A 1153433-nucleotide genomic window follows, 5' to 3' on the forward strand; every position below is an offset into this window, starting at 1 on the left:
GCAATTTTTTGATGTGCCAAATCACTCCGTATCAAGCTGGCCATGCGAAAAAACGCCTGCTGCCCACGTGCCCTGCTATTTGCTGCCTGCACGTCAGCCAGGGGTGCAGTTGCTGTGACCACCCCTTCTGGAACCGAAGACTCCCGACTGGGATTCCATCGCTCCACAGCCCAGCCCCAGGACCCAGTTGCCCACCCACTCCTGCCTCTGGGGTTGCCATGTCTGGCACAACTCCATCTGGCAGCACGGGCAACCCCCTGCCAGAGAGTCAGAGGGCCATCAGCTTCACTGCCACCAAAGTTGGTGTTCTGGTGGAGCAAGTCCTGGGGCAGTATGATGCCCTCTTTGGAAGTTTGCGCGCCGACAATGAAGGACGGACCAGGATCTGGATGGACATCGTGACTGCCATCAATGCGGAGGGGGTGGCAGTCCGCGACTTACATCATGTCAAGAGCCGCTGAGAGGACTTCAGGTCCAGGACCCTCAACAAGGCCCGGCACCTCGCTAAGGCAGCGGATGCCAAGGGGCGCAGGGGCCAGCTGTCGAACCATCAAATGAGGGTTCTGGAACTCATATGCCCAGTGCTCAACATCCAGATCCTGGAGAGGCAGACCCGTCTGGAGTCGAGCGGTAAGTGTACATGCATGTTGATAGTACGCTGTGCGTGTCGTGGTGTGCCAGTAGTGTGCAGGTTGCACATGTGTTTATGTAGGGCCATGTAGGGATGTGTATGAACATGGGTGTGCTGCCACATGTGAGTCCTCTCAGTTGTGAGACACATTGATGGTGTATGTGTTGGTAAGCATGCTGGGCAAATGCAGGTGTGGGAGCACACATGTTTCAATTTCTGTGTATGTACATTGGCATGGTTGTGGCATGGATGGTGGTTCATAATGCATGTATCTGCACTGTGTACATGTGCATGTGTGTGTATCTGACAAGTGTGCAACTGTGATGCAACATGGATGCACGTGACACTGATATGTAGAAGGATGAATGGCAGATGTGACATGTATGGCGATCTCATCACTGCAACAGTTGTAGGAGATGTAGACATGCATGTAAGTGTGATGGCGTATGTGCATGTCTAGTGCACTCCTTGTGTTTCATGTGATGTCAGGCTCACCTTTGGCTGTTCATGCTGTTGTATGTTTATGGATGGTGCTGCCTGGTGTAATATTGCTGTTGAAATGATCATGTGTGTTAGTTAAAATGACATGTGTGCTGTGGAGTGTGATGCTGTGTCTGTAGTTAAACAATGCCACTCATGTGCAACTGTCATGTGTGTATCTGTCCATTGTACAGTGCCCTGATGCCTGTGTTTTATCTCTCCCTGTCTGCAGCGTCAACTGAAGAAGAGGGCGGAGAGGGTGCTGTGGAGCACAGCGGCAGGGATCATCCCGCCAGCCGGAGGCGCAAGGCCCGGCTCCCCTCCCAGGTTGTCATCTTGTCGGGGAGTGAGGAGTCCGGTGTCGCGTCCCAGGCTGCAGCTGCCGAGGGAAGGTCCAAGAGGCAGAGGTCAGAGTTGGACTCCTCGGCAGCAGAAGGGGCAGCTGAGAACCCACAGGGTGCGACGGAGGAAGATGGAACGGAGTCATCCAGGTTGGTGGGGAGTTTGGTGGAGGAGGAGGCCATGCAAGGGACAGACACAGGGTCTGGAGGTGGGGATTCCACTGGTGCTAGTGGTGCAGTGCAGGGGTAGGGACAGGAGGCAGCACAGGCCACCGCGGAGGTGCCTGTGTGTAATCCTGTCCCCGATCCTGTGACTGCATCATCCCGCACCAGCAGGGATGCCTACATCCCAAAATGTTTTCAGGGAGGGGATCCGCTTACAACAACTGGCCTTCCTCTCCCTGCGGACGTGGCTATCCGGGACCGGATTGAGCCTGTCCTGGGTGGGTTGGCGTTGCGTCAACGGGCCATACGAGGTGACCTGCAGTCTTTTCATGAGGAGACTGCACGTCTTCTCGAATGGCTCGTTGACCGCGTTGACCTACTGGGACAGCTCACCAGGGCCGGATTCCTCCGTTTTCTGGACCTTGTTCCGACCCCCGCCTCAACTGAACCCCCTATGCCCCAGTCGTCCTCCATGCCATCTTCCCACCCATGTATCACCTGGGTACCCTGTGGAGCTGCCTCTGACCCTGCGGCCAGGCTAGTGGAGGACACATCCCTGCCACAGTCGGGAGTCGGACGTCCAGCAGGGGTGGCCACCTGAACAACTGCACCCCAGCCTGAGGAGGATGTGCAAGCAGCAAGAGCCAGGGCACAGGCAGAGGCAGAGGCACAGCAGCAGCAGCAACAAGGTGGGATCCATCATGGCTCGGGGCCTTTGACATCGGTGTGGCAGGCATCGGCCAGAGGGCAGGAGGACCCAGGACTGGAAGTGTCTTCCGTGTGGCAGCGGTTAGGCCATGCTATAGATGCGGAGCGGCAGTGGGCAGAAGAGGTATGGCTCACGATGGTCAGGGTGGAGAACTCCATATGGAGGGCCCTGAGGCGGGCCGAGTGACTCGAGGCAATTCGCAGGGAGTTGGAGGAGAACATGTCGTCGTCCCTGCGAACCCTCGGGGCCATGGAAGAGGACCGCCTCCAGGACATTGAGCAGGAGTTCGATGATGCCTTGGCCCGGGACATCCAAAAGTGAGCCGTCGGACTAGCCCGCTGACCTTGTAAATAGTTTTTAGAGTTAGGTTTTGTTTTCGTTTTCCTTGTATTTGTGGTCAATGGACAATGCCACACAAATTTGTATATAGTTATATTTTTAGGTAGTTAGTTAGGTAGGTTTCATTTGTTTGGTTGGGATCATGGACCCTTTACATCCCTGGACAATGGATTGTATATAGTTTCATTATGTATTAATTTTTGGGGTTTTTTGCATTATGGACATGGAGCAATGGATTTATTTTTTCGGGACAATGGATTGTAAATAGTTGGACTATGGATTGATTTCTCTTTTTTTTAATTATGAACATGAAGCAATGGAGATTTTTTTCTACATTTCCTTTGGATTGGCGTTGTTGGAGGATGACTTTGGACTGTTTTTCTTTCAAATGTTTTTGGATTGGTTATCATTTTCATTCAATCATCTTTTTCACATGCTTTTCATTTCATGTTTCATATTTTGGTATGCTTTCATTTAATTTTTGATTTCATGTATATAATACATTTTCATTTTTTATTCCATGTGTGGGATTCGCTCATTGGGTTGATGCATGTGAAAATGTGGGTTTACACAAGCAATGCCAACCAGTGTATGTGTGTGACGGACATGTGTTGATGTACCTAGTTGACTTTTGGTTTGTATCATGAGATCAGCATTTCACTGATGGGTGTTGGGGGTGCAAGGGGACATGAGTGGGGGCCTGCTGGAAGGTGCCCTGCACTGCTGGGGGGTGGGGGTGCAGGATGACATGAGTGGGACATGAGTGGGGGCCTGCTGGCAGGTGCCCTGCACTGCTGGGGGGTGGGGGTGCAAGGGGACATGAGTGGGGGCCTGCTGGCAGGTCCCCCTCAGTGCTGGGGGGTGGGGGTGCAGGGGGACATGAGTGGGACATGAGTGGGGGCCTTCTGGCAGGTGCCCTGCACTGCTGGGAGGTGGGGGTGCAAGGGGACATGAGTGGGGGCCTGCTGGCAGGTGCCCCTCAGTGCTGGCTGTGGGGGTGCAAGGGGAAATGAGTTGGTGATCAGTAGTGCAAGGTGACATGTGGCATGGCTGGGGGGCATGCCCATGGTAGATGGGCTGCCTGCGGGACATGACCAGGGGTGCAGGTAGTCCCCTGTGGTGTGGGCTGCCTGCAGGGGCCGTGGAGGGTGTAGAGGGAACACCTGGGAGGACCCACACTACCAATTCACGTGTAGGAGTCCCATGCAACTGGACCCCTGCTGATGGCTGATGTGCAGGCACCAAATAGCAGGGCACATGGGCAGCAGACAGTCAGGCAGCAGCAGATGGCAGGTGGGAGCGTGCTCGGGCTCTGGGGGGCAGGAAAATGGCCTTCAGGGCAGGAGCGTGGTCTTCCATGTGTGTATGCGTGGCCAGCTTAATAAGGAGTGATTTGGCACGTGAAAAATGTGCACGTCAGCGTGTAATTCGAGCAAAGGCCCTTAGCGCGTAAGTGGGTCAGCACACGTACGCGATTTCATTGGACCAAAGGCCGTGAGCGCGTAAGCGCGTCTGTGAAGTATCGCGCACGGGCATTGCCCTTTCGCGTGTAAAACTTAACGCGAACCACAGGAATACACATACCCTACTTGCACAGGGCCCTTTCAAGTGTAAGACTTCACGCGAACCCCAGGAATACACGTACCCCACTCGCACCGGCCCTTTTACGTGTGAAACTTCTCACGCACCCCTGAAATATACGTACCCCGATCCAATCGCGTGTGAGACTTCCCACGAACCCCCGTAATACACGTACCCTGCTGAAATCGCGTGTGAATCTTCCCGCAAACCCCAGTTATACATGTACCCCACTCGCACAGGCCCTTTCACGTGTGAGACTTCCCTCGCACCCCCGAAATACACGTACCCATATCCAATCGTGTGTGAGACTTCCCGCGAACCCCCGTAATACATGTACCCTGCTGAAATCACAGGTGAAACTTCCCGCGAACCCCAGTTATACACGTACTCCACTCGCACAGTCCCTTTCGTGTGTGAAACTTCCAGCGAACCCCGTAATACACGTACCCTGCTCCAATCGCGTGTGAAACTTCATGTGAACCCCAGTTATACACGTACCCCACTCGCACAGGCCCTTTCGCGTGTGAAACTTCACGCGAACCCCAGTAATACACGTCCCCCGCTTGGCGTTTGCTGTTTGGCAACCCTATAAACTGGTCCAGGGTTAGCGCAGCCCTTTGCGCTGGATTGGGGATTTTGATGGCTTTTCCTTGCGCAAGGGCGTTTTTGGGGGCGTAACTGGCGCTGCTGCAGGGTCGCTGCGGCACTCTGTGCCACGGCTGGTTTTGGAGGCTAAAATCCATGAATATGGTGTGCGCGGAAATCCATTTTAGCGCACGCGGCTGGCACAGACAGCCGCGTGCACCACTTTTGTGCGAAATTCTATGAATTACCCTGTTTATCTCAACCAAAGTTTTCAACGTTACCACTCATACACTATACAACCTACCCATATCTTCCCCCTCTTCTGTACACCTCCACCATACCGGATCACACTCAGTGGAAAATCACTATTTACATTCATCCTTCGCATCTAAAAAATGTCTCCAGGATCTTTCCCCACCTAACTCGCAGACTTCATTTCGCTATGATTTCCTTCTCAAACTCTGCCTCCATCTATTTCTTGTAATTCTGTTTATTCCATCTTCCACTGACTAGAGTGCCCGCCCACGTGAAGCAAGCCCATCAGTGGCACTATGTACCACAATAACCAATATCAATTTGTAAAACAAGAAATAGCCATTTCCCTTTCCCTGACTGGCTCATACCAATAGACCCTAGCCCAGCCCTCCTGACATTGTCCCAGATGCGTGTACAACATATGTAACAGCACCAGCCCTGTGTTCTATATCCTATTTATGTCTGTCCAAGGTCTATATGTCATGCTTTTTCCTCCTCATGTACTTGTATACAGTTACTCAGACATCCACAACCTTTTGAAATTGACCCAGGGTTTGCCAACGTTATCTGCATTGTGTCAAATTTGCATAATTTCTGATCGAAATGGCATCCCTATTGTTCAATAAACGAAATTCTTACAACAATATAAAAAAGAAGTCCCCAACTGTTGTTGTCCTCAGCATCACCTCCCACCAAAAGTTGTGGGTACAGTAGAAATGGCAGCGTTCAGAGTTATGTCATTAGCCACATGGGCATGATATATTGGTGTATGGTATTCCTGCATGTGGCTCTTGCCCCCACTGCCTCTGCTTGTTCCCAAATGGCAACCTGACTCAAGTGGTTATGGCATTTTGTACAGAATGCAATGCAAGACTCATACTAGAAAACGGTGAAATAATCTCTCAATAGAGCTGTACCATGCTAAACATTTCCAAAAAACTCTGCTGAAAATAGTGTTGCAAATGAGGTGCTGCTGGCACAATGAGATAGAGTTTCCATTGTGTCCTGCTCAGGAGGAATGCTTGTTATAATGTAGGTGCAGTTTGCTTAGTACATAGGCTGTGGCTTTGCTTCAAATTACAAGGAAAGACAGTGGGGGTCATTCCGAGGTTGGAGGTAAGGAATTACCGGCACCGGTAAGGGTGCCGATGCCGGTAATCCCTTACCTCCGTATTCTGAGGTCCCTTTGCGGGTCCTTCCTTACCTCCTGCTTTTAGCAGGAGATAAGTACGGGACCCGCAAAGGTACTTCGGAGGTAATTACGGTACCGTAATTTACGGTGCCGTAATTACCTCCTTCCCCATTCCCATTGAGCCCTATGGGGCAGAAATGGGAATGGGGAAGGGCAAAAGGTGAATGGGGAATTACCGGTCCCTCCAACCCTGGAATGGACCGGTAATTACTCCATTCACCATGACGTATTTGGGACGGTTTCGGAGGCAACCATGGAGCTAATTACTCCATGGTTAGCTCCAAACCCGGAATGAGGCCCAGTGCGTTTTTACCCTGAATATTGGCTTTTTCTCTATCAAGATGGCTGTTTCTTTATGTCTAGGCATAACGAACAAACACACAGCTGGGTCATCTTCTTCAATGTCTGTATTTAAGCAATATGATCTGAGTGGTGGGGGCATTACCGACTCAGGTAATGCCCACGCCGCGAGGGTCATATTGCTATTAGTACCCCGGCCCGCATAATGTGCGAGACCGGGGCACTAAAAGCATTTTTTTCTGTCCCGAAACACTGCAGAGTTTCGGGACAGAAAAAAAACACAAGTGTTCCCAGCGCGTCCGCTCCCGAAAAAGGATCAATAAGAAGGTAAGTTGGGTTGGGAGGGTGGGAGTGGGGAGGGGATAGAAAAGAAAGTTTTTAAAAAAAACATACCTGCGTCCCCGGCAAGGGACGAGGGAAGCCTCCAGGCGTGTGGAGGCACGGAGCAGGGATGGTCACGCTCCGAGTCCCGAGTCCCTCGCTGGGGAAGCAGGAACAAGAAGGTAAGTGGGGGGAGGAGGAAGGAGGGAGGAAAGGAAATTAAAAAAAAACAAAAAAGCCTTACCCGAGTTCCCAGCAGGTGGCGAAGGTAGCCTCTCAGCCGCGGCGAGGCTCGGAGCGGGGATGGCCCCCCTTCCATCCTCCTCATTGGCTGAAGGGCTGCCACGCCCCCCAGGGAGGACAAGGCGGCTGGAATCCCAGCCAAGAATCGAAGGATTCTCGGCTGGGTAAGGACCCGGCGAGGGCCAATCAGAATGCGTGTTGCATTCTGCTTGACTCTCGCCGGGTACTAATAGAAGGAATGCCAGTTGTGAATTCTCCGAGGATCCCTCAAGATGCCGTCGAGACTTTCACCTGACATTGAAAAGCGAGTTGGCAAAAACTGACTTCTGCTCCTAATAGCTTACATTTTCTCCAGTCTTTACAGCACTTCTTCTGTTAGTGGAGCTATCGCTTTAATCTTTTCTTTTTTTCACAACTGTGATTTTTGACTCCAAGCCTTCACTGAAGACTGAGGGAAGAACATCAAACACTGTACAACGATCCTGGCTTCTTCATGCTGGTAAAACCCAAACCCTCATTACTGCTGTACTTTTCTTCGAAGTGTGTCTGCTTGCCGCAGAAACCTTTTGCTACTCAGATTAGGCCTCAGCCGTTCATGCTGCAGATGTACTTTTTGCTTGATGGTGCGTTTTTTGCCAGCTTCAGTATTTTTGGGCCTTTGTCAGTGCTTCAGTTTTCAGTTTCTTATTGTCTTCGACAGCAAACTCTTTACAATAAACATTACAAGTGCAGCACCATAACTTAAGCTAAGGGTTTCTGGAACGAGGAGAATTATGCATTCTCAACTGGCTGCATTTAATATTCACATAAACGCAGTCTCAAAAAACAATTAGGCTGCTTATAACAAACAACTGTGGCATACTTAAGATACATGTAAATTGATCTTGCCAATTGACATTCGCAAGCAGGTTTTTTTTAATGAACGTCACACCAACGTGTGCTGCTTGCAGTTCAATATGTGGTGCTTCACTTGACATTGGCCCTCATTACGACCCTGGCGGAAAGTGATTGACCGGACCGCCACAGCGTAAATAGCGTTTCCGCCATTGCACGAAGGAGCAAAGTGCGGCCCATTCCGACCCATCGGGCACGAGCACCACGGCATGGCGGAAGTGCAAAGTCCGCGATGGCGGAAATGACCCCAAAACGGCCCACACCGCCGCCGTACGGCGCCCTAGGTGCAATACCGCCACCCATCACAGCGGACACCGCAGTGTGCGCCTACCGTAAAGTACGGTGACCGGAAATATACGGAAACGGAAGTTAAAACATGGGCCCGGAACGGGAAACATCCCGCCGTACACCTATAAAACCACTAAAACCACACAACCACTAAAAACACTACCCTGAGACACACCCCAACCCGACATCCACCCTAGCGAAACCAAGAAAAATGGGAAAAGTAGCGAAGAAAGCGTGCGATCGCAAGCGGCAGGTCCACTTCTCCCGTGAGGAACTCACCGTGCTTACAGAGACCCTCCAGGAGAATGCTGCCGTCGTCTTCTGCACGCAAATGACCAGGACGGCACTTGCAAACAAGAAGGCCATATGGGCTCTGGTGGCACAGCGGGTAAGTGCGGTGGGGACCGCACCCCGCACCCCACAGCAATGCCGAAAGCGATGGGACGACCTGCGGATACGCGTCCGCAGCATACTCTCTGCCAACCGCAACATTGCCACAGCCACCGGGGGAGGTCCTGAATCACCCATCAAGTTGACCCCCTGGGAAGAAATCTGTGCCTCCACCATCGGAATGGAGAGCATAGAGGGAGTCGGAGGGATGGAGAAAGGAGTGCAGACATCCGAAGATTCAGGTAGGTGGGCCAAATAAAACAATGCCAAATCCACAAAGTCCATCCATGTGAAGTACCATGTGTCCACATAGTGCAACAGAAACACATGTCCAGGAGAACGTCCACACACATCGGCCTGATAGCGCACGTTAAAACCCACAATAAATACATAAATAATTAAAAACCCCTAAAACATGCACTACACGTGCAGCAGGCACACCCTAACTGCAGGCTGCCAAACAACTGCACCCTCACTCCACACACAAATGAAAGCACCTCCAAGGCCCCGACCCAAATCACCCTCAGGTACCACCCCAATGCATGTGATACAATGCCATTCCAATACCCACAGACCCATTAATAACCCTCGCCCTCCTTTACTCCACCACAGGGTCCGATCCAAACGACGAGCATCAGGACACCCCTACCAGCACACCTGCAAAGAGGGCCAAGACCAACGGCCAAAGACCCTCCACCTCAGCTGCACGCATCAAGACACGGCAGCAGCACAAATCAGGTGGCAGCACAGAGGAGGGAACATCAACAGGCACCCCAGCAGCCAGCATGCCCACAACACCACCACCACAGGTCCCCCCAACGGATGCCACAGAAGGCACTGCCTCTGGTGGCAGCAGCACCATAGGTGACACCCCATTGATGGCAGCATGCTCCGACACAGAAGACGGGGATGTCGAAGTCAGATCCATCCATGACCTGTCCCAATCCCCCTGTCTGTCCCATCCCGTACAACATGAGGATACCACGCAGGGGCACCCACAAGACGACGACTGGCCATCCCCCACAAGCCCTGTGGCAAGGCAACATGAGGACAACAGCCCCTCTGTGACACCCCCGCAAATGGCCATGGCCCAGCAGAGGCAACAGTCCCTCGACCAGTTAATCGTGCAACAGCAGCAACTGGCCACGCTCCTCAAGGACCATGCCGATGAATGTGGGGGCACTAAGGCAGACATAGAAACATCAACTGAGACACTTAGGGCAGAAATGGAGAGAGGTACAGAGACACTAAGGGCACAAATGGAGAGTAGCACCGAGAGCCTGGGAGTTCAAATGGAGAGAAGCACCGAGAGCCTGAGGGGGGAACTGCATGCGACGTCCAAGGACGTATGTGCCGAACTTGCCGCAGTGCGCCGTGTGCTCACTGAGCTCTCGCAAACCCTTAGGGACATGCATGGACGTGAGCAGGCAGAGACATTATCCGTTGCAAGTTCCGTCCAGGGCAGCCCCCAACGTAGATCTGGGAGGAACCTGCGCTCCACAGGCAGGCGTGCCCCTGATACCCGCAGAGGGGGCTTGCAATAGCGACTGCCCACTGACAATGAGCATCTTTGGACACTGGTGTTCGGGGGGGAGGTAGGAGGGTGGAGGGGGTGTGTTGGGCTCACTTGGGTGGCGGGTCGATAGGGTGTACAACATGATATCACATATGCCATAAACAGTGCACGATCAACCAATGAGATGTGTGGACATTGATCTTTGTGTACTAGGCCATCATAGGCGTACAGTCCATATTGTGCATGTCCCAGACACACACAGTGCCACGAGTCCCGTGTCCATGTATCAGCCACCAGGCGTGAGTGCTAGAAGCATACATCAATGAGATGCTGACGAATGTCACGGCCCTCCGGTGCCTCGCAGACTCCTTGAGGTGCTGCCACATCCCCACCCTCATCATGACCATCATCAGGTGCTTGCAGTTCTGCGTCAGGGGGCATGGGCACATTTCTACGTACGCACATGTTGTGGAGCATGACACATGCCATCACCATCTTTGCAACCTTCTCATGGCGGTACAGGAGTGCCCCGCCAGACCTGCTGAGGCAGCGGAAACGACCCTTCAGTAGGCCGAATGCCTGTTCAATGACTACACGGGTACGTGAGTGGGCATGGTTGTAGTCCTCCTCATGCTGGTCCCGTGGGTTCCGGACTGGTGTGAGGAGCCATCTCTTCAGTGGATATCCAGCATCACCTGTATGTGGACGATAAACGTATGATGTGGAATGCCATTGCTACGTACGCACACCCCCCCCCCTTCCTGCCAGGTCATTGCCGAATCACATACCCCACATTATCATGCATGTAATGAGACTCACCGAGTAGCCAGGATCTGTTCCCTGCGTGTCGCTCCATGTAGCGTGGTATTGTAGAGTTCCTCAAGACCATAGAATCATGGGTTGATCCAGGGAATCGGGCACAACAATGTGTAATGATCCTGTTGGAGTCACACACCATTTGTACATTCAGAGAATGAAATTGTTTTCGGTTGCGGTACTGGGCCTCCATGGCATGTGGGACGACCAATTCCACATGGGTGCAGTCGATGGCACCAATGCAACCCGGTATGCCGGCAAGTGCATGGAATCCCACTTTTGTGTTGGTAATTCCCTGCTCCGAGCGTGGTAGGGAGATGTAGTCGTCTGCGTGCTGCAGGAGGGCATCGAGCACTTGCAATAGTGTCCGTGAGAACAGTGGCTGAGAAATGCCATGCAACTGTCCGACTGTGTGCTGGTAGGTGCCTGTAACCAGGAAGTGGAGTATAGACACCACCTTCAGTAGGGGTGGGATGGCGGTTGGGCTATCCATCATGCTGACAAGGTCAGCCTGTGTCATGTCCACAATGGCGGCTATGGTGTCCCGGTCCAGACGGTAGAGGGTGTGGATCTGCTCATCAGTGAGGTTGAACGGATGTGCTCGGAGGCGTGGGATTGCGGGCTGCCTGCGTGGTGGTAGTGGCTGTGCTGGCGGCCCTTGCTGGCCCTGCCTTGCCCTCCTCCTCCTCCTGCGTCTCCTCCGTGCGGCCGGTTGTAGTTGGTGTTCGTCTTCTTCTTGGAGTTGGAGTACTTGCAGTGCTATCATGTCCCCCAGGGCCAACATCGCGAGTCCTGCCGGTAGCATTTCGGTGTGGTTGTGGGAGGAGACTGGCTGTGCAATTTATGTGTTTTCAGGCTGTATGGCCTCCACCTGTGGTGATTCATTCCACCTGTGCAAACTGCTCTCCCCTTTGGCCGAGCACGTCCCGCGCACAACGCTGCAATTCGGGGAATGGCATCTTGCTATTGCAATCATGTATTTGTACACGATGGCCGTGTAACATTGGTTGATATGTTCATTCTGCTGTGGTCCCATTGTTTCACATACTATCTGTGCAGTCGCGAACAGACTTGTGAAGGGTCAGTGGAACGTAGTACTCGAGTAACGGTGGGCCCTCATGCATCACTGTACCGAGTTGCAACGACGGGCGGGGCGTCCCATTTGTGGGTGAAGGCAGTTGCCATTTTCACACACAGCCGCACTCGATGGATTAATTAGTGATTTCAAACGGGCACAGATGCCTCTTCGACGTGATGTTGCAAATGAGGAATTCGAAGGGCGGCGCTTTCGGTTTTCAGCTAGCGGCGAGGAAATGCCCACAGGTCTGACTGCAAATATAACGTTCTATTGTTCAATGTCCTTGAGACAGGGGCCATGGCGAGGATGCAATGATTGATATGAATGGTTTGGGATGCGCAATGGCGACGTGGGCGATGAGGCCGGACGTTCCCAAATACATGTTACTTCACTACACTGGAATTACGGGCTGGGGCACTGTGGATTTCGCAGGCTGCATAACGCACAGACTCAATGGATATTTCTAATGTTATGTGAGTAAATATTCAGGCGTTTTAATCCCGGGATGAGGGAATGATGAATGGATGCATGGGCAGGTGATTTGATACAGAGTTTGCCATGTACAGGGCTTCTTGGGATCTATCCGCCTCCCCTACGCTATGTGATGCAGGGCTGCCATAGTGGGACCATCGTCTATCTGGCCTTGTTGAGCCCTCCCTGTCTCGACGCGCCCTCAGACACTTGTGTCCATGTACGTTACCAATCCCATCTGATGGATTCTGTTTTGACAGACGCATGCACAGGTACACTCGTTTGTGATGGTGTTTACACCTCGATATAGATAGTTATGAGTCGCAAGTGGTTTTTGGGTGGTGATGGACCTTTGGAGTGGGCTAGCATGCATATGGCTGTGGATTTAGTGTGTTCATTGAAGTGAGTTGTTGGAATGTAGTTCTGATGGCCATTCTGTTCTTTTTCTTTTCTTTTGGTTGACAGGTATCTCCTCCCCTTTTGCCACTGCCATCTGTATGCCACTCCTGCAGATGGGTTTTACTCCCGACACCTGCTGCTTCGTGTTAATCAGTGGAGCAGCATTACAATCTTATGGGACGATCGCCAATGGGCCACATGCCCTTACGCAGTACTGGTGGCTCGGAGCAACATTTCGGCCTTTCAGCTGGACTAGTGCCTCCCCATTGGGACGGCCCTGCGGTTCTGTGCGCTTCCATGTTGCCTTTTCGTACGTGAATGTGGCTCTGTGTACCATGATGGAACAGGGCGTCACACAAGTAGTGGCTGGTCATTTCTTGCGGATGCAGCCCACAATGGTGAAATGTGTTTTGGAGTTCATGGCCTGATGGCTGTATGGGCTTGGTGATTTTGTTGTGCATTAAATTTCTATTCTGATTTGGCCCGTGTAGCGTTCTTCTTTGCAAGTGATGTGGCATATGCCTATTTGGGGAGCGATGTATTGTGAGGAGATCTGCATTGGGTTCCAGCTTCGGAGTTTAGTTGCGTGGTACTGTACTGGGCGCGTTTGCCTACGAAGCCCGTGAGGTCAGGGATGGGGGCTGCCAATATGACTGTTTGAATGTTGTCATGCTCAGGGGCGGGGGATTGGGTTTTGTGTAACAGATGCCGGTCAGCCAGGTGGACTGGTGGAATGATGTGATTTTCGGAATATTGCTGGTCACAGGTGCCTGTGTTTGCGTGCGTTTCTTGGTGGGGGACTGTGGTCATGTCCATTGGGATGGCTTCTGTATTCGTGCCATCTGTGCCCTGCAGCTCCCATTGGCCCCTGTTGTGTTTCTTTTGTTCGTTGGCATGCATGGGTGACTTGTACATTTCACTGGTTGCATTGTGGCTTCATTGCACCTACGGGGAGTTGTACTTTGTGGGCAGGGAGCGGTGTACAGGCACTCAGTGGGGCCGTTTATGGTTGATTCGCGATGCCGTACTTCTCACCATGGCGGAATGGTACATTCCTCCATGCTTGATGGCGTTAGGTACATGTCCGCTAGGGTCGGAATTGGCGTACCCTTGCGCCATGGTGGTGTTTACGGTTTGGCATGGCGCGCGCGCGCGTGCTTGGTGCAGTTGGCGTTGGCGTTCACTACGGTGTCGCTAGTGGCTTCGTACTTTGCGGTGACGGGTCATAGTCGCACCGAGCGCTATTCGATGGCGGTATTGCATTTCCGCCATCGTTTTCCGAATTCCGCCAGGGTCGTAATGAGGGCCATAGTCTGACTTCACTTTAAATTAACAACACACTGCAGACCTCTGTCTATGGGGCAAATGGAGAGCTCTCCCTCCAGCCCCCAGCCCAGCCACACCCCAGTAGACATGGCTGAACTAGTTCGGCAAAATCATAAGCACCCAGGTTTTGGGTCATCACCTATTTAAATGTTATCGTGCTGGACATAGAACAATAAATGTTTAAACATTTCTTGGGGGTTGTTTGTGAGGGACGCCATGCAGAGGAATGTGGGAAGGAGGGGTGCTTGTTCGCACACGTTAAACCGGCCTGGAAAATGTTGCAGACCTGGAACCTTTGGACCAGTGATCCGTGACATTTCATTGCTCATCTCTGTGCCCCCCACAGCCCCATCCCCAGGAAAAATACACAATCGGACACTAGCCAGGCACTGACAGAATTGTGCATGCTTGTGTAATATATAAAGGAAATTACCATTGTATAGCAGTCTTAGAAACATTCACAATAACAATGTATGTACACTTTTAAAAATGAAAACACATTTAGATAAATCATTAGTAATAAAACATGTCCTTCTACTTGGGCGAACCTAAGATTTATTTGTTATCTCTGTTCTCAATCTAACTGTAGGGACAACATGAGACACAGGAGTGGTGCTGCCTGACGTGTTCACACATGCATGATTTACACATGAAATAAGAAATGTACAGCATCAGATAAAAAACCTTTTACACACATGCGGTACTCATCAACAAAGAAAACTGATACAAGTAATGCCACTGCCATAGCCTTGCCAGCCTCTCTGAGAAAGAGCTTTCAAGTTTTCCCAGAATAATGGCAAGCACATTTCTAGTCTTGGCTGTTGGGTGGAACTAAAGTGCCACCTCTAAAATGACACTATTGCATTGCAGTAGAGCAAGGAGGGAGTAGGGACACACAATTAAAGTTGTTGTTTGGTTATTTACCAAACCTTTGACTTTCAATGGGCAAGCTAATCCCCTTAGCCATTCTCACCTACTAACTGCCCCTTCTCACCCAAGAAAGAGACACCCTCCCAGAATCTCTTTGAGCTAGCTCTATCAAACAGTAACATCAACCATTGGCCTGCATGTGTTATTTCTGTCTTAACCCAGTGTGCCTTCAGGACTTGATTCATATAGTTTCTTTGCAGTGATGTCCTGTAAAAGACAAGCATTGACAAAGCCAACTGTTTTGGCTGGTGTTTAGGTATTAGATAGGCATTTTCCAGGCACTGCTATCATATGACCTGGTAAGCACATAATCTTACAACTGTTGAAATGTTATGACTAGATAGTACCATTATGGCATTGTTTAGCAAATACAAAGCCCATGGCTAAATAGAAAACCAAACTGTTGACGTTGCCAGTGGTGTTTATATTTGCAATGTACCTCTATTTATTTAATTTATTTATTTACAAAAATATATCTAGACCTTTCATGCATAGCGCTGGACAGAGGAGGAGATTACGGTAAAAACAAAGCAAATGATAAAAGCTAGGTAACACACCAATGCAATAACAATGTTACATCAAGCATTGATAGACAGATTTAGTAAGGTGGAGTTTTAGATGTTGTATAAATTGTTAAAATTCCACAGAGCGGGAGCGAGCAGTAGAAAGGAGGGACAAACACAGGAAGCACAATGGGGCCAAAGAACAAAAGGATGACGCTAGGAGGCAGAGCATAAATCCCTAGAGGGATGGAATTAAAAAAAAACAGATATTTTAAATATGGGGAGCTAAAGCAAGAATGCAATTAAAAAATAAACAAACAAAAGTAAACTCCAGATGTTTCTTAATTGGTAGCAATATAGAGGTGCTAGATGGGAAGAAATGCTGGTAGACCAAGGGAGACAAAACAGAACCCCTACCGAAGAGTGGAGAACAGAGTGCAAATAGCAAAATTAGGCAAGCCAACATAGAGGGAACAACAGTTGTCAACATGGAACCATACAAGAGATTGAAATAGCATTTTAGTGGATGAAAACGTTAAGAGGCCTAATTTTCCTAATATTAAACAGATAGAAATCGCACGACTGAACAATGGAAGCCATTTGAGGTTTTAAAGAAAAAGAGGAATCAAAAATAATGCCATGGTTGTAAGTCTGGGGAGTAATCACAAGCTTCAGAGGGGGAAACAAAATGGTCATAGGAGAAGGAATACTAGGAGTGGCTGGAAAATATAAGATTTCTGTCTTTTTTGGATTGAGGCTAAGGAACTTAGAAGCAAGTCATCAATTACCATTCTTAATATAGGACTTTAAATTCCACGGGGAAGGACAATAAATGAAGACTTGTTTATGGCACAGTGAAACCTGAGAATGGTGCACAGCTTGCTGAGGCAGAAGAAAAAAACACACAATGTACAATCATCACTACCAAACAGCATCACATGCACCTCACTATGGGCGAGCTCAAACGTAGATCTGAAATCAATCACATGCTAGACTTACAATATGCGTGCACCCCAATAATGAAAGAAAGGGACATCACAGTGTGTTTGCTCCATGCCCAACTCCCTTATTCATTTTGCCGTATTACAGAAAAATGATGTCGAAGTTTTAAAAAAAAATGCTTAGATGTATACACAGTTCAGTTTGTTGGTTCACAGTGTGTCTAAAAGGGTGTATTTAAAAGCAGCCGGCCCCGCACCAACAGCAGAGATCGAAGTGATAACAACTCTGAAAATAAAGATCACAAAATGGCTCAATTTGAAGATCAAACTACAGCAAAAACCCATAAATGAAAATAGAACACACCATAGAAGACATACAGTGTGGTGCACATAACCTGCCAAATATGATCCATTCACAGACACAACCTTTGGCCTGGTACATCATTTACCCTACATTTTTTTGAAAGCACTGTCTCATCTGCATTACATGTATATTTTGAAATGTAGTGTGCAGTACATGAGTTGGTAAGTTCACATAATGATAAGCTTGCAGGAAATACTTTTGCATACACTGTTTGCCCTTGTTCAGAAAGGAAAAGGTATGCAGTGAATGAACTTCCAGGTCAAAAGTTGTAATACATTTAAATAATTATAGCTTTGAATGAATACATAACTAATACAAACTGATGATCCCCAGTGTTGATACAATATATACACTGTTTTTAGCTTTTAATCATTTTTATATCAAAAATGGTTATTTCATTTCATGAATTCATAAATACAAAAGAATACAAAAGAATATGTAGTCAAGTCAACTATCACTTTATTTTTGGCAAAAGGCCATAAAAGCAAACAAAATCACAAGTACAACACAAAAATATCACACATGACTTTCACAATTTAGGTTAAAAAAGAAGCTGGACAATATTATTTAAAAGAGTTTTAGATTCAACCTGCCTTTGGCACAAAAAGCATAACATTTGACATATTCTATAAAAATGTAATTCCATCAAAGAAATACAATTATTATTAGTAATTATTTCATGTATACTATACCTGTCCTGTTACATACTCTTTATTTTAAAAACTCTATTTTGATCAAACGTTCCCATGACAAACGTCCAAGATTATAAAACTGGATAGAGTACATGTGCAACCATTTTAGTTAGGTCATGCGTCAACTCCAATGACAATGCAAGTTTTACATCTACATAGCCTCGCCCTATGAATATAACTTGCAGTATTCATCATACACTATGGAATAGCTGTGCTTTTACAAAACTTTACAGCATCCGCCACTGATCACATCCCCACACACTGTAATAGTGGTGTCAAACACTATGTTCCCACATGTTTCAATAACTCGCACACAAATAAAATGTGTACAATTGCCTCCCCCCTTACATAAGAGACAGAGACCATCCCTGCCATTTTTCCACGATTTAGTGAAGCCAGCAATATTGAATGTCCCCATCCTAAAGCTAATGAATAGAGCACGTGCATATGATGTTTTCAAATAATCCAGGTAATCTTCCTGGCCAAATTCTGATTTAAATGCAAGATAGTGCGGGCCCATTTTTAGCCTACCAGCCACTTCCACCAATGTACTCCTGGATAGGGCAATCGCTTTATCCTATAATCTAGTTTTATCAGCCTTCATGATGGATTTTGGGTCCAACTATATTGCTCGTTCGTTAGGGCTACACAGCACCATTTTCACATGCACAAGACAAGGGGTGCAATTGGCTCCTTCTAGAACGTGTACATGTATCATTGCATCACAATATTTCTCTAGGCCTTCTGAACACAATATCCTTATCCAATATAGCGCTGGCTGAAGTAACGTCTGGTCTTCAAGTCGGTACACATCTGTTTCCAGGTGCAATAATGCATTCAGGGTACCTGTGGCTATCTGGAGGATCTGCTTCAGAAATGTATTTTCCATGTCAGTTAGTGTTTTTGGGTTAGCATGCCCCCAGAGTTCAGCTGCATAAATACATACAGGGATTGTTTGTTTCTGCTACAGTTCAAATGCTGGGGTGATAGCCCCCATGCCATGCCTTGCATGGAATATTCTATGGGTGCCAATACATTTTCACATGGTAGAGCAGGCTTTATCTACTGGTGCAGTCCATTTTGAAGGAATCTGATTCTCAGGTAATCAAAAAAACGTACGTGTTCAAAAATGTCCCCATCCACACGCTCGCGAGCCTACAATGTGTTGGGAACCGGGCCCTAAAATATCCAATGTCTTTGTTTTGTTAATATTCAATCTCATATTAAGTTCCATGCATTTTTGCACATAGTTCTTCAGGCTTAATTTCAGGCCCCATGGTGTAGTTGCTAGCAGCACAAAAAACATCTGCATACAGGAGTTCAGGGTACTTATTTGTCCCCATTCGAGGACAATCCCTACATTCCTGTACCAGTGGCACGATAATCTCCCTAATGTAAATGGAGAACAACAAGGGGGCTAGTAAACAGCCCCTTCTAACCTCCTGCAATACTGAGAATTCGTTGGTAACCTTCCCAGCTAGGCCGTATATTACTACAGCTTTGTTGCTACTATACAGTGCCTGGATGATAGAAATTGAATGAGATGGGGCCTTCCTTTTCTTTAGCATTTGCCACAGGGCTTATTGTGAACCTCGTTAAATACAGTTTTGTGGTCTACAAAGTTTGAACACAACGTCAAACCTCTCAGAACTATGCATTTCTGCACCTAAAGGAATAATGAGAAACATTGATCTATAGAACTTTTGTTATTTTCCGAAAGAAGAATATATAACAAATCTCCAAATAGGCAGACTTATACACATTTCCAATGACATATGAAACAATTTCAACTGATGTCAAACTACAAACATACAAAACAAATAAATACATAAAAATCAACAAACATGGCATGTGCAAGAATCGTGTGCAAATACATGCAAACATGACGTGTGTGTCAGTGTAAACCAGACACTCATGATTTCAAAAAATGTGTCACTGTGAATCTAACACACCAGGAAATATAATGAATTCCACAACTTGCTCTATAGTCAATTCTTGAGGATTAGACGCAATTGCACTTTTTTAGAAGACTATCAGGTCAATGCATTAATAGGAAGACTTTCTGACAGAGGTCATCCACAGAGATTACTGAAACACTTTACCAAAGGGGCACAATTTACAAATAGTGACTCTCTATTGCACCCGAAATTGAAATGCTCCTCTATATATTAGATTGTATACATAACCACTTTCTCCAAACATACCACACAAATTGATTAAAAAACATTGGAATTTGTTTAGAAGTACAGTATGTCTAATTAGTTACCCTCTGTTTGCCCTCAAGCGGGGTAAACATATCAGAGACAATTTAGTCCATTCTCGTTTTCAAGCAAATTACACCACAGTAACCCACAACACTCTTGTAGCATCCTGGAATTTACGAACAAAACCTATTGAACCTATTGTGGGGCATTTCTCGTGTGGCATTTGTAGTATTTGTACATTTACCGTAAAAAACAGTTTTCCTGTACAATAAATTGCTTTGGCAAAAAAAAATGTACTAACTGCAACTTTAAAAACTTATTTGGACTAGACCTCACTGCGATAATACGAAAAGGGTTCTCTCCCCTCTTGCAGCGCCGTGCACTCTGCGCTCATGGCCCCCACCTTTTCTCATTCTGTCTGAAAGCCTCACAGCTTCATTTCTCACAGATGTGCCGGAGACAAATGAAACAAATATACCAATGTAACATCTCACTCTTCCTCTGAGATCACTGTCCTGTGTGTGAACTGGCCCGAACCATTACTTGTAGCTCATCCATCTCCACAAACCTGCCTGTGCCCTCTTACCCCCTTTGTTGGAAAATGACTGCCACTATAACCCTGTGCCCCTTAAGGTATTCCCTTGATGTACCAGAGGTGTAACCCCACTGTGAAGCCCACCTCAGTGTGGCCCCTACTGAAACCAGACATCTGTCACAGTATATTGCACCTTAGAACTAACAAATGTCAGCGTGCCCCATGATTGCTTTGATGTGCTCAGATCCACCCCATGATCAATGTTATCACACTGACCAAGACCCCTAAGCTTGGTAACTCCACATAAGTCATAATGAATGATGCTCTGATTTTATGCATGCAATTTATAGGTTCTAAGAAAATGTACTTAAGCTTATACTGAAGTAATTGTTTATTATATGCCTAGTGGTAGTTGTTTATGCTAGCAACGTTAGTGTCTGCCCTGCCTCAACAAGACCTGACCCTCACCCTCCCGGACACTGGCAGCCGGACCATGTGACGCTCACCCTCCCGCCAATGGAGCAACAAATCCGGATGAAACAGCACCCATAGCCACATATGCGGCAATGTTATTTACCCAATCCCAAGCATTTGTAGGCCCATATAGTGTGATGTCAATGATGACGCTTTTTCACTTCATAAGCTAATATCTTGTAATGATTGCCAGAGCGCTCTCGGGGCAGCAGAGTTTTCTGGATGCCAATTCTTTATAAAGAAAATCGTAACTCTTGCAACCTGTTCTCTTAGTCTCATTCCCCATTGGGGTGTGTCATATTCATTTGTATTTGCACGTATAAGACGGGGAGTGAGCCTTCATATTTGGTGACCCCCGCGATGTGATCAGGACAGGTGCGCTGAGGTCACGTGCTGAGCAGCAAGATCCAGGATGCCCCCAGCAAAACCATCACCTCTGCGGTTGACCAGTTCGCACGCAAAACAAAAGGTTCCAAGGGTCCCTGTCATCTTTGCAAATACCCAACTAACTGCTCGCCAAGGCGGGTCATGGCTTGGTTGGGGTGCGGACCAGATTGTGGATAGACTGTGAACGGCGGCTCTTGGACCACCCTACTGAACACGTGAGTACTAGTTGTGAGACTCTCAGGGGAAAAAAAAGAAAAAAATGAGAAACATGTATAAAAAATAAGAGGGCTAAAATAGTGGGAAAATAGATACTGAGGGTGAGGTTCAGGGCCTGTGTGAATGTAACTGAGGCTTTTTCTTATCTATCCTTTATATGGCCATTAGGTTGTCGTGGAAAAAAGAAGTAAATAGGAATACAGGATCCTAGCTCTGAAGGGGGGTAGAAGGCGGTGCCGCATAGCATTGTCTCGACCAGTGCAGGGAAGAAGTTGAGATAAAGAGAAAAAAGTAGGAGTCTCATATATTTAGTAGGCTTGAAGTAGTCATTTAGAATATTCTTTTTCTGTGTGAGCAGAATTCTTTGCGAGGTAGCCTAAGGGGGTTCAGAGGTGGGGAGTGCCTGAGAAAATAAAAACGAGGGATAATAAACTAGAGTAATTCAAAGGGGGAGTAAAAACTGAAAGGTAGTATATGTTACATGTTCAATGTGTTAAAGTCTTTCATGTTGGTTTGTCAGTAAGTACATGTGTATCTGTGTATTCACCAAAATAAGGTCTGATGAGATATATTGGTAAATAATGTGTGATTCATGTTGGTAAATAATGTGTGACTCCTGCACAAGGGTGTAAGTAAAAAAGGTTATCAGTGTTTTTTGATGTTAGAAGTGAAATAAGGTCAAAAAGAGGTGCTAAAGAAGGGAGTTAATTTGGTAAACTGACATTGCGCAAGTGTACCCAGGGGAAGAGTGAACCCTGGTGAAATACAGTAATATGTGGGGGAACACACCGTTAGCACATATCTGTCAACACCTCCCTTTGTATAGCGAGAAAATACAAAAGCATCATGACCAATGGGTGTCTGAAATAAAAGGGGAATGGGTGGTGCCAATATGGCCGAAGGAGGGTCATTTGAGAAAAGTGTTTTAGATCTTGTATCAACACCTTTGCTAGCGAAATACAGGGGAAAGCAATTGCAAAACAGAAGGGAGGTACTTGACCTATGGCGAATGTTCAAAGTAACCCCTAGCGGTGAGGTAAGTAACGACACATTAACAGAGAAAGAGAAGGCCCCAGAGAGGGAAGAGGGTGCTGCAGAGGAGGAATACACAATAACAATGAGGGAGGATGACCTCACTAGAATTTAGCCGTTATTGACAAGACCCGCAGTGGGCTACAGTGAGCCCCTGTATGTGCCAGCACACACTACACCAACAACTCCGGCATCAGCGGCTGCCACCGCCCGCCACCATTTGAAAGGGAAGTGTTATACGAGCCAACTAGTACCCCTCCAGTGAATTTAGCGCAACTAACAGGAGAATTAGACAGACAACTCACACATGCCCAAATGGAAATACCGTGATTAAGAGCTTTGTGCGATAGGGGCCAAATGTTGCCCGGGGGAGGGGAAGTACCTCCATTAGCAGCAGTTGACCTCACACCTCCACCAAGTGTAGCAGGGGGATCTACAGCATCCCCACCACCACCGGCCCCAATACCGAAAGGGCAGGAGCAGGAGTGGTAATCAGGAGAGTTTCTTTTCCATTTGAATGGCAAACCTGTAAGAATAATACGACCTGGAATAATACGACCTGGAACCCCAGACAGTCAAAGAGGGGTGGGACAGGAAGAGCGGGAGTCAGAAGACAAGATAAAGTATGGAGTGACCTAGATGAATACGAAGAGGGAGCAGCAGCAGCGGGGTCTCTGCTGCCATTCCCATTCGACCAAGAGGATGAGAGGGCCGTGCCAAGGTGGCAAGGGAGGTTAAGAAAAAGAGTAGGGAACATGCTGGTAAGTAAAACAAAGAAGGGAACGGTAAGTAATAAAGCAGGAAAGGTGAAACTACAAATGCCACTGATACACAAGGGAGCAGGGAGACCACACTACATACCATTGGCACAGATGGACAGGAATAACCTGTTGAAAATTCTCCCTCCACTTTCGGGTGGGGCAGGGAAGTGGATACATGCATTTGAAAAAACACAGTAGGAGTGCCATTAGCTATAGGGGAAGTTTACTAGTGTCCGCAGTTGGTGACCAGGCAGATGCAGTCTGGGTGAAGGAGGGCTTCCCGGGAGTGACTATGAACTGTGACTGCCATGATGGGTCATCATTTAATAACGTTAGGGTCAAGTATGGGATGCACTGTGGAGAACTTTTCCAGACACTCCTGATTTACGCTTAGTAATGCAATGCACTATGGGAGAGGAGGAGGAGCCTACGTAATTCATCCTCCGGGTGCAAGACCTGTGGAGATCTGAAACAGGCATGGCATGGGAGCAATTCTACTTTATAATTAGAAAGGGGCTCCCAAAGAAGGTACAGAAGGCCTTGGATAAAATAGCTGGTATAGAAGCCAAGGGCTGGCCAGAGATTCAGAGCATATTTGTACACCATTGTAGGAGGATCAAAGAGAGAGAAAAAGATATAGCACAGAGAAGGTTGACAGACGAAGCAAAGTTAGTACAAAATAAATTAGTGAAGGTTGCGGCAATGAATTCAGCAACATCCACTGACAAGCAAGGGGAAGGAGAGGAGGGGTTAGCAACCACACCAGCAAGGATGGCAGCAGCTTGGTCTACAAACGGAGAAGAGCAATGGGATGGAAAGGAGCAGTACGGAGGCCCCCAATGGCAGGGCAGGCCTGCAAGAGAACGAGGTGGGTACGGAGGACAGATAGGGGGATTTTGAGGAATGGGAAATAGAGGGTTTGGAGGGCAAGGAATGAGAGGAAGACCACAAGGGTCGTGTTGGAACTGCAGGAGGTGGGGACATTTTTAGAGAGAGTGCAGAATGCAACCAAAGGGGTATTAGCAAGGGCCACAACACATGGGAAACGACCAGCGGTATGGCTACCCACACCCAGGCAGTCCCTATGGTTTACCAATGAGATGGCGTGGGCAGAACAAACAATGCTATAATCAGCTGCAACAGAGAGAGCCACAAATGCAACAAAGACAGCAACCACAGCAGAGAGGTATGCAGCCACAAATGGCAACACAGAACACTATGGGAAAAGCAAACACGAATATTTTTGCCACATCTGCGAATGGCACGCTGGCACCTTTTAGCGGTGCAGCCTTAGTAGGGGACAATGTATTCTCTGTTCCAGGAACAGAGACATATGAAGATTAGGACAGCCCCAGCCCACAGAAAGCACTTACGTGTCCAGTCCTATCCACTACCCTATGTGCAGAAGAGGAACCACTAGTGAGGGCAGAGATAGGCAACAAACAATTCATCTTTATGGCGGACTCAGGAGCTGAAAATCGTGTCTCATGGAAGGCCGGTTCCCCCTCTTGGGAAAAAATTTGGAAACGAAAGGGTTCTCTTGGGGCTATTTTAAAAGATCCTTACACAAAAGATCTTGACATAACGGTGGTGGGGAAAACAGTGCGAGCACCTTTACTATATCATGAAGACTCGCCAATAAATTTGTTGGGAAGAGACCTCCTGAGTAAATTGAACATGACCATATCCTTTACTGAGCGAGGGATAGTGTGCTCCACTCCAGGGTTGTGGCCAGTGAGAGCGATGTTAATGATAAGCACCATGACAAATGAAGTTGCTGTAAGGGGGGTGCCCATAGACATGGACATGTTCATTTATGGGATCAGAGTGATTGCCCGGGTAGTACCAGAGATAACACAAAAAGAGTGGAAGGTGCCCTCTGATTTCATCTTTTGCCCAATTGTAAATACAGATGTTGTGCCCGGCACAATTTTGTCCATTGATCTGGAAGGGGTAAAGGTCTCAAGCAAAGGTATTGCAGTAATAGGACTGGACACACATGGTTGCAAATGGAGAACAGTACTGTGTATAGACCCAAACATAACTTTATGTGAGGTAACTGATGAAGAATTGTTTACCGACAATGACACTGATGGGGAAATAATAATGGAAATAAGTGTATGTGAGGCGGGACCCGGAGTGGAAGGGGTAGCGGGAGGGGTAGCGGGACTCCGTGGGTCGCGGCAGTGGGCCACGATGCGGACAGCGCTGCCCCATCCCACCTGTCCCTCCCGGGACTCCACAGGATCGTGGCAGCGGGCCGCGAGACGGAAAGCGCGGCCCCCTCCCGCTCAGCCTTACCTGAACCCGCCAGGGGTGACGTCGAGGCTTACAGCCCGGGGTCCGGGCTGGTGGCGGCGAACCCGCGGGAAACGCGGGTAGTCGTGGAGAGCCGACCCGCACGGCCCGCCGAGCGTCTCTCACTGCCGGGAAGGGAGCGGAGGGAGAGATGGCTTGCTTGACGAGACAGCCCCCTCTGGAGCAGCCGGATGCACAAGCCCTCATTGCAGGAGGGAGAGTCTTCCAAAGGGGGGGGGCTCACGGGACGAAGTTGCCTGGGAACAGGTCTCTCCTGACAGGCAGTGGAATCAGGCGCTTTGGAAGGAAACAGCAGCCTTTAAAGGAGGCGGGACATGGCAATACCAGCCAATGGGAAGCCAGATTGACAGGGGAGGTTTCCATTGGGGGGGAAGTAAGCCACTCACATCACATAAAAGCCCGGGAACTAATCCACCGTTTGTTGTTGATTTTCCTAGTCATACGGAGAGGACGAGGAGAGAAGGAACAACTGGTGGGCCTATCCGGACACCAAGGAGGCTTAGGAGGGTTAAGTCACGTCCCTGGAAGGCTGCCTAAGAGTGAAGTAACTATTAAGGAGTTCATGGACTATACTTTCTTTGGTTAAAGTCACAAGAATAAAGTATAATTTCAGCAACCTCAACCTGGTCCGGGTCTTGATTTCTACATTGGCGACGAAGGTGGGATATCCAACAACGCGATGGAGACCCTAATTAAAACTCTGATGGATGGCCAACAGCAGTTGCAGCAATTAATACAGCTGCAAACGCAACAGGCAGTGGCTGACCGCCAGGCATTCCAGCAAGCCATCCAATTACAGGGCACCCTACAGACCACGGCCCAGGACAAACAACATGAGAATATTACCAGACTCACAGATGCAGTGGCCAGCACGAGGAACCAACCCATGGTGCCGTCCACCCTGCTCCAGAAGTATAAGGAGGGGGAGGATTCAGCCTTTTTTTTTCACAAGTTTTGAGAGGATTGCGAGAAATGCGCAATGGCCACCTGAGCGCTGGGGACAGTATGTTGCTCCCCTGTTATCTGGAGTAATGCAGGGTGCATATCAGGCTGTGAACCCCAATGGTAACACTCCATATGGGGAAATCAAAGCAGCCATACTGGACCGTCTAGGCCTGGATGAGGAGGCCTATCGCATTCAGCTAAGGGACACCAAGTTAAGAAGCGGAGAGTGTCCCCGGCAGTTATATTACCGCATTAAAGATCTGACAGAGAAATGGATGCAGTCCCCCCCACCAGCCAACCAACCCCTCCTGGATAAGATAATACTGCAACAGTTCATAGAAGCCTTGCCTGGCCCAATGCAAAGATGGGTTAGGCAACACCACAGGCCTACATTGGCGGAAGCCGTGGACATTGCATCGGCTTACCAAAAGGCCGGGTATAGTCGCTTCCCCTCAACAAGTGTACCAGGAAGGATGACCTCGCCAAGCATTGAACATCAGGTACAAAAAGGCCCAAAAGTGGCACACACCAGATGGAGGCAACTGGAGGAGGTTTTCAGGAAACCAGAAGAAAGGAAGACTGGATACAAGGAGAAACAGGCACCAATAATCCCAAGATTTCGACAGCCCCAGTGCTTTGAGTGCAGTGAATGGGGCCACACTGCCCGATTCTGCCCCAGAAGGAAGACCACAGAGCCTATGGAAATTGGCTACATGAAGCCACATCCGGAAGTACGTAGCCCAGGTTCATAAATCGTGGATATAAGGGTGGATGGACGACCGACCCGGGCGCTGCTGGATAGCGGGAGTAGACAAACAGCCATATCTCCCACCGTGAGTAATACCCCTAATTTACCTAACATTTCTATACCGATAAAGTGTATACATGGGGACGTAAAAACATACCCGATGAGGGAAATACAGATAGAGGTGAATCATGAAACCACTCGGTTAAAGGCTGCCGTCCTTCCTACCCTACCCACCCCAGTGGTCCTGGGAACAGACCTGCCTCACTTTGTTAAAGCACTAGATGAAGAAAGAGCAAGGAGTAACAGAACCACGAACGTAGGTGACTCTAGAAACCCTCCCGGACATAAAAGACGGAATAGACTAGAGTGGTGCCAAGCCAGTTACATGACCCGACCCATTAACTGGAAACCCGAGGATCATGAGGACTCCCTGAGGGGGGAAACCCTAACTGATCCCACCCTTCGGGTAGCCTGTGAGAGAGCGGCCAATGAGAAAGATCCAGACGTAACGAAAGGACCTGGCTTTCTGTTCCGTCACAGACTATTGTACCGAAAATATAAGGCGGACGATGGGAATGTAAAGGAACAACTGGTATTACCAAAACCCCATAGAATGGTCATAATGCAGCTGGCACACAACCACCCTGTGGCGGACATATGGCCTCCCTGAAAACGCAGCAGAACATCCTGAGACGGTTCTACTGGCCAGGCATATACGGTGAAGTAGCTCAGTTCTGTAAAGCGTGTCCCACTTGCCAGCTAACAAGTGGCGTCCTACCAGCAGAAGCCCCTTTGCAGAAGATGCCCCTTATTAACGTTCCTTTTCAGCGGATAGGCATGGACATCGTTGGACCAATAGAACCCGCGTCCCGGGGATACAAGTATCTACTAGTCATTGTTGACTATGCTACGCGGTATCCAGAGGCATTTCCCTTGAAGGGAACATCAGCCCGACAACTATGTGATCAGCTCATTCCCTTCTTCGCAAGAGTGGGGTTACCCTCGGAAGTTATCACCGACCAAGGGACCAATTGTATGTCCACCTTACTTCGGCAGGTATGCGAAAGACTGCAGATTCATCAGTTACGCACCTCGGTATACCATCCCCAGACTGATGGCCTTGTCGAAAGATACAACAAGAAGATCAAGAAAATGATACGGAGAGTGACCGGGCCAGATGGGAAAAACTGGGACTGCATATTGCCCTTGGTCTTGATGGTATTACGCGACACCCCACAGTCGTCTACCGGCTTTTCTCCATTTGAGCTCCTTTTCGGAAGACAACCCCGAACCATCCTGGATCTTGTAAAAGAAGAATGGGAGACTTCGGATGAGATCTCTTTAACAGAGTACACCGAAGAGTTGAAGGAACATCTGACAGCACTCCGCTCGATGGCCGAGACGAATCTGGGACACGCACAGACAAACCAGGAGAAAAACTATAACAAAGGAAGTTGGATGAGAACCTTCCGAATAGGAGACCAAGTACTAATCTTACTACCCACGAGTACTAACAAGCTATTGGCCAGATGGAGAGGTCCTTATGAAGTTAAGGAGGTACTCAGCCCTGTGACGTATCGGATCCACCAACCCGATCGAGCCACACCAGACAAGGTGTACCATGTGAACCTGCTGAAGGCATGGACCGCGCTTGTATTAGCAGCCACAATGGATACCGGTGAGGATACCTCAGAACAGAATGTGAATCGTGAACAGGACAAGCTGGAAGATGTGCAATGGGGAACCATCTTGACTCCTTCCAGGAAGTCAGAACTTTTGACCAGATTGTCACCCTTTGGAGACGCGTTCTCGGCCTTACCAGGGAGAACAGATTTAATCGAACATGAGATCAAAACCGATCCCGGACGGATTGTTAGGCTAAGGCCCTATCATATTCCAGAAGCAAGAAGGCTGGTTATCCGAAACGAAGTGGAAGAGATGCTCCGCATGGATATAATCGAACCATCAGTCAGCCCATGGTCCTCCCCGATAGTGTTGGTACCAAAGCCCGACGGTACAATTAGGTTTTGTATGGATTACCGACAATTAAATTACGATTTCCAGTTACGAAGCATATCCTATGCCACGAATGGATGAACTGTTGGAAAGGCTTGGATCCGCCAATTTCCTAAGTACGCTAGACCTAACCAAGGGCTACTGGCAGATCCCCTTAAAATCCACGGACCGGGAAAAGACTGCCTTTACAACTCCCCAAGGTCTATATCAATTCAAGGTTTTGCCATTCGGTCTACACGGTGCACCAGCCACCTTCCAGAGACTGATGGATGTCGTACTACGTCCCCATGAGAATTATGCTGCGGCTTACTTAGACGACATCGTTGTGTATAGCACAACCTGGGTGGACCATTTACACCACTTGGAACAAGTGGTGTCTGAGTTATTTAAGGCAGGCCTACACATTAATCCGAAGAAAACGGTGATAGGGGCACATGAGACGAAATATCTGGGACACCTGGTAGGCGGAGGCACGTTACGACCCCAATTCTTGAAGATCAGGGCCATTCACGAGATTCCTACTCCATCCACAAAGAAACAGATCCGTGCCTTTTTGGGTTTCATTGGCTACTACCGTAGATTTATCCCAGATTTATCCTCGGTGGCAGCTCCACTAACTGACGCTTTGAGGAACAAAGGGTCTCCCGATTTGACCAAGAACACCGCTGCTTTGGAAGTTATCGATGCCCTGAAGCAGAGGATCACTTCGAACCCAGTACTTCGGTGCCCTGACTTCCATAGCCAATTTTTTCTTCAGACGGACGCGTCGAATCAGGGACTGGGAGCAGTGCTTTCGCAGGAACAGGAAGGCGAACTTCAACCCGTCTGTTTCGTGAGCAGGAAGCTCGTACCACACGAGGAGGTCTATTCCACTATTGAGAAGGAGTGTTTGGCCATCAAGTGGGCGGTGGAGACCCTCATATATTATCTCTTGGGTTGCTGCTTTACATTGTATACCGACCATGCCCCCTTACAGTGGCTCGCAAGACATAAGGATACCAACCAGCGAGTGCTTAGATGGTTCCTGTCTCTGCAACCGTTCGATTTCCTTACCTTACACAAACCTGCGGGTTTCCAGCTGGTGGCTGACTATCTGTCCAGGAATGCTCCCTTGCCCAATCGGCCAGGTTTTGTGATGGGGAGATGTGAGGCGGGACCCGGAGTGGAAGGGGTAGCGGGAGGGGTAGCGGGACTCCGCGGGGTCGCGGCAGCAGGCCACGATACGGACAGCGCTGCCCCATCCCACCTGTCCTTCCCGGGACTCCACAGGATCGCGGCAGCGGGCCGCGAGACGGAAAGCGCGGCCCCCTCCTGCCCAGCCTTACCTGAACCTGCCAGGGGTGACGTCGAGGCTTACAGCCCGGGGTCGGGGCTGGTGGCGGCGTACCCGCGGGAAACGTGGGTAGTTGCGGAGAGCCGACCCGCACGGCCTGCCGAGCGTCTCTCACCGCCGGGAAGGGAGCGGAGGGAGTGACGGCTTGCTCGACGAGACAGCCCCCTCTGGAGCAGCCGGATGCACAAGCCCTCATGGCAGGAGGGAGAGTCTTCCAAAGGGGGGGGCTCACGGGACGAAGTTGCCTGGGAACAGGTCTCTCCTGACAGGCAGTGGAATCAGGCGCTTTGGAAGGAAACGGCAGCCTTTAAAGGAGGCGGGACATGGCAATACCAGCCAATGGGAAGCCAGATTGACAGGGGAGGTTTCCATTGGGGGGGAAGTAAGCCACTCACATCACATAAAAGCCCGGGAACTAATCCACCGTTTGTTATTGATTTTCCTAGTCATACGGAGAGGACGAGGAGAGAAGGAACAACTGGTGGGCCTATCCGGACACCAAGGAGGCTTAGGAGGGTTAGGTCACGTATAATTTCAGCAACCTCAACCTGGTCCGGGTCTTGATTTCTACAGTGTACCATGTGACATCATGATCCATCACAGAGAAATACACACCCCTCTCATGGCTAGTGTCAATGTGCCACCCATTATATTTGATGAAGATATGGAAATGGTACTGCCAGAATTATGGACCACAGGCCCCCCCATGACGTAGGGCTGTTACAGGAGGTCACACCCATAAACCAGGTGCAATACCGCCTAGAGTAAAAGAGTACCCATTATCAAGAGAAGCAGAGGAAGGGATAAGAGACACAATAAATGCATTATTACAACAAGGGATAATAGTGCCATCCACGTCACCATATAACACTGCCATTTTTCCGATCAAAAAAGCGAGGGGCGGGGCTTGGAGGATAATCCAGGACCTACGCCAACTTAATGACGTCATACAGAAATGATTGCCACTAGCGCCTAATCCTGCACCAATTCTATGTAGCATACCTAACGATGCTACTTGTAGCACACTTGAAGAATGCCTTCTTCTCGATACCACTGGACGCAAGTTGCCAATACCTCACCACATTGGGAGGAAACAGATACGAGCATTGTAGATTACCACAAGCGTACTGTGAGAGCCCCACCATTTTTAACAGAATATTGCATAAAGATCTTGGTAACATCAATGTAGAGTGCACAATAATTCAATATGTAGATGACTTGCTCATTTGCAGCAAGAACGAAGAGCAGTGCAGGGCAGATTCAATATCATTGCTAAATGTATTAGCCACAAAAGGACACAAAGTGGACAAAGGCAGGTTACAATACTGCCTAGCAGAGGTACTCTATTTGGGACAACTGATTTCAAAAGATGGCAAAATAATAATACCAGACAGAGCAGCAGCAATACGCCACCTAATAATGCCCAAATCAGTGAAAGAAATGCAAAAACTCCTTGGGATTTGTAGTCGTGCATGGATACTTGACTATGCAGAATACACACGCCCACTATTAGAGGCTTTAAAAGAAGCACAGAAAGACAACGTTCCATTAAAATGGACACAAGAGATGATAACACAGTATTTCAAGTTAAAGGACCTCATTGCGCATGCACCAGTTTTAGCGAACCCTGATTATGATCAGGAGTTCTACCTATTTTCACACTGCAATGGAATTTTAATGACAGCAGTTCTAACACAAAAAACATCATTAGGTCACAGGCCATTGGCCTACTACTGTTGTACTCTAGATTCAGTCTTAGTGTGCGAACAAGCTCTCACCGCAGCAGCCTTCACAATAGAAAAAAGCACCACCATTGTGATGGGTTGCTCAGTGACATTATACGCAGAACATTCACTGTTTGCCATTTTAGAAAGATACAAAATCACTCTTACCACACAAAGGGCAACAGCATGTGAAATAATAATATCAAGCCCAAATGTCTACGTAGTAAGATGCAAGACAGTGAATCCAGCCATATTCATCACTGAACCGGGCACAGTAGAAGACATACAGGAACACGATTGTGCTACGTATGAAGGAGAAGAAGATGACATTCCTAAAGCAAGCAAAAATGCACTAGAGGAAGGAGAAATATACTTTGCAGATGGGTCAGCATCAATGGACAGCGAGATACGTGAAATACTTGTTGGGGTGGCAGTGGTAAGAATGGAGGAAGAGGAGTATGAAGTGATTGTACCAAAACGCCTCCCCTCACATTATTCAGCACAGGCTGCAGAACTGATAGCACTAATTGAAGCACTACATACAGCCAAAGGGTGTGCTGTGACAATATACTCTGACTCAGCATATGCAACAACAACAGTGCACTCAGGATTGTCAGGTTGACGGTGAAGAGGGTTTAGAAGGGCAGATGGTTCACCGGTACAGCATGCAGCCCTGTTGAATAAACGAATAGAAGCATTAGCAGCACCATCAGTGGTAGCATTGGTGAAGTTCCAAGCCCATACCAATAACACGGATGCAATCTCATTGGGGAACATGGCAGCAGACGCTGCCGACAAAGAAGCAGCTTATTTTAATATACCCAAGCAGTAGAATGCATTGTAAAAACGTCCCGTACATATACAGCAGAAGAGGGATACAGCCATACACCAATTGGCCAAATAATAGAGCTCCAAAAACATGCACCTGTGGAAGTACAAGAATTATGCGGAAAAAGAGGATGTAACAATCACCAACAGATTTAATATGGCGACAGGAGCTCACAGGGAAGGTAGTAATGCCATGGAATTGTTAGAAATAGCATTTCAACAACTGCACTTCCCGACGCATGTGACTAAACAACACATTGCAGCTGAAATACAGGAACACTGGTTTGTTCCAAATGTACCGGATCATTTGTCAAAGTTCACAGTAGAATGCACAACGTGGCAAACATACAGTTCAGTAATGACTCTCAGAACACTGCGAGGAACACTACCGCGTCCTGTGGGCCCATTTAGGGAGCTCCAAATCGACTATGCGGATATGGGGGAAAGATGCAATGGAGCAAGATATCTATTGTAATAGTTTGTCCATTCTCAAGGTGGGTGGAAGCTGGACCATGTCCTCACCCAGACGCGAAATGTGCTGCCAAATTCTTAGTGCGGGAGGTTTTCTCAAGGTGGGGCATATGTGACATCATAAGGTCAGATAATGGCACACATTTTGTAAATTATCTTTTTAAGGAAGTAACAACATTGTTGGGTGTAAAGCACAAATTATGTTTGATTTACCACCGGCAGGCGAACAGGGTCATAGAAAAAAATCAACAGCCTACTCAAAAGTAAACTCTCAAAATTGTGTAACACCCTCAAGAAAAACTGGGTGTATTGCTTGCCCCTAGCATTGTTCCAACTGTGAACACAGCCGAGTAAGGACCACCATTTGAGCCCGCACAAAATAGTGACAGGATGGCGGATTCATACGCCACTCTCCCCAGTAAGAAGAGCATCAGATGCTCATAGAGCTGCAACAGTGCTAGGGGATGAATTTAAGGAACACACTACCCAACTGACACATGCAGTGCGTAGCAAGACAGATCTCACCACCATTTACACAAAGCACAGAGACAGATACTCCAAAGCCAGCGCAGGACAGCCCAACAGGACGATTTATGCCAGGGGAAAATGTGTATGTGTGAAGTTTTGTGCAGAGGTGGAACTCTCCGAGATTTCATGGACCCTATGAGGTCATATATTGCACACCAACGGTGGTTAAAGTGAAGGGCTTGAAATATTGGGTGCATCTGTCAGATGTGAGAAGAATAAACAACAAAAAATTGAACGTGTGAAGTGCTCAATTCCCTCACTATTCCTTCACCATTTCAATCTAGTAGAAAAGAAGCACCACACCTAGCTGTTTTGGAATACTTCTGTTTGTAATTGATAACACACAATTGCTGATGGTTTCAAGACTGAAAATCATCCATTACTCCAAAACAACTAGGTGTGGTGCTTCTTTTCTGCTAGATTGACATGGTGAATGAATAGTGAGGAGGCTGAGCTCTTAACCCGTTCACTTTGTTGTTGTTTACTATTGAGCCCTCCTGGGCAGAATAGGGTTTTTCCAGGTACCCTTTTGCATGATCTAAGATGTGAGAAGAGCACACAATAGTACAACCCCTCAATGTGAGCAAAATGAGAGCAACGAAGTTGCAAGTGGCTAATATAAAGATGTGCAAAATACAATAAATTAAAAAGGACAACCCAAAAAATAAATTACCAGTAAAAGTGCATAATAAGTAAAACAAGATATAAATAACTCTATTGGCCTCATTACGAGAATGGAGGTGATGAAAAAAGAAAGGCGGAATGGCAATACCGGCATCGTTAACGGATCCGGGGCATTACGACGGACAACCCCCCAATACTGCCACCGCCCGTACCGTGCCGCATCATACCGGCATGGGCACGTACACGCGCCCCTTCAAGAAGTAAATACAGAGATGCAGGTAATAGGAGGACATCACAACCCACGCGGGCATGCAATCCGACATCCTAAAGGCGGTAATTAGGGCCCACACAATGGTGGCCATATAGGCATCGCCGACCACCCTGAAACAGCAATCTGCAATCAAGCAAACTGACACAGGTGCACACAATCACCACAGGTGGAGTCAATGGAGCCTGCCCCAGCATAAAAGGAATACACCCACACACCACACCCCTTCCAACACCAAAATGATACCACTAGCTGTTGCAATCATGGGGCTGGAGGACGTGCTTATACTGCTACAACTACAGCAACAACAGTAACTACAACAACTACAGCAGCAACAACAGGCAGCACAGAGGAGACACCGGAGGAGAAGGAGGGTGAGTCAGGCCCAGCAATTACCACCAGTGCAGCCAGTAGTACCTCATAGGCAGCCACCGATCCCTCGCATCAGATCCAGTCCATTCAATCTAACCCCTGAGCAGATCCACACCCTGTACGGGTTGGACCGGGACACCATCACCACCATAGGGGACATGATACACAATGACATTGTCAGCCTCATAGAATTATGCACTGCCATCCCCCCGCTACTAAAGGTGGCATCTGCGCTCCTCTTCCTGGCCACAAGCACCTAACAGCACGCAGTGGGATAGCCGCATGGCATTTCACAACCACTATTTTCACGCATGCTGACCCAAGTGCTGGATGCCCTCCTGAAGCACACTAGCACCCACATATCACTACCATGGACTGCCCAGGAGATAGCCGACATCAAAGTAGACTTCCATGCGCTGGCAGGCATGCCCAATTGTGTTGGTGTCCTCGACTGCACCCATGTAGAATTGGTAGTCCCTCATGCCATAGAGGCTGTGTTCCGCAATCGCAAGCAATACCACTCCATCAATGTGCAGATGGTATGTGACTCCAGCAAGATCATCACACATTGCTGCGCCCGATAACCCGGATCGCTACATGATGCCATGGTGCTGCGTAACTCCACGCTACACCATCACATGGAGCGACATGCTGGACGACGTGCCTGGCTGCTTGGTGAGTTGCCTGACTGGCCCATGGCAGTGCATCGGGGTAGTGATGTGTTGGGATGCATACTCCACCTGGGTGGGAATGGGGGGGATGCATACTCCACCTGGGTGGGAATGGGGGGGGGTGCATATTCCACCTGGGTGGGAATGCACAGTGAGTGGAGAATGCACACAGAGCTAAACACTACTGACCTGAACCTCCCGACCCCAACATAACACATCATTGCCACACATTGGACCAATTACGTATATCAATGACAACAGGTAAGACGCACAACCTGGACACCATGAGTATGTCAAGCAATGCATTACTAAACATGATTGCAACTGTGCCAATGTGGCTAGTGTGACCATGCACAGTGTAGTAAACACAGCAAAAATGGCAGGCAAAACATCGTCCTGCAACCACAGTACATCCGCATCTGCATACAGGAATTCACTCTGCATCATCTGTACAACGCCATCCAGACTACCACACCATATTGCAGTATAGAATGCATCTAAATAATATTTGTGCATACGTACAGGGACATGTGCATGTCGACAGCAAATAGCTGCGGCCATGACTGTGAATCCTGAAAGTGACTCACATAGACCTATTTGTATTTGCTTGCAGGTGAGGGAGGATATCCCTTGAAGCCGTGGCTACTTACCCCTGTGCAGAACCCGCAGAACAGGCATGAAGAGGAGTACAATTGGGTATATGCCCGTACCCGAGTTGTGATTGAGCAGACCTTTGGCCTGTTGAAGGTGCGGTTCCGCTGCCTAAGCAGGTCTGGTGGAGCACTCCTTTATAGGCCTAAGAAGGTGGCAAAGATCACCATGGCCTGTGTCATGCTGCACAATATGTGCGTCCGGAGAAATGTACCACTGCCACCTGACATTGACATCCATGCACCGGGTGAGGATGAGGAGGATGAAGACGGAGGAGAAGCAGCACCCCTGCCAGAACGTGATGCACAGGATGGCCGTGCAGTATGCCAATTACTGATTGACAAATACTTCTGACCCACAGGGACATTGATAGATATGTTTCAGTGACACATTGTACACTGGGTCCATATGGACATGCACACAGGGAATGAGGGGAGTTAATTAAATTAAATGCATACACACAAAATTAACAATGTCCAGGCATTGAATGATTTTTCACACAACGGGTGTATTGATATGAACAGCAGAAATGTAGAACCCCCTAACCCCCAATGAAATCCCAAAACCCACCAGTGAACTCCCAAAAACACCCAATGAAGTCCCCCTAATACTCCCATTCACCGCCAACACCATCTGAGCCACTCCCATAGTTCTCCAACACTATTTCCTGGACTTCTTGATGTCTGGGGGCAGCATTTCAGAGTGCCTCGCACTCTGTCTTGTTAGACGCACAGGGCTGGAGGGTGCAGAGGAAGTGGGGGCAGAGGAAGCAGGTGTGGTGGATGGGGTGGAAGCCATGGGGATTTGCACAGCTGGTGCGGGTTGTGGCAGCTGCATGTACAGCAGGATGGAGGTGAGGACCTGTGTGATGGCCCCCAGACTGTCCCTCATCAACAATGCCAACGCTATGGCGGCTGTGGTCCCCGCTATGGCCTGGGCTATCTCATCAGCGACATATTGTCTGAGCAGGTCCAACATAGAGTCCTGTCTGGCCTCCACCCTCGCTAGCCGTACATCAAGGTTGTTGGTGGGAGCAGCAGTGGTTGAGGGTGCTGTGACCGGGCCTGCATTGGCAGTGCTGTCCTCGGGGAGGCTGCTGAGGTCAGAATCTTGCAGCAAGGGATCCGCACTGCTGCAGGTGGGTGAGAACTGAGTGTGGGTTTGGGGGGTGGACACGGGGCTTGGGGAGTGTGGACATGGCACATGGGTCGGTCCATCCTGGTCCACATACTCCTCCACTGCATTATCAGTGTTGCTCAGTGGTTCAACGGCCTCGCCTTCCGCTGGTGTAGCTAGCTCAGTGTCCACGGTGTCAGGTGCTCTGGGTGTTGGTGTGGGCTGCGAGGCTGCCCCAGAGGTGGTGTTGTCGGTGGCCGTTGTCTTTGGCCGGGACGTGGATGCCCTTGCGGTTGGATCCTCGCTGGCATCTTCTCCATCGGTGCCTGGGGGGTAGAAGAGATGCAGGTCATCAGTGATGGTGTTACATGATAGATACATTATATGGTTCTGTGGAGTATATCATTTATCATGCATTCATATCTTACAGGTGTGTCACACAGGGTAGTTTGAAGGGGGCATTTTGGCGTTTGATGCATGGCAGGTGGCATGCCGTTGTGTTGGGGTTTGTGTGATGTATTACATGGGCACGGTCCGTGTGTGTTGGCTGTGTGTTGGTAATGGGATTGGCACTCAGCATGCATTTCAGTGTGGCAGGGTTTGGCCTTCCATCTGCACAAGGATATGTTCATGTGTGTGTTGGGACATGCATTGCCTTGCCTAAACTCTCTTCCACATCACTTGTGCTACATCATGGTTTCCCCTACAGGGATCTGCAGGGTCATTCACCTCCGTCTGCAGATGTTGTGGCACCCGTCTCCATCTCCGCACATCCCTCGATGGACTCCATTTGAATAAACGTGCTTGCAGTCTCCTCCCAGCGTGACAGTTTGGCAGGTGAGTGGGGACCCACGCCTGTAGCCATGGTTTCCCTCCTGTTGCTGGCCAGGATATTCCGAACCCTGAGGCGGAGGTCATCCCACCTCTTTTTGCAGTCCTTCACTGTCCGTGGGGTGGTGCCAACTGCCAAGACCTTGCGGGCTACCTCCTCCCAGATCTCCTTTTTGCGCTGCTGCACCTCCCTCTTCAGGTTCTACAGGTTGATCTTGTCTGCATGTGCGGCAAGGGTGTCTGCCAGCATGTTAAGTTCTTCATCTGAAAAACGCTTTTTGGGCCGGCAGGGGGTTGTTTTCTGGGAAGCCTTTGACATGGTGAAGGGATTGGCACTGGTCTCTCCTGAACACAACTGGTGGTTTGGGAGGATTGCAATGGATTGTGTTTTTAAAGATGGCCATCGGCGCATTTCCCGCTCCGACGTGATGACGTTTCTTCCGGGTCCGGTATTACGAGCCCGGTATTAGAATGCTGTTATTACCGGGTCGGTAATAAGGGTGCCTCCTAGGCGGAGGCGGTATCGGCGGGTCCCGTAATGGTGCTATGCGAGGGTTGGAGGGCCTTTAGTGCCATGGCGGTATGGCCATTACCGGCATGGGGGTTCACGCGTGCTCACGCACACGTAATCACCCGCTATTAGCGGCGCGATATGAGCATGGACCCGCTAGTTCCTCCATGCCGGTAATGCACCCGTTTTTACCGCGCTTCTCGTAATGATGTCCTATGTATGTATAAGAAACAGCATATCTCTCTCTCTCTTTCTCTCTCTCTCGCTCTCTCTCGCTCTCTCTCTCTCTCTCTCTCTCTCTCACACACTTTTGCTGTCTCTCTCTCTCTCTCTCTCTCTCTCTCTCTATGTTACTGTACTGTATAAAGAAAACATGGCAGTCACTACTAAAAATGTTATGGTATATAAATAAGTGTAATGTTCCTTCATTTAAAGAGAAAATTAATAAAATAGAACAAGAGTGTGCAAAGTGAAATTATGAAGAGTTAAATAACAGAAAAGTAAACAATTAATATGATGTCAATAGAAAAGAAATTGATGTAAGAAAAGATGAAAAGTGTGTATGCATTGTACTTAACAATTTTATATTGCCCCTTCAGGTGGAAAAATGGCAGAAAGGAGGGCCTTCACTAACAATGACACAAATATAGATTGTAATAGGGTAGATAGTAGAATGAATATGTGGTACAGCTTAGAATGTGGACTTACATTTTCTGCAATATTGTTTTCTGTGATGTTATTTTTTGCGGCCTGGTATTGGACAGTGACTTTCATAATTAAGGATATGAAAAAGGGGGGGGAGTGGAGCAAAGCTGATACGGGAAGGCTCAACGCTCATATGGGCTGGATTACAGCCATGTGGAAGCATAATGGTTCTGTAAACAACAATCTTACCACATTGCATAAAAATCGAACTGTCAAAACTCCACTTTTCTCTCTTTCCAATATAGAACTAAGTAAAGATGATGGGACCAATCAGTATGATGGGGACTACTCCTGGGATAGTGAGCCTGATCTGACAAATACTGATGTGTACACAACCACAGAACCTACCTCACAAGGCACTGTAATGCACTTTTATCCTAACACTGTAAGTACACAAGATACTCCAGCAACACAGTCCTGGCAAGTTGCTAGCGAATCCAGTGATGCAACATGGGCAGATGTCTTCCCCATAAATTACAAAAGAGTGAAAATGATAAATAACAGGGAAGGGGGAGGAGGAGATCGAAAAGGGGCAGCAGGGAAAAGATATGATGTTTACCATGGCCTGTGGTTAGATGATATTGAAGACCCCGCCACCCAGATCAGTCAAATAAGTGGTACTAGGACATGAGTGCAACAGCAAAACAAGCCACACATGAGAGCTGCTGTGTCTGCTCTCTCCTACCACACGCTTCAGGCACACCTAATGTTAAACAGAAAATCATATCGTGCCTCCTTCTGGTTTATATTGGCCTAAGCCTAGTCGCTCTGCGAAGAAAACCGCAATGCAAGGTTCCGATTTTGGATCGACTTCGCCGCCATTTTACAATCGTCTGCCATTTTGATTTCTCTTCGTATGTCAATTCTCTGTTCTAAAATGGTGGACTGTGTTTAACTTGCAACCGAGCCTTCCTGATCTGTGAGCCTTGTTAATGGTTACACTGTCCAAGGGCCGACTGTTTAGACTAGGTAATGAGACCTTGGCCCGAGTATGACTTGGAGTCATAGGATTGTCTACACTAACAAGTCTCATCCACGAACACACATCAAGGACAATGTATGCAAATGTCAAGCGTGGACACTGGCAGAACTACATTGTGAAGGGATATGTACTAAGGCTCATTGTTAAATCCAGGAATACACTTCGCCATTGTAACTTGTTGGAAACACAAACCTATGTAATCCATGTGCATATTATTGTATGAGCTATATGTGAACTCGGCACGAACTCTAGACCGCAGATTATTAACCTGTAGAGGGGCTGGACAATATTGTAGGAAGTGTATAAAAATGTCAATGTTTAGATGTCCAGCACTTTCCCTCCTCACTCTGACGGGCTGGTACTCATTGCGGGGTGTCGAGAGCCAGATAGCTATCTGTATCAGATTTGTGTTTCTTTGTAACTGTGCAGTATTAAAGATCTGTGAATCTTTATAGCCCGTGTTTGGTGTATTTCCTTTTGTGGTACTCAGCCTCAATATTTCCTTGTTTTCACACTAAGATACTTATACCTCAAGAAGTGCCCTTGTTGGATGCCCAATGCTTAATTAATCTCGTATTATGTAAAATTTGGAGCACCTTCCAGTCACACACAGTTACAATAGAAATGCTGCAGAACGAGAGAACCTGCACGAGCAAGCCGCAAGGAGTTATTTGCATCAAAGAACCATTTTTTGTTATCAAAGGGACAAGGTTCACAGAAAACATGTGGCAAGACAAGGCAATCACATGTAAAGCAGAAGCATTACGAGGCTTAAGTAAAGAAAACTTTCAATGGGTCAAAGAAACGTGTACTCCCGTCTGGTCCCAGCACATTGCAAAGCTCACATGGGTTACTGCACTCGAAAAACCCATCAAAACACAGAGAGAAATATTGCACAAACTTTGTTTCCATGGCAAAGGGAAGGTACAAATGGGTTCCAACAGGAAATGTAACAAAACTATCATTATCCCAGATATGAAAAAGGCACAGCAGCGCTCATGAACATGTATTGGGTGTGTGGCAAGCAAGCTTATCTGCATCTACCAGCATCATGGAAGGGTACGTGCAGCCTGGCCATCCTGCTCTCAGCGCTAATGTTAATCCCAGAAAGCCATATCCAAGGGGGGAGAGATTCGGCTGGCATATCGGCAGCAGGAGATTCGGCCGGCATATCAGCAGCAGGGGATTCGGCTGGCATATGGGCAGCACCCCAACCAACAGCAACAGAGCCTTCCCGATACGGAATTCTGTCTGAATATGAGCTACAAGACAGATTTTCCCGCAGAAAGAGATCAAACTATATCTCCAGTGAATCGTCATAACTCCTCGCGGATATTCCTGTAAAATATAAATTGTTTAATTCAGCTGAAATGTTCTTTGCCTCCCTCCTGGCGCCAGGACTTCAGGCGCAAGCAAATGCCAAATGGCTGCAGATCATCTGCTGGGAACTGATCCAACTGGCCAATGAGACTGAAGAAGGATTTAATGTGATCAAGCCTTGCGCCTAATGACAATGCAGAACCGGTACGTCTTAGACCTTCTCGCAGCAATGGACGGTGGTGTTTGCTGAAAAAATTGGGAGCGCATGCTGTACATTCATACCTTCTGAAGATGTGGATAACTGGACCCTCTCCCATGTCATCTCAGCAGTACACAACCTGGGGGAGAGAATGCAGAAGAAAAGAGGTATAGAGCAGAGCAACTGGTTCGACAACATGTTCAACTGGATAATGGTTCAGCATTATGATGAAAACCTTTGTTCCAGTGGTTGTTTTTCTTTTGCTATTTTTCTGTGTGTGCCAGTTTTGCAGTGCTTTGCAAAATCTATGCCTAGTTCAACATTGATGATGGTAACAATGGGCAAACCGGCAACGGTAGCAACCATGATAGACGCGCAAATACAAACTGGGGAGTCAAACCCACCAAAGTATCGCCTGACAGCTGTTTATCACCAGCATGGGGTTAGGGTAGACAACCTATATCACACCACGATTAAAGAGCCATGGGAATTACAATGGTACAGGGAAGTGTGGGTGGATCTAGATGGGGAAGGGGGTATATACATGACCTGCACACCTGATGAATACGCAAGGAAAGGGCAAATCCAAAGAGGCATCTGCAGAGCTTGGATGCCAATAAAAGGTAAATCGGTGTCGGATGAAGCCATGTAAGAAGCAGAGTATTATCAGAGGGAGAATAATAGAAAGGATTTGTTTGTTACTTTAGATGTAACAAAAGGGGGAAATGTGTGGGAGTGGGGGGTCCTTTAGGCCCCCCTCACACATTCAGCACAATGTGGACCACTTGCACGCACAATAGTGGGGGACGCTTCCATTGCCTGTGCCTTAAGAAGGGCTGTTGTGGGGGACACTTGGCATCCATTTTGTGTGCCCTCGGCTCCATCTTTGGACTAGGCCTCACTGCGATAATACGAAAAGGCTTTTCTCTCCTCTTGCAGTGCCTCGCACTCCTCGCTCATGGCCCCCACCTTTTCTCACTCTGTCTGAAAGCCTCACAGCTCCATTTCTCACAGATGCGCCAGAGAAAATTGAAACAAATATACCAATCTAACATCTCAATCTTCCTCTGAGATCAATGTCCTGTGTGTGAACCAGCCCAAACCATTGCTTGTAGCTCATCCATCTCCACAAACCTGCCTGTGCCCTCTTACCCCCACTGTTGGAAAATTACTGCCACTATAACCCTGTGCCCCTTAAGGTATTCCCTTGATGTACCAAATGTGTGACCCCACTGTGAAGCCTACCTCAGTGTGCCCCCTACTAAAACCAGACCTCTGTCACAGGATATTCCACCTTAGAACTAACAAATGTCAGCGTGCCCCATGATTGCTTTGATGTGCTCAGACCCACCCCATGATCAATCTTATCACACTAATCAAGACCCCTAAGGCTGGTAACTCCACATAAGTCATAATGAATGATGCTCTGCTTTTATGCATGCTATTTATAGGTTCAAAGAAGATTTACATAAGCTTATACTGATGGGCATTGTTTATTGTATGTCTAGTGGCAGTTTATTATGCTAGCTTAGTTAGTGTCTGCCCTGCCTCACCGAGACCTGACCCTCACCCCTCCTGGATGCTGGCAGCCAGACCACGTGACACTCACCCTCACGCCAATGGAGCAACCATTCCTGATGAAACAGCACCCATAGCCACATATGTGGCAATGTTATTTACCCAATCCCAAGCATTTGTAGTCCCATATAGTGTAAAGTCAGGGATGATGCTTTTCCCCTTCATTAGCCAATATCTTGCAGAGTTCTCTGGATGCCAATTCATTATAAAGAAAAACTTAACTCTTGCAACCCGTTCTCTTAATCTCATTCCCCATTGGGGTGTGTCTTATTCATTTGTATTTGCACATGTAAGATGTGGAGTGAGCCTTCAATATGACAAAGCACAAAATTGCAACCTAGATAAGGGAATACCACTCCAGAATATGCAATAAAGCAATCCTGGCCACTCTGGTGCAACATTGTATAGACTATAACCACAATGATCAAGAACTTTAATGGATGGTTATAGAAAAGCTAGTGTTTATCTGCCACGTGAGGACTTCAGGGAATTTAGACCAAAGAGCACATTGTTCCCCTCAATACCAAAATGATTTAATGACCTTTTTGAGACAGCAGTTATGTGTTACCTAGCGACCGTTAACTGTCGATGTAAGTAAAATAACAACTTATCTTGCAATGAAATGCAGGTCATAAGGAATCTTTTTTAAAAATACCAAGATCACCACAAAGCCAGACAACAGGGGCAACTGGTGATAAAAATAAAATGTGGTGCTCGAACATCCAAAAAGCACTCAACGACAAAATAGCCACACTACAAGCAAAAATTGAGAAAAAGAAACAGAATATCCCCCCTCAACTAACCAAAGAGGCAAACCACTGACCACCACCAAACCAGAACAAAAATGTAATTTTACTAAAGTAACTATACTAGAGACTGAAAAGATAATACTCTCACTCAAACCATCTAATTGCCGAGGTGATCTATACCTAGCCCAACTAATAAAAGACGCGGCCAGAGACCTGTCCCCTTTCATATCCAAGCTCATTCACGCCTCCTTTTCATCAGGCACGATACCAGACAATCTCAAACAATCTTGGGTCCTCCCCCTCCTCAAAAAGCAAGAATTGGGAACATCCATCCCAACCAACTACAGGCCTATTACAACGGTACCATTCCTGTTAAAAATCCTAGATAGAGTAGCCTACTTACAGATTCAAAAATACTTGGAGTTGCACCATCTTCTAGGCACGAGGCAATCAGGTTTCAGACCCCAGCACGGAACTGAAACTGTGCTTACCGATCTCAAAACCCAGGTCGATGAGCTGAGGGACTCTGGAAAGATGGCACTACTCCTCCTACTGGATCTCTCTGCGGCATTTGACTTGGTGGTACATGATGTGCTTTGCACCCACCTTGAAACAGCTGCCCACTTCTCTACACATGCCATTGCATGGATCAAATCATTCCTAACTGGTAGAACCATGAGGGTTTTCTCTACCTCTTCTGTGGCTGACCCAGTATCCATCACATGTGGAGTTCCACAGGGCTCCTGTGTCTCCCCCACTATGTACAATATCTTCACGTAGCCCCTGTTCAATGATCTGGACAGTCTGGGTGTCACCTACACTAACTATGCAGATGACACTCAGATTCTCATCCCACTTTCAGGGGATTATGAACAGGATTTGGCCTTGGTGAACAAGATCTACCTCATCATTCAGGCATGGATGGCCAGTCATGGACTATGCCTGAATGGTGACAAAACGGAACTCATCATATTGGGGAACACACAAAACATCAAAAGACTAAAAGACAAATACTCATCTTTCGTCATAGATGGTAATACCATCAAGGTAGCAAAAGAGGTAAAAACATTATGTTTTTACCTCGACTCTTGCCTCTCCCTAACAAAGCAGGTGAGGGCAATGCCATCCAGCACTGCATACACCTGCAAGTTGATTAGAGCCGCAAAACCATACCTGTCTACCACCAGTTGTCTCACCCTTGCTAGAGCCTTAGTACTATCTAAACTGGACTATTGCAACCCACTATACATAGGGTCTAATAAACACATGTTGCAAAAGATCCAAACCCTACAGAACAATGCTCTCAGAGCTGCCTTAGGAATTCCAAGAAGAGAGCATATATCAGAGGCTAGAAGACAATCCAACTGGCTTTCTACAGTGGACAAAATCAAACTCAAAACAGCCTCATTAACATTCAAAAGTATTAACAATCTAGCGCCCAAATACCTAACTGAAAGATTCAACAGAAGAACATCCTCTAGACCCACCAGAGAAGTATACTCCAACCAGTTAGTGGTACCCCTATTCAAACTGAGCACTGCGGGAGGAAACAGCTTCCTCGTCAAAGCTGCCCAGTTATGGAACTCCCTCCCGTCCCTCCTAAGATCTTCCCAATCCTACTCACACTTCAGATTTAACTGCATTAAATGGATTAAAGAAAACGATCTATAAACCTGCCCTACGTCTACATAATCATCTGACTAACAAGACAAACTTTGTATACACCCCTGTATATAACTGTATATATTCCATACTCTCTATATAACTGTATATACCTTGTACATTTTATTCTTACCATACTGTTTTGTACTATGTAACTGTTACATGTAAGTAATTATAAACGTGTAAACATTTGTAACCTGTAAAGCTTAAAGTATTGTTGATCACGCGCCCGGATACCCTAGGGTCTGGTGCGTGTTATAAATAAATAAACAAACAAACAAACAAACAAACTTGATTGTGATCATGGATACTACACTTCGGTTGAATTATTACTAAGTGATGTTAATAAATACTTATCGCTTGAGTGGCGAATTCAGATTAGGTGAGACATGTGATCAGTGACACTTTAATATAGGATCATGAATATGAATGGATATCCACCAAAACATTAGTTTCTTACAAATGTACATCCGATAATGCCAGTATTTTATAGACTTCATAAGATTCATAAAGATTACAAAAACTACCACTGCGTCTGATTGTTGTGGGAAACAGGGGGTATATTGGAGCCACTTGCCCAATATATTGATGCAATCCTGCAACCTCTGATTCAGAGTACTGACACATTTTGATACTGGACACATTCTGAAACACCTAGACAACATCAAAAATGTACCTAGTGAGAGTTACATATTCACCATTGATGTAGTACGTTTGTACATATCAATACCACATGATGATGGGAGTGTGGAGTGGCTATTATTGAAACATTAACAGGTTGGAGCAGAGAAGGTTTTCCTCTCAGAATTCCTAAAGATAATTCTTCCCAACATTTGTTTTAGATATAAAGAGAAATATTATCTACAAAACCACAGAGACTGCGATGGGATCAGCTGCAGCAACCACCTATGCTAATACCTTCATGTATTTCTTCAAAACAACGTATGTGCTGAACAATACTACATGGAACAAACATGCCCATAAGTGATATCAATGCATTGACAATATTTGGGTGTTTGGTGCATTTCCAAGGAGGGGCTGACTGCATTTCTCGCCTATTTTATTAACCTCGACCAGAGACTGCAATTCACAATGACTATTGCTGACCCACATGTCCAAAAACCCAAGACAAAACCTAGAAGAACTATTTGAGGACGCCGACACCCAGAATCCTACACCTCAACAAGATCAGAAGACGACCCTAAAGAGAAAAGCCAAACCAAACTACACCTCCAAACTCCACTGCAATCTAATACATGCAAGATCCATGTCAAAACACTCTACATAGATCTTCGACCTACTTGATGACAACGGCATTGACATCCTATTCATCACAGAAACGTGGCTGGACGACAACTACAAAATCACACTCCCAAGCTGCCTTCCAGCAAACTTCGAATGCCTTCAAATAAACAGGAAAAAAAAAAAAAGAAGGAGGCATCATAATAGCATTCAAAGAACACCTAAAAGTAAAAACAGACAAACCACTCAACATCCTCAACTGCAAAACCGTGGTTATGCACCTAACAGCAAGCCCAAAAACCAACATCACATTCATCTTGGTGTACAGACCACCAATTTATGATGCATCCTTCATTGACAACTTTGTAGAAGCCATCACCAACTTAGCCATCAACCGCAAACACCTAATCATCCTGGGGGACGTCAACATCTGGCTCGAAGACACTCACGCCAACTCCCAAACCTCACTGATCGAACAACTCACCACCATGAAACTACGACAACTAGTAAAAGGGGCAACACACTCGGCAGGACACACCCTGGAAGCAATTTTCACCAAGGAAAAACTCATCACCACGGCACCACCGATACAAATACTGTGGAGCGACCATCTCATCATCCCATTTGTGATCACTCTGCCTACTCAAGGCTGCATCCAACCTCCTAAACTCACAACTACCACAAAAAGAAACTGGAAAGACGTCAAAGAAAGCAACCTAATCGAACAACTGGAGATAACCAAACCCTCAACTTCAGAACTAGAGCTTGCTGAACTAGACGGGAAAGCGGAGCTATTACACAAATGGATTGCAGATACAATTGACAAGATCACCCCAGGAAAACCATTCACACCATCAAAAAAGAGAGCAAGGGCAAAATGCTTCACCCCACTATTAAGCACCATGAGAAAGGAAAACAAAAAGATGGAACTGGAATGGAGGAAAGAATACAACCCAGACAAAAAAAACACTGTTCGAGAAACATTACTGTGTATACAAGAAGGAAATTCAAAAAGTAAAGAGAAGGCATTATGATGACAGAATTACCAATGCCAAAAAGAAATGTTTAACATCATTAAAGAAATGAGAAACCCACCAGGCTGTGACAACACCCAAACCCCCTCGGAGAAACTATGCAATGACCTGGCAGACCACTTCATTTCAAGAAAAAAAGCAATGACATCCGACAAACCATTCAACAGAGGCCAACCAACCACAACATACAACCAAACAAACCTAACTCAGAACCACAACAGAAACTCAAACACTTTCCTGAAATATCAGCAGAGGCATTCACATTGCTGGTAAAACAGAGCAAGAAAGCGGGTTCACCCATGGATCCCTGTCCCCCGGACTTCTACAAATCAATCCTCACACAAAGAACGCCAGCAGAGTAGTACAGAAACCTTCTAAATCTGTCACTAGCAACAGGAACTGTACCGAGGACCTTCAAATCAGTATACATCAAACCACTTCTGAAAAAACACAAGCTGTGACATAGATTACCTCTCCAACTAAATATTGATCTCCAACATCCCCTACCCGGCAAAACTCCTGGAAACCTATGTATACAAACTAACCCAAAAGCACGTTGAAAAACACCACCTGCTAGACTAAGCTCAAGTCGGCTTCAGACCCACAAGAGGAACAGAAACAGCACTACTATCCATCTGGGACAACCTAAAAACAAACACAGACTCAAACACAACCTCAGCCCTTATTCTGCTCGACCTCTCCACAGCCTTCAACACAGTTAGCCATGACACCCTATCCAAAAGACTAGAAGACATATGCATAACAGACACAGCACCACGCTGGACTAAATCATTCCTAGCAGACAGAACAGAAACCGTGTGGATTAAAACCTTCAAATCCACCCCACGAGTTAACGACTGTGGAGTGCCACAAGGATCCTCACTAGCACCACTGTACATCAACATCTACCAGACCTCAGTTATCAGAATCTTCAAGAAATACATTACATGCTGCAACTAGGCAGATGATACTCAAATCATCTACAAAATCAAAGACACCCAAGCCGATCATTCAAACTTAACCGACTGTCTAAAATAACTCTTCAACTGGATGAATGCCAACAACCTGAAAATCAACCCAGGAAAAACAGAAATCATGATCGTATACAAAAACCAAGAGAACGAAACCGCCATCCCGTGGCCAACAGAAATGGGAACCGTACCATCACCATCTAAGGTAGTAAAAAATCTGAGAGTCTTGATGGACAACAACCTAACCTTAGAACCACAAATAAATGCAACAGTTAAGAAATGTTTCTTCCTCCTCCACACGGCAAGAAGAATCCGACCTTTCCTCTCCTTCACGCACAAAACACTCACTATTGTCGCCCTCATCATGTCAAGAATCGACTATGCAAACAGCCTCTACCTTGGAATACCAGAATACCTCCTGAAGAAACTACAACGGATCCAAAATACAGCAGGCAGACTACTCCTCAAACTATCCAGAAGAGACAACATCACCCCTGTCCTAAAAACACTACACTGGCTCCCAGTGAAACATTGCATTACCTTAAAAAAGAAATGCATAACACACAGGGCAATCTGTGGACAAGGAGCAGAATTCCTACAAAAGAAAATAACAATCTACAAGCCAACGAGACCCCTCAGGACATGCAATGAAATCCGCCTGGAACTAAAACCATACATTAAGAAAAAACTTGGAGGCACCGCCTTCTACCACTTAGCCGCAAAAACCTGGAACAACATCCCAAAGGAAATAAGAAACACCAAAGATCACCTAACATTCAGAAAATTACTAAAAACCTGGTTCTTCAACACCACAGACTTAAACTGAAAACCGAAACAACAGAAAGGAAAAAGAATTGACTTAACCGGAGAGGACACTGATAAGCTCCCAGAAACGACTGAGAAGCACCCACGGCACCTGGACGGGTGACATCGGGCAGAGTGGAACACAGGCGACTCCAAGGAGACGGAGTCAACAACCCCAGCCAATCCCATCCAACATCTTCATCAGCCCTTTAGCTGCTACTAGGTACCACTGTATTGTGGAATTGTCGAGATACTACCAATCACCACACTAACTGAGTTGTGGACACTGGCAGGTGCACTGGCCATGTAGGTGGGGGAGAGGAACATGTGGGGTTGTTAGGGAGGCTAGTGGAGGTGGCAGCGAGATGTGAAAGAGAGCTCGAATGCAGGACTGGCCCAGACCTAACCAGATGCACAGGGTGCCTTGCACCCCATCTGGAGAGATTACGCAAGCCCAAATTGTCAATTCAGAATAGAGATGCCAACTAACCAATTCCACTAACAATTTCCTCCTCTGCTTACACCGCTCAAACTACAAACCAAACACAACCACAAATCTACAGCACAACAAACAGCACAAACTTCCCTACAGTGCAACAACAAAACAAAAAAAAACACATAGACTCGCACAACAGTGCACGACGACGACAGGACGCAAACATCCCAGGCCCAGCCAACTGACCCACTGGGCTGATTCCGCCAACAGCACATCACTGCACTCTTGCATTTTTCCAACCTCCTCCCACTAACTTACCCTCCCTCCCTCTTCCAGAGCCGCCAGAGCACCAGGGGACCACTCCGGTGGTGATAGTGTGCGGTACAAATGTCCTTTAACATTAACATTAACATTAACATTAACATCAACATTGTGGAGGTAATGTATTTGCATGACCAACAATGTTTTACCACCAATATTGAATACAAACCCACTGACGTATAAAACAACATTTACCATACTCACAGTTAATCAGATTGAAAAAGATTTCATCAGATCAGGATGAATTAGCAAACCAGTTGGATATTATGGAAAAGAGGTTTGTAGATTGTGGTTATGACAATTCATTATTTACTACAGCCATTAGCATTGTATCCCCTATGGATAGAACATCACTGTGAACAACACGACCAAAAAAGCAAGCCTTGATTTCATAAATGTTACAACATACTATAAACAGAGTACTTTCCTGAAAAATCCAGTACTTAAAAATGTAATTATACTCCTACAATATCAATCTGTTAAACATCTATTCTTGGGTGTTCTCACCTTCTCCTATAGAAGAAATAGCAACCTTCAACAATTACTGGTGACAGCTGAATTCAATAACAGAGACTTACAGAGAGCTCTGGCGCCCAGAAAAAAAGGTACATTTCCCTTTCTGAACTGTGACAACTGTAACTCAATTATGAAGGGACTACAAATTTAGTTCCATCAAAGGGAAATAAAATGGAACTACGTCATTTTGCTACATGTGACTCACAGGGCATGATCTATGCAATCAAATGCCCTTGTGGTAAACTATATGTGGCTAAAACCAACTGCAAAGTAAGAATTTGGTGAAATGAACATCGATCATCTATCAGGTTGAAAAATCTGAACTCTCCTTTGTCACGTCATTATGTCGAACACCAACATAATGTTTCACAGTTACAAGTATGTATTTTGGAAGTAGTTGCAAAAAGGCAAAGAGGAGGAGACTATGATATTGCAACAATGTGTTTTGAATAGTTTACCTGGACACATTGGGCCTCATTAAGAGTATGGCGGTAGCCGTGCCTGTATAGCAGGCACGGCTACCACCATGCTCACTACCGGCACCGCCTCTCACGATTGGGCAATAACCGGCCCATTACGAGATGATAGAGCCGCTAATTGCCCATTCGCGGTAGGCAGTAATGCCGGGCTCCCAATCCCCATTCTGCCCGATAGGGCAGAATGGGTGTCGAGAGCATGGTTGCACCGGCATCGTTAATAACAGTGCCGGTACAATCACAAATTCTGCTCGCGGGTGCCGCACAGCCCACCAGATAAGATCTGGAGGGCTGTCAGGGACCCACGAGGGAACCTCGGAATAAGGTGGTACGGTATGGATGGTGCCAGTGCCATACCAGCACCGTCCATACAGTACCACCAGGGTCGTAAAGAGGCCCATTGATACGAAGTGGTCTGAAAGACCATAATGAATTACATATAAACAGCCTCTCTTACATCCAAATGCCTGAACAACCTAGCTCCCCCTACCTCATGGACAAAATTACTAGAAGAACAGCCACCCACCCTACAAGATCTGCTAACACATTTATGCTAGAGACTCCTAGGTTCAAACGATCGACTGCGGGAGGAACTAGCTTTCCTGTTAAAGCTGTACAATGCTGGATTAAGTTACCACTTGACCTTAGACTTGAACAACCTTACCCTAAATTTAGACATAAGGCACTCAAATGGCTACGCGCCAATGACACATAACTAGATCCACACCTCTCCCACTACACCCGGCCCCCACTTAACCCTGCATCTGAGAACTAATTCTGCACTCTTGGTAACTTTGCATGCATGAGCACCTAGAAGGTTGTATATGTTTCAGAATGACATAACGTTATGATGTAAATTTTACAAATATGATTTGTACATATGTCCTTACAGTTAAACATGTTAGTGTCCCTTTGACACTCTAAGCTATGCTCTGTACTTTTATGCATGTCTGCATCTCTGTTGTATATACCTGCGCCAAGCACTGTAACTAAGCTTAAGACTTCTTGTGTATATTGCTGCGCGCGGCTACCCAAGGGTTTGGTGCGCATTACGAGATAAATAAACAAACAAACAAACAAACAAACAAACAAACACCACTTTCTATAAAACATTAACCCTGAAACTAATCTTTGGGTACACTCTGTTTGGAAGTTACACATTGCTGTTGTTGAAACTGATAAAGCCCTACCAGAGATTCAGATTTAATACGTATTTCATTGAATGCATGTAAAATGGACTATACTTTCTTTATTTTGTAACATGAACTACATTGTCTTTATTTGGTTTCTATTGGTTGTACGTATGGGAAACGTTGCAACCGTCTGATGCTGAACTGGGTTGCTTGCCGACAGGCCACGATTGCATGTGATGACATCATATGCATGCTACACATGGCATCTCCACATTGCGGCGCAGGCATGCCGCGCTCGCACTGAGGTTTCACCTGCAAATGAACTGTAAAATTCCACTTACCAGGTAAGGTCTCTAAACCTGGATTGGAACCCCTTTTGTTTAATGTCATGATGCGTTTTGAGCTGCTAAGAGGATGATTTGGCACATCATTATTCCACTATAGTGGGACATTTAGACAACATCCGTTCTGGACCAATGAAGGTAATGTTATATATCTTTTGTATCCAGATTTGAATACCTGGACTGAAACCCGGTTTGGAGATTTCCTCTCCGGTAATTATGATCCATGACATATGTTGTAATATTTGAGGAGAGCCACATTTCTAATTGTTGAAAAATGTGTTGACATGACAGTTTCCTTGTTGTCTCTTCCAGTGAGAAGTATGTGTAAAAAATAGCATCATTGTGAGACATTCATCTTGAAATGTATCTTCAATTGATTAACTTAAAACGGAGTGTGGGGGTGAGCTTTGTGAGTTTTGAAATTGTACTAAATGTATATTTTCATTATTGATTTATAGCCTCGGATGCTTCTGAAGAAGCTCTTATGATTGAAACGCATCAAACAAACATACAAAAAATTGTATTTACATATGAGCTGTTTTGAAATGGCTTAATCATTCATTAAGCTGTGTTTATCGTCTTTGGTATGGAAGAGATACATTGATAAACTTGAAGGAATTTTACATAACCTAAACATTTATCGTTTACTCTTATAAAGATTTTTCTTTACAACGACTGAATTCATGTTGCTTGAAATGTTTTTTGGTTTGTCGTAAAGTCTGAATGATCTAAATGTTGCGTCTTTTAGAGCTGAGCATTGATGGTCCCCAAGTAAGTTCTGCGGGCCTCCACATATTTGTTATTGATTACCTCTCTATGCTGGAGTGTTTCTGATCAACACCTCCTCACTTATAATAGTAACTACTTAAATGCATGTGGTCTGACATGTTTTTATTATTTAATGTGCATTCAGACCTTACACCTTTATAAATAAACTAGCACCTGAAAGGCATAACTATTGCATTGGTAGTTTATTTAAATTGGAACAATCTTGAACTCATCTTTTAAAAAGATACCAATCGGGCCTGAATGAGGATTTACAGTTTTCAGCAATGTTTAGTTGATCACTGTGTGTCCCATTGTGCATTAGTCTGGGCTAATTGGTGACAGATGGCACAATGATAAATATATTCGAGTGATGAGGTTTTCATATACTTTCATCAGTCATAGAAACAATCTTAAGGTTGGGTTGGTTGTTCATCTGTTCACTGATAATATTTTGGTATATGTAGTAACCATATAGAACATCATTTATACCTCCAACATGGCCACCTGGAGAGGATGATTTTGTAGAGTAGGAACATTGTATTCTTTCTTTCCCCCTAACGGCATGTTATACAAACAACTTAGAGGCATTTCCATGGGGTCCCTTTATGATGCAGATTGTTTTAGCTCTGGTCAAACAAAAGCTACAGATTTATAGCAGGCAAGCTATTTATATCATGCTTTAGACCATTTTTATACAAGGGAAAATTTGTGGATTTGTGGCTTGGCAAAGCATTGTTCCTTATACAATTCCACAATGTTTCACCAATCTGCACCAAATGTTGCATAGTTACCCATTGGGACCATCCAAACATTACAGGCTTCATGACATCTGGTCACCCCACCTCTTTCCCCGGATTCCAGCAAAACTAAAAATGTGTTTGTGGGTTTGTGGCTTGGCGAAGCATTGCTCCTTATACAATTCCACACCATTTGAACAATAAGCACTAACTTGTGCATAGTTACCTGTTAGGACCCTGCGGACATTACTGGCTTCATAACATGTGGATACCCCACCCCTTTTCCTGAATTTCAGCACCTTCACACATGAGACGGTTGCCTGAAATCAGCTGAACATCAATGTGGTCATAGAAGGACTGGTCCTCAACCCTAGAATGCAAGGCTTCTAGAATATTTGCATCACAAGGCACTACAACGAACTGTACCACACCAGGGTGAGGCAACAGGTGGTGAGAGAGCACAATAGGTCCTAGTATGCAGCAGCACACCAACTCTCGCCTCCGCCCAACGTCTTCTCCTAGGTATGTCAGCCAGCCACAAATGCTCATTCTCAGTGCAGTCTACTTCAGAGTGCAAAGCACATCAAGTGATAAGCGAATCAGAACAGTGACCTACAGGATAATGGATTTTCAACAATTGATGACAGTGTTGTCATATCTGTCCACAGAACCTGTTCAGAGAAGGGATACTTTTTCCTATTTAAAAATGTAATGGGGTAAGAACTTTCCCCTGAGAGAGATTTGAATACGCATCCTAGAATATGTTAGAGAGTAAGAGTTTGTTTCTTTTTTGCAGGTGGGAGTTGTTGCACACCAAACGATTGATGGCTGAGATAAGGTAGGGCTTTATCAATTTCACCAACAGCAGTGTGTTTAAACCGTTACATACAGGAAACATGGCCTTATGGCTTTTTATCTGCTTTCAGAACATGAGGTATCCCAGGATACACGGCATTGAAGACACTCCAATAACAGTCCCTATTGAAAGCACCGCAAAGCAGAGTAGGTGCGTGTTCGGAATGCTATATTGATGAAGCATTATTGAATGGTTGTTTTGAATGAGCTTGCAGTAGTCACTACATAAAACCATCTTTATTAATTTTCAGATTTGTGACAATTCATTTTCAGATTTGTGACAAAGGTTCGCCTCTGACAAAAAACAATTGCCCTGAGGAAGGCTGCACTTAATATTTGGGAGGCCCACATAGCAGAAGCCTTAAGTTGGTGGACAACAAGATAACCGGGCAGCTAATAAAAAACATTCTTGGTCTTGAATATCCCCACAAACAGGGATGATTCATTACATTCCCTGTTATGTTAGAATCACAGTGACACATTTTCGGAAATCATGAGTGGCTGGTTTACACTGACACGTAAACCATTTTTGCACATATTGCACACAATTTGTGCACAAGGCATTTTTGTTGATTTTACACATTTGTGTGTTTTGCATGTTCATAATTTATATCAGTTGCATCTTTATTATATGTGATTGGAGATATGTCTATAAGTCTGCCTACGTGGAGAATTGGTATATATTTGTCCATATTTTTTGTAGGTATGTACTCATGAAATGAAATAATAATTTTTGATACTATAATGATTACAAGCTAAAAACATTGAATATATTGTATTTGCATGACTTGACAAATGCTATGCACACAAAGTAATTGTTGTGAATCAGCATTTAGGGTCATCATTTTGTATTTGGATCAGTCCCCTAATGATCCTAGTTTGAAGTGTAACTTGGGGTTACCTCAGGTATGTGTGATGTTGGATACATGACTAGCAAAACATTTTCATGGGAAAACATTATCAATTTGTGTGGTAAAGAAGACTGTAGAGGCAAACGTATGCATTCCTCCATATTTTTGGCCTCAATTCCACAAGGAGCTGGAGGTTGGGTATCAACTCTAAGAAGATCAAGGGCATTTCAAAATTGTATGACTATTCCAGGTCTCACATTGTCACACTCATAGAGTAGTTCAATTAATACAAGGCCTTCACCATCATTGACCTTACTAAGGGATATTCTCAGGTTTGCCTTTACTCTAAAATTAAAGGAAAGACTGTATTTTACCCTTCTGGTGGTCTTTGTCAGTTCTGGGCTTACGGTCAACACAGCCCAGTGTGCTCTAACAGCATATATTGTTCAGTATCTACGATTCCATATAGGTAACAGAAACATAAGAAATGTAATCAAACAATCTCAAACATCAAAGTACAAATTGTGAAACATTTCATACTTCCTAACGACAAGATTGATCTGGAAGCATTTATAGAATTGATAGAATGCACATATTATTAAACAGTGAGCTAGTTCCCTTGCCAACATGCTTTCCAACTAACTTCACAACATGCATTATTTAAATAATCTAACCAACAAGGACTTAAACAAAGATGCATTGTGCTCAATTTCCACTGGTGTCACGTTGTTTTATTTCCAGGTGTTTTTTCAATGCCATTTTTGACTTAAGAATTACATCAAAACAACTTATCGAAATATAGAGGGGGTAAGGAGTTCAAAGGAATGGGGAGGGAGTTGGGATAGGATTAATAATATAGGGAAGGGGTTTTGAGGGGGCCCCCAAATATAAAAACAAAAACTTCAAAAGGTTTTTTTCAAAATCATTTCTTTGAATTGTTTTTCTTGAAAATACACATGTTGGTAAAATAACATAGAACCCTCCCACCATAATCACTCCAGATTTTAACTGCTGGTGAGTTCCATAAACAGCTGCCCTGAGGGTTGGTCCTGGACAGATGCTACCACCGGTATGAAGTTTAGAAAAAACGCTTGTACTATACATCTTAAGCAAGATATTACTTCATGAGTGGACTATGCCATCATAGAACTAGAATTTTCACGGAACCATTGGGCAATATTACCTCCTAATTATTATGTAGTTGGGTGAACATTTGCGTTTATCACAGATTGTAGCATTTAATGAAGGATCACATAGTGAGCTGTTTCAAACATGCAAGTATGTTCTCTGTATTCAGGACACCATCCTTAGCCGGCCAGTTTAACATCCATTCAAAATGCAAGAACCTCACATGCTACTTTCACTATTCCCATTTACATCATGACTGTGATGGCATGGACTCCGGCATGGACACGCCATCACCTCACAGGAACAAAGTAAAGGGATAGGCAAACCAGGACAGCAACTGTAACAAAGAGAAACACAAAATAGTTATAATTAAAGAGCAAACAATCATGGCATGTCTTAATCACAAAATGTTGATGGTAGTTTCCTGTCCCACCTAAGCCATAGGCAGGGTAGAGCCTCACACCTTGGGGAAGCTGGTGTTATCCCCTCAAGGAATCTCAACTATGTGAATGTCTGGCTCCCTTGGTGGCCCATTTCTCTGCTAGCTGATCACACCTCCATGTGACCAAGGGGTTGTAAGGTTCAACCACAATTCATCTCCTCAGATTCTCAATTTTCCACTTGGCCTCATCAGTGGAAACCTTCTCCCATGCCATTCCCATCACTTCTCGTATACGTTTCTATCCTGCCCACATTCATATATAGACTTATCCTCCAATCTCACAGCACAGGAAACACTCAACTACACTCTTGGGATATGTAGATCTGGACTCACCATTGGCTGTAACTCAACATTTCCTCACTCTTACCCACTCCTCAGGAACCCTTTCACAAAGGCGTGTAGGAACGCCTCTGTCATGATACCACATGTACCGCTATTGCTCCTGCCAGAAGTGTTGCCCAACATTTGGTATGTAACCATCACCTTTCGCAGCAGTTCATTCACCAATTTGGGATTTGGTATGGAGTCAAGGGCCCTTCCTCACATGAGACAGAAGGCAAGATGGTAGTTGATGCATTCAGTGCTGACCTCACACTATAGATCAGGCCTCTGAGTATTGCACATAGATTCCGATTTTTAATTTATTCTTGCTCCATGATCCCGACTGTTACCCTACTAAAACTCTCTACCAACCAGTTAGATTTGCCATGGTAATTAGAGAAGAAGTTACATGTGATTCCTTTAACCTTGGCTTAAGCTTCTACCGCCTTAAACTGTGGACAATTGTTGCTTCCTTTTCTTTTTATTATTGTCATGGCTGAATAAGTTATCAACCTTTCAATACATGATGTTGATTCAATAGTTACATAAAATTGCAGTGTTTTAAAAAAGAAAAGGAACACAATGTCAATTGAGAAAATTAAACACATGATTAAAATAAACATTGTAACAGTGCATCCCCAGATTTAAAATATACTGATGAGAAAACTGTTATCCACATTACGTTATATCTAAGGATAAGATTCTTCTGACCACAGCAATTTCAAATGTCGTGTGTTGAGAGCCAAATATGTTAAGCCACAGTATTTCAGATGTAAAAATCCTAACATCTTTAAAAAGGGGAGACAAGTATAAGGTCTGTTTTGGGGTGAGAATAGGGCATACTGTTAGCACATGCTTTAGAGTTTCAGTTTGCTTTGATTCTTTGCAGAATCTGCATACATTTCCAGATGTAGAAATTAGCTTCCGCTAAGACATCTTTTGTTTGCCAAAGGTTAAGTCTAATATGTAAAAAGATGCTTCTATATACAGAAGATGGAAGTTTAACTAAGTACATTTCTGGTTGTCGATACTTTTTCCAGGGCAAATGCGTTGCTCTTCAAGTTTGCCGGGTGTGAATCCAATCGTACTGACTCCGTTTTTGCTTGGCGTGAGTAGGGTTCTTCAGAAGAAGTTCGACAGAAATGTCAGCTAAATTCAAGATATTGATGGTCTGTTGCATCCACATTGCTATAAGTTGGTGGATAGAAGATGTTAAATAGATAGACAGTGCATGTAGCAAGGAGTTTGAATTGGAAGACAACAAGCATTTCCTGTACAGAGAGCACATTTTCGAAGCAAAGGAGCTGTATAGTGATAACATACCCAGTTTGTGTCTTATGATGCATATGATTTGGGAAAGAGGTAGAGAGAGGAAACATTTCCAAAATATTCCTTCTAGTCTGAGCCAGAAGGATTCGGGTCTCCATACTTTGGTCCCTGCACCATACAGGACTGTAGTCAAGGCCTTCTGATTATAGAAGGTAAGAGCAGCCAAGGAAAAGAATTTCCCATATTTTGCATGAATGATACATTCTTGCGCTGCCGCAGTAATAATTTTCTTTTAAAGCTCTGTAATATATGAAAAATCAGAGCTATGACTATTCATGTTAATTCCCAAATTTCGATACTCATGAACTAGTTGTAGTCGTACTCTGTGCAAAGACCAGTGATAGGAATTCTTCTCACTTTGTCTTTTTCTACAACTTTTGTTTTCTCTATATTGATGGTCAGGAAGTTGTTATTTGTGTATTTCTCAAGGGCAGAGAGGAGATTTTGTAGGCCTTTCGGGGTTTTAGATACAAGGACCAGGTTATCCGTGTAGAAAAGCCATGCTATGATTTGTTACCCTAGTTTGGGTAAGTCAGACACAATGTCCACAAGGTTTCATTTTAGATCTGAGATGAAAAAGTTATATAGGGTGCAGGCCAAGATGCACCCTTGTTTTAAGCCTCTGGAGGTTAGTATGGGAGAGGTTAATTAGCCATTCAGAGTCAAGCGAATTTGTACTGTTGTGTCAGAATGTAGTTGGTTGATCAACATTAGGATCAAGGGTGGACAGGACGCATAAGCCAATTTAGTTAGGTTTAGTTTTGTCTACTAGATAGTTATTAAGGTCTTCCGGCATTATTGGTGTCAAACGAAATCGGTTACGAACCTCAGTTAAAACAAGGGTACCCTTGTAATTATGTGCTTTTTCAGAAGGGCTGGTTGGCAATTTCCAGATTGAAAGAAGCATCTCACGATCACTGTGTCTCTGTGTTACTAATTGGAAGCATTCTACGATAGAAAACAAGTTCCTATCAAGGAATATATGGTCAACAATAGCTTCATAACGGAGGCCTTTCCAAGAGATGTTGGGGGTATGTCACCAGGAACAGCCCCATTTATCATGACCAGATGTCTGTTGGCCATGTAGGAGTGTTTAGCATGTTTTGGGAGCACAGAGTACAGCACCACTGCACAGGATCAATGTATAGCATGTTGGTTTTTTTTAAGTGCAGCGCCACTGCATGGGTTTGGTGCATTGATATAATGTGGTACAGCAAGACATGTGTTATTGAGCATTTTTATGCGGCGCCACTGCATGGGTTTGGTGCATTGCTATGATGCAGTTGTTTCAAGCTATGTGTTGCCAGTGTAACATGGACATATAAGTTAGGACAGGTTATTCAGTCAAAAACGATGTTTACATATAAAATGCAAATATATTTTTCACAGTTAAAAGCACACATCTGTACCTTCAAAATGCACACCATTTCTCACCTGAAATGCCTATGTTGCAAGAGACACATTTGGTAATTAACAAACTAATCTCACTAACAAGACTAATAATTATAACTCATTAATAAAAGAATGTGTCTTCACTGCAAAAAGAGGCAGACTCTGAAAATCAGTTTTAAACACACATTCAAGTTTTATTTATTTATTTTTTTTCTTTGCCTTTCTGTGCTCTGTCCACAGTAACTGCAGGAAGCAAAGACTTCGAATAAGCAGGAAATCAGCTTGTTACAGTTGCAACTGTACAAGAAGAACCATTGTTAAAAGTAGGAGGATAGAACATGATTGATTCTGATTGGAGCACGTCACATCAAGCATCATGTTAGAGGCTGTGACTAGTGCTTTGCTGCAGAATCTGGGGGACGAAAGGCAGAGACATTTTGACACCGCTCGAAGAAGGACGGGGTTGACAGCTGGGGATGCCTGATTCCTAAAGCAGATTCAACTTGGTTGCAGAGACTGGCTTTTCCAGTCAACAAGTCCCAGTTCGAGTGACAGCAGATGCTTGTCCTTGCTGGGTGAACCCCTCCAGAAGGCGAACAGCCAAAGAAGTTACATGCTGAATAAGCCTGGTAATTATCTCGCTGAGGTGTGGGGGCTGAGTGTGTACGAGAATATTCAGTCAGTGTAGGAAAGGAGATTCCTGTGCTTTACTCACGTGTTTAATGTTGCAAATTGAGTTCTTGTCTCCACCACTCTCTTTTCAGTGTATCACAGATAATGCTGTTACTGTGCTATTTCATTTATTTCTGTAAAGAGTGAGATTGTGTTTAAATGCAACTTTTATTATACACAAAAATATCTGAAAGCAGACGGGTGGTGTGTTTTATATTTACCAATACAGTGCTGATGATGTGGGGAGATGTTTAGACAGTGCAATTGTCATTTTCAAGGTAGCTTAACATAAGATTTGGCTGCAGCTGTGTGCACAATGTAATTCAGTATGAGCAATTATAACTAACTGTGTGTGTTGTAGTCTGCCGGAGGTCTATGAGTCGGCAGAAAGGGAGGCCCGGGACATAGTTCACTACCATATATAAGATAGTGAAAAATACCACATGATAGCTCGCTGCCGTAGATAAGACAGAGAGAAATTGCCCATGGTGGCACACTAAAAATGAAAATGTGGTGTTCCTGAAATGCAAGCCTGAGGTCTCTCTAGTAATTACACGAAAAATCTAAACAAAAATAAGGGGTTCTGGATATTGGGGCCACAAATAAAACAAAGGAATTATGCTCACCAAAATAACACCAATCACGCATACCAACCACGCATACCAACCATGCATGTCTGTGTGCTGAAATAATGCAGGTCCACTGAATTATTGTTGTACATGGCCCAATCTGAATACAAGGAGTGATTGTTGCTAAATTATTTTTCGGCGGTAAGAAAATACCGTCAGGCCCCAAATCTCCACAAGAATACCTAACATATTTATGGTGCGTTGCAGGCCGGGAAAGTGATCATAGAGTACCTACTGGGCGTGGCAAGCATGTCTCACAATGCCATTTGCACATTAAAGGGAACCCATTTTATAATAGCAGTGTGCCACTAAAAACTAATTTCAGAATGTCACAAAGGGAAACCACATTTTCAGACCTAGTGCAATATTTAGAAGCAAAGTTGTTTGCACATGGGACGTGGTCGTCGAACAGTACCTTAGAATGGCGTGACCGCATTCAGGGTGAGGTGCAGAAAGAAAAACTAGACAATATTTTTGCAGAAGGCAGCATAATTCAGGTCTGCCTTACAAGATTATTGAATGCAGCCGATAAAAGTGCAGAGAAAGACTGTTTAATACGGCTATGCGGCAAAATATGGTTTATTTTGAATAGGTCCCTGCGAATGCAGGAAAATGATACCCAGCTAATTAACAGGTTAAAGACTGAATTAGATGGGGCAAGTAAAAATCAGGAAATGTTAAGAGCAGAATCGGATGTATGCCAAAAAGACATGCAATTAAAATGCAGAGACTTTGATGCTCAGTTATCCAAAAGCAAGAAACAATATGAGGATAGTGAGCAAGAATTGGTACACTTAAAAGCCTTAGTGGACCACATTAGAGAGGATAAAGATGAGGTTGTTTCAGAAATGCGGATTTTACAAAAAGAACATTGTGAAAAAGAATGTGATCTCCAGAGTGCAGAACAAGAAATGATTAAAATGACTCAAGAAAGAGACAAGAGAAATAAAGAGTTCAATGAATGCCAAATGCAAATGTGCGACATGCAGGAGGTGATTAATAAGATGAGTGATGAAAACAACTATTTGCAAAATGAAGCAAACAGACTCCTTAAAAAGTGTAAGGACTTAGAACAGCAAATGTGCATTCCCAGGTCCCAGGAGAGGCGGCAGGGTACCACATTCAATGGAGTGGAGGTGAATTCTAGTTCTGCCCAAAGAGCTAGTGCTCCAGTGACTGGGCCGGTGACTGAACTTGGTTGCAGCGCCCTTGGGGGATTTGATACTCCCATTGGGGGCAGCCACCAATCTCATATACCTGAAAACAGGATTGAATCACAAAGTAGTGCAATTCCATGCATTGCAACAAGTAGCCCCATAAAAATAATGAAATCCATTAAAGCCCTGATCAAACCATTTGAAAAGGGAGGTGAATGCTGCATTGAGGATCACTTAGAAGCGGTGCATGACATTTTTAAAGCACTCCAGATACCTAAGGAACAGTACAGACAATATTTTAATTTAACTTTAGATGCCCCGACAGCCAGCATCATAAGGGGATTAAATGAACAGCAGAATATGACATGGGTGGAGTTTGAAAAAGAAATTAGGTGTCATTTTTCTCCTTTTCAGTCATTGCAGGAGGCAAAGAAAGTTGCTTACACAATCACTGCTGGACCTAATACATCCCCTCGCCAAGACTTAAAAAGAGCATTTTCTCGCTTTGATGTATCTTTTGACCCAAATTCCAATGAGTTTAAAACTGCATACTTCTATTGGCTACAGAAAGACATCATATCCCAATTGGTCCGTGAATTTGACCGTGACAAGTCCCTTGAATGGATTGTACATCAAAGCACAAAACTATATGAGGTACTCTATTGTCAGGGTAGAGAAAGTGATACAATGAAAGATACTAGACCTAAATCTAAAGAACCCTCAGCCACAGTAATGGAAATCAGGTCAGCCAAAATGTCCCTTGAGTCTGCTCAAAGCCAAGGTATAAATAATGTGACACCTGAACAAAGGGGTAATCAACAAAGATCGCCCTTTCCTGTACCAATGTTCCAATCACATGATCCTAGTAATAGGGAGAGCTACATCAGCCCTAGGTATTTAGGGGACAGACCCCAGGTAGGATATCGGCCTGATATGGCAGGTATGAACAATAACCAGAGACAAAATCAAGATCAAAGAAATGATGGTCCCTACCAGTCATTGGGGACACAGAGCAGATTTGATCCCAACACCATGATATATGGTAATCAGGATAGACCCCGATATGTAGATCGATTTACTGATAATGGATATCAACATAGGGGCCAGTACCCACAATCTGAGAGACAGGACATGAGGCAAAACATGAACTACAATCCACGTCAGTACAATGATTCCCCACCAGGGGACTATAATCAAAGGATGGGTGCACCCCGCTCCCCTCCACAAATGAATCAAGAGTTCAGAAACCATCCCAACAGACATCAATCACCTGAGAGGTATCAAAATAGATCGAATCAGGGGGAAAACAACCAATATCGACCTAGGCCACAGAAAGAGGATTCTAGAGAGATGGAAAGGTTCCAGTGCCTTGAGGCCCAAGTGAAAATGTTAGCTGAGCAAATAGGAAAGCTCTATACAGCACAAAAACAACCATCTAAAGAGGGGGCTGATGGCCCTAGCAATGACCGGGGGGCTTCTGAGAAGTGACTAAGTACTTATGACACCTGCAGTGCCAAAAGACAGATTGCCCTGATGTAATTTTGCATAATGTCTCTGAGATGCCTAATGATTTAAAAGTGAAAGCACCAATAAATGAACATGTAACAGAAAATGCAAATACTTCTAAAAAAGAGGTACGGTTTAACCTAGAACTAAATCAAACATTGAAGATTTGTGCGAATAAAAAAGAAACACCTGGAATTCCAAAAGAACAAAGAGACAGATTTAAGAAAAATGACTCATGCATGAGGAATACCAGTGAACAGGGAGTACGTGGAGATGCTATAGCTCCTTCCCTGGGCAAGCAAAACAATGACTAAACACAGGTAGAAAAAGGAAATACTCAAAAGGAGGGTACGGGTCAATCACCTGAAGAATTCTTTGAGCCACATATTTTTGAAGAGGCTGAAAGGGCTGGTATCACACTAAATGATCACAAATGCACAGAATTAAAAAATGACAAATTGCTGAATGATGTTGTTACACATGTTCAGTTGGAAGGTTGTAATGTGGTCTCTGATGTTACCCAGATGGATGGGTGAACAGTGGCCACACTCCAAAAAACCTCTGATCATGGAGAAATGAATAAAGTCTCTCGCGCAGAAATGGGTAAAAAGGAGGGAAAAATGTCTTTCCATTTACCAATGTGCTTAGCCAAAAGTGAAAAAGGCCTGAGAAAGGTGAGCCCTGAAATCAGTAAGAATTCACACTTCTTATGTGTATTAGAGGAAGTTGAGGACAGATATTATGCACCCATCACTGTAGAAGAAAAATGCCACACGTTTGCTATGATTGACACTGGCGCACAGGCCACAATTATGTCCAAGGACCTGCTAAAGAGTATCAATGAAAGGAGACCCCCACAGAGTCAGATCACAGTGAAGGAAAATCAAGGTCCAGTGCATAACTTTAATGGGGAGGAGGTGCCCATCATAGGTGTAACTGAGGTTGACATAAAAATAGGAAAGCACAGAATGAAACGAGAGGTATTGATCACATCTATTTGTGAAATTCCATTTTTGATGGGGACAGATTGCCTGAAAGGATTGTCTCCTCTCATAGATGGGGTGAATGGAGTGCTGTGGTCCTTAACCAAAAAACCATTGAGGCCTAAGAAACTAAAATCGCGAAACAGCAACATAAATGAATGTCACACCGTAGCCAAAACAAACGATGCTGTGGAGGTATATCTCCAGAATAGTCTCATACCTAGTGTCACTGTTATATTAATGTGTCAAGACAAAATGCAGAGCGACAATGAAGGACTACCTGTACAAATCTACTTGGACCCAAGGAAAAATTGGCAGACTGCCATAGATGAGCGCACATTACGTTTTTATTTAAAAGAGAAAACAATCAAACAGAATATTGCTTCTAAAACAGATTCAGAAAAACACATTACCACTCTTGCTGAAATACACATGGAAGATGAGCAACCATGGGTTCATGTTGGTATAAATGACTGTTTTAAAACAATAAAAGCCACTTTAGCGCTTGAACAGGAGAGGAGCTTCATTAATGAGAAATTGTTGCAAAAAATAATGGAGAGGGAGGAAATCCCGAAATTTAGGATTAAAAACCAATATGTTTCTGGGTTGGACAGTCCAGACTTTGAAAACCGAATTGCAGGCAGATGCATGCTTAAAATTAGCATTGGGCAGAAAACAATTTACCATAATGTATGGATAGTGAGTGGAGCACAAAATGAATTTTACATGGGCAATGACATCATGCACAGAATGTGTATGGTGTTAGATTTCCTTAATCAAAAAATATGGTCACGCCTAGGTGGCCCGGCACCTGAATTTGAAGACAAAAGAAGGGTTTATCATTGTGCACAACTGGTTCCTTATGCAATCGAATTACAAATGAGGAAAGATACTATTATTCCTGCATTTACAAAACAGTTTGCAATAACACTGAAATGCAAAAATGGACAGCAGATGAAAGATTCTGATGCATTTGTATGCCTGAATGAATCCGTAAAAAACAGCAAGGCCTGGATTATGAATACACTCCATTGGTAGATATTGGTGAAGGATCTGTAAAAATTATGGTAAATAATAAAGGTTGTCAGGATATTCATTTAGAGGAAAACTCCCCATTAGGAATGACCATACAAAAATCACATTATACGGCAGATTTAAATAACATGGTGATTGGAAATATCCCTGAAAAGTATGTAGATGCCAAGGGTGAGTTGCCAGAACACCTGGACTCTCAGCCCAAAGGAATATTTAAAATTCATTCTGTGTATCCTTATGATTCAAATGAGACAGTGTGCTGCCATCAAGAGGATTGCATAATATTTAATTTAAATGAAAATGAAACAGAAAATCAGCCCATTGAAGTGGAAGCTGATATGCCAAAATATTTAAAAGTGGCAGCTTTACAAAAAGACACAGCCACACAGTTAGAGGAAAGCGCCGAGATTCCATTACCAGAAGATTTTCCAGAATTTTCCAAAATGGTAGAAGAGCAGATCTCCTTAGCAGATGCGTGTGACAGCAATGAGGATAGAAACAATCTGAGGGAGATATTTATGGAGTTTAAGGATGTATTTGCAAAAGATGCTTATGATTGTGGTTTAACTGATTTACATGTGGCTACACTACCAGAAGGGTGTAGCAGAAGTCCAGTGTTTGTATGCCAGTATAGACTATCTCTGGCATGTTTAGAATCATTGGCAGAGATTATTAAAAATTTGGAATCGCGGGGAATCATCAAGCCCATTCATAGCACATCCAATACACCTATTTTAGGTGTGTTAAAGCCAAATGGTCAATGGCGGCTATGTGCAGACTTGAGAGAGTTAAATAAAAGAGTACCAGTGTCCAGATGGCCATTGCCATTCATTGATCAGGGCTTAGCTCAGGTACATGGTTCAAAAGTGTGTACCACATTAGATCTCACCTCTGGATATTGGTGCATGCCATTGGCAGAGATACAGAATTTATTTTCCTTTACATTTGACAGGACTCAATACGCCTGGCTTAGAACGCCGTTCGGGTACATCAATAGTGGGAGTGAATTTGGCATATTTTTGAGAAAGGCAATGCCAGATGCAGCGGAAAGAGGAACCATAGTTTATGTGGATGATGTCCTGATAAAAAATGAAATCCTGAAAAGCCATTTTGATGAAATAAGACATCTGCTTGGCCAATTGCAGAAAGCAGGCGCCAAAGTGTCTTTACAAAAAGCACAATGGTGCAAGAAAAAAGTGAACTTTCTAGGCCATGAAGTGACTGAACATGGGCAACATCCACAAAAGAAAAAAATAGAGGCCATACAAAAACTAAAGGACCCTAAAAATGTGAAAGAGGTAAAAAGTTTATTAGGGATGACAGGCTATAACAGAAAATTCATTGAAAATTATGCTGAAATCACTCAACCATTGACTAAACTGCTTAAACTGAATACTCCCTGGAAATGGGAAAAAGAGCAGTCTGAGGCAGTGGCTAAACTGAAGGAATGTCTGGTAAAGGCACCATGTTTAGCATTCCCATAAAAGGTAGGGATTTCTTTATAGAAATAGGTTTTTCTGAACATTGTATGTCAGCAGTGTTATCAGAAAAACATGATTTGAATCACAAAACAATTGCCTATGCAAGTAAGGCATTTTCTCAAGTTGAAATGAAATTTAATGAATGTGAAAAGGCCCTATTAACCACTGTGTGGGCGCTACAACATTTCCGCCCCATTGTTCAGGGAGAAAAGGTGATTATTGAAACAAATCATCAACCTTTGCAGTTTTTAGAGAGTAAAAGAATTAGGTCAGGTAATCTAGAGCAGTCCAGAATCACTTCATGGACGCTGGCATTACAAGGTTTTCCTGTAGAAGTGAGATATGGACAAAATAAAAAGAGCCCAATTGCTCAAGGGTTAGCTGACTTACATGACTGCGCAGCTGAACAAATATCAAATGAAATGGAAGTGGAACCTAATTGGCAGGAATTTGAACAATCACCACACAAAGCTTTTGATGAAAAAACATGCAAGGATTTGCCAACTGTATATGTGGATGGTTGTGCTTTTCACATTGAAAATGACAGTAATAAACAATTAGTGTCAGGAATAGGCAATGTCTGGTTGAAATGTGATGGAGTCCCCAGTATAGGGATGAGGACTGGAGCTAGGAGCAGTCAAGTGGCGGAATTGGCAGCCATTTATAAAGCAATTACTACTGCAGTTGATAGAAAGTTCAGTGAAATTGTCCTGGTGACTGATTCTGACTATGCACGGAATAGTTTTGTGGAATATTTACCTGGCTGGAAAGCAAGAGGAATGATTACATACAACAAAAAGCCACTTAAACATGGAAAAATGATACAAGCCATAGACAAATTGGTGTCAGAGAATGATCTAACAATATACTGGAGAAAAATGTGTGGGCATTTAAAAACACCAGGAGAGGATAAGGAGGGAAATGATAAGGCAGACCACCTGGCTAAAATTGGGGCTGTGATGGGAGAATTGCTACCTATTGATGATTTACTGGGTGAAATACAGATTGATGCAGTAACACGTTCTAAAGCACCAAAGGAGGTAGATCAACCAGTGTTGCAATGGGGACTTGACACGTCAGACTAAGATTTGATTGAGGGACAAAAGAATGATCGAATTTTGGGAATCTATTATAATCATTTGATAGATCCGGAACAAAACCCTTTAACAGAAAATGATTGTATGGGAAAAGAAGAGTTGAGGGTACTATTAAAGAATAAAAAACGAATTAGATTACAAGATGGACTCATGATTAGAGAGTCCATAACAGGACAGATACAGTGGGTGGTACCCCTTTCATTCAGAGGGCTAATGCTACAACATGCACATGATGCAATAACTGCAGGCCACAGAGGTTCACAAAAAACATTGGAAATACTGAAAGATTATGCTTACTGGCCACATATGTCCCAAGATGTGGAATTATATACTAGAGGATGTCTAGTATGCGCCCAATTTAAACCTGCTTCACCAATGCATAGAGCACCATTGATGAAAAGAGACCTAACTCTCCCATGGTCAGATTTGCAAATAGACTATGTAGGGCCTTTAAAAAGGTCGAGCAGAGGACACCGTTACATTTTAAGTGTGATATGTTTGATGTCGAAGTGGATTGAATGTATTCCTGCACCAGATTGTAGTGCGCAAACAGCAGCCACATTGCTGGTGAACCATGTGTTCTCAAGGTTTGGGTTGCCACAAAGAATTGAGTCAGACAGAGGAAGTCATTTCACAAGTACCCTAATGAGTAAGGTATGGCAAATACTGGGTGTGAAAAGGAAACTACATATCGCGTATCGGGCAGCCTCTTCAGGTGGAGTTGAACGGAGCAATAGGTCTGTTGTGGATATTTTAAAGAAATTTGTGGCAGAAGCAGGTTCCAGCTGGGATTTACGTTTACCGTTGGTTTTGATGGCAATCAGATCAACTCCTGCCAAAGCAACAGGTGTTAGCCCCCATGAGGTATTGACGGGTAGGAAAATGGTGTTACCACAACACCTACTATACAGAACACATGAGCAGACACTTGTGAGTGCATCCATAGTTCATGAGTACATTGATGAACTGAGGAAGCATTTGCAACATGCATTTGCTTTTGTGCAGAGAAATCTGGAAAGTGCTGCTGACAGTGCTAAAACATACTATGATAAAAGATCATCAGTGAGAGAATACAGTGTTGGGGATCAGGTGTACAAGTTTCATTTTGGAAAAAGTAAACAGAAAAATTCTAAATTTCTAGCAGCCTGGCAGGGGCCATTTCAAATTATAGATAAGGTCTCTCCTGTGGTTTATAAAATTTTGAAAAATGAAGGTGAAACGGCGTTAGAGCAGTTTGTCCATGTAAATCAGATCAAGCCATGCCATCCCAGACACGAAATCAGGCGGCTTGAGCATGTAGAAACAGAAAGCCCTGGGGCTACTGCCCACTGATGCACACAATACAACAGAAAGTCCCTTGAAGACAAAAAGATAAAATAATTGGGTACAGTCAGGAGGCAGTGACAGAGAAGTTAAAAAGTTGATTATTATAATGGCACATAAACACTGTAATATATGTAAATAAATAAATAATATAAAAAGTAAAAAAAAAATATAATGGAATGGAAGCTCATGGTCGGTGTGCAGAATGAAAATGCATTGAATTTAAAATGTTGTTTCATGTATGCTTATTTTCTTTTTATCCTGTGTTTAATTTCAGAAAAAATAAATGTTTTATTTTTGGCAAAAGGGTGGTTAGTATTGTGCTATATACTTAATCTGTTTCTTTTCTATTTTGGTTTAGAACATTAACTATTTATACCGGAGGTCACGGGAGACGATGGAATATGGAGTCCCCTGGATGAAGACCAAAAGATGCCTGCCTCCGGGTGGAGGTGAAGACAAAATAGCCGGAATGCCAAAGAAAAGATGACTTCTATGGAGAAGGATCCAAGAGTACCAAGATGAAAGAGTACCCGAATGAACCAAAAGAGGCAGACAAGAGTCCTGACATATGGAGTTCCACGTATTTATTATTTTAATTAATTGTTTTAATCTGTTATGTTAATTATTTTTTTAGTTAGTTGTTTTATTTTATTATTTTCAATTGACTTCAAGTATACAATTGAAATACTGGACTGGACACTTCCATTGGGAAGGCAAATGTAGAACATTTTATAAGAATTGATAAATTCAGTTGAATTTTAATATTATATTGATTGAACAGCGACTTTCAATTTTTATCTTCACGACAAGGATGTTAATTGTATTGGATTGTTACATTTTTGAAAGAAGGAAAGGAACAAGTTGGATTTTTTCCAATTGTGGCTCGGATTAGCCAAATAAAAAAAAAGGAGGGTATATGTAGGGGTGTTTAGCGTGTTTTGGGAGCACAGAGTACAGCACCACTGCACAGGATCAATGTATAGCATGTTTTTTTTTGAAGTGCAGCGCCACTGCATGGGTTTGGTGCATTGATATAATGTGGTACAGGAAGACATGTGTTATTGAATATTTTTATGCAGCGCCACTGCATGGGTTTGGTGCATTGCTATGATGCAGTTGTTTCAAGCTATGTGTTGCCAGTGTAACATGGACATATAAGTAAGGGCAGGTTATTCAGTCAAAAACGATTTTTACATATAAAATGCAAATACGTTTTTCACAGTTGAAAGCACACATCTGTACCTTCAAAATGCACACCATTTCTCACCTGAAATGCCTATGTTGCAAGAGACACATTTGGTAATTAACAAACTAATCTCACTAACAAGACTAATAATTATAACTCATTAATAAAATAATGTGTCTTCACTGCAAAAAGAGGCAGACTCTGAAAATCAGTTTTAAACACACATTCAAGTTTTTTTTTTTCTTTGCCTTTCTGTGCTCTGTCCACAGTAACTGCAGGAAGCAAAGACTTCGAATAAGCAGGGAATCAGCTTGCTACAGTTGCAACTGTACAAGAAGAACCATTGTTAAAAGTAGGAGGATAGAACATGATTGATTCTGATTGGAGCACGTCACATCAAGCATCATGTTAGAGGCTGTGACTAGTGCTTTGCTGCAGAATGTGGGGGAAGAAAGGCAGAGACATTTTGACACAGCTCGACGAAGGACGGGGTTGACAGCTGGGGATGCCTGATTCCTAAAGCAGATTCAACTTGGTTGCAGAGACTGGCTTTTCCAGTCAACAAGTCCCAGTTCGAGTGAGAGCAGATGCTTGTCCTTGCTGGGTGAACCCCCCAGAAGGCGAACAGCCAAAGAAGTTACATGCTGAATAAGCCTGGTAATTATCTCGCTGAGGTGTGGGGGCTGAGTGTGTACGAGAATATTCAGTCAGTGTAGGAAAGGAGATTCCTGTGCTTTACTCACGTGTTTAATGTTGCAAATTGAGTTCTTGTCTCCGCCACTCTCTTTTCAGTGTATCACAGATAATGCTGTTACTGTGCTATATCATTTATTTCTGTAAAGAGTGAGATCGTTTTATATTTACCAATACAGTGCTGATGATGTGGGGAGATGTTTAGACAGTGCAATTGTCATTTTCAAGGTAGCTAAACATAAGATTTGGCTGCAGCTGTGTGCACAATGTAATTCAGTATGAGCAATTATAACTAACTGTGTGTGTTGTAGTCTGCCGGAGGTCTATGAGTCGGCAGAAAGGGAGGCCCGGGACATAGTTCACTACCGTATATAAGATAGTGAAACATACCACATGATAGCTCGCTGCCGTAGATAAGACAGAGAGAAATTGCCCATGGTGGCACACTAAAAATGAAAATGTGGTGTTCCTGAAATGCAAGCTGAGGTCTCTCTAGTGATTACACGAAAAATCTAAACAAAAATAAGGGGTTCTGGATATTGGGGCCACAAATAAAACAAAGGAATTATGCTCACCAAAATACCACCAATCACGCATACCAACCACGCATACCAACCACGCATGTCTGTGTGCTGAAATAATGCAGGTCCACTGTATTATTGTTGTACATGGCCCAATCTGAATACAAGGAGTGATTGTTGCTAAATTATTTTTCGGCGGTAAGAAAATACCGTCAGGCCCCAAATCTCCACAAGAATACCTAACAGCCACAAGGGCAGACCAGCGTTGAATCACCGGTGGCATGGACGTATTTGGTTTTGTGGTCGAGAGGCAGTGTAAATTTAAGTCACCAGCCAAGATTTTCTGTGTTATACATGTATCTAGTGTAATCAAATTCAGGACGTTTCCAGATCTTCAAAGAATGTGTCAACGTTTATACTGGAGTGGTTCCAATATATATTTATCAATGCTATGGTGCCAATAGGGATCTTGACCTTGGCTAACTGTATGAACTTATTGGGAGAAGCCCACAGTTGAAGCTGGAGTCCTGATGATATTTTAGTTGCAATGAGCGGACCAGCTATGGGTCATCCCTTTGGGGAACTATCGCAGGGAGTAACGAGATGTTATGACCGTCCCAAAGAGGTGGTTCGGAGAACCATATCCCCTGTAAGGCGACAATATTGTAATTGTTAACGCTATTTTCAAATGAGTTCAGGAGGTGTTTGAACCCTCGTCTGTTCCAGCCGGCTAGGGTGAAAGTCGGTTGGGGAATCTGTCTTGGGTTGTTATTCATCAAGAACAGATTGCGCGAACAGCTGATCCACATCTCTCAGCGGTGTCTGTATTTGTTGTGGAAGATGGTAAAGCATTTGAGTACACATGATTTTCATTAATGGAAAGGACATGGGAGTATTTTTTTTTCGTGTAGGAACACTCATCAGCTGAATTGGAATAGGTAAGGGTATCGGAGGGATGATCTTGAGAAAGGAGAAAGCAAGTTTGAACAAAGAGGCTCTAGCTTGCCATGTATTATTGCGTACTACTCCAGATTGAATCCACAGTCTTGCTATAGATAGATCAGAGTCAGTTAGGAATTCCACTTGATGAATGTCTGATGAAGGCATAAGGACTGGCTCAACACTGTATTATTTGAATATGAACAGAAATAGAACGGATATGAGTTTGAGTGTGTCTAGATAGGTCAGTAGTTTAAATACTTGTCGTTCGAGTTTTTAAACTTGTTTTTTCAAAAGTTGGTAGTGACCGAAATGCTCATATTGGTGGAGCTGTTTGTTTGTCAGGGGAGCAAGCAGGGTTGTCATTGGTTGAAGTGAAATATAGGGTGACTGATTTAGCAATTTGCTCACGGTTTTGTTCTAAGGTTTGGAAGCGATTGTCAGCTGTTAAGGAAAGTAGTATATTAATGGCAAGGAGCGTAGGTGCTGCCATAGAGGGAGCTGGGGAGGACGATGGGATGTTTTTATTTTTTTCCTGAATCTCGAATTCTAGCAGAAGTTGATCAAGAGGTTCAAATGGCAATTTTACACTTGGAAATTGTCTATTTATAGCTCTTTTGTTTTGCACTATGGTGGCATATTTCTTGGTGATTGCAGTTTTAGCTGCTTCAGCTTGGTTCTTAGGTAGCAATAGGCAGCATAGAACATGTTTTGAGCTAGTTTGTGATCAAGAAGTGATAGCTTTGATGTTCTTTGGGTTTCTTTAGGTTTGCGATGGATTGACAGTTTTTGCTTGGATTTAGAAAATTTGGTGAGCACAGGTGTATCAGGGTTTGAAACTGTCAAGTGTTGTTCAATCAGGATGCAAATGATTGCCTTAGGGCAAAGAGGGGGATCTGTGGTGGAGGTTAAGAGCAGAGCTGATCGGGAGGGAACAGAATCAGTTGAGGGAGCAGGAGACAAGGAGTTTAATGGAATTGTGCAGGGTTTCAAGCGGGGTAGCGATTGGAGCTCATTTGTAGTTGTGGACTCGCGCTGCAAGAGTTGCAGGATGAGAGATGTTTGAGAGGCTACTTTTTGATCTACATTTTCAAATAGTTTTTAAGAGAAAAATTAGCTGTATTCATAGCCATTAGTGTTAGGTCCACATTAGGGGCTAAAATCATGTTGGAAGGGGATGAGAGGAGTGAAAACGGAAGGGCTGATTGCTTTCTGGGCATGGGGTTGGCAAAGGAAATGGACATAGCGGAAGAGTTGTGAGAGGAGTGAGCGAACATAATGATGATTTGCAGAACTTGGAATAACAGAGTGTTACGCTCACCTGGTCACTGCGGGGGCGTTGGGGCATGGTTGGAGCCCTCCCTCGGCTTGGCTCTCCTGTATCGGCTGTCTTCCCCAGCTGCTGCAGAGTGTGCTGTTCTGGATGCTGGTATTGCTCCTGGGAGGAGATGAGAGGCAATGAAAATGGCGTGGAGGTGTTACGAATTCAGTCGACCCTTTCGTGCCAACACATAGTGTGCAAGAGTTTTCCCATGCAAGCTCAGCTGTTATTTTGTAATGCTGAACTCTCTGTTCTGCTTCCTTCAGCAAGGCCACGTAGAGTGGGCCTAGTTGCTTCACTGGCCCATGATAGTGGCGATCCAGACCAGCTGCGACCAATCCACTTCAGAGTTAAGTCTTCAATTATGGTTATTGTTCGTTTATAATAATGTCTTTGGCAATAAGTCTTTTGACTTGATGGTAAGTAATAATAATTCTTTCAATGTCTGATGTTAAGTAATACTAATTCTTGCAATGTCTCTGCTCTTCCCTATAGGTGTGAGGATGGTAGATCGGAAGCGTGAACAGATCCGGGGATTCCCTTGAGGATGATGGGACTCTCAAAGTCAACAAGTAAGCTGGCCGTTATAATGGAATTCAAGACTCAGGTATGGCGCGGCCCAGAGTTCGTTATTTATACGATTTCTAACCTGTTGTGTGTCGTTCCCCTTGTAGGAGCGGTCTGATGGTGTGGAGCAGAGCCTGGATGCTTGAAGGCAGTTCTGCAGAGCTGGAGGAAGATACCGTAATGAAGAGGAGTAGAAGCTAAGCTCCTGCGTCGCTGGAAGTCCGGATCGGGTGAGGAAAGGCTCCGACTCCGATGGCGCTGGAATGTAGGTAGGATGCGCATACAGCGATGGAGTGGCTGGAATCAGGTAAGGTGCGTCTCAGCGATGTAGCGGCTGGAATCAGGTAAGGTGCGCCTTCAGCGATGGAGCGGCTGGAATCAGGTAAGGTGAACCTTCAGCGATGGAGCGGCTGGAATCAGGTAAGCTGAACCTTCATCGATGGAGCGGCTGGAATCAGGTAAGGCGAACCTTCAGCGATGAAGCGGCTGGAATCAGGTAAGATGATCTTCAGCAATGGAATAACAGGAACCAAGGTGTGGAACAGCGGTAAGCTTCACGCTGCAAAGCAGACTAACGTGAAATGAGGGCATGTGGTTGGGCTGGCCTTATATAGGCTGGCTCTGGCCCCTCCCTTTGGCCCGCCTTGTGGCTCCACCTTGCCCCTCCCAAGGACTCTGGCACGTGCCTCCCAATGATGTTCTATGCCCACGCCCGGCCCCGATGCACGTGCCTTAGGCAAAGGGTGTGCAAAGCACACTTTTCTATGAGCATGGTTCCAGAGGCGCCAGGACTGGGTCCATTTGGACCCTGGAGGTGATGAAGGCCTGGGCCCTTGCCCAATGGCCATGACACAGAGACGGGTGGAGGTGAATAGATGATTATAGCAGCGGGTTCTCTGTACTCACAAGGCGCATTGTTGTCTCGGGCGGGCGGAGAAGCGCTTGGAGTCTCTCTTTAATGAAGCAAGTCTATCAGTGGGCCGCCCAAGGATAGACAGTTAGAAAGCGCAAGGCTGTCCAAGAAGGAGTGCTGGTTGTTGGAGTCACTATGTAATTGTGCTTTAGTTATTTCTGTCTGTCTAATGACTGTTCGATCAATGTTGTTATGGTCCTCTGTGACTGCCAGTGGAGCTTCTCGTCAGAATTTATTGGAGTGGTGGTGAAGCCGGATTCCATTAGGGAGTTTGGCAGGGTTGAAAGGTCAATGATGGGGGGGTCGGTAACAACTTGTTTGCGGTGGGGACAGCTTCGGGAGTGACTGTGGGTCGACTGAAGATTTGATCGGCCAAATCAGAAGGGTAAAAGTTCTGAATATCAGAAGTGAGCAATTGTGTATGAGAGCGCATGGCTAAGGTATTACTTTTGGCAGGACAAAGCGTGCACGTTGCTCTTAAAGGAGTTAATTCAGCCCACTGAGTGAGTTCCCTTAGTGGCGACATAGCAGTTTTTAATGTATAGATATCAGTTTGCATGTGCAAAATGACAACATTTTTGAGAATAATAAATGAGAAGGAGCAGAGTAGGTGAGAGCAAGTGAGTAGGAGATATCAGGGGGCTGAACAGATGTAGAAGCAGCGAGAAGGTCAAATGGTTAAATGGATGATTTGAAGTACCATTTATTGGTGAGCCACTTACCGCTGCACAGGTAAACAGCCAAAAAGCACTGCTGAGCACTTGGTGATGCACATGTGCTGATGCGCGCAGACTGCTCAATTTGAAGGTGCTTCTAGGTAAGGGGGCGGAGCCAATAACACAATTCTAAATTCTGTTAAAAGAAAAGAAAAGGAGAACAAAAGAAGAGTGTAAGTATATTCAAAGAGTAATTCAGTGTCCATAAAGTGTCCACAAGGTTCACAGTGTCCTTCAAAGGGATTGAGTTAGAGCAGGGGGAGTTGTTCAGGAGGCTTGCACATGGTGGAGCACCAACCTACAGAGGTTCAGAGCTCACAACCAAGCAGCACTTCTGAGCACTTCATGATGCACGCCTGCTAATGCATGCAGCCTGCTCAATTTGATGTTGCATCTGGGTAAAGGGGTGGAGCCAATAACACAATTCTAAATTCTGCAGACAGAGATCCAGAGCTCACAACCAAATAGCACTTCTGAGCCTTTCATGATGCTAACACGCTGATGCGCACAGCCTGCTCAATTTGAAGGTGCTTCGGGGTAAGGGGGCGGAGAAAATAACAACATTCAAAATTCTGCAGACAGAGATCCAGAGCTCACAGCCAAACAGCTATTCTGCGCACATTGTGATGCACCTGACATCTGTTCTAAGAACTGCACAATCTTGTTAATTGTCAGAAATCTGACTAACTTCACATCTGGCCACTTTGAAAAGAAATCTTCCATAAGAATGATGAATTAGTTTCCCTCTCCCAAGGTGTGGTACATACCAAGAATGGCGATGACTAAGTGCTTCAATGCTCTGTCTCAGGGAGATAGGGGATACAACTCTTGTGTCTGTAAGTTAATGCTCTTGTTTGAGTTTTTGTATGGCCAGCACTCTCTTACAACAACTCCACAAATGTGTCTAACTCAGGCCAGCAATAGCTCTCTGTCAACTGCTGTTTAGTTACTTTCATAACGAGATGTCTCTCATGGGCTCTTTGAACCAACCTGTCCCAGAGCATTACAGTATGACCCAGCTGTTGGTCAGGCAACAACATAACTGTAAAGAAATGTATACTGAAGAAAAGGATAGGTAGAAAGGCTACACTTTAAAAACAAAAACGTGAGCTGCAGCCTGCCTGTACACAGCATCTCAAGAACACATGGGTGAGGAAATGTACAATGTTTGCAGACCATCTACATCCAGAATGTATGCCCTAAATACTGACAATGCTCAAGATAAATAATGGCAAGTACCAGAAAGTATCCAGCAACCTGTTTATAAGTGGAAAACAGAATAATCTGAAATTAAAAGCACAACATTTAAAAGGATTTGAAAAACAGAACTGGGAATCAACTCTCTAGAAAGAAATATACAGAAAGTTCAAACATGGTGACCTTTGGGCAGGTCTTTAATGTCAAAGAAAACGTTCTAATGTTGACCTTTTTGGTGACATTTGCAACATGTAAAAATGAGTGACTTTAAAATGCAAGATTTTGTGAATCGGGGCACCAGCTTTGGGCCTAGAAACCATATGCTATTCCTTCCTCCAAACCATAGCAACACATCAACAGGAATGGGGGAGGACTCCAGAGAAGGATATGATACTGAGGCCCAGAGGCCGGGCTCTACAACTTTGACACTGGTTTTTGTTCTGGGAACCAGCTCTGCAAGGAATGAACATAAATCCCTCCCCTTTAAAGTTCCCATCTGTCCTTGAGCCTAGGGGCAAGTCTTTAAAATGATCTAAAAGGTGGTCTACATCGGTCCCGCCCCCATGTAGTCAGATCCTGTAATCAGCCAATCTGCTTCCAGGAGGAAAACCTGACATGTGTCAAGACAGAAAGCCTACCTTAAGTGTTCAGAAGTGGCTGTAATCACTCAAAAAGGTGGTATTGAGTCATACAAATCTCTGCCAAGTCTGTACTACAAAGAAATTACCCAAACCTGTTCCCCCAGTCATAAATGGCCCAGGTCTCCGGCTTTCACAATGAAACATCTGGCTGTATTAGACCAGGAACTGGGGATGTCGTGTAATATTTTGTAGATAAGAAAGAAAAGTGCACCATTTAAAAGTTGAAAATGTAATTAAATGTTGATTCTCACTTAAGACGGAAGACCACATTTTCAGCTTTAAAGGCTTCATCAGATGGCTATAAAACACAAATGTTTTGATATATGTTAATTATGAGAACTAGGCAAATGTGAAAATATTTCTGCTAAAACAGTGCACACCAGTGATTTACATATCCTATCATCCATGTTGAGAACCCAATTTTCTGACCCGGGAATTTATTTGTTGTGTAAAAGTGAAAGTTAGACAAAAGACACAAATCTATAATACTCCTACTGCATGCTGTGTCGAGAGGAGAATCATATGATTTGATTCACCTGGGTGGTAGCAATCTGATGAACTGATTAATAATATGATCACATGGGAGATATATTCTGTTTCAGAAAGTTATCAATGTTTAATGTAGACATCTCAGAGATGACGTTGCATCAAATGGGAGGGAAACTGGACATTAACTCTGCTGTGCACATTGGAGACGGCTGTTGTTCTAGGCAGCAGTGTGGCTTGACGTCTTTCGTATGGACCGTTGGGTCCTTTCCCCAACTCTACTGGTGAATCGCTCAAGGGGAGTACATCAGTATCGACTGCTGCATCTGCCGAAGCTCTATCGGAGGCCGTGTTGTGGTCACCATACCTGTGACATGCCCGGGGGCCTGGTGCCTGGGGCTTGAGTGTAGTGGCCTGAGGGGGCTCAAGCTCCAGATGGCTGCTGCACAAATAGCCGCCTGAAATTGCTTAGAAACTACTGTGTCTTTCAGGCTTTCTGTGAGTAATGGAGTGTTTCCTTTCTCTCTTGCTTTTCCTGTGCGTATGTTTCATCATTATACAGTATGCCTGGGGGAAGGAAACATTTTAAAAAATGTATACTGGAAAAATCTGTAGTATTCCTGATAGAAGACAAATGTACTTTGACTCCCCCAAGACAGGCTCCGGAAGGTACACCTTCAATAATACTCCTATGCCCACCTCCCCACCACCCAGTTCACTAATGTGGTTCAGTAACTGGAACCCACAGCTGCTACTCCTAGGGTTACACCCCTGGCTCTTAAGGGGGACCGCCTATCTGAAGTTTGAGCATTGAGCTCATGCAGGAGCCAAAGGCTGCGTACAGAGAGGGTGAATTTGTCCTTTGATACTGTTTTATATAGTGAACGTAATGAGCTGGCTTACAATACGGCTAATTCAAAAACAATTGAGATTGCTAATTCTGAAAACGTATTACCAAATGCAATGGCCATATTTCTGTCCCTCCTTCCATAACTTCCCTCCCTGATGTAAAGGCAACTGAGATTAACCTTGAGCCTCATGTTTGACTTACAGCACTACTATCGCCTGACCTGGAGGATAACCCACAGAAGCAGACCACCCCTGAGCAGTGGCTGTTGGTGAAGGCCAATACAATCAAAGAACTGAACGTGTGCAATAACCTTTCCAACTTCTGTACCTGGATGGATTCCATGGATAATTGCGTAGAGAATTATCATATGATTAAGATGGAAAAATTGTGTCAAACCCATCCTTTAATCTCTCAAACGACGCACCAGCATCCAGGTCAATCAAATACTTGTGGCCAATTATTTACTCAACCAGGGAAAATGGACCAGGCCTCACAAATTACATAGGTAACACCTGATGTTTTGGGCCCTGTTATCGGTTCTGCCATTGCCGTATGTAAGGAAATCCAAGCCATGCACAACTGATCAGGGTCGACCTGTGAACGTGCATACTCTTTTATCCTCCTCTAGAAATGTACAAGTAAGGAAATCATCAATGCCGGAATTTGAGGATAACATTTTAAGAGAATTTGTCATGGATGACAGGAATTTTATTATTATCAACATAGAGAAACCATGTGGGGAAGAACCGAGAGATCCACTAAGGAATACAGTTCTTGCCTGGCTCCGGCAGAGAACTCGAAGGGGAGTGGTTAGACTTTCAGATTTGAAAATACAACGTAGACTTGATATTGATGAGTGGTGCACTAAGGAAAACAGGGATAGTTTTTTTGGTAGGAAGTGGGGCCAGCAACCTGCCAATCTTCCATAGTAGGTGCAAGTACGTCCCTAAGGATTCGTAGAATCTAAGCCTTATAGTGGATACAACTTTGGCAATAAACCCCCTGTTAAGGATGCCTGTATCTAGTTGACTGTGAATTGGTTATGTTATTTTTTGTTGTAAGTTGGTGTCTCTTTATAGTGATCTGATGCCTGCGGGATACAGTGCTTTCTAAATATATAACATAAATACAAAAAATAAAATAAACTGGGTGCAGAAGTCATACCCATAAGACTCCCTAATTCAGTAATATTCCCAAGGAGTAGGAAGGGGGTGGTTATTATGATGCCACTAGTGTGTATTAAATCACATACATTAACCAATTAGATTACACATATTATACATACCTCAAAAGGGAGGTGTTTCTGCTCAATAAAATTGAAAACCCATAGATTCATGGGACTCAAAAATGCTCACTGGCTGGCTGATTGTAGGTAGAGAAAGGAGAATTGGCAACAAAAGAAAGGAGAATGGAATAGATTGCTTTTCTTTTTTAGCCTTATCGTATTACTAGCAGCCCACTGCAAGAGAGGCCAACCTGGATTTGAAGTCCCAGGCCTTCTTTACTGGGAGAGACAGCAGATTGGCTGACATATAAACAGAAGGGACACCAGGCTTTGGAGGGAAGTTATCCCCATCTTGGTGACTGATGCCCACCTGTTCCTAGAGAGAGAGAATTGAACCAGTCCTTAAGGAGATGCCCACCTGTCTGTGAGATCCAAGTGGAAATAATTCAGAAGGGAGTTATTTTATGAAGGGAATTATAAAGGGAATTAGATTAAATCCCAGTCCATTTTATTTGTAGAAGTACTGAGGGGTGGGAGTATATACATCGATTGTACATCCGATTGTACATCCTGAGAGGTTAGGGAATATTTCAGAGGTGTATGTCCTTCTGAAATTATATATTTGATTGAATAGGTCCTATGGTGTGTATACAAGGAGATATCCTCGCTCCTCTGTGAAGGCGATGAGCACTGAAGACGTATTTTGGGCCTCAAACTGACATCTCACTGAGGGCATACCTAGAAAAATAATGTAATTGAAGCCATGCGTGCACCACCAAACAAAACCCTATTATTAGTGCTGAACCACTTAAAACAAAAGGAAAATAGCGATTATTCTCTTACCATTTTCCCACCTTTAATCTGTCCATTGAAAATGAGAAATGTACAATTTTTCACATGATTGCAATAAAAAAACCACTGGAGGAAATCTACCATGCATACACGTTGACGATATATATATATTTTTTGCAAGCTATTTGCATGCTGGAAGGTCAGGTAGCTGGTAATTCAATTGAGTTTTCTAGACCACCGTGTGAAAATTGCATGTCTATTTAGTAAGGACGAGGTATCGTTTTTCAATATAGGTGAAGTAGAGGGACTTAAATAGGCAGGGATATTCTGATTTAATTTTAATGGATCAAATGTAAGCTTTAACCAGAGTCCTCGTTCATTCTTCAATCCAATACAGATGGACTCTCGGGGCATATCTGTTGTATAGATGGTGATATGTGTGTTTACAAAAGTTAATTTAAGTTAATGTAGTATAGAAATGTTGTGCGATCAGTGTATTGGCCATTCTGCATTGTAGTAAGAATTGATCTCTGGATTTTATGAACGTATATTTTGGCTATATTTAAATTGATTCAGTTATTTCTATTTTTTTAAAATACAAATCTTTTGTACAGGGAGGCTTTAGGGAATTGATAGTGTTAAATTGGTGGTCCAAGGTTCATAAAAAAATTAAAAAAAACATTATTAAATAAAAGAAAATGTTGTGTGCCTGATTTAGGGTGCTTGGAAAATTCCCCTGAGTTAGATGTCACCTGATTAAAACATCCTACATACCCCTCACTGATACCTTGTCCTTGACCTATGAATAGATAGGGGAATTCCTTCTCATTGACTTCCCCATTGCTTGGTCGGCCTGTCTGCATCAACTTCTTAACCTGGTATAATAGCAGGTCTGTCTGTAGCTCATTGTACCACTCCTCTTTAGTAACTGGGGGAGCCAATCCTTGGCCTAGAGCAGCAACAAGCAGTGCAACCATCTCTTCCTCACTTCCTAGATTTTCAAGCATGAGGGGTAACTCCAAGTCTGCTACGCTGTTATGGACCACTGGAACATACTCCATATTAATTTCATATTCCTGTAGCCTGTAATTCAGCCTTAATATTCTTGGTCTAGGTCTAGTCATATAGTGATGGTGAGCAACTCAATCAGCATCCTGTAATTGGTTTGCATGAGGAATGATCTGCCCCAGACATGTCTCCTTAAGCACTCTACTGCCCATATGCAAAAGCTCCTTCTATTTCACTGAGTACTTGGGTTCCCCTCCTGTTCTAGATATGTGACAGATGACCTTCTCTTCCACAATATCTTTCTGTGATAACACTGCACTCAGGCCCTGCAAGCCATCATCTACTGTAATGAAGTTATAACCCCAGAGTTCAGGATTCTCCAGATTCCGTCCTTTATCCTTTTTCCCAGACACTTCTCATGAACTATCCTAGAAGAATTTGATGTCCATTCTTAGTAGATGCATATCAGGTATCTCTGCTAAATTCTTAATAAATGTGTTATAAATCTCCACCTTCCCAGTGAAAGCCCTAAATCCATCTTTATCTATGACAGTGGGCACATCCTTTCTGGCCCTCATTGTGTCTTTCTTGGGCTCATTCCGCTTTGCCACTAATCACATGGCCTAAGTACTCTAACCCTAAAGTCCTAAATGTGAACATGGTGAGCTCTATTTTCAAACCCGCATTCCTCAACCTGCCCAATGAAGCATATCATCTTTGAACATGTTCTTCTTGGCCTTTCCTGGAGACCAAAAAATGTCATCTTGCGGTGTCTCTGGAATTGCTATACGAGTGTGTCTCATTACTCTCTGGAAACCTGCCTCTGCTAGCACTAGTTAAAATTGCATCCTCTGGTGCTGGTTCAGTCCAAATGGTGTAACAAATGTGGCCATCAGTTTACTCTCTTTGCTGAATGAAATTTGATGATAAGCAGCAGAGAAAGCAAGCATGGTGAACAAATTGGCATCATTACTGCAGTCCACAATGATGTTATTGTTAACCATCCTAATATCCACAGACACTCAGATCTTGCCATGTTTCTTTTTCTGCCACCATGATGGGGCTCACCCATTCATCATAACATATAGTTTTAACATCTCCTCCAGTACTAATTCCTCTAGTTTCTTTTCCACCTGCTCTCTCAATCCAAGAGAAATGTTTCCAAACGTATGGCTAAGGAGCACTACAAGAAACGTGTAGCCCTTCAGACATCCTGTTTTCTTGTTTCCTGATAGACATAATTGAATCTTCCTTGTTCTGATGTAATTTGAATACTAACACCACTTGGTACATCCATCCAAGCACCCGTTTTTTTTTTATGCAGGTTTCTTATCTTCGATTTCCTGACACTATCCTCAAGTCCGTTGCTCATCAGGCTGCCACACTTGAGTTTGGATAGGACAATGTATGAGGAGCAACTATCCACCATCAATCTAACCAGTATTCTATCAATTCACACTGTAGAGCTAGGGATTTCATTTCAGTTTGATTATGTGGGTGTCGTAATTCACTCCTCCTTTGATCTTTCCTCATCTTCTACATATGGCACTTTCTTCCTTTGGTGACACACAGCGGCAACATGCACAGTCCACTTTCTTCTTCACCATGTTCCCTTGCATTGCATCAGATATGCCTGATTTCTTTTATTTGATGGTTTTGGACATACAGTGTGTGATCTCCTTCCTTTGCAGTCTCCATGGTGTACTGGAGTGTGGGATTGCTACACATCCAGTTCCTGCATAATTCTACTATTCATGTGTAGGATGGTTTATTCTCTTATAAGTTAGTATATTCCCATGATTTTACCAAAATTGCATGTGATCGCTAATTTGCAAATTTCTATCTATCTATCTATCTATCTATCTATCTATCTATCTATCTATCTATCTATCTATCTATCTATCTATCTATCTGTCTATCTGTGCTCTTGTATTGCGCCACTAACCCTAAGGCCTCAGGGCGCACACAGGAGAGAAAGAAACAGACAACAAAGAACATAGAATAAAAAAAAAGGACAACAAGGATGGTAGAAACAAGACAGACTCTACCAGAATCAGGAGTCATAGGATGTTATAAAGCAGACAAAAAAGAGTAGTGTCAGTTGCAAAAGGGTGAGGAGACCTTACTCATGGCCTAGATCAAACAAGAAGGTTTTCAATTGTTTCTTGAAGACAATTACTGAACTGATATTGGCCAGATGTTTTGGCATGGAGTTCCACAGGGTAGGAGCCCAGGAATTGAAACTGGCTCCTCCAAACCTCTTCAGCGTAAACATAGGCTGGAACAAAGAAATGTTGCCGCTGGATCATAATAAATGACCATCAGGTTTCTTTTTTAACCTGGTCTTGAGGTATGAAGGGGCCTTGCCATGCAAGCATTTGTACACGATTGACAGCCCGTTGTGGTGCAAGAGTTGTTGAACGGGCAGCCAATGCAGGCTGCGTCTTGCTTCAGAAACATGAATATTGCGCCCAAGTCCAAGCACAGCTCGCACTGCACTGTTCTGGATCACCTGCAATGTTCTAAGATTTGTCTGAGATGTACCAATCAAAAGATTGTTACAGTAGTCCAGCTTGCAGTTCACAATTGCAGCCGCTGCCAATGCAAGATTTTCTCTGGACAGATAAGGACGGATCTGCCATAGAAGTTGGATGTAAAATTGGCAAGAAGACTTGAGGAAGTTGGTCTGCCGAGTAAAAGACAGCTGAGGGTCAAAGTATACCCCAAGAGTTTTTACATTTTTTGATACGTGAATAACGTGATGACCAATCAAAAAATTCTCATATTTCACATCCAGTTTCTTTCGCCGCTGCTCAGTGCCCACAATGCTGGCACATACTCTTCCTCACTCTCATTAGGTTTCTCTTGTCTTGTGCATACAGTACATCTCTTTATTGCTATGCTTATCTTGGACAGGTGGTATTCATCCATTTGATTCAGAGCTTTTTCATACACAATCAAGTCTCCTGTGCTGCTGTGTGGCGTGGAATTTCATGAAACCTCCTTTGTCCTTCATGTCTATGAACATGTAGGAGCCATATTTTCTTTTCTGCTGACAAGCCATCATGTTCTACTGCACTCAAATGATTTCTACCGTATCCTTTCCATTCCACCCAAGGTACATACAGCTGGCACTCCTCAGGTGTTGGCAGGAAGCTTTCGAGTGGATGCACTGTTAGCAGTATAGGTATTCTTCAATGCCTTGAAGAGGTTGAGCAATACATATTATGCGTATGGTTGGCCTATGCAGCTGTGAGGTATACCTGTATTATGGCTTATGTTCATTAGTATTGCTCAATATTCATATAGTTAGCATATGCTGCCTTATAAGGTTGCACATTTTATTAGCTTCCTTGAAGCTTGGTGTAAGTGTTGCTTCACAAGACTGTATGCACGTCTTCAATGTTGATAGGTATTTTTCTCTAACAAAAATGTTCATTGGATCTATATCAGTGGCTAAGCATTTGGGAGGGGTTGTGTGGTTAGTCTCATTGCTGCCAGACTGTGTGCTATTCAAGTATGGATTACACAGTGAGCTGTATGAAACAGGTTAACTTTATTCTCTGTAATCAGGACTCTGCACCTCTCTGGTCTCTCTCCCTTCAGTTGTTCCATTCTAGAATCTCGAGAGCAGATTTTGCAGCTACATAGTAGAATTTGGCTACAACATCATGGACACTGCCATCACATAGGTCATGCTTTCTTACTTCAGATGTCTCTTTACAAATATTCCTGAGTTCCACATTGATTATTGGCTTAGCAGCCATAAGTACATGGTGTAACACCAAGTCAAACAAAACATAAGAATGCTGACTTCTTCTGCCCTTCTAAACTTCTTTGGTGCCTCCAAGATCATTTGAAGCATTAGGCTTGGGTGTGTGATAAAGCAAGCTTGGGCGGGGTTCTGAGTCAGTGCTTTTAGCCCTGTAAGGAAATAATAGTTGTATGTACCGACATTTTCTACAGCTAAATCAATACTATGGAGGTTGGCTCATGTGTTATTACCATTTCCCTCATTTTAACCTCTCTAGAAAGAAAAGGAGGAATGCCAGTTGCAGCATAGAGAGGAGAGTGGTCTGAGGGACACATTTTGGCAGCACAGAAATCCTGCATCCCTGTGGCATTATAAACAGGTGAAGAAGTCAAGAAAATATAGATCAGCCTTTCCTCTTGGAAAATGCACACAGACAACTTAAAATGGTGGCTATAATGTTATACCTTTCTGCCAAGGTCGGGTTTCTTTTTGGGGATCTACATATGTAGTCTCCCAGGCTACCAATACAATAACCAAGGAAGGAGGAACACACCAATACAACAGTAGGGGCATACTGTAGGAACATACAAAAGGCCTTCTACAAATCCACTGCAGTAGTCTTTGTCCAGATATTGAAGTCCTAGGGCAAAAGCATATCTGGGAAATATTAAATTAAGAAGGCCCTTGAACATGAGAGAGGCTAAGCCCTTGAATGTTAGAGGGGTTGAAACTTTAACGCTGAAATATGTTGACATCTTGAACCTAAAAGGGATTGAAACCTTGAGCTGGAGAGATGTTCAGACCTTGAATAGATGAGGAGCTGAGGCCTTGATCCTGGGTTGCTCTGAGGACTTGAGCTTGAGAGGAGCAGCCACCTTGATCCTGATAAATGATGAATCCCTGAGCATGAGAGGTTAAGAAAATGTAAACAGAATAGTGACCACTTCCTCATTGAAGTTGAGAAATGTGAACTTGAGAGCTGGTGACCTCGTGAACATGATTGGAAAGGAAGAGGTGAGGAATACAAGAACCTGAAAGATATCTTCTTTTTATTAATGGGTCAATCATCCTTGCCTGTACGTAGAGCAACCTATGTGCACTGTGCAAAGCATGTCATAGGTTTCTCTTCTTATTTCTTAAGCACCCTTATGACTAAAGCTGTGTCGCTGCATGACAATGTTGTGCAATTGGATGTGCATAAAACACGCATTAGATGCACTCAAGAGTCTGCAAAACTACTTCTCTAATGCTGAGTGTATGTCCATTAACTCTGGGGGCATGCATTCTGAAGCTTGCATGATTTTATTTGCATGGGGGTTTGAGCCATGAGAATCAGATAGTTCTTGATTCATGTACAAGGGGAATTGACACTTATATTGTGCTCTGCATGTTGACTATGCTACATGTGTAGAGTATTCTTCCAGTTGCCCTTGCAAGTGGAAGAGTTCACCCCAAATGTACCCTAATTTGGGGCACTGCTCCAATTTCAAATAAAAAACTGGTGCATCTCAGCTTACTCTGCCAGCACAGCAGGATCTGAGCAGTCTAAATTAGCAAGGTTACACATCTCAAGCAGATTTTCCTGAGTGTCCAATCCACCCATTTTTCTGAACATATCATTAACTACTGATTTGTAAGAGTTTAGTGATCATGCTATTGTCACTTTAACACTAGCTTGTGATGGTGGGCATTGACAGAAAATACAATTAGTTGGCATAGCGGAAATAATGGTGCTAATACAATTGGATGCGCTGAGCGTAAACTAAGAGCAATGAGTAGACATGTTATGAGATATGACAAAGAAGACATAAATCGACTAGTAGTCATGTCTCCAAACCTGATATTTGAGAGGATATGCAGGTTAACTGTCACCATTTTATCCATCAGGGATTGCTTAAAGAACGTAAGCAACACTATACAATATACAATGGTAAAATAGGAGAAGCCAAAAGGGCTTTTAGGCAACAATTAGGTGCATATACAAAACATACAGATGCGATGAAGTGAGTTTTGAGCAATGGTATCTGTGTTAGCTGAGCCTGCAAAAAAAACCTCTGTTTAAATATAAGCCTGTGACATCCGGCTACAATCAGCACAGGATTGCTTACATTCAAGGGATACAGAGTTCTTGACTCTGCTGTATCAAGAATGGCATTAGAAGTATGTACTTATGATTCCACCATATTTCACTAAATCACTGTGATAGTCTTCTACAGGAATAACATCTTTCCACTTTATTTCTATAGAAATGATGCCAGTTGTCTGGAAGTGTGCCCATTCTTCATATGAAGGAATATAACCAGGAGACATACTTTAGCTTCAAAGTACACGAGTTTGAACATATTGGGAGACGAATAGCCAGTGCAGCATCCTGGGGCAGTTGAGCTAGTCACATGTTGTCAAAAATAGAAGAGTGGTGCTTCCTAGAAGGGAAATAAGGAAATGACTGGTGCTTAGCTCAGGTAATACGGAGGATCATTCTTTACTCAGGTTCATGGGTTGACACTGCTTAGGAGCTGGAAAGGGAAGACACTAAGCTCTGAGAGCCTTGCATACACCTGTGTGTGGTTAAATGTACTGCTTCCTAAGGGTGTTTGATTACTCAATCGAGTGACCACCAAGATAGTCCTAAATTGGCCCAGGTGAAGGTCTATTCAGAGAAAGACTTGGTCTCCCCTTGCTTACAGATATAAAACCCCATATAAAGCAGCTGCATGGTGCATAGATCATAATAGAGATGTTTCCTAATGCAAATTCCAATAGGGGATTTCCCTGTTTGACGTGCATAACATGAGCCCCACCGTGAACATGATTAATCTAAAGCATATTTTTCCTCCCCAAACCACAGTGATGAAAGCAAAGTAAAAGATGTCTGTGATCAGTTAACTCCTTTTAAAGAGGTATGTCGCTGACCAGCAGGTAGACATTTAACGTGATTCAACATTTTGTTTGTGAAAATGCATGCTGACTCGGCGAACATGGTATTACATCAGCCCCATAGTAATGCTTTATTCTGTGCAAAATGCTAGCAATGGATAGAGGGTGTAACAAGCTGTAGATGATCAAAGATGTATTGGTGTCTGTGCACCAGAAAAAAAGAAGGCAGCATGTGGGCTGCTCAAAGCCGAAATAGCACCTTAAAAAGCTATTAAGCTCTCTTAATGTAACGCTCACCTGATTCTCGCAGAGGCGCCGGTCTTGACTGGGCGACTACCGTATCTTCAAAGGTGATGTGTAGCACCCGGTTGGCTCTTTGGGCTGGACCTCTGTGCACTGTATGCCTGACGTGTAGAGTAAGATGTCTGCAGATAGAAAATATGGGGTTAATGAACTGGGGTTATTGGGGTGTCCCTATCTCTTTCCTCTTCTCCTCTCCTGTAGACCCCCAAAGGTTAATGCTCTCACCTTAGGTAAGTGAATGCCGAGCTCTCCATCTGCCTCGGGGCAGGGTGCTGTAACCAGTTTCTTCACTGGATAGGTAGCGCAGGCCTCTTGACTTCAGATAACTGCTGTCCGTCGTTTACTGCACAAACGGTAAGTTTCGAGTCATTCAAATGTCTTTAAAGTCTTTAGTAATGATGTCTCTTGTTTTGCAGGGTTCCGGCGATGGCGGATGACGGGCTGAAGTGAGTTGAAGATGGAGCCCGTGTGATGAATAGAAGCGCCTGGAAGCACGTAAGTAAGCGCTTGTTGCCTGCTTCACGATGCGCTCTAACTGTCTTTTTATTTTGCAGGTACGAGTTCGGAGCGGCTGCAGGGTGCCGGAATACCCACTGGATTAGATGTAGAAAGGAGTAATGGCACGTGAGTATTAAAGTTCCCCAATGTCTTTAAACGCACCTTGTTTTGTCTTTCAGATGCGGGATGCAGCGCCGAAGGCCTCCGGAGCGTGCGAAGAGTTGGTAAGCTTTTGTCTTTCAGATCCCGGAATGCAGTATGAAGACCTCTGGAGCGCACGAAGAGTAGGTAAGCCTTTGCCTTTCAGATGCCGGAATGCTAACCTGTTCTTTCTTGTCTTTATAGGTGTTGCTGAAGACTGGATTCAGGATGGTAAGCCTTTTTCCTTAGGCCCAGGACCGGATGCAGAAGACACGATGAGCGTTCTGCTGCAGAGGGTGCAGAATAACGCAAAGCAAGATTCATCCACCGGGTGTGGTTTAAATAGCCTCCTGTAGTGCTTAGGTATCTCCTTCCACAGCCACGCCTAAGTAAGAAAAGAGTTCCTGGTAAGAAAAGAGTTCCTGCCTTCCAGAAGAGTTCCAGTGTTCTGAATCTAGGGAGTGGCTCCAGCCCCACCCAACAGGAAAAGTAGTTCCAAACAGAAGAGGATCAGAGGCTCAACTGGCAGGCAAGTAAGCAGCATGGTCTGCTGCAGGTAAGTCCACCCAAGCATTATGAGCCCGGCGCTTCCAGCGCTGGGACTGGGCATATTTATGAGCCTGGCGCCACTGGCGCCAGGACTGGGTCCAAAAGGTCCCAATTGGGACTGGTTGGCACTCGGAACCTTGGTTATGGATCTGCTTCCAAGGGAGTTGGGAAAACCCTGACCTTTTGGAAGCAGAGATCATGACACTTAAGCAGAGTCTCCACGGTGGATGGGCCATTTAAATTGAAACATTAAAAGGCCCAGGTGGCAGCTCTGGATCAGTGGTAGCAGTGCACCAAAAAAGTAGTGGAACTGTGCTCCAGCGGCGGACAGAGTAGGAAGGAAGGGAGCGACGTGCAAGCCAATTTTTCAAGGGCTGCAGACTTGCTGGTTGATAGCCAATCGAATTGAAACAGATTTCACTTCAGCTGTAACAGATATCCGGTGGTAAAGTGGAGAAGTGCGCTTTAACTTCCCAAAGAACAGTTACAGAATGGTGAAAATGGTTGCAAAACATAGTGGAGATGTAGTGCAACACCGCTCCCGACCGTTCCTGCTCACTCCGATCGCTGGTTTGAATACTAAGCAAAACAGATCAGTTATAAGTCTCGCAAAATATTCCTGACTGCGATAGGAGTCAAAAATGCTACTGAGAGTGGAGGTATAATATAGAGGCAGAGTCACCTAAGTGCAGGGGAGCATAAGGGTGATATTCGGAGAAGCTAGCAAAGATAAAGACGAAAGTATAGTGGATACGGTTACATGGGGAGGGCAGAACTGGGATAGCTTGTTCCCAATAGTGGCAGGCTTAGACATCCATATACTACAAAGTACAATTCTAAGCATGGACAAAAAAAGAGCTGCTGTGCGTTATGCATACTATTTTCAAGGTTATTACTGTAACAGTGATACTATTGGGAAGCACCGCAGATAATGCACTGGGCGCACATTGGCCTTCTTCCTTTTAAGTAGATCAATTATTAAATAAGGTCCTGCTTTCCCTTTCATGCTCTCACTGTGTCGAGATCTACTCTCAAGCACACCGGTATCCTCTTAAAGGTTTCGGAAAGTGCTTAAATGCAAAACCAAATATACGGCCTTTCAGTAATGGCGGCGCTCGCATTTCCTGAAGCTAGTAATCTGTAAAATGAAACATTAAAGGGTGCAGGAGTCCGCGAGCATATCCGCCTTTAGTGGTCAGCAGGAGGCAGCGCCTGCTCATTCCCTGAGACGGGGTTACAGTAACAACTGCGAAATATCGCGGGCATGCATTCTAAACTTGCATTTTTCTCGCTATGCACCCCGATGGCAGTTGCAACCAAGCTTTTCCGAGAAGCGATAACGTAGTGATCATTCGGCTGCCCGGCAGGGGTCCTCTTCTTCTGGGCAGACATTAAATAAACGAGCCAGCAAGACTGACAGTTTGAAATTCATGACTACTCTGTAAAATAAAGAAGAGCCACAGCTTTGCCTTGATGTTTGAAATCTCACGGATTGAAATCACAAGGTGAAGGTGCAAAGTGAGACATTTGTATACTCGTGAGTCATTGTTATGTTTGCATTCATTCAATAATACACGCATCTGTCACATCCAGAAAGATGAATCTGATTAGCCAGGGAACACAGAGGAAATATGATGATATGATATGGCATTTATAACGCGCCTATACACAAGTGTTTTGAGGCGCGAGGAGGCAAGGGAGGGGGAACAGAGGGAAGACAGATAACGATCTTACTAGGCCAGGTGTCATTCAGATCGTGCAAGTGCATGGGGAGGGTGAAGGGGAAAAGTGCCTGGGGGAAGCGAGAGGGGAAAGAGCAGTACATGGGAGAGGGGAAAGTGCAGTACATGGAATAGTAGAATATTAGGATAAATAACGGCTGGATGGTGGCAAGAATACAGTCCCCAGGTGTGAGGGTTGCCAGGGAGGCCGTGCAGGTATGCAAATGGCGGGGTCTGGGCCTACGGTCACAAAGGGTGGCCAGGTAGCCAGTGCAGTTTCAGCCAGGAATTTAGCAGAGGAGAGGGGGAGAAAAAGCAGAAACAAAGAGGAAGGTTTTGAGGTGCTTCCGAAACTGGAGATGGTTCTCCTCAACTTTCAGGGAGGCAGGAAGGCTGCTCCAGAGGGAGGCCCCTGCCGATGAGAGAGATCTACCAACAACTCGTTTCTTGGAGAAGCGACTGACCCTGAGGGAGTTGGAGGCGGATGAGTGAAGAGCTCGAGAAGGAAGATATTTGGGAAGAGAGAGTTGAAGGTATTGCGGCCCCAGGCCCCGGAAGGCCTTGTGGACAATGCAAAGAGTTTTGAACTTAATCCTTGCAGCCACTGGGAGTCAGTGCATAGATTTCAGTCCTGGAGAGATATGATCCCTGGGCTTGAGGCCAAGGACAAGTCTTGCAGTCCTGTTCTGGATAAGTTGCAGAGAGTGGAGAGTAGAGGCAGGCAGATTTAGATAAAGGCTGCTGCTATAGACCAGCCTAGAGAGAACCAGGGCTCTGGAGACTTTGAACTTCTTGGGGAAGGAGAGGAAGGGAAGAATACCTCTGAGGAGGTGCAGCTGGTAGTGCGACTTCTTAGTGACATCAGAGATGTGAGGGGAGAAGGAGAGTGTGGAGTCAAAGATGACCCCAAGGTTTTTAGCCTTGCAGGTGGGAGCAGGAAGAGGGCCAAGAGAGGCCGACCAGAGAGCTGCAGGGAAGGAGGGAGTGGGAGTGCCAATGAGTAAAATCTCAGTCTTACTGGCATTAAGGCAGAGGCCATTAGCAGCACACCACTCCTGGATAGCAGACAAAAAGTCAGAGATGAGGGAAGGAGAGGAGGAGGCCGAGGGTAGCCTGAAAATGAGCTGAGTATCATCCGCATAGCACTGAAAGTTGGGGCAGAGAGCGGCGATGTGGTGGGCAAGGAGTGCCAGATATTGTTTGAAAAGCCAGGGAGAGAGGTTAGATATCTGGGCGACACCACAGGTAGAGAAAAAGATATCGGAGAGGAAGGACCCGAGTTGGACCTGGGAGGGTCGGTCGGAGACGAAAGAGGTCAGCCACACCAGAGCCTGACCAGTGATACCCAGGATATCACAGAGACGGTTGAGCAGGATGGCATGGTTGACAGTGTCAAAGGCAGAGGAGAGATCAAGCAAGATGAGTACACACGGGTGTTGGAGTCGAGGTTGGAGAGCAGGTCTTCACAGATGTTCAGGAGAGCAGTTTCCGTGCTTCTGGCAGCTCCAAAGCCAGACTGATGGTCATGAAGACAACCAACAGATTTGGGGTGCAGATTAAGCTGGGAGATGGCCACTTTCTCTAGGAGCTTGCCCGGCAAGGGAGTGATGGAGATTGAGCAATAGTTATCTGGGCAAGGGGGGTCGGCAGAGGGTTTCTTAAAGAGAGGGTGCACAAGGGAGTGCTTCAGGGGGGATGGGAAGACTCCAGTGGTGAAGGAGTGATTGCAGAAATCAGCCAGGGCAGGAGCTAGGGAGTCAATATGGTCCTTGAATCTTTTTGAGGAACAGGGGTGAACCTGTTTCGACAAGACTTTCATAGATCGGACTTGTCTTGAAACCTTGTCTGCAGAGAATAAGGGAAAGGCAGAGAAGGAGGGAGGGGGGTGGCTGCAGAAGGGCCGGAGGAGGAGCAGGGAATTGAAGGAGGGAGGCGATAGGAGGAGAGTGAGGACAGGATGTCCTGAGTTTTGGAAATGAAGTGAGAAGCCAGTGACGTGCAGAGGGCCTGGGAAAGTACAGGAGAGGTAGAGACTGGGGCAGGATTGGCAAGTCCTTACAGATTTTAAAGAGTTCAGCCAAATTTTTAGATGCCGTGGAGATGCAGGCTTGGATAAGGGCTCTCTTCTTGGTGAGGACGGAGAGCCGGTATTGCCATTGCAGCAGGTGGCAGGCCAGTTTGTCAGAGGATGAACATGAAGCACGCCATTTCCTATTGACCACCCTGCACTTGCGTTTTAGGGTGACGAGATCAGAGTCATACCAGGAGTTACACTTGGCTTTGGGCTTCATGCGGATTCTCATGCCAGGGGCAAGGATATCAAGAGTATCAGATATAGAAGAGTGGAGCATGGAGAGGGCCATGTCAGGATGAGAGTCAGCCAAACGAGGGGGGAAGGGGTGAGAAGGTGGTGGCGAAAGCCTAAACTGACACGCACTTCATGGGTCGGATGACTGAGAAGGTGGGTGGCAGTGATGGAGGTGGCTTGGCCTGAGGGGTAGGGAGGGTGAGGTGAGAGGATAGGAGAAAGTGATCACTCCAGGAGAACGGAGTGGAGAGGGGGACAGAGAAGGAAAGGTCAGAGGAGATAAGAACTGTTAGGGAGAATTCTCCTTCTATGGCTAATTTCCCTTACCTATAGAGTCCCCAAGCAGCTTTGCTGGATTTGATGGGTTTGTTTCTTTTTACCTGCTAAGAGTGAGACTCTTTTTCCCACTCTTAGGCATTTTTGCTATGTGTGTTCTAGGCTATTGTTTTGTTTAGTGCCTATGGGATTTTCTCTCACCCATAGGAACCATCCTTATTCACATGTGTTACACAGCACCCTCAGTGCAGTTACACAGGGGTGTCGTAGTGACCCCCAAACATAGACTCCATACCCTGGGACTGACTACTGTCTCCCAGGGCATGTAAAGTCCCCATTGACTTTACTAGCCACATCTTATGAAATAAACCAGTACAACCGATTTTACTATGGAGATACTGGGAAGGGTTAATAGTTTTTCCCTTGGGTTCATTTTCAAGGGGGTACCTTAAATTCCCTCTCTCTAAAGTTTCTGGCTGGTGGCAGTGGTTACTACCATAAATATTCAACCGCAAATATTTTCCTATGGGATTTTCCCATTGTTCGAGGCTACCAACTTTCCTGACAGCCTCTAACATACCGCTGGGTTATTTTATTATTAACTTTACTCCGGTAGGTTTTATTTGCCAGAACATTAATATAAATTCTTTCTCGTGTCTTACTCTAAACTCCTAACCCTGGTCGGGGATCCTTTGTTTGCTCTTTTGGCGGGCTTCTGCCAAGAAGCCCTCCTTTCTGCGCCTCTGAGTCTGGGGTGGGTCTGTTGTTTGGGAGGGGGAGTAGAACCCCTGGGCAGAGTTGCCGCAGCAACTCAGGTCTCACTCTAACCTGATAGGCTCGAGGGTCTCCAGCCAAGAAGACTACTCCACTGTGTGAGTGACAGCGAGGCTGTATGAATGGGTCTCTTTCTGCATAAAAGCAGGGTCCTGAGGACTGGAAGAGCAAACATCGCCACTGGAACTACGGAACCGAAGGGGAGAGAAGCCAAAGACATCTTCAGCATCTACACCACCGGTGAAGCCCTGCCGGATCGTCTCACCACTTTTCTTCCACACGACGAGAGGAGATCTTCATCGAAAGAGCCTTCCTTCCTTGAGCTGGTGGGACCAACCAGTTCACCAATCACTTCCTCCAACCTGCCTTGGTCGAATCGACAGTGCCCAGCACTTGGAGACCGGATAGCCAGGCAGCTATTGCCCCGGACCGCGATTAAAAGGAGCGTACCTTTTAAACTTTGTTTGCCAGCACCGCGGCTGGTTTCATCCCTGTGTAGTGCAGTGACTCGAACCTTCCTCCATGATGAGAGCCTCTCTTCCTCTGCTGGAGCCCTCGAACTGCAGGAACTACCAGGAACAACCACCACCGCAGGAGCCACTTCTTCACGTTTAAGGTACATTGTTCTGCCAGGCCTCCATTTCCCCGTGGTAGCCCTAAAGGTGTTTTAAATGCTTTATATACTGGTTGGGTTGGCCGTCCTCTCTCTTAACATTGTCTTTTGCCTCGCATCTACCTTTTCAATATTCATTTACCAAAGACTTCACTGCAGCTACAAGAACATTTTTTCTCCTAAGCTCTTGGTCCTGTACCACTGACTCTGGCTCAGGCCTATTGACTCTGGCCGATTTGTTAAATCTGCTCTCACTAGATTGATTCTCAATGAGAAATGTGTTGATGCACCTGAATCTTCTAAACCCCTCTTCCTTCCTACTGTTTTAACTTGTGGAGTGCCATTTTGCTCAGTTTTCATTCACTTATCTTTCTGCTAATGTGTTACTGTGCATTACGTGTTCACAAAACTTCAGGGAAGTGTTGCTAGGGGGTGTCTGAAGATATTTGGGTTTAACTTGTGCTTTCCCTCCCTTTTGTTAAATTGCTAGAGTGCCATTTGTAGTTGGTTTTCACTGTGCCGTTTTGCTCAGTTTTCACTCTACCGCAAACTTGTCTACAATTGAATAGGGAGTTGTATATACTTTTCCTTGACTGAACTTAACTTGCTTTATCCACTGTGATTCATGTGTTGAACTAGATGTGTATAAAATAAATATATATTCTCTTTTTGATACAAAGCTTTGGTCAGTGTTTCCTTGTTCCATAGTGCTGTGATACCTATTGTGTAAACCCTGGATACTGCTCATCTCCCTCTTGAGATAAGTCTGACTGCTTAGCCACAGCTACCAACTAAATCTTTGTAGTACGGACTGATACCAAAGGGGATTTTTATTGCTCTCACCTGTAGTCCTAATCCTAGGATAACAATGTCACCCCCTCTGGTCCTCTGCCTGCTCAAGGGCCTCAACCTGTAGTTACTGGACCCTTACCAGGTCCCACATTAAGTCCTGAATTTATATCTCTAGAAAAAATGAGACTTGAACTTGAATTCAAACGAATTAGTGCCCAAACTGAACAGAGACATCAGGATCTAAAGGCTGAAAGAAATGGGGCTCAACCATGAGCTTGAGATGAAGAAATTGTCTTTGGAAAATGCTTCTCTCCCTGAATCCTCTAGATCTTCCAGTCCCAAAAGACCCCGGATGCCTTAAGAGATTGTGGGTATGTATGAACCGAAGTTGGATGCATTAGATTGGCTTGCTATGTTTGAATATAATCATGGGCTCCAGGATATCACAGGGAATCGGTTGATCCCCTGGTTATTCTCTAGACTTCCCCCTGTTGCATCTTATGTGGCAATGGAGTTGGGGGAGGTGGATAGGATGGATTATGAATGTTTAAAGCTAGCTTTGATAGCTAGATTTGGGAGGACTCCTTCCCAGTGCCTTAAGAGGTTTAGGACCCTTAAAAAGCATGATAGTACCCCTTGGGCTACATGGGTGAATGAATGTTTGAAGAACTTAGAGGGATGGATTAAGTGTTACAGAGTTAACACTTACGAAGGAATGAGAAATCTTGTTATGATGGCGTCTATGATGCCCGCTCTCCTGAGCTCAGACAACTCTTGGCTGATTCAAAAGAATTTGATTCTAAGAAGCTAGCTAAGGCTGCTGACTTGTGGGTTGGCAACAGGGCTACTCACAAGGATTCAGGGGTAACTCAGAAAAAGGATGAGGGAAAGCAGCCTAAGAAAGACACCAAAGAGAATTCAAATAATTCCAATACCAAAGAGGGCCCCAAACAACACTTTAAGGGTAAGCCACCAGGGAAACCTAATCAGGCTAGTGTACCTTCTGTTCCCAGACCAGAAGGAGGTCAGAACAAGCCACCATTCATAACGACATTTGGGAAATGTTATGTGTGTGGCTCTACTGATCATGTGAAAGTGGATCCCTGATGTAAGGGTAAACCTTCAGGGGCCCACACTGTCTCCTTAGCCTTCGCTCCAGAGGAGCAAGTAGATATGGTCAGTGGAAACTTTCAACTACTGGCTGAAGATCCCATTGGAGTCTCTGCTAGTGTATCTTTAGTATCTCTTGGGTTGTGGGAACAACAGAATTTTGATGTGTATAATTCTATATCCCAATAATAAAGAGTGTTATAAAGACAGTGTCCTAGTCAATGGTCAGACACTGGGGCCAGCATAACTGTGGTGGACAATTTTTTTTTTCAAGGTGGAGGATGTTGCTAAGGCACTCAAACGCCTCACCAAGTTAGCTTGGGTGCCTGTACAGATGCTTCCCCAATTACCAGCTCTCATCCAGTGCAATGAAATGACGGTCAGGATATCTGTAAGTGTACAATCTGAAGTACCAGGAAGGGTGCTGTTGGGCAATGATCTGAAAGACCTGGGAGTAGTATCAACTACTCCCAGACCTCCTAGTAAGAGATTACAGGAGCTTACCAGACCTGCAAGGGAGAGGACCTTGAGAGGCTCTCCTGAGGAGATGATAGGAAAAGAAATCAAGGTGGAGGATGTTGCTAAGGCACTCAAACGCCTCACCAAGTTAGCTTGGGTGCCTGTACAGATGCTTCCCCAATTACCAGCTCTCATCCAGTGCAATGAAATGACGGTCGGGATATCTGTAAGTGTACAATCTGAAGTACCAGGAAGGGTGCTGTTGGGCAATGATCTGAAAGACCTGGGAGTAGTATCAACTACTCCCAGACCTCCTAGTAAGAGATTACAGGAGCTTACCAGACCTGCAAGGGAGAGGACCTTGAGAGGCTCCCCTGAGGAGATGATAGGAAAATAAATCACTCCTACCCCACTGGAGTTACTAACTGCTATTTCCAAGCAACCAGAAGCAAAGGGGAAACCCAAGACTTCAAGGAAGAAGACAACAGAAAGCACTCCACTGCTGCCAACCTGGAAATCTCCTAGGTTAGCAAAAATCATACCTGTGATTCCTCCTCCAGCTGAGGCTGAGAGTGAGGTACAACCCTGTGTGGTTGAATTAGAGCCTGAGGACTCAGATCTAGTAGGAGGCCAGGAACTCATTGGAGATCTTGACCCTGTGGACCATCCTGAGCTGCAGTCTTTACTGGCAGAAGGTGGACCCCAAAGGGCAGACTTCAGTAAGGGACAAAGAGAATGTCAAACTCTGGAAGGTCTTCGCCACCAGGCAGCTTCTCAGCTTGAAGGGCAAGAGCCTGGGAAGTATAGGTTACACCGGGAAAATAGCCTCTTCTATAGTGAACCGAAAGAGTCAACCCCTGGAGACTACAAGAGACCTTTAGTGCCCCAAGTGAACAGACTCCAATTCTTGCAACTAGTCCATGAGCCCTCTACTAGTCCATGGTCTAGCCCAGTTGTGTTAGTACCAAAGGCAGGATCCAAAGAGTTGAGATTCTGTGTGGACTATAGAGCTCTAAATGCAGTTACTAAGATGGATGCCCATCCTTTGCCAAGGACAGATGAGCTGGTGGATAGACCTGGTTCAGCCAAGTTCCTCAGCACATTTGATCTCACGTCAGGCTTTTGGCAAATAGCCCTGACTGACCATGCCAAGGAGAAAACTGCATTCTCCACCCCAGTTGGCTTATACCAATTTAAGGTGATGCCTTTTGGACTAAAGAATACACCTGCTACATTCCAAAGGATGGTTAATCAGGTTCTGATTGGGATGGAGGACTTATGCATGGCATACTTGGATGACATTGCAGTGTTCAGCCCTACTTGGAAAGAACATGTTGACCACCTAGGATATATGTTGCAGGCTCTTGAACAGGCCCATCTGACCATAAAGGCAAGCAAATGTCAAATTGGTCAGAGTAAAGTGGTCTACCTTGGGCATGAGGTAGGAGGTGGTGAAATAAGGCATTTTCTCAGCAAGATCGAAGCTGTGCAAAATTGGACAACCCCTTCTACTCAAACCCAGGTGAGAGCCTTCCTAGGCCTCACTGGGTATTACAGGAATTTCATTGAGAACTATGGGTCCATAGCTTATCCACTGAATGTAATCTCCTCTCCTAAATTCCCTAAAAACATCAAACGGAATGAGCAGTGCAATCAGGCCTTTGAAAGCCTGAAGAAAGCCCTTTGTCAAGCTCCAGTTCTCAGAGCACCTGACTACCACCAGCCCTTCATTGTACAAACAGATGCTTCCAATATAGGTATAGGTGCAGTACTCAGTCAACTGGATGAGAAAAGTAGGGAGCACCCCATTTGCTTCATCAGTAGGAAACTGAAGGAACCTGAGACAAGGTGGGCAACTATTGCAACTATTGATAGAGAATGTTTTGCCATTGTGTGGGCTTTGAAGAAGTTTAGACAATACTTGTATGGATCTACTTTCACCATTCAAACAGACCACCAACCCTTGAGATGGTTAATGCAAATGAAAGGGGAAAACCCAAAACTGCTAAAATGGTCAATCTGCCTCCAAGGGTTTTATTTTACTATTGAGCACAGGTCAGGATGTCACCACCAAAATGCTGATGGTCTCTCTAGGATGTTTATAACCGACTATAGATATGAGACTCATCCAGGAGTAGATTAGATCCTCCTGTCCCTTAGTCTGGGGGGGTGGGGCGAGTGTTAGGGAGAATCCTCATTCTATGGCTAATTTCCCTTACCTATAGAGTCCCCCAGCAGCTTTGCTGGATTGGAAGGGTTTGTTTCTTTTTACCTGCTAAGAGTGAGACTCTTTTTCCCACTCTTAGGCATTTTTGCTATGTGTGTTCTAGGCTATTTTTGTGTTTAATGCCTATGGGATTTTCTCTCACCCATAGGAACCATCTTTATTCACATGTGTTACACAGCACCCTCAGTGCAGTTACACAGGGGTGTCGTAGCGACCCCCAAACATATACTCCATACCCTGGGACTGACGACTGTCTCCCAGGGCATGTAAAGTCCCCATTGACTTTACTAGTCAAATTTTATGAACTAAACCAGTACAACCCATCTTACTATGGAGGTACTGGGAAGGGTTAATAGTTTTTCCCTTGGGTTCATTTTCGAGGGGGTACCTTAAAGTCTCTCTCTCTAAAGTTTCTGGCTGGTGACAGTGGTTACTACCATAAATATTCAACCGCAAATATTTTCCTATGGGATTTTCCCATTGTTCGAGGCTACCACTTTTACTGACAGCCTCTAACATACCGCCGGGTTATTTTATTATTGACTTTACTCCGGTAGGTTTTATTTGCCAGAACTTTAATATAAATTCTTTCTCGTGTCTTACTCTAAACTCCTAACCCAGGTCGGGTATCCTTTGTTCGCTCTTTTGGCAGGCTTCTGCCAAGAAGCCCTCCTATCGGCGCCTCTGAGTCTGGGGTGGGTCTGTTGTTTTGGAGGGGGAGTAGAACCCCTGGGAAGAGTTGCCACAGCAACTCGGATAGCACTCTAACCAAATAGGGTGGAGGGTCTCCCGCCAAGAAGACCACTCTGCCGTGTGAGTGACAGCTAGGCTGTATGAATGGGTCTCTTTCTGCATAAAAGCAGGGTCCTAGGACTGGAAGAGCAAGACGTTGCCACTGGAATTACGGAACTGAAGGGGAGAGAGGCCACAGACATCTTCATCATCTACACCACCGGTGAAGCCCTGCCGGATCGTCTCACCACTTTTCTTCCACACGACGAGAGGAGATCTTCATCGAAAGAGCCTTCTTTCCTTGAGCTGGTGGGACCAACCAGTTCACCCATCACTTCCACGGACCTGCCTTGGTCGAATCGACAGTGCCCAGCACTTGGAGACTGGATAGCCAGGCAGCTATTGCCTCGGACCGCGATTAAAAGGAGCATAGCTGTTAAACTTTGTTTGGCAGCACCGCCGCTGGTTTCATCCCTGTGTAGTGCAGTGACTCGAACCTTCCTCCACGACGAAAGCCTCTCTTCCTCTGCTGGACCCCTCGAACTGCAGGAACTACCAGGAACAACCGCTGGAGCCACTTCTTCACGTTTAAGGTACATTGTTCCGCCAGGCCTCCCTTTCCCCGTGGTAGCCCTAAAGGTGTTTTAAATCCTTTATCTACTGGTTGGGTTGGCCATCCTATCACTTAACATTGTCTTTCGCCTCGCATCTACCTTTTCAATATTCGTTTACCAAAGACTTGACTGCAGCTACAAGAACATTTTTGCTCCTAAGCTGTTGGTCCTGTACCACTGACTCTGGCTCAGGCCTATTGACTCTGGCTGATTTGTTAGATCTGCTCTCACTAGATTGATTCTCAATGAGAAATGTGTTGATGCACCTGAATCTTCTAAACCCCTCTTCCTTCCTACTGTTTTAACTTGTGGAGTGCCATTTTGCTCAGTTTTCATTCACTTATCTTTCGGCTAAAGTGTCACTGTGCTTTGCTTGTTCCAAAACTTCAGGGAAGTGTTGCTAGGGGGTGTCTGAAGATATTTCGGTTTAACTTGTGCTTTCCCTCCCTTTCGTTAAATTGCTATAGTTTTCACTGTGCTGTTTTGCTCAGTTTTCACTCTACCGCAAACTTGTCTACAATTGAATAGGGATTTCTATATACTTTTCCTTGACTGAACTTAACTTGCTGTATCCACTGTGATTCATGTGTTGAACTAGATGTGTATAAAATAAATATATATTCTCTTTTTGATACAAAGCGCTGGTCAGTGTTTCCTTGTTCCATAGTGCTGTGATACCTATTGTGTAAAGCCTGAATACTGCTCATCTCCCTCTTGAGATAATTCTGACTGCTTAGCCACAGCTACCAACTAAATCTTTGTGGTACGGACTGATACCAAAGGGGATTTTTATTGCTCTCACCTGTAGTCCTAATCCTGGGTAGTGCTCTCTGAGGGAACTGCATGGGATTCTGTCTAACAAGAAAATCCAGAGTGTGCCCTGCAGAGTGAGTCAGCCCTGAGAGGAGGATAGTGAGTGAGAGAGAGAGAGATAGTATAAGCACTTGATGATGGATCCATTCTCAAAAGTAAATCCTGTAAGTAAACACATACATTTTGCTATGGTTGCACAATAAAAGGAAAGATGATATTCACAGACAACCATGACTAATACCTTTGCATTTGTGTGGTTGCGCAAATATTGATGTGACTCCTCAAAGAAAGTTCACGTTCACCTCTTTACCGAGATATTGGTTATTTAAATACCTCCAATTTTTAAAATAGAACTTAATTACACCTGTTAGGCTTGCATGCAATGGATATGGTATAGGATATAGTATTGGGTACATAGGCAGGAGGACTTTATGTAAATATGGATAATTTTGCCCATGCAATTTATTACACGGCCCACGGTAGTGGCCGTGTCGTTATGGTTAAGTGCTAAACCCATAGGAAGAGCACTTTTTGGGCAGCTTATTACTTTGCTCCCCCTGCACAAATCCACACCAAACTTTGCAAAAAAAAAAGTTTATGGCCCACTCTGAATTGTATTGCAAAGTTTGGTGAGGTTTGGTCTGGGGGGGTAAAGTTATAGGCGGTGTCCCAACATTTCTTTTTTTTCCCATAGACTGAATGGGGAAAAAACTTTGCTCATGGCTACAGCCCAAACCACTGGATGGATGTTCACCAAATTTGTGGCAGGAGCAGCAACTTGGTCTCGAAAACGTGTTTTTGTAAATTTGGTGAAAATCCGTCCAGTATTTTTTTTTTTAAAACAACCAAAAATTAGGTCACAAATAATTTGTGATATCTATGTTCATCCACGGACAGGACACCGATTGGTTAATCGGCTTACGTCATGTCCGCGGACCTGCGATGTGTTTGCTGATTGGATGGTGACGAGCGTGAGATTTTTGGAAACACCCGCCATCTTGGATACGCGGACTTCGCCGCTGTCCGTGGACAACGCGGTAAAAACATATTAAAAAACACAACATTGCACTTGTCAAACTTATCAAATAATCTCTGGGGAGGTGAGGGATGATGAGGATGGGATGGAATATGGCTGCAAGAAGCAAAAAAATGGGTGTTTTTTGCCGCAAATGTGTGCAAACAGTTTGGATGTTCACGAACAGTCCTGAAAAGTTTGCGGACACCTCTTTACAGCTTTACAGGGTTGGTGAAATGCAGTTCTTGGATGGCTTATAACTTTGACGCCACCTAATAGAACTGCATGAAATTCTGCATATATATTTCTGAACTTAGTCTGAGTGGATATACACAGTTTGGTGGGATTCTGTCATGAGGGGGCAAAATTAGAGGAGGGGTCCCAAAATAATGTAAAGGCTTATAAATGAGGTGCCATTTGACGAACCTACACTTAATTGGGCAAACTGATAATAGATTAAGATAATTTGGGAAACTGATAATTAATTTAGATATTCAAGTTTGTGTGAAGTTTGATGGGATTTAGTGAAAAAGGGGCAACATTAGAGGGGGGGTCCCAAAATAATGTAAAGGCTTATAAATGAGGTGCCATTTGACGAATCTACACTTATTTTGGCAAACTGATAATAGATTAAGATATACATGTTTTTGCGAAGTTTGGTGGGATTCTGTCAAGAGGGAGCAAAATTTGGGGGGGTCCCAAAATAATGTAAAGGCTTATACATGTGGTGCCATTTGACAAATCTACACAAAGGTTTGCAAAAAGATTATAGATTACATGGCCACAGTAGTGGCCATGTAGTTATGGTTAAGTTGGTGTTTCCATAGGAAGAGCACTTTTTGGGCGGCTTATAATTTCTCTCTCCCTGGACGGATCCTCACCAAACTTTGCAAAAGTATTTGGGTCACTCTGAATGTTTTTGCAAAGTTTGGTGAGGATTCGTCGAGGGGGGGCAAAGTTATAGGGGGGGTCCCACAACTTTTTTTTCCCTTAGACTGAACGGGAAAAAAAATTGCTCGCGTCTACAGCCCAAACCGCTGGACGGATTTTCACCAAATTTGGACCAGGAGCAGCGGCTTGGTCCCGAAAGCATGCTTTTGCAAATTTGGTGAAAATCCGTCCAGTAGTTTTTTTTAAATGACCAAAAAGTAGGTAAAAAAAAATTAGTGATATCTGTGTTCGGTCCGCGGACGGACTTCCCTGTTCGCTCCGCGGACAGTGTCCTGATTGGCCAATCGGCTTGCGTGATGTTCGCGGACATGCAACGTGTTCACTGATTGGACGGCGTGGAGTGTGAAGCGCGTCAGATTTTCGGTAGCGCCCGCCATCTTGGATTCGCGGTCGTCCGCGGACAGCGCGGTGAAACTTTGTTCAAAATTTGTATTTAGTAGAGTGTGTTGGTGTGTAGGAGTGTTTGGGGAGGGTGGGAGTGTATGAGATAGGATGAAAGTTGTGTTTTTTATGTGTTAGATGTTCTTGTTGTGTTTGATTTGTCTGCGGACATCTCAGGTGTTCTGAAATGTTCTAAATAAACTGAATGGGGGGTGTTCTGAGGACTCAATATGTGTCCGTTTTGTTCGCAAGCAAACTGAAACTGTTCTAAGTGTCCTGTCCTGTCGCAGTGTCCTGAAATGTTCGCAAATAAACAAAATGGGGTGTCCTGAGGACGCTGTCCGTATTGTTCATTGTCAAGTTCAATATGTTCTAAGAACACTCGCGGTGTCCTGAATTGTTCGCAAATACACAAAATGGGGGTGTTCTGAAGACGTTGTCGAACACTCGCTGTGTCCTGAAATGTTTGCAAATATGAACGGGGTTGTGGCTGACAAGTTGAATGTGTTCTAAGAACACTCGCGGTGTCCTGAAATGTTCGCAAATAAACAAAATGGGGGTGTCCTGAGGACGCTGTCCGTATTGTTCTCTGTCAAGTTGAATGTGTTCTAAGAACACTCGCGGTGTCCTGAAATGTTCGCAAATAAACAAAATGGGGGTGTCCTGAGGACGCTGTCCGTAATGTTCTCTGTCAAGTTGAATGTGTTCTTAGAACACTCATGGTGTCCTGAAATGTTCGCAAATAAACGAAATGGGGGTGTTCTGAGGACACTGTCCGTATTGTTCGTTGTAAAGTTGAATGTGTTCTAAGAACACTCGCGGTCTCCTGAAATGTTCACAAATAAACAAAATGGGGGTTTTCTCACAACATTTCTAAGAACACTCGCCGGTGTCCAGAAGGCATAGTCCGTATTGTTCACTGGCAAGTTGAATGTGTTCTAAAAACACTTGCAGTGTCCTGAAATGTTCGCAAATAAACAAAATGGGGGTGTCCTGAGGACGCTGTCCGTATTGTTCTCTGTCAAGTTGAATGTGTTCTTAGAATGCTCATGGTGTCCTGAAATGTTCGCAAATAAACAAAATGGGGGTGTCCTGAGGATGCTGTCCGTATTGTTCTCTGTCAAGTTGAATGTGTTCTAAGAACACTCGCGGTGTCCTGAAATGTTCGCAAATAAACAAAATGGGGGTGTCCTGAGGATGCTGTCCTTATTGTTCTCTGTCAAGTTGAATGTGTTCTTAGAACACTCATGGTGTCCTGAAATGTTCGCAAATAAACGAAATGGGGGTGTTCTGAGGACACTGTCCGTATTGTTCGTTGTAAAGTTGAATGTGTTCTAAGAACGCTCGCGGTGTCCTGAAATGTTTGCAAATAAACGAGATGGTGGTGTTCTGAAGACGCTTCTAAGAACACTTGCGGTGTCCGGGGAATGTTTGTAGGGGGTGTCCTGAGGACACTGTCCGTATTGTTCTCTGTCAAGTTGAATGTGTTCTAAGAACACTCGCGGGTCCTGAAATGTTCGCAAATAAACAAAATGGGGGTGTTCTGAAGATGTTTCTAAGAACACTCCCGGTGTCCTGGAATGTTCGTAGGGGGTGTCCTGAAGGCGTAGTCCGTATTGTTCGCTGGCAAGTTGAATGTGTTCTAAGAACGCTCGCAGTGTCCTGAAATGTTCGCAAATAAACAAAATGGGGGTGTCCTGAGGACGCTGTCCGTATTGTTCTCTGTCAAGTTGAATGTGTTCTTAGAACACTCATGGTGTCCTGAAATGTTCGCAAATAAACGAAATGGGGGTGTTCTGAGGACACTGTCCATATTGTTCGTTGTCAAGTTGAATGTGTTCTAAGAACACTCGCGGTGTCCTGAAATGTTCACAAATAAACAAAATGGGGGTTTTCTCACAACATTTCTAAGAACACTCGCGGGTGTCCAGAAGGCATAGTCCGTATTGTTCACTGGCAAGTTGAATGTGTTCTAAAAACACTTGCAGTGTCCTGAAATGTTCGCAAATAAACAAAATGGGGGTGTCCTGAGGACGCTGTCCGTATTGTTCTCTGTCAAGTTGAATGTGTTCTTAGAATGCTCATGGTGTCCTGAAATGTTCGCAAATAAACAAAATGGGGGTGTCCTGAGGATGCTGTCCGTATTGTTCTCTGTCAAGTTGAATGTGTTCTAAGAACACTCGCGGTGTCCTGAAATGTTCGCAAATAAACAAAATGGGGGTGTCCTGAGGATGCTGTCCGTATTGTTCTCTGTCAAGTTGAATGTGTTCTTAGAACACTCATGGTGTCCTGAAATGTTCGCAAATAAACGAAATGGGGGTGTTCTGAGGACACTGTCCGTATTGTTCGTTGTAAAGTTGAATGTGTTCTAAGAACGCTCGCGGTGTCCTGAAATGTTTGCAAATAAACGAGATGGTGGTGTTCTGAAGACGCTTCTAAGAACACTCGCGGTGTCCGGGGAATGTTTGTAGGGGGTGTCCTGAGGACACTGTCCGTATTGTTCTCTGTCAAGTTGAATGTGTTCTAAGAACACTCGCGGGTCCTGAAATGTTCGCAAATAAACAAAATGGGGGTGTTCTGAAGATGTTTCTAAGAACACTCCTGGTGTCCTGGAATGTTCGTAGGGGGTGTCCTGAAGGCGTAGTCCGTATTGTTCGCTGGCAAGTTGAATGTGTTCTAAGAACACTCGCAGTGTCCTGAAATGTTCACAAATAAACAAAATGGGGGTGTCCTGAGGACGCTGTCCGTATTGTTCTCTGTCAAGTTGAATGTGTTCTTAGAACACTCATGGTGTCCTGAAATGTTCGCAAATAAACAAAATGGGGGTGTTCTGAGGACACTGTCCATATTGTTCGTTGTCAAGTTGAATGTGTTCTAAGAACACTCGCGGTGTCCTGAAATGTTCACAAATAAACAAAATGGGGGTTTTCTCACAACATTTCTAAGAACACTCGCGGGTGTCCAGAAGGCATAGTCCGTATTGTTCACTGGCAAGTTGAATGTGTTCTAAAAACACTTGCAGTGTCCTGAAATGTTCGCAAATAAACAAAATGGGGGTGTCCTGAGGACGCTGTCCGTATTGTTCTCTGTCAAGTTGAATGTGTTCTTAGAATGCTCATGGTGTCCTGAAATGTTCGCAAATAAACAAAATGGGGGTGTCCTGAGGATGCTGTCCGTATTGTTCTCTGTCAAGTTGAATGTGTTCTAAGAACACTCGCGGTGTCCTGAAATGTTCGCGAATAAACAAAATGGGGGTGTCCTGAGGATGCTGTCCGTATTGTTCTCTGTCAAGTTGAATGTGTTCTTAGAACACTCATGGGCGCCAATTCATAGAATTCGGCGCACAAGTGGCGCACGCGGCTGGCGCACAGTGTGCGCGTGCGGTAGTCTGCGCCAGCCGCGTGCGCCGAAACACATTCAGGCGCACAGCGTATTCATGGATTCCAACATCCACAACCAGCCGTGCGCAGAGTGGCGCAGCGACCCTGCAGCAGCGTCAGTTACGCCCCCAAGAACGCCCCTTGCGCAGGGAAAAGCCATCAAAATCCCCAATCCAGCGCAAAGGGCAGCAGCAAACGCAGAGCGGGGAGCGTGTATTTCAGGGGTGTGCGGGTGTCCCCACACGCGATAGGCCTGGGTACGTGTATTACAGGGGTGCGCGAGAAAATCTACACGCGATTGGCCTGGGTACGTGGATTTCAGGGGTGCGCGAGAAATTCTACACGCGATTGGCCTGGGTACGTGTATTACAGGGGTGCGCGAGAAAATCTACACGCGATTGGGCTGGGTACGTGGATTTCAGGGGTGCGCGAGAAATTCTACACGCGATTGGCCTGGGTACGTGGATTTCAGGGGTGCGCGAGAAATTCTACACGTGATTGGGCTGGGTACGTGGATTTCAGGGGTGCGCGAGAAAATCTACACGCGATTGGCCTGGGTACGTGGATTTCAGGGGTGCGTGAGAAATTCTACACGCGATTGGGCTGGGTACGTGGATTTCAGGGGTGCGCGAGAAATTCTACACGCGATTGGCCTGGGTACGTGGATTTCAGGGGTGCGCAAGAAATTCTACACGCGATTGGCCTGGGTACGTGGATTTCAGGGGTGCGCGAGAAATTCTACACGCGATTGGCCTGGGTACGTGGATTTCAGGGGTGCGCGAGAAAATCTACACACGATTGGCCTGGGTACGTGGATTTCAGGGGTGCGCGAGAAAATCTACACGCGATTGGCCTGGGTACGTGGATTTCAGGGGTGCGCGAGAAATCCTACACGCGATTGGGCCTGTGCGAGTGGGGCAGTGTATTACGTAGGTGTGCGGGAAGTTGAAGAGGTGAATTGCCAGTGTGGGTCCTCCCAGGTCTCCCCTCTACCCCCTCCACGACCTCTGCAGGCAGCCCACACCACAGGGGACTACCCTGCACCCCTGGTCATGTCCCGCAGGCAGCCCATCCACCATGGGCATGCCCCCCAGCCAAGCCACATGTCCCCTTGCACCCCCACCCCCCAGCAGGCCCCCACCCATGTCTCCCAGCACCCCCACCCCCCAGCAGTGCAGGGGCAGCCTCCACCAGGCCCCCACCCATGTCTCCCACCACCCCAACCCCCTAGTCACCAGGGGCAGCCTCCACAAGGCCCCCACCCATGTCTCACACCACCCCCACCCCTCCAGTCACCAGGGGCAGCCTCCACAAGGCCCCCACCCATGTCTCCCACCACCCCCACCCCTCCAGTCACCAGGGGCAGCCTCCACCAGGCCCCCACCCATGTCTCCCAGCACCCCCACCCCCCCAGTCACCAGGGGCAGCCTCCACAAGGCCCCCACCCATGTCCAACCCATGTCTCCCAGCACCCCCACCCCCCAGCAGTGCAGGGGCAGCCTCCACCAGGCCCCCACCCATGTCCAACCCATGTCTCCCAGCACCCCCACCCCCCAGCAGTGCAGGGGCAGCCTCCACCAGGCCCCCACCCATGTCTCCCACCACCCCCACCCCTCCAGTCACCAGGGGCAGCCTCCACCAGGCCCCCACGCATGTCTCACACCACCCCCACCCCTCCAGTCACCAGGGGCAGCCTCCACAAGGCCCCCACCCATGTCTCACACCACCCCACCCCTCCAGTCACCAGGGGCAGCCTCCACAAGGCCCCCACCCATGTCTCCCACCACCCCCACCCCTCCAGTCACCAGGGGCAGCCTCCACAAGGCCCCCACCCATGTCTCCCACCACCCCCACCCCTCCAGTCACCAGGGGCAGCCTCCACCAGGCCCCCACCCATGTCTCCCACCACCCCCACCCCTCCAGTCACCAGGGGCAGCCTCCACCAGGCCCCCACCCATGTCTCCCACCACCCCCACCCCTCCAGTCACCAGGGGCAGCCTCCACCAGGCCCCCACCCATGTCTCCCACCACCCCCACCCCTCCAGTCACCAGGGGCAGCCTCCACAAGGCCCCCACCCATGTCTCACACCACCCCCACCCCTCCAGTCACCAGGGACAGCCTCCACAAGGCCCCCACCCATGTCTCCCACCACCCCCACCCCTCCAGTCACCAGGGGCAGCGTCCACAAGGCCCCCACCCATGTCTCCCACCACCCCCACGCCTCCAGTCACCAGGGGCAGCCTCCACCAGGCCCCCACCCATGTCTCCCACCACCCCCACCCCTCCAGTCACCAGGGGCAGCCTCCACCAGGCCCCCACCCATGTCTCCCAGCACCCCCACCCCTCCAGTCACCAGGGGCAGCCTCCACCAGGCCCCCACCCATGTCTCCCACCACCCCCACCCCTCCAGTCACCAGGGGCAGCCTCCACCAGGCCCCCACCCATGTCTCCCAGCACCCCCACCCCCCCAGTCACCAGGGGCAGCCTCCACCAGGCCCCCACCCATGTCTCCCAGCACCCCCACCCCCCAGCAGTGCAGGGGCAGCCTCCACCAGGCCCCCACCCATGTCTCCCAGCACCCCCACCCCCCCAGTCACCAGGGGCAGCCTCCACCAGGCCCCCACCCATGTCTCCCAGCACCCCCACCCCCCAGCAGTGCAGGGGCAGCCTCCACCAGGCCCCCACCCATGTCCAACCCATGTCTCCCAGCACCCCCACCCCCCAGCCACCAGGGGCAGCCTCCACCAGGCCCCCACCCATGTCTCCCACCACCCCCACCCCTCCAGTCACCAGGGGCAGCCTCCACCAGGCCCCCACCCATGTCTCCCACCACCCCCACCCCTCCAGTCACCAGGGGCAGCCTCCACCAGGCCCCCAACCATGTCTCCCACCACCCCCACCCCTCCAGTCACCAGGGGCAGCCTCCACCAGGCCCCCACCCATGTCTCCCACCACCCCCACCCCTCCAGTCACCAGGGGCAGCCTCCACCAGGCCCCCACCCATGTCTCCCACCACCCCCACCCCTCCAGTCACCAGGGGCAGCCTCCACCAGGCCCCCACCCATGTCTCCCACCACCCCCACCCCTCCAGTCACCAGGGGCAGCCTCCACCAGGCCCCCACCCATGTCTCCCACCACCCCCACCCCTCCAGTCACCAGGGGCAGCCTCCACCAGGCCCCCACCCATGTCTCCCACCACCCCCAGCCCTCCAGTCACCAGGGGCAGCCTCCACCAGGCCCCCACCCATGTCTCCCACCACCCCCACCCCTCCAGTCACCAGGGGCAGCCTCCACCAGGCCCCCACTCATGTCCCCTCGCACCCCCACCCCCCAGCACTGTGGGGCACCTGCCAGCAGGCCCCCAACCATGTCCCACTCATGTCCCCTTGCACCCCCACCCCCCAGCACTGTGGGGCACCTGCCAGCAGGCCCCCAACGATGTCCCCTTGCACCCCCACCCCCCAGCAGGCCCCCACTCATGTCCCCTTGCACCCCCACCCCCCAGCACTGTGGGGCACCTGCCAGCAGGCCCCCAACCATGTCCCACTCATGTCCCCTTGCACCCCCACCCCCCAGCAGGCCCCCACTCATGTCCCCCTGCACCCCCACCCCCCAGCACTGTGGGGCACCTGCCAGCAGGCCCCCAACCATGTCCCCTTGCACCCCCACCCCCCAGCAGGCCCCCACTCATGTCCCCCTGCACCCCCACCCCCCAGCACTGTGGGGCACCTGCCAGCAGGCCCCCAACCATGTCCCACTCATGTCCCCTTGCACCCCCACCCCCCAGCAGTGCAGGGGCAGCCTCCACCAGGCCCCCACCCATGTCCAACTCATGTTCCCCACCCAACATGTCATCATAATCCAGAACCCTGGTCTCTATGGTCAGCCCCCAAATGCAAAACACCCACCCGAGTATTGCATCCACCCACTCATAATTTGCAATCACATCACAGAACACCAATTGCAAGTTCCGAAACAAACACATGTCCCTCACATACACCCAATGGGTGTCAGTGAATCTCAAAACACATAACATGAAATGCATGAAAACAATGAGATACCACACATTGAAGTTCAACAAAAAAATAATGTATTAAAGGAAACATGAATAGAATCAAAAATGAAGAAACAGAAATGTGAATGTAAAAAAATTAAAAGAAGCATGTCCGTTCAAAATAAAAAAAATAAAAATATATTGAAATCCAAAGTAATGTTGTACAAAGTCAATGTCCACAAAACAAAATCCAATGGGAAATAAAAATAAAAGCCATTGATCCATGGAGAATGTTAAAAAAGAAAGTATGTACAAGTCTACAACTATGTACAATGCAAGAAGCCAGGGTCCATTATCCCAACAAAATAAAGGAAACCTATCTAACTACACTAACTAATAAAAAAAATATATACAAAAATGTGGCCAATGTCCAAAAGGTCCAAATGAAACAAAAACAAAAATGAAACCTAACACTACCTACATAACTATGTACAAGGGCAGCGGGCTAGTTCCACGGCTCACTTCTGGATGTGCCGGGCCAGGGCATCATCGAACTCCTCCTCAATGTCCCGGAGGCGGTCCTCCTCCATGGCCCCGAGGGTCCGCAGGGCCGTCGACGTGTCCACCTCCAAACCCCTGCGGATTGCCTCGAGGCACTCGGCCCGCCTCAGGGCCCTCTGCATGGAGTTCTCCGCCCTGACCATTGAGAGCCGTGCCTCTTCCGCCCGCTGCCGCTCCGCATCTATGGCGTGGCCCAACCGCTGCCACACGGAAGACACTTTTTGTCCTGGGTCCTCCTGCCCTCCGGCCGATGCCTGCCCCTCCGATGTCGAAGGCCCTGAGCCTTCATGGCTCCCACCATGGTGCTGCTGCTGCTGTGCCTCTGCCCCTGCACTGCCTCCTGCTGCCTGCACATCCTCCGCCGGCTGGGGTGCAGTCGTTGACGTGGCCACCCCTGCTGGACGTCCGACTCCCGACTGTGGCAGGGATGCCTCCTCCACCAGCCTGGCCGCACCGTCAGAGGCAGCTCCACAGGGCACCCAGATGACTGATGGGTGGGAAGATGGCACAGAGTACGACTGGCGCGTAGGGGGTCCAGCTGAGGAGGGGGTCGTGGCAAGCCCCATCAGACGGAGGAATCCGGCCTGGGTGACCTGTCCCAGCAGGCTGACGTGGTCAACGAGCCATTCGAGATGACGTGCAGTCTCTTCATGAAAAGACTGCAGGTCACCTTGCATGGCCCGTTGACGCAACGCCACACCAGCCAGGACAGGCTCAACCCGGGCCTGGATAGCCACGTCCGCAGGCAGAGGAAGGCCAGTTGACGTCAGCTCATCCCCTGCCTGAAAACTGGTCTGGACATAGGCATCCCTGCTGGTGCAAGATGATGCAGGGACAGGATCAGGGACAGGATTGCACACAGGCACCTCCGCGGCGGCCTGTGCTGCCTCCTGTCCCTGGTCCTGCACTGCACCACTAGCACCAGTGGGATCCCCACCCCCAGACTCCGTCTCTGGTGCTTGCACGGCCTCCTCCTCCACCAAACCCCCCACCAACCTGGATGACTCTGTGCCATCTTCCCCCCTTGGGCCCTGTGGGGTCCCAGCTGCCCCTTCTGCTGCCGAGGAGTCCAACTGCAACCTACGCCTCTTGGACCTCCCCCCGGCAGCTGCGGCCTGGGACGCGGCACCGGACTCCTCACTCCCCGACGAGATGACAACATGGGAGGGGAGCCGGGCCTTGCGTCTCCGGCTGGCGGTGGGATCCCCGCTGCTGTGCTCCACAGCACCTTCTCCGCCCTCTTCATCAGTTGACGCTGCAGACAGGGAGAAACAAAACACACGCATCAGGGCAATGTACAATGGACACATACACACATGACAGTTGTACATGAGTGGCATTGGCAAACCTCAGACATGTCATCACGATCCCCAACACACATGTCATTACAACTCGCACACACGAGCCATACCACAGCCATATCGCAACTGCCAACACCATCCATACACATACAACAGCATGAGCAGCCAAAGGTGAGCCAGACATCACATGCAACACAGGAAGTGCACCACACATGTACACACACCACCACACTTGCATGCATGTGTACACCTCTGGCAAGTGTCGCAGTGTTCAGACGGGCATCCATGTCACATCTGCCCATCAGGCTTCCACATACCGCTGTCACATGCATCCATGTTGCATCACTGTTGCACCCTTGTCAAATACACACACATGCACATGTACACAGCGCTGATACATGCAGCTGAAAACAACATACATGCGTGACATCACGGACATGTCTACTCACATACACATTCATACAAACTTGTGTGCCCACACAACTGCATTTGGCATGCAAGCCCACACACACAGGCACCATCCATGTCTCACACATTACAGCCCTCGCATGTGTCAGCCCCACGGACCTGTACACCCGCACCCATACTCGACCCCATACAAACAGATGTACAACCTGCACACTACTGAACAATCACCACACGCACTGCTCACAATCAGGATGCATGTACACTCACCGCTCGACTCCAGACGGGTCTGCCTCTCAAGGACCTGGACGTGGAGCGCTGGGGATATGTGTTCCAGGACCCTCATCTGTTCCTCCGACAAGTGGCCCCGGCGCCCCTTGGCATCCGCTGCCTTCAAGTGGCGCCGGGCCTTGTTCAGGGTCCTGGACCTGAAGTCCTCCCAGCGCTTCTTGACATGTTGGAAGTCGCGGACTGCCACCCCCTCCGCGTTGATGGCAGTCACAATGTCAGTCCAGATCCGAGTCCGTCCTTCCTTGTCGGCGCGGGAACTTCCGAAGAGGGCATCATACTGCCCCAGGACTTGCTCCACCAGGACACCAACTTCGGTGGCACTGAAGCTGGTGCCCCTCTGCCTCTCTGGCCGGGGGTTGTCAGTGGTCCCAGATGGAGTTTGCCCCGACATGACAACCCCAGAGGCAGGAGTGGGTGGGCAACTGGGTCCTGGGGCTGGGCTGTGGAGCGATGGAATCCCAGTCGGGAGTCTTTGGTTCCAGCAGGGGTGGTCACACCAACAGCACCCCTGGCTGATGTGCAGGCAGCAAATGGCAGGGCACGTGGGCAGCAGGCAGTCAGGCAGCAGCAGATGGCAGGTGGGAGCGTGCTCGGGGCTCTGGGGGGCAGAAGTTCGGCCTTCTGGGCAGGAGCGTGGTCTTCCGTGTGCTTACGCGTGGCCAGCTTGATACGGAGTGATTTGGCACGTGAAAATTCTGCACGTCAGCGTGTAATTCGAGGAAAGGCCCTTAGCGCGTAAGCGCGTCTGCACGCATACGCATTTTCATTGGACCAAAGGCCCTCAGCGCGTGAGCGCGTCTGTGACATGACGTGCGAGGGAGTATCCCTCATTGCACGTGATGACAGAACACACGTGGATTTCAACCAATCGCGTGTGAAAGTTCACGGCACCCCGAAACACACGTACCCAGGCCAATGGCGTGTGGAACTACCCGCGCACCCCGAAACACACATACCCAGGCCAATGGCGTGTGGAACTACCCGCGCACCCCGAAACACACGTACCCAGGCCAATGGCGTGTGGAATTACCCGCGCACCCCGAAACACACGTACCCAGGCCAATCGCGTGTACGCTCGCTCCCCTCCGATCACACGCGATGACACCCGAATACGGGAAACCAACGAGTCCGCCCACACGGAGGCGTCCCGCGCCCGCGCACAGCATAAAAGTGCGCGCAAACAACAAACGCGTATATACAGCGACGATGAATGCCCCATTTGTTGCTGCACTGATTGTGGGACACCGCAGGAGGAGGAGAATAGCCAGGGCACGCATTTTTGCACCACGGACAAGCCTTTTTGGGATGCCTGACGACCAGGTCTACGGCAGGTATAGGTTTCCACCCCATATCATCCTAGACCTGGTCAGGGAGTGGGAAGATGACCTCACATCCCCCACCCTTTGCTCCCAAGCATTGAGCCCCTTGGAGAAGCTGCTCAATGTCTTGCATTTTTTGGCCACTGGGTCGTTTCAGCGGACCACTGCCATAGTGGGGGGGGTCTCACAGGCCACGCAGTCACGCTGCCTACACCAGGTACTGGCAATCATGACAGCGCGCCCCTCAGTCCGCAGGCACATATACATGCCCAGAACACCCGCAGAAAGGCAGGCCGTTGTCCTGGATTTTTTCAGGGTGGCACACTTCCCCAAAGTGCTCGGTGCCATAGATTGCACCCATGTGGCCCTACGTCCACCTAGGGCCACTGAGCACATCTACCGAAACCGCAAGCACTGGCATTCCATCAATGTACAGGTGGTATGCGATGCAAAGGGAATCATCACCTCTGTCTATGCAAACTACCCTGGCTCCACCCATGACAGTTTCATATACAGAATGTCCGCCCTGAGACGGGCCCTGGAAGCTGGGCAGCATGGCGACACATGGCTCCTAGGTCAGTACAAATGCCCTTGCACATGCATGCAAGTCACACACTGACAAATATCCCAACCCTAATAATCTCAATTATTATCACCTCCCCAGGGGACAGTGCCTACCCTCTGAGCAACCACATGATGACGCCAATCCGGAACCCCACCACACCACCCCAGGTAAGATACAACGCCGCCCATATTGCAACCAGGGGCATAGTGGAGCGCACATTCGGAGTGCTCAAGTCACGTTTCCGCTCCCTTGACCGCTCTGGTGGGCAACTACTCTATGCACCACCAGTAGTGTGCAGGATCATTGTGGCAGCATGTGTCCTGCACAATGTTGCAACACGGCAGGGCGTCCCGGTGGACATGGTGGTGCCCCCACATCCCCAACCACAGGCACAGGCGCTGCCCATGGGAGGGGACAGGGCACGTGGCGAGGAAGCCCGGACCCAGCTTGTGGCCACATTTTTCACCTAAACTCCCACCCCTGCGGAGTGCACACAGGCCTGGCACATACCAGGTGACAATCGATGATGACAAAGTGACAGTCAACTGTCACAACCCTACCACCCTGAGATAGTTGCCATGGAAGTGCCACATCGTCTGCATCCCTAGCTACTTAAACACAAGCTATCCTGTGCAACCAAAATGCACACATATGACATGTGACATGACATGGGCCATACACAAGTATTCCAAGGCCCAATGAGGCAGGGGGGGGGAACAAGGGAACACAGAGAACGGTACTACTAGGCCAGGTGTCATTGAGATTGTGCAAGTGCAGGGGTAGGGGGAAGGGAAAAGTGCAAGGGGAAGGGTGGGGGGGAGTCCAGTACAGGGGAAGTAGGCCAAAAGAATAATACATAGGTCGCCTGGTGGCAACTGCAAAGATAAGTGCAGACAAGTGCTGGGAAGGGAGGGCTGTAGGGATAGAGAGACAGTACTGCAGTGCAGGGGTTGCCAGGGTGGCAGTGCAAGTGGACAGTGGCTGGGCCAGGGACCGAGGTTGGTGAGAGTGTCCCAGTAGCAGCTCCTGTGCAGTTCCAGTGAAGAATTCTGCAAGGGGGAGGCAGAGAGTAAGCAGAAGCAAAGAGGAAGGTCTTGAGGTGCTTCCAGAACTGGAGATGGTTCCCCTCAAGTTCAAGTCAGCCAGGAAGTCTGTTCGAGGGGGAGGGCCCTGCTGCGGAGAGAAGCGGATGACCTGGACATGCAAGGTGTGCATCACACACACCTGCAAAACAGGCCATGGCCATCACTGTCATGTCACTCAAACCCTCCCAAACATCAACATGACATGGCAAGCAATACCCATACACTGACGCAGTAACAATAAGGTACACATTGCCATGTCCTAAATGTACAGTGGCATCGGACAATGATGCCTGACCCGGAATCAGATGAAATGACAGACCAACAAAATGTCCCACCCAAAATAAGTCGTTTCCAAATGCATTGCAACAGTCGTAGACGTAACATCACAATGAATGCCTGTCTATATGCACATTATGCATTGCAAAATCAACACTGCAGCTCATGTGTGCAGTGTCCCACTCCTGCATCACACTGCTCAGCGCACAGCACAGTGAACAGCCATTGCGTGTGATGCACACCCTGAGCATCACATCTAAGTGACAGACTACATCAAACATCAAATTTGGCATGTACTGGAACCATAATCGGTCACAGAACATGTGCTGCCGGGACACAGTGGGCACCAGAAGGCAAACAGTGTACACGTGGATATGCAAGGGTGGGAGTACATGGAGTGCATCCGAGTGCAAGTGTGTGGTTCTGCAGGGACATGCACTCCACATATGCATGTGCACTCAAGTGACCATCAGTGTTCCCTACACATCACATGTGAACATCCACCATGTGTACACCCCAGCATGTCAAACCACAACTATCCCCTCGCACCTGAAAGGAAAACACAACACATGAACAGGCATTGATCAGCAGAACACAACATGTACATAGGACAACAACATTACAATGTCAGAGTTCCCATCACACTGCAGGGCAATGCAACTATCAACAACAACCCCCCCCCTCCCGCGCAAATGACCATGACCCGCTGAACAACTGCACCTGGGTCATGGAGCCTCCAACCCTCATTTCCACCTGGCCACAGGATCACCTTTACCCTTCGTGTCCATCTCCCACCTTGTGTGTAAAAAGATGCCTGAACCCTCAGAATCCACACTCATTTACAAAATCACAAAATCCAAGGCATGAAAACGAACCCAAACACCCTCCAGTAGATGACTTGACGTAGCAGTACCTCACAAACGCCAAGTACTACCACAATGATGCAACAACCAAGGTAGCACAGCAGAACAATGTCACGACAGGATGTGAGACATGTGTGGTACATGACATAGGATGATGCACAATGAATGGATGTGTACTGTCACAGGTCCCCTGTACAGGCGCGGGAGTCTCATGAAACAACCACCCACACCATGTCCCGGGTGCCTGCAAGGTCAAACTCACACAGGCCCCTGAGATCATGGTGGGGAATGAGGTTCAGGGATATGCAGTCGGGACAGGTGTAGACACACTGGATGACTGGAATGAGTGGCAGGTGAGGGGAGGAGGAATGACACATGAAACTAGGGAATGCACGAAAATGTACAACCTGCATGAACACATACACAATCCAAACAAACTTGGACATCATTGTCATGACATTCTGTAGTCCAGGCTCAGGAGTGGTACGAACCAACCACCCCCTCTAGGGTTTTGGCGCCTGCAAGTTCGGGGCTTACACAGGCATCCGCAACCCCAGTGGGGAAAGAGGGTCAGGGAACGTTGCTTGGATAGGCACGGGAAGCAGGAACACCGGGTAGAGGGTACAGGTTTCATAATTGCATAGGATCACGGGTGATTAGGGAAAAAAACATACCAAATAGGACCACACATACATCCGTGCATCAGTACACTCCCGAGCAAGCCTATGCAGGGCAGTTTGTAAGGAAAACAACAAGACACTTAGCTCTGGTTTTGAGTGCTGGCCTCCTGCCTGCGCACTCTCAGGGCCGGTTACAGGTGCACTCCAATGCTGCAAAGAGAGACACAGTCAACAACCTGTATGTGCCAATTACACGAAAACACAACACAAAACATGCCCCATAGCAACAAACTACTCTACAAACAGACAATCAGTGCTCGATGCTTCGTACCAATATATAACATCACCCCTGTGACGGGTCATACACAGTCAATGCAGTGAGTCAGGCGCTGGTGGGTGCGTGGCAAATGGAACACCAATGTGTCACAATTCACACAACATGCAATGTTCCCTGGGTAAGCAGACAGACCCATATGGCAAGCCATGACTACAGAGCAAGTTGCGTACCACCATGACCAAAACAAAGTTGGCAGTGCATTTATCATGAAGTACGTGGAATAGACATGCACTGCACCCAAGTATGTCCCTTGCTGTATGTCCCTGTGAGCTGCCCCTTTCCATGTCTCTGAAGGCTACATGGTTGATACAAGTGCCTCAATGAACCTTGGTGTACCGCAGGGTATGTGCCACTGCCCCTGCATGTGTCCCAGACAACCCTACTATCAACAGCCATCAGTCCACAAACACATCTGAGCTGCATTGTGTGCTTCAACACCAATATTCGTCTAAGCTCACCCTCAGTGCTGTGACTAAGCCTGCATGTGCAACTCGCCTGGTGCAAGCTTTGCTGTGTCGTGGCCCCCCTGTGATGCTCACCTTGCCTGGAGTTCCTTGGAACATGTCAGCAGTTCTAGGATGTGGGTCTGCAATCACTGTGGCTCTGCTCGTGCACACATGTGCATGTGGGCACCAACAAACGGGTCAGGAATTCCGTCGTCCAATGGGCCATGTCTGCTGGCAAAGGTGCTCTGGTGCCTCATCCCCCTGCAGAAAGTGCATGAAACAAATGATTAATGCATCAAAGTGATCTGTGTGTGTCTCATCAGGCATCTCATTACTTGACCATGTCAGAGAGTTACATCACAAATCACACCATCAGTCCGTCTTTGACTTCCAAAGTGTGGAACACTATCGACAGCATGAATTGCAACAGGCACGTGTACAGGAAAGAAATGAGACATAATACACAATGCATAGCAATCAATGTCCACATTAATCATGACACACCCCATCTAGCAAAAGCTGAACAGTGGACAATTAAACCTAAATCATCCCCACTAGGGGTGTCAACACAAGTCACAAAGCACCAGACATGCCACACATATGACAGTCCAAAGCTCTTGTGTAACATTCTGTAACACCGAACCATCCTTGCGAGCCCATGGATAAGAGAGGCAGGAGTGGCATATGTGAGTCAAGGAACCCAAGCAGCAAACACATACACAAGACAACCATGAAGGGCCCAGCTGGAACAGACAGTGGATGCCTTCAAAAACCACAAGGCACCGCACTGTCACATGAAAGCACAATAGACTACAAATTTTAAACTAACTCAACTATTAACTAATTACACTAACTATGGAAAACCTACATTACCTATTTAAACTAACTATCAAACAGAAACTTAACTAACTAAACTAAACGAAAAATCAAAAATGGCCACATACGACCCGGGGGGGAGGGGAGGCACCCAGGAGGGGGGAGGTACAGGGTGCTGCTCAACATCCACATGCGATGATGCTGAGCCAAAAAAAAATACCTCCATGGGCTCAACGCCTGCACAGCATGACCTATGTGGGAGATAGATGGTCGTCCGAGTCTGGCTCATCCCGGAAAGGAGGACGTGGCACAGTAGCCTGGCCACGCCTAGCCGCAGCTTGCCCCTCGTCGGCAGCAAGTCTGCCGGACAGGTGAGCCTGGTTCTGTGTGGCGATGTTACATAGGTCTGCATGCAGAACCTCACGTGATACACGTGCTTCCTCTTGCAAGGTAGCACGTGTAACACGGAGTTCCTCCTGCAAGGCCTGGCTGGACAACCGCTGCACCTCCCGGCAAGCCTGTAGCTCAGCCGAGATGGTGCGCTCAAGCTGTGCAAACCTCTCCTCTGCCTGCTGCCTCTGGGACATCATAAGGACACCCAGAGTGGATCTGAGGGAGGCATACTCCTCCCTCAGGGCATCCATGTGCGCCTCTGCGTGAGCAGCAATTGCTTGACGCAGAGACGACATTTCAGCCTGGCGTGCCCTGTCTGAGGCCGCCATGCCCAGCCTGAGCGAGCGGGCCGTGGACCGTGCCGCCTGCTGCTGGAGAAGCACCTGCCTAGCAGGGGGGAGCACAGATCGGGCCACACGCTCCATGCTGTCAGCGATGTTCTCCATTGCTGCCCCCTGCCGTTCGGAATTGGCAGTCATGTCTTGCTCCCACTCAGTATACAGCGGTTGCGCGCGGCGACCGCGTTGCCGGGCTTGACCCCTGCGGGACCCAAAGACCGGAGGTCCTCGCTGTGTTGGCACCGCCTGTGGCTGCACGACTACATGCCCCCATCGACGTGATGTCCCAGGCACATCAGTGACTGGTGTGGAGGGTGACCCTGCGTCCCGATCCACCACGGGCGGAGGAACCAAGACTGTCTGATCCCTCAGTGCAGGTGTCGCAGACAGAGGAGTGTCCACATCAGAATCACTCACCCCTGACACATGGACTTGATGGTCATCCAACTCAACATGGACGTCAGAGTCGTCATCAAGGCTGGACTCATAGGCAGCCAGAGACAGGATGGACTGCAGCACTTGGGGGTTTTCGTGGCCTACCACCCCACGACCCCCACTAGTGCCGGGTTGATGTGGTCTTACCAACCCTGTGTCTGGCGTGACAACACCATCCTCTGCATCCATTGCGTCATCACCTGAAAAATAGAGAGGAAAAGGTCACTACACATGTCAGAAGCACACAACACACACACACACCGACAGCAAAGGCATCCGGCAGACATGTGACACACAACATATGACCTGGCATGCATGCTGGGTCTACTTAGAATAGCCACTGTGATCAGACCTGTTGAAAGGTGGCAGTTTGCATGGAAGTGGGTCTATGCAGTGCTGAAAATGTGTACGCCACTCACTACCTACATGTACAAGCACTCCATGGTGTGTGCCAGGAAATGTGAAGGCACTGCAATGTCAAATTCAGACATCACGTGCATTGTGTATTCAATGTGTACCATGTCTAGCAGCCAAGCACCCCTCCACCCCAGTACCAAAGCAGGGATGCCTAGCATGGTATCAAAAGGCTGCCCATACACCTGTGTATTGACAAGCAGTGTTGACTGGCATCAACAGCTTAATGTGAATCAAATTACAACACTGCTAATGATGCTGGGACAGTGGGCAGGACACATGATGGAAGATCCGGAGGCCAGCCACGTGTGAAGAAGACACGACAAGAGTTGGACAGAGTCATTGGCCATTGAACAGGCTGAGGCCTGTGAGCCACACAGATTGTCATTGCCTAAACATGTGTGCAACGCAGGACTGAGTCACAGTTGACATGGGGAGGCCGATAATATGGCAGGCAATGTATGTAACCAAGGATTCATATTACAGTGATCATCCAGTCAAGGACACATAGGGGCATGTGTGCAATGCACATGGAGCATGAATGGGCACTCATGTCCCTGCGGGACATCTGACCCATGCACAGTACAAGTGGGATACCCTGCATCGAGTACTAAGGCTGTACCACACGGCATATGTCTGGCAGTTTCTAAGCTGGAAGTTAGCATCTAAACAGGACACATGAACAAGAAACTACACATTGGCAAGAATGTAGCAGACCAGTGCAAAGGTGGAACTGGGGTGCAGAGTGGCGGAGGAGGGGCAAGGGAGCATGCCCACATGGAGTCCCGCATGCAGGCAGAGGAGACATGCATGACGGTAGCATTGCATTACTTACACCTCAGAACCATGTACACGTCACATGTAGCAGCAATCATGCACAACACATCCCACAAGTGAAACACACACGTCCTCAACAACTACGCTTCAACACTCACTGGACTGGGCATCAAAGTCCAGCATCTCTCCCACACCTTTGACCAATTCTGGTGGTATGAACTCTGCAACGAGAGCCTCATGCGGAGTGAGTTCTTCCTCCTCTGGTGCAGGCCCACCGCCAGTCACCAGAGTCAAGTTGTAATTTGAGGCACGCTTAGCCTTAGTGCTGCGCTTGATGTCATTCCAGCGCTTTTTGCACTCCTGCGCTGTGCGCACCTCATGGCTGAATGAACTGACATGTTCCGCAACATGCTTCCAGTGGGTGTCACGTTGGGCAGCCGTAGTCTGACTATTGGCACCCACTAGCATGTCACGGCTGTGTCCCCGCACGTAGTCCACGAGGAAGTCCAGTTCCTGCTTACAGAAAGGCTTCTTCCTCGACGTGCAGGAGGTCGTGGCTGTGTGTGGGGTCCCAGCCTGTGCTGCAGGTGCAACCTTCCTCCTCTTGGACTGTGGCGCAGACCCTGGCTGGCTAATGCCGCCCTGACCAGTATGGCCAGTGGGTTCGGTGGATTGAGCCGAGGGAGTGGCAGGTGGAGGGATGACCAAAGGCCTGACTTGTGTCAGTGGCAGCTGGGTGCCCACTAATGGACCCTGCGCAGCAACATCAGCTGTGGCAGGGTCATTGACCGCAACGGTCCTGGTTGGCAGACTCACAACCGGGGTGCTGTTGGGTGCATCTGCCCCTGCACTTGCCAACACCCGGCTGTTCGGGGCAGCAGATGACATGACTGCCCCAGGGACACGTGTCTTGGTCTGAGCAGCCCGGCGTGCCCCTATGGTTTCCCCCCTGGCCTGTTGGAGATCTACCAAGGGCTCTTCAAGTGCCAACGCAGCCTGCGCTGGCAGACCCTGAGCCTGGGTGTCGGTGTCCACAGCTGCACCTGCAGCTACCGCTACCCTTGGGCCCGTGGCAGTCAATGGAACGGACTGCTGGGTCATACGGGTGCCAGTGCCAGATGCAGGAGCTGCATCCCCCGGAACCACAGGGGGTGGTGGCATGGCTGCACCGACACATGGCACAACATTGTGCTCAAGTGGCGCACCCCTGCCTCTTCCCCCTCTGTGGCTGCCCTGGACACCCTGGAGTCCCCCTACTCCCTGGTCACCACGGCCACGTCCCCGACCACGCCCGCCACGAGGAGTACGCCCAGCTGAGGCGCCCCTCACCTTTGGTGGCCTCCCAACCATGGCACAGATGTAATAGTGCTGGCACAGATGGAGTGGTGCCAATGGGAGGTGTACACCACAATTGTCCTGGGCAATTGGGTGAAGGGGGTGGGAAGCAAGATGTTAACAGCCCCCCTGCACCTGCAAGGCTGTATGTGAACCCGGTGATGTGGTGACGGGTCACGCAACGCTCAGGCACCCCAAAACTGCAGTAAAACCGTGCACGCAACCCTGCAGCCTACGTGCGTGGATTTGACCTCCCGCAGTACGCGGTGGCACCCAGTAACACGAATAACGCGTACGCGTGGGACACGCAGGCTACGATGACATCGAAAATGGGTGCAATACACAGGGGCACCCGCAGTGGGAAAAGGAGCGTTTGCGACTCACCGTCTGACTAGCGCGATGCAGAAAAACACGCGTAGCCAATACCCCCGCCAAAAGAAGAGATACGTCCTTGAGAGCTGTGAAGTAGATGGCGCGCGAAACAACTGGAAGCAGCAACACACGTCGGTCTCCACGGAAGGCACGTACAGCGAACTGCTGGGCCCGCTCACCTTTAACCCGTGCTGAGGGAAACATGCGGACGTGCAGTTTTTCATGCGCGATTACGCGCATTACACGCGGACGTGCAGTTTTTCGCGTGCGATTACGCGCATTACACGCGGACGTGCAGTTTTTCACGCGCGATTACGTGCATTACACGCGGACGTGCAGTTTTCCACACGCGATTAGCCTGGGTACGTGTTTTTCCGGGTGTGCGGGTAGTTCCACATGCGATTAGCCTGGGTACGTGTGTTCCGGGGTGGCGTGAACTTTCACACGCGATTGATTGTAATCCACGTGTGTTCTGTCATCACGTGCAATGAGGGATACACCCTCGCACGACACGTCACAGACGCGCTCACCCGCTGAGGGCCTTTGGTCCAATGAAAATGCGTATGCGTGCAGACGCGCTTACGCGCTACTGGCCTTTCCTCGAATTACACGCTGACGTGCAGATTTTTTCACGTGCCAAATCACTCCGTATCAAGCTGGCCACGCGAATACACACGGAAGACCACGCTCCTGCCCAGAAGGCCGAATCACTGCCCCCCAGTGCCCCGAGCAGCCTCCCACGTGCCATCTGCTGCTGCCTGCCTGCCTGCCTGCTGCCACCGTGCCCTGCCATTTGGTGCCTGCACATCAGCCATCTGCAGGGGTCCAGTTGCTGTGTCGACCCCTGCTGGAACAGTAGACTCCCGACTGGGATACCATCGCTCCACAGCCCAGCCCCAGGACCCAGTTGCCCACCCACGCCTGCCTCGGGGGTCGCCATGTCGGGGCAAGCACCATCTGAGACCAGTGGCGACCCCAGCCAGAGAGGCAGAGGGCCACCAGCTTCAGTGAGAAGGAAGTTGGTGTCCTGGTGGAGCAAGTCCTGGGGCATTATGATGCCCTCTTCGGAAGACCACGCGCCAACAAGGAAGGACGGGAGAGGATCTGGGACGATGTAGTGGTTGCCATCAACGCGGAGGGGGTGGCAACCCGCGACATCAAGCACATCAAGAAGCGCTGGGAGGACTTGAGGTCCAGGACCCTCAATAAGGCCCGGCGCCTCGCGGAGGGGGGCCGGGCACGCCTGAGTGACATCGAGATGAGGGTCCTGGAACGCGTAGACCCAGCGCTCCACGCCCAGATCCTTCGGAGGCAGACCCATCTGGAGTTGGCCGGTAAGTGGCCAAGCATTACTGTGTGAGACAGGGCATGTTGCAGTGTGCTGGTTGTCTGATACCTGCCTGTATGTGTGACATAGGCCATGTACGTATGTGTGTGTGCAGGGACATCATGGTCAGGCATGTGAGTCCAGTGATGTGTGAACCACATGGTTGGTGCATGTGTTCTATTGCAACATGGGGGGCTCTGTGCGGAATGGACACATGGAAGCATGGCAGTCTCTGTTCCTGGACATGGGTGGGGGTGAGGGATGGGTGCTGGTCCCATGTACACGTATGGTGCCCATGTGTGTGTGTCTGAACTGCGTGTCTGTGACTTGTAACTGCCATGGATGCATGACACATGTCTGTGACAATGTTCAGATTCACTGATGCAGCCTAGTCATCCTTGTATCCACTGCGTCTGTGGTGTACGAGGCCAGATGGATGGAACTACGGTGAGGTGTGTGCATGTGATGGCAAGACCCATGATGCATGTGAGTTTAAAACCAACATTGTATGAATCATGAGTCCCTTGGTCATGTATGCCAATGTCCATGGCATGCGCCATGCCTGTAACTGTATGTGTTTTGCCTGCACTGACCCATGTGTTGTGGCGGGACATGATGGAAGTGATGTATGACAGTGCCACTCATCTGCTGTTGCTTCCTGTCTAGGGGACCATTGTACAGTACCCTGATGCTTGTGTTCTATGTCTCCCTCTACACAGTGGCAAGTGAAGAAGAGGGCGGAGAAGGCGCTGTGGAGCAGAGCGGCGGGGATGCCACCACGGCTGCAGCGGAAGGGGTGGGTGAGCCCCCACAGGGGCTTGCACCGGCGGAAGACGGCGTGGAGACATCCAGGTTGGTGGTTTCCACAGAGGGGGAGGAGGCCGCTACTGAGCCACACATGGGGCCTGGTGGGGGCATCCCCGCTGGTGCAAGTGGTGCAGTCCAGGGCCAGGGGCAGGAGGCAGCACAGGTCGCCGTGGAGGTGCCTGTGCATGTCACTGTCCCTGACACTGTGACTGCACCACCATGCACCAGCAGGGATGCCCCATCCCAGGCCTGTCCGCAGGTAGGGGAGATGTCCATGTCATCTGACACTCCTCTACCTGCGGACGAGGGGACCCCTGGCCGTGTGGAGAGGGTCCTGATTGGTGTCGCGTTGCGCACGGCTGGCATTCGTGATGAGGTGCATGCTTCCCGGGAGGAGCATGCACATCATCACGAAGAGCACCGTGCGTACGTGAACCATTTGGGAGCCGCCATGGTCGGGGGTTTCCTACATGTGTGTGGCCTTCTGGCGACCCTCTCCTCCTCTGTGGAGGCTATGCGCCAGTCGTGCTCCATGCCGTCTTCCGGCCCAGATGCCACCAGGGCCCCCTGTGGACCTGCCCCGACCAACGCAGCCAGCTCGGTGGGGACCCCATCCCTGCCACAGTCGGGAGTCGAAGGTCCAGCAGGGGTGGACACACCAGCAACTGTCCCCCTGCAGATGGAGGATGTGCCGGCATCATCTGGCAGGGCACGTGCATGACGGCATCGGTGGATTCCATCAGCCTGGATGCTGTCGTGCTGGCAGAGGCAGTGGCGTCGGAGGCAGCAGCAGGCTCGACGTGGGAGGCATCATGGCTCGGGGCCATCAAGATCAGAGGGGCAGGCATCGGCTGGAGGGCAGGAGAACCCTGGGATGGCAGTGTCTTCCGTGTGGGAACAGTTGGTCCAGCGGATAGGTGCGGAGCGGCAGCGGGCGGAAGAGGAGCGGCTCACCATGGTCAGGGCGGAGTTCTCCATGCGTCGGGCGTTGAGGCGGGCTGAGTGCCTCGAGGAAGCTCGCAGGGAGTTTGAGGTGGACACGGGGTTGTCCCTGCGAGACCTCGGGGCCAGGACAGAGTCCCGCCTCCGGGACATCGACATGGAGTTCGAGGATGCCCTGGCCGGCAACATCACAGAGTGAGCCGCAGGACTTGCCCGCTGCCATTGTATATAGTTCTTTAGTTAGTTAGTGTTAGGTTTCCTTTATTTTTTAAGTTTTTTTTGGACCGCTCGGACAATGGCCACTTTTCTGTATATATTTGTATTATTAGTTAGTAGTAGTAGGTTTAATTTATGGTGTTGGGCTCATGGACCCTGGGATATTCTTGTACATAGTTTGATGTTTGGAAAACATTTGTTGGATTTATATTTGTGTTCACCATGAGGCAATGGTTTTTCCTTATTTTTCCCCCCATTATTTTGCTTTGGACTACATTAGTTTTTGGATTCCTTTGTTTTTTGATTTTTTCTATTTGTTCTCGGACATGGACCATTTGTTTTGTCATCCCCATTGTTGTGTGTTTTATTTCTTTACTTCATTTTCATCTTTAATACATATATTTATTACTTACATTTGTGGTATTTTCTCATTGGTTTCATGCATGTCATGATATGGGTTTTGACATTCACTTGCACCCATTGTGTATGTGTGTGTGAGGGACATGTGTTCATTTACATACTTGCCATTGGGGTTGTATCATGTAATTGCATCTACTATGTGGGTGGATGCAATCCTTGCCTGGGTGTTTGTGCTGGGTATGCTGCCCATTACTGCCATGATTGCGTTTCGTCAGGACCTGGGGGCAGGGGGACATGAGTGGGGGCCTGCTGGGGGGTGGGGGTGCAAGGGGACATGAGTGGGACATGGTTGGGGGCCTGCTGGCAGGTGCCCCACAGTGCTGGGGGGTGGGGGTGCAAGGGGACATGAGTGGGACATGGTTGGGGGCCTGGTGGCAGGTGCCCCACAGTGCTGGGGGGTGGGGGTGCAAGGGGGACATGAGTGGGGGCCTGCTGGGGGGTGGGGGTGCAAGGGGACATGGTTGGGGGCCTGCTGGCAGGTGCCCCACATTGCTGGGGGGTGGGGGTGCAAGGGGACATGAGTGGGACATGGTTGGGGGCCTGCTGGCAGGTGCCCCGCAGTACATGGGGGGTGGGGGTGCAAGGGGACATGAGTGTGGGCCTGCTGGGGGGTGGGGGTGCAAGGGGACATGAGTGGGACATGGTTGGGGGCCTGCTGGCAGGTGCCCCACAGTGCTGGGGGGTGGGGGTGCAAGGGGACATGAGTGGGGGCCTGCTGGGGGGTGGGGGTGCAAGCGGACATGAGTGGGACATGGTTGGGGGCCTGCTGGCAGATGCCCCACAGTGCTGGGGGGTGGGGGTGCAAGGGGACATGAGTGGGGGCCTGCTGGGGGGTGGGGGTGGTGGGAGACATGGTTGGGGGCCTAGTGGAGGCTCCCCCTGGTGACTGGAGGGGTGGGGGTGGTGGGAGACATAGGTGGGGGCCTTGTGGAGGCTGCCCCTGGTGACTGGGGGGTGGGGGTGGTGGGAGACATGGGTGGGGGCCTTGTGGAGGCTGCCCCTGGTGACTGGAGGGGTGGGGGTGGTGGGAGACATGGGTGGGGGCCTGGTGGAGGCTGCCCCTGGTGACTGGAGGGGTGGGGGTGGTGGGAGACATGGGTGGGGGCCTGGTGGAGGCTGACCCTGGTGACTGGAGGGGTGGGGGTGGTGTGAGACATGGGTGGGGGCCTTGTGGAGGCTGCCCCTGGTGACTGGGTGGTGGGGGTGGTGGGAGACATGGGTGGGGGCCTTGTGGAGGCTGCCCCTGGTGACTGGAGGGGTGGGGGTGGTGGGAGACATGGGTGGGGGCCTGGTGGAGGCTGCCCCTGGTGACTGGAGGGGTGGGGGTGGTGGGAGACATGGTTGGGGGCCTGCTGGCAGGTGCCCCACAGTGCATGGGGGTGGGGGTGCAAGGGGACATGAGTGGGGGCCTGCTGGGGGGTGGGGGTGCAAGGGGACATGAGTGGGACATGGTTGGGGGCCTGCTGGCAGGTGCCCCACAGTGCATGGGGGGTGGGGGTGCAAGGGGACATGAGTGGGGGCCTGCTGGGGGGTGGGGGTGCAAGGGGACATGAGTGGGACATGGTAGGGGGCCTGCTGGCAGGTGCCCCACAGTGCTGGGGGGTGGGGGTGCAAGGGGACATGAGTGGGGGCCTTGTGGAGGCTGCCCCTGGTGACTGGAGAGGTGGGGGTGGTGGGAGACATGGGAGGGGGCCTTGTGGAGGCTGCCCCTGGTGACTGGAGGGGTGGGGTGGTGTGAGACATGGGTGGGGGCCTTGTGGAGGCTGCCCCTGGTGACTGGGGGGTGGGGGTGGTGTGAGACATGGGTGGGGGCCTGGTGGAGGCTGCCCCTGGTGACTGGGTGGTGGGGGTGGTGGGAGACATGGGTGGGGGCCTGCTGGGGGGTGGGGGTGCAAGGGGACATGGTTGGGGGCCTGCTGGCAGGTGCCCCACAGTGCTGGGGGGTGGGGGTGCAAGGGGACATGAGTGGGACATGGTTGGGGGCCTGGTGGCAGGTGCCCCACAGTGCTGGGGGGTGGGGGTGCAAGGGGGACATGAGTGGGGGCCTGCTGGGGGGTGGGGGTGCAAGGGGACATGGTTGGGGGCCTGCTGGCAGGTGCCCCACAGTGCTGGGGGGTGGGGGTGCAAGGGGACATGATTGGGACATGGTTGGGGGCCTGCTGGCAGGTGCCCCACAGTGCTGGGGGGTGGGGGTGCAAGGGGACATGAGTGGGGGCCTGCTGGGGGGTGGGGGTGCAAGGGGACATGAGTGGGACATGGTTGGGGGCCTGCTGGCAGGTGCCCCACAGTGCTGGGGGGTGGGGGTGCAAGGGGACATGAGTGGGGGCCTGCTGGGGGTGGGGGTGGTGGGAGACACGGTTGGGGGCCTGCTGGCAGGTGCCCCACAGTGCATGGGGGGTGGGGGTGCAAGGAGACATGAGTGGGGGCCTGCTGGGGGGTGGGGGTGCAAGGGGACATGAGTGGGACATGGTTGGGGGCCTGCTGGCAGGTGCCCCACAGTGCATGGGGGGTGGGGGTGCAAGGGGACATGAGTGGGGGCCTGCTGGGGTGTGGGGGTGCAAGGGGACATGAGTGGGACATGGTTGGGGGCCTGCTGGCAGGTGCCCCACAGTGCTGGGGGGTGGGGGTGCAAGGGGACATGAGTGGGGGCCTTGTGGAGGCTGCCCCTGGTGACTGGAGGGGTGGGGGTGGTGGGAGACATGGGTGGGGGCCTTGTGGAGTCTGCCCCTGGTGACTGGAGGGGTGGGGTGGTGTGAGACATGGGTGGGGGCCTTGTGGAGGCTGCCCCTGGTGACTGGGGGGTGGGGGTGGTGTGAGACATGGGTGGGGGCCTGGTGGAGGCTGCCCCTGGTGACTGGGTGGTGGGGGTGGTGGGAGACATGGGTGGGAGTCTGCTGGGGGGTGGGGGTGCAAGGGGACATGAGTGGGACATGGTTGGGGGCCTGGTGGCAGGTGCCCCACAGTGCTGGGGGGTGGGGGTGCAAGGGGGACATGAGTGGGAGCCTGCTGGGGGGTGGGGGTGCAAGGGGACATGGTTGGGGGCCTGCTGGCAGGTGCCCCACAGTGCTGGGGGGTGGGGGTGCAAGGGGACATGAGTGGGACATGGTTGGGGGCCTGCTGGCAGGTGCCCCACAGTGCTGGGGGGTGGGGGTGCAAGGGGATATGAGTGGGGGCCTGCTGGGGGTGGGGGTGCAAGGGGACATGAGTGGGACATGGTTGGGGGCCTGCTGGCAGGTGCCCCACAGTGCTGGGGGGTGGGGGTGCAAGGGGACATGAGTGGGGGCCTGCTGGGGGGTGGGGGTGCAAGGGGGCATGAGTGGGACATGGTTGGGGGCCTGCTGGCAGGTGCCCCACAGTGCTGGGGGGTGGGGGTGCAAGGGGACATGAGTGGGGGCCTTGTGGAGGCTGCCCCTGGTGACTGGAGGGGTGGGGGTGGTGGGAGACATGGGTGGGGGCCTTGTGGAGGCTGCCCCTGGTGACTGGAGGGGTGGGGTGGTGTGAGACATGGGTGGGGGCCTTGTGGAGGCTGCCCCTGGTGACTGGGGGGTGGGGGTTGTGTGAGACATGGGTGGGGGCCTGGTGGAGGCTGCCCCTGGTGACTGGGTGGTGGGGGTGGTGGGAGACATGGGTGGGGGCCTGCTGGGGAGTGGCGGTGCAAGGGGACATGGTTGGGGGCCTGCTGGCAGGTGCCCCACAGTGCTGGGGGGTGGGGGCGCAGGGGGACATGAGTGGGGGCCTGGTGGAGGCTGCCCCTGGTGACTGGAGGGGCGGGGGTGGTGGGAGACATGGGTGGGGGCCTGGTGGAGGCTGCCCCTGGTGACTGGGGGGGGCAAGGGGACATGAGTGGGACATGGTTGGGGGCCTGCTGGCAGGTGCCCCACGGTGCTGGGGGGTGGGGGTGCAAGGGGACATGTGGCTTGGCTGGGGGGCATGCCCATGGTGGATGGGCTGCCTGCGGGACATGACCAGGGGTGCAGGGTAGTCCCCTGTGGTGTGGGCTGCCTGCAGAGGTCGTGGAGGGGGTAGAGGGGAGACCTGGGAGGACCCACACTGGCAATTCACCTCTTCAACTTCCCGCACACCCACGTAATACACTGCCCCACTCGCACAGGCCCAATCGCGTGTAGATTTTCTCGCGCACCCCTGAAATCCACGTACCCAGGCCAATCGCGTGTAGATTTTCTCGCGCACCCCTATAATACACGTACCCAGGCCAATCGCGTGTAGCATTTCTCGCGCACCCCTGAAATCCACGTACCCAGGCCAATCGCGTGTAGATTTTCTCGCGCACCCCTGTAATACACGTACCCAGGCCAATCGCGTGTAGCATTTCTCGTGCACCCCTGAAATCCACGTACCCAGGCCAATCGCGTGTAGATTTTCTCGCGCACCCCTGAAATCCACGTATCCAGGCCAATCGCGTGTAGATTTTCTCGCGCACCCCTGTAATACACGTACCCAGGCCAATCACGTGTAGAATTTCTCGCGCACCCCTGAAATCCACGTACCCAGGCCAATCGCGTGTAGATTTTCTCGCGCACCCCTGTAATACACGTACCCAGGCCAATCGCGTGTAGCATTTCTCGCGCACCCCTGAAATCCCCGTACCTAGGCCAATCGCGTGTAGATTTTCTCGCGCACCCCTGTAATACACGTACCCAGGCCAATCGCGTGTAGCATTTCTCGTGCACCCCTGAAATCCACGTACCCAGGCCAATCGCGTGTAGATTTTCTAGCGCACCCTGAAATCCACGTACCCAGGCCAATCGCGTGTAGATTTTCTCGCGCACCCCTGTAATACACGTACCCAGGCCAATCGCGTGTAGAATTTCTCGCGCACCCCTGAAATCCACGTACCCGCTCAATCGCGTATTTAACTTCCCGCGCGCCACTTTTTTGATGCGCTGGGACTCTACCGCCTGCCTTCGTGTGGCGGCCGTGTTTCAGCTTGTGCGTGTCTTTGGCTGTGCGTGGCTTTGCCCTATTCGATTCCATGAATACGTGTGGTTCGAGTGCGTGTGGGCGTTCCGTCTGCTTCCCTGCAGTACATCCCCAGTTACGCCCTTATTTTCGCGTGTTGTTCCCCATTCCGCGCGTTACGCCCCATGTCCCGCCCACTTTCTGGTGTGTGCGCTGCGATTGTGCGCTTTCACTGTGCGCGTCGCGCACGCCTTTCGCGATGTTGCAGTGACGTGTGCGCCATGCACGGGTTTGGCGCACATCCCGAGGAAGACACGCGCAGGGACTTCCATGAATCGCACGCGTGCGCGTGCGCCTCTTTTTTTCCGCTTGCGCCTGCTTGCGCCTGCTTGCGCGTAGATTTTCGGCGCACGTTTGTTCCATGAATCGGCCCCATGGTGTCCTGAAATGTTCGCAAATAAACAAAATGGGGGTGTTCTGAGGACACTGTCCGTATTGTTCGTTGTAAAGTTGAATGTGTTCTAAGAACGCTCGCGGTGTCCTGAAATGTTCGCAAATAAACGAGATGGTGGTGTTCTGAAGACTCTTCTAAGAACACTCGCGGTGTCCGGGGAATGTTTGTAGGGGGTGTCCTGAGGACACTGTCCGTATTGTTCTCTGTCAAGTTGAATGTGTTCTAAGAACACTTGCAGGTCCTGAAATGTTTGCAAATAAACAACATGGGGGTGTTCTGAAGATGTTTCTAAGAACACTCCCGGTGTCCTGGAATGTTCGTAGGGGGTGTCCTGAAGGCGTAGTCCGTATTGTTCGCTGGCAAGTTGAATGTGTTCTAAGAACACTCGCAGTGTCCTGAAATTTTCGCAAATAAACAAAATGGGGGTGTCCTGAGGACGCTGTCCGTATTGTTCTCTGTCAAGTTGAATGTGTTCTTAGAACACTCATGGTGTCCTGAAATGTTCGCAAATAAACAAAATGGGGGTGTTCTGAGGATACTGTCCGTATTGTTCGTTGTCAAGTTGAATGTGTTCTAAGAATACTCGCGGTCCTGAAATGTTCGCAAATAAACAAAATGGGGGTGTTCTGAAGATGTTTCTAAGAACACTCGCGGGTGTCTTGGAATGTTCGTAAGGGGTGTCCTGAAGGCGTAGTCCGTATTGTTCGCTGGCAAGTTGAATGTGTTCTAAGAACACTCGCAGTGTCCTGAAATGTTCGCAAATAAACAAAATGGGGGTGTCCTGAGGACGCTGTCCGTATTGTTCTCTGTCAAGTTGAATGTGTTCTTAGAACACTCATGGTGTCCTGAAATGTTCGCAAATAAACGAAATGGGGGTGTTCTGAGAACACTGTCCATATTGTTCGTTGTCAAGTTGAATGTGTTCTAAGAACACTCGCAGTGTCCTGAAATGTTCGTTAATAAACAAAATGGGGGTGTTCTGAAGACGTTTCTAAGAACACTTGCGGTGTCCTGGAATGTTTGTAGGGGCTGTCCTGAAGGCGTAGTCTGTATTGTTCGCTGGCAAGTTGAATGTGTTCTAAGAACACTCGCAGTGTCCTGAAATGTTCGCAAATAAACAAAATGGGGGTGTCCTGAGGACACTGTCCGTATTGTTCGTTGTCAAGTTGAAAGTGTTCTAAGAACACTCATAATGTCCGCGGACATTAAAAGTTTCCATAGACCATAGTTGAAATGTTTGACTCTATGGATGTGATATGCTGCGGTGGTTGTTTCCAGGGCATACAGTCTTGGGTGCATGGCCATTTGGCCATGCACCCAAGACTGTATGCCCTGGAAACAACCACCGCAGCATATCACATTCATATTTGCTTATAACTTTGGGTGAAAAACAAATGTATAAGGAACAAAGGTATTAGATACTATGGATGTGATATGCTGCTATGGTTCTCCTTATTATTGTATACTTACTGTTTGGTCTAGTAACGGGAGTCCATGTTTTTCTTGTTAATTTCTGTGATAAAAGAAAATAGCATGTTAGTATTAATATTTTGTAATGACTTATTACATTGTATAATCAATATACCTTTTTTTTTTTAGACCCTCATATTTAGTAGATTACAAATCAGAGTACTGTGCAATTTGATCAGTTTCTGTATTTGTTGCTAAAATCATTGGGTCTGTGGGAGAAAAAAAAATCCATGTTGGATTAAAAAAAAGCCTTTTTCTGTTATGCTACAATTTATTTGTTTGTTTGTTTGTTTTCAGTGTTCACTTGTTGTTTCTGGCTAATGCTTAATACTTTGGCTTGTATTTTTTTGGAGCAGTAACATATTATTTATTTGTTTTGATATTATAAAATTTTGGAGCAGTTAGATACCAATTGGCGTATTCTAACTGTCTATTTTTTTTAATATATTTTAGTGGTATTCATTTATCTATTTGGATATTGTTAAATTTTGGAACAGTTAGATACCAATTGGCGTATTCTAACTGTGTATTTTTTGGTCTAATTTAGTGGTATTCATTTATCTGATTAGTTGTTGTAGAATCTTTGAGCAGTTAGATAGCTTTTGGAGTATTCTAACAGTTTATATTTTTTTAAAACAAGTTTACTTAGGGTTTAAATACAGTTTAGTTATCAAATTTTGGTTTTAAGAACATCAAATAAGCGTTTGTAAGATTTCCTGGTAATCTCTACTTTAGAGTAATGGTACTATCATTACATTTAAACCATCCACATTTCTTTTTTATATATGCAGTGTAGTGCCCTGAATTGGTTGTGGCTCCTGCGTGGTAGATTATACCTATTGTTGTGAAGGTTTTCTTACCAACTGATATTTGACCATGTGTGAATCCAGTCAGCTTGCAGTTGTTTTTGGTACCATTTGCATTGTAACGTAGAAGCATTAGTATTATATATTTACTATGTGTTTGTATTGCTAACGTGGAGCGATTATCTTAATTGCAGGTAGAGCATAATCTACCATGGTTTGCATTTTGTACAAGTCGTTTAAATGGAATTAATTCACAATTTGGTATTGATATATATATATGAAGCGTTCATTGGGGATTTCTTCTTGTGTCACATTGTTGCAGAGAGTGCATGTATGTTTCCACATGTATGAAATCTGAAAGATTTCATTTATAGGTATGTTTTTGTTTTCCAGTACTTGTAGTAAGTACATTAGAAATTCTTGTGGATCTTCCTGTGAATGTATAGTGAATTTCACCATTCCAGCACAGTAGTCCAATTGTTGTCTTATTCCAAAAACACTATACGTGTTGTCAGGATTGTTTGCTGCATTTCTGTGAAGTACTAACATTTCCAAACACAATGGGTCTGTACTGTGTAGGTAAATGTTGTCAACAATTGGTGTTAATTGAAATAGAATATTAATTGCTACATTTGCGTAGCAACTTACACCAACTATATTTGAGAATTTAAATGGTCCAGGTAGTTCAGTATCTAACTGCTTTTTTTGTTGTTTGTCTTCCTTCTTTAAAGAAGTACTTGGTTTACTTTCCCTAATTTATTCTTTTTTGCTTGTGGTACTTGATGAAGTATTAGTTTCTTTTACTCTCTTTGGAGGATTTGCAATGACATCCTGTTGCATTTCTGTTTGATTTATTTTTCTTTTATAACGTTTTACTTTTTGTGGAACAGAATATTTGCTTAGGTGGGGGGTGTATGGTGAGCGAATTCTATTGTATTCTAAAATGCAAGGAATATCAGCGTTTATTTTACTTGCATCAAAGATTAGACCGTCAAGTGTACGTAAGCGTGATAGTGCTACATAGCTCATGCCTTCTTTAAAGACTGTGTTACCAATATCTATCATTGCTTTGTCTAGGGTAAGACCTTGTGATTTATGAATTGTGACTGCGTATGCAAGAGTTAGAGAAAATTGTTCTCTGCGTACATACATATCTTTGAAGAGAAGGAATCTAGCTGTTGAGCGTCCTATCCTTTTTACTTCTGAAAGTTTGTCAAACAGTATATTGACAAACTGAATTTTGTTGTCGCGTGGGTATTTTTGAAAGCCAACAACTGCACCCAGTGATCCATTAACTAGTCCTTGGTCCAGGTCAAGGTTACATTTAAGCATTACTCTGCAATTTAAGGATAATTTTAATATCTTTTCTAAGCCTGCTGTGTTTGAGATTGATTTTTCTAAACTATTTAGTCTTGTTGTGGCTTGGTCACACATGGGTAGTGTCATACCATGTACATCTAGTTTGTCTGTGGCGCTAATTTCCATGATTGGTTGCATTTCTTTACTTATCATGATTTCATTGAATTTGAAACAGCTTGCAAGAGTTGGCATTAAGGCCATACAATTGACATTTTTGCAGGCTAATTGTTCCATAACATCTGTAGCACATGCATTATCGCCATAAAGTGCATTAATGTGCCGGGTTTTCAATATTCCTTCTGCTTCTTTAGAAAGTATACCAACTCTGATACTTTTTAAAATGTTGGCATAAGTGAGATCTGCAGTTTGCTGCATGTTTTCTGTTAATTCTCTGTGTTGGAAATGTTGCCAAAGGTTGACATTTCCAATGCTGCCAACAGTTTTACGGCAGAGTTTGTGTCCTAATGTTTTAAAAATAGGCTCACCTTTTACTGGTGTTAATTGAAGCAGATCTCCAAAAACAATAATGTGTTTTCCTGCAAAGAGCTCTTCATAGTCTGTTTTGAGTACTTTTTGTAATCTGAGGTGAATCAAAGCTAACATCAGGTTGGAGACCATGCTCACTTCATCTATTAGTAGCATTTTCATGTGTTTCAATACTCTGCGTAATTCCATTGCAGCTTCTGCAGAAAGTTTGTAATAGTCTAATTTGTGCTGGTGTTCTACTGGTAATAGTAGTAATCGGTGTAATGTAACACCACCTATGTTGTAGGCAGCTAAACCTTTGGGGGCAGTGACAACAGCTGACAGTTTGTTGTTTGTCAATTGTTGAAGGAACTTACTAATGATTTTGATTAGGAATGTTTTGCCAGAACCAGATTCACCACTGACGTACAGTAGTATAGGTTTATAATTATGGCAGGAACATTCTTTATTTTCATGTTTTACACCATGTGCAATTTGTTTTGTTACTTCTTGAAAAATGCTACTTTGCTCATTGTTTAGTTTTGATTGTTGTATAGTTAAGTCTTCCTTATCTTCATACTGACACAAGGTGTTTTCTACTTCTATGACAGCTAATTCTGCCTCATTTATTATTAGTGGTTCTCCCAGTGGTTCTTGGCTTCCTGTTACAGAAGGTTGACTACTGTCAGGAGTGTCCTTATCTAGTTGGGCTTGGAGTTCTTCTTCGTGTTGCTGTTCATTGTGCAACATTGTTTTGTACTGTGTAAAGTTTACATCAGTTATAGTGCTTTCATTTGCTTTGAAAGACTCCTCATATGAGTCATAGTTATCTAGTAATTGTTCTTCTTTTCTCCATGGTTTGAAGCGTTGTAGCAGGGACATGTAATATACTTCTTTATGTTGAGGAGTCTTTAATGACAATTTGATATGTTTAATTACATTTGGTTTAGTGATTTTAACTAAGCTGCCTTTACAGTTTGTTACTATATATTTACCTTTTTTTCATCAGGTTTCATAATATTTTTGTATGTGTAGTTTTGGGCTATGTGGTAGAGACACATGTTTTCCAAAGTATTACTTCTGTTTGGGTAGTATGTGTCCAATAAATTGCTTTTTAAAATGTCTTTGCTGTTGGGATCATGTTTGGCTATTGTTTCTATATCTTCATATGATTTTAGAACTCTTTTTATATTTTTAGCTGGACCAAGACTTAGCCATACTATATTTTCAGATTTACCATACAATTCTGTACCAGTTAAACAATCAGCTGCTTCATATGATCCACATTCTCTATGGGTGAGCCCAAGCTGTATAATTTCTGAGATACTGTTTTATCTGATGACAGGTCATTCTAGAGGTCTTGGAGCTCTGTCTTTTCTGCTTTAGTTAAGTATGCTGTGACATATCGTGCAACTGCAGTAGAATTGTCTGCAATGTACTGCACATCTATGTTTGCATTCCATAAGTGGTCAATGATTGCATTATAATCATTGATATATTTTTCTTCTTCTTTTCTTTTTATGTAATATGTATTTTTAGGTGACTTACCTTTAACACTATGTCTAACTGAAGACATGAGGTTGTTCACTTGACCTGCATTTGTAACTGGTCTAGGGAAACCAAATCGGCATTTGGTGTAGTATTTCCCTTTGTTTTTGTATTTGCGACGACAATATTTTCCACATTTGTGAACAAATTGTATTGAATGACTAACTGTAGCAAAAAAAAATATCTTTACTATCTCTTGTGAAATTTATAATATACCAGTGAATACTACTATTTCTGTAAGTAAGCTGTTCTAGCTAATAGCGCCTCAATGTCATGTCTAAATTAAAGTAATTAAGTACATAAATAAATAAAAACAAAAACATATGAAATTGTATAAGTATTTTTTAAATAGTTAAACATAGATTGTGCTTGCATGCAATTTTGTTTGAATATATGTAGTCTATATATTTCAATTAAAAAATGTTAGTTTAACATGATTTGAGTGTGTGTGTATAAAGAAAGTAAATAGTATAAAGGTTTATAAGTGATAGTTGATTTTAGGATATTGAAAAAAAACAGTAAATTCATTTTACAGATTACACAAGCTAAAAGTCTGTTTGAAAATGTGTTTATCTACTGTACCGAAAATATGCATACCTGAAGTTTGTGTTCATGCATATGGATATGCATGGAGCTGCAAGTAGAAATCTTGGAGACTTGTACAGTATTTCTGGTAGATGGTGCTTGCCAATGATATGACACTTGTACTCAGAGAGATTTACAGTACATTTGCAGTGCTGATCTATGATGATGCAGTTAGATGTAGAGGTTTTGAATGTGATTGGTGCATGGTCATGTGATTTTTTAGCTACATCCAATGAGGGAATGGCAGAGAGAGTGAAGTGGAAATGGTAGAAGGGCTGTTCATGTTACGATATGTCCGCGGACATGGCGGTAGTTCGCGGACATCGGGAGTTACATCCGGGGATTATTGGGTTCAGAAGTCATGTACATGAGACTAAGCACTGAAAGGGATTGGTCAGGAAAGTTTAGTGGGTGTGTTGTGCCAGGAGAGAGCTTCTCAGATACTCTTTTTGCTGAGAGAACAAAAGATAGCTATGGCTGTGTGTATACATTGGTTGAAGGTGCATGCAGAAAGCTGTGGAGTAGCTGTAGATCTTGGATTCCCACATGTGGAAGTACACTAGCATGGAGTACGTGGAATGAAGTGGTTGGACTTGCTACCTCTCTGTGCTACTTTGGAGACAGAGCAACATCCAGACATAATTGTAATTCATTGTGGAGGGAACAGGTTAGGACATGTGACTGGAATTTTTTTTTTGCATTTTGCTATGAAAGAAGGACTTGGGAAGGTTATGGACATGTTTCCAAATTCTCAAGTGATATTTTCAAGGATTGCACAGAGACAAATGTGGCTTCGTTCTTCTTCATTTGGTCCACAAATGGAAAAAGCAAGGCGCAATGTTAATAAGGCTGTTTGTGCCCTTCTAAGAGATTTTGGCATGTCCTCTTTACACAATGAAAATATTATGTTTCGTAATACATACATTTTTCGCAGAGATGGAGTCCATCTTACTTATGCTGGCAATCAGATTTTTCTGAGAAATATACAAAATGCATTGCAACCTTTTTTGGAAATACAACAACCAATTTTTAAGTAGGTGTTAAGCATTTATAATTTTTGACTTACAAACACCACCCAAAGGCTCTTTTCAGAGCCACCACTTCTTCCCAGAGAAAATTGCAATGTTTGTGATGGGGTAGCAACCCAATTTTTTAAATGTTCGCGAACTGTCAGCTGACTTCTAAAAAATACAAAGGGCCCTGCTTCATTTATTTTCACTTCTATTTTTTAACTGTGAAAGGCGGCTCTGAAAAGAGCCTTATTTTTTTTTTGATTTTTGATATTTTGTATTTTTTTGGTTTTTTATACACAACACACTAGGAGAGGAGGGGAAAGGAAAGTAAAGGGGGGACACCAACCACAGGGATAAGAAAGGGCGAGCTGAGAGAGGAAGATGTAGAGTGGGTTTTATTTGGGTAGTGAGCAGAACTTCTCGTGCTCTGAGTCGATAGTCTCAAAAGCACTACGAAGTCGCTCACCCCTGCAGAGTACTGTGTCACAGTACATACATACAACTGTGACCTTCGAAAGGTAACGGTCATCAGCATTCTGTATGGCCTGTGAGGCAGCTTGAGGAAGACGCTGTCCCACAGAGGTGGACCTTGTGGTGACAGGATCAGAAACAGAGGATGAAGTAGAGTAAATCAACCTGCTACGTTCTTCGCAAGGTAAAACCCTGCGAATAGCCCCAGAGTGAAATGACCTCAGGTGTCGCTTCATAGTAGTGGTCCCAAAGCTGTACTTACCGTGCTTCCCACGACTGAATATCATTTTGCACTCATTGCAGGTAACACGGTTCGCACAAGCCTTAGGAACATTACCATGAATGGTAAATAACCGCCGCACCCAAGACTCACTCCTAGTGCGGGTAGTAGGGTTTTCCTCTACCTCATTCTCATCATCCTCTTCTTCCTCCTCCGCATCCTCACTCCTGTTCCCCTCTTCAGGCCCTTGGGGAGGTGGTGGTGGTGGAAGGGGTGGGGGTGGTGCTGAAGCAGGTGCAGCACCAGGTGACAGTTCTGCAGCCAGGGATGCCATCTCGATGGTGTAATCAGCAAGTTGCTGGAGAAATAGCTGTGCTCTGAAGAATAGCCAGAAACACAATGAGAATAAGCTCTAGGGCATGGTCTTTTATAGGGGTGCTTGTGCACGGTTCGCGGACATGCGCGCTGTCCGCGGACAGATCGAACACAAAAAAAGGTTTGAAAAGTTTCAAATGGTATGTAGAAACTTAGGATTACTATGTGGAACTTGTGCCATGGTGAGATGTTATTGAAAAATATTATGGATTAATTGAAAATGTACTTTTAATTTATTTGGGGACCCGAACAGTGTCCGCATTCAGAACACGCGATCAGCGTGGGCGTGGTCATATGATCCGTTCGCGAACAAGTCCGCAAAGGAAGCGCATGTCCGCAGGACATCAAATGCACGGAGATTGGCTAGCGCATGCACGTTGATGTTCTACGGACACTGTTCGGGTCCTGAACTAATTAAAATTGCGTCACACGTGAAACAAACAATTTAGGACACTGCGTGTGTTCTTAGAACAGTTTAAATTTGCTAACGAACAGTAAGGACATATATACTGTTCTACAGGACACGTTCAATTTCGTTTATGTACGAACATTTCAGGACACCAATTGTGTTCTTAGAACATTTTCAAGTTGCTAACGAACAGTACGGACAGGCATAGTGTTCTTTAAGACACATCCATTTTTCGTTTAATTACGAACAATTCAGGACACCGCGTGTGTTCTTAGAACAGTTTGAACTTGCTAGCGAACACTACAGACAGATATAGTGTTCTTTAGGACACTTTAATTTTTTTTTTTTACGAACATTTCAGGACACCGCGTGTGTTCTTAGAATAGTTTCATCTTGCTAGCGAACAGTACGAAGAGGTATAGTGTTCTTCAGGACACCTCCATTTTCATTTATTTACGAACATTTTACAACACCTGCACTGTCCGCGGACACCTACATTGTTTTTTTAAAAAAAAAAGAAACTATTTACAACACAATATAAAAATTAAACTTTATTTAACACATATTAATAATTTATGACAGAGAAGATGAGGCAGAAACAGAAACAAAAGCAGGAGAATTAGGGGTTTCATCATGATTGTTATTAGGTGAAGAAGGGATGGAAGTCTCATCAAAACGTTTTGGGTTATGGAGAGGTTTTGGGGATAATTGACTGGGATATGGTGAGGGGGACAAGTACATGTGGGGCAATGGTATGACGTTTTTGTTTTCAAATTATTAAAATTGGTCATCAATAAATCAATTTTTTCTTTTATGCTGTGAAGCATGTTTTCCATAACAGCTTCTTCAGAGGTAGTTTCTATTTTGTTATGCTCTGTACAAAAAAAATATATATATATGTTAAATGTATGCAAAATAATAATAATTAAATGGTTTATATTATAAAGTGTTTACCATTAGTTTCACTATCTTGTGACCTTTCTTCATATGGGAAATGTTCCTCTAGCCATTACAGAGTACTAGACATTTCTGTGAGAGAAAATAAAAAAAAAGATAATATATTTTTTTATCTAATACAGAAAGTTTATAAATATATGAATAAAATGAAGTACACTTACTACTTCAGGTAAGATATGTCCTATGTACTCAGTGGGTCTGCTCTTGTTCTCAGTTCTGTTGTGTTTGTGAGGTAATTATGTTGGAAGCCAATTTATTTTCTTGTGGTATATTCCATTTTAGAATATAGTGCATTTAAATGAATGGTTACTGTGTTGTATATATAGGTTACATTTCTTATGTATTAGTACATATAATGTGTTTGTGTGCTTTTTTTTGAATTTGTTAAATGTTCCTATGTTGTGATATAACAATCAAACATACCCCCCCAGAGTTTTTTAGGTAGTGGTACTGTTCTTCGAACATGTCCGCGAACATTAAATGAGTTTGCGGACATCCAGTACAGTAGAAGAGATTCAGTCAGTTCCATATGATATGTATATAAAGTGAAAGTCATTATTGCTAAGTTGCACTACTAAAAACCTACGAAATTCAATGAAAAAACTTTGTTAAAGGGACGTTATGGTTAAGTTGCGCTACTAAAAACCTATGAAATTCAGTGAAAAAACTTTGTTAAAGGGACGTTATGGTTAAGTTGCGCTACTAAAAACCTATGAAATTCAGTGAAAAAACTTTGTCAAAGGGACGTTATGGTTCCAAGTAAAACCGAAAAACCCTTGAAATTCGCCAGTTATGGTAAGCTAAGCAACCATAACTCGCGCCACCACCGTGCACTGCTAAGACTAACACCCAGGACATCAAAGATGACATCATAAATGTCATTGATGACATCACTGATGACATCACATGTGTATGTACTTTTCATGAAATATGTTTACAAGGGATTCTTATTATAATGTTGCGAAACAAGTGTCAAGGATAATTGCAATAAAAATCATACCCTAATTAGTGCATTGAACGATGCATTGATATAAATAGCATTCTATTACGGGGTTCTATCTGGTATACTAAGCTACTCATACAGAAACATAACATTGTGTGCAGCGTACAAGATGTACCTCATGTGTGGGTGCACCTACCTGGGCACCAAGGGGAAAGCAAAAAACACCCCTAACCCCAAGTCTTTTCAGACAGCTGAATTTCACAATTTTTCCAGACGGGCACACCATACAGATATGGGCCTGGGGTGTCCAAGCCACCAAGCAAAACAGGGAACCCCATGCATTTCCAAAAAGAGGACACCCGTGGGAATCAGCAAAGATCTGACTGGCACAAATCAGCCCAGAATGCATTACCCAGAAACCCCGGCAAAGTCTGAAATGTGGCCAAAAATCCCCATTTCACGCACATTTCACTTGGCTCACTCACCGAAACACGCTGCCAACAACACATGGCCTACCGTCCTGCATTCCCACAAGAGTCCCGATGAAAATGGTACCTCACATGTGTGGATGCACCTACCTGGGCGCCAAGGGGAAAGCCGAAAACACCCCTAACCCCAAGTCTTTTCAGACAGCTGAATTTCACAATTTTTCCAGACGGACATACCATACAGATATGGGCCTCGGGTGTCCAAGCCACCAAGGAAAACAGAGAACCCCATGCATTTCCAAAAAGAGGACACCCGTGGGAATCTGCAGAGGTCTGACTTGCGCAAATCGGCCCAGAATGTATTACCCAGAAACCCTGGCAAAGTCTGAAATGTGGCAAAAAACCCCCAATTTCTGCACATTTCACTCAGCTCACTCACCGAAACACGCTGCCAACAACGTATGGCCTACCGTCCTGCATTCCCACAGATGTCCCCATGTGTGGGTGCACCTACCTGGGCGCCAAGGGAAAAGCCAAAAACATCCCCAACCTCAAGTCTTTCCAGACAGCTGAATTTCACGATTTTTCCAGACGGGCACACCATACAGATATGGACCTCAGGTGTCCAAGCCAACAAGGAAAACAGAGAACACCATGCATTTCTGAAAAGAGGACACCTGTGGAAATCCACTGAGGTCTGGTTTGCGCAAATCGGCCCAGAATGTATTACCCAGGAACCCCGGCAAAGTCCGAAATGTGGGCCAAAAAAACTATTTTCCGCACATTTGAATCGGCTCACCCACCAAAACACGCCGCCAACAACACTTGGCCTACCGTCCTGTGTTCCCACAAGTGTCCCGATGAAAACGGTACTTCACATTTGTGGGTGCACTTACCTGGGCGCCGAGGAGAAAGCTGAAAACACTCCCTACCCCAAGTCTTTTCAGACAGCTGAATTTCACGATTTTTCCAGATGGGCACACCATACAGATATCGGCCTCGGTTGTCCAAGCCACCCAGGAAAACAGGGAACCCCATGCATTTCCGAAAAGAGGACACCCATGGGAATCCGCAGAGGTCTGACTTGTGCAAATCGGCCTAGAATGTATTACCCAGAAACCCCGGCAAAGTCCAAAATGTGACCAAAAAAAACATTTTCCGCACATTTCACTCGGATCACCCATCGAAACACGCCACCAACAACACATGGCCTTCCGTTCTGGCAGGCTGGCATTAGGGGGCTAAGGAGCACCCTCCTCCGCTGGGGAATTTTGTAATGTGAATGGGGTGCACCTCTCCACCCCCACCCCAATTGGAGGGGCGGCACATCTCATGTAGCCCTCCCTCGGGCAGATAAAGGGGGTGTTGTCCTGCACTCCTCCCTGGGCTCAGGTGTCCCTTCCTAGGAGCAGATATCTGGGCCCAAGGATGGCTGCATGACATGGCCCCCACTCCTTTGCGGGTGGGGGAGGGGGTCACCGCCCCATCCCATTAGAACATTCCCTGTTGCTTTGGGGTGCCCCACAGCCCCCCAAAAATGCGTTCCACCATTTTCACTTTTTTCCTTTGGTAACCCAACTCCTCTTGGTGCAGAGGGGCACATTGGTGTGCCATTCAGGCCTCAGGGTGCCCAAACCTTACTGCCCCACCCACTGGGGGGCCTGTCCCACAATTTTTGGTGGCCCTCTCCCCCCTCACTCAAAATGGTTGGAAAGCACCTAATGCCCCCAGGGAGGGCTAGAAGGGGTGACCCTCTTTCCACTTGGTGTGGGAGGCGGAGGGCCACCACCATTTAATGGGGCAAAAAAATCCATGGCGTCTAGGGTAGTTGCATTTCCTTTTTTAATTTTTTTTATTTTGACCCCTTCCTTGGGGGCAGATGATCAGCCATCTGCACCCAGGGTCTGTCATATGTGCCCCCATGCTTTGGAGGCCGGGGGGAGAGGGCTTCTTACTGTAAACAGCCCGCACCTCCCCCAGCATTCAAAGACATCCCTGGTGTCTAGTGGGCATTGCTGGGCGCGGATCTAGCGCTCTACGCCCTATCCGCGCCCAGCAATGCTTTCAGAAAAGGTGTTGTTTGAAAGGGGAGAATCTCCATTGTTACTCTCCCATGCATCCCTGAAAAGGCAATCATCAAGTATATACAAGGGCGCTGAGGTCCAACTATAGGAAACCCCCTCCGAAAGGTTCCTCAGAAAAGCCTCATCGCTCAAAACAGAGTGCCAAAAAGGATGAGCTATCTCGTCCTTGGCTCCCTGGAGGGAATTTCAAGGACAAGATACCTCGTCCCTGGCACTTAAGGGGTGAAACATACTGCCACTATCAGAGGGACTGTGGGGGTGAATTACCCAAGTTTAGTGAAACAAATTAAAACTGACCTGCATAGATGGAGAGGACTTTATACATCGTTGTTTGGTAGAATCGCAATCATAAAGATACACATTCTCTCCTGACTCCATTATTTGTTCCAGGCAATTACGTTGGCAGTGCCAGGCAGTATACTGAGGGACATCCAGAATAGTCTCATAGGGTATATATGGGGAGGAAAGAAACTGAGAATAGGTAGAAAGGTGCTTTTTAGGAGCAAGAGCAAGGGGGGAGTGGCGTGTCCCAAATGATAAAATATTTCCAGGCAGCGCAACTGAGAACAATGGTTGAATCTGGAAGAGTAGGTAACGAGAAACATTGGATTCAAATGGAGCAGGCGGTTGCGGGGACCCAGTTATGGAAGATAGCGGGGATGAGGGCAGGAGATAGGCCGGAGAGTTTAGGGAGGAACCTGATAATGTATAGCATGGTGGGTCTCTGGGATCAACTCAATTAGAAATATGGGCTGTCACCCTGACCATCACCAGGAACCCCAATTTATGGGACCCGGTTTTCCCATCTGGTAGGGAGCATGGGAGATTCCAATGCTGGATAGACGGAGTGGTGAGAGGAGTGGGGATCTGTACAAGGGCGTGCGGTACAAGTCATTTGAAGAAGGTAAATAAGAATGGGCCCTGAGAGATGAGGATGTATTTGACTACCGTCAATTACGACACTGGGCAGGAGAACCTGAAATGAAGGAAGGAGCAACAAGGGAGCTTAAGGGGTGGGAAAAATTGGTTCTAACCTCAGTGGAGAAAAAGGGACTGATTTCTGAAATTTATAAACTCCTCCAGGAGGGAGGGGAGGAAGAGAGCATGGTACTGAGGGATAACTGGGGAAAGTGAGAGGAAAGGCACTTGCGGATAATGAATGGGAGAAGGCGTTGAAAAGTTGGTCATCCTTCCATACGTCAGCGCAGTAGAGGGAATTGGAATATAAGGTGCTTTACAAATGTAACTTTAACCCAGAGAAGCTGCATTGGTTTTAGCCCATGGTATCGGCAGAGTGCTGGCGGGGGTGCAGAGAGTTGGGAACCATGGAGCATGTCTGGTGGAGTTGTCAGCGACTTGGGCACTTCTGGCAGGAGGTGAAAACAAAAGTCTTGGAAATATTGGGCACCGAAAGGGATTTTACAGGGACAGAGATTCTTCTGTGAATTATCTAGCAGAGGAGGAAGGGGGTGGAGGGGGAAGGGAAAGGCTGTGGGCACACTTAATGTTAGCAGCCAAACGTTGTGTTGTTAAACAGTGGAAAAAGGCAGACCCTCCATCCTTGCTAAATGGTACTATGCCGTCTGGGACACATTGGATGTGGAAAAAATGACGGTGATGGTGAGTGGTTCTATCAGAAAGTTTGAAAGAGTTTGGTCACCCTTTTTACAATACGCTAGCAGAGACATGATGCATCTGAACATCCTGAGGAGATTGCAGATACTGGGATTCTTGGGGGAGGAGGAGGGGAGGGAAGCAGCTCATGAGGACTTGAGGAAGCTGTAGTAGATGGAAAGAATTGGTCGGGAGGAGGGGAGGGTGTGGGGAGTTGATGTTGTTATGGGCTTACTACTAGTGTAATTTCTTGTTCTAATGCACTGTAATGGAATCAATCGTGAAAATTGTATGATGGATTGTGCTGGTGTGTTTTATTAAGAGCATATAAAGATATGGTTATATGAAAAAAATCATGTCATTAGAAATGTTGATTATCACTGTCCTTCTTGTACCTGGTCCCCTTGTCCCCAGCAATCATCCCCCATTTGCAGAAATCCATGAGCATGCACCCGGTGTCTCCCACCCAAATGGTGTCCGCGGACAGCCATCAGCACTGCTTCCATCTCCGGACATCATCATGTGACAGTACCCATGCAGCATGACGGCCTGAATGGTCCGCTGACAGTTTAAAACTGCAATTTTGGCCAATCCAGGGTGTTTCTAAGTTGAAAGTTTACACTTCCAGAGCTCATAGACTCAATCATAGACTCAATCTTAGTTTAAAACCCTCTTCATTGTTCATAAGGCTTTCTGGGTCCTGGGTCCAAAATACCTTCAACGATCCCTCCGTACATACCTCCCCTCTCGAGCCCTTCGCTCCTCAACCTCTAACTACCTCAGGGTTAGTTGTTTTGCAAAGAAACAAGCTGGGGGTAGATCTCATTCTTCCGCCGGTGTCTCCCTTTGGAACAGCCTCCCGGTCACCTTGAAACTAGAGGAAAACCATCTCCGGTTCCGGAAGCACCTCAAGACCTTCCTCTTTGCCACTGCCTTTGCCCCCCTTTCCCTCTGTTGATCTGTTTCTTTTCTTGGTATTGTGCACCTGGCCACCCTCTGTCATTCGGGCCCAGGTACCTGCTCACCCTGCCACCTTCCTGCACTGCCTCCAACCCCCCCAGGGTTCTGTATCTGTACCCATACAGTCCCACTCCCACTTATCTTCTGCACTTATCAGATATAACGTATCTGACTAGCTTTCTCCTGTCACTTGCTGGTTGCAGTACCATGGTTTATCGCCATTTTTTATGTATTTATTTATTTAATTTAATATTTATTCTGTTCTCTCCTCTGTTCTGCACTTCACACCCCCCTTCCATGCACTTTCCCCCTTTTCCATGTACTTGCACTTTCTTAATGTCACTGGGTCTAGTAAGATCGGTGTTTTCCTTTTTTGTTCTCCCTTGTTCCCCTCCCTTTTTGCCTGGTCGCACTCTGAAACACTTGTGTACAAGTGCGATATAAATAAAATGCCATTTAATTTCATTTAGTTGATCTGGTGATTTTGTACAACTTTTCAACGACTATTGTTGACTCGGTAGACCGTGGACAGTTGCATGGTCCCTGGACGTTTCCTCTGAAGGGACCATTCCATTACTTCCAGTCATTCTCAATCTGGCTATCCAGTAGAGACCAGCTGGCAGCACCTGCTTTGTGCAACTTTCACAACTGAATGCAATGGTATCTGTCATGGCCATCCCTCCTTCCGAGGGGCCACCACTAGGAACAGAGGAACAGGCACAAGGATGCAGACGAGGACAAAGAGGAATATGTAAATGAGGTAGAGGAAATGCCTACCTCCAGCACCTGACGTGAGTCCTGGGTGTGGCCATTTTTTACCACTGTTGGGGGTATACCAAATACTTGGCCAGCCAAGTTAGATGCCTTGGGCTGTACTCCTAAGGGACCACCCCATGCACCGCCACACCAGATTCAACCACTCGTGAGCTCTGAGAAAGGTTGTTCCTTTCTCAGGGATATTCAGGTTGACAGCCTCTACCCCATCGCTTCGACTGCTCCTTCCATGACACAAAATACTCCTCTGGGGTAGACGATCCCAGCGGTGTGCTTGCAAGCCATTAATTATGCTGTTGACTCTTACCTTTCGAGAGTCACAGTACTATGGTTGTACTGCGAACCACTGATCTTCATGGGGGAGCTATTTAAAAGTGCTTTTGAGGCCGTGGTCAAGGAGCATGAGCAACACTGCCACCTACCAGACATTTAAGTCCCGCCCAATATCTTCCTCTGTACACCTGCCCCTCTGTCTCTGTGGTTGGTTCCCCTTTCTTCTCTTCCCTCCCCCACCTTACCTTGACTCTCCTGAAATAAAACTAAAATAAGCCAAATAAATACAAATTCACAAAATACAAAAAACTGTTCCTTTAGGAGCCACCTTTCACGGATAAAAATAGAACTTAAAAAAACCCACAAAAACCTTTTCAGCCTGCAGAGTCCATGGACAGCGCAGTAGTCGGCGGTTACCTGAAAAATTCCAGGCAGGCATGGGGTGGGGTAAGGATAATCATTTAAATTGTTTTTCATTAAGAAATGGTGTCTCTTAAATAACGTTTTATTTCTCTTTTTGACTTGTATATATTTTTTTGATTATTTGCTTCATGTACTAAACTAACAAATATTCTACAGAACTTAATTATTTTTTTATCTTTCACAAAAAGTGCTTCAGTTTTGTTTCTGTTATTTCTTTACGTTTAATTCAACTTCTACAGAGAACTTGAATCCATATTTTATGTGTTCACAGAAACTGCTTTAATGCAATTTGATTTTTTTCATGAAAAATCTGATTGCCCACATCGGTTAGATGCACTTCATCTCTTCTAAATATGTTGACACCATCAAATTTCATATTTTCATTATGAAAAGATGTCATCCAAACATCCCGCAAAAAAGACGCATACAACTTTGTTCACATTGCCCCTTGCTTTCTCAGTTTGTGGACAAAATCATTTTGAATGCATCCACATTTGTCTGTGAGCTATCCGAGAAAAAAACATTTAGAATGTGGAAACAGTTCCATCAACTTTTCAAATGTGTCCTTCATTTCAAACTGTAATGAAATTCTAGTAACATAGCCCAAACTGCTGCCTCCACAGTGAACTACAATGATGTCTAGATGCTTCAAGCAAACCATATTCTCACAAAATGTGAAGAATTCACAGTGCTCAGAATACACATTTAGACAGTGGATCCAAGAGTCTTCCAGAATCCATACACTCTGTCTCCTCAAACACATAGCCATAGCCATCGCCAATGAACTCACCAAACACAACTCCTTCTACCCTCTTTTCTTGTACACCGCACCCAGCGAACCTGATTGGCTGATCCCCGACTTCCATGACTGTACATGGTCTCTGCAGTCCCATTTCCATGTCAGATATCCTTAAAGACCTGGATGGCACATGCGGTGTCCCCTGACTACCACTGTGATTGCAGAGTAGCACAGGGTAGCCCTTTTACCCTTTCTATTTTCATATTTCTAACACTCCCTCATTGGCTGCTTTCAAACAGGCACACATCCATCCACCAATCATATCTAAAAACTCTACATGTTACCACTTCAGATGTACTTTGAACACTTAGTGTACATGCCTCCTGTTACTCACAGCCACCTGCATCAAACACTACTGTGAAACTCCCGAAGATTTCTATTTGCAGATTCGACTTCTGCACCTAACAATAAATACATAGTACAGGTATGCTTATATTGTTGTAAGTATTCTTTCCAACTCTTTTGCAAATGTGTATATACAGGCTTCCTGCCACTCACCCTGTAATGAGCTTCTCAATAAGCATATTCTCTTTTTTAACCACTCTAGCAAATGCAGTATTCAGCACCTGCTCACACCAACTGGCAGTTGCATTCAATGCTGTGCATTTAAAAACAATTCTTTTTAGCAGTATCTTCATGAAATTTTTAAAATTCATATGGGCATTTGTAGCAGCACCGTGTGTAACTTTTTGAATAAACAAAGAAAAAACAAATAGAAAAAATGTGTCGACCATTTTTAAGTTGCACTTTGTGTGTGCCAATTTAATATGTTGACAGTACATGCATACTTGCCAACATGACCCATTCCAAACTATAGCTGCTTAGCAAGTCTTGTCATTCTTTGCATGCTGTGACTTTTAATACCACTTCTCCCATTACACAACTTGGACCACAAGTCCCAGAATGTCCCCCAAAAAATAACCAGGCCTGGACTGCAAGATTCAAAGTGTCACATTTATATTAAATGAAAAATGGAAAATGCTGCACGTTTATAAATATTTATTTTTAGCAGCTTTTTCAACATTTTTAAGTGCCCCTTAGTGTGTGGAAGTTTAATATGTTGGCATTGCATGCATACTTGCTAACATGGCACGTCCCATTCTGTAGATGCTTCTCCAGTCCTAGTTTCTGCTATGCATTCTCGGACTTTTAGTCCAGGATTTCTAATGGAAAACGAGCAAAAGCATCTCGCAGAATGCAACAAAAAAAACAAGACTTAATAAACAACTACATGTTGCAATGCATCATATTGACAAGTATGCATGCACTGCCCACATATTAAACTTCCACACACAAACTGCCACTTAAAACAATGCTACCAATCTTTTCCATCTGCTTTTCTCTTTTATTTTATTTTACAAAAAAGTTATTCACAGTGCTTCTATAAATGCATATCTGCATTTTTTTACTTTCATGAAAATGCTTCTTAAAAGATATTTTCCATTCCATGTAAATCTCACACATTCCACCCTCACTCATTACATTCCTTACACTGCCACCATCCTCCACCTGCTCACACATATGTGTATGCCAGCAAAGTATCTATAAACAACACTACACCTTACATATAAAGTTCTCTTTTTTCTGAACCTCTACTATAAGATACCAAACACTGCTGCAAAACAATCCACCATTGCATTACCACTAGCACACACTTTATTCTTCCAAAACACTGCAATATATTACAAATATATTACACCACAAACACAGCACTTCTTCTATTAATCAAAATCAGCAGCACACACATAACCTAGATATGCAACTTTTACTCACACGCATCTTTACTCTGTCCCTTCAAATGTGCCAAACCAAACAGCACTACGCACACTACTATTGTTTTAACTACATAGTTAACACACATTTGAAACCACCCATAACAAAACTGTATTAACTCTTGTTCCCAACAACTCCTCCTACCTTCATAAATAACAACCTTGCTTACTGAAAGTACTTCACCATCACCACATGTACCCACTAACCTTCTTTTATAATTACAGGAAAGAAGAAGATTGCAAAAGACACTAACCTGAAAAGGGAACACTGTTCACATCCTACAAAGTAAGTACATCAATACAGCATGTATATTTTTCTAATTGTAACAACGTATTTTCACTATTTATTAGCCTAATGTATTATTTTTGATTCAACAACATTTATTTCCCTCTTACACATTATATTGTAACATTCACAGTCTTTCTATTCCCATTTGAATACACCATTATAAAAACCACTTTTTTCCTTAAACATCATAATGTCCCTACTTATTCAATCACACTACCACTCCATTACTCACTAACCCAAGCATATCACAAATTAATAGATGCATACTCTTACAACTTTCCCAACTACACCTAACATCCCACTACACAATCACACATCACTCTCTTCATCTCTACAATTACACCCACATACCCACCCACTATACATGCACATACATTCCACAATGTTCAAACCCAAACTATCTTTTTCCCAACAGACAGAACAGAATGCCTACTAAAAGGTAACTCCATAGAAAACAAAGATAAAATAGAGTAGATAAAAAAGCCAACCATATAGTCATCCACCTCTAAAACAATTCATAGAAAACATTCAAACAAAACAGCTAGTAACCGCACTCAACAAAACTAAACCACCAACCACTTAAAAAATATGGCCCCTCTTCCAAAAACGAAAAGTATAAAAATCTGTACAAATGAAAGCCAGCCTACTTATGAACCTAACACTATATCAATCAATGTTAGTGTAGCCACAGTAAAGCATTCCAAAAATTTAATTTTACTAAAAATGCTCCACCGTAGAGTTCTTCACAATCTTATAAACACAGTTGAAAAGTCACAATCTTTCCTTAAAAACTACTGCAGAAGACTAATCCTTGAAGCCCTAAATGACGGCCTGTCTCTATGAAAAGAAAATAGTTTATATTTATTTTAAACAGAATGAAACCACAAACGAAATCAATCAATACATTACAAAAAGTAGTTTTAAACATGCACATGTCAATATAGAAACCTTTTCAAACTTCTTTGAGGGTGAATAGATTCACACAAGCAGCATGTAACCAAAAAGAAAATAAATATACACACACAGTAATGGCTGAGGGTATGAAATGGTTGGAGACACCATTGCGGAAAAAAGAAACCCTTATAGAAAAAAACATCCCCAACAAACTTTCAACCAAGTATTGCTTTCACCCAAAGCAAACCTTCCAGTGTTTAATGCAGCTCAATATGTAATGTAAGCCAACAATCCTTTCAATATTTACGACAATTCCTCAATCACTATGGGAAGCTAAAAGACAAAACGAAACTGAAAAAAACATGGACTTTTGTATTCTTTTGTAGAGCAATTCCAAAGCTCTCCAGCACAGCCACACAGGACTTCGAGGACATTCATTAGCCTGCATTTCATTTGCATGCAGTTCAGGAACTGCTAGCAGCAGCACCTTCCACCACATCAAAATGTCCTCAATATGGAATCTTGTGCATAGATTGCAAAACGTGCTGCTCTAGAACTACAAAATGTAAATAACATTCTACTACATGGAACAGCCAAAGAACTCCTTCGAGAAATAGAGCACATTCAAAGTAGTTGACTTAGAAAATTGAGTAGCTTCGAAACATTAGCGAAAACCTCGCACACACCAATCTCCTGACAAACACATACAAACAAAATAAATAAATACGTTTCAAAACACATCTGCTGAAATACCAGACAAAGTATATGTCTGTTGTTGCAGAACTTTATTTTATAAAAAAAGAGCACAATATAGGAGATATGTCCTACAAAATAGAGGACAATGTGGAATCCCAATGTTTCCAATTAGCTTTAAATCTAACCACAGAAAATACACATAAACATAAATACCCCTCAATAGTTTGCACGCACTGCAAAACAAAGCTTGACAATAACCAAATGCCATCATATGCTATCACTAATAATTTAGACATATTCACACTTCCAAAGGCTCTCCAGCAATTTAACTTCTATGAGAGCATTATAATCCAGGCTACACCCGTTTCTAGCTATAATACACCTTCAACCTAAAACAGCCAAGTTGCCTCCATCTGAGTTACTAAAAGGCATCAGTGGCAAAGCAGTATATTTGCCATTAGATCTTTTAAAAAATGTAGAAACACTAGCAGTACAATGGCCAATAGATCAATATTTGATTGTGCTGGTTAAAGGTCTACCAACAAAAGACAAACAAAGGTGGCAACAACTAGTCAACTTAAACAAAGTTAGACAAGCCCTACAATATCTAAAACAAAACAATGAATACTTCAAGGATATAAAGGGTTGATTGTTGATGCACACCTCGAAATTAATGGCAATAAAAAGTACATTCAATAAATGTTAGAAGTTAATTTTAGGTGCGGGGGAGGAACTGGGGCCATGGCACAAGACACCAACAAATAAGAGACAAATAGGATGAGGATTCAACATGGGAACCCTCCCGTCCCCTGCACACTTTTAGGTGTTTGGACTAAGTCCACTACTGTAATTTAATATTAATACAAACAACATATAAACCAGGAAATCCAGTTGTGTGTTTTTATAGTAAAATGTATGTCTTGGGTATCAAATACATATTATTTTAAAAGAAGAAACATTTACAAATTCAAGAAGCAAAACAGTGCAAGAGCAGGTCACAACAAATTTGAGTACACAAATGTGATGTAGATACAAATACAAAGGTAAACACTATACCAAATGCCACTTTGACTTCCTTAGACCAGTCTTCAAAAAGGGACACGTAAATAGCTCTCCTTTAGGCACAGTGTAAAAGGCAAATCCCCTAAAAAACACATACAACATTTAATGGGACAAAGCATCCAAGAACATCAATGCATACAATGCAATCGTTGCCCTCTTGTAGAATGTAAATATAGATATACAATACATTGCAGACAATTCCACTGCTGTTGCAAGATATGTTACAGCCTATCTAACCAGAGCTGAGGAAACAGAGCTAAAAGACCTCTGGGATGACATAGCATCTGACAAAAAAACACTGTCGTAAAACTTGTACAACTTTGGCATGAAAATGGCAGATCTGAACACATAGCCTGGCTAAGCCTTGGTCCAGCTGCATCCAGAAAAAGAGTGCTGAAATTGTACCAATACATAGAAACAATAGCCAGAAATTATCCCAACAGCCAGAACAATTTATTAGACACATAGTACCCAAACAGAAGTTCTGCTTTGGAAATCATGTGCCTGTATGACATACCCAAAAACTATTTTACAAAAAGAATGTCACACCAGATGAGACAACTGGCAAATATTCAGTCTCATCTCAAATTGTGAAGGAAGCCTAGTGAAGCCTAGTGAAATGTACAAAACATAGCATAATTAATCATATACAATTATCATTTAAATCTCTGTAATATAGAAAACATTATTACATGGCCATTCTGCAACTTTTTAAAAATTGCAAAAAAAAAGAAGTACCAAAAAAATAACAAGTACCAAACAATCTGAAGAAGACTTGTCAGTGCTGAAATCACAGCTAAATGATGAACAACTCACCATTTATCTGGAAGTCACTGAAGAAATTGAACATGGTTGAACACATGAAACTAACACTTCTCGTTGTAAACATTAACAGCGCCCATTGCTTTAACTGCCTACAACATAGGAAGCATAACTTTACACCGACTAATCCTCCTCCCAGTAGAACAACACAATGAATAGTAGTACTACAAATTATCAGCAGAAGCTGCTACTGAAGTATGCAGAATACTGAAACAAATTAAAGTGCTCCTGATAGATGAAGTAAGCATGGTTTCCAACCTCAGGTTGGCTTTAATTCACCTAAGAATGCTAGAAGTCTTAAAAACCAAATACAAAGAACTGTTTGGAGGAAAACAAGTTATTGTCTTTGGAGACCTCCTACAGTTAACACAAGTAAAAGGTCAACCCATTTTCAAAATTTGGGACACAAACAATGCCTTACCACATTCAGCAGAATTGGAAATATAAATCTCTGGCAACATTTTCACTACAGAGAGCTAACACAAAACTTGTATCAGTCTGCAGACCTTACCTATGCTAACATTTTAAAAAGCATTAGAACGGGTCTGCTTATTAAAGATGCAACATCCGTCTTAAATAGTAGACTAATGTATAAACTATATAGGCAAACCATATCTGCTCCTAATGTCATGGAACAATTAACTCAACAAAATATAAAATGCATGTTCTTAATGCCACCCCTTGCAAGCTGTAGTCAATTCAATGAGACAATGTTAAAAAAGAAATGCAACCCATACTGCATATCAGCTCCACTGACAAACTAGAAGTGTACAGCATGACACTCCCTATGTGTCAACAAGCAACACCACAACTAACTAGCTTAGAACAATGTATCTCCAACACAGCTCGATTGGAAAAAGTAATAACTGTGTTTAAACTGCAGACTAATTCTAAAACATAACCTTGACATATGACAAGGTTTAGTCAATGGAGCAATTGGAAAATTTGCTGGCTTCCAAACATATCCACATGACAACAACATTCAGTTTGACAACACCCACTTTGGCAAACCTGCAGACATTTTAGAAAATGGCAGCTCAATAGCACATTTCCTTCTTTTCTAAAACATATATGTACACAGTGAACTATTCTCTCTATCTCTTGTTGTCACTATTCACACATCCAAGGCCTAACCCCATATCACGCATTGATTGACATTGGCAGGACAGTCTTTAAATAAGGTATGAGTCACACAGCACTTTCAGGTCTGTGTTCACTCAATGGTCTATTCCTAGTTAACTTTGATGGTTACAAAGTCAACGCTCACATTCCTTGCATCCTAGAATACAACAGGCTATGAGCACTGTACACCCCATCTACATATTTACACTGCACCTCAAAAAAGAAAACATTTAAAAAGAAAAGTAATACAATCAGAACATATAACAGATTTCCCAACAATACAGCTAAAGAGAAAAATGACCAACTGCTTCTCTATCAAATAATAGAAGCACAAAACTGTCTACGACAAACTCAACAGCACCATATCTATTCTCAAAAAATAACTGAAGGTCCAGCATAGGATGCAGAGGCACAACTCTCTGGTCCATTTAAATTCAACAACACAACTGTACTAAATTTCTATGCAAATGTAACAATCAATCTTCTCTTCCAATTGCCACCAATTGTTAACATTTACTTAAACTGATCAGACCAGTTTTGGCAGCGCTTAAAGTGTCTCAAATACAAGGCAAGAATTAGACTACTGTGCATGAATGGTACGATTTACCACAAACACACTGAAAGATCCAAAATAATTCTTATGTACTTACAAGTACTGGAAAACAAAATAAAATCCCTATAAATGAAATCTTCACAATTTCATACACGTGCAAACATACATGCACTCTCTGCAACCATGTTTCACAAGATCACATCCAGAATTAACAATGTGTATATTTATCCATACCAAATTGTGAATCCATTCCATTTCACCAGCTTCTGCAGAATGCAAATCAAAGCATATTATTCCATTTTTGCTATTCAGACAATCGTACAAGCATTCAAATAAACTCACATAGCCAATATGTCATATGAATGCTTCTAAGGTACATTGCATATGGTACAAAAAACAACTGTAAGCTCACTAGCTTTTCACACAGCCAAGTATCTGTTGGCAAGAACAGCGTCACAACAGTAGGCATAATATACCACACTGCTGCCACAACGACTTGAGGCCACTATACTGCATATGTTAATGAAAGACGTGGTTTGTGTGAATGTAACAACACCTCCGTTAGTCCAAAACATAGGTTTCCAGTAAATACAACAAATGCCTACCAAATATTCCTTCACCCCAAATTTAGTCACTAAACTGTAGCACATTAAACAGCTGGAATATGCCAACAGGTATCTAACTACATCCATAATACTTCAATAGTACTTTTAAAAGTCAAGATAGTTAAAATACGCCAATGGGTGTCTAACTACTTCAAAAATACCCTTCATTTTAATACATTTTAAGTACGCCATCACAGTTCTTGTTTCTGCAAAACGTCTTGTAAAGTCTAACATAGTTAGACTAAGCCAACAGGTATCTAACTACTATAAACATTCCCTTAGTTACAACACACTTCAAACAAACATACTATCACACTTACACTCACATAATTCAAATTGTTTTTTTTTACTCCTCTATGGATTTGTTTTCCCAATGACCCAATGTTTATTTAATGTCAGCACAACAACAGTCTAGTACACAATACTGTTGTACAAAACATAGTACATAAAATGCACTGTTTATGAGGGTAAGCAAATGTAAATGTGCATGTACAATTGTATGCAATTAAAGCTTTTAAACTGTCCTGCTTAACCAGAGATTCCCGTTGTATTACTCTATGCAACTAAATAACCATAACAAGTATAAACAAATACATATTCCATAAGCACTATCCTCAATTGTGCTACAATCATGAATGCATATACTCTTCATTTGCATAATTCCACCATATTAGAAATACTGTATACTCTAACTACATTACCTATAATTATTAAACACATATTACTTTAGTGTATGCGGCCCCCAAGAATCTGCCCACCAGCCAAAAAACAGCATAATAGAATAAAACCATATAACAAGTAAGTACAATACACCTTTATCCTCACCATGCTATCCGCGGACATTGACGGCTGTCCACGGATCCAACATGGTGACCACTTCAAAAAATATGATGCACCTCACTTTTTTCACCATCCAATCAGCAGGTGTGTCCAATGTCCATGGACACCAGGCCCCCCTGATTGGACCAGATATGTCGGAATTTTGGTTACTCGAATCAGAAATTAATAACAATAGAATTTTTAGACATTCCTATGGGAGTTCGTCTCACCTTGACTATAAGGCTAACGCTAGAGCCTCGAATAGCTGACATCTCAACGTAAACTGTATCACAGAACAGTGTGTCTTGTGGGAGGAAAAGGGAGAGACAGGGGATGAGAGGAGGCCATCAGGGAATTGGGGGGAGCTGGCACAGATAAGGGGGGCACTTGGTGAAGGCAGGAAAGCATTTTTGTTTTCCAGCTCTTTTGCTGATATTTGCAGCTATATTCTAGGCTGTGTTTTATTTCTTTTTAAAAGATATTTTATTAGGGATAGTGAGTGACGTTGTAGTGAAAAATCATTGATGACACAGTAGGTATTTTGGGATCTTATTTTTTTTTGGCTGTGTGTTTTCAGACTTTCTTACATGTGTGACTGTGGAGAAAAAAAGAAAAACAATTTTAAAAAAATTGAAACAAAAAGGAGCCACCCTACTCTAGTTTTAGATGCCCTATACACTATATGTTAGCCTGTGTATTCTCAACCATGCTATTATATCTTGTGTAATTGTACCCGTTAAATGTATCCCCACCTAGTTTACTGTCATGCATACTCTGATTTCTTTATCTTCATCTAACTTATATAACTAAATGAGCAGTCTTTTATTGTATAGATCTTTTAACTTCTATTGCATGTCTTTTTGTCATTCATATTCCATAATCCGACCTTTTAAAGCAAAAAACTATGGGCCTCATTACGAGGTTGGAGGTAATACCGGTACTGTGTCCGGTCCGGATCAATGGGGATTTACCGGTCTATTCCGACCTTTGCAGGACCGGTAAGTCCCCATTGAAAAAGCCATTCCCCATTCCCCATTCCCATTTCAGCCACCATAGGGCTCAATGGGAAGGGGGAAGGTGCTAATAACGTTACCGCAAATTGCGGTACCGTTATTAGCTCTGAAGTCCCTTAATGGGTCCCTTCCATAACACCTGGTAAAACCAGGTGTTAAGGAATGGACCTGCTAAGGGACCTCGTAGTAGGCCGGTAAGGGATTACCGGAACTGGTACCCTTACCGGTGCCGGTAATCCCTTACCGCCCACCTCGTAATGAGGCCCTTTATAAATTATAGCCGCGGCTATATAAAAAAGGAGAGCAATTTTGTATTGAGCAACACGACAGGGTGGTTTACCTACGGCTATCCCAACCCCGTCCCACACCATGGCTTGTTACACACGGGTATACTGTGCAGCCATGGCCAGGGAGCATCCAGCTGCGTGTTGTGCGTTGTGTAGCTGTGGCTATAATTTATTTATTTTTAAATATATCTGTTAGTGGGTAGCCATCTTGGAAAGGTCCTTATACCAGAAGTACCCCTCCCCCATCAGATTCACAAGGCTTATTACAGCCGCATCCCATTGCATCATCACCTTGAAAGTAAAGACAGCATGCTGTCAAAACAGCAGAACGGTAAGTAACCAAACAACCCCAAACCTTCCCAGGAAGTGCCCCCAGCCCCACCAGCAACCCCGGTCTGCCAGTTAGAGCCCCCTCCCCAACAGTTGCAGTTTGCACCGTCGCGTGAGAACCTCTCGAGGCCCAGCCACTCCTGTTACATGCCATTTGGGCGGAGCTGTAACAGTCACCTGTTATTCAAGAAAGAAAAAGAGTGTAAGATAGTGCATGTAAGTCATCCAAGGTCTCTGTCTCGAGGGTTGCCAGGATTGATTTTAGTCTTCGATGATCTAGGGCCATTTGCTGATGCACGCAAAAAATCGCTCACCTACTCCGGGGTCTGAAAGAACCACGCTCTCCCATTATGCTCAATGCGAAGCCTCATGGGGAACAACATTGCATATTTGAAAACCTTCGCTCTGAGTTTCTTTTTAACCTCAACAAAGTTTCTTCTGGAGACCTGGACCCTGTTAGAGAAATTGGGAAAAAGGCTGTACTATGTCTCCCTTCTATACTAGTGTGTCCATTTCCTGAAGTGACAGAGGGTAATGTCTCTGTCCCTTTAATTGAGGAGCCTCGCAATGATCAGCCCAGGTGGTACACCATGTACTGCAGGCTTCCCCCCGGTATACGGTGGGCTTGATTCACTACAAATGCTCATGAGAAGCCATCTGGGCTCATGGTGTCCTGCAGAATAGCTACCCTTTCCCCTTGCACTTTTCCCTTCCCCTCTACCCATGCACTTGCGCGATCTGAATGACACCTGGCCTAGTAGGATCTTTGTCTGTCTTCCCTTTGTTCCCCTCCCTGTCTCGTCGCGCCTTGAAACCACTGGCGTAACAGGGGCCCCTGCACCCCCTGCTGTGTGGGGGGCCCCACGACCACATGTTCTGGAAAGGGGCCCCACTTGAAGTAAAAAAAAATGTATTTTTTTTTTTTACATTTTCTTTTTTAATTCACTCAGCATTTCTAAAGAAATTATTTCTGTAACCGAAATAATTGATTTATGAAGGCAGAGTGAATACAAAAAGTCTGGTGGCTACCCCCACCCCATGACATGAAGACCCTAGGCGGAGGCCTTCATGTCATGGGGTGGGGGAAGCCTTATGACTTCAAAAATAAATAGTTTATTTTTGAAGTCACTCTGCCTTCATAAATCAATTATTTCCGTTATGGTTCAGTCCTTAACGGAAATCATTTCTTTATGAAGTCAGAGTGACTTCAAAAAGAAACAATGGGCCTCATTACGAGCATGGTGGTAGCCGTGCCTGTATGACATGCACGGCTACCGCCATGCTCGCTACCAGCACAGCCTCTCGCGATTGGGCAATAACCGGCCCATTACAAGATGAATGGGCCGGTAATTGCCCATTCGCGGGTGGCGGTATTGCCGGGCTCCCGATCCCCATTCTGCCCTATTGGGCAGAATGGTGGTGGGGAGCATGGTTGCGCCGGCACCGTTGATAACGGTGCTGGCGCAATTACAAGTTATGCTTGCGGGTGCCGCACAGCCCGCCAGGTAATACCTGGCGGGCTGTCAAGAACCCGCGAGCAGAACTCGTAATACAGCGGGACGGTATGAACAGTGCCGGTGCCTTACCGGCACCATTCATACCGTCACCGCCAGGGTCCTAATGAGGCCCGATGTATTTTTGAAGTATTATGGCTCCCCTCAACCCATGACATGTGCGTGTGTGAGTATATGGTGAAAGAGTGCACACAAATGTATGGGTGGCTGGGTATGCGTGTGTGCGTGTACGGTGAAAGGATGTACACTGAAATGTATAGGTGGCTGCCTGGTTGTGCCTGTATGGTGAAAGCGTACACACTTAAATGTATAGGTGACTGTCTGTGAATGCAGGTACTAACAGTAAAATTATGTTCATTAGTAATTGCTGGGCCGGGCCCTTGTTAATGGCAAAACCCATGTGCCGTTTAACATCTGGATCCTTTTCTGTCCGGCAACTGCTCTGAAGGTCAGCCAGGTCAAGTCAACATAGCCCACAATTTCAGTGGGGAGAGTGGGGGGTGCTGAAGCCCAGTAAACTCAATGGTGTTGCACCACTACTTGTGTTTAATGCCTTGATAAATTATTGGTAATCTTCTTTACACCTAGCCCTATTCTTCCTCATCCCAGTACTTGTGTATGAGGCAGTACATGTGTATGAGGCACTATGCATCATACACAAGTACTGGGATAAGGTAGAGGTACATGAAGGTAATGCCTGACTTAGCTACTTGTAATCTTCATTACTCCTAGTCCCACTCTTCGTCCAGTACTTACCAGTGAGGCAAGGAGCCTCATACATAAGCACTAGGACAAGGAAGAGGGATGTGGAGGTAATTCTGGGCCAATGAGCCAATTTTGGCGGTTGGGTTGGGGGATGGGAGAGAGAAGGGATGTGTGGGGGGGTGGGGTTGTGCAATAAATCATAATGATCCATGCTAAGCAGGCATGATATGTGGTATTAGAGGCTAGAGAGACATTTTGGTGTTGCCAGTCTAGTCATTCCTCAGTTTGGTATGACTTTTTTAACTGGACATTTCGGATAAAGCAGTCCTGCTAAGTGTAATTACCTGGCTAGACTGGCATGTGGGTTCTGCCAGTCTAGCTGTTTCTTACTGCGGCACTGTATATTTTTCTGGGCATCTGTGATAAAATTATATGTTATAATATGATAAATCATATATAACACACCTGTACACAAGTGTTTTTTAGGCACGACAAGACAAGACAAGAGAAGGAAAACTGAGGGAGGACAAGACAAATGATCTTACTAAGCCTTGTGTCATTCAGATCATGCAAGTGTGAGAACGAGAAGTGCAAGGGGAAAGGGAGGGGGGAAGTGCAAGGGAGAGGGGAGGGAACAACAGGGCAGCAATACTCTAAGTAAGTGCCTCCAGGGCAGCGCAGCTCTGGGTAGTGCAAGGAGAACAAGGGACTGTAGGGTTCCAGTTACAGCCCCTAACTGCATGGTAGGCCTGGAGGCAGTGCAAGGGTGACTGATCAAGAAAGAGCTTGGACTCAGTGAGACAGAGGGTAGCCAAGCAACCAGTTGGTACAGCGGACAGGTAGGTCAGCAGGGGAGGGAGAGAGAGAAAGCAGAGGAGAAGAGGAACGTTTTGAGCTGCTTCCAGAACTTCAGGTGGCCTGGCTCAAGTTTGGAAGGGTCAGGAGGGCCATTTCGGAGGGAGACGCCTGCAGGGGAGAAGGATCTACCCCCCCACTCTCTGCCTGGAGAAGTATCTAACCCTTAGGGCTTGAGAAGGAAGGTATTTTGGAAGAGAGTGTTGGATGTAGTGCAGATACCAGCCCCAGAAAGCCTTGTGGACAATGAAAAGGGTCTTGAACTTGATCCTTGCAGCCACCGAGAGCCAGTGGAGAGATTTCATGGCTGGAGAGATAAAGTCCCTGGGCTTGAGGCCAAGGATAAGTATTGCAGTCCTGTTCTGGATTAGTTACAGAGGGTGGAGAGTAGAGGAAGGCAGATTGAGAAAGTGAGAAAGTGGCTGTTGCAGTAGTCCAGCCTAGAGACCACCAGAGTTCTGGAGACTGTGAGCTTCTGGGGGACAGTGAGAAATAGAAGAGTCCCTTTGAGGAGGTGCAGCTGGTAGTGGGATTTCTTGGCGACGTCTGAGATGTGAGTAGAGAAAGAGAGAGTGGAGTTGAAGATGACACCAGGAATGAGCGAGAGTGGACAGTAGGCTGAGGGGAGCCTGAAGGAAAGCTGAGTGTCATCCGCATAACACTGTATGTTAGAGGAAAAGGTAGAGATCAGGTGAGTCAAAGGGTCCAAGTAGAGGTTGAAAAACCAGGGTGAGAGGATAGAGCCCTGGAGAACGCCACATGTAGAGAGAGGTGGAGGAGTGAAAGGGATAAAGTTGGACCTGGGAGGGGCAGTCCAAGAGGAAGGAGGGCAGCCACTCCTGGGCCCGATCCATGATGCCCAGGTTCTCACAGAGTCAATTGATCAGGATGGCGTGGTTGACCATGTCGAAAGCAGAGGACAGTTCCAGGATGATGAGGACAGAAGGAATGTTGGAATCAAGGTTAGAGATCAGATCTTCACAGGTGTTCAAGAGAGCAGTTTCCGTGCCTCTGGCAGCTCTTAAGCCAGACTGATGGTCATGGAGACAACCAACAGATTCAGTGTGGAGTGTAAGCTGGCAGTTGGCCATCTTTTCCAAAAATTTGGGAGCAGGGAAAGTTACAGTGGCAAAAGAATGATTACAGAAATCGGCCAAGGCTGGATCATGTCAATGTGGTCCTTGATGGTTCTGGAGGAGCAGGAGAGCACCTGTTTCGATCACACACACACATATATGGGACTTGTCTAGAAACCTGGTCAGGTGTTATAGAGAAAGAGAAGAAAGGAGGAGGAGAGGGAGAGATGGCCAAAGGGGGCCGAGAGAGGGAGAGAGAGAGGGAGAGGGAGAGGAAGAGGAGATAGTGGACAGGATGTCCTGAGTTTTAGCAGAGAAGCGAGAGGCCAAAGCCGTACAGAGGTCCTGTTGAGGGAACAGGAGAGGTAGAAACCGCAACAGGATTGGCCAGTTCCTTGCAGATTTAAAAGAGTTTGGCTGAGTTGTTAGAGGCCGTAGAGACGCATGCTTGAATGTGTGCTCTCTTCTTGATGAGTCTTATTGCTTTAACTGGCATTTTGGTGCAACCAGTCTAGGTATGTCTTAATGTTACTGTAATGTTAGTATGTGTCTACACTGGTCTACATTGTGCAGCCAGTTGGACATGTTTTCATTGTGCCATGGCATTTTTAATAGCAAAGCATTAATGTTCATGCGCACTGTTGGTGACTTGCATGTTTTGGATTGCTGTTACCCCAGACAACAGTAGCAAACACTGTGGCTTTTTAGTCAATTTTTCTCAGAAAGTGAGTTGTATATTGCATTAAAACACATATTTATATCTTTCTCCCAGTGCAGTGTATGGCATCCCCTTCAGCAACACATTTGTCCGTATTGCGCAAGCGTGGTAATCTAGGGCGGACCAGAGTGTGGCGTGACTCGTGATTTGTTGCCGAGTTGGGGGGCCCCCTCAGCATGGCTTGCAGGGGGGCCCACAGAGCTTGTGTTACGCCACTGCTTGAAACACTTGTGTATAGGCGCATTACAAATACCATATCATATCATATCATACCAGCAGATTCATGGGACCCTTTTCTGCCTCCTCAGGGACCTCCACAATCCTTTGGTTATTCCAGCATGATCTCAATTCCAGATCTTCCTGCTTCTCATTTAGCTCCTTAACTACTTTTTTTCAACTTTGGCTCTTCCCTGGAGGTTGATGGGGATTCATCCTCAATAGTGGGAAGGCAGGTTTCAGCCTCATCAACTCTATCACCATGTTTATTTAGCCCGACCTGCATATGATCTACCTTACAGGTAAGGGTATCTAACTTGCCATCTAATTAATGGACCACTTGGAGCTGTGCCAACATGCTTTTTAAATCCTACAGTGCATCAGTGGAGGCACTTGCATGCCGTTTTTCTGCAGATTTTGTGTCCAATTCAGCCCTAGTAGAGTGCTTAGAATGGAATTGGTTGAGTACAGGGGTTTGGTCTGTTTGTTATCTGTTTTTACCATGTTGGCACTTACAGTGAGTGAGTTTCCAATTTACAGAGCAATGCTCTCCCCAATGGAAATGCGCACTCCTCCAGCTGCAGTGTTATGATGTGCTAAGCAATGTGCTCAGCGCTGCTAGCATAGCTCCTCTGCAGGTGGCTGTGCTATTTTATCACCCCAGCAAGGAAATTGTAGTTGGACGCTTTGCACTTTTTAACACAGGGCACCGAAATGTGATGGTGGCCCTGCTTGCATCCACTGAGTATGCTGCAGCAAGGGCAGCTCTGCAGCGCTACTTCTTCCAGGGCCCCGCCATGCTCATTCATTGTCCCACTTATCTGCTGTCCCTGGGGGGGGTCCCGGCTCTGTTCTTGGTGTGCGCACTCAGTATTCAGGCACCCTTGTCACCACCGATGCAGCACAGAGTACGGCCCTCCACTCCGTGTCTTTTGGCCACACTCTCTGCTTAGTGCTGGGTGGGCCTACCCTCGTTCTCCTCTGTGCCACACAGCATGGTGGCCAGGGTTAACAGAGCTGATCTCTCCTCCGGTTCGAGCTCCCTCCTCTCCGACACCCCACACATGCAGATGCTGCTACCACTGCAAGGAACTCTCTGCACCAGGCCGCCTTGCAGGGATAATATGTGTGTAGTGCTGTGCCGGCATCGTTCGCTCTCGGATTCGCAGCCAGTAGTTGCTCAGTACCACGAGCCTGCAAATGCACTATCTATGGTGTCTCTCCAGCGCTGATGGTTCAGGATTATGTCTGGATATTTGGTGGGGCATCAGGGATCTCACTCTAACGCGGTCATCTTTGAGTGGCTTATATGCACCCTCTCCTTTTAAATGCTAATCTCAAGGGTTTAAAAAGATAGCATCTTTACATAAATATGCATTAGAATCGAATGCAGTTTTGTATATTATTAACAGTGGTACTAATAAATTCGTTTTTAGCAATGACCATTATCCTTCAATGTATATTTGGATCCGCCCCTGTCTGCCTAAAAAAACAAATACCCACATAAAAACCTCACCACACCTTAAGATCCAAGGCACAAGGGTTTGTGAAAGTAACTCACTCCAAAAAAACCAATGGACTTAGCCAAGCCTTCCCTGCCCAAGCGACATCAAAGTGGAAAGAACTCCCAAACAGCCTAAGGGTAGAATCTAACTACCTATCCTTTAGGAAGAAACTGAAAACAGAGTTGTTCAAATAAAGGACCTGCATAAATACTAAAGACCATATCAAGTTAATCTGCTCAGGATGAGTAATCCTGCTCTGCTGTCCCGTCACTTTCCTGTTGTCCTTGTATTCATCTAATGCGCCCTGATGCCTGCGGGCTTTGGGGCTATAGAAATAAAGAAATAAAATAAAATACATAAACCAACCAAAACAAAGAGTAAGCTTTATGAAGCTATCTGGTGTTCAACTGCAGATGCTTAACAACCGTATCCATCACATTAAAAGTTATTAGGATAAGGTAAAAACGTACAAAATACCTATATCTCTTCCTGTGCCAGAAACAGAAACATTTACATATGAAATTTAAATTGAATGAATTGCCATTGTTAGATTGTCCGGGTCCAAGAATGGGGATTCTGCGAGACAAAAGTAGTTGTCGATGATGTGCAGACAATCTGTCAACGGCATATTTAAAGCATCTGGTAATTTATTGTTGACATTTTTCTACATTTTAAATAATGTTATTATAAAGAATGAATTTATATGAGTTGTGAGGATGCTGGTGAAGGTTTTTGGAATGCCGGCTTTTGGGAGACAGCCTTTCACTGATCTTAAATCTTTGTAGGTTTTACAAACAACATTTGTGATACTGTAATTTGATAATTGTTCATGTTTAAGCTATATGCTGCGTGCTGTTATGTATCTGTATCATCATTAATTGAAGTTGTATTTGTATTAAACCAAAACACACACACACAAAACAAAAAGGTGTTTGGTGGTTTCTGGGGCCACATGGATTGTATGGCCACTAAAACCCCTGTTTTAAATCATCCACGAATGGGATTGGTTGGCTGGCAGAATCCAGCCCCTATGAGTGAAGCTACATGCAGGGGAAACCAATTTCTTACACCCAAGTCTACCGAATATTTGGGTGGTAAGCAGGTTTGGTTACCTGCTGGATGATTTTGCCACCGAAAAAACATTTTAACGGATATGAGAACCAGTCTGGACATTCTGGTGGTGCTGGTGTCTTTTGCCTGTGTTCCAGTTTGTATTTTCTTGTGTTGTACATCCTTCTTGTGTCTTCATCGCCCAGTTACTTGTCCTCTTCATCGTCTTGGGAGAGGACTTCAATCCTGGGACAATTTTCAGAACAATTTTACTGCAGTTTACAACGATTTACTGTTAGGGCACCTGCTTTGGCTTTTGAAGCTGCCATGTTTTGGATGAGTTTTGGCACTCAAGCACCCCACAGAATCTGCTTCTGTGCGCCATCCTGTTTTAACCTTACCAATGTCCCGCTACAGGGAAGGTTTCTGCTGGTTAGCTATCCATGTGTTCCTGTTGAACTGATGGGGTATGCCACATGCATGTTCCTCTAACACTCCTGGAGCCATCTCCATTGTTGATTCTGATACTGGATAGTGGGGCCTACTCTTTCAAAGGGCAATTGCTCTTCCCTTAGGGTTGGCTTGCATGTCATTGACTCAGGGTTCTAGTCCCCTGATGACCAAATACTTCATTTCACTATGCTATGGGAAGCTTGTCATTACCTATCTTCATTCCTTGAATGGTGTTTAAAGGTGCCAACACTCTAAGTACTTACCTGTGGGCCCTGTTTTGGTGAGTTATTCAAGATATTCACCCTTAAAGTCCCTGTGATCTTGTTTCAGCGGGTCCTGAAGTTCCCCTTCAACTGTATTATACCATTGTATTACTTAGGGGTTGAATGCAGCTCTGCTTCTCTGCTTCTAGGTGGTGCTGAGTCTTATACCCTCCATTGAATATGTTCTTATGGGTCTTAACTGGTATCACCTGGGGTTCATTGCTTTCTTCTTGGTACCTCTGGAAGGAACTGAGACTTGTCTGACTTCCATCCTTGCCACAATTCTACCCCACAGTCGTTTTCCTGTTGTTTTTTCTGGGGCACTTTCTTCAATTTTAGAACTCCTACAAGTGACAATGGACTGTACCCAACTGGAATGTGGCATTCTCCCTTATTTACTCTTTAAAATAAACATCTTTCCTTACCCTTTGTTCTTTGGATATACATTGTTCCACTGTGATGTTATCCTTTCACTCCTTGGTATGTAATACTCCTTCTGGGCCTAGGGACTGCCTTCTTAAAACTATATCCAGAACTTTGCTAGGCATCGTGTCTTTGTTGGACATTGTGTTCCCCTGTGTTCTACCCATAAGGTTTATAATTGCATTGTGTTCTTATGTAATATGAAACACACTTGCATTTACAGTGTAACAGGAAACACATATTTCAGTTCTTTGCGACTCCTGGGCACGTTGTTTATTAATGTATATACTGTTATCTAGGGGTCGATTCTTAACTAACCTCTGCAACGTATATGTACAGAATCCGCTGCAAGTATTCTTGCTTTTTAGGGGCAAGAGTGAGGTAGAATTTATGGTTGTTGTATCTATACTATGCTATTCTATGTGTGATTTCTAACCTGAATACTTATTTTTCCTGTCATAAACATTTTGTATGTTTATAAGTGTACATTCTTTAGTATACCAGTGTGCTGTATTCTTTTGTGGTGGTTATTGGGAATAATTGTACTGCCCTGCTTGGCTTCTTCCTTCCTGAAGTTAAAGTTCACTACTCTGCTATACTTACAATTGTAAAGTATAGTCTTTCCTTTTCATTAGTGTAGATTGTGGCAGAGCGCTCACCAGACGCTTGAACAAACATGTCCCTAAAAGACACCATTAGTTTAATAAGATGCAGAATGTGCTAAAGAAATAGTAACACAAATGCAAAGAAAAACAAATTAAAAAAGACTGCCAAAACACCTATGCACATTTCACCAAAGAACCCCTTTTTTTAAAATCTGTAGTTCTGTAATTAAAATGCGTGACCATTGAGAGGGAACTAAAGAGCAGTGGTTGGTGCCAAAAAGGAGCTCAGCGACTGTTCCCTTTAATCCATGGAGGGATCACTTCTAAATATGAAATGTTAATGCACAACCTGTGCCATGCCCCTTAACCACCGACCAATGTGACCAAAAAAACCTTTCCAAACATGAACTGCAAACCCTTTATGTGTTACAATTTTGAGTAAGTAAACAGAATCAATAAAAAATGAAAAAAATACATAAACAAAGAAGGCGAATTATAGAGAGCTAGTAGCAGAAATGAGATTAGAAGTCATTTTGATGACTGGCCATCATTCAGAGGGCATACAACATCATTTCACTATAAACAATGTGCCCAGGAAGCCTGTGCAAGTGCACACACGCCTGACCATAGCATGTTAAATCACCCAGTCCAAATCTTGCATATGAGCAGTGCAATGTAACTCTAGAGCAACACTGGGGAGAGAGTGTAGCGGTGACAAAGCAAAACTAAGAAGGTGATGGCTGCAAAGTTGGGAATTAATTTTAGAACTCTGGCAATTGCTCTGGGCAACCCTACAGACTATTGTTCTTCGCCTGCCAAGCCATTACAGAAAGGGAAAGACTATATGAAAACCAGGCTTGGTCCGACCCCCAACGTGGCAGTCCAGCTCAAACTCCTAGGTCACATCCCTTCTATACGGGACCCCAAGCAACCTTTAAGGTTGTAGAAGCCGGAGATCAATGCACAGGTGGTATGCTACTGGTTATAGACTTTTATTAGTGAGCAAATAAAAGAGAAAATATTATCTGGACCTAATTTTAAAACGGGTTTCCCTGCCTCAAATAATACTAAGGAAATTGTCAGGATGCCAGCCTAAAGCAAAGAGTCCACTGTCCTGTATCAAAAGCTGAATTCCATCCCTTACCCTATGAACTTAAATAAGAAATAGGGGTGGTCTTCTTGGTCCAGAAGAATGGCTCCATCTTCTGGACAACAATCCAAAATTCAGTTCTGCCAAACCAAATTGTTCTTCTCTAGGAATGTAAATCAATAGTCTCAAAAAAGTTATTTGAGTGTATTCCAGCAAAACACACCAAACAAAGGTCTTGTATCCTCACAGTTTTAGGGGGGTGAGTCCCTCCCCCTGACCCTTCTTTATTTTCTCAATGGTTCTCACAGTCCAAGTACATGCGTCTTTCTTTTCCTGGATTTTAACAGATGTTTCACAAAGCCAAGATCAAGGGTTAGGTGTACTTCTGCTCTCTATGTGGCAGAGTGGAAGCACAGGCTTACCCCAGCCAAGATTCTCTATAAGGTAGCTATGGACGATGAATCAATACTCAAGATCTCAGGGGGTGATGCAGGGTGGTTCTTAAGTACAGGGTAGTCTCCAAGCACCCACACAGGAATGTCCACACTCTATGTTAATGAAAAAACAGTTTTTTATATAAATAAGGCTCGTTATGTATACGATCACAATAACACACTGTGTGCTCAAGTTAATCTAAAATGGTAAATATATACAGTTTCCATGTGGTACCACAATTACTTCTTAGATTCCATTAAAATGCATCAACTGTACCCAGTTCAAATGTCATACAAATCAGGTAATAAAGTGAACCAACAATACACATAGGAGGAAAGCAGGTTGGTTAAAACAATAGGCAGAATACTGGCCCTGTTACCTAAGCACTGTTCTGTGTGAGGATCCCCCGACCTGGACAACCTGTAAATAAAGATATAATACAAGCCCAGTCCATGTATTGTTTATATGAGTCCTTTTTACCTCTGAAAAGGTGCTGCCGCCCAAATGTACCTGGTTAAGCAGAGTTCAATGCTGGGTCATCGACAGATCCTTCGTGAGTGGCTCCCTTTAAGGTAGGAGCCACAGATCATCAAGATCCCATGAGGAAATGGTGAACAACAGCATCGAGGCAGCAGCTTCGGTCCTGGTGGAGCTCGTCAACGATCTGTCGTGGAGGTCCTGGGAAGGCAAGGCGTGCAGTGCATCTCAATGACGGTAGTTTGTTGCCGTGAAGAGTCGATGAAGAACTTTGGCCCAGCAACGGCATCAAGTTGTCAGTCTCTATGTGGACTTCGAGTGGTGGGAAACCAACTGGCAGATGCTCCTCAGAGCGTTGGTAGCCTCGACTTTCTCTGGCAGGACAAAGCGGTCGGTGGTGCTGACAAAAGCGTCTTTGAAATCAAAGTGTCTTAATCAGTGGAGCGTTGCTGCTCCGGTCATCAGTGGCTCAGCGTCAAGCTGTCCTTGCTTCTGGGCAACACGGCTTCAATGGGCCTCCTGCAGTTATAGCAAACCTGTGAACCCTGATCGACGACAGAGGATGGCTGTCCGGTGCTTCTCTTTGTTCTTTTCCGTGGTCCCCGTCTCCGGTTGACAGTCTTTCAAAGGCTGACTTCTAGGGCGCTTCGGTGAAGGTTAGTGGTGCACGATGGTCCCCCGTAGCTCGGGATGAGGTCTCCTAGCCAGGTCCTCTCTTCGATCAGTTCTCAGTGACACAGCAGCTTTCAGATTGTGTCAAAGGTAAAAACAGTCAAGCTTCTTCTTCGGGCTCAGCTTTCGAGATTAAGCACCATTTTCAACTTCAGCTTCTGAACGATTTCCATCAATGAGAGGTCCCCAGACATACTGTTTGGGCTCTCATTTATTCTGCTGGGTCATACTCAGGCATCCAATCATTCAGAAGGGCATTCATGCAGGCAGACAGCCAATCAGGCTCACACTGCATTCAGGCCATTCTCTTCCCTCCAGACACTAAAAACAAGGAATGTGTATTGGGACAAGTGTCCAGCCATTCAGCACTCCACACTGCATTCATACCAGTTTCGGGCAGAGCTTTATCATTCATTGTGTTACATGCCAGGAACCAGACACCCATTAGAAGAAATGCATATTGGTCAAACACTCCATTCACCCAGATCCCACCCCAAGGGTGTACCCACAGCATACAGTCACTGGGAAGGCTCCAGCCAGTCTGGCCTGGACTTCCCCACAATACCATATATGGAACTGCCACTCAACAGCCAGTCAGGGGGAAGGGACAGAGTCAACACTTCCCAGAAAAACAAGGTAACAGGCAATAGAAAACAAGATGCCACAGGGGCCATCTTGTCTCCTATCAGGAATCAACTAATTCCAATGGCAGGGCCTGGGTATCCCAACATGGAGGATACTCAGAGCACATGTCAAATTCAGCATGGCGTTGCCACCAGCCCATATCCTGCTCTGTGGGCCACACACAGGTGCCCAACAACATACACTAGGGGCACAGGGTTTTGCCCCCATCCATGGGTGCCATAAGGGTATCTCAAGGGTCTGTACACCAAACCAAAAAGAGGAAGAGCTGCACTGCCAGGAGTCACACATGGACTCCTGGGCAGAAAACAATACAGGACACTAATGAAAAAGGACTACAGAACAAGGGCAGGGAGGCCCTGTCCCTCCAATGATTTTCCAGCTTCACAGTATGTTTCCTTTCCCCTGGTCTTCCTCAAAGCTCCTCAGGTTGCCAACATAATTACTCAATTCTCTTGGATAGTTCAACAATGCTAATAAGACCAAACGGTATGTCTCCCTTTGTCTGGCCTTTCTCAAGCTCTTCGGGATGTTAAGAGAATGTCTCCCTTCTCCTGGCTGGTTCAACAATGTTTATAAGACCAAGGGGTAGGTCTCCCTTCCCCTGACCTTTCTCAAGCTCTTCAGGGTGGCAAGAAAATGTCTCCCTTCGATTGGCTGGTTCAACTATGTTTACAAGACCATGGGGCGGGTCTCAATTTCCCTGGTGTTCCTTAAACTCTTCAGGATGCCAAGAGAATGACTTCCTTCTCTTGGCTGTTTTACCAATGTTCATAAAACCAACTGTGAATACTATCATGATCCCAGAGGAAATTCACCATTGGCTGTAGGTCCCAGACCCTTCTCAGTATCTCTTGTTCCTCAGGAGTCACACCCTGTTCACTAGCCTGTCAGGCATTCCCCCTTATCGGGTCCAGGACCCTCCTTATTAGTTTTTTTCTTCATCTTGTGTCCCAAACCTTTTTATAATTGTTTCATTCTCTACTTTGGGTCCCAGACTCCTTTTGAATAGGCATATCTCTCTCTTGGATCCCAGACCCTTTTTTAAATGTCCCTCTTTGAGTCCCAGACGCTGTTAGCAAAGGTGTATCTCTCTTTTCGGGGAGGTGTCTCACATAGGCATATGGGTTTCAAATCCCCTCTCTGGCGTCTCTTGATCCTTCCAGGGACTGTGGTGCCTCTGCATAGACACTGTGTGGCCTCCAGGCCTTCTCCGATCATTCAAAGGACTTTGAAAATTCCTCAGCCATTTCCAGAGGCCTCCTGGCCTCCGCTGATCGTTCCAGGGACTGCAGTGGCTCTGCAGCAGTTCCCTGCTGCTAGACAGCAGGTCCCTTTGATTGACCCTTCTCGTTCAGCTGGGTGATCTGCCTCCAGTCTTCCACTGCAGCCATTTTACAACAGACCTTTGGTGATGTAACTGCAGGCGGGTATCTTGCTCATCTCCTGCTGTTCCTTCTTTTGTACAGGGTTTGAATCTCCCAATTTCTCCAGGGAGGGTCTCTCTGATTTGGAATTGCCTATTCTGTTTTAATGGTAGCTTGGCCAATAGGAATCCTATAACAACCAGACTATTCAGTAGAGGTGCTCTTTATGCTTGGATACTTCTTCCTCATCCCAGTACTGATGTTGATGACTCCCACTGAGTCAGTTGGTCTCTTCGTCATCTCAGTACATAAGGGAAATAAGTCCCTTGAGGAGTCCAAACTCTTACTCATATCAGTACATCCTTCCTGGCTGGTATGTTTCCTTGCCGTATCCCCTATTTCTTACACTCCCCTTCAGCCTCTTCCCCCCTCCTTCCCGCCCGCCTCCCAATGACTGGCCTTTTCCTCTTTATCACTGAGCCTCCCTGGGCAGCCCCTATGGCTAAGGACCCCTAGGCAAAGGGTGGCTCCCAGATAGGCGGCCCCTGGTTGTGTCTGCAGGTGTCTGCAGGTGTCCGCAGGGGACACCAGTTGCCAGTCATCACCCTGGTCAATGATGCAGGCCTCCCTGCTTACACCCTCCACCTAGCAGACTCACAAACTTAGGTGGGTTTTTCTCCTGTCTATTTAAAATTGCATAACTTCAATATTTAAAATTGCACTGTCTCAGTATTAAAATTGCAGTGTGAAACCTATGCCTTACTCCCTCTATTCAGTATTCTCAAATTTAGGTGTGTTTTTCTCCTATTATAATATGCACTGCCTCAGTATTTAAAATGTCATTGTGAAACCTAGGCCTTTCTCCCTCTATTCAGGGCACTCAAATTTAGGTGGTCTTGTCTCCTGCCTTAAAATGTGCATTCTGTAACCTCCTTTAATCCTGATTGTCGTCATCTTGTCCTATTGCACAACTTGCTTGCCTCTCACTGTCTCGCCTGCCTACTCTAGTGTCCTTCTCTAGTACCTCCCCCTCTCCCTTCCACCTCTCTCCTCTCCCATCTACTCTATGGTGCTCTATGGTGCTCTCTGCCTCTCTTATTTTCTCTAACTGCTTCTTTATTGACTATCCTGCTCTCCTCACTAATTCTGGACATCCTGGTCTCCAACCCAGGCCTCCCTATCATTGACACCTACACCAGTGCCTTCTCTAAGGAAACTCTCACCAACATCCTCTTTGTCGTTCCTTCGCCAGACCTATGGTCCCTTCATATGGTCTCTGTGCTCTCTTCTTTCTCCTCTTCTCCCATTAATGGTGGCACCCATTGGGATGCCCTCCTGGTCTCCTTCCATTCCTCTAAGGTCATCATTAATGTTTACTCTAATCGGACTGGCTTGATCCAAGGCCCTCAGGCCAACCTTCACCTCTTTGATAGACGCTTCCCGCGCCTCATCTATTTCCTTTCTTCTCCTGCTGTCACCTCTCCCCTTTCTGCAGCGACCTTGCCTCCCCCTTCTGCCTTCTCCTTGGCTACCTTGCCTTCTTCTTCCCTCTCTGCCCCCTCTTGGGGCTCCTTCTACACCTGTGAAGGGCGTACCTCTGACCTTTACCCCTCCTCCAAAGTCCTTCAAGGATGGCAACCTTCTCCATATTGCTACTCTAAACTCTCGCTCTGCTGTCAAACCCTCCTCTGACAACTGCCACCTTCTGGAAGAAATTGACCTCGATGTCCTCGGTCTCACCGAGACATGGTTCAGGGCCAGCTCTGTCACAAGCTTTGACACGCTCCTACCTGACGGCTACAAGATCCTCTATGTGCCCAGGTCCAACCGCTCTGGAGGGGGTGTAGCCCTGATCTTCCCTGAGTGGATTCCCGCCTCTGTCACTCCTATGCAGTCCTACTCCTCTTTTGAATCCTGTGTCTGCAGGCTATCACTCTCCCCTAGCCATTCCCTTACTGTGGCTACTATCTATCAGCCATCTGGTCAAATCTCCTCCTTCCGCTCTGAGTGGGCAGACCTCTCCTCCTCACTCCTGGCCTAAAACACTCAACTGCTCCTTCTTGGAGACTTCAACATCCATCTGGATCCTTCCTGTCCTCCCTCTGGACTCTTTTGCGACCTTTGCGACTCTCTCTCACTCACTATTCTCCCCTCTGGCCCAACTCACTCTGCAGGGCATACTCTGGATGTTCTGATCTCCTCAGACCTTCCCCTCTCTGCCCCTCTTTCCAATCCTCTCTCCCAGAGTGATCAGTTTCTCCTCTCCTCTGACCTCACCCTCCATACCCTCAGGCCAAGCCACTCCCATCACTGCCACCTAACTTCTCGGTCATTCGACCCATGAAGCGCGTGTCAGTTGAGGCTTTCGCTCCCACCTCCTCCCCCTTTGGCTGACTCTCACCCTGACACAGCCCTCTCGACGCTCCACTCTGCTATATCGGATACTCTTGATATCATTGCCCCTGTCATGAGAATCCAGCTGAAGCCCAAAGCGAAGTGCAACTCCTGGTACGACTCAGACCTCACCACCTTAAAACACAAGTGCAGGGTGGCCGAGAGGAAATGGCTTGCCTCATGTACATCCTCTGACAAACTGGCCTGCAGCCTGCTCCAAAGGCAATTCTCTCTGTTCTAATCAAGAAGAGGGCTAATATCCAAGCCTGTGTCTCTGCGGCATCTAACAACTCGGCTGAACTCTTTAAAATCTGCAAGGAACTGGCCAATCCTGCTGCAGTCTCTGCCTCTCCTGTCCCTTCCCAGGCCCTCTGCACGGCACTGGCTTCTCACTTCATCTATAAACCTCAGGACATCACTCTCCTCGTATCCCCTCTCCCTCTTCTCCCTGCTCTTCCTCTGGCCCTTCTGCATCCACCTCTCCTCCCTCCTTCTCTGCTTTTACTCTGTTCTCTGCAGACAAGGTTTCTAGACAAGTCCGATCTATGAAAGTCAAGTCGAAACAGCTTCACCCCTGTTCCTCCAAAACTATCAAGGACCACATCAACTTCCTGGCTCCTACCCTGGCTGATTTCTGCAATCACTCCTTCGCCACTGGATTCTTCCCATCCCCCCGAAGCACTCCATTGTGCACCCTCTTTTTAAGAAACCCTCTGCCGACCCCTTGTGCCCGGCTAACTATCGCCCAATCTCCATCACTCCCTTCCTGGGGAAACTACTGGAGATACTGGCCATCTCCCAGCTTAATCTCCACTCTGAATTTGTTGGTTGTCTTCATGACCATCAGTCTGGCTTCAGAGCAGCCAGAAGCACGGAAACTGCTCTCCTGAACATCCGTGAAGACCTGCTCTCTAACCTTGACGCTAACACCCCCTGCATCCTCATCCTGCTTCATCTCTCTTCTGCCTTTGACACTGTCAACCATGCCATCCTGCTCAACCATCTCTGTGATAAACTAGGTATCACTGGTCAGGCTCTGGCATGGCTGACTTCTTTCCTCTCTGGCCGACCCTCCCAGGTCCAACTTGGGTCCTTCCTCTCTGTTATCTTTTTCTCTACTTGTGGTCTCCCCCAGGGGTCTAACCCCTCTTCCTGTCTGTTCAACCTATACCTGGAACTCCTTTCCCACTGCATTGCCACCCTCTGCCCCAACTTTCAGTGCTATGCGAATGACACCCAGCTCATTTTCAGGCTACCCTCGGCCTCCTCCTCTCCTTCCCTCATCTCTGACTGTCTGTCTGCTCTCCAGGAGTGGTGCGCCGCCAATGACCAATGCCTTAATGCCAGTAAGACTGAGAATCTCCTCATCAGCATACCCGCTCCCTCCTTTCCTGTAGCTCTCTGGCCAGCCTCTCTTGGCCCGCTTCCTGCTCCCACCTGCAACGCTAAATACCTCAGGGTCATCTTTGACTCCACACTCTCCTTCTCCGCTCACATCTCTCACGTCTCTAAGAAGTCACACTACCAACTGCATCTCCTCAGATGTATTCTTCCTTTCCTCTTTTTACCCCAAAAGCTCACTGTCTCCAGAGCTCTGGTTCTCTCTCGGGTGGACTATTGCAACAGCCTCTTTCTAAATCTGCCTGCTTCTATGCTCTGCCCTCTGCACCTTATCCAGAACTGGACTGCGAGACTTGTCCTTGGCCTCAAGCCCAGGGATCATATCTCTCCGGGACTAAAATCTGTGCACTGGCTCCCAGTGGCTGCGAGGATTAAGTTCAAAACCCTCTGCCTCGTCCACAAGGCCTTCTGGGGCCTGTGGCCTCAATACCTTCAACTCTCTCTCCCTAAATATCTTCCTTCTCGAGCTCTCTGCTCATCCACCTCCAACGCCCTCAGAGTCAGTCGCTTCTCAAAGCAACGAGTTGGAGTAGATCTCTTTCTTCAGCTGGTGCCTCCCTCTGGAATAGCCTGCCGGCATCCCTTAAACTTGAGGAGAACCATCTCCGGTTCCGGAAGCACCTCAAAACCTTTCTCTTTGCTTCTGCTTTTTCTCCTCCTCTCCTCTGCTGACCTCCTGGGTGTTACCGCAACTGCACCGGCTTCCTGGACATCCTCTGATCTCAGACCCAGATCCCTCCCCCTCCAGCGTCACACACCTGCACTGCTCACATTGCTGTTTCTGTATCCATACAGTCCCCCTACCAGCCCTTGACACCTGATGTCTGCACTTACCCATGCACTTGCCACATGATGGCCGTTACTTTACTTATTGTTTTATCTATTCCCATGTACTGCACTGTCCCTGCCCCCTTCCCACGCACTTGCGTGATCTGAATGACACCTAGTCTAGTAGGATCATTGTCTGTCCTCCCTTTGTTCCCCTCCGTTGCCTCATCACACCTTGAAACACTTGTGTATAGGTGCGTTATAAATGCCATATCATATCATATCACATGGCAAAGGTACATGGATAGTCTAGGGAAGGTACTTTTAGGAGGCGGGTAGGAAGGTGTCTCAGGGTTAGGTGGTCTATGGGGATACCGCGTTCTCCCCAGGCTGTCACTAATCTCATAGGGGGCTTCCCTTCCCATGACATCCACTCATTGAGCACCACGCCCAAGGGGACTATTGGGTAGCAGCTCACCTCCATGGCCTCATGGGAAGGGGCTCCCCTTGGGGGAGAAGAAACGACATCCGAGGGATTCGTCACAAACCCCAGACATGTTTCAGCCTCATTAAGGTTCATCAGTGAGGTGTAGCTTGGGTCTCTAGGACCGTCTCAGCATAACCATCCCACCTGGGGTGCCAAAGCAAAACAAAAAAGGGGATGCCTGTCAGGTTTTATATTAATACTAACCTTCCAGCAAATACTGTGTGCAACCCTCCAGACCACCATTTGTCTGCCTTCCAAGCCATTACAGGGAAAAGGCATATGCAAACCAAGCTTGGTGCCAACCCTAAAGGGGCATTCCAGCCCAAATTTCTAGGTCGCATCCATTCTGCACAAGACCAAAAGCAACCCAGTCATCTTTTGGCCTCATTTGTTATCATCAGTGAGGTGTAGCTTGAGTCTCTAGGCAAACCAGGCTCAGAACCCACATCTGGCCATACCCATCCCACTTGGGGTGAAAAAGCAAAAAAAAAGCAGTGATGGTTTGGAATGAATCTTAAACCTCTGTAGGGAGGAGGGCTACCATTATGTTTCTCTGTAGAACTATCAGAGCTGGGTGGGGAAAAAGGCAGCCAGCTGTCACTCACCATTGCAAAGGTTTTCATATTGGGGCAAGTGTACATCAAATGGCAGCCAATATTTCAAACATTGATGGCAAGTACTGTAACTACATCAAGATAAGTGGTAATATGACAAAGGTTGACATTTATGTTGTCAGTAATTTACTTTGGTTTCTTGACTCCTGTTCCAGTCCTTATTACACTCCTGTTGCTAGAGTTTGGAAGCGAGGAGTCCATTTTTTGATGACACTGTGACTAGCATCAATCTGGGTTCCTCCCAACTTCTTTAACACTCACATTCTCATGCCTCCATGTAACCATTCTCATATATTATATGCCTTATTTCTCTCTGATCTGAATCTGTCATATCACCTTATTCAGCAAATGGTGTTCTTCTTTATTGCCTGCACAGTATGTTAGCTACTGAACATACACTATGCCCTGCACTTTCATGGTATTGTGAATAGTTAGTTGGTACCTGTAGATTGTTTATGTCAGTCTTGATAAGTCACCCTTGTTTATTACTACCCAATTAACACTTGGAGGCCCTTTTGTACATAGTCCATGCTATATAAGATGATTTAATAAATAAATACACACATAAAAAACAGCAGAAGGTAAGTCATGTTTATTTAAACACCATATTTTGAAAGAAGTGGTTCCACTCCTGCTTGCTCTGCGTCGTACCTCGAGATCCTGGCAACCTATCACACCACCTGCAACTTGCACTTCAGCAATAGTCTCTGCAGCAGTGCCTGTGCACAGGGTTCTGAAAATCCCTGGGAGGCAAATGCCTGGCAAGGAAGGCAGCATTATCTATCTTAGGCTGAAGAGTTTCAGGAATGATACTAAAGCCTCAAACCGCAAATGAATGTTCACAGCAACATGTACGCATAAAGATAAGAGTTTAAAAGTCAAGATGTATGTGGTAAAGGGAGAAGTTCCAGGGGGAAGCATGCCCAGTTTTCCATCGGCCATCCAGATGGGCCTATTATACGTGGTGTACCAGATCATGTCAGCTTACACGGCCGATCCGAAAGAGACAATGATGAAAATGGTCCCGGCACTGTGCAGGGGTCTCAGGAAACTGAAGGTGAAACAAATAAAGATGCACATAAACACTCATGTTCAACCGACGGCTCTACAATATCGGGGCATACCCCTTAAAATTCAAAGACATGTGGAGGATGTCCACATTGTGCCCGTGCCAAATAAGGAAAACAGCACAAGCATTCGCATTTGTGTGGATATGAGAGCCCCCAACATGGTGATATAAAGAAAACGACACCTGGTGCTCTGAATGACTGATATGATACACTTGCTGCACGATTCAAAAGTTTTTTCCAAACTTGACTTAAATAAATGTTACCATCATCTAGAATTACATCCCGACTACAGATATATAACTACTTTCTCTACACAACATGGGCTTTTTAGGTTATCGTTAGCCGCAGAGATCTTTCAAAATGAGATAAACCAAGTCATCAAGCACATCCCTCACTGCCTAAACAATAGCAATGTCATTTTAATCTTTTGGGCCACACAAGAAGCACACAATGACACGCTTAGTAGGGTGTGCATGGCACTTGAACAGGCAAACCTGTGTGTGTGCTCAGCAAATCAACGCTCAAATTCTTTGGGCACACCTTCTCCCACAATTGTCTACAACTGGACCCGGACAAAGTGCAAGCACTAGTGGAAACTCCGACACCAACCTCAGTATCTGCGGTCAGATAATTTCTTTGAATGACAAGTTATTTTACCAAATACATTCAGGACTTTGCTTCAGTGAGCACGCCCCTCTGATTATTCACTGGAAAAGGACAAGTATTTTCCTGGTCGACAGAGTGCGAAGAGACATTTCAAGAGATCAAAAAACGCATTGCCTCTGCATCAGGCATGGCATACTATGGCCCTCAACTTGAAACTGAATTGACAGTAGATGCCAGCCCTGTTAGTTTGGGGGCGATTTTAGCATAAATAAAACAAGGTGATCCACCCAATTCAGCAAGATGCATAGTAGCGTACGCAAGTTGCGGCCTTTCCACCACGGAGTGAGCAGATTCACAACCTGATTAAGAGAGTCTCTCCATTTTATGGGCATGTGAACATCACCATCTGTTCTTATATGGGCATCCATTCTCCATCATTACGGACCAACAAGCCCTCACAACCATTTATGGCAAACCAACGACCAAGGTGCCTCCTCGCTTCGCAAGGTAGGGCCCTCGGTTTCAGGTGTACTCGTTCAACATCATACACCACTCAGGAAAGGACAACAACTCTGCAGACTTCCTATCCCGATATCCGTTGCCAGCCAAAGATGAGACACAGTCCATTTAGGCTAATCAATACCTAAACTACCTTGTGAACAACGCACTACAGAAATCAGTCACAAATGCACAACTGTTAGAGGGCCTGAAGAATGAACAGCTGCTCAAGAAGATGTGGAAGTGTGTAACGTCGGACCATCTCATCCATCTCTCACTCCTTACTCCAGATATTAGACTAAAGAAAACAGCGGAAGCACAACAAAGCTACTTTGCTAAAATGCTCTAGCAAAGTCACCCATGAGACTTTCACACGTATATGTTTGCCTCTAGTGTCAGCAATTGATGAATCTAGCACACTTGAATCCTATACATCCCAAATGCACAGCATATTAAACCAGACGTATGATAAGCTAGCACCACTTAAAGCTAGTTATGGAAGGTAAGATATTCACCCAAGTGCAAGTCAATGGTTTTCCACAGAAGTGTTAGCAGATTGACATATCAAACGTGCTGCCGAAAGAAGTTGGTGGAAATGTTCCAATAAAAACACCCTGGCACTCTACAAAGAGGCAGCTAACCATTATAAGAATGTTATTTTGGGAGCCAAAAAATCATCTTTAGAGGAGCACATAATGGGTGCGAGATCTATCATCAGAGAACTCTTTAACATCTTAGGTGAGCTAAAAGGAAAAGTTCAGGAACTTCCTTTTCAGGCAAACGATGCATGGTGCCAAAAAATCCATGACACCTTTATACACAATGTCAGACTACACCAAAAGACCATAACACCTAATTCCACTGACCAGGATTCCAGCTCTACATCGGTGGCACAAAACCATGCTGCCAGTGTGGATGAGAGGAATGAGGATGACGTTTTTTTTTTCGTTTAGGCAGGTTACGGTAGAGGATGTCCTTTCAACTGTGGACACATTGAGGCCTACTAGTTGCAAGGGATACTGCCTGCAACTTTGTTCAAAAAGTGTTTCTTGAGTATAGCTACTCCCATTACCTCTATTGTAAACTGCTCCTTTGATGAAGGGGTTGTACCTGAAGATATCAAGGAGGTTTGGATCACCCCTCTTCTTAAAAAAAGGGGTTAGATCCACAGGAGCCTTCAAACTATCGTCCAATAGCCAGTATGTTATGTTATGTTATTTTGCATTTATATAGCGCCTTATTTACCATTGGTATGGTCTGAAGGCGCTGGTAGGTTGAACGCCCTTGGGAACCGAAGTTCAGATCAGTAGAGAGAGTAGAGGGAGTCAAAAGGTGCATATGAGCACCGGGTATGTATGCAGCTCAAGCGGTATTCGTGTAGTAGCTGCTTCTTAGCGGTAGGTGTGGTGGTTGAGAGATCAGGAGTATGTGTTCGTTCTGGCAAGATTTATCCAGACCGGATGTGGCTGTGTTATGCCTGAGGAGAACGCCTGGCTGGGGCATGTGTAACCAGCGGTGTTTACTTAGAATGATGTGGAGTGAGCAGCGGATGTTGGTATGAGAACAGTTATACCGAATGGTGTCATAGTATCCCTGTGTTCTAGTTGAGTGGTGATGTAAAGGAGAGAGTAAGCATGGTAGTGTGATATGATGGGTTATATGCTCTTTCAAACGTTCTCTGCATTCCAAATCATACTATACACATCATGCAATTCTATGCGCTCCAGTCGGTTCCATACACTACTATCCACTCCATGCACCCCAGTCTGCTCCAAATACTCCGGTCCGCTCCACACACTCATGCATTCCAGCCCACCCCACGCGCTCCAGTCTGCCCCTCATGCTCAAGTCTGCCCTGCATACTCCAGTCTGCCCCACGCATGCACTCTTGTCTGCTCCACGCATATACTCTTGTCTGCCCCATGCATGTACTCTTGTCTGCCCCACGCATGCACTCTTGTCTGCCCCATGCATGCACTCCTGTCTGCCCCACACATGCACTCTTGTCTGCCCCATGCTCTACTCATTCAGCAGTTCTATGTACTCACCCCCTCTATGCACTCACCCCCTATACGCACTCAGCCCCTCTATGCACTCATCCCCTCTACGCACTCATCCCCCCTACGCACTCATCCCCCTACGCACTCATCCCCCCTACGCACTCATTCCATCTATGCACTCATCCCCTCTACGCACTCGTCCCCTCTACGCACTCGTCCGCTCTATGCACTCGTCCCCTCTACGCACTCGTCCCCTCTACGCACTCGTCCCCTCTACAAACTCATCCCCTCTACGCACTCATCCCCTCTATGCACTCATCCGCTATCCACTCCCCGCACTCTTCCGCTCCCTGCATTCATCCGCTCCCCACACTCATCCGCTTTAAGCGCTCGTGCTTTTCACGCATTCAACAGCAATATCCTGTCCTATATAATCATCTCTACACTCATCTGTAGTATACCTTCATCTGCTCTGTACATTCATCCTCTCTGTACACTCATCCGCTCCATATACTCATCCACTCTATACACTCATTGCCTATATTCGCTCATACACTCTATCCACTCATCAGCTCTATACATTCATCCACTCTATCCACTTGTCCGCTCTAACCACTCGTCCGCTCTATCCACTCATCCGCTCTATCCACTCATCCGCTCTATGCACTCATCCGTTCTATACACTCATCCGCTCTATATATTCACCAGGTCTGTACATTCTTCTGGTCCAGAGATCTACACACTCCCCGCACTTCCGTATTCATCCGCTATCCACACTCATGCGCTCTACTTGCTTCTCCTGCGGATACGACCTGGATCCGTCACATGCTCTAAATACTCATCCGCTCAACATACTCATCTGTTCTACACACTCACCCGGTTTACGCTCATCCGTTCTGCACATTCATCTGTTTTACGCACTCCTGCGTTCTACTCGCTTCTCTATATTTATGCACTCATCCACGCTACACGCTCGTCTGCTCTACACACCCAGCCGCTCTACACACTCATCCACTCAACATATTCATCCATTCTATACACTCATCTGATCTACATATTCATTCGATTTCCACACGCATTCGAACTATATAGTTATCTGTTCTTCCACTCATGCATTCTTCCACTCAGCGCATTCATCTGTTCCACCTGCTTCATCCATTCTAACTATTTCATCCACGCCATTCACTTTGTTCACTCCTCATGCATTCTGTCCATTTCAGGAGTTTAAATCTCTTTACTGTTTCCGTATGATTTACTCTTATTAACCATTTCACTGCTTTGATCTATTTTATTCGTTTAATTCAGTTTGTCCTTCTAGTTTATATTAGGGGTTATTAGCTGTCAATTTCTCGCATCAGGTAGTTTGTTGGATTGGTGTCATTGAGATGCTGTTAGTCTGTTTGGGTTAGTTTGGTATGGGTTGGTTTTAGGGGAAGAGCGGATGTGGGGTGGGAGTGAGTTCCATAGTGTGGGGGCTAAGGCTGAGAATGATGATCCGCCTAACCTGATTGAGTTTGTCTTCGGTATGACTAGGAGGCCGGCTGAGCTTGATCTTAGGGTGCGTGGGGGGTGGTGGGGTTTTAGCTTGTCTTGAAGATATTGAGGTCCGGTTTTATACAGTGCTCGATGGGCGATGCATAAGGTTTTGAAAGTCACCCTTCGGGCTACTGGAAGCCAGTGCAGCGTCTTAAGGGCTGGTGAGATGTGGTCTCTTGGGCCGAGCGCAAGTAGCAGTTTGGCTGCCGCGTTTTGTGCCCTTTGGAGTTTATTCAGTTGGTATGTGTGGACTCCGAGATATAGGGGGTTTGCATAGTCCAGTCTTGATATAACGATTGATTGGACCGCGGAGAGTCTGTTGGGAAAGGAGAGATATGGAAAGATGCGCCTAAGGGTTTTAAGGTGGTAGTGGCAGGACTTTGAGATGTTGTTGACTTGACGCGAGAGTGTTAGGTCAGAGTCAAGGGTGCATCCAAGGTTTTTCACTGATTTGGAGGGGGTCGGTGAGTTGCCCATGGCGGATGGCCATGGTAGTGGGTGCGGAAGAAGTTCAGAGTTGCCACATACCATGATTTCCGTTTTGGAGGGGTTTAACAGGAGGTGGCTTTGGGTCATCCAGAATTCAAATGTCAAGGAGGCAGGAGGCCAGGTCAGGTCGGGGGCTGGGTTTTGCGTTCAGGAGTTTTAGAATTAATTGAGTGTCGTCAGCGTAGTTGTAGCAGAGGATGTTGTGTGAATGAATTATTGGTGGGAGGGTGATCAAGTAGAGATTGAACAGGAGGGCGGATAGGCATGCTCCTTGTGGGACTCCTGTGTCGACTGGTCGGGCTTGGGAGGCATAGGTGGAGAGTATCGTTATTTGGTACCTACCTTTGAGGAATGAAGCTATCCATTTAAGAGCGGTTCCACGAATTCCTAGGGAGTGGAGACGGTCTAGGAGGATTGAGTGATTGATCGTGTCAAAAGCGGCGGATAGGTCAAGAAGGATTAGTGCGGCGCATCCCACTGAGTCTGCCGTCATTTTAAAGTCATCCCAGATTGAGGTTAGTGTGGTTTCAGTTCTGTGACGGGCTCTGAAACCTGATTGGGCGGGGTGTAGGAGATTGTTGGCTTCGACAAAGGCATTTAGTTGGGAGTAGGCGGTTCGGTCAATGAGTTTGGCAAGGAACATGGTGTTTGAGATGGGGCGGTAGTTTTTGAGCTTGAGAGGGTCGAGTGAAGGTTTTTTAATTAGAGGTTTGACATGCACCGTTCTGAATGCGTCGGGAAAGATACCAGAGGAAAGGGAGGCATTTATGATGGATCTTGCGTGTTCGCCTGTGCAGGTGGAAGCAAAAAATGTTGAGGGTTGTGGCTGGGCAAGGGTCCAGTGGCGAGCCAGATGGTTTGCGGGCAGATAGAAGTTTGAGAAATTGCTCTGGTGATATTGGACTAAAGGATTCGAACATTGGTTGCGCAGTGGTCGCAGCTGGTGGGCTGGCCGGTACGGGCAGAGAATTGCCTGGTGGATTTAAGAGAGCCAGTTTGGTGGCTAGAGTATTTGTTCTTTCGAGAGCCGTGGTGTAAAAGTGGAGGGAGAGTGAGTCACACAGTTATTGTGAGGGGGTTGGGACAGTCGTGGTGCAAGCCGGATTGGTGAATATGCCATTTCTCCTTAAAGTTATGGACCAAATAGCCTGTTCCCAATATAATGCATGTATTGAAGAGGAAGGCATGTTTTTGAGTAGACAATCAGGATTCCGGAAAAACCAAGGGACAGAGACTGCACTCATAGACATCAAATCTATGCTGTCTGAGATAGTAGACAAAGTCAAAGTGGCCATGCTGCTGTTGTTGGACCTGTCCGCCACCTTTTATCTTGTAGATCATGGGAGGTTGGCGGACAGGCTCAGGGAAGTGCGCAGATGCTCAAAGCCTGCTGTTGATTGTTTCCATTCTTTTTTGGGTCCTAGGAGGACCAGGGTAACTTATGGATACTTCAAGTCGAATTAACCCACCCTCGACTGCGGAGTGCTTCAGGGCTCCAGCGTGTCTCCATTACTATATAACATATATTCTAAGTTATTCTTTGATCTTCTGGACAGTATGGGAGTCAGTTATGAAAACATTGCCTATGACACCCAGGTAGTCCTAAAAACTCACAGGTTCCTGTGAAGATGATACAGAGATGGTCTCAAAAGTATATTCTGCCATTAAAACCTGGATGTCCAATAATTTCCTAGCTCTAAATGACAGGAAGACAGAGATCCTGATCGTGAGAAGTATAGCCAAGATTAAGTGCCTTGACTCTCAAAACAGTGCTTTTCAAGTTCGGAGGCGGGGGGCTACTATCCAAGTCTCTAGTCAAGTTAAGACTTTAGGAGTAATCTTTGATTGCAACCAATTTTGACAAACATGTCGCATACATAAGTACTGGCTGCAAATACAGAATCCATCTGCTATGGCAGATCGGATTTTATCTTTCTGATGAAAATTGTGCATTAATAGCTACAGCAACCATGAACTCGAGGTTGGACTACTGCAATGTGTTACTCACAGGTACCACCGCTAGCAATGTTAATAAACTGCAAACCCTACAAAACAGAGCAGTTGGGGCTATTTTTGGACTAGGGCACAGAGATCACGTGACCAATACACTGAGGAAGTTCAATTGGCTCCCTGTGGCTGAAAGGATTCACTTTAAGGCCTCCTGCCTAGTTTACAAGTGCCTTGCCCATACTGTCCCCCGGTATTTGAAAGACCGTCTTAAGAAAATATCTTTTAGACATACTCTTTGTTCTAACAATAGAGATTTGCTACAACAATCACGTTTTAGACTCAAATCACATGGGGATTGTAGTTTCAGTGCATGAGGGCCCACGGTATGGAATGACCTGCCAAATACTGTCAGGCAACTGCCATCATATCTTCAAAATTGAAAGGCCATGAAAACCAGTTTATTCAATGGTGGAGGACCATAGATCATTTTGCCCCTGACCGTCATACTGGAACCTTGGATCTACTGGCTTTTTGACTTATCTGTAATGCTATGATTACTGTCTTGTCTGTCGGTCGCAGAAGAGAAACACTTCCAGACATTCCAACTCATAAGGCATACATTGTCAATCTCCCCGGGGGGATTATTGCTATAGGAAAACAGGATATTCATCCCTGCAAGTCTACAAGACCAAATACTCGCTCTGGCACACACGGGAAACAGGGGAATCATGTCCACAAAAAGACAGCTCAGGACCAAAATGTGGTTCCCAGAGATGGACGATAGAGTGGGACAGGTACTAGTGAATTGTATAGCATGCAAGGTGGTTGCCCCATGCACATTTCTGAGCCTCTCAAGATGACAACAATGCCACTACAAGTATGGGATGAGGTCGCCATCGACATGTTTGGTCCTCTTGACAATGACAAATATTTACTGGTAATCATTGACGAGATGTCCAGGTTCCCGGAAGTCCATTTGATCCACTCCACCAGTGCTCACGCGGTGATATCAGCACTAGACAAAACATGTGCCAACTATGGAATCCCCTCCACTGTGAAGTCGGACAATGGACCCCCTTTCAGCGGGCATGACTTTTGCCATGTTTGCAAAACACCTTAATTTCCAGCATTGCAAAATAACACCTCTTTGGCCACAAGCCAATGGAATAGTGGAAAGGTTCATGGGCAACCTAAAAAACACTCTGAAAGTCTGCTCAATCACCAAGGGATCCTTCATGCAGGCCATATGCGCACTACTCCGGGACTACAGGCTTACGCCACATAGCTCTACTGGAACTAGTCCCTCAGCACTCATGTTTGGGCGTGTGGTAAGAACCACTCTTCCCCACAATACCAACAGTGCTTTGTCCGGCATATGTGCAGACAAAGCCCGGACAAGGGATCGTGAGAGCAAGAGTACTGGTACGTCAAGCTCAAGACTCCGAGGAGGACCCCTCATTCAAGCCAGAACCAATGATAGTGACTCACGTTCAAGGGACCATGGTAACAGCTGCCAGTCCCACTGGCAATGTCATCCAAAACTCTTCATTTCTTCGGTCTTTTGAAGGCGAAATGAATCATGAGGAAAATGATTCAACAGGCTGTGATGACACGTCTGATTTGGACTCGGAGTTCCTGGAAGGCGATGTGGACACTAATGATAGTAATCGCAATGTGGAAGACACTCCCCTCATGCGAAGCCTCTCTAGAAGGGTAGTTTGCATTCTAGATGGATTGAAGATATGGGTTGAGTGCCCTAAGGTCTTTATTAAGCCTGGGGAAGATGTAACGTCCTCTCTTTATGTTCATTATGTTTGTGAACGACAGGCCCATGTCCCTTTTCTGTTGTGTGTTTTGTTGTGGGTTGCAACCCACGTAATGTGGAAGGCGGGGCTACCGGCTTTGCGCCAGTTCGAGTTTCATCATTAAAGAAGGTGCATCTATACCCGACGTCTTGTGATATTTATTTAAATGCGACTTTATTGCACATGTGCTCCTGGTAATCTCACACGACGAGATTCAACAGCCTTGCTCAATCCTATGGCCTGACTGGCTTTCGTTGACTCTCACATTAACTTGTGTTGCTACTGTAGCCAACCTTCTTTTCTTGAAGGTATCCGAGATGCCACCTTTTACTTAATCAGTCTGACTTGGCATGTTCTGCATCTTGTCCGTGCCACTCTTCGCTGCACTGGAAATGCTTTTTAGAATGCCATTTGGACATAACATTTGCACTATTGTTTTGTGAAATGTACACTAATGAAAATGTTTGACTAGGCAATTTAAGAAGACAATCCGGGTTTATTGCTGTAGCCACTTGCTCTAGTAAAGGAAAGGCAGTGACTGGGCCTGGTGCTACTTGACCAATTCACGATGGAAGTGCTAAAATTGCGCACACAGTTAAATTAGACCTCGCCACCTTAGCTGCATCTTATCCCGTGTGACACAGTCAATTTAACATCCACTTATTGGACAGTCAGTCGACCACTTCTTTTTATTGGCCACCGTGGTAAATTGCAACTCCTGGGTGGAAAAACTTAAAATCCATACTGACGACCTTAGCGGTCCGGGGAGGATAGCTCAGGGGCAAGGCGCTCCCCCTGGAAGCAAGACGACACCGCACATCACAGGTTCGATCTCGGTCCACGCTTAGAAACCTCTGGCTATTAAGCCGTCATGAATATCATGTCATCGTATCTTGCAACCAACTGACTTGCTTTACTTGTTGCCGATTTACAACTGAATACATTATATTTACTGAACACGCATTTCGTTTATTTAAACGGACACGCACTTTCCATGAAAAATGCCTATTAAACAGTATCATCTCATGTCACCATTGCAGTTTAAAAAGCCAATTAGCTATAAAGTAAAACAGTAAATGAAGACAATGTTGCGTTTGCCTTATAAACGCGTCACAATAAATGCACACTTTGTTTTTCAGAATGGCATTTCAATGTTGTCATCCCTCACAGGTGAACACCAGCAGATTTCCGACAGCCATTTACTTGAATCTATTAATTATGTATGACTTTTTAAAGTTTGTGTTAATTACTCTACAACCGTGATTATATTACGTTTAATCAATGCACTGTGTGAGGCTGCTGGGGAACCGCCTACGAAAGCATCGCTGAAAGTTGGAATATTGTTTCCCTTGTTTTCCATTTATGATTTATTATTCTAATGAAACAAATTTTACAGATTATTCCGAAGAAAAAAGTGGTAGCATGCTCCGACGTGAGCAATAGGATTTTCATGGAAATACAGATGATTAGATCTCATGTGATTAATCTTCGCTGATGCTAGAACAGCTTTTAAATATGCAGAACGCCACTTAAAAGAGAGTTTTATTGTCCCAGTTTGATATATTGAGGTAGATATTAAGCATTTCTGGATTATCAGATAAATATATAACTATTTGTCAGGCTGTATTTTAGAGTACGATACGAAAATGAAAGAAAATGAAGTTTTGTAATGGGATTTATATAAACTAATTAGGTAAATATACAAATAATGCACACTCCCCAACCCATAGTAGGCGATGTTCCTGTACTATTATAGATCAGAGACAAACATTATGTTTCATTTACTCTACTGGTGATGTTCTTCAGCATTAAACCACTGTGAAGGAAAAAAAAATACCTTTTCACAAACATTTATTTCACAACTTTGGAACATGTGGCCTCACTCCCCCCCTTCCCCCGCCCCCCTTTATGACTCCTCCTCTATGATGCAGTAGAACAACTAAACTCCTTCTTCTGCAAAATGAAATTAAGTCGAAGCACCTTCCAAACTACTGAAAAAACCACGCCCATTGACACTTCTGCAGTCTGGTCATCTGGCAACTCAACCAATCCTGGGACAAGATGTTGAGGCAAAGCCCACGGAAATGTTGCCTGAAAAATAAGCACAGATCAAACAGTACAATGATGGGTAGTAAAGGCCAATTCTTCATTTATTACCATGTCACAATCAACATCAGTGATCCAGCAATACCACCTAGAATCTCAGAAAATTAAAAAAGCAAGGGCAGGATAATATTTGCCTCTGAGTCTTCACTGGAACAACGCATCACCTGTATTTAAGTTGGTATGGTAACTCTCCATGGTGTAGCAATGAGAGTACTGTACCATTTTACAGGTTATTTACCTAAATTCACTCATCTCAGTAACAGGTTAAAGAGCATTCTTAGAAACATGAATCACAAGAATAGTTATCTGCACTGAGGCTATCTTATAAGTGAATACCTACACTAAAAGCTTTAGAGCCTGTTGCCCCCAGCGGCAGCAAGCCCCAAAGGGTGATGTATTCACTTGAGCTTCTCACATAACCCAACAAGCCGGAGCAGATGAGGAAACTGTCTTAAGCATCTACTGTATAGAACTCAATAGCTGAGTGTCAGTGACTTCATGTCCAATGTGGCCCATGTGTAAGCTTTCATTCAGCTCATAAAATCAAATGTAGCATGAGACAGACACACAGATAGCATGTCTACAGACCGTAAGAATAATTCATTTTGAAGACAATAATGTGATCTATTAATATATAACCTGATATATGAGGAACGTTTACAAGATATCAGACAACTTGCTTATTCAAAGATTCCATGAGGCTGTGCTCTGGATTATCTGGCCACTGCTCAAGTAAACTTCCAATTTAAACAATGACCGACAACTCAGAGTAGTGAGGCAGATTTCGGTGAAACAAGCACACAAGAGAGTGAGCAAATAATTCAGACTCAGTCAACACTATTTTGCCTTGCTAAACACACCACTCTTTACCCCAATCTTTTTAAAAAATATTTATTTATAGTTACAAAGTAACTTTTACAAAACACAAGAACACATTTTTTGAACGTGAAAGAAAACATCAACATTTTAGACCGGCATGATTAATCCTAACATAGAAGTTTCAAGATTTTCAGACAAATTTCATATAGTAAAAACATTTACAATTTCCATAAAATTCCTATAAACTCAAATCTTAAAATTCTGAAAGGCCATATAGCTAATAATGAAGAAAATTCATCAAAATTTAGACTGGCACAATTAATCCTAAAAAAAGGAGTTTCGAGGTTTTGGATAAATTCATATAGCAGTTACACATACGATTTCCATAAAATCCTAAAAGCTCAAATCTTAAAATTCTAAAATTCTAAAAGACAGTGAGGCTTATAATGATAAAATACAGTTTACAATAAGCTCTGATAAATACATATAATAACACACATCCATAAACATAACAGTTTCCTTTCCAACAGTACATACACGTTTCAGTTATCATTTCCAGAGGCCACTCAGGTGTGTTACTTTAGGGATTGCTGTAATACCAGTGCAATGTGAGTGCGTTATGTGGGACTATCTCGTATTATTTTAACAGGATTTCTTAAGACTCAGCACATTCATTATAATAGTGCCAGTGCATTGCGAATACATTATATGGACTTATTTTGTGTTGTTTTTACTAGATTTTCATAAATGGCAACACATTTTTAGAAATCTTATTATTGCGATCTGTAGCTTTACTCTTTTACCATGGAGCATATCTTGCCACAAAAGCTCCAAATCCACGCACTCGGTATTAGGTACATGACAACTGAAGTAACCGATGCGTTCCTTTCTTATTCCATCACATTGGGTCAACAAGTGCACTAGTCTCTCACAATACTCCTTCTGTTTACAAAACTGACAAAACGAGTGACCCCTAACTTCACAATTTCTAATGTCTTGTATCTCACCCGTCCCGAGTACATTAAATCGAAATCTCATAAAGTTCTGTCTCCATTCTCTATCTGGACATTTAATTAGATATGATGCAGTTGCCCCCATCTTTTTACTTTCATTTACAATATGATTGTATAGGCGGGTTTTCTTAACATCTTGTACTGTGAAATGCCAATCAGCATGTGACAGTAGTTTTTTTTACTTTCATTGGGTTCCTAATTAACATATCTCTAGGTACACCCAATAAATCCAGTACATCGTTTGCTTCCTCCATCATATCTCTCAGATGTTGGAGCACCACTCCGTATGCCCTTCCCCATAATATTGTACAGTGTTGATTCATTACTGGTAATCATTTTCCTATAAAGGGACATTCTTCGCCATTCTATAACGCTCCTCAATGAGTGCAGGCCAAGTTTGAAACAAATTGCCACCAAGGGCACACATTTAGGCAGACACCTCACCAGTGATTTTACCATTTTAGCTTTGTATATGCCACCTCAGTCCTGCACCATAATGGGGCTAATTCAAGGCTGTAACAAAATTGGGCTACAATTTGTTTTTTTTATACAGGGCATTAGTGAACATTTTCCATATTTCGAATCTATTTTGCGCACTTGTGCAATCATTGTGCCCACCTTCGCATTTAGTAGGTTACGTAGATTCTCCTTTTTTTTATCCCCGAATACCGGGTAACCAAGATATCTTTTTGCTGTACTGGTGGGGAGTTTCTCATGGTTTAAAAACCATGAGAAGCAATTTCGTTTTTTCTTATGTGAAAGACAGACTATAACTGTTTTTGAGTAGTTTATGTTTAATGCATTTACAGAGATATAATCCTTAAACGCAGATAGGAGGCGCTGGAGTCCAATGGGAGTGTAGTCGTACAGGGTCACGTCGTCTGCATAGGCAGTCCATACAATCTTAGAACCTTCAATTTTTGGTGAGTTATCTGAAAGGTGTGTACAACTTTGCCCATATCAGAGAAATAAAGATTAACAAACGGTAGGTGCATAGATACATCCTTGCCTTAGGCCATTTTCAACCCTAATCTCCTGAGACAGGGAATCCTCCACATTAAGTCTCACTTTGACCCTAGAGGCTTCATGCATATTATACAGTACAGATAGCAGGGGTGTTGGCATTCCTAGATTCTCAAGTTTGGACCACAAAATTGATCTATCCACTAGATCGAAAGCTGCAGTAAGATCAATTGACGCTATATAAATAGGTGAGTTTCCGGGGGTCCATGCTGCGTTTTGTAGAATGTTTAGTAAAAGACCTCCAGCGACAGTGCCAACATTTTTTCTAAACCCAAACTGATTGGGGGACAAGATCTTAAACTTGTCCATCCAGCTGCGAATATGCTCCAGTATGAGAGTTGCAAACATTTTGGAGTCAACATCTAACAGGGCAAAGGGTCTGTAACTTGATCTAAGTGCCCTATCCCCTTTTTTTATAGATGGGTACAATATACGACATTCTCCAGGTGGAGGGGATGGTCTTAGTCCGCAGAATGTCTTTAAATAGGATGAATAACATTTTTGCCCATGTGTTTGCATTTCCCTTCATAACATTATTGCAGAGCATATTTGGGCCGGGGGCCCGCGAAGAAGAGCTTTTGACAATGATACATTTGATGTCTTTAACCCCAAAAGGAATATCCCATAAGACATTTACAATATGCCATGAAGGATTGCAGACCATCACCGGAGGGGCATATAGAGTGCCAAAGTGTCCTTCCCATTTTTTAGAATTTACACAGACAGATTGGGCTTTCATTTGCGTTACACCACCCTTGTTTACCAGTGCCCAAAATCTATGTGTATTGGCATCACGAAGAGATGCGAAAATATCTTCGGCATCTCCCTGATACAGTTTGGTGTGTAGGCACCTAGCTTTCCTCTTCCATCTGTTTTTTAACAGGGAGAATTCACTCCTATTCAACATTTTTTGTGAGTTTTTATGAAGTGTTAGGAACCTACGTATTTCACGATTACGTTAATTCTTTAGTGTTTTCATTTCTTCAGAAAATGCATGCTTGTGGGGTTCTTTCCTATTTGTATATTCTTTTTTTTTATTTAATCCCCCTTTGCTGATAACGATGGACTCTATATAACCCCCAAATGAGTTTTGGGCATATAATAATGTTTTTTGGATGTACGTACTATTGTTGAAATCTTCTTGGAAAAACGTGTTAACTCTGTTGATGTTGGTTTTGTGCCACACATTTCGATTCTGTTTGTCATTCAGGGACAGCGGAATGTAATAGCTAGACGCATCGGTCTGTCCACCTCGGTCACTATTACCATTCTTAATATTTTATGGTCACTCTCCAGTACATCATTAGTTTGAATTCATGTATGAGAGAGACGGTCTTGGTACACGCAAAAATGTAATTGATAGTAGAGCTTCATTTACCATTTGACCAGGTGGATTTGTCCATTGATTCTCCCAACAAATTATTTACACAATGAAGCCCCCAGCCACCTATAAATTGTGCGCATTGTTGCCCTTGTTGGTATTTCCGTGTGTCCCCCCACTCATTTCCAATCCGACCAACCTTCCTATATACGGTTTTTCTTCCACACAGATTTCACCATTAAAATCCCCACACATAACAATATACAGATCCTTGTTTAGGTCCTGGCATTCCTGAATCATTGAGTCAATGGACTCAATATACTTCTTTAGATCACACTCTGGTTGCCAGTATATGTTTATGATTAACAGGTAAATTTGCGCACTCTTCCAGCCCACGTTTATAAGTGAGGCTATGCAACCATTATTTATACTAAAGTGCTTGATGGTTTCAAAGTTAGCATTGTTCTTGATTGTGATAAGCAATCCCCCCACCGGTCTTCCCCTTAGTTTTTTTTTGTGGCTGGCTCCTGAAAAATTGTGAAATCGTCTAGCGTCTAGAAAAATGTTGGTTGTTGCCCAGGTTTCTTGAATACACAAAAAGGAATATTTCACGAGCTCTGAACAAATATTTACAGAATACATTAATGCGCGTGACCCCCGAGAGTTCCATGATAGACAATTTAACTTCGCAATACTCTAGGTCGAGTCTGTCAGACCTTTAATCTTGGCTATGGATTCTCTCAAGGATTGTGCCAATGTTCTAAACTCATTCATATCTTTAAGTTGTTTCTCAATATTTATGTTATAACCTCCTTGTGTTTGCTTATTCCTTTATGACTTATTAGAGTAACCCATCCACTCCACACCCTGTTGTGTTCCCAAACCTTGGCTAAAATTTACAATATCATAACCAAATATTTGCAGTGCCACTCCTTCTGTGAGTGCAAGCTCATACGTTGCTCTCGAATAGAACACAATCCTAACACTATCATATCTCGTCGGGTGAATGAAATCTATGAGTTTAATGTCCCCCGAGGAGATCAATGAGAGGCGAGGAATTTCATTAAACAAGGAGAGAATCCTTACTCGGTTTAGTGAGGGGGGACCTCCTATTGTTAATACGAAATTCAGTATGACGCTAGGGTCATCCACGTATTTCGGTTCCCTCCATTCTCTCCAATCCTCCTGCCCAGCATATTGATACTTAAGATCTTGTTCCTCCTGCTTCCGGTGCCTATCTGGTTCCCACACCCTGCCACATCTGGTCTCAAACTTCACTTCCCGCCCTGCATTAAAATCTCTTCCTTTTTCATGGGCCTTCTCTTGATTCCATAGTTAAAATGTTTGTCTAATACGTTCATCAAATTCCTTATCCACCAATTGTGTTTGATTAATAGGTGGATCTTCCATTCTACCTTCAGCACTCGTGTCGGTAGGGTTGACCGAGGCCTTAGTGGAGGGATATTCATATTTTGAGTTTGGCGTATCAATATTTGACCCATCTTCATGAGATTGATCATTTAGTCCCTGTAGACCATGGACTTCTTTACTTTCTGTCACTGTTTCAGGATAATTCCTCCTTAGTGCTCCCTCCAAAGATTTACGCTCCAAATGCACAATTGGAGCTGGGCGGGTTAGAGCGAGCTTGGGTGACTGTTGAAGAATTTTGAGGAGAGTTTCCTGTACCAGTATTTTTATATCTTCACTAGGGATAACAGTCGAATAATTACTGCTGACTTCACTAATTTGGGTCCCCCCGCAATTTCCGTCCCCTCCTAATGGATTGAGCCAATGAGGGTCTCCAATCCCTTAGGAGCATCTGATGTATTGTCTTATCCATTTCTATCTCCTGCACTGTTTCTGTAACAATCTTTTCTTTTGTTTGTGTGCTGAAGAACTGTTGGATGCTCCGTACCTCTTTTCAGCCTTCTGATCTTGTATCATGAGACTTTTTTGGATCTTCTTTTTTTTATTATTTATTTCTATTTTTTTTGTTTTTTTGTGTAGTGGAGACAATTTTCCTCTTGTGGTTCATGGCTTTGAATAGGGTGTTTGGAGCTTCTCCATATTCGGCAGCGTGTGCCTTACATTTGATTTCTGCTGTCTGTGTGGGAGCCCCCTCTCTTACCGAATCCTGTTTTCCCGTGTCTTCCTTTAGGTCCAATGCTAACTTACTTTCTTCATTAAGTTGGGTAAAGTCTAATATACCACCCTCACCTGATAAGCTACAAATGTCTTTGATGTTAATGTTCATGTTTTTTATTTTTATGGAGGGTTGATTTTGGGATTTCTTTGTTGATCCTAAGTTAGCTACCCTTTCACTCTTAGCTCTTCTCTTGATAGCTCTTGCCCTCATTTCCATTTCTCTACGAGAGATTACACATACAAAAGGTTGCTCTTCTCCCTGGTTACGATCTATGTCTTGTGTTTGTTTGATTCTCCATTGCCTCCTCTTCTAAAACCTTGAGTAGAATAGATGTACTATTGTTACTTCTATTACTGAGTTATGAGGCATTCATTTCTTTACTATCTCTAGTTTCATAATCCACTACTCTCTGGTTTTCCGCATTATTTATCTTCTCCGAGTTGATAAATATCAACTTCTTCAATTCCTTCCACTCTTCAGTGGAGCCCTCTTGCACATTTTTACTCTGGTTCTTATTTTCTCTGGCTTCATCCCTCGTTTGGGAACCTGTACTGTGCCACAGCTTAGGTTCCTTATCTAGTGGTAGGATATCTTTTTTTATATGTGTTCAAGTCATGCACAAACCCTTCCACCCTGCTAACTTTTTCCAAGCAGTCTGCCATCATATTTCACAATTCCTGAATCTCAACTTGTGTCCTTTCGTGCCCCTTATCCAGGAGATTGAGAATCCTGGATAGGATCAGAAAGGATTCTAACATATGAGCAAAATCTTCAGTGTTAGGTTCCTCAGAGGCATGCAGATGGGCAGATTCCTCAAAGTCATGATTTAGAGGAGCAGTAGGAATAGTTGGGCTAGAGCATTTATGAAGATCTGGCCGTGAATGCCCCTGATTCCCACTTCCAAACATACCCCTCACTTCTCTCGAATCTTCTGCTGGGAGTCGGGAGGTAGATGCTAAGGTGTGCTCCTCTATTCTACCCCAACTGGGTTTGTGGAGGTGCACATTATCCAACCCCCCGCCCGAGCCCTTACGGGTGTTGACGGTCCTGTGGATAATCTAACCCTTCTATCCAACTCCGCAGATACCACTGAAGCTAATAGGGACGGATCCAGGTGCAGCGTGGATGGCAGGGTATCGTCCATGTTTAGGGTTGAGGGCCTTATTAGTCTATCTTGTACACTTAAAACGCTTTTATGCTTGTGCTCATCAGGCAAATCAATCTTCTTTGGGGGCTCACAGGGTTCCTTTACTAAGTCTCCCGATGCAACCGGGAGCGGGGGGAAATCAATACCACTCATTTCCCATTTTTCTGAGGCACCTTCCCCTGTAAGGTCCTTAGGGTCTTTTACATCCATATTCAGGTCGTACAGATTTACCCCTGATACACTTTTAATGTTAGGGAAAACAAAGGTTCCACTTGCAATCAGAGTATTTTTTTTTTTTCAAATTTGTTTTTCGCAGCCTCACACAGAATATGTAGCTTTCCACTTCGGGTACCTACCATACTCCAGCAAAAGTATCACGACTAATCTTATATACAGTGTGGAACCAGGGCTACACGGTGTGTGTTATAGAATGGCTCGTGCGCATCAAGTTCTTTAGATTACGTGGAATTAGTTTAAATTTAGCCACGCCAAGTGTAAATAGTATGTTTATAGCATAAAGTGAAAACACTTTGCAGAACACAGTTTTTCTCAGCTGCCTATAACATAATTTTTTCCCAAAAAATACAGACACCCAGCAGTCAAGAGGTCATACTATGCACATGAAGTATACAAACAAACATTAGAGAAACCCCCCTCTCAACACAATACGTGGAGCACCACGTTCCCTGCCAGGCTGTGCATACGATATCAGAGACACCCTCCACTCAAAGGAAAAAGAAATGCCACATTACCCTACGTGAGGAAGTCAACTGCATTGTGCTCCACGTTCCCCGTGTCCTTGTGGCATACTCAAGATGATTGGCTTTGTCGCGTAGTCCCGTGCGCGACAATAAAAGTCTCCTGTTCCAAAACAGACTCCACACTCGCACAAGGACCCCCTTCAGCGACTGCAGGTTGGAGATGGAAGGGAGATGGAAGGGAGATGGGCTCTCTCCAACTCGCACACCGCAACGGGCATAACAGGAGAAAACAAACTCAATTCCCAAACAAAGGGAGGGGAAAAAAAAAGGGAGTGACTAACGTCGCCCTCGCCCCTGCTCCCGGCTAACAGGCAAACAGGGCACTTCTGGGCACTTCTCGGTGCGCGCGCGCTGGTGCGCACAGCTGTGCCAATTTCAAGGATTTCTCCAAAAAAGTGGGCAGGGCTAATCTAGAAAGAGAAAAAACAGTATTTTAAGTGATTACATGTATGTTAATGTACAGTAATGTACTTAGTGTTCCTCCAGAGTGGGCAGAATGCTCACCCTATGTATTCAAGGTGAATGGGTCCACAGTATAGTCCTCAAAGTGCAGGTGATCCACGGTCTTGGCAGGACACCTCGCAGGAGTTTCCAGGCAAATCGGGCACTTCCGGGCACTCCGCGCTGCGCGCGCTGGTACGTGCGGCCGTGCCAATTTCAAGGATTTCCCCAAAAAAGTGGGCGGGGCCTATGCATACAAAGTGAATGGGTCCACAGTATAGTCCTCAAAGTGCAGTTGATCCATGGTCTTGGCAGGACGCCTCGCTGGAGTTTACAGGCAAACAGGGAACTTCCGGGCACAGCTCTAGTTTTAGTGGATTAGAAAGACACAATATTCTATACCTTTATCACTTTGAAAGGAGAAAGATTTAGCTTTTGATATATACAGCAGCCATAAAGGTTGTCCAAGCCACTCATTTCATTTGCACTGCTGTGGGGGCCCATAAATCTCATATCCATCCCTTAGCTCTCTCTTAATGGGCAGGCTTTGTCCAACAAGCCCAAAAAGCATCCATCTCACCAGTGTGGCGACCCGTCCACCACACAATGGCAGCTCGCACACACCCAATTCCTAAGCAGGCTGTCGGGATGTTTTTAAGAAGCCATAGACATTTCTAATATAAATGAAACTTGAAATGACTTTGGGTCACTGTAACTAACCTCCCCCTCTCTATGCAGGTGTCAGCCAAAATCCCAGAAAAAAGCTAAAGAAAGTTGAACGTCATGCTCTTAAGTCTTTTCCATATGCCACCACCCAGCTTGCTAATATGATCACACTCCACTAGTTGGGGAAAATGCAAGGGTGGATTAAGTCAACGTTGTGAGAGAAACTTTACTCTCACCAGGAGGATCGAATTTGATTATAAGAGCTGAGGTACAATGCTTTTCTTGTGGTTAACAGGTTCTACATTATGAGTGCTGACATTTTTTTCTTTTTTTTCCAGGAATTGTTTTGAAAAGCAACGGCTTCATATGTCCTATTTGCCAAAACCAAATATGCCTTCCGGAAGTGCCAGAAAAAAAGCATGCTATTCCGGTGAATCCATACATGGCAGTACAGGCTACACAGTAGAAAATGCAAACTGACAAAGATTGCTGTGCAATAATTAAGATACAAAAAGAGGATCCAACAGGTTTATAAGTTTGAAAACAAAAATTAAGCAGGTCATGCAGCACCTACCCAAAATTGCTAAAAAATCTGCAGTCTGCGTGGTAGTTCCCACAACCCCTTTGGGGTGCCACTATGGCAGAGATTGGCTGACTGGCTCAGGGAGCTTTCTGGAGCCTGTCTCTCCCTCAGTCACCAATGGGCTTGACCAAGAAACTTCAGATATGAAAAGAAGTCACAGTCTGTTGACAACCATCAGACAACATGCAGGACCTTCATATGCTTCTGGTGTGTCAATCAACAATTATGGTCCAGAACGTTATGAGCTTTGCAAATATAAAGATGAATACATACAATTCTTTTACCAATTTGAAAACAACACGTTTCCTTTTGTTAGACATGCTGCAACCCTCTTGATCAAGAAACAGCAAAACTCACCCTCTAAGAGTGAATAGGTCAGCGAAAAGCATCAGAAGACACTATAGGTGCAATGAATAAAAAGAGAAGCAATGCTAGGCAAGTTCGACCTTCTGTGGAGCTCAAAAAGACTGGTGAATGATCAAAGTGTTGTAGAGCAAGGGCACCAAACCAACTATGTGTTCTAGTAGGAGAATATGAAGATCAAACATGTACTTTATTGTCAAAAGCTTCTTCGGTAGTAGGTCTATTGATCATTTTATTTTTGCTCTAATTTGTTTGCTCAAACATCCCTCAAACAATGAGTTGGGGTTAGACAATATTGGTGGGGTGTGTGTGTAATGTCAGTGGGAGGAGTGTAGGGTTTCTCTCCCCCACTTTCTATAAAAACAATTGTGAGCAAATAACATTTTGAAAAATGGTTTCAGCAACACAAGAACAAATAAAACAAGCAATAGTCTTCTTGTTTCACTATGGGCAAGGTCCCAAATATCCACATGATCAGACAATTGTCCAGAAGGAGCCTCACAGACAATGGTGCCATGGTCCCCTTGAACAGCTGCTCCAACCTCTATCATTCCACCACTGATTGCTAACAGAACAAAGAGGATGACAGTGGGAAAACATGTGAGCAGACCAAGATGGCTCCTCACCTCCCTCATCTTCCTCATCTGAACCTGTACAAACTACTGCACCTACCCATTGCTTCTCATATGCTTTTCACACAGCGACTTTTAAATACTAGGCATTTGGAACAGCTCCCCTCCATTTAAATCCCTGTCCTAATGCTGGTGAAATTAGCAACAATGGCTGCCCCAACTGTTACTTGCACTTGGTGTGCGTTCAGCCTGTTTTCAGAACCCTGAAATTCCACCTAATTTCTGAGGTTAGTAGTGACTGCTTTCAGTTGAAGATGTGTGAGTATGATCATGCATTTGCATCACAAGGTTTATGTATCCCTGGATGTGCAAAAACAAAGAGTTATGTATTGCAAGATTGTTTCGAATGGTTATATATCTCTCCCAGAAGCTACATTTTTGTAAGTTTGAGAAAGTGTGAACTGGAACAAAGTTGTGGCTGAACCTTCTTAGTTTCACAGCGAACATGGTGTAGGTGTCATTGTGCCATTAACATCAAAATGTGTCTTCAATCAAGAAGGAGATCAGAGTAGTCAACATCTAGGCTCAGATGTTGATAAGGGTATTGGTTTGGACAGTAGGCATCCTATTATCCTACATGCAGGTCATATTCTGTTGCCCCCTTGTATTGCAGGGTGTAAGAGAGATCAAAGATATACCATTTGTATCAGGGTATTTCAGAGATGGTGGGAGACCCAATCTCAAAGTGAGATTCTAAAGTCATAAATTGGTACATCAATCACTTGGAAGCATGACGAGCAATATTCAGCTATATTCCAAATGTGATTGTGACTCTGATGTCTGGGGACATAGTGCATGGAGGAAATTGGGTTTCATATCAACTGATTGTTTAACCAATTGGCTGCTTGTTGGCTGCTTGTTGGACATTTCGCCATCACATACATCAATCCTCTAAGTGTAACAAAACCATGCTTTTGGCATCGTTATCAAAGAAGTTCTGGGACTACATCCTAGACATGATAACGTCAGTCAACATACACACTGGAAATGGCTGGCCCTTTTTTGGACACCAAAGAAGTGGTTGTGACCTTGTCGGAAGAAACCGTGTGACTCTTGCCTCAGTGCACTTTTGACCTCTGAGCTGTATAAACACATTCTCATGGATATTGTAGGAACACCAGACCACTACAAAAACGTATTAAAGACCCAACAATTGAACTCAAATTGTTAATTGTCGATTTCGCCTCAATAGATCTGGAACGCCATTGGATTAGCAAAAAAGAATATTACTTTTTATGGAGTGATGATTCCCACATACCGGCTCTAAATGCTTTGCAACGAAATCACAAAAACAGCACAAAACCCCACAGCAGACCTAATAATCTCAGAGTGTGGATCAATGCTGGAACTTTTGTGCAAGTACATAGACCCATTTTTACAGCAACAGAGTGCTTTGACCACCCCTGTGTAAATACACCAAAGTGGCAATACATTTAACGGAAGATTTTCCATCTGATCCAACCGGAAATCATTTAGTTATCTTTGATAATAACGCTTTATGTAGCAACAAACCACAAGATAGACCAACAGATTACATTAATCTCACTCATATAGCACTTCAACATGTGACCTCTGCTGTGTTTATTGTAGATCATATGACCATCACATTCTAGATAAACGATTTTAATTGCAGTCAAGTGCTGCAGACAGGGCAGACTGGGCACCTTGTTTCCTGGAGGAGGTGGAGAAATGACCAAGGGTAGTGAACCTTCACACAGCTTTAGTCCTTTACTATTACAGGAGTGGCAACGTCACAAAAAGGCGTGGCCAAGAGCTGCAGTCAGGGCAGACTGGGCACCTTTTCATTTGTTTACTTATGGCGGAGTATAACTGAGACAGGGGATGGACATTCCAACACTTGCAGCCCTTTATTTTCACAGCAATTAGCGAAGTGCGTTCAAATGCTGCTGAAAGGGCAGCTTGGGTGCCCCTTCATTTGTTTGCTGGAGGAGGAGGAAAACTGAGCAGGGGGCTGAACCTTTCAACCCAGGTAGTCCTTTATTATCACAGGAGAGGCAAAACCGAAGCAAAGCGTGGTCAATTGCAGTCAAGCGGTGCAGACAGGGCAGACTTGGTGAGCTGGCAAATAGTAAAAGGTGTCTTGGAGCAATTAACCAGCCCTGTTTTGTTGTCAACTTTCTTTTATCATCTATACTGACAGGTTTGGCTCATCCTACTCACTATGGTATTGCGGCACTCTAACTGTATCTGCATCCTACTGCACTTATTGTTATTTTCCTTTGTTTGACAGCAACATTGTAGTTTTTGTCCATTCCTTCTTAGCAGCCTATTCTTCTAGAAACACAAAGCTCCCCATTAATGATGGTCTTCTTTGATTGAATCAGACTCCAGTACAGAAGCAATATATCTTGCTCCATTACTGTTGATCCATGGCTGCCCAAAATCGATGTGTTGGAGACCAGCACTGAGTAACTAGCATGCTTGATGCAGGAGTATGAAACTAGACTTAAATTATTTGTGAAGGATAATTGTGCTACTTCTGGGGGCTGTGTGCTTCCATGATTAACCAGGCAGAAGGTCATTTTCAAAGTAAAAAGGGCAGTGACATCCTTCTAAAATAAATAACTAAAACAGTTTGGGACCGAGATGCATGGACATCTGTTGAGAGAATATATTATGGGAAACATCATACCAGGCACATTGTACTCAATATAGGCACTCAGCACTTTATCATATTTAGGACAAATTATAAATATGTCCAAGATCTGCCTCAATACAAATATTATAGCTCCACGAATAGGAAGCATTGGCCACCATTGTAATTATTAGCACCATGCATGTGCATGTAAGGGCACACAATCCAATATGAGCATACAAACAAAATTGAGAATGGCAACACATCTTTGTGTATTATTCTTTGAGAGCTCCACAAGATCCCCAACACCTGTGCACTTTTAACTATTGTTAGTATAGTTAATATGATATGTATTGTTTTTATACACTGTATATGTTGTTAAGTAGTGACAGATTTTTATTGAATGCCATGGACATTGTATTTGTCAATATGAACTTTTTTGCACTTCTTGGAATAAGCAATTAATTAATTTGGTTTATCTCAGTTGTCTATTGAAAGCAGAACGCAAGCAAATAATGGACGAGCATGTAGACATTTCTACTAGGCGTTCTTAATACATGTAGTACCTCTTTTAAAGTTAGACACATATTTAGAGTCATGTGTATGATTTAGATATATGAGGTTACCCATACACGTTATTAGTGTGGTTTTTCATTTGATATCCCTGCCAGTGTATCGAATTACAGGGGCACCCTGAGTAGGACAGTGGCCATGATGAACCATTCCAAGCCTTTTTGGACTGTTTGGATTGTTTCTGGCCTCTGTCTCTTTGGAGACTAGTGCATTTAGTTTTGAAGGATAAAGTGGTGCACCTGATTGTGGCCTTGTGTGCTGGTTTAATTGCATAGCCTCTTGTGTGCATACTTACGGTTGGTTTTAACATCGACAGGTTTGACTATATTTTATTATTTAAACTTGGTAATTTTAAATCAACTACATTGATAATGCCATAATTCTTTGGCTAATGATGGGAGGGGCAACAGTCTAAGATCAACCGCTAATCATTCAGGCCTTCCTCCTACCCTTTTATGCTCTTTGAATTTCACTTTATAATTTCTTCCTAATTCGGCAATTGGCCGTTAATATTAAAACATCAAGAATATTTTAAGCTGGATCGTTTTTTCTAGCTTGTGAGCTTATACATTGTTATTTATTGATCACTGTTTTGATATTATTTGATAATACTTGCCGCTTCTAACCTTTGAAATGACTAAAAGAAATACTTTGAATTACTCTTCTCCTAGCCAGTCGGGCAAACGTACTGCGGCATTAATCAGATCCTTAGACAAGGCTAATAACCTTATTGTGAAAATAGAAATATCATTGAGCTATCTGTAGCAGATACACAGTCTTCTAGCTGGTCGGCCTAACCCAATGCCAATCTCTGATCGTATAATATACGATAACACTGATGTTACTTCAATCTTAGTCTGTGTGGAGGGCACTACAGACACCTCACAAAAAAGAAAAGCATGTACAAAAGGGGCCAAGTGTAATCTACTTAATGGCAAGCATGTACGCTCACATGCTAGCCATATTGGAGACCCTTTACCACCCTTAAGGTCACACAATAAAGAAAAGGAAACTGAGAGAGGTCGCAATTATGCTATTCCGGTTATTATCCATCACAGAATCTATAAACAGAAACCCACAAATTTGTTAGAACAGGAAAGGGTGAGACAATGAGCTTAGAAGCAGGCACTTCACTGGTAATGGAGGTTAACACCTTCAATGTACATGTCTAAAATAGATTGGAGCCCGTAAGCATAGATATGATAAACACTGAAGTTAATCAAATACAAGGAATAGTAATAGATATAAAGCAGAGTATTACACAGCCAGTAGGCAATGGATGAATACTAAATGGTTCTGGGAATAAGGCTGATGATAATTCCAGTTGAACACCCCTGAGATGTTACCATCATTTCCTGTAGCCAATGACCTGGGGAATTGCATGCATAATGGTTCCAGGAAGAAAAGTGTCCATCATCTCACCTTGCAAGTGCACTGGGAATTTAATGGGTGGGGCCAAAAATCTGTTCCTTGAGCTAAAGATGGGAATCACAGCCTTAAAGCAATGATATTTCTACTTTTGACAGTAAACTGTCACCCCAAAATACAGCCATTGTCCCTCAAACATTTACTTGATCTCTTGGGAACTTTTGCTCAGCAAATACTCCCGGTATACCTTCAGGGGTTAATAACTATGGGGTTTCCCTGGAACCTAATAGATTATTGAATGCCGAGAATGAGTTACGGGTTATAAATGGGCACTTAGTAAAAAAAAAAAAAAAACTCTGATTAGAAAGGAATCAGCCATTGGAGATAATTCACTTTTTACCCCTGGCTAAAATCCTTGAACGGCTAGTATGTATAATAAAACATCAAGATTTGCCACCCATAGTAGGCATACTGGCTTTAGCACTGATCATGGCCATATTAACGGTATCCCTCAACTCACCCTGGGAAAAAGAAAATGTTTTCAGAGGCTTGTTTGAAGACGGGTATTCACTCGAGAGCAAGTGTACTCACTGGCTCAGACACAGAGACACAAACAAGGGGGCCTTTCTGTTATACACAAGGATATTGTGACTTGCGATAGGCACCAGGCTGGTAAGGCTCCAAAATTCGACTACTTTGAATGGTTGTTATTAATTAGTTGATTCCATCTGGGCTGTTGTTATTTAAGCAATGAACCAGAGCTGGAATGGGGCATTACCAGGTCAGGTAGTGCCCAGAGGCCATACTTACATTATGACGCTCTGGGGCATTACCGAATGGTAAACCCTCTGCGAGTGGTTTATTGCTATTAGTATCCCGGCTTTTTTTAAATTTTATTTTATTTTTTTTATTGCTTTTATCATTTTTATGATTTTGCAAAATTGTTGTAAAATTATTGTTACGTTTCTTTTCTTTCCACTTAATTTCCTTTTTTTTTTTTCGTTTGTTTAGTTATTTCTCGTTAGCCCGTCCGTTTGTGGGTATTTTCAGTTAGCAGTTCGTTTTAGTTCGATTCAGTACTATTCACTGACGTTGACCAACCCTTTCTTTGCGCATTCGTCCAGCGCGGCATTAAGAATTTTGGCTGTCGCTATAGATCAGGTGGTTCGTGAGCCACTCATTAAACGGGACCACCACACTTCTTCATCATACTGTGAAAAAGGTTTCAGTAGAGGGCCTAAATATGCTCTTCTCCATTTGATGGTCTTAGGGCAACTCATGAGAAGGTGTTTCACTGACTCCTTTTCGGATTGTGTGCTACACAGTCGACAGAGGTTTGAGTCAGATAGGCCTCTTATGGCCCTTATTTCGTTAGTAGGCAAAAGATTTAATCTCGCCCTTAGGAGGGTTGAGCGGAGAGCTCTATCCGGAAATCTTTTGATTAGTTCAGGAATCTCATCCAATTTTTTTGGTTTGAAACGGGAGATGTTTTAGAAGTTTGTTCTTTTCGGCCATTGTGTGGGTTTCAACCCAGTCCTCTTGGGCCATTTTTTTTTTTTACTTTGACTGGGTTACCAATCAATGTCTCTTCTGTGCATGCGATGTTCTCAAGAATAGCTCTTTGTTTAGACGCCCATGTGGTCAGCATCTTACAGGTATTGGTGCTCATTTCTGTTTTTAACAAGTTATATAGCGGAGGTGACTCGGGCATAAGTATTTTCCTGAATAGTGACATTTCTCCTGCCTCTTTAGCTGCTTTCAGCGATCGAAGACCTAGCTCCCTTCTGATGCCTGCGATCGGTGCCGAGTTTGGAAGCTGGAGGACCTTCCGCCAGAAGTACCCCTCCAGTTTTCCCCATAAAGCCATCGGGAGGGTGGGAAGGGCATCGCCTCTGTAGACCAGGCAAGGAACTACCTTACCCTTGTAGAATTTAAGCACCGGCATCAACGAGAAGCGTCCGAACTTCCTATCTATGATCCTTGCCTGTGTTGTTAATTTTCGGGTTTTGTCCCACAGATGGTGCATGCATATTGTGCCTGGCTACTAATAGAGTTTAGGTTTTGAAACAATGGATTTGCCATTTCGCAACAATAAAACAAAAGATGGCCGTCATGGACCAGGGAGACGGAACTTCATGTAGGTAAGCAGGGAGGGAGTGGAGCACAAAATATGTGTTAAAGTGGGGTGGGTGTGGGGGATGGGACATCGGTGCACAGGGGAAGCACACTTACCTGGCAAGATGGATAGGGAGGATGGCGGCCTACCCCTCTGAGGAGGCTCGGAGCGGGGACTGTACCGTGTGATAAAACCCCCGCTCCAAGCCTCCTCATTGGCTGAGAGGCCACTACAACCACCCTTCGCGGTACTAGTAGAATTACAAATTATGCCCCTATTGGTAGTACAATTGAAATAAGATTACATCCACCCCAAAGGAAATGTGTGATTGAATCTGGTCTATTGGAACCATCTGCTAAATCATCCACTTATGCTATTCCCCTTAATTGCCCTACTAGCTAAACATCAAGAAGTAACTTAACAAGCACAAGCCATGGCCAGGGTAGTAACAATAATTTAGATGATATTTATTGACATCTGGGGGGCACAGGGGAGGATGACCTTGGAGAAATTAGAAGTACTAATGTTACACATGGTGCCCATGAGTTGAATATACTGTTAGTTAAAAAATGAAAGTAACGTAGCTGTCTGATAATTCTTTTTGTATCAGATCAAACTTAGAGAAGAGTCGGTTGCTCACCAGTTCTGTCCCAACAACTAGAAGTGATTGAGAGACCACACATTGACATAGGCGATTTGAATAAACATCTTGTGACAAGACACTGAAGTATGTCTGATATTAAAATCTTATATGGCCCAACTAACTCCCTCCTTTTTTGATGAAGGGCTTAGTATCCTGATGATACTATTCTTTTTTTACTTAGATCAAACTTGGGTAAAGAAATGAGTGAATTTCTTCGACCATACCAGGGATAGAAGCGGAAAGCAGCAATAAGTCTTTCTACACACCACTTAAATTTATCTCGAGGGACAGAGATCTTATTATAGGATTAAGAAATTATTCACTCCAGCTACTAATACATGCTTTTCCCATATTTTTAATACATTTACAGAAGGACACATCCCATTGAAAGAGGATGTGCCATTTGGTTATTTAAACAACTGGAGTGCACACAAGGATTGAAACTATCACAACGTTAGCATTGCCTCAATACTCAAGCTGTCTCGTTTCACCAAAAGTACTTTTTCTTTAACAGTGCCCACTTAATTTGCTGACCTCTTGTCAAATTAATTGAGAGCTACCTATGTAGCAGATGGTTCAAGGAATTCATGTTGAGAGTTCATCTTTGCTTTAAAGAACATGGTTAAATCATCAGAATGGAGATTTAATTCTCAAAGTGAAATTTAAGTTTTGTTTGACATAGATTCTAAGTTATTAATATTACAGCAATGCATAGAATGTTGAAAAGATTACCTAAGAACTTGAATTTAATTTGTTTCATGTATATATTTTCTTTTATATACTACTTTGCCCCTGATGAAGAGTACTAACTTCAAACGTGTTGGGATTTTCTAACAACAAGAATAAAAGAAGAACTTGTGATAACATGCTAACTGTCATTTTTGAATTTCTTTCTGTCAAAACATATTATAAGCTTACTTCTCAGCTCATATAGCTAAAATTAGAAGAATAAACTGAAACGTATTTTTCTGACTTATTCAGATTCCAGATAGTGTGCAGGGGACGTGAGTTCCCTTTTGGGAACCCTTTCCTTTTCACAGTAACTTCTTCTGCTTCCAGGAGACCTGGACCACTGGGCTGGAATGTTTTTAAGAGCATGCACCTTATAGCATACAGGCTACAAAGTGCAAGGTGGGAATGCAGAGTGGGGGATTGGCAATTTCGGTGGATGCATCCCTAAATGCAACAGTCCTTGGAATTGACAATTATAATATTGATTTACAGCAATTACATATTCGTCTGAATGGAGGTGGCAAGGTATTCTTATTTAAATTGTACAATAGACCATCACAGGAGAATGGTGTTAAGACAATTCAACTCATTCAAAATTGCACTGAAAAATGTAGGGAGGTTGTTAAATTGGTAATCAAGGTGTGATTGATGGGAATGTTAACCATCAATGGGTACCCCTGTTAGAAATGAAGGGCATTTTAGCTGGTGAGGACATGACATGGGATCTCTGACCTATTGGTGGGTCACCCACAACAACAGCACAATACACGCTTGATGTAGCAAATATATGGGCTCACCTTGGATTTAGAGACTGCAATGGTATGTTATTAGGGGACAGGCCAGCCTTAGTTACATATTTTATTGGGGAAACCTATAGCAATATTGATTTCATAATATTAAGCCAGGATACTTGGAAGATAGTTCATGATTTTATAGTCATAATTTGGGTTGATAGCAACCACTGACCACTTAATTGGGTATTGAAAAACCTTATCTGTGTGAATGCTCAAGAGACAATTTACAAAGCATCTGTTCTAATTACTTTGGTTGGGCACTTAAGATTTGCCATCTAGCAAGGAAAAGTGGCACAATCTTACAAATGCGCCCCCAGATGGTGATACTGTTAAATTTTGGAAATTGGCAGCGAATGGGGCATTTCAAGATTCCAAATCGCAGCTAGGTGATAATCCCAGACATGATGGATTGGATTATTAACAGATTATAGTGAAAGGCGCGTATTTTCAATATCAATTTATGTTAATTCTTACAGGGAATCTCCAATCACGGTATTCATCTTTAACTTGCCTGAAGTCACTAGGGCTTTGCGTCCCAAAGGACTAAAAAGCTCCTGGCCCTGACCAAATTTCTGTTCATTTGTTAAAGCTGGAGGCATTCATCTGAAACCCATTACTGTTAGGTTTATTCAATGATGTTATGTTTTACATGTAATGTATTTGTTTCATGGAGGAAGGCTGAGATCAAACCAATCTATAAAAAGGGAGCATATAATGATACAGTTTAGCTCAATATCTTTAGTGGACGCAGTGGTGAAAATGTTTGCTATATTTTTACACAAACGTATAAATGAGTGGACATTTATGAACAATATGATTAACCACCTCCAAGCAGGGTTTAAGTAGAGAGTCAGTACAATTGACCAAACATTAGACTCTATGGCCCTCATTACGACCCTGGCGGAGGACCATGGTACAATTTGCACCATGGTCCATGGCGCAGAGCTGCCAACTCCGCCATGGGGGTTGGCGGACTTACCGCCCCATTCCGACCTTGGCGGGGCGGTTAGTCCCCAATCCCCATTTACCCTTCCCCATTCCCATTTTTGCCCCATAGGGTATAATGGGAGTGGGGAAGGCGTTAATTACGCCACCGTAGATTACGGTGGCGTAATTAACAAGATGTCCCGTAGCGCCATGGATTTTTCCGCCCGGAAAATCCGGGCGTAAAAATCACCATGGCGCTACGGAAAGTCGTAATCTGGCGGAGAGGTACGCCATGCATTACGCTGGCGTAAACCCCTCTCCGCCAGGGTCGTAATGAGGGCCTATATCTTGCCCCAAAAGTATGTTGTCCTACGTAAAATGAAGCAAGATGTAGTATTTGTTAATCTACAACAAGTGTTCGACAAAGTACCACAAAAAATACTTTAGGACATATTGACTCTTGGGTCCCAATTCCTATACTTAATGCCCTCACTGCTCTGTCTTTTAACTACAAGTTTGGGATGCACTGCCCCTTTTGGGGTGGGAAAAAGCCTGATTTGCATATGGTATTTCCCCTTTTGTAATGGTTTTGCAGGTGAAGAATGATGGTCTGGAGGGTTGTCTAGAGCAATGCTAGAGGTTAAGATTAATTGAAATCCTTCCAGCCATCACGTCTTTTGTTTTGCTGTAGACACGTTGAGAGGGATGGATGTGTCCAGATGTGGGTCCCATGCCTGCTTAGCCTAGAGACCCAAGCTCCTCCTCACTGATGAGGCCCAACAAGGCTGAAACATGTTTGGGGAGGCTTGTGGTCTCATGCAGAAGGGATGTGATCAAGCAGTTTAGGCTGGACTGTCCCTTTTGGGGTGGGACCAAGCTTGATTTGCACATGGTCTTTCCCCTTTTGTACTGACTTGGCAGGTAAAGAACAAAGGTCTGGAGGGTTGCCCAGAGCAATGCCAGCATTTAAGATTAATTCAAAACCTTCCAGGTATCACCTCTTTTGTTTCGCTGTAGTCACTCTGAGTGAGACGGGTATGCCCAGACATGGGTCCTGTACCACCTGGGTCTAGAGACCCAAGCTACTCTTCACTGAGGTGGCCGAACAAGGCTGAAACATGTTTGGGGATGCTTATGGTCTTGTGCAGAAGGATGTGACCGAGCAGTTTGAGCTGGAATGCCCCTTTTGGAGTGGGATCAAGCCTGATTTGCATATGGTCTTTCCCCTTTTGTACTGGTTTGGCAGGCAAAGAACGATGGTCTGGAGGGTTGCCCAGGGCAATGCCAGAGGTTAAGATTAATTCAAAACCTTCCAGCCATCACCTCTTTTGTTTTGCTGTAGAGATATGCTTGAGCTAAAACATGGCGCTTGTGCGCAGTGCATTCTGGGAGCGCTCGGAGCTATGATGGATATTTATTTTATGCCACAGTGAAAATCTGCATGCATTTTGCTGAGAGTTAGATTCATGATGCTGAAGAAAACATGCTTTCCAAACCCGGTATGCAGTCAAGGACATCTCTGCTGGGAAAGCTAACTTTGTTATGTCTCGTTAAGAGCTATGGGACTGTTTTTTGTGGTACTTGTTTTTAGAGGAGGGAGGCACTTTGCTCCTTGAGGGTACTGTCGGTTGACCCAGCTGGCAACCAACGGCTGCTCATCAATGCGCAAGTGCGTTGCCAGAAGGTTTGAGAAATCGCCACCCCTTTTGAAGGGTGCACATATGCGGAACCCCTGAGCGGTCAGGTGAGACTTCAGCCGGAGGGGGACGCTTCCGTCCGGCATACCTGTGGTTGTGCTCTCGGCCTGGCTGTTATCGGGGTCTTCCAGCCGCTTCTGGCGAGATGAGGAATCCAGTTACGCTCACGGTGATGTATTTCCTTTTGAATGCTCTCGGCCTGGCTGTTATCGGGGTCTTCCAGCCGCTTCTGGCGAGATGAGGAATCCAGTTACGCTCACGGTGATGTATTTCCTTTTGAATTCTTTGGTTCTTCTGTGATTTATTTCTTTGGTTCTTCTGTGATTTATTTCTATGTTATCACTGGTTGCTTCTAAGATTTGAATACATAGCCGTATAAGTGCTCATTATTTTCTAAGAGTGTGTGGTTGCAAGTTATTTTGTCTTCCTGCGTTCAAAGTATTGGCTCCGTAATTGCATTGGTGATTTATGATTGTCTGTGCATTCTGGGAGAGCAATACATTTTTGGCATCACAAACAGGATATTTGTGATGAATTGTTCCAAATATTCAAGAATCTGTTTGAACGAAGATAGGCTTTGGTTATCTTACAAGCGAAAGTAATTTGGCAGTGAGTGTTGAACTGTGTTAAGCTGTTTTTTTTGCCTTTGCCGGTGTGTGCGTGCTTGTGGGAGTGATTGCAGTGTGGAAAAAAAATATAGATATAAAGAGGTTTTGTTTTGTTTGGAGTAATGAGTAGTTTGTTCAGGAAAAAGAGCATTACCGCTGGCGGTGAATGTTCTGAGGTTATCAGTCCAGGCTGGACTAAGAGTCCATATGATAAATTGGCCCAGGCGTGGGCGTGCGGCGCAGGGCTAAGTGAAACATGGGATCAGGGATTGGGAGATGCTGATCCGTCTGATGTAATGGTGTGCTTGCAACAAGTTCCAGTGGAACGTGGCAGAGAATGCGCTGCATTAGGTAGGCGAGGTTGGGTTCTTTTGCATGCTTATAGGAAAATACATCAAAAGAATTTGCAAATGAAAAATTAGGTTTTGCGATTAGAAAGAGAGCTGGCTGCAGAAAGGCAGACTGCGTTAATGCAGCAGATTCAAATGGAACTTTTTAAAGATAAGGCTGACACATATCAGGCTGTGGCCGAGAGGGCAGCAGTCAGAGTAGCCCGGTATAAGTATAGGAAAAGACGGGGAGGGGTCAACAAAAGAAAGGTGGCAGCTGTAATCGCTACCGCCGGTGTGGACTGGGACCCGGATAAGTGGGATGGTGATGTTTTTGACTCCACCAGTCCAGAGAGTAGTTCCGCAAATGAGTCCGACCCCACGATGGAAATTAAGCAGAAAACAGTGGCGGCTAAGCCCGTTAGAAGACGGCGAGCCGGACCCCACCCGCAGAATCCGGCAGGCGGAGTGGTGGATTTAACCACGCTGGAGGATTACACCCAGCAGGAGGTTGGAGAAATGATTACCCATTTGAGGCAAAAATCAGGAGAACCTTTATTGACATGGATGGTGAGATTGCTAGATGGGGGCGCTGCAGGGTTGTTGGTAGATTCCATGGACTCACCGCGTTTTCGACCCTTGTCAACTGACACCAATGTACAGGAGGTCCTAAGGGCAGGGCCGCCCCCTTATGACAACGGTCAAGATGCACAGGTGTCTTTAATGCACCTAGCAGCCCAAGCATGTAACCGTAAATACCCCATTACCACAGATTGGCCTAGTGAGGAAACAAAGTGGTATACTTTGAGAGAGGCAATTCAAAAAGTCAGAGAGCATGCTATGAAAGAGGCAATTCATGTAGATGCACCAGGACACATGGGGGCTGTGCCGCTCTCAGTTTCAACTCGAAACATGGTGATTAGAACTGCACCACCCGCATACAAAAGTGTCATTATGACGTTGCTCGTAGGTATGATGGGCAAACCCACTGATGAGGTAGTGGACGCCATTTGGCAACTGGCAGATTTAGGGGAGTGGGACAAGTGTGATGACAAGCCACGGGAGAGAGAGTGGCGTAGTGAGAGAAGAACCAAAGGCAGGAGGCAAGATAGTAGAGACTCCCGAGTGTCCCGAAAGGACATGTTTCTGGCTTTGTTAAAAGATGGTGTGCCACGAGAAGAAATTGATGGCATTGAAACCAGAGTAATGTATGAATTATACAAAAAAAGAGGACTTGCAGCCAAAGAGCGCTATAAACAGGTTAAGAAAGAGGTAGTAACCAAGCCACAGGGGGACACCACACCTTCCGCTCCGCCTGCGGAAGAACAAGAAGAAGGGACTATGGGGACACCTTCCCCGTACCAGCCAACATACGCTGATTTGAGGAAGGTGGTGAGTGCAATGTTAGAGGCGGAGTGAAGTCACACTCATTCGAAATTTGACTAGGGCTACGGCCAAGCTCCGGCAGCGTCTGTTCGCATAAAAGTTGATAGGCGGCCCCATGTTGATGTTAAGATTTTTTGGGGACCAGGAAATACGCAAGGGGTGCGAGCATTGATAGACACCGGGGCAGAGGCCTCTCTGATTCATGGCAATCCAGCACGATTTAAAGGCAAACAATTTACTATTACGGGTCTTGGGAGAAAGGAGACCCCCGCAGTACAAACGAAAGTGGAGATGAAAATAGGCAATCTGAATAGGCAGAAATACCAAGTGTTGATTGTCCCGATACCTGAATATATAATTGGCTTTGACATTCTGGAAGGGTTGACTTTGGGACTTGGAGGTTAAACTACCAGTTTGGGGTGAGTGCATTGATCTGTACACCCATTACCGTAGGCAAATTGAAGATGCCCCCAGTGCAAGTGCCTGTGGCAACCAAGCGGGTAGCAATGAAGCAATACCGCATTCCTGGGGGGCACAAGGAAATTTCAGACACCATCAAAGAGTATGTGGTGGCGGGTGTGTTACGCCCTATCACCACCGCATGGAACAATCCTCTCTGGCCTATTAAAAAGGGGGATGGGTCGTGGAGGATGATGGTGGATTACCGTGAGTTGAATAAACACACTCCTCCCTTAGTGCCCGCAGTCCCAGATGCCATTACCTTGATTGAGAATGTCCAAAAGTTTGTGGGGACTTGGTATGCAGTGATCGATTTAGCCAATGCATTTTTCTCTGTGCCAATTGCTGAAGAGTGTGAAGAGCAGTTTGCATTTTCTTGGAGTGGGCGTCAGTACACCTTTACAAGGTTACCTATGGGGTACATACATAGCCCGGCTATCTATCAACGGCTGGTGGCAGAGCACTTAGACAAGATACCGTGTAAACCTGACATACAAATCTCTCACTACATTGATGACATTTTGATTCAGGGCAAGGATGAGCACAGTGTGCAAAGTCAGATAAATGTCATAATGGAAGGATTGAAGAAGGAAGCGTGGGAGATTAACCCGAATGAAATTCAAGGCCCAGCTGAAACAGTGATATTCCTAGGGATTCAGTGGCATCATGGGCATCGAGAAATGGTGCCAAAAGCCCGACAGAAAATACTTGAATTCACCACTCCAATGAACAAAAAGCAAGCTCAGCAGTTTATAGGGTTGTTTGGCTTCTGGATACAGCACTTTCCCCATTTAGGGCAGATATTGGCCCTCCTCTACAAGGTGACACGCAAGAAATATGAGTTTCAGTGGGGGAAAGAGCAGCAGAAAGCATTTAAGTTGGCGTAAGACACCACGCAGCAGGTGCACTTAATTATGTCCATTGAAGGAAGGTGAAGTGGAATTGAATGTGTCTGTACAAGACAATTATACTAACTGGAGTGTGTGGCAGAAACACGACCGGAAACATGTGCCATTGGGGTTTTGGAGTCGTAAGTTGCCCGATGCTGGTAACTCATACACTCCGTTTGAGAAGCAGTTGCTGGCATGTTATTGGGCCCTTGTTGATACCGAGAAAATGACGGTGGGCCATGATGTATTGATGAGGCCAGAAATACCAGTCATGCAATGGCTACTGAGCTCTCCTAAAACGCATAGAATAGGACATGCTCAAGAAGCCAGCATAATTAAATGGAAATGGTACATTCAAGACAGAGCCAAATCAGGGAAGGGTGAAGTTGTGAAATTACATGAGCAAGTAGCCAACATATCGCCCTCAGATTACATACCACCAGAAGTGCCTGAAAAACGTGAGTCTCCCGTGAAATGGGGAGTACCTTACAGCGACATGACCGTGGAGCAAACAGAGCATGCCTGGTTCACGGATGGCTCAGCCCGATATGTGGGAACTGATCGATACTGGAAAGCAGTGTCGTATAATCCCAAGACAAAAAAGATGTTGACAACGTCAGGGAAAGGGAAGAGCAGTCAGTTTGCAGAGCTTTATGCAGTTTACCAAGCATTGAAACAAGAGACCCCTGGTCGATGTCATGTGTACACGGATTCATGGTCAGTGGCGAATGGATTGGCGGTGTGGTTGCCAACCTGGCAAAAGAATGGGTGGAAGATTCATTCAAAAGAGTTGTGGGGAAAATAACTGTGGCAAGATATTGCAGAAATATTATCACAAAGTGAAGTTACTGTGTATCATGTGGATGCGCATTGTGCCACAGACTCATTAGAACGTTGGTTTAATTCTGTTGCAGACCAACACACCAAGATTTCATCTGTGGATGCGGAGGCTCAGGAAGACGATTTGGAGGGTTTGGCCAAGTGGGCTCACCAGAAATGTGGGCACATTGGAGAAAAGGCTATTATCAGGTGGGCACAAGCTCGAGGAATTAGTATTCCTTTAGAGGTAGTGAAAACGATCATTTTGCAATTTCATGTTGTGCCAACACCAACAGCATAGACCTATCCCTCAGATTGTTCGGGGTACATTGCGAAGAGGAAAACTACCATTTCAAATTTGGCAGATTGATTATATCGGTCCCCTGCCAATCAGTAAAGGTTGTCAGTATGCATGCACTATTGTGTATACATACTCAGGATATCTGATGGTTTTGCCGTGCAAGCGTGCAACACAACTGAACACCATCATGTTGTTAGATCAGATCATGTTACATTATGGAGTGCCTTTGCAGATTCAAAGTGACAATGGGTCACATTTCAAAGGCAAGCTAATGCAGGAGTATTGTCAGGAAAAGAGCATTGAGTGGCTGTACCATGTGCCTTATTACCCTGCTGCTTCAGGGCTGATTGAACGAATGAATGGGTTGTTGAAAGAACAGCTACGCAAATCTGTAGATGGCAGTTTGGCAGGCTGGCGTGATCGTGTGTTTGATGCGGTGCAAGTATTAAACAATAGGCCTGTGAATAAGCATAAAACTCCTTTGATGCGGCTAATGACTCCTACTTTACAGATTCAACCCAATTCAGTCAGAGAAACCCTATTGTACTGGTTAATTAGCCCAGGTTCTTTAGCTCCTTATTGGGCGACTCCAGAGTCAGCAGGGGTAGACTTGCATTCCCATGAAGAAATCAGATTAGACCCAAGAGGGATTGTTGTAATTGAAACAGGGATTGGAGTACATATTACCCCAGATCATATGGGATGGATTGCCCCTAGATCTGGCCTAGCATTGAAGGGAGTTCAAGTGTTGGGAGGGGTAATTGATGCTGATTACCATGGCGAGATCAAAGTCATCCTGATGAATAGTGGGGACCAATTGTTATCGATCCACAAGGGTGATCGGGTGGCCCAATTGATTATCATTCCAGTTAAGTTGTTCATGATTAAGAAGGGGGAGCCTCCTACAGTGTTAACTACCCGTGGAGATCGTGGTTTTGGCTCTTCAGATAGTATGGTACCGGGTGCAAAGGTGTGGGTGGAAAGGTCAAGTGGCCCACCTGTGCCCGCAGATGTCATTGCATCAGGCAAAGACCTAGTCGTTTTAGTAATGGAGCCCGGTAGAAAGAAATGGCAATATGTGCCCGCAGACAAATGTTACCTGAGAGAGTGATGTACAACACTGATATCTCTTTTCTGGGTTTGCCTTGTAGATCCTGTGTCTGGCTGGTGTAATTGTGGTACTAAATGGACTCCATTTGGGAGAGTTAAACAGCATGCTGCTACCAACGAAAAATGTCACATCTGTGCCAGTGATCAAGGGGATACTGATAGTGATGAGTAATGTTGTCCAAAAGCAGCCTTATGCCGATGCCGAAAAGCCAGCCAGACCGAAGACATGGATTCGTGAAATGCGGCAAACACGTCAGGAGCAAGTGAAAACAACCTTGATGCCAGTCATGCGAGAGGCATCTTCAGGACGGCGAAAACATTCTCCCATGATTACACAAACGGAGAATATGTGGATATAACTGGCACAACAGGTGAACAACATTACGCACTTTTGCCTTACTGATGTGCCCAATGCTGAAACCTTACTAACTACGTGCTTAGTAGCAGTGCCGACGCCTGATCTGGTTCTAAAGCATATTTTCGGCGTCTCACACACAATGATTCTTTGGTTCAAAATATCGATATTAGGCAATCTTTTTCCGTCTATGAGTACTGCAGATTTTGCCACGAAACCGATCGCAAATGGAGAAATTTGACACGTGTTATAACCTATAATATAACCAAGGCGATGTGTGCTACCTTATGACATGCAATGCAAAAGAAATTGGCAAATGCCAACAGCTCGATTTAACCAAACAGCAAAATCATACGATGTTTGAGCAACGATTATGTTCACGAGTGCCACGCACATGTACCAGTGTGAATAATACTATGTCTTGTAATCATACAGTGATAGCTGCCAGTCATTTGAATCATGTGAAACTTCCAACAGGATGGCTCTTTTCATGTGGTAACATCACATACACTTATATTCCATCTAACATTTCCGGAGGTCCATGTGCCTTAACTCGATTAGGACTAATGATGTTTCCTTAACACCCAGCGATAACTTGAGGCAAAAGGTCAACTTTCAAGTCTGTGGGTCTATCTCCCGATTGTGATTCACATGTACATTTGTTATCAGAAGCTGAGGTTCTAGCATTAACCCTTTCATTAGCGGGAGTTTGGGGTTTAGCTGCTGGGGGTTACAAATCTTTGATTAAATTAGCATGTTTAGTAGTCAAAGGACTTAATCATACTTCTCAGGCATTAGAAGAATTACTCCTTGATAGTCAAGTTATTAGAAAAGCAACTTTGCAAAACAGAGCTGCTGTTGATTATCTATTGCTAAAGCATAATTTAGGGTGTAACGCAGTTGAAGGTATGTGTTGTTTCAATCTAAGTGACCATTCACGATCCATTGAAAGTCATATTTGAGGTTTGAGGGATCTCATTTCTCAAGTGTCCCAAGATCATACTGGGAATTGGTGGGATTGGTTATTTTCATGGATTCCTGATGTTGGGGGCACACTACCTTACGCTTTTGCTTGCATTTGCATTATATTAGCTATCATAATAGCTTGTTGTTGTTGTATTCAATGCCTTCCTAATTTAATTATAATGTTTCGTCGGTTTCAGAGACCGGCCCCTCTGCCACTGGGCTATGGAAGATAAATATCCAAGGGTGGAATTGTTATGCTTGAGCTAAACCATGGCGCTGGTGCGCAGTGCATTCTGGGGGCGCTCGGAGCCATGATGGATATTTACTTCATGCCGCAGTGAAAAGCTGCACGCATTTTGCTGAGAGTTAGATTCACGATGCTGAAGAAAACATGCTTTCCAAACCTGGTATGCAGTCAAGGACATTTCTGCTGGGATAGCTAACTTTGTTATGTCTCGTTATGAGCTATGGGACTGTTTTTTGTGGTACTTGTTTTTAGAGAAGGGAGGCACTTTGCTCCTTGAGGGTACTGTCGGTTGACCCAGCTGGCAACCAACGGCTGCTCATCAATGTGCAAGTGCGTTGCCAGAAGGTTCAAGAAATCGCCACCCCTTTTGAAGGGTGTATATATGCAGAACCCCTGAGCAGTCAGGTGAGACTTCAACCCGGAGGGGGACGCTTTCGTCCGGCATACCTGTGGGTTGTTGTGCTCTCAGCCTGGCTGTTATCGGGGTCTTCCAGCCGCTTCTGGCGAGATGAGGAATCCAGTTACGCTAACGGTGATGTATTTCCTTTTGAATTCTTTGGTTCTTCTGTGATTTATTTCTATGTTTTGTCTGTGATTTATTTCTATGTTATCACTGGTTGCTTCTAAGCTTTGAATAAATAGCCGTACAAGTGCTCATTATTTTCTAAGAGTGTGTGGTTGCAAGTTATTTTGTCTTCCTGCGTTCAAAGTATTGGCTCCGTAATTGCATTGGTGATTTGTGATTGCCCGTGCACTCTGGGAGAGCAATACATGTAGTCACCCCCATCTGGACGGGAATGCCCAGATGTGGGTCCCATGCATGGTCGGCCTAGAGACCCAAGCTGTTCATCACTGATGAGGCCCAACAAGGCAAAACATATTTGGGGATGCATGTGGTCTCGTGCAGAAGGGATGTGGCCAAGCAGTTAGGCTGGATTGCCCCTTTGGAGTGGGACCATGCCTGATTTGATTTGGTCTTTCTACTTTTGTAATGGTTTGGCAGGCGAAGAACCATGGTCTGGACGGTTGCCCAGATCAATGTCAGAGGTTAATATTAATTCAAAAACTTCCAGTCATCAATTCTTGTGTTTTATTCTAACTACAAGGCCATGGTGAGATAGAGTCTAGGAAGAGCTATAATGGAACCCCATGGAGTACAGAAAGGTGTACACCAGAGCTTTGTCCTGGTGCCCACTTTGTTTAACCTCTACAAATAATGTGTCATTGAGATCTTCCTAGCACATATGACTGATGCCGCCTCGCTAGCCCAGGCAAAATACCATGCATTCTTTTTTTCTGATGATGCTGCACTGGTGTTGTTGACTCCAATGGGGATCAGGAAGCAGGTTGACCTATTTTCTGCTTTCTGTAAATAGCATGGTCTAACGATTAATCAGGCTAAAACCAAATGTATGTTTTTTAAAACACCAAGAAGAAAGCATCCCAAGTTACTGTTGTTATTGCCAGCAGTGATAGCTGCCAGTCATTTGAATCATGTGAAACTTCCAACAGGATGGCTCTTTTCATGTGGTAACATCACATACACTTATATTCCATCTAACATTTCCGGAGGTCCATGTGCCTTAACTCGATTAGGACTAATGATGTTTCCTTAACACCCAGCGATAACTTGAGGCAAAAGGTCAACTTTCAAGTCTGTGGGTCTATCTCCCGATTTTGATTCACATGTACATTTGTTATCAGAAGCTGAGGTTCTAGCATTAACCCTTTCATTAGCGGGAGTTTGGGGTTTAGCTGCTGGGGGTTACAAATCTTTGATTAAATTAGCATGTTTAGTAGTCAAAGGACTTAATCATACTTCTCAGGCATTAGAAGAATTACTCCTTGATAGTCAAGTTATTAGAAAAGCAACTTTGCAAAACAGAGCTGCTGTTGATTATCTATTGCTAAAGCATAATTTAGGGTGTAACGCAGTTGAAGGTATGTGTTGTTTCAATCTAAGTGACCATTCACGATCCATTGAAAGTCATATTTGAGGTTTGAGGGATCTCATTTCTCAAGTGTCCCAAGATCATACTGGGAATTGGTGGGATTGGTTATTTTCATGGATTCCTGATGTTGGGGGCACACTACCTTACGCTTTTGCTTGCATTTGCATTATATTAGCTATCATAATAGCTTATTGTTGTTGTATTCAATGCCTTCCTAATTTAATTTTAATGTTTCGTCGGTTTCAGAGACCGGCCCCTCTGCCACTGGGCTATGGAAGATAAATATCCAAGGGTGAAATTGTTATGCTTGAGCTAAACCATGGCGCTGGTGCGCAGTGCATTCTGGGGGCGCTCGGAGCCATGATGGATATTTACTTCATGCCGCAGTGAAAAGCTGCACGCATTTTGCTGAGAGTTAGATTCACGATGCTGAAGAAAACATGCTTTCCAAACCTGGTATGCAGTCAAGGACATTTCTGCTGGGATAGCTAACTTTGTTATGTCTCGTTATGAGCTATGGGACTGTTTTTTGTGGTACTTGTTTTTAGAGGAGGGAGGCACTTTGCTCCTTGAGGGTACTGTCGGTTGACCCAGCTGGCAACCAACGGCTGCTCATCAATGTGCAAGTGCGTTGCCAGAAGTTTCAAGAAATCGCCACCCCTTTTGAAGGGTGTATATATGCAGAACCCCTGAGCAGTCAGGTGAGACTTCAACCCGGAGGGGGACGCTTTCGTCCGGCATACCTGTGGGTTGTTGTGCTCTCAGCCTGGCTGTTATCGGGGTCTTCCAGCCGCTTCTGGCGAGATGAGGAATCCAGTTACGCTCACGGTGATGTATTTCCTTTTGAATTCTTTGGTTCTACTGTGATTTGTTTCTATGTTTTGTCTGTGATTTATTTCTATGTTATCACTGGTTGCTTCTAAGCTTTGAATAAATAGCCGTACAAGTGCTCATTATTTTCTAAGAGTGTGTGGTTGCAAGTTATTTTGTCTTCCTGCGTTCAAAGTATTGGCTCCGTAATTGCATTGGTGATTTGTGATTGCCCGTGCACTCTGGGAGAGCAATACATGTAGTCACCCCCATCTGGACGGGAATGCCCAGATGTGGGTCCCGTGCATGGTCGGCCTAGAGACCCAAGCTGTTCATCACTGATGAGGCCCAACAAGGCAAAACATATTTGGGGATGCATGTGGTCTCGTGCAGAAGGGATGTGGCCAAGCAGTTAGGCTGGATTGCCCCTTTGGAGTGGGACCATGCCTGATTTGATTTGGTCTTTCTACTTTTGTAATGGTTTGGCAGGCGAAGAACCATGGTCTGGACGGTTGCCCAGATCAATGTCAGAGGTTAATATTAATTCAAAAACTTCCAGTCATCAATTCTTGTGTTTTATTCTAACTACAAGGCCATGGTGAGATAGAGTCTAGGAAGAGCTATAATGGAACCCCATGGAGTACAGAAAGGTGTACACCAGAGCTTTGTCCTGGTGCCCACTTTGTTTAACCTCTACAAATAATGTGTCATTGAGATCTTCCTAGCACATATGACTGATGCCGCCTCGCTAGCCCAGGCAAAATACCATGCATTCTTTTTTTCTGATGATGCTGCACTGGTGTTGTTGACTCCAATGGGGATCAGGAAGCAGGTTGACCTATTTTCTGCTTTCTGTAAATAGCATGGTCTAACGATTAATCAGGCTAAAACCAAATGTATGTTTTTTAAAACACCAAGAAGAAAGCATCCCAAGTTACTGTTGTTATTGCCAGCAGCCTATTAGATCAGGTTTCTACGTTTGATTACCTGGCTATTAGGTTTGCTGACACAGGTAGCTGGGCACAGTAGCTAGATACATTGTTCTGATGCTAAGCAGATATATGGCCTCATTACATGTTTGCCAGTCCAGTAACAACAGTACCCATAAGCTTGCCGGTACCGTTGTTACTGGACCGGCAAACTACGAGTTCTTCTCGCGGGTGCCTTTCTGCCCACCCGTCTGACCTATCAGCGTACCGGCAATGTGAGCAGACCTCGACAGATGCAGCTGCACCATTCATGAATGATGCCGGTGAATCCGGCCTCCCCATTCCCATTGAGTCCAATGGGACTCAAATAGAAATGGGGATTAATAATTACCGGCACCCAGCAATGGTGATTTACCGGGTCCGTCGGGCCTGTAATGCCCGGTAAGTCCCCATTGTCGGATGCCGATAAATTCATGGAGCTTGGAATTGACATAGAGGTACTTGGATGGGATTGTCCTACTATTGTGATGGAGGAGGAGATATCTGAGCTTGTCTCCAATCAACTTTGAGGAGGTTACGCTACTGATTGGCAGGATACCAGCAGGTACGGCTCTCAGTGAGGATGGCTTCACCTTTGGTTTCAATAACCACCATGCTGAGATGCTTCTGCCACATTTGGTGAAGCTTTGCAACAATATCATGGAGATGGAGCTTAGTCCACCGTCCTTCAGTAAGGCCCTAATATGGGCCGAAAACAATGAATTTAATTGTGCATGACAGAGCAAGGGGTAAGATCTGGTACTTCTGTCCGTTGATGCCAAGAAGGGTTTTGATCGGGTGGACTGCAGGTGTCTTTTTGAAGTCTTATAAAAGATTAATTTCAGGGTTAGGCTTTTGCATGGGATCTGGGCATTGTATTTGGAACCTACGGTGCATTTGGTAGTGAATGGTAGGAGGTTGACCTCCTTTAATTTGAAGAGGGGTGTGAGGCAGGGTTGTCCCATATCACTGCTTTTATTTGTGTTATTGCTGGAGCCTTTCGCAGTGTAAATAAGAGATGAGTCAGCTATTGAGGGGATCACAGTCAGGGACAAGGAGTACAAATTGGGTTTATTTGCATATAATAGCCAATTGCATTTTCATAGCCCTGTTACATCCTTTTCAGAGGTGTTCCGAGTCATCCGTGAGTATAGGACACTATCTGGGTTTAAGACAAATAATAGAAAAGGTATTATTTTTCCCTTTGGTAGGAGTGCAGTTGAGGGGATCCACGATTTGGATTCACTGGGGGTAGGGATTTACATTGATGGGATGAGGCCTTTGGGGGTAATGATTACCAAGACAGTAGAGGAATTATATTAGGCACATTATCCAGCCTTCTTGACTAGCCTTAATGGGGGACTGGATTTAAGGGCCCACCTGCCTCTTTCATGGATGGGGAGAGTGAATGCTGTAAAGAGGAATATCCTCCTGAAAATATTGTATTCATTTAAGATGTTCCCAGTGAGGGTCCTGGAGAGGGCGTTGCGGGACATGGGGGTTTCGACTTTGAGTTCCTTTGGGGAAGGAAGAAGCAGAGAGCTTTGCCTACAATACTTTGATTTTGTGGAAAGCACATGGTGGAGTATGCCTGCTGGACCTGGAGTAGTATTATAAGGTGGAGCAAATTAGGATTTTGACATATTCAGAGGTGATGTTGAGAAGCAATGGCAGGGTCTTGAGAATATTTTGCTGAAGTCAGCGACCATTGGGGAATGACTGCGAGTCCTGTGGAAAATGATACTGAAAAGAATTGTGGAATACTTTATTGTAGGTCTATATTGGGATATTTGTAAGCAGCAAAGGTTGATGTTGGGGGTGACTAAATGGCCTTCTCCCTTGAGTCACATAAGGGTCCCCCATTTGGGATTACATACCAGACCCTATAAAATTTCAATCATGTTTGCAGGGTGAGACAGTTGTGGGTGGTTGGGGCTTTTATCATCATACAGCAGCTGGAGGAACATCTTAATATAGGTAGGAAGTCTGTTTTCATGTACTTGCAACTCAAGGGAGTGCTTATGGTGGATACATGGAAGGAGGATCTTCAGAGAGGGATCTTACCCATGGAGTGCATACTAAATATGCTCCATTCATAAAGGTGCTGCTTCCGCTCTTTATCAAGCATTGGTGGTAGCTAAAGCAGAAGAGGTGTCAGGTTTGAAAAGCATGGGACCCGAATAGGGAGTTGGATGAAGTGCTGTGGGAGAAGATGTGTACGTTGTGGGGGGAAATGTGTACTGGGACTTCCATTTAGTGCCAGTATAGGTATCATGGGAATAAATGATTGTATAGATTGCAATATGATCAAATACAGTTGACTAAGATTTTCCCACAGTATGTCCTGGGTGCTGAAGAAATTGCAGGGAGTGGGCATCATACTTGCATATGTGGTGGTCCTGTGTCAAGGTTCAGGCTTTTCATGGGAGGTGCTTGGATGGATAAAGGAGTTGGATGGCTTGAGCGAGATTTATATCTGATGTTGGTTTTATTTGGTATGCAGGAGATGGGAGGGGGATGAATGTCTTTTCTACACATGGTTCACTTTTCTTTGTTGCAACAAGGGCTTGCTTAACTATTGGTTGGAAGAGGGATACCCTTCTGAGAGAAAAAAGAATGGTTGCATAAGGTGGGAGAGATATATGAGATGAAGAATATCACTGGGATACTCTGTGATGTGTGACCCTATGGGGAAATGGAGTGTCTGCCATTACTGAATAAATTGGATGCTATGCAGTCGGCTAATTCCGTGGGAGCATGGGAGTTGATAGGTTGGGTTGAGGGTGTTCTTGAATGGGGCGACTGCACGCGATTTGTTTGGGGGGTGGTTAGCAGTATGACTTGAAACTGTCTCCGGGCACTGTCTAATTATATGTATTGTGATGTTGAACAGCATTGTGAGGTTACATGCCCATCCTCATTTGGGTGGGGGTGGTAGAGAGGTGTTGGTTTCAATTCATTTTAAGATGTTGATATACATTATTGTTTCCAAAATGTCTGGTGTTTAACATGTTACATTTTAAATGTGTAATAAAGTTAAATAAAAAAAAAGACCACTACTCCACTGGTCCAACATTTTATGGATCATAACCACTGATCCATTGAATTCACATGGAGGGATAGAGAAGTTCCAGCTCCAGATACCCCCGCCAACATGAATATCCACATGCTTAATCAAACGTGGCTATAACTTTTAAACACACATACCACATGTAAAAATGAATTCATCAACTGCCTCATATGCAAGACTTGAACTGTTCCATTATGCTTCATATTGTGGTTCTAATCACTAGACTGATACTATCTATTCAGGAATTCTAGTCTTCATTCAAATATGTGTCATAAATCTATTTGGCTGTTTAGTTCTCCAAACTGTGAAATTATATATAGTACATAGCATGTAAATTTTAGTGCTTTATCATTCTTCTCTGTAATTTTAAGTATATTATAATCTATATCTGTGTATCTTTATATCTTTCGAACATGGTTAAAAAAAATCTGCTTCATAATTTTATTTCACTTTTTGGAATAGTTAAATATGTTTTCACTTATTTGGTTGATGTATACCTTGATTACGTTATTAAAATTATTTTGGGATGAGATACATTTTTGTGTAGCTTCATTGCACAGATTTTCCAGTTGTTCAACTGGAGGTTATATCAATGCATGATCACATTTAATGTGATTGTTCAGCTGTTGGGTCTGGGAGGCCTTCTTATGTATGGCAATAGGACCCTTGGGAGCTCTGCTCCTGTATGGTCCCTATAAATCACTTTCATGAAGCAGTAGGCACAATCTATCATGCTATGATGACAGTGGATCACTCATTAAGGTGCAACCATAAACTATGCCAGAATGGTCACTTCAAATCATTTTCTTGAAACTATGTCTACGCTCAAGGCAGGTGCAGAGACAATAAATCACTTTCATGAAGCTGCAACCAAAATGTGTAAAAAAGTAGTTTGATTACATCACATTGCGCACACAATGTAAGACTGCAATGTTGCTCTAAAAATGATTCAGCCCATGCCGCCAACTACATATGCACACAAATACACAATTACTCAATCTCATAAATATATACATGCATGCACACATTTTCAGCTCACTCAAGCAAGCATGCATGCATACATTTTTTTGTGTTACTTGCCATGACTACTGCTTTGGTGGAGGTGGGGTTTCTGCATGGGGAGCCTCACTCTATCATCAGTCTTGTGGGTGTCCCCATGTTTTGTGTTGGTTTCTAAGGAAATTATGGTTGTCTTCCTCCTTTTAAGATATGCAACCCCAGAAATAGAAATAAGCTCAACTTCCATGAAAACCTAGAAATAACAGTAAAAGGATTGGGATGTAGCAGGGGCCCTGCAGCACCTGAGGTATGACTGGCCATAATGGGTCCCCCCGTTTTCCTGGGTCCCTCCAACCCCTAGGGGCTGATGGGCCCTCTGCTATGCCAGTGTATTGGAATAACTTCATTAAACTGACTAATAAAACTGAATTTTGTAAGTAATGGTCCTGGGGTTAAATACATAAATATGCTATCACTCTGACTTATGCTGACAATGGTATCCTTTCATTTAACAGGAAGTTGTAGGGTATGCCAATTTCTCATGTTCACTGGGGTTACTGGGCCAACTCCTGCAGGACAGCTGTTTATGACGCAGAATTATGGGCGGCACTAGATTAAACACTTTGGCCCCTCATAATAAAAAGTATTTCTTGCAGTTCACTTTCCTTTTGGCAGGGTGCCCCTCAATTGTCATTCAATGCAAGCTGTGAGTCACCTCCATTCTGGACCAGGTTGACCTTAACCCACTTACGTATTGGGTCTGGCAATGGTTTAACCATGATGAAGAACTGTTCATGGAGGGCGGCAAAGATGCTCTAGCTTTGAATAATTACTTGCAAGTTGACTGGCTTTATTGCATTAAAGAAGGCTTCTTTATGCTGGGCAGAAATTGTGTTCGGTTCCAACCTAGAACTCGAAGAAAATGTGAAGATGTTCTGCAAAATAATGGGTCCTTCATCAGTGCATGACCCAGGAATCAAAGAGTATTGGATCTAAGGTAGATGATTATCTTTCAACTTTCCCACTGGTCGAGGTAACAGTCTTATCTGGTAGAAAATAATCCCCCTATCACACACTTTATATTTTAATTTTAGAATAGAAAATACTAATTGTATTTTACTATTTTGTACTGTGATGGCATTGTTTTGCTTGACAATACATTGACTGATTGAAATTATTTGGAATACCATGATGCTGATCAGAGGTCGAAGAGAAGGCTTTATATCGCACCCATGCAACTGAAGACACGTCCTACGTGGGTATGCGGATCAGAATCACCAATTTTACGTCCCTCAAATCTAGATTACTCAGATGGACCGACTCTATTTTACCATGAATGGAAAAAGAGAAAATGTTCCACATTGAAGTGATGGTACGCAACCCATTTGTTGAAATCTCTCAGATGTATCATTGGTCTGATCTTCTTTTGTCTTTCACAACACAGTGGTTGCTTGGAAATAATACTGGTTGTTGCGATCTGAACACGACCACAACTTTCCAAGTGAGGTCCTTTGCTTCCCTGCCCAACTGCTTCATCTCCTCATGAAAATAAATGAACCATCATCAAGGGCCACACTTGATGTACACAAAAACAATGCACTGCCTGAAGAGAACGAGACGCGTTTCTACAAATGGCAACAACCTATCATTGGAAGTGAAAACAGCCATTGCTCAGTCTGGATTGGTGGGTTGTCTAGAAGCACCTCTCAGTTGGTGTCAGCCTCAACCATTCAAAGGAAAGACTGACTTTGGCTGCTTGTTGTCCACAACCATAGATATGTTGCATAGAGCCTGGGTGGAAAAGCATTTAGACGTGGGGTTAATCTCTGAGGCAAACAAACTCATGTCTTACTGTGTAGGTGGATACATTGAGTACTGCACGTGGTTAATAAGATACATACAGATGTTTGCAGTGCTTAGAAGCTGATCCCTATGAAGTACTATTTAAATCACCAAAATATTACTAATAATAATAATCAGTGATTAGGAGTTGATGAATTGGCATATGCTTCTGTTCTTTTCCTTTGCATATAGATTACTGAAATGCAGACATAGTTGACCTGTTTGAAGCGGCTATCCCTCCAAGCTTAGCATATATTCAAGCAGGAGGTTTGTGTGCATCTCTGCAGTGATATAGCAGCTCACATTCCCGAAACTGCCACCTGTTCCCAACTTCCTAAAACAGTTGTATCTACCTGGATCAACTCAATCCACTTGGTCCTTCACCTTCTCATTTAGATCTGTATTTGCAGACAATTGCCCTGATATAACTGGGCATATCCACAAAACAGGTGCTAAAGGTTTCTACAAGCATGCTGTATTTTAAAATAGGAAATATACCCAACAATAGTGTCAAAGACTACTGTTTCCTCAATGAAAGCATGACCTGCTTTACAGTGGTTGGATGAATAGAAATGTGCCACTTGCATTGACAAGCCCATGATTCATTAGTGATTGAGGTGGCCAATAATTGATTTTCCAAGTTGGAGACATTCTGACTCTCTGGATCAGATGGTCAGATCATCCATAATGCTTTGGCTCTGGAGAAGACTGTGGCTAATTCAGTACCCCAATGTTCAGATTATGTCAGTGAAGTTGTTTCAAATGAATGGCATGGTTGACTCAGTCCTAACCCATTGCAAAAAGTTTTCTTTTAAAATCCTAACAAATTGTTCTTGATGATTCATGTTTTTGTGATTCATCTGTTTGGGTTGATGACTATTTTGCACAATATGTACGATTTTTCATGAATATGTATTTTTCATTCTATATGTTTGATCCAGCTATGCCCTTTGTAAATATGTGTAAATACTAAATAGAATCTCTCTCCTTTGTACTCGCAATACAATAAATCAACACATTGAGGGCGAGCACGATTGACAGTATGCATACAGCCAGTAACAACCTCGCATACCTGTTTTTCCCACACTGCAGGATTGTTTTTTAGTTGTGAGGGAGAGCAGGGGCACAGGGTGCAATTTACTGTTCCACCTTCTCCCTACATTTTCTCACAATACGATGACATATTTGTCAGCATGTGATCTTGATTCTGCTGGAGATGCAATGGATATATAATATGCACGTGTTTTGCATCTGTTCAAAGCAGCTGGGTTCCTTATGAATTCGGGCATATGCCTTCAGTCATGAACATAGATTGTGTGAGGCATGTTTGATCCATTTTGTAAAAAGATGTAATTCAAACATGGAAATAAAGGTCTCACCATTTTGAATTACACCATCTGTCAAAACGGATCAAAGTTGCAGAGTGGACTGCATGCAAAGATGTGCTTTTGTATGTGATCCCATCAGTGCAATGTGGGGGGGGGGGGTCATGCATGTCCTTTTGTTAAAAAGCAAAAACTGTAAGAGCCAACCCTTTTTCTACAAATCCTACATCACATTGTTTTACCTGCCAAATTGCTGTTGTTTGTAAATAACGTTTTGAACAAAATACAAATACACTCTCTCCCCCTTTTAGAATAATAAGCTGCACCTATTGCTGACCCTGATTTCCATAGGGTTGATGGGCAACTACTTTATTTTTGCAAATGCAGGTGCAGTATCCTAGTCTGACATGTGCACCAAGAACTTCCCTTACATTTCTTTGTGGTGAGCGTCCTTGGCAATCTGTGAGTTAATGAGAATTCGTATTGTGTCATTGAGATACATCTCAGATATTATTCCTTGGGTCCTTGTCTATATGTCTCAACAGTCCATGTCACAAATATTCTGCAGCATTGGGTGACATTATCTTACCCACTCTTGGTTGCATATCTCTTCTAATTGTTCTTTACAGGAGAGCGGGGTGATTATTTGTGCAACAATCTGGAGATCGATATCAGGCTCATTTGATAGAGACATGATTTTGAGGTTGCCCAACATTGTCTCCTTGAGTATGAGATTCAAACAACTAGATTAATGTTTCTAACAAATTCCAAATGGAAAAACCCATGTTTCTATAACATTCCTTCCAATTGATCAGTTCTTAGAACAAATGAGCTGGAAGAAAAGTCAAAGAGCATTAAAGACCAAAAAAGTCAATCTATGCCTACCAGATCTGCAGTGATAAACCCCTGCCCCAGAAAAGTAACCTCACACCAGGAATAAAAGTGCCAAATAATGCCCTGCAAGCATACTGCTAACAGAACATTGACAATTAAATGAGGCATTCATCTTTAGTAAAAGCAGCAAAGGGGGAGGAGGTGTCAGAGACAGGACCACGGTTCATAGGCTAGTTGTGTAAAGAATTGTTCTGTTGGATCTCATGTTATAAAGTTTTAAACTATTTTCTCTTCCAAGACTATCAGGGAAAGGTAGATTTTTTACAATCCATTGCTGTTGAAATATATCATTTAAGAAATTGAAGCATATAAGTCAGCAATAGTTTTGCCATGAAATTAATATCCATCTGGTATAAGAGTGTGATGGAAAGACACACACCACAGACGGTTATAGTAGCATGCTGAAGTAACCACAGAGATCATAAGCATATTCCTTTTTTTCAGGTTCACATGGAATCTAATAAGTGCAGTAGTTTAAATATGTATTTGGAAAGTCGCAATGGCCAGTGGAGAGTAGAATAGAGGCAAGATGATAGAGGCTACACTCATTCCGAGATCAACAACATCATGCACAGCTGTAAGTTTAGGATTTTTGGTGGAACCTTTACATAATTTCTGGTAGTTGAAATAAGCTTAAGAAGTAATACTGCCATGGGTGCAAATCTATTCAGAAACACACACACACTACAAAGAGAATGAAGAAATAATGCGTTCCACGCCCATAAAAAGAGTAATGTAAAAGAAGTAAAATGTTGTTCAATAATGCAACTGATATGGTCATGTTGAATATGGTAGTAAAAATGGTACAAACTTGAATCAACTGTTTTCCGATAATTGTAAATGGGTTTTTGTTAAAAATGGATCTCAATAAGAGGCTAAGGAAAGCTATTGTACTTATTAAACGTTTCAAATATACTAGTTTGTTATTTTTTAGTGAAATATGATCCATGGTTAAGTCATGCTCAGATGGCATAAAGGCAGCCCTGGGTGGGTTGTGTGATTGCTAGAAGAAATGTACATTAGACCACAAAAATGTCCTTCGCTAAATAAACCTGATTGGTTGTTTCTTTGCACCATATCAGTCAGTAGTTGTGTTGTGATTTGTGAAAGCATCTTTATAGTTTAATATCTTGACTTTCTGTTCAGCTGCATCCTCGCCTGTTAACCTTTAAAGCATTTATAGACAATGGGCCTAATTACGAGTTTGGAGGAAGCCATGCCATTTTTAGCAGCATGGCTACTCCCAACCCTGGAGTGCACGGTAATTCCCTTTCACGTCTGGTCTGGCCAGGCGTACAGAGCGGGACCCACTGCAGAACTCGTAATTTGGCTGCCCGGAATGAACGGTGCCGGTCCCTTACCAGCACCGTTCATTCCACGGCCACCAGCCTCGTAATGAGGCCCAATGACATGTTTTCTCACAAAATGCAACTGATACACGATGCACTGTTGATCACTGATTAGACACCCTTGGTGTATAATTATTGTGGCATCTCTCATACCAAACTGGTTTTACTTTCTGCAGAAAGTTCCAGATCTTGATTAGCCTCAACACATGCCCTTTTGTTGGACCGGGAATGTAAACATTGGTTGGCCAAGTGCAGGGGTGTGCATAGTGGGCAAAGGAGCGCTAACCTACCAGAACCCTCGTCCATTATGGAGGAGCCACCCTAGCCAAGTGGAAACACGGAGCACTCCCTCAGCTGCTTGTTGCAGCTGAGGGAGAACCTTTCGGCTTCATTGACATGTCAAAGGGAAACATGGTTTCCCTTTGACAATTTTGTTCATTAGTGCACATGTCCAATATACCATGCAAGGCTGGGTGTTTTTTTTTCTCCCAGCCTTGCATGGCCCATGCATGCTGGGAAACTTCACGTTTCTATGTGCCTCCCTGCACATTCAAACAGAATAGGATGCTGTGTCAGAAAAGCAAACTTTGCTTTCAGAAACCTCTTTGTGCTTTGCGGGAGCCACAGGGCTTTCTGGAGGCTGAGTCACAGCTGGGGCAGACTGGAGATGAGTGCAGGTAAGATTATATATTTTTTTATTAATTATGATTATTTTGTGCATGAGTGAGTGTATGATGTATGGGTTTGCGTGTGAATGAGTGAGTGCATGTTGTGTAAATTAATGTGTGTTTGCTTGTGTTTTGCTAGGCCAGGGTACTGATTTTGGCAGGTAGGGCGTGGAGGTGGTAACATAATTTGTTTTACTGAACATCTATTATCGATGCACAGTAAAAAATGCTGTTGATTATTTTAAAAGAAATTTCTGTGGCATGCGACTTTTGTTACTTGGCGTTTATGATAAAGCAAGCACGTTAAGTGTTATTAAGTGGCTACACTGGTATTCTGGGGAAGCCAGTCTAGCCATTTCTTACTGTTGCATCACATTTATTTTTTTACTGGGCATGTATGATAAAGGAAGCATGTTAAGGGTTATTACCAGGCTATACTGTCATTATGGGCCATTCAGTCTAACCATGTCTTACTGTGGCATGGAATTTGTTTCTGAGCATCTATGATCAACTAAGCATATTAAGTGTTATTACATGGTTAGACTGGCATTTTGGTGCAGCCAGTATAGCCATTTCCTTCCGTGGCATGATATTTTTTCTGGGCATCCTTGATAAAGCAAGCATGAGAAGTGTTATGCCATGTATTTGATTCCCTGCGTTGTGCAGCCAGTTTGGATTTGTTTTCTTATTTTGGCATGCCATTTTTAAAGGCAAAGCCAACATTCATATTCTCTCATGTGAGGATACTGCTGTTGGGAAGAACGTCCAATGTCCCAAAGGTGAGAGAACATACAAGCTAAGGAAGTCCCAATAACATGAGACGGAAATTAGACCCGACATCCAGCCAATGCTTATAACACAATAGGCCTTAGGTGAAGCTAACAAAAGTATTCATACATTTCGGAGAGCCTCCCATGAAGAAATGTAGACGGTAAGACACAATATGCACATTTACACACATTAAGAGAATAGCCCATCTAAAATTGCATTGACGAATAATGTGCAAAAGAGCATTAGGGCTGAACACATAAGCAGGATAAAGTCACAGGGCCCGTTCCATGGAATCGGGTGCAGAAATGGCACAAGGGCCGCATGCCGAGAAGCACCCTGCGCGAGCAATGGCGCAGAGAAAATATTTCACATCCCGCCTATCCATGGATTCAAAGGCGCATTGCTAGCCGTCGTGCAAGAAAAACAAGCTGCGCGAGGAACGCCCACAATACGTCCCCACGTACACTGAAAAGCAAGCTGAAGGCCAAACCAGGCGCAAGCCACTGCGCCCACCCCTGAACCACCGTCCAGTACCCCTGTGAGAAGGCAACCTCCCCTGCAAGCCCAGGATCTACCTCAGCTAAATCACATGCCTCACCTCGCAAGCCCAGGCTGCACCCCTGTGAAAACACGGGCCTTCCCTCGCAAAGCCAAACTCTACCCCAGCAAAATCGCTTGCCTCCCCTCGCAAGCCCAGGTTGCACCCCTGAGAAAATATGGGCCCTCCCTCACAAGGCCAAGCTGAACCCCAGCTAAATGGCGTGCTTCACCTCACAAGCCCAGGTTGCACCCCTGCAAAAACATGGCCCTCTCTCACAAGGCCAAGCTGCACCCTAGCAAAATTACATGCCTCACCTTGCAAGCACAGACTGTACCCCTGCAAAATGCAGGCCCTCCCTCGGAAGCCCAGGCTGCACCCTCACCTGTGACAACCCCCAGGCAGCCCCCAGCAGTCTGGACACCACCTCCAGCCCCCTCCAGTCTGGACACCATCCCCCCAGTTCCCCTCACCTGTGGCACCCACCAAGGCCACCCCCTCAAATCTGGACACTACCCTCTTCCCCCTCCAGACTGGACACCAGCCCTCAGGCCCACTCACCGGTGACACTGCCCCCAGGCAGCCCCTTCCAGTCTGGACACCACCCTGCAGCCCCCCCCCCCACTTGTGACACCCCCAGACAGCCCCCTTCAGTCTGGACACCAACCCCCAGACCCCTAGGACCCAGGCCCCCTCACCTGTGACACCCACCACAGGCATCCCCTCCAGTCTCGACACTACTCCCTAGCCCCCCTCACCTGTGACACACCCCAGACAGCCTCTTCCAGTCTGGACACCACCCTCCAGCCCCCTCCAGACTGGACACCACCCCCAGCACCCCTCACCTGTGACACCCCCTATGCAGCTCCCTCCATTCTGGACACCTTCCCCAGCTCCCCTCACCTGTGACACCCCACCCAGGCAGCCCCCTCCATATTGAACACCACCCCCAGCCTAGATCACCTGAGACACCCCCCCCCAGGCAGGCACCTCCAGTCTGAACACCACCACCTAGACCTCCTCACCTGTGATACCCCCTCCCCAAACAGCCCCCTGACAGTCTCCCACAATACCAATGAATGCATTTCTGCAGCTCACTTGAACCTCTGTGGTCTGCCAGCACCATGAAGTGGAACACCAACATGCCCACCTCAAACACAATCAACAGGAACCACTGGAAATCCATCCAGAACAGGAGCATCTGCTGACACACCCTTCAAGACCTTAATCACTCCACCCCATACACTTTCGACAAGTGAATGCAATGGCAAGTGGCATGTGCATGTTGGCCATGGTGCATTGCCAAGGCATCAAAGCACACTAACTGAATGTGTGCCCACGACAGAAGTAAACCTACTTATACATTTTAAATATCCACAAACAATGGGCAGGTGCGTCACCGCCTGAGCATCAGTGACCTGGGTGGAAGGGATAACTAATTACCTGTCAGGGAAAAATAACATGACAGGGCCATGCATGTATGATGGGAGGGCAGTCAGAGAGTGTATGAGTCACAGAGAATGAAGAATTGTGCTGACACTCCGAAAGAGCAAACATGGCTCACTACTGTATTCCAGTGTCCGATGTGGAGCAACACATGAGGGAAGGCAGTGTGTGACTGCACATGCTGGTGGTCATGTCTGCATGACATGTGTTTAACACAGCAATGACAAACAAATGTGCCATTAAGGTGACCATGGGACACCTCAACAGTGAGCTCACCTCCCTCCACCCCAATCACACGGATGGCAGACACACAGTGATGCTGCACAGCCAAATGCAAATGAAAACATACAGTGTAGACCCAGTCATCTGATGGAACCACCCCCACAGGTCAGGCACATGTGCATCCTTCCAGCCTCAACATTCACATCAACAACACACATGCATGCATGCCAAAAGACACATGACTTGCAATGGAGAGATTCCCTTGCAGAAACGTGAACTATCAAAGTTGCCGACACAGAAATTAACTGCATGAAGCATGGAATGTAACAAAATGTATCAAATAAAAATATGTACAATTAAAACGAGAATGAAGGTCAAAGTCCAGGGGAAAATATGAAATGAAATAAAAACCTTAGGCCTAAATATCTATATCCATGACAAACTTGCAAGGACAGTCTGCAAAGTCTGGAAAAACAATAAATACAAAACGAAAACCTACACCTAAATAACTATGTAAAAAGGCAGTGGGCTAGTTCTCCTCTCCGATCTCACTCAGCCTTTCCACCAGGGCTGGGTCCAATGCCACGCACCCTCCCCCATCAGGCGGGGCTCTGTTGTTGCCTGGAGGGCTTGTAGGTTGTCCAGCATCTGTGTCCCTACCACCCGCGCTTCCCTGGAAGTGGCCTCCAGGATGGCAGCATGTCCCCTTTCCAGATGCAGTGCAATCCCAGCCCTGGCCATCACTACTCCTGCTTCCTGTGCCCACTGCCTCTCTGCCATGATCTCCCCTTCATAACTCTGGATCATAGAGAACATTCTGTGCCTCATGTCCATGTGTGCCTTCTTCCTCACAATTCCCACCTGCCTCCTTGAGGTGGTCTTCCCTACAAAAGAATAGCCTCCTCATCATTGACACCTGCTGCCACAGTGCCCGGTGCCTGCTACGTTGGTACTCCCTCCAAGATGATGACGATCCATGGGGGTGTACGAAAACTGCACTTCTCATAGGAGCCTGCTCTCCCTCCATTGCCCATGACCCTGTCTGTGCCTGGGTAGGTACGGTGAACACCTCAGCTTCTGTGCCTTTTACTCCCAACGTGGATGTGAGCTCCACCAGGCAGGGTGTTGTGGGTGAGACTGTTACACAGGGGGCCCTGCTGGTATCTTGGCCGTAAGACAGCCTGGAGGATGACAGGTACACAGAGGAGGAAGACGAAGAGGTGGTCTCAGCAGTGAACAACCCATGGAGTACACCACAGAACAGGCATGCTGCAAGGACACAAGGCGTTATAGGTCAGTGTGATGATGTACAAGTAGACTATGAGTAGCTTGCACATCATCATGAATGACACCTTTCCGTCTCATCAGCCCAGCCAGCAGGGGCAGTACATAATCCTGGATGGACACACCAGATGTCAAGGGGCTGTCCGTCTGGGTGGACACACCAGCCAACAAGGGTGGGCTGGTCTGGGTGGAGGCATCCTGGCAGGCACACACTGCTGCATTTGAAGCCCCAGGGACTGGATTTTGCACAGGCACCTCCACAGTGGCCTGCATATCCTCATACCCATGGGACAGGACTGCAGTAAGCATGCCCACCTCAAAACCCCCACCTGACCCAGTGGGCTGGGCTGCAACGGACACCTCCTCCACCTCCACCTCCCCTCTGTCAACCTGGATGACTCCAGGGCATCTTCAGCCATGGATGGCCCCTGTTTGGCATCACATGGCCCCACTGCTGCTGAGGAGTCCCCTCTCACCTTCAAATTCTTGGACTCAGCCCCAGCAGCCATTCCCAATGTCACTGGTGCTGCCACAGCCACATCAATCCCCGTAGATGAGCTGGGATGGGGACATGTGCTTCTGCCTGGTGGAGAAATCCCTGCATCCAGGCTCCACAGCACTGCTTTGCCCTCTTCATCAGATGCAACTGTGGAAAAGGAGACAGAGAACAGCAAAATCAGTGTGCACCATTCACAGGAACATGACTTGTCAAAGGAACAGCCATCAACCTCCACAACCACACACGTGGACTTGCATACACATCTATGCAGAAACCTGCCTGGGCATCACTTCACATGATCACATCAAATGACATGCCACTGTCAAAACCAATTTAATCCATATGCTATACACTCATGCATCAATTGCACATGCACATGTAAGCATGCCATAGCAACAAGCACATACACACATCACGCACACACATCAACTCAGTGGGACAAAGCAGTGCCATGAACAATCATATCAGAGTCTCATGAACTGCAATGTCTCAACCTGACTAAGCCAGACATCCAAATGCACCTGTTGCATCCAGGCGTGAGTGATGCCCAATCACACATTCCCATTTTGGGCACATACGCATGATCATCATGCATGCACATGACATAGGCAACACAACCTCAACTGGCACACTTGGCATACTGGCACGTTTCACACACAAGTAACATTGCATGTGCACGGTCTGCAAGCCAGCACAACCCGGCGCCCAGCTACCCCAGGGTTCGGTGCGCGGTACAAATAAATAAACTAAACTAAACTAAACAACAACACACAATGCAAGTAAGAGCACATTTAAAATCCAAAGATGTCTGAATTCACACAACGATAGCATTGTCTGGGGCATGCAGGCAGACATCTGTCTCAGACTCATACTTGCGCCAAGCCTAAGGGGGTCACTGCCAACATGCTGGTACATGCACAAGACACATGAACTGTAGAGCAGTGCACAACATGGCTACAAACCAGTCAACTCCATACATTAGCGTAATTTGCAGATCTGGGAATGCAGCATCGGGTACAACCTCTCTAGGATGTAAATGTTGTTACCTGACATCTGGCACCTGCGGACATGGTGCCCCTCTGCGGTAGCAAAACGAAAAGGTGATGGCTGGAAGGTTTTGAATAAATCATAACCACGGGCAAAGCTCTGGGCAACCTTCCAGACCATCGTTTTTCAGTCTGCCAAGCCATTACAGAAGGGGAAAAATCATATGCAAATCAGGCATGGTCCTACCCCAAAAGGGGCAGTCCAGCCCGAACTGCTAGGTCACATCCCTTCTGCACGAGACCACAAGCAACCCCAGACATGTTTCAGCCTTGTTGGGCGTCATCAGTGAGGAGTAGCTTGGGTCTCTAGGCCCGGCAGACTCGGGACCCACGTCTGGGCATACCCGTCCCACTCGGGGTGACTTTAGCAAACCGAAAATCGTGATGGCTGGAAGGTTTGAATAAATCATAACCACAGGCAAAGCTCTGGGCAACCCTCCAGACCATCATTTTTCAGTCTGCCAAGCCATTACAGAAGGGGAAAAACCATATGCAAATCAGGCATGGTCCTACCCCAAAAGGGGCAGTCCAGCCCGAACTGCTAGGTCACATCCCTTCTGCACGAGACCACAAGCATCCCCAGACATGTTTCAGCCTTGTTGGGCGTCATCAGTGAGGAGTAGCTTGGGGCTCTAGGCCCGGCAGACTCGGGACCCACGTCTGGGCATACCCGTCCCACTCGGGGTGACTTTAGCAAAACGAAAAGGTGATGGCTGGAAGGTTTTGAATAAATCATAACCACGGGCAAAGCTCTGGGCAACCCTCCAGACCATCGTTTTTCAGTCTGCCAAGCCATTACAGAAGGGGAAAAACCATATGCAAATCAGGCATGGTCCTACCCCAAAAGGGGCAGTCCAGCCTGAACTGCTAGGTCACATCCCTTCTGCACGAGACCACAAGCATCCCCAGACATGTTTCAGCCTTGTTGGGCGTCATCAGTGAGGAGTAGCTTGGGTCTCTAGGCCCGGCAGACTCGGGACCCACGTCTGGGCATACCCGTCCCACTCGGGGTGACTTTAGCAAAACGAAAAGGTGATGGCTGGAAGGTTTTGAATAAATCATAACCACGGGCAAAGCTCTGGGCAACCCTCCAGACCATCGTTTTTCAGTCTGCCAAGCCATTACATAAGGGGAAAAACCATATGCAAATCAGGCATGGTCCTACTCCAAAAGGGGCAGTCCAGCCCGAACTGCTAGGTCACATCCCTTCTGCACGAGACCACAAGCATCCCCAGACATGTTTCAGCCTTGTTGGGCGTCATCAGTGAGGAGTAGCTTGGGTCTCTAGGCCCGGCAGACTCGGGACCCACGTCTGGGCATACCCGTCCCACTCGGGGTGACTTTAGCAAAACGAAAAGGTGATGGCTGGAAGGTTTTGAATAAATCATAACCACGGGCAAAGCTCTGGGCAACCCTCCAGACCATTGTTTTTCAGTCTGCCAAGCCATTACAGAAGGGGAAAAACCATATGAAAATCAGGCATGGTCCTACCCCAAAAGGGGCAGTCCAGCCCAAACTGCTAGGTCACATCCCTTCTGCACGAGACCACAAGCATCCCCAGACATGTTTCAGCCTTGTTGGGTGTCGTCAGTGAGGAGTAGCTTGGATCTCTAGGCCCGGCAGACTCGGGACCCACGTCTGGGCATACCCGTCCTGTAAGAGGATTCAATTCAGCACTACAGCCCAGTTAACGCCTAGTCTAGAATACTGAATGAAAACCCTTATTGATATATCTTTAGGTCCAGTTCATGCGTTCTGGATGACTACCCTTGTATAACACCCCTCTCTTGGAATCCCCCTGACCCCACTGAGCCAAGAAGTAATTCTGTTTTGCAAGTTTAAAAGGTTTATTTGATAAATTAAAATATATATCACACTTTTTAATAAATTAATAATTGAATATCACACTTAATCTGATATGGTAAATATTAACAATGGAGAATCTGGCACTAGCACACTTCTTATAATCACTAATGAGTTGATATGAAATGGATAAGGTAGCACACTGGTAAATAGGAACAAAAGTATAATGTGGTAGAGGATGCTTTATGTAGCTCAGGTGGATGCAATATTCAATGAATGCAGTACAGAAAATACGCAATATGATTCAACCAGACAATGTAATCACTTTTCTCGGGCTATTCCCTCCCCCCCTTGATGCAAGGCAAGGAAATGGAAGGAAACACACAGTCCTCAGAAATGCAATCAATGTAATCAGTTCAATCCCAGCAAGCTTAGACAACAGAAAACAGATAGGAGTTTTGAAAACACAGGCAATGCTTGGATATGTGCTGGCAATGAATGAGAAATATGCTAAATTTGCTTTTAATTCCCTTATAGAGGTTCAGGGTGAGTGGTATCTAGTTAATATTAGTCCAGGCTCACACTAGCAATGATGCAGGGATAGTTAGCAGGTTAACGAATTTCTGGCAAATGGAAATCAGCAGCAGCCGTTTTTACATGTGAAGAAATTGCAAATCGCGGTAAAATTCGCGGATGCGCCGAGCGCTATTACAAAGGAACCGCAAGGACTATCTCTACCGTTTTGGGGTCCTAGAAAAGCCTGGGATCTCAGCTTCCAAATGAAAGTTATTGCAAGTCTCTAGCCCAAACGGTTGCGGAGATATGAGTAATTTAGTAAAGGTCGTTTTTGGTTTTGTAAATTTTAAACGCACACTTTTTCAAAATGACAAGTGACAAATTTTTTTCAGCTAGAATGACAGGTGACAGCTAGGAGGCAGTTCTACTTAGGTTAAATAGATTGAATTAGATGAATTTAAACTAAGAGATGTGTTCTGAGTTTTGCTAAGTACTCACAAGAGATTTTGAACAGGAAAGCGACTTGGTCACGGACTTCAGTCTGGTCAGGTCTTTCCGGGTTCTGCTCACAGCGCCTGGCCTCTGGAACTGCTCACAGGGGTCTGGTCTCTGCTAGGCACCGGTTCTTTGGGTCTCTCTGCTCTGGATAGATTGAAGTCTCTAGTTTGGCTTTCTGGAGTTTGATGGAGGTAAGTATGGATTTTTCCGGCAGGGCTTCCAGCGGCAGATGGATTTTGAATGTCTCTATCTGTCCTGTCTGTCTGCTTTTATGTGTTTAGAATGTGGGTGTGTTCTAGCATCACTGACCCTACCTCTCTCTCAGCTTCTAATTGGTCAGCTTTCATTCGTCCCCTTGATTGGGGGAATGAAATGAAGTGTCATCATGATGAGGTCTGTTTATGATACAGAGAACCCACCCCTGTCAACTTTACACACAATCTATATCTGACCTAAAAACATATTTGCACAGGTACACATTTGTTTAAACTTACATATACATGGTGTGGCTGAATTTAGCCATGTCTATGTCCAAATCTGCTCATGCTCGGAGCTTGCATTCAAAGAGTGTACATAATTGACTTTTTAACTGCTTTTCCAATTTCCGACATGGACCCAACTTTACATACATGTGTGCAGGGGGTAGGGACATTAACTGATGAAGTTTCAGATTTTTAACATGCACACATTTAGAGTAATATCCACTTTTCCGCTAAAACCCCCCTGAACATACCACCGGTTCCTACCACGTCTTAAACTGTGGGCAGAAAAATCACAAGAATTATGGTATCATTTATAAAATTTTCACATGTCCGCTCTATGAATTATCCCCCTTTTTATAAAACCATATCCTTGCTGCAGGGGTGTGTCTTTTCAGGTCACATGGTACAGAAACCAGTCTTTCCAGTTTCTGCCAAGCCAGCTTGCTTCTCACAGGCAGTGCTCCTCCCAGCTTCTCCAGGAGGAAGCCACTTTTTACGACGTCTGTAATAAAAAACCTTTGCCTGAGTGGAGAGGGCTTTGTTCACTCTCTGGCAGAGCACAGGAAATTCAATTATCAGATAGATGGCATATCCTTAGCCTGGGCAGCAAAAGGAAGGTTGGCCTGGGAACACAGTGGTGACTCAAGTTTCACTGCTGATGGGTAGTTGCTAGGCAAAATCAAGTTCCTTAAGCCAGACCTTCAGCTAACTTTTTGTTGCTTTTAAAATAACTTGTAATTTTACACATGCAGCTAGAATGCTGATTCTAAGCGCAAAACTATGACATTTCAACAGTTACAAAGGCATGTGACACCAAACATAGGTCACTCATTTAATTTAACATTTTCGATTTTGGTGGTTTTAAATCCAGTTGTAGTTAGGCTTAAGCTGCTGACTCCATAGCATTTTTGTTATAAGCATTGTTTTTGGGCTCTTCATTTCCCAGATTTTGTAGGCACACAAAACTCCATTCTGCCAAATGTCTGCTGGTGTTCAGTGAATATTTTGCACATGTTGCAAGGTTTGAAATAGGCATTTTGCTTGCCTTCAGAAAAACACACAGAGTGGTTTTAAAACGCCGGCTTTTGGATAGTGGTGAGTACTGGTACTGCACCCATTTTTGGGATTTAAGAAATGAATTCCCCACAATTCTAGGTTGCATTTGGCAATCAGCATTGCCATTCCCAATGGTTTCAGACTACTGTGCGGGTAGTCCAATGGTGGTTTTAAAGCGCTTTGAAGCTAACCGGCGCTACTGTTTTTCCTTTGGCAACCCATTTCCCTCATGGCAACCCGGCCTTTCATTCTCGCACTGGTGGGTGGCAAGTGAGGCAACCATTTTGGTGGGCGCACAAACTGCGCAGCTTTCCTGGATTTCAGCGCACATGTGGGTTTTCCGCCATCTTGAATTTCCTAAGCCCACAGCACCAAATGTTGTAGCAGGGTAGCTTAAACGTGGGTCAGGACACCCTACAAGCCCCCCCACATGACTGCACTTTGAGTTTGGGTCGATGGGGAGTCGCGTGCACAAGGGTTTTGACCCATGCACCGGTCTGTCCGCATAATCTTCTTCCTCTTCTGTAGATGGCACAGTTCAGCATCTTCTTCTCCATCCGGTACTGATCGATCGGTTCTCCTCGCCGGTCCTGATGGGAGTATTGGGCGGTCCACTGGGCCCATTGGATCTCCGTTCCCGGTCTCCGGATCGTCCTTCTTGGTCATCCTTCATGGTTTCATCTCTCCTAGGATGATAAAGCAAAAGCGGCAATATCTACTCATAGGCGATTTTTTCCACCACTGTTGAGATAGTGGGGCAGCATATGCATTTTATCATAACGAAACATTACATTCTTATTTTAATAAAAACAGTATGACTAAGAGACAGTTTCATACAATCACAGTATGTTAGAGACTAGATGTGGTATGTTTTATGATTGGAACTGAATTAGTCTGATACAGTACCTGCTAGGATTCCAGAGGATTCCTCCAGTTGTTGCAGAGTGTGCCTGGGATGGCAACATTTCAACTGGTTTATGTGGACCCACTTGTCTTCCCCCTCTGCCAAAGGACCTTTGGGGATGTGGATTTTGTAGGCCACAGGGGAGATCTTATCGACGATCTCAAAGGGTCCCTTCCATGTAGGCAAAAATTTGCGCTGCTTGGCCTGGTTCCTTTGGAAGTTGTATAGATAGACCCGGTCTCCCACCTGATATTCCTTCCTGGAAGTTTTCAGGTCATAATGGGTCTTCATGCTATCAGCCGATCTTTCTAGATTCCGCTGAGCATAAGCAAAAGCATGTTGAAGGTGTTTCCTTAAATTCTCTACATACTCATGAGTAGTGGAGGCATTTATCAGTGTCTGCTCTTGGGTCCTATAGAGCAAATGCTGAGGAAGCACCATCTTGCGCCCAGTCATCAACTCAAATGGTGACATTTTGGATGCAGATGAAGGGGTAGATCGGATAGCGATTAGGACCAGAGGTAATCGGATATCCCAACTTGGCCCAGAATCTGCCACAAACTTCTTTAATATGCTCACAATTGTCCGGTTATATCTCTCTACTGCCCCAGAAGAAGCTGGTCTATAAGCAATATGCAGCTTTCTCTTGACCCCCAGTATCTCCCACATCTTTGTCATTATTTCACTGGTGAAGTGGCTACCTCTGTCTGACTCAATCCTTTGAGGTAGACCAAAACGGGAAAAGATGTGGTTAATCATCAAGGCAGCTGCAGTTTCTGCCTTGCAGTTTGGGGCTGGGAGACATTCCACCCACTTGGTAAACAAGCATGTCACAGTCAACATGTACTTATTCCCCCTAGCCGAGCGAATCACAGGGCCTACAAAGTCGATTTGTAAATCTGACCATGGCAGTGTCATTCCCCTCTTTTGTAAAGGCGCCCGGTGTGTGAGGGATGATGGCTGAAATTGTGCACATACAAGGCAACCCTTCAGGTACTGGTCGAGGTCCTGCCCCATGTGTGGCCAGTATGCAACCTCTCTTAAGATTTCCAATGTTGTGTGAAACCCCCTATGACCGGCAGTGGCCGCATCATGGGCGTGACTTAACATCAGGCTTCGGAATGAGGTAGGAACCACCCACTGATCGTGGCCAGCTTTGGATTTCCTTACCAACAAACCGTCTTGGATCCGGAACATTTTGGGACATTTCATCAACACTCTTAGGTCCTCTTTCCCAATGTAATCGGTATCCGTCAGGGGAAAGTTCTCAGGGTCCTCAAGGTGCTGGTAAAATTTACCAATTATTGGATCCCCCTTCTGAGCAGTAATCAAATCAGCATCAGGGGTCTCCTTACTCCATTGTGCAATTGAGAGGTCGTTGTGAGCATTTGTCTGGGACCTAGTGATGGCAGTGACCTGGATTTCCCCCAACAGGGACTCAATCTCAATTAGATCCCCTTGGATGGCCCCGGTTTTGGCCAGCTGATCAGCTAAGTCATTTCCAGTTTTGTCTGGTCCCTCTACTTTGGAATGACCCTTAATCTTTTTCCAGTAGATGGTCATCCCATTCGATGTGACCAGATCATCAACGTTTTGGATCAACTTCCCATGTTTCAAGGGTTTGTTGTTAGCACATAACATGCCTCTGGTTTTCCAATTAACCAGGTGCTCCACGAACCCGTTCCGTACATAATCCGAATCTGTGATTATGACCAGTTCGTGGAGTTGATGCTGGACAGCAGTGAGGATGGCCTGATGCACAGCCATCAATTCTGCCACCTGACTACTTCGGGGACCAATTTTGTATCCAGCGGAGGGTTCTGGGGACTCATTCACCCATGCATTCCCTACGCCAGCCACCAGTTCTTTCTCCCCGTCGTTGTCAACATGGTAAGAGCATCCATCCACATACACAGTGGGCATTCCCTCACACTTGTCTTCTTCAAAGACTTTGTGTGGGGAATTAAGGTATGCCTCCATGTTGTCCTTTATTTTTAGACTTTCGTCCTCGAGACAGTTTTCTCTGGCACAATCATGCAAGTCAGCCAGACCTTGCGCGAGGGGACTCTTCTTGTTTTGGCCATATCTGACCTCCACAGGAAAGCCTTGCATTGACAGAATCCAGGAAGTAATTCGGGAATTACTCACATTTCCGGCCCGGATTCTGTCACTTTGGAGATATTGCAGAGGCTGGTGTGGAGTCTCCACTATGATGTGTTCCCCCTGGATAAACGGGCGGTAATTCTTCAATGCCCACACCGTTGCCAGGAGTGCCTTCTCACAATCGTTGAATTTTTCCTCCACAGAGGATAAAGTTTTGCTCGCATAGGAGATTACTTTATTGACCTTGTCATGCTTTTGATATAATACTGCCGTCAAGCACGTATTAGAGAACCCTGTCTCCAGGAAGAACTCCTTGTTTCTGACCGGGTAAGCTAGGCAAGGCGCTTGTGAGAGGCTTCTTTTGAGTTGTTTTACTGCCTCGGCTTGTTCTGGACCCCATTCCCACTTGACCCCCCCCTTCAGGAGATGAATCAGGGGTCTGGTGATCTCTGCGTAGCCCTCAATGAACTTTCTGCTGTAATTAGTCAGTCCAAGGAGGCTCCTTAGTTCCCGCAGAGTTGTGGGGTCTTTCAGTTTCTGAAGTGCTTCCACTTTCTTTTCCTGGGGACAGAGACCCTGAGGAGTAATCTCATGCCCCAAGAAATTAACACGGGTTCTACACCACTGTGCTTTCTGAAAGGAAAGTTTTGCTCCGGCGGCCCTCAACTGTGTCAGAACATAACGGATCTCTGCTATGTGTTCCTCCACAGATGAACTTTTGATGAGGACATCATCTACATAAGCCAGGTTACCCCTCGTACCCAGGTCGGGCATGGCCTTATGTAGGAAAATATTGAACTCATTACCGGAGTTAAGGTATCCGAAGGGAGTCCGGGTCCATGTGTACTGCTGGCCCCCAAAGGTAAAAGCCAGCTTGTATTGGTCCTCCCTACTGACAGGCACGGTCCAGTATCCATTGGTCAGGTCTATTGCAGTGAATACCTGTGACCCCTGAATCTGGGCCAGCCCTTGGTCAATGTAGGGAAGAGGCCATCGGGAAGTGTGGACCCGTTTGTTGAGCTCCCTGAGGTCAGCGCAGAGTCTCCACTGGCCGTTTGGCTTCAATATTCCCAGCACCGGATTATTGAAGGTGCTGTGGACTGGACGGATTATTCCCCGGGACTCAAGGTTCTTAATTATTTCAGTAAGGGACTCCATTGATGCGAGAGGCAAGCGATATTGCTTCACAAACACTGGAGTCATGCCAGGGTCCGTGGGGATTGTTGTGGTGTGGATGTCGGTGCGACCACAGTCATATGAGTCTACCGCAAAGAGATCTTGGAAATCCAAGAAAACTTGTTTCAACTTTTGCTTTTGTTCCAGAGTCACACAGGCATCAGCTAGGTTGACTCTCTCTTCCACCATCTGCCTGAAGCCTGGAAAGACTTCTGGTTTGGCTATCTCCGCGGCCTCCTCCAGCTGGGTGGAGAAGTCCCTGGTCAGAGTGCTGATTTGGACCGGAGGCTTCAGGTGGGAAAGGCAGCCCTCATGGACCTGGAAAATCACCTCATCCCTCCTGAAGTCACAGGTCACATCTTCCTTACCATAGGGGCAGGAAGTGTACACCAGGAAGTTCCCCCCATGCCGGGTAAAAATCCTGTCTGGTGTTGCGTTGTCATCACTGTCACTGTCAAAACAGTCCTTGGGGATGGGTCCTAACAGTTCATTTACAAGATCAATGGAGAAATGTCGGTCATCAACCGCCATTCCAATAATGGTGCCTGCGGCTAGAGTAATACTCTTTAAGTCGCTGTTATCCACCTCTATTAGAATGGGGTCATGTTCTATGTTGACTAATGGAGTCGGGTTTACCCCCAACCCTTGCTGTTGGAGAGAAGCATTTAGATGTATGTAAGCATCAGGGTTTTTCAACTCTTGTCCCCTTTTCACTTTCACTTCCAGGGAGAATTGTCGGGTCCTTTCTGGGATGGTGACTTCCTCTTTAACCTGAATTTCGACTGCATAAGGTAGCAATTGAGCTGACCTAAATGCTTTTTCTGGATCATCAAAGCCCATGGGATTATCCGCTAATCGGGACCAAGCTTTGAAGTTTATTAGGTCCAAACTAATGGCAAAGCGATTGAGAATGTCACTGCCTAAGTAAAAGGCGGCAGTGACGTCTCGCACGACCCAACAATTGTGGACTATGCTCTTGTTGCCAATGGAGATTTTGAGCATACACCTGCTTGGCAGGAGATGTTTGGAATTAGGTACTTCCAGGTCCATTTCCCATTTGTCTATCAGTTTGAAGGTGGGAATGGCTGGATCTTTTGGGAGTTGGCGGAACATGGCTTCGCTGATGAAGCTCTTACCGTTGTTTACACACACTCGAGCGAGAACAGAGTCCTTCCCATCATTTAACTGAACAGGGATGAACAACTGCTCTCCAATTTGCTGAATATCAGCCAGGCTTTGAGCTGATTTCACATCTTTCTGGACTATAGGAGTGGGAGTTTCAGATTGTGGATTGGTATAGAATTTCAAAGTGTTTCCTTCCAGCGTGGAATACCACTTTAGACTGGAAGGAAGGTTGATTTTCAGAAATAGAGAGGACCCCCCATCACCAGTCTGTTGTCCTACTGCTATTACCGTCACGTCTGGAATTTGGTTGTTCTGGAAGTGAAATTCTACTTGGTCAGATTTTTGTTCAACCATGTGGCATGTGCCGTTTAAACTAACATGGTTGACACTCTGTTTTAATTTTATGGGTCGGCTAGTCTGAGTCCAGAGGACCTTGTTTACGCAATCTATTAGGGGTGACAACCTTCTCAGGAGGTCATTCCCTAGTAAACAAGGGGTGCCCTCTGGGGTCACAACTATGACCGGGTGTTTCAACTTATGTCGCCCGATCTTAATGTCCAAGTCTGCCGTCCCCTCGACGGGAATTTCCTTCCCGTCAAAGTTCTGCAGTTGTCCCGGAAGAGAGGTGAGAGGAATTTGGTAATTCTCTCCCCTTCCTGCATTCAGTTCGTCAAAGGCCCTTCTGGACAGAAGGGTAGCTTGAGATCCAGTGTCCACCAGTGCTGAGATTGTACCCTGCCCCTGTACTTGTACCGGGGCATAATATCTTCCCTCCTTCTCCTCAAGGGGGCACAGATAATGTACATTTTTGGACAACTGGTGGGCTAATTTTCTGGTTTTGGACATCGCTAGCGAGGAGATTTGGGCAGAATTCTGTGGAGAGTCTTGGGAATCTGAAAGAAAAAATTTGCAACTGGAGATCAGAGCCATTGTGGGTTCCCCTGGCTCCGTTTCTGGGCCGCCCCCCCCTTTTTGGAGGCAGTCGCCAGGATGGGTTTGAACCAAGGGATTTTCTTGCTGTTGGTTCTGGGATGAGATGGTGGGCGGCGGTAGCTCAGTCTCCACATCTCCCCAGTCTGGATTTGCATCCCTAAGGACCCATTTTTCTTTGGGAGGAGTTCCCCCCTCTCTGAAGGAGAAGATCCTTTTCTCAGGATCCTCTGAGGATCCCTCTCCCTCAAATTGGAAGATCTGTACCTCCTCCTCAAACTGAGTCTGTTTGGGTCTTTTGTTTCTCCTACCCCCCCTCTGCTCCTTAGGAGGCAGACTTTCAGGGGCAAGAGATTTTGTTTCCGGTTCCTGGGTTTCCAGGGGCTGTTTACAAGTGAGGAAGGAAGCTTCCTCCAAGGCTTTACACCCCCCTTCCCTTTGTGCCTCCTCCCTGGGAACCGGTGATTTATCGGGGTGCTGCCCCCGTCATTGTTCTGGAGCACCAGGTCCAGAGTTGGGTGCGTTCTGCGCCGGCATGCTGATCTGAGGGTTCTGCTGAGCCCTCAGTATGTGACCCATATCCCGCGCCATGTTTTGGACCTGGCGCTCTAACTGGGAAACCCGCTCAGGCTGATACGGGACCCTGTTTTCTCCCCTGGGCTGATCCCGGGAAGGGTAGCTGTCCCTCCTCTGGTAATACCCCGGGTTGGGAAGATTCGGGTACCCCTCCACCCTTGGCCTCCCCTCTCCCGGATTCAGTGGTCTGGGCTCAGGGAATTGGGGAAAGAAGGATGGATGGTTTTGGGGCTGAAAGTCGGGTGGATATCTGGGGAAAAAGTTCTGCCCAGGGTTTGGTAAATTTCTGCCCTCCTGTGGGAAGTTTGGAGGGAAGTTCCCTGGGTTAGGTGCTTGTCTGGATCCCCCCCCTTGGGCTGGAGGAGTCCACACATAACCCAGGATGGGTCGATTACCTTTGTAGCGAGGACTTACATAGTCAGGAGAGCGAGGGACCCCATTTGTGGGGCTGCCTCCCTGGCTCCCTGTCTGCGACTGGCCCGAGGACCTTCTGGGCCTAGCATTATTAGGTGCAGGTAGGTTTTTAGGCCCCCCCATCTCCAAATCCAAAACGGGGGTGACCTTTACCTCTGCCACCTTGGCAGCAGCAGGGGTGCTGTTGGCTTTGGGGTTTTTCTGGGCATTGCTTTTATTTTCTATGGGCTTCTGCACCTCATAGACGCGGGTAGCCTGTTCAATGACCCAGTCTAAAGATCTTTTCTCGTGAAAATCCCTCACGAGCTGGGTCATGATATATTTGGGCAAGGCATGGAAAAACGTGTTTATAAATTCACGGCTATCCGTGCGCACCCTTCTTGTGGTCTGTGCAAAAGCCCGCTTTAACTCCTGCACAAATTCTTGTGGGGCCTGATCCTCCCCACATTGCAAATTGTAGGCTGCCTTGCGAGCCTCTTGAGGATTTCTGTGAACAGAAAAATGTTTCAGGATGGCCGCCTTATAGGTGGACCATCTTAAATGATTTTGGTCCTCCAGCCCCGCAAAGAAACTGGAGTATTCCGGGGAGAAGGTCCACTTTACATATTGAATGCAGCTTTGGCTGTCCTTCAAATGGAAAGTCTCCATCATTTGTTCAAACAACTCTAAGTGCTCCCAAACAGAATACTTAGCGTTCTTATGGTAAGGCGTGATGACGCTCCTGATCGCCTTAATCTGCTTTAAGGGGTCCTTGAGCAAGGCCCTTTTTGCCTTATTGGCCTTTTTGGTTCGGGTAACCCTTGTCCATTCTTCGTCGGACTCAGAGGCACTGCTCCCAGAGGTTCCCGTCTGTTCTTCCAGGTTTTCCCGGATTCTGCGAGCCTGGGAATGGCTGGCAGAATGTGGGGACCTGGTCTCCTGTGTCCTGCGCAGTTCAGAGGAGTCTTCAGATTCCTCCTTGCTGTCAGGATTTGATGGGTACCCCCTCCACTGACCTAACTGGGCAGAGGTTTTCAGGATGCCCTTAATGGGCCTACTCTCCTGGGGTTCCCCACTGAACTGTATTGTACTTGGGTGCCCATACCCGGATGCCCACCCCTCCATTCCTGGATGGTACTGGCCTATGAGCCCCATACTCTTAGCTGGATAGTAATCTGCCATCCCTGTGGCCCTGTGCTCATGTGCGCCAGGGGACACGGGGGTGGTAGAGTCCAGGGACTGGGGAAGATGAAGGCCCCTGGTGTTAGGGCTCCTGCGGTTATGGTCAGGAGTCTCTCTTTCCCAGCGGACCTCATCTCTATCCGCCCCTGCTCCCTGTTGCAATGCAAGAGCCTGCATTTGTGCTTTCAGTTCCTCTGTTAAGGCCTTACTCGACTCTATCAGTTTCTCCTGCATCGCTACCTGTTGCTGGAGCCTATCATTGTGTTGACAGAGGGCCTCATTTTCCCTCTGTGCTTCCTGGTTGGTCCTGGAGAACTGGGCCAGTCTTTGCTGCAGGAGGGTTACCTCCTGAGCTGTGTCCCTATTGGCCTGCTCCTTTCTTGCTAGAGCATCCTCCACCCTTCTGGTGTGCTCTACCAAGTTCTGGTTTTCTTTTTGGAGGTCACCCAGCCCCTGGTGGGCCAGGTGATTTTCTTCCATTTTCCTTTTTAAATGGCAGACTTCCTGGCCTAAGGCGTCTCTTTCCTGACTAAGAGCCTGCATTTGTGCCGCCAGGTCGTCCCTTTGCCGTTGAAGGGCACCAGCTTTTTGGCGCTCCTCATCAAACTCTGCCTGGGTATCCAGGTCTTTCAAGATCAGCTTGTTGCTCTCTACCTTCACTCTATCTAGATGACTTTGCAGGGTGGCTACCTGCTCCGTGCATGCCCTGTTAAAGTCTAATTGTTGCTCCAGCTTTTTCTGGCTCTGCAGTAAGGAGTCCAAACTGTCTTGGTGCTCCTTCTGTAGGGCCAGAAATCTGGTATCCTGTTCTGACTTTTCCTTTTGCAGCACATCCATATCCTCCTTTATTTTAGTGATGTACCGTCTGCTGTCATTTTCTGACTCCTGGCTCCTCTGCAGCCTCTGCTCAGAAGAGTCCAGATCAGATTGGGCCTTCTGTAATGCCATCTGTTGCCTATTTGCCAGATTTTGGCTTTCCGCACATCTATCCTGCATGTCTCCAACGTATAGGTACAGGTATGCTGCTATCCTGGCAATCTTATTGTGTTCCTCTTTGGCTTTAGGAGCCATATATAGTTCACTCAGGGCCACATGTAAGGGACCCTGATCTCTATATATATCTGACCCTGTTTCAGTGACCTGTTGTGTGATGGCCTGCAACCACACATCCTGGCCCTGTTCGGTCCATTCACCTCTCACAAATAGCTTATGCAAGAGGTGCTCTCTGGCTATTTTCATGTCTACTAAGGTCGTCATTCTAGAGATTGGTCTCTGTCCTGACTTACAGAAGTTTGTATTTTATTTTTGCAGAACAGAACTTTTCTTGGAGTGTCCCTTTTTAGGAATGCTTCACAGCGTAATGCAGCGTGGTGATCCGACTGGATGTATGTATCCCGTCAGTTAGCACACTGTATTAATCTGCACAAATGGTAAATCTAACCCAACGTCTCGGCTCGAGCCCCCACTTTGTAAGAGGATTCAATTCAGCACTACAGCCCAGTTAACGCCTAGTCTAGAATACTGAATGAAAACCCTTATTGATATATCTTTAGGTCCAGTTCATGCGTTCTGGATGACTACCCTTGTATAACACCCCTCTCTTGGAATCCCCCTGACCCCACTGAGCCAAGAAGTAATTCTGTTTTGCAAGTTTAAAAGGTTTATTTGATAAATTAAAATATATATCACACTTTTTAATAAATTAATAATTGAATATCACACTTAATCTGATATGGTAAATATTAACAATGGAGAATCTGGCACTAGCACACTTCTTATAATCACTAATGAGTTGATATGAAATGGATAAGGTAGCACACTGGTAAATAGGAACAAAAGTATAATGTGGTAGAGGATGCTTTATGTAGCTCAGGTGGATGCAATATTCAATGAATGCAGTACAGAAAATACGCAATATGATTCAACCAGACAATGTAATCACTTTTCTCGGGCTATTCCCTCCCCCCCTTGATGCAAGGCAAGGAAATGGAAGGAAACACACAGTCCTCAGAAATGCAATCAATGTAATCAGTTCAATCCCAGCAAGCTTAGACAACAGAAAACAGATAGGAGTTTTGAAAACACAGGCAATGCTTGGATATGTGCTGGCAATGAATGAGAAATATGCTAAATTTGCTTTTAATTCCCTTATAGAGGTTCAGGGTGAGTGGTATCTAGTTAATATTAGTCCAGGCTCACACTAGCAATGATGCAGGGATAGTTAGCAGGTTAACGAATTTCTGGCAAATGGAAATCAGCAGCAGCCGTTTTTACATGTGAAGAAATTGCAAATCGCGGTAAAATTCGCGGATGCGCCGAGCGCTATTACAAAGGAACCGCAAGGACTATCTCTACCGTTTTGGGGTCCTAGAAAAGCCTGGGATCTCAGCTTCCAAATGAAAGTTATTGCAAGTCTCTAGCCCAAACGGTTGCGGAGATATGAGTAATTTAGTAAAGGTCGTTTTTGGTTTTGTAAATTTTAAACGCACACTTTTTCAAAATGACAAGTGACAAATTTTTTTCAGCTAGAATGACAGGTGACAGCTAGGAGGCAGTTCTACTTAGGTTAAATAGATTGAATTAGATGAATTTAAACTAAGAGATGTGTTCTGAGTTTTGCTAAGTACTCACAAGAGATTTTGAACAGGAAAGCGACTTGGTCACGGACTTCAGTCTGGTCAGGTCTTTCCGGGTTCTGCTCACAGCGCCTGGCCTCTGGAACTGCTCACAGGGGTCTGGTCTCTGCTAGGCACCGGTTCTTTGGGTCTCTCTGCTCTGGATAGATTGAAGTCTCTAGTTTGGCTTTCTGGAGTTTGATGGAGGTAAGTATGGATTTTTCCGGCAGGGCTTCCAGCGGCAGATGGATTTTGAATGTCTCTATCTGTCCTGTCTGTCTGCTTTTATGTGTTTAGAATGTGGGTGTGTTCTAGCATCACTGACCCTACCTCTCTCTCAGCTTCTAATTGGTCAGCTTTCATTCGTCCCCTTGATTGGGGGAATGAAATGAAGTGTCATCATGATGAGGTCTGTTTATGATACAGAGAACCCACCCCTGTCAACTTTACACACAATCTATATCTGACCTAAAAACATATTTGCACAGGTACACATTTGTTTAAACTTACATATACATGGTGTGGCTGAATTTAGCCATGTCTATGTCCAAATCTGCTCATGCTCGGAGCTTGCATTCAAAGAGTGTACATAATTGACTTTTTAACTGCTTTTCCAATTTCCGACATGGACCCAACTTTACATACATGTGTGCAGGGGGTAGGGACATTAACTGATGAAGTTTCAGATTTTTAACATGCACACATTTAGAGTAATATCCACTTTTCCGCTAAAACCCCCCTGAACATACCACCGGTTCCTACCACGTCTTAAACTGTGGGCAGAAAAATCACAAGAATTATGGTATCATTTATAAAATTTTCACATGTCCGCTCTATGAATTATCCCCCTTTTTATAAAACCATATCCTTGCTGCAGGGGTGTGTCTTTTCAGGTCACATGGTACAGAAACCAGTCTTTCCAGTTTCTGCCAAGCCAGCTTGCTTCTCACAGGCAGTGCTCCTCCCAGCTTCTCCAGGAGGAAGCCACTTTTTACGACGTCTGTAATAAAAAACCTTTGCCTGAGTGGAGAGGGCTTTGTTCACTCTCTGGCAGAGCACAGGAAATTCAATTATCAGATAGATGGCATATCCTTAGCCTGGGCAGCAAAAGGAAGGTTGGCCTGGGAACACAGTGGTGACTCAAGTTTCACTGCTGATGGGTAGTTGCTAGGCAAAATCAAGTTCCTTAAGCCAGACCTTCAGCTAACTTTTTGTTGCTTTTAAAATAACTTGTAATTTTACACATGCAGCTAGAATGCTGATTCTAAGCGCAAAACTATGACATTTCAACAGTTACAAAGGCATGTGACACCAAACATAGGTCACTCATTTAATTTAACATTTTCGATTTTGGTGGTTTTAAATCCAGTTGTAGTTAGGCTTAAGCTGCTGACTCCATAGCATTTTTGTTATAAGCATTGTTTTTGGGCTCTTCATTTCCCAGATTTTGTAGGCACACAAAACTCCATTCTGCCAAATGTCTGCTGGTGTTCAGTGAATATTTTGCACATGTTGCAAGGTTTGAAATAGGCATTTTGCTTGCCTTCAGAAAAACACACAGAGTGGTTTTAAAACGCCGGCTTTTGGATAGTGGTGAGTACTGGTACTGCACCCATTTTTGGGATTTAAGAAATGAATTCCCCACAATTCTAGGTTGCATTTGGCAATCAGCATTGCCATTCCCAATGGTTTCAGACTACTGTGCGGGTAGTCCAATGGTGGTTTTAAAGCGCTTTGAAGCTAACCGGCGCTACTGTTTTTCCTTTGGCAACCCATTTCCCTCATGGCAACCCGGCCTTTCATTCTCGCACTGGTGGGTGGCAAGTGAGGCAACCATTTTGGTGGGCGCACAAACTGCGCAGCTTTCCTGGATTTCAGCGCACATGTGGGTTTTCCGCCATCTTGAATTTCCTAAGCCCACAGCACCAAATGTTGTAGCAGGGTAGCTTAAACGTGGGTCAGGACACCCTACAGTCCCACTCGGGGTGACTTTAGCAAAACGAAAAGGTGATGGCTGGAAGGTTTTGAATAAATCATAACCACGGGCAAAGCTCTGGGCAACCCTCCAGACCATCGTTTTTCAGTCTGCCAAGCCATTACAGAAGGGGAAAAACCATATGCAAATCAGGCATGGTCCTACCCCAAAAGGGGCCGTCCAGCCTGAAGTGCTAGGTCACATCCCTTCTGCACGAGACCACAAGCATCCCCAGACATGTTTCAGCCTTGTTGGGCGTCATCAGTGAGGAGTAGCTTGGGTCTCTAGGCCCGGCAGACTCGGGACCCACGTCTGGGCATACCCGTCCCACTCGGGGTGACTTTAGCAAAACGAAAAGGTGATGGCTGGAAGGTTTTGAATAAATCATAACCACAGGCAAAGCTCTGGGCAACCCTCCAGACCATCGTTTTTCAGTCTGCCAAGCCATTACAGAAGGGGAAAAACCATATGCAAATCAGGCATGGTCCTACCCCAAAAGGGGCAGTCCAGCCCGAACTGCTAGGTCACATCCCTTCTGCACGAGACCACAAGCATCCCCAGACATGTTTCAGCCTTGTTGGGCGTCATCAGTGAGGAGTAGCTTGGGTCTCTAGGCCCGGCAGACTCGGGACCCACGTCTGGGCATACCCGTCCCACTCGGGGTGACTTTAGCAAAACGAAAAGGTGATGGCTGGAAGGTTTTGAATAAATCATAACCACAGGCAAAGCTCTGGGCAACCCTCCAGACCATCGTTTTTCAGTCTGCCAAGCCATTACAGAAGGGGAAAAACCATATGCAAATCAGGCATGGTCCTACCCCAAAAGGGGCAGTCCAGCCCGAACTGCTAGGTCACATCCCTTCTGCACGAGACCACAAGCATCCCCAGACATGTTTCAGCCTTGTTGGGCGTCATCAGTGAGGAGTAGCTTGGGTCTCTAGGCCCGGCAGACTCGGGACCCACGTCTGGGCATACCCGTCCCACTCGGGGTGACTTTAGCAAAACGAAAAGGTGATGGCTGGAAGGTTTTGAATAAATCATAACCACAGGCAAAGCTCTGGGCAACCCTCCAGACCATCGTTTTTCAGTCTGCCAAGCCATTACAGAAGGGGAAAAACCATATGCAAATCAGGCATGGTCCTACCCCAAAAGGGGCAGTCCAGCCCGAACTGCTAGGTCACATCCCTTCTGCACGAGACCACAAGCATCCCCAGACATGTTTCAGCCTTGTTGGGCGTCATCAGTGAGGAGTAGCTTGGGTCTCTAGGCCCGGCAGACTCGGGACCCACGTCTGGGCATACCCGTCCCACTCGGGGTGACTTTAGCAAAACGAAAAGGTGATGGCTGGAAGGTTTTGAATAAATCATAACCACGGGCAAAGCTCTGGGCAACCCTCCAGACCATTGTTTTTCAGTCTGCCAAGCCATTACAGAAGGGGAAAAACCATATGAAAATCAGGCATGGTCCTACCCCAAAAGGGGCAGTCCAGCCCGAACTGCTAGGTCACATCCCTTCTGCACGAGACCACAAGCATCCCCAGACATGTTTCAGCCCCTCTGCGGTAGGACTGGCCTGGATGTGGGGCAGGGCCTTGCCATGGGTCCTGGATTTCAGATCCTCATAGTGCTTGTGCATGGTCTTGAAAGTGTGGACTGTCACCCCCTCCACATTGATGGCAGCTGCGTTCCTGTCCCAGATCTGCTGACGTCCTTCCTTGCCACATTGCATCACAGGGTTGAAGAGGGCATCATAATGCTCTAGGACCTTCTCCACCAGGATGTCAACTTCCCTGGCAATGAAGTTGACAGACCTCTACCTCGCTGCCATGGGGTTGCCACTCTGGTCTGAGGATGATGGTGCTGACATGGCAACCCCTGAGGCAGGTGTGGGCCTGCAAGGTGGTCCTGGAGCTGGGATGTGGAGCAGTGGTGGTGGAATGGCACAGTGGGAGTCCAACCAAGCAGTTGAGGTGGTGACAGGGCTGGAGACAGAAGAAAGGTAATGGCTGGACAGCAGGCACGCCAAACGCAGTGCAGGTGGGCAATCAGCACACACACTGTACAGGCAGCAGCAGATGGCAAAGTTAGAGGCAACATAGGGCAGGAGGAGGCAGGTAAGATGGCACGGAAGCAGGAGCGTGGATCTTCCCTTTGTCCCAATGAAGGCAGACAGAAACAGGGTGAAAGGACTTTGCACGTAAAAACTGAGAAAAGCGTGGACACATGAAATCAGAGGAAAGGCCCTCAGCACATAACTTATGTGACATGCGCTGTGCGCAGGCGTAGAGCACACCATAGTCAGCGATACATAAGTATGTGTAAAAGCAACTCCGAACGTGCGTGCAAAGGCAAGGAGACAAAGGCAAGGAGACAGAAGAGTGGAGTACTGCATATTTACTTTTGATTTTTGTGAGGCAAATAGTGAGTTGCGTACACATTTTTTCCATGTCTGGGTGCCCCTGTGTATTGCGTAACACTATTCTTACCTTTCTGAAAGCTTTCCGGGGTTTGTGTATGCATTTTTTGTGTTGCTCAGTGCCACCTGGAACATGAGTGGAAAGGCCCAAAGAGGGAAAAGGGGCAGACTGGGCCAGGGTCAGGAGCATGCTGTGGAAGCATCTTCCCCAACCCCAAGGGGTCAGGGGCGTGTTGTAGAAGTAGATGCCCTGGCCCCAATCTGCTTAAGTCTTCCATGGCAGTTGGCTCGGCGGCCCGCCTTCCAGTCTGACATCGGCCTCTGTGAAATTCTGCCTCAAGCATGATCCTGCCTGGAGTGCAATCGGTGAGTATTTGTGTAATGGCCTTCGTGTGCTTTGCATCATAGACTCCCATGACTGTGCTCACTGCACTATCGCAATACTGCACTGGTAATGGCATGCCTTGTCATTTCATTGCTTTTCTGCCAGTTTGTGAGATATTAGCCCAGTGTTGGCGGAGGCAGCATGAACTCCTGCCTCCCTGTTGGGTCTTGGCACCTGGAATTGTGTATTAACACAGGCTACCTCAACCCACTGGGGAAAGAGGTTTAGGGTAGGCTAGATTGGATAGGTAGGGGGAAAAGGGTAACCAGGGTTAGGTATAGGTTATGGATAGCTAAGAGGATTTGGAGAAAACCATGCTCCTCGGCCTCAGTGCCCCCTCCTGGGGTTGGTGGTCTCTGCCCATTCATACCGTACTCACACTCAGAGCTTAGACCTTTCTCAGTAGCTTTGCATTGTATGCCCCTTCCTTAGCAATGCCACCTTGTCTACAACATACCTAGTAAGGTTCACATTTCACTATTTGACATTTTAACTGGGTAAACATTCCCTCATGTTATTTCCATTCTAGCAGAGTGTATGTGCACGTAACACATCAGCTTTAGTAACACATAGCATTTGAACACATTGCCTTAATTAAGTAAACTCCACTTAGCTGCGGTTGTTTTTGCTCTGCTTGCCACTGCCTGGGTGTCTGTTTCCAGCGTGGGAGGCTCCGCTGTAAAAGTAAGCCAGAAAACTGTGAGAATGTGCTTTGGAAGCTGTCTATACATATTACGGGCGGCAAGCTGCGTAACACTTTTATCGTTCGAACAACACGGCCGCCAGCTGTTCTGCAACCATATGGGTTCCCTGACTCATCTTGACGATAGAGTTTGCAGCCCCTCTCATGTGGCTGTAGATTTTTTCCTGCTTCTCCACAATGCGGGCAATAGCTTCCCAGTCTAGCCTGTGACCGTTACTATTCCCTGGCTCATCATGTTGAAGTTATGTCTTCCTCAAGCACAGTGTTGCTACATGCGACTTAGTCGTTCTGTAACTAGATTAGCAGAGGAGAGCGTAATCAGGATAACGTTTCACTTATCTATAGTAAAGGTGGGCAATGACCCCACGATGAATAGCCTGCAGGAGCTCCACAGTGAAACGTCCGTTCAGCTTGAATGGCTGTAGCGCAAGCAAAAGCTTGTGGGTGTGATGCAAGCATGCACGTGTTCCAACGTGTGGCTATGGCTGTGCTCGAGGGCTCATGCTCACACGGGCCTTCTAAGAAATGCAGTCCAGAAGTGTTTCTCTTGTTCCCCAGCCCTTTTCTGCAAAACAAACAAAGGAACCTGCTAGTGTAAATGAACCTGTGCCTCCTCCTGCTATTACCCAGTGTCCTCCACTTGCCTAAGCCACTTGCCACAGTCCTCCCCTTACTCATGCCCCCTGCCACATGTCTTTTCCTGACACAGATGTGCCCTTGCTTTTTTGAGGACTCAATTTTCAGCATATCTAATGTCTTCTCATTTTCATACAGCAGGTTGACTGATGCGTGTGTTGTGTATGTGCCATCAGCTTGGGAATGGGAATATGTGACATACACATTTGCTGCATGTCATTCAGGGGGTCAGGCAGTGTGGTGGTTATTGTTGTTTCTCAGTGTGTGTGTTTTGTGTTTTTGAATTGCATGCTGTGTGCAGGTGTTGCTGCATGTGTGCTGGGGCACTTGTTGATTGTTTTCTTGTGAGTTGTTGTTTGCATGTGTTGTATGTCACTGAGTGGGGCACGTGTGTCTTGACTTTTTGGGTGCATGGATGTGTTGGCTGTACTATGTTTCATTTTTTTCATTGTCTGCAGATCCTTCCGTCAGGGGATGATGGCTATTTCATGTGATTTATTTTGACTGTCGACCGCATGCCCAGGGGACTGGTAAGATGTGCATTTATCTTGATCCTTGTAGAAAGGCTACATTAGTTGCTGCCTGTCTGGATATGGCCATTCTGGTGTGTTGCCCTCTTTGTCTCAAATTCCAGTTTCAAAAGATCATCACCTGTGTCTCAATGTCCAGTTACCTCTTGGTCATTGGTTCTTTTGGGATGGGGTTTATTGTGGTCATGTTGTCAGAATCTGTCACATGTGGATCGTTAATGCACTGGTTTTCAACACCCCTCAATAGGGACATGTTTGTGTGCATCACACACATTCTTGGACATGTGTGCAGCAATATGCCATTGCGCTTCTTGTATTTTGTGGACATGTTAGTTTTGGATGCCATGCATGGCTTGCACCTCAGATATGATTTTTGATGAGTTTCATAATTTATCGCTGATTACACATTTGGCTTGTATGTTAGTTAGTCATATGGGATGTTTGTGGTGCCAAATGGGTGATTTCATTCAATGGTTGGAATGGTTGTAGTGGTATCCTCCATTTTCAATGTGTTTATTTTGGAAACACAAAATGCAATGTCTTTTTAGTTCTAAGGGATGCACACACATTTTCACTTCCAAAATCACTTTTTCAAGGTGGTTTTGTGGGCACACTGGATTGGCCCATTGTCATCATTGAATGGCACCTGGGATGTGGCTGGATTATGTGCACTCCACAGGGGAAGGATTTTCGGTTAAAAAAGACACACGCTGGGTACGTGCAGCCTCTCCATGTGCCCTTTGCCCAGCTATACATAAGCAGTGTGCCTGTGAATGCAGATAGTGTGCCACCAGCATGTCCATGGGGACGCCACGCTGTGTTGCAACATTGTGCAGGACACATACTTCCACAATGATCCTGCAGACTTCTGGTGGTGTATATAGCAACACACCACCAGGGTGGTTAAGGGAGCAGATACATGACTTGAGCACTCAGAATGTGCCCTCCACTATGCCCCGAGTCACAATATGGGCGGTGTTGTACCTTTCCTCAGCAGGTGTCTTGGGGTTGCGTATGGGCGTCATCATGTATGTGCTCAGAGGGTAGGCACTGTCCCCTGTAGATGTGAGAATAGTTGTTATTGACATTTGTTGACAGTGTCTATTGGTCTGTTTGCAACATGCATGCATGTGCATGGCCATTCATACTCACCAATGAGCCATGTGTTGCCATGCTTCTCAGCTTCCAGGGCCGAGTGTAGCGGGGACATCCTGAAGATGTAACTATCATGAGTGCTACCAGGATAGCTGCCATTCTCTTCAGTAGTGATGCCCTTGGCATCACACACAACCTGAACATTGATGGAGTGCCAATGTTTCTGGTTGCAGTAGATGGGCTCTGTTGCTCTAGGTGGATGTAGAGCATCATGGGTGCAATCAATAGCACCTAGCACTATTGGAAAGCCTGCCACCCGATAGAAATCCTGGACCACTGTTTTCCTTTCTGCCAGTCTTCTGGGCATATAGATATGCCGGCATAAAGAATGACATGCAGTTATGATTTTTCAGCACCTGGTGCAAGCAGCGAGACTGTGTGGTTTGGGAGATGCCAACTACTATGGCAGTGTTCCACTGGAATGACCCAGTGGCCAAAGAAGGTGGAGCAGTGAGCACCTTTTACAAGGGGTTCAGTGCTTGGGAGGACATAGTGGGTGATGTGAGGTCATCTTACCACTCCCTGACCAGGTCTAGGATGATATGGGGGGACATATACCTGCTGAAGACTTGGTCATCAGGCATCCCAAAAAGGCTGGTCTGTGCATCAAAGATCCAAGCCCTGGCCATCCTCCTTCTCCTGCGGCGTCCCTGGATGATTGCTGAAAGAAATGGTGCATTCATTGTGGCTGTATCCGTGTGTTTGTTGTTTATGCATGCTTTTTATGCATTTGTTAGTGTGCGTGTTGATAGGTATTTCGGGATTTGTGCATGCTTTTTCACGACCCAGCGTTGCCTGTTCAATTCCATGAATACATTTGTTTTGCGCGCGTATGGGTGGTGCGATTGTTTGACGGTGGAACATCCCTCATAACGCCCATATTTCCACTTGTTCTTCCTCATTTCGCCTGTTCCAGCCCCTTTTTAGATGGCTGTGCATGCAAGGCCCACCCACTTTTTGGAGTCTTGCGCAAACCAATTGTTGAGTCGCAGTGATGTGGCAGACTGGCACAGATTCCTCACAAGTCCCAGGTAAGCCTTGTGCATTGCTTTCCATGAATCGATGAAAAGGGATTCACGCGTAATTTGGAACACAAAGTCCCTATTTACCACGCAATGATTTCCATGAATCAAGCCAAAAATGTGTATTCTGAGCAGAAATAAGAGCTTTAATTAGAAAAACTGAAGGCAGTAATCACAAAAACATATTATAAGCATATCTGACATTCATTTAGATGTATAAAATATAGAGTAGGCTTGAAGGCCAAAGCAGCTTTGTAGACAATTAAGAATTAATAGGCCTCAGAAATACATAGATTATTCCACAAAGTAAAATACACCCAATTCTGGTACATCTTAGAGAGAGACATATGCAAGGTCTGTGGCCTCGTAGGACAGGGTGTTAAGCCGTGTTGTGATTGGTCAGGACAGAGAGGCGCAGCTAATTCGCAGGCAATGGCATTGGAAGCAGTGTATCAATCAAATGTTGCAACTTTGTGCAGACCACGTGAGATAGGATGTAAAAGCTGCACAGGGATTGGGTAGGTGTAGAAGGTGCAGCAGGTTCACAATCATCATACAAATTAAACATATCCCCAATAATGTACCTACCGATTTCTTTAAAAACTAACAAGATGAGGGTCACAGGTCGGTGAGAATGAGGTATTGTGCAGAAGTGAGCACAAGACAAAGTCGATCAAGTGAAAGACACGCACTGACCCCAGTAGGAAAACATCCACATTGGAGTGAAATCATGAACACTGATCAACCAAGAAAATATAGAGATTGGTATTTATGATCATAGAGCTGCAGAGTTCCTTAACATATGGAATTTAATAGGGAAAACATAAGATGACCTGACACCTATTAAATTATATCTGTGTTTATAAGTATTAGGACCACTCATGCCCAACCACACAATAACACACAATTTAGATATGCACATGGTCCTGAATCAAAAGGCCAAGAAGCACGCCCCATTAAGTCATCCAGACTCATGACAATGGAATGAGATAGGTTGAGAAGGGGAACATGTTTCCAATGAGAACTCGCAATATTAACTCGCAGTTGAAAAGTCACAAGGGTGAGAACAGTAAGCTGCTGCCAACATTTGGGTCCCGTGAGTAAAGATGTGAAGTATTATTTTTTTATTGCCACACCGTTTACTCCTCACAAAGTGATTGGTCAATTGAGGTGGCAACAACCCACCCAGGAACACTTTAGATGGAACTAACAATGATTAACCATGAAATATGTTGTAACATGTTAAACTGTCTACTGTCCAATCAAACTTTGAGAAAATGGATGACCCCATTATCAAATGATTGTCAAGACGAAGTTATTAGTATGGTCATGAGGGATAGGATTGTCCAATAGGACTAGGTATTGTGTACATTCAGCTATAGCACAGCAAAGGTTGCCCAATCAGAGAATGTGAATGTGCATGTATCTTGGAACAAAGTATAAAGGTAATCTCCACTTCTCACCATATAAAACCCCATTTAAGATGTAATGTTGAAGGATTTTTGGATTGTTCCCAGCCAAGAGTGTGTCTAATAAACATTTCTTTGATTTGCATCTCGTGCACTTTATTGGCTCATTGGATTATTTTTATATGAATCTGGTTTTTGGGCCTACTTTACACTGCAATATGTTGCCAAAGCCAGAATGGACATGTTTTCCTATAGTATCATTACTGACATTACCAAAGCAAATATGAGTATCTTCTTTAATATGAATGCTGGCATATTTTGGTGCAGTCAGCATGCAGATGCATGGACACAGCCAGCGTGAACATGTTTCTATACTGTCATTTATTGTTGGCAAAGGTATCATGAAAATGTGTTGGAAAAGGCTCAGCCGCACTGTTAGTGACTTGCATCTATAGCATGTTTTAATTGGAGTTACCCTACAAAACCACTAATAAACGGTCTGGTTTCTTACCCAATCTTTCCCTGAACGTGTGTTGTGTAATGCGCCTTTACTGTATCTCGTGTTACTACGATTTTCCAGAACTGGTGGTGTAATGTAGATACGGGCCGTTTATCTCGTTGCACTCCATTAACGTTAAAAGACATTGAAAGCCCTCTAACATTTCAGTGAAGTGCTCATAAATGAGGCGTACATTAGAGCGTCCAGTTTATCAGTCTGCGTCGTAAAACTATGTATTTGACTTGTAAAACACAGCTGCGAATTCTTAAAATGCAGAAAACACTTATTTTAACCTGCGTTACTTGAAAGATTCAACACAATTACATATGGCGGCTGTAATAAACGGGTCCTTTGTTTCCAATAAATCTATCTGTTGTGCAAATTCTAACACGGGTTTATCCAATGTCTGATTTGTGGCGTATGATGGTTTCTGAGAGGAATCACCCAGTTTGTCAACACTGCAGATTCCAAGCACATTTATGTGACCAATTGTAAGTGGCAGTGTCTATATCTGTTTTTAGTATGTATAAAACTACACTGTGTCCATGTGAGGTATATTATATAAATGGTGCTATTACTCCACCGAGTGTTGCCTAATTTAGACAGTTGATCACAGCAAGAGCCCTGCTGACTGACTAGCTGCAGTTTTCTTAAGTCTCAGCTGTTCCAGCTTTCGTCCCTTGCTTGCTCTCGGATTGATGGCACTGGATAGTTTTTGAAATCGGCAGCTATCCCACTGAGCGCATGTACAAGCAATGAACGCCCCATCACGTTCAGCAGAGATGAGAACGCGAAGAGCAGCCCAAAGAGAGACAATTTCCACCAGCAGCGCAAGGCGAGATACAGTGCAGCCGAACGGAAAAGGGAAACCTACGCTGATCTGCAGCTCCTGTTTGTAGTCCCAGGACCGCGGTTTACCCTCCTCAGCTGGGTGCAGATTAATGTCCATAGGCGGCACAGCAACCAGGGGCGGATTAGTCTGGGGAGTTTATTATTAAAACATCACTATCTCTGCAGCTGCTTTCCGGGTTGGCCATATCCAACAATGATAGCATTTCCAAGTCTCACAGCCATTAAGAGTACTTTATTGCTTTTCCTTTGGATAAATCTCAGGCAAATGTATGTATAATAGTGCTTCGGTGAAAATGAGGCGCACTGCAACAAGAGGTCTTCGGTAATCTTACTAAATGCTTGAAGTAGGGTCTCGGGAAGAATGAGGCTGTCGGTGAAATGTAAAGCAATGCTCTCATAACGGTTGATTATCCTTGAGCAATCCAATTATTTATTGCTGTGAACCATTGTGAGGAATGTGTTGCCCAGTAGTTGAACTAAGGTCTCTGGCTGAAGAGAGCTGATTCAGCTGACAAGAATGTAACACAGAGACAACAAAAATGATGCTGAAGTGGCAAACGTCAGTCACGTGATGTAAGTGCCTCTTTTCATTGGCGTGCTACTGTTCCTACCTTACTGGAGGAATCCATGAGGCAGGGAAACAAGGAAAGATGAGCTTAGTCTGTCTCCTCCCAAGTGGATGAAGATCACATCTGCATGTTTATCTGATGCACACTAGCCCTCTCCAAAGCCCGTCCAACTTTGAACATTAGACCAAACAAAAGGACTCAACCAAAGCAAGAGTTGGTAAATGGGCTTGTGGAAAGTGAGGAAAGGCAAACCAGTCGACTCTTTGCATGGTGATTCAAGATATGTGAAATCTTTGTCCTGAGTACATTTAGTCATACGTAGTTATATGGGAGAAATCATGTAATGAAATCAGATTGCATTTCGTGAAATGCAGCAATGTGAGCCACTGTGCTACATTCTGCTGAGTGCAATTTAGAACACTCAGTCCAGCAGAGGCACTCTGCTGACCGAGAAAGAACATATTCTATATCAGTTAGTACGGTGGGTTTTATCTGTGCTGAGTGAGGAAGAGTTAAATCTGGGAAATATTAAACTGTTTAGAGCATAATATTCATGACACAAAGGGCATTCAGGGGCTCTATAGTGCTGTGAGGTGTGCCTACAATTAGTAAGATGGAGCACCTCCCACAACATTTAGTCCTGTACAGTCATCTGTCCTGAGTGAGACTTCTGAATTTTTGATATTCTAAATGTAAATGGATCCAAGACTACTTACCTATTGCAAACTAATACTGTAAAACGTTGAACAGTGCTGCTCCATTAAGTGTGAGGCAGATAGCTCAGTGTAGAAAAAATCAAAGGCCAGTGGATGCTGTTTCAAGTTTAAATGAGAGAGGCACAAGAAGCATGCATCATTTAAGCTATGACTTCCGAGCCTTACTCGCTACCACCACCAGTGGGCACCTGCAGGATGCAGGTAATGACGTTCACACCTGAGAGTTAGCACTCAACCCTTTGGGCCTTTGAATACATCCACCCAAAGATTGGGTTGTTATCAATGTCAAGGAATCCAGGAGGCACAGAATGCACCAGTTTAAAATGGAACTTTATTTCTAAAAGTGTCGATAGACCCAAATCTGTCACAAATACAATCCTGTTAACTGGAGAACATGAACTATGACACAGACATTTTAAAACAATTAAATGGCAGTAAAAGAAAGTTGTCAAGTATTCTGAGTGGCAGGCATATATATGTCTTACCATACATAAAATGAAGGCAAGGAATCATCATTCATAGGGCCTCATTACACGGACAGTGGTAACCATGGCGCTTTTAGCGCCATGGTTGCCGCCGGTATTTTACCGATTCCGCCTTGGTGAATGGGGGAATTCCCCCCATTCCAAGGTTGGCGGGGCAGTAATTCCCCATTCTCCAAGGCCCTTCCCCATTCCCATTTGAGCCCCCGTAGGGCTCAATGGGAATGGGGAAGGAGCAAATAACGGTACCGCTATTCGCGGTACCGTTATTTGCCCTGAAGTCCCTCAGCGGGTCCCTTCCTTAACGTGTGGTCTGGCCACACGTTAAGGACGGGACTCGCTGAGGGACCTCGTAATATGGCGCTAAGGGATTACCGGCACCAGTGCCCTTACCGGTGCCGGTAAACCCTTAGCGCCATCCGTGTAAAGAGGCCATAGAATCTATTAATGCAGTGTTGTATTCCTCCAACACATGTAATATTATTCTATAAAACTCATAATATAGTGGCCTTAAATAATATCCCACATTATAATATGCAGAAAAGCAGTAATTATGTTGTGTGGATCGAATAACATTGCGGTACCGTACTTAGCACCAAGGTCCCTTTGCGGGTCCCTACTTTAACAGCTGGTGCAGACCAGCCGTTAAGGTCGGGTCCCGCAAAGGGACCTCATAATCAGGCGCTAATGGGTTAACGGCGCTGCAGCCTTTTACGGCACCGTTAACCGATTAGCGCCAGGGTCGTAATGAGGCCCTAAATGTGAAAGTGACTAGTAGTCATAATTCTGGAATTTGAGACTTAGTATGTCTCTAAAGTCAGAACCTCTTCATGTTGACACCAAAACCGCCTTGTCTACCAGTTGTTATAATTAATAAAATGAGAACAAATCCCACATTTATGATGCATAATGACAAATAGTGGTGCCCTATACCCACACGCTGGTCTTCTTAGTCCCATTAAATTTGCACAATGCTGTTATATATTATGGAAGAAAAACAACATTGCATGTAAAGTGTTAGGAGTGGTTTTAAGGACCCCACCTTTTCTGATCACAAGTATACAATTATAACCATCTAACAATGTGTATGGCATGTATTCAATAGCAGATTCTACCTATGTGATAGACTAATGAAAGGACTTAGCCAATCACATAGAGTGACACTATTATGACAGATGGTGGGAACCTTGGACTCTTTAAAATGTTTGGGGACAGAGGAGAACATTCTGACTCTGGAAAGGTTGTGGGGAAGAAGAACACCTGTCCCTATTAGATGAGTGCTGAACCTGGATGCTATCTGGAAATTGGGCCGTGTCTATTAGACATCCTGAACCAACTTAACCTGGAGCAGATTTTCTATCCAGATGGGATACAAACTTGACCAAGAGTTGTTTTGGAAACACATGAGGGCACATTTTTACTCAGCATCTTAAAAGAAAGATTTCAAAGTGAGTATAAAACCTCACCAAATATAACAGATAAGCCCCCTTCAAAAATTGGCTTAACTCCTTGGAGCGTGAGGGAATTGGGATGGTGGATGCCACTAAGGTGCACTCATTCCAAATAGAAAAGAAAAGCTGGTATTTTGCGTGAAATGCAACATTTATTCCCATCATATTTTTTTAAAAATTATATTTGACTGCATATAGAAAATATGTCACATCTGTGGAAAAAGTGCCAAGGCTTAAACAAAGCAGTTATAAGAAAGAACATAAGATATTGCAGTTAGTAATTGTGAGATAAATAATGATTTGTCATTGTATTTCAAGCTGAGGAAGATTGCATGCAAATAAATGCACATTATGTTTTTCTGTGTTGTGAGCACTTTGTAAAATAGAGAACATTTCACAGCACTGACAGTGCAGCATTTTATAAGGGATATTTAAAATGTACCAAAGGTGTTTTCACAGATATAGTCGAGATGAGACCATGGTTTGAAAGTGTTCCGTACCATGGCCTAATGAGGATCAGTTCAATAATATATGTTCTATATAGGTCGTAGTTACTTAAACTAAGTTTGAAAATGGGAGCAAGTTTAATAGATCCATTTAAATTCCCATAACCTGTGTGAATGAAACTCCCATATATGCTCTCATTTGGAAATTGCACTTTGAGATTCATACCTGATCTGAACGGGTATTGGTCTGTATGCATACATGTTCAATACAATCTAAGACCATTCTTCCTGGTTGTGTGGGGGAATTGAAATCTGTGCCTTCTAAATGAGTAACACAGCGTCCCTAATCCAAAACATGCAGAACTCTAAGGTAACTTAATGTCAGCACATTTTAAACTGCAAATACATACTATCAGCCCACATCAGCAGATCTACATGGGAAACATGAGACATGCAATAGTTTGCTAATTCTAAATAGTGCTGGTGTTATTGGGGAAAGTAAAGTATTTTTATTCATTCCTTTGTAAATGTGTCTTCATGCTTGATATGATATGATAGTTTATTTATATAGCGCCTATATACAATGTGTTTCAAAGTGCTTCACGGCAAGGGAGGGAACAAGGGAAAATGCATGACATTCTTACAGGCCATGAACAGTAAGGATGTGAAATTAACTATTGTACTCAGCCTGATGACATTCCAGATAGTGCAAAAGCTAAGACATAGATAAGGAAGGGAGGGGGAGAGTGGGAAGGAAATGGAAACAGACAGGCGACTACCGTATTAGGCCTGACGAAATTTCTGGTACAGCCGGAGAAAAACAAGAGGTGAGGGAGAGGGGTGCAGAAAGGTAGGGGAGGAACAAAACAAGGACTATCATACTAGGTCTGACAACATTTCAGATAGTGCTGGGGGGGTGGGTGGGAGACAGACAAGGTTGCTATCATACTAGGTCCAGGGACAATTCTGATAGAGTAAGTGCATAGAAGAAAGTAAGGGGAGGAGATAGGAAAATGAAGAAGGGAAAGGAGGAGAGAACAGAGAGTTAGCAGTCAAAAGAGTGGAGAAACAAGAGGGGAGAGTGAATACAATTGCAGAAGTCAGCAGTAACACATAATATTGCAAGTCAGGATACAAGATGAAGATGGGAACAGCACGATTCAGGGCCACCATGAGTACAAGATGCAAAGGAAGTCCAGCATATGAGTTGACAAAGGGTGACGCACCGTGAATGAAAAAAGTCCATAAAAGTCAAGTCCAGCATTGGCCACAAGACGGTGATGGTGAAACCAGAATTTATCAGGACAGACTCCTACAGAAGTAGCTTCATTTGGAGACATTTTTGTAAAGTCAAGGATTTTGAGATTCTGGCAGACAAGCAGTAGAAGTGCAACTAGAATGTCTGTGCTATTCAGTCTTACGATGTACATGGAATTGATTATGGGAATGGATGCAAGTGTATGATGAATAGTGATATTCATGCAGGTAGATTAATTGTGTTTTGTGCAGACAAGTTGCCTGTTGTTATGTAACATTGCAGTGACTTCCCATGCATAAAGCAGGAGACCACATTTGCCTTTATTTCACTTTATATACATTTCAGGTCTGAGAAAACCTCTGATTTCTTGCTAGAATTATGGGGGTGGAATATATAATTAAGGGTTATTAGATTAGGGGTACCCACCTGACATAATATACATGCATTGGCCAAAATATAGCTTACAATATGTAATAATGAGGGAAATCATCATACAGAATTGGCCAGATTGAATTTTTGAATTATAGTCATGTGGAAGACTACCATTCCAATGCAGTGTAAATGTGTGGTATACAGCCATGTGGATAATGTGCCTTGAATGAAGCAAAAGCATGATGTGGCATAAAGTTGAAGAGGTACTGCACTAACCAAAACAATTCACTTATTGGACAGCTTATCTTCTTGCAATATTTGTATTGAAAGCTTAGAGAGCGAGTGCAGCCACCACACCTGCAAGTATGTAGGGCAGTCCACATCAATGGACCCATTTAACAGACAGGTTTACCATCATACAATGATGAATTGTAAAATTGTAAAACAGTTACTTTAGCATGGGGATGATACATCAATCTGTGTAGAGAGGAACAATGCATCTTTAAATATGTTTGTTCAGTTTCTAAATATAGCAGAACATGTGTATCAGTTTCTATATGGCGATTATTAATATGTTTAGGGAGAAGTACTATTTACATTAATGTGGCCATTGAGACCAGCCTTATTATCCTTCCGAGTAAGCACAGAAAAACATATTTGAGAGCATTCTGAATCAACGGAATGTTTGTTGTTTCAGTTAGTTTGCGTTTTCCCAAACTTCTTTCAAGAGTTCGGCTAAAAGATTTAGGTGAGTCCAGTCTAATTTATTATAAATAGGGCATGCCTGTTTCAGATTTCAGGTCAGTCTGGTAGGTTGAGCCAGAAATATGTGGTAGGTAGAACATTAGGATAAGCTTTAGTTGAAGGAAAGTTAGGCAATTTAAATAGCATTGTGCTCCAGACTAAATGGAATATTAAAATAGATCCCTCACACTCCTCATGGGATAGCTCTTCAAAGATTGACTTCTGCACTCTCTGGTGACATGTACTAATGATCAGAGATACTGGAGAACTGTGTGTCTGCAATTGAATTACTCTTCCGCAGGGCTCAAAGCAAGAGACGTGCATACACCCTGCTAACCCTTGTGACAAAATGAAGCATACTGGCATTGCTGTGGCACTATGCTTGAATTTCAAAATGGTGTCTATCTTCTAAAATGGAGTTTTACTGCACATGTAATGTTAATACCAAAATTCACTATGATTCCTCTACAATCCAGCTTCTACAGGTGATTCCCCCACCCCCTCCATTCTCCCAGTTCCCTGACAACATCTCCTTCTACAATTGCCTCATTCGAAATTGCTGAGGGGCCAGGACTTCAGCCCCTGCTCTCCAACATTCCCCCCTTTTGATAATTCTGTATTACCAAACCCCCTTGCCATCCTCTCAGCCTCCTCACACCTTCATGTATCTTTCTTGGGTACCCACACTGCTCCATGGTGCAAGTTATATATATACAGCCCCTATCTCCTTCTAAATAAACGCAGCGTTCCTAATAGTTTTAAGGATCTGCCATTTGTGATGTCAACTTTGATGTCCTGGGTGTTAGTCTTAGCAGTGCACGGTGGTGGCGCGAGTTATGGTTGCTTAGCTTACCATAACTGGCGAATTTCAAGGGTTTTTCGGTTTTACTTGGAACCATAACGTCCCTTTAACAAAGTTTTTTCACTGAATTTCATAGGTTTTTAGTATCGCAACTTACCCATAACGTCCCTTTAACAAAGTTTCTTCACTGAATTTCATAGGTTTTTAGTAGCGCAACTTAACCATAACGTCCCTTTAACAATGTTTTTTCATTGAATTTCGTAGGTTTTTAGTAGTGTAACTTAACAATAATGACTTTCACTTCATATACATATCATATGGAACAGACTGAATCTCTTCTACTGTACTTGATGTCCGCGAACTCATTTATTGTTCGCGGACATGTTCGAAGAACAGTACCACTACCTAAAAAACTCTGGGGGGGGTATGTTTGATTGTTATATCATAAAATAGGACAATTTAACAAATTCAAAAAAAAGCACACAAACACATTATATGTACTAATACATAAGAAATGTAACCCATATATACAACACACTAACCATTCATTTAAATGCACTATGTTCTAAAATGGAATATACCACAAGAAAATAAATTGTCTTCCAACATAATTACCTCACAAACACAACAGAACTGAGAACAAGAGCAGACCCACTGAGTACATAGGGCATATCTTACCTGAAATAGTAAGTGTACTTAATTGTATTCATATCTTTATAAACTTTCTGTATTAGATTAAAAAAATATTATCTTTTTTTTTTTCTCTCACATAAATACATAGTACTCTGGAATGGCTAGAGGAACATTTCCCACATGAAGAAATGTCACAAGATAGTGAAACTAATGGTAAACACTTTATAATATAAACCATTTAATTATTATTATTTTGTATATATTTAATATATATATATATATATATATTTTTTTTTTGTACAGAGCATACCAAAATAGAAAATACTTCAGAAAAACCTGTTATGGATAACACTTTTCACAGTATAGAAGAAAAAATGGATTTATTGTTGACTAATTTTAATAGTTTGAAAACTTTTGTGGAAGATCATTTTAAACCAAAAACCTCGTACCATTGCCCCACATGTACTTGTCCCTCCTCACCATAGCCCAGTAAATCATCCCCAAACCCTCTCCATAACCCAAAACGTTTTGATGAGACTTCCATCCCTTCTTCACCTAATAACAATCATGACGAAACCCCTAATTCTCCTGTTTTTGTTTCTGTTTCTGCCTCACCTTCTCTGTCATAAATTATGAATAAATGTTAAATAAAGTTTAATTTTTATATTGTGTTGTAAATAGTTTCATTTTTTTTTTAAAACAATGTAGGTGTCCGCGGACAGTGCAGGTGTTCTGAAATGTTCGTAAATAAACGAAAATGGAGGTGTCCTGAAGAACACTATACCCTTTCGTACTGTTCGCTAGCAAGATGAAACTATTCTAAGAACACACGCGGTGTCCTGAATTGTTCGTAATTAAACGAAAATGGAGGTGTCTTAAAGAACACTATACCTGTCCGTACTGTTCGCCAGCAAGTTGAAAATGTTCTAAGAACACAATTGGTGTCCTGAAATGTTCGTACATAAACGAAATTGAACGTGTCCTGAAGAACACTGTATCTGCCCTTACTGTTCGCTAGAAAATTTAAACTGTTCTAAGAACACACGCAGTGTCCTGAAATGTTCGTTTCACGTGTGACGCAATTTTAATTATTTCAGGACCCGAACAGTGTCCGTAGAACATCAACGCGCATGCGCTAGCCAATCTCCATGCATTTGGTGTCCTGCGGACATGCGCTTCCTTCGCGGACTTGTTCGCGAACGGATCATATGACCACGCCCACGCTGATCGCGTGTTCTGAATGCGGACACTGTTCGGGTCCCCGAACAAATTAAAAGTACATTTTCAATTAATCCATAATATTTTTCAATAAAATCTCACCATGGCACAAGTACCACGTAGTAATCCTGAGTTTCTACATACCTTTTGAAACTTTTCAAACTTTTTTTTGTGTTTGATCTGTCCGCGGACAGCGCGCAAGTCCGCGGACCGCGCACAAGCACCCCTATAAAAGACCACGCCCTAGAGCTTATTCTCATTGTGTTTCTGGCTATTCTTCAGAGCACAGCTATTTCTCGTGCAACTTGCTGATTTCACCATCGAGATGGCATCCCTGGCTGCAGAACTGCCACCTGATGCTGCACCTGCTTCAGCACCACCCCCACCACCTCCACCACCACCACCTCCCCAAGGGCCTGAAGAGAGTAACAGGAGTGAGGATGCGGAGGAGGAAGAAGAGGATGATGAGAATGAGGTAGAGGAAAACCCTACTACCCGCACTAGGCGTGAGTCTTGGGTGTGGTGGTTATTTACCATTCATGGTAATGTTCCTAAGGCTCGTGCGAACCGTGTTACCTGCAATGAGTGCAAAATGATACTCAGTCGCGGGAAGCACGGTAAGTACAGCTTTGGGACCACTACTATGAAGCGACACCTGAGGTCATTTCACTCTGGGGCTATTCGCAGGGTTGTACCTTGCGAAGAACGTAGCAGGTTGATTTCCTCTACTTCATCCTCTGTTTCTGATCCTGTCACCACAAGGACCACCTCTGTGGGGCAGCGTCTTCCTCAAGCTGCCTCACAGGCCATACAGAATGCTGATGACCCTTACCTTTCGAGGGTCACAGTTGTATGTATGTACTGTGACACAGTACTCTGCAGGGGGGAGCGACTTCGTAGTGCTTTTGAGACTATTGTCTCAGAGCATGAGAAGATCTGCTCACTACCCAAATAAAACCCACTCTACATCTTCCTCTCTCAGCTCGCCCTTTCTTATCCCTGTGGTTGGTGTCCCCCCCTTTACCTTCCTTTCCCCTCCTCTCCTAGTGTGTCGTGTATAAAAAAACAAAAAAAATACAAAATATCAAAAATCAAAAAATAAATAAGGCTCTTTTCAGAGCCGCCTTTCACAGTTAAAAAATAAAAGTGAAAATAAATGAAGCAGGGCTCTTTGCATTTTTTAGAAGTCCGCGGACAGTTCACGAACATTTAAAAAATTGGGTTGCTACCCCATCACAAACATTGCAATTTTCTCTGGGAAGAAGTGGTGGCTCTGAAAAGAGCCTTTTGGTGGTGTTTGTAAGTCAAAAATTATAAATGCTTAACACCTACTTCAAAATGGTTGTTGTTATTCCAAAAAAGGTTGCAATGCATTTTGTCCATTTCTCAGAAAAATCTGATTGCCAGCATAAGTAAGATGGACTCCATCTCTGCGAAAAATGTATGTACTACGAAACATAATATTTTCATTGTGAAAAGAGGACTTGCCAAAATCTCTTAGAAAGGCACAAACAGCCTTATTAACATTGCACCTTGCTTTTTCCATTTGTGGACCAAATGAAGAAGAACGAAGCCACATTTGTCTCTGCGCAATCCGTGAAAATATCACTTGAGAATTAGGAAACATGTCCATAACCTTCCCATGTCCTTCTTTCATAGCAAATTGCAAAGAAATTCCAGGCACATGTCCTAAACTGTTCCCTCCAAAATGAATTACTATTTTGTCTTGATGTTGCTCTGTCTCCAAAGTGGCACAGAGAGGTAGCAAGTCCAACCACTTCATTCCACATACTTTTATGCCAGTGTACTTCCACATGTGGGAATACAAGATCTACAGCTACTCCACAGCTTTCTGCATGCACCTTCAACCAATGTATCCAAGAATCTCCCAAAATCCAAACAATCTGTTTTCTGAAACACACAGCCATAGCTATCTTTTGTTCTCTCAGCAAAAAGAGTATCTGAGAAACTCTCTCCTGGCACAACACACCCATTAAACTTTCCTGACCAATCCCTTTCAGTGCTTATTCTCATTTGCATGACTTCTGAACCCAAAAATCCCCGGATGTAACTCCCAATGTCCGCGAACTACCGCCATGTCCGCAGACATATCGTAACATGAACAGCCCTTCTACCATTTCCACTTCACTCTCTCTGCCATTCCCTCATTGGATGCAACTAAAAAATCACATGACCATGCACCAATCACATTCAAGACCTCTAGATCTAACTGCATCATCATAGATCAGCACTGCAAATGTACTGTGAATCTCTCTGAGTACAAGTGTCATATCATTGGCAAGCATCATCTACCAGACATACTGTACAAGTCTCCAATATTTCTACGTGCAGCTCCATGTATATCCATATGCATGAACACAAACTTCAGGTATGCATATTTTCTGTACAGTAGATGAACACATTTTCAAATAGACTTTTAGCTTGTGTAATCTGTAAAATGAATTTACTGTATTTTTCTCAATTTCCTAAAATCAACTATCACTTATAAACCTTCATACGATTTACTTTCTTTATACACATACACTCAAATCATGTTAAACTAACATTTTTTAAATAAAATATATAGACTACATATATTCAAATAAAATTGTATGCAAGCACAATCTATGTTTAAATCTTTAAAAAAATATTTATACAATTTCATATTTTTTTGTTTTTATTTATTTATTTACTTAATTACTTTAATTTAGACATGACATTGAGGCGCTATTACCTAGAACAGCTTACTTACAGAAATAGTGGTATTCACTGGTATATTAATAATTTCACAAGACATAGTAAAGATATTTTTTTTTTGCTACAGTTAGTCATTCAATACAATTTGTTCATTAAGAACATATCATATGTTCTGAACTGATGCAATGTATCCTATGTAAATAAATCAGTTTAATGGTTTTAAAGAAGGCTCTGAGGAGTTCAATTAAAAAAATCAATGTTGAAATTAAAAACAGCGCTATATACAAACAAAGTTACTAATTTGAAGCTTTTACAATTGCAGTGAAGACCAGTCTCCTGAAAAGAAGCAGCCGAATTCGAAGAACAAAGAAGAACTAAGAAGTTACCTGTTAATTTAAGAAAAAAAGTAAGTAGAATATCACCATAATATTTGTATTATTAATCAAACATACTATAATGTTAACACAAGCTATTTCTGTGCCTAAAAATAGAGATTGTGTACCATTTTGTCCAAAAATATCCATGTCTTAAACAGCGATTTACAGCCAGAATGGCCCACAAATTCCTATTTTTGGACACACAAATTACCCAACTGAACCGCTATAATTTTCATATTATAGAACAAACAACTGTTTTAATTGTATACATTAGATTTACTATTTGTACTTTTCCACACCACTAGCTTACTTTTTTTTGTCATCTGAACCCCAGTTTAGTAACACATAAATTCAAGAATACCTATACCTACTAGTTGTAGTTCCCAATGCACAATCACAAACCATTATAATCATCTTTATCATCTTACTCAAACACTCATGCACACAGCACACATACATTCCAAAACACCCCAACCCATATCTTCTTTATTTTTTTCAAAAGAGACTCTAGAGAATGCCTACCAAAAGATAAGTCCGTAGAAAGCAACGCAAAAGTAGAGCAAATGAAAATAAAAGTGTCCAACATAAGCATCCATCTCTAGCAGAATTTCTAAAAAAAGTTGAAACAAAACAGCTAATACAGTCATTTAGTGAAACACAAGAAGTTTCAAGTATAAAAACTTTGCCTCCTCTATCAAAATGTAAAACAAACCGAAAAACAATTAACAGAAAATCAGCTATCACTACAGATAAAACTACTTCTTCAAATTTTAATATAGTGCAAAGTAAGCATACCAAGAAAATTATTTTAGCCAAAATGTACCGTCACAAAGTCCTTCAAAATCTTATAAAAACAGGAGAGAAATCAGGATCAATGCTTAAAACCTATCGTAGGAAATTAATCTTAGAAGCGTTGATGGACAGTGCAATTCTTCTCAAAAGAAAGTTATTTATTTTACTGTTAAACAAAATGAAACCACTAACAAAACTAATAACTAAATTACAAAAATGACTTCTCAATAAGCGAAATGTCAACAGAAAGAACTTCTTAAGTAACTGCGGAGGTGAATGGAATCACACTACGAGCACAGAAGCATATTTTCATGAAGAAGCGTACAAACAAAAGCAAACAAATACAATTGCCATACATAGCAGTGGTCGAGGTTATGAAAAAGTGAAAAATACCATAATGGAACAAGAAGTACTCCTTAAAAAATATGCCCTGCAAACTTAGAATTACCCCTCCATTCAACTGAATCAGAACGTCTAGTGTACAAATGGCCATGCACGTCAATGTGTAACATTCCCAAACAATGTTTCAAATCTTTACGCCAATTCCTCAATAAATATGTAAAAAGCAAAGACAAAATCAAAATTAAATTACTGCAAAATATGGATACCTCTCCAGTGCGCAAGGACACAGGACTACAAGGACATTCATTGGCCTGCATTACAGGACCTATTTTTAAACCACTTTCCATGATATGAAAAGGATATCAACACATCATTCAACTACAAGAAATCTAGTCTATAAACTGTACTATGCTAATAGTCCTGCTTTAGCACTAGCAAAGTTAAATAACATCCTTCTACATGGTACAGCAAAAGACCTACTTGAAGAAATTCACTATATCCAGAAAAAATATTTTGGAAGTGAAAGCCATTTACAGAATGAAATAGCTTTAAACCAATTAAGCAACAATTCTACACATGGCAACCTTTTGCTAAACACATACAAAAAAGAAATACTAACATTTAAAAGTACATCAGCTGAAATACCAAACCATGTATGTGTATGTTGCCGTAGAGCTTTTTATATAAGTAACACAAAAACTGTAGACCTATCATACAAAATAGAAGACAATGAAGATTCTAAATGGTTTGAATTAGCTCTCTACCTTGTAGCAGAAAACAAATACGAAATAACTGAGCCCTTAATACTTTGCAGTTACTGCACTACAAAACTTGACAACAACCAAACTCCTTCAAGTGCTATCACAAATAATTTGGAATTATACCCAGTACCAAAACGCCTACAACAACTTAATTCATATGAGAGCATCATCATTCAAACAGTACACCCATTTCAAGCAATAATACGCCTTCAACCAAAAACAGCAAAATTACCTCCCTCTGAATTGGTAAAAGGCATTCGTGGAAAAGTAGTTTATTTACCATTAGATCTAAAAGAAAATGTGCGTACTCTAGGAGTGCAACGTCCAATGCAGCAATCTTTAATTATCTTAGTAAATGGAGTACCTACAAAAGACAAATGGCAACAGCTGGTAGATTTATATAAAGTTAGACAAGCCTTCCAATATCTTAAATAGAATAATGATATTACAAAGAAATTAATATTGAAGAAAACTTGAAAGATACAACTGAAATAATTCAAGAAACACAAGAAGCTGTTCAATTTGAGCTACTAGATCCTGCTACAATGTCAAATACTTTAGACCATTATACAATTCATCCTTTGCACTGTAATGACAACGTAGAAGATGTACTGGAAACTTACCAAATGCGTCAAACAAAAGGATCACCAATCAGCATATGGGAAAAAAGTATAGAAGCATGTGCTTTTCCTCTACTCTTTCCTACTGGCAAAGGAGGAAGGTTTGATGATAGACCTATTCAAATATCAGCTTCAGAATACCGCTCATTACGGATGTATTCTGAAGATCCCAGATTTAGACAAAATGTGGAATACATATTCCACCTACTCTTTGAAAGTGAACTAGCAACTTTATGTTACGGAGTTGCATACATATTAAAATCAGGATCACACTTTCAAAATATGACAGCTACACAATTATTAGAAAAAGTGCAACAAAAGGATGAGGTTTTACAATCAAATATTACAAATCTATTAGCAAATATGCGTGGTGCTAAAGAGTACTGGTTTCGACGTCATGGAGATGTACGTTGTATGATCAGAAACCTTGGCCCACCCACTTAGTTTGTTACATTAAGTTGTGCAGAATATGCATGGGAAGATTTACATGATTTCCTAAGCATATCAAATAAAAACAAAACAAACATAGATATACTAACACCTGGAGAATTTTGTTCTTTGGATCCTGTTAATTTTTCAAGATATTTTCACCATCGCTTCATTGCTATGCTACATTTTATTTGTAATATAACTGTTCCTCCCCTTGAGAAGTGCAACACTTCTTTTGGAGAAAAGAATACCAAGCCAGAGGAGCACCACATATCCACATGCTTTTATGGATTAAAGATGCTCCTAAATTTGGTCAAGACAGTGATGCCACTGTTTTACAGTTTATTGAAAAATATGTCACTTGTGAAATTCCATCAGAAGCCACAAATAGTGATCTTCATGGACAAATTTTACAATTTCAATGACACAAATGTGGAAAACATTGTAGTCGCAAATACAAAAACAAAGGGAAATACTACACCAAATGCCGATTTGGTTTCCCTAGACCAGTTACAAATACAGGTCAAGTGAAAAACCGCATGTCTTCAGTTAGACATAGTGTTAAAGGTAAGTCACCTAAAAATACATATTACATAAAAAGAAAAGAAGAACAATATATCAATGATTATAATGCAATCATTGCCCACTTATGGAATGTAAACATAGATGTGGAGTACATTGCAGACAATTCTACTGCAGTTGCACGATATGTCACAGCATACTTAACTAAAGCAGAAAAGGCAGAGCTCCAAGACCTCTGGAATGACCTGTCATCAATAAAACAGTATCTCAGAAATTATACAGCTTGGGCATAAAAATGCTCACCCATAGAGAATGTGGATCATATGAAGCAGCTGATCGTTTAACTGGTACTGCATTGTATGGTAAATCTGAAAATATAGTATGGCTAAGTCTTGGTCCAGCTAAATCTAGAAAAAGAGTTCTAAAATCATATGAAGATATAGAAACAATAGCCAAACATGATCCTAACAACCAAGACATTTTAAAAAACAATTTATTGGACACCTACTACCCAAACAGAAGTAATACTTTGGAAAACATGTGTCTATACCACATAGCCCAAAACTACACATACAAAAATAATATGAAACCCGAAGAAAAAAAAGGTAAATATAGAGTGACAAACTGTGAAGGTAGCTTAGTTAAACTCACTAAACCAAATTTAATTAATCATATCAAATTGTCATTAAAGACTCCTCAACATAAAGATGTATATGACATGTCCCTGCTACAACTCTTCAAACCATGGAGAAAAGAAGAACAATTACTAGATAACTATGACTCATATTAGGAAGCTTTCAAAGCAAATGAAAGCACTATAACTGATGTAAACTTTACACAGTACAAAAAATGTTGCACAATGAACAGCAACACGAAGAAGAACTCCACGCCCAACTAGATAAGGACACTCCTGACAGTAGTCAACCTTCTGTAACAGGAAGCCAAGAACCACTGGGAGAACCACTAATAATAAATGAGGCAGAATTAGCTATGATAGAAGTAGCAAACACCATGTGTCAGTATGAAGATAAGGAAGACCTAACTATACTACAATCAAAACTAAACAATGAGCAAAGTAGCATTTTTCAAGAAGTAACAAAACAAATTGCACATGGTGTAAAACATGAAAATAAACAATGTTCCTGCCATAATTATAAACCTATACTACTGTACGTCAGTGGTGAAGCTGGTTCTGGCAAAACATTCCTAATCAAAATCATTAGTAAGTTCCTTCAATAATTGACAAACAACAAACTGTCAGCTGTTGTCACTGCCCCCACAGGTTTAATTGCCTACAACATAGGTGGTGTTACATTACACTGATTACTACTATTACCAGTAGAACACCAGAACAAATTAGACTATTACAAACTTTCTGCAGAAGGTGAAATGGAATTACGCAGAGTATTGAAACAAATGAAAATGCTACTAATAGATGAAGTGAGCATGGTCTCCAACCTGATGTTAGCTTTGATTCACCTCAGATTACAAGAAGTACTCAAAACAGACTATGAAGAGCTCTTTGCAGGAAAACACATTATTATTTTTGGAGATCTGCTTCAATTAACACCAGTAAAAGGTGAGCCTATTTTTAAAACATTAGGACACAAACTCTGCCGTAAAACTGTTGGCAGCATTGGAAATGTCAACCTTTGGCAACATTTCCAATACAGAGAATTAACAGAAAACATGCAGCAATCTGCAGATCTCACTTATGCCAACATTTTAAAAAGTATCAGAGTTGGTACACTTTCTAAAGAAGCAGAAGCAATATTGAAAACCCGTCACATTAATGCATTTTATGGCGATAATGCATGTGCTGCAGATGTTATGGAACAATTAGCCACAAAAATGTCAATTGTATGGCCTTAATGCCAACTCTTGCAAGCTGTTTCAAATTCAATGAAATCATGCTAAGTAAAGAAATGCAACCAATCATGGAAATTAGCGCCACAGACAAATTAGATGTACATGGTATGACACTACCCATGTGTGACCAAGCCACAGCAAGACTAAACAGTTTAGAAAAAGCAATCTCAAACACAGCAGGCTTAGAAAAGGTATTAAAATTATCCTTAAATTGCAGAGTAATGCTTAGACGGAACCTTGACGTGGACCAAGGACTAGTTAATGGAGCACTGGGTACAGTTGTTGGCTTTCAAACATACCCACCCGACAACAAAATTCAGTTTGTCAATATACTCTTTGACAAACTTTCAGAAGTAAAAAGGATAGGACTCTCAACAGCTAGATTCCTTCTCTTCAAAGATATGTATGTACGCAGAGAACAATTTTCTCTAACTCTTGCATACGCAGTCATGATTCATAAATCACAAGGTCTTACCCTAGACAAAGCAATGATAGATATTGGTAACACAGTCTTTAAAGAAGGAATGAGCTATGTAGCACTATCACGCTTGCGTACACTTGACGGTCTATTTCTAATCAACTTTGATGCAAGTAAAATAAACGCTGATATTCCTTGCATTTTAGAATACAATAGACTTCGCTCACTATACACCCCCCATCTAAACACATATTCTGTTCCACAAAAAGTAAAACGTTATAAAAGAAAAATAAATCAAACAGAAATGCAACAGGATGTCACTGCAAATCCTCCAAAGAGAGTAAAAGAAACTAATACTTCATCAAGTACCACAAGCAAAAAAGAATCAATTAGGGAAAGTAAACCAGGTACTTCTTTAAAGAAGGAAGACAAACTCCCAAAAAGCAGTTAGATACAGAACTACCTGGACGATTTAAATGCTCAAATATAGTTGGTGTAAGTTGTTACGCAAATGTAGCAATGAATATTCTATTTCAATTACCACCAATTGTTGACAACATTTACTTACACAGTACAGACCCATTGTGTTTGCAAATGTTAGTACTTCACAGAAATGCAGCAAACAATCCTGACAACACATATACAGGGTAATTCATAGAATTTCGCAGAAAAGTGTCGCAAGCGGCTGGCGCAGAGTGTCCGTGTGCGATTGTCTGCGCCAGGCACGTTCGCTAAAACCGATTTCCGCGCACAGCGTATTCATGGATTTTAGGCTCCCAAACCAGCCGTGGCGCAGAGTATCTCAGTGACCCTGCAGCAGCGCCAGTAACACCCCCAAGAACGCCCTCGCGCAAGGAAAAGCCATCAAAATCGCTAAATCATCGCAAAGGGCTGTGCTAACCCTGGACCAGTCTACAGGGCTGCCAAACAAGGAACGCAAAGCGGGTAACGTGCATATCAGGGGTATGCGTGAAGTTATACACGCGATTAGCCAGGGTACGTGTATTACAGGGGTACGCGTGAAGTTTTACACGCGATTAGCCAGTGCACGTGTATCACAGGGGTACGCAGGAATTATCACACGCGATTTGGCTGGGTACGTGTATTACAGGGGTACACGCGAAGTTCTACACGCGATTCGGCTGGGTACGTGTATTACAGGGGTGCGCGGGAATTCTCACATGCGATTTGGCCAGGTACGTGTATTACAGGGGTGCGCAGGAATTATCACACGCGATTTGGCTTGGTACGTGTATTACAGGGGTGCGTGGGAAGTTCTACACGCGATTGGCCAGGGTACGTGTATTACAGGGGTACGTGGGAATTATCACACGCGATTTGGCTGGGTACGTGTATTACAGGGGTACACGGGAAGTTCTACACGCGATTCGGCTGGGTACGTGTATTACAGGGGTGCGTGGGAATTCTCACATGCGATTTGGCCAGGTACGTGTATTACAGGGGTGTGCGGGAATTATCACACGCAATTAGGCTGGGTGGGTCCTCACAGGTGTTCCCTGTACACCTTCCACGGCCCCTGCAGGCAGCCCACAAAACAGGGGACTACCCTGCACACCTGCTCATGTCCCCCTGCACCCCCACCCCACAGCAGTGCAGGGGCAGCCTCCACCAGGCCCCCACCCATGTCTCCCAACACCCCCACCCCCCAGCAGTGCAGGGGCAGCCTCCACCAGGCCCCCACTCATGTCTCCCACCACCCCCACCACCCAGCATCCAGGGGCACCCTCCACCAGGCCCCCACCCATGTCTCCCACCACCCCCAACCCCCAGCCACCAGGGGCACCCTCCACCAGGCCCCCACTCATGTCTCCCACCACCCCCACCCCCCAGCATCCAGGGGCACCCTCCACCAGGCCCCCACCCATGTCTCCCACCACCCCCACCCCCCAGCATCCAGGGGCACCCTCCACCAGGCTCCCACCCATGTCTCCCACCACCCCCACCCCCCAGCCACCAGGGGCACCCTCCACCAGGCCCCCACTCATGTCTCCCACCACCCCCACCCCCCAGCATCCAGGGGCACCCTCCACCAGGCCCCCACCCATGTCTCCCACCACCTCCACCCCCCAGCCACCAGGGGCACCCTCCACCAGGCCCCCATCCATGTCCCATATCACCCCCACCCCCCAGCAGTGCAGGGGCACCCTCCACCAGGCCCCCACTCATGTCCCCTATCACCCCCACCCCCCAGCAGTGCAGGGGCACCCTCCACCAGGCCCCCACTCATGTCCCCTATCACCCCCACCCCCCCGCCACCAGGGGCACCCTTCACAAGGCCCACATCCATGTCTCCCACCACCCCCACCCCCCAGCCACCAGGGGCACCCTTCACAAGGCCCACATCCATGTCTCCCACCACCCCCAGCCACCAGGGGCACCCTCCACCAGACCCCCATCCATGTCCCCTATCACCCCCACCCCCCAGCAGTGCAGGGGCAGCCTCCACCAGGCCCCCACCCATGTCTCCCACCACCCCCAACCCCCAGCATCCAGGGGCACCCTCCACCAGGTCCCCACCCATGTCTCCCACCACCACCACCCCCCAGCATCCAGGGGCACCCTCCACCAGGCCCCCACTCATGTATCCCACCACCCCCACCCCCAGCAGTGCAGGGGCAGCCTCCACCAGGCCCCCACTCATGTCTCCCACCACCCCCACCCCCCAACAGTGCAGGGGCACCCTCCACCAGGCCCCCACCCATGTCCCCTATCACCCCCACCCCCCAGCAGTGCAGGGGCACCCTCCACCAGGCCCCCACTCATGTCCCCTATCACCCCCACCCCCCAGCAGTGCAGGGGCACCCTCCACCAGGCCCCCACTCATGTCCCCTATCACCCCCACCCCCCCCGCCACCAGGGGCACCCTTCACAAGGCCCCCATCCATGTCTCCCACCACCCCCACCCCCCAGCCACCAGGGGCACCCTCCACCAGGCCCCCACTCATGTCTCCCACCACCCCCACCCCCCAGCAGTGCAGGGGCAGCCTCCACCAGGACCCCACTCATGTCCCCTATCACCCCCACCCCCCCGCCACCAGGGGCACCCTCCACCAGGCCCCCATCCATGTCTCCCACCACCCCCACCCCACAGCAGTGCAGGGGCACCCTCCACCAGGCCCCCACTCATGTCCCCTATCACCCCCACCCCCCAGCCACCAGGGGCACCCTCCACCAGGCCCCCACTCATGTCTCCCACCACCACCACCCCCCAGCCACCAGGGGCATCCTCCACCAGGACACCAACTTCCCTGGCACTGAAGCTGGTGCCCCTCTGCCTCCTTGGCCGGGGGTTGCCACTGGTGCCAGATGTTGTAGTGCCCGACATGGCAACCCCAGAGCCAGGAGTGGGTGGGCAACTGGGTCCTGGGGCTGGGCTGTGGGGCGACGGAAAAGCAGTCGGGAGCCTTTGGTTCCAGCAGGGGTGGTCACAGCAACAGCACCCCTGGCTGATGTGCAGGCAGCAAATGGCAGGGCACGTGGGCAGCAGGCAGTCAGGCAGAAGCAGATGGCAGGTGGGAGCGTGCTCAGGGCTCTGGGGGGCAGTAATTTGGCCTCCTGGGCAGGAGCGTGGTCTTACGTGTGTGAACGCGTGGACAGCTTGATACGTAGTGAGTGATTTTGCACTTGAAAATCCCACACGTCTGCGTGTAAATCGATGAAAGGCCCTTAGCGCGTAAACGCGTATGCGCTCTATGAAGTCACGTGCATGCGTAGGAAAAAGTTGCGTGACACGTCCGAGTGTCAAAGCGTGTTATTGGTGGAAATAGCCCTACACGCAGAAGTGTCAAAGCGTGTAATTGGTGCAAATGGACCTACACGCAGAAGTGTCAAAGCGTGTAATTGGTGCAAATGGACATATACGCTGAAGTGACAAAGCGTGTAGTTGGTGCAAATGGACCTACACGCAGAAGTGACAAAGCGTGTAATTAGTGGGAATGGGCCTAGCACGTACACGCCGCGTAAGTGACGCTGTACGTGTGGGCCTGCATATAAGGTACGTGTAGAACACCAATTCCTTGTACTGCTTTTCGTGGAGAGCGAGTGGGTGAATTCTGTACTTCTTGTCGTTTCACACGCGATTTACTTCACGGCGTTTCAAGTTCGTACTCCCTGTTACCTCTGACAGCTTTTTCTATTTTTTCTCTTGTACTGGTTTACCTGGGCCTGTTCCCTAAAACAGTGTTCCCTTCTACTGTTGTCCTGTCTCCTCAGACAGAGTACATATCTTCTTTTGGCGGGGGTGTTGCCAACCAAACGCGCTCATTTTTCACGCTCTTTTACCTGGCAGACGGTGAGTCACGCACGTATCTAACATCTGTGCTTGCCCCGTGTGTAGCCTACCCCTTCAGAGGTCATTCTAGGCTGCGTGTGACACGCATACGTTCATTCTTGTGTTACTGGGTGCCACAGCGTAGTGCAGGTTTTTCTTTCTGCACACGTGGTCTAGGAGGGGTTGCTTGCACGTCATCTCCCTTTTTTGGGCCTCCTGTGCATTGCGTGACCCGTCATCTTTCCCCAGGGGTTACATTCAGCCTTGCTAGAGCACTAGGGTACAATTACCATCTGGTACCCAACCCCTTTGACCCCCAATTGCCCAGGACAATAGTCTACATCCACTCCCATACACACATTAACATCAGTGCCATGGCTGGGAGGCGAGGATTCCGTAAGGGTGGCAAAGGTGGAAGAGCCACAAGTGGTGGCCGTGGTGGATCCGGTAGGGGACGTGGTCGTAACTTGCAGGGTGAGCCTATCCCCCCATGTGTAGGACCAGTCACGGGCACCCATAATCCCCCCCTCCCCCCTCCCGTTGAGGCTGATGTGGCTGACACCATCCATGCTCAGCCCTTGTTGGACCAGCCCATTGTGGCACCAGACCTGGCTGACTCCATGGCTGACTTCCAGGTCAGCAGGGCTACGACACGTGCGCTGGTGCACGTTGATGCCATCATGCCACGTGAATCTGGGGCAGCAAGGTCATCTGCTGCACCAAGGAGGCAGGGCGGAGAGGCTGCAGGGGCAGCTGCGGCTCCATCCACCCCAGCCCTCACACACCCTGCCAGGACAGTGTTGGTCCTAGTCCATGCTGCTGACATTCCCCCTGACACCATCACACTAGAGCCAATGCCTGCACCAACTCCCATGCTGAGTGTGCAATCCCACACTCCTGATACAGAGTCCACCAGGGCTCCTGCCCCTAGTGTCCAGAGCGGCGCAGGACACCACCACAACCTTCCAAGCGGAAGAGGAAGAGTGCTCGTCCGGCACAGGCTGATGCCCCAGACACGGCTACACAGTCCGGCCCGTCCAGGAAGCCCAGCTTCACGGATGACGAACTGAATGCACTTGTCGAGTAGGTGTCCGGACATGACAACGAGATGGTCATTGTTGCAGGATCCAAGACCACACCTGCACAATGCCAGGCACACTGGCAGACCGTTGCGGACATCGTAAGTGCCCTTGGAATCGTGAGGCGCACAGCCAATGATTGCTATAAGCGCTGGAATGACCTAAAGCGCAGGGCAAAGAGTAAGCTGGCCTCAAGTCATGCCGCAACTCTAGTGACTGGAGGTGGGTCTCCAGTAGTAGACATGGAACTCACTCCACATGAGTCAGTCGCTGGGACCTACGTCACGGAGGAACAGATCCAAGGCGTGGGAGATCTGGCTGATTACGAGGCATTGTCCGGTGAGTGCACATGCATGTGTGTGTCATCCATGTGCATGGTGTGTGTGTGAGGGCTTCTGTTTGTGTGCTAGGTGAGAGTGTGTGCGCCTGAGTCGTATGGGTCAGCCATGTGCTTCATGCAATACTCCCTGCGCAGCTGCATTTGGCCATAGCAGTATCCCTTCTGCCAACAGTAGACATCTAGCCCAACTGCACGCCAGTTGCCCTTGAAGTGTCACCTTGCCACAACATAGTTGCTTATTTTTTACTGTTCATTCAGTCAGATTGTTTGCATTCCCCCACTTTCACTAGCCATGTCGCTGTCCACTAGTCACATGTCTGACATGGCTATGGTAAAGTGGAGTGACTTTGTTACCTGGATATCATTTGTACACACATGTCCCTGTGCAATTGGACCATTTCAGACTGGCAGCTCCAGGTGAAAAATCTGACCTGTTAGAATTAGAAAAGCAATTACATGCGGGAACTGGACTGAATAAATAGGTGCTGCCCTCCTCTCCATATTCACTCAATAGCAATGGTACATGCCATCTGTGTGATGGCATGTGTGTTTCACCTGGCAATCACAGGCCAATGTGTGATGCCACTGCCAGGCAGCATGCAGAAAATGTGTTCATCTTCCATCTTGGTGTCATCAGTGTGTGCCATTTGCCTGCACTTCATACGCAGTGAGGGTGCATGCATGGGAGGGTTTTAGTCATGTGGGACATGTGTCAATCAAGTACTGGTTCTCTTGCTTCTCAGCCCTCATTGTGTGCCATGGTGCTAATGCCTGTTTCCATTTGTTTGTTTTCATGTCTTTGCAGGGGAAGACGCACCTGATACTGCTGGGGTTGTGGAGATGGTGCAGACCCAGGAGGGGTCCGAGGGCCGACCAACCACCAGTGAGGGACGTGGTGTAGTGGTGGGGGAGAACCCACAAGTGCTGCAGGTCGTGCTCTCAAGGGGTGTCTCTGGCTGCACCTCCCCCGAGCTGTACTCATGTGTTGATTCGGATGAGACCTACGTGCCGTCGCAGGTGAGTGTTCCAGGGAGGGATTCTGTTCTGTCTCACCCACCTGCACCAGGGTCAGAACCCTCCATGGGGATGTCAGTGTTGGCAGCTACGCCTTTGGTGGTTACGGATGCAGGGTCACACTCCGCGACATCTGATCCTGTTCCTGGGCCAGCAGATCAGAGGGGGAATGCAGTCCTGCAGCCTCAGGCAGTGCCGGCACAGCAAGGCGCAGTTTGCCTTGCCCCAGACAGGTGTGGTGCCCGCCGACGTGGTGGCCGTACGCCACCTGGCAATACCGCATGGGAGCAATCCATTTACGGTATGGCAACCCAACAGGCTGCATCATCCGAGATGATGGCTCAGGCCATGGATAGGGTGGCCACTTCCATTGTCCCCCCAGAAAGGCTGATGGAGCGACTAGAGCAGGCAACCGACTCCATCTGCCAGTCACACAGGGAGGACATGTTGGGGTCCAACAGGGACAGGCGGGCGGCACTGGCGACTCTGCAGGAGGCCATCTCCATAGAGTCCCAGGGCCACAGGGAAGCCCTGAGGCAGGAGCTCCTTCACCTCAGGATGACTCTTGTTGAGCTTGAGGCTTCAACACACCAAAGGACAGAACAGCAGCTGGAGCGTCTCACCCGTACGCTCTCAGCTGAGATGCAGGCAACGAGGGCGGAGGTCCGGGCATCCCGTGAGTTGTTGCATGGGGACCTCCGCACACTCATCCTCCAGAACCAGACCTACCACACCCGCATGCTTGCAGCCATGGAGGAGCAGACTAGGGCCTTGCGTGGGCTGCCTCCCATAGTGCAACCACCTCCGGATGCAGCTGCACAGGGTGATAATAGCGACAGCAGTGATACTCCCACAATAGGGTAGCCGTGTGGGCCATGAGCCCATGGAGGTGTTTTATTTTCCCAGGATCCACGCAGGTGGGTTCTGGTGTGCATCCTGTCCTCGGACCTCCTGGGTGGCCTCCCCAACCCCCCCGGGCCCATCAATGGCCATTTTTGATTGTTTCTTATTTTTATTTTTATTTTTATTTATTTTATTCCCTATTTTTTTGGGACGATTTGTTGGCTTCCGTGGTTCCTGTGGGCATACGCTGCATTGTGGCTGGGCACATGCAGGCTTGTAATGTATTTGGTTCAGATGCTTGGGTTTGAGTCACACACACCCCTCCTGCTTCCCGTTTCCATGGGCTTGCAAAGGTTGTGCCCAAGTGACGGTGAATTACACAGTGACGTTGGACTCCCATGAGCTGTGTGGGCAGTCTGTAGTCAATACTGTGTATACATTCCTAGTGCATATTGCTGTTGTGTTGTACACTGCATGTTGCATTGATGTGTAACTCATCTTCTGTGTCTACCTCCCAATTTGCAGGTCCCTTCCTCATGTCTACACAAGGACCTCTAGTCTGGAGATGGGGTCCATGTTGGCAGCAGTGCACCTGCAACTCTACATGGCGCCAACACTGCACAGTTGGTAGTGGTGGGAGTGCAGGCATTTCCAGGTCGTGAGACTACTAATATGTAACATTTGTGATGTCATGTTAATGGTAGTACGTGCTCAAGTATGTTGTTGGTCCGGCATTGCTGTGAGCATTTCAGGTGTTGCAGGTTTCTAATAGCGACACTGTACATAGTGACACTAGTGTCATGTTGTGGGGATTACTTTGTTTACCTGCAAATAGCATGACATGGCACGGTGTGTCGTGTGACGGTGCTGTGGTTGGGTTGGCTGACATGGCACTGTCCTCTTGTTGCATTTTGCAAGTGGGTATTCTTTTTAGCTGCTTGAATGTGTAACTCCACAAAACTGCATTGGTGGTGTCTGTGTGGGTAGGGATGCACACATTGTGACACTTCCAGGTGAACAATCTCAGGCTGATATGGTATTCACGGTTCATTCTCCAGACATTCAGGATCAGTGTCAGGTTGAGTCATCATTGATTGTCAGATGGAATGTGCCAGGGCAGTGTGCACTCCACAGGGGTGTGATTTCTATGTGAAGTAATTAGCCACTAGCTGTGTACGGGCTGCCTCCCCCCGTGCCCTTTCCCTTCCCATGCGCAGCGGCTGTGCATGTGGTTGGGGATGTGGGGCCACCACCATGTCCACAGCCAGGCCCCGGCGTGTTGCAACGTTGTGCAGGACACATGCTGCCACTATGATCCTGCACACTACTGGGGGAGCGTATAACAGCTGGCCGCCAGAACGGTCAAGGGAGCGAAAGCGTGACTTTAGCACTCTGAATGTGCGCTCCACTATGCCCCGGGTCGTAATGTGGGCTGTGTTATATCTTACCTCGGGTGGCGTGGTGGGGTTCCGAATTGGCGTCATCATGTGGGGGCTGAGAGGGTAGGCACTGTCCCCTGTGGAGGTGGTGATTGGTATCATTGGTGGGGTTGTGACCTTGCTCAGTATCCAACATGCATGCATGTGCAGTGGCATACATACTCACCAAGCAGCCATGTATCGCCATGCCGCCCAGCTTCTAGGTCCCGGCTTAGGGTAGACATTCGGTAAATGAAGCTGTCGTGGGTGGACCCGGGATAGTTGGCATATACTGAGGTGATGATTCCCTTGGCATTACATGCTACCTGCACGTTGATGGAATGCCAGTGCTTGCGGTTCCTATAGATGTGCTCAGATGCCCTGGGGGGACGTAGAGCCACATGGGTGCAGTCGATGGCACCTAGCACTTTGGGGAATCGTGCCACACCGTAAAAATCCAGGGCGGCAGCATGCCTTTCTGCAGGTGTTCTGGGCAGGTATATGTGCCTGCGGACTGATGGGCGTGCAGTGATGATGTTCAAGACCTGGTGTAGGCAGCGTGACTGGGTGGCCTGTGACACCCCACCCACTATGGCACTTGTCCGCTGAAATGATCCAGTGGCTAAGAAGTGCAGTACATTGAGGACCTTCTCCAGGGGGCTGAGTGCTTGGGAGCACAGGGTGGGTGATGTGAGGTCATCCTCCCACTCACTCACCAGGTCCAGTATTATGTGTGGTGGAAACCTGTACCTCCCATACACCTGGTCATCAGGCATCCCGAAAAGGCTGGTTCTGGGTGTGAATATTCTGGCCCTGACTATCCTCCTCCTCCTCCTTTGGTAGCCCACTGCCACTGCTGCTAGGAACGGTATGTTCATCCTGGCGTCTGAGCTTGTTATTGTTAAAGTGCGCAAATTTATGCTTTGCACGTGCTCTAGGCGAGCGTGTGACCCGCGCACCCCTGGAATCCAGTTCCCAGTCCAATAGCGTGTGGAAATTCCCACGCACCACGGGATACAGGTGCGCTGACGTACTTGCGTGTGTAAGTGCCTGCGCACCCATGAAATACACGTACATAGGCCAATCGCGTGTACGCGCACTTTTGTCCAATTACACGCTGACATGCAGTATTTCCACGTGTGCTCCGTCATCACGTGCTGAGTGGGGAACACCCGTGCGGGTCACGTCACAGACGTGCTTACGCGCTGAGGGACTCTGGCCCAATAGAATCGCGTATGCGTGCTGATGCGCTTACGCGTTAAGGGCCTTTCCTCGGATTTCACGCTGACGTGCAGGATTATCACGTGCCAAATCACTCCGTATCAAGCTGGCCACGCGAAAACACACGGAAGACCACGCTCCTGCCCAGAAGGCCGAGTTACTGCCCCCCAGTGCCCCGAGCAGCCTCCCACGTGCCATCTGCTGCTGCCTGCCTGCCTGCCTGCCTGCCTGCTGCCACCGTGCCCTGCCATTTGGTGCCTGCACATCAGCCATCTGCAGGGGTCCAGTTAGCTGTGTCCACCCCTGCTGGAACTGAAGACTCCCGACTGGGATTACATCGCTCCACAGCCCAGCCCCAGGACCCAGTTGCCCACCCACACCTGCCTCTGGGGTTGCCATGTCGGGCACTTCCACATCTGGCACCAGTGGCAACCCCAGGCCAGAGGGGCAGAGGGGCACCAGCTTCACTGCCACCGAAGTTGGTGTCCTGGTGGAGCATGTCCTGGGGCAGTATGATGACCTCTTTGGATCGTCTCGCGCCAGCAAGGAAGGACGGGAGAGGATCTGGGCCGACTGTGTGGTTGCCATCAACGCGGAGGGGGTGGCAACCCGCAACGTCCTGAAGATCAAGTAGCGCTGGGAGGACTTGAGGTCCAGGACCCTTGTGAAGGCCCGGCGCCTCGTGGAGGGGGGCCGGGGCCGCATGAGTTCCATCCAGATGAGGGTCCTGGAACGCGTACGCCCAGCGCTCCACGCCCAGACCCTTGAGAGGGAAGCCCTGTCTGGAGTTGAGTGGTAAGTGTCCAAGCATTACTGTGTGAGACAGGGCATGTTGCGGTGTGCTGGTTCTATGATACTTGCCTGTATGTGTGCCATAGGCCATGTATGCATGTATGTGTGCAGGGACATCATAGTAATGCATGTGCGACCAGTGATGTGTGACCCACATGGTTGTTGCATGTGTTCAAATGCCGCATGGGGAGCCCTATGCAGATTTTGAACATGAGAGCATGCCAGTCTCTGTACCTGGACATGGGTGGGGGTGAGGGATGGGTGCTGATGCCAGGTACATATATGGTAGCCATGTCTGTGTGCCTGACCTGCGTGTCTGTGACTTGTGCATGCCATGGATGCATGACACATGTGTGTGACAATGCACAGATTCAGTGAAGCAGCCAAATTACCCTTGTATCCGCTGTGTTTGGTGTGTTTGGGGCCAGATGGATGTGACTGAGGTGAAGTGTGTGCATGTGTTAGGCGGAAACCTGTGCAGTTCCCTCTGGGACCACTGCAAAAGATTTAGGACTACAGGTGTTGCGATGAACCCACTTGGTAGCAGTCTGTACCACACAGATCCAATTGGTAGCTGTGGCTGAGCAGTCAGACTTCTCTCAAGAAAAGTTGGTCAGTATAGGGAGTATACAAGATAGGGTAATTCTTCGCAGCAAAACGAGTAAACACGCAACCAGGCTTTAGTATAAAGATAGTAAGTTATTTATTAATAACAGAATGTCTATGAAAAATACTAAAGTGAACCACGGCAAACAAATCAAAATACAATTACTCTGCAGAATGGAATAAAGCTCAACCCCCCCGAAACACAATATCGACAACTCTAGGTTCTACGGCACCACTTATGTTCAGACAGAGGTGTATACCTAAACCCAGATGACACTCGAATATTTTTTTAGTGAGGAAGGGAGAGAAGAGAAAGGCAGGTAATGAAGTCAACACGGTTCGTACTGAAGCGGGTAAAAATGCAAGGCAAGAAAGCATTAATCACACTAGATCATACAGTTCGGCGGCCAGGCCCACTCGGTGAGAGGCAAGGCACGATGTCCTGGAAAGTCTCTACGGATGATGCACTCAAGTCTTGTTTAGCAAATTGTTTAGCGACAGGTTGCACCAGTTCAGAACAAAGAGTGAATAAAGCTTGGAGGCAACCCAACGGAACGGAGAGGAATCAGATACCTCACACGAACCGATCGAAAAGGGAAGCCAGGCGGTTACGGTACCTTGTTGGGGAAGACAGCTCCGACGGGGGCAGTTGTTCCTGGTGGTGGATGCACGACGGGTCTTGGCCAAGAGAAGAGATGCTCTCGTCGTCGAAGAGAAGATGTCCGGTGCACCACCAGGGAAGAAACCAGCCACGGAGTGCTCCGTCACAAGGCACCACCTTTCGATCACGATGCAGGAGTAGTGGCTATCCGGTTGCCGGGTGCTCTGCACGGGCAATTCGACCACTGCGTCCTGGGCGATCAAAAAGCACAAAGAAGAAGAAGACTGGTTGTTCCCACCAGCCAGGGAAAGAGCCTCTCCGGCAGGGAGATCTCTTCTGTCGTCGGGAGATTGTGAGACGATTCCGCAGGGCTCCACCGGAGGTTTTGTCGTGCAGGTCGGCTCAGCGTTACCCTCGTCGGATTCTTTAGGTCCAGTGGCGACTTCCTGAAGATCCAGTCCCAAAGCCCTGCTTTTATGCAGACGTCCCCCATTCATTCAGCCTAGCTTGTCAATCAACACATGCTAAGTGGTGAGCGGGAAGGCTCACCACCTGGGCCAATCACTTCAGAGTGCGACCTGAGTTGGCAAGGCAACTCGGTCCAGGGTGTCTAAACCCCCTCCCACACCCCTGAGGTAACCCAGACAGAATGGCACCACTTTGGAGGGTCTCTGTCCAGAGGCCCGCCAAAAGTGGAACAAAGGGCTCAACCTTTGGTTTAGGAGTCACAGAGAAAAACACAGACGCCATTTTACAACCCGAGTTCTGGCAGAAAATACCACTCGATAAACCTATTTAAGATAAGTAGATCGGTGGTACGTTGGAGATTAACGAAAAACAGTATTAATCTTCAACAATGGGACGGATCCCATAGGGTTATGCTCGGGGTCGAACATAACAAGTAGTTTCCACTGCCACCAGCCAAAACTCGACGAGGAGGGACGGGACAGTGCCCCCTCGAGTAACAGATCCAGGAGTAATCGAATTACCCCTACTAGCACGTCCACAATAAGATGGTTGGTACTAGTTCTGTTAGCAAATTTAGGTCTAGTAAAGCCAATGGTGACTTTACATGCCCGGGGAGACGGTAGTCAGTCCCCGGGTATGGAGTCTATGGTGGGGGGACCAGCTAGGGTGCCCCCGTGTCACGACACGTAAGGTGCGGGGTGACACACATAGAAAAACTTATGAGACCCTATGGAGTAAAAGACCCCATAGCCCATCGAACACATTGACAATTCAAAGGAATTCCACACATACATGTCCAAGAGTGAGAGGAAAAGGGTCACACTCTTGGCAGGATGGGAAAAACAAACTCCAGAAATCCAGCAAAGCTGCTGGGGGACTCACTAGGTTAGGAAATTCAGCCTAAACAGAGAATTCTCCCTAACACTCGCCCCCCCCAGACTAAGGGACAGGAGGATTTAATCCACTCCTGGATGAATCTCATACCTCTAGTCGATGATATACATCCTAGAGAGACCATCAGCATTTTGGTGGTGACACCCTGACCTGTGCTCAATGGTGAAATCGAACCCTTGCAGGCAGATCGACCATCTCAGTAGTTTTGGGTTTTCCCCTTTCATTTGCATTAACCATCTCAAGGGTTGGTGGTCAGTCTGAATAACAAAAGTAGAACCATACAAGTACGGCCTAAACTTCTTCAGAGCCCACACGATAGCAAAGCATTCTCTTTCGATTGTTGCCCACCTTGTTTCAGGATCCTTCAGCTTGCGGCTGATGTAGCAAACGGGGTGCTCCCTACCTTTCCCATCCAGTTGACTGAGTACGGCACCTATTCCTACATTGGAAGCGTCTGTCTGCACAATGAAGTGTTGGCGGTAATCAGGAGCTCTGAGTACTGGGGCTTGGCAAAGAGCCTTTTTCAGGTTTTCAAAAGCCTGATTGCACCCCTCGTTCCATTTAACCTTTTTAGGGAATTTGGGCGAGGAGATGACATTCAGTGGAGAAGCTATGGTCCCATAGTTCTCTATGAAATTCCTGCAATACCCGGTGAGGCCTAGGAAGGCTCTCACCTGAGTCTGAGTAGTCGGTGTTGTCCAATTTTGCACAGCTTCAATCTTACTGAGCAAAGGCCTTATTTCTCCACCGCCTACCTCATGCCCAAGGTAGACTACCTTACACTGTCCAATTTGGCATTTACTCGCCTTTATGGTCAGATTGGCTCGTCCAAGAGCCTGCAAAACATCTCTCAGGTGGGTTACATGTTCGTCCCAGGAATTGCTGAACACTGCTATGTCATCCAAGTATGCCATGCAGAAGTCCTCCATCCCGGTTAGAACCTGGTTTACCATCCGTTGAAACGTAGCAGGTGCATTTTTTAGTCCGAAAGGCATTACCGTAAACTGGTATAAACCAACGGGGGTAGAAAATGCAAGTTTCCTTGGCATGGTTGGTCAGGGCTATTTGCCAATAGCCTGACGTCAAGTCAAATGTGCTGAGGAACTTGGCGGCGCCAAGTTTATCCACCAACTCATCTGTTCTTGGCAAAGGATGGGCATCAGTCTTGGTGACTGCGTTAAGAGCTCTATAATCCACGCAGAATCTAAGTTCTTTAGATCCGGCCTTTGGTACTAACACAACTGGGCTAGACCATGGACTAGTAGAGGGCTCTATTACCCCGAGATCAAGCATCTTGCTGACCTCACCTTTGATGTGGGTTCTTACGTTTTCTGACATGCGATATCCTCTGCTTTTGACAGGCAGACAGTCACCAGTGAGTATCTCGTGCTGGCCCCAAGGGGTCAAGCCTGGTGAGAGCGAGAACAGAGAGGCAAACTGATTCAACATAGACTTGCACTCTTCTTGTTGCTCGGGTGTCAGATTGGAGGAGAGATTTACTCCTTCAATGTTTTCATCTAAAGGTAAGCCTCTGAGGAGATCCGGAAGAGTTTCACTCTCTTCTTCTTCCTCGGCTGATGCTAGAAGCAACGCTCCTACGTCAGGTCGTGAGACATACGCTTTAAGTCGGTTGGTGTGAAAGACTGTTGGAGCCTCCTTGGGGTTGCCCAAGTCCACCAGATAGTTAACCTCACCGAGCTTACCCACTACTCGGTAGGGTCCCATCCATTTATCTTGCAAGGCCCTCTGCCTTGTGGGGATCATGACAAGAACAAGCTGGTTTTGAGCGAACTCAACCATGTTAGCCTTTTGATCGTGCCAGTGCTTGACCAATGCTTGTCCAGCTTTCAAGTTATCGCTTGCTTCTGTCATCAGGTGCGACATTCTCCTCCGGAGACCTATCACGTAGTCAGTCACTCTGACTGGCTTGGGGGAAGGAGCACTCTCCAACCCCTCCTTAATCAGGGCCAATGGACCTCTGACGGGATGACCATAGAGCAGTTCGAAGGGAGAGTAGCCTACTCCCTCCTGAGGGACTTCTCTATAAGCAAAAAGAAGGCATGGCAATAGAAGGTCCCACTTACGCTTAAGGGGTTCTTCTAGAGCACCTATCATGCTCTTCATGGTTCGGTTGAACCGTTCTACCAACCCATTGGTTTGTGGGTGGTAAGCCGTTGAGAACTTGTAAGTTACCCCGCAGGTTTTCCACATGGCTTTCATGTAGTGGGACATAAAATTTGACCCCCTGTCAGAGATAACTTCCTTAGGAAATCCGACCCTAGTAAAAATACCAACGAGGGCCTTAGCCACAGCCGGAGCTGTAACAGTCCTCATAGGAATTGCCTCAGGATACCTAGTAGCATGGTCTACTACAACAAGTATAAACCTGTTGCCTGAGGAGGTTGGAGGATCAAGGGGACCAACGATATTAATCCCTACTCTCTCAAATGGGACTCCCACAACGGGAAGAGGCACTAACGGTGCCACATTCTTGGACCCAACCTTACCAGAGATCTGGCAGGTATGGCAGCTTCTGCAGTGTTTTTCTACTTCGGCCCCCATTTTTGGCCAATAGAAGTAGAGTGAGAGCCTTTCCTTAGTCTTCTTGAAACTCAAGTGACCAGCCAAAGGAATCTCGTGGGCTAACTGCAAGAACTGTGGTCTGTTCTCTTGGGGTACTACAAGGCGTTTGTAGTCTCCAGGTGTAGACTCGGTCGGTTCACTATAGAAGAGGCCATCTTCCCAGTGCAACCTATGTTTCCCAGGCTCTTGCCCTTCAGCCTGAGTTACTGCCTGACGGCGAAGCCTTCCAGAGTTGGACATTCTCTCTGTCCCTTACTGAAGTCTGCCCTGCTGGGTCCACCTTCTGCCAGTAACGACTGCAGCTCAGGATGGTCAACAGGATCCAGATCTCCAATGAGTTCCTGGCCTTCCATTAGCTCTTCTTCAGAGTCTAATTCTACCATACAGGGTTGTACTTCCCCCTCAGCCTCAGCTGGAGGTGGAGTTACGGGTGTGACATTGGACAACCGCGGGGAAGTCCGTGTCGGCTGCATCGGAATGTGGGCTGTTGGTTTCGGTTTAGAAGTTTTAGGTTTCCCTTTGACTTCTGTGTTCCTAGAGACAGCGGCCGCCATTTCCAATGGAGCAGGAGTGATTTCTTTCTTCATCATCTCCCCGAGAGTACCGCGCAGGGTCCTCTCTCTTGCAGGTCTGGTTAGCTCCTGTAACCGTTTACTAGGAGGTCTGGGAGTATGCGATACAACTCCGAGAGTTTTCAAATCGTTACCCAACAGTACGCGTCCTGGTACCTCACTCTGTATGCTGACAGGTATCTTTACAGTCATGTCGTTACACTGGATGAGAACTGGTAATTGGGGAAGCATCTGCACAGGCCCTCCAGCTAACTTGGTGAGGCGTTTGGGTGCCTTAGCAACATCCTCAGCCTGAAAAAACGATTTATCCACCACAGTTATGCTGGCCCCAGTGTCCCTAATGGCAGGCGTCTCCTGACCATTCACCTGGACACTGTCCTTATAATACTCTTTAGTATTATCGGGGATAGAATTATAGACGTCTAAATTCTGTTGTTCCCACAACCCCAGAGATACTAAAGAGACGCTGGCTGAGACTCCAATGGGTTCGTCAGCTAGCAGTAGAAAGTTTCCACTTGCCATTTGGACTTCCTCCTCTGGAGCGAAGGCTAAGGAGACAAGCTGGACCCCTGAAGGTTTACCCTTACATCTGGGATCTCCTTTCACGTGATCAGTCGAGCCACAAACAAAGCATTTCCCGAATGCTTTCTGGAATGGTGGCTTGTTCTGACCTCCTTCCGGTTTGGCACCAGAAGACACACTATTCTGCTGTGGTTTTCCCGGTGGCTTACCCTTCTGGTTTTGTTTGGGGCCCTCTTTGGAATGTGAGTTATTCGAATTCTCCTTTGTGTCTTTTTTAGGCTGTTTTCCCTCGTCCTTTTTCTGAGTTACCCCAGAATCCTTGTGAGTAGCCCTGTTGGCAACCCACAAGTCAGCAGCCTTAGCTAGAGCCCTGGAATCTAATTCCTTCGAATCAGCCAAGTGCTGTCTGAGCTCAGGAGAACAGGCATCATAAATCGACTCCAACATAAAAAGATTTCGCATACCCTTGTAAGTGTCAACTTTGTAACCCTTAATCCATCCCTCTAAGTTTTTCAACCCTTCACTCACCCAGGTAGCCCAAGGGGTACCATCATGCTTTTTGAGGGTTCTAAACCTCTTAAGATACTGGGAAGGGGTCTTCCCGAATCTAGCTATCAAAGCTAGTTTCACACTTTCGTAATCCGTCTTATCCACCTCCCCCAATTCCATTACCACATCAGTCGCAACAGGAGGGAGCCTAGAGAACAACCAGGGAAGCAACGCATTCCCGGTGATGTCCTGGAGCCCATGATTGTATTCAAACAGTTTCAACCAATCCAACACATCCAATCTCGGTTCGTACATACCCACTAATTCCTTCGGCATCCGGGGTCTTTTGGGACTGGAGCTCCTAGAGGAACCAGAGGAGAGAGAAGCATTTTCCATAGACAACTTTTTCATTTGTAACTCATGATTAAGCTCTATTTCCCTGAGCCTCAACTCAGCCTGTTTCTGCTCAGCCTGGGCATTCGCATTCATCCGTCTGAACTCGAGCTCTTGGTTTCGTTCAGATTGAGCCAAAAACCGTTTGTATTCTAATTCGAGCTTCATTTTTTCAAGTTCAAAATAAGCAGGGTTACTTGTGGGACCTGGTATTGGCCCCGTAGGCACAGTTGGTAAGGCAGGTAGAGGAACAGGTGAGACAGTTTCGTTAGCCTCGCCGTCCTCATCAGCCTCTTCATCGCTATCATCAGAATTACGATTCAGATCAACACCATTACTGTTATCTACAGTTGCTGGAGAGTTTGGTTCCTCTGAACCAGTACCCAGACTTTGGTTCGCCAGCAATCTCTCTATCAGTTCTAACTTCTTGCCTTTTACAGGAAGATTCTCTTGTCTACAGAGAGCTCGCAGACTCTCAGTATTTTTATCCGACAAAGACTCTTGGCTGTACATTTCCATCGTAGACATGTTTTTTGAAAGTTGCTTTTGTAACGTTTTGTGGTTAGTCGTCCTACAGCGTCGAAAAACACTCTAAACTGTATACTCGATACTAATCCCACCGCTGCCACCAGTGTTAGGCGGAAACCTGTGCAGTTCCCTCTGGGACCACTGCAAAAGATTTAGGACTACAGGTGTTGCGATGAACCCACTTGGTAGCAGTCTGTACCACACAGATCCAATTGGTAGCTGTGGCTGAGCAGTCAGACTTCTCTCAAGAAAAGTTGGTCAGTATAGGGAGTATACAAGATAGGGTAATTCTTCGCAGCAAAACGAGTAAACACGCAACCAGGCTTTAGTATAAAGATAGTAAGTTATTTATTAATAACAGAATGTCTACGAAAAATACTAAAGTGAACCACGGCAAACAAATCAAAATACAATTACTCTGCAGAATGGAATAAAGCTCAACCCCCCCGAAACACAATATCGACAACTCTAGGTTCTACGGCACCACTTATTTTCAGACAGAGGTGTATACCTAAACCCAGATGACACTCGAATATTTTTTTAGTGAGGAAGGGAGAGAAGAGAAAGGCAGGTAATGAAGTCAACACGGTTCGTACTGAAGCGGGTAAAAATGCAAGGCAAGAAAGCATTAATCACACTAGATCATACAGTTCGGCGGCCAGGCCCACTCGGTGAGAGGCAAGGCACGATGTCCTGGAAAGTCTCTACGGATGATGCACTCAAGTCTTGTTTAGCAAATTGTTTAGCGACAGGTTGCACCAGTTCAGAACAAAGAGTGAATAAAGCTTGGAGGCAACCCAACGGAACGGAGAGGAATCAGATACCTCACACGAACCGATCGAAAAGGGAAGCCAGGCGGTTACGGTACCTTGTTGGGGAAGACAGCTCCGACGGGGGCAGTTGTTCCTGGTGGTGGATGCACGACGGGTCTTGGCCAAGAGAAGAGATGCTCTCGTCGTCGAAGAGAAGATGTCCGGTGCACCACCAGGGAAGAAACCAGCCGCGGAGTGCTCCGTCACAAGGCACCACCTTTCGATCACGATGCAGGAGTAGTGGCTATCCGGTTGCCGGGTGCTCTGCACGGGCAATTCGACCACTGCGTCCTGGGCGATCAAAAAGCACAAAGAAGAAGAAGACTGGTTGTTCCCACCAGCCAGGGAAAGAGCCTCTCCGGCAGGGAGATCTCTTCTGTCGTCGGGAGATTGTGAGACGATTCCGCAGGGCTCCACCGGAGGTTTTGTCGTGCAGGTCGGCTCAGCGTTACCCTCGTCGGATTCTTTAGGTCCAGTGGCGACTTCCTGAAGATCCAGTCCCAAAGCCCTGCTTTTATGCAGACGTCCCCCATTCATTCAGCCTAGCTTGTCAATCAACACATGCTAAGTGGTGAGCGGGAAGGCTCACCACCTGGGCCAATCACTTCAGCGTGCGACCTGAGTTGGCAAGGCAACTCGGTCCAGGGTGTCTAAACCCCCTCCCACACCCCTGAGGTAACCCAGACAGAATGGCACCACTTTGGAGGGTCTCTGTCCAGAGGCCCGCCAAAAGTGGAACAAAGGGCTCAACCTTTGGTTTAGGAGTCACAGAGAAAAACACAGACGCCATTTTACAACCCGAGTTCTGGCAGAAAATACCACTCGATAAACCTATTTAAGATAAGTAGATCGGTGGTACGTTGGAGATTAACGAAAAACAGTATTAATCTTCAACAATGGGACGGATCCCATAGGGTTATGCTCGGGGTCGAACATAACAAGTAGTTTCCACTGCCACCAGCCAAAACTCGACGAGGAGGGACGGGACAGTGCCCCCTCGAGTAACAGATCCAGGAGTAATCGAATTACCCCTACTAGCACGTCCACAATAAGATGGTTGGTACTAGTTCTGTTAGCAAATTTAGGTCTAGTAAAGCCAATGGTGACTTTACATGCCCGGGGAGACGGTAGTCAGTCCCCGGGTATGGAGTCTATGGTGGGGGACCAGCTAGGGTGCCCCCGTGTCACGACACGTAAGGTGCGGGGTGACACACATAGAAAAACTTATGAGACCCTATGGAGTAAAAGACCCCATAGCCCATCGAACACATTGACAATTCAAAGGAATTCCACACATACATGTCCAAGAGTGAGAGGAAAAGGGTCACACTCTTGGCAGGATGGGAAAAACAAACTCCAGAAATCCAGCAAAGCTGCTGGGGGACTCACTAGGTTAGGAAATTCAGCCTAAACAGAGAATTCTCCCTAACAGCATGTGATAGGCATGAGCCATGATGCATGTGAGTTACATATCATTGAATGTTTCAAGAGTCCATTGGACATGCATGGAAATGTCCATGGCATGCACCATGCCTGTTACTGTGTGTGTTTTGCCTGGACTGACCCATGTGTTGTGGAGGGACATGATGGAAGTGTACTTTGACAGTGGTGCTCATCTGCTATTGCTTCCTGTCTAGGGGACCATTGTACCGTACCCTGATGCTTGTGTTCTTTGTCTCCCTCTACGCAGCGGCTAGTGAAGAAGAGGGCGGAGACGGCGCTGTGGAGCAAGGCGGCGGGGATGCCCCCACGGCTGCAGCGGAAGGGGTGGGTGAGCCCCCACAGGGGCCTGCTACGGTGGGAGACAGTGAGGAGCCATCCAGGTTGGTGGTTTGCACAGAGGAGGAGGAGGCCGCCACTGGGGCACACATGGGGCCTGGTGGGGGCATCCCTGCTGGTGCAAGTGGTGCAGTCCAGGGCCAGGGGCAGGAGGCAGCACAGGTCACCGTGGAGGGGCCTGTGCATGTCGCTGTCCCTGACCCTGTGTGTGCACCACCATGCACCAGCAGGGATGCCCCGTCCCAGGCCCGTCCGCAGGTAGAGGGGATGTCCATGTCACCTGACTCCCCTCCACCTGCGGACGTGGGAACCCCTGGCCGTCTGGAGAAGGTCCTGATTGGGGTCGCGATGCGCACGGCTGTGATTCGTGATGCCGTGCATGCTTCCCGGGAGGAGCACGCACGTCATCACGAAGTGCACCGTGCCGACGTGGCCCAATTGGGATCGGCCCTGTTCGGGGGTTTGCTGCATGTGTTGGCCAATATGGCGGCCCTCTCCTCCTCTGTGCAGGCTATACACCAGTTGTTCTCCTTGCCGTCTTCCGGCCCAGATGCCACCAGGGCCCCCTGTGGACCTGCCCCGACCAATGCAGCCAGCTCGGTGGGGATCCCATCCCTGCCACAGTTGGGAGTCGGAGGTCCAGCAGGGGTGGACAACACAGCAACTGGACCCCAGCAGATGGAAGATGTGACAGCATCATCGGGCAGGGCACGTGCACGACGGCGTCGGTGGTTTCCATCAGCCTGGATGCCATCGTGCTGGCAGAGGCAGTGGCGTCGGAGGCAGCAGCAGGCTCGACGTGGGAGGCATCATGGCTCGGGGCCATCAAGATCAGAGGGGCAGGCATCGGCCGGAGGGCAGGGCAACCCTGGGATGGTGGTGTCTTCCGTGTGGGAGCAGTTGGTCCAGCGGATAGGTGCGGAGCGGCAGCGGGCAGAAGAGGAGCGGCTCACCATGGTCAGGGCGGAGTTCTCCATGCGTCGGGCGTTGAGGCGGGCTGAGTGCCTCGAGGAAGCTCGCAGGGAGTTTGAGCTGGACATGGGGTTATCCCTGCGAGACCTCGGGGCCAGGACAGAGTCCCGCCTCCAGGACATCGACATGGAGTTCGATGATGCCCTGGCCAGCAACATCACCGAGTGAGCCGCAGGACTTGCCCGCTGCCTTTGTATATAGTTATTTAGTTAGTAAGTGTTATGTTTCCTTTATTCATTTTTATTTTTTTGGACCGCTCGGACAATGGCCACTTTTTTGTAGATATTTTTTTCATTAGGTAGTAGTAGGTTTCATTTATGGTGTTGGGCTCATGGACCCTGGAATATTCGTGTATATAGTTTGCTTTTTGAAGAAACATTTTTTTTATTGATTATTGTGTTCACCATGAGGAAATGGTTTTTCATTATTTTCCTTCCACATGACATTGCTTTGGACAACATTTGTTTTTGGATTACTTTGTTATTTTTATTTTTACATTTGTTCTCGGACATGGACCATTTATTTTGTTATCCCCATTGTTGTATGTTTGATTTGTTTACTTATTTTTCATCTTTAATACATGTTTTTTTAACTTTCACTGGTGGTATTTTCTCATTGGTTTCATACATGTCATGATATGGGTTTTGACATTCACTTGCACCCGTTGTGTATGTGTGTGTGACGGACATGTGTTCATTTACATACTTGCCATTGGGGTTGTATCATGTAATTGCATTCACTATGTGGGTGGATGCAATCCTTGCCTGGGTGTTTGTGCTGGGTATGCTGCCCATTACTGCCATGATTGAGTATCGTCAGGACCTGGGGGCAGGGGGACATGTGTGGGTGCCTGGTGGAGGATGCCCCTGCACTGCTGGGGGGTGGGGGTGGTGGGAGACATGGGTGGGGGCCTGGTGGAGGGTGCCCCTGGTGGCGGGGGGGTGGGGGTGATAGGGGACATGAGTGGGGGCCTGGTGGGGGCTGCCCCTGCACTGCTGGGGGGTGGGGGTGGTGGGAGACATGAGTGGGGGCCTAGTGGAGGCTGCCCCTGGATGGTGGGGGGTGGGGGTGGTGGGAGACATGAGTGGGGGCCTGGTGGAGGCTGCCCCTGGTGACTGGGGGGGTGGGGGTGGTGGGAGACATGAGTGGGGGCCTGGTGGAGGGTGCCCCTGGTGACGGGGGGTGGGGGTGATAGGGGACATGAGTGGGGGCCTGGTGGGGGCTGCCCCTGCACTGCTGGGGGGTGGGGGTGGTGGGAGACATGAGTGGGGGCCTGGTGGAGGGTGCCCATGGTGGCAGGGGGGTGGGGGTGGTGGGAGACATGAGTGGGGGCCTGGTGGAGGCTGCCCCTGGATGGTGGGGGGTGGGGCTGGTGGGAGACATGAGTGGGGGCCTGGTGGAGGGTGCCCATGGTGGCAGGGGGTGGGGTGGTGGGAGACATGAGTGGGGGCCTGGTGGAGGCTGCCTCTGGATGGTGGGGGGTGGGGGTGGTGGGAGACATGAGTGGGGGCCTGGTGGAGGCTGCCCCTGGTGACTGGGGGGGTGGGGGTGGTGGGAGACATGAGTGGGGGCCTGGTGGAGGGTGCCCCTGGTGGCAGGGGGGTGGGGGTGATAGGGGACATGAGTGGGGGCCTGGTGGGGGCTGCCCCTGCACTGCTGGGGGGTGTGGGTGGTGGGAGACATGAGTGGGGGCCTGGTGGAGGGTGCCCATGGTGGCAGGGGGGTGGGGGTGGTGGGAGACATGAGTGGGGGCCTGGTGGAGGCTGCCCCTGGATGGTGGGGGGTGGGGGTGGTGGGAGACATGAGTGGGGGCCTGGTGGAGGCTGCCCCTGGTGACTGGGGGGGTGGGGGTGGTGGGAGACATGAGTGGGGGCCTGGTGGAGGGTGCCCCTGGTGGCGGGGGGGTGGGGGTGATAGGGGACATGAGTGGGGGCCTGGTGGGGGCTGCCCCTGCACTGCTGGGGGGTGGGGGTGGTGGGAGACATGAGTGGGGGCCTGGTGGAGGGTGCCCATGGTGGCAGGGGGGTGGGGGTGGTGGGAGACATGAGTGGGGGCCTGGTGGAGGCTGCCCCTGGATGGTGGGGGGTGGGGGTGGTGGGAGACATGAGTGGGGGCCTGGTGGAGGGTGCCCCTGGTGACTGGGGGGGTGGGGGTGGTGGGAGACATGAGTGGGGGCCTGGTGGAGGGTGCCCCTGCTCTGCTGGGGGGTGGGGGTGGTGGGAGACATGGGTGGGGGCCTGGTGGAGGGTGTCCCTGGTGGCGGGGGGGTGGGGGTGATAGGGGACATGAGTGGGGGCCTGGTGGGGGCTGCCCCTGCACTGCTGGGGGGTGTGGGTGGTGGGAGACATGAGTGGGGGCCTGGTGGAGGGTGCCCATGGTGGCAGGGGGGTGGGGGTGGTGGGAGACATGAGTGGGGGCCTGGTGGAGGGTGCCCCTGGTGACTGGGGGGGTGGGGGTGGTGGGAGACATGAGTGGGGGCCTGGTGGAGGGTGCCCATGGTGGCAGGGGGGTGGGGGTGGTGGGAGACATGAGTGGGGGCCTGGTGGAGGCTGCCCCTGGTGACTGGGGGGGTGAGGGTGGTGGGAGACATGAGTGGGGGCCTGGTGGAGGGTGCCCATGGTGGCAGGGGGGTGGGGGTGGTGGGAGACATGAGTGGGGGCCTGGTGGAGGCTGCCCCTGGATGGTGGGGGGTGGGGGTGGTGGGAGACATGAGTGGGGGCCTGGTGGAGGGTGCCCCTGGTGGCGGGGGGGTGGGGGTGATAGGGGACATGAGTGGGGGCCTGGTGGGGGCTGCCCCTGCACTGCTGGGGGGTGGGGGTGGTGGGAGACATGAGTGGGGGCCTGGTGGAGGGTGCCCCTGGTGGCAGGGGGGTGGGGGTGGTGGGAGACATGAGTGGGGGCCTGGTGGAGGGTGCCCCTGGTGGCGGGGGGGTGGGGGTGATAGGGGACATGAGTGGGGGCCTGGTGGGGGCTGCCCCTGCACTGCTGGGGGGTGGGGGTGGTGGGAGACATGAGTGGGGGCCTGGTGGAGGGTGCCCCTGGTGGCAGGGGGGTGGGGGTGGTGGGAGACATGAGTGGGGGCCTGGTGGAGGCTGCCCCTGGATGGTGGGGGGTGGGGTGGTGGGAGACACGAGTGGGGGCCTGGTGGAGGGTGCCCCTGGTGACTGGGGGGGTGGGGGTGGTGGGAGACATGAGTGGGGGCCTGGTGGAGGGTGCCCATGGTGGCAGGGGGGTGGGGGTGGTGGGAGACATGAGTGGGGGCCTGGTGGAGGGTGCCCCTGGTGGCTCGGGGTTGGGGGTGATAGGGGACATGAGTGGGGGCCTGGTGGAGGGTGCCCCTGGTGGCTGGGGGGTGGGGGTGATAGGGGACATGAGTGGGGGCCTGGTGGAGGGTGCCCCTGCACTGCTGGGGGGTGGGGGTGATAGGGGACATGGGTGGGGGCCTGGTGGAGGGTGCCCCTGCACTGCTGGGGGGTGGGGGTGGTGGGAGACATGGGTGGGGGCCTGGTGGAGGCTGCCCCTGCACTGCTGGGGGGTGGGGGTGGTGGGAGACATGGGTGGGGGCCTGGTGGAGGGTTCCCCTGGTGACTGGGGGGGTGGGGGTGGTGGGAGACATGAGTGGGGGCCTGGTGGAGGGTGCCCATGGTGGCAGGGGGGTGGGGGTGGTGGGAGACATGAGTGGGGGCCTGGTGGAGGCTGCCCCTGGATGGTGGGGGGTGGGGGTGGTGGGAGACATGAGTGGGGGCCTGGTGGGGGCTGCCCCTGCAATGCTGGGGGGTGGGGGTGGTGGGAGACATGAGTGGGGGCCTGGTGGAGGGTGCCCATGGTGGCAGGGGGGTGGGGGTGGTGGGAGACATGAGTGGGGGCCTGGTGGAGGCTTCCCCTGGATGGTGGGGGGTGGGGGTGGTGGGAGACATGAGTGGGGGCCTGGTGGAGGGTGCCCCTGGTGACTGGGGGGGTGGGGGTGGTGGGAGACATGAGTGGGGGCCTGGTGGAGGGTGCCCCTGCACTGCTGGGGGGTGGGGGTGGTGGGAGACATGGGTGGGGGCCTGGTGGAGGGTGCCCCTGGTGGTGGGGGGGTGGGGGTGATAGGGGACATGAGTGGGGGCCTGGTGGGGGCTGCCCCTGCACTGCTGGGGGGTGGGGGTGGTGGGAGACATGAGTGGGGGCCTGGTGGAGGGTGCCCATGGTGGCAGGGGGGTGGGGGTGGTGGGAGACATGAGTGGGGGCCTGGTGGAGGCTGACCCTGGATGGTGGGGGGTGGGGGTGGTGGGAGACATGAGTGGGGGCCTGGTGGAGGGTGCCCCTGGATGGTGGGGGGTGGGGGTGGTGGGAGACATGAGCAGGTGTGCAGGGTAGTCCCCTGTTTTGTGGGCTGCCTGCAGGGGCCGTCGAGGGTGTACAGGGAACACCTGTGAGGACCCACCCAGCCTAATCGCGTGTGTAACTTCCCACGCACCCCTGTAATACACGTACCAAGCCAAATCGCGTGTGATAATTCCCGCGCACCCCTGAAATACACGCGCCCAGGCTATTCGCGTGTGGAAATTCCCGCGCACCCCTGAAATACACGTAGCCTGCTGAAATCGCGTGTTAAATTTTCCCGCGCACCCCTGAAATACACGCGCCCAGGCTATTCGCGTGTGGAAATTCCCGCGCACCCCTGAAATACACGTACCCTGCTGAAATCGCGTGTTAAACTTCCCGCGCACCCCTGAAATACACGCGCCCAGGCTATTCGCGTGTGGAAATTCCCGCGCACCCCTGAAATACACGTACCCTGCTGTAATCGCATGTGGGACTTCCCGCGCACCCCTGAAATACACGCGCCCAGGCTATTCGCGTGTGGAACTTCCCGCGCACCCCTGAAATACACGTACCCTGCTGTAATCGCATGTGGGACTTCCCGCGCACCCCTGAAATACACGCGCCCAGGCTATTCGCGTGTGGAACTTCCTGCGCACCCCTGAAATACACGCGCCCAGGCTATTCGCGTGTGGAACTTCCCGCAAACCCCTGAAATACACGCGCCCAGGCTATTTGCGTGTGGAACTTCCCGCGCACCCCTGAAATACACGCGCCCAGGCTATTCGCGTGTGGAACTTCCCGCGCACCCCTGAAATACACGCGCCCAGGCTATTCGCGTGTGGAACTTCCCGCGCACCCCTGAAATACACGTACCCTGCTGTAATCGCGTGTGGGACTTCCCGCGCACCCCTGAAATACACGCGCCCAGCCTATTCGCGTGTGGAACTTCACGCGCACCCCTGAAATACGCGCGCCCAGGCTATTCGCGTGTGGAACTTCCAGCGCACCCCTGAAATACACGCGCCCAGGCTATTCGCGTGTGGAACTTCCCACGCACCCCTGAAATACACGCGCCCAGGCTATTCGCATGTGGAACTTCCCGCGCACCCCTGAAATACACATACCCTAGTGTAATCGCGTGTGGGACTTCCCGCGCACCCCTGAAATACACGTACCCTGATGGAATCGCGTGTGGAACTTCCCGCGCACCCCTGAAATACACCTACCCTGATGGAATCGCGTGTGGAACTTCCCGCGCACCCCTGAAATCCACGTACCAGGCCAAATCGCGTGTGAGACTTCCCGCGCACCCCGGTATACACGCACACGTATTTTTTGTCAGCGTGTCCGTGTTTGTGGGTACCCCTTTGCACGTCATTTGTCCTGGAGGGCCACAGTATAGGACATTCATCATGGCAGTATATGGGTGCTATTTGTTGGCGCACCTTTTGGCGCACATTTCTTACAGCCGCAGAGACGCTACCGCCTGCTTTCTTGTGGCGGTCGTGTTTGTGCCTGTGCGCTGGTTTGAGCGTGCGCTTTTTTGCCCTATTCTATTCCATGAATACGTGTTGTAGGCGAGCGTGTGGGCGTTCCGCGCACTTGTGCCCTGTACTTCCCCCGTGACGCCCACGTTTTTGCAAGTTGTTCCCCATTCCGAGTGTTACGCCCGTGTTCCGCCTACTTTTGTTGCGTGCGCCGCGCTATGTGCGAATTTCACTGTGGCCTGTGCGATTTTCGCTGTGACCTGGCGCACGCTGTTAGATGGCCTGTGCGCCAACGTGCGCGGCGCACTTTTTATCGCACATCCGCTGGTTTTCTCGCGCACGGACTTCCATGAATCGACGTGCGCTGCTTTTCGTGCGATTTTCGCACTTGCACTGCGATTTTCGCTATTCCACTGCGATTCGCACGTTTTTGCCCACTTGCGCCCCGCTAATTATTCCATGAATCGGCCTGATAGTGTTTATGGAATAAGACAACAATCGGACTACTGTGCTGGAATGGTGAAATTCACTATAAATTCACAGGAAGATCCTCAAGAATTTCTAATGCACTTACTACAAGTACTGGAAAACAAAAACATACCTATAAATGAAATCTTTCAGATTTCGTACATGTGGAAACATACATGCACTCTCTGCAACAATGTGACACAAGAAGAAATCCCCAATGAACGCTTCATATATATATATCAATACCAAATTGTGAATCCATTCCATTTCAGCGACTCGTACAAAATGCAAACCATGGAAAATTATGCTCTTCCTGCAGTTCAGATAATCGCTCCACGTTAGTAATGCAAACACATAGTAAATACATGATACTAATGCTTCTACGTTACAATGCAGATGGTACCAAAAACAACTGCAAGCTGACTGGATTCACAGATGGTCAAATATCACTTGGTAGGAAAACCTTCACAACAATAGGTATAATCTACCACGCAGAAGCCACAACCAATTCAGGGCACTACACTGCATACATAAAAAAGAAATGTGGATGGTTTGAATGTAATGAAAGTACCATTACTCTAAAGCAGAGATTACCAGGAAATCTGACAAATGCTTATTTGATGTTCTTAAAACCAAAATTTGATAACTAAACTGTATTTAAACCCTAAGTAAACTTGTGTTAAAAAAATATAAACTGTTAGAATACTCCAAAAGCTATCTAACTGCTCAAATATTCTACAACTAATCAGATAAATGAATACCACTAAATTAGACCAAAACATACACAGTTAGAATACTCCAATTGGTATCTAACTGTCCCAAAATTTAACAATATCCAAATAGATAAATCAATACCACTAAAATATATCAAAAAAATAAACCGTTAGAATACGCCAATTGGTATCTAAGTGCTCCAAAATTTTATAATATCAAAACAAATAAATAATATGTTACTGCTCCAAAAAAATACAACAAGCCAAAGTATAAAGCATTAGCCAGAAACAACAAGTGAACACTGAAAACAAACAAACAAATAAACTGTAGCATAACAGAAAAAGTTTTTTTTTAATCCAACATGGATTTTTTTTTCTCCCACAGACCCAATGATTTTACCAAAAAATACAGAAACTGAGCAAATTGGCCAAAATGGCCAAATGGCATGCACCCAAGACTCTATGCCCTGGCAACAACCACCACAGCATATCAAATCCACAGAGTCAAACATTTAAACTATGGTCTATGGAAACTTTTAAGGTCCGCGGACATTATGAGTGTTCTTAGAACCCTTTCAACTTGCCAGCGAACAATACGGACAGAGTTTTCAGGACACCCCCTACGAACATTTCAGAACAAGGCGATAGTTCTTAGAAAACATTCAACTTGACAATGAACAATATGGACAGTGTCCTCAGAACACCCCATTTAGTTTATTTGCAAATATTTCAGGACACCATGAGTGTTCTAAGAACACATTCAACTTGACAGAGAACAATACGGACAGCGTCCTCAGGACACCCCCATTTTGTTTATTTGCAAACATTTCAGGACACTGCGAGTGTTCTTAGAACACATTCAACTTGCCAGCGAACAATACGGACTATGCCTTCAGGACACCCCCTACGAACATTTCAGGACACCGCAAGAATTCTTAGAACACATTCAACTTGACAGAGAACAATTATGGACAGCGTCCTCAGGACACCCCCTAGGAACATTCCCCGGATACCTCAAGTGTTCTTAGAAGCGTCTTCAGAACACCACCATCTTGTTTATTTGCGAACATTTCAGGACACCACGAGTGTTCTTAGAACACATTCAACTTGACAGAGAACAATACGGACAGTGTCCTCAGGACACCCCCATTTTGTTTATTTGCAAACATTTCAGGACACTGCGAGTGTTCTTAGAACACATTCAACTTGCCAGCGAACAATACGGACTACGCCTTCAGGACACCCCCTACAAACATTCCAGGACACCGGCAGTGTTCTTAGAAACGTCTTCAGAACACCCCCATTTTGTTTATTTGCGAACATTTCAGGACACCGCGAGTGTTCTTAGAACACATTCAACTTGACAGAGAACAATACGGACAGCGTCTTCAGGACACCCCCTACGAACATTCCCCGGACACCGCGAGTGTTCTTAGAAGCGTCTTCAGAACACCACCATCTTGTTTATTTGCGAACATTTCAGGACACCGCGAGTGTTCTTAGAACACATACGGACAGCGTCCTCAGGACACCCCCATTTTGTTTATTTGCGATCATTTCAGGACATTTCAGGACAACGCGAGTGTTCTTAGAACACATTCAACTTGTCAGCCACAACCCCCATTCATATTTGCGAACATTTCAGGACATAGCGAGTTTTCGACAACGTCTTCAGAACACCCCCATTTTGTGTATTTGCGAACAATTCAGGACACTGCGAGTGTTCTTAGAACATATTCAACTTGACAACGAACAATACGGACAGCGTCCTCAGGACACCCCCATTTTGTTTATTTGCGAACATTTCAGGACACTGCGAGTGTTCTTAGAACAGTTTCAACAAAACAAAACGGACACATATTGAGTGCTCAAAAGACCCCCCATTCAGTTTATTTAGAACATTTCAGAACACCTGTGATGTCCGCAGACAAATTGAACACAAAAAGAACATCTAACACATAAAAACACAATTTTCATCCTATATCATACACTCCCACCCTCCCCAAACACTCCTACACAGCAACACACTCTACTAAATACAAATTTTGAACAAAGGTTCACCGCGCTGTCCGCAGACAACCGCGAATCCAAGATGGCGGGCGCTACCAAAAATCTGACGCGCTTCACGCTCCACGCCGTCCAATCAGCGAACACGTTGCATGTCCGCGAACATCACACAAGCCGATTGGCCAATCAGGACACTGTCCGCGGAGCGAACAGGGAAGTGTGTCCGCGGACCGAACACAGATATCACTATTTTTTTTTTACCTACTTTTTGGTCATTTTAAAAAAAACTACTGGACGGATTTTCACCAAATTTGCAAAAGCACGCTTTCGGGACCGAGCCGCTGCTCCTGGTCCAAATTTGGTGAAAATCCGTCCAGTGGTTTGGGCTGTAGACGTGAGCAACATTTTTTTCCCATTCAGTATTTGGGAAAAAAAAAAGTTTTGGGACCCCCCCTATAACCTTGCCCCCCCCCTGGACGAATCCTCACCAAAATTCAGAGTGACCCAAATACTTTTCTTGCAAAGTTTGGTGAGGATCCGTCCAGGGAGAGCAAAGTTATAAGCGGCCCAAAAAGTGCTCTTCCTATGGAAACTGCAACTTAACCATAACTACATGGCCACTACCGTGGCCATGTAATATATATATATATATGTATATATATATATATATTATTAAAAGATGTATTTCCATTGAGATACAACTTTTCAAATAAATACAAAATATTAGTTTGTTACACTAATTTTCAATTATTTTCCTGTTGTCATTTTACTTTGCAAACATTACCAAAAGGAAAAAACAAACTTAACGGCAGCAGAACTTTTCGCCAGCTATTAGTAATTTAACATTTGCTTGTTCAAATATATGAGTCAACTTAGATTCTTACTCTGCTTGTTTAAAACTATTTCTTATAATTCCAATTAGTTTATAGAGATTTTGTGTTATATTTACAGGTTTTATGTTTTTTCTTTTTACTTCTTTCCAGTTTTCGCGGTGTCTAGTACTCTGTTGGGTTCTATATTCAATTTTGTTCGAAATCTTACTATTGCTAGATTTAATGATATTTTTGAGGCTTTAAAGACCATCCCCCACATTTGCTTTTGGTCTATTGTACAATACCGGTCAAAGAATCTAAAGAATTGTTCTTTGCAAAGTAGTTGTAACTTGGTGTATTCCGTTAACAGGTGTTATAAGGTTTGCACCACATCTGGTAGTTCACAGAATCTGCTTCCATTACTAGAAGGTCTTTTTGTTCTTAGGGTGACTATTGCATTCATTGCTGGAATTTTCCCATAGAGAAGCATTTGCATTTTTTGCATTCTTCCCAATTGTCAATCCATGGAGATTGCCAGCATTTCAGGTTTGCTCTCGTAGGATTGGTCCATAGTAAGTTTAGATCAATATCCATTTTCTGCATTCGCGTAATACAATTTTGCAACCATGTTGTTAATGGAGTTTGTTTCTTTGCTTGTAGGAGTTTGGCTAGGACAGGGATCATAGTATCTTCATTTGCTTACATGTGTGTACATCTAGCATATAATGCTATATTATTCCACATTACTGTTGTCTCCATTGCTATCTTCCGCTGCTTTAGTGTCGGCTCCATATGTTATTGTTGCAACTACTTTTTCCTTGTAGTATTTTATCAGTAGGATATACGTGTAGTTACCATATTTCTTTTGAATCATTTTTTGCTTGTGATATTAATGACTGCATTATTTCCTCTACTGTCGTTTTGAAGGGTTTTTCCGTTTCATGATTATTTATGTTAAGTCCTAAATATTTGTATTCCTTTGTTATTTGTACGGTTTCCCAATCAATTTGCCATTTAAACTTCTGCGCTTTCTTTATTGATACTGTTGATTGAATCGGCATAATATTCGATTTGCCTATGTTAATGTCCAAATGATTTTGCTCTGCAAACTGATGGAGAGCTGATGGAGAGCTGTTAATTGTCGGCTTAGGCCTATCAGAGTCCTGTCAAGCAACACAAGGTCATCCGCATATAATAAATGAGATAAAAGTTGCAAGTTCAATTTGGGAGGAAATATTCTTACTGCATGAATTGAGATATTCAGTTTCCTAACATAGTAATTAAAGATTGTAGCCGCAAGCACAGAGCCTTGTTTTAATCCACGCGTTGTCTCAATGTATTTCGTTAATTAACTATCTTGTGTTAGCCTCACTTGCACAGTTGTTTCCGAATATAATTGATACATTGCTGCATTGGACAATCATCTTTTTTTAATTTTTTCTACAGTATTTCTCTTCCTATTTAGTCAAAAGCTAGACGGAAATCTATGAAGGCTATATATAGGGGTTCCTTAGTCATCTCGTTTTTCTTTAAGGATGTTAATAGTAGTAGATTAATTGACGTGCCTAATCCTTGTACAAAACCTGCTTGGTACAGATCTACTAGATCTACTTGTTTCTTTTCGATCAGCCATGTTTTCAGATCTTTTAATATTATTCAGGCAAACATTGTTCCTATTGTATCGAATAAGGCTATAAGCCTGTAATTGCTTGGGAGGTTTCTGTTTTCCTTTTTAAATAGTGGAATTATAATTGAATGTTTCCAACTAATCAGGATTTTTCCTAGCAGTTTTATTACTTTGAATATCTCTTTTATTATTGATGCCCATTTCTCTGGATGTTTTTTCAGGGTCGCGTTAGTCAGGCCATCCTAGGGCGGGGCTCTTGTATTGCTTAGTTTTTTAAATCATGATCAGTATATCAAGCGAGTCAAAATTCAGGTTGTCAAAACTGGCATTGTCCATTTCTGGAATGAGGTTGATTGCAGTTTTTTTAGTAGGAGAGACTGCTATATGTTCTTTCCAAGCTGATTTCCAAATGGGATTTAATAGTAAAGTATTCATACATGTATCTCTAGCTTGATTTAGTAATTTCCATATTTGTTGACTTGTTTTAGTGAATAAGGCTTACAACATTTGTTCATTATATGTCTGCTCTTTCATTACTTTATGTTGTTTTGGATGTAATTATTTTATTTTGTTCAAATGTGTATAACTTTTTCCTTTGATTCTAGGTACTTTAGATTTTTTAGCACCCTTATTTCAGCCTTCATCGTTTTCCTTGCTGCTTTAATTACAAGATCAAATGTCTTTTGATTCTTAAACCTGGGTTTGTTATTTATTTTTATTTTTTTCTTGGAACATCGCCATATCACAGGTGTAATTTGCACCAAATTTGTTTATTTGGCTTACGTTTTCTAAAAGTTTGTTTAATTTATAATCTGTCGATTTAATTCTGGTTCGTTGTTCCATGAGTGCACAGTGCACAATGTAGAATTGCTTCTTGGTTTGTCTTAAATATTGGTATTTAATCATCATTAGGTTATGATCATTCAACTTTGTCTGTATTATATTGAAATCTTTCACTTGTGTTATAGCTTCTATTGACATGAATGAATAATCTATAATTGAAGATGCTCTGCCTCTTTTCCAAGTGGCTCTCGGAGGATTATCCCTTTCAAAGGATCCATTCAGGATCGTTACATTTCTTTGCTTCATTAGTTTGAGCCATTTTTAGTTTGATTTGCTATTATTTCTAGCATTTTTGTGACACTTTCGAAAAATACTTCATCAGTAATTAGACTAGAGTTCCAATATATATCATTATGGCTATATATGTACTTTGATTATGGTCAATGCTGATCAATTTCAATTTTGCTAATTGGAGTCTTGGTTATCCCGGTTTCCTGTAGTATTACTAAATCATAGATAGATAAATGCTTACTTAAAACAGGATCATTTAGATTTCCATATCCTCTAGTGTTCCGTATGCCAATTGTTAATAGTCCTGGAGTTGAATTCCTCTAGCTCTACTGTTTTTCATCAGATCTTGGTTTCATAATAGCTCGTTTTCGGGAATTTCATGGTGACATTGTGCTTATCCATATAAACATTTGTTGTTGTTCCTTCATCAATGCCCATACAATTTATAATCAAGGGTTCTGGATCATCTTCATCTTTGCTTCCTATAGCGTCTTGTATGCTGCATGGTGCAAGTGCACTCATTTCAGATTGTAGGCATCTCAAGTGGCTCCTGACTTCATGTGGCATCTGTGTTGGTGCCGCATGACCCACGTCTCCTTGGTGTCTTACTTCCAGCATGAGGGGCTGCTGTGTTCCTTGAACACTCTTTCTGCAGGAAGGCCATATCTTCTGAATGCCTGCAAATGAGAAGAGTCCCTCCTCATTCGCAGGCACTCTTCTTCCATTGCAACAGACCTCTGTTTCTTATTTCAGATCTCCTGCCATTTTGAGACTCAGGAGTGGATGGCACTGCGCTCGGCAAAAATGCTGGTGCTCCCTCCTTTCTCTCCATTCACAGTAGGAATCAAACCGCAAGACACTCTGCAGGTAGGGATCTCAATTTTTTCCTTGTTTGGTCATCAATAGATAGTTGCATTTTGATGTGTGTGGGATGTCAATGAGCGGAGAGCCAGGACTAAACGGCTATCTTGCGAGCTGCTGGCCATGCCCCCATGGGTTTGTCCTTTTCTGATATTTATTGGCATAATGTTTTTCCCGGGATAAAAACATCTTCTTTCATTTGAACCTCAGCATCATAAGGAAGTAATTGAGCTGACCTTAATGCCTTCTCTAAATCACTGAAGACTATCAGGTTTCCCCTGACTCTGGACTAGACTTTGCTATAATTAAAATACAACCACATTGTGAATCAATATAATATGTCATTACCAACAAAAACTCAGAAATAACATCCCTTAGAGCCTAACAATTATGATATATATTTCTTGCAATACACCCGTTGTTAATCATGTGCTTTGAATCTCAAGTCCAGATACCCATTTATCTATCAGATTAAATGTCGGCATTTACTGATCCTTCTGTAATTGCCTAAGCAATGTTTTGCTAATGAATATTCTTTCATGAGTTAAACAAATTTGGAAATAACTTTGTCCATGCCTTCCCTGAGTTGAATAGGAAAGAATGTGTGTTCTTCTTTCCTTTGTTATATAGCCAAACCGTGGATTTGATCTACTGAATTGTCCATCAGTTTACCTTGGTCACTGCTGGACGTCTGCTGCAGATATAATGTTATTGTATTTCCGTCCAAAGTTGAAAATCGCTTGTTATTTGGAGGAAGATTTATTCTCAAATGTTCTGTGGGAGTCCCTTCTTTATCACCTTGTTCTTTCACTGGTGTGATAATACAGTCTGGAACTTGACTATTCTGAAAATTAATCTCTACTCAGTCTGTATGTTTTTCAATCAAATGACAGGTGTCAGTCAAACTAACATAATTGTCACTTCTATTTAGGTTTGATAAGCCAGCGGGTTTGGGTACAGATGACCTGGTTCACACAGTCTATCAAGGGTGAAAGCCTCCAAAGTAAATTGTTTCCCAGATAAAAATGTGTACTCTGACAATCATTGAACGGGTGAGTTTATGTCGCCTACTTTTAATTTCTACTTCAGTAACCCCCTGTACTGGGATTTCCTTTCATCAAAGTTATGTAGTTCTTCAAGGAGAGGTTTGAGGTTAATACAGTGATGTCCCCCTCTTCGTTGGTTCAGAGTTTATGTTTTTCTCAAAATAACAATGGCACTTGAGAACCTGTATCTATGTGAGCCAAGAAGCCGCATGTCCATGAACTTGAATAGGCACTGAAAACCATCTTTCAACTCAAATTTACACAGAAAGTGTGCATTATGTTCATTTTTGGGATTTCATGACCTTGACGTTGGGCAGAAACTTCAGAGGCATTCTTGACAGGATCAAGTTCATGAAGGGTGATCATGGACTCTTGAGGTATGAAAATGCATGTGGAGATGTTCATTGTTACTGGGGCTTGTACCACTTCTGCAGGTTCCAGGTCCCCACTGTCGCTTGGATTGTGATGCCAAAAAAACTGGAGAAGTAGGAAAATCCTTTTGTTCCAGTATTTCTGTTTAAACGTATTGGATTTGGTTTTCTTGGAGGAGGCATTACATTTGGGAAAGCTAAAATACTGGATTTGATGCCCAAAGAGTTCTCCTCTTTTTCAAATGTAATGGCCACATTTTTTTTCTCACTAAACTTCACTTTTTTATTTACTCTGATTTTACTTGAATGAACGAAGAGGGTTATCCCAGTGCCTTTGCCATATTTTCAACAAACTCAGGGAACCTACACATGAATTCTGACTATTTATTTCAGAGTGTCGAACATTTCTGTAGCCCTCGATTGGATAGCACCTAAATATCAAGGGCTAACATAAGTCTATGGTTTAGAAGGATCGGTATTTTGCATACGAAAATAGTCAGCTAACTTTGAACGTAGGGTCTTATCTGTCTGTTAGGATCCTTAAAAGCAGGGGAATACGTCTTTGGCCTACAATGTCTCTACGTCCAACTGACAGGTACTCTTCTCCTCAGCTCAGATTAAATGTGCCAGTTTCCTATCTTCTCATGAGAATGTATCTGCATTCATCTGTAGCTCCTTCTGCATTGATTCTTTTTAGTTCCGATAAAAAATGTATTTCTTCTGCTACCTCTTTGTTTATGGACTGCCAGCTAGATAATGATTTCTTATAGTGTTCATTCTGTGACATAGAATCCTCAGGATCTTTCATTAATGCCTCTTATTTAAAAAATAAATTGTTTATTTCATTTTCAGTAACATAATAGTCAATAATAGAACTCACATCTACAACCCGTAACTTCCTAAAATACTATGGTTTAGCTATTTACACTTATTCTTCATTAAAGTTCCCCCACATTCCATTATAGTCACTGATTTTACCTTTAGCTTGAAAAGAAACGTTCTGTTGCAGAAAGTGTTATCAAAGTGTGCAACCAATGCTCAACAGTAGGCTTGTTATCACTCTTCCAATAGTTCAGAATATGCTACTTAGCCATTGTAAGCACCCTTAGACCCATTTTGAAAATAGCATACCAAAAAGTCTGGATCTTTTGTCCACACTAGGGCATATGCACAGTTGTCCATATCTGTCTTTTACATCACAAACATATGTCATTGAGTCAGACTTCACATAACCTCATCAACCATGAGGACTAGTATAAGTAATTCATTATTCACTATCCATGAGTGTTTATCCTAGATCAGACTCCCCAGCATCATTACCTTATTGAGAAATTGTTCCTGACGGTAAAAGATGTTTATAAATCCCTGACGTTGACAACTGTGTAATCGTTATCTATAAGTGGAATGTAAGCATGTGTATATGTTTGTCTGGCCTACGTCTACCACATTTTGCATGGATTCGTCTTTGTCTGGGACAAGATTGTAGTTGGGCCTCATTAGGACCCAGGCGGTAAGGGGTTTACGGCGGGGTAAACAGCGCCGACCCTTACCGCCTGATTCCGAGGTCCCTTAGCGCCATGGAGGATTTAACACCTGCTTTTAGCAGGTGTTAAAATCCATGGCGCTAAGGGACCTTGTTGTTAATTACGCCACCGTAATTTACGGTGGCGTAATTAACGCCTTCCCCACTCCCATTATGCCCTATGGGGCAAAAATGGGAATTGGGAAGGGTAAATGGGGATTGGGAACTTACCGCCCCGCCAACCTCGGAATGGGGCGGTAAGTCCGCCAACCACCATGGCGTAAACCTAGTTTACGCCATGGTGGTAAAGGTACGACCCAGGCGGTAACTTACCGCCTGGGCCGTGATGAGGCCCTATGTTTGGATGCAAAAATCGTATATGCAAAAACAAATATGGATGTGTGTTTGTATGTTAGTCCGGATAGACAAATCCACAAGGTTGAACACACTGCTACCAAATTTTGCATGAATTCCTCATTTGTTTGGGGAAAGATGTAGTCTATGTTTCGATGCAAAGAATTCACTCTGTAGAAATCTCACTTGCAGATATTTACCCTGATTCACTACAGTAGGTACTAGAAGGAGGAAAAATTGTAAAAAGTGTCTGGAGCAAAATGTTTGATGTGTTGGTTATTCCTTTGAAATCTATTACTACAGTGTACAGTTCGAAATTGTGTATTGAAGCATTTTAAAGGGAATACAAAAATAAATAAATACATGCATTTTTATCACGCCACTCCAAATATGGGAAATGGCAAGGTTACAGTTTACTTAAGTTCATTCACGAGAAGAGAGCACAATCAATCAATCTTTCTTGGATGTTTTCTCAAATGTGCTGAAGCCATTGAGTGACTGAAACATGCCGCACAAAAAACAAACATCGCTTTGAAAGCTCCATCTGATGTAAAGCACAAATCAATATCAAGAGCTTTTGAAACACAACAACAAACAGCAGTACAACATGCCAACCAGAGGACAAGAGCAACTTTCGTCAGGGCAAATTAGATGCCAGCGCAAGCTGAAGCAACACTTGCTGACATGAGGACAAGAACAACATCCTCCAGGGCACATGAGACACCAGAGCAAACTGAAGCAAGACTTTCCGACAAGAAGACATGAGCAACATCATCCACGGCACATGAGACACGACTTTATCAGGTCACAGGCAACAGCGGGTACCCCAGCTGGTTTTAGATAACTAATAGCGTTGATGGACTATGCATTTTGGCATTCAATGGTATAAACAACATTTTAAATAGGTCTGTAGTTGCTGATATCCCTGAATTTCATGAGCATGCAGCTTAAATGTAAAGCTTAACAATTCAAAGTCTAGCAAATTATTACCATTATATATTTGTCCAAATGTTGACACTCACTTTTTGCCATTGTATCCGGTAAAGCATTGTATCTGGTAAAGCATGTGATTGTTAATAGTCAATTCAGTATTTTTCCATAGACAAATGTTTTTACAAAGAAGATATTTTTCAACTCTATGTTGGCTACTCCCCAGCCATTCCTTTATTACATGCCTCACTGTTGGTAGAGTGATAGCTACTGGGAGTTCCCTATCCATATATAGTAGATTATCCAGTGGAATTGGACTGATAGTATTCCTTTCAATGAGGAACCAATTGGGACTTTCTTCAAGCTGTGCCTCAAGCCAGTAATTGAACGTGCGCAAGGGGTATGCTCTATGATACTGTTTTATTTTAGGGTTTCCAAATCCACCCCTTTCAAATGAAACTTGAAGAACATCTAACATTATCTTTGCCTTTACTCCTTATCCTGATAAAGATTGTTAAATACATTGTTTATTTCCAAACTTGTTTAACATAAAATGGGTGTGGAAGCACACTAAATACATGTAACATCTGTTGTAATCATTTTAATAGCAGTACTTTTCCCCCAAAGTGTCAAATTCAGTTTTCCCATTTCCTACACAATACAATTATCCCTACAAGCCTTATCCAAATTAAATTAGTCAGAAGCTGATTAACATCTCTGGTAATGTGTATGTACAGGTATCAAAACACCTTTGTGACCCATGCACTATGCACTACTTCAAATAAACAACCATGGCATGAGGTCGTAATAGGGAAGATTTAAGTTTTTAAATCCAACACTCCTGAAATGAGTTCAACACCTCCTTCAATTTGTGGACGGAGCTCTCTGGATCAGATAGAAGCACCAAAAGCAACAAAAGGTTGTATGCATACAACAGCTCCTTTGAAGTGCAATTGCTGTTTGTTATTCCCTATTATTGTCTTCTCTAGTCAAGATAGCTCATCAAACAATAGAGGGGACAATGGACAACCCTGTTGTGCTTTTCTTTTAATATTAAAATATCACAGTTAATGCCTTTTGCTCACCTATATAAAGCTGTTAAACACAGTAAAAACTGTGGGCCACAGTTTACTTTCAGTGAGATTAGTTGTAAATAAACCCTGTTTACGTTTACCCTATCAAAGGCTTTTTTAGCATCAATGCTAATTGCAGCACGTTTCCACAATATCTTTGTTTAGGTGAATATTATTTATCAGTTCCCTTACAATGTTATAACTACACTGGACACTTGCAAAGCCCATCTGATTCTTATGGTCCCGCTTAGCTTAGGAAGCAGCTGATTCAGCCTCCTAGCAAACAATGTCATTACAAGTTTCACATCAAGATTTAATAACAAAATTGGGTGGAAATTCCCACATTCTGTATGGTTTTTACCCATGTTTTGGAATCACTGTAATCATGTATGGTTCTGGCTTCACTCTTAATCTCACATTTCCTTGTATTCTTTGCATTGATTCTTATGCAGTCACCTTTCTTTGATCACCCTCTGTCTTCGACTTTTGTTTTGTTTCCTGAATTGCTGTGTCTTTTTCTTGTGCTGACTTTGATGATTTGGCTCTACTCCTGCTTCAACAATTGCAATTATGAATCTATGGGAAATTACATTCAATCTGTTAGAAGGACATATAATCTCTGACTGAAAAAAGACCTAAGGAAAATAAGTGTATGACCTGTTAAGGTTTAGAGAAGGTTTAGAGAAAATGCTGTTGTAGGAGGATTATGTACATTATATTTTAAGAATTTGCCCAAATTTGACAGTAGTGTATGGAACACTTAAGGAAAAGAGGAGGCTGTTTTTAGCAAAAGAAATATATATATGATCACAGAACAAATGTTGTTAAAGGGACGTTATGGTTAAGTTGCTCTAATAAAAATCAATGAAATTCAGTGAAAAAACTTTGTTAAAGGGACGTTATGGTTACAAGTAAAACCGAATAAAACCCAAAATTTGCCAGTTATGGCAAGCTAATCAACCATAACTTGTGCCACCACCGTGCACTGCTAAGACTAACACCACGATGACCTTTAACAAAGTTTTTTCGTGAATTTCATAGGTTTTTATTAGTGCAACTTAACCATAACGTCCCTTTAACAACATTTTTTCAGTGAATTTCATAGGTTTTTATTAGTGCAACCTATCCATAACGTCCGTTTAACAAACTTTTTTCATTGAATTTCATGGGTTTTTCTTAGTAAAACTTAACCATTACATCCCTTCAACAAAGCTCCAGTGCACCCCAATTTCCTACAACTTTCTCATATCATACTTACCCCAATATAGCATCATTTTATGTCAAATTTACAAAGTGTCACCTTAAAACTAAATGTCCCTCCTTCTAGCATCATTTTAACACTTCTATACACTGTTTGCAACTGTGTCCACTGTTTTGGTGTTCACTGACGTTTGCAGATGTCTGACATCATTGCAGAATTTCCGGACAGTGGAATGTAACCACGCGCGCACCTGAGGCATGATAATGTGTTAGTGAATACGTCTGCACTTCGCGAACGGGTCCATGCTTCGTGAACGGTTCGGAACTGTGTTTTCAGCTGATCTAGGAACTTTGAAGCTCAGAATTTAACCTTGCACACCTCCTACACCTTTTCTTACTCATTATCCATTATCAATCCAGCACAAAGCACTTACTTGGATGAATATTAACAAAACTTCTATGCATTTTAAAAATGGATTCAGCTATTGCCATTAGACGAGAGAAAACACTTAAGTTTGGTGTGGGCTGAACACCCTAAATTCTATTTAGTGGTTGCTATCAGTTTTATTCATGTAAACTGATTGTACAAATACAGGACATTCAAAATAAATCTGTTTTATTCACTGGTTAAAATAGTCTTCAAGGGAGACCTATATATAGTTTTAAAGTATAGGCAGATGCATCAGTGCCTAATGCATCTCATACTTATTATGTCTTTCATCAAGGCGTGTATTGTCATCTTAGTTAATCAAAAAGTAATAGCATATTTTTCCACAACATCATTTACCATAACATATGATATGTTTCAAAAACAGAAACAAAAATTATTTTTATATCAATAATTATTGAATTAGACAGTTACAACATGGTACCACATATAACAAACCACTACACATTGAAGGCTGACAAGCCTAGGTTCTTTTTCACATCTAATGATGTTTGCACCCATCACGGAAGTGCTTAACATTGGGTTTGCACCCCACTCAGATATATAAGGAAATAGAGATATACAAAGCAGACTAAACTACAGCTGTGCCCACTCACCTATTTCAATCAGCTATTGCCATCCCTCCTCCCCAAGAGCCACCACCACCAGCTGGTTTAACTACACAGCAAAAAAAGTGCTGTACTTCAAAAGACAATGGAGAGTACAAAGAAGTTGAGTTAGAGGAAGTGCCTACTTCTTGCACCCAGAGAGCATCATGGGTGTGGCAGTTCTTTACCACTGTTCGTAATGTACCAAAGGCTAAAACTACCAATATGAAATGTACTTAGTGCAATGTTGCACGTAGTTGTGGACTACCTGGACAGTACTCCCACGGGACCAGTTACATGCGCGACCACACCAAATCCAATCACTGCAATGGTTTCAGAAAGGTTGTTCCTTTGTTAGCAAGTAGTAGGCTGTCTTCCTCCACCTCATGTGACTCAACCAATACTGTAACCTCACATCCTAATTCTGTGGATCACAAAATCCCACCAGCTACCTTGCAAGCTAGAAAATAGGTTGTTGATCCATATCTTTCAAGGACAACTGTACTCTGTATATACTGCAACACACTACTCTGCAGGGGGGGAGCAATTTAGAAGTGCTTTTGAAGCTGCAATCAAAGAGCATGTGAAACACTGACCCCTACCTTAGATGTAACACATAGGCAACATCTTCCCCTGTCCACATACCCCTCCATATTTGTGGTGGGTGCCTCTTCCCTCTTTTTCCTCCCCACCTTACTTTCTGACCTCTCCTGCAAAAACAAAAACAAAAAAAAACACCAAAGAAAAGGTTCATTTACGAACAACCTTTCACAGATAAAAAATAGAACTAAAACAAAAATAATCTTACAGACTCAATTAAATTCTCCAACAGTTCCATTACAATTTTGTGTTATGCTAATGGGAATAATGGACAATTGTATATTAGAGAAAAATATAGGACAGAAACAATTTTCTGTTCCAAATACTTTTCTCTAGCATACAATAAGGACCATAACCGATGGACCTTTATAATTATCCACAGTCTCCACAGTCCCCTTTTCAGGCCATGGATCATTAAAAGACCCAGATGGCACCTGCACACCATCGCACAGGGAAGCCCGTCTACCCTTTTTAATTGTATAATTGTAACACTACCTCAATGTCTGCTTTCAAACAATCACTCATCCATCTACTAATCATTTCCAGAAACTGTACATATAACCCTATCAACATATTAAGCTTCCACACACCCACTGCCACTTAACACTCTTCTACAAATCTTTTGCATCTGCATTTCCCTTACTTATACAAACAAATTGTACACAGTGCTCGTATAAATGCACATATGCATTGTGCAGTGAGAAAAGTGCATAAATAGAAGGGGCAGTATGGATGGGCAAGTGCTCATGAGAACCCAGGAGGAACGTGCCGAGGGATGTCAAGGTGGGACTCCACTGGCTAACTACTGGAGCAGAGGAGTTCAAGGGTAGGATGCATCTTAACCGTAACATCCCTTTAACAAAGTTTTTTTCTGTCATTGTAATAGTTTTTTCTAAGAGTAAATGTTTCATGGTGTTATATTACTGTATATAAATGATTAAATATTCCTCTTTTCATATATATGAAAGAACTATAAACCTCCTTTAAGAAACATATTTTTGCAACACATACAAAATCATCATTCAATTGTCTACGGCATAAGGCTCACTACCCAGTGTATATCACTACTTTTTCTACTTAAATGTTTACACTTTGGATAAATAAAACACAACACATATTTCTAAAAACATGCTTTCAGGTCCTTGCTAATGCTCGTAGTGAAAGTGTGTTGTAATCTAGTCCACCACTTCAGGCTGTAACCGCAAGCACACTATTTTTTCCAATGCAAACCTACCAATTCAGCCATGCCACATTCCCCAATAAGCAAATTAGAATACACATTTCTCCTTGCTGATGGCCAGTCCCATTGGCCAGACACCAATGTTATATAACTGTGTTGTGTACTTACATTTTCACACTCTCAAAAAAATAAAACACAGGATATATTTGCAAAACCATGCTTTACTGATCCCATCCAGCACTCCAACCTGTACCCACAAGAAGATTTATTTTTCCCATTCAAACCTATCCCAATTTCGAAACACTTTAACACAGAGCTGGTCCCTGGTGGCCCTGGCCACTTTGACCCCATTGCTGGTCCCTCTTGGTCATGGTCAGTTGGCAGATTGTCCGGGTCATGGCCTTATGCCTTAGGCCATGACCCGATCAATCTGGCCAATGCCCTCGGCCACAGGCTATACCTCAGTCACCAAAGGTGTATCACTATCTTGTGTACTTATATTATGACACTTTTCAAAAAATAAAACACAGACACATTTCAAAAACCATGCTTTCAGGTTCATGCCAATACTCCTTACACGAGTTTGCTGCAAATCAGCGTTTTATTTATTTTAAAGTGTCAAAATATATTTACATAATATAGTCATATAATTTATCCCCCACTTGACACAATCTATTCAGACTTTGCACAAACATTCAAGGTTGGGTCTATAAACTTTCTGAACTTTTGTCCACATTCGTCAAATGGCAACACAGTTATAAGCCATCTAAAAATGTTGAGACCCCCTCCTCTAAATTCTGCCCCATTTTGGCATAATCCCACCAAACTGCAAAAGGATGCATATCTATGGGCCTCATTATAAATGTGACGGTCACGGTATGAACGGTGCCGGTAAGGCACCAGCACTGTTAATACCGGACCGCCGCATTACGAGTTCTGCTCACGGGTTCCTGACAGCCTGCCAGGTTTTACCTGGCAGGCTGTGCGGCACCCGCAAGCAGAACTCTTGATTGCACCTGCACCGCTATAAAATGTGCCGGTGCAACCATGCTCCCCACCCCCATTCTGCCCTATGGAGCAGAATGGGGATCGGGAGCCTGGCATTACCACCACCCGCGAATGGGCAATTACCGGCCCATTCATCTCGTAATGGGCCTGTTAATACCAAATCGCGGGAGGTGGTGCCAGTAGCGAGCATGGTGGTAGCCGTGCTTGCCATACAGGCATTGCTACCGCCATGCTCGTAATGAAGCCCTATGTCTAAAATCTTTGTGTGCACATTCGTCAAATGGCACCACATTTATAAGCCTTTAAAATATTTTGGGACCCCTATCACATTTTGCTCCCTCTTGACAAAACAACACCATACTTAGCAGAACAATTCAGAGTCAGGTCTAGAATAACATTCCAACATTTCAAGCAGCGTCATTGAGTGGCGCCAAAGTTATAAGCTATCCAACAACTGCTTTTCACCAATCCTGTAATGAAGAAATAGGCATAGATGTCCACGAACATCTGAGATGTTCCCGAACATCACATGACAGTCCTGGGCATCTGGACTGTTGGCGGACATCTGAGTTGAAAAGACACCAAATTTGTGGGCTTTTCAAGACCATATCCCTTGCCATCCTCATCAACCCCCACACCCCCAGACATTGTTTCATTAGTTTGACAAGTGCAATGTTGTTTTTTGTTACATGTTTTCACTGTGATGATCGCGGACAGCGGTGGCTGTCTGCGAATCCAACATGGTGGGCATTTACAAAAATCTCACCCACCTCACCCTTTTCACCATCCAATTAGTGGGCACGTCCGATGTCGACGGACATCACGCTGTCCACTAGACGAATTGGAGGCCCGTCCGTAGACCGAACAGGGCAGTGAGTCTGCAGGCCGAACCCAGATATCACACATTTTTTTAACTACATTTTGATAGTTTGAAAAAAAACAAATGGACAGATTTACACAACTTTAGAAAAGCACGCTTTTGGGACCAAGCCCTCGTCCAACCACAAATTTGTTGAAAATCCGTCCAGCAGTTTGGGCTATAGGTGTGAGCAAAATATTTTGTCCATTGCGTCTGTGGGAAAAAACACACATTTTGGGACTACACTATAACTTTGCCCTCCCTGCACAAAACCTCAACAAATTTTGCAGAATTAATCTGACGGGACATATACTCTTTTTGCAAGGTTTTGTGATGATTCGTCTAGAGGGGAGCAAAGTTGTAAGCCACTCAAAAAGTGCTCTTTTTTATGGGTTGAACAACTTAACCATAACTACAGAGCTGCTCCCGCAGGCCCTGTAATATATATTCACAGAAAAAACGTTGTTAACGGGACATTATGGTTAAGTTGCAATAATAAAAACCTGTGAAATTCAGTGGAAATACTTTGTTGAAGGGACGTTATGGTTAAATTGCACTAATGAAAACCTATGAAATTCAGAGAAAACACGTTGTTAAACGGACGTTATGATTAATTTGCAGAAATACAAAGTTTGCACTTCACTTCCAGCTGAAACAATGTTTTTAATTTTGGCTGTAGATAGACAGAAACACCAATTATATGTAGAGTTATATAAGGCAATTGCAAAAGTGAGGTCCAAAAATGACCAAAACTATCAATGTTTTACTGCAAACGACTGTTTATGCCAATGTTTACTTTAGACTCTTTGGCTCTAATTCAAATGCAGTCATGATTGGCCCTTCGGTTGCGAACTGCATAATCATTTCATTTCAAAAGCAGATCAAAGGCATTTAAACAGGATGCCTGTGTGCATATCCTGGTTATCGTGTGGAGAGAATTTGCTTCCATCTCTATATGCCGGAATATTCAAATGAAAAAACATCTGGCAATCCCTTTGTATGTGACCTCCTGTGCATGTATTTCATGTTGATGAAAGTCTTAATGTGCATGTTCCTTGGATTGGGTTTCTTTACTTGCCGGCTTATTTATTTATTTATTTGTTGGTAATTTGTTAGGCGCTTACACAATTAGCAAAACTGTTTTAAAACACCCTCAGGGCAACAGGGTGGTGACAGGGGAAGGTGGACAATGAATTACAAAAAATATACATAATTGAATTAGTAGTACAAACCAATAATGAGAATAACAGGGAGGGGGGACAAACCTACTATGCCTTGTGAGTGTTTAGAACGTGCAAGTGCAGACGGAAGGGGATAAGGGCTAGGTGTTGTGGTGCTAATGGGGAAGTGCTTGGGGTGAAGTGCTAATAGAAGAACTTAAGTGCAACCTTCCTTGATGAGGGTGAGCCTAAGTAAGTGCAGTAAAAAGACAGCAGCTGGGATGAGAGATGTGGGGGGCCAGGGTCCGAGCATACATGAGGGCCCTGCACATCAGTCACGCTACTGTATGATTAGCAGGGAAGAGAGAAGGAAGAGGTAAGGATAAAGGTCTTAATGCTTTTCCGGAACTTAAGGAGGTCCTGCTCAAGACGCAGAGGGAGAGGGAGGCTATTCCTAATGAGGGAGCCCACCATGGGAAGAGATCGACCATCAGCTCTCTGTTTAACAAACCGCTTCACACACAGGGATTTGATGCCAGAGAAAGGCAGGAGTCTAGAAAGGGAGTATTTGGTCAGGAAGCATTGATGATAGAGTGGTCCCCAGCCGCAGGTGGCCTTGTCGATGATACAGAGGGATTTGCATTTCTGTGCTGAGACGGGGAGCCCGTGCATGCTTTGTAGGGCAGGAGAGATGCGGCCCCTGGGCTTGAGGCCAAGGATAAGTCTTTCTGCCCTATTGTGTGTTAGCAGGAGAGGTTGCAGGGTGGATGAAGAAAGATTAAAGAGTGGTTCATTGCAATACTCTAGGCTGGAGAGAACCAGGGCACGGGTAACATTGAGTCTCTGGTGGAAGGTGAGGAAGGGTAGAGTTCCTTAGAGAAAGAAGAGCTGAAAGCGGGACTTCTTGACAATGTCCTGAATATGATGAATAAAGGATAGGGAGGAGTCGAAGATTACTTTTGATGTGAGTGCACAATCCACATGCTTTTTAACATCCAAATGTGCTTGCATCAAGCACTGTATTATTGTCTTCATTTGTGTCTTCAGGTGTGCACATTTGCCTCTGGCCACTAAAAATTACTGATGTGCATGCACCAAACCCTTTATGTTTCAATACTGGGCACACATGACCACTATATTTTGCTGCTCTCATTCTTACCTCAAGGTCATGCAGTGTGGGTATATGGAAAACTGACACTGATGGAAAATTAAGATACTGGCAAACACTGAAACAATCCATGTGTCACACAGTCGCCATTCCACAACGTCACTCGATACAGGTACCCAAGTTCTTTACATTGTTCAGTGGAAATTCTCATTTTTTGGCCTTCTCTTCAAGTCTCATCTTTGGAGCTTCTCTTCAACATAAAGGTCTATATTTATTCATTTTAAGATGTTCATATTGCAGAAACAAGGCACAAATGCATCTGAGAATCTAAGAATACAAAATTAATTTAAAAAAACCTTAAAATCACAAAACAGATGAGCAACTTTAGACCACATGCAGATAAAACATCCATGTTGGACTTCCAGAGCCATGATTTCAAAGCATTCCTAAACCTCAAATATTTGGGCATTTAACATAGATCAGGTGGTAAAGAGTTCCAATAAGAGAAAGCAGCACCTGAGAATGATGTTCTTGCAAGAGTTACATATTTAAACGTTGGTACTTCTAAGAGTAGGCCGTCTCTGATGCGGAGAGCTCTAGATCTCCCAAAGATTTTCAGTTTATCAGCAGATAACCAACAGTCTAAAGAAGGATTGCTTTCCAAACTATACATAGTAGTTTTGAAGACAATCCTAGCTTCCAATGACAACCAATGGGGGGACTGCAAGATAGAAGTAAAATGGTCAGCCTTTGCGCTCCAATGAACAAGTGGGCCGCTTCATGAAAAAACAGCCTTGAGTGGGACTTTAGATGTTTACGTGAAATGTATTTGCCCAAGTCAATCCATGATACAACCAAAGATTGTACTAAAAGCTACAAATTATCAGGAGAAACATTGTTTTCACTGATATTAATGCAGATAACTGGAAACAAGGAGATTTTACTAACATGTTTATATGAGGTAACATAGTCATCTTAGATTGCAAAGTAAAAACTAAAGATTTAGCTAAGAAGAACATTCTGAAGAGGACCCCAATATTTTTTAGTTCAAAAACCAGATAGTCAATGCTGCTTGGTCTGAAGAAATAGAACATAAAATAAACTCAGTTTTGAACGGATTTAATTGCAAAACATATGATGATATCTTTGTCTCAAAAGGCAGTCACAAAGTTGCTTCATATCTTTTCAGAAGAAATTCTAAGATATAACTGGCTGTCATCAGCATGTTGATGTATATCAACCGTATATCGAGTGGCCAACATCTCTGGAAGCTCCATATTTAAATTAAAAAGCACGAGGGAAAGGATTGACCCATCCAGGACTCCAAACGGACATACAAATGATTCAGATTGCAAAGTCTGTGCAGCAGCCATTTGAATTCTGTTCAGCAAAAATGAACGGAATCACTCTAAAACCAGAACTCTGATCCCCTTTTGAAAGGGTAACATTTCAATCAAAATCATGTGGTTGATTATGTTGAACAAGGCCAACAGGTCCAGCCGTACTAACACAATGGGATAATTAGTGCACACATTTCAACCATGCACTATTTCAGCAACACCACTGACTTCAATAGAGGTAGTGTACACCGTTTTTAAAATTATGTGAATATTGCAGCATGTGTTAGGTGTGTGACTTACCTCTGTGAGGCACGGGGGTAAACTAAAGAGAGGGTGATTTGGGACTTAGCATAGCAGAGTGTAGTGTAGGGTGCTAACAATCTTAACACAACTAGATACTAACACTACTAATGATACTAATACTAATCTTAAAAATATTGACATTAGTAATTAGGGTGGAATGAGAGTGGTTTGCTTAGGCCATAGACCTGCTGCAGGCTGTGGCTGCATGAAGTCCCACTACAATGTTGACCATGGAAATAAAGGCACAAATTGTAAGCTGCATGGCAGTGCACTTTGATTAAAAAAAAAAAGAAAGAAAAAACAGCTCCTTTATTCAAACATTAAAGCCAGAAACCATGCCAGGATGCCATGTTGCACATTTCATCCAGGCTAGAGAAAAGTGCTGTACAAATGTGACAGTGGAGAACCAGAAAGGGTTTGGAAAGTTAGTGGGGGTGTTGGCTAAAATGGGAGGTGATGATTGACTGATGACATCACAATGGTATCGGAGAATAGGAGGAGAAAGAGGTAAAGAATCCATATGAAACTGTAGGCAGAGGGGAGGTGAAGCAAAGATAGCATAAAAGTTAGGGTAAGAGGAGAGAAAGGGGCTGGACACAGAAGGAGTGAGGGCAGACAGAAGAGAGGAATGAGAAAAAATGAACAGGAAAGAAATAGGATTGGGTGCTGGCTGTTGAGCTAGGAGATGAGCTGAGCTGGACTGCAGAGAGGAGGGAGATGGGTGCCAGGACACCTCACTGAACTCCTGCAGGCAGCTGAGTGTGAGACGAAGGGCATCCAGTCATGCAGACAGAACTGGAATTGCACCACTGGTGAGTATAAGTTTAAAAAAGAAAAAAAGAAAGAAACATTTAATTAGGGCAAACCCTGGTTCAGCCTATTTATGTCACGAATATTACTCCCAATGTTACAGATAAAGAATGCATGACTTCTGCCAAGTTTGCTAATGGGTAAATAGTTTTACTTGAAGAAAACAGAGATGTATGTCGTGGGTGGGGGTTTATCAAGGGAGTTTAAACATGTGCTAATACAAGTGCAAATATATATTTTCTGATGAATTACAAAAGCTGTGCGTTTGCCTGCTGCATAGTCTGCCGTTCTCTTGTTGATAACATGCATGGTTGGATCTCTTGAATTAGTGTGATCTTAGCTGTGGGCAAAAAGGGGCAATAACATGTGGGGTGCACTTGCCTCACTGAACTGTATGTGAAGGTGTATTCCAATATTACTATCAGTCCACTAAAAGTATATGAGGGAGGAATGGTGAATTGCACATGAGGTTGCACTGATCCGCAAAGTGTAGAGTTGTTTTCTTTCCCAATGCAAAGTGAATGGTAAAATGTGAAATTGCAAGTTATGTTTTTCTTCCTATTATAAAAGGCACATCCAGGTTGATGCTTTGCAAATGTTTTTCTCAGACCCTGTGTGTGTAAATGTATCATTGTGTTCCTGGAGTTTTCAAATCAGCTTACAAAGGTGCAGAGTTATGAAAGCCTGTGTGGCAGCCTGTTTTTAGTGTGGCCTAGTCAATCTTACATATGCAATGCCAACGTCTGGTGAATCTGGTACTGACAGTGGGAACATCTAGTGTGCTTAGCCCAGCACTAGGTCTTGCAAGTCTCTAGCCAGGGATAATGGAGTAAAAGCATAGCAATACATACGAGTTGAGTGAGCTAATTCCCTAGTAACAGGCTTATACAAATGTCTACAGAGGAACACATATTCCTGCAAATTGTGAAAATGACCTAGATATAGTTCCCTACAGCCACCAATATCCAAGATTCTACACATGTCCTCCAGAATGTGTAGGGTAACTGTTTCAGTTCTACAGCCGGGATAGAAACCTGACTGAAATGGGGCAAGTACACTTTGTTTAATTATCCAGACATTCAGCTGGTAGGAAACAACTATTTCAATACATGTACACCAATTCATGTTAAGGTTTTTTAATTCGGAAACCTGACCTGTTTTAAGAGTCCTGGAAGCTGTCAGACCGAAGTGTATCAGCTGTTTAAAACAAGGGGGAAAGAGTTGGAAATGCACTTTAACTTTAAATGTTGGGCAAGGGTCATCGGCAAAGTGAGTTTCTTTGGTCTTTTTCATTAGAGAGAAAAGTTTGGCTTCATCACTCGTATTTGCTTTACAAAGTAAGGACATGCTTTGTGTATGTATAAAAGGTATTTCTTTCTGATTAGTCTTTGTCTTATCGGAGAAGAACAATGCAATGAGTTTTGACTTTTAATATTTGACACCTGGGGTTACAGTAATATACGGTATATTCTCATAGAGCCACCAAAATTACCTATGATTGTGGCTGGAAACCTCCTATAAGTATCCTTAATTTGAACATCTGATTTACCACCACTTCTCCATAGGTAACTGCATTAGCAACCGTATAAAGACATGTCAATTGTTCATTTAGTATGCTTTGTGGCTTTGCACTATTCCTCTCAAGCATCTACTATGTTCGGTTTTCCATATGGTCCAATAAGAAGAGGTTCTGTCTCACTCTTTTAAGGCATCCCTGGTGTGATTGCTGTTGTACAATGATGCAGAGACGTCTTCATGGGACGGCAAAAGGGGCAGGTGCCCCAGCCCCCACATAAAGCCCCCCCCCCGCCTGTCTGATGCAAAGAAGCCAATGCAATTATTTGATAAACTATAAATAACACACAGCTCGGTATTCTACAGTGTGCCACTGAAGCTCTGTGCCTGCCGCAAGCAATTGCGAACAATGAAAGTATGATTTGACCAATTCATCCTTTTACAAAGTCTCTGTTCACATTGGCACTTACAGTTTGTGTGTTTACTATAGCAGAACTTGTGTGGCGTTTTTAACTTTATTTGGGGAATGTATAGATCACATGCATTAACTAGAGTTGAACGCATCTTTGTAAGCGTCTGTGTCATGACGATTCAGAAAACAGCTGAGTTTGTTAAACTCGTTCTTGCAGACATTTGTGTTCGTATACCCGATCCCAGTTCCAGGTCATGGCAATGCAGATTTTACCTATACTCTAAGATTAATAGACAGTAGAAGTTTGTGGAGTGTACTGGTACTGCGCAAGTAGACCAGAATCACAGTCTTCAATACTTTAAAGTTCCATCTCAGAATTCATGACAACATTAGAGCATATATAAAGATGAAGTCATTGGATGTGTGCAATGTGATTTATTCTAACGCTCAGCCGACACGTGTTTCGACCATTCGGTCGTTCTCAGGCTGATATTGATGTAGACCCAGTCTGATAGTTCTAGGTATGATCCCCTAGTAAGTCATGAGTAGCGATTCATGGGTTGAATCAGTCGATAATGTGGTAAAACTGTGGGCATGGGAATGGTAGAGGAGAGCAACAGTAGCATATGAGGAAGGACACAGCCTGCAGATGTCCTTCGGTTATGAACCCACCCATTACACATCCAACGGCATGCTAAGGCCTATATGTAGTTCCACTCATTGCACTTTTCCTCCTCCCCCCAGGGTTTCTTTTGCTTGAGTTACGTTTTTTGCGTATGTGCTCTCCTGTTAATATTCGTTGTAAATTTCTGCACTTACCCATGCACTTGCCACAAGCTGACCGTTACTTACTTATTGCCCTCATTACAAGCTGGGCGTAAAGGGATACCGGGCACTGGTAATGACACCGGTGCCGGTAATCCCTTTGCGCCCTATTCCGAGGTCCCTTTGCGGGTCCTTCCTACCACCTGGTTTTAGCAGGCGTTAAGGACGGGACACACAAAGGGATACCGGGGTCAATAGCGGCACCGTAATTTACGGTACTGTTATTGCTGCCTTCCCCCTTCCCATTGAGCCCTATGGGGGCTCAAATGGGAATGGGGAATGGCTTTTCAAATGGGGACTTACAGGTCCCGCAATGGTTGGAATGCACCGGTAAGTCCCCATACCACCAAGTCGGTACCGGTATTGGTGCTAGTCATGGCGCTAATAGCGCCATGACTAGCACCAACCTCGGAATGAGGCCCATTATTATCTTTTCCCATGTACTGCACTGTCCCTGCCCCCTTCCACGCACTTGCGCGATTCGAATGACACCTGGCCTAGTAGGATCGTTGTCTGTCCCCCCCCCTTTTGTTCACCTCCCTTGACTCATCGCGCCTTGAAACACTTGTGTATAGGCGCGTTATAAATGCCATATCATATCATTGCAGTCTGTTCACACAGTGCCTGACTCTGAAAGACTTTTTCACTGCATATTTCAGAGTGTTGTGAATCAGGAGTACAGACAGGCCCACCGACTTTTAAAACCTGCTTGAATCCCAAACCATTCCATTTTCAAAACGTGAGGCTTTTGAAACTTCACCTGCCTCTGTACCGCATCCTGCACGCAGCCCTTGGAGAGAGCAACGTCCTGATGTTGATTTAATTCCTGCCGCCCCTCCTGCTTTTCTTCCGAGAGCCGTAAAGATGGCGGTTGCAGAGCGCACGAGCCTTCTCTTTGCTGATGTGCTGTTGGCTAGAATGCTTCCCCTTCCGCAGGAGGCCTCAGCGGTGCTTGCTGGAAAGGCAAATGGCGTATTGATCAAGGGCATTGTGCCGTCACATGCAGGAAAGTTTGTTTAGTGCAAATGGAGGGTTTTGTTAATGTGAGTTCCCATTCCAGTAAGAACGCTTCAAAACTAGACTTATGAAACAAAACAATTATATTGTTTCACATGCTGCTATAGCAATGTCTTCCTGGGCTAAACAGTTTGAACACATCTCAACGTTCAACTGTCGTGAGAGGCTTTGTGTCCACTGTCAGAGGAAATATTAAATATCTCCAGTTCGTATTCCCTGAAAACACGTTTCTCTCCTCTTAGTTTGTCATTCACATGTATGTATTTGATAATTTAATTAATTTGTATGTATTTAATGTGTATATAGTGCCACATGCCTACAGGCCTCAGGGTGCACAAAAAACCCTAAGGACAAACAATACAAGCAGACAAAACTCACCTGGGTGCAGTCAGCAGTCAAGCCATCAATACTATAGCTTTCATAACCCTGGACCTAGAGCGTCAGTCATTCCCGCAGAGACCTCAGTCACAACTGAAAAGATGAGTCTTCAGGGCTCGTTTAAACTGATGTAGCTTCATTGTTGTAAGGCAAAGAGGTGAGTTGCACCAGCTGGCTGCACTTTTATGTATTGTCCTTATTTATTTACTGTTATCCTATGTACTGCACTGTCCTCTCCTATTGCCCCCTGCACTTTTCCCCTCCCCCCCAATTCACTTGTGCAATTTCAATGTCACCTGGCCTAGTAGTGTGGTTGTCTCTGTTGTCCCTCTGTTTCCCATCCCTTGCCTCGTCGCGCCTTGAAACACTTGTCTATAGGCGCATTATAAATGCCATATCATATCATGCAGTTGGTGCCACAATATCAGACATTGTGCAACCATATTTCTGAAGCTTAAACCGTAATCAGGGCTGTCTGAAGTCGCTTGAACAGGTGGGGGGAGTCTTCTCAGGCCTCCATTTGTGAATTCATGTTATTATTGTATGCAAGGTCCAGTGCCTACATAAAGCCAGTGGAGTGCTCTCCTGAAAGAGTTACATGCTCTCTCCTTTTAATAATAAACTGCCCTGATAGCACCTTCCTGAATGGTTCCGATCTTTTGAAAGCTAGAAATGGAGATAACAGCAAGAATACCATTTTAATAGTCAACATTCAAGTTAACAGGGAATAGGCAAGAAAAGACCTTGTTTTTTTCAGAAAGATATGACCTGATTTGCTATAAATGTTTAAGAGTGTAAGAGCATACAAATCTTAAATAGCTCACATGCCTTTGCATAGTCATCTTGGAGTAAAGGTATACGCCTAATGTTTTAACATGGTCAGTCATAGCAATGAGAAAAATAGCAATCACAAATTGCTTTTACATAGGATTTCGTTTTTTAAATGAGGGCAAGAACCAAGAATCAAAAGCTTGGGTTTACTGTTGTTAAGGGCCAGAGAGTTAGCTGCCATCCAAGCCTGAATGGAAGAATACATGTCATTGATGGTCTCAGTATCAGTAGCATGGTCACCTGTCAGAATGAAGGTGCCTTTCACATATTTTGCATAGGTAACACCCAGCTCATCTATGAGATCAAAGTGGGGGAGTGTGTAGATGTTATAAATCATCAGTGGCAGGCATGAGCCCAGCGGGTCACAGCACGTTAATAGAACAGGATTGGCCATGTTATCATCAGAAAAAACCCTGGCAGTATGATCATTCAAAAAATTTGTCAACCTAAGCTGCTGCTTCCTAGGAGAAGTTACCTACATTGAAAAGCCTGTTAATAAGTATTGTATGATCAACCAAGTCAAAGGCTGCTGAGCGATCCAGCATCATGAGTAGAGCTGTATTACCGCTTTCTAATATTACTGAAATGCTGGAGTTAAGATTGAGCAAAGTGGTCTCAGTTTCATGTTTGGCACAAAACCCACATCTTTTCTTACCCAGGATGCTATTTATCTCAAGGAACCACTGGGCCTGAATATAAACAATATGATTGAAGATCTTCAGAAGGAATGGGATGTTAGTTATTGGATGAAAATTACTCACCATTGCAGGGTACAATAACACTTTTTTAGAAGTGGAGTAATCCAGGCTTCCTTCAGTGTGGCAGGGATGGTATGTGCTAAAAATGAGGCATTAACCAGTTTAGTTCTTAAAGGAAGTAGGACAAATAGAGATTGTTTAACAATGCTGAGCAGATATCACCCTGACGGGATGTAGGCTTCATGCCTTTAATGATCTTCTAAACTTCAGATTCCAACATCTGCCTAAAAAAGTAACAAGGGTAATCTCCCAGTGATATAGGAGCAGTAGGGCGCGCCGAACAAGCCAGGCATCCATTCAAGGTTTGTGCCTTCGCAATGCTCAACTGATGAGATTAAAGTTCATCCATCATTGCATTTTGAATCGCTTTACATTGAGAATCATTCTTCTAGAATGACTTTAGTGTTCTTCTTTCCCTCCTGCTCTTTCAGGATAGCAAAGAGTTCCTAAGAGCTAGAATTACCTTTCTGTATCCTTGAATTAGGTTTCCATAAGAATTTATAGGTTGCTAGGTTAGTTTATTGTGTTATTTATGTAATCTGCAAGACATTGAGGGGCCAAATCATGGAAGAAATGTGTGCCAAAATCCGTGGCGCAAGCTGGCGCATGCGTGAAAAAGCCAGCGCACGCGTGCGATTCATGGAAGGCCCTGCGCGTGTTTTCCCCAGGATGTGCACCAAATCAGTGCGTGGCGCACATGGGCGCACACGTCACTGCAACATCCCGAGCGCTGTGCATGACGTGCACAGCGAAAGCGCACACACCAAAAAGGGGGCGGAACCGGGGGCGGAACACGGGGAATGGGGAACAACACGTGAAAATAAGGGCGTAACTGGGAAGTACTGCTGGGAAGTACACTGAACACCCAAAGGCACGTGAACTACACGTATTCATGGAATCAAATAGGGTTTTTAGGGGAAACCTAAGCACGGCAAAAGACACCCACAGGCCTAAACACATCCGCCACAGGAAGGCAGGCGGTAGCGTCCCCGCGCATAATAAAAGTGCACGCAAACAACAAACACATATATACAGGTACGATGAATAGCCAGGCCCGCATTTTTTTGTCTAGGACCAGCCTTATTGGGATACCTGATGACCAGGTCTATGGCAGGTATAGGTTTCCACCTCATATCATCCTAGACCTGGTCCAGGAGTGGGAGGATGACCTCACATCACCCACCTTGTGCACCCAAGCATTGAGCCCCTTGGAAAGGGTGCTCAATGTACTGCATTCCTTGGCCACTGGGTCATTTCAGCGGACCACTGCCATAGTGGGGGGGTTCTCACAGCCCACACAGTCACGCTTGCCTACACCAGGTGTTGGCAATCATGACTAGGCGACCCTCAGTCCGCGGGCACATATACATGCCCAGAACACCCTCAGAAAGGCAGGACATGGTCCTGGACTTTTACAGGGGGCCACACTTCCCCAAAGTGCTTGGTGCCCTAGATTGCACCCATGTGGCCCTACGTCCGCAACTGCAAGCCCTGGCATTCCATCAACGTGCAGGTTGAATGCGATGCACAGGGGATCATCACCTCTGTCTATGCTAACTATCCTCAGTCCACCCATGACAGCTTCATATACAGAATGTCCGCCCTGGGTCAGGACCTGGAAGCTGTGAAGTATGGCAACACATGGCTCATTGGTGAGTACAAATGCATGTCACACACAGACAAATACACAAATACACAAACCAAACTAATGACAACCATCATCACCTCCCCAGGGGACAGTGCCTATCCTCTGACTGAGCACCCACATGATGACGCCAATACGGAACACCACCACCCCACCCCTGGTAAGGTACAACGGAGCCCATATTGCAACTTGGCCCATAGTGGAGGGCACATTTGGAGTGCTCAAGTCACGCTTCTGGTCCATTGACCGCTCTGCCGGGCAGCTACTGTATGCACCACCAGTAGTGTGCAGGATCATTGTGGCAGCATGTGTCCTGCACAATGTTGCAAGATGGTGGGGCGTACCAGTGGACAAGGTGGTGCTCCCACATCCACAACCACATGCACAGGCGCTGCACATGTGAGGGGAAAGGGCACATGGAGGCCGCCCAACTGAGGTGCCCCTCACCTTTTGTGGCCTCCCAACCATGGCACAGATGTACTAGTACCAATAGGAGGTGCACACAACAATTGTCCTGGGCAACTTGGGTGGGGGGGCAAGGAACGTGATGCAAACAGCATCCCTGTGCTCCTGCAAGGCTGCTTGTGGCCCCTTAGGAAAAATGACGGGTCATGCAACACTCAGGAATCCCAAAATAGCAAGAAAAAGAGATATGCGACCCCTGAACCCACGTGCGTGTAAAAAAACATACGCAGCATGCTGTGGCAGCCAGGAACACAAAAAATGCGTACGTGCTCAACACGTGGGCTAGTATGACTGAAAAAAAGAGGTACGCAACAAACAGGGACAGCTGCAGTGGGAAAAATAGCATGCGCGACTCCCCGTCTGCCTTGCGTGTAGAAGAAGAACGCATAGCCAACACCCACGCCAAAAGACGAAGTACGCACTGTAGCCGCTGTGAAGTAATCATGTGCAAACCCCAACGTCTAGAAAACACACGCACTGCTCTCCATGAAAAGCACATAAAGAGCGATATAAACCCACCCCGTGCCGCGTGAAATTCCTGCGCACATGTTATGTCACCTACGTGCTTACATGCTAAGGGCCTTTCCTCAGAATTCACACAAACATGCTGTTTTTCACATGCCAAATCACTCCGTATCAAGCTGGCCATGCAACAACACATGGAAGACCAAACTCCTGCCCAGAAGGCTGAATTACTGCCCCCAGAGCCCCGAGCAGCCTCCCATGAGCCATCTGCTGCTGCCTGCCTGCTACCACCCCTGCTGGAACAGAAGACTCCCGACTGGTGTTCCATCACTCCACAGCCCAGCCCCAGGACCCAGTTGCCCACCCACACCTGCCTTGGGATTTGCCATGTCTGCGTGCAACACCATCCGGCACCAGTGGCAACCCCCCAGCAGAGAGGCAGAGGGCTATCAGCTTCAGTGAAAAGGAAGTTGTTATCCTGGTGGAGCAAGTTCTGGGGCATTATGATGCCCTCTTCACACCATCATGCGCAGACAAGGAAGGACGGAAGAGGATCTGGAAGGACATAGTGGGTGCCATCAAAGCAGAGGAGGTGGCACCCGTGACATCAAAAACATCCAGAAGCGCTGGGAGTCCAGGAACCTTAAGGAGGCCTGGTGCCTCTTGGACGCAGCAGATGCAGTGGGGCACCGGGTCCAGCTTACCACCCAGCAGATGAGGGATCTGGAGCGCATTCGCCCAGTGGTTCACCACCAGATCCTCAGGATGCAGGCCCATCTGAGTCGAGCGGTAAGTGCCCATGCATTCACATTTAAAACAAAACAGTGCATGTTGCAGTGTGCTGGTAGTTAGCTACTTGGCTGCATGTGTGACATGGGTCATGTATGGATATGTGTGTGCAGGGACATGATGGTGCTGCATGTGAGTCCAGTCAGGTGTGACCCACATGGATGGTGTATGTGTTACAATGCATCATGCGGAGAAGCATGCGGAATGCACACATGTATGCATGGCTGTGTCTGTACTTTGACATGTTTGGGGTGTGAGAGATGTGTGCTGCTGTAATGGACATGCATGAAGTACATGTCCGTGTGTCTGAGTAGTGTGTGTGCCATGGATGCATGACACATGTCTGTGATAATGTGTTGATTCACTGATACAGCCTAGTCATCCTCGTATCCACTGTATCTGTGGGTATACGGGTCCAGATGCATGATCCTCCGGTGATGCGTGTGCATGTGATCAGCATGTCCCATGATGCATGTGTGTTTCAGCCCACCATTGGATGTTTCTACGGTGCCTTAGACATGGATGCACATTTTTGTTGCATGTGCCATGCCTGTTCGTGCATGTGTGTTGCGTGCACTGACCCATGTGTTGTGGAGGGACATGATGAAAGTGACGTTTGACAGTGCCACACGTGTGCTATTGCTTTCTGTCTAGGGGACTATTGTACAGTACCCTGATGCGTGTGTTCAATGTCTCCCTTTACACAGCGGCGAGTGAAGAAGAGGGTGGAGACGGTGCTGTGGAGGAAAGCGGCAGAGATGCCTCCACCGGCTGGCGACGCAAGGCCCAGTCACGCTCCCAGGAAATTCCATGATCCGGGAGTGAGGGGACTGGTGCTGAGTCCGCCACTACGGCTGCAGTGGAAGGGGCGGGTGAGCCCCCACAGGGGCTTGCAACGGCAGAAGACGGTGCAGAGCCATCCAGGTTGGTGGTGTGTACAGAGGAGGAGGAGGCGGCTACAGAGCCGCGGGGCCTGGTGGGTGGTACCACTGGTGCAAGTGGTGCAGTCCAGGGGCAGGGGCACGAGGCATCACAGGTAACCACGGAGGGGCCTGTGCATGTCACTGTCCCTGATACTGTGACTGCATCTCCATGCACCAGCAGGGATGCCCCGTCCCAGGCCCGTCCGGAGGTAGGGGGGAGGTCCACGTCATCTGGCACTCCTCTACCTGTGGACGAGGGAACCCGTGACCGGATTGAGTTGTCCTGATTGGTGTCGCGTTGCGCACACGTGACATTCATGATGACGTGCATGCTTCTTGTGGGGACCACGCACGTCATTACGAAGAGCTGTGTGCCAACGTGACCAAGTTGGGAGGGGGCCATGGTGGGGGGTTTCCTCCAAGTGTCGGCCAGTCTTGTGGTCCTCTCCTCCTCTGTGCACACTATACGCCAGTCATTCTCCATGCTGTCTTCCGGCCCAGATGCCACCAGGGCCCCCTGTGGACCTGCCCCAACCAACGCAGCCAGCCTGGTGGAGATCCCATCCCTGCCACAGTCGGGAGTCGGAGGTCCAGCAGGGGTGGCCACCCCACCAACTGGACCCCAGCGGATGGAGGATGTGCCGGCATCATTGGGCAGGGCACGTGCACAATGGCACTGGGCGATTACATCAGCCTGGATGCCATTGTGGTAGCAGAGGCAATTGCATCGGAGGCAGCAGCAGGCTCAACGTGGGAGGCATCGTGGCTCAGGCCATCAACACCACAGGGGCAGGCATTGGCCGAGGGGCAGGAAGACCCCAGACTGGGAGTGTCCTCCGTGTGGCAGTGGTTGGGTCAGCAAATAGATGCAGAGAGGCGGCGGGCGGAGAGGGCACGGCTCAGGATGGTCAGGGCGGAGAACTCCATGCATCTGGCTTTGAGGCGGGCAGATGGCCTCGAGGAAACTCACAGGGAGTTGAGGGATTCCATGGCTGCATCCCTGTGAGACCTAGAGGCCAGGGAACAGGCCCGCCTCCGGAATATCGACGTGGAGTTCGATGATGCCCTGGCCCAGAACTAAATGAGCTTTGGGACTGGCCCGCCACTTTTGTAAATAGTTTTGTAGGTGTAGGTTTCCTTTCTTTCTTATTTTTCTTTAGGCGCATGGACTATGCCCCACCTTTTTAAAAATACTTGTTTATTAGGTAGGTTTTTTGTTAGGTTTCCTTTGGATTGTCAGGCTCATGAACCCTTGATTTTATATTTGTACATAGTTATGGACAAGATTTGACTGTATTATTTTTACCGTGGAGGAATGGTAAGTGCATGGTGCCATTTGGCCTGCCTGCGTGTCATGGTCTGGGGTAATGGGCTGCCTACGAGGCATGCCCAGGGCTGTAGGGTGGTCCCCTGTGGTGTGTGCTGCCTGCAGGGCATAGGGAGGGGCACACCCGGGAGGGCCCACACTGCCAAATTGTGTGTAAAACTCCACACGCACCCCCGGAATACATGTACCCCACTCGAGCCAGCAAAATTGCGTGTAAAACTCCACACGCACCCCCGGAATACACGTACCCCGCTCGTGCTAGTGAAATCGCGTGTAAAACTCAACACGCACCCCCAGAATACACGTATCCTGCTCGCGCCAGGCCAATCGTGTCTAAAACTCCAGCGCACCCAGGAATACACGTACCCCGCTCACACCAGGACAATTGCATTTAGAAATCCACGAGCACCCCGTGACTGGCCTGGTGTAAGCGGAGTATGTGTATTCCGGGGGTGCGCGTGGATTTCTACATGCGATTGTCCTGGCGTGAGCGGGGTACGTGTTTTTCCGGGGGTGCGCCACGGCTGATTATGGATGTTAGTATCATGAATACGCTGTGCGCTAAAATGGGTTTTGGTGCACGCGGCTGGCACAGAGTGTTGTACGCGCACTCTGTGCGCCAGCCGCATACGCCGCTTGTGCACTAAATTCTATAAATTACCCCGATACACGGCAGAATGTGTTTTTTGTATTTTAAAACACAAAACATACATATGTGTAATGGCATTGAGCTCAGAAGACACGTGGGCAAAGGCTGAAGTTGCAGCAGGGGCTCAAATCTCAGCTTTACCACTTAAACAAAGTTTGTGATAATAGGAAAACCATTCAATCTTAGTGTGCCTTATTTGTAAAATTAGGATTCCCTACAAATTGTTAATTTCAGAGTGTACATTTTTGGAAAATTAATCCTTGCTCTTCGTTTAGTAAACCATAGTGTTGCTTCATAGCTAATAATGGTCATTCCGACACTGCCCATTACAGAGCTATGTGTCTCTTGGTTTAATTACTGCAATTGAAATCCATGGCCCTCCACTCATGATTGAAAAGTTACATTGAGAATACATCACACTATTTAGTGACACCTTTCTTTTAGATGTACATACAATTACAGACACAGGCTAATTTTTTTGTCTTTGGTGTCCAACCGTATTCGTTAATTCCACCAAGATTAGCGTTGTCCTTTTCCTTGCATTCCTAGCAAAGACAGATGTGACGCAGGAAGTTACTGGGCCTGATTTATTTCGCAGTTTTGAATGGGATTGCGCCATTGTAAAATTATTATGTAAATTTGACTGTCTAATGATGGAGGCAGAACAGTATACTGCTACTTTTGGATCGCAGGGGCTGCTAGCCATGAATGGGAGTGGGGCAATGGGGGCACAACGTTAGGTGGCCAAGTTGCTCAGGTGCTAGAAGGCAGGGTTACTCTGCCTGGGGGTCGTTTTGCGATGCACACCAGACACAGAATTGTCACCTTGAATAGGTGCTATTACCCAACATATTGGATGCTGACATTGTTAAACATTGCTTGGCATTTCCACAGTATTCAATCTTTAACCAGTTCACTTTTTGTAATGCCACTCCCTATGTGCCCACAAGCATTGATTGCGATGCTTACAATGATATCCATATATATGCACATTAGGGGTCCCATACATCTGCTGAATTATGTGGGTTTACCGAAAAGCTGCAGTGCCAAAATCCATTTCAGAATTAGTAATTAATATGTATGGCCCGGGCATATTTTTATAGAGCGGTGACAGCAAATGTAAAAGTAAATAAGCAAACACTGGTTTTTTTTAAGAACAGGTTTATTTGCGGGGAATGTGGTTGCACAATTTATTTGTATTTTACTTTCTGCACATTATGCATCGTTTCCATTTGCTCAACTGTCTGTTTTAATGTTAATTATGTATGAAATAACAAAACCCTTGAAATTCAAGGAAAACACTTTTGTTTCAGGGACATTAAGGCGAGCAATACATTGTAAAATAAAACATGAAATTCCTAGGAAAAAACTTTATTTTCAGGCTTTAGTTGGAGGGACGTTAAGGTGAGAACTTAACGCAACAAAGGGCCCCATTACAACTCAGGCGTTAAGGGTTAACGCCGTCGTTAACCCTTAACGCCTGATTCCGATTTTAACGGCTGCTTCTAGCAGCCGTTAAAATCCATGGCGCTAAACCGCCTTGGTGCTAATTACGCCACCGTAATTTATGGTGGCGTAATTAGCGCCTTCCCCACTCCCATTATGCCCTATGGGGCAAAAATGGGAATGGGGAAGGGTAAAATGGGAAATGGGGATTTACCGCCCCACTCACCTTGGAATGGGGCGGTAAATCCGCCATCCACCATGGTGTAAACATAGTTTACACCATGGTGGTAAAGTTGGCGTACTTACCGCCTGGGTCGTAATGACCCCCAAAACCCCTGAAATTCAGCTAAAGCCACCTTAACTTTGTTCCCCCGTTGCACAGCCTATGACCACAATGATGACATCACAGATCACATCACTGATTATATCATTAATTACATATTGTATGAGAACACTGATAACATCACAAATCACATCACTGAGGCCATCATCGGTGACAAAACTAATTGCATTGTGTATTACATCAACAATGGAATTAGACATAACATAATTTATGAATTAGCTCATGAAAATGTGATTACCTTAATAACAATGCACGCCATGTACTTGGTCATAATAAAGGCTGGAGTCTCTGGCCAGCACCAAAGACCATAGCTAGTGGTCAGTTAGTGTTGCAGAAATACTAATGTGCATGGTTAAAAGCCATGCCTAATAGCCCATCACTGTTTTAAAATAAACAGTGCACAACGTTGCAAGTGATAGTCAGTGGCCATGGCTAAAGGCCATAGCTGGTGCCAAATAATATGTTAGAATATACAGTCTGCATGGCCAAAGGCTGTAGCCTCTGTCTAGTATTGGGTTGAAGCCCATGAGTAGTGGCTGGTCAGTGTTTATAATAAACAGTGGGCATGTCCGAAGACCATCGCTTATTGCATTTTATTATTTTTAAATATACAGTGTACATGGCAAAAAGATACAAACTGCTCAAGGTCAAAAGCCATGGCTAATGGCCCATTTAATTGTTAGAGTATATAGTGGGCACAGCCAAAGATTGTGACCAGTGGTCAGTATTGCACTAACGTCCATGGCTAGTGCCTGATCAGTGTATATAATATACAATGGACACGGTTGAAAGCTATATCCACTGGTAAAGGCCAAAATCTATGGATAGTGCCCTGTTAGTGTTTTAAAATATACAGTGTACATGGGTGAAGACTGTGGTCATTGCCCATGACTGAAGGCCATGATTAGTACCCATTAATGTGTTAAAATATATTTGGCCATGCACACTGGCCATGGCTGAAGGCCATCCTTATTGCCTGCAACTGTTGCATTGTAATTAGTGATGTCATCATTGAGGTGATCCATGATGTCATCATTGTGGTCATGGGCTGCACAACATGGGTTGCGAAGTTAAGGTGGCTTTAGTTGAATTTCCAGGGTTTTGTTGCGTTAAGTTCTCACCTTAACATCCTTGCAACTAAAGTTTTTTCCCTGAATATATATAATATTATGTTTTCTATTTTTATGCACACAAGCCACACTCGAAGCACTCACCACTCCAAACAATAGTTTTCTACAAGCGTATTTATTGGGAACAAGAAAACAAATAGATCAATACATACACAAATATAATGTCCCCCAAAATTTCAAAAAACAAGACAATAATCCAACATTCACCATCCTCTTAACCCACCTTGCCAGACATTTAAAAACATAATTTGAGCCCCTTATATGGGAAGGAAGACTTCCTGTTGGCCTGCTGGCATTATTCCATTTTTTAAATGGATCTGGGAGGGCACTTAAAAATGAAAACACAATCGAATACCCTCTGGGAGCCCTCTTTCCCTTGCAGAGGGCTCCAAATAGGTGTTGAGGATGCTGATTATGGGGCATTTTGTAGCTCCACTTGTCATATAATGGTAGCTCTTATTATGCTACTACATATGGGGACTTTATAACCCAACATATGATAGTGTTATTTAAGACTTTTTTGGCTTTACATGTGATGGTAGCACCTGTAAGGCTCTCGCTAACAAATGGTGATTAACAGAAATCGGATGTTCATACTGGGTCATTGCTGCCCATGGCATATGTTGACAAGACCTAGTTTCTTTAAAGTGAAGCAGTTCCCTAAATATGGTGATTTAGCAGCCATATTAAGATTGCATTATTTAGGCATTTGTGGATTCACTTGACATAAGAAAACAGTACAGTCTCCCCCAAGGTTTTATATTGCATGTGATACCTATAGCAGTCTGTCTGATGACTGTACTGCTCATATCACAACAGCAAACACCTGTTGGCTTTGCCAGTGCGTGTTTTGGTTTGAGGGTGGTGCAACGTTGTCTGTACCCCATCTCTCAAAATACATAAAGGTGTCCCTGCAATGATGCATGATTGACTAGGCCTCTGCATGGCTCACTGTCCTTCCAGGCACAGTTTGGCATGGCTTGGATCCATTAGAGGATGTACACCAGAGTGAAGACTTCACTTGGTTGAGAGGAGAGGAAGAGAGGATTGCGGCTCAATGAGTATTAGATGAACCCCTGTGCAGTAGCACCTTGAAGTTTGTCACGTGCCCAATGGAATTACTAATAATGATCTCAGACCCAAATGACCTGATAGACTCAAAGAATATGGCAAAGTGCAAATGTTCTTATCAGCTCAATAAAGTAGGGCAATCTGTCGAAGAATGAACTGCAGTCCACACACTCAGACTTCAATTTTGATTACACAAAGGTGTTATACCTCGATGTACGTCATCTATGATGTCCTATGTATCAAACATAAAAACCTATTGAAAGGAGGGATTGGCTAGGGGCACATATATACCTATACTTTGTTTAGGTGTTAGTGAAATAATTGGCTGCCTTCTTATCTGGTAGGCACGCCTTAAACTACCTCTAAATACTTATGAAACAGATTATAGCAGAATAACAGCAGCTGATTGTCCTGTGTAACACCAAATAGTATGTTGCTACATAGACCCCTATGATTGTCTGGCGTTCTCTCCCAATCTTGGTGCAGAGAACAACATCAGACTGCTACCACGTGCCCAATTAGTCTATCATCTCTCATCGGTCAGGCCTCAAGCCAAGGCTTCATCTTTATAGTTGACCTTGCAATCTGTTCTCTGCTCTGGGATTTTTCAGGGAGTGTAGGTGCACCATTATCTTCATCTGGAGCTTAATGTTTAGCCCTTGATTTTGACTTCTGAGTCATGTGTGAGGAGACCGCGATTTTGTCCATTTCAACCTTTTATATACTGCTATTTGATTTAATTATACTGGGTGTTATTACTCCTCTTGGCCTCTGGAGACTTGATCACTTCATCTTACATATGCTTTTTGCATCCTTCATAGTCAAATACTTGGCATTTGCAGATGTTTTTGCTTCTGCTTAATCTAAGAGAAATATGTCTTACACACACGGCTTATCCTCTTTGACTCCCTGTGTACCTTGCAGTTATTCATTGATGTGGCATGCTTGAACCCAGGTCAATAGTCTCCTCTTGTTCCTCACACAAAGCTGATATTAGCATCTCCTGACTCTGCAGCCCTGGTCTGTCTCTGAGGTAGCTCGACTTATTTCAGCACAAATCCGATGTCCATCTTTTTCTCATGGCCACTTTAGTCATGTTGTGATTTCATCTGCAGCAAGTTTCTAAATTGTGATGGTGATAGTGATGGTTATATTGCATTTATAACTCGCCTATACACAAGTGTTTGTAGGGGCCCCTAGTCAAGGAAGGGGAGACAGAGGGAAGACAAGACAAACAATCTTACTAGGCCTTGTGACATTCAGATTGTGCAAGTGCGACAACGAGAGGGGCAGTGGAAGGGAGTGGGGCAGTGCAAGGGAGATGTTAGGGGGAAAGATTGGTCAGAGCAGTGCAGCTCTGTGTAAGTGCAAGTTGGCAGGGGGGGCAGTAGAGGTTACATATTACAGCCCCTAAGTGTCAGTAGACTAGCTGGCAGTACACGGAGGATTGGTCATAGAGGAGCATGGTAGCCAGTGAGACTCTGAGGGTACCAAGCAACAGTCTGCGCATCAGACAGGAAGGTTACCATGGGAGTGAGAGAGAGAAGGCAGCGGAGAGACACCTGCAGAGGAGAGCGATCTACCCCCACTCTCATTCTGGAGAAGCATCTGACACTTAAAGAGTTGGAGGTAGCTGAGCAAAGGGCTCAAAAAGGGAGGTACTTAGGCAGAGAGATTTGGAAGCATTTCCGGCCATGGCCCCAGAAAGCCTTGTGGATGAAGCAGAGGTTCTTGAACTTGATCTGCAGCCACCGGCGGGAGCCAGTGGAGAGATTTCAGGGCTGGAGAGATACGGTCCCTGGACTTGCTGCCAAGTATAACTCTTGCAGTCCTGTCCTGGATTAGTTGCAGAGGGTGCAGAGTAGAGGCAGGCATATTGAGAAAGAGGCTGTTGAAGTAGTCCAGCCTAGAGACAACCAGAGCTCTTGAGACAGTGAGCTTCTGGGGGAAAGTGAGAAAAGGTAGAATACATCTGAGGAGGTGCAGCTGGAAGTGGGCCTTCTTGGCAAGGTTCATGATGTGAGGAGAGAAGGAGAGAGTGGAGTCAAAGATTAAACCAAGTTTTTTTGCCCACAGGAAGGCGAGGGTAGAGGGTCCAAGGAGGGCAGACAGAGTGAGAGATGAAAAGCGGGAGCAGGGGTTCCAATGAGAAGGATCCCCATCTTACTGGCATTAAGGCAGAGATTGTTGAAGGAGCACCAAACCTGAATCGTGGATAGAGAGCCATGAATGAGCGAGGCAGGAGAGGCTGCTCTATGTCTCAGCTACCTTGCATTTCTGTGTATGTACATTCACTTTGTTTCTTCTCACTTACTTCTTTGGTGCTCATGATTTCTCCATATTTGATTACATTTTTCTTTTGTAACTTCAGTTGCATCTTTATTCTTTAAGTATTTCCATATCGTTTCAGCGTGTCCTTGTGTCTTTTCTTCATGACGCCACTCATCAGGTGTCAGTTTTGCACTTACAGCTCTTCTATGTCCAATGGTGTATGTTGACATCCTCATACCATCTCAGTGTGAGGGCACATTCAATATGGTTGTCTGAGTGCATAACGTATCTCGTACACTCAGTGTGGTATTGGGACAACACCTGGTGACACACATAGGGCTCTTCTACTGTTGTGCTCATAAGAAAGAGGTTTGGGGTGGAGTCCATTAGTGACAAACTCATCTGCTCCTCTACATTCTCATCTCTTGTCAAATCCTTGACCACCTCCTCTTCAATCTTCTTGATATTTTCTCTGCATCTTGATTTCTTTGGGATCCATACTTGTGTTACCCTCCTCAGGTCACCTGTATTCTTTATATGGTCATCATGATCCAGGTAATGTGACAACATTCTCCAGTCAGTTGACAGAATACACAAAGTCAAATGCATTTCCTGTGGTCCATTTGGTAGTAGAATTTCATCCCTCGGTGTGACAGTAGACTAATCTTTAAATTCTCACGGATGGTGTCTTCTGTTTGTGCTGTGTGATCACCCTTCACTTCAAGCATTATCTTCATCCCAATAGCTTTCTTCACTGCCTTCTTGCATTGTCCTATAATGATCCTTATAAGACATAATTCTAGCAATAACAACACTAGTATTGCTCCAAGTAGCTTGAAAGCATTCACCAGCCAAATTGGAATTCATGAACACAGAGACGAGAACCAGTCTTCTTCCTCTCATCAACTTCCTCCCTTGTATAAAGGGTCATCAACATAGTTATTGCCTCTGTTAGGTTTACGTTTCCTTCATAATCGGCACATAGGCATGTACAGCAAGAAGGCCCGATCTTGGCACACACGCCTACTTCAATTGATGTAATTAAGTCCAGGGCATACCTGTTCTGGAGGGTCAGGAGCATTTTGGCCCTCAGTTCTTCCTTGATGGCATTAAATCCTTTTATCGTCATGTTGATCATTTGTAGCAGCTCCTACATAGTGATCTGTAACCACTTGGCATTTATTCCAGGCTGTATTCCTGGCATAAATATGGGTGTAAATATTACTCCCGTCTTGCTGAATAATGTATGCTCTGCTGGCATATCATCACAGAATGCTATTTATTTTGCTGAGAAGTAGTTCTTCCTCTACATTCGACAGAGGTTGAGAGACCTCTTCTTTCTCTGGTGAGTATCCATCTTTGGGAATTCTTCAATATGGAGGTCACTTTGGGGAATCACCAATGTAGGGACATGTATGATAAAGCACCTGTACATTTTGAATAACTTGTTAGCACTCTTTTTTTAGTTGTTTAATTAATTTCCTTTTCCCATAGAGAAGAAAACCAGTGCCTGTTATCAAAAATATTTCTCCACAATCACAACATATACCTCTCATTTCAAGCACTCCATTAAAAAAATATTATAAAACCAAAAAAAAACCTTGTAAGACAATGCTTTGAGAACTCATCGCCTATCTCCTCAACATCACTATTAACCCCATTCTCAACATATTTTCCACAGTCTTCTGAACAAAATGATTCCTCTCCTTCTGAAATTGGCTCCATGTTTCAAATATCAAATGAAACAATATATATACCCCAGAAACAGCACTATCTCATAAAGGTACACCTCACACTCAAACAATACAAATTAACTATGTAGAAAAACCCTTATTACAATAAAATAATATTATCTACAATTATATTGCCATATATAAATATTAAAAGATACATTCTCTCAAAGGCTCTATACAATTCAAGAGCATCTGACATACTTCAAATGGTGTTGGCAGCCACCCACCACTCAAACAATAAACAACCAATCACAAAGCAAACACAAGCATTCCAACCATTCTTCTCATTAATCTTCCTCCGTTCCAAACTCTCACTCAGTGAACTCACAAGCAGTGATTCCCTGTACAACTACTAAAATGGAACAGCACATGCAAAGGCTGGAGGACAGTTACCCTACAGAGGAAGACATTAAAAAAGAAGATGCTAAAAACAATGCTCCAGTAAGAAAATACACCAGAGTAAGGAATTTGTAAGTACATTCTATATATTAACGTAAAACAAGACTAATAATGTTATTTATTGGAACAATTATCAGTCACCAGACACATAAAATGTATCTACCTATTATCAAACTATCACATGTTTATACAACCACACAAACATTTTGAAAGTGTATTATATCTTCAATTGTTTAAAAACATTTCAAATATTTTCAAGCAAATGAAGAAGTGATTCAAGTCTCAAGATGATTCAAAAAGGAAGCACCACAACAAGGGCCCACAAATCTTATTGTGGATTTGTTGACAGAATTAAAAGAACTATTAATGCATTTTCAAAAAGACATGCAATCAATGAAAAAAGGACATTGATCATGTAAGACTAATCATGGACAACAAAAATCCAGAAAATTGAGCTAAAGAAGAACTGTGTTTGAATATTTATTTACCCTTTTAAAGTATGTATACTTATATGCATTATTAATTATTAAAACATATTTCAAATGTTAAAACGGTTTCCAAACACTACACTCAATACATATTAAAAAATGTTTCCTCATTAAATGTTTTGTTCCAAAAATTATGTATAGCCGCGGGTACGAAAAAAATTAAGGGGCCAATTCATAGAATTCGGCGCACAAGTGGCGCACGCGGCTGGCGCACAGTGTGCGCGTGCGGTAGTCTGCGCCAGCCGCGTGCGCCGAAACACATTCAGGCGCACAGCGTATTCATGGATTCCAACATCCACAACCAGCCGTGGCGCAGAGTGGCGCAGCGACCCTGCAGCAGCGTCAGTTACGCCCCCAAGAACGCCCCTTGCGCAGGGAAAAGCCATCAAAATCCCCAATCCAGCGCAAAGGGCAGCAGCAAACGCAGAGCGGGGAGCGTGTATTTCAGGGGTGTGCGAGAAATTCTACACGCGATTGGCCTGGGTACGTGTATTACAGGGGTGCGCGAGAAAATCTACACGCGATTGGGCTGGGTACGTGGATTTCAGGGGTGCGCGAGAAATTCTACACGCGATTGGCCTGGGTACGTGTATTACAGGGGTGCGCGAGAAATTCTACACGCGATTGGGCTGGGTACGTGGATTTCAGGGGTGCGCGAGAAATTCTACACGCGATTGGCCTGGGTACGTGGATTTCAGGGGTGCGCGAGAAAATCTACACGCGATTGGGCTGGGTACGTGGATTTCAGGGGTGCGCGAGAAATTCTACACGCGATTGGCCTGGGTACGTGGATTTCAGGGGTGCGCGAGAAATTCTACACGCGATTGGCCTGGGTACGTGGATTTCAGGGGTGCGCGAGAAATTCTACACGCGATTGGGCTGGGTACGTGGATTTCAGGGGTGCGCGAGAAATTCTACACGCGATTGGCCTGGGTACGTGGATTTCAGGGGTGCGCGAGAAAATCTACACGCGATTGGGCTGGGTACGTGGATTTCAGGGGTGCGCGAGAAATTCTACACGCGATTGGCCTGGGTACGTGGATTTCAGGGGTGCGCGAGAAATTCTACACGCGATTGGGCTGGGTACGTGGATTTCAGGGGTGCGCGAGAAATTCTACACGCGATTGGCCTGGGTACGTAGATTTCAGGGGTGCGCGAGAAAATCTACACGCGATTGGGCTGGGTACGTGGATTTCAGGGGTGCGCGAGAAATTCTACACGCGATTGGCCTGGGTACGTGGATTTCAGGGGTGCGCGAGAAAATCTACACGCGATTGGCCTGGGTACGTGGATTTCAGGGGTGCGCGAGAAATTCTACACGCGATTGGCCTGGGTACGTGGATTTCAGGGGTGCGCGAGAAATCCTACACGCGATTGGGCCTGTGCGAGTGGGGCAGTGTATTACGTAGGTGTGCGGGAAGTTGAAGAGGTGAATTGCCAGTGTGGGTCCTCCCAGGTCTCCCCTCTACCCCCTCCACGACCTCTGCAGGCAGCCCACACCACAGGGGACTACCCTGCACCCCTGGTCATGTCCCGCAGGCAGCCCATCCACCATGGGCATGCCCCCCAGCCAAGCCACATGTCCCCTTGCACCCCCACCCCCCAGCAGGCCCCCACCCATGTCTCCCAGCACCCCCACCCCTCCAGTCACCAGGGGCAGCCTCCACAAGGCCCCCACCCATGTCTCCCACCACCCCCACCCCTCCAGTCACCAGGGGCAGCCTCCACCAGGCCCCCACCCATGTCTCCCAGCACCCCCACCCCCCCAGTCACCAGGGGCAGCCTCCACCAGGCCCCCACCCATGTCTCCCACCACCCCCACCCCTCCAGTCACCAGGGGCAGCCTCCACCAGGCCCCCACCCATGTCTCACACCACCCCCACCCCTCCAGTCACCAGGGGCAGCCTCCACAAGGCCCCCACCCATGTCTCCCACCACCCCCACCCCTCCAGTCACGAGGGGCAGCCTCCACCAGGCCCCCACCCATGTCTCCCACCACCCCCACCCCTCCAGTCACCAGGGGCAGCCTCCACCAGGCCCCCACCCATGTCTCCCACCACCCCCACCCCTCCAGTCACCAGGGGCAGCCTCCACCAGGCCCCCACCCATGTCTCCCACCACCCCCACCCCTCCAGTCACCAGGGGCAGCCTCCACCAGGCCCCCACCCATGTCTCCCACCACCCCCACCCCTCCAGTCACCAGGGGCAGCCTCCACCAGGCCCCCAACCATGTCCCACTCATGTCCCCTTGCACCCCCACCCCCCAGCAGGCCCCCACTCATGTCCCCTTGCACCCCCACCCCCCAGCACTGTGGGGCACCTGCCACCAGGCCCCCAACCATGTCCCACTCATGTCCCCTTGCACCCCCACCCCCCAGCACTGTGGGGCACCTGCCAGCAGGCCCCCAACCATGTCCCCTTGCACCCCCACCCCCCAGCAGGCCCCCACTCATGTCCCCTTGCACCCCCACCCCCCAGCACTGTGGGGCACCTGCCACCAGGCCCCCAACCATGTCCCACTCATGTCCCCTTGCACCCCCACCCCCCAGCAGGCCCCCACTCATGTCCCCCTGCACCCCCACCCCCCAGCACTGTGGGGCACCTGCCAGCAGGCCCCCAACCATGTCCCCTTGCACCCCCACCCCCCAGCAGGCCCCCACTCATGTCCCCCTGCACCCCCACCCCCCAGCACTGTGGGGCACCTGCCAGCAGGCCCCCAACCATGTCCCACTCATGTCCCCTTGCACCCCCACCCCCCAGCAGTGCAGGGGCAGCCTCCACCAGGCCCCCACCCATGTCTCCCACCACCCCCACCCCTCCAGTCACCAGGGGCAGCCTCCACCAGGCCACCACCCATGTCTCCCACCACCCCCACCCCTCCAGTCACCAGGGGCAGCCTCCACCAGGCCCCCACCCATGTCTCCCACCACCCCCACCCCTCCAGTCACCAGGGGCAGCCTCCACCAGGCCCCCACCCATGTCTCCCACCACCCCCACCCCTCCAGTCACCAGGGGCAGCCTCCACCAGGCCCCCAACCATGTCCCACTCATGTCCCCTTGCACCCCCACCCCCCAGCAGGCCCCCACTCATGTCCCCTTGCACCCCCACCCCCCAGCACTGTGGGGCACCTGCCACCAGGCCCCCAACAATGTCCCACTCATGTCCCCTTGCACCCCCACCCCCCAGCACTGTGGGGCACCTGCCAGCAGGCCCCCAACCATGTCCCCTTGCACCCCCACCCCCCAGCAGGCCCCCACTCATGTCCCCTTGCACCCCCACCCCCCAGCACTGTGGGGCACCTGCCACCAGGCCCCCAACCATGTCCCACTCATGTCCCCTTGCACCCCCACCCCCCAGCAGGCCCCCACTCATGTCCCCCTGCACCCCCACCCCCCAGCACTGTGGGGCACCTGCCAGCAGGCCCCCAACCATGTCCCCTTGCACCCCCCAGCAGGCCCCCACTCATGTCCCCCTGCACCCCCACCCCCCAGCACTGTGGGGCACCTGCCAGCAGGCCCCCAACCATGTCCCACTCATGTCCCCTTGCACCCCCACCCCCCAGCAGTGCAGGGGCAGCCTCCACCAGGCCCCCACCCATGTCTCCCACCACCCCCACCCCTCCAGTCACCAGGGGCAGCCTCCACCAGGCCCCCACCCATGTCTCCCACCACCCCCACCCCTCCAGTCACCAGGGGCAGCCTCCACCAGGCCCCCAACCATGTCTCCCACCACCCCCACCCCTCCAGTCACCAGGGGCAGCCTCCACCAGGCCCCCACCCATGTCTCCCACCACCCCCACCCCTCCAGTCACCAGGGGCAGCCTCCACCAGGCCCCCAACCATGTCCCACTCATGTCCCCTTGCACCCCCACCCCCCAGCAGGCCCCCACTCATGTCCCCCTGCACCCCCACCCCCCAGCACTGTGGGGCACCTGCCAGCAGGCCCCCAACCATGTCCCCTTGCACCCCCACCCCCCAGCAGGCCCCCACTCATGTCCCCCTGCACCCCCACCCCCCAGCACTGTGGGGCACCTGCCAGCAGGCCCCCAACCATGTCCCACTCATGTCCCCTTGCACCCCCACCCCCCAGCAGTGCAGGGGCAGCCTCCACCAGGCCCCCACCCATGTCCAACTCATGTTCCCCACCCAACATGTCATCACAATCCAGAACCCTGGTCTCTATGGTCAGCCCCCAAATGCAAAACACCCACCCGAGTATTGCATCCACCCACTCATAATTTGCAATCACATCACAGAACACCAATTGGAAGTTCCGAAACAAACACATGTCACTCACATACACCCAATGGGTGTCAGTGAATCTCAAAACACATAACATGAAATGCATGAAAACAATGAGATACCACACATTGAAGTTCAACAAAAAAATAATGTATTAAAGGAAACATGAATAGAATCAAAAATGAAGAAACAGAAATGTGAATGTAAAAAAATGAAAAGAAGCATGTCCGTTCTAAATAAAAAAAATAAAAATATATTGAAATCCAAAGTAATGTTGTACAAAGTCAATGTCCACAAAACAAAATCCAATGGGAAATAAAAATAAAAGCCATTGATCCATGGAGAATGTTAAAAAAGAAAGTATGTACAAGTCTACAACTATGTACAATGCAAGAAGCCAGGGTCCATTATCCCAACAAAATAAAGGAAACCTATCTAACTACACTAACTAATAAAAAAAATATATACAAAAATGTGGCCAATGTCCAAAAGGTCCAAATGAAACAAAAACAAAAATGAAACCTAACACTACCTACATAACTATGTACAAGGGCAGCGGGCTAGTTCCACGGCTCACTTCTGGATGTGCCGGGCCAGGGCATCATCGAACTCCTCCTCAATGTCCCGGAGGCGGTCCTCCTCCATGGCCCCGAGGGTCCGCAGGGCCATCGACGTGTCCACCTCCAAACCCCTGCGGATTTCCTCGAGGCACTCGGCCCGCCTCAGGGCCCTCTGCATGGAGTTCTCCGCCCTGACCATTGAGAGCCGTGCCTCTTCCGCCCGCTGCCGCTCCGCATCTATGGCGTGGCCCAACCTCTGCCACACGGAAGACACTTTTTGTCCTGGGTCCTCCTGCCCTCCGGCCGATGCCTGCCCCTCCGATGTCGAAGGCCCCGAGCCTTCATGGCTCCCACCATGGTGCTGCTGCTGCTGTGCCTCTGCCCCTGCACTGCCTCCTGCTGCCTGCACATCCTCCGCCGGCTGGGGTGCAGTCGTTGACGTGGCCACCCCTGCTGGACGTCCGACTCCCGACTGTGGCAGGGATGCCTCCTCCACCAGCCTGGCCGCACCGTCAGAGGCAGCTCCACAGGGCACCCAGGTGACTGATGGGTGGGAAGATGGCACAGAGGACGACTGGCGCGTAGGGGGTCCAGCTGAGGAGGGGGTCGTGGCAAGCCCCATCAGACGGAGGAATCCGGCCTGGGTGACCTGTCCCAGCAGGCTGACGTGGTCAACGAGCCATTCGAGATGATGTGCAGTCTCTTCATGAAAAGACTGCAGGTCACCTCGCATGGCCCGTTGACGCAACGCCACACCAGCCAGGACAGGCTCAACCCGGGCCTGGATAGCCACGTCCGCAGGCAGAGGAAGGCCAGTTGACGTCAGCTCATCCCCTGCCTGAAAACTGGTCTGGACATAGGCATCCCTGCTGGTGCAAGATGATGCAGGGACAGGATCAGGGACAGGATTGCACACAGGCACCTCCGCGGCGGCCTGTGCTGCCTCCTGTCCCTGGTCCTGCACTGCACCACTAGCACCAGTGGGATCCCCACCCCCAGACCCCGTCTCTGGTGCTTGCACGGCCTCCTCCTCCACCAAACCCCCACCAACCTGGATGACTCTGTGCCATCTTCCCCCGTTGGGCCCTGTGGGGTCCCAGCTGCCCCTTCTGCTGCCGAGGAGTCCAACTGCAACCTCCGCCTCTTGGACCTCCCCCCGGCAGCTGCGGCCTGGGACGCGGCACCGGACTCCTCACTCCCCGACGAGATGACAACATGGGAGGGGAGCCGGGCCTTGCGTCTCCGGCTGGCGGTGGGATCCCCGCTGCTGTGCTCCACAGCACCTTCTCCGCCCTCTTCATCAGTTGACGCTGCAGACAGGGAGAAACAAAACACACGCATCAGGGCAATGTACAATGGACACATACACACATGACAGTTGTACATGAGTGGCATTGGCAAACCTCAGACATGTCATCACGATCCCCAACACACATGTCATTACAACTCGCACACACGAGCCATACCACAGCCATATCGCAACTGCCAACACCATCCATACACATACAACAGCATGAGCAGCCAAAGGTGAGCCAGACATCACATGCAACACAGGAAGTGCACCACACATGTACACACACCACCACACTTGCATGCATGTGTACACCTCTGCCAAGTGTCGCAGTGTTCAGACGGGCATCCATGTCACATCTGCCCATCAGGCTTCCACATACCGCTGTCACATGCATCCATGTTGCATCACTGTTGCACCCTTGTCAAATACACACACATGCACATGTACACAGCGCTGATACATGCAGCTGAAAACAACATACATGCGTGACATCACGGACATGTCTACTCACATACACATTCATACAAACTTGTGTGCCCACACAACTGCATTTGGCATGCAAGCCCACACACACAGGCACCATCCATGTCTCACACATTACAGCCCTCGCATGTGTCAGCCCCACGGACCTGTACACCCGCACCCATACTCGACCCCATACAAACAGATGTGCAACCTGCACACTACTGAACAATCACCACACGCACTGCTCACAATCAGGATGCATGTACACTCACCGCTCGACTCCAGACGGGTCTGCCTCTCAAGGACCTGGATGTGGAGCGCTGGGGATATGTGTTCCAGGACCCCCATCTGTTCTTCCGACAAGTGGCCCCGGCGCCCCTTGGCTTCAAGAGGCGCCGGGCCTTGTTCAGGGTGCTGGACCTGAAGTCCTCCCAGCGCTTCTTGACATGTTGGAAGTCGCGGACTGCCACCCCCTCCGCGTTGATGGCAGTCACGATGTCAGTCCAGATCCGAGTCCGTCCTTCCTTGTCGGCGCGGGAACTTCCGAAGAGGGCATCATACTGCCCCAGGACTTGCTCCACCAGGACACCAACTTCGGTGGCACTGAAGCTGGTGCCCCTCTGCCTCTCTGGCCGGGGGTTGTCAGTGGTCACAGATGGAGTTTGCCCCGACATGACAACCCCAGAGGCAGGAGTGGGTGGGCAACTGGGTCCTGGGGCTGGGCTGTGGAGCGATGGAATCCCAGTCGGGAGTCTTTGGTTCCAGCAGGGGTGGTCACACCAACAGCACCCCTGGCTGATGTGCAGGCAGCAAATGGCAGGGCACGTGGGCAGCAGGCAGTCAGGCAGCAGCAGATGGCAGGTGGGAGCGTGCTCGGGGCTCTGGGGGGCAGTAGTTCGGCCTTCTGGGCAGGAGCGTGGTCTTCCGTGTGCTTACGCGTGGCCAGCTTGATACGGAGTGATTTGGCACGTGAAAATTCTGCACGTCAGCGTGTAATTCGAGGAAAGGCCCTTAGAGCGTAAGCGCGTCTGCACGCATACGCATTTTCATTGGACCAAAGGCCCTCAGCGCGTGAGCGCGTCTGTGACGTGACGTGCGAGGGAGTATCCCTCATTGCACGTGATGACAGAACACACGTGGATTTCAGCCAATCGCGTGTGAAAGTTCACGGCACCCCGGAACACACGTACCCAGGCCAATGGCGTCACGTACCCAGGCCAATGGCGTGTGGAACTACCGGCGCACCCCGAAACACGCGTACCCAGGCCAATGGCGTGTGGAACTACCCGCGCACCCCGAAACACACGTACCCAGGCCAATGGCGTGTGGAACTACCCGCGCACCCCGAAACACACGTACCCAGGCCAATGGCGTGTGGAACTACCCGCGCACCCCGAAACACACGTACCCAGGCCAATCACGTGTACGCTCGCTCCCCTCCGATCACACGCGATGACACCCGAATACGGGAAACCAACGAGTCCGCCCACACGGAGGCGTCCCGCGCCCGCGCACAGCATAAAAGTGCGCGCAAACAACAAACGCGTATATACAGCGACGATGAATGCCCCATTTGTTGCTGCACTGATTGTGGGACACCGCAGGAGGAGGAGAATAGCCAGGGCACGCATTTTTGCACCACGGACAAGCCTTTTTGGGATGCCTGACGACCAGGTCTACGGCAGGTATAGGTTTCCACCCCATATCATCCTAGACCTGGTCAGGGAGTGGGAAGATGACCTCACATCCCCCACCCTTTGCTCCCAAGCATTGAGCCCCTTGGAGAAGCTGCTCAATGTCTTGCATTTTTTGGCCACTGGGTCGTTTCAGCGGACCACTGCCATAGTGGGGGGGGTCTCACAGGCCACGCAGTCACGCTGCCTACACCAGGTACTGGCAATCATGACAGCGCGCCCCTCAGTCCGCAGGCACATATACATGCCCAGAACACCCGCAGAAAGGCAGGCCGTTGTCCTGGATTTTTTCAGGGTGGCACACTTCCCCAAAGTGCTCGGTGCCATAGATTGCACCCATGTGGCCCTACGTCCACCTAGGGCCACTGAGCACATCTACCGAAACCGCAAGCACTGGCATTCCATCAATGTACAGGTGGTATGCGATGCAAAGGGAATCATCACCTCTGTCTATGCAAACTACCCTGGCTCCACCCATGACAGTTTCATATACAGAATGTCCGCCCTGAGCCGGGCCCTGGAAGCTGGGCAGCATGGCGACACATGGCTCCTAGGTCAGTACAAATGCCCTTGCACATGCATGCAAGTCACACACAGACAAATATCCCAACCCTAATAATCTCAATTATTATCACCTCCCCAGGGGACAGTGCCTACCCTCTGAGCAACCACATGATGACGCCAATCCGGAACCCCACCACACCACCCCAGGTAAGATACAACGCCGCCCATATTGCAACCAGGGGCATAGTGGAGCGCACATTCGGAGTGCTCAAGTCACGTTTCCGCTCCCTTGACCGCTCTGGTGGGCAACTACTCTATGCACCACCAGTAGTGTGCAGGATCATTGTGGCAGCATGTGTCCTGCACAATGTTGCAACACGGCAGGGCGTCCCGGTGGACATGGTGGTGCCCCCACATCCCCAACCACAGGCACAGGCGCTGCCCATGGGAGGGGACAGGGCACGTGGCGAGGAAGCCCGGACCCAGCTTGTGGCCACATTTTTCACCTAAACTCCCACCCCTGCGGAGTGCACACAGGCCTGGCACATACCAGGTGACAATCGATGATGACAAAGTGACAGTCAACTGTCACAACCCTACCACCCTGAGATAGTTGCCATGGAAGTGCCACATCGTCTGCATCCCTAGCTACTTAAACACAAGCTATCCTGTGCAACCAAAATGCACACATATGACATGTGACATGACATGGGCCATACACAAGTATTCCAAGGCCCAATGAGGCAGGGGGGGGGAACAAGGGAACACAGAGAACGGTACTACTAGGCCAGGTGTCATTGAGATTGTGCAAGTGCAGGGGTAGGGGGAAGGGAAAAGTGCAAGGGGAAGGGTGGGGGGGGAGTCCAGTACAGGGGAAGTAGGCCAAAAGAATAATACATAGGTCGCCTGGTGGCAACTGCAAAGATAAGTGCAGACAAGTGCTGGGAAGGGAGGGCTGTAGGGATAGAGAGACAGTACTGCAGTGCAGGGGTTGCCAGGGTGGCAGTGCAAGTGGACAGTGGCTGGGCCAGGGACCGAGGTTGGTGAGAGTGTCCCAGTAGCAGCTCCTGTGCAGTTCCAGTGAAGAATTCTGCAAGGGAGAGGCAGAGAGTAAGCAGAAGCAAAGAGGAAGGTCTTGAGGTGCTTCCAGAACTGGAGATGGTTCCCCTCAAGTTCAAATCAGCCAGGAAGTCTGTTCCAGGGGGAGGGCCCTGCTGCGGAGAGAAACATACCCCCAGCTAGTTGCTCTGAGAAGCGGATGACCTGGACATGCAAGGTGTGCATCACACACACCTGCAAAACAGGCCATGGCCATCACTGTCATGTCACTCAAACCCTCCCAAACATCAACATGACATGGCAAGCAATACCCATACACTGACGCAGTAACAATAAGGTACACATTGCCATGTCCTAAATGTACAGTGGCATCGGACAATGATGCCTGACCCGGAATCAGATGAAATGACAGACCAACAAAATCTCCCACCCAAAATAAGTCGTTTCCAAATGCATTGCAACAGTCGTAGACGTAACATCACAATGAATGCCTGTCTATATGCACATTATGCATTGCAAAATCAACACTGCAGCTCATGTGTGCAGTGTCCCACTCCTGCATCACACTGCTCAGCGCACAGCACAGTGAACAGCCATTGCATGTGATGCACACCCTGAGCATCACATCTAAGTGACAGACTACATCAAACATCAAATTTTTGGCATGTACTGGAACCATAATCGGTCACAGAACATGTGCTGCCGGGACACAGTGGGCACCAGAAGGCAAACAGTGTACACGTGGATATGCAAGGGTGGGAGTACATGGAGTGCATCCGAGTGCAAGTGTGTGGTTCTGCAGGGACATGCACTCCACATATGCATGTGCACTCAAGTGACCATCAGTGTTCCCTACACATCACATGTGAACATCCACCATGTGTACACCCCAGCATGTCAAACCACAACTATCCCCTCGCACCTGAAAGGAAAACACAACACATGAACAGGCATTGATCAGCAGAACACAACATGTACATAGGACAACAACATTACAATGTCAGAGTTCCCATCACACTGCAGGGCAATGCAACTATCAATAACAACCCCCCCCCTCCCGCGCAAATGACCATGACCCGCTGAACAACTGCACCTGGGTCATGGAGCCTCCAACCCTCATTTCCACCTGGCCACAGGATCACCTTTACCCTTCGTGTCCATCTCCCACCTTGTGTGTAAAAAGATGCCTGAACCCTCAGAATCCACACTCATTTACAAAATCACAAAATCCAAGGCATGAAAACGAACCCAAACACCCTCCAGTAGATGACTTGACGTAGCAGTACCTCACAAACGCCAAGTACTACCACAATGATGCAACAACCAAGGTAGCACAGCAGAACAATGTCACGACAGGATGTGAGACATGTGTGGTACATGACATAGGATGATGCACAATGAATGGATGTGTACTGTCACAGGTCCCCTGTACAGGCGCGGGAGTCTCATGAAACAACCACCCACACCATGTCCCGGGTGCCTGCAAGGTCAAACTCACACAGGCCCCTGAGATCATGGTGGGGAATGAGGTTCAGGGATATGCAGTCGGGACAGGTGTAGACACACTGGATGACTGGAATGAGTGGCAGGTGAGGGGAGGAGGAATGACACATGAAACTAGGGAATGCACAAAAATGTACAACCTGCATGAACACATACACAATCCAAACAAACTTGGACATCATTGTCATGACATTCTGTAGTCCAGGCTCAGGAGTGGTACGAACCAACCACCCCCTCTAGGGTTTTGGCGCCTGCAAGTTCGGGGCTTACACAGGCATCCGCAACCCCAGTGGGGAAAGAGGGTCAGGGAACGTTGCTTGGATAGGCACGGGAAGCAGGAACACCGGGTAGAGGGTACAGGTTTCATAATTGCATAGGATCACGGGTGATTAGGGAAAAAAACATACCAAATAGGACCACACATACATCCGTGCATCAGTACACTCCCCAGCAAGCCTATGCAGGGCAGTTTGTAAGGAAAACAACAAGACACTTAGCTCTGGTTTTGAGTGCTGGCCTCCTGCCTGCGCACTCTCAGGGCCGGTTACAGGAGCACTCCAATGCTGCAAAGAGAGACACAGTCAACAACCTGTATGTGCCAATTACACGAAAACACAACACAAAACATGCCCCATAGCAACAAACTACTCTACAAACAGACAATCAGTGCTCGATGCTTCGTACCCATATATAACATCACCCCTGTGACGGGTCATACACAGTCAATGCAGTGAGTCAGGCGCTGGTGGGTGCGTGGCAAATGGAACACCAATGTGTCACAATTCACACAACATGCAATGTTCCCTGGGTAAGCAGACAGACCCATATGGCAAGCCATGACTACAGAGCAAGTTGCGTACCACCATGACCAAAACAAAGTTGGCAGTGCATTTATCATGAAGTACGTGGAATAGACATGCACTGCACCCAAGTATGTCCCTTGCTGTATGTCCCTGTGAGCTGCCCCTTTCCATGTCTCTGAAGGCTACATGGTTGATACAAGTGCCTCAATGAACCTTGGTGTACCGCAGGGTATGTGCCACTGCCCCTGCATGTGTCCCAGACAACCCTACTATCAACAGCCATCAGTCCACAAACACATCTGAGCTGCATTGTGTGCTTCAACACCAATATTCGTCTAAGCTCACCCTCAGTGCTGTGACTAAGCCTGCATGTGCAACTCGCCTGGTGCAAGCTTTGCTGTGTCGTGGCCCCCCTGTGATGCTCACCTTGCCTGGAGTTCCTTGGAACATGTCAGCAGTTCTAGGATGTGGGTCTGCAATCACTGTGGCTCTGCTCGTGCACACATGTGCATGTGGGCACCAACAAACGGGTCAGGAATTCCGTCGTCCAATGGGCCATGTCTGCTGCCAAAGGTGCTCTGGTGCCTCATCCCCCTGCAGAAAGTGCATGGAACAAATGATTAATGCATGAAAGTGATCTGTGTGTGTCTCATCAGGCATCTCATTACTTGACCATGTCAGAGAGTCACATCACAAATCACACCATCAGTCCGTCTTTGACTTCCAAAGTGTGGAACACTATCTACAGCATGAATTGCAACAGGCACGTGTACAGGAAAGAAATGAGACATAATACACAATGCATAGCAATCAATGTCCACATTAATCATGACACACCCCATCTAGCAAAAGCTGAACAGTGGACAATTACACCTAAATCATCCCCACTAGGGGTGTCAACACAAGTCACAAAGCACCAGACATGCCACAGATATGACAGTCCAAAGCCCTTGTGTAAAATTCTGTAACACCGAACCATCCTTGCGAGCCCATGGATAAGGGAGGCAGGAGTGGCATATGTGAGTCAAGGAACCCAAGCAGCAAACACATACACAAGACAACCATGAAGGGCCCAGCTGGAACAGACAGTGGATGCCTTCAAAAACCACAAGGCACCGCACTGTCACATGAAAGCACAATAGACTACAAATTTTAAACTAACTCAACTATTAACTAATTACACTAACTATGGAAAACCTACATTACCTATTTAAACTAACTATCAAACAGAAACTTAACTAACTAAACTAAACGAAAAATCAAAAATGGCCACATACGACCCGGGGGGGAGGGGAGGCACCCAGGAGGGGGGAGGTACAGGGTGCTGCTCAACATCCACATGCGATGATGCTGAGCCAAAAAAAAATACCTCCATGGGCTCAACGCCTGCACAGCACGACCTATGTGGGAGATAGATGGTCGTCCGAGTCTGGCTCATCCTGGAAAGGAGGACGTGGCACAGTAGCCTGGCCACGCCTAGCTGCAGCTTGCCCCTCGTCGGCAGCAAGTCTGCCGGACAGGTGAGCCTGGTTCTGTGTGGCGATGTTACATAGGTCTGCATGCAGAACCTCATGTGATACACGTGCTTCCTCTTGCAAGGTAGCACGTGTAACACGGAGTTCCTCCTGCAAGGCCTGGCTGGACAACCGCTGCACCTCCCGGCAAGCCTGTAGCTCAGCCGAGATGGTGCGCTCAAGCTGTGCAAACCTCTCCTCTGCCTGCTGCCTCTGGGACATCATAAGGACACCCAGAGTGGATCTGAGGGAGGCATACTCCTCCCTCAGGGCATCCATGTGCGCCTCTGCGTGAGCAGCAATTGCTTGACGCAGAGACGACATTTCAGCCTGGCGTGCCCTGTCTGAGGCCGCCATGCCCAGCCTGAGCGAGCGGGCCGTGGACCGTGCCGCCTGCTGCTGGAGAAGCACCTGCCTAGCAGGGGGGAGCACAGATCGGGCCACACGCTCCATGCTCTCAGCGATGTTCTCCATTGCTGCCCCCTGCCGTTCGGTATTGGCAGTCATGTCTTGCTCCCACTCAGTATACAGCGGTTGCGCGTGGCGACCGCGTTGCCGGGCTTGACCCCTGCGGGACCCAAGGACCGGAGGTCCTCGCTGTGTTGGCACCGCCTGCGGCTGCACGACTACATGCCCCCGTCGACGTGATGTCCCAGGCACATCAGTGACTGGTGTGGAGGGTGACCCTGCGTCCCGATCCACCACGGGCGGAGGAACCAAGACTGTCTGATCCCTCAGTGCAGGTGTCGCAGACAGAGGAGTGTCCACATCAGAATCACTCACCCCTGACACATGGACTTGATGGTCATCCAACTCAACATGGACGTCAGAGTCGTCATCAAGGCTGGACTCATAGGCAGCCAGAGACAGGATGGACTGCAGCACTTGGGGGGTTTCGTGGCCTACCACCCCACGACCCCCACTAGTGCCGGGTTGATGTGGTCTTACCAACCCTGTGTCTGGCGTGACAACACCATCCTCTGCATCCATTGCGTCATCACCTGAAAAATAGAGAGGAAAAGGTAACTACACATGTCAGAAGCACACAACACACACACACACCGACAGCAAAGGCATCCGGCAGACATGTGACACACAACATATGACCTGGCATGCATGCTGGGTCTACTTAGAATAGCCACTGTGATCAGACCTGTTGAAAGGTGGCAGTTTGCATGGAAGTGGGTCTATGCAGTGCTGAAAATGTGTACGCCACTCACTACCTACATGTACAAGCACTCCATGGTGTGTGCCAGGAAATGTGAAGGCAGTGCAATGTCAAATTCAGGCATCACGTGGATTGTGTATTCAATGTGTACCATGTCTAGCAGCCAAGCACCCCTCCACCCCAGTACCAAAGCAGGGATGCCTAGCATGGTATCAAAAGGCTGCCCATACACCTGTGTATTGACAAGCAGTGTTGACTGGCATCAACAGCTTAATGTGAATCAAATTACAACACTGCTAATGATGCTGGGACAGTGGGCAGGACACATGATGGAAGATCCGGAGGCCAGCCACGTGTGAAGAAGACACGACAAGAGTTGGACAGAGTCATTGGCCATTGAACAGGCTGAGGCCTGTGAGCCACACAGATTGTCATTGCCTAAACATGTGTGCAACGCAGGACTGAGCCACAGTTGACATGGGGAGGCCGATAATATGGCAGGCAATGTATGTAACCAAGGACTCATATTACAGTGCTCATCCAGTCAAGGACACATAGGGGCATGCGTGCAATGCACATGGAGCATGAATGGGCACTCATGTCCCTGCGGGACATCTGACCCATGCACAGTACAAGTGGGATACCCTGCATCGAGTACTAAGGCTGTACCACACGGCATATGTCTGGCAGTTTCTAAGCTGGAAGTTAGCATCTACACAGGACACATGAACAAGAAACTACACATTGGCAAGAATGTAGCAGACCAGTGCAAAGGTGGAACTGGGGTGCAGAGTGGCGGAGGAGGGGCAAGGGAGCACGCCCACATGGAGTCCCGCATGCAGGCAGAGGAGACATGCATGACGGTAGCATTGCATTACTTACACCTCAGAACCATGTACACGTCACATGTAGCAGCAATCATGCACAACACATCCCACAAGTGAAACACACACGTCCTCAACAACTACGCTTCAACACTCACTGGACTGGGCATCAAAGTCCAGCATCTCTCCCACACCTTCGACCAATTCTGGTGGTATGAACTCCGCAACGAGAGCCTCATGCGGAGTGAGTTATTCCTCCTCTGGTGCAGGCCCACCGCCAGTCACCAGAGTCAAGTTGTAATTTGAGGCACGCTTAGCCTTAGTGCTGCGCTTGATGTCATTCCAGCGCTTTTTGCACTCCTGCGCTGTGCGCACCTCATGGCCGAATGAACTGACATGTTCCGCAACATGCTTCCAGTGGGTGTCACGTTGGGCAGCCGTAGTCTGACTATTGGCACCCACTAGCATGTCACGGCTGTGTCCCCGCACGTAGTCCACGAGGAAGTCCAGTTCCTGCTTACAGAAAGGCTTCTTCCTCGACGTGCAGGAGGTCGTGGCTGTGTGTGGGGTCCCAGCCTGTGCTGCAGGTGCAACCTTCCTCCTCTTGGACTGTGGCGCAGACCCTGGCTGGCTAATGCCGCCCTGACCAGTATGGCCAGTGGGTTCGGTGGATTGAGCCGAGGGAGTGGCAGGTGGAGGGATGACCAAAGGCCTGACTTGTGTCAGTGGCAGCTGGGTGCCCACTAATGGACCCTGCGCAGCAACATCAGCTGTGGCAGGGTCATTGACCGCAACGGTCCTGGTTGGCAGACTCACAACCGGGGTGCTGTTGGGTGCATCTGCCCTTGCACTTGCCAACACCCGGCTGTTCGGGGCAGCAGATGACATGACTGCCCCAGGGACACGTGTCTTGGTCTGAGCAGCCCGGCGTGCCCCTATGGTTTCCCCCCTGGCCTGTTGGAGATCTACCAAGGGCTCTTCAAGTGCCAACGCAGCCTGCGCTGGCAGACCCTGAGCCTGGGTGGCGGTGTCCACAGCTGCACCTGCAGCTACCGCTACCCTTGGGCCCGTGGCAGTCGATGGAACGGACTGCTGGGTCATACGGGTGCCAGTGCCAGATGCAGGAGCTGCATCCCCCGGAACCACAGGGGGTGGTGGCATGGCTGCACCGACACATGGCACAACATTGTGCTCAAGTGGCGCACCCCTGCCTCTTCCCCCTCTGTGGCTGCCCTGGACACCCTGGAGTCCCCCTACTCCCTGGTCACCACGGCCACGTCCCCGACCACGCCCGCCACGAGGAGTACGCCCAGCTGAGGCGCCCCTCACCTTTGGTGGCCTCCCAACCATGGCACAGATGTAATAGTGCTGGCACAGATGGAGTGGTGCCAATGGGAGGTGTACACCACAATTGTCCTGGGCAATTGGGGTGAAGGGGGTGGGAAGCAAGATGTTAACAGCCCCCCTGCACCTGCAAGGCTGTATGTGACCCCGGTGATGTGGTGACGGGTCACGCAACGCTCAGGCACCCCAAAACTGCAGTAAAACCGTGCACGCAACCCTGCAGCCTACGTGCGTGGATTTGACCTCCCGCAGTACGCGGTGGCACCCAGTAACACGAATAACGCGTACGCGTGGGACACGCAGGCTACGATGACATCGAAAATGGGTGCAATACACAGGGGCACCCGCAGTGGGAAAAGGAGCGTTTGCGACTCACCGTCTGACTAGCGCGATGCAGAAAAACATGCGTAGCCAATACCCCCGCCAAAAGAAGAGATACGTCCTTGAGAGCTGTGAAGTAGATGGCGCGCGAAACAACTGGAAGCAGCAACACACGTCGGTCTCCACGGAAGGCACGTACAGCGAACTGCTGGGCCCGCTCACCTTTAACCCGTGCTGAGGGAAACGCACGCGCGCGTCACGTCACATGCGGACGTGCAGTTTTTCATGCGCGATTACGCGCATTACACGCGGACGTGCAGTTTTCCACACGCGATTAGCCTGGGTACGTGTGTTCCGGGGTGGCGTGAACTTTCACACGCGATTGATTGTAATCCACGTGTGTTCTGTCATCACGTGCAATGAGGGATACACCCTCGCACGACACGTCACAGACGCGCTCACGCGCTGAGGGCTTTTGGTCCAATGAAAATGCGTATGCGTGCAGACGCGCTTACGCGCTACGGGCCTTTCCTCGAATTACACGCTGACGTGCAGATTTTTCACGTGCCAAATCACTCCGTATCAAGCTGGCCACGAATACACACGGAAGACCACGCTCCTGCCCAGTAGGCCGAATCACTGCCCCCCAGTGCCCCGAGCAGCCTCCCACGTGCCATCTGCTGCTGCCTGCCTGCCTGCCTGCCTGCTGCCACCGTGCCCTGCCATTTGGTGCCTGCACATCAGCCATCTGCAGGGGTCCAGTTGCTGTGTCGACCCCTGCTGGAACAGTAGACTCCCGACTGGGATACCATCGCTCCACAGCCCAGCCCCAGGACCCAGTTGCCCACCCACGCCTGCCTCGGGGGTCGCCATGTCGGGGCAAGCACCATCTGAGACCAGTGGCGACCCCCAGCCAGAGAGGCAGAGGGCCACCAGCTTCAGTGAGAAGGAAGTTGGTGTCCTGGTGGAGCATGTCCTGGGGCATTATGATGCCCTCTTCGGAAGACCACGCGCCAACAAGGAAGGACGGGAGAGGATCTGGGACGATGTAGTGGTTGCCATCAACGCGGAGGGGGTGGCAACCCGCGACATCAAACACATCAAGAAGCGCTGGGAGGACTTGAGGTCCAGGACCCTCAATAAGGCCCGGCGCCTCGCAGAGGGGGGCCGGGCACGCCTGAGTGACATCGAGATGAGGGTCCTGGAACGCGTAGACCCAGCGCTCCACGCCCAGATCCTTCGGAGGCAGATCCATCTGGAGTTGGCCGGTAAGTGGCCAAGCATTACTGTGTGAGACAGGGCATGTTGCAGTGTGCTGGTTGTCTGATACCTGCCTGTATGTGTGACATAGGCCATGTACGTATGTGTGTGTGCAGGGACATCATGGTCAGGCATGTGAGTACAGTGATGTGTGAACCACATGGTTGGTGCATGTGTTCTATTGCAACAGGGGGGCTCTGTGCGGAATGGACACATGGAAGCATGGCAGTCTCTGTTCCTGGACATGGGTGGGGGTGAGGGATGGGTGCTGGTCCCATGTACACGTATGGTGCCCATGTGTGTGTGTCTCAACTGCGTGTCTGTGACTTGTAACTGCCATGGATGCATGACACATGTCTGTGACAATGTTCAGATTCACTGATGCAGCCTAGTCATCCTTGTATCCACTGCGTCGGTGGTGTACGAGGCCAGATGGATGGAACTACGGTGAGGTGTGTGCATGTGATGGCAAGACCCATGATGCATGTGAGTTTAAAACCAACATTGTATGAATCATGAGTCCCTTGGTCATGTATGCCAATGTCCATGGCATACGCCATGCCTGTTACTGTATGTGTTTTGCCTGCACTGACCCATGTGTTGTGGCGGGACATGATGGAAGTGATGTATGACAGTGCCACTCATCTGCTGTTGCTTCCTGTCTAGGGGACCATTGTACAGTACCCTGATGCTTGTGTTCTATGTCTCCCTCTACACAGTGGCAAGTGAAGAAGAGGGCGGAGAAGGCGCTGTGGAGCAGAGCGGCGGGGATGCCACCACGGCTGCAGCGGAAGGGGTGGTGAGCCCCCACAGGGGCTTGCACCGGCGGAAGACGGCGTGGAGACATCCAGGTTGGTGGTTTCCACAGAGGGGGAGGAGGCCGCTACTGAGCCACACATGGGGCCTGGTGGGGGCATCCCCGCTGGTGCAAGTGGTGCAGTCCAGGGCCAGGGGCAGGAGGCAGCACAGGTCGCCGTGGAGGTGCCTGTGCATGTCACTGTCCCTGACACTGTGACTGCACCACCATGCACCAGTAGGGATGCCCCATCCCAGGCCCGTCCGCAGGTAGGGGAGATGTCCATGTCATCTGACACTCCTCTACCTGCGGACGAGGGGACCCCTGGCCGTGTGGAGAGGGTCCTGATTGGTGTCGCGTTGCGCACGGCTGGCATTCGTGATGAGGTGCATGCTTCCCGGGAGGAGCATGCACATCATCACGAAGAGCACCGTGCGTACGTGAACCATTTGGGAGCCGCCATGGTCGGGGGTTTCCTACATGTGTGTGGCCTTCTGGCGACCCTCTCCTCCTCTGTGGAGGCTATGCGCCAGTCGTGCTCCATGCCGTCTTCCGGCCCAGATGCCACCAGGGCCCCCTGTGGACCTGCCCCGACCAACGCAGCCAGCTCGGTGGGGACCCCATCCCTGCCACAGTCGGGAGTCGAAGGTCCAGCAGGGGTGGACACACCAGCAACTGTCCCCCTGCAGATGGAGGATGTGCCGGCATCATCTGGCAGGGCACGTGCACGACGGCATCTGTGGATTCCATCAGCCTGGATGCCGTCGTGCTGGCAGAGGCAGTGGCGTCGGAGGCAGCAGCAGGCTCGACGTGGGAGGCATCATGGCTCGGGGCCATCAAGATCAGAGGGGCAGGCATCGGCCGGAGGGCAGGGGAACCCTGGGATGGCAGTGTCTTCCGTGTGGGAACAGTTGGTCCAGCGGATAGGTGCGGAGCGGCAGCGGGCGGAAGAGGAGCGGCTCACCATGGTCAGGGCGGAGTTCTCCATGCGTCGGGCGTTGAGGCGGGCTGAGTGCCTCGAGGAAGCTCGCAGGGAGTTTGAGGTGGACACGGGGTTGTCCCTGCGAGACCTCGGGGCCAGGACAGAGTCCCGCCTCCGGGACATCGACATGGAGTTCGAGGATGCCCTGGCCGGCAACATCACAGAGTGAGCCGCAGGACTTGCCCGCTGCCATTGTATATAGTTCTTTAGTTAGTTAGTGTTAGGTTTCCTTTATTTTTTAAGTTTTTTTTGGACCGCTCGGACAATGGCCACTTTTCTGTATATATTTTTATTATTAGTTAGTAGTAGTAGGTTTAATTTATGGTGTTGGGCTCATGGACCCTGGGATATTCTTGTACATAGTTTGATGTTTGGAAAACATTTGTTGGATTTATATTTGTGTTCACCATGAGGCAATGGTTTTTCCTTATTTTTCCCCCCATTATTTTGCTTTGGACTACATTATTTTTTGGATTCCTTTGTTTTTTGATTTTTTCTATTTGTTCTCGGACATGGACCATTTGTTTTGTCATCCCCATTGTTGTGTGTTTTATTTCTTTACTTCATTTTCATCTTTAATACATATATTTATTACTTACATTTGTGGTATTTTCTCATTGGTTTCATGCATGTCATGATATGGGTTTTGACATTCACTTGCACCCATTGTGTATGTGTGTGTGAGGGACATGTGTTCATTTACATACTTGCCATTGGGGTTGTATCATGTAATTGCATCTACTATGTGGGTGGATGCAATCCTTGCCTGGGTGTTTGTGCTGGGTATGCTGCCCATTACTGCCATGATTGCGTTTCGTCAGGACCTGGGGGCAGGGGGACATGAGTGGGGGCCTGCTGGGGGGTGGGGGTGCAAGGGGACATGAGTGGGACATGGTTGGGGGCCTGCTGGCAGGTGCCCCACAGTGCTGGGGGGTGGGGGTGCAAGGGGACATGAGTGGGACATGGTTGGGGGCCTGGTGGCAGGTGCCCCACAGTGCTGGGGGGTGGGGGTGCAAGGGGACATGAGTGGGGGCCTGCTGGGGGGTGGGGGTGCAAGGGGACATGAGTGGGACATGGTTGGGGGCCTGCTGGCAGGTGCCCCAAAGTGCTGGGGGTGGGGGTGCAAGGGGACATGAGTGGGGGCCTTGTGGAGGCTGCCCCTGGTGACTGGAGGGGTGGGGGTGGTGGGAGACATGGGTGGGGGCCTTGTGGAGGCTGCCCCTGGTGACTGGAGGGGTGGGGTGGTATGAGACATGGGTGGGGGCCTTGTGGAGGCTGCCCCTGGTGACTGGGGGGTGGGGGTGGTGTGAGACATGGGTGGGGGCCTGGTGGAGGCTGCCCCTGGTGACTGGGTGGTGGGGGTGGTGGGAGACATGGGTGGGGGCCTGCTGGGGGGTGGGGGTGCAAGGGGACATGGTTGGGGGCCTGCTGGCAGGTGCCCCACAGTGCTGGGGGGTGGGGGCGCAGGGGGACATGAGTGGGGGCCTGGTGGAGGCTGCCCCTGGTGACTGGAGGGGTGGGGGTGGTGGGAGACATGGGTGGGGGCCTGGTGGAGGCTGCCCCTGGTGACTGGGGGGGGCAAGGGGACATGAGTGGGACATGGTTGGGGGCCTGCTGGCAGGTGCCCCACGGTGCTGGGGGGTGGGGGTGCAAGGGGACATGTGGCTTGGCTGGGGGGCATGCCCATGGTGGATGGGCTGCCTGCGGGACATGACCAGGGGTGCAGGGTAGTCCCCTGTGGTGTGGGCTGCCTGCAGAGGTCGTGGAGGGGGTAGAGGGGAGACCTGGGAGGACCCACACTGGCAATTCACCTCTTCAACTTCCCGCACACCCACGCCACACACTGCCCCACTCGCACAGGCCCAATCGCGTGTAGATTTTCTCGCGCACCCCTGAAATCCACGTACCCAGGCCAATCGCGTGTAGATTTTCTCGCGCACCCCTGTAATACACGTACCCAGGCCAATCGCGTGTAGCATTTCTCGCGCACCCCTGAAATCCACGTACCCAGGCCAATCGCGTGTAGATTTTCTCGCGCACCCCTGTAATACACGTACCCAGGCCAATCGCGTGTAGCATTTCTCGTGCACCCCTGAAATCCACGTACCCAGGCCAATCGCGTGTAGCATTTCTCGCGCACCCCTGAAATCCACGTACCCAGGCCAATCGCGTGTAGATTTTCTCGCGCACCCCTGTAATACACGTACCCAGGCCAATCGCGTGTAGCATTTCTCGTGCACCCCTGAAATCCACGTACCCAGGCCAATCGCGTGTAGATTTTCTCGCGCACCCCTGAAATCCACGTACCCAGGCCAATCGCGTGTAGATTTTCTCGCGCACCCCTGTAATACACGTACCCAGGCCAATCGCGTGTAGCATTTCTCGTGCACCCCTGAAATCCACGTACCCAGGCCAATCGCGTGTAGATTTTCTAGCGCACCCCTGAAATCCACGTACCCATGCCAATCGCGTGTAGATTTTCTCGCGCACCCCTGTAATACACGTACCCAGGCCAATCGCGTGTAGAATTTCTCGCGCACCCCTGAAATCCACGTACCCGCTCAATCGCGTATTTAACTTCCCGCGCGCCACTTTTTGGATGCGCTGGGACTCTACCGCCTGCCTTCGTGTGGCGGCCGTGTTTCAGCTTGTGCGTGTCTTTGGCTGTGCGTGGCTTTGCCCTATTCGATTCCATGAATACGTGTGGTTCGAGTGCGTGTGGGCGTTCCGTCTGCTTCCCTGCAGTACATCCCCAGTTACGCCCTTATTTTCGCGTGTTGTTCCCCATTCCGCGCGTTACGCCCCATGTCCCGCCCACTTTCTGGTGTGTGCGCTGCGGTTGTGCGCTTTCACTGTGCGCGTCGCGCACGCCTTTCGCGATGTTGCAGTGATGTGTGCGCCATGCACGGGTTTGGCGCACATCCCGAGGAAGACACGCGCAGGGACTTCCATGAATCGCACTCTTTTTTTCCGCTTGCGCCTGCTTGCGCCTGCTTGCGCGTAGATTTTCGGCGCACGTTTGTTCCATGAATCGGCCCCTAAATTACGCCCCAAATCGTATAACCAGGGCTCTGTAATTGCATGTCTTTCTTTTTGTAAATTTAATGCAAAATATTTATAAAAAGATACATTAAAAAAGGAATACATAAAGAATGCACTTTTCACACATTGCAGCACTAGCCGTGTGTATGTGTCATCGAAATTGCACCTAGGACACTCCCAGCCGTTACTGTGATTACCCGCCTCTCCAAATACCAATGACACATTGGACTAAACTTTAGCCGCGGTTATACATCTATGAATTCAAAATAATAATATCCTTCTTTCTGAAAAAAAAGAAAACAGAAACAGTTCAATGACACACACACTCAAATAAACACAATTTAAGAGACACGTTTTCATGATCATAATATTTTATATGCAGTGCATCACATGCACTATATAAAATACACTACATTAGTGCATAGTACACTGTTATTCTCTTTGCACATACTAATCATTGGGGAAGAAATCCAACTTGGATACAAAAAAAAAACATAGAACAATATAACAAACTATATGAAAATACCACTACAAAAACAAACAGGGATAAATAAACCAGGTGAAAATAAACAAAGGACATTATACAAGTTGCATGGGGGGTGGGAAGGTTAAGCAAACCTGGAGAATAAGAGAAAATAGGGTAGAATAAGTAAACTTGGAGAACAAGAGAAAATAGGGTAGGTTAAGTTAAACTACTTTTTCAGATTTTCTTTACTTTTTCATTTTTTACAGCATTGTCTTTTTTTGGCTGTCTTTTTGATAGTTTTACTTTTTTCTTCGATCTAAGACATTCCAACATGACTGGACATGAGAGCTCGAGTAGTGACAACATCATTTGGGTCAACAATCCTTCACCTCCAAGGAAGAAGCACACACATTGAAAAACAGCTGACAGTTAGCACTTCATCAAAATGAAGGAACACTGCTCCACAAAATCGGCAGAGTAGGTACTGGGCACAATCTGCAAGAAAACTCTATGCCGTGGGCTTTCAGTTGTTCATCTCAATGCCTGGGAACATCTATTATGATTAACCATCTTGTGCGAATCCTTTGGAATGAGGTTGATGATGACTATTGTAAAGCATCACAAGACGATAGGCATAGAAGGCAATCAGCACCACCTACATAAGCTCCATCCACCAGTGCATCATGTGTAAATTAAGCCTCTAAATCAGCAGTGGTATCCAGTATACAAACTTCTCCTACCAAAAACCAATCTAACCATGATGAAAGTCATGTGTACAAAATGCTGTGACTGGGTAGTTAAGGAAGAGGCCACATTTAGCGAATCACATAATTTAATCTCAGATTACTGACCATTGTTTTGTTTTTAAGTGACAATTTATGCCCCCCTTTGTTTTCTAAACTTCAACAGCGGTATCAAAACCAAGTTTGCATTCACCAGGTGCACTGCCTCATAACACTTCCCAGATTCAGTGATGACATTCCTGTGAGGACGATGCCTCGAATGGGTAGCCAAGGGAGATGACAAAGTTAAGGAAAAGGAGAGATTCCACTCCATGTAAATACTAGAACGGTCACTAACAAAGATGTCCATGCATCTCCTGCTTCCATCTTCAGCAGTACCACCATCTTTCGAATATAGCTTAACCTTTCACAGAGTTAAATGTACAACATTTAGTGCAAATCCACTGTCATGATGATAACAATGCAGCTACAACAAAATACAAAAACAAGCACACTACAAAAATGAACTTTCATAACACTAGCAATTGAGCTACCTCATAAAACACTCCAGACACCTACACGTACTGCATACCTCAAAGTAAATTAAAAGTACAAGAAGTAGAATCAAATGAACTTCAACCTTAAAAACAAATACAAAAGCTACATGTCCACATGTTTTAAACTTAAAAGATACATTTAAAAATACTTGCCACTCAAACACAGCAAATGAAGAAAATAATGATGAACACCATCTGATAGCAATGGCCACTACAACTCATACACACAACACTGCAAATAAACCTTCAAATGTGTAAATAAAGATTAACACATACTTTCACCATCAACCACACTCCTGCCATGTGCACAGTCAGGGTTCAGGAACCAAAAGGACAAAATTCCAGAAAATGGTGGCTTTTATACTTTCCAAAACAAACACCAAAAAAAGAGGACTATATGCCAATAAAACTACTAAATATTAACATGGACCTAGGTTGGAGAGATTTTAGAATTAAATGGTTTGAATTTCAGGGAATGTGTTGGTTCCAGGTTTTGCCAAAATTGTTAAATCTGAGAAGTACAGGGCACTCAAACGTCATGCTAATTCATTGTGGAGGCAATGATTTGGGGAATGTATGCAGGGTGTCCCTTACTTTAATGATGAAACAAAACATGGGAAAACAAATGGAACTATTTACTCACACCATCTGTACCTTTCTCAATCTCACTCAGAGGCAAACATGTAGATGGACCACCAGATTTAATGGTTAAATTGGGAAATCCCAGACAAATGTTAATAAAGCAGTTTCATCACACATGACAGACCACAACCAATTATGGATTGTGAACAACAACATACATGGGCAATTTCCATAGACTTGACGGAGTACACATAACCGATGAAGGAAATACAGTGTTCCATCATAACATCAAAACAGTACTCCTAATGTGCTAGTAATCTACACTCACTGTACCCCAAAATGGTCCTTTTAAGGACAACTTCTATAAAAATAAACACATATAATAAATAATAACAAAAACATAATGTATTAGAACCGCAGCCACAGTTCATTGACTTTTATCATAACAGTGGTTATAAAAAGTCAGTTGACATGCACTGACTTCAAGTTTTATACTACAATCCAACTTAAATGATCAATACAGAACAGCACTACTCCTGTACTTATGTTAAGTAAATGTGAAAAAAAGAAACCATAGAAAAATACATACCAGTAAACTAGATAGGCAAGCATTACACACCCACACATTATAATACCATAAGTGAGAATACACAACCTAAATACATTGTATGGCACATCTAAAACTAGACTACAACTGCTCCTTTTTATATTACTTTTGTTAAACTAGTTTCTTCTATCTTTCTCAAAAGTCTCACTTGCTCAAATGTCTCAAAACGCACATACAATATAAAAAAAGACTCTCTAATATTTACCAGGTGACTGACCATGGTCTCTGGCCATGGACAGTGATTTTTCACCCCTGACGTCACTATACCTAAACAAAGTACTTTAAAATAATATATAGAACACTGACACCTAAACTATTGGCTATCTGTAGTCCTTTGTAGCCTCGGATATATGCACGAATATTAGCAAAAGAGCTGGAAAAAATGCTTTTCTTACCCCCTACACTTCACCAAGTGCCCCCTCACCTGTGCCAGCTCCCCCAGTCCACAGATGGCACCCTCCTCAATTCCCCTGCCCTCTCCCTTTCCCCCAACAACACACACTGCTTTTGTGATGCAGTTTGCTATGAGATGTCGGCTATTTTCTTCATGTTGCAAACCTGGTCCCTGTACCCCCTCCAACTCCCAAATTTTACTCAGTGCCCTCTAGCCATCCCCCCCACATCTACCCTGGTGGCATGAGTATGTTTGTTTACCTGCAAATATCATTTGTCTGCTTTTCATTTCCCCATAACCTCGGCTATAGACGCAAATATCTGTCGCATTGAGAAAAATACAAGATGACAGTCGTTTCATTTCTGTAAAACATGATCCTGCAATGCACCATGGGAGATATAGCTATATTTTTTGGGGAACGGCACACCCACTTCTCTGTCAAATTTTTAAATAACTACAGCAGGGAATAACCCCAAACCAGGCATAGAACGCGAGTCAACGCTTCGTGCTCAAGTTGTTTTGGACCTGGTCCAAACCCATCCAGTGGTTTGGGCTGTGTGCTTTGGCAAAAATTGACCTTTTTTGTATATGGGAAAATGAATGGGAAGTAGGCCGGACTTTTGAAAAAAAATGTTTTTGGATGCTTAATAACTTTTTAGTTTCTTACCAAATCTTTAAAAAACGTTGCAGTCTAGGGGAGCCCGCAGACTTTTAATCACTTCTGTAATTTTGGCCAAATCTGTTTCTTGACTCAAAAGTTTTTAACAATAGAATTGTGAGGGGTTCCTATGTGTCTCCTACTCACCTTACCTATAGGGCGGTCCCCACCACCCTATAATATATATATATATATATATATATATATATATATATATATATATATATATATATATATATATATATATATATATATATATAATATATATATATATATATATATATATATATATATATATATATATATTCACTGAAAAAAATATATTAAAGGGACGTTATGGTTAAGTTGCACTAATAAAAAGCTATGAAATTCAATGAAAAAACTTTGTTAAAGGGACATTATGGTTACAAGTAAAACCAAAAAACTTTAGAAATTCACCAGTTATGTAAGCTAAACAACCATATCTCGCACTGCCACAGTGCACTGCTAAGACTAATACCCAGGACATCAAAGATGACATCACAAATGTAACTGATTAATGCGGGCTTGTAATAGTGGTTCAAGCCCACTTTCCTACCCACCTGATTGGCTGGCTCCCCGCCCACAGTGCTAATGTACAAATTTATATTAGGAAAAATATGAAATGACAGAAACAATTTTCTGCCCCAAATACTTTTCTCTGGTATACAATAAGGACCATAATAGATGGACCTTTATAACTATCCACTGTTTCCACCTGCCCCTTTTCAGGCCATGGATCATTAAAATACCCGCATGGGACGTGCACACTATCGCACGGGGCAGCCCTTCAGCCATTTTTAATGTTATACTTGTAACACTACTTCAATGCCTCCCTTCAAACAGTCACACATCCATCCACCAATCTCTTCCAAAAACTGCACATATAACCCTCTAACCTTATTAAGCTTCCACACACCAACTGCCACTTAACAATCTTTTACAAATCTTTTGTATCTACATTTCCTTTACTTATACAAACAAATTGTGCACACTGCTCCTATAAAAGTACATATGCATTGTGCAGTGAGAGAAGTGCATAAATGGAACGGGCAGTACGGATGGGCAAATGCTCATGAGAACCCGGGAAGGAAACACAAAGGTATGCCAAGGTGGGATGCATCTTGATCATAAGATCCCTTTAACAGAGTCAATTGAATAGGCTTTTATAAGTGAACATATGTCCAGGTGTTACATCACTATATAGAAGTTATTAATAATTCCTCTTTTCATATATATGAAAGAACTAAAAACCTCCTTTAAGAAACATATTTATGTCTGTCGTTATCATCGGCACATGATGTGGATGGAAATTATCATTGAATTAGTTACGGCATAAGGCTCTACCATGACCACAGCCAAACCACCCCTATTATTCACTGCACCTACCATGCATCCTAGCTCAGTGTCCAAGATACCCTATTAATGTAACCAATGACCAGTGCTCATGGCTTGAAACCATAGCCAGTCTCCAAATACATGGGGTTCAGGATTTGGCCATGCCACATTCCCCAATGAGCAAATCAGAGTACACATATGCCTTTGCAAGGATAAGGCCCACTATCCCGAAACCAAATGTATGTCACTAGTTTGTCTACTAACGTTTTTACACTTTAAAAACAAACACAGGACATATTTCCAAAAACATGCTTTCAGGTCCTTGCTAATGCTCATTGCACAAGTTTGTTGTAGTCTAGTCCACCACTTCAGGCTGTAACCGCATGCAGAACATTTTTCTCCGATTCAAACCTACTGCTTAGGCTATGCCGCATTCCCCAATAAGCAAAATACAGTACACATTTCTCCCTTCTGACGGCCAGGCACATAGCCCAGACACCAGTGTTACATCACTTTGTTCTGTACTTACATTTTACACTTAAAAGGAAAACAGGACATATCTGCAAAACCATGCTTTCCAGTTCTTGCTGACCCTCCTCATGCATTTTTGCTGAAATCCCTGCAGCACTTCAACCTGTACCCACAAGCACATTTTTTTCCCTTTCAAGCACATCCCAATTTCAAAAAACCACATAGCCGGTCCCTCGGGGCCATGCCCACTTTTACCCCATTGCTGGTCCCTCGTAGTCATAGCCAGTAGCCAGTAGCCATATTGTCCGGGTCATGACCCGGGCAATCTGGCCACTGCCCATGGCCACAGGTTATGCCTCAGTCACCCAAAGGTATATCACTATTTGTTGTACCTACATAATGATACTTTTCAAAAATTAAAACACACACATTTGCAAAACCATGCGGTCAGGTCATTGCCAGTGCTCCTTACATGAGATTGCTGCAAATCCACGATGTTTTATTTTTTTTTCGAAAGTGTCAACATGTACGTACATAAACAGGACATATTTGCAAAACAAATCTTTCCAGTATTTGCTGACCCTCCTCGTGCATATTTGCTGCAATACCATCAGCACTTCAACCTATAGCCACAGGCAAATGCTTTCCCTTTCAAACATATCCCAATTTTAAACATTGTTACAACATAGCCGGTCCCTGGTGGCCATGCCCACTTTAACCTAATTGCTGGCCCGTCGTAGTCATAGCCAGTAGCCAGATTGTCTGGGTCATGACCTTAGGCCATGACCCAGATAATCTGGTCACTGCCCATGGCCACATGCTATACCTCAGTCACCAAAGGTGTAACACTGTTTGTTGTACATACATAGTGACACTTTTCAAAAAATGAAAAACAGACACATTTGCAAACCCATGTTTTCAGGTTCTTACCAATGCTGCTTACACTAGTTTGCTTCAAATCCACCCATGTTTTATTTATTCAAAAGTGTCAAAATATACGTACATACAATAGTCCTGAAATGTAGCACCCACTTGACAAAATCCATTCAGACTTTACACAAACATTCAAAGTTGGGTCTATAATCTTTCTGAAAACATATGTCCACATTTGTCAAATGGCAACAAAGTTATTAGCATATACAAATGTTGAGACCCCCTGTCTAATTTTTCCCGCCCTTTATAAAATCCCACCAAACTTTGCAAAACCATTCATATCTAGATCTAAAATCGTGTTGGAAGCTTCTGTGCAGATTTCTTTCAAATGGCATTACATTTGTGAGCCTTTACAATATTTTGAGACCACCTCTCTAATTTTGTTCCCTCTTGACAACACAGCACCAAACTTTGCATAACCATTCAGAATCAGGTCTAGAATTGCAAAATTTCATGCAGTTTCATGAAGTGTTGCCAAAGATATAAACCTTACAAAAACTGCTTTTGACCTGCAAAAATAAGCATGGATGCCCACAAACAACTCAGATGTCTGCAAACACCACAGGACTGCCCAGGTTGTTTGCGGACATTGGAGAAGACAAACAGCAGTTTTTTGTCTTTTTATGGCCATATCCGATCCCATCTTCATCACCCCTAACCTCCCCAGAGATTGTTTAATTATTTTGACAAGTGCAATGTTGTGTTTTTCATATGTTTTTACCACAAATCCAACATGGTGGGCATTTCCGAAAATCTGACGCACGTCACAGTTTTTCAACATCCAATCAGTGGGTGTGCCCGATGTCCAAGGACACCACCTCGTTCTCTCTATCAATCGGAGGCCTGGCCATGAAAGGAACAGGGAAATGAGTCAGCAGACCGAACCCAGATATCAATAATTTAGTTTTACCTAAAATGTGGCTGTTTTAAAAAATACTTCTTGAAGGAATTTCACAAATTGTATAAAACCATGCTTTTGGGACGAAGCTGCCACTTGGTGAAAATCCCTCCAGCGGTTTGGGCTGTAGACGTGAGCACATTTTTATTCCATTGCATCTATGAGAAAAAACACACATCTTGTGACCCCCCTATAACTTTGCCCGCCTTGATGAAACCTCACCAAACTTCACAGAATCAATCTGACAGGCACATTTACTTTTTTCACAAAGGTTCATGTGGATTCGTACTGGGGGGAGAAGTTATAAACTGCCCAAAATCTGCTCTTCCTATGGGTTGCTCAGCTTATCTGTAATTGCAGGGCAATTATCGCAGGCCCTGTAATACACACTTATACTTTAGCACCTTCCCCTTTATTTGCCACTTTCAATGCTCTATACTTATATCCGTGCTCCGCTCAAGTCCTCGTCATCAACTTTTCCCCAATCGACCAGTTTGCCTTCAGTCTGTGGGGCACGTGTGGGGACCGGACAGGAATTTCTCCAAGGGGGCACCTGTCAACCAATTCTTTCCACCTGTGTGTTTGCCCTCTGTTCTCCACAGGAAGCTACTTGATCTTCTGGCTAATGGCGAAAGTTATCGATTGCCCGAAAGTCTAGATCTGGGACTAGGTCGACTGTACCTGTAACCATCTGCACCACTACCAAATGTGTAGTAACACCTTGAAGTGTCTCATGTGTTTGATGGAGTTACCAATAATGATCTCAGACCCAAATAACCAAACAGACTCAAACAATATGGCAAAGTACTAATTTATTATAAGCTTAAAAAATTAGGGCAATCTGGTGAACAACAAACTGCAGTCTGCGCACTCACAATCCTATTTTGATTACAAAAAAGTTGTTTTACCTTAAAGTTCATAATTTGTGACATCATCCTACGTTGCAAACTTAAAAATTGAATGGTGGATGGGGGGATTGGTTAGGGGAACATATAACCCCTATACTTTGTTTAGTTGTTAGTGATATAATTGGTTGCCTTTTTATCTGGTAGGCACACCTTGAACTACCTCTAAATACTGTGATACAGGCATGGTATCAAGAGAGACACAGACTCAAAATAACAGTTTGAAGACCTTTATTATCAGACTGTGTGGGGTTGTTGAAATCCCTATCTGGCCCTAGCTGTAAGGTGGCTGTTCCCTCAACTGATGTTTCTAAGGGCCTTCGATGTTCTTGAGTCCTGTCTGTGTCCGAACCTATGCTAGCTCTCACTCTTAAACCAAATGTGATATGGGGTCTTCTTAACGGAACAATGGTGATTCAAAAGAGAATGTAAACCACAGTTGGTTTCAGGTAGTCTTACCAATAGGTGTAGTTCTGCCAGTTCCAAATAGCTCAACTTTGAAGGGTTGCCCTTGGAACCTTCCATGTAGGGCTCTTGCAACACATTAATAAAGTTCACAATGTCTCTGGGTCCCTTGGGGTTCCCTTGCCCAAGCCTAGGTGCTTCTGGTTTCACACAATCAAAAAAAGTTGTTCTTGCCAGGATGTACCCTTCATTGTACAGCTCTTTCATGGGGGTAGCATCAGAGACTTTCAAGAATGCCAGGTGCTTTGCTCCTCCTTGGATTAGGGACACTTGTCCCTTAATTCTCCACAAAGGCTTCTGGGACTTTCTCCTCCTCGCCTGCCGTCCCTTTGGGATACCGTGTCTCATCTGGGGTATCCCCATGATCGCAACCCAGGATTCACCTACTCAGGGGATCCTCCCTCGCTCCGCCATCCCCACGGTTGGGATCCAAGAGCAATGGACTTCCCCTGGACACCTGAATATAGGATTTTAAGGGGTTAGTTGTGAGAAAACCCCTATGTTTCTCACAACTCATATAATACAGAGTATAGCAGAATAACAGCAGCAGACTGGTATGCACAACACTGTACAGCATGTTGCTGCATAGTCCCCTTTGATACGATATGATATTGCATTTATAATGTGTATGTACACAAGTGTTTCTAGGCAATTGGTTGGCATTCTCTTCCAACCTTGGACTTTCAGGTTGTTAGCAGCACGTAAGCAAAACGAATTTCAGGTGCAGAGAACAACATCAGACTACTACCCATTTGACTAATTAGTCCATCATCTCTCATCGGCCAGGCCCCAAAGCAAGGCTTCTTCTTTATAGTTGACCTTGCAGTCTGTTCTCTACTCTGGGACTTTTCAATGAGTGTAGGTACAACAATATCTTAATCTGGAGCTTAATTAATAGCCCTTGTTTTCGTCTGCTCAGTCACGTGTAAGGCGACCACGATTTATTCCATTTTGACCTTGTATTTACTGCTATGTGATTTAATTTTACTGGGTGCTATCACTCCTCTTGTCCTCTGGAGACATGATCACTCCATTTTACATATGCTTTATGCATCCTCGATGCATACATTATTCCTTGATGTGGCATCCTTGATCCCAGGGCAATAGTCTCCTCCTTGTTCCTCACATATAGCTATTTGTCCAGCATCTCCTGACTCTGCAGCCCTGGTTTATCTCTGAGGTAGCTCGATTGGTTTCAACACAAGTCTGACATAAATGTTTTTCTCATGGCTGCTTTAGTCATGTTATGTTTTCTTCTGCAGCAAGCTTTTATATGTCTCAGCTACCTTGCATTTCTGCCTATATACATTAACTTTCTTTCTTCTCACTTATTTCTTTGGTGCACATGATTTCTTCATATTTGATGACATGTTTCTCTTGTCACTTCAGTTACATCTTTATTCTTTAAGTATTTGCATATTGTTTCAGTGCATTCAAGTGTATTTCCTTCATGACGCCACTCTGCAACTGTCAGTTTTGAATGTACAGCTCTTCTATGTCTAATGGTGTTTGTCGACATCCTCCTACCATCTCAGTGTGAGGGCACATTCAAAATGCAGAGGTGAGGGGGCAGAGTGTGTTAGTGACGTACTAGTCTGCTCCTCTATACTCCTCGAACATCCACTCTAGCTCTGCAAAAACAGAGGCAGACCAGCACTCTGCTTGAAGGTCCTTTGCAGGCAGTCTGAATCCACGACATAAGGCTAAATGATCTTCTTGGAATGTAGACATGTATTGCACATTAACTATTGAAGAATATAGTGATCTTTGAATTGGGAATAAAAAGGGGTATTCGTGTAGCAGAAATGGAAACATATCTAAAGAATTAAAAATATACGGATTGAGCAGCCACAAAGATTAAGGGACCATTGATGTATGTTACTTCCAGAGAAACATATCATGTTGAAATGTATGTATGCTGGGGATATTCTGGAGAAAAGCAGCTTTCACTATGTTTGGACTAATAAAGAAGACTAATAAAAAAGGTTATTTTGGAGTAAATCTCAAATTCACTTTGATGGATGTTTCCTGCTGTCCCTCTCCCTTTCTCTTTCTCTCTCGCTATCCCTCTGTCCACTCTCTTTTTTAATTCTCTTTATTTCTCTGGTTTTCTCTCATTGTCTCTCTTTCTCTCGCTCTCTTTCTCTCTCTCTCTTGCTTTCTCTCTCTCTTTGCCTCCCTCTCGCATTGCACTGATTAGAAACATTGAACTTCAGATGGTGAAAACTAAATAAACCTAAGGTTTTTCAATGATTGAACAGTTTTCGATTTCTGACATTGGCACCAGCATGGAGCTGGGGTGATCCATGCCTCAGATAGAATGGGCTGCTTCAAAAGCCACCAAAGGCACATAAGTCTTGAAGGCCCTGCAACACATCCTTTTCATTTTAGATTTCTAGGGGATTCTAGTAAATAGCCATTCTTGGGTATCAAAATATGAGGATGGCAGTGCTTATATCCCATGTCTTGAGATGGCTGAATACCAACATGGGTAACTTACTACTAAATTAAAGGAATACTACACAGGCAACATGCACATTCCTTCACTCATTGGGCCTCATTACGAGGAGGGCGGTAAGGGTCTACAGGCACCGGTAAGGGCACCGGTTCCGGTAATCCCTTACTGCCCTACTACGAGTTCCCTTTGCGGGTCCTCCCTTAACGCCTGGTTTTTCCAGGCATTAAGGATGGGACCCGCAAAGGGACTCTAGAGCTAATAACGGTACCGCAATTTGCGGTACAGTTATTAGCACCTTCCCCATTCCCATTGAGCCCTATGGGGGCTGAAATGGGAATGGGGAATGACCCTGGTGAATGGGGAATTACCGGTCCCGCCAACCTTGGAATGGACCGGTAATTGCTCCATTCTCCAGGGCGGAGTCGGAACGGGGTTTGGAGGCAGCCATGGCGCTAGTAGCGCCATGGCTGCCTCCAACCTCGTAATGAGGCCCATTGTCTACGGACCCAAGAAATAAAGTGGGAAGGCTATTTTTGTGTCCCCCCATTAAAATTGCTAAATAATGGGGCTCTCAATAATTGGGTTTTCAAAAGATTTGAAAGAGTCTTGGCTTAGAACCTGTCCTACCACCAACATGCTAGCACATAATGCCTAGCTCTAAGAAATACTCAGTGATCAGTACTTTTAGTCCACATTATATATTTGCAAGGGTTCTGTACATTGGTATACCTCTTACACTGTTCCCTGGCATCTTAGAGGGGTTGTCAGTGTTTCCAGGCACCCTGACTCTAGCAATGCAGATCTAGGTCTGCAAGGATGGCAGAAGAGTTGATGAATATATTTTACTGATAAAGTGAACAAGGGGACTGCGCTAGCCAGCTCTAAAAATAAATTCCAAGAGGGTATTTGAAATATTAATGAATCAAATGAAACTTGTATCTTGAATAAACTTAGAAGCCATTTCTGTAAAATGAACTGTAGGGCACCATGAATTGTTTTGAAAGAGTCATTCCTACAGTGGGAATGGTAAGGGTTTTCGGTGCCAAAGAATCCTCAATGAACTTGCACCAGAATTCCAGGTCTTTTGTAGTGATTCATAATTATGAGCCACTGATTTCATGTTGAACTATGGGTGTATTCAGTGAGTGTGTTCAACCAGTCAGAGCTTTAAGGAAGTTCAAACATCTATATGTGATCCAGATCCCTTCTTGTTCCTTGGGGGCTTTTAGGCGGTAATGGAAGGAGTACACAGGACGTGCTCACACTTGGAGGGTATGTGAAGGGTCTTCTGAGCTTTGAATCATTTTGAGGTATTGCAGCTGCTTGGTGTTCTTCTTTTTTCAAGTTTGCTTAAGCTTAATGTGCTTTTGTAGGAACTATGTGTGCCCCTTTGCTTTATTGTTTGTCAGTATGTTGCTATTGTGCTGTTAATGTCTGCCATATAAATATACATTGCCCTTTCCTTCCCTTTTCTCATAATAGAAATCAAAATAAAGTTATTTTTATGTGCTAATCGCAAACAACAAAACAGCAAACAATTAATGCTTCCCCTTTCTCAGTTTCCCCTTGTTGTTGTCTTCTTATCTCCCAAATTGCTAGTTTGTTTTATGGTGTTGTAATAGTGGTAACATTTCTAATGTGTTTAACTGTTCATAATTTGGGGTTGTACCTTGTTTCCTTGGGATCATGTGGTGTTTCACACTTGTGGTTTCTTGGGATGGTCACTGTCAGTCATATCTCAATCAGCTTCATCAATTCCCATTTGAGGTTAGTAGGGTATTAGGGGAGGTGGAGGGAGAGGTCAGTTTCTCCTCCTAGAAGGAGTAGGATTGCTACATGGAAGGAACCTCAAACTGATTTGGGTGCCAGTTCATGGGCCTGGGCTATAGAGAATTGCTGATCATCAGAGTCTGCCCAGGAGACTGATGCAGTGGGGGTTTACAGAAGGAGTGAGCACCGAGTACTGGCATGGAGGCTGGAATGCAAGGCCTCTTTTGGCAACCATTACAGTAGAAGAACTTCTAGAGCATGCCCCCACATATGATGAGCCGAAGTGCAGCAAAAGTATACAGAAGCTTCTGTCTGGGTAGAGTGCATGGAGAAGTATATGGTCTCCAGCCAGCTGGGCAAGGGTGCTGTTGAAGGCAGGGCGAAGAACATAAGGAGGAGGCTTAAGGGGATGAAATGTCTGTGGAGGTGCCCTAGCTGGTGGTTGCTCTTGTTGAGGAAAATGATGAAGAGCAGACAGCAGTGGAAACTATCAGATTGGGGAGAATAATGTTCCTATCATGGTGGAGAGGGCAAGCCAGGCACAGGTGGTGCCCAGGGCGCACAATCCTCTTCTTGCTAAATGGCCACATGAGCTGTCTCTGCGACTTGTTTGACCTGCCCCCAGGCAATACCATCCGGAGTAGTGAATTGGTGACTTCTGCATAGTTTGGGGTTGTGGGAAGAGGAACAAAGTGGGGGCAAGAGGGCAGGACCCATGCCATAGAGATGACAGCCATTAGGAAACACATTTGCTGATTTTGCAAGACGATCTACACATAAATGAGCCCTCTGCAGAGGCTGCTAGTTAACTAGCTCCCACCACCACCCCCTTCAGCAGTGCTGAGAATAAAGGAGAGAGCGTGAACACTTCCCATAGGCATGGTGAAGCACAGTAGCAACATAGGTCATGCTGTGCCAAAATCCTTTCACCAGTCCAGCCTACCAAACAAGCTGTTGAGAGCAGTACACCACCAGCAGTGCTCCCCTTTGGGTAAGTCCTTCTTGGTTACATTATGATGCATGAAGAAAACTATTGCCTTCAGTGCATGCAGTCAGTGAGAGAGGGAGCTGGACCATGTAGTGGTAACGAGGCACATGGAGCTCCACCATCCTTCTTTCCTGTAGGGCATTCTAAAGGAGGAAAGCAGTGAGGGAATGATGGGCAGGGATTGGCATCACAAGTAGGCTCCCCAACCCTGAGAGTTGCAGCAGTCTGTGGGAGAGCTTGAGAACTGTAGGAAGTGTTCCGTGAGATAGCCTTAGAACTTTAGCCAGTGTTTGTGCCTGGTAAATAAAAATGGAAAAAAATAACTTTGATTGTGGCTACACGCCATGAAAAACCCTGAGAACATTAAGGGGGCACGGGCCCTTTTAAATAACAAAACAAAGAATTTTTGCGTGTGGATGCATTCTGTGGGACACTTTACCAACTTTAGTTGGTGACTGTGCCCTGTGAAAAATATGAGGACATTTGTTTGGGGGATGATTCCTGTGAAAAACCCAAGAATATGAAGGGGTGGTTTCACCCTGTGGGTGAACAAATGAACCTCAGTCGCGGATGCACGCTGTGTGGCAATAAGAGATCTTGTGATAAGTGGTGCAATTATAATGAGGCAAGAAAAGGCTTAAACAAATAATCGCACAATAGGCAACAGCCTGTGAAAGGGAACAACTGGTAAAGGGCCCATTAGTCACCACTGCAGCTTCCTGTTTCCCAAACACATGCATATTGAAACTACCCTACTCCACTTTTCCATGTCTGACATGCATTGGGTAACTAATCATTGTGATCATGCAAGCAGGTTTGTTGGCTTCTGGTAAATGGCACTCAATAGTCTTCCACAATGAAGTCTCAGTTGATTTTCATGAATGCCAGTTGTTCAGTCTGCTGCAGCGCGAGGCTTTTCCTGCACTAAGAGACAATATTACAACTCTCACAGACTGCATACTGGCGGGCCATGTAGGCAGAATACTGATTTAACAGTAACTCAACCAAGCAGCATTGACAAGGCAGAAAATGTGCTGTTCCGATACTGTAATAGGTCTTCTTCAATTTACATGGGTCAAGTATTCAGTAGAAAGGCATCAAGCACCACTGTAGTTTATCTTCTGCTGTCTGTTCCTGTGGGTTATCCATCTATAATGATATTTTCCAATTCATTGAGTAGAGTGTCCAGTGGATTCTCCTCCCCATAGGCGCCACCTGCACTACTCACAAAGCTTTCAATAGGTGTCACTGATGTACTGGCCATCAATGCCATAAATCATGAACATAACATTACTGCAGTACTAGGGAACATTAGGGAGGGCTGTTCTTCATTGTGCATACATTCTTTCTCCAATTGATGTTGGAATCACCACGAAAATGCATCCTTGCTCATGCTTGCTGCTACTCCTCCTCCACTGAGGCATGCATTTGAAAAGCAGTCTCTTTTATTTTAAAACATGTTTCCATAAATGCACACAGTGAGTAGTCAATTTTTTCATTAAAATGCATCTACCTGTGGATCGTCAAGCAATGTTGAAGGCAGGTCTTTCACCAGCTGTATTGAATCGGCATCACTGGCAAGGGAAGTGCCCTTTCCTAGTTTGTCAGGATGAGCTTATGCATCCCCACCAAAGACAGAACCCCACTTGGAGAGGGATTGTGCTGCCTAAATATTGTGCTGGCCTCCTCAAAAGGTCATCGTGTGGATCAATCATTAGACAGAAACTGAGACTTGCATGGTATTAAAAATGTCCCACTGAGAGCTCTGATGTGAGTGTTGCAATAATCTGTGATGGCATTGTACTCTTCATGTGGGTTGGCCAACATATGCAACGTAAGCTTTCAATGGGTTGCCAATTAGGTCTTCAGGTTGTGCAACAACAACTTATGGTACACCTCGACTATGCAAAATGCATTTTTGGCATGGTAAGCCTGGCTCTAATGGGAGCTGATTTTCTGGGACACTCGCGGGACCTAGAAAGGACATCTGGTTTTACCAGACGTCCTTTGCGGGTCCTGCGAGGAAACCTCGTAATAGGGTGGAGTGGGTTTAACGGCACCAGCACCATTACCAGTGCTGTTAAAGCCATTCCGCAACCCTCGTAATGAGGCCCATTAACCTTCTCACATGTACTTAAAGTACTTTCCTTACAGTTTGATCTGAGCTCATGGTGTACATACATGGCCCAATATTAGTGTGTCTTGTATTGCTAGCCATTAATTCCAAGTTCAATGTTAGTCAACATTCTGTTAGGTTTGCATTTATTATTTTACTGCCCAATGTTACCACATTAAACATACTGAACTTCTAAGGTGCATGCTGCAACCATTACCTATGTGTGTATATTGTCAGGTTCCTACATTAACAACAACACTCAAATATAATGTTTTGTTTAGATGAGTACTTTTTTAATACATGAAGTACTTCATGAGAGGTCTACTAATCACCCCTGACATCTTGCTACCAACATTGTAAGCACAACCCCTTGTAGGTACTTTTCATCAAAATGAATTTCAAATTGATGTCATCAATGACATTTGTGATGTATTGTTGACTTCCTGGGTGTAAGTGTTATCAATGTATGGAGGTGGCGTGAGTTATGGTTGCTTAGCTAACCATAACTGGCAAATGTCTGGGGGGTTTCGGTTTTACTTGCAACCATAACATCGCTTTAACAAAGTTGTTTCACTGAATTTCATAGGTTTGTATCAGTGCACCCTTAATTTGCGACAAGTTCCTTATATTACATCACTCCCAATGTAGCGGAGTCCGCTGACATTACAAAAGTCTGCGGACAGCAGGTAGCATTCACAAAGCCCAGAAGCACAGGGCACAACAGAAAATGTTGTACCCTACAACCAACTAACACAGGTAGATAAAAGAATTATATTTACTACACTCAAATATACCGTTTTGCACAAATCATCATTTCAAAATGTACAAATAATTATTTCATTTAGTACACAATATAATGAATGCACCAAGCACAAACCATTACTGTACGCCTTATATTATCACTTCAAGACAACTCTTCATACAAACTTGCATACACCAGGTGATCATTGCAAAACTACCTCTTCCCAAATAGTAAGTACCCTGTATGTATTTCTCTATTATTACCATTCTTTATGTAAACATTTCCTATAAGCGAATAACACTATTTTCTTATTTCCACAGAAACGCCAAAAACACACTTGCGTGGTTGGAAGAAAAGTTCCCAAAAGAGGAGGTTAGTGATGGTGACATCGCTAATGGTAAACAATACAACTTTCAATATAAACGAATAATGTAATTTATACAGCGCTCATTCAAATAATATTTTCTTTTCTTAAATCACATACTTTACATGAAGAAATTCACCCCATATTAATTATGGAGAATCCCAAGAATCGGAAACACATCTCTATCCCCAACTGCACATAATCAAATCATGATCTTGTCGACAAAATTGGATTAACTTAGTAATGACTTCAAGGAACTTTTAAATTATGTTAAAAATCATGTGGTTAGACATGTTGATTATCACAGTCCTTTCTGTACCTGTCCCCCTTCCACCAAGCAATCACCCCTATCGAATTCCCAAAGTATAAATGATAAACGCTTTGATGAAACTTCAATTCCTTGCTCCACTAATGATCATTGTATAGAAATTCCCAACTCTCCTATTTATGTTTCCTATTCTGATACCCCATAACTTTCATATATAGATTTATTTTGTATACAATAAATATGTTGTATATTGTTTTGTCCCAATTTTATTTTTAAAAACAATTAGTAGTTGGCTGACATTACGACTGTCCGGGATGTCCATTACACAATGTGGGGTGTCTGCGGACATCGCCCTGTGTCCGGACATGTCCAGTCTCGCGTGACACTTTTGTAATTAGTTCAAGACAGAGCGTCTGTTTGCAGACATACATGCACATTCCCCTGGTGGTCTCCCACCCAATGGTGTTTGTGGACAGCCGTCAGCACTGCAGACGTCTGGGACGTCATCATGTGACCACACCCATGCGCCGTGTTGGCCTACTTGTGATCAGTGTCCATGCTCTGTGGAAAGTATACAAGTGATTTTTGCCAATCTCTAGTGTTTCAAGTTGAAAGTTCATCCTTCAAGATCTCCTAGAGCCATTCTTTGTTGATCTGTCAACATCTTACAATTTTGCAAGGCCTATTTTCAACTCAATGGTGTGTGGACAGTCTCGGATTCCACAGCCAGTACCTCTGAAGGGACCCACCCATTACTTTTACTCATTCTAAATCTTGATGTTCAGTAGAGAGCACTAGGAGATGACCTGCTTTGCAGAATTTTGACAACTCAATCCAATGGCATCTGTCATGGCCATCTCTCCTTCCTAGGGGCCACTACTACCACCACCACCACCACCACCACCTCAACAATCTGGAGGGCCTGGAGAGGGGAACAGGTGTGAAGATGCAGATGAGGATGATGAGGAACAGCAAGATGAGGTAGAGGAAGTGCCTACCTCCAATGTCCAGAGTGAGTCATGGGTGTATGGGTGTGGTGGTTTTTACCACAGTTAGGGGTGTATCAAAGGCTCGGGCAGCCACGGTGAGATGCTCTGAGCGTGGAGTCATACTCAGTCATGAAAAAGCTGGGCTGTACTCCTACGGGACCACCTCCATGCACTGCTACACCAGATCCAACCACTCGGCGCTCTGAGAAAGGCTGTTCCTGTCTCAGGGAGAAGCAAATTGATGTCCTCTATCCCATCTTTCTCAACTGCTCCTGTCACTGCAGACAATATTTCTCTGGTGCAGAGGATCTTTGCGGCACCCTAGCACGCCATTCAGAAATCTGTTGACCCTTACCTTTCAAGGGTCACAGTATTATGATTGTACTGCGAAGCACCGATCTCCAGGGGGAGCAATTTCCAAGTGATTTTGAAGCTGCGGTCAAGGAGCACAAGAAACACTGCCACCTACCTTAAATCTAAGGCATGCCCAACATCTTCCCCTGTTCACCTGCCCCTCCTTGTCTGTGGTCGGGGTCCCTTCACTGCCTTCCCTCCCCCACCTTACCTTGCCTCTCCTGTAAAAAACAAAAAAAAGCCAAAAAAAATACAAAATCAAAAAATACTAATAAAAGGTTCTTAGGAGCCAACTTTCACAGTTAAAATATAGGACTTAAAAAAAATGATCACAGGACCCCTTGAAGCCTGTATTGTCCATGAACAGTAGTCCGTGGACAGCTGGAAAATTCCAGCGTGTGGTGGGGGAATGAAATGCATTTAAGTTTTTCATTCAAAAATGGTGGCTCTTTAAAGAAACTTTTTTTTTTTGTTGGCTTTTATATTTTTTTTTATTATTTGGTTTTATGTATTAAACTAAAACATATTCTACTGAACTTAATTATTCGTTCTAACCTTCAGAAAAAGTGCTTCTGTTTTTTTCTGTTTTTCCTTTTTGTTTACTTATTAAGGTATACTTGAATCCATATTGTATGTGTTCACAGAAACTGCTTCAATGCATTTTGAACATTTTCAAGACAAATCTGATTACCCACCTAGTCATATGCACTCCAGCTATTCAATTTCTTTTTACAATATCACATTTAATATTTTCATATTTAATATTTACATTATGAAAAGATGACATGCCAACATTCAATAAAAAAGCACATTCGTTTCTGAGCTATCCCAGAAAAAAAATATTTTAGAATGTGGAAACAGTTCCATCAACTTTCCAAATGTATACTTCATTGCAAACTGTAATGAAATTCCGGTGACATGGCCCACACTGTTGCCTCCACAGTGAACTACAAGGATGTCTGACTGCTGCAAGTCAGCCATTTTCTCACAAAATGGGAGAAATTCCACCCACTTCATTTCTCAAACTCCATACCATGAAACTTGAAATTCTTCCAATCCAAGATTCTCAGACAATCCACAGTGCCCAGAATACACATTCAGCCAATGGATCCAAGAGTGTCCAAGAATCCATACACTCAGCTTCCTCAAAGACATAGCCATAGGAATCTTAAGTGCCCTCACCAAACTGTTAAGTCTTCTGAAGTATTTCAGCACTTTTAAAGCAGCATTAGCAATATTATGCAACATGCACTTCTAAAACATATTAACAGTATTAAGTTTGTTATGCTTTGTCATGCCTTGAAACATGTACATGCCAGTAATATGAGAAAAGTGCTGTCAAGAAAGCATATGTATGTTCAGCTTCGCACGGCTTGGCTTTTTGGTATTAAGTGGTTCCAAATATGGAGATCCGATTCCGGACACAAAGGGACCAATTCATGGAACAAACGTTCGCCGAAAATCCCAGCGCAAGCAGGCGCAAGGTGGCGCAAGCACGAGAAACCGTGCGATTCAAGGAAGGCGCCAGGCTTGTTTCCCACTGGTTGTGCGCCAAATCGGTGCATGTTGCACGCGGGCACACGCGTCATCAAATGGCGTGCGCTACGCGCACAGCAAAAGCACACATAGCTCAGCGCACACAACAAAAGTAGGGGGAACAGTGGGCGTAACATGCAGAATGGAGAATAACGCGTGAAAAAGAAGGCGTAACTGCAGGGAACTACACGGAACACCCACATGCACGCAAACAACCCGTATTCATGGATACGAATACGGGAAACCCGCTCACGGCAAAAGACGCACACAGGCGTGAATGCGTCCGCCACACGAAGGCAGGCGGAAGCGTCCCCGCGCACAGTATAAAAGTGTGCACAAACAACAAACACGTATATACAGCTATGATGAATGCCCCATTTGTCGCAGCACTGATCGTGGGACACCGCAGGAGGAGGAGAACAGCCAGGGCACGCATTTTTTCACCACGGACAAGCCTTTTTGGGATGCCTGATGACCAGGTCTACGGCAGGTATAGGTTTCCACCCCGTATCATCCTAGACCTGGTCAGGGAGTGGGAAGATGACCTTACATCCCCCACCCTTTGCTCCCAAGCATTGAGCCCTTTGGAGAAGGTGCTCAATGTCCTGCATTTTTTGGCCACTGGGTTATTTCAGCGGACTACTGCCATAGTGGGGGGGTCTCACAGGCCACGCAGTCACGCTGCCTACACCAGGTATTGGCAATCATGACAGCGCGCCCCTCAGTCCGCAGGCACATATACATGCCCAGAACACCCGCAGAAAGGCAGGACGTTGTCCTGGACTTTTACAGGGTGGCACACTTCCCCAAAGTGCTCCGTGCCATAGATTGCACCTAGGGCCACTGAGCACATCTACCGAAACCGCAAGCACTGGCAATCCATCAATGTACAGGTGGCATGCGATGCAAAGGGAATCATCACCTCTGTCTATGCAAACTACCCTGGCTCCACCCATGACAGTTTCATATACAGAATGAATGCCCTGAGCCGGGCCCTGGAAGCTGGGCAGCATGGCGACACATGGCTCCTAGGTGAGTACAAATGCCCTTGCACATGCATGCATGTCACACACACACACAAATACACAAACCCCAATAATCACAACCATCATCACCTCTCAAGGGGACAGTGCCTACCCTCTGAGCAACCACATGACGACGCCAATCCGGAACCCCACCACACCACCCCAGGTAAGATACAACGCGGCCCATATTGCAACCAGGGCGATAGTGGAGCGCACATTCGGAGTGCTCAAGTCACGCTTCCGCTCCCTTGACCGCTCTGATGGGCAGCTACTCTATGCACCCCCAGTAGTGTGCAGGATCATTGTGGCAGCATGTGTCCTGCACAATGTTGCAACACGGCAGGGCGTACCGGTGGACATGGTGGTGCCCCCACATCCCCAAGCACAGGCGCTGCCCATGGGTGGGGATAGGGCACCTGACGAGGATGCCCGGACCCAGCTTGTGGACACATTTTTCACCTAAACTCCCACCCCTGCGGAGTGCACACAGGCCTGGAACATACCAGGTGACAATCGATGATGACAAAGAGACAGTCAACTGTCACAACCTTACCACCCTGAGATTGTTGCCATGGAAGTGCCACATTGTATGCATCCCTAGCTACTTAAACACAGGCAATCCTGTGTGACCAAAAGGCACACATGCAAGGTGTGAATCACACACACCTGCAAAACAGGCCATGACGATCACTGGTATGTCACTCAAACCCTCCCAAAGCACAACATGACATGGCAAGCAATAGCCATACAAAAAACACAGTACCAATAAGGTACACATTGCTATGTGAAAAATGTAAATTGGCATCAGACAATGATGCCTGACATGGAATCAGATGAAATGACTGACCAACAACCTCCCACCCAAAAGAAGTCATACCCAAATGCATTCCAAAAGTCGAAGTTGTAATATAGCAATGAATGCCTGTCTACATGCACATTGTGCATTGAAAAACCAACACTGCAGCTTCTGTGTGCCGTGTCCACCTCCTGCAACACACTGCTCAGTGCACAGCACAGTTAACAGCCATTGCGTGTGATGCACACCCTGAACATCACATCTAAGCGACAAACCACATCAAAAAGCAAATTAGGCATGTACAGGATCCCCAATTGGTCATAGGACATGTGCTGCAGGGACACAGTGGGCACCAGAAGGAAAACAGAGTGTACACGTGGACATGGAAGGGTGGTTGTACATGTAGTGCATTATAGTGCGAGTGTGGGTCAGTAGGGACATGCACCCAACATATGCATGTGCAATCAAGTGACCATAAGTGTCCTCTACACATCACATGTGAACATTCACCATGTGTACACCCCAGCATGTTAAACCACAACTATCCCCTCACACCTGAAAGGTAAACACAACACATGAACAGGCATTGATCAGCAGAACACATCATGTGCATAGGATACCACAATTCCAATGTCAGGGTGCCCATCACACTGCAGGGCAAGGCAACTATCACCCACCAAGCACCACCCCTCCCTCACAAATCACCATGACCCACTGAACAACTGCACCGGGGTTATGGAGCCTACATCATTGAATTTCACCTGGCCACAGGATCACCCTTCCCCTTTGTCACCATCTCCCACCGTGTGTGTAAAAAGTTGCCTGCACCCTCAGAGTCCACCTTGATTTGCAAAAACACTACATCCAAGAGAACTCAAAGCAGGCCAACACAGAAGCCAAGCAAAAAGCCTGCAGGCAGAAAAACTAACCAGAACAGCCTCCAGTAGATGACTTGAAGTAGCAGTACCTCACAAAGGCCAAGTACTACCACAATGATGTAACAACCAAGGTAGCACAGTAAAACAATGTCACAACAGGACGTGTACCATGTGTGGTACATAACATAGAATGAAGCACCACAAACGGATGTGTACTGTCACTGCTCCCGTGTACAGGTGCAGGAGTGGCACGAACCAACCACCCCCACCGTGGTCTGGGTGGCTGCAAGGTCAAACTCACACAGGCCTCTGAGACCCTGGTGGGGAAGGAGGGTCAGGCATATTGAGTCGGGACAGGCGTTGGCATACTGGATAACTGGAATGAGGGGCAGGAGAGGGGAGTAGGATTGACACAGGAAAGTAGGGAATGGCCAAGAATGTAGTACTCACATTAACACATACACAATCATACCAAACTTGTTCATCATAAACATAGCAGCAATTCACTGAAATGGAAGCCAAAGAGAAACTTATCTCTGGGGTGAGTGCTGGCCTCCTGTCTGCGCACTCTTAGGTCCGGTAACAGGAGCACCTCAATGCTGCAAAGAGAGCCACAGTTAAAAATCTGTGCGTGCCCATAACACACAAACACACCACCAAATATGCCCCAAAGTAACAAACAGACAATCTGGTGTGGATGCTTCGTACCCATACGTAACATTACCCCTGTGATGGTTCATACACAGTCAATGCAGTAAGTCAGGCGCCGGTGGGTGCATGGCAAATGGAACACCAATGTGTCATGAATCACACAACATGCAATGTTCCTTGGGTATGCAGACGCATATAGCAAGGTATGACTTCCAAACAAGTCGTGCTCCACCATGACCCAAATAAAGTAGGCAGTGCATGTTTCAAATTCTACATGGAAATGAAATGCACTGCACCCGAGTCTGTCCATTGCCATCTGTACCTGTCAGCTGCTTCTTTCCATGTCTCAGAACGCTACTTGGGTGATACAAGTGTCTCAATGGACCATGGTGGACCGGAGGGAATGTGCCACTGCCCCTGCAGGTGCCCCAGACAACCTTACAATCAACTAGCCATGAGTCCACATCTGAGCTGTATTGTGCTTTTCAACACCAATATTCGTCCAAGCTCACCCTCAGTGCTGCTACTAAGCATGCATGTGCAACTGGCCTGGTGGAAGGTTTGCTGTGTTGTGGCCCCCCTGTGCTGCTCACCTTGCCTGGAGTCCGTTGAAACACGTCAGCAGTTTTCGGATGTATGATTGCAATCCCTGCGCCTCTGCTTGTGCACACATGTGCATGTGGGCACCACCAAACGCGTCCAGTTTCCAGACGTCCAATGGCCCATTTCTACTGGCAAAGGTGGTCTGGAGGCTCATCCCCCTGCAGAAAGGGCATAAAACACATGATTAATGCATTAGATTCATCTGTGTGTGTCTCTTCAGGCATCACATCACTGGACCATGTCAGAGACGTACATCAGAAATCACACCACAGTCCGTCTTTCACAGCCAAAGTGTGGAACACACTATCTACGGCATGAATTGCAACAAGCACATGTACAGTAAAGATAAGAAACATACTACACAATGCATAGTAATGAATGTACACATGAATCATGAAACACCCCATCTAGCAAAAGCAGAACAGTGGTCAATAACACCCCAATCATCCCCACTAGGGGTGTTAACACAAGTTCCACAGCAGCAGACATGCCACAGATATGACAGTCCAAAGCCCTTGTGCAATAGGCTGTTACACCGAACCATCCTTGCGAGCCCATGGATAATGGAAGCAGGAGTGGCATATGTGAGTCAAGGACCCCAGGAAGCAAACACATACACAATACAAGCCTGAAGGGCCCAGCTGGAACAGACAGTGGATGCTTTTAAAAGCCACAAAGCACCACACTGTCACATGAAAGCACAATATACAAGTAATTTTAAACTATATTAACTAATTACACTAACTACAAAAAACCTACTTTACCTAATTAAACTAACTATCAAACAGAAACTTAACTAACTAAACTAAAAGAAAAATCAAAAATGGCCACATACGACCCTGGGGGGGCACCCAGGAGGGGGGAGGTACAGGGTGCTGCTCAACACCCACATGCGATGATGATGAGCCAAAAAAAAAACCTCCATGGGCTCAACGCCTGCACAGCCCGACCTATGTGGGAGATAGATGGTCGTCCGAGTCTGGCTCATCCTGGAAAGGAGGACGTGTCACAGTAGCCTGGCCACGCCTAGCCGCAGCTTGCCCCTCGTCGGCAGCAAGTCTGCCAGACGGGTGAGCCTGGTTCTGTGTGGCAATGACATGTAGGTCTGCCTGCAGAACCTCCCGTGATACACGTGCTTCCTCTTGCAAGGTAGCACGTGTAACACGGAGTTCCTCCTGCAAGGCCTGGCTGGACAACCGCTGCACCACCCGGCAAGCCTGTAGCTCAGCCGAGATGGTACGCTCAAGCTGTGCAAACCTCTCCTCTGACTGCTCCCTCTGGGCCATCAGAAGGACACCCAGAGTGGATCTGAGGGAAGCATACTCCTCCCTCAGGGCCTCCATGTGTGCCTCTGCGTGAGCAGCAATTGCTTGACGCAGAGACGACATTTCAGCCTGGCGTGCCCTGTCTGAGGCCGCCATGCCCAGCCTGAGCGAGCCGGCTGTGGACCGTGCCACCTGCTGCTGGAGAAGCACCTGCCTAGCAGGGGGAGCACGGATCGGGCCACACGCTCCATGCTCTCAGCGATGTTCTCCATTGCTGCCCCCTGCCGTTCTGAATTGGCAGTCATGTCTTGTTCTCACTCAGTATACAGCGGTTGCGCGCGGCGTCCGCGTTGCTGGGCTTGACCCCTGCGGGACCCAAGGACCGGTTGTCCTCGTCGTGTTGGCACCGCCCACGGCTGCACGACTACATGCCCCCGTCAACGTGATGTCCCAGGCACATCAGTGACTGGTGTGGAGGGTGACCCTGTGTCCCGATCCACCACGAGCGGAGGTTGCAAGACTGTCTGACCCCTCAGTGCAGGTGTCGCGGACAGAGGAGTGTCCACATCAGAATCACTCACCCCTGACACATGGACCTGATGCTCATCCAACTCGACATGGATGTCAGAGTCATCATCAGGGCTGGACTCATAGGCAGCCAGAGACAAGATGGCCTGTAGCACTTGGGGGTTTTCGTGGCCTGCCACCCCACGACCCCCATTTGTTCCGGGTTGATGTAGTGATACCAACCCTGTGCCTGGCATGACAACACCATCCTCTGGCTCCATTGCGTCATCATCTGAAAAATAGAGAGAAAAAAGGTCACTACACATGTCAGAAGCACACAACACACACACACACACACCGACAACATCAGGCAGACATGTGACACACAAAATAGAACCTGGCATGCATGCTGGGTCAACTTGGAATGCTTCTGTGATCAGACCTGTTGAAAGGTGGTAGTCTGCATTGAAGTGGGTCTATGCAGTGCAGCAAAAATGTATGTTACTCACTACCTACATGTACAAGGACTCCATGGTGTGTGTCAGAAAATGTGAAGGCAGTGCAAGGTCAACTTCAGGCATCACGTGCAATGTGCATTCAATGGGTAGCATATCTACAAGCAAAGCACCCCTCCACCCAAGTGCAAAAGCAGGGATGCCTAGCATGGTATCAAAAGGCTGACCATAGACCTGTGTATTGACAGGCAGTGTTGACTGGCATCAACAGCTTAATGTGATTCAAGTGACAACACTGCAAATGATGATGGGACAGTAAGCAGGACACATGATGAAATGTCTGGAGGCCACCCACGTGTGAAGGGGACACTACACTAGTTGGACAGAGTCATTGGCCATTAAACAGGCTGAGGCCTGTGACTCACCCAGATTGTCAGACCCTAAACATGTGTGCAACGCAGTACTGAGCCACAGTAGACATGGGAAGGCTGATGAAATGCCATGCAATGTATGTCACCCAGGACTTGTATTACAGTGATCATCCAGTCAAGGACACGTAGGGGCATGCGTGCAATGCACATGGAGCATGAATGGGCACTCATGTCCCTGCGGGGCATGTGACCTCTGCACAGTACAAGTGAGATACCCTGCATCAAGAACTAAGGCTGTACCACACAGCATATGTCTGGCAGATTGGTTGCGGGAAGTTAGCATGTACACAGGACGCATTAACAGGGAAGTACACAAAGGCAATATTGAAGCAGACCAGTGCAAAGGTGGAATTGGGGTGCAGAGCGGGGGGTGGAGGGGCAAGGGAGCATGCCTACATGGAGTACCCGCATGCAGGCAGAGGACACATGCACATCAGTCATGCTATGACATCGTGCCTGGGCTGAGAGGAAGGTCACCCCACGCTACATGCAGAAGGGCCAGTGAGCTGGGACATGGACCAGAGGGGCATACTGGTAACCAGCATGTGAGTAGGGTGCAATAGTGTTGATGCCGACAGTCCCCGTCTGCTCCACATGTCCACCATCCAGCAGAGCAGACATGCATCATGGAAGCATTGCATTACTTGCACATCCGAACCATGTACACCTCACATGTAGTGGCAATCATGCACAACACACCCCACAATTAAAACACACACGTCCTCAACAAACACGCATCAACACTCACTGGACTGGGCATCAAAGTCGGACATCTCTCCCACTCCTTCGACCAATTCAGATGGTATGAACTACGCAACAAGTGACTCATGCGGAGTGAGGACTTCCTCCTCTGCTGCAGGCCCACCGCCAGTCACCAGAGTCAAGTTGTAATTTGAGGCACGCTTAGCCTTAGCGCTGAGTTTGATGTCATTCCAACGCTTTTGCACTCTTGCGCCGTGCGCACCTCATGGCCGAATGCACTGACATTTTCCGCAACATGCTTCCAGTGGGTATCATGTTGGGCAGCCGTAGACTGACTATTGGCACCCACTAGCATGTCACGGCTGTGGCCCCGCACGTAGCCCACGAGGAAGTCCAGTTCCTGGTTGCAGAAAGGCTTCTTCCTCGATGTGCAGGAGGTCGTGGCTGTGTGTGAGGTCCCGGCATTCCTCTTGGAATTTGGCTCAGACCCTGGCAGGTTAATGCCACCCTGACCAGTATGGCCAGTGGGTTCGGTGGATTGAGCCAAGGGGAGTGGCAGGTGGAGGGACAACCAAAGGCCTGACTTCTGTCAGTGGCAGCTGGGTGCCCTCTAATGGACCCTGCGCAGCAACATCCGCTGTGGCAGGGTCATTGACCGCAACTGGCCTGGTTGGCAGACTCACAACCGGGGTGTTGTTGGGTGCATCTGCCCCTGCACTTGCCAACACCCGGCTGTTTGGGGCAGCAGATGACATAACTGCCCCAGGGACACGTGTCTTGGTCAGGGCAGCCCTGCGTGCCCCTAAGGTTTCCCTCCTGGTCTGTTGGAAATCTTCCAAGGGCTCCTCCAGTGCCAACGCAGGCTGCGCTGGCAGACTCTGAGCCTGGGTGGCGGTGTCCACAGCTGCACCTGCAGCTACCACTATCCTTGGGCCCATGGCAGTCGATGGAACGGACTGCCGGGTCACACGTGTGCCATTGCCAGATGCAGAAGCTGCATCTCCCGGAACCACAGGGGGTGGTGACATGAATGCACCGACACATGGCACGACATCGTGCTCAAGTGGCGCACCACTGCCTCTTCCCCCTCTGCGGCTGCCCGGGACACCCTGGAGTCCCCCTACTCCCTGGTCACCCCGGCCATGTCCCTGACCACGCCCGTCACATGGAGTACGCCCAGCTGAGGCGCCCCTCACCTTTGGTGTCCTCCCAACCATGGCACAGATATAGTAGTGCCGGCACAGATGGATTAGTGCCAATGGGAGGTGTACACCACAATTGACAGCCCCCCTGCACCTGCAAGGCTGTATGTGACCCCGGTGATGTAGTGACGGGTCATGCAACGCTAAGGCACCCCAAAACTGCTGGAAAACCGTGCACGTACCCCTGCAGCCTACGTGCATGGATCAACCTCCCGCAGTACGTGGTGGCACCCAGTAACACGAAAATCGCGTACGCGTGGGACACGCAGGCTACTATGACATCAAAAATGGTGTGATACACAGGGGCACCCGCAGTGGGAAAAATAGCGTGCGTGACTCACCGTATGACTAGCGCGATGCAGAAAAACACACGTAGCCAATACCCCCGCCAAAAGAAGAGATACGTCCTTGATAGCTGTGAAGTTGTGAAGGCGCGCGAAACAACACGAAGCAGCAACACGCGTCGGTCTCCACGAAAGGCATGTACAGAGAACTGCTGGCCCCGCTCACCTTTAACCCATGCTGAGGGAAACGCCCGCGCGTGTCACGTCACTTACGCGCGTAGGCCCTTTCCTCGGATTACACGCATTCACACAGGGATGTGCATTTTTTTCACGCGCGCGCTAATCCACTATGCCCACGTCACGGGGGCAACGGTGGCGCACGCCCCCGCGCCTCACGTCACATAAGCGCTTACACGCGAAGGGCCTTTGGTCCAATGAAATCGCTGACGTGCTCACGCGCGAATGGTCTTTCCTCGAATTACATGCTGATGTGCAAGATTTTCACGTGCCAAATCACTCCGTATCAATCTGGCCACGCGAAAACACACGGAAGACCACGCTCCTGCCCTAAAGGCCATTTTTCTGCCCCCCAGAGCCCCGAGCACGCTCCCACCTGCCATCTGCTGCTGCCTGCCTGCCTGCTGCCCACATGCCCTGCTATTTGCTGCCTTCACATCAGCCAGGGGTGCAGTTGCTGTGACCATCCCTGCTGGAACTGAAGACTCCCGACTGGGATACCATCGCTCCACAGCCCAGCCCCAGGACCCAGTTGCCCACCCACACCTGCCTCTGGGGTTGCCATGTCGGGCACACCACCATCTGAGACCACTGGCAACCCCCAGCCAGAGAGGCAGAGGGCCACCAGCTTCACTGCCACCGAAGTTGGTGTCCTGGTGGAGCAAGTCCTGGGGCAGTATGATGCCCTCTTGGGAAGTTTGTGTGCCAACAAGGAAAGACGGACCAGGATCTGGACGGACATCGTGACTGCCATCAACGCGGAGGGGGTGGCAGTCCGCAAATTCCAACATGACAAGAAGCGCTGGGAGGACTTCAGGTCCAGGACCCTCAACAAAGCCCGGTGCCTCTTGAAGGCAGCAGATGCTAAGGGGCGCCGGGGCCACCTGTCGGAAGACCAGATGAGGGTCCTGGAACGCATATGCCCAGCGCTCCACGTCCAGGTCCTTGAGAGGCAGACCCATCTGGAGTCGAGTGGTAAGTGTACATGCATACTGATTGGAAGCTGTGAGTGTGGTGGTATGCCAGTAGTGTTCAGGTTGAACATATGGTTTTGTAGGGCCATGTATGGATGTGTATGTACAGGATCGTGAGGCTAACACATGTGAGTCCTCTCATGTGTGAGACACATGGATGGTGTATGTGTGGGTAAGCATGCAGGCCAAATTCATATGTGTGAGCACACATGTTTGAATGACTGTGTATGTAAGTTGGCATGGTAGTGGTGTCACACATGGATGTTGGTTCCAGCTGCATGTATCTGCACCGTGTACATGTGCATGTGTGTGTATTTGACAAGGGTGCAACAGTGATGCAACATGGATGCATGTGACACTGATATGTAGAAGGTTGATTGCCAGATGTGACATTGATGCCGATCTCATCACTGTGACAGTTGGGGAGGTGTACACATGCATGTAAGTGTGGTGGCGTGTGTGCATGTCTAGTGCACTCCCTGTGTTTCATGTGATGTCTGGCTCATCTTTGGCTGTTCATGCTTTTGTATGTGTATGGATGGTGCTGGCCATTGGCATATGGCTGTGGAATAGCTCATGTGTGTGATTTCAAATGACATTTGTGTTGGGGATTGTGATGCCATGGCTAAAGTTTGACACTGCCACTCATGTGGAACTGTCATGTGTGTATCAGTCCATTGTACAGTGCCCTGATGCCTGTCTCCTATCTCTCCCTATCTGCAGCATCAACTGATGAAGAGGGCGGAGAGGGTGCTGTGGAGCCCAGCGGCAGGGATCGCACCGCCAGCCGGAGACGCAAGGCCTGGCTCCCCTCCCAGGTTCTGATCTCGTCGGTGAGTGAGGAGTCCGATGCCACGTCCCAGGCCGCAGCTGCCAAGGGTAGGTCCAAGAGGCGGAGGTCGGAATTGGACTCCTCGGCAGCAGAAGGGGCAGCTGAGACCCCACAGGACCCGACGGAGGAAGATGGTATGGAGTCATCCAGGTTGGTGGGGGGTTTGGTGGAGGAGGAGGCCATGCAAGGGACAGAGACACGGTCTGGAGGTGGGGATTCCACTGGTGCTAGTGGTGCAGTGCAGGGGCAGGGACAGGAGGCAGCACAGGCCCCCGCAGAGGTGCCTGTGTGTAATCCTGTCCCTGATCCTGTCACTGCATCATCCCGCACCAGCAGGGATGCCTACGTCCAGACCCGTTCTCAGGGAGGGGATCAGCTTACACCAACTGGCCTTCCTCTCCCTGCGGATGTGGCTATCCGGCACCGGGTTGAGCCTGTCCTGGGTGGGGTGGCGTTGCGTCAACGTGCCATGCGAGCTGACCTGCAGTGTTTTCATGAGGATACTGCACGTCTTCTCGCATGGCTCGATGACCGCGTTGACCCACTGGGACAGCTCACCAGGGCTGGATTCCTCCGTTTTCTGGACCTTGTTCCGACCCCCTCTTCAACTGAACCCCCTATGCGCCAGTCATCCTCCGTGCCATCTTCCCACCCATGTGTCACCTGGGTGCCCTGTGGAGCTGCCTATGACCATGCGGCCAGGCTGGTGGAGGATACATCCCTGCCACAGTCGGGAGTCGGACGTCCAGCAGGGGTGGCCACATCAACAACTGCACCCCAGCCGGAGGAGGATGTGCAGGCAGCAGGAGCCAGGGCACAGGCAGAGGCACAGCAGCAGCAGCAACAAGGTGGGAGCCATGATGGCTCGGGGCCTTCAACATCGGAGGGGCAGGCATCGGCCAGAGGACAGGAGGACCCAGGACCGGAACTGTCTTCCGTGTGGCAGCGGTTGGGTCATGCTATAGATGCGGAGTGGCCGCGGGTGGAAGAGGCATGGCTCATGATGGTCAGGGTGGAGAAACCAATGCATAGGGCCCTGAGGCGGGCCGAGTGCCTCGAGGCCATTCGCAGGGACCTGGAGGTCCAGATGTCATCGTCCCTGCGAACCCTCGGGGCCATGGAAGAGGAACGCCTCAGGGACATCGAGCAGGAGTTCGATGATGCCCTGGCCCGGGAAATCAGAAAGAGAGCCGTTGGACTAGCCCGCTGCCATTGTAAATAGTTATATAGTGTTAGGTTTCCTTTTGTTTTTCTTTTCATTTGGGGCGCTTGGACAATGCCCACCCTTTTTGTATATAGTTTTTCATTATGTAGGGTTTTTGTAGGTTTCCTTTCAATGGTTGGGCTCATGGACCCTGGATTTGTACTTTGTATATAGTTCCGCAATGGATTTCACTTCATTTGCCATTTTTTTTAACCATGGATCAATGGATTTTTCTTTTTTTTCACTTTGGATTTGATTTGACGGACAGACTCTTTGGACCCATTTGCTTTTGGATTGATTTTTATTCTGGTTTTACACATCTTCTTTTTCATATTTTGGACATGCAGCTTTTTACTTATTATTTACATTATTGTGTGATTTCATTTCATTCCCTTGCTTTTGTGTCTAATACATTTTTATTTGATACTTCATTGTGTGGTATGCTTTCCTTGGCTTCCTGCATGTCACGATGCATGTTTTCTCATTCACTTGCACCCATTGTGTGTGTGTGATGGACATGTGTTGATGTGCATACTTCCCATTTGGGATGTTTCATGTGATGGGGATTTCAATGTGGGGGGTATGTAATACTTGGTTGTGTGTTTCCACTGGGGTGGCGTGGGGTGGGATTTGGGTGGCCATAAGGCCCATGATTGTGGATTGTGATGACATGTTGTGGGGGACATGAGTGGGGGCCTGCTGGCAGGTGCCCTGTACTGTTGGGGTGTGGGGGTGCAAGGGGACATGAGTGGGGGCCTGCTGGCAGGTGCCCCGCAATGCTGGGAGCGGGGGTGCAGGGGGACATGAGTGGGACATGAGTGGGGGCCTGCTGGCAGGTGCCCTGCACTGCTGGCGGGTGGGGGTGCAAGGGGACATGAGTGTGGGCCTTCTGGCAGGTGCCACACACTGCTGGGGGTGCAGGGGGACATGAGTGGGACATGAGTGGGGGCCTGTTGGCAGGTGCCCTGCACTGCTGGGGGGTGGGGGTGCAGGGGGACATGAGTGGGGGCCTGCTGGCAGGTGTCCCGCACTGCTGGGGGTGGGGATGCAAGGGGACATGAGTGGGGGCCTGCTGGCAGGTGCCCCGCAATGCTGGGGGGTGGGGGTGCAAGGGGACATGAGTGGGGGCCTGCTGGCAGGTGCCCCGCACTGCTGGGGGGTGGGGGTGCAGGGGGACATGAGTTGGTGATCAGTGGTGCAAGCGGACAGGTGGCTTGGCTGCGGTGCATGCCCATGGTGGATGGGCTGCCTGCGGGACATGACCAGCTGGCGGGGTAGTCCCCTGTTGTGTGGTCTGCTTGCAGGGGCCGTGAAGGGTGTAGAGGGAACACATGGGAGGACCCACGCTGCCAATTCACATGTAGGACTCCCCGCGTACCCCCGAAATTCACATACCCCGCTCTGACAGCAAAATCGCATGTGAAACTTCACACGAACACCAGTAATACACGTACCCCACTTGTACAGGGCCTATCGTGTGTGAAACTTCACGCGAACCCCAAGAATATTGGCCCTGGGCGACCGAGCGGGGTACATGTAGTTCTGGGGTACAGCGTGAAGTTTTACACGCGAAAGGGCCCTGTTGAGCGGAGTACGTGTATTCCTGGGGTTCGCGGGAAGTTTCACCCGCAATTTCAGCAGGGTACGTGTATTCCTGGGGTTCGCGTGAAGTTTCACCCGCGATTTCAGCAGGGTACGTGTATTATGGGGTTCGCGTGAAGTTTCACACGCAAAAGGGCACTGTTCGAGCGGAGTACGTGTATTTCAGGGGTGCGCGGCAAGTTTTACATGCGAAGGGCAACACCCGTGCACAATACGTCACAGACGCGCATACGCGCTAAGGGCCTTTGGTCCAATGATATTGCGCACATGTGCTGATGCGCTTACGCCCTAAAGGTCTTTCCTCGAATTACACGCTGACGTGCAAGATTTTCATGTGCCAAATCACTCCGTATCAAGCTGGCCACGCGTACACACACGGAAGACCACGCTCCTACCCTGAAGGCCATTTTCCTGCCCCCAAGAGCCCCAAGCACGCTCCCACCAGCCATCTGCTGCTGCCTGCCTGCCTGCTGCCCACGTGCCCTGCTATTTGGTGCCTGCACGTCAGCCATCTGCAGGGGTCGAGTTGCTGTGTACACCCCTGCTGGAACAGAAGACTCCCGACTGGGATTCCATCGCACCACAGCCTAGCCCCAGGACCCAGTTGTCCACCCACTCCTGCCTCTGGGGTTGCCATGTCGGGCACATCTCCATCTGGCACCACTGGCAACCCCCAGCCAGAGAGGCAGAGGGCCACCAGCTTCACTGCCACCGAAGTTGGTGTCCTGATGGAGCATGTCCTGGGGCATTATGATGCCCTCTTCGGAACAAGACGCGCAAACAAGGAAGGACAGGAGAGGATCTGGGATGACGCAGTGGTTGCCATTAACGCGGAGGGGGTGGTAACCTGCAACTACCAACATGTCAAGAAGCGCTGGGAGGACTTCAGGTCCAGGACCCTCAACAAGTCCCAGCGCCTCGCTTAGGGGGGCCGGGTCAGCCTGTGCAACATCGAGATGTGGGTCCTGGAACACATAGGCCCAGAGCTCCACGCCCAGATCCTTCGGAGGCAGACCCGTCTGGAGTTGAGCGGTAAGTGGCCAAGCATTGCTGTGTGAGACAGGGCATGTTGCAGTGTGCTGGTAGTCTGATACTTGCCTGTATGTGTGACATAGGCCATGTATGGATGTGTGTGTGCAGGGACATCATGGTCATGCATGTGAGACCAGTTATGTGTGAACCACATGGTAGGTGCATGTGTTTTAATGCAACATGATGACCTCTATGCAGAATGCACACCTGAAAGCATGGCAGTCTCTGTTCCTGGACATGGAGGGGGGGTGAGGAATGGGTGCTGATGTCATGTACATGTATGGTGCACGTGTGTGTGTGTGCGCCAGAGAAGTGTGTGTTTGACTTTGAAACGCCATGGATGCATGTGACTTTGAAGGCAACATATTGGTTTACAGGGGCCCTTGTACATGGGTGTTGATGTTGATTGCAGGCGCCGGGAGTGTTTCTGCATGTGTTTTGCATGCATTGACACATGTGTTGTGGAAGGACAGGTTGGACGTGACATTTGACAGTGCCACTCATGTGTTATTGCTTCCTGTCTAGGGTATTTTGTGCTGTACCCTGATGTTTGTGTTCTATGTCTCCCTCTACGCAGCGTCAAGTGAAGAAGAGGGCGGAGACGGCACTGTGGAGAAAAGCGGCAGGGATGCCTCCACCGGGTGGCGACGCAAGGCCCAGCCACCCTCCCAGGAATTACCATCATCTGGGAGCGAGGGGGCTGGTGCTGCAACTGCCACAACGGCTGTGGCGGAAGAGCCGGGTGAGCCCCCACAGGGGCTTCCAATGGCGGAAGACAGTGTGGAGACATCCAGGTTGGTGGTCTCCACAGAGGAGGAGGAGCCCACTACTGAGCCACACATGGGGCCTTTTGGGGGTAGTACCACTGGTGCAAGTGGTGCAGTCCAGGGCCAGGGTCAGGAGGCAGCACAGGTCACCATGCAGGGGCCTGTGCATGTCGCTGTCCTTGACCCTGTGACTGCACCATCATGCACCAGCAGGGAGGTCCTGTCCCAGGCCCGTCCGCAGTAAGGGGAGAGTGCCATATCACCTGCCTCTCCACTACCTGCGGGCGAGGGGTCCTGCGACCTTATGGGATCCGTCATGGTGGGTGTCGCGTTGCGCACACGTGACATTCGTGATGACATGCGTTGTTCCTGGGTGGAGAACGCACGCCATCACGAAGAACAGCGTCGTGACGTGGCACTGCTGGGAGGGGCCCTGGTGGGTGGGTTCCTACATGTGACGCGCACTCTGGCGGACCTCTCCTCCTCTGTGGAGGCTATGCGCCGGTCGTTCTCCACATCATCTTCCGGCCCAGATTCCACCAGGGCCCCCTGTGAACCTGGCCGGACCAACACAGCCAGCTTGGTGGAGATCCTATCCCTGCCACAGTCGGGAGTTGGCGGTCCAGCAGGGGTGGACACCACAACTGGAGACCAGCAGATGGAGGATGTGCAGGCACCATCGGACAGGGCACATTGACAGCAGCAGCACCAGGAGCAGGCTGTATGTGGGAGCAATGATGGCTCGAGCCATCAACATCGGAGGGGCAGGCATCGGCCATAGGGCAGGAGGACCCAGGAATGGGAGTGTCTTCCGTGTGGCTGCGGTTGGGCCAGCAGATAGGTGCGGAGCGGCGGCGGACGGAAGAGGCACGGCTCACGATGGTCAGGGCAGAGAACTCCATGCGTCGGGCGTTGAGGCGGGCAGAGTGCCTCGAGGCAACTCGCAGGGAGTTGGAACAGGCCATGAGTGCCTCCCTGCGAGACCACGGGGCCAGGGCAGAGGCCCGCCTCTGGGACATCGACATGGAGTTCGATGATGCCCTGGCCCGGGACACCACAGAGTGAGCCGCTGGATTTGCCCGCCGCCATTGTATATAGTTAGATAGTGTTAGGTTTCCTTTTGTTTTTTCTTTATTTTGGTTGCGCTTGGACAAACCACCATGTTTCTGTATATAGTTTTTTATTAGGTAGTATTTTTGATAGGTTTCATTTCTTCAGTTGGGCTCATGGACCCTGGATTGTTCATCTGTATATAGTTCACCATTGGATTCTTCTCTTTTTTTTTTATTTCACCATGGAGCAATGGTTTTCACTTTTCTTTTTTCCCTTGGATTTGCTTTGTTGGACTGTGACTTTGGACACCATTTCCTTTGGATTTCTTTGGATTATGATTTCTTGTCTTTCAGTTTTTAAGGGACATGCAGCTTTTCTTTTTTTATTACCATTGTTGTTTGTTTGATTTTCATTACATTCATGTTGTGTTTAATACATTTTTTTCTTCATACTTCGATGTGTGGTATTATCTCATTGGTTTAATGCATGTCATGATATGGGTTTTCACATTCACTTGCAACCATTGTGTGTGTGTGACGGACATGTGTTCATTTACATACTTGCCATTGGGGTTGTATCATGTATTTGCCTTTTCTTTGTGGGTGGATGCAATACTTGGTTGGGTCTTTGGGCTGAGGAGGCTGGCCATAAGGGCCATGATTGAGGATCGTCATGACCTGGGGGCAGGGGGACATGAGTGGGGGGCTGCTGGCAGGTGCCACGCACTGCTGGGGTGTGGGGGTGCAAGGGGACGTGAGTGGGGGCCTGATGGCAGGTGCCCTGCACTGCTGGGGGGTGGGGGTGCAAGGGGACATGAGTGGGGGCCTGCTGGCAGGTGCCACGCACTGCTGTGGGGTGGGGGTGGAAGGGGACATGAGTGGGACATGAGTGGGGGCCTACTGACAGGTGCCCCACACTGCTGGGGGTGGGGGTGCAAGGGGACATGAGTGGGGGCCTGCTGGCAGGTGCACCGCACAGCTGGGGGGTGGGGGTGCAAGGGTTTATGAGTGGGGGCCTGCTGGCAGGTGCCCTGCTCTGCTGGGGTGTGGGGGTGCAGGGGGACATGAGTGGGACATGAGTGGGGGTCTGCTGGCAGGTGCCCTGCACTGCTGGGGGGTGGGGGTGCAAGGGGACATGAGTGGGGGCCATTGTTGTTTGTTTGATTTTCATTACATTCATGTTGTGTTTAATACATTTTTTTCTTCATACTTCGATGTGTGGTATTATCTCATTGGTTTAATGCATGTCATGATATGGGTTTTCACATTCACTTGCAACCATTGTGTGTGTGTGACGGACATGTGTTCATTTACATACTTGCCATTGGGGTTGTATCATGTATTTGCCTTTTCTTTGTGGGTGGATGCAATACTTGGTTGGGTCTTTGGGCTGAGGAGGCTGGCCATAAGGGCCATGATTGAGGATCGTCATGACCTGGGGGCAGGGGGACATGAGTGGGGGGCTGCTGGCAGGTGCCACGCACTGCTGGGGTGTGGGGGTGCAAGGGGACGTGAGTGGGGGCCTGATGGCAGGTGCCCTGCACTGCTGGGGGGTGGGGGTGCAAGGGGACATGAGTGGGGGCCTGCTGGCAGGTGCCACGCACTGCTGTGGGGTGGGGGTGGAAGGGGACATGAGTGGGACATGAGTGGGGGCCTACTGGCAGGTGCCCCACACTGCTGGGGGTGGGGGTGCAAGGGGACATGAGTGGGGGCCTGCTGGCAGGTGCACCGCACAGCTGGGGGGTGGGGGTGCAAGGGTTTATGAGTGGGGGCCTGCTGGCAGGTGCCCTGCTCTGCTGGGGTGTGGGGGTGCAGGGGGACATGAGTGGGACATGAGTGGGGGTCTGCTGGCAGGCGCCCTGCACTGCTGGGGGGTGGGGGTGCAAGGGGACATGAGTGGGGGCCTGCTGGCAGGTGCCCCGCACTGCTGGGGGGTGGGGGTGCAGGGGGACATGAGTGGGACATGAGTGGGGGCCTGCTGACAGGTGCCCTGCACTGCTGCGGGTGGGGGTGCAATGGAACATGAGTGGGGGCCTGCTGGCAGGTAACCCACACTGCTGGGGGGTAGGGGTGCAAGGGGACATGAGTGGGGGCCTGCTGGCAGGTGTCCTGGAATGCTGGGGGGTGGGAGTGCAGGGGGACATGAGTGGGACATGAGTGGGGGCCTGCTGGCAGGTGCCCTGCACTGCTGGGGGTGCAAGGGGACATGGTTGGGGGCCTGCTGGCAGGTGCCCCGCACTGCTGGGGGGTGGGGGTGCAGGGGGACATGAGTGGGACATGAGTGGGGGCCTGCTGGCAGGTGCCCTGCACTGCTGGGGGGTGGGCGTGCAAGGGTACATGAGTGGGGGCCTGCTGGCAGGTGCCCCGTACTGCTGGGGGGTGGGGGTGCAGGGGGACATGAGTGGGACATGAGTGGGGGCCTGCTGGCAGGTGCCCTGCACTGCTGGGGGTGGGGGTGCAAGGGGACATGAGTGGGGGCCTGCTGGCAGGTGCCCTGCACTGCTGGGGGTGGGGGTGCAAGGGGACATGAGTGGGGGTCTGCTGGCAGGTGCCCTGCACTACAGGGGGGTGGAGGTGCAAGTGGACATGAGTGGGGGCCTGCTGGCAGGTGCCCCGCACTGCTTGGGGGTGGGGGTGCAGGGGGACATGAGTGGGACATGAGTGGGACATGAATGGGACATGAGTGGGTGCCTGCTGGCAGGTGCCCTGCACTGCTGGGGGTGCAAGGGGACATGAGTGGGGGCCTGCTGGCAGGTGCCCTGCACTGCTGGGGGGTGGGGGTGCAGGGGGACATGAGTGGGGGCCTGCTGGCAGGTGCCCTGCACTGCTGGGGGGTGGGGATGCAGGGGGACATGAGTGGGACATGAGTGGGGGCCTGCTGGCAGGTGCCACACACTGCTGTGGGGTGGGGGTGCAAGGGGACATGAGTGGGGGCCTGCTGGCAGGTGCCCCACATTGCTGGGGGTTGGGGATGCAAGGGGACATGAGTGGGGGCGTGCTGGCAGGTGCCCTGCAATGCTAGGAGGTGGGGGTGCAGGGGGACATGAGTGGGACATGAGTGGGGGCCTGCTGGCAGGTGCCCTGCACTGCTGGGGGTGGGGGTGCAAGGGGACATGAGTTGGGGTCTGCTGGCAGGTGCCCTGCACTACAGTGGTGTGGGGGTGCAAGGGGACATGAGTGGGCGCCTGCTGGCAGGTGCCCCGCACTGCTCGGGGGTGGGGGTGCAGGGGGACATGAGTGGGACATGAGTGGGGGCCTGCTGGCAGGTGCCCTGCACTGCTGGGGTGTGGGGGTGCAAGGGGACATGAGTGGGGGCCTGCTGGCAGGTGCCCTGCACTCCTGGGGGGTGGGGGTGCAGGGGGACATGAGTGGGACATGAGTGGGGGCCTGCTGGCAGGTGCCACGCACTGCTGGGGTGTGGGGGTGCAAGGGGACGTGAGTGGGGGCCTGATGGCAGGTGCCCTGCACTGCTGGGGGGTGGGGGTGCAAGGGGACATGAGTGGGGGCCTGCTGGCAGGTGCCACGCACTGCTGTGGGGTGGGGGTGGAAGGGGACATGAGTGGGACATGAGTGGGGGCCTACTGGCAGGTGCCCCACACTGCTGGGGGTGGGGGTGCAAGGGGACATGAGTGGGGGCCTGCTGGCAGGTGCACCGCACAGCTGGGGGGTGGGGGTGCAAGGGTTTATGAGTGGGGGCCTGCTGGCAGGTGCCCTGCTCTGCTGGGGTGTGGGGGTGCAGGGGGACATGAGTGGGACATGAGTGGGGGTCTGCTGGCAGGCGCCCTGCACTGCTGGGGGGTGGGGGTGCAAGGGGACATGAGTGGGGGCCTGCTGGCAGGTGCCCCGCACTGCTGGGGGGTGGGGGTGCAGGGGGACATGAGTGGGACATGAGTGGGGGCCTGCTGACAGGTGCCCTGCACTGCTGCGGGTGGGGGTGCAATGGAACATGAGTGGGGGCCTGCTGGCAGGTAACCCACACTGCTGGGGGGTAGGGGTGCAAGGGGACATGAGTGGGGGCCTGCTGGCAGGTGTCCTGGAATGCTGGGGGGTGGGAGTGCAGGGGGACATGAGTGGGACATGAGTGGGGGCCTGCTGGCAGGTGCCCTGCACTGCTGGGGGTGCAAGGGGACATGAGTGGGGGCCTGCTGGCAGGTGCCCCGCACTGCTGGGGGGTGGGGGTGCAGGGGGACATGAGTGGGACATGAGTGGGGGCCTGCTGGCAGGTGCCCTGCACTGCTGGGGGGTGGGCGTGCAAGGGTACATGAGTGGGGGCCTGCTGGCAGGTGCCCCGTACTGCTGGGGGGTGGGGGTGCAGGGGGACATGAGTGGGACATGAGTGGGGGCCTGCTGGCAGGTGCCCTGCACTGCTGGGGGTGGGGGTGCAAGGGGACATGAGTGGGGGCCTGCTGGCAGGTGCCCTGCACTGCTGGGGGTGGGGGTGCAAGGGGACATGAGTGGGGGTCTGCTGGCAGGTGCCCTGCACTACAGGGGGGTGGGGGTGCAAGTGGACATGAGTGGGGGCCTGCTGGCAGGTGCCCCGCACTGCTTGGGGGTGGGGGTGCAGGGGGACATGAGTGGGACATGAGTGGGACATGAGTGGGACATGAGTGGGTGCCTGCTGGCAGGTGCCCTGCACTGCTGGGGGGTGGGGGTGCAAGGGGACATGAGTGGGGGCCTGCTGGCAGGTGCCCTGCACTGCTGGGGGGTGGGGGTGCAGGGGGACATGAGTGGGGGCCTGCTGGCAGGTGCCCTGCACTGCTGGGGGTTGGGGATGCAAGGGGACATGAGTGGGGGCGTGCTGGCAGGTGCCCTGCAATGCTAGGAGGTGGGGGTGCAGGGGGACATGAGTGGGACATGAGTGGGGGCCTGCTGGCAGGTGCCCTGCACTGCTGGGGGTGGGGGTGCAAGGGGACATGAGTTGGGGTCTGCTGGCAGGTGCCCTGCACTACAGTGGTGTGGGGGTGCAAGGGGACATGAGTGGGCGCCTGCTGGCAGGTGCCCCGCACTGCTCGGGGGTGGGGGTGCAGGGGGACATGAGTGGGACATGAGTGGGGGCCTGCTGGCAGGTGCCCTGCACTGCTGGGGTGTGGGGGTGCAAGGGGACATGAGTGGGGGCCTGCTGGCAGGTGCCCTGCACTCCTGGGGGGTGGGGGTGCAGGGGGACATGAGTGGGACATGAGTGGGGGCCTGCTGGCAGGTGCCACGCACTGCTGGGGTGTGGGGGTGCAAGGGGACGTGAGTGGGGGCCTGATGGCAGGTGCCCTGCACTGCTGGGGGGTGGGGGTGCAAGGGGACATGAGTGGGGGCCTGCTGGCAGGTGCCACGCACTGCTGTGGGGTGGGGGTGGAAGGGGACATGAGTGGGACATGAGTGGGGGCCTACTGGCAGGTGCCCCACACTGCTGGGGGTGGGGGTGCAAGGGGACATGAGTGGGGGCCTGCTGGCAGGTGCACCGCACAGCTGGGGGGTGGGGGTGCAAGGGTTTATGAGTGGGGGCCTGCTGGCAGGTGCCCTGCTCTGCTGGGGTGTGGGGGTGCAGGGGGACATGAGTGGGACATGAGTGGGGGTATGCTGGCAGGCGCCCTGCACTGCTGGGGGGTGGGGGTGCAAGGGGACATGAGTGGGGGCCTGCTGGCAGGTGCCCCGCACTGCTGGGGGGTGGGGGTGCAGGGGGACATGAGTGGGACATGAGTGGGGGCCTGCTGACAGGTGCCCTGCACTGCTGCGGGTGGGGGTGCAATGGAACATGAGTGGGGGCCTGCTGGCAGGTAACCCACACTGCTGGGGGGTAGGGGTGCAAGGGGACATGAGTGGGGGCCTGCTGGCAGGTGTCCTGGAATGCTGGGGGGTGGGAGTGCAGGGGGACATGAGTGGGACATGAGTGGGGGCCTGCTGGCAGGTGCCCTGCACTGCTGGGGGTGCAAGGGGACATGAGTGGGGGCCTGCTGGCAGGTGCCCCGCACTGCTGGGGGGTGGGGGTGCAGGGGGACATGAGTGGGACATGAGTGGGGGCCTGCTGGCAGGTGCCCTGCACTGCTGGGGGGTGGGCGTGCAAGGGTACATGAGTGGGGGCCTGCTGGCAGGTGCCCCGTACTGCTGGGGGGTGGGGGTGCAGGGGGACATGAGTGGGACATGAGTGGGGGCCTGCTGGCAGGTGCCCTGCACTGCTGGGGGTGGGGGTGCAAGGGGACATGAGTGGGGGCCTGCTGGCAGGTGCCCTGCACTGCTGGGGGTGGGGGTGCAAGGGGACATGAGTGGGGGTCTGCTGGCAGGTGCCCTGCACTACAGGGGGGTGGGGGTGCAAGTGGACATGAGTGGGGGCCTGCTGGCAGGTGCCCCGCACTGCTTGGGGGTGGGGGTGCAGGGGGACATGAGTGGGACATGAGTGGGACATGAGTGGGACATGAGTGGGTGCCTGCTGGCAGGTGCCCTGCACTGCTGGGGGGTGGGGGTGCAAGGGGACATGAGTGGGGGCCTGCTGGCAGGTGCCCTGCACTGCTGGGGGGTGGGGGTGCAGGGGGACATGAGTGGGGGCCTGCTGGCAGGTGCCCTGCACTGCTGGGGGGTGGGGATGCAGGGGGACATGAGTGGGACATGAGTGGGGGCCTGCTGGCAGGTGCCACACACTGCTGTGGGGTGGGGGTGCAAGGGGACATGAGTGGGACATGAGTGGGGGCCTGCTGGCAGGTGCCCCACATTGCTGGGGGTTGGGGATGCAAGGGGACATGAGTGGGGGCGTGCTGGCAGGTGCCCTGCAATGCTAGGAGGTGGGGGTGCAGGGGGACATGAGTGGGACATGAGTGGGGGCCTGCTGGCAGGTGCCCTGCACTGCTGGGGGTGGGGGTGCAAGGGGACATGAGTTGGGGTCTGCTGGCAGGTGCCCTGCACTACAGTGGTGTGGGGGTGCAAGGGGACATGAGTGGGCACCTGCTGGCAGGTGCCCCGCACTGCTCGGGGGTGGGGGTGCAGGGGGACATGAGTGGGACATGAGTGGGGGCCTGCTGGCAGGTGCCCTGCACTGCTGGGGGGTGGGGGTGCAAGGGGACATGAGTGGGGGCCTGCTGGCAGGTGCCCTGCACTCCTGGGGGGTGGGGGTGCAGGGGGACATGAGTGGGACATGAGTGGGGGCCTGCTGGCAGGTGCCCTGCACTGCTGGGGGGTGTCGGTGCAGGGGGACATGAGTGGGACATGAGTGGGGGCCTGCTGGCAGGTGCCACACACTGCTGTGGGGGTGGGGGTGCAAGGGGACATGAGTGGGACATGTGTGGGGGCCTGCTGGCAGGTGCCCCACACTGCTGGGGGTTGGGGGTGCAAGGGGACATGAGTGGGGGCCTGCTGGCAGGTGCCCCCGCACTGCTGGGGGGTGGGGTTGCAAGGGAACATGAGTGGGGCCTGCTGGCAGGTGCCCTGCAATGCTGGGGGGTGGGGGTGCAGGGGGACATGAGTGGGGGCCTGCTGGCAGGTGCCCCACACTGCTGGGGGTGGGGGTGCAGGGGGACATGAGTGGGACATGAATGGGACCTGCTGGCAGGTGCCCTGCAATGCTGGGGGGTGGGGGTGCAGGGGGACATGAATGGGGCCTGCTGGCAGGTGCCCTGCACTGCTGGGGGTGGGGGTGCAGGGGGACATGAGTGGGACATGCGTGGGGGCCTGTTGGCAGGTGCCACGCACTGCTGTGGGGTGGGGGTGCAAGGGGACATGAGTGGGACATGAGTGGGAGCCTGCTGGCAGGTGTCCCACACTGCTGGGGGGTGGGGGTGCAAGGGGACATGAGTGGGAGCCTGCTGGCAGGTGCCCCACACTGCTGGGGGGTGGGGGTGCAAGGGGACATGAGTGGGGGCCTGCTGGCAGGTGCCCTGCACTGCTGGGGGATGGGGGTGCAGGGGGAGATGAGTGGGACATTAGTTGGAGCCTGCTGGCAGGTGCCCTGCACTGCTGGGGGGTGGGGGTGCAAGGGGACATGAATGGGGGCCTGCTGGCAGGTGCCCTGCACTGCTGGGGTGTGGGGGTGCAAGGGGACATGAGTTGGTGATCAGTAGTGCAAGGAGACATGTGGCTTTGCTGGGGGGCATGCCCATGTTGGGTCGCTGCCTGTGGGACATGACCAGGGGTGCAGGGTAGACCCCTGTGGTGTGGGCTGCCTGCAGGGGCCGTGGAGGGTGTACAGGGAACACCTGGGAGGACCCACACTGCCAAATCACGTGTAGGACTCCCCGGCACCCCCGAAATACACGTACCCTGCTGAAATCGGTTGTGAAACTTCCCGCGAACACCGTAATACACGTACCATGCTCCAATCGCTTGTGAAACTTCAGGCGAACCCCAGTTATACACTTTCCCTGCTGAGATCGCAGGTGAAACTTCCCGCGAACCCCAGTTATACACGTAAACCACTCGCACAGGGCCTATGGCGTGTGAAACTTCCTACGCACCCCTGAAATACACGTACCCTACTGAAATCACGTGTAACACTTCACGCGCACCCCTGAAATACACGTACCCAGGCCAATCGCATGTTAAACTTCCCACGCACCCCTGAAAGACACGTACCCTGCTGAAATTGCGTGTGAAACTTCCCGCGCACCCCTGAAATACATGTACCCTGCTGAAATTGCGTGTCAAACTTCCCGCGCACCCCTGAAATACACGTACCCCGCTTGCCGTGCTGGTACAGGGTTTGCGCAGCCCTTTGCGCTGGATTGTGGATTTTGATGGCTTTTACCTGCGCGAGGGGCGTTCTTGGGGGCATAACTGGCGCTGCTGCAGGGTCGCTGCGCCACTGTGCGCCACGGCTGGTTTTGGTAGCTGAAATCTATGAATACGCTGTGCGCGGAAATGGATTTTAGCGCACGCGGCTGGCGCAGAGATTCGCACGCGCACACTGTGCGCCAGCCGCATGAGCCACTTGTGCGCTAAATTCTATGAATTACCCCCAAAATGTCTGATTAATGGCTATTAATATGGGCAGAGGTTCGGCGCTTAGACAGGCTTCCTTAAAATGGCGGCTTCCGTATCCAGATAGACAAATATGTTAAGAGCCAAATATGGGACCCCGACATTTCCTATAGTTGGCTGTACAAAGGCTTCTGTCGTCCGCTGCCATACAAAGGTAACTGTAGTGCACCTTGGTTTTTGGCTGCACAAAGGCTTATGTCGTCCGCTGCCATACAAAGGTAACTGTAGTGCGCCTTGGTTTTTACGTAAGGAATAGGAAAGGTTATTCGCAAGCAACTCTGTGGATACAGGCCAGGGTAAAAGAGCTTGACAAGACATGGATGGCTTCCTGCCAGGACAAACTGTGTTGGCTTGAACCCAGCCAGGACAAATTGGCTGCCGCCCCAGCAAGTGAGTCATCTAGGGATCTTTGTGTAGAGTATAAATAAACCGCAAGCACGGAGACAATCAGAGATGCCGGGCTGCAGGTGACAAGCAGCGCTAGCAGGTGCTTCCCCACAGAATGATGAACTGGGACAGAGTTCAAGCCAAAGCATAGCGCATAGCGCTTAGATATGAGTACTTATGTTGGAGATATTTTACCTTATGCAATAATGCCATGCAATGTGATTGAAACTATGAAATGAAATAATGCAAAATGAGGCTTGTTGGATAATATGCTATCAGATCATTTAGAAGGGAAATAATGCAAAAGCAAAACGAGGCATGTTGGTATTATATGCCACTATCCTGCTAATATTAACCATTTTGGCTTATCTCTGTAACATCGTTATTTTCATGATAATTAGCTTTGTATGTAGGAGAATAAATAATCTATAAAAACTAAACTCATCAGTGGGTCTGTGCGTAAGATATAATCATAATATACGTTGAACCTAAGTGCTCACATTTAATAAATTCATGTCTAACTAACTTATGCGGGGCTCTGGAAGGGACAGTGGTCACAGTTCCAGACAGAAATTTCCAATGAGCAGCATATTCTAAAATGGTGTTGTAGTTCTCAGCGCTCCCTGGGGAGAACCGGGGGAGGTTGGGGCTCTATATGCATGACCCTAGGAGTGTGAAAACGTGACAAAACAAAACTCCTGCTAACCTCTCTTCCTGTGCACCACACCCTGGAAACTTGATTGGCAGATTCCCCAGTGTCTGCGGAAATGCACGACTGTCCATGTTCTCCACAGTCCCTTTTCTATGTCAGACATCCATATAGGACCCAAATGGCATGTGGGGTGTCCGCAGACTAGCGTGGTGACTTTCACAGGGCAGCACTTCTACCTTTTAAAATGTTATGTTTGCAAGACTCCCTCATTGGCTGCTTTCAAACAGTCAGACATCCATCCACCATCATGTCCAAAAATGCTACATGTATCCCTGTCATCTCAGTTCAACCTGTAATCCTGAACTCTCAAAGTACATGTCTCCTGATACTCACATTTTTAAACAAGACAGGGTTGGTCCATACATTTTTGGTTCACAAGGGGCTTTCACTTATAAGTGGGCAAGGCACATCTGTCAAAAAAGAACAAAGTGAAAAGTTACACCTCCCTCAGATCTCCAGGTCTAGTTGCAACTCTATTCCTGTTGCAAATATGTCATTACAAATGCACCACGCCTTACTGTTTTTTTTTTGTGTGCTTACAAGGCACTTTTATTTCTGCTTGTTAAGCATTCTCCAGAATGTTTCATAATATTCACTACATACATATCATGACAAATGTTAAAAACAATTAACAACATGTTTCTCATACAATAAAGGCCTGTTTTCCAGGGTGCCTCTCACGCAGGGTTAGTAATTCAAAGTGCTTTCAGAAGCTAACTCTCCAAGGTTCATATTTGCAGATTCAAAAACATATGCATCTAACAAGACATAATACAAGTATGCTTATATTTGTAAAGTTTTTTGGCAACTTTTTAACAAATGTATATATACAGGGTTCCTGCCACTTAGCCTGTAATAAGCTTCTCAATAAGCATATTCTCTGTTTGTAACCATTCTATGAAATGCCATGCATTGCAGCATGCAGACAACACCTGCTTACATCAAGGGGCAGTTACTTACAGGGCTGTGCATTTTAAAATGTTTCTTTTTAGAAGCATTTCATGAAAGTAAAAAAATGTGCATTTATAGCAGTACTGTGTGTAAACTTTTTCTAAAAAAAGGAAAAGAATCTTGAAAAGATGTGTACAACATTTTTAAATGACACTTGGTGTGTGGAAGTGTAATATGTTGGCAGTACATGCATGCTTGCCAACATGACCCATTCCAATCTATAGATGCTTATCAAGTCTTGTTTTTTCTCTTTGCATTCTGCGACTTGTAATTCCACTTCTCCCATTATAGAACTCCGACTACAAGTCCCAGAATGCAAAACAAAAAAACAGGACGGGGCTGGAAGATTCAAAAGTGTGCCATTTATTTATATCGAAAAAAAACATGGAAACTGCATTGTCATTAAAGTTAGGAAATGCATATACGTATGTATACCAGCACTGTGCGTAACTTCTTTCTAAAACAAACAAAATGCAGATGCAAAATATTTGTACTAAATGTTTAAGTGCCACTTAGTGTGTGGAAGTTTAATATCTTGGCAGTACGTGCATACCTGCTAACATGACCCGTTCCAACTCTAGGTGCTTATACACTCCTAGTATTCTTTCAGCATTCTGGGATTTGTAGTCCACATTTCCTCATGGAAAAAGTGCAACTAAACTCAAAACAACTGCAAAGAAAAAAAAACAACACTTGATAAACATCTACATATTACATTGGGTCATCTTGGCAAGTATGCATGTACTGCAAACATATTAAACATATTAAACTTGCACACACCAAGTGCTACGAAGTGCCACTTAAACATGTTCCACACATTTATTCCATCTGCTTTTCTTTTACAAAAAAGTTACACACAATGCTGCCATAAATGCACGTATGCATATGTTACCTTTCATGAAAATGCTCCTAAAACAAACATTTTGAAATGCTCAGCAGTTTCCATGTTTCATTCATGTAAATGGTACACTCTCAAAATGCACTCATTACATCTTACACTGTCACCATTCTCCAACTGTTCACACATATGTGTATACTGCCAGCTTATCTATATACTGCAATTCACCTTCCATATAAGGTATTCTTCTTTCCCAACATGTACTATGAGACACCAAACACTGCTACAACAACAATCCACCATTGTATTACCACTAGGCCACAGTATCCCTATTCTTCAAAAAGCACTGTGACACATAAAAAACAGATTGTACCACAAACATAACACATCTTTTATTAAAATCAGAAGCACAAAAAAAACCTAGACATGCATCTTTTTCTCACACCCATTTTTGGCACTGCTCATACTCCAATTGTTCTAAGAACATAGTTGACATACTTTAGTACACCACCCATTAAACAACTGTATTAACTCTTTCTAACAACAACTTCTACCTTCATAAAAACAGATCCTCTCTTACTTCACCATTACCACATATACCCACTACCTTTCTTTTACAATTACAAGAAAGTAGAAGATTCCCGAAAACAGCAACCGTGAAAAGAACATTCTTCACATCCTACAAAGTAAGGACATTAATGTAGCATATATATCTCTCTAATTGTAAGAATGTACGTTCACTATATATTAGCCTAGAGTATTATTTTGCAATCAAAAACATCAATTTCACTCTTACTGATTATATTGCAACATTCACACTCTTTATATTCCTATCTAAACACCACCATTATAACACCCACCGTTTTTCCTCAAAACATCATAATTGTCCCTACTTATTGATTCACAGCACTACTTGCATATTCACTAGCACAAGCCCATCAGACATGTAGACTCTTACTCTTACAACCTTCCTAACCACACCTACCAACCCACTACACAATCACACAGCACTCCCTTCATCTCTACAGTCTAGATGCACATACAATCCACAACTTTTAAACCCAAACTTTATTTTTTACCAATAGACAAAACAAAATGCCTACTTAAAAGCAACTTCGTAGAAAACAAGAAAAAATAGAGCAGCAACTCCATAGAAAACAAAGAAAAAATAGAGAAGACAAGAGTAAAAGCAAGCCATATAGTCATCCACCTCTAAAACAATGTATAGAAAACATCAAAACAAAACAGCTAGTAACCTCACCCAAAAAAGCTAAACCAGCCACCACTGAAAAAAGTAAGGCCCCTCTTGCAAAAACTAAAAGTAAAAAAAAAATGTACAAACAAAAGCACACCTACTAATGAACCTAGCACTATATCTACCAATATTAATGTAGCCACAGTAAAGCATTCACAAAAATAAGTTTACAAAACATTTTCCACAATACAGTTCTTCACAATCTTTTAGAAACAGATTAAAAGACATGATCCACCCTTAAAAACTTCCACAGGAAACTAATCCTCTAAGCTCTAATTGACAGCACATTTTTATTAAATAGGTTTTCTATATTTATTTTAAACAAAATGAAACCACTAACTAAATTAATCAATACATTACAAAAAGTAGTTCTAAACATCCGCAATGTCAATATCGATACCTTTTCAACCTTCTGGGAAGGTGAATGGATTAATTGTAGCAGCACAAAACCATATTTGAATAAAGAGGCTTATAAACAAGAAGAAAAAAAAAACAATTGTCATAGACAGTAATGGTGGAGGGTATGAAATGGTAGGAAACAACATTACGGCAAAAGAAACTCTTTTTGTAAAAACGTCCCCAACAAACATTCAGCCAAATGTTCCTTTCATCCAAAGAAACCGTCCAGTGTTCAAATGGACATGCAGCTCAATGTGTAACATACACCAACAATCCTTTTAAATCTTAACAACAATTCCTCAATAACAATGTGAAACTAAAAGACAATAGTAAAATGAAAACTTTACATGGACTCTGGTCCAGTGCACAGCCACTCTGCACTTTGAGGACATTCATTAGACTGCATTTCAGGAACTGCTTGCAAAACCATCTTCTACCACATCAACATTAGCAACACACCATTCCGCTATAAGGGATCTTGTGCATAGACTATACTATGCAAAATGTACTGCTCTAGAACAGCAAGATTTAAATAACATTCTTCTACATGAAACGGTCAAATAACTCCTTTGAGAAATAGAGCAAATCCAAAGTAAATGCTCTAGAAGTTGACTTAGAAAATACAATAACTTCCGAAATCATTAGCAAAAATCTCACAACACCAACCTCCTAACAAACACATACAATAAAGAACTAGCAATGTTTCAAAACACATCTGCTGAAATACCAGACCAATTATGCACCTGTTGTAGCAGAAACATTTATAAAAAGAGCACACAAATAGTAGATATGGCCTTCAAAATAGAGGACAAGGGTTCCAATTAGCGTTATATCTAACAGCAGAAAATAAATGCAAAATAACTGACCCCTGAATAGTTTTCATGTACTGCATTACAAAGCTTGATAATACCCAAATGCCATCACATGCTCTCATTAACAACTTAATGTGTATGAGAGCATTATAATCCAAACAGTACACCCATTTCAAGCTACAATACATCTTCAACCGAAGATAGCCAAATTGCCTCCATCTTAGATACTAAAATGCATCCGTGGCAAAGTAGTATATTTTCCATTAGATCTTTAAAAGAATGTAGAAACTCTAGGAGTACAACAGCCAATAGATCAATCTTTGATTGTACTAGTTAATGGTGTGTACCAACATGAGACAAAAGAATTTGGCAACAACTAGTCGACTTAAACAAAATTAGACAAGCCCTACAATACATGAAAGAGAACAATGAATAATACGAAGATATAAACATAGAGGAAAACTTAAGAGAAACCACCCAAATAATTCACGATGATTCAACAGCAAATGGCCAAGTTGAATGTGTAGATCCTGCTACTGCAGCCAACATTTTAGACTGGTATACAATGCACCCACTACACTCCAAAGACAACATTGAAGATGCATTAGAAACATATCAAATGTGTCAAGCCAAAGGATCCCTAATCAGGATATGGGAAAAAAGTTTAAACACATGCTTTCTTTCTCTACTCTTTCTTACAGGAACAGGAGGAAGATATGATGAAATATCCACACAAATTACTGCATGAGAATATCACTCTTTATGAATGTATTCTGAATGTATTCTGAAGACCCCAGATTCAGACACAATGTAGAAATCATTTTCGACCTCCTTTTTCGAAAGTGAACTAGCAACTCTATGTCAGCTACCCAACTGCTTCAAAAGATAAAAGACAAAGATGAAGTTTTGCAGTCAAGTCTCAGAAATCTCTTGGAAAACATGTATGATACAAATGAATACTGGTTCTGATGTCACACTGATGTACGTTGTATGCTAAGGAACCTAGGCCCACCCAAAGGGTTTGTTACTTTAAGTTGTGCAGGGTACGCATGGGATCACTTGCACAACTTCTTACGCACTGCAGACCAAAATAAAGAGGGAATAGATATAAAAACACCAGGAGAACTCTTGACCCTGTCAATGTATCAAGGTACTTTCCCCATCACTTCATTGCCATGTTGCACTTGATCTGCAATAATATTTCCCTCTGCTCAGTGAAGTGCAACACTACTCTTGGAGAAAAGAATATCAATCCAGAGGAGCACCAAACATTACATTCTTTTGTGGATAAAAGATGCTCCCAAATGTGGCTATGACGGTGATGGCAATGCTTTACAGTTTATTGAAAAATACATGCCCTGCGACATCCCTTCAGAAAACACACATAATGTCCTACATACTCAAATCTTAAGCTTCCAAATACATAAGTGTGCAAACAATGCTGATTTAGATATGAAAACAAATATCGATTTGGCTTCCCTAGACCAGTTTGCAAAAAGCACAAGTAAATAGCTTAATGGCTTCATTTAGACACAGTGTAAACGGCAAATCCCCTAAAAACACAAAAAACATTAAAAGGGACGAAACATCCAAGTACATCAATGATTACAATGCAATCATTGCCATCATATGGAATGGAAGGATAGACATGCAATACATTGCAGATAATTCCACTGCAATTTTAAGATATGTCACAGCCCCAAAAACCCAATCTAGTTGAATCAAAAATTGTTTTCACCACAATTACGTTACAATTAAGCATATTTATCAGTTTTAATACATAGTTAGCCAAAGAACTAAAAAGGCCTCCAAAAAGGTTCTACACATATTCATCTAAAAAAACTTATTAAACCTGTGCAAAACACTTACATTCTTCAATGTGACAATGCACCATACCATCAAATTAAATGCAAACAAATGAAAAAAATCAAGAAAAAATGTAAATACAAGGAAATAAAAAAGTTTCAAATACTGTTGGTAAATACTGTTATTTCACAAATTAAAGAAAAAGATCTCGCAACAATAGCCATGATCATTTCTGCATGGTTGAATGCAACAATTATCGAAGGAGATAGCTGTAGTATATACTACTACTGTATGGGATTGTTATTTTAGAAGGGTGCATAAAGTTGTAAATTCAAAAGGACACCCTTCTGACACTTGGTGTAGATTGAGAGAGAGAAAAAAACAGTTAGTAGCAGTTTCCTCTATTGTAGTCGACATATGTTTCGGCCATATTAACTCATACAGTTCACTCTCAGCTTGTTGTTGTATAGTTGCAAAATAATTTGCTGTGTTCCTGTTTGTTAAGCCCAAACAGGAACACGGCAAATTATTTTGAGACAAGCAGCAGCATGACTAAATAGCTTAGAAACATGTATCTCCAACAAAGATGTTTTTTTAAAAAAAGTATTAACTCTGTGTATCAACTGCAGAGTTATTCCAAAGCATAACCTTGACATAGAATGTGGTTTAGTCAATGAAGCAAGTGGTACAGTTGTTGGCTTCCAGACATATCCACATGAAAACAACATTCAGTTTGTCAACATCCACTTTGACAAACTTGCAGACATTATAAAAACTAGGCCACATAATAGCATGTGTCCTTCTTTTTAAAGACATTTATCTACGCAGAGAACAATTCTCTCTATCTCTTGCCTATACTGTCACTATTCACAAATTGCAAGGTCTAACCCTAGATGACACATTGATTGACATTGGCAGCACAGTCTTAAAGAAGGTAGGAGTTAGGTAGCACTTTCGTGTCTGCACACTCAGTGGTCTATTCATAGATAACTGATGAAAACAAAGCCAATGCTGAAATGCCTTGCATCCTAGAATACAACAGGCTTTGTGCACTGTGCTCCCCCATCTAGATGTGTTCCCTGTACCTCAAAACCTTTACTTAAAAAAAAGAATACAAATAGAACAGATAACAGATCTCCCAACAATACTGCTAAAGATCAAAAGGCCAACTGCTGCTCTATCAAAAAATAGAACCACAAAACTGTCTAGTACAAACTCAACTACACGTCGATCAGAAGACGAAGAGACAAATGTCTCTTCTAAAAAAAGAACAGTAGTCCCATCAAAGCAAGCAGAGGCACAACTATCTGGTCCATTTAAAATCAGCAACACAACTGGAGTAAATTGCTTTTCAAATGCAACAATCTTCTCTTCCAATTTCCAACAATAGTTCACACCATTTAAATAAACAGGTCTGACCAGTTATATTTATAAACGTTCATCCTTCATAGAAATGCAACAATTAATCCTGACAGCACTTACAGTGTCTCAGGTATAATGCAAGAATTGGACTACTGTGCAGGAAAGGTAACATTCACCATAAACACAAAGGAAGATATGCAAGAATTCCTAATGTACTTCCAAAAGTACTGCAAACCAAAAAATCTTACGTGGAAACATACATGTACTTTCTACAACCATGTTTCACAAAAGCACATCCCTAATGAAGATTTATGTAAGTATCCATACAAAATTCTGATGAATAAATTCCATCTCCGCAGCTTCTGCAAAATGCTAATCAAAGCATTTTGCAGAAGCTGCGGAGATGAACGTTTTTGAGCCTGGTTTTTCAGCTCATTTGAAAAAACACTCAGTTAGGTTTTTTCATGTATTAATTACAGGTGGAGAGCTATTTTGAAGCCTCCCTCAACTGGAGTATCCCAGGTTGTGAGCCCCCACGAACACCATGAAAGGTAATTCTACCCCTATGTGTGGTCTTCTTATTAACCGTCTAGGGAATTAGACAAACTTAACTAGCTAAAGATTTAGCCCCTTATTTGTCTAATTTTCTTTTAATGTTTAGGTTGCAAGGGCAGACTACACTTCTCCTCTAACGAATCAACTGACTTCTTAAATTTGTTTTGGGATTGTCGTAATTTTGACTATTCTCCTGATGAATGTTCTCTGAATAACTGCCTAAGAACAGAAACATGTTGAGACATTTCCCATGGATTGACACAGGGAACGAACAACTTATGTTATCTCGTACTGAGTAGAAATTGATACAGTACCAGCGAGATGTTGAATGTATCCCTCATTTTTTGTTACTTAACCATTTGATTGTGAAGGACGAAATCCTATGTGTTTTTTATGTAAGGATCCAGTGAGATCCCCTTGTGCTGATTTAACTTGTGTATGAAGAGTGATATTTATTATGTGTTTTACTATTTCTCAATTTGTATGAAATTAAAATTATAATTTATATATTGGTTTCTTTGGAACCTAGTTAGTTGCGCAACCTGTTTTCTAAGCTCTGTCTTATTTATAATTTGATGTATTACCCCTCCCGGGCATAGACAGAGTAGACACTTTCCTCCACCCAGTTTGGTGGACGAGTGACTACCGGGAGTCCTCCCCTATCTTACAGACCCGCCACAATCACCATCATATAATTAAACCATATAACAAATGCATAAAATACACCTTCAAAAAAAAAAGATTCGCCGAGAACCCCCTGCCATCCAAATTATGTCAGCGGACACTAAAATTGACTGCTGACGTGGCAGCACCTGCACACCTTTTTTCCACCTATAAAACACATGTCTATGTCAACTTTATTCCACTCCCCCCACCCTTTACACATCCTCTCCCGGCCACCAAATAACCCCAAATTGTGTTTTCCAGACTTTATTCTCACAGCGCAGTCTGTGGTCAGCAGTGATGTGCAAAGCCTCGACTGAAACTGCACACCATTTTTCACCTATAAAAACAGCTTCATATCAATTTTGTTCCACTCCCCCACCATTTCCAGCCCCATATGTGGCACCAAATAACCCCAAAGGTGTTTTACAGACTTTTTCCCCACTGTGCTATCGACGGCTGTCCAAGGATCAAAAATGGCACCCATTAAAAAAAAATATGACGCACCTCCCGTTGTTCACCATCTCATCAGCATGAAGTGGGGCGATGAACCTGACCCAGAAATCACACATTTATTTTGACCTACTTATCTACTTAACTACTGGACGGATTTACAACAAATTTACAAAAGCAGGTTTTTGAGACCAAGCCGCTGCTCCTAGCACAAATTTTGTAAAAACATGTCCAGCGGTTTGGGCTGTAGGCACATGTAAATGTTTTTTCCATTGCATCTGTAAGGATTTCCACACATTTTGATACCCCCCTATAACTTTGCCCCCATGGACAAAAGCAAACCATCCTTCACAATATCATTCTGATGGGGTCATATACTTTATTGCAAAGTTTGGTGAGGATTCGTCCAGGGTGGGCAAAGTTATAGGAGACCAAAAAGTGCTCTTTCTATGAGTTCAGCCACTTAATCATAACTACAGGACCAGCTACCGCATCATGGTCTGGTGTGATGTCCTTGGACAATAGGTCAATTAAAAATGTGAGATGCATCAAAACTTTTGAAATGGATGACAAGTTGGATTCACGAACAACACCCATTTTCCACGGACATTGTGGAAAAAAACATATATAAAAAACACAACATTGCGCTCGTCAAACAAATGAACCAATCTCTGTGGATGTGAGGGGTGATGATTATGGGACAGAGTATGGTATTTTTTCATCTCCGAAGTCCGCAAATATCTCAGATGTTCGGGGACATCCATGCATATTTCTGCATAACAGGGTTGGTGAAAAGCAGTTTGTGGAGGGCTTATAGCTGTGGCGCCACTCAATGACACTGCATGAAATTTTGCAGTATCATTTTAGACCTGACCCTGAATTGTTCTGCAAGGTTTGGTGTTGTATTGCCAAGAGAGGGCAAAATTAGCGGGGGGTTCTCAAAATATTTGAATGGCTTTGAAATGTGTTGACGTTAGATGAATCTGAACAAAAGTTTGCAATGAAGATTTTAGACTCAGATTTGAATGTTTTTGCAAACTTTGGTGGGATTTTGTCAAGAGGAGGCTAAGTTATATAACTATTGTTTGTACATACATTTTGACATTTTATAAAATAAAACATGGATGGATTTGCAGCAAACTCCTGCACAGAGCATTGGTAAGGACCCGAAAGTTTGGTTTTGCAAATGTGTCAGTGTTTTATTTTTTTGAAAGTGTCATAATGTAGGTACAAAAATTTGTGATATACCTTTGGAGACTGAGGTATAGCCTGTGGCCAGGACCATGAGGGACCGGCACTGGGGTTCAAATTGGCATGGCCACCAGGAACCGGCTATGTGGTAACGTTTTTTGAAATCAGGATAGGCTTGAATGGGAAAAGAAAATATGCTTGTGGCTACAGTCCAAAGTGCTGGACAGTATTGCAGCAAAAATGTGTAAAGAACATCAGCAAGGACCTCAATGCATGCTTTTGCAAATCTGTTTTGTGTTTTATTTTTCCAAAGTGTTAAAATGTAAGTACAAAAATGGTGATATAAGTTTGGTGCATGGACAATGGGCCTGGCCTTCATCAAGGACGAATGTCTACTCTGATTTACTTATTGGCACATGCGGCATGGCTGAAGCCCTAGGTTTAAATGGGAAAATAATTCTGCTTGCTACTGCAGTCTAGAAATCTGGATGGGATTGCAGCGAACTTGCGCAAGAAGCATCAGCAAGGACCTGAAAGCATGCGTTTGCAAATCTGTCCTTTGTTTTACTTTTTGAAAGTGTCAAATGTAAGTACACAAGGGGCCTCATTACGACTCAGGCGGTAAGGGTTTTACGGCGGCGTAAACAGCGCCGACCCTTACCGCCTGAGTACGAGGTCCCTTAGCGCCATGGCGGATTTAACACCTGCTTTTAGCAGGTGTTAAAATCCATGGCGCTAAGGGACCATGGAGTTAATTACGCCACCGTAATTTACGGTGGCGTAATTAACGCCTTCCCCACTCCCATTATGCCCTATGGGGCAAAAATGGGAATGGGGAAGGGTAAATGGGGATTGGGGACTTACCGCCCCGCCAAACTCGGAATGGGGCGGTAAGTCCGCCAACCACCATGGCGTAAATGTAGTTTACGCCATGGTGGTAAAGTCACGGCCCAGGCGGTAACTTACCGCCTGGGTCGTAATGAGGCCCAAAATCTTGATATAACTTTGCTTCCTAGGCAGTGGGCCTAGCCCCTGCTCCAATCCCTTGACACCACTAGCTTGATACAATGGGGGATCCATGCTATGTGCCACTGCAGTCCAAGGGGTTGAGCTAGGCATCCCATGCACATGCACTGACATATCTGCAATATTTTCAGGGGTAATTGTATGATCTCTTTGATGTATGCTGCTGGTCTGATGGTAAGAGAAGGGATGCACCTCAGATCCTATGACTTCTTACCATGTGCATGCATGATGCTGCAGCGTATGGACTGCTTAGATGGGATACAGAAGTTGGTCCCTGTCTTTCCTCAGCACATCATTTTCCAGCAGAATGTGTAAATGGACAGATTTAATTGATGTTCAGTCTGCGTGACGTACAGCCACACTTTAGAGATTTGTTTTTGGCTCGCACACAGTCAGGGTTGATATGGGCATGATGGAGCTGGTAGTGAAACTACTGGGGTTCTGGGTTACACTTAATGATTGTATGTGATTTCTTATTTGTGAAAGGGTGACTCCTTGAAAAGACTGCACACAGGTGGGGCATGAGTTCCTTTCTCTGAATCTGTGATGTCCTTCTTCACCTCCTCAGTATCTATGTTTTCCGGCAACAATGCTTGTTCCCTTCTGGAATATGATGGACAATAATATTTTTCTTAATCCTCATCTATTTGAAAAAGTGACAGTCTGCAGTACACCCTGTGTTTCGCGCCAATTGAACTAAAATTCAATGAGGCAGTATTTTAACTGAAAAATTGTGGCAACATAAATACAACTATTTACTGGTAAATTGCAATTACCGTTACAATATTAATAAATATGAGAAAATGTGTATTAGTGTGTCATTTTTCCTGTAATATAAACTATGCTCTTTATATCCTTACTATTCTTTGGGCCTCATCACGAGTTGGGCTGTATCCCGGCTGTAATACAGCCCAACTGTAATAGCCCTAGAACCGACCGGTCCGGCGGTATTACCCCCGTATCATAGGTTGGATGTTAATGGCAAATCCCCATTCCCCATTGGGTCCATTGGATTCAATGGGGCATTTTCAGCGCTAATTATGCAGGTTAATACAGCCGGCTGTAACACAGCCGAAAACAGAGGATTTTCACCTCCAGAGAAAGGCTGGAGGTAAAACAGCCCATTTAACACCCAACTCATGATAGGTCCAGCCCTTAAATGTGGCGGAAATACCGTTACCACCGCATTTAAGGGCTACAGCCCATCTTGTGATGAGGCCCTTTGTCTTAAACTAGTCCTCTGCTGGGCATGTTCTGAAGATTGACCTATAATATTGTTCAATACCTTGTTTTCATATATTCACTACATTTTTCGATTATGTGCTATTCTGAAAATATTTTATTATGAAGACTGCACAACACAATGTTTTGTTAGGGCGCAGGGGACCACTGCGCTGGTGATAGTGCGCGGTATAAATTTCCTTTAACATTAACATTCTTAAAAACTCATCCTAAAACGTATAACTGTATGTGAGAAGAACATGGAGATTCCTGAGCAGCATGATCGGTGACATGATGCCGACGGTGCCAATAACTATGGGCCTACCGTTAAATATTACCAAAGTAAATGTTAATTTCTTTATTATAAAGAAAATGTTTTGTTTTGCCAGTTGGAGCAGAGATATACCACTTATTTGGGGAACCCACTATGGAATGTGCAACATACAATTAATAGCCTGTGGGAGAAACATGGAGACTCCAAGTTGGTACCAGTGCACTTGATTGACTGGCCCTCTACCTTGTTGATCATGATATTGAATCCCAGCCTGAACGAGAACTGTAGGCGCTTGAAGCTGAATGGCATGTCTGTCGGAATGAGTGGAATGCAGGGGAAGGCTACATCTTCTCCTTTTCCCTTCCCAGTTAAGACTGACGCTTCAATTACGTTAGGCAGCAATGTTTTGATGCACAGCCTTGGTCGAGGCTACAAAGCAGCCTGATGGATGACCCAACTTTCAGTTGAAGGGGACGCAGTTGCATTCCTGGGGGGTCGAATCAGTTGAGGAATTCTGTTGGATAATTTACAGCTTTGTCAGTATTCACAATTGTGTCAATTGAGTTATAATCAGTAAATTTGCGTGGAGCATATCCTGAATCTGATTATTAATTTCATTGACAGGATCATTTTTTGCAGCAAGGATGGTTCGTTCACACAGACACTTGTGATATAACACTTCAGTACTATTCATAAAAGAGTTAAATAAATGCCTGTTGCTCCTCTTTATATAGCAACAATTTTGAAACTTCTGGAATTCTACCTGCCTTCGCCTTAATCTCTCAGTTCCATTTGTCTCTCATACACCTCGCCTTTGCCTCCCATATTCCTTTGACGTACAGCTCTCATATGCCTTTGCCTCCCATGCGCTAACACTTCGCCAAGCCACAAACTCACAAATTTTTTTTGACTTTTATATATAGATTGTGCAGACAAAAATGTACACAAGTATGGATAGCTGTTGTTGTAGATTGCTTTATTTTAAATGTTCGCCTTTAGCACACACAATTCGGATGCATCCTTATTCAATACAAATATGACGAGGATATCTAATTCATAGATAAAAACAAATAAAAAGAGTAAAACAGTTGGGTAAATAGTACAAATCTGTAGACGGTAATTCAGTTATGTGCCAAGGATTTCCTGTGAAGCCAAGCACGATAAATAACAAATGTAGTCAACTTTCATAGTGTTAGAGCTTTTGCTACATTACTAACACAGGCTTTCTTAAAAAATGGAAACAAGTATAGCCTTCTCAGATCGTTGTAACTCAAACAAAACAGCAAGAAGTGGATGACTGTTGCTGGACCTAAACCACACTTCGGACATTTTTCAGAATTGTCCGTTTTCCAGCTGCGAGTGAAAGTGACACCCTTAAGCACACCAGACCTAAATTCCAAAAATAGAGTGTGTGCATAGGCTGGAGTAATTAGGTTCAGATATCTCTTGACACAAGCAATTTTCAAGGAGAAATAATCCAACCCTGTTTTCAAATGAAGACATAAACTTATGAGATATTCCTGGGTGTCACTTTTAGCAATCAGTTTAACCTCAGCCAGTCACATTCTGTGGTTTCCGCCAGATAGAGCCTAAAATGACACTGTTCAGCTGCTGCCTTATGAGGATCATCCAGGGAAGCATGCAACCTCCAGGGTGGTTAAGTAGATCAGTATAGGCTTCCTGGTACTTCCCGAGCTCTGGGTCACCCAGAGTCTGATCCAGTAAAGTATAGGTTTCCAGGCTACCAGGGAGGCAGTAGGTTCTAGGCCACACTCAATCAGCAAAGGGGCACTAGGGAAACTTCTTGGTAGTCTGAGGAGCTTTTAAAGAATGTATTCTCTGCTACCCCAGTTTCCAACAGTTGATATGACCCCATAATTCCGCTCCATAAAGTATGGTGGATATGGTCTGGATTGTATAAATGTTAGTAGCAGGGGTAACAGCTCTCTCTCCATGGGCTAAAAAGAATTTCCCTAGACCGCCACTTTTTTTTCTAGGATGGTCTGTGATTTTTTGTACTGGGCCACCCATGTCCCAGTATCAGAAAATCTGACTCCAAGATAGTCATGATAATTACTTGTACAAGATTAGTCCCATGAACCTTCATAGGGCAAACACTGGGCTTTAGTCTTCTTGGTATAAGCACCATTGTATTGGTCTTGCTCTTGTTAACGGTTAGACCTAGTTCGGAACATTTGGGGATGAAACAATCCAGAAAGTGCCTGATCCCCATAGGTGATGTGGCCAACAGTATTGCATCATCAGCAACAAATAATGCCGGATAGACGACAGCGCCGAGTTTCGAAAGGGTCAAGAATACCCTTCCGACACTTTGCCACCAAATCCATAATGGCTTAATTTATGTATAAGCAAAACAGGAGCAGGGCAAGGACACAGCTTTGCTGCATGCCCCTGTCAATCCCAAACAGTTTGGTGTTTTCTCCTGCCAGACCCCACCTCACCTCCGCTGTATTATTAGAATAAATTTGGGAGATCACTGACATCAGTTGAACAGGCACCCCGCGATTCAACAATGTTTGCCATAACTGGGCTCTCGGTATACTATCGAAAGCAGTCTGTAAGTCTACAAAGACTGCGTACACCTGCATCTACTTTAATACTGTGTATTTCTGTATGACAATAGACAGGTGAAAACATTGGTCAACAGTACTCCACCCTTGCTGGAATCCAGCCTCTAGGTGAGAGATAAGGTTGTTAGATTTCATGTCCAGAATGTCTTTGCATTTCTTTTAATAGCAGCATTATTAAGATCTTCCCATTTATCTTTGTATTAATCCTTTTTCTTTTCCTTCACTTTATTTCTGTAATTACATCTTTTAGAAAACAACACTTCCTTGTTCATCTTTTGTTCAATTGCAAGATAGTCCAATAAATCATGTTTGAACTGTCTGCACTCTATCAAACCACTCAAACTCCCCTACTCCTCTCTTTTTTAACGTGTTCACCAGTCTAGTAAACAAGGGACATTGGTCTGTAATCAGGTATTCAAATTCGACGAATACCTCTCTATCATTTAGATCGCTGCAACAAATACTCTCAACACTGAGTGATATTGTTTGGTATATGGCATATATTGACCCAGCAATCTCTATTTGGTCCCATTTTACCATCCGTCTGGTATTCCCGGATATCCTGATAGGTGCTTTGGGCACAATAACATTACTTGGCTTGCCTATTATTCTTATTTTTAGCGAGAGGGGTTTATGGTTGCTGTCCATGCAATCAGTGATACTAAAATCATCCACATCTTCCAAGTCGCTCAGTAAGATTAAAATGTAATCAATCTGTGAGGAGCATTTGAACCCAAAGAACGTATCTCTTCCTGGTCTATCACCACTGCACCTACCTTTACATGCCCTTTAGGTCTAAGCCTTGCAGTATCCGTGCACACTCTATCGCATATTTGTGCGTCCGTGGGGGATTACTTGCCTCAAGGGCTGGCATCTCCCACACTGAGTCTACTTTGTCCCATATCCCTCTTTTTCTCTTAGAGGTTTGAACTGGAAGTTGAAGTGTCCTCCAACTAAAATATGTATAAATAGTAGAAATTAACATAAGAATTATGGCAACTTCATATGGCGTTGACACATTATGCCAACATTGAGAGATATGAAGAAGAAAGAATGGGGTGAAGGAAAATAAAAAAGTGACAAAAATATAGAAAATCACAATCAGATATTTTTGTGGAAAACACAATCCAATTCTTTCAACAGTGTTATTTATTTGGAAATCTTTTTATCAAAGGTTCAGAAACAGTATACAAACATATTGCATACAAGGATAAATGGAATAAGATAAACATAAAACAGGGCAAACAGCAGAGCGGCAAACATAATGAAGGCATACCACGTCAGCGTTGTGTCAGAAAATAAACAAAGCAAATAGGGGAACATAGGGCAGGTAGCTCGGGATTTCAAAACTCAAGGAACCCTACACCACACAGACCATACAAAGGACATGTTTGGCCCGGCATCTTCCCAAGCCGAGTATTCACATGCAAAAAAACACATTCACTTCAAGGGGCTCTATCATCTGAGTGGCAGAACATCCTCTGTAGGAGGGCCTTCCAGGCAACCAGGTTCGTGGTGGGCTTGTTCGTACTTATCTGCAGGGCCCTGCACCATTCCCCAGTGTCAGCAGTGGACCACTTCAATAAATCCCCCCACCACACAGAGTAGCTAGGACCAGCATAATTTTTCCTAGACTTAACAATCCTCCGCTTAGCCAATAGACAGACCAAGTCCATAAACTTAACTAGATGTTTGGTCTTGTCTGGTCGGAGGTATATGCCCAGTCTGGATTCCATAGGGTTCCGCGTATATCTGTCTACTCCTGCCTTTTCAAGCTCCTGTTGGATGGTAACTAGAAGGAACGCACCTTTGGACAAAGCAAAAACACCTCATCCAAAATGGCATTCACTGGCATACGCCAAGTTGGACTCAGAGAGACTGAGCCCTGTAGGACCCAGGTCACAACAAGCTGGGAATGGTCAGAAATGTTCCTACCCACATAGACAGTCTCCACAAAGTCAAGTCGAGATTCCTTCCCCGTAAATAAGTAATCTATCGTAGTATGGACCCCATGTAGAGCAGAGTAGTAGGAATAGTATCTAATGCTTCTGTTATTAACCCGCAAAATGTCCTCCAGATAGAGGTTATGCAGCATGGTACATTGGGTCTTGGCTGCTATGGAGAGCTCTGTGAATTTATTTTCGGACCTGTCTAATCCAGGATTCAGTGTACAATAAAAATCGCCCCCACATATCCACAGGAGCCTTCGGAAATGTGCCAGTCTCTCATACAAAGAACGATAAAAAGCAGATGTGTTATGGTTTGGGGCATAGGAGGACATAATTCAAACCATCTTCGTGGGCACAAGCTGTTGCTCTGTATCCGTCACTCATGTGGCCAGTGAGTGTACATCCTGGTGAAAGAGGTTTGCATCGATCTTAATTGCGTCAATTTTATATTCCACAGAGGTGCGCAATGCTGCAATTGCTACCATAACCATGTATTCCTGGTCCTGCTGGCAAGGGCAACCAGCCCACAACTCCTCTTCTGGTCCCGGGGTGGGGTATTTTTCTGGATTTTTTTTGGGCCGAAAGCCATTGATTATTGTCATCCTTTGATTCCCTTTTGGCTTGCATCACGTCATAACAAGGGAAAGGCAGTGCCACCGGGCCCTGGCAGAATAGAATGAAATGGGGTCAGCACCCTCCAAGCAATACAATGCATTAGCAGTAGTCAAGCAGCAGACCCTGTCACTATAGTGACGGGACAGGGCAATATAAGATGAGCAATGTACTTAGGTGACAAAATGAGGTTGTATAAACGAACCAGGATGGCAAATGTGAGCAAATAGTTATTCTTCGCTGTCCAGGAAAGAATCGCATTACGGTATGTGGGTTCTATCAGGCACACTCCAGCTATAGCCCGTCAGACACCCAGACATGTCAGATAACGCGTTCATTCAGAGGCACAAATCATCTCCAATTCCATGGTAAAGGTGGGCCTCAGCCTCCAAACAGGCCCACAGGGCTACAATTCAGCTGTTGTAGGCAATAGGCATGCAGCACAAGCACATCATCTGTATTTTGAGGATTCCCAGCCCCTGCCAATTGTATTCTGCTAACCTAGTACTGTGTCTTCGCCTGGGTACATTTATGCATGTGCAACTCCATCCACATGTCAGAAAAAGCAGGTGGAAAGGGCAGTCTCTCCTTTCCTCATCACACCGGCAAAGAAGATTGCTCACCAAGCATCAGAGCTCATAGTACATTAATAAGGCTTGCGCAGGAAGGATGTTCCCTCGTCGCACCCACAACAAGTATACTGAGCTGACCTAGCATGAGCCGGTCCACAGTCGGGGTACCCATCCAGGATCCAACACGGCCGGAGCCACCTCACAGCCCGCAGCTTGTCAGTTTCCCAGGCAACAGTGGTAGGCATTGAAGATCGCTGTGTTGATCTACTCGGGGTTCCAGCCCCCAGCAGCGATCTGTATAGCCGGGGGACCACAGAGTAAGTGCCCATAAAGGTATTAAAGAGGTGGTGCCCTGATACGTATCTCTCCTAGCAAGCCACCGGCTGCTCAGCTGGAAAGTGTCCCGAGCACCATAACGGCTGCCATCTTGATGTCCATGGCAGTGGTAGACTAAATCAAATATCTGCCAAATTGGAGCGCAAAGATGGCCTAGCATCGAGCAGTTTATGCCCAAGACCCTCCGATATCAGGGTGAGGAAAATCAATTGTTGCGCATCAGTGCAGCAGCTCATAGCAGGATCAGTCTTAAGAGCTCGGCCGAGTGTCCTAATGGCATCAAGACAAGCCACGCCCCCCTCAAAAGTGTTATCAAATAAGAACTCATCGTAAGAAATTGTTGTATCACTTTTTTCTGTCTGTACCAAGACAATGGAGCTGACCATATCTTGGCATGAGTATCCCCCCTCCGAATGAACAGGAAAGTTTAATATAGGCCAATACGGATACTAGTAGATAACAAGTAGATAACAAAGGGTGTCATGAGATTAACTTGGAACAAGGTACCCCATTAGGGATTGCAATTGAAAATTCATACTACACTTCAGATTTGAACAATACAATCGTTAGGAAACATTCCTATGTCTTAACAAGATGAACTCCAAATCCAAGGTTCTTTAGAATACAGTCCGTATATCCTTATGAACAAAAAGACATGATTTGTCATCACTGGATGATTGCATTCTATTTCAGTTGAATGACAATGAGCCAGAAGAAAAACAGCAAATTGATATGAAGCCTGACATGCCAAGATATTTCAGAGTGGTGTCCGTCCAAAAAGGTACTGCCAGACAATTATAGGAAAGCACAGAAATTCTCCTCTGGAGGGTTTTCCAGAATGTTCTAAAATCACAGAGTAACACATTCAGGCTGAAGATGCGTGCACAAACGAGAGGGACCAATTGAGGAAAATATTTTTAGAATTCAACGATGAATTCACTTGAGATGCATATGATTGTGGGCATACTGATCTGCATGTTGCTACATTGCATGACAACCTTGGCCTGTTTGGAGTTATTGGCTGAAAACATTAAATATCCAGAGTCCAGAGGGATAATTAGATCTATTAACAGTACCTCAAACATGCCTATATTAGGTGTGTCGAAGTTCAGTGGTCAATTGCGGATATGTGCAGATTTGAGAAAACTCAATAAGAGGGTACCTGTTTCAAGGTGACCACTTCTATTCATTGACAAAGGCGTTGCACAGATACAGGGGACAACATATTTTACCACCTTGGTTTTGACAGCAGGATATTGGTGAATGTCATTAGCAAGGGACATACAAAAGCCTATTATCATTCAGCTTTCAAGGAATACAATATGCATGGCAAATCATTCCATTTGGCTTTTATCAACAGCAGGAGTGAGTTTGGATTCTTTCTTTATAAGGCAATTCTGGATGCTTCCGAGAGAGGAACTGCAGTAAATGTGGACGATATCATGATTAAGAATTACTACATACAAGGCCATTTTAGTGAAATAAGACATGTGTTCTGTTCAATTACAAAAGGATGGGGCAGATATATCATTACGGAAGGAACAGTGGTACAGAAAAGTGGTACATTTCTTTGGAAAGGAAATCACATGCCAGGAATTGAACCCACAGAAGAAACAGGTAGAAGCTATTCAAAGTTGAAAGGATCCCATCAATCTGAAAGGCTTCAAAGGTTTATTGGGGATGACAAGTTACAATAGAAAGTGTATTGAAGATGATTCACAAATCACAAAACCATTGACTAAGCTACTGAGATATGGGGCCTCATTACAAGTTTGGAGGTAGCTATGCCGTTCTTAATGGCATGGCTGCCTCCAAACTCGTGTCCGGGTCCGGGTCCCAAAAAAAGGGAATTACCAGGCCATTCTGACTTTTGCGTGCCCATTCTTGGGACCCGGACACGGTACATCCCCATTCCCATAGGGCTCAGTGCCTTAACATCCAGGCTTGCCAATTGATAGTTTTTCTTCCATTCAATAGTTTTGAGTTTCAGAATTACATCAGTGGTGTCTTTTAGGTATGCTTTCAATTTACTCGCTCTTGGTCTTAAAATGTTGTGAAGGTATTGTGAGATATTTTCCGTTGCCCACCTGATACCACTTAGGATGGGCCGGCCTTCGGGTATTGTGTCATATTCCTTATGGACTTTGGCAAAAAATACATAATTGGTATTACTGGTTCCTTGATGAACAGGAAACTTATTTCTTCATCAGTCAAAAGGCCTTTTCTATACCAATTCAGTATTTCCTGCTCCAATTTGTGCACAATCTGCTTTTTTGGATTCATGGATAGTACCTCATAACAACCAGGTGTTTCCAAGTGTTGTCTGGCCATTTCCAAGTAATCTGATCTTTCCATTATAACAATATTGCCTGCCTTATTAACAGCTTGCTTTATTACTATGGATAGGTCTGTTGCTAGAACTTGTAAAGCTTTGTGTTCTTCAGGGGAAAAGCTGTGTATTAGTCCCTTTTGATGTTTCCTTCTTTTCAGTTTGTAAAAGTCCTCTGTTACTGCTTTGTAAAAGGTGTCAATGATGTTGTCTGTTGGTAGCTGAGGCACACATTTTGATGTGGGCTTCAATTCCTTATTTGGCAAAATGTCAGGTTGTATATTCAAATCTCAAAGGCCACACAACCTAAATAGATTAAATTGTGCATTAAGTGTGCGCTCTGCAAGAGCAATTTGTTAATTTAAGAGAGAATTGATTTACAAATTTTTTCAAATTTACCGTGAGTGTAGAGAAATTAGATGGTCAACACATGCAGTATATATAAAATGAATGGCACCTTTATGCATCAAAGGACGCCACATAAATATAACCACTCCACGAAAATACTCTCAACAACTGTATTTATTTTGAGGGGATTGAACCCAATTATTGGCGAGCATCAAACAGACGATTATATGGGGACATGCAACTAAAGGTAAAACTACCCAATTATATTTGAAATCAAAGGATGTTTGTGTAACATGCTCGCACTGAAGTACATTTTTACCTCTCTCTCTTTTTATTCATTTTCATTCAAAGTATTTGTTCTCTACACCCTATGAATCCTCCCCATCACCAACTCTTGTTTTTCAGTGACTTTATTTTGAATAATGGTTCATATCATTTCTATTATTAATGTGAATTAACATTCTGTACCTCTCTACCATTTCCCAAACCCCCTCCCCTTTTTCATATTGTTTAACCCGACTATGTTGATCAATGCACTCAACAATGCTATTGTTTTGTATGAATTTTATATTTGGTTTAATGTTAATTTCCAATTTGTGACAATAGTTTGCATTAATAATCAGCAACATGGCCCTGATATAAAAAAGGCTTTCAGTACAGCCAAAAAACGTGTCATCAACAAGGGCAACTTTAATAAAATAAAGCAAACATTTGTTTTAGAAATCTAGACTTGGCGCTGTCTTCTATCTGAGTATTCTAAAGCAACTAATTTTGGTAGTGGTTTAATTGGCTTTTTTTCTAACCACAACTCAGTAAGACTCGACATACAGTTTACTTTGGTTAAAGTTCAACAACTCTTTTGTATCTAAATTATACATGTCGCCTTGACAGACCGGACCTACAAAGCCAAAACTCTTTAAACAGGTCATAGGATATACAGACCTATGCATTTCAGTGGCTTTGCATCAGAAGCACGACTTGAATAACAAGATTATTGCATATGCATATGCTAGCAAAGCATTGTCACAAGTAGAAACCAATGGGCCGATTAATGGAATAAATGTGCGCCGAAAAGGGGAGCGAAGCGTGAAAATCGCAGCGCAAGCGTGAAAATCGCAGCGCACCCGTGCCTAAGCCACTCACATCGATTCATGGAATTCAGTGCAAGTGTAAATCCTGGGATGTGCGCTAAAATCGTGGGTGGGGCATGCGGGCGCATACGACATTAAACGGCGTGCACTACGCGCACAGAGAAAGCGCACATAGCACAGCGCACACAACAAAAGTGGGTGGAACACGGGGCGTAACATGCGGAATGGGGAACAACGCGTGAAAATGTGGGCGTTACGGGGGAAGTACAGGAGGTAAATGCTCGAAAAGCCCACACGTGTGCCAACAACACGTATTCATGGAATCGAACAGGGGAAAGACGTGCGCCAAAAAAGACGCGCTAATCCGGAAACATGTACGCCAGCAGGAAGCAGGCGTAAGCGGCCCCGCGCAGCATAAAAGTGCGTGTAAACAACAAACAAGCTCAGACGCTACAATGAATATACCGTTCCTCGCAGCAGTGGTCGTGGGACACCGCAGGAGGAGGAGGATAGCCAGGCCCCGCATTTTTTTACCCAGGACCCAGGGATGCCTGATGACCAGGTGTATGGGAGGTAAAGGTTTCTACCACAAATAATCCTCGACCTGGTGAGTGAGTGGGAGGAGGACCTCACATCACACACCCTGTGCTCGTAAGCACTGAGCCCCTTGGATAAGGTGCTCAATGTACTGCACTTCTTGGCTACTGGTTCATTTCAGCGGACAAGTGCCATAGTGGGGGGTGTGTCACAGGCCACGCAGTCACGCTGCCTACACCAGGTGTTGGCCATCATGACTGCACGCCCCTCAGTCCGCAGGCACATATACATGCCCAGAACACCTGCAGAAAGGCAGGCCGTGGTCCAGGACTTTTGCGGGGTGGCACACTTCCCCAAAGTGCTAGGTGCCATTGATTGCACCCATGTGGCTCTACATCCTCCCAGGGCCACTGAGCACATATATCGAAACCGCAAGCACTGGCATTCAATCAACGTGCAGGTAGTATGTGATGCCAAGGGGATCATCACTTCAATATATGCCAACTATCCAGGGTCAAGCCATGATAGTTTCATTTTCAGAATGTCACCCCTAAACCGGGACCTGGAAGCTGGGCGGCATGGCGACACATGGCTGATTGGTGAGTATAAATGCCTCTGCACATGCATGCATGTCAGATACTGAGTAATGTGACAACCCCACTAATGATAGCCATCATCACCTCCCCAGGTGACAGTGCCGACCCTCTGAGCACCTACATGATGACGCCAATTCGGAACCCCACCACACCACCCGAGGTAAGATACAACACAGCCCATATTGCAACCCGCTCCCTTGACTGCTCTCGTGGGCAGAGCTGCTATATGTGCCCACAGTAGTGTGCAGGATCATATTGGCAGCATGTGTCCTGTACAACGTTGCAAACCGCCAGGGTGTGCTGGTGGACATGGTGGTGCCCCCACATCCCCAACCACATGCACGGACGCTGCATGTGGTTGTGAAAGGGCATGTGGTGAGGCAGCCCGTACCCAGCTTGTGGCAAATTACTTCATCTAAAATCCCACCCCTGCGGAGTGCACACAGGCCTGGCACATACCAGATGACAATCAATAATGATGACAAAAGGGACAGTCAACTGTCACAACCATACCAGCCTGAGATTGTTCACCTGGAAGTGTTACATTGTGTGCATCCCTACCTACTTAAAGACACCCAATGCTGTGTCACGAAAAGACACACATTCATGCAGCAGGAATGACTACCCCCTTGCAAAATACCACATCAAAATAGTGCCATGTCACCCAACCCCTCCCCATCCCAGCTACCCAACACACCATGGCATGGCATGCAATGTGAAAGCAACCAAAAGAATGCACAACACATGACACAAGTGTCACAAAGTGCACTGTCCCTAATGTAAACAGGCCACAGACAATATGCTCTCAGTAATCAATAAGAAACAGCGCACATGAACAAATACTTACCAGCAACACAAAACATCAGTACAGGATGAAACTGTGGCAATATATGACAGAAAAAAATTAAAGTAGTGCAAGTCTCACAACCTGACTGAGGCAGCACATCGACCCCTTTCAACTGCAGAGTGTTGCTGTCAGGCAAATGTCTCAGTGTACTGCATACAACATGAACTGCATCTGCAAAGGAGACCGCCTTGTGAAGACATGAAAAACCTACATGTATATAAGGAGAAAGACATGGATGCACAAGCACATATCAATACACCATGCAGTGTAGAATCCAACAACAATCCCCACTAGGGATGCAGACACAGTTTTCACTACAGACTGCCCACACAACTCATGGAAGCCCAATGTCACTGTGTAAGTTACTGTCAATTGGTCACACCCTTTGCAAGCCCATGGAAAGGGCAAGCAGGAGTGGTGTGTGTGTCAGGAAACCAAGCATCTAACCCAAAGACAGGACAAGCCTGCATGTGCCCAGCTGGAATACACAGTGGATGCCCACAGGAGCCACACAAAGCAACACACTGTAAAAAAATTAAAAATAAAAAAATAAAATATAAAAATGGCCATGTGTGGACCGGGGGGTGGCCACCCAGGAGGGACAAGGTACAGGGTGCACCCCAACACCCACATACATGGATGTTGAGAAAAAAAAATACCTCCATGGGCTCATGGCCTGCACGGCTACGCTTCAGTGGGAGAACTGCTGTCGCTGTCAACACCCTCTGCTGCTACATCAGGAGGTGGCCGTGATATGGGAGGCAGCCCATGCAAAGCCCTGGTATGGTCCTCCATGGCAGCAAGCATGCAGGTCTGGAAGGTTTGGTTCTGCAGGATGATGGTACAGAGATCCCCATGCAGCACCTCACGGGTAGCACGCATTTCTGCCTGCATGGTCTCGCGTGATGCCCGGATCTCCACACGGGTTGCCTGGAACTCAGCTGAGAGTGAACGTGTGAGCTGCTCCAGCTGCTGTTCTGACCTAAAATTCTGGGAAACCTCAAGTTCACCCAGAGTATCTCTGAGGGACCCATGTTCTAACCTCAGGGCTTCCCTGTGGGCCTGTGACTCTACAGATATGGCTGCGCGCAGAGTCTCCTGTCCATCCCTTCGGTTCCTATTGGACGCCAACATTTCCTCCCTGTGTGAGTGGCAAATGAAGTCTGTTGCCTGCTGCTGGAGCTCCATCTGCCTTTCAGGGGGGAGAATGGAAGTGGCCACCCTATACATTGACTGAGCCATCATTTCACACGATGCCCCCTGTTGTGCTGCTATAGTGTAGATTGAGTTCTCCCACACAGTACTGCCTGGTGGCACACGGCCACCGCGTTGGCGGGCACCACACCTGTTTGGGGCAAGGCGATCTGCACCTTGCTGTGCTGGCACTGCCTGAGGCTGCAGGACTGTATTCCTCCTTTGATCTGCTGGCACAGGAACAGGAGCAAATATTGTGTAGTGTGATATGACCCTGCATATGTAACTGCCAAAGGCGGACTTACCAACACTGAAATCCCCATAGAGAGGTCTACCCCCGGTGCAGGTGGGTTGGACAGAACAGCATCCCTGCCAGAAACACTCACCTGCGACGGCACATATGTCTCACTGTCCGATTCAGCACCTGATTCATAGAGGTCTGCGGAGGTGTACCCAGAGACATCCATGGACAGCATGGTCTGTAGGACAAATTGGTTTTCACCCACCACCACCCCACGTCCTCCAGTGGTGCCCGGTTGTGGCTGTGATTCCTCCTGGGTCTGCACCATCTCCTCCTCCTCAACAGCATCAAGTGCCTCATCGGCTGCAAAAACATGAAAGATAACAAATGGAAACAGGCATGAGCACCATAGCACACACTTAGGCCTGACAAGGCTGAGATCCAGTACATAAATTACACATGTCCCACATGACTATAACCCTGGCTTGCATGCACTGTCAATGAGTTGGAAGGGGAGGAAAAAAGCAGACACTGAGGACTCCAAGATGGAAAAGCAACACATGTGCTGCATGCTGGATAGCGCTGGCATCACACATTAGCCTGTGAGTGGCATGTCCAATACACATACATGACACATGCCAGCACACAGATGGCACGTAGCATAGCCATGGTACATTTGATTGACAAGTACAACCATATGGTAGGACATCAGTACTGTCACCCATCCATGTTAGATGGACATCATGAGAGAAAACATGCAAAATAGTGTGACAAAACACGCATGTGCCACACGCTTCAACAGATCCAGTGTTCACTGATACAGTGATGGCAGGCAGATGAATACATCAATGGTTGGTCACTTCAATATGACAGAAGACAACAGTCCTGTTCTACATTCAAACAGGGCCCAAAATGATTGTGTGCAGGCCATTACTCAATCAGCCTGAATGGTTAAATCATTCCCATAACAAGGTAATAAATGTGGGCCATTGTGGGGTGTAATCTATGACAGAAGTACTTTACATTTGTGGCAGTACGGCAAAAAAATGTGTCCTAAAAACGGCAAGGATTGAAACAATCAGGCTGAATGAACAGGAAAACATTTTGAACAATGTTGTTGCAAGATGACAGTTGAAGGGCAACTGAAGTAATCTGGTGCAAATTGGCAACTGTGGTCAGAAGGGATACTGTCATACCCAAACCCAAGGCCGGGGAATGGTTTGGAGGGACCACACGGGTGACCCATACCACTCATGACTACACAGCCTCACCTGGCACTCAATCAGAACACATCACCCAAGCAACATACACATGGATTGTACACATATGCATGGGCACTCACCGGACAATGCTTCAAGATCAGGTAGGTCTCCCATGCCTCGGATCTGTTCCTCTGTGATGAAGCTTCCAGCGAAAGACTCATGTTCATTGAGTTGGTCGTCCTCTGGTGGAGACCCACCGCCAGTCACCAGAGTAGAGGCATGATTGGAAACCAGCTTGTTCTTTGCTCTGTGTTTCAGGTCATTCCACTGCTGATAGCAATCGTCAGCTGTGCGCCTCACAAATCCAAGGGCACTAATGTGGTCCGCGATGGTCTGCCAGTGGGCCCTACGTTGAGCAGGCGTAGTCTTGCACACTGCAGTCACCACCATTTCGCGGCTATGTGCCAACAGATAGGCCACTAGTGCATCTAGTTCAGTGTCATTGAAGCTAAGCTTCCTGTAGTGCAAGAGCACCCTTTTTCTTCTTGGAAGGTGGTGCGGATCCTGAGTGGCTTACGCCACTCTGGTTGGTAGGGGTAGAAGCGCAGGTGGACTGGGTACTGGAACTTTCCAAAGGCACAATGACCAAAGGTCTCACTGCAGGCATTGGCTGCAGGGTGATGTTGGCAGGACCAACCTCGGTGTGATGGACTTGGACCAACACTGTCCCGGGTGGAAGACTCAGAGCTGGGGTGGATTGAGCTGCAGCTGCCCCTGCAGCCTCCTCACCCTAGCTACTTGGGGCAGCAGATGACATTGCTGCCCCAGATCCACGTGGCCTGGTGACAGCAACTTTCACCGCCACACGTGGCTTAGACTTGGTGACACGGAAGTCAGCCCGGGAGTCATCCTGTGCCGGTTCAGTTGACAATATGGGCCGGTTTAACAAGGGCTTAGCTGGGATGGTGTCCGCTACATTTCCCACAACCTTTGGGGGGTGGTGGGGGCATAGGTGGCCCCGATTGGTCCTCCACACACTGGCCTCTTCAGCCACCCTGCACATCCTGGCCACGTCCCCTACCTCACCCACCTCTTTGAGCTCGGCCTCCTTTGCCTCCCTTACTGCTTGGTCGCCTCCCAACCATGGCACTGATGTTGCTGTGCATATGGGAGTTGCAATAAACAATTGTCCTGGGCAATTGGGGTGAAAGGGGTAGGGTACTAGATGGAATTCATACCCTAGTGCTCTAGCAAGGCTGTCTGTGACCCCTGGGGGAAGATGATGGGTCACGCAATGCACAGGCACCCCGAAAACAATATTAAACATGCACACAACCCCTGGTAGACCACGTGCATGGAAAAATTAACCTGCACTACGCTGTGGCACCCAGAAACACAAAAATAAGCGTTCGCGTGATACACGCAGCCTACAATTACCTCTGAAGGGGTACGCGACACACAGGGGCAACCACAGTTGGAAAATACGTGCGCGACTCACCGTCTGCCTGGAAAAAGAACATGAAAAAGACGCGCGTGTGCGGTTTGGCAACACCCCCGCCAAAAGAAGAATTGAACGCTGTCTGAGTAAACAGTGAGTACGAACTGGAACCGTTGTGAAGTAATCCTGTGTGAACCGACAAGAAGTACAAGAATCACCCGCTCGCTCTCCACAAAAAGCAGGTACAAGAAAATGGCATCCTATGCGTACCTTTTAAGCCAGCCCACACGTGCGACATCACTTACACGCGTACGCGCTAAGGGCCTTTCCTCCAATTACATGCAGTGACACCCGGACATGCAGTTTTTTCACATGTACAATAAACATGCACCCGTGTTGTGGGAAACGCCCGCGTGCGTAACGTCACAGACGTGCTTATGCGCTAAGGGCCTTTCCTCGAATTTCACGCTGACGTGCACTTTTTTCACGTGCCAAATCACTCTGTATCAAGCTGGCCACGCGACAACACACGGAAGACCACGCTCCTGCCCAGAAGGCCATTTTCCTGCCCCCCAGAGCCCTGAGCATGCTCCTACCTGCCATCTGCTGCTGCCTGCCTGCCTGCAAAACACCTGGCCTGCTCTTTGGTGCCTGCATGTCAGCCATCTGAGGGGTCCAGTTGCTGTGACCACCCCTGCTGGAACAGAAGACTCCCGACTGCCGACTCCCGACTGCAATACCATCGCTCCACAACCCAGCCCCAGGACCCAGTTGCCCACCCACACCTGCCTCAGGGATTGCCATGTCGGACACAACACCATCTGGCTTCAGTGACAACCCCCCAGCAGGGAGGCAGAGGGCTACCAGCTTCAGTGCCAATGAAGTTGGTATCCTGCTGGATCAAGTCCTGGGGCAGTATGATGCCCTCTTTGGAAGTTTGCGTGCCGACTATGAAGGATGGAAGAGGATCTGGATGGACATCGTGGCTGCCCGCGACATTAAACACGTCTGGAAGCGCTGGGAGAACTTCAGATTCAGGACCCTCAACAAGGCCCGGCGACTCTTGAAGGCAACGGATGCTGAGGGGTGCCGGTGCTGCCTAACCAACAACCAAATGAGGGTCCTGGAACGTATACGCCCAGCGCTCCATGTCCAGGTCCTTGAGAGGCAGACCCGTTTGGAGTCGAGCAGTAAGTGTACATGCGTACTGATTGGACGCTGTGTGTGTTGAGGTGTGCCAGGAGTGTGCAGGTTGCACATATGTCTTTGTAGGGCCATGTATGGATGTGTATGTACAGGGACATGTGTGCCTACCACATGTGAGTCCTCTCATGTGTGAGACACATCGATGGTGTATGTGTTGGTAAGCATGCTGGCCAAATGCAGGTGTGGGTGCACACATTTGTGAATTTCTGTGTATGTACAGTGGCATGGTTGTGGTGTCACACATGGATGCTGGTTCCATCTGCATGTATCTGCACTATGTACATGTGCATGTGTGTGTTTATGACAAGCGTGCAACTGTGATACACCATCGAGGCATGTAACACTGACATGTAGGAGGCTGATGTGACATGGATGGCGATGTTAACACTGCGACAGATGGTCGAGATGTACCGATGCATGTATGTCTGGTGGCGTCTGTGCATGTGTTCTACACTCCCCGTGTAGCATGTGAGGTCAGGCTCACCTTTGGCTACTCATGCTATTGGTTGTGTGTGGATGGTGCTGTCTGGTGCAACATTCCTGTTGTTTTGCTAATGTGTGTGAGTTGAAATGACATGTGAGTTGGGGTATGTGATGCCATGTCTGAATTCTGCGACTGCCACTCATCTGCAACTGTTATGTGTGTATCAGACCATTGTACATTGCCCTGATGCTTGTGTTCTGTCTCTCCCTGTCTGCAGCGTCAACTGATGAAGAGGGCGGAGACGGTGCTGTGGAGCACAGCGGCAGGGATCCCACCGCCAGCCGGAGACGGAAGGCCCAGCTCCCCTCCCAGGTTGACATCTCTTCGGGGAGTGAGGAGTCTGGTGCTTCGTCTGTGGCCGCAGCTGCCGGGGGTAGGTCCAAGATGCGGAGGTTGGAGGTGAGCTCCTCGGCAGCAGAAGGGTCAGCTGAGACCCCACAGGGGCCTATGGAGGAAGATGGCACGGAGTCATCCAGGTTGGTGGGGGGTTTGGTTGAGGAGGAGGCCGTAGAAGTCACACGCATGGGGCCTGGAGGGGGGATTCAACTGGTGCCAGTGGTGCAGTCCAGGGGCAGGGACAGGAGGCAGCACAGGCCACTGCGGAGTTGCCTGTGTGTAATCCTGTCCCTGATCCTGTGACTGCATCATGTGGCGCCAGCAGGGCTGCCTTCGTCCAGATCCATTTTCAGGGAGGGGATAGCCGCACAACAGACCTTCCTCTCCCTGCAGATGTGGCAATCCGCGACCGTGTTCAGCCTATCCTGGCTGGGGTGGCGTTGTGTGTTCGTGACATTCGGGCTGACATGCAGGGTTCTCGTGAGGACAATGCACGTCATTTCGGATGCCTTGAAGACCGCGTCGACCGGCCAGAGGGATCACCGGTGCTGGGTTCCTCCGTGTGCTGGAGCTTCTACCGACCCCCTTCTCAACTGAACCCCCTATGCGCCAGTCGTCCTCCGTTCCATCTTCCTGCCCAAGTTTCACCCGGGCACCCTGTGGAGCAGGCCCTGACCCAGAGGCCAGGCTGGTGGAGGACACATCCCTGCCTCAGTCGGGAGTCGGTGGTCCAGCAGGGGTGGCCACCACAACAACTGGACCCCAGCAGGAGGAGGACGTGCAGGCATCACAAAGCAGGGGACATGCACGGCAGCAGCAGGCTCAAGGTGGGAGCGATGATGGCTCGGGGACATCAACATCAGAGGGGCAGGCATCGGCCAGAGGGCAGGAGGACCCTGGATTTGGAGTGTCTTCTGTGTGGCAGCAGTTGGGCCAGGCCATAGATGCGGAGCGGTGGAGGGCAGAAGAGGCATGGCTCACTATGGTCAGGGCGGAGAACTCCATGCGCAGGGCGCTGAGGCGGGCTGAGTGCCTCGAGGGAATTCGCAGGGATTTGGAGGTGAACATGGCGTTATCCCTGCGAGACCTCGGGCCAGTGAACAGGCCCGCCTCCAGGACATAGAACAGGAGTTTGATGATGCCCTGGCCCGGGAAATCAGCAAGTGAGCCGTAGGACTTGCCCGGCGCCATTATGTATAGTTAGTGTTAGGTTTCATTTATGTTTTTCTTTCATTTGGGGCGCTTGGACTATACCCCACCTTTTTGTAGAAAGTTCTTTATTAGGTAGTTTTTTTTGTAGGTTCTATTTCAATGCTTGGGCTCATGGACCCTGGATTTGTTATTTGTATATAGTAGAACAGTGGATTCATCGTCATTTTATTTATTTTTTCACCATGGAGCAATGGATTTTACTTATTTTTTTCCCTTTGGATTTGCTTTGTTGGACAGAGACTTTGGGCACATTTTCATTTGGATTTTTTTGGATTCTGATTTCATTTTTTTCTCATTTTGGAACATGCAGCATTTTATTTCTCATTACCATTATTGTGTGTTTCCATTTGATTCACGGCATTTTGTGTTGAATACATTTTTGTTTCATACTTCAATGTGTGGTATTCTCTGATTGGGTTTTCTCATTCACTGGCACCCATTGTGTGTGTGTGACGGACATGTGTTGATGTACATATATGCCATTTGGGTTGTTTCATGTAATGGCCATTTCAATGTGGGGTGTATGCAATACTTGGTTGGTTCTTTGGGGAGGGGTGGGGTGCGGTGGGATTTGGGTGGCCATGAGGGCCATGATTGTGGATCATGATTACGTGTTGGGGTGACATGAGTCAGGGCCTGCTGGCAGGTGCCCGTCACTGCTGGGTGGGTGGGGGGACATGAGTCGGGGCCTACTGGCAGGAGCCCATTACTGCTGGGTGGGTGAGTGGGTGGGGGGACATGAGTCGGGGCCTGCTGGCAGGTGCCCGTCACTGCTGGGTGGGTAGGGGTGCAGGGGGACATGAGTCAGGGCCTGATGGCAGGTGCCCGTCACTGCTGGGTGGGTGGGGGTGCAGGGGGACATGAGTCGGGGCCTGCTGGCAGGTGCCCGTCACTGCTGGGTGGGTGGGGGTGCAGGGGGACATGAGTCAGGGCCTGCTGGCAGGTGCCCGTCACTGCTGGGTGGGTGGGGGTGCAGGGGGACATGAGTCGGGGCCTGCTGGCAGGTGCCCATCACTGCTGGGTGGGTGGGGGTGCAGGGGGACATGTGTCCGTGCTCACTTGTGCATGGTGATATGTGGGCTGGCTGGGGGGCATGGCCAGGTTAGATGGGTGCCTGCGGGGTATGGCCAGGGGTGCAGGGTAGTCCCCTGTGGTGTGGGATGCCTGCAGGCCCGGGGAGGGGAGAGAGGGCTCACCTGGGAGGACACAGACTGCCAATTTGCGTTGGGGCACCCCAGGAATACACATACCCCACTCGGCCACGAAATCGCATGTGGAACTCCACGCACACCCCACAAATACACGTACCCCGCTCGCACAAGCCCTATCACGTGTGACACTTCCTGCACACCCACAGAAATACACATACCCCACTCGCACAAGCCCTATCGCATGTGAAACTTCCCACGCACCCCGAAAATACACATACCCTGCTCACACGAGCCCTATCGCGTGTGAAACTTCCTGCGCACCCCGAAAATACATGTACCCCACTTGCACAAGCCCTATCGCATGTGAAACTTCCCGCGCACCCCCAAAATACACGTACCCCACTCGCACAAGCCCCATCGCGTGTGAAAATTCCCACGCACCCCCAAAATACACGTACCCTGCTCGCATAAGCCCTATCACGTCTGAAACTTCTCGCGCACCTCCAAAATACACATACCCTGCTCGCACAAGCCCTATCGCGTGTGACACTTCCCGCACACACCCCAAAATACACGTAACCCGCTCGCACAAGGCCTATCGCATGGGACACTTCCTGCACGCACCCCAAAATACACGTACCCCGCTCGCACAAGGCCTATCGCGTGGGACACTTCCCGCACACCCCCAGAAATATATGTACCCCGCTCGCCCAAGCCCTATCGCATGTGAAACTTCCTGCGCACCCCCAAAATACACGTACCCCACTCGCACAAGCCCCATCGCGTGTGAAAATTCCCACGCACCCCCAAAATACACGTACCCTGCTCGCATAAGCCCTATCACGTCTGAAACTTCTCGCGCACCTCCAAAATACACATACCCTGCTCGCACAAGCCCTATCGCGTGTGACACTTCCCGCACACACCCCAAAATACACGTACCCCGCTCGCACAAGGCCTATCGCGTGGGACACTTCCCGCACACACCCCAAAATACACGTACCCCGCTCGCCCAAGCCCTATCACGTGTGATCATTACCGTGCACCCCCAAAATACACGTACCCCGCTCGCAAAAGCCCTATCACGTGTGATACTTCCCGCACAACCCCAAAATACACGTAACCCGCTCGCACAAGGCCTATCGCATGGGACACTTCCTGCACGCACCCCAAAATACACGTACCCCGCTCGCACAAGGCCTATCGCGTGGGACACTTCCCGCACACCCCCAGAAATATATGTACCCCGCTCGCCCAAGCCCTATCGCGTGTGATAATTCCAGTGCACCCCAGGAATACACATTCCCAACTCGCGCGATTGCAGTGTAGCGGTCCTGTAAGCTGGTCCAAGGTTAGCGCGGCACTTTGCGCTGCATTGGGGATTTCAATGGCTTTTCCTTATGTAAGGGCCGTTCTTGGGGGCGTAACTGGTGCTGTGGGATGTTCTCTGCACCAGCGCTCATTATGGCTTGAGAATTCCATGAATATGCGGTGCGCCACAATGCTGTTTAGCGCACACGGCTGGCGCACACTGGCGCACGCTCCCTCTCTGCGCTGCTCGCGTGCACTGCCTCTGAAATCTATGAATTACCCCGCAAGTTAAATGAATGTGAAAAAACACTATTTACAACTGTGTGGACAGAACAACATTTCTGCACCATTATTCAAGGAGAGTGGGTAATTATTGAAACTGCACATCAACCTCTAGAATTTTTACAAAGTAAAAGGAACAGTTGAGGAAACTTAGCCCAATCAATGAACATTGGCATTACAAGGATTCCCAATAGATGTGCGACATGGGCAGAATAAAAAGAGTCTAGTGTCCCAGGGGTTTGCAGAATTACATGATTATGAATTTGTAGGAACCACAGAAAGTATAGAATTGGAAATTAATTTGGTTGAATTTGACTATTCACCACACAATGCATTTGATGATGAAAAATGTAAACATCTCCGAACAGTATATGTGGATGGTTGTGCATATCATGTGAATAATGACCCTGAAAACGAGTTAGAGTCAGGAATCACAATTATTTGGGTCAAAAATGATGATATTCCACCACTGTGCATGCAGATAGGTTCCAGGAATAGTCAGGTAGCAGAGTTGGCTGCAATCTATAGGGCAATATCCACAGCAGTAGAAAGCAAATTAAAAGAGGTAGTGATTGTCACCAACTCTGCCTTTGCCCGGAATAGCTTTGTGGAATATTGACTGGGCTGGAAAATGAGACGGATGGTCACTTGTAACAAAAAATCCCCATAAGCATGGCAAGCTTATTCAGGCAATTCACAATCTTGTTTCAGAAAATGAAATGGAAATCCACTGGAGGAAGATAAGGGGACACTCTAAAATACCAGGAGAAGCTGGGGAAGGGAATGATGAGGTGGATCATTTGCCCAAAATGGGGGCAGTAATAGGAGAGATATTTCCCATTAGACACTTGCTCAGTAAGGTATAGGTAGACATGGTGACATGTTCCCTATCTCAAGGGTTAGAGGTTCAACGAGTTGTTCAATGGAGCTTTGCCATACTTGATCATGATTTGATTAAGGCACAAAAGAAAGGCCCAATTGTAGGTATGTTTTACAATCATATTGTAGAAGCAGAAATGACTCCTGTGACAGAGGAAGACTGCAAGGGCAGAGAGGAATATAGGGTGTTGATGAAGAGTAGAAAACAGTTTCAGTTACAGGACAGATTGTTGGTCTGAAAATCAGTTGCCGGTCATGTTCAGTGGATGGTCCCTGTTTCGTTTTGGGGATTTATGTTGCATCAGGCCCATGATGCAATAACAGATGGCCACAGAGGTGTTCAGAAAACATTTGAAATGTTAAGGGACTATGCTTATTGCCTGCATATGTCCCAAGAGGTGTAATTGTATACACAGGCTTGTTTGGTCTGCACACAATTCCAACCCCGTAGAAAGCCTTAGTGACTAGAGGATTGACCCCACCCTGGTCAGATTCACACATTGATTTCATTGGACTGGTCCAAAGATCAACACGGGCAAAGAACTATATGCTGACCATTACATGAATAATGTCAAAATGATTGGAATGCATATGATTGTAGTGCAGACACTTTGGCCACCTTAATAGTGAATCATACATTTTTCAGTTTTGGCTTATCCAGAGAATAGAGTCAGACCGTGGAAGTCATTTTACAAGTGTAGTAATGGCCAAGATGTGTAAAATTGCAAGGGTGAAGAGGAAGTTACATATTTCTTATTGTCCATCCTCTAGGATGGGGGAGGTATAGAGATGCAATACGACAATAATCAATGTTCTAAAAATATTTGTGGCTGAAGCAGGGTCTAGTTGGGATTTAAGACTTCCTTCGGTACACATGACCATTAGGGCAACACCATCAAAATCTACAAATCTCAGCCCATACGAGTTAATCAAAGGTGGGAAAATGGTACTTCCCAAACATTTGTTGTACAGGACCAATGAGCAAGTCTTGGTAAATGCAGCCACAATTCATGAATATGTGGAAGAGTTAAGGAAGCATTTTCAACAAACGTTGGTTCAGATAAATCTAGGAAGAACAGCTGAGGGTGGCATGTTTTACTATGACAGAAAGTCAACATTAGAGAATGTGAGATAGGTTATCAAGTATATAAATTCAATTTTGTGAAAGGAAAAAAAAACAAGAATTCTAAATTCCTGGCATCCTAGGATGGCCCATTCATTCAAACTTGTGTACAAAATGTTGATGTGGTATATAGAATACTAATGAAGGAAGGCCATCTGGCTGTGGAACAGTGTGTCCACATTAATCAAACCAAGCCATTCCACCCAAAACATGAGGTCAAAAGATTAGAACAAATATGTTGAAAAAACAAGGGTTAAAAGGGTTGTGTTAACATCAGGAACAGCACTGCATCAAGTTATAGGTGAGTAGTGTGGTTCACAATGGGCAGGACATGGGTTTGAGAAGAAAAGGATTCATCGTAACAGGTAATTATGAGTGTTTAGTGTACTTGGAGGAATGGATGAAATGGTGAGGTATGATCATTAAAAACAAGTTTAGAAGGTTGCATACATATATTTGTGCTTGGCCATTAACCTGTATGTCTCTTTCCTTTATTCTAGAAATGAGCAACTCGTTTTCCTCCAAAAAGTTTTTCTGGAGCCCGATGCCCACAATGGAGCCCGGAGAAAAGGAGGAGTCTCCGGGACAAGAAAATGAGGAGTCACCAGGATGCAAAAGGATGAGTCCCTGAGCTGGAAAAATGCTAGTGGACATAGAAGAGAAGACCAGATGACAAGATGCAAGTCTGTGTTACAATGAGGGGAAAAGGGAACTAAAGTCTAAACTAAATTGTTAAAAGAAATGTTTTAGTTATAATATGGATACCAACCTGGACACATGCCAGATCAGCGGATGGGCATGTTGTGCTTGAGGGGCCAGCATCAGTCATTGTAATGGAACATGCACCCAGACTAATTTTAGGGAACAAACAGTTGTTACATCAAAGTATTTATTCTAGCCTGGATACAAACATGATTTTAGACAGACATCTTTATTGTTCCAAGATTAAATCCTTTCAAGTGAAACAGTGGGATCTTAACTAGGAGAAGTGAAAGAGATATTGGCTCGATTAGAAAAGACATTTATAAATACCTCAAGTGCTAAGAGAAAAAGGGAACATAGAATGGAAGGATTTCTGATAGCGCAATTGTAGTCACGATAGTTGGGACTAATATTGGGACAACTGTGTCAACCGCGAATGCAGTATCAGTGAACACTCTAGATGACAAGGCCTGGCAGTTGGGCCAAAATTTAGGGATGATACAGCAGAGAATAGACACAATTAAAATGGAACATAAGGAATTGGATGAGAATGTGAATCAGACTATTATAACTCTGAATGATAAGTCAACACTGTCAGTGCAGCATATAAATGCAATGGTCAGGCAGGATGTGCTATTGCAGGATATGAAAAATGATGGAATGGATAGCATAGCAGGAAATGTACCTAATACAGGAGAACATTGCATTTGAGATGGCAAGTGTGATTCCCCTGTACATAGCAATAGATCGAATGGAGATAGGGTTATTATTGTGCATTACATATTTCATCCCAGAATTGATACATCAAACCAAGATTGTACATAATGTAGGATTCCTGCAAAATGATAAATACATACAAATTGTGATTTCTGAAATTGTGGCATTTCATATATTGGAGATGGGTTTGTACCTGATGCCAAAATTAGATGTTTGTGTGAAGTTAAAGGAGCAGAATTAAATATGCCCTGGAAACATTCATACCTGATGCAACAAATGCTCTATTTGGATTACGGGTAGATAACAGGGTTACAGAAGCATGTGAGGTGTCAATAAGGAATCCAGATTCTGAGGTATCAGCACACACCAAATTAATCAAGCATAGGTGATTGGTCAGTACATGTGTAAATAATTACACAATCACCCACCTGAGTCATGGATCATTTGCAGTAATGCCTTCTCAGTACAGTGTGTTCTTTACAACAGTACCAAAGGATACAGTGATAGCGGATGGGGGACTAACATTGCTCTATGTGTATAATGATTTACTAGAAGGAAGAAGAAACAAATTCCCTACAGATCCTACTATAGAATATGTTCTGAAACATAAGGAATCACATACAATGAAGTTGAATATGCAAAAGGATAATTTTAGAGTGAGTGACCTGAGTTTGGCAAATGAAGATATAGATGCATGGACAGATTTGCAGTTAATGGAGAAAGTATTGATAAATGTAGGTGTGTCTATATTTATTATTATAACATGGTTAGTGGTGCTTACAATAAAGATACTTGACAATACAGCTAGACTGACAGCCATAGAAGTACATGAAAAGACTTTGAAATAATTGCACATGATTTCTAGCTATAGAAATGATCAGTCTGCAATGTTCCCATGATTTGATCAGTGTCCTCTGCAGAAAAGGGGGGAATATTAGAGAATGTATGATATTAAGAATGTGTGCGCTGGTTGAATAACATTTCACATTAACTTTTACAACTGGGAGATCAGTAGATGGAGGATAGATTGCTTTAGGCCAACTAAATGCTAGCTAAATCACCAGTGCATAAATATAGCTGGCATGTTATGTGGTGAGTGATGACATCCTATGAAGAAGGTAGGGAAATGTAACAAAATGTACAGAGTGGCATGGGGAAATGAAGGGAGTTGAAATAGAGGAAAACATGGGGCTTAAAACACATGATGGTTGGAGTTGGAGCTGGCTGACAGCTGGGCTAGGAGAGTTTACTGAAGGCTGTGATTGGGAAAATTCAAGGTCTGGCTCAGGGGCGTTTGTCTGGCAAGGACAAGCTGAGGCCTTTCTAGCAGCGGAAAGGAGACTGCTGGCCATGAGCAGGGGGGTAAGAAAAAGCCCAAGGGCAAGATGGCCCATCTAAGATAGGGAGAGACAAGAAATCATTTGGAGAGTGAGCATAAAAGATAAATAAATGAAATCCCTCCTGCAGAATGAATGGCAAGGTATCAGATGTGACGCAAAGCAGTATTCATGAAACATTACATCACAAAAAATGTTAATGAAGTAAACCAGATTTAAATTTTGTATGTGAATTTTACTCTTTGTCGCAGAGAGATAGAGTTCCAAGTTTCATCCAATGATAGAGGAGCAAGGGAGGATCACAGAATGTTGAAAACCAAATCTTTTATTTATCATTGCATTAAACAGTTGTTCTCTTTAAGCAGAGAGATAGAGTATAACTAGCCATCCAATTAAAGAGGAGCAATGGAGGGTCACAGAAGATCGCACACCAAATGTTTTATACATCTTTCAGTAAACAGTGAAGGCAGAAATCAAACACATTGTTTATGTTTTGAATGCCATGCCAAAGTAAATGTTTATTATCTTAAAATAGCTCATTCATGTGTGTTGGTGTCTATGCACAACAAGTTATGTAAAAAAAAAATTGATTGATTCAAGCTGATGAGATTGCTTATATGATGTGCATAATCGCAAATGGGTGTAGCAGTCTTTATTTGTGTCTAGAAGTGAATACAGTATTAAGGCTGATGGTGCATAGCTGAAGGCCCAGAATAAAACACTAAGATTAGCAAAGTGGAAGAATAAGCTACTCCTTCCAACTGTTCACCTCGGACCACTCCAATAGAAACCACCTCATCCAGATGTGCCCCAACAGATCCCAGCACAGCCCAGTAACCTGTACAGTTCTACACATCTCCATCCTATTCATTGTCATTGTAAAACTGTACATGGTATCACCGCAGGAACACCTTGCCAATATTTACATCAAGATTAGCGAATACATAAATGACAGGAAGATTTACCTAAGGATCAATTGCATCAGCAACATCTATAAACTGAAGAATTCTCTGTGCCTCATCCAAGTCTAGATGTCAAACACCAACCTGAAGGTTAGCCCTATGAAGACTGAATTAATTTTCCCAGTAAACCCCACTAAGCATCGCCAATTGCAGAGTTGGGCATGAAGCGCAAAGGATTCACACCTCAACTCACACCCAGGGAAAAGTCTCTCTGCGTTTTCTTTCTACCACATCTTCTCCTTCAAAACACACATTGTCAAGAACACCAAATCAGATTAGCACCAGGTTATGCTCCTCTGCAAATTGAAGCCTGTAATCCCTGCCCTGAATGTGATTGTATTTGTCTAAGAAGCCTCGCATATCTCCCACATGGAGAGTGGCAATGCCCTATTCCCAGGATCCCAGATGCCACTTTGGCCCCTCTAAAAGCCATTTCAGCATGCTACAGCACACATCGTCACAGGACTAAGAATGTTTGACCACGTCACCCTCACCTTGAAGGAGCAACATTGTTTACCAATTCAAGCATACACCATGTTCAAGAAAGCCTGCATCACCTAAAGGGCAGGCTGAGCCAACACACTTCTCTACTTGCCCAATGAGATCACCAACAGCAGAGGTCTCTGCACCACCATCAGTCACGACATTGGCATGCTGGAAACAAAGGCATGCAAGCTAGTTCAAAACAGATAGCAGTCCTTTCTTAATATGTGTCCTGTCTCTGGAACACGTTTCTAAGACAGATAAGACTGCCCTCCCCATCCCACACTTCAGCAAGGACTTGAAGACCATACAGCTTGCCAAGCACTGATCACTCCACTCAGCTCTATTTCTCCACCTATGGAGTCCTCCCTTGCTTGCTCCCTTTAAAAATGCCAGCTCCACTGCTAGCCCTACGCCCTGCTTGTAAACCCCATGGGGGTGTCCCAATTTGTAGAGCACTCACTTGCTTCCATGCTAGGTTTGTGTTTTATAAATCCTATATATACATACATACAGGTTATTTCTCTGGAAGTTATTGTGGTGGAACTATGTTAGCTATGCTGATGAGAGTTTATACTATTAGTAGTGCTAGGAGAGATATGTGCGCCAGCTTTTCTGTTAGCAGCTATGAATGATGATGAACTGTTTCCACCTGAGTGATGTGATGGATATACTAGTGAATGGGATGCTGAGTAAATGCCGTGAGTGAGAGTTCTCTGGGTGCCAAAAGTTTGAAGTTCACTGTGTGATGGCTGAAGCGCTTGGTGTCTGCATATGTAGACACCCCTACATATCCTCCATCTAACTGGTAGAGCAAAGCAATAAATAAGCATTCAAATGGAGGTCAGGGAGCCACTCTGCAAGGAAGAACACAGTATGACACCCTGTTCTATGGGAATGTACCCACTCAGAGTCAGCAGCCACATGTTTTAGATCACTATACCTATCACGAACGAGGAATATCCATTTGATTATCAGTCTTTGTCCTGCCCACATGAGCAGTCCAGCGCCAAAATGATGGGAAATCCTCCTTTTGAACAAGAGTACCAACAGCATCCCCAGGCAAGTGTTTTGGCCTCCTTGGACCTCATCAGTGCAGTGGAGCTGTGCCTCTCTGAGTACAGTGAGCAAGGGGTCCACATCTTGATAAACATAGGTAACTTAGGGTGACCAACCCCAAGTTCCTATCACATTCAAAAGGAGGTCAGGGCACCCCTCTGCAAGGAAGAACATGGCAGGATAACCTGCACTATGGAAATGTACCCACTCAGAGTCTGCAGCCACATGTTGTAGCTCACTGTACCTTTCACAAAGGAGGAATATGATTTGCATATCAGTCTTTTTCCCGCCCACTTGAGCAGTCCAGCACCGAAATGCTAGGCAATCCTCCTTTGAACAAGAGTAACAACAGCATCCCCAGACATGTTGTTAGGGAGAATTCTCATAAATGTGCCAATTCCCTCTACCTTAGAGACCCCCATGCAACTTTGCTGGATTTTGAGGACTTCGTTTTAACCTGGAGAGAGTGAGACCCTTTTTCCCACTCTATTTTAATGTGATTTTTGTACTCTGTGTTTCTTTTGGTTGTGGAGTCTGACAGACTCTATAGGCATCATCTTTTAAATTCTGTCACACAGTACCTTTAGTGCAGTGACACAGGGAAGTCTCTGAGACTTCCATAGGTTTAATTACCTTCTCTGGCATGAGCTACTGTTTCTAAGAGCAGTAAAGTGAAATTGACTTTACCTACATTTGTAACTTTCTAGACCCAGCACACAAAATCTTACAATAGGGTGCTGGAGGGATTACCTAGTATCCCCTTTGTCTAGCTTCTCATTTAAAAAATGTTGTTACCCTTTCCTTACTGAATGGCTGGTAGCAGTGGTTTTGTTTTTATACTGTGGTGTGCATTTACTGTGGGCTGCGTTCGCAGCTGCAGTAAAGCTCCCAAGGGTGACATTTTTTGTCAAAATTGCCCCAGTCTACTTTTTTCGCCATTTCTTTGTGGAAAGGTCCTTCTTGAGATGTATTCTGCGTGCAAAACCAGGTTTGGTCCCATTGTTCGTTTAGCCTTTGGCGGGATTCACAAGTGAAGCCCACCCCTGGCTCCTGCGTGCCTGGGGTAGGCAGGAAGTGAGGGAGGTGCCCGAGGCTCCATGTGTTTAGTCTCCTAGGAGACCCAAATGCACTCTGTGATGATTGGCTGACTGACTGTCCGGCAAGGACAGCCACCCTGATGGGTGAGTGACAGCACACAAAATCTTACAATAGGGTGCTGGAGGGATTACCTAGTATCCCCTTTGTCTAGCTTCTCATTTAAAAAATGTTGTTACCCTTTCCTTACTGAATGGCTGGTGGCAGTGGTTTTGTGTTTATACTGTGCTGTGCATTTACTGTGGGCTGCATTCGCAGCTGCAGTAAAGCTCCCAAGGGTGAAATTTTTTGTCAAAATTGCCCCAGTCTTCTTTTTTCGCCATTTCGTTGTGGAAAGGTCCTTCTTGAGATTTATTCTGCATGCCAAACCAGGTTTGGTCCCATTGTTCGTTTAGCCTTTGGTGGGATTCACAAGTGAAGCCCACCCCTGGCTGCTGCGTGCCTGGGATAGGCAGGAAGTGAGGGAGGTGCCCGAGGCTCCCTGTGTTTAGTCTCCTAGGAGACCCAAATGCACTCTGTGATGATTGGCTGACTGACTGTCCGGCAAGGACAGCCACCCTGATGGGTGAGTGACAGCAGGGCTGGAATGAAAGGGAGAGAACTGTATAAAAGGTGAGTCTTTTGGCTTGTATGGCAGAGTCGACCACTGGACGAAGGAACCAAAGAAGCACTTGAAGAGGATGCCTGCTGCAACTCCTGGACTGTTGGTTTGCCCGGTGAAGCCCTGCTGCAGGGCCGAAATTCCAAGTTTGCATCGACAGAGAAGCCCCTGCAAGGACTACTTCTCCCCTTGAGTTGGTGGGACCAATCAACTCCAAAGTAAGCCACCTGGACATCCATCTTGAAGCTGGTTAGATTTCCACAGAGTTGCTGCTGGAAACCGTAGAGCCAGGGAGAGGAATACAAGTTTGTGTGCGTGGCTTTTAAGTTGGCCGAAAGCTCCAGGAAGATCCTCTGGACTCCCTGGAAGCAGGACTGACCGAGCTTGAGCCCCTTCAACAGAGTGCAGTACCCCAGAAGCAAGGAAAGTCCATCTCAACAGCCAGGAACCAAAGTGTTGCTATTTGTGGTAGACGCAAGGAGATGAAACACCTGAATAGCCACTGAAAGTCAAGTTTGCCGGTTACAAGTTTTGACCATCCCAGTGCAGTGCAGGAGTCCCCCGATTTGTCCTCCCTCTTGTCCTGACGACTGAGGATCAGGAACAGTGAGATCTGCAGAGCTGCATAGGAACAGGAGTCATCTGCTGCATCTTTTCTTCACTTTAAAAGTCCCGTACAAAGTCTAAGAGAACTTACCTCTTGCAGTCAAGTTGCTTGCATCTTCTACCACTCACAAGTCTAACAGCTTGTGGCCCTACATTGATTCATCTTTTTCTTCAAAGACTTCTGAAACCTTGTGCAAAGACGTTTCTACTTACCTTCAAAGAAGTGCTTCAGCCTATCTAGACTCTTACCTATTTACTTTGGCATAGCCTGTTTTAACTGAATGACTCTTATTGGGGGATCTGAAAGTATTTGCCTGCTTAAGAAATATTTGTGGTATCTTGTTTGCTCTAATAATCCTTCCCTTTCACTTGCTCTTAACTAATTCTGAATGCCAACAGTAATACATTAATGTCAACAGCACCCTAGCAATTAAAGTCACCTGAGGGTGTAGGTCTGCTGTATGCCACCCCAATGGGTATCTACTGATTCTGAACTAAGATATTGTGTAATTTTGAAGTATATGTGTGTGCTATTTAACAAGGTCCCTTCTGAAGAAGGCTTACATTAACTGACTGGTAAATAAATTAATTGTTTTATCAAGAAACCCTGTGTGTAAGTGTTTCCTTGGATACTTGTCACTGTGAACCTCATTGTAACTCCCCTACAGCTCACATTGACCCATCTTGAGATAAGCCTGGCTACTCGTCCACACTACCAACCTGTGTAGTACAGACTTATACCAAAGGTTGGGTTACCAATTTCGAATTTAGGTGAACCCTTGCTGGTCATTTTATTGCCTGCACATGCCACTATAGCCTGCCGGCCAATTTCGAATTTAGGTGAACCCTTGCTAGTCATTTATTGCCTGCACATGCCACTTTAGTCTGTTTTCCAATTTCGAACTTAGGTGAACCCTTGCTGGTCACGTTATTGCCTGCACATGCCATTCTATCCTGTCTGCCAATTTCGACTTGTATTTTAGCCAATGCTGCGCCCTTTACAAACACTGCATCTAGACTACTCCTGTATTTGCATTCTGAACTCTTCACTCAGACACACAATTCAGACCAGATCTAGTCAGTACACCAACACAGAATTGGATACAGGCTCTCCCGCCTACAGCACCCATACCAACAATGCACACACCCCTGTGCATCCTGCTCCCCACCTCCCACACAACAAGTATCATACACATCCTGCTCCTAGTACTAGCAACGTACCAATACCATACCACTCACTACAACACCATGTCACTACCTCTCAACCACGTTAAACCCTGGCCAACCATGTTAAACCTGCAACACCAGACACAAAACACTCTACCTTGCAATACCCTCGAGAGGAACAGCAGACTCCGCTCAAGACTTGCAAAACTCTATGAACCACTAGCTAGAACCCTGACATCCTATAACAAACGAACAACAGAACACTGGCCCAATCCAACCACCACCAACAACCCCCCCTCCAAGACCCAAACTACAACTAGTCCCACCTTTCCAAAGATAAACAAACCTAACCTCATGGGTGGCCTAATAAACTCTAGATCGCTAGTTGCACACGCTTCAGATATAGCAGACATCATCCACTCTGAACAGCTAGACTTCCTAGCAGTCACCGAATCTTGGCTACACGCCGCAGCAGGACCCGCCCTCTCACTGGCCATACCAAACGGATACACCATACTGCGATCAGACAGAACCGACACTCGAGGTGGAGGCACTGCACTCATAATAAGAAACAATCTACCTTGCAGACTAGTGCCATCCCCAGTCATCAACTCATGTGAGCTCTTGACAGCCAAACTAAACATAAATAACACCCAGACTCTCACAATATACTTGGTCTATAGACCTCCAGGCCCCATTGGGACCTTTGAAGATGACATATCAAATATCATCTCGAATAATCTAAAAAACTCATCTCAAGTCCTACTACTAGGCGACTTGAACTTAGGTTATAACGACCCCAAAGACACACATGCATCTAATGTGGCTAGTATCCTAGAGGAACAAGGATTTACCCAAAGAGTGCTCACCCCCTCACACAACAAAGGCAGAACCTTGGACTGGGTAGCAGACTACAACTGCAACGCCACGATAGCCTCCATATCCCCCCCAGATCTGGACAGATCACCACCTCATAACCTTTACCCTAACTGCCGCCAAACCTACCTTGGCTCCCACACCCCTAGCTCTGTCCATTCCCACCCGGAACAAGAAAAACATCACCTGTGACAAACTGCTACCCCTCATCCTCCCTACACTCAACGGAAACTATGGTTAAGGAATTTAACTACATCATGACCACATCTCTAGACTCTATTGCACCACTCAAACTTAGGCAAAGCAAACCCAAAGCCCATCTCAATTCATGGTACACCCCATACCTAAAATCATTGCGCAAACAAAAAAGGCACTGTGAGACATCCTGGCGAGCACAACCTTCTGACGAAAACAAAGCCAACCTCTGCTCCATCACAGCCCTATACAAAAAAGAAATCATCCTAGCTAAACGCGAAACCTACAACGCTAGAATTGCCCAAGCTAATTCTAGCACGAAAGAACTCTTTGTCATCCTCAAAGAGCTAGAAGCGCCCATCCCGGTGCCAAACAACTGCATCAAAGACCAACTCTGGTGCTCCAACATACAACAAGCTCTAGCCAACAAAGTCACTACCCTTCAAATAAAAATAGCCAAGAAAAAAGCCACACTCGCCGGCAACAAACCCATTAGTGTCAACCTACAACAACTAAGTAACTCTACCAATCACCCCAGATTCAAGTTTTCCAAAGTCACCATAAAAGAAACAGAAAATACCATACTATCTATCAAACCCACCAACTGTCAAGGAGACCTATGCCCCGCTCAACTTCTAAAGGATGCAGCCAGAGATCTGGCCCCCTTTATCACAAAACTTATTAACTCATCCTTCTCCACCAATACCATCCCATCCAACCTCAAAGAATCATGGGTGCTTCCTCTACTGAAAAAGCAGTCCCTAGACCCACTAATACCCACTAATTACCGCCTGATTACTACAGTGCCGTTTCTCCTAAAGATCCTAGATAAAATGGCATACTCCCAGATACAAAAATACTTGGAAACCAACTCTCTACTAGGAACTAGGCAATCAGGCTTCCGGCCCCAACATGGGACAGAAATAGCTCTCATAGACCTCAAGTCACAGATAGATGAACTCCGGGATGAAGGAAAATCACCCCTCCTTCTGCTCCTAGATTTATCAGCTGCCTTCGACCTGGTCGACCACAGGGTCCTATGCAGCCATCTGGATTCGGCAGCTCATTTCTCCGAAGAAGCCACTGCATGGATACAATCATTCCTAACCAACAGGACTATGAGAGTCTTCTCTCCTATGGCAGCAGCCAACCCCATCCCCATAACTTGCGCAGTGCCCCAGGGATCTTGCGTCTCACCCACCCTCTACAATATCTTTACCAGGCCCCTGTTCGACAATCTGGACCTTCTGGGTGTCACCTACACTAACTATGCAGATGACACTCAGATTCTCCAACTGCTTACCGGTGATTACGACAAGGATTTGGCATTGGTGAACAGGATATATCTCATCATCCAGGCATGGATGGCCACCCACGGTCTATGCCTGAATGATGACAAAACAGAGATCATCATCCTGGGCACTCCCTCGACCCTCAAAAAACTCAGCCCCGAATACTCAGCATTCAACATAGACAATAATATTATTACTGTCGCCAAGGAGGTCAAAACACTGGGTTTCTATCTGGACTCCACTCTCTCCCTCAGCAAGCAGGTCAATGCCTTGGCCTCGGCCACGGCATACACATGCAAGTTGATCAGAGCAGGCAAGGCCTTCCTGTCTCAGGACAGTTGCATCACCCTAGCCAGAGCCCTCATCTTATCCAGGCTGGACTACTGCAACGCGCTATACATAGGAGCCAATAAACAAACCATCAAAAAAATCCAACTCCTACAAAATAATGCGCTAAGAGCAGCCCTAGGAATCCCCAAGAGAGAACATATCTCTAACACCAGAAGAGCCAACAACTGGCTCTCCACTCACAACAAAATAAAACTAAAAACTGCCTCCCTCACGCACAAATGCTTGAACAATGCAGCACCCCGCTACCTATCCGACAGATTCACTTTGAAGCCTACCACAAGAATCACCAGACTCGCCAACACCAACTACCTCTGGATCCCCAGATACAAACATGTCAAAATAGGAGGCAGCAGCTTCCAGGTCAAGGCAGCACTCCTATGGAACTCACTACCTTCCCCTCTAAGAATCAATCAATCCTATCACAAGTTCCGTCAAAGCATCACTAGTTGGCTCAAAGTTGCAGACATCTAGGCATATACCTTGCTGACTTTGCCCGGCACCTCTCTCTACACCGCATGCACCAACCACTGTGTAAAACTATGCATGCCATCAATGTACCCGCCTGTATATATCGTAACTTCATTGTGCCAACATGTAACCAAGCGGCACTTGCACATAATTGTATTTTACATGTTGTAACCAAGCTTTGAATATCCTTATGCCTTGCGCCTGAATACCCTCGGGTCTGGAGCGCAATACAAATAATAATAAACTAAACTAATAATAATAATAATAAACTACTGCCAGGAGGTCAAGGTTGTTGTAGTGCACCCTATGGGTACTACATACAATCTTGCCTAACACCTGTGCTTCGGCCTAGTCGGGCTTCATCAGTGAGGTGGAGCTGTGCCTCTCTGAGCACATTGAGCAAGGGGTCCACATCTGGATAACCCTAGGTAACTTAGGGTGACCAACCCCAAGTTCCTATTACATGCAAAAGGAGGTCAGGGCGCGCCTCTGCGAGGAAGAACAGGGCTTGATAATCTGTTCTAAGGGAATGCACTCACTCAGAGTCTGCAGCCACATGCTTTAGCTCACTGTACCTTCCATGGATGCATACTCTCCAGTGGGCACCTTCCCATAGAGCAGGTCATTAAGCCGTGTTCGTTCTCGCCGAGGGGCGCAGGTGCCTCTTTTTCAATAAATAAGCATGCATCATTTTTTGATGCAAATGGCTGGTGTGACGTAAATCATTACAGTTCTTCTTATCAACTCAGGTACATCGCATTCTAATTCATAAATGAGGCGATATGGCCTACAATAAGAAAGCCTCCTGGCAACGGCGAGATTGCTTTTGTCTTTCCTTATCAGAGCACAACCAAGGCGCCTGACCTTGACTCGAACGAGCATCGCGCATCGTAAGTGGGGCGAGAAAAAAGAAAAAAAAAAACCTTAAAAATAACTTCTTATCTTATCTCGTGCCAGCGAACACTGCACTTTTACCACTACGAATAGAATAAAAATGCATGAACTGTTCATGTCATTGTAGAGTTAGTAATATTTGTCATGTTTAACCTTTGAAGCTATTCCTCTTCTATTTAGTGCTGCTCCTACTGTATGTATTCAAATACGGAATTCAATAAACAGGCTGCAACACAAAAGAGAAGCGCCTGTCATGCTCGTTTAACAGGATTGTATTTCCGCGCGAAGATGATGTGCTTGTACAGATAGGCTGGGAAAGGTATTAGTGATGTGTCAAGAGGCATCCAGCACAGACTTTTAAATGCTTTAGAGAATGTGCACTGCTCATACGCGTACACGGGGCTGCCGCGCGTTCTACTTTTAATACGTTTTCCATTTTAATGGTGCTTTTAGCCGTATCTAAACGGATAGCAGAATCTCATTTAACAAATGATCGTATCGGTCATTCACAAGGTGCTAGGGCATTTTATGAACCTTTGCAACCCTCTAATATCCCAGCATCTGTGGTGCAATATTTCAAGTGAAGGTGCTGAGGAACGTACCACGGCTTCATTAGAGACGTCTTCTTGAGGCAATGGACATCTCTATTACGCGTTAGAACATCTGCATTACGATTCTCGCGTGCTTTCTTAAAAGGGGCTTTTGAGTAAACATGAGTTCCTGTTTGTGTCACTCTTTACTGATGGCGTGCATTTTGTTCATTATGCAAGCTCAGTGGTGTCGGGTCCGGGTCCTGATTGGTGTGGGGGGGGGGGGATGGGAGACATGGTTCCCCATCCTACACCAGATGCGAATGGTTTGCAGTGGAACTCCCATAACATGACGTCATCCCCATGTTTAATTCTCCCCGCGCCACAGATACTGGGGCTTAGTATGCAGCATTGGTTTTACACAGATCCACATGCCCATGGCAAAAGTCATCATATGCTCGACAAGCCTGCCACATACATTGGACAATACTGGGCTCTGGCTGGTTTCTCCTTCCATTGGAATTGATCTACTTCTATTAAACAGACTACTAGGGCTTCCACCCAGTCTCCTTTTTTTGAATTTTACATAATAACTGACACGTCCGTAATATTAAACTGCACGCACAGACAGGACACCTTCTGAACACAACTTCCTTACACCTTGTTAAGTTCAGAGGTGCTGCTGTTTTAGGAATTGAGCATGTCTTCCCCACCGTTCTGACACACAAACCCATAAGTACCCATGAGCAAAAGCAGAAATACTGCGCAATAAAGCGAAATATTTTAGAAAAAAACAGCTGGTGTGATGAAGGCTACAATGCACAAAGGAAGCTTGTGCATCATTATGTCTCAATTTCTCCTCAAGCCAGGTGAAGAAACGTTACATATTAAGTGAATGTAAAAGTTGCAGTCAGTGATGACACTGGCGTGGACTCAGGTGCAAGTAGTGTCTGTAGTATAATTTGCTTCATGCCTCACTTCTTACACACAACGTTAATACACATAATATGTTTCAGTGATAATTGTCCTTCTGTTTCTAATGATGATGGTGATGATGATGATATAGCCATAGTCCAGCAAGCCTTGACGCACACGATTAGACATTCCACAACACAATATTGCACATCTGAACTTCATGAGTCCAGTGAATTAAAACAAAGCTGTAAAGAGCATGGAAGAGCAGTTAGCAAGCTGAGAGAGCTTTGTTTAAGCTTGCCTCATTATGACTCCTCGTATGGTGGCTTCTCCTAGGCTGTTTATTATTAGGCTAAATTAATCAAGACACATGGACCCGTTTGAATCTTAATGAATGCGCTTCACATGGATCCCTTTGAGAGGTCTTGAGGAGTTGATCATTCATTATGGAATGCGTTATTAAGAGTGGCAAAGGGGAGGATTATAGTGAATGAGAAGGCCTGCAATGCAAGTTTGTGAGGTGGGAGGAAGACTGCGACAAAGCACTTTGAAGAAAAAGGCCTCTGATGAAGGAGGACTGTGATGAAATAGAAGAAGGACTGCGATAAGCGACGTTGACAATGGGGAAACCATTTGAAGAAAAGGATGAATGGATAAAGAAAGGTGGTCCAAGTGTCTTGATTAATTTAGCCTAATAATAAACAGCCTAGGAGAAGGACTATAGTGAATGCCTGCAATAAAGGAGAATGATTTTGATGAAGATCTGTGAGGAAGGAGAAAGACTGGGATGAAGGAGAAGGGCAGTGACTTATTGAGAAAGACGGATGAATGTCATGCTGGAGAAGCACTGCAGCAAAATAATGTGATAAAGTGAAAGGACTGAAAAAAAGGCAATACTGGAATGAAGCAGGATACTGACAACGCGAATGACTGTGATAATGAACTGTGATGAAGGAGAAAGTATGTGATGAAGGGGAAGTTCTTACAAAGGAGGAGGACAAGTACTGTTAAAAAAGGAAAAGGACTTTTAATCGTTTGTATTGTATGGTTCGATAATGGAAGTTTAGGGAGACTCTGTTAGTATGTGAGCACATTTTCCCCCACAAGTGATCAGTGAGCTCCACGTGTAGCTCAGTCACCAATTCATCACGGGCCCTGGAGGTTCGGGTAGGGCCACCTGTCAGTAAAAGCTTGTATAGGGAAGAGCCCACCCCTCGGGCACCACCCGAGTTAGCAATGTAGGCAATCCCTGGGGAGTCCGGAGGTTCGTTATGGAAACCTAGCCAAGCATTTCAGAAGGTGGTGCAGAATCTATAGAATTGCAGAAATTCCAATGCTGAACCTCAATGGCCCGCTCTCCATGTCTGTGGAGATATAAACTGCCCATTTGGATAGAAATCTGTTAGAGCGAGGTACCCCAAGACCTCCCAGTGTTGCGCCAGCGCTGTGTCATGTGTGGGTTCCAGCCCGGGAAATCTCCAGGCGGGGAGCCACTTATAGTATGGCTGCTGTTCGGCACCAGTCTTGAATATTCAACCCCAGGCATGCACTGTGGTTCTGACTGGGTCAATGGGCGAGTCCGGTACGTATTGTTGGTGTAGTATTAGAGTCATTACGTTAGTACCAGCTGCTGCCAAAATTTCTAGCTTGACATGGGGGCGAGGGTGGGAGGCCCAGGGTACCAATAAGAAGCAAATTGCGCTTGTGCCGCGAGCCAGTACTGCAGTAGGTCAGGGGCGGTAAACCCCCCTCTATCATAGGGGAGAGTCATGTCAGACCATTTTTTGCGCACAGCGCCAGAATGCCATAGGAACTGCACGCACAATTTGTGTAGATTTGTAAAGTATTTCTTCCCTGGCCAGACGGGCACATTGCTGAATATGTACAATAGCTTGGGGAGTAGTACCATTTTGATAAGTGAAAGTCTCCCAGCAAGTGACAGTGGAAGGAAGCGCCAACGCATCATCTTGGCCTCAGCCTGCTGTGCCGCGGCCCGGTATTTGTCCGCCAGAAGTGCGTCTTTGGTCAGGGACACTTGGACCCCCAGGTACTTAATCCCGTCGGGCGACCAGTGAAGTGGATACTCGGTGGCAGGTTGTTGGGTGGAACTGGTGAGGGGAAAAAGGTCAGATTTGGTGTAGTTGATGGTGAATCTGGAGTGTGTACCTATGCGAGTGATGTCGCGTAGAATTGGATCGAGGTGGACAGCGGGGTCTTTGACAAACAATAATACGTCATCCGCATTTAGAGAAATAATCTCAGGGGTGTCTTTCATCCGTATCCCCCTGTGTGAGTGGCGCGCTCTAACGTGGTCCGCCATTGGCTCTATCGCCAGGGCGAAGAGGATCGGGGAGAACGGGCAGCCCTGACGGGTGCCTCTGAGGAGTGGAATCAGGCCCAACGTCTGGGAGTTGACTCGAACTCTAGCCTCTGGGGAAGTATATAGTAGCTTAATATATCTGATCATGTTGGGCCCGACGCACATGGTCTCCAGTACCAGCCACATGTATTTCCAGGACACCATATCGAACACCTTCTGGGCGTCAAGTGTGACCACGACTGCATTCGCGCCCTGATCGATCCACGCCATGACATTGAGCAGCCTTCTGATGTTATGGGATGTAGATCTCCCAGGTACGAATCCTGATTGGTCGTCATGGACCATATATGTCATAACTGGGAGGAAGCGATTGGCTATTACTTTGGCAAAGATTTTAGTGTCCATATTCATTAAAGGGAGGGGCCTATAGGATCCGTGATCATCGCAGGGTTTACCGGGCTTGAGAAGCACCGTTATAACGGCCTCGCGTAGTGTTGGGGGAAGGGTCGCTAGTCGGAGTGACTCGTCCCATACCTCAAGTAGTTTAGGGGCCAGTGTGGCTACGTGTTCCTGATAGAATTTTGCCGTGGGCCCGTCGGGGCCCGGCGCCTTGCCCTTAGGGAGACTGGAAATGGCCTCAACTATTTCGTCTAGTAGGATTGGGGAATCTAGTTGGTCTCTGGTTGCGGGGGAGATACAGGTCGTGGGTATTTGCTCAAGTAGATCCCTCATATGGGATTCGCTATGTTCGGGGTGTTGGGAGTACAATTCTGTGTAAAAGTCCATAAAGACTTCCAAGATCTGCTGGTCGGACCACTGTACTGCACCCCGGCCATCCTTGAGACAATTGATCTGAGTCTAGCCCCACTCTCCCCTAGCCAAGGCAGCAAGTGTTTTTCCGGGCCTATCTCCCTGTACATACTTCCGGGCAGCTTGTGGACAGACTTGAATCGCCATGTGTTGATGGTAGGGACGGGTGCTCCCAGTTCCAGGGATAGCATGATTGGGCATGGTGCGACAAAGTGCGAGCAAGTATTTGTGTTTCCACCACATTGCCCAGCAATCCGCTCGACAACAGGAACATGCCATTTCTGGAGGAGCTATCATGCACTGAAGAGTAATGAGTGTATTCCCATGTTTGCAGATGTAGTGTCCTCCATACATCTCGGATATCAAGCGTTGCGCTGTGTGCCAACAGTCTACGTGCTGCACCAGACAGTAGTCTGGGAGCTGTACCGTCCAATGCAGTGTCCAATATGAAATTCATATCCCCTCCCCAGATGATCTGTACCCCCACATATCCAAGGAGTATGGTTACCACCAGGTCTACAACATCGGGGGAGTCTACATTGGGATCATAAGTGTTCACCAAGAGATATTCTCTATTAGCAATTGCGCAGTGTAGTATGATATCTCTACCCTCTGGGCCGATGTAGCTTTTATGGAGTGCAAATTTGAGTGATTTGTGAATCATTGTCAACACCACTCTGGCCAGAGTGGAATATGAGGTAGAATACCTGTTGGGACCCCAAGATGGCACCATACATTTTGTCAGAGGGCCCATAGAGTGTGTTTCCTGCAAGAGTAATATGCATCCATGTCTATTGGTGTAGGCCATGATTTTCCGGGCCTTAGTATAGTTGCTCAAGCCCCGGATGTTCCAGGACATCACCGTAGTGGGCATTCTAAGCGTCTAGGGTACATCCCAACTCTGTTGTCGTAGGATATGTTTGCCTCGGGAACCGCCGCTTTGCGGACGCCCCGATGTTATGCGATCTGCCAGTCTGCCTCTGCCTTTTCCAGTAGTACTTCTCAACACAGTCCCACCCCCCTTTCCCACCACCCTTTCCTGGTAGGTAGTGTACCCAACCACCCCCTCCCTACAGAACCAGAACTCCCCATGAACCAGGGGTCAGCGGTCGAGACCCAACGTGGATCCAACTCGCTAATGGCCCAACCGGGGCCAACACCCAACAATAATCTGACAATAGTAGACATTGCAATCGCAGTGGGGTGCGCTGTTGCCATGTGGTGGACAACTAAAATCCAAAAGACACACAGTATCAAGTGGTACATTAGGCAATGGACCGCATAATAATCACGTTATCCCACACCACCAGGGGCGTGGTAAAACAGGCTTGGACAGTGGGTAGAGTGCCCCAACCATGTATGGTCAGCACCCAGGGACATGAAAACAGTTGGTTAAGCCTCAAAAGCAAATATGTGTGGTGACAAACGATAGGCAATGTGTGGTGAGGAACAGTTAATGGGCTCTGGAGGGGCTTCGCCCAGGTGTGACTGTCACGAGTAACAAATGCGGATGCATAGGTGGACCGGTGAGATGCTGTTGCCATCAGCACATTAGAAACCAACCGATGATGATCAGATTACATAAACTCTAGTTAGCTGGAGCTCAGCCATTGACCATGGGGCCTCCAGTTGGATTGTGAAGTGGTATCTGGGACTCTTTAAACTTCACTGCTTCCTCCGGGACGGTGAAAAAGTACAGTTTTTCCTTGAAGGTGATCTTGAGCTGGGCTGGGAACAGGATTGCATAAGGGACGTTGTGCTCACGTAGCAGTTTCTTAACTCCCAGGAACTGACGCCTCCCTAGTTGCACCCCAACAAAGAAGTCGGGGAATATACGGATGGTGTGGGAGTCGAGGCGCAGGTCGCCTTTCTCGTGTGACAGGCGAAGGATCAGGACCCTATCTCTGTAGTTGAGAATTCTAGTGATGATGGGCCTGGGGAAGTCCCCTGGTTAGGGGTGCGGTGATAAGGCACGGTGGGCCCTTTCAACTGTGAAATATGGGGACAAAGCAGGGTCACCCAGAAGATCCTTAAGTAGGTTCTCGACTGCCAGTTCCATGCGGCCCTTAAGGGCATTTTCAGGGACTCCAATGACACCTAGGTTGTTCCTGCGTGAGCGGGATTCAAGGTCATCACACTTCGCCTTCACAGTTTTCATATCTCGGGTGAGATTGGCCACCGTGTTCTGCAAAGTGTGCAGTCCGTCCTCGTTTGCCCCAATCCTACTTTCTGCCTCGGTGATCCTAGTCCCGGCTTGATCAACCCGTGAGGGATGCAATGTTGGCGTTGATATCATCCAACTTCTCATGAAAGGAGGCAAAATTCTTGGCCATTGACTCCATCATTGCAGTGAGGTCGGGGGTCGATACACTGGAGGGGGGCTCGGGTTCTGGCTCCTCCTGGGTGGATGTCGCAGGCCCCGGTTCCACTCGGGGGGCAGCCTTTGCAAATTTTTCTATGGCGCCCACCTTATTGGCCCCTCTGGATCTATTAGACATCACAGGAGTGGTGGGGGGCGCCTGGGTGCTCAAGCAGACCAGGCCTTACACAACGTGAGGAGCGAAGGTGAAGCACCAGGTTTTAATGCGCAGTAGCCGCAGGACTCTATAGTAGGAGACAAATAGAGATAGCCGGTGGCACAGCTGCGGTATTCAGGGTTAAGTGACTGTGAGGCTGCAAAATAGACACAATGGGGTCAGTAGATCATGCAGCCCTCCAGCGTTGGGGATGCCAGGGCCATGAAGAGTTACGATGTCACTCTGCCAGGGGGGTTGGTGGGCGTAGAGACATGGGTGTGGTGCCTGCCAGGCCAGCAAGTCAGTTGTAAGGAAGCAGTGTTGTTGTGGGCCCCCTAGGTGGCCGGCGAAAATGGAGATGGGATCCACAGTCTAGCAAATGCAATACGGCTTTGGTTGTCCTTGGGCTTCAGGGACAGATATAGCAGGGCCATTGGGAGGGGGAGCGGTGTGGTGCCCACCAGGCAAATGTATAGTATACAAGATATGGTGTGGGTTTATGCATTCCTGGGGAGGAGTGGATGGGCTATGTGGGGTCCGCGGCCTTGCAGGCCAATCAGGCCTCAGACGTTGTTAGGGCAGAGGGGTCGGGTGTATCAGGCCCTGCAGCTCGATCCAGTTGGGCACCCATATGGAAGCAGCGGCGCCTGGATGGTAAATTCAGGAGAGCTCAATAGGGGGTCAGCCTTCCCCCGGCTCCTCACCTGCCCCATGAGGGCAGGCCTCAGCCCGCGGGGTATGCCGCTGGATCCCACAGCTGCGGCAGGGTGCGAGTGCCGTTGATGTCCAGGAGGTGAAGGAGCAGTGCAGCTCCGGGCCGCCAGGCGCGACCTTCCCCATGGCGGTCCTCTGCCGATGATCGCCCGCCTTCACACCGGCAGCAGAGGCGGGCTGCCGCGCCGCAGGGCAGGGGGAAACAGTGGCCACAAGCATCAGACCAGATGCAGCCTCAGCCCCCTGGTGCAACGCGGCCGGGTGGCAAGGAAGCCGCGGCACTCGGTGTGGGGGAGGGAGAAGCACGCTCACAGCCTCACAGTTGAACGCAGAGAGCAAGTGGCAGGGGCAGGAGGCACAGTTCAGGAGCGCCTCTGATGAAGGGAGCAATCGGCCACGAAGGCGGCTCCCGGCCAGGTGTCTGGCAGTGCCGGGGTCCAACCCGCGATCAGGCCTAAAGCACCAACAGGGCACAAGTGGTCCCCTGGAGCACGATTCTGGCCAAAATCAGGTTGGGACCACGAGCAAAGTGTCAGCAGCAATCTGGGATGGATTGGGGCGACGGGGACAGCGTGGACCGCCGATGTAGCCGGATTGGTGTCCACACTCCATGGAGCTACGGAGCTAGGCAGCCATTTTCGGGCTGCTCAACAGCGCCCCCGCAAAGGAAGACGTTTACAAAATACATCAATGAAAGAGAAGGACTGTAACAAGGAACTACAAGAAAAAGAGAAGGAATATTATACAGAACAGTGATAAAGGAAAAGACTGATGAAGAATAAGGACTCTGATGAAGGAAAGGTTCTGTGCAGAGGGAGAGGAATTGTGATGAAAGACTGTGATTAAGAAGAAATACTGTTATGAAGGAAAAGGAGAAAGACGGATACATTACTGTGATGAAGGAGAAGGACTGCAGCAAAATGATGTGTTGAATTAGAAGGACTGTGATAAAGGAATGTAATTATGAAGAAACACTGTGATGACGGAGCATAGTGATGAAGGAGAACGGCAGTGGTGAAGGGTTGTGACAAAGAAGAATGAGAAAGAGTATGATGTAGGGTAAGGGCTTGCAAAGAAGAAGGGCAAAGGCTGTGTTAAAGAAGAAGGAATATGAAGAATGATTGTGGTGAAAGAAACATAATTTTACAGAATGGAGGGTGTGTGATGAAGGAGAACAGCGAGGAAGGAGAAGGACTGTGAGTAAAGAGAAGGGCTGTGATAAAAGAAGACTGCTATAAAGGAAGGCAGTGACAAAGGAGAAGGGCTGCTATGGAGGAAACAGAATGTGGATGGTGGTCTGCCAAATGGTAGGTTTGTTCAAACAAAAGGTCTTCAGCAAGATGTATCATTGGTAATTGTCTCTTGGAATGTGTCTGGCATTAAATCCAGATTGGGTAGTCCAGAGACCCTGTTACTTTTTGAGAGGTCTGATATTGTCCTATTAGAGAAAACATGGGCGGAGGAGGAGGTAGCTGTTAATGGGTTTGTGGCCTATTCAGTAGCAGTGCAGAAAAACACAAAGGGGCACTGCAACAGTGGGCTGTGTATTTTAGTTAAAACCCATCTTGCCATTTAATTCTCCCCCTTAGAGGGCTCCTGTCCTTTCTTGCAAGCAGTAAGAACCCATAGGGCAGACTCGAATGATGTCTTGGTGGCTAATGTTTATAACAGCCCACATGTACAGTTCACTAAGAGCTGTCTTTCTTTATTAGCCTCCGTAATGGAGGGCTTGGCTCACTGGGTTGTGACAAAAGCTTTCTTTCTTATCCTGGGGGAAAAGGGGCTTTAATGCCACACTGGGGGCGGCCTGGGAACTGCCATGTTTGACTCTGATGAGGATGACCTGTCAGGGATTTTGACTCCCGTTATGAGGCATGTCAGAACTTGTGTGGAAGGGCTCAGGCTATGGAATCGTTTCTATGGTTGGGACTCCATTCGGCCAATGGCCATTTCCCAGATGATATCCCGTGGAATTTCACCTTATTCTTAGCATCAGGGCATTCCACTATTGACTACCTATGCCTTCCATTAAAATGTCAGGATTGTGTTGCTAGGTTTAAAGTGCTGGTCGATATATGTAGCACTCATTTCCCTTTTAGGCTTGAGGTCCAACTACAGGATAAGCTTTTATTGCCGGGTCTGCTGTATCAGCCTGAGGTGCCTCTTGATGGCCAAAAGCACAGACTAACTTGGCACCTAGCTGACCAAGAGAGCTTGCAGAGGGATAGTGTTATAAACAATTGGTGGGAAACTGAACATCTTTTTTCTGGCCGCTCAGATGAAAGTACCATCCTGTGTGACTTCTCAGTACGTTATATATTTATGTATGTATTTATTTATTTATTTATTTATTTATTTATTTATTTGTTTGTTTGTTTGTTTGTTTATTTATTTATTTATTTCTACCACGTCATAGCCCTTAGGAATCATGGCGCGACATAGACATGTGGACATTTCTGAGAAGGGACTGACATGTAGCTGGTAAGCAAATAGCTGGCAGTTTATTTAAATAGCAGGGTTTTCAACTCTTCTTGAAAGTGTCCCATTTTCTCTCCTGCCTTAATTTTACTGGCAATTCATTCCATGCCTTCGCCTTCTTTGCTGGAACAGGAAATGATCTTCCATTTCCCCTTGTTCTTTTTACTCTTGGGATCGAGAGGCATTGTGTAATTCTTGAGCGTAATGATTTGCCTTTGCTTCAAGTATCTAAGAGCTTCCGCGTAAATACATGTGTGGATTAGAGTGAGGACTTTCAAATGTACACTAGCAGTCACAGGGAGCCAATGCAGTTTGTTTTGCACCTTCGTGATGTGATCTCTTCTTGAGATGTTACATTCAATTCTCACAACACCATTTTGCACTATTTGCAGTCCCTGTAGACATTCTTTGCTATCCCCTACCAACAGGACAGTAGTCCAGCCTTGTAATTTCCATAGCTCCTACTATTGTTTCACAGTTTGTACACATCACCAGTGGCTCTAAGATAATATTGTGAGTTATTCACAACACCATTAACATGGGCTGTGGCCCCCACTGAAGCATCTATGTGGCTCCCTAAAATTTTGACATTATCTGACACAGGGATTGAGCTTCCCTCCAAATCAAAAACAACATGTTCTGGCCCCAATTTAGCCCTGGCATCTGCTAAACCAAATACCATAAGGGCAGTTTTTGAACTGTTCAGACATATCCAGCTATTCTCCATCCCATTCTTAATAGAGCCATATATGGTATTCATCTTTTCTGTGTCTTTTTCATATGATGCACTAATGGTCATCACCGGTTGGATGTTGTCTGCATAATTAGTAAAGACGAGGCACATCTGTTCCATCTGGTCACATAGTGGCTTTAGAGAGATGTTACAAAGCGTGAGTGACAAGCCCACACCTTGTGGTACACCATATTCTATTTGAATTGATTCTGAGGTAGCGTCTCCCCAGCCAATCTGTGTAGTTATGTCACTCAGAAATGATTTCAGCCATTTGATGGTGTTGCTGGACTAGTTTCCTGCATCTGACAATCTTTGCAGTAGGCATCTGTGGTCAAGTAAATTGAATGCTGCATATAAGTCCAAGACAAGAGGATTAGCATCCTGGCTTTACTTTCCTCAATAGTACCTAATATTTGAGTTTGCAGATCAAGTAGTGCTGTTTCCATCCCACGTTTCCACCTGAACCCTAACTGTTTTGCGTGCAGAGATTCTGATATTTCCTGATGGTCCTGCATTTGTGTAGCCACTATTTTGTCTACAATTTTATGTAGGAACGGGGTATTAGTAATCGTCTCAAATTAGAAGGGACTGTTGGATTTAGTCCTGGTTTCTTAAGAAAAGCTTTAAAACGATGCTAACCTCACAGACTGCGCTCAAACATACATATACCTCATCTATGTGACATTAGTTTGAATAGAGTTTGAAGTTTAGAAATAAGTAAATATGAGAGACACCTGGTAAGTGTTTAAAGAGTAAGATTCCTGTATTTCAATTCAACATAAATGCAAAAGTATTGTTTGCATACAAAGAAAAGGCTGAAGAACCACGTTTTGGTAATCAATAAATCATACATAGGATAAACTTGGTCTCACTTGACATATGTGCTAAATATGCATTCAAAAAGAAAGAAATGTGTTTTCGCCTCGCCAACACGTGTTTCAACCTATCTAGGTCGTCATCAGGGCGTAAAGTTAATAATGGTTGATACTGGTTGATACAATTGACATATTCAATCGGCAATCTTTGTTGTCAGAGAGAGTCTTCGGTGTAGTTATGCCTAACGTCTTTAGATCTTGTGCTTTCTTTTGGCGTAAATATGTAAGTCACATTTGTAGTCCAGAGTTCGTTATTGACTGGAAATCAATTTCCTGAATGGTCAGTAATTTTGTCGCACGTAATTGCAAATGTCCAACTTGGTTTCCCGTTATATATTCATGCCGTATTCGGCCGGAGTACGGTCTTCCGAGTGTTCTCTTGCGCCGTCGGACCTGGTTTCTTAAGAAGAGGCATTACTACCACATCGTTCAACTCTTTAGGCACTATATTGTAGAGACACAATGCGATGACAAATTGCCAAAGGAATGGGGTGAAGATTTTGATGTTCCCTCGGATGAGTTTTAATGGCAGCAAATCACTGCAACATGAGGTGGGTTGCATGCATTTTAGCATCATCTTCATGTCTAAGATAGATATTGGCTTAACATTAAAGCATCCCAGCTGCTCCTCATATGTTTCCTTAGCATCCTTAACATGGGGCTCCTCATTGTTTGGGCTCTTTTTAATATTACTCCGTCCTGGAAGGATTGTTGCACTCTAGTGCAATCCTCGTTATTTGGTGAAAACAGCCTCTCCAGGGCTTTCGGTTTCTCTAGCTGTTTAAAAATATCAAAAAATATCCTTGTATTGTCAGCCTTCTTCGGGTGCACAGTAGCTTTCATTGAAACTGCGGATGATCGGGTGAGAATTAAGGCTGGCCCCCATATGCATAGGAGACAACAATAGCGTGTTCTGCCAATTGCCTCTGTGCACCCGGGGTCCACGGGCGCTTTGGCTTTGTTAGGAAAGGGGCAACCTGGCCATGTTGAGCTTTGTCCAAAACCCTCGCATTGATGCAGCGTGAAATGTTATCCACCAAAGGGTCCCATACTCAGGTGACCCTGCAACTCATTTTTGTCCAGGCCTCATATTCTGGCCACAAAGCTGCTGCCCCGATCCAGTGGGGGACGCTGCCATTTACAGCACGGCACCTGCAATGACTCCCGCTCCTTCCTAGAATGGAGTAGATGTCGATCAGAGAATTTCGATGTCATAAGTGGGTGGATCGGCCTGCACGGTGCCTGAAGGGTCGTGTTTCCACTGTGAGTACATTTGTTTCTGCAACCTTTTTCTGTAACTTTGCTGTTAGCACTTACTGCAACGACCCCCTTTCTCCTGTTCTCTCTGCACCACCTTTGTTCCGGCAGCTCCCGCCCTGCATCATTGAAGTCTGGGTGCCTCACCTTCACCTTGTTTAGGCCCCCCACACCCATGCCTGCACCTGCATTGCTGAGTCTTGTTGGGCCTTGTCATTGTTTCCCTCCATAAGGCCCTCACTGCTGTGGCAGCTTTTTCCACTGACCGTTGCACCAGCAATGTTCCTTAATTATTTGGGTGTCACCTTGGAAGTGTGTGGGTCCTCCTGCCCCTTGCCTACACCTGCGTGTTTGGGGACTGTTTCCCCTTTGTTCTCTTCCCACAATGTTGTTGAAGGCCTTTATTGAACATATCAACCAGAGCTGTGCATTATAGCAATGTTTGTGTCAGCTAGGCCCATTGTTGAGCCCTCCCAGGCCCTTTCCTGCACCCGCGAATGCTGGGTCCTTTCATGAATGCATTTCAACAATGTGGTTGTTCCTCCTCACCATCTGCAGCTCCTTTTTGTTAACTAAAGTTGTATCTGTTTCACCAGTTTCTTCAGCAACAAGTCTGTGGTGCCTAAAGATTGTTTCAACTTCACCTGGGTCGCTGGCCCCCTTTTTTGTCCTTTGCCTCCACCTGCATTCATCGGGCCTTCCTTTTATTGCTGCTGGACTCCTTGGAGCTGCATTACATGACCCTGCTATATGTGCCTGATTTCATTGTACCAACCTCCTGGGACTAATGTGTGGCTGTCTACCCTTTTTGCTTCTCTGGGCATACCCCCTCCACTGTGGGGAAACCTTCACCTGAGAGGAGTTCTAACCACATACTGGCAGTATTGTCTCTGAAGATCCTTTTGACTCTGTTCTCTTCACTGAGACCTTCCACTGAGAGGAAATCTTCCCACCTACTTGTTAGGCGGAAACCTGTGTAGTTCCCTCTGGGACCACTGCAAAAGATTTAGGACAGGTTTTTGGCAGTAAACCCACTTGGTAGCAGTCTGTACCACACAGATTCACTTGGTAGCTGTGGCTGAGCAGTCAGACTTCCCTCAAGAAGAGTTAGGCAGTATGTGGAGTATACAAAATAGGGCAATTTACACAGTAGAACAAGCAAACACGGAACAAGGCTTTGGTGTAAAGATATAAAGGTATTTATTTATCACGACACATTTATATAAAACACTCTGGCACTAATATGGCAAACAACTTCAATCGCAATTACTATTAGAAAAAGGTCAATCCCCCTAACAATAGTTCGACAAGTCTAGGTTCAACGGCATCACTTATTTGCAGACAGAGGTGTATGCATTAACTTAGATGGCACTCTAGTATTCGTTAGGACGGGAGAGAAAAGGCGGGTTAAGAAATCAACTCGATACCAATACGTGTAAGAACAAAAATGCAAGGCAAGAAGACAAGAACCACTGTAGATTCCAAAGTTCACAGGCCAGGCCCACTCGGAGAGAGGCAAAGCGATATGTCCCAAAAAGTATCTTAGTGGAAATGCGTTCGAGTCTTTGTAGCAAATTGTTATCGGCAGATTGGACCAGTTCAGAACAACACGCTTGAGAAAGCTTGGAGGCGACCCTGTGGAGAGGCGAGGATTAAGACACCTCACTCTATCCGGCAACAAGGGAAGCCAGGCGGACGCAGTACCTTGTTTGTGGAGAGACAGCTCCGGCGGGGGCAGTTGTTCCTGGTGGTGGATGCACGTCCGGTCTTTGCCAAGAGAAGAGATGATCTCGTCGTCGAAGGAAAGTTGAAGATCGTTGCTCCACCAGGGAAGAGACCAGCCGCGGAGTGCTCCGTCACAAGGCACCACCTTTTGGTCGCGGTGCAGGGGTAGTGGCTATCCGGTTGCCGATGTGCTCTGCACGGGCAATTCGACCACTGCGTCCTGGGGCGAAGAAAAAGCAAAGGGGACTGGTTGTTCCCACCAGTCAGGGGAAGAGACTCTCCGGCGGGGAGATCTCCTCTGTCGTCGGGAAGTGGTGAGTCGGTTCAGCAGGGCTCCACCGGAGGTGTCGTCGTTGCAGGTCGGCTCAGCTTTACCCTCGTCGGATTCTTAGGTCCTGTGGCGACTTCTGAAGATCCAGTCCCAAAAGCCCTGCTTTTATTCAGAAAACCCCCATTCATTCAGCCTAGCTGTCACTCAAAACACGCTAAGTGGTGAGCGGGGTGGCTCACCGCTTGGGCCAATCCCACCAGAGTGCGACTGGAGTTGGCAAGGCAACTCGGTCCAGGGTGCCTAAACCCCCTCCCACACCCCTGTGGTAACCCAGACAGAATGGCACCACTTCGGAGGGTCTCTGTACAGAAGCCCGCCAAAAGTGGAACAAAGGCCTCAACCTTTGGTTTAGGAGTCACAGAGACGAACACAGACGCCATTTTAGAAAGCCGAGTTCTGGCAGAAAATACCATCCGATAGACTTATTTAAGATAAGTAGACCGGTGGTATGTTAGAGATTAACAAGAAAAAGGTATTAATCTCCAACAATGGGAAGAATCCCATAGGGTTATATTCGGGGTCGAATATAACAAGTAGTTTCCACTGCCACCAGCCAAAACTCGACGAGGGGGGACGGGACAGTGCCCCCTCGAATAACAAACCTAGGAGTAATCGAATTACCCCTACTAGTACGTCCACAATAGGATGGTTTGTACTAGTTCTGTTAGTAAATTTAGGTCTAGTAAAGCCAATGGTGACTTTACATGCCCGGGGAGACAGTAGTCAGTCCCCCGGGTATGGAGTCTATGATGGGGGTCCACTAGGACGCCCCAGTGCTACGGCACGGAGGGTGCGGTGTAACACACATAGCAAAACATATGAGACCCTATGGAGTAAAAGACCCCATAGCCCATAGAACACATTGACATTCAAAGGAATTACACACATTCACGTCCAAGAGTGGGAGAGAAAGAGTCTCACTCTTGGCAGGATGGAAAAAACAAACTCCAGAAATCCAGCAAAGCTGCTGGGGACTCACTATGTTAGGAAATTCAGCCTAAACAGAGAATTCTCCCTAACACTCGCCCCCCCCCCAGACTAAGGGACAGGAGGATTTAATCCACTCCTGGATGAATCTCATACCTTTAGTCGATGACATACATCCTAGAGAGACCATCAGCATTTTGGTGGTGACACCCTGACCTGTGCTCAATGGTGAAATCAAACCCTTGCAGGCAGATCGACCATCTCAATAGTTTTGGGTTTTCCCCTTTCATTTGCATTAACCATCTCAAGGGTTGGTGGTCAGTCTGAATGACAAAAGTAGAACCATACAAGTACGGCCTAAACTTCTTCAGAGCCCACACGATAGCAAAGCACTCTCTTTCGATTGTTGCCCACCTTGTTTCAGGATCCTTCAGCTTGCAGCTGATGAAGCAAACGGGGTGCGTCCTACCTTTCCCATCCAGTTGACTGAGTACGGCACCTATCCCTACATTTGAAGCATCTGTCTGCACAATTAAGTGTTGGCGGTAATCAGGAGCTCTGAGTACTGGGGCTTTGCAAAGAGCCTTTTTCAGGTTTTCAAAAGCCTAATTGCACTCCTCGTTCCATCTAACCTTTTTAGGAAATTTGGGCGAGGAGATGACATTCAGTGGAGAAGCTATGGTCCCATAGTTCTCTATGAAATTCCTGTAGTACCCAGTGAGGCCTAGCAAGGCTCTCACCTGGGTTTGAGTAGTAGGTGCTGTCCAATTTTGCACAGCTTCAATCTTACTGAGCAAAGGCCTTATTTCTCCACCTCCTACCTCATGTCCAAGATAGACTACCTTACTCTGTCCCAGTTGGCATTTACTCGCCTTTATGGTCAGATTGGCCTGCAAAACATCTCTCAGGTGGGTTACATGTTCTTCCCAGGAATTGCTGAACACTGCTATGTCATCCAAGTATGCCATGCAGAAGTCTTCCATCCCATTCAGAACCTGGTTTACCATCCGTTGAAATGTAGCAGGTGCATTCTTCAGTCCGAAAGGCATTACCTTAAACTGGTATAAGCCAACGGGGGTAGAAAATGCAGTTTTCTCCTTGGCGTGGTCTGTCAGGGCTATTTGCCAATAGCCTGACGTCAAGTCAAATGTTCTGAGGAATTTGGCTGCGCAAAATTTGTCCACCAACTCATCTGTTCTTGGCAAAGGGTGGGCATCAGTCTTGGTGACAGAATTAAGAGCTCTATAATCCACGCAGAATCTAAGCTCTTTAGATCCGGCCTTGGGTACTAACACAACTGGGCTAGACCATGGACTAGTAGATGGCTCTATTACCCCGAGATCGAGCATCTTGCTGACCTCCCCTTTGATGTGGGTTTGTACATTCTCTGACATTCGGTATCCTCTGCTTTTGACTGGCAGACAGTCACCAGTGAGTATGTCATGCTGGCCCCAAGGGGTCAAGCCTGGTGAGAGCGAGAACAGAGAGGCAAACTGATTCAACATAGATTTGCACTCTTCTTGTTGCTCGGGTGTCAGATTTGAAGAGAGATTTACTCCTTCAATCTTTTCGTCCAAAGGTAAGCCTCTGAGGAGATCCGGAAAAGCTTCACTCTCTTCTTCTTCCTCGGATGATGCCAGAAGCAATGCTCCTACATCAGGTCTTGAGACATACGCTTTGAGTCGGTTGGTGTGGAAGACTGTCGGAGCCTCCTTGGGATTGCCCAAGTCCACCACATAGTTGACCTCTCCGAGTTTACCCACAACTCTGAAGGGTCCCATCCATTTGTCTTGCAAGGCCCTCTGCCTTGTTGGGATCATAACGAGAACGAGCTGGTCTTGAGCGAACTCAACCATGTTAGCCTTTTGATCGTGCCAGTGCTTGACCAATGCTTGTCCAGCTTTCAAGTTATCGCTTGCTTCCGTCATCATGTGCGACATTCTCCTCCGGAGACTTATCACATAGTCAGTCACTCTGACTGGCTTGGGGGAAGGAGCACTCTCCAACCCCTCCTTAATCAGGGCCAATGGACCTCTGACGGGATGACCATAGAGAAGCTCGAAGGGAGAATAACCTACTCCCTCCTGAGGGACTTCTCTATAAGCAAGGAGAAGGCATGGCAGTAGAAGGTCCCACTTACGCTTAAGGGGTTCCTCTAAAGCACCTATCATGCTCTTCATGGTTCGGTTGAACCGTTCTACCAACCCATTGGTTTGTGGGTGGTAAGCTGTCGAGAACTTGTAAGTAACTCCACAGGTTTTCCACATGGCTTTCATGTAGTGGGACATAAAGTTTGACCCCCTGTCAGAGATTACTTCCTTAGGAAACCCAACCCTAGTAAAGATACCAAGGAGGGCCTTAGCCACAGCCGGAGCTGTAACAGTCCTCATAGGAATTGCCTCAGGATACCTAGTAGCATGGTCTACTACAACAAGTATAAACCTGTTGCCTGAGGAGGTTGGAGGATCAAGGGGACCCACAATGTCAATCCCTACTCTCTCAAATGGGACTCCCACAACTGGGAGAGGCACTAAAGGTGCCACATTCTTGGAGCCAACCTTACCAGAGGTCTGGCAGGTGTGGCAGCTCCTGCAGTGTTTTTCCACTTCGGCCCCCATCTTCGGCCAATAGAAGTAGAGAGAGAGCCTTTCCTTAGTCTTCTTGAAACTCAAGTGACCAGCCAAGGGATCTCGTGGGCTAACTGCAAGAACTGTGGTCTGTTCTCTTGGGGTACTCCAAGTCGTTTGTAGTCTCTAGGTGCAGACTCGGTCGGTTCACTGTAGAAGAGGCCATCTTCCCAGTGCAACCTGTATTTCCCAGGCCCTTGCCCTTCAGCCTGAGCTTCTGCCTGGTGGCGAAGACCTTCCAGAGTTGGACATTCTCTCTGTCCCTTACTGAAGTCTGCCCTGCTGGGTCCACCTTCTGCCAGTAAAGACTGCAGCTCAGGATGGTCAACAGAATCCAGATCTCCAATGAGTTCCTGGCCTTCCATTAGCTCTTCCTCAGAGTCTAACTCTACCACACAGGGTTGTACCTCCCTCTCAGCCTCAGCTGGAGGTGGAGTTACGGGTGTAAAGTTGGACAACCGCGGGGAAGTCCTCGTTGTCTGCACTGAAGTGCTGGCTGCTGGTTTCGGGATAGAAGTTTTAGGTTTCCCTTTCGCTTCTGATTTCTTCGAGACAGCTGCCGACAATTCCAGTGGAGCAGGAGTGATTTCTTTCTTCATCATCTCCTGGAGAGTACCGTGCATGGTCCTCTCTCTTGCGGGTCTGGTTAGCTCCTGTAACCGTTTACTAGGAGGTCTGGGGGTGTGTGATACGAGAGTTTTCAAATCGTTACCCAACAGAACGTGTCCTGGTACCTCACTCTGTATGCTGACAGGTATTTTCACAGTCATGTCGTTACACTGGATGAGAATTGGTAATTGGGGAAGCATCTGCACAGGCCCTCCAGCTAACTTGGTGAGGCGTTTGGGTGCCTTAGCAACATCCTCAGCCTGAAAAAACGATGTATCCACCACAGTTATGCTGGCCCCAGTGTCCCTAATGGAAGGAGTCTCCTGACCATTCACCTGGACACTGTCCTTATAATACCCTTTAGTATTATCGGGGATAGAATTATAGACATCTAAATTCTGTTGTTCCCACAACCCCAGAGATACTAAAGAAACGCTGGCTGAGACTCGGATGGGTTCATCAGCTAGCAGTAGAAAGTTTCCACTTGCCATTTGGACTTCCTCCTCTGAAGCGAAGGCTAAGGAGACAAGTTGGACCCCTGAAGGTTTACCCTTACATCTGGGATCTCCTTTCACGTGGTCAGTCGAGCCACAAACAAAGCATTTACCGAATGCTTTCTGGAATGGTGGCTTGTTCTGGCCTCCTTCCGGTTTGGCACCAGAAGACACACTATTCTGCTGCGGTTTTCCTTGTGGCTTACCCATCTGGTTTTGTTTGGGGCCCTCTTTGGAACTTGAGTTATTCGAATTCTCTTTTGAGTCTTTTTTAGGCTGTTTTCCCTCATCCTTTTTCTGAGTTGCCCCAGAATCCTTATGAGTAGCCCTGTTGGCGACCCATAAGTCAGCAGCCCTAGCTAGCTTACGGGAATCCAATTCCTTCGAATCAGCCAAGTGCTGTCTGAGCTCGGGAGAACAGGCATCATAAATAGACTCCAACATAAAAACATTCTTCATACCCTCATAAGTGTTCACTTTGTAACCCTTAATCCATCCCTCTAAGTTTTTCAACCCTTCACTCACCCAGGTAGCCCAAGGGGTACCATCATGCTTTTTGAGGGTTCTAAACCTCTTAAGATACTGGGAAGGGGTCTTCCCTAATCTAGCTATCAAAGCTAGTTTCACACTTTCGTAATCCGTCTTATCCGCCTCCCCCAACTCCATTACCACATCAGTCGCAACAGGGGGGAGCATAGAGAACAACCAGGGAAGTAAATCATTCCCCGTGATGTCCTGGAGCCCATGATTGTACTCAAACAGCTTTAACCAATCCAACACATCCAATCTCGGTTCATACATACCCACTAATTCCTTCGGCATCTGGGGTCTTTTGGGACTGGAGCTCCTAGAGGAACCAGAGGAGAGAGAAGCATTTTCCACAGACAACTTTTTCATCTCTAACTCGTGATTAAGTTCTATTTCTCTGAGCCTTAACTGAGCTTGCTTCTGCTCAGCCTGGGCATTCATCCATCTGAACTCGAGCTCTTGGTTTTGTTCAGATTGAGCCAAGAACCGTTTGTATTCTAATTCGAGCTTCATTTTTTCAAGTTCAAAATAAGCAGGGTTACATGTGGGACCTGGTACGGGCCCCGTAGGTAAAGCTGGTAAGGCAGGTAGAGGAGCAGGGGAGACAGTTTCGTGAGCCTCTCCTTCCTCTTCAGCCTCTTCATCACTATTATCAGAATTATGATTTAGATCAACACCATCACTGTTATCTACATTTGCTGGAGAAATTGGTTCCTCTGAACCAGTACCCAGACTTTGGTTCGCCAGCAATCTCTCCATTAGTTCTAACTTCTTGCCCCTTACAGAAATATTCTCTTGCCTACAGAGAGCTCGTAAACTCTCAGTATTTTCACCTGACAAGGATTCTTGACTGTAAGCTTCCATAGTAGACATGTTTTTGAAAGTTGCTTTTTAGTGCTAAGCTTTGTGGTTAGTTATCCTAAAGTGTCGAAAAGCACTCTAAACTGTATACTCGATACAAATCCCACCGCTGTACACCAGTGTTAGGCGGAAACCTGTGCAGTTCCCTCTGGGACCAATGCAAAAGATTTAGGACTACAGGTGTTTGGCAGTAAACCCACTTGGTAGCAGTCTGTACCACACAGATTCACTTGGTAGCTGTGGCTGAGCAGTCAGACTTCCCTCAAGAAGAGTTAGGCAGTATGTGGAGTATACAAAATAGGGCAATTTACACAGTAGAACAAGCAAACACGGAACAAGGCTTCGGTGTAAAGATATAAAGGTATTTATTTATCACGACACATCTATATAAAACACTCTGGCACTAATACGGCAAACAACTTCAATCGCAATTACTATTAGAAAAAGGTCAATCCCCCTAACAATAGTTCGACAAGTCTAGGTTCAACGGCATCACTTATTTGCAGACAGAGGTGTATGCATTAACCTAGATGGCACTTTAGTATTCGTTAGGACGGGAGAGAAAAGGCGGGTTAAGAAATCAACTCAATACCAATACGTGTAAGAACAAAGATGCAAGGCAAGAAGACAAGAACCACTGTAGATTCCAAAGTTCAGAGGCCAGGCCCACTCGGAGAGAGGCAAGGCGATATGTCCCAAAAAGTATCTTAGTGGAAATGCGTTTGAGTCTTTGTAGCAAATTGTTATCGGAAGATTGGACCAGTTCAGAACAACACGCTTGAGAAAGCTTGGAGGCGACCCTGTGGAGAGGCGAGGATTAAGACACCTCACTCTATCCGGCAACAAGGGAAGCCAGGCGGACACAGTACCCTGTTTGTGGAGAGACAGCTCTGGCGGGGGCAGTTGTTCCTGGTGGTGGATGCACGTCCGGTCTTTGCCAAGAGAAGAGATGATCTCATCGTCGAAGGAAAGTTGAAGATCGTTACACCACCAGGGAAGAGACCAGCCGTGGAGTGCTCCGTCACAAGGCACCACCTTTTGGTCGCCGTGCAGGGGTAGTGGCTATCCGGTTGCCGATGTGCTCTGCACGGGCAATTCGCCCACTGCGTCTTGGGGCGAAGAAAAAGCAAAGGGGACTGGTTGTTCCCACCAGTCAGGGGAAGAAACTCTCCGGCGGGGAGATCTCCTCTGTCGTCGGGAAGTGGTGAGTCGGTTCAGCAGGGCTCCACCGGAGGTGTCGTCGTTGCAGGTCGGCTCAGCTTTACCCTCGTCGGATTCTTAGGTCCTGTGGCAACTTCTGAAGATCCAGTCCCCAAAGCCCTGCTTTTATGCAGAAAACCCCAATTCATTCAGCCTAGCTGTCACTCAAAACACGCTAAGTGGTGAGCGGGGTGGCTCACCACTTGGGCCAATCCCACCAGAGTGCGACCGGAGTTGGCAAGGCAACTCGGTCCAGGGTGCCTAAACCCCCTCCCACACCCCTGTGGTAACCCAGACAGAATGGCACCACTTTGGAGGGTCTCTGTACAGAAGCCTGCCAAAAGTGGAACAAAGGGCTCAACCTTTGGTTTACGAGTCACAGAGACGAACACAGACGCCATTTTAGAAAGCCGAGTTCTGGCAGAAAATACCATCCGAAATAATTATTTAAGATAAGTAGACTGGTGGTATGTTAGAGATTAACGAGAAAAAGGTATTAATCTCCAACAATGGGAAGAATCCCATAGGGTTATATTCAGGGTCGAATATAACAAGTAGTTTCCACTGCCACCAGCCAAAACTCGACGAGGGGGGACGGGACAGTGCCCCCTCGAATAACAGACCTAGGAGTAATCAAATGACCCCTACTAGTACGTCCACAATAGGATGGTTTGTACTAGTTCTGTTAGTAAATTTAGGTCTAGTAAAGCCAATGGTGACTTTACATGCCCGGGGAGACAGTAGTCAGTCCCCGGGTATGGAGTCTATGATGGGGGTCCGCTAGGACGCCCCAGTGCTACGACACGGAGGGTGCGGTGTAACACACATAGCAAAATATATGAGACCCTATGGAGTAAAAGACCCCATAGCCCACAGAACACAATGACATTCAAAGGAATTACACACATTCACGTCCAAGAGTGGGAGAGAAAGAGTCTCACTCTTGGCAGGATGGAAAAAACAAACTCCAGAAATCCAGCAAAGCTGCTGGGGGACTCACTAGGTTAGGAAATTCAGCCTAAACAGAGAATTCTCCCTAACACTACTGGCAGCAGTAACATTTAAGTTCCTTTTGACTCTGTTCTCCTCACTGAGGCCTTCAACGGAGAGGAAATCTTCCCACCTATTGGCAGCATTGACTTTATTTCCTATTGCCCTCACCTGTTGTATTTGTGCATCTGCTCCTGCTGGATGGAGGGCTGACTATCTGTGCGGCACTGAAGAGCACTTAAAAGATGCCGTTCTGCTTCTTTCCTTTGTCATCTGTCTACTACTAGGCCATCTGGTGAGTTCATTGTGCCTGTGCAGCTCTCCTCGCTCCCTCCCTGCTCCCCTTCCATCTCTCTGTCCTCTCTCTACATCCATGGCTCTCTCCATTTTTCTGATTTATTATATCTACTATTCTATCACCTATCCCTTTCCCCTCTTGAAGTCTGGAAAAAACATTTCAAAAGGAATCTTCTGGTTCCCAACTTAGGCCTGCCCATCGCTGACGCCTATGTCAATGTCACTTCCAGGCAAACTGTCACATATATCCTCTTTGTCGCTCCCTCCCCTGCCCTATGGACTCCACCTATGGTATCTGTCCTCTCTCCCTTCTCCTCTACTCCCATTAATGGAGGCACCAAATGGGAAGTACTCTTGGCTGGTTTCTCATCCTCTAGGTGCATCATTAATATCTCAACGGCACTGCCATGGCCCAGTGCAATCAGCCCAACCTTCTCCTTCTTGAAAGGCATCTTCCCTCTCTCACCAACTGCATCCCTTCTCCCGTCACTCCTCCGGTGGCTACACCCATCCCCTTCTCCACCCCTGATGGGCATACCACTTCCCCAGAGCCTTCTTCAGAAGTCCTTCAAAGATGGTAAGCAGGTACACCTTGCATCTCTCAACTCTTGCTCTCCTGTCAAATACGCTTCTGATATTTTTCTCCTCCTTGAAGATGTTTACCTCAACTTTCTAGCCCTCACTGAGATGTGGTTCACTGCCAGCTCAGTCACTGCTTTTGACAGACTCCTTCCTGATGGCTACAAGATCCTCTCCAAGCCCAGGTTTTACAAGTGAGTTAGCAGAGTGGCCTTGATCTTCCTTAACTGGATTGTTGCCACTATCATTCCCACCTCGTCTGCAGGCTCGGCATCTCTCCATCCCTTTTGCTGACTCTTGCCACCATCTACAGGACCCCTACTCCAGATGCCCTTTTCCTCTCTGAGTTGTCTGATCTCACCTCTTCCCTTCTTGCCTTTACCTCCAAACTTCTTGATTTCTTGATGTATAAGCGACTTAAAAATGCACATTACATAAATACAATAAGTGTCCTCCTTGGTCACTTCAAAGTTCACCTGGACCCCTCTGTGGTGGAAACCAGTCCCTTTTCCAGCCTCTGCAACATTCTTTCCCTCGTCATTCATCCCTTAGGTCTGACATATTCTGGCGGACACAACTTGGATGCTATCATCACCTGTGACATTCCTATCTCCAATCTTCACACTACTCCTCTATCCTGGTCTGACCACTTCCTCCTCTATTCTCATCTGGATCTCCTAAAACCCCTCCTATTCCTTTACCACCATTGTCTGTCTCCTTCTCTGTCATTTGACCAACAAAGCGATTGTCAGTTGCTGACTTTGCTATTACCTTCATTCCCCTCCGTCCCATACCACTGACACCTTGCTGACTCTGTCCTTGCTAAACTTCACCTTTCTATCACCAACACCCTGGATATCCTATCCCGTGTCATGAGAATCCAAATAAAACCTACCTCCAAGCATAACACTTGGTATGACTCTGACCTAGCCTCTCTGAAACTCAAGTGAAGAGAGGCTGAGTGGAAGTGGCGGGTTTCAGATGCATCCTCTGTCAAACTGGCCTGTCACCTGCTCTAAAAGACTACAGATTCTCCTTTCGCTCTGTGAAGAGGGCTCATATCCAAGCTTGCATCACCAGTGCCTCTAACAACTCTAATGTATTATTCACAATTTGCAAGAAACTTGCTAATCCTTCTGCAATCTTCACATAGCCTTTTCCTTCCCTGACTCTCTGTACCTCTCTGGTCCCCTACTTAATTTCCAAACCCCAGGACATTCTGTCCTCACTCTTCTCTGTCCCTTCCCTCCTTACTCCTCTGCTATCATGCCTCCCTTCTTCCCTCGCCCACCCCTCTCCCCCTTCTCTCCCATAGCACCTTATGAGGTCTCTAGACTAGTCCACTCTATGAAAGTCACCTCCAAACAGGTGCTCACCTGCGCCTCTTGAACTATCAATGACTACATTGCCTCTCTTGCACCTTACCTAGCAGAATTCTTTAATCACTACATTGCCACTGGCTCATTTCCTCAACCCCTCACGTACTCCCTTGTGCATCCACTCCTTAAAAAGCCCTCTTCAGACACGTCCTAACCTGCTAACTATCGCCCTGTCTCCATCACCCCCTTCCCGGGCAAACTCCTTGAGGAGCGAGCCATCTCCCAACTAATTGAGCATTTTGACTCTGTTGGCTGTCTCCATGACCAGCAGTCTGGCTTCAGTGCTGCCAGAGGCAAGGAAACTCTTCTACTGAACACCAGTGATGACCATTTCTCTAATCTTGACTCTAATTCTCCTTCCGTTCATATCCTTCTTGATCTTTCTCCGCTTTTTGACATGGTCACACATACCAGCCTGATAAATCGGCTCTGTGACACTCTTAGCATCACTGATTTGGCTCTGGACTGGTTGATCTCATTCCTCTCCAACAGGCCCGTCCAGGTCCAACTGGGCCCTTTTCTCTCCCCTATCACAATCTCCACCTGCCACGTCCCTCAAGGTTCAATCCTCTCGCCATGGCTTTTCAATATCTACCTGGCCAATCTGATCTCCTCTTTCTCACCTCACTTCTAGAGTTATACAGATGACACACAGCTGGCTTTCAAACTTTCATCCCTCTGGCTGCCCTCTATGGGCCCCTGCCCTCCTTGAGGCAAAAACATTGGGGTAATCTTTGACCCCTCTCTCTCCTTCTCTCCTCACAATGTGGACCGGGCCAAGAAGACTCACTATAAACTGCACCTCTTCAGAGGTATTCTCCCTTTCCTCACCTTCCCACAGAAACTGAACGTCTCCAGGTTTCTGGTCCTCTCTATGCTTGACTACTGTAACAGCCTCTTCCTTAATCTCCCCTTATCCTCCCTTCGTCCCCTTCAACTAATTCAGAATAGGACTGCAAGACTTATTCCTGGCCTCAACCTAGGGACCTCATCTCTCCAGCACGTGTTTCTCTCCAATGGCTCCTGGTGGCTGCTAGGATCAAATTCAAGACCCTGTGCCTCATCCTCAAGGCTTTCTGGGTCCTGAGATCTGCTACATCCTTCTCTCTCTCTCCCTAAATATCTCCCTTCTAGAGTCCTTCTGTCTGCTAGCTCTAACTCATTGTGAATCTGTTTTGTAAAAGGTTGGCAAGAGTGAAACTGGCGAAGCCTGAAGTACAATGAGAAGTATTTTGACAGGAGTGGACCTGACCGAGGGATTTCCACAGTGAATTATTTGAAAAGACATTAAGTCATAAGATCCAGGGGCAAAAAGTCATCCATTTGGAAAATAACTGTTTGTTTATTTGTTGTTGAATACATCAGGCCCTCAGAGGTGCAAAACCCTTCAATTGAAAAGAGATTTAACTATAGAAGAACCTGATAGCTGGTACAGAACTGTCGGCTCATGCTCGGAAAGCTCGAGTGTGTGCTGGGCTATGGAGATTAACCTTGTTCTGTGCTCAAAATGTGGGGAAGGGAGACCCCTGGCAATCACATCCTAACTTATTATTTGTGAACACTACTTTCTTTATTGAAAACCTTATCCCACACGCTTTCTGTAATTAGTTGTACTGGTTTGGCAATAATTCTTTTTTTAGTATAGGCCTTTTTACTTTGAAGAAACGCCACAAAGACTGCTTTATTTTTCATTTGATGGTCGAAGCTTGCTCCCAACTTAGATTTAGGTTTAGGTTAGGTATTTTTCCACCCTGAATTTACAGTTTAATAAACACCCTTGAACTGTGATCACTTGTGTCTGTCTTTACTGTTGCTACCATGAGTTCCTTAGAGTTCCTCTAGACCATCAACTCTACCATCACCTGTGGAGTCCAGCAAGGACCCATCCTCTCCTATGTGATCTACAACCTTTACAAGGAACTTCTTGTAATCCTCCTCAAACAACACAACATCCATATCCACCATTATGCAGATGACACACAGCTCTACCTCAAGGTATCCTCCACTGAAGACATCCACATGCTCAAGGCCAGCCATTTGTTGATCCAGTCATTGATGTCCAGTGCTTGTCTGAAGCTCAACCCCTCCAAGACTGAATTCCTACTGCTGACCAAAAACACTGAACACCCAGAGAGCCATACCTGGCTCTCTGCAATGCATATCAAGGGCTTAAAACTCCAGCAGGACACCTGTGCCAAAACCTTGGGATTTGAAATTTACAGACACCTCTCCTTCAAACAACACATAGCAAGGAAGCCACAAATGCCTTCATAACAACTTTCTCTCTTGCAAAAAAGCAAGCCTTTCAGATCTGCTGTCCATGTCTTGGTCCTCTGTAGATGGTGGTAGTGTCCTCTTTGACGACCTTCCAATGACTACCGTGGCTCCCCTCAGATGTGTCTTGCATGCTATAGCATGAATCATCAAAAAATGCCACACATTCGACCACATCACCCCGACCTACATCGAACTGCTCTGGCTCCCGCTGCAAGCCTGTATCATCTCCAAATCCTGCATAATCATCTACAAGGCTGTTACCCTGAAGTTCCCAAGCTACCTCACTGAGAAACTCAGTGGGCCTCATTATAAGCTTGCCGGTCTGGTAACAATGGTAGCAGTAAGCTTGTCGGTACTGTTGTTACCGGACCGGCAAACGAGTTCTGCTAGCGGATGCCTTTCTGCCCGCCGAGTCTGACCTTGTGGGTGTACCTGCTCCCACGAACAGACCAAGTTGGATGCACCGGCACCATTCATGAATGGTGCAGGTGCATCCGGCCTCCCCATTCCCATTGAGCCCTACCAAGGTTCAAATGGGAATGGGCAATAATTATTACCGGCACCTGGCAATGGGGAAATACAGGGTCCTCCAGGGTGGAAATGGCCCTGTATTTTCCCATTTCCCAGGCACCAGTAAAATTTGCAAGTTCGGTGGCAGCGTGCCGGTTTTACCGGCAAGGCTACCACCAAACTTTGAATGAGGCCCAGTATCTCTGGAGGCCTTCATTCCAACAGAACTAAGGACATGTGCAAACCTGAACTGCACTGGTGCAGGAAAGAAAAGTAAAACAGGAGACAGGCCTTTGCTGTCTCCTTCCAAAGACTGTTGAACCTCCTTCCCATCAACATCCAACCTGCCCACTTGCTTCAACAGTTCAAGAAGGAGCTCAGGACCCTGCTCTTCAAGGAATGGCTGCTCTTTAACAACTAGATCAATACATGATGCACTCCACACCAGACATGAGACAGGGTGATCTGATTGCCACTGTTTCCTCCCCTGGTTACTTTTAGACACATTGCTGACAATTGCCCCCCCCTCCTTTTGTTAGATGACCACTCCTCTGTTTGTCTGCACCATAACTTTGTTCTTCCCCTTATGCTTCTAAAGTGTTGTGTTGCTTCCTGAAAAATAATCATAATAATTTGACAAAGTTGTCTTTGTCAACATTTTGGGCAAAACTAAAAGTGGCAAACATTTCAAGAGAGAACATCAGGAGGGATTGGAAAGGAAACAACAATTAAACGGGTTTACACACAGGGGCCTGGTCCACAAATATGCTGGTCTTCACAGACTTTAATGAAACCTGCTGGTTTATTCTCAAATTCTTCCTGGGGCCATTCTTCCTTGCATATTTACCCAGTTGATAAAGCAAGTACCATTTACACACACCATTGACATGATTAAAGACTATGATGAAAGAGAGGGATTGCTCAAAGCAGAACTGCGAAGAAGGACTGTGTAGAAGAAGAAAGGCTGATAAACAGGAAGGACTATGACAAAGGAGTACCATGATGAAGGAGGACAGTGAGGAAAGAAAGGGCTTTGACAAAGAAGTATTGCAACAAAGGAGAAACAATACAGAAAATGAGAAAGACTGTGACAAAAAAGGACCAAGATGAATGAGAAAGACAATGATGAAGAAGGAGGGCTCTCGTGAGAGACAAGACCTGTGATGAAGCAGAAGGTCTGCGATTAAAGAAAAGGAATGTGACGAAGGAGATGGACTGTGGTGAAGGATAGGTAAAGGAGATTGAATGTGATGAATGACTGGTCAAGGACACAGACTGTGAATGAAGGCCTGTGACAAAAGAGGACTGTGGTGAATGACTGCACTTAAAGAGAAGGACTGTGATGAAGTATTATGACAAAAGAGATGGGCCTCATTACACGTTGTGCGGTAACCATGGCACTATTAGCGCCATGGTTGCTGCCGGTATTTTAACGTGTCTGCCTTGGTGGATGGCAGAATTACCGGCCTACTCCAAGGTGAGCGTGGCCGGTAATTCCCCATTCACCAAGGCCCTTCCCCATTCCCATTTTTGCCCCCATAGGGCATAATGGGAATGGGGAAGGTGCTAATTACGGTACCGCAAATTGTGGTACCGTAATTAGCACCGAGGTCCCTTTGCGGCACCCTACTTTAACGGCTGGTAAAACCAGTCGTTAAGGTCGGGTCCCGCAAAGGGAACTCGTAGTAAGGCAGTAAGGGGTTACCGGTACCGGTGCCCTTACCGGTACCGGTAAACCCTTACCGTCTACCGTGTAATGAGGACCATAGACTATTATGAAGTACTGGGATGAAAGAGTGACAAGTATGAAGAACTGGAATGAATCAGAAGGACTTAGAAAAAGATGAACTTTCATGACAAAAACCAACAGAGATGAAGGAAAAGACTGTGATGAACAAGGAATGTATTGATGAAGGACTCTGAATGTGACACAGGACAGTGATGAAGCATTGTGAAGAATGGGGATGACTGAGAAAGAGAAGCACAGGGGTGAAGGAGAAGGACAACAATTAAATATGAAAACTATGATGAGTGGCAAGGACTTCAATGATTGTGATTAAGTACAGTGACAATGTAGAACTGTGAGTGTCTGTAATGAACAATACAAATTGACAACATAGGACTTTGATAAAGGACAGTGATAGGAGCAAAGAAATGCAATGAAGGAAATGGACAGTGACGTAGGAGAGGACTAAGTCAAATCAGAAGGATTTTGATGAAGGATAAATATTGTGGTGACGGTCTGTGACAAATGGGCTGCCACAAAGGATGAGGTAGAAAGAAAAGGACTGTGATGAAGGTGAATTAATTTAATGAACAAGGACTGTGAAGAAGAACGTCTGTGATGAAGGAAAATTACTGTGATAATGACTGTGATGAACTAGATGAACTGTGAGGAAGGAAACACAATGGAAATTAAAGACATACACTGATGAAGGTGAAGGATGATGAGGAAGACTGACAAAAGAGAAGGACTGTGATGAAGGTTCCATGTGATAAACGAGAAGGACTGATGGAGGACAAGAACTGTGAAAAAGTAAAATAACTTCAATAACATACTGTGATGATATGGGGTTATGATGAATTATTGTGATAAAAGAGAAGGCCTGAAATAAACAACAATTACAAAGGAGAAAGACTTTGATGATTGACTGTGGCAAAATAAGTACTCTGGTGAACAAGTACTAGCAATGAAGAAGGACAGTAACAAAGGAGAAAGATTGTAACACAGATGGACTTTGACAAAGGGATTGGATTTGCATGAAAGGTTACATAGCAGAAGGACTGTGTTGAAGGACACCTGTGATTTAGGAGGACTGTGATGGGGATCTGTGAGGAAGGAGAAATACTAAGGATAAGAAGAAGCGTTTTTGTGAGTAGAAGCACTTAGACAAAAGAGAAGGACCATGATGTCAGCAGAAAATGTTAATGAGGGAGACAGACTATGATAAAACAGAAGGACCATGCTGAAGAGATGTGAGGAAGGAGAATGCCTGTGATGGCAAAGAATAAAAGATACAATAATATGCAGAGTAGGAAATGAGACTGAAAGATTAAAAATATTGAGGCTTAATACCACATTATAGAAATACGCCAGTCACGAGTCCAAAAGTACCATGTACATTTATTAACAGGCAGCTGTCTGGGTCTCAACACCCCACAATGTGTCCAAGCAGACACCATGAGATGAGAACGTGCTGGACATTTCAAAAATACAAGTATTTAAAGTAGTTTTCCATAATCATCCAGCCCCTCTTTGTGTAATACATTTACCGAGGGTTCATGACCTATCCACATAACTAAGTCATTTTCAAAGTCAGCTTAGTTTCAAGGAACAAAAACAAAGATTTCTGCAGAAAAGCATGTTCAACTATTTGTTATTTTACTTTGCTGTTTGAAGGCACTGTTGGAACAGATGGTATCTAAATTACTTATTAGTACGGCTTTTGTTTAACTCCAAGGTTTCTCAGTGTAGGACAAACAATCCACTTTAGCAGCTTTAACATTCTTATCTACGTTGACATCATGGAAATAGTACAAAGTTAATTTTGCTCTGCAGGAGCCAAAAACAAAATTCTAAACATGGGACAGAATGCAAGAGGCGATCAAAATGGCAGATGACTCAAAATGGTGGCGTAGTCAGCATGTTTCAGGTTCATTCAATGCAACTTCTAGTACGATAGGAATGTGCTTAGGCCAATCGTTTGCTATCAGGCAGTATTCATGCAAAATACACTTTTACAAACCCTCCTTTTGGCTAAGCCAAAAGCATTACTCAAACATTAGCATCATTTGAAAAACCATGTATCATCGTCAGAACACCCTGAATCACTATCTTCAAAAACATTCATAGCCATTAACTCTTTTATAGTGATATCCTGCATTACCAAGCATTAGTAATTTTTCCGGGCAAATGTGTCTTATGTTCTAGTTTACCAAGCGCTTGTGCACAAATTCCCCCTATCATGGAATAAATTACAGGAAGACACTGTATGCAACAACAGCTAAACAGTACAATGTAAAGGTTCACCATTAGGACTGCAAAGATTTTCCAGACCCAAGATTGTTACAAGTCCCAGAACCATGTGCCAATATCCCAGTTTCCCTCTGGAACGTGTACTTCAGTACTCAAGGTGTGCAATTTGTTCATTGCCTTAAATATGGTGGGGAAGGAATTGTGTACAAAAACAAAACACGCAGATCCCACCATTTTGCACACTCCACCACGCTCAGCTAGAACGATGTCTAGCACAATTCTATTTTGAAGCTCCACTAATCTAATATCCTTTTGTTCCAGCATCATGTTATATAGGATGTCAATGGTTTCATTGATGGTTTTCTCTAAAACCCTCAACAATTTTCTAATATATTGGGAGTTTATTATCTGTCCCCAAAATGGTACAAAGGATTTAGCAACATCACCCAGAATCTGTGAGGGAGTGTCGCCATCCTCATCCTGCCTGGGATGAGTTCTAGAAACTTCAGCAGTGGTGGTGACATATACACCTGGTAACAGTATTCCTAAATAACAAGTACCCTCCCAGTCCCTTGGCAACCCTGGATACTCTTCATTACCGCAAACAAAGTAAACAGGATCTCCTGCATACAGAGGTCTATCTTCACTGGTTAGTACAGTAGTATTGCTACATCCCTCAAATGTGCCCATTGGGAACTCTCTCTTTGTATGCAAAATGAAACAGAGTGTGGACTCTGGTTAATGGTATATGAAGGAGGCATGGCATCCCTATTATCTACGGGAGCCATTTTGAAGGTAATCATAGATTGGAAATGTCTGGAGAGTCTATCAGAAGGCCTAATAGAAGCCATTTTTAACTTGCTCTTATTTGCAGAGTACATCCTAAAGGTGCTAAAACCTGATTTTCATACTCGTTGAGATTAGTCTTATCGAAATTCCCAGTGACACTATTCTTCCACCTACCAAAGAATAATGCCCTAAGTGAAGCACAACAAGCAATAGTTAGAGGGAGAGATGTATATACCAGCCCAATCCTTTTTCCCCATGTTGTGGCAGATGTGAACATATCCAACAATTGGTCTTATTTAGAATGGCATGTGTGGTGTTCATGATAATCAAGAGGCCGTTGTTGTGATAATCCCCTCTATTTTAGAGGTCTCGAGGACGAAGAGTGTGTGAATGCATATTTGGTGGAGACTTAGTGGAGACACTTGCAGTTGTCAATAAAATATCAAGCGGATGTGCACTCCCCACATACCAAAATACGAGTGTCAATGTAATTACAATACAAGCTGCTATTGTAATCAGTATCCATTTGGTCCTAGGGGACCATGGCCCTCGACGAGCGGACTCATTATCAGCAAACTGATCAGTATCCTTTTTAGTTCGAATGGCCCCTAAAACAGACACAGTTTCTCAGTGTTCATTAAGAAGCCTCACTGTTAGGATGTTTTAGCTCATCTGTGGGTGGCAACTGACCACGTGGCCTATCTTGATTGAAGGTAACTTTGCTGCTCCCTGTCTCTTATCGCATGCAACAGAGAAATGACAAGGGACTGGCTCAACGTTGGTTTCTTGTGAGTTTCTTGTCGGCACAGAATCCTAGCTGTACTTTCCTATTCTATTTACATTAATGTAATGTCAGGAGGCCCTAAATATAAATCCTGTTTCGTGGTTGTAGATTGTACCTTGAAACACTAGGTACAGAATGGTCAGTGAACAAAGTGCCGTTGTTTCCTTAAGAAGATGAAGAAGCAGAAACAAGATCGATCGACGGTGAAGAAGAAATTGAAGGAGAAGAAGCAATCTGCCCAGTCTTCATGGGCTCAGGAAGAACTTTTGTCGCACCCTCAGTGTCACTCAAAGCAGGCTCGTTATGAGCATCAGGATCATCAATTCCCTTCTCCTCCCCTTCATCATAGGGCAGAGGAAAAGGAATCATCTTCACATGTGTCGCGTGGATCCAGGGTTTCTTTCCGGTCACTCGTACTGCAGTTTTCTCGGGTTTCGGAATCCTTCTTTCGTCATGACTTTCTCTGCTCCTTGGTTTTATTCTCCTTCTTTTGATGAAGCTAGGGACGAACTCCCTCAGTGGCCACCTTGACCTGACAAGAACCCAGGTCCAGGGGACCTCCGAGGAGCATGTTTCCAAAGTCAAGGAAAAAGCCTCCTTGGCGTAAAAAACCCTGAATGGAGGGGGTACAGGAAACAGTCTGTCTTCCTTGATTGAATAAGTTGTTGTCCAGGTAGATGATGAAAAGAATTAATACATAATCCAATATGAATCCGATAATCAAGAGTCTGTTGTACCATTAAGTGTAAAAGGAAGTCTCTGGGTGATATAAGAGAAGCTGTAGACAGGTTGTGCAGCATCCAGACAGGATAAAGTTCTCATATAAGGTTGTGTAGAATGTGCTAGGAAAGGAATGAGCACAGAAATATAAGCATAGTGTAAGAACTAGCCAGGAATTCCGAATAGTTCCGCTCAGGCAGTTGAACCCATCATGTAGCAAGGGTTTCTTTCTGCCAATGTACCTCTCAGGAGTATACAAGGACTAACTGAGAGGTCTATTGACCCAAAGATGAAAAATGCCAAAGGAAACCGCTGACCTGCAAAGGAAGGCACAGTTATACAACCAACCAGGGAATTCAACAATGTAAAAAACAATGAACAAGGATATAGTAACATATACCTTTGTAAGTGAAGATGTGGACAAGATACCAGCAGTTACTCTTTCCTAACAAGGTGGACGTTATCCTGCAATAAGGACAACATAAGACTCACATGAGTGTACCAAACAGTGATGAGGTAGGCAGAATAAGGTGCAGTAAATAATAGAGGACTTACCAAAGGAATAGAGAGGAGTCGGGTATAACAAGACATGATTAGGGGAAGAGAGTCTGGTGATAATCCTCTTATCCTCGCTGGCACGTGGACACTTGAAAATCCCCAGAAAGTCTCTAGTTCTTGAAAGTTCCAAAACCTATCATCCACCGGCACAAGGACACCTAGGTGTGTTCCAATAGGCAGTCTCTAGTCCAGAACACTGTAGTACGGTGCAGCTTGGGATGTTGAGAGTTGTGGAGATGAAGAGGAGGAACTCCAAGTGAGTCACATAGGAGAAAACAGTTTAGATGTGTGTCGATGAAACAAAGAAGACAATCCAATGAAGGGAAAACGAAGTCCAGAAGGATCCAAAGTCAGCAACGTGCAGGAAAAGAGAAGACACACTCCGTAAGCAAAACAGGTCAAAGGCAGTCTGGATTTGGCAACATACGGGCAAATACAAGATCGATTCCATAGACAAAACAGGTCAGGAAAACAGGCCAGAGTCGGAAAACCAGTTCAGAAGCGGCAGTACCAAGGAAGAAGCATAAAATGGGTCGTAGGACGTAGCCACGTCAGTAACCAAGAATCAAATACAAGAACGTAGTGCTGCAGAAACAAAATTCAGAAGCAGCAAGCAGGATTGCAGGTGTGGCTAAGAATGAATGAATGATCACATGACTAGCGGGAAGAACGAGTCAAACATGCCGGGACACGTAACCCACAGAACACAGAGCACCAGCGTTTCCAGGGAAACCCCCAACGCTCCCGAAATATTCGATGAGGTGCTGGAGCATAGTCACGAGTACTGGGCATGGATTGTATGCGTGTAACAGAGGGATAATGTGTACCATGTCTGGAGGAGGGAGACAACAGCCTACGAGACGGCATGCCAGAAACCTTGCAGGTAGGCGATTTCCTGACAGCATCCTCCCCCAATGACACAATACCTCTTCTGGATGCCAAGAATCATGACATAAGATCCAGAGCATGAATGTTCGACTCAGGTTCCCAGGTGCGCTCCTCTGGACCATACCCCTTCCAGTCCACCAAAAACATGCGAGTACCCCTCAAGACCTTGGAATACAGGATGGCATTGACCTCAAACTCCTCAGAACCCTGCACCATGAGAGGAGGAGGCCGGGGCATGAGCCTAGTACCTTCCACGTACGGATTAATTAGGGAAACGTGAAAAACTGGATGGGTCTTCTATGACAAAGGTAAGTCCAATTTGATTGTAACTGGGTTGATAACAGCCTGAACCGGATAAGGATGCACAAAACGATGCAGCAAACATTTGCAACCAAGTAGATGGAGATTCTTGGTGGATAGCCAGAACTTAGTACCGGGTTGGTAGTATGGTGCGGCTGGCCGGTGCCGATCCGCATATTCCTTGGCCTTGTCCCGTGCCCCCATCAAATGTATTTTCACTGCCTTGTATACAGCAGAGATATCATGAAGACAAGCACTGACTGCCACATTGGCCTGCTCCTGAGCCAGATCCAAAGGAAGCGTAACTGGATTCTGGCTGTACATAAAAAAGAAAGGCATAGAACCTGTAGAGACATGAAGTGAGTTGTTATATGCAACTTCCGCAAAAACAAGCACTGAAAACCAGGTTTCTTGATACTGTAGGGTAAGGCAACAAAAATACTGCTCCAGCGTTGCATTCAGGCGTTCCATTTGACTGTCCGTTTGTGGGTGGTAGGAACTGGAGTATCGATCATCGATACCCATGGTGGACATAAGGTGCCTCCAAAAACAAGAGGTAAACTGTGATCCCTGATCCGAGATAATCACGTTGGTGAGGCCAAAAAAACAAAACACGTTCCTCAAGAAAAGATCAGCAAGGGCAGGAGCAGTGGGCAAACCCCTGCATGGAATGAACAAAGCTAACTTCGAGAAGTAGTCGACCGCCACCCAAATGGTGTCATAGCCTTCGTCTGTTGGCTACTCAACAATGAAATCCATCCAGATCATGGACCATGGACGACTCGGCACTGGTAGAGGCAGTAGCAGTCCCATCAATTTAGTCGTGGGGTTTTTACTTTGAGCACAAACCAAGCATAATGATATGTAACAGCAACGTCCCTACATATAGATGGTCACCAGCACCATCGCTGCAGTAGTTCAAGGGTCTTTTGGGAGCCAGGATGGGCCGCCACCAGGGAATCATGACGCCAATTCAATTAAGTGCAGTATGACGGGTGGCCAGATCAGGAATAAATATACAGCCCTGAACAAAAGGCAAGGAGTGCACGACATCCATGTTGTAATCCCTAATTTCATCAGGATCCTTAGACAACCATCCTGGATGGAAGCCTTCAAAGATGGTTTCAGTTCACAGGCACAGATAACTTGACTCTCCAGAAGAATGTCCCCCTCCCAAGAGCGAGGAGTAGAACCATGTATCGTGGATAAGGAATCAGCCTTCAAATGCAGTGAACCGGGCTGAAAAGACAAAGTAAAGTTGTACATGGAGAAAAACTCTTACCACTTGGCATGACGAGCGGTAGTACACTTCACTGATTTCACAGCAAGTAGATTCTGATTATCTGTATATACCTGTACAGGAGTCGCAGTACCGAGCAGATGATGTCTCCAAACAGTGAAGGCATCCTTAATAGCCAACAGCTCCCACTCCATGACAGTGTAGTTCCGTTCATACGGAGTCAGTTTGTGGGAGTGATAGGCTACTGGGTGTAAGAGTCCGGTATTACTACATAGTTGTGATAAGGCAGCACCAACTGCAACTTCAGAAGCATCGGCTTCTACATAATATGGCTGATCTGGGTCAGGATGCTGAAGCACAGATGCTGTGGTAAAGGCAGCTTTTAAAGTGTCTAAAGAACGTTGTGCTTCAGGACCACAAACAAAATGCTGTTTGCTGCTGGTCAGAGTGGTCAAAGGAGCCACAGTCTCAGAAAAAGAGCGGAAAAAACGTCTGTAGAAATTGGCAAAGCCAAGGAAAGACTGCAATGATTTCACAGAAGCAGGAGTGGCCAATCAAAGACAGCTCTCACCTTGACATTGCTCATCTTGATTCCTTCTCTAGTAATGTCGTCTCCAAGGAATTCAACCTCCTTGACATGAAACAAGCACTTCTCTAACTTAACGTGTAAATGTTGTAAAACATTAGAAACGTGCACAACATGGTCGTCATAACGGCATAACAAGATACTCAAATAAGTCGTATTTCATCTTAAAAGCCGTCTTCCACTCGTCTCCTTTTCTCATTCTTACAAGATTGTAAGCCCGCCCGTAATCTAACTTGGTGAAATACTGAGAAGAACCGGATTGGTCCTATAGAACGGATATAAGGGGAATTGGATACTGATTTTGTATAGTAACCGCATTTAGCTCGCGGTAGTCTACACAAGGCCGTAAACCCCCCCCCCTCTTTCTTAGGGACGAAAAAGAGGTGAGATGCGGCTGGAGAACGAGATGGGCGTATGAAGCCGTTTTTCAAAGCCTTATCCAGATACTCTTTGAGAACTAGATTTTCCTTCTGACTGAGGGAGTACACTCGCCCAGAGGGAAACCGGGCCCCTTCTACGAGATCTATTGGACAATCGTAAGGATGGTGTGGAGGTAAGACCTCCGTGCCGACCTTATCAAAAACGTCCTTGAAGGCCTCATATTGCTTGGGAAGTATGACAGAGGACACTGCCCCAATAATGGTAGCAGAATCCAATAATGAACGACCGGACTGAAAGACTCTGCTCCCGAAGAAAAGCAAACTGTGAAGAAAACGGGACGGAACCGGTCTGCCAGTCCACTGCCGGGTTGTACAAAACAAGCCATGGTAATCCCAAAATGATCTTGAATTGAGGAGCAGTGATTATATCAAAGCAAATCTCCTCTACATTCCTACTCTCCAAGGTCATGGTGAGAGGAATGGTGCGTTCAGTGACCAAACCTGATAACAATGTGGTTCCATCCACCGTGTTAACCAACTCTGGATGTTCTTTCGGCGTGACTAGAATGTTCCACTGTTGCACGTATTGAGCATCATTGTAGTTTCCTGTTGCCCCTGAATCCAAAACCACCCTAGTTGCCCATGGTTTCCCAGAGTGGTATGCAAGGAATGGACCCGAAACACAGGAGCCCTGATTATTACTGCTCGGCAGAGGGGCTCTTTCTATTGCCGGGCCCTGGCATTTCCCTGTTTCTTGGTTTTTTTAGGGCAATCCCTCATGAAATGCTCCAAAGAGCCACAATAAAAACACAAATTATTCTGAATGCAAAGTTCTCTTTCTTCCGAAGACAAAGGACCCCCAACAACACCGATATGCATAGGGTCTCCATTGTTAGTGTTAGTGAGAGGGAGAGTGACAGTGGGATGCACGGGAACTGTTCCTCTCTTCTCTCCTTTTCTCTCCTCCCATCGGGCGTTAATTTGCAGGACCAAATCCAGTAATTCTGGAAACGTGGTAGCGACCACAGGAACGGTTGCCAGAACGTACTTCAGAGCATCAGAAAGACCCTTATAAAACAGAGCAGACTTCTTTTTTTCTGGCCAACCTGTTTCTGCCACCAGTTGATTAAATCTGGTGAGATAGGCTAACAAGGTTGTATCCTCTTGACGCAAGGCAAGCAGTTCCAGATCCGTAGCCTGAGATATGTAACAGGTATCAAAAACCTGTGACATGACATTGATTAAGGCATCACAATCATGAAGCAAGTGACACCCTTGCTCCAGCAGTGGATTGGCCCATATAGCAGCCGTACCTCCCAAAGAAGACAAAACAAATGCTGCTTTGGTAGTGGCATCATGAAAGGAGGAGGGATGGCACAAGAAATGCAAACGGCACAGATTTATGTAAGTCCAGAATGCTTTTGGGTTACCATAAAACCGCTCCGGAGGGGCAAGAGGAAATTGGGCAGCCATAAATACTGGGGCATTCTCCTGCCTGGTAGACGGTGCCCCCAAAGAAAATGCTGAACCAGAGGCAGAGGAAGAGGTCCCTGCTGCACCTGCCTGTATGCCCATCTGCAAGTCATGAATCTGGTGTTGTGTGGCTTCATGCACAGCCGTCATGTCTGCTCGCAAGCCTGTCACTAACTGAACCAAAGCAGCCAGCGGGTCATCTGTGGGTTCGATTATAAGTCTTCTGAATTTGTAAGAACTAGCCAGGAATTCAAAATAGTTCCGCTCAGGCAGTTGAACCCGTCGTGTAGCCGAGGGTTTCTTTCTGCCAATGTATCTCTCAGGAGTATATAAGGACTAACTGAGAGGTCTATTGACCCGAAGAAGGAAAACCCCACAGGAAACTGCTGACCTGCAAAGGAAGGCACAGTTATACAACCAGGGAATTCAACAATGCAAAAAACAATGAACAAGGATATATTAACGTATACCTTTTTAAGTGAAGATGTGGACAAGATACCAGAAGTTACTGTTTCTTAACAAGGTGGACGTTATTCTGCAGTAAGGACAACCTAAGACTCACATGAGTGTACCAAAACAGCAATGAGGTAGGCGGAATAAGGTGCAGTAGATAATAGAGTACTTACCAAAGGAATAGAGACGAGTCGGGTATAACAAGTCAGGATTAGGGGAAGAGAGTCCTGTGATAATCCTCTTACCCTCGCTGGCAGGAGGACACTTGAAAATCCCCAGAAGGTCTCTAGTTCATGAAAGTTCCAAAACCTATCACCTGCCAGCACAAGGACGCATAGGTGTGTTTCAATAGGCAGTCTTTAGTCTGGAACACTGTAGAACAGTGCAGCTCGGGATGTTGAGAGCTGTGCAGATGAAGAGGAGGAACTCCAGGTGAGCCACGTAGGAGAAAACAGTTTAGATGCTTGTCGATGAAACAAAGAAGACAATCCAATGAAGGGAAAACAAAGTCCAGAACGATCCGAAGTCAGCAATGTGCAGGCAAAGACAAGGCACACGTAAGCAAAACAGGTCAAAGGCAGTCCGGAATTGGCAACATACGGGCAAATACAAGATAGATTCCATAGACAAAACATGTCAGGAAAACAGTCCAGAGTCGGAAAACCAGTTCAGAAGCGACGGTACCAAGGAAGAAGCACAAGAAGGGTCGTAGGACGTAGCCAAGTCAGAAACCAAGAATCGAGTACAAGAACGTAGCGCTGCAGAAACAAAATTCAGATACAGCGAGCAGGACTGCAGATGGGGCTAACAATGAATGAATGATCACATGACTAGTGAGTGGGAAGAACAAGTTAAATGTGTCGAGACACATGACCCACGGAACACAGAGTGCCAGCGTTTCCAGGGCAACCCCCCAACACTCCCGAAATATTCGATGAGGTGCTGGAGCATAGTTACAAGTACTGGGCACTGCATGTAGCACAGGGATGACGTGTATCACGCCTGGAGGAGGGAGGCAACAGCCTACGAGATGGCATACCAGAAACCTTGCAGGTAGGCAATTTCCTGACACATAGACAGAGAGAGAGCAAGAGTGATCCGACTAAAGCGGGTAGAAGGAGGCTACCGCTGTATAAGAAAGGCGCGGTATCAGGAAAGTAGAAAACATACGCAAACCACGTACCGTAGAAATTATCCTTCTGGCAGGGGAAGATTGACACAGAAGTAAACAGGCTTCAAGTGTCTGAGTACGGATGAGTACGGAATTCTGATCTGTGGCAATATGGAGAGAGAAGGAGACAGAGATAAATACCAGAGGAAGACCCTCACAACAATATAAGGATATAGCAGTTAAGGTAACAGATAGGTATTATCACAAAGGCTCAAGCCAGACAGCAAGTAAGAGAAAAGGAAAACGCAAGCGGCTGAGAATAAACAGGTGCGGGAGAGCGAAATGGAAGGAAGAGTGGAAGACAGAATGTGGAAAGGAATGGCTGCAAGATTGAAAGTGGGACGGTGTCACAAGGAAAGTAATAACCACGAAAAGTTACCTGAAGATAGATGACAAACCCAAAACTGCTGAAAACAAAAGAGGCACAGAGAAGGAAGGTTCAGAACTATGGAAGGCAGGAAGGAATGCATGTACACTGCAAACAAGAACTGGCAGCGTTTAACCAAAGAGATGGATACAATGCTAGGAGGAAAGATACTCCTCCTAGCATTATAGTATCGGTGGCCAACTTGCAGGAAGACTAGACCGTCAAGATGGAAACATGGAGCACCATATTATGAGTACTTCCATTTCTGCCAGCACTTCCAAGGGCGATGCATGACAGTATGTCCCCTTCTATACACACTCCCCCGGGTCTCCCCGGCTACAATCTGTGGAAATGTTGCACCAATCTAGGAGCGTGTATATGTGATCTCGGTTCCCAGGTTCTTTTCTGATCTGGGATATCCCTTCCATTGGACCAAATACTGCAGAACTCCTCTTCTGTACCTAGAGTCCACCAGTCTGGCAACTTCATATTCGTCTGGTTCTGGAGGCACCGACGAGGTACATATCTGGATGGCTCTTCCAAAGGAATCATCACATGAGTCTTGAGCAAAGAGGAATGGAATACCAGATGAATTCTCTTTAGACGGCGAGGTAGCTGTAGCTTGAAGGCTACCAGATTATTCGTAGATGGAATCCAATATGGACCAATGTATCGGGGGGAAAATTTGCCCAGATATGTCCAACGAGGTAGGTATCTGGTAGACAACCAAACATGCATACCTGGCTTCTATTCTGGGTTAGATTATCGCTTCAAATGTGCATATTTCTTGTAGGCCTTACTGCTTTCTTCCAGGGATCGTAGGGCATCCTTGTTAACCCAACTGAGATCAGATAGTAGCCCGTCTGCAGCGGGTGCTTTGGAGGTAGAAAGACAGATCCTGGGTAGGTGGTAAGGATTTTACCCATAGGTACATTTCAAAGGGCTCATGTTTATGGCAGTGTGATGAGTGTTATTGTAGGCAAAAACTGCCATAGGAGTTAGATCTGACCAATTATCTTGCTCCCTGTTACAAAAACAGCAGATATATTGTTCAAGATTAGCATTCAAATGCTCTGTCTGGCCATTATTTTGTGGGTGATACCCCGAAGAGAGAGCCCTCTGTATAACTAACTGCTCACATAGGGAGGACCAGCATTTGGAGGTGAACTGAGTTCCCTGATCAGGTACTATGGTCTGGGGGATGCCATGCAATCTTACAATGTCTTTAAGGAATACGGCATCTGTCTCCGATGCTGAGGGCACTCCTGATAAGGCATAAAAGTGGGCCATCTTGGAATAAGTGTCAATTGTCACCAATATGGCAGTCTTCTTGCGGGATGGTGGCAGATCGACCATAAACTCCATGCACACATGTTCCCATGGTCTGGAGGATAACTCATCCTGTTGTAGTAGGCCTAAAGGCTTCTGTCTTAAAACCTTACTGGTGGCACAAACAGGGCAGGATCTCACAAAAGCCTTTACATCTTGGCATACAGAAGGCCACCAAAAGCTTCTTGAAATAAGTTCCAATGTAGCCTTCTGACCCTTGTGTCCAGTCAAAGGCATGTCATGGCATAACTGTAAGGCTCTTGTCTGTAAAGAAAGTGAAGGTAGGTAAAGGGTGGTCCTATTAAACAGGAACCGTCCTCTTCTTTGAAGATTGAAGCGTTTCAGTTCTGCTGGCTGGCAGGTTCTCATGTCAGCTTGGACCTTCTGAAGAAAGGTGTTTACCACCGCCAGAAACTTCTTCTCAGGCAGTAGCATCTCCTTACTTTGGTAATAACCCATGTCCTTAGGCCAACTTCGTGAGAGGGCGTCAGCTACCTTATTCTATGACCCAGGCATGTAGGTTATATGAAAGTAAAAATTGGAAAAATAGTAAGCCCATCTGGCGTGCCTTGAGTTCCTGCACTCCATTTGTTGGAGCACCTTTAGGTTCAGGTGATCTGTGTGTATGATGAATGGATGGGTGGCTCCCTGTAGCAAATGCCTCCATTCTTCGCATGCTTGCCTGAAAGCCAACAACTCCCTTTCCAAGACTGAATAGTTCCTTTCACTGGAAGTCAGGGTGCGTGAATAGTAGGCAATGGGATGTTCTTGACCGCTCTGTTCTTCCTGTAACAGAACGGCTCCTAATGCCCCACCTGAGGCATCTGCCTCAAGGATGAATGGCTTGGTCTGATCTGGTTGAACCAATATGGGGGCAGATGTGAACAGCTCCTTAAGCTGTAAGAAAGCTGCTTGTGCATCAGGGTTCCAGGCAAAAGCTACCCCCTTCTTGAGTAGAGAGGCGATTGGCAAGACTACCTCAGAGAAGTTGGGAATAAAGCAGTGGTAAGAATTTGCCAGCCCAAAGAACTGTTTTACATCCTTTACAGAGGATGGTTCTGGCCATTGTAACACAGCCTTGACCTTATCTGAGTCCATTCTCACCCCACTGGCTGATAGAATAAACCCCAAGTAGGGTACCTCCGAGGCTTCGAATATACACTTTTCTGTTTTAGCGTATAACTAATTGTTCTTGAGACCTTGTAGTACTTTGATGAAATGGTTACGCTGTTCCTTCAAGGTTGGGGAGAAGACGAAGATATCATCAAGGTAAATGACAACTGACACATAGAGCATGCTGGCGAATATTTTGTTGATAAACCTCTGTAACACCGCTGGAGCATTAACCAAGCCGAAGGGCATTACGCAGTACTCAAACAACCCCAGCGGTGTCCTTAAGGCCATCTTCCACTCATCACCTATTCTGATTCTCAGCAGATGATAAGCACTCCTTAAATCCAACTTGGTAAACACCCTGGAGCTCTGCACAGCTTCAAGAATGTCTCATATGAGCGGCATGGGATACCTATCACAAATTGTTATACTGATAACACACCTGTAGTCTATGCATAGGCGTAATTCTGCTGACTCCTTCTTTGATACTAAAAATAACGATGCCCCTCCTGAAGACGTGGATTCTCTGATCAATCCATTCTTGAGGTTAGCCTAAAGGTACTCATTAAGTGCACTCTTCTCGGGCTGGGAGAGAGGGTACATCCGGCCAAAAGGAAGAGGTGCTTCTATCTTGAGATCAATACCACAATCCTCTGGACGATGAGGTGGAAGGAGTCTGGGGACTACATGCTCAAAAACATCAGCAAAATCTTGGTAGTATACTGGAACAGAAGATATGGTAGACTGTGGCATGGCAACCAAAGAGTCAGACTGTACTTCTACTATCGGGTCTTTGATACAATCTTGACAGCAGTATGTAGAATCAAAGCTTAGTCGGTTAGCACTCCAGTCTATCTGAAGGATGTGTAGACGTAACCAAGATATCCCTAGTATCACGGGAAAATGAGCTACCCTGATCAAGTTGAAAGTGAGAGTCTCTTTGTTGTTCACCATCGATATCTGGGCTGGTCGGGTCTCCATCATAATAGGACCTGAGGACAGAGGTCAGTCATCTCCTTCTACAGGTATAGCCCTCTTCTTCTGCTGTAGTAGGATATGGTTCTCCTTGGCCCAGGTTACATCGACGAAGTTGCTGGCGGCTCCACAGTCTAACATAGCAAGAACATGTAAAGTAGCACCTGGAGAAACAGCAAAGGTAATCTGGAAAACCATCAAGTGGTTGTTTCCTTTGTCTCCAGATTGTCTGTTGTTACAAGGATTTGAACTGCATTCCCTGTGGATTGCCTTGCGTAAATACGGGGCAAGGCATTTCCATGGCGCAAAGCGGCACCGCAAGGCAATTTCGTAATATGTGTTTGGACGATCCACAATACATGGTGAGGTTTAGCTCTCGCCATCTCTTCCGTTCCTCTGTTGTCAAAGGACCCCTTGCTGCCTCGATCTGCATTGGTTCATCAGTAACCGCTCTCTCCTTAGAATCCGGCAGTAGATTAAATAGAGGAGGATAACCCCAACCTTTCTTCTTCTCGTGACGTCTCTGCATTAGCCTGTAGAGCTAAAGTAACATGTTCTTGAAAGGTGTTTGGTCACCCAATCCGAGCAAGCTCATCTTTAATCTTCTCCTGCAGTCCTCTGCGGAAAATTGTTTGCTGAGCAGAATCTGGCCATCCAGCACTTAAGGACAGTCTTTGGAATTGGGTTACATAAGCCTGGACATCCTGAGTTCCTTGTTTTATGTCAAGCATGGCTTCTTATGTGGAGAACTGGACTTCAGGGCATTCAAATCGAACTTTGAAGTTCTGGAAAAACTGGCCGTAGTCATTTACAGACGAATCCAAGTTAATTACGAAAGGAGTTGCCCAGGCTAGCGCACTTCCAATACGGTTTTGGTCTTAAAGAAAAATAAATTGAACAGGCATCTAGCAACTCCTTCATCAGCTTCGGATTGCCATCAAACTTGCCAAATCGGAATGGCATGGGTGGGAGATCTCCTCTTCCTTCATCTCTGGCAGCCACCTGTCGGCAAAGGGAAATGTTCTCCTTGTATAGGGTTAGTACTTCCATCCTCAATCCCTGAATGGCATTGCACAATTCTTGGTATTGCTCCAGAGAAGCCATCTGAGTTTGCTGGCGTGATATACTGTCAGCCCAAGGCCTAGCTCCCAAAACTCCTCCTCACCTAGGTCTTCTATGGAGCTTTCTTTAGTTTCGGAATCCTTTTTCATCCTGACTGTTTCTGCTCCTTGGTTTTCTTCTCCTTCTTTTGATGAATGCAGGGGCGAGCTCCCTCGGTGGCCACCTTGACCTGACAAGAACCCAGTTCCAGGGGATCTCTGAGGAGAAAGCTCCCAAAGTCAGGGGAAAAAGCCTCCTTGGCGTAAAAAACCAAGAATGAAGGCGGTACTGGAGACAGTCTGTCTTCCTTAATTGAATAAGTTGTTGTCCATGTAGATGATGAAAAGAATTAATACATAATCCAATATGAATCTGATAACCAAGAGTCTGTTGTACACATAAAGTGTAAAAGGGAGTCTCTGGAGGTCATTACAACCCCGGCATTAAGGGTTAACGACGGCGTTAACCCTTAACGCCGGATTCCCACTTTACCGCCTGCTTTTGGCAGGCGTTAAAGTCCATGGCGCTAACCCGCCATGGTGCTAATTACGCCGCCGTAATTTATGGTGGCGTAATTAGTGCCTTCCCCACTCCTATTATGCCCTATGGGGCAAAAATGGGAATGGGGAAGGGAAAATGGGAAATGGGGATTTACCACCCTACTCACCTTGGAATGGGGCGGTAAATCCGCCATCCACCATGGTGTAAACATAGTTTACACCATGGTGGTAAAGTTGGTGCACTTAGCACCAAGGTTGTAATGACCGCCTCTGTGTGATATAAGGTAAGCTGTGGGCAGGTTGTACAGCATCCAGACAGGATAAAGTTCTCCTATAAGGTTGCATAGAATGTGCCTGGAAAGGAATGAGCACTTAGCAGAAATATAAGCATTTCAAAGAGCGAGAGCAAGAGTGAACCAACTAAGGCAGGTACAAAGATGCTACTGCTGTCTAAGAAAGGTGCGTTATCAGGAAAGTAGAAACTGTATGCAAACCGCGTACCGTAGAAAGTATCCTTCTGGCAGGGGAAGATTGACACAGAAGTAAACATACTACAAGTGTCTGAGTATGGAATTCTAATCCATGGCAAGATGGAGAGAGAAGGAGACAGAGATAAATAACAGAGGAAGACCCTTGCAACAATACAGGATAAAGCAGTTAAGATAACAGATAGGTATTATCACGAAGGCTCAAGCCAGACAGCAAGTAAGAGAAAAGGAAACCGCAAGTGGCTGAGAATAAACAGGTGTGAGGCTGCACGAAGGATAGCAAAACAGAAAGGAAGACTGGAAGACAGAATGCAGAAAGGAACTGCTGCAAGAAGGAAAGTAGGGAAAGTGTTGCAAGGAAAGTAATAACCACAAAAGGTTACCTAAAGATAGATGACAAACCCGAACGTGCTGAAAACGAAAGAGGCACAGAGAAGGAAGGTTCAGAACTACGGAAGGCAGGAAGGAACGCAAGTACACTGTAAACAGGAACTGGCAGCGTTTAACCAAAGAGACGGATATAACGCAGGGAGGAAAGGCACTCCTCCTAGCATTATAGTATCGGCGGCCATCTTGCAGGAAGACTAGACCATCAAGATGGAAACATGGAGCACCATATTATGAGTACTTCCATTTCTGCCAGCACTTCCAAGGGCAATGCATGACAAACTGGAAGAGGAGGAACAACAATGTGAGGAGGCATATAAGGAAGTGGTGCTGTTGAAACAGTCCTACGCTCATTCAATAATGTATTAATGAACTCATCTGATGTATGAAAATCCTGAGAGGGATATATCTTTTGCACATCTATTTGGAAAGCCCTATCCATACCTCTAATGGATTCTGACTGTTTCTGCTGATCATGCAATAATGCTTTCTCAGCATTCGTCATGTGTCTACGTGCATGCTTTTCTCTACTTTTGAGTTGCTGCATAGCTTCCTTCCTCCAATCTCTAACTGCATCAAATGCGGTAGGCCTAGCCATTTTTCTCAACATTACAGATTCTAAATGCTCTAGGCAGACAATTTCAAAACTACCATAAACAAGTCACTGAAGTTCAGAAACATGTCTGGTCTGTCTGTGCAAAATGTAATTAAATATGATAGCTCCCAGGCCATACTTACACTACATTAAATGAGCCAGCGGTCCTTCATATATCAGGATTTTAGGAATTGATGTACGACTCACCTGATTTCAAATCAATCAAATGGTTGGATCAGACATCAAATCATATTGGCTGGCATTTCTGACAAACAGGCCTTGATACGGGGACCCTTGTAGTGATGCCCACTAAACGCTGCTCACCGTCCAGTGATCGGGTGTGCAGTACTGCATTGTAATCACGTCTCACTTTGCAGGGTGCCACGTCACTCTCCGATCGTGGTCCAGCAGCCTCGTCTTTGTCTAGTGATGTGACATCAGTCTTGAGGGTCCCTATTCGGGCGCCATCTGAAAGATTAAAAAATATCGAGGCTTAATACCATATAATAGAAATACACCAGTCACAAGTCCAAAGGTACCATGTACATTTAATAACAGGTAGCTGTCTGCCTTTCATCACCCTGCAATGTGTGCAAGTAGATACTGTGAGATGAGAGAGTGCTGAGAGAGTGCTGGACATTTAAAAAACAAAAATATGTATACAAGTTTTCCACAATCCCGGACACATCGTAATACATTTACCTAGGGTTCATGGCCTATCCACATAACTAAGTCATGTTTAAACATCTTTGAATAGTGTGTTGTTTTCCTTTAAACATTTCACATGTTTTCCAAATATAAGACACAAAGTTAACATTCCTTATTTTGCTCGCTTATATTTGTCTATAATTTGTTCTTGAGTTTAAAGGCAGCTTAGTTTCAAGGAGTGAAAACAAAGATTTCTGCAGAAAAGCATGTTCAACTATTTGTTATTTTACTTTGCTGTTTGAACGGTGAAGGCACTGTTGGAACAGATGATATCTAAATTACTGATTAGTATGACTTTTGTTTAACTCCAGGGTTTCTCTGTGTAGGACAAACAATCCACTTTAGCAGCTTCAACATTCTCATCTACGTTGACATCATGGAAAAAGTACAAAGTTCATTTTGCTCTGCTGGAGCCAAAAACACAATTCTAAATATGGGACAGAAAGCAAGTGCAGATCAAAAGGGCAATAACTCAAAATGGTGGCATAGTTAGCCTGGTCAGGTTGATTCAATGCAATTTATAGTGCGATGCGAATGTGCTTAGGCTAATCGTTTACTATCAGGTGGTATTCATGCAAAATATACTTTTACAAGACAAAGGAGGACAATGATGTAGTGTGATGAAAGAAATATACTGTAATGAAGGAGAAGGAATGCCCTTAATGATTGTGTTGAAAGGACTGTGATGAATGATGGAAACACAATAGGAGGTATTGGAAAGCCTTTAATTTCTCTACCACATTTGTGCATATTCTTCATAGTCTAGTATGCGATGAACAAGTACTCCTCCCGAATTGCCATACATCTGAAGAGGTTTTGCAGTTGGGCTTGATCCACTGTCATGCAATACCTGTTGCAAACCATCAGTCTCAGATTAAATTCATCATGATGTTATGGTTCAATGTCACATGCTGCTGTCAGACCAGCAGAGTGAATTGCTGGTATTCATCTATTGCATGAACTAAGTTGGTTAGAAGTGGGCGGCTAGGATGTGTTCAGACATGTATTTATGCCATCAAGAACTCTGACTATATATGTTTGTTGCAGTAGGTGGTTTTTAACATACTACTGTAATATCCTGCTAAACTATGTTTCTGTTTCTTTCCAAAACTTCAATACTGGTTAGTAGTTAATTAGTTCTCTGGGGTTTGCATGGGTTTATGAGCAGTGGAGTTAAAAGGTCCTGCTTATTTAGATCAGGATTAATGCCTGCAGGGAGGCATTCATGAGTTTGCATATGTTAGTTTTTAGGTAAAATCTTTTGCATGATCATGGACACAGGCCTCCTCCTAATTTGGTAATATTTATCTTTTGTGTTCCTTCAAGAGTGGCTTAACTGAAGTAGGCCAACTCACAGAGTTGTTAAGCTAGTCTTATTCAATGTATGTGTGCATCTAGAAATGTGTAGATGCAGATTATATTGTTTGACAAATCACATTGTTGCATGCCTTGTAGCTGATCTTTCTGATTTCTCTATTCCCTTGACACATCCTAGTTCCCCACTCGTATGCCATGTCTTGTCTTTGAGGTTTCATCCAATACTTGGTCTTTTAAGAGTTACTTCTACCATTAAAATGATAGTGATAAATCAATATCTTGGCATCTTTTGTCACAGTTTATCTTCTATTAGAGGGATGCATTCTGGTTAGGGTGTTTTTTTTTGCCAGCATAGAATTGTTCAAGTCAACTCTAGTGTTTCTGAATTTCACATAGAATAAGGTAATCAATTCTTTTTTAATCTTCCTTCTGTGAAGAGAAAATGTACAAAAAGGATTCCCATGCAACCTGCCTTTTTTGTAATACATATTTGTACACTGTTGATGAGTGCTTCATCAGAAAGAAATCAGCACAAGCAGCTAGAGGATAGGGAACAGATCCATCTAAGAACCATGGCAGGGCAACTCCTCATAATGCCCAGGGCTTCTCCACAGTTATCTGCTTACGGAGGTACATTACCTCCCAAGGTCCATCTTTGTGAATTCCTCCATCATCTATGGGTGTCACAGAGAGGACAGATGGCATTGCATCTGTCAGAGCCATTATCAGCCAGTTTAATGAATGTCTTTTATCATGCCTGTTTTATGTTGAGAGAATCTTTGATAAAGATGTCATTCACATAGATACATTTGATTGGAACCTTTGCTATTCAACATCAACAACCTTATTGTCATAAACACCAAAATAGTCTGAAGTGTAAACAAAAGATGCACAACATTTCTGGGGCACTGCAGATGTCTTGTCAAAGACCACAGCCTCCTCCTATAGACATGTCAGTACATTCTGCCCCATGTCAGTTTCTGGCCAGGCAGAAGTATCCATGTGTTACCCTTGTCATCTCTGTTTTTGTGATTCTTCTGTCTTCACATCATCTTGACAGTCCTTCTTGCTACATGTATCTCATTTAAAGGAAAAAAAGGCAGCCATAACAATACACCAAACATATATGAATTATTTGAATTAGGGACACTTTATACCATTGGTGAGTTCTCCCATCTAGCAAACAAATTCCCACATGAGGCTAAAGGAAAGAGAAGTTAGCTGACCCAGAATCATGCAGACATCTCACCAGTGGTCTCCTGTACTTCTTAGGAGCCTATTTGCCATGGCATACAATGCCTCATGGCAGCTATTGTGACCTAATTCAGCATCCTGTGATGACTAAAGAATTCTGGCAGCACTGTCGGCTTCATAGTTATCATGAGTCAATAATTTTAACCTCAACAGTAACACTTACTTGATGGCATGGTCACTCCCGGTTTCAACAAATTCAAAAGGGAAATATCACACACAGGCTGATTTGACATTAAGTGAGTTAACACTGACCACCTGGATTTTGATCATACCAAAATGGATGGCAAAGAGGCAGAAGCAGAGGACAGACTAGAAAGTTTCTCATGTGGTACAAAGCAAGCCTTTCAAAGACATGCCTCTGCTTCTCCCTCTTGAAAATATTACAGTATGTTCTGTTAGGGTTTGGACATCAAATAAACCTCAATGAAGTAAGAGACATCACAAATCCAATGAACCCCGACTCCATTAAGGAGATGAACATAATAACTAATATTTGTTCCCACAATATCTACAACTCATCAAGGGTCAATATTCCACTTCTATTCTTTAGAATGTGAACAATTGCCATCTTCTCCAGACTAAATTCCATATGTAGTATGTCTAACAAATAATATACTAATTATCACTGAAATGCCATTGAGAACAGCAGCAAACTGAACATCACATCATCAGTGACCCAATACAGGAAATGTAGTAATATTTGAGACATTGCTGCCAAAAAAAACATGTCAGCTAAAGATCCAATTGATCCCTCGCCTGTTCAAGCGAATTATTGATACTTTTTCCAAAACCAAGATTAGTCATCCATCATTAAAAGCATCAAAGAAATAAAACATCTGCTGACTTGCATCCTCTCTGTTTCTGGAAAATCCACCTCCAGATTCCTTGATTATTGTTTACTTTATGTAAAAAGGTGCCTTTCTTTTTTTATCAGCCAATCCAACAACCAATGGCCCTCTGGACCTGGTAAACAGATGAGTATACTTTCTAAGTAGGAAGTCTATACCATAGTGACCACACAATCAGGAATAGCGATCTCCCTAGGTCTATCGGGTTTTTTTTATGAACACACTGGGTCTCATTACGAGGTTGGAGGTAGCCATGGCGCTATTAACGCCATGGCTGCCTCCAAAATCGTTCCGACTCCACCCTGGTGAATGGAGCAATTACCGGTCCATTCCAAGGTTGGTGGAACCAGTAATTCCCCGTTCACCAGGGCCATTCCCCATTCCCATTTGAGCCCCCATAGGGCTCAATGGGAATGGGGAAGGCTCTAATAACGGTACCGCAAATTGCGGTATCGTTATTAGCTCTAGAGTCCCTTTGCGGGTCCCGTCCTTAACGCCTGAAAAAAACAGGTGTTAAGGAAGGACCCGCAAAGGGAACTCGTGGTAGGGCGGTAAGGGATTACCGGCACCGGTGCCCTTACCGGTGCCGATAATCCCTTAACGCCCACCTCATAATGAGGACCACTGTTTTGTGTGGTGATGCATCACATTGCAGATTTCCTACTGGAATATAGATGCAGTATCTTCCTAAATGTCAGTGAAGTATTTGGTGTCCAACTGGGTCATTGGCAAAGTCAACTGTATCTTTAGCTCTCACCAAATGGTGTTTACCATGGTGTAAAATGTAGATGCTCATCAGCAGTGTGGTACATGAAGAAGGTACCCATATGAGTATGGAGAATGATACTATAAAATTGATATGTCAGGATCAACAGAGGGATATTGTATGATAGATTTTCTGTGGATCACTCAGGAAAACATTGTTTTCCCCATAAGCAACAAGTGGTGCCCTATGAACACTGATATGGTCTATGTCACCAATTCATGCTAATTTTCGACATGGCGGAACAGTCATCTCTAGCCAATCAGATTATATTGGGAACATGATTTACTCTTACAATTTATTCAATATTGCTTTTATGTCGGTTTTCAGATGGTGTCTTCCAGATCTCTATCCATGCACCACAGGTCACAACAGGGCACCAGATTTGTCTTTTTTTGTCAGCCATATTACTTTAAATGTAAAGCCACCAATGGATCTGGTTGACAGTTTTGAAATCTCAATTCATGACCATATAGATGGCACAAAAAGGTCAGCAGAAGAGATTGTCCAATACCTGGGGAGTTGCCTGGTGGTGATAGTCATGGAAACAGTTTCTGTTTCAATAAGCACCTTTTATGTGACATGGAGTGGTTTATTACAAGGCTACTGATCACTTTTGATATGTTGGAAATGAGACTGTAAACAGTGCCCCATATACAGACGTTCCATTTGCATTGTTATGCAGTAGTAATATAATATGTCATCAGTGTTCCCTCCATAATGAATAATAATAATATCTGGATGATGGTGTGTCACCAAAGTGACACAAAGAGGAACCAAAACCAGTCACTTCATTCCACGCACTCCATACCAATGCACATCCACATGATGGAATCCAAAATGTGCAGCCACTCAACAATGCTTTGCATACACCTGCAACCATGTACTCAAGAGTCTCCCAAAATCCAGTCACACTGCCTCCTGAAAGATACAGCCATGGCCATGGCCATCTGCACTCCTCTCACCAAACAGAACTTCTGCCACAGTCTCTCCTTACACACCACACCCAGAAAACCTTATTGACCAATCCCCTAGCCTCCAGAGTCCCTTTCCCATGGCTACCAACCTCAAAACCCCGAGATGTGGCACGTTCAATCCGTGGACTACCGAGGTGTCTGCAGACATACCGCAGAATTCGCGAGGGATGGGACAGAAATTTCAACCAGGGTAGGAGATTTCCTCTTCATAGGGGGCCCTGAAAAGAGTCTTTTTTAAAGGTTCTCATAAAAAACGCCTTTTATTTTGTATTTTTTGTTTGTTTTTTTTCATTTATTTTCCTCCAGATTTCTTTACATTAACATCTGTAAAGCATTCCTTATATTGTGAAATAGCATGGCATTCACAGTATGGATAAAGAAATGCCATCTGCTTTGAAATAATTAACATTCATAGAATCAATATTCTCATTATTACAAGACAACATCCCAGCTCTGAGCAAGAAAACAGACATGCCTTTGTTAACCAAACACCTTGCACCATTTTGCCGGGGAAAAAAAAAACATTACAATTGTCCCATGCTGCCCTAGGTAGTATCTCAGAAAAAATAACCTTGGAACTTGGAAGAACCACCATCACTGCCTGAGCCACTTTCTGCAGAGCACTCAACAAAGTAGGAGTACTGATATATCCCAAATGCACAGCACCGTAATGCAGTACTACGACATCTTGACTGTTCCAAATGGACATACTCTTACAAACTCCAACCACTTCCTGCATATTGGAGCCACACACACTGTTGACCACAAAACCTCCACTCCTTCAAAACCAAAATTGGCAGCCATATCTTTAGACTTAGCATACCTCTCTGAAACATTTACAAATAGATCTCCAACTACCAACATCCTGACTTTTCGCACCTCTGCTATCTTCTCTACACACATCCTTTCTTCCTACAAAGCACAACCTCAACACCTAATTGGCTAATCCCCACAGTCCCCTTTCCATGGCAGGTATCCTGTAAGGACCCGGATGTGGCAAGCACTTTCCGCAGACTACTGCGCTGTCCCCAGACACCGTAACACAGGGGCAGCACTTCTTCCCTTTCCACATCACTCTCTACACCACAACCCAAACACATAAGGCATCCACTTGAAGCCCTGTCTAGTACAGTACACATAGCATTCCAGTACGTGCAACTAGTCAGAACACTCTTCAGTCCAATAAACCAGGCAACTGAGGCCCTCCACACTTTTATACACATACCATTACAGAACTTTAATGATCAGCCACACTACTGGACGTCAGTGCATCACCTCCAGCCATGCACCCACAACTGCAATAGCTGGTCACAATGAACACAGCAATGAACACCCTTGCACCCAACAATCTATACACTGGCCACAACCCACACCCAGAATCCAGCCACCTGAAGCCCTGTCCACTTCTATACACTTCCTCATATCATCTACATTCCACTCCCACACCCTAATGAATCCTACCTGCAGTCATCACATAAGCTGATTGCGCGAGGATATATTCCCGAACTGCAGCGGTGTCCGTGGACACCGCAAACAAAGCATGGTCTTCTTCCATCTAAACAAATACATCATATGACCCATCTTTCACCCCCCCCCTTTCCATCCCCCCACCCTAGCAGATTGCCCAAAATTGGTTTTCAGCCCTGTTTGCAGCCGCGCTATCCGCAGATATCTGCGGATCCAACATGGTGGGCGCATCAGGAAAATTTGATGCATATCACGCTTCCCTCCAGCCTATCAGCGGGCATGTCATATGTCTGCGGACTTTACGCTACCATTCTACCCAATCAGAGTCCTGTTCGCGGAGCGGACCTAGCTATCACTAATTTTTAGGGACCTACATTTTGCCTGTTTTTTTAAAAAAAATACTGAATGGATTTACACCAAATTCAGAAAAGCACACTTTCGGGACCAAGCCGCTGCTCTTGACGCAAATTTAATGAAAATCAGTCCAGCAGTTTGAGCTGTAGGCATGAGCAAATAATTTTTTCTATTCAGTCTATGGAAGAAAAAAATAATAATTGGGACCCCCCCTATAACTTTGCCCCCTTGACAAAACCTCACCAAACTTACCAAAAAATACTAAGAGGGTAATTCATAGATTCCCATGCAGAAGTAGTGCACGCGGGTGGCGCAGAGAGGGAGCATGCACAAGCTTGCGCCAGCCGTGTGCACCAAAACCCATTTTAACGCACCACGTATTCATGGATTTAAACATCCATAACCAGCAGTGGCGCAGCATGGTGCAGCAACCCTGCAGCCGTGCCAGTCACGCCTCCAACCCCGCCCCATGCGCCAAAAACATTGCACAAATCCCCTAAATGGTGGAAAGGCCAGTGGACCAGCATACAGCCCCCCAACCACGAAAACACAATTGCATGTAAAACTCCCCATTTACCCCTCGGAAGACGCGTACCCCGCTCACGGCAGCAGAATTGCATGTAAACCACCCTGTGCACCCCTCGGAATACGCGTACCCTGCTTGTGCCAGCGAAATCGCATGTAAAACTCCCAGCGCACCTCTCAGAATATGCGTACCCCGCTTGTACCAGGACAATCGCGTGTAAAACTCCCCGCGCACCCCTCGGAATATGCGTACCCCGCTCGCGCCAGCAAAATCGTGTGTAAAACTCCCCGCGCACACCTCGGAATACGCGTACCCCACTGGCACCAGGACAATCGCATGTAAAACTTCTTGCGCACCCCTTGGAATACACGTACCCCGCTCGCGCCAGCAAAATCGCATGTAATTCTCACTCCCGTACACCCAGATTCATGCAGCAGTGTGTTGAGGAGCCACATGCACCCTCTGCAGCCAGACCACACCACAGGGGTCCACCCTACACCCCTCCCCATGCCCCGCAGGCAGCCCATCACCCCTGCCCATGCTCCACAGGCAGCCCATCACCCCTCCCCATGCCCCGCAGGCAGCCCATCTGTCCTCTCCATGCCCCGCAGGCAGCCCATCCACCACGACCATGTCCCGCAGGCAGCCCATCACCCCTCCCTATGCCCCGCAGGCAGCCCATCCACCCTGAACATGCCCCGCAGGCAGCCCATACTTCCTCGCCATGCCCCTCAGGGAGCCCATCCACCCTGACCATACCCCGCAGGCAGCCCATCCACCCTGACCATGCCCCGCAGGCAGCCCATCACCCCTCCCCATGCCCCTCAGGCAGCCAATCCACCCTGACTATGCCCCGCAGGCAGACCATCACACCTCCCCATGCCCCGCAGGCAGCCCATCCACCCTGACCATGCCCCTCAGGCAGCCCATCCACCCTGACCATTGCCCGCAGGCAGCCCATCCACCCTGACCATGCCCCGCAGGCAGCCCATCACCCCTCCCCATACCCCTCAGGCAGCCAATCCACCCTGACCATGCCCCGCAGGCAGCCCGTCCACCCTGACCATAACCCGCAGGCAGCCCATCCACCTTCCCCATGCCCTGCAAGCAGGCCACATGGCACCATGCACTTGGGAGCCCTGACTCATGGTCCCCCCATTAACGGGCACCTGCCAGCAGGCCCGACTCATGTCCCCCCACCCCCATTGACGGGCACCTGCCAGCAGGCCCCGACTCATGTCCCCTCCAATAGACAGGCACCTGCCAGCACGCCTCGACTCATGTCTCCACCACCCCCACTCCCATTGACAGGCACCTGTCAGCAGGCCCCGACTCATGTCACTCCCCCAATTGACAGGCACCTGTCAGCAGGCCCCGACTCATGTCCCCCTCAACCCACCCCCATTGACAGGCACCTGCCAGCAGGTTCCAACTCATGACCCCCCAAACACCACGTCATAACTATACAGACCCATGGCCCTAATGCCAACCCAAATCCCACACCCGCAACCCCCAGTACAAACACCCAACGATCCACTGCACCCACTCCCTAGTAAATTACCCATTCCATGATAGTCTGAAAAGAACCAGCATGCCAATCAACAAATGTCCTACAGAGCCACACAGTGGAAAAACACATGACTTAGTCAATGCTCATGGAGAAATGCACAAAATAAATCATAGTACACCACACCAATAATGTTGAATTATGAAATGTATTAAAAAGTAAAACAAATGTCAAAATGAAAACCACACATGCAAATGAAGAAATAATTAGTGCAATAAGAAAAAGAAAGTCAAATCCAAGGGAAAAAATAAATCCAAAGCATGAAAAAATATAAGTGGTCCATACCCAAAGTCCATAGAAAAAAATCATAAGTTGAAAAGCATAAAAAAAATTAATCCATGTGAACTTCTAAAAAAGAAAGTATGTACATGTCAGGAAAAATAGTAAACGAAAGTCTGAAGGGTCCATTCTCCCAAAACAAAAGGAAACCTACCTAAAACACTATCTAAAATACAACTATATGCAAAAGGTGGAGCAAAGTCCGTGGACTCCAAACCATAATAAAAACCGAATGAATCCTAAACCTAAATAACTATATACAAAGGAGGCGGGCTAGTTCGATGGATCACTTATTGATGTCCGGGGCCAGGGCATCATTAAACTCCATGTCGATGTTCCGGAGGCAAGCCTGTTCACTGGCCTCGAAGTCTCGTAGGGATGCAGCCATGGACTTCCCCAACTCCCTGCGAGTTGCCTCGAGGCACTCAGCCCACCTCAAAGTCCAGTGCATGGAGATCTCCGCCCTGACCATTGTGAGCCGTGCCCTCTCCGCTCACCGCCGCTCTGCATCTATCCGCTGGCCCAACTGCTGCCACACGGAAGACACTCCCAATCCGTGGTCCTCCTGCCCGCCGGCCGATGCCTGCCCTGATGATGTAGAGGGCCCCGAGGCCTCATGCCTCCTACGCTGAGCCTGCCACCGTCTTTCTGTTGCCTGTCACCGCCACCACGACTACCTCCAGGTAGATGGCAACACCCGGGTCTGTTGTGCAGATGCCCTGCTTGTATGTGCCTGCACATCGTCCATTGCAGGGGTCCAATTGCTGGGGTGACCACCTGTGCTGGAGCTCCGACTCCCGACTGTGGCAGGGATACGATTTCCACCAGCCTGGCTGCGTTGGTTGGGGCAGGTCAACAGGGGGCCCTGGTGGCATCTGGGTCAGAAGACGGCACAGAGAATGACTGGCGTATAGTGTGCACAGAGGAGGAGAGGGCCGCAAGACAGAGCAACACATGGAGGAACCCCCCGACCATGAACCCTCCCAGCTGGGCCACATTGGCACACATCTGTTTGTGATGACATGCTTGGTCGCTCCAGGAAGCACGCATGTCATCACGAATGACACGTGTGGACAACACGACACCAATCAGGACGGACTCAATCCTGTCATGGGTCCCCACGTCCGCAGGTAGAGGAGTGCCAGATGATATGGACCTCCCTCCTACCTGCAGACGGGCCTGTACGGGACATCCCTGCCGGTGCATGGTGATGCAGTCACAGTGTCAGGGACAGTGACATGCACAGGCCCCTCTGTGCTGACCTGTGCTGCCTCCTGCCACTGCCCATGTATTGCAATATTTGTACCAGCTGAACCACCCCCACCACGCCTCATACTTGGATCTGAAGTAGCCTCCTCCTCCTCCATACACACCAGCAACCTGGATGTCAGAACGTGCAATCCCACAACAAAGTAGAGGTCAACAAGATGCTTGATCTCGGGGTTATAGAGCCATCTACAAGTCCATGGTCTAGCCCAGTTTTTGTAGTACCAAAGGCAGGATCGAAGGAGTTGAGATTCTGTGTGGACTATAGAGCTCTAAATGTAGTCTCTAAGACTGATGCCCATTCTTTGCCAAGGACAGATGAACTGGTGGATAGACTTGGTTCAGCCAAGTACCTCAGTACATCTGACCTAACTTCAGGCTATTGGCAAATAGCCCTGAAAAACCATTCCAAGGAGAAAACTGCATTCTCTACCAGTTTATGGTTATGCCTTTTGGATTAAAGAATGCACCTGCTATATTCCAACGGAATGTCAAATTGGTCAGAGCAAAGTGGTCTATTTTGGTCATGAGGTAGGAAGAGGTGAAATAAGGCTATTGCCGAGCAAAGTACAATCTGTGAAAAACTGGGCCACCCCTGCAACTGAAATCCAAGTGAGAGCTTTCCTAGGTCTCACTGGGTACTACAGGAATTTCAAAGAGAAGTATGGGACCATAGCTTCTCCCTTGAATGTGATCTCCTCTCCAAAATTCCCTAACAAGGTTATATGGAATGAGGAGTGCACACCAGCCTTTGAAAACCTGAAGAAAGCCCTTTGTCAAGCTCCAGTCCTAAGAGCTCCTGCATTATCACCAACCCTTCATTGTGCAGACAGATGCATCCAATACAGGTATAGGTGCAGTCCTTAGTCAACTGGATGAGAAAGGTAGGGAGCACCCCATTTGCTTCATCAGTAGGAAACTGAAGGAACCAGAAACAAGGTGGGCAACCATAGAGCCGTGTGAATGTTTTACATTTGTGTGGTCTTTGAAGAGGTTTAGACCATACTTGTATGGATCTACTTTTGTGATTCGAACCGACCACCAACCCTTGAGATGGTTAATGCAAATCAAAGGGGAGAACCCAAAACATCTGAGATGGTCAATCTGCCTGCAAGGGTCTGATTTCACCATTGAGCACAGAGCAGGATGTAACTACCAAAATGCTGATGGTCTCTCTAGGATGTTTTTAACCGACTAGAGGACGAGATTCATCCAGGAGTGGATTAAATCCTCCTGTCCCTTAGTCTGGGGGGACCGAGTGTTAGGGAGAATTCTCAAGTATGGCTAATTTCCCTTACCTAGTGAGTCCCTGAGCATCTTTGCTGGATTTCTAGGATTTATTTTTTCACCTGGTAAGAGTGTGAGCCTTTTTTTCCCACTCTTACATGTGTTTTGCTGTGTGTGTTAACATTTTTGTGTTCATGAACTGTAGAGCCTCACCTACTCCACAGGCATCATCTTTTTACTATGTGTTACACAGCACCCTCAGTGCAGTTGACAGAGGGTTGTCTTTTAGACTTCCCAACGCAGACTCCATTTCTGGGGCTGACTAATGTCCCCCAGAAAATGTAAAGTTGCCATTAACTTTACTAGTCTCGTTTAAATCCACAGACCCAGTACACACCATCTTAAATGGAGTACTGGAAAGGGTTAATACTTATCCCTTTTTGTCTGTTTCCCTTGGAGAATTTGTTTGCTCCCTTTCCATTAAGACTTCGCTGGTGGCAGTGGTAACTACCCTATTTTTCCTACCACGGTTATCCTAAATAACCATGGTATTGTTTTATGCTATCTTAGTAGCCTTGAACATAAACCCGCTTGACCATATTGTTTTTAATATTGTCCTGGCTGGGTTTAGTCGCCATTTCTTTTTGGAAAAATCTTTCTCGTGTTCGTCTCTACGCGCCAAACAAGGATTGGCTCCTTTGTTCACAGTCTTTTCGCAGGGTTCTGCACAGAAGCCCTCCTTTAGGCGCCTGAAAGTCTGGGTAGGCAGGATGAGAGGGAGGGGTTTTAGGACCCCTGCCATGGGTTCCCTTGGTAACCCAAGTCGCACTACTGTTTGATTGGCTAGGTAACTGTCCCCGCCAGGACAGCCACCCTGCTGTGTGATTGACAGCCAGGCTGAGTGAATGGGGGAAAACTGCATAAAAAGCAGGTCTCTGGATCTGGAAGAGCAGAGTCAATACTAGAACGAGAGAACCGAACAGGAGCTGACAGAAGAGGACCCCTATGACGACTGAACCGCCCGGTGAAGCTCTGCTGCAGGTCCAAATCTTCAGACTCCAACAACAGAGAGGATCTTCAAAGAATCTTCTACCCTTGAGCTCGTAGGACCAACCAGTTCACCCAATCTCCAAGCCAGGACCCCCTCTTCTGGTCAAATTCACTGTACAGAGCTACGGTGGGCCGGATAGCCAGGAAGGTCGGACCCTGCATGGGTTTTAAGGAGTGCACCTTTTATTTGTTGCTTTGCTCTGATGCCGGTTTCTTCTCTGTGTAGTGCAGGACCCTACAGTCTTCCCATTCCATATCAGTCTGACAGTCGCTTCAGGAACTGTGAGCCTGCTCGAACTACCAAGAATGTCCGCCGCAGCTACAGCTTCTTCTCCATTTAAGGTACTGTTCAACATCCGGTTGTTTGTTTACTCCAGCCGCGGTGGAAGGGTGTGAAACCTTTGGCCAATCCGATGGCTTGTCCTTCTCTCCTCTTTAAGATAGCTTTTCTGCTGACCAACTTCGTTCTGAACTCTTGGCAAAGACTTAACCGTGAACTACCCTGAACTGTGTGATCTTGAGCAAAAGACTTTTGTCCTATTGACTTTGGCCCTAAGCCTATTTGACTAATTCCATCACTGTATTTCATCTTTCTAGATTTCCCTGCTTACTTACCTGTTGGGATTGCTCCCTTTCTACCTAATTGTGTCTTTCCCTCCCTTTTTAATTAACAGAATGCCATTTTACTCCCACTTCATTTTGTGAGCTTAACTTGTCTGGCAACTATTGGGAGTGGTGTGGTGTATTAAGAGTGTGATTTTTTAACTGCTTTACTTTAGTGAAATGTTATACAACTGAAGAGTAAATAAATGTATATTATTTTACTTGGAAACCTTGAGTCAGTGTTTGCTTGAATCATAGTAACTGCTGTCTTTTGTGTACCTATTTGATACTGCTGACTTGCTCTTGGGATAAGTCTGGCTGCTCAGTCATTGCTACCACTTTACTGTGTAGTACAGGCTTGTACCAAAGGTGAATTTGTACTGCCACTTGTAGTCCTAATTGTGTGTAGTGTTCCCAAAGTGTACTGCATATAATTCTGCCTAACACTGGTGTACAGCGGTGAGGATCAAGTATAGTAATTACACTTAGAGTGCTGCTATTACCTTCGATCAACTAACCACAAGACTAACATCACTAAAAAGCAAAATTAATCATGTCTGATATGGAAAGCTACAGTCAGGAGACCCTCCTTAGTTACACTGTGGATTATTTAAAAAGTTTGTGTAGAGAAAGGAACCTCTCTGCCAAAGGCAAGCATTCTGAATTGGTTGAAAAGTTGTTAAAGAACCATAGTTTGGGGACTGGGTCTGAAATGCCTAGCTCTCCAACAAATGTCGAAAATAATGAGGATGAAAATGTGTTTATTATTGATGAGTTAGAGGAAGGAGATGTGTCTCCTAATGTAGGCCTCACTGCTCCCTTACCTGCTCAGCAACAGCAACCTTTGTCAACTGGGACCCCATCAGGTCCTACACCCAGTCTTGAATTCATTGCTTTAGAAAAGATGAGGCCTGAACTGGAATTGAAACGTTTAAATGCTCAAACCGAACAAAAGCACCAAGAACTTAAGCTCAGAGAAATGGAGTTGAATCATGAACTAGAAATGAAAGGATTGTCTCTTGAAAATGCTTCTCTCCCAGAGTCTTCTAGGTCTTCCAGTCCTAAGAGACCCCATATGCCTAAAGAAATTCTGGGTATGTATGAGTTTAAGCTTAATGTTTTGTATTGGTTGGCAATGTTTGAATATAACCATGGGATTCAAGGTCTCACATGGAATCAGTTGCTACCCTGGCTCTTCTCTAGGCTACGCCCTGTTGCATCTGATGTTGTAATTGAGTTGGGGGAGGTGGATAGGATGGATTATGAGTGTGGGAAGCTAGCTTTAATTGCCAGATTTGGGAAGACCCCTTACCCGTACCTTAAGAGGTTTAGGACCCTCAAAAAGCAGGATGGTACCCCTTGGGCTACCTGGGTATGTGAATGTTTGAAAAACGTAGATAGTTGGGTTAAGGGTGACAGAGTGAACACTTATGAAGGTATGAGGAATCTTGTTATGTTGGATTCAATTTATGATGCCTGTTCTCCTGAGCTCAGACAACACTTGGCTGATTCTAAGGAGATAGATCCAAAGAAGTTAGCTAAGACTGCTGACTTGTGGGTTGCCAACAGGGCTACTCACAAGGATTCTGGGGCAACTCAGAAAAAGGATGAGGGATAGCAGCCAAAGAAAGATAACAAGGAGAATTCTAATACCTCCAATCCAAAAAAGGGCCACAGACAGCAACATAAGTGTAAACCCCAAGGAAACCAAATCCGACCAGTGCACCATCTGGACCCAAACCAGATGGAGGTCAGAACAAACCCCCATTCATCAAGACATTTGGGAAATGTTATGCTTGTGGGTCAACTGACCATGTGAAAGGGGATCCCAGATGTAAGGGTAAACCTTCAGGGGTCCACACCGTCTCCTTAGACTTCTCTCCAGAGAAAGAAGTACCTATGGCCAGGGGAAACTTTCACCTACTGGCTGAGGAACCAATGAGAGTCTCCGCTAGTTTTTCTTTAGTATCCCTGGGCTTGTGGGAACAACAGAATTTAGATGTCTATCATTCCATCCCAGATAATACTAAAGAGTATTATGAAAAATAGCGTTCTTGTGAATGGGTAGGAGACTACTGCCATCAGAGACCCTGGAGCCAGCATAACTGTGGTGGATGAATCATTTTTCAAGGTGGAGGATGTTGCTAAGGCACCCAAACGCCTCACTAAGTTAGCTGGAGGCCCTGTGCAAATGCTTCCCCAGTTACCAGCTCAAATCCAGTGTAATGATATGACTGTCAAAATACCTGTTAGTGTGCAGAGTGAAATACCTGGGAGAGTCATGTTGGGTAATGACCAGAAAAGTCCTGGAGTTGTGTCAAGCACCCCCAGGCCTCTGAGTAAAAGGAGAAAGGAGCTCACTAGGCCTGCAATCGAGAGGACCTTCAGAGGCTTTCCAGGGGAGGTGATAGAGGAAACTATCACTCCCACTCCACAGGAGTTGCTCACTGCTATTTAAAAAAAAGAATGAGGCAAAGGGGAAACCCAAGACCTCAAGGAAAAAGTCAGACAGCACCCTTGTGCTACCAACAAGGACATCTCCAAGATTGTCCAAAGTCATACCTTACCTGTGACTGCTCCACCTGCTGTGGCAGAGTGTGAGGTGCAACCTTGTGTGGTTGAGCCAGTTTCTGAGGAATCAGATCTGGAAGAAGACACTGCCTTAGTTGAAGATCTTGACCCTGTTGACCACCCTGAGCTGCAGTCGTTACTGGCAAAAGGTGGACCCAACAGGGCAGACTTCAGCCAAGGACAGAGAGAGTGTCCTACTCTTGAAGGTCTTCGACAACAAGCTGCTAACCAAATTGATGGGCAAGAACTTGGGAAGTACATGTTAAGCTGGGAAGATGGCCTCTTCTACAGTGAACCAACTGAGTCTATCCCCGGGGACTGCAAGAGAATTGTAGTGCTCCTTGCCAACAGACTCCAGTTCCTACAGTTAGCCCATGAGGTACCTTTGGCTGGTCCCTTGAGCTTCAAGAAGACCAAGGAAAGGCGCTCCCTCTACTTCTACTGGCATAATATGGGTGCAGAAGTTGACAAATTCTGTAGGAGCTGTCACACTTGCCAAACCTCTGGCAAGAGTGGAGCCAAGAATGTGGCACCCCTGGTGCCTCTCCCACTGGTAGGAGTTCCTTTTGAGAGGGTGGGCATCAACATTGTTGGTCCCCTTGAACCTCCCACAAATTCAGGGAACAGGTTTATCCTGGTTGTAGTAGACCATGCTACATACCTAGAAGCTATACCTATGAGAACTGTTAGGGCTCAGGCTGTGGCTAAGGCTCTACTTGGTATTTTTACCAGAGTAGGGTTTACTAAGGAAGTAATATCTGACAGGGGATGCAATTGTATGTCCCTTCACTTGCAAACCATGTGGAAAAACTGTGGTGTCACTTACAAGTTCTCTACAGCCTACCATCCACAGACAAATGGACTGGTAGAGAGGTTTAATCGTACTATGAAGAGCATGATAGGTGCTTTTGAGGAACCCCTTAGAAGAAAGTGGGACCTTCAACTCCCATGTCTTCTCTTTGCTTATAGAGAAGTCCCTCAGGAGGGAGTTGGTTACAGTCCCTTTGAGCTTCTATATGGTCATCCAGTCATCGGCCCTCATTACAAGTCAGACGTTAAGGGTCTAACGGCGCCGTCGGCGCCGTTAACCCTTAACGCCTGATTCACACTTTAACGCCTGCTTTTTGCAGGCGTTAAAGTCCAAGGCGCTAAGCGACCTTGGTGCTAATTACGGCACAGTAATTTACGGTGCCGTAATTAGCGCCTTCCCCATCCCCATTATGCTCTATGGGGCAAAAATGGGAATGGGGAAGGGCAAATGGTGAATGTGGAATTACCACCCCACTCACCTTGGAATGGGGCGGTAATTCCGCCATCCACCATGGCGGAATCCGGCATGGACCATGGAGCTAATAGCACCATGGTCCACCGCCTGACTTGTAATGAGGGCCATAGGTGCTTTGGCCCTGATTAAGGAGGGGTTGGAGAGTGTTCCTTCCCCCAAGCCAGACAGAGTGACTGACTATGTGATAGGTCTCCAGAGGAGAATATCACACATGATAGCAGAAGCTAGTGATAACTTGAAAGCAGGTCAGGCTCTGGTCAAACATTGGCATGACCAGAAGGCCAGCATGTTTGTGTTTACTCAAGATCAGCTTGTATTAGTTATGGTGCCAACAAGGCAGAGGACCTTGCAGGACAAATGGATAGGACCCTTCAAGGTTGTGGGCAAACTTGGAGAGGTGAACTATTTGGTGGAGTTAGGCAGACCTAAGGAGTCTCCCGGAGACTTTCACACCAACCATTTGAAGGTATATATCTCGAGACCAGAATTGGGAGCTTTGCTTCTAGCTTCAGCTCAAGAGAAAGAGAAGAGTGAACCTCTACCTGACCACCTCAGGGGCCATCTTTGGATGAGAAAATAGAAGGAGTTAATCCCTCTTCTCAGCTGACTTCTGAACAACAGGAGGAGTGCAAAGTTATGTTGAATCAGTTTTCCTCCCTGCTTTCACTTTCACCAGGCTTGACCCCTTGGGGCCAGCATGATATTCTCACTGGTGACTGTTTAGCTGTTAAAAGCAGAGGTTATGGAATGTCAGAACATGTGATATCCCACATCAAATGAGAGGTCAAAAAGATGCTTGATCTCGTGGTTATAGAGCCCGCTACAAGTCCATGGTCTTGCCCAGTTATTCTAGTACAAAAGGCAGGATCCAAGCAGTTGAGATTCTGTGTGGACTATAGAGCTCTAAATGCAGTCACTAAGACTGATGCCCATCCTTTGCAGAGGACAGATGAGCTGGTGGATAGACTTGGTTCAGACAAGTACCTCAGTACATTTGACCTAACTTCAGGCTATTGGAAAATATGATATGGTATTTTATTTATATCAAATGTATTTCTAACAAACCATGCCAAGGAAAAAACTGCATTCTCAACCCCAGCAAGCCTCTACCAGTTTAAGGTTATGCCTTTTGGATTAAAGAATGCACCTGCTACATTCCAACGGATGGTCAATCAATTTCTGAATGGGATGGAGGACTTCTGCATGGCATACTTGGATGACATTGAAGTGTTCAACCCTACATGGAAAGACAATATTGATCACTTAGGATATGTTTTGCAGGCTCTTGAGAAGGCCCTTCTGGTCATAAAGGAAAGTAAATGTCACATTGGTCAGAGAAAAGTTGTCTATATTGGTCATGAGGTAGGAGGAGGTGAAATAAGGCTATTTTTTTTTATTATTTTTTTTTTTTTATTTTATTTTTTTTTATTTGTTTTGGTAGCAAAAACTAATTTACACCTTGACAAATAATACATGGCACATATAAATCATGTGAAAATATCATAAAACAGCATAATTAATCAATACTTGCACAGCCAAAAGATAATAAAAACATTAAACATTAAAACATTTCTTAATACATCAACAAAAATCCCAAGAATCACAAGAATCCCAAGTGGAGATCTACGATACCAAATATCAAACCTAACCTGACCTACCTAACATGACAATGATGGAGTCGCATCGAAGCCCTCCACCAACTTAAATATTCCCACAAACAGTTGGCAAATACCATTGATCATAAAGAAAACTAAATCTCAGACATCCAAAATTTACCCACTCCAGAAGGTCCGATTGAGTGCCAACAATTGCTCCTCTATTATTGCAACAAGTCTCACAGTTGCTAGTATGATGGAATTAGAGTTTCCCTGCATACATCTCAGCCATACAAGATGACATTCAAACAGAGAGAGCGAAGTGAGATATGCAACCAGGCAACGTTGTCTGTGCCTGAGAAAGAAGTTACAGTACATGAAAAGATGTTCCAGGGTTTCAGGCTCAGATGTATTTAGGCAAAATCTGCATCCCTCCCATTTTGCCAAGGCCCTATAACCATCCCAATTCCTAATACGAGCCCCCGTCTGGATAAGGTCCATGCGGAAGCGCATATAGTACCTTCTTGCCACTTTGTCTGGAAAACACAAGATATATGGCAGCCGAGGAGCAACTGCATGTCTAAAGGTGGCATATATGGTGAAGGAAGAGTAGCTTCCAATCCGATCACAATTGCGAGCCCAGGCATTTTTGAAAAAACGCCTTTTAACTTTGGCAGGGGTATTTATTAAGTCATCCTGCGTCATATTCAAGGAAATTAAAGTCGCTTGTATCATGTCTTTCACAATGGTGATCGAAGTTGGACACGTTCCGGCTAACATTTCCTGAAAGTCTTCGTAAAGTGAGTTTGGGGGAGGAGAAATCATTTTAGAAAATGCAGATACCGTCCTCCAAATAAATTTGTCTTCTAGTGGATATAGACCCAATTCATGTGTAATTATGGCGTTGGGTAGGTAACCAGGAAGCCCCAAAATCTTCTTCCAGAGTTTCCCCTGTAGGATATTTAGAAGGGGCCCCAAGTTCAGAAGGCAAATATCTACTGCATAAAGCAGGATGGGCTCTATTTTCATAGTGTAGTATTGTATAAGAGGCAAGAGGGAGTAACGACAATATTTGGTAAAAATGATTCTCATTTGGGCCAGAAGTGGGTTAAACTTTGCAATCAACACTGAACGCCACTTGTGAGCGGACGTCCCATTCGATAAGTGGTAGCCCAAATAGTTGATCTCCTCTTTTCTCAAAATCGGCTGACCATTTATTGTAAAGTTGAATCTCGGAAGTTTTTTTTTAGAAGTAAAGACCAATATATGTGATTTAAATGAGTTGATGGTCATATTGTTCAGCTTGCAATATTCGCCAAACAGTTTTAGTTTGTTTTGGAGTCCAAACGGCACTCTATCGAATATTATGATGTCATCGGCAAATGCTAGCCAATGGAGCCGCATAGAACCCAATATAGCCGGAAAAGAGTTAGAACCCTGCCAGATCTCGTCAATATCGGCAAGATAAAGATTGAACAGGACCGCTGCCAAGTTGCAGCCTTGTTTAACACCAATGTACGTGGGTATGTTATCAGTCAATAGCCCTTCCGCATTAATGCGGACCCGGTAAGATGTATTCTGGTGTAGTGCTGCAATTAATGCAACTAGTGGAGGTGGTATGCCATAAGCCAGCATCTTTTGCCAAAGCCGAGTACGAAGTACATTATCAAATGCAGCTGAAAGGTCCAAGGCTGCCATATAAATGGTGCCATTGGACTTGGTATGTGCATTCCGAAGGAGATGGGCTAGGATCGAGGCATTTAGTTGAGTGCCCATTGCTCTACGGAAACCAACCTGTGCTTTGGAGAGAATTTTTAACTCATGTATGTAACCTTCCAATTCTGATAGAATTAGACATGCAAAAATGTTCGCAGCAGTGTCTATAAGGGCAATCGGCCTGAAGTTTAAAGGGTTATTTAATACACCCTTTTTATGTATTGGAATAATTATGGCGGTCAGCCATGATTCCGGAATATTGCCAGTTTTGTAGATCAGCTGGTAGCAAGGAAGAAGGTAACTGGCCCAGAAGTGAGGATCGTCTTTTAGAACGCAAGGGGGGAGCCCATCTGGGCCGGCTGCTTTGGAAAACTTCAATTGGGAGATTGCCCATATGATGTCTTTTAAGTCCCAGGGACAGACTCGCGGCATGGGCAAGTGCATATTCCTACTCTCCATTATGACATGGATAGTAGGCAAGGCATATTTTTGAGAAAAATACTTCTCCCATTCGGGTCCCGAGATGGTCGCCACAGATCTGGTATCCACCTTACCTGAGGGGTTTCTTAAAATGGCCCATGTCTCTCGAGTTTTTTTTTTGCAGAGTAGGCTAATCATACGTTGATTCGCGAGAGTGTAGGCAGCCTGGAGCAAACACTTTATTTGGTGCTTGAAGCACCCAATAATGTAGTTTTTTTCACGATGATAGATAACAGGGGTAAGGGCCTTTTTTCTTATGATAGCCAGTTCCCGATTTTTTTGCTTTTTTAGAATTGCTATCTGATTCAAATTTGGATGGGCATCCAAGGGGCTACGTTGACCCAAAGCGTCCTTCACTAAAGATAGTAGGTGTGACTGAATCATATTGATGTTTCTTTCGTTGATTTTTTCAATATTCCCCAGCGACATAAGGTCGTCATGGGTTAATATGAGATCTCTATTCACCAAGAACACCAATTTCCTACACACAGCAGGATTCCAATTGACAGAGATGGTGGTTCTGTCAGGAGCCGCTAAAGAGACAGGAGGAGAAGGCATATAGACATCACACCCCATATGGAGAACTGAGCACAGCATGTGGTGGTCGCTCAGGCCCAGGTCTAAGATTAAAATTGGTTCAAGCAGCCCAGAACACACTTTAGATGCAAGGACATAATCAATGAGGGATGAAGCAATGCCCCGTGACCATGAGATGTGTAGAGAATGAGGTGCAAAATGAATTGGGTAGATACCCCATTTTTCAAAGAAACTTAGCAATTGGTACCCTCTGTGAACAGCTTGTTGGGCGTAAAAGGAAGAAGAAAATCCTAATGTGTTAGAAAACTGGAGGTATGAATTTAAATCGCCTCCAATCACAATTTCATGGTTGGGACAGGAGACTGAAGCATGACCCAACAGCCTGTTAAGATCATCCACAAGAAAAGGAAGAGAAGCGGACTTGGGATTCCAATACAACGACATTAGAAGCAGGGGCACAACCTTGGCGGATTCAAACGACAGCTCCACTAAAATGCATGATTTCGAGGTATCCAGAATGGAACCCACTGCTTTTAGGCCATTTTTGATAAGAACAGCGATACCTCCGGAAGGACGGCCTGCAAGTGTGCGGCTGGCTGGGACAGAAAAACTGGAGTACCCATCGAGAGTAATCTCGGATAGGCTCATCGTTTCCTGCAGAAATAGAATGTCGGGTTTCTGGTCAGGAGCAACCCGCTTATACCATCCAACCAGATTGCCCAAGCCACAGCAATTCCAGGATGCAATAGTCAGACTGGCCAATTATGAGCCTGGAGTAGGCCCTTTGATGGCTGCAGCTGTTTTTATCAGGGGTTCCAGCCAAGCTAGCCCACTCAGTGCTTGGGTTAGCGATGCTAATTGGAGTGCTAGTTGGGTAACCTGAGAGTCAGATGAGTCTATACCCAGCCCCACTGAACTTACTGGCAAAGTGGGAGGTACCCAGTCAAGATAAGCCCATGCACTGTCCATATCCGGAAATAGGCATGGAGTAAGACCAATGGAATAAAAGTCCTCAGCAAAGTCCAACAGCATTTTAGTTATAATCTGCGATTGGACTCTGCAGAGGGCTCTATGGTTGTTGTGGGTGGCCAATTTGACCCACTCTAGGTCCTTAGATGAAAGGTTCCTAAGAGCTGGAATTTGAAAGAATGAGTTCATCAAAAATGACCTGTTTATACGAGCAGGGCCATTTGTCTCTGGATTACTCGCCCAACCAAGGATTAGTTTCATGTCCTTTGGTGTGTGCGAGAAGGACAAAACGTCAGAAATAGGTTTGCCTACCGCTGGAAGCGTGAGGTGCGTAACCTCCACATTGGGAGGCCGTCCCCGAGACGCCGAAACCCCAGATACTTCTAAGGGAAGAGGAGGACAACCACAATCTTCACTTACGGCACCAAAGGGAGCTAAGGGAATGGGAACTACATCCTTACCAGCCGAAGACCTTAATGACTGTGAGGGAGCACTGGTTGGACTCATAGCAGGTGTCACTATAGCCTCAGCTAGCATCGTCGTGCTCGCCTTTCTAGGTTGGATGTGGGGAAAGAAGGAATGTATCTGTGCTTGGAGCTTGACCGTGGAAGTTCCTTGAGGGCCACAAGGGGCGATCTGTATATTCCCATTTTTCAAATCTGCAACCTGTAGATGTTTCCTACTTTCCTCATCAAGGTCACAGAGGGTTAGGCCAAGATCATCGTGGCTGGTCCCCGTACCCAAGTTTGCTTTAGATTCGAATATCGTTTGGGCACAGGCCGAAGGTGGTATATTAGACTTAGCTTTCTTTTGACCAGCCTTGGTAAGGTTTAGACGTTTTTGGGCTCTTAGGAAGGACTTTCTTGCTTTACGTGAGATAAAATGTCTTCCTTCATGCACCACCGGTCCTTCCTCCAAGTCCGAGCATAAGTCGACTGCCGTCGATACAGGACTGGGCGGGGCCTCGATAATGTCAGTCAGGGCGGAGGGACTATCCAAAGGAACAGCAAGACTTTGAGTAACATTGGATCCCTCTCTTGAGGAGTCTGTTAGGTCCAAATGCTGTTGGGTTACAGGTACCTTATAGAGAAGCTGTTCCACCTGTAATAGACGTTCGTTCTGGAGTTTGAGAACCTCCACCAAGTCTATGGCCTCCGGGTTTGCATGCGCCATCATCAACGGGTTAACCCCTTTCACTACCTGAGAATAGGGAGTCTATGGAAAAACTATAGAACACATTCCTGGCTCAGTCTGCGAGCCTTGCGTATGAGTCAAAGTAGAAATAGGGAGCTGAGGTGCTCTATATGGGACATTCTCCAACAATTTTTCAAAGTGGGCCAGATAGAAGGATCTGGAGTGTTCTTCGGCTAGGATAAAGCCTTCCAGTCTGGCCATCTTATCTTTCATAAGAGATAATGAAGATTGCATCTCCCTTAAGGAGCAATGTGTCAGCTCATGCCCCTTATCCAGCAGATTGAGAATGCGTGAAATTACAGGAAAATTGAAGGGTTCATTGAGCTGAGAATGTGAGCAGTATTCCTCTGGGGTAGAGGCCGATCTAACTTCTCCCTTTGGAGCTGCAAGGTCTGCCTCTGCATTCACCAGGGAAAAGGGGGCCACACCTCCTACAGGAGAAGGCCCTACCGACATCTCGTCGCCAAACTGCATGTTGTCAAAGAGAGCAGCGGATCCCCCTTCCAAGACCCTATGATGGAAGGTCGATGGAACCGTCGCATGGCTGCCATCTTTTTCGCTGTTAGTTTCTGGGGGGATGTGGAAGTGCACTTGTTCACGAAATGGGAAAGCAGACGATGCAGGAGACGAAGGGCCTAAAGAGAGCCGCACTCTTTTACTTAATTCGCTGACAATGGTAGGTGCCAAAATAGACGTGTCAGTGAGACAAGGAAGGCCTCGAAGGCCTTGTATAGAAGAACAATCTGAATCAGGACCATGGGTAGTCCCATCGCCCTCATCACCAACATAGTCGTTGGCGTCTTGGACTGAAAAAGTTGACACAGCCAAGGCTGGCAGCGGACCATTCGAAGATGGAAAGATGGCCAATGTTGGTACAGCAAATGTGGCAGTCTCATTATATCCCACCTGACCCAGCCCCACACCTCTCTCTATCAGAAGGCTAGACATGGGTAGAGAAGGAGCAGGGGCTGCCGAAGACAAAGGAAGAGAGGTGGGTAGAGTGTTAGTGATGGACACAGGGGCGGGGTCTTGCGGAGGAGAGCCGGTTTTACAACCACTTCTCAAGATCGGGCTCATACTCAGGGGCTGTACACACCCCAAAACCAAACCGAAAAGCCCACCCCTTTTTGTCCAAGGCGAAGGGTAATGTCAAGCAACAATGCGCCAAGTACTATACTGGCGCAAACCCACACTTCAAGAAGTGTCCTCTATAAATTCTCTAGGAGAGTTGCCAGAAAGTAAGTATGGCCTCTAAGCACATAGAAATAACATATTAGAATACTGTCAAAGTAGTTGCACTTTTGTTTAAATCATGGGCACCCTGTGGGGGGCGCCCCTCACAGAGAACCTCCCCAAACAGTGAGTCCCCCCAATACTTCAGCTGTTGGGCCACAGTACTCAAGTTTGCAACAAAAGTATCAAATAAATTGGACTTAGCTGTGAAAATAGGATGTCAAAGCACTCGTGCCACTAGATCATACAGGACACTACAGGAAGCCTGAGAGCCGCCTCCGCACTCCCCGCGAACCGCGAACAGCCAACAGTACTTAGATTGTACTTGGCAGGTGCGTGGCGCGGGTGCGCGAGGAGGCTGTATTTTAACGAGGCTTCCTGGGTGTCACCCAACACAAAGGGGCGGGGCCTCCTCTGGGAGGAAAACCTAAGGAGGAGGAACACAGAGGGAGAGCGTTAGCCACACCTCCAAGGCAACGCAAAGGGAAAAACGCAATTGGATCAATAGGGCAACAGGAGATAATGTGACGAGGCAAGGCCCTTTCCCAAGGAACAAATCAGGTGAAAGTAGGCAATTCAATGGGCAGGGACAAATCAAGTCATATGAGACAGTCACCTCCTTTCCACAAACGAGGGCCAGGCAAACTGTGTGTTACACAGTGGGACGTCCTCCAGGCGTTCAGAAGCTCCAAGCCGTACACACGGCGTCCAGGGGCGAAGGCGCGGTGCAGCGCAGGACAAAGGCGGTGCTGCGAAGAAAATCCAAGGAACAGAGCAGACCAGTCCGAGTCCACAGCCAACAGTACTTAGATTGTACTTGGCAGGTGCGCGGCGCGGGTGCGCGAGGAGGCTGTATTTTAACGAGGCTTCCTGGGCGTCACCCAACACAAAGGGGCGGGGCCTCCTCTGGGAGGAAAACCTCCTTTCCACAAACGAGGGCCAGGCAAACTGTGTGTTACACAGTGGGACGTCCTCCAGGCGTTCAGAAGCTCCAAGCCGTACACACGGCGTCCAGGGGCGAAGGCGCGGTGCAGCGCAGGACAAAGGCGGCACTGCAAAGAAAATCCAAGGAACAGAGCAGACCAGTCGGAGTCCACAGCCAACAGTACTTAGATTGTACTTGGCAGGTGCGCCTGCAAAGTACAATCTGTGCAAAACTACTGGCCCACTCCTACTACTCAAACCTAAGTGAGAGCTTTCCTAGGTCTCACTGGGTACTACAGGAATTTCATAGAGAACTATGGGACCATAGCTTCTCCTTTGAATGTGATCTGCTCTCCAAAATTCCCTAAAAAGATTATATGGAATGAGCAGTGCACTCCAGCCTTTGAAAACCTGAAGAAAGCCCTTTGTCAAGCTCCATTCCTAAGAGCCTCTGATTATCACCAACCCTTCATTGTGCAGACAGATGCATCCAATACAGGTATAGGTCCAGTCCTTAGTCAGTTGGATGAGAAAGGTAGGGAGCACCCCATGTGCTTCATCAGTAGGAAACTGAAGGAACCAGAAACAAGGTGGGCAACCATAGAGCATGAATGTTTTGCCATTGTGTGGTCTTTGAAGAAGTTTAGAACATACTTGTATGTATCTACGTTTGTGATTCAAACCGACCACCAACCCTTGAGATGGTTAATGCAAATGAAAGGGGAGAACCCAAAACTTCTGAGATGGGCAATATGCCTGCAAGGGTTTGATTTCACAATTGAGCACAGAGCAGGTTGCCACTGCCAAAAAGCTGTTGGTCCCTCTAGGATGTTTTTAATAGACTAGAGGTAGAGATTTATCCAGGAGTGGATTAAATCCTCCTGTCACTTAGTATGGGGGGGGCAAGTGTTAGGGAGAATTCTCAAATATGGCTAATTTCGCTTACCTAGTGAGTCCCTCAGCAGCTTTGCTGGATTTATAGCATTTTATTTTTCACCTGGTATGAGTGTGAGCCTTTTTTTCTCCCACTCTTACATGTGTTTTGCTGTGTGTGTTAACATTTTTGTGTTCATGGACTGTGGAGCCTCACCTACTCCACAGGCATCATCTTTTTACTATGTGTTACACAGCACCCTCAGTGCAGTGACAGAGGGTTGTCTTTTAGACTTCCCAACTCAGACTCCATTTCTGGGGCTGACTACTGTCCACCAGAACCTGTAAAGTTGCCATCAACTTTACTAGTCTCTTTTAAATCCACAGACCCAGTACACACCATGTTACATGGAGTACTGAAAAGGGTTAATACTTATCCCTTTTTGTCTGTTTCCCTTGGAGCATTGTTTTGCTCCCTTTCCATTATGACTTGGCTGGTGGCAGTGGTAACTACCCTATTTTTCATTTTGCGGTTATCTTAAATAACCATGGTATTGTTTTAGGCTATCTTGGACTACCTTGGTAGCCTTGACCTTAAACCCGATTGACCATATTGTTTTTAATATTGTGCCAGCTGGGTTTAGTCGCCATTTCTTTTTGGAAAAGTCTTTCTCGCGTTTGTCTCTACGCGCCAAACCAGGCTTGGTTCCTTTGTTCACAGTCTTTTCGCGGGCTTCTGCACACAAGCCCTCCTTTAGGCACCTGAACGTCTGGGTAGGCAGGATGTGAGCGAGGGGTTTTAGGAACCCTGCCATGAGTTCACTTGGTAACCCAAGTCGCACTCCTGTTTGATTGGCTGGGTGACTGTCCTAGCCAGGACAGCCACCCTGCTTTGTGATTGATAGCCAGGCTCAGTGAATGGGGAAACTGCAGAAAAAGCAGGTCTCTGTGTCTGGAAGAGCAGAGTCACCACTATAACGAGAGAACCGAAGAGGAGCTGACAGAAGAGGACCCCTACCACGACTGAACTGCCCAGTGAAACCCTGCTGCAGGTCCGAATCTTCAGACTCCAATGACAGAGAGGATCTTCCAAGAATCTTCTCCCCTTGAGCTTGTGGGACCAACCAGTTCACCCAAACTCCAAGCCGGGACCCCCTCTTCTGGTCAAATTCACTGTACAGAGCTACGGTGGGCCTGATAGCCAGGAAGGTCGGACCCTGCGTGGGTTTTAAGAAGCGCACCTTTTATTTGTTGCTTTGCTCTGCTTTTGGTTTCTTCCCTGGGTAGTGCATGACCCTCCAGTGTTCCCACTTCGTGTCAGTCCAACAGTCACTTCAGGAACCGTGAGCCTGCTGGAACTACCAAGAATGTCCTTCGCAGCTATAGCTTCTTCTCCATTTAAGTTACTGTTCAACATCAGGTTGTTCGTTTCGTCCAGCCACAGTGGAAGGGTGTGAAACCTTTCGCCAATCCGAGGACTTGTCCTTCTGTCCTCTTCAAGCTAACTATTCTGCTGACCAACTTCGTTCTGAGCTCTTGGCAAAGACTTTACCGCAAACTACCCTCAACTGTGTGATCTTGAGCAAAAGACTTTTGTCCTATTGACTTTGGCCCTAAGCCTATTTGACTTGATTCCATCACTGTAGTTCATCTTTCTAGATTGCCCAGCTTACTTACCGGTTGGTATTGCTCCCTTTCTACCTAATGTTGTCTTTCCCTCCCTTTTTATTTAACAGAGTGCCATTTTGCTCCCACTTTATTGTGTGAGCTTAACTTGTCTGGAAACTATTGGGAGTGGTGTGGTGTATTAAGAGTGTGATTTTTGAACTGCTTTACTTTAGTGAAATGTATACAACTGAAGAGTAAATAAAGATATATTCTTTTACTTGGAGACCTTGAGTCAGTGTTTGCTTGAATCATACTAACTGCTGTCCTTTGTGTAACTATTTGATACTGCTGACTTGCTCTTGAGATAAGTCTGGCTGCTCAGCCATTGCTACCACTTTACTGTGTAGTACAGGCTTGTACCAAAGGTGAATGTGTGCTGCCACTTGTAGTCCTAAATGCGTGTAGTGTTCCCAAAGGGTACTGCATATAATTCTGCCTAACACTGGTGTACAGCGGTGAGGATCAAGTATAGTAATTACACTTAGAGTGCTGCTATTACCTTGGATCAACTAACCACAAGGCTAACATCACTAAAATGCAACATTAATCATGTTTGATATGGAAAGCTACAGTAAGGAGACCCTCCTTAGTTACACTGTGGATTATTTAAAAAGTCTGTGTAGAGAAAGGAACCTCTCTGCCAAAAACAAACAATCTGAATTGTTTGAAAAGTTGTTAAAGAACCAAAGTCTGGGGACTGGGTCTGAAATGCCTAGCTCTCCATCAAATGTGGAAAATAATGAGGATGATAATGTGTCTATTATTGATGAATTAGAGGAAGTAGATGTGTTTACTGATGTAGGCCTCACTGCTCCCTTACCTGCTCAGCAACCTCAACCTTTGTCCACTGGGACCCCATCAGGGCCTACACTTAGTCCTGAATTCATTGCTCTTTAAATGATGAGGCTTGAACTGGAATTCAAACGTTTAAATGCTCAAACTGAACAAAAGCACCAAGAACTTAATCTCAGAGAAATGGAGTTAAATCATGAACTAGAAATGAAAAGTTTGTCTCTTGAAAATGCTTCTCTCCCAGAGTCTTCTAGGTCTTTCAGTCCTAAGAGACCCGTATGCCTAAAGAAATTGTGGGTATGTATGAGGTTAAGCTTGATGTTTTGGATTGGTTGGCAATGCTTGAATATAACCATGGGATTCAAGGTCTCACATGGAATCAGTTGCTTCCCTGGCTCTTCTCTAGGTTACCCCCTGTTGCATCTGATATTGTAATGGATTTGGGGGAGGTGGATAGGATGGATTATGAGTGTGTGAAGCTAGCTTTAATTGCTAGATTTGGGAAGACCCCTTTGCAGTACCTTAAGAGGTTGGGGGCCCTCAAAAAGCATGATGGTACCTCTTGGGCTACATGGGTATGTGAATGTTTTAAAAACTTAGATGGTTGGGTTAAGGGTTATTTTTTTATTTATTAGTATTATTTTTTTTTTTTTTTTTTTTTTTTTTTACTTGTGTTTAATTGACTTTCAATTTTTACAAGATCTTTTCCTTCGCTCTGTTTTTGGGTGCTTCCTAAGATCGTCATTTGTTCTGTTTGTTCTTTGTGGTTTTCTTTAGGATTCTGTTTCATCTGAGTTAGGAGAAACTGGTTCCTATTAGATTACGAGAGGCTTTTTCTTCTAGTTTCAAACTGTCCAGACATTTTGCAGTTGCTATAGTCAGGGAGATTGAATCTCCACTCATTAGCTTGTTCCACCAATCCTCTTCCCTTATGGTCTGGAACTTTAATTCGTGAGGATGAAGATAAGTTTGTCTGATGTCGCTCGTACCAGAACAGTGAAGGAGTAGATGTCTAAGGGTTTCGATGTCCCCACTTCCGCAGAACCGGCACTTGTTAGACACTGATTGTTTCCTGATGCATAAGATCTCATTTGTCTTCAAGATGTTCAGGCGTGCTCTCAGAAAGATTGTACGCAGTCTTTTATCTGGGAACTTTTTTAAGTAATTTCTTACTTCGTCCAACTTTTGTGTATTGGTTGTATGATGGGCCGAAGTTGTGTGATCATCAGCTGTTTCAAGTGTTTCAATCCAATCTTGTAACTTTAGTTTTTTCTTTATTTTCCCAGGAATGCGTTCGATTTCCCATTCAGAGCAACCAATATATGCAGCACGATTTAGGAGGTTGTTATACCATGTTGTTAGCATGGGGTTTTGGCCGCTCGTCATTTCTGCGAAAATAATTTCCAAGATTTTTGGGCGTGGGTGCCTTAAAATCTTTCCCAGGAATAGTAAGCTGTTTCTTTCCACCACTGATTTCAATGATTGCAGACTTAATTCCAAACGAATGTTTGCTACTGGAGTCGAGTTTGGCAACCGGAGCACTCTCCGCCAAAATGTTCCTTCCAGTTTTGCCCACAATGTTTTCGGAAGATAAGGCATTGCCTCTGCTCCGTAGGCTAAAGTTGGCGTAACTTTTGCTTTAAAGAATCTTATTATCGGTAGAATTGAAAATTTGCCGAATTTACGTTCCAAGGATAAGGCTTGTGCTGCTAGTGTTTTTGCCTTGGAGAATAGATGTTCTTGCATTGTTATTTCAATTCGACTGCATGATAACTTAACCCCCAGATATGTGGTATAAGATTAGTATTATTGTGTTTGGTTATAATCCATAAACATAATATAGACAAACCTTTACAATATAACATCTTTCATAGTGAACAAAACTATATTCAAAAACAAAAAATAAAATTTCTAAAACACACATAATACATCCCCCCAACACCTCTCCTTCCCTTCTCTAAAACAACCTCCTCAAGTTTTCCCAAAAAATTTGCAAATGCCTATAGGCACGCGGATTTCCATTGTCTTGACCCCTTTGCCCCCCACCCCCACAGTCTCTCACCCAAGAATAACTTTCCTTTTATCAAAGGAGAGTTAGGGCTCTCAGGGTCTCCACTACCCCTGCTGTAAATTGGACATTATACCCTGAGATCATTCTATACCACATGTTTTCAGATGATACCCATTCCAGTCTCTCTGTAAATCTTCCTAGCTTTTTTTCCTAAGTGCCCGTGTCCCTTCACAGTCTAGCAACAAGTGCTTTAATGACTGATTTATCGGTGGATTGCATTCATTACAATTTTCTACCACTTTTAGCTCTTGATTTCTAATAGACAGAATCTCTCCTGTGTGTAGTATATTAAGCCTCGCCCTTAAAAAATGGTTCCTAATTCTACTATCTGGGAATTTTACCAGGTATCGTGGAAGAAAACCTAGTTAAGAATCAACCACCAGAAAACTGTTCCATGGGCTTGATGGCCTAACTTTAGCAGTGGTATCTATCCAGTCCATTAGTTCCAATGCCCGCTTCACTTTTAAGGCATTAGCTATTAGGATCACTATGTCTAGGCCTATTTTGGCTAGCTCTTGTTCCATTCTATATTCCAAATTCCACAAGGCCCTCGATTTCAGGCCCCCCAGGTGCGCCTTAATGTCCTCTTACAGTGAGTTTGGTTACTCTCTATGTCGAGGAGGGTGATAGGACGATAGTTTGCTGGATTTGTCCTATCACCCTCCTTGAAGAATGGCACCACCAGAGCCATCTTCCAGGATGGTGGGAGCTGTCTTTGCCGTAAGATCGATAAGAACAGCTGTTTTAGGATTTTTGCCCAGAGTAGTGGCTCCTTTTCAAGAACCTGGTAGGTTAGGCCTTTCAGACCTGCTGCTCTCGAAGATGGGGCCTGCTTTATTATATCTTCAATATCAGACTCCTCCAACCCTAGCTCCCACCCTTGATCTAACGGTTTACAGTCTATTTCTCCTCTTGATTTTTTAAATATGCCTGAAAGATAAATTATCCAATCTTTTTCAGGCACCAAATTACACAGGGAGCCACTAGATTGATGATCTAACTCATTTAGCACTGACCAAAAATGTCTTGAGTTTGATTCCGAAACCAACCTTAACATATGTTCCCCATCTCGATGAATATGGATAGCCCTTTGACGCTTCGTCCATGCCCTATAGTTATTTCTAAGTTGCTTTACTTTTGTACTATATTCACTTTTATTTAGCTTTAGGGCCTTAAGATCGCAGATACATTTTCTTAGGGACCGTTTCTTTATCCACATTTCCTCATCAAAGCTGTGGATATGCTTATGACAGACTCTATTAAACTGAGATTTTGGAGGGACTAGAGTCCAAATGGCATTCACAAATTCTTCTGGATAACACATCTCTCTAATTATATATTGGTTGGCATGTTATATAGCTTGTTATTTAAACTTCTCCCATCATGGGCGTACTTTACTAGTTTTACTCTACCTTTTGCTCCAGGCAGCTCTTGATTGTGCAACATCTTTGGGGCCAATGGCAAATCCGTGAAAGTAAGTTCTAGTTTCGAGTGGTCACTACCCCCTTCCTCCTTAACCTCCAATATAGAAGAATGGGCTAGAAGACCTTCACTAATCAGGATATAGTCCAAAATGGAGGCTGAGGTACCTCTGTGCCACATTATACAGGGTGCTATATCTCCTTGGTTCGCCACATACAGCATTTTTAAGTCCCAAGCGGACATAAATTCAAACCAAGCCTTCCTTCTAGCAGAAATTCTCTTAGGGCCTCCGCCCTTGCTGTAGGGCACACATTCCGCATTGAAATCTCCTGCTATAAAAATATTCGCTCCCTCCCAATCTTCCTTGATTCTCCTTAATAATTCTGACAATTTACCCAGAAATAACAAAATCTCTGATTGGGCAGGGTTCCGGTAAACATTAATCACTATCCCTACCGGGTTCCCCAACAAGGGTGAAACATGTTTGGGGATGCTTGTGGTCTCATGCAGAAGGGATGTGACCTAGCAGTTCGGGCTGGACTTCCCCTTTTGGGGTGGGGCTAAGCCTGATTTGCATATGGTCTTTCCCCTTCTGTAATGGCTTGGCAGGCGAAGAACGATGGTCTGGAGGGTTGCCCCGAGCAATGCCAGTGGTCAAGATTCAGTCTAAACCTTCCAGCCATCACCTCTTTGTTTTTGCTTTGTCACCCCGAGTGGGACGGGTATGCCCAGACGTGGGTCCCGTGCCTGCTGGGCCTAGAGACCCAAGCTACTCCTCACTGATGATCCCCAACAAGGGTGAAACATGTTTGGGGATGCTTGTGGTCTCATGCAGAAGGGATGTGACCTAGCAGTTCGGGCTGGACTTCCCCTTTTGGGGTGGGGCTAAGCCTGATTTGCATATGGTCTTTCCCCTTCTGTAATGGCTTGGCAGGCGAAGAACGATGGTCTGGAGGGTTGCCCCGAGCAATGCCAGTGGTCAAGATTCAGTCTAAACCTTCCAGCCATCACCTCTTTGTTTTTGCTTTGTCACCCCGAGTGGGACGGGTATGCCCAGACGTGGGTCCCGTGCCTGCTGGGCCTAGAGACCCAAGCTACTCCTCACTGATGATCCCCAACAAGGGTGAAACATGTTTGGGGATGCTTGTGGTCTCATGCAGAAGGGATGTGACCTAGCAGTTCGGGCTGGACTTCCCCTTTTGGGGTGGGGCTAAGCCTGATTTGCATATGGTCTTTCCCCTTCTGTAATGGCTTGGCAGGCGAAGAACGATGGTCTGGAGGGTTGCCCCGAGCAATGCCAGTGGTCAAGATTCAGTCTAAACCTTCCAGCCATCACCTCTTTGTTTTTGCTTTGTCACCCCGAGTGGGACGGGTATGCCCAGACGTGGGTCCCGTACCTGCTGGGCCTAGAGACCCAAGCTACTCCTCACTGATGATCCCCAACAAGGGTGAAACATGTTTGGGGATGCTTGTGGTCTCATGCAGAAGGGATGTGACCTAGCAGTTCGGGCTGGACTTCCCCTTTTGGGGTGGGGCTAAGCCTGATTTGCATATGGTCTTTCCCCTTCTGTAATGGCTTGGCAGGCGAAGAACGATGGTCTGGAGGGTTGCCCCGAGCAATGCCAGTGGTCAAGATTCAGTCTAAACCTTCCAGCCATCACCTCTTTGTTTTTGCTTTGTCACCCCGAGTGGGACGGGTATGCCCAGACGTGGGTCCCGTGCCTGCTGGGCCTAGAGACCCAAGCTACTCCTCACTGATGATCCCCAACAAGGGTGAAACATGTTTGGGGATGCTTGTGGTCTCATGCAGAAGGGATGTGACCTAGCAGTTCGGGCTGGACTTCCCCTTTTGGGGTGGGGCTAAGCCTGATTTGCATATGGTCTTTCCCCTTCTGTAATGGCTTGGCAGGCGAAGAACGATGGTCTGGAGGGTTGCCCCGAGCAATGCCAGTGGTCAAGATTCAGTCTAAACATTCCAGCCATCACCTCTTTGTTTTTCCCCAAGTTAGTAGTCAGCTGTATTTTGCATGCCAATATGCCTAGTTCATCATTATAAATTGGGGTCACAGATCTCACAGAGCTACTTTTAAAGGCCAACACCAACCCCCCCGCAGGACAACCTTTGGCTTTTTGACTAGCTGGAAGAGAGTGAATCATGAACCCTTCAATCTCTAATGGGTTAACTAGCCATGTTTCTTGTAGTAATAATATGTCCATTTTCCTCAGCAGATATTATCTTGTGCCTCAGCCCTAAATGTGCAGAAACCCCTTGTGTTCCAGCTCACTATACTGAGTCCATTTAGACTAAAGACCCTGCCTCCCCAGTCCCAAGCTCTTCAACACTTGAGATAGAATGTCTGGTAGGCAGGGCAATACTTTCTCTTGGCTTAGAGGTTCTTGTTGCTTGCCCGCCACCCTGATCCCTTCTGGGCCCGGCGGGCCTCTTCCCTCTCGCTCAAGAGGATTTTCTTATTCGCCACTGTACTTGAAGAAATGTTCTGGAGGGTATGCGGAGGGCTATTAAAGACCGTCAAGCCTTCAGTTTACAAGTTGCTAGCCACTTTTAAAACTGCAGAGTGCGCCTTTACTGAGTTCAATCCTATCTCCACTATAGAAAGGTCCGTCTGGTCCGGAAACCTGACATATTCAATGTCATTTGTGGAGAATAAAAATAAACATTTAACTCTTTTAAATATCGACAAAATCACTGATCTACTTGATGATTTAAAGTGGGCTGGTTTGGACAGTTTTTTCAGCCAAAGCTTTGGTATTTCAAAGCCAGTAGTACTCTCCTGTCGATACATTGCCTTTTCTTGAGTATCCGTAGGGTCTATAATTTCCAGACCTTTGAATCCTCCTAAAGCAGTCCCCCCCTGAGCCCCATTCAGTTCTGGTAGAGTACAAAATATTCCAGTTCCCAGTTTCGTGATTGGCTCAGGCGGGGATTCCCTTTGGTCCTCCACTTGTTGTCTTAGCTCTTCTTTTTTAGTTTTCATAAATGTCGGCGCCAATTTAACCATTAGTCCACCATTTGTGGTGCTTCCGCCCCCTAATTGACTGGTTGATTTTTTCTTCTGGGTGAAAATCTGGGCTAATTTCCACCCTCTGTCCCCTTGAGTCCCGATAGCATTCTCACCATTTATTGTTGCCTCAGTTTGTAGGCCCACGCTTACTTTTGTAACTTCTAATTCACTGTTCTGAGATGCCTGCCTCGTTTTTATGACCCCTTTCTTAAACATAGAAGCAGCTCAACAGTTAGTTTCATCCTCTACAAGATTTCCCAGGTCCTTCCCCACCGGTTTATGCCTATGGGACTTTTCCCTCTCTCTCTGTTCCTCTTCATTATTTTTGTTTTTACACTTCTGTTTCTTTTGGTTTTTAGTTTTCTTTTCTTGATTTCTTACCCCTGGGGGACTCATCTCTAAATTATCTTTGTTTCCTTTCCTCTTCTTTTTCATCTTTCTTCTCCTTCTGTAATTTTGGCTGCATGCCTCCGTACAATCTACAATGGAACCATTTATATCTTCCTCGGACACTTCTTCCGCTGTTTGTTGGGGGTCTTCTGCGATGCATTCCTTGTTTTCCCATATTTGTACTGTCTTTAAAAGTTCTTCTACTGTTAATTCTGACAGGGGTGTATCTTCCTTTTGTCCCATTTCCATCTCCCCCGTTTAGCATTCTGCTTCCTTCAAATGGGTTTTAACCTGTTGATATATCTTAATTTCCTTTATCTGATTTCTTGTGATTTCTACTTCCTTTGCGATCTTCCGACATAGGGCGTGATGAAGCTCAATATTTTCTGTTTGTTTTGTAGCTTCTCTCTTAATCTCCCGGATCATTGGGGTTTGCATAGCGTTGACCAGGTTACTGAGACCTACCATCGATGCATCAAATTTCTTCATCTCGTTAGTCAGCTCTAGCAGGATCCCTGCTTGGGATTGCACTTCTCCTCTCATCATCTCAAAGACTGAGACCAGAGAGTTTAGGACATAGTTGAGAGACTTTAAAGTTGAACCATTTGGGGGTGAAGCTTCTATGGATTTGTTTCTCCTCTCTTCTACAAGGGCATATTTGTGTACGTCTTCTTCCAAAAGTGGGTCTCTCCCCTGCTCTCCTACCCCATTCGTGCTCTCTCCCGTCACTCCCCCACCTCCTCTTCATTGGGGACCACTCGTAGAGCTTCGACCGGTTGGTTACCAATTTCTCTTCCGGTCACTATCACATCACCCCAGTTTGGGTCTGCTGTATCTGCCAGTTCATCTAAACTTCTGCTTCTTCTTTTCCCAAAGTATTCCTTGATTTTCCTTTGGATATTTTTAGTAGTCACCATATATTCTAAAACTCTTTTCCAATGGTTGGTCTGGTCATTTTGGCTCTCCATCCCCGTATTCCTTCCCTGGAGATGATGACCTGAATTATGGATTTGAGCCATAGTTGTTCCCAAATTTTGGATTGGGTTTACAGGTGTCTCCCACATTCGGGGTGTTCCTGTAACCGTTGATTGTGCCACTGGTTCCAAATATGATCCATCCCATTCTGGTACTTTTGCTGACTCTAAGAGGGCAGTACTCCTAAGTTTCATTTTTTAGGATTTGTACTTATTCTTGAGGTTTTAATGAAATTCTTCCTCTTTGTCGCTACAGGGCACTTCCCCTGATTTATCCAAGTCTAGCGAATAGATATTATCCACTAGTCAGACACTTCTTGGGGGACTATGGCCTCTTACCTCCATGGATACACTGCCTTCAAGGAGGACAGCTATGGGAGGCAGTGAAAGTCTCCACCCGGTGGTTATTATTGGTGGTTTTTATTACGTATGCAGTCCCAGGCACTTACAGTGCCAATCTTCAGTTCCGAAGAAGTACCACTCCTGAACCGAGTCCTTTGATCGCCTTGGCTCTAACTTTTCCCAGGGGAGTAAATCTTTCCGAACAGTGATTCCTTCACTGGCCCCAAGGGCATGGAGGGGAGGGGGGAAGGTGTTATGTGTGGGTGGCCCTGTGGGTGGCCCTGTGTGCACTACCCACACCCCAGGACCAAATTTCCTGTGTGTTTATCTTATTAATGGCAGCTAGTAGTGAGTGGCCAGTCGCGGGATCAAAGAGGATTAACCCCAACAGTCTCCCACTTTCACTCGACTCTGCCCACTGGGATGCCATTACCATACTAGTGCTAATGGATATGGTAATAAGGTTGTTGTGTTGTTTAGCAGTGAAGGACTGCTAGATTTAAGGGTTACAGAGTGAACAGTTATGAAGGCATGAGGAATCTTGTTATGTTGGAATCAATTTATGATGCTTGCTCTCCTGAGCTCAGACAGCACTTGGCTGATTCTAAGGATATAGATCCAAAGAAGTTAGCTAAGACTGCTGACTTGTGGGTTGCCAACAGGGCTACTCACAAGGATTCTGGGGCAACTCAGAATAAGGTTGAGGGAAAGCAGCCAAAGAAAGATAACGAGGAGAATTCTAATACCTCCAATCCAAAAGAGGGCCTCAAACAGCAACATACCAAATCAGGCTAGTGCACCATCTGGACCCAAACCAGATGGAGGTCAGAACAAACCCCCATTCATCAAGACATTTGGGAAATGTTATGCTTGTGGGTCAACTGACCATGTGAAAGGGGGACCCAGATGTAAGGGTAAACCTTCAGGGGTCCACACAGTCTCCTTATCCTTCTCCCCAGAGGAAGAAGTACCTATGGCCAGTGGAAACTTTCACCTACTGGCTGATGAACCGATGAGAGTCTCCGCTTGTGTTTCTTTAGTGTCCCTTGGCTTGTGGGAAGAAAAGAATTTAGATGTCTATAATTCCATCCCAGATAATACTAAAGAGTATTATAGAAATAGTGTTCTTGTGAATGGGCAGGAGACCCCTGCCATCAGATACGGTGGAGCCAGCATAACTGTGGTGGATGAATCATTTTTGAAGGTGGAGGATGTCGCTAAGGCACCCAAATGTCTCACCAAGTTAGCTGGAGGCGCTGTGCAAATGCTTCCCCAGTTACCAGCTCTCATCCAGTGTAATTATATGACTGTCAAAATACCTGTTAGTGTGCAGAGTGAAGTGCCTGGGAGAGTCATGTTGGGTAATGACCTGAAAACTCTTGGAGGTGTGTCAAGCACCCCAGGCCTCCGAGTTAAATGAGAGAGGAGCTCACTAGGCCTGCAAGGGAGAGGACCTTGAGAGGCTTTCCAGGGGAGGTGATAGACAAAACTATCACTCCCACTCCACAGGAGTTGTTCACTGCTATTTTAAAAAAGAATGAGGCAAAGGGGAAACCCAAGACCTCAAGGAAAAAGTCAGACAGTACCCCTGTGCTACCAACAAGGACATCCCCACGATTGTCCAAAGTCACACCTGTGACTCCTCCACCTGCTGAGGCAGAGTGTGAGGTGCAACCTTGTGTGGTTGAGTCAGTTTCTGAGGAATCAGATCTGGAAGAAGACACTGTCTTAGTTGAAGATCTTTACCATGTTGACCACCCTGAGCTGCAGTCGTTACTGGCAGAAGGTGGACCCAACAGGGCAGACTTCAGCCAAAGACAGAGAGAGTGTCCTAATCTTGAAGGTCTTCGACAACAAGCTCCTAACCAACTTGATGGGCAAGAACTTGGGAAGCACAGGTTAAGCTGGGAAGATGGCCTCTTCTACAGTGAACCGACTGAGTCTATCCCTGGGGACTGCAAAAGAATTGTAGTGCCCTTGCATCAGACTCCAGTTCCTACAGTGAGCCCATGAGGTACCTTTGGCTGGTCACTTGAGCTTCAAGAAGACCAACGAAAGGCTCTCCCTCTACTTCTACTGGCCTAGGATGGGTGCAGAAGTTGACAAATTCTGTAGGAGCTGTCACACTTGCCAAACATCTGGCAAGAGTGGAGCCAAGAATGTGGCACCCCTGGTGCCACTCCCAGTGGTGGGAGTTCCTTTTGAGAGGGTGGGCATCGACATTGCTGGTCCCCTTGACCCTCCCACAACTTCAGGGAACAGGTTTATCCTGGTTGCAGTAGACCATGCTACATGATACCCAGAAGCTATACCTATGAGAACTGTTACGGCTGAGGCTAAGGCTCTACTTGGTATTTTTACCAGAGTAGGGTTTCCTAAGGAAGTACTCTCTGACAGGGGGTCCAATTTTATGTCCCACTACATGCAAACCATGTGGAAAAACTGTGGTGTCACTTACAAGTTCTCTACAGCCTACCATCCACAGACAAATGGACTGGTAGAGAGGTTTAATTGTACTATGAAGAACATTATAGGGTCCTTTGGCTCTGATTAAGGAGGGGTTGGAGAGTGCTCCTCCCCGAAGCCAGTCAAAGTGACTGACTATGTGATACATCTCCAGAGGAGAATGCCACACATGATGGCAGAAGCTAATGATAACTTGAAAGCAGGTCAGGCTCTGGTCAAACATTGGCATGACCAGAAGGCCAGCACGGTTGACTTTAATCAAGACCAGCTTGCATTAGTTATTGTGCCAACAAGGCAGAGGGCCTTGCAGGACAAATGGATAGGACCCTTCAAGGTTGTGGGCAAACTTGGAGAGGTGAACTATTTGGTGGACTTAGGCAGACCAAAGGAGGCTCCCAGAGTCTTTCACACCAACCGTTTGAAGGTATATGTCTCGAGACCAGAATTGGGAGCTTTGCTTCTAGCTTCAGCTCAAGAGGAGGAGGAGAGTGAACCTCTACCTGACCACCTCAGGGGCCAACCTTTGGATGAGAAAATAGAAGGAGTTAATCTCTCTTCTCAGCTGACTTCTGAACAACAGGAGGAGTGCAAAGTTCTGTTGATTCAGTTTGCCTCCCTGTTTTCACTTTCACCAGGCTTGACCCCTTGGGGCCAGAATGATATTCTCACTGGTGACTGTTTACCTGTGAAAAGCATAGGTGACAGAATGTCAGAACATGTGAGATCCCACATCAAAGGAGAGGTCAACAAGATGCTTGATCTCGGGGTTATAGAGACCTCTACAAGTCCATGGTCTAGCCCAGTTTTTCTAGTACCAAAGGCAGGATACAAGGAGTTGAGGTTCTGTGTGGACTATAGAGCTCTAAATGCAGTCACTAAGACTGATGCCCATCCTTTGTCAAGGACAGATCAGCTGGTCGATAGACTTGGTTCAGCCAAGTACCTCAGTACGTTTGACCTAACTTTAGGCTATTGGCAAATAGGCCTGACAAACCATGCCAAGGAGAAAACTGCATTCTCAACCCCAGCAGGCCTCTACCAGTTTAAGGTTATGCCTTTTGGATTAAAGAATGCACCTGCTACATTCCAACGGATGGTCAATCAAGTTCTGAATGGGATGGAGAACTTTTGCATGGCATACTTGGATGACATTGCAGTGTTCAGCCCTACTTGGAAAGAACATATTGATCAATTAGGATATGTTTTGCAGGCTCTTGAGCAGGCCCATCTGACCATAAAGGCAAGTAAAGTCAAATTGATCAGAGCAAAGTGGTCTATCTTGTTCATGATGTAGGAGGAGGTGAAATAAGGGTATATTGCTGAGCAAAGTACAAGCTGTGCAAAACTGGGCCACCCCTACTACGCAAACCCATGTGAGAGCTTTCCTAGGTCTCACTGGGTGCTACAGGGATTTCATAGAGAAATATGGGACCATATCTTCTCCCTTGAATGTGATCTCCTCTCCGAAATTCCCTAAAAAGGTTACATGGAATGAGGAGTGCACTCCAGCCTTCGAAAACCTGAAGAAACCCCTTTGTCAAGCTCCAGTCCTAAGAGCTCCTGATTATCACCAACCCTTCATTGTGCAGACAGATGCATCCAATACAGGTATAGGTGCAGTCTGTAGTCAACTGGATGAGAAAGGTAGGGAGCACCCCATTTGCTTCATCAGTGGGAAACTGAAGGAACCAGAAACAAGGTAGGGAACCATAGAGCAAGAATGATTTACCATTGTGTGGTCTTTGAAGAAGTTTAGACCATACTTGTATGGATCTACTTTTGTGATTCAAACCGACCACCAACCCTTGAGATGGTTAATGCAAATGAAAGGGGAGAACCCAAAACTTCTGAGATGGTCAATCTACCTGCAAGGGTTTGATTTCACCATTGAGCACAGAGCAGGATGTCACTACCAAAATGCTGAAGGTCTCTCTAGGATGTTTTTAACTGACTAGAGGTAGAGATTTATCCAGGAGTGGATTAAATCCCCCTGTCCCTTAGTCTGGGGGAGGCGAGTGTTAGAGAGAATTCTCAAGTATGGCAAATTCCCTTACCTAGCGAGTCCCTCAGCAGCTTTGCTGGATTTCTAGAATTTAGTTTTTCACCCGGTAAGAGTGTGAGCCTTTTTTTCCCACTCTTACATGTGTTTTGCTGTGTGTGTTAGCATTTTTGTGTTCATGGACTGTGGAGCCTCACCTACTCCACCAGCAACATCGTTTTACTATGTGTTACGCAGCACCCTCAGTGCAGTGACACAGGGCTGTCTTTTAGACTTCCCAACTCAGACTCCATTTCTGGGGCTGACTACTCTCCCCGAGAAATGTAAAGTTGCCATTAACTTTACTAGTCTCCTTTAAATACACAGACCCAGTACACACCATCTTACATGGAGTACTGGAAAGAGTTAATACTTATCCCTTTTTGCCTGTTTCCCTTGGAGCATTGTTTTGCTCCCTTTCCATTAAGACTTGGCTGGTGGCAGTGGTAACTACCCTATTTTTCCTTTTGTGGTTATCTTAAATAACCATGGTATTGTTTTAGGCTATCTTGGTAGCCTCAAACTTAAACCCGCTTGACCATATTGTTTTTAATATTGTTCTAGATGGGTTTAGTCGCCATTATTTTTTGGAAAAGTCTTTCTCGTGTTTGTCCCTACGCTCCAAACCAGATTTGGTTCCTTTGTTCACAGTCTTTTCGCTGGCTTCTATTCAGAAGCCCTCCTTTAGGTGCCTGAAAGTCTGGGTATGCAGGATGTGAGGGTGGGATTTTAGGACCCCTGCCATGGGTTCCCTTGGTAACCCAAGTTGCACTCCTGTTTGATTGGATGGGTGACTGTCCCGCCAGAACAGCCACCCTGTTATGTGAGTGACAGCCAGGCTGAGTGAATGGGGGAAAACTGCATAAAAAGCAGGTCTCTGGGTCTGGAAGAGCAGAGTCACCACTGGAAAGATAGAACCGAAGAGGAGCTGACAGAAGAGGACCCCTACCTACTCTGAACCGCATGGTGAAGCCCTGCTGCAGGTCAGAATCTTCAGACTCAAACGACAGAGAAGATCTTCCAAGAATCTTCTACCCTTGAGCTCGTGGGACCAACCAGTTCACCTAAACTCCAAGCCAGGACCCCCTCTTCTGGTCAAATTCACTGTACAGAGCTACAGTGGGCCATGATAGCCAGGAAGGTCAGACACTGAGTGGGTTTTAAGGAGTGCACCTTTTATTTGTTGCTTTGCTCTGCTGCTGGTTTCTTCCCTGGGTAGTGCAGGACCCTCCAGCCTTCCCACTTCGTGTCAGTCCGACAGTCGCTTCAAGCAGCGTGAGCCTTCTGGAACCACCAAGAACGTCCCCCTCTGCTACAGCTTCTTCTCCATTTAAGGTACTGTTCAACATCCATTTGTTCGTTTCGCCCAACCGCGGTGGAAGGGTGTGAAACCTTTTGCCAATCCAAGGGCTTGTCCTTCTCTCCTCTTTAAGATAACTTTTCTGCTGACCAACTTCGTTCTGAACCCTTGCCAAAGACTTAACCACGAACTACCCTGAACTGCGTGATCTTGAGCAAAATACTTTTGTCCTATTGACTTTGGCCTTAAGCCTATTTGACTTGATTCCATCACTGTAGTTCTTCTTTCTAGATTGCCCTGCTTACTTACCTGTTGGTATTGCTCCCTTTCTACCAAATTGTGTCTTTCCCTCCCTTTTTAATAAACAGAGTGCCATTTTGCTCCCACTTCACTTTGTGAGCTTAACTTGCCAGGAAACTATTGGGAGTGGTGTGGTGTATTAAGAGTGTGATTTTTGAACTGCTTTACTTTAGTGAAATGTTATACAACTGAACAGTAAATAAATGTATATTCTTTTACTTGGAAAACTTGAGTCAGTGTTTGCTTGATTCATAGTAACTGTTGTCCTTTGTGTAACTATTTGATACTGCTGACTTGCTCTTGAGATAAGTCTGGCTGCTCAGCCATTGCTACCACTTTACTGTGTAGTACAGGCTTGCACCAAAGGTGCATTTATGCTGCCACTTGTAGTCCTAATTGTGTGTAGTGTTCCCAAAGGGTACTGCATATAATTCTGCCTAACACTGGTGTAAATTGGTGAGGATCAAGTATAGTAATTACACTTAGAGTGCTGCTATTACCTTGGATCGACTAACCACAAGGCTAACATCACTAAAAAGCAACAATGCTCATGTCTGATATGGAAAGCTAAAGTCAGAAGACCCTCCTTAGTTACACAGTGGATTATTTAAAAAGTCTGTGTAGAGAAAGGAACCTCTCTGCCAAAGGCAAAAACTCTGAATTGTTTGAAAAGTTGTTAAAGAACCAAAGTCCGAGGACTGGGTCTGAAATGCCTAGCTCTCCAACAACTGTGGAAAATAATGAGGATGATAATGTGTCTATTATTGATGAGTTAGAGGAAGTATGAGTTTGTGAAGCTTGCTTTTATTACTAGATTTGGGAAGACCCCTTCCCAGTACCTTAAGAGGTTGAGGACCCTCAAAAAGCATGATGGTACCCCTTGGGCTACCAGAGTATGTGAATGTTTGAAAAACTTAGATGGTTGGGTTAAGCGTTACAAAGGAATCTTGTTATGTTGGAGTCAATTTATGATGCCTGCTCTCCTGAGCTCAGACAGCACTTGGCTGATTCTAAGGAGATAGATCCAAAGAAGTTAGCTAAGACTACTGACTTGTGGGTTGCCAACAGGGCTACTCGCAAGGATTCTAGGGCAACTCAGAAGAAGGATGAGGGAAAGCCGCCAAAGAAAGATAACAAGGAGAATTCTAATACCTCCAATCCAAAAGAGGGCCACAAACAGCAACATAAGGGTAAACCCCAAGGGAAACCAAATCAGGCTAGTGCACCATCTGGACCCAAACCAGATGGAGGTTAGAACAAACCCCCATTCATCAAGACATTTTTAAAATGTTATGCTTGTGGGTCAACTGACCATGTGAAAGGGGATCCCAGATGTAAGGGTAAACCTTCAGGTGTCCACACTGTCTCCTTAGCCTTCTCCCCAGAGGAAGAAGTATCTATGGCCAGTGGAAACTTTAACCTACTGGCTGATGAACCCATGAGAGTCTCCGCTAGTGTTTCTTTAGTATCCCTGGGCTTGTGGGAACAACAGAATTTAGATGTCTATAATTCCATCCCAGATAATACTAAAGAGTATTATAAAAAATATAGCGTTCTTGTGAATGGGTAGGAGACTACTGCCATCAGAGACCCTGGAGCCAGCATAACTGTGGTGGATGAATCATTTTTCAAGGTGGAGGATGTTGCTAAGGCACCCAAAAGCCTCACTAGGTTAGCTGGAGGCCCTGTGCAAATGCTTCCCCAGTTACCAGCTCAAATCCAGTGTAATGGTATGACTGTCAAAATACCTGTTAGTGTGCAGAGTGAAGTGCCTGGGAGAGTCTTGTTGGGTAATCACCTGAAAACTCTTCGAGTTGTGTCAAGCACCCCCAGGCCTCCAAGTAAAAGGAGACAGGAGCTCACTAGGCCTGCAAAGGAGAGGACCTTGAGAGGCTTTCCAGGGGCAGCGATAGAGGAAACTATCCCTCCCACTCCACACGAGTTGATCACTGCTATTTAAAAAAAGAATGAGGCAAAGGGGAAAGCCAAGACCTCAAGGAAAACGTCAGACAGCACCCCTGTGCTGCCAACAAGGACATCCCCAAGATTGTCCAAAGTCACACCTGTGACTCCTCCACCTGCTGAGGCAGAGTGTGAGGTACAACCTTGTGTGGTTGAATCAGTTCCTGAGTAATCAGATGTGGAAGAAGACACTGTCTTAGTTGAAGATGTTGACCCTGTTGACCACCCTGAGATGCAGTCGTTACTGGCAGAAGGTGGACCCAACAGGGCAGACTTCAGCCAAGGACAGAGAGAGTGTCCTACTCTTGAAGGTCTTCCACAACAAGCTGCTAACCAACGTGATGGCCAAGAACTTGGGAAGCACAGGTTAAGCTAGGAAGACCGCCTCTTCTACAGTGAACCAACTGAGTCTATCCCTGGGGACTGCAAAAGAATTGTAGTGTCCTTGCCAAAAGACTCCAGTTTCTACAGTTAGCCCATGAGGTACCTTTGGCTGGTCAATTGAGCTTCAAGAAGACCAAGGAAAGGCTCTCCCTCTACTTCTACTGGCCTAAGATGGGTGCAGAAGTTGACAAATTCTGTAGGAGCTGTCACACTTGCCAACCCTCTTTCAAGAGTGGAGCCACAAATGTGGCACCCCTGGGCCTCTCCCAGTGGTGGGAGTTCCTTTTGAGAGGGTGGGCATTGACATTGTTGGTCCCCTTGACCCTCCCACAACTTCAGGGAACAGATTTATCCTGGTTGTAGTAGCCCATGCTACAACATACCCAGAAGCTCTACCTATGAGAACTGTTATGGCTCAGGCTGAGGCTAAGACTCTACTTGGTATTTTTACCAGAGTAGGGTTTCCTAAGGAAGTGATATCTGACAGAGGATCCAATTTTATGTCCCACTATATGCAAACCATGTGGAAAAACGGTGGTGTCACAAGTTCTCTACAGCCTACCATCCACAGACAAATGGACTATTAGAGATGTTTAATCATACTATGAAGAGCATGATAGGTGCTTAGAGGAACCCCTTAGAAGAAAGTGGGACCTTCTACTGCCATGTCTTCTCTTTGCTTATAGAGTAGTCCCTCAGAAGGGAGTTTTATAGAGGAGTCCCTCAGGAGGGAGTTAGTTACAGTCCCTTTGAGCTTCTATATGGCCATCCTGTCAGAGGTACTTTGGCCCTGATTAAGGAGGGGTTGGAGAGTGCTCCTTCCCCCAAGCCAGTCAGAGTGACTGACTATCTGATAGGTCTCCATAGGAGAATGTCACACATGATGGCAGAAGCTAGTGATAACTTAAAAGCAGGTCAGGCTCTGGTCAAACATTGGCATGACAAGAAGGCCAGCATGTTGAGTTTACTCAAGACCAGCTTGTATTAGTTATGGTGCCAACAAGGCAGAGGGCCTTGCAGGACAAATGGATAGGACCCTTCAAGGTTGTGGGCAATCTTGGAGAGGTGAACTATTTGGTGGACTTAGGCAGACCTAAGGAGTCTCCCAGAGTCTTTCACACCAACCGTTTGAAGGCATATGTCTCGAGACCAGAATTGGGAGCTTTGCTTCTAGCTTCAGCTCAAGAGGAGGAGGAGAGTGAACCTCTACCTGCCCACCTCAGGGGCAAACCTTTGAATGAGAAAATAGAAGTTAATCTCTCTTCTCAGCTGACTTCTGAACAACAGGAGGAGTGCAAAGTTCTGTTGAATCAATTTGCCTCCCTGTCTTCACTTTCACCAGGCTTGACCCCTTGGGGCCAGCATGATATTCTCACTGTTGACTGTTTACCTGTGAAAAGCAGAGGTTACAGAATGTCAGAACATGTGAGATCCCACATCAAAGGAGAAGTCAACAAGATTCTTGATCTTGGGGTTATAGAGCCCTCCACAAGTCCATGGTCTAGCCCAGTTGTTCTAGTACCAAAGGCAGGATCCAAGGAGTTGAGATTCTGTGTGGACTATAGGGATGCAGTCACTAAGACTGATGCCCATCTTTTGGCAAGGACAGATGAGCTAGTGGATAGACTTGGTTCAGCCAAGTACCTCAGTACATTTGACTTAACTTCAGGGTATTGGCAAATAGCCCTGACAAACCATGCCAAGGAGAAAACTGCATTCTCAACCCCAGCAGGCGTCTACCAGTTTAAGGTTATGCCATTTGGATTAAAGAATGCACCTGCTACATTCCAACGGATGATCAATCATGTTCTGAATGGGATGGAGTACCTCTGCAAGGCATACTTGGAGGACATTGCAGTGTTCAGCCCTACATGGAAAGAACATATTGATCACTTAGGATATGTTTTGTAGGCTCTTGAGCAGGCCCATCTGACCATAAAGGCAAGTACATTTCAAACTGGTCAGAGCAAAGTGGTCTATCTCGATCATGGGGTAGGATCATGTGAAATAAGGCTATTGCCCAGCAAAGTACAAACTGTGCAAAACTGGGCACCCCTACTACTCAAACCCAAGTGGGAGCTTTCCTAGGTCTCAAAGGGTACTACTGGAATTTCATAGAGAACTATGGGACCATAGCTTCCTTGAATGTGATCTCCTCTGCAAAATTCCCTAAAAAGGTTATAAGGAATGAGGAGTGCTCTCCAGCCTTTGAAAACCTGAAGAAAGCCATTTGTCAAGCTCCAGTCCTAAGAACTCCTGATTATCACCAGCCCTTCATTGTGCAGACAGATACATCCAAAACAGGTATAGGTGCAGTCTTTAGTCAACTGGATGAGAAAGGTAGGTAGCACCCCATGTGCTTCATCAGTAGGAAACTTAAGGAACTAGAAACAAGGTGGGAAACCATAGAGCATTAATGTTTTTCCATTGTGTGGTCTTTGAAGAAGTTTAGACCATACTTGTAAGGATCTACTTTTGTGATTCAAACTGACCACCAACCCTTGAGATGGTTAACGCAATGAAAGGGGAGAACCCAAAACTTCTGAAATGGTCAATCTGCCTGCAAGGGTTTGATTTCAACATTGAGCACAGAGCAGGATGTCACCACCAAAATGCTGATGGTCTGTCTAGGATGTTTTTAACCAACTAGAGGTAGAGATTCATTCAGGAGTGGATTAAATCCTCCTGTCCCTTAGTCTGGGGGAGGCAAGTGTTAGGGAGAATTATCAAGTATGGCTAATTTCCCTTACCTAGTGAATCCCTCAGAAGCTTTGCTGGATTTCTAGGATTTATTTTTTCACCTGGTAAGAGTGTGAGCCTTTCTTTCCACATGTGTTTTGCTGTGTGTGTTAACATTTTTGTGTTCATGGGCTGTGCAGCTTCACCTACTCCACAGGCATCATCGTTTTACTATGTGTTACACAGCATCCTCAGTGCAGTGACACAGGGTTGTCTTTTAGACTTCCCAACTCAGACTCCATTTCTGGGGCTGACTACTGTCCCCCAGAACATGTAAAGCTGCCATTAACTTTACTAGTCTCTTTTAAATCCACAGACCCAGTACACACCATCTTACATGGAGTACTGGAAAGGGTTAATACTTATGCCTTTTTGTCTGTTTCCCTTGGAGCATTGTTTTGCTTCCTTTCCATTAAGACTTGGCTGGTGGCAGTGGTAACTACCCTATTTTTCCTACCGCAGTTATCTTAAATACCCATGGCATTGTTTTAGGCTCTCTTGGTAGCCTCGATTTTAAACCCGCTTGACCATATTGTTTTTAATATTGTCCGGGCTGGGTTTAGTCACCATTTCTTTTTGGAAAAGTCTTTCTCGTGTTCGTCTCTATGCACCAAACCAGGTTTGGTTCCTTTGATCACTGTCTTTTCGCGGGCTTCTGCACAGAAGCCCTCCTTTAGGCGCCTGAAAGTCTGGGTAGGCAGGATGTGAGAGAGGAGTTTTAGGACCCCTGACATGGGTTCCCTTGGTAACCCAAGTCACACTCCTGTTTGATTGGCTGGGTGACTGTTCCCGCCAGGACAGCCACCCTGCTGTGTGATTGACAGCCAGGCTGAGTGAATGGGGGGAAACTGCATACAAAGCAGGTCTGTTGGGCACTGTTGGCAGCAGGCAGGTAGGCAGGCAGGCAGCAGCAGATGGCTCGTAGGAGTCTCCCCGGGGGTCTGGGGTGCAGGAAAATGGCCTTCTCGGCAGGAGTGCGGTCTTCCCTGTGTTGTCGTATGGCCAGCTTGATGCAGAGTGAATTGGCACGTGAAAAAACAGCACATCAGCATGTAATTCGAGGAAAGGGCCTTAGCATGTAAGCGCATAAGTGACATGATGCGCGCGGGTGTTACCCTCGTACGGGTGCATAGTGAATCCGCACGTGCAAAAACAGCACGTCCACATGTGAATGTGTGTAATTCGAGGAAAGGGCCTTAGCGCGTAAGCGTGCCAGTGACATTACATGCGCGGGCATTGCCTTCAGCACGGGTTAAAGATGAGCGCAGGCCAGCAGTTCGATTTACGTGCTTTTCGTGGAGACCGTCACATCTGTTTACTCTTCTGGATTCACACGCGATTACTTTACAGCGTTTGAAGTTCGTACCTCTTATTTTCGCGGGGTGTTGCCTACACGCACAGGCGCATGTGTTTTTCTTTTTCTTTTCCATGCAAGGCAGACATTGAGATGCGCACACTATCTTTCCCACTGTGGTTCCCCCTGTGCATCGCGTACCATTTTCGAGGTCATAGTAGCCCACGTGTTGCACGTGTATGTGTTTATTGTGTCCCTGGGTGCCACACCGTACTGCTGGAGGTAAAATCCACGCACGTGGGCTACCGGGGTCACATGCACATTTTTGTTTTGAAATTGTACTATTTTTTAATAATGTTTGGGGTGGGCTGAGCGTTGCATGACCCGTCCTTTTTCCCAAGGGGTCACAGACAGCCTTGAGCAGGAGCAAAGGGGTCCCTATTCCATCCAGTACCCTGCCCGTTCAACCTAATTGCCCAGGACAATTGTTGAGTGCACCTGCCAACGGCTATTTACCATCTGTGCCATAGTTGGGAGGCCACCAAAGGCTAAGGACAGCAAAGTTGGGTGTCCTCCCAGGGCTGGGCGTGGTCGGGCACGTGTTTACAGAGACCAGGGGGGGCAGGGAGTCCAGGGTGGCCAGGGTGGCTACAGAGGGGGAAGAGGCAGGGGTGCTCCACTGGGCAGAATGCCCAGCCATGTACTGGTGCAGACATGCCACCACCCCCTGTGGCTCCTGGAGATGCAGCTGTTGCATCACAACCTGGCGCCCATATGACCCAACAGCAACTTATTTCTGCTATCACGGACCCACTGTGGTGGTAGCAGCAGGTGCAGCTGTGGGGTGCACCACCCGGGCTCGGTGTTGGGCAGTGCATGTTGCGTTGCATGATGAGGACTCCCAGGACGATTTCCATCTTGTCCGGAGGTGCGGGTCACATGTGTCCAGTGTAGCTGTGACTGGGGCACACGTATCAGCGGCAGTTATGACATCTGCTGCCCCAAGCAGCTGGGTGGTGGTAACTGCATGGGCAGATGTAGCCAACTCCACCCCGGCAGTGAGTCAGACCCAAGCCAGACCTTCCGTCCTCATTCCACCACCCACTCCCTTGGTCCAGTCCACCAGCGTCACTTACCCCACTAATCAGGGCCACATTGGCCACTCAGAGTCAGTACCACTGCCCAAAAGGAGGAAGCGTGCTCCTGCGCAAGAGGCTGAGACCCCTTACACAGCTACGGCCTCCTGCACGTCGACGAAGGAGCCTTTCGGCAAGCAGGAACTGGACTTCCTTGGTGACTACGTGTCGGCACACCAACGCGATATACTTGTGGACCCACAGTGCCATACAACACATCACCAGCTTTGGATCCACTGGCAGCATGTTGCGGATGGTGTGACATCCATGGGATTCCAGGTGATGTGAGTTCATCCTCCCACTCAGTGACCAGCTCTAGGATGATATGAGGTGGAAACCTATACCTGCCATAGATGTCGTCATCAGGCATCCCAAAAAGGCTGGTCCTGGGCAAAGAAAATGCGGGCCTAGCTATTTTCCTCCTCCTGCGGTGTCCCACGATCACTGCTGCGAGGAATGGGACATTCATCGTAGCTGTATATGCTTGTTTTTTGTTTGCGTGCACTTTTATGCTGTGCGGGGACGCTTCTGCCTGCTTTCGTGTGGCGGGCGTATTTGTGCATGTATTTTGATGTGCGCAGGTTTTCCCTATTCAATTCCATGAATACGTGCTGTTTACTAGCGTGTGGGCGTTGCGTGTGTTTCCCAGCGGTACTTCCTAGGTTACGCCTACATTTTCACATGTTGCTCCCTATTCCCCGTGTTCCGCCCCCTTTTTAGGTGTGTGCGCAAAAAGTTGTGCGCTTTCCCCGTTCCTGTCGCGCATGCGTTTGGAAAGTCGCAGTGACGTATAAGGTAAGTGCGGATTTGGCGCACATCCAGGGAAAAACACACGCAGGGCCTTCCATGAATCGCACGCGTGCGATTCGCACGCGTGTGCTAGCTTTTTCACGCTTGCGTCAGAAATTTCGGTGCACATTTATTCCATGAATTACCCTGTAAGAGTGGCCCATATACTTTTTAAAAATTCATCCGGTGGGACCAAAGTTATAGCCACCCACAAAGTTCTCTTCCTTTTAGATGAGCAACTTAACCACAACTACACGGCCTTGACCGAAGGCCGTGTAATATATATGTGTATAGTGAAGAAACATTTTGTTAATACAATCTGATTTGTCACAAAAAACATGAAATTCAGTGGGTGTGGGAAGTGACAACCATCTTAACTAACTCAGTGCCCCCCACCCCTAGATGTCCCCATGCTATCATGATGTTAATTGTCACTCCCAGATGTGATGTTACATATTTGCTGATAGGCTGAGTAAAAGTGGGCACGTTTGTGGAAAACATTTTCAACTGTTCAAAATGTATTCAGAAAACAACAAAAAAAAGCGGTTTTCTGCCTACTCCCTTTCATAGCATCATAGAAAGACATTGGTGGTTCCATTGAGCAAAAATATCACCAACACTGCTGGATAGACTTTACCAAATAAGAACCAAGGCACAAAGCATTATAGATTTGGCTTTTTTGGGTTTGCTCTAAAAGTGGGCAGATTTAAAAAAATATCAAAGCATAAGTGGGGCCCAAGTCTAAAAACGTTCAATATCTCCTCGAGCCAAAAGGCCAACATCATTTCTTGGCTCAATGGAAGCTATCACCGCAGCTATCCCCCAGGAAGCCAAAAAAGAAAAGTGCTCAAAACGAGATTTGGAGGTTGTGGGTAGTTTCGTATTAGGGTGGGGGTGGGCAGATGGAAAGAGTACCACATGTATAGTTGGAGTGTTTGGGGCCGACTAGAGATCCCATGTTGTGGCAGAACATTTTAATCTTTCTGCAAGAATCACACTGGGTTTCCCAAGGGGTGCTCAGAAAAAAAATAAAAACTATTTGTCACGAGAAAAACTGCCAGTGAAATTGCATAATAGAAGAAAGTCAGGGAGGATGTACACAGCGTGGGGCAGGGCAGAAGGGGGGGGGGGGTAAACATAAGTAGGGGTGCATATGGACCCTGGCAGTTTGGAGGGGGGAGGCATGTATATTGTCAAGCATGTTTCCATTAATTATGCATTAACACAGGAAGTGTTATTGGGAACTATTACCATGGTAATATAAGGCTGCCTTTAGGTGACCACTGATTATTATTGCAAGAATTTGCAATGGGAAACCACCCCAGAAATAAAAGGAGGTGGACTAAATGGGGGAATGGGCCAATGGTCAGTAGCCCATGCACTTTTTCAAACAGTTTGTGTTTCAGGGAGAACGCCTGTGGCTATTAAGATCTAATAATGTAATAGTGAGGGGATATGTCCCTTGACCTTAGGCCTTCCCATTGGCCCTGGCTCAGTATGTTGGTCTAGCTGGTGCAACGGGGACAGTGGCTGCGACCTAAGGCTGTGACCACTGGCCCATGGCTTTTATGCCTAGTTTTGGACAAAGACGAAGTCCATTGCTGGTGGGATCTGTTACATTTCTAGGCTGGGGGTATGGGCAATGGCTGTCGGTCTGGGCATCTGGCCATGACCTGAGGGAGTGGCCAGTTGGTATATGTCTTTTACAGTAGTTGGTGCAACATAGGCAACCGTCACAGCCTTTAGCCGCAGTCAAAAGGGCATGGGCAGTGGGCCATGGAGAAGATATAGCATAATAAATTCCTTGAAATTCCGTGAAAAATCTTTAGCTAAGACAGAGATTAGATGATCCAATGTGTCGCAACAAATCTCAGGGCAAACTTAGATGTTGCGGGAAGTAACGACCATCCTAACTCAGAGCCCCACCTACTTGCTCAGCCAATCAGCACATTCACAATCCCTGCAGCAATATTGAGCAGTTACACTGCATTAAAGTAGATTCGTTTTACATAGTTAAGTTGATATTGGTCAGAAAAGAGTGCAATGGCTTCGATCCAGTCTGCCATCTGTAGAATTTAGGGATGCAAATTGAAGTTACCCCATATATGAATAAGGAGTGGCTCAATTTCACAGCTGCTTTCGGATCTTGAGTTAATGTTCAACTTGCAAGTTGCCAATGAAATCATGCGACGTTTTATTTTTTGGGGGGTGGGGCATTTTACAGCCACTCAAAATGCGTCTATCTGCCCCCATCTAAAATTACACCTATGGCTGTGTGCCCCATGGTGCCACCTTTCTGAATTCTTCATAAATTGTGCATACACACCCAGATGGTTTTGTGAAAACCTGGATGCAGATTAGCACCCTTAGTGATGGCATCAGCACATCCGGTTGCTCCAAAACCAGTCTGAAACGCACAATTGAACCCCAGGTTCGAAGCAAGCCACATGTTGGATGCATCCATGCTGGCTGCACTACCATTTTTTATTTCCATAATCTATCTATTTTTATTGATTATTATTTATCCTGTTGGCACTTTCCACTTCTCCCCCCTTCTATGCACTTTCTCCCCTTTTTTCCTTCCCGTGCACTTGTGCGCTCTTAATGTCACGGGGCATAGTAAGATCGCTGTTTATTATTATTATTATTATTATTATTATTATTATTATTATTATTATTATTATTATTATTATTTTATTTTATTTTTCTCCCCTCCTTCCCTCCCTTTGCCTGGTCGTGCTCTGAAACACAATCTAAATAATAATATCAATCAATCAATCAAACCACCTTCCGGTGAGTGTTTCCACCAGAGCCCTGCATTCCACCCTCCCCTTACAATCTACCTCCATCTTCCATACCCTTCTCCCTAAGCCCCTCACCCCGCATCATTAGGTTTGCATGTCTTGCATCATCAGCGGGTACCTCTGCTCCCTTCATCTGCCACAGAAAGAGAAGAGGAGCCCCACCCTCCGTCTCCAACCTGTCATTTCCTCTCTCTCCATGGGCCGTGACGACCACAAGGCCCTTGTTGTTTCTACAAATTACTATTAACACTCCGCATGTTTTCCATCACGCGTTGGGGGTGTTAACTCAAGCTGGCTGGTAACAGCACTTGGGCCTGGTGTTTCATCTATCCATTTACTGGGCCTGTTACTTGACCCCAGGCCATTACCAGTCGCTTACTCCCCTCCCCCCCCAACCCCGCCCCACACGTCATTATTATTGCTATGTTAATAACTTATCTCCATAGATATCTTTCTTTCTGTGAAACACTTAACGTTTAACACTTGCATGTTCGAATAGTTCTGATTGAACTCTCAGAAAATAACAATAAACGGCGCGCAGGATAAACGCCCCTGTGTCCGCACATGCGGATTGCCAGTTGCGGATCCATCCACGTGAAAAAGACACGTCTGGAACTCCAATAAACACCGCCGCAGCATTTACTTGAAACGTGTGAACGCCTCCTTTGTAAACGGCCTAACAACGTGAAGACTAAATGGGCTTCCACTGATGGATCTCATTGAGAACAAGTTGAACGAATCGAAAAAAGCTAATTGGCAATCAAGGAAGAATAGTAAGTATCCAGAGAGAATGCGGCACATCTCTCGCCATCCCCATTCATTAAAAGGCAGGAAGAGGAGGATTATTAGGGCTCGGGCTGCTCTTCCAGGCACGCTGCACACATGAATCAAATCTATTGGCTTGCAATTGGTGCTCCGGAGAAATCATTTAATGCACTATTACATGCTTGAGTAGATATGTTTAAGTGGTTCAATACTGCGCCATTACATACGTATTTTACGGATGACAGAGAGCTATACACCTTGATTTAGCCAAACATATGTGTCTTAATCAACCTCTTCGATGGAACCAATGTTAATTTAGCTAATAATAAAAATAATACAATCTGTGTGTATACAGTTTTAAAGTGACGTACAACACAAATATATGACATATCACGTTCAACTGTGGTTGAAAAGATTCCTAAAAAGCCTGTCTCAGAAGAAGTAAGCTAGTTCACCCCCGGGAAACAGAATACACTCATGACACCCTTTAATTTAGCATAGAAGGTGTGATGAAGCAACTTGGGTGCTCTGAGGAAAAAAGAAGATGAAGGGCCTGATTTACAAAGTGGTTTGCAAGGGTGCAATCCCATTGAAAAATGCTTTGTAAATCAGGCCCAAACCCCACAAAACACTGTTCCTGAGTTTGACGCACAGTCCAGGTTCAGCAACATCCGATGGCACAGGGAAACCAGGGCCAATTGAAGGACCTTTGCTTCAGCCTTTAGCCAAGTCCAAGGCTTAAAAAGGCTTCATAACGTGTTCAGAACCACTAGACCCCGAGCTAGATATTGTTTTTTGTCACAACGGTGCCTCTGGGCTTGGTTGCGCTCTAAAAATAAATAAACTAAACTATATCTAGCATTTTATTTTCATTTATTTCAAAGTCTCGAGCAAAGATCATTCTGTGAAGTGATATGCAAGAAGCAGAACACACAGGTGTCTAGATCCAATTAATAACTGTTCAAGGTCCAGGCAAAAGTACTCACAAACATATATATTTTTTGCGTTAGATGCTACTCCAAACTTAGGGCCGGATAGAGCACGATGAAAAATGGACTACCCGTTCTGTAGGCACTGATGATGTGACCATATGCAAACATAATACATATTGGTTTAAGTGCCCATTACGGTCTATCCCAGATTAAATCATCTGTTTAAACCATTTCCTAAGCCTTTGTGAGGTGAAGGGAGAGCCATTTGCATTTTTATATTGTTCCTGAGCTTATATTACTATAGCTCTGGTAAATTGTAATTAAAGTCCAAAATGTCGGCCACGATGGCAGCTCGTTTTCATCTGTGTTCACAGTCAAAACAGGAACATGATCCGAGAAAGGCATGGAAAGGTTCCGGTAAGGCCATAGGGAAATTCGAGGTCATTGAATCATACCAGCAGGCCTGAATTGTCATTATTAGTCGATGAAAATGATGCAGCTTCTGATATTTTTAAGTAGTTGAATTGTGCAGCTGCAGCTGGGTTGTGGCTTTCAAATCAGTTTAACTTGTCTCCTCTTTGAATAACATTGAAGGGAATACAACTTTCACAGCAAGCTTTGTTAAACTGGAGAAAAGGTACTAACACAGCTAACATAATTGAATCAACTTGATGGTGTGTGCGATCCTTGGAAATACATACAAATATCACAATCCGATTCCTGCACAGTCTTAGCTCTAGTGCTAACACATTGCTGGTGCTATTTTCCAACTAGAATGAACGGATAACACAGCTGCACTGCACACTAGATCCTACAGAAACCTGTTCTTACAAGAAGATCAATTGGCATGTCAGCAGGGATGAGGCAGAACTGCACACCCAGTCCCAGGGAGCAGCCACCGTGTGGTCGGAGCTGCACTAAGTAACAGCTTTGGTTCAGCAAGTACCCATGGAAAGTAAACTAAAGCTCTTCAAATAACTCTGGTGCTTGATCTGAAGGATACATAAAGCTAGTGGGCTACATCTTTATTGTTATAAAGGCATTTCCCAGAACCTATTTGGTCCACCTTTGAGACCCTGAAGTAGTGAATGAGAATCTCCCTGAAATGTTGACACTATCACACCTTTGTGACAGCCAAAGCTAAGTCCAATCCATTTAGGGAACTTTAAATGCACACACCATCTGGGACCACAGCTGAAGGATGTGAGACAGGATTAAGCTCATAATAAAGCCCCTGGGCCCAATGCTGTTCCGATTAACTTTTTCCAGAACCTCATTGATCTTTGGGCCCCTCTTCTGACTATTCTTTTTAAAGCAATTTTGAACAGTAGAGTATTCCAGTCCTCTTGGAAAGATGTCAATCTTTCCTATTTATAAGAAGGGTGATAGGGTGTCCTTTATCTTGTCGCTCGATATCTCTTTTGGACTCTTCTTCTAAAGTGTTCAGAAGATTGGTTTCGAAGCACTTGGAGGCATGGATAGAGGATAATTCTATTCTATCCGATATCCAGCAAGGTTTTAGACCGGGTTTGGGCACAGGTGAACAGATACTTAACCTATATCTTATATTAACCCGCTAAATTTTTAGGAGAATGGAACCTATATATGTGGCCTTCATGGATCTGAGTATAGCCATTGACAAGGTCTCCAAACCTAGACTGTGGGTGGTACTGAGGTCCTTGAAATGTCCAGGGGGTTTAATTGCCCTGCTGGAGACAATACATAGCGACAATAGAGCTTGTGTCTGTTTCAGTGAAAAAGGTTAATGTACCCAATATTTCAAAGTGAACAGGGGTGTATTCCGAAGATGCGTATTGGCACCGGTATTGTTTATACTCTACATAAACAGCCTGGAAAAGGCTCTGCTGGATGCTAACGTGAAAGTAAGTGGAATTGCAGTCCTGGCATATGCACGTGATACTGTTTTGATTGCCCGTACTCCGCGGGCGCTTCAACAGCTAATTCTAACCTATACTAATTTCCTGTCTGAGTTGGATTTACAGGTGAATACTGCTACATCTGCAGCCATGGCATGTGCATCCAGGAATAAGAAAGTGAAAATGGGTAATGTGCTATGCCAGGGGGTGCTAATACTAACAGTGACAGACTTTGATTAATTGGATGTGCGGTTTTCAAACAGACAAAAAAACTTGTTTTACCCAAATACTAGGTGGTATTTTCCCATTTATGGGTATATGTATATACCCAGTAGATTTGATCCTTAATGTTCATAATACCCACTCCAAGGGTACGACTAATAATGATGCCGTATTGTGGGGTTTTGAAAATGTCTCAGGATTGTAGGTGACTGAAAACAAGTTTTTAAGTCCTTGTGGGGTTTACCAAATTCCACTGCAAACTTTACACTTCTTGAGGAACTGGGGGTTGGCGTTCAGCACCCTGTTTGTTTTTGTTGAGAATTTGGTCTACTTCTAAAGCTTTTTAAACTAATTTTCTTATCAGGGTAATGTTTAATTTAAGTTGATTGTTTTCCATGGCTATTATATGTAAAATCTCTCTTTTAAAAGTTAATGCACAGGGACTTTGTCCTCCACAAGCCCTACTCCAGAAGGACCATGTTCATATTTTAAAGGCCCACATTTTTGAGATGGTTAAAGAAATTAGAGAGGGCAGTGACTTTGGGACAGATTTTAACAGGAAACATGCCATTATTTCTATCCCTGGAAAAATACAGCCATATCTTGTTTTCACCAATTATACTGGCGTTAGGTGGCTGATTACTAGGGCCAGGTTTGATGTGTTAAAATTAAAGGGCAATATTGCAAAATGGCACTCCACCTCGGAAGATACTATTTGTCCTGCCTGTCAAATGCAGAGGGAAGAACGATAGTCTGAAGGGTTTCCCAAAGCAAGGCCAGTGGTTAAGATTCATTCTAAACCTTGCAGCCATCACCTCTTTGTTTTTGGTTTGTCCCCCCGAGTGGGACGGGTATGCCAAGACATGGGTCCTTTGCCTGCTGGGACAAGAGACCCAAGCTACTCCTCACTGATGAGGCCCAACAAGGCCGAAACATGTTTGGGGATGCTTGTGGTCTCGTGCAGAAGGGATGTGACCTAGAAGTTCGGGCTGGACTACCCATTTTGGCATGTTTTGCATACAGTCTTTCCCCTTTTGTAATGGCTTGGCAGGCGAAGAACGATGGTCTGGAGGGTTGCCCAGAGCAATGCCAGTGGTTATGATTCATTTGAAACCTTCCAGCCATCACCTCTTCATTTTTGCTTTGTCACCCTGAGTGGGACGGGTATGTCCAGATGTGGGTCCCATGCCTGCTGGGCCTAGAGACCCATGCTAGTCCTCACTGATGAGGCCCAACAAGCCCGAAACATGTTTGGGGATGCTTGTGGTCTTGTGAAGAAAGGATGTGACCTAGCAGTTCAGGCTGGACTGCCCCTTTTGTGGTGGCACCGTGCCTGATTTGCATACAGTCTTTCTCCTTTTGTAATGGCTTGGCAGGTGAAAAACGATGACCTGGAGGGTTGCCCAGAGCAATGCCAGTGGTTAAGATTCATTCTAAACCTTCCAGCCATCACCTCTTTGTTTTTGCTTTGTCACCCCGAGTGGGACGGGTATGCACAGACGTGGGTCCCATGCCTGCTGGGCCTAGAGACCCAAGCTGCTTCTCACTGATAAGGCCCAATAACGCCAAAACATGTTTGGGGATGGTTGTGGTCTCGTGCAGAAGGGATGTGACCTAGCAGTTCGGGCTGGACTGCCCCTTTTGGGGCGGGACCATGCCTGATTTGCATACAGTCTTTCCCCTTTTATAATGGCTTGGCAAGCGAAGAATGATGGTCTGGAGGGTTGCCCAGAGCAATGGCAATGGTTAAGATTCATTCTAAACCTTCAGGCCATCACCTCTTTGTTTTTGCTTTGAGGGAAGATTTACTCCATTTTATTTTGTCGTGACTATAATGCAACCCGTAGACAGACGTTTATACCTGTTTTAAGACTTTTTTTTCTTTACAAAGTGTCACCCTGCTTGTGCTTCTTGCTAAAGGCAGACTCACATTTTATTGCATGGACATTGTTATCTTTTCTTAAGCAAGCAATGAAGGTTATGAAAACGTATCTGCCCTAGAATTATTTTTTTTATACAGTTAAAATTATTTAATAGCAGGACTAGGTTTGATTATTTATTGTATGTATTTGATCATTATATTAGTAATGTGCTGCATTTATTGTTTTTATGGATTTGTTTCCGAAATAAACTAAAGTTTAATAATGATGAAAATCACAAATACACAATGGGGAAGTGCAACTTGCATTATGGAAGTACAAAAAGACGAAAAGGGCATCAAACAGTATTTATTTTAAAGGTAGAGCGACAAAAAGCTGTCACAATTAAGTCATATGTCGCAGTGGGCAAGAGAGACAAGTGTCCATGTTACAAGAATAAGACAAAAATAATGTCGGTGGTGTCCTACAGCCATGGCCCATACCCCCTCACTCATAGCCAGTGGGCCAGTACTCCGCTGAAGCCCATATTTCTTTACTCTGCTATGGCCCATATTGCCTGCCTATGATCTTGCCAGGAAACTCACCGACTCTGGCAAGTGGCCACTGCCTTTGGCCGTGTCCAGTGTCCATGTTCGGTTGAAAACCCTGGCCACTGGCCATAGCTTTGGCTTTGACGGTTGCACCAAGTTTGCTCAAAATCTTTTGCAGTGAATGAGGACTACAAAGTGACATACACATGCCCGCACAATTAAATTATTAAATCCCACCGGCCATGGTACTAACGTTGATCCCCTAAACGTCTTAGCATACAATTTGAAAAACATTATTTTGGACTATCGCTTAGATCCTGTGTAAACTTACCGTGAAATTGCAGTTAAATTGTCCTGTAAAACTAGCCCCCATCAATGAAAAAAAAGAGATGCTGGGCTATCGCGGGGGTGGGAAAATGTTCCAACATTTAAAAGTCTCCCACATCCCAATGCAGCTTCCCATGTGCCCCCTTGTCCTTTCTGTCCCCCTCCCCCCTTCCCCTCTAGCCTTTTTCTCTTGCTGGTTTATGTGATACATTTGTTTCCAAACGTCTTGCAATATTTCCACATTGAATTCAGGGGGAATTGTGCCAATGCAATGAAATCTTTATTGAACAAAAGAGATCCCAGACCCATCCCTATCACTCCCAGTGCACGTGTGATCCCCATGTGGTCCCTTTTCCCCTTCCCCACCTCTACCCTGATATGAAAACATGCCTTACCCTGTTCCAAATTTGGAGCACTTTTATTTTTCTGCTACCCTTGGGATCACCAAAGGAATTGCTCACGAGGAAAAAACTCTTAAAAGCCTTGTTCTTTCTGATCATGCTGCGAAATAAAGGTTTTTGTGGACTGGTGCAGCCCATTCTCCACCATTGTATTTCATAACTCCTTCACAGTTTTACCCCAAGCCTTCAAAAGGCACATCTACATTGCTATGTGCAGAAGGTGTTTCTTGTTTGTGCTAACGTGTCCATGTTTTTTTACGCCATGGGCCCAATTCATGGAATTCTTTGCACAGTTTAAAGTGACTTTGCACTGCTGACACAAACCCTGATTCATGGAACTCTGCAAAGCGTATTCGAAGTCCAAAGTGACATCACAGGAAGCAATGAAACACAACCTTTGACCCCTTGACCAAACATTACATGGCATCACATAGCATTGTTCCTAAATACACTACAAAATATATTATTATGATATCACTGTAATGTGGTATACATTTCATATACGAATGGATAACTATATGTATTGTTAATATCAGTGTTCATAGGCCAAATATTACCAATTATTGTGAATGCAAGCAAATGTCCAAGGTCCATTAAAACAAAACAAAAAAAACTAAGTATGTTTTTTAGGGGTAGCAAGGGAGACCACAGGGGTAGCAACGGAGACCTCAGCAGGTGACCCACAAATGACGTCCCTGTTTTTCTCTATTGGAAAATGAATGTTAATAGGAAACCATCTGTTTTTTTTAAATTTTCTTAATAACTTTTGAAGATTTAACAAACATCCTCAAACATATGCGGTTTTGTACGTCTTGCAATCCTAATGTAGGCAGTACAATTAATGTGTTCTTTGTTAACGCAAACCTCATTGCTTCAGGGAATTCTGCTAGTTGTATTCAATCATTGGCACCCAGGAACCAACTCTTCCCCCAAATACATAGTGGAAAGCCAACAACAGAGAGGGTTGGAACCCACAAGGTGGCCCTCCTGAGTGGGGCATGGATCACCCCAGTGGTGCCCCGCTTTAGCCCGGTTCACCCAAACCATGATTTGTTCATCTTGGTTGTGTTTGTAGTGCACTCTGGTTCCCAGCTCTTTCCGCCTTTAGCGTCCATGTGATATTTTCCTCCCCACCCTTTGCTGGCTCTCAGAACCATCAGGGAGGAAGTTCAATAAACATGTCAGTTCATTTGAATATAATTGCTGAAGAAAATTGTGGTACTAGGTCAATCACAGCCAGGAAAGAACTTTCCTTCATCACATAGTGTGAAAGCCATGGTGGGATGTTGATCACCCGGTTGCTGCCGATCTGAAGTATGGCACTACCACAGAGCAATATTTTCTTACTAATGGGATAGGGGTGCAGACATTTCTATTGGTACCAGCCTTTCCAAAAAAATTGAGTTTTACAGTACACACACCAATAACTTGCTGAAATATTGAAAACAAAAATCTTATCGAGATTTAGAATGAGTAAAAGTGCAGGGGAGAATACTACAACTCTGGCACATGAGTTGCCATAGAAATGAGGTTCCAAGATGTGTCCAAAAGTGGTGGACAGTGACATCCCCTGCACACCATCGTTGTTGGAGAGCCAACCAATATTTAAGACATTCAATCGAGTTGTCAAAGGTAAATGATAAACTCGGTGAACAACATTAATGAACAACATGTAAAGACAGTAGATATGTCTGGTGCATCCATTTGTATTCAATCAAAAATGAGCTCAACGCGCTTCGGGAAACATCTTAATCAAGATCAAATATGGGATAAAGCTTCAGAAGCAAAAGTCCAATCTATAATTAAAGAGATACATCCATTTCAGTAAAATGCAAAAAAAAAGTAAACTAAGTAATTTTAAAATTAATATCAATCTCACGTGATTATCTGAAGCAATTCACCTGGATAGTTTAGGGATAATCTGTCTCCATAATCAAACTAATAGGGCAAAGCCCACAGTACAGGCAGACACTTCAATCAAGTTAAACCACTATTACAGGAGAATCTGCAAACCAGAAAGTGAAAGGAGGGACACTGTAAGGTGAACTGAACACATGTAGCACGAAACAGGGCAACTCTAGAGGGTTTTGAGAAGGGAGCTTACCTCGAAACATGAGCATATTCACGAATCCCAACATATTTAAGAAGATGGAGAGTACCTATATATGATCGAACACAAGGGATATAAGCTATAGTTAAACAATAAACCTATGGATCGCTTATCGCCTTTGTGCTGTGACTAGTCGCCTTTATGCCTTTCACACTCATCAGGGAGGCAGATTAGTGCAAACATAATTTCCGCAGGGATTGTTCTAAGCTTCAGTCAATCGTAAGCAGCTAGTCACCAACTCTCCCCATTACAAAGTGTAACACCCACAGTGGGGGTGGAGGAGGACTCCACAAAGTGGCCCTCCTGATTGTGGTATGGATCACCTGGTGCTGCCTCTTTGGAGTCTGTAGCTCCCAAACAATATGCTCTTCAATGGGGGGTGGGTAATGGGGTGAGGGGCACTCTCGGATTCACATATGTTTCAGCCTTTACGGGCCCAATACATTTTTTACATTAAGATATCACAAACAAACACCCATCTAGTTTTACATTTCGCACATTTTCAAGAGGTATTTGTGCATTTACGCAGTGTGATTGAAGAAGACCATCACCAGTGTTTATCTTAACATTTCACTGCATCTAGCAGTACACTTCTGATTCCACATACTGGCCTTTTTGCTTTATTTATTTACGAAACTATATATATTTTCGGTGACCTGTAATTTTCTGAGATGCAAATATAGTGCTTTACTGGTGGGCACAAGATAAACATTACGGTGCATGAACTCTGCCTCCTATTTGAATGTTCACTCAGGGCTCGTGTAAAGCATTGGAGTTTTCTTCAATTAGTCAGAGTTCCAAAGACCCTCAACAGATTTCTGGTTGACCTAAAGTCCATCATCTCTTTTGGGATAGTAGTGAAATAACTCAAAATGGGATTTATTCTTGCAGGCAAGCGTTGCCCCGTGTCTACTGAGAGATAGATAAAAAAAGCGGACAAAAATGTAGGTCTTATTTGCACACTAACACATTTTTTACTTCTGTTAAATTGAAATGAATCAAACAAGACATGAAACAAGTGTGTAGTCTTATTGCAATATGTGGGCGAAAATTAGTGGTTTCAGACTTTCAGTCCCTTGCCAAGGCAGTGGGTCTCAAATGATTATGCCACACACTGATTTTGAGTTGCTTCCTATTTCTTAGTGGATATTCACGCTGTATTCCCTCTTATGAAGACAACTTTCACCTTACACATCCTGACATGTTCTCAAAGTTTTAATATAGATTATAGTGATTTCTCTGTTATCCTTTTACATTACATTGCAAATGGCAATAACCATATACAAGTCCCTAAATAATTGTGGTATTACAGGCTGGTTGTGATGTCACTACTGACCTGTAATAAGAAAATGTCAACACTACAGCACTGCACTCAGTTATTAACTTCAGATGTGTGGTCACAATGCCTGCCAGCTGGGCCAGCACACAGCATAACTCTAGCTCTCGCTGCAGCACTTAGTTGAAGCTGCAACAGTCGTTTAAAATTCCTTTCTTGTAAAATAGCTTTGTGTGACACATAACAGCCATTAATTGATAAGGAATTGTTTCAGATAGAATATTTATTGTGTGCAATGCTAGAGTTCAACATACAGGTTAAAAATTCAGTCTGTACAATATTACCTATTTCAAAGCACAACACTTTTTTAGATGCATATATTAAACGATTTAATCTGTTTTTCTGCAACATATTTCAAAAGCTGCATATCACACTAATTAGATGTAGCAACATCTGGAAGTTCTCTTACATTAAGCAAGTGGCAGATATTAAAGAGAGTATCAGGGTATGGCCATTTGTTATAAAGAAAAAAATACCCCATTAACGTACATTAAAGAACATTTTTTTAAGTCACCACAGAGTTCTGTGCCCTTATAAAACAACTTGGCCTTCACCCCTTCATTCTTGTTCCACTATTTGGTCGTGGAACTGTTTGGTGACTTGAAATATCCTCATACCGTATGGTAGGAGGCTCTTGATCGTGTATGATAGGAAGCTCTTGATTGCATATGGTAGGAGGCTCTTGATCGCGTATGTCAGGAGACTTTTGAACGCGTATGGTACGAGGCTCTTGATCGCATATGGTAGGAGGCTCTTGTATGGTAGGAGGCTCTTGATCGCATATGGTAGGAGGCTCTTGTATGGTAGGAGGCTCTTGATTGCGTATGGTAGGAGGCTCTTGTATGGTAGGAGGCTCTTGATTGCATATGTTAGGAGGCTCTTGATCACATATGGTAGGAGGCTCTTGATCGCGTATGGTACAAGCACCTTGATCGCATATGGTAGGAGGCTCTTGATTGAGTATGGTACAAGGACCTTCATCACATATAACACACATTTTGATGCATGTGGCTGGGGAATTGTTGAGTTTTACAGACTATGCAGTGGTTGTGATGGTTCTATCAGAGCTACGTTTAAACTGCTTCATATAAACATTTAAGATGTAGATATAGCACTACGAATTTGGATTGTGATTTATTTCCAGTGTTTTTTTTTTTATTTTATGCTTACAGACTGTCTGATTATAATGTGCAATGCTGCATTAGAATACTAATTTGTTTGTAACAATGGAAGCACAAGCCTGACCCTTCAATAGATGACAAAGAAGTTCTGAAAGGGGGCACCCACAGAGTGTGAAAAGTTGCCATCTTAGATGCCTTTCTTCACACTCTCTTTCAAAATAAGAACAGCTGCGGATCAACATTACATTTTTCTGCATTGTAAATAAACTGTAAAAGAAAATGAACCCATTTCCAGTCCAAAGAGGCGTTATGCGGAGTGTGTCCTTCCACCATTTTTATTTTTGTAATATATATCAATGCCTTAATAACTGAAATAGGATCAGCACCTAGAGATGTGGCACTGTTTTGATCACAATGACACTGGCAAACCTGAGGAAACGATTGAATAATGTACATAATTTCTGTCAGACCAGTGGGTATATTGGTAAACTATGGGAAAACAACATCCATAGTGTTCCATCAGCCTCGCAAAATGGTACCTCAGCTAGATATATTTTTGAAAGGAGAGAGAGGATCAAGCAAGTGGAGCACTATGACTATGTTGGAATTAGGCTCATGAGTAGAGCTGCTGGGCTAACCAATGATTGAAAGCAAGGCTTCATGTCGAAAGAACGAGTAATGCAATAGAGAGATGTAATGCAACTCATGGACAAGGCAACCTGGCTATTGCTCTCAGAAATTACAGATGGCACACAAGCAAAAAATGCACTATTTGGGGCCGAGTTGTGGGGACACTGGACATGATCTAAATTAACAGCTAAAGAAAATAACTCTAAAAAAAGCTATTAGGTTGTCCTATTTGCACCCCTAACGCGCCCCTTCATTTAGAGTCCAATTTACAGAGTATCTCACACGAGCTGAAACTGAAGCCTTTACTCCATTGGGTGAGAATGTGGACCTCACCCTTACACGGAAAACACTTAGAGGCAATAGGGGATGCATGATCACAAGAAGGAGGATCTTCCCTGAATTAGCTGAAACACACTAACAACATGTTTCTCATAATAGGCCTTTCTGACTGGTGGCTAAGTCCTACCGGTGTAAATAATAGGACAAAAGCAATGGTCAAGATCATTAAAGATCTTGAAATAGCTGAAAATCAGAAAACATTTCTGGCCCGCACATATTGGGAAACTAAAGGGGTTTGAGAATATGAAAAATATCTGGATTATATTAATCCTCTCTATGCCAGCTCATTACATACTTGATTTCACCTTGGCACTTTACCGCTAGCATCATTCAAAAGTTCATGGGCTACAGAAAAGGATGACAATTGTCTGATGATGTATATAGAAGCTAATGACCGTTTTCTGTTAATCTGCCCACGCTAGTTTCTTTAGAATTATTTATTTAAAAGCTATGTGAAGGGAATCTGGCATTAGAAATGTTAGTTAAGCCATGGTCCAATGCAGACTTTCTTATTACATGAGGTCTGTGACTTTCGTTGCAAAGTAGATACATAGAGTGCAGATTCACAGGAAGAACATGTTATCTTGCAATCCAAATATGTAGACTATGTGGTATAAGTAATAGATTGTGTTTCCATGATACACTACTGACTTTTAATATTTTGACTACATACATACATACATAAGCATGTTTTTTTTTTATGGCTGATTATTGAACTGTTTATGATGAATTATGTATGTATTGTTAACTTAAAAAAGTAACTTAATATTCTTCTTTGTTGTTGTGAATTGTATACATTGTATACTCGATCTTTAGTACAGTTTATGAGTGTTAACAATTGTAGAGTATTGGTATGATATGCTGCAATACTCCCTCCATATTCCATCTTCAAATTGTGTGTTTTACTTAATTAAATATTTGAATGAATGTGGAGTTTCAGAAATTATACATACAATATCATTAAAGATATACATATTTAATTCCAGCCAGACATATTTCTTGGAATCAAGTAGAGACCCAATATCGATATATATGTGGGGTACATTGACCTACTCAGCAGAATTCCCATCCATGATCAACCTGCACTTCAGTAGTCAAAAGCAAATGGGCTGTGTTGGCTCCTTGGTGCACCATTGCATGAAAACTGTGTTTTGCAGCTACAAAAGGATGGCTGCACCATCTTGCCAAACACTTATTGGACGAGTTGGAATAGGAAGCACACCGAGAAAGGTGCCAGTGTGTGTTCTTGTGTGCACCAAAAGAAGTGAATTGAAAAGCAGCGCTCCTCTGCTGCTTGCTTCCCATTGAAAAGAGAATATTTTACATGAAAAAGGATGCTGCCCTGACACTATTTTCATCTGTTCATCATCACACTATTTTTATCAGTGAGACCCTGCCATGACCACCCATCTCCAGATTGTGCTCCAGCAGAAGAGAGCCTTATCCCTGAATGAGAAGCCATGTCAGACAAAATCTGAGAAATCAAAAGAAGCTTACTTTCAGCTGCACAGTTAAATACTTGACTTTTGAGTTACAAAATGTCAAAAATCAATGCTGCAAAAGAGACTTTTCCTCTCTGGGCCTATGTAAATATCAGTGGATCTGTGTCTTAAACAGATTGCTGCACAAGAGAAACTGACTGGGGCTACAGAACAATGTGGGCTAATCAGATGGAACCTTTTGAAAGGAACATGCAAGCTGACTTCATTATGTGTTTAAATGTACTTTTGCAAATAAGAAAAATACCTGTTTTTAAGGTGTATGTTGGATAAGGCCCTGTCCTGGTCTAGCAATGTAAAGGGGTTTGTGCTGGGAAACACATATGAGATGTTTGATTCAACAGGCTTGCTTCTGATGCAAAACAAAATAAAATAAAATAAAACAATAATGGCATTGGCTACACTGCGGTAATCTGCCCAAACAGGTTTTTCTGCCATGGCTCAAGGGACATTTGGCTGACAACAGGAGTGGCCTAACATCCGAAAGAAGAAGCCACAATAGATTCTAGGACAAATGCATGTTAATTGCTACCTTTGGAAAACTTTGAATCGGCCAGAAGGCCGCATATCATAGGCTCATCAGACTATTGTCTGTGCTTCAGGCTGAAATAATAGATTCTGGGACACCTACATGTGAAGTGGGGAAGTGGCAATAAATATTCAATCAAACTGGGAAACCCCCATGGCTACCCTGGACTGAATTGATAGTTGGTGTTAGCTGGTAGCTGAGAAAACGAAATGGGCAGAGTTGAAGAACAAAGGCCAGCTCCATTTGGCTCAAGATACTATTTGATGAATACACTTTTAAGACTGTTAATTCTAAGATATCGTGGCTGTCCATAGCATGTATGGGACACAAACGCCAGAAGAATATGAATCATGGGGAAATTAATGGTAAAATGCCTTATGATAATCTATACACATATCTAAAATTGTAGAATTTTAGGTCGAATATTTCTCAATATAAATCATGAAAAATGATTAGACGGGTGAAACAACTTTCTACAAACTTGAGAATTGGACTGCGATGCTCTGCATAAAATATGTAATCTGCCTACATAATTTGTTAAGATGCCACAACTGTAAAATTGTGCCATTTATGTTAAAACTGGGTTGGGGCAAAATTAACTGTAGGAGGTTCTGGATATAGTAAACCCACAACATAAAACTGATGAGGAAGGCAGGAAGGTGGTAAGGAAGGTGGTAATAATCACCCCTGTTCAATCAAGTTGTTAGCGGCGTGCCTATCTTAAGCCTGCCCCACCATATAATCCTATGATGGCACCATGCCTTATAAATAAGGGAGCCTGACAGAACTCTGGACACTCTCTTCTGAATTTTCCAGTGGATTGTGTATCCAGATATTCCACCTTCACTCTGCAAGAATCCAGACCCAACTGCCAGAAAAGGGATAGTTGATCCAGGCCTTTCGAACCAGCTGAACCACCCTTCAGCCCTAAAACCCCATAACAAAATCCCACTAATTTCACGGAGAAAGGTTAAAGGTGGCTGAACCCGCTTTGGGATTCTCCAGTGCCGCCTGCCTGCCCTGCTTACCCGGTTAATCCAGCTGAGGCTTTGCTGTGCCATGACCAGACCTTTGCCCAGCTGTCTTTTAGCTGTCTTTAGAGCCTGCTATCCGGTGACCAGAACATTTTGAGTACAGAATTTGGTTGGCTGTCCCAAATTCCAACTCCAGTGCTGATTGTGAGAATTTCCCCATCCCATAACAAAACATAGCATACCCCATCTTGACCCCTTTGTCTTTCCACCATGTTCTAAGTAATCCTATCCATTGCCTGATAACTTGTCTAAACTGTTCTAATTCTCTGTGCACCCTGTCCTTGTTTTTCGTGTGTTAGCACCATTCTTTCATTCACCCTATCTTGTAACTCCTTAGCAATATTTTGATTAAATAAATACATTTTCCCTATAGAAAACGGGTACACTCCGTGAAGGGTTACAACTGCAGCGTAACTTTTATATTCACGGGTGGTGTTTCTCTTTTCTAGCCATTTATCTGTGTGTAAGTAAAACTGTTCCTTTCCTTCCAAACCAATTTTAATTTTTAACTGCTTTATTTTCCTAAAATCAAACCTCATTCCACCTTGAAAATCTCATTCAATTCTTCAGCTATAGCCATTCTTTCACTTCTATATTGTCCCTGTGATGTGCCTCTATCCCCCAGCCAGGGCTGTCACAAGATGTGGTGAGGCCCGGGGCAAAACATTCGGTGAGGCCCCATTTTGATGTTAAACACTGGGCCCACGGCAGCACTTTAGCAAACAGGGGACTCAATAAATCTCCCTTGAGTTTGTGTGGAGGAACCCAAATATGGTTTATTACTACAACTACAAATCAACTACAGCAAAGTTAGATTTCTCTACTGAAGAAAGGTTTTATGCCAGAATAACTTTTGTATCATAGGCATAAACCTATACAGGATGGCATGACGGCATGTGGTGCCTGACGTCAGCATTAAGGAGCACCCTGCCCCTGTGTGTGCATTAAAACACACATCATACACAGTGACAGATGGATTATGTACAATGGAGGCTGGTGAATTTCTGAACTGAAGAGGCTTAAATGTTTGTGCCAACTATGCAGGATCGGCAGAGCACAGTGAGGGTGTTCAAACCAAACAAGGGTTATTGGGGGGGGGGGGTTCTCACTCCCAAGAAAATGTTTGAAACATCGGGTTACACTTATGCATTTTACAGCACTTTGTTTGTAAAATTGGGTAGAAATCCATGCAATTTGTTTTGTATGGAAGCATATGGAAAAACCTAATAGTTGCAAGTCACCAACCGCGCAGAGGAACATTTTCCAATAGATTTCATGCCGCTGTTGCACACAACAAATGCTAGTATAAAGAAATATTCATGCTGGTTATTCCCATGTGATCCATGCAGGCTCCAATAATATATGCCATTATTACCATGCACTCTGTCCCAGCCAGTAAACATGCCATGCCACAGAAAGTATGTCCAGGCTGACTGTGCACCATAAGTGTTATCACTGGCTCGATTGACCTAAATTCACTGTGGGCCATTTTTGCCAAGTAGTATGTTTGCTTTAACCTTGATGCACAGTCCTGTGCAACATGAGAAAAGCAAAACAAGCATTGGCAATCCTAACAGTTTGGGCTTTCATGTAGGCATGGTTAAGGCACTACTGTATTGCTATTAACTGGCCATTGATGGTAGCAGGTACAAACTAGTTTGAGTACCTGAGCATCTAATAGCAGTGCCTGGCAAATGCCGAATACTTATGCACAAGCCAAAACTGCTGGCTTTGCCAATGTTTGTTTTTAACAGGACTTCAGTGAAAGACACATCAGGTGCAACAGAACTGAGCGGATCCCAAAATGTTGGGTTTTGTTGACTCGACCTGGCTTCTTGGGCGGAGCCAGTCCATGGCTAGGGAGGGCTAAAGCCCTGCTACTTTGAGGCAGAAGGCTTCTTTCGATGTGTTGCCAGCCCGTAGCACTCTTTAAGGAGCAGAAGCAGCATCAAACATGCAGAGTGCAAATGCCTATCCATGCGATATCAACAGACTAACTTTGATAAAGCCAAAGTCTTAACTTCTGGTCTCAGCTTTTAGATGGCCCACCTCTCCAGAGATTAGCATAACATTATGAAAGTAAAGAACCTTTGAATTTTGGTAAAAGGAACGACTAGTGGCCAAAGGGAAGGTGAAATTGCTTTTCAGCTTCCTAGCTGGGCTTGGGGCGTTGGGAGGGAAGTGGAAGCAGGGCTGGTTGAAGATGTGTCAGGGCTGGTGGGGGCCCATTTCTTTGCGATGTTTGTGGGGCACCCCAGGCCTTACAGATTGAAATAATAGGCCAAGGCACCTGTGGAGTGCTTAAATCAATTATTAATTCAAAATAATACAGTGAGGTGGTTAAAAGCTGCAGATTATTAGTAGGTGGCTGGGTCATAAGACTGCGAACATGAGGACAACTGCTTAGGGGCCCATTTCAACTGCAAAAGCTGAAAGATCCAGACACCATCCCTCAGTGGGGAGACCGACAGCACAATGGGTTTATTGGCCCCACATTGGCCCCACTCAATATCTGCTTTCAAAATTGTCATCCAGCCCCTGCCGGGCTGACCAACAGAGCTGTGGCCAGATGGAACAAGACACAGACATTAAACGGGGCCTGGGCTTCGCTATTAAAAGGCCCTGAAATTACGAGCATAAAATATTTCACTGTTACCACCTGCATTCATAAACATACATTTTTAGGTAATTGAAATTGTGATGTGGGGTTAGCACTTGCCTGCCAGGGGAGTGATTGGAAGGGAAGTGGTAACATGAGACATCTCATTCTCACAGCAGTCCTTAAGTGTGACGTTTTAAAACGAGGGCGAGAGTTAGCTGCTTATAACATTGAAGCTTCATCAGAATAGTGTCATTAGATTGTGGAAAGATATTATATGTGCCCACACAAGTAAGTTTGCCCCTCCCCCACAGGCTCTGAAGTTAGCATCCCTCCCAACATTTGAAGTGTTAGTCCCACTCCATCGCCCCCTGACAATTTAGCCTAGGTGCACCTCTGATGCCATGACCCCACCCCTTAATTAAATGGCTCATGGGTCTTCTAAATTTAGGGGTGGGGGCTGGCGCACACACTCACATACAACACTTCCACCCATGCATTCATCCACCAGTCATACACTACTACTGTCATGCACACATACATAAAACCAAACACAGCATTGACACCAACATACACGCACAAATTCATGCACATATACATACTCATGTAATTTAAATGCACATATATACTACACATATATACACATTTAAATTAAAATAAAAAACACTTACCTTTCCTCCATTCACCCTTGAAAAACACCCGAGCAGCCATGGGGGACCAGATGGCACTCACTGCGACACAAAGACATGCTGCCTGACAGGAGAGAACTTCTCTCCTATCAGGCAACATGTTCACGCTGAGCAACGTGAACACAGACTGACAGGAGAGGAGTCCTCTCCTGTTAGGCATAATGTCCACTTTTACAGCTGAATAACGGGAGACAGCAGATCTTACTTCTGAGCCCATGCTGCCTCCCATTATTTTGCTGTTTGTCTGCAAAGCCAAATGGCTTCGCAACAAACAGCAAAATAATTTCAGGGGCAGATAGGAGACAGCACAGTCCTGCATGTGAATAATGGACACAGGTGGACTGTGCTGCCTTCTATGTAGCAGAGGGGGCAGCGAGGCCCCCTGCAAGTGCGAGGCCCAGGGCAGTTTGCCCCTCCTGACCCCTCCTCAGGACGGCCCTTCCCCCAGCCCAAAAACCACATTCCAATTCAGACTATTTCTCCCATTTTTCTGAAAAAACGTTTTTGACATTTAAAACTGCAAACTAGAAAAAATTCAACTTTTCCATGTGTGATTTGACTGCACTGTGTTTTCTATTTCAACCTGCTATGTGAACTGTTTGCCTTTGGTGATCTGTTAACGTATAGCTGCTACTGATATCACATCCCTGAGACTGTGATAAAACATATGTACATCATTATTTAATTACAAACATAATTAATAATCTGGGTGTCATTTTAGGCCATTGCAAAGGGTTTAAAAGTTAAATTTGCTGCTTATTTTGTGAGGGAAGGTCAGATTTTGATTCTGTTTGCTGCCACATATCCCCGACTAACTACTGCTTTCTATTCACTACAAATTAGATTAATTGTGGGTTGAGGGAACATTGCACCGGGAAATCATAACTCTGGTGCTATCTATCCTAATTGAAAAATTGCTCCTATTCATTTGTGCTTTGGATATGTTCTTGTAGAAAGTTACCCAAGCCTATTTCAGTGGTTTTCATTGTAATTATCGCCCCATTGGTGATTGCTGCCCAATATAAAAATTGCGTGATTTTCTTTGAAATTAAAATAAATAAATATTGTGTTAACACCCACCAGCCGGGTTCATGTTCCATTGTGACCCGGGGTATTTGTAAAAGGGGTTGTGAGACGGGTTGTGTATCGGCTCAATTCAAATTCGTTGAAATTAAAGAAAAAGCATTCTAATCGCACGCTACATCTAAGGCTGAGGGCGAAGATTCTTGTCCGGTGTGTGACCCCCGGTTAGAATCCTTCACAAATAATAAGGGAATCCCAAATTAACCAACCTGAGGTTGGATCCCTACCTTATAAGTACTACTTCCCCAAAATAATGTAGTGATCCCACTTCAGGGTGGTTAATTTGGGATTCCCTTATTATATATCGAGTTTCACAGTGGCTATCGGTCACGGGAATTCATAATCAAGTGGAGTTCTGCCTCCAAATTTCTTTCCTTTGTTCACACTAAACCTCTGATTATCTATCGATTAACCCTCCACCTTAACTAACAGAATGACAGAGGAAAAAATTCCAGCGTATAGTGATGACTATGGCACAGCCTTAATGAATGTGATCTCTATAATTAACAACAGCGATACAGGAGAAAATAATGACAAAAACACACAGTGGGATGAAATCATCCAGTTAAGAAAAATACTTATTAGGACAGAACTTCAAGGGGCCATAATTCTGGAATACCTCAAAAACAGAGCACTCCCTCAAGGCCTAAAATTCTTAAATGAACCTCGATTGTTCCTTGACAACGCTAAGTTTAAACTCCAATGGAGTTACATAGCGAATCGTTGCTGTCGCGACTGACTCATATTAATTATGGACACAGCAAAGGAAACATCCCAAAAAATAGAAATAGACCTAAAAAAACTTGAAGATGACATGAAAAAATGTACATCTCTAGACACTTGGCCTCATTACAACCCAGGCGTTAAGGGTTTAACGGCACCCTCAGCGCCGTGAACCCTTAACGCTTGATTACCATTTTAACGCCTGCTTTTAGCAGGGGTTAAAATGCAAGGCGCTAACCCGCCTTGGTGCTAATTGCGGCACCGTAAATTACGGTGCCGTAATTAGCGCCTTCCCCACTCCCATTATGCCCTATGGGGCAAAAATGGGAATGGGAAAGGGTAAATGGGGAATGGGGATTTACCGCCCCACTCACCTTGGAATGGGGCGGTAAATCTGCCATCCACCATGGTGTAAACGGAGTTTACACCATGGTGGTAAAGTAGGGAATTTACCGCCTGGGTTGTAATGAGGCCCACTGTCAAAAAACGACTGGAGGAAATAGAAAATGAAATGAAAGATTTTAAACAGACAGATATATCAAAACGCATACAGCGCCTTAAAAATACCTTACTAAATACTGTCATGAGAAAGCATACCCCTATACCCAAGAGGGATATAAAACTCTGGAAACCCAATCCAATTGGCCAAATAATCAAAACAGACGAGACTGGTTTTGTGCCACTTCCTATAGCTCTAACAATGACAGTAGCAAGCCTGATAATCCAGGCGCAGGAAGCTCCACCCCCACCCCCGCGAGAGGGCGAGGAAACCAGAACAATAAAAGAGGAAGAGGCAACCAGAGCAATACATCAAGAAATGTTTCATACGAAGGCCCCAACAGGAGGAACTGGAATGACGATCAACGCAACACAAGGAGCGGCAATCGCTTCTAGTAAATCTTTCTAACCATGGACAAGCTCCTCTAGAGCAACACGTTTTGAACAAATGTCTAGGCTTTCTGATATCCAAAAAGCATGACCCCTTTTAATTCCATAGTGAGTTTTGCAAATGTATGCAGAAAATTCACCTAAAGGAATTTTCTGCAGATAAAACCAACAAAATAAATGAGCAATTTACCACCAACCACACAGGGTTAAAATCTCCATCATCGTTCTGTCCTCCCATATATATTAATTCACAAGAATCTGTCATTTTTGAAAAAAAAGAGTTATGGCTGAAGTAGAATAACTTGGAAGAAAAGAACAACCCAATGTTCCATAATCTCAGTAGAAACGGACTGGAGGCACTCAATTCATTGATTAAAAAAGACAACATAATTTTAAAAAGAGCAAACAAAGGGGGAGGCATCATAATACTTAACAAAACTAACTACATCGATGAATGCCTCACACAACTGAATAACACAAAGTACTATAAAAAATTAGCTGGAGATTACACAATAGAACTGCTAGCAATGATCGAATTAAAAGCCACCACAGCTAGGGACAGAGGTTGGCTCAGCAAATAGGATTGTCAATTCTTGATTAATACTGATCCCATGATCCCTACGTTTTATTGACACCCAAACATTCATAAAACTCTGATCAACCCACCGGGAAGACCGATCGTAGCAGAGATATATTCAATATTAGAGCCGCTCTCTAAATTTGCGGATTGTTACCTCGAAAGCCATGCAGTCAAAATGAAATCACACCTGAAAGTTACAAAAAAAGTTATCAGACAATTTGAACATTTACCGTACAATTTGGAAACACAGTATTTAATTGGCCTAGATATTATATCACTCTACACCAATATACTACAGTGTGAAACTCTGGAGACAATAGAAGCAATTCTTCTAACACGCACGGACCAAGATCCAGTCCCCACATCCTTTATATTCTGGTGTATAGAAGTTTCTTTAACCAGGAACTACTTTCAATTCCAAGGGTGTTTCTACCAGCAGACAGAAGGGATGGCAATGGGGGCTACATGGCCCCAAACCTATCCAATCTGTATGTGTAATTTTTCTAAAAGAAATTCATTTACACTAACCATCCGTTTGAACAACATCTTTCATCTTGGTCTCATTACATTGACACTATTATGATGATCTGGACAAGAACTAAGGAAAAGGCATTCAAATTCCTAACCTGGCTGAACCAATGTAATTGCCACCTTCAATTTACTATGATAATCAAAAAGGAATCTATTGATTTCCTGGACCTTACTATTTACCACAAAAAAGGGCAATTGCTAGTAAAACCATTTCATAAAGACACGGCTCAGAACTCTCTTTTGCATTATCAGTGTCATGATGCCTACTCCCGGGAAGCCAGTTCAGGACCAGCGTCCCCAAAAGCAGACATCATGTCCCCAGGGAGGGACCCAGCAACCCCTTATAGGGGCTCTTTGGACATTGTCCTGGCGCCTTTGGCGCCAGGCTCATAGAAGGCATCAGTCCTGGCACCATAGGCGCCAGGCTCATTATGGGAGTGCTTGGATGGACTTACCTGATGCAGACCATGCTGCTGGATCCAGACCTCCTTGAGGTCTGAAAGGGACTATTTTACCTATGGGACTATTTTACCACTCGGGCGTGGCTGAGGAAGAATGCTTACCTGGAACTACTTTGGGGGCTATTTAAACCATGCCCAGACAGCAGCTCACGCTTCGCGTTGTTCTGCATCTAGCAGCTGGACGCTCACTGTGTCTGCTCCTGCATCCTGGCTCCAGCCACGCCCGCCTGCAACCTGGAACACCTGAAAAGGAAGGAAAGGAGAGAAAGGTGAATAATTGAACTTTACCTACCTCCATCCGGAGTCCGGAACCATCACTACGACGATCCTTAGAAAGGACATTATTTTTAGAAGCGCATCGCATCACTCGATGCAGCGCCTCGTTCCACTCAGCTTCACGAGGCGCCCTCGGACTCTTCAGCGACCATTGGGACCATCCGTCGCCTTTCAGCGCCTAAGGAGAAAAAGAGACAAAACAAAGGTGAGCGAAGGAACAGATTGAGGAAGGCCTGATTCTTCCACCTTAAGACTTACCTGATTATTGTTGGGACAATCTTTCCTCACCTCGGGTCGGCGCCGCTTCTTTGGCACTTCCGTACCCCGGCCCCTAAGGGGAAAAAGACACACGCATTAGTGGGTGAAAGCAAGATCACTAAGGGAACCATCCATCAAAAAGACTCACCAGAGATTACCTTCGGCGAATCCATTCCTCAACGCGGATTCTTCATCCTGCATCTGAAATAGAGAAAAGGACAACGGACAATTAAGGCTTGAACTTTTGCAACTGAATACTTACGGCCTCATATCGGAAAAGTCAAGCGGAGTTGAATACTCACCAAACCCGAGATCCAGTGAAGTAACTGGAAATCAACGCGCCCCTGCATCGGAAGCAGGATGGAGAGCTCGTCCTTTCAGACTCTAAGGTGAGACTCTGCGGGGAATCGCGGAGGGGGTTCGAGGAGTGTGAGAGGGGGAGAGGGGGGAATCCAACACATCATCCAGCAGACAGTTAATCCCCTTTTCCATCTACAGAAGGATTCTTCTAAGGGCCAGACAGGCGAGGTTTGGGGGTCCGGTCCAGTCCGTCTTCCGAGTCCTGAGCATCACCTTAGAAGAGGTCATAGCAGTCCAGAACAGGTCGGCGCCTCCGTGGGAATCAGGTGAGCGTTACAGAACGCGAAGCCTACCTACAATTTCCCACCCGGGCGCTATGGAGACTTCCGAGACAGACCAGCTGGCCCAGCTATTGGGGGAATTACGGGCTGAAGTTCATTCCGCTCGCAGGAGACGAATGCCCTCAGGAGAGAGTTAATTGTATCTAAAGAACAAACTGATGATCTTGCCAGACAGCTATCACAAGGTCAGGCTGGTCAAACTCCTTTACCAGGTTCTGGGGGTAATTCCGCCCCAGTGGTTTCAAATAACCCCGTGCAAATTAATCTACCTGGAAATATGCCATTGGCCCCACAGGAACGTTTTGCCTGGGACCCCAAAAGGTTTGCCGTATTCATGAATCAATGCCGATTGCACTTCCTCTGCAGACCTGGGGCCTTCCCTAACGACCAACCCAAGGTCGCTTTTGTACTATCATATCTCAGCGGCAGTGCTGTGGATTGGTCAGTTCCACTGGTTACTCAAGATGACCCAATTCTTCGGAACTTTCAAGCCTTCCAGACAAGCATGGAAAGACTTTTTGCGCGGCATTCTCAGGGACAGGCCCTGGACAACGAGCTTCAATCCCTACGACAGGGTAACCTGGACCTCTTAGCCTATATCGCGACCTTCAATAGGTCAATTGTGGAGACTGGATGGCCGGAGGATAAAAGAATTACTTTATTCCATCGAGGTCTACGTGGAGAACTTAAGGATGTCCTGGCCCAGGTCGTAAATCCACCCCAAGACTGCTCTGAATATATAGACTTGGTGGTCCAATTAGATCACAGACTTCAAAACAGAAAGGCACATCGGTCCAAGTTTGAGACCCGGGTTTTGGTCAAAACCCATGTTAACCCCAAGGGTGCCGATGTTACTGAACCTATGCAAATTGGAGGGGTTAAAGGACCTTTAACTCAAAAAGAGCGTGAACGAAGACGGCAAATGCAATTATGCCTTTATTGTGGGGCTTCTGGACACTTTTTACGAGATTGTAAAACCGTCTAAGAAGGCGGTAGGAGTCGCTGATAAGAACCTGATGGAATCTGAGTCGGGAAACGACCACGCCCGACAAGCGTAGGGGTCCGCTTGCCGAACTTAAAAACAAACTCTCTGACCTCGCATTTCATCATGCCAATGGTCCTCGTAAATCCGAAGCATCCTGGGCGGTTACATGCCATTAAGGCATACATCGATAGTGGGGCTATAGGAAACTATGTGGATCGTGAATTGGCTTCCAGGATCAACCTCCCTCTTTGCCCTAAAACCAGTAAGGATGTCATCACCACAGTGGATGGAACCGAAATCGCCTCTGGGCCGGTAACACACTCCACTACTGAAGTGACATTGTTGGGTCAAGACGGACATCGGGAGGCAATTGTGTTTGATGTAATCAAGGCTCGGCAATTTCAAGTAATTCTAGGAATCCCTTGGTTGGAAACACATAATCCTCGAATTGACTGGCGAGCAAAGAGGATAACCTTTCCAGATTGTGCACAAACCTGTTATCCAAGAAATCCAAATATTGGCCTAGCTACAGTAACCCCTGTCATTTTGCAGATACCGCCAGAATACCAAGAATTTCAAGACGTCTTCCAAAAGGAACAGGCCAACAATCTACCGCCTCACAGGTCGTACGATTGCCAGATCGATCTATTGCCCGGTGCACAACCCCCTTGCAGCAGGATCTATGCCTTTACCGAACCCGAGAATCTTCATTTACGACAATATCTAGATCAGTACTTAGCCAATGGATTTATTCGCCCGTCTAAGTCTCCTGCATCCTCGGCTTTATTCTTCGTGCCTAAAAAAGAAGGCGACCTCAGAACTTGTATTGACTACCGCGCATTGAATCAGATAACTGTTAAAAACCGATACCCTTTGCCTCTGATCCCTGAACTCCTTGACCAGGTGAATGATGCCTGCATATACACCAAGTTAGATCTCCGGGGGGCCTACCATCTGGTGCAAATAAGGGAAGGCGATGAATGGAAAACTGCCTTCCGCACCAAATATGGGCTATTCGAGTACCAGGTGATGCCTTTCGGATTGTGCAATGCACCGGCTGCCTTCCAATACTTCATGAACGATGTCTTTCGGGAACTCATCGACGTTTGTGTTGTCGTATATATCAATGACATTCTTGTGTACTCCTCTTTGGAATCTGATCATAGAAAACATGTCAGGGCAGTTCTCGAGAAATTGCGCCAACACAAACTATTTGCTAAACTTGAAAAATGTGTTTTCCATGCCACAGAAGTCGAGTTTCTTGGTTTCATCCTGACACCTAAAGGAGTCCGCATGGACTCACGAAAAGTGGATGCTGTCCTCAAATGGCCATTGCCTAGCTCCGTGAAAGGTGTTCAAAGCATGCTTGGCTTTGCCAATTTTTATCGCAGGTTTATCCCGGAATTTTCTAGTGTGGTTCAACCCATCACTGCGCTCTTAAGGAAAAATAAACGTTTTGAATGGTCTGAAGAAGCCGAGCAGGCCTTTCAGGAACTAAAAGCTAAATTTACCTCCGCACCTGTATTGAAGCACCCGCACCCATAGCTCCCTTATGTCGTCGAATCTGACGCATCCAGCCTAGCCATGGGAGCTGTCCTGTCTCAAAGAGATCCCGAAACTAACCAACTGCATCCCGTTGCATTTTGGTCCAGAAAATTCTCGGCACCCGAGGTTAACTACGCAATCACTGACAAAGAACTGTTAGCCATTAAATCCGCCTTTAAAGCCTGGCGGCATTATCTACTTGGCACTAGACATACCATCACAGTGATCACCGACCACCGGAATTTACAGTATTTAAAGACCGCCAAGGCTCAGTCATCTCAACAGCTCCGTTGGGCTTTGTTTTTTGCGGAATTCGATTTTGTAATCACCTACCGTCCTGGCTGTAAGAATGGCAAAGCGGACGCTCTATCCCGAATAGGAATGGGAGAAACTGATACTAACTCAGAACCTGTACCGATAATTCCCGAACAGAGAATTTTGGGCATGACTTCTTTACAAACGCTTGAAGACATTCAAGCTAGAGTTAAACAACTCCTGGACCCTACAGACTTACAGGATTGGGTACAAAAGGGATCTGACTTTACTATAAATAATGATGTACCTTATTTCCAAGGGCGCTTATTTCTGCCACACAAGGAATTACAAGAGCTCGTTATTTCTCATTATCATGATACACTAATAGACAGACCCTCCAGCTTATTGCGATTTTGCGATCCCGCAAAATGCCGCGAAAACTGCCGTTTTGCGCAAAATGCCGCAAAAATTGCCGTTTTGTGCAAAAACAGCATCTTTTAAAAAAAAAAATTTTTTTTTTTTTTTTTTTTTTTTTTAAGTAATCTGCAAAAATTACTGTTTTGAAAAAAAGAATCCTCAGGGTGCCAGGTGCTCAATTTTTTTTTTGTTTTTATTTACACAAGAAATGAAATCACTTGCGCCCCAAAAATTGCAGCCCAATCCACAAGGGACACATGAATGGGCACATTTTATATGCGCGCCCATTCAGATGGCCTTTTTCACCTCCTTGATCAAATAAAGTGGCGTTTCTGTCAATTTAAAAGCACATCCCTCATTTCCAAGCAAGATGCACTTTTAAATGTGCAGAAATTGTAGGCAACCCTACGCGCACGGGATGTGGGGCTGCCACTGCATGACAGGGTCTTTCCTGACCCTGTCATGCATTTCTTTTAAGGTATGAACCGCTGCTGAGTCGCTTGCATTTCTGTTCCTCAAACAGGATAAAAATGCATTTTTTGGGTCACATTTTACAGCGGCAGGCACCTAGAGTGCCTGTCCCTGTGAAAGGCGCTGGGAGCTTGCAGAACACTGTCGGGAGAGCGATTCTATTCAAAGTACTCCCCATTTTGATGACAAAAATCTATCGAATGTTACAATTTGACCAATTACGTGCAGTACTATTCGATCGATTTTTATAAATACTGAACATGTGTTGCGGGGGTGTCACCCGCTCCCCTTGTTTAGTATTTTTGGTCTAGGGTGGTTGCAGAAGTGTTTTCCCCTTTTTCCTCAAAATTGGAGGCGGGGACAGAAAAAAAAGGAAAATAACGAAAAAAGGACCCTGCAGAGTCGGATCCGACCCGCGTTAGAGGGACGGATCCGACCCGCGTTAGAGGGACGGATCTGGCACCGCAGGGTTGCAGGGGAAGCTGCAGCGACCAAGCGGTTAAGTAGGGGAGGGGGTCGGGTGGTGGTGAAAGGTACATTTTGGGTTGTTTGGCTGAAGTGCAAATCAATTTGCAGCAAAATTGACTACGGTCAATTCCGCCGCAAATAATTACACTTCGGTCAAACAACCCAGAACACCATTCAAGGCAGCTGCCAGCGCACAATTTGCGCTACAGCTCAAGCCTGTGGAAATGCGCCGGTCACCTTTGAGAATAAGGTGACCTGCTCATTTCCAAAAATGGGTTGTCTAAAAATAGCATATCCTCCGTTCTTTTTTTAAATGCCCCCTCATTTGAGGAACTGGGACAAAATCTACATTTAAAAAAAAATAATAAAAATGGTTACACTATGAGAGAGAGGGAGAGTGATGGGTGAGATGTGAAGTGATGGGCAAGAAAGCAGAGGAAGAGCAGTGGGTCAGAGGAGGAAGTGCTGCACAAGAGAGCAGAGGAAGCAGTGATGCGGTGGGCCAGAAATCTGAGAGCGAGCAGAGGTACAGAAAGTAGAGGAAGCGGTTGGCCAGAAAGAGGCAGTGAGCTGCAGATTGGGAAAAAGGATGAGGGAAGAATGTGATAGAATGGGAGAAAAGATGCAAGATGCAGAAGCAGCACAAAAGAATGAAGGACTGTATATTGAGGGAGGAATTGTAGAGTGTAAGGTGTGAGTTGGGAGTATGATTTGGAGTGTGGCAGGGGCTGGGCAGTGCAGATTGTGACTTGACAGTGTGACATAGCACGTGAGTATTTGTATGACAGAGTGAGAGGTTAAGGAATGTAAGTTATGATGGAGAGTTGGTGAGATGTGTGTGGGTGTTTGGGGGATTGGAGAACATAGAAGGGGAATATTTTCAGCATTACAATTGATAATGATCAATTTAGTTAATACTATTAAATAGGCATGAACATTAAACCAGAAATGTAGCCAAATCAAACACTGTTCTGCCAAGCCAGAGACATCTGGGACTCTTCCTATTAAATTAATACAATAGACACATAATAATGATACCCTGGCTCTCTTCTAGCCTTGCACTCTACCTATTTCCTGCAATGTGGCAATCTTACACCCTCCAGTTAATACAAAATGTCCCACAAAAATGCCGCAATAAATAAAGGTTTGTGCCGCAAAATTTGCCATTTCATGCCGCAAAATTTGCCATTTCATGCCGCAAAATCCTGGAAGGTCTGAATAGAGGGGCACCCCAGTATTGCCAAGACGGAAGAAAAGGTGAAACGACAATTCTGGTGGCCTTCTTGGCGAAAAGATGTTAAATCATTTGTGATGTCCTGGTGTGTTTGCGCCCAAAATAAAGGCCAAAAGAAAAGACCAGCCGGTCTCCTTCAACCTTTAGACATTCCGCCAGCACCTTGGCACACCCTGTCATTGGATTTTATTACGGACTTACCTCCTTGTTCAGGATATAACACTATTCTTGTTATTGTGGATTTATTTTCCAAAATGGCCCACTTCATTCCATTGAAAGGTTTACCTTCAGCTTCAGTTCTAGCCAAAGAATTCCTTGAAAATATTGTTTGTTTACATGGATTCCCGTCTGTACTAATCTCAGACCGGGGAAGCCAATTCATTTCCCACTTTTGGCGTAGATGTTGTCAATTGGCACAAATCGATGTAAGATTATCGACTAGTCACCACCCTCAGACCGATGGTCAAACAGAGAGGACGAATCAGACCCTTGAGCAATATTTACGCCGTATGTTGCAGCAATCTGAAAGTAACTGGAAAGACATTGTTTGGATAGCCGAATATGCATATAATAATTCGGTACACTCTGGAACTGGGCAAAGTCCTTTTTATACTTTATATGGGCATCACCCTCGAACCTCAGACCTCGACTCGCCTCAAGGCCTCGGAATGCCCACAGTGGACCATCTGCATTCTACAATTACCCAAGCCTTCAAAGAAGCAACTACACATTTACAACAAGCCAAGAGAAAATACAAGAAGAATGCTGACCTGCATCGGAGTGAAGCACCTCAGTACCAGATTGGGGACCAAGTATGGCTGGCTACCAGGCACTTATCGCTCAAGGGACCTCGAACTTTTAATCCAAAATATCTGGGGCCTTACTCCATTACGGCCATAATCAATCCAGCGGTCGTTAAACTTGATTTACCAGCTAACATGCGAATTCACCCTGTTTTTCATGTGTCACTTTTGAAACCAGTGCAACCTGGAACCAGACTAATCAAGCCTCCAGAACCCATTCAAATAGATGGAGAACCTGAATTCGAGGTGAAGAACATTTTAGATTCAAAGATGTTAAGGTCAAAACTTTTCTATCTAATCGATTGGAAGGGATACGGGCCTCAGGAGAGGTTGTGGGAACCCAGTGACCATGTACATGCACCTCAATTAATTAAGAAATTCCACCGGATCTTCCCAAACAAACCAAAACCCCCGGAGGGAACAATCTTGGGAGGGGCCTTGGGGGAGAGTGCTGTCATGATGCCTACTCCCGGGAAGCCAGTTCAGGACCAGCGTCCCCAAAAGCAGACATCATGTCCCCAGGGAGGGACCCAGCAACCCCTTATAGGGGCTCTTTGGACATTGTCCTGGCGCCTTTGGCGCCAGGCTCATAGAAGGCATCAGTCCTGGCACCATAGGCCCCAGGCTCATTATGGGAGTGCTTGGATGGACTTACCTGATGCAGACCATGCTGCCGGATCCAGACCTCCTTGAGGTCTGAAAGGGACTATTTTACCTATGGGACTATTTTACCACTCGGGCGTGGCTGAGGAAGAATACTTACCTGGAACTACTTTGGGGGCTATTTAAACCACGCCCAGACAGCAGCTCATGCTTCGCGTTGTTCTGCATCTAGCAGCTGGACGCTCACCGTGTCTGCTCCTGCATCCTGGCTCCAGCCACGCCCGCCTGCAACCTGGAACACCTGAAAAGGAAGGAAAGGAGAGAAAGGTGAATAATTGAACTTTACCTACCTCCATCCGGAGTCCGGAACCATCACTCCGACGATCCTGAGAAAAGACATTATTTTTAGAAGCGCATCGCATCGCTCGCTGCAGCGCCTCGTTCCGCTCACCTTCACGAGGCGCCCTCGGGCTCTTCAGTGACCATTGGCACCATCCGTCGCCTTTCAGCGCCTAAGGAGAAAAAGAGACAAAACAAAGGTGAGCGAAGGAACAGATTGAGGAAGGCCTGATTCTTCCACCTTAAGATTTACCTGATTATTGTTGGGACAATCTTTCCTCACCTCGGGTCGGCGCCGCTTCTTTGGCACTTCCGTACCCCGGCCCCTAAGGGGAAAAAGACACACGCATTAGTGGGTGAAAGCAAGATCACTAAGGGAACCATCCATCAAAAAGACTCACCAGAGTTTACCTTCGGCGAATCCATTCCTCAACGCGGATTCTTCATCCTGCATCTGAAATAGAGAAAAGGACAACGGACAATTAAGGCTTGAACTTTTGCAACTGAATACTTACGGCCTCATATCGGAAAAGTCAAGCGGAGTTGAATACTCACCAAACCCGAGATCCAGTGAAGTAACTGGAAATCAACGCGCCCCTGCATCGGAAGCAGGATGGAGAGCTCGTCCTTTCAGACTCTAAGGTGAGACTCTACGGGGAATCGCGGAGGGGGTTCGAGGAGTGTGAGAGGGGGAGAGGGGGGAATCCGACACATTATCCAGCAGACAGTTAATCCCCTTTTCCATCTACAGAAGGATTCTTCTACGGGCCAGACAGGTGAGGTTTGGGGGTCCAGTCCAGTCCGTCTTCCGAGTCCTGCGCATCACCTTAGAAGAGGTCATAGCAGTCCAGAACAGGTCGGCGCCTCCGTGGGAATCAGGTGAGCGTTACAATCAGACCCACCATGCTAAACATCTTAAACATAACTTGCCCTATGGGCAGATTCTACAGCTCAAAAAAAACACCAGCAATAAAGAAGCATATGTGGAATAATCCAAGAACCTAAAAAATAAATGAAGAAAAAGAGAATACCCAAAGAAATGAATTAAAAAAGCTTCAAAAAGGGTATCTAACAGCCTGGCCTGGACTTCCACACAATACCATATATGGAACTTCCACCCATCAGCCAGTCAGGGGAAGGGACAGAGTCAGGGCTTCCCAGGACTTTGGGAAAACAGATAACAGGCAATAGTAAACAATAGGCCACAGGGGCCATCTTTTCTCCTATCAGGAATCAACTGATTCCAATGGCAGGGCCTGGGTATCCCAAAATGGAAGATACTCAGAACACCCTGTCAAATTCAGCATGGAGCTTCCACCAGCCCATGCCCTTCTCTGTGTGCCACACACAGGTGCCCAAAAACATACACTAGTTGTACCCCCACCCATGGGTGCCATAAGAGCATTCCAAGGGTCTGTTCACCACAACCAAAAAGGGAAAGAGCTGCACTGCCAGGAATTCCACATGGACTTCTGTGCAGAAAACAACATAGAACGCACATGAAAAAGGAGTACAGGGCAAGGACATGGAGGCCCTGTCCCTCCAATGCATTTCCAGTATCATAGGCATATCGAGAGGAACGCTGGTACATTAGGGCCCTGATTCTTGTGATGTATTGTATGGGAAATAGAGACTTTGCGCACCAAACCAAGGGCGAAACCACTTTTATCGATTCATGGAATTGACTGTGCAGGACCTTGCAGGGACTTGTGAGGACTTTGTGCAGGCCCGGCAAGTCTCTGCAAGTGGATAATCGCTTTGCACAAGGCTCCTCGCAAAGTGTAGGTCAGACCTACACAGAAGCCGAAATAGGGGTGGAACATACATAATGCAGAAGAGCACAGCAAAATGTGGGTGTGTTCAGGGATGGTCCACGGCTAAGCAAGTGTATGCCCATTCCTACACAAACCCGAATGAATTCATGGATCACAATGCACAACTTGCGTTGGGAAAAGGTATGTGCAAACCCTGTGATTCATTCGCCACATGATAGAAGACGTAACCTTCAATGCGAAAAGGAACCAATGTGTTTAAAGGCCGCATTTCACACCAAACTAATGTCTACAGCCATGATGAACCCAGCAATAGTAGGATCTATCGTGCACGTATACCACAGGAGGAGGAGGAAGCCCAGGGCCCGAATCTTCACAATGCAAACCACGCTGTTTGGGATGCCAGATGAGCAGGTATATGCTAGGTATAGGTCACCAGCCCCCTATGTAATCCTAGACCTCATCAGGGAGTGGGAAGATGGCTTAACATTACCCACCATCTGCTCCCACGCTCATACCCCCCTAGGAAAAGTACTGACTGTATTCCATTTCATAGCAACGGGGTCTTTCCAGTGAACAACCACAATATTTGGTGGGATATCCCAGGCCACCCAACACCACTGTTTTTCCTCATTCCAACCCAGGCGTTAAGTACCAAGGCGCTAAGCGTCCTTGGCGCTAATTACGGCACCGTAATTTACGGTGCCGTAATTAGCGCCTTCCCCACTCCCATTATGCCCTATGGTGCAAAAATGGGAATGGGGAATGATAAATGGGGATTGGGGATTTACCGCCCCACTCACCTTGGAATGGGGCGGTAAATCCGCCATCCACCATGGTGTAAACAGAGTTTACACCATGGTGGTAAAGTAGGGAACTTACCACCTGGGTTGGAATGAGTGCCTACACCAGGTATTGCCATGCATAACAGCATGTGCATGTGTGCGCAGCCACATATATATGCCCGAACCCTAGTGGAACTCTATTAATATGCAGGTAGTGTATGATGCCAATGGAATTATCATGGGAGTGTATGTCAATTTTACAGGCAGCACACATGATAGCTACATCTTCCGCCACATGGCAATGCATGGCTCATTGTTGAGTACGAACTGTCATGCACATGCGTGCATGTGACACACTGAACAACAGACCATGACAATAAATGACAATGACAACCATGTATACATTTACAGGGGACAGTGCATAACCACTATCAACATTCATGATGACACCAGTCCGGAATCTCACAACACCTGCTGAGGTGAGATACAATACAGCACATGTAGCCACTCGGTGCATAGTGGAGTGCTCACTTGGACTGCTGAAGTCATGGTTACCCTCCCTTGACCACTTTGTTGAGGTGTTGCTTAATACACCACCAGTAGTATGTAAAATCATAGTGGCTGCATGTGTACTGCACAATGTTGCCACATGGCATGGCGTACCAGTGAAATGTAGTTGGGACACCATCTGCACCCACAGGCACCCCAATTGTTCTTGGTTGGCCAAAGGACATGTGGAGAGGCTGCACACACCCAGCTGGTGCAATCATACCTCACATAAAAACCTGCCATTGTGGAGCACACATAGTGAGGCCACATCCCAGGTGCCATTCAATGATGAATTGGGGCCCATCCTCCATGGCCATAACAACACCCTGTGAATGCGTCTCTGGGAGAGCCAAATTGTGTGCGTCCATTAGACATAAAACAACAGGCATAAACATAGGCTCAGATAAGACTTGTAAGTGGGAATATTCCACTTCCACTTTGCAAAGTTGGGAGTAAAATTATTTTAGAGGCATAAAAAATGTAAGTATAAAACACAAATGTGAGAAATACATAAACAAATAAAATGATGCTGGAACAGAAAAAGCATCAACTTGGCTACATTCAATTCTTAGAACCTAGTAATTCAGGGCCATCAAAGGCTAAATGTTTACTTATTCCAATGGGCCTGTCATAATACTATAGTACACCTGTGGGACTATGTGCACTACAGCCTGAAACCTATCCATGTAGCTTTGAGTGTGACTACAGGGGTGAATGATTCCTCATGTCTCATACATACTGTGAATAGGGAACATGTGTACTCCATATTTAAATTTCCACAGAGTATGGGCCAATTTGTAAGTGAGCAAATTTGGCATATACACCCCTAATCTATATGGCTGTGCACAAATCACAAACATAGTCATAGCAACTTGAACCAGCAGTGTCCATGTAGTACACCCAAAAGCAAACAGCACCAACAACAAAGTCGCCGACCACCATCACATGGACAACAACAACTATTCTGCACATAGACAGCAAACTACACATGAGACCAAAAGTAGGAAGGCATAGTACAAAATGAAAGTTATCAATAAAGACATGTTAGGAGTGCCCTGGATTCACTATGTGTGTTACACCACAATGAGCAGGTTGAGTGGCCAACCCATTCCGTGACACCAACTATGCTCACAATACACAGTCACATCAAGGCTGTCAAGCAGATTCTGAAAAATGTAAGTGCACTGCAAGAAATATGGACATCTCACCTCAAACCGTATCCCTTGTGAGCCTGCACCAGCTGGACCCTGGAATCTATGGATGTCCCTCTCTCTGTAGGCCTGGAAACCACCAAATCCTGATGCTGTGTCCTGTACACTCATACAACAGCAACATCCCCTACAATGGCAGCAACCATCTTCTTCTGCAGAATGCCTCTGTAGAGAAATACAACACAAAGTGAGTGTACTCAATTACACTGCAACAACTGCCCCCCTCAGTGACATGCAACAACTGCAAACAAGAACACACCAGCCTCCCGTCACCATTTGTCCCGGCCCCATGCAGCCAGATCCGCCCACCTCACGCCAATGCAATATGAACACCCCACACAGTGACACCTTACCCACCCACAATACCTACACTGTCTGCCACCACGAGTGCCATGCAGTAAAGCACCACATAATACATACCTAGTATCATAGTAATGGGATATTGTGAAAACTGTGAGACTAGGCTCAAGACTCACCAACCTGGCTTCAGAGCCAACTCCTTGCACCATCAACCACATCTCTAAACTTATTCAGGAACCCAATCTCCCATCACCCCCCAAAAACCCCAACCAATAAAAAGACTAAGGAAACCCACAAAATTAGCGGTGCTCTCATCAATGCCATGTCCCTCGTACCCATGCCACCAAAATCGCAGACATAATTACAACCAACCAGCGTGACTTCCTAGCCGTTACAGAGACTTGGCTCCACAATGCAGCTGGCCCTGCCCTCTCACTGGCTGTCTCAGATAACTTCACCATTATCATAAAAGACAGAGAGACCTCTAAAGGAGGAGGAATAGCATTCATATGTAAATCTAGCCTTGACATAAGAAAAACAGAATCTATCCCTCTACACTCCATTGAATTGCTATCAGTTAAACTACGACTACCTGCTTCTCGCACTGTCCCATGGACCTGCTATACCACCCCCACTCTCGATAGGGAACTTCGAAGAAGACATAACAACCCTCCTTACACCAACACCAAACCCAGTTCCCAAACTATCTTACTTGGAGACTATATACTAGGTTTTAATGACCCCAACGACACCAATGCTATCATCCTAACACCATCAGAGAAACAGGCCTTACTCTCATAAACAACAAACCTACACACACAAAAGGCTGCACCCTGGATTTGATTGCAGACATCAACTGCCTGTCCTCCATTACAGATACTGAACCATGTGTGTGGGCAGTTCATAACCTGATCTCATTCCTCATCCAAGATATTCCTCAAACCAATTTGGCTAGACTCATGGCCCCACCTGCCCTAACTAGGAACAGGAAAAACATTACAGTCCCCAAGCTCCTGCCCCTGCAGAAACCCCGTTAACCTACCCTCCAATCCTACAGATCTGGTTGACCTATACAATAATACCATTAACTTGGCTATTGACTCCATTGCACCACTTAAACTCAGTAAAGTGAAACCGATAGCTCACTTAAACTTGTGGTTTCCTCCTAGCCTAAAAGCCTTGTGCACAGAGAAAAGACAGACTGAGGCCAGATGGAAAATAACCCAACAGAACAGAACAAGTTCCTTCTCACCTCCCTGACCAACAATTATAAAAAAGAAAGTATTCAAACAAAAAAAGAAACCTTTAATGATAGAATAAAGCCAGCTGAAGTACCAGAGAAATCTTTTCTACCCCAAGGGAATTGGAAACCCCGGTCACTCCCAGGGACTCCTGCATCAAAAATAAATCCTGGTGCGCATACATCCAAAACGCCCTATGCAATAAAATAACCTTGCTCCAAGAAAAAATGTATGCCAAAAAAACACGTTACACAAAATTGCCTTAGACACTCAAGAAGCCATTTTGCAAGAAACCTACTCTAAACAAACCAGACCCAGTCACCAATTCAATTTCAAATCCATCACTACCACCGAGGCTGAAAAGATAATTTCCTCTCTCAAACCATCTAAATGCCTAGGAGACACATGTCCAGCGCTGATTATTAAAGACACCGCTAAAAATCTGGCTCCTTTCATCTCCATGTTTATCAACTCTTCCTTCAAAACATGCTCAGTATCCACCAATCTCAAAGATGCCTGGGTTCTACCCTTTGTGAAGGGTTTTGACCCATGCTGAATCAATAGACTGGGTAGATGTGGGGATGAGCTGTCGCCGCCCACATTCACGCCAGAATCCAGGAGAACTGCGCAGTTGGCACAAGACCACTCCAAAGATACAACCTTCTTGTGGGGGGTTCCACATCACCACTCCACTGTAAGGATGCCATCAAAACAATGTTAAGCAAGGGTCCTATACTATCAAGCAAAAGACCACTCTATTGAAATGCAGTAATTCAAGACAGATCCCAAAAATGGATGCAATACCGGTACTCACCACTATCAGAAAGCCGGCGTTTTAAAACCACCAGACTTTTGTGTAAAACTGAACAGAGTAGCCCAAACCAGGCCAAGGAAAGACTTGCTAAGAGGTGGATACAATGTAAAACTATATTCTGAAATGACTTGAAGGAAGTAATTATTTAATGTATATGTAAAAATGGTAAGTTTTGATTTAAACTGGGAACTAAAGTGACATTTAGCTGAATTCTGCCTGACAACAACCCCCGACAGGAGCTGAAACTTGATCAAATTGCATTCCCAGGCTGCCTCCTGCTTCCCCACCAAAAGGAGATGACACCTCTCTGATTAGATTAGGGGAGGGGCACCTGCAGGAGGTTGAACAAAGCCTTGTCCCGGACTCAGGCAAATGTTATATTGGGGGGGCTGTAAAGTGGCTTCCTCTTGGGAGAAGTGGGAGGAGAAGTGCCTCTGGGAGCCACCCGAGCTGGATGCGGGGACAGCCAGAAGCTTCCCCCATGTGCTTTGGAACCTAAACCACACCCATCTGGGCCAGAGCATAATTTTAAAGAAAAGATGGATAATTCATAGTACGTACTTGTCAGAATTATATAAGTAATATCATTACTCTTGTGATTTTTCTGTGCACGTTTTAAGAGGTGTTAGGACCCTGTGGTGTATTCTGGGGGGCTGCTAGCGGAAAATAGGGTCTTACTCCAAATGTCTGCATGTTAAAAATCTGACACTTCATCAATTAATGTCCATACTCCTTGCGCACATTTGTGTAATTCTTGGTAAATGTCCGATATTGGTAAACCAGTCAAAAAGCGCAAAATGTTGTCATTTTTTAATGCAAGCCCCCAGGAAGATCAGAGGCGGACAAGCATGGACCATAAGGAATATATAATGTGTACATGTAATTTCAACAAATTGTGTATCTCGGAAACATGTATTTGAATCAAATATAGATTTGTGGGCAAATTAACCAGGGGAGGATCCTCTGACCTATAAACAGACCTCATCATGATGACAATCCATTTCCTTCCCCCAATCATGGGAGAGGGGAGAATTGGGCCAATGAAAAGTAGAGAGGGGCAGGCTCAGTTATGCCATGCACACACCCACTTCCAAAACACATAAAAAGAGACTGCTGGGACAGGTAGAGACATTCATTTTCCATTTCTGCGGAGCATTTTGACGGCCGACATCCCATCCAGACAGAGACTCATAGACTACAGAGACCCATAGACTACAGAACTTTGAACCTAGAAGGCCCACTGCAAGCATAAGTATTCTCAGCAAGCCTTCAGAATCCAGCAAACCTAACCAAACTATTCAACAGCCGGGCAAGCTGTTTGAATTCTTTGCCAAGAACTTTTGCCAGAACCGCAGACCAGACCCAGACCGCTGTGAGCAGAACCAGAGATCCGGATCGCTGTGAGCAGAACTGGTGCCTGATTGACCCGCCGAGCAGAGAGAACCGCCGCTGGACGTGTTGACCAGATCCGTGACGAGGCCCATTCATTTCAAAATTAGGAGTGAGTATCCGCCAGAACTGTGCAAAACCAATCTCTTAGTTAAAATAATCTAATCCAAACTATTTTAACCTAAGTAGAACTGCCTCCTAGAAATCCTGTCATCTGTCATTCTAAAGCTGCGAGCTGTCATCTGTCATTCTAAAGCTGCAAACTGTCACCTGTCATTTTGAGTTTTACTTTAAATACGAAAATCTACCTTTATTAAATCGTCCGTATCTCTTGAACCGTTTGGGCTAGGAACGAGATTTAACTCCCATTTTAAATCTGGGATTCTAGGCTTTCCAACGAATCTAGAACCGACTTCCTACTCCTTATATTTTTACCGCAATCGCGATTTACGCACTCACAAAATGTACCGCGATTTGCGATTTGGCCTGATTTCGTCATCCGTAAAAAGATAGCCGCTTTTTGCCTGAACTGCTAAAATTTGTTTGCAACCTAATAACCATCCCTGAACCATTGTTAGGGCTGACCTGAACTGATTTAAAGTGTCTACCACTCACCCTTAACCTCCTATAGGGAATTAAAAGCAATTTTAGCATTTTTCACTTCCTTGCCACCACATTACAAAGCACTCTTGCCCGTGTTTTAAAAAGCATACCTGTTGTCTAAGCTTGCTGGGGGGGGGGGAACTGAATTCCGTATTGTATTTGATTGTATTCCTGAAGACTGTGTGTGTTACTTCCATCTCCTTGCATTGCATATAGGGGGGGGGGTGAATTGCCACCAGGGGAAAAGTGAACATATTATCTCTTGTGAAACCATATCAGTTTATTTTCTGTACTGCATTTATTCCACCTTGCATTTCCTTGAAACCATAAAGCATTTCAGCTACCTCATCCTCTATACTACTTCTAAGTAACCAAATCAGTTTACCAGTAGAACATTATCCATTGTTGATCACTGTCATATTTTATGTGTGATATCCAATATTAATTTATTATAAAAGTGTGATAGATATATATTGTTATACTTCTCAAATAAACCTTTTAAATTTGCAAAACAGATCTACTTCTTGGCTCAGTGGGGTCAGGGGGATTCTAAGAGAGGGGTGTTATATAAGGGTTGTCATCCAGAGTACATGAACTGGACATAAAAATATATCAATAAGGGTTTCCCTCAGCATCCCAGACTAGGCATTGACTTAGCTGTAGTGTTGATGTGAAGCCGCTTAACACCTTACTAAAAAAACTTAACTTAAATCCCAAAACTCCCACCAACTATAGGCCAATCACAACGATACATTTTCTTCTCAAAATCCTTGATAAAGCTGCCTATCTCCAGATTCAAGCTTATGATGAGATCAATAACCTACTGGGCACACCCAATCAGGCTTCAGGCTGAGACATGGGATCGAGACACCCCTCATTGACTTGAAGAATCAACTAGATGACCGGAAAGACAAAGGTGAAGCGTCCATACTTCTCCTGTTGGACTTGTCCGCCACATTCGACGTTGTCGGCCATAATGTCCTGTGCAATCACATTTTTCCAAGGAAGCCACCACTTGGATAAGCTCATCCCTGGATATCAGATCCATGTGAGTCTTCTTACCCTCATCAGCAGCAGACCCAGTACCTATTACATGTGGAGTACCACAGGGCTCCTACGTCTACACTACCCTGTACAATACATTTACAAAGCCCTTCTTCGACATACTTGACAATCTGGGTGTCTCATACACCAACTATACTGACGGCACCCAGATTTTCATCCCCATCATAGGATGACAAAGATGTAACCATGATTAACAAAATCTATCTGATTATACAACCATGGATGGCCATCCACGATTTATGCCTCAACAATGAAAAGAGTGCGCTTCTAATTGTTGTGTCCCCTAAAAGACAGTCTAAAATCTCTACCCAATACATCTCCATCCTCCTTGATGGTATCAAGATCAAAGTATCTAAGGATGTCAAGACTCTAGGCTCCTACCTGAACTCGGCCCTCAACCTCAATAAACAAATCAACGCCACAGCGTCTGCTACCAACTATACGTGTAAATTGATTCATGCATGCAAACCATTCCTGTCCACGGTAAGCTGTATTACAATTGCAAGGGCCTTAATCCTCTCCAAAGTGGACTATTGCAATGCCATATATCTAGGCACCAGCAAATGCAATACCACTAAACTACAGACAATCCAAAACAATGCCCTAAGATCAGCACTAGGCATACCGAAAACTCAGCATATATCTCACGTGAGATGCAACACCAATTGGCTTTCCATGAACGACAGAATCAAGTTCAAATCTCTCAACCTCACTCACAAATGTCTCTCCAACAAGGCTCCCACATAACTCACTGATAGATTTACCAAAACACACATCAACACAACCTATCAGAACAGCACAATCTAACAGCCTTAGAATACCCAAGTTCAAACTTATGAAAACAGGAGAGTCCAGCTTTCCGGTTCTGGCCACTCAATTATGGAACTCCATCCCTGATTCCTTAATAGCCATATCTCCATTCCATTGCTTGAAATAACTTAGGAAGCTATCTATTGAATATGTATATTGATGCCACATTTTCTTGTATGTATCTGTACTTTTGTTGTACTGTCATATGTAACTATGTATCCTGTACTGCACCCAAATGCCTACGGGCCCGGTGCGCACTATAAATGAATAAACAATTACAATTACAATTACAATTACAAAACTGTGATCTGGTGAAGAGACCACTGAGAGGTTGGAAACCTAGGATCACCTTGGAAGTACTTCCAATGCCACAATATGGCATCCCCTGATTAATGTGGCGGTGGGCCAGTGCAGTAAACACTGGCAGTGGAGACGTGATGTAAATTCCAAGACGTTGTAATGTAAAAAATCACCAGTTGCACAGAAGACAGGATCTAGCAGAAGGCAGCTTTTCACAAAGTCAGCTGACATACTGGAAGGCAGGGCACCCAGGCAACTGGCATTAAAAAGAGAAAAGCATACATGAGAAAGGACTGAGGAACAGAGGCCTTAGACACTGCCACAAAAATGGGAGCATGCAACAGGAAAGAGGAAGGGTTGGCAGACTTCATCGGGACGGGATTACATTGGGTCCGATGTGCTTTGAACTGAAGGGAGCATTAAGATGCACTTAGCAGTTGTCAACAGGCCCCAACAAATATGCTGGTGTACCGTGCAAGGTACATGTTCACAATAGCAAACAACAACCCCTGGCCAATAATGTGTGCCTGTTGTCTGTGGTGAACATGTCATCCCACAATTGGCCAGCAATGGTGTTCTGTATGTGGAATTATTTTGAGACAGCACCCCCAGAAGGGGAAGAAGGACCAAGATTGTACTGTCAGCCTGGGTATACATGACTTATAAAGAAAACATCTAATAGGACACCCTCCCTCACAACTATGAGCCTGCAGACCAGTGCCACCTTTATTGTCTTGACAAAACAGCATGCATAGACACACCAGCATACCAAAAGCATGTGTCACATGCACCCATGAAGCTGGACCCGCTCTCCTCAATACAAGCAAAATAAAAACAACCGCACACAGTCCCAGATTCCCTGCCACCAACCACAACACAAGTGCCACCCTGAGTACATTTTACATCCCTGCACAGGGTACCCACTTGGCTTGCATCCAATGCATCACACCTGAAAAAACATGTTTAAATCGTAAAGACATGCATTGCATCAACATAAAGATACTGGACATCCATGACACCATCTGTATGGAACAAGAAAATAGGCATAGACCACCCACTGTCGAAGAATGGCAGAGTGCAAGAGGGAGAATGGACACAGAGCGATGATTGTCTAGCAGTGAAGTGGAGAGAGAAAGAGAGAGAGCGAGAGAGAGAGAGAGAGAAAAAGAGAGAGAGAGACAGAGAGAGAGAGAGAGAGAGAGAGAGAGAGAGAGAGAGAGAGATAGGGGAGACGCATTGCAAGGAGCAGACTGGCAGGAGGGGAGATGAGGTTGGATATGTCTGATATCACAGTGGGTGAGGGCAGAGAGAAGTTGTACACAAGAGGTAGACAGATACATGAACACTTTTGCCAGAAGCAGCCTGGTCAGTGATCCTGTAAGGAACATAGATGGAAAAGTGGGTGATGGAGAAGGGCAGAATGGCAAATAATTGACACCTTTGAAAGGCCAATCAGCAGCTCTACATCAGAGAAACTACAGGCAATACCCACTGTGGCATGCAAAGCAGAAAAAGACCCATGTATGCTACATTGGGTCAAAGAAGTGCTTACAACCACACACCCATACCCTACACCAACCAACATATCCCCCTGTTGGACACCACTGTAAATGGACCTCAGGACAACATGCAGTGGTTAACTCATCCCCCAACAGACCACACACCCTGTGTGAGATTGTCCCAGTAAGTGTGCATGGATCCCAGGGTGCACTTGCTAGTTACACAGGGAGAAAAGATGAAGACAACCTGTGTGGACTGGACAATGTAACACATGCATGGGCCCACAATGTGCACACACACTGTGCACTCACTCACAGTGCTGGATGAGATTAACAAGTAATGCAAACAAAAAATCATGCAACACATCCTGGTGTAAATAACCTACAGAAACAAACAATGTACAAGAAGTGACCTGATTGGGTAACACAGAAGCAGTCTGGTAGTAGTACACATGCATATATCTGTACAAACGTACATGCAGCGAGTGTGACAACCCTGTCTTGTGTTCTCAAAGTACACAAATGCTCAGAACTGTGTCACCAGAGGCTACGTCATGAAGCAGTGCACTTGAGGATGAGTAGACCTGACAATGGACATGTGTGGAACAGGGGTAGGGCAGGGCAGCTCATGTAAGTGGATAAGGGAGTGGAGTGGGAAGTGGCACAGGTCAAAGAGTGGTATGGACAGAGAGTGCACATGCATGTCAATATCCACATCAGTGGGGAAAGAAAATCACCTCCATGGGCCTATGGACCTCAAGGCAATATGGACCAGGGGGCGGGTGACATGCAGGTGGTCGTGGTGTTGGACCTATACCACGCAGTGCCAAGGCCTGGTCTTCAGTGGCCATGGCCAGATGTGACATGGTCGAATGCACCAGCACAGGAAGGGCAGTGAGATATCTATGCACTTACTCACGGATGGCTATAAAGTCTGTGTGCACACTCACCTGTGATGCATTGAGTTTCTCAGAGACTATCTGCCTGAAGGCATCCAACTCCTGTGGAGCACTGTCCTTGTGACTGAGAGTTTTTCATGGATTGCAGTCCTCAGGGCCTGCATCTCATGCCTCAGGGCCTCCCTGTGTGCCTGTGTATCTGCATGCAGGGACTCCTGCAGACACCGCAAATCAACCAGTCGGGCCTTGATGCTGGCCTCCATGCACAGTCTGTGGTAGCGGCATGAGGACCTCATGACCTGCAGCTGTTGCTCCACCAAGGCTACTGGTGGGGCAATGGTCTTGGCCATCTTATCCATGCCCTCTGAAATTGTATCCAATGCACTGCCATGCCGAATGGCAGCACGTAACATCTGTTGCTCCCCCTCTGTCTCCAAGCCTGCACATGTGCACCATGTGTGTGGGGCCCACAGCAGCCTGATGCAAGGGACCATGCCCGTTGCTGTGGTTCCCCTGAAGTTGGCTGCATGTCTGCAACCCACCCCAGGAACTTAGCCCCAGGACGTTATGCCAATTCATGAGAGGGTGGTCTTGCAGCCGTAACCACAACAGATGGGGGAACACCCCTGACTGGCCTTGTGAAGCCAGCTGCACCACCGCAGACTCATGGGCCTCATCTAATGTGCCTAATGGGAGACTCACTTTCACGCTCTTTGGGGCATACACATGTGGTTCAGCATCAAACCTGGCTGAGTCAGAAGAGTCCGAAGAGTCTGCAGCACAACTCAGGATGGTCTGCAGCACCAGTGGGTTCTCCTGGCATACATCACCAGGTACTCAACTGGTGGTCTGACGCACCACTAACTCCTCTTCCTCCTCCTCTTGCTCTCCAACTAATGCATCCTCATCTGCACTTGGACAGATAAAGACATTTTCATGTGATCAAGACACAAATGCACATGTGCATCAAAGTGCACTCAAACACTAAATGACAGGACACAGAAGCATCAGACATTGTGCATTCCCACACTATGAGCTGCAAGCTATGGATTTTTGGCAGTTGCCGACTAGTGTCCCCCTTCGTGGTCCTGTCCATGCCGTCAGTGGACACATTGAAGTAGAAAAGTGGCATTAACATACAATGATGGGCCATGCAACTGTCATGTCAGAACACGTACCAGGGAAAGGTACTGCACATGTGTCATTGTAATATAGAAGGACTTCACATGGAATCAGTCAACCACCCATATCCACAGAAACCACCAAGGTCAAAACATGACACACACATCAGGATTGGAACAGAGAACTGAAGACATTGAGGTCCTGGGGGAAGGTGAGGAAACAGAAAATGCCTCTGAGGAGGTGCAGCTGAAAGTGGGCCTTCTAGGTAAAGTATGCAATGTAAAGACAGGAGAGAGGATTCAAAGATGACAACAAGGTGCATTGACCCACATGAGGGTGAGGGGAGTGGGCCCATGGAGTGCGGCCAGAGTGTGGAAGGGAAAGAGGGAGCAGGGGTCCCAATGAGTAGGCTCTCTCTGTGTCACTCAATTTGAGGCAGAGATTGATAACAGTACACCATGTCTGTATAGCAGACAGGCAGTCATGAATGAGAGCGGATGAGGGGGAAGACAGAGGGGTGAGAATTGGTTGAGAGCTGCGTGTTATCCACATTATAGTCGAATGGCCTTACCCTGTTGCTCCCTCTCAAACCATGCTGGTGGTCAGCGTGTGTATGTAGAAATGTAGAGCACATACAACATATCCTGAGAAACAGTATTTGGTCATAGTGATGAAGGTCATGTGCGTGGTATGTATGTGCAACAATCAATTCCTACAGCAATGACTCTGTAAAGGTGTTCATTCCTTGCATATGAACAACAACCAACAATGATGGATCAACAGATCATGGCCCTGCATGCTCTGACTGTGAACCAGCACTGTCTCAAATACCTTTCACATTACACATGTTGCAACAGAGCCATCAGGCCACATCTTGTCTCGGGAGGATAGCTCAGGGGCAACGTGCTCACCTTGGAAGCAAGACTACAGAGAGCAAGACAGGTTTAATCCCCAGGTCTGCGCTTAGAAACCACTGGGTATTAAGTGTGTTATAAATAACCTATCATATCTGTGTGGGAGATGTAGCTGGTATGTCTGACCTTATCAGACAGATGACACAAGTATGGGGAAGTTGTCATGCATCCGGTTCACAGACAGGCCAATGTCTGTGCAACTGCACAGCACAATGATGTAAGTGACAAGGGATGTGCCTATCAAGTATCAACTGATGGACATAAAGAGGCCTTTGACGTCAGACAGTTGCTTCCAATTTGAAGTTGGTTGATATGTTTCAACAACTACCATGCACATACATAGAATGGAATGCAGCCAGGTACACTCAGTGCCATTCATGCTGCCCATGATCTTTTACATGGGCCCTCTATGGCCGTGTGATTGTCATATTGCTCAGATTGGCAACCTCTAAATGACAACCCACCATCAGCTGATGTTCACATTGTAGTGAATGGTGTATCCCCTTACTACATTCATTTGTTATAGCACCAACATCATGCTTGCAGCTCTGGGCTGTATTATGTGGGCACTTGTGCACCTTCACAATGGGCACACCACAATGTGCACTTTATCCTCTGCGGATCAGTGTCTTTTTCTGTGTCTTGGGGCAGAGCCTCTTTCTGCTGTGCAGGGCTTCCCTTCATGGCCTGAGTGGCACAAGGTATTGGTGTTGCGCCTGTATAGCTGGGACCACATGGGCATCCAGTTTCTGGGCAACCTGTGGACTGGGGTCTATCATGTCCTCCTGGAGCTGGTGCAGATGTCTCCACACCATGTCACTGACCCCCATGGGGCTGGGAAAGATGTGTCTTCACCATGTCCCCGACCCTATCTGCTCCCTTTCCCTCTTGGGCCCTTTCCACTCATGCCACAGATATCAGGGATGAATGGAAGGCACACCAAGTTATTGTTCCGGGCAATATGAGTAACGGAACAGTGTAGGTGACGTTGGACGTAGATGTGTGGTCCAGCAAGACTCCAATAGGCCCCAAAAGCTAAACAATATGATACACTATATGCAGAGGCATCCAGGGAATCAGAATTGCATACACAATACCCAGAAACCATTCCAAAAAGTTAAATAAATGGCACGCAATATGCAGTGGCAACCATAAACTCAAAAATTGCATATACGACACTCAGAAAGCTTCCGAAAAGTCAAAAAAGCGGTATGCAATACACAGAGGCACCCAGAGAGTCCAAAATTTCATGCACAACACACCATAGGGCTCAAAATGTTCACAAAAACATGCGCAAAGGCACAGAGGCAATGCCCCCCCCAAAAAAATCAAGTATGCGTTTCCTGAAGGTAAGGATTGCGTGGCACCCCAAAATATGTCTGCACACTCATCAGGATCCTATTCTTCACACTCACAACCAATGATGCACGCTGCATGCCTTATATCACCCAGTGATCGCTGTAAGCCATGTAGGCATGCTGCTTAGGTGCGCTGCATCACCGTGCGCATACAATAACATATGGTTTAAGGGCCTTTACTCTGCTATCAGCTGCTGCAGATGCAAAATGCACGCCACTGTTCCTCCTGCCTACGTACTGCTGTATTTGCCTCCTCCAGCCATTCTTTGCCTGACTCACTCCTATACTGTTGCTTCCTGCTCGAGAGTGAGTGCCTGCCTGCAACCAGCATTGTCTTGGAGTGCCAGCTGTCCCATTATTGCCTGGACTCCTGTGTTGGGTCAGCGACCACCTCTTCTGTATTGGTGGGACTTCCACCTCTACCAACACCACCAAACCTCCACAGCACCTACCCAGAACCCAGGAAGCACATACCTGCCTCAGGAGTCCCATGTCTGCCCTATCTACGTCATCTGAGGAGTACAGCACCCCACGTTGAGACAGAGGGCTGGCAATTTCACCTCACCTTCACCAAAGTTGGCATCCTGCTGGATCAGGTCCTGGCCGTCTATGATGCCCTCTTCAATCCAACTACGCAGCTGGGCAACAACGCAACGCTGAGAATCTGGTATGAGGTCACGGCTGCCATCAAGAAGTGTAGCCATTCCAAGGTGGTAGCAGACCTCGACACGGAACCCACCGTGGAGGTGTACCGTGCTGAATGCCACTGGTTCACCCAGATACAGCTGCTGGTACTTGAGATTAACTCCACTTCAAGTTTCTGGCATGGAGAAGTCATCTGGATGCTGCTGGTGAGTACCCCTGTGGGCCAATGCTCTACAGCGTATGTGTGGCATGCATGTTTGCAGATGCTACATCCTAATTACAGCTTGTGTGTGGTGTGAGACACAGCTGATTGCTGCCTCATGCCAAGGCTGGCCATTTGTGGCATCAGACATTGTATACTGGAAACTGGGGATTGGCAGATTGCGCATTAATGGCCTGTTGTACTTGTGCACGTGCAGTGTGTCAGCATGGAGCAAGTCCTTGTACAGGATAGATGTGGACATGCTGTGTTGTGGGCATGTGAGTGACGTGCATGATGTATGGGTTAATGTGTGGCACACCTGACAGTGCATCCATGCAGGCACATTTGCTGAGAGTGACATGTGCATTGATGCCTGCATATGTGGAGTTGATGCATTGATGTCTGTGGGACTGGGATGTGACCTCTCAACCCAATGCATTTGTAACACAAGTGTATGTGTGTACATACAATATTTGTATTTTTGGCCACGTGTTCAATTTATGCACAAATATGTGTGCGGGTACATGTTGCTTGCTTGCGGGTCATGCTGTTGCATGTGCATATTGGTGACTGTGTTTGTGTGGGCAGGTGCCCTTTTAATGTTCCCATGCACATGGCTGCATGTCATTCTTGTGTTGGTTCGTCATTGGTATGGTGGTGTTGTCGTTTTTGGTGATGTGTTTTTCGCCACTGTAAAATGGGGTTTGTTTGATATGTGCATGTGTCATGACTGCGATTGGGCCTTCACACTACACTCATGCAGTATTTGCATTGTTGTTTGCCTGGGCACGTACAAGTGTGTATGCATTGTGTGTGTGTCAGTTCATGGTTGGTACATGATGCATGGTTAGTCATGTTTATTTTGTGTATATCTCACATCCATTGCTGGCGGTTAGTGATGTCAATGCTTTTTTGTCCCAATTTTCCACAGTTGCTGCAGCTCGTGAAGAGGATGAAGGCATCGCTGTGGAGCATAATGGCAGGGACAGGACCACCAGACCTAAGCGCACACTCTGGCCAGCCCGACTTGAGTTTGAGTTGACTGGGGTAGTGCAAGTTTTATCGGGCGGAGTTGCTGGGTTTACGTCCCAGGAGGTTGTTGTGGTCGGGGACTGTGGGCCAGGGTGCAGAAATGGAGGAGCCATCCAGGGAAGAAGGCTCTCTGGAGTCCTCCAAGGAGATGGAGGAGGTGGTAGAGGAGGAGGCAGGTGAAGGCCAGCGCACAGGGTCGGGTGGAAGCATCCAGGAGAGTGTTCAGGCTGCACCTCTGGGCCAAGGGCAGTGCACCTTGGAAGGAGCTGCCCAACCTCCTGTCCCTGCTCCATCTGATGCTGTAATGACCACTATTGTCGATGCCTCCACCCAGACCATGCCCCCCTTGGGGCCATTGGGATCACCCCTGAGATGACGCACGCGCTGCTGGTTGTGATTGCACGGCGGACGGCCTCAATTCATGATGATGTGAGAGCTTTGCATTCTGAGCACTCACAGCATCATGAATCAATGGGCCTCTACCCAAGCCAGCTAGCACATGTGATGCTCTTGTGTGGTCTCTCTGCGCTGGCACATTAAGATGCCCCCTACTCCACTGCCTCCTCTGTGCCCCAGTCATCCTCTGGGCGGAGTCCGTGACAGTTGCCATCAATCCCACCCACACAGCCCAGTCTGGTGGTCATCATGTCGCTGCCTCAGGTGGAAGTCACAGCAGGTAAAGAGGTTGTGGTCGATGTGCCTGACCAGGCACCTGCACAGGAACAAGCATCAGTGGGACAGCTGGCACATCAGGACAGTGCTGGTAATGTACCTCCCTGTTGTACGACATCCAGACGGTGGTGGTACTTGCAGAGTGTATGCTTGTTCAGGCAGAAGCAGTATAGGAGTGGCCTGGGCAATCCTCGCAGGGCCCATCAACATCGAGGAAGCAAGCGAGGCAGCAACATACAGTCACCTGGCAGGAGGAGCACAGGCACTTTCATGAATTGGTGTGCATCCGGAAGGACTTTAGGATGCAGCTAATGGAGGAGATGCTCCGGGCGAGGATGGCACGGGTTGCTAGGGCAAGGGCAGAGGTGATGGAGGTAAGGACACTGAGGTGGGTTTCCATACTGGAGGAGGCTTGCAGGGATATGGAGGAAGAGGTGTGGAGGTTGAGGGAGAACATGCAAGCCTGCCAGGACTGGATGACGGACCACCTCTAAGTAGAGGATGATGAATGTGACTCTGCCCTAGACGATATAATGACAGACTATTGAGCCTGCTGTCTATGTATATAGTTCATTGTGTTGTTTAGATTTTTTGACTTTTTTTTTAACATTTTTACCCATGGATATTTCTCCCTTCGACGTAGTTTATCATATTGAACATATTGCTAATACATTTTTTTCTATGCACATCACACAGTTCCTGTCTCTTTGTTCATGTGCTACATTTGGTTTAGTTTTTTTTTTTTTTTTTTTTTTTTTTTTTTTTTGTGTTTAACCTGTTTAAGGTTTTTTACAAATCTGTGCTGTGTTGAATTGGGTTTGTGCTGCTTCCAAGAAGTTTTTGCCCAGAACTTACGACACCACTCTCGAATTTCCTCGAAGGTCTCTTGCTGGCATTGGTGTTGCGGGCGGCAAAGTGCTCTCACTGGCTTTTACCAGAGCTACTTCCAGAAACTTAGCTGCAGCTCTGGACCATCTGGTGGAATCGCCTGCAATTAACCGAAACCATATTGTCTCTTCGTCGAGTGTGAGCGGGCACGTGATGAGTGGTGTCAAGTAAGCCCTTCTTTCGTGCGCCAAGCCAGGACATGAGGTGAGTAGATGACGAACAGATTCTATTTGATCAACTAGTCCACAGACCCGGCAGTGAGGAGAATTTGCCAGTGCCCTTTTAGCCAAAATTTCTCTCGTATGCAGAAGATTCAGGCGGGCTCGAAGAAGAATTTTCCTCAGCCTTTTTTCGGGAAATTTTTCGCAGTATTTCAGCGGAATCTTTGGGCGGTTGTAAGTAGGTGGGAGATCTTTTAGAGATGTATACGTTAGGATTTTCTCGTTGGTACGTATCCAGTCTTGTTCCAAAAGTTTTTGTTTCACACGCCCAGGATTTAAGATGAGGAGGTCGTCCGTGCAGTGGACTTCTTCTAATTTTTGTCCGATTTTCTTCGCCCAGTTGGTGAATGGTGTGCACTTCCCGTTTTCCAGTTCGTTTTCTAATATCCGAAAAATCGGCAGAGAGTCGGGGGTTCGTATTTTCCTATAAAGTAGAATCGCGCTTTGCATGACAACTGAGGCTAGTGAAGGAAGGCCAAGGTCACGCCGAATTGCTGGCATGGGTGCTGCGATAGGAAGTCCCAAGACCGATTTCCATAGAAATCCTTCCAGTCTCAGCCAAAATTCAGCAGGTAGAGTTAAGTTGGCTGCCATTCCGTATGTTATGGCCGGTACTACCTTTGTTTTGTAAAATTGCAGTACCGGGGTCCAAGAGAACTTGCCGAATTTACTATCGACAGCTCGAGATTGGGCTGTCAGGTTCTTAATTTTTGCCCATAGCGAGGCTTGAAGTGAAGAGTCGTTTAGAGTGTTGTCTAGTTGGATGCCCAGGTACTTAAACTCATCTACTACTTCGATTTTTTCTTCATCGAGGAACCATGTCGGACACTTCTTTGTCTTTTTTTTGCTTTTTGAAAAGAACAGGATTTTAGTTTTGCTTTTGTTTATTTGCAGGTTATTTTCTTCCATGTATTTGGCCAAATTTGTTAACTGTCTCTGAAGGCCCACTGCCGTCTGGTCAATCAAAATTAAATCGTCGGCATACCACAGTCTTGAGACTTTAGAGGTGCCCACTCGCGGTGGGAAGGATCTTACTGATTTCACTGAGTCTTGGAAGTCTCCAATAAACGAGATAAACAGAGCTGGGGCTAACGGGCAGCCCTGTTTTACTCCCCGTTTTGTAAAAATTTGCTCTGAGAGTGTGCCTTGTTGGTTTAGGCGGACTCTGAGTGAGGTGGTTTCATGAAGTGCCATTACTGGTGCGAGAATCGAGTCTGGACATTTCCAGTTTGCTAACTTGGTCCACAGTCTTTCTCGATCTACCAGGTCAAAGGCCTGGGACAAGTCTACCATTGCCATATGGACCTTTCCCGTGCCCCTCTTTGTGTTTGCTTTAAGTATGTTCAGAAACAGTAAGTTGATTGACGTTCCTGCTCCCTTCTGGAATCCTGTTTGGAACATGTCGGCTGCTGGGGAGGCACTGGCCCAGACTTTGAAGTGGCGGAGGAGTAATGCTGCGAAAATCTTCCCTATGACATCCAGTAAGACAATAGGTCTGTAATTGGCGGGGGTGTCTCTGTTTCCTTTCTTATAGATGGGTACCAGTACAGCCTCTGTCCAGGTTTTGGGAATTTCTTTTGTTTTCTGAATTTGAGTAAATATTTCTCCAATTGCTTGCGCCCATAATAGTGGGTGTGCCTTGAGATCAATGTTAGTCAGGCCATCTGGCCCAGGAGCCCTTGAGGGTTTGAGATTGTTGATTGCTTCTGTGATGTCCTCGATCGATGAGAGAGTGATCCATGGGGAGTCTGAGAGGACGGGAAGATGTAGTAACGTGGAGGTGGGACAGCGGTATAACTCCGTGAAATGCTGAATCCACTTTGACTCTGAGACACAGTTTGCCAGCGCGTTTGCCTTCTGCCCATTGGTTGATTTCAGTAGTGACCAAAAGTTCCGAGTGTTTCTTGTGACACAGGTGTGGAGCATTTCTTCAGCGTCATTTTGGTACATGAGCAACCGATGCTGTTTTAGCCAGGATTTGTAGGACTTTTGTTCTGCTTGGTAATCGAGCCATGTTGCCGGCGAGTCAGCTAGTGTGGCCGTTTTTTTCAGTTTGTTAAGATTTTTTCTTTTTTTTGCCACTTCAGCGTCGAAGGAGTGCGTATGGATCGATTTCCCTGTTTTTGTTCCCGCAAATTTCGTTTTGTGTGCGGCCAAAAGCGACACGTATTCTGGCCGACTGCCGCTTTTGCTCTTTATTGTTTGGACGGTTTTCCTCGCCATGTTAGAGAAAAAGTTTTGTACATTTTCAGAGGTTAAGCGAAGCCTGTTTTGCTGTGCGTTAGTTTCCACTACTGCAGGATAGAAGGGTCTTGATGGAGCTGTTCCGCTCCATGACATTTTTAAGAGGTTGTGGTCACTTTCCTGCGTTTTTACCACCGTGAAATCGGTGAAATAAGCTATCAGCCCTTCCGTGATGAATATGTAGTCCAGCGTGGCGGACGAGCTCAGTCTTTCCCACGTAGGGATTTGCAATTCTCGGTCTTGGAGTGATGATACATTGTGGAAGTTCCTTGATTTCATTAGGAGGGACCAGGCTCGACCTCTTTCGTCCATCGTTGAGTTCGGGCTTTGTTTGTTTTCCACTCTCCCCTCACATTTAGAGTTTAGATCGCCGCAAATGATGATATTGGGTACTTTCCGCTCCACCATTAGGTCGTCAATTTGGTTGGCGACCATGGTGCAAAATTCATTGGTGCTGGTTTTCGCCGGGTTCCAGTAGAGGTTTATTATGCCTAGGTCTGAGTTTAACCAAGCATCTCTGGTTAGATCTTGATGGCACCATGAGGCCAGCGTCGTCAGCATTCCGTAGCCCTCTGCTGTTTTCCCTTTTGGAATGATCCCTGAGCCAGTCCGGATGGCTGTTAGTATGCCTCCGGAGGGGCGTCCTAGGATGGATTTGCAGGCGGGCGAGGCCTCTGTTACGTATCCGTCCATGGCTGGTTTGTGGACCAACCATGTTTCTTGAAGGCAGATCAATTCGAACATACCTAAATTTGTGTCACTAGGCTTTGTAAGATGTTGATGACCTCTCGTATTCCATGAAGCCATGTTTAGGGAGCATGTTTGTAGAGGATTTAAAGGAACAATGTTTTGTTTCTCCGTCGAATGCAGTCCTTGGTTTTGTTGCTATTTCTTGTGAGTTTGCGTAAAGGTTTCTGAAAGCCATTTCCATGGGTTAAGTGCTGGTGGTCTGCTCTCCTTTGTAAGTTCCGTTCTAGATTGTCTTGTTTCTCTTTTCTCGTGATGACTTTGTGTTTTTGAAGTTTCGTAGTTGTTATTTCGGGTTCTAGGTTGAAGGGTAGTTTGGTGTCTCCGCCCCCACCTTTCGTCGCCGTGTGCCGCGTTTTGTTTTCTCGGAGGCCTCTGTACGTAGTTTTCTCTGTGTCGCTCTCTGTCTCGAGTTGGATCTCCAGTTTTTTCTTTTGTCTCCTTGATGTTTTCCTTCGAATATTTCTGAAGGCAGTGGATTTTTAGGCCCATTTTTTGGAGGTCCTTATGCACGTCGGGAGTTAACTCCAATGAAGTTTTTCTTCGTAAATGGAGATAAGCTTTTGCTTTGTGTTCCCGGTGGTAGGGTTCGACCAGTGTGAAGTCTTCCGTTCTTAAGTGACGGAGTGTTCCTATTTTTCCCAGTCTATTTAACACTGTTCTGCGGTTTAGGACCAGGTAAGAATCTTTAGATGATGTTTGTTCTAACTTGAAGATTTTTCCCCCTTCAGAGATCTTGTCTTTGTCTGAGGGAGTATCCTTTGCTCTTTGGTCCTTCGATGACTGGACTCTAGCAGGGTCGTTCGGTTTATAGTGTTTCTGATCTCGGTCTCTGTGAGGCTCATGTCCAACGTGTTCGTGAGTCTCTTTTAAGTTTTTCAGGGCTTCTAAGGCAATAGATGGGGAGTTTGAGTGAGATCGTTGTCTGGGCAGCCCTCTTGATACCTCAGAAAAAAATGTTTTCTTTTGTTCTCGGATAAGTTCGTCATTAGATAGGGGGTTTGTTTGCATTTGTTTTGAAGCATCGTTGCAGTTTGTCGGCTGTGGGGAATCTGTTTCCCGTTCGTCGGGGTACAACGATATGTTTGACAAGTCTGAGGATGAAGTTGAGTCTACACTTATTCGGGTTTTGTCTGTTGCGGTCAACTGCGTAAAGTTTGTAAGTGTGGGGTTCATAGTCACTTCCCCTTGGTTAGCTCCCATCTCTGTTTCCCCAGAACAATTTCGGTTTTGAGGGACTTTTTGAGGGGATTCCTTTGGGTGCAGCCACACAGGTGGTTTGGTGCCGTTTTTGGTCTTTTCTTTGACTTTGCCCCTAGCTGAGGATTTTGAGGGGGACAGTGCTAGTGTATTCTGCTCAGTTTTATGTTTTTGGGGAATTTTTGTGAAGATTGGGGCAACTTCTTTGTTCTTCTCGGTCTGTGTGGACTGTGTGGTTTTGGTTGGTGGTTCCACATTTTTGTGCTTAGTGCCCTCTTTCTTTAGTAGTTCTGACATCACAATGTCTATTTTTTCCTCCCATTTTGAATGTGTGGAGTTTGACGTTCTTTCCATTGCTGTAAGGTAGCCTTCCACGTAAATTAGTTTGTCCTTTAGTTCACTGATCATTGCTGTATTGTCTTTCAAGGCCTCGTGTATTGATTCGTACAGCTTTGTGAACGGGTTTAGCACTATTGAAAATGCAGACATCACTGACAGAAGATCTTTTTTCTTTGTCGCGGGAGAGTCGTTTTCTGACATATTTGATGTGTTTCCAGGACGTCTGCTTTTCTGCGGGGTATTTGAGTCTTTGGCGGCATTGAGTGGTGCGAGTCTTTCTGAGGATCTTCTTTCTACAGTTGGTACGTTCATTAGGGGAGGCTGAGATGGATTTTCCGACGATTGGGTCAGGTTCCCCAAAGTATGCGGCTTGTGCCGCACATAATTTTCTTGTTGTTGGCTGAGGCAGGAGTTGGTCTGCTGTGGTCTCTCTAGGGTGGGCACTGGAGTTTGAGAATTCGCGTGTGGCAGCTTTGGGAGACTGGGAGAGACTTCGGGGAGCTTATATGTTTCGTCTGCCTTCTTTTTGTTCAGGTCTTTTCCTCTTTCTTCTTGCTGAGACAGTTCAGGCGGCGCTGGTCTCCTTTGGTTCAGGTCTCCCGATTTCGGGGGCTCATGGTCGGTGACAGTATGTGCCGTCTGAATCCGTTCTTGAAGATTTGTGTCAGTTTTTCTGACTTTGCTCAGTGGGGATTTGTCTTGGATTGCCTCTAGGATTTCGGCGTCTGATAGCTCAGACTCTTGGCTAATCTTTCGTTTATGTTGTTTTAGGAAGTAGTCCTTTAAGCTGCTTAGGTTTGTCAAGGTCGGGTTGCCTTTGGACCCTCCTAAAGGTTGAGAGGTGGCTTTTTTTTTCAGGGTCTTTGATATTGTTTTTTTTTCCCTTATTACATTCAGATTAAGGTTTTCCTTTTTTCGTGGAGTCTTTCTTCTCTGGGATGAGTTTGTTAGGACTGTGTTTTGATGACCGTTGTCACTCAGCTGTGTTTCGGCCGGCACCAAAGGCGTGCCTTCTGGTGATTTTGGTGGTTGAGGACTCAGATGTCGGTCTAGGTCCTGGACTGGGGATTCGTTTCCTTCTGGGTACCCTACGGACCCCTCGGACTGAATTACTATTGATAGGTTTTGGGCCTGCTCCGGGACATTGGTGCTGGGTGTTTCTGGTGGTGAATGCCCTTCCGGTCCTTTGTTCGTGAATACGTCGTCTTCAGATTCCGTGTCCCATGAGGAAGTTGGAGTACCTCGTCTCGAGGTTAGCTGGGCCTTTCTGAAATGAAATCTCTTTTCAGGGTTCGTCTGATAGGCTCGACTCTGATGGACCTGAGCTTGAACCTTAATTGCTGTATCGCGTGAGTGTTCTTGTGCTGCCGTCGCCTCAGCATGTGTCGCGCTGCTGACCAGCATAGTAGCCCGATCTGGGTTTTCCCCAAGTTTCTGGGGTGCTGGGTGGGGGTGACATGGCGAGGTATGTGAAGCCTCCAGGTCACTTTTTCCGTTAGTGGAATAAGTAAGTTGCGGATGGGTCGTGTTTGGCCTGGCCTGCTCTGCAGTGCCCTGCCGTGCCCACCCTCCAGTGGTCACCGGCAGAGGGTCGCTCGTCGAGACGGTAGTCGGACTGGGCGGCTGAGGTCGCTCCGTTCTTGGTGTTTGGCTGGGGTGACTGTGGGAGTTTCCAGTTGTAATAGCGAGACTTTCCAGACCCCTTGCTTGTATGGCGGGCTTCAAGTTTCCCTGACCTGAGTCAGAGTCACATTTTTTGGAAGTAGTAGATGTTGTTGCTGGACAAGCCTCGCCCTTCCAGTGCCTATCAGTTGTTTTAGCACTGGCAGGGCGATCTTGCAGTTTCTCTTGGTCAGTGTTGCTGCTGCGCAGCCGGCGGCTAATATCGCCCTCCGTAGGTGATAAGGGAGGCATATATGTGATGAGTGTGGTGGAAAGGTGGCGATGGAATTTGTACGATGGAATCGGGGCGACACGTGTTCTTCGCTTGCCACAGTGCGCCAAACAGTCGCTCAACAGTCCCTGGGCTTTACTCCTCTCGGGCTTAACGCCGCGAGGGTGAGTGTCTCGGTGTTTTGAAGCAGCTGGGGGTCACGTGATGCCTCACGTGTGTCACGCAAGCCACGCCTCCTCCAGGAAGCAGGCACGGGACAGAGGACCAGAAGGAGCCCCTTCACGGCTCAAAACCGTTCGTTTTGCAGAAAAAAGTGCTGCTTAAGGTAGGTGCAGCAACGTTCGCCGCTCGGGCGAGTGTCTCGGTGTTTTGAAGCAGCTGGGGGTCACGTGATGCCTCACGTGTGTCACGCAAGCCATGCCTCCTCCAGGAAGCAGGCACGGGACAGAGGACCAGAAGGAGCCCCTTCACGGCTCAAAAACGTTCGTTTTGCAGAAAAAAGTGCTGCTTAAGGTAGGTGCAGCAACGTTCGCCGCTCGGGCGAGTGTCTCGGTGTTTTGAAGCAGCTGGGGGTCACGTGATGCCTCACGTGTGTCACGCAAGCCACGCCTCCTCCAGGAAGCAGGCACGGGACAGAGGACCAGAAGGAGCCCCTTCACGGCTCAAAAACGTTCGTTTTGCAGAAAAAAGTGCTGCTTAAGGTAGGTGCAGCAACGTTCGCCGCTCGGGCGAGTGTCTCGGTGTTTTGAAGCAGCTGGGGGTCACGTGATGCCTCACGTGTGTCACGCAAGCCACGCCTCCTCCAGGAAGCAGGCACGGGACAGAGGACCAGAAGGAGCCCCTTCACGGCTCAAAAACGTTCGTTTTGCAGAAAAAAGTGCTGCTTAAGGTAGGTGCAGCAACGTTCGCCGCTCGGGCGAGTGTCTCGGTGTTTTGAAGCAGCTGGGGGTCACGTGATGCCTCACGTGTGTCACGCAAGCCACGCCTCCTCCAGGAAGCAGGCACGGGACAGAGGACCAGAAGGAGCCCCTTCACGGCTCAAAAACGTTCGTTTTGCAGAAAAAAGTGCTGCTTAAGGTAGGTGCAGCAACGTTCGCCGCTCGGGCGAGTGTCTCGGTGTTTTGAAGCAGCTGGGGGTCACGTGATGCCTCACGTGTGTCACGCAAGCCACGCCTCCTCCAGGAAGCAGGCACGGGACAGAGGACCAGAAGGAGCCCCTTCACGGCTCAAAAACGTTCGTTTTGCAGAAAAAAGTGCTGCTTAAGGTAGGTTGGTTTAGTTTTATTTCGTTATGCATTTGTTCTGTGACTGTCAAATGGGTTGAGGGCCTAACTGTGAATGGTTGTCATGTACTCATCAATTGTGCAGTTGGGGGGTTGCCTCATAATGCATGGACACCCGCGTACACAAATTAGATACAAGCTAGTGGGTGCTCTCATGTCATGCTGCACATCTGCCGTTTATATCTGGCTGTACCCATCATCCATCTGCATGGCTCACACACCCTCAGACTTCCTTTGCATCACCCTGACACAAGTTAGTTCAACTTCTGTTAGTTGCAGGGCCTTGGAATGCTATGCTTTACTACCTGAGTCCCTTCATTCATTCATTGTTGCTAGCTACTATGCACTCACACTACATGTGACTCTGTCCTATCAGTGATGTCTTGGATGTGTGTCTTCCTCAGTCATTAACCTATGGCACTTTGGGCTATTGCAATGGCACATGGGTACAATTATGTCACATTGTATTCCATTGCTTTACTGTGTCACATGTACATGTTGATTTCACTGTGTAGCTGGTACTACATTCTGCTGTCCTGTTGCTGTGCCACTGGTTGTGATGTACCAGGGAGTCATGTGATGAGCTACAGATATGGATTCTGCATCAGTGCCCCAAGTTGTTATGTCTATGGGTGAGTTTGTGGCAGGTGTGCTTCATGTTGGTGGCAGGCCAGAGGAGTTTAGGTAAGTTGTTGGTCAACATTTGACTGGTAGGGGGTTATGTGCCAGGGCCAGGCTGGGTGTCGTCAGAGGTGAGGTGGGCTAGTGGGTGGTGTGAGGACCTGTGGGGCTGCCTGGGGGTGGTGCTGGAGGTGAGGGTCGCTGGTAGGTGGTGTGAGGACCTGTGGGGCTCCCTGGAGGTGGGGTCGGAGGTGAGGGGGGCTGGTGTGTAGTGTGAGGACCTGTGGGGCTGCCTTGGGGTGGTGTTTGATGTGAGGGAGGCTGGTGGCTGGTGTGATGACTTGTGAGGTTGCCTGGGGGTGTTGTCAGAGGTGAGGGAGGGTGGTGGGTGGTGTCTAGGCTTGAGGGTGCTGCTGTACACTCTGGGCATTTGGCAGCTGTTTGGGTGCATAGGGAATAGGCTTGAGGGTTTGCAGGATTGCAGGGGTGCAGCCGCTACTAACGTGGGGCCTCATGCACAGAGGAGTAACTTTGCTGAAAATGTTGTGGGGGACATGATATCTGATGAAAAGGTGCCCCAGCCAAATGAATGGGGCAAAATGGTGTGCCATGAAAGTTGGGGGGGGACAAACACTCCCGTCGCCCCCTAAAATTACGCCCATGCTCGTGCAGACTGGCTGGGGTGCAGCTGTTACTTACAGGGGACCTCACGCAGGTTTGCAGGGGCGCAGCCATTACTTGCGTGGGGCATCACACAGATTGTCTGGGGTGCTGCCTTACTTCAGGGGATCTCGCGATGGTTAACATGGGTGCAGCAGTTACTTATGTGGGGCATCGCAGAATTTGGCTGTAATGCTGCCATTACTTACTGGGGAGCTTGTACATGTTCTCAAGGTTGCAGCTGTTACTTGTGTGGTGGATCATGCAGATTGGCTGCGGTGCTACCATTACTTATGGCAGAGCTCGTTCAGGTTCACAGGGGTTCCGCTGTTACTTGCGTGTGGCATTGCACAGATTGGCAGGGGTGCAGCCTTTACTTATGGGGTGCTTGTGCAGATTCTCAGGGGTGTAGCCGTTACATACGGGGAAGCTCATGCCGGTTCGCAGGGGCACTCTGTGTTGAGTCAATGGTGGATGAAAAGGTTTACTGAATGGTTGGTCTGCGGCTCTGTTTTTGGTTTGCGTGGGGGTGTGCCTTGGCCGTTCTTCACACAGCTTAGTTTTCTTTGTGGGTCGGGTTGGAATGCACTTTTCAATCCATGAATATCTAAAGTGTGCATTGGAAACATTGCGAGTAAGGCCGCACAGAGCCGTTCTTCACACGTAGGCTTTGCAGGATCAATGCGCTCTTTTCCATGAATCAGGGCCTTGGTAAAAATGGCATTTTGTGGCAATGGCATTCTACCTAATTCTGACTGAACCTTAAGCTCTGGAATTCATGATTTTATTTTTTCAGGAAGCACAAACACAACGGTATGCATTAAATGACACATCTCCTCACACAATATTTAATGTTGTTGTAGTTTTTACTAGCCTATAATTATGACCATTATTGTTCTCACTGCGGAGGTGGCCCAATGTATTAGTCACTATCTAAGTGACACGACACAGACATATATTTATCTGTTTTGTGTTCAATGTTTTTGTTGTGGCACGATTTTCTAATGACGACAAACATCACTAGCTAATGCAAAATGTTTATGTGTACTGTTGGTGATTTGTCAACATTATTGGAAATATTTTAGTTTTTCCCTACAGAACAGCCACCTTTAAAATCTAGGTTTGTGTAGTTGTATTTACCTAAACTGTCGCTAATAATCATAAAATGGCTCTCCACCCAGGTTGCTGAATGATTTTCACAATATCAGCATAATCACTTTACTTATTTCTACCTAAGAACCTTTTTTTTGTCCTTTCCTATTAGGATATCAATCCACTTTGATTATGTTACTCACGTAGTTGTAAATAAGGTACAGTCAGAGCGGGTTTGTAAAACATGTGTCCATGCTTTTCTCTTTTATATTGATGAACTGCCATTTAATTATGCAAAACATGACAGTGCCCGCCTGCAACTGCAATATTTATTTGTTCTTGAGATGTACATCCATAAGACCTCTTTTGAAAATGTGATGAAAATGATAGTAAGTGACATGTGTGAATGAATTAAACACCATTAATAAATAAAGGAAATGGGAGATAACAGAAAGACGCTAACAATGGAAGGAATTGCTGATAAGTAATATCGTGTTTGCTGTAAAGCAATATGATGTGCTCTCTATCATATAATTAATGTTTTCGAGTGTGCACTTAAAATACGTTGATAAAGAATATGTGTGAATTGAATATGTCATCTTTGCAATTTTCTTTGGAATGAATAAATCATCACACAGTGAATCTTCACTGGGGACTGTAATGTTAGCAAAGAAATGACCAGCGCTGTGTACATTGCGATGTCCATGTTCGGCATTACCTGATTCCCATTGAGCTGACACTGTCATTGCTCTATAGACTCACGGGTCTTTAAAGTTAGTGTTGCTGCCAGAGATGGCTAGTCACATTGTCATGTGTTAATCCAAAAACAATTGGGGAAACCTGCAGAAACGTCATGGTTGAGTTGTGCAACTTAAACAGTGCACATATAACCCATCACTATTAATAAAAGTATTGTACTAATATATTGTTTAAAGGAATCCCAACTATACAGTATGTGGACATTGAAAATCTATGACAATGGAGAAGCATGCCATTGTAAAACCACATATCTAGGAGGTCACTTGTTTATCTCCTAATGCAGCTGGGGGTATCGTATTCGCGTAATACACTGGGCCTCATTATTACTCCAGCATTAGCCATGAGAGGTAAAAGAAGCAGGCTGCCGCCGCAGTTATGCTTTTTTTCCGGGCTCTGGCGATGGGGAATCACTGAGGGATTACAGCCCAGCGGTCCCTGAAGCCAGGTGCCGGAAAAGCTAACTCCCCATTGTAGTCCCGTTGGACTCAAAGGGAATGGGGAGGACGGATGCACCGGCACTACGTGCAACAATGTCTGTCCATCTGTCAAAGTCTGAGAGCGGGTGCCTTTAAGGCACGCAGCCTACAGACTTGTTCTCTGCCAGTCCGGTAACAACGGTGCCAGTAATCCTACCGGCACCGTTGTTGTCGTACTGACAGGGTTGTAATAAGGCCCACTCACATCAATCTCACCAAACTGCCATCAAGACATGTTGTAAATATCTTTTTCAAACCTTTCTCACTGACCTTATATTTCCCTCTCCTTTTATTACTCTATATTTTTTCTTACTCTATGTTTTTGCTGTTTGCTTTTTTGTAATATTACTTTTTGTTTAATGAAAAACTCTATTTGTTTTTTTTGTTCTCCATAGATCTGGTCCTTCAGCTTTCTTCCTCTGCATACACCTGTCACATATTCTCCCTATGCTCGGCTTTCCTTGCAATACATATTCATCTATGCTTGTCTCTCTTTTCACATTCTCAAATTGTTGACTTTTACAGTTATTGCTTTTCATTCCTCTCTGACCCATTTTCTGTCTTTTTGATGTTCAAGAAATAGTTCACTCTATTAGTGATTCTCGGAGAGAACTTGATTAGTGTACACACATTAGCACATTTGTGTCTGAGTGTTGCAGATGACATTCATAACTTCAAATGACATGTACAAATCAATGACATTAGGGAAGACTTGTTTAATAACAATGTATAGACTAAAAGGTAACAACTATATTGTATTTAGTGCATAATGCAGCAACAATCAGATACTCTACCTAGGGTACTTTAATTTTAACAAAATACAATACTGATTTTATTAACAATGTGTTGGGCACCATTCTCTGGCGCTGAATTCGTGTAGATACTTACTGCTTGTCATATCTTTAGTAATTCAACTATTTGGATTACAGGTGTTTTGCAAATGTAAATTGAGAATTTGTAGTTTCATCATGTAAGATTGGTCAGTGGAGTTTCTGATGGATCTATGTGGTTACTGCGACCCCCAGAATTCCGACTGCCGAAAATGCTGACTTTTTTTTAAAACCCCTTCACACCACATACATATGCGGGGGAGACCCCCTGCATCTCCTATATACTACTATTATATCCCATACCCCCCACATCTATATGTGGTGTAAGGATGGTAAAAAAGAAAAGTCAGAATTTCGGGAGTCCGAATTCTCAAGGTGACATTTTGGGCCATTACCTTTCTGATTAGTCTCTAGTGCGGTTCTGTGGGTCACCTATCTTTAAATGGTAGAACAAATTCTAAACCAAGAATGCGGTGTTGGAATTCGTAAACATAACTGGGATGTGGGGAACCGTTGGATGATCTGCTAGGCCTGGAAATCATTTAGCATATAATACTGCCTGGGAAGTTTCTTTATAGGAACCAACACACTTTATTGTGGCTGTTTAACCTGGTTACTTACATTGAAGCCTAGTGGTATAATCTGAAAACTAAATTCTCAGATTTAACCATAGTAGTGTCACCTCGTTGGAAGCTCAAAGGAACCACATTCAAATGTAATGCTTGTCTGAAGTAAAGTTTTCCATCTGTTAGTATTTTTAATTCTGCGATCATAATGTGAGAATAAAACTACTGCTAGCTTCAGATATCTCATAACAAGCAAGGAGATTGAACTTGAGTTTCATTGTCCGTGATCTGGTTCCTGTACTTTTTCACAACCAATCTCTGAGCGGTTTTCAAGGTTATTGGTGCTCCTAACAACATTGTCAGTATACTGGTTGTACCGGTAAATGGAATGACTGTTACCGGCATTCAGTCTGTTGGAATGTCCGGTGGAACGTCTACCAGATTACGAGTGCCAGTTGACAGAGCAACCCCCTCCAGCGATGTTTGCCAGTGGGGTGGCGGGATTGACCTCCAGCTCTTAGGTCATTGCTTCACCCCACAAGCAACTCGTAGTTGGCCTGTGCAGCACTGTGCTGGTATAAGTACTTAACACCAGGTTATTACCGCACCAGTTAACATCTAATGAGCTGATTGTGTTTTAAATTCTATTACAAGAAGGATAGTGAAATATCATCTGAGAATGATGGTTGTTGACTATCTTTCAAGAGCAAAGAAAATGTTATGCATTGACTGGTTTCATTTTTATTTTGGTGCCACCAAGTGTGTGTTTTCTCTTTGAATTAAGGGTCATTATATAGGCAGCAGCAGGGCCATCATGCCTTACAATGGAGAGCCACAAGCATGGCTTTCCCCGTCCCCCCACCAAGGGGAAGATTCGTGCTATGGAGGGAGTTGTTTCCAGTCACCTGCAAGAAAAATAAAGTGCAAACAATACAAGTAAAAGAATCCATAGAATTCATTAACCTGACACACCTGAAAAGGAAATTAAGACACGCCTGAAAAAGCAAAGTAACACAGCCTCCCCGAAGATTGATGGAGTCATGAAACCGTGTGTTTGGAGGAGAAGCTAAACTTGACTGGCAACACAGCGACTGGCTTACCAACTTTTAAACATTGTTCCAGGAGCCCGGGCTCAAAAGGCTGCAGCAGCAGGGCCATCATGCCTTACAATGGAGAGCCACAACCATGGCTTTCTCCCTCCCCACATCAGGGGGAAGATTTGTGCTATGGAGGGAGTTGTTTCCAGTCACCTGCAAGAAAAATAAAGTGTGAAAAATACAAGTACCAGAATCCTTAGAGTTAATTAACCTGCCACACCTGAAAAGGAAATGAAGACACACCTGAAAAAGCAAAGTAACACAGCCTCCCTGAAGATTGATGGAGTCATGAAAATGTGCGTTTGGAGAAGCTAAACTTAATTGGCAACAGAGAGCATGCCTTACCAACTTTTAAACATTGTTCCAGGAGCCCAGGCTCAAAAGGCAGCAGCAGCAGGGCCATCATGCCTTACAATGGAGAGCCACAACCATGGATTTCCCCCTGCCCCCATCAAGGGGAAGATTTGTGCTATGGAAGGAGTTGTTTCTAGTCACCTGCAAGAAAAATAAAGTGTGAAAAATACAAGTACCAGAATCCTTAGAGTTAATTAACCTGCCACACCTGAAAAGGAAATGAAGACACGCCTGAAAAACCAAAGTAACACAGCCTCCCTGAGGATTGATGGAGTCATGAAAACGTGCGTTTGGAGGAGAAGCTAAACTTGACTTCCAACAGAGCGCCTGCCTTACCAACTTTTAAACATTGTTCCAGGAGCCCGGGCTCAAAAGGCAGCAGCAGCAGGTTCCATCATGCCTTACAATGGAGAGCCACAACCATGGCTTTCCCCCTCCCCCCATCAAGGGGAAGATTTGTGCTATGGAGAGAGTTGTTTCCAGTCACCAGCAAGAAAAATAAAGTGCGAAAAATGCAAGTACCAGAATCCTTAGAGTTAATTAACCAGCCACACCTGAAAAGGAAATGAAGACACACCTGAAAAAGCAAAGTAACACAGCCTCCCTGAAGATTGATGGAGTCATGAAAATGTGCGTTTGGAGGAGAAGCTAAACTTGACTGGCAACAGAGCGCCTGCCTTACCAACTTTTAAACATTGTTCCAGGACCAAAAGGCAGCAGCAGCAGGGCCATCATGCCTTACAATGGAGAGCCACAACCATGGCTTTCTCCCTCCCCCCATCAAGGGGAAGATTTGTGCTATGGAGGGAGTTGTTTCCAGTCATCTGCAAGAAAAATAAAGTGTGAAAAATACAAGTACCAGAATCCTTAGAGTTCATTAACCTGCCACACCTGAAAAAGAAATGAAGACACGCCTGAAAAAGCAAAGTAACAATTTTCGTTATTTTTCATTTTTTGTGAAGACAATGGGGCCGATTCATGGAACAAACGTGCGCCGAAAATCTACGCGCAAGCAGGCGCAAGCAGGCGCAAGCGGAAAAAAACAGGCGCACGCGCACGCGTGCGATTCATTGAAGTCCCTGCGCGTGTTCACCGCGGGATGTGCGCCAAACCCGTGCATGGCGCACAAGTCACTGCAACATCGCGAAAGGCGTGCGCGACGCGCACAGTGAAAGCGCACAACCTCAGCGCACACACCAGAAAGTGGACGGGACATGGGGCGTAACGCGCGGAATGGGGAACAACACGCGAAAATAAGGGCGTAACTGGGGATGTACTGCAGGGAAGCAGACGGAACGCCCACACGCACTCGAACCACACGTATTCATGGAATCGAATAGGGCAAAGCCACGCACAGCCGAAGACACGCACAAGCTGAAACACGGCCGCCACACGAAGGCAGGCGGTAGAGTCCCAGCGCATCAAAAAAGTGGCGTGCGGGAAGTTAAATACGCGATTGAGCGGGGTACGTGGATTTCAGGGGTGCGCGAGAAATTCTACACGTGATTGGCCTGGGTACGTGTATTACAGGGGTGCGCGAGAAAATCTACACGCGATTGGCCTGGCTACGTGGATTCCAGGGGTGCGCGAGAAATTCTACACGTGATTGGCCTGGGTACGTGTATTACAGGGGTGCGCGAGAAAATCTACACGCGATTGGCCTGGGTACGTGGATTTCAGGGGTGCACGAGAAATGCTACACGCGATTGGCCTGGGTACATGTATTACAGGGGTGCGCGAGAAAATCTACACGCGATTGGCCTGGGTACGTGGATTACAGGGGTGCGCGAGAAAATCTACACGCGATTGGCCTGGGTACGTGTATTACAGGGGTGCGCGAGAAATCCTACACGCGATTGGGCCTGTGCGAGTGGGGCAGTGTATTACGTGGGTGTGCGGGAAGTTGAAGAGGTGAATTGCCAGTGTGGGTCCTCCCAGGTCTCCCCTCTACCCCCTCCACAACCTCTGCAGGCAGCCCACACCACAGGGGACTACCCTGCACCCTTGTCATGTCCCGCAGGCAGCCCATCCACCATGGGCATGCCCCCCAGCCAAGCCACATGTCCCCTTGCACCCCCACCCCCCAGCACTGTGGGGCACCTGCCAGCAGGCCCCCAACCATGTCCCACTCATGTCCCCTTGCACCCCCACCCCCCAGCAGGCCCCCACTCATGTCCCCTTGCACCCCCACCCCCCAGCACTGTGGGGGCACCTGCCAGCAGGCCCCCAACCATGTCCTACTCATGTCCCCCTGCACCCCCACCCCCCTGCAGGCCCCGACTCATGTCCCCTTGCACCCTCACCCCCCAGCACTGTGGGGCACCTGCCAGCAGGCCCCCAACCATGTCCCACTCATGTCCCCTTGCACCCCCACCCCCCAGCAGGCCCCCACTCATGTCCCCTTGCACCCCCACCCCCCAGCATTGTGGGGCACCTGCCAGCAGGCCCCCAACCATGTCCCACTCATGTCCCCTTGCACCCCCACCCACCAGCACTGTGGGGCACCTGCCAGCAGGCCCCCAACCATGTCCCCTTGCACCCCGACCCCCCAGCAGACCCCCACTCATGTCCCCCTGCACCCCCACCCCCCAGCACTGTGGGGCACCTGCCAGCAGGCCCCCAACCATGTCCCACTCATGTCCCCTTGCACCCCCAGCAGGCCCCCACTCATGTCCCCTTGCACCCCCACCCCCCAGCACTGTGGGGCACCTGCCAGCAGGCCCCCAACCATGTCCCACTCATGTCCCTTTGCACCCCCACCCCCCAGCAGGCCCCCACTCATGTCCCCTTCCACCCCCACCCCCCAGCACTGTGGGGCACCTGCCAGCAGGCCCCCAACCATGTCCCCTTGCACCCCCACCCCCCTGCAGGCCCCCACTCATGTCCCCTTGCACCCCCACCCCCCAGCACTGTGGGGCACCTGCCAGCAGGCCCCCAACCATGTCCCACTCATGTCCCCTTGCACCCCCAGCAGGCCCCCACTCATGTCCCCTTGCACCCCCACCCCCCAGCACTGTGGGGCACCTGCCAGCAGGCCCCCAACCATGTCCCCTTGCACCCCCACCCCCCAGCAGGCCCCCACTCATGTCCCCCTGCACCCCCACCCCCAGCACTGTGGGGCACCTGCCAGCAGGCCCCCAACCATGTCCCACTCATGTCCCCTTGCACCCCCACCCCCCTGCAGGCCCCCACTCATGTCCCCTTGCACCCCCACCCCCCAGCACTGTGGGGCACCTGCCAGCAGGCCCCCAACCATGTCCCACTCATGTCCCCTTGCACCCCCACCCCCCAGCACTGTGGGGCACCTGCCAGCAGGCCCCCAACCATGTCCCCTTGCACCCCCACCCCCCAGCAGGCCCCCAACCATGTCTCCTACCACCCCCACCCCTCCAGTCACCAGGGGCAGCCTCCACCAGGCCCATACCCATGTCTCTCACCAGCCCCACCCCTCCAGTCACCAGGGGCAGCCTCCACCAGGCCCCCACCCATGTCTCCCACCACCCCCACCCCTCCAGTCACCAGGGGCAGCCTCCACCAGGCCCCCACCCATGTCTCCCACCACCCCCACCCCTCCAGTCACCAGGGGCAGCCTCCACCAGGCCCCCACCCATGTCTCCCACCACCCCCACCCCTCCAGTCACCAGGGGCAGCCTCCACCAGGCCCCCACCCATGTCTCCCACCAGCCCCACCCCTCCAGTCACCAGGGGCAGCCTCCACAAGGCCCCCACCCATGTCTCCCACCGCCCCCACCACCCAGTCACCAGGGGCAGCCTCCACCAGGCCCCCACCCATGTCTCCCACCACCCCCACCCCTCCAGTCACCAGGGGCAGCCTCCACCAGGCCCCCACCCATGTCTCCCACCAGCCCCACCCCTCCAGTCACCAGGGGCAGCCTCCACCAGGCCCCCACCCATGTTTCCCACCACCCCCACCCCTCCAGTCACCAGGGGCAGCCTCCACCAGGCCCCCACCCATGTCTCCCACCAGCCCCACCCCTCCAGTCACCAGGGGCAGCCTCCACAAGGCCCCCACCCATGTCCCACTCATGTCCCCTTTCACCCCCACCCCCCAGCAGGCCCCCACTCATGTCCCCTTGCACCCCCACCCCCCAGCACTGTGGGGCACCTGCCAGCAGGCCCCCAACCATGTCCCCTTGCACCCCCACCCCCCAGCACTGTGGGGCACCTGCCAGCAGGCCCCCAACCATGTCCCACTCATGTCCCCTTGCACCCCCACCCCCCTGCAGGCCCCCACTCATGTCCCCTTGCACCCCCACCCCCCAGCACTGTGGGGCACCTGCCAGCAGGCCCCCAACCATGTCCCACTCATGTCCCCCTTGCACCCCCACCCCCCAGCACTGTGGGGCACCTGCCAGCAGGCCCCCAACCATGTCCCACTCATGTCCCCTTGCACCCCCACCCCCCAGCACTGTGGGGCACCTGCCACCAGGCCCCCAACCATGTCCCCTTGCACCCCCACCCCCCAGCAGGCCCCCACTCATGTCCCCCTGCACCCCCACCCCCCAGCACTGTGGGGCACCTGCCAGCAGGCCCCCAACCATGTCCCACTCATGTCCCCTTGCACCCCCACCCCCCAGCTCTGTGGGGCACCTGCCAGCAGGCCCCCAACCATGTCCCCTTGCACCCCCACCCCCCAGCAGGCCCCCAACCATGTCTCCCACCACCCCCACCCCTCCAGTCACCAGGGGCAGCCTCCACCAGGCCCCCACCCATGTCTCCCACCACCCCCACCCCTCCAGTCACCAGGGGCAGCCTCCACAAGGCCCCCACCCATGTCTCCCACCACCCCCACCACCCAGTCACCAGGGGCAGCCTCCACAAGGCCCCCACCCATGTCTCACACCACCCCCACCCCTCCAGTCACCAGGGGCAGCCTCCACCAGGCCCCCACCCATGTCTCCCACCACCCCCACCCCTCCAGTCACCAGGGGCAGCCTCCACAAGGCCCCCACCCATGTCTCCCACCACCCCCACCCCTCCAGTCACCAGGGGCAGCCTCCACCAGGCCCCCACCCATGTCTCCCACCAGCCCCACCCCTCCAGTCACCAGGGGCAGCCTCCACAAGGCCCCCACCCATGTCTCCCACCACCCCCACCACCCAGTCACCAGGGGCAGCCTCCACAAGGCCCCCACCCATGTCTCACACCACCCCCACCCCTCCAGTCACCAGGGGCAGCCTCCACCAGGCCCCCACCCATGTCTCCCACCACCCCCACCCCTCCAGTCACCAGGGGCAGCCTCCACCAGGCCCCCACCCATGTCTCCCACCACCCTCACCCCTCCAGTCACCAGGGGCAGCCTCCACCAGGCCCCCACCCATGTCTCCCACCACCCCCACCCCTCCAGTCACCAGGGGCAGCCTCCACCAGGCCCCCACCCATGTCTCCCACCAGCCCCACCCCTCCAGTCACCAGGGGCAGCCTCCACAAGGCCCCCACCCATGTCTCCCACCACCCCCACCACCCAGTCACCAGGGGCAGCCTCCACCAGGCCCCCACCCATGTCTCCCACCACCCCCACCCCTCCAGTCACCAGGGGCAGCCTCCACAAGGCCCCCACCCATGTCCCACTCATGTCCCCTTGCACCCCCACCCCTCAGCAGGCCCCCACTCATGTCCCCTTGCACCCCCACCCCCCAGCACTGTGGGGCACCTGCCAGCAGGCCCCCAACCATGTCCCCTTGCACCCCCACCCCCCAGCACTGTGGGGCACCTGCCAGCAGGCCCCCAACCATGTCCCACTCATGTCCCCTTGCACCCCCACCCCCCTTCAGGCCCCCACTCATGTCCCCTTGCACCCCCACCCCCCAGCACTGTGGGGCACCTGCCAGCAGGCCCCCAACCATGTCCCACTCATGTCCCCCTTGAACCCCCACCCCCCAGCACTGTGGGGCACCTGCCAGCAGGCCCCCAACCATGTCCCACTCATGCCCCTTGCACCCCCACCCCCCAGCACTGTGGGGCACCTGCCACCAGGCCCCCAACCATGTCCCCTTGCACCCCCACCCCCCAGCAGGCCCCCACTCATGTCCCCCTGCACCCCCACCCCCCAGCACTGTGGGGCACCTGCCAGCAGGCCCCCAACCATGTCCCACTCATGTCCCCTTGCACCCCCACCCCCCAGCACTGTGGGGCACCTGCCAGCAGGCCCCCAACCATGTCCCCTTGCACCCCCACCCCCCAGCAGGCCCCCAACCATGTCTCCCACCACCCCCACCCCTCCAGTCACCAGGGGCAGCCTCCACCAGGCCCCCACCCATGTCTCCCACCACCCCCACCCCTCCAGTCACCAGGGGCAGCCTCCACAAGGCCCCCACCCATGTCTCCCACCACCCCCACCACCCAGTCACCAGGGGCAGCCTCCACAAGGCCCCCACCCATGTCTCACACCACCCCCACCCCTCCAGTCACCAGGGGCAGCCTCCATCAGGCCCCCACCCATGTCTCCCACCACCCCCACCCCTCCAGTCACCAGGGGCAGCCTCCACCAGGCCCCCACCCATGTCTCCCACCACCCCCACCCCTCCAGTCACCAGGGGCAGCCTCCACCAGGCCCCCACCCATGTCTCCCACCAGCCCCACCCCTCCAGTCACCAGGGGCAGCCTCCACAAGGCCCCCACCCATGTCTCCCACCACCCCCACCACCCAGTCACCAGGGGCAGCCTCCACAAGGCCCCCACCCATGTCTCACACCACCCCACCCCTCCAGTCACCAGGGGCAGCCTCCACCAGGCCCCCACCCATGTCTCCCACCACCCCCACCCCTCCAGTCACCAGGGGCAGCCTCCACCAGGCCCCCACCCATGTCTCCCACCACCCCCACCCCTCCAGTCACCAGGGGCAGCCTCCACCAGGCCCCCACCCATTTCTCCCACCACCCCCACCCCTCCAGTCACCAGGGGCAGCCTCCACCAGGCCCCCACCCATGTCTCCCACCAGCCCTACCCCTCCAGTCACCAGGGGCAGCCTCCACAAGGCCCCCACCCATGTCTCCCACCACCCCCACCACCCAGTCACCAGGGGCAGCCTCCACCAGGCCCCCACCCATGTCTCCCACCACCCCCACCCCTCCAGTCACCAGGGGCAGCCTCCACCAGGCCCCCACCCATGTCTCCCACCAGCCCCACCCCTCCAGTCACCAGGGGCAGCCTCCACAAGGCCCCCACCCATGTCCCACTCATGTCCCCTTGCACCCCCACCCTCCAGCACTGTGGGGCACCTGCCAGCAGGCCCCCAACCATGTCCCCTTGCACCCCCACCCCCCAGCAGGCCCCCACTCATGTCCCCCTTGCACCCCCACCCCCCAGCACTGTGGGGCACCTGCCAGCAGGCCCCCAACCTTGTCCCACTCATGTCCCCTTGCACCCCCATGCCCCAGCACTGTGGGGCACCTGCCAGCAGGCCCCCAACCATGTCCCCTTGCACCCCCACCCCCCTGCAGGCCCCCACTCATGTCCCCTTGCACCCCCACCCCCCAGCACTGTGGGGCACCTGCCAGCAGGCCCCCAACCATGTCCCCTTGCACCCCCACCCCCCAACAGGCCCCCACTCATGTCCCCTTGCACCCCCACCCCCCAGCACTATGGGGCACCTGCCAGCAGGCCCCCAACCATGTCCCCTTGCACCCCCACCCCCCAGCAGGCCCCCACTCATGTCCCCCTGCCCCCAGGTCCTGACGAAACGCAATCATGGCAGTAATGGGCAGCATACCCAGCACAAACACCCAGCCAAGGATTGCATCCACCCACATAGTAGATGCAATTACATGATACAACCCCAATGGCAAGTATGTAAATGAACACATGTCCCTCACACACACATACACAATGGGTGCAAGTGAATGTCAAAACCCATATCATGACATGCATGAAACCAATGAGAAAATACCACAAATGTAAGTAATAAATATATGTATTAAAGATGAAAATGAAGTAAAGAAATAAAACACACAACAATGGGGATGACAAAACAAATGGTCCATGTCCGAGAACAAATAGAAAAAATCAAAAAACAAAGGAATCCAAAAACTAATGTAGTCCAAAGCAAAATAATGGGGGGAAAAATAAGGAAAAACCATTGCCTCATGGTGAACACAAATATAAATCCAACAAATTTTTTCCAAACATCAAACTATGTACAAGAATATCCCAGGGTCCATGAGCCCAACACCATAAATTAAACCTACTACTACTAACTAATAATAAAAATATATACAGAAAAGTGGCCATTGTCCGAGCGGTCCAAAAAAAACTTAGAAAATAAAGGAAACCTAACACTAACTAACTAAAGAACTATATACAATGGCAGCGGGCAAGTCCTGCGGCTCACTCTGTGATGTTGCCGGCCAGGGCATCCTCGAACTCCATGTCGATGTCCCGGAGGCGGGACTCTGTCCTGGCCCCGAGGTCTCGCAGGGACAACCCCGTGTCCACCTCAAACTCCCTGCGAGCTTCCTCGAGGCACTCAGCCCGCCTCAACGCCCGACGCATGGAGAACTCCGCCCTGACCATGGTGAGCCGCTCCTCTTCCGCCCGCTGCCGCTCCGCACCTATCCGCTGGACCAACTGTTCCCACACGGAAGACACTGCCATCCCAGGGTTCTCCTGCCCTCCGGCCGATGCCTGCCCCTCTGATCTTGATGGCCCCGAGCCATGATGCCTCCCACGTCGAGCCTGCTGCTGCCTCCGACGCCACTGCCTCTGCAAGCACGACGGCATCCAGGCTGATGGAATCCACCGATGCCGTCGTGCACGTGCCCTGCCAGATGATGCCGGCACATCCTCCATCTGCAGGGGGACAGTTGCTGGTGTGTCCACCCCTGCTGGACCTTCGACTCCCGACTGTGGCAGGGATGGGGTCCCCACCGAGCTGGCTGCGTTGGTCGGGGCAGGTCCACAGGGGGCCCTGGTGGCATCTGGGCCGGAAGACGGCATGGAGCACGACTGGCGCATAGCCTCCACAGAGGAGGAGAGGGTCGCCAGAAGGCCACACACATGTAGGAAACCCCCGACCATGGCGGCTCCCAAATGGTTCACGTACGCACGGTGCTCTTCGTGATGATGTGCATGCTCCTCCCGGGAAGCATGCACCTCATCACGAATGCCAGCCGTGCGCAACGCGACACCAATCAGGACCCTCTCCACACGGCCAGGGGTCCCCTCGTCCGCAGGTAGAGGAGTGTCAGATGACATGGACATCTCCCCTACCTGCGGACGGGCCTGGGATGGGGCATCCCTGCTGTTGCATGGTGGTGCAGTCACAGTGTCAGGGACAGTGACATGCACATGCACCTCCACGGTGACCTGTGCTGCCTCCTGCCCCTGGCCCTGGACTGCACCACTTGCACCAGCGGGGATGCCCCCACCAGGCCCCATGTGTGGCTCAGTAGCGGCCTCCTCCCCCTCTGTGGAAACCACCAACCTGGATGTCTCCACGCCGTCTTCCGCCGGTGCAAGCCCCTGTGGGGGCTCACCCACCCCTTCCGCTGCAGCCGTGGTGGCATCCCCGCCGCTCTGCTCCACAGCGCCTTCTCCGCCCTCTTATTCACTTGCCACTGTGTAGAGGGAGACATAGAACACAAGCATCAGGGTACTGTACAATGGTCCCCTAGACAGGAAGCAACAGCAGATGAGTGGCACTGTCATACATCACTTCCATCATGTCCCTCCACAACACATGGGTCAGTGCAGGCAAAACACATACAGTAACAGGCATGGCGCATGCCATGGACATTGGCATACATGACCAAGGGACTCATGATTCATACAATGTTGGTTTTAAACTCACATGCATCATGGGTCTTGCCATCACATGCACACACATCACCGTAGTTCCATCCATCTGGCCTCGTACACCACAGACGCAGTGGATACAAGGATGACTAGGCTGCATCAGTGAATCTGAACATTGTCACAGACATGTGTCATGCATCCATGGCAGTTACAAGTCACAGACACGCAGTTCAGACACACACACATGGGCACCATACGTGTACATGGGACCAGCACCCATCCCTCACCCCCACCCATGTCCAGGAACAGAGACTGCCATGCTTCCATGTGTCCATTCCGCACAGAGCCCCCCATGTTGCAATAGAACACATGCACCAACCATGTGGTTGACACATCACTGTACTCACATGCCTGACCATGATGTCCCTGCACACACACATACGTACATGGCCTATGTCACACATACAAGCAGGTATCAGACAACCAGCACACTGCAACATGCCCTGTCTCACACAGTAATGCTTGGCCACTTACCGGCCAACTCCAGATGGGTCTGCCTCCGAAGGATCTGGGCATGGAGCGCTGGGTCTACGCGTTCCAGGACCCTCATCTGGATGTCACTCAGGCGTGCCCGGCCCCCCTCCGCGAGGCGCCGGGCCTTATTGAGGGTCCTGGACCTCAAGTCCTCCCAGCGCTTCTTGATGTGCTTGATGTCGCGGGTTGCCACCCCCTCCGCGTTGATGGCAACCACTACATCGTCCCAGATCCTCTCCCGTCCTTCCTTGTTGGCGCGTGGTCTTCCGAAGAGGGCATCATAATGCCCCAGGACATGCTCCACCAGGACACCAACTTCCTTCTCACTGAAGCTGGTGGCCCTCTGCCTCTCTGGCTGGGGGTCGCCACTGGTCTCAGATGGTGCTTGCCCCGACATGGTGACCCCCGAGGCAGGCGTGGGTGGGCAACTGGGTCCTGGGGCTGGGCTGTGGAGCGATGGTATCCCAGTCAGGAGTCTACTGTTCCAGCAGGGGTCGACACAGCAACTGGACCCCTGCAGATGGCTGATGTGCAGGCACCAAATGGCAGGGCACGGTGGCAGCAGGCAGGCAGGCAGGCAGGCAGCAGCAGATGGCACGTGGGAGGCTGCTCGGGGCACTGGGGGGCAGTGATTCGGCCTTCTGGGCAGGAGCGTGGTCTTCCGTGTGTATTCGCGTGGCCAGCTTGATACGGAGTGATTTGGCACGTGAAAAATCTGCACGTCAGCGTGTAATTCGAGGAAAGGCCCGTAGCGCGTAAGCGCGTCTGCACGCATACGCATTTTCATTGGACCAGAGGCCCTCAGCGCGTGAGCGCGTCTGTGACGTGTCGTGCGAGGGTGTATCCCTCATTGCACGTGATGACAGAACACACGTGGATTTCAACCAATCGCGTGTGAAAGTTCACGCCACCGTGGAACACACGTACCCAGGCTAATCGCGTGTGGAACTACCCGCACACCCGGAAAAACACGTACCCAGGCTAATCGCGTGTGGAAAACTGCACGTCCGCGTGTAATGCGCGTAATCGCGCGTGAAAAACTGCACGTCCGCGTGTAATGCGCGTAATCGCGCATGAAAAACTGCACGTCCGCATGTGACGTGACGCGCGTGTGCGTTTCCCTCAGCACGGGTTAAAGGTGAGCGGGCCCAGCAGTTCGCTGTACGTGCCTTCCGTGGAGACCGACGTGTGTTGCTGCTTCCAGTTGTTTCGCGCGCCATCTACTTCACAGCTCTCAAGGACGTATCTCTTCTTTTGGCGGGGGTATTGGCTACGCGTGTTTTTCTGCATCGCGCTAGTCAGACGGTGAGTCGCAAACGCTCCTTTTCCCACTGCGGGTGCCCCTGTGTATTGCACCCATTTTCGATGTCATCGTAGCCTCGCGTACGCGTTATTCGTGTTACTGGGTGCCACCGCGTACTGCGGGAGGTCAAATCCACGCACGTAGGCTGCAGGGTTGCGTGCACAGTTTTACTGCAGTTTTTGGGTGCCTGAGCGTTGCGTGACCCGTCACCACATCACCGGGGTCACATACAGCCTTGCAGGTGCAGGGGGGCTGTTAACATCTTGCTTCCCACCCCCTTCACCCCAATTGCCCAGGACAATTGTGGTGTACACCTCCCATTGGCACCACTCCATCTGTGCCAGCACTATTACATCTGTGCCATGGTTGGGAGGCCACCAAAGGTGAGGGGCGCCTCAGCTGGGCGTACTCCTCGTGGCGGGCGTGGTCGGGGACGTGGCCGTGGTGACCAGGGAGTAGGGGGACTCCAGGGTGTCCAGGGCAGCCACAGAGGGGGAAGAGGCAGGGGTGCGCCACTTGAGCACAATGTTGTGCCATGTGTCGGTGCAGCCATGCCACCACCCCCTGTGGTTCCGGGGGATGCAGCTCCTGCATCTGGCACTGGCACCTGTATGACCCAGCAGTCCGTTCCATCGACTGCCACGGGCCCAAGGGTAGCGGTAGCTGCAGGTGCAGCTGTGGACACCGCCACCCAGGCTCAGGGTCTGCCAGCGCAGGCTGCGTTGGCACTTGAAGAGCCCTTGGTAGATCTCCAACAGGCCAGGGGGGAAACCATAGGGGCACGCCGGGCTGCTCAGACCAAGACACGTGTCCCTGGGGCAGTCATGTCATCTGCTGCCCCGAACAGCCGGGTGTTGGCAAGTGCAGGGGCAGATGCACCCAACAGCACCCCGGTTGTGAGTCTGCCAACCAGGACCGTTGCGGTCAATGACCCTGCCACAGCTGATGTTGCTGCGCAGGGTCCATTAGTGGGCACCCAGCTGCCACTGACACAAGTCAGGTATTTGGTCATCCCTCCACCTGCCACTCCCTCGGCTCAATCCACCGAACCCACTGGCCATACTGGTCAGGGCGGCATTAGCCAGCCAGGGTCTGCGCCACAGTCCAAGAGGAGGAAGGTTGCACCTGCAGCACAGGCTGGGACCCCACACACAGCCACGACCTCCTGCACGTCGAGGAAGAAGCCTTTCTGTAAGCAGGAACTGGACTTCCTCGTGGACTACGTGCGGGTGCGGGGACACAGCCATGACATGCTAGTGGGTGCCAATAGTCAGACTACGGCTGCCCAACGTGACACCCACTGGAAGCATGTTGCGGAACATGTCAGTTCATTCGGCCATGAGGTGCGCACGGCGCAGGAGTGCAAAAAGCGCTGGAATGACATCAAGCGCAGCACTAAGGCTAAGCGTGCCTCAAATTACAACTTGACTCTGGTGACTGGCGGTGGGCCTGCACCAGAGGAGGAATAACTCACTCCGCATGAGGCTCTCGTTGCGGAGTTCATACCACCAGAATTGGTCGAAGGTGTGGGAGAGATGCTGGACTTTGATGCCCAGTCCAGTGAGTGTTGAAGCGTAGTTGTTGAGGACGTGTGTGTTTCACTTGTGGGATGTGTTGTGCATGATTGCTGCTACATGTGACGTGTACATGGTTCTGATGTGTAAGTAATGCAATGCTACCGTCATGCATGTCTCCTCTGCCTGCATGCGGGACTCCATGTGGGCATGCTCCCTTGCCCCTCCTCCGCCACTCTGCACCCCAGTTCCACCTTTGCACTGGTCTGCTACATTCTTGCCAATGTGTAGTTTCTTGTTCATGTGTCCTGTGTAGATGCTAACTTCCAGCTTAGAAACTGCCAGACATATGCCGTGTGGTACAGCCTTAGTACTCGATGCAGGGTATCCCACTTGTACTGTGCATGGGTCAGATGTCCCGCAGGGACATGAGTGCCCATTCATGCTCCATGTGCATTGCACGCATGCCCCTATGTGTCCTTGACTGGATGATCACTGTAATATGAGTCCTTGGTTACATACATTGCCTGCCATATTATCGGCCTCCCCATGTCAACTGTGGCTCAGTCCTGCGTTGCACACATGTTTAGGCAATGACAATCTGTGTGGCTCACAGGCCTCAGCCTGTTCAATGGCCAATGACTCTGTCCAACTCTTGTCGTGTCTTCTTCACACGTGGCTGGCCTCCGGATCTTCCATCATGTGTCCTGCCCACTGTCCCAGCATCATTAGCAGTCTTGTAATTTGATTCAAATTAAGCTGTTGATGCCAGTCAACACTGCTTGTCAATACACAGGTGTATGGGCAGCCTTTTGATACCATGCTAGGCATCCCTGCTTTGGTACTGGGGTGGAGGGGTGCTTGGCTGCTAGACATGGTACACATTGAATACACAATGCACGTGATGTCTGAATTTGACATTGCACTGCCTTCACATTTCCTGGCACACACAATGGAGTGCTTGTACATGTAGGTAGTGCGTGGCGTACACATTTTCAGCACTGCATAGACCCACTTCCATGCAAACTGCCACCTTTCAACAGGTCTGATCACAGTGGCTATTCTAAGTAGACCCAGCATGCATGCCAGGTCATATGTTGTGTGTCACATGTCTGCCGGATGCCTTTGCTGTCGGTGTGTGTGTGTGTTGTGTGCTTCTGACATGTGTAGTGACCTTTTCCTCTCTATTTTTCAGGTGATGACGCAATGGATGCAGAGGATGGTGTTGTCATGCTAGACACAGGGTTGGTAAGACCACATCAACCCGGCACTAGTGGGGGTCGTGGGGTGGTAGGCCACGAAACCCCCCAAGTGCTGCAGTCCATCCTGTCTCTGGCTGCCTATGAGTCCAGCCTTGATGACGACTCTGACGTCCATGTTGAGTTGGATGACCATCAAGTCCATGTGTCAGGGGTGAGTGATTCTGATGTGGACACTCCTCTGTCTGCGACACCTGCACTGAGGGATCAGACAGTCTTGGTTCCTCCGCCCGTGGTGGATCGGGACGCAGGGTCACCCTCCACACCAGTCACTGATGTGCCTGGGACATCACGTCGACGGGGGCATGTAGTCGTGCAGCCGCAGGCGGTGCCAACACAGCGAAGACCTCCGGTCCTTGGGTCCCGCAGGGGTCAAGCCCGGCAACGCGGTCGCCGCGCGCAACCGCTGTATACTGAGTGGGAGCAAGACATGACTGCCAATTCCGAACGGCAGGGGGCAGCAATGGAGAACATCGCTGATAGCATGGAGCGTGTGGCCCGATCTGTGCTCCCCCCTGCTAGGCAAGTGCTTCTCCAGCAGCAGGCGGCACGGTCCACGGCCCGCTCGCTCAGGCTGGGCATGGCGGCCTCAGACAGGGCACGCCAGGCTGAAATGTCGTCTCTGCGTCAAGCAATTGCTGCTCACGCAGAGGCGCACATGGATGCCCTGAGGGAGGAGTATGCCTCCCTCAGATCCACTCTGGGTGTCCTTATGATGTCCCAGAGGCAGCAGGCAGAGGAGAGGTTTGCACAGCTTGAGCGCACCATCTCGGCTGAGCTACAGGCTTGCCGGGAGGTGCAGCGGTTGTCCAGCCAGGCCTTGCAGGAGGAACTCCGTGTTACACGTGCTACCTTGCAAGAGGAAGCACGTGTATCACGTGAGGTTCTGCATGCAGACCTATGTAACATCGCCACACAGAACCAGGCTCACCTGTCCGGCAGACTTGCTGCCGACGAGGGGCAAGCTGCGGCTAGGCGTGGCCAGGCTACTGTGCCACGTCCTCCTTTCCAGGATGAGCCAGACTCGGACGACCATCTATCTCCCACATAGGTCGTGCTGTGCAGGCGTTGAGCCCATGGAGGTATTTTTTTTTGGCTCAGCATCATCGCATGTGGATGTTGAGCAGCACCCTGTACCTCCCCCCTCCTGGGTGCCTCCCCTCCCCCCCGGGTCGTATGTGGCCATTTTTGATTTTTCTTTTAGTTTAGTTAGTTAAGTTTCTGTTTGATAGTTAGTTTAAATAGGTAATGTAGGTTTTCCATAGTTAGTGTAATTAGTTAATAGTTGAGTTAGTTTAAAATTTGTAGTCTATTGTGCTTTCATGTGACAGTGCGGTGCCTTGTGGTTTTTGAAGGCATCCACTGTCTGTTCCAGCTGGGCCCTTCATGGTTGTCTTGTGTATGTGTTTGCTGCTTGGGTTCCTTGACTCACATATGCCACTCCTGCCTCCCTTATCCATGGGCTCGCAAGGATGGTTCGGTGTTACAGAATTTTACACAAGGGCTTTGGACTGTCATATCTGTGGCATGTCTGGTGCTTTGTGACTTGTGTTGACACCCCTAGTGGGGATGATTTAGGTGTAATTGTCCACTGTTCAGCTTTTGCTAGATGGGGTGTGTCATGATTAATGTGGACATTGATTGCTATGCATTGTGTATTATGTCTCATATCTTTCCTGTACACGTGCCTGTTGCAATTCATGCTGTAGATAGTGTTCCACACTTTGGAAGTCAAAGACGGACTGATGGTGTGATTTGTGATGTGACTCTCTGACATGGTCAAGTAATGAGATGCCTGATGAGACACACACAGATCACTTTGATGATTAATCATTTGTTTCATGCACTTTCTGCAGGGGGATGAGGCACCAGAGCACCTTTGCCAGCAGACATGGCCCATTGGACGACAGAATTCCTGACCCGTTTGTTGGTGCCCACATGCACATGTGTGCACGAGCAGAGCCACAGTGATTGCAGACCCACATCCTAGAACTGCTGACATGTTCCAAGGAACTCCAGGCAAGGTGAGCATCACAGGGGGGCCACGACACAGCAAAGCTTGCACCAGGCGAGTTGCACATGCAGGCTTAGTCACAGCACTGAGGGTGAGCTTAGATGAATATTGGTGTTGAAGCACACAATGCAGCTCAGATGTGTTTGTGGACTGATGGCTGTTGATAGTAGGGTTGTCTGGGACACATGCAGGGGCAGTGGCACATACCCTGCGGTACACCAAGGTTCATTGAGGCACTTGTATCAACCATGTAGCCTTCCGAGACATGGAAAGGGGCAGCTCACAGGGACATACAGCAAGGGACATACTTGGGTGCAGTGCATGTCTATTCCACGTACTTCATGATAAATGCACTGCCAACTTTGTTTTGGTCATGGTGGTACGCAACTTGCTCTGTAGTCATGGCTTGCCATATGGGTCTGTCTGCTTACCCAGGGAACATTGCATGTTGTGTGAATTGTGACACATTGGTGTTCCATTTGCCACGCACCCACCAGCGCCTGACTTACTGCATTGACTGTGTATGACCTGTCACAGGGGTGATGTTATATATGGGTACGAAGCATCGAGCACTGATTGTCTGTTTGTAGAGTAGTTTGTTGCTATGGGGCATGTTTTGTGTTGTGTTTTCGTGTAATTGGCACATACAGGTTGTTGACTGTGTCTCTCTTTGCAGCATTGCAGTGCTCCTGTAACCGGCCCTGAGAGTGCGCAGGCAGGAGGCCAGCACTCAAAACCAGAGCTAAGTGTCTTGTTGTTTTCCTTACAAACTGCCCTGCATAGGCTTGCTGGGGAGTGTACTGATGCACGGATGTATGTGTGGTCCTATTTGGTATGTTTTTTTCCCTAATCACCCGTGATCCTATGCAATTATGAAACCTGTACCCTCTACCCGGTGTTCCTGCTTCCCATGCCTATCCAAGCAACGTTCCCTGACCCTCTTTCCCCACTGGGGTTGCGGATGCCTGTGTAAGCCCCGAACTTGCAGGCGCCAAAACCCTAGAGGGGGTGGTTGGTTCGTACCACTCCTGAGCCTGGACTACAGAAGGCCATGACAATGATGTCCAAGTTTGTTTGGATTGTGTATGTGTTCATGCAGGTTGTACATTTTCGTGCATTCCCTAGTTTCATGTGTCATTCCTCCTCCCCTCACCTGCCACTCATTCCAGTCATCCAGTGTGTCTACACCTGTCCCGACTGCATATCCCTGAACCTCATTCCCCACCATGATCTCAGGGGCCTGTGTGAGTTTGACCTTGCAGGCACCCGGGACATGGTGTGGGTGGTTGTTTCATGAGACTCCCGCGCCTGGACAGGGGACCTGTGACAGTACACATCCATTCATGGTGCATCATCCTATGTCATGTACCACACATGTCTCACATCCTGTCGTGACATTGTTCTGCTGTGCTACCTTGGTTGTTGCATCATTGTGGTAGTACTTGGCGTTTGTGAGGTACTGCTACGTCAAGTCATCTACTGGAGGGTGTTTGGGTTCGTTTTCATGCCTTGGATTTTGTGATTTTGGAAATGAGTGTGGATTCTGAGGGTTCAGGCATCTTTTTACACACAAGGTGGGAGATGGACACGAAGGGTAAAGGTGATCCTGTGGCCAGGTGGAAATGAGGGTTGGAGGCTCCATGACCCAGGTGCAGTTGTTCAGCGGGTCATGGTTATTTGCGCGGGAGGGGGGGTTGTTGTTGATAGTTGCATTGCCCTGCAGTGTGATGGGAACTCTGACATTGTAATGTTGTTGTCCTATGTACATGTTGTGTTCTGCTGATCAATGCCTGTTCATGTGTTGTGTTTTCCTTTCAGGTGCGAGGGGATAGTTGTGGTTTGACATGCTGGGGTGTACACATGGTGGATGTTCACATGTGATGTGTAGGGAACACTGATGGTCACTTGAGTGCACATGCATATGTGGAGTGCATGTCCCTGCAGAACCACACACTTGCACTCGGATGCACTCCATGTACTCCCACCCTTGCATATCCACGTGTACACTGTTTGCCTTCTGGTGCCCACTGTGACCCGGCAGCACATGTTCTGTGACCGATTATGGTTCCAGTACATGCCAAATTTGATGTTTGATGTAGTCTGTCACTTAGATGTGATGCTCAGGGTGTGCATCACACGCAATGGCTGTTCACTGTGCTGTGCGCTGAGCAGTGTGATGCAGGAGTGGGACACTGCACACATGAGCTGCAGTGTTGATTTTGCAATGCATAATGTGCATATAGACAGGCATTCATTGTGATGTTACGTCTACGACTGTTGCAATGCATTTGGAAACGACTTATTTTGGGTGGGATATTTTGTTGGTCTGTCATTTCATCTGATTCCGGGTCAGGCATCATTGTCCGATGCCACTGTACATTTAGGACATGGCAATGTGTACCTTATTGTTACTGCGTCAGTGTATGGGTATTGCTTGCCATGTCATGTTGATGTTTGTGAGGGTTTGAGTGACATGACAGTGATGGCCATGGCCTGTTTTGCAGGTGTGTGTGATGCACACCTTGCATGTCCAGGTCATCCGCTTCTCAGAGCAACTAGCTGGGGGTAGGTTTCTCTCCGCAGCAGGGCCCTCCCCCTGGAACAGACTTCCTGCCTGACTTGAACTTGAGGGGAACCATCTCCAGTTCTGGTAGCACCTCAAGACCTTCCTCTTTGCTTCTGCTTACTCTCTGCCTCTCCCTTGCAGAATTCTTCACTGGAACTGCACAGGAGCTGCTACTGGGACACTCTCACCAACCTCGGTCCCTGGCCCAGCCACTGTCCACTTGCACTGCCACCCTGGCAACCCCTGCACTGCAGTACTGTCTCTCTATCCCTACAGCCCTCCCTTCCCAGCACTTGTCTGCACTTATCTTTGCAGTTGCCACCAGGCGACCTATGTATTATTCTTTTGGCCTACTTCCCCTGTACTGGACTCCCCCCCACCCTTCCCCTTGCACTTTTCCCTTCCCCCTACCCCTGCACTTGCACAATCTCAATGACACCTGGCCTAGTAGTACCGTTCTCTGTGTTCCCTTGTTCCCCCCCCCCCCGCCTCATTGCGCCTTGGAATACTTGTGTATGGCCCATGTCATGTCACATGTCATATGTGTGCATTTTGGTTGCACAGGATAGCTTGTGTTTAAGTAGCTAGGGATGCAGACGATGTGGCACTTCCATGGCAACTATCTCAGGGTGGTAGGGTTGTGACAGTTGACTGTCACTTTGTCATCATCGATTGTCACCTGGTATGTGCCAGGCCTGTGTGCACTCCGCAGGGGTGGGAGTTTAGGTGAAAAATGTGGCCACAAGCTGGGTCCGGGCTTCCTCGCCACGTGCCCTGTCCCCTCCCATGGGCAGCGCCTGTGCCTGTGGTTGGGGATGTGGGGGCACCACCATGTCCACCGGGACGCCCTGCCGTGTTGCAACATTGTGCAGGACACATGCTGCCACAATGATCCTGCACACTACTGGTGGTGCATAGAGTAGTTGCCCACCAGAGCGGTCAAGGGAGCGGAAACGTGACTTGAGCACTCCGAATGTGCGCTCCACTATGCCCCTGGTTGCAATATGGGCGGCGTTGTATCTTACCTGGGGTGGTGTGGTGGGGTTCCGGATTGGCGTCATCATGTGGTTGCTCAGAGGGTAGGCACTGTCCCCTGGGGAGGTGATAATAATTGAGATTATTAGGGTTGGGATATTTGTCTGTGTGTGACTTGCATGCATGTGCAAGGGCATTTGTACTGACCTAGGAGCCATGTGTCGCCATGCTGCCCAGCTTCCAGGGCCCGGCTCAGGGCGGACATTCTGTATATGAAACTGTCATGGGTGGAGCCAGGGTAGTTTGCATAGACAGAGGTGATGATTCCCTTTGCATCACATACCACCTGTACATTGATGGAATGCCAGTGCTTGCGGTTTCGGTAGATGTGCTCAGTGGCCCTAGGTGGACGTAGGGCCACATGGGTGCAATCTATGGCACCGAGCACTTTGGGGAAGTGTGCCACCCTGAAAAAATCCAGGACAACGGCCTGCCTTTCTGCGGGTCTTCTGGGCATGTATATGTGCCTGCGGACTGAGGGGCGCGCTCTCATGATTGCCAGTACCTGGTGTAGGCAGCGTGACTGCGTGGCCTGTGAGACCCCCCCCACTATGGCAGTGGTCCGCTGAAACGACCCAGTGGCCAAAAAATGCAAGACATTGAGCAGCTTCTCCAAGGGGCTCAATGCTTGGGAGCAAAGGGTGGGGGATGTGAGGTCATCTTCCCACTCCCTGACCAGGTCTAGGATGATATGGGGTGGAAACCTATACCTGCCGTGGACCTGGTCGTCAGGCATCCCAAAAAGGCTTGTCCGTGGTGCAAAAATGCGTGCCCTGGCTATTCTCCTCCTCCTGCGGTGTCCCACAATCAGTGCAGCAACAAATGGGGCATTCATCGTCGCTGTATATACGCGTTTGTTGTTTGCGCGCACTTTTATGCTGTGCGCGGGACGCCTCCATGTGGGCGGACTCGTTGGTTTCCCGTATTCGGGTGTCATCGCGTGTGATCGGAGGGGAGCGAGCGTACACGCGATTGGCCTGGGTACGTGTGTTTCGGGGTGCGCGGGTAGTTCCACACGCCATTGGCCTGGGTATGTGTGTTTCGGGGTGCGCGGGTAGTTCCACACGCCATTGGCCTGGGTACGTGTGTTTCGGGGTGCGCGGGTAGTTCCACACGCCATTGGCCTGGGTACGTGTGTTTCGGGGTGCGCGGGTAGTTCCACACGCCATTGGCCTGGGTACGTGACGCCATTGGCCTGGGTACGTGTGTTCCGGGGTGCCGTGAACTTTCACACGGGATTGGTTGAAATCCACGTGTGTTCTGTCATCACGTGCAATGAGGGATGCTCCCTCGCACGTCACGTCACAGACGCGCTCACGCGCTGAGGGCCTTTGGTCCAATGAAAATGCGTATGCGTGCAGACGCGCTTACGCGCTAAGGGCCTTTCCTGGAATTACACGCTGACGTGCAGAATTTTCACGTGCCAAATCACTCCGTATCAAGCTGGCCACGCGTAAGCACACGGAAGACCACGCTCCTGCCCAGAAGGCCGAACTACTGCCCCCCAGAGCCCCGAGCACGCTCCCACCTGCCATCTGCTGCTGCCTGACTGCCTGCTGCCCACGTCCCCTGCCATTTGCTGCCTGCACAGCAGCCAGGGGTGCTGTTGGTGTGACCACCCCTGCTGGAACCAAAGACTCCGGACTGGGATTCCATCGCACCACAGCCCAGCCCCAGGACCCAGTTGCCCACCCACTCCTGCCTCTGGGGTTGTCATGTCGGGGCAAACTCCATCTGTGACCACTGACAACCCCCGGCCAGAGAGGCAGAGGGGCACCAGCTTCAGTGCCACCGAAGTTGGTGTCCTGGTGGAGCAAGTCCTGGGGCAGTATGATGCCCTCTTCGGAAGTTCCCGCGCCGACAAGGAAGGACGGACTCGGATCTGGACTGACATCGTGACTGCCATCAACGCGGAGGGGGTGGCAGTCCGCGACTTCCAACATGTCAAGAAGCGCTGGGAGGACTTCAGGTCCAGGACCCTGAACAAGGCCCGGCGCCTCTTGAAGGCAGCGGATGCCAAGGAGCGCCGGGGCCACTTGTCGGAGGAACAGATGAGGGTCCTGGAACACATATCCCCAGCGCTCCACGTCCAGGTCCTTGAGAGGCAGACCCGTCTGGAGTCGAGCGGTGAGTGTACATGCATCCTGATTGTGAGCAGTGCGTGTGGTGATTGTTCAGTAGTGTGCAGGTTGCACATCTGTTTGTATGGGGTCGAGTATGGGTGCGGGTGTACAGGTCCGTGGGGCTGACACATGCGAGGGCTGTAATGTGTGAGACATGGATGGTGCCTGTGTGTGTGGGCTTGCATGCCAAATGCAGTTGTGTGGGCACACAAGTTTGTATGAATGTGTATGTGAGTAGACATGTCCGTGATGTCACGCATGTATGTTGTTTTCAGCTGCATGTATCAGCGCTGTGTACATGTGCATGTGTGTGTATTTGACAAGGGTGCAACAGTGATGCAACATGGATGCATGTGACAGCGGTATGTGGAAGCCTGATGGGCAGATGTGACATGAATGCCCGTCTGAACACTGCGACACTTGCCAGAGGTGTACACATGCATGCAAGTGTGGTGGTGTGTGTACATGTGTGGTGCACTTCTTGTGTTGCATGTGATGTCTGGCTCACCTTTGGCTGCTCATGCTGTTGTATGTGTATGGATGGTGTTGGCAGTTGCGATATGGCTGTGGTATGGCTCGTGTGTGCGAGTTGTAATGACATGTGTGTTGGGGATCGTGATGACATGTCTGAGGTTTGCCAATGCCACTCATGTACAACTGTCATGTGTGTATGTGTCCATTGTACATTGCCCTGATGCGTGTGTTTTGTTTCTCCCTGTCTGCAGTGTCAACTGATGAAGAGGGCGGAGAAGGTGCTGTGGAGCACAGCAGCGGGGATCCCACCGCCAGCCAGAGACGCAAGGCCCGGCTCCCCTCCCATGTTGTCATCTCGTCGGGGAGTGAGGAGTCCGGTGCCGCGTCCCAGGCCGCAGCTGCCGGGGGGAGGTCCAAGAGGCGGAGGTTGCAGTTGGACTCCTCGGCAGCAGAAGGGGCAGCTGGGACCCCACAGGGCCCAACGGGGGAAGATGGCACAGAGTCATCCAGGTTGGTGGGGGGTTTGGTGGATGAGGAGGCCGTGCAAGCACCAGAGACGGGGTCTGGGGGTAGGGATCCCACTGGTGCTAGTGGTGCAGTGCAGGACCAGGGACAGGAGGCAGCACAGGCCGCCGCGGAGGTGCCTGTGTGCAATCCTGTCCCTGATCCTGTCCCTGCATCATCTTGCACCAGCAGGGATGCCTATGTCCAGACCAGTTTTCAGGCAGGGGATGAGCTGACGTCAACTGGCCTTCCTCTGCCTGCGGACGTGGCTATCCAGGCCCGGGTTGAGCCTGTCCTGGCTGGTGTGGCGTTGCGTCAACGGGCCATGCGAGGTGACCTGCAGTCTTTTCATGAAGAGACTGCACGTCATCTCGAATGGCTCGTTGACCACGTCAGCCTGCTGGGACAGGTCACCCAGGCCGGATTCCTCCGTCTGATGGGGCTTGCCACGACCCCCTCCTCAGCTGGACCCCCTACGCGCCAGTCGTACTCTGTGCCATCTTCCCACCCATCAGTCACCTGGGTGCCCTGTGGAGCTGCCTCTGACGGTGCGGCCAGGCTGGTGGAGGAGGCATCCCTGCCACAGTCGGGAGTCGGACGTCCAGCAGGGGTGGCCACGTCAACGACTGCACCCCAGCCGGCGGAGGATGTGCAGGCAGCAGGAGGCATTGCAGGGGCAGAGGCACAGCAGCAGCAGCACCATGGTGGGAGCCATGAAGGCTCGGGGCCTTCGACATCGGAGGGGCAGGCATCGGCCGGAGGGCAGGAGGACCCAGGACAAAAAGTGTCTTCCGTGTGGCAGCGGTTGGGCCACGCCATAGATGCGGAGCGGCAGCGGGCGGAAGAGGCACGGCTCTCAATGGTCAGGGCGGAGAACTCCATGCAGAGGGCCCTGAGGCGGGCCGAGTGCCTCGAGGCAATCCGCAGGGGTTTGGAGGTGGACACGTCGACGGCCCTGCGGACCCTCGGGCCATGGAGGAGGACCGCCTCCGGGACATTGAGGAGGAGTTCGATGATGCCCTGGCCCGGCACATCCAGAAGTGAGCCGTGGAACTAGCCCGCTGCCCTTGTACATAGTTATGTAGGTAGTGTTAGGTTTCATTTTTGTTTTTGTTTCATTTGGACCTTTTGGACATTGGCCACATTTTTGTATATATTTTTTTTATTAGTTAGTGTAGTTAGATAGGTTTCCTTTATTTTGTTGGGATAATGGACCCTGGCTTCTTGCATTGTACATAGCTGTAGACTTGTACATACTTTCTTTTTTAACATTCTCCATGGATCAATGGCTTTTATTTTTATTTCCCATTGGATTTTGTTTTGTGGACATGGACTTTGTACAACATTACTTTGGATTTCAATATTTTTTTTTTTTTTAATTTTGAACGGACATGCTTCTTTTCATTTTTTTACATTCACATTTCTGTTTCTTCATTTTTGATTCTATTCATGTTTCCTTTAATACATTATTTTTTTGTTGAACTTCAATGTGTGGTATCTCATTGTTTTCATGCATTTCATGTTCTGTGTTTTGAGATTCACTGACACCCATTGGGTGTATGTGAGGGACATGTGTTTGTTTCGGAACTTGCAATTGGTGTTCTGTGATGTAATTGCAAATTATGAGTGGGTGGATGCAATACTCGGGTGGGTGTTTTGCATTTGGGGGCTGACCATAGAGACCAGGGTTCTGGATTGTGATGACATGTTGGGTGGGGAACATGAGTTGGACATGGGTGGGGGCCTGGTGGAGGCTGCCCCTGCACTGCTGGGGGGTGGGGGTGCTGGGAGACATGGTTGGGGGCCTGGTGGAGGCTGCCCCTGGTGACTGGAGGGGTGGGGGTGGTGGGAGACATGGGTGTGGACCTGGTGGAGGCTGCCCCTGGTGACTGGAGGGGTGGGGGTGGTGGGAGACATGGGTGGGGGCCTGGTGGAGGCTGCCCCTGGTGACTGGAGGGGTGGGGGTGGTGGGAGACATGGGTGGGGGCCTGGTGGAGGCTGCCCCTGGTGACTGGAGGGGTGGGGGTGGTGTGAGACATGGGTGGGGGCCTTGTGGAGGCTGCCCCTGGTGACTGGGTGGTGGGGGTGGTGGGAGACATGGGTGGGGGCCTTGTGGAGGCTGCCCCTGGTGACTGGAGGGGTGGGGCTGGTGGGAGACATGGGTGGGGGCCTGGTGGAGGCTGCCCCTGGTGACTGGAGGGGTGGGGGTGGTGGGAGACATGGGTGGGGGCCTGGTGGAGGCTGCCCCTGGTGACTGGAGAGGTGGGGGTGGTGGGAGACATGGGTGGGGGCCTGGTGGAGGCTGCCCCTGGTGACTGGGTGGTGGGGGTGGTGGGAGACATGGGTGGGGGCCTTGTGGAGGCTGCCCCTGGTGACTGGAGGGGTGGGGGTGGTGGGAGACATGGGTGGGGCCTGGTGGAGGCTGCCCCTGGTGACTGGAGGGGTGGGGGTGGTGGGAGACATGGTTGGGGGCCTGCTGGGGGGTGGGGGCGCAAGGGGACATGGTTGGGGGCCTGCTGGCAGGTGCCCCACAGTGCTGGGGGGTGGGGGTGCAGGGGGACATGAGTGGGGGCCTGCTGGGGGGTGGGGGTGCAAGGGGACATGGTTGGGGGCCTGCTGGCAGGTGCCCCACAGTGCTGGGGGGTGGGGGTGCAAGGGGACATGAGTGGGACATGGTTGGGGGCCTGCTGGCAGGTGCCCCACAGTGCTGGGGGGTGGGGGTGCAAGGGGGACATGAGTGGGGGCCTGCTGGGGGGTGGGGGTGCAAGGGGACATGGTTGGGGGCCTGCTGGCAGGTGCCCCACAGTGCTGGGGGGTGGGGGTGCAAGGGGACATGAGTGGGACATGGTTGGGGGCCTGCTGGCAGGTGCCCCACAGTGCTGGGGGGTGGGGGTGCAAGGGGACATGAGTGGGGGCCTGCTGGGGTGTGGGGGTGCAAGGGGACATGAGTGGGACATGGGTGGGGGCCTTGTGGAGGCTGCCCCTGGTGACTGGAGGGGTGGGGCTGGTGGGAGACATGGGTGGGGGCCTGGTGGAGGCTGCCCCTGGTGACTGGAGGGGTGGGGGTGGTGGGAGACATGGGTGGGGGCCTGGTGGAGGCTGACCCTGGTGACTGGAGGGGTGGGGGTGGTGGGAGACATGGGTGGGGGCCTGGTGGAGGCTGCCCCTGCACTGCTGGGGGGTGGGGGTGCTGGGAGACATGGGTGGGGGCCTGGTGGAGACTGCCCCTGCACTGCTGGGGGGTGGGGGTGGTGGGAGACATGGGTGGGGGCCTGGTGGAGGCTGCCGCTGGTGACTGGAGGGGTGGGGCTGGTGGGAGACATGGGTGGGGGCCTGGTGGAGGCTGCCCCTGGTGACTGGAGGGGTGGGGGTGGTGGGAGACATGGGTGGGGGGCTGGTGGAGGCTGCCCCTGCACTGCTGGGGGGTGGGGTGCTGGGAGACATGGGTGGGGGCCTGGTGGAGACTGCCCCTGCACTGCTGGGGGGTGGGGGTGGTGGGAGACATGGGTGGGGGCCTGGTGGAGGCTGCCCCTGGTGACTGGAGGGGTGGGGCTGGTGGGAGACATGGGTGGGGGCCTGGTGGAGGCTGCCCCTGGTGACTGGAGGGGTGGGGGTGGTGGGAGACATGGGTGGGGGCCTGGTGGAGGCTGCCCCTGGTGACTGGGTGGTGGGGGTGGTGGGAGACATGGGTGGGGGCCTTGTGGAGGCTGCCCCTGGTGACTGGAGGGGTGGGGGTGGTGGGATACATGGGTGGGGGCCTGGTGGAGGCTGCCCCTGGTGACTGGAGGGGTGGGGGTGGTGGGAGACATGGGTGGGGGCCTTGTGGAGGCTGCCCCTGGTGACTGGAGGGGTGGGGGCGGTGGGAGACATGGGTGGGGGCCTGGTGGAGGCTGCCCCTGGTGACTGGAGGGGTGGGGGTGGTGAGAGACATGGGTGGGGGCCTTGTGGAGGCTGCCCCTGGTGACTGGAGGGGTGGGGCTGGTGGGAGACATGGGTGGGGGCCTTGTGGAGGCTGCCCCTGGTGACTGGAGGGGTGGGGGTGGTGGGAGACATGGGTGGGGGCCTGGTTGAGGCTGCCCCTGGTGACTGGAGGGGTGGGGGTGGTGGGAGACATGGTTGGGGGCCTGCTGGGGGGTGGGGGTGCAAGGGGACATGGTTGGGGGCCTGCTGGCAGGTGCCCCATAGTGCTGGGGGGTGGGGGTGGTGGGAGACATGGGTGGGGGCCTGGTGGAGGCTGCCCCTGCACTGCTGGGGGGTGGGGGTGCTGGGAGACATGGGTTGGACATGGGTGGGGGCCTGGTGGAGGCTGCCCCTGCACTGCTGGGGGGTGGGGGTGGTGGGAGACATGGGTGGCGGCCTGGTGGAGGCTGCCCCTGGTGACTGGGGGTGGTGGGAGACATGGGTGGGGGCCTGGTGGAGGCTGCCCCTGGTGGCTGGGGGGTGGGGGTGGTGGGAGACATGGGTGGGGGCCTGGTTGAGGCTGCCCCTGCACTGCTGGGGGGTGGGGGTGCTGGGAGACATGGGTTGGACATGGGTGGGAGCCTGCTGGCAGGTGCCCCACAGTGCTGGGGGGTGGGGGTGGTGGGAGACATGGGTGGGGGCCTGGTGGAGGCTGCCCCTGCACTGCTGAGGGGTGGGGGTGCTGGGAGACATGGGTGGGGGCCTGGTGGAGGCTGCCCCTGGTGACTGGGGGGTAGGGGTGCTGGGAGACATGGGTGGGGGCCTGGTGGAGGCTGCCCCTGCACTGCTGGGGGGTGGGGGTGGTGGGAGACATGGGTGGGGGCCTGGTGGAGGCTGCCCCTGCACTGCTGGGGGGTGGGGGTGGTGGGAGACATGGGTGGGGGCCTGGTGGAGGCTGCCCCTGGTGACTGGGGGGTGGGGGTGGTGGGAGACATGGGTGGGGGCCTGGTGGAGGCTGCCCCTGCACTGCTGGGGGGTGGGGGTGCAGGGGGACATGAGTGGGGGCCTGCTGGGGGGTGGGGGTGCAAGGGGACATGTGGCTTGGCTGGGGGGCATGCCCATGGTGGATGGGCTGCCTGCGGGACATGACCAGGGGTGCAGGGTAGTCCCCTGTGGTGTGGGCTGCCTGCAGAGGTCATGGAGGGGGTAGAGGGGAGACCTGGGAGGACCCACACTGGCAATTCACCTCTTCAACTTCCTGCACACCTACGTAATACACTGCCCCACTCGCACAGGCCCAATCGCGTGTAGGATTTCTCGCGCACCCCTGAAATCCACGTACCCAGGCCAATCGCGTGTAGATTTTCTCGCGCACCCCTGAAATCCACGTACCCAGGCCAATCGCGTGTAGAATTTCTCGCGCACCCCTGAAATCCACGTACCCAGGCCAATCGCGTGTAGAATTTCTCACGCACCCCTGAAATCCACGTACGCAGGCCAATCGCGTGTAGAATTTCTCGCGCACCCCTGAAATCCACGTACCCAGCCCAATCGCGTGTAGAATTTCTCGCGCACCCCTGAAATCCACGTACCCAGGCCAATCGTGTGTAGAATTTCTCGCGCACCCCTGAAATCCACGTACCCAGGCCAATCGCGTGTAGAATTTCTCGCGCACCCCTGAAATCCACGTACCCAGGCCAATCGCGTGTAGATTTTCTCGCGCACCCCTGAAATCCACGTACCCAGGCCAATCGCGTGTAGAATTTCTCGCGCACCCCTGAAATCCACGTACCCAGCCCAATCGCGTGTAGATTTTCTCGCGCACCCCTGAAATCCACGTACCCAGGCCAATCGCGTGTAGAATTTCTCGCGCACCCCTGAAATCCACGTACCCAGCCCAATCGCGTGTAGAATTTCTCGCGCACCCCTGAAATCCACGTACCCAGGCCAATCACGTGTAGAATTTCTCGCGCACCCCTGAAATCCACGTACCCAGCCCAATCGCGTGTAGAATTTCTCGCGCACCCCTGAAATCCACGTACCCAGGCCAATCGCGTGTAGAATTTCTCGCGCACCCCTGAAATCCACGTACCCAGCCCAATCGCGTGTAGATTTTCTCGCGCACCCCTGTAATACACGTACCCAGGCCAATCGCGTGTAGAATTTCTCGCGCACCCCTGAAATCCACGTACCCAGGCCAATCGCGTGTAGATTTTCTCGCGCACCCCTGTAATACACGTACCCAGGCCTATCGCGTGTGGGGACACCCGCACACCCCTGAAATACACGCTCCCCGCTCTGCGTTTGCTGCTGCCCTTTGCGCTGGATTGGGGATTTTGATGGCTTTTCCCTGCGCAAGGGGCGTTCTTGGGGGCGTAACTGACGCTGCTGCAGGGTCGCTGCGCCACTCTGCGCCACGGCTGGTTGTGGATGTTGGAATCCATGAATACGCTGTGCGCCTGAATGTGTTTCGGCGCACAGCGTATGGCGCAGACTACCGCACGCGCACACTGTGCGCCAGCCGCGTGCGCCACTTGTGCGCCGAATTCTATGAATTGGCCCCAATGGCTATAATGTATAAATATGTTTAATCTTTGATACATTGATTTGAGCTATACTTATTCCCAAATATATATGTATGTGATTTTTTTAATTTTATTTACTTATAATTATGTTGGTAGTGTAACTGATGTCTTATGTCATGTGTCTAAATTCGAAACAAGTTCTTTTGAACTAAACACGATATAAAAAAAAGTATTTGTATTGCATTTAGAGATCGAAACATGCCATTCATTTCACCCTCCCTATATTCCTAACATTTGCCATGTGTTTCTAGAGGTGTGTGTGTGTTTGAGAGATGGTTTTTATTTGTTGTTTTTGCTGTCACTCCGACATAGAGAGATAGTTTAGCCTCTACAATGGATACATTTTTTTCGGAAAGCTTCAAGCGCAGATAAACTTTGTTAATGTTATTAGTAGACGAAGAAATCTGCTACGTGACTGTGGATTACCTTCTGTTACCGTGGCACTTTGTCACTTTACCTTTATTTGCGGCAAGCTAATGGCCTGCAGAAGTAGGGCAGTTTTCATCAGTGAAATACCTTAAAGAAAAATACAGGAGGAGCATTTCAATGGAGTGGAGTTTCGCCACAGTCTACAAAGCCCACTTCATCTAACACCTGGATGGTGGCAACTGTCAAACCACAGAAGGCGTAGAGTCGATCATCCAGACAATTCAAACACCTCACCCTCATCCTATTCCACTTGGTATACTTTCATAATGCTATGCATTATGTTCAAGACCTTGTTCATCACCTACACGGATGTCACAACCAAAAGCCCACTCTATCTGGCCGAGAAACCACCATCTCCAGGACTCACCGCACCACCAGAATCCACCACATCAACCAACTGGAAACAAAGAACTGCACGAGGGAAACCTAGGAATTCCTAATACACCCTCTGGTCCTGATATACAAAGCGTTTTTCTGTTGGGATTGTGTAAATCAGGTCCTCTGTCTCTGACAGAAGTTACCAATGAAAATCAGACTGCCCCTCCCCCAGTCTGCACTTCACAAAGGCCCTGAAAACCATACTTTTTATAGAACATATTGGCAATTGTTGATTGCACGACAACCCTAATTGTATCCTTTCTAAGCTCTCCCACTCACACCCTGTGCATTCTACATATATGTTCATGGGTGTGTTCTGCATGTAGAGCATTTCATTGCATTCCAATAAGGTTTACTCGTTAAACGTCCCATGCATAGGTACATACAATACAGTACATGGAAAACATATTCCAGAGTCAAACACGGGGCGTTTGTATTCGTGTGAAAGGAATGTCTATGTTTTGTGAATCATAGGTTGGTGAATATTCAAACTTTGGCATTATTGATTTTTTAAAAAATGTGTTATTTTTGTAGTCAACGCGAGGTGTAAACACGTATATGTGTCATTTAGGTTAAATATTCTCTGGAAACACAAGACCTGAACAAAAATAAAAGGGCGTACAGGTGCTTAATCCGAATGATGCAGTTTATTACTGCAACATTTGCAAAGCACATGACCTGCCCATGAAAAATGAACCACTAATTGTAACACATAAAGAATTGAGTGAAAATCGACCCTTGGCATCAAAGTGCAAGTGAGAATGCGTATGTTACAATTGCGTGTTGGAAGCATTCACTTGTTCAAACCGATGTTTACAATCCTTATAATCACTGAAATTGTAGACCAATACATTCACACACAGAACAAAGATGCACAATCTCAAGTTGGGCACAACACAGCAGGGAACCGTAGGTAAGCCAAAATAGGTGACTTCTGTGTGACCAAGAGAAAGCAAATATGTAGAGGCCAAGTGGGATTTGGGGTGTCTGGACTAAATGCCATTGAAAGACAAAATACCATAGTTAATGCTAGCGGACAATCATGTTTGTTCCATGAAAGAATTGTAAATCCAGCTCCCAATCTCAATTGATCATGCCTCAGAAATAGTCAGTATTACCAGAATTCAAAGGAACGGAATGATGCATCTCAGACAGCCAGCATCTTTCTCACTTTTACATGATTGTAACTTTCAACCGAGATAAATGGGCAGAACAATCTATTTGAACCAGGGCACAACTAAACACAAAACTGGGCATTTAAACACAGTATGAATCCCCATTCAAAATGTTGTCTTGAGAAGTTCCTTAGCCAACTAGAACGCTCCACTAAGGTCAACCTGCTGAACACCCATATCAATGATCATCCTCACTTTAACTTGGAAGGTTCAAAATTATTTTGATCATTTCCATCACTTAACTGCTTCTGGTAGTCTGCATTCTGCTACCTCCCATTCGCTCCCTCTATCATCTCACAGTCTTCTATCACCCAATCCACTATACTAAACAGAACAATAAATAACTGAACACATTCTACATTTTGAATCCTAGAACCACTCTCAAGAGCATGTTCCCTTGTGCACCCCAAAAGATGACAATATGACAACCAAATCCATTTAAAGCAAAATAAGAGGTGATGATTCACTGGAATTCCAAGAGTCAAAGGATTGGCCAGTGTTAACAGGCAATCAATGTAAACCCCAAGCCAGCACATGCGTGGGAGCATAGCTAAATATGAATATGAACATGAACAATGACAAGAACACATGACCACAACCCAAAAACGTACGGATAACACATGCAGCAACCATAAATCTCTGTAAATCTCTGTATGCATAATTTTAAACAGATCCAAAAGATGCACTCGTTTTCAAATGGAGTAAACTTGTATTGAAGAATTTCTCACAATGATTTAGGTATTGAGCAAGGAGAAGTACACAAGAAAGTTGAGCAGATGGACTGGTATGGATTTGGGTAACAAACTATGGGTAGAGGAAAAAAGAAGGGTGTGTGAAGAGGTCGTCATTGAGGGACATGTTAAGTGGGAACCAGGAGCATCTGTGGGCTATGCCAAGCCAAATGCTAAAAGGTGAAAAACTGGAGTTGGTAAAGGTTGAACCTCCAAAGCCTCTCTCTAATGCCCCGGCTGAGATGTAAGGGAATCTCAGTGGAGGTAATAGATCATGCTTGTAAAAAGATTGAGAGTAATTGCAGGGACAACTGGGGCATGACTGACTGCTGAAACAAATACACTGTTGTCCATAGAATTGGACAAGGAAGCAAGCAGATGACGAATAAGCCTGAGAGCCTTACAGGTCAAAAGGGGAGTGGATGAGAAGCATGCTGGCACTCCAATCACGCTCCATTCTCCATGCACACTATGCACATGCTTGCAGCAAACAACTGAGAAGACAAAACACCAGTGTCAGATAGCTGATGCAGTAACTTGAAAAACTGCAGTAAGAGCCTGAGAGTGCTTTAAACTGAACATTTTGACATAGTGAACAGGGTTATACTCTGGTTCAAACTATCAATGACGGGTATGGAAATATCATTGCTAAATATTGTCAAAGGTTTGTATGAAAGCACCCATTCACAAGTTAGCTTTGGTTACTCAGGGAAACATTCAAGGCATATAAGGATGTCTAGTGGGCTCCTCCAGTCCTTCTTGCACCAATCCTTTTTCCTTGTATAGGGGCTGAACATTTTCCCTTACATTTGTATGCAGATAGTTCGATCACTTGTAGTGAGATCTTCGATTACAATACAATACATGTTATGTTAAATTGATTTATACCACACACCATTACCATTTTCATAGTTTCCAGGCTCTCACATGGCACTGTAAGAAAGTGGGATGGGTGGGATATAGAGGGAAAAGAGATAAGATAGAGGTTGTTCTCTTCTGTTGATGGTTGTAGAACAAGTAGAAACTAGCATCTGTGTGTGTTGGCTTTCTGTGTGTTTGGATTATGTGCACCAGGCTCATTGTGTCTGGAGGGGCAACGTCCAGTGTCCGGGTTGTTTGTTTGCAGCAGTTTGGTTTTTTGGTTGCTGTATGATTTCTGTGTTTGTGTGAGGTAGGGCTGTCAGGTTAGTTTGTGTGGGGTATGTGTGGGTATGCTGAAGAGGAGTGATGAACAGGTATGCTTAGTGGTTAGTATGGTGTGGTTGTTTTGTTGTTGGTTTCACAATCTATACTATCAGTTGTTTGTATCAGTTTTGTGGTAATATTATTTTTTTTGTGCTAATCACAGTGAGTCAAATAGCCAGGTTTTCTGTCTGCCATTTTCTGAAGGTGAGGTGGTCTTCTGTCACTCTTATCTCCTTTAGGATTGAGTGCCATAGATTGGACATTAGATGTGAGAACATGGTGCCTTTTTTTCACAGTGTTTTCTTTCAATTTGGAGGTCACTGCTTGATCGTAGGTTTCTTCATGGTTGATGGAGGTTGATTTTGGCTTGGAGGAATTTGGCTCCTTTTCTGTGTAGTGATATTTGGGTGATGATGAATTTGCCTCACTTTACTCATACACAATTGCTACTTTTGTTGCATTGCATTATCCGACAATTACTGGTCGCTCTTACAAGGCGTTGACTCATATGCGCATAAAAACTTCCTTGCCTGCCTTTGTTCGCGCAAGGGATCAGAATGGGATCACAATGCTTGGTAACACTCACCGGCATCTGTCTTCGCTCCCTTCACATTCCGCAGGACTTCCACTGCTTCGGGCTTCTTTAAACACACAACCTTCATCAATGAAGCTGTCTTCATTCCCACCATGCAGTAATGGAACTTGCCTCTCTCCTGGGACCCTCGGCTGCATACTAACTTCCAGCCATGGTCTCCGGCACGTCTTCTGCTGAACATTCTCTGCAGTCAGATTCACATGGGTAAAACAGTCTTCCTTTATGCTCTCCACTATGCAACCTCCGCACTTCAGATTCAGGGAGAAAAGGATGCTCTCAAGAAAAGCAGCTGAAATCTGCTTCACAGTGCTCCTGGCACCCTCTCTTTCCTCCAACCTCCACTTGGACTTCCAGAAACGTGCTTCCCTTCTACTACTGCTACTACTGTCAATACTCCAGCTTCACCTCCTTTTCCTTCTTATGGCCTGCACCTGAGAGGGATTTTTAAGCCTCTCTGCCTGCCCCAGGTGTGGGTCATTCTGCTTAACAAGTGGACCAATCCTGCACCATTGCTCTTGAGCCCTCTTCCGCATCCCAGTACTTAATGGATTATGGGACTTGTAGTCCCCAACATCAGAAATAGGATTTTTTTGTCCGTTTTCCTATGTTTAAATGTCAGTTTACTTCTCCTAAACGTATTTAGGGAAAGATCAAAAGAGTTCCAGAGCCAACTGATTTAAGCTATTATTTAAACATTCCCATTCACCGTACCTCTGGGAGTTAGTTTGGTTGTTAACTTTGGAAATCTTTAACAGCATTTCCTTTCTTGGAATGTTTATACTTTTTCATTAATCAAAAGGTTCAATCTGCATTTTAGGTGCATCATATTGCCAACAAGCCATTAAATACCATGGTACCTGTAAATGGTTTTTACCTTTTGAAGACAAATACTGTGTCTCATCCCACGGGATCTCCTCACCACACAGGGCCTTGTTTCCTTCCAAGTGATCCTCCCGCAGTACACCACCCCCAAGGTCAGGATCAGGAAGTGTCTGCCTTTCCCTGGCAACCGGGGAGGAGACTTCAGGCAGGAAGTTAGTGAGAGATCTGTGTTCTTCATCACTTGTTGCTGCATTTGGTGATGTGCTGGTTATTGATGGTTCCGTATTTGTGTTTATTGTTGCGTAGCTTGCATCAATGGTCTGTAGAATTGTTTCTATTTTTGTTCTTAGGTGGTTAGTGGTAGGGTCACATAGTGATTTTGATGGTATCACACCTTTGCTGCAGTATGTTGGGTTTCTGTTTTCTTTGATGATTTAGAGTAGTTCTTCTTCTGGGTTTGTAGCTGATTGGATTCTTGAGGTGTAGCACGTTTTTATTATTTTAAGTACTGCTGTTTTGTACATTCTGAGTTACAGCTAGTATTTGTGTCCAATTAATTGTAATGGCTTCTTCATAGTTTTTCCAGTTTGTGGTTTGTTTTTCTTAGTTCCCTCAGTACTTCTGTGCACCATCTTGCTGCAATCTTTTAGCAGTGTCTTTGAAAGAATTTGCTTTTGCTAATTGGTCTATGGCCTCTGTGATCCATGCAGCAAGTTTTATTTCCACTGACTCAGGAGTCATTCTGTTTAGCTTGGAGATATTTTGTTTGGTTGATTCCATCAGTTCTCGTTGGGATTCCAGATCAAGACTCTTCCAGTTTCCTTTGTTAGTAGCATGCAGTTTTGTGTTTCCGGGCAGTATGCGGGTTGTGAATTTGACAGTGAATGGGATCAAGAAGTCATCACTCCATATGATCGGTAAAGGTGGGGCAGTGGTTTAGAGTCCGTCTCGACAGACAATTGCATCCAAGGTATGGCCAGAGGTGTGAGTGGAACAGTCCACCATTTGCTTGAAGAGAAGAGATTCTGGAGGGTGCTGAGGGAGTTTGCTGCAATTTCTTTTTCTCTTTTGAGCCAGATGCTGAAATCCCCCAGGATGATTATGTCATCATGATAAGTGGAAATGTTTGTAATGGAGTCAGTGAAGTTTGTTGCAACATTCAGGTCATAGGATGGCATCTGTAGATCATAAGGAACGCACGTAGTCTTGATCATTCAGCTTGACGTTGATTAGGAGGGATTCCCAGTATTCTATGTCAGTTGCGGGAATTGCAGCTCTGTTTAAAAATAGCAATATGCATGGTTAAAAGCCATGACTAGAGGCCTGTCACTGTTTTTAAATATACAGTGGGCAATGTTTAAAGCTGTAGTCAGTGGCCATGGCTAAAGTCCACAGCTAGTGCCCAATAATATGTCAGAATATACAGTCTGCACAACCTATGACTGTGGCCACTGGCTACTATTGTGTTGAAAACCATGGCTAGCGGCTGTTTAGTGTATATAATATACAGTGGGCAGGCTGGCAGCCATCACTTATTGCATTTTTTTTTAAATGTACAGTGGACATGGGCAAAAGATGTACACACTTATCAAGGTCAAAGGCCATGGCTAGTGGCCTATTTATATGTTAGCATATATAGGGGGTCATTACAAGCTGGGCGGTAAGGGGTTAACAGCGCTGTTAATGGTGCTGGCACTGTTAACCCCTTACTGCCCTATTACGAGTATGCTCGCGGGACCCGCAAAGGGCGCCTGGTAAAACCAGGTGCCCTTAGGGGGTCCCGCTAGCAAACCAGGGAGCTAATAACGGGCCCATTATTAACGGGCCCGTTGTTAGCTCCCTCCCCATTCCCATTGAGCCCTATGGGGGCTCAAATGGGAATGGGGATGGGCTCCCTGAATGGGGAAATACTGGGTCCTCCAAGGTTGGAATGGCCCGGTATTTCCCCATTCAGGGAACCTGGACCTTTTATGCGGTATGGGGGTAGCCATGACGCTAATAGCACCATGGCTACCTCCAACCTCGTAATGACCCCCATAGTGGGCACAGTCAAAGCTTGGGCCACTGGCCAGTATTGTGCTAAAGTCCATGGCTAGTGCCTGTTCAGTGTATATACTATAAAGTGGACACTATTGAAAACTGCATCCACTGGTAAAGGACAAAATCTATGGTTGGTAGCTTGTTAGTGTTTTAAAATATTCAGTGCACATCAGTGATAGTTGTGAGCACTGTCCATAACGGAAGGCTATGTGTAGTACACATTCATGTGTTCAAATATATTTGCTCATGCACATTAACCATGGCTAAAGGTCATACTTAATGCCAGTTACTGTTATAATGTAATTAGGGATTTCATCAGTGATGTGATACGTGATGTCATCATTGTGGTCATAGTCTGAACAACAGGGGGCATGAAGTTAAGGCAGCTTTTGCTGAATTTCCAGGGTTTTGTTGCATTAAGTTCTCACCTTAACGTTCCTGCAACTAAAGTTTTTTTTCCTCAATTTCAAAGGTGTTTAACAATGTATTGTTCACCTTAATGTCCCTGCAACTGAAGTGTTTTCCTTTAATTTGAAAGGTTTTGTTACAATGTATTGCTTACTTTAATGTCCCTGCCACAAAAGTGCTCACCTTGAATTCTAAAGGTTTTGTTACAAAGTATTAACGTCCCTGCAACTAAAGTTTTTTTTTTTCTTGAGTTTCAAGGGATTTGTTATTCCATAGATTTTAGAACACATCCAGACAACTAGCATGGTTTTCGGCCATGGTCAGTGGGCATGGCCTTTTAAAATGCTACCAGACTACTAACCATGGCCTTCGGATTGCAGGCTTTGAGAACTCACAATGTTTTTAGGCAATGGCCTGTGAAATCAAATTATTTGCCATGGAGCAAACACTTTGTTTAAGCAGAATTCTCCAAGCGGTACACACCTTTTCGCACCACCATTTTGGTACGAGCCATTTTGGCATGCCCATTACACCACAGCACCCATTTCTGCACGCCCTTTTGGCACAAAAGCTATTCTGGTGCTGTTATTTTGGTGAAACGGATGTTTGGACGTGACCCTCATGCTAAATAAGATCACAGGACTGCAATGCAACAAACCCTGCCACACTTGCGTTCCTTTTCTTTTAATTAAATTACAATTAGTTACAAACATACAGCCCTGAATCCTGGACTGCCAGAGTTCGAGGCCAGCATTTAACCAGTAGGCCAAAATGGCTTGTTGTTTCATGTGGCATACATTCCATACATAGCCTATAATTTAATATGTTCAATGATAAAAAGCTAAGAATGAAACTTGTGAACATCCAAGCAATAACATCATTGTAGCATAATGGTTAAGTGCTGCGTCTTGAACTCCTTAAGGCCAGGATTCTCTGATAGCAGTGTTCAGCATAAGTGTGATTTTTGTAAATGAAATTTCATTTTTTCTGTTTTATAAAAATGCAGATGCTTTGTTTTATGAGATATGTAAAACTAATAAAACACTTGGCATTCAGGACCATGGACTGTATGCCATCCATGCAGTAACCGGAACCGACCCTGCTTAGTTTGAAATCAAAGAAGGATCCAGCCCCATTAGGCCATGTTTCCCTAAGTGTTCTTCTAAGGCGGAGCCCATGTGTTAGGCAACATGGCCTTATTGGGCTGAAGGCTTTCTCACTTTGAAGCTAAGTAGGGTTCGTCCCATTTCTGCAGGGATGGGACACCCACTGTTGCTGTAAAAATACCTGTTTTTTTTATTATTGACTGGGAGACTACAAATACCAGAATGTAATTCAGCAAAAGGCAAAAACATATCTCTGAGTGCAAATCCTTCAAGGTCTGACAGTAGCATGGTTTAAAAAAGTAAATCATTCAGATGCCCATTCGGATGCCCATCCATGCAGTAACCAGGACTGACCCTGCTTAGCTTCAAAGAGGGGCCGACCCAGCTAAGCTTCAAAGCAAGAAAAGGGCTGGCATATTCCTCTAAGTGGTCTTGTAAATTTGGCTCTTTTATCAGGCAACATGGCACGAGGATGCTGGCCCCTTCCTCGCTTTGAAGCTAAGCAGAGTCTGTCCTGGTTACTTGCTGAATGGAAACCTGGATGCCAATTGAATCGCAGGCCATGGCCATGTACATTGATTTTCACCCCAGATGTCAATATAGTTATAAACATATCTTTCCAATAAATTAACTGCGAGTACTGAACTACACATACCCACAGTTATCTATTCTCGGATATAGCTGCAAATATTGGCAAAAGAGCCAAAAAAGAAAAAATGCTTCCCAAGCCATCACCAAGAACCCACTTCTGTTACGCACTTTGCTTTCAGATGTCAGCTATCCGTGGGTATAGCTGAGGCTAAAGAAAGCTTTGTGTTCTAAAACTCGGTCCCTGGACCCCCTACAACTCCCAACTTCCACGCAATGCTTTCTAGCCAGCCCCCCACCTCTACCCTGATGGCATATTATGTTTTTTGATCTGCAAATAGCATTTTACTGCATTTCATTTTTCCATAACCTCGAATTTAGCTATGAATATCTCTTGCATCGAGAGAAAAACAAGATGGCGGTCGTTCCATTTCTGAAAACCATTATCCTGCAATGCACCATGGGATATATAACTTTCATTTTTGAGGAAGGGTGCAGCCCCTTCTCTGTCAAGTTTCAAAATAATTATGGCATGGAATAACCCCAAACCATGCATGGATCAAGAGTCAACATTTTGTGCTCAAGTTGTTTTGGACCTGGTCCAGTTTCGTCCAGCGGTTTAGGCTGTGCACTTTGGCAAAAATTGACCTTTTTAAGTAGGCTGCACTGTAATATATATATATATTTCTTTTAACAAACCTTACACAACTTTGCAGTCTGGAGGGGGAAGGTGGTGCAGACTTTTAATCACTTTCAAAATTTCGCCAAAATATTACTATAGGTTATTAACAATAGAATGTGTCTCCTACTCACCGTAACTATAGCTATCACCGCCCTATAATATATAGGATTACCCAAGGAAAAGACAGGATAGATCCTCATCCTTCTTTGTGAGGGGTGAGAATTTGAAAGTGGCATATTCGTATTTGAAGTTTACATCTGTATTTCAGGGCAATAAACATTTTGAAAAGCAAATGAATAATACTAGGATGCAGGCAATAGGGGGCATATTTTGATTTTCTAGAATATACACTTCTTGTTTGATTAAGATGATGTTGAGAGTATATATTCGATTTATGGTAAAGCAATGGCAAAATTAGGTATAAGGATAGAGATCTATTTTAACCTGGCACAGTTACAAGTGCAGAAAACTATTTCACACTCGTGTAAGTACTCACGAAAGTACCGCTTTGCCACAAGGATCGCTGTCTGGCGACTGTGGATTTTTTTACAAGGAGAATTAGCAAGAAACCAAGCTTGATTGGGCCGTCCCTGTGACCCACCTTGAGACTTCTTTAATTGGTTTACTTCCTATATAACGAGTACGCATGCGCACAGTGTGCACACACTCGTGGATGTACGGACGAAAGTACCGCTTTGCTGCTTCGCCACGTAACGGCATTGGTGCGCGCGGCCGAATTCATTTTCCTTGGATTCTTACAAATTATGTTTCGCGTGCTAATTTGGAAGTTAGTGCATATCCCATATTTCTTACTATATCCCGGTGAGTTTGCTTTGCCTGTATGTCTACTTGTATGTCTACTTGTTTTCGGCCATACTTGCTCACCACTAATATGCCAAATTCCATGTGTAATGAAGCATCAGGTAACTGCACGCCCACAAATGCGACCCTACGCATAGCCATAAATCTACTGTATTTGCGCCTTCACCTGCTTGAACATGTCACATGGTGTGGCAGCCCCAATCAGCCAAAGCAGACACCCGTTTTTTGCTGCATTTAAACCCATCTCACAATCTCATGCTTTATCCACCATTTTACCTGCATGCACTCAAAAGTCTCCCAACACACTCTCAGATGCTACGTTATTACAAATCCCAGAAAATCGATTAGCTTTTGTGCTTAGTGCTAGCCCAACACGATCAGCCTCACACTCTTCCTCCTAGCACGATGCGACAGACATCTCTATCTATGCTAGCCAATGCGAGTCACCAATATTCATATATAGCAACAACACCACGTGCTGAGGCGGGTGCTCTGACTCCATTACACATGGCTCATCATCTCTCTCATATGTACATCCTACACCGAGGCGTCCTACACAACCGCCTCCGATGAAATCTGTGCCTGCACACAATCCAATGATTGAGATAGCCCTGTCTGCCAACAAGACCGCCATGCTAACTCTTTTCAAACTATTCGAATCATTGGATGCAAAAATGTCAAAGCAGTTGGCACAGTTGGATCAAATGATGCTATGGCTGAACTCTTTGCCCATTGACCCATGTGCCTGGAAACAGCCTGTTCTTCCAACTCCTGTTGTTAATAATGAAGACGTGGTCATATGCTAAGATTCTGACATAGCGACACCTATGATACACCCACAGTCAGTGCTCCCTATTTTGTCAGAGGTTATTCGTCCAATTGTTGAATCTGGGAATGCGACACCCAAACCTTCAAACAATGATTCTTGGACAATACTGCTCTCCCCTCCCCAAAGGTCACAAACATCAGACCTAGCAGTAGACACAGATGACAAGGACGTAATGCCCAAGGGAGATTTATTGGCCCCTAAAGAAAAAAGGGCTCGCTGTGACTATGAAATATTTTTAAAATCTCACGCCAGTTAGGCACACGAAAAACACTTTGGCCTCCTTTTTTCAAGCGCTTGGGACAGCAACTTCAAACAAATTTGATTGTGCTAAAAAATTGTCCATTGCACAGTCAAATTTAAATGTAAACGCCAAGAGTATCGATCAAAAAAACATTGACCCCCAGAAAGAGTCAGTAACACCACCATTGTCATATCCTGTTATGAATTATCTGGTCAATGAAATACATAAAGCAAGATTTCTAACAGTAACATAGAAATCATGCCCAGTTATATCTCCAAGTGCTAATCCTGTAGCAAGCCCACAACAATTAATTGTTGAAGAACATCCTTCACCTCTTATAATTGAACAACTGAAGAGAGCAGTAGACAGTTACTTAACACAGCAACTACTGCAGTCCTTACCAATTTTACAGCCACAAACAACCTTCACCGCCCCAATACAAGTGCAGTGTCCGGCGACACATACAACTCTAAATCAGATGGTACCGCTCAATGATGCCTCATGAAATCATATACTCAATAATACATCAGTACCCACTTATCCCAACAATGCAAGGCCTTCTCTGTCTGTGGTTGCTCAATCATCTCATTCCATGATGTCGGATGATTCTAATCGCAATCAACTTAGACTGCCATTCTTTGATCAGAGAGTTCCTTCCTGTCATATACCCTCAATAGGCAGAGCGTGCGCAATATTTTTGGTGATGTATCTGAATCGGAAGATATCAGCTCTCGTGATATTGCTCAAATTGAATTCATCTCAGACAAAGTTGCCTCAATCATTAGATTATGGTTACCCTCTGGGGTTGTTCTCAATACCATCTGGCAGGCCAAGATGAAACTGTTTAATATGGGATTCTTGGTCGCCCAAGATCCAGTAAGACATACATTTAGATTAAATCACCATGTGCCGTCAGCATACATCTATACTGGCGCACGGACTGACATTGATCCATTTTTGGATACACGTCAGATACAGTAACCACCAGCTCTTTCGTGACAAATCTCTTTTACTCTAGCCAGCTGGAACACACAGGAATTTTCTCATCTGCAGGCCTCTTTTCGCAACCTTCTATCTAGCTATGACATTATGGCGCTTCAGGAAACATGGCTGTATGAGTCCCCAATTTGGGACAATTATGACTCAGTCCTTTTACCAGCAATATGACAGGAGAAAGGCTGACCCTCGGCGGGCTTGTTAGTTGCTGTCAATAAGATTCGTGGTCTCACCATATCAGCATGGGATTCAGTAAATGCATTCATACTTCTGGTCCGAATTGTCTATTCTTCACATGTCATTGCTTTCATAAAAATATACTGCAATCCAGCTGGCCTCACTGATCATGCTTTCTACTCAGGCTTAAGTAGACTGTTTGAGCTAATTGTTCAGACTCCAGATATCATTTATATTATAGTTGCTGGTGACTTTAACTTGGCCTGTTTGTCATTGCACTGTAGTGCTCATTCCAAAGATGTCACTAAATGTCTCTCCTTTATCTGTCTATTTTGCCTTTATAGACTTACATGCAGCCTTCGACTCTATTTCACATGTCATCCTTATGTCGAAATCGGCAAGAGATTGTTGTCCAATAATCCTTCGCGAAATCATTCATATACTTCACTTCCAGACTTCAATACGTATCAGATTGAATTTAGATGGCCTCTTACCCACACCCATCTTACAGCCCAGGGCCTAAAACAAGAGCGCCTACTAGGTTCAGCAATTTTCAATTATTTCATACATGATATTAGCAAAACATTTGCTAACATACTTTCCAATTCATCACTCATCCATGGTGCTCCCATCAGCACTTATGTATGCCGACGATCTAGTCCTCATTGCTAAAACACTGATAGCGCTTCAAAAGTTGCTAACAGCATTTACTACATACATTGATACAAATCAGCTCATAGTTAACACTAATAAATCCCAAATTGTGGTCTACTCAGCATCTAAGACAGCACATAACAGATTTGTTTGGTCAGTCAAAGAGACAAAACTTCTAATAGTGCTGAGTTATATCTACCTAGGCACAGCATTGGAGGGCAGCAAATGCGACAGGGCAAATAGTGGCCACCGCCATTTCTCAGACAAAGATTATCTTATATCGATTTGGCGAATTCACAGTAAAACCAGCATTAGTATACTGGAATCAGAAGGCTACCCCATGCCTTCTATATGGCCTTGAAACACAACCCATTTGGTCACAAACCGCCTTCGATAAACTAGAAGCCAAATTTTGGTGTAGTGTCTACTCTTACCACAATGTACTCCCAGTGCTTGGATCCGATATGAACTTGGCATAGTGTCGCTCCATGCTGTCTGTTTATGGAGACTCTGTGCTCTCTTTCGCAAATGTCTGATATCCACTGATGTTGTCAACATCCTTCAAATTCTGTCAACATACTTGTTTACAACTACTCATGTATTTGTTCGGAAATGGATGAAAGAAGTATATCTGGGATTAAGTAGAGCTGATATCTCCAAAGAAACGTTAATCTCAAATCCAGATAAAGCCAACTAATGTTACATAGATAGGATTGGATTTTGACGTGGACCAAATGTCTGAAATATAAGAACCATTGTGAACAATTTTTTATCCCAAACCGTTAAAAATAATGGAATCGTATTTAGTTAAATCACCCTCTCCTGTTATGAGAAATGCAATTCTAAGGATACGTTTCAATCTATCATGGCCAAGCCAGGCGTAAATTAATACCAAAAGAAATGAATTTCTGTCACTTTTGCTTAAACTGTGATACCCCTGAGTCACTAGAGCATTTAGTTACAGTTTGTCCGAAATTGATGGAGCCGTGGCAAACCTTTTTTAGAGATCACTGTGCTTACTTGTGTGCATTGGTAATGGGCCACCAGTGGCCATATAATATATGTGCTGGCAAGTTATCAATTCAATTAGTATCTGCCAATTTTTTAAAAGCTCTTAAGTAGGATGTATAAGATATATATATACATTATTGCTGTGTATTATATTCTTTTTTTCTCCATATGTTAACTGCATTGATGCTTTCTAAAATGTCTACTTATGTTTTATGTAAAAAAAATGAAAAGTTGATATAATGTCAGCTAAATCAATAAAAAAATAAAATTCTTAAAGAAGTTATAGGGTTACCCATTTTGGTGTCAACTTTTGCAGTGCACCAAGTACTAGGTTTGATGTACTTGGAAAATGAACTCCTATTCGAACCTACCTTACACAACAAGTTCAGAGAAAAGAAAAACATTGATATTTCCACAATTCAATTTATAATTCAGAATACCTAAAATCACTTATTCGAACTAACAATAAGACAAAAATGTTTAAAACTTCACTTAAAAAAGCTTCTTCCTGAGATACCCATTACGATTATTCAAATATTAGTTTTTTGAAGACTGACTAAAACTAAAAGTACGGGAATGTATGTAAATACTGTTAATCTATTCCATAACACTGCCATTCACACAAAGAAATACAATTAATGTGCCATAGAAGTATTTGATTCTATACCTAAACAATGCAGTGCAATCAATTACTGACTGATAAAAATTTACTTTGTGCATTGCTCTTTAAGAATCTTTTATTCAATGTGCATGAAAACAATTAATTCAAGGAGAAGCTAAAAGAACAATTAATACAACTTAACTTAAAAGAGCTTCTCCATGAGTTATCACCCCTAATAATTCTTCAAATGTTTGTTTTAAGAAATTAACTAGAGCTAAAAGTAAGGACATTTGTGTGATTTTCTTTAGTCTATTCCATAAAAAAAATGTCCACTCACACTGGAAATTGAATGTATGTGTGATTTAAAATGTATGATTCAGTATTAGTCAATGTAGTGCAATCAATGACTATGTTGAAAAGTGACTGTGCATTGTTCTTTGCAAAGTCTGCATGTTCTAAATTCATAAGAGATCTACAGATGTTGGCCTACAATTTTGAGCATAGAAAGACAGTTTAATCTAAACTTCAGATACAATTGGCGAGTTGTTGCCGAAGGAAACATTTTCAAATAAATTGTCACCTGGGACAAACAATAGACTATAGGGCCTCATTCCGAGTGTGACGGTAAGGGGATAACGGCGCTGGTAAGGATGCCAGTTCTGTTAACCCCTTACCGCTGTATTCTGAGGTCCTTTAGTGGGAACCGCAAAAGGACCAGGGAGCTAATAACGGGCCCGTTATTACCTCCCTCCCCATTCCCATTGAGCCCTATGGGGGCTCGAATGGGAATCGGGATGGCTTCTCTGAATGGGGAAATAATAGGTCCTCCAAGGTTGGAATGACCTGGTAAGTCCCCATTCAGGGAACCCGGACCCGGACCCGAGTTTGGAGGCAGACATGCCGCAAATAGCGGCATGGCTACCTCCAAACTCATAATGAGGCCCTATGTATGTTATATCTTTTCAGTCATTGTAAGTCTTCAATGTCCCATATTTTGTCCCATTTCTTAATTCTGTTTTTCAAGGAACTCTGCATAACCATCCCATTAATGTCCATTAGTAGCATAAACTGTTCACACCTCTTTCTGAAATGTTTCATTAGACCATTTCTGTCTGTATCCACAATTTGTTTTAAATGGCTACTTATACCCGAGCTGTCAACTTCACACATTTTTAGATATAGAGACATACTCCTGTATATATATATATATATATTGACCACCAAGATTGGAGTCCCAACTCCAATCTAATCACACTTATTGGCATATATGTTGGCACATATTTTGGTAAACACATCCTTTAGTACTCTGCCCTCTAATATATCAAGAGTGTTTCTGCTGCTTAGGGAGGATAATTCTATTCCATACAATTCACCTAAAGCCTAAAAAAAACAATAAAGGGTGTCAATGAGAAAGCACACATTCTTATTTTCTCCTCTAATCTAATTTTCTGCAGTGTACATTGGTTTTTATTTGAGAGGAGAAAACCTAAATAACTCTGAAATTATTGAATCACTCTCCAGATGTAACTTTTGATTACCGTTTTATTCGAAATAACCCTAATTTTGGACTTAAGCAGATTTAAAATTAGGTTACTCATCCCTAAATAGTTAGAAACTCCATCTAGGGCCCGCTGTAGACCTATGGGCATAAAATCTAAAAGAAGCAGATGGTCCGCGTAAGCAATAACGCCAATTCTCAGGGGACCACATCTTGAAGGGTACATATTCTACTCATTGCTACACTGCCATAGATCGGACATGTAAAAATTAAAATGGGTTTAGGCTAAAGCACATCCTTGACGTACTTCTTTGTTGACAAATCTGTCTCTTGAACGATCACCCTCTGCATAGAATCTTATTTTAACACTATTAAATGAATAGAGTAGCTGAAACATCCTCAACAAACCCGGTTACATACCCAGTTTTCCAGTTTTATCAATAACTTACCTCAATATGCATTATGAAATGCTGAGGAGAGATCCAGCACAGCTACATATAAAGTTCTGGAAGTATTTCTCCCAGCCTTAGCTAAGCAAGATGATAATGTAAGGCCATGAATCGTAGTGCTCAATCCCCTTCTATGACCTATATGTAAGGGACTCAAGATTGCCTCTGTGTCAGCCCATTTGATGATTTTCACTTAAAAGCAAGCTGGAAAAGATTTTCGAAGATACATCAATTAAAACAATTGGTCTGTAACTCAGTAGGTCAGTCCTTATCCCTTTTTTGAAAATTGGAACAACTATGGTTGTCATCCATGAGAGTGGGATATCACTCATCCTTACAATGTTAGAAAACAATTGGGCTAAAATTTCACACCATAATGATAGGTTATATTTTTGAGACTATGTATCACTCTGTGTGGCCCACATGACCTGGAATGTTTCATTTTTGAATTGTATATAGGACGTGTTCTTTATTGAATTCATATTCCCAGATGGCTATGTTGTTGTTATTTTTGCTGTTGATACTGGCATTATAATTCCAAAACGTAGTCGTAAAATGCTCCGCCCAAGCATTTTCCAAAATATTTGAGGATTATTTTTTAATCTGATTGTTTTGTTTCGAGTTAAATTTCCACCAGATTGACCTGGAGTTAGACCTAATAATGTCAGTCAGCAGTTCTTGATTGATCTTAATATATATCAGCAAGTTATGATTTATACTTATTTTTAAGGGTAACATCTATCAGGCCGATTCAAGGAATCAATGTGCGCCGAAAATCGCAGCGCAAGCGTGAAAATCGCAGCGCAAGCGTGAAAATCGCAGCGCAAGCGTGCCAAAGCCTTGCACATCGATTCATGGAAGTCAGTGTGCGTGTAAATGCTGGGATGTGCGCTAAAATCGTGGGTGGCGCACGTGGGCGCACAAGTCATTAAATGGCAAGCGCTACGCGCACAGCAAAAGCACACATAGCGCAGCGCAGACAGCAAAAGTGGGCAGAACACGGGGTGTAACACACGGGATGGGGAACAACGTGTGAAAATGTGGGCATTACGGGGAAGTACAGGAGGTAAATGCTTGCAACACCCACACTCACGCCAACAAAACGTATTCATGGAATCGAACAGGGGAAAGGCGTGCGCCAAAAAAGACGCGCTAATCCGAAAACACGTACGCCAGCAGGAAGCAGGCGTAAGCGGCCCAGCGCAGCATCAAAGTGCGCGCAAACAACAAACAAGCTCAGACGCTACAATGAATATAGCGTTCCTCGCAGCAGTGGTCGTGGGACACCGCAGGAGGAGGAGGATAGCCAGGCCCCACATTTTATTACCCAGGACCAGCCTTTTTGGGATGCCTCATGACCACGTGTATGGGAGGTACAGGTTTCCACCACACATAATACTCGACCTGGTGAGTGAGTCGGAGGATGACCTCACATCACCCACCCTGTGCTCCCAAGCACTGAGCCCCTTGGAAAAGGTGCTCAATGTACTGCACTTATTGGCTACTGGTTCATTTCAGCGGACAAGTGCCATAGTGGGGGGGGGGTGTCACAGGCCACGCAGTCACGCTGCCTACACCAGGTGTTGGCCATCATGACTGCACACCCCTCAGTCCGCAGACACATATACATGCCCAGAACACATGCAGAAAGGCAGGCTGGCGTCCAGGACTTTTACGGGGTGGCACACTTCCCCAAAGTGATAGGTGCCATTGATTGCACCCATGTGGCTCTACGTCCTCCCAGGGCAACTGAGCACATCTATCGAAACTGCAAGCACTGGCATTCCATCAGCGTGCAGGTAGTATGTAATGCCAAGGGAATCATCACCTCAGTATCTGCAAACTATCCAGCGTCCACCCATGATAGTTTCATTTTCAGAATGTCACCCCTAAACCGGGACCTAGAAGCTTGGCGGCATGGCGACACATGGCTGATTGGTGAGTATAAATGCCACTGCACATGCATGCATGTCAGATACTGAGTAATGTGACAACCGAACTAATGATACCCGTCATCACCTCCCCAGGGGACAGTGCCTACCCTCTGAGCACCTACATGATGACGCCAATTCGGAACCTCACCACACCACCCGAGGTAAGATACAACACAACCCATATTGCAACCCGGGGCATAGTGGAGTGCACATTCGGAGTGCTCAAGTCACGCTTTCGCTCCCTTGAACGCTCTGGTGGGCAGCTGCTATATGCGTCCACAGTAGTGTGCAGGATCATAGTGGCAGCATGTGTCCTGCACAACGTTGCAACCCGCCGATGGACATGGTGGTGCCCCCACATCCCCAACCACATGCACGGCCGCTGTGCATGGGAGGTGAAAGGGCATGTGGTGAGGCAGCCCGTACCCAGCTGTTGGCTAATTACTTCACCTAAAATCCTACCCCTGTGGAGTGCACACAGCCTTGGCACATACCAGCTGACAATCAATGATGATGACATAAGGGACAGTCAACTGTCACAACCATACCAGCCTGAGATTGGTCACCTGGAAGTGTTACATTGTGTGCATCCCTACCTACTTAAAGACAACCAATGCTGTGTGACAAAAAGACACACATTCATGCAGCATGAATGACTACCCCCTTGCAAAATACCACATGAAAATAGTGCCATGTCAACCAACCCCTCCCCATCTCAGCTACCCAACACACCATGGCATGGCATGCAACGTGAAAGCAACCAAATGAATGCCCAACACATGACACAAGTGTCACAAAGTGCACTGTCCTAATGTAAACAGGCCACAGACAATATGCTCCCAGTAATCAAGAAACAGCACACATGAATACATACTTACCAGCAACACAAAACAGCAACACAGTATGAAACAGTGGCAATATAAAACAGTCAAAAATTAAAGTAGTGCAAGTCTCACAACCTGACAAAGCCAGCACATCGACCCCTTCCAACTGCAGAGTGTTGCTGTCCGGCAAATGTGTCAATGTACTGCATACAACATGAACTGAATCTGCAAAGGAGACAGGTTTGTGAAGACATGAAGAAGGTACATGTGAATAAGGAGAAATACATGGATGCACAAGCACATATCAATACACCATGCAGTGTACACTCCAAGAACAATCCCCACTAGGGATGTACACACAGTTTTGACTACAGACTGCCCAATGTCACTGTGTAAGTTACTGTCACTTGGTCACAACCTTTGCAAACCCATGGAAAGGGGAAGCAGGAGGGGTGTTTTTGTCAGGAAACCAATCATCTAACCCAAAGAAGGACAAGCCTGCATGTGCCCAGCTGGAATACACAGTGGATGCCCACAGGAGCCACACAAAGCAACACACTGTAAAAAAAAAAAAAAAAAAATGGAACGCGGGGGGGGGGTGTGGGGGGTGGTTGGTGTCATAGCGGGGGTGAGGGCTTGAGGCACGAGGTACAGGGTCCATCCCAACTCCCAACACCCACATGCATGGATGTTGAAAAAAATACCTCCATGGGCTCATGGCCTGCACAGCTACACTACAGTTGGAGAACGGCCGTCGCTCTCTTCACCCTCTGCTGCTACATGAGGAGGTGGCCGTGATATGGGAGGCAGCCCACGCAAAGCCCTGGTATTGTCCTCCAATGCAGCAAGCATGCGGGTCTGGAAAGTTTGGTTCTGGAGGATGATGGTACGGATATCCCCATGAAGCACCTCACGGGTTGCCTGCATTTCTGCATGCATGGCCTCGCGTGACGCCCGGATCTCCGCACGGGTTGCCTGGAGCTCAGCTGAGAGCGAACGTGTGAGCTAGTCCAGCTGCTGTTCTAACCTAAAATTCCAGGAAGCCTCAAGTTCACCCAGAGTCTCTCTGAGGAACGCCAGTTCGATCCTCAGGGCTTCCCTGTGGGCCTGTGACTCTACAGATATGGCTTCTCGCAGAGCCTCCAGTCCAGTCCGTCGTTCCCTGTTGGACGCCAACATGTCCTCCCTGTGTGAGTGGCAAATGGAGTCTGTTGCCTGCTGCTGTAGCTCCATCTGCTTTTCAGGGGGGAGAATGGAAGTGGCCACCCTATCCATTGCGTGAGCCATCATTTCACACGATGCTCCCTGTTGTGCTGCTATACTGTACATGGAGTTCTCCCATACAGTATTGCCTGGTGGCGCGCGGCCACCGCGTCGGCGGGCACCACACCTGTTTGGGGCAAGGCGATCTGCACCTTGCTGTGCTGGCACTGCCTGAGGTTGCAGGACTGCATTCCCCCTTTGATCTGCTGGCCCAGGAACAGGAGCAAATGTTGTGGAGTGTGACCCTGCATCCGTAACCGCCAAAGGCGGAGTTACCAACACTGACATCCCCATAGAGTGGTCTACCCTCGGTGCAGGTGGGTTGGATAGAACAGCATCCCTGCCAGAAACACTCACCTGCTACGGCACATATGTCTCACTGTCCGATTCAGCACCTGAATTCATAGAGTTCAGCGGAGGTGTACCCAGAGACACGCATGGACAGCATGGTCTGTAGGACAAATGGGTTTTCACCCACCACCACCCCATGTCCTCCACTGGTGCCCGGTTGTGGATGTGTTTCCTCCTGGGTCTGCACCATCTCCACCTCAACAGCATCAAGTGCCTCATCACCTGCAAAACAATGAAAGGTAACAAATGGAAACAGGCATGAGCACCATAGCACACACATAGGCCTGCCAAGCCAGAGATCCAGTACATGAATTACACATGTTGTTGCAAGATGACAGTTCAAGGGCAACTGCAGTAATGTGGTGCAAATTGGCTACTGTGGTCAGAAGGGATACTGTCATACCCAGACCCGAGGCCGGTGAATGGTTTGGAGGAAGCACATGGGTGACCCATACCACTCATGAGTACACAGCCTCACCTGGCACTCAATCAGTACACATCACCCAAACAACATGCACATGGATTACACTCACATGCATGGGCACTCACCAGACAATGCTTCAAAATCTGGTAGGTCTCCCACGCCTTGGATCTGTTCCTCTGTGACGAAGGTTCCAGCAACAGACTCATGTTCAGTGAGTTGGTTGTACTTCTGGTGGAGACCCACCGCTAGTCACCAGAGTAGAGGCATGATTGGAAGCCAGCTTGTTCTTTGCTCTGCGTTTCAGGTCATTCCACCGCTTGTAGCAATCATCAGCTGTGCGCCTCACAAATCCAAGGGCACTAATGTGGTCCGCGATGGTCTGCCAGTGGGCCCTACCTTGAGCAGGCGTAGTCTTGCAGCCTGCAGTCACCACCATTTTGCGGCTCTGTGCCAACACATAGCCCACAAGTGCATCAAGTTTGGCGTCATTGAAGCTAAGCTTCCTTGATGTGCCGGAGTGTGTAGCCGTGTCTGGGGTCTCAGCCTGTAGTGCAAGAGCACCCTTCTTCTTCTTGGAAGGTGGTGTATCCTGAGTGGCTTACGCCGCTCTGGTTAGTAGTGGCAGAAGCGCAGGTGGACTGGGTACTTGAAGTTTGCAAAGGCACAATGACCAAAGGTCTTGGTGCAGGCATTGGCTGCAGGGTGATGTCGGCAGGGCCAATGTCGGTGTGATGGACTTGGACTGACACTGTCCGGATGTGAGACTCGGAGCTGGGGTGGATTGAGCTGAAGCTGCCCCTGCAGCCTCCTCACCCTGGCTACTTGGGGCAGCAGATGATATTGCTGCCCCAGATCCACGTGGCCTGGTGACAGCAACCTTCACCGCCACGCGTGGCTTAGACTTGGTGACCTGGAAGTCAGCCTGGGAGTTATCCTGTGCCGGTTCAGTGACAATATGGGCCGGTGTAACAAGGGCTGAGCTGGGATGATGTCAGCTACATTTGCCCTCCACACACTGGCCTCTTTGGCCACCCTGCACATCCTGGCCATGCCCCCTACTGCTCCCACCTCTTTGAGCTCGGCCACCTTTGCCTCCCTTACTGCTTGGTCATCTCCCAACCATGGCACTGATGTTGTTGAGCGTATGGGAGTTGCAGTTAACAATTGTCCTGGACAATTGGGGTGAAAGTTGTAGGGTAATAGATGGAATTCGTACCCTAGTGCTCTATCAAGGCTGTCTGTGACCTCTGGGGGAAGATGACGAGTCACGCAATGCACAGGCACCCCTAAAACACAAAATAAACGTGCACGCAAACCCTGGTAGACCACGTGCGTGGAAAAATGAACCTGCACTACGCTGTGGCACCCAGAAACACAAAAATAAGCGTACGCGTGATACACGCAGCCTACAATGACCTCTGAAGGGGTACGCAACACACGGAGCAACACAGTTGGAAACTACATGTGCGACTCACCGTCTGCCTGGAAAAAGAACGTGAAAAAGACGCACGTGTGCGCGTTGGCAACCCCCGCCAAAAGAAGAAATGAACGCTGTATGAGGAAACAGGGAGTACGAACTGGAACCGTTGTGAAGTAATTGTGTGTGAACCGACAAGTAGTACAAGAATCACCCGCTCGCTCTCCACAAAAAGCACGTACAAGAAAATGGCGTCATACGCGTACCCTTTAAGCCAGCCCACACGTGCAACGTCACTTACGCGTGTACGCGCTAAGGCCCTTTCCTCCAATGGCATGCTGACGTGCATTTTTCTCATGTGCTGATTCACTATGCACCCGTGTTGTGGGAAATGCCCGCGCGTGTAACCTCACAGACGGGCTTACGCGCTAAGGGCCTTTCCTCGAATTACGCGCTGACGTGCACTTTTTTCACGTGCCAAATCACTCTGTATCAAGCTGGCCACACGAAAACACACGGAAGACCACGCTCCCGCCCAAAAGGCCATTTTCCTGCCCCCAAGGGCCCCGAGCACGCTCCCACTTGCCCTCTGCTGCTGCCTGCCTGCTGCCCACATGCCGTGCTATTTGGTGCCTGCACGTCAGCCATCTGCAGGGGTCCAGTTGCTGTGTCCACCCCTGCTGGAACAGAAGACTCCAGACTGGAATACCATTGCTCCACAGCCCAGCCCCAAGACCCAGTTGCCCACCCACACCTGCCTCGGGGGTCGCCATGTCAGGGCAAACACCATCCAAGACCACTGGTGACCCCCAGCCTGAGAGGCAGAACGCCACCAGCTTCAGTGAGAAGGAAGTTGGTGTCCTGGTGGAGCATGCCTTGGTGCATTATGATGACCTCTTCACACCATTGCGCGCCAAAAAGGAAGGACGGGAGAGAATCTGGGAGGACGTCGTGGTTGCCATCAACACGGAGGGGGTGGCAACCTGCAACATCAAGCACGTCCAGAAGCGCTGGGAGGACCTCAGGTCCAGGACCCTCAACAAGGCCCGGCGCCTCGTGAAGGCAGAGGATGCAGAGGGCTGTCGGGTCCACCTGAGCAACATCCAGATGAGGGTCCTGGAACGCATAAACCCAGTGCTCCATGCCGAGATCCTTCAGAGGAAGACCCGTCTGGAGTCAAGCGGTAAGTGGCCATACATTGCTGTGTGAAACAGGGCATGTTGCAGTGTGCTGGTAGTCAGCTACTTGCCTGTATGTGTAACATAGGCCATGTATGGATGTGTGTGCGCCGGGACATCATGGTAATGAATGTGAGACCAGTAATGCGTGAACCACATGGATGGTGCATGTGTTCCAATGAGACATGGGGAGCTGCATGCGGAATACACACATGAATGCATGCCAGTCCCTGTTCTTGGCCATGGGTGGGGGGTGAGAGATGGGTGCTGCTGTCATGTACATGTATGGTGTGCATGTCTGTGTGTCTGAGAAGCGTGTGTGTGACTTTGAAATGCCATGGATGCATGACACATGTCCGTGATGATGTGTAGATTCACTCATGCAGTCTGGTCACCGTTGTATCCACTGTGTCTGTGGTATATGAGCCATGATGCATGACCCTCCGGTGATGTGTGTGCATGGGATCAGTATGAGCCATGATGCATGTGAGTTTTAAGGCAACATTTATTTTAATAGAGGCCCCTGTACATGGATGCTAATGTTGATTGCATGCACCGTGACTGTTTCTGCATGTGTGTTGCCTGCATTGACCCATGTGTTGTGGAGGGACAGGATGGACGTGACATTTGACAGTGCCACTCAGGTGTTATTGCTTCCTTTCTAGGGGACTATTGTACAGTACCCTGATGCTTGTGTTCTATGTTTCCCTCTATGCAGTGTCGAGTGAAGAAGAGGGCTGGGACGGCGCTGTGGAGCTAAGCAGCAGGGGTGCCTCCACCGGGCGGCGACGCAAGGCCCAGACACCCTCCTTGGAATTGCCATCATCCGTGATGGAGGGGACTGGTGCCGCGTCTGCCACTAAGGCTGTAGCGGAAGGGCCGGGTGAGCCCTCACAGGGGCTTGCAATGGCGGAAGACGGCGCAGAGACATCCAGGTTGGTGGTCTCCACAGATGAGGAGGAGCCCACTACTGAGCCGCACATGGGGCCTGGTGGGGGTAGTACCACTGATGCAAGTGGTGCAGTCCAGGGCCAGGGTCAGGTGGCAGCACAGGTCACCGCAGAGGGGCCTGTGCATGTCGCTGGCACTGACCCTGTACTGCACCACCATGTACCAGCAGGGATGCCCCGTCCCAGGCCCGTCCGCAGGTAGGGGGGAGGACCACGTAATCTGGCTCTCCACTACCTGCATACAAGGAGTCCCATGACCGTATGGGCTCCGTCCTGATTGGTGTCGCGTTGCACATGCGTGTCATTCATGATGACATGTGTGCTTCCTGGAGGGACCACACATGCCATCACAAAGAGCTGTGTGGCAATCTGGCACAGTTGGGAGGGGCCATGGTCGGTGGGTTCCTACATGTGTCGTGCACTCTGGCGGACCTCTCCTCCTCTGTGGAGATTATGCACCAGTCGTTCTCCCTGCCGTCTTCCGGCCCAGATTCCACTAGTGGACCTGGCCTGACCAACACAGCCAGCTTGGTAGAGATCCCATCCCTGCCAAAGTCGGGAGTCGGCGGTCCAGCAGGGGTAGACACCCCAACAACTGGAGACCAGCATATGGAGGATGTGCAGGCATCATCGGACAGGGCACTTGGATAGCAGCAGCAGCAGGCTCAAGGTGGGAGCGATGATGGCTCAGGGCCATCAACATCAGAGGGGCAGGCATCGGCCAGAGGGCAGGAGGGCCCTGGAATGGGAGTGTCTTCCGTGTGGCTGCGGTTGGGCCAGTGGTTAGATGTGGAGCAGCGGCGGGCGGAAGAGGCGCGGCTCACCATGGTCAGGGCTGAGTTCTCCATGTGTTGGGTGTTGAGGCGGGTGGAGTGCCTCGAGGCAACTCGCAGGGAGTTGGAACAGGCCATGAGTGCATCCCTGCGAGACCTCGGGGCCAGGACAGAGTCCCGCCTCCAGGAGATAGACATGGAGTTCGATGATGCCCTGGCCCACAACATCACAGAGTGAGCCACAGGACTTGCCCGCCACTATTACATATAGTTAGTTAGTGATAGGTTTCCTTTCTTTTTTTTTTATTTTGGGACGCTTGGACAATGCCCCACGTTTTTGTATATAGTTCTAAATTAGGTAGGGTTTTGTATATAGGTTTCATTTCATTTGTTGGGCTCATGGACCCTTGTTGCAATATTTGTACATAGTTGGACAGTGGATTTTTTTTCTTTCATCATTTACCCTCACCATGGATCAATGGATTTTTGGATTTTGGTTTCGTTTGGATTTACTTTGGTGGACAAGGATTTTTGACAAACTTTATTTTGGATTCATTTGGATTGAGTCATTATTTTTTGTTTTTGTTTTGAACATGCCTTTTTTTCGTGTTTATGATTATTTACATGCTTTGAATCATTTTTATTATTTTTGTGCACAATACATTTTGATTTCTTACTTCCATCTGTGGTATTTGCTCTTTGGTTTACTGCATGTCACAATGTGGGTTTACACAATCACTCGCACCCAGTGTGTGTGTGTGACGGACATGTGTTGATGTGCATATTTGACTTTTGGTTAGTGACAAGTAATAGGCCTTTCAGTGTGGGGTGGATTGGAAACTTGATTGTGTCTAAAGACCGGGGTGGCATGCAGTGGGATTTTGGTGGACATGAGGCCCATGAATGTGCATCTTTATGACATGTTGGGTGGGGACCTGAGTCGGGGCCTGCTGCCAGGTGCCCGTCAATGCTGGGTGGATTGGGGTGCTGGGGGACATGAGTCAGGGCCTGCTGGCAGGTGTCTGTCAATGCTGGGGGTGTGGGGAAGCTGGTGGACATGAGTCGGGGCCTGCTGGCAGGTGCCCGTCAATGCTGGGTGGATGGGGGTGCTGGGGGACATGAGTCGGGGCCTGCTGGCAGGTGCCCGTCAATGCTGGGGGGTTGGGGGTGCTGGGGGACATGAGTCGGGGCCTGCTGGCAGGTGCCCATCAATGCTGGGGCAGTGGGAGTGCTGGGGGACATGAGTCGGGGCCTGCTGGCAGGTGCACGTCAATGCTGGGTGGATGGGGGTGCTGGGGGACATGTGTCAGTGCTCACTTGTGCGTGGTGACATGTGGGCTGGCTGGGGGGCTTTGCCAGGGTGGATGGGCTGCCCCTGTGGCATGGCCAGGGGTGCAGTGTGTTCCCCTGTGTTGTGGTCTGCCTGTAGGCCCTGGGGAGGGGGGAGAGGGCACACCTGGGAGGACACACACTGCCAATTCGTTGGAGCACCCCCGTAATACACGTACCCCGCTCGCACAAGGCCAATCGCGTGTGAAACTTCCCGCACACCCCCGAAATACATTTACCCCGCTTGCACAAGGCCAATCGCGTCTAAGACTTCCCGCGCACCCCCGAAATACACGTACCCCGCTCGCACAAGGCCAATCGCGTGTGAAACTTCCTGCCCACCCCCGAAATACACGTACCCCGCTCGCACAAGGCCAATCGCGTGTAAGACTTCCCACGCACCCCCGAAATACACATACCCCACTCGCACAAGGCCAATCGCGTCTGAAACTTCCCGCGCACCCCCGAAATAAACATACCCCGCTCGCACAAGGCCAATTGCATGTAAGACTTCCCGCGCACCCCCGAAATACTTGTACCCCACTCGCACAGAGCCTATCGCATGTAAATCTTCCCGTGCACCCCCAAAATACACATACCCCGCTCGCACAAGGCCAATCGCGTGTAAAACTTCCCGTGCACCCCCAAAATACATGTACCCCGCTCAAACAAGGCCAATCGTGTGTGAAACTTCCCATCCACCCCCAAAATACACATACCCCACTTGCACAAGGCCAATTGCGTGTAAGACTTCCCGCTCACCCCCGAAATACACGTACCCCACTCGCACAGGGCCTATCGTGTGTAAAACATCCCGCGTACCCCCGAAATACACGTACCCCACTCGCACAAGGCCAATTGCGTGTAAAATTTCTGCGCACCCCCGAAATACACGTACCCCGCTCGCACAAGGCCAATCGCATGTAAAACTTCCCGCGCACCCCCGAAATACACGTACCCCGCTCGCACAAGGCCAATCGCATGTAAAACTTCCCACGCACCCCCGAAATACACGTACCCCGCTCGCACAATGCCAATCGCGTGTAATACTTCCTGCACACCCCCAAAATACATGTACCCCGCTCACACAGGGCCTATCGCGTGTGATTCTCTCCACGCAGCGGGGTACATATATTCGGAGGCGTGCGCAGGAGTTTTACAGACGTTTTTGTGGTTGGGGGGCTGTATGCTGGTCCACTGGGCTGTGCGCCATGTACGGAATTTGTGCGCTGTTCATGGCGCACAGGGAGGGGTTGGGGGCGTAACTGGTGCTGCTGAAGGGTCGCTGCGCCACGGCTTGTTATGGATGTTAAAATCCATGAATACGCTGTGCACGGAAATGGATTTTGACGCACGCGGCTGGCGCAGACTGCCGCACGCGCACACTGTGCGCCAGCCGCATGCGCCGCTTGTGCGCTGAATTCTATGAATTACCCCCTATGTCTTTTTCAATAGACAATTGCCCTTTGATTTAATCGCTCTTCTAACATTGTGTTTGACTGTGTGTTTCACTGCATTTATTTCTTAATCAGACACTAAACATTTTCTTTCAATGAAGTTACATTTCTTTCAACATAACAAAGATTGAGCAATTTGTTTGAGCATAAGCAGTGTGTGGCTGTACAGGTCCGAATGTTTTCTAATACAGCGATTGAATCCCACCATGAAGAGGTAAGTTTATTGACTTGAGCGTTATTATGGCCTAACTGTGACACCCTGACCCCTGCAACAGTGATGACCAAATCAACGCACTTAGGGCCTCATTACATGGTAGGCGGTAACCATGACGCTATTAGCGCCATTGGTTGCCACCGGTATTTTACCGTGTCCGCCTTGGTGGATGGCGGATTACCGCCCTACTCCAAGGTGAGCAGGGGCGGTAATTCCCCATTCACCAAGGCACTTCCCCATTCCCATTTTTGCCCCCATAGGGCTCAATGGGAATGGGGAAGGCGCTAATTACGGTACCGCAAATTGCGGTACCATAATTGGCACCAAGGTCCCTTTGCGGACCCGTTCCTTAACGGCTGGTAAAGCCAGCCGTTTAGGTCGGGTCCCGCAAAGGGACCTCGTAGTAAGGCGGTAAGGGTTTACTGTTACCGGTGCCCTTACCGGTACCAGTAAACCCTTACCGCCTACCGTGTAATGAGGCCCTTAGATTTTTCTGCCCTCCATTCTTTATTGTGGATTACAACAGAGGCAGAAAGGATAGCATGATCCCTCCTAACATGTTTTTGTTATGTCAAACTATCTGATTTGATGTACATCGATGTTAGCCATGGAACTATAATCAATAGTGGACTCACGGCCAATTCCAAACCAAGTTGGTAACATATTTGCTAATTTTGCAAAGACTGTATTCAGTTGTCGAAAGTCGCACATTGCTAAAAAAGTGGGCCACATTCTCCCCATACTATTTTTTGTCCTGCAATTTTTGTCAGATGTCTACTTGCGTATCACTCAAGTCGTCTAAATTTAATTCATAGGATCGATATGAAGGCAGAAATCTCCTGCAATTATTAATGCTTGCTTCTCTATAACACATGTGAACTCTACCAATACTTTGTCAATATCGTTGATGACTGTGTCAAGATCAGCACGGGCAGGGTTATAATAAATATTATTTATTAGTTCCGAACTAGAAGTTCCCTCCAGAATAATCTGTTATTGAAATGCATAGCAGTGACTCAGAATTACACATTTTTCCCTTTACAATACTTCCTTGGACATTTCTTAAAGCTGTTAAAATCCCCTCGTGGACCTTCTTAGGCATAGCTTTCAAAAATTATAGTAGAGCACAACCTTGCTTCCTGTAAACATACAATCTCATACTCTGAACATGTTTTGCTCATTTCCGCATCCAGAAAACTGTTGTGCCATGTTGTGTTCCGAATATAAAATATCCCACTTAATATTAATCTCATGCTGAACCATAGGCTGGGAGGATTTTGAACATGGGTGTGAGCAGTGCCCAGCAGGCAGCTTCAAAGTCAATGGTGAACTGCCTTCCCCTTCCTTCACTTTCTGTGCAATTTATGTTCAGATCTTCAGTAATAGTTTTGCCCGCATTTGTTTCCTGCTCTTCCTCAACATCTTCAATCTTTTTCTCATAACAGTCATGTCCTCTTTTTATAAACTTGGCATGACAGCACATGACGATTTCTTTCACCAATAGTGAATAGAAGTGCACTTTGCATTTACCTACTTTGTGGTCATACAAGTGCACTAACATTAGATCTTTAGACAATAAGGTTAACAGTTTTGGAATTAGAGTCAATCAGGATAGAATTTTAGACCTGTTCAGGGGTAGGTTCTTTTCATTCGGCATTACTGATTCAAAAATAATAGATGTTGAATCTTTTAATTGCTACCTACTTGAACTTATTTCACCTTTTGTTACTGTTCGTAACACCTTTACTTCAATAAAATAGGATTTTGTTTCCTTTGTATTCACACACAGGGTGCTCTCTGTTGAATTATCGGTCCAACCCTCATTTGTACTCTTTGGATATGCACATGGCAACCCAATGTCATGTACTTCAGTGACCACTTATTTTCCATCCTTATCCTGATTCAGAACTGTCAATAATATATCTTCCCCTTCTCCCCAATCCTAAGTAAGCTCTTCAATGACTTTATCCTCGTCATTATTCACTACAGTATTGCAAAACCATATTTTTAGCCCTTGTTTTTTGGAACACTGCATCTTCTGTGTATTGTTTGTGGACCATGTCACTCTGCCATGGTGCATTCAAACAAACCGATCATTTTGCCCATGTGAGTAAATTGAGCTTTCCTTAGTTGCCTACTTAGTTGTGAGAGTCAGTCAGCTTTAAACCTTCATTAATCACAATGTATATTTTGTGACTAACGAGATGCAGCTCCTTTCTTTGAGGTATTAATTATTGTTCACAAAAGTGTCTGGATCCTCTATTATTGTGTTTTTTTTGTCATTTAATGTTCTGTGATTTCTTTTTATTACATTGTTTTATTGGAGACTGAACTGGTGTCCATCGCGACCGGACAACTTCTACTTCATCTAATGTGTTAGTTAATGCAGTAGAGTATTTCTGTTTGTTCCAGTCTGATGCTTGCTTACTATTGTGATGGAGGGATGTCATGTCAATAAAAAAGTTTTAAATTCATTTAAAGTGAGTGTATTTGATCTCACTCCCAAAACAACAGTGTCATGTAGTCTAGATTGTAAGACCAGGTATAGTGCAATCCATGGACTTCTCCCCACATCTAATGTATTGACAGAGTGTGACTCATTGCTGGTTACAGAAACACCACCCCTACATCAGACTCATTGAGTGGCGTAGTGTTGTCCAATTCATAAATTGTGTTACTCTGGTACAGGAGTTATGTGATTCAACCACATTTGGCACTGCCATGACCTGATTCTAACGGTCTAGGTGAGATACTAAGTCGAGTGGAAGATTGTTCTAGTGCTTCAATTTCATCTTCTATACTAACATATGTGTCCATAAGATAAATACTGGCATGTCTCTCTACATCAGACAACACTGGGCCAGAGATTTTGCTGCTATCTCCATTCACAGTGCCATTTGCCACCATAACAGAGTCTCAAATTGATTGCCCAATCGTAACTGCCTGGCTAAAGTTTTTGCTTAAACCTATAGAAAGAAAGATGTGATCTTCTTAAAGTCAGACTTGTGTTTCAGTTTTTCAATGTTTATGTTCTGCACCACTTCGTTAGTAAGCAGTGTCTCGTCTGAAGACCTCAAAGTGTAAAGTTTCTTGCCACGCATTATTCGACTTTCCTTCCCAACCTTTTGAATGGATCATCACTTTCCCACTTTTCTATTACACAATTTAATAACAGGCTTAGCCACAGAGAGCCTTAAGGAGAAAAGGGAGTCTCAAGGCTTAAACAGCCACTCCTCTGTCTGTTACTCAGCGAAATGTATACCCACTACTACAAAATTCAGAGTTGTCTTCTCAAACTGTACTAGCTCAGTGATTACTGAAATAGACCAAACTTGCATCACCACAGTGCCACCGCAAAGCAGCCTAAACTGCAAAACTGCACAGTGGACTGTGACTTTATGGGATTTCTCTAAATAATGTCGAAGGTCATTCACTGATCTGAAACAGTTGTGGTAGTCATTATCATTTGGCAAATCGTAGATGTTTGGGTCTTGGAGATTGCTCATTTCAACCACTTAACCCAGCAGAATGTGAGAAAATCAGCCGCTGAAAAGTTAGACTCACTGAATATCTGAGGCCGTCAGAGGCACAACATGATTTTTATTTACATCGAGGAAAATGGCCCTGGCGTTCGTGCACATATCAGGAGAGAGGTGGGTACCAAAGCAGGACCTAATATGCAAGCTCTCTTAGGTAGACTCAACCTGCCAACCACTGAATACACTAAACACTTGACACACGTTGCATCGCTTTGCAACCACGTGAGGTTTTTATTCCTTGCAGATTTAAAGTGGCAGGCTCTGCAGCTCAGCTCAGCTTGTCTCTCACATCCAACATGATCACTGTAATCCTCCACACTAACACTTGACGCACTCCACGTCACTTCACAATCTCACAAGGATTTTATTCTTTGCGGATTTAAAGTGGCAGCCTCTGCAGCTCAGCTCAGCGTGACTCTCATTTCCTACACAATCAATGTAATCCTCCACACTAAACAATTTACGCACTTCACATCCCTTTGCAATCCCAAAAGGTTTTTATTCCTTGCAGATTTAAAGTGACAGACTGTGCACCTCAGCTTAACTTGTCTCTCACGTCCAACATGAATAGTGCAATCCTCCACACTAAAGACTTTATGCACTTTGTAATTTTGTTACTTGTCAGTGATTATCTGTCAATCTCTTGGTTACAGAATATTGAACAATTAGGCTGTATGTGAAAAGGTTGATAACATGTAGGTTTGCGTTTTAAGAAGAGGATGCTGGAGACCATTGGTTGGGAGAGAGAATCTAGCAAACTAACGTAACAGCTAAATGTGTAACTGTACCTTGACTAAATTAATTATGTAATGCAAAGCATGAAGATTCTTACATTTTGTTTTGCATTGCCTTGATCTTTCATCCATGTCTATGATTTGTAATGTTCTGAAGGAAATTAATTCCAAAATAAATGGCTTTGAGTGACTCAATAATTTCCTTTCCAAACTATTTACAGTGTAAGAATCCAACACAGCAAATTAATGATCTCTCTGCATTTTTCTGTGGAATTACAGAGTGCAAACTTGTTCTTTGATGCTGATCCTAATTTCTTTTGGGGGGTGTAGATCATGATATTTGAAGTAAGGGAAAGTGGATCTTTGATGGTCAAAATCTTGTGGCTAATTCTGAGGGATGTGTAGATAATGCTCTGCTATAAAGATTGCCAGTTGAGAGTGTTCACACAGAAGGAAAATGGGCCTTATGGTTGGGAGACGAGTCTCTTCTGTCACATAGATCCTTTTGATACCCAGAAGTAGACAGAATTGCAATAACCAAATCTTAATGTGACACAAGTTTGAAATGTCATTTTCTAGGGTGTGGTTAAGTATTTGAAGATGTTGTTCATCATATGAAACTGGAATTTATCTTGTTCTGCTGGCAGCTTATGTTGGGTGAAGGTTAATTTGTTGTCAATTGAAATGTGTACAGCTGAAACTCTTTCAGGTAGTATGCAATACATTGAAACAACAGTGAAACAAACTAGGGACCTCCTGTCAAAAAACAACCTAGTCCCCTATAATCAAACAAGAACCAATGCATGTATTACAATTGATTGCATTACTACAAAGACAATTAATAAATAATACTGAAGCAATCTAAAACAATTTCCTCCACCTACACAATCAATTAGAAACATCAAAGGAAATTTTAAACAAACTACAGAAAGAGCATATAAAACCAGTCCGAATTATTTATGTGCAGCGTGACCTAGGCTGTCATGTTTCAATCTCCTAACATATCGTGGGATCTCTATAGGGGAATAATAATTGGGAGAGGTGAAAGCCGAATTAAACCTCATCAGATGAGGACATTTTTAATAATGTTCTCAATAGAAATTGTCAACACTTATTTCCCCATTCGTCATTAGTACAAAAGGACTGGATGGTCTTGCTTGGTGGAAAACTATTACTAATGCCTAGAGTCCTCGCTGCATGTGACGGATCAGGGGGTGTCCCCAATAGTTGGGTCAGTTGAAAACGAGTCAAGACAACTGGAGAGTGAAAAGCAGATGATTTCCGTTTTGCAAGGTGTTAGGAAAGATTTCATATTGTATGTCATTTTCCCTCCATGTGGCAACCCCCAAACTTTTTGCTGCTGTTTTACACCCTGATCTAGACTTTGCCAGAGAAGCGCAGCCTTCTGCCGCACTCCTCTGGGCTTTCGCTCAATTCTTATGGGGAAACTGACCTGCCCTTAAGACAGTCAGTATGGGGAGACTTTGTTTCCCTTAGTCCTTTTCTCAGGTTGCAGCTTTTGTGCAACATAACACAAGAGTGCACCATAACTTACATTACCGCACTCGTGGGTTTCTAGTCATTCCCAAAGCCCTAGAAACCTCTCACTGGACTTATTATGAACTATGCAAGTGTGTCACGGACAGGACTGGTGGCAGCTATCGTTTCTTTTGTGTTTTGAACCCTTTTTTTCCATGTTATCCGCGCTTATCGCGTTTGGCACGAGTAAATAGCCTGGCTCCAAAATGGCCATGTTATGAGGTTCTTTGTCCTGTCCTCTGACCGTCTTGCACCTTCACCTACCCCCAGGTCGAGCCGACCCGGGGCAGTCCTTATTTGGTAAGGCACTTTCCCACGAAACACAACGCTTTCGCGGGCTTCTGCATTCCTTGTATGTGCCTCCAGGATGTCGGCTGGGATGCCTGGTCCCAATACACATCCTGGGTGCCAGAGAGTCTGGAGTGTCCTGAATGCTTGGGACCACCGTGGTCCGTGATAGGTCCACGTATGGTGTGAGGGTTTGTGAGCAGATCTCCCATTGGGTCCTCTCCGTTGTGGCACGAAGGGAACTTTGGATAAGAGGAGGCTGGAAACACCACTACCATGTCGATCTCCTGAGTTCACACCGAAAAAAAGGGATAAGGAGCCAAGTATCCTTCAACAAGAAGCTGAGTCGAGGAACCGCTGGTGACCCGCTGAAGGTTTGGCACCCTGAGCCGCTGTCGTCCTGCGAGACCCCTCTGCATCTGATCGTCCTAGAAGGTCTGCGAAGGCACTTCGACCCATTGAAATAGTGGGATCAATTATTCCCGGCACCTTCATCAAACCCTGCAAGTAAGTCTCTTCGGAAGTGTCCCTGGGCCAACCAGTGGGCTGACCAGTTTACGCAGGACGCTTTGCTCTGTCACCGCCGCCGTTTCGGAGAAGCCCTCGAAACTTGGTTTAGTGCTTGCTCTGCGTCCACGGCACCCTCACACTGAATTTCGTACACTTGGCATTCCCAGGTCTGAAGTGAGACAAGTGCGCCCGGACCAGAGTAAACATGGTTGCCGTGCTGCCCTGCTGTGGTAACCACCTGTGCACGTCCGCTGCCTTTGGGAAACCCTCGACCCTGCATCCTGCTACGCAGAATCTACACGGTGTCGAGACGTCCTGATCATCACAGCTGAACCTGCCAGCAACGTGAACTGAACTGGAGAAGTCTGGGTCTGCCTGCGTCGGGGACCGGTGAATAGTCCATATCCCAACCGGTGGCCCCTCGCGCAGGAGCCCGTTTCTTTTCTACCACTGTTATGAAATAGCGACTCTGTCCCACACTCTCACCCTGCCTCTGTCCACAAGTGGAGGCCCTGCTTGAGTAGTGGGGACTTGTTTTGCATCGCTCCATTCACCTTCCTGAACTGCCTGATATCCTCGAAGAGGCCCTCTTTGGTCCATTGGCACCAGCACGTGCAGTTACTTTTGAGCACAAGGCTCCTCCCTTCGTAGGGCTCAGACTTCCTCCTAGTTAGGTGTATTTTGGATGTCGAACTGGGTCTAATGATTACTTGCACTGCCTGTTTTCGTCCACATCTAGGTGGTCTACATATTACGTGCTCCTAACTCCTTAGACCCCTCGGTCTTGTATATATATTGTATTGATTGTGATGTGTTGGTTTACTTTAGTATTATTGTGATTCTTTGCTATGGTCGATGTTACAAAGGCCTTGTAATAAATGTGTCTATATTTTTAATATAACACCTGTCTGGAGTAATTTGTAAGTGTCCTTGCTTTTTGTGCTCATTGCGGGCTTTCAGTCACCCTCACCCCTCTTGAGACTTAGTCTTGACCACCGCCATCGCTACCCTGATTGGTCTGGCTTGTCCAGAGGTTACCCCGTTCCAAGAAACTAGGCTGGCCTTCTGAACCTCTGCCCCTCCAGGTCATAGTTCAGAAATCCATCTTAACACATTGGTGTACAGTGGTGGGATATGACTGAAAGTATCCAGTGTTGCGCACGAGCGAAGGCATTTCAAGTTATTTCTAACGGGACACGTAGTGAATTGTCGTAGTATAACTTTTTAAAGGCCATAGTCCTATCCAACAGTATGGAAACGAGTACCTTGTTAACTTTAAATGCTTCTAAATCCAAAACGTTGAAAAAGATGTGTGCTGAGAGAGGTGTCTCCTCTCAAGGCACCAAAATGGGAATGATCCAAAGAATTATGGCGTGGCAAGAAGCTCAGTTTAGCGCTATAGTTTCAGAGGACAGTGCAGAAGGAGGTGGGCTGCTCTCACCGGTAGAACTGACAGTTCTGCCACTGCACTGGTCCAAAGCGACCATGAGGACAGGGAGAATGAAATGTCCAATGTTTCCTCTGCCAGTGCTGATGGGTAAGCCATGATTGAATTCAAGAAGCAAGATCTGCTGTTTAGGCAGAAGGAGCTTGAGTTCAATATGGCCAAACTCCAGGAAGAGCTTGAGTTCAATAGTGCCAAGCTAAAGCTAGAAAAAGCAGAAAAACAGAAAGACAAGATCACCAGTTGGAACTGGCCAAGCTTCAAGTTGCCAATGGATCCACCGGTCCTGGACATGGGTCTGGGGCCTCCTCTCATCCAAGGTTTCCAAAAGATCTGCTCAGTGTGTATGAGGAAAAGAATGACATTATGGACTGGCTGAATACATTTGAGTATGCATGTGAAGTTCAACAAGTTGACAATGCTGATAAAATTGCCTGGTTACTTAGCAGACTGCCCCATTCTGGCTGCAGTGCCATTATGGAAATGTCGAAAGCTGAGAGAGCATATTTTGCAATGTTGAAGCAGACTCTCATTTTAAAGTTTGGAAAGACTCCTGCCCAATACTTAAAAAGATTCAGAGAGTATAAGAAAAAAGAAGGTGCTACTTGGGTATCTTATGTAACTGAATCCTTAAAAAACTTGACTGGCTGGGTCGAAGGTTATAAGGTTTCTACCTTTGAAGGTATGATAAGTCTTGTCATGCTGGAACATATTTTTGCATCTTCTTCCCCTGAGCTTAAGCATCGTTTGGCAGATTCAAAGGAGATAGATCCTAAGAAGCTTGCCATTGCAGCAGAATTATGGGTGTCACATTGAGTGTCCCATAAGGACAAGACTCATCCTGGTAAGCAGGAGGAAGGGAAAAGTCCAAAGATAAGGAGGGTGGGGAAACTGATCAATCTTCTTCCCAAAAGGGCCACAAAAAGAAAATAAGGGTAAGACACAAGAGAACTCACAGGGTAGTGGAGGTCAGCCTCCAAAACAGAACTCTGGTTATAATAAGCCTCCCTATGTAAACAGACCCAATGGATCTTGTTTTGCTTGTGGAGCAACTGACCACATCAAGGGGGATCCCAGATGTAAGGTCAAAACCTTGGGGGTCCACTCTGCTAATCTGGCCTTCTTCTCCTACGAGGAAGAAGAGATTACCGGAGCATCCTTCGCCTCTGACTCCTTCCCCAGTGGGATAGAAGCCAAGGTAGTTTAGTTTCCCTGGGTTCCTGGGAGCCTAAAGTCACAGAGGCTTATGCTAGGATTCCAGATAACACCAAGCACTACTTTAAAGACAGTGTGCTGATCAATGTAGTAGATACTCCGGCTCTTAGGGATAGTGGGTGCAGTCGAACTGTAGTGGATTCTACCTTGGTAGACTCAGAGGAAGTTGCCAGAGCTACTCTGATACCCACTAAGTTGGCTGACGGCTCACCTCTCATGTTCCCAGTAATACCTGTAAATCTTACTATCAATGGTACAGCAGTCAGGATTCCAGTGAGCATTCAGAGGAGTGTCCCAGGAAAGGTCTTGTTGGGCAATGATCTCAGAGCTTTAGGGCTTGTGGGAGATACTGCTGACAGACCCTGCACAAGGTCTCAAACGAGGGCAGCACTGGCCAAGACTGTTAGGACAGTTTTTCTGAAGTCCAGTTAAGGGCCTTATAAAACCACTCAACTGAGGCAGTACAAGACTCCACTCTTAGTATAAGACTGTACCACCTGAGTACATGGTAGCGTAGGCAGAGCAGCCAGGCTTGTCTTAGGAGGGAGAAAGGGCAGTAGATACAGTACAAGTGAAAATTGTAATACAAATGATCCAAAGAAACACTGAAACACTATGTATTATAAAAATAAAGGATTTATTTAAATACAAGTAGGCCCAGATAAATCTAGGGGTTAAGTAAATAATGAAACATTATATGAAATCACAATATAACACAACACTATACTTGAAAGTACACAGACCCAAGTATAGACCTTATTTGGAACACCTAACAGTAGTTCTAGGGAAGTCAAAACCTTGTTATACACATTTAGTATAGGCCAAGCCTATTCTCTGGGAGTAAAAGACCAATGGTTACTTTTAGATTACTTTTGGTAATACAAGGACAGTAGGCCCTTCCAGTTGTACAGTGACTCTTGGAACAAATCACTTAAACAGTCAACTGGACAATATACTTTTGGTGAATAGTGAAACACTTATTCTAGGTGCAGTAAAAACCTATAACTACTTTTGTCATAACACACAGTTATACCAGGTGAGTAATACCTATGGTTGTAATGTACAATTACAGATGCTTTGGAAATCAGGGAACCCCAGATTGAGATAAGCAATAACTCTTGTAACTTGTTTTGGATGGCACACAGCTAACAGAAGGTAAGTAAAACCCACTTACTTTAACTTCACAATGAAGGGGAAAGTAAAACCCAATGTCACACTTTACTGAATAGATATTCTAGGTAGGCAACAACCTAATGTAGACTTATTAACGACAGCTAGCAGCAAGTCAGGGGAAGCAAGACCCAGTTGGGGGACACTCATACAGTTATCCTAACAGGACTAACCTGGTGATACCAACAGTTGGAGGACACTCATACAATTACCCTTCAGGAATAATCTGGTGAAACCAACACATTACTTTTGTAAAGAGGCACAACCTAATCACAGGAGAGTAAAATACCTTCACATCTACTTTCTTTTAGACTGGCAAAACAGTGGCTAAGGAAGGAAAGATGTTAACCATACTTTTAAGAATAGTGCATCACACATCCAAGATCAGTAAGAACTTTTGTAACTGTTCACTCTTAGAATTACAGTTACCAACCCACTCTTTACAAGTAAGTAAAAACACTTGATTTCTTTTCTAGGCAGAAGTCCCAATCCCTTCAAAGATTTTTCCCTTAGAGCATGAGTGTTCTCAGTGGCAGAAGGGGGGTCACTAGGACTAGTGACCAACAGGCAGTGTTAGAATAAGTTCTTTAGTAGCAAAAGTCAGAGTTTCCTTAGGAAAACTGGGCAAACAAGTAAGTACTTTACTTCTAGGGTTAGAAGAGGGTCCAGGGGCTTCACAGAAGACACCCAAGCAGGATTCTAGCAGTGGGACTGGGTGTACTGGACGAGGGACCTCCCAATCACAGAAAACACCCCAGGACTACACAGAAATCCCAACAGGCTTAAGGTAAGTATATACCCAAGCCAACACAGTACCTCAGCAATGAAGAAGAGATTGCAGCAGGAGAACTTCAGGGACTGCAGCCAAATACCCGGTCACTGGATTCCTTTTCCTGGAGACTGAACACAAGACCTCAGAAGGGACTTTGCAGCAGGGATCGATGAAGAAGGCTCTAGGCAAGATTTCTCTCGCAGCTGAATGCGGTTCTGCGGGTTTGGCGCCTTTTCAAGGAGCACCGAAGAAGACAATAAATCGCGGTTGAATTCTCGTCGTTTAAAAGATCCAGCACTCTTATGAGGGGACTTTTTGGACTCGATTCGTGTCTCTGGAGATAGACCAAGATGCCCACGAAGTTTCAGCGAGATTTGGAATTCGGAAGACCATGCACCGCACAGTGACAGGAGGTCCGAGGGTATTGGGGTATTGCAAGAACGCAAGGTCGCAGAAACCCGTGGGATGGCTCAAAATGCAGGTCGTCTTGAGTCTAGTGGGTCTCACTAGGCTCTGGGTTCGGGTCGTCGTTTTCGGAGACCCCAGGTCAATCGGAAGGAAGGGCTGCAGCAGGCTCCGGTTACAAAGCAGGCTCTCCGGCCGCTGGAAATCATTCCCGCCGCTTTTCCTTCGTCATCCTCTTCGGTTTTCGGTTCCAGTGGTCGACATGACTTCAGCTTCCAGGTTTCCAGTATTTATCAGGAACTGCAACACAACCTCTGCATTCTCTCCCCGCATTTTACAAGAAAGGGGCGTTTGGTTGTCCAATCAGGACAGCCAACCCCCCACTGGGATTTGGCCCAGTTGAAGGAAGACCTAAGACAAAGGAGGGGGAAGTTTGGGACCCCTCCCCCACTTCCTGTGCTTACAGACTGACTGGAGCCTGGGCGGGGTGTCCAGGGGACTCCCGCCAAAGATAAAACTCAAACAAAGGATTTTCCCACCCTGGATGTCAGGGGAAGGAACAAGAAACAACAAGAAACACTGAACTGGCAGAAAAAGAAGACAGGGGCCATTTTGGTAAAAATGAGCACCCTTAGGTGCCTTTACTGCAGCTGTGATTACAGCACGCGGTAAAGGTGCACCAAATTAGTAAAAGGTATCACTGCCACCAGCCATTAAAGGTAAGCTTGTCACTGTAACAGAATTGTTACAGTTTAAATGTGAAAGGGGATACATTGTATCTCCCCAGCACTCCACATAAGGTTGGGTGTGCTGGTTTCACAGAATAAAATGTAAAAGGGATCCAAAGATCCTTTCTACCCTTGGGAACGGTAGTTCACTCAAGGTTAGCACAAGAAAGTTAAAGGGGAGCCCCTAGGGCAACCCAGCAACAACAGGCACTTATTGCCAATAAGTTGTTAGACATGATAACTTTAAAAAGACACTATGGAGAGTCTTAAAAATGACACCCATAAAAAGAGTTAAAGACAGGTGAGTGTGGAAAAAGGTTCCCACTCACTGAGGTATTAATGGAAAATATCTCACTAGAAAAGCAAAAAGTTCTGGAGTTGAACCAGGCAAGGAAGATTTACCAGCCCTGTGGAAATCTTACCTAACACTCGTCCCCCCCAGACTAAGGAACAGGGGAAGCTAATCCTCACCCGGATGGATCTCTTGTTTCTAGTCGGTTAAACTGTTTGCTGAGTCAACTAGCAATCTTTTTGTAACCCTTGCTGTGATACTTTTTCTTATATTAGTTATCATTTGCAAACTATATGACCTACCAGTAGTGTTGGGCACTTTACTCTTGTCTAAGGTATAGGGGATCTGTTTAAGCAGTCCCTCAGAAGTTGTGACAACCTCTGAACCTACAATAGGCTTTTTAAAGGGGTTCTTATAAAGAAATCCCTTAGACCTAGAGGGGTCTCCATGATTCCTCACCACCTCTCTCACATGAGCAGGTTGGGTCTCAGGTATCCTAGTTGGAGGGGTTGTGGCAAAGCATTGTACATCCTTCCACTTCCTCTTAGATCTGTTTTTACCTTGGTTAGGGTTTTCCCTTCTAACTCTAGGATTTACAAGGGGGTCTTCAGCAGAAGAGCCCACAATGTCAAGGGGTTTAGCCTTAGACATATCCTTCTGGATTTCCACCAGCTTTGAGGTTTACCAGTCCTCAAAGGCCTAGTTAGGTTTCCATCTTGTCTATCCACCCCTTCCTCAGAAGTTGTGTGGGTAAAAGACTTTAGAATTGGAACTGAAATGGTAGAGCATGGTTTGTGCTCCCATTTCCCTAATAGTCTAGATTTTGATTTGCCTTGGTTAGAGGTTGCCCTGCTAACATTAGGACTTACAGTAGGATTCGCTATAGAGGATCCTACTGGTTTAGAGTGGTCTCTTGAAACAGAGACCCTAGCCTTGTCAGAACACCTATCCATCTCTCCTGTAGGAGTAGTTGGAGTCACAGGCTTTTTATTAGAAGGCCTAGTAAGAAAGCTACTCTTAGGTTTCTTATAACTCTTTTTGGTGTTCAGTTTTTCAGGCCTAAAAGTTACATTCTGGGCACTCTGAACTAAAGGAGAAAACTCAATTCCTACCTTTGGGTCAAGGAAACTCCTTGCCCTCTTAGGGTTCTTAAAAACACCTAAGCTCTGTACATCCATCTGGATCACCTCCACTGTAAGTGGGTTTTCTGGTGTATCCGTGTTTAGAGTTTTTTGAACCACTTCCACTGTAAGTGGGTTGTCAAATGTTTCAGCCACTACAGGTTTAACTGAAGGGGCCTTTATTCTAAAGGACATACACCACACAGGGTGTGTGACATGAACACTAAGGTTCTTGTCAGGTTCAACAAAGTTTTTAGACAGTGTTATAGATTGGACAGGAATATATAAGTTTCTATCCACAGGGTGAACCACTTCCACTCTAGGTGGGTTTTCAAGACGTTCTATAAACTCAGTGTTAACTGAAGGTGGGGTCACAACAGTGACCTGGTTAATGGTATTACACCATATTGGTACTAGGACAGAAGTTTTTAAGTTTCTGGGAACTAGAACCACTTCCACTACATGTGGTTTTTCAAGAGGCTCTATCACCTTAGCAGCAGCTAAAGGTGGGGTAACAGGAGTGACCTCTAGCTTTGTGGGCCTAGGTGCTTGGTCCCTATTTGAAGGTATGGGTGCTAAACCCAAGTGCCCTTCAGATTGGCAGTTAATGCCTTTTATCTCTAAAGAGGGGTCTCCTAAGGGGACCTCTCTTACTTCAAGGTTAAGAGCCTCAGCCTTTTTACAAGGGGGCTCAGCTGAGTCTAAGACCACAGCTTTTCTGCTATACTCAGTATTGACAGATTTCTTAAGGGATGAGGAGACAGCACTTTTTGACCTACCTCTATTCTCAGAGTCCCTTAAGGAGTGTAGATATGTAGAAGCTTTTTTCTTATATCTATCCATGAGAGCTGTTTTTACCCTATCCCAGTTACCTATTTCTACTTCAGGTAAATCCAAGAGCACATGGTAGTCCCTCTTGGGAAGTCTAAAAAGAACCCAGGGTATTCTATCGCTCTCACACAAACCAAACCTTTTACAAGTGAGGTCAAAAGTTTTCAGCCATACAACAATGTCACACTTCAGATCATACTGACTCACCAATTCTGGAAACCTGGAAGCTGTAGACACAGAAGAATATGGAAAAAGAAGAGGGGTGCAGAAAATGGTCTTCTACAGACCTGTTATACTTTTTCTCATATTCCCACATCTTCATATTGTTTTCCCACAGGAATTTTCTTATATTCAGTTCCTTAGATATCTCAGAACACATGGTAGGCAGTAAGGTAGAGGCAGGAGAAGGAGGGGGGGTGAACTAACATCCTCCTCATCAGAACCCTCAGATTCCTCCTCCGAGGAGTTTGGACAGCTGTCTGAACCCTCATCATCCTCACTCCCAGCAATATTGTAAGAAGTGGACACAGGTTCACTGGAACCATGCATATGGTCCCATAACCTTTGTAATAATTCAAGCTTACTTCCTTCACAATTGAGGCCCTTCTCTATACACATTGTGACCACAGTTTCCATTGCAACATAAGAGAAGTCCTCAGGCCTAAAGCAGGCCATGGTGTTGGTTCTTGTGTTAAATACAATAAGTACACTTTACCTTGGCTAAACCAAACCTACTGGATGGTTTCCTTTGGACACAAAGTATATCAATAATCAATGTAATGCAATCCACCTTGATCCCAGCGCATGCCAACAGTGTTAGGACACTTTTTCTGAAGTCCAGTTAAGGGCCTAGTAAAACCATTCAACTGAGGCAGTACAAGACTCCACTCTTAGTATAAAGCTGTACCACCTGAGTACATGGTAGCGTAGGCAGAGCAGCCAGGCTTATTTTAGGAGGGAGAGAGGGCAGTAGATACAGTACAAGTGAAAATTGTAATACAAATGATCCAAAGAAACACTGAAACACTATGTATTATAAAAATAAAGGATTTATTTAAATACAAGTAGGCCCAGATAAATCTAGGGGTTAAGTAAATAATGAAACATTATATGAAATCACAATATAACACAACACTATACTTGAAAGTACACAGACCCAAGTATAGACCTTATTTGGAACACCTAACAGTAGTTCTAGGGAAGTCAAAACCTTGTTATACACATTTAGTATAGGCCAAGCCTATTCTTTGGGAGTAAAAGACCAATGGTTACTTTTAGATTACTTTTGGTAATACAAGGACAGTAGGCCCTTCCAGTTGTACAGTGACTCTTGGAACAAATCACATAAACAGTCAACTGGACAATATACTTTTGGTGAATAGTGAAACACTTATTCTAGGTGCAGTAAAAACCTATAACTACTTTTGTCATAACACACAGTTATACCAGGTGAGTAATACCTATGGATGTAATGTACAATTACAGATGCTTTGGAAATCAGGGAACCCCAGATTGAGATAAGCAATAACTCTTGTAACTTGTTTTGGATGGCACACAGCTAACAGAAGGTAAGTAAAACCCACTTACTTTAACTTCACAATGAAGGGGAAAGTAAAACCCAATGTCACACTTTACTGAATAGATATTCTAGGTAGGCAACAACCTAATGTAGACTTATTAACGACAGCTAGCAGCAAGTCAGGGGAAGCAAGACCCAGTTGGGGGACACTCATACAGTTATCCTAACAGGACTAACCTGGTGATACCAACAGTTGGAGGACACTCATACAATTACCCTTCAGGAATAATCTGGTGAAACCAACACATTACTTTTGTAAAGAGGCACAACCTAATCACAGGAGAGTAAAATACCTTCACATCTACTTTCTTTTAGACTGGCAAAACAGTGGCTAAGGAAGGAAAGATGTTAACCATACTTTTAAGAATAGTGCATCACACATCCAAGATCAGTAAGAACTTTTGTAACTGTTCACTCTTAGAATTACAGTTACCAACCAACTCTTTACAAGTACGTAAAAACACTTGATTTCTTTTCTAGGCAGAAGTCCCAATCCCTTCAAAGTCTTTTCCCTTAGAGCATGAGTGTTCTCAGTGGCAGAAGGGGGGTCACTAGTACTAGTGACCAACAGGCAGTGTTAGAATAAGTTCTTTAGTAGCAAAAGTCAGAGTTTCCTTAGGAAAACTGGGCAAACAAGTGAGTACTTTACTTCTAGGGTTAGAAGAGGGTCCAGGGGCTTCACAGAAGATACCCCAGCAGGATTCTAGCAGTGGGACTGGGTGTACTGGACGAGGGACCTCCCAATCACAGAAAACACCCCAGGACTACACAGAAATCCAAACAGGCTTAAGGTAAGTATATACCCAAGCCAACACAGTACCTCAGCAATGAAGAAGAGATTGCAGCAGGAGAACTTCAGGGACTGCAGCCAAATACCCGGTCACAGGATTCCTTGTCCTGGAGACTGAACACAAGACCTCAGGAGGGACTTTGCAGCAGGGATCGATGAATAAGGCTCTAGGCAAGATTTCTCTCACGGCTGAATGCGGTTCTGCGGGTTTGGCACCTTTTCAAGGAGCACAGAAGAAGACAGAAAATCGCGGTTGAATTCTCGTCGTTTAAAAGGTCCAGCACTCTTGTGAGGGGACTTTTTGGACTCGATTCGTGTCTCTGGAGACAGACCAAGAAGCCCACGAAGTTTCAGCGAGATTCGGAATTCGGAAGACCATGCACCGCACAGTGGCAGGAGGTCCCAGGGTATTGGGGTATTGCAAGAACGCAAGGTCGCAGCAACCCGTGGGATGGCTCAAAATGCAGGTCGTCTTGAGTCTAGTGAGTCTCACCAGGCTCTGGGTTCAGGTCGTCGTTTTCGGAGACCCCAGGTCAATCGGAAGGAAGGGCTGCAGCAGGCTCCGGTTACAAAGCAGGCTCTCCGGCCGCTGGAAATCATTCCTGCCGCTTTTCCTTCGTCATCCTCTTCGGTTTTCGGTTCCAGTGGTCGACATGACTTGAGCTTCCAGGTTTCCAGTATTTATCAGGAACTGCAACACAACCTCTGCATTCTCTCCCCGCATTTTACAAGAAAGGGGCGTTTGGTTGTCCAATCAGGACAGCCAACCCCCCACTGGGATTTGGCCCAGTTGAAGGAAGACCTAAGACAAAGGAGGGGGAAGTTTGGGACCCCTCCCCCACTTCCTGTGCTTACAGACTGACTGGAGCCTGGGCGGGGTGTCCAGGGGACTCCCGCCAAAGACAAAACTCAAACAAAGGATTTTCCCACCCTGGATGTCAGGGGAAGGAACAAGAAATGACAAGAAACACTGAAATGGCAGAAAAAGAAGACAGGGGCCATTTTGGTAAAAATGAGCACCCTTAAGTGCCTTTACTGCAGCTGTGATTACAGCACGCGGTAAAGATGCACCAAATTAGTAAAAGGTATCACTGCCACCAGCCATTAAAGGTAAGCTTGTCACTGTAACAGAATTGTTACAGTTTAAATGTGAAAAGGGATACATTGTATCTCCCCAGCACTCCACATCCACATAAGGTTGGGTGTGCTGGTTTCACAGAATAACATGTAAAAGGGATCCAAAGATCCTTTCTACCCTTGGGAACTGTAGTTCACTCAAGGTTAGCACAAGAAAGTTAAAGGGGGAGCCCCTATGGCAACCCAGCAACAACAGGCACTTATTGCCAATAAGTTGTTAGACATGATAACTTTAAAAAGACACTATGGAGAGTCTTAAAAATGACACCCATAAAAAGAGTTAAAGACAGGTGAGTGTGGAAAAAGGTTCCCACTCACTGAGGTATTAATGGAAAATATCTCACTAGAAAAGCAAAATGTTCTGGAGTTGAACCAGGCAAGGAAGATTTACCAGCCCTGTGGAAATCTTACCTAACAAAGACCAATGCTCTGCCCAAGCAAAAGGGGAAACCCAAGGCTAAAGGAGTCAAGAAACCAAGAAGAGGGAAAGAGAATATTCCCCCTAGTTTGTCTACCACTGCGGTGGAGGTAGTTGGTCAATCACCCAGACCTGACGAGGAGGTGGTGATGCCTGAAGTATTTGACCCTAATGACCATCCTGAACTAAACGATTTGTTAGTAGAATGTGGTCCTGACAGGGAAGAATTCAGTAAAGGCCAACGTGAGTGCCCATCTCTGGAAGGCCTAAGGAGACAGGGCTGCTACCAGCTTGAGGGTGAACCTCCTGGGAAGCATCAGACTTATTGGGAAGGTGGTCTCCTGTATAGTGAGCCCACAGAGTCTACAAAAGGAGACCGTAGGAGGTTGTTGGTTCCCCTTGCTGTAAGACCCTTCCTCCTGCAGCTGGCGCATGAAGTTCCCCTTGCTGGTCACCTTGGTATTAAGAGGACCAAGCAAAGGTTATCCATGCACTTCTACTGGCCCAAGATGGGGGTGCAAGTAGAACGTCACTGCAGGAGATGTGCCTCCTACCAAATATCTGGTAAGACTGGTACAACAATCCAAGCTCCATCGGTACCACTCCCAATTGTGGGAGTACCATTCGAGAGGGTAGGGATCGACATTGTTGGTCCCCTTGATCCCCAAACATCCTCAAGCAATAGGTTTATCCTGGTATTGGTCGACCATGCCACCAGATATCCTGAGGCCCTCCGATTGAAGACTGTGACTGCCAAGTCAGTTGCAAAAGCTTTACTCGGCATCTTTACTAGGGTTGGCTTCCCTAAAGAAGTTGCATCTGACAGAGGCAGCAACTTTATGTCGAAGTATATGCAGGCTATGTGGAAAGAATGTGGGGTCACCTACAAGTTCTCTTCCGCATACCACCCCCAGACCAATGGTCTGGTGGAACGGTTTAACAGAACATTAAAAAGTATGATTGGGGCTCTGGAAGAGCCTCAGAGAAGAAAATGGGATCATCTTTTACCATGCTTACTGTTTGCCTACCGCGAGGTACCAGAGGAGGGTGTTGGCTTCAGCCCCTTCAAACTTCTGTTTGGTCATCCTGTGCGGGGACCCTTAGCCATAGTCAAGGAGGGATGGGAGATGCCCACTCCCCCTATTACTACCAATGTAGTAGACTATGTGTTAGGGCTCAGAAAAAAGATGGTACTCCTGATGGGTCTGGCTAGTGACAAGTTGAAGGCAGGACAAGCCCTGGTGAAACATTGGTATGACCAGAAAGCTTCCCTCATCAACTTCACACCTGGTCAGCAAGTCCTGATCATGAATCCCATAAGGCCTAGAGCTTTACAGCATAAGTGATCAGGCCCTTACACAGTGGTGGAGCCCCTGGGTGAGGTCAACTATTTAGTGGACCTTGGAAGGCCTGGACAGGCTCCAAAAGTGTTCCACGTAAATAGGCTGAAGGCTTTCATCCCAAGAGTTGAAATTGCAGCACTGCTATTGGCTTCCAATGTTGAGGAAGAGGAGTCTGAACCTCTACCTGACCTGTTTCAAAGCAGTCCTTCAAATAGCTCCTTTGAGGGTGTCCGAGTGGCCCATCATCTGACTTCTGATAGACACAGGAGACAGTGTACCTACCAAAAGTAGGGGATACAGGATGTCAGACAAAGTACGGTCTTACATTAAGACGGAAGTCAACAAAATGTTAGATCTTGGGGTGATTGAACCCTCTAGTAGTCCTTGGTCCAGCCCTGTGGTTTTGGTTCCAAAAGCAGGTACTTCTGAATTGAGGTTCTGCGTGGATTACAGGGCTCTGAATGCTGTCACCAAGACATATGCCCATCCCTTGCCTCGAACAGATAAGCTGGTGGATTGGTGGATACCTTGGGTGCCTCCAAGGACCTCAGCATGTTTGACCTCACTGCAGGCTATTGGCAAATAGCCCTTGCAGAACATGCCAAGGAGAAGACCGCGTTCTCAACTCCAGAAGGTCTTTAGCAGTTCAGGGTAATGCCTTTTGGGTTGAAGAATGCACCTGCCACTTTCCAGAGGCTTGTGAATCATGTGTTGAATGGGTTGGATGAATTCTGTCTTGCATATCTGGATGATATAGCAGTTTTCAGTGCCACCTGGGAAGACTATGTGAAACACCTTGGGATTGTGTTACAGGCTCTTCAGAAAGCCCACTTGACCATAAAGGCCAGTAAATGCCAGATTGGACAAGGCTCAGTGGTTTACCTTGGACATGAAGTAGGTGGAGGGAGGATACAGCCTCTACCCAGTAAAGTACAAGCAGTACAAGACTGGCCTACCACCACTACACAGACCCAAGTGAGAGCCTTCTTAGGACTCACGGGATATTACAGAAATTTCATGGCAGACTATGGCACCATAGCTGCCCCTCTGACTGCTCTCTCCACTCTGAAGAAACCCAAGAAGGTAACTTGGACTGAAGAGTGAGAGAAGGCCTTCAATGGCTTAAAAGACTCCTTGTGCCAGGCTCCTGTACTCAGGGCCCCTGATTACCAAAGACCTTTTATTGTGCAGACAGATGCCTCTGACACTGGGATAGGAGCTGCACTATCACAAGTAGATGAGAAGGGTAAGGAACACCCAATTGGCTTCATTAGTTGCCAGTTTAAGGACAGAGAGCTCAGATGATCCACAGTAGAGAAAGAATGTTTCTCTGTTGTGTGGGCCCTACGGAAGCTGAGGCCCTACCTCTGTGGGACCCACTTCACTGTGCAAACTGACCATAAGCCCTTAAAGTGGCTGATGAACATGAAGGGAGAGAATCCAATGTTGCTTATGTGGTCCATAAATCTGCAAGGCTTTGACTTCACTATTGAGCATAGGCCAGGTGTCCAACATAGCAATGCTGATGGGTTGTCCAGAATGTTTAACCAACCTGAACAAGAAACTCATCCAGGGGTGGATTAGTTCCCCCTGTCCTTAGTCTGGGAGGGGCGAGTTTTAGGAAAGATTTCATATTGTTTGTAATTTTCCCTCCATGTGGCAACCCCCAATCTTTTTGCTGCTGTTTTACACCCGGATCTAGACTTTGCCAGAGAAGTGCAGCCTTCCGCCGCACTCCTCTGGGCTTTCGCTCAATTCGCATGGGGAAACTGACATGCCCTTAAGACAGTCAGTACGGGGAGATTTCGTTTCCCTTAGTCCTTTTCTCATGTTGCGCGTTTTTGTGCAACATAACACAAGAGTGCACCGTAACTTACATTACCGCGCTCGTGGGTCTGTAGTCATTCCCAAGGTCCTAGAAACCTCTCTCTGGAATTATTATGAACTGTGCAAGTGTGTCACGGCCAGGACTGGTGGCAGCTATAATTTCTTTTGTGTTTTGAACCCTTTTTTGCCATGTTATCCGCCCTTACCCTGTTTGGCACAAGTAAGTGGCCTGGCTCCAAAATGGCCATTCCACGAGGTTCTTTGTCCTGACCTCTGACCGTCTTGACCCTTCACCTACCCCCAGGTCGAGCTGACCCGGGACAGTCCTTATTTGGTAATGCACTTTTCCACGAAACACAACGCTTTCGCGGGCTTCTGCATTCCTTGTGTGTGCCTCCAGGATGTGGGCTGGGATGTCTGGTCCCAATACACATCCTGGGTGCCAGAGAATCTGGAGTGTCCTGAATGCTTGGGACCACCGTGGTCCATGATAGGTCCACGTATGGTGTGAGTGTTTGTGAGCAGATCTCCCATTGGGTCCTCTCCGTTTTGGCGCGAAGGGAACTTTGGATAAGAGGAGGCTGGAAACACCACTACCATGTCGATCTCCTGAGTTCACACCGAACAAGGGATAAGGAGCCAAGTATCCTGCAACAAGATGCTGAGTCGAGGTACCGCTGGTGACCCGCTGAAGGTTTGGCACCCTGAGCCACTGTCGTCCTGCGAGACCCCTCTGCATCTGATTGTCCTAGAAGGTCTGCGAAGGTGCTTCGACCCATTGAAATAGTGGGATCAACTATTCCCGGCACCTTCATCAAACCCTGCAAGTAAGCCTATTCGGATGTGTCCCTGGGCCAACCAGTGGGCTGACCAGTTTACAGAGGACGCTTTGCTCTGTCACTGCCGCCGTTTCGGCGAAGCCCTCGAAACTTGGTTTACTGCTTGCTCTGTGTCCATGGCACCCTCACACCGAATTTCGTACACTTGGCATTCCCAGGTCTGAAGTGAGGCGAGTGCACCCGCACCAGAGTAAACGCGGTTGCCGTGTTGCCCTGCTGTGGTAACCACCTGTGCACGTCCGCTGCCTTTGGTACACCCTCGACCCTGCATCCTGCTACGCAGAATCTACACAGTGTTGAGACGTCCTGATCATCGCAGCTGAACCTGACAGCAACGTGAACTGAACTGGAGAAGTCTGGGTCTGCCGGGTCGGGGACCGGTGAATAGTCCATACCCCAACCGGTGGCCCCTCGCGCTGGAGCCCGTTTCTTTTCTACCACTGTTATGAAATAACGACTCTATCCCGCACTCTCACCCTGCCTCTGCCCACAAGTGGAGGCCCTGCTTGAGTAGTGGGGACTTGTTTTGCTTCGCTCCATTCACCTTCCTGAACTGCCTGATATCCTCGAAGAGGCCCTCTTTGGTCCATTGGCACCAGCGCGTGCAGTTACTTTTGAGCACAAGGCTCCTCTCTCAGTAGGGCTCGGACTTCCTCCTAGTTAGGTGTATTTCAGATGTTGAACTGGGTCTAATGATTACTTGCACTGCCTGTTTTCCTCCCCATCTAGGTGGTGTACATATTACGTGCTCCTAACTCGTTAGACCCCTTGTTCTTGTATATATATATTGTATTGATTGTGATGTGTTGGTTTACTTTAGTATTATTGTTATTCTTTGCTATGGTCGATGTTACAAAGGCCTTGTAATAAATGTGTCTATAATTTTAATATAACACCTGTCTGGAGTAATTTGTAAGTGTCCTTGCTTTGTGTGCTCATTGCGGGCTTTCAGTCATCCTCACCCCTCTTGAGACTTAGTCTTGACCGCTGCCATCGCTACCCTGATTGGTCTGACTTGTCCAGAGGTTACCCTATTCCAAGAAACTAGGCGGCCTTCTGAACCTCTGCCCCTCCAGGTCAGAGTCCAGAAATCCATCTTAACACAAGGGTTAAAGCAAATATAGTTGTCAATAGCCCAGTCATGGATATTATGAGTACATTTCGGATTGCATCGTTGTTGCTCGATCTAGTAGGTATATTGAAGAGTATTTGGGAATAACGTGCATATATATGGTAATGTAGTATGAAAGAATGTGTTGCTTTGCCCAGAAGCTCACGTTGATGTTCAACATACACAGCGAGATGTGATTATGCAGTCTTGTTAACTAGTGCAAGGAAGTTGTTAAGAAGCACATTCAAAGGCTCCCAATTAGATAGGCAGCATCAGAGTTGCTGGAAGATTTTGATCATTTAAGGGGCACATTGTCAAAGCCAATGACAATGTAGAGTCTGTTAATGTGAACCACATGGCTGAAGGTGTTGAATGCTGCCACAAAATCAAATGGGAAGAGTCTGACATAGCATGTTTGTCAAGGGTTTCCAGTAGCTTTTTTCTTTGAATAGAAGATTAGTTTCTCTTCTATAAGATGGGTATAAATCAGATCAATTGTAAATATTGAGGTTGTGGATTTCACAGTGATCCAACAACTGGGCTGACAACATTTTCTCTTGAATTTTCCATATAAAAGGAACTAAACAGCTATAGGTTTTTTGAGTAGTGAAATGATAGTGTCTCATTTGAGTAGTGGTGGAACTATCCTTCTGGGAATGGGTGTATTGCAGATGTAGGTGATGTGTTCGGCAGGAAGGTGCGTGATTTCTTTCATGAGAGGCTCAGAGAAATGGCATTGAGTAGCTTAGGCACTGAGAAATGTATTGACATACAGGATCTCTGAGATAGGGACATGAGTGAAGTTAATAAGGAAGCATGTGTGCAGAAGATCAAGGTTTGGGGAAATATGAATATCCTTGCTGCATTCTTGTTAGGCTCGATTTGGCTGACCTATTCTGTGAAGGCTGAAGTAAGGTTGGCAGAGAGATGAGCAAATGGGTATGGGGTGGAATGATCTTTGCTAGAACTTCTGACTTCAGAGTAGATCTTGAAGTACTCAGATGCTTTGTTGTGAGTGTTAGAGATAAGAAGCTTGAAGAATGTATGTGTTTATTTTTCTAGGCTCTTGAAAAGTGTTATATTCACATTATAGGGTATCTTTGTGCCAGTAGTTTATCTTTCTCATTGTAATGTCATGGCGATATGCCCGGTTCAGAGATCTGCTGGTTATCTTGTCTGCTTATTAGGCAGAATACCAGCCACCTGTCAAGAATGTAGATTTCAGTCTCAGATAGTTAGTTGGATGATAAGTTGTGAAATAGAATGTTGATGATATTGTTTCCAGTTAAACTGTTTCATTAGTTATTTCAGTCTATGTTGATTTCTGTTAATTTGCCTCCTTGAATCTTTCTTCACCTCTGGTTCGTCTTTTTTCCAGTTTGGAGTTCAGTGAATCCTGAGCAGCCCCCAAAAACATCATCTTATGTTGTATGGTAGTGATTACTAATGCATTTAAACTGTCATTAATATCTGAAGAGGAAGCTGAATATCTCAATTGTGTATTGTTCAGTAACATGGACATATGTGCTATTTAATTTACTGTTTTGGCTAGATTTCATGTGCATCCATATGTAATATCCTATTCGTACATTTTGGTCTTTTTAGCATTAAAGATGTTTAGTTCATGCTGGTGTTAGCTCAGGATATAATTTAGTTTGTTCTAGTAATTTTAGTTGCACGTTCCTCAAGTGTTATCTTTATTGCTTTATCTTAGGGTATCAACATTTTCTTGGAGCCTTTTTGAAGCTACTTTTTGCTTGTTTGATCAATATGTTTGCCATGCCATTCATAGCCCGGAGAAGCTTGTTCTCAATGTCTGATAGATTTCGACTCCCTGCAATCAAAACAGAGAAATGCTAGAATACCACATTTCTTAAAGCCAGTCATCTCTTACAATTTGAAAAATGTCTGTGGCAGTTTTACTTCAAACTCAAATATTGTGGTTGTGAAGCATGATTCACCTACCTACTCCACCCCTCCACTATACCTCCTTCAAATGATGTATCGTTCAACTGTGAAAGGTTTCTCTGGTAGCTTGTGATTCAGAAAAATTAAAACATCAAGTGCAGATAAGCACCATGATGAGGAAAGAGTAAGAGTCACAACTGGCATGTTGAAAAATATCCAATCATCTCCTTTGCTGCAAATGCTGATCCTGTTTTATTTATTTGAAGATGCCTGGGGGGCAAGGGTCACTTGGAGATCCTGCAAGGTTGGTGTTCTTGATAAGTGTGGATATTCTGTATGGTAGGGATCATGCCATACACACAAATGATGCCAGCTGAATAATGGTGAAACTCAATGCACCCTCTATCCTGTGTACTGGACCACGGAAAATGATTATTATGCTTGCTTACAGCAGTTGCTCTCTCCAGGAAAGATTCTGTCAGTTGTTTTAATGTGTCGGAGAAGGGCTGCTGCAATAAAGATCCATGAGACAGGATGTGATGGTCAATGCTGCACAGGTGGTCATGCATATTCCGAGGAATTGCAGGACGTAGCAGTCGTCCCAGTGTAGGCCGGGTCACTGCCTTGCAGCATTGACATTGGGTATGCAGTGAAGATTTAGAGCAGAGCCACAATCAGCATATGGCGGCAATATATTTTGATTTGACAACATGTTTTCTTTGACAATTGCTTTTTCAAGATAAAGAAAGTGATATGTTACCAAAACATACATGAACAAAAAAAAGAGGAGGGATTCATGTATTGGTTAGGGCAAACAAAATTGACTGAAACAGGTTGAACAGACTCAGATTAAGTGAAGTGGAGGTAAACATAAGAGGGCGTACTCGTAAGTGAAAATGGCAATTTATGTCTGAAAATAAACATCTCTGCAGTACATGGCACTGCGCTGCTTATGTTATTAGATCTGGCGGCTGAGTTTGACCTGGTGGATCACGCTATACTCATCAACAGACTCAAAGGAGTGGCTGCTTTTTCGGTAATATATTCACAGTCCCCTTCTTCAATGTCCTGGAAAGAAAAAGTGTAGTCTTTACTAATTATGCTAATGAGATGCAGTGTGTGATTCTGCTCACCGGAAACTATGAGGAGGATGAAAATTATGACAATAAGGTCAACAAATTGATGCAAGACTGGATGGTAGAAAACGGCCTTGCACTAAATAAGGAGAAAACAGAACTGATGGTGATCAGCACAGCAAATAAAGTGTGGAAGCTGGGAGCTGACTACAGCCACTTTCTGGTGTTGTGCTGCGATACTGGCTGCGATATTGAGACAAAAAAGAAAGTTAAATGCTCGGGATATATTTAGATCAAAATCTGAACATGCATGCCCAGGTTGGTAGCCTGATCTCATCTAGTGCATATTACATTAAGTTGCTAGTACAATTTCGGCACTACATCTCTCTGGCGAATTATGAGACAGTGGCCATAGCTATTGTATGCTCCAGGTTGGATTACTATAGTAGCCTACTGGTAGGGATGAACAATTCAGACTGCTCTAGACTGAAAATTATACAAAACAGTGTGGTTAGAGTCATTACAGGCCTCAACAGAAGAGACCATGGCCCTCATTACGACCCTGGCGGATTTTTTCCGCCATCGGCGGACTTTTCCGCCATGGCGCAAAGTCCCTTTACGCCATGGCGGATGGCGGACTTACCGCCCCATTCCGAGGTCGGCGGGGCGGTAAGTCCCCATTGACCCATTTACCCTTCATCATTCCCATTTCGGCCCCATAGGGCTCAATGGGAGTGGGGAAGGTGTTAATTACGCCACCGTACACTACGGTGGCGTAATTAACACCGAGGTCCCATAGCGCCATGGATTTTTACGCCCGCAAAAAGCGGGCGGAAAAATGACCATGGCGCTATGGGAACTCGTAGTTGGCGGTAAGGGGTCGGCGCAGCTAACGCTGGCGCAAACCCCTTAGCGCCAGGGTCCTAATGAGGGCCCATGTATCAGATGCCAGACACAGTTTGCCCTGGCTCCCCATGGGAGCCAGGATTAAATTGTGTTCATTATTGATTACCCATAACGGTATGATGGGTTGTAGTCCCTTATCTTATGTGAAGTCTTACTTAACAAAGCAAAGTTAAGGACCCTCAGATCTAACAACACCAAACAACTCAATATCCCCTTCTGCAAGCTCACCCAGGCTACCAAATGTGCTTTTTTTGCAGCAGCAGCGTCTAAAATATGGAACGCAATTATGCCGATTGATGGCCACGTGTAGGAAAAAGCTGAAGACTGCTTTTTAGATAACCAGACTGGATTTAGGTTTCTTTGTGCTTGTTCTTTCTGACATTGTTATCCTTTATTTTTGTTTTATGTGTGTATGCCTGCACACTTAAGCCTCCAGGTCATCTGGTTCACATGACAAATATATTAAAGTAAAGTAAAGTAAAGTACATATAGGGCACAGAGCTTCAGATATGTTAGAGAGCAAATAATATGATTAAGAACCACATAGAAGTATCCATAGTGGCAAAACTAAACAAGATGAAAGGAACACAAATCACATAGTATAATGAGCCAGGACTTGAGTGAGATCTGAGGTACGACCCCTATGGCAGGCAGAACCCCAGAAAAGTTATGCAGACATGTTGCCTATTAGTGAAGTGAAACACAATCGATTGAGATAGCAAATGTCAGTGGATCTTGAAGTGCACATTTATGTCACCTAGTATGAGCTGAGGCCATGTGCCAAGAGCTAACATTGTGAGACTGGCTTCCATTGCTATTTTGTGAACAGGAGCTACAAGGAAGGGACATACACAATCGGGCATGTTTGATTGAGCAAGATGTTACTGGCAGGAAGTCACAGCCTGGCATAATCTCAGTGAGAGTATCTTCTGAAACGTCCAGCAAGATGCCAACCATCATGGATTCCACATCGCCGATCCCTGTATCCAGATATTTCATAGGCATTAATGATTAATCCATGGTATTTATAGGATATTTAATTTGTAGACTTTGCAGAATTACACATGGCAATTTCTTAGTGTCATTTTTACAATGAAACAAAGTACAAATTCTGTCACTCCTAATATAGAATTGTCAGATTTGTTCCATCCAGGACATGGCCATTACATTGCACAGAATTGGCACTGCTAGACCTGAAAAATCAGCTTGTCAATTTCAGAGATGAGGGAAAGCCCGCCCTTCTCCTCCTCCTCAATCTATTGTCTGTTGTTAGGGAGAATTCTCCAGAATGGCTAATTTCCCTTACCTATTGAGTCCCTCAGCAGCTTTGCTGGATTTCTAGGATTTATTTTTTTCACCTGGTAAGAGTGTGAGCCTTTTTTCCCACTCTTACATGTGTTTTGCTGTGTGTGTTTAACATTTTTGTGTTCATAGACTGTGGAGCCACACCTACTCCACAGGCATCATCTTTTTACTGTGTGTTACACAGCACCTTCAGTGCAGTGACACAGGGTTGTCTTTTAGAATTCCCAACTCAGACTCCATTTTCTGGGACTGACTACAGTCTTCCAGAACATATAAAATTGCCATTAACTTTATTAGCCTCTGTAAAACCACAGACCCAGTACAAACCATCTTACATGGAGTACTGGAAATGGTTATTACTTATCACTTTTTGTCTGTTTCTCTTGGAGCATTGTTTGGCTCCCTTTTCATCAAGACTTGGCTGGTGGCAGTGGTAACTACCCTATTTTCCCTACCGCGGTTATCTTAACCTTGGTATTGTTTTAGGGTATCTTGGTAGCCTCAAACTTAAACCCGCTAGACCATATATGTTTTATTACGGTTCTGGCTGGGTTTATTCACCATTTCCTTTTGTAAAAGTCTTACTCGTGTTTTACTCTGCGTGCCAAACCAGGTTTGATTCCTTTGTTCACTGTCTGTTCACGGGCTTCTATGCAGAAGCCCTCCTTAGGCGCCTGTATGTCTGGGGGGGACAGGATGTGTGGGAGGGGTTTAGAACTCCCTCCACAGGGTCTCCTTGGAGACCCATCTCGCACTCTGAAATGATTGGCTGTGGTGATTTTCCCGGCGGGACAGCCACCCTGCTGTGTGATTGACAGCCAGGCTGTGTGAATGGGGGAAAACTGCATAAAAAGCAGGTCTCTGGGACTGGAAAGGCAGAGTCGCCACTGGAATGAAAGAACCGATGAGGAGCTGACAAAAGAGGACCCCTACCACGACTGAACCGCTCGGCGAAGCCCTGCTGCAGTTCTGAATCCTCAAACTCCTACGACAGAGAAGATCCTCCAGGAATCTTCTTCCCCTTAGCTGTTGGGACCAACCAGTTCGCCCAAACTGCAAGCCAGGACTCCCTCCCCTGGTCGAATTCACTGTACAGAGCTACAGTGGGCCGGATAGCCAGGAAGTTCGGACCCTGCTTGGGTTATAAGGAGCACACCATTTATTCATTGCTTTGTTCTGCTACTGGTTTCTTCCCTGGGTAGTGCAGGAACCCCCAGTCTTCCTACTTCCTGTCAGTCCAACAGTCGCTTCAGGAACTGTGAGCCTGCAGGAACTACCAGGAACGTCCGCCTCAGCTACAGCTTCTTCTCCATTGAAAGGTACTGTTCTAATCCAGTTGTTTGTTTCGTTCAGCCGCAGTGAAAATGTGTGAAATCTTTCTCCAATCCGAGGGCTTGTCCTTTTCTACTCTTTAACCTAACTTTTCTACCGACCAACTTCGTCCGGAACTCTTGGCAAAGACTTAACAGCGAACTACCCTGAACTGTATGATCTTGAGCAAAAGACTTTTGTACAATTGGCTTTGTCCCTAAGCCTTTTTGATTTGATTCCATCACTGTAGTTCCTCTTTCTAGATTGCCCTGCTTACTTACCTGTTGGTGCTGTTCAAATTCTACCTAACTTTGTCTTTCCCTCCCTTTTAAATTTCTGGGGTGCCATTTTGCTCCCACTTCATTTTGTGAGCTTAACTTGTCTGGAACCTATTGGGAGTGTTGTGTTGTATTAAGAGTGTTATTTTTAAACTGCTTTACTTTAATGAAATGTTATACAACTGATGTGTAAATAAATGTATATTCTTTTACTCAGAAACCTTGGGTCAGTGTTTGTTTGAATCATAGTAATTGCTGTCCTTTGTGTAACTATTGATACTGCTCACTTGCTCTTGAGATAAGTCTGACTCCTCAGCCATCTCTACCACTTTTACCATGTAGTACAGGCTTGTACCAAAGTAGAATTTGTACTGTCACTCGTAGTCTTAATTGTGTGTGGTGTTCCAAAAGGGTACTGCATATAATTCTGCCTAACATCTGCCTTTGACTTGGTGGCCCATAATATATTATGGGCCTCATCACGAGCTGGGTGTTAGCCCTTAAATGTGCTGGTAACGGTGTTACTGCCACATTTAAGTCTCTGCCCAATCATGAGTATGGCGTGTTTACCCCAGCTCAGAGCTGAGGGTAAACACGCCAGAAAAATGATGATTTTCAGCGCAATTACCAATGGACCCAATGGGGAATGGGGAATAACGTCTACCGCCCAACCCGTGATGGGTGGCCAGTAACGGAAATAAAGTTGGGCGTCTTTCCACTAGGGATACCACCCAACTCGAGATGAGTCCTTATATCACCACCTCACAGCTGCTGCCAACTTCTCATAGGACGCCACTCCATGGGTTGCCTAATTTCTTGAAGGAGGATCCTTGAGAGTCTTCTCAAAAACTGCCAGCACCCACCCAGACCCCATCCCCTGTCGTGTCCCACAAGGAAAATGTGTTTCTCCTATCCTATATAACATATTCATTAAACCTCTTTTCGCCCCACCTGGTCTCCATCAGCATATCCTACACCAATCATGCCAATGACAACCCGATCTGCCTCCCCTTGTCTTACACTTACGACAATGACTCCCTTACCATCAACAGAATTTACTTGACTATGCAGGCTTGGATGGCTGTGAACCACTCATGCCTCAATGACGATAAGACAGAGATCATTCCTTACACCCACCAGCTGCCTCGCGATTTCTCGAGTGGTCATCAGGGCAAGACTTGACTTTTGCAACGCCCTCTTTGGCACCTCAAAACAGAACATTAGCAAAATGCAGGTAATCCCAAAAGATTCCCTACATACAGCACTCAACATATCAAAAATAGATCACATCTCAGCAGTAAGAAGGGAGAGCCACTGGCTCCCCATCCGTGAAAGGATTATTTTCAAAATGCTTACTATCACTCACAAGTCCCTCTCTAATGCAGCTCCCTCATACCTGGCACAGATAATCGTGAGAGTCATTGCCATCAGACCAGCAAGGGCAGTCAATTCATACTGCCTTGTGCTACCGAAATTTAAAAGAGCCATAGAAGAAGGCTCTAGCTTCCCAACTGTGGCGACTAAGCATTGAAATGCCCTCCAACCGACCCTAAGAGCAGAGCAATCATACTGGACCTTCCAAAAAGCTCTACAACTGTGTCTGTGCGCCTAAAACACTGGCCTTACCAAGACAACATGGTCTCTGTGTGCCTTTGGGAGGAAAAACAAAACAAATTTTGCACTTTAAGTTTGTTTCTTTGACATGTACTTCCTTTAAGCTTCGTCATTGTGTGTAACTGGTCCTGTAACTGCACCATGATGCTGTTGGGATTAGGCGGTTTGCAAACGTAATAATAAAATAAATAAAATGCATGTATAGTGATGTGTTTTATGAACTGACAAATCCAAAATAAACATTGCTGATGATGATGAAATATTGAATAATCGAGAGTGGAGTGGAGAACAGAAAGTGAAAGCTAAAGGAGCTCATTTTCAGATCCACCCTACTGATGAGGTCCAACCAGACCGAAACACGTGTCTGGGGTTTCTGTTGGTACTCTTGTTCAGAGGAGAATTGCCTAGCATTTTGGTGCTTTGACTGCCCCAGGGCAGGAGAAAGACTGATATGTTTGGTATATTTCTTCTCTGAGAAAGATAGTGAGCTAAAGACTCTGGGTAAGTCTCTCATAACCAGGACTAATGTCTGGCAGAGGGACTCCCAGGACCCCCCTAGTTAATTTGCATATTTAAGTAACTTTGGGTCTCACCCTAAGTTACTAGGGGAATCCAGACGTGGACCCCTTGCTCACTATTCTTAGAGAGGCACAGATCCACCCTACTGATGAGGTCCAACCAGACCGAAACACGTGTCTGGGGTTTCTGTTGGTACTCTTGTTCAGAGGAGAATTGCCTAGCATTTTGGTGCTTTGACTGCCCCAGGGCAGGAGAAAGACTGATATGTTTGGTATATTTCTTCTCTGAGAAAGATAATGAGCTAAAGACTCTGGGTAAGTCTCTCGTAACCAGGAATAATGTCTGGCAGAGGGACTCCCAGTACCCCCCTTGTTAATTTGCATATTTAAGTAACTTTGGGTCTCACCCTAAGTTACTAGGGGAATCCAGACGTGGACCCCTTGCTCACTATTCTTAGAGAGGCACAGATCCACCATACTGATGAGGTCCAACCAGACCGAAACACGTGTCTGGGGTTTCTGTTGGTACTCTTGTTCAGAGGAGAATTGCCTAGCATTGTGGTGCTTTGACTGCCCCAGGGCAGGACAAAGACTGATATGTTTGGTATATTTCTTCTCTGAGAAAGATAGTGAGCTAAAGACTCTGAGTAAGTCTCACGTAACCAGGACTAATGTCTGGCAGAGGGACTCCCAGGACCCCCCTTGTTAATTTGCATTTTCAGTGAAGGCCATCATCTGAATATCAAGATCTGTGAACATACCATGAATATAGAGGCAAATAGCAAGTACTTACCACCGTTTAATAATGCTGCTTATAAAGTTGGAGGGTGAGGGGTGCTTCAAGAAAAGACCTAAGCTATCAATCCATTAAACAGTCCACACTGGGTGGGATAAATGAAAGAAAGACCATTCTCCCCTAACAAGCTGCAGAAGAATTAGGGTGTGCACAAGGAGAAAAAGGAACTTACACCACCACCTTTCTCTTGTTCCCCTTACCTCCGGTGTCTGGCCACACATGTTTGATAAGATCTGTGGCTGGTACCTGTCCTAAACTTCCCTTGTGATCCAGTAAAGAGCATGTCACAAGCTCTACATAGACCAAAGGAAATATGGGACTGGAAGCCGCCATTCAAAAGGGTTGGGGAGGGAGCAGGGCAAGCCTTCAAGTCAAGGGGTTGAGCGGTTTGCCGTCCCACTGACTGGAGGAGAGTGCAGCAAGGAACCAGGCAATGAAACACTAACCAGCTGGGTCTGCTAGAATCCCAGCAACTAGTTCACTTCTTTTCAGTATGTGGTAGAAGGAACAGGCAGCATCTTTCAGCTCCTTGACCTACCCCTGGGATTAAGTGATGGACGTGTGTATGAAGCACTAGCACACAGGCCGTATGGTTCGTGTTGTCCATGTTCACAATGGATGGGGATGTGGAGCAAACCCACATCTCTACGGATTGCCCTCTGCACTCCGTTTGAGAGGGGGTGAGTTCTGATGATGTTGATCATGGCAATGAAGCTCAGCACAGCTATGTCTTTGGGAGAAGATAACAGAGACATTGGCTCTGACTTTATCACTTGTATTATTTAAACAGACTCACATTGAGCACTGTACAAGCATTAACCATCACATCATGCATAATACATCTTCATGATACAAGCCACACTCACTCTTTTCCTGATGGTGCCTTAAATTGTATCTTTAAGAACGTGATTTGTAATGTTTATGAAGCTTTGAACATTCGAATTGCTTTCTAAATTTGTTTTTGTGTTTGGCCTACAGGACCACGCCTGCACACCTGTTGTAGAATGACAGCTACACCTGTGGTCCTATTTATTTATTTGTTTATTTCTAATGCGCCATAGCCCGCAGACATCAGGCGCATACATGGGTAGATGATGGAAATGCGTGGGCTTTCAAACATATCCATCACATGCTATTGTACCTCGATAGCAAACACAATGACAGAGCAGATTGATTGTGTTGTAGGGAAAAGGTAGAATTTTAGCAAGTTTGCAGTGGACATCTTAATTCAGATTGTGCATGCACACAATGGGGATACTATTGGGCCTTTATGATCTGCATCAGTATGGTAGGTCTTTTAGCAAGAGATCAGAAACATGTTAGATGCAGATGGAATATCTACCTTTTCATCGTGCCATTGAAAAGAATTGCCAGTAAAGAATTGTATTCAATTTTGATTGGAGGGGGACTGACATCCCTAATGAACCTGGTACAAGCAGAGGAGCTCTTGTGCCCCAAAAATAAGGTGGAGATGATTCAAAGAGTGGGAAGTTTGGACGGGGACATTTTGCCATCATATCATTGTTGTGTACCTTGGTAAAAATGTAAATTAGCTATGCATGCAGTGAGCCTTGAATGTCACACATGGGATATTTTATGGTCAATGTGCAATCTGTGTGATCACACTGTCAGGGTTTACACGTGTTATAATGGGTGATTTATCCATGCTTTTATGTGTGGCTGCCAAATGCATGCGAAAGCGGCCACATTTATTTGTGGGCTCTTGCTCAATTATGTTTTTTTATATTCGTCCTTGGACAAGTATTAAGGCATTTATTATGGGAAATCCAAAACTACAAGCTTCAGGATGTAAAATAGAGCAGGAGTAGAACCGCCAAACAGAATGTGTCATTTGTGCATGCATACTAACATGTGGGACCATTTAAAAGCTACACATTTTACAGGTAGGGTGCTGCCACCTGTTACAGACGGTGATGTAGCACACATGCTAACATGCCCTACTTCGTTCAAATATTGCTTGTTGAATTCTGTGTTCTTGTGTTCTGTGGGACTTATTGTCAGACTTGATTCCATTATTAATCTTTTTATGGAAAGCTGAATGTATGTTTGTGGTGTGTGTATATTTGTCTGGCTATATAAATCCACACCGTTGAACCCACGTCTACCAATTTTGTACTCCTCATTTGTCTGTGGCAAGATTGTAATCTATGTTTGGATGCAAAGAATTCTCTCCGTAGACACACTAATTTACTGATGTCACCCCGATTCACTACAGCAGGTACTAGAAGGAGGCAAAATTTGGAGAAGTGTCCGAAGCCAAATGTTCGATGTGTTGGTTATTCATTTGAAATTCATGACTACTGTTTACAGTTCGAAAGTGTTTATTAAAGCATTTTAAAGGAAATTTTTAAAAAAGTAATTTGTTTTTATCACACAACTCCAAATATGGGAATGACAAGGTTACAGTTTAATTAAGTTCATTCACAAGAAGAGAGCATGATCAATCACTCTTTCTCTGACATTTTCTCAAATGTGCCAAAGCCATTCAGTGACTGAAACATGCCGCACAAAAAACAAGCATCACTTGGAAAAGCTCCATCTGATGCAAAGAGAAAATCAATATCAAGAGCTTCTGAAACACATCAACAAACAGCAGCACAACTTGCTGACCAGAGGACAAGAGCAACTTTCTACAGGGCAAATGCAATGCGAGAGCAAACTGAAGCATGACTTTCCGACAAGAGGACAAGAGCAACACCCTCCAGGGCACAAGAGGCACCACTCAATCAGGACACAGGCAACGCCGGGTACCCCAGCTAGTATAGGTAAAGTGTCTCAGAATACAATGCAATAACTGTGATGGGTAAAGCAACACATAAAAGGAACCGGATTTGTAGGTATGTAATGTGATGACATGGAATGTGAAGTGGTCTTGTATTGAACACTTTTTAAATTTCTGGTGATCGCGCTGCGTGAATCCCTGTCAGGAAAGAATCCCTGACAGGAAAGAGGGAGGGGTGGTTGCTAATGGTATTGATGAAGAAGCATGTGGGAAAACTGTGGCTTTGATGGGTGGCGGTCCAAAGTGCTGGAATCCTCATTGTGTATCTAATGGTATGGGTTTTCTGGTGTTATGTGGGAATATGTGATCCATAGATTTGATAAATTACAGCTCTCTGGCTCTTGGTTAGCACTGATGTGTGTCTGTGGGGAGGGTTTTAGAGCTAAACTCAATTAGTTTTGATGTTATACTAGGTAACTGTTGGTAGGGGATTTGTATGTGTGTAGTTTAGGATGATAGGATATTTGAAAGGTGAATCGGTTGAATGAATAGTGGAGTAGCGATATGCGAGGCACATGTGGTGGGAGGAAACATATTGGGTGCAATCCTGGAGCAAGGTAACTGGTATCATCTAGGGAAATTATTACAATGGTCCATTCACTTTCATGTCGGTTTCATGGGGCCTGACCAATAGGCGTTGTCCTAGATGTGCATGTTGGTTTTTGATAAGGGGGTGCCTTCCAAAGGGACAAGGTTGACATGATTAGGTGTGTAGTTAGTTGTGTTTTCATTGCTGGTCTCATTCTATTGTTAGTTTAATGGCCATTTATGATCTTGCACTGACATTTGCTGACTCCACACCTCCTCCATTGCATGTCTGCCATGTTGATGGCTTTAGGGTCAGAGCAGTATTTAGTTTTTGTGTACAGCTGACACGTAGATGCATTTCCCAATGTTGTCAATTTGTGCCCATTTCATGGGTTGTGCTGTGCAAGAGACAAATTTTAACACAGTTTTGGTGAGTCAATAAAAGTATCATAAATTCGTGCTCAGGAAGTCGTTTTTTTAGGAATCCTCTTCATCCTACAGTCATGCATCAGTCAACCAGTGATTGAATAACTTGACGGAGGATGATGATAATGACAACCTCTATCATGCAGGTACTTGCAACTGAAGAGGATAATTCCGAGATGGGAAGAAGGTCTGATAATATATAACCGCAGAAAAAAGACACAGAGGCCACCGTGTTTCAGAATGATGTGGATCCTGGCACAATTAATCTGAAGCAATAGTCAATTGTATTATCAGGCAGTCTGTCCCAGCTTTCAACTGTGACTTAAATCCATCATAGTGCCCATAGGAAACATAAATGATTTAGCCCTTGAATGCATAATGACCTCATGCATTCCAAACACTAGATATGGGAGCAAGGCAATCTGGAGTCGAATCTATTTCATGGAGGCTCATAGGATGTAGATACAAAACCTGTCATTGTCAGTTTTTTGGTTGACGCACGATGGGTCATTTGCCCTAATGCAGGCCTCATTGTATTATCTAATGAGCCATGATTATTTCCTTCTTTTCTCCATTGACAATATGACTGAAGGGAATGTAACAACATCTTTCACCTGTCACTCAAGGTGTGGAGCTAAATGGAAAATGTGAAGCCCATGTGTACGTTTTTGCTCGCTTTGAGTGCACAGTGACATTTTGGGATGTCTTAAGGTTGATCTGTGCTTCAACTGAAGTCACTTTCCCAGCAATGTATTGGCAAGTGAATACGACTTGGCCCTCCAAATGGGGATCACTCATGTGAGCTGGGTTGAAATATCTCTTCCAACAATGCATTTTATGTATTTGAACTTTTTTATAGAGTTACAGAATTAAAATATTCGGATTGGTGTCGTAGGCAGTGCAGTACTAATCTAGTGATGCCAAGCAGAAAAGTTGGGTGTGGGCTAACAATTCACATTTAATTATAATAGTTGCATTTCAAAAACCCTTTCCATAGAATGTCAAAATTGTATTATTTTTTTAATGTTTTTCAGGACCAAAGTTTTTTTTTTCTTTGTCACCACTGCTGGCCTCATTTATTGTCATTTTCATTTAAATTTTGCATGTAATTGTGTTGCTTTTTTAAAGTCAAAGGTTTATTCACAAACATAATAAATGGGAACAGACATGGTCTACACTTCAAAATATTATAAGGTGTTTGGGGCAATGCACCACACCGGTGGTCCATGATGTGGTATGATATGATATGGCATTTATAATGCGCCTATACACACATGTTTAAAGGCGCGACGATGCATGGGATGGGAACAGATGGAAACACAGAGACAACGCTTTTACTAGGCCAGGTGAAATTAAGATTGCACAAGTGCAGGGCAGGGGGAAAGGGGAAAAGTGCAAGGGGTGAAGGGGAGAAGTGCAGTACGTAGGATAAACAGTAAATACATAAAAAACAATAAATAAGAACAATAAATAAGAAGTGCAGAAAGCTGGCGGCAAGGGTAAGTGCAGACCTCAGGTGTCAAGTGCTGGTAGGGGGTTGTAGGGGTACCAAAACAGCCCGAGAGTGCAAGGGTTGCCAGATGGAGAGGAAAGAAGTCAGTGAAGCCAGGGCCTAATCAGTGATATCCAGGTTATCACAGAGACGGTTGAGCAGGATGGCGTGGTTGACCATGTCAAAGTCAGAAGAGAGATCGATTAAGATGTGGACACAGGGGTTGTTGGAATCAAGGTTGGAGAGCAGGTCTTCAAGGATGTTCAGGAGAGCAGTTTCCATGCTTCTGGCAGCTCTGAAGCCAGACTGATGGTCTTGGATACCAACAACAGATTCCATGTGAAGATTATGAAGAGGGTGCACAAGGGAGTGCTTCAGGGGGGAAGGGAAGACTCCAGTGGTGAAGGAGTGGTTGCAGAAATCAGCCAGAGCAGGAGCAAGGGTGTCAACGTGGTCCTTGATGGTTTTGGAGGAACAGGGGTGAGCATGTTTTGACAAGACTTTCATATATCGGACATGCCTGGAAACCTCGTCTGGGGAAAACAGGGGAAAGGCAGAGGAGAGAGGAGAGGTGGCCAAAGAAGGGCCAGAGGAAGAGCAGGGAGTAGAGGGAGGAGGGGGAGGGGAAGAGGGAGAGGACAGCATGTCCTGAGTTTTTGAGAAGAAATGAGAAGACAGAGCCATACAGAGGGCCTGGGAGGGGACAGAAGAGGTAGAGACTGCAGCAGGATTGGTCTGTTTGTTGCAAATTTTAAATAGTTCTGCCGAGTTGTTAGATGCCACAGAGACACAGGCTTGGATGTGAGCTCTCTTCTAGGTGTCGACATAGAGCCGGTATTGCCTTTGGAGCAGGCGCCCCATTTAAAGGGGCAGATATTGGTCGTCCATCACAGCCAACACTGTGTTTATCCCTCTGAACAAACATGTACATACACATTTTAAAAGCAGTGCTCCTGTTATGGCTGACTTTTTCTTTTTCACATTTCTTTAAGTGTTCAAGCAGCTTGGCCCTTACACACCTATCCCGTTCCTGCAGTTCACACCTGACAGCAACTCAGTCGCATGTGAAAAGGTGCAAGGTACAAGCAGGGGCTGTATTAGTCAATCCATGGGAGGCTGACTTCCCCACCAATGCTCGAAGTGTAAAGGTATACTAAGAAAGGTATAAACCAGAGACAGGATTGTAATTACAATTAATGAACCCAAAATCCACAAATAATGTTGGTTTTCGATTTGTTCCAAACCTGTGGAGGACTTATTTAAAGGTCTACTTAGGACATCTTGATGCATAGAGAGACTATGTCCAGCTAGCAAGTCAGCGCATAGAAACCATCTCCCCAGCCAGGTTGCAACAGTAAATGATGTTCCAAATATACATAAGCATGCACACAGTACTGTAAGCAGCTACTAGTTTTTTAATTGTTTTATTCTGTTACTTGTAACTGTTTTTTGTGACTTCATAAAACCATACCAAAGTATATTTTAAAAAAGGCCAATTCAAAAAGGCGATGGTAGGGATGAGAGGCCAACACAGCTCCACTGGATTATGTGTGGGTAGTACATTTTAATGTTGTATTGTATTTATGTGAAAGTAAAATGTAGCATCCTCGCAGAAAAATGCTGTTCTTTAATATGTAATTGATCAACCTTTAATAGTTGTAGCCTTGGCAACGCCATGCCCCAAATCTCGATCTAACCATAGACCATCCGTGACCACAAATGCTAATGTACATAGCTGAGAACAGACAGGGAGGTCAATCCACAACACATGTGAAGGGTAGCAGAAGGTACATAATATATCTGATGCCATCACTGAAAGCAATGTCAAAAAAGTAAAATAAAATAAATGTGTATGATTAATAAAATACAAAACAGAACTAAAGCAGAACAAAGCTATTACAGACTTCGACCATACATAAAATACAATACTGCCTCAATATGTAATGGGTACAGGCATGATATACCACACTGATGGGGAAGGATTCAATAAATAATACTCGTTTCATCAAATGCATCTATTTCTAATTCTGTTCCTCATGAAGACATGTGGGTATTCTAATGCAATTCTGTTCCTCATGAAGACATGTGGGTATTCTAATGCGAGTTGCTACCCCTAGAGTGTGGTGGTGCGATGCTAAAAGGAATAGAGGAGCGTATTCATCACCCTAACCCTATCGATCTGATGTTGGTAGCTTCCATCCTGTGGATGAGGTTAAGGTAGAGGATCGGATAAACCAAAGGGTATGTCAGGGAACCATCATTTTCCACAAAGAAAGCACACTGCTTTCATGCATAGGGCTATTTTGTTTTATTAAGCATATTTATAGAGTACAATTTAAACTTGTTATGCTAAGCTAAGATTGATTACATTTCTTTCTGAAACATTTAACATTAAGTATAACTGATGAAATAAGAAAGTACAAAAAACTTTAAGTAAGAAGAAAAATAAAAAAAAGTTATAAAAGGGAGCAGAAAGAACACAGAAGATAAACGAAAGAAAAACTAAGATAGAAGTAAAAGAAGAAGTGCCTAAGCAAACAAAGAATCCTAAAAAGAGTGAAGGGAGGATGTCCATACTTAATCATTGTCTTTTTGTTCGCCACCAACATTTTTAAGGCTCTTCCCTCTTGTCCGTAGGTTTTTTTAATGAAAAATTACCTTTAAAAAAAGGCAACAATGCTAGTGTCACAGTTGTTCTCTTCCCTTGAATAAGGAGGTCCCACTTTTCGTTATGTGGCATTAGAGTAATTTCTTCATAGAGTTTTCCCAAATATTTTGTTCTTAAATCGTTCAGGGCCCGGCATTGTATCGTGAGATGAAAGAGAGTTTCACGTGGTTCACTACAAAATCTACAGATGTAATTGCGATCATCGCTTGCAGGTTTACGTCTTTCAGTTACTTCCTTTGTGAGGTACAGGTTGAAGCGGAATCTTATAAACTTGTGTCTCAAGGCCAGTGATGTAAATTTGTTTATGTAGTTGAGAGTCACACCTCTTCTTCTGAAGTCGTTACCCTTTATTGATCCCTCCCTTTTTAATAGTGAGTGTCTGTTTTTCTGTGGTTATCCAGTCTAGGTCAAATCGTTTTTTTTTTTTAACGTGATCTGGGTTCAATAGTAGCGTTTCTTCAGAAAGTGCCAAAGTTTGCAGGATTTTGGTGAATATACCTCTCCGCTCAATCAGGGTCCTTTTGTGATTTTCTTTCAATGCCTTTTTCAGTGCTTCGAAACCACCTTTCCCCTGGAGGGCTCAAACCCTTTTGTAAGAGTGATAGTGTTTTCCACACCATAACTGCATACAGCGATGTTAGACCCAGCTCTCTCCGTATCACATCTACAGGGAGTGAGTTGGGCAAGTAAAGGACTCTCCGCCAAAAGATACCCTCAACTCATTGCCAGACTGACCCTATAAGCATGAGTTGCGTCTCAGCACCGTATATAAGTATGGGCATGACCTTGAGTTTATAAAAAACTTGCAGTACCTTAGTTTGTTGATTCTGGACTGAATAGCCAGATTTCTCACTTTAGATTTCACTGTGATCAGTCCAAAGCAATCATCAATACTGTCATTCAGGCAAGAAGCAAAATACACCATTGATGAGACTTCTGGGACATTCTCCCCTTTCAAGTACCAAGCTCTTTTAGTAAGACGTTTTCCCCCGGCATCACCTAACGTCAAGACCCTCGATTTTTTGGGATTTATTTTTTATGTGTTAGAGTCGACGAAGGTTGCCAGTGTGTCTAACTGTCAATTCAGCCCTATCTCTGATTGATCCAGTAACAGAAGGTCATCTGCGTAGAGGAGTCACCCGACAGCTGTTCCTCAGATGTACAGTGGAAAGCACCTGACGCTGCTAAACGCCTCAGCAACATCAGAAATGTATAGATTGAATATTGCCAGTGCCTATCTGCATCCTTGCTTTATTCCTTGTGTTGTTTGTATTTCGCTAGACAGGGTGCCTTTCTTGGCGAGTCTTACTCTGATTGTAGTTGAGCTGTGAAGTAGTTCCAAGGCTTCTCTTAGGTCAGTCGGGCATCCCCCAATTTGCAGTTTTGTCCAAAGTATTGTTCTTTCTATTGAATCAAAGGCATGTGCCAAGTCTATTGATGCAATGTAATTTTTCTTTTCTTGGAGACTTTAACCCTACATTTGAAAAGATGCATTAAAAATAATTTTAGGGTTGTGCCTGTGCCCTTTTTGAATCCAGACTGCCAGGGGTCTTGGTGCTTCGTCCTTAAGCTCCAGTTGTTCAGTTCTTTCAAGAGGATTGCTGTGCACAGTTTACCTACTACATCAAGAAGGGTGATAGGCCTATAGTTGGTGGGATCTGACCTATCGCCCTTCCTGTAGATTGGTACCACTATAGATTTTGTCCATGAATGAGGAATCGTCTATGTGGTCTTGATTTTCTCAAATAAGTTCACCATAAACACTGCCCATTGATCCGGGTCTTTTTTTAAGATGACATTAGTGAGACTGTCTGTCCCTGCAGCCCTTGAAGTGCTTAAATTCTTTTTTAATTAACTCCATGGTCCCTTAGCGCCATGGATTTTAACACCTGCTAAAAGCAGGTGATAAAAGCGCCATGGCGCTAAGGGACCTCGTACTCAGGCGGTAAGGGTCGGCGCTGTTAACGCTGCCGTTAACCCCTTACCGCCTGGTTCGTAATGAGGCCCATTGTCAGACTTGATTCCATTATTAATCTTTTTATGGAAAGCTGAATGTATGTTTGTGCGTGTGTGTATATTTGTCTGGCTATATAAATCCACACCGTTGAACCCACGTCTATCAATTTTGTACTCCTCATTTGTCTGTGGCAAGATTGTAATCTATGTTTGGATGCAAAGAATTCTCTCCGTAGACACACTAATTTACTGATGTCACCCCGATTCACTACAGCAGGTACTAGAAGGAGGCACAATTTGGAGAAGTGTCCGAAGCCAAATGTTCGATGTGTTGGTTATTCATTTGAAATTCATGACTACTGTTTACAGTTCGAAAGTGTTTATTAAAGCATTTTTAAAGGAAATTTAAAAAAAAGTAATTTGTTTTTATCACACAACTCCAAATATGGGAATGACAAGGTTACAGTTTAATTAAGTTCATTCACAAGAAGAGAGCATGATCAATCACTCTTTCTCTGACATTTTCTCAAATGTGCCAAAGCCATTCAGTGACTGAAACATGCCGCACAAAAAACAAGCATCACTTGGAAAAGCTCCATCTGATGCAAAGAGAAAATCAATATCAAGAGCTTCTGAAACACATCAACAAACAGCAGCACAACTTGCCGACCAGAGGACAAGAGCAACTTTCTACAGGGCAAATGCAATGCGAGAGCAAACTGAAGCATGACTTTCCGACAAGAGGACAAGAGCAACACCCTCCAGGGCACATGAGGCACCACTCAATCAGGACACAGGCAACGCCGGGTACCCCAGCTAGTATAGGATAAAGTGTCTCAGAATACAATGCAATAACTGTGATGGGTAAAGCAACACATAAAAGGAACCGGATTTGTAGGTATGTAATGTGATGACATGGAATGTGAAGTGGTCTTGTATTGAACACTTTTTTCATTTCTGGTGATCGCGCTGCGTGAATCCCTGTCAGGAAAGAATCCCTGACAGGAAAGAGGGAGGGGTGGTTGCTAATGGTATTGATGAAGAAGCATGTGGGAAAACTGTGGCTTTGATGGGTGGCGGTCCAAAGTGCTGGAATCCTCATTGTGTATCTAATGGTATGGGTTTTCTGGTGTTATGTGGGAATATGTGATCCATAGATTTGATAAATTACAGCTCTCTGGCTCTTGGTTAGCACTGATGTGTGTCTGTGGGGAGGGTTTTAGAGCTAAACTCAATTCGTTTTGATGTTATACTAGGTAACTGTTGGTAGGGGATTTGTATGTGTGTAGTTTAGGATGATAGGATATTTGAAAGTGGAATCGGTTGAATGAATAGTGGAGTAGCGATATGCGAGGCACATGTGGTGGGAGGAAACATATTGGGTGCAATCCTGGAGCAAGGTAACTGGTATCATCTAGGGAAATTATTACAGTGGTCCATTCACTTTCATGTCGGTTTCATGGGGCCTGACCAATAGCCGTTGTCCTAGATGTGCATGTTGGTTTTTGATAAGGGGGTGCCTTCCAAAGGGACAAGGTTGACATGATTAGGTGTGTAGTTAGTTGGGTTTTCATTGCTGGTCTCATTCTATTGTTAGTTTAATGGCCATGTATGATCTTGCACTGACATTTGCTGACTCCACACCTCCTCCATTGCATGTCTGCCATGTTGATGGCTTTAGGGTCAGAGCAGTATTTAGTTTTTGTGTACAGCTGACACGTAGATGCATTTCCCAATGTTGTCAATTTGTGCCCATTTCATGGGTTGTGCTGTGCAAGAGAAAGATTTAACACAGTTTTGGTGAGTCAATAAAAGTATCATAAATTCGTGCTCAGGAAGTCGTTTTTTAGGAATCCTCTTCATCCTACAGTCATGCATCAGTCAACCAGTGATTGAATAACTTGACGGAGGATGATGATAATGACAACCTCTATCATGCAGGTACTTGCAACTGAAGAGGATAATTCCGAGATGGGAAGAAGGTCTGATAATATATAACCGCAGAAAAAAGACACAGAGGCCACCGTGTTTCAGAATGATGTGGATCCTGGCACAATTAATCTGAAGCAATAGTCAATTGTATTATCAGGCAGTCTATGCCCAGCTTTCAACTGTGACTTAAATCCATCATAGTGCCCATAGGAAACATAAATGATTTAGCCCTTGAATGCATAATGACCTCATGCATTCAAAACACTAGATATGGGAGCAAGGCAATCTGGAGTCGAATCTATTTCATGGAGGCTCATAGGATGTAGATACAAAACCTGACATTCTCAGTTTTTTGGTTGACGCACGATGGGTCATTTGCCCTAATGCAGGCCTCATTGTATTATCTAATGAGCCATGATTATTTCCTTCTTTTCTCCATTGACAATATGACTGAAGGGAATGTAACAACATCTTTCACCTGTCACTCAAGGTGTGGAGCTAAATGGAAAATGTGAAGCCCATGTGTACGTTTCTGCTCGCTTTGAGTGCACAGTGACATTTTGGGATGTCTTAAGGTTGATCTGTGCTTCAACTGAAGTCACTTTCCCAGCAATGTATTGGCAAGTGAATACGACATGCCCTCCAAATGGGGATCACTCATGTGAGCTGGGTTGAAATATCTCTTCCAACAATGCATTTTTTGTATTTGAACTTTTTTATAGAGTTACAGAATTAAAATATTCGGATTGGTGTCGTAGGCAGTGCAGTACTAATCTAGTGATGCCAAGCAGAAAAGTTGGGTGTGGGCTAACAATTCACATTTAATTATAATAGTTGCATTTCAAAAACCCTTTCCATAGAATGTCAAAATTGTATTATTTTTTTAATGTTTTTCAGGACCAAAGTTTTTTTTTTCTTTGTCACCACTGCTGGCCTCATTTATTGTCATTTTCATTTAAATTTTGCATGTAATTGTGTTGCTTTTTTAAAGTCAAAGGTTTATTCACAAACATAATAAATGGGAACAGACATGGTCTACACTTCAAAATATTATAAGGTGTTTGGGGCAATGCACCACACCGGTGGTCCATGATGTGGTATGATATGATATGGCATTTATAATGCGCCTATACACACATGTTTAAAGGCGCGACGATGCATGGGATGGGAACAGATGGAAACACAGAGACAACGCTTTTACTAGGCCAGGTGAAATTAAGATTGCACAAGTGCAGGGCAGGGGGAAAGGGGAAAAGTGCAAGGGGTGAAGGGGAGAAGTGCAGTACGTAGGATAAACAGTAAATACATAAAAAACAATAAATAAGAACAATAAATAAGAAGTGCAGAAAGCTGGCGGCAAGGGTAAGTGCAGACCTCAGGTGTCAAGTGCTGGTAGGGGGTTGTAGGGGTACCAAAACAGCCCGAGAGTGCAAGGGTTGCCAGATGGAGAGGAAAGAAGTCAGTGAAGCCAGGGCCTAATCAGTGATATCCAGGTTATCACAGAGACGGTTGAGCAGGATGGCGTGGTTGACCATGTCAAAGTCAGAAGAGAGATCGATTAAGATGTGGACACAGGGGTTGTTGGAATCAAGGTTGGAGAGCAGGTCTTCAAGGATGTTCAGGAGAGCAGTTTCCATGCTTCTGGCAGCTCTGAAGCCAGACTGATGGTCTTGGATACCAACAACAGATTCCATGTGAAGATTATGAAGAGGGTGCACAAGGGAGTGCTTCAGGGGGGAAGGGAAGACTCCAGTGGTGAAGGAGTGGTTGCAGAAGTCAGCCAGAGCAGGAGCAAGGGTGTCAACGTGGTCCTTGATGGTTTTGGAGGAACAGGGGTGAGCATGTTTTGACAAGACTTTCATATATCGGACATGCCTGGAAACCTCGTCTGGGGAAAACAGGGGAAAGGCAGAGGAGAGAGGAGAGGTGGCCAAAGAAGGGCCAGAGGAAGAGCAGGGAGTAGAGGGAGGAGGGGGAGGGGAAGAGAGAGAGGACAGCATGTCCTGAGTTTTTGAGATGAAATGAGAAGACAGAGCCATACAGAGGGCCTGGGAGGGGACAGAAGAGGTAGAGACTGCAGCAGGATTGGTCTGTTTGTTGCAAATTTTAAATAGTTCTGCCGAGTTGTTAGATGCCACAGAGACACAGGCTTGGATGTGAGCTCTCTTCTAGGTGTCGACATAGAGCCGGTATTGCCTTTGGAGCAGGCGCCCCATGTAAAGGGGCAGATATTGGTCGTCCATCACAGCCAACACTGTGTTTATCCCTCTGAACAAACATGTACATACACATTTTAAAAGCAGTGCTCCTGTTATGGCTGACTTTTTCTTTTTCACATTTCTTTAAGTGTTCAAGCAGCTTGGCCCTTACACACCTATCCCGTTCCTGCAGTTCACACCTGACAGCAACTCAGTCGCATGTGAAAAGGTGCAAGGTACAAGCAGGGGCTGTATTAGTCAATCCATGGGAGGCTGACTTCCCCACCAATGCTCGAAGTGTAAAGGTATACTAAGAAAGGTATAAACCAGAGACAGGATTGTAATTACAATTAATGAACCCAAAATCCACAAATAATGTTGGTTTTCGATTTGTTCCAAACCTGTGGAGGACTTATTTAAAGGTCTACTTAGGACATCTTGATGCATAGAGAGACTATGTCCAGCTAGCAAGTCAGCGCATAGAAACCATCTCCCCAGCCAGGTTGCAACAGTAAATGATGTTCCAAATATACATAAGCATGCACACAGTACTGTAAGCAGCTACTAGTTTTTTAATTGTTTTATTCTGTTACTTGTAACTGTTTTTTGTGACTTCATAAAACCATACCAAAGTATATTTTAAAAAAGGCCAATTCAAAAAGGCGATGGTAGGGATGAGAGGCCAACACAGCTCCACTGGATTATGTGTGGGTAGTACATTTTAATGTTGTATTGTATTTATGTGAAAGTAAAATGTAGCATCCTCGCAGAAAAATGCTGTTCTTTAATATGTAATTGATCAACCTTTAATAGTTGTAGCCTTGGCAACGCCATGCCCCAAATCTCGATCTAGCCATAGACCATCCGTGACCACAAATGCTAATGTACATAGCTGAGAACAGACAGGGAGGTCAATCCACAACACATGTGAAGGGTAGCAGAAGGTACATAATATATCTGATGCCATCACTGAAAGCAATGTCAAAAAAGTAAAATAAAATAAATGTGTATGATTAATAAAATACAAAACAGAACTAAAGCAGAACAAAGCTATTACAGACTTCGACCATACATAAAATACAATACTGCCTCAATATGTAATGGGTACAGGCATGATATACCACACTGATGGGGAAGGATTCAATAAATAATACTTGTTTCATCAAATGCATCTATTTCTAATTCTGTTCCTCATGAAGACATGTGGGTATTCTAATGCAATTCTGTTCCTCATGAAGAAATGTGGGTATTCTAATGCGAGTTGCTACCCCTAGAGTGTGGTGGTGCGATGCTAAAAGGAATAGAGGAGCGTATTCATCACCCTAACCCTAGCGATCTGATGTTGGTAGCTTCCATCCTGTGGATGAGGTTAAGGTAGAGGATCGGATAAACCAAAGGGTATGTCAGGGAACCATCATTTTCCACAAAGAAAGCACACTGCTTTCATGCATAGGGCTATTTTGTTTTATTAAGCATATTTATAGAGTACAATTTAAACTTGTTATGCTAAGCTAAGATTGATTACATTTCTTTCTGAAACATTTAACATTAAGTATAACTGATGAAATAAGAAAGTACAAAAAACTTTAAGTAAGAAGAAAAATAAAAAAAGTTATAAAAGGGAGCAGAAAGAACACAGAAGATAAACGAAAGAAAAACTAAGATAGAAGTAAAAGAAGAAGTGCCTAAGCAAACAAAGAATCCTAAAAAGAGTGAAGGGAGGATGTCCATACTTAATCATTGTCTTTTTGTTCGCCACCAACATTTTTAAGGCTCTTCCCTCTTGTCCGTAGGTTTTTTTAATGAAAAATTACCTTTAAAAAAAGGCAACAATGCTAGTGTCACAGTTGTTCTCTTCCCTTGAATAAGGAGGTCCCACTTTTCGTTATGTGGCATTAGAGTAATTTCTTCATAGAGTTTTCCCAAATATTTTGTTCTTAAATCGTTCAGGGCCCGGCATTGTATCGTGAGATGAAAGAGAGTTTCACGTGGTTCACTACAAAATCTACAGATGTAATTGCGATCATCGCTTGCAGGTTTACGTCTTTCAGTTACTTCCTTTGTGAGGTACAAGTTGAAGCGGAATCTTATAAACTTGTGTCTCAAGGCCAGTGATGTAAATTTGTTTATATAGTTGAGAGTCACACCTCTTCTTCTGAAGTCGTTACCCTTTATTGATCCCTCCCTTTTTAATAGTGAGTGTCTGTTTTTCTGTGGTTATCCAGTCTAGGTCAAATCGTTTTTTTTTTTTTAACGTGATCTGGGTTCAATAGTAGCGTTTCTTCAGAAAGTGCCAAAGTTTGCAGGATTTTGGTGAATATACCTCTCCGCTCAATCAGGGTCCTTTTGTGATTTTCTTTCAATGCCTTTTTCAGTGCTTCGAAACCACCTTTCCCCTGGAGGGCTCAAACCCTTTTGTAAGAGTGATAGTGTTTTCCACACCATAACTGCATACAGCGATGTTAGACCCAGCTCTCTCCGTATCACATCTACAGGGAGTGAGTTGGGCAAGTAAAGGACTCTCCACCAAAAGATACCCTCAACTCATTGCCAGACTGACCCTATAAGCATGAGTTGCGTCTCAGCACCGTATATAAGTATGGGCATGACCTTGAGTTTATAAAAAACTTGTAGTACCTTAGTTTGTTGATTCTGGACTGAATAGCCAGATTTCTCACTTTAGATTTCACTGTGATCAGTCCAAAGCAATCATCAATACTGTCATTCAGGCAAGAAGCAAAATACACCATTGATGAGACTTCTGGGACATTCTCCCCTTTCAAGTACCAAGCTCTTTTAGTAAGACGTTTTCCCCCGGCATCACCTAACGTCAAGACCCTCGATTTTTTGGGATTTATTTTTTATGTGTTAGAGTCGACGAAGGTTGCCAGTGTGTCTAACTGTCAATTCAGCCCTATCTCTGATTGATCCAGTAACAGAAGGTCATCTGCGTAGAGGAGTCACCCGACAGCTGTTCCTCAGATGTACAGTGGAAAGCACCTGACGCTGCTAAACGCCTCAGCAACATCAGAAATGTATAGATTGAATATTGCCAGTGCCTATCTGCATCCTTGCTTTATTCCTTGTGTTGTTTGTATTTCGCTAGACAGGGTGCCTTTCTTGGCGAGTCTTACTCTGATTGTAGTTGAGCTGTGAAGTAGTTCCAAGGCTTCTCTTAGGTCAGTCGGGCATCCCCCAATTTGCAGTTTTGTCCAAAGTATTGTTCTTTCTATTGAATCAAAGGCATGTGCCAAGTCTATTGATGCAATGTAATTTTTCTTTTCTTGGAGACTTTAACCCTACATTTGAAAAGATGCATTAAAAATAATTTTAGGGTTGTGCCTGTGCCCTTTTTGAATCCAGACTGCCAGGGGTCTTGGTGCTTCGTCCTTAAGCTCCAGTTGTTCAGTTCTTTCAAGAGGATTGCTGTGCACAGTTTACCTACTACATCAAGAAGGGTGATAGGCCTATAGTTGGTGGGATCTGACCTATCGCCCTTCCTGTAGATTGGTACCACTATAGATTTTGTCCATGAATGAGGAATCGTCTATGTGGTCTTGATTTTCTCAAATAAGTTCACCATAAACACTGCCCATTGATCCGGGTCTTTTTTTAAGATGACATTAGTGAGGCTGTCTGTCCCTGCAGCCCTTGAAGTGCTTAAATTCTTTTTTAATCAGGTTTATGATTTTATCCTTTTCAACCTTGAAGGACCATGCAATGTTACTTGTTGTCACTGGCCTTGGCACAGAGACGGCCTCACTCAAAAACAGTCTACCGTAGTGATTCTCCCATACTTCAGATGATACTGAATTGACAGGCAAGGTGTCCTGAGGAGCTGTTAAGGCATTGAACGTCTTCCAAATTTCAGCCGTATTTTTTGTGGCTTCCAGCTTTAACGTTCTCTCGCTGTCCAGTTGAAAGAGACAGTATCTGTGGTGTTTTACCCAATTGTTAAAGGATTGCTTTCCCAGTCTGATATCCTCACCAGTTGCGGGCGTTGCTAGTTTTCTGTCTGCCCGACGTAGTTTTAGTGTTTTCTTCCTGTTCGCCACTTCCTGGTTAAATACATGCTTGGTTAGGTGCTCTCTTCTTATCCTGGTCCTTTTTTAATATCAAAGGCTTTTAGCGCCAGTGTGTAATCAAGAATTGTTAAAGTATTTCCTTTGTCGTCTGTAATTGACCCAGTTCTTAAGGACTCCGTAAAGGTGTCTAAAGCTTTGCAGGCAATTGTTAGATGGTTATGGCCTGGCGTTAATTCCATGCTAGGGATAAGATGGGGTTGTTTGATGGAGGGTTGTCCTTCAGACCATTGACTTCCTTTTATCTGTATTAAACTATGGTCGCTGTGTGTGGTACTTATAACCTCCATAGTTCCCAGCTTTCCCGGAAGATTCTCAGTTGCAAATACATAGTCCAAAATGGTCTCCCCTTTTCCAAGTTATTATTGGAGGGGTATCGCCCTTTAAATGGCCGTTAATTATTTAATGTTTCTTTTTTTTAGTTCCGCCCTCCAATGTAGCCCTCTCGATTCCTTTGGCGTGGAGTTTTTTGGTAAGTTAGTTATTCATTCTTGACCATTATTAAAACATTCAATGTTCAGGTTGCCATAGACCAATATGTCTAGGGTGCTGTGAGCAACCCTTTCATCGTCAACGTGTTTCATGACCATTTCAGTGAAGTTTTTTGCCATAGGAGAAGCCGGGTTCCAGTAAAGGTTACAGACAAGGAGTGACCAAGAATCTTTCACATTATGAAGTTTATTTTTTAGTAGCACAAATCGAGCTAAAGGGGTTGGATTCTTCATGGAGTATATCGTCCAGCCACAGGATCTTTTAATGGCCATTATCATCCCTGCCATGGGTCACCCAGCAACCCCTTTCAGGGCTGGGTTTAAATAGATTTCAAATCCCTCCAGGATTTGCGCCTCCCTCAGCCATTTTTCCTGGAGGCATAGCATGTCATATTCTTCAAAGGTCAAGTCTCTATTCCCAAAGAGGTGCGAGAATCCCCTGGTGTTCCAACAGCAAATACCATTTCTTCATAGGGGCCGGTCTGTAGCTGCTGTAAACATTATGATTTTGAGGCCACCGTATATGTTAGCCAACTCCAATCTTCCTCATCAATTTCTTGATGTACTTTACCATTTTGAATAGAATGTACTCTACTTCCCCCAGCCTCTCTTTCATGACCCACCTCGAGGATTGTGTTTTCCATACTCTTGTCTCTGTGCTGGTGACTTCCTCCTTAGTGTAATTCTTACCAGTTGAGTTTCTTATACAGCTTGTATCTTCGTCCTCCTGTTTTTTTGACCAGCAGTTGTCACCTTCTGGTGAATTTCTCGAATTGAATTCACTAACGTCTCGTTCTTTCAAACAGAACGCCATTGTATGTAGTTTCTGGCTTTCTTTGTCCAGGAGGTCCTTAACTTTGGATTCAGAAAAATAGATCACTACCCTATTGAGACGAATTTCATCTGGGAACTCTATCAAGTGCATGCCCCTTAATTGGATTGTTCTGAGTTCTGAGAAGCTATTGATGAGCCTCATAACATTAGCTCTGTTCAAGATCAGCTTATCATTAATTTTCAGCACCCTCTCTAGGATGAATCTATATGTATTTGGTCAAGGGTTGTTTAATCATCCTCTTCATGATTTTGAGGTTCTCATTCTCCTTAGTTACTGATCTTATTCCTGGAGTTAGGGCAGCTTCTCCTCTCCCCGTTTGACCCTTTCTTTTTTGATCCAATGCCTTATATTTGTCTCTTGCTTGTTGGTGTAGGTCCTTCACGGCAGATCTTGGAGCCGGCACTTCCCTGTCCAGCGGTGAATGGACCCTGTATTTCAATCGTTTTATTGGAGATCCTCCATCAACTTCCCGCTCCTTTGCCATGAATATCACTGTTAACAATGTTTTTATTTTAGGCTCTTCATCTTCTGTTTTGGACAATCTCTTCCTCTGCAATTATACAGCTCTGTTCCTTATCGCTGTACTGGTCATTACGTTCATGTCCCCCTTTGTGGTTCACTTCCATCGAGTCGCAACTATCCGACTCCATCTCATCGGAGTAGGTGCAGAGGTTTAGAAGAGCATCTACATCTTCTCGAGCCTGGTCTGGATCTTCAGTGATGTCTGCCTGTGTCGTGTACACCTGGGCAGGTGTGGCATCAGGAATGTTTTCATTGGAGGCATGTCTTGAAGGGTCTTTCGAACACCGTTGACTTGGCTGGCTTCTTTATATTATGAACCGTAGTAATATCTTTATTGTTTATTTGCATCTTGGCAATTTTTATTTTTGCCCCTGTCCCCTTCTGCTGGCTTTACCCCATCCATCTCCCATTTCACGTTCAGTTCAGGCAAAGGGAAATGACTGCGGGCTGAATCGGGTTCCACACCTCCAACGGGCAGCATGTCTTTTCGTGCACATTGGGGGTTGCCATGGAGACGCTGGTGCCCAGCATACTGGTCTTCAAGCACATGGCTATGGCAGCATCGGGTACGACTGATCAGATGACTCCCGTGCAACAACGGAACGCGCTTCTGAATTTGATTTGTTCGTCAGTTTTTCTTGTACTACGCATAACTCTTTGGAATCTTGGTTATTGAACTCTGCCTGTTATCCCGGATCTGCTATCTCCTAATCCCTTGCCTGATTCACTGAACTTCAAACCGTCCTTTGGAATTCCTCTGCCTTAGGTCTGGTTCTTGTCACAGTCCGTTGTAGTCATGACCCGGTACTGTTGTTCGGATTGTTTTGCCTTCTGCCTTAATTCTGTCACTGCTAGGAATGCTACGACCCTGACCGTCCTTGGATTTCTATTTGCTTAACGGGTTGTTAATTAACTCTTCCACGTCCCAGAACTGTTTTCAGGACTTACCGTGCTTACGGTGGTTTTTGGAACTTTGTACTTGATGCTCGGACTAGAGACTTCCTCATAGAGCACCTCTGTGAAGACTAGGCATCCTCCTGCCGTCGGGGTAAGCAATTACTTGCTCTAGATGTTCTCGCACCAGCGGTTCAGGGGACCATCAATTCAAGACTCATCCTATCTTCAACTTCGCAAGATGCCACACACAGTATCCAGTTGGTAAGACATTCTCTCCAGGCTCCTTCTATATACTGTATTGTTGTATGATTGCACCCTCTCCTGCTGGTTAGTTTGTTTTTTGATATATTGCTTGTCATCTGCTTCCAGGGTTATGTCCTGATTTGATTGGGAACAGGAATTCCATAAACAGTATGAAGGGGACTCATGTTTGACACGCAAGTTAGCATTGACAACTCATTTCCAGCATTACTATTACGTATTGCTTTCCTGGTGTTGATTGTTCTGCATTTCTTTTTCAGCAAGCTGTGTCCTGGGGCGTCCATCCAATCTTTCGGTCAATAGATCTCTCAGTTTGTTCTTTTGTACACCTGAGAGTTATATTGGCAGGAAAAATTTGTCATCTACACAACGAGTTCAACTGCCTGTAGGCTTGCACTCTTGGTTTCAACAGAGTGCATCAGACAGGTTACTGCTCCAACACTTTCTAAAATGAGTCCTTTGTATGTTAGCTTTACTTCTACCTGCTGAGCAGTGGACACTTTGAGAAAATGTACAGAATTCTGTAAGCGCTGCAAGAGGAGCATGAAAAGTTAGATAATGTATCTTTATTAAATGGGAATGACCTTAATGTGCACCACATTTGGCTCTAGCATGATGAGGCATGTAATACCCAACACCAATAGTTCAGTGGTTGAACGGAAGCATATGCCAATGCATCCATTGATGCAGTTGGCTTCCACCCAGATGTACATCGTGGTATGAAAATATCCCAAGTACAGCCATTGGTAGTTACTGCAGCACTCATGATTGTGTTGCTGGCTTCTTTAATACCTGCCTTGTTGTTTAAACATTGGTTGTGGCAGCACAGAGGAGCAACAAACAATATCACCTGTTGTGTCCTGCAGGTACACATTGCCTGTCGATCAGTCAGAGGATTTGGTGGACAGCACAGTCCAAGATGTGTTGGAAGCTCCGCTGCTGAACTATGACCCTAATATACACCATGAAATTGAACAAAAGAGGATAACAACCACAGAGGCTCTATGAAGAAATGTTCAGGGAACAGCTATCATGTGAGTACACATGTGTGACATGTTCTATAAGGAAGTGTATTTTTTATTGCGACCCAGTTACACTTAACCTATACACTAGGAGTGTACTGCATCTCTCTGCCTCTTGACCACCCTGTGCATCCTCTCACTTAAGTTTCCTCTCCCTCTTTGCACCTGCCCTACCAGTGGAACTCTACTGCTGACACTAAAAAAACCGCCAACATATTTGAATTCAGTTCAGCCTTAAAAATCTTACTCATACACTTAGAACGGTATCCAATATATGTCCAGCATTTGTTTGCCCCTTTCATCTCATCTGCCCGGCTATCACTCTATAGATCCTGATAGCTCCCTATAAGTATTCCTCTTTGTTTCCGAGTTTGCCTGTTCTCTGTCTCCATGTCATGCCCTCTTCCCGAGTTCCACCCTGTGTATTGCTCCTTAAACTCGTTTCAATTAAAAAAAAACACCACTAGCAGGGCAACTACTGCCACTGCATATAACTGCAAATATATCTTGCCAAAATACCATGTTCCTAATATAAATACATACAAACATAACAGACATCCCATGCACATTATTTGGGAATGCGGTTACAGCATATCAAGGGCACCCTACACAACATGTAATTTCTTTTTTCTCTCTGATCTAGCATGGAGAAACCCAACTTTTCGCACGTGGGCGCTCTCTCGCTGCCATGTTGAAAACTGTCTCTCCCATTCCCTAATGTGGGTCTAAAATAGCAAGAGAAAACAGTAATCGCAGAATTGCTAATGGTATCTTGTCATGATAAGACAAAAACCTCCCCACAAGCAGTCATTCACTGGAGTTCGGTATTTCACAATGACAAGTCACGATAAACATCCCTGTTCCATTTACAACTGTGTGACATGAAGCAGACAACTAATCCCCATGATCAGAGCCGATCTTTTGGCTGTAGCTAGTAGTGTTTTCATATTCCTCCTCATTGTAGTGCCTTTCCATTTGTATGAATGTTAATTGTTCAACAGGGGGCAGTGCACGTTTTCTTCTGTGGTTAGATACAGTAGCCGTAGCAGTGCTAAATACTCATTCACACTGTAAGATGGCAGGGAACAGCTTAGGGATTCTATGTCAATTCTCACAAGTGCACGTAGCCAGATGGAGCTTAGTGTAGTGGATCATCAACCCTGCCCATGTGAGTTGTGCCAACTAGGTACGCATCCCTGATGACCAATACAAACAGACTGCATGTGTCCTCTGGTTGTTGCTATGGAAACTTCACTTCAAAGGAAAAAAGGTATTTAAAAATAATTTCATTGAATTAACTGAAATACAATTATTAGTTTTTCTGTAGAAAAATGTTGCCATCGGGTTGGTCAGTACTGGTGAAAATGAATGCATGCTTCCAAAGGTGTTCACTGTAATATTGCCTGGGTTTCACAAGGGTTTTTATGGATTGTCTAGTTAATTTACTATTCAAAGGGCATGTGTCCTTTTGCTGGCGAAGGGTGCAGGTCTTAATGCCAGCTATGCAGTAGATTAACTTGCGTTGTGAGAGAGTTTAATGCAAACCGGCCAGTTGCTCATTTTTCCGGTACCTAGCTAAATAATTTTGAGTAAATGTTTGTCCATTATCAAGCCATTCTTTGCGTTCTTGCCCTAAAGACTGTAATGGAACTCTGCATTGACACCTATTATCCAAACTATGGCAATCAAGTTGGAAACAGGTGGTTTATGTGCAGTTTATTTCCATAGGAGCTCAGCAGCCCTTAAAAGGGGCTAAGTCTTCAAAACAACACAGGAATCCTCAAAGGTATGTTGGCATGACACAATGACTGCACTGGCAGCAACCTCAGGGCTGTATGCTCAGCTTGGAAGCTGTCTATTGAAAGCCACCCTAGACTGCAAGTGTCGTCAGGGTTACCCTCCAATCCCTACTATAGAACTGACTGGCCATTCAGTTAATGGATTAGGTCACCTTCTGAGTTGGCTTGGCCACCGCAGAATAATTATTCAGGAATTTACCTCTGGCACCGTAAATAGAAAATGCGGTTATTTTAATTCAACGTATACATTAGGTTTGCCCAATCGTGCTCCAAAGTCCCTCACGTGCCCAACAGTAACCAATCTCTATCGTATAATCTTCAAAAACTGCCTTGGAATACCAGTGCTTACATTAGCTCAACATATGCCCTTCTCTGTTGTCCTTCCCCCGCTTTTCATCCCTCTTACTTCACAGTTGCCATGCAATTCCTCCCAGAAGAATACTGGGTGGGGTCACAATATGCCTTGCCAAGGATTCAAAGCTTTGAAATGATTATGGTGTTGATTTGTCATACTTCAAAAGTGGAAAAAAGATAACATGAACAATATATTTGGTCAGTTTTCTTTCTATCAGGCTTCACATCATCATCATTTATTTAGAATATCTTCCCTATTTTCCCCACTAAACATAAACACATATTATTTGTTAATATCCACCAGAGTGCGTGGAGACCATGCAAACTGCAGCAGTGTGTGGTACAAAAAAATATGATAACATGTGCACCTTGCTGTAACACTAACATAAGGGAGTGATGTTTTACATGTTCTGTTCTTTATACATCACAGAGATTGCTTAAACAATGCATATCCCACTAAAAAATCCCTGTGTCATGTAGGCACCCTATTTGATGTACAAGCTCTGGACTTCAAAGTGGCCATTTCACAATATTTGGTTTTATGATATGTTTCCCTATAAATAGTTCTCACACTCACGCTTCCAGGCTTTCTTAATACTTATCCACACCACCACAAGAATAACTTCATAATATGTAGTTTCTCCTCCAGGAGTTTAGGTTGCACATGTAAAGGAGCAGCACGATCTCAGAGGTGCCTTTTCAGGCCCTACAGAAATCTGCCTGCTGGCTTAAGATGGGAAGGTCATAAAGCATTGAGCATTGACTGGATTACCAAGTGGTTTAAAAGAAATACTAATTCACACAGTAAATGACAGTTTTTGCTTTTATAGACCAGCTACGTTAAAAGCAATCTCGATTAACACCTAGTCCACAATTTTAGGAGCCTGGACTCAAGTTGAATGTCTCTCCTCTGCCCCTTCCTTTTGCTTACCTCATGTTTTCCCATGCATTCATTTATACACAATCAACTTGTGGCATCGACACACCTGTCAGCTGACCTGGAAAAACTATTCAGGTGAATCCTCCAAACTATCAGGGCCATCTTTAGCACTTTTTAAGCCCATCACATAACCACGCACCAACTCCATCTAGTAGAATGCATTGTGCATGTCACAGTAAAGCCAACGCTTTTAACTAAACTTTCCATTCCTAAGATTTATTCTCATGCTTACCGATAACAATTTACACTGAAGTAACACACATAAATACACCAGCAGCCATATTAGCTCTGCCTCATCCCACATATCTGTGTCCATCTGTGTTTGTTTTTCTGCTGGCTAAACCCCTCTTTTTATCTCTAGTCCACCCCGAACCATCGACATCCGAGTTACTTCGCAATAGGCAACCTCATGTACAAGGTCCAGGCATTGTGTGGGTGATGGGCACAGAAAATTAATGAATAACATGATATAACATTTGAGTGATTGAATGTCTGATGTATCTTCTTGAAGGACAGTTTGCATTGATGATTCAGATTTGAGTAAAGTGTATATACCACAGGCTCTCCAAGTCCAAACTATGTCACCCGTAGCAAGACCTTTTGAACGGAAATAGACAACACCCTCACCTTTGATCCACAAGTCAAAGCCATCGTCAGAAGCTGTCTCTCCCAGCTGTGTATGCTACGTTGCATCTTATCTTTCTTAACATTTGTCCGCATTTACCCATGGCTAAAATTTCTACAATACTATCCAAATTATACTATGCAAACAAGGTCTGTCTCTGACTCCCACATTACCTAATGAGGAAACTTCGAAGAGTTAAAAATGCAGCAGAAAGACTAATTCTCAGAATTAAGGGATTTTAAACATACCATGTCAGCATTACGTACTCTCCACTGAATACCTGCCAAAAAAGGGTTCTGTTAGGGAGAATTCTCGGTTTAGGCTGAATTTCCTAACCTAGTGAGTCCCCCAGCAGCTTTGCTGGATTTCTGGAGGTTGTTTTTTCCATCCTGCCAAGAGTGAGACTCTTTTCCTCCCACTCTTGGACATGAATGTGTGTAATTCCTTTGAATAGCAATGTGTTCTATGGGCTATGGGGTCTTTTACTCCATAGGGTCTCATATGTTTTTCTATGTGTGTTACACCGCACCCTACGTGCTGTAACACTGGGGCGTCCTAGCGGACCTCCACCATAGACTCCATACCCGGGGACTGACTACTGTCTCCCCGGGCATGTAAAGTCACCATTGGCTTTACTAGACCTAAATTTACTAACAGAATTAGTACAAACCATCTTATTGTGGATGCACTAGTAGGGGTAATTCAATTACTCCTGGATCTGTTACTCGAGGGGGCACTGTCCCGTCCCCCCTTGTCGAGTTTTGGCTGGTGGCAGTGGAAACTACTTGTTATGTTCTACCCCGAACATAACCCTATGGGATTCGTCCCATTGTTAGAGATTGATACTTTTCCTCGTTAATTTCTAACGTACCACCGGTCTACTTATCTTAAATAAGTTTATCGGATGGTATTTTCTGCCAGAACTCGGTTTTTAAAAATGACGTCTGTGTTCGTCTCTGTGACTCCTAAACCAAAGGTTGAGCCCTTTGTTCCACTTTTGGCGGGCTCTGTACAGAGACCCTCCAAAGTGGTGCCATTCTGTCTGGGTTACCACAGGGGCGCGGGTTTAGGCACCCTGGACCGAGTTGCCTTGCCAACTCCGGTCGCACTCTGGAGTGATTGGCCCAAGTGGTGAGCCTTCCCGCTCACCACTTAGCATGTGTTGATTGACAGCTAGGCTGAATGAATGGGGGTTTTCTGCATAAAGCATGGCTTTTGGGACTGGATCTTCAGAAGTCGCCACAGGACCTAAGAATTCGACGAGGGTAATGCTGAGCCGACCTGCACGACGACACCTCCGGTGGAGCCCTGCGGAACTGACTCACCACTTCCCGACGACAGAGGAGATCTCCCTGCCGGAGAGTCTCTTCCCCTGACTGGTGGGAACAACCAGTCCCCTTTGCTTTTTCTTCGCCTCAGGACGCAGTGGTCGAATTGCCCGTGCAGAGCACCTCGGCAACCGGATAGCCACTACCCCTGTACTGCGACCAAAAGGTGGTGCCTTGTGACGGAGCACTCCGCGGCTGGTCTCTTCCCTGTTGGTGCACAGGACTTCACTTTTCTTCGACGACGAGAACATCTCTACTCTTGGCAAAGACCCGACGTGCATCCACCACCAGGGACAACTGCCCCCGCCGGAGCTGTCTCTCCACAAACAAGGTACCATGTCCGCCTGGCTTCCCTTTCGATCGGTTCGAGTGAGGTGTCTTAATCCTCTCCTTTCCGTTGGGTCGCCTCCAAGCTTTCTCACGTATTGTTCTGAACTGGTTCAATCTGCCGATAACAATTTGCTACAAAGACTAGAACGCATTTCCACTAGACACTTTTTGGGACATATCGCCTTGCCTCTCTCCGAGTGTGCCTGGCCTCTGAACTTTATGATCTATTGTGGTTCTTGCCTTCTTGCCTTGCATTTTTCCCGTGAAGTATTGAACTGTGTTGATTTCGTAACCTGCCTATTTTTCTCTCCCGTCCTAACTAATATTAGAGTGCCATCTAGGTTGAGGCATACACCTCTGTCTGCAAATAAGTGATGCTGGTAGAACCTAGACTTGTCGAAATATTGTTAGAGGGATTGATCGTCTCTTTTTCGTAGAGTAATTGTGATTGAAGTGTTTGCCGTGATAGTGCCATAGTGTTTTTCATACATGTTCCGTTATAAATAAATACCTGAATATCTATACACTGAGTCTTGTTGCGTGTTTGCTTGTCTTACTGCGAAGAATTGCCCTATATTGTATACTCTGCATACTGCTCAACTCTTCTTGAGGGAAGTCTGACTGCTCAGCCACAGCTACCAAGTGAATCTGTGTGGTACAGACTGCTACCAAGTGGGTTCACCGCCAAACGCCTGTAGTCCTAAATCTTTTGCAGTGGTCCCAGAGGGAACTGCACAGGTTTCCGCCTAACAGGTTCACTTCAAAACCTTGTGCATCAACTACCTCTGAGGTAAATTTGAACACTACACTCCTTCCAGAACACTTATGTCCAGCAGTGCTGCACTAGTACCACTCCTTAACTTCAATAAGAAACGTTAAGAAGTATCCTCTTTTTCAGCTCTGGCCACGAACCCTTGGGACACCCTACCCAAACCTCACCACCTGATTTTCAGGAAACAGATCAAGACTTAACAATTCAACCAATCTCTTTGAAACAAATCAAAACTAACAGCAACCAACTAAAATTGGTGCACCAGAAACCTGGGCTAATTTACGACAAGCATTTTTGAAAATTCTTGTCACTAGCATCCATGGGAAACCAAGCTGGCTCATGAAATCTCTCCTGCGTTGCACTGGTCTGCACCTTTTATGACATTGAAATCTACAACCAAGAGCTTGGAATTGACAAAGCCCTCACTCCCACTCTCCCCCCCTCATTCCTTAACTAACTACTCACCACTAAAATCTTGCATCTTTACACCTCCTACACTCCTATAGACGTCCTAGGTCCAGTGTACTTAACATATTCAGAACCTATACATTTTCTATCAACAACCATGCTTTTTATTTTTGCACTCCACAATCTGAGGGCTGCCCATATGGCTAACCAATCCGGTCAGTACAAACCAGAAACAAAATAAAGATTTTCATATCAACACACAGGTAATGGGTACTTCGGACCTGCATTCATCAACACCAAAGGCTTCTGCATCTGTCTTCCTGCTATTCATATAATACACTGTGCCCACCTTTCTTACAGCGCCATGTGCAGCGAGGTCAACATTATTTGCAGAAAGGTGCAGTTTTGGCAGTAAGAATTGCGGTATTACCATTACCAGCGAGTATCCCAGAAGAATTCCAGCCAAATCATGTGTATGTTCAACACCTATCAGCAGTATGGTAATTCTGTGGCTCGAATTGCCAGCCAAAACAGTACCCCAATGGCTAATCTGCCAAATGTTGGCAGAATTACTGTTACCACTGAAAATTGGCAGAATTGCCATCTGGTTATTCCACCACCAGAATTACTGCTGAACAGGAAGTCATCATGACTCCAACAGGAAGTTCATCAGTGGCCATCTTTAAAAACCCAATCCACTCAAAATCATCATTAAGGAAGTGCAATACAACCCCAGAACACACACACAAATCATGCCTGGAGGCAAAGACAACAGCAAGATGCCTAAAATGCGACCACGCTAACCAAAATCAACAGAGCAGGATCTCAGTGTGCTTCCAGAACAGATGGTGGCCCATGCAGATGTGCTGTATTGATTACAAAACAGTAAAACATCCCAGCAGCAAATCAAAGCCATCTAGGTTGATATCCAGGACAAGGTGCTGGCCATAGGACATGTCCCATGGGGCTGCACAAGAGGACATGCGCAAGAGGTGGAAGGACCTCAAAGCCAGAGTCCCCACGCTCATCTCCAACCACCATCACGAGACAGCAGCCACAGGTGTAGGAATTGTTGACTCGCTGCAGCTGAGTCCCTAGGAGGAGACCATGAGCAGCATCCTCCCCAAGGCAGAACTGGAGTAAGTGGGAATGGAACAGGTCAGAGCCATCAGCCAGGAAGACCCTAGTGAGTACATGAGTGAATCATGGGGCAACTGTCCAACAACACCAATAGTATATCGACATACACCTACTTCCAGTCACCCAGCAGAGATTAACCCAGACAATGCACAAGCAAGCAATGTGACACCTCAGGACAATATCAGGTGACATGGAGGGTGTGAGCCCTTTAAAAGACTAACCAAGTATAAGGGGGAGACCATGACGTAGGACAAATTCAACTACTATGGACAACAAGTATCATGGACAGTCACCCAATCACATGTCACATTGCCATCATCCCTTGCTAATGCATGTCAAGCACCCAGGTACAGACACATCAGCCAAACAGCTGCCACACACATAGTGTATGACACTAAATCAACACCTCTACACTTCTCGCTCAAACTGACAAGTGCAACAGTCCAGTAACAGCAAGGCCTCCAAGAAGATTGATTCCCACCTAACTTTGCACTCAAGCTGCCATAGCTAGCAGGACACCCTTCCTTCATCTGACAGTACAACAGGATATGCAAACAACATTGTATGGCCCTACATGGGCACCCATTATCTTGCACAACTGTGAAGGAAATTACACGACAATACAAGCAAGGCACACATTCCTGACTGTCCAAATGCACACCCAGCCATCATGCCAGTAAACCATCATACTGTCTGCCACATGAAGAAGGCCTACATGAGGCTGTAGCAGCCTGTGACTCCATAGTAAATAGAACACTACATGTTAGCACATCCTACAATGTTCCAACAAGGGAGTTAATTCACTTTTTCCTGTCTCCCAACAGGGATGCAAGACACCAAGGGCCCCATTAATGGCAGCAGCACATCAGGCATAACTGCCCCACAAAGTGGCAAAAATGGTCCAGGACATGCTGCACCCAAGAAGAGAAGTACCCAGAAGACCACAAAAGCATCCCTGTCCATGGTTATCACTGCTGCCACCTCTGGCACACCTGCCACGTTTGTACCACCAACTCCAGCCGCAATGTAGGCTGCACAACCTCCCACCACTGAGCCACGTCCCACCACTGCTGTGGAGTCTAACGTCTAACCCACCAACCATAATGCCAAACACATTCATGCATGGTACAAGGCCACTGCACCCACTGAGACAGCAGCACCTGTGTCTTTCACCACTGACTCAACATCTTCAGCTGCCCCTGTGAGGCAAATGTCCCCAGATTCCTGCCCCCTGCCTAGCTTCTCACCCATTCACTTTACACCTTCCCCCTTGTCATCTCGCTATACCCTTCATTGGCACAGCCCAGAGGATACACATTCCCCACCTCAGGATGACGAGGAGCAAGCAGGCCAGGCACCTGGTATTAAGGGTAAGTGCCCCCATCTTTGTCCCAGGCCAGTGCAGAAACACACCGTCTATGCCATCTGGGAGAGTCTCGCCCCAGATCAGCATCAGGAGGCAATGCAGCAGATAGCTCAGGAGCAACTGGAACATTCTCAGGCAATATGGGATGCAGTGTTGGGTGCCTCAATGTAGTCAGCCACTACCCTGGACCATCTGTGTTGACGTGCAGCAGACACCACTGGCAGCAACACCCTAATGAGACAAAGGTTAGAGGGGTTGGCTGAGCATATGTCTGCCACACATGAGACCATGTCCAGGGTAATCACGCACACAATCCAGCAGTTTCAGTGCAGTGAACCTGCCAGTTCTGTGTTGGCCAACCCAATTGAGGAATCAGTGGCAAGCACACCACCAAGGATGAAAGTAGACAAGAGGAGGAGGAAGTGGACACATTATTGGGGTAGACTGGAGTCCAGAAGAGTGTTGGGAGTGACATGGTGTTGGAGATGAGGATGTGGAGAGGGTCATGGTGTTTGGGAAAGAGGGCATAGGGAGGGGGAAGGTGTTGGGGATGAAGGTGTGTGGAGCGTCATGTTACTGAGGATGAGGGTGTGGGGAGGGCCATGGTCTTGGGGATCAGGATGTAGGTTGCATCATGGTGTTGGGGTGAGTTGCACAGTTGTACAATAAATCACATTGTGCCACAGCCAGTGGATCCAGTGCTCATTTAATTGGCATGATACATGTGAATACGGTGTCAGTTAAAAGTACAGAGACAGGTGTCAATATGTGCTTTCAGAAATAGTTGTGCATGATGTCCTGCCGGACAATACATCCTTCCGTCAATTCCTCACACTATTGCGAGCTGCACTGTCATCCCCTGAACTTCCTCATCATCTGAGTCAGGGTTTACAATGTCCTCATGTGGAGGACAAGGGTATATCCCGACATATGTACATGATGTTCAGCATAGCACAAGGGACATGAACCATATCCACTTTTTCCGCAGTATACATTAGTGCCCCACCTGTCGGATAGAAGCACTGGTACCTTCTCTTAAGTAGTCCAAATCTGTGTTTTTTGGCATGTTATGCTCCTTTTGTGTGACTCATTGTAGGCTCTCTCCTGCTGTGTACCAGGGTTCCTCACTGGTGTCAACAACTTTGGTAGCATGCGTCACCTACAGCAGGTATGAAGGAGAGTAGTCAACATTACAGTTTTGCTTCTGATTGCTAATTCCATTCACTATTGTGATGGTGGCCTTTGTGTGCTCATATGTGTGTGGGGCCGACACCCTGTACTGCATAGGGTGGAGCGGTTTGGTGGCTGTGAGTGGGCACATGCAGGAGTATGCAGAAAGTTCTCATTTGTCTCTGTGGCCAGTGTTAATTTGATTATGGGCTGCGGGGTATTGAGTGCCACATGGTATATGGTTCATGGGACATATTGTTTCCTCATACAAGATATCATGCCTATCTCCATGTGTGCCTCTGTTTGGCAGCATCATCAGATCTCATACCTACCCAAGAGCCAGGTACCCTGTTCTCAGTCTGTGTCCATATATGCAGGGAGGGTGCTGCTACTGAAGACTATGGCATCGTGTGTGGTACCTGGGAATTGTGCACAACAGTGGCTGATGATCGGATCCACCTCACAGGTCTTCTGGTTGTTCATGGAATGGTACTTTTTACAATTACTGTATGTAAGTTCCATTGCCTGTGGGACACCAATGCCACATGTTATGTTATGTTATTTGGCATGTATATAGCTCTTTATATATATCATTGGTATGACCTCAAAGTGCTGGTAGGTTGAACGCCCTCTGGGCCTGCAGTCCAGGTCAGTCGAGAGAGTAGAGTTTAATAGGGTACTTGGGTGCACCGATTATGTGCACAGCTGATGCGAATGCCTGATTGTAGCTGCATCCTAACATTAGGTGTGGTGGTATTTGATATCAGTTGAATGTGTACAGTTTTGAGGGAGTTCACCAAGACTTTGTTTTGACTGTGTTAGGCCTGTGGAGTACACTTATGTGTGCATCTAAGCCCGAATTTCGTGGCTATACCTGCGTTTTATCAGAATGTTGAGGTGTTCATGGTCCTCACACATGGGCCACGCCCTCTTTTTCCTGGGGCTGCCGCAGACTTCAGTACCCATTTTCTTCTAGCGCTGCTGTGGCTGGCACCAACAGCTGACTGGGCCGGCCTCCCCCAGCCGTGTTCCTCTCTTGGGGAGCGGGCGCGGGAGGACCTGTCGTCCCTCCTTCCAGAACCACAGACTCTGCACACAGACCTCAGCGCTGCTCACTTTCACTGCGGCGGCCCGGGTCTACATGGGTCACGCCCCCTTTTCCATGCGGCCAGCCACAGACCTTTGCATTCTTTGTTGGGCAGCCGCCGCCTCCTCTCCCACACGGCCACAGCTGTTCTTCACGGAGTGGTCGCTGCAGGCCTTCTCCCCCGTGGCTGACTCCACCGCCACTCCACCTTGCAGGTACCAAGTGGCCCATGCTATAGCAAAGAACAGGGCCCTAGACCGCCCGCAGCTCTTTCACATTTCTTTTGTGGCCGGTGCCGCCGACGTCACAAATAAAGAAACACACAGGCTTCCAGCAACCCGCACACACCAGCATGCAGGGCCCAGACCAGCCCTCTTCGCATTACTGGGGGCCTGATCCACAATCATGCAGGTGGGTGGACCATATGGGGCACCCTATGGCATCCGGAACACCGGATCGGACACTGTTAGTGGCAGACTGCAGGGGCCACCCTGCAGCCTCTGGAGCACCAGAGCCACGTCACCCTGGCTGTGGTCACCCAGCTCATCGCAGCCCCGGGTCTGGGGGCCAGGATTGCTCCAACAGCTGTCATCACATGGCCAATACGTTCAAGTGGGACGGTGTTGCCCAGCAAGGGCACCGTCCACATGCAGGCCCCGCCATTTGGCCTGCTGCACTCGGTGGAGCACCACCATGGTGCTCCAAATAAATACACCAGAGTCACTTGTTGGTATGACTGACGAGCGAGAAAGGGCTCATCCTATTTATTGATTTGATCACATGGCTACCATCATGTGACCTATTACACGCGTCCTGGGATCTACCATGCTCCCCAGAGGGATGAGATACAACACTTACTGCTGCTTAAAATGGGCAACAAAACAAAACCTATGTTAAATCTTCATTCATTGTTGCAAAGGCTTTTACAATTACTCAAAGATCTGTTACCCCACTCGCTGTTCGCTATGGCTAGATTGTTTTTAATTTCATACTGGGTGCCCTGTGCCTTGATTTGGTCCGTCAAGTAGTTGTTACAGTGCAAATACCCTAAATGAGAAAGTTAAAATGTCAGTGTGAGTTTAACAGGATGCACATTCTCTATCAATTTATCCCTGGCTATTGAAATCTGATGCCGTATCTCTCCTGGTTTTACTTTGACACCTTCCTCCATAAATGGTTTAAGTGAAGGAAAATCCCCTTTTTAAAATTCCCTTTTAATATAAACCAGCCAAGAGCAGCTTGAGCCGGAGGATACCACATCTCGTACAAAATGTTGTGTACATTTTAGATGTTCATTTCTCCATAGTCGTGCCTAGTATAAAAGTGAATTAAGAGCAGCCAGATAAGAAATATATCTAATGGTAAATACTCGATGAAGTGACAAGGCCGCAAAACTATGGGGAGCACCATTACTATGCAAATAATCTGGTTTTCCTTAGATTGTAACAGAGCAGGGTCACAGTGGCTCCAAAAGTGCACCTTGTAGGTAGGTACCAGTCACAAGTGGTAGTTACTGGGCCTTGTAAATCCAAGGTGCACAATTACAGGCATTCCACCAGTTTTCTTCCATAGTAATTGAGGGCCCTGTTCGTCCTAGCCATTTTTGTAGCTTGATGTTCAATGTGTGCGGACCAGTTTAGTTTCTGTGCAATAATTACACCTAAGTAGCTGAAATAATGTACCCACTCGTGCTGAACAGCATTTACCCGTATGGGACGAAGTATGATTCTGCTTACAAACACGATTTGTTCATTTTAAGATCCCTTTCCTTCACCAACGTTTGCAAAGAGCCACGTTATTATCTGTGTAAACTTAGGTGCATATCTTTTTACCACCCATTTTTGGAATAGCAAATGTTGACTTTTGTGAATAAAGAGTTAACTTAATAATGAAAGAGCAATCGGGTCGAGGCAACACCCTGTCTTACCCCACTGTATTAGTTACATTTTGACGATAATGCTCCATTATTTACACAGCAAAATCTAGCCGATAAAACTCTATGTAATTCAATTAAAGGAAATAGGATTGAAGAATGCACTCCATCATTACGCAAAAAGAGTCAAAGTACATCCCTATTGACCCTAGCGAATTGGGAGTCAGGGTCCATAAAACCCAGGTAAATCCCTGACCGATATACATTTAAATACGACATTTACATACGTGTCAAGAATCAGTTAAAGTTGAGTCCACAGTCCCCTTCCCTCTCTAAAGCCATATTGTTATCCACTGCCCATTGTAGTATCCTAATGAGCATTAACCTGCCAAACAGTTTTGCTGAACTGTCAATAAGGGAGATCGAACCATAACAGTATGGATCATGTCTATCTCCTTTTTTAAATAATGGGACTAATACTGCTTCTTTGCAGCTAGAAGCAAAAGCTCAAACTTCAAATATGGCATTAAATGAAGCAGTAAAGATCACAGACCACACGTCTGGATCGAGTTTAAAGAGTTCATTTGAAACTGCATCAGACCTCGGTGCCTTCCCATTAGTTTAGGAAGCAAAAGCGGCTTTTACCTTGGTCAATGAGATAGGCACATGATCCCTGTCCACAGCTACGGGGCTAAACATGGTTGTTTCCTGCAGTTCATAGTCCCAGGTATTTAGATTTGATCTCTTGTTCTGCAAGTTACTATAATGGTCTACGCATGTCTCTGGGCCAATAACTTTTGTGGGGATGAAAACGGCTGGTGTTTGATTCATGCCTTGCTCCACCACCATCCAAAACGCTCTATGGTCGGAGGAGAAGGAAGCCTGGTCCAACACACAACATATACAAACTCAAAGGTACATTCACACTGTGCAAAGGAACCAAGATCAATGCTGCGTAATTCGCAGATGATTTATTGTGTGACGAAGAAAGTAGTATTGATCTCAGCCTGACACGTGTTTCGAGCTATGTGCTCTTCTTCTGAGGCTAAGGTACAAAAACACATTATAAACAAAAATGATGCAATGCATAAATGTACAGGGGTAAAGAGATGTCAGATCCAGGGATAAACAAAGAAAGAGGCAGGGTTGGGGGTTCCAACAAGTTAACACAAATTTAAAAGCAGAATGGTTTTTGAGAACAAAATGGGGTTGCGCCATCCAAGAATAAGTAACATATATCCAACCCCATAAATAATAATATGATTATTGAGGTAAACAGATTGCACTGCCAATTGCATTCTTATACAAACAAACATAGAGAGTAAAAAAAAAACAATAAAGGACACAACATTAGTCATTGGACATGATGGTGCTGTGCTCTGTATCGTGATGTATAAATTGTTTGGTCTTACCTTAAATACTCCTCGAAAATACGTATCTGTCTTTAGAAAAGAGAAACAGGTACAGTCACAATGTACTAATGAGAGACATGTGTGATTTCCTGATGATTTCTCAACTCGGAATAATCATTAAACTGACCAAATGAAACTTTTATTTTACCTATTATTGTTGTGGGTGGTATCACATACTCTTTAATTTCTAAATACCTATGTGAGCTCAAAGATACTATAATTGTCAAAATTGTACCTCTATATGTGCCTCGTGAGTGCGGGTGGACGGCACTGTTTAAACTGTATAAACCATGCGTGTTTGTATGAAAGTGAGGAATTCATCCATGTTGTTGAATTCAGCCAGGGCAATGATGCCAGAAAGTAAGAGAACAGTGAAACGTCTGAATTATATTCAAAAATGGTAAAATACGTGTTTGATTCTTATGTGGCGTAATAACAGGGACTTACTTGCAGCCGCAATGTCAATGCTTACCTAGCCTTTCAGAATAACCAGCCGTTGCCAAGGAAACCAGACGCTGTCCTTGCAGGCAGATTTATTGTTACATTTGAAAAACTCGTCAGTCACTATCCCATTGTACGATTGTGCTTGTAAACCGCCATTTCACTAGAACACTTTCGGCCGTACTTAGCACAATTGAGCTGATTAGACATGTTGTACCTGTTGAGGCACATTGATATTGAAATACGTGATTCGTATTTGTTAGTCAATACCCATGTAATTGTGTCACGTTTCTAAGATAATTCGGAATGTACAGTTACGTTCCAATTAAAAATATTATTGCGCTTCTATTGTTTGACACAGTAGTGTGCCAGAAAAGTTAGTTATCCATAAGATATGGTGGAATCAACCTCTCGTTGCACGCAGGGTGGGCATGGACCAAGTCCTTTCTGGAACCTACACTTCGGGTGTTACTTCACATAGAATTTTAACTAAACATAGTTTTAGAGCTAGAATACATTCCACACCCCTCACCTATTTGTCCAATTGCCAATGACCTTCACACACAGCATATGCGGTTTAAACGTTCTAGCATCAACATTGTCATGTTTGCATCGTTATCAGTCATTGGGATAGGAAGTGCTGCACTCAGTTATACACAAAGTGTAGTGTGGGCTACATTGACCCGCTGAACAGAATTTCTCCAAAACCAAGCTGCGCTTCAGCAGAAACAGCAACATGGTTGAGCACCTTTGCCTCAAAACTGCATTTTTCAGCAACAAAAAGATGGCTGCACTTTCTTGTCAAGCATACATTGGGCAGGATGGAACAAGGGGACACATTGAGGGAGCATGCCAGTGTGTTACAAATGGAATAAAGTGAAAAAGCAGCGTTGCCTTGCTGCAAGCCCAAAATCCCTCTTGAAAAGGAACCTTTTTCACCTTTAAAAAAAATGCTTCTCTGACGCTATTTCCATCTGTTCTTCCTTAAACCACTGTTATTAATAAGGCTCTGCCACGCCCAGTATAACCCATTGTGCTTCAGAAAAAACAAGTATGATTTCTGAATGACAGGCCCTGTCAAACCAACTCTGAGAAAAATCAACAAGTAACTCCACTTTTACCAACATGGGAAAACGTGTTCATTTTCTTCACAAAGTATCAAAGATCAGTAGTTGAAAGGAACTCCAGCTTTCTGGGCCATGTCAATTTCAATGCATCTGTGCTTCAAACAAAACTCTTACATACAAGAAATAACTATGGCTGCAGAACAGTGTGGGAATGTGATGGAGATGCAAAACAAAATTTTAAAAGAAATGCCAGCTTTTCACCACACATTTAAAAATGGGCCTTTGCAGATTAAAGGTGAAAAATGCCTGTTTTAAAAAGTAAACGGTTGAATGAAAGCCTGCCATTACCTAGCAATGTGAACGGATTTGTTGTTGGTGAAAATACACACATGGGCTATTCTTTCCAACAGGCTTGTTTTTTTTGTTTTTTTTTATTCAGGACCAAATAAAAGGAAATAAAGGTTTTAAACTGACTTGGCTAGATTTTGCAAGCATCCAAAAACAAGTTATTCCAATTGGCACAGCTAAGGCTTCCCCCAAGGATGGGAACCACCATAAACTTTCAGGTTTCTGTTGAAAGGATGACAGAAACAAAAGGGCCTCTCAGTAGATACTGACACCTCTATGATAATAACTAGGTTGGACAGAATCTGGTCTGGGCTGAACCCTCTGACAATGGAACTCCCAGGAAAAGGAAGAGTGAAGTGAGGAAGGGGCAATCAAATTTCAGTCAGGCTGGGAAACCCCCATCTTGCTCTGCAGGAAATGCCAGTTTGTGGCAGCTGAAGAAAACAAATGGTCCAGTGACAGACAAAGGACTGTCATTTGTTTCCAAATATTATTTATGAATAAAAATGTAAAGACTTTTATCTCTGCAGCAGGACTTTGTAAACAGTTTTAAAAAAAATGCAGTTTAAAAGTGATTTTATGGGCTTTCATTTAAGACATGGTAGAATCACTGACCCCTTGGGAATAGAAATGGCAAAGAATCAGGGATTACAAGGAAAATATCCATGATTACTATTATGATAATCCACACATGTGTATAAAGTTACGGAATTTTAGGCTGAATCGTTCATACTCAAAATTACCAAAAAGTATTAGAAGGGCGAAACAATGTCTGTTGCAGAGATAGAGTGCTATGCTCTACACAAAATATGTAACCTGTGTGTATAATATGCTAAAAGATTTCAACTATATAAATATACCGTTTGTGGCCAAATCGGATGTTAGCTAAAATAACTGTGGCAGGTTTTTGAACATTGTAAAACTCACATCATGAATCTGACATCATTCCCTTGAAATCCAACCAGCTGAGAGTGAGGCGGGGACTAGCACCACTGACCAATCCAGTTGGTTAGAGGTGTGCTTAGTTAAGCCTGTCCAGCCATATGCTTTGATGATGTCACTATGCGTTATAAATCAGAGTCCCTGACAAGACTCTGGACACACACTCTTACTGATTTTCCTGCGCCGGCACTCATGTTCCATTCATCCTGCTGAGTCCAGATTCCCACTACAAGGCCTAAGCATTGCTAACCCTTACAGCAAGGCCTCAATTCTAAAATCCCAAATAACCAAAGGGACAAAGCTGTGGTATTCTTTGGGAAGCATCCTGATACCACTAACTTCTGCCCACTAGCTGCATTCAGCTGTACCTGTGCCATTCAGTGACCAGAATTACCATCCAGTGACCCAACCTTGCCCAGCTGTCTTTTGCCCAAATGTCCTTTCCCTGGTGCTGCCGTGTAGTTACCAGAACCAGTTGACGGTCCAAAAATCCCAAACTAAAAGTGGACTGTAAGTATAACCCGTACTCCATAGAAATCCATAGTCTACCTTGTCTTGCATTTGTCCTTATCCCACTCTCTAAGCCATCCTATCCTGATCCCGATAAACTGTTGAAACTCTTAAAATTATCCTTGCATCCTGTCCTTAATTTTTAAGTACTAGCGCCATCTTTTTTCAATTTTATCGTGTGTAATCCTAAACCATTAGCCATATTTTGAGTGATCAGACTGGATTCCGCCAGGGTTGGGTGCTGGGGTGACAGGGTTGAATTTGCGAATCAACCTTGAATCTTACTCTGTCCATCTTTGGTGGTCTAGCCTGAAAACTTTAGTTTAAAGTAAAACTGTTCTTGTCACAACTTATTTCCTTTCCTATTTCACGGCTTCATTTTGCTCAAAGTGCACCTTTTTATATCTTGCATAACTCAACCAGTTTCAGAGCTAGAGACCTATATTCACTTTTATAGTGTCCCTGAGATATTCCTCTATCCCCCAGACCAATAACCGCATCACGATTTGCATATTTCAACCATTTTTAAAGAAACTGTTGGAGTAAATTTACACCGAAATTGAAAGGAAATGCAACTTTTAGACGTGTCATTTGGCTGCAATCCGTTTTAAAGTTTCCACTCAGTTTTCAATTGTACGCTCTTGGTAATCCATTGTTGGTGATTGTTAGTGTCTATGCATTGTTGCTTTAGTGAGAAATTGTATTTACCTTAAAGTTTTAATCACACATTAATTATTTATTTGTCCATTTCCGAGTGTCATTTCATAACATTGCAAGGGGTTTAAAATCTGTTTTCCACTCTTATTTGGTGAGGGAAGGTCAGATGTTGATTTCGTTTTCTGCCTCCTATTCTTGAGTACCTGCTGTGTCTTCCTATCCATTCAGAATTGAGTATTTGTGGGTTGAGGGAACATTGCAGTGGGAAATCCTAACTTGGGGTGCTATCTTTCCTAAATCAAAAAGTGTTCCCATTCCCTGGTGTTTTGTATATGTTCCACTAGAAGGTTAAAACGGTGGTCGGTAATTTTTTCGAAAAAATAATGTCGAATGACAATTTTTTCGAAAAAATAATGTCGAAAAAAATATGTCGAATTCGTTTTTTTTAAATTATATATTTATTTTGGGGTTCGGGATAAAAAAAATGGGTAAAAAAAAAAAAGGGGGATTGGAGGGGAACCCCCCATTTTGAAAAAAAAGTGCATTAAAAAAAAAATATTCGACATTTTTTTTCCGACATTTTTTTTCGAAAAAATGATTGGTTTCGAAATGATGACTATAAACCGGTTAAAACAAGTGTATTGCTTACATTCTCATTGTAATTATCACCCCATTGGTGATTGCTGCCCCATATTAAAAATGGTATGATTTATTTTGAATTTTAAAATAAATAAATAAATACTACATTTTACCAACCAGCTTTGTTCATGGTCCATTGTGACCCGGGGTATTTGAAAAGGCTGTGTGATACTAGTTGTGTACCATCTCAAATTGAATCTGCATTAAATAAGGAGAAAACCATCTCAGTTGTGCGCTACCTACGAGGCCGAGACCAAAGTGTGTGTCACCCTATTGAAATCCTTAACACATTTGGGGGCTCGTCTGGGATTTGAGTTTGGTTGCCACCCGTCGCAGTCTAACACAGCAGACTAACCTGCAAGGTAGTTATACTTTGTGTAGTTGGAATACTGGGATACATTGTACAAGCGCCTCCCAAAAACAAATACTCTAAGTACCAGGCCTGTGTCTAAAAGTAAAACTAAAATCAACCCCAAAATAGACAGAAAAGCAACAGAATACAGGTTACCCTTACAAAAATAAATACATTAATAAAAAAAATCATGTCCAAAATGACCATAGTAGAAATTAATATGGCTAGGGAGCACCTTCTGTACAAGCTATTTGTCGGAGGTGAGTGGCCAGGACAGGATGAAAAAGTCTGACTACAAGAAATAACACAACAGGTCACCGTCATGAACCTGGACATGTGGCAGGATGGTGGCCTATTACACCAAGCTTTGAATGAGCTATATATGACCCCAAAAATTAAAGAGGAGCAAATCAAAATTGTTAGAATTGTGGCCTACATGTATCTCCACATGGGAGTGATGCGGGAAAGGCATGAGGAAAACACAACTTTTGCGCAGAATCAAGTTAAACTATTAAATAAAATGCAGACTGATCTAAATTTAGCAGAACAAAAATTACAGAAGAGCCAAGAGTTGGAGGTAGAATCTGGAAATTATATCATAAAATTAAAAGAGGATTTGGCTCTCCAAAATCAGAATAATGCAGATCAAGAGACCCGATTAGAGGCATTGAAAGGGGAGTGTAAGGAAAAGGTAGACTCTCTGCAAGAGTGTCAACAGAAGTTCAACAAAAACAATATAATCGAGCCTGCACAGAGCAGATAGTTACCCTACAAGATCAGATAGAGAAATTGAAAGAGGAAAATAATAAATTAGTTATGTGAAACCTCCACTCTCAAGCAGAATTTGATCAAGAGCGCCAGAAATCAAATACCATCAAGAAACAAAGGGATGACCTGGCGGAACAGAGGGGCACCCTAAGTCATGAGAAAGACGCCCTAGGCCAGGAAATAAGCAAGTTAAAAACAGAGTTATAGGGAAGTGAGTTAGCCCTCCAGAAACTAAATGAACTCAAAACAGAGTATGGGAATCTACTGGAGCACGCCAGACGGGTAGAAGGTGCTCTGGAAGAGAACACCCAAACCAAAGATGTACAAACTCAGGGGGTGAGTCTCCTGCAACTGAAATTGTCTCATTATTCTCAAACCATACAGGAAGTTCAGGGAGACAATTAGGCCCTCTGTAAAAAGAATGATGGGCTCCACAAACAAGTGGCAGCCCAAGAGCGGGTCATAGAGGCCAGTAAAGCCGTGATAGCTGAGCAAAAGGCTCAGATCTCTGCTTATCATCAAGAAGTAGGGGCTGAGAAGGAGAAACTAGTGAGGTTGGAGAAAGAGGGTGCTAGATTTAATCCTAACTGGAGGGACCCTGAACAGGTAGAGAGGGACAGGGCAACCTCTGATCATAGTATAAGGACCTCTGTACTAAGGGACTCAAACCCATTTAACACTTTGTGCACTGCAGACTTCATGGCTACCAGTTCACATGAGCGGGAAATCATGAGGCCATCAGAATTTAATAGGCCAAGCATGATGGAACTGACAGGTCAGCGCCCCCCAGAAATTGATGGATGGGCGTCCCTGTATAGATACCCAAACATTAGGCTGATGTTTCTGACAAGGAAGTCTCCTATGAGGGGAGAGTCAGGGAATTAGAGCCAAAGAAATACTACTTTCCAAGGGACCAGTTGGTTCAATTTGATGTAAAACCAAATGAAATGAGGCCCAGAAAGAGCATCCTGAAGACCTCTACCCAATTAGGGCAGTGGGGAGATACTCTGCCAAACTTGGCAGCAGGGAAGAGTCAGAAGCCTACTCTCCTGAGCACCATGGGAGTGGAGAAACTAGGCCCCACCATTCTGCCAGCCCCTCTCAAGCGCACAGAACCAGGGAGTGCCTAGATGATCATGAGGGGACCTCAAGTAGTAGCACCTCTGAGTCTAAGGGGGAGTGGACTCAGGTGATAAGCCAAAGAACGCAAACAAACTCGAGAGAGTTATGACAAAAAACCCATTAGGCAGATTAAGGCCATTAGGAGTTTCATAACCCCATAACATAAAAACGAGAAATATTCTGTTTGGGAACACTTGGAACTCTATGAGCAGATGATGGACACTTTTCATCTGAAAGACAACCAGAACTGCATAGAGTATGTAAAATGGACCTTCTACCCTCAGTACTCCAGCTTCTTTGCCGGACTGGAGGACCAGAACCATTCAAGATGGTCCACCTACAGAGAAGATGGTCCACCTACAGAGAGACCATCTTGAAACCCTTTTCCGCCCACAGAAACCACAGAGAGGCTCGCAAAGCGGCCTACAATCTGCAGTGCAGGGAAGTTCAGGTCCCACGAGAATTTGTGCAGGCGCTCTAACGGGCCTTTGCACAAACCACTAGGAGGGTGTGCACTGTTAGCAGGGAGTTTATAACCACCTTCTTTTATGCACTCCCCAAGTATATTACGACCCAGCTGGTGAGGGATTTCCACGACAAAAGATCTCTGGACTGGGTCATAGAGCAGGCGACCCGCATTTATGAGGTCCAAAAACCTGCAGAAAATAAAAATCAGGCCAAAAACCCAAAACCAGCCAACACCCCTGCTGCTGCTAAGGTGGCAGAGGTGAAGGTTGCTCCCATTTTAGACATATAGATGGGGGGGCCTAAAAATGTACCTACACAAACTCAGCAAATTCAGAGACCCAGACGTCCTTTAGGCCAGTCACAAACAGGTGGCAGTCAGGAAGGTAATCCCACTAATGGAACCCCTACCTCCCCTGATTATATCAGTCCCCGATACAAGGGCAACCAACCAATCTTGGAGTATGTATGGACTCCCCCAGCCCAATGGGGGGTGTCCAATCAGGTAAGTACTACCCTGGGAAACTTCCCTCCTAACTTCCCCCAGGAGGGCAGTAATTCCCCAAATGCTGGGTTAAGTTTCTTTCCCCGGTACCCACAAAACCCCAACCTACAGGACAACCCTCCTTTCTTTTCCAGCTTTCAAGAGCACAGCCAGCCCAATCCATGAGAGGGAAGGCGAAGGGTGGAGCGTTACCAAAACTCACAATATCTATGGTACTATGGGAGAAGGGATAGTTACCCTTCCTGTGATCAACCTAGATTGGAAGAAAGACCCGCGTACCAGCCGGAACGGGTGTCCCAACTGGAACGCCAGTTCCAGAACCTAACCTAGGAACTGGGTCGTATGTTGAGGGCTCAACAGAACCTTTAGATGAACATGGTGGCTCTGAACCCCACAAACCAAGGGTCTGGTACCCCAGAACAATGACAGGAAGAGAACCCTGACAACCCACCGGTTCCAGAGGAGGAGGCACGAGGGGAAGGGAGCTGTAAAGTGCTAGAGGAAGCTTCCTTCCTCACTAGTAAAAAGCCCCAGCGCACCAAGGAATTGGAACAAAAATCTCTTGCCCCCGAAAATCTGTAACACAGGGAACATAGGGTGGGTAGGAGAAATAAAGACAGCAAAAAGGACCATTTTGGGGAGGAAGTTAGTGTTCTCCAGTTTGAAGGGGAAGAATCCTATGAGGATTCTGGGAAAAAGATCTTCTCCTTCAGGGACAGGGGAACTCCTTCCAAAGAAAATGGGTCCCAAGAGATCTAAATGAAGACTGGGTGGAGGTGGGGACTGATTCAGAATCGCCCATCTTTAAACCCCAGATTGAGCATCAAGAAAACCTAATATTAAAAGAGGATTCCCAAACTTACCAAATCAATTCTGATGACTGTCTCCAAAAAGGGGTGGGTGGCAGCCCAGAATCAGAAAAGGTGGAGGCAGAAAATCCCCAAATATCAGAATGTAAAACTTTTTTTTCAGATTCCCAAACTCCCACACAGAATTATGCCCAAACTACCGCTTTGCCGGAGTCAAACATAAGGAAATTGACCACCCAGCTTGCCCAAAATGCACATTACCGTTGCCCATTGGAGGAGAAAGAGGGTACATTTTATGCCCCGGTCCAAGTGCAAGGGCAACGTATATTTGCAGCGCTGGTGGACACTGGATCCCAAGCCACTCTTCTGTTAAAAAGGGCCTTTGAGCAGTTAAATTCAGGAAGGGGGTAGAGATACCAGATCCCTCTCACCACTCTATGCGGACAACTGAAGAACTTCGATGGGAATTAAATTCCTGTCGAGGGGACTGCGGATTTGGTAATAAAAATTGAGGGACGACGCAAAGTGAAACACCCTGTCATAGTCGTGACTCCAGAGAGCACACCGTGTCTTCTGGGGAATGACATCCTGCGTAGGTTGTCCCCCCTAATAGACTGTGTGAACGAGGTCCTCTGCACTCAGAATAAAAGACCAATAAAATTGAAACAGAGTGTCAACCATGTTATTTTAAATGGCACATGCCACCTGGTTGAACAAAAACCCGATCATATTGAGTTTCATTTCCAGAACAATCAAATACCTGATGTGACAATAATTGCGGTAGGACAACAAACTGGTGATGGGAACTCCTCTCTATTCCTGAAAATCAACCTTCCTTCCAGTTTCAAGTGGCATTCCACACTGGAAGGAAATACTTTGAAATGGTATACCAATTCAGAATCGTAAAATCCCAATTCCGTAACCAAAAGTGATGAGAAACCAGCTCAAAGTTTAGCTGTCATTCAGAAAATTATTGAACAGTTGTTCATCCCTATTCAGTTAAATGAGGGAAGGAGTCTGTTCTTGCACGAGTGTGCATGAACAACAGTAAGAGCTTCATCAGCGAAGCCATGTTCCGAAAGCTCCCAAAAGATCCAGCCATTCCTACATTCAAATTGATCAATAAATTGGAAATGGGCCTGGAAACTCAAAATTTCTATAGGAAACGAAAGCATGGTGCATAATTGTTGGGTTATGTGCGATGTCCCTGCTGCATTCTATTTAGGCAGTGACATTCTCAACCAATTTGATAAATTACGAAGCCTGTTTTCGACTAGGGGGTACTCCCATGGACTTTGATGATTCAGAAAAAGCATTTCATCAGCCCAATTGCCGCCGTATGCAGTTGAAGTTCAAATTGGAGAGGAGGTCACCATCCCAGGATGGACACGACTATTCCCACTTGAATTAAAAATTAAAAGAAGACAGAAACTGCAAAATCCTGATGCATATGTACACCTAAACAGCCATTTCCAACAGCAGTGGTTGGGGTTAAACCCAACACCATTAGTCAATATAGAACACAACACCATTCCAATATTGATGGATACAGCGACTCTAGGAGTATCACTCTGGGCGCAGGCACCATTATTGGAATGGCGTTTGATGAGCAACATTTTTCCGTGGATCTAGGAAATTAACTGAATGGACAAATCCCCAATGACTGTTTTGACAATGACAGTCAAAATGACTTACCACCAGACAGGATCTTCACCCGGCAAGCGGGGAATTCCCTGGTGTACTCCTCCTGCCCTTATGGTGAGGAAGAGGTGGCCTGTGACATCAGGTAGGATGAGGTGATCTTCCAGGTCCACAGGGACAGCATCTCCTACATGAAACCCTCTGTCCAGGTCAATACTCTAACCAGGGACCTCTCTACCCAGCTAGAGGAGACTGCGGAGATAGCAAAACCCGAAGTCTTTCCAGGCTTCAGGCAAATGCTTGAAAAGCGAGTCAATCTAGCTGATGCCCGTGAGACTCCTGAGCAAAAGCAAACATTGAAACAGGTGTTCTTAGATTTTCAAGATCTCTTTGCGGTGGACTCGTATGACTGTGGTTGCACCGAAATCCACACTACAACAATTGCCACAGACCCTGGAATGACTCCGGTGTTTGTGAAGCAATACCAATTGCCTCTCGCATCCATGGAGTCCCTGATGGAAATAATCAAAAACCTTGAGTCCCGTGGGATAATTTGTCCAGTCCACAGCAACTTTAATAATCCGGTGCTTGGGTTTTTAAAACCAAACGTCCAGTGGAGACTCTGTGCTGACCTGAGGGAGCTGAATAAATGGGTATTCAAGTCCCGATAGCCTCTCCCCGATATTGACCAGGGGCTGGGCACATCCAGGGGTAAAAAGGTATACACTGTCATTGACCTGACCAATGGGTACTGGACCGTGCCTGTCAGTAGGGAGCACCAATACAAGCTGGTCTTTACCTTCGGGGGGCAGCAGTACACATAGACTCGGAGACTCCCTTTCGATACATCAACTCCGGCAACACATTCAACATCTTCCTACATAAGGCCATGCCCGACTTGGGTGAAATGGGTAACCTGGCCTATGTGGTATGTCTTGCTAAAAAGAAGCCCAACTGTGGAGGAACACATAGCGGAAATACGTTATGTTCTGACACAGTTGAGGGTTGCCCGAGCAAAACTATCCTTCCAAACGGCACAGTGGTGCAGAACCCGTTTCAACTTCTTGTGATATGACATAACTCCTGAGGGTCTCTGTCCCCAGGAGAAGAATGTGGAAGCACTCCTAAATCCTAAAGACTCCACAACCCTGCGGGAGCTAAGAAGCCTCCTTGGACTGACTAATTACAGTAGGAATTTCATTGAGGATTACGCAGAGATTACAAGACCCCTGATCCATCTGAAGGTGGGGGTCAAGTGGGGTCCAGAACAAGCCAAGGCAGAAAGCAACTCAAAAGAAGCCTCTCACAAGCGCCTTGTCTAGCTTACCCTGTCAAAAACAAGGAGTTCTTCTTGGAGACAGGGTTATCGAATACATGCTTGATAGCAGTATTATATCAAAAGCATGACAAGGTCCATAAAGTCACCTCCTATGCAAGCAAGACTTTAACCTCTGTGAAGAAAAAATTCAACGATTGTGAGAAGGCACTCCTGGCAACGGTGCAGGCTTTGAAAAATGACCTCCCGTTCATCCAGGGGTAACACATCATAGTGGAGACTCCACACCAGCCTTTGCAATACCTCCAAAGTGACAGAATCCAGGCTGGAAATGTGAATAATTCCAGAATTACTTCCTGGATTCTGTCAATGCAAGTCTTTTCTGTGGAGGTCAGATATGGCCAAAACAAGAAGAGTCCTCTCGCGCAAGGTCTGGCTGACTTGCATTATTGTGCCACAGAAAACTGTCTTGAGGAAGAAAGTCTTAAAACCCAGGACAACATGGGGGCGTACCTGAATTCTCTGCACAAACTCTATGAAGAAGACAAGTGCGAGGGAATGCCCACAGTTTATATGGACGGGTGCTCCTACCATGTTGATAACAACGGGAAAAAGGAACTAGTGGCTGGCATTGGGAATGCCTGGGAAAATGATGATCCGCAACCCTCCGCTGGATACAAAATCGGTCCCCGCAGTAGTCAGGTGGCGTAATTGATGGCAGTTCATCAGCCTATCCTCACTGCCATCCAACACCAACTCCACAAACTGGTCATAATCACTGACTCAGATTATGCCCAGAGCGGGTTCTTGGAGCACCTGGTTAATTGGAAAACCAGAGGCATGCTATGTGCTAACAACAAACCACTTATACGTGGCAAGCTAATACAAAATATTGATGATCTGTTCACCTCTAGTTGGATGACCATCTACTGAAAAAAGATCAAGGGTCATTCCAGAATAGAGGGGCCAGACAAAACTGGAAATGTCCTGGCTGATCAGCTGGCCAAAGCCAGAGCCATCCAGGGGGAGCTCCTCAAGATCGAGTCCCTGTTGGGGGAAATCCATGTCACTGCAATCACTAGGTCCCAGACAAATGCTCACAATGAACTTTCAACTTCCCAGTGGAGTAAGGAGACCTCAGTTGCTGATTTAATCATGGCACAAAAAGGGGAGCCAATCATTGGTAAATTGTTTCAACACATTAAGGATCCTGAGAACTTTCCCCTGATGGATAACTATTACATTGGGAAAGAAGGCCTCAGAGTGTTGATGAAATATCCAAAAGAGTTCTGAATCCAAGCCGGGTTGTAGGTGAGGAGATCCATATCTGGCTGTGACCAGTGGGTGGTCCTACCTCATTCCGAAGCCTGATGCTAAGTCATGCCCATTACGCGGCCACAGCCGGTCATCAGGATATTCACACTACTTTAGAAATTTTGGTGAGAGGTTTTATACTGGCCACACATGGGGCAGGACCTCAACCAATATTTGAAGGGGTGTCTTGTGTGTACACAATTTCAGCCAACATCATTCACACACCGAGCTCTCCTCCAGAAGAGGGGGATGACACTGCCTTGGTCAGATTTACAAGTAGATTTCATCTGGCCCGTGATTCGCTCCTCTAGGCGGAACAAGTACATGTTAACTATAACATGCTTGTTTACCAAATGGGTGGAATGTCTCCCGGCCCCAAATTTCAAGGCAGAAACAGCAGCTGCCCTGATGATCAACGACATCTTCTCGTGCTTTGGCCTACCCCAAATGATTGAGTCATACCAAGGTAGTCACTTCACCAGCGAAGTGATGACAAAGATGTTGGAGATACTTGGGGTAAAAAGGAAACTTCTCATTGCATACCGCAAGTTCTCTAGTGTGGAGTTGAGAGGTACAATAAAACCATTGTGAGCATTCTAAAAAAGTTTGTGGCAGATTATGGGCCAAGTTGGGACATTCGATTACCGCTTGTCCTGATGGCCATCAAATCTACACCTTCTTCTGCAATCAATATGTCTCCATTTGAGCTGATGACTAGACGAAGGGTGCTACCTCAACATTTTCTCTATAGAATACAGGAGCATGCACTGATAAATGCCTCCACAACTCATGAGTATGTTGAGAATCTAAGAAAACACCTTCAACATACTTTTGCATACACTCAGCGGAATCTAGAAAGATCTGCAGAGGGTATGAAGACTCAATATGATCTAAAAACAACCAAAAAGGAACACCAAGTAGGAGACAGGGTCACTTGTAGAATTTCCAAAGGAACCTGACCAAAGAGTGCACATTTTTGCCAGGTTGGCGCGGTCTTTCAAATTGTGGATAACATTTTATCTGTCTCCTACAGTATCTGCATCCCCAAAGGCGAATTGACAGAACAGAAATGGGTCTCTATTAATCATATAAAGAGTTGTCACCCTAGGAACACTTTGCAGCAAATTGAGGAGCCAAGAGAGAATCAAATAGAGGCGACATGTGAAGCATGAGAATAAAAAAAGAATCAGAAGGGAACAAGGGATTTATAAATATAATTATGTAACAGGGAGTATTTTTCTTCACAATCCATTGTCATTATTGAATGCATCCATGTCCCACTGCTGTTAACCCTAACCCTATTGGAAGGCAGTTAGTGGGAAAATTAAGTAACCAGTTCTGATTTATTTAATAGATCCATACTGGTTGCACCTATTCAAAGTCAAAGGAGGACCTCCCCGGTGACCTGGAAGGGAGAAATCAAGGAAAATCTGGTAGTGTCGCTCAACACCATAAAGGAAGATCCAAGAGAAAGCTGGGGGTGTTCTTCGATGCTCCGACGAGAGACAGCGAGAGAGTTGGGGCGTTCCGCTCTCTGATGGAAGAAGGACTCCTAACTCATGAAGCCCACCTTGCCCTACTCTCCCTCGACAAGGATCTCAGAAGAGTCGGGGGGGGGGGCTCTGTGGGTTACATTGACCAACTGAACAGAATTTCTCCAAAACCAAGCTGCGCTTCAGATGAAACAGCAAAATGTTTGCGCTGTCTCCTGTGAGCATCATGGCCTCAAAACTGCATTTTGCAGCAACAAAAAGATGGCTGCAATGTCTTGTCAAGCATACATTGGGCAGGATGGAACAAGGGGACACACTGAGGGAGGGTGTCAGTATGTTCTGACATTTACAAATGGAATAAAGTGAAAAAGCAGCATTGCTTTGCTGCGAGCCCAAAATCCCCCTTAAAAAGGAAACTTTTTCACCTTTAGAAAATGCTGCTCTGATGCTATTTCCATCTGTTCTTCCTTAAACCACTGTTATTAATAATGCCCTGCCATGCCCAGTATACCCCATTGTGCTTCAGCAAATCCAAGCATGATTTCTGAATGACAGACCCTGTCAAACCAACTCTGAGAAAAATCAACAAAGAACTCCACTTTTACCAGCACAGTAAAACACGTTCATTTTCTTCACAAAGTATGAAAGATCAGTAGTTCAATGGAACTCCAGCTATCTGGGCTACGTCAATTTTAATGCATCTGTGCTTCAAACAAAGCTCTTGCATACAAGAAATAACTATGTCTGCAGAACAGTGTGGGAATCTGATGGAGATTCAAAACCGAATTTAAAAAAGAAATGCCAGCTTTTCACCACACATGTAAAAATGGGCCTTTGCAGACTAAAGGAGACAGATGCCCGTTTTAAAAAGTAAACTGTTGAATGAAAGCCTGCCATTACCTAGCAATGTGATGTGGTTTGTTGCTGGTGAAAATACACACATGGGCTATTCAATCCAACAGGCTTGTTTTTTTAAATTCAGGACCAAATAAAAGAAAATAAAGGTTTTAAACTGACTTGGCTAGATTTTGCAAGCAACCAAAAACAAGTTATTCCAGTTGGCACAGCTAAGGCCTCCCTCAAAGAAGGGAACCACCATAAACGTTAAGGTTGCTGCTGAGAGGATGACAGAAACAAAAGGGCCTCTCAGTAGATACTAAGACTGTTGTGATAATTACTAGGTTGGACAGAATCTGGTCTTGGCTGAACCCTCTGACAATGGAACTCCCAGGACAAGGAAGTGTGAAGTGGGGAAGGGGCAATAAACCTTCAATCAGGCTGGGAAACCCCCACCTTACTCTGGAGGAAATGACAGTTTGTGGCAACTGAAGAAAAAAAAAAGGTCCAGTGACAGACAAAGCACTGCCATTTGCTTCCAAAGACTATTTATGAATAAAAATGTAAAAACTGTTATCTCTACAGCAGGACTTTGTAAAAATGTAAAAATTTCACAGTTTAAAAGTGATTTTATGAGCTTTCATTTAAGACATGGTAGAATTTACTGACCACTTGTGAATAGAAATCAGGGATTACAAGGAAAATATCCATGATGCCAATGAACATTTTTATACTTATATCCCTTATGATAATCCACACATGTGCATAAAGGTACAGTGTTTTAGCCGAATCGTTCAGACTCAAAACTACCAAAAAGTATTAGAAGGGCGAAACAATGTCTCACGGATTGCAGAGTTGGAGTGCTAGTCTCTACACAAAATATGTAACCTGTGTATATAATTTGCTAAGAGATTCCAACTGTATAAATGTACTGTTTGTGGAAAAATTGGATTTTAGCTAAAATAACTGTGGGAGGTTTTTGAACATTGTAAAACTCACATCATAAATCTGACATCATTCTCTTGAAATCCAACCAGCTGGGAGCGAGGCGGGGACTAGCACCCCTGACCAATCAAGTCAGTTAGAGGTGTTCTTTGTTAAGCCTGGCCAGCCATATACTTTGATGATGTCACTATGCGTTATAAATAAGAGTCCCTGAAAAGACTCTGGACACACACTTTTCCTGATTTTCCTGCGCCGGCGTTCCTGTTTCATTCATCCTGCTGAGTCCAGATTCCCACTACAAGGCCTAAACATTGCTAACCCTTCCAGCAAGGCCTCAAATCTAAAATCCCAAATAACCAAAGGGAGAAAGCTGTGGTATTCTTTGGGAAGCATCCTGATTCCACTAATTGCTGCGCACTAACTGCATCCAGTGGTACCTGTGCCATCCAGTGACCAGAATTACCATCCTGTGACCCGACCTTGCCCAGCTGTGTTTTGCCCAGCTGTGTTTTGCCAGGCGCGCTGCCGTGTAGTGACCAGAACCTATTGACGGTCCAAAAATCCTAAACTAAAAGTGGACTGCAAGTATAACCCCCATAGAAATCCATAGTCTACCTTGTCTTGCATTTGTCCATATCCTACTCTCTAAGCCATCCTATCCTGATCCACGATAAACTGTTGAAACTGTTAGAATTATCCTTGCATCCTGTCCTTTATTTTTAAGTACTAGCGCCATCTCTTTTCAATTTTATCGTGTGTAATCATAAGCCATTCGTCATATTTCGAGTGATCAGACTGGTTTCCGCTAGGGTTGAACTCGCAAATCAACCTTGGATCTTACTGTGTCCATCTTTGGTGCTCTAGCCTGAATACTCTAAGTAAAACTGTTCTTGTCACAACTGATTTCCTTTCCTATTTCACAGCTTCATTTTGCTCAAAGTGCACCTTTTTATATCTTGCATAACTCATCCAGTTTCATAGCTAGAGACCTATTTTCACTTCTATAGTGTCCCTGTAATATACCTCTATGCCCCAGGCCAACCGCATCACGATTTGCAATATTTCACCCGTTTATTTAAGAAACTGTTTGAGTAAATTTACACGGAAATTAAAAGGAAATGCAACTTTTACACGTGTCATTTGGCTGCGATCTGTTTTAAGCTTTCAACTCAGTTTTCAATTGTATGCTCTTGGTAATCCATTGCTGGTGATTTTTAGTGTCTATGCATTGTTGCTTTAAGGCAATGCAAAATCTGCACGTCCTTAGTTCCGAAGTGCATGTTCCAAAGGGAAACTGGGATCTGAGCGCTTGGTTCTGGGACTTCTTGCGGTCTTGGGGTTGGAAGGTGCTTTCGGTCTTATTGATTATTTTGGGAATACTGTTGTTTCTTTGTTGCTGTATTCAGTGTCTGCCTGGTATGTGTTCGATACTAGGGGGATGTTGCGCGCAAGCGATAGGTTCGATAGGACATTCAGGGGGTAATTCATAGAATTTAGCGCACAAGTGGCGCACTCGGCTGGCGCACAGTGTGCGCGTGCGAATCCCTGCGCCAGCCGCGTGCGCCAAAATACATTTCCGCGCACAGCGTATTCATGGATTCCAGCCACCAAAACCAGCTGTGGCACACAGTGGCGCAGCGACCCTGCAGCAGCGCCAGTTACGCCCCCAAGAACGCCCCTTGACAGGGAAAAGGCATCAAAATCCCCAATCCAGCACAAAGGGCTGCGCTAACCCTGTACCAGCACGGCAAGCGGGGTACGTGTATCACTGGGGTGCACGGGAAATACCTCACGTTATTTCAGCTGGGTACGTGTATTTCAGGGGTGCGCGGGAAGTTCCACACATGATTCCATCAGGGTACGTGTACATCAGGGGTGCGCGGGAAGTTTCACACATGAATTCAACAGGGTACGTGTATATCAGGTGTGCGCGGGAAGTTCCACACACGATTCCATCAGGGTATGTGTACATCAGGGGTGCACGGGAAGTTTCACACGTGAATTCAGCAGGGTACGTGTATATCAGGGGTGCGCTGGAAGTTCCACACGCGAATGTCCTGGGTACGTGTATTTAGGGGTGCGCGGAAACTTACGCACGTGAATTCAGCAGGGTACCTGTATTACTGGGGTGCGCAGGAAGTTTCACATGCGATTGGCCCTGTGCGAGCATGGTACGTGTATTTCAGGGGTGCGCAGGAAGTTTCACACGCGATTCCATCAGGGTACGTGTATATCAGGGGTGCGCTGGAAGTTCCACACGCGAATGTCCTGGGTACGTGTATCTTGGGGTGCGCGGGAAGTTTCACACGCGATATCAGCAGTATACGTGTATTTCAGGGGTGCGCTGGAAGTTCCACACGCGAATGTCCTGGGTACGTGTATCTTGTGTTGCGTGGGAAGTTTCACACGCGAATGTCCTGGGTACGTGTATCTTGGGGTGCGCGGGAAGTTTCACATGCGATATCAGCAGGGTACATGTATTTCAGGGGTGCGCTGGAAGTTCCACACGCGAATGTCCTGGGTACATGTATCTTGGGGTGCGCGGGAAGTTTCACACGCGAATGTCCTGGGTACGTGTATCTTGGGGTGTGCGGGAAGTTTCACACGCGAATGTCCTGGGTACGTGTATCTTGGGGTGCGCGGGAAGTTTCACACACGATATCAGCAGGGTACGTGTATTACTTGGGTGCGCTGGAAGTTCCACACGCGAATCTCCAGGGTACGTGTATCTTGGGGTGCGCGGGAAGTTCCACACGCAACATCAGCAGGGTACGTTTATTTAAGGGGTTCCGTGGAGTACTACATGTGAATTGGCCATGTGGGTCCTCCCAGGTGTTCGCTCCACAACCTCCACGGCCCCTGCAGGCAGCCCACACCACGGGGGACTAGCCTGCACCCCCACTCATGTCCCCCAGCACCCCCACCCCCCAGCACTGTGGGGCACCCTCCACCAGGCCCCCAACTCATGTCCCCCTGCACCCCCACCCCCCAGCACTGTGGGGCACCCTCCACCAGGCCCCCACTCATGTACAACTCATGTCCCCCTGCACCCCCAACCCCCAGCACTGTGGGGCACCCTCCACCAGGCCCCCAACTCATGTTCCCCTGCACCCCCACCCGCCAGCACTGTGGGGCACCCTCCACCAGGCCCCCAACTCATGTCCCCCTGCACCCCCACCCCACAGCACTGTGGGGCACCCTCCACCAGGCCCCCAACTCATGTTCCCCTGCACCCCCACCCCCCAGCACTGTGGGGCACCTGCCAGCAGGCCCCCAACTCATGTCCCCCTGCACCCCCACCCCCCAGCACTGTGGGGCACCTGCCAACAGGCCCCCACTCATGTCCAACTCATGTCCCCCTGCACCCCCACCCCCCAGCACTGTGGGGCACCTGCCAGCAGGCCCCCACTCATGTCCAACTCATGTTCCCCTGCACCCCCACCCCCCAGCACTGTGGGGCACCTACCACCAGGCCCTCAACTCATGTTCCCCTGCACCCCACCCCCCAGCACTGTGGGGCACCCTCCACCAGGCCCCCAACTCATTTTCCCCTGCACCCCCACCCCCAGCACTGTGGGGCACCCTCTACCAGGCCCCCAACTCATGTCCCCCTGCACCCCCACCCCCCAGCACTGTGGGGCACCTGCCAGCAGATCCCCAACTCATGTTCCCCTGCACCCCCACCCCCCAGCACTGTGGGGCACCCTCCACCAGGCCCCCAACTCATGTCCCCCTGCACCCCCACCCCCCAGCACTGTGGGGCACCCTCCACCAGGCCCCCAACTCATGTTCCCCTGCACCCCCACCCCCCAGCAATGTGGGGCACCTGCCAGCAGGCCCCTAACTCATGTCCCCCTGCACCCCCACCCCCCCAGCACTGTGGGGCACCTGCCAACAGGCCCCCACTCATGTCCAACTCATGTCCCCCTGCACCCCCACCCCCCAGCACTGTGGGGCACCTGCCAGCAGGCCCCCACTCATGTCCAACTCATGTTCCCCTGCACCCCCACCCCCCAGCACTGTGGGGCACCTGCCACCAGGCCCCCAACTCATGTTCCCCTGCACCCCACCCCCTAGCACTGTGGGGCACCCTCCACCAGGCCCCCAACTCATGTTCCCCTGCACCCCCACCCCAGCACTGTGGGGCACCCTCTACCAGGCCCCCAACTCATGTCCCCCTGCACCCCCACCCCCCAGCACTGTGGGGCACCTGCCAGCAGATCCCCAACTCATGTTCCCCTGCACCCCCACCCCTCAGCACTGTGGGGCACCTGCCAGCAGGCCCCCAACTCATGTTCCCCTGCACCCCCACCCCCGAGCTCTGTGGGGCACCTGCCAGCAGGACTCCACTCATGTCCAACTCATGTCCCCCTGCACCCCCACACCCCAGCACTGTGGGGCACCCTCCACCAGGCCCCCAACTCATGTTCCCCTGCACCCCCACCCCCCAGCACTGTGGGGCACCCTCCACCAGGCCCCCAACTCATGTTCCCCAGCCAACATGTCATCACAATCTAGATCCCTGGTCCCTATGGTCAGCCACCAAATGCCAAACACCCACCCGAGTATTGCATCCACCCACTTATAAATGGCAATAACATGATAGAACCCCAATTGCAAGTTTGGTAATGAACACATGTCCCTCACATACACCCAATGGGTGTCAGTGAATCTCAAAACCCATATCATGATATGCATGAAACCAATGAGATGATACTACACATTGAAGTTTGAACAAAAAATATGTATTAAAGGAAACTTATATTGAATCAAAAATAAACAAACAGAAATGGGAATTTAAAAAAATAAAAAGCAGCATGTCCGTGAAATAATGCAATAGCAAAAATCATAATCCAAAGGAATGGTGTCCAAAGTCACAGTCCACAAAAGAAAATCCAATGGAAAATTATATTTGAAAGCCATTGCTCCATGGGTAAATTGTAACTATATACAGATGAACAAGCCAGGGTCCATGATCCCAACAGAAGAAATGAAACCTATCTAATAACACTAACTAATAAAAAAAAAACTATATACAAAAATGTGGCCCATTGTCCAAAAGGTCCAAAAAAAATGCAAAACCAAAGGAAACCTAACGCTAACCACAGAACTATTTACAAGGGCAGCGGGCTAGTCCGACGGCTCACTTTTGGATGTCCCGGACCAGGGCATCATCGAACTCCTGCTCAATGTCCCAGAGGCGGTCCTCCTCCATGGCCCAGAGGGTCCGCAGGGCCGTCCACGTGTCCACCTCCAACCCCCTGCGGATTGCCTCGAGGCACTCGGCCCGCCTCAGGGCCCTCCGCATGGAGTTCTCCGCCCTGACCATCGTGAGCCGTGCCTCTTCTGCCCGCTGCCGCTCCGCATCTATGGTGTGGCCCAACCGCTGCCACACGGAAGACACTTTCTGTCCTGGGTCCTCCTGCCCTCCGGCCGATGCCTGCCCCTCCGATGTCGAAGGCCCCGAGCCATAATGGCTCCCACCACATTGCTGCTGCTGCTGTGCCTCTGCCGGTGCACTGCCTCCTGCTGCCTGCACATCCTCCGCTGGCTGGGGTGCAGTCGTTGATGTGGCCACCCCTGCTGGACGTCCGACTCCTGACTGTGGCAGGGATGCCTCCTCCACCAGCCTGGCCGCACCGTCAGAGGCAGCTCCACAGGGCACCCAGGTGACTGATGGGTGGGAAGATGGCACGGAGGATGACTGGCGCATAGGGGGTTCAGTTGAGGAGGGGGTCGTAGCAAGCCCCATCAAACGGAGGAATCCGGCCTGGGTGACCTGTCCCAGTAGGCCGACGCGGTCAACGAGCCATTCGAGATGACGTGCAGTCTCCTCATGAAAAGACTGCAGGTCACCTCACCTGGCCCGTTAACGCAACGCCACACCAGTCAGGACAGGCTCAACCCGGACCCGGATAGCCACGTCCACAGGCAGAGGAAGGCCAGTTGTCGTGAGCTCATCCCCTGCCTGAAAACGGGTATGGACGTAGGCATCCCTGCTGGTGCAAGATGATGCAGGGACAGGATCAGGCACAGGATTGCACAAAGGCACCTCCGCGGCGGCCTGTGCTGCCTCCTGTCCCTGGTCCTGCACTGCACCACTAGCACCAGTGGAATCCCTACCTCCAGACCCCGTCTCTGTTGCTTGCACGGCCTCCTCCTCCACCAAACCCCCCACCAACCTGGATGACTCCGTGCCATCTTCCCCTGTTGGGCCCTGTGGGGTCCCAGCTGCCCCTTCTGCTGCCGAGGAGTCTAAATCCAACCTCCGCCTCTTGGACCTCCCCCCGGCAGCTGCGGCCTGGGACGTGGCACCGGACTCCTCACTCCCCGACGAGATCACAACCTGGGAGGGGAGCCGGGCCTTGCGTCTCCGGCTGGCGATGGGATCCCTGCCGCTGTGCTACACAGCACCTTGTCCGCCCTCTTCATCAGTTGACGCTGCAGACAGGGAGAAATAAAACACAGGCATCAGGGCACTGTACAATGGACACATACACACATGACAGTTGTACATGAGTGGCATTGGCAAACCTCAGACATGCCATCACAATCCCCAACACACATGTCATTTCAACTTGCACACATGAGCCATACCACAGCCATATCGCAACTGTCAGCACCATCCATACAGATACAACAGCATGAGCAGGCAATGGTGAGCCAGACATCACGTGCAACACAGGGAGTGCACTGCACATGTACACACCCCACCACACTTGCATGCATGTGTACACCTCTGCCAACTGTCGCAGTGTTCAGATGGGCATCCATGTCACATCTGCCAATCAGGCTTCCACATCCCGCTGTCACATGCATCCATGTTGCATCACTGTTGCACCCTTGTCAAATACACACACATGCACATGTACACAGTGCTGATACATGCAGCTGAAAACAACATACATGCGTGACATCACGAACATGTCTACTTACGTACACATTCATCCAAACATGTGTGCCCACACAACTGCATTTGGCAGACGGGTCTGCCTCTCAAGGACCTGGACGTGGAGCGCTGGGGATATGCGTTCAAGGACCCTCATCTGATCTTCCGACAAGTTCCCCGGCACCCCTTAGCATCCGCTGCCTTCAAGAGGCGCTGGGCCTGGTTCAGGGTCCTGGACTTGAAGTCCTCCCAGTGCTTCTTGACAGGTTGGAAGTCACGGACTGCCACCCCCTCCGTGTTGATGGCAGTCATGATGTCCGTCCAGATCCGAGTCCGTCCTTCCTTGTCAGCGCGGGAACTTCCGAAGAGGGCATCATACTGCCCCAGGACTTGCTCCACCAGGACACCAACTTCCCTGGCACTGAAGCTGGTGCCCCTCTGCCTCTCTGGCCGGGGGTTGTCAGTGGTGCCAGATGTTGCAGTGCCCGACATGACAACCCCAGAGGCAGGAGTGGGTGGGCAACTGGGTCCTGGGGCTGGGCTGTGGAGCGATGGAATCCCAGTCGGGAGTCTTCGGTTCCAGCAGGGGTGGTCACAGCAACACCACCCCTGGCTGATGTGCAGGCAGCAAATGGCAGGGCACATGGGCAGCAGGCAGTCAGGCAGCAGCAGATGGCAGGTGGGAGCGTGCTCGGGGCTCTGGGGGCAGTAATTCGGCCTTCTGGGCAGGAGCGTGGTCTTCTGTGTGCTTATGCGTGGCCAGCTTGATACGGAGTGATTTGGCACGTGAAAATTCTGCACGTCAGCGTGTAATTCAAGGAAAGGCCCTTAGCGCGTAAGCGCGTCTGCACGCATACGCAATTTCATTGGACAGAAGGCCCCTGAAGCGCAAGCGCCCCTGTGACGTGATGCGCGCAGGCGTGCATGGGCATTTCAGCGCGCGTGAAAAACTGCACGTCCGCGTGTAATCCGAGGAAAGGGGCCATGCGTGTAAGTGACGTGACGCGCGCGGGCATTTCCCTCAGCACGGGTTAAAGGTGAGCAGGCCCAGCAGTTCACTGTACGTGCCTTTCGTGGAGACCGACGTGTGTTGCTGCTTCCTGTTGTTTCGCGCGCCATCACAATTTCATAGCTATCACGGACGTATCTTTTCTTTTGGCGGGGGTATTGGCTACGCGTGTTTTTCCGCATTGCGCTAGTCAGACGGTGAGTCGCACATGCTCTTTTTCCCACTGCGGGTGCCCCTGTGTATCGCACCCATTTTCGATGTCATAGTAGCCTGCGTGTCCCACGCGTACGCGTTATTCGTGTTACTGGGTGCCACCACGTACTGCGGGAGGTTGAATCCACGCACGTAGGCTGCAGGGTTGCGTGCACGGTTTTACTGCAGTTTTGGTGTGCCTGAGCGTTGCGTGACCCATCACTACATCACCGGGGTCACATCCAGCCTTGCAGGTGCAGGGGGGCTGTTAACATCTTGCTTCCCACCCCCTTCACCCCAATTTCCCAGGTCAATTGTGGTGTACACCTCCCATTGGCACCACTCCATCTGTGCCGGCACTACTACATCTATGCCATGGTTGGGAGGCCACCAAAGGTGAGGGGCACCTCAGCTGGGCGTACTCCTTGTGGCGGGCGTGGTCGGGGACGTGGCTGTGGTGACCAGGGAGTAGGGGGACTCCAGGGTGTCCAGGGCGGCCACAGAGTGGGAAGAGGCAGGGGTACGCCACTTGAGCACAATGTTGTGCCATGTGTCCGTGCAGTCATGCCACCACCCCCTGTGGTTCCGGGGGATGCAGCTTCTGCATCTGGCACTGGCGCCCATGTGACCCGGAAGTCTGTTCCATCGACTGCCACGGGCGCAAGGGTAGTGGTAGCTGCAGGTGCAGCTGTGGACACCGCCACCCAGGCTCAGGGTCTGCCAGCGCAGGCTGCGTTGGCACTTGAGGAGCCCTTGGTAGATCTCCAACAGGCCAGGAAGGAAACCATAGGGGCAGGCCGGCTGCTCAGACCAAGACACGTGTCACTGGGGCAGTCATGTCATCTGCTGCCCCGAACAGCCGGGTGTTGGCAAGTGCAGGGGCAGATGCACCCAACAACACCCCGGTTGTGAGTCTGCCAACCAGGACCGTTGCGGTCAATGACCCTGCCACAGCTGATGTTGCTGTGCAGGGTCCATTAGAGGGCACCCAGCTGCCACTGACACAAGTCAGGCCTTTGGTCGTCCCTCCACCTGCCACTCCCTCGGCTCAATCCACCGAACCCACTGGCCATACTAGTCAGGGCGGCATTAGCCAGCCAGGGTCTGCGCCACAGTCCAAGAGGAGGAAGGTTGCACCTGCAGCACATGCTGGGACCCCACTCACAGCCACGACTTCCTGCGCGTCGAGGAAGAAGCCTTTCTGCAAGCAGGAACTGGACTTCCTCGTGGACTACGTACGGGGCCACAGCCGTGACATGCTAGTGGGTGCCAATAGTCAGACTACGGCTGCCCAACGTGACACCCACTGGAAGCATGTTGCGGAACATGTCAGTTCATTCGGCCATGAGGTGCGCACGGCGCAAGAGTGCAAAAAGCGTTGGAATGATATCAAACGCAGCACTAAGGCTAAGCGTGCCTCTAATTACAACTTGACTCTGGTGACTGGCGGTGGGCCTGCACCAGAGGAGGAAGAGCTCACTCCCCATGAGGCACTCGTTGCGGAGTTCATACCACCTGAATTGGTCGAAGGAGTGGGAGAGATGCTGGACTTTGATGCCCAGTCCAGTGAGTGTTGATGCGTGTTTGTTGAGGACGTGTGTGTTTCACTTGTGGGATGTGTTGTGCATGATTGCCACTACATGTGACGTGTACATGGTTCTGATGTGTAAGTAATGCAATGCTTCCATGATGCATGTCTCCTCTGCCTGCATGCTGGGACTCCATGTAGGCATGCTCCCTTGCCCCTCCTCCGCCACTCTGCACCCCAGTTCCACCTTTGCACTGGTCTGTTTCAATCTTGCCAATGTGTACTTTCTTGTTCATGCGTCCTGTGTAGATGCTAACTTCCAGCGCAGAATCTGCCAGACATATGCCGTGTGGTACAGCCTTAGTACTTGATGCAGGGTATCTCACTTGTACTGTGCATAGGTCAGATGTCCCGCAGGGACAAGAGTGCCCATTCATGCACCATGTGCATTGCATGCATGCCCCTATGTGTCCTTGACTGGATGATCACTGTAATAAAAGTCCTTGGTTACATACATTGCATGGCATCTCATCAGCCTTCCCACGCAACTGTGGCTCAGTACTGCGTTGCACACCTGTTTAGGGTCTGACAATCTGTGTGGCTCACAGGCCTCAGCCTGTTCAATGGCCAATGACTCTGTCCAACTGTTGTTGTGTCTTCTTCACACATGGGCGGCATCCAGAGTTTTCATCATGTGTCCTGCTTACTGTCCCATCATCATTTGCAGTGTTGTCACTTGAATCACATTAAGCTGTTGATGCCAGTCAACACTGCCTGTCAATACACAGGTGTATGGTCAGCCTTTTGATACCATGCTACGCATCCCTGCTTTGGTACTGGGGTGGAGGGGTGCTCGGCTTCTAGATATGGTACACATTGAATGCACAATGCACGTGATGCCTGAATTTCACATTGCACTGCCTTCACATTTCCTGGCACACACCATGGAGTCCTTGTACATGTAGGTAGTGAGTTGCGTACACATTTTTTGCACTGCGTAGACCCACTTCCATGGAAACTGCCACCTATCAACAGGTCTGATCACAGAAGCAATTCAAAGTTGACCCAGCATGCATCCCAGGTTATATGTTGTGTGTCACATGTCTGCCTGATGCGTTTGCTGTCGGTGTGTGTGTGTGTTGTGTGCTTCTGACATGTGTAGTGACCTTTTTTCTCTCTATTGTTCAGGTGATGACGCAATGGAGGCGGAGGATGGTGTTGTCATGCCAGACACAGGGTTGTTACCACTACATCAACCCAGCACTAGTGGTTGTCGTGGGGTGGTAGGCCACAAAAACCCCCAAGTGCTACAGTCCATCTTGTCTTTGGATGCCTATGAGTCCAGCCTTGATGACGACTCTGAAGTCCATGTTCAGTTAGATGAGCATCAAGTCCATGTGTCAGGGGTGAGTGATTCTGATGTGGACACTCCTCTGTCTGCGACACCTGCACTGAGGGATCAGACAGTCTTGGTTCCTCCGCCCGTGGTGGATCGGGACGCAGGGTCACCCTCCACACCCGTCACTGATGTGCCTGGGACATCACGTCGACGGGGGCATGTAGTCGTGCAGCCGCGGGCGGTGCCAACACAGCGAGGACCCCCGGTCCTTGGGTTCCGCAGGGGTCAAGCCCGGCAATGCGGTCGCCGCGGGCAACCGCAGTATACTGAGTGGGAGCAAGATATGACTGCCAATTCAGAACGGCAGGGGGCAGCAATGGAGAACATCGCTGAGAGCATGGAGCGTGTGATCCGATCTGTGCTCCCCCCTGCTAGGCAGGTGCTTCTCCAGCAGCAGGCGGCACGGTCCACGGCCCGCTCGCTCAGGCTGGGCATGGCGGCCTCAGACAGGGCACGCCAGGCTGAAATGTCGTCTCTGCATCAAGCAATTGCTGCTCACGCAGAGGCGCACATGGATGACCTGAGGGAGGAGTATGCTTCCCTCAAATCCACTCTGGGTGTCCTTATGATGTCCCAGAGGCAGCGGGCAGAGGAGAGGTTTGCACAGCTTGAGCGTACCATCTCGGCGGAGCTACAGGCTTGCCGGGAGGTGCAGCGGTTGTCCAGCCAGGCCTTGCAGGAGGAATTCCGTGTTACACGTGCTACCTTGCAAGAGGAAGCACGTGTATCACGTGAGGTTCTGCATGCAGACCTACGTCACATCGCCACACAGAACCAGGCTCACCCGTCCGGCAGACTTGCTGCCGACGAGGGGCAAGCTGCGGCTAGGCGTGGCCAGGCTACTGTGCCACGTCCTACTTTCCAGGATGAGCCAGACTCAGACGACCATCTATCTCCCACATAGGTCGGGCTGTGCAGGCATTGAGCCCATGGAGGTTTTTTTTTTGGCTCAGCATCATCGCATGTGGATGTTGAGCAGCACCCTGTACCTCCCCCCTCCTGGGTGCCTCCCCTCCCCCCGGGTCGTATGTGGCCATTTTTGATTTTTCTTTTAGTTTAGTTAGTTAAGTTTCTGTTTGATAGTTAGTTTAATTAGGTAATGTAGGTTTTTCATAGTTAGTGTAATTAGTTAATATAGTTTAAAATTGCTTGTCTATTGTGCTTTCATGTGACGGTGCGGTGATTTGTGGCTTTTGAAGGCATCCACTGTCTGTTCCAGCTGGGCCCTTCAGGCTTGTCTTGTGTATGTGTTTGCTGCTTGGGGTCCTTGACTCACATATGCCACTCCTGCCTCATTTATCCATGGGCTCGCATGGATGGTTTGGTGTCACAACTTATTACACAAGGGCTTTGGACTGTCATATCTGTGGCATGTCTGGTGCTGTGTAACTTGTGTTTACACCCCTAGTGGGGATGATTTTGGTGTTATTGTCCACTGTTCAGCTTTTGCTAGATGGGGTGTTTCATGATTAATGTTTACTTTCATTGCAATGCATTGTGTAGTATGTTTCTTATCTTTACTGTACACGTGCTTGTTGCAATTCATGCAGTAGATAGTGTTCCACACTTTGGATGTGAAAGACAGACTGATGGTGTGATTTCTGATGTAACTCTCTGGCATGGTCAAGTAATGAGATGCCCGAAGAGACACACACAGATGACTAAAGCATTAATCATGTGTTTCATGCCCTTTCTGCAGGGGGATGAGCCTCCAGAGCACCTTTGCCAGCAGACATGGCCCATTGGACGTCGGAATTCTGGACTTGTTTGTTGGTGCCCACATGCACATGTGTGCACAAGCAGAGGCACATGGATTGCAGACCTACATCCTAGAACTGTTGACGTGTTCCAAGGAACTCCAGGCAAGGTGAGCAGCACAGGGGGGCCACAACACAGCAAAGCGTGCACCAGGCGAGTTGCACATGCAGGCTTAGTCACAGCACTGAGGGTGAGCTTGGACGAATATTGGTTTTGAAGCACACAATGGAGCTCAGATGTGTTGGTGGACTGATGGCTGTTGATTGTAAGGTTGTCTGGGACACCTGCAGGGGCAGTGGCACATACCCTCCGGTACACCAAGGTCCATTGAGCCACTTGTATCAACCATGTAGCCTTCTGAGACATGGAAAGGGGCAGCTCACAGGGACATACAGCAAGGGACATACTCAAGTGCAGTGCATTTCATTTCCATGTACATTTTGATAAATGCACTGCCAACTTTGTTTCAGTCATGGTGGTACACAACTTGCTCTGAAGTCATGCCTTGCTATATGGGTCTGTCTGCTTACCCAGGGAACATTGCATGTAGTGTGAATTGTGACACATTGGTGTTCCATTTGCCATGCACCCACCGGCGGCTGACTTACTGCATTGACTGTGTATGACCCATCACAGGGGTAATGTTATATATGGTACGAAGCATCTACACCAGATTGTCTGTTTGTAGAGTAGTTTGTCGCTATGGGGCATGTTTGATGGTGGGTTTTTGTGTAATGGGCAAGTACAGGTCGTTGACTGTGGCTCTCTTTGCAGCATTGCAGTGCTCCTGTAACCGGACCTGAGAGTGCGCAGGCAGGAGGCCAGCACTCAAAACCAGAGCTAAGTGTCTTGTTGTTTTTCTTTCAAACTGCTCTGCATAGGCTTGCTGGGGGGTGCACTAATGCATGGATGAATGTGTAATTCAATTTGGTATGTTTTTTTCCCCCTAATCAACCGGAATCCTATGCAATTTTGAACCCTGTACCCTCTACCCGGTGTTCCTGCTTCCCGTACCTATCTAAGCAACGTTCCCTAACCCTCTTTCCCCGCTGGGGTTGTGGATGCCTGTGTAAGCCCCAAACTTGCAGGCGCCAAAACCCTAGAGGGGGTGGTTGGTTCGTGCCACTCCTAAGCCTGGACTACAGAAGGCCATGACAATGATGTCCAAGTTTGTTTGGATTGTGTATGTGTTCTTGCAGGTAGTACATTTTCGTGCATTCCCAACTTTCATGTGTCATTCCTCCTCCCTTCTCCTGCCACTCATTCCAGTTATCCAGTGTGCCAACACCTGTCCCGACTGCATATCCCTGACCCTCCTTCCCCACCAGGGTCTCAGAGGCCTTTGTGAGTTTGACCTTGCAGGCACATGGGACACGGTGTGGGTGGTTGTTTCGTGACACTCCCGCGCCTGTACACAGGACCTGTGACAGTACACATCCGTTCATGGTGCATCATTCTATGTTATGTACCACACATGGTTCACATCCTGTTGTGACATTGTTTTACTGTGCTACCTTGGTTGTTACATCATTGTGGTAGTACTTGGCCTTTGTGAGGTACTGCTACGTCAAGTCATCTACTGGAGGGTGTTCTGGTTTGTTTTTCTGGCTTGGATTTTGTGATTTTGGAAATGAGTGTGGACTCTGAGGGTGCAAGCACCTTTTTACACACAAGGTGGGAGATCGTGACGAAGGGGAAAGGTGATCCTGTGGCCAGGTGGAATTGAGGGTTGAAGGCTCCATGACCCAGGTGCAGTTGTTCAGTGGGTCATGGTCATTTGTGAGGGAGGTGGGGTTGTTGTTGATAGTTGCCTTGCCCTGCAGTGTGATGGGAACCCTGACATTGTAATGGTGGTATCCTATGTACATGTTGTGCTCTGCTGATCAATGCCTGATCGTGTGTTGTGTTTACCTTTCAGGTGCGAGGGGATAGTTGTGGTTTGACATGCTGGGGTGTACACATGGTGAATGTTCACATGTGATGTGTAGAGGACACCGATGGTCACTTGATTGCACATGCATATGTTGAGTGCATGTCCTTACTGACCCACACACTTGCACTCTGATGCACTACATGTAAAACCACCCTTGCATATCCACGTGTACACTGTTTGCCTTCTGGTGCCCACTGTGTCCCTGCAGCACATGTTCTGTGACCAATTATGGATTTTGTACATGCCTAATTTGCTTTTTGATGTGGTCTGTCGCTTAGAAGTGATGCTCAGGGTGTGCATCACACACAATGGCTGTGCGCTGAGCAGTGTGTTGCAGGAGTTGGACACAGCACACAGAAGCTGCAGTGTTGATTTTGCAATGCACAATGTGCATGTAGACAGGCATTCATTGTGATGTTACGTCTACGACCGTTGTAATGCATTTGGAAATGACTTATTTTGGGTGGGAGATTTTGTTGGTCTGTCATTTCATCTGATTCCGGGTCAGGCAGCAGTGTCCGATGCCACTGTACGTTACTGTGTTGGTGTATGGGTATTGCTTGCCATGTCATGTTGTGCTTTGGGAGGGTTTGAGTGACATAACAGTGATGGCCATGGCCTGTTTTGCAGGTGTGTGTGATTCATACCTTGCATGTCAGGGTCATCCGCTTCTCAAAGCAACTAGCTGGGGGTAGATCTCTCTCCGCGGCAGGGGACTCCCTTTGGAACAGCCCTCCTGCCTCACTGGAACTTGAGGAGAACCATCTCCGGTTCAGGAAGCACCTCAAGACCTTCCTCTTTGCTTCTGCTTTCTCTCTGCCTCTCCCTTGCAAAATTCTTCACTGGAACTGCACTGGATCTGCAACTGGGCCGACCTCGGTCCCTGGCCCAGCCACTCTCCACTTGCACTGCCTCCCTGGCAACCCCTGCACTGCGGGACTGCCTCTCTATCCCTACAGCCCCCCCTTCCCAGCACTTGTCTGCACTTACCTTTGCAGTTGCCACCAGCTGGCCTATGTATTTGTTTTTTAGTCTACTTACCCTGTACTGCACTCCACCCCCTTCCCCTGCACTTTTCCCTTCCCCCTACCCCTGCACTTGCACAATCTAAATGACACCTGGCCTAGTAGTATCGTTGTCTGTCTTCCCTTGTTCCCCCCTCCCTGCCTCATCGCACCTTGAAATACTTGTGTATAGGCCATATCATGTCATGTCATATGTGTGCCTTTTGGTCACACAGGATAGCTTGTGTTTAAGTAGCTAGGGATGCAGACAATGTGGCACTTCCATGGCAACTATCTCAGGGTGGTAGGGTTGTGACAGTTGACTGTCTCTTTGTCATCATTGATTGTCACCTGGTATGTGCTAGGCCTGTGTGCACTCCGCAGGGGTGGGAGTTTAGGTGAAAAATGTGGCCACGAGCTGGGTCCGGGCTTCCTCGCCACGTGCCCTGTCCCATCCCATGGGCAGCGCCTGTGCCTGTGGTTGGGGATGTGGGGGCACCACCATGTCCATCGGTACGCCCTGCCGTGTTGCAACATTGTGCAGGACACATGCTGCCACAATGATCCTGCACACTACTGGTGGTGCATAGAGTAGCTGCCCGCCAGAGCGGTCAAGGGAGCGGAAACGTGACTTGAGCACTCCAAATGTGCGCTCCACTATGGCCCTGGTTGCAATATGGGCGGCGTTGTATCTTACCTGGGGTGGTGTGGTGGGGTTCTGGATTGGCGTCATCATGTGGTTGCTCAGAGGGTAGGCACTGTCCCCTGGGGAGGTGTAAATGGTTGTGATTATTGGGGTTTGTGTATTTGTGTGTGTGTGTGTGACATGCATGCATGTGCAAGGGCATTTGTACTCACCTAGGAGCCAGGTGTCACCATGCTGCCCAGCTTCCAGGGCCCGGCTCAGGGCGAACATTCTGTATATGAAACTGTCATGGGTGGAGCCAGGGTAGTTTGCATAGACAGAGGTGATGATTCCCTTTGCATCGCATACCACCTGTACATTGATGGAATGCCAGTGCTTGCGGTTTCGGTAGATGTGCTCAGTGGCCCTAGGTGGACGTAGGGCCACATGGGTGCAATCTATGGCACCGAGCACTTTGGGGAAGTGTGCCACCCTGAAAAAATCCAGGTCAACGGCCTGCCTTTCTGCGGGTGTTCTGGGCATGTATATGTGCCTGCGGACTGAGGGGCGCACTGTCTGTGAGACCCCCCCCACTATGGCAGTAGTCCGCTGAAATGACCCAGTGGCCAAAAAATGCAGGACATTGAGCACCTTCTCCAAGGGGCTCAATGCTTGGGAGCAAAGGGTGGGGGATGTAAGGTCATCTTCCCACTCCCTGACCAGGTCTAGGATGATATGGGGTGGAAACCTATACCTGCCGTAGACCTGGTCATCAGGCATCCCAAAAAGGCTTGTCCGTGGTGCGAAAATGCGTGCCCTGGCTATTCTCCTCCTCCTGCGGTGTCCCACGATCAGTGCTGCGACAAATGGGGCATTCATCGTAGCTGTATATACGTGTTTGTTGTTTGTGCGCACTTTTATACTGTGCGCGGGGACGCTTCCGCCTGCCTTCGTGTGGCGGACGCGTTCACGCCTGTGTGCGTATTTTGCCGTGCGCGGGTTTCCCGTATTCGAATCCATGAATATGGGTTGTTGGCGTGCGTTCCGTGTAGTTCCCTGCAGTACTTCCCCAGTTACGCCTTCTTTTTCACGCGTTATTCCCCATTCCGTGTGTTACGCCCACTGTTCCGCCCACTTTGGTTGTGTGCGCCGCGCTATGTGCGCTTTTGCTGTGCGCGTAGCGCACGCCGTGTGTGCCTGCGTGCGCCATGGCTGGATTGGGCGCACGGACAGCGGGAAACACGCGCAGCGTCTTCCTTGAATTGCACGCGTGCGCTGCGTTTCTCACGCTTGCGCTACCTTGCGCCTGCTTGCGCTGGGATTTTTGGTGCACGTTTGCTCCATGAATCGACCCCAAAGTGTATGCCCCAGATAAGACTTCCAAAGAATACGTATTGAAGGATATTTTAGCAAACGATCTAATGGCAATAGATATTTCTGATAGTGATTCAGGGTGCATGGACAATGATGCATGGAGTTATTTGCAAGGAGATCCAAAGTAGTTTTTAGCACTTGGCATAGGCCAAAAGGAGGGTTTGTCGGAATAGAAAGTATACCGTGCCTCCTATTGTAATAAATATATATAACTTGGCCTACGCCAAGCTGCTCGAAAGTCGCTTGCGAAAGAAATCTGTGTTGCAAGGTCCTGACCTAAATCCATGTAAGCCACCATTTTAGGTCAAACCGCCATTTTAGGATTTGTTGTGTAAAAGTCACCCTGTGAGCTAAAATGGTGGACGATGTCATTCCAGAATACAAACATGGCCGTCTTGACCTCTGTACATAGCTAATATGTAATTTTGCTGCAGGCCACTTGTTGAGGTCATGAACTGAGACCTTGTCCTTCACTGACCTATGTGTAGAAGGATTACTCGTACAATGAAAACTAATCCACAAGCATATGTTGAGACAATGTATTCAAATACTGAACGAAGAAAATCTGTTTAAACTACATTGTATTAATGTTTAAGAAGGCCTGCATGGAAAACTTTAGAATACACAGCTATTGCATACGCTTGTTGATACATGTATTAAAGGCAAACCAGTTATATGCAGTTATTTGAGACTTGGCACGAACCCTAGATCGGTGATATATTAAAAGGAATATTAACCCGAAGTGGGGCTGGACATCGCACCCACTAAATGTATAAAAAGCAAATGCATTCTAATGTACAGCGTCTCTCACTGAACACACTGAACCACGCTGGAGTTCGTTGTGTTGTACTGAGGGCCGATAGTATCTGATTTTGCTCCGTTTTTGTAACTGGATTCAGTATAAAATAAAGTACTTTGTATGTTCCTTTGTAACCCATGTTCGGTGTATTTCCTTTTGGGGTACTCAGCCTCGATATTCTTTTTCTGTTTTCACACTAAGATGTCTGCAGAAACCTTCAGGTAAGAGACAACAACATTTGCTATTTTAATGTGACATAATTTTAATTACATAGCTGAAAATAGTTGCTGGAATTCTGCAGTATACCCAATGTATTGAAGTTAGATGCATATCTAGAGGATAGCCTTGGTTCTGAATTCAGGCACACATCTAGCCCATAGCGACCAATTAACTTCAGTTTGCATTTAAAGCATAGCCACTATTCTTCCTGCACTCCAAAGCGAGTGAATGTGTTGCTCTTAGAAGAATTGCGAAGGTAACCAATGTGTTGCACTTAGATGCATTTTGAGGCTGGCCAATGTGTTGCTCTTAGAAGAATTGTGTAGGTAACCAATTTGTTACGCTTAGATGAATTTTGAAGGCAGCCAATGTGTTGCACGTAGAAGCATTTTGGGTGGAGCCAATGTACTGCACTTGGAAGAATTTTGGGGGTAGACAATGTGTTGCACTTGGATGATTGTGAGGGTGGCCAATGTGTTGCACTAAGAATAATGTTGGGGGTAGCCAATGTACTGCACTTAGAATAATTTTGAGGGTAGCCAATGTACTGCATTTAAAATAATTTTGGTGGTAGCCAATGTGTTGCACTTGGATGATTGTGAGGGTGGCCAATATGTTTCACTAAGAATAATTTTGGGGGGTAGCCAATGTGTTGCACTTGATAGGATTGTGAGGGTGGCCAATGTGTTGCACTTAGAAGAACTGTGAAGGTAGCCAATGTGTTGCACTTAGATGATTTTGTGAAGGTAACCAATGTGTCCCACTTGGAGGAAGGCTAAGGGTAGCCAATGTTTAAAACACTGCTGAACGTGAGGCAACAGTCCACCAATCCACTGACAACACTGCAATATTCAGCTTACTTGCCCTAACACACAGAACAAAACATGCTAAACCTCTACTACAATGAAAACTGCACACACCATGCAACACCGAAGAAAAAACGAAGGCAGCCACACAGTTTTGCACACATACACTCACACACCAAACACGGCAATACTACCAAATAAAATCAAACTACATACAGTGACTTTTTTTTCAAAATGAAGCTACCAACAGCACATCAAAACTCTATTGTGCTTTTCCCACTAACTCACCCCTCCCAGGCCTCCTTCTTTTTCACATCCGGCAGGGGGCCTTGAGCCCACAGAAAGTGGCAGTGGTGCATGGCATAAATCAAAATTACATAACGTAACATATTAATATAACTTTATTTTAAATGCAGACCATTTGTGAGCCATAGCATTTCACATTTGCGAAAAGGTGAAGAGGCTTTAATAAGCTTTCTCTAATGCTCCCTTTTTTCAAAGTTGATTGTCCTATACAATATACATGGTGTTGTGAAGTTCAAACAAGCATACACATGCTGAATTCAGCACGGTTCATCACTATGCAAGGGATATTTATGAAACTGCTTCTCCAAATTCTTGATGACGCACTTGGTGGCTAACTTGGGGATGGATCTGAAGAGCAGCGCCTGGAAACACCGGACACTGTACAGTTAACCAAAGCTATTTTTTATTATGCTTATTTTAAAGAAAGCAGTCAGCCTCTCAAAAGCAAAAGGTTTTCAAAATGGAAGGACTCTTTATAAAAACATTTTGCAGATCAGGCCCAAAATGTCAACTGCATTGGGAGCAAGCGTTTAACAATGCCCTGTATGGTCTCTATAAATAACAGTGCTGGCCAGTTATGGCAGTCTCCTTGCATTTCAGGTGGGGATGGACACAGCCATTTAATGAAATCTCAGATGTATCTCACAAGGCTGCTACATTTTTCCACAGTCAAACAATTAATCTTCTACACCACCAATGTTGTAATTATGAAGACCACTGAATGGTATGTCACTAGGCTTCAGGCATACACTATCTGTATGGAAGTGTATTGTTTCATTCCTAAATTAGTCTGTTAACTGATCCGTGGATTAAGAACGGCTGATCCATTTGCTAAAAATTAGACAATGATTGACTGTATTTTAGTTAAGGTGTGGAATATTAGTGTCTAACACTCATCCAATTAGCACATAAAATTGTACATTATGTCATCCCCCAAAAATAAAATAATAAAATATATTCATAACATGATCCTGTGGCTTTGGATGACGCAGACACCTTCTGCCAAGAGAGCTGGAAATAGCACTTCCCTTTTGCACAGTGGGAAATTTCACTCCCCTAGATGACTGATGCTGCTCTTTCTGTTTCACTCCTTTTCCCTTTGTTGCTTCGAAAGGTTGAGAAAAGCAAATAAGCAAAGGTATGCCATTATCACAGCAACAAATTGATGTGGATAGTGTACATAACCGCAGGCACTTTGTATGATGTCACTTTACTTCAACCCTTTAGAGATTGCGTCTAGTGGAAACCGTATTTCAGAGGTCTGCAACCCGTGTTCTCCGGATTCTTTGGACTACAACTCCTATCAGCCCTAAGGTGAGCAGTCATGGGAGTTGTAGTCCAAAACATATGGAGAACCACAAGTTGGAGATCCCTGCCGTATTTCTTATCTGTTGTTTTATTTTGGACTTGGCCATTCTGTTTGCAAATAAGAACAAAACAAACCAGTGACAGAGAAAATCCAACCCAGACCCCATTGCTGCTTTCTTTTCAAATCCAGTGTTCAAACCCCTCCAATGCTAGTGCTGTGATCATAGAAGCTTACAGAAGCATAACCATAGCACCATACATCACTAGGCACCCAGTGTCATATCGAGGATGGTATTCAGTGCCAACCTGGAGGGCAGTCGATAGTGCAACATGTTGGTTTGGACAAACAGTTTACACATGGACAGTGTGGTTTGCATCTAAGACCACACTGAAAAGAGAGTGCAGAGGTTCAGTTAATTAGCTTTTCTGCAAATTAGCAATAGGGATGAAATAAATACATGTGTGTGAGGTGGCTAGCCAAGATGCTGGGTATTATATTATAGCAAAGGGCAAATTATAATATTACAAAGGTCAGAGAAAGATGTGCTCATCTCTGCAGACATCTCTATGTCTAACCCTCTCACTGCACTTCTCTCATGGTTGAACCAAGCTTTCCTCTCCTCCCACCTGGAGCTCTCAGGTCCACCAGCTATGCCTCTTCCCACACTGCCAGTCTCATTCTCTGTCATTCGACCTATGAAGCGAGTGTCAGTCACTGCATTTGCTACAACCTTCATTCTTCCACCCCTGCCTTTGACTCTCATACCGACTCAGATCTTGCTATCCTTCATCTCGCCATCTCCAACACCCTGGACATCCTTGCCTCTGTCATGAGGATCCATATGAAGCCTATATGAAAGCGCAACTCTTGGTACGGCTCCGACCTGGCTGCTCTGAAACACAAGTGCAGATTTGCTGAGCGGAAGTGGCATCCTCAAGCACATCCTCTGACAACTTGGCGTGCCGCCTGCTCCAAAAGCAATACCAACTCTCCATCCACTCTAAGAAGAGGGCCCATGTCCAAGCCCGCATCTATGGCGCCACCAACAACACATCTGAACTTGCCAATCCTACTGTGGTTTCCACTTCTCCTCTTCCCTTCCAGACCCTCTGTACCACTGAAAGTGAGCGTCCACCCACACTAATCCTCTGCCAGTGGAGAGTACATGACAGTACAGGGACAGCAAGAGCATAATAATGTGAAAGGAGACGGGCCCACTGAGAGAGTGCAGAGAGGCCCCGGGGGAGGGCAAGCAAGAGAAGACAGATGCAGCCTAGTGGGGGTCTGGGTCCAGAGGGACTCCAGACAGCAAGAGCCTTGCTCGGTAAAGGGGCCCAGAGGGATGATGGATCATTGCAATGCAATCAGAGCAGACTAGTGCTCCGTGACAGACACGCAACAGCATTCCGTGCTGCATGTACTCTTTTTCAAAACATTACGTGAGTAATGACACACAAACAATACAAGAATATCCAGACATCTCCTCAGCCTTCTACTGTCTAGGTGATAATAGATAGAAAAGGTTTGCCTGTGCGCCTTTGCAACCAATTAGTCACACGAAAAAAAAACTACTAGCACCCAAGGTGCAAGGCAGGTTGCATCTCCCTTTACAAACAAGCATTGGCAATGCCAACAGGTTGGGCTTTTGTGTAGGAAAGAAAAGGCACTTACCATACACAGCCATATTGGTATTAAGTGGACATTGATGGTGCGAGTACCTGGACATCCAACAGTGTCTGGCAAATGCCTAATACTTATGCACAAGCCAACCTTGTTGGCTTTGTCAATGCTTGTTTTTAACAGGACTTCGGGAAGGACACACCTAGTTCTTATAAATCGAGTGGCTGAAGGCAGACTTGCTAAGGCATTTTTATTACACCAGTAGCGGGTTTACAACTGCAATGAAGTCCTTAACTCTCAGACGACTGCTCTGAAAAAACACTTGCAGGCAGTGCAACGTTTGGTGGTAAGGCTAGAAAAAGCTAGCTCAAAGATCCCAGGAGGGCGTGTTTTGCACGGGAAGGGCAGGAAGTGGGTGACAATGGCCATAGGAATTAGCATGGACATAGGCAAACAATGGGTGGCCAAAAAAAAAAAAAGAACTAAAAAAATAACACCTTCAGGCTGTGTCTCTCCTCATATGCAATTCCTCCCTACCTGTACTATAATGCAATAGTGCTGTTTTATGTGTGGCCAAAGCACCACCAAATAGTTCAACCTAAAAAGTACATAGAAATCAAATTTCTACGACTGAATAGGTCTTCCATAGGCAAGAAGTGAGCACTGAGCAATCATATTGTGCGTTCTCAAGTTAATTGATGAACTTTGGGCCAAGATAGCGATGTCCAATTGAATGGAGTTGCAAAATGGGAGCGAATGTAAGCTTCGATGGGCTTGTGGGTTAGTGTTTGGTTTCAAGCGTGGCGTGGGCATGTCTTTGGAGCTCTGTCCATTCGTACATTACTGGCTGGTGCTTTGTGGTGGGTCTGGTGGTTTCAGTAATGAGCCTAGATTGTAAAACAAATCACACACGTGTGGCTTTTTCACCTGAAATTGCATTTCTATTCACATTTCAGATATAAGGTCCCACCCATTAATATTTAAACTAACCTTAACAATGACCTTTTTTACTCAAATATATTTTGAAGGGTCTCCATGAGGTTCTACTGCCCCTCTACCGCTCAATTAGGATGCATCTATCCAAACCCAACTGCCCATAACCGCGTCAGCCACACAGCACTGGAATAGCAGAGGTGGTGCAGATTTACTCTGGTTGAGCGCCATGTCCATGTGCATCCCAGGGCTGTAATAGGATAGCAGGCAGCCAGCATGCCCTGCAGAAAAGTCAACACGTTTTACTTTGTAGGCTTGTCAATGTCATATTCTGGTAGGGAGTGGGTACTAGTGAGCTGTGTGTGCAGGCAGCATAGCATAAGGGTTGGCATGTTTTCAGTTTGCACACATGTGCACATACCCCCTAACTTTAAATGTCACCATCTGTTTTACTGTGCTGTGCATTAATTTACTTTATTTCTAGCATGTTGGGCTGTGTGTTTTATATGCACCATACCAAGACTTGCTCATTTGCACCACGAAGTTCCCACAAGTCCAGGTGATTCCCTCCTTCACCCAAGCTCACCCCGTCTGCTCGGGAGAAGTAGTGCAACTTTCCTTCTAACAAAAATGTGAATCTACAAATACTCCTCTCTCTTGCGCTCTCAAACCCTGTATTTTATTTATTTATTTGTTGTGCATTTGTAAGGCGCTTATACATCAAGTAAATTTTGTTTCAAAGTGCCCCAGTTGATTCTCTCTCTCTCTCTCTCTCTCTCTCTCTCTCTCTCTGTCTCTCTGTCTCTCTCTCTCACACACACTCACACACACACACACACACACAGAGTTGTTTACAACCCCTTGTTGTCTATTTGAACATCTTTACTTTGTTTGTTTTTGCAGGTAGGTCGCTGTTCAAGTATCCACTCTAGCCAGGCTACCAACAGCAGGCCAGGCGAGCCCATCCCTGCTGTGGGTAAGTAACCACTAGTGATTGTATATCTTCAATGCCGTGTAATGTAAGGTGGTCCTGTATAGCACACTTCAGCCACTTTGCCAGCCTTTATTATGCACACCTTTTGTCACCCCGTAGGAGCCCGGGCCCCCTAGGCTCCAGTTCAGCCTATAAGCAACCGTGACCAGGCAGAACTCCTGTCTTATTCCTCCAAACCCAAATTAGAGTTAGAGAACCAGTCTTCATCCTCTTTCAATCTGGCCAAATTTTGTTGTGAATTTGCATCCCGACTTAATGTGTGCCAGGGCAAAAGCAAAATAAGGATTACACCTCTGTTGAAGGCCCTGTTGCAGAGCATCCACTAGGGTGGAGGGTAGAATTATTACACAAATATGTACATTTGTGTGCATGCAATAGGAATTCACTTGCTATATATGTATGTATTGCTGCACAGCCCTTTGTGTTTTTCATAAGTTAATGAAAAGGCTGAGGCAGCTTTCCTTTTTGGTTACTATTTTTCTGAGACGTCAAACAGGCCACTGGCCAGGAGTAAGAACATGCATGCATCCAGTTAATTTAACATGCAATGGTATGAGGCTGGATTACTGTTAGATTCAGCATTTTATAGACCCAGCTGGATATTGTTCTCTTTTTTGTGGAGGGAGGTTATGGTGAGGCTGGGGAACAGTCAAATCTTTTTTTAGGAGACAAATGGATTAAAAAAAAGAAGGGGAGGAGCAGAAAAACTACGAGAAAAGAAGAAAAAGCGGATTGAAGAGGAAATCCGGCAAAGCAAAACAAAAAAATTGAAGATCTATTTACAGGTCAGACCACCAAAATGTCATGTGGCATTGCTGGGAGAAAAGTGGAGGAAGGTGACCAGGCATCTTCTTCAGGTACGAAAGTGACAGAAGCCAGAGTCTCTGCAATTATTGGGGACATCTCAACAGAGGCAGATGCAGCAGCAACTACAATGACAGCAATCATTGAAGGTGCCCCCCCAGAGGAACTGTCGGAATCCAGTGTGCCGGAAATGATCGAGGGTATCTATCTCGAGGAAGTGGCAGCTGGTGGTGGTACCAGTCTATCACAAACAATTGAAGATTCCCCCAAGGAAGAAGTGTTGGAAACAAGTCTGCCAGAAATAATTGAGGGTGTCCGTCTCGAGGAAGTGGAAGCCGGTGGTGGTACCAGTCTGCCACAAACAATTGAATATTCCCCCAAGGAAGAAGTGCCTGAAACAAGTCTGCCAGAAATAATTGAGGGTGTCCGTCTCGAGGAAGTGGCAGCCGGTGGTGGTACCAGTCTGTCACAAACAATTTAAGATACCACCGAGGAAGAAGTGTCTGAAAGAAGTCTTACTGAAATAATTGAGGGTGTTCGTCTCGACTAAGTGGCAGCCGGTGGTGGTACCAGTCTGTCACAAACAATTGAAGATTCTCCCAAGGAGGAAGTGTCGGAAACTAGTCTGCCAGAAATAATAGGAGACAGCATCATCCCCCCATAGGAAGTGGCAGGTACTATTCATTCGGAAGAATCTTTATCTGCTTTAACAACATACTGAAGACTCAGGGAACGGGGGTGTGAAGCACAGAGCACGAAAAGACGATCTACAGGTGGCAGACTATTTGTTTCAACGTCCAAAACCAGATCAACTTTACTATTTCTTTCAGCACCATCCAATTCAACCTCCCAAACATAGACACATTAAAGCAAGCTTAGCCTTTTGGAGGAAAGATGGGGGAAAACGGTATTGGTTAAGTTACTCTGAAATACAAAAGGTCCTTTCTGCACAGTTTTTTTTAGCATTTAATAAACGTGGAGAGAGGGGTCTTTTCATCAACGAGATGAAAAACTGGCAGCGTCTTTACCAGCGCATTGCAGAACATGAGGCATGCCAAGGTCATCGGAGGTGCACAGATTCATATATGTTGACCTTTTCAGGAGTCGACATAGGCGGTTTACTCTTTCACCGACAGAAATTAGCTTGAAGTGAGCAAATCAGAAAAAGGAGAGACATATTGGAGCGCGTTATTGACGTTGTAAAAGTCATTGGCAAAAGGAGGCTCAGTTTTCATGGAAAATCAGAGTCCATGGCCGAGCTGTATGACGAAGAGCTGGATCATGGCAACTTCCTTGAAATCCTTCTGCTCCTAAGTAAATATGACAGACCTCTAAAGGAACACATTGGAGGACATTGAAACCAAATCCAAAAAGAAAACTGGGCAAGGATGGGGTGCTTCTGTGACCTTCATATCAAAGACTACAGTTGGGTATGTGATTGAAGCCATTTCCAAACTGATCAAAATGGTAATCTGTCAAAAATAAAGGAAGCATGAATATTTTACATTCAGATAGACTCAACCCAAGATGTGAGTGTTACTGATCAGTGCTCTATAATTATTAGATATGTTACTGACACTGTACATGAACGCCTGCTAGCAGTAACCAACTGCACTTTGTCTACTGGAAAGGGGCTGTTTGAGTTGGTGCAGAGTGTTATTAAAGATAATGGTCTGGACCTACGCAAGTGCATTGGAAATTCATCCGATGGTGCATCCAATATGCAGGGGCAGTACAATGGTCTCACATCCTGGCTCAGTAAGGAATCCCCTGGTCAAATACATGTCTGGTGCTAAGCACATGTATTAAATCTTGTACTTGTAGAAGGGACACAAGCATCAAATGAATCCACGTCTTTGTTTCGCCTGTTAATTTCCTGTGCCATTTTTTTCAGGGAGTCCTACAAAAGGATGGATGTGTGGCGTGAGCTGTCTGTGGAAGGCCGCAGAATCAAAATAATAGGAGACACAAGGTGGTGAGCAAAGTATGCAGCACTACAGAATGTTTTTGGCTCCTTTAATAACCCAAACAAAGCAATGTTCATTGATGTGGTTGTTGCACTCAATAATATTTGCTCAAATATAGATAAATTCAATGCAAACATCCGTTATCAAGCTTTAAACTTTTCTGAGGCTCTGCGCAAATTCCAAACAGTGCTCATAGCCCAGTTATATCTCAGAGTATTTAATTCAACAACCCCATTATCTAAGTACCTCCAGACAAGTGGAATGGACATCCTCCAGGCACAACGAATGGTCTCGGACACTACAAAAGTACTTGCTGCACAGTCAAGAAATTTTGATTCTGTCTGTTCTGCAGCTGAAAAATTTGCAGAATGGGCCAATGTGGGCTTGGAAGAGAGAGGCTATGATAAAGGAGTGGAAACTGCACTTCCAGACGGGAGGGTGTCCCACATAAAGAGGATGCCTGGAATGAATGCAAGGGATGAGCCAATCACCTTGGCTAAAGACCGGTTTAGAGTTACTGTACAATTATGGACAACATTCTTCAAAGCCTAACTAGTCGTTTTAAAACCCACTCATCTCTTGCTGCAGATATAGCATACCTGGATCCCAAAAATGTAAATGAAAGTCTACCCGACAATGCTCTTACAAATATTTGCTCCTTGCTTGACAGACTGGATGACTCCATAACGCTACAGGGGTTAAGGGAAGAACTCTCAGACTTTGCAAGTAAGTGGACGAAACTGAGGAGGACACTACCAGAAGAGTATGCCTTTGAAGCCCTACATAGTGAAGATCCAGCACTACAAGATTATGGAGAGCTACCTTTAGTACAGAAATGAATACATGCCGTAACTGTGCAATATGTTGCTATGCAATTCTAAAAAGGTATGAACTTTTTAGTAGTGCTTACTGGCAATTGCATTTGGCATACAAGTTCATCTTGACCTTATCTTGCAAACAGGTAGCATGTGAAAGAAGTTTTTTGAAATTGAAGAATATTAAAACCCGCCTAAGAAACCACCTCTGCCAGGAAAACCTTGAAGCCTTTATGCTCATGTCTGTGGAGTATGTGCTTGTCCATTTGCAAAATCCGGACATAAATGACCTGGTTGCACATAAAAGTGCATTGTTGCAGGAACTCTTGATTGAGTGATCTACAGGATTTTCATGAAGCTGGAAGCAGGATTTCCAGGAGCGGTGGACCCTGTCACAGAACTGTATGCAAAGTTTTTATGAGTTGTGTTGTTATTGTGTCAACATTATTAAATACAACTCTATTTTCATTACTGGTGGCAACGAGTAGACATGATTTGAGTCTGGTTCTGCAAAATAAGTATTTTACTATGTGATGATGTTTTTTTTAAACAAGAACAAAAGGAATATTATCACTTTCTGAAGCGTTTACACAAAACATAACAACATGCAACAGACACATGAACCCTCCATAAGTAGCATTTTCTGTAAATTCGCGAATTGACGCGATTCACGGATGATGGTTTCAGGGCCACTTTTTTTTAGCTGAGGGGTGGGCCACTTTTCTGAGGCGAGAGGTGGGCCACTTTTCTGAGGCAAGGAGTGGGCCACTTGTTTTTGGGTGTCTGGGCCTATTTCTTCTCCCAGTCCGACCCTGCTCTTGGAGCCTGGGTGTCTAGGTGGGATGAATGTGAGGGAGGGGTGTAGTCACCCCCTACACAGGGTCTCCATGAGACCCAAGTCGCACTTTGTCATGATTGGCTGAGGTGGTTGTCCGGGCCGGACAACCCCCTGCTGGGTGATTGACAGCCATGCTGTGTGAATGGGGGATTTTCACATAAAAGACAGGACTCTTGGGCTGTGTGAGAAGTGGAGAAGAAAATGGCTGCTGCCACCCCGAGTCCCAGTGAAGCCCTGCTGCTGCAGTCCTTAGCTATCTACCCTTCAACGACCAGATAAGATCCAGTCCGGAGTCTTCTTCCCTTGAGCCTGGTGGGGTCAACCAGCTCATCTTCCACAGCCAGAGGATACCCTTCGTGGTCGAAATCACTGCACCCTGCTGTAGTGGTCTGGATAGCCACTTGAAGAGCCTCTCCTGTTTTAAACGAGCGCACCTTTTATTCACTGTCGCTGCTGCTGGCCTCATCCCTGGGTAGTGCAGATCGCTCCAGACGTCCTCCTTCTTGTCACCACGACTGAAGCTCCAGGAACCGTGAGTCTGCAGGAAACCACCAGGAACAACTACCGTGGCACCAGCTTCTTCAAGGAATAAGGTACTGTGTCCAACTTCGATGAACTAGGGTGAACCCTTTTCTCCTCACTAAATGCTTGTCCTTTTCTTCCTTCCCTCCTATAACTTTTGCCTCCTCTTCTGACAATATCTAAGTACTCCTGGCGACCTTGAATCGTGAACTGACTGTGTGATCCTCGACAACAGGAACCCTGTTCCACCTAACACTGGCGCAGGCCTATTGACTTTTTTTTCTTTTGGTTAGAAAGTGTTCTCTGATACTGTCTGCCTTGACAAAAGTATTGCCTATGATTTTTGCCCCCAACTCTCTTGTGGTAACTCAGGTGCTAAGTGTGTTTTTACCCCGGTAACATTTCTTCCAGCGGATATGCGTATCTTTAGTAAGGCCGAACTGTCATTACTGTCAAAAAGTGATCGCATATGTATTCTTGGCAACGTGTTTTGTTTCACAACACCGGTCTGTCAAATCATAAGGTACCTTGAGTTTTTCTGCACAAGGGAAATTGGTTGTGTGTAGTGTATTTGAAGTGTGGTTTTATTTTACTAGAAGTGAAGTGTTTGTACTTATACTTATGTTTGTAATTATATTTTTTAACCAGAAACCTTGAATCAGTGTTTGCTTGAGTCACAGTAATTGTAGTCCTTTGTGTAATCTCTACTACTGCTCATTTGCTCTTGAGATAAGTCTGGCTGCTCAGTCACTACTACCACTCTTTCTGTGTAGTACAGGCTTGTACCAAAGGTGAACTTGTATTACCACTTGTAGTCTTAACTCTGTGCAGTGGTCCCTAAGGGCATTGCATAGGATTCTGCCTAACACCTAGGAAGGAACATTAAGGGGGAAACAGAGGTTGATAAAGGAAACAGCAACTGGAATTGAGGACTTCCCTGCTGCCACTAAACAATGTACGTCCTGGCCATTTTCTACTGCTCGGTGAATGCCATCTGAGAGGTGCACAAGGTACTTTGCAAGGTACACACTTGAAGGCAGACCTGTCCATGGCAGAAGCGCACCAAGATAATCTATGGTACGCCCTCCCTTGAGGGGAGGCACATGGATGTGAACACCAAGCTAGCCAGTTTTGAGTACGGCCGAAGGGAGAGCCGGGGAGATTCTGGGCATGGAGACGCCATGGCAATGAAAGGTGATGTTGCAGCACTAATGGAGGAGATTAAAAATATGAGAGCTGACTGTTAAGATGGATTTCTGAATGCTGACCTGGTTGGCAGAGGTTCAGAAGCCTGCCACGTTTCTTGGAACAGGGTAACCTTCTGGACAAGCCAGACCAATCAAGGTAGCATCGGCGGTGGTCAAGACTAGGTATCAGGAGGGGTGAGGGTGATCGAAAGCCCACAATGAGCACACACAGTAAACAACAACACAAATTACTCTCAGTCAGGTGTATAGTTAAAAAATAAATATACATTTATTAAAGGCCTTTTAACTCAAACACAAAGTAAAATTTAGCAATATTAACAAAACTATCACAACACTATCTATATACAGTAACTATTAGCCTAAAGGAATATTACACAAGCAGAGATCCACAACCAGCAACATAAAAGAGTCAAACAGTGTAAATATACTTTAGGAAGTCCTTCAACAATTCAAACCGTAACTAATAGGCAGCCCAGTCCCTAAGAAGTGTGAAGCCTTGCGCTCCATATTGCATTCAGTGCTGGAGCAATCGATTGTGCAATTAAGTTCAAAACAGATCTCTTCAAGGTGCTGTAGTGACTCAGGAAGGTGGGTGAGGTGATGAATAATAAGGTCCCACTATTAAAGGAGGGTCTCTACAAGAGGACAGAGTGATTTCCAAGAATCGGGAATAGCTTGGTAGCACAGGATACCTTAACAAAGGAGAGTGGCCCTTGGGGGACACTCGTGCGTGTAAGTCTATGGATGCGCCAGGGGTCACCGGTAAGGGTTGCAAGTACTTACTGACCATCGGTACACTCCAGGCCAAACTTTTCCACTGCAGCTCATTTTAGGGCACAGGGGGGCACAGCATCAAGGCACGCTCACAGTTCGTCACGCCAGCAGGGCAACACGGGAACCACGTATGCTCGGGTTCAGGCGGACTCTCTTAATTCCAGATCTAGGAATGCTAGGTGTACGCAACTCGACAGAGAGTGCTTTCTACCTAAAGTTTACTGTCCCCGAAGGTTCAATTAGAAACGCAAAATTGCAGCAGTTCCAGGACAAAGGTCCAGTACCAGCAGATCAGTTTGCTGGGCAGTACAGGAACACTTCTGAAAAGATTTGCTTACAGGTTAAGCAGGAGGTGCCGAGAGTAGTTAGTCCCACTACTCGAATGGGTCAAAGCACCCTTGCAGGCCTTCTGTGATCGATGAGAAACTGGGCCCTGATGGGACAAGAGCGGGGTCAGGGTGCCAAACCTTTCAGCGGGTCACCAGCGGTTCCATGGATCTGCTTCTTCAGTTCTGGATACTTGGCTGCTTTACTAAGTTTGATGTGAAATCAGAAGATGGACCTGGAATGGTTGTAGGGTGCCTTCTCTTAACCCAAATCTCCTTCGCACCAAAACAAAGAGAAACTAATAAGAGATTGGCTCACATTCAGCCATTTCAGACATGGACCAATAACGGACCACTGTGATCACAGTCATCCCAGCACACCAGACATCCTGGCACCCAGGATGTGCATTGGAACTAGACAGCTCCAACCCACATCCTGGGCACACACACCCACACAAGGAATGCAGAAGCCCATAAAAGTTCTGGTTTGAGCGGGGGACTGCATGACCATATAAGGAATTTCCCGGGTCTGCTCAACCTGGGGAAGGCAAAGGGACAAGATGGCCAAAGGGCAGAACAAAGGACCTTGTGGCATGGCCAGTTTGGGCACTGGCCACTGTCCTGGGCCAAATGCAGTAAACGCGGTTTGGACCATTGAATTGAATTGATTGTTTATTTATATAGCGCCTATACACAATGGGCCTCATTACGAGTTTGGAGGTAGCCATGCCGTTTTTACCGGCATGGCTACCCCCAAACTCTGGTCTGGGTCCCGCAAAATGGGAATTACCTGGCCATTCCAACCTTTGCGGGCCTTGTAATTCTCATTCGCAGGACCCGGACACGGTACGTCCCCATTCCCATTGAGTCCCTATAGGGCTCAATGGGAATGGGAAGGATGGTAACAACGGTCCCGTTCATAATGGGACTATTGCTACCATCCTGTTCTGCTACTGGGTGCCGCTCTGCATGTCTGGTCTGACCAGGCGTGAAGAGCGGCCCCGCAAGCAGAACTCGTTATGTGGCGGTAGAGTGATAATGGCGCCGGCAGCACTACCGGTGCCGTTATCGCCCTACAGCCAGGATCGTAATGAGGACCAATGTGTTTCAAAGCGCTTCAAGGCAGGCAGAGAACAAGGAAGAATACAGTGACATTCTTACAGGTTCTTGATACATTTAAGAATGAAAAATAAACTATCATACTCGGCCTAGCGACATTTTTGATAGTGCAAGTGCATTTGACAATAAGGATGGAATGGTGGGTGGGAAGGATAATTAGACAGACAAGCGGCTAATTTACTATGCCTGACAACAATTGAGATAGTGACGGAATTAAAAAAGAGGTGGGGGCAGGGAGAAGGAGAAGAACAAAACAAGCAACTATCGTACTAGGCCTGACGACATTTCAGGTAGTACTGGAGGGGAAGGAAGAACAAGGAGTGTGGGGAGACAGACAGCTACTATCATACTAGGTCAGATTGCATTTCAGATAGAGTAAGTGCACTAATATCGCAAGGGGAAGCGGTAGAGGGGAGAGAGAAATAAGGTGAGAAGGGGAGAAAGTGAGTAGACAGTGAGTGTGGTGAAAGAGAGGAAGAGTCAAGTAGGAAAACAGAAAGACAAACCAGAGATCACAAACATGAAACAGGGGGGGCATCTAGGATGACACAATATGTTTTTTTAAAAAAAATGTTTATTTGTGTTTGGTTGTCAAAACCTTTACAAATATATCCATCCGTTTTACATAAACCTCTTACAATACCAATACGTTTTCACAGTCCGATGTGAAGTAAGCTAAATGCATGAAACAACAAGCCAGAATTGAACCAGGCAAGATGCATACAACACAGGCCAATTGAAATAGGCTAAATGCATACAACACAGACCGGCCTGAACTAGGCTAAATGCATACAACACAGGCCAAAATGGAAATAGGCTAAACAATAATGTGTCAGATGGACTCCAAAGAGTGTTTGATGTATGAGGGGCGTAAAAGTAGAGGGATAAGCAGGGGTAGGGGAGAGCAAGATAGGGGAGGCACAACATCACAGAGGTCCGGAAAGGGGGCTGGGAGGCACAACAACATCACAGGGGACCAGGGATGGGGTTGGAAGGCACAACAACATCACCATGGACCCGGGAGGTGGTGGGAGGCACAACAACATCACGGGGGTCCAGGGACGGGGGTGGGAGGCACAGCAATATCATGGGGGACCAGGGATGGGGGTGGGAATCACAACAACATCACTGGGGAGGGGGTGGGGGTGTATAGGAACAACAACATCACGAGGAACCGGGGAGGGGGGTGGGAGGCACAATGACATCCTGGGGGTACAGGAAGGGGGGTGGGAGGCACAATGACTTCATGGGGGACAGGGGAGGGAGGTGGGAGGCACAACAACATCACAGGGGTCTGGGGAGGGGGGTGGGCACAACAACATCACTGGGGACCAGGGAGGGGGGTGGGAGGCATAACAACATCACAGGGGACTGGGGAGGTGGGTGGAAGGCACAACAACATCACAGGGGACCACAGAGGTGGGTGGGTGGAACAACAGCATCACAGGGGACCGGGGAAGGGATGGGAGGCACATCAACATCACGGGGGATAGGGGAGGGGGTGGGAGGCACAATAACATCACGGGGAACCGGGGAGGTGGGTGGAAGGCACAATGACATCACGGGGGACAGGGGAGGCGGGTGGGAGGCACAACAACATCACAGGGGACCAGGGAGGTGGGTGGGAGGCACAACGACATCACAGGAGTCTGGGGAGGAGAGTGGAAGGAACAACAACATCACGGGGGCCCATGAAGGGTGGTGGGAGGCACAACAACATCACAGAGGTCCAGGGAAGGGGGTGGAAGGCACAACTACACTACAGGGGACTGGGGCGGGGGGTGGGAGGCACAACAACATCACAAGGGACAGGGGTGGGGGTGCGAGAAATAACATCACGGGGGACCAGTGAGGTGGGTGGGAGGCACAACAACATCACGGGGCACTGGGGAGGTGGGTAGGAGGCACAATGACATCACAGTGGACCGAGGAGGGGGGGCAGTGGGCAGAATTCCAGTGCTGGACAGGGGGCAGACAGGACTTTCGATACAGGCCTTAGATCATAAGGCAGGCTCCCGCCTCCTGGTGACATCGATTTGCTAAAGTTGGTCAGGTTAGCCAATGGGAGCGGAAGCCAGCCAGTCACTTCGGAAGGGGGCCTATGGCACAAGGAAGCGGCCATTTTAGGGGGCCAGACATCATAGTATGCAGCCATAATGCAGTGTAAAAACACGTGGAAGCTACATCTCCCAACCAAAATAAATGTGTGCCTTTTCCTTGTTGCAGATAGTTTAGAATTTAGGGCAATGAAGTTTGGAAAGTAGAAAGCAGAAAGCTGCATCAAGGAAGAGCTTTACCGCTAACAGGTCCATGGATCAGAAGCCAAGGGTGCTCTCCCTGCATGCAAGCACTCTGATCAGCTGTTAAACAGCTCTTCTCTCACCGCCGCTGAAGAAGAAGAAGCAGGATAGACCATAGAAAAGAGTCAAAAAGGCTTTAAAAGTAACTGCTGCCACCAGCTCCATCCTGGGTATACTTGTACATTCACCAAAAATCCTTTGAGAGTGTCTAGGGCCTTAGAAATTAAAAAGGGACACAAGTGCACTGTACTGGAAGGTACATTGTACACTGATAAATGTTACTAAGAAATAGCAACACAGTGAAAGACTAATCGAAACACAGTTTCCCAGAACTGACTGTCTGAATGGCATGTCAGTTTCCCCATGACAATATGAGCAAAAGCTCAGCAGAGAACAGCAGAAGGCTGGACTCCACTGGTAAAAGTCAGGCTAGGATGGTCAGACAAAAGCAAAAAGTTGGGGGGTTCACAGCTGGAGGGAGAATTACCCAGGGAGGGTTGTCAATAAACAATAGACAAAAAAATGTGGAAACTGCAAAAAGACGTAAAAAACTACAAAGAAGAACAAACCTAGCTCTACCTAGTTACAGGTTTCTATAACCAGCTGAGCCAACAAACATCGACCCACAGGCAGAACCAACAATGTTTCCCTAAGAAATGTGTGACTTTTTCCAATAGCTCTAACAGTAGTGACTCAGATTCCACTAATTCCGGACCATCAACATCCAAGCAGGCCCCTAATCAACAGTTTTTTTAAGGATGGGGACAACGCGGCAGACCCAGATACCAAGAACCACATCCGATGTGAACAAGACAATGGATCCCACAACCGCAACAAATGCGGTAATACAAATATCCGAAAACATCACAAACCACAGAATGGACTTGGCCACCCCGAGCACTTCCGCCACTATAACAAATGTGGCAATACCCATTTTCAACCTGAGCAACCACATCCTGTCAAGCACAGAAACTGATATCTTAAGTAAAGGACTCAGCTTCATCCCCAGCACACATGCAGACAGATTCAATACGGAAATTGAATTGCAAATATTCTTTAGGATAATCCGGTTGAGATACTTCTTCAGAGATACCCCGGAAAGAGACCCACCCAGATCGACTGGCCTTAAACCACCGTCAACATTTACAACTCTGTCTGCAATGGTGAGTCCATACATTTTAGCCTAGAAAAAACGGATCCTGGCAGAGATGCAGAACCGCTTTTCAAGCAACATCCGATACGCAGATAACCTGATAAAAGAGGAAAGAACAGCTTTAAAAAACCTAGAAGGTGACCATGATTTCCTTATCAAGCGAGCAGACAAAGGAGGCGGTATCGTATTATGGAGCAGACTCCTATACAACAACGAAGTGAACAAACAACTGTCAGATACCAGATTCTGCAGGCAAATAAACACCAATCAACTATTAGACTCCTCTTAGAAATAGAAAGCCTCATGTGTCATGCCTGGCGGGAAGGATAGATCGATGAGACCGAAAAGTCTTTCATGGTTAACCATCACCCAATTCTGCCCGCGTTTTATCTACTACCCAAAATACACAAGAATCTCCTTTGCCCCCCTGGTAGACCAATAGTCGCCGGGATAGACCCCATTGTAGAACCACTATCAGTCTACATTGACTACTTTCTGTGTCCTTTCATTAGCAAAATGCCATGCTATGTACAGGAAACAACATCCATAATAAAGAAACTCAGTACCTTGACAATCAATCACAAAGATCTCCTTGTGACACTCGATGTTGAGTCACTGTATACCAGTATCCCCCAGCCTGAATGTATTGAGGTACTAGCTACCTACCTGGACCAAAGACCTAAACTAGAACCACCCACGGCTTTCCTACTAGAATGCATCAGACTCGCCTTGACGGAACTATTTTATTTATGAGAAAAGCTTCTACCAACAATGTCACGGCACAAACATGGGGGAGACTTTTGCCTCCGATGTAGCTAACCTTTTCATGGACTTTTTTGAGAAAACCTCCATTTACTACAAATCCAATACCTTTAGCACCAATGGATGGTGCTGGTATTGTTACATAGACAATGTTTTCATGATTTTGGAAAGGAACAGAGATACTACTACTCAACTTTCTAAAATGGTTAAACAGAAGGAATACTTGCATCAAGTTCACGATACACCACAACAAAATGCACATTCCATTTCTGGACCTACAAATCTACAAAGCCGACAATAACACCTTAGGCACTACCCTATACAGAAAACCTACATCAAAGAACACCCTCCTAGAACATAACAGTTTCCATCCTGCGGGGCTCAAACAGAACTTACCTTACAGTCAATCTTTAAGACTGAGACATAACTGTACAATAATAAGTGACTGCGATACCAAAAGTATTGAACTATCTATGCGCCTCAAGGAATGCGGATACCCTGGTCACATCATCCAAAGAGCCAGCAAAAGAGCAAAACATGCAAACAGAGAGTCCTGTCTGACCCCAGCAACCAGAGATAAACCTAAGGACAAAATGACATGTGTAACAACCTTTGCACCTCTAAGTAATTCACTCAGAAAGGCGTTACTTTGACGCCGGGGCACATTGTGAACAGAATCCTTCAAACTGGAAAAAACACGTTTTGCTTTCAAACACATTAGAAACTTAAAAGACCACCTAGTCCACACTTATGAAGAACCAACTCTCTTGAACCTTCTACTTGTAAAAGGACATCAGAGATGTGGGACTTGCTTGTTATGCAGCCTTACCAACAACATACAGGAAATAGATATAAATGGCAGAAGTTGGACCTTTAATACTTTCACCAACTGCAAAACCAAGTGGTCTGTCTATGCCATAAAATGCCTCTGCAACCTACTATACATAGGCAAATGCAAACGTGCAATTAAGCAACGGATATGCGAACACAGATCGTGCATCAAAAACTTGACAGAAGACAAACCAATGGTGGCACATTTTAAAACCAAAAAACACAGCCACAATGACATTTTCTGGTTTATTCTGCAAACAGCGAAAAATCCCTTTCGTGGTGGCAACCACGACCTGACACTCCACAAACTTGAACAACAATGGATCTCTTGTTTAGACTCTGTAAAAAAAGGTTTCAACATATCGATTGAGTGGAACTTGTTCTTCACCTAACTTTTTGAAGAAAACTGTTACCAACATATAGACTGGCACTCAACTTGCAGACTTAATAAACAAGCCACCTGCCACTGCAATCTAGTACCTCCTGTCTTCCAACCGTGCTCACAGTGTGTTTTTGTGGCATTTTTCTGCATCTATGTCCCTTTTGGAAAATAACTATTGTACTTGTCTCTAAACGATGTCATTGTCACCATGACCAGATGCCAGTTGCCAATTATCCCTGCAGACTTATGCTTTGTTATTTTAGACAAGACCTATTGCTAAAATCACTGTTTTTTCCTTCGTGTCCCCGGTCATTTATTGTTTTGCAAATGCATCTCTGATCGAACCATATCCAAATGTCTTGTGTTATCATGGAAACAAATGCAGCACATTTTTTTCTTACTGTTCCTTGTTCCGTTCTGTAATGATACAATCCTTTGATCTGTCTCCCCATTTTTCATGTAGGGCTCTAAAAACAGTCTTTGTATAGTGACTGTGTCTGCCCACATTTATGCCTAATCTAGTGACATGACTGTCTCTCAAGATTGTACCCACGGGCTTGTACATTTTCGCCCACCATATGTGAAACTTGCCACCAAATTGCAATACTTGCTTCACGTGATGTTTTTCAGCACATTCTGCACACCTTCAATTATGCACCCTGGCCATCATCTGCTTTCGCGGTTGGAATTATCGTTTTAACCTAACAGACACTCTTTACGTGCCACCCGGTATCTTTCTGAAACTTGTATCTGAACTTCTGTCTCATGTACACGATACACAGCTAAATAAAGTTTGCTTCATTCACTACCTTCCCTTCTGCACACGAGCGAATGCGAAACACTAGTTTCCAGCACAGCTCTACAAGTCGAGAGGTAAAATGAAGCTCTCTCCCCCTTCAGCCTTCTGACACTTAGTCACCTTTTTTGCATAGCTGTTAAGAGATCTCCCAACTTCATTCCACCTTTCTGGTTGTCTGCTTAATTGCACTGTGATTATCGCAATATTGTCATCATGTTTCTGCATGTGGTGATCACTGCACTAAGCACAACGCTACTCACTTCTCTCTCAAATTATAAACATGGGGTGTTCTTTAGGTGCCATATACCACCCAGCACCCTGGGAACATTCTGTGCACTACCAGGGTGGCATTGAAATAGTACGCCACTGAAGCCATTTTTAAACCACTGGTTTGATTTCTATCACTGAAGACGATTCACTGCTCATGGGTCCCATTTCACTGTATGCCCTCACTTGGCCCCCTTTCTGATTGATTACTTGGCCCAGCATGATAAACACCCCGGGAGCCTGAAAACAGCACGCCATCAACACCATTTCTAAACCACCGTGCTGGTTTCTGTCAATCTGTACGTTTACTATGCTTAGGTGCTATTTAGTTTGCAAAGGTAGCGGGCGCCCCTCTCTCAACAGAACATGGCCTGATAACCTGTTCAGTGTTTATTAACCACTTGAGAGTTCGCAGCCACTGCTTTTACTCACTGTGCCTTTCACAGATGGGAAATATCCATTTGCATGTCAGTCTTTGTCCTGCCCAGGGGCAGTCCAGCACCGAAATGCAATGGCAATTCCAACCTGAACGAGAGTACCACCAGCAACCCCATACACTTGTTTCACCCTTGTTGGGGATCATCAGTGAGGTGAAGCTGATGCCTCTCTAAGCACAGTGAGAGGGAGACCACGTCTGGTTGCCCCCAGGAGACCTAGGGTTACCAATCCCAGGTTCCTTGAAATTTAGTTTGCAAAGGTAGCGGGCGCCCCTCTCTCGACATAACAAGGCCTGATAACCTGTTCAGTGGTTATTAACCACTTGAGAGTTCGCAGCCACTGCTTTTACTCACTGTGCCTTTCACAGATGGGAAATATCCATTTGCATATCAGTCTTTGTCCTGCCCAGGGGCAGTCCAGCACCGAAATGCAATGGCAATTCCAACCTGAACGAGAGTACCACCAGCAACCCCATACACGTGTTTCACCCTTGTTGGGGATCATCAGTGAGGTGAAGCTGATGCCTCTCTAAGCACAGTGAGAGGGAGACCACGTCTCGTTGCCCCCAGGAGACCTAGGGTTACCAATCCCAGGTTCCTTGAAATTTAGTTTGCAAAGGTAGCGGGCGCCCCTCTCTCGACAGAACAAGGCCTGATAACCTGTTCAGTGGTTATTAACCACTTGAGAGTTCGCAGCCACTGCTTTTACTCACTGTGCCTTTCACAGATGGGAAATATCCATTTGCATATCAGTCTTTGTCCTGCCCAGGGGCAGTCCAGCACCGAAATGCAATGGCAATTCCAACCTGAACGAGAGTACCACCAGCAACCCCATACACGTGTTTCAACCTTGTTGGGGATCATCAGTGAGGTGAAGCTGATGCCTCTCTAAGCACAGTGAGAGGGAGACCACGTCTGGTTGCCCCCAGGAGACCTAGGGTTACCAATCCCAGGTTCCTTGAAATTTAGTTTGCAAAGGTAGCGGGCGCCCCTCTCTCGACAGAACAAGGCCTGATAACCTGTTCAGTGGTTATTAACCACTTGAGAGTTCGTAGCCACTGCTTTTACTCACTGTGCCTTTCACAGATGGGAAATATCAATTTGCATATCAGTCTTTGTCCTGCCCAGGGGCAGTCCAGCACCGAAATGCAATGGCAATTCCAACCTGAACGAGAGTACCACCAGCAACCCCATACACGTGTTTCACCCTTGTTGGGGATCATCAGTGAGGTGAAGCTGATGCCTGCTCTCTAAGCACAGTGAGAGGGAGACCACGTCTGGTTGCCCCCAGGAGACCTAGGGTTACCAAACCCAGGTTCCTTGAAATTTAGTTTGCAAAGGTAGCGGGCACCCCCCTCTCGACAGAACAAGGCCTGATAACCTGTTCAGTGGTTATTAACCACTTGAGAGTTCGAGCCACTGCTTCTACTCACTTTGCCTTTCACAGATGGGAAATATCCATTTGCATATCAGTCTTTGTCCTGCCCAGGGGCAGTCCAGCACCGAAATGCAATGGCAATTCCAACCTGAACGAGAATACCACCAGCAACCCCATACACGTGTTTCACCCTTGTTGGGGATCATCAGTGAGGTGAAGCTGATGCCTCTCTAAGCACAGTGAGAGGGAGACCACGTCTGGTTGCCCCCAGGAGACCTAGGGTTACCAATCCCAGGTTCCTTGAAATTTAGTTTGCAAAGGTAGCGGGTGCCCCTCTCTCGACAGAACAAGGCCTGATAACCTGTTCAGTGGTTATTAACCACTTGAGAGTTCGCAGCCACTGCTTTTACTCACTGTGCCTTTCACAGATGGGAAATATCCATTTGCATATCAGTCTTTGTCCTGCCCAGGGGCAGTCCAGCACCGAAATGCAATGGCAATTCCAACCTGAACGAGAGTACCACCAGCAACCCCATAAACGTGTTTCATTCTTGTTGGGGATCATCAGTGAGGTGAAGCTGATGCCTCTCTAAGCACAGTGAGAGGGAGACCACGTCTGGTTGCCCCCAGGAGACCTAGGGTTACCAATCCCAGGTTCCTTGAAATTTAGTTTGCAAAGGTAGCGGGCGCCCCTCTCTCGACAGAACAAGGCCTGATAACCTGTTCAGTGGTTATTAACCACTTGAGAGTTCGCAGCCACTGCTTTTACTCACTGTGCCTTTCAAAGATGGGAAATATCCATTTGCATATCAGTCTTTGTCCTGCCCAGGGGCAGTCCAGCACCAAAATGCAATGGCAATTCCAACCTGAACGAGAGTACCACCAGCAACCCCATACACGTGTTTCACTCTTGTTGGGGATCATCAGTGAGGTGAAGCTGATGCCTCTCTAAGCACAGTGAGAGGGAGACCACGTCTGGTTGCCCCCAGGAGACCTAGGGTTACCAATCCCAGGTTCCTTGAAATTTAGTTTGCAAAGGTAGCGGGCGCCCCTCTCTCGACAGAACAAGGCCTGATAACCTGTTCAGTGGTTATTAACCACTTGAGAGTTCGCAGCCACTGCTTTTACTCACGAGAGTACCACCAGCAAAAAATAGTAAAACTATTTTTCAAGGAACCTGGGATTGGTAACCCTAGGTCTCCTGGGGGCAACCAGACGTGGTCTCCCTCTCACTGTGCTTAGAGAGGCATCAGCTTCACCTCACTGATGATCCCCAACAAGGGTGAAACACGTGTATGGGGTTGCTGGTGGTACTCTCATTCAGGTTGGAATTGCCATTGCATTTCGGTGCTGGATTGCCCCTGGGCAGGACAAAGACTGATGTGCAAATGGATATTTCCCATCTGTGAAAGGCACAGTGAGTAAAAGCAGTGGCTGCAAACTCTCAAGTGGTTAATAACCACTGAACAGGTTATCAAGTCTGTTCTTTCGAGAGAGGGGCGCCCGCTACCATTGTAAAACTATTTTTCAAGGAACCTGGGATTGGTAACCCTAGGTCTCCTGGGGGCAACCAGACGTGGTCTCCCTCTCACTGTGCTTAGAGAGGCATCAGCTTCACCTCACTGATGATCCCCAACAAGGGTGAAACACGTGTATGGGGTTGCTGGTGGTACTCTCGTTCAGGTTGGAATTGCCATTGCATTTCGGTGCTGGACTGCCCCTGGGCAGGACAAAGACTGATGTGCAAATGGATATTTCCCATCTGTGAAAGGCACAGTGAGTAAAAGCAGTGACTGCGAACTCTCAAGTGGTTAATAACCACTGAACAGGTTATCAAGACTGTTCTTTCGAGAGAGGGGCGCCCGCTACCATTGTAAAACTATTTTTCAAGGAACCTGGGATTGGTAACCCTAGGTCTCCTGGGGGCAACCAGACGTGGTCTCCCTCTCACTGTGCTTAGAGAGGCATCAGCTTCACCTCACTGATGATCCCCAACAAGGGTGAAACACGTGTATGGGGTTGCTGGTGGTACTCTCGTTCAGGTTGGAATTGCCATTGCATTTCGGTGCTGGACTGCCCCTGGGCAGGACAAAGACTGATGTGCAAATGGATATTTCCCATCTGTGAAAGGCACAGTGATTAAAAGCAGTGGCTGCGAACTCTCAAGTGGTTAATAACCACTGAACAGGTTATCAAGTCTGTTCTTTCGAGAGAGGGGCGCCCGCTACCATTGTAAAACTATTTTTCAAGGAACCTGGGATTGGTAACCCTAGGTCTCCTGGGGGCAACCAGATGTGGTCTCCCTCTCTCTGTGCTTAGAGAGGCATCAGCTTCACCTCACTGATGATCCCCAACAAGGGTGAAACACGTGTATGGGGTTGCTGGTGGTACTCTCGTTCAGGTTGGAATTGCCATTGCATTTCGGTGCTGGACTGCCCCTGGGCAGGACAAAGACTGATGTGCAAATGGATGTTTCCCATCTGTGAAAGGCACAGTGAGTAAAAGCAGTGGCTGCGAACTCTCAAGTGGTTAATAACCACTGAACAGGTTATCAAGTCTGTTCTTTCGAGAGAGGGGCGCCCGCTACCATTGTAAAACTATTTTTCAAGGAACCTGGGATTGGTAACCCTAGGTCTCCTGGGGGCAACCAGACGTGGTCTCCCTCTCACTGTGCTTAGAGAGGCATCAGCTTCACCTCACTGATGATCCCCAACAAGGGTGAAACACGTGTATGGGGTTGCTGGTGGTACTCTCGTTCAGGTTGGAATTGCCATTGCATTTCGGTGCTGGACTGCCCCTGGGCAGGACAAAGACTGATGTGCAAATGGATATTTCCCATCTGTGAAAGGCACAGTGAGTAAAAGCAGTGGCTGCGAACTCTCAAGTGGTTAATAACCACTGAACAGGTTATCAAGTCTATTCTTTCGAGAGAGGGGCGCCCGCTACCATTGTAAAACTATGCTTAGGTGCTACTTCAGTATGTGTACTGTATGCCCCTATTATGTTCCCTCTTCTAATTAAATCTTAGGCCCCTGCCTGACAATTATCCTGCAATACATCCCAGGACCCAGGACCGATTCACCAGCTGTTTCTGAATATTTAATGCAAATAGCCACGCTGAATTAATTGCCATCTGAGCAAGATGAGACCTTGTGAAGCCAGGTACGCTCTGAGGCTCTATTTTTCCGCAATCTAACCGTTGCACCAAACTTCACATGCTCTATCTCCCGGCTAATATTAAGCCTTTCTCTCATCAGATACCAGCCTCTGCCGTATCTAAACTGAACTGCTGGCCTGTACGAGCAACACTAGAAATGACTCATTTTCAAGGCGCCACCTAACTTTTGCTGGTAGGTCACCTCTTACAGTCTCCCGTTCCCTGTTTGCTCCATGAGAAGATCATCATTTCTTTAGTCTCTAGATCAACCAAGCCACATCTGTCCACCTCTATACAACTTACCTGAGTCCTGATGACAGTTCGGAACCCACAGTAACTGTGCTTAATCACTGAAGTAGCTGTGGTTTTGAATCCCTATCTGAACCAGAAACACCCATCATAAGTGTCGACAATAATTGCGTGCTGTTATTGACAAAGCAGTACATGAATTTTGCACTTGGTTGTTACTAACCCACCATTATCTGATTTGGTTTCTTTGTATTTCTAGATTATTTATGTTGTTTAGGTATTTTGCCTTATTATATATACATTTGTTTACTGTTGAATCATTTATTAAACTTTGTTTTATGACACACCTTCCCTCCTTGTGATCCTTGGATTAGCATAGGCGTAAGCTATCCTTACTGTAACACAGGTGCACCTTCTGTGCATCTATGAAATGGGTAGCGGATGACCCTATTCTTTATTCTGGGAAAATTACCCATACAAGGAAATCTTTCCTAATATTGACAATGGGGGTAGGGTAGATATAATCACCCAGAGGCTAGATAAGATGGAAGACAAACTTGAACAAGTGGAACATAACCAGTCCTCCCGGGATGCCTTGGCGATCAAATGGATGTGAGAATAGAAGAAATGGAAAGGAGAGAGGGTGAGATCACATTGAAGATGGATGACATTGAAAATCGAGAAAGACAGAACAACCTAAGAATATTTGGTATCCCGGACAGGGAGGGGGAGACGTGAGACGGACCTGATGAGAACCCTCCGCCAAGTTACAAAGTCCATCTTTTAGGTTGACACCATTGACAAAGTTAAAATAGAGAGGATACACAGGTCCGGTGGCTCAACTGGGGGCCCTAGGTCAGTCTTAGCCCAATTCCACAACTACCCCGACAAGCACAAGATTCTGGAGAAAGCAAGGAAGAGCGGCTCAGTGATATATGGCAACTCCAGAGTGATGATTTTTCAAGACCTGTCCTCCCTTACAAATGCCGGGAGGAGACTGTGCTCACCCCTTACAAAGTGGCTAAATGAGAAGGGGGACAGGTGCAAGTGGGGATTCCCTTTTACCATCGCTTTCAAAGTGGGCAGGGACACATATAGACTGTCCACCGAGGAGGAGATACGAAGTGCTATGGGTGAGTTACTTGGAGACTCTGGAGCCTCGCAGGACTCCAATGAGAAAGAGGCCATTGAGGATCAGTGCCATATCAAGGGACCTAAGAGCTAAAGAATCCCGGGATCTGGGAAGTTCAGGAAGTTGAATGCATCCCTGGCCCCTAAAACCTGAATGAAGCTGGTGTTGTATCTTTTCCTTATTTAAATGCCGCTGGGAGAACAGAAGGTTCTGTAAGAGGGGACAAATAGGGCAGAATTTGAAGGGGAACTTTGGTAAGACAAATGGCCGGCGTGCACCTAGAGAGAAAGTGGACCCAGCAAGACGATGGAGGACAGTAGATGTTATCTGTTGTTAAGTGTGGTGAGGAGTTGGGATCTGGAGAAAAGTGATTTGTGGGGCGGCGACCGGTGTGTCTGGGCCCTGTTGATGGTTCAGTATCAACCTAGTGATGGTAATTGGGGAGAACCGAATGCTGCTTATGATTTTGAGTTGGGTGGAGGAAGGGGTTCGGGGCGGTTTGGGGGGAGACCTGGTATGAGATTTTTCCAATACATTTTCTTCCTATGACAAAGTTAGTATTGGCATGCAAAGGTTGGCCAGTGGCAGAAATGAGGAATTGAAAGCGAGGTAACATGATGGCAAATTCAGGGAAAGGGGCCCAAGGGAGCCAACAGCTGTTTGGCACACTTAACATCAAGGGGCTTAACTCAACCAATGAAGAGATCTTGGTATCAAGGGAATTTTGGAGGGTTGAGATGGATGTCATGTTTCTCCAGGAGATGAAATTTTGTAAGGGTGAGGAACAGAGAATTCTTGTTGGCCTGACCGATCAAGTATACTGGGGTTCTGGTTCAGTAAGGAAAGCGGGGGTGGGTATCTTATTTGGCAAAACACTTAAGTTTGAGGTAACCAAGGTCTAGTTGGATGTGAAAGGGAAGGGCATTGATACTCTCTGGTACCATGAGAAAGGTGGTGTTTTTTCTGTTTGCCATGATCTATGCACCCAACCAGGGTCAAACAAGATTCCTGAAAAATATTCTTCCGAAAATACTGGTTGAGAGTGCAGTTCACCTCATTGTGGAAGGTGACTTTAATATATGGGCTGATGCAAATTTGGACAGACAGGGATTGCAGGGCATGGAGCAAGGCTTGCTTAGGCCGGGCTATGGGGAGGACCAGGAGACTCTGGAATTGTATGAGCTGCGGGACACGTGGAATAATTTTCACCCACAGGAGAGGGAATATACCTTTTACTCACCCCCCTACGTAACCTTCACTAGGTTAAATTATGTATGTGTCTCAAGGGATCTGTGGGAGGAGGTGCGGAATTCAGAGATTCACCCGATCACCTGGTCAGATAATGATATGTTCACCCTGGACCTCGACTGGTTGGTTATGCAACCTAAGGCCACTTGATGGATATGCAACGAGTCCCTATGGAAGGACTTGGTATTCCACAAGGAGATGACTAAGGAAATACACACATTTTTCACTATAAACCACACAGGAGAGGTGGACACGAGAGTTGTATGGGAGGTGGGGAAAGCGACCTGGAGGTGGTCTTATTTCAGAAAGGCGGACAGAAAAAAGGAAACAGAAAAGCATTGACAATAGGCTGAGGGAAGAGATAAAAAACCTGGACAAACCGGCACATAGGACAGGGTTGGGGAAAGAGAAGAGTATTAACGAAGCCAGGGGGAAGAGGGAGGAGCTATGGCTCCTCGAGGAGGGGAAGATAATATGCAATCTGTAATTTCTTAAACAGAACATTTATGAGAAGGGGATAAGGCCGATGCATTCCTGGCAGCTAGGTTGAGAGGGCAGCGAGCAGAAAGGTGGGTTGACAAAATTGAGGGGACTGGGGAAAGATACAAGTCCTCACCAGAGGGTATTCAGGAGACATTTGCCTCTTTCTATGAGAATCTGAGTGTACACTGGGGGAGGAGCAGATTTAGGAATACCTGGCGGACACGCCCTTGCCCAGACTGACAGAGGTGGAATCCACAAAACTGGATGCCCCCATAACGACAGAGGGGATTAAGACAGCAATGAGGAGACTGTCAATGGGGAAAGCCCTGGGAGAGGATGGGTACACCACAGGGTTCTACAAATCTTACTCAACGTATTGTTGCTATTTATGATGGAGCTCTTCAATGACATTTTGAACACAGGTAAAGCCCCGGAGTCCTTCTCAAAGGCTCTCATCACAGTGATATCCAAAGAGGGGAGGAATCCCAAGAAATGTGGAGCATACCACCATATCTCCCTTCTTATTGTAGATACTAAGATATACACCCGGGTACTGGCAGCGAGATTTGAAGGCCACATGCCACGTCTAATCCCCCAGGACCAAGTGGATTTCATCAGTGAAAGACACAGGGCAGACACCATGAGGAAGACGCTACACCTGATGCACGAGGTCTGTTTGGGGGAAAAGGGGACCCCACCCTTCTCTCAGTTGATGCTGAAAAGGCCTTTGATAGAGTGGAGAAGGAGTTCCTCAAAGCAGTGCTTGTTAAATAAGGGATAGGGGAGGTATTTCTCTGGAGGAAAATGACAGTGTACACCTCCCCCAAGACATGCGTAGCGGTGAATGGAGTATTCTCCCGTTGGTTTGACTTGGGTAGGGGGACAAACCAGGGTTGCCAACTCTCGCCCTCACTGTTCGCCCCTTTCACAGAGGATTAGAGGAGACATTAAAGTAAAATGATTCCCAGTAGGAGGGGTCTAATGCAAAGACACATTATATATGGAAGACATGCTACTGCATGTAGTGAACTCCATGACATCTATACCAGCGGTGGTCTGGCAGATCGAGTAGTAAGGCTCCTTGGTAGGCTTTAAGATCATTAAGTCTAAATCAATTCTCTTCCCCTTAGACAGGGCCAGGGACAGGCAAACAGGGAGGTTTGCACCCCTGGGGGTGCAGCTTAGTCTGGAGACGTTAAGATACCTGGGAATCAATGTCATGAGGAAAATGGGGGAACTGTTCAGGGCAAATTTCCCCCCTCTGATGAACAGGCTTAAGGAGGACTTGGTTGGGTCGACTCAATGCACTGAAAATTGTCATCTTCCCTAGACTCCTGTATCTGTTTCAGATGCTCCCCACCCCTATCCCAGAATCTTTCTTTCAGGAGGCGAACAGCACCCTATTGAAATATCTTTGGCTGGAGAAGAAGGCCAGGATAGCATGGGATGTTTTGGTACTCCCCAAGGAAAAGGAAAGGGTGGGATTTCCAGATGTGAAACACTATCATAAGGCCGCCCAACTCAGAGTTTTAATACCCAACCATAGCGCTCAGGAGGATCTTCAATGGATCACACTAGAGTACCTGCACTTGCAACGAGCCACGGTCTGGGAATGCCTCTGGGTGCCACGTAAAAGGCTCCCCCTTCGAATTCGGGAACATCCTCTAGTGGGGACTATTTCGTAAATTTGGAAAAAGGGGACTGAAATGAAAGTGTCGGGGGGAAATTCTGCCGGGGTCGGCCGGGCCGTCCGCAGACCTCCGGGCAGGGAGGCCCCAACTCCTCCCGTATATCCCAAAAGAGATAGAGTATGAAACACACACAAGAAGCAAGGTGATTCTGCTGTTTATTAGACAAAACGGCAGGGATGGGTCAAGGATTGTACGCGTCCGTCCTGACACACACACAATCGTGGGGCTCGCAGGCCCTTTTTACCTTAGTATGACGCGCTACTTGCGTCACCTTAGAAAGTTTAGCAAAAAACCTATTTCCACTCTGGATTGGTTACTCGAGTGGTAGGGTTAGTATAGCATACATATAGAGAACGGTGTTAGTGGTTGAGGGTCAGTCAGGTGATATACTTGGGCTGTCCCTTCAATTTGATACATGAAAATTGTTACATGAAGACCTCTGAGGATTGGTCAATGTTAATGGCGTCAGTGATAAGAGCCCCATGTTCTGATTGGTCCGCTCGCGAGCCTCCCAGTCTGGGACTATCGCTGTTCCCAGCTCGCGGTGCACCTGTTATTTGCAACAATGTTTCACTATGGGCAGGTGCAGACAATGTGAGGATTTATTCATATGTTGGGAGGTCGACTACTCCCACTGCTGCAGATGTCCATTGAGTCTTTTAATTGTATCTGCCTGTGTCTTGAAACGTGGGATTCAGGCGTCTCCTTCCTCCTGGGCTTGGCATCCTGTCAGGTTTGGCTTTGTCACGTGAGGTGGGACCGTGTTTGAGGCAGAATTCTGCACAATTAATATTGTTTTTCCCACTGTGTGCCTGGTTTATCTTGCAGGTGCGACCTTGGCGTCGGCTTGCGGCGTGCAAGATTGCAACATTGTGCCCTTGGCTGTGTGCTTTCGCCGGGCTCATTCTGCAGGGTCAGCAACTGAGCTCTTGCTCATTCAATGTTCATGGAAGCTTTTGCTTGCGGCCTACTTGGGCCTGGTGCATAGGTGGAACCGTTTGATGCAGAGCGCTTTACGTTACGGTATCATATTGCTCTATCCCCAGTATCGTGTCTCCGTTATATTCTTCATTATGGTACATGGTTTTTAGAAGAAGCGTGAGCAAGCCTTTTTAGATAAGTTCATTATGCGTCTTGCGTTTGTGCATTTTCAGAGCCTATGTGGAAAATAATAAAGATGCACATCCGTGGGTGTGTCTGTCGCCTACGTCATAGCACTGAGTATGTTCTTCGTGTGGATTGGTGTGGGAGTGTCCGGTGTGCATGTTTGCACAGGTGTGCTGACCGTTGGCTAGGTCGTCATGGCATCTCTAACGACGTGTTGGTTTAGTCGAGTTGATCCATGCCGCAGGTGTCGGCATGGGCCGGGCGGGCTGCTGGGCAGGTAGGTGGGCACATCCATATGTTCCTGTACCAGGGTATTTGGTCGTCTGGTAGATAGGCAAACTCCTCTCGTGGCGGGTGTCTAGGCTGTGATCCTCTAGGCCAAGCGCGAGAGGGGAAGGGCGGGAGCCTGTTCTTCCATTCTCCCACTTCAGTCCCCCCTCTGGTCGACTTGTCGACCACAAACATATCCTTTTCTTTATCTCCTCTCACTCTCCATATTTTAGTTATTCCTCCCAAATGTCCATAGTGGTTAACATGGTCTTCAAATGACCAATACATATATGCACATGTTCCTCCAGGAGTGCAGTATACCCATTTCCCTATGTAGCTCCTTGGGTTTCTTGGGTTTTCGAGCTTCACAGATGGTGGGTCCAGGTGGTTGGTGATGATCTGGTTGCGCAACTTCTCTCTCTCTTTTATGATTGTGCCTGTGTGTTGGCCGTCATCTGTTGGCATCAAGAGGTGCATACCAACCATTTCGATCATCTCGTCTGTGGTGCGTGCCTTCCGGGCCTTCCAAAATCTTATTATGATCAGTGTAGCTCCAGCCAAAATAGTACATCCAACTATAATCTTCAGTCCATCTGACAGCCAAGATGGCATCCATGACCATAATATTGAAAACCAGCTCTCATCCTTTTTCACACCTTTACTTTCATCCATCATTTTGGAGTGCATCTGGGCCAATTGTGAAACTGCTTCTGTCAGTGTACAATTGTCAGCATCGTTGGCAGGGATGAATGTGCAGCATGATTGTCCTATCTTAGCGCAAACTCCTCCTTCCATTGCTGTGAGGAGGTCCAGTACATATCTGTTCTGAAGTGCTACCATCCTCACAGCTCGCAGTTCCTCTTTTATTGCGTTGAATCCATTTACTGTAGAATTAATAGTCATCATTAGTTCCCATCGAGTTATCTGGAGCCATTTTGCGTTTGCGTAAGCCTGTAGTCCTGGATGTATTATTGAGGAGAAGAACATTGCTGCTCTGCTGAATAGTCTGTGTTCTGATGGAATTGAAGTGAGTGCTGTTTCCGACCTTCCCCATAGGTAATTTCCTGTCAGAGGTTCTCCTTGTCTTTTCTTTCTATTCAGGACAGTATTATTGCCGTTGGTTTTGTTCTCTGGCCCCTTCTGAGGTTGTACAGATCTCTTCTTCCTCTTGTTCCCTTAATCCATTTTGGGGAAGTTCGCCACATTGACATGTTTCTGGGGTACCACTAGTGATGGTACATTAACGTGCACCATTGTGCATATACCATTACACAGAGGGGGCAGTGTGTGGTATGCCTTTTCTCCACAGGCGCAGTAATGGTCCATTACTACTGCTGTTCCTGCTCCCCCCTCAGGTAACTCCATCACGCTTGCACAGTTGGTGTTGTATCCTACGTCCACCTCTCCTTTATGTTGGTAGCATACCTTAGGCGCAGTTAGCGGCAGTATTGTTATTGGGTCTTCATCCTTCTCCATCCACGTGAGCATGGGTACGTACTTGACCCAAGTCATCCAACATCTATGGTTGTGTCCATCAATAGTTGAAATATTTTCTCTTGTTACAATGTTGCTGCCAACCACTCATATGTCCCATTTGTTGTTCATGTACACCTTCCCTGTTATTGTCACCAGTGGTCTTTCCCAACATCCTTTTTACCAGGGACTTCAGTGGCGTACCAATCACATGGTAGGTACTGTAGTGTTACTTTCTTTGTTTCTCCTGTTTCAGGACCACTTGTTATGTATCTGAATCCTTCAGCATGTAAACTGCTCTTGTGGTAACTCAAATAAGACTTGAGGAAGTTGTTTTCATATGGATATGTATCTCGTGTTTTCCACACCAGTTGCACCACTGTCCCTTGAAATCTTCCTTTCGTCTGGAACAGTGCCAGGTATATTATACATCGTGCTATTTTTTCATCTATATCCGTGGCAACGAATGTTCGAGAAGCGCTCATGGCGTATGGGATTAATGAGCAAACGTAGCAGCTGTCTTCTGTTGTCTGCTTACCTATGTGGGTCATGTGTTGGTACCATATGTTGTTTGAGATGTGTGCTGAATCTTGTATGTAGTTGTCAATACCTTTATTATCTGAGTATGTGCTGCGTTTAACTCTATTTTTCTTGTGTGGGATTTTACTAGTACCACCTGACGTAACACCTGTTGCAGCTGGGGGTGGGGGTGTATTAGGTTTGGGTACAGCAATAATATTGATAGCATAGCTGTACTGCCATACAGAGGCAGCCAAGAACCCGGTGGTCATTAAAATCCCTATCAATTTTATTACAGAGGCTAATTTCACCGGCATTTTGCTCTTACCTTGCTGCAGTCCGGCAGCTTATTCTTGCGACGTTAAAGTTGCCCGCCTGAAAATTCTTAATATGCTTGTTATTAGTGTTAGTTGTCGTTTTTAAGCTCTCCCTATCAAATAGTCATTCAGTGCCCAGGCGAAGAGCTGTTCCCACGCCAATCTAAGCGATCTATCTCTTAGGGCAGGCAAGTATGGTTGGAGGTGGGGCATTGAATGTTCTATGGCCAAGAGGAATGCTGTGTAGTAGACACGTACCCTCCTTCTTTTCAGGTACGTTGGCCTTTTTATTTCATATACAAATTGGTGTGACAATTCTTCCGGGTAATTATCGTCTGAGGGTACCATCTACTCCGGGGCAGTGAATTTGTTAGTTATCTACTTTCTTAGCAGTACAATAATACGCTGTACCTGCATGTGCGAGAGAAAAGAAAGAGAACATTCAGGTGTTTACATGTGTATATGTGCAAGACAATGTCCTTCAGTTCGGTTATTACTGCAGTGGGTAGGGGGTCAATGGGCAGAGGGTTTGGGGCTCAACTGGCGGAAGTCTCTTTACTCTTTGATCGTGTGACCATGGGGTGGGCGGTATGGGGATCACCCCTTTCTTTTCTAGTAGTTGTCTCTGGGGAATCTGGGGGGTGGCAGGGTATGGGGACACTTAGGCCGTTAGTTGTGGTAGAAGTCTCTTCCTCCCTTGGTGACGCTGTTGTTGTTCTTCCAGTGGCCCTGTCGGTGGCGCTGGGGCGTGTCTGGAGTTTATAGATCTTTACGTCGTGTAGGTGATTCCAGGCACGTTTGTCCTGTAGCTTTACTGCTCTCGTTGATACCTCCTCTACCAGATGGGGGCCAGTGAGTGTGGGCTGTTCCACTTTCTGTTGAAATTGCGAAGTAGTACGTGGTTACCTTTAGCAACTTTGCACAGTCTTTCCTTTTCCAATTCTTTATCCGCGTCTTCTTGTTGATCGCTGTTAGACCCGCCCCGCGTGCGCTCGAGCTGTTGAGACACAAACACTACACTAGTAATCAAAGAAGACACATATTGGTACATTTCATCACCAAGAACAGTTGCAGTATTTTCGTGATTGGTGAATGCTCTGGATGTTGGCGTTAGGGGAAGGCGCATTTGACGTCCGGTAACCACCTCGTGAGGGGTGAGGTGGTGGTCGGAACCTGGTCTATTCCTTAGCTCAAATAGGGCTAGTGGAAGGCAATACAACCAACTCTTCTTTGTTGTTTGCTGTATTTTTGCAATTGCCTCCTTCTTTTTATAGGCCATTCAGGCGTTCGCATAGACCGTTGGCCTGTGGGTGGTATGCACATACAAATTTATGCTTGATGTTCAGTAAGGATGTGATGTGCTGGAACATTTCGTTTGCGAAATGTGGGCCATTATCTGACCGCAGTACCTCGCACACTCCCCACCTGGGGAAGACCTCCCTCACTAGGAATGTAGCTGCTCTGAATGCATCTGGGTGTGAACAGGGCCCTGCTTCAATCCACCTCGAGAATGGGCATACTACTACAATCATATACCTATTTCCTTGACATACGTTGATCATATCAACATAGTCAATATGGAGATGTCGGAAGGGTCCCTCTGGCCGGGGTATAGTACCTCTTATCACCTTCAGAGTGTGACCGGCCGTACACTGTTGACAAGTGAGACAATTGCTGATAAAATTTGACACATGAGAATTTAACTCGGGGCAGAACCAGTCTTCCCTAATTCATGCTGCAATTACTTCCTTGCCTGTGTGGGCTGGGTGGTGTAGTTGGCTCAGGGCGGTGTTCAATAGTGCCAGTGGTATTACAATCTTTCCAGTGTCACCCTGGCGCCATAGTGCGTCAGTTGGTGACATTGTGCATCCTCTTTTTACCCATATTTCTTTTTCTGCCATTGGTGCAGCCGCTTGTAGCTCCATTATCTGTGTGGCTGGGAGATGTGTGTACCCTTCTCTTATCAACATCTCCTTAGCCATTCCCCTCCCTCTCCCTCTCTCTGACTCTGGGGGGTTCCATATCTCACCAAAATATGCAGCATACTTCGCATGTGCGTCTGCTGCTGCATTCCCTTTTGAAATGTGGTCTTCACCATTAGTGTGTGCGGTGCATTTGACCAAGGCTAATTCTTGGGGGTCATTTATTACTTCAATTAGTTCAGCCAATAGGAGGGCATGTTGCACTGGAGTGCCATCAGCTCTCCTAAACCCTCTTCTTCTCCATTTCGACAGCCCTGAGTGGACAGTGGACGTAACATATGCGCTGTCAGAATATATGGTCACTCGTTTGTCAAAGCTTTCCTTCAACGCCAAGATCAGTGCAATTAATTCTGCTGCTTGAGCAGAATAATGCTGTGGTAGTTGTACACATTTCATTGCCACACACACCGGTACCTCCATCATTTTTACCACTGCTGCCCCAGTCCTCCTTATACCATCCCTTTGGTCGATAGTTGATGACCCATCAATGAACAGGAGCTCACCTCCCTCTAGTGCGTTCTCTTCAATCTTTCTAGTACATGAGTACATTTCAGTGATTTGCGTACAATCGTGTGCATAATCTCCTTCCTCAATTACTTCTGCTAAGAACCTTGCAGGGTTGACCGTGCTACATCTAACAATTGATAGTTCAGCTCCGGATAAGATGATCTCATAACCTGATGCCCTCTGCGTGGTTAGGGTGGACTTAGGTTTATTCAATATTGCAAATAGTGCATGTTCCACAAACAGTGTGGTTGGGCACCCCATGGTGATTGCTGATGCTTTCTCTACCGCAAAAGCAGCTGCGGCGAGACCTTGTTCGCAAGGGAAATTACCTACCATCACAGGATCTAAGTGGCCGCTGTAAAATGCTACTGGTTTGTAGCCCATGCTTGTTTTTTGAGCCAACACTGCTTTCATTACTGCTGAGTCGCATGTGAAAATATAAAGAATTGTGGCTCATAGTCTGGGGTTGCCAGTACCGGAGCAGTTGATATCGCATCTTTCAGTTCATCAAAAGCCTCTTTCATTTCCATTGTCCACCCCAACTTTTTCTCCCCTTTGTTAGCTTCCTTTAACGCCTCAAGCAGGGGTCCTATGTATGAGCTGTAATCAAATACCCATGCTCTACAGTAGTTGCACAGACCCAGGAACTGCTGCAGTTCCCTCACTGTTTGTGGCACTGGCGTTTTTGAAATGGCCTGTGCTCTTTGTGGTGCAATCTTTCTTCCCTGTTGGGATATGAGCTGACCAATGTAAAGTACCTGTTCTTGACAGTACTGTAACTTTTCCATGTCTACCTTGTAACCTTTTTCAGCCAATATTGTCAGCATCTTTAATGAGTCCTCTCTGCATGTTATTTCGTTTGTGCTGCAAATTATTATGTCGTCGACATACTGCAACACTGTGCTTTCCACTTCAATGTTACCCAAATCCATCTGTATTACTCTGTTGAAGATTGAGGGTGATTCGCAGTACCCTTGTGGCAATCTGGTGTGTTTCCACTTTGTGTTTCTGTAAGTAAAGCTTGTCAGATCTTGTGAGTCTGGGTGCAATGGTATTGAGAAAAAAGCATTTTTAAGGTCAATCACTGTAAATCGTGATGCTTCTGCTGGAATGCCACACAATATTGTGGCCGGGTTTGCGGCTATGGGGTATTCTGCTTCTACTATGTTGTTCAAGGGCCTGAGATCCTGTATGAAGCGCCAAGACCCCCCTCTAGCCTTGCGCACTGGGTATACAGCCGTGTTACATGGTGATTCTGAGGGGACCAATATGCCATTATTTATAAGGGCCGTTATGGTTTCATATATGCCCTCATCTGCCTCTTTTGATAGTGGGTACTGTTTCACTCTGGGGAGTATTGCACCTTTTTTCAATTTTATCCTTACTCCCCCTATACTTTTTATGCACCCCACGTCATAGGGGCTAGTAGTCCATAATGATGTGGGTACTTTTGTCATATCCTCCTCAAAGAAGGGAACTGGGGTGGATGTGGGTGCCTCAAGTGCCATTGCAATTTTCTGTGCCACTTGTTTGTACGCCACTCTTAGCCATTTTTCCACACTCATCATAAACACCATTTCACCTTCCTCCTTTTCTTCTGAGAACAGCTCCTCATCTGACACCTGGGTGAGTCTACATCCTTCTGCTAGTGCTATCACTGCCCTCCATGCTCTTCCTTCTCTGTCTTGGGCATGTACCACAATGTAATCAGCTGTTGCTATAATGCTCTCTATGTCCACTGAAATCACCTTTCCTTCTGGTTCATTGGCTGGTGTTTCTGGTCTGAACAAATAGGCTGATGGCCTCCTCCAGATCTTTCCCTCTATCCCTGGCATCCATGCAAATGCCATGTCTGTCCCGTACTGGAATAGTTCGCCATCTACTGGCTCAGCCCTAATCGCTGTCTGTCCGCAGTATGCTTGCATAATCTGTCGTGCTGTGAGCATGTTAATTCCTGGAGTAGAGCAAATTATGCCGTCCTCCGTAAAGGAGATCGTCATATTCAACCTGTTCATGATGTCTCTCCCCAGTATATTTACTGGTGAGGCACTATAATATAAAAGTGGGACTGACATGTCATAATCCCCTATTGATAAGGGAATGTTATCAGTAAAGGGAACCAACCCTCTAGCCCCAGAGAATCCTTGGGTGTTCATGGCTTCGCCTGACATCTTAAATTGACCTTCCCTTATGCAAGACCGGGTCGCCCCGGTGTCAACAAGGAATGATAATTTTTTGTCACCTATCGTTACCTCTATGCGTGGTTCCTCCGCATTATTAGGTGTTACTGACAGGATGGGACACACCAAGGCCGTCTGTGGACTGTCCTCTTGAGGGTACAACGATTGACCATTTCCTGTGTAAGGGTAGTGTCCCAGGACCGTCACCCTACCCAGTTGTGTTTGTTGTGCTTGGGGTTGTTGTGTTATCGCTACCTGTTGTTGTGGCAGTGAATATGTCTGTGGCTGTTGTTGTGTTATTAGTTGTTGCTGTTCATTTCCCTGTTGCAACGTCTGCTGTTGCTGTATGCCCTGCTGTTCCTGTGTGGGCCTTAGTTGTCCCTGTTCGCTCCATGATGGTGTTCCTGGTCTTACTCTACACATGCGTGACATGTGCCCTACTAATCCACAACTCCAACACACCGGTGGTTCCCTACTCTGCCATGGAAAGCTTCCTGTGTTGTCCTGGTATACTGGGTGCCCGGTGGGGTAGGAATTTCTAAGTCCTCCCACCTGCTGTTGTGTGTTATATCCGTATCCTCTCCCTCTCATAATTCCTCCTCTTCCCCTGTTGTAATTATAATGCCCAGCTCCTGGCATTGAGTATCCTCCTCCCATGTTGGTCGTGTATGGTTGGAGTGGCGGCACCTGTTGTGTTTTAGTCTGTGAGGGTGGTATTTGGGAGGGATCTTGTGCAGCCACTACTTGTGTGGGGCTTTGGGTCATTGTTGTAGGTGTAGTTATTAGTGCCCCTTCCATTGTGTATTTAGTAAGTTTTTTCTGTACTAGTTTTTAGCCTCTTCCGTTTTCCTGTCCTCTTTCTTTTGTTTCATTTTTCCTTGCCATGTCCTGCAATGATGCACTATTGTCAGTTGTATTTCTGGCCATGCTTTTGCTTCCATTCCCACTACTTTCTTCAGTTGTTTCTGAACTCCTTCTGGGAGCCCTTGTACTAGTATATGATAGAATATTGCTGGTGTTTTGTCCCATTGTTCTCTAGTTTCCATGCACCACTTCTCTTGGATTTCCTGGATATAATCAACAGGATCTTCGTTCTCACGCATCTTGCGTGAGGTAATTGCTCCTATGTCTGATGTGTCTGGGTACTGTACCCTCAGTGCCTGCCATAGTGCATGCCTGCAGTTTGCGAATGGTGCCCCATCGTGCGATGTGTTTGTTATTGTTACCCCAGTGAATCCCGCTCTCTTCCAAATGTCATCCGCTGCATCCCCTAATATGGATATTAGAAGGCCCTTTACATCTCCCACTGCCAGTTTCTGTCCTGCGGTGTGTTTTTCCATTTCATATATCCATTTACCCGCACCTCCACTTAATAATGGGAGCCTGCACTTTATATTTTCTTTGTCTGTATGCTTCCAAGGGACGTATTGTGGTCTAACCCCTCCCCTCTCCAGAAGTGGCATTAAGTTGTGTCTCGTTTTACCCCTTGGGTTCCATAAAATCGAGTCCTCACACCCCTCCTCTTCTTCCCTCTCTCCTACATCGTCAATTTCGTCCGTATTTCCCCTGCTCGTAACTCTTTCTTCTCCATCTTTTCCCCTTCTTTCATCATTTCCTGTATTTAATGTGGGCGTGTGTATTCGTCCTTCCTGCCTGCGTCTAGGGAGGTCTCTAAGCCTACCTGCATAGGGTGTCAGTTCGTTTGTGAAGGGCACCAGTTTGGTTGTACGTAGTGAGCGTGAGGTGGTTGAGCATGTAGGGTGGGATGGGAGAGGGTGGGATGGTGACGGTGTGGCTTCATGTGTCTGTCTTTCCGCTATTCCTTGCTCTTCCTCCTCACTTCTCTCGAGTTCATCCTTTCTCCTACAGATCCATGGTGAGTCTGTATTGGTCCGGGTGGTGTATAGTTTATCTAGGCTTTCCCTTTCACTATTTCTTCCTTCCTTCTCCACTCCTTCTTCTTCCTCACTACAAAAGTCATTCGTAAATGGCAGCCCCCACTCTGTCTTTTTCCCTTTGACTGTTACTGTTTTTAAGTCTATTAGGTCCGGTTCTCCCTTTTCTCCTTTACCAACCGCTCCCCTTTGCGCTGATGTTGTTGCTACTTCTGTGTCTCTATATACATACCTCCTTACTTCACTCTCCCCTCTCCTATCTTCTCTTTCCCCTTCATTTCTCTCCTCCATCTCTTTACCAATTTCCTCCCTTTTCCTTTTTAATTCCTCCATTACTTCACTACTCATCTTTTCCAATATCCTTTCATCCTCTTTCTTCCTTTCCCATCTCACCCTCTCCCGTTCTAATATACTCTCTATCACCCTCCCTTCTTCGTATTTCCTAGTCGTTTCTGATAGTAATCTCTTCTTCCACATTGCCATTTCTTTTTCTTTCTCTTCTTCTTCCTTTTTCCTCTCTCGTAGTACTGCTCTTGATACCCTTTCTGCTGCTGCTTTTACCCTTTCGGCTTCTCTCCTTTGCTCCTCAGTTCGTTCCCTTATTTTTTCCAATTCGTTCTTACCTTCTTTCCTTTCCCTCGCTCTCTCTCTTTCCTCCCTCTCGAGCTGTTTGATCAGTTCATTCTGCTCATCCCTTAACTCTGCTAGTCGTTCCTCCAAAATCTCTTTCTTTTGTCGTAACAGCTCTTCCCCTTTCATTTCACTCTCCCTGGTATTATCCTCGTCTATTTTCCTTACTACCTCCTTCTCTTCTCCTGTTAATGAACCTCGTAATTTTAATAGTATCTGCGCAGCTACCCACTCATCATGTCCTATTTCCGCAGTTGGCTCTTCTCCAGTCCTCCCCTCCCCTGCTGGCATCTTCCTATGAGCTACATATGGTGGCGGGCTGTATGCCGGGTTCGAGTACCCCTCAGCCGCCCTAAACTGTCCTCTTTCTATTTCTCCTAATTCTCTTAAAGGGTACAACCCCCCTCCCTCTGTTTTCACTACCTTTGCTAGTGGTATATCGTCGCTCTGTTCCTTTTTTATTTCATTTTCTTTTGAGTTATTATTCTTTTCTCCTCCCTCTTGTCCGTTCCCCGTGTTCTTTGGGCCTTCACTTCCCTTTTCCCCATTCTCTCCTTCCTCCTTAATCTCTTTTTCTTCCGGTATTTCCCCCACAGTGAACATTCCATTTGGTCCTGGTCGGGACCCTTGGAACATCCTCCATAAGTTAAACGCCTCCACGTGGTGTGTCAACTTCTTCCCCTTGTATGTGTTATGCAGATGGTTTAATAGTGAATGTTGGGTATATGGATCGAAGCTACCATTAGGCGGCCATGGTGTTGCATTTTGTTGTCCATCCCCTGTGTCCATTCTATGCTATACTTGATCAGTTTCTCCCTATGGGGTGACAGTGTTGTACATATGTGTTGTAGTGGGGTAGTGAGGGTGTTCCCCCACCCTCCCGATCCTGTCCCTTATGACATAGTAGCGCTCCACTTGTTATCCTTCCCCTATTTGGTAGCTATTATCTTACTAACACTTACAATACACAGCCTTATACCTTTACCTGGCCCCGTGAGTTTGGGGACTTGCGATAGTCTGCTAAGGAAAATTATTAAAATATAGTATTTACATTTGTATATTCTCTTCTTTCTTTTCTTCCTTTACAGAACACCCTTACGGCCCCCTGCGGCCGAGGCGCACGTAGCCCCCTGCGGCTGCGTACCCCTTGTGACGTTCTTATACAGTCGTCCTATTTTCATTTGCTCCTCCTCCCTCTTCTACACTTGCCGTGGCCGACGTTCTCCGTGCGCAGCCACGTCCCCCCTTTCCCCGATCAACTCATTACCGTTTATCTCCGTTTCCACTCCCTTACCACAATTCTCTTCCCCACCACTCTCAGAAAGAAAGATGCCTTGTGCTCGTGATATCCTATGAAAGCCCTACTGGTGACGTCACCGATCTCTTCGAACTACTGGTAAGTTCTTCATATATTCTTTAAGTCCAAAATACACTTGCAATCTATCCCCGTTAACCTCACAGCTGTCTTCCTGTCACTCCTGGAACAAGGTAATCAATAATATAATCGGACTGCACACATTGCGTCGCCTCGCGTGTGATACGCCCCTCGACAGGAGGGCTTAACCAGCCAATTATCTTCCGTATTGGGCAACTAACTAGCTACCGCCTACAGGGAAACGTCATCTACCTATCGAGTTTCTTGCTCGAACAATAGGGATCCTCATCTACTCATTGATCAATAAATGCCAAATCGTAGGAAACCACACACACGCACCCTTACACGTAGTCGCGACCTAGGCCAATCAGTGTCTACGAGCGGCCGCACGTGATGTTTTCATGCTCCACCCCCCTCTCTCGCGTAACGTAGCCGACTGCTCTCGCACTCGTTCGGCTACCATTCATTTCATTGCCAACACTAAATTGTCAAACCTTCGCCGCGCACCTGTGCAACACCTCCCACCTCCCATATTTAATTCCTCCCCCCTCCCTCACAATTTCACATTGCTTGTTGTGCGTGGCATGCTCACCAAGTTCTCCTGATGCGGGGCCGCTCGACTGCGTGCACCCCTCCAAGCGGCTCGCCACCTCCCCTCGTCTGGACCACGTCTGGACACTCGCAAACCGCGGGCGGGATACTTCTCAACCGGCTCCCGAACGCCAATATCCGGATTGCGCTGTCCGGTCTTCTCGCAGTTCCGCGATGGTCCTGTAGTCCTCAGAAGGGGGCAGCGGCAGAGGGGGCCGCGCCGCCGGGCCTCCTCGCAACGGGAGTACCTGGAAAAATAAAAATAAAAAAGCAGATCTTAAACAGATCTCAGCAGTGCCTCCAACTTGTCGGGGGGAAATTCTGCCGGGGTCGGCCGGGCCGTCCGCAGACCTCCGGGCAGGGAGGCCCCAACTCCTCCCGTATATCCCAAAAGAGACAGAGTATGAGACACACGCAAGAAGCAAGTTGATTCTGCTGTTTATTAGACAAAACGGCAGGGATGGGTCAAGGATCGTACGCGTCCGTCCTGACACACACACAATAGTGGGGCTCGCAGGCCCTTTTTACCTTAGTATGACGCGCTACTTGCGTCACCTTAGAAAGTTTAGCAAAAAACCTATTTCCACTCTGGATTGGTTACTCGAGTGGTAGGGTTAGCATAGCATACATATAGAGAACGGTGTTAATGGTTGAGGGTCAGTCAGGTGATATACTTGGGCTGTCCCTTCAATTTGATACATGAAAATTGTTACATGAAGACCTCTGAGGATTGGTCAATGTTAATGGCGTCAGTGATAAGAGCCCCATGTTTTGATTGGTCCGCTCGCGAGCCTCCCAGTCTGGGACTATCGCTGTTCCCAGCTCGCGGTGCACCTGTTATTTGCAACAATGTTTCACTATGGGCAGGTGCAGACAATGTGAGGATTTATTCATATGTTGGGAGGTCGACTACTCCCACTGCTGCAGATGTCCATTGAGTCTTTTAATTGTATCTGCCTGTGTCTTGAAACGTGGGATTCAGGTTTCTCCTTCCTCCTGGGCTTGGCATCCTGTCAGGTTTGGCTTTGTCACGTGAGGTGGGACCGTGTTTGAGGCAGAATTCTGCACAATTAATATTGTTTTTCCCACTGTGTGCCTGGTTTATCTTGCAGGTGCGACCTTGGCGTCGGCTTGCGGCGTGCGAGATTGCAACATTGTGCCCTTGGCTGTGTGCTTTCGCCAGGCTCATTCTGCAGGGTCAGCAACCGAGCTCTTGCTCATTCAATGTTCATGGAAGCTTTTGCTTGCGGCCTACTTGGGCCTGGTGCATAGGTGGAACCGTTTGATGCAGAGCGCTTTAGGTTACGGTATCATATTGCTCTATCCCCAGTATCGTGTCTCCGTTATATTCTTCATTATGGTACATGGTTTTTAGAAGAAGCGTGAGCAAGCCTTTTTAGATAAGTTCATTATGCGTCTTGCGTTTCTGCATTTTGAGAGCCTATGTGGAAAATAATAAAGATGCACGTCCGTGGGTGTGTCTGTCGCCTACGTCATAGCACTGAGTGTGTTCTTCGTGTGGATTGGTGTGGGAGTGTCCGGTGTGCATGTTTGCACAGGTGTGCTGACCGTTGGCTAGGTCGTCATGGCATCTCTAACGACGTGTTGGTTTAGTCGAGTTGATCCATGCCGCAGGTGTTGGCATGGGAAGGGCGGGCTGCTGGGCAGGTAGGTGGGCACATCCGTATGTTCCTGTACCAGGGTATTTGGTCGTCTGGTAGATAGGCAAACTCCTCTCGTGGCGGGTGTCTAGACTGTGATCCTCTAGGCCAAGCGCGAGAGGGGAAGGGCTGGAGCCTGTTCTTCCATTCTCCCACTTCAGTGGGAGTCACAAAATAGCCCTCCCTGTTAGGCCACCTGTGGGTCGCAGGGGTGAGGGACACAAACCCAAACCCAGAAAGATTCCAGAAATGGTTTGAAGTGGCGCTGGAGAGAGTTGGTCAGCTGTTGAAGGTGGACAGGTTCACAGACATTACTGAGTTGGAATAAGCCCTAGGCATAGGTACACTCTCAGTCTTCCTGTACCTACAAATGAAGGGGGCACTGACAGACAGGGGTTGGAGTGAACAGATACGGAGAGATCTCACGCCTTTCGAAAACATTCTAGACACAAGGACTGAAATGAAGGGCCTAATTTCTTCGGTGTATGGAGACCTCATGGACTCCGGGGGTAGGTTCCCCGAACAATTGAAAGGAAGGTGGGAACGGAAATTAGAAGAGGAAATATAACACACCCTGTGGGGAAGATGTTGTAAGGGTGACTTGCAGACTTCAATCTCTTGTCAGTGCAAACTACATTCCATTAATCTTCTATACAGGAAGCAATATGACACGACCAGGCTCTCTAAAATGTATCAGAATGTCAGTCTGAATTATTGGTGGCAATGTGGGGCGAGGACCGATTATTGGCACATGTGGTGGGGGTGCCCGAAGGTGCAGGTCTTCTGGGACAAAGTCTTAGGGTGGATTAAAGAAGTGAATGGGATTCACTGGTTCAGACCTCCCCTGATGGTTCTATTTGGATTAAAGAGGCAAGAGGAGGACCTCATTTGACTGCCAATGATGCCTGCAGGCCTACTACTAGCATAAAGAGTTTCCCTGGCCACAAAACGTAAAAGGGTCTACACCACAGATAAAAAGGAATGGATAAATGTTGCCAAGAACCTATATGTGATGGAACAAATTACAGCAGAGCTGCATGGGCAGGCAGGTCCTCTGAAAGTGGAATGTGGTGGATTTGTAGAAATATACCTGAGACCTGATACACAGGGGGAATCGGAAGATACGGCAGAATGGGAAAGGAGGAGCGGTGGCACTTTGGAGAATGGAAGCACTAATAGGGTCTGAACTGCCAGGGAAACCGGACAAAAGAGGACACCAAAGAGGTGGCTTTGCACCAATGGTTTATGTTTTACAGTGTCATAGGAAGCCAACGAATTAAAGAGGAGGTTTTAGTCGGGGAACAATACCAGAGGGGGAGAGAGAGTTGGTCAATGTTGATTTGCAAGGGAGGGTATTAGGAATACGGAATGCTATTTAATTACTTCTGTCAATGCGAAGTGAACCTATCCCTTGCAAGTTGTTTAATGTTTTGTGAACGAAACCTTAATAAAGACTAATTGAAGAAGAAAAAATAAACAGGGAGATAGATTATGGAGGACAGTGTACAGAACATGTTTTAACTTAGTGTTGGACTGCAGTAAAATGAATTAGCAAAATCTAAACTGAAAGTGGAATTGTACAGATATCTCCTGCCATGAGTGTGGTGTAGGGGTGGATATCAGTTAAGGACCTAGCCCCCTGTCTCCTGTCACTGGTGTAAGCGTTATAGGATCTCAGCAATGCAATCATCATAAAATATGGTGCTAAAGGAAAAGTGGAAAGGGAAGGCTGTTTCTGCAAAAATGCAGCTATGTTCACATCATGGGGAAAGGGAAAGAGAAGATGCCTGGCCACATGTTAAAATGGGTAGTCACCTAAGGCTGTGAGGAGAAAAGGGGTGAATATTGAGCAGTGGAGTGGAATGCAGTGGGAAGGTGCAATTTGGGTGTAAGCATAGAATGAATGATACTTTGAATATTAAACAATGTCGAAGATGTAGCATAGGGGAAGTCTTGCTAAAAGATTAATGTGTGGGCTAAATAACAGATTGGATGGGGCAATTAATATGGAAAAAAGGCAAAAGGTGTGATCTAGGAAGGGGGCTGGGTGGATTGATGATGGTATGAGTGCATAAAGACAGAAGAGGCCGAGGTCGAAATTGGCGTGTTCTACGAGATTGGTTAATGTTCCTTAGATGGATGGTCATTATTAAAACAAATCAATTCTGCCACTGAGCGTCTAACGGTCCCACCAATGTGCAACACTCATGGGATATAGCCCTTTTAGTAGTTCGGCGACACTCAGTAAAAAAGAAAGGTATTAGACCCACATTTGTAAAATAATCTATTGCCAGACACAATGGACACATTTTGTCATCTATTTGCACCTTGGCGCTCACATTTATTTCTGGCTCTCTTCATCTCACAGGGCCTCCATGCATTCATTTGATGCAGTTTGTCCCAGGGCTTTGAGTATTCTTAACCCCTCTTTGTATTCTGACATGTCACCATCATGAATGGCTTATAAGTTCAGGATCTTAGAAGCCTTGGTTAACTTAATATTTTCAACTTCTGTGTGAGGTTGGTGTGACAGTTATTCAAAACGGCTAAAGGTAGACTGTGATGTGAAAACAGACCTGATTTCCTTGTTCTGTATTGACTTGGTGAGCAATGTGTGTATAGAATTCAAGACAGAGATAGTTGCAATAGCGATTCAAGACAGAGAGAGTTGCAATAGCCAAGGCATGAGATCACCATTGCTGAGGTCATTTGGACTCTCTATGACATGTATAATTGTGGAAAAATGCGTATGAGTATATTCATTTGAAGTCCCATTTTTTGTGACCTCATAAACCTGTTGGGAAAATGTGAGTAGATTGTCTCACTGTCTTTGCTGCAGATGTGAGAGGCTAGAAAAGACCAAGGGCCTCATTACGACCCTGGCGGAGTGGGTTTACGCCAGCGTTATTCGCGGCGGACCCGTCCGCCCTACTACGAGTTCCCGTAGCGCCATGGAGCCGTTTTCCGCCTGGTTTTTCCGGGCGGAGAAATCCATGGCGCTACGGGACCTTGTTGTTAATTACGCCACCGTATTTTACGGTGGCGTAATTAACGCCTTCCCCACTCCCATTATACCCTATGGGGCAAAAATGGGAATGGGGAAGGGTAAAATGGGGGATGGGGATTTACCGCCCCGCCAAGGTCGGAATGGGGCGGAAAATCCGCCAACCCCCATGGCGCTATCGGCAGCTTTCCGCCGTGCTCCATGGTGCATTTTGCACCGCGATTTCCGCCAGGGTCGTAATGAGGCCCCAAGTAAAGAAGGCCAGGAGAGAGACAGTGCATGAGAAATGGGAGAGGCAAAGCAGGTGATCCTGCTGTGTATGAATGCAAACCAGTAGTATTTTCCTGTCTTGGACATTAAGTTGTCTGGTGTAGATGCTCAATTACTCTGATGAGGTGCCAGTGAGTTTGAATGCAGTCTGAGTTTCATTGGCATAGGTAAAACCAGGCGCCCATTGCAAGACCCGCTAAGGGACCTCGTAATAGGGCGCAAAGGAATTACCGGCACCAATGTCCTTAACGGTGCCCGGTATCCCTTTGCGCACACCTCGGAATGAGGTGCAGAATTCTACTTAAGGGCAACTTCATTGAAAACAAAGGATGGTTTGAGGTGATAAATTAAAGTGATATGATCAATAGCATTGACATAATTATGAGGTGGAGGAGAATGAGAATAGCCTAGGAGTTGTTATCCAACACATTAAGAATTTCATCCCTCATGTAGATTAGGGTTGACTGTATCTTGTTAATTTCTGAAACACATGTTGAAATGCCTCATGACGAGGCTAAAGCTAGAGTTTATTTTAAGATTTTAAATGTAATGCAATTATTTTGTTTCGAAGAGGGTAGTGTCACCAGGTCATCTGTAGATGATGGCTTATGTAAAGAAGGGATTTAGGGCTGAGAAGGTTTTTGCATATAATATTCTTGAAGGAGGTGATTGTTGTTGTAGAGACCTTAATGACAGGAATATATGCCATAGAAATAAGAAGTTCCCCCTCACCTAGATTATTTGTGTCTATTGCTGAAAAGTATTCTATGGTTCAATAGTTCTCAGGTTGTAAGTTGACCATCAATGTCATGCAGTTGTCACAGAAGCATGTCTCCTTGTGTTCCAAGAAGTTAATTCCAAGGTGTGAACAGATTGTGGATTGTTGCATGTTTGTTTGCAAATCTTATGTTCATTGTGCAATGTTGAAGAATGGTCAAGTATTTGCGATGTGTCTCGGTGGTAGAATGGTGGGACTTACTATTAGATTTAGATGGGGTAATCCCTGCTATGTTGAGTCAAGTTTATCATTGGGAGCTACCCTACATAGTGGAAGGTTGGGCACTGGCAACATGAAAGTGCATTTAAAAGGTTAATGCTGACATACTTAATTGAGACAGGCCTCATGTTTTTTGGGCTCAGCCATGATAAAAAATATGTGGCAACATTTTTCTCTGTAAAGTGATGATATCATATGGCTTCTCCTTTCTGCTGCATCACCCGAGGAACTAAGATATAAAATGGAGTCTGCCAACTGGAGTGGCTCTCCATTAACATATAAAATGGAGTGGCGCCTGTGGGTAGATCCTAACCAGCAATGTGCTACGGATCAACTCAGAATAATTGAAAAGGCCTTCGATGGAACAGAAAGAGTAGGGTGGAATGTGAAGAGATAATAACCTGGTGGGGTTCTGCAGGAACAATTGTAGAATAAAGAACAAGAAACGTCTTAAGAGCTAGGAACAGTCTTACGAGGTAACCCAGCTCCCATCAAGATGGCAGACCAATCCAGTGGATGGTGGACTCACAGAGCCACTGACAACTAGATCAGGATTGGGAGAGGTTTGTATGTGAAGCAGGGCTGCAGCAGAATGAAACCCTGGAAACAAGCCGAACACCTTTGCCAAAAAAAGTGTCATGAGGAGGCCCAACCGCAGGAGATTTGATAGAACACACGTTCATACTAGAAACTACCCTATGTTCTTGTTCATAAGGGCTTAGAGGCGAACCCTCTCTAGCAGCAAGGAAATGGAGAGAAGGCCCTTTTGCATCAGGAGAGAAGGTGGAGGGAGCAGGTATCTGCCTGCATTGAACAGTGAAGAAAGAATGAGCTGAACCAGTGTGTTGTACCAAAGAGAAGTGAGGAGAAGCGTCCCTGCAGAACAGCAGCTAAGACACCAAAAAAGGAAATGCTCTGACGAAAAGAAAGCACCAGAGAACCATCGAGGAAGGACAGTGGGGAATGTGCTAGGGCAAGCCCGAATAATTCTAAAATCACTGGAGGAGAAGAGAGCCAGGAACAGAGCTAATGAGAAGATGACAATCCTGGAGATGGACCGAAGAAGAAATAGGAAGGAAGAACGGGGTGGCTCATGACCAAAGGGAAGGACTAACGAAGTAGATGTCGCTAAGAGACCAAAGGCATAATGACCCCGGGACTCGCAAAAGCATTGCTGATACAGCAAGTGCTTGAGATTTCCATTTGCTCCTGTTCAGAACAGATTGTAAAATAAATGTCTTTTAGCAAATTTTTCCGAAAATCGGTGCTGTAAAATACATCATTTCAACGGATTATTATTATTATTATTATTCTTATTATTATTATTATTATTATTATTTTTTTTTTTTGAACAATTAACTTCCTCTCTGGAAAAACACCCGCCATTGCTCCCCCTCCTCTGGACTCCCTAAATGGACTTGGCCCCCTTGCTGTCCACCCTTGCAACGATATAAGAAAAACATATATATAAATCCTCCACTTAAGAAATTCACGAGCTACCAAGGAAGTGCCCCCTCTATAATGTGCAGTCGGTGAGGAAGAAAAGGTACCACATATGCACCACTGGCATTCCTGAAAACAAGCAATAGCAGACAAAGGAGAACAGAGGAGATGCTAGTGGGCATTCGCTGTTTCGAAAACTCACTAAATCTAACAGCCAGATGATGAGAGAATAACGACCTTGTTTTTCATGAAAGCCGAAAGCTCTTCCCTGAAAACATTATGTAGTGTGAAACAATATGTACTTTTTTGCGTGGGATGCGTTTGATGAAGCTAGCATTGCTTTAATGCTGCAGGAAGAATCCGTGTCCTCAATAAACTCCACATCCACTCGTCCCTCTATTGTCTTTCCGGTAGAATCTTCTGGGTAGAGACAATTACCAATTACCTCACGTGACTCCACAGTGTGGTGTGATGTAAAGAATCAACTGAACAAGCAGGTCGAATATATTTTCCGCGGGGAAATCAATCGAGCAGGACCGAACGCAGGAGTGCAGCTGTGAAATCAGTAGATATTGGTGAGCCATTGCAAACAAAGAGACCAATTTCTGCTTTGCAGTTAATAGCAGGGAAAACTATGCTGTTTGTATTTGTAATTGTAGTTAATTTCTCTTCTTGCAATCTACCAAGTGTGTTCAGGTGCTGTGCAAAAAGTACTGCACAGGTAACAAAAAACACAGATTTACAGAAGACGTTTATGAAAATACATATGCAATAAAAAGCAGAGAATAGCATACATCATAATATACAAAACAGATCCCACAATCAGACAAGTTTTTATTGGTTTTTGAACCAGCTGAACTCCTTTTTTCCACCTCAATAGGAAGCCTGTATTGTAGATAGGGATGGAAACATTTACCACAGCCGCAACAAAATGTGCACATTTTGCCTTAAACTTCCTTAGTGGAAAAAAGGGATTCTATGAACGTCAAAGTCCAACAAATTCAATGTAGTGCCCGAACAGTGGTAGTGTTCAAATTGCATTGCCAAATGTTGGCTTTACTATTATTTGGTATTAAAGTCGTTTTGTACAAAACCCTCGTATGGCTCCTTTCATTTGTTTATTGGCCCGACTGCAACTTTTTTTCCATTGCTCTGATTCAATTTGGCCATCCTCCGAGGCCGTTTGCTGCTCTTTTCCCTCTGTGAGTGTCCCCTCCACCCCCTTCCTAGTTTGACTTTATTCCAACCCCTGGACCTCTTGATTGGGCCGTGCAGCCCCTTAAACATCATTGAGGTTATTTGTTCCTCGATACCTTTTTAGGGCACTCTTAGCTCCAGCCCATTACAGGTGAAGTTGTTTGGGTCTGCAAACCTTTTTTGCCTTTGATCTGAGTCAATTTGACCATCCTACAATGCATTGTTCAGCTCTTTTCCCTCTGTGAGGGTCTCCTCCCACCTGCCTTCTGGTTTGGCTTTATCTCGTCCCCCGATGCTTCTGATTGGGCCCTCCAGCCCCATTTCAGACACACCTCCTAGGGCAGGGCACTGCAGGCGCAGCCCTCTGCTAAGGACCACAAGGCACAGGGGAGCTCCTGAAGAAGCAGCGCCAGTACGTGTTTGCCAGTGTTCACCTGAGAAGCCTGCCACAGGCACCCAGCAGTGACGTACATGGTAAGTGTGGTCTGGGTGGAGAGTTCAGCAATTACTGTACTCCAATAAAGCCCCACCACTCTTATTACCTTACATAACATAGCAAAACCAGGTTAGTCAGCTAGTAATTAGTTTTTCACCCACTTCTGTGTCTCAAATCTAGGCCCTTCTCTGTGTACTGCTGTGTTTCAGTTTCAAGGCATCTGTCCCGCTACTGGTGTGTCTCAAATCTAGGCATTCTCCCATTACTGCTGTACCTCAGATATAGTGGTTTGTCCCTTTAGATTCATCTTCCCTATTCTGCTCTCTTAAAGTCTCAAAGCCACCCGTGTTAGTCATCTAATTATTTGTTTCCAATCAGTGCAGTGTCTCAAATCTAGATGTCTCGCCCACTACTGAAGTGTCTCAAATCTAGGTGTTTCTCCAATTACTGCTGTGTTTCACATCTAGGCACCTCTCCCGCTACTGAAGTGTCTCAAATCTAGGTGTTTCTCCATTGACTGCTATGTCTCACATCTAGGCATCTCTCCCACTACTGAAGTGTCTCAAAATTAGGTATTTCTCCATTTACTGCTGTGTTTCACAAGGGGCGTCTCTCTCGCCGCTGAAGTGTCTCAAATCTAGATGTTTCTCCATTTGCTGCTGTGTTTCACATCTGGGCACCTCTCCCACTACTGAGGTGTCTCAAAGTTGGGTGTTTATATATTTACTGCTGTATCTCAGATTTAAGTGTCTCTGCATTCACTGCTGTGTCCCAAATTTAGGTGGATTTTGGCTGCTGGAAATATGTTGCATTCAGATGGTTTTGAGGGGTAGGAAATGTCTTGCACTTGTATGGTTCTTTTGGGTGGGAAATGGATTGCTCTTAGATGGATTTTGGGGATAGGAATTGTGTTAGAAGATGTATTAGGTTGCCCGTTTTTTGCTTAAAGATCCATCAGTATAGCGTGTCACAGCTCCAGGGCCTTGGAACCGGACCTGATAGTTTCATATCACCCACTTAGAATACCTGTGGGGACAGCCATGGGGTTATAAATAGATATGCAGGTAGCCTAGTATTGCAAATAGAAAAAAGCACATGCAGGTTAACACATATTTTGCCTGCCCAGTATTCCCTTAGTTATATGTCGGTAACCCTCCATTGCACCTATAAATGCATAATTTAGCCATCGTATTTCACTGTGGTTCAAGCAAATTTCCTTGACAACATGCTTATTGGACTGCTTTGGTTAGCGTTTTTAGAACATGGGAACTATGTAGTCAGACAACAGAGGTAACCTGTCTATTGCACTCAGAGAATTCCATTAGTCTAGTTTATATGGTAGCCTGTCTGTCCCTCTGATAAGATGTTCTATATCACCTAATCTATTGCATTTGGTAGACTAGAAGTGTAGGCTGTCCATAGTCCCCAAAAGGTCTACGAGGGTAGTTGGCTTTATCGCCCCACAGAAGATCAGATGACCCATTGACATTGAAGATAAGCTCCAGCTGAGCATAAGGTACGAATAAATGAACCACTTCAGTGAACATCCGCTGCAGGTACGACTATCCATCCACACACTCTAGAATGCAGTTATGACTTTGTCAAATTCGGTCTAGCTGGTCACATAATGGATTTGCAATGAAATACCAGACTTGCCTCAAGACTTCTGTCATTAAAATAAAGCGACAACCCATGACAAAATTCAGTCTAGCTGTATGCACATCGAGTCTCCTGCACTAGCACTCTGTCATGACCTCCTGCAGCAGCCGCCCACGTGCCTGAACTTTTAGGTTGCTTTCTGGAGCCTAGCCAGCTCTCCTAAGTCCTAATTTTGGCAAATGCTCACACTCATCTTAAGCCTCCTCTTAGAACTTTCCCATAGCTGGACTTCGGTCACCAAGGGCATTCCAAACACAAAGCGCATTGAGACCATACAAATGGGGTAATGGCGCTATATAAATGACAACTACAATACAATACAATGTCAGCTTCAATGCAGGTTGTTAGGTTGTCACTTGGTATTTTGCTGTTTAAAGGCCTCCCATGGTGAGAGGAAAGGTCCTCTTGTAACCATCCCCTGCACTATTCCCTCTGCACTTATGAGCCACCTGCTGGCTGCACTTGTGAGTTAACTGTACTTCCTCCTTCCACTCCCCGCTGGCATCTGAATGACACAAGGCCTAGTACGATAGTTATTTTGTCCACCCTTGTTTCTCCCTCCTTGTCTTGTCACACCTAAAAACCCTTGTGTACAGTTGCGTTATAAATGCTACATCTTATCCTATGTGATTATGATCTGTGTACTGGTGGTGGCTATGAATACGACTGTATCACTGATATGTATTGTACATTTCCCTTCCTATAGATCTCTCCTCTGATACATCTCTAACTCTTTTTCTCAGCAGCTCCCTTCGTACCTGGACTGCCTCCCACTCTCTTGCTCCACTGTTACCAGTACATGGTTGAAGTATATTATGGCTCTTCCATATTGCCTGTATGTGCATCTAGTTTTACTGCTTGCTTATTAAGTGTGCTTCTTTGTGTATGACCATCTTTTCATGTTTCTGCCACTGTGCATTATGGTGTACCTTCATTTCCCTTTGCACAGCATATACAATTTGTGTGCATGCTCTATTGCAATGTCCCTGAATTGTTATAATTATATTATTCAACCATATCACAGACAGTGCTCTGATACAATCATAAACCTAGGTTCCAGTTCCTAAAACTCCCCAAATTAATATACAATTAAATAAAGGTATTGTGGATCTTGGGATGGATGGGTGTAATCTCAATGGAAAGCAAACATTCATGTTGCTTGCACCATATTAATGTTAAGAATGGATGTGATATTGGTCCTCATTACAAATCTGGCAGTCCGGAAATAAGGGTGCCGGTAGCAATGTACCGGCACCCGTTCCGGACCACCAGACTACGAGTATGTTTGCAAGGAATAGTACTCCATGCAGGTCTGACCTGCCAGGTGCACCGGCCCCTGCAGGCATGGTTTTCACGGATGCACCTTATGAGAAAAAGTTGGATGAACACATCCAGCTAAGTCTGGCGCTCTCCGTTGGAGCTCTTCTGGAGCTCACTGTTCAAATTGTGTTTGTTTTAAGGTTTAATAAGCTTAGAGTTCATCGCTCATGAATATCTAAAATCGTATTTAGAGCCACTTTAGAAAAATTTCAAGAGTATAATCCTGAATCTGAGGAGCATCAACAGCTGGGTGTTTTGCTAAATAAGAAGCAGACTTGTTTCATTTTGTGTACGGTTGTTTTAATGCCAATGCATTTCGGAGCGTATCTCCTGCTTCAGGGCGTTAACCATACCACTTATTGTAAATTCTTACATAATTATAATACGAGAATAAATGAAAATGTTTCAATCCACATCATGTGAAAATTCCAAATCAAAACAAGATTATAATTCCAATCAATAGTTTGAGAGTAAATAACCAATATTAACATAGTTCACCATAGTTGAGTACACAAATCAACAAATGCATAAAATGAATAATTGAAAAACATACATACCCAGTAAAGGTAATTCGTTAAAGATGGAAGATTAGATGGTGGGGGGGAAGAAAACAACAACAACATAGAGCCCTTGTTAGGTAAAAGTAGGTACATGTTTGCGCACATTCATTTCTAAATCCAAAATAATTCCCATACATGACTATCATGTTTTCAAAATTACCTTAATCATTTTCCTGTGGTGTCTAGCACCCTTCTTTAAAGAACAACTTCATACGTACAGCACTCCAGCCGTCTGTATTCTAAATTTAAAGAAAAGTAATACTAACAATGATGTATACTGTAATCATTGTTCTATATGTATACAAACGTTATACCTAATTCTTCTTAAATGTGGGGCACAGACTCACCCGTAGTGTTGTTTAAAAGTTTGGATGAGCTTCTGTCTAACGCTTCACTCGCGCTCTGCCTGTGTTGCATATACGCTGGTCCACGGGGAGCCGTGTTCCAAGCAAAAAAGGTGAAAAATGGCTTCTAAGTGGTTGCTGAGGTAACCACGTACGTTGTGTGTGGTCACCTGACCACTATTCAGTACTACGTCGTCACGCGTCCCGTGTTTCCATGGAAACCAGGAAGTCGGACGATAAATATACAGAAAAAGTGCCGGCGCATATTGCACTGCTGTCAGGTATTTCAAATAACGATTGCTGCGTGCAGGTTTCAATGGTGATTTATAATGACTCGGTGATTCTATTAAACAAAAATCAATGTAACTGCCCCATTGAGCGTACGCTCGCGTCTGGCTGATGGCCTGCGTGGCGACGCCTTGGGTCCCGTGTCCCCATGGAGACGGGAAGACGGGATGTTGGGGGTAATTACATTCAATTATACCGCTGCATATATGCTTATGTTTCCCATACGATTACTTATTAACCGATGTCATTACGTAAGCCTCAGACGTGCTAAGTTATATTCTAACTTCTGTCTACATGTTGGTTAAGAGTCTGTTACACTAAGCATAAATTGAATATTAATTCGTACATAAAAATCACGTAAACAGGTGAAGTTAAATGATGACTGATATTCTGCACTATCCGTAATGCTTGCGCCCAAAAATGTTATGTACGTTACTCTGTACGTGTAGTTTACAATAATGATGATAGCTTGTGCATGTTCTATCAGGCATGTATATTGCATTGTGTGTAGCAACCATCTGTCGGGACCTGGTTGTCGGACCTAAAATGCCTAGGTCTCATCTTTGCACCGCTTTTCTTTTTATGTATCCACAACTGTTATTTAGCCACAATAGATATGTCCATGTTGGTGTTCCCCTCCCCATCCTTTTACATAAACACTAGCATGTTTATAAGAAACATGCCCAGTTTATCTCTTCATTCATTCCTCTCGGGGTGAGACACCCCAGCGTTTCATTCCAATAACATTCCCTTCTGTCTAATTTGTTTTGTATGTTTTCATGAGGATCATTACTCCAGAAAACCTCCAGCACCATGAATCGAATCTGTGTCCAGTTATGTCTCTCTTTGATCCAGTGTCTTGCGACCGCAGAGTTTAGATTCTTGTTCTTTATACACGAGCGGTGCTCGTTCCATCGAATTTTCGCTTTTCTTTGAGACTGTCCTACATAAAACTGTCCACAGGGACACTTAATACCGTAAATAATGTTAGTGGTGTCACAAGTTGCAAATTATTTCAGCATGATTTTTCTTCCTGTATGTGGATGGTTGATAGTTGATCCATTTTGCACATAGCTACAGTTACTACATTGTAGACACGGAAACGTTCCAACACGTTTCGTCTCAGGTCGTTTCTTGCGTTGTCTTGTCTGTACCAAACTGTCACGAAAGTTCCTGCTTCGTTGGTAAGCAAATATAGGTGGTTCTTTTAAAAGATCCTCGGTCTTCTGATCGCAAGATAATACTTGCCAATGTTTTTTGATAATTGATTTGATGCAGCCACTTTGTGTTGAAAACCGTGTGACGAATACCAATGATGGTTCTGTTTTCGCTTTCCTTGCAGCTGTAAGTAATTCATTCCTGTTTTTGTTGCTCTACCTTGTGTTTGGCTTTTCTAATGTCCTCCTCCTTGTATCCACGTTTCAAGAACTTTTTGCCCATTTCGTGAAGTTCTTTATCATAGTCTCTCGGATCACTGATAATGCGCTTCACTCTAAGCATCTGACTGTACGGTAAGTTCCTGATCAAGTTAGGTTCGTGGAAACTCAGTCTATGTAGAAGATTATTGCGATCCGTTGTCTTTGTGTATATATTAGTTTTGTATTCATGTTCCATGGACTCCACATTCACGTCAAGGAAATGAATGCTTTTTTTAGAGAACTCATAGGTGAACTGAATTTTTTCACTAATTGTGTTGAGGTATGCGAAAAATTCCAATAGATCTGTCACAGTACCTGTCCAAATTCCAAATATGTCGTCTATGAAACGAACCCAAATAGCCAAATGTGCCTTCCATCTTTGCTGACTTAGTATATGGTCTGACTCAAATTTGTGCATAAATGTGTTGGCGTATGCGGGAGCCATCGTGGCTCCCATAGCAGTTCCTGTTATTTGCATGTAGAATTGGTTCCTATATTTAAAGTAGGAATTTGTTGAAATAAATCGTAATAGAATAATGATGAATTCCTTGTTAGCTTCGATCTCCCCTGCGTTTAAAAGTAACCATTCTATTGCTTCAATTCCTAGGTCATAAGGAATAGACGTATATAAATTCTTTACGTCGACAGTAAACAGAATATGTGACGATGAATGTGGTACTGTTGCTAGTAATTGCAGGAAATGGGTTGTGTCCTTAATGTACGTTGTAGTCTTCTGGATGAGGGGTTGTAAAAAGTAATCAATTTATTTTCCGATTTGCTGCAATACACTGTTCACCCAAGCCACTATGGGTCTTCCGGGAGGATTAGTGAGATCTTTGTGAATTTTAGGCAACATATATAGGTTAGGGATGCGTGGATTCCTATTCATCAAAAATTAGTGTGTATGATGATTTATCCATCCATTCTCTTCTGCTTCATCCAATAAGGTTTCCAGATTTTGTTTGATTCTTATTGTGGGATCATTGCCTAGTTCTTTGTATGTGATGGTATCTGCGAGTTGTCGTTTACATTCTTTGTCATAATCCTCCGTGTCCATTATGACTAATGCTCCCCCTTTATCAGCAGGTCTGATTGTTATTGATGTGTCACTGTAGAGATCCTTCAGTAGTTTGAATTCATGAGGTTTTAAGTTTTTATGTTTCGTGCTCTTGAAATTGATCTTCTTTAAGTCTTTCAAGACTTGTTTCTCAAAAACCTCCACTGCAGGTATGTTGATCTGTGGTATAAATTTGCTTTTTTGTTTGAATTCCTTGTAAGGAGACCCTTCTTGTGGGCCTTGTGGTATTTCTGTTTCACTAAAAAAGGCTTTAAGTTTCATTTTCCTCACCAATCTGTATAGTTCTACCTTGGTTTCAAATAATAATGTGTCGAACGTAGGAACAAAACTCAATCCCTTCTGTAGTGTATCTGTCTCTGTTGTAGTTAGAACTCTAGATGATAAATTGATCACTAGGTTCTCCTTTTTTGGAGGCGTGTCTGTGGACCTCCTCGACCTTTTTCTTTTGCTCCTGCGGGTTCTTTTCCTCTTCCTAGAACAACACCACTGACTGATGGTCCTGGTCTAGTGTCTGATGGTTCCGAGCTTGTTGCTGGTGGACTTGCTTCTGTTGGCCGAGTGTCACTGGCTTCTGAATCTGAGCTAGTTGGGGTATTTGAGTTGTTCTGTCGTGGTTTCCTGCCTGTGGGAGCATATTTCTCCATCCAGGTATATACTTCATCATTCACATAATCGTAGGTATCTCGTTTGAATTTCCTAATTTTTTTGTTTTCTAGCTCTGTTCTATATTCCGTCAATTTAAGATTAATGTCCACCAATATTTCCTCTATTTCTTCTTTCTTCAGTTTGCATGAATTCGATAACTCTTTTTCTATCTCTTTGATCTCTATATTGATGGTATGAAGGTTAACCGTGAGTTCCTGAATGGTTAACAAGATTAAGTCCAGTGAACATCTATTCAGAATTGCCTCCCATTTCTTGACAAACTCCTTATTCTCTTTGCATAGTGTTGGTTGGAGTTGTATTCGTAATCCTCTTGGTATGCGTTGGTTTTTATAGTATCTACCTAAGGTGACTGCATGCAGTTTCCTGTTTATTTCCTTGCGTATCAAATACTCTAGTTGTTTTATCCTCCTAGTTGGATCCAAATCTGTAGTGGTAGGATTTTTGTTGAAAACATTTTCACCAATAAGTTCCAAAACTTGATTTGCTTCTTCTGTAGAAAAGCCAAGTGGTTCCGCTCTCTTTGTCGTGAGTGATTCTATATCTTCATATGACATCTTTTGTTAAGCAGTGATGAATATTCTGGTTGTGTCCTTTTGTTCAAATATACGTAGAGGTGTGCCTTCGCCTTAGCTTTCACGGACGCACCGGCACTGTTAGGAATAGTGCCAGTGTTTCTGTGTTCCCATTCCAATGGAGTCTTATGTGACTCCACAGGAATGGGGACTTGCAGTTCCCTACGTCTGACATCCTAGGCCACCAGGACTTGTAATATCCCGGTGGCACTGGGATATCAAGCAGCGGAAACAGTGGTACAAGGTCGGCGGGACCCCGACGATAGCACCATGTATTTTTGCATGTATGTAGAATAGTTCATTAAGGGTTGTTAAAGGTTATTTTTTGTTTTTTGTGTCAAGTATGATATATTTTTATTTGCATGCATGTAGCAACATAATGAAGATTGTGTGAACATAATATGGGAGCACATCGTGCAACTAAGTGCAATGAGATTTTAAGCACAGAGCGTCATGCAAAGTTTAAAAAGGCTCTTGAATGGGAAACCGACATAGGAATAGCTGCAACAACATGGAAACTGATATTTGTTAGGGAGAATTCTCAGAAATATGCTTATTCCCTTCACCTTAGAGACCCCCAGCAACTTTGCTGGATTTTTGAGGACATTTTGTTTTCCCCTGGAGAGAGTGCGAGCCTTGGTCCCACTCTCTCAGGTATTTTGATGTGTGTTTTACTCTTGTGTTCTTCGGTTATGGAGTTTTAGACAACCCCATAGGCATCATCTTTTTATTGTTGTGTCACACAGCACCTTTAGTGCAGTGGCGCAGGGGTGTCCTTTGGAATCCCCAAGGTTTAAATACCCAAGGAGACCCAAATGCACTCTGGCGTGATTGGCTGGCTGACTGTCCAGCAATGACAGCCACCCTGCTGGGTGAGTGACAGCTAGGCTGGAATAAATGGGAGAAAACTGTTTAAAAGGTGAGTCTCCAGGACTGGAAGGCAGAGTCGACCACTGGAACAAAAGAACTGAAGACGAGCTGGAAGAGGACGGCCGCTGCAACCACTGGACCATTGGTTTGCCTTGTGAAGCACTGCTGCAACCCCGAATTGCCAGATTTCCAATCAACAGAGAAGCTCCTTCAAGGAAGGCTCCTTCCTTTGAGCTGGTGGGACCAGTCAACTTAGCAAACGCCTGGATACTATTTTCAGAGCTGGTTAAGGTTAACCAGGGAGAAGGACACCAGTTTGTGTTAAAAGCCACAGCTACTTGAGCTGAAGTGATGCCATTTTGTTTGCTCTTATGACGATCGCGTGCAGTGCAGGAGTCCCCCGACCTCCTCCCTCTTGTGCCCACGACTGAAGCACAGGATCAGCAAGACCTGTAGGACCTGCCAGGAACCATTTTCTTAAGCTGCATCTTTTTGCTCCATCTTAAGGTACTGTGCCATCCGGTTGAGAGATCCTACCTCTCGCGGTGAAAGTTTGGGAACATTTCCCAGCTCACAGGCCTAATCAGCTTGTGACCCAGCATATCTGTCTTTATCATCTGAATTACTTCTAAACACTTTTACAAAGACGTCTCCATTTGTACCAGAACTGTTCTGTACTATCCAAGAACACTAGACTATTGACTTTGGCCTGGACTATTGAATTGAACTGACCCTCCTGGTACACTGAACCTTTGCATTATCTAAAAGAAGTGTTGTCTAACCCTTTGTACAAACCTATGCTTTTTATTCCTATTTACACGTACTGAAGTTTCCTTTGGCTCCTTTTTCAGGGGAGCGCAAACTGTCTTTATAACTTAGAGTTTGATACTCTAGTATATTGGTGTTTAATATTGAGTTGATTTCTACTGGTGCCGGTTTTATAAAGGACTGTGTAAATAAATGTTTAAGTATTTTTTACCAAGAAACCTTGAGTGTAAGTGTCTACCTGAACCACTGTGATTGTGATACTTCTGTGTAACTTCTTTTACTGCTCACATTCCCTCTTGAGATAAGCCTGGCTGCTGAGCTCGCTACCAAAAATGTGTGGTACAGACCTATACCAAAGGTTGGTTTTTGCTTACACCTATAGTAATTCTGTGTGGTGTTCCCAGAGGGTACTGCCTGCAATTCTGCCTAATACTGGTGCACAGCAGTGAGGATAAAGTATAGTTGTTACATTGAGAGTGCCACTCTTACCTTTGTTCAAAATGCCCTTCACAAGGCTAAGCTACACTAGAGAATCAATTGTTTTATAATGCCTAATATGGATAACTACAAACAGGAGGCCCTAGTCATTCTTACAGTAGATCAACTGAAAGATATGTGTAAAGTTAGGAACCTGCCTATTAAAGGAATGAAAAATGAATTGATTGAAAGATTGTTGGAATACCAAAGATTACGAAATTGGGCTATAACACCCAATGTCTTACCACAAGTGGATAATGTTGATGAGGAAAATGATGATGTAGAGTCTAACTCTTATGTTGTTGAAGAGGCAGAATAGTCTCAGTATGTGAGTCCCACTAAACCTCTACCTACTCTTGGTCCTCAACCTTTATCCACAGGGACCCTACCAGGTCCGGTACTGAGTCCAGAATGTGTCTCTCTTGAGAAAATGGGACTATAGTTAGAATTCAAAAGGCTCCAAATGCAAATTGAAAACAAACATCAAGAGCTCAGGCTCAGAGAAATGGAATTGAATCAAGCACTTGAAATGAAGAAATGGTCTCTTGAAAATGGTTCTCTCCCAGAGTCTTCTAAGTCTTCCAGTCCTAAGAGGCCTTGCATGCCTAAAGAAGCTGTGAGTATGTATGAGGTGAGACTTGATATTTTGGATTGGTTGGCTTCTTTTGAGTATAACTATGGGGTTCAGGGTTTCACAGGGAATCATTTGATTCCTTGGCTTTTGTCTAGGCTCCCCCAGGTTGCAACTGATGCTGTAATGGAGGTGGGGGAACTTGAAAAATTGGTGTATGGAAATGTTAAGCTAGCATTAATAGCTAGATTTGGGAACTCCTTCCCAGTACCCTAAGAGATTTAGGACCCTCAAAAAGCATGATAGTACCCCTTGGGCTACCTGGGTGTGTGAATGTTTGAAAAACTTAGATGGTTGGGTAAAGGGTTACATGGTTAACACCTCTGAAGGAATGAGAAATCTATTTTTGTTGGAATCTATTTTTGATGCCTGTTGTCCTGAGCTGAGACACCATTTGGCTTACTCTAAGGAACTTAATCCAAAGAAGTTAGCAAAGGCTGCTGACTTGTGGGTTGCCAACAGGGCTATTCACAAGGATTCTGGGGCAACTCAGAAGAAGTATGAGGGGAAGCAGCACAATAAAGATACAAAAGAGAATTCTAATACCTCCAATCCAAAAGTGGGACCCAAACATAAGAAGGGTAAGCCACAAGGGAAGCCGAATCGGGCTAGTGAAACCTCTGGTGCCAAACCAGAGGGAGGTCAGCTGAAACCCTTATTTGTCAAAACATTTGGAAAATGTTATGGTTATGGGTCTACTGACCATGTGAAAAGAGATCTCAGATGCAAGGGTAAACCTTCAGGGATCCACACTCTCTCCTTAGCCTTCTTCCCAGAGGAAGAAGTACAAATGGCAAGTGGAAACTTTCACCTACTGGCCGAGGAACCCATTAACGTCTCAAAAGTGTTTCTTTAGTGTCCAGGGGTCAGTGGGAACAACAGAATTTAGATGTCTATAATTCCATCCCAGACAATACTAAAGAGTATTATAAAGAAAGTGTTCATGTCAGTGGTCAGGAGACCCCTGCCATTAGAGACACTTGGGCCAGCATCACTGTAGTAGATTAATCTTTTTTCAAGGTAGAGGATGTTGCTAAGGCACCCAAATACATTGCTAAGCTTGCTGGAGGCCCTGTTCAAATGCTTCCACAATTACCAGCTCTCATCCAGTGCAATGACATGACTGTAAAGATACATGTTAGTGTGAAGAGTGAGGTGCCTGGGAGAGTCTTGTAAGGGAATGACCTAAAAACTCTAGGAGTTGTATCAAGCACCCCCAGGCCTCCTAGGAAAAGCAAACAGGACCAGACAAGAAGGGCCAGGGAGAGTATATTAGATGTCTCTCCAGTGATTGTTGTAGAAGAAACTATGACACCCAGCCCACAGGAGTTACTGACTGCCATTTCTAAAAAGAAAGAGCGAAAGGGGAAACCCAAGGTCTCAAAGAAGAAACCAGAAAGCACTTCTGTGCTACCAACAAGGACATCCCCGGGACTGTCCAAAGTCACACCTGTGACTACTCCACCAGCTGTGGCTGAGTGTGGGAAACAACCAGGAAAGGTTGAATCAGCTGCTGAGGAATCAGAGCTGGAACAAGACCTTACCCCTGTTGGAGATCTGGATCCTAAAGACCATCCTGAGCTCCAGTCTTTACTGGCAGAAGGTGGCCCCTGTAGGGCAGACTTCAGCAAAGGTCAAAGAGAGTGTCCTACTCTTGAAGGTCTTCGCCAACAGGCAGCTTCCCAGCTGCAAGGCCAAGAGCCAGGGAAGCATAGGATATACTGGGAAAATGGCCTCTTCTACAGTGAACCTACTGAGTCTATTCCAGGTGACTACAGAAGACTTGTAGTGTCTATGGAAAGCAGACAACAGTTCCTACAGTAAGCCCATGAGATTCATGTGTCTGGTCACTTGATTTCAAGAAGACCAAAGAAAGGCTTTCTCTATATTTCTACTGGCCTAAATTGGGGTCTGATGTAGACAAATTCTGTAAGAGCTGTCACACTTGTCAGACATCTGGCAAGAGTGGAGCCAAGAATGTGGCAACCTTGGTGCCTCTCCCAGTGGTGGGAGTTCCTTTTGAGAGGGTAGGAATTGACATTGTTGGTCCCTTAGACCCTCCACCATTTTCAGGCAACCAATTTATATTGGTTGCAGTAGACCATGCTACTAGGTATTCTGAAGCCATACCTATGAGGACTGTTACAGCTCAGGCTGTTGCTAAGGCCCTACTTGGAATTTTCTACCAGGGTAGGATTTCCTAAGGAAGTAATCTCTGACAGGTGATCCAATTTTATGTCCCACTACATGCAGGCCATGTGGAAGAACTGTGGAGTGACTTACAAGTTCTCAACTGCCTACCATCCTCAGACAAATGGATTGGTAGAGAGGTTTAACCGTACTATGAAGAGCATGATAGGTGCTTTAGAGGAACCCCTTAGAAGAGAGTGGGACCTTCTAGTGTCATGCCTTCTCTTTGCTTATAGCGAAGTCCCTCAGGAGGTAGTTGGATTTAGTCTCTTTGAGCTTCTCTATGGTCATCCAGTTAAAGGTCCATTGGCTCTAATTACAGAGGGGTTGGAGAGTGCTCCTTCCCCCAAGCCAGTGAGAGTCACTGACTATATGTTAGGTCTCCAGAGGAGAATGACACACATTATGACAGAAGCATCAGATAACGTAAAAGCAGGTCAGGCTCTGATGAAGCATTGGCATGACCAGGAGGCCAACATGGTTGAATTTATTCAAGACCGGCTAGTTTTAGTTAAGGTTTCTACAAAGCAGAGGGCCTTACAGGACAAATGGATAGGACCCTTCAAGGTTGTGGGAAAGCTTGGAGAGGTCAACTATCTGGTAGACTTGGGCAATCCTAAGGAGGCCCCCGGGGTCTTTCACACCAACCATCTAAAGGCTTATGTCACCAGACCAGAAGTGGGAGCTTTGCTTCTAGCTTCAGCTCAAGAGGAGGAAGAGAGTGAACCTCTACCTGATCTCCTCAGGGGACAACCTTTAGATGAGAATATAGAAGGAGTTAATTTCTCTTCTAATCTGACACTGGAACAACAGGAGGAGTGCAAGTTTCTGTTAAATCAGTTTGCCTCTGTGTTTTCACTATCACCAGGCTTTACCCCTTGGGGCCAGCATGATAATCTCACTGATGACTGTTTACCTGTTAAAAGCAGTGGTTACAGGATGTCAGATAATGTTGGAACCCACATAAAGGAAGAGGTCAACAAGATGCTTGATCTCGGGGTAATAGAGCCCTCTACAAGTCCATGGTCTAGTCCAGTTGTACTAGTACCAAAGGCAGGATCCAAGGAGTTGAAATTTTGTGTGGACTATAGAGCTCTTAATGAAGTCACAAAGACTGATGCCCATCATTTACCTAGGACAGATGATCTGGTGGATAAACGTAGTTCAGCCAAGTACCTCACTATATTTGACCTGACGTCAGGCTGTTGGCAAATAGCCCTGACAGACCATGCCAAGGAGAAAACTGCATTTTCGACCCCAGCAGGCCTCTACCAGTTTAAGATAATGCCTTTTGGATTAAGGAATGCACCTACAACATTCCAAAGGATGGTTAATCAGGTTCTGAATGGGATGGAGGACTTCTGCATGGCATACTTGGATGACATTGTAGTGTTAAGCCCTACTTGGAAAGAACATGTTGACCATTAGGATATGTTTTGCAGGCTCTTGAGCAGGCCCATCTGACCATAAAGGCAAGTAAATGTCAAATTGGTCAGTGCATAGTGGTCTACCCTGGACATAAGGTAGGAGGAGGTGAAATAAAGCCATTGCCTAGCAAAGTAAAAGCTGTACAAGACTGGGCCACCCCTACTACTCAAACCCAAGTGAAAGCCTTCTTAGGTCTCACTGGTTATTATAGGAACTGCATTGAGAACTACGGGTCCATAGTTTCTCCCTTAAATGTAGTCTCCTCACCCAAATTTCCTAAAAGGTTCACATGGAATGAGGAGTGCAGTAAGGCATTTAAAGGACTTAAGAAAACCCTTTGTCAAGCTCCAGTCCTAAGAGCTCCTGACTATAGCCAAACTTTCATTGTGCAGACAGATTCCTCCAATACAGTTATAGGTGCAGTTTTGAGTCAGCTGGATGAGAAAGGTAGGGAGCACCCCATCTGCTTCATCAGCAGGAAGCTGAAGGAACCAGAAACAAGGTGGGCAACAATTGAAAGAGAATGTTTTTCTATTGTGTGGTGATGGAAGAAATCTAGACCATACTTGTATGGATCTACTTTTGTGATTCAGACTGACCACCAACCCTTGAGATGATTAATGCAGATGAAAGGGGAGAACCCAAAACTATTAAGATTGTCAATCAGCCTCCAAGGGTTTGATTTTACCATTGAACACAGGTCAGGGTGTAATCACCAAAATGCTGATGGTCTCTCCAGAATGTTTGATCAACTGCAGTGTGGAGATTCATCCAGGGGTGGAATAAATCCTCCCGTCCGTTAGTCTGGGGGGGACAAGTGTTAGGGAGAATTCTCAGAAATGTGCTTATTCCCTTCACCTTAGAGACCCGCAGAAACTTTGCTGGATTTTTGAGGACTTGTTTTTTTTTCCCCTGGAGAGAGTGTGAGCCCTTTTTCCACTCTCTCAGGTATTTTGATGTGTGTTTTACGCTTTGTGTTCTTTGGTTATGGAGTTTTAGATAACCCCATAGGCATCATCTTTTTATTGTTGTGTCACACATCACCTTTAGTGCAGTGGCACAGGGGTGTCCTTTGGACTCTCCAAGGGTGAAATACCTTATCTGGGATGAACTACTGTTCCCCAGAGAATGTAAAGTTAAATTGACTTTACTAGTCTTTTTAAATCCATAGACCCAGCACAAACTATCTTCCTATAGAGTGCTGGAGGGGTTACTTAGTATCCCCTATGTCTAAACACTCTTGTAGCTATCAAAAGCTACCCTTTCCTATTGAAATGGCTGGTGGCAGTGGTTTTATAACGAACTACCATGATTTTTACCGACCACGAACACCGATAGCTAAAAATCGGGGCTGCTATATTTTTCAATATGGCGCCCAAGACCCCTCTGTAAAAACAGACTCCGGTCATCTTTTTTTGCTGTTTCTTTGTGGAAAGGTCCTTCTGGTGTTTAACTCTGTGCGCCAATCCAGGTTTGGTCCCTTTGAATGTTAGCCTTTGGCGTGCTTCAGGACTGAAGTCCGCCCATGGTGTCTGAGTGTCTGGGGTGGGCAGGAAGTGAGGGAGGTTGCCGAAACTCCATGTGCTTGGTCTCCTAGGAGACCCACATGCACTCTGGCATGATTGGCTGGCTGACTGTCCGGCAAGGACAGCCACCCTGCTGGGTGAGTGACAGGCTGGAATGAATGGGAGACAACTGTTTAAAAGGCGAGTCTCCAGGACTGGAAGGCAGAGTCAACCACTGGAACGAAAGAACTGAAGATGAGCTGGAAGAGGACAGCTGCTGCAACCACTGGACCATTGGTTTGCCCGGTGAAGCTCTGCTGCAACCCTGAATTGCCAAATTTCCAATCGACAGAGAAGCTCCTTCAAGGACGGCTTCTTCCTTTGAGATGGTGGGACCAATCAACTTTGCAAACGCCTGGATACCATTCTCGGAGCTGGTTAATGTTAACCAGCAAGAAGTTCACCAGTTTGTTTTTGGAAGCCACAGCTACTCCGACGTCCCCCCTCTTGTCCCCACAACTGAGACACAGGCACAGCGAGACCTGCAGGACTTGCCAGGAACCAACGTCTTCAGCTGCATCTTTTTGCTCCACCTTAAGGTACTGTGCCAATCCGGTTGAGAGATCCTAACTCTTGCGGTGAAAGTTTGTGAAACTTTCCCAACTCGCAGGCCTAATCAGCTTGTGATCCAGCATATCTTTCTTTATCATCTGAACTACTTCTAAAACCTTTACCAAGACTTCTCCTTTTTTACCAGAACTGTGCTGTCCTATCAAAGAACACCAGACTATTGACTTTGGCATGGGCTTTTGAATTGAACTGACCCTCCTGGTACACTGAACCTTTGCATTTTCTAAAAGAAGTGTTTTCTAACCCTTTGTATAAACCTATGCTTTTTATTCCCATTTAAAAGCACTGAAGTGCCCGTTGGCTCCTTTTTCGGTGGAGCTCAAACTGTCTTTATAACTTAGAGTTTGATACTGTAGTATATTGGTGTTTAATATTGGGTTGATTTCTACTAGTGAAGGTTTTCTAAATGACTGTGTAAATCCATGTTTAAGTATTTTTTATCAAGAGACCTTGAGTGTTTAAGATTCTATTTGAACCACAGTGATTTTGATATTTCTGTGTAACTTATTCTACTGCTCACATTCCCTCTTGAGATAAGCCTGGCTGCTTAGCTTGCTACCAAAAATGTATGGTACAGACTTATACCAAAGGTTGGTTTTTGCTTACAGCTGTAGTCCTAATTGTGTGTGGTGTTCCCAGAGGGTATTGCCTGCAATTCTGCCTAACACTATTTGGAGCTAAAATAGAATGAGGGCATGGGCCCAATGTTTTTTAGCTTGGACATTTCTGTTTGAATGGCCAAAGAAGTATTTGCACCTGGCACTGTAAGTGGCTAAAACTGGAAAAATTTGACTGGGAGCAGAGATGACCGTAGGCCTATCAGAAGGTGAAATAGATTAGCAGGAAAACACATTACAAAGAGAACGGATGCCGGATAGATTGAACTGGTAGTCGCATAATGAAAAGGCACGAGAGTATGCCAAGAATAAATATCCAGAGTTTCAGAGTATTTGGAGAAACAAGTTGATGCCCAATCAAAGGAGGCTTTTGTTTTCTCTCAAAAGACTCATAAAGTGTCCATATATAAACTATGCATGTCAGATTTAGCGTTTCAGGTCTGTGACCAAGTGGAATCCCATGTTAGGTTTGTGTGTCTTGCTGAAAGAATCTCAACAAGAGGGTTGGGCTTGTATTTGCAATGTCATCAAAATTGTATAAGGTGATGGTGCCACAGTGAAGGCAGCCAATGGGATTGTGGAGATTAGATTTCCTTGTACAGGGCCAACCCATTTGTATTTTTTGGTGATGACTTTGGGAACATGAGGGAGATGTGGGAGTGTGGGGAGTGTGTTAACTGGTCTTAAAATGTATATATACTGTATCTGTTCTTTGGTTCAAGGAGTCTTAGGTTGATTCAATCTATAAGGAGTTGTCTAGTCTCTCTCCCAGTGGCCGTGGTAAAATATATTTGGTTTAATGACAACATGCATTCACTTCTTGAAAAGTTTGGTATTTTATAGTGCCGAGATCTGAGGTCAGACCTTACATTTGGTGATCCCGACATGATCTCCAGGCCCCTCAAGAAGTAAATAGTTTCCTGTCTGCACATATTGGCTTTGTTTCTTTTCTGAGGAGGCTAGCTATTGTGCACATAGATAAATTGTGGTTTGCAAGCACCATTGTAGTTTGAAGCATGTCTGCTACCTAAGGTGCAATCCAACAGCTCAGTTGTGGAGGACAATTGAGCAGAGCATCACTTCGGAAAGCTTTGGAGGACATCTAGTTTATGTGAGTGCACTTTTTTTTTTGTATTTGGTTTATTTAGTTAAAAACCTTTACAGTTGATTTTCAAACAATTACATGATAAAAAAATCCTTAAAACAATCCTATTGCAACATTCATATACATCTGTCGAAACCTCAAAAAAGTTGGGAATGACTTTATGACAACCTGAAATATAATCCAAATAAAGCGTAACAGTTTACTGCACATTGACTCGTGAAATGGCATGTCAGTAATTCCAAAACTCTTGTCTACCATATCAAAATAATTTCTAATACAGTATGTAAGTTAATTTTCGATCCATACAATTGAATTCTCTCCACTTTTAGATAAATCATCATTGCATTACATAAACCAAGTTGATGATAAAACTCCTTAGATAGTTTAACCTGTTACTCCTACTATGAACTTCACCCACTTTGGATAATGCGATTACATACCCGGCTGATCTTTGCCTAATTTTACCTCTATAATTTCAAGTAGGTCAATTAATTTGAGTATAAGTTTTAGACTGTAACCTTCCATACAGCATTTCCAAAGGGATTCCATTGCGATGTATGATTTATTTGAGAAGAAATTTACAAAAATCTGAATGCGTGGTTCCTCAAAAGATGTACAGAAAATTACAAGATGTTTTAATGTTGCAGATGCTGCGTTATCAGCGCAAAAATGACACACTCCTAATCCCGTGGCTCTTTGACCACCGTACCAATGTTTGTTCTAAAGGCCGTTAGAAATTGGTTTAGTCGAAATCGCATGTATATTTTCCTAGCTTTTGCCGACGGAAACTGAATAATGTATTTTTGTCTAGTCTCCCATTTACTCCGGAAAAGATTATATTCCTCAAAGGAGGAATATGTTCCCTTTCTATCCAGCATGCAGCACCACTGGAATCTTTGATATTTATTTTTTTGGCTGGGAAGCCACATGCACATCGAGTCCGGAGTTTCGTTTATTGGGGATAACATTTTCTTGAGTTTTAGAGTTAGTTTATTTAGTGATCTAATGCTCAAATCGCCTAGGGTTTTATTCAACTCTATATAAGAGTATTTTTGGGCTGATTCAGCATTTTAATATAATTGGTTATACTTCTCCAATTATATTTTGCAGACAGGGGTAGTAGTTTTAACTCATGACAGATCATTACATTAGGAATTGATGAAGCCATCCCCAATCCATTTTTCCAGAGTTTTCCCTGTAGTGTATCTAAAAAATCATCAAGCTCATAACTGCAAATGTCCAAGATGTAGAGTATGATAGGTTCTACTTTAAGTAGATAAAATTGAATCAACGGAAGTAGGGAGAACATACAATATTTGTGGAATATGATCTTCATTTCAGATGAAAGAATTTTGACCTTTTGCAGTAGATAATTTTTCCACATTTTCAAGGAATATGAATCAGTGAGAGCGTATCCTAAATAACAGAGCATGGCTGAATAATCTACTTTGATTCCATTCAGGGACCACGAAAAGTGATAAGGCTTGAGTTTCCCATCTGAAAAAATTGATATAAAAGATTGTGTAGGATTTGGGGATTGGTTATGTGCGTAGGCGAATTCTGCAAATTGATCTAATTTTCTTTGCAGACCGAATGGGGTTCTGTCAAAGAACAGCAAATCGTCTGCAAAGCCCATCCAATCTAACTTGAAAGAGCCAAGTTTGGCAGGATAGCACTCACCACTCCGCCATTGTTCGTCCAGGCCCAAAAGGTACAAATTAAACAGAACTGCTGCCATGTTGCAGCCCTGTTTAACCCCACATTTCGGTGGAAATGGGGTCAGTGAGAGCTCCTTCCTTATTTAGCCAAATTCGGTAATTGGTGTTTTTATGTAGCAATGCAATTAGAGTGACCAATTGTAATGGAATGCCCAGGTTTAACATTTTGTTCCATAAAATGTCACGTGTTACACAATCAAAAGCTGCGGTCAGGTCCAAGCTAGCCATATATACCAAACCGGATTTGGTGGATGACGTTTGCGCTTGGAGATGACAAAGTATAGTAGCATTCAACGGACACCCAATTTGTTTCCTAAAACCTACTTGGTAGGGTGATAATAGATTATGATCGCCGATGTGCTTTTGTAGCTTTTGTAACAGGAGTAAGGAACATTTTTTTGATGAAGCGTCAGTAAGCACTATCGGACGATAATTAAATGGCGAGTCTGGAGGGCCCTTTTTGTAAATAGGGATGACCAAAGCTGATGACTAGGATGGAGGGTTTTTTAGGGGAATAATCTCAAAGTTGATCTTCAGGATATGAGCCCAGAATATCGGATTAGATTTATATACACAGGCAGGAAGCCCATCGGGGCCAGGGGCTTTGGAGTGTTTTAATTTCCGTATGGCCTTGATGATATCCTTGGTAGTCCACATAGTCTGGGCACCCATTTGCAGCTTTGGTTCACTCCCTTTAAGTTGTATAAAGCGATTGGGCATTTGGAATTTCGCTTTTATGTGCGAGGCCCAAGCTTCTGCTGATATCACTGATTCAACAAAATTCACTGAGTCAGAGGTAATAGTACGCAACATGGACCAAATTTGCCTTGTGTCATGTTTTAGCAGGTGAAAAATAATGTTTTGATTATCTTCATAGTGAAGTTTACTTTTTATCCATTTTATCTTATTTATATAGGTTTGTTTGATCCTTTTTATTTGATCCGTGCAACCTTTTGAGGGAAAGGTTGCTTTAGTTCATTTCCTAATCTCTAGGTTTTTTTGAGCTTTCGGGGTCGCTACATATTGGTTGAATTTGTGAACATGACAAGTTAGCACGTGAGCATTCTTGCCTTTTCATACCAGATTATGCAGATGGTATTTTATTCTAAGGGCATTCTTATTTTCAATTTGTAGGGGGGATTATCCTCCAGTAGCTGGGTTAGTGATGATGTCAGTGTCCCATTTTAAGTGATTAATAAAAATACTACACACTTTTAGATTCCATCTCACGGTGAGTGACGGTCAGGTTCTAACAAAGCTAAGGTTAACTCTTCAGAGTAACGAGCAATAGGGATATTTAGAGTCGATGTGATGATCATATGATCTCCTACAGTGGGATCAATTATCAACACAGAATTAACGTACCAGTACAGATTTGAAGAAAAGAAGAAGTAATCAATTAAGGACTTATTACCTCCTCTTTTCCAGGTGTAGTTGCAAGGATCCAATGGAAACGTAGGGGTTTGCATATCCCAATCAAGAAAGAATTGGTTCCACGATTGCCCATTTTGCTTTGAATGAGTCGGATGGTTGATCCACAAACTTCTCGGGTGAGAACTTTCTTCGTAACAGTAACAATTCAAATCGCCTCCAGCAGTTATTCTAATAGAAGGATATAATATCATTGCTTTTTCTATCACGTGATTCAGTTCATCCAAAATATCTTCAAGTGGAATATTATGTTTATTCCAATAGATGCATATTAATAAGAGAATAAAGGAAGGATCCTCATTGTCTGTAAGTACGATAGCCAATAGGGAATCTGAACTACTAATCATTTCAGTGGAGCACTTACAAGCTGTATTGATCATGATTGCAAGACCCCCCGAAGGTCTTCCCATGGGTCCTCGGCGTGCTACTTGGATAAAAGTGTATTAACCCTCAATGGTAATGTTTGTTTGGTTCATCGATTCTTGTAAAAAGATGATGTCAGGTCTATGTTGGTAATTACAACTATACCATTTTTTAAAGTTATTTAGGCCACATGAGTTCCATGAAATTATTAGAAATTTGGCCAGGCTATGAATCTCTCATCGTATTGGGTTGATTGTGTGTTTGGTCAGATTTAGGATCCATCCATGACATCTCTTTCAATTTTGATACAAAGGCCATAAATTGTTTCATTGTATTTTCATCAATATTTATGGAGTCACCTTTGGAGAAACTAGTGGACGGGATCTCCTCAGAAGGAGGTACGGTCTCCAGAAAGCCAATTGCATTGTCAAGGGAGGAAAATAGACTTGTTAGTAAAGCTATGGAGGCTAGATCCTCTTTATACTCCCAAATTAATTTCAAAATAAAAGGGGAAGTACATTTGCAAATCATTCTGTTATTATTCACATTTGCCCGTTTCACCCAGTCAATATCATTCAATCTAATTATTCAAAGTGCTAGGATCTCCTGTATGATCGACAGCAAGAAGGCGCGATTCAAACGGGCCTTCCCATGTCGCTTTGATTCGCTTTCCCACCCCATCACAAAGGCAGTTTTTATATCATTTGAATTGTCACATACAGTAGGACAAAGTTGTGCTGAAGTCGAAGCATTGCTGTTCATTATTTGTGGAGTCATATGCTCCGATTCTCGCTGCACTTCTTCATCAGTCATGTCACCAAATTCTGCATTAGTGACTTTTACTTTTACGTTAACAGTTTAAGGTTTGTGATCAATTGGAGCAATAGTTTGAATATTTCCTTTCTTGTTTATGCAATTGGCTTGGTTTGGAGTCCCTAGCTTGTTTTCCATACCAATAATCACCCTTTCTGTCTTTTTGTTTCCTAACATGGGGTAGAAATTAGAAAGTACTGATTGTTTTTGATTGGGTGAGTGATTTTTGGGGTTAATTCCCAAATGTTTGCTGATTTTTCCTTCCGTTTCACTGACAGCCCCTATTTTGTTTTGTTTGTTGGATTTTTTTACAACCTTATACGTCTGTCCTGTTTTGATCTCATTCATTTCTTTAATTTCTAGATCAGTGTTCTTTTCAGGAAATATTTTTCTTAGTTGGTCCATCTGGATAATTTCAGGGAGGTTTAGCAGTTCTTTCGATTCTTCATTCAGTTGGTTTAAATCTATAATCGCATCTCCCCAGATAGATTACAGATGTCCCTCATATGTGTGTTGTGTGTGTCTATTTTTTCAGTTGCTTGATTTTTTAATTTTTTTCCGCTTTTCCTTTAGTTTTTTTCTCAATAATTTTTCGCTTTTTTGCACGGGCTATAGCTCTCCTTTGTTTTCTTGTTTGCGGAAACATGGGGGGCTCAGCAATGTGGGGTTCATTTGAGAGCAATACTTTTGCTTCCTTTAACTCAAAACCCTTCCCCGTTAAATCGATCAGGTCAGTGAGCGCCGAGGGACTGTCTAAAGGACCGTTTTCCTGTCCAATCGAGGAAGCTTTAGCCTCTGTTATATTTAAATTGGTATGATTTGCAAGAGTAGTAGCCATCTCTTTTACAAGAACTGTCAATGCTACAATATTCAGAGCGTTTGCATCTTCTTTTTGTGCAAGGGACGGGATTGCATTCGTTTCTAAGACAGGTTTGGGTTTTATACCTTCTGTCACTACCTCTGCAAATGACTTAGTCTGTGTAGCATAATTGCTTGTATTGGGCTTCTCATCAGTCTTCTGAGAATATGCTGAAAACATGTTGCATGTCAGGAGCATTCCCTCCATTTTACTTTGCTTACTGATGAGTTCACACATTTGAAGTTGTAATATTTAAATCTCTTTGTGTGTTTATTCATGACCCTTGTCTAGTAAGTTTAGAATCTGGGTCAATACTAGGAAAGATTCAAGACTTTGATGTTGCTCGTCCATACTTTATTTTTGTTCCTCAGGTCTGTAATTTGCCCGTGACCCCTGCATATGGTCCATGGACTCGTTACATTAATTGAGTGGAACAACAAAACATTCTGGACTATGTGAGGGTTGAGTACCTTCCATGATTGGTTTTTCAGAAATTGGGGAACTATTAATCTGTTTATGGGTTGAAGCCACTGTGGACATTCTGGGTGAGAAAATGCTCCCTATCTCACAGGCTTCTTTCTGTGCATTGAAGTGAGAGGGCATGGAGTAAGCATAGTTGGGCGAGTTGTTGAATAGAAAAACATTTTCAATCCCAAATTTGCTTTTGTTAACAGGGGTTGAGGGTTTGTGTGAAAGTCTAATGCGCTTTTCCCAATTTGGATTCTATTGCGGCGGCTAATATGGAAAAATTAGCAGGCTGGATGCCGATCTTTTCGATCCCCATTTTCTTCCTGATCTCATCTCTCTCAAGGCTGATGTCAGGGTTCATGACTCCATTACCCCATCCTCTCGGGGAGATTTTATTCGCCTCTTTGATGGATAGGGATCCCCCCACCTTCTTAAAGGCGGTAGTTGTGGTTCTTGAATTGGGAGTTTCACATTTCCAGGGAGAATGAGATTGCTCTTTCTTCTGAGACAGACTGTTATTTAGAGTCTCGGTTTCTTTTTTCACATGTTCTTCTTGTTTGTAGACACCCGGCTTACTTTCTTCACCTTTAACAACCTTCGTAGAGGGATTAGAGGTGAGCATTTCTTTGGATAAGTACGGAGTACAGACACCATTTTATATTCCTATCTCAGGATTAACCAAAGCTTCTTTTCCACTATGCTTTGTGTTAGAAACTACCGTCAGGATGTCCTCTTTCTCTGAGTGAGCTTTCAAATCCGCCACCTCTGGAGGAGATATGTCGGAGTCAGAGTGATGATCTCTTTGGTTTCCTCTCCTAAGATGGGGGGAATTGTAGATGGTACTGGGGTGCGATTAGACCCGGAATGTTCAACCTCGTTATTTATTTAGTTTCTTACCACTGCGCAGCCCATCGACCATTGTCAAGGGGGATACCGTAAGAACACACAATATGCTTTTCCTGATAATGTTCAACCACGCCTTGCAACAATTAGTTAGGCACAGCCATAGAAGCAGGTCATTCAATTCAACAGGTGTTTAAGAGCAAAAAATACAAATTTTAAACAGATTGTTCCTGCTTACCAGCACCCTAGCAGCCTTACAGCCTCTCCAGCCCAACAGTCCACTTTGGAATGCACTTCGGATGCGCGCGCGTGATGCGCGCACCAGTCCAGATATAGGTAGTGGAAGTGGTGATGGGAGGGTGGGAGCAAGGGGAGGCGGGCTTAAAGGCGGGCTGAAGGCGGTGCCAGGAATGATTGGTGGATTTGATGTCCAATGCACAAAATCCAGCGTGTTACGGCGAGTAGCAGGCTTCTTCTTGCTGACTAGGGTCGCAGAGGTGGCAAGATTACAGCAGGCAAATTCTTCAGCCTCTCCAGCCCAACAGTCCACTTTGGAATGCACTTCGGATGCGTGCACTTTAGCAAGAAACAAAGTAGGGTTTGTATAGGGTTGTGTATTGTATCTATTTGAGGAATGATAATTGGGGATACATATGTATGGAGTCCAATATGAGGGTTGTGTGAGATGAATGTTTGGCGGCAGTGAATGAATTGTTATATGTTGTTAGTCTTTTCTCTATTTTCTCTATTTTTTACTTTGTTTATTATTTCATTTTCTTGGTTAGCCAAAATGATTGATGGGAATTTTTCTGCAGTCAGAAATATACAGTGCTGTAGTTGAGCACACTGTAAAATAAATAGAGGATTTTTTGGCCATGGTGGTGTAATAACATGCTGTCTTGGAAAGCAATAGGGGAACAAGTTATTGAAAAAATTGTGGTGTGGCTAAGAAGTGTTTGAATGATTGGAGGGACGTTTTAAGAAATTGGGAGGAAATATTTGGCTTTGTGCTGGGGTTTTGATTACATTTGTGTGCCATAAATTCAGCTGTTAAGTTCTGGTAGATAAAAGATTGATGTATGTGGATTCATTTAAGTATGGAGACTCCACTCGATCACTTGTGCCAGGTGCTTCCATACCATAAAATATCAATTCTAAGCTGCCACAGATAATGAGTACGAAACACTAAGGGGAACATGTTTAAATCATCGCCAGAGTAAGGAACATATGAGAAAGGGATGTTAGAAATATGCATACCTTTTTAATTACGTGGTATAAGGGTTCTAAATTCAAAAAGTGATGTAATATTTTAAAGTTATGAAACATTTATGATGAGAAAAAGAGAACCCGTGGGGATATGAAAATGGGGTCAACCATGATTGGGGCAGAGGGTCCTGCCATGGCACAACCCTTGGTACCTGCCAAAGGATACACCAATCCAGAGTATGAGACCCTAGCAACTACTCCAGTGGCTGTCAATAGACGAAGGCAAGAACTAACGCCTTCAGAGAGTACCTATGGAAGATTGAAAATGGGGCATAGAGGAGAAAGTATGCCTTTCTCAGCCAGGTTAGCAGAGAGGTTAAAACTAGATGAAAAGGAGAGGATTATGCCCCCAAGGGGGAGGCTTTGAGATATGTCTGATGGGAGAGAAAGGAGAGGGGATATGCCACTGACTGAAAGGTCAGTCAAAAGACTTAGGGCCTCATTCCAAGTTGGGCGGTAAGGGCTAACGATCATGGTAAGGAGACCGGTGCCATTAAACCCTTACCGCCCAATTCCGAGGTCCCTTAGTGGGAGCCGTAAAGAACGTGTGGTCTGACCACACATCCTTTACAGGTGCCGCTAAGGGACCAGGGCGCTAATAACGGGCCTGCTATTTGCGGACCCTTTATTAGCGCCTTCCCCATTCCCATTGAGTCCTATGGGGGCTCAAATGGGAATGGGGAATGGTTGGTTGAATATGGACATACTGGGTCCTCCAGGGTCGGAATGACCCGGTAAATTCCCATTCAACCAGACCGGACCTCGACCCGGTTTGGGAGGCAGCCATGGTGCTAATAGCACCATAGCTAACGCCCAACTCGGAATGACCCCCTTAGAGTGGAAGATGAAGGAAAGTCAATGTTCTCAAATGGTAGGACTGATGGAAGAGGATCGGAAGGGCCTTCGACAGACAGAATAGAAGATAGGTTGAAAAGGGAATTTAAAAACCACAGCCAAAGCGATTGGGATGAGGCAGAGTTACAAAGAGAGGAGGAGGCATTGGGTCCACAACATCAAGGCATGGAAGGAGGGAATAGACTGGAATGGAGGGTTGGATTAGAGAAATGGAGGTATGGACAGGTACTTTTAAGGCTTTTTAAATCTTCCATCAATGATATTCAGGTAGCCCTTATTGAGAATAGGGCTATTTTAGGTCTAGGATTTGAACAGGAAGAGGGGGAGATGGATGCAGAAATATAGAAGTAAGATAAGGATTGGGAAGATATAACTGGAGACGGTGCTCAGGGTGCAGCAGCCCGGTATTCCCCACAGCAGTGGTCACATAATCCACACCATGGGGTCGTAGGACATGCCATGGTCGCTGCATGGTGGCTGTAAGTAAAAGTGGAAGAAAGGGAAAAATAAGAACAACTCAATTTCAATTGCATCAGAAAGGACCAGGAAAATCTTATTATGTCTCCTGGTCACAGATGAACTGGAATAATTTAATGAAAACACTGCCTTATGCTTACTGCAGGAGCAGGGAGGGAGATTTATGCTTTAGAAAAATATACTGGTATGGTCATGTTAGCTATTCGAAACACAACAAGTTTATTTTCAGCTTTAATTGGGGAACAATCAGAAGATCTGTGGAGGAAAGCAGGTTACTCTAAAGTTAGATGAGAATTGAATGAATATGATGGATCGCCTTTTAATAATTGTACAGTGGAAGTGTGGATGACACTAAGAGTGATGTACCCCAATGCGCTGGACATTAATTCAATTTGAGCTAAAACAATGACATTGGAAGATGATCCTAATATACATATTCAAACAGTTCAGGAAATGAGGCGAACAGAACCAATGGATTGTTTTTTCATAAATTGAAAAAAGGGGCTTCCAAAAGAGGTTCATCATGATTTGGACTAGGTTGTAGGGATAGAAGTATGGGTGGCCAGAGATACTAAAACATACTATTATTTTTTGTAAAAGATGACTGGAAAACAAAAAGAGAATACTGAACAGGCACACAAAGCAGAGGCTAAGCTTTCCAGAATAAATTAGTTAAAATGAACCTTGCAGAAGCAGCCAACTGGCTCCACAGAGGGACATCTGGGATGATTGCACCAACTGGGACAGTTTGAATAAAGATGGAGAGATGGGTATGCTTCTGATTAAAGGCTATTGGGAGGATTCATATGGGGAAAAGGAGCATTGCTGAGAGGAATTGGTGCATTTGGTGGGATGAGGACCCGTTTGATTGGGCTGATGGGAGGTCAGTTTGGAGGGTGTTATTGAGTGCAATGCAAGCCTTGCAGGAAAATGGGAAATGTGTGGAGAGATTGTTGGAGTTGACCACTGTATTTTTCTTCATCCACATGCAAATCCACAGGGAATTGCTGGTAGGTTTCCATGCAGTCCTTCACAAAAGATGCATCCCCCAACCCTGCCATATGCCCCAGGATCTGTGAAATCACAGCAGGTTCGGGTTGGAAAGGAACCCAGTAATTGAAGTCGCACAGAATTATACACCTCAGTCAGTCATGCCAGCACAGGCATCATTGCAGGCATGGGATAAGAATCATTTACCTCAAGGAACAATGGTGCATTACTCTGGAGATAGTGTTTTGGGAGGGAATCCTTTTCCACTCCCGGGTGCCAATGTTTATCCAGATTAGGAAAGCCCACAGAAATCTCTAGCGGGTCCAATCCTGTTTATTACTGCTGATCCAGATGTGGATCTCCAGATAGGTATAACAACAGGAGATCAAACATTTTAGTTTATGATAGACACAGGGGCTACAAAATCTTGTATCAAGGAAGGTGAGTTTCTCTTATCATGTAAAACGATGGATACAGGTATTTTCTGGGGCAGTACTGTTGGTTCATTGCACAGAAGATCTGTGTATCAAGGTGGGAAATCAAAATATATTTGCACCCTTGTTATATTCTACGAATACACCAGTGAATCCTTTGGGTAGAGATATTCTCATCAAACAAAATATGACGATTGTATTCACAGAGAAAGGTATTGTATGCTCAGCTCCAGGGTTGCACCAAGTAAGAACAACAATGTTCCTGCATGCATGAGGGCGCTAGAGGGCCGACCAAGATGGCAGCTCCCTAGAGAGCTCCGTGTAGCTCTGAATTAATCCTGTCTAATTGCTGCTTCTCTGGTGGGTACTCGATCCAACTCGCTGACAGAAAGCATCACTGGTCGCTGACGCTTGCAAAGAGACCAATATTGATGCGAAAAGAACCTTCACGCCCGTGCATTCGTGCTGGTGGAGAATCAGGCCTTAGCCACGTTACCACAGCCTATGTACCCTCCTGGTCATAGTGGACATAAACAACGACAGGGGCTGGCCATGCCTCCAGCATGTGGTGTGACAACAGTGTCATGGTGGAACACCACACTATACCCCAGAATCGCCTAATAATCAACAGCGGTCGACGTGGGGGACTCGTCCAGCACTCTCGGCCAGGAGGCAGAGCACCCGGGCTAGATGCAGACCTATCCGCATCCAGTGGGGCCAGACCGAAGACGCTCCCCGCAGGGACAGCACCTTCAGTGGCGTAGAGCTCTCGCCCGGCCTTGTGACCGCAGCCCCTCTGCACCCGAAACTGTGGAGCAGGCGGCAGGGTGACCACAACATAGTCGACCGGAGCCAAGACTGGGATGTAAGAGCAGCTGTGTGAGAGGGCTGGAGGACTGCGTGGCGAAGGACCCCCTTCTCACCCTTACCTGGTCTAAGCGGGGCTGGACCGACGACATTGCACCCTGGTGCTCCTTCCAAGCGACAACAGTCTTCCAACAGAAACGGCCAGTGCAGATAGACATGGCCCACGAAAAAATAATAGAAGAGACTGAAATATAAGGGGTGATAGCGGCTACAAGCCACATCTGCCACGAAACACCACCGCAGGTTGCCCCCCCACACTCCAGAACTCAGGCGCCATTCTACGAGCGGGAGGGCCCGGCAGCCATACCATACAACAACAACCAGCCGGGCTGTTCCTCCAGTGCTGAAGGGCTGGACAACAAGTCAGACATATCCAGCCAAATAACACGCTCTGCTGCCCGCAGTGGCCCACAAACGTTGTAATCCTGCAGTGAATCCAGGGGGAATACACTTGCGTCGTGCAGTGAGGCACTCAGAAGACTCAAACTTGCCAACTCCTTGATCATTGAAAAGTGTACCCCACATGCTGAAAGCATCTGGAATGAGCAACATCCGACATGATACAGGGCAAAATCCCCTGATGCTCTGTAGAAGAGCGCCCCACGTACACATGGGTGAGGTGGACTAGGCAGGGACCCGGCATGGAAACAGCAGATACCACCCTGCTCCACCAGCAATAACACGGTTATAGTCAACCACGGATCAGTCCACAAAACGTTGCTGACAGAAGCTGGTTCCCCGGCACTCCCCCACAGATCCGGGGAAAGGCAGAGACCACACTGGGAACAACCCACCAACACACTCCCCACGCACCAGGGGTCACTGAGCATTGCAGATGCCCGAATATTTATCAAACAGAATTCCACCTGAATACTCACAGAACCCCATCACGGCTATCCAGTGCATCTTCACTGCCGATCCCTCAATCAACATCCGGGTCTGCTCCACTCAACCCTCGTCCTTCCCTCATCTCAGACACCCTGAGACAAGGAGCTTAGTCGGATCGCACCCTTACACTCTCGCAACATCCACTCCAAGGCCCAGGAACACAAGGCTAACTCCTGTCCTGAGCCTGAGAAGCAGTCCCAACAACCCCTCTCGCCAGAGCCGGAGCTCCGCCCGACCCTGCAGGAGCAGTGGTTAACAAAGAAGAGCCTGCTTCAGCTCGCCTTATCTGCGATAAGCGCACTCGCATTGGCGCCAAATTACCCAAATTTACCTACATCTCCGTGCTTTATTCATCTGTGAGCTGCCGTTGATGCCCGCTACACTAAAATCTATTTTGCAACCAGCATTGACTCCCTGCAACTTCTCACAATAATATCCGCCATTAGCCACCATGAGGATGGTAGCACCTTCAAATATGGCCGCCCGACGTTCTATTTTGGCCATTCAAGCCCAGCCAGGCCCAGCCCACACTGCCTGAGTCCCGATTTTCTGCAATGCCCAACTTCAGCACCAATCGTTTGCCGGCAGGCGTAAGCCGGCCCATCCACTCCAAGGCCCAGGTACACAAGGCTAACTCCTGTCCACAACCCCTGGCCGTCCGCATCCAGCCTCCGACATCTAAAGTCAAGGTAACACAACAACCACCTACTCAAACTTGCTGGACGCCCATCTGGGTATCCGTACGGCTAGAAATACGAACCTTCGCTTTACTTCCTAAATCTTCGTGTATAAGCCCACTCCCGCGTAAATATGTATTCTATGTAATGATGCCATTGCCTATGCTTAACACTCCGCTCACCATTCACAACCACACAGGCCAGTACCACTCCCTCTCTTAGTTGGTCTATTGTATCTTATAGCCAGGCATGCCTTGAACTAAACGCTAGTCATTTTACATACCAATACTTTATTGTAACGCATGGCACAATAAATAAATGCGAGTGTGCACACTGTAACGTTTAATTTGCAGCATGATGTATGCTATATGATCTGCGTAGTCTAGCCTTGTCCTTTTTCTGCCAACTAGCGTGGCACGCAACCTATTTGCTACTCTCCTGAGACCACAGTTTACCATAGATCATTGCAATGTACGGCACAATGTATTATACAGCATGATGTACTGCTATTTGAGCACTGCGAGTGTTGTGACTATTGATCTGCTTGCCATTTAGTTTGTTGTTTAGCCTAAGGTTGCACTCAACTACTAGAAAGTTATTATCACCTGATTGTGAATGTTTGCAAGCGCTACAGATTATAGTCTGATCATGTATGCATGTAATCACGCTGTGTATGTCACTGTTGATAGCATAACGACCTGCACATGCCCGAATTTGTCTTGCGATCACCCAATGCATTTATCAGATTTAGTAGACAAATATTATCTGCCAACCTCACTACCTGCCCACATAGACTAACCTACCAGCCAGGTTACTTTTCCCTACCACAGAAATACCCACCTTGCACGACTCCCACCTTCCTAATCAAGTGACAGCCCTGCATAATGTCAAGTTTACTCAGTATCTACTGCATCATGGCCACTGTTACATTCCGTGTCTCCAGTAATCAGGTTGGCCACACAGGGGTCCCCCTAGGTGGACTAGTACCTTTCTCACTCTTATCGACTGACATAGCCACTAACACTTCTATCTACACTGATCCTAAACACCAGGCTATGCCAGGACCATCAGCCTATGCCTCCCAGCCTAGCTCTAGCTAGGATAGAAACAATAAATTACGAGCTAGACTCAACAAACTTCACAAGATACCTAGACGACTCCTCCCTCTTACAAAACATGAGATGAAACCCCACATTGGTAAGGATTGTAATGTTTCCAACATCACCCCAGCCTCAATGAACCCACAAACATCTACAACCAAGACAAAATCTAGTGCTATAAGTATTCTAAATCTTACACAACTTAAAGCGGAAACTAAGGACCACTCCTACAAAGGAACGCTCCTCAATGCTAGGTCATTAGTCGCCCATGCCTTCCACATAGCGGATTTAATCACTGAGGCGAATTTGGACTTTATTGCAATAACTGAGACCTGGCTACACAAGGCATCAGGCCCGTCACTCATGTTGGCCATCCCTAACGGCTATACTATATGCAGGCAAGACCGAGAGGGCACCCGCGGAGGTGAAATTGCCATTATTTCCAAATTGAATCTATCGCTAAGGCTAGCCCCCTCCCAAACCTTTCAATCTTGTGAAGCCCTCACTGCAAAACTCATCATAAATAATACTCAATCCTTAAAAATTCACCTAATCTACAGACCTCCAGGCCCGCTTGGGACCTTTGAAGAGGATCTGCATATGCTACTAACCAATAATGCTAAAACTAATTCACAACTGCTGGTACTAAGGGACTTTAACCTAGGATTTAATGACCAAGCGGACGTGCACACCTTGACCATTGCCAACGCCATCAATTCCCTAGGGCTCTCCCAAAAAGTCAACAATCCCACCCACATGAAGGGTAGAATATTAGATTGAGTCGCTAACTCCAACTGTACAGCAGCCATCTCTTCTATCTCGCCTTTAACATGGACCGACCATTCATTAGTGTCCTTCAACCTGACCATCCCCCACAGCTGCCCCCACGGCACCATCGTGCCTGACTAGAAATAAGAAGAACATGACAATAGACAATGTCATACCTGCCATCCTCCCTACATTAAACGCACTATCTAACAATTTAGACCCTAGTACTCTAGTCCATGAATACAACAAAGTAATGACCGAGACTATGGACAAAATTGCCCCACTTAAAATGCATACAAGTAAACCTAAATCCCACCTAAATAAATGGTTTAAATGGTTTAAATAAATGGTTTACACCTGAACTCAAGGCCCTACGCCTCACTAAGAAAAAATGTGAATCTAACTGGAAACTATGCCCAACCGATGAGAATAACGCCAACCTAACATCCATCTCATGCCACTACAAAAAGGAAGTTTGCCTGGCAAAGAGTAACTCATATAACGATCGTATTGCCAACTCTAATTCAAATATGAAGGAACTCTTCTCTATACTGAAGGAACTTGAATCACCCATTGCCATACCAGACACCTGCACTAAGGACCAGACCGGGTGCACAGATATTCAACATGCCCTAGCTAACAAAATAAATACCCTCCAAAACAAAATCCAACAAAAAAAAGACTCGCTCAACCTCGCTAATCTGCCCATGCCACCACCTAATGTCACCCACAATCCCCAAACTAGTAAATTCTCCTTCACCAAAACTACTACACTAGAGGTAGAGAAAATCATCCCACCCTTAAACCATCCAACTGCAAAGTTGACATCTGCCCAGCACAGTTAATAAAAGACACTGCCAGAGATTTATCACCTTTTATCTCCTAACGTGTTAACGCGTCCTTCTCCACAGGTATCATTCCTGCTAACTTAAAACAATCTTGGGTGCTCCCGCTGCTCAAAAAGCAGACATTAGTCCCTCTTATCCCCACTAATTACCGTCCAATTACCACAGTTCCATTTATTCTGAAGATCTTGGACAAAGTGGCATATACGCAGATTAAAAAACACCTTGAACTGCATAAACTACTAGGAGTTAGACAATCTGGCTTCTGCCCATTACACGGAACGGAAACCGCCCTTATCGATTTAAAGACCCAAATAGACGATCTGAGAGATCAAGGTAAGACAGCTCTCCTCCTCTTACTAGATCTCTCAGCTGCCTTCAATCTTGTCGACCACAAGGTCCTTTGTAGACATTTGGACACTGCCGCTCACTTCTCCACCCAAGCCATCAGTTGGATAGAATCCTTTAGAGTGAGAGAACTATGAGAGTTTTTTCCCTATCGGCAGCAGCGGACCCCATACTCATCACATGTGGAGTCCCTCAGGGATCCTGCGTCTCCCCTACTCTTTACAATATTTTCACCAAACCTCTGTCCGATGATCTGGATAATCTAGGTATCACCTACACCAACTATGCGGATGATACACAGATTTTCCTCCCGGTTTCTGGGGATCACAGCAAGGACAGGGAGTTGGTGAACAGAATGTATCTTATCATTTAGGCATGGATGGCAGCCCATGGTCTCTGCCTGAATGATGATAAGACAGAGTTGATCATTCTGGGCACACAATCCAACATCAACAAATTGGGCCCGGACTACTCTGCATCCAGTATTGACGGAAATGTGATCAAAGTCTCGACGGAAGTAAAAACACTTGGTTTTTACCTAGATTCTACCATGTCTTTTACTAAACAGGTTAACTCCCTCACCTCTACCACAGCCTACACCTGCAAACTGATAAGAGCAGGTAAGCCCTTCTTATCCAATAACAGTTGCCTGATCCTGGCGAGAGCCCTAATACTTTCCCAACTCGAATACTGCAATGCCCTCTATAGTGGTGCTAACAAAGCCACCACCCAAACGTTACAAAATAATGCTCTTAGAGCTGCACTCGGCATAAAGAAAAGGGAGCACATCTCCTCTATTAGGCGGCAACACAAATGGCTCTCTACTGACAATAAAATCCATCTAAAAATGATCTCCTTGACCCATAAGGCTCTCAACAATGCTGCTCCCAGTTACTTGACAGACAAAATAAAAGGAAAAATGTCCAACAGACCTACGAGAATTGCCAACTCCAACTGCCTGGCAGTACCCAGATTTAGACTTGCCAAAATTGGTAGTACTAGCTTCCCTGTGAGAGCTGCCAACTTGTGGAACGCGTTGCCACCCAACCTAAGAGTAGACCAACCCTTTTCACACTTCAGAAGGAACTTTATCAAACACATTAATGCTAACAATGCCTAGACACTGAATATGATTCCTTTCCACTGTACGATTAACCCTTCTCAATGGCACATAGGTACTATTAGCTACCTTTCATTATGCCTATAACTGTTAATATTGTATGTACATTCCTGCACATCTCCGAGTTTCTCCTGGTAATCAATTAAAAACATTGTAAGTTTGTATTTCTACATTTATGTAATATTGTAAATTTTATTCATTGTAAATTTTATGCATGTAACATTGTAAGCTTTGCATATACTTTCTGCTGCACCCGGTAACCTTTGGGTCTGGAGCGTATTATAAATAAATAAACAAACAAAAGTATACTGTTGCAACCACAGAACTGTTCACAACCCGGTTCCCAGTCCCTCAAGCTTCACCATGGCAAAGTCTGATAAATCCCAGTGCACACTCAACTTTGAACCTGGAACCTCAACCAAGACGCCTAGACCCAGCAGCAGGCCGGAATCACCTACACAAGATGCAACCCAAGAAGAGGACCCCCCATTCTCCTGACATCAGGGAAATCCTTCTCGATCTGATAGCCGGGATTGGCAGCCTCGATTGGAAGATTGATGCACTGTCCTCCAAGGTGGACCAACTGCAACACTGTCTCGACAAACATGCAGACAGGCTTGATGCAGTGGAACAAAGAGTCTCTGATCCGGACGAAAACACATCATCGCTGATGGCTAGAGTGTCGACTTTAGAGGGTCAAATGAAGACAGTAAGCACCAAGAACGAAGACCTGGAGGTACACTCCCGGAGGAACAATATCAGACTTGTCGGGGTCAGAGAACAGCAACTGTGGATAAATATGGAAGACCATGTCGAAAAAATATGCATAGAACTCTTCGGAACCGAAGCACTGTCTCAACTGTTCATCGTGGAGAGAGCTCATAGAATCCTGACCACCAAGCCAATCCCAGGGGCAACCCTGCCCCCAATCATTGCTAAGTTGCTTAATTACAAAGACAGAGACACAATCCTAACACTCACCAGGGAAAAGGGAGAACTCCAGTTTGATGCGGACAGCATACAATTCCAACCAGACTTTTGCCGCCCGTCCAAGCGCAAAGAAGATCCTTCACAGGCGTTAAACACCATCTTCAGGACAACCAGTTGTCTTATTCAATGCTCTTTCCCGCAAAATTACACGTCCCTCATGATGGGAAGGTCCAATTATTTAACTCACCTGAAGAGGTCAGCACCTTCTTCGAAAGAATCGGTTGCAGACCCCACAATAACAATCCACTGCCCCCACAGAGAGACCGGGCTAAAAGAAATCCACTATAAATCTATATTAAAGTACAAGGCCAAATGCAACTAAGCCTGTCACCACCTCCAGAGATCACAACCCTGCAATGTTAACGGAGCCCTCTACCTTGAAGGGTCACCAGCGCCCCAAGCGCAGCACTGTTATTGTTCTCAGTCACTGGGAGGGACATTATCTTGGGCCAGTTGGGGGTTGCCCGTGGAAGGGAGGGTACACTGGGATTGTTATGGGATTGTGCCTACATAGGCCCTGTCCCGCCCGCCGCACCCCACATTCCTTCAAGAACCTCAGCTCTTCAGCTCATCAGAAAAGAAAGATGAAATGCTCTCTGCGAACCACCTCGCCTCAGTCGACAATTTCTGCAACTGTCATATCCAAGTACCAGCGCCACCATAATACCTACACGGCAAATTCAAGGTAGCCACATGGAACATTAGAGGGGGCAATCTTCTGACAAAAACTTGCAGAATCCTCCAATACCTCAAGAGGCATAATGTTGATGTGACCCTGATACAGGAGACAAACCTCCTTCCGGAGTTGGAACATCGCTGGGCCTGAGAATGGGGCTGCCACAGATATTTTTCATCATACTCATCGTACGCCAGAGGGGTGGCTATCCTCATAGATAAAAGAGCCAACTTCAGCTTGATTAAATCTGAGAAAGACGCGGAAGGCAGAACACTCCTGGTGAGAGGGATCCTTGCGGGAAAAGAGGTGATCTTTGTGAACTCCTATGCTCCCAAAATCGATGGACAGAAACAATTTCAATCGGTTCTGTCTGATCTTGAAGGGACAGATTCCACAACAATTATTTGGAGAGGAGACCTGAATGCACCAATGGACCCCCAGAAAGACAAGGCACAACTGCCCGTCCGTCTAGAGCGAGCCTTCAGGTCAGGGAAATCTGTCAGGCATACAACTTGATAGACATATGGAGACACTCTAACTGGGAAGCCAGAGAGTATACCTTTCACTCGGATGTCCACAACACCAGTTCATGCATTGACTACCTCATGGTATCTCCCCAGAGCCCGTTCCACTGGGGGATGTGCTAGATCCTTCCCAAGACCTTTTTCGACCACTCCATGGTGACACTTGAAGTCAGCCTCCCCAACACCATGCCGGGCATACCCCACTGGAGATTCAAACCAGGTTCACTATCAGATCAGGTATTCGCAACAAAACTACATCTAGAAATTATGACATTTCTGAAGGTCACCCAAGACACTGTCAATTCAGCAGGCACGCTCTAGGAGACGTTCAAATGCTGCGCTAGAGGGGTGTGCTTGGCAAAAGAGAACAGAATTTTGAAACTGATCAGGCGTGAATTCACCACCAGGGACAAATTAAAAAGCCTCAAGCTCAAGTGCCCCAGCACAAACGATTCACACAACCAAGCAGAACTCAAGGAGGAGCTACTGAAGGTCAGAGCCACAGTAGAGCGCAAGTTAAAGTTCCTAGGACAAGGGCATCAGATACACCAATACAGCGAGGGGTAGAAACTCGGAGTCCTCCTGGCTCGCCCGATAGCCGCTGACAGGAAACCCACCCGTCTGGAAAGGGTATGCAACGCATAGGGCACACTGGTGCATACTGAAGAAGAAATTGTCAATACATGTTGCTCTTTCTTCCAAGAACTGTATCTCCAAACACACCACTCACCCCGAAACATTGCAGGGTTACTTAATCGACACTGAACTTCAATGGGTGGAACAAGATCTCTGTGAGCCACTAAATATGCCCATCTCATTAGAGGAAATTATACAAGCTATAAAAAAACCTACTCAACACCAAAGCCCCAGGCCCGATGGCCTAACCAGCGAATTCTACAAAACCTTCACAGCCACGGTGGCCCCTCGCCTCCTGCGGGTTTACGAGGAAGCGCTGGAACACAGGATTTTGTCACCGACCCTACGAGAATCCAACGTAATCCCCCTACATAAAGCAGGCAAGCCCCCCTGAGGACTGTGCTTCATACAGGCCAATCTCATTGATTAACCTTAATAATAAAATATTGGCAAACATCCTATCTGCCTGACTGCTTCCCCCAATGCCCGGCACTGGTTATGGGTCACCAATCAGGCTTTGTGCCCGAACAAAACACAACATTCGGCATCAGGAGGCTATTTGGCATCATGGAAGCGCTTGACCCCACTTGTCAAGTGATCGCCGTTCTACTGGAGGCATAGAAGGCCTTCAACTCTGTTGAATGGACCTATCTCTTCGCAGTACTCAAACAATTAGTGCTGGGGAACTACTTTCTCAAGCTGGTCTCTCTCTTATGCAATGCCCCTCAATCCTCCATCATCGTAGGGAACACAAAATCCATAAACATAGACCTGCAGCGGGGGAATAGACAGGGCTGTCCACTGTCGGCTATAATATTTGCTTTGATTATGGAACCCTTGTCATCGGGGCTACGTTCCTGACAAACTTCACAGAGGCCTCACCCTTGGGCCCCACAAACTAGTGATCTCCCTCTATGCTGATGACGTGGTCCTCTTTGTCAAAGACCCAAACGAAAACCTGAATCCCTGTATCCAGGACGTTATCCAGTTTGGCGCCATATCCGGCCTAAAGATTAACCTCTCCAAATCAGTAATATTTCCCCTGACACACGGCACCCAAAAATTCACAGATGATTATGGGTTCAAATGGGAGAACTCCCAAGTTCGCTATCTGGGTATTTTCATGTCCTTACATTACCACAATATATATAAAGATAACTATGAGAAAACACTAGGGGCACTCCACGAGCGAATGCACAGATGGAAGGCACTCCTACTGACACTGTGGGGTAGAGCTTCACAGGTCAAGATGGTGGTTCTCTCCAAACTCCTCTATTTGTTCGCCTATATATCCTTACTATTGCCGCAATCCTTCATGAAAAGAGTTAGGAGTTTAATCCTTGAACTACTGTGGGCGGGCAAGCCAGCAAGGGTTGCCTACGCAACACTCACACTGCCAACGTCCCAGGGTGGCCTAGCACTCCCTGACCTGGAGTGGTACTACTGGGCAGCCCAGGCACAATTTCTTAGTCATTGGTACGCTACACATTTCATTAGACCTCACGTTCAAATAGGACGAGCCCTGGCATCCCCCAACCTATAAGGGCGGTCATTATCGGCCACCTCCCATGCCTCATGCCACGATGAACATAGTTTTATCGAAATACGCCAGCTGGAGAAAGATGGCGCAGAAATACAGTATCCAACTAGATTCTCTCCCTTGTTGCCAGTCAAGTTTATACCAGGAGTTTCCCTAACCGCAGAGAAAGTCTTCCACCAATGGGTAGACAAACTACAAATACAGACCCTGGGAGACTTGTTCACCGAGGGTATATTCATAACACCCCAGCTAGCTAGAGAGAAGGGAGGCAGCAGATCCCTTGAAACATTTGTCTATTTTAGACTCTGTTACTCTCTCCAGACACTCTTGCCAACATTCCCACAACAACCACCCACGTGGCACTTCTTACACAATGCGATCCAAGCAAAAGGAGAAGGCAGATTAGTCTCTATGCTGTACAGATCCATCTTAATGGACACCATACCCACAAACACTCACACGAGAGCAAGGTGGGAAGAATCTCTACGTGCCACAATAATGGATGAATATTGGTCATACGTCCTCCGTTAAACGCAAAAGGTCGCATTGAACACACGTTTCAAGCAAATTCACTTCAATTATCTTCATAAAACATACTACACCCAGCCAAAAAATGCATACAACGACCGGAATCAGATGCCTCATGTGAGAGGTGTGGTGTCCCGGCAGCAGACTTTCTCCACTTCGCATGAGCTGCCCCGCGGTGTCCCGGTTCTGGACTCAGGTTCTACAAACAACAGCTGCAATAATAGGAGAAGACCTGTCACCCTTTCCCACAGTGGCCCTTCTCGGGCAGACAAGACACCTATCTGCTACAATGAGGAAACTCGTGGATACCCTCCTGGTGCTCGCACTCAGGAGAGTCGCCATGTCATGGGGTCGTGGACCAGCCCCAACTTTGGCAAATTGGCTGAAAAACATACTATACTGCCAAGACGTGGAAACAGAATTTATCAGAACACTGCCCCTGCATGCACGCCACGCTCAAATCTGGGGACCATATATCGCATACTTGCTCTCCACCTCCGACAACTCCACTTCACCAACACCAACCCAACAAACTACCTGAAGTGGCCCGCCAGTAGACTCCTTCACAGATGAGCTCAAGTCAAAGAGACTTTTCAAGGAAATAATATTTTTAATATAAAAAGAATGGGGGTGGGAGGGAAGGGTGATGAGGGGACTTTGGGTGCAGTGGTTGTTGCACCTACTGGGTGTTACTTTGTTTGTTACTGTTGAAAAATCCAAAAATAAAGTTCTGAAAAAAAACAAATGTCCTGCATGCATGCTACAGTTATAGTGCGATAAAGGGGTGTCCGTGCATGCATTTATGTTCCTTTATGGGGTCATGGGTGTGCCAAAATGGGTCCCTGGAATTCAAGACAGGACTTGGTGAATACCACTTGAATTTTTGTTTTAGCCTGCAAATTCATAAGAGATAATAGCAGGTACCACTGTTACTTCAATTGTAGAGGCAGTGATTTTAAAAAAAAGACAAAAAGACAGGGCGTTTCTCTCTTCACCACTGCTCCACAGCCCATCTCCAGGACCAGTTTTCCCACCCACACCTACATCAGGGTTTGCCATGTCCGCACCATCTTCATCTGACCAGAGCGGCAACCCCACAGCAGTGAGGCAGAGGGCTGTCAACTTCAGCTCCAAAGAAGTTGGCATCCTGATGGATAAGGTCCTGTAGGACTATGATGCCTTCTTCGACCCGGCGAAGCAACACGGCAAGGAAGTAGGCAGCAAATCTGGAGGTAAATAATGGCTGCCATCAACTTGGAGGGTATGGCAGTCTGCTATCCCAAGAGTGTCCATAAGCACTGGGAGGAGCTCAAGTCCACAACCCACATGAAGGCCTTGCGCTCCCTGAAGGCTGGTGCAACTGTGGATATGCACCATGCGGGCAGGTACTGGTTTTCATCAAACAACATGCAGGTCGCGGACAGGTTCTACCCAGAGCTACATACCGAGATCTGCGATTGGAAACAACGTCTGGAGTCTGCTGGGGAGTAGTCATGTGGTGCACTGCCTTACTGTGCATGCATGTTGTGCATGTGCCTGCACATTTGTAGTTACACATGTATGTATGCAGCATGTATGTTTCAGCGATCAACAGTGGCATGCAGTCCCCAGACAATCATCCCCATGTGTCAAGTGTGACATTTGTTGATTGGACATGCACTAGTATTTGCAGTGTGTTTAGTTGTCCAGTTGCACAAAATGTGCACATGCAATGTCACTTGATGGTTAGACGTGCTTGGATGGAAAGGGTGCCAGATGAAGATGTGGTGGCCATCTCATGATGGGCATGCTGTTGGGGCAACAATTGCAATGTGTGGCTATACACCCACTACATCTGCAGGAGACACGTGCGTTTGGATGTTTGGCCAAGTGAAGTTGTGGCTTTGTCATTTCGTGGATTTTGATGTTATCTGTCATGGCTCTGCATGTGTCCTCTGATCTGATGTGTGCACATGCCATGTGTGTGTGCTTTGTGCTATGGCATACTCACATGTGCCTGTGCAATTGATGCATGTAAGTGTTGCATGCTCACAGGTCAGGCTGTGAGGGAGGCATGATGTTTGATGTAATTTTGTGGACAGATGAACAAGCAGGTGTTGGCATGACCATACTTCGAGTGGTGCAATCATGAGTGTTGACTGGTGGCCAGGAATCAGATGCCTCATGTGAGAGGTGTGGTGTCTCTCGGCAGTAGACTTTCTCCACTTTGCATGGGACTGCCCCGCGGTGTCCCGCATCTGGACTCAGGTTCTACAAACAACAGCTGCAATAATAGGAGAAGACCTGTCACCCATTCCCACTGTGGCCCTTCTCAGGCTGACAAGACACCTATCAGCTACAATGAGGAAACTTGTGGATACCCCCCTGGTGCTCGCGCTCAGGAGAGTCGCCATGTCATGGGGTCGTGGACCAGTCCCCACTTGGGCAAACTGGCTGAAAGATATACTATACTGCCAAGACGTGGAAACTGAGTTTATTAGAACACTACCCCTACATGCACGCTCCACCGACATCTGGGGACCATATATCACATACTTGCTCTCCACCTCCGACAGCTCCACTTCACCAACACCAACCCAACACACTACCTGAAGTGGCCCGCCAGTAGACTCCTTCGCAGACGAGCTCAAGTCAAATAGACTTTCAAGAAAACAATATTTTTAATATAGAAAGGATGGGGGTGGGAGGGAAGGGTGATGAGGAGACTTTGGGGTGCAGTGGTTGTTACACCTAGTGGGTGTTACTTTGTTTGTTACTGTGAAAAATCCAAAAATAAATTTCTAAAAAAAATAATAATTGTGCATGCATTTTACAGTTATAGCATGATAAAGCGGTGCCTGTGCATGCATTTATGTTCCTTTATGGGGTAATGGGTGTGCCAAGATGGATCCCTGGGATTCAAGACAGGACGTGTTGAATACCACTTGAATTTTTGTTTCAGCCTGAAAATTCACAAGAGATAATAGCAGGTACCACTGTTACTTCAATTGTAGAGGCAGTGATTAAAAAAAAAGATAGGGTGGATCTCTCTTCACCACTGCTCCACAGCCCATCTACAGGACCAGTTTTCCCACCCACAACTACATCAGGGTTTGCCATGTCCGCACCATATTCATCTGACCAGAGCGGCAATCCCACAACAGCAGTGAGGCAGAGGGCTGTCAACTTCAGCTCCAAAGAAGTTGGCATCCTGATGGATAAAGTCCTGTAGAACTATGATGCCCTCTTCGACCCAATGAAGCAACACGGCAAGGAAGGACGCAGCAGATCTGGAGGGAAATAATGGCTGCCATCAACTTGGAGGGTGTGGCAGTCTGCTATCCCAAGAGTGTCTATAAGCACTGGAAGGACCTCAAGTCCACAACCCACATGAATGCCTTGCGCTCCCTGAAGGCTGGTGCAACCGTGGATGTGCACCATGCAGGCAGGTGCTGGTTTTCATCAAACAACATGCCAGTCCCGGACAGGTTCTACCCAGAGCTACATACCCAGATCTGCAATTGGAAACAGCGTCTGGAGTCTGCTGGTGAGTAGCCATGTGGTGCACTGCCTTACTGTGCATGTGTGTTGTGCATGTGCCTGCACATTTGTAGTTACACCCGTATGTATGCAGCAGTGTTTTTTCAGCGATCAACAGTGGCATGCAGTCCCCAGACAAGCATCCCCATGTGTGAAGTGTGACATTTGTTGATTGGACATGTGCTAGTATTTGCAGTGTGTGTAGTTGTCCAGTTGCACAAAATGTGCACATGCAATGTCACTTGATGGTTGGACGTGCTTGGACGGAAAGGGTGCCAGATGAAGATGTGGTGGCCATCTCAGGATAGGTATGCTGTTGGGGCAACAATTGCATTGTGTGGCTACACACCCTCTAAATCTGCAGGAGACACGTGCTTTTGATTGTTTGGCCAAGTGAGGTTGTGGCTTTGTCATTCCAGGGACTTTGATGTGATCTGTCATGGTGCTGCATGTGTCCTCTGATTTGATGTGTGCACATGCCATGTGTGTGTGCATTGTGCCATGGCATTCTCATATGTGCCTGAGCAATTGATGCATTTATGTGTTGCATGCTTACAGGTCGGACTTTGAGGGAGGCATGATGTTTGATGTAATTGTGTGGACAGATGAACAAGCAGGTGTTGGCATGGCCATGCTTCGAGTGGTGCAATCATGAGTGTCAACTGGTGGCCATGATTCCACTGTGTCTCTTGCCAACAATGTGTCTTCTGAGGCACCCCAGCCCATCTGTGCTCCCATGCATTCTGTGTTTGGCCAACTGACCATTTTACTCCCTGACCGCCCCTGTGCCATGTCTCCCATGGCAACGCAGCTGGTTGCAGTGCGGCACATTGCATTTGCCATTGTTTCATGCCATTTCCTTGGTGTGTGTCTGTGCACTGCCATCATTGTGCTTCGTTTACATGTGATTGTGTCATGACTGTGGTTGTGATTGAGCATAGGTTGTCATGTCTGTTTGAAATTGAATAGCATGTCCATGTTTGTGAGTCTGAATTTTGCTTGTTGCACCATGGACAATTCATTTTACTGTGACTTTTGTGTATGCAATGCAGCCTTTTACTCTGTACACTGATGTCACTTTTTTGTGTCTTCTTTATTGCAGTAGCTGCTGCTGTGAAGAGGGCAGAAGCAGTGCTGTGCGTCATGGAAGCGAGCACCATTCCACCAGACCAAGGTGCAGGCACCAGTCACTCCCCTGTGACAGCTCGTCTTCGGAGAGCGATGTGGCTGAGGTAACTCCTAGACCATTGGGCGAGGCTGCTACGGGTAAGTCCCAAGAAGTGGAGATGGCAGGGGACTCCTCAGCAGTGGTGGGACAGGGTGATGCCACAGAGGGGTCACCCAAGGTGGAAGACACACTGGGGTCATTTAGGTTGACGGAGGTACAGGCGGAGAAGGTGCTCATTGCAGCCCATACCATGGGGTCAGGTTAGGGTGTTGAGGTTGGTCTGCATGTTGCAAACCTGTCCCAGGGGCATGAGGCTGAGCAGGCCACCATGGAGTTTCCTGTTCAAAATCATGTACCATGGCCATCAAATGCAGCAGTGCTCACCTTTCCAAGATGCCTTCCCCCAAACCAGCATCACCTTACCAGCTGATGTGTCCATCACGGATCATGTGCTTCCCCTGCTGACCAGCATCACAAGGCAGACCGCAGTAATTTGTGATGATGGGCAGGCTACTCATGGTATGCTTGCCCATCATCACAATTAGTTCTGACACCTCGTGGCCTTGCTGGCAGCAGGTCTGTTCCCTGGTTGGCTTATGGGCTGTTCACTGCTGCGACCCCCTTCTCTGCTTCCTCCACTGTGCGCCAGTCATACTCCGTAGTGCCTTCCGGGCCACATACCAGCAAGCCCCCTGTGCACCAGTCTCACCCCCAAAACCCCATCTGCTGGAGCTAACATCCCCGTCTAAGGTGGGAGTCCAAAGTACATTAGCTGAGGTGGTCACCATGCCTACCCAGGCACTAACAGAGGCAAAAGCAATTGAGGGGAAGCAGGAACCTCAGAGCAATGCCGCTGCTGTACACCCCTGACAATTTTCATCACATCAGAGGGCGTACAGCAAGAGCCTGCACTGTGACCTGCAGCAGCAGGTAGCAAGTACGAGGAGGCAGACTGTTGCAGGGCAAACCACCCCAAGGAGACAGGTGGAAACTATGAGGCAGGAGGACCTTGTGGGGCGTTGAACGCCATATCTTTCATGTACCGGCAGTATAAGAGGCAGCTGCTGTCAGAGAAGCAGCAGGCATGAGAGGCACTGGTGATGGTGGCCAGGGTAGTGGTGGTGCTATGTCAGGCAAGGAGGCGGGCTGCCACCTTAGAGGTGACTTGCAGGTTAGAGCAGGATGGAGAACACCAGTTATTGTCCCCCCTGCAAGCCCTCCAGGAAACAATGGAGGCCCACCTGATGGAGGAGGACGAGGCATTAGAGTCAATCCTGGTCGACAGATTGCAGAGATTGTGATGAGGTGTAGCATGCTGCCTTTGTATATAGTTATTTAGGTAGAGGTCTCTTTATAATTTTTTTCTTTTGCCCCTGACTTCAGTGACTTTCCTTTCCCATTTTTCATGTATATAGTTCTTTAGACATAGGGATCATTACATTTTTCCTCATTTACCTCAAACTTCTTAAACATTCGTTCCCAGTTTTTGTTGTATATAGTTTTATTGAATAGATGTTTTATCTGGTTAGATTACATACCTTTGTGTGTCTGCACTCTGCACATTTGAGTGTTTACATTTCACTCAGTGCATCCCATCATTGCAGATCATGTGTATTGTGGCATGCCTGTGTTTGTCATGTTGTTCCTGTGCTGTGATGTTTGACGGTGGAAGGATTTACATGTGCCTGACATATGGGACAGAGGCTATCAGACTACTTGAGGCTGCACTGGAGGTTTCATCTTCCATTACATGTGCAGCATCACTGTGTTTTGCATCATTGTGGTTGGTGTGGAGTTTTCGCTTGTGTGTGTGATGATGTACATACAGGTATGTTTGCAGTTTGAGCGCTTTGAAACACTTGCCTGTGTATAGGTGCTATATAAATAAACATTACCAGTTGTGTGTGGCTGTGTTATTTATTTTTTATTTGACTCTCATTGTGGATGGAATGCCACTTGTTCATATGATATATGTCACTTATAACACATCTATACACAAGTGTTTTAAGGCGTGACAAGAGAAGCTAGGGAAGACAGAGGGGGACAAGTCAATTTGTGTCATTCAGATTGTGCAAGTGTGACAGTGCAAGATTTAGGGGGAAGAGAGAGTGGGAAGTGCAGGGGGAAGGGAGAGGGGAAGTGCCAGAGAGTGAGAAGTGCAATTAGGGCAGCAATTGCTCTGAGTAAGTGCAGCCAGGGCAGCATGTCTCTGGGTAACTGCAAGGATGGAGGGGACTGTAGAGGTTACAGGTACATCCCCTAAGTGCATGTTAGGCCCGGAGGCAGTGCAGGGGAGACTGACCATGGAGGAGCATGGTGCCCAGTGAGGCTCTGAGGGTAACCAGGCAACCAGTTGGTGCAGCAGACAGGTAGGTCAGCAGGAGAGGGAGTGAGTGAACGCAGAGGAGAAAAGTAAGGTCTTGAGCTGCTTCCAGAACTTCAGGTGGTCATGCTCAAGTTTGAGAGGGGCAGGGAGACCATTCAAGAGAGAGGCACCTGAAGAGGAGAGAGATCTACCCCCCACACTCTGCCTGGAGAAGCATCTGACTCTTAGTGAAATGAAGGTTGCTGAACGAAGGGCTCTGGAAAGAAGATATTTTGGAAGCGAGAGTTGGATGTAATGAGAGCCCTGGCCTAGAAAGCCTTTGGATAATGCAGCGGGTCCTGAACTTGATCCTTACAGCCACTGGGAGCCAGTGTAGAGATTTCAGGGCTGGAGAGATACAGTCCCTGAGCTTGAGGCCAAGGATACATCTTGCAGTACTGTTCTGGATTGGTTGAAGAGGGCGGAGAGTAGAGGAAGGCAGATTGAGAAAGAGGTTGTTGCTGAAGTCCATCCTAGAGAGAACCAGGGCTCTGGAGACAGTGAGCTTCTGGGGAAAAGTGAGAAAAGGAAGAATGCTACTGATGAAATGCAGCTGGTAGTAGGCCTTCTTGGAAAGGTCTGTGATGAGAGGAGAGAATGAGAAAGTGGAGTTAAAGATGACACCAAGGTTTTTTGCCTCACAGGAAGGCGAAGGAAGTGGGCCCAAGGAGGGCATCCAGAGAGAGAGGGAAAGCGGGAGAAGGCGTCCCAATGAGAAGGATCTCAGTCTTACTGGCATCAAGGCAGAGAGTGCTGGAGGTGCACGGGTAGAGAGTCAGGAATGAGCGGGAGAGGAAAGGAGGCTGAAGGGAGCCTGAAAGAGAGCAGAGTGTCATCCGTATAACACTAAATGTTGGAAGAGAAGGTAGAGATCAGGTGGGCCAAAGGGGCCAAGTAGACATTGAAGAGCCAGGGTGAGAGGATAGAGCCCCGGGGAACACCACAGGATGGCGTGATTGACCATGTCAAAAGCTGAGGAAAGGACAGGGAGGATGAGTACAGAAGGAAGACTGGAGTCAAGATTAGAGAACATATCTTCTCGGGTGTTCAGAAGAGCATTTCCCATGTCTCTGGATGCTCTAAATCTAGACTGATGGTCAGGGAGGCCAGCTATGTGATGGCCAGATTTTCCAGGAGTTTGCCCAGGAAAGGAGTGATGGAGATCGGGCGGTAGTTTGCCTGGCAGGTAGGATTGGCCCAAGGCGTTTTAAGGAGGGGCGCACAAGGGAGTGATTGGGTCATGTGTTTTTGCACGCTTTAGCATTGTTTTAATTTAAGGTCCACTGATGTTTATGTTTCCACTTTGCTCAGTCTTGGGATTGCGTATGTGCCCACATTCCATTTTCTGTTGTATGTATTGTGCATTGTGGGCGCCGTAGTGAGATGTGATTTCACTGTGGATGGGTGGCCTGGACAAATCCCTTGCACATTTGTTATTTCATTGCCATTGTGTCATTCCCATTTCCATCTCATGTTCACACACCCACCCACCTCTCATGTCTTCATCCACCTCTACCACTGTAATACAGTTGTGTCCCGTGTCTGCTGTTTCTTTTTAGCAGCGCCCATCTCCTGTCTCAGTGAGTGATGCACTTTCTGAATGATCTCACATCCCAATCTGGACCCTAGGGATCCTGGTAATCTGAGACCTATAACCAACTGTCAATTCCTCTTTAAATTCTTGGATAAAACAGCTTACATGCAATTTCAAGATTCATAGAAACACATAACATCCTCCACAACAGACAATCGGTTTATCGACCCCGCTATAGTACTGAGACAGAGCTACTTGATCTACAATCTGAAATGCTGGGTATCGTCGAAAAGAGCAAAATGAGAATGCTAGTATTTTTGGACCTGTCAGCGGCTTTCAATTTGGTCAATCACCCACGCCTCCTGCAGTCCTTACAGCATCTGCGACTTTGATCCAAGAGAGTGGTTGATTGGTTTCATTTGTTTCTATCAGGACGCAAATCCAAAATTCTGTGGCATCGGTCCTTTCTCCATAAGCTCCCATTTGTTGCAGAGCTCCTCAAGGGGCAAGTTTGTCCCCTATCTTGTTCAACATGTACACAAGAACTCTCTGTTGACTATTGGATGATCATGGGGTATTTTTTATGAACTATGCTGATGACACCCAGCTCATCATAGAATTCATTGGGGACCATTTCAAGGATAACAGATCCATCTCTCACTTCTTCTGCCAGATAGAACTCCTAATGGCCTCCAACTGGCTTTGTCTGAACACCAACAAGACAGATTCTTGTTTTTGGCTCCAGCCAGGCCCAGGAGAAACTCAATCCTGCTTTCACCAATTTTAGAATCAAAGACAACACCATCCATGTTCAAACTAAGGTGAAAACGCTTGGTGTTGGAGCTGGAGGCCCCTCTGAGTTCCAAGGCACATGTCAATCAGCTGATTTGAAATTGTAATTACCAGCTGCACCGTCTCAGAAACATTTGTCTGTACATTTCACAAGAGAACAGTGCCACCATAGCTCGAGCAACAATGAACTCAAGGTTAGATTATTGTAACTCCCTATTGATTGGAGCCTCAAACACATGCCTAAAAAAATGTCAGTTTCTGCAAAACAAAGCAGTATGTATCATCAAAAAGGTTGCTAGGCGTGCTAACATCTCCAATCAGCGACATAACCTTCACTGAATTCCAGTCAAGGAATTAATCCTGTTTAAGACAGGAAATGTGGTTTTCAAATGTATCTCTGGACAAGCGCCAGCTTATCTAAAACGATCCATTCTACAATATTAGTTGCCAAGAAATCTGTGCTCTACTGGAAAGAAGCAGATTATCTGTCGTGGTCTCAGACGTACTATTGGACTTGGCAGATCTTTTCCAGTTAAGGCAGCAACCTTTTGGAACGCTCTCCTCATTACCTTGAGGTCGGAAGAGGCACTAGGAACTTTCAGCAAAGTTTTGAAAACGTATCTTTTCAAGTGACAACCCCATTGAGTGTACGCTCCCCTTTTGTCCTGTTCCATGATGGCCATCCTGCCATGTGAGTGTTATGGGCGCCCGATGCCCACAGGCTTTCGGCGCCATCTAAACAAATAACTAAAATAAATAAATACAATTACATAAATAAACATGTTGTCATCCTTGACAGGGATTTCGCCACCTCTACCACCACGGTAACATATGCTCATGCTGTAACCTACTTAGTCATTATTTGTGGATCTGGCCAATGTTTTATTTTGTTTACTTCTGTCCTCAACACACAGTCAGTTGCTGTGCTTTGATTCCTATGCAATGGCCCATGGCCAATATGAAGATGCCACTTTGCATTGCATTCACTTGTCACATGTATCATTCAATTAAGCTTAAACAATTATTATAAGAAGTAGCCAGCACTAACCTGTCTCGGATGCAACCTTTTGCAGAATGTGAGAATTTCCATAGGACCCCTGCCCTCACTGGTCCCGTAAGTATACAGAACCGGAGCAGGCAAGACTCCAAGGGAAATCCCTCTGGGGGAAGAAAAACCCTGCTGGTCAGGAAATCCTCATCAGGCATGGAATCTGTGTGAGCACCGAGCGGTCTGGATGGAGGCGGTTGCTTCTGCTCAGGACGATTAGGTGTATGATGCCCGTTGCTGCTGGGGACATGGTCCTAAGGTAAGTTGGAGAAGGAAGATAGAAGGATCGATGAGCAAGAGCGGTTGTGGCTGTGTAACGAATGTGGGGTAATGAATGGAAACGTACCGGTAGGTTTAGCATCTGATGCTGTGATCCGGGCACGGTAAGATGAGGGGTGGGGCTTGTTGTTCTGAGGGAAAGGAGCCAGCAATGTAAGAACAAAATAGGAAGAAAGGGGGGAACAATATGTTTGTGGAATGGAACTTCAAGATATGGCCAGAACTGGGTGACTGGAAAAGTTGGTTGCTAGACACGGCAAGGCAGGAGGGTGCGGATGAATGGAAGAAGAAGAATATAGGTTAAAATGCTTAAACACAGGGAAATATCATAGTAGTGGTACATCCAAACTCCCACCTACTAGATCAGGCAAAATCCTGGAATGAAGTTATGAGAGTGGAAGTGCTCCGGTCCTGGGTTGATCTTCAGTGCTTCATGTAGATCATGTTGGCGATGGACATGTTGGAGGTCTGCTTCATGGTGCTGGCAGACCATAGAGGTTGATGTGAGTTGCAGCCATGCATTGGACTGACAGGGTGGGAGACTGTCAGGGGGCTGCCTGGGGGGGTGGTGGAGGTGAGGGTGGTGTGTGGGGAGGAGGGTATACAGTTATGGGACTGCCTAGGGGTAGTGTCAGAGGTGATGGTGGCGTGGGGAGGGAGATGTACTGTCAGAGAGCTGACTGGGGGTAGTGTCAGAGGTGAGAGTGGTGTGGGGAGGGAAGTGTACTGTCAGCAGGCTGACAGGGGTAGTTTCATAGGTCAGGGGCCTGGTGGGTGGTGTCAGGACTTGAGGGAGCTGCCTGAGAGTATTGTCAGAGGTGAGTGCAGTGTGGGGAGTGGGGTGTACAGGCACGGTTCTGCCTGGGGTAGTGACGGAGGTGAGGGCGGTGCTGGGACGGGGGTGGTCTGTCAGGGGCTGCCTAGAGGTAGTGTCAAAGGTGACGGTGGTGCTGGGAGGGGGGGTGTACTGACATGGGGCTGCCTGAGTATAGTGTTGGAGGTGAGGGGGCTTTGTGGGGTAGTATCAGAAGTGAGGGGGCAGGTGGTGGTGTCAGAACGAGGGGGCCGCCTGGCGGTAGTGTCAGAGGTGATGGTGGTGTGGGGAGTGGGGTGTACTGTCAGGGGACTGCCTCGTGTAGTGTTGGAGGTGAGGGGGGCTCTTGGGTGGTGTCAGGACTTGAGTGGACTACCTGGGGGTAGTGCCGGTGGTGCGGGCAGTGTGGGGAGGGAGGTGTACTGTCAGGGGCTGACTAGAGTGGTGGTGGAGGTGAGGGGGGCTGTTTGGGTGCCTTGGGAGTAGGGAGGAAGGTTGTCAGTTCTGCAGGGGTGCAGTCTTGACTTACGAAGGAGCTTGCTTGTTTTCACAGGGGTTTCACCTTTGTTTTATGAGTAAACTTTCATGGTTTACAGCTATAAACCAGATAAACAACCTCTTGATATAATAAAACTGACTTACAAAGTGTACAAAGTTGCAAGCATTATGTGTTCCCTTGGATCTGTTCCTTGTGCTCAGTTCCTGTTAAAACAAACAATGGGAAAACCAACAGCTGTGGGTCTCATAAAGGCATTAATTATGAACTTGCCAGGAACCGACACTGTTTTATCAGGTGCTACGACCAATTCACCACCTATCCATTACATTTAATCAACACCCAAAATGAGTTATTACTGAGAAGAAATTCAAATATTGGTAAATGTTACCTTATTTGCTTGGACACCCTCAATCTCCTATGAGTCTCTTATTTTATTTATTATACATTCCTTTACTTTATTTTCTTCCTGTATATACGTTTGAGGTTTTTTTTTAAGGTGCTTACTCATAGGTTGCTGCTTCAAAGCCATGGGAAAAATAAAACAGGGCATTGGGTACAATATGACAGATGTACAAGAAATAGAAATCATGGGACCAGGTTACACACCCACATAGTATTCTGAGTTATATTAATGACTCAAGAACCACACCATGTGGGCTAATCTTTACAGACTTGAATCACACTCCACTATGTAACATTGTTAACGTTGTTTCAACAAAATATTAGTCAAACAATGTAAAGAGTACTATTTCTCAAATATAACTTGCTCATGTATATGATCGAATATTGCCACAATTCGACAGTAGCATGATCCCACCCTCTCTTCTGTGTAGCATTTGATCTAACAATGAAAGACAAACTATTCTATACAGCACAACTTGATAATAACCTACAAGTAGAGTCACACACGTTCAGTATTTTCTTTAAAGGAAATGGCAATCAATAATTGTATAGTCAAGGCATTAATCAAACTGATTCCATCTGATTACATCATGCAGACCGATATACTCTGTCCAAATACTATAAATCCAACATGTTCATGAATCAGTAATGTCTGAGACATATCATCTCATCATGGTGGAATCTTCGCTGTTTCATTTATTGTAAATCCAAACGCATCTACAGCGTGTGGGGAAGTTGTGATATGTGTAACTATAGGGCCACAGACTTTTCTTTGATCAATACATGATTTCTGATTTATCATTTTTGTTTTATCTGCCCTGCTTGTCATTCTGATACATTAGAGATTGGATAGATGGGTAATAGTGTAAATCACATTTACAGTATTGCAATGTTTAAACTTTTGTTGTACTCATGACAGTTCTAAGCCCAAGTCTATTAGTTACAACATGATATTTGAGAACACATGCTACATGTCCCACATGGGCCATGCACACTTTGTCCTTGTCGTTTCCCTAAAATACATTGGTCAGTAAAAGAATTATCTGAAATGATTGTTTGGGCAGGTATGTTTCAGATATTTTCTCCCTCCTGAATTGAAACCTAGGTCTTTGAATTGCCAAATATCCCCTACCTTGAGGACTGGCTAGAACTTTAGGGTTTCTTTCTATGTGTTGTTTTATTTTAATAAACTCCCCGTATTCTAATATTATTGTGATCTGGTTATTATTCATCAATTGTTCGTCATTTTGTGTCAGTGTGTTTTCACATGAAATCTTACATGCACTCTGAAGCTCATTTGAATAATTTGTAAGAATATCCTCTTGTCCTCAAATAAGTTAACAACTCTAATGCCAGATTGTCTAATTGCGCCAAAGTGGAACAATTATTATGACACCTCAAAAATTGCCCAAACAGAGGATTCTCCCTCCATGATCTGGCGTCACAGCTGTCATAAATTAAGAATGCAGATTCTGTGTATAAACTATTGACAAATCTATCCCCATGGGTGATGATGATCACATCTCAAATTACACTGATCATCAATGTGCTCCGAACAGACAAATGTACATGAGATACATAGATTAAACAGGGCAATTCTGACAACAGTTGACATACATAGCAATAGAGGCATACATTAGTTGGTCACCCTGAGTTACCTGGGGGCAACCAGACGTGGATTCACTGCTCACTGTGCTCAGAGAGGCACAGCTTCACCTCACTGATGAGGCCCACGAAGGCTGAAACACGTGTATGGGGTTGCTGTTGGTACACTTGTTCAGAGAGGAATTGCCATAGCATTTCGGTGCTGGACTGCCCATGTGGGCGGGACAAAGACTGATATGTAAATGGATATTTCCCATCTGTGAAAGATACAGTGAGCAAAAAGCTTGTGCTGCCAACTCTCATCTCAGAACAGGTTATCATGCCATGTTCTTTCTGGAGAGGAGCGCCTGCTACCTTTTTTGAAATAAATGAGTAACCAGTATTTGATGGGGAAGATGTAAGACATAATCTAGCGACAAAACTGCTAATAGACTTCGAGACATATACAGTGGGACATGTGTACTGTCATGATAAAACTGGAGGGAGGGTGCATTTTCCAGGAGAAGGTGATGTTGTTGAAGTGCTGTTTTGAAAATGTTGATATTGCGTTATTTTTCATATCAGGGAACCGGGAGTTACAGTGATGACTGGGAGGCAGAGCGAAAGAACACAATTGAAAGGCAGTGAAGGGTGGGACATGGATGGCAAGGATGTGGCTGTTACTGAAGCAGAGGGTAGGCAAAGAAGATTAGCAGCAAATTAGGGATGATGGATAAGGAGGGGCTTTTCCAGTAATTGATTTAAATGAAGGGGGTAAGAATTTAAAGAGATAACGCTTGTGCATAGAAAGGAAGCATCCATGGAGGCAGTTAGGAGAGGTGGGAGAGGACCATGGGAGCCTAAACAGCGAGGGTAGCGAAGTTGAGTGTTTTTTCTAGGGGTTATCATATAGCCAAGTTGTAAAAACAAAGAGCCCTAACCCACTTTATGGTCAAAAAAGGCTTTATTTAAGAAAACAATTCACATTCTAACTAAATATCCAAAAAGAAACACATCAGGCCAGCCATTTCACAAATGTCCAAAATGTGTAGATGTCCAAGGGTTCACAGTCATCCTGCCTATTTTTCTTGTTCTCTTCTGGTGTGTCTGTTTGTGGGATATCTCAGTGTAACTCTTTCAGACATTGTTGTGTCAATATTATGAGCTGTAGGTATAACTGTAGCTCGTTGTCTTCTCCTCTTTTCCAAAGTGGATGTCAGGAGGGCCGTATTACCCCTCTCTCTGACTGTCTTGATCTCACCCCTCTCAAGAGCCTATAAGTGCATCCCATGTGCATTTTCCTCTGTGCGCCCATGCGTTCAAATCCATCAGAGTAGGCTACCAATCCTACCCCTTGCCTTGGACCAGACATGTCATGTCAGACCTTCCTGTTCTGGATAGCAACCTCCTGCCCCATCTGCTGGATTTCTTTTTCAAACATGTCATTATTTCCGATTCCAAGCTCCTCCTGGTATTGAAATCCTACCTCCCAGTGATGATTATTAATTTCCTCCGCTTATCCATTAACCTCCACCTGATTCACCACTCTTACCACCTTGTAATGTTCTCTGACTTCCAACCACTGACTGCTGGTAACTGTTTGTACTGAACGGGCGTACATGCATGTTTCTAATACATATGAGTGACCAAGCTCAGTGAGGAAGCCCAAATCAAACAAGAGGGGGTTGTGGGAGGGACTCTCTTTCCATGAACATGTTTAAAAAAAGTGGGTTATAATGGTGCATTTTACAGCACTTTCCGAGAAAACGTGGATAAAAAAAACCACAGAGCTTGCAATCGGTTGTGTATGGTAGAACATGAAAAAACCTGATAGATGCAAGCTAAGAACAGTTTGTAGGACCATGTTCGAACACATTTTCAATATGCCTTTGCATTCAACATATGTCAGTATATAAAACATTGTCATGCTGACTGTGCCTATACGCATACTGGCATGCTGCACCAATATATGCCAGAATTACCATATAAGGACACAAGCCAGGAAAAAATGACATTCCACATAAATAAAGTATATACAGACTGGCTATAACAAGAAAGGCCAGTGTACCAAGTAATCACACTTCTGTTTGCTTTTACCCCTGATACAAAGTACATAGATGCCATGACACACAAAGAATGCATGGCTAGACTGTAGCCTCCAAATTAAGCCAGTCTAGCCACATAAAAACACTCATAATGCTTGCTTTGCCCTTGATGTCAAGTAAAAAGTAACACATGCCATGCCACAGTAAGGAAATAAATGCCTACTGACACCATAGGCCAATCTAGCCATGTAATAACACATATCAAGGTTGCTTTAAAGTGGTGTTAATTCATTTACTGCCTCATTTTTGGCAGTAATTGCTTTAGCACCCTTTTACAGCACTGCCAAATTCCCAGTTTGGCTTTGAAGGAGATGCTTTACCTACAGCATAATGATGGAGGGAACACCTCCACGTTAAGGCCAAAGATCTGTGGAATTGCTGCACCGGAATTACCCCTTGCAGTAATGCTTCCAAAATCCCCATGAAGAGCTATGGACTGCAAACATGGGGATTATACCACGCTTCAAACACTTGTACTCCCATGGTAATCACGCAGCACAGAGTGGCAGTAACAGTAGGAAAGTTTGGTGGTAATGAATCAAATTTACCATCAAATGACAGCTAAACATTGAATAGGGCCCCCAGTACCCTATGAAGGATCTTGGGACTCCTTAAATGTGAAGATCTTTGTTAAATTGAATATTCCCATGTCAGCACATAAAGTACGAGGAAACACCCACGAAATACCTTTCATGAATTATGAGAGCAAATATTAATTTTAAACATAACATATTTTACGTTCAGATTTTTATGAGCTCACTGGCACTGTTGCACTTCATACATCGTGATATCCACTTAAAATGAAACACAGTACACAACTGTAACAAATTCCACACTGCATACGTGTGCCCCATCTTTATGAATTGCATTTAAAAGCTATTAGTAGACGGGAGTCGTGGTTGACCTCCTCTTAACGTTTTACTTCAGGGGAAGCCCGGGAAACAACAAAGCATTTCTCTGAATTGAAAAACCAGCAAACAATTTCCCAGCCAGCTTTCTTTCAACAAGACACTCCAACCTAATTTAATACAATAAGTGAAAGCTAAAACACGGAACAATGCTTTCACTTTTGTCAAGAAAATGTGTCGACTTTTCGTAAAATTGCACCTAAAGCCAACTCAAGCTAAGAATGGTTTTGTTTCAACCAAGTGTAAAACTAAACTGTGTAACTTATGACGACCAACTTGCGGTGTGAATATTTATCATCTTTAATTTAATAACACGTTTTATGTACTTTACTCGGACCTGTATCTGTACTTGCCCCTTTTGCTAATAACCTTACAGACTTCGTAAGGGGACATTATCACTGGTATAAGGACCCATACCAATTTATGACCTTCGGGTTTGCCTTGGGCCATCACTTGGGAGCAGTTCATTATCCTGCGATTATGACTTCTAGTCAGTCTATAATGATATAATGTAAATGTCACTTAATAGTCAGAACCAACACAAGCACTAATAAGCCTATGTAGGTCTTTTTCCTCGAAATACACCAAGATTCAGCTCATGTATACAAGCCTGAATCTATTGTTGGATTCTGAATTTATCAGAGTAGAATACTAAACAATTGATCCAACATGCCAGTACTACACTCTTAATGCTACATGGGGTTGGACACTTTTAGCACACCTTCACTGTTATGAAGCATTTGTACTCGAATTTATGAGGATATATATATATATAAAAAAACTAAAACCTACTAATATGCCCACCTGACAAATATCACAAGTGCTGCATGGACACGAGCCATGCCATGATGCAATTCATACAACTTAGTTAATATAAATATCACTTAGCACTGACAACCAACATACATCCTGATGAAGTTGTTGCCTTATTCAATAGCCCTTTCACAATTCCCCTACATATGCTCCAAAAGAAAATAAGCCTTATTGTTTGTCAGGGAAGCAGCATTAAATGTATTAACAGGTTAGTGATACTGACTTCCTTCAGGGCATTGTATTTAAGTTCAGTTCATGTGTTTGTTTTAGCCTTCAACTATGATAAATGCATCTTATTTTGTAGTTTGTCTTGATGAAGGGCTGGTGAACTTGAATTGTCTGAAAATTAAATAATACAACAGACATGAATAATTACAAGCAAATTATTATGAATTATATTTTTGTACTTTCGAGACGGCCCATTATAATTTCAAGTGCTCACTCATATCAACATGGGCTAGATCTTGACACAACTTATTTTCCTTGCCCTTCTTCCTGACACATCACTGATATCATCATCTTTAGAGTTTGAAGCAACACTGATAAGGCAGGGTGAAGCATCCCTAAATTGCCGCAAATGTATCTTCCATTTCCCCTCAGGTATGCCCAGAAAGCCACCTTTTGCTTGATCTGAAGATCACCCGGACCTACCAAAGCCCCATTGCAGTCATCACAGTCCACTCCACGAACGCATTAAATACGTAATGCAGCAGCATGCCCCTCTTCGACTTAATAGGTCACTGACTCCCAAGCCAATCTACCCCTTTGACCTCTTTGCACCGTAAAACATCAAACAGAATGTGATTTAGCTCCCAAACATTTTTTTAACATACCCACAATCTTGTTTTCATAGAAATATCGCTCCTCAACTGCAGCTCACCAGTCAAACTGAATGGGGTCACTCTTCTATTCCAACCTTCATCCATCACACATGATCCACATTGTATGATCTACTAGAACTTTTCTAACAACAGTATCTCTACTTGAAAGTCTTCCATTTTAACATATTACATCAAGGCCTCACAAGCCTCTTGTCAACGAGTAGCCATGTCACTTGCATCTACAACGTCCTGTACATTCTCAGCCTCAAACTTAAAACCAACATTGATGTCCAGTCCCTTCTACATCTGAAGTCCAGTAAGTAACATCCCTTTGTATCCCTGTGCACACAGGAACTCTCCAACTGAAAATACTACATTTGAAAACCAGAGAAAATATTAAAATGCGCTCTAATTAAAAACCCCAACTTTAAAAACCGAAAAACATCATTCAACCATAGCCACACGCCACTAGACTACCAAGAGAATCCCTTGGAATAGCCAATTTCCTTGTCAGCAGCTAGCCACATCCCATTCTCTGAGATTTTACAAATGCACACACAGCGAATTATTGGTTATCCGCTCAGTGCCAAATTCTGAGTTGGTCATCCATTGCTTACTGATTGCATGCAGAATGTCTGCAATGTTCTGATTACATCTTTTTGTCAATGTCAGAAACGCCCAACACAAGTGATCTGAATCAGATTGACTGCTGCTATTGCCAGTAAACTTGGTGCATTTACTTTAGTGTTGTTGTAAGGGTATCCACTGGCGATGGTATTCTTAAGTAAAGGAATTTATTAAGATCAGCTGCTGATTTGTCTGTCATTTGAGTCTTCCTGGCATGTGGTGTGTTTTTCTAAGCTTTGCATTCACTTCCCTGCATAACAACTCTCTTACCCTCTGTTTGCTCTTAATCTCTGCTTTGTTTATTAGGGTTGAGTTGACCACTCGATCTTGCACTCATTTCTCTTATCTCTTGGTAATTTTTTCTTGGCTGCTGTTCTATCTTTTAGAGCATACAAACGCTTCATCGTGGGTTGGCAACTCTTGTTCCACACTGTGTCTTTGCTATTGTGTTACCCAGGGCTCCATCATTGGTCATCTTTGAGCTCTCTATAACATACTTGTTCTTCTAATACTGCCTCATTCACCTTTAAATGTGTGTTCTATACAAACAAATAATGTATCTTTCGTTCTTTGTGTTTCTTCTCTCAGCAATTTACCTCTGATGACTTTAACTGTTTTCAGCTTATACAAAGCTGGATGCTTGCTCAGTCATTTTGCTTGAATTAATCTAAAACTGATATTCTTTTCTTCCCTGAACCATATTTCTTTTACCCTCCTTACTTCCCTTCTATCGTCTTCTTCTATTTTCCCTGCCCTTGGCTCTCCACAACTCAAAATCGTTGTTTAACGTTCGACTCTTCTGTATATTTTTCAGTACATTTTCACACTTAGTAGGATTTGTCACTCCCTTTTCCTGCTAGTTTCAATTTTATTTTCTTTGCATAATTTTCAGGAGTGCCCAGAGTCTTCTCACCTGACATTTTGAATTTCTCTCTTCATTCCTCCTTGCTCGGTTTTCTTTCTCACGTTTTCTTTTTTTCCATAACTCATCATTTATGTGCATATTCTTGATTCCACCTCTAGGCTCTTTGAGACCATGGCGTTTGGAACTGCATTCCCTTCACTCTCTCGAACCACCTTTACTTGCTGTATTTCATTATCTTCTCAGGGATTTGTTCTCCTTTCTTTCTTCTGCTTTTCCAACCTCTACTTAGTGTCTTCAAATCAGCCAATCTAATAAAGCGTATAATTAGATGGTATTGCTTTTTTTGTACCATATTTGCTCTATTCTACAATGTTTGCCAAAAGTGCTCTATAAATAAAAGAAATAAATCAAATAAATCTGAAATTGGATCTCTGACATTGTAATGTAATTGATTTGATCTCAATCAAGCTGTGTCTCTCAGCATCACATTCATTTGCATGCCCCCAAATGCACAGGCGTATGTACTGCACTGGGAATAGTGCCAGGTTTATTTAAGCATGTCTTTTTCTACTCTTTGGGGGGGCACCATGGATCACCATTATTATCACCAGAGTGGGGAGATCTGGGTCTTTCCTGGAAAATTTGTTTGGCTAGTTCTTTGATATCCGCTACATGTTCTATGTTTTCCGCGGGGCCGGTGGCAGAAAAAGACAGTACTGTTACATCCACCTCACGTCCCGCATGTGCGGTGTCGTGAGGCTAAAATAAAGTACCCGACCTACCAGAAGGCCAGCAGTTTGGACACCCCATGCAACTGGTACGCTGTGTCTTCTTTGCCTCCCCCGCAGTGCATCAGTAGGCCCCCCTGCACAGCCTAGCCCGATCTTGGTCCCTGCTGGCTACCCCAGCAGGGAACCTAACACTGGTGACGAGAACGTGAAAAAGAACACAAACACACAGCTGATAACGCGATCCATCACTGATAAGTGCTTACTACTCACCTAATTTTTGGAAACGCAGAGGAAACATGCCCCTCTGCATGTGGAAGAAGGACGGCCAACGTTTTCTGACCCACACCACACAGGAAGCACAGCAAAACCACAGCAATCTACAGGTGAGGAGGGGTGGACACCCATTGATCACCACCACACGAGTGTCACCTCACACATTGATTCAACATGGCTACTGGACTTCCCACACCAAGGCCCAGCACACCAGCAAGAATGGCAGCATTGCTGACACTGCTAGCGCCAACACCTCGACACCAAGGGGGAGCTGCAGCAGTGCTCGGACCATTTGACCCATACACAGACCCATCATCAGTGGGGCCCCGCTGGACCATCTGGATCCACATGTTTGAGATGGTGACGGACTGTGAGGATGTGCCCACACCAAGGACATTAAGATCTCACTTCTACTCAATGCTGGTGACGGCATGCCACACATTTTTAATTTCTTGGCTGTGGGCAATGATGCAGACGTATATAAACTGGCAAAAGACGTTCTAACAGCGTATTTCATGCCAAAACGAAATCCTGATTTTGAAACCTTCAATTTCTGCACCACAGTGCAAACAGAATAAGAAACACTCTATGCATACCACACAAGGCTCAGACGACTGGCACTATCCTGCAAATTCAACGATGTCAAAAAGTAGGTAAGGTGCCAAATAATCAATGGGATGTGTTCAGAAAAGCTGCATAGAACAGTACTCAGCGAGAAACGAATCACCCTGGCAAAAATACTTGAATATTGTCACCAAAGGGAGCTGTCAAAAGCAAGAGTGGCACAAATGGGCACCACCCTACAAAAATTACACTGGCACCAATGACAGCCACTATAGCACAAATGACAAAACGCCAATATCTAAATGAAGAAAGCAACGAAGCGCACAACGCCCCACAGTGGCAACCAAGAATCCCAGGGGCGACCGAGTGTGGATGGTGTGGAGGAATGTGACATGGAAAAAGGAATTGGCCAGAACAAGGAACCACATGTTGAACATGTGGCAGAAAGGACCACCGCGCACATGTTTGCAGATCTATGGGCCAACCCCAATGCACACAAACTACAACTCCCAAAACCCCTCACCAGGAAGAAAAAGCAAGCGGACACACATCTAGTGGTAACCAGAGAATACTCATTGATGGATGAATCTGGAGATGAATGTGAGGAAGCAGCAAAGGCGGTAGAAGTTGGGTGAACGAGGAGAAGGGGCAAAATCCACCTGATATCAGCATTGGAACAAGGAAATATGGCTATGAAAAAGAGGAATAGAAGACCAAAGTGTCTCATAAACATACAAGATCAAGAGACCATGATGACGATCGACATAGGGGCATTGTTGACCTCATGGCGACAAAAATATTTTGAAAAGACTACAGCCCCAGCCAGAGCTCAAAGACAGAGACCCTACTATTTATCTATGGCAGCAAGACGCAACTTCCGGTAGTGGGGTGAATCTGAACCATATTGAAAAGAGGCAAAAGGACCATGGAATCGAACATCTATGTTGTTAATGCAGGCATTGAGTGCCTACTCATTTGGGAGTCAGCTGAGCAACTGAGGCTCATAAGCTTTATCTGCGACATCACAGATTCCACAGATGTCATGGACCTACTCGCCAAACACCCAGGCATCCTCCAAGGCATTGGATGCCTCAAAGGCAAGCTAATAAAGCTATATATCGACCCTACAGTTCAACCCTGGGCAGTCCGCCACAGAAGGACTCCATTCCACATGAGGGACCTGGTGGCAAGGGAACTACAGAAACTCAAAAAGCAGTATAATTGAACAGGTGACTGGCCCAACATCATGGGTGTCCCCAATGGTTGTCATGAAGAAACCAAAACAGCCAGGAAAGGTACGAATCTGTATGGACATGATGTGCTTACCCAACGCAGCTATTAAAAGGGAAAGAAATATGAACACCACCCTGGATTAAATAATCATAGACCTCACAGGGTCAAATATCCTCTCAAAACTTCACCTCAATGCTGGCTACCATCAACTGAAGCTATACCGTGACTCGAGGTACGTAACAACTTTCTCGACTCACCTGGGTCTACATTGGTACAAGAGGCTCAGCTTTGGGATATCATCGGCAGCTAAGGTGTTTTAACAAACCATTCAAGAAGTGGTACAATGAATCCCAGGTGTGCTAAATGTCAGCAAAGACATTCTCATTCGTGCCAGCGACAGAGATTAACACATGTGCCACCTAGAAATGGTGATAAACAGAATGGAGACAGCAGGCCTCATGATACACTGCGACAAATGTGAGTTACTGAAGGAAGAAATAAAAGATGTCAGTAATGTCTTCAACAGAGAGGGCATATCCGCTAACCTTCAGAAAGTAGCAGACATAAACGATGCCTCCCCACCAACCACACCCATGGAAGTATGCAGTTTCCGGGGCATGGGCACGTACTGTGGAAGGTTCATCTCCAACCTCGCAACCATGTCAGAACCACTCAGAGAACCACCTTCATCGAATGTCAAATGGGACTGGAGTCCCAAGTGTGAGGAGGCCTTTAAATGGATCAAATCATCACTGTCATCGGACACAACCATGGGATGCTGTGACCCAGCTCTGACAACAGAACTGTACTTGGATCTGAGTCACGTGGGACTCGGGCAATCCTAGTCCAACAATCACAAACATGAGAGACCAGACCCATTGCCTATGCCTACCAAGCTCTTACACTGACCGAACAATGGTACTCACATATTGAGAAGGAAGCCATAATGATTCTGTGGGGCTGTAGACATTTTCATATCTAGTCTACAGTCAAAGGTTCAAAGTTTACACTGACCACAAGCCTGTGATTTCAATTTTCACTGGGTCATCGGCACACTCTCCAGCCAGGACTGGGAAGTGGCTACTAGACCTCCAACAATATGAGTTTGAACTGGCTTACCTGGCAGGGACGGACAACCTGGCAGACTTCCTATATAGGCATCCAAGAGCCGCAACACTCTGTGAGGTGGACTAGGCAGAAGAAACCCGAGGAACACATCTGCCAGATCCTCAACACCATGAAGCCCAGGGCAGTCAAGCATGGCTGCCATCGTGGAGGCTACACAAAGCGGCCCATGCTGCAACATTGTGAAGAACACAATATTTGCGGGAGAATGGAAATCATTCCTCCGCCATGTGCACAACTGCATGCCAGCAGCCAAAGATGTTCTCACTGGAATGTTCACAGTACAACAGGAGCTGTCCATCACCAGCGATAGATTAATCCTGAGGGGTGCACGCATAATAATCCCCATCAGTCTACAAGACAGGATTGTCAAACTCACCCATGAAGGACATTAAGGAATGGTCAGAACAAAGGCCAGACTAAGACACAGAGTGGGGTCCCACCACATAGACGACAAAGTGGAGGAGATCATCACATCCTGCTCCCTATGCCAAATAACGGGAGCACCACCAAACCCAGAACCAATCCAGTCAGCGGAGCGTAGATCATCAAGGTGAGAAGCCATCATCATTGACTTCTGCACAGTACAGGAGGGGACATACCTGCTGGTGGCTATCAATGACTACTCGCGGTACGCGGCGGTGGAGATAATATCATCAACAGCAGCAGAAACTGTGATCCCAGCACTCAAGAAATTGTTCCCCACACACGGACTGTGGAAATACATGAGTGACAATGAACCTCCATTCCAAGGGATGGATATAAGGAAATACATGGACAACCTACACATATCACCATATCACACTAACGTGGCAGCAAGCAAATAGAGACGTGGAGAGATTCATGAGGACAATCAATAAAGCCTTACAAATTTCCAGAGCTCAAAACAGTCCTTGACGCGTTGGCTTGTACCGGTTCCTACAGAACTACAGAGTAACTCCCAAAAGTTCCACAAACGTACCCCCTGCAGACCTTATGTACTGAACAATGGTAAATTCATCCATACCATATCACCCCAACAGGAGTGTGGATGACCGCAACAGCGAACGCATACAGGCCAAGAGGGTAGCAGAAAACAGGCATATGAGCATCAGAAGAAGTGCTAAAGAATCAAAACACAAGGCTGTCGACCAGGTACTGGTGCTACGAAACCCCACAAAGTCAAAGCTAGAAAAACGCTATCACCACACACCATGGAGGGTAGTCCAAACTGAAGGAACAATGAGGACAGCAAGCCGAGGACATGAAGCCCTCGCCAGAATTGCCTTTTGGTTCAAAAGAGTCACAGTGGAGATGTGGACAGACAGGGAGAGAAAGCAGCGAGAGGACAGTGGACCCACACGGCATGTCCCAAGGCAGAGAGTTGGGGAGGACATGATGCAAGTCTGTGACAGAGGTGAGCCATCAGAAGGCGAGGAGGCGCTTCCCCAAATTGAAGGTGAGCTGGAAGGGGAGGTAAATTATTTACAATGCCTCGGCCGCGTACCAGTAAGTACAACCTCAGGGAAGCCCTGAGAGCTGCAGGGAAATTGAAAGACTATGTGTGGTGAGAGCCAAAAGACTGTTGAGTTTCCACGTGAAGCAGGAACAGGTACCTGTGCCAGACTAGATAACACAGGGAACAGTGCATACTTAAAAAAAAAATGTTATTAAGGTTTTTCATTAATTGGGATAAAGGAGGAATGTTACATACGCCTCACGTCCCACATGTGCAATGACGTGAGGCGCCAAGAAAGTACCCGCTCTGCCGGAAGGCCGGCAGTTCAGGACATGCCATGCAACTGGTATGTCGTGTCTTCTTTGCCTCCCGCGCAGAGCATCAGAAGACCCCCATGCAAGGCCTAGCCCGATCTCGGTCCCCACTGGCTAGGACAGCAGGGAACCTAACAAGTATAAGGTGGCTGTCCAGGTTTTCATCAGCAGAGATGCCTTAGATGCCACCATTTCAACCTCATACATCAGAAATTGTCACTTTTGCAATGGAGGTGGTGCCAAAAAGACACTATTTCTGAGACAGCATAAATCCTTGCACTCACGTGACTGTTGCTGTCATGTGAAGTCCTACATTTTGTGTAATGGAAGGGTAGCCCCATATACTCCTAGTTGTACCGAGAACACAGCAATGTGAACCTACACTCATCTCAAAAGAAGTGGAGACTGCAAACGTGCTTGAGTTTTTTTTTTTATTGTCAGCTCCATTTTGTTTGTTTGTTTGTTTGTTTTAATATTTGTAATACGTGCCAGACCCGAGGATATCAGGGCGCAAAAGGCAGTAAGGATATTTTCAGCTTGGTTACATTGCTGTACAGTAATATACAATAGAGAATATACATGAGAATACAGGGGGACATATATACAGATAATAGAAGAAAATGCTTGTAAATACATAGAGACATATATACAGAGCATGCAGGTCATATGTACAAAAATGCAGGTTATATGTACAGAGAATACGAGATGCAGTATCCATGTGCGAGTGTCATCAGAGGTTAGATATTATCCAAATGAGTCGAAGTAGTGTGGAATTTGTGATTGGGGGTGTGTTAGAGTTTGTTTTCCCTGATCCAGAGGATCTAGTTGCACCTGAAGTGTGGGTATATTTGGGTTGCTCTTAAGGTGAGGGAAGGGAGTTCCAATGTTGTGCGGCTTTCACCAGAAAGCTGGTACCTCCGGTTTTGGAGCGTTTGTATGTGGGCACTATAAGGGTGTTGGAGTTGGCTGTTCTTGTGAGGCGGTTGGAGGAATATCTTGTGAATCTGTCAGTGAGGTAATGTGGAGCAGCGTTATTGGGGCATTTGTGTGTGAGTGATGCTACTTTTAGTGCAATTTTGTCTTTGGTCGATAGCCAGTTGTGAGCTCTCCTTAAGTCTAAAATATGTTCTTTTTTGGGAAAACTCAGTGCCGCTCAGAGAGCTTTATTTTGTAAGATCTGGATTTTATTTGTGATGTATTTATTGGCTCCTAGGTAAAGGGCATTACAGTAATCTAACTTTGAGAGAATAAGGTCTCTGGCGAGGGTAGTGCAACTGTTCGGGGAGAGGAAGGGTTTGGCTGCTCTGATAAGTTTACACGTGTAAGCTGTAGATGAGGCCATGGAGCTAACATGTTTTTTGAAGGAGAGGGTGGAGCCTCGGTAAAAACCTAACCTTTTTACTTCCTTGGCTACCTTGATGATGTTTCCATCAATGGTGAAGCTTGAGTAGTTGCAACCTAGTTTGTTGATGTTGGAAGATGTATCAAGGATAGTATGCTCAGTCTTGTCATCATTCAGGCATAGACCATGCAAGGCCATCCATGCCTGAATGATGAGGTACACCCTGTTCACCAAGGCCAAATCCTTGTCATAATCTCTCCTCAGTGGTATGAGGATCTGGGTATCATCCGCATAGTTAGTGTAAGTGATACCCAGACCATTGAGATCATCAAAAAGGGGCTTCGTGAAAATGTTGTTTAGGGTGGGGGAGACACAGGATCCCTGGGGCACACCGCAAGTGATGGAGATGCGGTTGGGCGCTGCAGATGTGGAAAAAACATGCATTGTCCTATTGCTGAGGAACGATTGTATCCAGCCTATAGCTTCCTGTGAAAAGTGGGCTGTGATGTTTAAGTGGGTGCAGAGTATGGTATGATCTACCAAATCAAATGCTGCTGATAGGTCAAGGAGAAGTAGTAAGGCGGTTTTGCCATTGTCTCTGAGAGTATCAATTTGTGCCTTAAGATCAATCAGGGCTGTCTCCGTTCCATGTTGTGGTCTAAAGCCGGACTGGCAGACTCCCAGGAGGTGGTTTTGTTCCAGGTATTGCTGTATTGAAGGTAGGCTACCTTGTCTAAAATTTTGAGTAGGAATGGGACGGTGGTGATGGGTCTGTAGTTAGTGGGTATGGAGGGATCTAGGGATTGTTTATTGAGTAGTGGGAGAATATTCCATTTTGTGATGGGGTCATATTACTCCCATAAGGGTAATTAGAAATGCAATGCATGAATGATTTGGTAATGCAAATAATGTATCACAAGTGTTCTATGTACATCTAACCGAAATACATGAGCTCATAATGTGATTAATTTTGCACAAATGGGGTGTTTTTCCTTCTAATTGGGTCCATTTACTTTTCAGTGTACTGTGACAGTCTTGGAGTCATGAAACAGGTATTTGATTCTCTTTGACATCACTCCTGTTTCTGTATCTCTGTTGAATCAGCCCTACATCACCTTATGCTCCCTTTAACCCAATTAGTGTCCATTGGAAAACACTTAGTGCCATGCTATTTTCTTTGATTCTTAGTGGTTTCATTTCAAACTGCCGTAGCTCACTAGAAATCGATTATACTGTGGGATAACCATACATTTTTTTGTTTCAGTACATTTTTCTCTATAAAATGTGCCAATAAGTCTAGACAACGTTCATACGTTTTATCTCTGTATGTGGCCAATGGGTCACAAAGACTTTGTATTTGACCTTTGACCTTAAAATGTACTACATTAAGGGGCCGATTAATGGAACAAACGTGCGCCAAAAATCCATGCGTAAGCAGGCGCAAGGGAGCGCAAGCGTGAGAAACGCAGCGCACGCGTGCGATTCAAGGAAGACACTGCGCGTGTTTCCCGCTGTCCGTGCGCCCAATCCAGCCATGGTGCACGCAGGCATACACGGCGTGCGCTACGCCCACAGCAAAAGCGCACATAGCGCGTCGCACACAACCAAAGTGGGCGGAACAGTGGGCATAACACGCGGAATGGGGAACAACGCGTGAAAAAGAAGGCGTAACTGGGGAAGTACTGCAGGGAACTACACGGAACGCCCACACGCACGCGAACAACCCGTATTCATGGATCCGAATACAAGAAACCCGCTCACGGCAAAAGACGCGCACAGGCATCCGCCACACGAAGGCAGGCGGAAGCGTCCCCGCGTACAGCATAAAAGTGCGCGCAAACAACAAACGCGTATATACAGCTACGATGAATGCCCCATTTGTCGCAGCACTGATCGTGGGACACCGCAGGAGGAGGAGAATAGCCAGGGCACGCATTTTCGCACCACGGACAAGCCTTTTTGGGATGCCTGACGACCAGGTCTATGGCAGGTATAGGTTTCCACCCCATATCATCCTAGACCTGGTCAGGGAGTGGGAAGATGACCTTACACCCCCCACCCTTTGCTCCCAAGCATTGAGCCCCTTGGAGAAGCTGCTCAATGTCCTGCATTTTTTGGCCACTGGGTCATTTCAGCGGACCACTGCCATAGTGGGGGGGGGGTCTCACAGGCCACGCAGTCACTCTGCCTACACCAGGTACTGGCAATCATGACAGCGCGCCCCTCAGTCCGCAGGCACATATACATGCCCAGAACACCCGCAGAAAGGCAGGCCGTTGTCCTGGATTTTTTCAGGGTGGCACACTTCCCCAAAGTGCTCGGTGCCATAGATTGCACCCATGTGGCCCTACGTCCACCTAGGGCCACTGAGCACATCTACTGAAACCGCAAGCACTGGCATTCCATCAATGTACAGGTGGTATGCGATGCAAAGGGAATCATCACCTCTGTCTATGCAATCTACCCTGGCTCCACCCATGACAGTTTCATATACAGAATGTTCGCCCTGAGCCGGGCCCTGGAAGCTGGGCAGCATGGCGACACATGGCTCCTAGGTCAGTACAAATGCCCTTGCACATGCATGCAAGTCACACACAGACAAATATCCAAACCCTAATAATCTCAACTATTATCACCTCCCCAGGGGACAGTGCCTACCCTCTGAGCAACCACATGATGATGCCAATCCGGAACCCCACCACACCACCCCAGGTAAGATACAACGCCGCCCATATTGCAACCAGGGGTATAGTGGAGCACACATTCGGAGTGCTCAAGTCACGTTTCCGCTCCCTTGACCGCTCTGGTGGGCAACTACTCTATGCACCACCTGTAGTGTGCAGGATCATTGTGGCAGCATTTGTCCTGCACAATGTTGCAACACGGCAGGGCGTCCCGGTGGACATGGTGGTGCCCCCACATCCCCAACCACAGGCACAGTCGCTGCCCATGGGAGGGGACAGGGCACGTGGCGAGGAAGCCCGGTGTTAGGCGGAAACCTGTGCAGTTCCCTCTGGGACCACTGCAAAAGATTTAGGACTACAGGTGTTGCGATGAACCCACTTGGTAGCAGTCTGTACCACACAGATTCAATTGGTAGCTGTGGCTGAGCAGTCAGACTTCTCTCAAGAAAAGTTGGTCAGTATAGGGAGTATACAAGATAGGGTAATTCTTCGCAGCAAAACGAGTAAACACGCAACCAGGCTTTAGTATAAAGATAGTAAGTTATTTATTAATAACAGAACGTCTACGAAAAATACTAAAGTGAACCACGGCAAACAAATCAAAATACAATTACTCTGCAGAATGGAATAAAGCTCAATCCCCCGAAACACAATATCGACAACTCCAGGTTCTACGGCACCACTTATTTTCAGACAGAGGTGTATACCTCAACCCAGATGACACTCGAATATTTAGTGAGGAAGGGAGAGAAGAGATAGGCAGGTAATGAAGTCAACACGGTTCGTACTGAAGCAGGTAAAAATGCAAGGCAAGAAGGCATTAATCACACTAGATCATACAGTTCGGCGGCCAGGCCCACTCGGTGAGAGGTGAGGCACGATGTCCTGGAAAGTCTCTATGGGTGATGCGTTCAAGTCTTGTTTAGCAAATTGGTTAGCGACAGGTTGAACCAGTTCAGAACAAAGAGTGAATAAAGCTTGGAGGCAACCCAACGGAACGGAGAGGAATCAGATACCTCACACGAACCGATCGAAAAGGGAAGCCAGGCGGTTACGGTACCTTGTTGTGGAAGACAGCTCCGACGGGGGCAGTTGTTCCTGGTGGTGGATGCACGACGGGTCTTGGCCAAGAGAAGAGATGCTCTCGTCGTCGAAGAGAAGATGTCCGGTGCACCACCAGGGAAGAAACCAGCCGCGGAGTGCTTCGTCACAAGGCACCACCTTTCGATCACGGTGCAGGAGTAGTGGCTATCCGGTTGCCGGGTGCTCTGCACGGGCAATTCGACCACTGCGTCCTGGGCGACCAAAAAGCACAAAGAAGAAGAAGACTGGTTGTCCCCACCAGCCAGGGAAAGAGACTCTCCGGCAGGGAGATCTCTTCTGTCGTCGGGAGATTGTGAGACGATTCCGCAGGGCTTCACCGGAGGTGTTGTCGTGCAGGTCGACTCAGCGTTACCCTCGTCGGATTCTTTAGGTCCAGTGGCGACTTCCTGAAGACCCAGTCCCAAAGCCCTGCTTTTATGCAGACGTCCCCCATTCATTCAGCCTAGCTTGTCAATCAACACATGCTAAGTGGTGAGCGGGAAGGCTCACCACCTGGGCCAATCACTTCAGAGTGCGACCTGAGTTGGCAAGGCAACTCGGTCCAGGGTGTCTAAACCCCCTCCCACACCCCTGAGGTAACCCAGACAGAATGGCACCACTTTGGAGGGTCTCTGTCCAGAGGCCCGCCAAAAGTGGAACAAAGGGCTCAACCTTTGGTTTAGGAGTCACAGAGAAAAACACAGACGCCATTTTACAACCCGAGTTCTGGCAGAAAATACCACTCGATAAACCTATTTAAGATAAGTAGATCGGTGGTACGTTGGAGATTAACGAAAAAACAGTATTAATCTTCAACAATGGGACGGATCCCATAGGGTTATGCCCGGGGTTGAACATAACAAGTAGTTTCCACTGCCACCAGCCAAAACTCGACGAGGAGGGACGGGACAGTGCCCCCTCGAGTAACAGATCCAGGAGTAATCGAATTACCCCTACTAGCACGTCCACAATAAGATGGTTGGTACTAGTTCTGTTAGCAAATTTAGGTCTAGTAAAGCCAATGGTGACTTTACATGCCCGGGGAGACGGTAGTCAGTCCCCGGGTATGGAGTCTATGGTGGGGGGACCAGCTAGGGTGCCCCCGTGTCACGACACGTAGGGTGTGGAGTGACACACATAGAAAAACTTATGAGACCCTATGGAGTAAAAGACCCCATAGCCCATCGAACACATTGACAATTCAAAGGAATTCCACACATACATGTCCAAGAGTGAGAAGAAAAGGGTCACACTCTTGGCAGGATGGAAAAAACAAACTCCAGAAATCCAGCAAAGCTGCTGGGGGACTCACTAGGTTAGGAAATTCAGCCTAAACAGAGAATTCTCCCTAACACTCGCCCCCCCCCAGACTAAGGGACAGGAGGATTTAATCCACTCCTGGATGAATCTCATACCTCTAGTCGATGATATACATCCTAGAGAGACCATCAGCATTTTGGTGGTGACACCCTGACCTGTGCTCAATGGTGAAATCGAACCCTTGCAGGCAGATCGACCATCTCAGTAGTTTTGGGTTTTCCCCTTTCATTTGCATTAACCATCTCAAGGGTTGGTGGTCAGTCTGAATAACAAAAGTAGAACCATACAAGTACGGCCTAAACTTCTTCAGAGCCCACACGATAGCAAAGCATTCTCTTTCGATTGTTGCCCACCTTGTTTCAGGATCCTTCAGCTCGCGGCTGATGTAGCAAACGGGGTGCTCCCTACCTTTCCCATCCAGTTGACTGAGTACGGCACCTATCCCTACATTGGAAGCGTCTGTCTGCACAATGAAGTGTTGGCGGTAATCAGGAGCTCTGAGTACTGGGGCTTGGCAAAGAGCCTTTTTCAGTTTTTCAAAAGCCTGATTGCACTCCTCGTTCCATTTAACCTTTTTAGGGAATTTGGGCGAGGAGATGACATTCAGTGGAGAAGCTATGGTCCCATAGTTCTCTATGAAATTCCTGTAATACCCGGTGAGGCCTAGGAAGGCTCTCACCTGAGTCTGAGTAGTCGGTGTTGTCCAATTTTGCACAGCTTCAATCTTACTGAGCAAAGGCCTTATTTCTCCACCGCCTACCTCATGCCCAAGGTAGACTACCTTACTCTGTCCAATTTGGCATTTACTCGCCTTTATGGTCAGATTGGCTCATCCAAGAGCCTGCAAAACATCTCTCAGGTGGGTTACATGTTCATCCCAGGAATTGCTGAACACTGCTATGTCATCCAAGTATGCCATGCAGAAGTCCTCCATCCCGGTTAGAACCTGGTTTACCATCCGTTGAAACGTAGCAGGTGCATTTTTTAGTCCGAAAGGCATTACTGTAAACTGGTATAAACCAACGGGGGTAGAAAATGCAGTTTTCTCCTTGGCATGGTTGGTCAGGGCTATTTGCCAATAGCCTGACGTCAAGTCAAATGTGCTGAGGAACTTGGCGGCGCCAAGTTTATCCACCAACTCATCTGTTCTTGGCAAAGGATGGGCATCAGTCGTGGTGACTGCGTTAAGAGCTCTATAATCCACGCAGAATCTAAGTTCTTTAGATCCGGCCTTTGGTACTAACACAACTGGGCTAGACCATGGACTAGTAGAGGGCTCTATTACCCCGAGATCAAGCATCTTGCTGACCTGACCTTTGATGTGGGTTCTTACGTTTTCTGACATGCGATATCCTCTGCTTTTGACAGGCAGACAGTCACCAGTGAGTATCTCGTGCTGGCCCCAAGGGGTCAAGCCTGGTGAGAGCGAGAACAGAGAGGCAAACTGATTCAACATAGACTTGCACTCTTCTTGTTGCTCGGGTGTCAGATTGGAGGAGAGATTTACTCCTTCAATGTTTTCATCTAAAGGTAAGCCTCTGAGGAGATCCGGAAGAGTTTCACTCTCTTCTTCTTCCTCGGCTGATGCTAGAAGCAACGCTCCTACGTCAGGTCGTGAGACATACGCTTTAAGTCGGTTTGTGTGAAAGACTGTTGGAGCCTCCTTGGGGTTGCCCAAGTCCACCAGATAGTTAACCTCACCGAGCTTACCCACTACTCGGTAGGGTCCCATCCATTTATCTTGCAAGGCCCTCTGCCTTGTGGGGATCATAACAAGAACAAGCTGGTTTTGAGCGAACTCAACCATGTTAGCCTTTTGATCGTGCCAGTGCTTGACCAATGCTTGTCCAGCTTTCAAGTTATCGCTTGCTTCTGTCATCAGGTGCGAGATTCTCCTCCGGAGACCTATCACGTAGTCAGTCACTCTGACTGGCTTGGGGGAAGGAGCACTCTCCAACCCCTCATTAATCAGGGCCAATGGACCTCTGGCGGGATGACCATAGAGCAGTTCGAAGGGAGAGTAGCCTACTCCCTCCTGAGGGACTTCTCTATAAGCAAAAAGAAGGCATGGCAATAGAAGGTCCCACTTACGCTTAAGGGGTTCTTCTAGAGCATCTATCATGCTCTTCATGGTTCGGTTGAACCGTTCTACCAACCCATTGGTTTGTGGGTGGTAAGCCATTGAGAACTTGTAAATTACCCCGCAGGTTTTCCACATGGCTTTCATGTAGTGGGACATAAAATTTGACCCCCTGTCAGAGATTACTTCCTTAGGAAATCCGACCCTAGTAAAAATACCAAGGAGGGCCTTAGCCACAGCCGGAGCTGTAACAGTCCTCATAGGAATTGCCTCAGGATACCTAGTAGCATGGTCTACTACAACAAGTATAAACCTGTTGCCTGAGGAGGTTGGAGGATCAAGGGGACCAACGATATCAATCCCTACTCTCTCAAACGGGACTCCCACAACGGGAAGAGGCACTAACGGTGCCACATTCTTGGACCCAACCTTACCAGAGATCTGGCAGGTATGGCAGCTTCTGCAGGGTTTTTCTACTTCGGCCCCCATTTTTGGCCAATAGAAGTAGAGTGAGAGCCTTTCCTTAGTCTTCTTGAAACTCAAGTGACCAGCCAAAGGAATCTCGTGGGCTAACTGCAAGAACTGTGGTCTGTTCTCTTGGGGTACTACAAGGCGTTTGTAGTCTCCAGGTGTAGACTCGGTCGGTTCACTATAGAAGAGGCCATCTTCCCAGTGCAACCTATGTTTCCCAGGCTCTTGCCCTTCAGCCTGAGTTACTGCCTGACGGCGAAGACCTTCCAGAGTTGGACATTCTCTCTGTCCCTTACTGAAGTCTGCCCTGCTGGGTCCACCTTCTGCCAGTAACGACTGCAGCTCAGGATGGTCAACAGGATCCAGATCTCCAATGAGTTCCTGGCCTTCCATTAGCTCTTCTTCAGAGTCTAATTCTACCATACAGGGTTGTACTTCCCCCTCAGCCTCAGCTGGAGGTGGAGTTACGGGTGTGACGTTGGACAACCGCGGGGAAGTCCGTGTCGGCTGCATCGGAATGTGGGCTGTTGGTTTCGGTTTAGAAGTTTTAGGTTTCCCTTTGACTTCTGTGTTCCTAGAGACAGCGGCCGCCATTTCCAATGGAGCAGGAGTGATTTCTTTCTTCATCATCTCCCCGAGAGTACCGCGCAGGGTCCTCTCTCTTGCAGGTCTGGTTAGCTCCTGTAACCGTTTACTAGGAGGTCTGGGAGTATGCGATACAACTCCGAGAGTTTTCAAATCGTTACCCAACAGTACGCGTCCTGGTACCTCACTCTGTATGCTGACAGGTATCTTTACAGTCATGTCGTTACACTGGATGAGAACTGGTAATTGGGGAAGCATCTGCACAGGCCCTCCAGCTAACTTGGTGAGGCGTTTGGGTGCCTTAGCAACATCCTCAGCCTGAAAAAACGATTTATCCACCACAGTTATGCTGGCCCCAGTGTCCCTAATGGCAGGCGTCTCCTGACCATTCACCTGGACACTGTCCTTATAATACTCTTTAGTATTATCGGGGATAGAATTATAGACATCTAAATTCTGTTGTTCCCACAACCCCAGAGATACTAAAGAAACGCTGGCTGAGACTCCAATGGGTTCGTCAGCTAGCAGTAGAAAGTTTCCACTTGCCATTTGGACTTCCTCCTCTGGAGCGAAGGCTAAGGAGACAAGCTGGACCCCTGAAGGTTTACCCTTACATCTGGGATCTCCTTTCACGTGATCAGTCGAGCCACAAACAAAGCATTTCCCGAATGCTTTCTGGAATGGTGGCTTGTTCTGACCTCCTTCCGGTTTGGCACCAGAAGACACACTATTCTGTTGTGGTTTTCCCGGTGGCTTACCCTTCTGGTTTTGTTTGGGGCCCTCTTTGGAATGTGAATTATTCGAATTCTCCTTTGAGTCTTTTTTAGGCTGTTTTCCCTCGTCCTTTTTCTGAGTTACCCCAGAATCCTTGTGAGTAGCCCTGTTGGCAACCCACAAGTCAGCAGCCTTAGCTAGAGCCCTGGAATCTAATTCCTTCGAATCAGCCAAGTGCTGTCTGAGCTCAGGAGAACAGGCATCATAAATCGACTCCAACATAAAAAGATTTTGCATACCCTCGTAAGTGTCAACTTTGTAACCCTTAATCCATCCCTCTAAGTTTTTCAACCCTTCACTCACCCAGGTAGCCCAAGGGGTACCATCATGCTTTTTGAGGGTTCTAAACCTCTTAAGATACTGTGAAGGGGTCTTCCCGAATCTAGCTATCAAAGCTAGTTTCACACTTTCGTAATCCGTCTTATCCACCTCCCCCAATTCCATTACCACATCAGTCGCAACAGGAGGAAGCCTAGAGAACAACCAGGGAAGCAACGCATTCCCGGTGATGTCCTGGAGCCCATGATTGTATTCAAACAGCTTCAACCAATCCAACACATCCAATCTCGGTTCGTACATACCCACTAATTCCTTCGGCATCCGGGGTCTTTTGGGACTGGAGCTCCTAGAGGAACCAGAGCATTTTCCATAGACAACTTTTTCATTTGTAACTCATGATTAAGCTCTATTTCCCTGAGTCTTAACTCAGCTTGCCTCTGCTCAGCTTGAGCCAAGAACCGTTTATGTTCTAATTCGAGCTTCATTTTTTCAAGTTCAAAATAAGCAGAATTACTCGTGGGACCTGGTATTGGCCCCGTAGGCACAGTTGGTAAGGCAGGTAGAGGAACAGGTGAGACAGTTTCGTTAGCCTCGCCGTCCTCGTCAGCCTCTTCATCGCTATCATCAGAATTACGATTCAGATCAACACCATTACTGTTATCTACAGTTGCTGGAGAGTTTGGTTCCTCTGAACCAGTACCCAGACTTTGGTTCGCCAGCAATCTCTCTATCAGTTCTAACTTCTTGCCTTTTACAGGAAGATTCTCTTGTCTACAGAGAGCTCGCAGACTCTCAGTATTTTTATCCGACAAAGACTCTTGGCTGTAAATTTCCATCGTAGACATGTTTTTTGAAAGTTGCTTTTGTAAAGTTTTGTGGTTAGTCGTCCTACAGCATCGAAAAACACTCTAAACTGTATACTCGATACTAATCCCACCGCTGCCACCAGTGTTAGGCGGAAACCTGTGCAGTTCCCTCTGGGACCACTGCAAAAGATTTAGGACTACAGGTGTTGCGATGAACCCACTTGGTAGCAGTCTGTACCACACAGATTCAATTGGTAGCTGTGGCTGAGCAGTCAGACTTCTCTCAAGAAAAGTTGGTCAGTATAGGGAGTATACAAGATAGGGTAATTCTTCGCAGCAAAACGAGTAAACACGCAACCAGGCTTTAGTATAAAGATAGTAAGTTATTTATTAATAACAGAACGTCTACGAAAAATACTAAAGTGAACCACGGCAAACAAATCAAAATACAATTACTCTGCAGAATGGAATAAAGCTCAATCCCCCGAAACACAATATCGACAACTCCAGGTTCTACGGCACCACTTATTTTCAGACAGAGGTGTATACCTCAACCCAGATGACACTCGAATATTTAGTGAGGAAGGGTGAGAAGAGATAGGCAGGTAATGAAGTCAACACGGTTCGTACTGAAGCAGGTAAAAATGCAAGGCAAGAAGGCATTAATCACACTAGATCATACAGTTCGGCGGCCAGGCCCACTCGGTGAGAGGTGAGGCACGATGTCCTGGAAAGTCTCTATGGGTGATGCGTTCAAGTCTTGTTTAGCAAATTGGTTAGCGACAGGTTGAACCAGTTCAGAACAAAGAGTGAATAAAGCTTGGAGGCAACCCAACGGAACGGAGAGGAATCAGATACCTCACACGAACCGATCGAAAAGGGAAGCCAGGTGGTTACGGTACCTTGTTGTGGAAGACAGCTCCGATGGGGGCAGTTGTTCCTGGTGGTGGATGCACGACGGGTCTTGGCCAAGAGAAGAGATGCTCTCGTCGTCGAAGAGAAGATGTCCGGTGCACCACCAGGGAAGAAACCAGCCGCGGAGTGCTTCGTCACAAGGCACCACCTTTCGATCACGGTGCAGGAGTAGTGGCTATCCGGTTGCCGGGTGCTCTGCACGGGCAATTCGACCACTGCGTCCTGGGCGACCAAAAAGCACAAAGAAGAAGAAGACTGGTTGTCCCCACCAGCCAGGGAAAGAGACTCTCCGGCAGGGAGATCTCTTCTGTCGTCGGGAGATTGTGAGACGATTCCGCAGGGCTTCACCGGAGGTGTTGTCGTGCAGGTCGACTCAGCGTTACCCTCGTCGGATTCTTTAGGTCCAGTGGCGACTTCCTGAAGATCCAGTCCCAAAGCCCTGCTTTTATGCAGACGTCCCCCATTCATTCAGCCTAGCTTGTCAATCAACACATGCTAAGTGGTGAGCGGGAAGGCTCACCACCTGGGCCAATCACTTCAGAGTGCGACCTGAGTTGGCAAGGCAACTCGGTCCAGGGTGTCTAAACCCCCTCCCACACCCCTGAGGTAACCCAGACAGAATGGCACCACTTTGGAGGGTCTCTGTCCAGAGGCCCGCCAAAAGTGGAACAAAGGGCTCAACCTTTGGTTTAGGAGTCACAGAGAAAAACACAGATGCCATTTTACAACCCGAGTTCTGGCAGAAAATACCACTCGATAAACCTATTTAAGATAAGTAGATCGGTGGTACGTTGGAGATTAACAAAAAAACAGTATTAATCTTCAACAATGGGACGGATCCCATAGGGTTATGCCCGGGGTTGAACACAACAAGTAGTTTCCACTGCCACCAGCCAAAACTCGACGAGGAGGGACGGGACAGTGCCCCCTCGAGTAACAGATCCAGGAGTAATCGAATTACCCCTACTAGCACGTCCACAATAAGATGGTTGGTACTAGTTCTGTTAGCAAATTTAGGTCTAGTAAAGCCAATGGTGACTTTACATGCCCGGGGAGACGGTAGTCAGTCCCCGGGTATGGAGTCTATGGTGGGGGGACCAGCTAGGGTGCCCCCGTGTCACGACACGTAGGGTGCGGAGTGACACACATAGAAAAACTTATGAGACCCTATGGAGTAAAAGACCCCATAGCCCATCGAACACATTGACAATTCAAAGGAATTCCACACATACATGTCCAAGAGTGAGAAGAAAAGGGTCACACTCTTGGCAGGATGGAAAAAACAAACTCCAGAAATCCAGCAAAGCTGCTGGGGGACTCACTAGGTTAGGAAATTCAGCCTAAACAGAGAATTCTCCCTAACACCCGGACCCAGCTTGTGGCCACATTTTTCACCTAAACTCCCACCCCTGCGGAGTGCACACAGGCCTGATACATACCAGGTGACAATCGATGATGACAAAGAGACAGTCAGTCAACTGTCACAACCCTACCACCCTGAGATAGTTGCCATGGAAATGCCACATCGTCTGCATCCCTAGCTACTTAAACACAAGCTATCCTGTGTGACCAAAAGGCACACATATGACATATGACATGATATGGCCTATACACAAGTATTTCAAGGTGCGATGAGGCAGGGAATGGGGAACAAGGGAAGACAGACAACGGTACTACTAGGCCAGGAGTCATTGAGATTGTGCAAGTGCAGGGGTAGGGTGGGAAAAGTGCAAGGGGAAGGGGGGGAGTGCAGTAAAGGGGAAGTAGCCCAAAAAAAACATACATAGGTCGGCTGGTGGCAACTGCAAAGGTAAGTGCAGACAAGTGCTGGGAAGGGTGGGCTGTAGGGATAGAGAGACAGTACCGCAGTGCAGGGGTTGCCAGGGAGGCAGTGCAAGTGGAGAGTGGCTGGGCCAGGGACCGAGGTTGGTGAGAGTGGCCCAGTTGCAGCTCCAGTGCAGTTCCAGTGAAGAATTCTGCAAGGGAGAGGCAGAGAGAAAGCAGAAGCAAAGAGGAAGGTCTTGAGGTGCTTCCAGAACTGGAGATGGTTCCCCTCAAGTTCAAGTGAGGCAGGAAGGCTGTTCCAGAGGGAGGGCCCTGCCGTGGAGAGAGATCTACCCCCAGCTAGTTGCTCTGAGAAGCGGATGACCCTGACATGCAAGGTGTGCATCACACACACCTGCAAAACAGGCCATGGCCATCACTGTCATGTCACTCAAACCCTCCCAAACCACAACATGACATGGCAAGCAATACCCATACACCAACACAGTAACGATAAGGTATACATTGCCATGTCCTAAATGTACAGTGGCATCAGACAATGATGCCTGACCCGGAATCAGATGAAATGACAGACCAACAAAATCTCCCACCCAAAATAAGTCATTTCCAAATGCATTACAAGAGTCGTAGACGTAACATAACAATGAATGCCTGTCTACATGCACATTGTGCATTGCAAAATCAACACTGCAGATCATGTGTGCAGTGTCCTACTCCTGCAACACACTGCTCAGCGCACAGCACAGTGAACAGCCATTGTGTGTGATGCACACCCTGAGCATCACATCTAAGTGACAGACCACATCAAACAGCAAATTAGGCATGTACAGGATCCACAATCGGTCACAGAACATGTGCTGCAGGGACACAGTGGGCACCAGAAGGCAAACAGTGTACACGTGGATATGCAAGGGTGGGAGTACATGTAGTGCATCAGAGTGCAAGTGTGTGGTTCTGCAAGGACATGCACTCCACATACGCATGTGCACTCAAGTGACCATTAGTGTTCTCTACACATCACATGTGAACATTCACCATGTGTACACCCCAGCATGTCAAACCACAACTATCCCCTCGCACCTGAAAGGTAAACACAACACATGAACAGGCCTTGATCAGCAGAACACAACATGTACATAGGATACCACCATTACAATGTCAGAGTTCCCATCACACTTCAGGGCAAGGCAACTATCAACAACAACCCCCCCATCCCTCACAAATGCCCATGACCCAGTGAATAACTGCACCTGGGTCATGGAGCCTTCAAACCTCAATTCCACCTGGCCACAGGATCACCTTCACCCTTCGTCACCATCTCCCACCTTGTGTGTAAAAAGGTGCCTGCACCCTAATAATCAATGTCCAAAATCACAAAATCCAAGCCAGAAAAACGAACCAGAACACCCTCCAGTAGATGACTTGACGTAGCAGTACCTCACAAAGGCCAAGTACTACCACAATGATGCAACAACCAAGGTAGCACAGCAAAACAATGTCACGACAGGATGTGAAACATGTGTGGTACATGACATAGGATGATGCACCATGAACAGATGTGTACTGTCACAGGTCCCCTGTACAGGCGCGGGAGTGTCACGAAACAACCACCCCCACCATGTCCCGGGTGCCTGCAAGGTCAAACTCACACAGGCCCCTGAGACCCTGGTGGGGAAGGAGGTTCAGGGATATGCAGTCGGGACAGGTGTTGACACACTGGATGACTGGAATGAGTGGAAGGAGAGGGGAGGAGGAATGACACATGAAACTAGGGAATGCACGAAAATGTACTACCTGCATGAACACATACACAATCCAAACAAACTTGGACATCATTGTCATGGCCTTCTGTATTCCAGGCTCAGGAGTGGTACGAACCAACCACCCCTCTAGGGTTTTGGCGCCTGCAAGCTCGGGGCTTAAACAGGCATCCGCAACCCCAGCGGGGAAAGAGGGTCAGGGAACGTTGCTTGGATATGTACGGGAAGCAGGAACACCGGGTAGAGGGTACAGGGTTCAAAATTGCATAGGATCACGGGTGATTAGGGAGAAAAAACATACCAAATTGAACCACATACACATCCATGCATTAGTACACTCCCCAGCAAGCCTATGCAGAGCAGTTCGAAAGAAAAACAACAAGATACTTAGCTCTGGTTTTGAGTGCTGGCCTCCTGCCTGCGCACTCTCAGGTCTAGTTACAGGAGCACTGCAATGCTGCAAAGGGAGCCACAGTCAACAACCTGTACGTGCCAATTAAACAAAAACACAACACCAAACATGCCCCATAGCAACAAATTACTCTACAAACAGACAATCTGGTGTAGATGCTTCGTACCCATATATAACATCACCCCTGTGACGGGTCATACACAGTCAATGCAGTAAGTCAGCCGCTGGTGGGTGCGTGGCAAATGGAACACCAATGTGTCACAATTCACACAACATGCAATGTTCCCTGGGTAAGCAGACAGAAACATATAGAAAGCCATGACTTCAGAGCAAGTTGCGTACCACCATGACCGAAACAAAGTTGGCAGTGCATTTATCATAAAGTACATGGAAAAGACATGCACTGCACCAGAGTATGTCCCTTGCTGTATGTCCCTGTGAGCTGCCCCTTTCCATGTCTCGGAAGGCTACATGGTTAATACAAGTGCCTCAATGGACCTTGGTGTACCGGAGGGTATGTGCCACTGCCCCTGCATGTCTCCCAGACAACCCTACTATCAACAGCCATCAGTCCACCAACACTTCTGAGCTGCATTGTGTGCTTCAACACCAATATTCGTCTAAGCTCACCCTCAGTGCTATGACTAAGCCTGCATGTGCAACTCGCCTGGTGCTAGCTTTGCTGTGTCATGGCCCCCCTGTGCTGCTCACCTTGCCTGGAGTTCCTTGGAACATGTCAGCAGTTCTAGGATGTGGGTCTGCAATCCCTGTGCCTCTGCTTGTGCACACATGTGCATGTGGGCACCAACAAACAGGTCCAGAATTCCGTCGTCCAATGGCCCATGTTTGCTGGCAAAGGTGCTCTGGAGGCTCATCCCCCTGCAGAAAGGGCATGAAACACATGATTAATGCTTCAAAGTCATCTGTGTGTGTCTCATCAGGCATCTCATTACTTGACCATGTCAGAGAGTCACATCACAAATCACACCATCAGTCCGTCTTTCACATCCAAAGTGTGGAACACTATCTACAGCATCAATTGCAACAAGCACGTGTACAGGAAAGATATGAAACATACTACACAATGCATAGCAATCAATGTACACATTAATCATGACACACCCCATCTAGCAAAAGCTGAACAGTGGACAATAACACCAAAATCATCCCCACTAGGGGTGTCAACACACGTCACACAGCACCAGACATGCCACAGATATGACAGTCCAAAGCCCTTGTGTAATATTCTGTAACACCAAACCATCCTTGCGAGCCCATGGATAAGGGAGGCAGGAGTGGCATATGTGAGTCAAGGTCCCCAAGCAGCAAACACATACACAAGACAAGCCTGAAGGGCCCAGCTGGAACAGACAGTGGATGTCTTCAAAAGCCACAAAGCACCGCACCGTCACATGAAAGCACAATAGACTAGCAATTTTAAACTAAATCAACTATTAACTAATTACACTAACAATGGAAAACCTACATTGCCTAATTAAACTAACTATCAAACAGAAACTTAACTAACTAAACTAAAAGAAAAATCAAAAATGGCTACATACGACCCGGGGGGGAGGGGAGGCACCCAGGAGGGGGGAGGTACAGGGTGCTGCTCAACATCCACATGCGATGATGCTGAGCCAAAAAAAAACCTCCATGGGCTCAACGCCTGCACAGCCCGACCTATGTGGGAGATAGATGGTCGTCCGAGTCTGGCTCATCCTGGAAAGGAGGACGTGGCACAGTAGCCTGGCCACGCCTAGCCGCATCTTGCCCGTCGTCGGCAGCAAGTCTGCCGGACGGGTGAGCCTGGTTCTGTGTGGCGATGTGACATAGGTCTGCATGCAGAACCTCACGTGATACACGTGCTTCCTCTTGCAAGGTAGCACGTGTAACACGGAGTTCCTCCTGCAAGGCCTGGCTGGACAACCGCTGCACCTCCCGGCAAGCCTGTAGCTCAGCCGAGATGGTACGCTCAAGCTGTGCAAACCACTCCTCTGCCTGCTGCCTCTCGGACATCATAAGGACACCCAGAGTGGATCTGAGGGAAGCATACTCCTCCCTCAGGGCATCCATGTGCGCCTCTGCGTGAGCAGCAATTGCTTGACGCAGAGACGACATTTCAGCCTGGCGTGCCCTGTCTGAGGCCGCCATGCCCAGCCTGAGCGAGCGGGCCGTGGACTGTGCCGCCTGCTGCTGGAGAAGCACCTGCCTAGCAGGGGGGAGCCCAGATCGGGCCACACGCTCCATGCTCTCAGCGATGTTCTCCATTGCTGCCCCCTGCCGTTCGGAATTGGCAGTCATGTCTTGCTCCCACTCAGTATACAGCAGTTGCGCGCGGCGACCGCGTTGCTGGGCTTGACCCCTGCGGGACCCAAGGACCGGGGGTCCTCGCTGTGTTGGCACCGCCCGCGGCTGCACGACTACATGCCCCCGTCGACATGATGTCCCAGGCACATCAGTGACTGGTGTGGAGGGTGACCCTGCGTCCCGATCCACCACGGGCGGAGGAACCAAGACTGTCTGATCCCTCAGTGCAGGGGTCACAGACAGAGGAGTGTCCACATCAGAATCACTCACCCCTGACACATGGACTTGATGCTCATCCAACTCAACATGGACGTCAGAATCGTCATCAAGGCTGGACTCATATGCAGCCAGAGACAAGATGGACTGCAGCACTTGAGGGTTTTCGTGGCCTACCACCCCACAACCCCCACTAGTGCCGGGTTGATGTGGTGTTACCAACCCTGTGTCTGGCATGACAACACCATCCTCCGCCTCCATTGCGTCATCATCTGAAAAATAGAGAGAAAAAAGGTCACTACACATGTCAGAAGCACACGACACACACACACACACACACCGAGAGCAAACGCATCCGGCAGACAGACATGTGACACACAACATATAACCTGGCATGCATGCTGGGTCAGATTTGAATAGCTTCTGTGATCAGACCTGTTGAAAGGTGGCAGTTTCCATGGAAGTGGGTCTATGCAGTGCAGAAAATGTGTACGCCACTCACTACCTACATGTACAAGCACTACATGGTGTGTGCTACGAAATGTGAAGGCAGTGCAATGTCAAATTCAGACATCACGTGCATTGTGCATTCAATGTGTACCATATCTAGAAGCCAAGCACCCCTCCACCCCAGTACCAAAGCAGGGATGCCTAGCATGGTATCAAAAGGCTGACCATACACCTGTGTATTGACAGGCAGTGTTGACTGGCATCAACAGCTTAATGTGATTCAAATGACAACACTGCAAATGATACTGGGACAGTAGGCAGGACACATGATGAAAACTCCGGAGGCCACCCACGTGTGAAGAAGACACAACAAGAGTTGGACAGAGTCATTGGCCATTGAACAGGCTGAGGCCTGTGAGCCACACAGATTGTCAGAGCCTAAACATGTGTGCAACGCAGGACTGAGCCACAGTTGACATGGGAAGGCTGATGAGATGGCAGGCAATGTATGTAACCAAGGACTTATATTACAGTGATCATCCAGTCAAGGACACATAGGGGCATGCGTGCAATGCACATGGAGCATGAATGAGCACTCATGTCCCTGCGGGACATCTGACCCATGCACAGTACAAGTGAGATACCCTGCATCGAGTACTAAGGCTGTACCACACGGCATATGTCTGGCAGATTCTACGCTGGAAGTTAGCATCTACACAGGACACATGAACAAGAAACTACACATTGGCAAGATTGAAGCAGACCAGTGCAAAGGTGGAACTGGGGTGCAGAGTGGTGGAGGAGGGGCAAGGGAGCATGCCTACATGGAGTCCCGCATGCAGGCAGAGGAGACATGCATGACGGAAGCATTGCCTTACTTACACATCAGAACCATGTACACGTCACATGTAGCAGCAATCATGCACAACACATCCCACAAGTGAAACACACACGTCCTCAACAAACACGCATCAACACTCACTGGACTGCGCATCAAAGTCCAGCATCTCTCCCACTCCTTCGACCAATTCAGGTGGTTTGAACTCCGCAACGAGAGCCTCATGCGGAGTGAGCTCTTCCTCATCTGGTGCAGGCCCACCGCCAGTCACCAGAGTCAAGTTCTAATTATAGGCACGTTTAGCCTTAGTGCTGCGCTTGTTGTCATTCCAACGCTTTTTGCACTCTTGCGCTTTGCGCACCTCATGGCCGAATGAACTGACATGTTCCGCAACATGCTTCCAGTGGAAGTCACGTTGGGCAGCCGTAGTCTGACTATTGGCACCCACTACATGTCACGGCTGTGGCCCCGCACGTAGTCCACGAGGAAGTCCAGTTCCTGCTTACAGAAAGGCTTCTTCCTCGACGTGCAGGAGGTCGTGGCTGTGTGTGGGGTCCCGGCCTGTGCTGCAGGTGCAACCATCCTCCTCTTGGACTGTGGCGCAGACCCTGGCTGGCTAATGCCGCCCTGACCAGTATGGCCAGTGGGTTCGGTGGATTGAGCCAAGGGAGTGGCAGGTGGAGGGATGACCAAAGGCCTGAATTGTGTCAGTGGCAGCTGGGTGCCCACTAATGGATCCTGCGCAGCAACATCAGCTGTGGCAGGGTCATTGACTGCAACGGTCCTGGTTGGCAGACTCACAACCGGGGTGCTGTTGGGTGCATCTGCCCCTGCACTTGCCAACACCCGGCTGTTCGGGGCATCAGATGACATGACTGCCCCAGGGACACGTGTCTTGGTCTGAGCAGCCCGGCCTGCCCCTATGGTTTCCCCCCTGGCCTGTTGGAGATCTACCAAGGGCTCTTCAAGTGCCAACGCAGCCTGCGCTGGCAGACCCTGAGCCTGGGTGGCGGTGTCCACAGCTGCACCTGCAGCTACCACTACCCTTGGGCCCGTGGCGGTCAATGGAACGGACTGCCGGGTCGAACGGGTGCCAGTGCCAGATGCAGGAGCTGCATCCCCCGGAACCACAGGCGGTGGTGGCATGACTGCACCGACACATGGCACAACATTGTGCTCAAGTGGCCACCCCTGCCTCTTCCCCCTCTGTGGCCGCCCTGGACACCCTGGAGTCCCCCTACTCCCTGGTCACCACGGCCACGTCCCCGACCACGCCCGCCACGAGGAGGACGCCCAGCTGAGGCGCCCCTCACCTTTGGTGGCCTCCCAACCATGGCACTGATGTAGAAGTGCTGGCACAGATGGAGTGGTGCCAATGGGAGGTGTACACCACAATTGACCTGGGCAATTGGGGTGAAGGGGGTGGGAAGCAAGATGTTAACAGCCCCCCTGGACTTGCAAGGCTGTATGTGACCCCGGTGATGTGGTGACAGGTCACACAACGCTCAGGCACCCCAAAACTGCAGTTAAACCGTGCATGCAACCCTGCAGCCTACGTGCGTGGATTCAACCTCCCGCAGTACGCGGTGGCACCCAGTAACACGAATAACACGTACGCGTGGGACACGCAGGCTACTATGACATCGAAAATGGGTGCGATACACAGGGGCACCCGCAGTGGGAAAAAGAGCGTGTCCGACTCACCGTCTGACTAGCGCGATGCAGAAAAACACGCGTAGCCAATACCCCCGCCAAAAGAAGAGATACGTCCTTGATAGCTGTGAAGTTGTGATGGCGCGCGAAACAACAGAAAGCAGCAACACACGTCGGTCTCCACGAAAGGCACGTACAGCGAACTGCTGGGCCTGCTCACCTTTAACCCGTGCTGAGGGAAACGCACGCGCGCGTCACGTCACTTACGCGCATGGGCCCTTTTCTCGTATTACACGCGGACGTGCAGTTTTTCATGCGCGCTGAAATGCCCATGCACGCCTGTACGCGTCACGTCACAGGGGCGCTTGCGCTTGAGGGGCCTTCTGTCCAATGAAAATGGGTTTGCGTGCAGACGCGCTTACGCGGTGAGGGCCTTTCCTCCAATTACACGCTGACGTGCCGAATTTTCACGTGCCAAATCACTCTGTATCAAGCTGGCCACGCGTAAGCACATGGAAGACCACACTCCTGCCCAGAAGGCCGAACTACTGCCCCCCAGAGCCCCGAGCACGCTCCCACCTGCCATCTGCTGCTGCCTGACTGCCTGCTGCCCACGTGCCCTGCCATTTGCTGCCTGCACATCAGCCAGTGGTGCTGTTGCTGCGACCACCCCTGCTGGAACCGAAGACTCCCGACTGGGATTCCATCGCTCCACAGCCCAGCCCCAGGACCCAGTTGGCCACCCACTCCTGCCTCTGGGGTTGTCATGTCGGGGCAAACACCATCTGAGACCACTGACAACCCCCGGCCAGAGAGGCAGAGGGGTACCAGCTTCAGTGCCAGTGAAGTTGGTGTCCTGGTGGAGCAAGTCCTGGGGCAGTATGATGCCCTCTTCGGAAGTTCCCACGCCCACAAGGAAGGACGGACTCGGATCTGGACTGACATCGTGACTGCCATCAACGTGGAGGGGGTGGCAGTCCGCGACTTACAACATGTCAAGAAGCGCTTGGAGGACTTTAGGTCGAGGACCCTGAACAAGGCCCGGCGCCTCTTGAAGGCAGCGGATGCCAAGGGGCGCCGGGGCCACTTGTCGGAAGAACAGATGAGGGTCCTGGAACGCATATCCCCAGCGCTCCACGTCCAGGTCCTTGAGAGGCAGACCCGTCTGGAGTCGAGCGGTAAGTGTACATGCATCCTGATTGTGAGATGTGCGTGTGGTGATTTTTGAGTAGTGTGCAGGTTGCACATCTGTTTGTATGGGGTCGAGTATGGGTGGGGGTGTACAGGGCCGTGGGGCTAACACATGCGAGGGCTGGAATGTGTGAGACATGGATGGTGCTTGTGTGTGTAGGCTTGCATGCCAAATGCAGTTGTGTGGGCACACATGTTTGGATGAATGTGTATGTAAGTAGACATGTCCGTGATGTCACGCATGTATGTTGTTTTCAGCGGCATGTATCAGCACTGTGTACATGTGCATCTGTGTGTATTTGACAAGGGTGCAACAGTGATGCGACATGGATGCATGTGACAGTGGTATTTGGAAGCCTGATCGGCAGATGTGACATGGATGCCCATCTGAACACTGCGACACTTGGCAGGGTTGTACACATGCATGCACGTGTGGTGGTGTGTGTACATGTGTGGTGCACTTCCTGTGTTGCATGTGATGTCTGGCTCACCTTTGCCTGCTCATGCTGTTGTATGTGTATGGATGGTGCTGGCAGTTGCGATATGGCTATGGTATGGCTCATGTGTGTGAGTTGAAATGACATGTGTGTTGGGGATTGTGATGACATGTCTGAGGTTTGCCAATGCCACTCATGTACAACTGTCATGTGTGTACGTGTCCATTGTACAGTGCCCTGATGCCTGTGTTTTATTTCTCCCTGTCTGCAGCGTCAACTGATGAAGAGGGCGGAGAAGGTGCTGTGGAGCACAGCGGCGGGGATCCCACCGCCAGCCGGAGACGCAAGGCCCGGCTCCCCTCCCATGTTGTCATCTCGTCGGGGAGTTAGGAGTCCGGTGCCGCGGCCCAGGCTGCAGCTGCCGGGGTGAGGTCCAAGAGGCGGAGGTTGGAGTTGGACTCCTCGGCAGCAGAAGGGGCAGCTGGGACCCCACAGGGCCCAACAGGGGAAGATGGCACGGAGTCATCCAGGTTGGTGGGGGGTTTGGTGGAGGAGGAGGCCGTGCAAGCAATAGAGACGGGGTCTGGAGGTGGGGATCCCACTGGTGCTAGTGGTGCAGTGCAGGACCAGGGACAGGAGGCAGCACAGGCCGCCGCGGAGGTGCCTGTGTGCAATCCTGTCCCTGATCCTGTCCCTGCATCATCTTGCACCAGCAGGGATGCCTACGTCCAGACCCGTTTTCAGGCAGGGGATGAGCTCACGACAACTGGCCTTCCTCTGTCTGCGGACGTGGCTATCCGGGTCCGGGTTGAGCCTGTTCTGAGTGGTGTGGCGTTGCGTCAACGGGCCATGCGAGGTGACCTGCAGTCTTTTCATGAGGAGACTGCACGTCATCTGAAATGGCTAGTTGACCACGTCAGCCTGCTGGGACACGTCACCCAGGCCGGATTCCTCCGTATGATGGGGCTTGCTACGACCCCCTCCTCAACTGAACCCCCTACGCGCCAGTCGTCCTCCGTGCCATCTTCCCACCCATCAGTCACCTGGGTGCCCTGTGGAGCTGCCTCTGACGGTGCGGCCAGGCTGGTGGAGGAGGCATCCCTGCCACAGTCGGGATTCGGACGTCCAGCAGGGGTGGCCACATCAACGACTGCACCCCAGCCGGCGGAGGATGTGCAGGCAGCAGGAGGCAGTGCACGGGCAGAGGCACAGCAGCAGCAGCAACGTGGTGGTAGCCATGAAGGCTCGGGGCCTTCAACATCAGAGGGGCAGGCATCGGCCGGAGGGCAGGAGGACCCAGGACAGAGAGTGTCTTCAGTGTGGCAGCGGTTGGGCCACGCCATAGATGCGGAGCGGCAGCAGGCGGAAGAGGTACGGCTCACAATGGTCAGGGCGGAGAACTCCATGCGGAGGGCCCTGAGGCGGGCCGTGTGCCTCGAGGCAATCAGCAGGGGTTTGGAGGTGGACACGTCGACGGCCCTGCGGACCCTCAGGGCCATGGAGGAGGACCGCCTCCGGGACATTGAGCAGGAGTTCGATGATGCCCTGGCCCAGGACATCCAAAAGTGAGCCGTCAAACTAGCCCGCTGCCCTTGTACATAGTTATGTCGGTAGTGTTAGGTTTCATTTTTTTTGGGATTTATTTTGCACCTTTTGGACATTGGCCACATTTTTGTATATTGTTTATTTTATTAGTTAGTGTAGTTAGATAGGTTTCCTTTCTTTTGTTGGGATAATGGACCCTGGCTTGTTCATATGTACATAGTTCACTGTTGGATTGTATTTTTCTTTCACATTTTAACCATGGAGCAATGGCTTTCCTTTTTATTTCCCATTGGATTTTGTTTTGTGGACAGTGACTTTGGACACCATTACTTTGGATTTTGATTTTTGGTTTTGCTTTTTTTCACAGACATGCTTCTTTTCATTTTTGTACATTCCCATTTATGTTTCTTTATTTTTGATTCTATTTATGTTTCATTTAATACATATTTTTTTTACCAAACTTCAATGTGTAGTATCATCTCATTGGTTTCATGTATATCATGATATGGGTTTTGAGATTAACTGACACCCATTGGGTGTATGTGAGGGAAATGCGTTTGTTTCGGAACTTGCAATTGGTGTTCTGTCATGTAATTGCCAATTATGAGTGGGTGGATGCAATACTCGGGTGGGTGTTTTGCATTTGGAGGCTGACCATAGGGAGCAGGTATCTAGATTGTGATGACATGTTGGCTGGGGAACATGAGTTGGACATGGGTGGGGGCCTGCTGGCAGGTACCCCACAGTGCTGGGGGGTGGGGGTGGTGGGGAACATGAGTTGGACATGGGTGGGGGCCTTCTGGCAGGTGCTCCACAGTGCTGGGGGGTGGGGGTGGTGGGGAACATGAGTTGGACATGGGTGGGGGCCTGCTGGCGGGTGCCCCACAGTGCTGGGGGGTAGGGGGTTGGGAGACATGGGTGGGGGCCTGCTGGCAGGTGCCCCAGCACTGCTGGGGGGTGGGGGTGGTGGGGAACATGAGTTGGACATGGGTGGGGGCCTGGTGGTGGGTGCCACACAGTGCTGGGGGGTGGGGGTGGTGGGGAACATGAGTTGGACATGGGTGGGGGCCTGCTGGCAGGTGCCCCACAGTGCTGGGGGGGTGGGGGGGTGGGAGACATGGGTGGGGGCCTGCTGGCAGGTGCCCCTGCACTGCTGGGGGGTGGGGGTGGTGGGGAACATGAGTTGGACATGGGTGGGGGCCTGGTGGTGGGTGCCCCACAGTGCTGGGGGGTGGGGGTGGTGGGGAACATGAGTTGGACATGGGTGGGGGCCTGCTGGCAGGTGCCCCACAGTGCTGGGGGGTGGGGGGGTGGGAGACATGGGTGGGGGCCTGCTGGCAGGTGCCCCTGCACTGCTGGGGGGTGGGGGGTGGGAGACATGGGTGGGGGCCTGCTGGCAGGTGCCCCTGCACTGCTGGGGGGTGGGGGGTGGGAGACATGGGTGGGGGCCTGCTGGCAGGTGCCCCACAGTGCTGGGGGGTGGGGGTGGTGGGGAACATGAGTTGGACATGGGTGGGGGCCTGCTGGCAGGTGCCCCACAGTGCTGGGGGGTGAGGGGGGAACATGGGTGGGGGCCTGCTGGCAGGTGCCCCTGCACTGCTGGGGGGTGGGGGTGGTGGGGAACATGAGTTGGACATGGGTGGGGGCCTGGTGGTGGGTGCCCCACAGTGCTGGGGGGTGGGGGTGGTGGGGAACATGAGTTGGACATGGGAGGGGGGCCTGGTGGTGGGTGCCCCTGCACTGCTGAGGGGTGGGGGGGTGGGAGACATGGGTGGGGGCCTGCTGGCAGGTGCCCCACAGTGCTGGGGGGTGGGGGTGGTGGGGAACATGAGTTGTACATGGGTGGGGGCCTGCTGGCAGGTGCCCCACAGTGCTGGGGGTGGGGGTGGTGGGGAACATGAGTTGGACATGGGTGGGGGCCTGGTGGTGGGTGCCCCTGCACTGCTGGGGGGTGGAGGGGGTGGGAGACATGGGTGGGGGCCTGCTGGCAGGTGCCCTACAGTGCTGGGGGGTGGGGGGTGGGGAACATGAGTTGGACATGGGTGGGGGCCTGGTGGTGGGTGCCCCTGCACTGCTGGGGGGTGGAGGGGTGGGAGACATGGGTGGGGGCCTGCTGGCAGGTGCCCCACAGTGCTGGGGGGTGGGGGTGGTGGGGAACATGAGTTGGACATGACTGGGGGCTTGCTGGCAGGTGCCCCACAGTGCTGGGGGGTGGGGGTGGTGGGGAACATGAGTTGGACATGGGTGGGGGCCTGCTGGCAGGTGCCCCACAGTGCTGGGCGGTGGGGGGTGGGGTGGGAGACATGGGTGGGGGCCTGCTGGCAGGTGCCCCTGCACTGCTGGGGGGTGGGAGACATGGGTGGGGGCCTGCTGGCAGGTGCCCCTGCACTGCTGGGGGGTGGGAGACATGGGTGGGGGCCTGCTGGCAGGTGCCCCACAGTGCTGGGGGGTGGGGGTGGTGGGGAACATGAGTTGGACATGGCTGGGGGCCTGCTGGCAGGTGCCCCACAGTGCTGGGGGGAGGGGGTGGTGGGGAACATGAGTTGGACATTGGTGGGGGCCTGCTGGCAGGTGCCCCTGCACTGCTGGGGGGTGGGGGGGGTGGGAGACATGGGTGGGGGCCTGCTGGCAGGTGCCCCTGCACTGCTGGGGGGTGGGAGACATGGGTGGGGGCCTGCTGGCAGGTGCCCCACAGTGCTGGGGGGTGGGGGTGGTGGGGAACATGAGTTGGACATGGCTGGGGGCCTGCTGGCAGGTGCCCCACAGTGCTGGGGGGTGGGGGTGGTGGGGAACATGAGTTGGACATTGGTGGGGGCCTGCTGGCAGGTGCCCCTGCACTGCTGGGGGGTGGGGGGGTGGGAGACATGGGTGGGGGCCTGCTGGCAGGTGCCCCACAGTGCTAGGGGGTGGGGGTGGTGGGAAACATGAGTTGGACATGGGTGGGGGCCTGCTGGCAGGTGCCCCACAGTGCTGGGGGGTGGGGGGGTGGGAGACATGGGTGGGGGCCTGCTGGCAGGAGCCCCTGCACTGCTGGGCGGTGGGGGGGGTGGGAGACATGGGTGGGGGCCTGCTGGCAGGTGCCCCACAGTGCTGGGGGGTGGGGGTGGTGGGGAACATGAGTTGGACATGGGTGGGGGCCTGCTGGCAGGTGCCCCATAGTGCTGGGGGGTGGGAGACATGGGTGGGGGCCTGCTGGCAGGTGCCCCTGCACTGCTGGGGGGTGGGGGGTGGGAGACATGGGTGGGGGCCTGCTGGCAGGTGCCCCACAGTGCTGGGGGGTGGGGGTGGTGGGGAACATGAGTTGGACATGGGTGGGGGCCTGCTGGCAGGTGCCCCACAGTGCTGGGGGGAGGGGGGGTGGGTAACATGAGTTGGACATGGGTGGGGGCCTGGTGGTGGGTGCCCCTGCACTGCTGGGGGGTGGGGGGAGTGGGAGACATGGGTGGGGGCCTGCTGGCAGGTGCCCCACAGTGCTGGGGGGTGGGGGTGGTTGGGAACATGAGTTGGACATGGGTGGGGGCCTGCTGGCAGGTGCCCCAAAGTGCTGGGGGGTGGGAGGGTGGGAGACATGGGTGGGGGCCTGGTTGAAGGGGCCCCTGGTGGCTGGGGGTGCAGGGGGACATGCGTTGGTGGGCAGTAGTGCAAGTTGACATGTGGGTTGGCTGAGGGGCATGGCCATGGTGGATAGGGTGCCTGCAGGACATGTGCAGGGTAGGCTCCTGTGGTGTGAGCCACCTGCAGGGGCCGTGGAGGGTGTAGATGGCACACCTGGGAGGACCCACACGTGCAATTCACGTGTGGTGCTCCCCGCGCACCCCTGTAATACGTGTGGAATTGCGTGTGGAACTTCCCGCGCACCCCTGGAATACACGTACCCTGCTGATGTTGCGTGTGATACTTCCCCCGCACCCCGAAGTACACGTACCCTGATGAGATCGCGTGTGGAACTTCCCGCGCACCCCTGAAATACACGTACCCTGCTGGAATCGCGTGTGGAACTTCCCGCGCACCCCTGAAATACGCGTACCCTGCTCGCACTGGGCGAATCACGTGTGGAACTTCCCGCGCACCCCTGAAATACACGTACCCTGCTGATGTCGCGTGTGAAACTTCCCCCGCACCCTGAAATACACGTACCCTGCTGAAATCGCATGTGGAATTTCCCGCACACCCCTGAAATACGCGTACCCTGCTGAAATCGCATGTGGAACTTCCCGCGCACCCCTGAAATACACGTACCCTGCTGGAATCGCGTGTGGAACCTCCCGTGCACCCCTGAAATACGTGTACCCTGCTCGCACGGGGCCAATCGCCTGTGGAACTTCCCGCGCACCCCTGAAATACACATACCCTGCTGATGTCGCGTGTGAAACTTCCCCCGCACCCTGAAATACACGTACCCTGCTGAAATCGCGTGTGGAACTTCCCGCGCACCCCTGAAATACGCGTACCCTGCTGAAATCGCGTGTGGAACTTCCCGCGCACCCCTGAAATACACGTACCCTGCTGGAATCGCGTGTGGAACTTACCGCGCACCCCTGAAATACGCATACCCTGCTCGCACGGGGCCAATCGCGTGTGGAACTTCCCGTGCACCCCTGAAATACACATACCCTGCTGATGTCGCGTGTGAAACTTCCCCCGCACCCTGAAATACACGTACCCTGCTGAAATCGTGTGTGGAACTTCCCGCGCACCCCTGAATACGTGTACCCTGCTGAAATCACGTGTGGAACTTCCCGCGCACCCCTGAAATACACGTACCCTGCTGGAATCGCGTGTGGAACTTCCCGCGCACCCCTGAAATACGCGTACCCTGCTCGCACGGGGCCAATCGCGTGTGGAACTTCCCGCGCACCCCTGAAATACGCGTACCCTGCTCGCACGGGGGCAATCGCGTGAGGTACTTCCCGTACACCCCAGTGATACACGTAGCCCGCTTGCCGTGCTGGTACAGGGTTAGAGCAGGCCTTTGCGCTGGATTGGGGATTTTGATGGCTTTTCCCTGCACGAGAGGCGTTCTTGGGGGCGTAACTGGCGCTGCTGCAGGGTCGCTGCGCCACTGTGCGCCACGGCTGGTTTTGGTGGCTGGAATCCATGAATACGCTGTGCGCGGAAATGGATTTTAGCGCACGCGGCTGGCGCAGGGATTCGCATGCGCACACTGTGCGCCAGCCGCGTGCGCCACTTGTGCGCTGCATTCTATGAATTACCCCCTAAATGTTTTTGTCATCACATCTTTGCAACCCTAGATCTGCGTGTCTTAATTGTGGTGTCCTTTGAAAGTTAATGACATGTTCTCTATAATCCATTGTCTGATATGCTGAGACCTTTGACCTCACAATAATAAAGGGCAAAGTGCTTTTTTGTTAATTGTTTTATAACCGTGGGATTGATTTAGACAAGTGAAGTGTCTCTTCGAAAGTCCTAAGTTGTGCTTTTTAATTTATGGGTCGGATAAGGCCTGGGGTTTTGTTATTTGACCTTAGAATCTCCCACCCAAAAATGTTTTTTGTTGTTGTTGCTCTGCTACCATTTATCAGATATATGTAAGAGAGGTGTTATTGGAATGGGCATGCTGTGTACTTTGTCTTGTGGGCATCATGTAGGGTGTAGGGGGTCTGATGTTTAGAATCTTAGAATGAGCAATTCCAAAATGTTTTTTGTAATTTCTCAGCAACCATTCATTTGATTTAGATGTGTGGGGTTTCACTGTAATGGGCATGCTATGTGCTACTCATCAATGGGGTAGATAGTCAAAGTGGCCTTTTTTGTTTGACCTTTGACCTCAGAAAAAAGGATTGTAAATATGATTTTTTTGTTATATTATGAAAACTCTTGAACAGTTTTAGAAAGTGTGAAGCCAACACTAATGTATTGGTATGTATTATCACATGTATTGGATATATAATTCAAGTGAAAATTATCGCTGACCTTTGACGCTTAGAACAATCATTCTCAATGCAAGTTTTGCAATTGCTTTGTAACTGGGTTCGATATAGACACATGTGGTGTCGTCACAAACCCATGGTATTCTTTCATATAAAAGGTACAGATAGTTTGAGATGCTTTGGGATTTGACCTTTGATCTCTAAGCTCTAAATCATTAAAAAAAATGTTTTTGTTCTGCTACCATGTAGAACATTTACACATGAGAGGTGTTCTTGCAATGGTCATGTCATGTACTTTGTTTTCTATGCGTCAAGTAGGGCCTGCGGGCGGTAGGAAATTTGAAATTTGACCTTAAAATTAGCATTTGTGAACTGTTTTTGATTTGGATGAGTGGGGTATCACTGTAAACGTAATGGTACTTGCTATCTCATAAATGTTGTAGCTAGTCAGAGTGGCCATTTAATTTGACCTTTGATCCCAGAACATTCTAAATATGATTTTGGTTACATTTTTCACAACTCTTGAGCAGTATATAAAAGAGTGACGCCATGAGTAATGTATTGGTATGTACTATCCCAGGATTTGGATATCTAAGTCAAGTGGCAATTATTGTTAACCTTTGACCTTAGAACAATCATTCATAATGGGTTTTTGGCAATTTTTTTAAAACCATGCAACCGTTACAGACAAGTGTGATGGCATCTCAAAGCCATGGCACATACTTTCCGATTAAGGGTACAGCTATTTTGAGAGGTTTTGTTATTTGACCTTTGGTTGCAAAACCGCTAACCGAAAGTACATTTTTTGTTTTGTTCAAAAACACAGACCAGACATACATTACAGAAATGTGACAGTAATATGGAAATAACACCTGATCAGGCAGGCCAGATTGTGTGGAAATGGCCCTGAGCCCACGTTATAGGGCCGAGCGCAGCAAGGGCCTCAGCATTGGGCTCAGGTGCCATTACCATCTTATTCGGCCTGCCGGATCTGCTGTTATTGCGGGTAGTGTCTCAGGTTTCCAATCCGGAAACTCGGGGTGTTAATAATAATATATTTTGTTGGAAAAAAATGGGATGCTTCCCATTCAAACAAAACATTAACTAATGATGGCGTCCGTGGAGACGGAAGGTGGGCTCCATGCCCTCTTCTATTTCCACAGTGGCCAATGATGGAGGCTGGAGTGGCGGTGGCAGTTGTGCTGCAGCTAAAAGAATAAGCTGAGAGGGTTAAGACAGTGTAAAGAGGAAAGGATGACGGGAGGAAAGGGAAGCATGGAAGTAAGATGCCCTGGAGAATGATTTGTTCTTTGAACATGAACTTTAACCTCTTGAATTTGCCAATTGCCATTTCATGAAAATGGGAGAGCAGGCAAAAACCATGACTAGCCATTTAGCATTAGTGTCTTAATAAAAACAAACAGTAACAAACAAGGAATTTGGTCTCTTAGAAAAAAACTGGAGGTTGGAACTAGAATGCATGTTTACGCCATTGCCTGACATTGTGTGCTCTTTGGGACATCCCTTACAATAGCTTTTCTCCAGGGGTAGAGGCAAGCTGGACCTCACTGGAAGAGACTCCCCCTATAACTCACCATCAACATCTACAATCCAAAGAAGACAAGAAGACCAAGCTACTGTTTGTTTATAGTGGTATAAAACCATTCTTTCACCATAAAGAGAATTATTCTTTTAATACTGAGAAGAAGAAGAGTACCCGAGTAATTGAGAACACTCAGGGAACAGAGACAAAGGACTATGAGGCTCCACTGAGGAAGACCCAGCAACATGTCACAAAGCAGAAAAAGTCCCATTGGAGAGTGTTTCGCAGGAGTTTTGAGTTATCTGTACAGTGAGAGCTGAGGGAGACTGGGACGCGCAGCTTTCAAACCTGGAAGAATGCTGGTATGGGAATGTGACACGAGTGAAGCTGGAAGTAGGAGAAGCTGAAGGAAGGGAACTCCAATGAAGATACCGAACCTTAGGTGGTGACATGACTGAGCGTCAGTGGACTGTTAAGTCCAGCAATGATGCCAAAACCCCAGACCACCCCACATCAAAGAGCATACACCGAGCGAGAGAAAGAGAAGCAGAGAAGCCTGAAGCCAACCTGACAACACGGAAAAGTTCCTTGTCCTGAATGCAGGCCCAATTATAGTGGTAGGGACAGAATAGATTAGTTTTGGACAGAGAACAGATCTTCCTTTTGGACTGACCGGTGTATGACAAGCACCCTAGTTAGTTTTGTATACGTTATAGAAAACCCATAGTTTTAAAAGAGTAAGGATTTTACACCTTTTCATTTAATCGATAAAATGCTTGATAATGAAAGTTATCAGTCTCTGTCCTTCTTCAGACCATCCACATTATGAATGGAAATGTGGGTCAATTTGGACAACGCAATACAGTCAGACTTTAAAAGAGGCATATTTGTACGTTACATATAAAACAACCTTCTATGGTGCACAAAAATTCATAGTGCTCTGTTCAGTGCTTGCTGACCGTAAACATTTGTACACACCATACCCAATAATCCTAGCTTACATGAAATAACAACACACACTCTCTACCACACACTCCAAATGGGGTGGAAACTGGCCACAATCCTTTTGCAAACCTTAACAACAGCACACTTGGAGAGTAGTGGACGCCTGCATATGTTGTTCTAGTCTCTAGAGGAGTAGGCACAGTTCAAGCAACTGTGTATGGTAAAATAAGTGAGAAACAGAGTAATTAACCCTCACACAACCATCAATCTCCCAAACCATTGCCTCCCACCTCCCACAATCCCCCTCACCCATGCCCTCCAACCTCCCTCAATCCCCAACACCAAACTATTTAAAAAATAAAAAGAATTGAAACATAGAGGCTGAAAATCAAACTAAGATTACTGGGGGCAATCAGTAGTTAACTGACATATTTAGAAATGAATGAAATTGAAAACAGCTGAGGCCTAGTCTAGTGGCGAGCCCTTGTCTGTGCTGTTGTACGTAGAGGAGACGATGCTGGGACCACCTGCAAGAGAAAATCAGCTGCAGAGATTTAGCCATCAATCAGCTGCCCAGGGGAGTGCAAGGAGTGAGAAATTACTGCCCCATCAGGCACTTCAGTGGGCGGGATGGATAGACGCAAACTGCATGGGCCTAATCTGGTGGTGAGTCCTGGTCTACGGCGTTGGACGTAGAGGAGATGATGCCCTTATCCACCTGCAAAAGAAAGACGGCTGTAGAGACCGTGCCATCAACCAGCTGCACAGGGGAGCCCAAGATGGGGGAGAACACACTGCCCCATCAGGCACTCTGATGGGTGGGTTGGATAGGAGTTTTTTCTGATTACCGGCTTGAGGTTGTCTTTACCTGTTTGGCAGAGCCATCGGTTTTGAGTTGCCCTATTCATAATCTTTATTGGGTTAAGCGAAATGCAGGTCAATGGTCGTCCCTGTGTCTCATTGAGTCTGCCATTGTTTATTGGAAGATACCTGCTTGTTATGCAAATACATCCAGTTCTGTTCTATCAGACTTAGGAGTACTAGCTAGATTCAACGACTTGTGTTCAGTGGAACCAGGGACCAGCAACAGCCACTATGGTCATCCCTGTGTCTTGTTCGGTGTGCAGTTTGCTTATAGGATGACACCTTCTCAGTGTACATTTACTTCAGCTCTGTTCTATTGTACATATGAGAACATCCTAGGTAGGAATACTGGTACTCTGTGAGCCCGAAGGTCAAGCAAAAGATCAGGCTGTGATGTAAGTGGTTTGTCTGAACTGGCAGTGTTATATGCAGTGGGAGTTAGAGAGTCCCTGAACTGGTATGTGGTTAGAGTATTGATGATAGGTGACAGCACCTCGATGTCACTTGCAGGGGCTAGTCTTGCCCGATCCCTCGCTTGATTTCGAGTGTATTCCCTTGAGGCAGAACAGAGTCAGTCCATTGCTGAAGATTGGTTATAAATGCCAGTGGGGCCATTTTCTGGGTCCTGGGTAATTGTTCATAGAGGGCGGATGGGTATTATTGTCATAGTTTATGGTTTAAATTGCAGATTTATATCGTATCATTGTCCCTTCCAAGAGCTAAGCATGCTAGGGAGCTCATCTGATTGGAGACCGTAGTGCAGCCCAAGCATACTTGATACTGCACCCCATGTGAAGCAGTTCATGGCATCAATTTGCAGGCAGATTAGGGTAGCATATCTTGATTAGAAACTACCTTGGCTAATCTTCAAAATTCTATGTACATGTGACGCATGGCTAATCTTCACAATTTCATGTAAATGTAACGCATGCCATGCGTGAATAAAAAGCAATGTACTGAAACAAAAAAAAGCTCCAGAACAGGAAATGGAGGCGTGGAAAGCATTGCAGCTTGCTGTTACACCGCCATTTCCCACAATGTACCGTTTAAAAGGAGGCTGCTTGTGTAAGACATTTAAATAGGAATAATCTTGCCCTCCATCTAGCAACATTTGAATCAAATTGTTTAATTTCCATAAAATCATACAATATTAAACAGAAATGTTTTTATACCATGGCTTCTCATTGTTTCCTTTAGTTCACAGAGTTAGGATCGCTGTGCTCAAAAATTGGGGATTATCACCACTCAAATTAGCCCTGTAAATCTGCCAGTCTGAATTGGAATTACACTGAATTGCGCCAAACTAAGAATGAGGTCCATTGCCTTAAGACTCATCTGTAATACCCAATGTGGGCACACTAATTAAGTGGGTGCCCACTTTCTCCCTTTATTTGGTTTGAAAAAGACTCTTTGCTGCCAGTGAAGACTATTTGCATTAATGTGTACATGTCTTAAGCCACACCACTGATGAGTAGCTGCTGAAATGTTTCATTTGTCTGATTGGGTAGCCCGACTTTTCCCCCAATGGCAGGCCTCAATAGGAATGCAATATTGATATGAAATGCTGAGATACTCATCCTTTCAGGACTAATAAACCAGTTTGCTGTGCGAGTCTACTCACCACCCTAAGGTAATTCATGCCGAAACTGTTCCATGCATGCACAATTCCCAAGGCTTTTTTTCCTTATTGCCAAACTCTGACAGTGTATGGGCACAGCAGAACTCTGACAGTGACAAGTGGTGGACAGGTCTGGTTTCTTCTTCCCTTGACCTGACGGAACCAGCCAAGATGCAGTACTGCATACCATGAGATGCTAAGCTGTGATCTCTGAAAGAATCATGTCCCAAGAAGGCAAACACAAAAGACAATTGCGGCTTTGTCAACAATCTTCAGAGTAGCTTCAAATGCCTTTGACACCCGAGCGGGCTTAGTTTATAGCTCCCAAATAATTCCTAAGACCTGTTTAATTGCCTTCCTGCAACCAGAGAACCGAAACACCACTTTACTTCAAATCATTCACTGATACCTAGAACTATGCTAATGCTGAAACATTTCAGGATATCTGAAGAAAACATGGCCATAGCCATTTCAGAAGAATTTGCACATCTGCTAACTTGTAGTTGCCAGTGCCACTGTTACCTTTTAACTTTCAACAAAAGTGCAGCCTGAAACTGTAAAGATGGCTTGACTGTCATTTAATTTTGGAAAATATTTTACTAATGGTCACACACAACTGTTTGTTTAATTGTAGGGCCAACGAAACCTCAACAAAGGATTGTTGCAGCAGTTAACAACTTTAATAAAAAATATGCATGTGGTCCAAAACAGGGGTGCACCGGTTGCAAAACCCCACGTATAAGCAAACCACAGAATGCTCACTATAGATTGCTGTCATGTTTTGACAAAGAGAATACAGAAAATCTGGTAATTACAAATGTAACATGAGGATATCTTTGATTTCACTATTCTCCAGCTTTGAAGTCCCTACCAGAGAACTGTGATTTTCCGCAGGGTTGTCATGTTGGGGTCTCCCGGGGACGTCCTGCATTGCCATCCTTTTATTTGACCACACTATTACCAATTGACAGATCTTATGAAGATATGTTAGACTAAGGACTGCTCCCGTAAACATTTTTTATGACTGACCATATCTACCCTATGTGAGTACAGGACTCTAAGGTAGCTCACACCTTGCTTATATTGAAGAGGGAGCTCCCCGACACTACCCAAAACACTAGAAATAATTTCCTACATTTGCCAAGGCATATGCAAAGGTAATGAGGCCCTTTGCTGGGACTCATCCACCTTGGAGAATGAAATGTATTTGCAATGGGTGAGTGGTTGAAAGGAACAAGCGAGGTCCCGGGGAACTCTGCACCCACCTCCTCCATGGGCAGTAACTTTAATGACTGCATCTCCATGGGGAACATTTACTCCATTGAAAACTGTGACAGGGTGCACCTGTACCAAAACTAACAGTGCTCTTCCGTCAGTATCAGTGCTGTCCCACACTTCATGATATAATATTGTTGCACAATATTGTTCTATTGTGTTGTATTTGATTTTATTTGTTGTAGATATCAGATGTCATTATGAACAGTATTGGCAGTCCCTGGGTAGGGTGCCTTTACAATAGTCATTGTCTAGTTGACAGTAGTCTGTTTGATGGGGTGTCTCCAAATGAGAAATAGGCTAATAACAAACAGCAGGGCATAGTGTTATTTTAGATGAACATAGCCATAATTATATTTTGAAACTGCAAGTGGTGGAGAAGACCATGGTGGAGAAAAATGTCTCTTCACTAGATAATAAGTATAGCTTAAGTCTAGTTCCACAGATGGCCTTGCTTTGCTGTCCGAATGGTGGTGGATCACTGTCGTTCCAGTGGACAGAGGCAAATAGGAGGAGTGGAAGAAGGAGGGGCCAGAAGGTGTAATGGGTGATGGGATGGTTGAGGAGGGAGGAGGATCAAAGAGTTCTAGAGGAAGGGGACTAAAGGTAGATGAGTCCAAAAGGTTGACTAGGTCAAGGGCTTGGATAGATTTGTAGGTAAGTTGCAGGAATTTAAAAAGAGTGGGTTTTGCATGGTGAGTCATTCAGCATGGTGACAGTGTGTAGAGGTGGGATCTTGGTACGTTAAGAGGTTGATTGTGTGGCGAATTTGAATGGAAAAGGGGAAGACTAGCCTTAGCCGGATTCTGCCAAAGCTTGGGTGCACAGCAGTGAAGCATACAATGGCACTTCGGTCATCAGGACCTGCGTCTGATATCACATAATCTTTGCATCTACACAGTGTTGCTTTCCAGATATTCCTACATGTGTAAACAGGGCCTAATTCCACAAATGCATTGAAGTAATATATATTTCCATTTAGGCAATGTTTGCACTGTTACGGGGGAAGGGCTGGCCATGGACATCGTACCAGCCTTCCCCTGGGACACTATGGGACACCAGTGTCAGGGAGGCATTCTACCTCGGAGGATGGAGGGGTGGGGGTTTGTCAAGGACATCGCAACAGCCCCCCGCCCCACCTCCTACGAGGCATGGTGCCTCTAGGGATGGCAGGTCTGGCCTTGCTGGCTCATGCAGACCCTGGCTGTCTTCTTGGCAGGGGGCTCCATGACAACCTGACCTGCAGGCCCTGCATACTCAGGGTGGGCCTGCAGGCCTCAATGAGAGACAAACACTCAGATCATTCCATTATGGACTCTACAGCCATTCTCTCGCACATGCCTGCAGGGCTCCCCCGTATTAAAAGGGCAATGCCTATGGGAGGGACACATCCCCTTAAAGGGGAAACACACATGGAAGGGTTCACTACACAACATGCACTGTAGCAAATACAAATGCACTACACTGGTGCAACGTCTTTTCCATGTGCATCCTGTTCTCAAAAATGTTTACCAATCCGACGACCTATTAAGGTAAGAGGGAAAGAATAGTTTTTGAAACAAAAGTGGCTTTGACTTTCTCACACACAATGCTTTTTTATTTGCAGGGCAAGGAAAAACAGAATCCACTGCGTAAGCTTCCTTTTCCGTGAACAGCAGTCTCTGCTCGAGAGCCCTCTTCATAGACGCTGCTTGAGGATATCGTTTCTAGTTGAATTAAAAATGCAATCATTATTCAGTCTGTTTTTCTATAAATATGAAGGCGGGCGCCTGCAAATACGTTTGCTGTTTAGTCTACAAGAGAGACTGCTGGCATTCAGAGAAGGAACACACACCCTCGCAATCCTATTAATCTTTATGATGAGCCAATCTTTTTATAGCTCCTCTCTGCTGCAAAGAGCCACCCTGTAAAATGAGGCCATTGAACAGCGCACCTACGGCATAGCTGCTTTCCTCCACGCCTGCTTAGAATGAGGCAAAAAGCAATGTGTAACCCTTCCAGTGCCGAACAGTGGCAATAAGGGACGACGCATTCAGCGTGTTCCCGTTTTTTATACTATTTTTCCAGCAAACGTTTACAGTTGTCAGGGTCGAAATCGGCATGGGAAGGCGCAAGGTGGGGTCTGCATTTTCTGGGTCCGCTCTATTGACAACAGAAATGCAAATTCTCAGATAATTTCAGGAGAAAAAAACACTGCTAACGTAATTTGTCAAGAAAAGGTGAGCTCATTTTACCAACTACAAAACTCGTCATTGACGTATGAAGATCTAAATGGTAGCTGTTGCTACAGCTAGCAGGCATCGTGTATTAGAACACACGATTACTCCTAAGGAGGTATGAGTTCATACACATGTTACCACATGCAGTGATGGACCCAGTGCAGCATGTCTTTCAGAATTTCAAAGGATTCCTGTGCAATTTGAGATTTGACTGTTCTTTTTGAATGCCCCTCCCTCCTTATTGGTCCCAGATAGAGGCGATGCACACGTAACTGTGACTCCTCATCAGCAGTATGGACCTCACAATCATCACAAGTATTTCACAATCATTTTCGATTTATTTTCTGTTCATATTTTTTATGTTCTAGTGTAAGATGTCCCGTGTTGGGCACGTCCTATATCACCCATATGTATACAAGGGGATGTCCTGCTCATGCAGGCTCTATCCTGAAACAGCAACCATAGTGAGGGTTATTGATTGCACATTGCATGCACGACTGTGGGTGCTTAAAGCTAATATCGAGGCCCCCATACATAATTCGGCAATACATGTGGTTGGAGGGCATTATGGTCTCCCTATGAATCACGTTTGTGCTACATTTGTGCCGCAGCTTTAATGCTCGCTATGTGCCAAAATGGTGTGGCAGAGCGTTACACCGTGCTATCTGCCTGTCTCAGTTCCAGCTTGATGATGGTGGGATGAGAGGTCAGGAGCAATTCTATGAGCCAGTGAGGACGCACATAGGCCCCAGCCACATATAATATTTCTGTTCCTCGCAGAGTGAACAAAACCAAATGGGAAATTGTTTGAGGGCCAATTAAAGTGATACCAGCTGTTTGCTAGAATTGGGTGGCTAGAAGACCAAAGTCAGGTGCTAGTGCAGCCTTCCCTCTCTGGCCCCTAACTGAGAACCATTGAGGCCCATCAGATCACAAGGCCCAACCCTAGAATGAATTTAATGGATGAAGAGGAAGAATACGTTGCCATCTTCAGATCACCTCCAAGCACACAATCACGCCTGTCAGGTGGCCTACCATCCATTCAAAGCACACAAAGAGACTGCTCTCAGGAAACCCTGGGGTGGAGATGAATGTCAAGAGGTTATGCTTATGACAGGCTCGAAAAGGGGCATTAGAAATCCTGGACACACACCACGCAAGGCTTCCACAGCAAGGCATGTCCTGTAGACTTCAGGACGAAAATGATAAAATACGAGTTCAGATTATTCCAAACTGTGCCTTGTCCCAACTAACATGTCAAATTCTCAAGGAGCCAGATATTTCTTTGCAGAGAATCCTAGAGCTCAGCTGAGCTCTCAAACTGCCCTCGTCTAGAGCAATTCACATAGAGGAGGCCTTCAAGTTCTTTCAAGTGGATGAAGCACATGCTGTCTCTTCCAAATCACCCACAAAGCCCCGACTCAGAAGCAGTGGCCATCACCCCAGGAATCTAAACAAGTTGGAAACCGGAACATAACCTGTGATGAGTGTGGTGGCTTGCTTGTTCACACACTAACTGGTTCTGCTATATGCCAAAAGTGCTGGAGATGTGGCAATCAGAACCATTTAGTTAAAGTCGGCCCAGCACAATGACCTGCTCTTAACACCAACAGACCTCTTCACCTGCCGTGTCCTCCGGAGATCAGGGTAGCCGCTTTTATGAATGAACAGGAAGCTCCAAAATCGCAACCTGAAAGGAGAAATGACATTAAAGATATATTCTTTATTTTGGCAGTACATTTGCGTGTAGATTCTCTCAAGACATGAACCAGTTCTCTTATACAATGAAAAGATAGAAGAGGATCCAAGATTGGAACCCTCCCGTCCCTGCACACTATAATATACCGTCCATAGGCAGTTATTGGTTTCATTCATGACATGGGAATGGCAATATTCAATTGTAGTAGATATTAAAAAATCCTACAACAGTCTTTGTCTGTAAAAATAATCATATTTAATACAAATAAAGTTTCATCAACACAATTATCAAAAGAAAGATCCAGGTGTCCAATAATGGCTGACACGTTTTGAGGCTTTCTCCTCTTCTTCTTGAGCCTAATTGAACTGTAAACAAAATCACACAAGAAAGTACTAAACGCTTGTTTGCCAATGTCAAGTTTTTTCAAGTCTTCCAACATGTCAGTTTATTGCGAGTAACATTAATGAGTATGAAAATGTACAACCGAGGAATTTTCACTATGTATACAACATTAATGACTAAAGAGATGTGGATCCACTCCTCTTAAAACCAGTTATGCAGTTATCTCAAGTCAATATGCGGCTCACTCTAGTGAGACTCAAAGTGTTATACCGAACCCCATCATTTCTTTAACAATTCGGGTGCCGTCCCTCTGTAAGACACCCTATGACGCCCCAGTCTAAGGTGGACTCCGTTTTTACGGATAGTCGCATCTTGCTTCTTGAAAATATGGTAACAATGAAAAACATGTACCTCTCCTGTAGTTAAAGGTGATCCCTGTGTCATCAATAGCAGTAAAATGGTTACACAATATGTCGGAGGGTGTGTTGAGCTTGCCTAAAAAAGGAAGGAATCAATTAACTCATCCTGTCACTTACAACCTTTCTATTGGGAGCGATACTCGCAGTATTCAAGAAAACAAAGTACCCGAATAGTAGAGCACTCTACTCACTTAGAGCACGGTACTACAATCACACTTGCTGGACTTGCAGATATTCCTAATGTGTTCCAGTCAAGAGTCCTGGGTCAATAGTATTCGTATCACACTATGTTAAATACTGATGTAGTCAAATAGTAGTCACAAATACTGTAAAATAACAGTGTTCTTAGGGAGAATTCTCCAAAATGGCTAATTTCCCCTACCCACTGAGTCCCTCTGCAGCTTTGCTGGATTTCACCTGGTAAGAGTGTGAGCCTTGTTTCCCACTCTTACATATGTTGTGCTGTGTGTTTAACATTTTTGTGTTCATAGACTGTGGAGCTTTACCTACTCCATAGGCATCATCTTTTTACTGTGTGTCACACAGCACCTTTGTGCAGTGACACAGGGTTGTCTTTTTCAGACTTCCCACTCTAAACTCCATTTTTCTAGGACTGACTACTGTCTCCAAGAACATGTAAAGTTGCCATTGACTTTATTAGTCTTTTTTAAAACCACAGACCCAGTACAAACTATCTTTCATAGAGTACTGGAAAGGGTTAATAGTTATCCCCTTTTGTCTGTCTCTCATGGAACATTATTTAATTCCCCTTTCATTAAGATGTGGCTGGTGGCAGTGGTATCTACCATATTTTTCCTACTGCGAGTTATGTAAATAGCCTTGGTACTGTTTTAGGCTATCTTGGTAGCCTCGAACTTAAACCCGCTGGACCACATTTATTTAGATTTGGTTCTGGCTGGGTTTATTCGCCATTTCTTTTTGTAAAGGTCTTTGTCGTGTTTTACTCTGCGCGCCAAACCAGGTCTGGTTCCTTTGTTCCCCGTCCTTTAGTGGACTTCTGCACAGACCCCCTCCTTAGGTGCCTGAATGTATGGGTAGGCAGGATGTGAGGGAGGGGTTTTAGGACCCCTGCCACGGGTTCCATTGGTAACCCAAGTCACACTCCTGTTTGATTGGCTAGGTGACTGTCCTGCCAGGACAGCCACCTTGCTGTGGGATTGACAGCCAGGCTGTCTGAATGGGGAAAACTGCATAAAAAGCAGGTCTCTAGGACTGGGAAGGCAGAGTCGCCACTAGATCGATAGAACCGAAGAGAAGCTGAAAGAAGAGGACCACTACCACGACTGAACCTCCCGGTGAAGCCCTGCTGTGGGTCCGAATCTCCAAACTTCGACGACAGAGAAGATCTGCAAGGAATCTTCTTCTCCTGAGCTGGTGGGACAAACCAGTTCACCAAACACCAAGCAAGGCCTCCCTCTCCTGGTCGAATTTGCTGTGCACAGCTACAGTGAACCGGATAGCCAGGAGGCTCGGACCCTGGTTGGGTTTTAAGGAATGCACCCTTTATTTGTAGATGTGTTCTGCTGCTGGCTTTTCCCTGGGCAGTGCCGGACCCTCCAGTCTTCCTCCTTCATGTCAGTCCGACAGTCGCTTCAGAAACCGTGAGCCTGCAGGATCTTCAAGGAACATCTGCCTCAGCTACAGCCTTCTTCTTCATTTAAGGTACTGTTGAAATCTGGTTGTTCGTTCTGTCCAACTGCGGTAGAAGTGTTTGAAATCTTTTGCCAATCAGGGGCTTGTCCTTTACTCTTTTAAGTAACTTTTCTGCCGACCAACTTCGTTTCGAACTCTTGGCAAAGACTTAACCGCAAACTACTCTGAACTGTGTGATCCTGAGTAAAGACGGTGGGCCTCATTACGACCCAGGTGCTAAGTGGTTAACGGCGCCGTAAAAGGCTGCGGCGTCGTTAGCCACTTAGCGCCTTACTACGAGGTCCCTTTGTGGGACCCGACCTGAACGGCTGGTCTGGACCAGCCGTTAAAGTATGGACCCGCAAAGGGACCTCTCAGGCAATTACAGTGCCGCAATTTGCGGTACCGTAATTGCCACCTTCCCCATTCCCATTGAGCCCTATGGGGCAAAAATGGGAATGGGGAAGGGCCATGGTGAAATGGGGAAATACCCCCCCGCCAACCTTGGAATGGGACGGTATTTTCCCATTTCACCATGGCTGACTCGTTACAACACCGGCACCAACCATGGTGCTAATAGCGCCATGGTTTAGCACCGGTGTTGTAATGAGGGCCAGTGACCCATTAATCTTGGCCCAGGCCTATTAATTTGAATCCTCATTGTGGAAAGCCCTTTCTAGATTTTCCTGCCTACTTACTTGTTGGTGCTGCTTAATTTTGTATAACCTTTTCTTTCCCTCCCTTTTCAATTGCTGGAGTGCCATTTTGCTCACACTTCATTTTGAGCTTTACTTGTCCAGAATTCATTGGGTGTTGTGTAGTATATTAAGAGTGTGATTTTTCTGCTGCTTTACTTAGTGAACTGTTTTACAACTGATGTGTAAATACATGTATATTCTTTTACTCAGAAACCTTGAGTCAGTGTTTGTTTGAACCATAGTAACTGCTGTCCTTTGTGTAACTGTTGATAATGCTGGCTGCTCAGCCATCACTACCACTTTACTGTGTAATACAGGCGTGTACCAAAGATGAATTTGTACTTGCACTTGTAATCTTAATTATATGTAGTGTTCCCAAAGGGTACTGCATATGATTCTGCCTAACACTGGTGTACAGTGGTGAGGATAAAGTATGGTAATTACACTTAGAGTGCTGCTATTACCTTGGATCAACTAACCACAAGGCTAAACATCACTATAAAGCAAATTTTAATCATGTCTGATATGGAAAGCTACAGTCAGGAAACCCTCCTTAGTTACATTGTGGATAATCTGAAAAATCTGTGTAGAGAAAGGAATCTCTCTGTTAAAGGCAAAAAGTCAGAATCAATTGAAAGGTTGTTACAGAAACAAAGTCTGGGGAGTGGGTCTGAAACACCCTCCAGCAAATGTGTAAATTGATGAGGATCATAATGTGTCAGTTATTATGAATGAGCTAGATGAGGCTGATGTGTCCCAAAATTTAGGCCTTACTGCTCCTCTACCTGCTCCACTACCTGCTCCTCAACAACCTCAACCTTTTTCCACTGGGACCCCATCGGTCCTACACTCAGTCCTGAAATCATTGCTCTAGAAAAGATGAGGCTTGAATTGGTATTCAAACGTATTAAAGCTCAAACCGAACAAAAGCATCAAGAATTTAAGCTCAGAGAAATGGAGTTGAATCATGCCTTAGAAATGAAGAAATTGTCTTTTGAAAATGCTTCTCTTCCTGAGTCTCCTAGGTCTTCCAGTCCTAAGAGACCCTGTATGCCTAAAGACATTGTTGGTATGTATGAGGCTAAGCTTGATATTTGGGATTGGTTGGCAATTTTTGAATATAACCATGGGATTCAAGACATTACAGGGAATCAGTTGTTTCCTTGGCTCCTCTCAAGGCTACCCACTGTTGCATCTGATGTTGTGATGGAGGTGGGGGAGGTAGATAGGATGGATTATGAGTGTGTTAAATTAGCTTTAATTACTAGAAATGGGAAGATCCCTTCCCAGTACTTTAAGAGGTTTAGGACTCTTAAAAAGAATGATGGTACCCTTTGGGCTACCTGGATATGTGAATGTTAGAAAAACTTAGATGGTTGGTTTAAGGGTTACAGAGTAAACACTTATGAAGGTATGAGAACTCTTGTTATGTTAGAGTCCATTTATGATGCCTGCTCAACTGAGCTCAGATAGCACTTGGCTGATTCTAAGGAGATAGATCCAAAGAAGTTAGATAAGGCTGCTGACTTGTGGGTTGCCAACATGGCTACTCACAAGGATTCTGGGGCAACTCAGAAAAATGATGAGGGAAAGCAGCCAAAGAAAGATAACAAGGAGAATTCTAATACCTCCAATCCTAAAGAGGGCCACAAACAAAACAATAAGGGTAAGCCACAGATGAAACTGAATCAGGCTAGTGCACCATCTGGACCCAAACCAGATGGAGGTCAGAACAAGCCCCCATTCATCAAAACATTTGGCAAATGTTATGTTTTTGGGTCAACTGACCATGTGAAAGGGGATCCCAGATGTAAGGGTAAATCTTCAGGGGTCCACACTGTCTCTTAGTCTCTCCCCAGAGGAAGAAGTACCTATGGCAAGTGGAAACTTTCACCTACTGGCTGATGAACCTATGAGAGTCTCAGCTAGTGTTTCTTTAGAGTTCCTGGGCATGTGGGTACAACAGAACGTAGATGTCTATAATTCCATCCCAGATAATACTAAAGAGTATTATTAAGATAGTGTTCTTGTGAATGGCCAGGAGACTCCTGCCATCAAAGACACTGGAGCCAGCATAACTGTGGTTGATTAATCATTTTTCAAGGTAGAGAATGTTGTTAAAGCACCCGGATGCCGAACCAAGTTAGCCAGAGTGTGCAAATGCTTCCCCAGTTACCAGCTCCCATCCAGTGTAATGATATGACTGTCAAAATACCTGTTAGTGTGCAGAGTGAAGGGACTGAGAGAGTCCTGTTGGGTAATGACCTGAAAACTTTTGGAGTTGTGTCTAGTAGCCCCTGGCCTCCCAGTAAAAGGAAACAGGAGCTGATTAGGCCTGCAAGGGAGAAGAACTTGAGAGGCTCTCCAGGGGAATTGATAGAGGAAACTATCACCCCCATGCCACAGGAGTTGCTCACTGCTATTTCAGGAAAGAAAGAGGCAAAGGGGAAACCCAAGACCTCCAAGAAGAAAGCAGATAGCACCGCTGTGCTACCAACAAGGAAATCCCCAAGATTGTCCAAAGTAACACATGTGACTCCTCCACCTTCTGAGGCTGAGTGTGAGGTACAACCCTGTGTGGTTGAGCCAGTCTCTGAAGAATCAGACCTGGAAGAATACATAACTCTAGTTGGAGATCTGGACCCTGCTGACCATCCTGAGCTGCAGTCTTTACTGGCAAAAGATGGACCCAACAGGGAAGACTTCAGCAGAGGACAAAGAGAGTGTCCTACTCTTGAAGGTCTTCGTCTACAGTCAGCTTCTCAGCTCGATGGGCAAGAGCCTGGGAAGCATAGGATGCACTGGGAAGATGGCCTCTTCTACAGTGAACCAACTGAGTCTATACCTGGGGACTGCAAAAGACTTGTAGTGGCCATAGAAAACAGACTCCATTCCCTCCAGTTGGCCCACGAGATACCTTTGGCTGGTCACTTGAGTTTCAGAAATGTCCAAGGAAAGGCTCTATTTATACTTCTACTGGCCTAAAATGGGTGTAGAATTTGACAAATTCTGTAGGAGCTGTCATACTTGCCAAACCTATGGCAAGACTAGAGCCAAGAATATGGCACCCTTGGTGCCTCTCCCAGTGGTGGGAGTTCCTTTTGAGAGGGTGGGCATCGACATTGTTGATCCCCTTGACTCTCCCACATCTTCAGGAAACAGGTTTATCCTGGTTGTAGTAGACCATGCTGCTAGGTATCCTGAAGCAATACCTATGAGAACTGTTATGGCTCAGGCTGTGGCTAAGGCTCTACTTGATATTTTTACCAGAGTATGGTTTCCTAAGGAAGTGATATCCGACAGGGGATCCGTTTTTATGTCCCACTACATGCAAGCCATGTGGAAAAACTGTGGTGTCACTTACAAGTTTTCTACAGCCTACCATCCACAGACAAATGGACTGGTAGAGAGGTTTAATCATACTATGAAAAGCATGTTAGGTGCTTTAGAGGAACCCCTTAAAAGAAAGTGGGACTTTCTACTGCCATGCCTTCTCTTTGCTTATAGAGAAGTCCCTCAGGAGGGAGTTGGATACAGTCCCTTTAAACTTCTCTATGCGATCCAGTCAGAGGTCCCTTGGCCCTGATTAAGGAGGGCTTGGAGAGTGCTCCTTCCCCCAAGCCAGTCAGAGTGACTGACTATGTGATCGGTCTCAGGAGGAGAATGTCACACTTGATGGCAGAGCTAGTGATAACTTAAAAGTAGGTCAGGCTCTGGTCAAACATTGGCATGACCAGAAGGCCAACATGGTTGAGTTTACTCAAGACCAGCTGGTATTAGTTATGGTGCCAACAAGGCAGAGGGCCTTGCAGGTCAAATGGATAGGACCCTTCAAGGTTGTGGGTAAACCTGGAGAGGTGAAATATCTGGTGGAGTTAGGCAGACCTGAGGAGGCTCCCAGAGTCTTTCACACCAACTGTTTGAAGGCATATGTCTCGAAACCAGTAGTAGGAGCTTTGCTTCTAGCTTCAGCTCAAGAGGAGGAGGAGAGTGAACCTCTAACTGACCTACTCAGTGGCCAATATTTGGATAAGAACATAGAAGGAGTCTATCTCTCTTCTCAAATGACATCTGAACAACAGGAGGAGTGAAAGGTTCTGTTAAATAGGTTTGCCTCCCTGTTTTCACTTTCACCAGGCTTGACCCCTTGGTGCCAGTATGATATTCTTACTGGTGACTGTTTACCTGTGAAAAGCAGATGGCACAGAATGTCAGAACATGTGAGATCCCACATCAAAGGAGAGGTCAACAAGATGCTTGATCTCTGGGTTATAGAGCCCTCTACAAGTCTATAGTCTAGCCCAGTTGTTTCAGTACCAAAGGCAGGTTCCAAGGACTTGCGATGCTGTGTGGACTATAGAGCTCTAAATGCAGTCACTAAGACTGATGCCCATCCTTTACCAAGGACAGATGAACTGGTGGATGGACTTGGTGCAGCCAGGTACCTCAGTACATTTGATCTGACGTCAGGATATTGGCAAATAGCCCTGACAAACCATGTGTTAGGGAGAATTTTCATTTATGGCCAATTTCCCTCACCTAGTGAGACCCTCAGCAGCTTTGCAGGATTTCTGGGGTTTATGTTTTCCACCTGGTAAGAGTGTGAGCCTTTTTCCCACTCTTACATGTGTTTTGCTTTGTGTATTTCTACTGTTTCTGTGATCTTGGGCTCTGGAGCTACACCACTCCATGAGCCCCATTTTTTGTGTGTGTTACACATCACCTTCAGTGCAGTGACACATGGTTGTCTTTGAGACTTCCCACCCACTCCATTTTTCTGGGGCTGACTACTGTCCCCCAGAAACAGGTAAAGTTGCCATTTACTTGATGTAGTCATTTAAACTGCAGACCCAATACACCCCATCTTACATGAAGTATTGGAAGGAGTTAATTCCTACTCCTTTTGGTCTGCGCCTCTTGGAGCTTTGTTTCGCTCCCTTAACACTAAGACTTGGCTGGTGGCAGTGTCATCTACCCTATTTATTCTACCGCAATTATACTATATAAACTTGGTACTGTTTTAGGCTATTATATTAGTCTTAAACATAAACTAGCTTGACCAAATACTCTTTCTTTTGGCTCCAGTTGGGTTTAGTCACCATTTCTTTGTGTTAATGTCCTTCTTGTGTTTTACTTTACGCAACAAACCAGGTTTGCCTGCTTTGTTTGCCGACCTTTGGTGGGCTTCTATGAAGATGCCCTCCTTTGGCGTCTGGGTGTCTAGGTGGGCTGAATGTGAGGGATGGGTTTAGTCACCCCCTGTGCAGGGTCTCATTGGAGACCCAAGTCACACTTTCTGTCCATTGGCTGGAGGGGTTGTCCGGGCTGGACAACCCCCCTGCTGTGTGATTGACAGCCAGGCTGTGTGAATGGGGGATTTTCACATAAAAGGCAGGACTCTTGGGCTGGAAGTCAGAGTCGCCACTGGAACTACAAGAACCAAAGAGAAGCATAGAAGAAGATGGCTGCTGCAACCCCGAGTCCCGGTGAAGCCCTACTGCAGTCCTGAGCTATCTACCCTTCAACGACAGAGAAGATCCAGTCCGGAGTCTTCTTCCCTTGAGCCTGGTGGGATCAACTAGATCACCTTTCTACAGCCAGAGAATCCTCTCCTGGGTTGAAATCGCTGCACAAAGCTGTAGTGGTCAGGATAGCCTTCAGAAGAGAACTCTCCTGTTTTAAAGGAGAGCCCCTTTTATTCACCGTTGCTTTTGCTGCTGCTGGCCTCATCCCTGGATAGTGCAGAACGCTCCAGGCATCCTCCTTCGTGTCCCCACCACTGAAGCTCCTGGAACCGTGGGTCTGCAGGAACTACCAGGAACAACTGCTGTGGCACCAGCTTTCTTCATATAAATTAGGTACTGTGCACATTTGGTCATTCTCTATGTATGACCTTGAGAAATTGGGGTGAACCCTTTTTCTTACTAAAGGCTTGTCAATTCTTCCTTCCCTCTTATACTTTTGCCTCCCTTTGACAATATCCAAGTACTCCTGGCAACGTTAATCTCGAACTGCTCTAACTGTCTGATCCTCGACAACAGAGCTCTGCTCCATTTGACACTGGCGCAGGCCTATTGACTTTATCTGCATTGTTGAACTTGTCCTCTGATTCTAGTGTATTGACAAAAGTATTGCCTATGATTTTGATCCCCTTTGCCATGGTTTTTATTCAATGTGTTAAGTGTGTTTGACTACAGTTACACTTCTTCCCGCGGGTACGCTTTTCTTTCATAAGACCGAACTGTCATTACTGTCAAAAAGTGAGCTTTTCTTAACCCCCGGTAACGTCTTTTGTTTCACAACACCGTTCTTTCAAATCCTAAGGTACTTACCTTGAATTGTCCTAAACCAAGTTAATTGGCTATGTGTAGTATATTTAAGAGTGTGGTTTTGTTTAGTGAAGTGACGTGTTTTGTGAAAAGATGGTTTACAAATAAATGCATTTATATTTTTTACCCAGAAACCTTGAGTCAGTGTTTGCTTGAGTCACAGTAATTGTAGTCCTTTGTGTAATTCCTATTACTGCTTATTTGCTCTTGAGATAAGTCTGGCTGCTCCGCTACTGCTACCACTATAACTGTGTAGTACAGGCTTGTACCAAAGATGAAATTGTACTGCCACTTTTAGACTTAATCACCTGTCGTGTCCCTAAGGGTACTGCAGAGGATTCTGCCTAACACCATGCCAAGCATAAAACTGCATTTTGAACCCCGGCAGGCCTCTAGCGTCTACCAGTTTAAGGTTATGCCTTTTGGATTAAAGAATGCACCTGCTACATTCCAAAGGATGGTCAATCAAGTTCTGAATGGGATGGAGGACTTCTGCATGGAAAACTTGGATGACATTGCAGTGTTCAGCCCTACTTGGAAAGAACATGTTGATCACTTAGGATATGCTTTGCAGGCTCTTAAGCAGGCCCATCTGACCAAAAAGGCAAGCAAATGTCAAATTGGTCAGAGCAAAGTGTTCTACCTTGGTAATGAGGTAGGAGGAGGTAAAATAAGGCCATTGCCTAGCAAAGCACAAGCTGTACAAAACTGGGCTAGCCCTACTACTGAAATCCAAGTGAGAGCCTTCCTAGGTCTCACTGGGTACTACAGGAATTTCATTGAGAACTATGGGTCCATTGCTTCTCCTTTGAATCTAGTCTCCTCTCCAAAATTCCCTAAGAAATTTAGATGGAATGAGGAGTGCACTGAAGCCTCTGAAAACCTGAAGAAAGCCCTTTGTCAAGCTCCAGTCCTAAGAGCTCCTGATTATCACCAACCCTTCATTGTGCAGACAGATGCATCCAATACAGGTATAGGTGCAGTCCTTAGTCAACTGGATGAGAAAGGTAGGGGGCACCTAATTGCTCCATCAGCAGGAAACTGAAGGAACCAGAAACAAGGTGGGCAACCAAAGAGCGCGAGTGTTTTGCCATTGTCTGGTCTCTGAAGACAATGAGACCATACTTGTATGGATCTACCTTTGTGATTCAGACATACATACCACCAACCCTTGAGATGGTTAATGCAAATGAAAGGGGAGAACACAAAACCTCTAAGATGGTCAATCTGCCTGCAAGGGTTGTTTTCACCATTGAGCACAGGTCAGGATGTCACCACCAAAATGCTAATGGTCTCTCTAGGATGTTTATAACCGACTAGAGTGAAGAGATTCATCCAGGAGTGGATTAAATCCTCCTGTCCCTTAGTCTGTGGGGGGAGTGTTAGGGGGAATTCTCCAAAATGGCTAATTTCCCTTACCTACAGAGTCCCTCAGCAGCTTTGCTGGATTTCATAGGATTTATTGTTTTCTCCTGGTAAGTGTGCAAGTCTTTTTTCCCACTCTTACATGTGTTTTGCTGTGTGTTTAACATTTTTGTGTTCATAGACTGTGGAGCTTCACCTACTCCATAGGCATCATCTTTTTACTGTGGGCCACACAGCACACTTAGTGCAGTGACACAGGGTTGTCTTTTTCAGACTTCCCACTCTAGTCTCCATTTTTCTGGGACTGACTACTGTATCCCAGAACATGAAAAGTTCCCATTGAGTTCATTAGTCTTTTTAAAACCACAGACCCAGTACAAACTATCTTTCATACAGTACTGGAGAGGGTTAATAGTTATCCCTGTTTGTCTGTCTCTCACAGAACATTATTTTGTTCCCCTTTCATTAAGATTTGGTGGGTGGCAGTGGTATCTACCAGATTTTTCCGACCGCGAGTTATGTAACTAGCCTTGAACTTAAACCCACTGGACCACATTTACTTTCATTTGGTTCAGGCTGGTTTTATTCACCATTTCTTTTTGTAATGGTCTTTCTTGTGTTTTACTCTGCGCGCCAAACCAGGTTTGGTTCCTTTGTTCCCCATCCTTTGGCAGGCTTCTGCACAGAAGACCTCCTTAGGCGCCTGAATGTCGGGGTAGGCAGGATGTGAGGGAGTGGTTTTAGGACCCCTGCCACGGATCCCCTTGGTAACCTAAGTCTCATTCCTGTTTGATTGGCTAGGTGACTGTCCTGCCAGGACAGCCACCCTGCTGTGTGATTGCCAGCCAGGCTGTGTGAATGGGGGAAAACTGCATAAAAAGCAGGTCTATGGGAATAGGAAGGCAGAGTCACCATTGGATCGAGAGAACCGAAGAGAAAATGAAAGAAGAGGACTACTACCACGACTGAACCTCCCGATGAAGCCCTGCTGCAGGTCCGAATCTCCAAACTTCAATGACAGAGAAGATCTGCAAGGAATCTTCATCCCCTGAGCTGGTGAGATCAACCAGTTCATCAAATACCAAGCAAGGTCTCAATCTCCTAGTCAAATTTGCTGTGCAAAGCTACAGTGAACCCGGATAGCCAGGAGGCTCGGACCCTGTTTGGGTTTTAAGAAACGCACCTTTTATTTGTCGCTGTGCTCTGCTGCTGGTTTCTTCCCTGGGCAGTGCAGGACCCTCCAGTCTTCCTCCTTTGTGTCAGTCTGTCAGTCCGACAGTAGCTTCAGGAACCGTGAGCCTGCAGGATCTGCCAGGAACGTCTGCCTCAGCAATAGCCTTCTTCTTCATTTAAGGTACTGTTGAAATTCGGTCATTCGTTCTGTCCGACTGCAGTAAAAGTGTTGACATCTTTTGCCAATCCGAGGGCTTGTCCTTCTCTACTCTTATAAGTAACTTTTCTGGCGACCAACTTCGTTTCAAACTTTTGGCAAAGACTTAACCGCAAACTACTCTGAACTGTGTGATCCTTAGCAAAGACTGTGACCCATTAACATTGGCTTAGGCCTATTGTTTACAATCCTCATTGTAGAAAGCCTTTTCTAGATTGCCCTGCCTACTTACTTGTTGGTGCTGCTTAATTTTGTATAACCTTGTCTTTCCCTCCCTTTTTAATTGCTGGAGTGCCATTTTGCTCGCACTTCGTTTTGAGCTTAACTTGTCCAGAATTAATTGGGTGTTGTGTAGTATATTAAGAGTGCAATTTGTCTGCTGATTTACTTTGTGAACTGTTGTACAACTGATGTGTAAATACATGTATATTCTTTTACTCAGAAACCTTGAGTCAGTAATTGTTTGAACCATAATAACTGCTATCCTTTGTGTAACTGTTGATACTGCTCACTTTACTCTTGAGATAAGTCTGGCTGCTCAGCTATCGCTACCACTTTACTGTGTAGTACAGACTTGTGCCAAAGGTGAATTTCTACTTGCACTTGTAGTCTTAATTGTATGTGATGTTCTCAAAGGGCACTGCATATGATTCTGCCTAACAAGTGTTGCATCAGATCTATAACATATGAGTAAAAGGTATATCGATAACCACACAATTAATTGTCACCAAACTGGAAAATCACTCACCCCTATGGGTAGAAGAATACAACATAGGCTATATCTCCTTATTGTTCACCTTGAGGTCTGTAGATCGTCAACGTGTTCCCAGTGTAGTGCATAAGCATGATACCACGCGTGGACTGTAACAGACAGGTCAAAAAAAGCTTAATCAGAGACTATTGCATGTGGACCTGCATGCCATTCATTGTTGTGTTGTTACGTTAAGTGATTCAAAAGTCCCTAAGTGGCGTTCCAATGCTCGCGGTGGTCACCACAGTAATGGCTGCCAACACTGGTTAGCGAGCAGGCACCCTTTTGTGTAAGTAAACAGATTAGCTAGAAGCCACTTTCATCTATGAAGGACAATGATGCTGTGTGCATTGCTTGGCATCCATCTTGGAGTAGGCCCAGTCAAATGTGTTCTAAATGGATCAGATTGATGCAATCTCACCTAAATGTATTAGGGTGAGCCATCCAGAGGGTGACTCAATATGGAATCGAACTCTTAATAATGGGCAGAGAATTTTAACAGATAAAACCAATGCGTGTCAGTGGTTAATTTAATTATGTAAATGTCAAACTCAGTTGACTTGTTTATTTGTGAGTGTCCATATGGGGGTTAAAACTGATCAACGCACTTAAAGAAGTTGTGAAAAGTGCTTGTGTGTCATTGTATATAATCAATGCTACATGAGGAATAATCCTACAAATAGACCGCATCAAATGTTCAATGATAAGCAAATGTTAAAGGCAAATGCTAACCGGTGGATTTCGAGTGCTGTACATCCACATCCCTTCTAGTCCGTTATGCTAACAGCCAGATACAATAGAAAGATGCAGTTATACATATTTGTGAAAAATCATCACTGACTTACATGCCAATGGTTACTAAATTAAAAAGCCAAATACATACAGAGGCCATTGTATCAATATACATTTTCTATTCAACAACTGCCAATGCTAACACCAGTTCAAAACAGGAAAGTTGATATGGACCTTAACCATTGACTTGAATTTATTACAGGTATATGGTCTACTATTTGTCATGGACCCCACTAGGAGTGTATAAATGATCCCTTATCATTAGAGCAGCCAAATTGAAAGTACTTATTATGTACACATTATGAGCATCCTTTCTATGCTTATCCTATTGATATTACAGTTATTCTGTGATAATTGACTCATTGTGGCTGTTGTATTATGGCAAAGCAAAAAGTAACTTTACATTGTCACTTAGTTCACTCCATGGTACATATTCTTATCCCAATACAGATATCAAATAAGACACCTGAGTGAAAACTCATTGTTAAGACCCCTTGGTGGTAGTGTATCAAACAAGTGAATCCAGTATGTTTCTCTTCTTGAAAGGATCGACTGATAGTCTCCTCCTATCTGTGGACAACTCACAACCTCTCGGACTTGAAATTTGAGTAGAGCTATCTTGTGGTTATTCTCCACAAAGTGTATTGCTAGCGGGATCTCAACCTGATGTAAGATTTTTGCTGCGTCCACCTCTCTTTGACGGCTCTTGTGGTCTGGCCTACATAAAGCTTCCCAAAGGGGCATTTGATAGAATAGATAACCCCGGAGATAAAACAGGTTGCATAGTCTCTCAACTTAATTTTCTTGCCTGTGTGGGGATGAGAGATCATCTCTTCTTTAACCACATTTTTACAATGTGTGCAGCTTAAGAACAGAAATGTGCCCTTCTTTCCAGTCTTCAAGAGAAGTTGCTTCTCTTTAGGTGGTCTCTGAGCTCTAGCTAATTTATCTCTCAAATTGCGCCCTCTTTTGACGGCCATCATGGGCGCTTTAGGGAATAACCTATGCAATATAGGAACATTCTGGAGTATTCCCCAGTGCTTTCTGATTGACTTACTTATTTGAAAGCTTTGGCGAGAAAATGTTGATATATAAAGAGTGGAGTATCCTTATTTTTATCTTTTGCTGTTAGTAGTTGGTCCTTACTGATTAGGTTAGATCTTCATTTAGCCTCACTCAGTACTTCCTCCGGGTATCCCTTCGATTCAAATTCTTCTACCAATTTAGAGCATTCCATGTCCAGTCCTGCTGGATCTGAAATAAACCTCTTCAGTCTTAAAGTCTGACAGTAAGGTAAACGTCTAAGCATCGCTTTGGGGTGGAAACTCTCTGATCTCTAAACTGACATCCAAGAAACAATTGGGTTCCAGTCTCCATGGTAAACTTAATACTGTGATGTACTGAATTAAGGTATTCAAGGAATGATGTTAACTCTTCTGTTAACTCTTCTGTTGAACCACACCATATACCAAAGACATCATCTATGAAGCTTTTCCATGTCAGAATTCTAGATGACCATACAGGATGATCCTTTACAAATTGTCGTTCAAATCTATGCATAAACGTATTGGCATACACAGGGTGTCACGCTTACCTTTGGTGCCCTGCAGGAGTGCCTGGTCCGGATGGCACTGCAGAGTGGCCCCCGTACTGGTCCCCTTCACCTGGCCGTATGTCCCAGCCACTCCTTGCATCACCTGGAAAAACCTCCAGGGGGCCGTGAGGTTGGGAGGGACCTGGGTGTGTTCACGACTAGCACCACTGGTGTTCTGTGGGGGTGTTGTGGAAACCTAAGGGGCAAACAGAAGGTAAGTCTATCATGGAAAAATAACTGCAATGTTCTCCCTCTCCTTCCCCTAATCAATTTAACAGGCGAGGATGGCTGGAGCGCGTGGATGCGGCTCACCTGTGATTCTGTGTCTGCAAGCACAGCTCCGCAGATGGGTCTTGAAGAGGGAGCTGAAGTGGATGAGAGTCTCTCTCCCAGGTGTGATGTCTCTGCTAATTGTCTTATGTTCTTTCTCTCCCACCAGGTGTTGGAACACATCAGGAGCAGAAGAAACGTTAAGCACAGGGTGCTGTCCGAGGCGCGGCTTTATAATCCTGTGCCACACCATGCCGGAAGCAGATGCATAAGGGCATTGGCTTTGTGCACGTGCCATGTAAATTGCTGCATGAGCCGGACTTGCACATGCTCAGTGCTTTTTGGCTTGTGATGGGCGGTGCCCTTGCCTTCAGCTCTTTCTTGCGGGCTGTAATTAGGTCACGCACACCCACACGCTCGCACCAGCCAGCGACCATCCCTGTCCCCCTTTTCCCTATTGTATAGGGGGGCTCCCTCCCCCTGTTAGCCTGCCACCCCTGGGCCCATAACGGGATCGTGACACAGGGGCTAATGCTGACCCCATAGACGTGCCAGTTGTTCGTAGGTAGTATTTATTTTGGAACCTAAAGTAATCATTGTACAAAATAAGGTTGAGTAGTTCCAAGATGAATTGTGGGCTCCCTTTGGTTCTGGTTAGTTAAGCAGGAGCTATTCCACTGATTCAATCCCTTCATCATGTGGGATGGATCTGTAAAGACTACACACATCCATGCTGAACAGGATGCAATCCGGGCTTAGAGCTGTGATATCTTTAATACAGTTCAAGAAGTCTATGGTATCACTAAGATATGTCAGGATCGTTTGTATCAATTGTTGTAGTAATCGGTCAACGTAGATAGCCAGAGGGTCAAAAATACTGTCTGACCCTGCCACTATTAGTCTTAAAGGTGGACTAGTGTAATGCTTATGTATTTTGGGGAGACTGTAGAATACAGGTGTTATAAGATGTTGATTAAGTAAAAACTGGCTTGTCTTCTCACTTATCCACTCATTGTTGCATGCTTCATTGACTGTTAGTTCTATCAGCGACTTAATCCTATGCACAGGATCACGTTCAAGTTTGATGTAGGTGGTTTCAATATTCAAAAGTTCCAGGCATTTCTTGGTATAATCTGAGGTACCCATTACTACGATCGCCCCTCCCTTGTCGGCCGGCTTAATCATGAGGCCCTCATCTTTGGCAAGTACTTCAATATGGTCCAATTGACAGTTCTTAACACTCAGAGGTGCTGTCCTTTGGTAGTTTATCCTGTTCAAGTCAGATAATACATTTTTCTAGAACATGTTCACGATTGAGTTCTGTATATGTGGGTCAAAATCATTTTTGGGACAGAGTTCTAGTGTTTCATCTACGTGTTGTGCAGATTCCATAATCAACTCAGTTTCAAAAAAGATTTTTAAACATAGTTTTCTAAGAAGTTTGTGAAGCCAGACCGTTTCTTTGAATAATGATGTATTACAGGTTGGAACAAATGATGGTCCTCAATTCAACATGTCCAATTGTCCACTCGTCAGATTTTTACTGGAGATGTTGACTACCAGATTTTCACTTACTTGTTTTTTCTTTTTTGTATTGTTTTTGCCTCACCTTGTTTTTCTCTTGATTTGTCTCGCAATCCTAAAAAAACACCAGTGTTAACTGATCCTGTTAGTGTTTGAGGTCCTGATGGACTCCCTGCATTTTTCTCAGTGATCTCACTTTCGTTGGTACTGGTGTCTCTAGGTTACTGCGTTCCTTCTGGTTAAATGGGGTCCCCTATGCTACTATTACTACTACTGCTGTCAGTGTTAGATAAGCTAGGATGTTGCGGTCTTCCTTTGTTTAAGTTGCAATGATGACAGTACTCCTGCCAGTTACATACAATGTCATTAAGATAATCTAAGGTATCCCTCTTAATTTCCTAAGCTTCCTTTGTTTGAAGTCCGTTTTTTATCCCGTAAGTTTCGAATTCAATTCCTCCAATAGCTGTTACAACTCTTGTGAAGATTTAAATTCAGACAATTGAGTCTTGAGTGCACTAATCTCTGTGTCAATTGTGGTGAGCGATTTTGAAAGCTCCTCAATGGTCAGTGGGATCAGATCCAAGGAACACTTGTTCAGGATCTGGTCCCACTTGGCGACAAACGTTTTACTTTCACTACAGAGAGTCGGCCTAAGATAGACTCTCAGGCCTCTTGGGATCCTTTGGGATTTATAATATTCCACAAGTGTAGTGGCGTGGAGCTTCTGTGAAATCTCACGTCTTATGAGTTTTCAAGTTGAAATATTAGTCTCTCTGGGTTGGTTTTCCTTTGTTGTGTTTTCTCAGTGTCCTTTATAAGTGACAGGATGCGTATTGCTTCTTCTGCATCAAATGCCAATGTGGTGGCATGTTTATCCTCAAAAGCCTCGAAACGCGTCAGCCGTTAATATTGGACACTTGGATGTTTCTTTTGATAATTTTGTTGATGAAACTTTATTCTTATTAAATATAATTATTTTTACAGACAAAGACTGTTGTAGGATTTGTTAATATCTACTACAATTGAATATTGCCATTCCCATGTCATGAATTAAAGCAATAACTGTCTATGGACGGTATATCACAGTGTGCACGGGACAGGAGGGTTCAAATCTTGGATCCTCTTCTATCTTTTCATTGTATAATATTGGTTCTGTGCCAGGACCATTGTTCCTCCACCACACCTTGAAATCCTTAAATAATTGAATTTGGATTCTGATATTTATCTTTAATAATCGGTGTGTACCAACAATTTACCACTGAACCAGACCTCTTATTCACCAGGGCATTGGTGAACAATATGCTGACATCCCAACTGAAGCTGCTGCATCCGCCTACCCCCAAATCGCTGTTCCTGAGATATAGATTTCACATATGGGGTGTCATCCCACCTTCCACTGGATGGAGCTTTCTACACGCACATCACACATGATCACTCATTGAAGCTGTCCACTTTCAATGCAACATCCACAGCAAAGGATACCTTGCTGAGCTGCAACATGGCTGAAGACCTGGGTCTTGTTCACTTTGCATACTCTGCCTTCCAGGAAGACATAGGAAGGCTGCTAGAAATATATAAAGAACATTTCAAGGGCATAGGATCCTTGAAAGTTCCAATGGTGTGCCTCCACATTGACCCCTCCATTTAACCTGAGGCAGAGGAAAAGTTTTTAATTTATTTGTTTATGTGCATTCTTACATGCATGGAAACAAGGTCTTCTGGTCACAAAGGAGAGTACAAATGGTAATACAGCAGATAAATGGGAGGTTCTGAAGCTCTTAAAAAGGGGAGACTTTGAGTGGCATGATGATCGGATTTGAGAAGAGGTATATTGGATGGATAAAGTAAACAAGATAATTTACAAACCTATGAGAAGTAAGTGTCAGCGACAAGGCACTCTAGCTAGCTAAGCATGAGCTGTGACCTGAAACTATCTAGTGATAGTGCAGTGGAGAAAAGAGAAGGAAGAGTCCAGTTAGCTGTGAGGGAAGGTGTACGTTCTAAGGCTGGAAAGGTGAGTCAAGAGGTCAGCTCAGTATCGAGGAGGTGGGCTTTCAATTTCCTTTCAAATAAATTGATGTGGACTGTGCTTCGAAATGCAGAGAGGATGGATTTCTGAGTAAGCAGAGCGAGAAGGATGAAGGATGAAGGATGTGCTTCCTCTCCCATCTGGGAGAGGAAGCACAGGGTGGGCGAGGTGCCACAAGAGTGATGGAGGAGGCAAAGCGAAGGCTGTGAGAGGGTTTGTAGGGTTTGATAGAAGAGGATAGATATGGTAGTGCTTTACCGTGGATGGATTTATGCAGGAGACATTTGAATGGGTCACTTTTTTGCTTAGTTAGACATCCTGCTGGGTATAGAAGGAAGTAGGGGTGAAGCAAGGGAGTTCAAAGAGAGTCCTGGAAGCAAAGTTAATAATCTTGTCAAGTGGACAGAATCCTTAGTTTGGAAGACCAAAGAGAAAACTGGCTCAATAGTCCAGTTTAGAGAAGACAATAGTGGTTAGGGGATGTTTGGTGGTTCTGAAGGGAAGTAGGTGCCTGATTTGCCTGTTAATCAGGAGGTTGAGGTGAGCAGCTGCAGGAGTTTTAGAGATGACAGTAGAGAATGTGTTTTTGAAGGATTAAAGAAAACACCAATGTTTCTAGCTGAAGAGGTATAGATAGGAGCCTCAGGGGGGAACATGATTGGCTGGGAAGGAGAAGAGGGAGAGAGGATTTTACAGGAATGAAAAGCACCTCTGTTTTGGTCGAGTTCCACTTAAGAGAGTGTGAGGCCATTCAGTATTTAATACCAGAGATATAGTTTGAAATTCTGGCAGGTAGGTCAGTGGAGATTTCAGCAATGGAGAAAAAGATTTGGGTGTTGTCTTCGAAGAGTTGGTACGATAAACCAAAGAATGAGATAAGTGCCTCAGAGCAGAAGTGTACAGTGTGAACCGGAGGGGACCCAAGACAGAGCCTTCTGAAACAGTAAGAGTAGTGAGTTGAGGAGTCTTGCTGTTTCAGGAAACAGAGAATTGAAGAGGTGCAGGCAAATACTTGATTATGATCACAAGCAGAGAGAGAACATTGAGAAGATCAGAGTGATCAATGGTATCTAAAGCAGCAGTTGGGTTAAGAAGGATTGGGATAGGTTGGAATGTTTAGCAGAGGCAATAAAGTTGGAGACATTAATGAGTGCAGTTTCAGTAGAATGGCAGGAGTGAAAACGAGCTTGGAGTGCAGTAATGAACACTGTGTGTTTTCAAGAAAGTTATTATGCAGTTAAATCCAAATATTTCCATTGCCTTGGAGTAGCAAGGACGAAGTGACACAGGTCTAAAGTTGTTTGGCAGATTTGGATCAGCACTTTGTTTCCTGTTTCATCTACAAAAGAAAGTGGAAGTGGAACTATCATTGAAAAAGTTGAGTGTCCAGCACTGTGGGTTTCCCCTGTTGTTGCATGCAAACCCAAGCAGTTGGATGAGGTGTGAATCTGTGTGAACATGTCACTTCCAAAGAGGGCCTTTTCGATGAGAGAGACAACCTACCGCCACCCTGGATGATATTATGGCTTACCTGCTGTGGGAAAGGGTTTTTGTAACAATTGAGCTGAATGCTGGAAACCATCAAGTACTACTCCATGACGATTCAAGGGCCATCACTATATTTTCCACGCATGTTGGTTTGTTTCAATACAGCCGACTCAATTTTCAGCAGATTTGTTCTAGCTCATCGTCAGAGAGGTGTCTGCAGGGCTCTCATGAGTCCTCAATGTAAGAGATGATTTGTTCAAATTTGCTGATTCAGAAGTGGAGCACCTTTGACAGTTGATAGCAGTATTCAATGGACTCAAATAACATAGTTAGATTCTCAACAAATGGAAATGTTGCTACTTACAACCGTATGTGGATTTTTTCTGGTTTGTTTTTCAGGAGCATGGTCTGTCATCCGTTCCTCATAAAGTGGAAGATATCAAGATTGCTTTTCCAGAAGTGTGCATTTCTATGGAATAGTAAACATTTGCAGTTGATGTATCTGGAATATCGCCACCATCACTGAACAGATGAGAGCACTAACAAAAAAATACTGTGACTGAACCTCGGGCTCATGCCAGAAAAGGGCATTCGATAACACCAAATAGGCTCCCATTGCCAACACTATGATGGCATTCTTCGATCACTCAATGCCCACAGATCTTGTGGCCGATGTTAGTCCAGTTGAACTCGGCATAGTGCTCACTGAAGTTGATGTCAGTGTGGAATGAAGGCCATTTGCCTATGCCAGCAATTTCCTCACCACCTCGGAAAGACAATAATTGCAAATAGAGCGAGAAGCCCCTGTCTTGTGGGGCTATAGACATTTCTACGTGTACATTTGGTCAGCCTGTGACCGTAGTCATGGATCACAAACCCTTAATTCCCATGGTCCAGGGGTCAGCATCTTGTCCCCCGATTTGGCTGGAGAGATGGCTCCTATAGCTCAGGCTCATGGTATTGCTCTCTTTATGACCTGCCCTAGACAACCCTGCCACCTATCTCTCACATCATCCCACGGAGGCCGACACAGCAGACAGGTTACAAGGGTTGTCAACATGGTCATGAGGGCTGTTATCCCCAAGTCAATGACCGTGCAGTAAACAGCTGATACCACTAAGCAGAATTTAGTGGTACTCAATCTGATTGCCCAACTGCAACCAGGACTGTGGCGCACCTTCCTATCCGAGAACCAACACTGAATAACAGAGTTACAGGCATTTTTGCGGTGACTCTGGAAAATAAGAGCCTCACTATTGGTGGGGACAGAAGAAGTGATGTTACGAGACTCAAGGATGATCCTCCCACCTGACCATCAGGACCATGCTGGATATCATGGATCAATGAAAACAAAGACCTGCCGACAAAAAAAGTTGTCATTTCCTAAGTTGAATTTGCCTAATTCTGATCTTTTAAATGTGACAGAAGATCAGATATTGAATATCCTGCATCCTGAAATGATGGACACAGTAGCATGCTCAAATGGATTACACCTCTACAAATGGCTTAGAGAAAGGTGAATTAGAACTATAAAGGGCAGACACCAGGATGACAGACCAGGTAAATACATTTTTGTAGGCCATCAGCAGAATTCTTCGATTGATAATATCTGTGTTTCAATCTTTAATTTTGAGTCAATCAATAACTTTAAGGTGCTGCATGACCTCCACAGGAATCACAATGCATTGTTGCTTGAGATCGACTCTGCTTTTCCTGCTATTCCTTTAATCTCTATACCTCACACTAAACGCATATTGTTAGTCAAGTCCTAAAGATTGATTAGATGGGAATATGAACAGAGATGCAGTTCAATAAAAATTAGACAGATCCAACTATCCCCTTATAATGGTCTTACTGGAACTTCAAACTCCTACGGAACTAGCCATTCATACCTTCCAATAACTCATATTGAAGGCTTTGGATACTTTCTTCATATGGGAAAATAAAGAAAAAGAAACAACCCATAAACAGAATTGCTTGGCTTCACTTTTCATGTCAATCTGCAAAGTCTAACCTGCTTGCCTCAATTACAGCCCTCTGCAATAGGGAATCGTTGCCAAGTTGTATAAAATGTAATAGATTCTGATTGGATACAAAATTGTTAATTTCTTTACAAGGACAAGGCGTTGGGTATACCAGAAGGTATTGATATTGATTGAGTAAAATGGAATTACAGTCCAAGATAAAAACTAATGAAGTAGTAGCAACTCTCAGGAATCAAGCAAAGGGAAGAAGCCCTGCCTCTTATGGGATACCTTCTGAGTTATTTAGAAATCTGGAAGATTTGTGGAGGCCATTTTTAGCAATAAGATATAATAACTCTTTTATTACAACACATGTTGTATATCCTGGCAAAATGCTATCATTTATCCTGTTTACACAGAGAATCTGGCAGGCTCATAATCACCCAATCTCTCTTTTGGATTACCGTTTCAAGGCTTTAGGAAGGATAATTTTTGCTTGACTGCAGGTGTGGGTAACTAAAGAAGAATGATTGTCAGACTTCCAACTGGGATTAATAATGGAAATGGGTATAAATGAGCAGGCTTTGAATTTATACTAAATCATTGCTAGTTCCCTATGGATTAAGTGGCCCAGGGTTTTCCTTGCCTTTATACATTTCAAGATTCCAGGGTCTGTCTGTGCCCAGGGAAGGAAGAAAACTGCACATCCTGGTTTCCATTCGAAACAGGTGTTGGACAGGGATGTGTATTAGCCCTAGAGTTGTTTACCCTCTCGACTAACAATCTCTTGATGGTCTTGGCACACCTGAAGATTGATGTCCCACATTTTGGCAAACTCCAAATTCCAATTTTGGCAGACATGGGTGACACAGTCCTGCTAACCAGAAAACCACATGCCTTACAATTGCTCCTTGACACACAGGCTTAACCGATTAGATCTTGAAATATATGTGTCAAAATATTCTGTTATGATATATCAGAGAAGCATTAGGAATAGGCTGATTAGACGTCCATATTTTGTTATGAAGGGTGAGCCTTTGAAGATGGAAGATTCTTACTACTATTTGTGCATGGCTTTTTTAATCTAATCTTAGTGGTACCAATCATTTTGCAAGGCAAACAAACAACAAGTATTTAGGGAAAGGTGTTTCAGAAGTTTCTGTTAGGGAGCGAGAATCCAAAGAAATTATGATAATAACCAACCAATCACACGCAATTCTAATAGCCAATTCCCTGCAAATCTATTTAATAGGGCCAAAGTATTTGTATGTACGTTCCTTGATTACCAGGCCGATCTATAAAGGGCTACAGCAGCAATGTCCTTTACCCACTAATAATGACTGAATGATGTAATGCTTGATCAGAGGATTTATTCAATTGTATGTTTTTTCTCTCCAGCGTATGAAAAAATTCACAAACAGACATTAATTCCCAAATTGCAAAGCCAGAATTTCACACAGTGTAGAACTGCATAGTATTATCTTTTAATGGCAAATACACCTGTGGTTGCTTGGACTTCATTGTCACATTTAAGGGTTTTGATTAGAGTCAAAGAAACAAGGTTAAATAATGTGTAAATATATTGCTTGACTCATGTTGTATTTTAATTGGTTTTGATAATGTTTTTGAATTAATGTTTTTATGGAAATGTTTTCCAAATTATACTACTGTTAACTGATTAAAAAGTAAATGTTTGCCTGTGGAAGTGAGTTTACAAGACACATGCCAATATTTGACACTTCGGAAGAGGAACAGGGTATCCTTAAGAGCAGCTAGTGGACACATTTGGTGGGGGAGCAGTTCTGTTTCAGAAAGGAGGGTGACTGACCATTCAGTTCCTGCCTCAGAAATTAAGAGGACAAGACAAGCACTCCTGCCTCTTGGAGAATCAGGGATCCTGCATTGCCTAGGCATGATAACCAGTGCCATTGAATAGCACAACTTTCCCTCCTCCTTTCCCTCCTCCTCATCTGCCAGGAGTTAATCATCCTCATGTAATGCAGCTTCACCTCCTCCTCACCTCCCACCTTCTTCTGTTTCCCCTGCCAGAATAGCAGGCTTGCCATGAGAGAACCACATTCAAGTGAACCACAAGTAATAAAAAATATCAAAAGAACCCAAAAGTGTGATACCTCAGAACCAAGTTGAATAGCCCAGAGAACAAGCCATGTAATGTAAACCTACTAAACAAGTCAAGTAAAGAAAACCTACTACTATACTATTATACTTGTATGACAAACAACATAACCTGACAAAATGATTTAAGTAACACAAAAGCAAGTAGGGAGACAAAACAACAATAACAAAAACATAGGTGGAAACTGAGGCAGTTTCATTAGTTTATTGGTTGTCTTCTATTGGGGTTAGGTTTAATTACATGAATTTTGTTTAGCGATTCTTGGCACAACAAACAGCACAAAAGGAAATGGTAAAGCCATTTCTTTCTTTTGATGGTGGAATGGGTGAAACAAACCTCTAACAACACACTTAACAAATATTAAAGAATGTGGACATGAGAATTGGCAACAGATACACACTAGAGACCAACAAGCTAGACGGAACAACAACTAGCTAGTAGAACTCAACATCATTCCTCAAAACACTGCTGAAATGGTCAAATATCCCTCCTAAAATCCTCCAAAATGAACCTGCCTCATGTACTCCTCCCTCACAGACTATCAAAATCCACAAAAAGGAATAGGAAGTGTTCCGGGCCTATTAGAGAGGGTTGGTGAACCTGACAAATATGATATTCACCCCAAGATCCGAGGCTCCTGATTCTTTGATGAATTATGGTGAGAGACCCAAAAACCTGCGACGAGTTCAACCCAGGATTTAACAGGATTTAAACAACACCAGAAAACCCACCCTATATAATCTATCTCATCAAAACATGTTTCCTCGCCTACAAGACACTTTAATTCTGTTCATCCAGGCTTCATAGCCATATACAGAATAGTTAATATCTCTGAAAGTATGTATGTATTGTGGTGAGTTCACCAAACTCCCCATCCAGAGATGTGGGGTAGCAGGCCACTAGGGACAGGGTTGGTCTAATTTCTATCCAATGTGTCATTCAAGGGATGTTTGAGGGGAAGCTGCAGGCCTGCTACAATACATCCATGAATGCTTAAAGGTCTAACGATCCTCAGACTGGATCAACTGGATTATACCAGTTCACAGGGTTATAAGGAAACCTGTGGGGTTTTCAAACCCCACTAGGCAAAAGCCATCACACTACCTGAAGGAAGAGAGACAGGGAGATACTTGTGGGCCCTTGCTCCAGTTGAAGGACAGCAGAAGTGAGAGATCACAGAAGGACACCAACCTGCCAAAACATATTAATGGTAAATCCAGGATGGCTTTGCCAGCTGTTGATGCTTTTCAATCCTTGCTGGCCCTGATTAACTCTAATAGACCTCATCAATTAAAATGCGTTGTGCCTAAACCAATACATCTCTAATAAAGGTGGTTGTAGGAACCAGCCAGAAAGATAGGTTTCCAACAAGGAAACAAATTCAAACAGGTAATATTGAATCAGAAGAACCACTGATTTATTTTTTCAAGCCCACAGGCAACAAAGCATCCCAAAATACCAGTTGAGAGGAGAATCTTGGAGGTAGCAGACATGCCACTCATGGCCACTCAACACAGAGGAAGAGTTAAAGCTTGAATGGGGAAACTACACTTTAAGAGGTCTGGAGAAGTCATGCAGAGGATATTGTGTGCCCTAGATGTACAGAGCAAACAGGGTGATTGGGGAATACATCTTACATCCTTAGGAAAAGGGTGGCCCAGGCCAGTTGGCCTTCTATTTGAAATCCCTCAGGAGCTGTATAAAGAGGACCCAGGCCCATTCCAGGGTGAATTGCTATAGTGCCTCCATCAAAAGGACCATAACATGGGGCAGGAGAAATACCATTTCAACCTGAGTTGTGAATCCTGAAAAAAAGCACTGTCCAGGAAAAACCAGTTGTGAATCCTAGGGCAATCCTGAGAGGACCAAAGCCTAGGAAGGGCCAGGTGTGATTTTCAAGTCCTGACACCCAGAAGAGGTCTTCTAGAAGTGTGATGAAAGCAGAAAGACTGAGAGCAGGCTGGACATTGAGCTGCTCAAGACATAGTTTACCCAGAAGGGATTGTTTTGATAATTATTTTAAAAGGTGAGGAATGGAATAATTGGCTTACATACTTTTGTGTTGTCTAATCTTAAGAGACTTTCTTTATAGGCTAGGGTACCCTGGAGGTTAAAAATGTGTGAATCCTAGGGATTTTTGGACTTTGTGTTGGCACCACATTTCAATATCAGTTGCTAGAATTGGGTGGCTCTGAAAAGATACAAGGACTATAAGAATAGGGCTCACACATTTTTTTTAAAAGATACCTCATCATTGAATGTCAGGAGGAACTCCCACTTTGTGTTGACATACCCTGGTCACCATTTAGTTATAGATATATACCTAATTGCTTTTAGGATTTACTTAAGGCTCTGTAGGTATTAATCCAAATATTTCTGTGAAAAAACTAACAATGACAGAAATTCAAATCTAAGCTATACATGCCCAGGTTGTCATTACCACACTGTGTATGTGTTATGTATGTATGTATTTATGAATGTATACATGCATGTGTATATGTATGTATGTAAGGATCTATATGTGAAGAAATGTAAGTATAGTGCTTTATAAAGTGAACTCCCATCTCACAGGAAATTGTTCTGAATGGAATGGGTTTGGCTCCTACAGTCTGGAAGAATAGTCTACATTTGGGAGGGTGGATGGAGAAGGCCTGACCCCTAAATTCTTATTCCCTGCATTACATGATTTGCAGCCTGATGATGATGTCAGGAACTACAGCGGCCCACTGAAATCCTAAGATTCCCAGTAAGCTATAAGAATGAGGTAGATTTGACTGGTTTGAATATGAGTCGGGTTTGAAGTGGATGTCAGGGTACTTCTGGAAGGTCTTTGGGGATATGGATGCAATTCTCTGAGACTTTGCCGGGGAATGCAGCTTGCAACTCTGTGGTGGATGGATTTTGGGACTCCTAGTATGCCTTTCTGAAGGGTGCAGCTACTGTCAATGAGGAGAGGTCCAGGGCTTGAGTGGTAGTCATAAAGTTGTTAATAGGGGTGGTAGTTTGATTTTACCTACAAATGTGAGTTGATATGTTGTATCTTGAGAGTTCTCCATAATAGGAGTCTTGACACGAGGCTAAGGTTGCTGGATATGTAAAGGAGAAGTGTGTGAGATATAAGTATAGTTGAGAATATTTCCAGTCCATTTATGTCAGCCATGCACTTGAGGTAACCCAGCAAGGTTTAAGACAGTCAAAGACATTGATAGTGGATAGCTAGAAGTATAGATCAGTGATGTGTGCATGTTGGTGAATTCAGATATTGAGGTTGGAGTGACATTCATTCTATGAGCTCAGCGTAAATAATGGAGATGATGGTTGAGAGCACAGATCCCTTGTGTACACCATCGCCAAAGGAACATTGACATGATCATCTGGTGCCCAACTGGAAGATCTCTTATCTGATGTTATGGTATAAAGTGAACCACAGTAGAACTGCTTCATCAAAGTCTTGACTTGTGTTGAGGCTGTAGATGAGTATTCTGATGTTGATTGTGAAAAACAAGTTCAGCAAACCAATATGCAGGTATCCCCTTTATCTAGGGATTGGAGTGTGTTATTGATGACCTAGACTGTAGCAGTTTCAGTTCTGCATCGTGGATGGAAACTTTACTGATATCAGTATGTTATTGATGACCTAGACTGTAGCAGTTTCAGTTCTGCATCGTGGATGGAAACTGTACTGATAAGTCTTACTGATGTGTTATTTTTATGCCCCCTCACATCAGCATTTGATAAACAAGCATGCCTATCAGAAGGATCCTCTTCATAAAGAGAAAGACAAGAAAAAGAAAAGAACAAGGATAGTACCCGCACACGATACAGCAGAAGTAATGCCACAGTAATTTGACACCAATCCATCCTGAACGAGGTTGTGTTTGGTGATTCTTTCTGTATTGCAAAATGAATTAATTCTTTTGCAAATTAAGTTCAGGTTTGATAGATAAACTGGGGTTCTTTAGTGAAGGGGTCACCTGCTCTGTTTTTAGGGTTCTAGGAATATACCTTGTGTGAGGGAAGCAATGATAATGTGAAGGAGTACTGTGATGGTTTCTTGTAAAATAGTCTTATTAAGGGCTGTTGCCAACATGTAATGTTTGCACATGATAACAAGGAGAGAGCTGAGAATGGTTTACAAGCCATCCAGTGACATCTCTTTGAAGTCTCTCCCAGAAGGCTACAACACTCACTGGCAAGAGATATACCTCCTTCACCTTTTGTGGTACTGTGGGCTAAGGGAAGTCTATACTCTCAAGAGGGGTGCAATTGTGAAACAGTAGCAACCTAAACAGCAAAGTACAACAGTGCAAAATAAAGGAATGCACAATCAAGTTTCTATAAAAATGAACATACTTAACTTGCACACCCTATCCAATAATAACTAACTAGAAAACATGTACATCCGCCCCTGTAGAAAGAACACAGAATATGCAAGCTAGCTAACAGGATGTGGCCCTGCGTGCAATGAAACAGGGGGAGAAAATGCAATAAAAAAACACAATGTTGTTTTAAAGAGATATGTTCTTGTATCAAAAGGAGACTAAAGTGACTTAACCAGTCGCTAGGGCCCAAACTGACAATGGTGAACCAGGATTCTTAGCACTATGTTGGCTGTTTTGGTTCAGGCTCACATGCAGTAGTCCAGGTGGCAATCTGATGTCAGGTCAGTGTCAAACTGAAGGTTGCTGTGGATCGAAGCAATGCTTGAGCAATGCAGATCCTGGAGATCACCAGGTTCAGTTTGATGGTCAAGTTTCAACAGCAGACTTGCTGATGTCAGGATACACAAGGCAAGTCAATTTGATGCTGTGCTCGAAGGCACGGTTCGGGAAGAACACCACAGTCAATTTGATCATCAACAAGATCAGTGATAAAGAGGCTTGAGGTTTGAACAGTGATTTAAGTGGCACAGGTTTGGTGATGCTTCTTTGTTCAAGCCGAGGCAACAATGTGCTTTTGCTTGTGCAGTGCAGCAGCAAACTTGTCTGAAAGTGTGGTCTTTCTGTTTGAAGGTCAGTGAGTGCAAAGGCAGCTCTGGAGGGTCCTGTTGGATGGAACAGTGTCCAACAACCTTACATCGCATCTCTCAGTAATTCAACTGTGAAAGTGCAGGGATCCTGGCTGATTTGGCTCTCAGGAGCTCTGAATCCCACTATGTGGTGTCACAGGCAAACTAGTCCTTGCTCTTGGGCAGAGAGGAGATGGGTACACACCTGCATGGGCCCTTCAACATGGTAAGGTCTGGGGTACCACTGTGGCTGGTGGAGAGGCAGGTCTTGCTGCGGCAGCAAGTCATCCCCAATGTGCCCTTGGGATGGCTAGGGAGCAGAGCTTACTTCTACATTGGACTGCCTCTCCCCACCTCACAACTGGAGGACTTTGGAAAGCACTCGTCTCTGAACAGGGTCCATATGAAATCTTCTTCAAGGATTAAAGTTCCAAGATAATTCCAAGAAGGCATGGAAAACACCTTCATTTAAAGATATATGTCTACAGGTAATGGGACGAAAGCAAGCCTGATTTACGGCTCCAATCACTATTCTTGGAACAAATGGACTTTGTCTTCTGACATGAAACCCAAAGTTCTGTGTGTGAATGGAAGTGGATGAGACAGGAAGGAAGAGAGATAAGGAAAGAAAACAAGATGGCAGAACCTTCCTTCTGCTGCTTTAGGCTCCCTCTTTCTACACTAAACCTGCCCCTTAATAGCAACAACAGTACATTTGGTATGCAGTACCATGGTGTAAGGATAGACCTTTGATTAAAAGAGTTCCCTTTGATTCCTGATCCCATGAGAGTTTCCTGTTGAGTGTGTGTCATAGGAGATGGGTGTTACCTTAAATTCCAAAGGATCAACGAGAAGCAACCCCCAGGGCTATAGTCTTGCTGGGAACAGCTGACATATAGTGGCTAGGGGGGATACACATAGCACTTCTGTAACTGAGCTGGACTCACAGGGCTGACACACGGGTGATATAGAACATTCATAGGGTTTGGATAAATATGAGATACTAGCTGGGGTACCCAGCGTTGCTCGTGTCCTGATTGAGTGGTGTCTCATGTGCCCTGCAGGATGTTTCACTTATCCTCTTGTCGGCAAGTCTTGCTTCAGTTTGCTCTGGTGTCTCTTGTGCCCTGGAGGATGTTTCTCTTGTCCTCATGTAAGCAAGTCTTGCTTCAGTTTGCTCTGGCTTCTCATTTGCCCAGGAGAAAGTTGCTCTTGTCCTGTGGTCGGCAAGTCGTGCTGCTGTTTGTTGATGTATTTCAGAAGCTCTTGATATTGATTTTCGCTTTGCATCCAATGTAGCTTATCCAAGTGATGTATGTTTCTCGTGCAGCATGTTTCAATCACTCAATGACTTTAGCGCATTTGTGAAAATGTCGAAGAAAGTTTGACTGATTGTGCTCTCTTCTCATGAATGAAGTTAAGTAAACAGTAACTTTGCCATTTCCCATATTTGGAGTGGCATGATAAATATTTTTCTTTTTTTAATTCCCTTTAAAAATGCTTTAATAAACACATTCAATCTGTATACACTAGTAATACATTTCAAAAGAATAACCAATCTGTTCTGCATATGAGATTTGTGCATCCAAACATAGACTACAATCTTGCCCCAGACAAAAGAGGAATCCATGCAAAATGTGGTAGACGTGGGTTCAACGGTGTGGATTTTTATAGCCGGACAAACATACACAAGTACATACATTCAGCTTTGTATAGGCAGTTGCTAGTACTGGACTTCAAACTCAGATATGGCTCATATTTACAGTTTAATGTGCCACCAGAATAGCAACATTCACAGTCATGAAGTTTTTGGAATAGAGCTGCATATCTTAAATGCAGCCCCTGTGCTGCCTGGATTTGGCTGTCACTGCAACTGTCAAGGCGGCAACTGTGACATGAACCTGCTTTTTGCCACTGTAGTGCGGGCACTGCAAATCAAGCTGCTGATTTAGCATTGCACAGTGGTGCACTATGCTTTTGGCATGGAGCTTCTGAAAGGAGGACCTGGTTGGCAAGCCACCCTTTCGGAGTTGGAATTACCAGCGTCATTTGATTAGATCATAATGATAACAGCCAGTGTGTCTACTCCCTTGCCAGCTGGCAAGTCCTCACAATAGTTTAGAAGGATCCATAACAGAATTGAATTAGGCTGTTTTAGTTGTAATTGTGTATTCCTGTGAGCCATGCAGGGATATTTCAGTGGGGTCATGAGAGCATTTATGTTTCTGAAAGTTTTATTTTGGTGTCTATTCAGATCCTTTAAACATCATGGTGTCAATGTTTTTGGTTTGTTGGCACATCATTTTAAAGGTGCACCAAAGTGGATAGTGTTATTTGTGATCTGCATTTTAAATCAAATGTAGGCCAGTGTGAATAACAACTAGATTATATAGAATTATACATATGGTGAAGATGCTTAACGTGACCTTTCTCCTTTTGTAATGGTGTGGCAGGTTGTGAAGGATGGTCTGCAGGGTTGCCCAGAGCATGTCAGAGGTTCAGATTAATTTGAAACCTTCCAGCCATCGCCTCTTTTGTTTTGCTGTAGTCACCCCGAGTGGGAAGGGTATGCCCAGACGTGGGTCCCACGCCTGCTGGGCCTAGAGACCCAAGCTACTCCTCACTGATGAGGCCCAAACATGTTTAGGGAGGCCTGTGGTCTCAGGAATAAGGGATGTGACCAAGCAGTTTGGGCTGGAGTACCCCTTTTGGTGTGGGATCAAGCCTGATTTGCATATGGTAATGGCTTGGCAGGAGATGAATGATGGTCTGGAGGGTTGCGCAGAGAAATGCCAGTGGTTCAAATTATGTGATACTTTCCAGCCATCATTTCTTGTTTTGGTAAAGTGAGAGACAGCCATAAAGATAGCGAGGGAGAAGGAGAAAGCGAGGGAAGTAGATGGGCATGAGATTATCTAGCTACATTTCTTCAATAATGTGTAATGGATGATTTTCTTTTCAAACACTTACCGTGGCCATTGTATTTTCACAGTTCTTGATTAAATCACTGGCACCCTATACTTTATAATGTCACTCAACACTTTACAATACTCAGGACAAATTGGAAATAGGTCCATTAATTAGATGCATTGCTAACAGACAACACTGCCTTAGATAGGTAGTATTTGTCTATGCGGTAGTTAGCAGCGTCACACATGTGCATGCCAGGGTGTTTTTCTTTATTATATGAGCACAAGCAATTAAGAAAGACAACAGATTTTGAAAACAATGGTTTGAGATCCCAAGCAAATCCCAGCACACCCGTGCACACATTACATGTATTGGTTGTATATACAAAGTATATCTTGTCGGTAGAGTAAAGTTTTGTATGAATGACGTGGCAATAGTTGTATTTATGTATATGCACCTTATTGGAACTTTATCAATAAAATAAAACATGAAAAAACAAAGATCGCTTTAGTTTTCTGATAAAAAACAGACGCAATATAATATTGGACGCGCCACTAGGAGGCGTGCATAACCTCTAAAGAGGCAGGAACATTATTGAAGTTATTTCCATGAACAAAGTATATTATAGTATCCATACACTTAGGTAGTGTGGTTTTCACTTGATTAAATCACAGGCAAACCAACTCTGATACACATTTTTCAAGGAAAAGAAACTACTCAACAAAGGGAATATCTGATTGCTCATATCTTTGGGTAGGTAGGGATAAATTGTGAGTGTGACTCCTACCACTGAATCCTGTCAGGCAGACGGTCGAGTTTCAATTCTGTTCCTCACTGCCCCAGTGAAGAAAAACAAAAGGTGAGATCTGCACTTGACTGGTGCTCCGTTACTTTCACTGCATGCCAGCTGGTCATTGCTTAACAGCAATTTAGTGTGCCCGATATTGCTGCAGTGTATAGCTGCTGTGCTATTTAGAGAGAGAAAACAATGAACTAAGTGACTGTCAATCTGGAACTCTCCTGTAGAAAAGCAAAAGGAAAAGATGAAAATAAGCTGCCTAGTACACTGGTCCACTTCACAGGCAGATTCATGAGCCCAGTGCTTCTGCATGTGGAAGAGGTTAAAGACACATGGCCCTCATTACGACCCTGGCGGAGATCGTGGTCCAATATGCACCATGGAGCACGGCGGAAAGCTGCCGATACCGCCATGGGGGTTGGCGGATTTACCGCCCCATTCCGACCTTGGCGGGGCGGTAAATCCCCATTCCCCATTCCCATTTTTGCCCAATAGGGTATAATGGGAGTGGGGAAGGCGTTAATTACGCCACCGTAAATTACGGTGGCGTAATTAACAACAAGGTCCCGTAGCGCCATGGATTTCTCCGCCCGGAAAAACCAGGCGGAAACCGCTCCATGGCGCTACGGGAACTCGTAGTAGGGCGGACGGGTCCGCCGCGAATACCGCTGGCGTAAACCCACTCCGCCAGGGTCGTAATGAGGGCCATGCTCAGTTATGATCAGTGAAGGAAGATAAAGAAACTCCCATATAATGAACAGGCAAGGATTTGGGTGTGTGTGTATTTCTGAGAAGAAAACAAACAAAGAAGTGGGATGTTACGCGGCTCCTGATTGGGCAAATAAAGTAGATCTGCTGCACCTCCAGAGAGAAATAAGAAAGTAATAAATGAACTCACAAGTTTCCCTTTCTGACAGCATGCAGTTGGTAGACAAGTTAACCTCGCAAATATATTCTAGTCAGCAGAGAGGAAGGTGGTCTTAGGTGCAGATCAGTCGAAAAAAAAAAAATCAGTAACTTACAAAATTGCAGTCCTGTGTTCCTCATTACACTTCCAGCAGCATAATCCCGAGGAAAACAAGACTGATTAACTGGTGCCAAGGCCTGATTAACTCGTGAGTCATTGTCCACTCTGCTTTCCTAGGAGTGAAAGGAGGATTATATTTCGGACCGTAGTAAATAACACTGAAGGCTGCCAGCTCCATTTCACGTGTAATGCTCACGTGTAATGCAGTGGAGCACCTCACTAAAAAGAGAACGACCAATAGCAAATCCTTTCTCCACCAATCATGTGAGTTTCCTGGCTGTGCCATCAGAGTGTCTTGGAGGGAGTGATATGATATGATATAGCATTTGTAACGCGCCTATAGACAAGTGTTTCAAAGCGCAACGAGGCATGGAAGGGGGAACAGAGGGAGGACAGAGACAAGGATCTTACTAGGCCAAGTGACATTGAGATTGTGCAAGTGCAGGCGACGTTGGAGGGGAAAAGTGACAGCGGAAAGAGGAGGGGGCAGTGCTGTACATGGGATCAAAACAATAACAAGAAGTGCAGCCATCAGGAGACAGGTGCAAATGTAAGTGAAGAAAGCAGGTGTCCAAAAGTGCATGTATGGGGGCTGTAGGGTTACAGGTACAGACGCAAGTGCAAGGGGTGCCAGCAGGCAGTGCGGGTGTGCAACTGGGCAGGCAGGAACCTGGGCCCGAAATCCGAGGGAAGCCAGGTAATCAGTGAAGTATCAGAGAGGAAATCAGCAGGGGAGATGAAGTGAGAAGGAAGAAGCAAAGAGGAAAGTCTTGAGGTGCTTCCAATACCAGTGATTGTTCTCCTCCAGTTTCAGAGAGGCAGGGAGGCTGTTCGAGAGGGAGGCCCCAGGTGAAGAAAGAGATCTACCACCAACTAGTTGCTTGGAGAAGCAACTGACTCTGAGGGAGTTGGAGGTGGAGGAGTGAAGAGCGCAGGTAGGAAGGTATTTACAAAGAGACAGTTTTAGGTATTGAGGACCCAGGCCCCAGAAGGCCTTGTGGACAATGCAGAGGGTCTTGAACTTAATTCTTGCAGCCCCTGGGAGCCAATGCAGAGATTTCAGTGCTGGGGAGATACAACGCCTGAGGTTGAGGTCAAGGAAATTCCTGCAAATGTCCTACTGCTGACAGGTGTATGGAAAAATAGACTATAGCATGTTGGTGCCAAGAGGAAAACCAAGCATAGTCTTTATGTTTATGTTTATTTTATTCATTTAGAATGCACCACGGCCCATAGGCATATAGGTGCACAACAAAAGAAAACCAGAAAGCAAACATAGCAATGGGACATGCAAACTAAGAAGTTAAAACAGAAACTACAGTCCATTGAGCAATAAGCACCTTCTTCAATAGCGGCAAGTAGTATATCTCTCTCAAATCAAATGGGAGTTCGTTCCAGAGGTAGAGTCCAGCTTAATCAAAAGACAATCTACCAGCTCATTCCAATGTTACTCGAGGAGTGGACAGCAGATTAGTGTTACTAGAGTACAGAGTTTGGGCGCACGATTTAAGGATCAACCTTGATTTAATGTAGGTTGGACATTTCCCATACAAACACATGTGAGCAAGAGTAAGAACTCTAAAGGACATCCACTCTATCACTGGAAACCAGTGTAAAGCCTGTTGAGTTTATGTAACATAATCTAATCTTAATTTGGTGGACTATTCTAACGGAGCTTTGTTAAATTTCCTTGGGAAGTGACAAACGAGATGGCACAATAATCAATGTTTTTCCCACAATGGCATAAGCAAGACAGGAACAGTTCTCTTTTGGCAAAAAAGCTGAACACGACACAATAATTACAAAAAGTAAGAAGTAGTGAAAACAACATTATTTACCTGAGGCTTAATTGTAAGAGAAACATCAAGATACACTGCTGGTGTTTCAACTTTTGCGGCTACTGGGATAACACAGCCAGAAATTGTAAATTCACTCAAATCCGCCAAGAGGTTCCCTAGCATTTTTGTATACCAACAATAAGGAATTTAGTCTACGAGTCATTCAGCGCTAGACCATTAGAAGTCATCCACCGATAGATAATACTTTGAGTCCTGACTGTAATTCCCAGTGAGATGCAGCATAATCTGAATATCATCAGCATATTTGGTATAACGCAAAATGTTATAATGGTATACTGTTTAATATGTTATAGCTTGCCCATTTACCATCACATATAAAATACAACATTACAGAAAACAGAGACCTTTGTGCCACCTGCGGCCTGAAGGAGGAAAATAATTAATGGAAAGTAGTACGAGTTGGAAGGAAAAAAAATGATGTAACTTGCTGAGTGAACCTTCTGTGCTATAGAAAAGTGCTAGACACCAATGTAAGAAAAGAAATATGAAATGGAACGTGTTGAGTGTATCCCAGGTGTTATGAATAAAGCAAAGACATACACAGGGTAATTCATAGAATTTGGCGCACTAGTGGCACACGCGGATGGCGCACAGTGTGCGCGTGTGGCAGTCTGCGCCAGCCGCGTGCGCCAAAACCCATTTCAGCGCACAGCGTATTCATGGATTTCAACATCCATAACCAGCCATTGCGCAGCGAACCTGCAGCAGCACCAGTTACGTCCCCAACCCTGCCCCGTGCGCCATGACCAGCGCACAAATCCAGTAGATGGCACAAAGGCCAGTGGATCAGCATACAGCTCCCCAACCACGAAAATGAATGTAAAACTTCCCATGCCCGCCCCAGAACACACGTACCCCTCCCGTGGCAGCGAAAATGCATGTAAAATTCCCAGCGCACCCCTCTGAATACACGTACCCCGCTCGGCCAAGGCCTATCGCGAGTAAAACTTCCCACGCGCTCCCAGAATACACATACCCCTCCCGCAGCAGCGAAAACGCGTGTAAAACTCCCCACGCACCTCTCAGAATACACGTACTATGCTCGGCCAAGGCCTATCGCGTGTAAAACGTCCCGCGCACCCCCAGTTTTACATGCGATAAGCCTTGAGCGAGCGGTGTACGTGTATTCAGAGGGGTGCGCGGGGAGTTTTACACGCTATAGGCCTTGGCCCGAGCGGGTTACGTGTATTCAGAGGGGTGCGTGGGGAGTTTTACGCATGTTTTCGCTGCTGCGGGAGGGGTACGTGTAATCTGGGGGTGCACGGGATGTTTTACATGCGATAGGCCTTGTGCGAGCGGTGTATGTGTATTCAGAGGGCTGCGCGGGGAGTTTTACACGCGATAGGCCTTGGCCGAGCGGGGTACGTGTATTCAGAGGGGTGCACAGGGAGTTTTAAATGCGATAGGCCTTGGCCGAGCAGGGTACGTGTATTCAGAGGGGTGCGTGGGGAGTTTTACATGTGTTTTCACTGCCGAGGGAGGGGTAGGTGTATTCTGGGGGTGCGCGGGACGTTTTACATGCGATAGGCTTTGGCCAAGCGGGATATGTGTATTCTGAGGGGTGCGCTGGGAGTTTTACACACATTATCGCTGCCGCGGGAGGGGTACGTGTATTCTGGGGCTGCGTGGGACATTTTACATGCGATAGGCCTTGGCCGAGCGGGGTACATGTATTCTGAGGAGTGCGCGGGGAGTTTTACATGTGTTTCTGCTGGGCAAGTGGGGTACGTGTATTCCTGGGGTGCCCCAACGCGAATTGGTAGTATGTGTCCTCCCAGGTGTGCCCTCTCCCCCCTCCCCAGGCCCTGCAGGCAGCCCACAACACAGGGGACTACCCTGCACCCCTGGCCATGCCCTGCAGGCAGCCCATCCACCCTGGCCATGCCACCCAGCCAGCCCACATGTCACCATGCACTAGTGAGCACCGACTCATGTCCCCCTGCACCCCCACCCACCCAGCCGTGACAGGCACCTGCCAGCAGGCCCCGACTCATGTCCCTCCACCCACTCACCCACCAGCAGTGACAGGCACCTGTCAGCAGGCCCCGACGAATGTCCCTGCACCCCCACCCACCCAGCAGTGACAGGCACCTGCCAGCAGGCCCCGACTCATGTCCCTCCATCCACTCACCCACCCAGCAGTGACAGGCACCTGCCAGCAGGCTCCAACTCATGTCCCTGCACCCACTCACCCACCCAGCAGTGACGGGCACCTGCCAGCAGGCCCCGACTCATGTCCCCCACCCACTCACCCACCCAGCAGTGACAGGCACCTGCCAGCAGGCCCCGACTCATGTCCCTGCACCTACACCCACTCAGGAGTGACAGGCACCTTCCAGCAGAAACCGACTCATGTCTCCCCACCCACTCACCCACCCATCAGTGACAGGCACCTGCCAGCAGGCCCCAACTCATGTCCCTGCACCCCCACCCACCCATCAATGACAGGCACCTGCCAGCAGGCCACAACTCATGCCCCCCCAACACGTCATCACGATCCACAATCATGGGCTTTATGGTCACCCAAATAACACCCCACACCACCCCAGTCCAAACACACAACCAAGTATTACATCCACCCCACATTGAAATCCCCATCACATGATACATCCCAAATGGCAAGTATGCACATCAACACATTTCCGTCACACACACACAATGGGTGCATGTGATTTGGAAAACACACATCGTGACATGCATGAAACCAAAGAGAGAATAGCACACATTGAAGTATGAAATAAAAATGTATTAAACACAAAAGCAAGGGAATGAAATGAAACACACAATAATGGAAATAATTAAGAAAAAGCTGCATAAAAATGTGTGAAAGCAGAATCCAAATCAATCCAAAAGCACATGGGTCCAAAGTATCTGTCGGTCAAAACAAATCGAAAGTGAAAAAATAAGACAAAACCATTAATCGATGGAACAAAAAAAAAAAGTGAAATCCAGTGTTGAACTATATACAAAGCACAAATCCAGGGTCCATGAGCCCAACCATTGAAAGGAAACCTACAAAAAACCCTACCTAATGAACAACTATATACAAAAAGGTGGGGCATTGTCCAAGCGCCCCAAGAGGAAATACAAACAGAAAGGAAACCTAACACTAATTAACTGTATACAATGGCGGCGGGCAAGTCCTACGGCTCACTCTGTGATGTCCCGGGCCAGGACATCATCGAACTCCATGTCGATGTCCCGGAGGCGGGCCTCTCCCCTGGCCCGAGGTCTCGCAGGGATGCAGTCATGGCCTGTTCCAACTCCCTGCGAGTTGCCTCGAGGCACTCAGCCCGCCTCAATGCCCTGCGCATGGAGAACTCCGCCCTGACCATGGTGAGCCATGCCTCTTCTGCCCGCCGCTGCTCCACATGTATACGCTGGCCCAACCGCTGCCACATGGAAGACACTCCCATTCCAGGGTCCTCCTGCCCTCCGGCCGATGCCTGCCCCTCTGATGTTGATGGCCCCAAGCCATCATCACTCCCACCTTGAGCCTGCTGCTGCTGTCCATGTAACCTGCCCAATGATGCTGGCACATCCTCCATCTGCTGGTCTCCAGTTGGTGGGGTGTCCACCCCTGCTGAACCTCCGACTTCCAACTGTGGCAGGGATGTGATCTCCACCAAGCTGGCTGCGTTGGTCAGGCAAGGTCCACAGGGGGCCCTGGTGGAATCTGGGCCAGAAGACGGCAGGGAGAACGACTGGCGCATAGTCTCCACAGAGGAGGAGAGGGCTGCCAGAGTGCTCGTTACATGTAGGAACCCTCCGACAAGGGCCCCTCCCAACTGTGCCACGTTGCCACGCAGCTCTTCGTATTGGCATGCATGGTCCCCCCAGGAAGCACGCACTTCATCACGAATGTCACACGTGTGCAATGTGACACCAATCAGGACGGACCCCATACGGTCATGGGTCTCCTCGCCCGCAGGTAGTGGAGTGCCAGATGACATGGGCCTCCCCCCTACCTGCAGACAGGCCTGGGACGGGGCATCCCTCCTGGTGCATGGTGGTGCAGTCACAGGGTCAGGGACATTGACATGCACAGGCCCCTCAGCGGCACCTGTGCTGCCTCCTGCCCCTGGCCCTGGACTACACCACTTGCACCAGTGGTACCACCCCCACCAGGCCCCATGTGTGGTTCAGTAGCAGCCTCCTCCTCCTCTGTGTAGACCACCAACCTGGATGGCTCCGCACCGTCTTCCGCCATCGCAAGCCCCTGTGGGGGCTCACCTGGCCCTTCCGCTGCAGCCGTAGTGGCAGACGCGGCACCAGTCCCCTCGCTCCCGGATGATGGTAATTCCAAAGGTGGGGGCTGGGCCTTGTGTCACCGGCCGTTGGAGGCATCCCCGCCGCTTTGCTCCACAGTGCCGTCTCCACTCTCTTCTTCAATTGATGCTGTGTAGAGGGAGACATAGAACACAAGCATCAGGGTACTGTACAATAGTCCCCTAGACAGGAAGCAATAGCACATGAGCAGCACTGTCAAACGTCACTTACATCCTCTCCCTCCACAACACATGGGTCAATGCAGGCAACACACATGCAGAAACAGGCACGGCGCACACAATCAACATTAGCATCCATGTACAAGGGCCACTATTGACATAAATGTTGTCTTCAAACTCACAAGCATCATGGGCCATACTGATCCCATGCACACACATCACTGGAGGCTCATGCATCTGGCCTCGTATACCACAAACACAGTGGATACAAGGATGACTAGACTGAATCAGTGAATCAACACATCATCACAGACATGCGCCATGCATCCATGGCGTTTCAAAGTCACACGCATGCTACTCAGACACACAGACATGTACACCATACATGTCCATGACAGCAGCACCCATCTCTCACACCCCATCCATGTCCAAGAACAGAGAGAGGCATGCATTCATGTGTGCATTCCGCATGCTGCTCCCCATGTTGCATTGTAACACATGCACCATCTATGTGGTTCACGCATGACTGGTCTCACATGCAGCACCATGATGTCCCTGCACACACATACCCATACATGGCCTATGTCACACATACAGGCAAGTAGCTGACCACCAGCACACTGCAACATGCCTTGTTTCACACAGCAATGCATGGCCACTCACTGCTCGACTCCAGACGGGCCTGCATCCTGAGGATCTGGTGGTGAAGCACTGGGCTTATGCATTCCAGGAGCCTTGTCTGGATGTTGGTCAGGCTGACCCGGCACCCCTCTGCATCCTCTGCCTTCAAGAGGCACCAGGCCTGGTTGAGGGTCCTGGACCTGAAGTCCTCTCAGCACTTCCAGACGTGTTTGATGTCACGGGTTGCCACCCCCTCCGCGTTGATGGCAACCACTACGTCCTCCCAGATTCTCTCCCATCCTTCCCTGTCAGCGCGCGATGGTGTGAAGAGGGCATCATGATGCCCCAGAACTTGCTCCACCAGGATACCAACTTCCTTATCGCTGAAGCTGGTAGCCCTCTGCCTCTCTGGTTGGGGGTCACCCGTGGTCTCTGATGGTGTTTGCCCTGACATGGCGACCCCCGAGGCAGGTGTGGGTGGGCAACTGGGTCCTGGGGCTGGGCTGTGGAGCAATGGTATAGCAGTCGGGAGTCTTCTGTTCCAGCAGGGGTGGACACAACAACTGGACCACTGCAGATGGCTGACGTGCATGCACCAAATAGCAGGGCACGTGGGCAACAGGCAGGCAGGCAGCAGCAGATGGCAGGTGGGAGCATGCTCGGGCCTCTGGGGGGCAGGAAAATGGCCTTCTGGCAGGAGCGTGATCTTCCGTGTGTTGTTGTGTGGCCAGCTTGATACAGAGTGATTTGGCACATGAAAAAACTGCACGTCAGCGTGTAATTCGAGGAAAGGCTCTTAGCGTGTAAGTGCGTCTGTGATGTTACGCGCGCAAGTGTTTCCCTCGTGACGGGTGCATAGTGATTCAGCACGTGAAAAAACAGCATGTCCGCGTGTTAGTGCGTGTAATCCGAGGAAAGGGCCTAAGCGCGTAAGTGACATGACACGCCCCAGCGTTTCCCTCAGCACGGGTTAAAGGTGAGTGGGGCCAGCAGTTCGCTGTTCATGCCTTTCGTGGAGACCGACGTGTGTGTTGCTACTTCGTGTTGTTTCGCACAACATCACAACTTCACAGCGGATCAAGGACGTATCTCTTCTTTTGGCGGGGGTTTTGGCTACGCATGTTTTTCATTATCACGCTAGTCTGATGGTGAGTCGCGCATGCTATTTTTCCTACTGCGGGTGCTCCTGTGTATTGTACCCATTTTGGAGGTCATAGTAGCCTGCATGTCCCACGCGTACGTGTTTTTCGTGCCCCTGGGAGTCACCGCGTACTGCGGGACGTTAATTCCACACACATGGGCTACTGGGGGTTGCATGCACAGTTTTACTGCAGTTTTGGGGTGCATGAGCGTTGCGTGACCCGTCACTTCATCACCGGGGTCACATACAGCCTTGCAGGTGCAGGAGTGATTTTAACATCCTGTATCCCACCACCTTCACCCCAATTGCCCAGAACAATTGTCGTGTACACCTCCCATTGGCGCTACTCCATCTGTGCCAGCACTACACCATCTGTGCCATGGTTGGGAGGCCACGAAAGGTGAGGGCTGCCTCAGCTGGGTGTACTCCTCATGGTGGGCATGGTCAGGGACATGGCCAGGGTGACCAGGGAGTAGGGGGACTACAGGGTGTCCAGGGTGGCTGCAGAGGGGGAAGAGGCAGGGGTGCGGCAGCTCGGGATGATGTTGTGCCACGTGTTGGTGCAGTCATTCCACCACCCCCTGCAGCTCCGGGAGATGCAGTTTTTGCATCTGGCACTGGCGCCCATGTGACCCGGCAGTCCATTTCATCGACTGCCACAGGCCCAAGGGTAGTGGTAGCTGCAGGTGCAGCTGTGGACACCACCAACCAGACTCAGGGTCTGCCAGCGCAGGCTGCATTGGCATTTGAAGAGTCCATGCAAGATTGCCAGCAGGTCAGGAGGAACACCGTAGGTGCACATAGGGCTGCCCGGACCGAGGCACGTGTCCCTGGGGCAGTAATGTCATATGCTGCCCCCATCAGCCGGGTGTTGGCAAGTGCAGGGGCAGATGCAGCCAACAACACCCCGGTTGTGAGTCTACCAACCAGGACAGTCACGGTCAATGACCCTGGGACAGCGGATGTTGCTGCACAGGGTCCATTCCAGGGCACCCAGCAGCCACTGACGCAAGTCAGGCCTTCGGTCGTCCTTCCACCTGCCACTGCCTTGGTTTGTTTGTTTGTTTGTTTGTTTGTTTGTTTTATTTAGTATAGCGCTCCAGACCCAGGGGTAAATGGGCGCTTAAGGACAGGTTACATAGTTACAGTAAATAATCAGTTATACAATTGTGGCGTTAAGATGCCAAATATAATATGTACAGGCAGGTAGTAGGAACATTTCAAAGTATGTACAATATATACAGTTGGTACTGATCTTAGTCAATCTATTCAAAGTATGTACAATAAATGCAGTAGGGACTGAGCTAAGTTTATCTGAGGATTTCCTTCTCCAGAAGCCAACTAATGACTAATCTTCTGAACCATTGGAAGGATTTGGTCAATTTAATATTCAGTGGCAGGGTGTTCCAGAGTTGAGGGGCGAGGACAGTAAAGCTTGAGTCCCCCGCTCTTTTGGCGGAGAATCTGGGCACGGTGAGGCAGAGAGTATTGGATGATCTGGTGAGTCTTGTGTTAGGCTTGAGGGAGAGTTTATTGGTGAGGTACTGGGGGGCACAGTGATTTAAGGCTTTATAGGTGAGGCAGAGGGTTTTCAGGTCGATTTTTTGTTGAATAGATAACCATTTACAAGATATTCCTATGTGGGAGATGTGCTCTCTCCTGGGAATATTTAGTGCTGCTCTCAGCGCATTATTCTGGAGGATCTGAAGTTTCTTGATTATAGCTTGGTTGGCACCAAGGTAGAGGCTGTTGCAATAATCAAGCTTCGATTGTATGAGGGCCCTCGCCAGAATGAGGCAGCTGTTTGTAGATAGAAAGGGTCTACAAGCCCTAATTAATTTTCCCGTGTAGGCGGTAGCTGAGGCGGTCATATTAACTTGTTTGGAGAGGTTGGTATTGGCGTCAAGGTAGAAGCCTAAGGTTTTCACATGATTCACAACTGGAATGATGTTGCCATCTATGATGAATTTGGAGTAGTCAGGGCTGAGTTTCTGTAGGTTATTGGGGGACCCGACCAGGAGGAGCTCGGTCTTCTCATCATTCAGGCAGAGGCCGTATGTGGCCATCCATGCCTGAATGATGGCGAAGATTTCGTTGATCCTGGTGGCGTCAGTGTTGTAGTTGCCAGTGATGGTGAGGAGTATCTGGGTGTCATCTGCGTAGTTGGTGTAGGTGACACCGAGATGGTCCAGTTTGTTTAAGAGGGGTTTATTAAAGATATTGTAGAGGGTAGGGGAGACGCAGGACCCTTGTGGGACACCGCATGTGATGGGGATGGGGTCTGCTGCAGCCACAGATGAGAAAACCCTTATGGTTCTGTTGGCTAGGAAGGATTGTATCTGTTCTGTGTTGAGGACGAAAGCCAGATTGACGCAGGCCTAACAGTTGATTGGTCTCCAGGTAATCTTGGATTTGCAGGTAGGCGACTCTGTCAAGGATTTTTAGCAGGAAAGGGACCGTAGTGATGGGCCTGTAATTGGTGGGTATGGCCAGGTTGAGAGATTGTTTTTTTAGGAGGGGGAGAACCCAGGACTGTTTCAGGTTGTTAGGTACAGAATTGGTCGAGAAAGATAGGTTTATTAGTTTGGAGATGAAGGGGGCTAGGTCTCGTGCAGCATCCTTGATGATCTGGGCGGGGCAGCTGTCCCCTTTACAATTAGAAGGTTTAAGGGATGCTATGATTTTTTGGATTTCAGGTATAGTAACCGGTTTGAAAGTAAAGCCGGAGGTGTTACTGGTCGGGGTGGGTGTGCTAGGTATGAGGGCATTGCTGTTTGAGAGTTGTAGTCTTTTGGCCTCAATTTTGTTTTGGAGACCAGTAATTTTGTTGGCCAGGGCATTTTGGATACTGGTGCACCAGGGCTTGTCCTTCACGCAGGTATCGGTAGGAGGGTTAGGGTTTTCTAATTCCTTCAGGATGGTGAAGAGTTCTTTAGTGATGAGTGGTTGGTGAGGGGTGTGTGTGAAGGGTGGAAGGGAGGGGAGGAAGGATGTGGGGCAGGGGATGGGGTGGTGCCTAGGGCAGCCTAGTTTGGCTAGTCCATTGTTGTATGGTATGTAGCTGTTGTTGTTACATGGAGTGTTATTGTTTAAGATACAGAAAGGAAACATGGTGAGTATCAGCCAATGGATCATAATTGGAATTGAGGAGAGAGTGGGTAGTTTGGTTGTTGACACAGCAAGGTAGGCAGGGGCTAGGTTCGAGCTAGCTGGTGTGGTGCGGAGGTAGGCAACTTCAATTACAGATTGAAATTGCTGTTATAGTGCAGAAAGGGCAGTTTCAGTAATACAACCACAGGTAGGCACAGGCTAAGTTCGAGATTATAGCTAGGGTGCAAAAGGGCAGTTCAAATGATGCAACAACCGGTAGGCACAGGCTAAATTCGAGATTATAGCTAAGGTGCAAAGGGCAGTTTAAATGAGGCAATCACAGGTAGGCACAGGCTAAATGCGAAATTATAGCTAAGGTGCAAAACGGCAGTTCAAATGAAGCAATCACAGGTAGGCACAGGCTAAGTTCGAGATTATAGCTAAGGTGCAAAAGGGCAGTTCAAATGAAGCAATCACAGGTAGGCACAGGCTAAATGCGGGATTATAGCTAAAGTGCAAAGGGCAGTTCAAATGAAGCAATCACAGGTAGGCACAGGCTAAATGCGGGATTATAGCTAGGGTGCAAAGGGCAGTTCAAATGAAGCAATCACAGGTAGGCACAGTCTAAATGCGGGATTATAGCTAGGGTGCAAAGGGCAGTTCAAATGAAGCAATCACAGGTAGGCACAGGCTAAATGCGAGATTATAGCTAAGGTGCAAAAGGGCAGTTCAAATGAAGCAATCACAGGTAGGCACAGGCTAAATTCGAGATTATAGCTAGGGTGCAAAAGGGCAGTTCAAATGAAGCAATCACAGGTAGGCACAGGCTAAATGCGGGGTTATAGCTAAGGTGCAAAGGGCAGTTCAAATGAAGCAATCACAGGTAGGCACAGGCTAAATGCGGGATTATAGCTAGGGTGCAAAAGGGCAGTTCAAATGATGCAACAACCGGTAGGCACAGGCTAAGTTCGAGATTATAGCCTGTCTGAAGTGATGAAGTGATAAGGGCGTTGCTGTGCACCAGGTACGATAGTATTTGCAGCAGGAGGCAGCTAGCTTAAGACTCATGTCAGGGGCTGCAGTGAATAGGACATTGTACATAAAGCTTACAGTCTCACCGTGGAAGCCTTAGCAGGCTTACCGTGCAGGCTGGGTTGGCTGGCTAAAGGCTAAGGAGATAGCAGATGCAGGGGTCGAGGAGGTAGGAGTAAGAGACCTGGAGCATCAGGCAGCATGGCCAGCTCGGTCAGCTCAGTCAATCCACTGGTGCCACTGGCCATACTGATCAGGGTGGCATTCACCAGCCAGGGTCCGCACCACCACCCAAGAGGGGGAAGGTTGCATCTGCAACATAGGCTGGGACCCCAGACACCACCACAGCCTTCTGCACACCAAGGAAGAATCCTTTCTGTGCACAGGAACTGGACTCCCTTGTGGACTACATGCGGGAACACAGCCATGACAGGCTAGTGGGGCCAAATTGTCAAACTACAGCTGCCCATCGGAATACCCACTGGAAGCATGTTGCGGATAATGTGAGTGCATTCGGCCATGAGGTGCGCACAGATGCCGAGTGCAAGAAGCATTGGGATGACCTCAAACTCAGCGCTAAGGCCAAGCGTGCCTCTAATTACAGCATGACTCTGGTGACTGGCAGTGGGCCACCACCTGAGGAGGATGACCTCACTCCACACGAGTCACTCATTGCAGAGTTCATACCGGCAGAATCGGTCGAAGGAGTGGGAGAGATGCAGGACTTTGATGCCACGTCCAGTGATCGTTGTTGCGTGTATGTCCAGCCCATGTGTGGTTTGCCTGTGTGATGTGTTGTGCTTGACTGCCACTACATGCTATGTGTACATGGTTCTCATGTGCTAGTCATGCAATGCTTCACTGATTCGTGCATGCTATACACGATGGTGGACATGTAGAGCAGACGGGGACTGTCCTCATCACCACACTTGCACCCTACTCACATGCTAGTCACCCAGATGCCCTTCCCGTCCATGTTCCAGCTCACTGGCCCTTCTGCATGTAGCCAGGGGTGTCTTTCCTCTCTGCACTGGGACTATGTCATTGCATGACTGACGTGCATGTGTCCTCTGGCTGCATGCGGGTACTCCACGTAGGCATGCCCCCTTGTACCTCCACCACCCCTGCACCCCAATTTCACCATTGCACTGGTGTGCATCATGTTGGCATACTGCAATGGCCTGTTCAATCCTCTTGTGTACATGCTAACTTCCACCAGGCAACCTGCCAGACATACGCAGTGGGGTACATGCTCTGCCCTTCATGCAGGGTATCTCACTTGGACTGTGCAGATGGCAGATGCTCCGCTGGGACATGAGTGCTCATTCATGCTCCATGTGCATTCCATGCATGCCCCTATGTGTCCTTGACTGGATGATCATTGTAGTACCTGCCCAGGATGAGCTACATTTCATGACATTTCTTCAGCCATCCCATGCCCACTCTGGCTCAGTCCTGCATCACACACATGTTTAGGGTGTCACAGTCTGTGTGGGTCACAGTCCTCCCCCTGTTTCAGGCCCACTCACTCTGTCCAACTGGTGTAGTGGCTTCTGCACACATAGGTGTACTACTGAGGGTTCATCATGTGTCCTGCTTACTATCCCATCATCATCTGCTGTGTTGTCAGTTGACTCAGATGATGCAGTTGATGCTAGTCAACACTGTCTGCCAATACACAGGGCTCTGGTCACTCTTTTGCTACCATGCAAGGCATCCCTGCATTTTCACTAGGGGGGGGTTGCTTGTAGCCATGCAACCCATTGCATGCACATTGCATGTGATGCCTGAACTTGCCCTTGCACTGCCTTCACCATTTTTGATACACATCATGAAGTACTTGTACATGGGGATAGTGAGTAACGTACACATGTTCTGCACTACATCGACCTACTTCTGAGCCGTATAACACCCTTCTACAGGCCTACTCACTGATGCAATGTCAAATTGACCTGGCATGCATGGCAGGTTCTCTTTTGTGTGACATGTCTGCTTCAATGGTTGGCTGTCTGTGTGATGTCTATGTGTGTGTGTGTTATGTGCTTCTAACATGTGTACTCATGTTTTTTCTCACCACTTTTCAGATGATGACGCAATAGAGCCAGAGGAGGGTGTTGTCATGCCAGGCACAGGGTTGTTATCACAACAGCAACCCGGCACAAGTGGGGGTCATGGGGTGGTAGACCACGAGAACCCACATGTGCTACAGACCATCTTGTCTTTGGCTGGCAATGAGTCCAGCCCAGATGACCACTCTGACGTCCATGTCGAGTTGGATGTGCATCAGGTCCATATGTCAGGGGTGAGTGATTCTGATGTGGAACTCCTCTGTCCGCAACACCTGCTCTGAGGGCCCAGACAGTGGTGGGACCTCTGCCTGTGGTGGAACGGGATGCAGGGTCACCTTCCACACCAGTCGCTGATGTGCCTGGGCCATCACGTCGACAGGGGCATGTAGTCGTGCAGCCGCGGGCGGTGTCAACCCAAAGAGGACGGCCGGTCATTGGGTCGTGCAGGTTTCAAGCCCAGCAACGAGGTTGCCGCGCACCACCAAGGGATAGTGAGTGGGAGCAAGACATGACTGCCAATTCAGAAAGTCAAGGGCCAGCACTTGATAACATTGCTGTGAGTATGGAACGTGTGGCCCAATCCGTGCTCCATCCTGCTAGGCAGGTGCTTCTCCAGCAGCAGGCAGCACGGTCCACGGCCCGCTCACTCTGGCTGAGCATGGCGGCCTCAGACAGGTACGTCAGGCTGAAATGGTCTCTTTGCGTCAAGCAATTGCTGCTCACGAAGAGGCACACATGGAGGCCATGGAGGTTGAGTATGCTTCCCTCAGATCCACTCTGGGTGTGCTCATGATGACCCAGAGGGAGCGGGCAGAGGAGAGGTTTGCGCAGCTTGAGCGTACCATCTCGTCTGAGCTACGTGCCTGACGGGAGGTGCATCAGTTGTCCAGCCAGGCCTTGCAGGAAGAACTCTGTGTAACACGTGTTACCTTGCAAGAGGAAGCATGCGTATCACGGGAGGTTCTGCATGCAGACCTATGTGTCATCGCCGCACAGACCAGGCTCACCTGTCCGGCAGACTTGCTTCTGACGAGGGGCAAGCAGCGGCTAGGCAAGGTCAGGCTCCTGTGCCACGTCCTCCTTTTCAGGATGAGCCAGACTTGTATGATGAGATATCTCCCACACAGGTCGGGCTGTGCAGGCGTTGGGCCCATGGAGTTTTTTTTTTGTCTCAACATCATCGCATGTGGGTGTTGAGGTGCACCCTGTACCTCCCCCCTCCTGGCTGCCCCCCCGGGTCATATGTGGCCATTTTTGATTTTTGATTTTAGTTTAGTTAGTTAATATTGACTATTTGATAGTTATTTTAATTATGTTATGTAGGTTGTTCATTGTTAGTTTAATTAGTTAATATAGTTTAATATTGTTTGTCTATTGTGCATTCATGTGATGGTGTGGTGCTTTGTGGCTTTTGAAAGCATCCACTGTCTGTTCCAGCTGGGCCCTTCAAGCTTGCCTCGTGTATGTGTTTGCAACTTGGGGTCCTGCCTCACATAGGCCACTCCTGCTCCCCTTATCCATGGGCTTGCTAGGATGGTTCGGTGTAACAAACATTTACACAAGGGCTTTGGACTTTTGTCATAACTGTGGCCTGTCTGCTGCTGTACTACTTGTGTTAACACCCCTAGTGGGGATTTGTAGTGTTTATCCACCCCATGTCTGTAATCAATATGGGTGAGTACGTGATTGATGTCTCCATTAATTGATGTGGATTGTGATGTAAGTTATTTTCTTGCCTGTATATGTGCTTGATGCTTCTGACGAGGGGCAAGCTGCGGCTAGGCATTGTCAGGCTCCTGTGCCACGTCCTCTTTTTCAGGATGAGCCAGACTCGTACGATGAGATATCTCCCACACAGGTTGGGCTGCGCAGGCGTTGAGCCCATGGAGGTTTTTTTTTGTCTCAACATCATCGCATCTGGGTGTTGAGGTGCACCCTGTACCTCCCCCCTCCTGGGTCCCCCCCGGGTCATATGTGGCCATTTTTGATTTTTGATTTTAGTTTAGTTAGTTAATATTGACTATTTGATAGTTATTTTAATTATGTTATGTAGGTTGTTCATTGTTAGTTTAATTAGTTAATATAGTTTAATATTGTTTGTCTATTGTGCATTCATGTGATGGTGTGGTGCTTTGTGGCTTTTGAAAGCATCCATTGTCTGTTCCAGCTGGGCCCTTCAAGCTTGCCTCGTGTATGTGTTTGCAGCTTGGGGTCCTGCCTCACATAGGCCACTCCTGCTCCCCTTGTCCATGGGCTTGCTAGGATGGTTCGGTGTAACAAACATTTACACAAGGGCTTTGGACTTTCGTCATAACTGTGGCCTGTCTGCTGCTGTACTTCTTGTGTTAACACCCCTAGTGGGGATTTTTAGCGTTTATCCACCCCATGTCTGTAATCAATTTGGGTGAGTACGTGATTGATGTCTCCATTAATTGATGTGGATTGTGATGTATGTTATTTTCTTGCCTATATATGTGCTTGATGCCCTTCATGCTGTAGACAGTAGCCTGCACCGTTGGCCTGTCAAAGTCACACTGATGGTGGGAGGAGTTTGGATGTAGGTCTGTAACCTGGCCCAGTGACAACCAGCATGAAGACACACACACAGGGAACTTTCAAGCCTTATTAATATCTGTTATGCCCTTTTTGCAGGGAAATGGGCCTCCACACTACCTTTGCCAGCAGACACAGGAACGAGTAATCCTGATGACTGGCCACTTTCTGTGGTGCAGACGTGTGCATGTGTGCAAAAGCAGAAGCACAGGGCTTGTGCTCAGACGTCGGACAGAAGCAGACGTGTTGCCAGGATCTCCAGGCAAGGTGAGCCAACCTACCACCAGGCCACTTGCACATGCATGCTAAGTAGCACCAGTGCTGGGGAGCTTTGCCAGGCATTGTTTGAGAAGCGCACAGTACAGCTGACATGTGTTGATGGCCAATGCATAGTGGCTTTACAAGTTGTCAGGGGCACACGCAGGGGCCATCAAACATATCCTCGAGTACCCCCTGTTACATTGCAGCAGAGTTATTAGGGCAGTAGCGTTCCTAGCCAACAAATGATACAGCGCACAGGGACACCCTGCGAGGCACAAACTTGTGTGCAGCGCATAACATTTGCATGTGCAAATTGCCACCTGCACTACCTATTGAAATGCGCGGCTGCCAGAACACAACTTGTACTGAAGTTGCACCTCGCTATACGCGTGTAGCAGCTCACCCAGGGACCATTGTATCATGTGTGATTCTTGACGCATTGGTCTTCCATTTCCCTCGCACCCACATGCGCCTGCCTTACTGCATTGACAGTGTATGAACCATGAGGGGGCCAAGCTAACGTATGGATACAAAGCAGCAGACAGGAGTGTTTGTTTGTGGAGGAGTCACTTACTTCGGGGCATTGATGGTGTTGTGTGTGTGTTTTGTTAACACACATTCAGATTAGTAACTCACGCTCTCTTTGCAGCATTGAACTGCTCCTGTTACCAGACCTGAGAGTGCACAGGCAGGAGGCCAGCACTCACCCAGAGATAAGTCTCTCTTTGGCTTACATTTGACTCATTTGGTACAATGTGCATGATGAACATGTTATCTCAGATTGAGTATTTGTTATTGTGAATAGTGGTTTATAGTATGTTGAATATTTCCCTTGCCAATCCGACTCCCCTCTCCTGCCCCTCTTTCTGGTTATCCTGCATACCAATGCCTGCCCAAACAACATATCCCTGACCCTCCTTCCCCGATGGGGTCTCAGAGGCCTGTGTAAGTTTGACCTTGCAGGAGCCCAGACCCCGGAGGGGGTGATTGGTTTGTGCCACTCCTGCACCTGGACACCAGAGCTGTGACACTACCTATCAGTTGTTGCATCCTCATTGTATGTTATGTACCTTAAATGGTACCAATCCTGTAGGACCATTGTTCAACTGTGCTACCTTGGTTGTTCTATCATTGTGCTTGTACATGTGCTTTGACATTTCCTGCGACTTCAAGTCAACTACTGGAGACTCTTCCTGGGTTTTTTGGTGCCTAGAGGCCTTTTCCCTGGTTTGTGGGTTTGGCTCCTTGGAGTTCTCTGCAATTTGGTATTTTTACCAGTCAAGGTGGCCTCTGAGGGGGCTGGACCCTATTTACACGCAAGCAGGAACATGGAGACCAAGGGGTAGGGCGATCCTGTAGCCAGGTAGACTTGAAGGAAGAAGGCTACATACCCCAGACACAGTTGTTCAGAAGGTAACGGTGATGTGTAAAAGAGGGAGGGCCTTTTGTTGTTGGACAGTTGGCTTGGGCTACAGTGTTTTGCGCACCCTGACATTGTAATTGTGGGGTACTATGTATATGTTGTGTTGTGCTGGTCAATGCCTGTTCCTGTGTTGTCTTTACTTTTCAGGTGTCAGTGGATTGGTGTGGTTTGACATGCTGGGGTGTTCACATGGGCAATGTTCACATGTGATGTGTACAGGACACTGAGGGTCACTTTATTTCACATGCATATATTGAGTGCATGTCCCTAATGACACACACAGCTGCACAATGATCCACCACACGTACAACCACCCTTCCATGGCCACAGGTGCACACAGATTGCATTCTCGGGCCCGCTGTGTCCCTGCAGCACATGATCTTTTACCATTTGGGTGTTCTGTACATGCGTCATTTGGTTATTGATTTGATTTGTCATTTTCATGTGATGCTCAAGGTAAATCTGCAACACAATGGCTGCTCAATGTGCTGTGTGCTGAGCAGTGTGTTGCAGGAGACACGCACAGCACACGGGTTTGGGAGTAGGGATTTTGCCATGCCCACTGGGCATGTGAACAGGCATTCAGTGTTGTGTTCATGCTGCAACTGGTGGAAAGCATTTGTGTCTAACTTTGTATGTGTGGGAGGTTGTTGGTCAGTCATTTCATCTGATTCCTTGTCAGGCATCATTGTCTCGTGCCAGTTTTCATTTATGACATGTCACTTTGTATCTCATTGTTCTCCCTCAAGAGGGATTGAGAGGTTACCCTCTCATCAAAGCCAACCGAGAGGGTTCAAATAACGTGTTCAACAAAAGAAGCATTCAGTGACTGGGATGCGTGCCAAAGACACCAGTAAGTAGGACAAGTTATATTTTTCTTATTGGGGCCCCAAATAGTTTTATATTTCCGCTGACTGCAACTGCCATGGGTTTGCTGCATAATATGAGTCTAATACTTGTCTTATATCTTGAATTGACTGAGTATAAATGGGTGTAAAGGTTGTACATTCAATATAGATTTCTTTTTTAAAAAAGTCAATTATTATAGGGAGGTTGTTAGGGAAAGTTATGTATGATGAAGATAGTGTTCTTTTTAAAGTAAACGTCCCTGTTGAGTTCTAATACTGTTGATTTATATGCTAAATACAAAGGATCCCATTTATGGCGGTTGTTAAAATCTACATATGTTATTAGTATTATTTGCACCAGATACTCTTGTAGGGAAATGTAAAAGGGAAATACTTTTAACTATTCTGAATTTCAACAAGGGTAGCTCCACATTTCATCATCCCCATTTTAGCAAAGGTCTGAACTTCAACTAGGGCCAAGGGTGTGAGACTCATGTGTGAATCTAATAGATGCCAATGTTGGGAATGCACAGAACACATGCTAGAAAATAATCACTTTGCTCCATGGCACCACAGTCATGTGCTGAGTTGCACTGACAACAAAACTAACATGAAACTAACATACTAATTTACCTTATTCATTTAACATATAACAGATCCCCATACTAACATTTAGTACAACCAGTCCATGCCGGTTATATAAACTTGGTGCAGATTGATGGACATGCATGGTAGCTTGGAAATGAAATAAACTAAATGTGCAGGCTTAAAACTGTGCTGTGCCTGAATGGGAATGTGACAAAACAGAAGTATAGAATGTGAGATCCGTTCTGCTAAAGACGTTGCATTGTTTAAACAACGTTCAGAGCAGGTAAACAGCACTGAGATGTAGATATTATTTCTACTCCTAAGTGGTGAGAATGGACAGGTTCAGAACATTCTTTGATTGGCTGACTGACAAAAAGGGAGGTGATTTGAATGGCACATGAGGTTTTAGAAAAAGGCTTGCAAAAGAAAGGGCTGGATCATTCACTCACTCTCTGGCTGACTATGGGTGCAGAAAGGTTGGCAGCTGTCTAAAGGCGGTTCGTTCCAGGCAAAAAAGGAGTAGACCAGATAAGAGTTCTTCTGTCTGACAATTGGAGTGGGGGTCCCCAGCAGTGCAAGACACACACACAATTAAAGATTTCTGGGGTATGTTCAGTCAACTTGAGGAGAGTGCTGATAAGTGAATGCTTTATACTAGATAGCGCAGGCTAAATAAGTCATTTCATGTATAGCTACTGCACCATGACATTTCAAATATGTATGTAAAACTGTGTTCATATTTGTTTCTCTCACATTTTGCTGTGATAAAGCTCAGAGTGACAGAAGCTGTGCTCTGACAATGTTTGTTGCGATGTTCAAGGTCAATGTTGGCAGAACTCTGGGCATTATCGTGAATATAAAGTTTGAAATGCATTGCAGTAAACATTTTGCTTATGTTTGAATTACAGCGTGGATGTACATGTTATTCTGTGTAACTTGCATATTTCTAGCTTCTGATAAAGAATAACAATTTGAAAGGTGACTTAGGCTTTGTGTACTTATTCTGAACTCAGCTTGTTGGGGCTGACATGCTGAGAGATGCAGAACATGCAGTAAAATAAAGCAAAGTTAGTCAATGTAAATTGTTTTACTCTGAAAGACTCTGAATGAATGTTTTGTGTTTCATTTGCATGTTAAATGTATTCTGATATGCAAGCCACAAGGGCATAAAGTGATAGTTTAGATAAGATACCACAGGAGGGGATGAGTTAATTGTTTAGAGTGTATTAAGTTCAGTATTTGATTACTGTTACTGATTCTGGTAAAAAATAAATATTATTAGTCAGTGTTTTGTGGTTAGGCTCACCAGCATACCAACAAACCCACTATACCACAAAAATACTATGAAATACTAAACAGATAGACCAAAAAGATCTCTAACATCCTGGTGCATTGCCGGGAATGGCAAAATTATTACTCGACGTGGCCGCACCAAAAAGCATAACCATATTGTGGACTCATTCTCAGAATTAGAGCTGTGAGGTAGTGCAGTACTGTGTGCAAAATTGACTCTTGTTACAGTGTCATTTGCAATAGTAGCACCATGTCCCAGATTCAGGCTGAATTTTCTGAATTATCAGATTACCTCGAGGCGAAGCTTTATGCTCACGCAAACTGGTCCTCTGAAAATATGATAACATGGAAAAGTAGGATTTGAAAGTGGAAAAATAGGCTTTTGAAGGTATTTTTGATGAAGGAAGTATTGCGCAGGTGTATCACCTTACAATGTTCTGAGCGCCAGAATGCACGGAAGAGAAGAATTGCATCATTAGATTGTGTGCACAACTTTGGTTTCTGCTACACAAATCCATAAACATGCAAGGGAAAGACAGTGAGAACATTAGAAAATTACATTACAGATTGGACAATGAATGTGATTAGGTGCAGCAATTGAAAGCAGAATTAAATCAGAGAGAGCTGGACATGGAACTGCAAGCCAAATGTTGTGACCTTGCTGCCCAATTGACTCAGAGACAGAAAAAATGTAATGAGAGTGAGCAAAAATTAACCCATTTAAAAACAATATTGGATGATATAAGGCAAGGTAAAGATATTGTAGTTTCCAAAATTCAAAACCTTAAAGAAAATAAAAGGGAGAAAGATAAGGAATCCCATACTATACAACAGGAGATATTTAAGTTACTGGATAAAAATGAAAAAAAAGCAAAAGTGCTTGATCATTGTCAGACACAGATCACTGACTTGCAAACAATAATCAATAAAGTCAGGGATAAGAATTCTGCTCTCTGCCATGAAGCAGCACAGCTTCATGTACAGTGCAAAAACCTGGAACAGCAAACATGTTAACTCAAGTCTCAAGAAAAGGGACAGAGTACTACATTCACTGGAGCTGAAATTAATTACAGCGCTAGCAAAGGAAATGTTCCAGCAGCTGTCCACATGGCCAGACCTGGTTATAACCCAAAGTTAGGGTCTGAGCCACGTGCAAATGCTCACACACATTCCTGACCACAAGATTGATTGATCCTTTTGTTTTCGGTCCTTTGGTGTTGATCCTTTGACCATTCGACCCTTTGTAGTCGACCCTTTGACCGGACACCCAGGTCAGTCACCTGAGGTGTATTTTGAGCCACACATGTTCCAAGGGACAGAGATGACAGGCTCCATACAAAATGCAGACAATTGTCACACACCAGAACCTGACATGCTTTCATGTGACATTTGTGAAAATACTCAAACAATGGGTTGCAATATGGAAGTAAGTAGAGAGGACCCAGACAATGGGAAAGCCACAATGAGAAATTTGGGTGTGAACACTAGTGGTCTCAAGTTAGAGGGGCAGCAGTGGATACACTCCAAATGGGTTCTGAGCCCAGGAGAAGAGACAAATAAATTCAAAATGAAGTGGGCAAAGAGGATGGTAAAATGCCATTTCAGATGTCCAATTGCCTAGCTAATAAAAATGTGCCAAGAAAATTAAGTTCTGCAATTAGTAAAAATGCACATTTTATATGAGTACTGGAAGAGGTTGACGATATGTACTATGCTCCTATCACTATTGAAAACACATGTAATGTATTTGCAATGAATGACACAGGTGCCCAAGCAACAGTAATGTCAAAAGAACTGATGAAAAGTATCAATAAAGGGAGATACCCACAATATCATGTAAAGGTGATGCAAAGTGAGTGCCCTGGGCACAGTTTCAATGGGGAGGAAATACCTATCGAAGGTGTCACTGAAGTTGACATAAAAACATTTCCTGAGGAGATTATCGTTCCTCATTGATGGGGTAAATGGGGTATTTTGGTCCTTAGCTAAAAAGCCATTGAAACCTAAGAAAAAATGAGCCAAAGCAACAGTGTTTAAATCAGAAAGTGCAGTGGAAGTATATCTTCAGAATGTTGTGTGCCTAGCATCATTGTCATTCTCATGTGTCAGGATGAAATGCGAGGAGAAAAAGAGAAGCAGTCTTTGGAGATTTATTTGGATCACAAGAAAAACTGGCAAACGCAAATAGATGAAAACATGTTGCGTTTTTATCTAAATGAAGAAAAATACAAACCAAATATTACTGCAGAGTCAGATCAGGAAAAATGCATTTCAACAATTGCAGAAATAAACATGGGAAAAGGGGAGCCATGGATCTCTATCCATGTGTATTGGCATTCTGATATGATTGAAGCCACCTTGGCACTTGAGCATGAAAGGAGTTTCATTAGTGAAAATGAAAGACCAAAGAAATATCGAGGCTTAGTACCACAAATGAAATACACCAATCACAGGATAAAAAGATACAAGTATATTTTATTAATGTCTGTTACAAAGAAAAACAGATAGCTATCTGGCTCCCAACACCTTGCAGTATGTACCAGCAGACACAATGAGGAATGAGAGTGCTGGACATCTAAACACAGACATATTTATACAATTTTTGAAACATTGTCCAGCCTCTCTCCAAGCTAATAGTTCACTGGCTAGAGTTTGTGCCCAGTTCATTACAATATTGTACAAGGGATTATACTAGTTTGCATGTCCATGAAATTACAATGATGCTTGTTGGTGCTCTAATCCACGTTAAGCCTTGTTTCAAGAATTGCTACAATGCAGTTCAGCCAGACCACACAACCTTGTTTGCTTTCCATTGTCTCATTGTTTACATAAGGATGAGGCTTGTGAGTGCAGACAACACTTGGATGGCAGTTCATATGAGTTACAAGGTTTCTTTACATTGGTCAAACAGTCTGCTCTCGGCCAGCCTAAACATTAACAGAACTCAAAGGTTGTTCAGCTTGGCTGCAAGTTAAAATCACAGTCCACCATTTTAGAATACAGAAACAAGAGTTGAAATCAAAATGGCAGACAATTCTTAAAATGGCGGCGACATTGATAAAAAAGCGGAACATATGAACACGGTTTTCTGTGTTACGCAAATGGGCTTAGGCCAATATTCATAATAAGGAGGCACTACATGATTACGGTTTAACAAAAAGACACTTTGGCAAATATTTGACAGAGAGGAGATCACAAAGTCTAAAATTAAAAAATAAAAAACACATTGTTGGCCTAGATAACCATTAGTTTGGACAAAGATTTATAAGAAGATGAATGCTAAAGATTATAATCGTCTCTAAAAGCGTTCATCATTATGTGTGGATCGTGAGTGGAACACAAAACAAATTCTATTCGTGAAATGACATCATGCACCAAATGTGTATGCTATTAGACTTTCTAAATCAAAAGGTCTGGTCCAGATTGGGTGGAGCCTCACCTGAATTTGAAGACAAGAGACAAGCTAATCATTGTGCCCAAATAACGACATATGCAATTGAGCTTCAAGTGAAAAAGAATGTTACCATTCCCACATTTACCAGACAATGTACAGTAGCATTAAAACAGAGGAAGGGACAACAGATAAAAGATCCTGATGCATTAATGTGCATAAATGAATGCATAAAGCAAGGGTTCAAATATACACCACTGATAGAATTTGGGGATGGACCTTTTCAAATCCTGGTGGACAATACGGGTGTCAAGACATTCATTTGGAAGAGAATACAACATTAGGAGTGGCAGTACAGAAGTCTTACTACACTGCTGATTTCAGTAACCCTGTGATCTGGAACATCCTTGAAAACTATGTGACTGCACAAGGTGAATTACCAGAATTATTGGAGTCTAAGCCTAAAGGAATCTTTCAAGTTTAATCTGTGTACCCTTATGAGCCAATCTATATAGTATGCTGTCATCAGGATGATTGTATCCTATTCAAGATTAAGTGAATCTACAAGAGAAAAGCAGCATATTAAAGTGGAGGTCAATACTCCAAAACATATTAGTATAGCAACTCCCCAAAGAGACATTGGGCCTCATTACAAGTTTGCCAGTCCGGTACCAACGGTGCCGGTAAGCTAGTGGCACTGTTGTTACCGGACCGGAAAATACCGGACCGACAAACTACAAGTTCTGCGAGCGGGTGCCTTTCCACCCACCAGGTCTGACATGGCGGGTGACCGGCACCCGCGAGCAGACCTCGACGGATGCACCGGCACCATTCATGAATCCAACCTCCCCATTCCCATTGAGTCCAACAAGACTCAAATGGGAATGGGGAGTAATAATTACCAGCACCCGGCAATGGGGATTTACCGGGTCTGCCGGGGCTGTAATGCCCTGGTAAGTCCTCTGTGCCGGGTGCCGGTATTTACTGCCACGGGTCCCGCCAGGGCCATGATGACCCCCATTGTCACACGGTTAGAGTTAAGTACAGAGGTTCCTCCTCTGGAGGATTTCCCAGAGTTTGCAAAAATGGTAGAGGAGTAGATTCAGGATGCAGCCCGTTGCAAAAATGTAGATAAAAAACACCAATTCAGGAAAATATTTATGGAGTTTAAACCAAAGATCGAAGTGGGCAGGAGCGGTCGGCAGCGATGCTTCCAAACTTTTTATTTTTAAGTTCCACTGTTCCTATACTTTTATATTAAAAAAGAAACCTTTCTGGAATGGTTTCATTTTAAAATAAAAGTGTAGGTAGAAGTTGAAGCTTGCACTTCAGTGTGCTGCACTGAGCATTCCCATAAATAGCCGTTGTGTTTATTTGGGGGTTTGGATTGTGTGTCGGAGGGGGTGTAGCGAGGGGTTTGTGGGGAGCGGGCTCAGGCCAGCAGGGATCATAGTTCTACTACTTCTTTTTGTACACTTCGACCACTGGTTTAAACAGGTTTTTTCCAAAGATGCCTATGACTGTGTGCTGACCGATTTGCATATTGCCACACTACCAGTAGGACATGGTAGGGAGCCAATATTTATACAACAATGTAGGTTGCCCTTGGCATGTCTGGCATCATTAGCTGAAATAATCAACAATTTAGAATCTAGGGGAATCATTAGGCCTATTCATAGTGCATCAAATACTCCCATATTAGGTGTGCTAAACCCAATGGACAATGGTGCTTGTATGCAGATCTACGAGAATTAAACAGAAAGGAACCTGTTTCAAGGTGGCACCTTCCATTTATTGATCAAGGCCTTTCACAGGTTCATGGGTAAAAGGTATTTACCACCTTAGATCTTACAGCCGGATACTGGTGTGTGCCACTAGCTGAAGACATTTAAAATGTATTTGCATTTTCATTTGACAAATCACAATAAGCATGGTCCTGGACACCTTTTGGATATGTCAATAGTGGGGGTGAGTTTGGGATATTCCTGAGCAAGGCACTCCCAGATGCAGCTGAAAGAGGAACAATTGTTTATGTGGATGATGTGCTTATCAAACATGAATATTTGAAAAGCCATTTCAATGAGATTAGACATGTACTCAGTCAGCTACAGAAGGCTGGGGCAAAAGTATATTTACAGAATGCACAGTGGTGCAGAAACGGGATAAAATTCCTGGGCCATGAATTGACAGAACATGGATACAACCCACAAAAAAAAAATCCCACTAACTTGACGAGTTTAAAGAGTGTGTTAGGAATGACAAATTACAGCAGAAAGTATATTGACAATTATGCCTAGATTACACAACATTTGACGAGATGACTGAAGCAATCTACGTTGGTCAAGTGGCACAGCGAGTAGAGCACTCACTTTGACATCCATGCAGAGCTTGCTAACGTAGGTTCGAATCCCAGCAGGGTCAAACTCAGCCTTTCATCCTTCCGAGATCGATAAATGAGCACCACACACAGTGGGTAATAATAAGCAGCGCTCAGATACCTGAGGGTTTGTAGCGCTATATAAATATGAAATTATTATTATTATTATTATTAAGGTGTACCTTGGAAATGGGAAAAGGAACAAAGTGAGGCAGTAGCCATGCTAAAAGGGTGTCAAATGAAAGCACCATGTTTGACATATCCAATTAAAAAAAAAGTATTTCTTTGTAGAAACTGGATTCACAGATGAATGCATGTCAGCAGTGTTAAATCAAAAAAACATCATGCAAATAGAACTATTGCATATGCTAGCAAGGCATTGTCACAGGTATCGATCAAATTTAGTGAATGTTAAAAAAGCACTTTTGACCACTGTCTGGGCATTACAACATTTCTGTCCCATAATTCAAGGGGAGTGGGTGATTGTTGAAACAAATCACCAACCTCTGCAATTTTTGCAAAGTAGGAGGATCAGATCAGGGAGTTTGGCCCAATCAAGAATCACTTCATGGATATTAGCACTTTAGGGAATTCCAGTAGAAGTGAGATATGGACAAATTTAAAAGAGCCCAGTTGATCAAGAGCTAGAACAGGATTGTGTTGCTGTCTGTGTGCCTGATGATACAGAGCTTGAGACAAGTTTAAATGAATTTGAGCAATCCCCACACAAGGCTTTCAACGAAGAAACATGTAAGAATGTACTAACTGTGTTGTGTATGTAGATGGATGTGCATACCACGTAGAAAATGATGATGAAAAAAAAACTTGTGGCAGGAATGGGAAATGAGTGGTTTACATGCAAAAGCATTCCAAAAGTAAGCATGATAATAGGAACCAAAAGCAATCAAGCTGCAGAATTGGCTGCCAATTTATAAGGCAATATCTATGTCAGTATAAAATGGACTTAAATAAATAGTTGTAGTCACTGATTCTGTTTATGCACAAAATAGTTTTGTGGAGCCTTTAATATGGCTGGTAGGTGAAAGGCATGCTCAAATAACATAATAAACCACTTAAACATGTCAAAACGATTGAATCTATAGACAAACTTGTGTCAGAAAATGACCTGATAAACCATTGGAGGGAAATATGTGGTCATCTAAAAACAATAGGTCAGGATAATGAAGAAAATGATAAAGCAGATAAATTAGCCAACATTGGAGCTGTAATGGGGAAGTTGTTTTCTATTGAACACCTACTTGGTGATATACAGGTGGATGTGATAACACACTCCAAAACTGTGAAAACAGTTGAACAGCATGTGGCACAATGGAGTTTTGATACCCCAGATCAAGTCTTGATTACAGCACAAAAGGAGGATCTTATTCTAGGCCCATTTTACAAGCATTGGTAGATGCAGTATAAAATCCTCTGAATAAAGAGGACTGCAAAGTGAAGGAGGAATTGAGGGTGTTATTAAAAAACAAAAAGATAATTAGGTTACAAAATCGACTGATCATTAGGGAATTTGTGATGGGCCAAATCCAATGGTTAGTGCCTTTGTCATTTTGGGGATTGATGTTACATCATGCCCACAATGCCATAACTGCAGGCCACAGAGGTTCACAGAAAACTTTGGAAATGTTAAGACTATGCCTATTGACCACACATGTCTCAAGATGTCGAGTTCTACACCAGAGTGTGTGTAGAGTGTGCACAGTGTCAGCTTGTGTCACCAGCTCATAGAGGACCATTGATGAAAAGGGGTTTGACGCTCCCAGTGTCTGATTTGCAAGTAGATTTTGTAGGGCCTATTAGCAAAAAAAGAAAAAGGGAAACAGGTACATGTTTACGGTCATGTGTTTTTGTCTAAATGGCTAGAGTGCATTCCAGCTCTGAAATTGCAGAGCGCAAATGAAGGCCACTTTAATTGTGAATCTTATTTTTTCAATATTTGGTTTACCTCAAAGAATTGAATCAGACCATAGTAGTCATTTACTAGTGTAGTAACGACTGTGGCAAATATTGGGTGAAAATAGAAAGCTATTTCTTACCGGCCCTCCTCTTCAGGGGAGTGGAACGGTCTAACAGATCAATAGGTGACACATTGAAAATGTTTGTAGCTGAAGCAGAATCTAGTTGGGATTTACGGCTTCCTTTGGTATTAATGGCTGTCAGGTTGACACTCTCCAAATCATCAAATATCAGCCCCCACAAAATGTTGGAAGGTAGGAAAATGGTTTTGCCACAACACTTTGCATTTGCGCAACAAAATCTGGAAAAGGCCGCTGACAGTGCAAAGTCATATTATGATAGGAAAGCATCTATGAGAGAATATGAGATAGGAGACCAGACCTATAAATTCAACTTTGGGAAATGTAAGCATACACATTCTAAATTCCTTGCAGTGTGGCATGGGGCCATATAGAAACATAGATAAGGTTTCACCTGTGGTCTACAGAATTGCTAGAATGGAGGGAGAATTGACAGTCGAACAGTTTGTTCATGTTAACCTTCACCCAAAACCTGTAGTGAAAAGGCAAGAGTGAATAGAGACTAGCAGGGAGTGAAACATGTGATGGTATGCAAGTAAAGCACTTACCTATTAAATAGACTTAACATAGCAGGTGAATAGGTGTAAATAGTTTGAAGATATCAAAATGGGGTTTGAAGGGATAAAAGGGTAAATATATATCAAATTAGTTAGAAAAAAATGTAATAGGTAAATAAGAGAACAGGGTATTGTAAATAGATAAAGGCTTAGTTAATTTGCATTATTTTTGTTAGATGTTGTGAAGATTGGTTGTGTTTGAAAGAGTTGCCTGAAAAAGTACCATGCGGTATTAGTGTGATTAAGTAATCTTATTTTTGGAGGGTCTTAAAGAGATGTCCTCGCTGCATCATATGGTATTTTGTGTATAATGCGCATATGCGTGCATAATTAATTTTGATTTCAGATATCCAAATAAAAAGGTTAAAAGTTAATGGATTGATGCACTTGATTCTTAAGTTGTCTTTTGCTTTTTATGTCAGCGCTCTGGGAATTACAATGGGCTGGATCCCTGGAATCCCCAGATCTCTGGAGGATGTCACTGGAATAGAGTCCCCTGGAAAAAAACCTGGACTGAAAAAGGGGGTGAAGATGATGACCCCAAAAGAAGTACCACCTGCAGAGGATGGAAGTTCACTTCACCAAGAACGGTCACCTGAGCAATTTCTGACTTCAGTGCTAAACATTAAAAAAAATATATGATTTTTGCCAACTGATATTTACTTATTTTTACATCAGACTAAGGCCACTTTGCAAAGTTTCAAGGACTCATGGTTGTTTTGAAATTAATAATATCTCCTTTTACTGTTCTATTTAAAAAAAGATACATAAAAATCAAATATCAAATAGGAGATCACCAATTAAAAGAAGATAAAAGATAAACGTAAACTGAAAATTTAAATAAATGATAAAATGTTTTCTAAATTATATATACATATATAATGTTTAAGTGTATAAATATTACCAATTGCATGTTGTTGTTTCTTAACTGTTAATATCAAGCTAGAATCATGGCCCAGGTCACACACATTGAGCATATGATGAAGCTGGAGTTATTGCATGTTTGTTTTTTCCTGCAGTGATTTTGGACCCTGCAGAAAAACAGGACAGTGTGCAGGGAAATGTAACAGAGAAATACTTTTCCCTATTCTGAATTTCAACACGATTAGCTTCACATTTTAGCATTCACATTACAGCAAAGGTCTGAACTTTAACTAGGGCCAATGGTGTGAAACTCATGTGTGTGACTCATGAGTGAGATGTAGGCCTAATCTAATAGATGCCAATGTTTGGAATGCACAGAACACATGCCAGAAACTAATCACTTCGCTCCACGACATCACAGTCATGGGCTGAGTTGCACTAACAATAAAACTAACATGAAACTAACATACTAATTTACCTTATCCATTTAACATATAGCAGATTCGAATACTAACATTTATTGCAACCAGTCCATGCCGATTATGTAAACTTGGTGCAGATAAATGGAAAAGCATGTTAGTTTGAAATTTAAATAAACTAAATATGCAGGCTTAAAACTGCACTGTGTCTGAATGGGCACGTGACAAATCAGAAGTGTAGAATGTGGGATTCGTTGCATTGTTTAAACAACTTTCAGAGCAGGAAAACAGCACTGAGATGTAGCTATTAATTCTGCTCCTAAGTGGTGAGGATGGACATGGTCAGAACATTCTTGGTTTGGCTGAATGAAAAAAGGGAGGTGGTTTGAATGACACCTGAGGTTTTAGAAAAAGGCTTTCAGCAGAAAGGAATAGGTCATTCACTCACTCACTGGCTGACTTTAGGAGTAGAAAGGCTGGCAGCTGTCTAAAAACGGTTTGTTCCAGGTGAAAAAGTGGATCTAGGTCACCTGGCCTAAGCCCACTCACCTTCTTAGCCCTGCCTCTTCATTGCTGCTCTTAACTCTGAGGTCAAGGGAGTCTTTTGCATTGGTGGGAAGGCAAAGAAAAGGACAAACAAAGAAAAGGACAGACGAAGAAAAGGGCAAATGAAGAATGGGGCAGATGAAGAAAAGGGCAGACGAAGAAAAGGGCAATTGCTATTTGGGCATGCTCATTCAACAGGTAAGCATGTGCTGACATGTGTTTTTTTCTGCAGTCCCCAGAGGCCATCACCACCATCATCAGTTAACACCAACATCAATGACATCTCACCTCCTCTAAGGCATGGACTCCACAATTCAACAGCCTCACCCACATCAGCACCCCCTCATCATCCATAACATGGAAGGTGATGCTTGCCAATGTCCGCTCAGCTATCACCCATCCGGCATTCATCACCAACCTCATCACTACACACGTCCTTGGTGCCATCTTCATCTCAAAAACCTGGCTAACACCCTCCGCCACCCACATCCTAGATGTCCTTGTCCTCAACAGCTACAGCATCCAACACAGAGCCCAGCCAAACAAAACAGGCTAAAGCCTCACAGTTGTTCACAAGACCTTGTGGCCCTGCACCAGACTTGACGCCAACAGCATAGGCTCCTTCAATGTTTCTCCTGCCACGTCCCATTCTCCCGGAGGTACACAGTCACCTTCCATCTCATCAACAGACCACCCAAACCCAATACTGCCTTCATCAGAGACTTAACTGACCTGGTCACCACCACATCCCTTATGCACACCAACAACATCTTGCTAGGCAACTATAACCTATCAGGCAACAAGACCACCAAATCAATGAAGGAAGGGCTCCTCTAACTTCTCTACAGCCTCAGACTCACACAGCACACGAAATACCCAACACGCGAGAAAGGAACATCCTGGCCCTTATCATCACCGCACTGTCTTGTCTCCACTATGGCTCCCCTCTCCTACTTTACTGGTCTGGCCACCTACACGTGCTTTTCAATATTCTGCACACCACCCCAGTCAAGCTCACCCAGCAGAAACCAACCTTCAGGTCCTTAAAGAACTAACTGGTGTAAGCCCTCACAGAGGACCTCCACCTTACATGAACCGAACACCCACAACTGAAATGCAACTCTCTATTGGAAGCACGGAACGCCACCCTATCAGCCTCCATCGACCAACACGTGCCTCTGAAACAACGTACCTTCATACCAAAACCTCCTGCTATACACAAAAACTCAATCTCAGCAAAAGAGACATCAGAAAACAAGGGAAAACCTGGCACTGCTCCTGGACTGCATCCAACCTGGCACTCCTAGAGTTACTCCAAAGAACCCGCTGACAACTAATCAACACAGCTAAGGGCTCTTACTATCAGAATACAATAACAGAAGCCGCCAACTAAATTAAAGCCCTCTTCAAAGCGATCAATCACTGCATCAACCTGCTACCCAACCCTGCCATACCACATGCCATAGAAAAATCCCCCACCATCAACACCTTCTTCGTTGACAAAATCAGCATGATTCACCAGCACAAAGACACTAGCTCTGCATTCAAAGACCCACCTCATGTCAGCTCTTCGTCCCTACCTTGAAATCATCAACAGCTCCCTCACTCAAGGCACTTTCTCATCGACCCTCAATAGAGGACACATTCTCTCTCTACTAAATAAACACACTTTGGATCCCAACAACCCAGGTACCCCATCACTCATCTTTCTGCTGTAGGTGGAATTTATTTTTTGATTCTGACAAAACAGATTATTTGAGTCCCATCTAGGACATCCCTCAATCATTATATCACACCCAATCCAGCTGTATAGCCTTCTATTTTCCATTTGTGTTGCAGGGTTATACCATATTGATGCTTTCCCGTGAAGCCAAATATTTTGGCAATTTTCTTCCAGCCATTCTAAAAATGGATATTAATTTATTTGAATAGATTGTTAATTGAAAAAGAAAACAACATGTTGATGCCGTAAGTATCCTAAATCATTTAGTTTGCTTATTTGCAAGCTTTCAATACATTTCTCCACTTCCTCAGACAGGGATGGAATGAAGTCTTTGAAACAAATTAAAACAAAACATGTTACATAGCCCCTCCCAGAATAACACTGTTATCTGTGCCTGTCTGTGTGCCTGGTTTGTAGTTTTGCTCAGGGAGGCATATATTTGATGTTGAAGTCCCCCACACATTGCTATCTTCAAAGTCTAAATGGTACACTGTCTTAAGTGGGGCAGGGGTTGATATGAAGAGCAGATAAAGTAAAACAGCCCACCCTGTTAGAGTGCTCTCAGGAAGGCAGCAGAGAATTGGTTAGTGTCATTTTTTGTAGGTGAAGTCCATTTGAAACTGTATGCCAGACCAGTCCCTATGCAATATTAGTGGTAGCACAAACATAAGCATATCAAGTTTTTGCCTATAGAAGGCTGAAAGAGAGGAAAATACAACCAGTTATCTGTTAGGCCTGTGACTCGTGGAACCCAGTGTTGTAACTTTGTGGCAAATACCATAGAGAGATTGTGCTACATCAAAACCATGAGGAGAGAGTGGGGTTTGACTAGAAACAGGAGCCCTGACAAGTGCCTGGGAAGCTTTTGACCTGCAGCATTTTGAGGGGCAGATGGAGCTGTCATTTGAATGCTTGTGAACAGCTTTAGAAAACATATTAAAAAGTGTGTCAGTTCTGAATATTACAACCCCTTACCTTTATTGGTGGAATCAGTGGGAGACTTTTAGATGGGATAGTGACTCATGAAACAACAATGCCTGATAAAGCCCACTGCCAGTGCTTTGAATATATGCATGCACTTGAATTCAAAGGTCTTTCTGGCTTGGTGCTCCTGGAATGATCCCAGAGTACAGCAATGTTTGAGATCACCAAGGGTATGATTAGCTTCCGAAGAATTCTCACCAACCAGACTCTCATGTGAGCATTCCTTGACCCTCTGACAATGGAGGATAATGCATTTATGTAGATGCTGACTCGTTTCCCCAACATAGTAACCCTGTCCAAGACTTTTCATGCACATAATCAAGTAAACAATGTTGCTGGGTGTACAGGTAAAACTGTGTCACCCTGCTCCATGTGGGGTATCTTGATTGGGTTCCATGTCATTTCATCATGTGATGTTTTTTCACTGGGTTTTTTACTGCAAATTCTTTAATGAAAAAACCCATCAAATTTTATTTACATTTTTTTGGGGGGGGGTTCCCACCCCATCCTCCCAGTTCCCACCCCAACCTCCCATTCCCTTTCAGTTTTTTTTTCTATTCCCAAACACCCACATCCCATATATATAATTTTTTAACTCCCCCCAGAATTGATGGGTTTTTATCGTAAAATAAATGTGCAGTAAAAAATCCTGCAAAAAAACGTCCCGCGATGAAAGGACGTTGTACCCTTGATTGTGTCCACAATGCTGATATGTCGGCAGGTTACACATCTTTTGTTTTTCCAAGGTAGTTACATAATCTGTGCTATTTTTGTATACACAAAGGTCTGGGAGCTCCTCTACCGAGAACGAACATGGCCAAGTAACCTGTTCTATGGGATGGTGTCCACTCGGCAGGGTCTACAACCATGTTTTAGCTTACTGTTCCTTTCAAAGAGAATACATATCCATTTGTTTGTCAGTTTTTGCCCCACCCACAAGGGCAAACCAGAACCAAAATGCTAGGCAATTTTCATGTGAATAAGAGTACCAAAAGCAACCCCAGACACATCGGCCTCATAAGTGAGGTGAAGTTGGGCCTCTCTAAGCACAGTGAACAAGGGTTCCACATCTGGATTACCCTGCTAACTATTTGTGTGTAGTTTGCTTCTGATCATAATTCCCTTCAGATCGGCTGTTCACCATAAAGCAAGGAGGTGCATCTCTGGGCAAACTTCTCTCAGACGTTCATCTTGTTGCAGGATGGTAGTTTCAATTGGTTGGAGTTATGTGGATTGGGACTCTCTGTCTGCTGTGCACCTCTTATTGGTGTTTTCGGTTCAGACTGCAGCCTGAATCATGGTTCGTCTGGGGAACAACTCCAAAGTTCCCAATTGATTGGATGCTTTTTGGGATGACAAACCTTTGATTGCGTATCGGCGCTGGTTGGATTTGTTTCTCCAAGGTTCTGTAACGCTCACCTGATTCTCGCAGAGGCGCCGGTCTTGACTGGGCGACTACCGTATCTCCAAAGGTGATGTGTAGCACCCGGTTGGCTCTTGGGCTGGACCTCTGTGCACTGTATGCCTTACGTGTAGAGTAAGATGTCTGCAGATAGAAAATATGGGGTTAATGAACTGGGGCTATTGGGGTGTCCCTATCTCTTTCCTCTTCTCCTCTCCTGTAGACCCCCAAAGGTTAACGCTCTCACCTTAGGTAAGTGAATGCCGAGCTCTCCATCTGCCTCGGGGCAGGGTGCTGTAACCAGTTTCTTCACTGGATAGGTAGCGCAGGCCTCTTGACTTCAGAGGACTGCTGTCCGTCGTTTACTGCACGAACGGTAAGTTTCGAGTCATTCAAATGTCTTTAAAGTCTTTAGTAATGATGTCTCTTGTTTTGCAGGGTTCCGGCGATGGCGGATGACGGGCTGAAGTGAGTTGAAGATGGAGCCCGTGTGATGAATAGAAGCGCCTGGAAGCACGTAAGTAAGCGCTTGTTGCCTGCTTCACGATGCGCTCTAACTGTCTTTTTATTTTGCAGGTACGAGTTCGGAGCGGAGGCAGGGTGCCGGAATACCCACTGGATTAGATGTGGAAAGGAGTAATGGCACGTGAGTATTAAAGTTCCCCAATGTCTTTAAACGCACCTTGTTTTGTCTTTCAGATGCGGGATGCAGCGCCGAAGGCCTCCGGATCGTGCAAAGAGTTGGTAAGCTTTTGTCTTTCAGATGCCGGAATGCAGTGTGAAGACCTCCGGAGCGCACAAAGAGTAGGTAAGCCTTTGCCTTTCAGATGCCGGAATGCTAACCTGTTCTTTCTTGTCTTTATAGGTGTTGCTGAAGACTGGATTCAGGATGGTAAGCCTTTGCCTTTCAGATGCCGGAATGCTAACCTGTTCTTTCTTGTCTTTATAGGTGTTGCTGAAGACTGGATTCAGGATGGTAAGCCTTTTTCCTTAGGCCCAGGACCGGATGCAGAAGACACGATGAGCGTTCTGCTGCAGAGGTTGCAGAATAACGCAAAGCAAGATTCATCCACCGGGTGTGGTTTAAATAGCCTCCTGTAGTGCTTCGGTGTATCCTTCCACAGCCACACCTAGGTAAGAAAAGAGTTCCTGCTTTCCAGAAGAGTTCCAGTGTTCTGAATCTAGGGAGTGGCTCCAGCCCCACCCAACAGGAAAAGTAGTTCCAAACAGAAGGGGATCAGAGGCTCAACTGGCAGGCAAGTAAGCAGCATGGTCTGCTGCAGGTAAGTCCACCCAAGCATTATGAGCCCGGCGCTTCCAGCGCTGGGACTGGGCATATTTATGAGCCTGGTGCCACTGGCGCCAGGACTGGGTCCAAAAGGTCCCAATTGGGACTGGTTTACACTCGGAACCTGGGTTATGGATCTGCTTCCAAGGGAGTTGGGAAAACCCTGACCTTTTGGAAGCAGAGATCATGACAGTACCCCCCCTCAAGGCCCCTCCCAAACCGGGCTTCTCCGGGGGTTTTGGCTTGTCAGGAAATGTTCGGTGAAATCTTTTGATTAGGCGAGGAGCGTGGACATATTCAGCAGGTTCCCAGGATCTCTCTTGGGGGCCGTAGCCTTTCCAGTCAATTAGGTAGAATAGTTTAGATTTGGAGATCTTGGAGTCCAGAATGCTTTTAACTTCAAACTCGAGTTCTCCATCAACTAGGATAGGTTTTGGAGATTTGGTTAGTCGGGTTTGAGGTTGCACGGGTTTTAATAGAGAGACGTGGAAGACCGGATGTATCTTCATGTGCGGGGGCAAGTCCAACTTGACCGCTACTGGGTTTACTATGGTAGTGATGGAATAGGGACCAAGGTATCTTGGGTTGAATGTGCGTGGCCCTTTTAGAGATAGATATTTGGTGGATAACCAGACTTGATCCCCTACTTGATAATGAGGGGCTTCCTTCCGATGTTGATCTGCTCCTTTCTTGTATTGTTCTTTAGCCCTTTGAAGGTGAGAACAGCTTCCTTAAAGGCTTGGGTGATTGTAGAATGCAGGTAGTCTACTGCTGGTGTTTCAAGATCTTGGAGGGGATCCAACTCCGAGGTTCGAGGGTGACTGCCGTACAAAAGAAAAAGCGGGGTTTTCCCAGTTCCCGAATGGACAGAGTTATTGTAGGCATATTCGGCTATCCAAAGGATATCTTTCCAAGTTTTTTCAGTTTGTTGCAGCATGCAGCGTAAATACTGTTCCAGAGTTTGATTGGTCCTCTCGGTTTGTCCGTCGGTCTGAGGGTGGTGACTGGTCGATAGTCTCACATCAATTTGAGCCGACCGACAGCAACTTCGCCAAAAATGAGAAATAAATTGACTACCTCGATCCGAAATTAGAACCGAAGGAAAACCGTGCAGTCGGACGATGTTTTCGAGAAATTCTCGGGCCAGAGTTGCTGCTGTTGGCAAGCCTTTGAGCGGAATGAAATGCGCCATCTTGGAGAATAAGTCCACGATTACTAGAATCGTATTGTATCCGGAGCATGGAGGTAGATCGGTGATGAAGTCCATAGAAAGCGTATGCCAAGGGCGAGGTGGGATGTCAATAGGGCGTAAGAGGCCTGCTGGTCTTTCCTTTTGACTCTTGTTTTGGGCGCATACTCTACAGGACATTATAAAGTCTCTGATATCTTTCTTCCAAGACGGCCACCAGAAGTAGCGCTTGATCTTTTCTGAGGTCTTGGCCATACCGGGATGACCTTCCATTAAAGAGTCGTGATAACAAGAGATTACTTTTTTCTGTAAATCTGTGCTGGGTAGGTATAATCGTTCTTGGAAATACAATAAGTTGTCCTTTACTGCAAAGTCCTTTCCCTGCAGATGCCAATTCTGTATGTCTGCTGGAGTTACAAGTTGCCTGGCTTTATCCTTAACTTCCTCTATGGATTCGGTGGCGATTACACCCAGAATTCTTTGTTCGGGAATGATTGGTACAGGTTTGGGGTTGATCAAGTGTTCTTCCACTCCCATCCGAGAAAGGGCATCAGCTTTACCGTTCTTTGTACCAGGTCGATAGGTAATTATGAAGTCAAACTCGGCAAAGAATAATGCCCAACGGAGTTGTCTAGAGGATTGGGCTTTTGCGGTTTTCAAATATTGCAGGTTTCGGTGATCCGTAATCACAGTAACGGTGTGTCGGGCACCCAGCAGGTAATGCCGCCAAGCCTTAAAGGCAGACTTGATAGCCAGAAGTTCCTTGTCAGTAATTGTGTAATTGATTTCAGGAGGCGAGAATTTGCGGGACCAAAATGCCACGGGATGCAACTGATTGGTTACCGGGTCCTTTTGTGATAGAACTGCCCCCATGGCAAGGCTTGAAGCATCAGTTTCCACGATGTAGGGGAGTTCGGGGCGAGGGTGTTTTAAGATTGGTGCAGAGATAAATGTAGTCTTCAAATCCTGGAAAGCTTGTTCCGCCTCGGTAGACCATTCAAAACGTTTGTTTTTCTTTAACAAGGCAGTGATGGGCTGGACTATTCGAGAGAATTCGGGGATAAACCTGCGGTAAAAGTTAGCGAAGCCTAACATGCTTTGCACACCTTTTACGGAGGATGGTGATGGCCATTTGAGAACTGCATCGACCTTCTTCGAATCCATACGCACTCCGCCAGGTGATAATATGAATCCCAAGAATTCAACTTCAGTCACGTTGAAAACACATTTTTCCAACTTAGCGAAAAGTTTGTGTTGACGCAATCTTTCGAGGACCATTTTCACGTGTTTCCGATGTTCAGATTCCGATGAAGAATAAACGAGGATGTCGTCAATGTAAACAACAACACATACATCTATGAGCTCTCTGAGGACATCGTTCATAAAATATTGAAAGGCGGCCGGGGCATTGCAAAGTCCGAAGGGCATGACCTGATATTCAAATAGCCCATACTTGGTGCGGAAGGCTGTCTTCCATTCATCGCCCTCTTTTACTCGTACCAAGTGGTAAGCTCCTCTAAGATCCAGCTTTGTATATATGCATGCTTTTCTTACTTGGTCCAGGAGTTCAGGGATCAAAGGTAACGGATATCTATTCTTAACGGTGATCTGGTTCAGGGAGCGATAATCGATACAAGTTCTAAGGTCTCCTTCCTTTTTTGGAACGAAGAACAAAGCTGAAGAAGCAGGGGACTTGGAAGGACGAATAAACCCATTTGCCAGGTATTGATCCAGGTATTGTCGAAGGTGAAGGTTCTCAGGCTCGGTGAGGGCATAAATTCTACTACAAGGAGGAGTAGATCCAGGTATCAGGTCTATCTGGCAGTCATAAGACCTATGAGGAGGTAGAGAGTTAGCCTGATACTTCCGGAAAACATCTTGGTATTCTAGGTATTCGGGAGGTAACTGGGGAGTCTCTGAAGATATTGCCGCCAGTGCAACACCAGGTGGAGGGTGACAAGTAGAGACACATTCTGGAAACTGGACCGTTCTTGCTCGCCAATCGATCAGAGGATTGTGTTTCTCTAACCAAGGTATTCCTAGAATAATCTGAAACTGAGGGGCCTTGATCACATCGAACACGATCTTCTCATGGTGTCCATCTTGACTTACTAGCGTCACCTCTTGAGTGGTATGCGTTACTGGCCCGGAGGCTATCTCCGTACCATCCACCGTAGTAATGACGTCCTTTACAGCCTTGGGACAAAGAGTTAGATTCATCCTCAAAACCATTTCATGATCCACATAATTGCCGATGGCACCGCTGTTGACGTAAGCTTCAATTGCATGTAATCGATCCGGGTTATCAGGGCTAATGAGGACCATAGGTATCACGAAATGCGAGGTCACGGAACTGGTTTTCACGCTCGGCAAGAGGACCTCTATTCTTGTCGGACGAGGTCGTTTCCCTGCTCAGAGTTTGTAACTTTGGTAACTGCAGCTCCTACTGCCTTCTTGGCAGGTTTCACCGGACAATCACGAAGAAAGTGCCCTGAGTTTCCGCAATATAGGCATAATTGCAACTGTTTCCTCCTTTCCCGCTCCCTTTGTGTTAGAGGACCTTTCAGACCCCCTATTTGCATGGGTTTCCCGGAGTCTACTCCTTTGGAAGGAGTTGGCGGTTTGGAAAATACTCGAGCATCAAACTTGGAACGATCGGCCTTCCTGTTCTGCAGCCTGTGATCTATTTGAACGACCAAGTCTATATAATCCGAACAGTCTTGTGGGGGATTCACTACTTGGGCTAAAACGTCTTTGAGCTCTCCACGTAGACCTCTATAAAACAGCGTAATCCTTTTGTCCTCAGGCCATTGAGTTTCCACTATTAGTCTATTGAAAGATGCAATATAAGCCAAAAGGTCTTGATTACCCTGTCGCAACGAAAGAAGCTCATTGTCCAAGGCCTGCCCCTGTGAATGTCTTGCAAACAGTTTTTCCATACTAAGCTGAAAGGCTTGAAAATCATGGAGAACCGGATCATCTTGATTAACTAGAGGGATCGACCAGTCTGCCGCATTGCCACTAAGGTACGAAAGTACAAAAGCTACTTTTGCTTGATCAGTTGGAAAGGCTGCTGGCCGGCATAAGAAGTGCAACCGGCACTGATTGATAAATACTGCAAACCTCTTTGGGTCACCAGAAAATCGTTCGGACGGAGCCAGAGGTACATTCCCAGGTAGGTTGATCTGCACTGGATTCATAGAGGATGTTGAAGGAAGATTTGCCCCTGATGCGGGTAACGGGGTCTGTCCGGCTTGTGACTGTAGCACTTGTCTAGCAAGATTGTCTGTTCTCTCCTTGGAAATAATTAGTTCCCTTCTTAGAGCATTCGTTTCCTGACGAGCTGCATGCACTTCTGCCCTTAGTTCCCCAAGTAACCGGGCTAGGGGGTCAGTATCCGAGGTTTCCATAGCGCCTGGGCAAGAGTTTTGCGGTGGGCTTTGCGTTCTGTAACGCTCACCTGATTCTCGCAGAGGCGCCGGTCTTGACTGGGCGACTACCGTATCTCCAAAGGTGATGTGTAGCACCCGGTTGGCTCTTGGGCTGGACCTCTGTGCACTGTATGCCTGACGTGTAGAGTAAGATGTCTGCAGATAGAAAATATGGGGTTAATGAACTGGGGTTATTGGGGTTTCCCTATCTCTTTCCTCTTCTCCTCTCCTGTAGACCCCCAAAGGTTAACGCTCTCACCTTAGGTAAGTGAATGCCGAGCTCTCCATCTGCCTCGGGGCAGGGTGCTGTAACCAGTTTCTTCACTGGATAGGTAGCGCAGGCCTCTTGACTTCAGAGGACTGCTGTCCGTCGTTTACTGCACGAACGGTAAGTTTCGAGTCATTCAAATGTCTTTAAAGTCTTTAGTAATGATGTCTCTTGTTTTGCAGGGTTCCGGCGATGGCGGATGACGGGCTGAAGTGAGTTGAAGATGGAGCCCGTGTGATGAATAGAAGCGCCTGGAAGCACGTAAGTAAGCGCTTGTTGCCTGCTTCATGATGCGCTCTAACTGTCTTTTTATTTTGCAGGTACGAGTTCGGAGCGGCTGCAGGGTGCCGGAATACCCACTGAATTAGATGTGGAAAGGAGTAATGGCACGTGAGTATTAAAGTTCCCCAATGTCTTTAAACGCACCTTGTTTTGTCTTTCAGATGCGGGATGCAGCGCCGAAGGCCTCCGGATCGTGCAAAGAGTTGGTAAGCTTTTGTCTTTCAGATGCCGGAATGCAGTGTGAAGACCTCCGGAGCGCACGAAGAGTAGGTAAGCCTTTGCCTTTCAGATGCCGGAATGCTAACCTGTTCTTTCTTGTCTTTATAGGTGTTGCTGAAGACTGGATTCAGGATGGTAAGCCTTTGCCTTTCAGATGCCGGAATGCTAACCTGTTCTTTCTTGTCTTTATAGGTGTTGCTGAAGACTGGATTCAGGATGGTAAGCCTTTTTCCTTAGGCCCAGGACCGGATGCAGAAGACACGATGAGCGTTCTGCTGCAGAGGTTGCAGAATAACGCAAAGCAAGATTCATCCACCGGGTGTAGTTTAAATAGCCTCCTGTAGTGCTTCGGTGTCTCCTTCCACAGCCACGCCTAGGTAAGAAAAGAGTTCCTGCTTTCCAGAAGAGTTCCAGTGTTCTGAATCTAGGGAGTGGCTCCAGCCCCACCCAACAGGAAAAGTAGTTCCAAACAGAAGGGGATCAGAGGCTCAACTGGCAGGCAAGTAAGCAGCATGGTCTGCTGCAGGTAAGTCCACCCAAGCATTATGAGCCCGGCGCTTCCAGCGCTGGGACTGGGCATATTTATGAGCCTGGTGCCACTGGCGCCAGGACGGGGTCCAAAAGGTCCCAATTGGGACTAGTTGGCACTCGGAACCTGGGTTATGGATCTGCTTCCAAGGGAGTTGGGAAAACCCTGACCTTTTGGAAGCAGAGATCATGACAGGTTCTGGCAGTTAAGCCTATTTGTTATAAGTCAAGGTCCAGTCTTAGAATTGTTGGTGCATGTGGTTTTTTATTCATATTGGTATACCAAAACCAAAAATCATCAGTGTGGCAATTACTGCCAGTTGGTCAACATAGGTGAGTGCAAACAGCCAACACACGTTTCGACCTGAGTCTCTTTCAAGGCAGATGTGAGTAGAATGGTGGACTCTAAGTAGAGTTAATTGCTGGTCCTCCCATGTCCAGGTGCCAGTTGGGCTAAATAGCCTGGTCTGGTGCTGGTTTCGGCGGAGTATGCCGGTCAGTTTCAATCAGGATGGGTTGGAGTTTCTTAGCAATCCTCCAGAAGGCTTCCAACTCTGGAATGCATGTGACTACCAGTGGAACCCGATTTGTGTCTCTTTTGCTCTGTATTCTACGTTTTTGCTTCGGGGAATCTGTGTTGCCCTGTGAATCTGTCTTTCCACAATTCTGTGGTTGTATCCACAGTTTATGAAGTCTGACCTCAGTGTGTATGTTTTTATCCCAGTCGCCTGTGTCTGAGCATATTCAATTGGATCTTATTGCATGGCTGAATTTTGCTGCATGTTTGGCGTGCACTGGGTGGAAGCTTTCACTCTGTAAGTAGCTGATATGGTCAGTTGGTTTGCGATATACTGTGGTTTGTAGCTGGCCATCTTTTATTGTCATGTTTCTGTCGAGGAAAAGTACTTTTTCAGGAGAAAAGGAGAGTTTGAGGTTGACGGCGACTGAATTTCTTTTTAACATATGCACTTACTCAGAATAGACCTGGTACAATTCCACATCTGTTAAAGTATAGGGTATTTTCAGAAATTGTATATCTAAAAGAACCTGGGTTATGAAGCCAAAACTGGCAAACAGGGCAAGATTACATAAAGTGTGCCCTAGTGCAGCGATAATTTAGCACTGTACTACCACTAGAACAAAAACAGCCCTAGGGCAAAAAACTATCCTTGTATGCATATTTGCAGAAGAGAAAGGTTTGCTCTACTGCTAATAGGGCATGGAATTAGCAGTAGGGGCAAACATTGTCCTGGTGAAAAAATGTATTGAGAGAATATGTATTTGTTTGCACTAGAGCTGTGTTGCCCTAGTGTTAATGCCAAGCAAGATGGCACATGCTCCAGGGTAAGGTTTCTGGAATCCAAGGGAGTCAGATTCCAGAAACGTTGCAATGGTGCAAGTTCACATGTGCACGTTATTAGCGCAATGGCAATGTTTGCACTAGTGCAAAATCATTGCAGCCATATTAGATAATATTTGCACCATAACAAATTTATCTTTGCATGATATTAGCACTAGGGTTAAGTTTGTCCTGGAACAATATCATGAAATGATAGTAGTACTAGGGCTAATTTTGCCCTGTTGCAAAAATGCATTGAAAGCATATGTTTTGTGCATTAGGGAAATTCCTGCATAGTGATAACTCCATGCCAAATTGCAGTTACCATGGTGCAAAGGTTTTCGAATATTTTGCTATTTTTTTTTGCACTATGGCACACTTTCCCCTAGTGCTTATACCATGCAATGTTTTTGCAATCGCGCCTCAGTTCACCATTAGATGTCTTTTGCTCATTGATTGATCTACATGGATGGGATATGTAGGTTAAGATTGGCAGGATTGTAGCTGGGACACAGCAGGTGATTTTTAGTGACTTTAACATTCCATTTACTCGTTTGCCCTCTTCTATCCCCCCAGCCCCCACACATGTCCTAAGAGGAAGCTAAGTTTAGACAAAAACAAATAATAGACAAGCCTTCACTATCTGTTTTCATGACTATTGCACTGCATTGCATATCAAGCAGTGTCTAATATTGCTTACCTTGAGTTAATAACTGGGGATAAAGACTGACTGAAACACAATGCATAATGGCATGACTTTGAATGTGCAACATGTAAAGCATAACAATACTTTATATGTTGATGCATCTGCTTGTATAGTGCATGGAGTGCGTAGTTACTCGAAGCGGACACATCATTACTCAATTAGTTTTCTATTACATAAAAGGTATGCAAGTATGTTCATTATTTTTAAGCCATCTGAATGAGCAAATACTCTTACATTCATGTATACAAAGTAGTGTACACATGTTTTATATTCAAGGAAAAATCTTTAGTTGCAGCAATGTTAAGGTGAGCAATACATGGTAACAAAACCCTTGAAATCCAAGGAAAAAAACATTAGTTGCAGGGATGTTGAGGTGAAAACGTAATGGAACAAAACCCCTGAATTTCAGCTTAAGTCACCTTAACTTCACACCCTCCCGTTGCGCAGCTTCTGACCACAATGATGACATGACAGATCACATCACTGATGACATCACTAATTACATGTTGTATGAGAACACTGGTGACATTACAAATCACATCACTGATGCCAACACTAATTACATTGAATAGAACTGATTACATCAAAAATGGAGTAACAGATAACATCATTTATAAGTTAGCTCATCAAAAGTTTGATTACCTTAAAAACAATTTTGGCTGTGGACGTGGCCATAACAAAGGCTGGGGTCTCTGGGCAGTACCAAAGACCATAGCTAGAGGTTGGTTGCTGTTCAAAAATACCAATGTGCATGGTTAAAAACGATGTCTAGTAGCCTATCACTGTTTTCAAATATACAGCATTCAAAGTTGTAGTCAGTGGCCATGGCTATAGGCCACAGCTAGTGATCATTAATATGTTAGAATACACTGTCCACATAGGTCAAAACCGTGGCAACTCGCTAGTATTGTGTTGATGACCATGGCAAGTTAGTGTATAAAATATATAGTGGGCATGGCTGAAGGCCATAGCTAGTGTCTTGTTAGTATTGCATAGTACACAGTGGACAAGGCCGAAGGGCATCACTTATTGCATTATATGATTGTAAAATGTACAGTGGACATGGCCAAAAGATGTACAAACTGCTCAAGGACAAAGGTCATGGCTAGTGGCCCATTTATATGTTAGACTATATAGTGGGCACAGCCAAAGATAGTGGCCACTTGCCTGTATTGTGCTAATGTTCATGGATAGTGCCTGACCAGTGTATATAATATACAGTGGGCATGGATGAAAGCTGCACCACTGGTAAAGGTCAAAATCTATGGTTGATAGACAGCGTTTTAAAATATTCAATGCACATGGGTGAAGGCCGTCACCACTGTCCGTAACTGAATTCCATAATTAGCACCCATTCATGTGTTAAAATATTTTTGGCCATGCACACTGACCATGGCTGAAGGCCTTGTTTAAGACCAGTTATTGTTGTAATGTAATTAGCATTGTCACCAGTGATGTGATCTTTGATGTAATCATTGTGGTCATAGGCTGCGCAACAGGGGTATGAAGTTAAGGTGGCTTCTCACCATAAAATCCCTGCAACTAAAATGTTTTCCTTGAATTTCAAGGGGTTTGTTACAATGTATTGATCAACTTAACATTCCTGCAACTAAAGTTTTTTTTCCTTGAATTTCAAAGGTTTTGTTACAAAGTATTGCTCACCTTAGCATCCTTGCAACTAACGTGTTGTCCTTGAATTTCAATGGTTTTGTTATTTCATACATTTTAGAACACTTCCAGGCCACTAGCTTGGTCTTTGGCCATGGTCAATGGGCATGTCCTTTGGACTTGTCTGTTGTCCCCTTAAATCACTACCAGACAACTAGCCATGGCCTTCTGATTGCAGGCTTTGAGAACTCACAATGATTCTAGGAAATGTACAGTGAGATAAAATTATCTGCCATGGAGCACACACTTTGGTTAAGCAGCATTCTCCATGCGGCACACCACTTTCTGATGCCACCATTTTGGCAAGCCCATTCCGCCCCAGCGCCCATTTCGGCACACACTTTTTGGCGCGAAAGCCATTCCGGCACCGTTATTTTGGTGCAAGGGACCTTTGGATGTGGCTGATATTGCAGCCACGTCTAAAGGCCCTCATGCTAAATAAGATTACAGGACTGCACTGCAACAAACCTCACCATCTCCCACTTGCGTTACTTTTCTTTTATTGAAATTAAATTCATTACATTGAAAGAAAAACACACAGTCTTGAACCTAGGTCTGCCAGACATCGAGGCCCAGCATTTAATTACTAGGCCACAACGTCTTGGTGCTTCATGAGTCATACATTGCATACTTAGCCTATAATTTAATACGTTCAATCATAAAAGGCTAGGTATGAAACTTGTGAAAATTCAAACAATAACATCTTTGTAGCATTATGGTTAAGTGCTGTGTCTTAAACTCCTTAAGGCCAGTGTTCTCTGATAGCAGTGTCCAGAATAAATGTGTTTTTGTTGATTTCATTTTTTTCTGTTTTATAATGTTGCCCAGAGACGGTGTAGTCCTCTTTTTGAATATATGAGCAGTGCAGGGCCGAATGTGTGGTGTGAGGGTGTGCATGTCATGTGAGAGGGTATGCATGCAATGCATGTGAGTTTGATGTGAGCGTGTGGGTGTGTACATTATGTAAAATTGTGTGTGAGGGATAGTTGCATGCAGTTAATAATGTTGCAGTAAATAAATCTGTTTCATGTTTAAAACATGTTCAATTCTGCAACAACAGTGTAATACATGTCATGTCCTGTTTTATAATGTTGCATTAAATACATCTTTTTCACATTTAATCCATATTACAAAATGCAAACTGCCAGTAGGTTCATGCCAATTGGGACCTCTTGCGCCAAAATATCCTTGCGCTGAGAGGTACAAATTGCAAAGTGCCTGCAGGTTCATGCTGCGCCAATTGCGTCCTTTCACGCCTAAACATCCTTGCACCAAGATGTCTCTGCCCCACTGGCTGGGTCTAACTGTTATGATCAATCAATCTGGACTTGTCTTCAAAATACAACAGCCTTCGTATATTGGAACAAAAATAACGTAGAATCTCCTACCTGGAATATGGATGGACGGTAGGATCCTAGCCGGCTTGAAGATCAAGCATGAAGTGTGCCTGCAAATTGGTTTCCCAGCTGAATAGAGAAATTCCCCTAAAAACCCCTCCGGAGCCCCGCTCAAATGCTTGGCAGCCAGAGGAATCACAGGGAAACCCTCACGGGGGAAAAAACCCTGCAAAGTGCTGCTGGGGATCGTTGACTCCACGAGACGGGCTGGAAGGAACTGAAGATCCGTCTCTACACTCTGGTGTTATTTATGCTGATCCGATGCTGAATGAAATATGTATAGAGAAACACAGGGTTCAGTATAGGAGTGAAGAGTGAACTAAACAAGAAACAAAGATAAGAAAGGTTTAGAATTACCACAATAGGTGTAAGTCAGAGACGACTAGTTGTTGGAAGGAAGATCCATACGTTCTTAAGACTGTTGTGAAAATACAGAAATGATAAGAATGGGAACAATATTTAAGCAAGATATGTTTTTCGAAGGAACCAAGACCGGCCACTTACGTGACAGTATTCAGCTGTTTGATGTAAATAAACAGCTCGAAGTTAGGAGCTGCCTGGCCGTACGTGAGGAGCTGCACTGTAACGGTAAACACAATGCGTTCAATATATAATAACGCCGTGACCTGTCGGACTAAGATCGTAATAAACAGGTCTAGAAGAAAACGGACCTGGATGGATAGCACGAAACAATGCCGTATGCAGACGTGTATAAGGGAGGCGTGGCTTGTTACTTTCGTGCTCAAGAATCTCGTTCTGTTCGAATGCCGAACTCTGTGTGCAGATGAAAAACCAAGAATGAGAAGTAGAAGTGGGTAAGAGGCAACAATTTAGAATGTAAAAATAAGGTAGGTAGAAGGGCAGTGATAGCTATACTCATGAAGCGTTTGCATACTCCTAAGAGAGTAGCAATGCATCGGTCTCCAGGAATTCTCGGCTGATATACAGGAGAGGAAGTGACCTCAGCATCCTGCGTTGCTCGATGGGAGGAAACAACTAGACTGTTGCTAGTGCTAAGTTCACAACCCGGCGCGGCCATGATGGAATAAGCGTAAGGTGGGTGATTCGTCTTTACGATCATCACACTAACTGGGAACGCCCAAACGGAAACTGCGGCAAAAAAGTCACGCCATAATGGCGTGCACCTAACTGGCCATTGCGAAATGTACTGTCCCATGCTCCAAGCCCCATGTTTTATTGCCGGTCTCTTGGTGACTGTTGTGATACATCGCATGACCCCAACTAACAACATTTAAGCAGCAGGGAAATGGAGAAAAAATTACTGGCTGCAACAAACATATGCTAAGTTACTTTCTGCACCCATAGCAAAAATCAAAAGCTGGCACCCATAAATATACGCCTAGTACTGCTTAGCTTCAAAGTGAGGAAGGGGCCAGCCCCCTCAGGCTATGTTGTTCTAAGTGGTCTTGTAACTTTGTCTCATGTATTAGGCACCATGTCTTGAGGGGGCTGGCCTTTCCCTCATTTTGAAGCTAAGCAGGGTCAGTCCTGGTTACTGCATGGATGTTTGACCTGGGTTACCAGTCATTTTTCACCCTCAATGTCACTGTAGCTGTACAACTATCTATTTTTTTTTTTAAAAAGGGGGGGTTCTGGGAATCTATCTACCACCATCACCCTAAGTTACCAGGGGACTCCAGACGTGGGCCCCTTGCTCACTGCTCTTAGAGAGACGCAGCTTCACCTCACTGATGATGCCCAACAAGGTTGAAACACTTGTATGGGGTTGCTGTGGTACTCTTGTTCAGAGGAGAATTGCCTAGCATTTTGGTGCTGGACTGCCCCTTGGCAGGACAAAGACTGATATGTGGGGAAATGTCTTCTCTGTGAAAAGAACAGTGAGCTAAAGACTTGGTTGAGACTCTCCCAGGGGCCATCCACCCAAGAACAAGTCAATGGGCTGTGTTCGTGCTGGTAGAGTTTCCCAGACCCTCCCCTGTTTTGCACACCAAATAACTTTGGGTCTCACCCTAAGTTACCAGGGGACTCCAGACGTGGACCCCTTCCTCACTGCTCCTAGAGAGACACAGCTTCACTTCACTGATGATGCCCAACAAGGTTGAAACATGTGTATGGGGCTGCTGTGGTACTATTGTTCAGAGGAGAATTGCCTAGCATTTCGGTGCTGGAATGCCCTTGGCAGGACAAAGACTGATATGTGGGGACATTTCGCTCTGTGAAAAGAATAGTGAACTAAAGATTTGGTTGAGACTCTCCCAGGGGCCATCCACCCAAGAACAAGTCAATGGGCTGTGTTTGTGCTGGTAGAGAGTTTCCCAGACTCCCCCCTGTTTTGCATATCTATTTATTTATTTATTTATTTATGTATTTATATTTATAACACGCCGAAGGTTGCAAGCATCAGGGCACGGAACAAAAACACGTGGACTGGTAGGAAGACGGGACAAACAGGAGAGAAGAAGAGAAGTAATAGCACCTACGCCTAAGAGAAAGGAATGGCGGCTCTGATGTTATCTGAAGAGGGTAGTTTTCAGCAGCTTTCTAAAATATAGGAAGCTGTTCTCGAGTCTAAGATGGCAAGGTAGCTTCTTCCATTTTGTAATGGTTTGGAGGGGAAAGCTCTGCCTTGGCCCAATGCGTTTTTACGGGACCAACTTCCAATAGTCCCTGATTTTCTGATCTGAGATTCTGGCTGGGTTCATAGAATTTGAAACCCTGTTTTAAGTAAGCGGGGGCCTTTCCATAAAGGCAGTGGTGAACCAGTGTCAAAAATTTGAACGTAATGCGTTCATCCATAGCTAGCCAATGGAGGTCCTTCCTGTATAAAACATTGCAGGCTTTGAGAACTTCCAATGTATTTAGTTAATGCCCTGTGCGATTAAATCACTTGCTGAAGATCACACACTTTGGTTAAACAGCGTGCTACAAGCCCTTTGTTTTATGGCCGGTCTCTTGGTGACTGTAGTAATACATTGCATGACACCAACTACCCACATTTAAGCAGCAGAGAAAAGGGTAAAAAATAATTGGCTGCAAGAATAACGTATGCCCAGGTACTTTTGCCCCCATAGCAAAAATCAAAAGCGGGCACCCATGAATATACACACAGTGGCCACATATTTTAAAGTGAAATAGACAAGTGTAGTTCAATTGTCCTTCTCCTTAGAAGAATGTGTGCAAGACAAAATAGTAATGGATGTTTAAAAAAAGTAAAGCACACCATAAAAATAACCTGAGAGAGGAAATCTTTCAATAAATATGCTGGCAAAGTATAAAAGGTGTTCACCTTTTGAACCCAGCAATCAGTAGTGAAATATTCCATGGAGAACAAAATCCCAATATGAAACAAGAGCTTTTGGTCTGGTGGGTAAGCGCCTGCACTGGGAACATGGCAAGCTGAGTAAAATCCTGGTACCCAAATACTTGAGCAACCATACCAATCTCCAAAAAAAAACAAAAACTAAGGGGTTACATCTGCCCTCTGAAAAAAAGTTACGCTGTCCACCCACATGTGTCCTTTACTGGTGCCCTGAAAAGCAACCACAAACAGGGGAAAATAACTGCAACAGTGTCCAGGATCGCAAACTCTCTTAAGCAGTGAGATGAAATTATTTGCCATCGAACACACACTTGGATAATTTGTATTCTCAAAGTAGTACACCCCTTTTCGGCACCACCATTTTGTTGCAGGGTGATTTGGCACAGGAATTCTGCTGCATCAGCACGTGCCTTTTTGCCGTAAAAGCCACTATGGTGCTGTTATTTTGGTGTAAGGGATGTTTGGATGTGGGTGACTTTGAAGGCATGTCTAAATTCCCTAACCTAAATAAGATCACATGACTGCACTGTAACAAACCTCGCCATCTCCCACTGGCATTGCTTTTCTTTTAATTTAATTAAATTAGTTTAAATAAAAAAAAAAATATATACATCCTTGAACCCTGGTTTGCCAGAGCTCAAAGCTCTACATTTACCACTATGCCACAATGGCTTGCTGCTTCTTGTGGCATACATTTCATACTTGACCTATAATTTAAATGTTCAATGATAAAAGGTTAGGGATGAAACTTGTGAAAATCCAAACAATAACATCAGTGTAGCATAATGGTTAAGTGCTGTGTGTCGTACACCTTAAGGCCAGGGTTCTCTGGAAGCAGTGATCAGCATAAATGTGATTTTTTAAATTTGTTCTGTTTTATAAAAAATCAGATGGTGTGTTTTATGAGATATTTAAAACTAAAAAAAACACACAGCATTCAGGACCATGGACTATCTGTCATCCAGGTAATAGCTGTGACAGACCCTGCTTAGTTTCAAAGCGAGGAAGGATCCAGCCCCCTTAGGCCATGTTTCTTCTAATGAGGAAACCATATATTAGGCGACATGGCCTTATTGGGCTGACCCGTTTCTCACTTTGAAGCAAAGCAGGGTTTGTCCCAGTTACTGCAGGGATGGGAAACATCAATGCCCATTTTCTATTTTTTATTATTGACTGGGAGACTAAAATACCAGAATGCCATTTAGCAAAAGGCAAAAAATTGCCTCTGAGTGCAAAACCTTCAATGATTGACAGTAGCATGGTTTAAAAAAATAATAATTCAGATGCCCTTTCGGCCACCCATCCATGCAGTAACCGGGACTGATCCTGCTTAGCTAAAAGTGGGGCTGAACCTGCTTAGTTCCAAAGCAAGAAAAAGGCTGGCCGATTCCTGTAAGTGGTCCTGTTAGTTTGGCTCATTTATCGGGCAACATGGCCAGAAGAGGCTGGCCCCTCCTCACATTGTAACTAACTAGATTCTGTCCTGGTTACAGCAGGAATGGGAAACCTGGATGGCATCTCACATTGAGAGAAAAACAAGATGGTGGTTGTTTCATTTCTGAATACCATGATCCTGCTATGGAGCATGAGAGATATAACTATATATTTTGGAGAAGGGGCACCCCTCTCACTGACACATTTTTAAATAAACACATCATGGAATCACCCCAAACCACACATGGCATGGGAGTCAATGCTTCGTGCCCAAGTTGTTACGGACCTAGTCCAAATCTGTCCAGCGTTTTGGGCTGTGCGCTTTGTCAAAAATATACCCTTTTTGTCTATGTGAAAATGGAATTAGGCCACACTTTTGGTGAAAAAATCTTTTTGGGACGCTTAATAACTTTTAGATGTTTCAACAAATCTTTACGAAACCTTGCAGTCCGGGGGGCATGCAGAATTCTAATCACTTTCAAAATGTTTGCCAAAGCCATTACTCAAATCAAATGTTATTAACAATAGAATTTTGAGGGGACCCTATATGTCTCCGTCTCCCCTTAACTATAGGGTTGCTCTCACCTCCTATAATATTGCTCCATACATTGCATAGAAAAACATGCTTAATGTTATGAATACAGATGGGAAAAACTATAGCATAGCTGTGCACGATTCCTTAGAAATTGCATTGAAATATAAATGTATAATGGGAATTGTAAAAAAAAAAGACCTCTTGTTATTTATCCTCAGGAACATTTCATAGTGATACTAAGTATGTCGTCTGACGAAACACACGTTTGCATGTGATGCATTTCAATGGTCATAAGCTTATTTTAACAGACATTTGGTTGAATGTAAGCTGACCGTTTATAAGGGGCAATCAATTGACTTCGGCAGATGGGGTGCAGAGATTTGGTGATCAACTCATAACGCTAAGGGACTGATTTATTAAGTGTTTTCAGGGGGATTTTGCCATTGAAAAATGGTTTGTAAATAAGGTCCTACGTGAGAGAGGGCGAAACGTGTTTAGTTGCAAGCTTCCGGGAGTTCCATTTATCAATTCTGCTTAACAGCAGTGCTTAATTTGTGGGGGTGTTTGTCAGGGCTCAGCGTTAATTATGAAGTGGTGATGTTCAATGCATCAATCAACCACAATGAGCAGGTGCGATGCGTAGTGTAACCTAAAATATGTCGACACTGTGTGGAGCAGCTATGAGTGGTGGGGAACTGCCCACCCACAGTGTCACGGGAGGGGTAAAAAATATTCCGGCACAAGCACTTATTTTCATTGCAAAATGAGCAATGCTATAATGTACACCTTGAGCTAGATCCTACTTACCATAGTCACCTTCTATCTTTTTAGCCATTGGTGTTTTGGGAAAATATCTGAAAAAAAGATTGCTTGGTTGGACCCAAATATCTCCTTGCATTAGTGAAGTGTCCCCAGACTCCATCTTAAGCTCACCTTCAAAATTAAAAACATAGGGTGCATGTGGTTGGAAATGGTGCAGTGAAAAGTCATGTAGTGTGAGCACTGGGTGCAGTGTTTGTGTACTGTGAGCATGGAAGATGGTATGGTTGAAGTGCAGTTTATATGTGCTTAGATAGTGTGCTGTGTGCAGATTGCATGGAGTAGGGGCAATGTTGTGAACATTTTGTGGTTAGGTTGGCAGTGACACAATACTTTCTGAGTGGAAGTGGGTATGACCATAGTATGTGAGTGAAAGGGTGTAGGGGTGCCAGAGACAGTGTAATGTTTGTAGACTATGGTAACTGTTGCATTTTACGCTGTATAGCTCCTTTGTGGTGCAGAGGTTGGGTAGGAGTGCTGGTGCCAGTGGTGCATATGTGCATAGTGGTAGTTGGTGACATGCTAACATCCATGGTTGCATTACAGCGTGGGGAATCTGTGCAAGGAGCACACCCACTGCATCAATGCAGGTTTGACAGTGCATCAGACATGTTAGAGCAGCACGAGTGAGTTGAAAAGTGTGTCTTGTGCGTTCCATGGTTGTGGTGATAGTTGCAACATGCCACAGTATTTGGTGTATGGCAGGCGATGGTGCAGTGAGAAGTTGTGCAGTTTGGCCACAGGGTTCAGTGTTTATATAATGAAAGCATGGGAGAAGATATAGTTGAAGTGCAGCTTATAGGCACAGGGTGGTGATCTTCTGTAGAGAATGAGTGTGGAGCACATTGTAGATGTGCTACAGCAGCAAAAGTGTGTTGAAAAGTGTGTATTGTTTGTTCCATGGTTGTGGTTATAGTTAAAACATGCTAGATTATTTGGTGTACGGCAGAAGATGGTGCAGTGAGAAGTTGTGCAGTGTGGCCACAGCGTGCAGTGTTTATATAATGTGAGTATGTAAGAGGGTATGGTTGAAGAGCAGCTTATATGTGCTTGTTTACTCTGCTGTGTGCAGATTTATTGAAGTAGGGCCAATGTTGTGAAGATGTTCTGCTTAGGTTTCCAGTGACACAATACTTTGTGAATGGCAGTGGGTAGGGATGGTGCAGGCTGTGGTATGTTTGTGGATTCTGCTAATTGTGACACATTTTCATAAATGAGTGTTTTATGCTGTGGGGGAGTTGGGTAGAAGTGCTGCCACGTGTGTAACGTTTGTGCATAATGTTAGCTGCCCACATGGTTGCATGCATTGATCCATAGTTTTGTGGTGGGCGTGGGCAAGGGCTGCACTGTTGTGTGCATGACCAAAGGTGTGCTGGGTATGCCTCAGGATCTTTGTGGATGCTGCAATCATGCATTCTTTTGCAGAAGTTTCTGATGGAGGGGCTTTGGAATCAAATGGAATGTGCACTGAGATTGTTTAACAGTAAACATGGAGTAGTGTACAGAAATGATAGTGTGCAATGCAGAGGTTTTGTATGTGGTTACTGCATGCGTGTTTGAAAAATTGACAGCACCCAATGAGGAAGTGCATCAAAATGCCAGTGCAAAGGGAAGAAGTATTGTGTCTGCTTTACTGGGTCGTGGCCCTCATGTAGATGGGAACGCGCACCTGCCACATCCTGCCATTATGAGCACGGTGGCCATGGAAATGGAATTGTGGGAAATAAGCAATTAGGTGTGGTAGACCGGAAGGGTCGGTACCATTTCTTCTCGATACTGTGTCATGAGGTTGGTCGAGATGGAGAGACGCACAGTGCTTATCGTCAGTGATACCTTTGGCACCATCTGCACAGGTGCTGTGTTCAAAGAAGCGTTGCTGGTAATTTTGGGTTGTCATTCACAGTTCCATTTAAAATCAGCAGCTGCTGCGGAAGAGAGGAGCTTGAGCACGACTCGTCCGTGTGAAAGATTTTAAATCAAGAAAAACAGCTTGACAGCAAAGCCACATGGAACTGTGAATGATATGGATTCACCAGCACCCAATTTAGTGTACTCCAGACATATATCAGGATATGGCTCAGCTCCTCCTTTGATTTCATACACCAAGCTCAAGGTACTCGGAAAAGAGACCATTGATGCCACCATTTGAGAGAAATAAACCCTTGTGAGAAAACACTCCTTTGACTGAAATTCTTTTCTCTTTAGGGGTACTTTTTTGCCCTGAGGAAGGGATTTCTACTTCAAGCCCAGCAGGAGGCTTGCCAAAATGCTGTGTGATGTTCTAAGTTGGAACTTTTTTATGAACAAGCTTAGAACAATCCTATGAATGCAATGCTTTGTCTCATGCGTAGGCAGACGTGCAAAAATGGATAATTTGTATGTTCGTGTACTTACCTTTTGATGGCAGACCAGCAAAAATGAATAATTTGTACGTTCATATAATTACCTTTTGAAGTACTTAAAATTGGATTTTCTCATTCCCATGCAAAAAAGTCTTCATGTTGTTTTACAAAATTTAGATGTATATTTTATAATAAATAAAAACATATTTTTTTTTTCTTACAAACTGGTCTTTCACTCTTTGATACTTTATATTCAACATTTGGACTCTTAATATGTTTAAGATTAGGGCGAATTATGTGTGGATATCCATCTAAGGGATACTATTATTTTACTAAGAACTCATCTAGTTTCAGAGATTAGTCTGTTTGCAGCTTTTGGAAATACTTGTTGTGTATATTTATTGAACCCCCACCATAGCTGCACCACAAATGGGGTACCCCTATCATTGTTAGTCCATTGCCAGTTTTCTTTGCTGTCTACAGGATGCACTGAAGAGTTTACTGTAATAATGAGAGCACAAAAAACACAAAATCAAATAAAGACCAAAAGAAGGTGTTTGCTTAGCTTACCATAACTGGCGAATTTCGTGGGTGGGGGGGTCGGTGTTACCTGTAACCATAACATCCCTGTAACAATGTTTTTACATTGAATTTCATAGTTTTTTGCTAGTGCAACTTAACCATAATGTCCCTTTAACAATGTTTTTTGTTAGTGAATATATATATATATATATATACATTCAGTGAAAAAATGTTGTTAAAGGGAAGTTATTGAACCCTTATGGTCCTTTCAATTAAGGTAACACATCATATGATGGATAGAATGGAGAATAACTCTCACACCAAATAAGAAGACTGACTCAGGAAGCTGGCAAAACTTCTGTTTTAATATCAATTGTTTAAAACAGGGAGTACAATGGACATCAACAGATGTCACAAAGCACAATCTTAATGCATTTCATAAAAAATTACACTTTTATAGCCAAAAACACGTCAAACTACAAAAACCTACTTGGGATTGTGATTGGCTAATGGGGAACACCTAAGTATACTTTATATATGAGAAAGGATTGCGATTAAGTCTCTATAGTCAGGTGGTCAACGCATGCCCTGCCTTAGGGCAAGTTATCTTTGACCGTGATTAGAAACACGACACATCATTGGATGTCAAACTATAAGGCCCTTCATTATATGGCCTTCTACAATTGGTTGGCACGCTTTTACCCTTCTGGAACATTTGATTCTTTAGCAGCACGTAAGTTGGTACCCTAGTTGCTAGTGGGTGGGCATGGCCGTACCTCCCCACCCAGTTATCCCATCTTCTCTCATCACTCATGCCGTCTGCCATTCAGACTGTCTTTGTACTTGGCCTTGTAGTAACTTCTCATCACTGGGAAAATAAAGGAGTTTGAGCATGTTCTTCTCAAGGTTCAGGCTTGCATGTCCACATCTATTTTCATCTTGGACTCACATGATCAGAGGCCGTGAATCAGCCTATTTTATAGCATCTAATTACCTTAAATGAAGAAACTTGGCTTTCATGGTGTCCTCTTCTTGCAATTAAATAAGGGAAGCCTTGGTGTCTCACATTCACTGTTTTTCATGGAATGATAACCAGTTTTGGCAGCTCTTAACCTTTGCCACAAGGCCAAGCATTCTTTCTTTGGTCCACCTTCAAGCATCGTCTTATTCTTTGCTGCGACACACACACACAGTTATCAATCCTCCTTTCTCCATGGGTCGAGGTTACTAAAATTGTGGCATTGAATGTCCAGATTCTACACATATATATAATGGTGGCACTGCCTGCAGTCTATTCACTGCATATAGCCAGACTTCATGATTACTTAGTCTACTTGTGTTACGGCATCTGTACAGTTATAAAATGACTTGCATTTTCTGCAGTGCTTCCTCACGCATGCAATCATCATTTCGCACATGAAAGTCTTCTCGATTCTTTACTTTGCCATCACATTCTATATAGTCTATGCATTCTCTTACCTGATCATCTTTCTCAGTGTGCCACGCTCATCTCTTGTGACGTCACCTGCCTTTCCTTTTCACATCTTCACACTTTTTCAGGGATATACCTCAGGAGACGGTCATCTCTTCGGGGAGTAAGGTTTTCTCAATGAATACTTCATCTCAAAGGTTCTTTGTGGTATTAATACCATTACTGGTGTTCGACGTGTATCAATTTCCGGTTTCCAACATATAGGCAGAATAGGGGCGGGACCTCCTGCAGAGGTGTTCGACTGCTCCTCTACATTCCTGCATCTAGTTGTTTTATCAACCACACATTCACCAGTCTCCACATCTTGGTATTCATTCTTGACAGAGTGCTTTTTGGAGTCCTGATTTTCTCTACACCCTTCAGTTATCCTGCTGATTTTAAATATTCGTCAATGCTCCAGATCATACGGCTCCATTGTCCATTTGTCATTACAGTAGATCCATCGTCACATGTACTTCCTGTGATTTCTTGGATGCAGGAACTTTGTTCCTTCTGGTGCTAAGATGCTGGCCTCTATATTTTCTGATTTCTTCATCTGTCAACTCTTTGTGTCCAAACCCTGATTCAACATTGATCATTATCTTCATCCCTACTGCCTTCTTTGCTGTCTTCTTGCACTGTGTGATTATTATCCTGATCACCCAGACTCCAATCATCACCATCACCAATAGTGCTCCCAGGAACTTGAAAATATTCACCATCCATTGCGGAACCCATGAGAAGATAGATGCAAACCAGCTGTCATCTGCAATAGCTTCTCTCTCGTCTTCCATCTTGTTGTGCAACTTATTTAACAACGCTATGGCCTCTGCAAGGTGCCATTCTCATCATCAAGAGAAGGTATGAATGTGCATGATTCTCCGATTTTGGCAAAAACACCTCCATCCATAGCTGTGATCATTTCCTGGACATATCTATTCTGTAGAGTCATCAGTCGTATGGCTCTCAGCACCTCCTTGATTGCATTGAATCCTGTTATGATAGTGTTAATCATCTGCAACAATTCCCACCTGGTTATTTGTAACAACTTGGTATTTGTTGCCGTCTGGATCCTGGGCATGAAGATTATCGTGAATATCGATGAAGTCTGATTGAATAATCTGTGTTTATTTGGAATGGAATCAAAAGCTTCTATTGACTTGGCTGATAAATCATTCTCCCTCTTCATTCGATTCAGTAGCTCAGTAGATTTACATCTGACCTCTTACCTTCCATCTTCGAATTTCCTTTGCAGTTTTTCCAGGGCTTTCAATTCTTCTGTTTACTTCCCATCTGATTCCAGCTCCTTTCACACCAGGCTGGTCATATCTTATCACATAATTTCTGGTGAATGTCCTTGGCCTTGTCTTTGAGTCTTGAACATAATCATCTTTGTCTGGAGCTGACCATTTTGTTGCCCATACCAAAGATTCTGCTCGGCCCATTAATTACATTTTGCCCGGCAGAGTGCTATGTGAGCATGTATTTCAACGGCTATGAATATCTTAGACTTTCCCATAGTGTAAGGCAGGAGAGCACACACATAGCATTCCTCCTCCGAGGTTCTCCTTCCCACCTCTTTCATGTGCTGATACCACATGTTGTTCTGTTCCCAAAATGTGCTGTTCTGTCAAGATAATCATTCAAGTCATGATCATCCTTTCTTGTACTTCTCTTAGGTATCTTTCTTGCCTCATGAGCTCTTATGATCATCTCATGAAGTATATCAGCATGGTTCCTCCTTACTGGGGGAATCATAGGGACACTTGTCAGTGAACTCGGCCCTTCTACATGAACTAGTGGTGTAGGGACAATCACATAGGGCCTTGGCTTTCGTATGATTACTATATTTGTGTCATGATGCCTACCTCCAAGGAGCCAGGCCGGGCCCAGCAACCCCAGAGGCAGACATCATTTTCCCCAGGGAAGTCTCAGCGGGCCCAAGTCGGGGCCCTTTGGACTCAGTCCTGGCACCTTAGGCGCCAGGCTCATAGCGGACCCCAGTCCTGGCTCCTTAGGCGCCAGGCTCATAGAAGAGGATATGTGTTTAAGTGCTTGGGTGCACACTCACCTGATGCAGACCTTGCTGCTTCATCCAGGCCCTCTTGAGGCCTGAATGGGACTACTTTACCTGTAGGACTACTTCACCACCCGGGTGTGGTCGGGGAAGGATACATACCTGATTGGTGGAAGGATACATACCAGGAACTTCTTCCAAGGCTATTTAAACCCCACCCGAACAGCACACGTGCTTCGCGTTGTTCTGCACCTAGCAGCTGGACGCTCACCGTGTCTTCTCCTGCATCCTGACTTCAGCCACGCCTGCCAGCACCCTGGAACACCTGCAAGGGAGAAAGGAAGAGAATAGGAGAAGAAAAGCCCTTACCTGCTAAATCTGCATCCCGGAGTCATTTCTCCAACGGCCCTGAAAAGGAAGACATCATTTTAAAGGCATTTTGTTTCGATCGCTGCAGCGCTGCATTTTACTCACATTTGCAAGGCGCTTCCATCTTCAGCAGCGATCTTCCGGATTCAGCTACGCCCCGGCGCCTAGAGGAAAAAAGACAAGAACAAAGGTGAGTGGGAGAAAAGGAATAAGGAAATCTCAGTTTCCTTTTAAGTCTTACCTGTTGGATTATTCCCACTGCATTTCGGGTCCTGCCGCTTCCTGGCATCTCCGGACCCCAGCCCCTATGGGGAAAAAAGACAAAGACATTGACTGAGCGAATGCAAAGACATTACCTGAGCGCTCATCCAGAACTGTTTCACTTCGGGTCGGCGCCATATCTCCGGCACTCCGAACCCCGGCCCCTAAGGGGAAAAAGACATAAGCATTAGCGCTTGATGCAATTAGACAACGAACATTATTATTAAGCTTGAACTTTTGAACAGAACTTTTACAGCGCCTTACCTGAACAGTCAAGCTTACCTGAACTCCCATCAATCCTCAATCCAGTGAAGTAACTGGGTTTCAACGCGCCCCTGCATCAGAAGCAGGATGGAGAGCTCATCCTTCCAAACCCTAAGGTGAGGCTTCACGGGGAATCGTGGAGGAGGTATCGTGGAGGGTTGGAAAGGAGTGGGAGGCTTGAGCATTGTTCCACAGTTGGTAATACTCCCTTTTCACGCACAGGAGGGTATCCAATGAGCCAGGGAATCCAGAATAGAGGGGCCCTTCCTGTCCATCTTCAGAGTTCTGAGCCTTTGACGCCGCGCCTCCGTGGGAACCAGGTGAGCGTTACAGAACGCGAAGCCTTACCACAATTTCCCACCTGGGCGCTATGAATTCTTCCGAGACAGATCAGCTGGCCCATCTTTTAGGGGAATTACGGGCAGAAGTGCACTCAGCCCGCCAGGAGACTAATGCTCTCAGAAGGGAACTAATCCTATCCAAGGAAAGAACTGATGATCTGGCCAAAAGGTTATTGCAGGGCCAGGCAGAGCACACTCCTTTACCTGTTTCCGGAGATATTTCTACAACAATGGGTTCGAATAACCCGGTACAAATCAATTTACCTGGACACATGCCTTTGGCCCCGCCGGAACGTTTTGCGGGGGATCCCAAGAAATATGCCGTTTTCATGAACCAATGCCGTTTACACTTTTTATGCAGGCCCGGGGCCTTCCACAACGACCAGACCAAAGTAGCCTTTGTACTATCTTACCTCAGTGGCTGTGCTGCCGATTGGTCTATTCCATTGGTAAATCAGGATGATCCCATTCTCCGGGATTTCCAGGGCTTCCAGGCCAGCATGGAAAGATTGTTCGCTCGACACTCGCAGGGACAGGCCCTTGACAACGAACTGCTATCCTTACGACAAGGTAATCAGGATCTTTTGTCCTATATCGCCACCTTTAATAGACTAGTTGTGGAAACCGGATGGCCTGAAAATAAAAGGATCACATTGTTTCATCGAGGCCTGCACGGAGAGCTTAAAGATGTTATAGCTCAGATAGTAGATCCACCCCAGGCCTGCGCAGACTACATAGACTTAGTGGTTCAACTTGATCACAGACTTCAAAATAGAAAAGCAGATCGGCTCAAGTATGAAACCAGAGTACCTATCAAGACCCACGTTAACTCCAAGAGTACTGACGTTTCCGAACCTATGCAAATTGGCAGTGTTAAAGGACCATTAACGCAGAAGGAACGAGAGAGAAGGCGACAAATGCAACTTTGTCGGTATTGCGGAACTTCAGGTCACTTTCTTCAAAGTTGTCCAGTTAAACCACCCAAGAAGGTGGTTGGAGCCACTGATAACGAGTTATTGACACCTGGTTCGGGAAACGACCTAGCCCGACAAGCGTAGGGGTCCGCTTGCCGAGCTTGAAAACAAACTCTTTGACCTCGCATTTTGTCATGCCAATGGTGCTTGTGAACCCAAAACAGCCTCAGCAGTTGCATGCTATAAAAGCATACATAGACAGTGGAGCTATTGGAAATTACATAGACCGTGAATTGGCTTCCAGGATTAAGCTTCCTCTCCGCCCGAAAGTAACCCAAGATGTAATTACTAGAGTTGATGGAACCGAAATAGCCTCAGGGCCTGTAATGCATTCCACAGTTGAAATCACTCTGGTGGGTCAGGACGGACATCGGGAAGCAATCGTGTTTGATGTGATCAAGGCCCCACAATTTCAAGTACTTCTTGGTATCCCTTGGTTAGAAACACATAATCCGAGAATAGACTGGCGAGCAAAGAAGATAACTTTTCCTGATTGTGAACCAACCTGTTACCCAAGGAATCCAGCTATGGGTCTAGCCTCTGTAACTTCCACCCCTGTACAGTTACCATCTGAATACCAAGAATTCCAAGACGTTTTTCAGAAAGAGCAGGCTAACACCTTACCTCCCCATCGATCTTACGATTGCCAAATCGACTTGGTACCCAATGCACAACTACCTTGTAGTAGGATTTATGCTCTTACTGAACCTGAGAACCTGCATTTGCGCCAGTATTTGGATCAATACCTGGCCAATGGCTTCATTCGCCCATCAAAGTCACCAGTCTCTTCCGCTTTGTTCTTTGTACCTAAAAAGGAAGGAGACCTTAGGGCCTGTATTGACTACCGCGCCCTAAATCAGATAACGATTAAGAAGCGTTACCCTTTGCCCCTGATACCTGAGCTTATCGACCAAGTAAAAGATGCTCGTGTGTACACCAAACTAGATCTCCGAGGAGCTTACCACCTGGTACGTATAAAAGAGGGCGATGAGTGGAAGACTGCATTCCGCACCAAATTTGGGCTCTTCGAATATCAAGTAATGCCCTTCGGTTTGTGCAACGCACCTGCCGCCTTTCAGTACTTCATGAATGATGTTCTTCGGGAACTTATCGATGTTTGTGTCATCGTTTATATTGACGACATCCTGGTGTATTCCTCCTCAGAATCTGATCACAGAAACCATGTTAGGGCAGTTCTTGAGAAATTGCGCCAACACAAATTATTTGCCAAGCTCGAAAAATGCGTTTTTCATACCACAGAAGTGGAGTTTCTCGGATTCATCCTGACACCTCAAGGAATCCGAATGGACTCGCGGAAAGTGGACGCCATTCTCAAATGGCCATCTCCTAGCTCTGTGAAGGGAGTGCAAAGCATGCTTGGCTTTGCCAATTTCTATCGAAGGTTCAACCCGGAATTTTCTCGAACTGTTCAACCCATCACAGCTCTCCTAAAGAAAAATAAACGCTTTGAATGGACTCTTGAGGCTGAACAAGTCTTTCAGGACCTGAAAACCAAATTCACCTCTGCACCTGTATTGAAGCACCCGCGCCCAGATCTCCCTTACATCGTGGAAACCGATGCATCCAGTTCGGCCATGGGAGCTGTCCTGTCGCAAAGAGACGCAGAAACTAACCAACTACACCCTGTAGCCTTTTGGTCCAGAAAATTCTCTCCACCTGAACTCAATTACGCAATTACCGACAAAGAACTTCTGGCTATTAAATCAGCTTTCAAAGCTTGGCGTCACTATCTTCTCGGTGCAAGACACACCATCACCGTAATTACGGACCACAGAAATTTGCAGTATTTAAAGACGGCCAAAGCTCAAACTTCGCGACAACTCCGATGGGCTTTATTCTTTGCGGAATTTGATTTTGTAATTACCTATCGCCCTGGCAGCAAGAATGGTAAGGCAGATGCCTTATCCCGGATAGGCATGGAAGAACCCAATTCGAGTTCAGAACCTGTGCCAATCATACCGGAACAAAGAATTCTGGGCTTGACTTCATTGCAAACCATTGAGGACATCCAAGCTCAAGTAAAACAGCTTTCTGACTCTTCTGCCTTACTGGAATGCAGTCAAAAGGGTCCTCACTACACCGTTAAGGATGTTTTACCCTACTTCCAAGAGCGGTTATTTCTGCCAAGTAAAGAATTGCAGGAACTTGTCATTACCCGTCATCATGAATCATTAATGGAAGGACACCCCGGTATCGCGAAAAGAGAAGAAAAGATCAAACGCCACTTCTGGTGGCCTTCTTGGAGAAAAGACATAAAGTCATTTGTGTTGTCTTGCGGAATCTGTGCCCAAAATAAGAGTCAAAAGAAAAGGCCAGCCGGCCTACTTCAACCTTTGGACATTCCACCAGCACCTTGGCACACCTTGTCAATGGACTTTATAACTGACCTGCCTCCTTGTGGTGGTTACAACACAATTCTCGTAATAGTGGATCTATTCTCCAAAATGGCCCATTTTATCCCTTTAAAAGGATTGCCGTCAGCTTCCACCTTGGCCAAAGAATTTATGGAAAATATAGTGTGGTTACATGGTTTCCCTTCCATATTAGTCTCAGACCGTGGAAGTCAATTTATCTCCCACTTTTGGAAGAAATGTTGCCAACTAGCACAAATAGACGTGCGGTTATCCACCAGCCACCACCCCCAGACCGACGGACAAACCGAGAGAACCAATCAGACTCTCGAGCAATATCTGCGGTGCATGTTACACCAATCCGAGTTAAATTGGAAAGACATCCTTTGGATTGCAGAATATGCATACAACAATTCAGTGCATTCTGGAACCGGACAGACTCCTTTTTATACCCTGTATGGTCACCATCCTCGGACCTCTGACCTAGATCCACCTCTGACCCTGGAGATGCCTGCAGTAAATCACCTACATTCCACAATAACCCAAGCCTTCAAAGAAGCTACAACCCACTTACAGCAAGCCAAGAAAAAGTATAAAGAATACGCTGATTTGCACCGAAGTAAAACTCCTCCTTACCAAGTAGGAGATCAGGTATGGCTAGCAACTAAACATCTACCCCTCAAGGGTCAGCGAACTTTGAATCCCACATTCATTGGGCCTTACCCCATCAAAGCTATTATCAACCCAGTGGCCTTTAAACTCGATTTACCATCCAACATGTGGATTCATCCCGTTTTTCACGCATCTCTTCTAAAACCAGTACAACCTGGAACCAGACTGTCTGAGCCCCCAGGCCCTGTCCAAATTGATGGAGAATTAGAATTCGAAGTGAAAGACATTTTAGATTCCAAGATAGTTAAGTCGAAACTCTTCTATCTTGTTGATTGGAAAGGATATGGACCTCAGGAAAGATCTTGGGAACCCAGTAACTATGTTCACGCACCACGATTAATTCAACGATTCCATCGAAGATTCCCGCACAAACCAAAACCCCCGGAGGAAAAGACCTTTGGAGGGGCCTTGAGAGGGGGTACTGTCATGATGCCTACCTCCAAGGAGCCAGGCCGGGCCCAGCAACCCCAGAGGCAGACATCATTTTCCCCAGGGAAGTCTCAGCGGGCCCAAGTCAGGGCCCTTTGGACTCAGTCCTGGTGCCTTAGGCGCCAGGCTCATAGCGGACCCCAGTCCTGGCGCCTTAGGCGCCAGGCTCATAGAAGAGGATATGTGTTTAAGTGCTTGGGTTCACACTTACCTGATGCAGACCTTGCTGCTTCATCCAGGCCCTCTTGAGGCCTGAATGGGACTACTTTACCTGTAGGACTACTTCACCACCCGGGTGTGGTCGGGGAAGGATACATACCTGATTGGTGGAAGGATGCATACCAGGAACATCTTCCAAGGCTATTTAAACCCCACCCGAACAGCCACACGTGCTTTGCGTTGTTCTGCACCTAGCAGCTGGACGCTCACTGTGTCAGCTCCTGCATCCTGACTTCAGCCACGCCTGCCAGCACCCTGGAACACCTGCAAGGGGAGAAAGGAAGAGAATAGGAGAAGAAAAGCCCTTACCTGCTAAATCTGCATCCCGGAGTCATTTCTCCAACGGCCCTGAAAAGGAAGACATCATTTTAAAGGCATTTTGTTTCGATCGCTGCAGCGCTGCATTTTACTCACCTTTGCAAGGCGCTTCCATCTTCAGCAGCGATCTTCCGGATTCAGCTACGCCCCGGCGCCTAGAGGAAAAAAGACAAGAACAAAGGTGAGAGGGAGAAAAGGAATAAGGAAAGCTCAGTTTCCTTTTAAGTCTTACCTGTTGGATTATTCCCACTGCATTTCGGGTCCTGCCGCTTCCTGGCATCTCCGGACCCTGGCCCCTATGGGGAAAAAAGACAAAGACATTGAATGAGCGAATGCAAAGACATTACCTGAGCGCTCATCCAGAACTGTTTCACTTCGGGTCGGCGCCATATCTCCGGCACTCCGAACCCCGGCCCCTAAGGGGAAAAAGACATAAGCATTAGTGCTTGCTGCAATTAGACAACAAACATTATTATTAAGCTTGAACTTTTGAACAGAACTTTTACAGCGCCTTACCTGAACAGTCAAGCTTACCTGAACTCCCATCAATCCTCAATCCAATGAAGTAACTGGGTTTCAACGCGCCCCTGCATCAGAAGCAGGATGGAGAGCTCATCCTTCCAAACCCTAAGGTGAGGCTTCACGGGGAATCGTGGAGGAGGTATCGTGGAGGGTTGGAAAGGAGTGGGAGGCTTGAGCATTGTTTCACAGTTGGTAATACTCCCTTTTCACGCACAGGAGGGTATCCAACGAGCCAGGGAAGCCAGAATAGAGGGGCCCTTCCTGTCCATCTTCAGAGTTCTGCGCCTTCGACGCCGCGCCTCCGTGGGAACCAGGTGAGCGTTACAATTTGTACCTTCCTTCTGCATAGGAATACACACAGGAACCACTGCTCTATTTGGGCCAATATAATAAACAGTGTGTATCGTGAGAAACAAAAGAATAATGATAAATATAATACATGTATATATTATATACCAATACATCCGACTCCAACAGCAATGACTTCTCGAACGTCATTGTGCTCTCTCGTTGTTTGCTACATTATTATCATTGCTTTCAATATGTCCCTACTTGCCTGTAATTACTTTTAAGGAATGTAAAAATAACTTTAAACTGGAAAGTTTGTCAGATGCTTGGGCAGTAGACTAATCTGCTTGATTATCTTGTGTAGCAGCCAATTTATTGCAGGTTGATTCCTATGATCTCTCAAAAAATACTTGTGTATTGGTCTGTCGTCCAACAAGATAAAGATGCTCTTGAAGCAGAAAAAAAAAAGATAATTCCAAGTAGTTTGTGAGCATCCTCATCAGATAGGACCATCTGTACTTTCCGTACAATCCTAAGGTAGCTGGAGGATTTTGCTCAATGATGGCTGAGAGCAGTCTCCTCATGATGGGATTGTTTTTAGGATCTTGCAGAAACAGGTGAATGCCACAAGTTCTCCCAACCAGCGCAGGATATGCACGTAAAATGAAGATGAATATAGCAAGAACGATCCGATAAGTGTTTCCATCAGGCACCACCATGGGTGGCTCTAAAGAGAAACTCGGTAAGAAATGAATCGGGAAACCGCTCCCTCTTCCAGTCATTTAAAAGAAATTCAAGATCTGGCATTTTTCTTTTCAGGATCTCAATATTCCATAGTCCAATGTTAGCAAAACTCCTGTGGCCTTGAACAATAACTTTTTCACTCCTTGCTTAGCAGCTACAAAGAGTGTCTTGGATGAACCAAAGTCCTTGTGTACACTTTCCATCTGTCTACTTGACAGTCTCTGCATACTTCTTCCTTGTCATCGATCTAGTCTGCACGTGCTGATCTTCTCCGTGGCTGGTTTCTGAATGGGGTGGGGGTGTGGTGGCCTCTCCACCATACACTTTTACATCCCTCAGGAGTATCCACGCGTGTCTCCCTAGGACCTTCACTGCCGATGGAGTAACATCTTCCACTATGAAAGGGCCATTAAAACTGGGCTTGTGGCACTTTCGCTTGAAGTTCCTGATTAAGACTTTATCACATGGAAAACGTCTTGGAAGACGTAGTTCTTCATGTCCGGTTGCTCTATGGTCTTGATCTGTGTTCTGAGACCAACACCCCATCCATTTAATTTGATCTGAAATGACAGAGATACTTTTGGTCATACATGTTAAGTAAGCATGTAACTCATTTCCTAACAATTCTGCAGTTGTCTGGGCATCACACCTAGTATCTCTCTGTGACTAGTTTATGGGGTGTGAGGTGGTGGTCAGAGCATGGCTGAATTGTTAATGTAAATGATGCTAGGTGCAGGCAATGCAGCCATTCCTTTTTCAACATTAGTTTTAACTTGGGTATCCTCTCCTTGAGCAGAACATTGAGTCCCTCACAAATTCCGTTCGGTCGAGGGTGATAAGCAGAAGAAAACTTGTGTTTTATGCAGAGTAATAAGCTAATTTTCTCAAACACCTCGTTCACAAAATGGGGGCCAATGATCTCAACTACTTTGCCACAAATGCCTTTCAGTAATTCAGAAACAGGCAACTTGGCTGTTTTAGGTTGAAGGTGTATTATAGCTTGCAATGGGTGTACTGTTTGGATTATAATGTTCTCATACAAATTAAGCTGTTAGAGAGGTTTTGGAAGTGGGAGGTATCTGGGACCATTGGGATTCCTCAATGTCTTATATTTTGTACATCATATCTACAGTTCTGGTGCTCTTTTTATAAAAATATGTGCAACAACACAAACATGCTTGGTGTTGTACTTCAGCAGATGTGCTTTTAAACTTGGCAATTTCTTTTTGTATGTGTGTATTAGATTATTGACATCTGTAAGGTTTTCGCCACTCTTCTCAAAAGTTACTGGATTTTCTAACTGCTCTTCACTTCCAAAATATTTGCTTTGGGTGTGGTCTATTTCTTCAAGGAGTTCTTTCGCTGTGCCATGTAGGAGAAAGTGATTAAAATGTTCCAGTTTGAAAACAGGACTTTTTGCAAAGTACAGTCTCTGGACAAGATTCTGTATAGTGAAATGGAGTGTCGCTAACATTTTGATGTGGTGGAAGGTGATTTTGCAAGCACCTCCGGAAATGTAGGCAAATGAATGTCGTTGCAGTCCTGTTTATTTGCGCACTGGTTTGCAAAGTGTTTATTCTAATTTTCTCTTTCACTTTCGCAAAGTGATTGAGGAATTGTTGTAAAGATTTGAAGGATTGATTGGGTATGTTACACATTGAGGTGCAGGGCCATTTGTACACGGGACAGATTGGTTCCATGGAATGGAGAGTTGATTTCTTTCAATTAGGGTTTCTTCTACCATAATGGTTTTGTCTACCATTTCATACCCTTGGCCATTGCTATGTATTGCAATTGGGTTTCTCTGCTCTTGGTTGTATGCCTCTTCATTGAAATATGGTTCTGTGCTGGTTGTGTGAATCCACTCACTTGTACAGCAGGTTGCAAAGGTGTCTATGTTGACATTGCACATGATGCAAAGTACTTTTTGTAGTTTATTGATTAATGTTGTTAGCTGCTTCATTCTGGTTAAAATGAATATAAAAAAAATCCTTTTGAGGAGCATTGCACTGTCAATGAGAGCTTCAGAGCTTCCAAGATTAGTCTTCTGCAGTAGGTTTTGAGGATTGAGTGTGATTTCTTTGCTGTTTTTATAAGATTTTGCAGTACTCTATCATGGAACATTTTTTGTAAAATGTATTTTTTGGAATGCTTGACTGTGGCTACATTAACATTGGTACATACAGTGCTGGCACTATTTGTACTTTTTTTTCTTCTTAATACCTTTTTTTTAACTTTTGAAAGAGGGGCCATAATTTCTTTCCTGCTAGCTGCTTCTGTTGTGGTGAGTGGCTGTATTAGCAGTTTTGTTTGAACATTTGCTACAAACTCGAGGTGGATGAATATTTTGCATGCTTTCACTTTTAGCTGCTGTATTTTTCTGTTGTTTTCTACGCTTTTGCCTTTTGGTACGTATTCTCTTCTGTCTGTTGGAGAAAAAAGGAAAGTGTGGGTTTGAAAGTTGTGCAATGTATTTGCGTACACTGCGCATGAGTGTCTGAGTATGGGGGCAGGCATAAATAGAGGGGTGTGTGACTCTGCAATGGGCTGTTAGTTCTGGTTAGGAAGGTTGTAAAAGTAGCTGTGTGTGTTGATGTGTGAACGGTTTGCTTCAGTGTGCATGGCAGCGTAATGTGCATGAATAAGTAAGGACATTTTGATGTTTTCACAATAATAGTGGGAGTTACAATACTAGTATTCAGATGAGAATTGCTGAGGTGCAATGGGTAAGAGTGAAGCAAAGAGTGAAGCAAATGCTGCTGGATTGGATAGAGTTTTTTGGGCTACTATATGACAACACTGCACTGTGTGAGTAACAGAAAGAATACTACTATACCACTGCACTTACTTGGTTGGATTTGAAGAGTAGTTTTCTTCCGACTTTTATCTTCTAGTAGAGAGGTTTCTGGATGTCAAGAGGCTGTTCATCACTGCAATTGCAAAAGAAGAAAATCAGTGGGTATGTGTGGTAATGGCAAAAAAATTGTACTGGGAGAGCACATTATTTTACACTGTAGGAGGACTTGTTGGGAAGAACAGTTAGTAACATTGGACGTGATTACATGTACAGTTGTAACAATGATGTTGGTGCAAACGGGTTGCCACCAGATTCCTAATACTAGTTTGGCAGCAAGCTTCCCAGTGTTGCTCGGAAATTACAGGCCATGTGTTGGAAAATGTTAGTCTCTACATGTTTGCAATTGTACACCACTGTATAGGAATGGGGACTTCAGAGCACCAGCATTGTTGGTATTGGGGCTGTTGGTCCTGTAATAAGTATGCCATATGGGGCTGCAGTTCTCCAAGTGTGAGAGTTGTTGTTGCACTATCTGTATTGGAAATGGAGTGGTGCAAGTCGTAGTAGGCTGAGAAGAGGCAGAAGCCAAGAAAGATGTACAGATTAGAAAGAAGAATGTTAGTCTGTCCAATTTTGTTAACTTTGAGTCCTTTAGAAGTATGTTGGAGAAATCATTTGCTGTTCCTTGTATCTATTTATTAAAATGTACAGGCAGCACTGTTGTAAATGTGCACATGCATTTATGTGATTTCCTTCAAATGGTACTGAAACGAGTAGTTGTAAACGCAGTGCATTTTCTTAATTGTGCAATCCATGTCCCTGGCATCCTTTGTTAACATACATCCGCTTTTCATTTTTGTTTTCTGTGTGCTTCGTGGGAGTTTTACTGCAGGTGTGTTAGTGGGAGAAGTGGTTTTAAAAGTGACAGAATTAAATAAGAAAATAAGAGTGTGCACATTAGAATGGGTGATATGGGCACGCATGCATGTCGTGGTAATATATTGAAGTTTCAAATAGGATCTGGCACTTGAACATGTTGAGGAAATATTCCCAACGTGGTTTTATGTTTTGTTTTTTAGAAAAAAAACAGAGAGTCCTGCTAAAATGGAACTATGTGGTTATGAAAGTGGACAGTAAAATAAAACTTTGAAAGTACAGCATTGTATGTAAGTACCCCTTGGTGTGAGGAGATCGGACAAATGAGAGTATGATTATTGAGTAGCTTATGCAGGATAAGTGGCAGGAACTCTGTTCATAGGCATTTGCAAACAAGTTCGAAATGTACTGTGCAAAATATATGCATACATGTAGTGTGTGTTGATGGATGCAGATGTGGATGAATCTGGAAGTACTTTTTGATGCAGGTGTTTGGGAATCACAGGAGACCTGTACTCTCAGTGTTGAACAGTACATCCGTAGTGTTGAACTGAGATGACAGAGTTAGATGTAGAGTTCTTGGGCTGTGATTGGTGGATGAGTGTGTGACTGGTTAAGAATAACCAATGATGGAGTGCTGAAAAGAGCAAAGTGGAAGGGGGAGAAGGGTGCGCCACATCCGGGTCATCTCAACATGCCTGGCATGAACATGGGACTACAGGGATTCAACAATCATGTGTTCAGGTTGTGCTTTATAGGAAGATAGGGTAATACTTGTTTTCATTGCTGTGTGTAGTGAAGATGGCTGTTTTCGGAGAGATGGAGAGCGTTAGTGTGTGGATGGTGGGGGATTCCTTTGTGAGTGATCAGAGGTTCAGAGGGAAGTGGCATTTCAACCAATCTTGGCTTTCAGGAAGTGGAGGCTTTGTGGGGTGGTGTGCCTGGCTGCAATCTGCAATGAGTACTTGCACGTTGCAGAGATATGGCCACTTACATTACTCCTGATGTTCTAGTGGGGCAATGTGGGGAGTGCATTTGGGTTATATCAGTGCTGCAAGTTAGCTCAGTGCACTGAAGGACTTGGTGAAGGCGCTGATGCTGCTTTTCCCCAATGCAAAGGTGGTTTTCTCACACATACCACCTAGAGCAGTATGGAACAACTCCAATTTCTTCTGTCCTCAGCAAGATGCGGGAAGGTGTCTTGTAAACAGAGGCATGTCTTCATTTATACATAGTGCTCGGATGTTCTCTTTCCACAATAAGAACATTCATTCTCTGAATGTGAACTTTTTCACTGCAGATGGCATTTCTTTGTCCAACATTGGAAATGCCATTTTCCTTTACAATTTAAGGGATGCTTGGAAGAGGTTCATATAAGGCAGTAACGAGTAAAAGAAGAGACAAACAATAAATATACAAAACAAAAGGTGTTTCTTTACAAGCACCTTAAAAAAAAAGGCTCTTTTTTTAAAGAGGAAATATCCAACCCTGGGTTAAACTTCTATGCCCAAGCCCTTGAATTGGACGATTTATCCACGGACACTGCCACATCTGGGGCTTTTGAGGATGGCTGGCATGGAAATGGACCTGTGGAGGTCAGGGTATTGGCCAACACAGTTTCCTGGCTGTTATATGCAAGGGGAGACTGTGGCTGAAGGTCTGTTTGCTGAAAGGAGTGCAGATGGCTATGGCTGTGTCCTTCAGGGGGCAGAGTTTGTGAATTTTGGTGGAACCGTGGATAAATTGGTTGCAGATGTATGCAGAGCACTGTGGAGTGGCGGCACATCTTGTATTTGATCATGTTGATGTGCAGTGGAATGGAACGCACAGCATGTAGTGGGTGGACTTGCTTCCACTTTGTGCCACTCAGGTGACAAGCCATCGTCAGCCATTATTATTGTTCATTGTCGAGGAAACAGTTTAGGCCATGTTACGGGGATCTCACTGCAGTTTGCAATGAAGGAGGCATTTAGGAAAGCCATGGACATGTTTCCAAACTCCCAAGCAATTTTTTCTCGCATTGCCCAGAGACAGATGTGGCTGCGCTAAACTTCATTTGGTCTGCAAATGGAGAAAGCGAGGTGCAATGTCAATAAGGCTGTTTGCACGTTTTTGAGAGATGTTGGCATGCCGTCCTTGTCCAATGAAAACATTACATTTCGTAGCACCAATACTTTCCACAGAGATGGAGTCCATCTTACTGATGCTGGCAATCAGCTTTATTTGTAAAATATCCAAATTACTTTGCAGCCCTTTTTGCAACTATAGCAAGCATTTTGCAGTGGGTGTTGCCTACTTTTTCTCTAAACCTTGAAAACAAAACGTCTAAAACCAAAAAAAAAAAAATGCTCTTTTCAGAGCCATCACTTTCTCCCGCAAAAGAGTTCAATGGTTTAGATGCTGCCACCACCCACATTTTTTTAGATGTCCACTGACTACTGTGCTGGCCAAGGTCTTTGCAGGCTACACAGGGGCCTGCACAATTTGTTGGTACTTCTATTTTTCAACTGTATAAGGTGGCTCTGAAAAGAGTCCTTTTTTATTGATGTGTTTTGTATTTTTTAAACTTTTTTAGACATGTCACATAAGGAAGGGAAGGGGAGGGACGGTAGGGAAGGTGCACCAACCACAGGGATGAAGGGGGAGGTGGAGAGAGGAAGATTTTGGATGGGACTCACTTAGGTAGGGGGCAATGTTCCTTGTGCTCCCAGCCATAGCCTCGAAAGCACTTCTGAACTGTTGCCCCCTGCAAACTATTGCATCACAGTACATACAAAGTACAGTGACCCTCAAAAGACAAGGGTCTACTGCGTTATGTATGACCTTTGAGGCCTGTTCAGGGATCCACTGCCCCACAGGAGTGTCTCTTGTGGTGACAGGAGCAGATGTCGAGGATGCGACAGAGGAACTGAAGCTACTACCGCCTTTGAAAGGGACGACCCTCCAAACTGCTGCCTTGTGGTTGGACCTTAGCTGTCACTATATAGCTGCATATTCCAGGCTTTCCATGACTGAGTATTGCACTCAGTGCATTGAACCTTGGATGCACTCCCCTTGGGTACCGCTCCAAAGGTGGTAAATAGCATCCACACCCAAGAATCACACTGGCAGCTTTTAGCAGGGACTTCCACTACCTCATCCTCATCGTCTTTTTGATCCCCCTCTGCATCACCACACCTGTTCCCCTCTCCATGCCCTTCAGGTGGTGATCATCGTGGTGGTGGTGGAGGTGCTGAGGCAGAGGCAGCCGCAGCTATGAATGCCATTATCCAGCAAATCAGCAAACCAGCAAAAGAGCATTTTGTGGCAGTGCAGCAGTGGGGTATAGCCTTTTGTAGGGGTGTGCTCTCTGGACACTCGTGTGCTCTGAGGACATTTGGAGCCCCAGGCACGGCTCAAAAGTTACAAAAACTCTTTAGATCGACCAGGGGATGCTTAAAGCATGCCCCCCGAATCTGGCCACCGGATATGGCCACCACAGTAGTAATATGTGTATAGTAATTGTTATGGTTACTTAGGTTAATAGTGTTATGATGCTGGAATCTCTGGTTTATATTCTGTGGAAAAAAAACAGTACAATTTGTTAAGCAGGATAGTTTAAAAGCTGTAGTTGTACACAATTGTACATATATATATTTTTTATTAGACCCTCACAAAAAAAACTGTACATTCGAAGTACTTTGTTTGGTCCAACATTAGTGTATGACACACTGCTGTTGTTTTGACATTACATAATCATTGGGTCATTTGGAAACAGGAATCCATACTGGAAAAAAAATATTACAGTTATGCGAGTTTAAAAGTGATAGTAAGTGTGTTTGAAGTGTGTTATGATTAAGAGAATGCTTGAAGTAGTTAGATACTGTTTGGCGTATTCTAACTACATTAGAGGTTAGAAGATGTTTTGTTGTATAGGAATTGAGATAGCGTATTTGAAGTGTTTTGGAATGAAGGGTATTTTCAAAGTAGTTAGATACCTGTTGGCGTATTCTAGCTAGATTGACTTTCCTAAGAATTATTGTATTATTATGGATGTAGTTAACCTGGTATTGTATTCTAACTGTTAATTGTGCTATAGTTTAGTGACTAAATTTCGGTTGAAACAATATTAAGTAGAACTGTGTTAAATATTCTGGTAACCGATGATTTGGATTAACATGGCTATCATTATATTCAAACCAACCACTTATTTTTTTGGCATATGAAATGTAGTGCCCTGAAGTGGTTGTGGCACCAGTGTGGTATACTATACCTAATATTGTGAAGGTTTTCTTTCCAAGAGATACTTGGCCATGTGTGAAGTTTGTACAGTTATTTTTTGTACCATCTGCATTGTACCTTAGAAGCATTAGTATGACATATTGGCTGTGTGAGTTTATGTGTATGGTGGAACAATTGTCTGAATTGCAAAAAGGGCATAATATGCCATGATTTGCAGTCTGCAGAAGCTGGTGAAATGGAATGGATTCACAATTTGGTTAGGATACATATACAAATCGTTCATTAGAGATGTGGTCTTGTGAAACATGGTTGCAGAGAGTGCATATGTTTCCACGTGTATGAAATCTGGACGATCATTTATAGGGATATTTTTGGTTTCCAGTACTTGTTCTAAGTACAATAGGAATACTTGTGGATCTTTCTGTTTGTTTATGGTAAATTAGACCATTCCTGAACAGTAGTCCAATTCTTGCCTTATACCAGAGGCACTGTAAATGTTGTCAGGATTATTTCTGGTGTTTATGTGAATGATGAGCATTTGCAAACACAAGTAGTCTGAGCCGTGTAAGTAAATGTTGGGAACAATCGTTGGCAATTGAAAGAGAAGATTCATTGTCATATTAGCATAACAATTTTACCCCAGTTGTGTTGCTGAGTTTAAATGGGCCATATAGTTATGTTTGTGGACCATTTTATGGGCCTGTAGATCTTTCTGTACAAGAGACATGTGTGTCTTTCTTTTCTGATGGACAGGCAGTTGACTTTGTACTAGACAGATTTATGATTGTATTGTTTGATGCAGAAGGAGCTGGTTGTTGTTATTTTAGTGGTATTGTTGGGAGAGCTGCTATAGCTTCTGTTTGTATTCCTTGGGCCTCATTACGAGTTTGGAGGCAGCCATGGAGCAATTAGCTCCATGGCTGTCTCCAAACCGGCCTCCTTCACCGGGTTCCTGCAATGGGGACTTACCTGGTTACTCTGACATAGGAGGACCCGGTAGGTCCTCTTTGCAGGAATCATTCCCCATTCCCATTTGAGCCCCCATAGGGCTCAATGGGAATGGGGATGGAGGTAACAACAGGCACATCATGAGTGCCCCATTGTTACCTCCTTCTTCCCCTCGCAGGACCCGGAAAGCACGCCTGGTTTTACCAGGTATGTGATCCAAATCCTGCAATGGGAACCCTGTAATCAGCCCTGACGGAATGAAGGGGGCCGGTCCCATACCGCCCCCCTTCATTCCGTCAGCGTGAACCTTATAATGAGGCTCCTTGTCTTTAAAAAGGCACCCGCTCGCAGAACTCATAGTTTGCTAGTCCGGAAACAATGGTACCAGCAAGCTTACTGGTACCATTGTTTCCAGACCGACAACCTTGTAATGACCCCCATTGTTTTCTTTTAGATATTGTAGGAATTGTCTATCTCTGTAGTATACATTGTTTTCTTTTAGATATTGTAGGGTGTGTCTAACTTTGTTTAAGTGGACTGTTGTTGCCAAATTGTGTTGTCTTTTGTTGGCACACCGTTAAAAGATTGAACTATTGGCAATTGCACTGCTAGAGTTTGTACATTTTCTTTTATATTTATTGCCAAATATACTACTTTGCCACGGATGCCCTTTAGTAACTCAGGTGAAGGTAATTTGGCTGATTTCAGTTGAAGGCATATTATAGCTTGAAATGGGTATAGCTCATAATCCTCTCGTACAAGTTAAGCTGTTGGAGAGCTTTTAGAAGTGGGAATATTTCTAATTTATTAGTGATAGCAAGCAATGGCATTTGGTTACTGTCAAGCTTTGTGTTGCAGTACGTGCATACTGTTGAGGATTCATTTCTTTTATAGTTAGTTTCTGCTGTTAGATATAAAGCTAATTGGAACTATTTGGATTCTATTCTTCTATTTTGTAGGCTAGATCTATTATTTTTGTGCTCTTTTTATAAAATGTTCTGCAACAACACACATATATTTGTTCTTGTATTTCAGCAGATGTGTTTTGAAACTTAGCTATTTCTTTTTTGCATGTCTTTATTAGGACGTTGATGTTTATGAGGTTTTCGGTAATATTTTCTAAAGGTACAGAATGTTCTAAATCAACTTCTATTCCAAAGTATTTACGTTGGCTGTGCTCTATTTCTTGAAGCATTTCTTTGGCTGTCCCATGTAGGAGAATGTTATTTAAATTCTGCAGTTCTAGAGAAGGACTTATTGCATAGTATAGTCGATGCACAAGATTCCATATAGTAGAATGGTGTGTTGCAAACATTTTGATGTGCTGGAAAGTGCGTTTGCAAGCAGTTCCTAAAATGAGGGCTAATGTATGTCCCCGCAGACCAGTGTGGCTGTGCACTGGACAGGAGTCTATGGTCTGTAAAGGTTTCATTTTACTTTTGTCTTTTAGTTTCACATAGTGATTGAGGAATTATCGTAAAGATTTAAAGGTTTTTCGCCATACATTACACATTGAGCTGCATGTCCATTTGTACACTGGACGGTTTGTTTGGGTGAAAAGAGCATTCGGTTCAAAGTTTGTTTGGGACTTTTTTCTATAAGGGTTTAATTTGCCATACTGGTGTGTTCCACTTGTTCATACCCTCGACCATTATTGTCTGTGGCAATTTTTTTTTGTTGTTCTTCTTTATTAGCTTCTTTATTGAAGTATGGTTCTGTGTTGCTTGTGTGAATCCATTCAACATCACCGAAGTTTGAAAAGGTCTCTACATTGACACAGCAGATGTTTAGAAGTACTTTTTGTAATTTATTGATTCATTCAGTTAATGGTTTAATTCTGAATAAAATCAATATAAAAGATTTTCTCTTTACTAGAATAACACTGTCAATTGGAGCTTGCAGGATTACTCTCCTGCAGTAGTTTTTTAAGGGTAGATTTTGACTTTTCAGATGTTTTTATAAGATTGTGAAGAACTCTACGGTGGAACATTTTCTGTAACTTCTTTTGTTTGGACTACTGTACCGTGACTGCATTGACACTGGTAGATAGAGGGTTAGGTTTGTTAGTAGGTCTGATTTTCTTTGTACATAATTTTTTACTTTTAGTTTTTGCAAGAGGGGCCTTACCTTTTTTAGTCGTGGCTGGTTTAGTTTTGTTGAGTGAGGTTACTAGCTCCTTTGTTTACATGTTTTTTATAAATTGTTTTAGCAGTGCATGACTATTTGGTGTAATTGTAGCTCAGTTATTTCTTTGTTTTCAACAGAGTTGTTTTTTAGTAGGCATTGTGTTGTGTCTGTTGGGAAAAGAGAATGTTTGCATTGGGAAGTTGTTCAATGTGTATGCATGTGTGGTGCATGGGTTTATGGGTGTGATTGTAGAGATGCATAGAGTACTGTTTGAATGTGAGGTGGTATATTAGGTTTGGTTGGGAAGGTTGTGAGAGTAAGAGTCAGCAGAGTTGTGATGATGTTGAGTTAGTGAGTAAGGGAGTGGTGGTGTTATGCAATCTGTAGGTTGATTGTGCTGTTTTGAGCACCAGAGTGGTTGTTGCAATGGTGGTGTGTAGATGGGAAGATTATGTGGAATATAATGTGCTAGAGTGAAAGAAATGGTGGTATTAAAAGAGTAGTTTGGGGTAATATATAGTGCAACTGTGCTGCTGTAATAACATTCATTTACATGCTACCTTAACGTACTTACTTTGTTGGATGCGAAGGGTATTCTTTTTTCAGTTGTTAACTTCAGTGATGTGCTTCTTTCCTGTAATTGTAAAAGAAAGTTAGTGATGATATGTGGTAATGACGAAGTACTTTTAGTAAGCAAGGTTCATATTTATGAAAGAAGGAGGAGAGGTGGGGAAAAACAGTTAATCGCATTGGTGGATGGTTAAAAATGGTTGCTTTTAGGAGCATTTTCATGAAAATTAAGAAATGTGTATGTGCATTTATAGAAGCTCTGTAACGTTTTGTAAAAGAGAAGAAGAGTTTATGGAACATTTTTGTAGTACACTTTTAAATGCCAGTTGGTGTGTGGAGGTTTAATATGTTATGGAGTATATGCATACTTGCCAACATGATGCATTTTAATCTGTAGGTGTTTTTGTAGTCCTAGGTTTTTTGTTTGCGTTATGAGACTTGTAGTTCCACTTTTCCCATTATGAAAGTTTGAGTACAACTCATAGATTGTAGAGAAAAAGGTTGGACTACCTAATCAGCTGAAGATTTGAATGTGTTATGTTAGGAGTTATACATGTACTGGCAATAATGTAAACTGGCACACACTGAGTGCTAATTACACATGGTGTACACATCTATTTTATCTGATTTTACTTTCTTTTATGAAAAAGTGACACAGTGCTGCTTTCCATTTGCTTTCTTCAAGATATTTCCTAATAAGACATTTTGAAAAGCACAGCATTGTATATGTGTATTTGATATTAATGTCACAGTTTTTAATCTTGATGTTCAGTCATCTTTTTTTCTGTGCATTCTGGTACTTGTAGTTTGAGTTTCATAATGGGTGAAGTCAATTAATAGTGACAGAGTGCAAGGGATACAATAAAGACTTAATAAGCACCTATAGATCAACATGGGTGATGTTGGGATGCATGCATGTGCTGCCAACATATTAAACTGTCAGACAGTAAGTGTCACTTAGAAATGGTCTAAAGATCTATTTTATCTGCTTTTCCTTTATTTTATGAAACAGTGACACAGTGCTGCTATACATGAACATATACATTTTTTTTACGTTCACCACAATGCTTGTGAAAAGAAACATGTTGAAGCACAGAGCATTCTAATTGTTTACTGCTTCATGTGAGCAGGTGATGAATGCTGCAATGCATGGCATTTGCTAGAGTGGTTATAAAATAGAATATGCTTATTGAGAAGCGTATTACAGAGTAAACAAGCAGGAGACGGCTTCTTCTGCCTGAAAATGGCAGTACTCTCTCCAATAGATTAAATAATTGACTCTGACTTCCTCAGGCTTCAGTTCATTTCATTTATTAAGTTAAACGTGGACATAACGGACAGCAAACAAAAACTCATTTCACTCTAGTGGGCTTCGTCAGATTGTTGTACCAAAATTCGCAAAGACCTGTTTATATCTGTTTCAATGTCCCTCTTTTGTTTTGATAGCCTAAAACAGTCCTGTTTTAGCACAGGCAATGCAGCCAGCCATGTTGGAACATGTTCTTGCTATATGTATATACATTGGGCCTCATTCCGAGATTGGAGTTAGCCATGGCGCTATTTGTTCCATGGCTGTCTCCAATACCGGGTCCGTGTCCTGTCTGGTTGAATGGGGACTTACCGGGACATTCCGACCTGTGCAGACCCGGTATGCCCCATTCAACCAACCATTTCCCATTCCCATTTGAGCCCCCATAGGGCTCAATGGGAATGGGGAAGGCGCTAATTACGGGCCTGCTAGCAGCAGGCCCGTAATTAGCACCCTGGTGCCTTAGCGGGACCTTTAAAGAACGTGTGGTCAGACCACACGTCCTTTGCGGCACCCGCTAAGGGACCTCGGAACTGGGCGGTAAGGGTTTAACGGCACCGGTCTCCTTACCAGTGACCGTTATCCATTACCTCTCAAGTCGGAATGAGGCCCATTGGGTCTTTCACCTTAATAACTCTGCAAGCTAGTACATGTGTCAATACAATCCATATATTTGCATCTTTGCAAAATACATTTATAACTGCTGTAGATATCTGTGATGGTTTATATTGTTAACAATATGTTTTTTAACCCACTTTGGATTTGAACCCTCATAGTCTTGAAGGCTAAGTTCAGGTACATCAAGTGAATAGTGTCTAGTAGCAATTGTGGATATTCCATAATAAAGTGCTTAGTGCTTTTTACAAATCAATTCAGAAAATTAAAGGCAAAGCATTTGACATTCAATACATTATAGTAGTACCATTATACAATGTGTTATGCTTTAAAATGTCTAAATAGTTTTGGAGATCAAGCCGCAATAGCTCATAATGTGCAGCTCAGCATTTGAGGTCAGGCTACTGATCAATTATTATGCATCCTGAGGCTGAATTGGGGTACATAAGGCGCAGGGTGCCTAGCAATACTTGTAATACTCCATAGTAAGGTGTGTAATGCTTTGTGCATGATAATTCAAGACAGTAACAATGAATTGTCCGATTGTTTTCTAGGATCAAACTATTAGCCAATACATACAAGTTGTGCTAAAACTGCATAGTGAACCATGGGATTCATTATGCAAGTCTTTAAATAACATTCTCAATTAATTAAACAAACAATTATATCATAAAGTGCATAATAATAAATAAACTTCAATTCATTAAAGCCTGCATTTCTCTGAAAAATCTGTTCTGATTTGTAATCCCATACTTATTAATGATGGGAAACAGTACAAGTACACTTGGATCCAAATATTATATATTATGGTCTTAATACCGCTGGAGTGAATTATTGCTTAAGAGGGTGATATTAAATAACATGAATTGTCGACTGTGCAAAACATTGGTTTGCATATAAATACACATTACAATAACATTAAAGTAAACCTGTTAATCAATATTACATCTGACATGATTCATAGACCTGTACTTAAGGGATTCACAAGGCATTCTTTGCTAATCGCACGCAAATGTATAAAGTTCTTGGTCCTTATGTCCTTTTGGAGTCTTGGAATCATACTCAATGATGTATCTACATTTGGCTTGTATATTGTCTTTGTTGCCTCTGCTAGGGTGGTGGGATATTGTATACATGGCAAAATATTTGAAGAAAGATATGTCCCCTTGATGAACCTCCTCAAAATTCTTAGCCAAAGTATATGTCATATCACAGTTTTTTTATGGTTCTCAGATGTTGTAATATTCTGGCTTTAACCTCCAACTTGGTGCTACCAATGTACCATAATTTGCAGTTACATGAAATTATATATATGACAAATGTAGTTAGACATGTCATCAACTTCTTAATTTTGATTTCTTGTCCAGTGTGTGGGTGTCTGTAGCTGTTGATATTAATCCCAAATTGGCAAGCCTTACATTTAGCACATTTATATAGGTCAGTAGCTTTATCCATTAACCATCCTGTGGGTGATGGGGGGACAGCCAATTGAAATAGGCTTGGTGACAGTTTTGATTAAATAGATGCAGCTTTTATGAATGTTATACTCGTAGTTGCTTGTATACGTTGACGGATATCTTGGTCTCTAGTCAAGAGATGCCAGTATTTCCCTAGAATCGTGGCTCCCTCGTTGAAAGTCGTAATTAATCTAATACAGTCAGTCTGCTCCTTGGGCTTCAAGCTTTTCATCCTGCCTATGGAGAGTATGTCACTGCTAGTCTTCTTTGAACATTTGCCACATGCTTTGCAAATGACCACTTTCAAATACTCTCTTGCACAAAATCTGGCGGCTGCTGTTTTGGCATTTTTCTTACAGGTTCTTTCTTCACTACAATTTTACTTAATGCCTAAACATTCTCTGTAGGGTGTACTGTTTTTCAGGCTTGTTGGGTGTGCACTGGTACCATTCAATACAGAGTTTGTGCTGGTTTCCTGGTGGTGTAGTTCAGTAGTAATTTCACCTCCTACTACCTTGATCTTAATATCCAAATATACAACCTCCTCTCTGTTGTGCTGTACTGTGAATCTTAGATTCTCATCTTTTATGTTAAGGAGTTAAAAAAATTCCAGCCTCTCTACATCTGTGCCGTCCCATAATATAAAAAATATCATCTATATATGTTCACCATAGTATCACCTTATTCATTTGTACGGACATTTCATCTGAAGCAAATAACTTTTCCTCCCATTTCCCCATAAATAAATGTGAGTAGGTTGGGGCTACTGAGGTTGCCATTGCTGCACTGCACAGTAGATTGTAGAACTGTCCATCAAACATAAAGGAGTTAAGTGTAACACAAAACAGTAACATATCCAAAATCATTTGGGAATGGTCTCTATGAATAAGGGATCTTGTAGACAGATATCGTTCACTGCCCTGATACCTTGTTGGTGTGTGATACATGTGTACAATGACACAACATATATGGTAATCAGTGGATAACCTTCATTCAAGGGAACATTGTCAATTTGTATGTGGAAGTCAGTTGTATCCCTTGCATAAGAAGATAGAGTTTCAACGAAGGGGAAAAGGAATTTGTCAATAAACTTGGAAGCATTCTCTAATAGATAGTTAATGGAAGCCACTGTTGGTCTGCCCAGTGGCTTCTTCTTTAATGTTTGTATTTTTGGAATGAAAGGAATGATAGCTATTGTTTGAAATCTTTGGTTAAATACATTCTCTCATCCCATTCCAGTAAGCCATGTTCAAACCATCCTTGAAGTTTGATATCATACTTGTTATTATATCTTGGGTGCAGATCAGTGGTTAGTTTTTCATAATTATTTACATCCCTAAGTTGTTGGGTGGCTTCCAACTTGTAATCCCTTGCGTTGAGCACTGCCACAATGCCCCCCTTGTCAGAGGACATGATTAAAATTGACTCACCTGCTCTTAAATCTTCCATGGCTTGCCATTGTGCATCTGTCAAATTCTGCTTTTTCTTAACGTTAGATCCAGATGCCAGCATTTTTAAATGATCTATTATTCAATCTCTGAATAGATCAATGCTAGAACGATTCAGGTTATGTGGGCTGAACTTGGATTTTCTTTTCAAATCAATTGTTATTGTCATGGTAGTATCTATAGTATGCGGGAGAGTCACATTGCATTCATCTCTGTTCAGTTCCACTTCCCCAATCAGTGGTTCCTCATTAAGAATTGAATCAAGAACACATAATGCTGGTATTTCCTTACTGGTCAAAATGGAAGGATTAGCTTTGATCTTTTGTGTTTTGTGTGAAGAGTCCATGTTTTCATTGTGTTTGGCCAATATTATTTTCCATATGAAGCGATGTAGATCAATCTCTGGTTGTAGGTAATCAAACTTAGAGGTGAGACAATAAGAGGGTCCTTTCATCAATACTACATTCTCTGTGGTCATTAGGACTCTATCTGAGAGGTTGACTACTTGCATTATGATGTCTGATGTTACATCTTCCTGCCCTTCCCAGAGCGCATCTGACAGTCTCCCCATGGTCTCTTCATTTTCTTTTTTCCCCTCTGAACCTCTTCTGTTCTTCCTCGAGATTTCACTCTGTGCCCCAATCGTTTGCCTCTGTTTTGGTTTCTTCCCTGTAATGTCTTGCCTGCTTGATGTGGGAGTCTCATCTCCTCTAAAAAATTCAGCCAAATGTGAGTGTCATCATTGCTGCTAATAGAGGACGCTGTCGAGGTGCTGGTGCTCTCTTCCACTACCAAACCCAAATATGGAGCATTGAGTATGATTGCATTCTCTACTGTACATATCCCTTTTCTGATACTGTCATATTTCCTGGCAAAAGTAGAGATTCTGCCAATGGCGTAATCATCCTTGTCTCTCAGGAATTTTCTTTGTTTTCTATCTTTTATTTCATTCTCATATTTGCTTATGTTCTTATCCATCTGAATTTTCATATCTTTTTCTATATTGGATTTTGTCCCTGTGTAGACAGCAGCCTATAGCTCCTGTATTTCTGCCAATGCTTTAACTCTATCACTTTTTGCATACTTGATCAAGATAGTCAACATCCTGAATGAGCAGTCATTTGTCGCTTCGCCCCACCCTCATAGCATATCTGGATCCGGGTCTTCATATGTCAAGATGGTAAAGATCCTTAATCCCTTTGGTATACGCTTGTTGTCTAGGTAATTCTGGAGGGACTTGACTTCCCACCATTTATTTGTGTCTTTTTTGTGCAATTTTTGTAATTTGAAATTTTTTTGCCGGATTTTTTTATGTTGTCCAGTCTGTATAATTTTGGTGATTTTCAGGTTGAGAGTTTCACTGAAGAGCGTGTAAGAATCTATATATATGTATATATTACAGGCCCCATGGTAGCAGGTGTGTAGTTATGGTTAAGTTGCTAAACCCATAGGAAGAGCACTTTTTGGGCAGTTTATAACTTCGCTCCCCCTGGATGAATCCTCACCAAACTTGGCAATAAAAGTATATGGGCTGCAAAGTTTGGTGAGGTTTCGTCAAGTGGGGGCAATATTATAGGGGGGGTCCCACTTGTTTTTTTTTTTCTCTATAGAATGAATGGAGAAAGAATTGCTCACGCCTACAGCCCAGACCGCTGGATGGATTTTCACCAAATTTGCGGCAGGAGCGATGGCTTCGTCCCGAAAGCATGCTTTTGTAAATTTGGTGGAAATCTGTCCAGTAGTTTTTTGAAAACGACCAAAAAGTAGGTCCTAAAAAATTTGTTATATGTAAGTCCGGTCTGCAGACTCATTTCGCTGTTCGGTCCACGACCGGACTCTGATTGGCTTAGAAGGCAACGTGCTGTCTGGGTATATCAGACATGCCCACTGATTGGATGTGAAAAGCGTGAAGTGCGTTTGATTTTTCAAAACACCAGCCATCTTGGATCCGCAGACTTCGGCCGCTGTCTGCAGACATCGCAGTAAAAACATATTAAAAAACACAACATTGCACTTGTTAAACTTATAAAATAATCTCTGAGGAGGGGTGATGAGTATGGGATGGGATATGGCTGCAAGAAACAAAAAATAGGTGTTATTCCCGTAAAAGTCTGTGAACAGTCCTGTGAAGTTCGTGGATGCCTCTGCATTACAGGTTGTCGAAAAGCAGTTCTTGGATGGCTTATAACTTTGGCGCCACTTAATGAAACTGCATGGGATTTTTGGGATTCTGTCAAGAGGGGGCAAAATTAGAGAGAGGGGTCCCAAAATAATGTAAAGGCTTATAAATGAGGTGCCATTTGATGGATCTACGCTTAATTTGGCAAATTGATAATCGATTTAGATATAAATGTTTTTGCGAAGTTTGGTGGGATTTTAGCAAGAGGGGGCAAAATTAGAGGGAGGCACCCAAATATTGTGAAGGCTTACAATGTGGTGCCATTTGACATATCTACACACAGGTTTGTAAAAATATTATAGATCTAGATATACATGTTTCTGTAGCATTTGGTGGGATTTTGTCAAGAGAGGGCAAAATTAGAGAGGGCACCTGGAAATATTGTAAAGTCTTTTAAATGTGGTGCCATTTGACAAATCTACACAAAGGTTTGCATAAAGTTTATAGATCTAGATACAAATGTTTTCGTAAGGTCTGAATGGATTTTGTCAAGTGGGGGCTAGGTTATATGACTATAATATGTGCATACATTTGACACTTTTGAAAAAATAAAACATGGGTGGATTTCTAGTAAACTTGTGTAAGGAGCATTGGCAAGGACCTGAAAGCATGGTTTTGGAAATGTGCCCGTGTTTTATTTTTTGACAAGTGTCATAAAGTAGATACAAAAAATAGTGATACATCTTTGGTGACTGAGCTGTAGCCTGTGGCCATGGGCAGTGGCCAGATTGTCCGGGTCATGGAATAATGCCATGATCTGGACAATCTGGCTACTGGCCATGACCACGAGGGACAACACATGGGGTTAAAGTGGCAAAGTCCACCTGGGACTGGCTTTGTGGTAAAGTTATTTTAAATTGGGATAGGTTTGAAAGGGAAGAAAAATGTGATTCTGGTAATATGGTAATAGGGTTCTCTTTTCACCTTCTGCAGGCTGCCATGGAAAGCGAAGAGTGGCCCTGTATGTAATCCTGCCTTCCCTTTATATGGTGGACAGAAACAGATTTTCCTTCCTACATCCTGTTTTTTAGCACACCAGGTTCCCACTTTGGGAATAGAGGGTGCAAATGGCCTTCATCCTTCACTACAGGGGAACGAATGGGGGGATAATGGTCCGGAGACCTCGTTATACACCCTTGCTTCACTTGGGCTAATAACTTGGGCTGCCGGGCCATTATCCACCGTTGCAGTCCCTGAAACGGGCGCTGAACACCACAATATCCCCAGTAGCATTAAACAAAATGCAAATGGTAATGTTGGAAAATCTTATTGAGTCTATGTACTTTACTGAGAAATGTAAAGTAGATGGAGTCTAAACATTTTTTTTATTCTATTTTTTAACTTTGAAAGGTGTTTCCTAAAGGAACATGTCTTTTGTTGTTTTCAGATGTACTTTATTTTTTAACAGGAGAGCTTAGAACGAACGGTGTGGAGGGAAATGAGGGATGAGGCACCAAACTCTAATATGGAGGGGCACGTGGACAGGGGAAAATGTTGTGAGTGTGTTATTTCTAAGGTAGGGGGCAGTGTTTCTCATGCGCCTTGAATACAGTAGTGAGGGTGGATCTAGGGGAGGAGGGATGGCATTAGCTGATGCCATTTTAAGATAAATAGCAGTTTTGCTAAAAGTATTTACTGTGTACTAGATTGTTAATGGATAATGAGTAGGAATAGGTGTAGGAGCTGAGCAAGGGAAATTCTGAAGTTAAAAGTTCCTAGATCAGTAGAAAATGCAGTTCTGAACTGCCCGTGAAGCACACAGGTTATAGTGAAGTGCGGACGGGTTCTCGGACACATCATCATGCCGCGCACCAGCGTATGGTCATGTGGCACTGTCCGGAAGGGCCGCAATGAAGTCAGATGTGCGTAGACATCTACGGATGCAAAACCAGTTGAAATAGTTCCAAAAAGTGTATAAAAGTGTTGAAAATGATGTTAGAAGGTGGGAAATGGCAGAGTTTTAAGGTGATACGTTGTAAATGGAACACAAATATTGCTATATTGGGTAAGTATGATATTAGCAAGTTGTAGGAAAATATCATGCACTGGTAAAAACCCATGAAATTCACGGATAAAATGTTGTTAAAGGGACGTTATGGTTAAGTTGCACTAATAAAAACATGAAATTCAATGAAAAAACTTTCTTAAAGGGACGTTATGGTGAAGATGCACTTATAAAAACCTATGAAATTCAATTAAAAAACTTTGTAAAAGGGATATTATGGTTACAAGTAAAACCCAAAAACCCCAGAAATCAGAAATTTGCCAGTTATGGTAAACTAAGCAACCATAACTCGTGCCACCACCGTGAACTGCTAAGAATAACACCCAGGACATCAAAGATGACATCAGAATTGTAATTGATGACATCACATGTGAAATACATTTTGATGAAAAGTCCTTATAAGGGGTTGTGTTTATATTGTTGGTAACAAGATGTCAGGGGTGATCGGGTGACCTATCATGCACTACTTTATCTATTAAAGAATGTACTAATCTAAAATCATTGTATTGGAGTGTTGTTGTTGTTAATACAGAAACCTAATCATATATAATAATAATAATTTTGTCATCAGTGATGTCATCAATTACATTTGTGATGTCATCTGTGATGTCCTGGGCGTTAGTCTTATCAGTGCACAGTGGTGGTGCGAGAAATGTTTGCTTAGCTTACCATAACTGGTAGATTTCTGGGTTTTTTCGGTTTTACTTGTAACCATAGCGTTCCTTTAGCAACATTTTTTAATTGAATTTCATAGGTTTTTATTAGTGCAACTTAACTATAACGTCCCTTTAACAAAGTTTTTTTTCATATATATATATATATATATATATATATATATATATATATATAACCAACAAAAAACATGTTTAAAGGGACGTTTTGGTTAAGTTGCACTACTAAAAATCTATCACCTTCACTGAAAAATCTATACTGAAGGAACTTTCTGGATCTACTGCCCTACTAAAAAACTATCAAATAAACCAACAAAAAACATTGTTAACGGGACATTATGGTTAAGTAGCACTGCTAAAAAAATGTATGAAATTCAATGGTGGAAAAACATTGCTACATGGACGTTATGGTTACAGGAAAAACCGAAAACCCCCAGAAATTCACCAGTTATGCTAAGGTATGCAACCATAACTTGCACTACTCCTGTGCACTGCAAGGACTAACACCCATTACCTCAAAGATGACATCACAAATTTAATTGATTATATCACTGTTGCCATCACATGTCTGGCTCGCTCTTTTTTTGTTCACTGACACATGAAGGGCAGGTGGTTTTATTCACTGGCAGACAGTAAGTAAACATTCAAAAGGGACTATATGCGTAGACCTTATCCTTCTCATATGTCCTTACACTCTTAAGGGTTAAGCCACATCATGTGATACATGTACATAGGGGAGGAAGCAGGCCTGAAACACAGCAATCATTTCTGTGCATGAAGATAATCAATTAGGTTAGGAAAATGTTCTGATAACAAAGCTGCTTTTGCTTTTTTGCTTACATTATTTTTACGATATGTGGGCATATTTGTGTGCGTTGTACTCTCTTTATGGTTTGTGTATAGTAGTATAAATATGTAGTAAGTGAGGGGGTATTAGGTACTTATTACATGTTTCTCAGTATGCAAAACTCTGAAAATAAAGCATTCAGCATTGCACTGTGTAACACGGCAACATTTGAATATTGGACCTCTATGGTGCATGCTGCAGACAATGCCTACGTTTCTGCATGAGGTGGTTGCTATACTGCAAAGAAGTCTGTAGTGCAATGGTGTTTATAGCAATGGATTGTATATTGATTTATGTATCTCATGATAGTTCTCCCATTGACCTCTGATAGTTTTGTGGAAACATTATATTAACAATCCCTTGTGGAGTCCTTTTATTCAAACTAAAGGCAAATGTGATGGCATCAGTGATGTCATAAATGACATTTGTGATGTCATCTTTGAGGTCATGGGTGATAGTCTTTGCAGTGCACAGTGGTAGAACAAGTTATGGTTGCGTACCTTACCATAACTGGCACATTTCTGGCGGTTTTCGGTTTTATCTGTAACCATAACGTCCCTGTAGCAATGTTTTTCCATTGAATTTCATAGGTTTTTTAGTAGTGCAACTTAACCATAATGTCCCTTTAACAACGTTTGTGTTGTTTTATTTAATAGTTTTTTAGTAGGGCAGTGAATCCAGAAAGTTCCTTCAGTATATATTTTTCAGTGAAGGTGATAGGTTTGTAGTAACACAATTTAACCATAATGTCCCTTTAACAACTTTTTTTTGTAAACTGGATAGGTTATTATTAGCGTTACTTAGCCATAACGTCGGTTTAACAAAGTTTTTTCACTGATTTTCATAGGTTTTTACCAGGAAGCCATTAGTTTGTGTAGATGTACCATACAGCATACAAAATTGATCTCTCCATACCAATGAGCACAGTAACCACAAACTGTACGTCTGTGTGCATATACCGCTAGCATTCAAACTGCTAGAACCAGCATGAGTTCTCATGCATACGGCTACCAATTACCAAAGTGAATAAACATGTACAAATAGCACCATGTATGTACTTTGCAAGGAGAATGAAGTAAGTTAAGTGTGCAAAGTCTGCACTTGTGAAACAAACAGACCAAAGGGATAGAGTATGCACCATAATGGAATGCCCCAGTACACAAAGTAACTGCACTGAAGTCTCTCCTATGATTGCAGAATGTCTGTAGTGTATCACAATAGCAAACCTTGGTATTTGTTTTGTTTTACGCAACAATGCCAAGCACCCTAGAATGGCTGAAAGAGAACGTCCCTCTTCACTAAATGAGTAACAAAACTATAGTAACTGCATTGGCAAGCAGCACAGTCTAAAAAGTAATGTAGTTAATATGTATTGCTTTATGTACATTTCACATATATGTTTGTGTGTAACAGGACATACTTTACATTGAAGGAATGCATCAGAAGCGGCACCTCTTCCGCAACAGCATATAGCCACACAAAATCAATGAGACGCTGTAAAAAGCAACATACACAGCCTGTACGTAAACAGTGAACAATTGCTTAACAATTACTACTACCCCTACCCTGTCCTAATACTGGCAATGTTTCTTAGAAATTAAATGTGTACATGTAAACTCTTTGTGAGCGTGTGCGTATTTGTTGCTTTGGTGCTGTAATTGCATTTTGACTCTGTAGCGCACAGTGCTGGCTGAGATGCCTGCAGGTAAGCAAAATTGAGGTTTCCTACTGAGAGTGCGCCTGCCCAGCGTATGTCCAATCACAATGGAAATGTCCACAGGACTACAGGACTGGCCTCATGTCTGCATCTTCTCATTCCCTTTTAATTAATTGTGGCACCGGATGTCTGTTGGTTGCACAGCTATACGTATGTGTATGTCATCCTCTGTCTCAGGGAAATGCCGCCCCTACGCCAACCCTACCGATTCATGCGACAGGCTACAGCATTTCAAACAGTCCTGCTGCCTACGGATTGCATTTTGCACAGCTACCAATTTATGGCTGTGCCACGTCTGGCTGCTTGAGGCCGATTGGGAGCAAGGAGCGGGATGCTCCAGTGTACAGTGGGCATGTTAAATGGCCCATTGCTTTGATTGATGAGCTGCTTGCCCTTCCATGACCCATGAAACTGACACACCGTCTCTGCACTTAGCACCATGAGGTTACCTGGCAAGGTGCTCATTGTCGTTTGTACAGGTGCGTAAAAGATTGCACTGCACATATGACAGTCTGTGGTGAGTCTGGAAAATATGAACGCTGTTGCTGCTTGCTAACACGCAGACAGTTAACTGTAAGCACAGCTAAGTAAACAACAAAATCTTCGGATCTCAAAAATTATCAGTGCTGGTTGGAATGGTACTGTGGCTGCGTGCAGCTTCCTGAACAACTGTCTTGTTGCTCTACCTAATGAAACTGCATGTCTCCTGATGAAAAGCATTCCTATTTGGCAAACTGTACTCATCTCCAGGAATGCTACAGATACGGCTAATGTCATGCCATCAAGTGACAATACTTTCACTTTGATGCAAAGATTGCTATATTTGAAGACGTACAAATAGCAGTTGTGTGGTGCATACATGTCATACAATATGCTGCAGATCAATATCAGGGAGAACACATAAACCATGGTGAGACATTCAGACATATGGCAGCGCCATTGTACAAGCTGTTTAGGACTAGTGCATCAAAAGTTGGATATATACATTCGCTGTTGTGTACTGTTCATAACAACCTGTAGAGTGGCCCTTTGTTCACAGGCAAAAAGAAAGGAACACAGTGGGTATTGGGACCGAGTTGCAGTCAACGGCTTTCATTTGCATCAAAGTCTTTGCAGTGGCAAAGTCCCTGCCCACCCTTTGCAGTAGCTATTGCAATTACCTACTAGCAAGATTATATACAGTGCTATAATATTTAATTGTGACTATTTTGCAAACGTTACACTTCCAACACATTCTTCCTCACACCACACCCAGAAGCCATATTGCACAATCTCTTAGCTTCTAAAGTTCCATTTCCATGATCACCATTCTGCAAATGGGCTGATGTGGCATGTGGAATACCGGAAGTAACGCGGTATCCACATACTTTTCGTGCTGTGTGCAGGCGTGGCAGAATACATTTCAACCAGGAGAGCGGTTTTCATATGTAATGGTGGCTATAAAAAGAGCCTTTTGTGGTTTTGTTTTTTAGATGCTTTTAAGGAAACACTCTTTTTGTGGTTTTTATAGATATTTGAATTGTTCTGCACTCTGCCCATTCTTACAGTAAGCTCTTTGCTGCATCCTGTAGATGGAACAACAAAACACCATTGCCAATATTGGACAAAGAAATGCCATTGTCATGGAATAATTCTTCATTTTTGGAATCAATGATGTCATTGTAGCAGAAGAATATTGCAGCATCATACAAAAAAGTAGATGTGCTTCCATTGATAATACACCTTCCGCCCTCTCGCTGTGAACAAACTGCATTAGAACAGGCACATACTCTTCTTAGTAGTATGGATAAGAAAAAGATGTTCACTTTTTATTCAGAATTTTCTTTTTCTGTACTCGGCGCATTCTTATAGTAAGCTCTTCAATGCATCATGGACAAAGAAATGCCATTGTCATGGAATAAATCAGCATTTTGAGGATCAATTCTGTCATTGTTGCAGAAGAACATTACAGAATTGCACAAAAAAGTAGAACATTTTCCATTGATGATACACCTTCCACCCTTTGGGTGTGAACAAACTGCATTAGAACAGTCCAACCCTCTTCTTGGCGGTATACATGAGAATATAATTTTCCCAGTAGGAAAAAAACGCTTAACTGCTTTCATCAATCACTTGAGTTGATGCAAAACATATGAACAAGGTGCGTATCCCAAATTCTGATCTGCTGTACCACAACAACATGAAAAGGCACACAAGTGACCACTTCTTTGCAAAGATCAATGACAATGCTGAAATCGCAGACATCGGCAGTGTACCATAATGCCCCCACTACTTCCAACCTGATATTGCCATGCAAGTCTCTTTCCTGGGCATACCTGTGCAAATGTACCACAAAGGCATCACCCAGTAACAGCACTCTGCGTCTCTCCATTTCTACCAGTCTGAGTACACAAAGTAAAGTAAGAATTTGTTACCGCCCCTTCCTGTGAGGCGGAACCTAAGCAACTAATTGGATAATCCCGACAGTCACATTCCCATTGCCTAGCATGCTTAGAAGGGCAGAATGTGTCAAATGCGCTTTCCAAACTAGTGCAAGGTCCGTGCCCCAGTGAAGCAGGAGGAGTCCTTCTTCCTATTGGTGTGCTTTCCTGTGACGCACAACTTGAGAACATGTTAGGACAATTCCTACAGTCCCATTTCCATAGGCCAGCATGGCAAAAAGCACAGAATGTGGCACGTGTGCTTCCCAAATTACGACATGGGCCGAGCCGGCGTGACACCCTAATCACCTGATTGGACAATCCCCACAGTCCCATGCCAATTGGGCAACATGTTTTTTGAAGGGCATATTCTAGCAGGTGTGCCTCCCAAAGGGGATACCGTCATTTAATTGACAGACTTTTCATAGCAGGGTTTTTTGGCGTGAATTTTTTTTCAACAAAAAAAACATTTTTTGGGGTTAAAAATTAAATACATTTGGTGTGTGTCTAGGGTAATATTAAAATTATTAAACGGATGGGGGTTTGGACGGGTAACCCCCCCCAACAAAAAAAGAATCAATGTTTTTATTTTTTTAAAAAATCCACCGCAAAAAACCCTGCGATGAAAAGGCTGTCGATGAAATCACATAGAATCCTCCCAAAGTACCGCAAGGGCTGCACCCCTGTAAAACTGGAGCATTCCTTCTTCCCTTTCCACTATCTTCTCTGCAGCTTTACCTCATTGGGTTACGCGTAAATAGGGACGCACACATCCACCGATCACATCAAAGCCGCCATCATCGAACACTGTCACTCCTGTACAACACTTCAAATGCACCGTTACACATTTACAGTACAAGTGTCATGCCATTCCAAAGCACGTCCACTGCAAACTTCAGTAAAAGTATGCTTGATTTCTAAATCCACATACATCCACATGGCCACCCAGAAAGTGGCATGTCTAATCCTGAATGTTCTGTAGAATCTGCTACCTTATCGTGATAGTGAGGTGGGGGTGGAGGATGCAGGGGTGGCTGGGGAAGCAATATCAAATTGGGTAGGGGATTGAGTGTTCCATCTTAGATGTATAACGTTTTATTTTTTTATTTTTACATGCGGGCAAGCAACTTTTTTGTTTTTTCTCTTTATGTGCATTTCTGTTTGCCTCTCCTCACATTTTTACCACTTTCTGGTCGATGCTTCTTGCACAGTGTAAAAGAAAATGGCATAGCCAATGGCACTCACAGAAATGTCATTTTTACTTAACCACTGCATATTTTTCCACCTCATGATCTCATAGTGGGTGGAGAACATGCCAGCAGTCTGCATAAATTCACACATTCTTCTGTTTATAAAACACCTTCCGACCTCTGGCTGGGGACAAATTGCACTGGCATGGGCCCATACTCCTCTTGGTGTTATGCATGAGATAATGACCTTTGCAGTAGGAAAAATCGGCATCACTGCATTCAGCAACCTCTTCAGGTGACAGATTAAATGTCCACATGACATATAACCCAAATGTAGACTTCCATAGTACACCATGACAAAGTCTACCTTTGTGACAGAGGCCCCATATCTGCAAAGCTGAACCATCCCGCCAAAACTGACACCCTGACAACCCCAAAAAGCGTCCACTCCTTCCAACCCGAAATTACCAGCAATGCCTCTTTACACAGAACACCTGTGTAGATGGCGCATAAAGGTATCACCGACGATAAGCACTGTGTGTCTCTACATCTCCACCAACCTCACGACACAGTATTGGGAAGATATTGTACCGCCCCTTCCTGTGAACCACACCCTAAACACCTAATTGCCTTTTCCCCACAATTCCACTTCCATGGCCACCATGCTCATAATGGCAGAATGTGCCACGAGCGCTTTCCCATCTACAGTGAGGGCCACAGCCCAGTGAAGCAGATACAATACTTCTTCCCTTTGCAGTGGCATTTTTTCAGTGTTCCCTCATTGAATGATGTCAAATTATCAAACAAGCATGCAGCTATCACATACAAAACCTCTGCATTGCACACTATCATTTCTGTACACCACTCCATATTTACCGTTACACACTGTCAGTGCACGTTCTGTTTCATTCCAAAACCCCTCCACCAGAAACCTCTGCTGACGATACACGAGTGCAGCATCACCAAAGAGCCTGCAGCGCACCCAGCACACCTTTTGCCATGCACACAACAGTGCAGCCTTTGCCCACACCCACCACAACACTATGGATACATGCATGCGACCATGTGGGCAGCTAACAATATGCAAACATGTAACAAACGTACTGGCACTTCTGCCCAACTCCCCCACACCATAGAACATCCATTCACAAAAAGGTGTCATAATTAGCAGAATCCACAAACATACCACAGCCTGCACCAACCCTACCCACTGCCATTCACAAAGTCTTGCGTCACTGGCAACCTAAGCACAACAGCTTCACAACATTGGGTCTACTTCAATAAATCTGCAAAGAGCACACTAACCAAGCACATATAAGATGCACTTCAACCATACCCTCTTACATACTCCCATTATATAAACACTGCACCCTATGGCCATACTGCACACCTTCTCACTGCAACATAACCTACCGCACACCAAATACTGTAGCATGTTGCAACTATCACCACAACCATGGAAGACACAATAAACGCTTTTCAACTCACTTGTGCTACTGCAGCATGTCTACAATGTGCTCCACACCCAGTCTGCAAAGCTCAACACCCTGTACAAGATGCACTGTCAAACCTGCATTGCTGCACTGGGTTTGCTCCTTGCACACATTCCCTGCACCATAATGCAACCATACATGTCAGCATGTCACCAACTACCACTATGCACATACGCACCACTGTGTGACCTTTCACTGCACCTTCTTCAACACATAAACACTTTACCATGTTTTAACAGTGACCTCACCTGCACAGCCAAATGTACACGCATGCCAGCTCACTTCTGCTGCTCTATTGTGTCTAAAATGTGCTCCTCACCCATTCCGTGAAAGTCACCACCCTCTAACTGATGCAGCGTCACCAATGCATTACTGCAGTGCTTGTGCTCAAGCCCTAAGCTCTTGAGTGCATGGCCTATGGCCTGTGGCCTTCAGGCATGGACCCAATAGTCTAGGTCTTGAACACAACCACCACACAATGCCACCATGCATGTCACCATGGCACTAAGTACGACAATCCACATACACACCACTTCACCAGCACTCCTACCCACAATGTGCACCGCCATGGAGCTATACAGAGAAAAAGTGGAATTTTTACCATAATGTAGAAAGTAACCACTGTCCCCTGCCCCCCTGTGTACTTTCATTCACATACTATGGTCGTACCCACTTCCATTCACAAAGTATTCTCTCACTGCCAACCTACCCACATACTGTTCGCAACATTGGCCCTACTCCAACCTATCTGCACACATCACACTATGGAAGCACCCCCCTCTACCGAATGCAGAGTAAGACATGCATTGCTTCGGTGGGTGTGCTGAAGGCTTAGGCTCTTAACTGCATGCCCTGCCGCCTATGGCCTTGGGCCATGCACCCAATAGTCTAACCCTTCATCAGACCCACTACAACTTCATGCAACCATGCATGCCACCATGTGCCCAGCTAGCGCAATCCATCCACACAGCATAGCCACTCACGCTCCCACCCAACCTATGTCATGTGCAAACCACTCCCCTTCTGAAAATCACCTGCCACCACTCACCACGGAAAGAGGTCAGTGCAAACAGGTTGCGGCACAAGCTATCGGTCCATTATGACAGCTGCCTCCTATCACCTCACAAAGTAATGCCACCATGCATGTTACCATGGCACCATGTACGACAATCCACATACACACCACTGCCACCAGCACTCCTACCCACCCTGTGCACCGCCATGGAGCTATGCAGAAAAAACGTTGAATTGTTACCATAATGTAGAAAGAGACTATTTTCCTCTGCACCCCTGTGCACCTTCATTCACATACTATGGTCGTACCCACTTCCATTCACAAAGTATTCTCTCACTGCCAACCTACCCACATACTGTTCGCAACATTGGCCCTACTCCAACCTATCTGCACACATCACACTATGGAAGCACCCCCCTCTACCGAATGCAGAGTAAGACATGCATTGCTTCGGTGGGTGTGCTGAAGGCTTAGGCTCTTAACTGCATGCCCTGCCGCCTATGGCCTTGGGCCATGCACCCAATAGTCTAACCCTTCATCAGACCCACTACAACTTCATGCACCCATGCATGCCACCATGTGCCCAGCTAGCGCAATCCATCCACACAGCATAGCCACTCACGCTCCCACCCAACCTATGTCATGTGCAAACCACTCCCCTTCTGAAAATCACCTGCCACCACTCACCACGGAAAGAGGTCAGTGCAAACAGGTTGCAGCACAAGCTATCGGTCCATTATGACAGCTGCCTCCTATCACCTCACAAAGTAATGCCACCATGCATGTTACCATGGCACCATGTACGACAATCCACATACACACCACTGCCACCAGCACTCCTACCCACCCTGTGCACCGCCATGGAGCTATGCAGCAAAAACGTTGAATTGTTACCATAATGTATAAAGAGACCATTGTCCTCTGCACCCCTGTGCACCTTCATTCACATACTATGGCCGTACCCCCTTCCATTCACAAAGTATTTCGTCACTGCCAACCTACCCACACATTGTTCGCAACATTGGCCCTACTCCAACCTAACTGCACACGCCACACTATGGAAGCACCCCCTCTACCGAATGGAGAGTAAGACATGCATTTCTGCGGTGGGTGTGCTGAAGGCTTAGGCTCTTAACTTCATACCCTGCGGCCTACGGCCTTGGGCCAAGCACCCAATAGTCTAACCCTTCATCAGACCCACCACAACTTCATGCACTCATGCATGCCACCATGTGCCCAACTACCACATCCATCCACACAGCATAGCCACTTGCGCTCCTACGCAACCTATGTCATGTGCAAATCCTTCCCCTTCTGAAAACCTCCTGCCACCTCTCACCATGGAAAGGGGTCGGTGCAAACAGGTTGTGGCACAAGCTATAGGGCCATTACAACAGCTGCCTCCAATCACAACACAAAGTAGTTGCCTGTCTAGGTACTTGCGATTTGGCACAATACGCACAGATACTGCAGCCACTCCTCCGTCTTATTCCACCTATTCACATATCTCACTCCCCCACCCTTTCCCTTCCTTCTTGCTACCAACACATGGCGTACGGTATATTTTCCAGATCCTTCCGTGGGTGCACTCTCCTCCGATATACACCATGGCGATGTTTCCCAAAACCTTTGACGCACAGCACACTTCCCTCCAGCCAACCACCGGCGACGTCCACTGTTCACCGACAGCATGGCGTACCGCAGGCCAATGAGACTTTGGTCCGTGGAGGGAACAGGGAAATGGGTCCGCAGAGTGGACCAAGATATCACTAATTTTTTTAGACATACATTTTAGTCATTTGCATCAAAAGTACTGATCAGATACCCACCAAACTCACAAAAGCATACTTTCTGTCCAAGCCCACGCTCCTGCCGCAAGTCTGGTGCAAATCCCTCCAGCCATTTGGGCTGTAGCCGTGCGCAATATTTTTGCCCATTAGGACACCCCTATAATTTTGCCCCCCCTGCAGGAAACCTCACACAACTTGGCAAAAGATTTCAGAGCCGGCCATATACTTTTTTTGCCAAGTTTGGTGAGGATTCCTCCAGGGGGAGCAAAGTTAAAAGCCGTCAAAAAGTGTTCTTGCTATGAGTTTAGCAACTTTACCATAACGAAACGCCTGCTACCGTGGGCCGTGTAATACATATTTGTGAAAGCGTTGAAGACATTTTAAAAAAAAATATATAAGTATACATCTACTATGTTTTGTTAGATGCAGATCTTGCTGAATTTTGTGATAGAAATCTTGGACAGTTGCACAGTAGTTTTTGATGCAGATGCCTTTCATTAACAGGAGATACGTACTCTGAGAGTTCAAGTGTACATCTGAAGTGTTTAAGTGAGTTGACACGATTAGGTGTAGATGTTTTTGATGTGATTGGTGGATGGGTGTGGAAGGGAGAGAACATGGAAGTGGAAAGGATGGAAGAGCTTCTCCTTTGTTATGGGTCCATGGACACTGCGGTAGTCTGCGGATGACACGTGGCACATCCGGGGCTTTTATGGATGCCTGGCATGGAAAGGGCACTTTGGGGATTAGCCAATCTGGTTTGCTGAGTATGATGTAGAGGAAGAGAGGACGGCAGAAGTGTTGTTTGCAGGAGTCATGAGAGCACTGGCAATGGCTATGGCTATGTGTTTGGAAAGGTAGACTGTGTGAATTCTGGGGGACTCTTCAATTCAATCATTGAAGGTGTATGCTGAAAATCATGGCATCTTTGGATATATTGGTTTGGCAGAAGTGGAGGTTTTGAGGCATGCAGTTTGTGGCATTAAAAACTGAGCAAATTGGTTTTCATTCTTTGAGAGTATGGCTCACTTTAAATGTCCAGACATTGTGATTGCACATTTTGGAGGGGACAGTTTGGGGTTTTTGACTCCAGTATCTTTGTACGTTGCCCTAAAGAATTTCTTTAAAAGCCTAATGCAACTGTTTCCTGCCGCTAAAATAATTTTTGGAGATGTCCAACACACGTTTTCAGTCCACAAATTGAAGAATCAAGGCAGCTTGTCAATAAAGCTGCATCTGCTTTATTATATGCTACACGAATGTCATATTTTGAGAATGCCATTATAAGTTCTGATGGTGTGAATTGTTTTTGTCAAGATGGCGTTCACTTCACAGATGTCAGAAATGCAATTTTCCTATACAATGTTAGGAATGCAATGAAATTGTTCCTGTAATAAAATTGTAAATGAAGATGTAGAGTGTACAGTACTACTCTACATAAAAGGAAACAAAAGTGTTTGTGAACAACCCCCCCAAAAAAGGTTATTTTCAGAGCCACCACTAAAGATTAAATAACTTGAATTGTGTTTAATTTTCCCCCCACCCCTTTGAGTGGCCGTGACATCTTTGGTCACTGCGGTAGTCCACGCACGGCATGTGCCACACCCAGGTCATTTGAGGTTGCCTGGCATGGAAAGGGGAGTGTGGAGATGCAGACAGTCGGAGGTGTTGGCGGACATTGGGGATCAGCCAATCAGGATTCCTGTGCGTGATGGACACGTGTTTTGTTCGTAGGAGTTGTGAGAGGAATGAAATGGGCATGGCAATGTCTTTCAGCAAGATACAGAACAAAGGGTGGACCAGTGGATCAGGATGACACTAATAGTTATTTCAATTAGTACACATTTTATTCAATAATTCATTGCATCAACATATAACTGTATGTCCTAATTAAAACAATACTTCCAGTTATAAAGACAAAATCACAATTCTTTCACATCTCAGGCATCAATACTGTCAATCCCTCATTCTCTCATTCATACGTACATAAAACCATTATGGCCTACTATACACTGTTTAGTCATACTCCAGTACTACACCAATGTTTACAGAAATTTCAAGCATCTGTTTATGACACAGTCCTTAGTTTAAGGTGTCATATATAATCTGGTTATAATTCCCTGACTGTTCATGTGGTCGTCGACATGTGTTTCGGTCAAATTTAACAGAAATTGATGTCCTTATTTTTCTTAAGACCTTCTTCTAGACGCAGGGCAAAAATAAAGATGTCCTGCCCTTCATGTATTGGAATAAGCCATTTTCAAATCTAAAAGCCATACAGAAAAACCTATCAGGGTCTTGTGTCATCCATATTTCTTCACAAAGGTGACTCTTAATGTCACATGCGCAATTCTAAAGAGTAAACACATAACATCCTGTTCACCCCCATGTTACCAATCTAGAGATGAAGACAGATGTGTTGGATTAAATCCTTCACTGGCACCTATAAACTTGTTTGGATAAGCCCTGTGAAATAACAGAGGAAAAAGTCTAACTCATCTTCCCCTAGTCAAGTCACTTAAGTGTATATATTTCAAACAATCTTTTAAAAACTTTTTTTTTTAAAATGCTTACAATTCCCAGCACCCTCTGGATGAATATGTTTCTATCACCTCCAATAACAGACATGCACCATCTGGCTCTGGATCCTATAGGAACAGAACAATCCATCTGTATCTGCTACATCTTATCCTCATTTGATAGCTACAAAATAAATCTCTCAAACGGGCTTACCCCTCTAGTATATTGCATCTGGGTAGATTGTCATAGTGATGGATAACTCCCTTCCATCTTCATGTCATAAATCCCAGATAATTCCTTATCTGGGTGAATGTATATTCTGAAATTTCTATAAAGAAAGGACCAATTTGATTATGCCTCTGTATTCTCAATCACCAGAGTCAGCGATTTCACCAAACCAACTGTGTTACGATTACTCTATACTGCGTCATTATGGAAACATGCATGGGTCAGAGGCTACTCCTTTATTGTATCTCGAGTATCCCCAGCATCATTGATCAATTCAGAAAAACTCTGTGACAACTAACTCATTATCAATTTTGCACCAGATACATTTGTGATACTACACCAGGCAACAAACAGCTAATCCTCCTTCCAAATCGAAAGAATAAATCCACAAACAACCTTGCATCCAAAATTCGGCCTACAGCCACCCGGGCAAAACTTCAGCAAAAATGTTTTCTACAGAACTTGCCCAGATTTTGACAGGAATACAGGTTGTTCACACAATGTTCAATATTTTCATGGCCTTCTGCTTACCAATATTTTCAGAACCACTCATCAAATTTTTCGGTGTTTGGTATGGCAAATGAATTAGTCTTGCATCTCCATACACTATGCAGGATCAACATAGACAAAGGACTTTTCCTTACCCTCTCCTAGTCATTCATGGGCAGAGAAACAGGACTAATTTCCCTCTTGTTACGTTGAACACTACTACCATGTCCTGTTGTGCCCCATTCATCAGATAATGCCAATACCAGCGGAACCAACTGCCAGACTGTCACAGGGTGCAATGAATAATTTAAAGTTGCTTTTTCTCGATCAATAAAAATAATAAGAAAATGACAAAAGATGTATTAAAAAATGCTTAAAAATGGATGGAAAGCGGACATTTTTCAAGACTCCTTATTCAGAGATGGGTAGCATTTATGACTAATATTTGAATATATTTCTAAATACATTGAAGAAAGACTTTTTTATGTGTCTTCATTGTGGAATCACATCCACAATCCCAACTCCTGGTTCAATAGCTATGCTGTTCACTATCAACAGTTAACCCTATAGCTACTCAAAGTTCCACGTATCATGTATGACACCAGTCTGACTTCAGATTATTATGCATCTCAGATTATTATGCATCACACAGAAAAGATGCATTCGATAAATGTATCGCCACTTTTCTCAGTGGTATTTCCTATGGGAACTGCAGTCCATACTTCTGACTATAATAAACTCACTTTCTTGTAACTAGAGCTTTCCATTCTACTGAAACATTAAGACCACTCCGGACTGTATCCAAAGAATTGATCTAGCGCTGTGCAATGTGATGCAGTAGCGTCCCTATATCGCCTCCTCGCATGTTGACCTTTATATGTCTTTCAGCAGGCAGAGTGTTTGAATTTTGGGGGACTCTTGGGTTCATTGGTTGAAGGTGTATGCTGAGCATTGTGGAATAGCCAAAATTCTTGGATTCCATGAATTGGAAGTGTTCTGGTATGGAGTGCGAGACATGAAGTGGGTCGACTTTCTCCCATTTTGTGCATATATAGTTGAATTGAAACATCCGGACATTATTATTGTTCATTGTGGAGGGACAGGTTGGGGGATGTGATGGGATTTCATTGCAGTTTCCAATGAAGGAGACATTTTTAAAGTTGCAGGAAATGTTACCGAATGCAATTTTATTTTTCACGCATTGCCCAGAGACAGATGAGGATGCGTTCCAGTTAGTTTGGTCCACAAACGGAAAAAGCAAGGTGCAATGTCAATTAAGTTGTGTGTGCTTTTGTTTGAGATGTTGGCATGACATCATTTCATAATGAGAACATTAAATTTGATAGGGCTAACATTTTCAGGCCAGATGGAGTCCACCTAACTTATGTGGGTAATCAGATGTTTGTGGAAAACATTCAAAATGCTTTGAAGCTGTTTTTGTGAAATTGAGAAGAAATAATTAAATTCAGTGAAAAGTTTTCTTAGATCAGTTTGTAAAACCAAAAATTTAAAAATTAAATAAAAGCCACCAACACAGAAAATGTTCTTTTAATAGCCACCCTTTTTGAATGCAAAACAATAAAAATTATTTTAAACCATCCCACACCTGGAATTCTGCACTGTTGGCGGACTATACAGGCTTCACATGGGCCTCCGACATCATTTTGAGTGTTAGGGAGTGTAGAAGGCCATGATTGTTTACATATGAAACAAGTAAACAGTAGGATCTAGATACAAAATCAATAAAACATTGTAAAGTAAATGTCATCTAATTACTAATGAGTTTTAGGGAAGGATTTAGATCTACTGTTTCATACTTCTCATGTGTTTAGGTGGCTAAAAGAAGGACGCACACAATGTTTTAAAAAAGTATTCCAATTCAATTAAAAAATGAAACTAGCTTACTTTGAATGTTATTTGTTGAATGTTTAAAGATCCTCTATTTGTAGTGTGGAAGTTTTTAGAAAAGTTGTTTAATGTATTGTGTTATTACAAAGTGGAATTGTTTTTTTTTTTTATAGCAGTTTGTATTACAAGGCCTGTGGTAGCAGCCCTGTAGTTATGGTTAAGTTGCTCAAACCATAGGCAGAACACTTTTTGGGTGGCTTATAACTTCACCCCAAAATGTTTGTTTTTTCCCATAGACACAATGGAAAAATAAATGTGCTCATGCCTACAGCCCAAACCGCCGGACGGATTTTCACCAAATGTACAGCATGACCGACGGCTTTGGCCTGAAAGTGGTGTTTTGTAAATTTGATGTAAATCCGTAAATGGTGTATATCCGTAAATGTTTTTTCAAAGTTTGGTGGGATATTGTCAAGTGGAGGCTAAATTAGAGGGTGTTCTCAATGTTTTTAGATGGCTTATAACATTGTTGTCGTTTGACAAATGTGGAGAAAGGTTTTCGGAAAGATTAAAGACCCAAACTTGAATGTTTGTGCAAAGTCTGAATGGATTTTATCAAGTGGGCGCTAAGTTAGAGGACTATTGTATGTACGTACATTTTGACACTTTTGACAAAAGAAAACATGGGCGGATTTCCAGCAAACTCATGTAAGGAGCATTGCCAAGGACCTGAAAGCATGGTTTTGCAAATGTGTCCATGTTGTATTTTTTTGACAAGTGTCAAAATGTAGGTACAAACAATTGTGATATACCTTTGGTGACTGAGGTATAGCCTGTGGCCATGGGCAGTGGTGAGATGGTGCGGGTTATGGCATAAGGTCCTGACCTGGACAATCTCGCTACTGCCCATGACCACGAGGGATGACCAATGGGGTTAAAGTGGTCATGTCCACCAGGGACTGGCTATGTGGTAACGTTTTTGAAAATTGGGATAGGTTTGAAAGGGAAAAAAAAATGCTTGTGGTAATATGGTCCTAGGATTCTTTCTTTGCCTTCTGCACGCAGCCTTGGAAAGGGAAGAGGGGTTCTGTATGTAGCACTGCCTTCCCTTTCAATGGTGGCCATCTTGGAAAAGTATTTTCCTTCCTACAGCTCAACGCTTTGGCAACCCAGGATGCTAATGGCCTTCATTTCCCATTGCAGGGGCTGGAATGGGGATAACAGTGAAGGGCCCTTGTTATCTCCCCTCGCTTCGCTTGGGCCGATAACTTGGGATGCTGGGCCGTTATCCCCTGTTCCAGTCCCTGGAACGTGTGATGAACACCACATTATTCCTGTTAGCATGAAACAAAATGTTAATGGACATGTTGGAAAATCTTAGTGAGTCTATTTACTTTACGGAGAAATGTAAAGTAGATGGAGTCTATTTTTTTTTAGTTCTATGTTCTAACTGTTGAAGGTGGTTCCTAAAGGAACCTTTTATTTTTCCAGGAGAGTTTAGAACATAAGGTGGGGAGGGAAATGAGGGAAGATGCACCAAGCATTAATATGGACTGACCGGTGGAGAGGGGAAGATGTTGCACATGTGTTACATCTAAGGTAGGGGCAATGTTTGTCATGCTCCTTGATTACAGCTTCAAAACCACTTCAAAATTGCTCCACTCTGCAGAGTGGTGTGTTGCAGCATATACAGAGGACTGTTGTCTTCAAAAGATATGGATCAACAACCTCTTTAATTGCTTGCAAGGTAGCTAGTGGGATTTTGTGCCCCAGAGAAGTAGGCTGTGGGGTCACAGTATTGGTTGAGGAAGATGAGGTGGAGGAAGACAGCCTCCTACTTGCTAATAAAGGAACAACCTTTCTGAGAGCATTGCAGTGGCTGGATTTTGTGTGGCGGTGCATGGAGGTTGTCACCTAGGAGTACTGACCAGGTAGTCCACGAATGAGTACAACGCTGCACTCAGTGCATTTCACTTTGGTAGCTTTAGCCTTTGGTACATTCCCAACAGTGTTAATGAACTGCCACACTGGATCTATGTGATCACTGTGCCGCCCGTAACTGTGATGGCCAAAATGCTGACGCCAGTTACGGCGTGGCACAGTGATCATATGGATCACTGTGACCACTTCCCCTGTCCTGCATTACCCCTCCTAACCCCCCACTCCACTTACCAAGAGTGCAGCACGTACTCTGAGATCCCTGCAGTGTCAACTCCTCCCACTAACATGGATTGGAGCTGACGCCGCATGGTGCTTTTCTTTTTTTTTTCTTACATATCCCCCGCTTTCTGAAATGGTAAGCGGGGACACCCTCGCAACCCCCGACCCCTATTACTGCACTCAGGAAGACCGGGGGACACCCACGCAACCCCCACTGTGCTTGGGAGCAGTAAATGTCACACTCATTTTGTGCACCTCCAAAGTCGCAGTGACTGCGGGGGAGCACAAATGAGGGCGAAATTTTTGTACAAATGGGTGGTAGAGGTAGGCACTTCCTCTACCTCATCTCCTTGGTTCTTGTCATTGTCTTTGGAAGTACTGCACTTTTTTTGTTGTGTAGGTCCTCCAGCTGGTGGTGGTGGTGGCTTTTGCGAGGAGGAATGTCAATAGCTGATGCCATTTCTAAGATAAATAGCAGTTCTGATAGTATTCTTCCAAGTATGTGCTTTGTGCTAGATTGTTAATGGATCACCCCTGACATCTTGTTACCAACATTGTAAACATAACCTCTTGTAGGGACTTTTCATCAAAATTAATTTCACATGTGATGTCATCAGTGATGTCATCAATGACGTTTCTGATGTCGTCTTTGATGTCCTGTGTGTTAGTCTTAGCAGTCCATGGTGGTGGCGTGAATTATGGTTGCTTAGCTTACCACAACTATCAAATGTATGCACTTATTTGGTTTTACTAACGATAACGTCCCTTTGACAAAGTTTTTTCATTGAATTTCATACCTTTTTATTAGTGCAACTTAACCATAATGCCCCTTTAACACAGTTTGTTCATATATATATATTACATAGCCTGCGGTAGCGGCCATGTAGTTATGGCTAAATTGCTAAACCCATAGGAAGAGCACTGTTTGAGCGGCTTATAACTTGGCTACCCATGGACAAATCCTCACCAAACTTTGCAAGAAAAGTATGTGGCCCGCTCCGAATGGAACACGGACAGGACACCAATTGGTTAATTGGCTTGCGTCATGTCCGCGGACACGTCACGTGTTTGCTGATTGACTGGGATGAAGTGTGAGGTGCGTCAGATTTTTGGAAACGCCCGCCATCTGAGATTCGCAGACAGCGGCCGGTGTCCACGGACATCACAGTAAAAACATATTAAAAAACACAATATTGCAATTGTCAAACCTATCAAATAATCTCTGGGAAGGTGAGGGGTGATGAGGTGAGGGGTGATGAGGATGAGATGGGATATGGCTGCAAGAAGCAAAAAAAACTAGGAATACATTCAGTATTCACTTAGCACCATTTTAAAAAAAACTTTCAATATTCTTTTTATTTTATTGTGAAATACATTTTTTTCTGTTTCAGAATTAGGCTTATTCTACAAAGAAGATTTCACATATAAAAGGTATTAGTTAACACATCTTATGAATATAACATATATGTACACAATGCACATATTTTTACACACAGGTTTGTATATTGTTTATATTATTTATAGCTGCGGCTACAGCATCAGCCAATGAGATGCAGGTATATGCAGGCATGGCTAAGGTGAGCAACTACTCGAGTGCTTATATCCGCAGCTACAGACCCATCAGCAACATTATAACCGCGATTATAAGTTAATGTTTGGGGGTATTTTAGTCACTCAAACTGCATAAAACAAATTAGAATAGATATTGTAATATATTATTGCAGTCTGTGTTCAATTTAATACATTTTTGTAACTCAAAGGGTAGCCCTTAAAAGGTATATTTTGGGGGAAGGAAAACAGGGTTGGAACAGGGACGGAAAACACATAAGGATGAAACATATAACCAAGGGAATTAAAGTAAAAGGAAACATAGTTTTTGGGGAATTATGTTATTTATTTTCAAAACAGGGGAGAAAGTGCCACTTTAAAAAAAAAGTAAGGATGAGAGTTAATCTGGTGTTGAGATATTGCCTTCTCGCAATCCTAAATTGTGGCACCTCCTATGGCTATCTATTGGAGGTATAGTTCCCACATGACTGTCATAACTGAGACATTGGGAGCCAGTAAAATTGGAACAGGTGCAGTTGATATGGTGGCAGAAGTTGAGGCTTCCTTTAGTGTCATTGACATCCTACTGGTAGATGCAGCTGCTGGAGGAGGTGCTGATTTTTATGCACATAATACATGAGCCCCATGCATTTTAAGTTTGTGGTGTTCATGCGATTTCCGACATGTGTCATCCACATCATCCCAATGCACTCTCAACAGATCATTGATCATCAAAGATGTTCCAAGGCTTTGCAAAGGTACATTTGACAGTCCACGTCTTAGAGTCTTCATGCACAATGTGCACTGTATATTTTGTCTCCTTTTTAGCGAAGTATTGACTTTGAAATATCTCCAACTGTCTGAGACTGTTTTTATTCCTGAGGCTTTCTTCCTAGGTGATGATAGATTGGGGACCCAAATGACATAGTCACCGCTGCTGCTGTTGTTCTAATGGTCAGACATGTCGAATTGTCCAACTGTGGAGGAAAATGTAAAATGAGGAACATGACATCACCATAAAGATAATGCCACAAAAATTCAAAAGCTTTTAAGCAAAGAAGAAAAAAAGTAGAACAACAAATAGACAAGCTGAATAAATGACAAGCCAAGTGAAAAGAAAAGTAGGGTAAACGTGCGTAACAAGGAGAAACAATTAAAGGGTTAAAGCAACAAATGTCCTTGTAGTAACTTGGTAAAACGTTCACTAACAAGCACTAGTAGCAATGATCAAAGTATTTGTTTGTAGGTGGGGTGATTATTCGTGGTTATGCACCGCCGCCTGCTCCGATTAGCCACTTTCGCACAAGCTGATTCATTATACGAGGTGGGCATATCCGCCTCAATACATTGCAACATGTGATAGGTCCATTTGTTGATGTGGCCAGGAGTCATGTGCAAACGTGCAGCCACAGTGCTACAGGTGCAAAGTGTGCTAGCCATGTTGATGAAGTTTGAAGTACCATTGGGGGATTATGATGTTCTTCATGGCTGTGGCCACGTCACTATACTGCAGTATGTGATTGGGCTGTATGTTGATGCGGCTAAACTGGGGAGCACATCTTGTTATCCGATTGAGTGGGGAACAAGGGCCCGATGATGCATAGTCGCATGAACACATCCTTCAAAGTTATTGTGGATCCCCTTGATGCGGGTAAGGCCATGTGCAGGCTTGTTTTCTCGTTTCCTCAGGCAATTGTCAATAATAATAATTTAAGCACGAACATGTAATTGATTTGGGCATACCCACGCATATGGAAAACACATTCTGATTCGCTATATCGTGTAACACCTGTTATACCCTTCTCTCAAGCACGTCTTTCCTGTTTTCTGTCATTGCTTTTTGACGCTTGTTGGGTGAACTTCTTTTTAAGCCGTCACAAACTTTTATAAGCATTACCTTGATTTATCCATTCCTTTTTTACTTTTCTTCTTCCTATACCTTTGACCTTTGTCTTTGTAGTTTGTCATTTGTGGATATTTTACCTTATTCTTTTTTTTAAAGTTGTGTGCGGAGTGCTTTTAGTGTTGTGTATTTTTACATTTTGAATTTTTCCTCCATGTTCCTGCATTTCAAAATAACTACGACCAACAGTGATGATGAAGTGGGGTGGGTGGCTTCATCTTTACCACCATAGAAGAGGCAATGTGCACACAAAAAAAATTGCTGATAGTTGGCAACATGTCCCTGTAAACGACCATCACAGCAAATAGGAGATCAAGGAGGTCATGTGCAATTTCTGGTTAGGTTTTGCAGAGGAGACCTTTGCATAAGCCGTCGCAAAACTTGGGGAAATCCACGTTAATTCAACATCTTGTCCATGTTCATTGGGATGAAGTGGATGAACCATGTAGGAATGCCCATGTGAAACATAAGGTAAACTCACATGAAGCAAGATCAGCAGAGCAGTATTTATCATCTGTAACACAGACTTTCAATACAAAAACCAGCTATTTTCCACCAAGTAACACCCAACCTCAGTCCATCCTGCCTGCGCCTGATCTTTCTTATTTTGTTGTGATGTGCAAAACCTGCCACAGCTTTATCGAGGTGGGAGGTGGCACCCTAGATACTTGGGGCAAGGCTTTTGTCACAACGTACAGCCAATTACCAAGGCTAGGTATATTTTTAAGTGTCCATTCTTTTTTACTACATTCTTTAGAGAAAAAAAAAACAGAAACAAAAAGTAAAAAATATAAAATTATGGAAATAAATAATTGTTCCTTTTTTAGCCTTTTCAAACACCCTTAATTGATCCTTTCAATACACTGTGTGTTAAAAAAAACAAAATATCCTTATGTATTTTCATTATAGCTGTGGTTATCCCCTGTGGAAGCCACGAGTAAAACTCCCAAGTTGTTGTTGTATTTAGCTGCACAGGCATCTTTGGTAGCCGCGGCTATAAAACTGTTAAAAAAACATATGTACATATATGTGGCCAGTAGTCTTGTAAAGATTTAGGATACATAGAGTGTAGTCTTTGTACACAGTAAATGTTAAAATATTCAAGTCATCATTATTAACCACACTTTTCAAAGTTAAATAAATATGCAAACAACATTTTTTTAAGGACAGGTTTATTAGGGGAGAACCTAGTTATACATTTCTTTTTATTTTACTTTCTACACACGATACATTGCTTTCATTAGCCTAATTGTCTGTATTACTAATGTCAATTATGTATGCAATAACAAAACCCTTGAAATTCAAGTAAAATCATTAGTTGCAGGGACATTAAGGTGAGAACTTAATGCAACAAAACCCCTGGAATGTATCTAAAGCCACCTTAACTTAGTGCCCCCTATTGTGCAGCCTTTGACCACAATTATGACAGTCTACAGCTATATGGGTGTATGTGCTATTGTGCAGCATATTTAACTTCTTCAAGTTGTCAAAGTGGATGGTGACAAGCTGAATGTTTTTGTCATGTTGATATGTTGGTAATCTAACAACTGTACCAATTGCTACAATGAATAAACCTTGTTCAAAGTAAAGGTCACATTTTAGAATTAGTCTGCAGTTTAGACACACAGTTAATAGTTTTTCTAATCCAGCTGTGTTGGAGATACATTTTTCTAGGCCATTTAGTCGTGCCGTTGCTTGACACATAGGGAGTGTCATGCCATACACTTCTAGTTTGTCTATGGAGCTGATATGCATAAAGAGTTGCATTTCTTTTTCAACATTGTATTGTTGAATTGGCTACAGCTTGCAAAGGTTGGCACTAAGCATATGCATGTTATACTTTGTTTAGTTAATTGATGCATGACATCAGGGGCAGTAGTCTTTTGTCCATACAGCTCATTGATTACTCTAGGTTCTAACATGGATTACATCTTTAGTAAGCAGATCAGTTCTTATGCTTTTTAAAATATTAGCATAGGTTAGATCTGAAGACTGATGTATGTTTTGAGTTATTTATTTATTTATTTACTTCATTTGTAAAGAGAGCACAAACCCTCTGGCATCAGGGCACTGTGAAACTAGTTATATGTGGCCCAAAGACGAGGCAGACAACATTTGTGAAATATCAAACAGGTTGCATTGTGGTTGACATAGGCAGATTAATTGAACAACCGAGTTATAAGGGCTTTGCGGAAGGCACAGAAGGAGCCTTCTTCTCTGAGAGCAGGTGGGAGGGAGTTCCACTGCTTAGCTGCATTAACAGGGAAGCTTGAGCCTCCTGCTTTCGTTTGAATTTTGGTTGTAGAAGCCTGTGAGAGTAGGGGTTTATAGTGGGCTGGGAAGGCTGGGACATACCGACTTTTTGCGATATGTATTGTGGGGCTCTGATGGCGAGCCAGTGGGCAGTTGAGATGTGTTCTGAGTGGGGAATGTTAAGCACAGCACAAAGGGCATTATTTTGGATAGTCTGGGGTTTCTTTATATTGTGAGATGAGGTGCTGGCAAACAGGATGTTACAGTAGTCTAGCCTGGCTCCCCCAACTGAGTGGGCAATGCTTAGACAGTTGTTGTTGCTGAGGAAGGATCTGGCAGCATTCATGAGTTTAGTGGAGTAAGCTTCCACTGAGGAGATGGTGTTGACTTGACATGTGACAGAGAGGGTAGAGTTGAGGTAAGCTTCAAGAGATTTCACAGATGAGGAAACTGGTATCACTGAGCCATCAATGTTGAAGGATGAGTACAAGGGGTTCAGTTTCTGAGGTGGAGCAATGATGAAAAGTTCTGTTTTCCCATCTCATCATTGAGGAAGAGTCTATGAGTGGCTATCCAGGCTTGGATGGTGGCATAAGTGGCAGCATTAGCATGGTTGGACCCTGAGAGGGGAAGGAGGATTTGCGTATCGTCTGCATAATTGTTGTAGGCGATGCCGAGGGAGTCTAGGTGATCAAAGAGGGGTTTTGTGAAAATATTGTAAAGTGTAGGGGACAAGCAGGGCCCTTGAGGCATACTGTAGTTGATAGGTGAGCGTGCTGCACAAGCATTGTCTGCACAGACTTTCATAACTCTACCTTCAAGGAAGGAGGCAATCAAAGGGACTGCTTCTGTGGAGAAGGAGGCTGAAGATGTCAGATGATGCCACAGTATGTTATAATCAACCAGGTTGAAGGCAGCAGACAGATCTGAGAGGAGAAGTAAGGCTAGCTGTTCCTCATCTCTGATATCATCCATTTGATTTTTCCAGTCTAAGAGCACTGATTCCAACCGTGCCCTGTTCAGAAACTGTATTGGTTGCATCCCTAGGATTTGGATGGACTCAAGATGATGTTGATTTTTAATATAGGCCTCCCCATCAAGAATTTTGAGGAGGAAAGGCTTCCTTTAGGCAGTCTGCTACCAATCTGGAGGTGAAGGGGGCATTAATGAAAGCTGTGATGAAGGGTGCTAATGTTTCAGCACAGTCTTTGACCGGTGGGCTGGGCAGAAATCACCTTTACAACGTGATGGTGTGATGCTTGGGAGAATGCACTGCATTTCCTGAATGGTTATTTTATTGAAGATGAACAAGGGGACTCCAAGCTTATTAGAGATATAGGCATGGAAGGGACTGTGCCGAAGGGTGTGCTGGTTTGTTTGACAGAAATGTTCTTTTGTAGCGTGTCAATTTTTAACAGCAAGTTTTCCTGGATACTATTGTAACAGGCAGCATCTTTGGTTAGAGTGCCGGCTTGGTGGATTGATGTTTCAAGTTCTCTAATGATGGCAAACAGTTCTTTTGAGTTAGAGTTGGCTTTGGGAATCCTGGTGTTGAAGGTGCTGGCTTTCGCTTGGATAATGGCTTTCTTGTATTGTTTGGAATTGGAGCTTAGTGGCTTCCGCGGGGTTGCTATTCCAGCATGTTTCAGCAAGTCTTTTTTTCAGTTCTGAGGGTGGCTAAATCAGGGGTATATCAGGAATTAGAGTGGATTATAGGTTTGGCTTGTTTCTGTACCAGCAGAGCTCTGGAATCAATAGCATTGGCTAGAGTTTTGGAGTAGAAGTATGCTAAGTGCGTGGGGGGGCACTCTCAAGGAAATCTGGATTTAGTGTGCTGAGGCAAGGAGTGAGGCTTTCTTTGGTGAGTTGTTTTGTACAGCGGGCAAGAAGGGTGGGAGCGACATGATGAAAGGTTTGGCGTATGGGCCACAGGGAAGCGCAAAGATGATGACTTGATGGTCGGATCAGGGACAGGGCAAGTTGGCTTTTATGGAAATTTGGCAATTGTTGTTGGGTATCCGGTCAAGTGATCGCCCTTTGATATGTATAGGGTCGCAAATATGCTGTGTAATGCCAAAGGAGGTGAGGGCATTTGGTAGTTCTCTGTTGTGAAAATGTTGCCAGATATTTCCATTTCCAATGCTGCCGAGTGTATTGCAGCATTTTTTGCGTCCTACTGTTTTGAAAATAGTTTTACTGGCAGGACAAAGACTGATATGCAAATGGATATTTCCCATCTGTGAAAGGCACAGTGAGTAAAAGCAGTGGCTGCAAACTCTCAAGTGGTTAATAATAACACTCAACAGGTTATCATGTCTGTTCTTGCGAGAGAGGGGCGCCCGCTACCTTTGTAAAACTATTTGTTAAGGAACCTGGGATTGGTAACCCTAGGTCTCCTGGGGGCAACCAGACGTGGTCTCCCTCTCACTGTGCTTAGAGAGGCATCAGCTTCACCTCACTGATGATCCCCAACAAGGGTGAAACACGTGTATGGGGTTGCTGGTGGTACTCTCGTTCAGATTGGAGTTGCCATTGTATTTTGGTGCTGGACTGCCCCTGGGCAGGACAAAGACTGATATGCAAATGGATATTTCCCATCTGTGAAAGGCACAGTGAGTAAAAGCAGTGGCTGCGAACTCTCAAGTGGTTAATAACCACTCAACAGGTTATCATGTCTGTTCTTGCGAGAGAGGGGCGCCCGCTACCTTTGTAAAAGTAAAAATGTTTTGAAAATAGGTTGACGTTTTACTGGTGCTAACTGTAGGAGGTCTCCGAAAACAATAACACGCTTTCCTCCAAACAGTTGTTTTAAGTCGGTTTTTAGAACTTCTTGCATTCTAAGATGAATTAATGACAGCATGAGGTTGGGAACCATGCTTACTTCATCAATCAGGGGGACTTTCATTTGGTTCAGAATTCTGCTTGTCTTCAGTAGCAGGTGTTGCTGATAATTTGCAGAATTCTTCATTTGTTTTGTATTCCATTGGGAGTAGCTGTAGTCATTGTAAAGTCACACCGCATATATTGTAGTCAGCTAGACTTGTGGAGCTGTTACAACAGGTGAAAGGTTGTTGTTTGTTATGTCTTATAGAAATTTGCTGAGTTTTCTAATTATGAACATTTTACCAGAAACATCTTTACCACTTATGTAAAGGAGCAGAGGTTTATAATTGCTACAGCTACAAGTTTCAGTAATATGTTTAAAACCATGTTCAATTTCTTCAGTGACTGCTAGATACATCGAGAGTTGTTCATCATTTAGCTATGATTTGAGCACTGACAGGTCTTCTTCAGATTGTTTTGATTGATACATGGTATTTTCTACCTCAGTATTGCCTATTTCTGCTTCATTTAGAAATAGTGGTTCTCAAAGTGGTTATTGTCTTCCTGTAAGAGAAGGTTAAAAGCCTTCATGAGTGGCCGTATATTGTAGAAGTTCTATTTCTTCCTCGTGTTGGCTTTCTTTGTCCAACATGTGTGTGTAATGTTTAAAAATGAAATTTGTTGTAAAGCTTACATTTGTATTGAATCCAACTTCAAATGAGTCTTGGTCACCTTATAATTCTTCTTTTCTCCAAGGTTTGAAAACCTTCAGAAGGGCCATGTAATAAAGTTATCTGTGTTGTGGAGATTTAAATATTAACTTTATATGATTAATTTACCTGGGATTAGGAGGTTTTACTAGGCTTCCTTCACATGTTGTGACTGAATATTTGCCAGTTGTCTGATCTGTAGTGACATTGTATTTGTAGGAGTAGATGTGGGACAAATCTGGGAGCATCTTTTATCCACAAAGCATGTGGATCTGTGGTGATGCTCTGGATTGATATTATTTTCTCTAAAATAAGTGTTCTACTTTTCTGAGTGGAGGGGTATTTTTATTGCAGATGAAGTACAGCATGTCAATGAAGCAGTGGTGAAAATATCTGGAAATAGTGTTAGGGTCAAGGGAATAGAGTTCTCCTGGTGTTTTTACATCTATTACCTCTTTACTTTGGTTTGCAGTGCCTAAGAAGTGATGCAAGTCATCTCATGCATATTCTGCACAACTTAAAGTATCTTTGTTTGATGTTTGTTTCTGTGTTTCATGTGCCCTGATGTCTGCAGGCTTTCAGCGCAATATAAGTACATACATAAATAAAAAATGCCAGTTGTCTCATCTGGAGTGACATTGTATTTTTAGGAGTAGGTTTGGGCTATGTTGTACAGGTATATGTTTTCCAAAGCAGTACTTCTGTTTGGGTAGTATGGGTCAATTAGATTGTTTTTTAAAATGTCCTGTGGGTTGGGATCATTTGTGGCTATCTGTTGGTAGGGTTTTAGTAACCTTTTTCACGATGAAGCTGTACCAAGGTTTAGCCAGGCAATGTTTTCGGATTTCCAATATAAGGGTGTACCTGTTAAATGTTCTGCAGCTTTGTAGCACCTGCATTCTCTGTGACTGCATTTTTATAACAAAGCTGTACAATGTGTGTGACATGGTTTTGTCAGATGTTATGTGATCCCAAAGGTCTTTTATCTCTGTCTTCTAACCTATGATGGGATAGGCAGTGACATATCTTGCAACTGCAGTGTAATTGTCTTTAATGTTTTGTATGTTTATATTTGCATTCCACACGAAAGTAATTATTGCATTGTAATCATTGATGTTGTGGAGATTTAAATATTAACTTTATATGATTAATTTGGCTGGGCTTAGGAGGTTTTACTAGGCTTCCTTCACATGTTGTGAAGGAGGATGTCTCATCCCTTTTAATGCTATATATGTTTTAGAGGATTTCCTTTTTCCCTGTGTCTAACAGAAGACATGAAGCTTTTTACTTGTCCTTCTGTGGAAACTGGTCTAGGGAAGCTAAAGCAACATTTTTTATAGTATGTACCTTTGCTTTTTTATCGATGTCAGCAGTATTTGCCAGACTTATGTTTTTGAAAGTGTAAGATTTGTGTACGTAGGTCACTATGTGTGGTTTCTGAAGGGATGTCACAGTCAATGTGTTTTTGAATAAATTGTAAAACAGCGGAATCACTGTCATGGCCAAATCTGGGAGCATCCTTTATCCACAAAGCATGTGGATCTGTGGTGATCCTCTGGATTGATATTATTTTCTCCAAAATAAGTGTTCTACTTTTCTGAGTGGAGGGGTATTTTAATTGCAGATGAAGTGCGGCATGTCAATGAAGCAGTGGTGAGCGTATCTGGAAATAGTGTTAGGGTCAAGGGAATAGAGTTCTCCTGGTGTTTTTATATCTATTACCTCTTTACTTTGGTTTGCAGTGCCTAAGAAGTGATGCAAGTCATCTCATGCATATTCTGCACAACTTAAATTAACTTTGTTTGATGTTTGTTTCTGTGTTTCATGTGCCCTGATGTCTGCAGGCTTTCAGCGTGATATAAGTACATAAATAAATTAAAAAACAATTTACGTGGAACTAGGTTCCTTAGCATAGAACATACATCAGCGTGACGTTGGAACCAGTAGTTTGTACCACGCATGTTTGCCAAGAGATGTATGACACTTGACTGAAACATGTTATCTTTGTCTTTTATCTTTTGAAGGAGTTGGTTAGTGGACATAGTTAAGAAATGTGAGCCTGTTTTTATTGTGTGTGCAACTCCATAAAATAGAATTGCTAGTTTGTTTTCAAAGAACAGATGCACTAATGTGTGTGGATCTTTCATATCTTCCTCCTTCTCCTGTAGGAAAGAGTAGAGGAAAAGAACATGCTTCTACATTTTTCTCCCATATGCTCATTGAGATCCTTTGGCTTGATGCATTTGATGTGTTTCTAATGCATCTTCTAAGGTGTCTTTGGAATGTAGTGGGTAATTGCATGCTGGTATAAAATGTTGGCTGAAGTAACAGGAACTACATGTTCAAATTGGCCAGTTTCTGGTGATTCTTCAATTATTTGAGCAATTCCTCTAAGGTATTCCTCTATCTTTATATCTCTGTATCTCTGTATTCATGGTTTTCTTTGAGCTCTTGTAGGGCTTGTCTTACTTTAAGTCGACTAGTTGGCAAATGATTGTGTCTTTTGTTGGTACATTGTCTTTAATATCACATGACAAATACACTTTGGAATGAATGCCTTTTAGTAACTTTGATGGAAGCAATTTGGAAGTTTTCCAGTTGAATGCATATTATAGCTTGAAATGGGTGCACTGTTTGGGTTATAATGCTCTCATACAAGTTAAGTTGTTGGAGAGCTTTTGAAAGTGGATGAATTCTAAGTTATTAGTGATAGCACGTGATGGAATCTGGTTATTGTTAAGCTTTGTATTGTAGTATATACAAAGAATTGAGGGGTCCGTCATGTTGTATTTATTTTCTGCTGTTAGATGTACAGCTAATTGAAACCATTGGGATTCCTCATTGTCCATTATTTTGTAGGCCATATCTACTATTTGTGTGGTCTTTTTATAAAATGTTCTATGATAATAGATACAAACTTTTACTGGTATTTCAGCAGATGTGTGTTAACACTTTGCTATTTCTTTTTTGTATGTGTGTATAAGGAGGTTGTTGTTTGTGAGGTTTTAGATAATGTTTTCTTAAGTTATCCAATTTTCTAAGTCCAAAATATTATTGAATGTTATTGAATTTTCTACGTACCAAAATATTTCCTTTTGATGTGCTCTATTTCTCAAGGGAGTTCTTTGGCTGTCCCACGTAGGAGAATGTTATTTAAAATGTGCAGTTCTAGAGTAGGACTATTTGCATAGTATAGTCTATGCACAAGGTTTTGTATAGTGGAAAAGTGTGTTGCTAACATTTTGATGAGGTGGAATGTGCTTTTGCAAGCAGTTCAAGAAATGCGGGCTAATTAATTTACTCGCATTTCAGTGAGGATGCGTACTGGGCTGCAGTCCATAATTTGTAAAGTTTTGATTATACTTTTGTCTTTTAGTTTCAAATAGTGATTGAGGAATTGTCATAAAGATTTGAAGGATTCTTGGCGGACATTACATATTGAGCTGCACATCCATTTCTACACTGGACAGTTTGTTTGGGCAAAATTGAACACGTGGTTGAAAGTTTGTTGGGGATGTTTTTGCTGTAAGGGTTTCTTTGCCATAATGGTGTCTCCTACAACTGAATTGCCTCAAACATTATTGTCTTTGGCAATTGTGTTTTTTGTTCTTGTTTATGATATGATAGGTTATTTATAATGTGCTTAATACCCAGAGGTTTCTAAGTGTGGACCCGGGGGTCAAACCTGTGGTGCTTTGTGTCATCTTGCTTCCAACATGAGCATGTTGTTCCTGAGCTATCCTCCTGAGACAAGCCTCTTCATTGAAATATGGTTCTGTACTGCTTGCATGAATCCATTCAACTTCACAGAAGTTTGAAAAGTTATCTATATTGACATTGTGCATGTTTAGAAGTACTTTCTGTAATTTAGTTAGTGGTTTCATTCCGTTTAAAATGTATATGAAGAACTTTTTCTTTAGTAGAAATGTGCAGTCTATTAGAACTTCGAAGATTAGTTGTCACAATTGTTAAGGGTAGATCGCAACATTTGAGCTCTCTGTATAAGATTGTTTCAAACTCTATGGTGGAAAATGATTTATAAAATTGATCTTTTTGACTGCTTTATTGTGGTTACGTTAGCATTGGTAGATATAGTGTTAGGTTAATTTTAGGTCTGCTTTTGTTTGTACATCTTTTCTTACTTTTCATTTTTTCCTGAGAGTCTTTACTTTTTCAGAGGAGGCTGGTTTACTTTCGTTGAGTGAGGTTACTAGCTGTTCTGTTGTAATGTTTTCTATAAATTGTTTTAGAGGCGGATGACTATATAGCTTGTTCTTAATTTTATCTGCTCTCTATTTTCTTTGTTGTCTACAGAGTTGGTTTTTAGTAGGCAGTCTGTTCTGTCTGTTGGGAAAAAGACAATTTGTTTTTGAATATTGTGGAATGTTTATGCATGGGTCTGTGGGTATTATTGTACAGATTAATAGAGTGCTGTGTGATTGTGTAGTTGGTTGATAGATTTGGTTGGGAAGGCTGTAAGAGTAAGAGGCTGTATAGGTGTGATGGGCTGTGTAAATGAGATTTAAATCATGTGGTGTATAAAATGAGTGTATTAATGTGATGGGGAATGGGTGATAAACTATGGATAGTAGAATGTGTTGAGCACTACTGGTGTTAGTGAGTAAGGGAGTGGTCGTGTGATTAAATAAGAAGGAATATCATGTGTTGAGGAAAACAGTGGTTGCTATAATGATGTGATTTAGTGCATAGGTGTGAGGGTTGTATGTGTGTAATTGAAAAGGGGTGAGGAAGTATGTGTATATGTGCTAATGTCTGCTAGTAATTTGAAATGCAATGAGTGTGAAAGTTGGTGGGTTGGAATTATGGACTTCACTTGGATAAGGCTATGGAAAAGTAAGGAAATTAAATTCTTGTCTAGAAGTTGATGAGAGATGGATATGTTGCTAGTCATTGGTGGTGAATTGAATAAACAGCAATGTTTAGATAGGAATAGAAAGAGTGTGAATGCTGTAATAGAATGAGTTTGAGTGGAATACAATATTCTTGAGCATAAAAGAATGCTCTAGGCTAAGATATAGTGAAAGTACATTGTTACAATTACATTGTTACAATAAGAGAGATATACATGCTATATTAATCTAGTTACTATGTAGGATGTGAAGAGTTTTCTTCGTTTGGTGGCTGTCTTTGTCAATATTAGTTTTTCCTGTAATTTTAAAAGAAAGTTAGCCGATATATGTGGTAATGGTGAAGTAATTTTCCTGAGATAGTTTGTTATTTATTAAGGTACGAAGAGTTGTAGGGAAAGAGTGAACAAAGTTGTGCTATGAGTGGCGCAGTAAAGTATGTTAACTATGTTTGAAAAATGGGACTATGACTAGTGCTGTGTGGCACATTATAAGGAACAGGGTAATAATGGCCATGTTATAAAGATGCATGCACAGGTTATTTTTGCAGCACAGTAAAGTTTCTTCTAGAGCTAATATGTAATGTTATAAGCTGTTCAGCAAAGTTTGGCTTGTTGTCAAAAGGCATGAACAATGTGTGTTTTTACAGTAAGGCAATATTTCGGATTGGTGCTTTTAATAAGGAAAGTGCAGTGTTTGTGGTGCAATGTATTTGTAATGTGTTGGAGTGTTTTTAACAAATAGGGAAACTGTGGCATAGTGGTAATGCAATGGCAGTTTGTAGTTGCAGCAGTGTATTACGTCTTATAGTAGTGGTTGGAAAAGACTAGTATTTTGTATGCAAGGGCACTTGTTGCATATAGATACTTCAGCAGTATATACATGTGTGAGCAGGTGGAGAATGCTGGCCCTATTAGGGTTTTGATGAGAAAGGTTGGAAAATATTACATTTATATGTAAGGAAAAATGCTGTTCTTTTAAAAAAAAATATTTTAATGAGCTTTTTGTTGAAAGTTCAAAAATGAATATGTGCATTTACAGTAGCATTATTTGTAAATTGTTTCAACAAATAAGGGAAATGCAGTGCACACACTTTGTAGAACACTGTTAAGTGGCGGTTGGTGTGTGGAAGTTAATTATGCTGGCCGTACATGCAAATAACTCCCACTTGATGTGACCAGGTGCAGAATGTTTCAATACATGGCATTTGATAGCACTGGTTTAAAAAGAGAATATGCTGATTGAGATGCTTATTACAGGGTAGTGGCAGCACCCCTGCATAAATATATATAAAGGTGTTAAACAATGCTTAAATAATATAAGCATATCTGTGCTATATTTTGTTGGATGTAGATATTGATGAATCTGCCAATAGAAATCTTGGAGAGCTTCACAGTATTTCATTCATGCTGGAGGCTGTGACTGACCTAAGACATGTACTCTCACGGTTGAAATGCACATCTGCAGTGTTGAAGTGAGGTTACAGGGTTACATGTAGAGTTTTTGGACGTGATTGGTGGATGGATGTGTGACTGATTGAAAATAGCCAATGAGGGAGTGTTACAAACATAAAACTAAAATGAGTGGAAGGGCTGCCCTTTGTGACGGTGTCCGAGGATACCCAACAAGAGTCTGCAGACTTGCACGTGCCATCCGGGTCTTTTAATGATGCCTGGCATGTAAATAGGACTATGGAGACCATAGACAGTCACAATGTCTGCAGACATCGAGGGATAAGCCAATCATGTTACATGGTTATTGTGTACAGGAACACAAGATAGCAAGTGGTTTCTATATTATGTGGAGTGAAGATGGCTGTGGCTATGGCTATGAAGGAGTAGAGTGTGTGGGTGCTGAGATGACCTTGGGCCCATTGGTTAAAGGTTTACTCTAAACAGTGTGTATTGTCTTTGTATCTCGGTTTAGAAGAATTTGAAGTTTCTTGGTATGCAGTTTGAGGATTATAGTGGGCAGAATTTCTAACATTGTGTGAGAATATGGTTTGAAACATCCAAACATCATTATAGTTCACTGTGGAGGCAACCGTTTGGGCTATGTGACTGGAATATCCTTACATTTTGCCATGAAGGATGCATTTACAAAGTTAATGGAACTGTTTCCAGGTTCAAAGATTCTTTTTTCTTGGATAGCTCAAAGGCAAATGTGGAAACATTCTAACTACATTCTAACTTGTTTTGTCCACACATTGAAAAAGCCAAGCAGAATTTAAATACAGCTGTATGTGCTTTTTTACAGGATGTTGGAATGACATCTTTCCACAATTAAAATATAAAGTGTGATGGATGGAATATTTTTCGAAGAGATTGAGTTAATTTGAATATTATACTGTCCGCAGACTATATAGGCTGCAAATGTACCTAGGAAGTTATTGCACTTATTGTAAGCTAGAGAAAAATATTTGGGAAAGAAAATTCTATATGTTCTTTTTTCTTTGTCTCTAATATACAATGCCCTTTTAGTTCTATTAGCATAGAACAAAATGTGTTTGGCTGTGTTGAAAGGAAGCTAGTGGGGCTTTGAGTTCATTGATCCCGGGTAGTAGTGGTTGGGGGTATATTCTGAATCCGGATTAATTGTATTTTGGAATATGTTATTTATTGCTGTTTTATTATTATGTATGTGTTAGGATGTACTTTCATGGCTCTTCAACGGAAATTAAGTTATGGACTGATTGGCTAAAGTAAATGTTCGAGAATCTTATAGCGTCTAACTACTTTACAGAAAAATATGAAGTAGATGGAGTCTATAAGCTTATTTGTTTCATTTTTCTTTTTTTTACTTTGAAATGCTGCTCCCAATGGAACCATTTTTGTATATTTTTTGATTTTGTAATTTTAGTTTATTTTTTTCTGTTTTTCCAGGTAGGAGAGGCAAGGAGGTATGGTGGGGGAGGGAAGAGAAGAAAGGGGCACCAACCACTGATAGGGATGGACAGGGGAAGGTGTTGAGCCTGCCTGAAATCCAAGGTTTGGGGCAGTGTTTCTCGTCCTTCTTTACCGCAGCCTCAAAGGCACTTTGAAACTGCTCCCCCCTGCAGAATGGTGTGTCGCAGTACATATAGACTACTGTTGTCCAAGAAAGGTAAGGATCAACAGCCACTTGTGTGGCCTGAGAGGCTGCTGCTGGAATCCTCTACCCTACAGGAGTAGACTGTGTGGTGTAGATGGTGTAGAGGAGGAAAGCCTTCTCCCAGAGAAAGGAACAGCCTTTCTTAGAGCACACGCGTTGTTTGGCGAGTGTGGCTGCTCATCAAGGTGGTACCGAAGGAGAACTGCCCATGTTGTCCACAACGGAGTGTGACTCCACACTCAATGAAGTAAATACTTGCATCCCAAGCCCTTGCTACCCCTCCAACAGTCTTAAAAAAAACGCCACACTCATGATTCTTTCTTGGGGCTGGAGCTAGGTACGTCCTCATCTTTGTCTTCCTCTTGTTCCTTCTCTGCATCAGTGCACCTGTTCTAAGGTCAAGAACCTCCAGGTGGTAGTGAGCTGAGGCCAAACCCTAAGGAAAGTACCATTACAACATAGGTCATGGTTAACATCTAGATATAAAGCACTGTTTGATTTTATTTTAATTCTCACTGTCAGCGAACAAAAACAAATGGCCTAGATATGTCAGTGAACAAAAACAAGTGAACCAGATGTTTGATATCATTGGTGATGTCATCAATTCCATTTGTGATGCCATCATTGTGGTCATAGGCTGCACAACAGGGGGCGGGAAGTTAATCTGTGTTTATCTAAATTTCAGGGGGATTTTTGTTGAGTTAAGTTCTTACATTAACATCCCTGCAACTTTCTTGAATATATATAAATACATACATGTGTTATTGGTAATCGATTAGCCAATAAACTCTGTAGATATATAGGACCTCAGAAATATGTGGCAATCAAAGAAAAGGTTGCACATGTGCTTGATACCTTAGAACTAGCAATGTATGCATAGATGTTATTATATATTTCAGTTCGATTGTTTGCAAATCATGTATAAAACCTGCATGTAATTTGTCTTGTAATTACATTTGACTTTTGTCCTAATGTCATCAGTGTGATTATCTAGAATCAAAAGCATTGCAATTACACTATTCATCGTTCAGCATCAAAGAACCGCAGACAATCCAACTGCTATTGATGTTCATATAAGTAAACGTCCTTGTAATCATTACAGCATTTTAAGCTAATGGAAGATCGAAAAATAAATAGATCATGTAATGATTTAGCAGAGATGTGTCGTTGTGTAAGACCATTGAAGGGGAGCATCCACAACATATTCGTTAAAGAATATATTAAAAAAAAAAAAAACAGATATACAATTAATTTTAAACCGCACATATTATCGGTGCTTTGCAAGACAGTCGCCTAGGTTCTATTGAGCCACGTTTCTACTAATTAATGTTCCATATTACACATCAATTAGATTTTGAGAAGAAAAAAAAACAACGACCATTGACTCACCCATCGACTCTGCAGCACCCAGTCGGTGTAGTGCACCTAGACTTAAAAAGCACAGAGGGGTCTGTGGTTGCTGAACCTCTTATAGAGGCATGTCCTTTGCCTAACAAAACGCACACTTTTGAGCATTGAATCTTAAGAGTGTGAGTAGTCACTGTCAAAAGTTGCTCATCCATGTCCACTACTTGCAGATTGCGTTGTGATTAGTGCAGCTGCTTTGTGAGCAAACGTCCACTTGAAAAAGCGAATTTATATTAGTGATACAAGTAGTTGAAGTCGTATTTTTTAACCATTTGAATGTTTATGTTACTATGCAACTGTGCTTGAAATATTGTGGATCGTTCCTGCACTTAAATTATTTCAAAGAAGGCCAAAAGCAGTGTGGGCCAATTCCCCAAGTTTCTCTCCAAAACTCTGTAAACAGTCAATTCCTACAGTAGCGATGACAGTGCCACCCACACCCCGGGGTAGAGGGCCATTAAAGATCCAATCCAACCGAAAACCTACATAGGCATTGTGCCAAAGCAGGGCCTCCTTGGATAGCTCTGTTCACCCCCTCTGGTCGCTGCAGGGGCCTATGATTGCCTCCGAGCGAAGCCTTTCCAATGGCACACATTGGATTGGAACAATTTGTATTGGTCGAGTTTAAGAAGATGCAATAGATTTGAAGCTAACAATATACAGTGTTTATATCTCATGTTTTATATTGAATGCCCATATATCGATTTTTTTTATATTGAAAACCTTTATAGTGAATTCATTTAGGGGTGCAGTAAAGGGTTACATATTTTTGGGAAAGCCCCCACCCCCCAAAAAAGTGCATTCACTATAAAAGTTTTCATTATAAAATATTCAAAATATGTACATTCAATATAAACTGTTTCGATATAAAGACACGTAACCCTTACGGTGTATACTGTTTTTGGCTGCATGTGTTGTGCTTTGCATGAACTGGCCCACCTGTATTAATCTATTTAAAATCTACATATTCTGGATTGGCTTGCCAATAATAATCCACCCATAACCAAATGTGTGTAACTAATTGGCAAGCCAAGATTGCCCATAATGCTATGCCCTGATGGTAGGCTTTCATTCTGCATTCTGAAATATCAAGAGTGAGTGAGTTGGTCAGTGGGTGAGTCAGTGAATGAGAGAGTCTGTCACCAAGTGGGCAGATGAGTGTGTATGAGAGTGAATTCGTGAGTGGGTAGCACAATCATAGTTTCACATTTCTGAAATAAAATCCTTTTTTGGTAAAGGCAGAGTAAAGAGGTCTCAGTTATTGGAAGGGATGCATTATCAGTTTCTTTGTGAAGGTCGGAAGAGTACCCAACATACAGACGGCAGGGTTTTGCTGACTTTGGGTATGTGAATCATGATGCAATGTCCGTCTTCATAGATTTCAGAGCAGAGACAGCGCACGCGAGCAGTGCAGAGAGGGAGCGTGCGCCACTGCGTGCCAGCCGTGTGCGCTAAACATGATTCTGGCGCACCACGTATTCATGGAATTTCCAAGCCATTTTGAGAGCTGGCGCAGCGAACATCCCGCAGCGCCAGTTACGCCCCCAAAAATGCCCCTTGCGCAAGGAAAAGCCATTGAAATCCCCAATGCAATGCAAAGGGCAGTGCTAACCCTGGATGAGCTTACAGGGCTGCTACACTCTAATCGCGTGAAAATACTACGCGTACCCCGCTCACAGCAGCCAAAACGCTTGAAAATGATCTCACGCCCCCCTCTAAAACACGTGTACCCCACTCGCGCCAGGTAAATTGCGTAGAGAAAGTACCTCCTGTGGTGCGGGGCATGGGCGGGGTGAGTGGGCTGCCTGTGGGTCATGCCCAGGGTGTATGGGGTTCCTGCGTGTATTCCGGGGTTATGCAGGGAGTTTCACACACGATTGGTTTTGTGCGAGCGGGGTACGTGTATTTCGGGGGTGAGCAGGAAGTTTCACACGCAATAGGCCTTGGGAGAGCGGGGTATGTGTATTTCAGGGGTGCGTGGGTAGTTTCACACGCAATAGGCCTTGGGTGAGCGGGTTACGTGTATTTCGGGGGTGCGCAGGAAGTTTCACACGTGTTAGTCCTGGAAAGAGCGGGGTACGTGTATTTTGGGGGTACGTGGGGATTTTCACATGCGGTAGGCCTTGGGCGAGTGTGGTACGTGTATTTCGGGGGTACGCGGGGAGTTTCACACGCGATAGGCCTTGGGAAAGCGGGGTACGTGTATTTCGGGGGAACGCTGGAAGTTTCACACGCGATAGTCCTGGCGAGAGTGGGGTACGTGTATTTCGGGTGTACGTGGGGAGTTTCAAACGCGATAGGCCTTGGGCGAATGGGGTACGCGTATTTCAAGGGTGGACGGGGAGTTTCACACAGGATAGGCCTTGGGAGAGCAGGGTACGTGTATTTCGCAGGTGCGTGGGAAGTTTGACACGCGATAGTCCTGGCGAGAGTGGGGTACGTGTATTTCGGGGGTACGCAGGGAGTTTCACATGCGATAGGCCTTGGGTGAGTGGGGTACGTGTATTTCAGGGGAGCGGGGGAAGTTTCACACGCGATAGTCCTGGCGAGAGGGGGTACGTGTATTTCGGGGGTGCGCAGGGAGTTTTACACACGATTTGGCATTGTGGTCCCTCCCGGGTGTGCCATTTCCCCCCTCCCCATGCCCTGCAGGCAGCCCACACCACAGCGGACTAACCTACACCCCTCACCATGCCCTGCAGGCAGCCCACATGGCACCATGCACTTGTGAGCGCACGTGTGAGCCCGACTCATGTCCAGTACCCAACCAACCACCCACCCACCATTGATGGGCACCTGCCAGCGTGCCCCGACTCATATTCCCCACCCACCCATCCACCATTGACGGGCACCTGCCAGCAGGCCCCGACTCATATCCCCCATTGACAGGCACCTGCCAGCAGTCCCCAAATTATGTCCCCCACCCACCCACCATTGACGGGCACCTGCCAGCAGGCCCCGACTCATGTCAAATTGCCACCCACCCACCATTGAGGGGCACCTACCAGCAGGCCCCGATACGTGGCCCACCAAACACCATGTTCTAACAAAAGAGACCCATGGGCCTAATGCCTACACAAATCCTCCCTGCCCCCCAGTACAAGCACGCAAGCATCCACTGCCCCCACTACAAAATTACCCATGCCATGAGAGTCTCAAAGAACCACCATGGCCATGCATAAATGTACAACAGTGCCACATAGTGGCAACACATGACTGAGGCCTTGCACAAAACCAATGAGAGTACACAACACCAATAATGAGTAAATATGATTTGTATTAAAATAAGTAATGAAAAAACATGAAGAAATATCAAACTTGTAAATTAAGAAATGACTGAATCAAAAAAAAAAAAAAATCCAATGTAAGACAAAAATCCACAAGAGGAAAAAAGGGAAGTGGTCCATTTCAAATCTCCAAATAAAGTACATGAGAAAATTCTAAAAAAAACCATTGATCCATGGCATGACAAAATAAGTAAAGTATGTACAAATCTGTGAAAGCCTGAAGGGTCCATGATGCCCAAACAAAATGAAACATACCAAAAATCCTATAAAAATAACTATGTACATAAAGTGGAGCAAACTCCATGGACTCCAAATTAAAGAAAAAACAAAGGAAACCTAACCCTAAACAACTATGTACAAAGGCGGCGGGCAAGTCCAACGGCTCACTTGTTCATGACCCGGGCCAGGGCATCATTGAACTCCTCTTCAATGTCCTGGAGGCGGGCCTCTTCCCTGGCCCTGAGGTCTCGCAGGGATGCAGCCATGTTCTCCTCCAACTCCCTGCGAGTTGCCTCGAGGCACTCAGCCCGCCTCAATGCCCTGCGCATGGAGATCTCCACCCTGACCATGGTGAGCCATGCTTCTTCCACCCGCCGGCGCTCCGCATCTATTTGGCGGCCCAACCGCTGCCACACAGAAGACACCCCCAATCCAGGGTCCTCCTGTCCTCTGGCCAATGCCTGCTCCTGTGATGTTGATGGCCCCAAGCCATCATTGCTCCCACCTTGAGCCTGCTGCTGCCGTGCCTGTGCCCTGCAGTGTCAATGCCTGCATGTCCTCCTCCTGCTGGGGTCCACTTGTTGGGGTGGCCACCCCTGCTGGACCTCCTGTGGCAGGGATTTGTCCTCCACCAGCCTGGCCCTGGGTCAGGGGCAGCTCCACAGGGTTCCCAGGTGATACGTGGCAGGAATATGGCACGAAGGACGACTGGTGCAAAGGGGGTTCACTTGAGGAGGGGGTCGGTAGAAGGTCCATCACATGGAGGAACCCAGCACTGGTGACCCTAGTAGGTTGACGCGGTCAACGAGGCATCCGAAATAACATGCATTGTCCACATGGGAACCCTGCACGTCATCCCGAATGCCAAGTTGACGCAACGCCACCCCAGCCAGGACAGGCTCAACACTGTCCCGGATTGCCATGTCTGCAGGGAGAGGAAGGCCAGTTGTTGTTTGCGCATCCCCTCCCTGAAAACGGGTCTGGACGAAGGCATCCCTGCTAGTGCGGGATGATGCAGTCACAGGATTGGGGACAGGATTATACACAGGCACCTCCGTGGCTGCCTGTGCTGCCTCCTGTGCCTGCCCCTGGACTGCACCACTAGCACCAGTGGAATCCCCCCTCCAGGCCCTGTGTGTCGGCCTTCCACGGCCTCCTTCTCAACCAAACCCCCCAACAACCTGGATGACTCCGTGCCATCTTCCTCCATAGGCCCCTGTGGGGTCTCAGCTGGCCCTTCTGTTGCTGAGGAGTCCACCTCCGACCTCCGCCTCTTGGACCTACCCTCGGCAGCTGTGGCCACGGGCGCAGCACCAGACTCCTCACTTCAAGTGATGACAACCCGGGAGGGGAGCTGGTCCTTGCATCTCCGGCTGGTGGTGGGATCCCTGCCGCTGTGCTCCACAGCACCGTCTCCGCCCTCTTCATCAGTTGACACTGCAGACATGGAGAGACAGAACACAGTTATCAGGGCACTGTACAATGTCTGATACACACATGACAGTTGCACATGAGTGGCAGTCTCAAACTTCACAGATGGCATCACACTCCCCAACACACATATCATTTGAACCCACACACATGCGCAAATTAACAGGAATGATGCATCAGGCAGCACCATCCATACACATACAACAGCATGAGCATCCGAAGGTCAGCCTGACATCACATGCAACACGGGGAGTGCCGAACACATGCACACATGCCACCAGACATACAAGCATCTGTACATCTCCACCACCTGTCACAGTGAAATCATCGGCAACTATGTCACATCTGCCAATCAGCCTCCTACATGTTGGTGTCACATGCATCCATGGTGTATCACAGTGGCACACATGTCAAATACACACACACGCACATGTACACCATGCAAGTACATGAAGGTGGAACCAGCATCCATGTGTCACACCCCAACCATGCCATAGTACATACACAGAAATGTAAACATGTGTGCACCCCCACATGCATTTGGGCATCATGCATTCCAACACATACATCATTGATGTGCCTCACATATGACTGTACTCACATGCAGCAGGCTCATGTCCCTGTACATACACATCCATACATGAGCCTTTCAAGACATATGTCCAACCTGCACACTCCTTGCACACCTCAACATGCACTGCGTCCAATCAGTACGCATGGACACGTACCGGTCGACTCCGGGCGGGTCTGCCTCTGAAGGACCTGGAGGTGGAGCGCTCCAGGTCCTTACACCCCCGGGTGTATGCGTTCCAGGACCCTCATCTGGATGTTGGTAAGGCAGACCTGGCACATCTCTGCATGCGTTGCCTCCAAGAGGCACCAGACCTTGCTGAGGATCCTGGACCTGAAGTCCTCCCAGCGCTTCCAGACGTGTTGCATGTCACGGGCTGCCACCCCCTCCATGTTGATGGCAGCCACAATGTCATTCCAGATCCTCTTCCTTCCTTCATTGTCGGCGTGCGAGCTTCTGAAGAGGGAATCATAATGCACCAGGACTTGGTCCACCAGGATACCAACTTCTGCTTCACTGAAGCTGGTAGCCCTCTGCCTCTCTGCTGGGGGTTGCCAGTGGTCTCCGATGGTGTTTCCCCGACATGGCAACCCCCGAGGCAGGTGTGGGTGGGCAACTGGGTCCTGGTGCTGGGCTGTGGTGCGATGGAACTTCAGTCAGGAGTCTGAGTGGTCACAGCAACTGGACACCTGCAGATGGCTGACGTGCAGGCACCAAATAGCAGGGCACATGGCCAGCAGGCAGGAAGCAACAAATGGCAGGTGGGAGCAGGCTCGGGGTTCTGGGGGGCACGAAAATCACCTTCTGGGCAGGAGCGTGGTCTTCCGTGTGTTGTCACATGGCCAGCTTGATACAGAGTGATTTGGTACCTGAAAAAAATGCACGTCAGCGTGTAATTCGAGGAAAGGACCTTAGCACGTAAGCGCATCTGTGACGTAACGCCCACGGGGGTTTCCCTCCACATGGGTACATGTTGATTGTACATGTGCAAAAACTGCACGTCCGGGTGTCACTGCATGAAATTGGAGGAAAAGGCCCTTAGCGCGTACGCACGTATGTGATGTCGCATGTGTGGGCTGGGTTAAAAGGTACACGTAGGACGCCATTTTCTTGTACGTGCTTTTTGTTGGGAGCGAGTGGGTGATTCTTATACTTCTTGTCGGTTCACACGCGATTACTTCACAACGGTTCCAGTTCGTATTCCTTGTATACTCAGACAGCGTTCAATTCTTCTTTTGGCTGGGGTGTTGCCAACGCCCAAACGCAAGTCTTTTTCGCATTCTTTTTCAAGAAGATGGTGAGGCGCATACTTTTTTTCAACTGTGGTTGCCCCTGTGTGTCGCGTGCCCATTCAGAGGTCATTGTAGCCTGCGTGTACCACATGTATGCTTATTTTTGTGTTTCTGGGTGCCACAGCATAGTGCGGGTTCCTTATTCCACGCACGTGCGCTACCAGGGGTCACGTGCATGTTAAATTTTGTTTTCGGGGTGCCTGAGCGTTGCATGACCGGTCATCTTCCCCCAGGGGTCACAGACAGGCTTGCTAGAGCACTAGGGTATGTATTCCATCTAGTACCCTGCCCCTTTCACCCCAATTGCCCAGGACAATTGTTTACTGCACCTCCCATTCACACAAGAACATCAGTGCCATGGTTGGGAGGCGACCAAGTGGTAAGGGAGGCAAAGGTGGCCGACCTCCAAGAGGTGTCCACAACGGGGACATGGCAAGGATGTGCAGGGTTGCCCAAGAGGCCAGTGTTTGGAGGACCATTCAGGGAAACCTATGCCCCCCCAATGGGTCGGGGAGCTGCAGCTGACACCATCCCACCTCAGGCCATGTTAACCCGGCCCATATTGTTGACCGAACCGGCACAGGATGACTCACAGGCCAACTTCCGTGTCACCAAGTCAAAGCCACGTGTGGCTGTGAATGGTGCTGTCACCAGGTCACGTGTATCTGGAGCAGCAATGTCATCTGCTGCCCCAAGTAGCCTGGATGAGGAGGCGGCAGGGGCAGCTGCAGCTCAATCCACCCCAGCTCCGAGTCACCCAGACAGGACAGTGTTGGTCCAAGACCATCACACTAAGGTTGGTCCTGCCAACATCACCCATCAGCCAATGCCTGCAGTGAGGCCTTTGATGAGCGTGCCTTTGGCTACTTCCAGTGCCCAGTCCACCTCCACTTCAGCCCCTATGGACCAGAGTGGCGTAAGCCGCTCAGGGTCTGCACCACCTCTCAAGAGGAAGAAGGGTGCTCTTGCGGTACAGGCTGGGACCCCAGACACAGCTCCCCCTCCGGCACGTAAATGAAGAGCAGTTTCAATGATGTGGAACGAGACGCACTTGTTGGCTACGTGTCGGCCATTGGCAGCGAAATGCTGGTGACTGCAGGGTGCAAGACTACGACTGCTCAACGTAGGGCCTACTGGCAGTGCATCACGAACCAGATTAGTTCCCTTGGATTTGTGAGGCGCACAGCTGATGATTGCTCTAAGCGGTGGAATGACCTCAAACGCAGAGCAAAAAACAAGCTGGCTTCCAATCATGCCTCTACTCTGGTGACTGGCAGTGGGTCTCCACCAGAGGAGGAAGTACTCACAGAACATGAGTCAATTGCTGGAGGCTTCATCACAGAGGATCAGATTCAAGGTGTGGAGACCTACCAGATCTCGAGGCAATGTCCGGTGAGTGGGAATGCATGTGTGTGCAAACCATGTGTATGTTGCTTGGGTGATGTGTTCTGATTGAGTGCCAGGTGAGGCTGTGTAGTCAGGACTTCTATGGGTCACCCATGTGGTGACTCCAAACCATCCCCCGGCCTTGGGTTTTGGTTTTACAGTATCCCTTCTGACCGCAGTTAACAATTTGCACCTGATTACTGCACTTGCCCTTCAACTACCATCATGCCACAACATTGTTCATACTGTTTTCCTGTTCATTCTGCCTGATTGATGGAATCCTTTGCATGTTTAACACACATTTGTGTGCCGTTCTGCCCCAAATTGAACATACTTCAGACATAGATTACACCCCACAATGCCCCACATTTCTTTACTTATTATGGGAATGATTTCATCAATCAGGATGATTGAGTATTGTGCACCTACACTTGCCCTGCACACAATCACTTCAGGGCCCTGTTTGAATGTTCAACACGACAATTGTCTTCTGTCATGTCCAAGTGACCAACCATTTATGTATCCATTTGCCTCCCATCACTGCATTAGTGAACACTGGCTTTGTTGTAGCGTGTGGCACATGCGTGTTTTGTCACACTCTTTTGCATTTTCTATTTCATGATGTCCATCTCACATGGATGACAGCACTGATTTGCTACCATCTGGGTGTCCTTGTCAAAACCGTCATTGCTATGCTACGTGCCATCTGTGTGCTGGCATGTGTCATGTATGTGGATTGTCCATGCCACTCACAGGCTAATGTGTAATGCAGGTGCTATGCAGCATGCAGCACATGTGTTGCTTTCCCACCTTAGAGTCCTCAGTGTCTGCTTTTCGGCTCCCCTTCCACTTCATTGCCAGTGCATGCATGCCAGAGTTATTGTCATGTGTGACATGTGTCATTTATGTATTCTATGTGTACCTCGTCATGCCTATGTGTGTGGGCTATGCTGCTCATGCCTGTCTTCATTACCTTTCTTTTACGTTTTTGCAGGTGATGAGGCAGTAGATTCTGTTGAGGAGGAGGAGATGGTGCAGAGGCAGGAGTACTCACAGCCACAACCAGGCACCAGTGGAGGACATGAGGTGGTGGTGGGTGAAAATCCATTACTCCTACAGACCATCCTGTCCACAGGTGTCTCTGGGTTCACCTCCGGAGACCTCTATGAATCAGGTGGTGAATCTGACATTGAGACAAATGTCCCATCGCAGGTGAGTGTTTCTGGCAGGGATGCTGTTCTGTCCAACCCACCTGCACTGGGGGTAGACCCCTCTATGGGGCATTCAGTGTTGGAAAGTCCGCCTGTGGTGGTTATGGATGCAGGGTCCACTCCACTATATTTGCTCCTGTTCCTGGGCCAGCAGATCAAAGGAGGAATGCATTCCTGCAGCCTCAGTCAGTGCCAGCACAGCAAGGTGCACTTCACCTTGCCCCAAAACCGTGTGGGGCCCGCCAACGCGGTGGCCGTGCGCCACCAGGCAATACTGTGTGGGAGAACTTATTGTATACTATTGCAGCACAACAGGGGGCATTGTGTGAGATGATGGCTCAGGCCGTGGGTAGGGTGGCCACGTCCATTATCCCCCCTGAAAGGCAGGTGGAGCTCCAGCAGCAGGCAACAGACTCCATGTGCTGCTCACACAGGGAGGAAATGTTGGTGTCCAACAGGGACCGACGGGCTGGACTGGAGACTCTGCGCACAGCCATATCTGCAGAGTCACAGGCCCACAGGGATGCCCTGAGGTTAGAACACAGGTCCCTCAGAGATACTCTGGGTGCACTTGAGGTGTCCCAGAGTACAAGGTCAGAACAGCAGCTGGAGCAGCTAACACGCACACTCTCAGCTGAGCTCCAGGCAACCCGTGAGGAGATCCAGGTATCACGCGAGGCCTTGCAGGCAGAAATGCCTGCTACCCGTGAGGTGCTGCATGGAGATCTCCGTACCATCATCCTGCAGAACCAAACCTTTCAGACCTGCATGCTTGCTGCCATGGAGGAGCATGCCAGGAGTTTGCGTGGTCTGCCTCCCAAATCATGCGCACCTTCTAATGTACCACCAGAGGGTGATGACAGTGACGGGAGTTCTCCCACTGTAGGGTAGCCGTACAGGCCATGAGCCCATGGAGGTTTTTTTTTTCTCAACATCCACGCATGTGGGTGTTGGGGTGCACCCTGTCCTCCTGCCTCCTGGGTTCCCCCCCCCTGGTCGACACATGGCCATTTTTGATTTTGATTTTTCTTTTTTTTTTGGTCTTTTCATATTTCATTCCGAATGACAAATTAGAATTAGTATTTAATTCATTAAATAATTTATTTTCTTCTTCTTTTTTCTATTTATTATTTTCATTTTATTTTCATTTTTAATTTGTTTTTTTTATTTTCATTGATTTTCACTTGATTCCTCCATGTAGGGAGATCCGGTCCAGGCCCTTGAAGAAGGCTCTCTATGCCGAAACGTCACGGGATGCTACACCATCTGGGCAAGCCATCCCTGTCCCCCCAAACACCATCTGATCCACATCTAGATGTAGACCAAAGACTTGGTTACCTCCCAAATATGCAGCACACCTTGGAGACGACTACTAGGATGTATTTGTGAAGACTAGCTCCAGTTCACTGTTTACGATTTCACTTTTTAAGTGTTATGTGATCATACTTGCTGTAAAATTGCCCTGCATTTTTGTATATGTATTGACAAACCTATGGTCATTTATGAATAATTTGAACTGAGTTCTATGTTCTCTTTTCCGTTCTCTTGGTTTTCAATATGTCTGCCAAATACTAGGTAGGTGTTGGTTTAAAAAAACTATAAAATATCATGGGAAATCCAACCCATGTCTATTTGACACCAGCTAAATAAATGAGCTAATAGGCATTATTGATACTTTTTCTTGTTCATACTTTCGTTAAACATAAGTAATCAGTTTCTTTGATACTTGGCATCTTAATTGATATGAACCCTGGCGGCAAATATAAATGCAGAATAATATTTGTTAGAATTTATGTGGCAGGACGACCCCCCATGTTCCAATAGGTTGTAGCTCTGCATTCCTTCCACACTTTTTGAGCAGTCCCTACTGTTACGCTGACCTTGTAAACTAAAGCGTCTCACCCACGCATTTAACGCAGTTATACAGAAACAAAGCTTCTCAAAGATAGTTTAGTTGGCAGCATGTATTGGCACTAAATCAATTATGAGCTTCGGAGTTGGATGTATTTATTCAGTATTTAGTGCTCAGGATTGAAGTTTTTTCACATTGATAACATTTGATAAACTACATCTAACAAATTACCGTGCAATGACCCAGAAAGATAAATAAATGGCGACGGTTGAGTTGAAAAAATACACATTCATTTTTTATTATTCTGTAACATTACTTGGTCCATCAGACACACGTATGGAAGCAACCTTTTGCTATGGATGGGTTTAGCCACATTGACAAGGCATACTCCTTGCTATTAAATCTCAGAAGCCCAGCAGATTTTTTTTTTTTTCAAATGATGTTAACAAATATTCGAATAGGATTTTTTTTAGTTTATTTTACTACAGGTGACATTAATGTAGAGCTCACTACTGCTTGAGTATAACGTTGTTGCATTGCATTTTATGTTGTTTGATGGATTTATTTATTCAAAGCAAAGATAATAGTAACTATTACATGAAATGTAAATCCCCCTAAAATATCTTGCCCTTTTTATCAACTCAATGGTATAGAAGTGTGAATGGGAGAGTAAAGGTCACATATCTGAGCTCCCCTCAAATATGTACGTGGTCTTCACACCTATGATGATCAAACACATCTCCTAAGGCATCTAATCTCACCATTGTGTTGCTTGGCTGTTCCCTCCCTGAAGTGATAGGTGATGAAAGCTACAGATTAACACATTTCCAAACACCTTGTGAGATGAAGATAATTGTTTTAGAGTATAGGAAATTGCAAAGATTATAACAAATTGTTAGTAGAAAAACCTTTTGGCAAAACGAAACAAAATTGATAGAGTGGAATGTTGTCATGATGCCCGCTCCCGGGGAGCCGGTTCAAGCCCTGCGTCCCCGAAAGCAGACATCCAGTCCCCAAGGAAGGACCCAGCAACCCCATATAGGGGCCCTTTGGACAGTGTCCTGGCGCCTATGGCGCCAGGCTCATAAAAGACATCAGTCCTGGCGCCATAGGCGCCAGGCTCATTATGGATGTGCTTGGGTGCAATTACCTGATGCAGACCATGCTGCAGGATCCCGGCCTCCTTGAGGCCTGAAAGGAACTACTTTACCTGTGGGACTAATTTACCATCCGGGCGTGCTCGGGGAAGGATACATGCCTGATTGGAGGAAGGATACATACCTGGAACTTCTTCCAAGGCTATTTAAACCCCACCCGAACAGCCACACATGCTTCGCGTTGTTCTGCATCTAGCAGCTGGACGCTCACCGTGTGTTCTGATTGAGTGCCAGGTGAGGCTGTGTAGTCAGGACTTCTAAGGGTCACCCATGTGGTGACTCCAAACCATCCCCCGGCCTTGGGTTTTGGTTTTACAGTATCCCTTCTGACCGCAGTTAACAATTTGCACCTGATTACTGCACTTGCCCTTCAACTGCCATCATGCCACAACATTGTTCATACTGTTTTCCTGTTCATTCTGCCTGATTGATGGAATCCTTTGCATGTTTAACACACATTTGTGTGCCGTTCTGCCCCAAATTGAACATACTTCAGACATAGATTACACCCCACAATGCCCCACATTTCTTTACTTATTATGGGAATGATTTCATCAATCAGGATGATTGAGTATTGTGCACCTACACATGCCCTGCACACAATCACTTCAGGGCCCTGTTTGAATGTTCAACATGACAATTGTCTTCTGTCATGTCCAAGTGACCAACCATTGATGTATCCATTTGCCTCCCATCACTGCATTAGTGAACACTGGCTTTGTTGTAGCGTGTGGCACATGCGTGTTTTGTCACACTCTTTTGCATTTTCTATTTCATGATGTCCATCTCACATGGATGGGTGACAGCACTGATTTGCTACCATCTGGGTGTCCTTGTCAAAACCGCCATTGCTATGCTACGTGCCATATGTGTGCTGGCATGTGTCATGTATGTGGATTGTCCATGCCACTCACAGGCTAATGTGTAATGCAGGTGCTATGCAGCATGCAGCACATGTGTTGCTTTCCCACCTTAGAGTCCTCAGTGTCTGCTTTTCGGCTCCCCTTCCACTTCATTGCCAGTGCATGCATGCCAGAGTTATTGTCATGTGTGACATGTGTCATTTATGTATTATATGTGTACCTCGTCATGCCTATGGTTGTGGGCTATGCTGCTCATGCCTGTCTTCATTACCTTTCTTTTATGTTTTTGCAGGTGATGAGGCAGTAGATTCTGTTGAGGAGGAGGAGATGGTGCAGAGGCAGGAGTACTCACAGCCACAACCAGGCACCAGTGGAGGACATGAGGTGGTGGTGGGTGAAAATCCATTACTCCTACAGACCATCCTGTCCACAGGTGTCTCTGGGTTCACCTCCGGAGACCTCTATGAATCAGGTGCTGAATCTGACATTGAGACAAATGTCCCATCGCAGGTGAGTGTTTCTGGCAGGGATGCTGTTCTGTCCAACCCACCTGCACTGGGGGTAGACCCCTCTATGGGGCATTCAGTGTTGGAAAGTCCGCCTGTGGTGGTTATGGATGCAGGGTCCACGCCACTATATTTGCTCCTGTTCCGGGGCCAGCAGATCAAAGGAGGAATGCATTCCTGCAGCCTCAGTCAGTGCCAGCACAGCAAGGTGCACTTCACCTTGCCCCAAACCGGTGTGGGGCCCGCCAACGCGGTGGCCGTGCACCACCAGGCAATACTGTGTGGGAGAACTTATTGTATACTATTGCAGCACAACAGGGGGCATTGTGTGAGATGATGGCTCAGGCCGTGGGTAGGGTGGCCACGTCCATTATCCCCCCTGAAAGGCAGGTGGAGCTCCAGCAGCAGGCAACAGACTCCATGTGCTGCTCACACAGGGAGGAAATGTTGGTGTCCAACAGGGACCGACGGGCTGGACTGGAGACTCTGCGCACAGCCATATCTGCAGAGTCACAGGCCCACAGGGATGCCCTGAGGTTAGAACACAGGTCCCTCAGAGATACTCTGGGTGCACTTGAGGTGTCCCAGAGTACAAGGTCAGAACAGCAGCTGGAGCAGCTAACACGCACACTCTCAGCTGAGCTCCAGGCAACCCGTGAGGAGATCCAGGTATCACGCGAGGCCTTGCAGGCAGAAATGCGTGCTACCCGTGAGGTGCTGCATGGAGATCTCCGTACCATCATCCTGCAGAACCAAACCTTTCAGACCTGCATGCTTGCTGCCATGGAGGAGCATGCCAGGAGTTTGCGTGGTCTACCTCCCAAATCATGCGCACCTTCTAATGTACCACCAGAGGGTGATGACAGTGACGGCAGTTCTCCCACTGTAGGGTAGCCGTACAGGCCATGAGCCCATGGAGGTTTTTTTTTTCTCAACATCCACGCATGTGGGAGTTGGGGTGCACCCTGTCCTCCTCCCTCCTGGGTCCCCCCCCCCCCCCCCGCCTGGTCGACACATGGCCATTTTTGATTTTGATTTTTCTTTTTTTTTTGGTCTTTTCATATTTCATTCCGAATGACAAATTAGAATTAGTATTTAATTCATTAAATAATTTATTTTCTTCTTCTTTTTTCTATTTATTATTTTTATTTTATTTTCATTTTTAATGTGTTTTTTTTATTTTCATTGATTTTCACTTGATTCCTCCATTTAGGGAGATCCGGTCCAGGCCCTTGAAGAAGGCTCTCTATGCCGAAACGTCACGGGACGCTACACCATCTGGGCAAGCCATCCCTGTCCCCCCAAACACCATCTGATCCACATCTAGATGTAGACCAAAGACTTGGTTACCTCCCAAATATGCAGCACACCTTGGAGACGACTACTAGGATGTATTTGTGAAGACTAGCTCCAGTTCACTGTTTACGATTTCACTTTTTAAGTGTTATGTGATCATACTTGCTGTAAAATTGCCCTGCATTTTTGTATATGTATTGACAAACCTATGGTCATTTATGAATAATTTGAATTGAGTTCTATGTTCTCTTTTCCGTTCTCTTGGTTTTCAATATGTCTGCCAAATACTAGGCAGGTGTTGGTTTAAAAAAACTATAAAATATCATGGGAAATCCAACCCATGTCTATTTGACACCAGCTAAATAAATGAGCTAATAGGCATTATTGATACTTTTTCTTGTTCATACTTTCGTTAAACATAAGTAATCAGTTTCTTTGATACTTGGCATGTTAATTGATATGAACCCTGGCGGCAAATATAAATGCAGAATAATATTCGTTAGAATTTATGTGGCAGGACGACCCCCCATGTTCCAATAGGTTGTAGCTCTGCATTCCTTCCACACTTTTTGAGCAGTCCCTACTGTTACGCTGACTTTGTAAACTAAAGCATCTCACCCACGCATTTAACGCAGTTATACAGAAACAAAGCTTCTCAAAGATAGTTTAGTTGGCAGCATGTATTGGCACTAAATCAATTATGAGCTTCGGAGTTGGATGTGTTTATTCAGTATTTAGTGCTCAGGATTGAAGTTTTTTCACATTGATAACATTTGATAAACTACATCTAACAAATTACCGTGCAATGACCCAGAAAGATAAATAAATGGCGACGGTTGAGTTGAAAAAATACACATTCATTTTTTATTATTCTGTAACATTACTTGGTCCATCAGACACACGTATGGAAGCAACCTTTTGCTATGGATGGGTTTAGCCACATTGACAAGGCATACTCCTTGCTATTAAATCTCAGAAGCCCAGCAGATTTATTTTTTTTTAAAATGATGTTAACAAATATTCGAATGGGATGTTTTTTTAGTTTATTTTACTACAGGTGACATTAATGTAGAGCTCACTACTGCTTGAGTATAACGTTGTTGCATTGCATTTTATGTTGTTTGATGGATTTATTTATTCAAAGCAAAGATAATAGTAACTATTACATGAAATGTAAATCCCCCTAAAATATCTTGCCCATTTTATCAACTCAATGGTATAGAAGTGTGAATGGGAAAGTAAAGGTCACATATCTGAGCTCCCCTCAAATATGTACGTGGTCTTCACACCTATGATGATCAAACACATCTCCTAAGGCATCTAATCTCACCATTGTGTTGCTTGGCTGTTCCCTCCCTGAAGTGATAGGTGATGAAAGCTACAGATTAACACATTTCCAAACACCTTGTAAGATGAAGATAATTGTTTTAGAGTATAGGAAATTGCAAAGATTATAACAAATTGTTAGTAGAAAAACCTTTTGGCAAAACGAAACAAAATTGATAGAGTGGAATGTTGTCATGATGCCCGCTCCCGGGGAGCCGGTTCAAGCCCTGCGTCCCCGAAAGCAGACATCCAGTCCCCAAGGAAGGACCCAGCAACCCCATATAGGGGCCCTTTGGAC

This window comes from Ambystoma mexicanum, chromosome 6q, assembly GCF_040938575.1.
Source record: "Ambystoma mexicanum isolate Mex_15411 chromosome 6q, UKY_AmexF1_1, whole genome shotgun sequence".
Classification (NCBI taxonomy): domain Eukaryota; kingdom Metazoa; phylum Chordata; class Amphibia; order Caudata; family Ambystomatidae; genus Ambystoma; species Ambystoma mexicanum.